Below are 1153433 nucleotides of genomic sequence, written 5' to 3'. Positions count from 1 at the left end.
ACTAGTTGATTTTAATTTAAGAAATAGTTAATTAAAGAACTGGATATGGTTTAAAATTATAGAAATGAGCGTCGTAGTCACAAACCGTGGACTAATGCCACTATAATTATAAAACATCTGAAGGTTCTTCATTACCGTGACAGAGTGTCTTGTTCTACTTTAGAGATCTTCTTGATAAACATTTTGAAGCGTTTCCATTTGTGGCTATTCAATTAAATTTTTTTTAGTTTCCTCGTTTATTAATTATATACTGAAATTAACGGTACATTTTTATTTCATTCGCTGGTAACATCAAACATATCTTCATTTGCTATTGAATTTTTCTTCAATCTTCATAATAACACAAAAATATACGTTATTGAATATGATAAACGTCATATTGAATTTGTATAGCGTTGCCAGTAGTACAAAGTATCAAGATTGACGATGATTTACATATTTAAGGCATTGATACATTTTCAAATTGCTGTAGAGGCAAGCAGTGTACTCCCCTTCATACAAAAACGCCCACCAGATGTAACAAAAGCAGATATTATGAAAGAAACAGACAGAATGAGATTTAAAGTGCTGATGACTCACCTCAACATCCAACTAAGATAGATGACAGACTACACCAGCAAAGACCACAGGCATCCATGTCAAATACCACCAGAGGTGAAGAAAAGACAGGATCCAGAGTAGGAATAGCTTAAGCTAATGCATCCACTTTTGGTCATAATTAGTCGACAAGAATTTGCCTCTTCTAGAAAAAACGATTATCACAATATTTAATAGTATTACAAACAACATGATTCAATTTTTATCTGGTGGAAAACCTCCAGAAATATTTTGAAAATTGTAGTTTATATATGAAAATACTTGAATGATTGGAAGAGGGGCATCAATCAGTAGACAGTCCAAAAAAAAGAGCTTACATTCTATTTGTCTCTTTTAGTTATTTTTTAGCTTTTGTCTTCAAATTGTACACAAATTTTACGTTACCCGAGAAGTTATAGATCAACAAAATGTCCGCAAGATGTTACATGTAGGTGTGATCATCCGAAAGATATGGTGCGCCATAAAGGTCTCAAAAAAACCATTTCGGAGGATTTGCTGTGCAAAAATTGTCACTATAGAACCTGCAACACTCAGATAATCATTACAGATGAGACCTGGATATTTGAGTATGACCACAAGAACCGTAAGCAAAGTCCCAACTAAAGACAATGTTGATCGTTGCCTTTCCATATCACAGAATCAAAAAGTGATTGAATTTAATAAGAGCGTCCTGAAGAGTGAGCTAAGAACAAGAGTTTTTAGTAAACAAAATTTTGTTTTTATACAGTTGTCCTCAGCGACTTTTTCGCAAGTATACGTCACTGAAAAAACTCAGCATTCAGTCTAGTGCCGTAGAGGAAGTCAAGTAAGATGTAACTTTGGTTCTAAACAGGTTAACTTCAGACAATAACCAAGGTTGCTTTGGAAATGATTTGGAATCGTTGTGTCGCGTTGTATGCAGACCATTGTGAAGATCGGTGTTAAAATTTGGTATGAAACTTGATTTGTTTGATTAATGAAATGATTATGACAACATGAAGCACATGCGCAGTTATTTCACAGAAATAATTATCGGCTAGGTTGATGTTGTTGGCTTGTGAGTGTAATATACTTAGTTAAAACTGTCATATAATTTCATTTGACGTTTCCAAAAGCAGATGCTGAACTTTGCATAAGGTCTCTCAAGTTTAACAACCTATCAACAAACGAATTCGAAAACTACTAGTGGCGGAAATTTGATAAAATCAAGATCAAGGAAACCTAAGAGAGATTTTTGAATTGTGTTGAATTGATTACTTTCCATTTTACGCCCAGTAATGAAATTTAAACTAATATAAGGAACCTACCTGTTCGTATTATAGTCGATATATTTTCTAGAGGTATATCGATTCTAGTTTGACGTTCTTCTTCTCGCCAAAAGGTGGAGTGTTGTGTCTAAAGACAAATAATTGGAGGTTTCTCCGTTATATCCATCAAGTTAAAAATGATTATAGTGGATTTCCTATAGTTACAGATTTTATTGGCCGTTTTATAAACATAAGAACAAATCTAGAAAATTGATAAACCGACGTCATCAACTGATATGGAATCTACTACACCTGATAATATATTAACACTAAAGTACATCGTGAACTAATTTTCTTATAACAATTATATCAATGTTGCCAAAACGATTTGAAAAGTTCAAGAAAATATAGTAACCATCAAGGTTAGGTTAGGTTAGGTTAGGTTAGGTTAGGTTAGGTTAGGTTAGGTTAGGTTAGGTTAGGTTAGGTTAGGTTAGGTTAGGTTAAGTTAGGTTAGGTATGGACATGTCCTATATGAAAATGTATCAATAAACAGTACCTAGTTGTAAATCATTTAATAACATAATAATCATGCTTAGTTTCTGAATGAAAATGGTATACGTGAATTGTTGTGAAGATTTAAATAGATGTTATAAAATTTTGAGACTTTCTGCATATCAAAAAAACCAATTTACCATATTTATCCGAGGAATTCTGTATATTCAAGCTATCGGCGAGTGGATGCTTCGTTCGATAAGTTTTTACAAAAATTGCCTTAGATTTATCATTTTCCAGGACTTTTTAACGTGGATTGAGTAAAGTAAGTAGGATTCTTTTGCGTTGATTCATAATTGTTAATAAAACTTGAATCCATCACCTAAAACGCGAAGTCAAGGAAGGACGAACCTGCTCCACAAAAATAAAGACGATTTCATCGTTTCGAAAAACTAAGCTTTTTTTAGATTATTGCTGCAGTTGTTTCATCTTGATAATTTGAGAATCATGACTTGATTTGAACTAAAAATCATCCTATATAGTATTTTCAGATTAAATTCCCAATCTCTCATGATATCACGAAGCGTTTTCATAAATAATTTACCCCATTTTCAGGCAAACTAGAAAATGTCATCACTACCTACAAGACAGAAAGATTGGGTTTAAATAAACCCTAAACTTCAGGTCATCAGGAAGAAGGGTGTATATCAATATTTCAATTCATCCTGTACTTAAATTAGAATCTATACTAGAAAATCAGCATGTTTCAAGGTTGTTGCACACAATCGAAATCTAAATATTTTTTAGTTTTAGTTGTAATCCTCATTAAAATCATTATCTAGATTAGGTTTCACCCCTCTGATTTGGTTGAAATTTTAGTATGTTATAAAGAAAATTACGCTGAACAATATATAGGGCATGGAAATCATCCCTTCAGGTACTTTTTCGCGTTTAAAGTATATTGTAATTGTAATGATTTTTCAGTGATTGTAATATTTAAATTAATCGTTGAAACCTAACCTAACCTAACCTAACTTTCTCTACAAAATGAAATCCAATCACAAGCAGGAGCTGCTGTTATCGAAAACTCTTCCATGATTTGATGAAGTGGTCAACAATGAATAAAATAAGCGATGATTCTACACACAGTTCGTAAATCTATTTTATTTATTGTCGACCACCTCATCAAGAAAAAACCATGGAAGAGTTTTCGATAACAGCAGCTCCTGCTTGTGATTGGATTTCATTTTGTAGAGAAAGTTAGGTTAGGTTAGGTTAGGTTTCAACGATTAATTTAAATATCACAATCACTGAAAAATCATTTCAATTATTTGATTGTTTAAACGCAAAAAGGTACCGGAATGGATTTACATATATACATCAAAATTTTCAGCTTAATTTTCTCTATAACATACTAAAATTTTAACGAAATCGAAGGGGTGTAACTTATCTAGATAATTACCTAAAATTATCTCAGGAACATACTTTCTTTACTTAGATTTCCTATCATAAAATGCTTTTTACTTTTTTAAAGTATTGTTACTCAATGTCTGTAACTTATCCAAGAAGCTAGTAAATTGCACGCTTGTCACCTTTGACAGGATAAATTGTTCTCAAACTCTCTAAGACGGTAAGATGGACGGTAGTGCTTCTCGGTACGTCTTTTATCAAAAAACTGAAATATAAATGAAGTACTTGTCTCTAGGATAGCTTAACCGGTGAAGACTCTAGCGTGGAGCTAATAGATCTGGGGTCGATTCCTATTCCAGGTCGTCCCAATTACTTTTTCGTCACCTTAAATCACTCAATAAATAGGTGCGTTCAAAATGGTTTGAAAATTTCCAAGAAACCACCCCATGCTCTTATGTATCTCTAAACTGTTTACCAATTTTTGCATTTTGAATCAATTTTCTATGGTGAATAAGTCCTCACTGTATTCAGATGTTTTGATGGTTGCATCTCGATTTTATAACTATGAAACTGCGTGCTTACATAGTTTACAAAGGATACAGTAAGAAATTTATGAATCCTGGTGTATCTGATCAGGATAATCAAATATTTTGATCGAGTCATTGCATTGTCGTCGTTCTATGACAAGTGTGCAAAAATTAAATTGAATCCGATCGTTCAAATCAGGGCAAAAATATTAAAAATATGTATAAACGTTATAATTTGTTGAATCAAAAATTTAACGTACTTCCTCAAAAATCGTTTGTGTGTAGGTTTTTACGAATATTTTGACCTCTACCCACCTACCGAATTCAATGGATCTTATTGACCCATAAACACAATTGTTTTCTACCGAACAATTCACTTTTTTGTCGCGTCATATACCGATTGTCTATTGTTTTAAGTCGTGTTTCTATCAGGGAACTCCTGATTTATAATGTTAACAATAATTGGTAACTCAGGGTCAGTACAATAATTGTTTTCTTTATTCTGTTTCGAAAATATCATTAACGCAACTCGATTTTATGGAAAAAAACATTAATTTTTACTCAATCTTCATACCAGTTGTAAATCTGGCAACGCTGCTTAAATTTTATGCTCAAAAATGGGAGACAGACGCGGTATGATTGAAAAATTGGACATCAGACTTCGTTTGATCATAAATTCACACTCTGGGATGATTGCAAGTATCTTCTGCAGATATAATCGACAGGTATAATTTCTAAAAAACACGGTGAAACCTGTCAAAACGACGCGAGATTACAATCGTTAGTGCGATATTGCTGCAAGACAACTCCTGATGGCATACAGCTCGGCTGACGATGGAAACATTCAACTAATTATGTTAGGAAACATTGGAAGACCCACCTTACAGTTCCGATTTGTCCACATGCGATTATTATTCATTTGGTCCGTTTAAAGAGGTTTTTGGTGAATTGTTTTTGTTCATAACAAAATTCTGGCTTATATTTTAACTTCCCATGTATACACGTGTATCCAGGTAGGGATAGTTTAATTCAGTACGAGCTTTTGTGAAGATAGATTTCGAAATCATAGTTTAGTTATAAAATTAGTACCAGGTGTTGTTAATGACGGACTCGATATAGTTATTCATATAGAAACACCCACCTTACTGTTCCGATTTGTCCCCATGCGATTATTATTCATTTGGTCCGTTTAAAGAGGTTTTTGGTGAATTGTTTTTGTTCATAACAAAATTCTGGCTTATATTTTAACTTCCCATGTATACACGTGTATCCAGGTAGGGATAGTTTAATTCAGTACGAGCTTTTGTGAAGATAGATTCCGAAATCATAGTTTAGTTATAAAATTAGTACCAGGTGTTGTTAATGACGGACTCGATATAGTTATTTCATGACATTGTCCGATATTTTGAGGTGAATCTCTTGAAATAATTGTTCAAATAGTTGATTTATCTCTACTAATCTGTTCGTTTTGATCGTAAGGACATTTCCAGTTGAATAAAGATTTATATTAGAGTAATAAATGCCCGTATCGTCCTAAAATAAGTTTTATTTTTTCGTATTCGACCCTCTTTCACGCATACCTTGTCAGTTATAGAAACGACACACCACCACAACCTGCGAAATAAATTGTGAGACCGGTAAGCGATGGTGGAACACCGATAATATGTAAATCTTGAAAGTTATAAATATTCATTTGAACAACAGATGCCGCCGCGGTCGCAGCTCAACCGGAATTACAGTTCCGGTAGGACAAGTCGTGTTGTTTTCCCGCCGCTGTCGCCGCATGCTGCCCTTTGGACTCCATTCTACACTACACAAGTACACTATTAAAATATTGGTTTATAACAAAAAAATAATAATTCCTTTCGATGACAATTCATGCTGCAAAATCACTTTTTTTGAATTCAAAATTTGTCAGAATTACTAAGTTTAATTTGTTTATAAATTATTCGTATTCAATATGTATAATTTACATGGTCAATTATAAAACACAAAAAGTTGTCGTTTATTTTACATCTTAATTGTTAGAAATGTGTATGGGCTTTAGCATCAAACCATACAATAACATTAACTGCTACTTTGGCGATGTAAAACTTTGGAGAAAGTTGTAAAACACGTGAAGGACTAACGTCTAAAGTTTTTGCACAATTTTTTAATTTCCTTAACTGCTTTTATTGACTCCAAAAGTAGTATTAAGATATTTTTAAGGGATAGGAATACTACATGTAACTGCATGGTCTAAAATCTTAGCAAATGAGGGAGATTTGATCCGTAAGACCTTAGCTTTTCTTTATAAGCTTTATATTAGTTTACAATATGCAAATCAGCACACCTGAACCATGGAAGAGTTACAGGAGAGAAGACTTGAATTCATCATGAAAGTTTGGAAAATTTAAGCTTCAGATTGAATGTGAGAAATAAGCAGAACGGTAAACGCTATGGAAAATGTCGAATAATAGCTGGTATGCTCCAATTTTGGGGCAGTAGTGACGACAAGAGCTGAGAAGAATAAAATTATCACTTGGATTAAACCCATAAAGGCGGATTCACACCAACTAGCACAGTCAGATCAGTTCACGGGCAGAGACAGTCAAGTCAAGATCGCTGCCTCTGGATCTCAATCGTGGCAGCGACTTTGACTTGACTGTCTCTGACCGTGACCTGATCTGACTGTGCCCGTTGGTGTGAATCCGCCATAAGTTCTCTTTGTAGCTTTCTTTATGTAATACAGTCAGAGATAAATTTACTTTTTATGTCCAAATTGCTCTGTATTGCCAGTGAAAATAAGAAAATACTAGGTGAGCTGCAGTCATAAAGATATCTCGAATAATTATTAGGGTATTCAAAAAACATAAACGAATGATTCTGAGCCTTATTTGGAATTATTTACCAGTTATCAGAGTTGACACTGCATCTGATAAACAGACTCAAAAACGTCGAAGGACTCAAAAGTCGTCTGACAAGGTTATGACATCAGTATTTTTGAATGCACCTGGTATAAAAATCAACGACTATCTTAGAAAAAGAGAAACCATGAGGATCGACTATTACGTAGCGCTATTGAAGCATTTGTGAGACCAAATCGTCAATAAATGGCCTCATTTGAAGGAATGTTAAAATCAATGAAAACCGTTTTCTCCAGATCTGGCATCAGTGACTTTTTCTAGTTTTCAGATCTCAAGTGAATGCTCGCTGGGCATCAATTTTGTACCGAAGAAAAGATAATCGCAGAAACTGGAATCTATTTTGAGGTTAAGCTTAAGGGTAAACATAATTTGATACACCTGCTGAAATATATTGAATAGTACTATTGGTGTAGTAACTTATTTTCTATAGTTTTTTACAGTGTATGAAACAATACGGGACGCTAATTATTTAATCTAATGAATTACTACTTCTGAAAAAAAAATGCAGCCGTTTCGTTGGGTTTCTAAGAAAGTCAACGATATAACGTTTAAATGCTAATGTGTCAAACCTTGTATGGATTAATCAGTCATATAATAATGCTTGACTGTCTTTTTTTGTCTATTGCGTACTACGTTTATATATTTTCTATTGTTATGTATCAGTCTGCGACTGATTAAGGTTTTTTTTTTTCATTATCGACTCAATAAAACTAATTTGATTGAATTTGTGGCACTATTTTCATTTTTTTTTGTTATCTGAACATCAATAAAACATCCACAAGATTATCATAACGTTGGTAGGTAGATAGTTGTTTAAACAAGAGTATCTGTATCATCGTTCGTTGTTGAAATTGGACAGAGGCGGCCATCCCCCTTAAAATTGTTGAAGAGGTACCACTAGAACTTTTCTGTCATGATATTGGTGTTCAGCGACCTCTAAAATCCCCAGGATGTAAATAATTGGCCAATTTTTCAACGAATTTCCACAGGGCTCCAGCCTGTGACGTAGATGTTAGCATCCTTGGACACCAGGTACCTCGTAGACATTTTCTGTCTTGATATTCGTGTTTAGCGGCTTCGAAAATCTCCAGGATTTATATATTTGGCCAATTTCTCGACGAATTTCAGCAAGGCTCCAGAAGACGACTTATTATCCATTCACCTCAGGCACCAGGTACCTCGTAGTCATCGTCGTCGGGATATTTCTCATTTATTAACGAATTTCCACGAGACTCCAGCATGTGACGTTGATGTCAGCATCCTTGGACGCCAGGTACCTCGTAGACATTTTCTATCTTGATATTTGTATTCAGCAGCCTGGAAAATTCATTGAATTTATATATCGGTCACGAATTTCTACGGGGCTCCAGAAGACGACGTAGGTGTCGGTATCCCTGGACACCAGGTATCTAGTAGACCTTTACTGATATGTATTCGGGTTCGGAACCTTCGAATTGTAGATGTTTCATTTTTTAACCATTTGATATGCAATTTTCTTATTAATAATTTTCATTCCCCAAGTTCTGAAGCTCTCTCGAATCCAATGCACTTTGCTGCATCTTGATTCGTCTTTTACTGCTCAGAAAGTTTTGAGCTTCGTTTCCCCGACATTGTTTTCACTTTCTAAATATCTTGTATTCATTCAGTTGTCTAGAAAAATTGAAAAGAAATTTTTGTTGTGAATCGTTTTGTTTGGGGATAGCTTTTATTTTATTTGAATGTTAACGTTTAAGCGATTTTTGTAAATTAAGTTTCAGTAGAAAGCTAGTATCGGTTAATTTAATCATAATAGTGCACCCCATTTGAGTTAGTTATTTACTTAATTGAGGCCGAAAACTACTTCCTGAGGAAGAGTCTCCAGCCGGGGATTTTGAGGTTAAGTCTACGTTACTTATGATAACAACAAATGAACAAAATGCAAGGATTGAACGTATAACTAATAAATCTTTTATAATGAGTAGTGATTAAATTTGATTCTTCATCCGTAGTAATGATATCGCAGCAAGTGGTCATTTGTCTGAAAAACGCAATAATAAAAAATACGGTATCTTCTCATGGCCAAACAAGATGGATGTGAAACAATATCCCGTCACGGTGATTAATAATTTTAACAACATTCAAGCGAAAACTAACAATTTTAAACAAGTGGATGCTTATTTTATACTACAATGTATAAATGACGAAAATTTTTGTTTTAACATTTGAGTATTCCAAATAAATATTTACGGTTGAAACAAAATTAATTGGCTTTATAAAAATGACAATATGCATGACATTTTGTTGTTATTATTATTTTTAATAACGATTATTGGGAACTTGTAAGACCAAAGCTTCAAGCAGCAGTGAAAGCTAGTGATAACTTATCTGAAAAACATCATGGTTTTCGAAGGGGTTAAATACTACCGATGCAGCTCCTTAGAAGATGATCTGAGAATAAAAAGCAATCTACGATCGAAGATTTGGAATATATCCAAAGCTACGTCGATGACATAGCTGGAAGGAACATAGAGCAGATCCAGGATAAGCTAACTAGCTCCATGTGGATTTTAGAAGATGGCATGATTACCAAGGAATATCGCTAGTGGCAGAGCAAGAAGAATAAGCCATAATTTGACAATATTCAAGCTTATCGAAACGAAAGAATACAAAGAATATTCAGGATTTACCCCAGACTTAAAAATGAGTTTTGGAGAGCACATAAGGAAAGGAGCTGAATCGACTAATGAGAAATATCGAGGCCAGACTGCTACCAAAAAGATCATGTACTTCTGTAGGAGGTATGGGAAGATATTCGCCGTAAAAAGAATAGCCAGGGTGCACCGTAGAGCTGCACTTAGAGTATGCAGTACGCTATGTATTAGAACCAGTAGTATTGACCATTGCGGGAACCATACCAGTTGATCTGCTGGCTCTTTAGCACGAGAATATACAAAAGAATACAAGCCAGAATCACTAGATCCAACCGTTGGCAGGACACTGGTACTTTTGATCCTACATATTTAAATGAGCAAAAGTAGAAAGCTTAATTTGTCTTGGTCGCTACAGACAACGCAGAGCATTCTTCATATGCAGTCATTGGAACTTACAACGCGAAAGAAGAAACAGACAAAACGAGACAATTTGATCGATGAGCAAACTACGAGAAGCATCAGCCAAAGAAAATAGATCAAATGCAAAATTCTGTGGAATGCTAACATGGGTACAGTATAGAAACCTCGTAGAGGTTTAGCTTAAAGAGAGAGGGTTTTAGTGACACGTATAAGAGTACGACAGCTCGGTGTCAGGTTACCACTGATAATGCGGATGCTCATTTCCCCCCTTTTCGGTTAAAAAAAACCATATCAAAGGGGGCGGAAAGTTATGTTGTTTCTGTGCATGCTTATATTAGATTTTCAGAGGCATTTTGAGGTTATTACAATTTATTCATTTCTAAATAACTAATTATTAAACTTTTTTACAATTTGGGGTGAAATAACCAAATACTAGACGAGAATAATATACGGGATTGTGAGCTTTATGAGTTTCACAGGGGTAGTATTGTTACAATTGCAGTGTATCAAACGTTCGTGAATACCAAATATGTATTTTTAGGCCGGATTCGGTGATTTTGATTTCTCTGGTTACTATCCATGCAAAAAAATCGAGAAACTCTGATAATCTCAACCAATTTCGGTGGATTATTCAAGAAAGTTTGGAAAAATAAGCAGAAGATGTGTTTCAACGGTACTATGAAGAATCGTTTTTTAATCGTTTGATCACTGGAAAACAAAAACCGGTCCTATTTGATAATCCGCAAAAGGCAGTAGCTCCTTCGAAATAACTTACGACGAAGTACTACAAATCCGGGTTTGTATCGCAAAAAAGGGTTTTTGTATGTTCAGTGCAGAATTGTTCATTTTGAAGTGCTGAAATCTTTAGAAAAATATTCGAGGAAGTGGCAAAAAATTGACAAATACCATCTAGAGATAGATATTCAAGGTGAACTGATTTTTGAAGACGATAACTTGGTCAAACAGACTAGAAAGTGTTGGTGAAATGTATTTTGGATGATTTGAAGAAATTTTGTTCTCACTAGATCTGGAAAGATCAAAAGAATTTAAAAGTATGTAGAGCTAAAAGGAGAGGTGAAAAAATATATTTTTTTTTATTTAGAAATCTCTCAATCAACATTGTAGTCAAACAGCCTTCTCGTTAATTGCGTTTTTTCATTAATCACCAATATTGTTAACCCTATACATAATATTTGACCTTTTCCACAATCCTGAAAAGTGAAATCTATTACACAAATTGAGTTAGTGAGTAAGAAAGTACAATTCCATGTTAACAATAATCTATTTGGCATGTTTCATAGAAAAAAACACACGTTTTTGATGGCCAATACTGAATTTTCTAGTTTTTATAGTTGACTTTGCGACGTCATCAAAGAATTGATTATAATTTAACGAGAAATATCGTATCCATGTTTTTTTTTCATGATAATTCCAACCAATAACAGCACTCCATTGATAATTTTAATTGTTATTGTAAAACGATGTTTACAAGCCAATGATAAACTGTTCAGATAACAAAACATATATACTTATATGTAAGTGTACAAACCCACATTTGAAGGTACCATTTTGTCGAAAATTGTTATAGTTAAGGGGCTGAATTATGAATCAATTAGTTGAACCCTGCAACTTCTTTACACAGCAGAGGATGTCACGTAGGGTTAGTGCCTTAGACAAAACTGCAACTTCACTTCGATGCCATGGAACGTGAGTTTTTGTAGCGCTTGACAGTTTGTCAGTTCCGTAGCGAATGGCTGGCGATTTATAACCCCACAGTCACAAAGTTTTTAGTGTTTTCAAGGAAAAACAAACCATTTACGTAGTTTTTTGTGAAAATAAAGATACTAAAGGCCGATTTCCGTTTAACGTTGCCGTTCGTGGATGACGTTTTCAGTTCGTTGCAAATTCTACATCCTATTCATAAACTCAACGTTGCTGCCATTAACCTAAAAATTTTGTTATTTTTTTTTATATGTGTCCTACTTTTTGTTTTCGTAATATTTATTTTACAATCCGGTATTTCGGCTTTAACGTCATACGTCAAAATCACGTGACAAACGCAAACGGATGTGATTGGTTCTTTTCTATTGCTACGAATGGCCGACGGGAAAAGATAAAATTCGTTCAAATTGAAAGTCATCAACGGCGAAATTAGAAGAGATATTGTTTGTCGGTTAAAAAAATTGATTAATTGATTTTGTTTTGTTAGTGACTGCATACACGGCATCTCAGATGGCGTGCAGCCATATATTTGCAAACATTTCGAGGTTGAAACTTTGAATTTTTGTACGTATTTGTCGACTGCTCCTGAGTCATACTAAATTAGTATGGAAACAGTATCGTTTCTATCTTTGCGTCGATTATGAGGACTTTCTTTCTACCTGACTTCCTGTATTGTACTTGCATACGGGTGTCGAGGTTAAAAAAATATATGTACAGAGTGAGCTACATCTCATAATATTTTGCGGAACTATGATATGATAGGAATATATGGATTCGAACAATTTGTAAGAGAAAGATTCGTTGGTTAAAGTTTGGTAGGATAAAAAGGATTTTTATAAGGAGGAGGGTTTATTAGAGTAGGCCCTGATATAGGATTTTTTCCTCTGCATTGCCGGAGTTGTGGTGGTTGCGTGAGGTTGTGTTTGCTAACTTTTCGGGAAAAGGAAAAGTAAGGATTCAGGATTTTTGGCTAGATGAAATCGAAAAGAGACGTTGCAAGCGAGAACGCTTCGTTTTTTTATGATTCTTTGAAAAATTTTTTGTTTTTCATGCGTTATTCCCTATCTATTTGGTTGAAGAATTGTTTCACCAGGTTACAGGGAAATTTTGTAATATGACGAATAATTATTGGATATTCTAATCAAGTTATACCTATAGAAATAATCAAAAAGTACGAATGATTAATAACGAAAAATTTGATAACTTTTTTTTGTATATTTTTCTACCACACCTCAAGGACTTTTTGCTTCAATAAGGACGATACTCACTCAATATTGTTCACAAAATAATGCTGAATTACTGAAAATAATGCACTACACGAAACTACAGTACCCATAAGATCTTCTACACAAAGAATCAAAATTTTTAGATATAGAACAAATAAAGAGTTGAAATGTTTTGGTTTTAGAATAATGTATAAGAATGAACTTTCTCAAAATCGAACATTGTAGGTAAATATTTTGTAATAGACTTACTATTTTGGGGAAATTACAAAATAATAGAATGTACCAAGTGTCATTATAAAACTGCAAATAACTATCTTTTACCCGCGGCTTCGCTCGCATCGAATCCATCAAATAAGTATCAGAAATCATTATAATAGAAATATATCATTATGATAACATTCCAGGAGTTTCATCTTTCTATTTTTCATTTATTGAGCCAATAACAATTAGAGGATGATTGCGATATTCCATTTTAGGGTCATACTGAAATCCTGTATCATTAAATATGGACCACACATGCAATTTCGACGGCGTGTGGTATCTATTTCTACTCGAACAATTCTCCTAGTCTGTGATTGTTGGGTCTGAAGAGGTCTCAAATCACTTTGTTGTTTTTTCAGCTCTGCATGAACCGAAGATTCTTGATTTTGCTGCACGGGCCCGTGATAATGTATATTTACGCTTCCGAGGCATTTTTTATGCTTTCAATGACTGTTTAAAATAACAATGGTACCTAACCTCAAATATTTCAAAAAGCTGAGAAACTATAGTCAATTGAATTGGGGGTTTGAACTTCATTACTGTATGTTTTTCGCAATTTTTCTACATTCAAAGATCTATATCTCAGGTTCTAATATAGCTACAGAGTTCGTTCTTTTCTATTATAATGATTTCTGATACTTCTTTCTACTGATATTTAATGGATTCGATGCGAGCGAAGCCGCGGGTAAAAGCTGGTATTAATATTATAAGTAAGGGTTAATAACATTGATTTCAATAAATAAAAATATTAATTAAAAGAGTAAACTGATTTCAAATTGACATCTAACAATATTCAACGAAAACATAGTAGATGGAAATATAATTAGATCGTTAAATTTCAACGTCCAGCACTAACATTATTTGTAATGTTTGTCTCGTACAACACAATCGGCTTTTATAATGGGTATAGTAGGTATGCTTTATAAAGATATAAAAACTTATGCTACGTTTGTTTTCAAAGAAAAAATTACTTACATATAGGAATTACATTATATTATAACGTCAATGAGTTTATGTGGCGTAGAAGTTTTTTTATTGTGTACGTGTTTAAGATATGACATGATTTTTATTACCGCATTTTACTTTGTTGGCGCGTTTTTTAGCAAGAATTTTCTATTTGAATTTGGAATAACTTTCAATCGACTGATTGACTCAAATTTCTTACTTTTGTTGATAATATATGAAGGGTTGAATTTAGTTCGTATTTTCTAGGAAATGAAACAACCAGAAGGTTAGATTAAAAAGTTTATATCAACAAAAACGGTGACGATATAAAGTTTGTATCGATATTTAAATTTAATAAAATAAAATGATGACTTCTCCACACGTCTAGGTCTGAGGTTTAAGCGATCTTTACGTCTTTACGTCTTTCTTTCGAAACCGTCCGTTTTTCGGATTCATAGTCGGTGCTTACATCTTCTAAACAACTTCTTAATTAACTTTTAAAAGGGTTTATACAAAATAATACGTCTTCTCTGGGAACGGTACGTTTTTAGGATTCACAGAATATCTTAGTTACTTTTCAAGTTTTCTAAGAAACTCCTTAACTGACTCTCGCGCACTTTTCGTCTAATTTTTATATTATATGACCCCTCTAAACGCTAATCGACCACCTTGGTTTTAAGCTGCGTTTACACGAGTCGAATAGAACGAGCGAACTATTCGACCCATTTGATTTTTCCATAATCAGATATCTACACACATCATTTGGCCTATGATGTTGCATTAGAAGAAATAAATAAAGTTCTAGAAGAAAAAATTAATGAAGAACTTAAAATTTGGACTAAAATAAGATCCATTTTCGATGGTGTATCGAAAAATTTGAACCATTCCCATTATGGACTCATATAATGAAGACTTTTCGACTTTCTGGTTTTCTTATTGGTTGTTAGTTGGTTTTAGGTCTTTGATTCTTTTGAAGTCTACAACACACCGACGTCTATCGAACAGCTAATCAACCACCTCGGCTTTAAGCTGCGTTTACACGAGTCGAATAGAACGAGCGAGATATTCGACCCATTTGTTGTGATTTTTCCATAATCACATATCTACACACATCATTTGGACTATGATGTTGTATTAGAAGAAATAAATAAAGTTCTAGAAGAAGAAATTAACAAAGAACTTAAAATTAGGATTAAAATAAGATCCATTTTCGATGGTGTATCAAAAAAATTGAACCATTCCCATTATGCACTCATATAATTAGTTCAAATCAAGATTTTTCGACTTTCTGATTTTCCTATTGGTTGTTAGTTGATTTAAGGTCTTTGATTCTTTCTTTTCAAGTCTATCGAACAGCTAATCAACCATCTCGCTTTAAGCTGCATTTACACGAGTCGAATAGAACGAGCGAGCTACTCGATCGACTTGTTTTGTTTTTTCCATAATCACATATAAAAATGGGTCCGTCGCGATGTTGTCGGTTGACACAAAAACCTACTCGAATAGGTACTTAGTTAAAGTTAAGAGATTAGAGATGGGAGAGAACGATTACTAAGTGGAGAAAAAACAAAACTAGAATGAAAAATTTGGTAAATATATTTCCCTACATACCTACATGAAAATTTGTGAAGTATATGAAAATAACACTAGTCAACAAAGGTTTTGTTACCGTTGGTATAGAATTAATGTTAAATGTATTAATGGTCGCAAAATATGAAATTTTTGTGTCAAACCTTTTTTTTCATTTAATACCTTTTAGAAATACTTGAAATACAATAACGGATATGTCATTTTTGTTTTAAAAACTTTCGAAAAAATATCGCATTTCATTAAAACGCCGTCTACTAGCTTTTCTCTAATTATTTTTAAGGAAAAAATCCCTTATTAAAGACTTTTCCACCATCATTTTTGAATCCAGGTTCCTCACTATAATTTTCATAATTATCCAAGCTTTGCATTCCGAAACTAAAATCTGATCTTACATAAATTGCAGTATTTGAGGACCTGCAACTATTCCAGACTTTCCGAAATTTTCTACGAATGTTGCTACTGAATTTTAACTATTATCATGTATTGTTTGCCTTGGTCAGTGTTATTAGGAATATCTGCAACTGAATGTTACCAGACGATGCTAATAATAAACTATTCATCTTGATCTGTATCTCTTAAGAATTCATTTTGAGAAAGAAAACTCTTTCACAACATTAGCTAGTGTTTTGTCACGTCCAGATAAGGATTCGAATGTTATCCTTGGAAAGTTTTACAGACTTGTGTGATTGACATCTTCAAAGGTAGATTTATTTATACTCTGACTGATTTTAACTTAGTCTAGAAGAAAGCAAAAATGCCAACCATACATAATTTAACATATCTTTGACACGACTTCGAAATAAATAATAAAAATCAATCTTTGTCTTCAATAACCAACTTATGGATGATACGACAGTTGAAAATGACCCGAAAAAATATATTTTCGACCAATAGTGAATAATAGATTAATTTCTTAACGTCTTGCTATTGGGTCAAGCCTAAATTTATCTTTTTTTTTTCTTTTGATGTTATTCAAAACCAAAAGTTTCCAATTCCAATTCCAAATCGACTGAATGTTTCCCAGAGTACGATTTCGATGGTGCTTCCAGGAAACTGGAACTGTTGCATAAAGATGAAGAGCTGGAAGAAGTACCATTGATGATTGTTACCTGGGATTTACGTAGAATTCCTGGTAATATCTTAACGATATAAAAAAGAATGTTAATTCAGGATCCAAAAGAAGGGACAATTGGAAGCAATCTGAAAATGGTATAAATAGTAATCTAGTGATGAGAATCAAGCTTTTTATTATCTACTTTTTTCACCTTTGTATCCCATAATGTATCTGTTATTTAAGACCACAGTTAAAATATTTTTCCATAACGTATTGCTTAAAAATCCTTTTCCACTCAATTTCTCGATGAATTCTTTTGTTTTATCACCCTATATTAACATTTCATTCAGTTTTCGGTATTTCAAAATATAATAAAAAGATTCTTTGATTCGTTTTTTGGCTTTCAATTCCTTTTAAGAAATTTTTTTCCCAATTTATTTTAGGTTTGAAGAAAGCCACTAATTCTTACATCTGAACGAAATATCGAAAACGGTTTGTGTCAAAATAATGTGTAATAAAATTAATCCTATATCAATGACGTGTGTACAGAAAATTAATTTCTACCCTAATAAAAAAACTGTCCGTGTTCGACCTTGTGGTATGGACATTTAAAATTATAAATACAAACATAAATCAATATTGAGATACAGTTAACAATTTTATGTGAAATAAAACAACTCTCAATACAGTTTTACCATAACGATGTGTTTATTGTCTCCCCTTCATAACTTTACGGTCCCCCACCGAACGCCGTCGGAGGAGAAGCTCGTCGACAAGTGGGGATAGTCTAGAAGGGATTGGGGCGGTTCTAACAGCAGGGGCGGCATTCATGCGTAAACCAATGGTCATGCGCTGCGTTCGGAGCTCCCTAGCGGCGGTTTCGAAGACTGCAAACAAAATGGTTGAATCGTGTGTTTAGTATTGTTGACAGATGGCGCGGAAAGGTCGGTATGTGAAATAAATTGAAAATTTATACAGAAAATTTGTTTATTTTGTCTTAATATTTGCATTATAAACATAATTTACATTTATAGAATAATATGATCTTACTAACACATGTTCATTTGTTTTTATAGGTAACGATTTTTAGATTTTTAATCTAAAAAAATTTGCCGAGTTTGTTTAAATATACTTCATTTTGGTAGTTTTTTACGTAATTTTTGAGTAAATATACATGAAGAATTGAAAGAATAGATTTAAATAAATATATAGTTTACGTAGGTACCGCTTTTTTCACATTTTAATCATATACAGTTAAAAACCTATCAGCTTTAACTCATTAAAAACTATTACTATTATTATAAATGTATTTATGTATATTTAATAATTGATAATTATAGTACCTATAACTACTTATTAAAATCATTCGTTTCTGATTTTGAAAATTAGTAATTTTGAATAAAACAATGTTATAGATATTTCTATATTCGAAATATCCCAAACGTAGTGAGGACTTTTTGATTTAATTACATAAAACTCATATTTTGGAATTTTCATAAATGTACTTGAGTTAATACAAGTTTTCGGTCTTTTATAACCATGATCTGTACAGACCAATAGAAAAATGTTTGTATAGGCCAAAAGATTCATAGTATAAAAGTTTCATAGGCCAAAAAAGATTTCATAGCCGCTTAAGAACGTATTTGCTTTTAAATTTTGCTTTATTTCAATTCCAAGAATGCCTTCCTGATAAATTGTATATAAAATACGATTTAAGGTGTTTGTCTATAGTAAAGGGATTGAAGTTGTTTATTCTTGATAGTTTAGTTCAATTGCAATTCGGTCTTTCAGCAGTTGATGAAAAAACATTCTTATTTAATGGTTTCAAATCATTTACGGACAAACATTCATGTAAAAGTGTAGACGACACAGTTAAATTTGTTAGTATTGGGAAAACTACGATTTAGAGGGTAATTGAAGAAGAGAATTTTCAAATAGAATATCATTTGAAATAACAACTTCGAAATTCTTATTCAGAAAAGAGTTTCCGACTGTTCACGGTTCTAGATGAACTGAATCGAAGTACGCTATGGAACTTTCGAAAGAAATGGATTTTCGATTTAGAAAGCACCCGAAAAATCTATTTTAATAGAAAGAAGCGTACGTTGATGATAAAGGTTTGTGGACTTTTGAATCCAGTTGTACGGGAGACTACCATGATAAAATGAACGATAAATCTTCTTCTTCAGAACTGTAAAACAGTATTGGATCACTCAAGACTTTTAGAAAAATTGGCCGTAGCCAAGTGGTTAAAAAAAGATTTATAGAATTGCCTCAATTGGAAAAAATCAATTTCCAATTCAATTTTGTGATGAAAGAAATGTTTTTTTGCATATTCTATTCATTAGAAGTGATTGAAAAAATCATGAAGTTGCAGACAACCATGGAATGACGGTGGTTAGATTACCACCATATAAGTAAAACCGATGAAGGAAAAATAAAGTTTTTAGGAGCAGTGAATAAGGAAAAGCCTGAAAACTGGGAAAAGCTAGTAAATCATACGTCTAAAAAGAAGAGAAATTGTGGTTGTGGGATATTACTACGAAATGACCTATCTACGGCAGTTGAAACGATGGTGTGAATCAAACGTTATTATGTTTAAGTTTTCCGTCATCGAGTAATTTAAAATTTCAAATCATTGGTGTGAAATATCTTATTAAAAGATTATTTATCATTCCGTTCATATAGAGTCGAGACCGTGACTTATTGCGAACTTTCTACAGCGTATACAGACTTTAGATCTGCGTCTTAATACTTACAAAATTGAATTAAGACAATATCCTTAGCGATGAAACACATTTTCGCCTTAATGGGTTTGTTAATCGTCAAAATTACCGCTTTTGGGATTCTGAGAACCCATATGTGATTGTCGAAAAACAAATGCATCCATTGCATTTTGAGTTGGAGACATAATTGGATCTAACTGTTTCGAAAATGTGCCACAGTTATTTTATTCTTTTTGCCGAAATTTGATGATATTAATGTGCCTGATATGTGGTTTCAACAAGACGGTGCCATATGACATACTTCCCATGAATCACTTGAATTACTGCACGAAACATTTCAAGGTCTCTTTGGTTTCGGCCATTAGATTCCTTTTTATGGCATTATGCATTAAAGAAGGAGATTCAACGTTGCATTCAACGACATATTCTATGAAAAATTACAATCAAAAGACTAGAAATTGTGTTTTCCATTCAATTCAAATCTTGCGTTAATATTGATGTCAGAATAGATGTCAAAATTGATGTACAATTTTATGTCAATGTCAATGTCAAATGTCAGAATTGACTATACATGGAAAGTCAAATATAAATTGGGTAAGTGCTTATTAAAAATAGTTGATTTGCAAACAAACAACCAGATATTGTGAAAATATGAATATGAAGTATAAGTAGATGAAAAAATATTCGTCTTTTTCGGAATCTGAATACTCGAAGGCATGGAAGAGTCGGCCCATTCCAATCGATTGTTTCCCCAGCTGAGCTATGCAAATCAACTCGTGGCGTGCTCTGTATTTTATGCAGTACATTCTACGCTGGATACAAACCGAACCGAGAGAATCTCTTACACAGCGAAACATTACATATCACATTCAGCCACAGATATATGTATAAAAAGCTGTGGTATCTGTGTTTTATGCGGGGAAAGGTTTTTTCTAATGAAAACGTTTTGTCGAACTTGTGGTAATGACTTATTGGCGTGTTTTATGAGAAATTTTACGTCAATGGAAATGTTGCCGTTGAAATGGTTTGAAATTAACATAGCATCGTTTTCGTAAATATTTATTGTTGATATAATCATTCGATTTAATAATTTATAAGGGTGTAGTTTACGAACTGAATTGATATAAACTTGAGTCAACACCCGGCCAAAGTTGAAAAACCTGTTTGTATAAATCGAAATTTCATTAAGGAAACGTAATTTTTCATATTAGAAATGACCTAAATTGATTTATATATAAAATATTTGATTGTTATGAAAATTGAAAATTATAAATACTTATTTTTGTTATTATTATTGGGTGTAATGAATGATTTATAAGACTTTGTTAATAAAGAATATGGTGAATTTAAAACTTGGTGTTAATATCCGGTCAAACTTGGAAAACTCGCGGAATAATTTGAAAATAAATGGTCCACGAAACAGCAAATGCTCCAAAGATGAATTTATAACAATTAGTGGGATAGTTTTTTGAAATTTTTGTTATGCTATATTGTAATTATGATAAAAAATACATTGATCAATCTAAGAAGTCATTGTGAGCAGTTCTTATGAATGTGAAAGCAAATAATACCCTGATAGATGCTCATTTGCCGAACATGTTTTCTATGAAGGTCATGCTATGTAATATGCCAAAGTTTTGACTACTGGAAAAAACTTTAAAAAACGACTGTTTTTAGAAATAATATAAGATATGATAATCAGTCGATCAATCGAAAAACTGATTAAAAAGCCCATAAAATTATCAATTTGTATCTTTCAAATTTTGAATCTATGAAAAATTTGAAGAAAACAGCAAGCAACGAAACTAAACCGAATTTTAGTCAATACTCTGTCAAAGTTAAAAAACATGTCCAAAATAAATCGAAATTTCATTAAGGGAACGTTAACTTTTCATATTAGAAATTACCTAAATTGATTTATATATAAAATATTTGATGGTAAATATGAAAATTGAACAAAATTTGTACATAAAAACTTATTTTTGATATTATTATTGGGTTTAATGAATGATTTATAAGACTTTGTTTAGAAAGAATATGCTGAATTTTAAGTTTAGTGTCAATATCCGGTCAAAATTGGGAAAAATCGATGATTAATTTGAAAATATATGATAAAATTATGACAAAAAAATATATTGGTCAATCTAAGAACTAATTCCGATCATTTCTTATGAATGTGAGAGCAAATCATGCCCTGATAGATGATCATTTGCCGAACATGTTTTCTATGAAGGTCATTCTATGTAATATGCCAAAGTTTTGACTACTGGAAAAAACTTTAAAAAACGACTGTTTTTAGGATTAATATAAGATAAGATAATCAGTTGATCAATGAAAAAACTGATTAAAATACACAAAAAAATTATCAGTTTGTATTTTTCAAATTTTGATTCTATGAAAAATTTGACGAAAACAGTAACCAACTAAACTAAACTGAATTTATATAAACTTAAGTCAACACCCTGTCAAAGTTGAAAAGCCTGTTCAAAATAAATCGACATTTCATTAAGGAAACGTAATTTTTCATATTAGAAATGACCTAAATTGATTTCTATATAAAAAATTTAATGATAAATATGAAAATTGAACAAAATTTTTACATAAAAACTTATTTTTGATATTATTATTGAGTTTAATGATTGATTTATGACATTGTTTAGAAAGAATATGCTGAATTTAAAGTTTGGTGTCAATATCCGATTAAAATTGGAAAAAATCGATGATTAATTTGAAAATAGATGATAAAATTATGATAAAAAATATATTGATCAATCTAAGAAGTCATTCTGATCACCTCTCATGAAAGTGAGGGCAAAAAATACCCTGACTGTTGATCTTTGCCGAACATGTTTTCTATGAAGGTCATTCTATGTAATATGCCAATTTGACTACTGGAAAAAACTTCAAAAAACGACTTTGGAAACAATATATACCTATAGTTCAAAATAATCAGTGGATCAATCAAAAATTGATCAAAATATCCTTAAAATTATCTATTCGTATATTTTAAATTTTGAAAAAACAAATTCTATGAGAAATATAAGTTAATTCATAACCACTATTCTAATCTATCTTAGTGTCATGTAGTCTGAGTTCACATTTATGTACTGTATACAAATTTAGTCCATTCTCTTCTATTAAGTGCTGTAATTTTGGTTTTTCTCCCTGTTGTGACTCTTTTCTCAATTGTAGTACCAATTATGTTGTTTTAGGTCTTTCTCTTTTTGTGTTGTTGCCTATTTTTGCTTCCTATACACTCTCGTGGGTCTTGAATCATTCTTTGGAGGTAGCTAAGTCTGATTAATGGAACGGAATAGAATATTCATTCCTCAGATGATCGTGATGGTTTCTGAGCTGTATGAAAAGGTAAATTATATTTCTAAACATTTCCACTTTGGTATCCAGTTGAGATAAAAGATTTTATTCTTTTATCAGAAGACCAAAGAGATTATTTTCCTGGAAATGCGTGGGAAAAAATTTGGCGTACAAGCAGATTTGATTGTCCTGAAACGAAACAAAAATCCTTCTTGAGGACTGACCGCATGGGGGTGGAACCTACTCCAAGACTTGAGAATCAATTTTTATGACTAGAGGGGCAGATTATTGTAAAAAAATAACCATGTCAAATGGAAGAACGGCAAAATCTACATAAGAAATGATGTCTTTGATTTTCAAAAATCCACTTTAAAGTAGTCACTACCCAAAAACCTCAATTTTCCAGATTACAGAAAAAAAATATGAATTTATACCACTTAGGGGTAATTTCCATCCCCGCGTGGTCAACCTTTAAGATGGATGTTTTGGGGAGTCAATTATTTGATGCAGAATTTCAGCTTTCTGTCTTTCCATTTCAGTGATTTTTGAAGAATAGACACAAAAAGTTTGAAAATGACATTCTTGTAAACTAAATTTATAATTTTGGTAAAATGAAACGAATTTCACAATTCATTATATAAACAATGATATAAATTTCTTCAATATCTGATTTCTTAGACCTTTTGTTATGTTTATGTTTCTAAATATTTTTGATTTCAGGTTTCTTCCGTTTCAAAATTTGTTTTTTTTTTCAAATTATTTACCTAAAATCAAGAAGATTTAGAAACATAAACAATGAAATGCAGATAACGATTTTTCATTATTGTGTGTTTCTATTCAAAGTACGTCTTTCAATAGTATACTATCAAATTTATAGACAGAGTGTTTTTTTTTGTATATAACAAAAAGATTTTCTCATATATCATCGTCGCGTCACATTTTTATATACCTTTCGACAAGCTCGTATATTACAGAAAGAGATTTTTCCTCGGCAGCGAAAAGTTTTTCCAACAGTCGTAAAAGTTTATTTACGTTTCAATTTTCGTAAAAATATCATGGTCCATTACTCTCGTACTTCAACAACAAGAATATCTGGATGCCGACATAAAAGTCTCATAAAGAGATTCGCCGTAGAGCAAGATCGAAGATGAAATACGACGTTCCGATGCTTTTCTATCACTTTCGTATTGACAAATGAACTGGAATAGATCTCAAACTTTCTTCTTTTCATAATAATAGTTTCCAAAAATAAAATATCAAAAATATATACAACTCTAATTGGAGTTACATATTTCAAGAGCTAATGCTACAAATACACAAAAACTAATAAACAAATGGGAAAAATTAAGATTTTAGACAAGAGAATCTCAAATAACGGGAATCCTCGGAACGACGACTCTTGCATCACAAACACATCGCATCCCCACGCTCACGTCAACCCCATTCTTGTAGCAAGGGAATGTTGGTAGCGTGAAGTCGCAAACACCGTCGTTAACCCTAACGCGAGGCATTAAGTTACCCCGAAACGGTCTCACTCAGCTACTCGACAACTAAGTATATCATATATGCAAATGTCTGGATCAAAGTCTGCTATCGAAATCTACAAACTAGTCTTAATTTTCTTACTAAAAGTTAAGATTAAATTAATATTTCGGAAATTAACTGAAATGATTTTGAGGATCGAATGAGCTAAAATTATAACTCTTCTTTTTATCAATTTCAATTAATAATGTCCAACGAAAACTGAGATAGTAGAAGAAGGGAAAAAATAAGACTTCGTAATGGAAAAGTCACTACTGGAGAAGATGGAATAGAAATCATAAAATACGTTGAAGAACAAACCAAAAAACAAATTCATCAACTCATCGAGACAATCTGGAAACAAAACGAGATTCCAGAGAAATGAAATACTGATTAATTCGAAAACACAGATCTTACTGAACACATTAGAACTGCACCAAAACTCATAATTAACTGTCTAACGCGCGTTTCGATAACGTTATCATCTTCAGAGACTGAAGGTAAAACTAACGATTCCAGATATTCCAACTTAACTCTAATCATACGCAGAAAGTATACTGGGAGAGTACCAAAATGGGTTCAGACCAGATCTACATACAATAGACCAAACAGACCATGAAACATGAGAACTCAATAGAGAGTTACACATAGTTTTTATAGATTTTAAAAGAGCGTTTGACTCAATTAATAAACAGAAAATGATTTAGACGATTTAGAAACACAAAAAGTACTCAAGATATTGGTAGAAATTATATTACCAAATAAGAAAGTCCAGTTAGAACACTAACAGAAGAAATAAAAATTAGCAGAGGATTCAAACAAGGCGATTCCTGTTTAATATCATTTAAAAATACGTAATGAGAAAAATAAAATTGAAAAATATTATAATGAATCAAAGCTAGAGCAAACGCAGATGTAACAAGACAAGAACTGATAAAGGAAATAAACAAACTGGAAACAGAAGTAGAAAAAGTCGGTCTAGAAATTAACCAAGAAAAAAATATCAAGATAAGACAAAAACTCTATCTAGGAATAGAAGTAGGACACACGTCTAAACAAAGAATAATACTCAATAGCAAAACAACAGTCATAAGTAAAAAGAAGGAAGAAGATCTGAAGATAATTGAAGAAAAAAGAAGAAGAACTGAGAGGATAAAATATAATGAGGTATATACAAACACAAAGACTAAATTGAGCAAGATGGATAATGAGAAGCAAGCCTACAGAAATGGTAAGGAGGACAACATAATGGATACCTCTATGGTAAAGAGGTAGAGACAGATCAAGAAATACCCGGAGAAAGAGAATTGAAGAAGATGCCAGAATCTTAGAAATAGTAGACTGCAAAACGCAGAAACCGATAATAATAGGCAAATCTGACGAACAACGTCAGGACCAACAAAAAAAAAACAAGGGGACAAAGCGCTAACCACAATCATGGAGTTCGTTCTTAGATCTTCGTGAGAAGCTGAACTCTAGATTTCGTACCACCTCTTTGATGGTCTGCCTACATGTCTGCGTGTGTTCGGTCTCTAAGTTTGAGCCCAATGTGCCCATCTGTCTTCTGGCATTCTTTCTACGTGAATCTTTTTGACCCATCTCACCACATCCTGTACGCCCAATTCTTCTCTTATGTCATCACTCCTTACTCGGTCCCTGAGGGTAATTCCCTTGATGGTTCGCAGTATTTTCATATAATAGGCCGTTCTGCAATTGTAGAAAGAACGCTATTATTCAAAACACCCTGAGGAGTGAATTATTGATAGACCAGGACACTTACAAATGTTTTTTCGTTCAATTTTACAATATCTTGATTACGGGAAAAATTATGACGTTGTACGTTTCATTCGTCCACGAATTTGTTTTCGTTGACATGTTTTCCATAATTATCACTTTTGTGGTGGGTGGGGTTAGAGAATTTACCCTAATCCAAGAAAATACGCGTACATTGTTAATTTATAAGTTGAATAAGACAAACAGGAAGCTTCATAAAAAGATCAAGATCACTAATTTTGTGTTTTAGACCCAAAATTGTTCTCAACGATTCCAATTTCTGAAAAAAAAGGCACGAGAAAATGATATTTCTATTTTCTTTCGAAAGTTTGGAAGACAAAAAAACTCGAATTGGAATCGATTTTCGAAAAATCGAAAGAAAGTTAATCAAAAATCCCCACTATTAACCTAAATCTTGATTAATGTTTGTCATTTTCATTATAATGTTTACACGTTATAATAATTATTTGAACAGCGTTGCCAGATTTCTGATATATGAAGGAGATTGAGGAAATGTTAAATTAGAGGTTATGTTAAGCTTCGATAATAATTAAAGTGGAAACTACCTGGAATAAAAAGATTTTCTCAAATAAATTAGTAAATGATCTACTAGTAATATTAGTTATTATTTTATTATTAGCCACTGTTTATTCCAAAATTAACAAAGTAGCTCAACATATTGAGAGGTTGGCTCTAGAAAGAACAATATTGAGATGAAACAGAATTTTAGTGGTTGTTTTTTCAATATGGGATCATATTAAACAGTTAAACGACTCCTTCCAATTACCTAATTACCATTTCCATTCATTTGTACAATATTTAAATTCCAAAATAATGTCAACATTAGTCTAAGTAAACACCTTGCAATTATATATGTTTATTGTTGTGGAATTGCCGTTACGGTCGAAAAGAATGTAACGTTCCAGCTATGATTATATCATCAAACTAGCAGACTTATGAAAATTGAATAATGTACTGACATGCACATACCTATAATTACCGTAACGCGAGAAAAGGGTCTTTCTCTTTCGGCACGCACCGCAGAAAATTTTCTGTTTCCAACCACCGAACGATATTATCAAGAGCATTAACGCCTAGGTTTTAGGGTCAGAAAGGGACAGGGTCTTCACTTTAGGTACACTTCCGGGTAAATGGATTTAGGTTTATTATACGAGTTTACCCTATCTTTTACTTCGAAGTTTGTATTTTATACAAATGTACGGAGGATTTATTCAACATTATATGAATTATAATTTTGTTAGTCTCTAGTAAAAAGTGAATTCATTAACGTATAATCTCATAATTAAGAATATAGAGGTCATAACATCACCAGCACCTCCTCTGAATCACATGCACCCCCGCGAAAATTTTAAATAAAAAAGGGAATCGAGCGGCACTTTGTTGAAAAGAGATTTTAATCCTCTGATCAGAAATGTAAAGTTTTTTTTTTAATTTTGTGTAATTATAAATGAGAAAATTCATTTTTAAGCTGTAAAATTTTGGTAATTACATCACACAACGTAGAAATGTCACTTGACAATAGCCGAGGCGATTTTGAAATTCTCGTACAACATTTTGTATCACCTCAGGGGTTATTTTGTTAATTTTTCTCCGTTATCCCAACTTTCAAATCAGCAATATTGTAAAAGTAATCGAGATGAGTCAAATCGGGGAATCTAGCGGGCCATTCGAACATTCCACGTCTTCCAATCCACCTATTGTGAAAAACATCGTTCAACTGTACGTGAAAAATGTGGTGGAGCTCCGTTTTGTTGGTAGTAAATGGATAGATCTATCTCATTTGGATGATTAGCAAGAAGAAATAGCTTTTGTAATGTAGGCACTGCAAAGTTAATAAAAAAATCTCACCAACAATGTGCCCTCGAACAAATAAGGTACAATAATTTTATTGTTAATGAAACCAGCCCAAACGTGTGAGAATTTTCTCTGTTCCAAACTCAGAGTTTTGTTTTCCGTTTAAGTCCTTTCTGTCCATCATCAATTCACAGAATTCTAGCCTTTTCTCATTGAATTTGTAGTCAGTATAATGTTGTACTGATTGATTGTCTACAATCAAATGACTTCAAATTAATTGATTTCTACTGGAGCTAATAATTTCCAAGGAAATAAATGAAGGGGTAGATCACAAAACAAAGTGTAGAACTGACTGGATTTCGAAGAAAGGGTTATTCAAGAATTCGTGTCAAGAACAAGAGATCGAACGTTTCGACAATTGAAAGATGATTTGAAAACATTTATTGAGGAAAAAATGAAGAAATAAGTAAAACTAGATAATAGACAGAATACAAAATGCACTGATGCCGATTTGACATAGTGGAATCAACCGCATCTAAGTTATTGGAAAGTGCAAATATTGTACGTTATTTACCATCATACAAGATTCTTTTCTGTTAAGTGTGGTTGTCAATCCTTCAAAATCAAAAGTAGAGTAATTACATACCAATAAAAAACTTCACGGAGCAAAAATTCATCTGCATTCACGTCAAAAAGACGAAAGAGTTTTTCAAAAAAAAACAGCTCATCAGCTGAATGATAATGATGATAGTTTGAAGCAAGTTCATTAGAAGTCTCAGTTGAAACGAAACCCCAAAACCCCCCAACTTCGTCAAGACTACCCCTAAAGTACTCGAAGGTATCTTGGGAGGAACTAAAAACTATGGGCCAATTGGTTGTGATTATAAAACTTAAAAACTCCAACAAACTCTAATTTGAGCACATACATTGATAGTTTGAAAGTTTTTTCTATTCGTAATGCTCCTAACTATTGATTTATCTTTGCCAAACGTGGAACTGTTATAAATGATTAACTCCATTCCATATAGACAAAAACCACAGACCAACAATATCTCCAATGTGCAACGTGGTAACAGATAATTCAGATAGATGTAATTTTCTCTTAGCTCAACTTGAAAAAGGACCCAGCAATCCTGTGCCCTTGAATGGTTTGTTAATTGCCCGATTAGGATTCTGAATCTATTAAATATCAACTCTTTTTCAGAAGATATAATGGGTGAGTTTACAGAATTACTGAATTTGAGCTATTCAAAACCAACAAAACTACTCTGGCTTCCATCTCAACACAAATAGTAACGAAATCTGCATTGGGGCATTTGATATTGAAACTGTATCTCTAGAAATGCAATTGATCGATTTAAAAAGTAAAGCTTTGTGGAGGAGAAAATTGACACAGTTGAAAAGATCCTAAAATGTATATACGTTACTAAAAAACTTCATTTCAATTTTTGGATCTTACTCAAAAGGTTGCCGATCCCTGATCTAGAATTTTAACCAACTATTGAATGAAATATCTGTTCTGAAAATTATGATAGTTTCAATAATTTCAACCCGACTTGCGATCAATACCATTTTATAGTTTGAATTACCCTTTAATTTCCTGTAAACTCAATAAACAATTTAAATGCCGTTCTATCGGATCGAAGCGGCGGGTTAGAATTGATGAAATCGAAAATTGGAGAAACGACGAGAAAACGGTCCTTCAAAGCCGACCAATTACATCCGAGATTTTGTCGCGTATTTCGCGTCTCTATCGCATTTTGTATAAGATGGCGTATATCAAAAATCGACGTTAACGAGAAGTACATGTGTCGACGATGAGACGCAAGCGCCGTGGCGGTGCGGTCGTCATGGGAACGGGGCTTCAATCGGAAGCGTCGATATGGCTGGAATGGTAAATCTACACTGGGAAAATTGGTCAGCGTTCACCATAAATGGTGGATCATGATGATAAAATTGAAAAATCTACATATTATCGATTAAAATAGTTCAAATGTTGATTTGTTATGAATATTCAGAGCTTTCAGAGAAGAATTACTTATAAAAAGAGTGATTGATTTAGAAAAATAGGCAGACATGTTTGTGATTATGATAATGCTTGGTTTTTTAAGAAGAATATTCATTTCTAGAGTATCTATTCGTTTCATTTGTTGGTTATTTGAAATTTGTTAATAACAACATGACATAGCTCAATTATTTATTGGTTGATTCATACATCATTCAAGTTTAATTCTGTTTTTTATCAGATTTTATCAATACAAATTGTTTAATCAATAGTCGAAATTATTTTATCAACTTTATTAATTCCCCGCAAATTTATATCATTATAATCGATTAATTTCGGAAAATGATAGTCTATTATTAGTTTCCTGAAAATTTGTATCGATCTATAACAAAAAATGACAATCGATTATTAATTCGGCGAATATTTTTAGCGATATAATCGACGTACTAATATCTTCGCAAACTAGAATCGAACATTTATTGGAATCGAATCGAAGCAATCGATTCTTGGAATATTGACAGATTGACAGTACCCGCGAAAAAATGAAAATCGATTTCGCGCCGTACATTCGTATCGATATAATCGAATCACTGACCTTCTCGTTTTCCTTTATAAAAGTCGACAGATCGATCGTCGAACGGAATCGATCTTTTTCCGTTAGATCCAACGAGGTACTAATTCGCTATAAAACGAGTTGCGGATTATCCCTTTTTTTACCGGACATGTTATTATCGATTGGAATCTTCGTTCTTTTTTTTGTGGCTTTTCTCGCCGTCTTCTTTACGCGATATCTATTAATATATATATAAATAAGAAAAAAATCGATTCAAACAAATTTTATCATTACTCACTGATCTTGGATCCATTTCGGATCTCCCATTAATACCCCGCAAATTCTCTTCCGAGCTGTCTAAAATAATCCCCCCAAGAGGAGTTCTTGCAAGATCCACTCGACAGGCAGACGTGGCTCAAGAGTTTGCCTGCATATGCCCAGAACGTTAATTTATTAGAAATAATTTCTTTGGAGAACTGCAAGCCTGTAGAATCAACTACCAAGGCACGTCTTTCCCTACAACCTATAGATCTTCAAGATCAAGCATCTCCAGACGGCGAATGTAAAAGGGTTTACCCTCAGACTGTTTTTTATTTCTCGTCAGTTTTTTTTAGTGTACATTTCAATATATTTGTGAGAATGCGGCTGACATTTTTCAAGTTAAATCTAAACATGTCGATTTCGATGTCGTTTATACTAGTTACAACAAAAAATAAAGATAGGATAAGGCGATTTTCTAAAATGTTTATTCGGTTTGATGTGTCACTGAAATATAAAATTGGATTGTATTATTATATTTTGAAAATAGACAACTGTATTTCAGATATAGCCTCACATATCTAATACAGAAACAAGATTGAATAGTACCAATTCATCGCTTAAGTTTCAATTCCGCGTAATTCCAAAAAATGCCTTTTTTATTTTGCAATGTTTCCAAATTATTGCATTCGCTGCTTCTCAAGCAGCTGCTCCGCAATTCTTGCTAGGTCAAACCCATCTGTTCCTCTTGTGGTGGGACCACAAACCCGATAAATGTCCTAAATCAATTACCCCTATCTGTAAAAATGGCCCCTAAGACCTTTCAACTGACACCAAACTTCTTATTTTGCATTTGCTGGAATAACTTTGTTTGGTGATACTAAAACCAATCTTGCCTGCAGACTCCTCGTCGGCTCTCCCTTATCCATCAGATAAAAGGTTTTCTGCGGCTTTCCTTCAACCTGGTAAACCGGTTCTCCTATCCTTGCAAACTCTCGTTGGGATATCTTCTAGCAAAAAATCCTAGATCTCGCTTTTTCCCCTCCAGGAAAATTAGAAAGTACAACTTCACACAACCACCATAAATCCAGCCCTGCAGAGGAGCAATTCCTATATCAGGGCGTACTCCAACAAACCTTTCTCCTTATAAAAATCTTCCTGAAACTGATACAAAAATTTTTAAATCGATCTATATTTATTGAGTTTCAAAAGAAAAATGTTTCTAATTTCTAATATTTAGCGATATCAATAGATAAAAATTTCGATTCGTTACCGACATTCCTTTGATCAAACGCACAAAATAGGGTTGGAATTGAACTTAGGTTAGGTTAGGCACAGCTCATGTAAAATGCATATGATGACAGAAACGCACGGTTTCAGAATAGGAATTACATCTAAACAAACAGTAACAGCCACCGGGGGCATAATAAGCAGCGTGACGTAAAATCCAGAAAACGTGTACAACCAGACAATGTCACGGCAATATCCTTCCAGAATATCAGTATACAATTTCTTGAGAAACTCGTTATCCACATTACACAATTATATCAATATTATATCAAGTTATGTAACCTAAAAGAAGTTTTAAATATGCGTGTAAGTTTTTGAGTTTGTTCATATATTCCATGTATGCATCAATAACTCCGACTCGATATCAAGTAAAACCGTAAAACCCCTAAATCTAGCATTGCGTCATAGGTTATTATTATTCAAATTTATAATTCAATTTTGACTCCGAAATTTACATAAAGACGAAAGGGTCTCTACAACTAACGAGACATCCACTGTAGATACATCTGAACAAGTGGTCAATTACAATAGTTGCTCTCCGTTCTCGAATAACTTCATTGTGTGATGACTTGTTAAAAAATGATGTCGTGGATGTTGGGGAAAAGGGACCGATTCCATTCTTGTAACTCGTAAAACCAAATCGAGATGATTATATGGGGCAAACATCACAATATTTGGAAAATAGATTGATAAGTCATCAATAAAAATAAATATCGTAAAATTTCTCAACTACAACTACAAACAATATAAAAAAAAAATGAAATTTTTATATATTCGCGTCTAAACTTCGCGGCTACCTCTAGTGGACATGAGGATAAACAGTAAGTCTTCACGAGATCGTTGATCTTAGCCTTCACCAACTAAACGTGGTACTTAATGAACGGGACTTTCAATTAGAAACTAGAGGGCTCTAAAATAATTGAAGAGATCGTTGTATACTGACGAAAGATGTTGGAGATAGTGAACTGGATAGAGAGATGTAGAGAAATAGAAGATCACCATGAATTTTGAACAGCACATTAACTTTTGTTTCTAGTTGAGAGAAACTTGCGAAGGAGTTCGCTAAATTTTAAGATATGTATTTGATAATAATACAGTAAATATCAGGATAAGCGGTGTCAGGATTTGAGCTAGTTAAAAACTACTTATGAACAGATTAAGATGTCAAAAAATTTTTTAATGGAGTACTTAAATTTTTTTCCAAGACTTTTGACTGTATAAATAAAAACAAAATTTTGATCAAATTGACAGCTGACCCGACCTATCTCTATCTCACACTATTTTGTTGTATATAGAGTCAAAGTTGGTAACCTTGTTCATGTTAATTTTTAATTTAGTTAAGTTGGCAGGCGATAAGTACTAGATATGTTCAAGTGACAGTTATAGTATGTCTCATAAATTGTGACAGGTAAACGTGTTCCAATTTGTAATTTTAAGAATTTTTAAGTATTGAGCAACAATCCGACGATTGTTAATTAAAACAATTATCATTTCTTTATCATTTCTCTTCTTCAAAGATCCCAAATTCATCGAAAATAACAACAAGAAAAACCATCTCCATTTAAATGGGACTTTGGTTGAATTGATACAGAACATTTGAGTCTATTGATTGCGTCTTCAAGAGCGAGATCTTAATAGGAAATCATTGATTCACTTCTTCATAAATATAGGCTAGTCAATCAAAGATAACGATCGTTCTTTTATGCGATTACGAAGGCACAGAGTGCGATCAGATTCCGTGCGATTGGGAACAACTAAAAATTCCGAGTAGGTAAACAAAGACACCTGGAAAATAGTTCAAAGACTTCTTTCTTCATTATGAAAACAACTCTTGCAAAAAATCGCTTTTGAATCGTCAGTTTTTTTACTATACGACTTCTAGACTCTTCCTAAAGACGTTCAAGCACCATTATGCTATTGTAAAAACCACTTAAGGGAATTTAGAAAGCTGAAGTGATTTGTGTGATTTCTCTGACGTTGTTTCTTCTTGAAGTTTTCTTTGGTGTAGTAAAACAAGTTTTCTTGCCTGTAAACATAATTTATTAGAAACAAACCATTAATTCAGTGCTAAAGTTGATATATCCTTAATGCCCACAATTTTTCAGATCCTCACCTCTACATACGGGTGTTATATGGAAATATTGACTCTTATGGTTCTCCTTGTTAGTAAAGCAATACATTATTTACCCACGTACCTAACTTATCATTTCATGAGAGCGAGACTTAGATCACTAGCACCAAAGAATTTGAGTTCCATGGGAGATGCAGACAAATAATCCAGATAGATCACATAATATATAGCTTATGTAGTATCCATCTTTAAGACTTTAAAGCAGCAGATAGAACTGGAATAGGAGTGTACGGATCCAGAAGCAAACCCCATCAAACATTTTTCAATATCATAAAATCAAAACTAGTTTGGAAATACCTGGACAAGTTGAAAGAGCTAGTCAAGAAAGTTACTCTGCAATGAACACCAGAACACACCGGAGCAGAAGGAAACAAAACAGCTGAAAGGCTAGTTAAACTAGTGACAGACAATACTTGAATCCTGCTTTATGGACTTCTTCTTAACCCAAACAAGAAGTTTGGTATTGGCTCGTATTATAAATATTCTATTACCTCATGATGACGTTTCAAGTTTATATTTTTAATTCACGTAAAAACGCTTGTACGTATTATAGTTTTCCGGTAGAATTGTAGTGATTCAAACAATTTTCTACATTTGAATCTGATTTATTTATAAAGCATGGTCCCAGAAGTATCTGGCCTGATCTACAGATGGTGGTAGTTGCTTGAGTAATACCACTGTATTAAATAGTACACAATCTATACAGTATATGCCACGTTTTTTTTTGGTATTTAATTGGCCGTTATCAATAATGAACGTTTCATCAAAGTTAATTGGGATTTTAATTGCTTTCAATTATCAATTTTTTATGGGAACGTAGAGGAAAAACGATTACGTGAAACAAGGATACATAATGATGACGAATATTATCAGTACGCGATTGCCGCTGGTGATTCTCCCGCGAGACAGATATTTTTCGCATTTTCCGGTATCGATTTTCCACAATGAAATACCGAAATTCCAAGCCGTCGTAGTACACAGTGGGAAGGTTCAACTGGCGAGATGATAGGCAACGTATATACTCGGCTGTGTAACGCGTAAATATATTCAAATATATGCAGCATTAATTCAAAACTCGGCACTCACAGCTGACTGCGTTCTGTTTGTAAACATTCAAACGTTGTAGTCTCGGCGGCAATTTTGTCAGTAGTCGATCGCTTTATCGAAATACTTCATTAGAGAAAAATAATTATTATCAAGTAAACTTTCCACTTGTTAACCAATTTTTGTTCTTATTCACTCACAAATATTGTCAACTCAAGGTTTAATCATTTAAAAAGTTCCACACTTTGATATTTGTCTTTATAAAAAAGAACTGATTACCATGTTCACTGGCAAGACTGGGCTCAGCTTCACTGTTTCCTGGTTACCACACTTTTATCAGCTTCTTGTATGTACTTGGTTGTTTTGGTAAGTTTTGTCGATAAGCAAAACACGATGTTTTATTTTGAGAGACATTTTATTCTTAAATATATTTGTCCTAACTTGCATCTCTGAAGCCACAATCAAAATGGCTGTCGAAATAAGCTTTCATTATCTTATAGGGAGCCAACTCTACTAGGGTGAATGTTGTGACAATTTAACTGTTTTTACTTTTTGTTTTTTGAGCTGTTTTCAAAATGTGATGAAAAGTTATTCCTTTTTTAGTATCATTTTTAGCAACCAGTTGATTCAACGGACTAAAATAATGAAATAGTACTCCGAGTTCATCATTCTAAATACCTCTAGATTTGAAAGAACTTTTTCATATCAATTTTTTAAGAAGAGAGGATAGCCAAAGTTAATAGAGAGCCAAATCTGGCGAATTAGGTGGATGTTATAATAAATTAGTACTTCAATTTATTGATTTTCCCTAAGGTTTTTTAACTACGGTCTACCGGAGAGGTAACCTGTAAAGATTTACTTGCGCGGGTCAACGAAAGTCTGTAGCATATGTAAGGGATGTTATACAGTTAAGGTCTTCAATTCTTTTTGTGATAAAATCGATTGCCACGGCATTATTAGGCTTTACTTGAAAAATGAAACAAGTAACGTAAGCATTAGTTATAAAAAAGAAAAACAAATAGTCATGTTAACCTGAACTGAATGGATTGCAATTTGAATCATATGATTTCAGAAACTCTCTCCTAATGAACGAGAAAATCTACCACATGAAATTATTACTTCTATGATAAAAATAGAAGACATTTTTACGAGGAAGCATATTTTTCCCTACGAACTATTCTCGTTATAACTATCTAAGTTTAATGTAGATTCCCTGAGCATTGAACATGAACGAATTTGAATAAACCTTACCCAAAATACAGTTAAGTATTCATCATTAGCAGATGCTCCAGGTCCTTGATGAATCTTGGTTACCCGGACAACTGTCCTTTATTCTTTTCCATGTTGTACTTTTCTCCGCTAGTTGCGGACGCCTGGTAGTCTGCGGCTTTTACTGGTATGCAAGTTTGACCAAGTTTGACCAAGCTGTTTTACTCCCGCCACTGTTGATCTCTGTTACCTGGCTGAGATCTCCATACAGGGCGTAAATCTCAGCGTTAGTACGAATGCAGAATTCTCCTTGGTCTTGGATTGGGCCATAGATGTACCGAAGTTCTTTCCTTTCCTACGAGTTGAGTCTCAGTTAGGCTCTAGCAGTAATTGGCCAAGTTTCAGGAGCATACGTGACAACTTGCTTTAGTACTGTACGAAAGATCCTTTCTTTTGTGTGTATCTGCTGAGTTGGCGGGATTTCAGCATCTTCTGGGCACTGTAATACGTCGTGTTCGTAGCTTTCACACTCTCCTGTATCTCCAGACTTCGATGGTTGTTCATATTCTTCCTAGCGTTGCTTATAATCTAGCTGAAGATCTCGCAATTTATTAGCAGCTTCTCCATAATAATATTTTGTTTGTTTTTTATCAAAAACTTTGGAAAATCAGTGTAATCACACACAAGCACAGGTACACATAGAAAAAAAAGGTATGATAGTGAAGAAAACCAAACATTTCTTTAGGAATTGAACACATTGTTAGACCCTTATGAAGTTATAAATGGAGCCATGAATAAGAAGTAGCCACTACGAAAAAATAGACCAACTGTTGATCTATTTGTCAACCAACGATTCAATAAGCTTTCCAGAAGATGTTGCTTCCGATAACTTTTTATTTTTAGTGATTCCAGAGGTTTTTTTTAGAGTCAAATTACGTCAAACGGTTGAATCAGTATTTAGATTGCGAGTAATGTGATTTTGAAATATAATAATCGAAATCGGCTTTTATGAGACTAATTAAAGTCTAATAAAAGTGAAATATACGTATTTTCATCTTAATACAAATATATATACAGGTACTAACAACATATTCAAATTAATATAAATATGCTTGCAAGCTCAAGACTTGTATTTTAATCGCCGAGGTATACTTAGCTGAAGATTTACATTGTTGTCAGATCTATAGAGGATTATTTGGATCAAGAACATACTATGACTACTGAGATTTTTTTTTCTTTCTTCTTCGTTATTTTCTTTGATAAATTCGCCGCTCTTCTCTATGTATCACATCTTAGGCGGTTTGTCCATTGGATCCGATTACGAGATCCGAGATGACGAACCGAAGTATGCTACCACGTAGGAGGGTTCACTTGATCGGGTCCAAATCGCACAAAGTAAAATATGTTTGAGGGATACAACTGTAGAAGTATACAAAAATAAGAAATTTCATCCTCATGTTCGTGTCTTGACGTCTATTGTCTATTTCAGAAAGGTACAGAGTAATAAAATGGTACCGTTTAACCTTCTATTAGTGCCTTCTGCCTAATTCCAACCCTATTTCAGATTCGGCTTTCCTTTTTACGAGTATCTAATCGGCACGCCTTCAGCACACTATTTTCAGTGTTTGTGAATGGATAACAATAGGCTAAACTCATAAATTGACCCCAGCCCGGGTGGTACTACCTGCACTTGATAAAAAGAAAAGGAATGATAAATGAAATCAATGCCAAACTATGAAAGTGGCTTGAATTGGGTCACTCTGAGGTCCCTTTGCATACCTAATAAGGTTTTATTACTATATACCCTTCTGAAATAAACTATAATTGCATCTACGAAGCGACTTCCTTCAGAATATGATGTATTCATCACTGTTCAGCTCTTCTGAGCATTCGTATATATAACAACAATAGCAGAAAACTTCGCTCTTCCTTTGAGGCTCTATTTCTAATATTCCTTTCGACCACCTGAGCTCTGGCATTCTTTGGACGTGATTCGTTATTGAGCATCCCACTATATTTCCGTAATTATTTTTTTGTCCGCTATTATGACTTGTAAGCATCTTCATCTGGAAGACATAGTGTTGTTATATTCTTGTGATTTTTCCTTACGGCTTAGGCTCAAGCAAAAAGTTCAATTCAAACATGTTCGTACAAATATTATGTAACGACTTGATACGTTTTTCATCAAATATTTTGTATTGTTTCTCAGTAGTATCTATTTTAATTTCAGTTTAAGTTTTTGAGACATTAAGACACTTCAATAGAACCTCGGTATGTATTCTAAATCGTCCTCTATCTGTCTATATTTGCAACAAATAAAAGTAAATTTAGTTAAACTATTCGTTGGTAAGTTTCATTTTTTAAACTTTGTTTTACATATCTAAGTGCTCATAGAACTCCAGTTATCTTTATTAATCTCCTTTTGTTATATGCAAATTTTGTAAATTCGTATTTATTTGCGGAACACTATGAATTAACTAGAACATATTCTTGTTTAATTATATTTAAAACAAATATATATATATATATATATATATATATATATATATCCACGTTTTTATATGTAAGCTCCTTTTTAATCAAATCTATTCTACCTACTCGTTCCTTCTTTAGTAATTTCCGTCTGTGCTCCCGTTTCATTCATCATTTTATTTTGTTTCCCGCAGTTCTACAGCTGTCAGGCTGGGAGCTCAACTACAACCAAAGGATTCAACTGGTGCACCATAACAGTATCTGGGATTCCAGTTGAGGGCTGCAACTATCCCAGATTTCCATAGATAAGCTTCAGTCTTATCTTTAATATATATAAACCTGAGTTGTTTTTTATTTATAACAGCTTTTTATTCGTTATGCTCTTTTGGATACGCGGTTGAAGAGAATTTTTCATTTTTGCAATAAATTTATTTTTTTATAAAGTTTTTATTGATTTAATTCACAAGGTGTTTCCAGCTTTTCCATTTTTTCCATTCAAGTTTAACGTCGTTTGTTAAAGAGTTGGTGGCGTCCAATTTAATATTAATTGTTTACCCCATTAGAGTACCAGTTATTTAAATACTTTTTAGGATTCTTATTGAATTACCTTTCTACCACAGTGACATTCAAAGGTTAATTGATATACGGAATGTTATGAAAAGGAAACTTCTTATAAAAACATTTTTTTGAGAACAATTACGAATGTTTTGTTGGTACGCTTTCTCTTAATTTTACTTTTTGGAATCTTTATTATAATATAGAGCACTACGCCTTTTCGTTGTAGTCACTGGTTAGTTGGTTGCAATTTTGATGCACTAAAATCATTGTTTTCTTTTTTAAAGATGATTTCGTCTCCAAATTTCTATCACAATTTGATTGTTTGTTTTCTTATACCCACGTTCTACTTCTGTTCTCGTAATTTTTCACCATATCCACATTTTTATCGTCAGCAACCTCTTTCCATATTCTTCTATCATCCAAATTTCACAGCCTTACTTTAATTTTTTTGTGGGTTTATCGTTATTTGATACATTTTCTTCTAATCATGTCTCTAATGGATTATTTGTTGTATGTACTTTATGAATAATAAAGCTGCACTGTATACTATTTACAAGAAACCGACAGATCCTTAAAATGAGTATTTAGATGATGAGAAAATTTGATAAATATAGGCAACATTGCCAAGATAGCAGGTAATTTCAAAGTAAACTAAATAAAATACGAAAACGACTCATATAAATATACTTGGCAATCATATTTAATCATTGTTAATAAGTGGTTTGATAGAGAACCTGCTACTGGTTGTCCGTAAATTTACCGTGATTGCATACACATTGATATATAAATTATATACTATGGATTTTCTTGCTATGCATAATAATGAGAAAACGAATATATATATATAATAAAATTCAATTATAATTCCATGGAGGAAGTTTAATTTTTGTTTGAATTAATTTATCAATTTCAATACACCTATTCGACGTTAGAGGAATTGATATCTAACCTGAGGTTACATGACAAATATTATTTTCATGAACAAGGTCGTTATAATATTTAATTACATCACTTTAAGGACCATAGCTTGGACATGATTTCTTTCCGCTTTTTCCTATCTTTTGTATTCTTATTCCATTACTAATATCTTTTTTTTTCTACATCCGTTATAATATTTACGTTTTTTTTTCATTAATTTGAATTTATAAAGAATGTAATTTACGAATCGGTCAAAAAGTGTGAAAAAAAGTACTGTAGTGGTTCATTATTTCACCTCATTATAAAATTGTTTTATTAAAATAGTGTACACTTTTCTTTCTCATGTCCATTCGTTTCTCCAATAAGCTGTGACACTTTTATTCCTTGATATTCGTTCAATTAAATCCGTTTTATGTCTAAATAAATTAGTGTAGTACTATTATTAGTGATGGAGAGTAATAGTGAAGAAAATTTAAACTGCACACCAGAAGGTGTTGATGAATCGTCAACTGCAGCGACTATGAATAATTCTTTTATGGAGTGGCGCACTAAAAAACATATAAACACTTTCATAGGAAGAGTGTTACTAGCTTATTTTGAAACTAATTCCACTATAGTCGACTTATTCAAAACTATTAGGCACCCTTTTGGTAAATAACGACATAGACATAGACAAAAAGTCTAAAACATTTACCAGAGTTAAAGATTTTACTTTTGAAAATCCTTTTAATATAAAAAAACTCACAATTTACAATTTTATAATCTTACAAGCGGTTAATCTTAATTAATTTCACGATTGAATTAACAAAATTCATCATCTGATTATTTACCACAATCTTATTTATGATAAAATAAATGCTGACAGTTGTTATGCGCTTTAATTTTTAGAAAGTTCTGGAATTGTCTTTCATGTAACTCCTCGGTCCCTAAGATTCAAAAATAACGGAGTATTTTTCATGTCTTGTCCTCTTCTTTATTCAAATTCATATTCCTCTTTCCTCATTTCCTTACTTCTCTGGTTTCTCAAAAATCTTCAGAGTTCAGAAATCTTGTTCCTCGTAGAAACGCAGATATTTGCACTACTGTATCAAGATACTTTGTCGAGTTTTTTTACCGCACTATGCATAAAATTCGCGACCGCACGAATCCTAGTGTGACTGCGCCAGTTAAAGATTATACTTTTGAAAATCTTTTTAATTTAAATAAAAACTTTATTGTTACAAAAATCACAATTTACAATTTTATACTTTATACTATCACAAGCGAATTAATTCCACGATTGAATTAACAAGATTCATCATTTTACTATTCACCACAATCTATAATAAAATAAATGCTGACAGTTGTTTATGTAATTTGATCCTTAAGCGCTTTAATTTTTAGAAAGTTCTGGAGTTTTCTTCACTTTTTTTTCAATCGTAGGTCAAACTGTGAAACCTACTCGTGAAAAAAGTATTACTTTACTTGCTTGTTGCATGAAAAACTATTCTGTTGATAGAATTTGTTTTTATTATTCAATATAGTTGCCATCCAAGACTATTATACAATTTTTAGATATTTCTTTACTTCGATTTGTCTGTAGCTTTAATAGTAAGCTTCAGTTTTGTTGATTATATGATCATCGGCTCAAAATTTCTGTCAAGCTAGCTTCCTCTTGGGGTCTGAGAACAGAAATAGCTCTGTGGGGGTCAAATATGCAAAATACAATGGATGTAGACGCAATTCTAAGCCCAATTCATACAATTGTATCATGATTTTCATTGATTTGTCAGACAGCTGATTGTTAATTGATATCTGGTGTGAAATGATAGATCTATGTTCACTATTTTGTCATATATAGACACAAAATACGGTTTTATAACGATGGAACAGCTTCAAATACTCTTCAGAATTATAAATTCGTTGTTATTTTGACTGATTTTGCGCTGACGCAGCACTAAATTCAAACAGAGCTTTCGATTACCCAAATATTCAATATTCTGTCTGCCTACGTACTTGTCAGCCCATCTATTATATTAGTTTCTTGTTTTTTTATGTCCATTTTTGCATACTTTTCCATACTACATGGTTCTAATCAGTGAGGTTGATGAATTAAAACGAAAATTTACTGTGAAGGAATGGTATACCACACTACTGGTGTTTTTATAAAAAAAAAAATAAGATAATAGTCATAGAAGTACTAGAAATGATGGAAAACTGCCCAGGGATGTCCCAAGTTCTTAAACATGTACCAAAAATACGTTTCCTCGAGGTTTGAAGTCGACTTCAATGGGGACGATGACCTCCTAATTCGTCTCAAAGTTTGACTTAACTTCAGAAACAAATAGAAATTGTACGGAGTCTCATCTAGAAAAACTGTTACCAAGGCGTCAGTTCTAATCCCATTTGACAGAAGACAGAGCTTTGATATGTTGGGGCTTTAGTGTGTACCAGTCGATCCATCTTCCGTTGAAAGTAACGAAACTCTTACAAATTTTGCGTTTAGACAGTGTGATGACCGATTTCGATTGTCTCATCCATCTCGAGCACCTCCAACAGATGGTCCGTTATACAAGATCGTAGTCTACTTTGCACTTGACTCTTAACTGCTACCATGGAGGCGATGAGCTCCTCGTTAGTCTCAAAGTTTTATCCGCTGAGTGACTTTTCAAGTTCAGAAACAAAAAGAAATTGCAAGGTGTCAAATCTAGAGAAACTGTGACCAAAGTTCTCATCCTATTTGATAGATGGCAGAGTTTTGTAATGCTGGGGCTACTTTTTCTTTTCTTTTACTACACCGGCAAGATACAGCACCGTGACTAATTTGCTTTTCTTCAGGTAGTCGATATAAATCATACAATGTAAACATTAGAAAAAACGGTGTTTATCACCTTTCCAGTCGATATGACAGTCTTCACCTTCTGTGGAGTACGTTTTCCCAGTGAAATCCACTGTTTTGATTCTTCCTTCGTCTCTGGTGTGTACCTGTAGATCCATCTTTCGTTGAAAGTAACGAAACTCTTTTAAATTGTATTTAAACAGTGCTGAATGAGCGTGGATCGTGGATTTTCGTCGAGTTATACTTCATGGTAGCCGTTAAGCACTAAGTACGTACCCTACTTTCTTTTTATGTATTCCTAAATGGCAATAATGTTTTGACGAAACTCTCATTAAGCCTAAGAATGAATCTCCGATGTTTCCCATCACTCAGTATATTATTCAATCATTGACTCGGTAATTAGACAAAGATGATATATAGACTTCCGACACACATCGTTATCTAATTACGTCAGGAGCATGTTCGGAGTTATATGATAAATTGTTACGTGAGTAATTACTATCAGTAGCAAATACACCATGAAATATGTATCGTTTATGCTAATACGCCACCATTTCTGGATGGATACGGTAAAAAGGTGAAGGATCGCGACCGCCTCGAAACACAAACGTTTCGTATTAATACGAACGGTTTTCATAAATATTGTTCAGTCATCGATTAATTATTGTTATTGTTAACAAATAACTCCAACACCATTTTTACTTATTAAAGAAAAAGTCATTGACTGCGGTTGTTAAAAGTGGAAAAGAAAGAAGAAGAAAAGAAGAATTATATATCATATATAAAAAGGAAAAGCTGAAAAATACTAAACTCTTTGTTAACTACGTTTTGTGTTAATTGAAAGTGAGAGGCCTCCAATCAGTGGGAACTTGATAAAAACAAATCTTCAACAAAGTCACAATGTTATAGATATAAGGTTTGTTATAATTTAAATGTCGCTTATTTAGCGGTACGTGATTGTTAATCGAGGTGAATTACACGTTTTTTGATTTATCATAGCCTACAATTAACCTCACTTTCTTTTAACGACTTTATGGTATATTAATAGTCATAATTTTATAAAATCTACTGCTGCTGATTAGACAATAGTTTCACTATTTTCCCAGGAGATAGTACAGCCTTGATTCTTCCAAGAATTCTCAAAAAATCTTGTTTTGTTTTTTCCCAATTCATCAATTTGTATTTTCAGAAAAATAATACATTAGTTGAAATGTAAATTTCCACAATAAAGCCTCTCTAATCAAATTTATTCACTCTCATTTTCTGGAATTTGCTTTTCGTAAAATCTAATTCTATCAATACAATTAATGGGCCAAGCCGACGCTCATGATATAGGTCACATACTTTCTGAAATGAATGAATGCCAATTTTAAACAAATTGAGTTTGAGTCAGCACAGTTCGATGTGGCGAGCACTTTTCTGTCACTGTTGTTTTGCTGGTTTTACCTCTCAGTACCACACGGTTTAACCTTTTGATTTTTTTAAGACCATAAATGAATTGCGATAAATATGAAAATTCCGAAATAATTTGATTATAACACCAGAGTGACACTGTATAACGAAATTACCGATTTTAGGTTATATGCTTTATGTCAAAATTTTGATCTCTGTCCTACCCACGACCATTTTTAGATAGCAGCGCCGCGTCATGGCTATTCCAAGCACTTGAAATTCGGACAATACAACGAAGTGGAAGTGAAATGATGACGTAAAGATAACGCCCTTTTTTTTCTGAGGTATAGGATGATTATGATTGTCTTATCTGCCTTATAGCGTCACAGCGAAAGATTATTCCACTGATCATTTGGTTCTTTGTGTGTTGCATATACCAATCTTTCAAGATATCTCCGAAAAAACGAATCCGATGTGTTTAATTCAGGGGAACGTGGTGGCCATTCAAATGGACCTTCCTCACCCATCCACCTATCAGAAAAAATGTTATTAAAATGATTTTTTATATCATTTAGGTAGTAGGGAGGGGTTTTATCGTGTATCAACAACATGTCTTTGTAAATGTTTAGGGGAATATTACATAAAATGGGTGGGAAATCATTTTGGAGAAATTCTGAGTATAGCAGACTTTCATGTTATCTACCCACTCTCGAATTATTTGCATCAAGTCCCGAAACATCTTCTATAGAAATTTGGTTAGGTTAGGTTAGATTCGCCATTATAAACGTCAAAAACAGTGGTGCCACAACTTATGATCGCCACCTATTGTTCGATTGTAAAAACTTGGAAGTCAACCTCGTAGTATTGTTTCGAAAAGTCAAGAAATCTCTTTTAATTATCAATTAATGAGAACATTGGAATATGAATTATCAGTTATCGCACGAAGTGGCAATTTATTGTCTTAATGGTAAAAATAACCGTGAAACTAAATATTAAATTCAACAAAAACAGAGATCAATGAACGAAAAGGAAACAGGTAGGTATGTTAGTTATAAACAACTCAAAATTAAGTACAAATGTGCGTGTCTCTATGTCTGCTATTATGTTAATACAACTAACATTTATAAATCATTTGTTTTTTTGTTGTCAACTTGTTTTCACCATTTGTTAGTGAACGTCAATCCGAAGTTGTAATCATTGGTAACAAAAAATCCAGATTTTCATATTAATTTGATAACAATAAATGATATTTATTAACGGTTATACAATAATAATGGTTTTGATTGATCTATTAATTTAATAGGAGGCGTTTACAATAATATTGAAATGAGTAATATAAACAGGCGTGTCTGGATAATATGGAATACATTCACAAAGAAAATTAGTTAAACATACAGACTCCGACATCATGAAGGAATTCTGTCAGTATAAGTGCCTACTGGTGAATAAAACTAGTCTTGGTCTTGGTTTTGCAGAAAAATCAATACCAAGACGAGATTTTTATACCTGCAAGAACAAGGCTAAGACTTCTGCTGAACCTTGGCCTATTATTGCAGGTCTTTGGCATAACCAAGACTTGGTATGGAACAGTTTTATAGTGCTGAGGTTTTTTCTCATTATTTTTTTATTCAAATATTTGAATAATATTTCTAGAATCGAACACCAAAGTTACTAAAACTTAGTATTTAGTTATTTGTTGATTAAAACGATCATATATTATTGTTATTGTGGTCTAACCTACACTTATAACTCATAAAAGAGGTTATAAAGATCAAAATACACACCAAAATTTCTAATATTGATGAAATTAGTGTCTAAAAATGAAAATTTTTTTCTGTCCCTTAATAAAAAGAAAGTTATTTGGGCTAACTAAGAAGTGTCAACTTTCCATACGATTTGGTGTCGGTTTATTTGTAATTTCAGCTCATTTTTCGTAAATAGAAAAAGCCTTGATGTAAAATATTGATAAACTTCGTCTAGAAGATCAATACGAAGTAGATAGTCCTTTGAATTTCTATATCAATCCTGTGCTCATCCAAATTAGAAACACAAAAGACATTTTATATTTCATTCTTGTGCTTATGCTTTTAGTCGCTCTTTTGAATGGTCTCTAGGAAGGTCTACCTGTTTTGAAGAAGCAAACTCCATTTTCAATTGATAATCTTTGAGATATTTGCAGGATATTTTTCGAAATATGTGTTGTAACGTTTTCACTGCCCACAGCTTCCGTTATAAACATCATACGATATAAACTTATGGTAGCCGTCTTTGGCCTGGGATAACTAACCATAGCTGATCCTTTTTCCGGATCTGTTCTTAAAGAATTATTACCAACGATATAACTAAGAAGTTTTTTAAAGAATTCACATTTTTTTAAATTGATTGTGAGACCAGCGTCCTTTAAAAGATTTCCGACTTCAGTGAGTAGTTTCAAATGTTCCAAGTATGAGCCACATGTAATGTCATATCTGGATGATATTTTAATTTGTAGCCATGATTTGGAACATAATTTTGAACTACTCACTGAAGTCAGAAATCTTTTAAAGGACGCTGGTCTCACAATCAATTTACAAACAATGTGAATTCTATAAAAAACTTCTTGGTTATATCGTTGGTAATAATTCTTTAAGAACAGATCAGGAAAAAGGATCTGGGATTAATTATCCCAGGCCAATACGGCTACCATAAGTTTATATCGTATAATGTCTATAACACTAAAAGTAACGCAAGCGTCTGTCTGAACGATGAATTTCTGAGTAAAATCCGGATGAGACAAAATTGGTGCTGATTCCTCTGCTGCATCATTCCGCACTGAACACGTTGACTCTTCTTTTTACCCCTCAACATTAAAGTAGAAAGAATAATTAGGAATAAAACGCTTATACCAATTACAAAGACCTGTAAATCTCTTGATTTCTGTAGCCGGATGTGATAAGCGACTAAACTAACTGCAACTGGTTCCTTTTTCTTTTGAAGGCGGCTCCTTATTTGTTTCCAAATTAAATCTTCATTATCGGAATGAAAAAAATCTTCTTTCAGTTTGTCAATTAAATATTTCCAATCGTTTACTCTACTTTTCGCGCGTCCAAACTTTGAAGCCTTCGGGCCAGGATAATTTTTTTCGGTACACGCCAAGGACCAAAACAATAGTCGGTGAAAAATCACGATTCCATAAATCTCATTAGTGTTTTTTTGTTTTTCTTTCATTAATATGGGGTAATTTCATATTTGTTGTTTGTTAGCTTAAGCTTAGATATTTTAGTTGAGTTTTCTACATCATCAAAGTTTTATCTTGCAATTAAATAAAGTAATTATCACTCTGTATTTTCATTCTATTCCATTCGACTTATCACAGTACATACATAGTACATAGTAACACGTTAGTCTTAAGCAGTCGCGGGCCGGATTGATGGAACTGGCGGGCCGGATCTGGCCCGCGAGCCGTAGTTTGGAGACCCCTGGTCTAAACCAATAATAAGCATAATCTGTGAATAGTTCAACAGCTGTGGTAAAAAGTTCTGCATCTGAAACTTGAAACTTTACGTGGTTCTGCCAGTTCAGAAATTCTTTTTAGAAATGAATACAATTTTCTTGTTGATTTGTTGAATAACTTGAGGTACAGGTAATACACTTTGATTTAAAGTCTGATTAACATTGACATCTTGAATTAATTTATCATCTAGTTCGGCTTCATACTGGATTCAAGAGGCATATGATTCGTTTTTAAATGTTTGCCCTTCATCTTTCATCATTAGGAATCCGTACATTTTTTATTCTCCCAATTAAATGAAAAAGAGATTTTAATTTTTGATAAGAATAGTCCTCAAATTCATCGACCAAAGATTTAATGGAAGTTAAAGATGACTTTCTTAGCACATGGTTAAAGTTATCATTTCCTCCAATTATGTATATTTGTGACGCTGAGATGGAAATATGCAAGGACTCAAAACAAAAATTTCGACCAATAATTTGTGGCGGTTCTATTTTTTAATTATCATGAATTTTCGCACAAAAATAGAAAGTACCTAGTCTGAATTGATTATTTTATGAAAACTTCCGTAGATTCTCCATTTTGTCGTTTATTTACTAACCTGTCGCTTACTTTTTTTTTATAAACGGTATACAGCACACAGCGCATAATATACGTGTCAGTTGTAATACGGCCCACCTCCACTTCCAAGTTTGGAGTATATGCGTATGGAAAAGCAGCCCAGCAAGCGTCGTCGGCGTCGGTCGTTTGGTCCTTGTCATGCAAACCGCGTAGTAACGCGTCGCGTCGCCACTACTCTGCCCCGCCGCCATTCTGATTTGCATACGACGCCAAATCAGAAGCGTCCATAACATTTTTTTATTTTAGTCAAGATACACGAGCAAGGAAAAAATAATTCATTCGTAGACGATCAAAGAGGAAATGGTTTGGTGATTACACGTATTAAACAATCATCCTTACAGTACCTAGTGACTATAATTACTATTAGTCCGGGAGCCGGCAATCTCAAAATAATTATTGAAAAAAAAAAGCAAATATGTTTTCCTTTCATCGCGGATTTCGATAGAAAACTGTCTATTCGATAGGAAATTTTGTAAATTAACGAAAAAAATAACCGGCTTACCTATTCAAAGGGTGTGATTGGGGGATAAAATTTCCCCATCATTCCGGAATACTTTTTTCTCTCTAATTTACTTATGCCTAAAAACGGCCGGAAATATCGCGCAAACTAGTTTTATTACATCATTTTTTTTCGATTTCATTTTTATTTCTGTTGATTAAAATATTCGTAATCAATTTATTAATTTAAGATAATACAATAAACAATTGTTTATACTAAAGCAGGACATAATTATTATCATTCATTTAAACTATCATCATCACAATCATAATGTTTTCCATCCTCTGATTTGTCACATTCTTCATTATTTTCATGTTGATTCAGAATTTCTTCAGCTTCTTCAGCGTTATACCACAATGGTTCGAGTTTATGAATGTTACTAGAAATAAAATTCATCATGCGTTTGAAAAATTCTTCTTTGTCACTTGTACTTGCGAAGAACTTCAAAAATAGTTCAAATCTTGCAACATTTACATCACTATTTTGTACATTGTACATTTCATTAGTAAATCTTTGTATTATATCTGTTTTTTCTCTATTATTAATGACTTGTGGATCCGTTAAATGTTCGAAAATATTTTGAATTAAAAAAAAGATTGATTGTAATAATTACAAAATATTAATAACAATATTTTTGCAGACAATATTTAAACAATAAAAGTAGTTTGCGCGATATTTTTAAAATTTACATAAAAATAAGGAAATTGAAGAGAAAAAATAGTTTTCTGGAATGATGGGACAATTTTATCCCCCAATCACACCCTTAAATAGGTAACAACCGTTTTGTATCGAAATCCGCGAGAGGGGAAAACATTTTTGCTTTTTTTTCAATAATTATGTTTTTTTCATACTTTCGGCCAAATAAATCGACGCTTACAAAATGCATTTTGTTCCTCGAATTGATAGCTGTCGATTTATATAAAAATTTTGTAATTCCGCGATCACGGGTCTTTTGAGATTGCCGGCTCCCGGACTATATATATATAAATTGTCACTTGAAGCAAAGTTAAGGGAAAATCATCACTTTTCAATGTATCGCAACGTTCCTACTCACCTAGATTGTATCATGGAAAAGTGGAGAAATGTTAAGTTCCCGCCACTGTCCTGTTGCTGCTTTTTATCCTACGGAACGCCGTCGACGGAGAAACTAATCGATATTATACTATGGTTCACAGATTTTCAAGGAGTTTCCTGTAAGAAATAACAGAAATAAGAAAAAATATTCGAAAGGTGGAAAATAAATTTTCCTTTATTCTCATATTACGTTTGAATATACAATTAATAGTGGAAACCAAACGGTTTAATTTCGAAAATTCATCATAAACTTAAAATTAATAATTACTCATAAATCTCTATCAGAATTGATTGAAAAAATTACAGGTAATTCTTCAAATTTTGCTTAACGCATTTCATCCTATGCTGGACTGTATGTAATAATCAATTTCGAGAATTTTTTAAATATCCTACGTCGCTCATTTTTAGCTTCCCACCTCGTATTATCCAACATCCCCCTGTATATAAATGTGAAACGTGAAACGCCTGATTCGGATATGACACACCAGATCAAAACTTTATCTTCAAATTTGTTTTTGGATTTATATTTGTCTTCATTTGTACGATTTTCTATGTCAAGTGATCCTCATATGTTTCAGACATTCCTTAATGCTTAAATCAGCTCCGTGAGGTGCGAGGCTATTAGTCAGTGGACAGTAAGACGCCAGGAAAATAACCTGACTCCCAAAACACCTCGAATCGGTCTAAAACTTCTCCAGCTCTTCTGCAAGCACGTCTGCGTTTTGCACAGGATCATCTGGACCAATGGGATCTGTTCTGTTCTCCGATGAGACCAGAATATGCCTCCATGGTAGCAACCGAAGAAGGAAACTGTACCGAACACCAAGAAAACGATTTGCAGATTGATGATTTGAAGAGCGGGGTGCTTATAGATGTGAGATTCTTGCATTATTTGGGGTACAATTTATATACGAAATGTAGGGAAGATAAGGTTCAAGATTTACCTTTATAATTGACAATGCAAGGCTTCACACCGCCAGAATCGCGCAAGTTTACATTGCAGAAGTCGGTTTTCGAGTTGTGGAGTGGCCAGCATACAGTTATGACCTAAATCCGACTCACAAGGTACTTTCTAGTAATTTATTGTGGAATGCGGGAAAAAATGACATCGATTTGATTTCAATTGGCAAATTATTGTGCATATTTTTGCAATGTAAAATATTGAGCCCTTAACTAATTCTGAACGTTGAGTAGATTGAATCTGTGACTAATTATATGAGAGATGTTATTGGGGTAAGAGGAGGTCAAACCCATAATCAACAAATTAAGTATTAAGTAATCCAATTTATGTTAATAACAAAAAAACTATATTTACTTTAATTTCACTATGTTAAATATAAAACTTCGAAATATATTTTAATAAATTTGTACATTAAAACGTAACAAATTGTTTTCCAAACTGCATTTTTTTGATCTGATGAATAATTTAAAGTCAAAAGTTTACAGTGGGTCTATTTCTATGCACGAATATTTTTTTTAAAAAATCGTTCATATAATCATTGTTTTATTTGTGTCTGCAGAGATTCGTTTAAAATTTCAAGATGTATAAGTACCGCAATAACGGATAATTGTTTATAAATGACACTTCACTTTATTGTGAATTGAGTGACAGTATACGTCCAGTTTAAATATTCTCGAGAATGATTTGCGAGCATGGGGACGAGTCGGTTTTCTATTTGGAGCTTCTTTATTTTTCTTAGTGGACTATTTCAGGTCGTCTTAAAGCACTGGCAGTAATAAATCAGCGGCAGACAGCATACGTTATGCGGGTCGTTCGTCATTCGCAGAAAACTTCCATAAAAACTTTCATACTGAAGAGGAATTCTTGCCACTGATGATCATTTTTAATATCTCCGCATTGGAGTTTTTGCTCCTCGGAAAACTTCCTGTCGTTACAACAAGTTTCTGGTACTTGACAAACGAGCGTTCTTGCATTCTTTCGTCATCAAAAATTCTTAATGTCGTGAAGGAATAATAAAAATTTTGATTCATAATTTTGTAATTTTCTATACAGTTTTTCAAATTGTAAAAACGATATTTGATTATATCGAAATCAACAAGTTAATCTGATTAATCGAGGTTGAAATATTTGTACAAAGGAGGTCAGAAAATTAATGTCCCTTACTTGAAGTAAATTCGAACGAATAAATTTTTTATTTTTATCAAAAAATGTTATCATTTGTTAATAATTCATAAATATTAATTGGTTTTTGAATAACATATCATGAAATGGTTTTAAGGACATTTTGTAGAGTGTGTGAATGGGGGATGACAGTACCTTACATCCTTATCCATTTCTACGAGGTTCGATACAAAAATATTCACAATAAAGATCAGCTTTGACAGAGTTCAATCCCGCGTATACTATTTCTATTTCGCAGTACTTTGTGTTAATTCATTTGTAGAGTTTCACGACTTTTTGTATTTTAGCTCATCATATAAAAACTATTTTTCATCCCCAGTATTCCAGCAATAAAAAAACTGCAATACGTTGCATTTGAAGGATCAGTTGACTTGTTCTTTTCCGACAGATTATAGGGAACCCAATAACCCACTCTCCTTATTGTTTTAATCTGCTACAATTTGAGGATTCTTTGATATTCTGACATGGATTTGATTCCACGTTTGCCCATTGCAAAGGGTTGTGTAATTTTTTATCTTTCTGATAGATAGAAGTCAGAAAGATTGAAATTACTAGATATGAAGTTCGACAACCACCTTTGGCATTTATCACAAATATTTTTACAAAACTCAAAAAACTTAGAATATACTTTTCTCGTATTTGGTTGGCTGCCACACCACTAATCTAATTTAATTATTTAGAAGTGTCTCAATAACTGAAATTTCTTGACACGACGCACAATGACCCAATTAGTTTCCGGTTAGTGTTTATTCTTTTGAAAAACCAGCAGATATAATACGAACTCAGATAAAATGAATGCTAGCAATGGTAAAAATATGGATTGTATTGATTTTTAGAAAACTTCATGTTAAATTCAATGTACTTAATCGGAAAATATAAACTGGGAGTCCAAGAGTTTTTGTTATTTGGAAAAAAATATTATTTCCAAGTCTTTGAGATTCAAGCCCTTCGTTGAACGTCTTTAAAATTTTCTATCCTCTTCGAAGAATAAGACTGAGATCATTAAAATCTCTTTTCTCCTAATTTTGAAGTCAGATACAAAGAAAAAAGTGGATCGAAGAGCTTGATCCGTTGTTTTTTGCCATAGAAATTACACATGTGTGCATTGGAATAGACCAAAAAATTTCTATACCGATTAGGAATGCTTCCTTCACCGAGAAACATTTTCTTCAACGCCGTTTTGTTTTTTACCTTTCCATTACCACTTTATTGATCTCAATAGAGACAGTTATTGGCAGATTAAAAAATTCTAACAAGATCCGTTCTTTGGAGGTATCAGAGGTGATTATTCCTGAATCAATCTGTTGCTGTGTCTATCCAAATCTTATATAAACTATTTTATATCGAACAGAAGACTGCTTTTGCACCCTATTGCGGTAATGGTACTTTTTTGGCATTAACGTGCCCTTACAAAGCTAAAATTGGTGACCAATTACGAGGATTAACTTACCAGAACTTAATGTTTATGTAAAGCGGGTATTTACTCTAATCGGACTCAGAAAATCATTTCATTTAGAGTCTTTTTTGGAATATATGTTATTATACTTGAACCAAAACATTTAGAACTTACTGTAAGTTGAAAATTAGTTTTTTATTCCAATTTTCTTACAAAAATTTTGCTACGTAACACAACATAAAAATATTTGTACAAAATTATTGCAGAATTCTGCACATTCATTCGTTTCCTGTCAGTTGAAACAACTCTTCCGATTAAATCATCAACTCTGAGTCATCCAGAGGGAGGTTTTACGGGAATTTTGAAAATGGGTCCACAAGTGCCTCTTTGGAGGTTTCTAATATGCAGTACATTCCACTGATGAATTTCTGTCATTCCTTTAAAATAATAAGATAACCTTTGGATGCCGAACGATACTGTTGACGCTCCCTCGTATATATTTGTTAATAATTGTAATTTGATCATGATTCTTCAGCTCATGACACGGTGCATTATTCTGATTAAGTACTGTTTTTTCATAAATTGATACTGAATCTGACTAATATGTTTTTAGTCAGAAACTGAAACTTAAACTAGAAAAAAAAAAATGATTTACCCTAATAAATAATTCTTTTCGAGAAAATTGCGTATTTTTTTAATCAATCGTAGAATCATTTCTACGAATAATACACGCAGCATTCAACTTAAAAGTATTTCTTTCTTTGAATGTATAAAATAAATTTTCCTTTTTACCCTAAATCGAGCATAACCACGTATACCGTTTTTGGTCTTTGATTTATTTCATGGTGTTGATTCGCATGAAATCCCCTAGGTCGTTCCATTAAAAATTTCGTGTGCTTCGAACCTCAGAGAGTTTATACAAGGTGTCACACTACAAATACAATAAAACTGATATCATCTATTTTTTCATAATTGTCTTATTTTCAAAGGATTTGAAAATATTTCCAATCGCATTTTTGCGTTTTTATACTGTCCGCAAGCGTTTGAAAATCCAAGTACTTCGCTTATAGGATATCAGAAATAGAGTGCAAAAAGGCAAAAAAGTTATACAAGTTCTAAACTCATCGCTGTGGTTAGAAAAAAATTAACCTAAACACAAAAGTCATAGTTGTATCTATTTTAACGTATGGATGTGAGTGCTGGCAACTAACAGAATAGAAGGAGACAAGGAAGAAAGGAATTGAACGAAATATGGAAGTCAGAGCTATCCAGGAAAACGAATTGGATAGAAAAATGTGGCGTACGAAATGAGGGATGTGGCAAAGAAAGCTGTATGGTGTATATACATAAACTTCGCTTATTTCTAAACAATAATCCACTTCGATGCAATTTGAAGCAATTCTTCGACTTTTTAAACATCAAATTAAATATTGTTAGAACAACTATCGGACTAATTAAATCATAAACAATTAAATCAATAAACAAGCTATCGTCTTCAGAGACTGAGGGTAAATTAAAACCTATTAACTTTTTTTACCTATTTTACACCAAATTTTTCTATTTTCCTCCCGCGAATAACAATTCCAGCGGGAAAACCTCCTTGGCGGGAATCTTCACATTCAATCCTTGACTACTAAACTATAGAATATTCATTTCATTATGAAAAATTTAGTAAAAAATAGATGAGTCAAGTTTAGTCTCTGAAGACGATAATTTCGTTATTGAAACGTTCGTCAGACAGTGTAATTATGACAGTTGGTGTAGTCGTGATGTAAACAGTGTGTTCAATATAAATAAAACCAACTGTTCCAAACTAGTATTTATTGAAATTAGTGAAGTGATAAAAAACGGAAAATACTTTGTAGTTTATCGTGTTTAACAATAGATATAACCTTCAGTTTTAGTTGTTACACCCTGTAGAATTATAAATTTTATCGAAGGCGACAATATATTAACGATATAACCAATATTAAAGAGCATCAACCTTTTAACTGGTAATAAACTCATCCGGTATGATTCAATGTATACAGTACCGATTCTATTTTCTATTCCAAGCTCCTTTTTGGAAACAAATTTTTTTTCGTTATACATCGATTCGAATTTTAATCAAATTATGACCACTCTATATATATACGAGTCCTAGAGGCGGTAGATGTATTGTGGTGGCGGTCTTGTTAGATCAAGATGCCGGTCGGTGTTGGGTTACCGGTCCGGTTGGTTCGGTAGCCATTGGCGATAACTACGAAAGATGGGTATGAAATCAAGATGGGATTTTGATATCCACTTGTCTGTGGTCTTGGTACAATTTGGATACGACCTGACAAGTTATACTTATTATATGAAAACCGATAAATACGTGTCGAGTATAAACTTTGTACAAATTAAAATTTAGTGAAAATGTCAATTATATAACGTTTGTTTGGAAACAATATTTGAAAAAATTATTATTAATAACTCGGCGCTGTAGTAGGGCGAAGTAGTGTGGTGCATGACAGCGTGGAAAAGCCTCAAAACTTAAAAAAAAAGGAATTATTAATAATAAAGAACAGTAAAGAATTGCTAGCTATTAAGTAAATTGTTTATCATTTTATTTTTATTCTTTGAGACGAAGCAACGGATTTTCTTGACAAATATTTATTAATGCTAAAGAAATAGTAACAAGTTCAGACAGAACCTAAATTCAAAACACATTTTGATTATAAATCTTAGGATGAACTGAGTCACGATAAAACTTTGAAGCTCAAAGTTGTTTTTTTGATGGTTTATATGTAATCGTAATATCAGTGGACGAGAAATTAACAATTTAGTGGATTGTTTTTCTAATAGCCATAATATGAGGATGCTTCCAGAAGTACTTGGCATGACCTAGAGATGGCGGTTACAAAAATTTTTTCTATAATCGAATGCTTCCCTTCAATATTCTTCCTTCCCCTCGTCACAAACCTTTCCATCTCAAATTGGGTCCCTTTCAAAGAGGATCTTTCCATAACTTTTTATGGAAACCGAGCAGACCCGATGACGCAAGAGCTTTTGGTCAGGAGTCAGATTATTTGGCACTTTTGTCATGTGTAATTCCTCGTGTAAAATTTTTCTAACCGTTTATTTATCGCCGTTTACAGCCTCGGCAATCATCCGGATGCTCATTCCATGATCTGCACGCACATTTTGGTTGATTTTGGTCACTGTTTTCGGAGCTGAAACAATCACAGGTCGACCTGGGCGCTGGTTCATCTTCAGTGGTCTCTCGGCCCTCACTAAAGCGATTACACTTCTTAAAAATACGTGCACGAGATAGATAATTGTCCTTATAGGCCTTTTGCAACAATTCATAGCGAGAAATTTGAGACCAACAACGCAGTGTTCGATCAAATGAGGTGACGACTCCAGACATGAAGAATTGAGAAAGCTGTGAGCAGCATGAGTGCCGTCTGTACAATAACTCCATAAATTTGTACGATAATCCTTGCAAAGATCACGACGAAAGCATGTAACAGAATTTTGGATTATTTTCTTACTTTTTCTTACTTCTTTATGAAGGTATGTTCGAAAGTTTTTAACTTTAGAATGGAACAAGACATTTTTTCCTATATTCATCTTTATTTTTCAACATAATCTCCTTTTAAGTCTTCATGCATATGGTCCAAATATGAATTACAATGTTTCTTTCTAAAATATACGTTTTCGTATGTGTTAAAGTCGTCTCAACAAATTCGTAGTGCAATTTTAGTCGTGGCAATCACCAAAAGCGGGTTGTTCTTATGGAAAAGCGGTCGCTTCATTGCAATTTCTCTCTTTACATCATCTTTTATCTCTACAACCATAATCCAACGGTCGACCAGTACCTCTTGGTTAACTTTTTTGATGATGTCGCTTTTCCAAAAGCACGTCGCTGATATGGTCACGTTTTAATTCAGCTACCCAAAAATTTACGATCATAATTGATAAAGCAGTGCCTCTAGATTAGATGAATGTACAATACGCATTACGAAGTGACCAAATTAATGAAGAAAGGAAGTTGACATCAATATAATCAACTAAGCAATGTCGTCAATAAACTACATCCCTTCCAATCAATCCAGAAGCTTCACACACCTCGAAGGTCGTGAAGCAACTGCAGGGGTCTCGAAAAGAGGGACTGCAGATTAAGGAGAGGTGAGTGAATTTACGTCATGTCTTTCAAGGGGCTCGGTTGATGATGCGCTTTCATCTTCAACCATTTCTGCTCCCAATATCATCCCCGTCATGCCGTCAATGCTTTTAAAAAATGTTAGACTGAGAATGCTTAACAAGGAATACATCTGATGATAGTAAATTGGGTTAACGTGCTGAGTCCGATTAGCATATGAAGTCATTTTGTCTTTATTAACAGAATCTTGAGCTTTGCTGCAGAAAATCAAACATGAGACCAAAGCAAGTGCTTTGTATGGACTATACCAGAGTGATCCCGGATTCTTATCAATTGGATGTATGCAAAATACGTGTTATGAGATAAACAACAAACTTAAGTGGACATAAACACAATCAATGTTATGAAACAGTTGCTCCTTAAACTGAGAAGTGTCACCTACAGTGTATAAATTTTATTTTATTCACGGAGGCGTATTTTCATCCAAAACATCAATTTATTGACGGCTCTATACTCAATTTTTCGCATTTTGAGATGAATCTTCATAATGACGCATTTAGACGATAGTTAGAAAGACACTAAGCGTTTAAAATAGATGACATTTCATTGAGAATCACAACTTGTATTGATAAATGCTGACATCTTCAGTTTGAGGTCGGGAACTTTTCAGACGAATTTTTTTATTCAATATTTAGTTGCATCAACTTATAAAACAATTAACTACGATTCCATTACATGAATAATTCGAATTTAGAGCCTTTACGTAAACTATTAAACTTCTGTAAGGGAACTATTCTATCAATTACCCCTCGTATAAAAAATTAGTTTATTTTTTTGTGAAATTATATAACCACATGCACTTTCATTGAAACCCCTCATCGGTATGGCCGAAAAAATAAGACTAAAAATACTACAAAAAATAAAAATGATGTAATTTACGATTCTGTCGAATGGTGGACAAGTGCTCGTCGGAATCAATCAGTTGTCCGAGCCCCCCGCATACTAGATTCCAGAAGAACGGACAAGCTTAATTGGAATTTACATTTACGCATGCTCGTTCTTCAAGCTGCTAACAGAGCCGACGAACAAGGGGCGAACGAGAGGGCTTCAAAACAAATCTCATTCTTTTTTCCATCAATGAAATCTCGTTCCATGTATAAGGGAATAAAGAAGTAGATTTGATTATCAGGATGTCATATACGTATAAGAAGGAGAGAATTCCGCTCATTTTCAAATTCAATAACAGAAGAAGACGTAATGTAGGTTCGCCACAAGATAGATCGTCTTGATTCCATATATGGCTAATACTAAAATACGGAGAGGATAAAATCATTGAAATGATCTTTACATAAAAATTGTAGATCCAAACTAAATAATGACAAAATCTAATTTTTTTTATGTTAACCAAGCACCGGAGGATAAACCCTTTCACACTGTAGTTATTCGAGTTGTGCATGCCATCCGGAGATGCTTGATCTTGAACATCTGTAGGCTGTAGTGCTCGGGAAAGACGTGTCTTGGTAGCTGTAGGCTTGTACTTCTCCAAAGAAATGAATTCCGATAAATTGAAGGTTTGGATATCATAACCCATTGTGAAGTAGGTCTTGAAAAGACTGCTCTGGGATTATTTTAGCTCCGAAGAGAATTTGCCGTGGGTATATTGGTAAAACAGAGTCAGGTCAACGAATTGTCTTCTATGCTGTAACCTGTCCAAGTTTCTGGTCTAGACCGCCTATAAATCGAAATGCTCTTTTCTGTATTGAGTCAGGATATACCGAACTCTAAATATGCGAGCAATATTCTAAAAATGGACGAGTCTAGGCCTTGTAGAAAATTAGAAGGTGTTACGAAATCTATATCTTTCTGATCTCTCAGAGAACTACAATTTTTTGTAAAGCTGCTTTGGCTAAATCGGCCACATCAACACCCAACAAGCCAACTTGCGGTTGTGATGATGTTTTATGTCCAGACAGGATCAAATTCTGAGCTGTAGTGCCAGTTTTATTTGTAAAAATAGCAGCTCGGATCTTTGATGCATTAAACTCGATCAGATTGCTTCCACCAAATTCCAGAATGCTTTCAAAATCGGTATTGATGGTAGTTTTGCCGAGTAGATCGTTGATGTACAGGAGAAAGAGGGTAGGTAACATCCCTAGGGATCACCAGTGTTGATATCAAACTTTTCCGAGGTGTGTACATCGATAACGACCAGAATGGACCGGTTCTAAATATTTTTGTAGCTTCTGTGGGTGGCATCAGTCTTCCGAAAAAAAACTCAGAATTGGCACTGTAGGGCATAACAAAAATAGATATAATGATTACCGAAGAAAGCTGCATACTCCGAAAAATAAGAAAAAGCAGAGCCAGTGGATGAACTTTGAGAACGTAGCAAGAAAGAAGGGAAAACGATAAACAAAAGCATAGGGAACAAAAGGCCTAAAGCTTTGTAAAGATAGGGGGTGTTATACGAATAGGAACGGAAGGGAGAAAGACAGTCCGATTTAGGAATACCAATTTTTGATGCAAGGACCCTTTAAGGATCAAACTGAGCATACCAGCGGTATATTTATTTGCAGAAGATAAGAAAAAACTCTTTATAAAAAATGTCTCAGCCTCAAAGTTTCCTAATTTGATCATCTAACGATTGAAAAAGTTGCTATGTGATGGTAACAATTAATTTCAACCCTTTAAAGGCTGATTCTATCCGCCAATGATAAAAGAACGACAGATAAATGTACAAGACCACACCATGAACTTGATGAGTGGCCTGAATACACAAAGTTATGTTTGCGATGGGCACTTCATTGTTCTATTACAAACCTCGCATTGTTTCCGTAGATCGGGATGTTAGTCGGGGTTGATATGTCACAAATTGTTCAACGATTGACATGATAATAAATTTTGTTGGAGTTATGTTTACGTTCAATGAGATTTGATAATAAAAAAATCAATAAAACGGAAAAATCGTATGAAATGTATTCTACGTTGAAGTTCAGTTCAGTTTCGGGGAAAACTTGTACATCAGCGCGAAATGTCTATCCAGTGAGCATCTGTTTGAGATTTTAGAATAGATAAAAGTTGCTTGGGGACAGATCTGTAGAATACGCTGGATTAGGAAGAAATTCGTAGCACGATTCAAGCAATTTTTGATTGGTTTCTTTGATTCGCGACAAGGGGATGTTTTATATTTGGAATGAAAAAGTTTGTGAAAAGAGTGGAGCGAATTGAACATTTTAACGAAAAATATAAACTTTTAACACGAACTCATACAGTGTTTTTTGTATAACTGCCCTATTTTGATAACAAAACAGGGAAATTTGGAATGGCATCATATAATTAATCATAAGGTTGTTTTGAAAGACAAACATTGGGTACTAACAAATGCTTGTTTGTAAATAAAAAAGACGCTGTCATTTAAATTGCGATCTGGTCCAAATTTTGTCTTTGGTTCTCCCAAAATCTGACAGCGGATTTTGAAATGTCATCATCCAATATTGTACTTCCTGTTTCTACTAGTTATGATCATTAATGTTAACAGTTAATATTAATGTTCAAAAGTAATCATTATAAAAAAAAATTATTTCACTTTTTTTATTAATATTTTCAACGCGGTTGTGTGTCACTTTTAATTGTAGTTGCGGTTGTACAAAAAAGTTTTTCTATAGATATTAACTCGTAAATTTTATTTTAAAATGAAGACAAATCAAAGACAACACTCAGTAGTATATTCACTTATTAGTGAAAAAACGACAACATTATTTGGCCTTTTTGTAATCAATAAATAAATTTCATTAGGTTTAGCATATTTTCAGTATTCAGTTTATGAAAATAAAATTTAAAATATTGTGAAATCCTCAAATTCAGCTCACTTATACATTTTTCCAACAAAATATTGTCATATGTCCTTAGATTTCTTTTTGAAACTAAAAATTCTCTATTTAACACGTTAACTGACGTGCTTCAACCATTTTCATATTATAAAACAGTTTAAAAGTGGAAAAACGGCATTATTTGAGTTTTCGTAATCAATAAATGAATTTTCTTCTTTTAAAATATTTTCAGATGTTTGTATATGAAACTGAAATTAAAAATTTTATGAAATCCTCAAATTTAACTAACTTATCCATCCCTTTAACAAAATACTGTGATATTTCTATAGGTTTCCTTTGGAAATTTAAAACTTCAAGTTTAACACGTTAACTGAAGCTATAACCATTACAAATACGTAAATGAAATATTGGTAACACAAGTTCTGTAGTATATTAACTTATTATTGAAAAAACGTACAACATTCTTTGTCTTTTTGTAATCAATAAATGAATTTCATTAGTTTTAGCACATTTTCAGATACTAGTTTATGAAAATAAAATTTAAAATATTGTGAAACCCTCAAATTCAGCTCACTTATACTTTTCTACAACAAAATATTGTAATCTGTCCTTAGATTTCTTTTGGAAACTAAAAATTCTCTATTTAACACGTTAACTAACGTGCTTCAACCATTTTCAAGTTATAAAACAGTTTAAATTGAAAAAACGACTATCAATAAATGAGATTTGTTTGTATATGAAAATAAAATTTTTAATTTCATGAAATTCTCAAAATTATCCCACTTATCCGTCCTTCCAACAAAATACTGTGATATTTCTATAGGTTTCCTGTAGAAAATTACAAATTTAACACGTTTACTGAAGCTATCACCAATTTAAAATACTAAATTGAAATATTGGGTAACGATCGTTTATTTTTGTATTATTTAACGAATTAAAATTGATTTAGTCTTCCTTAGAAATCGAAATAAATTTGTTTCAACATTGTTTCAATAGAAATAAAAGTACGAACGTGGTTAAAAACTTCTATTTATATATCAAGTAATGAAATGCAAATGCCGATAAATTATTATTAACGTTCAATAGCTTTTTTATATATCCGCAATTAGAAAGAAACCCATAAAGAAAATTAATAATGTGGTATAGAAGTTCCTCATTTAAAATCCCAAATGAATTTTAATTTTTTAAAGTTGGGTTGTGACTAAATAAAGCGATACCGCGTATTTTTAAACGATGCCTGTGCAGGATGGGACTCGGACAACAATAAGAATTATCATCATAAAAACCATCAAATTCTTCGCCACGAAACTAATGTTACGGAGTTAATAAATAGCAAATTATCTTGCCAAAAGTGACCCAAACAACCTCCACAGGCCTCCAACTCGAACGTAGTAATTGTATCGAAACGCTGTTCGATTCAAATCAGTCCTTTTTTTACATAATCCATCCAAAATTATCTACTTTTTGATTTCTGAAGTGTGATCGAAGATTTCGGATTGCAAACTAAGGCTGTTGTTCTTGTGATTGAAAAGCAACCTTTTGAGTTATAAATAGTGTAACTAACAAGACCCAGAAGAAGACCTGAAGTAAGATGAGACCGTGATATAAAGCAACTAGCAGGAATAACTTAGGCCCTAAGACTAACCAAAGATAAACATCAATGGGCTTAAAAGAAGGACCAATATATAAACATGTGAGAGAAGTTGATACGTGAAAAATCGTGATGATTATGAGAATGATAATAATCTCTTTGTAGTTGAATTAAAACATTAGATTGTAAGCGATTCTTTCTTTGTGTAGTTGTGGAAAAAGTATAGTGTTCTACTTGCAAATAATGGATATTATTCGCTTGGTACTTTTCATTCTAGTCAATAATAACCATCATTTTATATTCGTTGTTGAATATATTATTAATTTGTAACTCAACTCAACTGTTTTTGCTCCATGAATTCCACAACTTTCACAAGTCTTAAATATTCCATTTCTGCAGCTTTCATTGTATATTTTTTATCTATTAGTAAGAATCGTTGTTAGTTAAATATTGGTCTGTTAATTGCTTTATAAACATCAGTTTTTGAGACATATATTCCATTTATCAGGCAGTTGTTTGAAGCATTTTCAATTTTCTTGACAATCTTTTCATATTCATTGCCTGTATTTTCTATTTCTGTTCCGACGTATTTAAATATATTCATCGTTTTAATCCTATGTTTATTGTTTGAGTGGAATTACTACACTATTTTCTACATTTATTCTCATATCAAGCAGCTTTAGTTTGCATTAATAAAATTTTTTATGTAGATCTTGATTGTTTTCTGCAATGTTCTTCCAGATAATTTCACGCAGGTTTTTGTATCAAACGCACACTTCCTTCGAGTTGTTTGAGTAGGTATTTATCTAAAAATATGTTGAGAAGTAATAGACTTAAACCACCACTTTGTCTTATTTTTTCTGTGATTAGAAAAGCCTCTGAAATTACGTTTTCACTAATAATATGGTTGGTATTTTGTTTATATGAGTTCATGGCTGTATTTCGTAAGTCAGCATTCATTTTTTTCATTTCTAGACTTCCCCATATTTTTGTCCTCTGTACCTACTCTCTCAAAAGCTATCTCCATATTGATAAATCCAAATAATGTATCTGTATCTCACAGCTTCATTTGTAAGTTGTTTGATGGTAAATAAGAAATCTTGTACACTTTTACCTTTGCAGAATCCATTTTGTGCATCATCGTCACTTTTGATCTAAATTTTTTATCTAGTATTTTCTCATAAACTTTCAACGACGTAAAAAATGCAAAAAATGACAATGCTACCTCCAAGTCTTATTGTTTTTCGTGTATTAGGCGTAGTCGCCTGTTTTATCTTCGACATCCTTGCATCTTATCCTGCTTCAAGGATATGTGCTCAATTTATTTTTTGACGTCTTCTATTTTGCACAATCTTCTGGTGTTCTAAGTTCTTTACTTTTAGCATTATAAGTGATAATTATAGACATCAATGATTGTGTTAAGATTAGATATTTGTTTATAGTCCGACTCTGTTAGGCACTGTGTGACCAATTTCATTTACAGCCGGAACTGATTCCGTTACTAAATGAACGTTATGCTAAACTCAATAATGGCATTTCAGTTTACATTCCTAGTGTAATGTTATTTGAACGCATATCAAAGTTTTTCTCTTTATTTTAATTTCACTAAATTCATTTTTTGTCAATTTTAATAATTAACCAAAGCTTTATCAAAAAGTTGGACCGACTGCCTTTTTGTATATTATTAATTAACGTTTTACCATACATAATATTTCTCACTAAGATAAAAAAAGCCATCGAAAAACCATAACGCCAATAAGAGAAATATGGCGGAATGTAAGTACAAAGAGGAACATTTAAATTGAATAATGAATATTGAAATTTTGTGCGCCGTTTATATGGTTTCGAGTGTGCTTTAATTCACCTGAAAAATTTTTTATAGTACAAAAAAATGTGTTTTTAACAGTCTTTCACCTTAATACATGAATCATTAGAGTCTCAGTCTTATAATGTCCCCTAATACCTCTAACTTTCTTACTACAATGATATCAGTATGATTCCTCTATTATTCATTATATTTTTCATAGAATTTGATATAATTGGGATTGAATTTGGGGTCTCAAATGGTCTATTGTGTCTCCCTTTCTTGCTGAGATACTCTGGAATCCAGTGTTTACAGCTGATCCATCAATCCCACTCATTTTAAAAGGTGGGATAGCTTTAATCACCAGAGATCTTCGTTTTCTATTTCATACGCTCCCAGATGTAGTACTCTGGAGTTCCTTAATGTTTCACACTTCGAAAGATTGGAGGTTTCGTTCTCTGTGCAACAAAACCTGCACGCCGCATTATTTGCTAGGTCTAGCGTCTTCAGGTGTTTGTTGAGTTGATAGTACTCCGAGAGAATTCCTGTCAAAAAGTTTCTCAGCTTTGAGACTAAAAATTTCTTATACTTTTGTACCAATGGGTACCACATCTTTATTGACCTCGATGTCTATTAAGCTCTGTGAACAGTTTCAATCACCTTCCAATCTTTCTAATACAACCTCTTCCGTTGACAGTCCAGCGAATGTTATGGAAACAGCTTGTTCGACCATTTCATTTTTCTTTTCATTGCCCATATAGTCACCTTGACTCAACACGTTCAAACCATCTACATTTCCATACTTTACTCAATGAAAAGAAATTAAAAGAAATATTGAATCAATCTTGAAACTTGTACAAGAAGTGAAAACTATAAAACTATGGCTACCCATTGTGAGATTATGTAGGAAAATACTAGGAGGTTAATCAAAAATGAAACAGCAGAGATGGCTATTGAGAAGTATCCATGATGCTGGAATAGGTCAGAAGTCAATTCTCACAAAGATCAGAAACTCGCGGTAAATGTCTGGTATATTTTACCAACGAAGACCTGTTCCATAAGCTACTGGAAACTTTGGATCCTTTTATTACGAACATGAGACCTGGATCAAACAAAAAGCACCTGGAAATCAGTAATGCAGCTAACTGTCAATCTAATTTCTTTGACTTGGAAATCGTCAAGTTCATTTTCAAATAGAAAAAATTTTTACTCCGAATTCCTAGTTTGATTATCTACAAAACTCTCCATGTATTACGCTCCAGAAACTTGTTGCAACTTGTTTCGGAATCTATCACGAAAATTTTTATCTATAAAATTAATTTAACTTGATTTATTTCTTTGAATGAGACCAAACCCAGGTTTTTATGTTTATCCAATATGAATGAATGAATTTTTTCCACTATTTGGCCAGTCGGCGTGCGACGTGTTTTTGCCGAATAGCACCTGGAGCAGTTGGTAACTAAGAACCTTGTTCATTTGTGTCCATGAACAAAAAAAATTGTCGAAGTTGTATTGTATATAATAATAAATTGTTTTGACATGGATTGGATACTATGGACACTCATAAAATGCCACATTGAATCTAATTCACGATCGGTTCGAGGTTATGGTCGCGACTATGGGAAATGACCATCTAGATTCAGTGATTTGACCTTGTTCGAAGGGTTTTTTTTTCATACTACATAACCCATGGCAATGGTCAGATTAATCCTGATTCATGCGCTAGAGATACGCGTCACCCATAGAACTTTTAGATGGTAATACACACAATTTTCATTTGAATTTAAGAATAGAAAGTGCCCCATGGAAGACTCTATATTATAATTCTCAATTGAAATGAATTGTCGTGTGTAATAAACGACGGCCGACACTGAGGGTAACATATCGTTACCGCAATTAAAAGTGCTTTTATAGACAAATGCTGGGGGGAACTGATCATTCTAAACATAAAGTTATGCTTGCGAAATTAATTTAATATCTCAATTCAGGCTACACACAGTCTGTGTTATTTTATTGTTATTTCGATTTTCATTTTGTTTGCATACATTCATAGACCTGTCGATAAAGGTCGATTATAATGGAAGACCATCCGTTAAAGCGACAAAACACGCAAATTTGAAATAAATTTGGATGATAATATCGGCTACTTTCTTATTTCTTCTAATATAAATATATCTCACAAAGTAACGGAGCAGACAAAAAATTCATGTAAACCTTTAGTTAGTACAAAGCCTGGTGGAATGAGGTGGAAAGGTATTAATCAAGCAGTTAGCTCCTAGCAGTTGTTGGCTTGATTTATTGTTGCCAGTTATATTGAATCTGTTATCCTAAGATTTGCTCTGCCAACTTTCTTATAATATGTAGACTAGTCTTCTATCTTTCGAGAAGATTGTGTGGAGTAAATGAAAACTTTTTTCATTTGCTTTCTAATAGGCATATCATCGTGTGATATTGGACTTCTTTAAATGTTATTTGACATGGTATTCGAAACATTTTATGTATAATGTCATTCATCACTTCTCGTTTTCCTTGTGTCACAATATGAAGATGAAGATAAGGATTTTCTTTACAAAACAATTATTGATTTTTATATTCTCTTCTAGATCATATTTCTTAGGATTTCGATGATGGAAACGACATCCAGTACAGAAGATATTTTTTAGTTTGATTGCACATACAAATTTACAGATCTAATCTGCTGAAGTCTCATGTCTTAATATTATTTCTTAAACAAGTAGTTTTATCATATATTAGAAAAAATGTCCACCTAAACTTCCGTCTTATCCACAGTAATATTAATATTTATCAAGTTCATTCTCTGTTTAGTAAAATTTCAAACCATAATTTAATTTCACATACCATATATCAACCACTTAATTCCTCTCAGTTTATCACTTTTTGAACCAACTTTTTTGATTTTGTGATTACTCTTTGACCTTTAAATTTGAAGCTGAAAACGACGCAGCTCGAATGCTGTGGTTTGTAGAAGCATATTTCGTATTATTCACTGGACTATTGCATTACGAGCTGGTCGTACGTATTTGAAGATAATTGAATTGCTTTCGTTCGTTTTAGCATTATTAATGTATACGAAGTTTTAACAAGCATTTTCAAAATAGCACAAATCGCTTGGTTTTAAAATCCTCATGACTTTGATGTACTTTATACGGTGATGAATTGTAGTTTTTTTTAATTTACTTGATTGCTATATTAAATTGTAATTTCAGAACCAACTTATTTTGATATGATGTAAATGCTTTTCAATTCAATCAATACGCTCTGAAGCATTTCTTCTTGGTTTAATTTTATCTCAATATTACTGAGAGCTTTTATTATGTATATAATGTGGTATCTTCAAATATATAACTACAAATACAGATCCTCTATTTTAATTCTATATAATTAAATAAATATAATGGTTTTACCAAGGTCTCAAAGAGCTTGTCGAACGTTGGTTGAATCCAGAGAAGTTGTTTACTAGTATCTTCGAATATATGATTGCAAATACTCAGCCTCAATTTAATTCCCATGTATCTTCCTTTGTCTGCCATTTTTTCTTTTCCATAGTACACAGGGTGCTGCATGAGTAATGTCGGTATTGAGCTTTTACCACATCCACCATTTAGCACGGACCTCATACCATCAGATTACTATTTATTTGGATCCATGGCGAAATTCTTGTTTGGGTAAAAATGTGACTCCAGAGATGTTGAAAATGCATCAAGTCCAAAAGTGGTTTTACTAAGGTCTCAAAGACATTGCCAAACGTTGTATTGCACCCAGAGAAGTTGTTTTCTCTACGGTTTATGAATATAATCTAGTATCTTCAAATATATAATTGCGAATACTCAGTATCAATTTAATTCCCATGTATCTTCCTCTGTTTGCCATTTTTTCTTTTCCATAGTACATAGGGTGTGTCAGAAGTAATATCGGTTGTCATATGTGAAAATTTCTACGTCTCAAGAACTTGGTTTTGAGATCTTACCACATCCACCATTCAGCACGGACCTTATACCGTCAGATTACTATTTATTCAGATCCATGGCAAAATTCTTGTTTGGGTAAAAATGTGACTCCAGAGATATTAAAAATGCATCAAGTCCAAAGAGCTTGCTGAACGTTGGGTTGAATCCAGAGAAGTTGTGTTCTCTACAGTTTCAAAGTACTACTGGGAGCTTTTATTATGCATATAATATGGTATTTTCAAATATATAATTGCAAATATTCAGCCAAGTCTAAAAAATGGTTTTACCAAGATCTTGCTGGACATTGGGTTGAAACCATGGAATACGATGGGCTATACTTCAAATACTTTGTTTCGAGGAAAAAATTGGAAACCAACGATGAGACACTTTCTATAAAATAGCATATAGCGGAGCTTATGGATTTTATTTCTTGTGCTAGATTTTCTTTTTTGAGTTGGTGATTTGATTATCCTCATTTTTAACAATAATTCCATTAGACTTTAAATTGATTGAATATAGTAATGTTAAAACGTGGCTTAATTGCTTTCTCTTCATATTTTGTAAGATTATTTAATAATCAAAGCGGACAGTGCAAACTGACATTATTCAATAGACACCGTCTATAGAATTCATTGAAATGTTGTTCTTAACCACTGCCTAAGAGGAAGAAAGTAATGCGGTGGGGTTACATTTTGGACCTTTTAATATTTCAATTTTAGTTATGAAGCGGCTTTGCATATTTTCCAATTTAATAATAGTAGATGGTATATTTTCAAATTAAAACCTTTTAAGTTTCATAATTTAATAAAACATGATAGAAATTCAAGTTTTTTCTAAAGAAAACTTCAATATTTCAATATTTTATATGGCATTATATATAGAAACAATGAAAAAAAAATTCTAAAATTGAACAATAACAAAAGCTCATTGGAAACCAAACAACACTTCTGAGTATCATGATATAAATAATCGAGAGACAGCACAAGACTCGACATCAGCGCTCCATTCAAGACACACCGCGACATTAGTGATTAATGCCTTTTTGTTCCGGAAACAGTTAATCAATTGTTTGAGTTTGCAGTAAACGAATAGGCTTTCTCGGTTGTCTGTCGACATGCTTTTGTTCAGAGCCTATCATTACTCTGCCAATCACCAAGCAGAGTTCTCTTTCACTGGTTACGTTTCAGCTGCGTCATCAGTGGGATTAGATACGGATACGGTTGAAATTAATGAGAGAATGGGTAGACACTGATTTTTGGGAAAATTCGGTAATAAGCATCGACATATATTATTACAAAATGAAATCATCGTTGTAGCAAAAAAATCTAGCCTCACTTTTCATAGGACTACAATGATTTCAATGTTTAGAAGTAAGTTTTGGTTATAGTTTGAGTTTATAGATACTAGTCTACAAAATTATTCAACTTTTTAAGTGTTGACATGAATTTTATGGTTGGTATGGTCTACTTATGACTTATTTTTGACACATCTACCGTCAAAATTTTTTTTTTAAACGACGCCATCTGAAAGTTGTTCGTTCTGTATTCATTTAAATACCGAAAGTTGCGTTTTGAGTGTTCCATGTAATGACAGTTGACAGTTCCGTACTGCAAAACACTTTCGGGACACTAACAACAAAATATTGAATTTCGCCCAAAATGTTAATTTGTTGCTTTTTTAGAATAAATCATTAAATCCATTTTTCTTTATTATAGAGTATCACATTCAGCTTACAAAAGCACATTCAATTATGTACACTTTGCGAATACTGTTTGAAAACGTAAAATTTCATAGAAAATGAAAAGGTGACCTCAATTTTTCGCTTGCCAGTGTATATAATATCACTATTTACAGGTCCAGTTAACTTTTTAATGTTGTATTAGAATGTCTACTAGGTAGATGTGATAATAATTATTCTGCTCAAAGAAGTGAAGCGATTACCATTCCTAAATCATTCCCAAATTGAACTCGCGAATATTAGATTGGATTGTATCTAACAGAAATTAGTCATAAGTTATGAGTTAGCACCTGGTCCTAAATAATTTTCTCTTTTCTATAATGTTTACAACTCCAAATAATTCTGTACATTTCAAAGAAGTTCCTACATAAAAGGAAAATAAGTAAAATTCTATTTAATCATTTGTTTTTCATATGTTCCATCCATTTCTTTCAAAATTGATTTAGTTGCTATTCTACTAATTATCTGTTTATTACAGTAAAGCCTCTACTTTCTTTATTACGATTATTAGTTCGTTCAATTTATTTCCGTATTTAATTTAGATGTGACGCATTCGAGTTGCGATAGGAAGGACTTCAAAATACTTCCCCGAGTTATTGGGAGAAATGCAGACAGCATGACAAATGGTCCGTATCGCTCTATAATCGTTTAATCCTCGTTAACCCTTCCTCGTCATCACCTCGTGTTCATTTTATTAGAGCCTCATGCATCGAAATGAAATGATCTCACAATTACTGGATCATTTATTTCATCATGTAGAAAGTTCGTATCGATTATATAAGAATGATTTCATCATTTGTCTCCTTGAAATAAATCGTATGTGAACATATTCTATTCAAAAATACTATGGATTTGGGGTCTCGTATACACTGCGACCCAAAAGATCTATTATTGTCTATACTATGGTAACGAAATACACGATTTTTCAAAATGCAAAAACTACAGATAATTATCTCTCTTACACCACAAATACAACGCTGTTGAATGTATCATTTGAACAATAGCCCTTATTGGGTTGTGACTTAAGTTATATTAAAGTGCTGTCGGGTGAGTGCAGACCAGTTTTCACTAGACGTTTTCACATTCTTCAACTTTTTTTTTCTTGATCTCTTATTACGTATACCATCCACCCACCTCACGACAAATTTTTACCACCATCTATGTTGGTGTTCAACGGATCAGTACAGAAACTAATCTCGTCCAAGTTCCATATATTTTTAGGTTTGTTTTGTAGTCCTAGCTTCGTAGTAAACGGATTGCAACTTTGTTTACTAGATACTTCAACATTATACGGATTTTCCAAAGACAAATTGTGTTTAGAAAACCTAAAGAATCGATATTTACCAGAGATACAGTCTTTGAAAGGAATTTCTACTCTTCACGAACTACCCAACCAATTCTTCATTCTCCTTTTCTAGATAATCCAAATACATACTTTTCCATTTTGAAGAGACCCTCGACAAGACGTTTTCCATTTGAAATGGCACTATTTCTACCAAACGATTTTGATTTAATTCCACGTTTTTTATTTAAATGTTTCATTATGGCATTTAACGGTATATGGGTGATTCCGTTCTAACTGTGATATTCAATGTCCTGTATTGTTTTTTTGTACTAGTCATTAATTAATAATCAATTAATAAAAATTTTGTGTTAATTGAATAATTCTTAAGATATTTAAACATTATTTTTATACAATATAACTTGCCACTTAAAGAAAACTTATGCTACATCACTTGAATGTCAGTACCGTGTCATGTCCATTCCTAGAATTTACCGATAAATTATTAATTTTTTTTGTCGTAACAAATGATTTAAACTAATTACCTTATAAATTCTAATGTTTATGATCAAACTGAGGAAAATTGATGCACTTGTTGTTTAATATCTTAAGTTACCATGTCAGTACCGTGGATAAATGAGTCAGTACCGTGGAACTCAAAATCCGACATTTGTGTCTTGCTCGTGATACTTTGAAGTTGTAGTAAATTCCTCTTAGAGTTTTATTTTTACAGTAAAATAGATGAATAATATGCATAAAAAAGTTAGAAAAGTTAAATTTTAAAATCTTGAAATTTTGAATACAAAAAATCACAGTTAGAACGGAATCACCCATATATGTTTTGTTAGCATTGTTTTACTCCATGCTTCAATATCTTGTATGGCTTTCCCCAACGTTTTCTTGGTTGTTTTTTCGTTTCTAGTTACGAACTATATCATCTTCTAAGAAGTTTTCTGGCGGGAAACGCATGCGACATAGGTGACATCTATGCAAAATTATTCTTACTGATATAAAGTATTTCCCATAAATTTTCATAATCAAGTTTACGAGAAAAAGAACCGTTTACGCACTTAACTCGTTTACGCCATTACCCCACATTACTATTCATAATAAACTAAGAAATAAGGACAATGTAGAAAAATATCCTAATAAAAAGTGAAAATATACTTACCGGATAGCAATACTACAGTCCGAGTTGTGCCCTTGATCTCTTCAATGATACGTCTTCCACGACATTCTGGTGTTGATAACACTTCTCCATACATTTGCTTCCATCATCTTTGTGTCTATCATCATTTGTTCCATTCATATCAACCTTTCAAGGGTATTCTATATTCAATTATCCATTGCACATTGTCATTCGCGACTTTATCAATTTCATTATATTTCCTCTTACATTTCTTTCAAATACTCTAATTTTTTTCGTAGTCTACTTGCATAAAATCCAACTTTCATTGGTCTACTGCTATATTGTTGGTTTGATGACTGTTCCATAGATTACTTTGTAACCAATTTGCTCTTAAAAAAATTTTGGTAAACTGGTAAATTATTTTCAGGATGTAATCGTTTGTTTTTCTATTATCCGCAACCTGAACGAAATATTTCAACCTTATCACTTCGTTAAAAGTTTTATTATCTCTCTTCTCATCTTCAGTTTATTTTCTTTGTTTAGATGGTGATAATTTCATATATTTTGTTTTAGTCTCATTGACAACCAGTTCGTATTTTTTTACCTTCATTTTTTTTATAATTCCACCAGTTTGAGTTCGTGATTTTACAAAAATATTGTCATTTTATGTACATAAACGTATAACCCTTATGAAAATCCTTCTTCTTTGGTCCATTTGTCTATTTTAACTTCAAGTCCTCAGCATGACAATACTTTGTAGCTATTTCTAGTTCCTTAATTGTAGTAACTGTTTATTCTACGTACTACGAAAGTTAATGTACGAATGGTATTATTTCAAACAGTTATCCAATTACCAACAATCATTTCCTTTTCTTGCTTCAATGAAACTAATTTTGTTTTGATATACTTCCTTTATCCTGAGGTAATTACCGAATTTTTACAATTTCATCTTATCCTGGTGCTTTCTCCTCTTCGTATGCTGGACGACATTATTTATATAGATTCACGTCTAAAGGTTTCGCAAATTTTTACATAGAAAAGGTTTGAAATAATTTTTCATCTTTCTGTTATTTACTTTCTTCTCGTCTGTTTCAATGGTAACATTGTTTCACAAGAGGCTGTAGGTTATTCTTCATTCTGTTTAGAAAAAAGAAAAAACTCAAAATGATATCGAAAAAGAAATAGAAATGACAATTATCATCAGAAGTAAGAAGAATTAACAGAAAATGATACAACGGAAATACTAATAATTGACTAAAAGTAAAAATGATATTTAAGTGGATAAGACAATAATTGACAAGAGGGAATAGAATAAACAATAAGTGATATTGAATATTGAATGAGAATAAAAATAATTGACTAAAAAATTAACCAAAAATGGTAATGAAGAAGACGTGGAGATACCAGTAATTCACAAAATATGACAGTAAATGGAAAAGAATGAACTAAAGATGATATTGAAGAAGAAATGAAAACAATAATTGCCAAGAGGGATTAGAGAGAAGAAAAAAAAATATGAATAAATTAAATCGAAATGACAATATTAATAATATTGGAGATGAAATGGTAAAACCAAAAATTGACAAATGTGACGAACTAAGAAGCGTATTGATATTAAATTGAAACCACAATTTACAAAATGGAATAACAATAAAAAAAATTAAATATGCATGAGAAATGAAAGTAAATCACAAAAAGGAACAACAAAATAAGCAAGGCTGCAAAGATGTGAAAATACTTGACAAAAAGTATGAATTCAAAATTTTATTGCAAAAGGAATAAAAAAGACAAGAAAGAATATTAAATATGTATAAGAAATGACAATAATTGACAAAGTGTAACAGAAAAATAAGAAAGGATAATAAAAATGTGAGGCGATTATAATAATTGACAAAAAGGAAGAGAGTTAACAAAAAAGAATATTAAAGATGCAACAGATATAATGATTATTGACTAAAATGAAAAGAATTATCTCAAAATGATGTTCAATAATGAATGGAAATGACAATTATTGACAAGAAAGAATGGACAAGAAATAATATGAAAAATGCAACAGAAATGACAATAATTGTCAAGGAGGGATAGAATAAAAAAAGGATATTAAACATGAGAAATGACAATAATAAACAAAATATAACAGAAAAATAAGGAAAGATATTAACAATGTAAGAAGATCGAAGAAGAAATTAAAAAAAAGAATAATTGATGAAAGGTAATACAGTTGACAAGAAAGAATATTAAAGATGCAACAGAAATGATGATTATTCACTAAAATGAAAAGAATTAACTCAAAATGACAATTATTGACAAAAAAGAATGGACAAGAAATAATATGAAAAAAGCCACAGAAATGACAATAGTTGTCAAGGAGGGATAGAATAAAAAAAGGATATTAAACATGAGAAATGACAATAATAAACAAAATATAACAGAAAAATGAGGAAAGATATTAACAATGTAAGAAGATCGAAGAAGAAATATAAAAGAGACTAATTGATGGAAGGGAATACAGTTGACAAGAAAAAATATTAAAAATGGAACATAAATGATGATACTTGACTGAAATGAAATTTTATCTCTTCTTCCTTCTTTTCTTTTAATAATGCACATTTCCTGAAATATTTGAAATAAAATTAATTATCGTATAAAAGAAATTGATTACCCTATATTATTAATTAATTAAACTAAACATTTATAACTATCTGCCTGTTTTATATGCTGAATGAATAGGAATAAATAAGATAGAAGAAATAACAAACTTATTTCTTCAGAAAAAATTGACAAAGAAATGGAGGTAATGAGAACAACGTTTGACAGCTATGGAAGATGGTACTTCATCAGTTAGCTATCGTAATTTTGGTGGCATTTTAATAAAACACAATTTTTCATGGATAAACAGTATAGCCAGCCTCGACATTTTTTTGTACTGCAACTGCACGTGTTTGACTAATGTTATTCTCATAAATTTTAAAATACTTTGAAATTACCTTTAAGTGTACATTGTTGTGACCCTGATTACAAATTAGAATCATAAATTTATTGTAGTAATTAGTACACGAGTTACTAACGATAATTGGAGAAAAATAACTTTTTTTGATAGATTTATTGCTGAATTGATATTTCCTTGCGAAACAAGAATGATTGGAAAAAACGTTATCAAATATTGTTTATACATTTTTCAAGTCCTTCATTCTATAAAAAAAAAGTAGAACGAGGATTAGAGAACTTGAAAAGAATAGTTATGTTCCAACAGTTGACATAAATCAAGAACGAAATCAATAAATAGAAATGTGTAATTGAATAATCACACTACAAAGGGATGCAGTACAACTCGTGACGATTTATAATCCATTAATTGATGCACCAACTCGAGATGGAGGTATTCTAGGTAAACGAAAAGGTAGTCGGACTACATAATATAACTCGTGATGGATTCATTAAGAGTTTTATCTGAAATTTACTGCCTAATCCACTTTGTAAAGGTGGAATTTCCAAAAATTGAAACCTAGATTCTTCAAGTCCTTCATTCTATAAAAAAAAACTAGAACGAGGATTAGAGAACTTGAAAAGAATGGTTATCTTCCAACAGTTGACATAAATTGAAAGAAAAACCAATAAATAGAAATGTGTAATTGAATAATCACACTACAATGGGATGCAGTACAACTCGTGATGATTTATAATCTATTGATTGATGCGCCAACTCGAGATGGAGGTATTCCAGGTAAACGAAAAGGTAGTCCAACTATATAATATAACTCGTGATGGATTCATTAAGAGTTTTATCTGAAATTCACTGCCTAATCCACTTTGTAAAGGTGGAATTTCCAAAAATTGAAACCTAGATTCTTCAAGTCCTTCATTCTATAAAAAAAAACTAGAACGAGGATTAGAGAACTTGAAAAGAATGGTTATCTTCCAACAGTTGAGATAAATTGAGAGAAAAACAATAAATAGAAATGTGTAATTGAAGAATCACACTACAATGGGATGCAGTACAACTCGTGACGATTTATAATCCATTAATTGATGCACCAACTCGAGATGGAGGTATTCCAGGTAAACGAAAAGGTAGTCCAACTATATAATATAACTCGTGATGGATTCATTAAGAGTTTTATCTGAAATTTACTGCCTAATCCACTTTGTAAAGGTGGAATTTCCAAAAATTGAAACCTAGATTCTTCAAGTCCTTCATTCTATAAAAAAAAACTAGAACGAGGATTAGAGAACTTGAAAAGAATGGTTATCTTCCAACAGTTGACATAAATTGAAAGAAAAACCAATAAATAGAAATGTGTAATTGAATAATCACACTACAATGGGATGCAGTACAACTCGTGATGATTTATAATCTATTGATTGATGCGCCAACTCGAGATGGAGGTATTCCAGGTAAACGAAAAGGTAGTCCAACTATATAATATAACTCGTGATGGATTCATTAAGAGTTTTATCTGAAATTCACTGCCTAATCCACTTTGTAAAGGTGGAATTTCCAAAAATTGAAACCTAGATTCTTCAAGTCCTTCATTCTATAAAAAAAAACTAGAACGAGGATTAGAGAACTTGAAAAGAATGGTTATCTTCCAACAGTTGAGATAAATTGAGAGAAAAACAATAAATAGAAATGTGTAATTGAAGAATCACACTACAATGGGATGCAGTACAACTCGTGACGATTTATAATCCATTAATTGATGCACCAACTCGAGATGGAGGTATTCCAGGTAAACGAAAAGGTAGTCCAACTATATAATATAACTCGTGATGGATTCATTAAGAGTTTTATCTGAAATTTACTGCCTAATCCACTTTGTAAAGGTGGAATTTCCAAAAATTGAAACCTAGATTCTTCAAGTCCTTCATTCTATAAAAAAAAACTAGAACGAGGATTAGAGAACTTGAAAAGAATGGTTATCTTCCAACAGTTGACATAAATTGAAAGAAAAACCAATAAATAGAAATGTGTAATTGAATAATCACACTACAATGGGATGCAGTACAACTCGTGATGATTTATAATCTATTGATTGATGCGCCAACTCGAGATGGAGGTATTCCAGGTAAACGAAAAGGTAGTCCAACTATATAATATAACTCGTGATGGATTCATTAAGAGTTTTATCTGAAATTCACTGCCTAATCCACTTTGTAAAGGTGGAATTTCCAAAAATTGAAACCTAGATTCTTCAAGTCCTTCATTCTATAAAAAAAAACTAGAACGAGGATTAGAGAACTTGAAAAGAATGGTTATCTTCCAACAGTTGAGATAAATTGAGAGAAAAACAATAAATAGAAATGTGTAATTGAAGAATCACACTACAATGGGATGCAGTACAACTCGTGACGATTTATAATCCATTAATTGATGCACCAACTCGAGATGGAGGTATTCCAGGTAAACGAAAAGGTAGTCGGACTACATAATATAACTCGTGATGGATTCATTAAGAGTTTTATCTGAAATTTACTGCCTAATCCACTTTGTAAAGGTGGAATTTCCAAAAATTGAAACCTAGATTCTTCAAGTCCTTCATTCTATAAAAAAAAACTAGAACGAGGATTAGAGAACTTGAAAAGAATGGTTATCTTCCAACAGTTGACATAAATTGAAAGAAAAACCAATAAATAGAAATGTGTAATTGAATAATCACACTACAATGGGATGCAGTACAACTCGTGATGATTTATAATCTATTGATTGATGCGCCAACTCGAGATGGAGGTATTCCAGGTAAACGAAAAGGTAGTCCAACTATATAATATAACTCGTGATGGATTCATTAAGAGTTTTATCTGAAATTCACTGCCTAATCCACTTTGTAAAGGTGGAATTTCCAAAAATTGAAACCTAGATTCTTCAAGTCCTTCATTCTATAAAAAAAAACTAGAACGAGGATTAGAGAACTTGAAAAGAATGGTTATCTTCCAACAGTTGAGATAAATTGAGAGAAAAACAATAAATAGAAATGTGTAATTGAAGAATCACACTACAATGGGATGCAGTACAACTCGTGACGATTTATAATCCATTAATTGATGCACCAACTCGAGATAGAGGTATTCCAGGTAAACGAAAAGGTAGTCCAACTATATAATATAACTCGTGATGGATTCATTAAGAGTTTTATCTGAAATTTACTGCCTAATCCACTTTGTAAAGGTGGAATATCCAAAAATTGAAACCTAGATTCTTCAAGTCCTTCATTCTATAAAAAAAAACTAGAACGAGGATTAGAGAACTTGAAAAGAATGGTTATCTTCCAACAGTTGACATAAATTGAAAGAAAAACCAATAAATAGAAATGTGTAATTGAATAATCACACTACAAAGGGATGCAGTACAACTCGTGACGATTTATAATCCATTAATTGATGCACCAACTCGAGATGGAGGTATTCCAGGTAAACGAAAAGGTAGTCCAACTATATAATATAACTCGTGATGGATTCATTAAGAGTTTTATCTGAAATTTACTGCCTAATCCACTTTGTAAAGGTGGAATATCCAAAAATTGAAACCTAGATTCTTCAAGTCCTTCATTCTATAAAAAAAAACTAGAACGAGGATTAGAGAACTTGAAAAGAATGGTTATCTTCCAACAGTTGACATAAATTGAAAGAAAAACCAATAAATAGAAATGTGTAATTGAATAATCACACTACAAAGGGATGCAGTACAACTCGTGACGATTTATAATCCATTAATTGATGCACCAACTCGAGATGGAGGTATTCCAGGTAAACGAAAAGGTAGTCCAACTATATAATATAACTCGTGATGGATTCATTAAGAGTTTTATCTGAAATTTACTGCCTAATCCACTTTGTAAAGGTGGAATATCCAAAAATTGAAACCTAGATTCTTCAAGTCCTTCATTCTATAAAAAAAAACTAGAACGAGGATTAGAGAACTTGAAAAGAATGGTTATCTTCCAACAGTTGAGATAAATTGAGAGAAAAACAATAAATAGAAATGTGTAATTGAAGAATCACACTACAATGGGATGCAGTACAACTCGTGACGATTTATAATCCATTAATTGATGCACCAACTCGAGATAGAGGTATTCCAGGTAAACGAAAAGGTAGTCCAACTATATAATATAACTCGTGATGGATTCATTAAGAGTTTTATCTGAAATTTACTGCCTAATCCACTTTGTAAAGGTGGAATATCCAAAAATTGAAACCTAGATTCTTCAAGTCCTTCATTCTATAAAAAAAAACTAGAACGAGGATTAGAGAACTTGAAAAGAATGGTTATCTTCCAACAGTTGACATAAATTGAAAGAAAAACCAATAAATAGAAATGTGTAATTGAATAATCACACTACAAAGGGATGCAGTACAACTCGTGACGATTTATAATCCATTAATTGATGCACCAACTCGAGATGGAGGTATTCCAGGTAAACGAAAAGGTAGTCCAACTATATAATATAACTCGTGATGGATTCATTAAGAGTTTTATCTGAAATTTACTGCCTAATCCACTTTGTAAAGGTGGAATATCCAAAAATTGAAACCTAGATTCTTCAAGTCCTTCATTCTATAAAAAAAAACTAGAACGAGGATTAGAGAACTTGAAAAGAATGGTTATCTTCCAACAGTTGAGATAAATTGAGAGAAAAACAATAAATAGAAATGTGTAATTGAAGAATCACACTACAATGGGATGCAGTACAACTCGTGACGATTTATAATCCATTAATTGATGCACCAACTCGAGATAGAGGTATTCCAGGTAAACGAAAAGGTAGTCCAACTATATAATATAACTCGTGATGGATTCATTAAGAGTTTTATCTGAAATTTACTGCCTAATCCACTTTGTAAAGGTGGAATATCCAAAAATTGAAACCTAGATTCTTCAAGTCCTTCATTCTATAAAAAAAAACTAGAACGAGGATTAGAGAACTTGAAAAGAATGGTTATCTTCCAACAGTTGACATAAATTGAAAGAAAAACCAATAAATAGAAATGTGTAATTGAATAATCACACTACAAAGGGATGCAGTACAACTCGTGACGATTTATAATCCATTAATTGATGCACCAACTCGAGATGGAGGTATTCCAGGTAAACGAAAAGGTAGTCCAACTATATAATATAACTCGTGATGGATTCATTAAGAGTTTTATCTGAAATTTACTGCCTAATCCACTTTGTAAAGGTGGAATATCCAAAAATTGAAACCTAGATTCTTCAAGTCCTTCATTCTATAAAAAAAAACTAGAACGAGGATTAGAGAACTTGAAAAGAATGGTTATCTTCCAACAGTTGACATAAATTGAAAGAAAAACCAATAAATAGAAATGTGTAATTGAATAATCACACTACAAAGGGATGCAGTACAACTCGTGACGATTTATAATCCATTAATTGATGCACCAACTCGAGATGGAGGTATTCCAGGTAAACGAAAAGGTAGTCCAACTATATAATATAACTCGTGATGGATTCATTAAGAGTTTTATCTGAAATTTACTGCCTAATCCACTTTGTAAAGGTGGAATATCCAAAAATTGAAACCTAGATTCTTCAAGTCCTTCATTCTATAAAAAAAAACTAGAACGAGGATTAGAGAACTTGAAAAGAATGGTTATCTTCCAACAGTTGAGATAAATTGAGAGAAAAACAATAAATAGAAATGTGTAATTGAAGAATCACACTACAATGGGATGCAGTACAACTCGTGACGATTTATAATCCATTAATTGATGCACCAACTCGAGATAGAGGTATTCCAGGTAAACGAAAAGGTAGTCCAACTATATAATATAACTCGTGATGGATTCATTAAGAGTTTTATCTGAAATTTACTGCCTAATCCACTTTGTAAAGGTGGAATATCCAAAAATTGAAACCTAGATTCTTCAAGTCCTTCATTCTATAAAAAAAAACTAGAACGAGGATTAGAGAACTTGAAAAGAATGGTTATCTTCCAACAGTTGAGATAAATTGAAAGAAAAACCAATAAATAGAAATGTGTAATTGAATAATCACACTACAAAGGGATGCAGTACAACTCGTGACGATTTATAATCCATTAATTGATGCACCAACTCGAGATGGAGGTATTCCAGGTAAACGAAAAGGTAGTCCAACTATATAATATAACTCGTGATGGATTCATTAAGAGTTTTATCTGAAATTTACTGCCTAATCCACTTTGTAAAGGTGGAATATCCAAAAATTGAAACCTAGATTCTTCAAGTCCTTCATTCTATAAAAAAAAACTAGAACGAGGATTAGAGAACTTGAAAAGAATGGTTATCTTCCAACAGTTGACATAAATTGAAAGAAAAACCAATAAATAGAAATGTGTAATTGAATAATCACACTACAAAGGGATGCAGTACAACTCGTGACGATTTATAATCCATTAATTGATGCACCAACTCGAGATGGAGGTATTCCAGGTAAACGAAAAGGTAGTCCAACTATATAATATAACTCGTGATGGATTCATTAAGAGTTTTATCTGAAATTTACTGCCTAATCCACTTTGTAAAGGTGGAATATCCAAAAATTGAAACCTAGATTCTTCAAGTCCTTCATTCTATAAAAAAAAACTAGAACGAGGATTAGAGAACTTGAAAAGAATGGTTATCTTCCAACAGTTGACATAAATTGAAAGAAAAACCAATAAATAGAAATGTGTAATTGAATAATCACACTACAAAGGGATGCAGTACAACTCGTGACGATTTATAATCCATTAATTGATGCACCAACTCGAGATGGAGGTATTCCAGGTAAACGAAAAGGTAGTCCAACTATATAATATAACTCGTGATGGATTCATTAAGAGTTTTATCTGAAATTTACTGCCTAATCCACTTTGTAAAGGTGGAATATCCAAAAATTGAAACCTAGATTCTTCAAGTCCTTCATTCTATAAAAAAAAACTAGAACGAGGATTAGAGAACTTGAAAAGAATGGTTATCTTCCAACAGTTGACATAAATTGAAAGAAAAACCAATAAATAGAAATGTGTAATTGAATAATCACACTACAAAGGGATGCAGTACAACTCGTGACGATTTATAATCCATTGATTGATGCGCCAACTCGAGATAGAGGTATTCTAGGTAAACGAAAAGGTAGTCGGACTACATAATATAACTCGTGATGGATTCATTAAGAGTTTTATCTGAAATTTACTGCCTAATCCACTTTGTAAAGGTGGAATATCCAAAAATTGAAACCTAGATTCTTCAAGTCCTTCATTCTATAAAAAAAAACTAGAACGAGGATTAGAGAACTTGAAAAGAATGGTTATCTTCCAACAGTTGACATAAATTGAAAGAAAAACCAATAAATAGAAATGTGTAATTGAATAATCACACTACAAAGGGATGCAGTACAACTCGTGACGATTTATAATCCATTGATTGATGCGCCAACTCGAGATAGAGGTATTCCAGGTAAACGAAAAGGTAGTCGGACTACATAATATAACTCGTGATGGATTCATTAAGAGTTTTATCTGAAATTTACTGCCTAATCCACTTTGTAAAGGTGGAATATCCAAAAATTGAAACCTAGATTCTTCAAGTCCTTCATTCTATAAAAAAAAACTAGAACGAGGATTAGAGAACTTGAAAAGAATGGTTATCTTCCAACAGTTGAGATAAATTGAGAGAAAAACAATAAATAGAAATGTGTAATTGAAGAATCACACTACAATGGGATGCAGTACAACTCGTGACGATTTATAATCCATTAATTGATGCACCAACTCGAGATAGAGGTATTCCAGGTAAACGAAAAGGTAGTCCAACTATATAATATAACTCGTGATGGATTCATTAAGAGTTTTATCTGAAATTTACTGCCTAATCCACTTTGTAAAGGTGGAATATCCAAAAATTGAAACCTAGATTCTTCAAGTCCTTCATTCTATAAAAAAAAACTAGAACGAGGATTAGAGAACTTGAAAAGAATGGTTATCTTCCAACAGTTGAGATAAATTGAAAGAAAAACCAATAAATAGAAATGTGTAATTGAATAATCACACTACAAAGGGATGCAGTACAACTCGTGACGATTTATAATCCATTAATTGATGCACCAACTCGAGATGGAGGTATTCCAGGTAAACGAAAAGGTAGTCCAACTATATAATATAACTCGTGATGGATTCATTAAGAGTTTTATCTGAAATTTACTGCCTAATCCACTTTGTAAAGGTGGAATATCCAAAAATTGAAACCTAGATTCTTCAAGTCCTTCATTCTATAAAAAAAAACTAGAACGAGGATTAGAGAACTTGAAAAGAATGGTTATCTTCCAACAGTTGACATAAATTGAAAGAAAAACCAATAAATAGAAATGTGTAATTGAATAATCACACTACAAAGGGATGCAGTACAACTCGTGACGATTTATAATCCATTAATTGATGCACCAACTCGAGATGGAGGTATTCCAGGTAAACGAAAAGGTAGTCCAACTATATAATATAACTCGTGATGGATTCATTAAGAGTTTTATCTGAAATTTACTGCCTAATCCACTTTGTAAAGGTGGAATATCCAAAAATTGAAACCTAGATTCTTCAAGTCCTTCATTCTATAAAAAAAAACTAGAACGAGGATTAGAGAACTTGAAAAGAATGGTTATCTTCCAACAGTTGACATAAATTGAAAGAAAAACCAATAAATAGAAATGTGTAATTGAATAATCACACTACAAAGGGATGCAGTACAACTCGTGACGATTTATAATCCATTAATTGATGCACCAACTCGAGATGGAGGTATTCCAGGTAAACGAAAAGGTAGTCCAACTATATAATATAACTCGTGATGGATTCATTAAGAGTTTTATCTGAAATTTACTGCCTAATCCACTTTGTAAAGGTGGAATATCCAAAAATTGAAACCTAGATTCTTCAAGTCCTTCATTCTATAAAAAAAAACTAGAACGAGGATTAGAGAACTTGAAAAGAATGGTTATCTTCCAACAGTTGAGATAAATTGAAAGAAAAACCAATAAATAGAAATGTGTAATTGAATAATCACACTACAAAGGGATGCAGTACAACTCGTGACGATTTATAATCCATTAATTGATGCACCAACTCGAGATGGAGGTATTCCAGGTAAACGAAAAGGTAGTCCAACTATATAATATAACTCGTGATGGATTCATTAAGAGTTTTATCTGAAATTTACTGCCTAATCCACTTTGTAAAGGTGGAATATCCAAAAATTGAAACCTAGATTCTTCAAGTCCTTCATTCTATAAAAAAAAACTAGAACGAGGATTAGAGAACTTGAAAAGAATGGTTATCTTCCAACAGTTGACATAAATTGAAAGAAAAACCAATAAATAGAAATGTGTAATTGAATAATCACACTACAAAGGGATGCAGTACAACTCGTGACGATTTATAATCCATTAATTGATGCACCAACTCGAGATGGAGGTATTCCAGGTAAACGAAAAGGTAGTCCAACTATATAATATAACTCGTGATGGATTCATTAAGAGTTTTATCTGAAATTTACTGCCTAATCCACTTTGTAAAGGTGGAATATCCAAAAATTGAAACCTAGATTCTTCAAGTCCTTCATTCTATAAAAAAAAACTAGAACGAGGATTAGAGAACTTGAAAAGAATGGTTATCTTCCAACAGTTGACATAAATTGAAAGAAAAACCAATAAATAGAAATGTGTAATTGAATAATCACACTACAAAGGGATGCAGTACAACTCGTGACGATTTATAATCCATTAATTGATGCACCAACTCGAGATGGAGGTATTCCAGGTAAACGAAAAGGTAGTCCAACTATATAATATAACTCGTGATGGATTCATTAAGAGTTTTATCTGAAATTTACTGCCTAATCCACTTTGTAAAGGTGGAATATCCAAAAATTGAAACCTAGATTCTTCAAGTCCTTCATTCTATAAAAAAAAACTAGAACGAGGATTAGAGAACTTGAAAAGAATGGTTATCTTCCAACAGTTGACATAAATTGAAAGAAAAACCAATAAATAGAAATGTGTAATTGAATAATCACACTACAAAGGGATGCAGTACAACTCGTGACGATTTATAATCCATTGATTGATGCGCCAACTCGAGATAGAGGTATTCTAGGTAAACGAAAAGGTAGTCGGACTACATAATATAACTCGTGATGGATTCATTAAGAGTTTTATCTGAAATTTACTGCCTAATCCACTTTGTAAAGGTGGAATATCCAAAAATTGAAACCTAGATTCTTCAAGTCCTTCATTCTATAAAAAAAAACTAGAACGAGGATTAGAGAACTTGAAAAGAATGGTTATCTTCCAACAGTTGACATAAATTGAAAGAAAAACCAATAAATAGAAATGTGTAATTGAATAATCACACTACAAAGGGATGCAGTACAACTCGTGACGATTTATAATCCATTGATTGATGCGCCAACTCGAGATAGAGGTATTCCAGGTAAACGAAAAGGTAGTCGGACTACATAATATAACTCGTGATGGATTCATTAAGAGTTTTATCTGAAATTTACTGCCTAATCCACTTTGTAAAGGTGGAATATCCAAAAATTGAAACCTAGATTCTTCAAGTCCTTCATTCTATAAAAAAAAACTAGAACGAGGATTAGAGAACTTGAAAAGAATGGTTATCTTCCAACAGTTGACATAAATTGAAAGAAAAACCAATAAATAGAAATGTGTAATTGAATAATCACACTACAAAGGGATGCAGTACAACTCGTGACGATTTATAATCCATTGATTGATGCGCCAACTCGAGATAGAGGTATTCTAGGTAAACGAAAAGGTAGTCGGACTACATAATATAACTCGTGATGGATTCATTAAGAGTTTTATCTGAAATTTACTGCCTAATCCACTTTGTAAAGGTGGAATTTCCAAAAATTGAAACCTAGATTCTTCAAGTCCTTCATTCTATAAAAAAAAACTAGAACGAGGATTAGAGAACTTGAAAAGAATGGTTATCTTCCAACAGTTGACATAAATTGAAAGAAAAACCAATAAATAGAAATGTGTAATTGAATAATCACACTACAATGGGATGCAGTACAACTCGTGATGATTTATAATCTATTGATTGATGCGCCAACTCGAGATGGAGGTATTCTAGGTAAACGAAAAGGTAGTCCGACTACAAAATACAACTCGTTATGGATTCATTAAGATTCTATCTGGAATTTACTACCTAATCCATTTTGTAAAGTTGGAATTTCCAAAAATTGAAACCTAGATTCTTCAAGTCCTTCATTCTATAAAAAAAAACTAGAACCAGGATTAGAGAATAGAGGAATGAGTTTTTAAAAGTCGTAATTCATAAAATTAAGTTTGGTTAGGTTGGGTTAGGTTAGTTAAATAAAATAACAGAATTTGTTTTTAATTTCACATTTAAACTCTCGATTTGCATAATCTTTCGTTACGAGTTGTCTAATCCTCATAACAACCACGATCAAATGTTGGCATATTGTCACAGAAAGTTTCACGGCGGCTTTTACAACACATAGAATAAGACAAAGAAATGAAGAAACTATAATATCAAATATGTTTCATTTTAAACAAATTCTCTAATCAGAAAAACAATATTATTTTGAAAAAGTCAACTCAGAAACTATTCAAATCAACTACATTTTCTCATATACCCTTCTAACAATATTAACTTCATTTAAACATTCGTATACAAAGAAAATCTCGACATGCTGTAATCAGTCACGACTCTTCCATTTCATACAGAAAACCAAATCCTCCGCATCATACCGCATCCCACAAAATACGTATTTTAGTAAAAGCGAATCTGTTGTCGTTGTTTTGGAGGATCGACGTAGAAATCAGGGAAATCTCACCCCAATCTATCATATCAATAGTCCACGTATGGATATCGAATAGGCCAGTCAACATACAAACTCGTTTAGTGGTTTTATGAAATATGGAATCATTTAAATAGAATTATTTGTTGATAATGGATGAAAATACATGATAAAAGGGTAAAATGAGTCCCGACAATATTTAGAAACATGACTTGTCTTAAGGATGATACTTCCAACGTTGGTAGAAGAACAGAAGGTCAGATAGAAGAGATTGACGGTGGACGCAATAAAAAAAATTTGTTGATCTCACTTAAGTCTTTGATAAAGTTCGATTGAGGTACATACTGGAGGATGAAAACCTGATGGGGACTCTCTAAAGAAATACAGATTATGATCGTGATGAAACAGGCCCCAACTCTACACTCTTCAATATTATCAAACGGATGATGGTGAATTTGTGGCAGACAAAGATGATAACCAACATCGCATACTGAACAGAATGAAGAGAGGGATTTCATAGAGGAAAAAACAGCGGTAAATGCATCAAGGATGAAGGGTATTTGAGAGAAATAATATGGAAAAGAAGTGCATAAAGATAAGAAACTGAATAACATGCGTATACAAAAGCCGAAATATCAACAAAAAAATAAGAGTTGGACTAAAATGAAAACGTTAAGAATAATTTAGAAGATATTCGAAAAAAACTAGGAATTCATGATACGAGTGAGACAGCAAAATTGGAAATCAAACACGTTGAAACCATGAGAGAGAAAGAGAGATTCGTTAGTCTAAGTTTGGTGGGATAAGGAGGATTTTTCCAAGGAATGTGGTTTGTTTTAGTAGGTCCTGATATAGGAATAGCTCCTCTGCAGGGCTGGGGTTGTGGTGGTTTCGTTGTGTTGTGAAGATTTTGGCCGAATGAAAACGAAGTGAAGCTTGTAAACAATAACGGCTCTTCTCGTTTTTATTTCGTTTATTTTAAATTTAATTTGGGGTGAGCGGGTACAGCTGCAGCTGCATTATTCCCTGAAACCATGAGACAGAATACCAAAAAGTTGATAAGAGCCGGAGCTCAGTGACTCAAGAAGAGCTGAGGGTGAATATTCGAAATTGAAAAAGATAGGGTACTATTAAAGGGAAAATTAATAAAAGCAAAATGCGATGTCGCTAAAAAAATAGCAAGATTGGACCTAGGATTGCGGCACTACTAAATAAAAGCATAAATGATTGGGTTATGCATAAAAGTTGTAAGAAAAAGCGGAAAGAATAAAATGAAGTTTAGGGAAAATGTAATGAGCTTATAATGAACATACTGTTTAATTTCTGTCTTTGTAGTGGATAATTTATTTATGAAAACGAGCGACATTGCAATTATCAATGTAGGTTTAGAAATAATAAACTTAGTTGCAATTAATTAAGCAGTATTTGAAATAAAAAATTATTAGCAGATTCATATTTACGAGGTTTGTTTATTCCTTGAAGTGATTAATTTGGAGCGAATTTTTTTGATAAAACATTATTCAAATTACGTAAAATATGTTTCGTTATTTGGTGTGAAAAAATTTCTAACTGGCCTATTTGCAGGATTCAGATGGGGCTGAGTCATCATTGGAGCGATGTATTGCAGATACATATTCATGAGGTCTATTTCTGTGTCGTGCATTCCACGTTAGTATCCAAAGTACAGCTTAATACGATACTTTCCCTTTCCGTATCCAGATATTGTAGCGTCAGTCGATGTGGGAATTGCTACACAGATTTTTCACGATAAATCTTTAATTGAAATATGAAACGATTTTTGTTTTGTATTTCATTCTCTTTCGCGTTCGTACTGGAGGATATTAGTATAATTTTTTAAACAAATTTTGGTCCTATCAATAACCTCTATTCGATCAAACTGAAAACCTGAAGGAAGACATAAACAAATTAATTACTTTCCTCGACATCCGTCGCTTTTTTTAACATTGAGAAAACTGTTCATAACGCGTACGAAGTTTTATGATTTTTGATTTTTTCTTAAAATAGCGTATAAGCATAGTTAAAGAAACCTTTTCTACATGTTTTTTGTCACACAATTCATGGAAATGGTCATAAAATTTCGCACATACTAACTGTATTAGACCCATCTGCATTTGCTTCCTTAGATATAACTATCATAATCAAGATCTATCTTCTGGAAAATGACTTGGAATTCAAGCAACTACGAGCCAACAAACCTTTTCAATTTATATTAGAAGTATTAATAACATTGTCAACAATAATATGTCAAAGAGTTCGATTTGGAATTATTTTTTTACAGATAACAGTCAGTCAAAAGCGATAATTTATTTTTAATACGAAGGCTACTACTTAAGTTTTGAGATGGACAAATAAAAGCAAATATTTATAATTGGATATCGTTTAGAATATTCCCCATTAACATGAATATTCTTTTGCATGTGTTTGAACCAATTGTCGAAAGATTTTTCCATTCCATTTGGGGTCTTCTACGATTGGTTTCCCCGATTTTTTCGAACAAATTGACTGGTCTACGTTGTTTTCAAAGACCCATGCAGTCGATTGTTGTTTAGGTTTGGGCCCATACGCATATATTCATGATTCGTCGCCTATTTCTAAGTACCACGTTCGAATTTTTTCAATATCGAATGTTTACGAGTGGAATTAATATTCAAGTATATCACAATCTCACGATTTGTCATATGACAATCTTGGAATATCAGTTTATCGAAGTTTTCTGGCGCAACAGTTGATTGTGAACGATCTTCATGAAATTCATCCTGTAGCGAAGTACGACCTCGATTGAATTTGGAAAACCAGCGAAATTTGGTAGCTCGAGATGGTGCTTCATCACCAAAAGTCGAAGCACACTGCTGTTGGTTTAATCCACGTCTAAAGTTCACAGTTGTACAGAACACGTTGTTTGTATTTCGTGTATAAATTCGTATCTATAAAAATTATTCTTATCGTTTTGGTTTTGGGCATAGTTAATCCAATTAATACCATGACTCTTCGTTTCCTCATTCTCTAATATTTACTAAAAATCCAATCCGTGGTTCTTTGTACTTTCTCCACTGTTTTTTTCACATTATTTGTATTTCCAGCTAGATGTTTTCTATATTTGTAATCCAAATACCATTCGCGTTATTTTTTGCGTTAATATTGTCAAAAATCTATGTCACTTTATGGATGTACGAGTATTTCTTTTATTTATTATTTCATTTAATGTATACTATACTAAATAACCGCGTTTACTTTTTATGTAACTTCACAATTTTTGAAGATGATTTTTATAAAATAAAAATAAAAATGGCAAGGTTCATTTATAGTCCGTACGTACGCCAGAAGAACAATAGTCCGCGTCCAATAAAGCCCTTGCAGAAGTAAAAACAATGGAACAAACCTCGACTATCGTCGAACCACTAATAAAAGACAAAAAAGAAGAAATTGAAGAAAAGAGAAAACTATTTAACGGTACAAACATAGGTATCTGCATCTGTAACTCGGGTCTCTTTTTTTTCTTCGGAATCGTCTCTCTCGATTTGAGGGCCTTAACAGATGCAGATGTCTGACTTAAGATAGCGGTTCGAAGATTGTTTTACGAGGACCACATCCAACGCGGATCGCAGACCACTTTTTTTGACTTCTTAACTTTTAACGACAATCGACTTTTCGATGCGTTCTGGACTTCATATCATGCGGTGTGACTTGAATAATTGAATCATGGGAAACGAATCGTTACCATTGCTAATTCATGTATCATTGTTGTTTGTTTTAGGAGAGTTGCGTTTTTCAATAACTTTTTAATTCGGTATTTGAAGCGATCGAACTGTTAAATTCGCTAAATTTTCCTGTTTATTAACAGCTTTTTTGAAATTTGAACAGTATTTATAACAAATAAATATTTTCATTCGAGCATTTGAAACAATCGCAATTAGAAAAAGTTTATTTTATCTATAAAGATATTCTTAATAATGATAACAACTACGCTTATGATGAAAAAAATCGACTCAAGTCGAAATCTGCAGGTTCCAATCTCTCAATGAAAAGGGTTATGATTAATGGTACAGAAAATGCAAGTTTAAATTCCTCAGAACAATAATTTATTTGAAATTAACCCAATAATATTTAGTTTTCCCTCCTATGGTCCTAATAACAGGTTCCAATTGCTCTTCCATGGTCTAGGCGTTGGCCAATTCATAGCGGCACCTACAGTATATGGATCGGATTGTCCTGCATTAGGATGAAGTTTCCGCCGATGAAATTAGCGTAGGAAACGTCGTCCTTAAAAATTTCTTGTATCAGTTCACCGTTAATATCTCCTGCATTATCAATAAAAACCTCATCCAAAAGCCACTGTATTTTTTTGAAAAGAAAACGAAGTTCAATTCACGTGTTCCCTGGCAAATCTTAGACGGCTTCTCGGTGGATTTGGGTTTCCTTGAGCTCAGGATATGGCTTAAGGTTAACTGCCCTAGGCTTTCTTCTGATTGTCTAGCCACTCCTCGCTTTTCTCCGAGGTTTTGTTGGATTTGAAACCCAAGGAGATCATTTTCTTCCGGAACCGCGTATTCGATGGAATTTACAAGTCTCTTGGTAACGATTGTAAACTCTGGAAACAGCAGACTGACTCTTATTTGCCGCACTGACCACATCGCGCTGATTCTAGTCTTGTCTCAGTAAGGTAACCGCTTGAGTAGCTTTATCAATTGTTGTATCTATTATCCGGTAGAATTCTTTCATATTCATTTCATAAGGATCAGCTGCTCGTTGGGAAAATGGTGAAATAGTGACCACATTTGATTTTCCATCAGGGCAACGCTCCTTATCACACTTTGGTGATCGTGATGACCTAAATTTACGAATTGCACTTTTTTAATCACAAGATCTTGTTCTCAGAGACTATTTCTTGGTTTCTAATTTTTAATATTCACTTACGGGACAGGCATTTCCATCAGATGACAGGTTACATATCGATTCTGTTGAAAAATGGAAAAACTATGAAAAAAAAAATGTCTTGTTCCTCTGTTAGGTCGGAGACTTTTCAGATAGCCCTCGTACTTGAACAAAAAGCTCTCTATTGAGATATTTATCATTTTCGACATTGAAAATTGGGCATTTATCAATTTAATTTTCAATAAAAAACTGAAATTATTCTTGGTTATGTGAAGAAAGCGCAAGAAACCAGTTAATAATGTTTAATACTTCCACAACATGTAACTATTTGTAATGGATTTAATTCGAATTGTTTAAAGAGACTGTCACTTCATTTCGAGATAATAACCAAGCCTCATTGGTTGATTTCACACTCACCCTCTATTCGCACACAAACACACACACATACACACACATCTCGCCAATGTCCCTAGTCGCAAACGTTATCTCGTCATCTATCAAAATTCAAAAGCAATTTTCATTGGGAATTAAAAAGGTGTCATCTTTCAGTCAACATTAGCTTTGAGGGAAACTGAGCGCCTGGAGACCGAAACGGCACTTCAAAGGGCCTCAAGGCGTCCGACCGGAATGAGCAGTCTTTTGATGGGGACCTGAGGGGCCGCGGAATGTGTATTCAGCGATCCCCGCTTAGTTTGTGATGTTTAAGTTATAACATATTCAGATTTGTGGAACGATAGTGCGCCGAGTTACAGCTTTGAACATTTCCACTTTCAAAATAATCTATGTTTTAGTACTTCAAGGTATGAATATTTAATATGGTGAAATTTTGAATTCACATTTGATAATCTCGATAATCTACTTGACAATCTACTATTTCCAGTGATATTATACCTGTTTGAATATGTTTCCTCTTATAAAATTTCACTCAAAATAATGCGTTTTTTTTACAAAAAAAATCGTTATTAATCTAGGGTTTTGTCAGTCAGATTTTGCATTCAATTCTTAGATATGCTAAAACGAAAAAAATTTTGTTCGTTACTGAGAAAAAATTAATTAAATTAAACAGAATGAGATCCTTGTTCATCCCATTGACCAAATGACATGAATTTTACTTTAATAAATTAAGATTTTTGTTAATATTTACTGATTTCTCATTTGACTCATTTGACTCAGAGCAAAAAAATACTTTGAGTTAAGCTGCTTTTATTGGAATGTAGAAGAAAATTGAAGAACTAATGAGGCAGTGATTGACTATTAGCAAAATAAAAATGTCTGGAATTTTTGTAATAGTTTGTTGTTAACAAAGCAAGTTGCAACAAGTTTTTGGAATTTATATTCAAATAAAATGATTACAATTAAAAATTTAATAAGCTTAATACCCGAAGAATTTTGTAGATATTCAAACTAGGAATTCAAAGTGAAAATATTCAATGCAATTAGATTAACAGTTCCTTAGCTGAATCACTAATTTCCAGGCACTTTATCTTTGGTTCCGGTCCCATCTTCGAAGTAAAAGTCTCCAGTATCTTGTGGAACACGTCTTCGTTGGTAGATTTTCGAGACATTTTCCACGAGTTTCTGAATCATGTAATCCAGATTCCTACTTTCTATGCCTCTTTCGACAATATTCCGACCTAGAGAATCAATTTCTGCACTATTTCAGCACCATGCAACAAAATGTTAAGCACCGTGGATAGCATGTATACTTCTCCATAGCTGTTTCTCCGGAGTAAAGCAAATAAAAGCAGATGATTTCTGTTCTAATATTTGCTCCAACACGTCTAAAAAGTGACTTTCTACATCTCGAAGGAAGCCCGAGCTTTTTTGGTAACCATAGCCGTTCTCAATGCTTATTTGAAATTCTTAACTTTCAACGTAAAGAAATCTAAGTTATTTGTTACCTAGTGTGACTGATGTGTGGCTTAATTGACCATCGTAGAGCAAGGAGATAATTTGATTATGATGATATTGAAACAGGAAAAAAATCATACTGTATCCAGTTCTTGTAGCTTACATAGTCTGAGAATCACAAAGTAGAAAGTCGAAATCAGCGTTTAGGAAAATCGATATTTTTCTTCTCTGGTACCAATGTATCCAGTACGATACGCAAAACTTCTTATCTTGATGATCTCCAAATTTATCAAAATTATCGCTACGTTTTGCCGTGCCACAAAGTAATGTCTTATAGAACATAAATTATATTTCGGTGTTTATCTAAAGTAAAGTGAATCCAAATCAACATTTTTGTGTTTGCGTTTGAACCAAAAGTAAGTTGTAATTAAAAAGAGAGTTTCAAAATACTCATATCGATTTTGGTTACTTCAAACAGGAGTCATATCTCTTTTGGGGGTTGTTTTGAAGTCATAATACCCAGCGGAAAACACAAAACTGATTTAGTATGCGTGTTTTTCAACGGAATATTACGAAACGCTTTTAGCTATAGAAGTGTTTGTAACAACTTATGTTGTAAATGAAGTTTTTCTATTGTTATTAACAAACAGATGTTGGTTTACAGTATTCGAAAATTGAAGAAGAATAATGCGGAAATAATTGAATAGTACCAAGTCGACAACGAAAAATTTTTGTCGATAATCGTTATTACTGTCACGTATTCTGGAAAAAAATCCATTAAACGTTTTTCATTTTAATAAATCTTGTCAATAACACGACGTAGTTTATTTTGTTTGAAATGGAAGCAATAAAAACTTTCAATTGGTTACTGGGATTTCCATTTCGTGTTAATATGTTAGAACATGTGATTGAGACTTGATCAATAGATTGCGTTTAACCTATAGAATTATTTCTGAAGATAGATAGAGAGCGATAGAGAAAAAACACCAAATTACCTCTCCGTATCTTTCTCTTCTCATCTATTCTGATTGAATCGCCACGAGGTCAAAGTTTCAACTGGTAAGAACGGCAAAATTTTAATAAACAATAAAGAAATTTGTTTGTTCCAACCTGCGAATCTGGACAGGTCTTGGGAACGTTTAAATGATATTTTCGCGCAACCACCAGCTATGCAACAGTACTTGCTATCAACCAAGTATTGAAAAAACCGTCTCTAAAACGGTTCAAAACCGATAGGTTGGAATACAAAACAAAATCTTTCGTATAACGCTCAAAATTATCACGGTACTAAAAACGGTTCTTTGATGGGTTGTAATGACTCTAGAGAGAATGGGAAACGGAAGCTTTTTCTCTGTCTTTCAGTGGTACGATTTCACTCATATGCTGCACACTCTTTAACTTTTGGTTCTGGAAAATAAGTAAGGTAAAATTCACAACTTGATTTTTTGGTCACACCACGGAACCGCCAGTCATTATATCCTTATTATGAAGGTGAGAAGTTTCTTCAATTTCTTACTCTCATTGAGAAATTTTCTCCAGCTTGTAACATTTGGTCTGTTAAATTTTCTGGTCCTATATTTTGATCTTTAGATTTTCTCTTCCATTTTCTCCAATAGTTTTTCTTTATTTTTACATAGTAACACTGCTTTTACTGCTATTTGGTCCTTCGATACTGGACAAGAAGCATAACAGTTAGAGAGAAAATCTTTATATATTTTCAAGTAGTCATCAGACTCTATCAAATGTTTTTGCAGTTTTTGATCACTATTAGATGCCTAGGGCTTTCGTAATATCTTTCATTCTAACTATCTGAATATTATATCATACAATTTTTGAAAATTTATGAGGGGGAGACGTTAATTGGGCGTCCAGAACTTTCGGCAACTTCTATGGTTATGTAGCAAACTCTCCATTATAATTTTCCGTGAAAATGATCTCAATAATAACATGTCCCAAATCAAAGAAGTATTAAGAAAGGAAGGGGAGTTCAGAAATTAACGTATTTTCTTCTTTTTCTCCTTGTGGTGTCTATCCATGACGAATATTGGAGATCATCATGGCAAAGATTTGAGAGGGCTTTATTGAACGGTCCTTCAGCAAATGTAATTATGTTTTTTAACTTTGTCTACTATTGGAACTCCACTGATAAAGAGATGGCGTCTTGTGATGTTATTATTACTTATAATCATGAGTTTTGTCTTTTTGACACTGATATTCAAGCCGTATATGTTGTCATCTGCATATCCATTTAGTAGTATGCCTTTTTTCGTCTCATGAAGTACAAATTGAAGATGAATGGAGATAATATACAACCTTGAAGAGCTACTCTCATTATTTTCGATTTTTTTTTGTGTTCTCTTTCGATTCTAACGTTGCGGATCGATTCCATTAGAGGGTTTCAATTATTCTAAAGTTCTTAGTCTTAATTCCTATTTCTTTAAGTATCTTCATAATTTTTCCAAGCTTCATTCGATCGATGCTAAATATGCATAAACATCGCAATAAACGTAGCTGGCTCATTAAATAAATATACAGGGTACAAAAATCAAGTAACTGTTGAGACGTACACTGTATATTCATTTTTGTGAAAATCTAGATTTTCTTTGATACAAATTGATGGATTTATAAACATATAACATACATAACGTTTTAATAACCAAAAAAATATGACAAAAAAGACATAATATTTCTTTTCAATGATGCCTTTACTAAAAAGATTTATCTCAAATCATTAATTCTGTCGTCGATTCGAATAGGGACGATGGCAAGTTCTCTTTCATAGTATTTTTATCAATGTTCGGAACAAAAAAAAACTTTGCTCTATTTATCAAATGTTTGCAAACAGTGACGTTGCGCAACGCATGCAGCAGGGACAAATCCGGCCATTAAGGCGTCATAATGGCCTAACGACGACGGCGTTAAACTATATAAATAACCAGTTGAAGTCCAAGAATGACGCGAGGACATCCTGTGATAGAGATTGTAGGAGTTGATTCGTTTTTTACGCTGATTTTATCAGTGTCGTATTCAGGACAATAGTGCAGATGAAACATTTTCTTTTTTAGACGGTTTTTAAATGCGAATGAATTTTGTGCTCCAAAAAAATCGGAAAATTCGGGAAAATAATCGTGAAAATCGATATGAAAATATAAATATTCATAAATCCAATTGCTATAAATTTGAAGATAGGTTAATAAGACATAAAATTTTTTTTTACATCGAGAAATTTGACATTACAGTGAAGATAAAAATTGAGGTAAAACACCACTGAAATTAGAGGAAAATATGGATAAACTAACCTAGAAACGAGTTAGCAGGAAGAAAAAAATAATTTTATAAGGATAGATAAAGGAAGCGATGTATTAATTCCAACGTTGTATCCACCACTGGAAGTCCTCTTCCGAAGCGACTTCCATCTACTGCTGGCCTTCCCAAAGTCACGTGAGTTGTCATAACGTTTCCCATTTAGCACAAATTCTATTTACAGGAAGAATCAGTTTCAAGGAAGCTAAATCTGGTTGGCTAGAAGAAAATAATAGTTGTAGTAGTGTCGTGATAAAAAGAAAAGTCGTTTGTCACTTTTTTGGCATATCGTTTGGTAAACCCACTACTTCTTGTTAAATTCGTTTTAGAGCTATTCCTATTTGAACAAAAATAACAATCAAAGAAAACCACAATGACTTTGATGTCCACTATCGAAGGGTGTCAATGGTTTTCAATTTCAGAACTTTGCATTTTAGTCTACAGTAATAATTGTAGCGGTGAAATCTAGAAGTGGATATTGAAACAAAAATGTTTTTTAAACTCTAAGCAGCGCTCTTCGTCTTCAACTATCATTTACAATGTCAGATATAGTATTTCACTGGATTTAGTTGTTGCCCTACAAGCATGAAACATTCTGAACGCTTTGGATGACACATATAGATTCTTACACTCGTTATGGTGATGGCCAATGGAGAAAGAAAGAACGAGAAGTTGAGGAAACTTTATGCCAGTAACAGAAGATTAATTGAGCACGAAAATTCTCTATTCACATTATTTACAAACGTAATTGTATAACTCCAAAGATTTGTTTACTTTTTTCATCATTTTTCATCATTATTCAGGTCCAAAAAGCGCTTTTCGTCTTTAACTATCAATTGCTATGGTAGGTATTTGCTCTACTGAACTTAGTTGTGGTTTTGGAAGCACAGAAGATGTCAAACGTTCTGCGGTTGTCCAATGGAGATAGAAAGTACCAAAAAGATATCGCCAGCGCCAGCGCCAGCGTCTACAAACGCAAATTTCATTACTTTTTGTAATTAAACATTTATAATGTCTAGAAAGAATTAACATTGGGTAAAACCAATCAAGAACTTGAAATTAACCACAGAATACATCTAGGATGGGCGGCCTACGGGAAGATGCGACACGTCTTCAACTCCAACCTACCCCTCAAACTAAAAACCAAGGTTTACATGGAATGCATTCTCCCAGTAACAACCCACGGATGTGAAACATGGGTCCTAACAAAGAAAATCTTGAATAAATTAAAGGTACATCAAAGATCAATAGAACGGAAAATGATAGGAATAACGCTTAAAGACCATAAAACCAATGAGTGGATAAGAAATAGAACCAAAATCGAGGACATAGTGAGGCGAATAGGTAGTCTTAAATGGAACTGGGCCGGACATGTTGCTCGAAATAACACCAACTGGAGCGGAAAAATAACAAGATGGAGACCGTGGGGGGAGAAAAGAAGCACCGGCAGACCACAACAAAGATGGTATGATGATATCAAGAGAACAGCCGGACTTAACTGGTACCAAGTGGCACAGAACAGGGAAAACTGGAGAAATATGAGAGAGGCCTATATCCAAAGGATAGAAAACGGCTAGAAGAGAGAGAGAGAGAGAGAGAGAGAATGTCTAGGGAGCATTCCTTGTCCTCAACCATCAATTGCAATCGTCTTTAATTGTCTTATTCTCTCGTTTAAATCAGTCATATCATTTGTAAACGATCAAATTAACTATATTATCACCCTTGATTCTATTCCAAAAATTTCTTATTTCTTTTTTTTTTCTTCAGCTTGAAGATAAACTTATATAAATACTGTTTATGACCTGTTCACAAATTGAAATAGATCTACTATAGAATCTTTCGGTGATATTCTCTTATCACATCTAGTTTTCCCATTAAATTTGTTCCGATCGTTTAAGATCGAATTAACCAATGAAAAAATGATGCTAATACGTTCCTGCAAATAAATAGTCCTGGCAAGTCAATAAATTCTTCTTAATTGTATCGTGAAGCACGTGCACCGTTCACTCATTAAGTCCCTTTTTAGGCCCTAAACCCGTTTCAGTCCACTCGTAATATTTTTATATCTTTTTTTATTTGCCAAGCCATTTAATACGGTGTGACTCCTGTCGGCAATATATCATACCAGATTTTCAAAATAAAATTCAGATCGTATCATTGCATTGCTTAAATGCACGTATTTAATCCGCCCCTTTTGCTTTCTTTTCATCTCATTTATTTTATGAAGACGCTCTCTACCATAGGCAATAGAATCATTATAACTTGGACGGCATTACACGTTGTTATTTACATAGACGCACTCAATTGTAGTCCTACTTGGACTTGGAAAATCATTATTATACCTCGTTAACTTGCTACAACTGAATATTAAATTATAAAACGTAAAAAGACGATTGAAATGTACCTACCTGTAAGGGCGTTTGGTTTAAGCAGGCTACCAGACGTGAACTGAGCTTTTTTTGTACTCCTTTCGTTTTTTTTTTGGAAAAAAAAATTTCAAAGCGAAAACCATAAAGGAAAATGAATTAATTGCAAAAAAAAACGAAAGAAATCTTTATAAATAATCATTGTACTCAGAATCGTCTAAAATAGAGTCATCAATTGATTAAGTCTTCTTAGATAACATGTTTTTCCAAAGATCTTGGCAGTCTGCTGCTAGAACTTTTTTCACGAGTTCTACAACCTGTTTACTCCATTCTAAAGACTGATTACATTTTTGCCCATATTATATGTAATAGTAGGGAGGTTATCTGAGAAAAGTGCTTCGCAAAGCTTGTCAATGTAATAAATTTTCTCCAACTTTAGACCTTTAATAACAGTAAACAATTATTTGTTTGTTGGGCCTTCTTTACGATCGCTGACAGGAAAAGGAATATTTTTTTCAGACATAAATGCTAAAATTTGAGCTTTGTAAACCACTTTCCAAATAATTCTGATGTCATATCTTCATAATAATCATCCGCACAGTTTTTTTAGCAGATATTAATAAAGCATTAGGCACGAAACCATCTTTGCTTCCAGAGTGTACCATTATAATGTGTTTCCCTTTGGAACATGGTTCATTCAAACAGCACTTTTTACAATTGTCAACCCAACCGAAATTTACTACATCGTGACTGTCAAACCATTTTTTATCTAGATGAATTATGTGTCTATTAGAAGTTTGGTAGTTTTTTATCTGACGTAAAAAATCTTGTCGCCATCCAGCTATCGTTGACGATTGATTGATTGATTGATCATTGGTAAACAGTGGAGATGATGAGTCCACGTGGACTGACGGTTTGTAAGATGTTTGCCGAATTTTATAAGGGGAGTAAACATTATTTTTCATTTCTTAATATGGTTTTTATGAAATATTGATTGTCCCTTGCATAACTATCTTCTGCAATTGATATTGGAAGAGCTACAGATACATTTATAAGTTTATTTGAAACAAAAATGAATTCTACTAGCGACGTTTTAGGAATATACGGATATTTTATAGATTCTATAAACAATTTTGAACGATTTTATCAATATGAGAATAAGGAATCAATGTTTTGCTTACGAAGTTTGAAGCTTTGTAAATATTATTTAAGTGAAGTTTTTCATTTTTTCCAACGTCATTTACCGTAAAGCTGGTAGGAGCAGATGGACATAATGTGTTCGGACTAAATGATTGGATCAGATAAATCGTATTTGATATTAAACCGCGTGATGGTGTCTCACAAAAGGACTTGCTATAAGCGGATTACTAGGGTGCGACTGGTTTTTTTACTTTTGTGTGTGGGGATGAAGAGCTAGACTCCACTTCCATTTATTAGAATTTGCGAACTAACATACATCCCTATATTTCACCAGAGTTTGATATTCACTAGATATTTTTGTGATTGAACTGTACATGGTTGGTTAAATATGTAACTAAATCAATATTTTTGTCAAAAAAAAAAGAGTAACCAGATTAGTCAACGAATATTATTTCCTAAAATTATTATCATTATTTATTACAATAATTGTGTACAAAGAAAGCGAAGCAATGATTCCGTTAGTTTTGGGAATCGAACAAAACTTTTTTGATACAAAAGAATTTCATTTCCACGTGTTTTTTGTTTAAAATCTGCCAGGTGTTGCTATTAAATAACTGGACTGGTAATATGAAATATTTCATTTCGATATTATGTATATTTACTTATTATCACCCTTAATATGTACCTTCCCTCTGTCTTTACATCGCTCCAAGCGAATCATTCATTGTTTTAAACACTGTAGAATTTTCTGTCGGTCCTTAGGGACTCGTACCACTTCTTCTTTTACAGTTTGACTAGACTCTTGTGCCTTTTAATTTAGATTCTACCTTAGGAAAGAGATGGAAGTCGCACGGTACAAAATCCGGCGAATAAGGTGGGTGGTTTAGCAGTGGGATGTTGTAATTGGCTCGGAACTTGCCATACATAATTTTTGTCAATTACTATAGATTCAGCAATCACAGGAACGCCGACGCCCAGATCGAACAAGATTAGAACTTTTTCGATGTTTTAATCCGTTTTTTTGGCATATAAACACGAATCGAATCTCCAATATCTTTTTGATAATCCTTAAACCACTAAAAAACCCATGGACGGGATAAACATTTATTGCCTTCACTTGTTTCTATAAATTATAAGTTTCAGTTGCAGTTTTCCAAACAATCTTTTGCTCTTTATTAATGTCCATCATTTTTACGACAAAACAAAAAGCAAAGTCAACGGCTACACTGGTTTGTCTACAGACACAGTAGACATCGCATTCGGAAGAGTCGACCTCAGGCTAAATCTCTTTTTGTAACAACGCTAGTCTCGTTACTTAATAGCCACACCTCGTATACACCTCTCCAAACATTTCTGCAATTATTTATGGCTAAGATTATCGAGTTAATCAAAATGAGATAATTATATCATTATCGCCAAATTCTGAATCTCCAATTGATATTCTTTCAGATTAAAAACCAAGATATGGTCAATAGGAGCTGAATCAGGACAATAGGTTAGGCTAGAGTGGCGTAATGTATGAATTTTTCCATGTAAATAGCACATGAATGAAAAGTGTAGAGGAGCTTGATTATATTTTCATTAAATCGATCTAATTAGGCATAACATTTGCTAACTAAAAAAGTTGTCGCTACTTTACTTCATTGTCCGACGAAATCTACTTGTATGGTTTGGTGATTTTGATAATTTGGTTACGAAATGGTGCAAAAATTCGTCTATTGAACAACACCATACCCCCTGCGAAGTTATACGATTAACTTTGTGGTTGGTTTTGAGTATCCATCTTGCAAAAAGCTTCCTCATGCTCAATTTATCATTTCTTAGTGAACTGTTTGAAATGTTTATGGCTTCCAAAATCTTCTTCTGTGCTTGTACGGCTAGAATTAAATTTATTAAAGCACATAACTTATTATGTGAACTGAGCCTAGTCCTTTTGATAGCTTGTTTCAAAGATAGGTGATTGATAATAATATTTATTGCCGGTTTTTACATAAATATAAAAACAAGAAAAAACCAGAGAATCTACCCTGAACAACTCTGAAGGCAAGAATGTTATTCTTTGCCAACAGTCTCACGCCTAGTGAAAAATTTAGATCATGGGATCCTGCCAATTATAATAAGTTCTTATTAACATTCAGAATATTTATTTACATTCTTTAGGTTAATTTGATTGCGCGCGTTAGATTGTCTAAAATGTCTTGATGAGGCTACATCCTTTGATTTAACATCTTATACCTCACACTAGGTCTATTGGCCAACTTATTTTCAGTCTTTTTGCTTTTTTTGGTGTTAATAATTCCTCTAGTAGTAGGTTTGGGTTTCCATCTAGCGGATCCTTTACTTTTTAATAATATTTTTGTGACAGTTAGTCGGTTATTGATTTAAAATTTGGTTAAAATATTTTTTGAAAACACAGCTTATTTTTTCGTGGTTATCTCGAATTCTAACAAGCGTCTATTAACAAAATCTTTGAAGATTGGATTTGGAAATTTGAAGCCAGTAGAACAACCTTCTGGAAATGTCTGATAAACTATTTGTAACCAGTTTATCTTTTCTTAATTCTCCACAAAATGTTCCTCCAACGAATAACTACATCTTCTTGTAGAAATGCAGATTTTTTTTTCGTTCCAAATCATGTTGTTTTCCACAAATTATTTCTTTGAATGTTTAGTAGAGTTCCGTCTCTATTAATGTCTACTAAAAGTTTATTTAAAATAGTTATATTCTTTGTAAATAAAAAAAATGCACTTTTCTTCAGATTACTAGTTTCGTAGTACGGTTTTATGATGTTTGATGGATTCTTGGTTAACTTCTTGTCCAGCGGGCAGTCCCAAGTCCACGTGAATGGTGTGATTTGGTACATAACATCGAGCATCTACTAATTGACGGAGTATTTTCGATTGGGATCTATGAATAATATTTATATTGAATCTCTCTCCATCCCTGTGCCAGATTTTAGTGTCCCTTCCTAATAACAATTTAAAACAAGGACTAAAATAAGTAATTTATTTTGTTCCGAAGAAATTTGACTTTTCGATTTGGTCAAAAAATACCGGTGGTCAAGATCTATCATCAAGATTCAATTTTATGTACACATAAACGTGAATTGCTTCTTATAATGAATAAAAATCAGCGTTTTAACTTTTCATATACCAAAGAGAGATGTATATGTCACGTGTTAATATATTATCTTCGTTTTTTCAGATATATTACGACTGAAACTAGAGGGTGTAAACTTTAATGTTTACCGATTGTACGTTTTACGAAAAATAAATATATTGTATGATATGAGGCAAGCACACGGGTCATTACGATCACAATAAAAATATTCTTTATGACGCCCTTTGCTAATTTCTCATAATTTCATCCCCGTAGGTATAACAAAAGCCGCGAACAACGACCCGCACTTCCCGATATCCGGCCAGCATGCGAAAATATCTCATTACCAGTAGAAATCTCTCATATTTCCCATAAAAATAGGAAATGCAACAATAACATATATAACGTCATTACGAAAAAATATATCTCGAACGATTGTCACCCTATGCAGAAGGGGGATTGAAACGTTACAATAAAAACAGTTAATAGACGAGGTGTCGTATGCCCCAAGGCTCGCCATAGGGGTCAGGGCGGCTGGCCCTACGATAGGGCCTATATAGAGCTAATTTGAACCGCGGGTAGCCAGCAATAAGTGTACTGGCCCATTTTACACCCTTTTGTTCCCTTCGCTTTTTGCGACACTTCGCTGATTGGATTTGAATACGGTTTAGTCGATACAGTCGACCAGATGTTAAGAAAGAAATCGCTCGTTGGAATTAAGACGTCAACTTTTATTAATTATCGAATACTAAACGTCTAAAAAATTTTATAATATGAAAAGTTTACATTTTCCTTATATCTTTTAGGGTATAAAGATATGAGGATATATTTATAAGGATATGGTGATAAGAATATGAATTTTTTTGGTTGAAAACAATTCACATGATTGCTTAATCACATTTCCTGTTTAAAATTTCAAAATAAATTGAAATAAATATGAAACAAAATAATAAGGAATCAAATAATCCACTTCTTTCGACTAATCTGCTAATCTGCATAAAAATCTATTTGCAGGGATATAATTTCATATTTACCAAACTTTCAACTGTAATTTTTCACTATTACCTAAATAAACAATAATTAATAATTCAGGATAAACTATTCTAATTACCCGAAAAATCTGGAATTGAATGAAGTTGAAATTCAATTTCACGTAAAATGTGATAAAGTTGAACTTATTGAAAAAATTGGCTGCAATATCTTAGAAAAGATTAAATACGACGGTTGCTAATCAAGTTATGCATGCATTTGAACCAATTATCGAAGCTTTTTTCCATTTCGATTGAGGTACTTCCAAAACATATGATTTGAACTCATCAACCGCTTCCTCTGTTGACATCGCAATTTATTTTTGATCTACGAGAATAAGAAGAAATCATTGGGTGCCAAACAAGAACTGTACGATGGATGAATCGAATAAATTCGATGTCTTGACTGGTTTTGTTTGAACTGATGTGTTAGATCTCGCATTCCAATAGTCTTCTGCGATTAGTTTTCATGATTTTTTTTAAACACTTCTGGCCAAAAAATGCTGGTGTACCATTCAAAGTTGACCGCTCTACGTTACCATAATGAAACGGAAACGACATGTCGAGTTATTTCGAAAAAACAGGCGACCATTTGCTTCGAAGTGTTGGTGCTTTTTTGTTGGATTTGGCTCGTATTGGAAGTGATTCTCTAATGCTCAATTATGCCTCAATTTCCCGGTATGTCACGTGATGATGTTGTTTACGCACAGGATCAATGTTGGTTTAATCCACATCGAAAGTCATAGAAAATCATCGCACGAAAATGTTCTCAATTTAGATCGAATTTTTGACCACGATGAATGTTTGAAGTATCTGTAAACAACTCAAATACCACTCGTATGGCAGTAGGTTCTAAGTGCGTTCAGCATGAAAAATGTATGGCATTATCAAATTTGACATATCCATATCAGTCTTGCCATATCTCAAAACTAAGTAGCAGCCCTCGTATAATAAAATGTGGGCATGGAAAATTTGATCCCACTGTTTCAGAACTTACTATGTACATCTCTGTATACTTTATTGTACAAGGTGTCTCGAAAGAAAGTTCACATTTGTATTGCTTATTGCGTGAACGCAGTTATTTTTAGGGGCGCGGGAGGTAGCCTAGTTCTTGAGAATTTAGTCGCTAGAGAATTTGTGGGTGCATCAATTTATAAAAAGGATAATTTGGCCACTGCAGTAGTCGAAAACTTAGAGAGTGGTACTCAGTCTGATCGCGACGATCCTGACTTTTCTAGCATGTTGTTGCTTTAAACTTAGATCTTTATTATTTCGGATTTCACACAAAGACTTGAGGCCGTATTTTTACAAATTTTAGTTGGTGCTATAATTGATGATTGTGCGCTTTCTAACTTTTAACATCATCTTCTTTTCGGTCGAAGCTCATTTTTATTTTAACAGACACGTCAACAAGCAATATAATCCAAAGAAACCTCTACATTCACCTGAACTGCCTCATGGACTGCGATGTAACTACGAGTGATTGAAGGCATTTACTTTTTTGAATATGAAAGGGGTTGTACAGTTACAGCGAATACAGAGTGTTATTAGGCGACTTCTTCATGCCTGTACTGAAAAATTTCAATGGTTATAACCAAAGAACCTGGTTCCAGCAGCTTCACAAACGTCCAATATATTTCTATCTCGAGTTCGTGAAATTTTTCCTGGGAAAAATTGATTGATTGACATAAAATGGCCTCCACGCAGTTCCGATAAAATACCTATGCACTTTTACCCGTGGGATAGTTTATGGGAACTTCCCTGTCACAATTAAAATACAATATCCGGCACAAAAATCCTTTCCGAACAGACATATTGAATTTTCTCAGCTAATTATTCGATAGTAACAGCTCTTACATGAACAACTTTACTTTTTTGTTTCTACTCGTATATGTTTTGGTATCATAAGCACCTATTGCTTGAATCATTCTTATCGACTAATTTTAACAAGGCCCAAACGAAAAAATTTATTTTTGGGCATTAATAAATCGGATGTAAGTTCTTTATATAAATGAAACGAAGTAACAAATCGAATGGATCAAAATATCGTCTGTATCAGCCGTATTACAAAAAAATATTCCCACCCATCAATCTTTTTATAAAATAATAGACAACTTTGATATGTTGGGTGTATCAATATGAAATATCTGTCTCAATACTCATGGTGTATTCAGCATTCTATTCCATAAAGGGAAAGATTGATTCTCTTCAGTTAAAAGATAATATAAATGTGTATCAGTTAGTCCAATAAGTAATTTATAAATATTGTAATTATCAACAAGACGTGCATAATTACTAGGGTTGTTACTTAAGTTTAGAGATAGACAAATAAAAACAAAAATCTATAATTGGATGTGGCTTTATTGTTTTTCCAAACATTCTCCTTCAAGTTTAATATAGTTTTGAGATACCTCCAAAACATGTGATTTGAATGCATCAACCGCTTCCTCTGTTCACCTCGCAATTTATTTTTGATCCGCAGGAATAAGAAGACATCATTTGATGCTTAGCAAAGATTGCACCGTGGATGCATTTCGATGTTGTGACTATTCAAAAACGTTTTTGTTTAAACAGATGTGTGAAAGCTTGAATTATCGTGGTTGTGTAATTTGTCTTCTGCGAATGAAATACCCATACATCGATAGTTGTTTAGTTTTGGTTCATATGCACAGATCCATGATCTTGCAGACGTTTTTCGAAATACAGCAACCGCATTTGTTTGCATCAATCGACACGAGCTTGTTTCGTGAATTTAAATTTTTTTTTTCAAAAAATGTATCACTTTAGATAAATTTGTTTTATATTTCCACATTTCTAATTTTATAATTCGAGTAATGTTAAGGAACGGGTCGATAGTGAGTATGTGTGTATCTTGAATTCGCCGTGCGGCTGTCGTCGTCGTGGGGTGGTAGAATTTGGAGGTGGTGGATATCGATTCAACGGCGCATCTAATTAAAAGTCCGAGCACGTCCCGTTCTCGACTCCGGTGACACTGTTCGTGGATTCACTATAGCAACAGACCTCCTTTCGTCCGTTTCGAGTCCTATTCTCCCGTTAGACGAACATAATACTTTTTCTACAAAATCATCACCGATATTGAATAGCCTCATTCAATTTTTTCATTTATTTGACTTCGGCATTTATTCATGATACTATGAGAAAATGCATTTTTTATACGTTAATTAAATGAAAATGAACGTCATGAACTTATTTTCGAAAATACAAATTGAAGTTTCTGTTTATTATCCTTTTTTAAACATTATCATTATGTGGAACAAATACCACATAAATCAATAAGTCGTGTGACCGACACACAGATGGCGCTGAAGTACTAATTGTCAAAAGACCACGTGTAAAATTTGTTAACATTTGGATTAGTTAGAAAAAAGTGACAGCCATTTAAGTGAAGCTACTTTTGTTATTTTCAAAGCAATGGAATGAAAACAACTTCGTGTGTTAATTTAGCATCGTTTCTCGATGAAAAAATACTGTACAAGCTCAGAAAAGAACAATTTTTTATTTGTTTGCTGAATTTAAATGTGGTTGTATAGACACCGATGATGATGGAAGTGCTGGAGGTCCCATTGTGGTGATTACTCCAGGAAACATGAAAAAATTCCACAAATTTGTTATATCTAATCGTAAATTGAAATTGCGTGAGATAACTAAAGCCGTAAACATCAGAAAGCAGTGTGTTTACAATTATGTATAAACATTTAACCATGATAAAGCTTTTTTTTTAAAGTGGGTGCCACCTTTACACACAGTCGATTAAAAACAACAACGTGATGATTTAGACCAGTATTTTGCCAGGTTTACACGTAATAAATCAGATTTTGTTCGTCGATATGTGACAATGGATGAAACTTTGATCTATCACTTCACTATAGAATCAAAACGATCATGATCTGAGTGGACTGCAGCCGGTGACTCATGTCCGAAGCGTCCAAAGGCACAACAGTCAGCTGAGAAGCTTATGGCTTCAGTATTTTGGTATACTGGATTGTGTAATTGGATCTTTTGAATTCAAAAATCAAGGAAAAACGGCTGTTTTACCTAGACAATACACCTATTCAAAAATCGATGGCAACGATAGTTAAATTGAACGAATTACACTTCTAATTGCTTCCTTATCCAGATCTACCTCCCAGAGACTACTAGCTACGGGACCGGTAAGAAATTCAGCTCAAATGAAGAAGCAATTGCTGAAACTGAAGAGCCTAATTTGAGCCTTATTTGAGCAAAAAGAAATACAAATGGAGATAGTAAAGATAAAAAGAGATAACTCTTAGCGATAACAAAAAGGATTAAAAATATAAAATATACAGGGAACAGAGGTATAAAGTAACTGATCTAGTTAAAGAACATAAGACAAGGCCTTGTGAAGAATTTTGAGAAAAATTGGCAATGCGAAACTGCTGTATCATCCAAAGGTTCTGGGACAAAAAATTCGTACAGTTTTAGACGTCTTAGCGTCAATTTTTTCTCGTATTTATCAAATGTCCTTAGTGTAAACATTAAGTCTTTATCAGTGGCGGTTATTGGACGTTAGAAGTGAGTGGGTAAAAGTAAAATTTAAAACTAAAAATGGCATTTTAAGAGATTTTTTCATGTTATAATTCGAATCTTGTACCTACAGGTCTTTAATAGAAAATGAGATAAGAAGTGTCATTGCTTTAAAACAACGTTAGATGTCTTGATTTCCGCCTGACATAAATTTCCACGAATTCGAGTCGATGTTTTTAACCGCATCATTTTCAGCGGCTACCACAGCTAAATTTGATAAACGTTGCTGGAACATAGAATTTCTTAAATGTTTTTTGATGCGTTTCATGACACTCAAAGATCGTTTTGACGTTCCAATAGACACAGTGCAGTGGATACAAGGATAGTCAAAAAAAATTGCTGAAGCTTGAACAAGTTAATTTCTGAGGTGTCACTTTGATGCGGTCTGAGTTGCTCTTCATCCAAGTTGTCGTTGTCAGCAGTAATTCCATGTTGGTTTTTTTAAAATTGTGAACTAATATGCTCTGTCAGTATATATTACAGAGGGTAGTATGAAATGAACATCTCCTCGTGTTATTTTAGGTGAAAATTTTATTTTGCGCTGAACTTTTGCCCCTCAAAGCCGAGTGTTTTACTAAAATCAAGTGCTTCAATAAAAAACTTTTAGGAATATTCATCACTTCTCAAACCAGAACATAACTTCGCTGTCAGTTAACTGGACTACTTCATGAATATAGGTATACGTAATGATTCTGTATGTACTTTGAAAAGATGTTAGTTTCTTCTTAAAATTCAGTAAAAAAATAAACTCTAACTTGGTAATACATGCAATCAATTCAATAATCAACACCATCATATTTCGCAGTTTTAATATCATCGTTATCTGTACTTATTCTTTTGTCAATATGTCCAACGCAGTTATTCCCGATTTAGAATTATAGTTCTGGTATTATTCCTGGACGGTTTACATGAATGAAAATGTAGAGTAATAGGAAAAGTTCGTGAAAATTATGTTCATTCTTTTGACTAGAACTTGAACTCTCATATTTAAAGGTATTTCGTCTGCGTATCATTGAACATTTTTTCTTTTCTCATAAATTTTATTATTTCTTTAAGTGATGTACCTAATTCTTTTCTTGTGTCTACAATTTTTTGTCAAAATTCCTGTATGAAACACCATAGAACTGTATAATTTCGAGTTCAAGTTGAAAACTGAACGTTGAATGAATCTGTACAAACACTTGACCTGGACTAATACGCTTTGTTATTTCTTGCCATAAGTTAACCATAATTCCTTTATACGTTTCAATCGCTAGTTCTGTACTTTCCTACTTCCACATATTGAACCGGAAATGTACATGAAGATACAAAGTGTACAAGCTAAATGATGTACACCAAAACCGTGAACGTCTTTTTCGTCTGTGTTATCTTCCATAAACTATAACTTGTTTACTTCGGAATTGAATAAAAAAACGATTTAAAAACAAAAGACTAGGTTTTCCATTTGAATTAATTCTTGAATTAATTCATGTTGAGGGTGGCTCCACCGCCACAGCGAAGGGGTTTCATTGAAAAATCACCCGATCTTTCTGAATATAAAACGGAAGTCCAAGCAGTCTCGAAAATATAATTAAAGAAACATTATTCAATCTGATCTGATTTCTGAAATATTTATGTATCGGGTTTACTAATTTGAATAAATTTTATTGTTATTCACACATAAATGTTTTTCAATGACGCCAAGAAAAATGTGGACGTGTCTCGAAGAACTTGATAACAAAACGTCATACGGTGTGATTTCGACAACGTACAAATCAAAGTTTAAAATTATTCAAAAAAATTGTTTGTTGAGGAGACTTTAGATGGTATTCCAAATTAATGCTAAATAAGGATAAATAATTTGATTTCGAATACCTGGCACTAACACTGTCACATAAAAATGGAGAGCGAACTGAAATAAATTAGAGAACAGCAACAGGAAGTGAATCCTTGGGATCATCAAATAAGTTGATAACATTGTAGAAGTGAGACAGAAAAAAAAATGCTTTATTGACATAAAATTGTTACAATTTGTATACAAAAGCTTGTAAAAACTAATAACAAACATAAAAATAAACTAAATCAAGATACAAATACAATTTCGATATACAAAAGAAAACCGCAATAAAATTTAGGCTACACCTGCATCTCTAGAAATTTACAGAAAACATTTAATTTTTGAATAACAATAAGGTTTAGGTATACATGAATTTGCCTTATTTTCCACCCCTGAATGCATTAAAACAGAAAAAACCGGGTAGTTCTATTTAAAGAAATGAAAAAAATTGATATTTATGAAGTTGAGCTTTGAACGCTTTTCATACACACCCTGTATAAAATGAAAAGTTTTTCAACATATATTCAAATACGCCTGACCTTGCGAAAACCAACCGAACAGAATTCATTCCCATATCTTTAAGGGTATCCTCGTAAAAAAATAATTTATAAAGGTCTGCAGCGGTCAAATTTTTTACAAAAAAATTCAATAACTCAAAAAGTATGCATTTTTCGAAAAATGTTTTTTGATAAAAGTATACCAAAATTTTACGTAGATTCCAAAAATGTATTCCGTAGAACTGGAAGTCGGTCATTTTGGAAAATATTTTAATTAAAAAGATAGTATCTGAAAACCCAAACGACGAAATTTTCATGATTTTGGCTTATACAGATAGTTTGAACTCGTCGTGGGACACCCTGTATAAGTAATAATCAGTGTACAAGTTGTATATAAGTCCATAGCAAAAATTAAACTAATGCGGGAAAAGATGATATCGACTTGATTTCAATTGGCAAGTGATTGTGCATTTTTTGCATTGTATAATATTGAACCCTTAAGCTGAACGTGGAGTAGGTAGGTAAAGTTCGTGCTCCGCGTTCCTAAGTGAATAGCCGAGCAACAATCTTGGCCAGTCTTCTTGCTCCTGCCACTCTTCTTATTAGACTTCGTGGTGTTCCTAAGCGGTTAGCCGTACAACGACCTTTCTTAAATTGGAGAAGCGTGTTTACAAATTATACAAACGGATTCAAAGATGAAAAAGGAAGGAGATATCAGAATTTTCAATCTTTTAAGTCCCTTCAGCGATTCCTGCTGTTTAGTCCTAGTAAATATCTAACAGCTCTCTTTTGTAGTTTGAAAAATTAACAAAGAAATCAGGGATTTGTATAAATACTCATCAACAACGTAAATAGGTACAAGAAGGAAGGCTGACCGAAGAAAAATAGAAGAGGATGCAGTTTTGCAGGATATTAGAAACATAGAACCAAACTGGAGCTCGAAAATACAGAATCGCAACCTGTAAACCACCACAACGTACGGATTTGGGATTCTGGAACCCCACAAGCAGTAGTCGAGTTTCAACGAAACAGCCCAAAGGTTAATGTGTGGTGTAGGCTTATGCACAACAAAAGCATTGGTCTTTTCTTCTTCATAGAAACCACAGTTACTGGCTGCGTGTACTTGGGTATAACTAAGAATTACAGACGATTATTTACTTCCAAGAGGATGTTGCAACACCACACTGGTTGACTGCAGGTCGGGAACATCTCAACGAAAGTTTTCCCAGCCGATGGATTGGACGGGATGGCCCAATTCCATAGCCAACAAGATCTCCGGATATAACACTCCTCGACTTCTTCTTGGGGGTTATCTAAAGGACATTGTTTACCGGATACCGGTTAATGACATTGATGCATTACACAAGCTTTCAGTACAATCACAGGCGACATATTACAGCGTACCTGGCTTGAAATGGATTACAGACTGGAAGTGCTCAGAGCCACCACTGGTGCGCATGTTGAAGTATTCTTATACTTATAATTTTGGAACACCCTGTATATTGTAATTGAAATTATGTTCAATAATGAAAAGTTTACACAAGAAATGTCATTCTGACACAGTTAATGTTATCAATGAAAATGCAAGAAATTTTATAGCAGTTTCAATGATAGAATAGACATAAATCGAATCAATTGAGATAATTGTCTATATATTTTGCTGATTTTAGTTTGCGAATGAAGTTGCTAGAAAGCGAGTGCTATAAATTTGGGGTAACTAATGACGCTATTTTGAGAAAAGTAAGTTTAGGTTCCAAATAAATTGAGATGCGTTTTATTTCGTCATAAAAAAGTGTATACCAAACACGAAACGGCGTTAAAAAATATGAATCGAGACTAGAAACTGTCAAACTTTCATTTCAAATGGCTTCAATCAACACACATACATTTCCAACTACCATGTTCATGCAAATTAGTAGATGACTCAGTTTCATTAGGGTAGGTGCAAAATCAATGAGGGTGCTTTTCCACTAAAATCAAATAGTTCTCGTTCAATTTAGCTTTAAGAATTTTCGATTCGCCCTGGGACTATCCGAATTCGAGGGCTTTGTGATGGAAATGATGCCTTCAAGGCACAAACCCACTTAAGTGGAATCTTGTTACACGTTCTATGGTGCGTTTTGTGCTCTCCTATTTTTTTTTTGCTGCTTCAAATGTCGAAAAATATTGTTTCTACATATAGAGGTACCGGTCGATTTTCATTTGAAAAAAGGGTTCCGATTGGTTCGACTCCACCTACAAAGCCCAGCGCGATTGTGAATGATTTCTTGAGTGCTTTATATTTTTATAAGGCCATTATGGATCAATTTATTGTTTAATGAAGTAAATTTTGTTGCGTCGAGTGTTTTTACGAAATGGCGGCACAAATAGACGACATTAATTTTCATTCAACAAATATTTATATAATGGGGATATGTTAGTAACTGAAATCTTGAACGAGAAACCTTTACAAAATACACGATATTTATTTAAATAGATCAAATATACTAAAAACTTATTTAGATGGTTTAATCGATTTGTTTATAAACAGAAAAAATACCCCGTATCAACAAATGTTATGTTCCGATTCGAATCAACATATAAATAAATTGATTAAAACGAAATTTATATACTAATTGTACTTTCTATCTTTTGGACAAGTTCTATTAGCTTTTTGTTAAATTATTTCTCATTGAATGTAGTCCAAAATTGTTAAATATGGAGATTTGAATGGCCAATCTAGCAATGGACTACCAGGACCTATCCATTAGTATATTCATGTATTACCTCACAGTTCTGGTATATTAAATTAAGCATCCAATGGAAATTAATCTTCTTTCAATTGCTAAATCATGAATGACATCTCATAAAACGATAATCGGAATTTCTGGAAAGAATACCTCGTCTCGAAAGATGACAATTGGAATTATGTTTTACAGAATCACATTCCACTTTAAACGGACGCATCTCTGATTATAATTCAGAGAAAGTGCACCAAAATAGCTAGATCTGAAAAACTGGGTGGCCAATCTATCAATGAACTTCCTATTAGTTTAATTTAGATTATATTGATTCATACCTCACAGCTGGTATAATGAATTGAGCACCTACTGGAAGAATGGATCCAATCATTTATCAATTGGTAAATCACGAATGGAATTCCATAAATCGATTATCAAAAATGGCTCCTCAATACCAGAATTTTGTAACGATGATATTCCATTTCTTAATTTCGTCAATAACATGCGGTTTTTTAGCTAATTTCCATTGTTTGATCCATTCTTTGAGTTTATAAACAATATACCAAATATTTCATCTCACCGTCTTGTATATTGTGTCTGAAAATTTTGGTTTAAAGGTTTAATCTTGTTTGATAATCGTTCAGAATAATCGACAAACTGTTTTGTCATTTTTGAATATTTCTTTATCAGCAAACATGAGAAAATTGCTGTTTCATGACGTGTTTATTTTGTTCTTCTAGGTCTAAGTGGAAGAAGGAGCTTCCCATATAAATAAAAAATTTTGTACTTTTCTATCCCAACCCCAGAATTATCTAGAAATAGATTAACGTTTCACTTGTCTTACGGCAGCTTTATATTCTTGTCTATCAATAATTGTTATCCAAATTACGCGGAATTTAAATCCGCTCTGCTCAAAAGCTTTTAGCTCTAACCTCACAGAATGCCGCCGCGAACGCAACTTCTTTCAAGATGGCTGCTATAGATATTTCATCACCCTTATTTTGAATCACCATAATTTCTACCTATTAAAATAGATCTTTCGAATTGAAAGTACCGATTAGACTACCAAATACCAAAACCAAAAATAGTTACAAAAATATATTCTGTAACTTTTGAATTTGAATAAACAATTTAAGTATTTGTGGGTAATAAAAAATTCGGAGAAATGTCCGAATTTAAATTTGAAATTTTTATTAAAACTTGAACAAGTTTATAATACATTAAGACGAAATTTGATTTGTTTATCATATCAGACGGTCGTTGATCCTCAATATTCTTGTCTATTGGTGGTTTATGAAAGATTTATGAAGTTATTTAAAAAACTACAAGAGATATGCCCTGTTATTTTTGGAAAATATATCTAATTGAATATGAAACGGTCAGAACTAGTTAGAGATCGTCCCAAGCATGCGTATATCTAATTAGTAGCTTAGTGATTACGAGCTATTGTTGGATATTTAAGGATTTTTCTCGTATTTATTTAACATTGAACGTTATCTTCTTTAATTATTTTTTTTTTCAATTGAAATTAGTTCAACATTATTACCATTTGTTAATTTGAAAAGTTCTCCGAATGAAATATAATCAAAATCGAAAGTGTTTATTAAAACAAGATTCGATCTATACGCTAGTGGAGTAGTGCAGGAGTTAGAAGTTCATAAATCTCATAAATAAGCAGAGGCTGGTTAATTTGCAAGGCAGATCGGGCGATGCACCCGTTTCATACCAAGGCCGATACGGTTTTCCCGAGTACGCGCACGCGCTCGCCACCTGGCCCGTTACCTGAAAGAGAGCGCGCGCTTCGGAATTTTCTCGCCCATTCCGGGAAGTCCGGGTTGTCTCTCGGATCGTTATTCGTCCTGATATTCTCCCCCGCCCCTTCCATACCACTCTAATGGATGACAAATGAAGAAACACCACCTACGTTATAAATATAGTTTCCGTAGTTGTCTTTTCGAAAGCGTCGTATTCGGAAAATGTTATTTTGACCTTGGTTCGTAGGCCGAAAACTGAAAAGCTACTTAATATGAGGAAAGCAGAAAGGTCAGACTGAGGTAGATCGATATATGAATTATTCAATAGGGGGAAAGTGAATGAACTTTTCCTTCAACGTTTAAACATATGGGTTAGATGAGAATTCCAACGGTTCACATGCAACGAGCAAATGAAAATTCTGTGTCAGTTCAGATTTTTACCTGGAAACGTGAAATACTCAAAATTTTTCACAAAGAATTCTACATAAAACATCGCTATGTTAGCCTAGTCCAAAGCCGAACTTTCAATTAACAAGGAACAGAACTAAATACATAGCCACATTCATATAATGATAAAATTTCTAGAATTCTCTCTACTATCAATAAAGTTGTAGGTAAGAAAATGTAAGACAATCAAGAGTCTTATCATTTCTTATTGAGACTACTACTCAAAATCGGAAAAAAATTTCACTTTCGAAAGCAAAATCTCGGAAATATATGTGGGTCTATGAAAAATGGAAATACTTGGAGACTTCAAAGTAATTTAGAGTTAAGTAACCATCACAAAGAATTAGATACACCTAGTGAACGTTGTAAGAACTGATTGAATACAGTGTCTACATTTCCTGAATCTATAAAGGAATAGTAGAAAAATTAAGATGAATTAGATGCTTTAAAAAACTCTTGGGATGAGCTAGAGCGAGAAATAGAGAAAAAGAAAGTTGAAAATTAGAAAAACGAGGCCAGGTATTAATCAGGATGGGTCTTCATGGACTATATAATCGAGAATTATCTAAGTAGGGTTGTTAAAGTTTGAAGATAGGCAAACAAAAACAAGTATTCATAATAGTATATGGCTTTTATTATTTTTCAAAACATTCTACATTGAGATCAATATATTTTTGCAAGCGTTTGAATTGTCAAGGCATTTTTTCCATTTCGATTGAGGTACCTCCAACGTGCCAACCGGTTCTTTAGGTGTAGAAAAACGTTAACCTCGCAATTCATTTTTGATCAGACGATTTCATTGAGTGCGAAACGAGGACTAATACATCGGATGACCCATCAATTCGATTTTTTGTCTGCTCAAAAACGTTTTTTTTAAATTGATTTATGAGAACTCGCATTGTAGTTATGGAGAATGATTCGTTCTCTGCGTTTGGTTTCCCTGATTTTTTCGAGCACTTCTGGCAATCAAAATCCGTTATACTTTGCTCTAATAGAACGATGGCGACATGTCCAGTTTTTCCGAAAAAAACAAGCGACTATTTGCTTCGTGCGCGAACAACTTTTGTTGGATTTGGTTCGACTTGAAAGATCCATAAAGTCAATTGTTGTTTAGTTTCGGATTGATTTAATTACATTTTAGATCAAGATGAATGTTTCAAGTATCTGTATTGTCAAATTTTATGATGACAGTGACAGATTTGACATATTCATATCAGTGTTGCCATATCTCAAAATTTAAGTGATTAATGGATTTAACAAAATCAAATAACTATATTTTTCCAATCTTTAGATTGTAATATACAAATGATAAACGCGAACAGCTCGCAGATGCTGAAAAATAAAACAGAAAATGATACAATAGATTTATAATGGCGGAAAGAAATGGATGTAGAATGTAAAACATGAAATATTCCGGAACAGTTCATAGACAGAATGAAATCAAACAAATAGCAAAAACTACAAACTGATATGTTTCAGAGTTCAACAAAAGAGATTGAAACAATGAAATAAAAGTAAAATAAAGTGAAGTTAAGTAAATAAAAAAAGTAAACCAAGGAGCAAACATCAATGGTCAATAAAATGGAGAAAAAACAGTGGAATTGGTATTGACATAAAACGAATATAAACCAATACAAGATGATATGAAGCAAAACCTCTGAAGGTGAATTATAATACTTAACAGGGAAAGAAACACATGGAATCCAACGTCTTTGAAGGCTTAAGGAAGAATCACGATGAAGAAGACAGAGAAGAAGTTATATTTCATTGAATTGTAAATAGGGTTATGTATTTTTGACACCTACGTACACTTTAATTGAAACTTTCCATTTCCATTTAGCATTATTAAAGTGTATTATCATGTTGAGATATCGAAAACAAGTAACAATTATTATTGCTGTAACTGTGCTTAATCGCTTTTTATTATTTTTCGGATTATCTTCCATAGAATTAGTATTTAATATAGATAGAGCTGTATGTACTATTAGAAAAGAGAGTAATAGCATGGATGGTACCACTCTTCATCTCTCTTTACTCGCTATTGAAACCGAAACTACGACGTCATAGCGATCCAATCAGAATACGTTAGAAAGAGATATAGAGTGGTATACTGATGTCCTCTTTTGTCTGTTAGCGGCTCGGGCTCTCTATAACAAGTTTCTTCATCTCGTTCTCCCTATCTTCAATTTTAATTCTTTGATTTCTTCATCTTATAAGGATGATATATGAATTCTTTGTGGGTAAATGTTGTAATGTTGTGACGCTCCTCGATATCGAAATCTTGAAATTCTATCGTCAAAATTTGAGCTATTGTAATTTAAAACATGGTTTTTTTTCGGAGTCAACAATAATTCACTGGAAAAGCTGCGGAAAATTCTGAATCTATATAAAAAGAATATCATAAGTTTACAGTTTGTTTAGTTATTAAAACTTATCACATATGAACATAACCTCAATACTGACCGTAAACGATATTCACTAAATGAATTAAACTTCAAAATTACTAGACTTAGATTATCACAATAGAATAAAGTATAAATTTGATTGGTCTATTGAAGTAATAATAATAAAAGACTTTTGGAATTCCACTTGTAATAATTAAGATTTTCGAAAAAAGTGTTGACTCCTTTATTGATTTAATCCAACAACATTTCGCCTATTGTTGAAACAATTGCGCAGAAAGTACACATTAAGGATAAGCTTGTGTGGGTAGTTTACAAGGTGAATGTTGCAAACAAGGTAAAACGTGACAATGGAATTCTGTAATTAACAACACTTTGTCATCGTACTACACTTAAAAGAAATGGTTATTACTGTGCGTAATAAGTGTTATTTACAAAAATTAAAAAAAAAAAACAGCAAGGAAATAAGACTTTGTTTGTCCATTAAGTGCCGTTGTTTCAGGAAATGTTGTGGCCTTGTGTCGAATTTTTACAGTGGAGAACTAGTTTTACTTTTTGTGTCGCTTTTGTTGATTAACACATATTACAAGAACTCAATTTAAATTAATTTTATTGCACGAGAATGGTCCCAGAATTACCTAGCATGACCTAGAGATGGTGGTAGTTGCTTGAAAAATATCACTGTATTAAAATGTACACAATCTACACAGTATTTGTTAAAGTTTGAAGACGCCACGTTGTTTTTTTGTGAATTTGTAAACATGGATACAATACTTTCATTTGAAAGGCATTTAGCCATCCAATATAAAAGTTGAACTAGATTCTACTCTGGGTGAGACTGCTACTTCGTTAACGACAGTAAAATATTGGGTAGCAGCGTTTAAACGAGGCCGTACGACCTCCGAAGACCAGCATATCAGTGGTCGATCAAATGAGGTGACGACTCCACAAATGTTGAAGAAAATCCACAAAGCAATACTGGATGGTCGTCCACTGAAAGGGTGTGAGTTAGTAGACATAGTGGTCATTCTAACGAGCTTATTAACTGAAAATTTGAACATGAGAAAAGTGAGCACAATATGGGTGCCGCGTTTGCTCCCAATGTAAGAAAAACAGCATCTTGAAGATGTTTATATACATAACCGTGGGCTTATCACTTCACACCTGAAACAAAAAAACAATCGTGGAAAGGGAGAACTAGTTCTAAAGAAGGCAAAGACCGTTCCATCTGCAGACAAGATCATGGCGTCGGATTTTTTTGGATATGCCTGGGATAATTTCCATTAAATAACTTGATAAAAGAAAAACTACCAACGCTGAGTCTTATGCGAATTTATTGCAATGTTTGAGCGACGAAATCAAGCAAAAATGGCCGCATTTGGCAAAGAAGAAAGTGTTGTTTCACCAATACAATGCACCAGCTTACACATCCGTTATTGCAATGACCAATATCAATAAATTCAAGTTTGATTTGCTACCTCATGCACCCTATTCGCCAGATCTAGCCCTCTCGGATTTCCTGTTCACAGATTTGAGAAAATTGATCAATGGTCAAAGGTGATGTCAGCAGTTGATGGTTATGTTGAGGAAATTGACGATTTCTTTGTTGAACCAGGTACTTCACGGATCAATCTCGTATTTCTCCCATATTTGGAGTATTGTGATTTCGAAACTAACTTGATCTTCTATCTTAAAATAGATATGTCTTGAGTTAACTGTTGTCAAAGTTCAAATATGTAAGTTGTTATCCGTTTCCGTTACTTCCACTATTGATTGGAAACTCACATACCTCGTATATAATTTACCAACGTTCCTCACTACATTGTTCACGTAGAAATAATATATCAGGAATCACATATTTGTTTTCTCGATATGTTTTCCACCCTTAATTTTCGAAAGAAAAACCGAGAAACGTAGTAATAAAGTTTATTTATGTCTCGTTCAATTTAAAAAATTCAACTTCGTTAAGGTTTTATCATCGTCGTGGCAGCTGTCAGCCACAATGTAGTGGCTGAAGTCAAAAATCCCCTACCAATTTATAATTCCCCATTGTGGGGATGCAAAGGCTTCGCCTGCGGCCCGTCGATGACGTATTCTCACCCCCTTGTCGATAACTTCACGGTGTGGAAAAAAAAAGGACGCGATCAAGATAAAACAAACCGTCATCCTCCAATTATACGTTTTGACAAATTTTAATCTATTAGTTGATAGTCAGATGTGGGCATTATAAGCAGATAAAGCACACCTCTTTCATTTTATATGAAATAGAAGGGATATAATGCGATATGTACCTAATTTTGAATATAGAAATTTGAAAAATATTGATATTATTCATATACAATGCCTAGTAAAAACGTTGAAATAATAAAATTAGAAGAAAGAGGTTGTGGTAAAATTATAGAAGTTATCTCAAAAATAATATCAGTTTCCACTTTCTTTTCACTGGTTTATTAAATAATCATACAAAAAAAAGCCTTTATATTAATATTTTAAGGTATTTGGTATATAACTCAAATAATTCTCGCATTGCATTTTCGAAATATCTTCTGAATCTGAAGGTTTATACACAGAAGTGGACCAGACAGCTAAATTACGATGATGATAATTAATTTTTTAAATAAGGCTATATTGTGAAATCTACACACATTTTGATAGAAATCTCTTAATAAATGAGCTTTCGATTATGCACTGGAGTGTAAAAATATGTAATCGGTTGTATATTCCAATAGGAATAGTAACCGCTTATTCAAGAGTCCTTTGAGTCGTTTCTTGTGGTGAGTCAATCCAATGTTTTCGCTTCTTCCGTTGGCTTTTTGGTCTTCCTTTGGACCGATTTCCTATAGGCTTCCATTCTGTTATTTCTCTAACTCTACTATTATTTTCATTAGTTGCGATTTTATAAATCTGGTCATAGTATTTCTAATTAAAATTTCGCCGTTCACAAGGATTTTACGAGGATTCTCCAAGAGCTACCTGGTCCAACAAAGAAATCACAAAAATATATTTATTTTCACGTAATATCTTTTCAGTTCCAAACAATTTTCCAGCGATGTTCAAAAGTTCGATATCCTTTTTATTATAAGAATCGTCAAGCGACATAACCTCTCCATTGTTGGAAAATCTTCAACCACCGAGACATTTTTTCAAATCTATGAACAGAATATGATCCATGAGGGCTAAATCTGGTGAATGAGGCAGCAATTTAAACTGTAATTCATTAATTTCATTACAATAACGGATTTGTGAGCTGGTGCATTGTCTAGATGAAACAACACTTCTTTATTTACTCGCTCAAACGTTGTAAAAAGTTCGCATAATATTCGTCAATGATAGTTTTTCCTTTTCCAAGATAGTCAATCAAAATTATCCCACGTGCATCCTAAAAAACCGACGCCATGACCTTGCCCGCAGATGGAACGGCTTTTGCCATCTTCGGAGCTGGTTTTCTCTTTTCAGTCCATTGTTTTGATTGTCCTCTTGTATCAGGTATAAAGTGATGGGACCATGTTTCATCCATAGTTATGAAACGGTGCAAAAATTCCATTGGAAACATCTTTACGACGCACAACTTTCTAATGTCCAAAGGATCATCTCTAGGTCAGACCAGGTACTTCTAGTTTACTGCTGGCCTTATTTTTGTTCTGTATATGGGTGATTCCGTTCTAACTGTGATATTCAATGTCCTGTATTGTTTTTTTGTACTAGTCATTAATTAATAATCAATTAATAAAAATTTTGTGTTAATTGAATAATTCTTAAGATATTTAAACATTATTTTTATACAATATAACTTGCCACTTAAAGAAAACTTATACTACATCACTTGAATGTCAGTACCGTGTCATGTCCATTCCTAGAATTTACCGATAAATTATTAATTTTTTTTGTCGTAACAAATGATTTAAACTAATTACCTTATAAATTCTAATGTTTATGATCAAACTGAGGAAAATTGATGCACTTGTTGTTTAATATCTTAAGTTACCATGTCAGTACCGTGTCATGTCCATTCCTAGAAATTACCGATAAATTATTAATTATTTTTTGTCGTAACAAATGATTTAAACTAATTACCTTATAAATTCTAATGTTTATGATCAAACTGAGGAAAATTGATGCACTTGTTGTTTAATATCTTAAGTTACCATGTCAGTACCGTGGATAAATGAGTCAGTACCGTGGAACTCAAAATCCGACATTTGTGTCTTGCTCGTGATACTTTGAAGTTGTAGTAAATTCCTCTTAGAGTTTTATTTTTACAGTAAAATAGATGAATAATATGCATAAAAAAGTTAGAAAAGTTAAATTTTAAAATCTTGAAATTTTGAATACAAAAAATCACAGTTAGAACGGAATCACCCATATTTTCATTTTAGTCCACTGTTTACTGATATTTTTTTGCTTACCATTAGGAGCCGGAATTTATGGACCGTTTGAATGAGAATACATTAGGAAATTATTATAACGGCGATTTAAATGAAATCGTCTTTATTTGTGACACATATGACAGGTACGCACGCGCACAAAGCTCGATTAGTAGTGCCGTCTTTTGATAAAGGAAGGTACTGGCTTCACTGAAGGGGGATTTATTTTATACGGTATCCGAAGATTCCGTTTTTCGAGGACGATAAACTTTATAAAAAAGACAAAATTTCAGGTAAGAAATAACAGCGATGTGTCGAAAGCGACGATGTTCCATAAGTCGACTTTATCAAAAGTGAAAACATGTAAAATTGGCTTCAATAAAATCAACATTATTCCGATAATTCTTTATTAAAACATTGGAATTTATTATAATGTATTACGTCTTTGTATAGTTCACAGTGGTAGATGGTCGAAGTGAAGTGAAATTTCTATAATACGTAAATTTTTTCCATACCGTAAACGTTGAAATAAAAATTAAACATCTACAATAGCAGTCGTCCTGTCAGTATTAAGAAGAGCACTTAAAAAAACTCGATTGCGAGAAAATGAATGAATAAAATATCGAAGATAAAGACCATTACGATCTCCGGATACGTTTTCAAAATCGTGTTCATGTTTTTAATGAATGGAAGTCTTTTAATTATTTTTTGTCGTTGTGACTCGTTCGCATTCTTTTTACTTTTTTCGCAGTCTAAACATGATGAAGGTAGATTATATAACATTCTTAGCGAGCTTTCTTTCGGTTTGGTCGTAAATTTTAAAAGACAATTGATTGTAATGTTATTCGATTCTGGAATTTGCTTTAAACTGCCTTTTATATGCTACAACGTGTCCTTTAATTTCAAAATACGATAATAATGTTCGTACTTTAACTTTTTCGATTCGTTATTTACCGTATTGTTTCAATCGAATCGGGTGACTGCTATACTGAAATTAATTAGTTTGATTAACAAAATGCCTAAAAAATGTAATTAGGAATTGTAAAATAACTACACATCGATTTCAAAGGGAATATAAATAGTAGTTTAACCCTTCCACCGCTCAAGACGAATATTCTCGATGATGAGTACTATACTTGCAAAAAGAATTCGCACTTGAAAAATTTGCTTGTTTTTAATGCACGTTGGGGTGTTTTTATGAATTATATCATGGCAAAGAAATATCTAATCTAAAAACTAAAGGATATCCTAGCTAGTAACGTTAACAGTGATCAATATGAACCCCTGTTTTCAGGGGCTCAAATTCTTCGAACACGTATAATGAATTTGATAGCTTGAAGTACCTTTTTAAAATTATTTTATTGTTAATTTTATACTTTATATACATTTATACGTTTTGTGGATCTAGAAAATTGAAAAATCATCTGATTTCGATGAATTTTTTTTAAATCTTCGTTTTTACGGCGGATTTATGAAGAAAAAAATGTAAATTTCTATTGATTTAAGGGCTTTAAATGTTCATGAAATTGCACTAATTTACGTATAATTGTTGATATATTTTTTGCAAATAATCAAATGACGTTGTTATATTTTTTTTTCATAATCTACACAAAAAAAACAAAGAAATTGAAAAAAATGTATAAAAAAATGTTGATTTATCCTGTTTTTACTATTAAAAATAAAACAATTTCTCTTAAAATTGACCTTTCCTTACATATAATCGTTTGTACTTTTTTTATTAGGTAATCATTGAACAAAAACATTCTTAAAATCACTAATTGTAATCAAATGTACAATATTAAAAGTTAACTTTGAAAAATTCAAAATTTTCACCCTTAAAAAATGATCTTACTAAGGTTGACAGTTGAAGACAATTGGGAATTTTTAATACACCCCCTTTAACCTAACTTAACCTAACCTAACTCAACCTAACCTAACCCAGTCAATATAAATTTTTTTATTCCCACTTTTTTTCATAGAGGGGACCGCGAAACTATGAAATAACTTAATATTTATTATTTTATTTAACAGAAAATATGAAAACAATTACAATAAAAATAAATGTTACTGAACTGAAAGCGAGTTTAAGACTGCCTTTTATATTATTGTTCATGAAAACACCGACGATTTTGCTGGAGTTTCTGAAAAGGCTACTTCAGGGAAATCGACTGTGGGATGAGTCCCGTCATCACTTTCTTAGGGGAACCTATGCAGAGTGACATAATTTCTTCCCCCATAGATTCAGCTTCGGAGGGTTAAAAATGAAGAAAAAACAACTTTTTTCTTAACACTTTTTGACATAACCTCAAAATTTATGTGAGTAATTGGAATAACCAGGTTTTTGGTGTTTTATCTTTTACAGTTTTTCCTCACGAAATTTGTCCGAGACTTACCTTTTTATATCGCAAACAAACTATAATTTATTTGATTCGAAATATCTACCCACCTTATTTTGACTTAATATCGATAATTTTTAATAGAAAACTTTTTTCCCGTCAAAATATCAACTTTTTTTGAAAAGTTGTAAGTTTTTTGTTTATTGAGATATCTACTTTCTGATGGTGTGAAAACATATTATCATCAACGCTGTAAATTTTCTCAGAAAACGCAATAAAAACGAAAAAAACTCGGATCCGAAATTTTTTCTAACCATTATGTACAATTATTGAAATTTTACACTCTAATTACTCATGTTTATTAATGTAATATAGAATCTCAAGTTTTCCGTATAATTAGAGTGTGAAATTTTAATGAAATGGTACAAATTATTTAAAAGAAATTCTGCACGAGAGGTCGGATTCTGCAGAAGCTGCGATCGGTCCAATTGCTAGCGCCAGCTTCTGAAGACGTTAACCTCTCATGTCGTCGAAACGTCAAAATCAAGACTTAACCCACCTAGGCCCAAAAAGTACATATGTTGGACGATGACCGTCAAATTCTCACACAACCGATTCAATACCTTTTATTGCCACTACGTTCAGCTTTAATTCTGTTTTTAACGACCTAATCAATTTTTTATTTACAAATTTTTAGAAGTTCCAGTTTTTTTCCACCAATAGCCATTCAGGTTTCAGTACAAATTTATACAAATCGTTGATCATGTTTTCTGCGAATTTTTGATTAACGTAAGCACCAAAATAAAGGCATAGAACAATCACAGTCACCTCAATCGTTTTCTCAAACTTGTAGAGACCATAAAGCGGTTACCTCGCTAGGAAGTCGCTGATTTTTCCCCAAACCCAATCATTGGAATTCTTAGAACTTTTGGAGATCACAACTGATCCAAACATTGCAAAGTTACAGAGATTAGTTTACAAATTATTGAAGGAAATCTACTAAGAGGAGATAAGAATTTTTTCACGCGATTTATTTCTGCTTAAAAAAATAAGAGACTAATGAACCTATTTAATTAACGACGTACTGCCTTCATCGTAAGGTCCATGAAACTTTCTCTGTATTTATATCACACTCTATCACGCAAATTATAGATTAGGCCCATTTGAACTCTGTTAGAGTTCGTTATTACCCTTGCGATGTGGCTGACATTACTAGAGGAAAGTCCGTTTTCCTAATAAAGACAACTCAGTTCTCCAAGTAAAGGGTACAATATTCCCAGTAATTGTGAACGTAAACCCGAGAGATTAAAAGGCATTCGAAACTCTCTAAGACCCTCTGAAGGGGTCTATCATTTACTGTCTGAAAATGTCTTAGCCGAGCCTCATCCCGAGTTATCTTTCATTGTGGATTGCCGCACCCAATAATCTGATTTTAGATGTTCCTCATTCCTATTCGGTGTCGTAAGATAATGATTATCAAATGATTGTAAACGCCATTATCAAAAGTACAGGTATGGGATGATAGTGATAGAAACATTAGAGGAATACGAATAACAAATATCCAGCATAGTGGATATTACTTTCAAAATGATAATAACACTCATAGTTTTTTTTTTAAATTGATGCTGTATAAAATATGGACGTCTTCTAAAATTTCTGTATGTTGTTGCGGGTTCATTACATTTTCTCTTTCCATAACTAGAAGTTTTTAATATATAGAACAATATGACTATTTAAATATCGTCATTTAAACAACAGAAAATACACTATTTTTGTTTGTAATTAATTTTGTTATATTCGACGATCCTGGCACCACGTTGGGCGCCAAATTTGTAATCTTCGACAACATCTGGCGTCTATTAATTCATATGAAGGAGGAAAAAAAGTTCTGACGATATGAAATAAGAAAAAAAAGTAATTATATTATTTGTATTGTTCCAATATTTCGATTTGCCCTGTATACTAAAATATCTATCAAAAAAAAACCATATTAGATGAGAAACGTCCTATGCGTAACTCTCTGTTTGGATTCTTTGGTAACAACTTATATTCCAGATTTTATTATTCACTTTTGAACCAATTAACAACCATTTTTTTCCGTCTTTTATAATCTTAGTAGTCCTGGTCGTGAAGGAAGCTGTTACCAGTTCCGATATCAAATCAACCCTGACACATAATGTACTGGATGAATGGGAGACTAATGGTCAACGTCCACATACAAGTTTCGTTAAGTGGAAGACACTGTGAAACTATTTTTAGTCCTACTAAAAAATTGTAGCTTTTTATTGGTTGCTTAACCGGAACTCAACTGATAACTGATATTACAAATCATCTTGAAGGAAATTAAGAAAGGGATTCGAAGATGTGTTCAAATTGATACCCATCTTGACCAATGCATTCATTCAACGTTTATCAACGAGAAGCTGGTCCGGCAAGGTATCTCAAGCGAAGAGGTCAAATTCTTGTTAAATTGCAGTTCGGAGGTCGTGATCCTTTTGCATAAAGGCGATCCTTGATAAAGTCCCACAGGAAGAAAGTGCAGGGTGCCAGGTAACATGACCATGGGGCCACTCAACGAATCCTCATCATTTCCGCACCTAAGTCTTCGAGCATCCAGATAACTGGACCATCAAAAAAGTAAGGACCTACGAGATTTCTCGCAGAAATAACTGCCGATTTTTCGAAAGCGTTGCCTGACTCATATATCATAAAAGGTCTTGTAAATATACGATATATATTGAAAAATTCTTAACCTACTATAGAACCAAACAAAATTTCAATGTCAAAATATTTTATTACTCAAAAAAATGTTTCTTCTTGCTCTGCAAACCAAACCTCCACAGCTTTTATTACCTCCTCGTTGGAAGTAATTCAGTTGAGGAAAGAGATGATAGTCGGGTAGAGTCAAATCTGGTGGAAAAGAGGGGTGTTCTAGTAATTCAAACCCTAACTCACGAATTTTTTGCTTGGCAACATGAGATTTGTGTGCATGGGCGTTGTCCAGCAAAGACAAAACTCCTTTGGATAGCTTTCCGCGTCTTTTCTCTTTAATTGTTTCCCGTAGAGTAGTCAGTAATATCGAATAGTAATCTGCAGTTATTGTTCATCCAAAAAATCAAACATGATTACTCCATGGCAATCCCAAAAAACTGAAGCAAGAACTTTTCCAGCAGATTTTTGGACACGAAACTTCTTAGATCTTGGAGAGCCAGAGTGTCGCCATTCCATCGATTGTTGCTTTGTTTTTGGATCGTAGAAATGTACCCAAGTCTCATCCATAGTAACAATTCGGTTCAAGATGTCTACATCGTTTTCAAATCGAGCTCAGATCGAACGCGATGCTTCTACCCTTGCACGCTTTTGGTCAACATTCAAACATTTCGGGATCCATTTTGCAGCAATTTTTACCATGTCCAAATTGACGTGAGCTATATGATGAAATATTCAGTGCTTCAGATATCCGTTTTAGCCCAAATCGACGGTCTGATAAGTCATGAACTGCATCGATATTTTCGGAGACTGACACAGAAACTGGCCTTCCCGATCGGTAATCATCTTAAATGGAAAATTTACGTCTTTTGAAGCTTTCAGTCCAATTTTCACGGTCGCATACGAAGAACATTGATCACCAAGGGTATTAAGCATATCTTCGTAAATCTGCTTACCTCTTAACCCTTTTAAATACAGATATTTGATGATGGCTCGATATTCCAATTTTTCTATTTTCAAAATTTCGGTGGATCTTTTTTCTTTAATTTGTTGCGTAACTCTGGTTCACTTTTTTGACGTCAAATTTTACACTAACACTTCTAATAATTTATTGTTCGTTGCTAACGAACCAAACCTGTCATTTTTAACTCAGATATGCTTATTGTTTTTATAAATAGATTGCAATAACATGGAAATACTAAAAAATTAGTACTTTGACCGAATTTAAGAATCATTACACATCATAAATATTTCAAAAATAACTAAATAATGAATATATTGGTTTATTATCGCAGATTTAAGAGGTTACTTTTCTGGAAACATACAAGAAATAGGGACGAGTTCAAATTTTGTCGATATACAGATATTTTTATCTGTTAGTGAGCCACCAGCAGTGAGAATCATCATGGGAGTAGGGGGGGATCAATACAAGGTGAAGACGTCCACTGAATTCTAAACAGATTTACCACCACCACTACGGGTTAACTAGTCTATAGTTGGACACCTTGGGGCGGTCTTCGGACTGCCGTTTCTACAAATTTTTCATTACTTTTATTTAAACATGACTTGGTGCAGGTTTTTGTATACCGGTTGATATAAGAAATCGGCGTACAGATTTAATATTACCGAAAAATTTTATTAGCTACACGGACAGATTCATTTGAAATTAAGAAAATAGTCAACATCAGAGCCGTAAATACAAACATCGGTAGTATTACAAATTTAGTTGGTTTGTTCATTTTACAAACGCAGCATAATTCGTGGTAACTAATACAAAGTTTTTAAAATTACTGCAGGGAAGAGTAACAATTAGACAAGCATTTTCACCAAAATAACAATGGAAACCAAATTGTAGCTCTATAAATTCATGTCTAGATGTACCGCATCGTTTCTAATGTCATAAAACCTTCATTAGTAACCAGATGGATTAAAGGTTTTAATAAACTTTGATAGAATCCACTAATCTAATTACTACTATCAATGATCCATCCTTTCCGATAAAGCATTGAGAACGGTATCATATATTTCCTAATATTGTCTCACCAGGACATTCCACTTGTCTTTCATCGGTTGTAACTTCTTCACATTATAGTTTCAACATATTCTAAACCATTGAAAGCTAATACGAAATTTTGCCTCGGCAGATTTCTGGTTGTAAAAATGGAGATTATAAAAACCTCAAATAGCATACTAGAGCCACTCTATAAGTTATAAGATGTCACGAAACTAGAGATGTATGATCGAAGGATGTATAAGTAATTGAGGCATCTCTTGGTTTTGGACCGGCAACAGTAGAATCAATATATTAAGATCATCTTCATGTGTGTAAGATTTTCGTTAAAAAGGCAGGCAAATAGTACGAGGTGAGAAAAGCACATACCTGCCCAGAACTTGTCTATTAATTTGGTGCAAATTCGCGCAATTCTACGGAGAAAGTGTTTAGTGGGATTAGGTAATTAATGGAATACTTGGAAAGCTTTTTCATCTACAGTTAATTCGTTATTGTTGTTGTTGGTAATACTTCTTTATGCAAATCGGTAGTCGTTGAAAAGTTAATTACAAACATATAGATGGAACTGACAAAATTTGAAGTTTATCAACTATTACTGCTTAGATAACATTTTTCTGTACTATCTGATTATGGCTTTTCAGGCCTCAGTAATAATTATCACAAGATTTTTGATTTTTGATTCTTTCAACAATTCAGTGCTAACGAAAAATTCAACATGTTAAATTATAAGAGGAATTTCGTTCGAAAAGGAAAACTTATTGATTTATTCATCTATATTATTGCTTTTAGAGCATACTAGGAATATTAAAAATGTTTTAGAAACATTCGAATGTAAAATTTGCAAATCAATTTTCGAAGTTTTGTTTCATACCATACCACATTCTATTTTATATTAATATGTTAATCATTAATTTGATTGTAATTATTATGTTGTTAGGATACTTGAGGTACGTTTCACACGGTGATATGTACAATTTAAAATAATGCGAATAACTGATTCCTAATAGTTAATATTCGCCGTGGTTATTTCCAATGTTTTCTTAACGAGAAAATGTCTCTTCGAGATTAATGATTGTGATTAACTTTATCATCACTGAGTAACTACACGAATCCAAGTATAATGATCGATAATTATTATAATAAATAGTAGTTCTCATTTACTTCCATGTTACGAACATTTCTCGTTTATATTTAATTTTTTTCATAGTATATAAAATGGTTTTAATATATCAACCAATTGAGGCGATCGAGCGTGTCTGTTTCGACTTTGGTAGCGTCTGAATATGATAATTAAGAAGACTAAATAACAAGTTATTTCAATACTAATTGAACTGTTTCATAAGAAATTTTATTTAAAAATTGAATTAGAAATATTGCTTTTAAAAATTAAAAATTAGGAAAAATTTCAGTCCATTGGAATTATGGACTATGTGGATTATAGAACCAAACAAAATTTCAATGTCAAAATATTTATTACTCAACATATTCTCCTCTTAATCGGATACATTTATTACAGCGAACCTGAAACTTATCTAGAACTTAAAAAAAAAATGTTTCTCCTTGCTCTGCCAACCAGACCTCCACCTCTTTTATTATCTCGTCGTTGGAAGAAAATTTACGACCTTTTGAACTTTTTTTCAGTTGAGAAAAGAGATGATGGTCGGACGTACCCAAATCTGGTGATAAGGGGAGCAATCTAGTAATTCAAACCCTAAATCACGTCAACATGAGATTTATGTACAGGGTTGTTGTCTTGCAAAGACAAAACACTTTTGGAAAGCTTTCGACGCCTTTTTTCTTTAATTTTTTCCCTTACAGTGGTCAGTAATTTCCAATAGTAATCTCCAGTTATTGCTCTACCCTTATCCAAAATATTAATGACGTCCATGATGGACAGAAATCCTGTTTATTTTTGTGTTCCTGAAGCGTTTTTAGATTTTGGTTATTCTTCTGACAAGTTGACTGCATATTTTGTATCTAATCGATATTTTATATTGGCTTAGGACAAAGGAATGAAAACATTAATATGTTCTTTGCAAAATTTGCAATTATACAAACATTTCATTCTTGTTTCTCATCTGTCCAAACTCTATGGTATGGGTTACGTTTCTCTCTAGTTCGAGACACTTTATCTATACTGCGCATGCTTCATGCACGCAAAAGATGCGCAGAACTGACCGAAGCGTTCGGAGGAGAGAAATAACGATGCAGTATTTGTTTCACTTAGTCGGAACACCTAGGAAATGTCTATATATGAGTGTTAGATATATGACAATACATTACCTATAGTACTTTTTCCGTGACTTTTATCGATGTTATAACCTATAAAGTAACTGTCAAACTTGAAGTAATCAAATACCGGATGTGTCAATTGACGTCATTTAAAGCGCGCGGTGTTCAAAACAAGCCAAATTTTACTATATAGTTTTGATTGAGTTGAAGCTATCTAAAGAGTGAATCAAAAATTTAAAAAAATTAAATGCATGTGGGGTACATTCCGAAGAAATCAAAAAACAAATCGATAATGTTCTAAATGAAGTTGATATTGAAAGTGGCAATTATTGTTGGTTTATTTGGCGATATCGTCGTAAAAAGCTACGCAGTTTGAAGTTTTATGAAAAAGTAGAATTGTTAATACATATTTCGGATAGGAAAGCCAACGTTCAGCGTAGTTTTTTCATCCCTCAAATTACATCACCAATCATGATGCATTACTAGTCCGGGAGCCAGTATCTCGACTGATAATTTGTGGATTGATTCAGGCAGCACAGAAAAAAACGTCAGCTATCTGGAAGGCGGTGCATTATACATGAAAAAACTATTAACTAAATTAGAATATTCATTAAAACCGTAATTTAAGCGTCTTATTCAACGTGCCAATAACTTCAGTTAACTTATTTCCTCCCGGTTGAAATATTGTCAGATAATAGTCGAACTAGTCCTTGAAGTAAAGAAATATATCAGGTGGTTGTGTGCCGGGGGAAAATTCGTCAACTGATGTAATTGAGGATTATGTAAACTATCATCTGACATTTTCATTTGGAATGAATTTTTTTCATTTTCACTATTGACGCACAAAATTTTAATCGGGATGAAATAATGAAATTTATTTTTGATTCTAACGTAATTTGGCGTCTACAATTGTCTCGCTGGTGTCGCAGATGAAGTGCGCGAAGCTTTTTGACCCAACTGCCTGAATCATTCCACAATTGTTGTCGCACCTGGCTCCCTATACGTCCACCTAGCACTTCTCATCGACGAAGTTAACAATAAATGCACTAACTAGTTGGTATAAACACGTTTGGTGAAATTATCCGATCTGAAGCTCTTCACTGGTTACTGTTTTCGAAGATCATCAGTGTCTTAGTAATTCAGGAACATATATGACGATGATTAAACGACACAGAAGTCCTCACCGGTCGCCTCCATTGGAAATTAGAATACAATTGCTGACTGCATTCTTCCTGTTTTCAATCTGTATTGTTAATTAAATTAAATATTATTATTAGAAGTCGTTTAGAGAGTAGAAGGCTCTTTCCAGCAAATATGACCTCAAATTATTGCGGAATGCGGGAAAAGATTATATCGATTTGATTTCAATTGGCAAGTGATTGTGCATTTTTTTGCATTGTGAAATATTGAGCCATTAACTAATTCTGAACGTGCAGTAGTAGGTACAAATGTATGTTTACAAATTAGACAAAAAATTTCAAAGATGATTAATTTTTTAATCTTTTAAAGAAGTCCCTGCTGATTAGTCTAGTATCTAACAGCTCTCTTTTGTACTTTGAAGATTATAAAGATAATAAATTGTTGAGGAGTTGGATAAGTTCAGTTATTCGGAAACTGATCTAAGCGCAAAATAATTTTTTATATAAGGCGGCAATTGGTAATTCCCATTTCAAGGAATTGTCCACAACAACCCTTAAGAATTCTACAGATTCGTTGGGACAGAGAAAATTAAAATCCCACCATGATTTAAGGGTGATTAGGTAACTAAATATGGTCCTATGAAGTACCGTGAGATCAGGGTTGCTCCAAGAGAAACTAGTCTGTCGTTTATAAACATAAGAAACAAAATAGGGCTTTGTACTGAGCCTTGGAGCACTCCACATTCTATTGGTCTGCAAGAAGACATCGTTGTATCAACCCTCATAAATGTTTTCCAATTAATGATTCTTATTTTTAACAGTAGTATAAAACTATTTATACGCACGATTTGTTATAAAATTCAATTTACAATAGGGTTAGCTTGAATTAAAAACGTCAGTTTTATAAAAAATCATCTTTTCACTTATATTAAATTAGCGTGCGTGAAACTTTTTTCTATATAATATTCTTTTAGGCAATCAACATTAGTAAATAGTCTACACAGCAATCCCCTCCAATTGCTATGAATTTTTATTAACGAAACAAATTATTTATTTGAGTAATAGAGTTACAGAATGTTCGGAAGGAATTTGTTGACATTTAACACCATTAAAATGCCAATCCTTCAGTTCATAGATATAAACGTGATAACACAACAGTACAAACATAATTTGGAATTACGAGCCCATCAATATTTTCATTTCCAATTAATATTTAATTTGTTTTAATAAAATAGAAGTAATGAGTAGTATGAAACAAAGAAATTATTGTTATTATTTCAACTATAATCCTAATAGAAAGAAAATAAACCAACAACATACCATACAAAAACTAGTTGCTACATTGAGGTTAGAATGTGTCAAACACGTGATTTCCCCCTCTATTTGCATCCACTTTTATCATGTGACATTTCCGAGTTGATCTAAATTCCAATAAAAACAACTTTTGAAGGCGTTTCGAATGAAAACAATTCGAACTCACTAATATTAACATAGATTCCTGGTTAAATTCACTGAAACAGACTTCGTGTTCACGTTTAGATCGAATCAACGCGCCTGTCTTAAATCGAAACCGAATTGCTGTTAATTATATTCGACACTATATGTATATAAATTTTTTTTTGTTTTTCTGAGGGATTTTAGAGACACTGCAAGTCTTCCCTTCGGCAGACTTGAGAATACTGGATATATGGTAACTACAAAAGACTCCCTTTTCCCCGCTCAAATTCTCTGGAACATGGGACAACGTTTGCATGCTAACTCAATACTTCTATTCTTGTCTGACCAACGAGACGACGGTGTAATGCCAACTCCTTCGTACATACGAAATGACTACTTTCTATGCAAAAGTATGAATGAGATACGCGCTTGGGGTACATATACATAGCACAGCATTTACAGGGTGGAGGACTAATACTAATTAAATATTTATACATTACAGAATGTGGGTTACTAAGTAACTAGTCCTGTATAGGGTGATACGTGACGGAATAATTAGAAGAAAGGTGTTTGTCAAAGAGATAGCAGATACAAACGAAAATTAATTGATTGGAAAATGATCTTTTTTTGCCAATACTTGATTTTACATCATCTAAATTGATGTCATCCTTTTATGTATCGAAAAGTAAGACACCACAAATAGCAATCGAACGACGTACGATCCATGATCAAAATTTTAGTCCTTACAACGTCGGTTGCAGACTTTTAAGTGCAAGTATTCAGTTTAATGTAACGTCATCCGAATTACAGCAAATTTAACAATAAACTAGTCGAAAAAAATCCACAAAGACATTCCAAAAAGTGCGGTACATCGCATATTAAGGGGTTCATCCCATGTGACGGTCTGTTTTTTAGGGATTTTTCAGGATTTTTTTTCTACGACCATTAAATAGATAGTGCTTTAAGTTCATTATCATTTATTAACATATATTTCGACAATATAAATATAAATTTCAAGCTGAAAATATTGAGTAGAACTTTAGTTACAGCGTTCTGAACACTCCCGCCTCGAAAAAATGAACTTCACGATTCCGGCTGATTGGCTTATCTGAAACAAAAAAAACGACGTTCTAATCTGTGAGCCTAAATGCACGGAATGGACTATTATCGAGTGAATACACAAAACATTTATAGACATTTGAAGTAAAAGTTGCGTATTTTGCTGTAAAAAAAATCGAAATTTTGGAAACTTTCGATTGATAATAGTTCATTCCATGCGTTTGCATTTGTTGAGTGTGCTCTATAAATTTCAAGTCATTCGGTCAAGCGGTTCTTGAGATACGATGGAGGAAACTTTGAATAACACAGTTTTGAGAAAAACGCGTTTAAAGTTTCAAGTCCATTTAAAACTATAACAATCTCGACTTAGCCTCAATTGGCGACGCCTGATCCATAGTGTATTCCTTCGGTAAAATATTTAATAACTGTAGAAATTTCTGTTTAAGCCTGTAGAAACTTGTCTAAAAAGGGGGGCCAGGTATAAAATCGACGGCACACAATAAGCCCCGACCCCAATTGCTAACTCAGCGCTCCGAACAGCTCTTTCTTCTACCTGCTGTATCTTTAAAATGATTTTCAAAAATGTCCAGAAAGGAGAAACCATCAATAACGAATACTACATAGAGTTGTTGGATTGTTTGAATGCAAAAATCAAGGTAAAGCGGCCTCGAAAAAAAACCACTGTTTCACCAAGATACCGATTCATAAGTCGATGGCAACGATGGTTGAATTGGACAGATTATACTTACTTCTTTATCCATCGTATAGTCCAGATCCGGCCCCTAATGACTACTGGCTACACGCGGATCTTAAAAAAAATTCTTGCAGGTAAAAAATGCAGCTTAAATGAAGAAGCGATTGCTGAAACTGAAGCCTATTCTGACACAAAAGACAAATCCTTCTACAAACATAGCATCAAGAAGTTAGAGGATATACATTTTCAAACTTTTATTTAATTTAATTTAAGATATACCAAATATTAATAATTGTAATAAACAAAAAACAATTTTTCACTATTAACAATGTCAAACTCGCAAATATGACTGGTACAAAGAACTCCTACGTTAATAGACAGTGGATTAGCAATTATAATTGTCAACTCTCTAGACAGAGCTCGACTGCTTTAAAAAATATTTATTATCATTTTATACTGCTTTTGTTACATGCCATTTTGATTCATAATATATCAGAACTCATGAATTAGTTATATTTGACTTAATTCGAGCAGACTGAAAACAATGGACCCACTGAGGATTCACTCTCAGTTGAATGTCATAAAGTTTTTGAAGCTCCAATTAATTAGACCCATGCAATTAATATTTTTTGTCTCAATTTATATTCAATTATAACTAGAAATGAATAAAAGCTATTAGTAATGCTATTATAATCTTGATACTAGTGTTTTAGTGAGTTTTACCCACTGGTTTTTTTCTTCAACTTTTCCCCACGTACCCCAGAGCGAAATAGCATATCGGAGATGTAACAAACCCAGATTCGACGACGCCAATTATGTTATTATTCAGTACAAAAGACTGTAACAAAACATCAATTTTAGAAGCTTCGAGACACAGTAGATTAGAACCAAGCATAATTTAAGGGCGATTAGATTGCTGGTTATGGTCCTACGGAGTACGGTGACATCAGGGTTGCTCCAAGAAAAACTACCTTCACAAACTGATCGTTCGTAAAGTATGTAAAATATTCTCCGGAAACCTTCTGCAATTTATTTATTCAACTATTATGATTTAAACAACTGCAAGCTTCAGAAAAATCATAGAAAGTTGCAGTGGAGTTATGGTTGTTTAGGCTGGAGTAAACATTATTTAGGATGGAGAATTTAGCATCATCGTAGAAGCTTTCTTTAGAACAATCTTAGATAACGTGGGTACCATTGGGCGATAATTCCATGACTTTATCTTCTTTTTTATGCAAAGGTATGATTATTGCCGTTTTAAGACAATGGAAAAGTGTTATTTTGAAACGAAATGTTTATTAAAGTGGTGTGACGATTTGATTCGTAAACCCTTTTAATGTAAACTCTTGGTACCAGCTCAAGATTTATATTTTAATTCAATAATTGTACTGTGATGTTCTGCTCAAACTACAGGCATAAAGGAGAAACTACACACCAAAACACACGCTAAACACAAATTAATTATATTAATTAATAATTAATTTCTGTACAGTTTTACGTAATCCAGGAAACTACCAGAGAGAATATCCCATTCAGTTGCTAGACATCGTTGTTTGGATATTTTTCCAAAAACAAGCCTTTTTAATTTTGGGTTGTACCGAAAATTTTGTTAATACTGCTTCAGGATTGAAGAGATCTGCATTGAAGATATTACAGATATTACAGCTCACAATCTAGCGCATTATTTATCAATTACTTCGTTTATCGAAAATTGCTTCATTGATTCAATCGAATCAATTCTAGCGACCCTATTTTTCGGTAGTAGAAACCATAAAAATAAAAAATAAAAGTACTTCATATGCCAGATCGCTTAGGGCGTTTCTGTATTATCGAAGAGAAGAAACGAGATAGAAAAAGCTAATCACGACAATCTTGTATTTGGCTATTAAGTTAAAATAGCGGTATCAATTTCAGTTCTAGAAGCGCTACTACTCCAAATGAAATCCCCTTGAGATGAACTTTAAATTCGGGATTTCTTTTACGCGATTCGTTTTTTTATGGTCCAGAACGACCCTTTTACATGACTGATTTAATAAATTTTGATTAGTAATGTTGCAATTCGAAAATCATTCCATTTAGTTAATGGTAATATTTCTTGATTTGTTGGAACGGTGTAATGGCTTTAAAGGTATGCTATTTATCAATATTCTATGCAAAAAAAGAATCATTTTCAACATCTTCTCGGCTATTTTGGAAACACGTGGACGCGACAAACATTCATTTCCATACACTTGTTCTAATAAGTTTCATTTGCATTTTTTCGAATTTTCGTGTGAAATTTTACAATTGTACTATTTCAAAGTCGACCATTTTTACGGCAAAACATAAAAACAGCACCTATATAAAGGCCACGGTTTATCTGGTTTGTCTACAGACTCGGTAAACATTCGTTAACCTTTGGCCATGCGTACTCTTTCTGTAACAACACTAGTCTCGTTACTTAATAGCCACACCTCGTATATAATTCTACGTTTGACGAATTCTTTGACTGACTTTGTGCAAATTATAATTTGCACTCTGCTTTAGTTGAATCTTTATTTTATACTTAACTCCTACAGAAAAGATGATTGTTTTGGAAGATTTTTTATGAAGTTAATGTTAATGATTTCTTACACATTAAATCATCATGATATGAAGCGATATTAATCTTTTTTTGAAGTTACATTTGATTACAACCTAGTCAGAAGGTCAACTGAGATTTTTCCTTGTTTATATTGTCTTCTTCTTCTTCTTTTGGTGCCGTGACTGTCCTCAAGCGTGGGCAATCCCCATAACATTTTGGTCTTTATTTGTCGCTACTCGGAATACTACTGATAGTATGGTCCAATTTCTAATTTTACGTAGCCACTATAGTTTTTCATTACCTATCCAACTTCTGCCCTCAACCTTTTCCTGAATGATCAGGCGAGGGATGGGATTTTTGGTATTGATCTCATTATATACCCGAAATAACTGACCTTTCTAGTTTTTATGATGTTCAGGAGTTCCCGAGGAGTATCAGCGCAATTTTCTAAACCGCGTCTGAACTGTGAGGTTTCTATTAAGAACAGTTGGTGTCCATTATTTATTTATTTCAGATTGTAGATCATTAATTTTGTTTGATAAAAATAATTCAAATCTTGAACTGCTTGGGAATAACTCCATTGATGATTAGCTCTTATTAATCTATTCAAGACCATTTAGTTTTGAGCATTAATGGGTTAATAACTCATCTTTGACCAACACTCTGTCCAACAGTATTCGCAAATCTTCCATGTTTTTCGCGATAATGGCAGTATCATCTGCGTTATTGATAATTTCGTCACCCATCTTTGCTCTCACTGTTCTGTCATAGAAAACTTCGCGAAATATGTCTAAAATATGAATTTACTCGAATATAAATGATTAAATACGTAGATGAAACATTGGAGTTTGAAGAAATTTTCCTTTCTGTTAACATCCTGTGAAGGTGAACGGCGTATTTTTCTGTACGCAGCAACAAATATTTAAACTTGAATCAGTCTTATTTAACATCCCCTAACAATAAAACCACTTAACTTCCTTAATATTTTTTACTCTCCCCTGTCAAGATAACTTAAAGTAACAGTGCCTAGATCACCTACGCAGTTTAAAATAAGGGCTGAGTTGATATTCTCCGATCACCGCACCATCTAAAACCTGCACTGTGAAATAATGCCCTTGGGCCCAGTCTTTGTCACAGGACTATATCAGCCCTACATGGGGCCATAACGAGAAATGGGAATAATAAAAGGATTAATCAAAGGATAGTTAGGTCCCTTTTTCTAGGGTGTTTGAGCGTTCAATTAAAATTGGAGATTATCTGAAGGTATGAGGGGTCGAGGAATAATGAAATGTTTCCTGTATGCAGTTTATCAGTCGATATTTTGTTTTTTGTTGCTTATAGTCCGGAAATAGTTTCAATTTCTAAATTAATATACTGTTACAATATATTTTATATGAAAAAATAACTTTATATTACGAGGGTTGAACAAAATATAGCTTATTACAATATTATCATCTCTCAGACGACAGTTGACAAATTTCGAGCTCATTCCTTTCAATATTTTGCTTGTTAGAACATTCTGGGACTTGTTATTAGCAATGTAAAATAAATTAAACATTATTGAATGGTATAAGAAGCGAATCCGATGCCCCTTAAAGCTCGTGACGACCAATAACGGCCAGGAAACACGATCTTGCAAGTAGTTAGACAAAAATTGATGATAAAGACAGTTTTTTGAGGCTATTTAGGCAAAATGTGGAACTTAAAATCAATACTGCACAAATTTCTGTTAACGTTATTTTGGAATAAATAGGTGACGCTTTATTTTCAGAAACAAGAAAATTTCAAGATAGAATTTTGTAACCGAAGCTTTCAGAAACTGGAAAGGTTGAAGCAAGTTATCTTTAATCTGGAATTCTGCTGGAAAAAAATATCAATAAAATGTGCAAAACACTTCTATAAAATAGGTGCTTTGCAAGCAAACTATATTAATAAATGCATTGAAATTGTTTAGACTGTTAATTCATCCATATATATTTATCTAAAAGTTTACCTTAGCTCCAATTGTGAAATCAAAAATTCCTCAGAAACTAGTTAATAGGCTATAAATAAAAATACTGTTGATAACCAAGTTGGATAAGTCATTTTAAATTATCTATCGACTATCAAATCTATAAATCCAAATTTGAATATTGAATAGTTCCGAAGAATACGATATGTACAAGATGGGGTTCGACTTCAATCTCCATCAGTTTATTTAAGTAGCATATGTTATTAACGATGTATTAAAAGAAGATGTAATTTCGATTGATCATGAAGAAGAATGTTTAAATCTTCATTTCATTGAATCAACTCGCGATGGAATTTCTGGAAACGTTGGCGATACTCACACTGAAAACCCTGTTTATACTACCACTACATCAACACTCACAATCACACTATTTGACTTGCGTTTCGATAACCAAGTTATCGTCTCCAGAGACTGAAGCTTGACTCTCTAACGTTGAGCCTCTGAAGACGATAAATTGGTTATTTAGTTATATAGTGTATGAAGCACGCTTCATACACTATAATTGTGAATGTTGGTGTTGTGGTAGTATAAACAGTGTGTTTAGTATACCTAACTTCATGCGTAACACAATAATTAGAATAAACATGTCAAAAACTAAATTTGTCAATAGTTTTAACTTAATTATAAGTTTGTATCCTTAACCAAATTTACTCAATTTTCCAGGAAGTAATAGTTCCTATACGACCAACTTTTCTTTGCTTTTTTTTATCTACATGTTCCTGTTTTTGCCAAAGATTTTATCATTTCTGCTTCTATATTGTTTCGTCCACACGCTTTTTCTATTTTATTTTCCCTATTGCTTCTTCCACTTCTAAATCGTGACTTTTTTCTCTTTTCCTTCAATCGTCGTATAATATCTCGATTTTCTTTCTTTTTTTTTTGGAAAATTCTTTTCATATCTTATATGTTCCCCGTATTTACTTTTATATTGTTCTTCTATCTCTAATTCTTCTTATTTCCTTCCTTGTTCTTTCTTCCATTGTTCTGATTTTGTTCCAAAAGCTTCTGTAACCCTCTTTATACTTATTTGCTAATTTTTCTCCAATTTGTTTCCTCATTTTTTCTGTGGTCCTTTCTTCTTATCGTCCTTCTTCCACAAATTTCCTGTGCTTCTCCATATGTTATTTCTTTTAATTTTCTGCTTGTCGGTATTCCTTTCTATTTTCTTTTGTTCTCAACAACTTTTTTACAATCTTTTCAGCTTCTAGGTCTGTTTTGATTGATTATTATAGTCGTATTAAGACATTTTTCATTCAAAATTTCCCTTCGAAATGATGAAAGGGGCACATATTGGAAAAGATTAACAATCAATGGCAAGAGATACAATATGTTTAGCCAGCGGGCGTATAATAATGACAAATTCAATTGAATTGCAATTACACATTTTAAAGCAAACTATGGGTCTGTTCATTGATTGCGTATTGTGGTTTGCCGCATCAGTCAGCGCCTACTTTATAATCATACAAATAAAATTTGGGATCCCCTCTTCCAATTTGGCTCTCTGAATGGTGAAGTTTCAATTAGCTACAAAGATTCGTAACTTAATAATGGCTTCCCCTAATAAGGACATGAATGTAAAGAGTTAATCAGGAATCTATTTAAAATTCTAAATGGTCACATTTTATTTTTCTACAGCCGCGTTAATTGAATAAAAAACAATAATTGAAGAATTTATTTCGATAATATACAAACTAGCAAACTTCTTTAAGGATATTCTACAGAAATATATCATTTATGGATGCGTCCTCGCTTCACTTGGTAGTTTCGCCAACGAGATCGTATGATTTAACCCCATTGGATTATTTTTTTACGTTTATGTGAGATCACTCGTTTACGTTGATAATTGAGAGATAATTTAACACTCGTTAATCAACGTTTAATTGAAAAATTACGGCCGCATATGCTGAGAAATCTTAATGAAGATTGGGGTTACAAATTGTGCCCTGCATCACAGGCCCATAATGCACTTAGATCCGATTGTTGTTGCAAGAATTGTTTCGCTTTTACAAGATGGTCGGGGGCAACGTAAAACAGCAAAAATTGTTGGTGCTAGTCTTTATGGTGTGCAAAGGTTGTACCAACGCTTTCTGGAGACTGGCCTGATCATTAGAAGACCTGGGTCTGGGCGAAAAAGAGTTACCACTCAACGAGATGACCGTTTTTTGGTGTCCACACGTTTGCGGAATAGGACAGCTACTGCGAAATTAGTTGGAAGAAGTGAGAAATGTCAACGTTAGTGAATGGACCGTTAGAAGAAGACTTCATGCTGCTGGACTGTCATGCAGAAGAATGGCTACAGGTCCTCCGTTACAATGCCAGTATCTAACTGCAAGATTGACATTTGCGAGAGATCACGTTCGTTGGAATGATGATGACTGGAGCTGGGTATTGTTCTCAGATGAATCCCGTTTTTGCCTCACTAGATCAGATGGACGTCGAGGAATGTGGAGAAGACCTGGGGAATTATATGCTGAAGTTTGCATTGATGAGCGTCATCCATTTGGCGGTGGGTGAGTTATGGTTTAGGCGGGAATCACTGCAAAAGCTCGTACAGAGTTGGTCTTCATAGAAAATGGCTCCCTAACCTCTCACAGGTACATTACGGAGGTGCTATAATACCATGTTATGCCTTTCACGGTGACTATGGGAGAACGTGGCATTTTTATGCAAGATAATGCGAGACAACATACAGCCAGAATTGCCAGGGAGTATCTGGATGAGGTAGAAATTAGGTGATTCGACTGGCCAGCCCGCAGCTCAGACATGAATCCCATAGAACATGTCTGGGACGAGTTGGGACGACTTATCCGCAGACACACACCAGCACCAAGAACTCCCCAAGACCTAAGAAGATTCCTGTTGCAGGAATGGGATAACATCGACCAGAATGTGATCCGCAATTTAATTCAAAGTATGCCGCGTCGACTTCAAGCAGTTATCAATGCAAGAGGTGGGAATACATGTTATTAGTGTCAAGTTTTTTTATTTTGTTGTTCCATATCTTTCCTATTTACGTTGAACTTCGCTCAAAATGTTAGTTTGTTGCTTTTTTAGAATAAATCATTAAATCCAAGGAAAAAATGCATTTTTCTTTGGTATAGATTATCACATTCAGCTTACAAAAGCACATGGAATGATGTACAGTTTGCGAATACTGTCTGAAAACGTAAAGAACATGAAAATTTTAAGGTGACCTCAATTTTTTGCTAGCCAGTGTATAAATCGTTCAGCTCTTCGTTAATTCTCGATATTTGCTTCACTTGTTATCATTCCCCCCAAAAATTTTCCTCAAATTTTGATTATTTATTCATAATATCATAATATTTGTGCAAATTTATTCTAAATGTGTTATTCATAGTTATTCTAGATTATCATCTTGTCTTTATACAGTTTTAACTGCAGTTTATCTAAATTCAGTATGTTTATATCTAGTGATACCAAGATTTTCAAGATTACGAGAGTCTCGTCTCGCTTTCGAGAAGAAATCTTATTGTTGGGTTATGTTAGTACCTGGCCCAACAAAAATTTAGGAAAAAAATATATTTATTTTTTCTACGTAATGTTTTTTCAGTTCAATACCTTTTTTACAATAAGAATCCTAAGCTCCTCAAAATAGCCAATGAAAATTATCCCACGCGCAATTCAAATTTTAATTCATTGATTTTGACCATGGCAATAACGGAAGTGTGAGTTGGTTAGTTGTCTTCATGAAACAAAACTTTCTTCTTAGCCAAATGCAGCCGTTTTTGGTTGATTTCTTAGCAGAAACGTTGCAAAAAGTTTTCGCCGTTGATAGTCAATGAGAATTATCCTACTAGCATTCCAAAAAACCGACGCCTTGCCTGCATCCTGCAGATGGAACGGTCTTTGCCGTCTCCCTTCTCAGTCGAGTGTTTTTATTGTTATTTTGTTAAGGGTGTGAAGTGATGGATCCATTTTTGATCCATGGTTATGAAGCGGCGCAAAAATTCGGCTTTGAGACAACATTTACAAACACTCGATGGAAACATGACGCTGTTTTTGTTCCCTTGGAAACACCGTGGGCGAAGCTTTCTCTTGTTCAAATTTTCAGTTAATATGGGATGTATCTCACTTTTTGGAATGCCTATTATGTCTACTAGCTCACGAACTTTCAGTCAACGACCATCCAGTACTGCTTTCTGGATTTTCTTCAACATTTCTGGAGTCGTCACCTGATTTGATCGACGCCTGCGATGCTGGACTTCGTAGGTCGTACGGCCACGTTTAAACCCTGCTATCCAATATTTTACTGTTGATCTAGTTCAGCTTTTATATTGGTTGAGCTAACGCCTTTCAAATAAAAGTATTTTATCAAATAATGAAGACCAATTTTCTCCATGTTTACAAATTTACGGAAAACCTTCACTATTGATGGCTATCAAAAAACTATATATTATATACTTTCTAATAGAGTGATACTTTTCAAGCAATTACCGCTGTCTCTAGTTTAGGTCAAGTTCTTCTGGAACCAGACTCGTAAAACGACTCATTTCGAATTTCAGACTGGGAATACCCATACATTTCTTTTAAACCGTTTGACTTCTTGCTTTAAGATTAGTTTCTTAAGAACTGTGATAAAAGTAACTGCTCCAGAATAGAAAAGTCGTAAAATTGTTTTTGTCTTGGAACGACTTCTGAAGCTCGACATCTTTCGAAAATTTGTTCACTCGTACATTTAATATTTAAATAAGTGTCTGAAAAAATGCATATAATATGCAAAATATGTATAATATGAGCGCTGCATATTTGGATTTCCCAATTTATGAGTTTCCTCCAGATCTTTCTTTACTAAGTTTTCTTAACTCAACAAAGATATTCTTCATATACTCTGCTACTGTTTACAACCAAAAGTTGTAAAGTTTTTTTTCAAAAAATAAGAAAAAGTTTGTTCAATAATCGATGTGTTTTCGAAATTGAATATGATATGGTTGTCTTTTATATTCCAAATTAATTGGGTCGTCGAGTGGTATTTTATATGCAAAGCAGAAAAATAGAATTAATTATTAAACAATGAATATTGTCACAAACAATGGAACTGTTCTATTACACAATATTCATTTTCAAATTCCCGTTTTCGAGAGAATAATTATAATAACACATAATTCACGCATATAACTGTCACGTGACGCATTTGTACACTTGTAATAACCCTTTTAAGTAAACCTAATAACAAACACGTTTGATTGATATATACTATGGATGTCGCTTGTTCATCATCAGTGTAACACTTGCCTTTGACGTTAAAATCAACAATTAACTACAGGAATCCCGTATACCGCAGGAACATTGTATATAGCAGGAACATTGTTAAAGGCGAACCCCACGGCCCACGGGCTGTAACATCTGGCTCGACATGCAACTTGGGGGAACGTTGTGGTTTCTGGTTATACGAATGTGGTTGCATGTGCTGGAGACTGAGGAGAGTCGACACACAAAGCGAAAGATCATATTAAATTTTTAATAAAATTTCCAAAATATCACCGCTCTCTGCGCGTTCCCTAGTTTCGGTTTATGATTGTCATTCGAGACCCCAAAATATTTTTTAATAACTAGAAAATACCGAATTGTAGATGATATTTCATTGAAGATGATTACAGTATAATACAACGTGCTTTTAACTACAGTCTGGTGATTGTAATGAAAATAATTAAGATTATTACGTTTGCGACAAACATTTGCACATTATTCGGTTTTTGTGTGTATACTTTACCACAAAAAAACCGCCCAAGTTATTACTTTATACTTCTTGGTCAGCCAGTTATTGCTAGATAATTGGATATGACCCGAGCAGCGATTGGAAGAGCGTCCCGGCGTTATAAAGACACTGGATCTTTTCATTGGCAATCTAGAAAAAGCAAAAGGCGGTTTACAATAGCTCGCGATGACACCTTAAGTGCAACGATAGCTACGTAAGGTGCGGAGAGTGTCTATTAGTCAGTGGACAGTAAGACGAAGACTGCCGGAAATTAATCTGATTCCTAAAACACCTCGGATTGGTCCAAAACTTCTCCAGATCATCGGCCAGAATATGCCGCCATGGTAGAAACCGTACCGAAGCCTAGAGAGCTATTTGCAGATTGCTGATTTGAAGAGTGGAGTGCTTATGGAGCAACCCAGATCCTGCGTGATTATAGATGAGAATACAAACCCGCAAACTGAAACAATCGTGCAAGATTACATTGCAGAAGTCGGTTTTCGGATTATGGGATGGCCAGCATACAGTCCTGACCTAAATCCGTAAGAAAATTCATGGGATGACCTAAGAAGAATAATTCAAACTAGACCTTCTACTCCAAACTAGATCCCAGAACTTCTTGTTGTAGTACAAGAAGAGTGAGCGATGTTATCAAGGCAAGAGGAGGTGATACTCATTTTTACGAAATTTATTTTCAATAATACTATATACTGTATAAAAAAAATTACAGTGGACTGATGTCTATGCACGCAAGTAAATAATTTATTGCATAATCTCATTAAATCATGGATTCGGTATTGAAACCACATAGTAAAACAATATTTCTACAAGTGATGAAACGTTTAAAAAGATGTTATGTTTATTGCTGTTGAAACGATTTGTAAATGACTTTTACTAACGACTGAAAATTTATTAATTTGATTAATACTAATATAACTGACAATCATAGGTGTGGTTTATAGATACAACACGTGTACACTGTTTAAGTGTGAAATATTACACCTGCCTTTCGGAACTAAAAGTACCTCTAAAGAGAATATTGTTGATTTAGCTTCCAAAAGCAAATATACACTTGAAAAATTCGGTATCTTTTTCAAGATTTTTCAAAAATATTATCTCAAATGTCTAAATTGATGATTGAAGTTATGAAATTGGTCAACAGTAACAGTTAAATACGATAAAGTAACAGTTTCAACTTCACTACATACTCATATAATTTGAATGTAAGAACAAGTAAAGACTTATCAATATCTATACCTCTAGAAACTTCACTCACCATTTTTCGGGTAGAGTTTCTATCATTAGAAAGCCAAACGGCCTTGAAAGCTTTTGAGTGCACATTCAAACTAGTGTGGGATGCAAACAAACTCTAAAAGCCCTCGTTTACAACAGCAGGGTGAACCAGGAAATGAATAAGTAGACAACTTTGCGGAAAAAGGGCAATGACTCCAAACATTGGATCAGATTCCTACTGTGGCATCTCGTAAGGCAGATAAACTGAACTAGAGGTTAAGAAATCCTATGGAGTATTACCGGAGAAGTACTCCAGGCCTTAGACAATCGAAAAGATTCAAAACCATATCATTCGAGAAATCAAAAAAACTATCCTAACCTTAAGACGATGGGCATGGCAGAGGACGACAACTGCAGATTCTACTGGAAACAGCAAAGCATCTCTTGTGTGAATGTTCTGCACATTTCGCTAGAAGGGAAGTGAGACAAAAGAACTCCAAAAAAAAATACCTCGTTTGAGCGAAAAAATCAAGCAAAAATGACCAAAATGGGCTAAGAAAATTTTGTTCCATCAAGCTTACACATCCGTTATTGCAATAGTCAAAATTGATGAATTTAAGTTTAAATTGCTACTTCATGCAACCTATCCGCCAGATTAGGCGTCCTCAGATTGTTTTCTGTTCCCAGACTTGAAACAATTGCTCGGTGGTCGAAGATTTTCATGAAGAGGTGATGTTGGAAGTTAAAGATTATTTTGAGGATCTAGACGATTCTTATTACAAAAAGAGCTTATTGAACATCGCTGAGAGAAGTGTATGGATCTAAAAGGATCCAAATTTTTTGTTGTTGGGCCAGGTACTTCTGGAACTATCCTAGTATATTGCAGAAACTATCGACGGGATGGGTCTAATTTATGGAATCTAACAATTATCTGAGTAAATCACGTTAAATCAACAAAACTGTCAGCAATCAACTTAAAATCGTCTACCATCATAACAACGATATTGGACTAGTAATAAGATTTTCTACTCAACACTAAAAGATTTTACAACTTCTAAGTTTTAAGCTATCCCCAAAAAGTCAGTAGTAGCTGAAATTCTAGGACGTGTTTTTGAACCTGTTTCAAATTTTGATTCAACAGTAATCAGGATTTTGATCTTTTTCATGTTTTTTTGTAACATTTATCAAATTAATATGATTTTCCTATCATTTTGAGGTATTTATGAAGTCAATATTATTAAAACAAATCGCATTCCGTCAATAGATATATAATGTAGGTAAACGTAGATATGACTAAATTCCTCTTCAATAAATCATAAATCTTTTTCTCCTATAAGAAACACAAGTATTTGATAAAAATAGGGAAAATGCCATCCAGAAGGTTACCGTCGATAAACTGGTAAATCGGGAGCCCTCAACCTTTGACTTTTTATCTGTTCTTTTATGTTATTTCTTTGTATTCTCCTTCGGGGGGTCGGAAATGCATTCCCGGATGGCGGGAATCGGCCATAAGGTTATCAGATAACCCTGTTAAGAAGTGCCAGTTGAGCACACCGAGTATTTTACGCCCGATTTTAGATATGTATCTATTGTCTGGCCCGGCGATGCCGAATAGTAACTGCTCTTTGTAAATTGTTGGCTATTGTTATGTGAACACCACCGAAAAACAATAAACACATCGTTTCAAAAGCTGTCGCTTTTTTAGATTGTTGAGGTTCATTGTTGGTTTCCTTTACGTATCATACAGTGCGTTCGAAAAGTAATAATTACTCTATTCAAATAATTTCTATCAAGATTAGGACAAATTAGAAAGAACGGCTTTGACATTTATTCAAACCAAATAACACATAGCTAAAAAATAGCTATAAAATATCATTAGAATAGTGAACTTAATTGATAAATTTATTAATTTGTTGAAACGCATTAATCTTTCGAAGCAACAGCTGCACTAGAATTGATTCTACCCCCATAGTACTGGAAAGTGTAACAGAAAAACCATCACTTGGAATGTTCAGAGATGGAATCACCAAAGAAAAACCGTCCCTAAATATTGACCAAACCTTAGACATGCTTCAAGATGATGCATCAAAGAAATTTAGTTTCGAGACTTAATTTACCTCAATACTAAGTAATTGGAATCATAATATCATGAAGGAAATGAACAGATATGCTATTGAATGGTTTGGGGATGGATCTAAAGCAACAGACATAGCTGGAATAGGAGTTTAAAGGCCTAAAACCAAACACTTGAATCACACCAAGCATTTTTAAAGCAGACATTTATGCAATTGAAAAAAGTGTGGGGACAGGCAAGCCCTTCATGGGACCTGAACCCTTCTGTGGTATCAGCCACTGAACAATGGAAAAAGCATTGGAAAAGAAGGTAGATAGGAGCAAAACCTATTATTAGGATAACTTATAAGGACTATCGCAGCAAGAAAGGGGGACACAATGAATTCTTTGGGTCGCAGTGTATACGATACCTCAACATCTACGTATATACATACATCATGCTACGATGAAAAGTCATCGATTCCACACACGCAAATATCAATTCTTGTATATTAATTCTAAAAGGCGAGAAAACTTTTGGAAGAGGTACTCCAAATCTTAGGAAAAAACTTTAAGATTTATACGTTTTTTTTTTGGATCTGTAATCCTATCATACCAATCATGTAAGAGAAATGAGCTTTGGTGCTGTCTAAGGAACGTATATATTACGCATTCTTAAAATTCAAAAATTAACTCTGTCGTCAACATTTTTTAAAGTAGCTTCCTCTCATTTCTTTCTTGGTCTTCCTCTATTTTCCTTTCTTACTAGTATTTGTCTTGATAACCTGAATCTATTCGTTTCAGATCAACAGTATTCTAGTATTCTTTCATTATTTGTACGTATTTCTGAAATTTTATCTACTTTTTGTTATTTTCAAAATATGTTTCAGCTTCTACTCTCAGTGAATCCAAGGTCTTAATCTACTTATTCGTTTTATTTGTCCTCCATATCTTAAGGACAACAAATTTAGAAGCTGTTTCATAGACCATACCTTATCTAGTAGGAATTATCCTGATAACAAAGTAAGCAGTAAAAATTGATAGATAAACGTTTATCACAAAGTATGCGACATTTTTTTGGTGTTTTATAGTCAGAAACTCGCTCCAAATATAAGAAAAATTGTGTGTAGAGCCTCTACATTTGCGAATAGATATTGTACTGAACAAATCATGTACAAGAACTCACACAAGTTTGACTGTCGTTAAAATATAATGGAATTACAGTGTTTACACGAATACGATTTATTTCTAAAGTCAAAAAATAAATAATCATGAACAGATTATGCTCGGCGACTTCACCAAAATTCGAATACCATAATTTAAATTTTGGTATTCCAAGAAGATTACGACGATCATGAAATTATCTATGGAATCAGGGTAAGATATTGAATTTCAATTCAATAGTAGTAGGATTTGGTATGTCTAAAATATCTCATTTTCATCACGATTTCCTAATAGATAATCTTATTCTATTAAAAGTGGGAAAACTTTCTGACATGAGATAAAAAATGTACTATTAGCGATTTTTTAAATAATGCTCCAGATGGAATTTATTTAATGGTCAAGGTTATTGTTTATTTGGAAAAGCAGGAGTTTGTTGAATTTGTGAAATTGGGTAACTTTCGATAATATAGAAAATTGGGGAAATAAAAACCAGTTTTATAAGGTTTCCGAAACTAATTTTCTTCAATTTGAAAATGCTAACTCATATACAGATCATACATTTCGGGAAGCATCTGCTACACTTTTAGTTGACTCTGGGGGAGACTTGGTGATACTAAAGAAACATGGCGGTCGGAAGTCATCATTGACATTTAATAATTGTACTTTCTATATAAAGAAAATGTAATAATTGATTAATAAAATATTCTAAAATGGGACATTTACCTTTGCTTATGTTTTTATAGAAAAAAAATCTCATAGAAAGTGACATTTTGTTATTTGCCACCAGATATAAAATGTCAAACTTTATTTCAGATCTTCACTGTGAAAAAATCTTTATTTTTTGTTAAAATCATGATGACGATACAATTTTATTATGAAAGTAAACACTCTGAATGAAAATGATTTATATAAAGAGGAAAATGATACCAGATAAATGTTTTTCTTTCTAATATCGAATGACTGAGCAGTATCGAGTTGATTCATTATTCCCGATTTTTCCAGAAGTCAATTGTCTAGAACACAATGTCAGAACAACATAAAACCAGAACAATTGGGAATTTAGCTGGGTAAAAAGGAGGCATTTTAAAGTGGGTCTTTCCCCAACAATACGACTATTAGGCTAATGGCCCAAGTTCCTGGACCGTGTCCACTGTCTGGGAATAAGAAGGGATCGGAGACAAATTGGGGTGAAAAGATCGCTATAAGAAAGTTTAACAGTAGCTCTGAAAATGTTTTTTCAACGATTTATACATGAAGAAAACAATGCTACTAATTTATTAAACAAATGAACAATAAAGCATATCACCTAATTCTTATAACTGTGAAAATTTTTTAATTCATAGAGCTAGTTATATTCAAGAAGCATTGTAGTTACACTGGACAACAAAATTTTTCTAATACACCAGCTTTTCTTGGATTAATATCAGAGAAATCAGGATAACACAGTTTGGACATCAAGGATTACAAAATACAAATTACAACAAACATGAAACGAACAAATTTAAGATTTCCGATGCAACCGAACAGAACCGGCTTTACGGTACATATCGTGGACGAGTTCGTCACACTATTTTATCACTTTTAATCTTTAAGGAATGAATATTTATTTTCCTATTAGCTTTATAGAATTTTGTTGAGGTAAACATCTTTCACTGATGTACACAGATTGATTAATAAAAATAAGATATTTATAGATTTGACCGAATGCATTTCGCGCTTTTTTGTGTTTGTGGGAAAAATTTTTCCTTTTCAAAAACTCGACAAGCTTATAATAATTAGAAATATTAATATCTTAGGCATGAATTTCATCGTGGAATATTTGGTTAAGGAAATATGATAAAATACCAATATGCACATCGAATGGAATTTTAAACTGATTTTTCCAATTTTAAAAAAGGGAGAGCCCAAGCTGTGTGATTGGTTTAGACCAATAACACTAACAAACACATTTTATAAAATTCTTAGCACTCTCATAAGAGATAGACTAGTGGGGACTATCGGCAGAGTTTCAGAACAATACAAAAGTTTTATGAGCACGTATTGAATCCGAATTTGATGTCTGTAAACTTTTGATAGTGCCAACAGGCAACAAATACAGTTATCGAAAAAAAAAAAGGTAAATTCAATTGGTAAATATGACGATGAACAACTCTAACGCCAATACTTTGACTGAGTAGTTGCTAACTCCAGTACAAAGAAGTGTTGGGCAGGAGGGCGCTTCCTCAACGACCATCGATGTTTGAGGTATTTATCTCAAAAGGCAGATAGTAGGATATGTTGATGTTCTGGCACATGGACAGAGATAAGAAAAGCTTATAATGCAAAGCAAATGTTGGTGATTAAGAGAAGGACAAATGAAGCAAAGGGACATCATTCTGAAGGGATATCAGTTCCAAATAATGAGAGCAGCAAATAGAGCGTGATTAGGTATGGGAGTTTTCTAAGTAGTAATAGCTGAGCACGAATACAGAGTTACAAATGTACAGAACCGATGAAGGATATCTAAGTTAAGATCAAAAACGAGGTGGAAGATTGTGATGTAGTGTCAGTGATACAGATCCGGAGGCTTAGGATAGCTTGCACATATACCAAAGGGCAGCAGAATGGAAGCGGGTCATAGAACGACCAAGACTTCGACACAAAGCACTGTGGGAACAAGAAATAATGCAGAATATTGCAGCGGTAGGGGTTAGGAATTAAAGACAAGTCATGGAGGATAGAGAGAAGTGGAACAGGAGAGTGAAAGAAGCGAAGAAGAAGGTTTAATAGGTTTGAGAGTAAACCAAGAAAACTCCAAGTAATTCACCGCGAAAGATGAATCCACAGCGCCCGAAAGGTAGGCTATCATCCACAATGGATGTAAGGCCAAGGACTTCGAGCTAGTACTTGAAAGTAAACTAACAATACATTTTATATATTCCCAGTTTACTTACTAATAATGATATATTTTTAAAAAAGCACCATTTTCATATGTCATGTGAACGTTTTCATTAAATAACTGTCATTTTTTTGGCATATGCCCTAATTTCATAAAAAAAGGAACCACTAGAATCGTTTATTTTTAGTAATCACATCCACCAGCAAAAGATTATAAATTGAAATTTGTATTTAATATTCAAATACTGATGATTTGATTTCTAAGAAAATTTTGAAATCTATATTTCATTCGGTTTCTATTAGACTAGAGCTTTTTTAGACAATTGACAGCAGACAATTGACAGTAAGCGTTTAAATTTGCGCACTTCGTCAACTTCACTCGAGTTCAACTGGTCAACCAACCATTAGAATGCATTGACGATCTGTCACTGATTATATTTAATCAATGGAGCATTGACAATGCCTCTAAAGAATTTGTTATGGAACCTCTGAAAGATTGCTATGTTGGAACTGCTGGCAGTGTTCTATAATTGCATCGGTTCGTCCACACAAGTTTTAGGATGATTTACTGAAGTAGAAATGCATTTTTTAATGATAGTTTTGATTCAAGACCAAACTACAAGTGTTAAATGCTTTATTTCTAAGAAAGAAGGGAAATGTGAGATATATCAACGCTACAAGACTGAAATTTCCTATTCCACATAAGATCTTATATTTAAAATAGTAGATCTGATTCTAATGATATTATACTTCTATAATAGAGGTCACCTTTTTTATATACATTGTCACAAGTTTCAAATTATCACACTATCGACTCTCTTAAAAATGGTTTTTTTTAAAAAACAGGATATATTCAAAAATATCGATTGTATCTTGGTTCTGATTGTTTTTGAAATGAATAGATATGAATATGTTTAACTCTATTGTTCTAATTTATAACAGCCTTGCCCTCGAAAGGTGAAAAGTCAAAAACTCATAATACGTGGCGTATCCTGGCATTCATATATTTCTCAAACAAATAAATCGTCGCTACCAGGAAATGATATGCAACTTTGTATGTAATTGATATACAAATTTGGTTATTCTAACGAAACTTTCCAAAATTCCAGAATTGTCAAATTCATTTTTATCAATCTCTTCAAATAATCTATTTTATTAACTGATATATCATCAGACATAACACCATAATTTTTTCCGCGACGATAAGACTTGAATTAGCTTCTCCTGGGTGGGGAAGAAATTACCGAAAAGCAACTTGATTTTTTTCTAATAAACAACAACTAGGAATCACAAGATTTCCTCGCATAGTTGATTTTTTATTATTGTTTTGGTCCTAATCGATTTTCAAACGAAATTAAATGTGGGGATACACAAAATTATGTCTAGACTCACTAACTGATTCTTCATCGTCCAGCAAAACCATTTATGGTACGTTAGAGAGTAGGTTTCTACATAAACTATATACAATGAAAAATATTGGAACGAAAGTTATTTTTTCACAGTAATTTCATAATAGGAAAATATTTTTAATTATTATATTCATACCCTATTGCTAAACTGGATTTACGAATACCTATAAGTAATTTTAACGAAAGCCACGTGACACGTGCTAGTAAATTAATAAATTAAATACTTGCTTTGTGCAAGCATTACGATTTTAGTGGGGAATTAAATAATTTCCATACCTGGAAACTCATAATTCAATCACGAGGTTTGATACTTTACTTTAGTATTTGAGATTTGGCAACATTGATGTGAATACGTCAAATGTCACATTGCCATCATGTGACGTTTTTAATGGTGCATATTCGTACGATGATTTTCTATGAGTTCAACGTGGTTCAAACCAATTAGCTTCGATTTTTGATGAAACACCATCTCGAGTCACCGTATTCTGATGGTGAGATTGAGGCATACTCGGGCATTAGCTCCACTCGCATACATCTAATATCGCATGAACATTTGGCTGTCAAAAAGATTTGTTTGCGTTGGATGTCGCATAATTTTTCAATTTGTTCTAAAAAAGCTCGTTTCGATTGGTGCGTCAACAAGAACGTGACGGGCGACAAATTATGGATTTATGCATACGAATCTCAAACTAATCAACAATCGACTGTATAAATCTTTCAAAAATTGTTCGCGCAAATGGTAGTCTGTTTTTTCTGAATAACTGGACCTGTCGCCACCGTCTCATTAGAGTTAATTCTGAATGATACACCAGAATTGTTCGAATTAATGAGGGAAAGCAATCGCTAAAGACGATTGGTTTCCCTTGGGAGGGTAACGTTTTTCTACACCTGATGAACCGTTCAAATCATATGTTTTGAGGTATTCGGAATGGATAAAATGCTTTGACAGTTGGTTTAAACGCATGCAAAAGCTTGTTGATCTTAATGGAGAAACAGGGCAGCCAACACGTTGTGCTAGTTAGTTAATTTAATTTTAACAACAAAAAACAGCTTAAATTTTTTTATACCCCTACTCTCGCCAAACATTTTATCATAAAAATCTTAAAGCAGAGTCAAATAAAAATTTTTACAAATGGTTCACTAAATATCAAAACGATTAATCGACAAAAAGGTCTATGAGGTAAAAGATTCACAATTATTATTATTTTCCCAACCTGAGCTCAAAAATTAAGTAGTTTCAACGATCTAAATCAATCAAATCAGTTCCCACCTTTCGTTACCTCAACTTCCAATTCTTTTTATCGTTATCGTTTTTTGGAAATCAAAAGTTTTGTGGATTGTAATTTACTTGCCTTCAGGTAGAGTTCTCTGAAATAACGCGCCAAAGACTATATATGTTTGAGTGCATCCAATATCCACCACTCGACGATACGATACAATCTACACTCTGCCAAGATAACAGAAATAAATCCGGAATGAGGCTATTCAATAGCTGTCAAGATATGAGTAAATTGCATTAGATTCTGTCAATCTGTTGTCTGATTGCCGAAAACAACAGGCGTATATATCAGTTGAGAGAATTACTGGGTGTCCCGAAAAATTCTTTAAATTAGGTTAGAATCGATAAAATGAAAGAAAAATGAATGAGTTTTCTCTACTTCTGCAAATGTTATTAATTGTATTTCTCCCTTAACAAGCTACTACACGCTTTTCGATAACTAACTTATCGTATAGAGTTTTAAGGAAAACAGTTCATCAAAAATCTCTTGAGCTGATTTACTTTACCAGGTAGCTTTGATGGTTGCGATAGTTTTGACGTTAATCTGCATTTGTACTGATTGCAATCATGTTCAAAACAACTATCAGTACTCATCAACCGTTGACTTCAATTCTAATTTTCTCTTGTAGCTTTGGTAGCTATGATGTGGCCAGTACTAGCACCAACGCTATTTTTGATCTTCTATGCAAACTAGTTTCAACGTCAACTCTTATATCTGTATATTCTTCTTTATCTGGTAACAAACATCAATTTCATCATCAGCTGTGAATAAATCATCTTCTTTACTAACATCTTCTGCGTAATCAGCACTTTTTCATCTAAGGATTGTAGACCAGACTTTCTTGGAAATAAAATATTTATTACATAAAAGTAAATCAGTACAAAATTTCATAATATCAACCACGCTCTGTGTTCTATTTATATAGTAGACATTTTCGGATTTATTGATAAATATTGGATAAATTCTCGTATCAAATACAAACAAAATCAAAGCATGGGATTTATTTGTTTTCAGCTCTTCACATTCATGTATGAATACCGCTTCTTTTAGGACCATTAGGAAAATCTTTTGTTGTTCGACACTTCATAAAACAATTGGAACAATCGGTGTATTGTCGGTGCTATTACTTCATTATTTACATCGAACAATTGACAACCAATCAAATTATTACACATCACCGATTCCAGTTTGCCAACTTCGTAAAGCAAAAAATTCCCAACAGACAGTTGAAGCTACTCTCTTAATTGAACGTTCATTATCGCTTAATGGATTAATACCCTCAATCTGACAGGCTACTTTTATTTTATAGGGGTAACGGAATTCCAGTTATAGTTTCAAATATACTTTTCCCCAACAGATTCTATAACTTATAGAAATTTGGTATTATGTCGATTGTTAAAAGTTTCATTTGATTTAAAACTTACATTAAGTATCGTTTGAAATCATTTCTGAATGTAGCTTTTTTTTGTAAGCGATTATATACGAAAAATAAGAGTTTCGTTACCCTTTGATGGTTGATTAATGTTCCCGAAGATTGTACGGGTTGAGGGCGGCAATGTAGATAAAATAATCCAAAACTGAGATTATACGAACGTGCGTTGAATTCAAATGATCGTCTGATTGATCGACTAGCAAGTGTGTTGACGTCTGCTCATCGAAAAGGGCTGAAATGTTGAAGGAGAAGGGGTTCATATACTCCGACTAACTCAACTCACTCCCTACGGGTTAGTTAATTCATAACTCCAATAATTCTCTATCAAATCACTTGCGGCCAGGGAGGTTTGTTTAAATATACGGAGTTCTTAAAATTTAACTCGATAATTTCTTCATAAAGTATTGGAAATAATTATTTAAATCGGAAAACCACGCCAGGAATGTGACAAACTGCCGGAGGTTATTTAAAGTTGAAAAAACTCTTCCAACCGACACCAAACGATAAAATAGCTCGTTCCCAGTCTCCGTACATATATTTAGGGAAATCTATTTGACAGACCCTTAAGTATGTCTCATAGTGACAGGGGAAGATATACGGATGACCTTAAGTCCTGTTTTTTCTTCGCTGCGGATGACACTTCGGGTTAGGGACATTTAAATTACATTTTTTAAGACGAGGGTGGTATAGTGACCGGAAAATTACAAGACGACTTTGATATTTAATTTCTCGCCAGTCTAGCGAGAACGATTTTCTTTCCTATAATTTATGTAAGGCGAATTTATAGTTCTCTAAGGGGGTCGAAGGAATTTCAGATTCACTCATTTTAAAACTGATTAATATACACATAAATATAAAAATTGGTAAAAAAAATTTACTCGCGCAATAACAGATACTTCAATTAAAAGTAACAAATAGAACAGTGAAAAAAGAAAAAGGAAGAATAACGAGACTAAAAAAGAAGAAGAAAACGAAAGAGCGACGTAAAATATAGTTTATCACAAGAAAATTGAAAACAGATAGTAGACAAAAGATTACTCAAACATTGTGACTGTTACTATCGGCTTTATCTGTTTCACTAGGACAATTATCAGAATAATTACAGAAAAAATAGGAAGCTCGAGATGTACTAAACAAGAAGCAAGAAGGAAAAATAATGGAATACATCTAAAAACCAAAAAATACACTTTCAGCAATAATGAAAATGAAAATTGGAAGTAATTCTTTGAATGAGAATAAAATTACTGATGAGAAAATTACGGTCGGTGTTATCAATTACTGATTCCCTTCAATGATTAGGACTTCCCTTTTATTTCCCCTTCTATAAATAAGCTCGAAATTTTTCAGTACTTTCAATCGGAAATAAAGAATTAGTTGAGAAATCACAGAACTCACCCCAAGTTTTTATAATAATTACATGAATTTTCTCATAACTCGTGTAACTAACTAAGAAAAACACATTTTTTTGACAAAAATCGATTCTATTGTTCAATGTGATCTTCCATAGACGTCAGTTTTAGCAATTGCTTCTATATTTAAGCTGAACGAAAAGCCACTAGTTACTTGGGGTCATATCTGGACTATAAGGTAAAACAGTGGTTCTTTTCCTCGACATATGAGGCCGTTTATACTCGATTTTCACGTTCAAACGATCCAACGACTCTATGTAGTATTCGATATTGATTGTTTCTCCATTTTGGAGATGGTCGATGAACGATATTCCCTGCGCATCCCAAAATATTGAAGTAAAAACCTTTCCAGATGCCTTTGGACGTTTCGAAAGTAGTTCAGCGACTGCAGTCCACTCAGATGATGATCGTTTTGAGTCAGTGGCAAAAATCTGCTCTGAATCATCAAGACGTTGTTGTAATTGATCGATTGTGAGTAAACGCGGCACGTGCTTTGAAAAAGCTTTCAAATACACTGCCTTCTGATATCTTTACGGTGTCAATTATGTCACGCAGTTTCAATTTACGATTAGATATAAACAATTTGTGGACTTTTGTGATATTCTCTGGAGTAACCACCACAATTGAACTACCAGAACGGTTACTATAATTGGTGTCTGTGCGACCACGTTTAAATTTAGCAAACTAATAACAAATCGTTCTTTTAGATGACTTTTGAAGTCATTGGTGAGCTTGTACATTGCTTTGAAAATAAAAAAAGTAGCTTCACTTAAATGACTGTCACTTTTGAAAGTTGACACTTTATAAACGTCATATGGATTTGACAACGGTAGCGCCATCTGTGTGTTAGTCACAGGATTGATTGACTCCTCGGTTTGATAATTGATAGCGAATTCTTTTAATTGGGCTTATTGTTTCTATAGACGAAAAATGTATTGATTGCAGCCAAATTCAAAATATTGAAAGCTTGGAATTTCTGACAAAATGGTACGACGATCAAGGATATTTACACCAGTTTTTGTTTGGATATAGAATGTACTGATTCCAGGTTTTCTAATAGCACCAATCTCAAAATTATCGTCTCGGTGCAAAGAGGACACCAGGACCCTTTCACAAAAAAAGAAGAATCTTGTTAGGCATATTTTCTGTAATATCTTCATGCATGTGGGGTCTATTTGGACAACATAATATTTATTTTACTCTAATTATTTTTACCTACTAATCGATGTTGTACTGTAAATATGAGAATTTAAAACGAAAATCACGTGTGAATTTTATGGATTTTTCTTCTGAAATGAAGAGTTAAAACCCAGGTGACTCAGTCAGCGTGTTTAGGGACATAGAAAATACACCGGAACCTGCGGAGGTGGAATCCTTGGTTACTCGACAAGCCAAGAGATTTTTACGAAAAAGTATCCGAAAAATTCCAGGGAAGTAGCAAAATTTCTCAGTTCTCTAACGTGATTTTTTATAGCAAAATTGCAGTTTATATTTACTAACTACCCTAGTATCAATAAATTGGTTTAGATATTAAAAAAATTAATTACTCAACTATACAAAATGACAAGATATCAAAAAATAATACAACTACCATGTGAAACTATTCATAACTAAATACATTATTATATATCTTTAGATTAAAAAAGGGTCTGGGACCCACGCGAGGATCCTGCATCTCGAATGCTATTCACGAGGACGTATTCGAGATCTTCATGGTAGAGGAAAGATTAGAGTGAAATGCAGGGCGAAAATTAAACGAATGATAAATGATTGTCAAGTAGAAGGATCAATAGAGCAGAAAGAAGTGCATATTCAACAACGATACCGAAAGGAATTTCATGACGCGAGAAAAATGAGAAGATGAAGTGTATGAATGTTTGTTGAGTCAATTTTACTGCCTTTTATTTATTAGAAAAGTCATTATGAAAAAAAGGGAACGTCACTACTGTTGACATAATGACGATTGGAGTACAAAACGTATACAGAAAATTTAAAGATGTGAAAAATCCAATAGCTTTTTATCTAAAACCTGCTAACAATTCATAAACCTCTGATTCTTTGAGTTTTTGTTCGAAAACTATTTGTCAAGGAATCGTTTTCAGTTTTCGTAGAAGTATACGAGGTTTGTACCATAAGTATGAGGCCTACATTCATATTTCCTTCATATATGAGGAAGCTTACATAACAAAACACGTTGAAATAATGCTTAATTTTGGCTTTTCTGTATCCATGACAAGCATAAACACGAAATAAAACTGCAAATACTTCCCATCTTCAGAAAAAAGTACCCAAAGAAAATCTAGACTCGACAGCTCGTAAGTTTTCTGTAATATTCATACATATTCTATCTTACAAAATAAATTTGAAAAAAAAAGCCAATGCTGAACTATTTTTTAACCGTAATTTAAAAAATTTAATTTATTTCTATTTCAACGAGTGTTTAGAAACAATCGATATATCGATTTTGGACGAAGAAATTAGAGATGAAGAAAATAGTTCGATATTAAAGTAGATACAGAGGCTCTCAATGCAATAAATTTCCAGTTTTCCAAGTAATCTAGTTTCAAATTCATTCGATAGCTCTCCTGATCATCCAAGATCCTACTTGGATGGCTCTAGCATTCCAGAGGGAAAATACAACTGGTCACAACGCACTCGATTGACGGGAAAACCAAGAGATCTACGAGAAAAATATTGATGATCAAAGGAGGAAACTTTTATTGCTGAATTATTAAATCTAAATACTAAAGATTCGTCAGTTCACGCAGCCGAAGCTGAAGCGTACATATGCGAAGAAGTACCACCTGAAGTAGCTGAAACTTATATAGTCGATGTATGAAGTCTTCTTACCACGGTCTTACATAGCTTTTTTTTCAGGTGTTGAAGCATTTCTGTGAAACATCGCCAAATTCTCGATGGAAACACATTCAAGACGTTGTTTTTGTTCTGTCGTGAGCCAACGCGGCACCCATCTTGCACACAGCCTTCTCAAGTCCAAATATTCAATTAATATGCTTACTATGGCTGCTAGCTCTCGCACTTTCAGTCGACGATTAGTCTTCGCATGTCGTACGGCCTCGTTTAAACTTTGTCGCCTAATATTTTACTGTTGATGAAGAAGAAGCAGTATCACCCAGGGTAGAATCTAATTCAGCTTTTATAACTTTACTGAAAACGTTCACTACCGATGACTGCCAAACAAATACTAAATAACGTGGTGTCTTCAAAGTTTAAACATATGATGTAAAGATTGTGTACTTTCTAGTGGTATTTTTCGAGAAATTACCGCCATCTCTAGGTTTTCAAAAAGAGAAGAATTTCAAAATCAAAATATAATTTAAGCTGGGAATTTACAAAAAAATAGAATGGCACCATACACTTCTTGTTCAAGATTGATTTTTGTCTTCACTTTATGTTTTATTTCTTTTCTAATTTCGTAACTTCAATTTATGAAAATTCCGTTTTTGAACTTATTTTATCACAAGTTATAAACAAATAACATCTAATTTTGTATCGAGAGCAAGACACCACTTGGCAATTTATCAAATTGAAACGGTAACTTTTTATGTATTCATATTGTGCTGGTAATTATATTGTCAATAAACAAATTATACCGTTAAATAGTTATAATAACATTTCATTATGATTCCTCAGATCATAACACTAGTAAACGAATCAATAAATATTTTTTTTTCGTACAAGGCACTTGTACAAATAAACGTTATAAGCAATATTTTAGTTGGAGGTGTTCAAATGTCCAAAAAAAAATACGACGAAGTTTAAGTGCCATAAACCTCTTAGGAGGCGAGAGGGTAAAAGGCTCTAAAAAGGATTTCAATTAAAATGTAGGTATAAGGAAAAAGCTCTTCTTGTGGTCTTCTCGCCCACATATCAAATAACTAGACGTATATATGGCCATTGAAATCCAATGTATGAAAATAAGCCTGCTAGGCCAGTACAGCGTCAAATACATTAATATTGACCAAAATTTATAAACGAATAGAAATTTTCAAAGTATTTATTCTTGAAATTCAATAAAGAGGAATTTTGTCACAATAAGATAGTCGGAAAAACCATAGTTTTATTAGCAAAACAAATCGTAAAAAAAACTAATATACAGTGCAATGTGATTTTTGACACGAGATCTACAAATTTGGATTCAAATTTAGTACTACTGATACTTAGTTTCATTTGGTACACCGAAGTCATATCCTTTTTTTGAACTACGAGTGAAATTATCAAAAAAAAAAATTATGTAGAAGAGATTGTTTGAGGGATTTCGATGTCAATCCAACTACAAATTCTTCACAATCGCTTAAGTTTTCATATCCTAATAGTCATACTATCACTGTGGATGAAAAAGAAGATATTTTTATTTCTGTGATAGAAAATATAGATATCAGTTAAGTTTTTAGGGTACAAAAATAGTATCTTGGTTCAGTCATAAACGCTCAAATAGATCCAGACGAAGAAGTCGAGATCAGAATTGAGATTGCTCGAAAGGCAACGGCTCCACGTCAGAATAGGATTCATGGATTGTTATGTGTGGTCAGTATTGATGTACTGAGTGGAAACCTGGACCTTGAAAGCTCAAATGATGAAAAAACTTGAGGCATTTGAAATGTGGGTCTATAGACGCATCCTGAAGATACTCTGGACTCACAGAATCACCAACGACGATATACCAAGACGCATTGGTCGCAAAAGAAAGCTGTTGACAATTATTAAACAGAAATCTAAACCTCCACGTCAGAATAGGATTCATGGAATGTTATGTGTGGTCAGTAATGCTGTACAGAGTGGAAACCTAGACCTTGAAAGCTCAAATGATCAAGAAACTTGAAATGTGACTTTATAGACGCATCGTAAAGATACGCTGGACTGACAGAATCATCAACAACGAAGTACTAAAACGCATTGGTAGTAACGACAAATACCTACTGCTACAGAACATAATGCAGGGCAAAGTAGAAAGAAAGAAAGGCATCGGCAGAAAGAAGAAATCATGGCTCTGTAGCATAAGAGAATGGACAAGTGAGAGAAGATAAAGTTTTTAGAAAAATGAAGAAAAATCTTATGCATATTATCAAATTTCTTCAATTTTCACTATCGATGAGAATCAAATTTTCACTGTAAATAATCCAGATCAATTCTGACAACATATATTTGTTAACTACACATTCGAGATGATGAATCTTCATCCATATCATTAAACTCCTATTATGGAGAATATAAAATTAGCTTTTTACTGATTCGACAGCTTTTATCAGTTGTGGGGCTCTACAAATCTACATGCTTGATTAGAAACACATTTTCATCACATTTTTTTAGGCCCTTTTATTTGGTTGTTCTTCATGAATTACTGGATGATATACCGAGTGGTCAATTAAGAACGGCCGTCGGACATATCTCAAGAACGGTTTGTTCAAGCTTTCACCCAAGTTGTGGGGAGCAAGTAGGAGTGGTAACTAGCGTGCGGAGAGTGGTGCTAGAGTTGAGGCAAAGCACTCAAAAACCGAAACAATGGACAAGAAAAAGATGGAAACACTTATTCAGACAATGTTCAAGGAATCTCTCACCTCTTTCCAGCAGTTTCTCCGCTCAGATATCGACGAATTACAACAGGCAGTCCAGTTTTTGTCAGACAACTTCCATGAGCATAAAGATGTTATAAGTGACCTTATAAATGAGGTAAATAATTTAAAAAAGGAAATAGAGAGTTGAAGGATCGAGGGAATATGCTTGAGGAAAGATTAGACACAATAGAATAACTGGAAATAATTTAATTGTTGTAGGAATTCCGAAACAACAAGAAGAACCAAAACAAATTGTCGAAAAAGTCTCATGTGTAATGAAAACGAAAGTGCGGGATGATGATATACGAGAAGTCTACCCAATAATCAAAAAGGATGATTCACCAATACTTATTAAGTTAAAAAATCAAACAGTAAAACAAGAAATATTGAAGCAGGTGCAATTTCTTAAGGAAATAAATGTAAACGAATGCGGACTGTCAGGAGGAAATAGGAATATTTTCTTCAATGAGGATCTCACGCAGAAAAATCAACTCTTGTTTAAGAAAGCCCGCGAATGTAAAAAAGAACATCAAGTGTGTGCAGTATACGTAATGAATAGAGAAGATAAATCTGAAGAAGAAAGACACCGATCGACCAACTAGGCTCAGGTGTGAAAAAGACTTGGTACTATGATTCATATTTACCTTGTTAACTGTGATATCGAATGAAACCAAATTCCTGAAATGGCTGTGTTTGAAAATCTGAACATTTTGTACATAAATATGAGAGGTATATAAGGTATAAATAAGGTGACTGACATGATATATTATTAGCAAGTAACAAAACCATCCATTTAATACTGCTCACAGAAATATGGATGTGCCCAAAAGGGCTAGACAGTTTCAACATACCATCATACAATGCAGTGGACTATTGCAGAAAGACTCGAGGAGGAGGTACAAGTATTTACGTAAGAAATGGGTTGAGCTACATTCAAAACAAATAACACATACCAAATATTGAAGACTGCAACATAGTTTCTGTTTATCTACACAAACAAAACCTAACTGTGCATGCAGCATTCGGAGCACCCAGAAATAATTATGAAATTTTTACAACAGAGCTAGATAAACTGCCAGAAAAGCAAAAGAACCATTCTGATTGGTGATTTGAATTTATGTTCCTTATGGAACACATTTTATGTTTCTATCTGGACAATGGTAACTGACAATGATTGGCCTATTCTAACTATTAAAATCCGATGTATGAAAATACGTCTGGGACTCAAAACCCAGCCGAACGAGGACGCCCTGTTGTGAATGATGACTTTGCATAAAATTTGACAGGTAATCGTGGCACGTGGTAATGCCACACGTTCAAGACCAATTGTTGCACGCCTTCTGACCATTGTGTCCGATTTAATTATTATTTTGTTGACTAAATATCCCCATTCATGAATAGAGTTTGCCTTTTATCGATTTGTTATGGTCTTTATTTTTTATCATATTCTTTTATGGATTCTCTTTCTCTTGGTTGATGAGGTATTCTGGATATCACACGGTTCGTTAATTTGTTATGTAGGTTCGATGCGTGCAATCAATTAATCATTTTTTTATTGATTGATTTCTTAGTTTGACGTCTAAACAAAGAAATATTTCATTGTTGATTAATTGTTCCGGCAGAAAACAGTCAAATTGTTAAACAACCTTTCGGATAATATCGGTAAAAGTCACAGAAGAGACATTTTAATACGCTTATTGGATTCATACAAAATTTCATTTAAACTTGTCATAGATCAACACATAATGTCATACTTTGTGGAGATTTTCACCTCAACAACCACCGGATTTGATAATTTCTTGAAAACATAAACCGATTATTATCAGAATTTTGAAGAAATAATGAGAACAAAATTATTGAATTAACATTTTTGAAGTAAAGCAAATTGAGAGGTCAAGAGTTTTGATTCACTCACAAAGAGCGCAACAATTCGTCCTATCGTTACAGATTTCCTGGTCTTTCTACACTATACTGAATAAACAATGAGGCGTAGATATCTGGTCCCCAAGATTGGCAACAGTTCCAAAAATATCACTAACGGTCGAATGTGTCGAGGAAAAGCCTTGGATATTAACCAGATAACGTGCCACGCGATTGGGCAATAACTGACGATTCTTACCCTGAATTTTAGTAAAAGATTTGAAGATCTTCCTTTCCAAAGTAACCTTCTCTCAAGCTATTATAAATCTCAACGTTTTTGATTATCCTAGGCGTCCACCGTCTCTGGTTTCGCTGCTCCATTTATTTCACCAAATTTGGAGAGTCTCTCCTCGTTCTTTACTTTTTTTTCACTCAAATATGTCGAACTTTGTTCCTGAAAAAATGTTTTTACTTTAATATGAAAAACATGCTGCTGAAATTCATCGTGTAAATTCATGGTGAACATCCTCTAGCTGAGCGAACGTGCCAAAAGTGGTTTACACGATTTAAAAGCGGTGATTTTAGCTTGGAAGTCGATGAACGTCCTGGCAGCCAAAAAAGTGTGAAGATGAATAACTAGAAGCATTACTCGATGATAATTGCTGCAAAACACAAGAAGAGCTCGCAGAATATTTTAGTGTCACTCAAGCAGCCATTTCAAAACGTTTAAAAGCAGCTGGATATATTCAAAAGCGAGGAAATTGGGTTCCACATGAACTCAAGCCGAGTGACGTCGTAAGACGGTTTTGTATGTCCGAATGGTAATGGAATGCCATAGAAGGAAGTCATTTTTGCATCGGATTGTTACTGGTGATAAAAAAATTGATCCATTACGACAACGCCAAGCGTAAAAAAGGCAAAGCCGAATAAACATGACGTGATGGTAATGCTCTTTATTTGGTGGGATCAGAAGGGTGTGCTGTATTATGAACTGCTAAATCCGGGTGAAACTATCAATGGAGAACGCTACCAAACACCGAAAAACAACTGGAATATGCGACCAGACACGAGTCAATAATTTTCCATCATGACAACGGTCTGCCCCACGTTGCTATTTCAGTTAAGAACTATTTGGAAAACAGTGGATTTGAAGTTTTATCTCACCCACCTTATAGCTCAGCCCTTTCTGGCTACCATTTGTTCCGGTCGATGCAAAACGCCCTCACTGGAAACGGTTGACATCAGAGCAAGATATCAAAAATTGTCTTGATTTATTCTTGGCTGCCAAGCCGGCGCAGTTCTTTTGGGATGGCATCTACAAACTGCCAGAAAGATGAGAAAAGGTCATAGCTTCAGATGGGCAATACTTTGAATAATACTATTGTACAAGTTATAGACCACAATAAAAGATTTTTACATTTTTCCAAATGAATCGACAACACTGGATAGCTACACCTAGTAGTAATTTAATATGTCGATTTTAAATTGTTTTTTATTTAAATAGGCCGAAAAGGGATAGAAAACAATCTTAGTTATTAAACAGTAAGTTATTCAAGATCATATACTCGACATATAACCCCTACAAAACATCTGATTTTTCTTTTTTTGGTTGAAAGTAATCATAGTAAATTTAGGCATCGTATAAATTCTTTTTCGAATACTTTCATATGTTGTCACATTCATTTTTATCGTTACTCAAGCAGCTGATATTCGTCCCTGCCATGTAGTTGGAAGAAACTATATATAAAGATGATTCGCAACCAAATTTTGCTTTATCTTCGCGAGTTTTTAGTATCTCAAAGTCCACATCTGTTTCAGCAAATTTAACACCAAATGACTTCTGGTTTCTTCAGATGTTAAAAGAGAACTATTTCTACATTGTGACATACATAACAAAGTAATTTTGAGGCATTTTTTTATGTCGAATCGTAATCAGTTTAGTGTAATTCGCAACTACCTCATTTTACATACGGGAAATTTCCTAAGGATATTTGAAGGACCATAAATCTTTTGTCGTTGCAAAGAAAACGGACAGGAGAGAAGAGAATGATGGCCCTTTAGGTTGGGAGTGTCAATGATTGTGTAAACAACACGGAGGGATGACTTTCAAGATGCTAGGGTGAGTCCGAATGGAATGCCGAACATCAGTTTATTACCGATGACCCTTGGTCAAATCCCCTAATGACGTAACATCTTTTCTTATTGATAACCGTAGACCTCTAATAATTCCTTCTCATATAATTTATATTATGGGGCGAATCGTGAATCGTGCTGATATGATTTTGGAAGCTGTTTGTATAAATAATATATTTGATTTTTCGCAGTTTATAGCTGTTAAGTCGGATTGGATGTATTTGGGTTTACCAGGGATTATATACAGGATTAATTTGGTGGTAAACATTGAGGCGATGTCGAAGATTGTCTCGTCGATTTTTATTTTTAATTCGACAGCAATAATTACGAATATAAACTATGACCAACTAACATTCAATTATATTATGTGTTAGAGAATCGGTTTTCCAAATTTTTTGTTTCTTAGACCTGTGGATCCCCTGCAACTTCATTAGTAGTGAAGATTAGATCTATCTATGAAAACTTGTGACTGAGCTTCAACGACGAATTTACAGTTTACGAAAAATTTTCCATTGAAACTTTATTTTAAACCTTTTCAGTTGTTCAGATAATATTATAAGTCTAGAATTTGGAAATTTGTAATTTCCTTACTTAGATAATTTTCAAGCTTCCTCCGTGTGTGAAAAATCAAGTGGCGCAGTGAGTAGGATATGTTAAACGGTTTGGTTTCAACGATTTATTAACATAACTGTGAAATATTGGGACTCTTTTTAAGTGATTCAACACAGTGATAATTCTAGTTATAAGTTCTATTATAAGATAAAAGCTGTCTTACTCTTCTTGTTCAATGAATTACTTTTTTAAAAAATGGATATAAAACTATTGAGGCCTACACTAGTAATGAATAAATTTCACCAAATACCTACGGATCACATAGTACCTCAATTATAAAATAAAAAGAGATTTCCTTAATGAATATTTGAGATCTAACCAAAATTAAAACCAAGAGGCAATAAATATTAGAACACGTAACATATTTGGAAGATGTTTCATGGAATACTGTTGTGGAGAATTTTTAATGGAATGCCATAAAAATTACACCTTCAACAACTAAAATTCGAAAATGTTGGTGTTGAATGAAGACTATTCTATAATTTATTCATATACAAATAAAATTCAAGAAGACAACAATGAGATATAAGTCGCACGCACCCAATTCTTATCCCACGTTCATTCACAATGCCACACGTGGTGAATGGTACCGCAATAACAACCAGGACCGGATTATATTACCAGTTCACGTGTATTCTTATTCTTTTTCAGTTTGTAGCTTTAAAAATTTGTATTAACCCGAGAAATCAGACAGTACTTAGTCGGTGGCTTAGTTCTTCAATTTACAAATGACGAGCACGTAAAGCCAAATAAAGTAAACAAGAAAAAAGTGGTTATTCCATCATTAGTAACAATTATATCTGCTGCTGTTTTGCTTTTAAAGTCCGATGGACAGAAAAGGCACCCAGGCGATGGTGGGCGAAGATAGAACAACGGAAAACATTAGTTTAGTTACATGATTAAACATAAGACATAAGAAAACTAAGAATTCTTGGGTAAGACACATAATATCAGCAGATCAGAATCTCGTTTCCCCCTAGAATCACTACTTGCACGAAAATTTTGAATTACAACTAGATGGTGTGGCCTAGCGGCTGGGTGTTTAGAATACTTTTAAGAATTCTAAAATTCCTAAATACCAAAGTATTTCGTATAAGTGAATTAACTGTTTTTTCATTTTCTTTAGACTTCGTGTCCTCAACTCAATTTTTTGTCTTTCAATAATAGTTTTAACGCCGATACTTCCAGAACAAAATATCACTTGATCATACGTCTTGAACCATCCAAATTAAAAGAAATGTTGTCAACTCTCTGAGAAATTGTGTGCAGTACCTTATGTATCCAAAAAACAAGTTGTTTCAAGTCATAAAAGGCACCAACTCCAAATTTACTATAACTACATTTTGGAAACAAACAATTCAATAATAATAGTAATAATATATTTGGAAATTTAAACAATTTGTTGTTACTAAAACAGTTTTATCTATTCCACGCAATGAACTGAATGTAGGTCTGAATTTTCGACATACCTTTTAGTAAGAATATTTTCTACTATTCCACATTTAGTCACACACCAGCGTTCCGTAAGATAAAGTGTCCCAATTTTTGGCAGTATTTATCACGACTGACAGTCGGTCTGGGAGTAATAAACTGGCATATCTGTGACGGTTTCGATGTACATTGATTTATTCGCAATTCGGTGAAATATTTCTCAGATCGCGTCACGTTCCCAATGCCTTTCCACTTTTTTCTTTCCTGCTATAATACGCCACAGCAAACAGGGACGTCGATAGGGCTTCTAGAAATACAATGATGCCTCCAACAATCAAAACAATTTACAGTTAAAAAGTTTTCGAAATCTCAGATTACCAAGAGGGAATAGATAATAATATATATTTAAACTCACGTTAAACAGTTGCTAGTATCTTGGATACTCATTAAAAACCTTGAAATTTCATGAAAAATGAACAAAAACTTCAAGTTTCAATTCAATACAAGTTCTCTTTCTTTCCAGAGCTTGTCCAAGCAAGAGCAATGTTATTTATTCCTCTCGAGGGAACTCTTGCACAAAACTAGACGAAATTCTACATTGACTAATAATACGTGGAAATTATTATAAAATTCCTGTTTTGGAGCACGACTCTGCTTCTTTCCTGGGACACTGAAGTTCAGGTTTTGTTCCACATTTTCGATGCATGCCTCAAGATTTTCCTTTCGTTGATTAACAATTCTTGACAATGATGACGATACCATCATCCGCCATGATATCCTCATGATTTTTCCAGTCTCTTCTTCTATTTCTTACCATTCCACTAGGCATATTTTGTCTTATGTCGCTGTTCCTTTGGTGGTCCTGTAGAGTATGACCTCTTACACAGTATTTGTAGATTCTTACTCTTGACTTAATTGAAATATAAACAATTCAGTACCAATACCTTCCAAATGTAATTATTTGGATAAAAGGACAAATAAAGAAAAGGAAATATCTTCTAAATTAGGACCAGAAGGATTGTGGGTCAGTTCCGAGTGCAGTACAGCGAAAACTAAAAAATAGGCCAAGTTAGCCAATATAGGAGGATAATCCCGACAAAAAAACACCAAAATTTTACAAAAAAAATTTATTTATTTTTCAACGTAATCTCCTTTTAGCTCCATACAATTTACCCACCAATGTTCAAAAGTTCGATACTCTTTTTATAATAAAAATCGTAAAGATATTAACAATAACTATTAACTACTAACATAACCTCTTCATTGTTGAAAAATCGGTCATTTTTTCAAGTTTGAGAAGAAAAAATAGTCCGAGGAGACTAAATCTGGGTAGTAGGATGCATGGGGGGCAATTCCAGCTTTAATTCATTAATTTTGATTATTCCACTAACGAATTTGTGAGCTGGTGTATTGTCATGATAAAACAACACTTTCTTGGCCAAAATGCGGACGTTTTTGCATCCAAAAAAACCGACGGAATTGAAGACATCAAGAAAAGAACGAGACAGGAGCTTGCAGCCATTTCTAGAGATGTGTTGAAACAATGCTTCGAACAGTGGAAGCACCGCTGGGACAAATTTATTACTTGTAATGGTATTTTGAAGGGGATAAAGTTGTTTTGTAAATATATAGCATTTAAAAATAGTTCCGGTTATTTTTGGGTACCCCCTCGTATTAAATAGAATATAAAACCTATTATTCATCTCATTACAGCGTTATTTGTATATATTTAGTCATAAAATAAAATATATAGTCTACGCCACTACATTTTAACCTTCGGTCCTCCTCCTTGTATCTCCCGCTTTTCCCTCGACGTAATCAAGATATATCCGACGACCTTGAAGCTCCTGTGTGAGATATTACTCTAGAAACGTGGTTATGTGTGCAGTATATCCATTATTTACGATTTATATACCGATCCTGTTAGTTTTGCTGTTATTGCCGTAGGTTCTTATAACTCGACTTTGTCTGAAGCTGCGGTAATGTGGACAGCAGGGCGACTTTCAATTGTCTTGGTAATAAATGCCAATTTGGGATCCTGAATGGCGTACAATATTGTTCGTAGTAGATTGAGATCGTTTTTATGGTTGATCGTATTTCACGTGTGTCACTTTTAAACAAAAAAAATTGAACCGAACCGAATTTTTGTCATACAAAATCATTGGTTGTTTGAAAAACAAAGTACCGTCAATTTAAAATCAGTTTAATATATTTTTTGACTCTAGATTTATTCTGTAATTTTCTAAATATTGTATAATGGAAAATCTGAATGTCAATATAAATACGATGGTTGCTACTTTAGTTTTGATCATGGCAACACTGTGAATATGTCAATTCTGACATTGCTGTCATAAAGTTTGACATTTTTAGTGGGTGAGCGTACTCAGAACGTGTTGTCATACGAGTGCTATGTGTGATTTGTCTTTGATCAAAAAATGGAATTAAAAACATTTTTGTGCGATGGTTTTCTATGACTATGACTTTTGGTGATGAAACGCCATCTCGAGGTTTTCCGAATTCAATCGTGATCATCCAAAAATCGGTCGCTGTACCAGAAAACATCGATACTGTGCGTAAACTGATATTGCAAGATCGTCATGTAACAAACTGTGAGTTTGAAGCTCCAGTTCATCAGTTTATAAGATCGTGAAAGGCGAAATCATGGATCTATGCAGATAAAGTCGAAATAAAATAACAATCGACTGTATGGATTTTTTAACACGAGCCAAATGCAACAAAAGGAAGTCGCGCCCGAAGAACTTTGAAGCAAATGGTCGCCTGCTTTTTCGCCATACGAAAAAATTTCTCGTAGTTATCGCAGATCAAAAATAAATTGCATGGTCAACGTTTTTCTTACGGTCGATGCGTTCAAATCACATGTTTCGAAGGTACCTCAATCGAAATGTAAAAAATCTAATTCTAATCAAAATCTAATCCTGTACAAGGCCCAGATTCGTTTATCTTTGGAATATTGCTCACACATTTGGAGCTCGGCTCCTAAGCGTACCCTGAAGATGCTCGACTTAATACGAAAGAGAGAGAGTTTCCAGGAACGTGGACAGCTTAGAGTATAGAAGAAATGCTGTCCGAGCTGTCCAGAATAATCCCGGCCAGAGCAGTTTTTAAAAGACTTACTCGACAGCCAGGTGTCGGACTCATTTCTTTGAAGAATTGCAAGCCTGTGAAATCAGCTACCAAGGCACGTCTTTTTGGAGTATTTCAACCTACAGATGTTGAAGATCAATATCCACAGGCATTTATATATTACTAGAAAGATATAAAAACAGGAATTTATTATTTTAACGAGGCATTGGTGAATCTGTATCCAAAACAAGATGCTCTTGAAGGAATATAAAATCAGTAAACAAAAAATAGCAGTTTAAAGCGTTTCATGGAGAAAAAGATTTCTGGAAAACATCTAAAAAACACCGAAAATCAGTCTACTCTAAGAAGAATTTCCACTTCTAATGATTAGAAAGCTATTATTAACTGTATGGAATTTATTTTGGTACAAATAAAGACTCATGGTATTAAATTTCCCTAGTTTACATATTTTTTTTATTGAAAATTTTTGAGCTCATAGGTTGATATTTGATTTTAGTTTTATTTTATTTTAGTCTCTTCTCGTTTCGCTTCTCAATAGAAGCATTATCAGAAGAAATGAAATTAGTTAAAAGGCTTAAACTGGTCAAAACATGAATTACAATTTAGGTTTTTGATGTTAGAAAATAATGTAGCATAATGTGTCATAGAAAAGCAACAATATTAATTGAATTATAATTTAGTTTTTAATACCTTGTCCGTTATTAATTTATTCAGTTTTATGGAGATCATTTACTCGATTGTTAATTTTTGGTGTTTTTCAAATCAAATTCGTTTTTTTTTATTTTCTTCGAGTTTCCGTAATGCAGCTGAAACATTTTTGGTACATTTGTAACCATCTATTTTATTATCTAGTGCAAATTTTCGATTATTTTCATATTAGTAGACTCTAGCTCAAACTGCACCAATATCTAATAGAATAAAACAAATAACATGTAATATACAAACACTGATCACTTATAGTACAATTTATTTATATTTTTATTTTTCATCTTATAATGGATAGTATATCAGCAAGACGAGTTTTCAAGAATGCAGAACAAATGTTTGCCCGAAGGTATGATGTCCTCTATCTACCCGATGGTACATGCACTGCAGGCTTGTCGGGTCTTCTTCAACAATCCAGACTGTAATTATGTATAAAATGAATTTTCAGATGATGCGTGAAACGTGTTAAACAGTCAAACGAATTAGTGATCATATTTTTGAGAATAATAAAAATTAAGAAGATTGTTTTGTAGAGTGAAATGTCTTAAGTCTTAACAATGTCGAAAATAGCAATTTTCGTAATTGATATAGAACAAAATCGTTTCTATATATTTATTTAGTTCCCTTTGCAATTATAAGAAACTTAATTATCTTCTGTAAAAATATAGGATGCATGAGGTACCAATTCAAACTTTAATTCAATAATTTTGGCCATTGCAATAACGGATGTGTGAACTGATTTGTTTTCTTGATAAAACGTGCGACATGCGGCTGTTTCAGCTTGATTTTTCCGACCTGGATAGTTAGTTTTTCATTTTTCAAGATAGTCAATGAAAATTATCCCTCGAACTTCCCAAAGACGCCATGATCTTGCCTGCAGATGGAAAGTTATTTGCCTTTTTGGAATCCGGTTCTCCTTTTCAGTCCATTGTTTTTAATTGTTCTTCGTCTCATGCATAGTTATGAAACGGCGTTATTTCCATGAAACATTGTCAAACACTCTTTCAGTTGACGATCATCATGGCTGCCAAATAAATACTAACCAACGTCGTGTCTTCAAACTTGAAACTTATGCTGTACTTTATAATACAGTGGTACTTTTCAAGCAACTACCGACATTTATAGGTCAGGCCAGATACTTCTGGGACTATCCTCGTAGAAGATATCGAAAAGACAAACAAATCATTCGTCATACAACTTCCAATCACAAAAAGTCAGTCGTTCTGATATCAAACATCGATGTACATGACCAATCTAGTTCGTATAAATATATTTGAGAAAACGCCCTGCCAGAACCAAAGCATTATAGAGGCCACTGTTTCAGTAGATCCTCCGTTTCTTTGCTAGCAGAATCAGAAGTAAATATTAAAGAGATAGATGAAACCTGGTTGCTAGAAATCTACGATTGTAGCGGAGAGCTGTTGATCATCCCATCGCGAAAAAAATTCTTCTAAACTCTAAGAATTCACCATCCAATTTTTGTATTTACGGTTTTTACTAGTTACGATGGTACTGGGGATTCTAGGAATTGGTTGCGAAGCTCCCTAACGTTCCAAGCAATTCCTTTAATGATTATTATAATTTTATCTGATTGCATAAATATTTCTAACACGATTTTACGTGAACAATCACTTTTAACACTGTTAGCTATCATTTTTAGTGACAATTGTACAGAAAAGTTTTTGGGAGTGTATTTCCTGCATTTTTAGTTGATATTGTATTGAATTTGTAGTAAAACAAGAAAATCATTCTTAATTTCGTGAAAAACTGTTCTAAAGAAAGAATAGTTTTATTCAAACAATTGTTAACTGCAAAAAATTCATATGTATACGTTGATTAGTGATATTATTCTTCAAGAGCCAGCGCCATATACCTTAATCGCACTCGCAACTCGCAACAATACAAAAAGTAATCGATATTTAGTAAAACCATCAGCTTCTTGAAACTTATTACTGCCTCAAGAAGCTTGAGAGATTTTGTTTTGTAAAGAGGAGAAAGAAATTTCTATCCACCTAATTCTAGAATGCCTCGCGACTTCAAGAATACGTGAGGGATGTTGAAAAAGGTCTATATCGTTAAAATTCGCTGTACTTCTTGGAATACGCTGGTCAGTTGACATTGAGGGAATAAAAATAGCCAATAGTAAGAGGTGTATAGTCGATTGATGTATCCATCATTTTGTTTCTTGGTAAATCTAAATGATTTTTTGTAGCCAATTTATTTTAAATTTTTCATCGGAACGTAGTTTTCCCACTTGCGCTTTCTTAACTTTGTACAGTATGAAATATTAAAACATTAATAATTGATTTGTCTTGTTTACATATTCGAGCTTATAAGTTTTATTCTTTTGCATGAAATTTTAAAATGGGATGGTGTCGATACTCGAACTTGTGCCGGATGTTAGGGAGAAACGACATAAAAATAAAAGAATTCGGTTTTTTGAATGCCTCGCCGTATGAAGTACACAAAAAGTCATTAAGGACAATTGTATCGAAGCGCTCTCAGTTACTATCGGTATTTTTTATTTAGGAAAGCGGCTGCGTTCGCTGCCTCTCAGCCGTCAATAGAAGGGAAAGAAAGAAAAAAAAATAGCAGGCAATTGGTATGCAGGACACAACAACTGCGGGAGGGTGCAGGATAGACCGGAACGGGATCAATACCATCAAGACGGAGAAACATATTTGGAGAAACATTCATTTCTTTTGGTTTTCAAAGTGTACGGGTGCGTTAAAAACGTATCGAGATCATTTTAAAAAACTTCTGTTTTGTAAAACTTTTGATGGCATCTCACTAAAAAGTTTTCCAACAAATTATTATCAAATGAACGGTAGTTTTAAATAACGACAATAATTGATAAAATTTCAACTTTTTGTGTCATTTTGAATGATTTAGGGCTATCAAAATTGTCATGTCGGGTTTCTTAGAGACATATATTTTGTTAAAAAATACTTAGCTATATTTAGAGATATCATTGCTTGATAAAAAATAAATTCTCGTGATTTTCGTGAATATTTGGCTTCTTGAAGGTCTCTTTTAATAATCTGCTACTATTCATGAACTTTATTTCCCTTGATAGCGCTTTTCCTTTAAGAAAAAGTCCTGATGGAACCTATAAACTTGTTTCATCATTCATAGCACTTAAGATCTCCAGATAAGACTCCAGCATATGTTTTTTAAGCACATATTACTTTCCAAACCTTTATATGACATAAATTTCATCCATAAATTAAGTCTTTGTACTGTTTATATTTATTGTATGGTTTCCAGACGAGTTTTTCCTGACCATTCAGTTTTTCTTTAAAGCTCTTATCCTTTATAAGGTTTACAATTACAAAAATTTTTATCAGGGCGAACTTTATGTATAGTGGTGATGAAATAATGTCATCAGAGTTCAGTAAAGGATCATTTTCAACATTTTTATGACCTAGAGTAACTGATTTAGGGACTTGAATCAAATTCTGTATGGATTGTGGTACTTTTCAAGCAACTATCGCCATCTCTAGGTCAGGCCAGATACTTCTCATAAAGGACGCAAATTTCATACACACCCCATTAAATTTTTCGAACATCGTTTCTGTCAAATTTATGCGGAAACTACCTAGAAAAAAAGCAGCAATAAATATAAAAAAATATATATTATTTTATGGTAGAAGAACCTCTCGTTAGTGTGTTGTAGGTTTAATTGCCATGACGAAATTTAAATACTTAAGCAATTCCTCTGCCATATCAATAAATAAATTAGAGGAAGAAATATCCGTTAGAGGTGAAAATCGTAATCGGCCCAGCCCACAGCTTACTTATACAGGGTGAACAAGTCTACAGATTAAGTCCTTATTAATGACTAAATAGAAAGTTCAAATAATTTTTTTTTTCAAAATATTTCAAATTTCATTTCTTGCCAATAACAATAACAAGAGTAATGACACCTGTATAGCTTTTAAGCTCATTATTTCAAAAAAAAAGCTTATAACAATGAAGTTAACAAAGTTTTTCCATAAAAATAATTGATCTCATACAACCCTTAATTTGACAACGATCTAATTTATTGATTATAAAATTTTTTTTTTGAAATTGTTCTTTAAGGTCCAAATAAGCTAATTTTAAAGTTTGAATAATTTGGGTTCATTTTTGGATGAGATATGCAATACGCATGTATTGTGGGATACATTGCCAAATAAGCTGGTTTAAGATTGGCGGCAGAAGTAATGAAAACAGCAATCGACCGGTCCTTCATCGTCTCATCATTTGACACTTCTGGAACTTGTGATGCATCCTCTGCATCAAAATGTTCTTCAACATATACATCTAAAAATTTGCTCGCTGCCTGAAGTAATACACCTTCACTCTCCAAATTTTCTTCCTCATCTCCAGTTATGCATCTTGCAACCAAATTAAGGGTTAAATATTATGTTTGATATATCTCCTATGCCTCAATTCCCAGCTGATCCGTTTCTTCATCAGAAACTCACTCAGTCAGTCTTCGTTTGAAATTATTTTTCTTTATCATACTGTAATTGGTAGAATTGAACTTGTACGTAATAATAAAACAACTTTTAGTTGATTTTTTGTACATTTGATGAGTGATGAATAGAAAAATTGTGTATCTGATCACACCCATATCATATATACGAGAGTGGATCAAATATAAACAGAAATTTTGCTACAAAAAGTTTTATTATTAATTTAGAGAGCTGATATTTTTTACAGTTTTTCTTGATAGTCTCCGTCACAATCTACATACTTTTACCGCCTCTCCGGAAGCTTTAGAATGTTTCGGCTTGTCAAGTAGGATTCTACTTCCACATGGCGACAAATCCGGACAACAAGGAGGGTGTTCCAGAGTTTTCCCAACCAAGTTTCCATCGTCAGCCTTCTTATATCTGCATGAAACGCGTACAAACTTCCCGACTTGTAAATTTTTGTTTCGGGAAAGGTAATTTCCACGAAAAATTATACCTGAATGATTTACAATCGGAATTAGTTCAGGAATGCGTACACCTTCGAAGCTACCTTTTATCTTTTACTTTCTATTGCTCTTTGTATACCAACGTAAAGTTGCTCAAGTGAGGGAATAATCACTTGCTTGAAGAGAATGAAGATCTATTTAAGTTTAAGTCAAGATATACTGAACACTTCAGCTCTTCTATACATAGAGTCCGACCTAATAATAATACCTAATAAAAATTAGAGCGTGGGGACAAAAAAATCCGTACAAACTATTTGATTTCATTGAATTATTTATACTTGATGTAGTGAGTTGCTTCACAACATTCAGAATAGACGTTTTGTTTCAAATTTCACCAAAAACGTAGTTAAGGCACATTAGGAACATTCTTAGACTTCTCAATAAATGAAATATTCAACTCTGCAAGAGCTCTACGTAACTTTAAAAGTAGTAAGTGATTTAAGTTTTAACAGTTCTTTGCTGCGAAAATAATTAAGGATCTTACAGGATCTCTCACTTTTCCAATTATAAAGTTGAGATTTTTTTGATAAAAATGTAATCTGAATATTTGTGAACGAGAGTAACGAATTTCAAAAGTCAGTAGAGGTGGCAAATGTGTAGATTCGATCAACTAAACACGTTTATATTTGTAAAATATTTGATAATTAATAGTGTCTTCAATAAAGATTTATCTCCTCACAGTATGCAATTAAAATTATTTCTAAATTATTATTCATAAATTTTATTAAGTTTCATAGTGAACTGATACCTGTCTTTGCCTGATTATCAAACCGCGTCAGAAATATTAGAGAAACAAAGTTTTCGCATCAAATATTAATTAATTAAATCCTAAATTATGAAGTAAATGACTAAAAATCACCATATTCTACTTCCATCCTATATAACTTATATTCTAGGCTAATAATCAGGTAATCTACAGACATTAATGATATTATTGGTATTTCTAGCGATAATCTCACTTCTTCAAACTCTTCCTTCTTTTCTGTAACGTCCACTAGACACTCTTTAACCAACTATATCTCAGAAAATTATTTTTAAATTAATTATGAAGCTTTTGCAACACTGTCTAGATTTGATCTTCTCGAATAGAACATGTATGACTGTTTCGTTGAATCACATATAATACCCCCGATTCCACCCGAGCAGAATGCTCGCCATATTTCGCGAGCGCTTCAAGCGTATCGAGCGCCTTTCCGAACATCTGCCTCAATCTGTTTTTCCGTAGACTGGATAGAAGATAGTTGATGGTCCACATTCAAACTTGTTAGACCACGTTGAATGTCATTGAATAAAAGTTTTGATGGAGGTAGTTTCGATATTAACACCCTCGAATTTGTGGAACTTTTCGTCAAAGCTTATTCTTGATTAGAGAAGATAATCGCTGAAAGGGATTTTGTCGACAATGCTACTTGATTCACTTCTACGAAAGTTATAACAATATAACAACTAAATATCCACGAAAGTATTGATTTTGGATGGAAAATTTCAAACAAAAAATAAATCTCATAGAAAGTTTTAGAAAGAACCCAAAATATCTCGGTAGAAGTCAGCGGCTTTTGGGGTAGCTACACTAATGCTTAGGAAATTAGGTTAAGTTAGCGAATGTACTACTTCCAAGAAATTTTGGGTCATAACAACCAAAAAAATACCTTAATAAAAAATGTATATACTTAACCTTTTAATGAATTTCAATTTTACACGCTTATATTACTTTCACTTGTTTGTTTTTGGTTTTTTTGTGAGCTTGTTTGTAACTCTCTTTTGTGGCGCATTACTGTTAGTATATCCCACCATTTAATTGCGTTCGTTAGCAGTCAACATCCGAATTCGCTGGTCGTGGGTTCAAATCCCGTTAACGCCTCAAAAAAAATTGTCTGCCCTCTGTTGGAGATTTACAGTAAGAACAGAAATTTTATTTTTGACAATTAATCGAACTAGAGAGTGGAAAGTGAATATAGTTAAAAAAACCAAAAAAAAAAAACGCTTCCAAATTACATCAAAGTAAAAAATTGGAAATACTTAAAACGATAATGGATGAAAAGTACTAGTAGTATTGTGAAAAAAAGTGTGTGGTACTAGCTTTGAAAGGAGTTGGGAGGCAAACGGAGGTCTATCAGCTGGAATCCTTTCAGGGATCATCTTCTCAATTAAGCAAAGCAAAAATTTCAGCAAAATCAGTGATTCATATTATTAGAACTTAAGAATTTTATCCCACTCATCTGTCATTCTTCTTTTTGTTATCATGATAAGACACAAACATTCAAATTCACTTCGTTTTTGGTAGAAGAAGTTTGAAGAATTTAAAAAAACATCTTCAATTGAGTACAGAGAAATATGAATAGCAAAAAGTTCCTTCCTCGAAATTAAACGTCGTCTACTTTTGTTCGACTCGGTATAATTTTAATTGGGTAATATTTCAATTCCTAGTTAACAAACCACGTTAAAAGAGATTTTGCAGACCATGTAACTCTTATGAAAATAAAATTAGATACGTTTCGATGAAAGACAAACAAGCAAAATTAATGTGCCATTAAAAAAATAACGATTAATATTATATCGGTGCGAAATGTTCGACGTGGTTGGTGCACTCGATTTTTTATTTAATGAAAGCTCTTATTCGGAATAATAATCAGTAACCCCATTTCTAAGATAATGAGCAGACCTTATCCTAGATAGAAGACTCAGATCACCATTGTTCAGAAAAAGCGTTAATTAAACAGGTGAAAACTAGTACTCAACAATACATACATAATTTATTCAGTTACTCAGCCTTTTTACCGGGAATGCTTTGATCTATAGTTCACTTTTGCCCATTATTGACATATTTTAGGAATTTGGTCTCATTTTTTTATAATTACAGAAGAGAAGGAACGTACGTTAGCAATTTGGGTCCATTTAATGTAAGGTTGGGATAGTACGGGCCACGTCTACCTTATTTTGTCGTGGTTCACTCAGATATCAGAAACTGTTTTATCCTTTATCATAATTGTAAGGAAAAAGCTTCTACATATTGTTTTTTACCTTCTGGTAACTAACAGATATGCCATATAAACCCCAAGAAAGACATATACGGCTCATAAAAAACCAGATTCGAAAACACACTTGGAAAGAACAAAAAATAATGTCCAAACACGTCGGGAAACTGGTTTTTCTGACTCGCAGACTTCCAGAAGAATCTTGTCTGTTCCCTCGAAAAAACTACCTGCCAGACAGAAATAAAAATATCGGATGGTCAAAGAAGGGAGCAAAATTTTATAGCAATAAGCAATATTTGTAATTGCCTGAAATTTGAGATAAAAAATTGATTTCTAGCTACCACTTTGTAGGGGTTGTAAGTGAAGGTTAGCTAAGTATTTTTAATATGAAAAATAACCTCCCAAGTTCTGTGGAGTAAATTTATGAACACACTGTTTGAACCTTATATATCCTTTCTAAATTTGTAAGGTAGCTTTGGAAAGACAACCATCGTATTAAGATAAAAAGACTGTACTAAATCGAAACTAACATAACGTGGCTTCAGTTTGCTTAATCTGTTCTGAAGTTGTCTTCTTCAAATGACGGGTAAAACTAACAGTGAAGAACAAATTTAATATTGACAGTAGTTATATTGACAGTGGTCAGTAAATATTGTGGCACTACCTGTACAAATATTGAAAAAACGAGATTCTTTAGATTTTAGTAACTCGATAAATTTCGTATTATGAAACGACTGAATGTGACTGTATTTGTAGATCTCCTTGAACCATGTGAATGACCATTTAGAACGTCCCATTCTAACGAAATGCCTAAACTAAGTTTGACGTAAACGGTTTGGCACACATAGGTATTATTGATATATCAAGAAGTATATTAAAACAACGTACATTCAATTCGGTTATGTATCTAATGCAAATTTTAACTGAAAAAAAAATTATATAGAAACAATAAAGACGTTAATGATCTATTTTGAGATGTTGTTCTATTTTTCTTGAGCCGTAATTGTGAGTTCTTGGAGGGTGAAGATTGCTCTTGCCTATTTCCTAACCTAACCTAGCTAACCAAATCCACGTGCTCAATCGGATTCATATCTGGTGAATTCTCTGACCACTGTAACCTTTGAATATTCTAAATCTCCAGTACATCGTGTTCTATTCTTATGAGATGGAATCTAACATGATCATCCATGATAATGAAATTTGTTTCAACTATATTTCGAACATATGTGTCTCCTGTCACAGCGTATGGAATGAGAATAAGTTGTGTATGACCACCATGCATCAAGCATCCCTAAAATACTACTGTTTGTCCTTAAATCTGACGCAATAGGTCGCACTGACCCTTTCCGTACTCTAACTAAACTAATACTGGTTTTGTCCGAAAAAACTAAATGTCACTGTTTTAAAATCCAGTGTCCGTTTCGGGGTACTGTAGCTCCATTAGTGGATGATTTCGAATGGTGGATGTCATTCTTCGTCATCATTGTTTTGATTAAACTCTAGCTCTGTTTTTGTCTACTTCTGGATTGCGAACTAGCTGAAACAGACCTTTTAATTGCCTGGATTAAGTTGCCTGAATATAATCTAGAGTTCTTTTTGTGAATTGATACTAGAATCTAGCTTTTTCCTACTTGGTCAAATATCTTGTTGAAATCCCTGATATTTGTAAGTTTCTTTCTTTTCCATTACCCGTACGATATCTCTGTTTGGTGGTTGCCCATTTTCGTTCATGTCAATAGTTTTCTCGATGTTTAGGGTCTTGCAACAACCAATTACTAGGAAAACCTACAAGGGTTGAGACAGGCAAAGAGTCTTCTAGGAAACTATAACCAGAATAGATCTGCTGAACAATCTACTAATACCAACAGAAGTTCTACCGGGGCACTGTCACCTCAACAAACTCCTGAAGATTATAGACCTAGCAGATAATGCAGATTTTTTTGCACAGAGGACGAAACCTCTAACCACATTGTCTCCAGAGTACTAGACCTGGGTGCGCATGAAAAAGAAGACGAAGATCTCTGGTAATTGAAGCCATCCCACATTCTAGACTTTGTAAAAGAAGTGGGATTGATAGATCAGCTGTAAACAACGAATAGATCTTTTGGGTCGCAGTGTATGCCCACAAATCCCTTCATACATACATACAGGGTCTTGCAATTAGACAGTCCGAATTCGAGGTAATTGATTTGACGGTCTTTTGCAGCGTGTAACTTAATGTCATCTATGTAGAGGAGATGGGAGATGGTAGAGCTGCTTTTTTCTGTTAGCTTTGATGTTAAAACCGTACCTCGTCTCTTTGAACGTTCAAATTCATTGCAAGATAAATTCAAAGGAAACTTACAATAATCGGGTGGACTTTCCAAACCTGCAAGACCTTCACAAGCTGTCAAATGCTTTCTTATAATCTACGAAAGCGGTGTGTATATTCCGGTAATCTTTCTGTGTCCACAAATAGCTGTTCTTTGCACAAATAATGGAATGATTACCTACAAATTATCCCCTTTTGTACATAAACTTCACGCACCTCAAGATTAGATTGATTCTTGCCAAAGAGTAGCTTTAATAACATAAAGAATATACGAGATTCGAGTATAAAATCCTCTCTATGAAAAACGCTGAGTTGTTGACCACTCATAAACAAGATTACTGAATGAAAAGTATCGGATCATCAATCAAAGAAAAACCTAGTAGCAGACGGTTAGCCCGACGTATTATGCCGAAATACATCCAAAAGAAAAGTCGATGCAATTACATAAATCAGAACCGATATGACAATATCGGGTGTTAGGAATATAACCAATATGATCCGAGGGTGTAGACCCCCGCAATGACATTGAGGAATGAGCTGGGAATCAAACAGGGAAACGTGGAATGACGAGCACCCGATATACGCGTCTCTAATCCTTATTAAATGACTATCTTCGTAGTAAAAAAAATCATTTTTAAATTGATCGTCTGAGCTAGATGTATTCTCCAAGTTATCGATTATATGTGAACAAAAAATTTTTGTAATACATTTAATATATATATATTAATATTTTTACAGATTTGGACGCCAACTCTCTACTAAAATGGAAAAATGTTTCCCATTATCTAGGAAAGTGTGTTCAAAATATAAAGCATATGCTTTTATTGACTTCCTCGAATGGAGTGAGAGGTCGACAACAAATTAATTTCTTCATTCATTCAATTTCTACCGAATCTGACAACTGTCGATCTGAAGCTAGTACTTCAATAGACGTGAGGATCATCTCTTAATTCAAAGGTATCCTTATAAGAAAGTCGTGGGTTTGTGGAAAATGTCTTTGAGTGATGAGATTATCAGAACAGCTGTTCCGGTCGGTTATTAAAGAGATAAAATTTACTAGCGTCCAATAGGCAATGGCTTTTCATGTAGAAGAATATTATTTGGTTTTAATTAACTATCTTAATATCTCAAGTCCATTATTTCAACTTGGTAATATAAATTTCGCTTGAAGTATCTATTAGATTATTACTTATTGTCAATTAAAAATCCCATTAATTCATGTGTAGATTAACCATAAATCTGTTTTATTTGTAACCTTCGGCAGAAAGTAACACTTAATTTTTTTGGCAAATTAAAATTGATAGCTCGTTAAATTTTAATATTCCGCTAATAATATGGTTTTGTAGTATGTGTGGTAACAAGTTTCGAGATAGCAACATATGGGAAACTTGTTCATTGTTAATATTAGGAAAAAAGTTGATGTTCATCTAAAGTTTTGCATCTTTATCTGTTTTGTGAATTTTTCAGTAATCGGTATCTTGCAAATGAAGTATTTTGTTGAAAAACTTTCAGTTTTTACATTATAGAGAACTAATTTTGAAATTCTAAACGAATTAATGTCCAAACCAGTTGTTATCCAAATTTTTATTCAGAATAATGTGCATGGAACTAGTTATTTATGTAGCAAGGACAATAACTTTGATTGATCCTGTACATGGATAGCCGAGGCACAGCCGAGTCAATTATTTTATCGACTACTTACCTTTACAAAAGTAATAACTTACTTGTTTACTTCCCTCGGCTATATCTTGATCTTCAATCTTTGATTTTATTGTAATTTCAATAAAATTAAACAAAATATATTCTGATATGAAGTTTAAATTAATCCCGAAGATGAATATTGAAGTATATATCTCTGAATCAGTATCAGTACAAGAAGATGGGTGGAAAAAATCGTGTAGTCGCGAAAATTATAGGGTTTGTTAAAAATTCTTTTTCAGGGATCATAAAACTAGATAAATCGCATGACAAATTGTTTTCTAGAGCTTTCAAAACTTAATTTTCAGTCAATTGCCTTGGACGACGCTTGAAGGAGTCAATTTTTAAATAAAAATGTGTTCTTTTGAGTTTGCTGGTCTTATGCAGTTAAACTCGTACACAACATCTAACGCAACGTAAAAATTATTTATAATCGCCACTAAAGGTGATATCAGACGGTTCACTTTTTATTCATTTCTGTCTTTTATTTAGCATCTTTCATTGAGAATGAAACGTCTAGGCATTAAATGAATCAAAAGTGATAAATTAATTTATTAGGGAACCAATCCAGCGATGTTGGATTTCGACATTCGGCATCAATCGCACTCCGAAAGAACGAAAAATGAAACGTACAAACACGAAGAGAACGCGTTCACTCGAGTTCGTTTAACGACATATTCGAGGAAATGAGCGAATAAAGTTCATTTTTTTATCATTTTGTGTGTGTGGAATGAGAAAAAAAGACAACATTCATTTGAGTGATCATTCATCTGTATGAACCGAAATGTGAACCGTCTAATATCACCTTAAGCAAGTTTCAGCTGTTCTTGGTATCACTTCCATTCATATAGGAATATAGGGATATTTCTAGTGACTAAGAATTCAAATTCAAAAATTCAAAATAAAATAAGATCTGATACTTGTAATATTATCACTAATTTCAAAAATAAATCGAAAAATAAGACTACAAAACAATATCAAACCACAAAATATAACTAAAACCAAAGAATTCATGAATAAAAATAGAAATCTCAAAATTTTGAAAGCAGATAAATCTAATAAAACTGTTATCATGAAATCAGAAGATTATAATAATAAAATGATGAAATCATTAAACGATAAGACAACTTGAAAAATTAAACAAGACCCTACAAATTATTATCAAAAATAAAATAATGATCCAATTCGATCTTGGGAAAAATTGGATATTCACAATGCCTTACCCCCCCTAAAATATATGGTTGACCAAAACTCCACAAACCTGACATTCCCTTTCGACCGATTGTTTCAAGTATTCAAACTTCTCTCACCCCATTATCTAATTATTTGAGAAATATTCTGAAAAACATTTCATATCAGAACAGATACTATATAAAAAACACATGGGATTTCAAAGAAAAAAATTAAAAGTATCAAAACTCTTAACGAATATTTTATTTATTTCGTTAGAATGAAATTTCTTTATATACAAATATTCCTATTGCCATTGTGAACAATATATTAATGAAAAAATGGGACAAAATTGAAGAATATACAGAAATACCTCAAAATGAGTTCATAAAAGCTATAGAACTCACACCAACAACAACATATTTCAAATATGAAAATGAAATATACAAACAAATTGATGGTTGTACTATGGGAGCTTCCATATAAAGTGTTATAGCACAATTGGTGATGGAAGATCTTGAGGAAACGGTTCTAAGCAAACTTGATATAAATATTCCATTCTTTTTCCGATATGTAGATGATTGCATTACTGCTGTATCAGAGAATCAAATTGAAAACATAAGTAAAAAATTCTTATCATGAAAAACTAGAATTCACAATCGAGGTTGAGCAAAATAATAGAATCAACATAAGAACAGAATGGTATACAAAACCAACTTGGTCCTCAAGATATTTAAACTTCAATTCGTGTCATCCTATGTCACAAAAAAGATCAGTGATAATAAGTTTGACTGATAGATCTATCCAACTATCAGATCTTGAATTTAGATGCTAGCTATACAAAAAACAAAAACTGCATTGAAAGAAAATAATGTTATAATGTGAGATGGAGTCTAAGACGGATCATTAGGATTCTCCTCATCGTCCTTCGCTAATGTCACTTTCTTCGGGTTGTAGCAGTCGATTATCGCGCAGCAGGTGCCCATATCACCGTGAGACAACCACAGCCAGTTTCACAACCCTTTGTGCATCCACAGCGAAACATCTTTAGGAGTTAGTAACGCGCAGAAGGATCCACCGATGGCACGAGGATGAGACAATCGCCTTTCGTCTCCCGGCCAAATTCGGTCGTTCCATTCTCAAAAGTCAACCATGTATATAATGAAAAAGAGAGCTAAAAAAATATATGTCTGTTACATGGTAGCTTCAAACGTAGGTGACTGTACTCGGGTATCAAACTTGTCAGCTAAGGAATGTCTACCAACAATCTTCTTGTAGTGATGTACTCAAAGTTGTTTAAGTGCTGAACTTTAAGCCATTGTACAGAGCAAGAGTGAATTACTCCCCTGCTTGAGTTATGCTTGTTATGCCAATTAAGGCAGACGTTGCGTCATGCCAATATTCACGAAAAATGTTGATAACACTAGTCATTAATACCCATGCGACTTAATGTTGGATGTTAGAGATGGCATACGACTCCAACTGCAGAGAACCAGAGAGAAAATGTGCCAGTTTGGTCAATAAACTCTAATTTTAGAAAACTGTACCAGCAGTGCACATCTACCTGTCGTTTTACCCCCACAGTCGTCCTGCAATGCCACTTACCTGATTTGAAGTGGTTGTCAAATGAATTTACCTGAAAATTGAGCTTTGCCAGCTTTTAAAAAATTCTGTCGAGCGATTTTCTTAGTTTTATGATTTTCGGAAAGAGTATAAAACTCTGAAAAAACCCAGTAATTTTTGCGACAAGATTTTTTTCTACCTTGTAGTAGTGTTCTAGCTAAAACTCCTGAGCTGTAACTAATTCGAATTTTGATTTAAAATTGCATTTATTGTCGTTGGATATCACATAAATAACTTTTTATGTATTTAATTTTGTTAAATCTAATTTAGTTTTGACTTTTCAATTCGAATCACATTATCTTTCTTTCGCTAACATTTACTTTCACCCTTTGTTCATATTAGATACAAACAATAATTATGGAATTTAGAGAGTGCTTTCCTGAGCTCAGGTTTACGAGCAGTTTTTATTGTCGCTTGGAGACCTACGTCGTTAAATATTAAAGCACCGCATCAGAAAATTGTTGAAATACTACCAAGATGAGAATTGTGTATCATAACTATTTCAGTATTATCATATTCTCAAATGAAATTTTGGAGAAAGATATTATTATATTCATATAAAAAAGTGAGAAACTGTAATAGAAATTCTACTAAATTTTATCCTGGTGAAATTTTTTGGCTTACCTCTAGTGAACGTTAAGATTTTTCACTAATCTGAAATTCGCTAGTTCGGTTTAACAAGGACGCGATTGTTCAATGTTATTATTAATAAAAGAAACACCAGGTAACCTTCGTCAAACATCCAAAGAGCTTTTCGAAAACTACGATCATGATCTAAATGTTTAAAAACCCACTTCTTATACAGATTAAACCTGCAACTCAAAGAGTATCATTAACAACATGTTGAATGGATTTAATTTGAATAAAAGTTAGAAGACCAGAAAAATATACCTCCTCAGTCCAGATTAAGACCCAACAACAAAACCAAAAATATCTTTATTGCGAAGAATCTAAGATAAAGTATAATGGGCTGGAGATACAGATTATCATCAAGCTTCTTGATATTTTTTGGTTTTAGGAGAGGTAATTGAACATATTTTCTTTGTTCAAGCCTCTCCATTGAAGTCTTTACATATTTGTGTCAAATAGAATATGAACTATTATCATATCTTTGTCCTCGTTCCAGTTATTGATTGGTAACAACAACAATTCTGTTCTAATAACAAAATACAGTTAGCACAACTTCTCTACATGGATTTAACATTCAGTAACTGAGGTAATAAATTATTTCGATGGAATACAATATAAAAGTCGTTAGCAGTACAACAAACACTCAACCAAACCTTTAAATATACAACGTTACCTAATAAAAAATGGAGTAACTACTTGATTTACCTTGAGATTAACCCAACACCTAGTTCTAAGAGAAATTAGTTAAAAGAAGTAGAAAAAAAACAAGGATACTATCTTATTAAAGGTGATACTTAATGTCATTATCATTATTGATAAACATTTTTCGGTATAAAACTCTAGATGAATACCTACATGCTTTTATTCTATTTTTATTCTTTCATAAACTAGTCCATATTTATGGATATTGAAGATCTTTAGGGAGTTGAACTGAAATATCAAATTTTCTATATAAAAACTTCCCAAAAGCTTCATCAAAACGTAATTAAAAGCATTGTATTCGAATATATAGTAAATTATACTTAAAAAGGGGGGTTGGAGCTTCTGAATCTTCGCAAACTTCTCAATCCTAAGCGAACATAAATACAATCTCCCAAACAAAAAGTATATTACGCAGCAAATAAATCAGTTGCATAAACTGCAACCAGTCGAAAGTCATTAAGTGTCCTACTGACAGTCCTAATGAATTGATAAAGAAGTGCCAGGAAGGGTTGAACTGGTACATAGCTGTAGGCATCGGAGCGTACAGTAGGGAAGGGTTATTTCAGTACATCAATCGTTTATAAATTCAGATGTCGAGTTAATTATGGTGAAAATTACTGCTTTATAAGTTAATTCATAATTATCTTGATGCAGTATTTCTAGAAATTCAAAAAATAAACTTTTATCTTCAAGCATTCACACATTAAAATTTTCTTCTTAAACTAACTAGAGTATTTTTTGTGTTGGATTAGATGATTATTAAAAATTGAGTTTCAAATTTTATTAAATAGGTATAAGCACTTTTTAAGCAAGATTTTCAAAATTAGGCTCAATGGTGTAGTGCGTCTTAAATCTGTTCAATATACAAGCGGTCCGGGTCCAAAACATGAATTAATTCATTTTTGAATATAATTTTAATTACACAACTTGATATTTTTGGTGGTACATCCCTATAGGAATACTAGGAAAATCTCGAAGAAGTAGGATGTATCAATTTTATTTTAATTCATATCATAAAAATAAATATCAAGTTATCTCACTTGTATTATTCAAATTTGTGTAGGAAAAGGAAGATTTACCACGTATTTATAAATTTGGAAAGGCATTTGACAGTGTAACCCTGGAAACTTTATGGAACAGTCCTAAAGGAAGAGACAAAACGAATGGCTTGAGAAAAATCAGTAAATATAATGTGGGATAAACTATGTTTGGTGAAAAAAACAGAGAAAACGAAGAGATTATTAGAATTAGAATGTTATACATATAATGAAAGACGATGTTATTAAAGACAAAAATGATAAACTATTAATAAGGTATAATAAAGTGCAAACGACTTTAGAATTAAATAGAGCAAGACAATCAATTTTATTCAGATAGCAGCTGTAGAGATAGAATTCTTAGCAGGAATACGAAGGATGACAAGAAAAGACAAAATATGAAACGAGATAAACCTCTCTGAAGAAACTAGCGAAGTTTCGTGACATCGCAAAATATACTGAATGGTTTTCGTATGTACGAATTCAATACCAAAATGAAGAACGTAAATATGAAATTCTGATGAAGATATTTTGAAATTAAAATTTGAATCTTTTGTAGAAATTTTTTCTATAGAAATTTAAATTCTAAGTAATTTCGAAAACATTTGGTTATTAGAAAAAAACCATATGTTTCGACTAAAAAACACATGACGAAGAAATGTTTACAGTTATTGTCACCTATGGACTGTCACGAAATAATTTACTTACATTTTAAATATCAAATACTGGTAGGTCATTAATTAGCAGATCCGGACCCAATTTTATTTTTCCTCGATACTGTATATAATTCTTCCGTTGCTTGAATTAATGCTAGAATTTTAACTCCTTCAGGAAACTTACAAATTTTTATTCCACGGCTTAATAAAACTCAAATCCTATTCCTTGGAATTTAGATTTCACTTTGAGGAATATTTGAAAATAACACGGTATTAGATCTGAAGAATAAGGTGGATGGTCTTACATTAATGTAGATATTTGGTTGGAAACATATAATTTTCCCTCTTATATTTCACAAAATTTTGTAGAAAAATGTAGGTAGTTTATGATTTAAAGAGATACAGAATCCGATATACAATCCAATATATAAAAAAATAATTTTCATTGCTTCAAACAATGGGATAATCTATTTTTTTGTATGAGTGCTTAATTTCCAGTTATTACAAACATTCTTGCGAACTTCTTTTTATTCAGAACCTCGAATTTCGGGCACTATGTTTAGCAAATGTGTTTTGGCAAGTTGAAATTATCATGAAAAAATATACCGTGTCGATTCTTTCGATTAAATATCAACAATCACATAGAATAATAACTTTTTAACGTAGGGCACAAGATCAATATTCATTTTTCCAACCAAACAAAAAACTCCTATACGAATAAAGGCTACGGCTAAACTGATTTATTTACAACAGCTATATTCTTTAAGAATATAGAAATTGAAGGAGTAAAATAAAGTTATAGTATATAGATAAGAGAGAAGGTCTAATTCTTCTAATTAAAAATCGTTGGAAATTGCGTATCAGATACAGTGTGTTATCAAAAATTTGATCATGAATATATATGAGAATCTAGAGGTCAAGATACGTTGTCTCATGAGTTATAATCATTTGGAATTTCTAAATTTCCTGCGGCATGTGCAGAGCTAAATCCACACCTGCTTCACAGATATCAATTCCTCAAAGGTCATCCTGAAACCGGTGGACACGGGAATAAAATTTGACCTACGAGGCGTGAAAGTTGAAGATTTAATATATATTTATTACCGCTAATGTCACAGATGTTTGTTTACGCAACGACATTCAAACGAAAATGTGCCGTTTAATGGGCGAAAACCATTTGGAAATTCTAATTAATTAAATAACGAGATTTTCGATAGATTTAACTTGCATGAGATTAAACAAGTCAATTAGTATACAGGTATGGTAGATATTGACCTCGGTAAACACCTCCTGTTCAAAATTAATGCTCTAATATAAAATTTTTATTGTATTTTTATATCTTTGTTTAAATTAGAGTTAATACACAATTTTGGATCACAAAATATTCATTTATTATTTATGAATATATAAAATTTGAAAATCAAGAACAAACAAATTACCGCTCTATTATAATGTAGTATACAGGATGTCCCACGACCAATTAAAACTACCTGTTTATAGCAAAATACTTTTAGTAAAATCAGGAAAATTTCTACGTAACTTTGTTATTTTGAATAGAACACCCTGTACATTAATACATTTTTGAAATCTACGTAAACTTTTGTCTAAAAACTTTTTTCTAAAAATGCATATTTTTTGAGTTATTAATATTTTTGTAAAAAATTTGACCATTACAGACCCTTATAAATTATTTTTTTATGAGGATACTCTTGAAAATATGAAAATGGTTTCTATTCGGATGCTTTTAGCAATGTCAGACGTACTTGAATCTATGTTGAACAATTTTTCATTTTATACAGTGTGCGTATAAAAAGTGTTCAAAATTTAACGTCATAAATAACAAATTTCTTCATTTTTTTAAATATAACCACCCGTTTTTTTCTATTTTAATCATTGAAGGGTAAGTAAAAAATGAGAAAAATTCATGTATACTTTCCTATACCTAAACTTTACCGTTATCCAGATATTAAATGTTCTCTGTAAATTTTTAGAGATGCAGGTGTGGTCCAAATTTTATTTTGACCCGTTGATACAAGCACTATGAAATAAAAAAGTTTTTTTCTTCATCTTGTCAAGGTCTGTAAAAGAATCAAATCAAATTGTATTTACTTATCCTATTAACAAGAAAATTTTCTTCAGAGAACTTATCTATCAGTTCTAATGATTGATTTTCAATTCAATGATTTGTTATGCGAGTTAAAAATTTGGAAATAATTTTATACAAACATAAGTTACTAATTTAGAATTATTTTTATCAAATTCGTTCACCTCTGATGCTACAAATTATATTTAATTCCACGCTAAATGCGGAGTCAGCTAGGAATTTCTTATAATTAAATGAAATAGTCTGTCTAGAAGTAATAAAGTGGTATCTCAACATCAAATTAGTGTAATTTCAACCCTTCCTTGATTCTAACGACCGCGGAATGTGCATTGTCATTTATATGAAAGGGTTATTTAGATCTTACAACTCTCAGTTTGATCTCGTTTCTGAGAAACTGTGAAACAACCGCTTTAATAGGAGAATGTTCTTAAAATAGTCCGACGATTATCTATATACCTCGATTGCTTTATTTCTCAATCAATAAGAACACGTTGAATAGAAAATTATATTCAGAATCAAGCGTAATTGATTTTGTTACAATATTTTCAATTTCAAAACCAAACAGAAAACACTGTTAGTATTGGGCAGTGTCTGTAATACTCAACCCAGTTGCATCTGCTATCGCTATCACTGATCAAAGCCCGAATAGTGTCGATCACGAGCTAATGGTAGGTCGCTGGTAATTTTAAATAGCTGACGGTCATGCTAGAGATGATAACGTGGAGTTGCTTGTGGTTTGGCTACACCAGATGTGCCATTATTATATCGATACGTGCAAATCACCGTCGCATAGTCAGTTGTCACAAAACCAAAGTGAGGTTATGTATGTTCGTTTTAATTAATGCGTTTTACCTTTCAAGCACAAATCCGGAATCTAATCCAAGATCGATCACAATAGAATTGAGACAGACTATCCCCTGGACTCAACACCAAGAAAATAAAAGGTTATTCAGTTGAATAAGATTGAGGCAGCCACCGAGACATTATTCCACGTCTCCAAGCTTATCCTCCAGCAGAGGAAGCCGTACGAAAATGGTGAATTGCTCCATTATTAAATCTGTTCAGCTTTCTGCTAATACAGAGATGCGGAAAGTTGATTTTAAGAACTCTGATATATCTTCTCTGCTTAAAACTGTACAAGGATAAAGATATTTGTGGAATGATCTGAGAAGTGACGTCATTTCCAAAATGCTTGAGCTGTGGGACAAGAATTTTATCTACTTTGATTGTAAGTATTTTCCTAGTATGCAGAAGATCGTTGACAAACAAAATCCTGTACAACACCCTAGCAATTGATAAAAAAACCTTGTTGCAATTCTTGCATACCAGAGACAACAATTTGATTGAGGCTTCCAAGATTTAAAAAGCATATGTTGTGATACAATTGGTCAACTCTTCTTTTGTTGAGCGCAGATTACTCGGCTTTTGTTGCTGAGAATTACATCCAAGATCAGACTGCTGATCAAATGAAATTTGTCTTTGGAAACTCTTTCATAATACTAGAGGTATGTAGCCTATAGTCTTAAAGAACTTTGAAGAAGGAAGAGCTTATTGTTTGAGCGAAAAAATCAAGCAAAAACGGCCGCATTTGACTAAGAAGAATGTGTTGTTTCATCAAGACAATGCACCAGATCAAATATCCGTTTTTGCAATAACCAAAATTAATGAATTGCTATCTCATGCACCCTATTAGCCAGATTTAACCCCTTTGAGTTATTTCCTATTCCTAGACTTGATAAAATAGCTCGATGGTCAAAGATTTTTCAACACTAAAGAGGTGAGGTCAGCGGTTATTGACTATTTTGAGGAGCTTGACGATTCTTATTATAAAACATATATTTATTTCCATAATTTCTTTGTTTTCTTTCTTCTGGTATCGTTTTAGGAAAATCGCAAAGTGATGTCGTATCTGCGCATGTCGATATTTGATTGTTATTGCTTACGACGTCGCGTAAAAGACAATTTACGGTTATTATGAGCAATTCTCTTGTATATGATCAATTATCTGACTTTCTTCGCAATTTAAAGAAGAAGAAAATATCCGCCATTGTCTGTGTCCCCCCAAAAATGATAACTTCCGGTCCCGCTCTGTTTAAAAGGAAGTGATTAGGTTGTAAAGCAAATACAACTGATACAGATTAACCATGGAACTCTTAAATACGAAGAGATTCAATAAATAATTAAAACGTGGAAATCTAACCAAATACGAAAATCATTATGGTTAATATTTCTTAACATCAAGTTGTTTTCGCTGTTTTATTGCCCAAACGGTCGGGCTCTAATCCCTTCTTGAACGTAAAATTAGCGTAAATACTTAAATGATACGTTACTAAATGTGAAAATAATTCCAAATCTTTTTTTTTTTCTTCAAACGAAAACCATGTTTTAACTGTATTTAATTTTGTCTTATAAATGCTATAATTTGTGGGGATATTGTGGTCGAGTACATAATAATTAGGATAGGACAGGTCGAAATAGTGAGATAGATTTTATTACAAAAAGTACCTGTTGGTTTAAAATGATTATTATTAATGTACGTTATTTATTTTCCCATTTTATGAGTTGTAATTTAAAGAAAAGTGATTTATATTTATCTTGAATAAAATTTAAGAAAGTGAAACAAATATAGAAATATTTTTTATTCATCCTACGTTGATCAGGAATCTAGTGTCTGTGGAATCGTAACCTATATAATCCAATCAAGTTATAGATCCGTTGAATTTACCATGAAGAAGGATTTGACATGGAAGAGTAGTGAAAGTCATATTAAACTTTGCTTAGCATGAATATTGGCGCAAACGTTGAACGCATCGTGTAGTACCGGCTCTACATTGTACCTTTGAGCTATGTGTCTCCGTCTGCAGCTTAGCTTCATTAGTTTTTCGATTTGCCTCACTTGAATGTCTATTGGGATAGTACTGGACTCGTAGTAAAGCCTCTGTGGATATACAGATTCCCAATTATCTGTATTTTGAGAAGTATAGTTTCTGTTTTGTAACTACCTCTGCTTTTTAGTGGTATTGAGTAAATATCCCCTCATTGTGTGAGCTAATTTCTATGGCCATGACGTCTATGGTATCTAGTTTCATGGGCTTTTTGTCTACCAGCAGAACTAAATCTGTTTCTGGCGTCATATCCATTCAGCTGCATTGTTAGTTGGCAGTAACACTCTGTGATATTATCCAATAATATTTCCAATCTTTGCAGTTATTCATTGAAACTCAACTCGAATATTTCGATATTGCTTGATGATTTTCTGTACCACGTATAATCACTGAAGTTCACTCGATTTTATATCAGACAAAAAACTTTTCATTAATATTTGTCACAAGTTCCATCTGTTTTGTATATCTTTAAATATTTTACTATCACGTTTAGCAACAATTGACGATATTTCGATGAATTCTGTGATGTTATAGTGAGTTATTCGGATAAAATCCAAGTAATAAAAATAGCGTTAGTTAGATAATAAATAGGATAAGATGGCAAGTGGAAGATGTATGCTGCAGGAAGGCCTTCATCAGCCAAGGTCTACACGATCACCCGCGGGCTACTAAGAGCAGTTAACATTCACCTCCAATATTTTAAATAATATCAGAAAATGTTACGTCTCTTGCTGTTTTTTTTTCTATTCGATTTATGTATCATTCAAACCATCGATGATTATGTATAACAATGACGCAATCCATTATACAATGTGTCCACTTTTGAATCGGAAAAGTCTTTCAGAATATAACAGAAATAGAAGTTGAGTGAATAAACGGTTGTAAACCCAACCACTTTATTACACTAGAGTGTAATAAAATCTAATTTCCAAAACCTACAAAATTTAGTCATTTGCACGGAATAATCCAAAAATTTTCTACAATTTTCATGAATGTAACTGATTTAATACAAGTTTTTGATCTATCATTGGATTTTTAGTATCATAAACTGCGCAGAACAATAGAAAAAGGTTTGGACAGGCAAAAAGCCCTATGTATTGACAATAAACATTTGAAAATTTGTTTTATTTTAACTCCAAGAATTTCATCCCAGCAAATTTTGCTGAAAACACGATTGTAGGATTTTCTATTTAGTGAGGTTTTCCAAATGTATTTTTTAGAGTTTAGTTGCATTGCATAGTCTATTGTGAATTCAAGTTTTATAATGGAAACTTTGAAAGAACTGCTATGCCGAAAAATCGGCTCTGTTACGGGAAAAACGGGGAAAAAAAAGAACAAATATCTAATTAATTAATGTGAAAATGTTGATGACACGTTGGAATTAGTTAGTAGTACGCTGGTGTTTGGAAATCTACTATTGGCGAGTTTCATACAACACGTAAAGCTCCAGGAAAACCTAATTCATTTAAAAGAAAGACTTCGAAGGAAAACGCCTTCGTTGTTCTTCAGGAAAGAATTTCTGACATCAGACAAAGATCTTGCCACGATTCGAAATGATAAGTAGAACCGTGAATTATGTCGAAACACACTATGAAAACTTTTTACTGGAAAAAGCATTCCAGAAAGTCTATTTCAATAGGAAGAAGCTATATTGCAGAAGAAATCTTCCTAAGAACTGTATAATAGTATTGAATGTAAGTTATCACTTGTCCACAACCAAATGGTTAAAAAACGATTCACAGACTTGGCTAAATTCAAACAATTTCCATCCAGTTTCTGTGAGAAATGCCAGAGACACATATGAAGTATACACCAGAACAACTAAAACAACATTCTACACTAAAAACAATAATGATTATCAAGCAATTATTAATCACTTGAATAAAAATACAGTAGAAAAGAAGAACTCGATGAAAAATTTGTCATCAAGGGCTTACCACCAGTTGATATAGAAGAACTTGGTGGCAACTTAACAGATCAAGGCGTTATACCAAGAAAACTAGCAAAAATGTAACGACCACAGAAATTTACTGACACCACAGAAGGCTTTGCTACATAATACCTAGCAGTTCCACCAGAAGCAGAAACACCCAGCATCTTTAAAATCAAATATCGTGGCGGACCAAAAGTCAAATGGGAAAAATCCAAAAATCCAAAACAGATTACGCAATGTTTTAATTGCCAGATATTTTCAAATTACCACCCCACGATGTGTCAAATGTGCTTGAAATCATTTAACAGAAGACTGTACAAAGAAGCCAGAAGACAAAATCAAATATGCCAGGTGTCAATTATACCTGAAGCAGTTGAATAACATTAAAACGTAAGAACACACCTAAGAAGTCATCACCAGCGCCAGAGGTCAACGATAAGAGCTTCCCTGGTCTACCAGAGAGGTCACGTCCTAGCAAGGAGCATCAACGAGGCCCAACATCACCAGCAGCAATGACAAACTACGGTAATTTCAACTTTAGTTTTATGTTAAAAAATGCACCAGATATAAACCAATTTAAAGAAAATATTCAAGACTTCAATGATCTTATGGATGAGGTTAATAAACTCAATGAGATGATCTTGTACCATCTTTGATTTGACTTGATTAATTTTATATTCCACAATTATATAATTACTTTATTATTTCATATCTTTTAATCATCTCAATAGAATATATTTGAATCCTCATAATTTTTTTGTTTTCAACAACTAACCTTTACGACAAGTACTTCAATAACAATTAATTCCTTTTTTTTTCTTGGAAAAACATAAAAAATGCGTTAACCTTCTAAAGATGATGTAACGTGCTACTAGCTATTTGTAAAACATTTATAGTGACATATTTTCAACCTTCAAGACGTTTTATGTTCCAATAAATAGCCACTAATACAGATTAACCTTTCAAACCTACATTTTGTCAACAAACTAATCCAACTTTGAATTGATTGACATAGTATCTATATCTGAAAAATAACCTTCGAATATCTGAAACTAAAGTGCCATTTGCTGTTTTCTCTATATTACGATTCTATCTTGAGCTTGACGAAGAAAAATTATGTAAAATAACAAGAGCTATTCACATAAAAGAAATCATTAATAAATTTTTTGATAAATATATTTATACATTCAGCAATACTAATCAGGACATATGTTAGCTAAAGGATATGAGCTATTATGAACTATTTTTATTATTGGAGAAAGGAAATCTTCCACAAGCTTCAATTTCAGAAGATAATGGACGGTGGTGTAGAATTTTCATCTTCCCGCGAAGGTAGAAAGCAGCTTTTTCAGTGATTAAATTACTTTTATAAGCTGCTACCTAGGTTAGTTCACTTTCTCAGATGATAAGCTAGCGAGTGATTACATTTAGAGTGGTTGTCAGTTCCCAAAGTGCTGTTGGCATAGACGTGCTTTGTCACATATGTTTGCCATTTTAACTAGAGAAATTCTTCCAGTTAAAAAGTCTTCCAAAATATGGATGCTATTTTGAAGACATAGTCGATGTGGTTCGTCAACAACTAGGACAAGACAGTGTAGAGTAAGAACCAGGAGAAGTTGTAACCAATAATACAGTTTGTTTGAATGATTATTTACAAAATTAATACGTAATTCATTATTGCTTTTATTAGTTTTTTTAGTAACAAATAATCCCCTTGGTTATAACGTTTCAAGACGGTTATTCTGTCTGTTCAAAATAAAGGTTCGTTTGGAGTGCAAATTTTGACAGCGTTACTTCAAAACTTTATGGTGGGTCTACTCGATACAGACTTTTGTTCGTACAGATATCTGTAGAGACTATGAATTAGAAGTAAAAAATTGTACTCAAACATTTGGATAGAATGTCTGTACAAACTTTTCACTACTTTTGTCTGTACTGTCTAGTTTGCACAGACAAAATTCCACAAAATTTTATAGTCTGTATCGTGTGGACCCACCATTACTTGCCGATTATCTCAGCTAGGGAATATAACTACTTAAGCACAGTAGTTTCTTGTTTATGAAATTCAATCGAGCATGCTACCAGGCATATGCCGTTGATAAACTAAAAAAGTTAGAAAAGTAACAGGAAATTTCCAAAAGAAGGCGACTTGGTATTCCCTGAGACCTGGAATTCTCTGATTCAGTCGTCGATAAGTCAGGAAACGAAGAATAATGTTTCATTGAGGAAGTTTTTTGAAAAATGTATTAAATTGAAGGGATGGGAGTGCACTTGGTCTGGAACCACATGCCTAATTGTCATTTGACTTTCGTTATTCATTTCTTGTTGTTTTTCCATTCACATGATGGTGATTATAATTTCTGTATTGACATTTGGATGACAGATAAAACTTTCTTTTTCGTATCTTTCTTATCTCATTACAGCTATCCATATAATTTTACATAAATTATTTAAATCCATACTCCATTCCTATTAATTATTAATATTACATCGCTTGTGGAAACTTCTTCAGCTACATTCTCTAGTTTCCAATCCCTTATTGGCATATATAAACTTTTTTTAGAACAGTTTGAAAAACACACGTATGAATAAATAAATAATCGACTGGTTGTATTAATAAATAATTTGAAGGTTGGATTAAAATTTTATCGGTAAATTTCATAACACGGGAACAAGTTGAAGTGGTTAGTTGGACTTAAATTATAATCAATGTTTCATGAGGAAACTAATAAGATTAAATGGCTGTGAAGAAAAAAAATCTTTATAGAAGTTGAATTGTATTTGTCGCCAAAGGTGATGTAATCATGTGCAGAGGACTGGCTATATAGAAAGGTGTTTACGGTGAAGAGGAGAATGTGTCTGTGAGCGGAATCAACTCGACTAGTCAAACTGAAATCGAATATATGTATCTAGGAGTTTTCCTTTCTATCGATCAATAATACTTGGAGTAAATGTTGTGATAAATAAAAGATAATAAGTTTTAAAATGTAGATAGAAGAAAAATTGCTTACAATTTCGAATTTAGTGCCTCTAAGGAAGTAGATCGTGAAATTTTATGCCATTAATTTCAGTGTACAAATATGTAATAGACGTTTATCGACGAGGATCATGATGACTGTGTTTTGTATCGACTGTAAATGATTCAAAACATAATCTATCCAATGATTTATTCATCAGAAAGAAGACCAAAAACATCAAAAAAGAAACATCAGCTGGAAACTACAGTTTTCAGGCGAATCTCGGTAAAAACGCTGTTAGACCGAGAAAGAAACGAAAACATCATGAAAAGACTTGGAACCAACATAAAAATCGAAAGACAGATGATAGACTGGTGAAAATAGGAAAGGATAAATCTCCAATTGAAACACGAAATTGAGATCGACCAAGAAAGAAAAGGAATGAAAATCTAGAGCCAGTATGGGAAAAGATATTGAAGAAGAAAAATACGTTAGATCTATCATGGAAGGAAGACGAAGAGGTGCTGCTTGGATACGTAAACCTGCTCGTTCTTTGGGTTAATTTTTCTTAAAAGATCTCACATGATTAAGTTAAGTAAATTTTAATTAACCATATTCCGAGGGTGATTCAACTTTTCTTAATGAAACCAGCGAATTATTTTTATTCTCATCGTATACACAAACGGCACATATTTGTGGGATAATTAGCAAATTTTTAGAGAAAAAAAGAGAAGTATTAAGGATAGGAAGATATACTAGGAAATGTGTTAAAAGGGAAAAAAGTATACAGTGAAAACAACTGAATCGATCACAGCGATTGATGTGGTGAAATTATCATCGAATCGAGCTCTAAATATAAATAAACACGTACAAGTTGAATGGAAAATAGTTCATAATAGTAATTGTATTGTTTTGAGCAAAAATACACGAAGAAACATTTTATGTAATTCTAAATATTTCCAGTAACTAATTGGAAAGTGAATGAAACAAATAAATGGACAAATGCAGTGATAGTCACCTCAGAGTAGTGAATGTTTTATCTTTAGATACAAATTGATTTATTGAAATCTTTTCACTGTTTTCTGAAGCAGCATGATTAAATCTGCCGCAGCGATTATAAACGCAAATATGTTCAATAAAATGATTGATCTAACATTTTGTGCGGTGGTTTCCTATGACTTTTGAACCAACAGCCGTGTGCTTTAATTTTTAGCCACTGCTTTTTGCTGGTTTTTCGAATTTAATCGTTGGCACATTTCGCTACAGAATGAATTTTGTAAAGGTCCTCCAAAATCGGCTGCTAACATTGCAAGATCGTCGTTTGACATGCCTTGAGATTGAGGCATACTTAATTCTACTCGTATAGATTAACTAATGCTTGAACATTTAGTTGACAAAGATATTTCTTCGCGTTGGATACCGCATAATTTGACAATGTCGTCCATAAGATCGTGACCAGCGTCAAATCATTGATCTGTATGAGTCTTTCAAGACAAACCAAATCCAACAAAAGTTGTTGGCACACGAAGCACTTCGTAGCAACAGTTTTCCATTAGCATTTGTTTTGCCAGAAGTGTTCGAAACAATCAAGGAAACCAATCGCAGAACACGAATCATTCTCCACTAAGAATTGGTATCCAATTACTTTTTTCCTAGTCTCGCAGATCAAAAATAAATTGTCAACGTATTTCTGCACCTGAAAAAGCAGTTGACGCATTCTAATTACAGGTTTTGAAGATACATCAATCTGAATAGAAAAAATTCTTCGACAATTGGTTGTATAGGTATATATATCATTATTTATATCGTCTGTTCTTATTTTTACATCGATTTTAATAACAACTTTTTCATTAATATATAATGATGTCATTTTGATGAACATTTTGAACCAATTAGATTAAATTACTATTAAAATCTGTATAGTCGGGTTTAACAAATGTCGCAAGAGAAAGCATAACGTCTTAATTTCAATAACAAATTAAAAGGATGTGTTCTCAGTTCAATTAATCAGCTGTTCACTTACTATTTTTGTTAATATCTTTCACATGTTTAAAATGAATTATTAGGCTTCTGAAAAATCACATTCATGATTGAATTCTGTTTTTTCCATATTTCAGTTCTTGTTATTCCATCAATTACACAGATAATTTTTCGATAAATTTTTGTAGTACTTTGTTTTGTTTCAAACCGCAACACAAAGAAAGTTCTACCGTGTCAATACCTTGTTAAGAACAATGTTATAATAAAAAATCTAATTATGCGTGTGAAGGTAAATTCATTACAAATTATGAAATTCAATATAAAAACGCACCAGGCAGTTGGGCAGATGTTTTCATTGAAAATCACCTTCCTTATTTTGATACGTTACACCAAAGACTTATCTTCCCCGCGTTTGCACCTGTCTCAGGGTAGAGGTCAACGAAATATCGAAACACTCACTTTCAAGATGTCTTTTATAAGTTGAGATTTATCTTGAAGATACTGCGAATTTTGATCTCTACAATTAATTAAATGATGAGAATATACTTTTGGTGATGAAATTATCTGTTTATTATTAATTATATCACGAAGGTTGCTACTTAATTTCTAAGATAGACAAATATAAACATATATTTTTAATTGAATTTACCTCATCGAAGGACTGGCGAATCATCCAACAATTCGATGTTTTGACGGTTTTTGTTTGAACTGATGTGTAAGAGCTCGCATTGTTGTGAAACACAATGATTAGTCTTCTGCGATTGGTTTCCCTGATTCTGGCAAACGAATGCTGATGTACCATTCTGAATTGTCTGTTTTATTTTTTGGTGAGGACATATACAGTTATTCTTCGTGGGTGAACAACTTTTGTTGGATTTGGCTCGTCTTGAAAGACCCATACAATCTATTGTTTATATTTTCGGGTTCATACGCATATATCCATGATTCGTTGTCTATCACGAATTTTTCCAGGATTTCTTAACACCAATCGTCACGAGGTTTTTTTGAGCGATTGTCACATTATGCGATATCCAGCGCGAACAAATCTTTTCGTCAACCAAATATTCATGCAATATGCTTCAATATCACGGTATGTCACATGACGTTATCATTTTACGGAAAGCATCGCAGTTTTTCGACGATTTTGGACGACTTAGTGAGTTGCGATCACGATTGAAATCGGAATATTATCGAAACACGTTGGTTCGAGATGGAGCTTCGTCGCCAAAAGTCGAAACTAGTTGATCGGAAAAATGCTGTTGGTTTAATCGATATCTAAAGTCGTAGAAAATCATCATACGAAAATGTTCAATTCAAATAGCACCCGTATGACAACACGTTGTGTGTACGTTCATCAACAACTAGGACAAGAGAGTGTAGAGTAAGAACCAGGAGAAGTTGTAACCAATAATACAGTTTGTTTGAATGATTATTTACAAAATTAATACACAATTCATTATTACTTTTATTAGTTTTTTTAGTAACAAATAATCCCCTGGGTTATAACGTTTGAAGACAGTTGTTCTGTCTTGCTGTTCAAAATAAAGGTTCGTTCGGAGTGCAAATTTTGACAACGTTATTTCCAAACGTTATGGTGGGTCCACACGATACAGATTTTTGTTCGTGCAGATATCTGTAGAGATTATGAAGTAGAAGAAAAAAATTCTAATCAAACATTTGGATAGAATGTCTGTACAAACTTTTCACTACTTTTGTCTGTACTGTCTAGTTTGCACAGACAAAATTCCACAAAATTTTATAATAATATAATTTTTATGTTGAATTTTATAATCTCGATAAAATTTTAATTTTTAGTAGGTGCAAAAAGATTTGAGGACGTTGGATGAAATACATGGAGTTTTAAAGAAAAAACGTCAGAAATTTAACTTATTTTTCATAACTATAAAATCGTATTAAAAAAAATATGGCAAACTACAACCTATAAAAGTCATCAATCACGTAAAAATCATTCTGTTTATAAAAAATACTACAAAATATTTGACCTGTCTTCCTTATAATAAAGAAATAAAGAAGTACTATGTCTGGACTAACAGATGGATGATCTATCAACTTGAGTTCTTCAAGTCCAAATATTTTCTTGTGTCCTGTGATACTTATTTCATAGTTTAATGTCAAACTAACCATATTTTTCAATAATAAGACTTTGATAGAAGGACTCAATTTGAACAAATTTCCTTAACTTCACCTACACAAGTTAACGATTTCCTTGAATTTAAAATTACTTCTCTGCTTGTTCGACATTAATTTAAATATATCTCAAACATCGGATCATTCCGTATACCATACATAACTAATATCCACATTTAATATTCATAAAATTCGAATGACTAAGATTTGATATTGCACGCTCCTCGTATATTTCAACTATACAGTTTCGGTGCAGTTGATCCTCTCCCTGGCCGTATACCGATCAGATCGGAGGTCGAGTGGTAGAGAATAAGGCCACTCGGGTGCTCCATAACCAGTTTTCCTCGACAATTCTATGTCATTGTTTACGTGGGCACCATGGATGTGTGTGGAAATGTCTTACGCAACCATCTACATTCCATTTCAACATTTTTTTAATAGTTTGCTAACGTTGTAGGTACCGATACAACGAGCAATGTAAACACCCATGACACCCAACGGTCTCCACCAAAAAATAAATAAAATACTGCCTACAGGTTTATTGTACGGCAATTAAGTGCCGGAAGAGGGGGAATTTTCGACGTGGTGTTTTAATGTCAACGTAACAAGTTAGAGGTACGGAAATATCAAAGACGGTATTTAATATTTAGTTACAATTATTACGTAGAATTGAATAATTCTATAATTTATGTAACATTGCTACGACGTTGTCAATTAAGACAGATACTTATCTACAACTATAACCATGACATTTTCTCAGCTCCTCGAACTTCATAACAATCACTTGATGGTATCATATTACGAGAAAATGTTACTCTTAATATTCTTAAGGACCTGGGAGACTCTATCATAGAATAATCATCAGCAACTCGTTCACACAACTACAACTTTTAGCTTGTATTGTTATTAACAATTGAATAACCTCGTGGTATTGGAGACGTTTACTATAACCTAGAAATTTTTCAATTCTCCAAGCCGCATTACTGCTTTTCATGGTATCAAATTACGAAGAAACGCAGCTGTAACTAACTGTTACTGCTTCGAAGATTGCATTGAAAGTATTTAAAACTTACTACCATTCTAAATTCCTCCGGTATTCAACAAAGTTCGCTCCCAATACGGCATGGCATGTTTTCCAAGTCTATCAAATGTCGCGGGCGCGTTACAGAACCTGAATGGCATGACGCTGGATTGACATAGTCTAGATCCTTGTCATCTGGAGCCAACTCCTTGCCGATATCCAGAGTTCAAGTCCAAGATAGAAAACAGCTAGCCATCAGCTAAAATGTCCAGTGTATCATCAATTTTTTTGTTTGAAGTCAGATGTTCTACCAGTCTTCCCCAGTTTTGGTCTCGATATTCTCAGCTCGATTCAAGGATTGACTAGCTACTGACTATAGATGTTACTGGTATGCAGGATCCAAACCTGGTTTCTTTCTTGTAATCGGGTAATTGTTGTTTACACGTACTGGGATTTACCAGGAGCTGCGTTACTATGATTGTTTTCCTTCGTGGAAGTAGGGCAATTTGTTACATAAAAATAAGGTTAGGTTAGGATACGTTTTTCTTGATAAATCGTCTTGATTTCAGATCTATATTTATAGAAAATAAATTTAAAAAACAGGAAAAGAATTGACTGTGGATTGTGTATGAAAACGATTATATACATGCGAATGTTGAAATAAATTTCTAATCATATAAATTCTGAAAAAAATATTGTATTTAATAAAATTTCGAGATGTAATGGGAAAATTCGTTTGGGTGTATTAAATTTCACATTTTTACTCATGCTAGTTTAAAAAATATTCCGTGTATTTTGTATATAAATTATCTAAAATGACAATTCATAAAGTATATAAATGTTTATCAAGAAAAGAACCTAAATACGATGTAACAAAATACTTTTAATAATAACCCTATTCAATTATCGAGAGAAATCTTCTTTTTTTACAACTGGTGGCGATGTCATACTCTCAATCCGATCATTAGAGAACCCCACGGTCATAAACAAAGTGAGAACTGATTAGAGTTGGTAACACTGTACCCATACGCTGATGACCGTCTCACTAATTAACGTAAACAGCTATCTAAGCCGGCTTCGCCTTATCTTTGCTGATATCCATTGATGAATGAACATGCGCAGTGTCTGGTCTCATTAAGACACCAACTAGAGTAGCACGATCTGGCTAGTAGACTACCTGATCGGGTCCATATATAAGATCGTAGTTTCGTAAAAGATAAAGTAAAATTAAGTAAATTTATTTTGTGAATTGGTAACTTTTTATGTTTATTTGGAATGTATCTTGTATGCAGAGAAAGATTTCATTCAATTATAGACATTTCAACTATTTTCACAGCTGTAATAACCAATAGAAATAACTGAAGAATCATAATAAATGATATACGAGAGATGTTTGGAAAATATTCGACCTCAAACTGAAGATTTCCACACTTATCAATAGAGAGCGGATTCTATGCTATATACATTTGGCATATTTTGGGTTTTTTTTTGTATATTTATGCATATATATGCAATTTTTACCGAAATTTCTCAATCATTCCGAGAATATGGCTGTACTAGAGCCACTCATTACGATCTAGTTTGCACTTCTTGTAGGAGAATATTCCTGGTAGGTAATACGGGATTTCCGACTATTTTCTCAATAGAAGCGTTAAGGGTTGGTGTTTAAAATTTTGTTTCATCGTTAATTTATTACTTCACCCCTTCATAAATTCGAGACTGGTTCATTCCTGGATCAGAAGCTATCACGAACTTGTGGAATGGATAAATATCTAGAAAAGCCTGTAGTTTTTTAAGATTTTCTGTAAATATTTTGCTTAGAAGTTTAGAAGAAACAAATTTTTATTCTAAATACCAACCCAACGCACATTTTCGATGGCACAACATGTCAGAACAAATCTACACAATCAAAATTGGAAGAAGATGAATGATTTGAAAAAAAATGCAATCACCTAACAACAGAATACAGTGCTGACTCATGCGAGGTGATGACTTGTGCAAATATACCTAAAAAACTACAAAATTGTATTTTCAAAAGTTTTTTCCAAAAATACTTAAAGATTTTGGAACAAAAATGCTTTAGAATAAACATTCCCAAGCCTTATTGATGCGGATCAAACAAAATAAACCTTGTGGATGGAAAATTCTCACAAATAAAGGAAATTTTCACGCATTATTGCTTGATAAGGTGGAGAAAGAAAATGAAACTGAAAAAAATTATCATAACATAAATTGAATAATTAAATCCTGTACACTCACAAATTTCAGCTTTTTTGACTTTCCGGCGAGCTTCCTAGCATTTAGTCGATGTACTTCAATCGGGAAAGTCTTAACTTCGATGAAAACTGGGATCAGGCGGGAGCAGACAGATGGGCAAAGTGGGCTAAGACTCAGAGACCGAACACACGCAAACCTGTAGGCAGACCACCAAAGAGGTGGTACGAGAGCTGGAGTTCAGCTTCTTAGGAAGATTCAAACGTACAGGATTGAACAGGACCCTGGTCCTATTGAAAGAGGAACAAGGCGTAGAAGATCATTGGGTCTTCAGGATCCGACTGGTTGATTTTACTCCCAAAACTAGCTGATAGTACGGACTTTACTAATATACAAGTGGAAGGGGTATGGGAAAGAGGAAGGCCAGCGTTTTTCAATAACCGTATTATTAATGCTGCCTTCTACCTTTCCCAGAACTAGCCCCGTACAGCTCAGACCACTGCAAATTAGAAGCATGCCAAGTTGATCATGGATAGTGGATCATTCATTCCTATTATCTGTTTTGCAGATGGAACGCTTCACGCAGAGTTCAGTGCATTTTTTAAGACAATAGCTGCTGCACTCACTGTGAAATCGAAAAATCCGTATTCGCAGGTGCCCGGATCAGTCTGCATACGTGTTCAAATGGCCATATTGAAGGCGGTCTTTAGGCGAATTTGAAAAGCTCGGAAAAGGGAATAAGCGCTTGCGCTAGAAGATAGGGCCGACCTTTAATTTTTGGAAAGGTTTTCGCCTTCAAAATTATCAGCAAAAGAACAAGGTTTTACGAGCTGATGCACGTTGGAATTTTTTTACATTTCGACTCATTATCAAGAGGGAGCTTGGGGAAGGGAGGTCATTAGTTCATTTGCCAGAATTGATCCGATTCTGCTGTCTCAATCTGCCTACTCCACGCAACTAATCGCCTCTTGTTAGTGGATTCCAAGATCTGCCTTGGAATTTAACCGAAATGGAAAGAACTCCGTGGATAGTCTAGAGCAGTTAAATCAAGTTAAACATTCTTTATGTCCGTTATGACTTATTCTAATGTCATATTTATTGAAATTATTCGATACGGTTTGATGTATAGTTTATGTTCTGTTCGTCAATTGGTTATAATTTTGTTTATCCTTTTCATAAATGTGTTATTGGTCATGTTGACAAGATAATTATTTTTTTCCAATGTAGTTTTCGCTTTTTGATAAGCTAAGAACCTAAATTCAGTATGTGATAGTTGGATAGCTCTAAGTCAAAGTCAGGATCAACTTATTTTACTGTTATTGAAATAAAATCTCAAGAAACACATATCGAAAGGTCCGAAAGTGCAAATTGAAAGATATTCATTCCACTTCTGATAACGCTATACAAATATAGTGTAAATAAAAAGTTTTATTCTGCTTTCTACGTTATTTTGCATGAAATGACTTGTTTATTTTTATCGACAATTGCATGAGTGTACTCTATTAAACTTTTGGCGAATAAGCAATAGAGCCATAGATCACTATCGCCAAATATTTCACCAACTAATCATTTCCACGATCCTCAATAACTGCGATCAAAGATCAAACCGTAGTATTAAATTAAGATCGCAGATTATCGATATCGATGTCGTGTCTGCACGGAGCTGCTGTGTAATGTGTGGGAACTGTAATTCAAACATACCAAATGAGAATTATCGATGTTATCGTTAACATGTATAACTTTACTAATAATGGTGTCTTAGGATCACCAAAGTGTACGGGGAACCTTTAGAAAATTATCTCACGAGTGCTGTCCAAATACGTATTTCGACGTTGTCACGCTTTATGATATAAACTTACTGTTATAAATGATACATAAAACAAAACGATGTTATTATTTTAAGAGATGTCTTAATTCGGGAGGCACAAACATCTTCAATGAGACCCATAAGGTAGAAATAACATGGTAAATGATCAGGTTACCCAAAAGGCAATGGAAAACAAAACTTGTTATAAGGCCCCTTGTTCCAATCATTTCCGCCATGACTTTTAGCTAATTGTGTATTTATTGATGCCAGTTAGGCATCGATAAATTCAATTTCTTTGGTTCTAATTCTTCTGAATTAGGAAATACGATATAAAATACGAGCAACAGTTTTTCTTCACTAAAAAAGAAATCATAAGATAGCACTAACACAAATATAGAACTAAAACCGGAAGATTCTTTATCTACTACGTTGTTTAACATAATACTGGATTTACGAAGACGCGGAACCATCCCAACAAGAGCACTAACAACAAAATAAATGCAGTTACCAGTATATGCAGAAATGAAAATGAATAAAATAATTGAATTTGAGCAAGTGAACAATTGGAGCACTTATCAAAGACCACGGCGATGAGGGAGAATCATGTCTACAGCGGTGAATGATCGTCTTTCTAACCTAAAAAAGAAGGTCTATAACTTAATTGGTAAGGTTTAATAAGAGATGGCGTAACTTGTATGATATTACATCGTTCCAATATTCCAAACCTGCGTTGGAAAGCTACTGTTATTATAAGTCTTTTCAGTATATTTCATTCATTTAAAGCGTTAACAACAATAATTTTTTTCGCTCAAATATGTCGAACTTTGTTCCTGAAAAAGTGTTTTTGTGGGCAGCTCTTATTCATTACTTTAATATGAAGAAAAATGGTGCCGAAAGTCATCGTATTTTGGTGAACATGCTCTAGCTGAGCGAACGTACCAAAAGTGGTTTACACGATTTGAAAGTGGCGATTTGAGCTTGGAAGATGATGAACGTCCTGGCAGCAAAAAAGTGTGAAGATGAATAAATGGAAGCATTACTCGATGATGATTTTTGCCAAAAACAAGAAGAGTTCGCAGAATCTTTGGGTGTCACTGAAACAGCCATTTTAAAACGTTTAAAAGCTGCTGGATATATTCAAAAGCAAGGAAATTGGGTTCCAAATGAACTCAAGCCGAGAGACGTCGAAAGGAGGTTTTGCATGTCCGAAATGCTGCAGGAACGCCACAGAAGGAAGTCATTTTTGCATCGGATTGTTACTGAATCCATTACGACAACCCTAAGGGCAAAAAATCATATGTGAAATCCGGTCAACCAGCCAATTCAACGACAAAGCTGAATATCCATGTCGCGAAGGTTATGCTCTCTATTTGTTGGAATCAGAAGGTATGAGCTGCTAAATCCGGGTGAAACCATCAATGTAGAACGCTACCGAACACAATTAATCTGTTTTGAAGAGAACAGTAGCCGAAAACGCCCGATAAGACACGAGGCAATAATTTTCCATCATGACAACGCTCGGCCCCACGTTGCTATTTCGGTTAAGAACTTTTTGGAAATTAGTAGATAGAAAGTTTTACCTCACGCGCCTTATAGCCCACACCACAGACTGTCTTCACTGGAAAACGATTTACATCAGAGCAAGATATCAAAAATTGTCTTGATTCATTCTTGGCTGCCAAGCCGGCGCAGTTCTTTTGGGATGGGATCCACAAACTGCCAGAAAGATGGGAAAAGGTCAAAGCTTCAGATGGGCAATACTTTTATCAATACTATTGTACATGTTTTTCTAAAATAAACGTTCAAATTTTGAAAAAAAAAACGAAAATCGTAATTTAATGCATCATTTAAAAGCAAACATTAGGAAAGCGAACCGACTGGGTGCTGATTCGATTATATAAAATGTGTAATTATAGTGTAGTCAACGATTGTTTCATAGAGTAAAGTGTAATTAATTGAAATAAAACAGTTTGTACGGATTTTGTCCACAAATCCTTAATAAAAGCATCGGTCTGGACCAATTTTCTTTTTACCCTCGTATAATTCATATAGATTTTTTTCTCAGATTATTGTTGCATACTGATCTTCAGTTAAAGTAATAAGTAAGCGTTGCCCGAGGGTTATACATTACACAGTCTAACGTTTTGCTAGTACCACGACGGAGTGTTACGTTACAGAGATCTACTTTTGATATAAGAATAATAATAAGTCTTTTCAATGCCATTGTTTATTCTAACTTATTGGCGTCAATTTTATTAATAACTACGCTGTTGGTCATTACTACTACTGTTATTGTTTGTTGTGCCCTTTGGGTAGTTGATATCATTTCGTGTTACTGTATATTAACCTGTACTTTATATAACGGGGTTATTAAGAAAATATTTCCGTGTAGATATTAATTGCTAAATTGATATATGACTCTTAATAATATCCTACTGCTATATTGGTATTATTTTTTTTAGTAATAGTCCAATTAAATTAGACTAGAATAACAAAATGTAGATGCCACATTTTTTTTCTTGTTAAGTACGCCAATAGAGAGGAAAATCAATGTCATAACTTTATCATTGTTTGAAGCCGTGCCTCCCACAGGCGATTAATTTGATAGTAATGCGGTGCAATTCGAAAATTAACTTTTTTCTTTAGATTTCCGTACCAAATTAATGTTTTGTTTGTTAGAATTTTTATTAATTACTACCATAATTGTTCTTCATAGTTTCAATTTACTACTTATGCAATCATCGATGTAACCCTTCGTAATTGTGGTTGATTTCCAAACTAGTTCTTCCATAACTTCCATGATATCACAACTCCCGTTCACCCAAAATTTTATCGATGATCTACGATATAAATGACTTGGATAGAGTTCAGGATCTTTCAGATTTAGAATCCAACCAAAAATAAACAAATTTATCTATTCCAGCAATATTATCTAATTGATAGGAGTGTAAAGTGACTTTCCATGTCAATATTCTCTTTTGAATCCAAAGTTTTCGAGCGTCGCTTTCAATTTTCGGTAGAAATATCAAATTTCAAACATCATCTACAAAGTAAATATAAAAAACCGCAAACCTCAGTAGCCTATCAATGACGCTGTTCATGATAATTAATAGTAGACCGTCAATTAAGGGAAATAAATAATTTTAGTTAGTTAGTTTCCAAACATTGAGATTATTATTAACCGAATCATGATTTCCGGAAAGTTCTGTGATAGTTTGGATAAAAATAATAAATCAAGAAACCAAAGAGTTAAAAAATTTAATTACAATCAAATACATTCCAACGACATCGATACTATTTATAATTTACTAGTTTGAGGTGAATTCAAGGGCGTATCCAGGTCGTGACGGGGAGCAGGCATAATGAGCGTGTATGGTTGTAAAAAAAATGTGAAAAAAGTGTTATTGAATTGGAATTTTCGGCTAATTTAAGAAAACAACTGTTTATTTTATTGAAATACATCATTTCTATATAGTTTTGTGATTCACTTATTCGCTACGAAATACCTGCCACTCCCGGCCCAAATCCTAGGAACGCCACTGGATTATATCAAAACGTTGATATGGGGTATGTTCCACTCAACACCCGCAACATTTCTACGATATTCGCGGAATTTTACAATTATGCATGACGATTTGACCATGACAAAAAAAATTTTTTCAAAGTGGGTGCCGCGTTTACTCACAGTCGATAAAAAATAACAATATGTGCGCAGTGTTGATTATTCAGAGCGTGTTTGGCCATGTTTACACATAATAAATCAGATTCCTTGCATCGATATGTGATAATAAATGAAACACGTATCAAAACGATCGTCATCTGAGTTAACAACAGCCGGTGAACCACGTCCGAAGCGTCCAAAGGTATAACAGACAGCTAGGAAGGTTCTGGCTTCAGTATTTTGGAATGCACATGGAATATTGCTCAACGGCCATCTCCAAAAGGGAGAGATAATCAATAGCGCCAGCTACATAAAGTTGTTGGATCGTCTGAATGCAAAAATTAAGGAAAAACGTACGTGGAAGGCAACGATAGTTAAATTAAACGAATTACATTTTAAATTGCTTCCTCGTACACCTCAAACACCAGATCTGGCCTCAGTGATTTTATAAAATCTGAATCTAAGAAACATGATTTGTTTTCAATAATTTATGAATAAACTAACAGACTCGGCCACGTGTTGCTGTGGTTGAGTTATTTGAAAAGGATGTATAGTGTGTAGTCTAAGAAAATATATCACATTAAAGTGTGGCGGCATCTATGAGATGCAAATGATAAAATTTTACAGTTCTCTGTAAAGAAATGGAAACTACGATTAATAACAACAATCAACGTTGATGATCAGTTTATTATTATTAATTAATTAATTAATATATTAAGATGTTTAATACAGCTCATATAAATATTTTGATATATGTACATTCTGATCATTATTCTATGATATTGTCGTTTTCCTCTGTCGATTGATAGAATTGTTAGTGACACTTTATTTGTAGCGAATAAAAAATTGCCCTTATTCTAACAAAAAAGATCTAACAAAGTGTCGGTCATCGATGTAAATCAATTGGAAGGGCGATTCGGACAAATAATCCGTCTTATTTGTCATGATAATGTAAAAATAAGGGTCTGGAAAGAAGAAAAAACTAACCATATGAAAAACGCTTGGGATCGGAAACTGTCGTGCCATATCGATGTCACTTTTTCGAAATAAATACTTTAGTTATAGATGTGTTCATTCATATAAGAATAAAATAATAGTTTTTAATAGTATTCCAATTAACATTTTCAAATTAATTGAATTCTGCAATTGAAAATGTTCAATTGACTTAACAAAATGGCGGATTATTCACCAATTTCGCGCCTATATCGGAGACCAAGTAATGAGAAAACGTTTAATGAAACTATTTTGGAAATATTGGACAAAATCTACCAGAAGCGTTAGAATTTGCTGGATAATATTTTAATTAAAACCATAAAGAAGACATGGGAAGTTTTTGTTTTTGGAGAAAAAGTCAGTCACAGAATCCGAAATGTAAATGACGTAATTCTAAGAGAATCAAAATGACAACATAAAATTATTAATTATAATATATTTAGGGCAAGCAGAAAGCTGATTAGATTTACTTCATCTAGTTTGGAACACACATAAAATACCCAGAGACTGAAAAGGGACTCAACTCATACTTCTTCACAAAAAGGAGATGATCTAATGTGTTTGAACTACAGAGCAAATAATCTGATCCTCCGTTGGGTCAAAAACATATATGAGAATCATAAAAACAAAGAAAACTGCATATAGAAAAGAAAAAAAGAAAATTCAAAATCAACATTTGACGCAATAGATAGAAAAATGGTAAGAGGAAAATAGGAATTTTCCGAAAAAATAATAAAGATAACTGAAGGAATGAAAACTTGAGAGGGAAGGTTCAAATAGATAAGAGAAGATCGAGAGGGTTTAGGATGAAGATTGTGGTATAGCAAACAGACAGTCTCAATTCAAGAGGGAAAGGAAGAGAAAAATAATTCAATTGAAGTAGAAGAGGGACGAAAAGAGTGGAAGAAATGGATAAAAGGAGAGTAAGGGAGTGATATTGACGCTGGAACGGGCATTAAGGGCTCTAGATGAGGACTAAGTTCATAGAAAGAATGCATCGAGACAGCAATTATACATTCCAATATTTTTGCTCTTGAGAAATGCAGAAAACAATCTGATTTTACTCATTGAAGACGAGATCAGAAGCGAAAGAATACAAAGTCAGACTTTACCTTCTTGGGAACATCAGCTGCTAGATAACAAACATCATCTGCGAAGGCTTAAAACAACCAATTAATAGTATAAAAAGCAGAATATAATGCCGAAATGAAACAATGGATACAAATACTAAAGATATTATTGAACGCACTTTGAGTATCTGGTTTCAAGTATTATAAAATACAAGTACGTATTGTGAATGTTCATTGTAAATCCCAGTGATCAATGTTGTTGCTATAAACTTTGTGTTGTTTTGAAAAACAAATGCAGACAATGGAAAAACACTTGCCAACTAGGAAGTTCAAAACATGGGAGAAGAATTGAACTGGCTTGATTAAATATTTTACATTGACACAAATGAAGTATTCCTAGTAGCTAATTCCATTAAGAATCTTTGCTTAGAGCGAAAACTATCAATGGAAAAATAAAAAGGGTTGGCAATGCTATCAAAAATGTTATCAAATGTTATTGAGGACAATATACTTCAGATGTTAGATAATCATAAAATGATGATGAAACCGATATTTCGATTCTGTGATCCAAAGAGGAATTGGTTTTATTAGCGACATGGTTTTGTATCTAATGCGTTGCTATTGACGGCCATAATATAGCAAAATTGCGAGGCTAATGTTAAATAAACAAAAATTGGATACAATATAGTCTCAACAGTTATCTAAGCTGGAAGTAGTATTGAATTGATTCGAATAAAATATTTTAAGATGTTTTTTGTTTCTGACTATTTTTTGGTACGTACTGTATTGTATTTCTCAATGAAATGATGGAAATGATGATAGATGTCAGTAATCTGTCAACTGTCATCAGTCATATTCATTAAAAGGATTCAATAAAAATATACGAGTGGTTTAAATGACAAAGTTTCTCTATTTACTATTATTTCGAAAAAATGAAAAGTCCAATTTAGTAATCACTTTCAAAGTGATGTCTGAAACGATTCAGAAATACCCTGTATGTAAAATCCTAGCCTTAATTGTCAATTAGTGAGTTTTAAGAGCATTAAGATGTAAGTAAGAAGACGACCGTGGCAAAGTTGCATAAATTCTCATCCGCTGATTATTTTTATTGGTTTATCTAAAGCGCGAGAACATGAGTGTTCACTGAACGGTCATGTAGGGCCTGATTGCGACTGTTGATGCTGAGCTACTCTGTGAAGTTGCCTGATTTTCAAAACAGTCCCGGCACCACGAGTTTACTCGATTTTAATAACCTCACAACTTTCTATTTGAATTAAGGACGCCAAAATACTCATATTTTTAATAATCCGTTTTTCATAAACTATACCACTCCACACAAAGATTCTATGTCTTCCATCGGGATGCCAAAAAAAAAGGAAAATATCATTGAAAAGAAGGAATTCAATAGAGGAATAGCTTTAGCCACAAACATTCTTAATCAAGTTCTGACTGAAGGAATTTACGTTATACTAACACTCACAATTACATTGTCTTACGAACGTTTCGATATCCAAGTTATCGTCTTCAGAGTATTCAGTGTATTCAGTATGAATATCGCCAACGGTTCCAGAAATTCCAACTTAGAATTGTATCAATAATAACTTGTAGCGGGGCTCAGATATCATAAACAAAGTAAATTTAAAAAAAAGGTTAACACTGTTAATAAGAAAGTTGCTTCAATACAAAAAAACTACAAGAAATAGTCATCTAAGGATGAAAATTCCGAAATATTACCAGCAATGGAATCTACTACACATAGGAGACATGGGTACCATCACAAGCAACTTAAGAACGGACTTTCAAACACCATCAAAAAACGAATAATGCTTCGTAGATTTTGAGAAAAGTAGCAGGGTATTTATTTGTATTAAAAAAAAACTGAAGAGCCGAGTACAGATCGCTTGAAACTGTGGTTTGCCTTTATCGTCCAACGTATCTAATATTTTCAAGCTAGAAAAACCAGGTTGTCATTGAAACTGCTTGTAGAAACGGTATTTCAGTTTTGATGTTGCTACAGTGTCAAAACAGAACTTATTTCACCTTAGTTGAGGACTTTCAACAACCAAAACGGCACGCGTGGAGCTTTTGATACGTTTTGCAATGTTAAACAAAACGCAAACAATATTCTGAATTATAATTATATTATAATATTATAAATTACTCAGTACCTTCGCGAATATGTATATACACTGAAATAGTAACTGACTAATTTCACTTTTAGTTTGTTAGACTACAGCGTATATTCTGATGCAAGGGTTAATTAAATAAAATAGCTTTATATGGTACTGGTACTTTTGGGTACTGGTACTAATTGATGACTGTGAATTTCCAGAAAAATTTCCAATCTCAATCAGGTCATTCATTAAATCAATTTGCTAATGTTGAGATTAAATATAATATGTTCAATTGGTCCGGTCCGTCTCTGTTTCATAGTAAACATCGTTGGTTGATCAATGCGTGGGTAAACCAGGTCTTGCTACTGGATTTCTTCTTGCTTCTTACTGCAGGCCTTGAAAAAGGGTTGCAGATAACGACTAATTAAGCTATTGCGTTCTTTAGACACAGTTTTATACGGTTTGTCCCATGTATAGAGTATTATACTTTCCTTTTTTCTTGAAAAAAAACTTTATCGGTCACTAGTTTTGCATCAAACGTTAAAATATATCAAACCTATTCTTATAAAAACTTGATTTATTCAGATTTCCACAGATTGTTCAGTAAAATTGAACTCAAACCAATTTAAAATCATCTCATCTTATAGATCTGTACACTGCTAGTTAAGAAAATAAAATGAAAATTTCCGTTTTCATCTGGAGATACAGAACATCTCTAATATTGAGAAATCTTCTAAAATGCAGTTTGTGGCTTATAAATATGAATAGTCGAAGGTTTGAACGACTAAGGACTGTTGTTCAAGGACTATCTAGTCGAAAAACGATGTACAGAAGACCAGGCTTCACCTTATTCTTATCCCCATTATGTTATGCACTTTTACAGTATGAAGATACGCTACCAACAGTCATTCCAAGAAGCCCAGCCAGTAGATGCAGATGAAGTAGATAACAAACGAAAGTTTCAGAGATCCAAGTCCGAAAAAACATCTGACCACGACCTGCAGTGAGAACACCAAGAAAAAGTAGAGCCTGAAGGTAAGTATTAGCAAGGTCCCAAGAGGAGACAATTAAATACTGATACTCAAAGACCATCTGGACTGTTTAGATAACAAGACTATGAAGAAAAGAGGACGACTGAAAGATATCTTAGGAAACGATCTAAGCTGGAACACCACCCTATCCACATCATGTTTTACGTATCTACGGCGTGAGGTTAAGCCATGGCAAAAAAGTCACAAGCTTAGGCAAGCAGTGAATTCTCCTTAGTGCATTAGGGCTCAGTAGATCAATCAATCAAAAGTTTCAGTCAGAAGAACATCTTCAGCGACGAGGCATCGATGCATCCATAAAGGGTGACTTTTTGGTGGTGTTTTTGGTGGTTTATGGGCTGGCGGCATCATCGGGCCGTACTTTTTCGAAAATGAGGTCGGCCAAGCAGTTACCGTGAATGGTGTTCGCTATCGCGAGATGATAACGAACTTCTTGAGGCTAGAAACTGAGGATATGGACCTGGACGATATGTGGTTCCAACAGGATGGTGCCACTTACCACACAGCCAAAGAAATAATGGCTCTTTTGCGCAAGAAATTCAATGATAGTGTTATCTCACGTCGTGGCCGCCTCGATCATGTGATTTGACACCGTTGGACTTCTTTCTTTGGGGATATTTGAAAGAAAAAGTGTACGTCAATAAACCAAGAACAATTCAAGAGCTAAAGGATGATATAATTCGGCACATTAACGACATTGAACCTCAACTATGTCATTGAAAATATGGACCATCGGATAGAGGTATGCCATCAAAGTCGTGGCGAGCATTTGGCCGATTATACATAATTTTCATAGATCCTTCTATGATTATAAAAAATATCAAGATAATTATCTGAAAACTTTTTGTTTTATTTACAATTAACATCGTGCATTTTGGTTGGACCACCCTTTATAACAGATACCTATCGATATGTTCGGTATGACCTGAAATGAACGGTTGTTTCAAAATGAATACCTTGATGCCGTAAATCAATTTTTATGATTTATGATCCATAGCATCTTCGTATTTATAAAAATTCATCTACAGATACTGAAAAAGTCACATACCGTATACAGCATCGAAAAAATCCATTAAAATAACCCACAATGTGTAAAAAAAAATAATGATAACAATAGCCTCCGGTAGGTACCCAACCCACTTGACCATTTGACACCGAACTCCCTGAATTCATTTCTAATAGATATGTTACATAATGAGATGGTACGTAGGTACTTTGAATCGAATCGAAGATAGAATTCACTTGTCATATGAATAATGATGCCTCAAAACTGTAGAACATCTTTTAACAAATGAGCTAACGAGCACGCATCCGGTGATAATCTATCTAGTAGTCGGTGACATATACGAAATATACCCCACGGCTCCTATATCCCGTCATAGACCTGGAAAGGTAAGTATAAGAAATTGTTATAAAAATATTCAAATGTTTTGTATTGGTATAGAATATGTTATAGTTTTTCGATGGGGTGCGAGGGGCGCACGTGCACATTTAGAAAACAAAAAGCGCACACTACCTGTGTCGAATCCGAAAGATCTCTCGACGAGCGCACTAGAAATTTTGATCTGCCGATATGAGTCCTAGAAATAGAAAAACATACGAACTACTTTTGAATAATTATTATCATCAAGACAAAACGAAACACCATCAGCAACATCTAAGATTTTCCAAAATGAGCAAGTATTCAATATCAGATAAAAATTAGTGCATTTTTAGTTTAGGTTAGGTTATGTTAAATTAGATTAAGTTAGGTTAGGTTAGGTTGGCGGACTCAGACAAGTGCGGTTACCGCAGCGAGGTGGACGATGCGGAGCATACGTTTGTTGTGCTCCAGATGGAAGGAAACCCGAACTGAGTACCGGCAACAACAGAAGAAGTTTTAAATGCTACAAACATAACGAGAGGTCTAGTCAAGTCAGAAACCAGTTGGAAAGAGATCTACAAAGTTGTTAGAACTATGGTAGAAACTAAAGGAAGGGAGGAAAGTGGATTGGACAGATAAATAAGCCCCACAGACAGCCTCCGCACTGAAGTAATGCGAAAGCGGATTCCGGTGCGAAGTGCGTAAAGATCCAGGAGGGGTTTTAGTCGGTAAGAGTTCGACATTACCCGACAAAGGCCGTCTGGTGTCCATGATTTCCCCTTCGACAGAAAAAAAAAGTTAGATTGGGTTAGACTAGGAGACTATGACTATGAGAAAGTTTCAGCTCTTTGTGACTCTGTTGTCAACTTATAAGTTTTCTTTTATTTACGGTAAGCTAAATACAGGGATAGAAGATACCGTCTTTATACCTGCAAATCTGCGCTCGATGCACGCATTCAAGTAGATGAAGATACTCTGAGTGCAACAGTCATACAAAGCAGATAATTTCTGACCCAGGAAGTCGCCTGAGGGTTTATATATTAGTACACGTGATGCATACAAACTTTTATGATCTGATCACTCAATTCCTTCAATTTACCTGCAGAATTATCTGCTTTGTTTGTCAAAAAACATTTTGTTGCAAAAAAGGCTGAAAAAGCAACACAAAACCAGTTAGAGAGAAAATCTAGATTCATACGATGAAGAATGTGATCAATTTTCAAAATGGGTATCAAAAAATGCTGTATTATAGGAATGGAACTTTAATCCTCTTTCCGGGGGCCCAATATTCGTTGATAAAGATTTTGATATTAAATATGAACAGACATTGAGCAAAGGTTGAAAGGTTAAGAAACCACAATGTTATTTGCAGAAATTTATTCATGAGGCACAAAATTAAACGTTTCTAATATACAAAGTACCTCATTTTTTGAAATATTTGGTGTCTATCTGCGGTAAAAGCTTGTAAATATGTGAAATATAAAACATTTGCCTTTGTTGTAACGGTACTAGGAATCAAAATTGACACTATAGTTAAAGAAGACGAAGAGATTGAAACTAATAATAGCTAAAATTTTTTCGCATGAAACAAGTATAACCACAGTTGCTGAATGATATTCACAAAAAATGAAGTTGTTGACAGACGTTCATTTCCTCACAGAAACTATAGACTCAGACGATTAATCATGAGTTCATTTTTGTTGCAAGAGATTAAGTTATCAGTTTCGGGTTCTCAAAAATCAAATATGACCACAACTTAGAAGAAAATTTTCCATGAGCTATAAATTTTATGCTTACATTTGTAAATACTGGTGAATATCCATAGTTTTTGACTGAAGATCAATTGTTACATTTAAAAAAAAATTGATTCCAATTTGTGGCTGTGATCTTATTGATCAAGAAAACAGTTCGTCTTCTTCAGATCACATTTTTTTAATAAAATTCATTGTTTTAACTGTATTTTTGTTCTTGGGTATGATAATGTACAAGGTTTCAATTGATATATGGACGACAAAATTCATTTAGATCACTTCGGGAAATATCCAAACATTTGAAATCTGAGATAGCTTTTGATCAGCATTAAATACCCAGGTTGCAGATAGCTTTTTCATATGCAATCTTTCACGAAAATGATATCCCCTTCATTAGCTATTTCATGTATTTCCATTCAACGCACGCTACATAAAAGGGCAGGGAATTTGTTTAAACATTTCTGGAACAGCTCGTTAATTCTACACGTTAAAAATTCTTTTTTTTTTTCACATTCATCCAACAGTTAAAACAGTTTTGATTATATAATTATTAATTTTTGTGGGACTGTGGTAATTGATTATTGAAGTGTACTACTTGTAATAAATGTCCAAGCCTCGAAATAATTATGTATTCTTCATCAATTACAATTAAGGTCTAAATATTATATTAAATTATAAACATTGTAAATACATGGAAATATTAAAAAACTACCGAAATTAAATGTTATTTATAATGATTTGAGTTAATATAACTTTCAATATTTCAATTCCAAAAAACGAATAAGTAGCAAGAATAAATAAACTTCATATTTATGTTATATATTGTCATTTCAGAGTTTTTTTTTAACGAAATGAATTTGAAATTAATATTCATACATTGTTTATATTCTTACATTATATTTCCACCATAATTTCAATACCTGATGATGAATAGTTATTCGGAAGATTGGAAAGTATATTAGAAAGATTACCCTCCGATTGCTACAATCCTATTAACTTTTATAAACTAGTTAATAAGGACTTCGTTCCAAGGTAAATAGATATATATCAGATTTATGAAGAATTTTGACAGATAACATAAAAAACATTGCGACAAACTAATATTATAATCACCAGAGCAAAAATTCTGTCAACCTCTGAATAATCACTTTCCTTCAAACACTTAGTTGCCTTACAATTCAACTCTTTCTTTGACTCGACTATAAAAACATAAGCAGATGTTTCGTTCTGTTCAAGACCTCCGTAAAATGCACAACGTTTCGTCGATGTTATCAGATAATATTGGGATGTACAAAAGTAGATCAAGTACTTACCAGGAGCTACAAATTATTATGATTATAAACCATTTCTTTTTGTTTTATAGAATAGCATACATAATTATGTAACAACATTATTACAAAATTATATTCTAACAAATATGGATTCTGAAATGAATATTAGAGAGGAATAGTAAACAATTATCATAGTTTTTGACATAAGCTGTGATATGATTTACGTAATCTTAAGCTTATTATCAATGAAGGTAATTGAAAGTCCTGTTCCATGTAGCAGTGATTGTGAAAAGTGAAAACAATAATCAGCAAACAGTTTCAACTTAAATATAACACAGTGATTAAGCCAGAACAACCTAGAACCATAAACTAAGCTACTTGGCTTGAGATAACTTGATGTGTTGAAGTGAAATGTAGTGACGCAATTATAGAAAATACTAAAAGAAGAATTCTCACACTTTCCTCGCCCAAAATAACTATTTCCTCACTGCTTGTTATCTCATAATTATATGAAAAAGTATTATTAAAACATTTTAAAGCTACCATAGAAGAAACTAACTATAGATCAGCTTCGTAGGATAATTAATATAAATGAAAACTCTTTGTCTTACTTGACGTGGCGCAAGCTTTCGACAAAGTTTGGCATAGATGACTCAAATATAAAATAAATCGATCACTGCCAAAAAAATTCCTGAAAATTATTGCACTCATGTATATCAGAAAGATGTTTTAGAATTAAACAGAAATCAAAGAAAATAAGACAGAAGTACTCCAAGGCAATATTCCTGAGCTAGAGCAAGGTATAATTGCCGCTTTTGCTGATGATATAACTATCATGGGTGTAGAAAAAATCCATGAACAGGCTCCACGAAAACTAAAAACGTCAATCAATCAAATAAGTATTTGGACCAATCATTGGCACAATAGATTAAACAAAAATAAATACGTACATTGTGAAAAAAGCGTCTGGCGCCAAGCTTATTTTCAACTTCTCCGTTCAATGTCCTTTTAAAGTATAGTGCTCTGGAAATCGAATTAGAAACCGAACAGATGGAGGACCATCCCAGGGTAGCTAAGTTTTACACGTCTTAGGACTCCTCAAACTGGCCACCAAGACAGCTAGATACTCCCAATACGATAGGGAGAATGCGTCTTCGATTGGATCCTTCTCGTGTTGTTCCTATTGAAACTAAATCTAGCTGATCTAGACCGGGAGGTTGATAAACATCCCCCGAATCCAAGTTGGAAGACACCGAGGCGACGGATGAATCGCAGCAGGGTGATTTTGTCTCAAACGATTCTCCTGGGGTACTGGATCACACCCCATTATATCCAGATATTACTCCAGCACGCGGAGCTCTGCTGGAACGGACTAACCTTACTCCAACCACTCGTGGGAACAAGTAGTGAAAAAAAAGGAAAGAAAAAAAACAATGGAAACACCCTCAAAAAGCTCTGTGCTATCTCAACAAAGGGTTCGCACCATAGGAAGCTAGAGCAAAAGCATTGAAGCATAGATCCAAGGGTGGTGAAACAAATACACTAACCTCAGCATCAAAAAGGAAAAGATTAAAACTACTTCAACCCAAAATCCTAAAAAAAAGAGAAGAAGCGGGCAAAGACACCGCTTCAGACTCTAAGAAGGGCACTTAGGCGGCTGCTGCCAAGCTCGTTAGAGCTGCTATTCTGCCGAGGGCGTTCCCTGAGACTCAAGGTGGACGAACAACTTTGGTGGAGGAGGCAATAGTGCTATGAAAGCGTGGTTTTTGGTTTCTTGAAACTTTATGTTTGTTGATTGATACCACCCTCGTATAAGGGCTTTGCTTCTTATATACCTACCCACATCTCGTTGAAACTTGTGCGAGCCATAACTTTGTAGTTGGTTACATTGTCGAAGTGCTTGAATTCCAACACGGAGATCGGGGGTTCGAATCCACTTGCTCTGAGTCCAAACAAACAAGCTCACATATAAAAAACTAACCCATATATAGGTGAAACTAAAATTAGCGTGTTGAAAAAAATCAGAATGAAAATCGGAATGAATAATATTACTCAAATTCAGTGTTCATGTCAAAAAAAAACCTGAAGAATAATAACAATAAATTCGTTGAAAAATAAATTGAGGCGTGTTGGCTTGGTTACGTCGATTTGTATTTTTGAATGCGCATTCTTCTCAAAAAACAACAAATTATACAAGGTGTATCAAGTGACAGGGGCAATAGATTCGATTGAACATACTATTATCAAAATTATCACCAGCTCGTGAATGTTGAAGCCATCCAGGTCCTGGATAACAAAGTTTTAGTAAGAAGAGTCACAAGAGAGGAACCCTTTGAGTTAGTGAGTGATAGTGGAAGAAAAAAATAAAATATGGTGCTCGGTATCTCATGTATTGATTAAGGTTAGACATTTTGTAAGCGCAAACCCTTTTCACAGTTTTTTATTTCTAATATTTGTCAATTAAAAAAAATACCTTGACGGTAACAGGTTTCTCGTAATACCAAACGTTAAAGGACAGGTGTTTTAAAATGCTATTAGCGACCCGAAAAATATCTGATAGTGAATCTTCACGGCGTTCAGGTCCGTATTTCCGGTCCACACGGCCACTTCCTATCGCGGCCATATCTTAATGACCACTTCGAACGACTCGGTTTTCAAGTAAAGGTGCGCTCTTGTCGTTATGGGTTAATAAATCATTCGAGGGGGGGCACTGACACTTTATTTCCAACAGTTGTATTTACGTTTTTCATTCTGTTCATTGTTGAACGAGGTGAGGTACCAAACGGCTCTCAATAAAAATACTTTTTAACCGTAAAACCACAAAAAGCATTGATAAAAATTTGTGTAAGGAACATTTATTGTTGCACTTGTCTAAATTTTTGGAAATTTTGCTTCAAAAATGTCATTTATACAAAAACTAACTCCTGAAAAAAGCCCACAGAGTCTGTGGTGATCTTAATATACAAGGCCCTGAGCAAACTTAGATTTTCACGTTTAAGTAGTAGATCACTTAATAAAGCAAATAATAACTACATGTTTTTATGTCCTAATACAAATGTGTTGATATTCTAAATGCAGTGGCGTAGCTAGGCGTTGGCGCATTGGACTTCCAGTCACGCTTGAAGGGGCCTCATGAGACTTCTTTAATTCAAACTTTGAAATCCCATCTTAAAACCTATAAAAAGCTGGAATACACTGATAGTTATATAATATTATTATAAGTATAATAACAAACCAAAAATGAAAATACTTTTTTTTAATCTAAAATAACACATTTTCCACTAGCTTTTTTAGGAGAAGAGGTATTCCCCAGTTTCTTGTTTGAGTTTCGCTATCTCTACGAAGAACTAAAATTTTAAGTGCCTAGTCTAGGAAACTCCATTAGAAACTTTAATCAGATAATACGAGACATCAATACTGATATCTAATTGCTGTTAAAATTATGTTATTGTTATAAACTGTCAGTACAGCTTCTACAGAAAAAAAAAAAACAAGATGATGCAGGATTGACTGTTTCGTTCAGCATATTTTCTAATCGAACCAAATTCGGCTAAGAAAATGAATAACTAATTCCTTCTAGAAAACTTTTTCCAAATATAAATCAGCTTCAAAATATCCTCCTATACGAGGTCTGGTTATTAAATAACGCCTAAAAGGCGCCCTAGACGTGTGGGGTGAAAAGATTGTTACAAGAGGCCAATGGGAACAATTCTCTATCCCGTGCGCGTGTTATTGAAAGGTGTAAGCGCTTTAGTCAGAGCACTGAAGATGACCAACACCCAGGGCGTCCTGTGACTGTTTCAACTCCGAAAACAGTCACGAAAATCAAACAAATTGTGCGTGCAGATCGTCGAATGAGAATCCAGATGATTGCCGAGGCTGTAAATATCGATAAAGAAACGTTTAGAAAAATTTGACACGAAGAATTACAAATGATAAAAGTCTGTGCGAAGTTGGTGCCAAAAAATCTGACTGCTGACCAAAAGTATTTGGCCAGTAAACGCACTCCCGCCGCACTCACCAGATTTGCTTTGAAAGGGACCCGATTTGAGTCGATGGAAGCTGTAAAGCACAAAACGGAAGAGCTCCTAGAGGCACTCACCAAAGAAGACTACCAGCACTGCTTCGATCAATGGAAAAAACGTATATTATAATAAAATCCTTTCTTGTCATCTCGTTATTTAATAGCCAGACCTCGTATATTAGTACATGCTGAAATTTACATCAACGTCATTTGGCCCTATTTAGAAAACTATAGAAACTGGGTGACCATGTAGAGGAAAATTTGTACCTAATAGATATCTCTTAGCGGTTTTCCGTGTGATGACATGAAAAATGCGAAGCTCTAATTGAAAATAGAAAACAATTCACATGTTGTTTTACATTGCTAAATGAATTTGGAACAGTTACCTAAAAACAACAGCTTTCAACAGCTGGTTGAAAATGGATGAATCAATTATTTGGATAACAGAGGAAATAAAAATTGTGGTAATTCACAAACTTCTTTCCTGATTTTCCTAATGAAAAGTTACCATGAAATAGAGACAGATCACGACTTGAATATCAATAGATTGTATAAGCTACCCCAACTGATAAACTTGACCTGCCTCTTAGAAAGGCTTGAAAAGTCATGAAAACCATTAATAAATATTATTTTCTGTCCCAACTTCGTTTGAGCAAAACATTCTCCATTTCTATTGATCTAGAACAAGTTTCTGTGTCTTAAACGAACTGTAGAATGTTTCATCTTCCATCTAGGTAACACTGACACTAAAACGGCATTTTTTTGTGTTTAGCTAGCTCCATGAGTAATCCATTTATTCACTCTGCTAGATATCATCTGGAGAGTGCGGGAAATAATCAAAATTTATAGAAAGAGGTACAAATTTCTGGCTCTTTTTAGTGCACGAAAGATTACCAAAAGCACTACCACTATTCTATACCAGACTTGGAGAAAGAACTTGATTAATATATCTATAATCTTTTCCTTCTTACAATAATATCAATCTGGCAACAATGTATAAAAAATTAATTCGCAAATGGTGTCCGCTATAATGAAGGCGACTTGTAGACTCTGTATGAAGTACTTGAATATAATTATTCGAGAATATTGACCATTCTGATGGAAGACAATCTCATACATTACATTTTTTAACATTTTAAATATCCAGGTGTAAATAGGATCGGATAATAAATTGAATAATATATTGTCGTGTCGACCTTGGCCACAAAATTACTATGAATTTTTAATGAGAAGGAAGCTAATTCAGAATACGATCGTACTATCTACCTACATTTGGTACGATTGGAATGTTGATAATGAAAAATAAGTTAATTTTAGTATTACTTAGACCAACACCTTGTCAACTGTTTGCAAAATATTGTTAGCACAGAAGCGACTTTGAAAAAGATGAAAATACCTAAAGCAACATCGAAAAAAAGTTTCCATCACCGTATGGTTTCATGTTTAACTCTTGTCGATGTAACATCGTTGTTTGGTCTATATCCATAGAGATTTGCACAAGAGCCAAATAAGAGAAAAGAAATGATCAGATTCAGAAGACCATCGGAGTAATCACTGAACATTATACTCTTAGTACGAGCCTCCGGGAATGGTACAATGGACAACTATTACAAAGAATGTAACAAAGAAGAAGAGAAGATCAAGTATCTGCTCTGCTTGTGTTCTGCCTTGATGGAAAGACGACGTCAAATGCTTGGAGATGACACAGTAGATTGCCTCGAAGAAATAGCTAAAAAAGTAAAAAAAAACTTTATTCTTGTATGAAAATACTTAAAAATAAGCTATAGCATAAAAAAAGATGGGAGGGTGGTTCTGTAGTTAATTAAGTTTCCAAATTGTGGTTCATAAAGAGTAACAAAATGAGTCTCATTCCTCCGAGTCAACTACGGCCAATTCAGATCGAAACTGATGAAAACAAAACCCTTCAGGAATCAGTAAATACTAGTTGAAACTATCGAACCTCCAGGAATAGTACAATGGATAACTATTACAAAGAATGTAACGAAGAAGAAGAGAAGATCAAGTATCTGCTCTGCTTGAGTTCTGCCTTGATGGAAAGACGACATCAAATGCTTGGAGATGACACAGTAGATTGCCTCGAAGAAATAGCTAAAAAAGTAAAACAAAAATTTTATTCTTGTTTGGAAATACTTGAAAATAAGCTATAGCATAAAAAAAGATGGGAGGGTGGTTCTGTAGTTGATTAAGTTTCCAAATTGTGGTTCATAAAGAGTAACAAAATGAGTCTCATTCCTCCGAGTCAACCACGGCCAATTCAGATCGAAACTGATGAAAACAAAACCCTTCAGGAATCAGTAAATACTAGTTGAAACTATCGAACCTCCAGGAATAGTACAATGGATAACTATTACAAAGAATGTAACGAAGAAGAAGAGAAGATCAAGTATCTGCTCTGCTTGTGTTTTGCCTTGATGGAAAGACGACGTCAAATGCTTGGAGACGACACAGTATATTGCCTCGAAGAAATAGCTAAAAAAGTAAAAAAAAACTTTATTCTTGTATGAAAATACTTAAAAATAAGCTATAGCATAAAAAAAGATGGGAGGGTGGTTCTGTAGTTAATTAAGTTTCCAAATTGTGGTTCATAAAGAGTAACACAATGAGTCTCATTCCTCCGAGTCAACTACGGCCAATTTAGATCGAAGCTGGTGAAAACAAATCCCTTCAGGAACTAGTATATACTAGTTAAAACCATCAAAAAGTTAGGTTAGCGATTCAAAACTGAACTGAAAGTGTCATAGCAAATGGCTTGGAGACACAAGGAGGTCGAAGTACTTGACAAGGAGGAAACGCAAAAGTCAACTTGGTTTAGAAAATGGCAGAATTTCAAAAGAAAGGAGAGTTATTTTAACAGATCCTTCCGGAACCATTTCTTCAGAACTATGATGATGTTATATCTGATGAATATCTAGAATTCACCTTCTTACTGGCTTTTCTTATAATACATTGCCTCTCAGGAAACACCTGATTAATTTTTGAAGGCTTTACACAGAAGGCATGAAACTATTTGATATTCTATGGATATAGCGAAAATTTTAGACTGCATATTTTGTCAATTTTGTCATTATAAGTCAACGTACAAACTGTTTTGATAGGGCAATTTTCAAGCACAGATATATCCATAAAGAATCTCAAACTTGGTGAGCTGTAAAAGAGCTTGAGGTTGCAGTCCAGCTTTCATACTATTTTATCAAAAATAGAGAAATATTTGAACGGACAGTATTTTTGGCAGTCACAAATTAAAAAGCAGTTTTATACTATTATTATTTATGATTTTGGTAGTCAAAAGAAAAATGATTAAATTTAGAGGAAAAGCAAAGTATTTATGGCAAATTAACTTGAATTTCTGATACATATGAAGTGTCAAATGTACAAGACTTAATATGAAGCCTCAGAAGTTTATATGGAAATTATAGTGCGTATTATAATTAATTTTTTTATCAAACTATATTTATTTTGAGTGTTATAAGTTCGAAAGGAATTTGAGGTGCTTAAGTACGTCTAAATTCAAATCAAAATTGTGACACGAGTCTTCGGATTCATTCGCAAACAAATAACGAAGCAATATGAAGAAAAGAATATAAAAATTCTAAGTGCTATTTAAATCGTTTACTTGAAAGATTCATCCTGGTCAAAAAATAGAATTAAATCACATGATGATTTTCTATGACTTTCGACGTAGTTTAAATCTACAGAAGTATGCCGATCAACAACAGCTTCGACTTCGAATAAATTCATATAGTACAGTGAACCAAGCAAATCACCTCGCAATTTTAAAGACCTTCATGGATTAGTTTGAAATTTTGACAGAAACTCAAAAATGAAAACCTGATTTGGTGCCAATGTATGCTTCTACCTTAGTAAATAACAACGGGAATCGTTAGAAATTGAATTTTATGAAGAAAATGTAGAACGAAGTTTTTCATTTGACTCAATAGTTTCTGAGTTACTCGCGATTGAAAATTAAAAAAAAAAGACGTTTTTCAACATTTTTCCACGAAATATTCGAAAACTATGCATTTTCTGGAAAAAATTATTCTCATCAAAATTGAAGCTTATAAAAAACAAAAGAAGAAATTAGTCAGTTTAGATTGAATTTTCAAATAATATTCAGCAACTTATGAGTCATTTTCTTTTTCGTAAATTTATGCAGAGGTTTGAGCTCAAATAACGGAAAAACGATCAATTTTTCACAAAAAATTGTGATGAAAATTTTCATAGTACTTTTTAAGACCTTTAAAATGAGCTTTTATAAAACCGTCTAGCATGAAAATTAAGCGAGTTATCACGAAAATAAGTTAAGTAAGTCAAATTTAAAAAAAAACAAATGTAAATTTGACACAATAATTAAAATTAATCGTAGCCCATGTAAAATTATCTCTGTTTAAGCCCTAACAACACGTTTCAAAAGTTTGTATGGTTTGGAACACGTATATTTTGATAAAAGTTGTATAATGTTTAATTCCATATTTTCAAGAAGATCGATGAAAGTCTTTAAAATTGCGAGGTTTCGGTCGATTTTAAGCTTGAATCGCTGTACTAATATCCCATTATAAAAATACGTTTTTATTTGTCTATCTCAAAACTGAAGTAGCAAACCTCATGTTTTGTATTAAAATGTTAGTTTCTGATGGACTATTTCATTTATTTTTATCATAATTATATAACGAAATAAATCCTTACCGCCAATTAACTTTATAATTATTTCAAACAATTACACCCTGTGCGAATGTAGATAAAGCGATGAATAATAAATCAAACAATATTTGCATACAAGACTAATTATAAATAATTATATAAATATTGTTTAGTTATATTGATGATTGTCTACTGGAAGTGCGCAGAATGTGTGTTAAATACCAATATGATGCCACTCCCTGATAATGATTCACAATAAATACCTTGTATTGTGAAAATACATGAGCTGGTATAAAAAAACCGCTTTATTATCATTATTATTCGTAAAAGCGACAAGTTAGAAAAAATTTGAAAACTACAAGGCCACCGGAAAACAAAGAAAAACTAACTATTTATAGCTAAACTATAAAGTGAATTAAAAACTCTTCCTCAACTATTATTATAGTTTTTTTTTTGATATAGTAAATGAAATATCCTCAAACATGAATTAATTAAGCAAATTATTTGTTTACCTAATAATATACTCATCATTATTAGAACGAAATATAACAGGTGGTCAAATTTACTTCTGTCCTCTTGTAAGTATCCAGCATTCTTAAATTTGAACCAGTAGCTTCGTTTCAGTGATCTCTCCTGCCGAAACGTCCTTATGGAACCTCTCGCCAAACTAGTTACTGACAACTCCACAATAGGGTGCAAAAGAATGGAGAAAATAACTTTTTAGGAACACGCTACATTCAATTCAATCTTATTTTTGAAGAAACATGAGGATTACTACTTAACTTTTGAGATTCAAAATTATTAATTAAGAGATTAATACCTTTTGCATGTGTTTGAACCAATTGTCGAAGCGCATTGATTTGAATGCAATGACCGCTTCTTCAGGTGTAGAACAACGTTGACCTCGTTTGATCTGCGGAAATAAGAAGTGTCAAATCCGACGCGGAAAAATCTTTCTGACCGTCAAATGTTCATCATATTGAGTATGTCTAAATGTCACAGTATGTCCCAATATGTATCCTTGAACAAATGACTCGTGTTGTGAATCTTTTTTTAAAACAGATAGTAAATTAATGACATAAATTGCGCGCCAGAACAGAGCCGTAGATCCGCCTGTGTTCGGCTCGCGTTGATCGAGGCTTCGCGCCACGCGCTGCAACGTTGAGTAAGCGCTTAATTATACGTTAAGTGCCAAACGCCGGAACGGCACTAATATCGAAGTATACCAATTTGTAGAGTAAGGTTCAAAGAATAAGATCGATTTTTAAATTTTAAGAAACGTTCAGTTGATCAGAAGTTATTAACATCGAAAATTGGTAAAAATCGTCGCTTTTTCGATTTTCAAAAATGTATAAATTTTTAAATAGGCATTATACTGAAAAATGACAAGAGACATTATCTTCTTAAAATTGGCCATATTTGCATAAAAAAATTGTCTGAACCGGGAAAACCATTTGTTCATAATTTGTTTAAACAATTTCGATTGTGATAGGATTGCATACGGCAGCATCGACAGCTCCCGGACTATATAATATGAAATTTAGAGAAAATATTTGTAGAAAAACAGTACAAATCAATTAAGACAGATTGTGGTTAGTTTTAAACAAAATGGTGGTCTGAAGTTTTCTATTCAGATTTCCTATTAGATGCATTTAGATATTTTGTATCTAATGGTTTAAAAATGTTGATAAAAAAACGGAGTTACGTAAATAAATTGTTCTAAAATTAATAAGGGATCTAATGATATTCAAAAACTTTATTCAAAATATACTGTACTATATAGTGTTCATTTCTCAATTGAGATTAAAAGCGATATCAAATATAATCGCTTTATCATCGTGTTCAACAAATAAACGAAATTTACATAAATGGCCCGAACACACTACAGATAACAACGCATTGAAATTGTGAGACTAGTGATAGTAAAAGTAACGAGCCCGTGATAATAAATGCCTATTCTTCTTTTTTCTTTGACAAGATGAATGAGTTCGTCTGGTTCATGAATGGAAGGCTGATAATTTCAATTCTAAAGCAACTCTTAGATGAATATTAATAATTTGTTTCGAAATATGAATAGAATTATTCCATTCTTTTAATTTTAATCGTTGTCGCCGTTGAAATAAGTAGACTAGTCGATAAAATATTGGAAAAAATTGATGATACATTGTTCTGAAAATAATTATTTGCTAATTGTATGTAATCTACTGCTACTACATTGAGAAAAAATGAGTGAAACAACGAATCTAAAGAGGTTTATAAAAATTAAACCTTCACGAATGTTGCTCATTTGTTAGGACAACCACGAAACCAGTCTGGGATCAAAAGCCCCACTAGTGAGCCCAAAACCAATTCTAGGAGTAGCCAAAACTGTAGCTATCATATCTGTGAGTAGTCTGCTCGCAAATTAGTATCTTTGGAAGTGGATGGAAGCATTAAACAAACTATGGTACACATGGATAAGCCTTCTGCTTATCTTACCGATCAACTGAAAATACGATTGGTGTCTGATCGTTTAAATGGACCTGATCATCTCGATTTCAAGGCGCAGTGCACAGATGTCATGCAAGGACGTCTCTTCCTTAAGGTTTCCTGAAAAGTTTTGGACCTATACTTGATGATGTAAACAATTATCAAGTTGGGCAATTTGACGCATAGTTTATGTTTGACAATCGTATAAATAGATTGTTAACCTGATATTCAATAAAACGTTATTAAATGAAAAAGAGTAGAAAACAGGTTTTATGGACGGCTCAAATATATCGACTAAATTGTCATATATGGCGGTGATATTTGGCTTAATTTCTGAGAGATAGATTAAACTTTATTTCAATCTTCAAGAGCTAGCACGGATTTGATTCATAACTTTTACTCATGGCATCAAAAGAGCGATTAATAATTTATTTGTTATAAAAGTGTTTCATTCATCCGTAAATCAAGCCATACAATTTTCATATTCTTTTTCATAATTGTTTTTTTAATTCAACAGGATAATTATTTATGACGGTGGAGGCCACGTCCCGCAACCTTCAAAATTGAAATAATATTTCGAAAGTCAACTGTCAACATGTACCAGTGCTACCAACCGACCACCTACGTCACGGTGTAATTTCCCCAATGTATGTGGTATAAAATAAAATACTTTTTTTTCAAAAAAGCAAAGTTTTTAATCAATCATATATTTCCCATTTCGCTCAATCGCCATCTTTGTTTCAGCTTTATGATTCCACGCTCATAAAATTTCTGGTCCTTATCAGCAAAAAGCTGAACCAGGTGCCATCGAAGATCATCGTCATTTGTCATCGTCAATTCTGCAAACTATGAAATAAATGGTAATCAGATGGTGGAATGAGGCATCACTTCTCAGCCAAGCTCCCATAGTTTCCTACGAGTTGCCAAAAATGTTGAGGCCTTGCGTTATCATGGTGGAACATTGAATCTCTCCGATTTCACCATTCTGGTCGTTTTTCTTTGAGTATTTCATCCAGTTTCATTAATTGGTTCCTTGGAAATCCCTTTCTAATTTCACCAAACAGTATGAGCTTTTCCAGCTTTTGATGTAGCTTGAGCTGGTTCATCGTGTTTGTTTTATGATCCTTTTCAAACAATGTTACTGTACAGGACCCATTTTTCATCACCAGAATGATGATTCTTTTCATTAAAGTGTCTATTTCATTTCGTTTAAGATGCATATCGCAAATAATCAATATTTGTTAAATGAATTTCTCTCAATTCGTGAGGTACTCAAATATCAAGCTTCTTAACTAGCCCAAGACATTTTGAGTGTTTTTCAACTGTTGTGTGCTATACAAGTAGGCTCTTCGCAACCTTTCGACCAGTTATATCACGATCCTCTTCAATCATGATTTTGATGCATCAAAAACTTCAGTAGGCCGACCAGAACCCTTTCCTTTACTGAAAAAATAAAGTAGAATATGCACTCCATTTAAAATTAACCCACAACTAATAACTTTAATAAAAATTACTACTTGCTTCTAAAGTTAAGTAGTTAAAAGTATTAAGTTGCCAAACTTATAAAAATCCTTATAGTTTTTTTTCTAATTTTGTCTATTTCTATGTCTAAATTTATTATGAAAAATCGATGAATATTTGTTTGATTTAAGTACTCAGTTTTGTTAATAAACACGTCGAGTTCATTCATGAATTATTACCAACTATTTTATAGACGGCCTCATTGAGAAAGTGCTTTCATAAAATGTAATAGAGCTCTCAAATAACTGGTTGTATCTGTAATTGAACTGATGAATTTAGATTTATTCAAACGATTAAGATACTCAAGGTGTGTTATGCTGTTTTATTGTACTAAAGATATCAATTAGTTTAATAGTGTTAAAAGTTTGATTTAATAGTTAAAGGTATGTAAATGTAAACATTTCAGTTTCAGTTAAATGCATTCTAGTCATGCTTGTTGTGTAGTAACGTCACAGAGTAGGAAAAAAGGGCCCATCAAATTTCAGAAAAATGGTTAAATTGGATTGCGAGTTTCAACGACGAATTAACAGTTTTTGAAAAAAAAAATGGTTACAATTAATTTCTTGATGGATTTAATGATTTGATAATAGAACCAACTGAGCAAATTTTCAATTAAATTTCAGTTGATTGTGTTGTGAGTGGATATCAAAAAAGAAAAGCTGGCTAATCGGAAAAATGACTCTATCCAACTTTTTCAGCAAGAGCAATAGTTATTTGTATAAAATGTCTTGCTAGGGGCGGCTAGTACATGCTGCAGAGCTTCATAGAATTGATTTAGTCAAACACAACTCATAAAACGATGAGTGGATGCTGAATAAATAAATTTTTCGAGTTTTCCCAAACTACCTTACTCTTTAACAAAATTTCAATTGAATAACAATATATTATAAAATAGTGTGGTGGTTTTGTGCAAGTTTAATTCTAATCGAATGTCTTCTTTTTCCTTCTAAAATAGGCCTATTACTCCTTCGATATCTTTCTTCGTCTTGGCCTTAGGTTATCACTCCACCTTTTTCGTGGTCAACCTTCACTCTATCTAGATCTAGGTCTTTTTAGATCTGGTATTGTCTTTCCCCAAATCTGCTTGAGAATGTTTATTTCTGTCGACTCCAAGTGTTGCTTCGTTTTTTATGTTTCTGGCATTTTTCTGATGTTTAAGTAGGTCTAATTATTGTTTTATGAATTCGTGCTTGCCAAAATAAACTCCGAAGACAACCCGCGACTTTATTTGCCCTAGCTACTCGACCTCTTAGCTCGTCTTCTACGTCTCTATAACTAGTTATGTCAAGAACTAGAATTCGATACTCTTCTGTATCATTTGGGTTTAAATTGTCATGCTTATGGTGTTTTCAGTGGAGATAGTCATGTCAAACTGTTTTCCTGTGTGATTAAAGATATTTAATAATTCTAGAAGATTATCTTCATTTTATACGTCGGCGGTAGAGGACAGGATTTCGGATTTTCTGTCACCCATTTCGTGATCGTTGCCTAGCAGTACCTTTTTTATGATTTCTATTATCATGGTGGATAACATGGAAGTAAATCAATTATTATCTATGTGTTTTCGACGGTCTAGATTATATTGATAGATATATATGGTAGAATTGGGCAATCTAATGAATTGTCACAATCAGCTGATGTCCATTTAAAAATATCCGCAGCGGGGTAAACAATTAGATTCTATTATTTCCAGTTTGCCTAATAGGTGAATAACTTCTTCCAGTTTAATACAATGAAACGCTTTTAATAGGTCAATGAAACATGTAAATGATAGTTTGTTGTATTCTATGGATGTCTCAATCGGTTGCCGTAGGATAAATTCTGCAGAATCTTCCTAATCCGAATCCTTGCTGCTAGTATTGTGATCGAGTTAATTATTTTGGTTATAATTTTTGTAACTAGTTTCATCCTACTAGTTGTATCCCAGTGTAGTCAACCGGTTCTTGCTTGTTTTTTTTTTAAATATGAGTAGGTTTGTACTGGTTCGCTTCTTGTCTGATATTTTACAGAGTACCAGTATTTTCCTGATGAGATTTGTAAGTTTTTTTGTGAGATGTTGACCACCATACTTCAATACTTCATTATGGAGTCCATCTTGTCCAGGAGATTGTTTTAATGTGTGTTTTGATTTCCTTTAAAGGTAGTTCTTGTAATTAAAAATTTACTACTCTACTTAAAAATTAATGAATCAGAATTTTAGAATGATTGTTTCATATAGTAGATAAATTATATCAATTCCAAATTGATTTAATTTTGTTTTTAATCGGATGTTAGATAACCGTTTAGAAACTATTGAGAACAGTAATTTTCAAAAGTTTAAGAAGCACAAGGAATGAAAGTCAAGAATTTAAAATGGACCACAACATTGTCAAACAGGTTAGATAATACAAGTGATATCGATATGTGTTGCCTTAGGTACTATAACCGGATTTCTTGATGGTTTCAGCGCCCATACTTACAGGACTTTAGATACCCAGGTAAAGAGAATGAGTTGTTTCATTAGATTTCCAAGAAAAGAATTCAATAATGAATGTCCACTGTTTGATCATAGTTAAAATAATAAATAGATTAAATAATAATTTCTACATGATACGAAACCCAATATTATTTTTTCTTAACTCAGATATTCCTACTTTTCTTCTTTGTTTATTTGTGAGCGAATCCACAGTCCTGCAAGTTATCAATTTCGAAGCCCTTTTCCAAACTCAAAGAGCTCACTTTTGGTCTTAATATTTAATTAATTAAAATAAATATTTTTGTACAAATAAATACTTTTCCAGCTTTAGATTTTTTGCATTGGACACTTGTTTTAGATAATTTCACTCAAATGCCTTCCTTTTGCATTTAATATAATTTTCTTTTGACGAAGAAAAACCTACAAGCGACATTGAATGTACTGAGGGTACTTTAGCAGGCTTCAATAATGAAGCGGACTGATAATTTTTATTTAAAACGCGCATATGAGTTAAATTTCATTTTTATTTCGATAGGAGATTATTCTTTTTAAACGTAATTTTGTTTATACTATGAATTAGTTTATTTAATAATACAAAATCATTAATAATTTTCCTATTTATGTTTTATAGTGGGTTCCGAAAGTACTATCACTAATAGTCTCTTTTTCATCATAAAAAATTAGTTATTCTTAATATCTACAATTGAACTATAATGAACAAATCATCGATTTCAGACATGGCACATAGCAAAAAAACAAAAGTCACTCTTTTCAGTTCACTGTTTATGTTCAAAAATCGTAAAATATTCTACTTTGTGTAAAGAAATCGTATTTTTAACTTTTACGAAAAAATATCAGTAACTGAAAATACGTGTCTAGGTTAAGTTAGGTTAGGAAAAATATTTGTCCTTTCCTTGTGAGTGGGTTCCTGTTTTCGGAACTCTATCCATGATGATGATAATGATGTTTGAATTGAGCATTAACTAACAATATTTTAATATTTCAGATCCTTTTATTGACATGACAGTTTTCAAGAATTGTCCACTACAATATGAAACGTTTCTCATTGATAATTATAAATACCATCTACCATATCTCTAATCGATGATTTTTATATGACAAAAATAACATATTCATCCGTTTGCAAGTCATACCAGCTGGTATTTGCCGGTATACGCCACGATACCCTCATCGACTACGGAAAAAACTTCATTAGCGAAGAATTATAAATATTCTCAAGTAAAAAGCTGAAAATTACATAATAGTGAAATATTATAATGGATAAACCGGTAAGATCCTCCATGTGTTATTATTTCCTAATTATCATAGCCCACAAAAAAGCTGTTTGAAATTTAACCCTCATGGAATGTGTAACTTCATCGATGTATCTTTTAAATATAATACGGGATACCAAGTACAAAATTATCGCTTAGAAATATATTTTTCTTTTTCTCCTTGTTGGAAAGGACTATCCTCGTTTACTTTTTCGTTTTTGTACTAAATCTTTCCGTATATTATATCTAATTCATTTCTTCAACTAGAATTTTTAGTTGTACATAGACTTTGGTTTATATTCTTTCATAGCTGCAACATTAAACTGATTTTTAGTACAAATATAATAACCTAGCTATTTAATATCACATATTTACTTTGATTTATTTAATGATTTATGTCAGCTCTATTCTATTATCACAATTATTAACTAGAACGAGGACAAGTTCATTAGAACAACTATTCGGTTTGAAACACATAATTATTCAACTCAACGAAGACACATAAACGAAAGACCTCTTCTAAAATCACGAAGTAGCTATGTCGAAGGAGATCCTGTCAGACGAATGATTTTTTTTTATATTTCTTCTTTACACTTGAGTGTGTAAAGTAAATCAAAGTATTTGGAAGATGTCGGTGGGAATTGTTGAAGAAGAATGAATTTCAATGTTGCACGGTGTCCGCGCCGCTTTCTATTTTTTAATTATATCCCTAGCAATAATTTCTAAAGATAGAACTAAGGACACCACCAAGTGATGTATAACTAATTATAGCTGCATTTTGTGATTCCAAGAAAGTAGAATTGTGAAAATCATGGAATATTTAGAAGCATCAAAGGCATCACAACAGATCTAAATCTATAAAAGAGGATGTCCTGACTGACTGAATGACTGACTGACTGATTCATTCACTCATCAACGCCCAGCCAAGGCTATTAAAGATACAAAAACGGGGGTAAAACGGGGTATGTTTCCAAATTCGACTTTTCCGTTTTTCTCGACCGCTAATTAAGATATCGACTTCGTTTTTGCACTAAAACATTCTCCGTACAAATACCTAAAAACCAATTTCTGCGATTTTCAAAATTCGACTTGGAAAGGGTTCGAAGAGTTGAACAAAAATTACCGAACCATATATTCAGAAATTCTTCACGACGAAATGAGATATCAAAGCGATTCTTTTTTAGAAATGGGTCCCGTGTGAATATATAAAAACTAATTTCTCCGTTTTTGGAAATTTCTTTTTGATTTCTTCAAAAAAGGTTAAATTTGTAATTGGGTTTCCAGCGTTTGGGTTTATTTTTGGTCAATAAAAAGTCTAACATCAATGGGTGTGAATTAACCGATAATTCTGTGACGATCTTTGTTGGGTTGGGTTTACTGTAAAGTTTTAATTTTAGTAGTACTGTATTAATTTTCTGACTAGCACTACTTTTTTTTAAATTATCTTTAGTCGTCCACCCTTTCTCTAGACTTCAAATACACTCCACCCTATTCTTTCAACATCTCTAGACTTTTCCATTTTTCCAAATAATTTTTTAATCCTAACAAACATTTTCAATCTGTTTTTATTTCGACTTAGATTTCTAGATAGATGTAGTATATTCCAGATACAGGGTGATTGATTAGTCTAATGAAGTTCAGAGCAACTTTTGCCCTTTGAGATTATTCACAATCTTACAGGGCGTTTCACAATGTTGTTTTACATTATTTTAATGTTTGAAATCAGCTTAACTTCTCGATTACAATAATATGGGAAATTTAGAAAGTTATTTCTCATTCCATTTTTCTTGCTGATATGGATTTTGCATTATATATTCCGAGATTAGATTTAAATTTTACATGGTTGCCTTAACTTGTTATTCATACAATAATTATTCAACCTATTAGTTGAATTGTATTAAATAAAGCACTTATTTACAGATTAATACATACAAATTCCTGTACTATAGAAACTTCTAACGAATTTCTAAACCTGTATGAAGGAAACAACAAAAATAAACGCAGACTTTTTTTCTAATTTTTCCTTTGGCATAAAGGATGTGAGGATATGGGATATAACTTTCGCAGCTGTACGCTCTTTTCTAATTGAACATAAAATTCGAAGACGAAACTTATTAACCATAAGGGCTTTCTAGTTGCATACCAATGACCCAGATATTGTTCGTTCCAGACATGCCGGTGTTGAATAATATAATTACCATGAATATGACATCAATTAAATATCAATATGTGTACATTTTAATGTAGGGAAAAAAAGGTTGCTATAACTTATAGTGATATAAAAAAATTGGATGTTAATTGAAGGAGGTAGGGTAAGTTATTTGTCACTTAACTGTATATGAGAACTAATAAGTCTTACTTATAGGGTACACGTTGAAAACATTATCAATTTGAGTGCACAAGAGAATCAAATATAAAAAAATTGAAGGGAATAGTTTCTTTATTATAGAAAATGTTCTTTTTTAAGAAAAACGTTCGACAACACTTCGGCAAGCTCTCAACAACAACTATTATAATTTAAACAAACATCATACACTTTGCCCTGCTTTTACACTAAGTATTTGGATAACTTAGTCATCAGTCTTCTCCCTAGATTGGTGTAGTCTAGGAGTTGAATTGCCTCGATGTTTACATGCTTGTAAGAGCCGCTGTTAACGCTTTGCAAATTTAGTGGATACCTGATTTACAGTGTGTATCTCCAGGTCCTGATGAAGATCGTTATATCGAAAGTATACGCATTAACAATACTCCGTATCACTTTATGAAATCTCTCGATTATTTGGACAGAGTGGATTATCTTCCCGGCAATCAATGCATTCACTTGTATTTAAGAATTAGTTTTTCTCGTTTTTTCATGTGAGGTTTCCTTCGAAACTTCGCATCTAGTAGCAGCCCCGAATATTTTGTTGCATCAGCGTATGGTACCTATTCATTGTCTATTTTTACTGGTACATATTCCTCCTTTTTATTGACCCATACCGATTTTTTCATATTTAAGCTTAACCATCCCTTTTTTGGGTCCAATAGATAATTCTTTTGATTGCGGCTTCTTCGTGGGATCGCCTACAATCAAAATGGTTGTGTCCTCCGCAAATTTGACCTTAGTGTGGTTTCCTAAATGAGAAATGTCACTAGTGTATAAGAGGTAAAAGACCGGCCCAAGAACACTACCTTGTGGTACACCCGCGTTGATTTCCTTCAAGTCTTAATAAGCATCTTCTTAGTTTATCCTATTTACAGAAAGAAATTGTATTGTGGTATGAAGAAGCAATTACCTGAAGAAACACTTTTATAACAGGACCATCTTACACAATAACCTACATTAATGTCGCATTTCCAACAAGAAAACTAAACCCATCAAATTTCTTTTTCACTTTCTCACTCTATATATCTTCAAATGTAGCAATTACCTTAATACAATTTATTTAATCTTTCAAAATTCAACTTCAACCAACACTTAAATATATTTCAGTGTCATTACGTTTCCCTAACGATGGAAGTTCTTCAGAGATAACGCAGAAAACGTACTCGTCGAAACTTTCAACTTTCTTTAATCCCTTTTCCAGAACAGACTCCAAATCAACACATTAAAGGCAATTAATGAGTGACTTGAGACGAATTCCCGCAGGATCACGCGAGTTATGTTTGTATTTAAATTTCTTGTAACTGGAGAAAACGTTTGGAATTTTTGGTCTTTGCTGTGTCGCGCTTGGTTAATCCTACCACTCAATGACCCATCCCGAAACGTGATCTTTCAACCTTACGATCGGGAAAAGAATAAGAAGGATTGTAAAAACTAGAGACTGAATTCTTGTTAGAAATAATTTCTTATAAAGGTGCAGTACTATCAACTTTATATCGATTAAATTATGAAGTTATTCGAAAATTATTATAGAGGATACACTATTAATAAATAAAATAACAGATACAAAGAAAAATAGACAAAAAGGGCAATCGAATAGACCTTAGAAGTCAATTTTTGGTTTGCAGATCTATTCAAAGTTCAATATAGGTTGATTAGGTTGTGTTTTGTAGGATCTTCCTTAAGTTGGCACAAGCTGTACAGTCCTTGAAATTTTTATCAATAAAACATATCAAATTTTTTGATCAGGAATAAGAAAAAAATAAAAACAGTATAAAATGGCTAAATGATAGTATAGACAACTTGGAAAAGGATGATAAAAATAATGTAAAATTATTTTCATATATAAATAATCAGAATAGAAAACGAACAACAAATGTTAAAGAAAAAGAACGGAGTCAGTATTTCAAAAAAATATCATCAGAAGAAGGCAGTGAATATGAAGAAGAGAAAGCGACGAAAGTGGAAGGTAATGACGTAAACAACACACTGAAACACAATAAATCATGAGGGCCAGACGAAATGGTGAATGAACTAATAAAATATGGGATAGATAACTTAAGGCGCGAAATATTCAAGATCATAGAAAGGGGATTGGAAACAGAAACAATGTCGAGATAGTGATCCAATAATGAAGGGAGGAAATATATGTAGCAATTATGGAGGTATTAGTTTGCTTAATACCGTATACAAAATACTAACAACAATAATAAAAATGAAAGACTATTTTCGTTTGATTTTCTATTGGAACTATTCAATTTAAACGCTCAATTTTTCTGGGAACAAAAGCAGAAAACTTGACATTCTTAATATAAAAGTGTTATGTAATCATTTAATAACCGCACACGTACGTTTTTTCCAAAAACACAATAAAATACCTACAATATAATTATTTAGCTTGTTGCAAGTACATTAATTAATGTCAACGATTAAAATGTATCAAGTGGGTATTTCTTATTAGTCACATTATGAATCACCTACATATTATTTATTGAAGTGACAACAACAAACTTCAATTAACGACATTCTTGTATTGAAATTATTTGGTTAACCAAGAACGAAAAACTGTTCAGCAAAATCAGCAAGTTTATAGGCGTATAAAAGGCACGTGTGCAATTATTGATATGAATTTTTGCTATTGAAGAAGAATTTGGATACTTGTTGAGGCGGGTGTTCGAGCAATATTATTTTTTGTCTGGTATACTTCACCTATAAAAATGCTTTTGAATATAATAATTTCGTTCGATGTTGGATTCGAAACTACGATCTCCTTGTTGGATATCAAACATCTTCGACATCCTTACCATCTATAACATTAAGGGTCGATACAAGTTTCGACGAGATGTAAGTATATAAGAAACACCATATGAAGGTGGTAACAATTGATTAAATATAGTGTAAAAAATCAAAATCAAGCATTCGTAGCACATGAAACCGAGAAGTAAAAAAACTAAAAAATGCGCTTTCAAAGCAAATTTTTCGAAAATTTAAGAATAATTTGATGTACGAGAAAAATGAAACATAGCAATTTACATTTTTCTACTTTATAATTGCCAGAAAAATTTTAAAAATCCATTCCCTGGCAAAGTTTCATGTGTAACATGCTACTGGTCTCTCTAGTTTACGTACATCATTGTTTAATCAAAAGCCTAATGAACAGAACACCTGGAGACAGCTTTCTCAACAGGTAGTTGGAAACCATCTGCATGCGATACAGAAAAACCCTGTCCAGAGTCCAGAATCAATGATACTGAGAGACAGTCATTCAAGTCGGAAGTACTTAAGACTGATCATCGGATTGATTACTGGGCACTGATGTACGGCAAAACAATTTAATTCAAAACGCTCAATGTGTCCAAGTAGTGAAACTGAAAAGGAAATTCTGCATCACGTATCGTTACACCGAGAAGACATCCTGAGAAGGAGCGTGAGAAAGCATATCCAAATCGAATACAAGTAGATTCTTTGTTTAGCACAAGATGTAGATCTCCATCACCTGGACTTCATAGTCCTCTTATACATTAATCTGGAGATCTGGCCCTAAAAATTACTTTCTATAGATTTACCAAAATACTGGATATCCTGTTGAAAAAGCTGTTAAAAACCAGAATAATACCGATTCTTAATGAGAACTAAGTTATCCCAAAGCATAAATTCATGTTTAGGAATGAACTTGCTACCATCGAAAAGGATAAAACATGAAATTTAATAAGCACTACTTTGAAGATTGATACTTCATATATCAACATATCCAATCAACGCAAATGTTCTTTAATGGAGCGTCTTGGAAACCATTTGGATACGAGATTTTCTTGGAAGAAACACCTCTTCACAAAAAAACAACAGCTTAAGGTTGAATTTAGACAATTATATTGGATATAATTTTCTAAAGATTATATTGGATAATTGGCTAAACAGATTGATTTGGAAAGAATTTTGGGTTATAAAAAAGACATATGTTTATACTATACAAAGGTTGTTTCCCAAGAAGCTGCGAACGCTAAGAACGCTTTTTTAATGGATTTGTCGATACTGGCGTGTAGCTTGGTTCTCTTTCTCCCAGTTCTCTTCCCCGTCAACTTCCTACGACGTTGGTATCTGTGAAAGATTGAATTAATTCTCAAGCCAAGTGCGAATTACGCAAAACAAAAAACAAATCGATATTCATTCGGATTGTATACTGTCTCAGATCTCCCTTATAGCCTTACAGACTTGGCCCCCAGTGATCATCATCACTTTCCTTGATAAAAGAAACAATTGGGAGCAACGCTTGTGACAACTGAGGAATATCTGAAAGAAGAGGTTTTAAGCTATCTTTGCACCACGGAGGCAGACTTCTACGACTCAAGCTTAAAAAATATTGTACCCCGCTTGTAAAAATGCACTGATCTAAATAGAGGAGAGTCTAAGCTGGCCATACATCTATTATTCAATACCAATGAACATGTTTTTCATTGTGAAATTTCGTTGGGAACCTTATTATGCATCAAAGGTTTGGGTATTTTCAAAATACAAAATGTTTCGCAGATTTGTACACGTTTCCTTTAATAGTATAGCATAGTTTAACTTTGATAGCTTATAATTATTGCCAGTATTACTAAAAACTATATTAAAAAATGTTTTATGTGAGATTTTCGTCATTTTTTTTTTATGTTTATGACGCCTGTTTTTTAAATGTGTTGAATTATCAATCAAATCAAACTAAAGTAAAGTTAAACTGAGATTTGCGCAATTTAAAACTTTATTTTACGAGTCCAGCTTCACAACAACTCCGAGAACTTGGGAGCAATTCGGCTTTTTGTCAAAATATCAGTATCAAGACGACATTATTGAAGTGGAAGACAATCTTTTAAACCGCAATAAATCTTTCTTGTAAGTATGTATCTTAATAATCCATGCAATTCAGAAGATTTGCCGATTTCCTTCGAAGGCAAGCAATTAGCCACCGAGTGTAGCTGAATCGACTAACATCTTATTTTAAATATCCTCCAACCCTTTTTAGTCTTAATTTTATTGCGATCCTCTGTTTTCAACCCTCCTAATAAAATGCTCTACTTTTAAGCCCATCTTATTCTCGCTGATTAAGAGCTATTGTTACATCTGAGCCACATGTTTCTAAAAATTTATAAGGAATTTAATTAAAAAATTCAGAAAAGACGACAGCGGCAAAAATAATCAGGTTATGAATTTTCTGCTTTGTTATTTTGGGTGATTTATAGTTTAGTATTTCATTTCCGCAACGTGCGGTTCTCGAGACTTTTATTTAATACAGAAATAAGGAAATTGAGTAGTTTTATACAAATAACGGAGCCTGTTCTCAGCTATAGAGCAAAACAATATAAACAGAGTCTGTAATTTGGAATTTATTTTTTTATTTGTAGTAAATTAAACATACATATAATGATAATGCATTTCTTAGTTTAGAGATAAAATATGGTGTTATAGGTGATTTTATAAAATGGCAACAAAGTCAGTTTTATGGGTTTTTTCATACAGTGTGTAAAATTATGGAAAACAAATAATCAAATAGTTGCAAATCAGCTACTATTACAACAATATTGCCCCGAAAAGAGGGTGGGAAAAGCTCGATCGACCTTAACAACCTGCACTCTCGACAGATAATGAAACTACGTGCATTCTTTCATAATAAATCGGAAATCTCAACTCTACACCAGATTATATCCAAGGCGGATAAGGATTACTCGCCCCTCAATATCGCATCACCAAAATTTGACACCTCAACCAGCCACATGTTGCGGCAATCTCTTTCCAAAGACCGAAGACTATCCAGGAACAAGTTATCAGCAATAACAACTGTGATTAAAGATCCAAATACTCAATACGACAAATGCTGAAAGTATCAGCAAACATCTTTGACCCTTTAACATATTTAAAGTAAAAATTTGAGAAAAGGCGCGCGAATTTTGAAATTTAAAAACCCAGAACGCTGCTTAAAAACCATTCGTGACGTCCCAGGACACTACAGAAACTAGGACATGAGGAAAACTACAACTCTAGTTTACTTGCGCTCAAAAATGACATGAAAGTAGTTATGTGCCACAAATGGCTTTCGAAGTATTTCTTTTCATTTATTCCGATGAGAAAATGTCATAAAATCACAGAGAAACAACAACAAACCATACGTTCTAGGCAAATAGGAATCGATTTATCGTTTTCCCACGAACTGTTCCTATGAACATAATCAAAAATATGAAAAATCAAATATTTCAATTGTTTATAGTGATTCCATCCTTATCCAACCGATTTGTGATCATTTTCATCAATTTGAATTATTTATCGCCCATATTATCTCCTTATCCAACCGATTTGTACCAACATGCATTGTATATGGATTATTTATTTATTCGTTGTCGGTCGTATTATCTCGAGGAATATTTGAATTATTTTATGTTTGAGACAAGTCAACGATTACAGAAATGTTCTTGAAGATATCACTGGACTCATAAATTTTTAAAAGTACCCGCAAACACTAGCACGTATTGAAAGAGGATTGTTTTACTTAGTTGTTTCTTATATTGAGTAATCGTAAACGGAAAGAACATGTAACGTGGAGAATGTACTTTGAAAGTACCACTCTTGTCGAAGTTTGGTATTTGTCGTTCGAACTGTGGCAATATATTCACGCTTATATCAGCCAAAAACGTGTTATGTACAGAACTTTTTTAAAAGTTCAGTCTGTAATAAAGTTTTGAAGATAAATTTCCGTGTTTTTTGATGCAATTGTACGTCGAATATCATATTATTTATTAAATTCAATCAGTTTATTAATTTTACATCAATCCAGAAGTCCCAGCACGTTTGGTTCGTTTTTTGTCCGTATTTTTCAAGACAAACTACCCAATGGTGTCTTGTAACTGATATTGTAGAAAACATTATTCAATTTTTAAGGAAATCTTAATAAAAAAACCCATAGATATTTCCCTAATTGCAGTTGACGTATGACTTGTATGCTTGCTTAACTTAAAGAAGCGATTCAAAATGGAAAACCATCCACGTGGATAAGTTACTACTATCCTCAGATTGAGACGTTATAATTTCAGCATGGAAAATATTTGGGCAAAGAATATGGCAGAAGATCTCACCCTTAAACGACTGAAGTTGGATGAGACAAGTAATCAAAAGAATTGAGACCTGGGTATTTGAGTTTAACACCGAGACCTGTTAGCAAAGTTACTGAAGACGATTACTTGATTATCAAAACACGTGTCAGACAGTGTAATTGTGATTGTTAGTGTAAACAGTGTGTTCAATATGAATATCCTCAAAGGCTTTAAAATTTCCAGCTTAGTAATAATGTTTCATGGTAGTAGCGTTCTGAAGCAGCTGACGACACGCGGTTACCGTGGGCGACCCAAATTAGCCAGAACAGGCTGGAATCTACATCGCAGCAACGCACCAGTGATTGAGCAAAACTTTATGTAAAAATATCACATTTCAACTTAGCCGAACCTACATTTTATTGCCGATATTACCCTCTGTCACTATGCTTTTTTCCAAGGTGAAGCTTTACCTCAAAAGGAATCATTATGATAGCATAGAAGAAGTAAAATAAGGTTCAATTGTTTTTCTACATGGGCTTAGACTTTAGACGCTTCAAATCGTTAAAATTGATGTGATTGACTTGAAAAACTATTTGCTTCTCTGCATCTTCAAACAGATGAAGTAGCGTGGGATAAAATTCATGGTGGAAAGTTCAATTCGTTAGCTCTTTCTTCTTTTGTCTTCTAATGGAAATGAGGTTAATTAAAACTGGTATTCACTCACTTGTGATCATTTGTAAACTGTTAGAATCACAAAATCACACGACAATTACAAACTTGGAGTCTTAAGCAAGCACGAAAATTGTTAGAGTGAAAAACTTGTTTAAAAAGTCATTTGAAGCTTAAGTGGAGAAGATGCATTGTTTTTGTGAGAATACGTATAAAAATTAATGGTTCCAAAGAAATTTAATGCATGACATGTGGCCTCGAAAGCAATTGAACAATAATTTTTCCCTAAACTTACCTACAACGGTTGTTACTAAACTTTTGATTATATCAACGTCGAAACTTCAGTTCCATTTTTGGACCAAGATTAAGTTTTCAAGTATATGACAACTCAAATAATAATCGTATGACAACAAGGTCTAAGTAACAATTGAAAATGTCAAATTTTATGATGGCAATGTCAGTTTTGACATATTCACATCGATGTTGCCATATCTCTCTCGTGTCGTATTCGGTACTACTTTAATAGATCTCTTCGATACATACAACTATTGAAGAAAGTTTTTTATTCATATTATACACGATTTTAGAAGTAATTAAAGATTTTTTTCATACACAGCGCATACATAAATAATATTTTAATAAATGATGTTAAGAGCCTGCTAAATGGGTTCGTTAAATTTATTAATATACTATCAAGCTTTCACGTGTAACATTTCTGTAACAGATCCACGTAAGTTACGCATTCGAGACACATAATGCTGTCTACAAGATTATTGAGAAGCTCGCTACTTATAAATAATAATTTTAATTGAGTCTTACTTCGACGGTCTCGATCGTAAAAATTGAGGTTTATCTCCAACATTGATTTTGACAGAGGCGACAAATTTAGTACAAACATACCGCCATGTTTACGAGACAGGCCCCATAAACAACGGACAACTGGATGGGGCAGCGCCCCGTAGTCGCGTGAGCTAAACACATCTCTAAAGTTATCGTCAAGATTAAATAACTTTACATGTGAAATTAACTTCGCAATGACCAGTTTGAGCTTTCGAACAACTTTTTCGTATGCTCGAAACGAATTTCCATCATTCGCAGGTTACCGAAAAAATTCATCAAAAATTTTTAATAAACAAACGATGAAACAATTCAAAAATACGCATTTGTTTCTTTACCATCTTGATTTCATGCCGTTTTTGTTGTTTCCTCTATTATTTTGTTTTTCTATGTTGTTTTCTAGGTTGTTAAAGAAGAACAGAAGGAGCTGAACTTAACTGATACTTCACTCGCTTGACGCTAAAAAAACAGTTCAAATCATAAGAAGATCAATTCGTCGCAACGTTAATAAAAAGCAGGTTAGATTAAAGGTATTAGCCTAAAGACGATATTTCCTCAAATAAAACAAAAGAAAGTACGCGTGTCAAATATTGTCCATTTACTGAAGACTCTTCGTTACTAAATCTACTTACGCAGCTTTCGGTGCCGCTATCAATTTATTGTTCACTTGTGCAAATAATCGCAGTTTGTTCGAAATATATCGAATTAAACTTTCTGGGGTCCAACCAAGAACAATTCGGGAAATTATCTTGGTTTGCACGAAATCTTTTTTCCTTAATCTTCAATAACACATAATTCTTATATTTTTTGCTGAATCCAAATATGATGCTTGAAAAGCTGTATCACCCACCATTTATTCCAATTTTATAGTTACCTTTATAAAATCAAGCAACATTTTTAGAATTTAACAGCTTTTTTATAGTTCAAACAAAATTAAAAAAAATATTTCTAATGAACCGAGACCGACTCTATCTAGGGATATTTAATGAACGAAGATGATGTTGGTAGTACTGCTGAAACACATGTTAAACAGCTGATGTTTAGTTCAGTTTCACGTTTTCGTTTCCTGTATATACATGTGCTCAGTGCAATGCCTAATCGCGGTTGTAAAAACTCTGCTGACAGTTTTTGTTATATTTGTGGTGAGTTTGTTATTAAAAAAACACCAAAAAAAACATTGCAGACGTTGTAAAAAAGGTTTTTCAAGCATACTTTGGAACTAAACTTGGAGATCAGGATAAATCTTGAGCGCCGCATACGATTTATTATGTATGTGTTGAAGACCTTAGAAAATGGTTAAAAGAAGAGAAAAAACACTTCAAATTTGCTGTTCCTATGATATGGAGGGAACCAAGAAATCATTCCGATGACTGTGTTAATATTACTGGTGATAACTCTAAAAACAAGAAGGTAATAAACTGCCCTAACCTTCCATCCGCTATCCAACCAGTAGGGCACGGTGTAGATTTGCCGGTCCCCGAACCACCAGAGGACTTAAATTCTATTGTAAAATCGGAGTTAGATGAACACGATGAAGGATTTCAATGTGTTACAGAAAATGTTACAGAAAAATCCGAACTGCTTGGCTCTAGGCTAAAAGAAAAGAACTTGTTGGCGGCTGGAACTAGCGTTCATGTGTATAGGAAGAGAGAACAGCAATTTTCAAAGTATTTTGAACAAGAGGGTGATTATAATCTGTCATTGTCGTCTAATTTAAAATTAATTACACTTGCCTAGGTTTCTGTTTTCGCGTAAAAACATCAAAATACTTATCAATATGGAGAAACATGACTCTATAATTTCACACTGGAGTCCAATCGATTTAAAAGCGTAGAAAGTAAGGTTATGGCATCAATATTATAGAAAACGCATGGTATAATTTCCATTAACTATATTTAAAATAAGGAAACCAAAAACAGCGAATATCACGTAGCATTATTGGAATTTTTGAAAGACAAATCGAGGAAAAATTGGACACATTTGAACAAAGTGAAGTGCTGTTTTATCAAGAAAAAGCACAGTGGAAAATTATCACAAATTGGGCTTCGAATTGCTCCCATATCCACCTTATTCCTCAGATCTGTCAGTCAGTGACTTTTTCCTGGTCTCAGGCCTCAGAAGAATCTGATTCGATCGAAATGACGTGTGAATTTAAACGGCTAGGAACGACAAAAAAAATAATGACACACTTTGGTTTATAACAACTTTCTTGTTGTTACTTATTGTTACTTATAAGCAACAGACCTCCGCTTATGGCGTCGGTATGTTTCCAAGCAACAAGCTTACTACTGAAAATCACCTCATTTGAACATCTCAAATAATTCTGATTCTATCTAAAAGCTCTTATAATTAAATTCTACGAATTTCAAATTTCAAATAACATTCGTTTATATTTAATACCACACACTGTATATATACATATCGTTAAAATCGGTCGTTATATTCCCGATTCCAGATCACGTGTAAACCATTAAGGGTATTCGTCCTGGAGTAGCATCAGTGCAGTGGTAGTCCCGTTCGTCATTATCGTCTTCAACTCTTTGAAGAGTATTTGAGGATTGAAATTCCGGTCGCGTACAGACGACGAGGACTACGTCGCCGGCTACTGACTACCGGCTACCAAGCGGCTACTGTGCACACGCCCACCCTGATCCGATAAATGCAGTGCTCGGTTTGTTTTGTTGTTTTGGTTATATATACAGCGACCGGTCATTAGACGCACCGGCTACTGATATCACTTATTATTACCACCGGTGACGCTGGTTTCAGCTTTTCAGATCAACTGAATTAGGCCAGGAATATTCATTCAAAACTTCAAATTCAAAACTGTATTAACTATGTAAATATTTTCAAAAGACCTCTGGTATTAGAAAATATAGCAATTACTCCCTGGATATAAAAACGTAAAGAAAAATATTGTATACGAAAAAATACAGAAACCATTCTACTTGTTTGATGTTGATATCATCATTAATTTTGATTCAACATCTATCATTTCAAAATTTGACGTATATGTAATGTAAATTAAGACCCCAATCAGGAATACGGGGTTAAAAATGAACGACATCTTCTGGATCATTGGGTTTATAATTACACCAAATACAATTATATACAATTCTATATACCACTGTATATATTTATATACAACTATAAATTTCTTTAATTTCTTATTTCATAGACCTTTTGATATGTTTATGTTTCTAAATTTTCTTGATTTTAGGTTTCTTCTGTTTCAAAATTAGTTTATTTTAATAATTTTTGAGAGATACATAAAATTGACGTTTCGACTCGAAATATGATATTGAAACTGACAATTTGCGTATTTATATTGATCAATAGATCACCTTCATATCATATTTTGAAAAAGAAAAGTCATTTTTATTTATCTTTCAAAATTTATTGAGAAAAAACTAATTTTTAAACAGAAGACACCTAAAATCAAGATGCACGTTTTGTTTAATTATACAGATTGTTTGTTTACATAAATTCCTGAACAAACTTTCAAATATTTAACAATGTAATGAACTCAATTTTTATTTCTACAAACCTTGTCCTCGCGTCGGTTCAACGAACTTCATATTGGCTATTTATAACCTTAGGGATTAATAATCACTACATCACCCTCTATTGGGAGTAATTTTTCGAAAAAAAAACACAATGCGTTTCATTACATGATTACATAACCTTACTGACTCCAATCTCTTTTTATTTTTTTATTCATCAGTTTGCTCCACGTCGTTAATTGTTTCATTCCCTCGAACCTGTATATAATTTTTGTCACTATTTCTAAATATGTCCTAGTTGCTTTGTTAATTACTGGGCAAATCCTTTGGTTGTCGTCGTCCTTGAAAGAGAAATGCTTCATTGTCAAAAAATTGTTTACAATTGATAGGTTGTAAAAAAACTACAAAACAAACAAACAAATAACCGAATGAAGACACAAATATATTAGAATCTAAATATAACAATACATGGAGGCTCTCCGGAATTAAAAATCTTCCAACATCAACACACTTTGTAACTAATGTTACTAACTTCTAGTCGAAAATCACATTGATACACTCTCCATAGCAATTGACTTAGTCTACATCTAGATTCTAAATCAAAACCTTGAAATTATGAGCTACCAAATGTTATATTACATTCAGTGGAAGGTATTTTTGTATTCTGTATATAGATTTTTCTAAATACATAATTTTTCTTGAACTTCACGTCCTGGCCTATTTATTGGTTATTCCCTGCACCAGCATCGACAGGCAATGGTTGTTGCTCACTCTCTTTCTCTTACCCGTTGTCGTTTCAACTTGCTCCGGCTTGTTATTGCTACCTACGTACCCTGTAATCTAGATCCAACTTACAATCCACTCTCGAAATTAAAATATTCGCCTCCAAATTAAAATATATGTGCGTTAATACTAATTGAGGGGCGTTAGCATGTTTGGCATACTTCGGGAAATTAAATTTTCTACCTATCAATTTTTTCTTTACCTGACTACAATCTTGGCTTTTTTTGACATATATTGGGGATGCCCTTTTGGAATGTCAGATATGTTAATAGGTTCTCATTCATATTTACGTTTGATATGAATTTATTTGTGGAATTTGAAATTCTTATCTGATTAGACATTATCAAATTTTGAGTTGCATATTATGCTAAAATATTTTGATAAGCATGATTTTGGAACATGGATATTGATTAACCCATTAAGTTTCATCTTAAATTGAAAAAAAAGTTAATTTACATTAGCTATTTTAATGTGGTAATGAGTAATTTAAGAACGTGGAGCAGTTGTTCATTCTTCCAGGCGATTGAATATTCCCTGCAAAGCAGATAATTTGCAAATGAGACTATTGAGCAAATATGACTTTTAACTGATGAACCAAAAGAAAAATGTTATTTGGAAGATCCTATTCACACAGACCAGAACTTCATTGCCGAAATTTTACCGAAGAAATTTGTTCGTACGACTGTGACCATGAATTCCAATCAGAAAACTAGTGTTAGTTAATTAGTTAGTTAGTTAGTTAATATTTTCTTTAATTAATAGAATATGGTAAGATCCGATTTTGTTTTAGAAGAAGCAATTATAAACTCCGTTTGCTCTAATATAGTTTTGGAATCTTCGTGTTATGAAAAAAGAGAGCTTAAAAATGGGCTAACAAATTTCTTGATAATGTTTTGTGTCATAACATCATAAGTTTTCGATCAGTAATATTCGTTGCTTGTCCATAGTCGCGTTAATAATTTAATTTACTGCTAAACGACTCTTGGATCTCCATTAATTTATTCAAAAGTTTATCGTAATGTGGATATATAAAGTACAATTAAGTTAAGAGTTGCAGTTAATCGATTCAAATATAAATTTTGTATGTATGAGTTACGAAAATATCAATTCAAAATTTGTCTCTCCTCCTTTAACTATTTTTTTCTTCTTATTATTACTACTATGAAATTACAAACCTGCTGAATACTTGAGTAACTGTATTATTAAATCGTTTATTGAAATATAAAGTGACTGACATATAAAGTGCACAGATCCATCAATTCTGAATTAGGGCTATAATGCTGAATCACCGTTTAAGTACCTCACTGACTGTATACTGACAACAAAAGAAGAAAATTTTAGTGTTCTTCAACAGCCAAGTTACACAATGATTCAAATAAAAGATTCTCAAAAAAGTTTATCTTGATTGTTAAGACGTAAGTGGAGTTCTCTTGATTTTTTCATTGCTTTTGATTGATGAAAAACAGTCTTATATTTGTTATATTAATTTTTCTAGCTTCGGTACTGATTTGTTTTAAACATTGGATAGGTAGTGACATTGTTTTTGTGGAATTTTTCTACTGAAAAAACTTGGTAAAGTTCATGAAATTCGATTTTTCTAAAACCATCGGTTAGACTCAAAAACTGGTGTGATTTTTGTAATTTTAGGAATCTCCACGAGAAAATATATGATACCACATAGTTGTTTGAATACTTTGAGTCTTGAAGTTCTTTAATAGCAGCTGTGTGCAACTGGTATAGTGAAACGGGACGAATATCTTTTGCCGGTACTACTGCCAACTACTGTTGGAATTATTGAGAAAGTGAGACGTATCATCGATCCAAGATGTACCAATCAAACAATTAGAGCAACTTTTGTTAGTGAATTCTAACGAATTGAAATTTGTTTCTTACAAGAAACGCTTAGAAGGAAAAGCGGGAAAGAATCAGAAAGATTAGATAATGGGAGACGTATTTTTCTTAAAATTAATTCACGTACCGAGTTTTGGACTCTGAAGTTCATTAATTCTTGGTTGGGTTACCACCTTCGCCCTTCGGGCTCTTTTACTCGCTTAAATCGCCGTGCTATCTAGTGCTGACAGCTCGCTGATGGGCAGCTTCGATTCCTCTCTATTCACCGTCCATCATTATACAAAACGTATGCGGAATATCATCCTGCACTCCATCGCAGTAAGGACAATCGAGTGAATCGAGTGAGTTGTACTCAAAATATCCATGTCCGGATTGAAATTGTGTAAGATACTTCCGAACTTCACCATGATGTTTTTCTATCCGAGATTGTAAACGTTATCGCTTCGTTCACGCTCCTCTCTGATCTCGCTTCAGAATACTTCAACTTTTCTCAAGTATACTGCCTTTTTTTTGAAAAAGTTTCACCGAAATAACTCTCGCAATTATCTCTTTTGATACGTCTGTATTCCCAGGGCTTTGATCCATATCACCATCAAGTATTAACTGGACTGTGTTCATCAGCAACCGTCTTTTACGCCCCCGGGAAACACATTAACTAGCTCAGAACGGCAACACTCGATAAGGCTTTGGCAGCTGCTCCCAGAATTTCAGTTTACTTGGTTCTGCCTTTCTAGAATGGTAACAGATGTTAAAGAAGACATGTACACAGTTTTATTTCGTAGTACATAGTTAGTCAAACCAAATAAGCTTGACCACAATATGTTTACCTGCAGTTTTTGAGCCAGTGAATATTCAAGACAGTGACATACTTTCTATTTAATAATTTCGTAATTAACATTCAGTTCAGAAGTTATTTCACCTATAGAAAAATTCACGTGGTCGATGTTTTACGTTGGAATAAATAAACATTTTATTCATTCATTTTAGAGTTGAGTTGTGGGAGCTATGATTAGCAAATTGAGTTGATGAAGATCACTTTTAAAATAAACAGCCTCAGTCTCGTATGCGGTGCTAGCAGACAGTCATATGAGTTTAAAAATAACTAGCATATTAACAAAAATTTTCAAGGAACTACTAATTTACCTGTGATTTCTTCGGCCCTGTTTATGTTTCAGTTTCAGGTCCTCATTCGTTATGAACAGTTGACGTACGACATGCTTGAAACAGCCCCGCTGTCCGTTCAGGAATGCTACCGTACGATATTTATAGCCCATCTTCTATACATCTTATACTATCGATATAAGATAAATTGATACCTTTAAAAAATAATGAATCTTTGTTCGGTCGATAAAACAAAAGAGTTCTATAGAAACTTCCAATGCCGGTATACGACTGTTTTTTCTTCTTATTAGTTCCTTTTCTTTTATATTCATTCATGGATCGGAGGCCTACAAACGTTTTTTGAATAGTGATACCAAACAGTAGCTTTCCGAATTTAATTGGCTTTCAATTCATACAAATTATTAGAAGATGAATTGAAATTTCGTACATTACGAAGACGGTTTCAAGCAAGAGTTATTCTTTAAGAAAAAGCTACTTCACAGTAAAAATTCTTTGTTTTTCAATTTTTTTGAACTCTTTCAAAAAATAATAATTCAGAAGTTCCGACAAACCTTTCAGATTCATGTAAAATTTCATCAGAGACATTTTTAATATTATTCCCTATGACATTCTTAATATAGCTATGATTTAATTCAATAGTATTTTCTAAGAAAAAAAATGGTATTTTTCATAAAATATTTTGTTTTTTCACAAGATATATTTGGAACATTGTGTTGTACTGGTTAGATATATATAAATCCATAACTCCATATCGAATGTCCACGTCTAGCTCCTCTCCAACTCAACCGATTTAAGTGTTCGAAAACTCAAAAGAAAGAAGGTGTTTCAGCGAGTATTCTTAAACCAAAATGAAATCTCTATCCTGAACAGAACCTGAGATATAGATCTATGAATGTAGAAAAATTGCCAAAAACCTACAAAAATCCATAACACCACATTGAATGTCCGCGCCTAGCTCCTCTCCAACTCAACCGATTAAAGTGTTCAAAAACCCAAAAGAAAGAGGATGTTTCAGCGAGTGTTCTTAAACCAAAACAAACTCTGTAACTATATTAGAACCTGAGATATAGATCTTTGAATGTAGAAAAATTGCCAAAAACCTACAAAAATCCATAACTCCACATTGAATGTCCGCGCCTAGCTCCTCTCCAACTCAACCGATTTAATTGTTCAAAAGCTCAAAAGAAAGAAGGTGCTTCAGCGAGTGTTCTTAAACTAAAACGAACTCTGTAGCTATATTAGAACCTGAGATATAGATCTTTGAATGTAGAAAAATTGCCAAAAACCTACAAAAATCCATAACGCCACATTGAATGTCCGCGCCTAGCTCCTCTCCAACTCAACCGATTTAAGTGTTCGAAAACTCAAAAGAAAGAAGGTGCTCCAGCGAGTGTTCTTAAACCAAAAACGAAATCTCTGTCTTGAATAGAACCTGAGATATTGAGGATAGAACGTATTGTAAATCCGATGGTTGAGGGCTGATCTGTGCATCAATACCTTTCATTGAAAAAAAAATTAAGCAAATCGGTTGGGTAGAACGCCTGAACGGACTCGGAATGGAAATCATCAATTTTTTTAATATATAGGATTGAAGAAGTGAGCCTAAGAGATCAAATAAGAAACAAAAAAAACATACAAAAAACAAAATTCGGGATATAGTACGATTCACAACACCGAGACGACGATGGTCTAAATAGTCTAAATATGCAAATGATAAAAAACCAATTTCAAGGAAATCTCCCGGCCGACCTTTCAAAAGATATCACGAAAGATGGACATCTACTTCTCAAGAGGCTTGATGGTAAAAGAAACAAGTCTTAAGAAAAGAGAAAGAAGAAGAAGGGTTTAAATTTTAACCTTAGGTTGACGAAGAATGATTGTACCTACTACCAATATGTAATATCAAACATTACGATTCTAATTTAAGTTTCGTAATGAGATACTTTACCGCACTAGTAAAATGAACTCATGAATAAAAAATTAAACCTCACTTATTATAATAATTGAACACAACACCTGTACAATTAGTGATGTTTATTCCAGCTGACGTGGAGGCAATTGAACAATTGTATTTATCAATTTCAATTGAATTTTTTGTAGAAACGATTTCTCCACCCAGTTCTACATATCCTTCAGCGACACTACTGGATTTCTATCCACCATGTCTCTTCAAAAGCAAGTAGGGATGCTGATGATCTTCTAAAACAGTGATTGTGATGGATTTGGTAGCTCCAGAAACGTTGCCATTTCTTTTAGAACGCGCCCAAAAGTATTGAAGCCAATTGGTTGAAACAAACATTTTCCATTTTTATATAAAATAAAAAATCGGTCATGGACTATATTTTGAGGTCGAAATCGACGTTATTCAAGCAATCAAACCCAGGGATGTTTCCTCTAGTACCTAATAGTATCATTATGAACGTTACTTCGTCAACTACATCACCAATTTTTAACTTCATCAATTCTTCTCTTCGGCAGGCGCCAAACACACCCACGATTAAGGAAACCTCTAAAAATAATATGCTACATGGAAATGTCACCATATTTATGTATAATCTTACCTTCATCATCAAGAATTGATCATCATTGGCTCCTTTCAAAAATCTGTGAAAATATTACGTTTTACTGCGTCAAAGTTGAAACTGTTCAAAGTTTTTTTTTTTTTCGTGACAACTCAAAATATACAGAGTAGCCTTCGTCCAAAAGTTGTTTTTAGATGTTACTAATTCTTGTATTGTATGTGATCGTTGGATGTATTCAGAAGATGCTGACTAAAATATTTCATTGGAAGCGAGAGAGAATTCCAACACGACCGTTTAGGTTATATGTTAACGAATGATTTACTAGACAAATTATATAATGAAGAGTTTTAATTATATTCATGGGTATAAATAATAAACTCTGCAACACCTGCGATGACTATTCTCACTAGAATAACCAAAGTACTCATCGTCCTTACCAACAGCTGCAGTGTAATTAGAGCAATTTATTTCAAATTTCAAAAATTTCAAAAATAATAAATAAAATTTTATAATTGTGCAATAAAATGAAAGCTGTCGAGTTATTCCAAATTGATATCATTTATTATACGTTTATTATGGTGGTGTAATTATGATAAAACAAACGTTTCCACTACAGGTTAAAGAAAGATTTTTTTCGAAAAATATTCTGTAGTTTCTAGCTGTAGTTATTTCTAGATAAAAAATTAAAAAATCAAAAGGAAATAACGAATTTATACCATCGACTTTACAGTTTGCTTCAACCTCTTTCTGTAAAACTTCTTAAAAATCTTTCGCTTTAACTTTGGGATTCTTGAAGATCTTCAATTTTCTTCTTTCCTCTGTGTCATCAACACTTTTATTGTTTTTCCAATGAAAACATCGAATTATAAACATAAATGTATTTCTATTGGCCGAAACTGTCGGAAGGCGTATGTACACAGTTATATTCCCGCTATACAGTCTGCAATAAGCAGTGGCGTGGCTGGGTGACATTCATTTAATTCATGAATTTCTTTAAATAGAATATGGCGTTCTTGAGAATAAAAACTGAAATCAGATGTCAAAGCTACTAAAGCAGAACAGGGTTGCCACATTAGAAGTGATACAGCAATTATTCAGAATACAATTTTACTAGTTTAGAAACATTGCGTCAAGTTTTGTCAGCATGTGATTTTAAACACAAAATACAGAATAAACGGATGGCAATAACCGAATCATCAAAGTTCGATGGCGACAAAATGGCACAAAAAAGAGCTAAGTTCATGTCTGGTACCCTGTTTAAACCAAACTCCCTCACAGACAGGTACATTTTACTCGTCGATTTACATTTTATAATTTAATATTTAGTTGTAGCAAGTTAATGAGGTATAATAATGATTTCTTTTTAAGTTCCAAGTGAGACTACAATTAAGTGAATCTTTCTAAATAATGGCGTGTAATGCAGTCAAATTTATAATGATTCGATTGCCTTTTAACGAATACAAACTCGCATAAGATTTTTCTATTATTTTTATTGTTATAAACAATAAAACTTGTTTTAGACCATTTTGAATTAGTAAATTAGTTCTATTACTCTCTCATATATAAAAATAGACTATAAGATCAGCAAGTTAATACGTCGGATTGTCTAAAACGAGTCCAAGTTCAACCTGAACTTATCAATAACTATATAAAAATATAATTGGCCATTAGTTTACAAATTCTGAATAAAATTTTAACAATTTTGCTTGATTAGTTTTTGTTTGACAATCGTACATTTGTGAAGGTTTTCCAAAAATGGAAAAATTGAGTATCTAGCTGTCATTAAAGACAGTTGTATTTGTAATTCAAGACAATATGATAAACCTGAGATATATATAGGGTGATACATCTTGCGCACTTTCAATAGAATTATACAAAATAATATTCCGTGAAAGCAAATTTCATTTTATTATCTATTTAATAATATTATTGCGTCAGAATTAATAATGTTAATAAATTTTCAATAAAATGACGGAGTGACAACATTATTGGATATATTTAAGATACAGTTCGAAACTCAAATGCCATCTGATATTTAAAAACCGAATTCATAAGGGATGTCTTAACAAAGGTAGGTAAAAGGTGAATCAGTGGGAAAGATGTAGGGTCATATGTAAGAGGGGTGAAAAATTTGTAGATAGAGCCACTGGGTCAAATTTAGAACGTCTATTTTCACTTGATAAATGAGAATACGTTGATTGAAAATAGAGGTCGCTACATTATTGAAATGTAACAATATATTCTCGTCATTTGTGCATATTTACATTATCAATTGTTTAATTTATTTCTCCCTTAATAAAGGATGAAAGAAAAGGAATTTATTGATATGAAACTTGAGAAGCAACGAAGTATCTACCTCTAATTATTACCAGTTAAATAACTTATATAAATTCATATTTAGTATTGACATTTTTTTGTTATATTCATTGTAGAAATTGAGGATTTATAATTCATTGAGGGTGGATTTTCTATCTCCGTTTCGTTGAAGCAGAAATGGGTTAAAGGAAAACTCAAGAAGGAACTAATAATTTGATTAAAAATATCAAAACTGAAAGAGACTAAACAAAATCATGATATATGTATAAAAAATTTGATTACGGGAACAGTGAACATAATAAAAGTGAAAAACAAATGGAAAAATGTGATGAAAACATTTCCAAATTGATCACAAGTATGGAAAGTAAGAGAAAAACAACTAATTTAGCAAAAATAGTGAGGATATTCTAAGAACGTAATAAGACAGAATACTACTATTTACATGATATAAACTACGTAAAACCATAGAAAAGGTAAATGATAATAAAATGATAAGAACTGATAAAAACTCCAAAATTACTGATAAGAAAAAAGAAATGATATATTCTAGTTATAGTCCAGTCATTTAAGGTAGTTCACACAGGAAAATCTAGATACCCAGCTAAAAAGTAGTTCAAACTTGTTCATTTGACATCCTAAAACTCCTCTCGAAATTAAAAAATAAAAAAAAAACTATTTCTTGCACATTTTTTGCAAATAACTCGTTTCCTATGGGTTTTACGCTATTTGTATTTCTTATCAATATTGTAGAGCATTCAATTCTCTACAGTTTTTCTTTCAAAATTTTTTTCATACGGTGAGTCGTTTCTGAGATAGAGGGTAGAGCGAGCGCGGCTAGAATCCCGTTTTAAAACAACTGCTGATCCCGATCAAAATAATAATAAAGGCGGATTCACACCGACGGGCACAATCAGATCAGGTCACGGTCAGAGACAGTCAAGTCAAGATCGCTGTTTAGCAGAAACGATTCACATGAAAAAAATTTTCAAATAAAAGTTGTAGAGAATTTAATGCTCTACTATATTGATTAGAAATACACCCATAGGAAACGAGTTATTTGCGAAAAATATGCCAAAAATCCATTTTTTAGACTTTGTCACATCAAATTATATCTGAATTTTGGAGTTTTAGGATGTCAAATGAACAAATTTGAACGACTTTACAGCTGGGTGTTTCGATTTTCCGAAATTCTTGCCTAAATCTACCTGAAATGACTGGACTATTAATCATAATCAAATTAGAGGAATAAATATGGATAGAAAAATGAATGCTAATGCAGTAAAGAAGAAATAAAGTAAAAGATAGATAGTTAAGTAAACAATAGTACTAAAAATCAAGTTACAATATTGAGATAAACAAAAAATGTTACAATACTCAGAATAACGTGTTTCTGATCAACCTTTCTTATCTTATCAATGACTCGCATTACCAAGGAGATGTAATTCATTGACCGGTTTCGACCGTGCTGGATCTCTTCAGAACGGTTTAACAATTATTTGGAATCATAAGTTGAATTTAAATGTTTTTTGTCCGTTCATATGTTTTTTTTTTTTTCAGAAAACGTAGCTCGGAGCAAGATATAGTAGCTCAAGCGCAACATTAAACGACATAGCGACCGATTACCATAACTTCAAACGAACCGTATATTGCAATTATAGTAATAAGATGTTACTTGTAAGACGAGTATACCGAAGACACTTGACAAATTCTTCATTTATTTTTCAATTAAATTGATAGTTAGTTCTCGTGAATCTCGTTTATATAAAGTAAATGGATCTGAATTTACCTGTTCAATGAATATTTCTCTAGAAACGATACGACATTACATTTTTTACAATCTATTAAATGTAACAGAATCATTTTGAATGATGAATAACATTCTTTGAATTGAGATATCAAAGTTTACCTACATAACATATTTCTAATTAAAGGTGGAAGGTTATTAAAGTTGTTAAGTTTTTACGACTAAAAGAATGAAATTGATATGTTCAATTACTTAACAAGAAAGTGAAATCCAAAATATTTTAAAAAGTATAATGGGGAAGACAGTCGCAACGAATGTCCCCAAATGTCCCTACAAAAAAAAGCACCAATTGAAGTTCTGTCTAGAAATGAATGGTTAAGAAATTTTGAAAAACGTCAATCCTACATTCTTCTGACCACCTCCAGCCACTGGACCTAACAATTTTTAATTGTTTCAAAAACCAACTCTCTAGGGAAATTATTCTGCAGTTTACCAATAGAAGACATGGAAAAATTTCTCAGATTTTGATATGACTCAACTTTTAAATAGAGCATTTTTAAAAGTAGCTACTATAGAGAAAGCTACTTCTGGTTTTAGAATTACTAGAATATATTTGTTAAGCCTGGATAAATTCACGGAGGATGAATTTGCACCTGCAAATCAAACCTCTGATAGGATTTCAACACCCGCTGCTGGGTATTCCATCACGGGAATCTCCATTGAAACAGTTAATTTATCGGAACAACATCTTTCTACATCATAGAACTCGTTGTTCATATTTGCTCCGATACCACAAAAGAAAGCAAATCTTGAAGACCCTAAGAGAAATTCTTGTGGTAAACAGTGCTCCCAAATATTAACTTCGTATGAAAGAACAATTAGAATAAGCTGAGGAGAAAAGAAGAGTAACAGGAGCCAAGAAGCAAGACAGCTGAAGGAAAATGAACAGATAACAAGAATTTTTAATGAAAGATGGAAATTCAAAAAGAGATAATTAAACAGTCAAAACTGAGAAATTCAGAGAATAAGTTACTCGAGGAAGCTTTCTAGTATATTCATGTGATTGCTCTACAACCATATAATTTTCTCACTAATTTTCTGGGTATTTCAACAACCAACAATCTCCGATGATGATGATGAAGAAATTTAAGGAATTAATTAAGTGTAATATATGTGTATTCGTAAATTCTTTTGCTTCCTTTACTGACCTTTGAAATTCAATACTTTTATTTAAATTTTTTATCAACAAAAGTTTAACAATATGATTTGAAAATTGAGGTTTCGTATATTCATTGAGATACATTATTTTGAGAAAGTTCAATCATGTACTATGATGATGATTATAATCAGTGATTTTTTAAGAGGTATTGTATTTGATTTTGAAAAATACCACAAAAAATTTGAAAAAAATTCAGTATAATTTTATTATTGAAGATGATTTCATGCAAATGTTGGCCTCGGCTCCGTTTTAGATAGCCCAAGCGCAAGGTCCAATTTTGGCACACTCTATCCAACATATCGGCCGGTATTTTACGAATAAATGCTTCAATATTAGCTTTCAGTGCGTCAATCGTTGCTGGTTTATCTCTGTAGATATTAGCCTTATCATGGACCCATAAGAAATAGTCCAAAGGTGTTAAAACACACGATTCAGGCCAATAGACATAAGATGAACTGTTCACCGAAGGCGGCTCTCTCAATTTGGTCATTATTTCGCGTGCCGTGTGGCATATGGCACCATCTTGTTGAAACCACATGTCAGACATGTCAAATTCTTCCATTTTGTGCAAAAAAATCGTGAATCATCACATTATAGCGCTCTTCATTCACAGTAACGTTCGGGCAATCGTCGCTTTTGAAGAAGTACGGCCCGATGATGCCACCGGCCCATAATCTACACCAAACAGTGACTTTTCGGGATGCATTGGTAGCTCTTGCAATGCTTCTGGCTGGTCTTCACTCCAGATGCTTGTTGACGTATCCAATTTTTCCATATAAAATTGGATTTTCCTGCAACTTTGCCAGCGCCCATTTACCAATTGTTAGACGTCGTGGGAGATTGTGTGGCTTCAATTCTTGCACCAGCCGTATCTTATAAGGTTTTAGAGCCAAATCCTTTTGCAAACAGAGGCCCAATTGCTGCGAATCAACATACTGGCCGATACGGCCGCAATATTATCTTCGGTCCTCACTGTACGTTTCCGTGTTGGTGATTTAATGTCCAAAGTGTCCAATTGGGTTCAAAATTTAGTCACAAGCTTTCGAATAATTCCCTCAGTAGGCCGACCAAACTACCCATAAATTGGAAGAAGTGCGCGGTGCACTCTTTTAACCGAGCAAGAATTTTGATGGTAAAATTCAATAATTTGCAAGCGTTGTGCGTTCGTGATTCGATTCTTGATTAAATTATAGACCAAACTGAATAAGTTTGACAATGATACAAGACACGATTCACGCGTGATTTGTCGAAAACAGTATTGCCAAAAAGATACCAGTAAAAACATCACTCGTTACAAACATTTCTTTGACTTAAAGTCGATCATTAATAGTTTTGAATCTTTTCAAAGCAATTGAATCTTCTCTTGCCTGAACAATTTCTCACTAAGGAAGACAGAGCAGCTATATCTAAGTTTGTATAAATGTTTTCTAAATTCTGTATTCGCTTTTTTAATGATCTATAACTTGGTTTTATCACAATTCTTTGAACTTCTTGAACTAATTCTTTTTCTAAATCATCAGGGTAGGCTTTTTCCATTATAACTGATGGCAGCAAATCAATTTTTGAACAAAATGTATCGCTTCTTGAAATCTGCCACTTTAAGTAATAATTTTTTGGAATATTCAATGATAATTGCTAAATAAATAACTACATTACTGCAAAATCAATTTATTATCTCATAAATTTTCAAATGCTCTTATTAACATGTGCCCTAAAACTTAAAAACTAAAGTATATTCAGAGCGCTTAACATTTTGAATGGTTGTTATTTGAGAATAATTTCATATTTAGATTTTGTACACGAGCGAAGCGGTGGATTGTTAATTTTTATGACGAATCGAGTAAATTAAGTAATAAAATAGATCTAATAATACCAAACATATACTAAACGATTAATTCTTGTTTTCTCTTCACGTTAAGAGTAATAAATCGCAATATGGCAATGTTTTAGTAATAGCTTACTCGGAAGAAAGTGAAAGACCTCGTTAGAGATCCAATTCTGACAGTTTAATTGGTATGAAGTGTTAGAAATGCAATGTTATTGTAAAAACAGGCCTGCTTAGGTCTCATTTTAATGCATCAATCAATCAATCAATATCAACTATTATTCAACAAATAATTAAATCAATTAAATTATTCAGTTGAGTTATTTTAGAATAGGTAATCGATTGCGTAGATAATGAATTTTACTTTCTTCTGAATGGTTGTAGTAAGAAAAGTTCATTGACGAGATTGACATATCTAGTTTACGAGGATCGTACTTGAAATACTGTCATCTACGAGGAAGGTCCCAGAAGTACCTGGCCCAAAAAAGAAAACATTTATTTTGGCTCAATACACTTTTCTCAGCAATGTTCAATATGTTCGACACCTTTTTTATAATTAGAAGCTTCTCAAAATAGTCAGTAACTGTCTACATCACCTTGTTGGAAAATATTTGACCATCGAGCCATTTATTCGAGTCTGGGAACTGAAAATAATCCGAGGACGCTAAATCTGGCGAATAGGATGCATGAGGTATCAATTCAAGTTTTATAACAGTAAGAGAAACAGAAACTGGTAATGATACAAATATTGTGATAAAGACTGGAAACTTATTGACAAAACTAAAGAACTAAAGATAAGATGAAAGACATAATATTTTTTGATGATGTACTAACATGAGCGAGTGATCTATGACTGCAGTCTCCAAACAAAATATGCGACAACACAAGCGACAAACTGAGAATTGCTGAGACCTGTCATCACTTCTTTTGTACGCTTGTAGGTACTCTCTACTGTAGGAATTACGAGTACTGAGTAGATACTACGAAATAAAAGGACTCACGAGTATCTATACTGAGTACTATTTTGATAAAAATTCTCTTAAGTACTGCTCTGAATTGTGGTGTATTGTGGCCCTCTATCGTGGACCTCATCATTCCATTCTATCTTCGAGTAGCTTTAGTTTGAGGTAACTTTACGGTGATACACTGTATAAATCGATAAATGTTGGCGGATTCCAAATATCTTCGAAGTATATTTCATAAAGAGAATTACGTTCTGATATAGCTCAATGAAAAGAAAGGCGATTCAAAAATATGAAATCATTGTTTGGTTTTCGTCTTGTTTTTAGATGTGTTTAAAGCAAGAAAAAACTGACGGGAAAGACATTATACAACCATATATTTGGATTTATTCAAAAAAATATTATTTTTTATAGAAATCAAAAAGTAATCCTTCCGTTTCTCAATAATACAGGGTATCCCACGACGAGTTAAAGCTATAGCAAAATACTCATAGTAAAATCATGAAAACTTCCACGTTTGCGTTTTCGGATACGATCTTTTCAACTAAAATATTTTCAATGATGGCCGACTTCCGGTTCTACCGGACTGTTACTTTGTTATTTTACATTTTATACAGGGTATGTATAAAAAGTTTAACATAAATATCAAATTTCTTTTTTTATAGAACCACCCGGTTTTTTCTATTTTAATGCATTCGGGGGTTAAAAATAGGGTAAATTCATGTATAGTTAATAGGCTTTGTGATAAATGATATTAATTTAACTGTAATTAGTCAATTGTTGATATTATAAATAAAAGAAATTTGATATTTATGAAGTTAAAATCTGAATACTTTTTATACACACCCTGTATGAAATGAAAAATTTTCCAACATAGATTCAAATACGACTAACCCTGCTAAAAGCAACCGAATGGAAAACATTTTTATATCTTTAAGGGTATCCTCGTAAAAAAATAATTTATAAGGGTCTGCAGCGGTCAAATTTTTTACAAGAAAATTAATAACTCAAAAAGTATGCATTTTTCGAAAAAAGTTTACTACAATTTTACGTAGATTTTAAAAAATGTATTAATATACAGGGTGCTCTATTCAAAATAACAAAGTTACAGTCGAAAATATTTTGATTAAAAAGATCGTATCCGAAAACCTAAACGTATAAATATTCATGATTTTATTTTGTCATATACAGATAGTTTTTACTTGTCGTGGGACACTTTGTATAGTAAGGGATAGTAAAACGAAAACAGTATATTTGTCATGACGTAATCTCCGGTCAGTATAATTACGGTACAACTATGATAAAAAAGATAAAATTAGTTTACAATTTTCGTAATGTCCCTCGTAACATTTAATAAAAACAATTACCTACTCTAACTCATTATTCGAAGCACCTTTCTTTACGTAAACGCCTCGTACATCAAAACTACTCTTCTTATATCGGTTGTGTTAGATCTAAAAAAAATTTTGTTGAAAATAACACCCATGATCACAGTTCATCGTCCTTGAATGTCACGTGATAGTGGCCGATTTCCGCGGACTCCTATCAACCTGTCTCCACTCCACGATAGCCAGACTAGCGAGCAGCAGAAGACGACGAAGAAGAGAGGCTCTAGGAGTCTGCCCACGCGCTTCACACCCGTCGAACAGGTTTAGACGCCTTCACTTTTTCTACCTATCCCATCCTCGCCTTCGCAGCATGCTGCCTGCCTGGCCTCACTTTGGACTCCAACTTACAGGGGCGTAACCGTAGGGACCTACGTGGGTTACAATTATTCTTTTATTCGTGTTCTTTGATTTTTTCTTCTTTTTTCGTCAAGTCATTGTCGTCTGTTGGCTTCATTCACTTTTCAATCGGCGCAGGTGTTCACCACGTGTTTAAAAGTTTAAATTTTTTGCTCTGTTTTTTTAATAATTATTTACATATCCGAAAAACAAAAAAGGGATGCACCTGAATCATTTTATCATGATAAAATAGGTAATTTATTAATATATAACCTCAAAAATTGACAAAAAATAAAGGAGAATGTACATTTAAGTGAATGATAGAGATGGTATCCAATTTTATGTCAGTCTTGGCTCCCTTTTGAGAGCGTTTCTCTGGCAATAACAAAGTATTAACAAATATGAGTACGAGGTTTGATGAAATATTTCATCAATTACAAAGTAAAAATATTGAATTTGAATCAATATATTTATAGCAAGATTGGAATTTCTGGTAAGCTTCTTTTAAAATGGTTTTCATTTGCTGTCTCGAGACCTTTTCAACGTAACGAATTGCCCGAAAAGTTAGAAATGACAAATCAGGTGTACATGGTGGATGAAACGCAACTCATGGAACTGCGGGTTTTAATAATGAAGAAGAAATCCGCTAAACCATTTTTCAGTTATCTTTCATGGCATATTGTTGTTTTGAAGCTCGACATTTTTTGGCGGTTCTTTTCACGTTAAAGTAAACACTGGTTTTCAATTAGGAACACTGTCTCATAGTTATAGTTATATATGTTGTGGTATTCAATTTCTTTATCAGTGCATAAATATGTAAACTGATTTGTTTTTAAATATTCACTCCCATTTTCGTGTTTTGATGGATTCCAAGTATTTTTATTCTACTTTTCACATTGTTTTCTTCATTTTGATTCGTTGCTTGTTTGTGATTCAATCAGCAGTCTCGCAACACAATTATATATATAAAGTACTCAAATACCATTAATCATTTTCAAACTTAGAGTAATAAAATTAAAACCGATGTATATTTAGTTCCTGATATTTTGATTAAATCAGCTACAATAATTGATTAATGTAAGCAATCCGTACCTTTCAAACTGGACATTAAGCCTTTCACATATATATGTTCAGGATTAGTTTTCTTTTCCACTAAATTCAATTCTTTGGTTTTTTTCCACCGGCTTAGAGTACTTGAGCTACCAATTTGAAAGTATACATCCGTTCGAGGTACTAAATGTTTCGGCATCATTAATGAAGAAGACTGATTTCTCACAAAATGAGCAATAAAGTTGTTTAGAATTACATTTAATTTATTATTTTATGTTTTGGTGTGGATAGTAGATTAATTCCTTGAGCCGTTATTCTGACCAGATTTAGTCTGATTTATAATAAGGAATCATCAATAAAAAAGGAAAATTCTTATTATTTAACTAATGTATTGAAAAAAAAAATGTTCAAAACCTCATTTTAGCTATAGAGAAATCCATTGCGGTGTTTTTTAAATCATTTTTGAAAATTTTCCTCTCAATTTTGATGAGACTTATTAAGTTTATGTGTCTTATCATATTTTCTAAAACGACTTTTTGTTATCTACCCTTTTTTCCCAAATTCTAGTTTCACTTTTTCATTTTTTTATGTATCACGATAATCTTTCGTTTATTCTAAAATAAGGTTGAAATATTTGGTTATCCCATTCTTTCTTATGTTATCTCTTCACATTTTTGTTTTTCTTTCAACTTTATTCATCATTTCTTTTTATTCTCTGTATTGAAGCGGCGACACTGGTATCTGAAATCAGAGAATATCATAGTTATTCAACCAAAAGTTCAATTCTTCTAACGGATTACTTGAAAAAAGAAAGAAAATAAAAAAAAACATTTGATTGTGTTGATTTTTTCATTATCAATATCAGAAGCTGCCAGATTATTAGCAATAAGTATACAAGGAAGTGTATGTGGCATTCGTCAAAATAGAAACCAATTGAAACGGTTAATCTTAAAGTTAAACGCATTGTATTGGTGGTTCTACTGAAACTTCTCAAGATTTCTGTTTTGAAATTTTATATTCCAGAATGTGAAAAAACGATTCGATAATATAATAATAAGCCCTTCAAGGTGGGTAATTTTTATACGCATTTTCTTGGCGGGATATAAATTCGACCAAATAATTATCTGACCTAGGGTTTCAAAAAGGCCGTTCTAAGTTCACTGGTAAATTCGGACAAAAAACGTAATAGGTTAAGTTTCAGTTTGTGAAATCGTTTACCTAGTTTCAAGCTTTATATATAATTCGATATGTACTTGCAATGTTGAGTTTTTAGCTAACATTTCTTCTATTATTTTCAATTAGATTTAAATTTGTACATTTTTGATAAAAAAAGTATACATATACCTATCTGATCGTTGTATACTTTAATTTCACTCAATCAATAAGCGCGCACGTTATGAGGCTTTTCAGATGAGTTTTCCGGCACTTCTTACGAGGGATTTCCATCCTGCAAAACTTCTTGCGCTATTACACCGCTATTCCTTGACGTTTGTACCCCAAGTTACAAAAGGTTTCGCGCGCGCCCGTTATAAGGCTTTTCAGCCAATTTTTTCGTTCGGGAAAACCGGCTAGCATTTTCATATCCGGCCTGCGCTGACCTTAAGAAGTGGCGTTTGGTGATGTACTAAGTTGGGGCCGCCAGTTTACAACCTTATCGACCCTGTTTTTTGTAGCCAGCTCTGGGACTATTTTGAAGAAAATTGCAATTCATAAATATCTTTTTTGAGGTATATTTATTAAGTTTTTAGGAATAGAAACTTCAACATTTGTTAATGGTACAGCTATATTTTTCATATTTTATTTAATTCCACTTATTTAGCATGTCCAGGTCACGCTAATTATTCGAAAGACACGTATTGAGCGGCTCCCGTTCTCAAGCGATTTATACAGAGATCACGATGCTCGCCAGGCTTGGAATCGGTCCGTTTTTGGTGAAACAGAGATCGGCTATTTCAGGAAGCCAAGCTCCGTGGTGCTATTCCATCCCTTCAACGGCAGCGACAGTTTCCCCAGAGGAGATTTCCATTGTAGTTTCTTTGGAGGTCAGGGTTCTTTCAACTGTGACTTCCAGCTATTATTGGTGGGTGTCACACCATTAAACATACAATTTTCTTTCTGCATCCCCCATTCACAAGCAGTTGATTGATCGCCATATCTAGAAAGGCAGGTCATAATGATATATGTATATTCAGAACACGATGCTGTCCACGTTTGAAATCGGTGGGTTTTTAGTGCAAAGAAAATATGCTTCTTAGTGCATTTCTGTTGCACTGGGACACTTTTTCGTTTTCTCAACGGCAGCAGCATCAGATCTCCTAATGAAAGAAGATGCAATACCACTTATCGGGTACATTTTTTGCACCGATATGTATTTTAAATATCCAATGATGGCACGAACCGTTTCATTAAAGGCTGCGACCTATGTGCTTAGTTGAGACTCATTTTTGTGGCCTTTACAGTGTTTTTTGAATGTCAGAGTTTTGTCCAATGTGACTTTAGAATATTTTATATAGAAAATGAGAAATAATTACGCATCAATCCAGTTGATATTCAAGTTTCTTTCTGTGTTTCGTCAGCACACACTTAAATTTCCGCTGGGTTTAATGTCAGAAGATTCTGCTTGTAATAATTAATGAGGAGAACATTTTTGTCTTAACCCATTCAAAGGTACTGTCTTGGATAGCAACATCAGCATATGAAGTGCTTGGAAAACGTTGTGGGGAGCTGTTCGTTGGTGTAGATATTGAAGATACTGGGAATCACTATTCTTCCTGGAGCGGCCCTTTTTTCTGCTACCGTCACCTCGTTTTTTCTGATTAAATCTAACGAGCAAACGCCGTTTTCCTTAAAAGCACCAAAGCATTGGTAAGTTCCTGATCATGTGTCATTTTATATAATTTTTTTAGAGAAACTTAATATGTTTGACGGTGTCGTATGCTGCTGTCATTTGAATGAATGTTACATCAGTGCTTTCCTTCCTTCCAAGCTATTCTCGATGTCAAATTTAGCACTTGTTCGTCCGCAGGATACGTTTGTTTTTCGTTATCCTTGACGGTATCAATTGTTCCTGGACTTTGAACAAGTAGATGTATTTGAAATTGAAATGGCGTCTCTGATGTTGCCTTACATATTTTCCATGCAAAATTGCAGTACAATATGCAAGAAATTGCATGCAAATCTCTGTAAAGTTAACAAACTCCTAACCTCAACTTTTTACTAATATTTTGTATATAGTTTAACAATGAAAATAACGAAGCCAAGTTTTACGAAAGTCGGCTGATCTGTTACGCCAAAAGTAACTGGATTGCAACTTGCATGCAGTAAAAACGGCGCAAAATCGATAATATGAAGATCTTGCATGAAACAATCAGATAAAGTTCATCTGCGCATGTTTTAGATCAATAAGAAATATTGCGTCTTGCATTGCATCGTACGTTGTATTGCAGCATGTCAAGCGGCCTTAAGCGTTTGAATTTTGAAAATCCCAATATTCTGAGAGATCGAATTCAGTACATTATTCAAATATAGTTGTTTCTAAAAAAGTTTCAGTCATTAATTTGTGCATTATAAACAAATTTTAGCGGAACGTCTTTACGTAGATGTTTCTTAAAAGGAAAAGAAAATACTGATAAACTTTTAACGAGATCTGGCAGATGTAATACGAAATCAACTCCGACATATCAAACTTCATAAGAACCTTTTAACTTTACCCACAAATGATCAAACTGTTGTGACCTACATCACATATAAGGAGAGTATGAAATACAAGAAAATCGCTAATACCCGAAAGCGGGGCACGGCTCAAGATGTACCCCCTGATTCTCATCAGAATTGAATAGGATTTTATCAAGGGGTCTTTGTACTTTGTAGACTTGCAATAAGTGTGACCTCAGTTTGTGGGGTAAAACTGTGACAAAAGCTCGAGCAGGTAGCGGTTCTACAGAAGAATAAAAAAAAAGTATCCAAATACAACAAGATCCCTCTGTCACATACTAGACACTACTACAGTGGCGTTACATGAAAAAAAATATATATAACGGTATATATTCCAACTGCCAGTTTGATTTTGTTTCCAGATATTATTAATTATTGCTAAGCTCATTTTGATATCCAGAAATATCAGATTGTAACAATATAAAAACATTTTGGATTTTGGTCTTTACTTATCAATTGTTTAAATTCACCATATTATGCCAGGTACCTAACTCTTTCTGAATCTAGTATTCACTGCATCTTAATGATATGATTTCTTTTGATGTCTTGATTTTTCTAGCCACGATTGGCTTCTTCTCCTACAGTTTCTTTACTCACGATTCTTCCTCTTATGTGATTCTCTATTCTCTTATTTTAATTCTAAGAATGTTTTGTTAATACTGTATCGTAACTTTGTTCATCTATTAATTTTCTATGTTATCATTCCATTCCTGAACTCAAACATCATTATAATTTCATATATAAAACGGACTATTCATCATAAATAAACATATACTACGTGAAATAGTTGCAAAATCGTTAATTTGAATTCATTCAAGTTTTTCCTTGAGAAAAGCAGCAACAAGCATCATTCAAAATACTTCAAAACAAACGAAAATTTCTTTATCTTTATTTTTTTGAGCCTAGAGCAGGATAATATCAAGAATTAAGAACTAAAACTAGACCCACTCAAATATTTCCACTTTTATCGAGTGAATAATTTTAAAATAAACTAACCCCCGGGATCCCGCCTCTGAATCAAAATTTAACAATACCTAGAAAATAGGGCACTAAAAGGATATTTAGGATCTATAGTAGTTGTACGTGTGTAGTAAATGCATCAGGACAACAACAAAATGAAAACGAAAGTATGGATGCTTTTTAATCTCACGAAATAATGGGACTGTTTGTACTGATTTCAGTTTGAAAAACTGAAGAAATCGTTGGGGTATTGACGAATTGACAGGGTGGTCTGATCGATAAAAAAAATAGAACATGCTTGGGATTAGTGTCATCGCCCTAAATGTTTGCTGGTTTTATTTTCCAAATCCCGTGAGTGTATGACTGTTATTTAATTCAGGGGTCAGTTTGTTTATATCCAAAATAACGTCATATGATAAGGATTTTTGTTATCACTCTTTTCTTTAAATACGTCAATTGAAGGAATTAAATTTTCCTTTCTTCGCGCAGTTCATTATAGTTTCCATTAATTTTAAATAGTTTTCTTTTAGTTGTGGTCACTTCTTGTGCCTATGTGTTCATTTAGAACGCCTACTTTTTTGTTGTGTTCATTTTTCTAGTGATAACGAGTCGATTTCAACCTTCGTAACTCAATTTGGAGATTGCCATGTCAATTTTCATATTAATTTGATTGATGTTGATGTAATAACAGGATAATTTCCCTTGTAACATTTCCCAAAAATTGTTGACGTTAACAAGAATTGGAATATATAAAATTTTAATATTTTAATTCAATGACTAATATAACTGACTAATTTCTCTTTTAGTTTGTTAAACCACGCACCAAATTACATTTTACTGATAGAAATATTTATTTTTATATTTAATAAGAACCTTCCAAGCACATTAAATATTTCACATTGTATTTCAACCTCCCCAGTATTTATTTTGCCCATTCGACGTTGTAACGTTTCATTAAAAAAAATTCAGGTGTGATCGTTTGGCGCACCCATAGGGTTTGTGTTTGGGTACCACTAGTACCAACCTATCCTCTTGTTGACGCGACTGAATTTTTAAGTGGGCGACTGGTAAATTAAAGTTTTTGAACGCATCGCGAATCAAGCATCTTTATTTGAATATTTAGTTTTTTATTTCAGTTCATAGTTTTAGTTTGCAAATATATATTTCGATAATTAGAAACACGAACCGTACGTTAGTGATCATTTCTTTGTCAGTTTTTTCAGTAAAACTGCTTACATCTATGGTAATACGTCCTTTATTTGATTAGATTAGAAAATTAGATCATAATCTGTTGAGTCACCGAATAATAAGATTTCTTCAATTGTTGTTTTATCAACATGATTCACAATTTCTATTTTATCCTCTTTATCTTCTTCGTGTTCCGGTTCTTCCTCCTTCCACATATTGAGCCAATCTTTTAACTTTTTCTTGTAGATCTGTTAATAGCTTTTCCTCGTTATCCTTGATATAATCTGCTCAGTTATTAAGCCTTCTATTTATTCATTGTCCTTTGATAGTTTGTGGTTTATTCTGCAGGTATATCTTTTTAGATTTTCTTCAAACTCCTGAGTATTATCCCTACTCTTTCTCGTACTAGATCACTTCCTTGTAGTTTCTTTTCAAATTCCTCATCGTACCATCTTTTCTTGTTTGTTTCCTTCTCCAAGTCTAGCGTTTGCTCCGCCTCCTTTCCATTAATTTTTACACGTGCATCCACCCCGTTTCTGTTCATTGTTTTCTACGCTTCTTTACGTTGAAAACGAAAAATTTCTCAAACTGTGACTCAAAAGAAATCTTTTTTTAAATTCCAAAAAAAGAAATGAACAAAACTCGGCAATATGGTAAAAAATCTTCTACCACTACTTTAGTTATTGCAGGAGCAGAGATCTAAAAAGCCGTAGAGACTTGAAATCTAGTTTATATCGATATCTTCATGGCTCAAAAAATAAAAATGTCAAGTGTAGTAAGATCCAGTGCCATTTGAATCTGAATATATCGATGCTGTTTCAACTTTGACCATAGAAGAGGTTGAAAATGTCCTGGTAGGTTTTACTTTCCAAAATTGTTCAATTATATTAACCTCACGATTTATTTTTGATCTAAGGGAATAAGAAGAAATCACTGGGTGTCAAACAAGGTCTATAGGGCGGATGACCCATCTCCTGCAATTGGTTTTTCTGATTTTCTGGAATAATTCTGGCTGGTGTATCATTCAGAATTGACCGTTCTACGTTGGCGACATGTCCAGTTATTTTTAAAAACAAGCAACCATTTGCTCCGTGTTGGATTTGGCCCGTCTTGGAAGACCCATACAGTCGATTGTTTCGGATTCAGATGCATAGATCCAGAATTCGTCGCTTGTCACTATCTTATGGATGTCTTTTGAAGCACTGCATTTCTTTTTGACAGCCAAATGTTCATGGAATATGGAGCAATATTGAATAAATTCGAATAGAACAGTTGATGTTATTAGTACAATATACCATGTCAATTGTTAGTGTTTCTTTGTAGTGCTTATGATGAAACAGAGCATATGGCAACAATATGTGGACCGAAAAAGGAATACTTCCAAAAAATTCAAAAAATTGCAAAACAAAACTATAAAAAAATAAGATTACATGATAATTTTCACCACGAGGGATTGACTAACGATCATTACAACAGAATATGGAATCTATATAACAGATGTTTGATAAGAAAAATCTTAAATTTATTTTACATCGTTTAGTTTAGTGCAAATCTTCACCCGAGGATATCAATATCAACCTGTCCTAGGACTAATATAAAAAATAACTTTCTACAAAAGCTCATACCCGTCAATTAACTACGAAACTCGAATTAATTATAATAATGACAGGCTCTAAATATTTAAATTAGACAAGTTACCGACATAAAAACTCAGAGGTACATTTACATAATTTTTAGTAATGCGTACGTTACATCACTTCGTTTTCATTTATTTATCTTGATGAGTATATGACTTCTGAAATTGAATCAGTTGATAGCATTCAAGAAAAAAAACTGGCTGGAATGAGATACGAGGATGATCCAAGAAGTACCTGACCCAACTTTAATTTTGTGAGCTGGTGCATTGTCTTGATAAAACAACACTTTATTCTTAGCCAAATGCGGCCGTTTTTGCTTGATTTCTTCACTCAAACGTTGCATAACACTCGCCGTTGAGAGTTTTTCCTTTTTCAAGATTATTATCCCACGCCCATCCCAAAAAATCGACTCCATCACCTTGCCTGCAGATTGAACGCGCTTTTTACCTTTTTTGAAGTCGGTTTTCCCTTTCCAATCCATTGTTTCGATTGTTCCTTAGATTCTGGTGTGAAGTGATGGACCCATGTTTCATCCATAGTTATAAAAAGGGGTTTATTTCTGTAAAACATTGCCAAACACTCGATGGAAGCATCTTCACGACGCTGGTTTTGTTCCATTTTGTCGACGATCATCCAGCACCGCTACGGCATTGTTTAAACCCTCCTATCCAACATTTTACTATTGATAACGAAGAAGTAGTCTCACCCAAAGTATAATCTAGTACAGATTTCATATTGGTTGTGCTAAATCCTTTAAAATAGAAGTAAAGTATCACAAAACGATTACCAACTTTTTCTGAAAATGCTCACTATTGATGGCTGCCAAACAAATATTAAACTACGTGGCGTGTTCAAACTTCAAACATGTACTTTCAAACAACTACCATCACCTCTAGATCAGGTCAGCTACTTCTGGGACTATCCTCGTATATCTGATTGTTTCCTTTTGTGACCTTGTGGTTAAATGAAAAAAAATTACGTCAAATATTCATGCCACGTGCTACTAATATGCACCTGTTTTTGTCTGGTTAATAAACCACCACAATAAACGTATAAAAGACATCTTTTTATACCTGTCAATTTATTGCGAAATCGACTTAATTAAAATAATAATGGACGCGGCTCCTAAAATATTTAAATAAGACAAGGGACATAAGTTCCAGCAGGTATTTACATAATTTGTAGTAACGCTCTTCAGATAGTGTAACCAGTGGTGGTCCTTGGGAAGGGATGGTGAAATATGAAAACCGATACAGTGATGAATACAGTTTATTCAATTAAAAGTATTCATCACATATGTTTGGAAAGTTGGAAGAGTATTCGATTAAGTTCTGCAGGTCAGTCCTTATTTTAATAAGCATATTACACCCGAGTTAATTGTATCTTTGATTGTGCTACGAAGCTAGCTTCGTATTTTCTTTTTCTGCATAAAAATGTGCGTGTCACTTGCAGGATATCTTCATGATACTTGTACGAGTCTATTCAACTTTCTGGTACCTTGCTATGAACAAAATTTTGGGAAACGGAAATCTATTAAAACGTCTCACAATCTTGACCAGATAAACAACCATTTGTCATATTGCAGATGTTGACAATGATGATAGAGGTGAGTGCTGACAAATTATAGATCATTGTCTATGACAGGTGTGTCCGAAATGAGTTCTAAAGAAATACAGCGAACCTTTAAAGAAATTCCATATGGTACTAGTACTGCAACACAAGTATCATGAAGATCCTGCTTTCCTGAAGCTGATTATCTTAAGTGAGCATCATTTCGAGAGACAATGTAGCACAGCTTGCAGAGAAATGTATATTTGAGATACAAGTCCATCAGGAGCCAACGAATACTCACGGCAGTAATCATTTAATACTATGTAGTGGTTTTTTAAATGTTACTCATGTTTTTAGAAAAGTTTTGATTTATTAACACGTTTTTTGCATGGCGTTGAATGGTTTTAATATGGTTATTTCAAGTTCATAAGTTGAATTTTGATTTGTAACATGGACTTTCGACGCTAATCGTAGTTGAGGATGCTTTTGATACATTAAAATGGTTTTTTCAAAGTTATTTAGGGTTTTAATATGGTTTCTTCAAGATTCGGGGTGGTTTAGGTGCTTTAACGTAGTTTTTTCAAGGTTGTAAATTGTTTTGATGTGATTTTCGCAAAACTCGCAATGGTCTCGATGTTTCAAAGTAGTTTTAATACATATTTTCAAAGTTTTGACACAATATTGATGGTTTTAAAATGGTTCCTCCAAGTATTCCTGCTGTATTGATAGATCAACATGGTTTCAATATGATTTTTAAAGGTAAAGTGTGGTTTTGATACATCAACATAGTTCTGAAACGGTTTGTCCAAGGTTTATGATGAGTTTGATACAATAACGAGGTTTTCTAAGGATATTGATGGTTTTAAAATGGTTTTTCCAAGTTTTCGTGCAGTATTGATACATCAACATGGTTTCAATATGATTTTTCAAGGTAAAGTGTGGTTTTGAAACATCAACATGGTTTTGAAACGGTGCGTCCAAGGTTTATGATGAGTTTGATACAATAACGAGGTTTTCTAAGGATATTGATGGTTTTAAAATGGTTTTTCCAAGTTTTCGTGCAGTATTGATACATCAACATGGTTTCAATATGATTTTTCTAGGTAAAGTGTGGTTTTGATACATCAACATGGTTTTAAAACGGTTTGTCCAAGGTTTATGATGAGTTTGATACAACAACGAGGTTTTTCAAGGTTATTGATGGTTTTGCTATGGTTTTTTCAAGTTTAAGTGTGGTTTCGACACATTAACATGGTTTTTAAATGGTTTGTCCAACGCTTATGATGAGTTTGATACAATAACGTTGTTTTTCCAAGGTTATTGATGGTTTTAAAATGGTTTTTCCAAGTTTTCGTGCAGTGTTGATTGTTTAGGGTGACTTAAATCTATTAACATGGTTTTAATATGGTTTTTACAATAGTTATCTTTCTATTGATATTTTTCGTAAATAGATTTTCATTACATAGCTTCTTTTTTTAAATATTTATACGGATATTATCAGAGCACAAACTAGTTGCCTCTTATATCTAAAACAAAGTCAACCGAATTGTTTTGATAAAAATATCCAATATAGTTAAAACTTCGAAATTACGTATACTTTCGAAAAAAATCGATATTCAAAAGTTGGAAAATGATTAGGTAAATCTTAGATATCAGTCATCACAACACTCCCAAGTTCCAGCCATATCAGAGAACTTAAAAGACAAGTCAATCGAATTATATCTTGCAAAACTTGACAATAACAATCGTAGGCACCAATTGAGAGGCATCCATTAATTAGGTGACCTTAGAATGGGGGGAAATCGGTTGATTGGTATCTCACCAAATCTCATTTAAACCGAGAGGTGGATAATCGAAAATCTCTTTGAGAATAATATAGAAAATGATAAAACTATTGATAATAGATGGCATTTATTTCGATTCGTGTCAAGCTGAAGTAAAGCTGAAGAAGCTCAGATCAGCTCTTCGTGTGGTTCGATGAGAAACTGTTTTCAGGATTCAACCAATGCGTGTAGTCAAGCGTCAAGAGATGCTGTGCGTTGTGGATGAAAGTTTGGTATCGATAGACGTTGACATTTCCCGTGACTGTCGTCTTTCAGCTCTAACAGAAATCCCAGAGACGTTTGTCCAATTATTTCAATCGAAAAAGTTTCGTTTTTATCTGTTTTTACTTCGAATTTCATGTATTTTAAATAAATTAAATGAATAGTTTAAAATATTATTAGCATCAATCCCACGTTGGGGATAGGGGGTCCAGGCAAATCTCTCTAGATTTCACCTAAGGGAGGGGCAAAGCTGATCAAACAAATGGCACACGTAATTAATGGATGCCCCCTTAAGAATCAATCGCTCATATTTATTCAATTTGATCCATTATATCCCTCTTTTAAATGCAATTTTTTAGGTATCTTTTCCTATCTATTCCAATGCCCGCAATCCATATAGCAATCGTTATATTTTTGGCTCCCCTATACGCCTCTGCTTTGTCTCGTTTTTTACTCGGGTCACCCTATATGAAAACACTATTTTTAGTACAAATTTAACTAACGATTTTTGTTTGTTCACCGTGTTATCATCGATTTTTCTGCATTGCCTCTATTTAAGAGAAACATCCCTTTAAAAAATATGATTAAGCAGCACCCCTGTCTATAGTATACGTGGTCGAATAGTTAGTCGTCTCACTGACCTGCCTACTATTAATCTTTCACTCAAAACCGTGCGAGTAACAGTGTGTTGAACAGTAAAGTACCTCTCCTGATTTACATAGTTTTACATAAGCGTGCGGTATAGTGTTAATGTATTCCGACTCTTATTAAACGCCACATACCTAATACTGATTATTGTTTATGTACATATATTTGGGTATTCATAAGATGTCATGAATTACTCCCGATTATTATTTAATAGTCTAATGATAGCTTTCCATTCAAATTTGTTTAATGGTGATAATATAATCATTCATTATGTTGATTATTATGTTCGAAAAAAATTATGGTTGAATGTCGAAAGAATTTTAAATGCATAACTCAAATGTGGGAGTTATTTTCAAATATGAATAATATATTTTTTTCTAATTTCTCGCATTAACCATGTTAGATAGTAGCGATTAATTTTATAATCACAACTTATTACGTGATGAAGTTTTTATCTATATTATCCATTTTTTTTTGAGTACTTCTCGAAACACCACTCGGTCGAGTTGTTCTGAAAAATGTCTCAAATTGAGTTTTCTTCCGTTATAAAATTTTTTATTAGAGAAGAATTGAACGAGTAAGGCCCCTTTCACACCAAACGAATCCGAATCAATCTGGATCACTCCGAATCAAGTTGAATCTGATTCGTCATCTCCACTCTTTCACACCAGCTGAATCAACCTGAATCTATAATCTTTATAATCTTTAACTTTTGAAATTAATAACTCCACGTCCATCTCGTATGGTTGTTGATTCAAGACTGGCCGGACGAGGAATCTGACAGGTTGAATCAAGTGCGACCTCGAATCAAACCTGATTGAACCAGATTCGCCCGGTCTGAAGGCGGGAAAAGAGTCCCTTCACATTTAAACGGAGCGCTCGAAGCCGAATCTTGGTCAATCAGATTCAACTTGATTCGGAGTGATTCTGAATGATTCGAATTCGTTTGGTGTGAGAAGCCTTTGTCAGAATCCCACGCCGCTGTATTCAGAGGCATTCAGCAGCACTTCAAATGAGCACAAGTACGGTAAGATGTATTCTGCACACAGATCCAAATTTCCATCCTTACAAGATAGCCGTCGTGCAGCAGTTAAAAGAGCAAGATTCCCTGCAGCGATTACAATTTTGTCGACAAATGCTTACCATTTTTGAAGAAAAATTTGTTAATGAGTGACGAGGCCCATTTTCATCTGAATGTACTTTGAAGGACCTAAAGATCGCAATTCGTCGACACGTCACCCAGATTGATGTAGACATGCTGCAAAGAATTGAAGCCAGTTTGCGTCAAAGGCTTCAACAATGTATTGCCCAAACAAATGGACATCACATGCCGGACATAATTTTTCGTAAGTAACAAATGCTATAATTTAACAAGTGTTTCTATACCAATAAAACTTTTTTAAAAACATCCGGTTCCCATAATACCCTGTATAACCCGATCAATTGTAATAGGTAATGAAACTGTCATGTTTTACTATGATTCATTCAAAATAGTGGCATCGTGCCGAAAAAATCTAAAGTCACGCGAAGCACCAAAAAAGTAATAGCTACAATATTTTGGCACTGCGAGGCAATCAAAAGATTGACCATCGACGTGTTTTATAGGTCGTAGCTAGCAGTCGAAGGGAGGACAGGTGTGTTTCCTGGTGGTCTTTGAGAAAAAGGGCCATCTGGTAGTGATCCAGTGGATAGGAAGGGTGTTTTTGGCAATAAAATTGTTTTATTGGACGGTACGAGTCACGTATTAATCTTGAAGGTCATTTAGACGGCTGGAAATGGGTGTTATATTGGGGCTGAGTCTTTCACTACAAATCCTTAAGTAGAAATTTTAAGGTAGTACTCGTACGCTTCAGGTTTGGGATACTTGAAGCTTAGATTTTTAGGGTCACCCTCCATTTCCTACTCCGTTAGAATTTGAATGAATATTGAAGATATGGTAGTCGGATTGTAAAAGCTTCCTAATAAGCCCGGAGAGCTAGATCTGATCCAAAACCTTCTGGACTACCATGTCGGCGGAGTTGTGTTTTCGGTTGATTGCCTCAGTTAATATAATTTGAAAACTGGTGATGGCGTCGTGGTCTCGGGTTTGAATCCAAATTGGAATTTTAGTATATTTTGTTCGGTATCATAGTCCCAGATTCTGTCTTTGATCAGACTTAACTCGGAACGCTGATTAGCGATATGAGGTGGTGAAATTCAGGCTTAGTAGAGTCTTTGCCAGGAACGAGAACTTTGTTATAGCTGAATATGCCGCAAGACTGGAAGAAGCCTATCTCAGAGCAGGTTTTTCAAGATTCCGACCCGTCCGGGAGCAGCAAGTCCATTTGAATGACCTCGATAGATTATATACATACATTAAATCACTATGAATCTAATAATATTCGATATTTCAATGTGATGTTTTACATATTTAAGGAACTGAAGTAGGAAAGTAGTTTCGAGTCATTCAAGATGTCTTTGTGATTAGATTTGAACTAAAATTATTGTCTTTGGAAGGTATATTAGTAAAATTTAGAGCTTGATTGTTGAATTGAGACTACAACTGATACAAATGGATTTAAAGATAGAGGACATTAAATATCTGTTCCTTTTCCTTTTCTTTCCATTTTTTTTTTGTTACCACGACACCGTGCAGAAGATAATATTCCAGTTTTTTTATTACTTGACCTTGTTTTTTTTAAATACCAAAATGTTTTTTTTTATAATTGCCTAACATATTACCAATATGTCATTCAGATATAACTGTTGGAAAGCTGTTGAAACTGAAATTTCAATTCAAATTTTGACACTCATTTTTGCCGAAAAAAAAAAGTAATGAAAAAATATTAGAATAAAATATGCGAGACAGCTTTTGTTTTAATTAAATTCAGTTCAAACAACAAATATTGAATGAATATGTATATTCCGATGATGTCAAATTCGTCGCCTCATAAGATTACACAAACTGCTTTTCGAATAGCGTGTATAAACCACCCCAATAAAATTAAATCATTTTACTACCTGTCAATAGTGGAGAGATTCACCCTTGTCTTAATTTAAATATTACCAGGACCTGCCATTATTATTGAAATTAAATTCAAATTTCGTTTTACAGGTACACTTTTATGTAGAAAGTGTTTGTGGTATTGTGAAGACATCTGTTGCTGATTCTTACCCAAATTAGCACCCATTGTTGCCGGATCTGCTGAATTGTCCCCATACGTGATAATACTATTGTTGTTTGAGAATATTCTGCGGTTTTAGTCAACCCTAATTCATTTGAAGATCTCATACTACAATGAAAATTAAAGCACAACGTTGCCAGACAGAATATTCATAATTATATTTATAATTATATTCTAATTATAATAAGAATCGTCAAGCTTCTCAAAATAAGCCCTAACTACCTTAATCACCTCTTCATTGTAGGAAAATCATTGTACACTGAGGCATTTTTTCAAATATGGAATGAGAAAATAGTCCAAGAGGGCTAAATCTGACCTGAGGTTGCAATTCAAACTTTAATTCATTAATTTTGGCCTTTGCAATAACGGATGTGTGAGCTGGTGCATTGTCTGGATGAAACAACACTTTATTCTTAGTCCAATGCTGTTTTTGCTTGGTTTATTCACTAAAACGTTGCATTATGTTGCCGTTGGCAGTTTTTCAAGACAATTAATGAAAATTATTACACGCGCATACCAAACGCCATGACCTTGCCTGCAGATGGAACGGTCTTTGCCTTCTTTAGAGCTGATTCTCCCTTTTCAGTCCATTGTTTTGATTGTTCTTGTTGTTTTGGGTGTGGAGTGACTGAACGAGGCTAATTAATATGGCTTCTTTAACTTATGAAGAAGAACAAAGACGACTACAACGTATGTTTGATGAAGTTGAAACGGACGTAGACGTAGCAGAAGATAGCGATTCAAGTTTGGAAGAAGACAATATTGAGATTCAAGAATAAAATTCCGACAGTGAACAAGACATAACAGATAAAGAACTAAATTCAAGTGGAAGCTGTGAACAGAGAAGAGAAACTCCCATGATGGAAAAAGATGGAACCAAGTGGAGAAAACATTGCCACCGATATCCGAATGTAAGAACTCGAAGCCATAATATCGTAACCCATTTACCGGGAGTAAAGGGTGAAGCAAAGAATAAAAAAACACCAATCGAAATCATTTATTACAGATGCAATGTTACAAAATATTGTTCTATTGTACACCAACAAAAATATGGTGGCAAAAAATTATTCGGAAACATATAGAACAGCAAAAACGACAGATATCGATGAGCTGAAAGCATTTCTGGGGCTATTATATCTTGGTGGTGTAATGAAAAGCAATTTTCAAAATTCTGCTGATCAATTCAGATCAGACGGTATGTTCTTTGAAGATTTTAACCATAACCTACCAAAATTCTTCTCCCTTTCGCAGTATACAACAATCGATGAAATGTTATGGGCATTCAGAGGAAGATGTGAGTTTCGAGTATATATACCATCGAAACCCAACAAATATGGCCTGAAAGTGTATGCATTAGTAGAAGCAACAATGTTCTATACTGCGAAAATGGAAATATATGTTGGTCAACAACCAGAGGGGCCATTTTATGTAGACACATCAAATATGTTTCTGGTGTCAAGATTATGCCAACCAATTTCTGGATCTAATGGAGATCTCACAACAGACAACTTCTTTCCAAGTATTCCATTAGCATATACTCTTCTCCAAAAGCATAAACTGACACTTATAGCTACTTTGAGAAAGAATAAACCGCAAGTACCACCAGATATGATGATAAAGAGGTCCGAAAAGACGACTATGTTCGCATTTGAAGAAAAAAGTTAGTTGAAAACCATACAAAAAAGCGTTTTAACTGTAATATGGCTCCTAGAACGTCCAGATTGCATATTCAAGAAATCTATAACATTTCAACTACTGAAAACGTACAAAATCAACCACCTACACATGGTCGATGTCATTACTGATCTAGTAAAAAAAGTAGGAAAACCAGATTTAGTTGCTGTATATGTAAAATATTCATGTGCTTAGAGCACCATCTGTAAGAAGTGTGTTGAAATTTAAGTTTTTTTTCCACCCCAATTTGTTTGTTATTTCAATCGTGTAACAAATACAATTTTTATATTTTTTCTTTTTAACCACCTTACCCTAAAGTAAAACATTTCAAGATATATTTTGTTGCACTTTTTAGTAAGGTTTTTCTTAGTCGGTTTCAGAGACGAATGTTAGCTTTCTTGTTAAAATTAGCTACGGAAGGATATATATTAATATTTTTAATAATATTCTACTTGAATGAAAGTACGCCGTTGTATAATACGTTATTGAAAATCCTGCTCCCCACACACATAGCGCATCCCATTCATAAACGAAGACTTTATGGTACTTAATTTCCTCTAATTTTTATTTTAATAGTGAGCAATAAATATAGACGTCGAAATAGCGTAGTCTGGCACACACCTAATAATAATATCAAAGTAGAATTGATATAGAGTGCAATTCCCGGGGTTGAGAAGGCGTATAGGTGTGTAATTTTTGTTGCCGATCCTTAAATATAATTATGGTTGTGATGTTGTAAGGATTTCAGTAACAATGAGAAAAATAGACACACCAGATCGTGTCTGCCAAGAGAAGAGTGCAATTAATCGACACCGACCTAAATGTTAGTATGAATCACATCGATGATTGTAAAATAGTGTGAATTTCAACACTTCCTTTCGACGACACGTTCCCATCCTTGAGGAATTATTTTAATAGATGATTATACTTCATAATCAAACATTTCCTGAACTAAATTTTGATAATATTGTTAATCATTCTGGTCACGTTAGAATAATATGATAAAAAATTATTTATAATAAAAAAAAAATAACTTTAACAGGGGGCGTATCATAAATCTCAATAAATTCTAATATATTTGTGGAAAATATCTTTCAGTGCCTCAAAACCAGAGCAAACAGTACAAATAAGTCGGCTGCAGTTGTAGGTTTCTAAAACTGAAAGATCTTGAACTTATTCATTTCCTCGTTCATCAGTTTAACAATTTTTATAGAGGGATTAGTGACATCACAGCTGTGAAAGAACTGGGGTTAAAAGTAACCGTGGTTATCGGCGATTACATCGACGAAAACATAAATAACAAATTAGATTAAGGAAAAAAATTATGGAAGGAATTAACACAAATAACTTACATATTAAATACTTCTTATGATATGAGGGGTAAGGAAAATCCATTATAGTTATTATATTGATAGTTTATTATGTTTTTAACTATTCTTGAGTAATATTTATTACTTGGTAATCAATTTATTTTGTTAAATTTATTACAAAGTGGGATGAAACAGTATTTAATAGTTTGAGAGCAATTATTTTATGTTGGAGAAGCTAAATTCCCCTCTTAAGTTTCTGTTTATCCGGAGAAACCCGGAATAGAAAATATTAGAATCAATTTCTACATCATATTATACAAATCTCGTTTTAGAGAAGTGACCAACCAGATGAGCACCGAATTGAGAGAGAAAAAAATGTTTTATTGTCAAAAAATTGTTACAATTTATAGACAAAAGTTTGTAAAAACAAAAAACAAACAAAAAAATACCTAAACAAAAATCAAGTAGCAAATATTAAGCTTGACCGTAGAGACTTAAGATCTCTTTTAAAACTAACAAGTTTTTTAGTAAGTTTCGATCATCTTTTTTTTGCATCTGTAGCTCTAATTATGCAACATTTGAGAAAGAGAACAAAAAAGAGCACAAAGTTTGAATTTAATTAGAAACTATGTACTGGATTTCTAATTATAAATTTAATTATTTTCCTGCGAGGTAGATAACCAAAACAACAAGCATTTGAAGACGTTTACTCGCGTTTACCAGAAATTAACTTCACATTCGAACTATGAACGAATGCCAGCAAGTTTTTGAATTGAATAGAAATCAAGCTGATGGAATAATTATACATATTCATTCACCTTTTCTAAAGTTTTTGAGTTGGAACAATTACTTCTAAGCATGAAATATATGTAAGTATGTAGATATTGGGATGTGATCCCCCTTTCTGGGGAACCCAGTGTTTACATATAATCTGTTAATCCCACTTCTTTTAGAAAGTCCAGAATGTGAGATGGCGGTGTAGTGCTCTGGAGTTCTTCACTCCACATTATCTGCTAAGTCCAGCGTCTTCAGGTGTCCAATGAGACAACACTGCCCAGGTTGGTATTCGTAGGTTGTTACTGCCCAGGTTGAAACATTCAATAGACCTTCTCTGGTTATAGTTTCCCAGAAAAGTCATTGCATGCTTCATATCTTGTAGGTTGTCTCAATAATCGGTTCTGCTTTAATCCACCTTTCTTTCTAATATTTTTTTTATTGTTCTGTAGCTGATACCACAGAAGAATTCAGGTTCTATAAAGGGCTCTTCATGATAAACGAAGCTGAATGGATCAAATCTATATGTCATTCTTTATTTTCGTTGATTTAGTATCTTTGAAGTCGATTTCAAGCATTATCTTGGAAGTAAATTGTTCCAGATGGAGTGCGATCTATTAAAAGTTTTCTTGGTTCTTAAGGATGAAGTGTAGAAATAGAATAGAATCGTTCGAAATGGTGGGATTAAAACAAAATACCCACGTGGTAGTTATGATGAACCGTGGTTTCCAAAGAAATATCTTTTTCGACACACTAAAAATTTATGATGACATGACTTTATTTATTTATTATAATATTTATTTAGTATAATATCAAGTTTGAAGTTTAGTTTGCTTTCAATATCAACTAAGCAGGAATTATTTGGAATGTCCCCATTAGCTAAATTTACCTTTACATCGACATACATATTCTGTCGTACCTATAAGCGGTACCCATTTTTTTTTCAAATTAATACTCTCATATGTATAGGTGTGTCAAGGAAATTTTTAAATGGTATAATCATTTTAAAGATTTATGTTCGATACGAGTAGTTAAAGTAGTCGTCGTCGATCGATCTAAACTACATAATTTTGTTGAATTTAGTATGACCTTTAGTGTGTTTTTTCTCCAATAGACTCACCTGTACTATTATCGACTTTATTTTCTAATGATCTTATGCTAAAGATATTTTAATTATATAGAATTAAAACTGTACTTTTATTTAATTATAATCCTAGGTTAGTATCTAATACAGCGTGTAAACAAGTTACATACAAGTGGATCGGCATTCTTCGTGCCATTAGATTTAGATTTGTCTGTTATTAGATCAACTCAAGAAAATTAAACAGTTGGTACAAAATTATCTTCTTCATTTTGTTATTAATTTATTGCGAAATACATTAGTTTTCTGTATGTCTTATCCGAGGTTTCGAGTCCTTCGAGGGCTGCTACTTAAGTTTTGAGATATGGCAACACTGATATGAATATGTCAAATCTGTCACTGTCATCATAAAGTTTGACATTACAGATACTTGAAACATTCATCTTGATCGAATCATGGAATTAAAACATTTTGCATGAGCTTTATACAGATTTCTTAGCGTATCGCATTATTTGAATATCGCTCAAAAAAAGCTCGTGTCGGTTGGTGTAAATCTATTGTGAGAAAAAATGCTTCGACAATCGGTTCAAATGCATCTTAATAAAGAATATTTCGAAAAATAATAAAGCCTTATCCAATTATAAATATTTTTTATTTACTCCATACTTGCTACAATGTCTGGGTTTCCTGATTGTCTGTTTACTGCCTATCAATTGTTTATTATCACTTTATTGGTATTCGCATCATGTTAAACGAGTTTTCCATATCAATAAATAATTAAACTGAAATATCTGAACCTTTAGTAATATTCATACTAAATCCACTATTTACAATTACCAGTCACATTTAAACTGTCTGACGCACATTTCTGTAATCAAGTTATCGTCTTCGAACACCGTAGGTAAATCCAGGTAGTGCAATTATGAGTTACTATAGGACATATTGGAAACTGTAACCCGGCTTCAGGTAGATTACCCATCAGCTGATTGCGACGACTCCTAACCCTAAACAAAAATCAAAACATAATTTCCGAACGTTTAATTGTCAGTGGAAATTTTAAATTTGAAACATGATCTACAAGAACTTGTGATTTTTAATCCTTTTTTGTACATCATTTCTTTCATGTTATTTATTTAATTGTATAATAGATGTTCATTAATTGTTATTGGACAGTTATTAACGATTTTGCATTAAAGTTGAATACTAATAATCTATTTTCTTGCTGAAATGCCGAAATGTATGAAACCCGCGAACCTAAGTAACCCATCAATAACGCTGCTAATGAGAAGTGATAGTAGATAGCTATTGAAGGCTGAATATTATACATATCGTAAAAATTGTTAGAAGGTAATCTACCTAACGATAAAAGGAAATAGAAAGTTATCTCATTCATTTGCTCCAAAGAAAACTTTATTCTGTTTAGTATTAAAAAAAATATTAAACGATGAGTGTATTTAATCAAAACTTTCGTTGCGTCTATAATTGAAATTAATCAAGTAACCGTCCGATAACAAAACTAAATGATGAGGTGCATCGAGTCCTTATCCTGGGTTTTCCCTCTACCGTGGAGAATTCCATTCCCGTTGGTGCGCGCGGCGTCCTCTGGGAGAGATAAATACTAACGAGATATCTTCCCGTTTCTATCAGCCCTTCCTTATCATTTTTAATTTGTTTTGGCTGTGATATGTGTACGCTTTTTCCAATTCCACACAAAAATGATAATTTTGATTTTATTAGTAAGGGTTAGTATTCAATATTTTGCTAAAGTTCGGGAATGTTTGAGAAACCCACCCAATTTGACGTACATTGAGTTTTAGGGTTGTTCCATTATGGAGTTGTCTGATGAATGTCATAAATTTTATCACTCCATTATGTAATTATAATTACATAATCATAATTAATTTCTTTTCCATTTGAATCATAAGTCGAGGCAAATATTTTTGAAACTATAAATAAGACAAGGAAACCATAGCTCCGCAAGATTACCGAGCAAATAAAAAATGTATTGAAGCTGAAGGACGTCGAAAGAATAGTTAGTTAAATTTACGCCATGTTTCGTTTCGTCTACATATTCTATTCGCCTTTGACATTACTGGAAAATTCATTCTGGTCATTGTACAAACTTAATTGATTCTCAAAACTCAAATATCACGTAATAAGTATGTTATTACATACAACTTAATTGAGCATTCAATGTAGAAATAATCAGTCTGCTTCGTTGTTGACATCTACCGAAGTATCTAGCTTTAATTCGATATGAAAAAAATGTTGTTTACTAGATAATAAATTTCAACTTAATAATAACGATCCGAGAATATTTCGATTGACAGTCAGGCAAGAAAAAATCTCCTTGTATGTTATTATTTTTCTTCTTCTTTTTTTCATTGCCTTATCCGTTGCGAAAGTTGGCTATCAACAAGCCTATTCTTATCTTGCTTACTGCGTTTTTAAACGGATCAACATACCAAACCACTTGTGTAGATTGTGCAACCATGAATGCCGTCTTCTCCCTAGTACCCACTGCAAAAGATTATATTTGTTATGTCTTATTATGTCGCCATGACTTCCTTCTGTTTTTCCTGCATAACTTCCATATTGGTGACGTACTCCATCAAAGATATTTTCAAAATACGGCGATATATCCACATTTTGAAAGATTCCAGTCTGTTTGAATTAGCTTCGGTTGAGGTCCAAGCCTCCATAATAAAATATGTAGCACCTGATTAGTCTTAATGTAGTTTCTTCACGTTCACGTTTCTTCACGAGGTATCTCTATCCATGATCTTATTTCTGATGCCTCATATTTGCTACGAATATCCTTTGCATAGTATTTTGTAGGTCTTCATTATTATTTGCTGTAATTATTGTACCGTCGGCATATCTAATGTTGTCTATTGTTTCTCCGTTGATTTTGATGCCATCTGATATTTCTGCCAGTGCTTTTCTAAATACTTTTCCGAAGATTTGTCAGGAATCAACTCTGTCGCACTCTCCTTTCGACAGCAATTTCTCCGCTGAGTTACCTACTTTTATTTATGCATACGGATATCTTATCAATCAATGCCAATCTTTCTAACACCTTCGATAATTTTTTTGTCTTGGAGAAATCGATAAAGCACAGGTGTACGTTTTTGTTCATATCTCTGGAAGAGAATCTGTATGCTAAACATGGCTTCCCTTGTACTGTGTTTCATTAATTTCGTTAATTTCGATAAAAACCTAAGTTATGAAACCAATAGGGAAAAGAGAACCCGGACCACCTCCACAGAGATGGATGGACAGCTGGCAGTCCACCTTCCAGAAACTGATACAGAGGAATCTGCAAAACTAACAGATCAGATTTCTTTGCATCTGGTTTTTCAGGAAATGCGTTAAAGGTTGACTCCAGCCAGTTCTCAAGTATCTTTCCTCTATCATAGATGGTGCTGAAAAGGATGGTCAAAATATGAAGAAACTGATTTTCTGCTTGGCACATTAATTTCAATATGTTGTCAAGACCTGGTTTTTTGTCGTGCTTCAAGGGCCGTATTATTATTCATTGTTAAATATTTTGGATTAACTGATTAAGTATAAGGATTTTAGGAGAAAAATAAAAAATTATTATTACTGTTATATATTTTGTTAAATTCATTGTTATCGTTTTCAATTCCAATTTATTTATCTAAAGATTTTAACTGAAATATAGATATGTGCGTTTGGAAACGATTTAAATTTAATCGATCACCGGAGATCCACTTTGGGCAACAACTTTTGGCACGTCCGCGAATAATTGTTGAAAAAAGGCATTAAACCGAATTGGATGTTTACTCAGCAACACTTTTGTAACCGTGTAATTTCCATTTGAAGAAGAATGTTATTTATTGACGACCTTCGGTTGCGCATCGTTGTGGCTTCCATGTGCGTGATGTGTTTATTATGCATGGTGTGAAACTTTGTGTCCTGAAACTCCCCACAATGTCACCAAATACGTGATGGACACTCCTTACATACCTACTTGGAGCCAACTGTATATTACAGGGTGTGCGATCTAATCATCAATAGATTCATCAAAACGAGTTTATAAAAATTTCGTATTCAACTTGTTCTACAACGCATTTTCCAATTAACAATCTGTTGTACAATAAACTTCAAATCATATTTATAATTAATATGATAAATGAGACCCTCAATCATCTACTCATATGAAAGAAAATAGAATTAGATATATGGAAACGTAAAATGCTCAGAATCTGGAAGAAGATGAAGTGATTAGAATCCAAATATAGCCCTAAAAATTGGAGCACAAAAAGCGAGAAAAAGAGATTAGTAAAATGAGTATTCAAAAAAAAAAGAAGGTGGAGAGAGGAAGACCGATAACACCAAAAAAACATTGTTAAGGAAGGTTAAAAGAGATTTAAGAACAGTGGGAATGCGGGACTGGCAAAAACAAATGGAAAGAAAGAGTGGAAGATATCGAAGCCGAGGAAAAAGGAAGAAATTTTCGGGAAATTACAAAAAGCAGTGATGAAAAATTACAGTTTATATTGGTGATGACTCTACACACTTTTATATAAAGATATATGCTATTGTTGCAAAAAATACGAAACAATAACTACTCGTCAAGCTTAAGAGAGTATCCAACCCAAATGAGGTCTATCTAGTTAACTGTAATAACCACGGTTAGGAATTAAAATCAAACTATCCATTCCCATTGTAACTTTAATCGTTTTAATTTTATTTCGTCTGATAAAATGTTTGAATTTATGCATTCCAGCTCTAAAGCAACTCAAATATTGAATTAATTCAAATTCCTACATCCAAATGACCAAATTATTTCTCCATTTAACATATTTTGTTTTACAAATTTCAATAGTTTGTGTTCATAAGCTATAAGAATTATTAGTAAACTTGTGTAGCACTTGGTCAATAACTCCCAAACACCTAGCAGCCACTCTGGAGGCAAGATTTGGTGATTGCGAAAGTAATTGAAAACTCAATGCATTGAAGAAATCTTTCGTTTTTGACTTATGATACGTTAAACTGACTTTTATCAAACATATTACGACTTGCATGTTATTGCGAACTGTCCCGCTCGATTTCAAGCAGTCTTGACAGGTTGGTTGAACTTCGTGATGCTTTATAGATTATTTTTAGGGTGTAGATCAATTCTTTCTATCCCATTTTCATTGTTAATTCATATAGATCCAGTTATGCGTAAGTCTATACTCATTCGGTATATTGTGGTCATTTTTCTTGTAGCTTCTCCGACCGTTCAATATGCTCCAATAATATATATCTAGTAAGCCTAGACCAGTTTCTTACATAAACAAAATATTGCGTTGCCATAGCAACGAACAATAAATTATTAGAAGTGTAAGTGTAAAGTTTGACTTCAAAAAAGTAAACCAGAGTTACGCAATAAATTAAAAGAAAAAAGACGTCCACCGAAATTGGGAAAATCGAAAAATTGGAGTATGGAGCCATCATCAAGTACCTACCTGTATTTAAAATGGTTCAGAGGTAAGCAGATTTACGAAGATATGCTTAATACCCTTGGTAATCAATATCCTTCGTATGTGACCGTGAAAAATTGGACTGCAAGCTTCAAAAGAGGTAAATTTTCCATTGAAGATGATGACCGATCGGGAAGGCCAGTTTCTATGTCAGTACCCGCCAATATCGATGCAGTTCATGACATGATTTTATCGGACCGTCGAATTGGGCTAAAACGGATATCTGAAGCTCTAAATATTTCATACGAACGCGTCCATCATATCACATCAACTTGGAAATGAGAAAAATTGCTGCAAAATGGATCCCCAAATGTTTGAATGTTGAACCAAAAGCGTGCAAGGGTAGAAGCATCGCGTTCGATCTGTGCTCGATTTGAAAACGATGTAGACATCTTAAACCGAATTGTTACTATAGATGAGAATTGGGTACATTTCTACGATCCAGAAACAAAGCAACAATCGATGGAATAGCGATACTCTGGTTCTCCAAGAACTAAGAAGTTTCGTGTCCAAAAATCTGCTGGAAAAGTTCTTGCTTCAGTTTTTTGGGATTGTCATGGAGTAATCATGTTTGATTTTTTGGATAAGGGTAGAACAATAACTGGAGATTACTATTCGAAATCACTGACCACTCTACGGGAAAAAATTAAAGAGAAAAGACGCGGAAAGCTATCAAAAGGTGTTTTGTTTTTGCAGGACAACGCCCCTGCACACAAATATCATGCAAAAAATTCGTGATTTAGGGTTTGAATTACTAGAACACCCCCCTTATTCACCAGATTTGGCTCCGTCCGACTATCATCCCGTTCTTCAACTAAAAAAAGCTGAAAAGGTCGTTAATTTTCTTCCAACAAAGAGGTAATAAAAACTGTGGAGGTCTGGTGTCCAGAGCAAGAAGAAACATTTTTTTTTAAAGTTCTGTAAAGTTCGCTGTAATGAATGTATCCAATTAAGAGGACAATATGTTGAGTAATCAAATATTTTGACATTGAAATTTTGTTTGGTTCTATTTTTCAAAATATCCTCGTAAAGATGTTACTTTCCCTAGACGTCTTTCGCCTCAAATGGCTGCCGTCTTGATTCAATAGTTTGTTTAATTCTTTACTTTGTGTAAACAACATAATTCATGAATTCTTTTTTTCTCGACGTTTATTTTTTGAACGTTTATCATCATCAGCCAAGATTAGCTTGAAGAGAAGTCATCATAATACTCCAACTAATCAAATCAACAATCATGTCTTCAATTTGTCCATAAATTCAATAGTTCAATATGTGGATCTGAATGTTGATTCTAAACAATTTGTCCGAATAACTTTTTGTTTATTTGCCATATAAGAGACACTTTACTGTAGATAAAAATAGTTTTTTTGAAAATTCTCGAATACTCAAATTTTTATAACTAGATTTATATTAGAAAATTAATCTTCAATTAAGAAGGGTTACACTCTGGTAAATGAAAGTTTGAATTGAGAATATTCATCTTCTACAAGAGTCATTTAAACTATCTGGAATATATATTTGGAGCATCTGGTATATTGCCTTTCTATCTCTTTATTTGAATGGTCATCTACTATCTACATTCTCACTCCGTTCAAACTCGAAATATATTTAAAAATTTTGAAAAATCAAATTGTACGTAGCGAACGACTAAAAATTGTTTGAAGGTGATTAGCTCCCTGTATATTTGATTCTTTCGACACGAACAGTTTGGCACTGCCCGTCGAATATGGACAGAGGGAAATCACACATATATGAACGTATAACACAACACGTATAACCAAATCCAAACAAAGATAGCAACATGACACATCCTCTTAATCGACCATAAAAATACCACGGGTAATCAATTAAACCTTTACAATTCGTAGATTGAACGTTGTTTATATATAAAAAATCGCAATGTTGTATGTTGTACGTATTAAAAGGAAAAAACATCTTGACATACATTCTTTTTTCTTTTAAGACCATACATTTTTTTTTGTAATCGTAGCTAGGTATAGAAAAAGGGCGAGTGAGAATTGTACGAAGATTTCTTGGAAATACCGACGATAGAAATTTATATGGAAGATATAAAATGGTTACAAAAAGTATAGTACCAATTTAAATATGTCGTCAATTAAAGCAGGATTCTTAATCTTCCCTTAGGAGTGTGAGATATGTGGTTGACTCTTCATGAAGTCTCTTCCAAAATTTTGTTTATGATAGTACCTCAAGTAGTTTCTTCCTTCTGTTCTCAATCGCTTGGATGATTTCATCCATCCAGGCCTTCCTGAGTTTCTCAAATCCTTTTCACGTGTCCGAAGCATCTTTGATTTGATTTTCTTCTATATTTTATTTCCTCGCGTCTTTCGGTAAGTATCCACGTTTCGGAACCATATGTTAGTATAAGTATAACTACTTTTATTTCCTTTGTTTTCCAGTAAATATGTTTAACAGTTTTCCTACGTTTTCCATTTCTTGTTATGACTAAATCAAAGTATCCGAAGTCTTCTATTGGTTTATTTTTTTTTTCATTTTTGTTAAATAAAAACACCACCCAGTATCTGATCAAAGTATCTTTTATTTTTATTTTTGAAAACTGACAAATAAAAGCATCGTACGGGTATACATCTTTATGAAGTGTGAACTCCTCGATCCATAGGTATTATTAAATTGTATTGAAAAAAAAAAAATTATGTATTCATTCATTGTGTCCGCTGGGAAGGTGTGTCTCATCTGAGTCTCTTCAGTTTGTGTTTATTATCAGATTATAATAAAGAACATTTTTTCCTTTTCTTAGTAATACGAAGATCAAAAATTGAAAATATTTATTAATAATATCATCCGAAACATTTTCATGAAGGTGAAATATCGAATTATAAAGAGTATGAACATTTATTGAAAAAAACTGTCTACCAAGATAAGTAGTAATCTTAAATACAATTTAAACAACAAAAAATCTACTTTTTCTGACCTATAGAATCATAGAAATAGCTGCTATATCCTTTGATACTTATTCCAAAGACTGATTTCTTTTTCTGATGAGGTGCCTAAATTTTTTCTACTTCCTTTACTTATGAGAAGCCCAACATCTTCCTCTTACTAATTGTGAACAGATGCCCAGCATCTTTCTCTTAGTAATTGTGAACATATGCCCAACATCTTCCTTTTAGTAATTGTGAACATATGCCCAACATCTTCCTCTTATTAATTGTGAACAAATGCCTAGCATCTTTCTCTTAGTAATTGTGTACAGATGCCCAGCATCTTCCTCTTAGTAATTGTGAACACATGCCCAACATCTTCCTCTTACTAATTGTGAACAGATGCCCAGCATCTTCCTCTTAGTAATTGTGAACACATGCCCAACATCTTCCTTTTAGTAATTGTGAACATATGCCCAACATCTTCCTCTTATTAATTGTGAACAAATGCCTAGCATCTTTCTCTTAGTAATTGTGAACAGCTGTTTTTATTCCCATATTTCAAATTAAACTCTCAATAAGAACAAAAAATCTACTTTTTCTGACCTATAGAATCATAGAAAGCGCTGCTCTATCCTTTTGATACTTATTCCAAAGACTGAAATCCTTTTCTGATGAGGTGCCTAAAGTTTTTTCTTTTTAATAATTCTGAGCAGCTGTTTCTGTTCCCAGTCTTTCAGGAAGGATTTCAAAGGATACTCGATGGTGGATACGACTTCATGGGTTATGAAAATATCCAGAACTAGATAATATAATTCAAATTCTATACCCAATACCCCTCACATTTTTTGTAATTTTCGTAATTTTTTTTAGTTCTAGTGAAAATCATGCCTTAAAGCAAATAAGATGTATTTTTCTCTAATAGGATACTATGGATGATAAAAATGCAGGTGTGATGGTATAAGACGGATTATTTTTTGTGCATATTCTTTGGGCCCACGCTCGTATTGAAAACCTTCAATTGATTATGTGGATGGACCAGGTAAGGTGTGACACACCCATGTCTTTATATCACAGTGGCGGGTAGTTTTTCGAATCTATCATTTAGTAATACTCGTTCTTATGCAATTTGAATACGATGATTAAGAAATTTCAGTTTATAAATTTTTTGTTTCAATTATTTTATCCCCTTCACTTTTAAATACCTTTTCACTAACATAGACACATGTTTTGTGGTTAGGTTCGTGATTTTTTCATCAATTATCATTTCCAACTTTTATACTTGGGTTCTGGAAGAGCTCCCAATTCTTTCCTTTCCTCTCATCAACTTGGCTTTTGGTGAACAAATTGAAATGTTTCTAAAATTGAAAGATCCTGTAAGTTATTTATTTCATCGAACTACAGTAACGATTTGTATGAGTGGAGGTCAGGAAATCGCGGCTGTGAAAGTTAGAGAAACTACTACGTAAATATCAAGTTATATTGATGAAGGAAAATTGTGGATGTAATTAATACAATATGTAATTTTGAGTGTTGATGTAAACAGTGAGAATCTCAAAAATAGTACAAAATCCATTCTGTTCTGATCCTGGGTCTAGCAGGTCAAATAAAGCTGCAAAAGGTGATGTTGCGTTTGGAAAGATCAACTTTAATACCAGATACATGATTTGATCCATTTAGATTGGTGTTTATTATTATGCCTTTATATTTCAAGAATTATGATAATTGGAAATAATTCTTCTTTCTAGTGATTTGTAAGGGATACGGGGTGGAAACTTCCTAAGAGTTTTTAAGGTTATGACTAGAAATAATCATTCGATTACAAAGGACTTTAAGAATTTGAAGGTAGTGGGAAAAGATATGAAACAATTCATGAATATTAGAATTCCGGACCAGGATAGAAGTTACTTGATTTGGAGACCAAATATTGGAATTTGTGAATGAACAAGGAGGAATTCCAATGTTCGATGTGTTCGTGAAAATCTAGTTTTTCCTCAAAGCAATTGAATTAGCAAAACGTATTTAATGACTTGTAGTTTATTTTGATTTGGACCTAAAATCAAGAACATTTAGAAGCATTAATGAACCAAAAAGTCTAAGAAATAAGAAACTGACGAAATATTATACTTGACAATGTTTAATTTAAATTTCTACCGCGTTAGCAAAGAAATCAAAATTATTTAACGACCAATATAAACTCATTTTCGGTTGTTTTAATCAATTTTTCTGGAAATAATATCGTATTTGATGATAAAAAGACAATTTTTCCGAAAATAAATCACCATTATTTTCGATTCTTTCAAGTTTTTGATATGATTTACAATGGTCAAGTTAGATATTGGGTTTAGTAAACTTAAATGAATCAGATTTCCTTACCAATCTCTCAATCCAATCACACTATAAGAAATAATAACCGCATAAAGCATAAAGGGAAACAATAAAATCTTCTGAAAAGTGTTTTGTAGATGCTGCATCATTAAAATCCTCACCACGATCACCATCATCCATCCGCAAAAATGAACGAATCATTGACATATCCCTTAAAAAGGTATTCCAAATGAAAACTAAGAACTTGGGGCCCCAATGGACTGCATTGTAGTTCAAATACTAGATTTATAAGGCATATACCCAGAGCATAATTCGAAAATGAAACAATCGTGAGAAATAATGAGATTTCAATGTCATCTTGACATTGAAATTCAAACAAATCGTTTTCTAGTTGTTACACATATGAGTTATTAAATGCTAATCCATTAGATGAACAATTAAATTTAAAAAAAAATTTATATGTATGCATCTAGTTCATGATACACTCGCAATTGCGAAGTAAATTAATAAACGATAAATATAATTAGAGACCGTAGGAATTTCCATGTTCACAAGGAAGTCTTGTTGTTAATTAATTGTCCGGCTTGGTTTATTTGTCTTTTCGTGTGAATTTGACTTATTTATATAAATTCTCTCGATTTCATATCTGATTTAATGACTAACGTGTTTTTTTTATCTGTCCATTGAAAGATTAAACTATGGAACGAAATATTTGTTAAGGAAACGGAAGACTTCCCACGACAACGAATTTTTCAACTCATGTTTCTTAAAAATTACGTTTTCCTGGGAATCTGTCTTCTTAGTTAGAGGTGGAAATACTTTTTGTAATAATTATACCCATTTCTAAGTTTTCTTAATAATCTCCATCAATTTTGATACACTGGAAAATACCGAGTGATTAAATTGTGATTTTTATTTTTACATAGCACCCAAATGATGAAAAATAGCGAGGTTCGTTGTTTTGAACAAACATTGATGAAATGACTTAGCGAAATTGTCAATTTATGATAGTTTAAGATAATAAATACTAACCAAAGGAACCATGCATTCTCTGTGAAGCCTTCGAAGCATATTTTGACTCTCATATTTAGCATGAAATCACATGTTTCTTGTAGCTATTGCAAAATATGTTTGGAAAGTTTCCAATATTCAATTAGCGTTAATTGACATATTATTTTCTATTTCTATATCATACATTGGTATTTAGGTAAGAGGAGGTCCCTAAATTTGCAATACTAAGGATCTAGCGAGAACCAAAAGACAACGTCAACGACTGGTACTTTTGCATTGCGAATCCGAATAGAAAACTTAAAAATAGAAATGCAAATCAAATATACTAAGATTACAGGGTATGTACCAACTCAAAAACCACATATCTTCAATGTATTTTGATGACATGCAATGCGGTACAAATTGCAGTCCACAAATCGTAACTTTTGAACTATTTCTCGAACTGATTTTGTTGGATGAATATTTTTTCTATAACTGACAGAATTTATAATTTAGCGCCCAAAAAACTGATATATATTTGAATCCTTTATGTAACGACTTTTTTCGTTAAATAAACGTCAAAAAAATACGTTACAACCATTTTCTATATGTATTAATCTCCTGAAATTTAAGCCCTACTCACTCGACAAAACTTATTTATGCCAAACGGAAAAATGTGTCAAATTTTCAAACCTATCCACTATCCCATATATAATTTTCGACGTGGTATCCATTAAAAATTCATCAAAGTATATGGAAGGGTTGTCTTGGTCGATTGTTATTAATTTACATTTTCTCATAGGGGTCTCAGGTATATTCAAATAAGAAAATCGAATATGCATAAATAACTATCAGCAAGTTCGATGATTGTTCGATTCAAAAGGCAGGTCCCACGTGTAGGGTTGAAAAAACCCTTCCGCCCTGCTTTTTTATATTTATTTTGATCCTTTTGTCATATTACACACACCAATATTGTGCAATCGTTCATAGAAAGGGCAAATTTCTAATCTTAATAGACCCAAAGAAGGTGCAAGGGTTAACCATTCTAATGGGTGTCTTTTACACTTAACATTCATGCAGGTACTTCTGCATAAATTCGCATATGATTAAGCAGGTAGGTAAAAATCACTTCCCTTTTCACAATTTGATATCAGTTTATTCTTCATCTACCTTTCCTATACCGTTTCAGCTAGATTTCTGAATTTTTAAGTTGGTACAGAACGGATGCAAGAGATATAATTTACCTGAGAACTACTTGATACCTGAAATATATAAATGAAGTTTTGGGATGTTCCCAGATGCAAATTCAGGGCAGAAGCTTTGTAAGAATTATGCATCTTTTAAATTTGAATAGCATCCCAATTTTTCTCATAGTTAGGGTCCAACGAAAGGGTTCAATATTTTATTAGTTTAGCAAACGGTTTTTTTTCGCTAATGGAGCGGTTTGAGAAAAAAACGTTGGTAAGATCAACCGTCGATCTGATTGGGAAACAATTTAAAAAAAAAAACGATTTTTTTGTTGATTATAATAGAAGCAATTATATTATAATTATTATTATAATTCAGTCCTACTTTATTATCACATTTATAATGCATATATTAGCACTGCATACCAAAAAGCTCAACGCGCATTAATTTGAATTTAGTTATTATAAAACGGGCATCCTAGCTCGGCACTCGACCTTGAGAATTTTTTTTAGGTTTCACTCCTATTAATTAGTACTACATCAAAACATAAATAATAGTGATAGGTTGAATTATTACAAACGACCACAAGATATTTGACCTGACAAAAGTCGTGAATTCATTTAGTAAGAGGACATTGAACAGGATCGCTCTATTATATTAGAATACCTCGCTTTTTTCTTCTAGCTCAAACAGAAATTTCAGTTTCCTAAAACTTATTTGATTTTTAGTTGGAATTTCTGGTGATATTCATACTGAACTCCAACTACAGTACACCAAAACTAACAATTACACTTTTTGACGCGCGTTTCGATAACCAAGCTATCGTCTTCAGAGACTGAAGGTAAACTAAACCGTTTAGTTTAGTTCAGTACGGGTTCTAAACTAATTAAATTTGTATACATACATCTATATGAAATGAATTCTCAAGTTTTTTCATATTAACTGCTTCATGAGGGAGAGCTTTCTGTGCCCTGTGTTCTGGCCTCTCCCGCTTAAACTTTTTGTGCTGAGTATCTCCACATCTCTTAGGTTTAGATTTTCATTCGAACAATCATTGTTTCTACTGACATTTCACATTTATTGGAAATGAAATTAATTATAAAAGTTCGAAAATTTCAATGTCAATGCAACAAAAAACAAATTTACAATTACAAAAACATTAATCCTCCAACAGATGAATAATTGATTAACAGTTTTAAAAAAATCGCTAGCTTTTGCTTGTATCATTAGAGAAAAATTCTCCCATAAAAGTCAATGTATTTCATTTGGTTCTATCAAAATGCGTACAACATAAGGAGATGTAAAAATTGAGAGGTTTCACTGTATAGTCAATTGCGACTTTTAGTTAGGATTTTTATAATTATTAAAGGGCTGTCTCAACAAAATTTACGGATCTATTTTAATCGGTAGCACCAGTTGAACTTTAGACCTGGTCCGCATCACGGAACTTTCGTCTAAATCTACTAAAATAGGCAGTAGCTCTCTGAGAAAACCTTACTGGCTCAACTATACAAGAGCGTCGCGGTGAAAAGGTTATCAGGTACGTATTTACATTATACCAAACTTATTAGTCGACTTAGGGAAATTCTAACCATTCACACCCACTTGGTTATTAGAAGGTAAGCTTGAGAATTAAAGCCGAGTATTTTTTTCTGAATATTCTAAAGCGAACTAAGTCCATAACTCACTAATCTTTTTCCCTAATCTATAACAGCAAACAATCTTTTCACTTCATCTTTCTGAATCGAACTAGAAGAGCATGAGTAGACATGGACACCTGATCAAAAGCTGTGTTCCAAGTGATCTACAATGAAACCAAGAACGTCTTCCGAGGTCGTCCTATTACCAAAGATAGAGAAAACAATAAAACAAATCGTATTGGTTCATACTAGATCAGCGAATTCGGTTACTTTCCGGAATTATTTCAGTAACGACCCCAGTAATGATTTAGCGGATAAATCCGTCTCCTGTACTGGAAGGATTAAGAGTTTTGATGTGTATATTTTATCACATCGATGATATCTCATTATGCTCCAATATCCTCCTTTGATTTGGGATGTACGCTGTTGCTTAACCAATTTCCAATTCTCAAAAGCTTCAATCGACGATTCTGTTGTTTTGCGATTATTCATTGGCGTTTAAATCACCTAGTTGTATGACCTCTGTCGATTAGAGCACAATCGTTTTGTTTCTGCAATGAAGAGCTATCTGGAATCTTGTTTTACAGTTAGAACGGTTCCAAATAATCTGACTTCTCCTTGGATAGTACGCCTGGTGAATCGAAAACGTTCTAGGTATTTTGCTTGATTTCAAAAAGGCTAAAAGTGTAACAAAATTCGGTAATTTCGGTAATATGCAGACGACACTTGTGTATTTGGCAGGCTAATACTCCAAGACGCGTTTGATCAAGTCAATGATTGGACACTTTAGACCTGATGGAAATAAATCACAAATAAAGAAGAACTATCAATTGAAAATAATCTGTAGATCTTCGCGAGTGATGTGTGGACATAAGCATAAAACGGTTAAAAAATTCATATTGAATATTGAAATCGCTCAAAGTAAAATATTTGGTATCTAGGTATTATTAGGTATTATTAACGCCCTTGGCACCAAAAAATGAGGAAAATAGGACTGGAGATGGTGGTAAATAAGGCAAATTTTTCAAGGAAGTATGAAGAATGGTTTTACAACAACGACAACGTCAAAGCGATCCAGCTGCTGGACCAAGGAGAAGATTCAGAAGAGTTAAATCTTTTGAGTTGGTGAAGTGGGGTAAATGAAGAGGAAAAAGCCAAAATATATATTTCATTTGTAATTGTTGATGAACCCTATATAGGTAAAAGCATTCTCATGAACGTATAAAGGAGTAAATTGAACCAATCGTTCGAAGTAGGTAAATACGTACTATCTTTTACGTCCAAATTAGCAGTTGCTTACAATGAAATATTTACAATAATAATCAGATGCTGAGGTGAATTTTTTTCTTTTTTTCTATACAATATAATACATAATGACCTTTTGAGGATTTAGAGGTAGCTCTATACGTTTGACTATGAGAAAATATTGTATAAACTAAAATATGTTTATCTAGTAAGACATTAGTTTTATCTTTTTCTATAGCCGGTTCTGTTTCTTTAAATGTTGTCTAAAAATGCTAGATACTTGTTTTCTCTCCAAGTAGACACATACAGTTACTCTGATATCTAATCACCCGTATGGAATGAAGGACTTGTTTTTACTAAAAATGTTTTTTATCAACAGCCAGTTTCCATATTTGTTCACGGAGAAATAAATGAAAAACAGAAAAAGCTACGGTAAGTTATTAAAACATATAAACCCTATAGTTGATGTTTCATAAAATTATTCATCTAAACACATTAATAATTGATGAATAGATGTGAAAGTGATACGAGGTTGTCAATAAGTTTCGCCTTTTGATCAGAAAAACACTATCCATTCCGGAAGAAACTACCGCTTCCATTGCCGATGTTACTTCTTCTTTCACTCGAAATTGTTTTTCATAAATTGAATTACTGAGATGATAGAATAACCAGAAGTCAGAGGGAGTCAAGTTTGGTACATAGGATAGATGTTTGTACATGGAAAATTGATTTTAATTTAGGAAATAAAATTTGCATTCATGAATTTCTTCAACTAGTTCATGAAAAAGACGTTATTGGTTTTATTATCTATTCGATCAATAGAAACTGTATCCCAGGCATTGATTTTTAAGTACTAAAAGCAGCCAGAAGTCAGAAGAAGCCAAGTATGCTAAAAATGTCGATCTTGTATTAGTTGGTTATCTAATATACTGATTTTTGTGATGGTTCCCTGAACTGTGGGTTATATCATTATAGGAAATCATTATTTATTGTGAAAACAAAAACTATTTTTACGAATTTCTCCAACCAATCGATCAAAAAGACTACATTGGTGATATTAGTTCTCCAGTAGATGGAAATTATTTTCACTTTGAGATGTGTCACCTGCCAAAAGTCAGAGGGAAACAACTTCTCTGAAAATGTAGATGCTGCAACAGATGTTTCCCTAATTTATTTATTTTTTTATAATTTCCAGATATAGAATAATATATTTTGTGTAAATCATCTCTTTCGGCACGAATTTTCTCATTTATTTACTCTAAAAGATTGCAATAATTGTCCCAGCGGTAAATGATGAATTTCCTCGAAATGGCCTAACGCACTTTAATAGAAAATCGCTAAAACCTAATTAAAATTTTCTCACAAACACACACAGACTTACACGCAATTAAAGCCCTAGAAAATTCCACAGAAATTGAGCTGTATCGAGAGATCCAGCTATACGAGGGTTGTTTCAAACTTAACGGAACAAAACAGTTTTCTCCGTAATTATTTTTTACAGCCAAGTTTTATATATTATTGTGTGAGTGTTGCTGACTTCTTCAGGTTGAGATCGCGTTACTCAAGGCATTTTAATCAGGAAACCAATTCCAAAATAAGAAAATTCCTATAAAAAATGATAGAAAATCCTCTGTCCTTTTCTCTGTAATAAAAATTTCTGTTCTAACTTATAATTAATAAGATTAAGATGATGCCATTATCCAAAGAAATGCGTAATATTCATCCAATTGGAAAGTATGTAAAATCAATTATTACATCTTAGAAATAGTAGACAGTACGACAGATAGATGTCGCTACTAATTATAATGGTTCGAAATGTTATGAATTTCGCAGTCCTGACCTGTAGATGAATGAGTAACGTTTTAACCTTAGAATGACTTTAACCACAATATCATGGACACGAAAAACGAGTAACTAAAAGGAAAATATACTCGAAGTATATAGCAACAAATGCAACTGACAATAGGTGTTCTTTGTTATACTGGGTCACTTTCAATGTCACTTCTCTCAGTTGTTTTTTTTTTTAACGCCTACTAGTCGTTAGCTTAAGGTAAATATTTACTTATCTTCATACGTATTTACGTTAGATGGCCAAAAATCTCGGACTTGGTTACGTAAAACAAACCAAAAACGTTCGATAACAATTTTCAAGAGTGAGTACTGTTGTTTAAATACAATTCAAGTGAAGAATTGGATTGTTAATAAACTAGATGGTAGTTTCATGAGAAATATTACTCGATGTTGAGGCCTACCAATCTTTATTTCATAAAAATTCTTCAGTTTTTTCTTCTATTTTTGTTCTATTCGACATCATCTTATACATGGTAAAATTGGTGATCTAATTCGGCCTGTTATTTTCATCACATTGCCAGTTTAGACGTTTTGTAGCTATTATTTTGGTCCTTGTTTCTTCAACTTGAACCACGACAGATCTCACACGCATTTTATTACTTCTAGTAAGCATTTTTAAAATGTAATGCTCTTAATTGAATGTCAAGGACATTGCGGATTCAATAGAAGCTTGGTATGGATCGAGAAATTTAGACAAATAAGAAAAACTAACAGTTTGAGAAAAAAACAAAATGAGTTTTCAAAACTATCAACTATCATTGACTTAATAATGAGCTTTTTCTGAAAATTTCACACTTCTTCTTCTGTCCTTATTTTTTCATTGTTTTAAGTGTAGGATAGTTCCCTTTTAAACTCTTTTCTTTTACTGAGTTTCGTCGTTCACCCTTTATTTTCTTCTAAATTGGGCTATCCATTTGTTTCTTTGTCTACTTTTTGTTTTTAATTGTTTTCCTTGCCTTTACTTTTGATCCTATTCCATTATAAGCTTTTGTTTTCTCAATCTGTCTTCTTTCTCAATCTTACTCAGTATTAGCGGCATATTTCTTTCTATTGCACTTATTTTCATGTTTGTTTAGTACAACTTTATGAGGTCAATTTGAACTTTCATTCGCGAATAGGAATGTCTGATTTCCCTTGTAACCCTTTCTTCCACCGAATTTACTATTTTGCCATCTTATTAATTTTTTTTGGTTCTTTTGCTATTAATTCAATTCTTTGGATATAATTCAGTTTTTAAAAGTTTTTTCTAGCTTCAATTACTTTCTATTAAACCAATCTGACATTTTCACGATTATTTTGTACCAATTCAGTTGTTTCTTGTTTATTCTTTTTATTATCGGTTTTGTTTCATCACTATTCCACTGTCTTCCTGCATCTACTTCCACTTTGTGTCACTCGCTCATTCTGTCTTTATTGCGCTTATTCTTTTCACTATTGATTGTTCAAATTTCTGCTGTTGTATATACGCAAATGGAGTAATCAAAACTTAAACTTGATATGATGTTATCATGAAGCACTTCTAGTTTTTCTCGTTTGTATCTATGCTATCTTTGCTCAAATATCTACGTATTTCCTACTTCCATCGCTTTCTCTTCTCCATGCTCACAATTTACTCGCGTCTATTCAGTTTTTTCTGTCCATTCTGTCTACTATTAGTTCCCATTTTGTTACTTTTGAAATTTCTTTACCTTGCCTCACTCAGCTTTACTCTTTACGCTTTTTTCCGTTGCTTTTATTTTTGTATGTTCCCTATTCGTAATTGAACATTTTTTAGCTAGTTTTTTAACTCCTTTAATCCCATTTTGGACGCATTTAAATTCGATTTAACAGTTATTTGATACGTTACGTAATCTTACCGATCAAATTAATATGTGTAGAAATTATAGATCCTAAAAATTCTTTTACGATCGCAGTGAAACGGAGTCGTCTGTGGGTCATTAAGGATCGATAAATAAACCTTTAATAGTCTTTAAGAGTTATAGCTTATATTAAGTTTCATAGCTATCGAACATCAAGAAATAAACATTATAAAATTAAATGTTCTAAGACGCGTGCAATCTTGCTGACCTAGAAATTATATAAGATAATCAATAACTACCTTACTGACCTTGTCTTTATATGAAACCACTTTGGAAACGTTTCTTAGTAAAGGAGCTTAAGCTAGCAATACCAAACTTGTTTTATCATTAACTAAATTAACAGTATTTGAAAAATTAGTGATCTTATTGAAAATGATACTTTTTAGAAACGTTGAAAACTAAACAGCTAAGGTAAGGTAAATTATTTTAGTAGGTGGTATGAACGATTCATTCTTACTGTTATTTGTGGACAATTTATTACTTTTTGTACTCATTTCGTTACAATTTTCAATATCTAAGTTTAAGTATAACAAACTAGAGAGAGAAAAATGGTTTATTGACAAAAAACTGTTACAATTTGTAGACAAAAGCTTGTAAAAACTGAAAAACAAACATAAAAATAACTAAATAGAAATACAAATAAAATAAAATTCCGATATACAGACGAAAACTACAAAATTATAGGTAATAGTGATGGGTAATAATTAGTATATAAGTCTATAGTAAAAATTAAACCAGTGTGCAGTATGTCCGGTATTAAATCTTATTATTAGAATTCGTTCACAAAGTAGAAGGCAATTTCCAGTAAATATCCAGTGATTGTGCACTTTTTTTAAATTGTAAAATATTGAGCCCTTAACTAATTCTGAACGTGGAGTAGATTAAAAGATGAAAAAGGGAGGAAGAGTCAGAATTTTAATTTTTTTAAAAAGTCCCTGCAGTGAGCCCTGCTGTTTAGTCCGAGTAAATATCTAACAGCTCTCGTTTGAAGCTCAAAAATTCGCTCAAATTGAGCCGCACCACACGTACACCAGAAGGGAAGGGCATATCTGATATGCGACTCAATAAGGGCATAATAAACTGTTAAAGAGATGGGGTAAATCGCTTGAATAGGTGGTACAAACGACACATTATTTCTTGTATTTGTGCTCAATTTGCTCATATTTTCATTATCTACGTGGTAGATCCTCAAAGAAAGCTCTGTTTGAATATATAAAAAAAGTATACAGATACACTATAGGCCTTTTCTGCCAGGATTTCAAGTTTTTTGTTGGACATAATTGGACAAATTTGTTGTTTTATCATATTGTGCATTATATAAAAACCATCAGTGGCTCGATATCAGTTGTAAAAAGGAACAACTACTCAAAAAGCTCATGCTGCAGCAAGTGAAATGTTCAATTCGCGCTTTTCTCATTTATCTATGTCACAAAAATAAAATAACATTCCAACATACAGAAAAACAACAAGATGAATAACAAAATAATAGGTAATTGTAATTAGTATATAAGTAAGACTAAAAGATGATATCGATTTCAATTGGCAAGTGATTGTGCATTTTTTTTGCATTGTAAAATATTGAGCTCTCAACCAATTCTGTACGTGGAGTAGGTCGGTGAAGGTAGTTCATGGTTACGTTGAGCCTAGATTGGAATCCTCACAAGAAACACAACATAAATTAGTTTCTAATCTACTCAAAAAATTAAAAATATATTTTAGGTTACTACCAACAGAAATTCGAAAACTAGCTTTGCGTTTTGGTATTAAAAATTTTCCTCCCGGCGGGCTTAAGAATAATATGGCTGGACTGGTTTAAAGGTTTTATGTTATGAAATCATAAACTATCTCTACGAATACCAGAAGGTACAATATCTTCAAGTAAAGCATCGTCGTTCAACACAATCAAAGTGAAAGATTTTTTTGACAAACTGCAGGGCTTATTACCATAATATGAATTCACTGCTTAGCTTATATGGAACATTAACGAAGGAGATGTCACGACTGTGAAGAAGCCTGAAAAAATAGTCGCTGCCTGTGGTCAAAAACAGGTCGGTGCGATTACATCTGCCGAAAGAGGGGCAGGTATAAAATTTAGTCATGCCTTAAATGCTGATGGGAATTCGGTTCTGTTTCCCACTAACCATTGGTCTACGTAGAAGGTTGCTAACCAGAGATCTGCCTCTTGGCAAACGCCCAAGAGGCAGATCTCCTATTAGATGGGTAAACCAAACAAAACCCTTAATAAATATGAGACTGCATTCTGCCGAAAAAATTGCATAGGATAGGCAAGCAAGGAAACAACTGCTGAATTAAATATAAATGGTGTCACTCCTTTGGAGGATGATAAAAAGAGAAGAAGGAGCAGGAGCTACTAACCAAAATGAACCACATGTATCTGCAGTACCTGGGAGGGAAGAAGGAGCAGGATTTTCACATCCTTTATACTAAAAATAAGTAAATATTCAGTTTTAGAAGTTCAGCACTCATAGTTTTTAAAAAAATAGACTTGCAGACTAGCTCAAAATTCAAAAAAAGAAAATCAATTGAATTAAATAATTTACGAGCCAAAATTAAAAGAACCAAAATTATTTTGACGCGTTTTTGCACTTGATTATAGAGCATTTTTTTCAAAATGTATTAGAGCAGACAATCTTTCCATAATATCGAAAAACTTTGAGCCTGGTATCTCAAAAATTACTCATCACTCGTATGTAAAACCTTTATCTAAATCTAGAAATATTCTTGTGGGTCGGTATCTATTTATATTTCCGAGAATCTATATATCTGGATAACGAAAGAAACTTTTAATACGTGCGTGTATATTAAATGAAATTTATTTTTCTAAATGTTCTTGTTCTGTTTCAAAACTAATTTTGAAACAGAAGAGACCTAAAATCAAGAACATTTAGAAACATAAACATATCAAAAGGTCTAAGAAAGTAAAGAAATTTAAAAGAAATTTACAAATACGTTGTCTAGAAGTTTGTTCTGTAACCACCCATCGATATCTACCATATAATTCCACAGAAAATTGAACATTATTTTCATAGACGTATACTTTAGACTAAAACTTATATAATCTATAAATTTATCTCTTAAAATATAGAATTAATAGAAAATATATTTATATTAACAACAATTGAAAGTTATATCCTGTTAAACGAATTAAAAAAACCATGGGAAAATGAATGAAGCAAATAAGCAAATTTCAAACTACTTATATATTCATAATATACTTTTTCAACTTGTTATCATTAGCATCAATTATTCAAATCATTATTAAAGACTAATTTTACTATTTTAATCACATTCTGAATGACATTCGATATACCAACTATAGGATTTCACATTGCGTTCCGGATAATAGTGTATGGGAGATATATTACATTTTGAACCTCATGAGAATGAAGATACTTATACCAGGATGATCCTAAAAAAACCTGGCCTCACCTAAAGATGGCGGTAGTTGCTTGAAAATGTACACAATCTATACAGCATATGTTTCAAGTTTGTTTAGTAGGCATTAGTCCAACCAATATAAAAGTAGCTGAAGTGGATTCTACTGTGGGTGAGACTGCTCCTTCGTTATTAACTGTAAAATATTTGGTAGCAGAGTTTAAGCGAGGCTGTACGACCTGCGGAGACCACCATCGTAGTGGTCGACCAAATGAGGTGATGACTCCAGAAATGTAGAAGAAAATCCACAAAGCGGTACTGGATGGTCTTCGACTGAAAGTGCACGAGTTAGCAGACTTAGTAGGCATTTCAAAAAGTGCAGTACATCGCATAATAACTGGAAATTTTGACATGAGAAAGCTGTGCGCGAGATGGGTGCCGCGTTTGCTCACAATGGAACAAAAACTGCGCCATGAAGAGGTTTCCATCGAGTGTTTAGCAATGTTTCACAGAAATAAAGACGAATTTTTGGGCAGTTCTGTAACCATTGATGGAAGGTGGAACAATCACTTCCCAAAAAGTGGGAACCGGCTCCAAAGAAGTCAAAGACCGTTCCATCTTCTAGCAAGGTCAATGGCATCGTTTAAGCGAGGAAATCCAGCAAAAACGACTTCATTTGGCAGTAAAAAGTGTTGCTTGATCAAGATAATGTACCAGCTTACACATCCGTTATTTTAATACACAATTATTGAATTGAACTTCGTTGTGAGAAGTGTATGGAAGTGAAAGGCGATTGCGTTTAAAAATAAATATATTTTTTTCTATAATTTTTGTGTTTTATATAATGGGCCAAGTACTTCTGTGACCATCCACGAAATTAATTCACTTTTTTGTATAATCAAATACGCTGTTATAGAATAACAAAAAAATAGGACAATCATTTTATTCAAATAGAGAAACAAACAAAAGAGTAATGTAAAAAATTTTAGCTCTCACTATATGTACTTTGTAATAATTTGATGATTAGTTCAATTAATATTTCAAACAAGCTACGAAATCAAATGTCGCTTTTTATTCTTCTAGTTGGATCTATATAGAAATAATTCTGTGGTAGTTAAAACAAATAAGAGTTATTTCCATTACCTTTTTTCCTACCCAAATATTTTAATTTTTTTTTGGATTTTATTGTTTATCTGAATCCGAATATTTGTAATAATACGGTAGTAAATTTGACCATCCTAGTCAACATCCATGATTCGACTTTATATAATAAAAACGTAAACAAACATTATTAATTTTAATATAAGAGATAAACCTTTTCTATAAGCTTGTTATCGATCAAAAACTGTTTGGAATAAAGAAAAATTCAAGAAACAATCTTACGATGTATGTAAACTATATCATTGTTTCAATTATTGTCATAGTAGCTACCACACTATATAAGAAATAACAAGAAAATGTTTATATGTTTTTTTGTTTTTCTTATTTGTTATATAAAAACTAGTTAAACGTTGTCTGAAAGTAGTAAGATAAAATTGTTCGCGGAATTTGTTGATATGGAATAAACTTTTCTAAAAATAGTAAAAACCCCAAGGTGATGAAGATTGCGATTACATAAAGGGTGTTTTCCCGACAGTTTCACAGAAAACTGTAGGAAGAAAAATAACTATGTTGGAATAATTCCATGGTAAAATCAATGTTATCATTGGGAAACGTTGCACAATTAACCAATCAATTGATAATGTCTATAATAATAATAGAAAAATAGTCTGACAGTTTTTTTTTTTAAACCGAATAGCTAAACAACAACACATTACATAAAAGAAATGTTAACAATGGTAAACACTGTTTTCAAGACACGAATTTTGTGATGATTTTTACTTGTTTTGATATACCCTTATTAAAAAAAGGTAATTTTATATTTTTAGCTCTATAAAATCGAAAAATCATCCGATTTCGATGAATTTTTTTAAATCTTCGTTTTTACGGCGGATTTATGAAAACAAATATGGGAAATATCTCACCTGAAGATTTTATATAGTTTTATAACTTAAAATGTGATCATAATCGCACTTCATAACTTTTTTACAAAGCTTCAAATGCAGTTCATATATTTTTTTGTTTACAAAAAAACGAACATTTTGAAAAAAAAATTGAAAAATGTTTGTTTATCCATTTTTTATCTCTCTTAAAGATTTCATATGGTTTTTTGACTTAAAATGTTGTCATAAACGCTCTAGAAAATCTAAAAATCATCAGATTTCGATGAATTTTTTTTAAAAATCTTCGTGAAATTCCAGATTTGCTCATAGAGTCAAAATCAGAACCAAGAAACTCAACAGCAATAGCGAATATTTCAAGAAACAATTCCGCCTACATGTAGTTTATTGGAAAATAAGGAAAATCATGTCGATTACTCAATTTCTTTAGAAGCTTGTCCATCCTTAACTAGCGACAGGTTACAACAGAAAACCCATTCTAAGGACAGAACTTCCATCCATGATGACAGAAGCAGTAATAATCATTGTATACGACGAATCTTATTTTGAATAAGAAATTATCCGGCTTCAAACAACAGCAACTCGTTCACTGAGATGCTGCCAACTTCGGATGAAGCACCAAACAAAACTACATTGTAACAAGAAACCTGTTCAATGAAGCAAACAAGACAAAGAAATCATCTTCAAATAAAACAAAATCCAGAGAATATCGAGAGCAAGGCCGCCCAACCTTTTGAAGAGTCGGGCCAAACGGTGCATTCGGCACGGGCCACTTACATTTCCTGTTTCAGTTACTCTCAGGACAAGCGCAATAAAAACTAACTTAATTATTAAAAAAATATTAATATGAATTATTGTTTATTAGGAACAAATTGTATCTTATTCTAAAATATAAATAAAGAAACAAAATTGAGCCTAAATCTTGAGAAATTTGTTTATACAATCAAAATGTGATTTGTCTTTTAATAATTTACTTATGTTTGGCGACAAATCCGACATTGATAGTAACAAGTCACAAATATGTTGCTCAGTTAAGAATGTGCTGTATTCATTTTTTACATAATTAAGATCTGAAAAAATATTTTCGCATTCATATGTTAATCCAAAACTACTGTAACGCCCTGTCAGTTATTGCTGGAAATTCTCCTTTTGGTACCAATTTCCAAAAAGAATTTTGTGCTTTCGAAGACAATTTGTTAGCAAAAAGGTTTTTTAACGTATCATGATTATGTAGCTCAACAACAACAATATTGGCAGGATCAGTAACTATTTCAGCCAAACTTATTACGAAAGGATTTATAAAAATTCGTACATTTTGTTTTTTACTCTCGAAATCTTCAAGAAATCTCCTTTCAAATGACTGTGATAAGCATTTAATTTTAGATTGGTATTTAGAGTAATTAACAGACACAATATTGAGCTCCTCTTTCAAATGTTTAAGTATGGGGAAGAGATTCAATTTTGCTTCAAATCCGCTCATCAAATGAAAAATCGTCAGAAGTGACCCTGTAATTTGATATTCAAAATATTGAGGTAATTCGTAATGTCAACAAGAAATGCAAGATCACTCAACCAGGATGTATTCTTCAATAAATCAACTTCGAATGGTTTCTGCTCTAAAAATTGCGACACCTGTTCTCGCAAGTTGAAGAAATGTTTCAACATGCTGCCCCTTGAAAGTCATCGTACAGCACAATTCAGTCGTAACTCTCCATATTCTCTGATTTTTAATGTGCGCCACGGGGTTTTTGAATTTGGTGTGTATTTTTAAACCCCACTTGCGCGGGCCACTTAAAATTCCGGGCCTGGGGTTGAGCAACCTGGATGTAGAGCACCAAATGTCCAGATTGTGAATGGAAATTTGATTTTTATGAATGAAAAACATGTTTTCGCAGTCACCCTGTGGTAACCCGTCTTAATAAATACATTTTTTGGACATTATTTTGACCTTTTCTTCCATTTATTTCCGTATAACATTCATTACAATAGGTAACAATTATTTGTATGGCCATATTACCATACACCTGTTTGGTAATTTTGTAAGTATTAGCAAAATTTTGGAAAGTGCAAACATGATGATGTGAAAAAACTTCTTAGCATGGCTGTATTGGCTGCATATACCTTACTTATTCCTGTATGATATAAGAACTAACCTATTTTATTTGTATAAATTAGCTCAACATATTATTCGAACAAATTATCAGCTTTAAACATTGCTCGTAAACTTTTAATAAATATTTAGTTATTTACTTAGTGAGTGTAATGTATTCATATTGTATAGGAAAATTTACATTTGCATGTAGCTTTATATTAATTTATTCCCACTAAGATACATTAAAAGATATAAAATTTCACTAAACGCCATTCCTCGGCGAGAAATTTTGTAGTAATTATAAAGTTATGTAATAAATTAAGAGTTAATGTTTTTACAGTTTATATTTTGTAAGCAATTTACAATAATTTCTCACTTGACAGTTATCATGGTCAACCACTGGTTTATATTTAAATCAAGACGTATCCACCAGAAGTGACTTTACACACACACCTAGTTAAAACTAAAGCTCGATGACATATTTGTATTAAATGTAAAAGTTAGCATCTTCTGATCTCAAAAGCAGAAAACTTGGATAAGAAAATATTTCTTGGATCACGGAAATAAGTTACATCTACGGAGGTAACGAATTTTTGTACAGAGGAAGCTGGGTAACAAGTCAGCACAAATAGAGAGCAGTTTTTGGGCATAAGAATTGATCTGAATACCATAAGGATTTATCTCTCGAAAGTGAAAGACTGGTCAGGTCCGTAAGAGCTTGCCCAACGGCTTCCCCAGAAATGATTCTAAATCTTCCATCTCGCCATATATTATTGGAAATCGTGGACAAAATACAAGGGCAAATCTGAGACATGCCACAAAATTAAATACCGAAAAAGTTTATCTTTGGAAGAAAATTCATCACAAAAACAATGAACTTCTTACGGTTTTACTAAAGTTTCTCTTGATTTGCGTGAACCAGTTCATCACTAATCAAAGACGGGCGTCCAAATTGTACGCTCGATCACGTTCTTCATTCAACTTTGACCGTAAGCCTCGTAGGTTTACCTAATTGTTAATATTACAATAGAATGATTTGATTTTAAAGATTTCGAATCGGGGAACATGAAATTTCAGAAGCAAGTCGTCGCTTTTTGTGAATGTCCTGTACTAACCCAATGGAGCCATTTTCATGGGGAATTTTTAGGTCATTATACTAAAAAAGCGAGTCATACTAGCAAACTTGAGTGCCCTAAGATCGCTTAGACACCGAGCTCCAGTTATTCTCTTTTGTATAAGCGCTTCTATATCTGTGTTTCATAGCACGTATATCGCGTGTTCCTTCTTCAATGTCTCTTCTAATGCTGGCTTTAGGTTTTCAGTCCTCGTGATCCAATTGAAGATTTATTCCTTGCTTTTTTTACCTCACTGACTAATTCTATTCTATATAAGTGAAAAGCGTGAAAATTCTCCAAAGTTACCCACTACTTGGATCCAAATACAATTAAATTGATCAACTAGAATCGTACATTTTGTTTGAATTGCTTGGTTCGTTCACTTCTACCTTCGATAAGCGTCAACAACGAAGCGGACTGATAATTTTTATATAGAATGCGAAATTAAATATGTAAATGCATTCTTATTGCCTGTTTTTTTTTTAGTTTGGATTGAAGATTCATCATTGTAATAATTTTATATAAAGAATGTTTGTAAGTGATATGACGTTATTCCGTAGCTGAAAAATTTTTTACTTCTAACACGTTTATATAATAGAGTTTCACATTTTTTTTTACATAAGTTTCTGATATTGTAACCTATTCTGAGCCTCGGGGGCATCCTAAACTCGATTTTATCTTACTAAAAAGATCTATTTTCGAGGCGGATACCTCCTAATTATTCCTTTAACCCTTAAACAAAAAACATGACATTAAAACCAGGACAAGACGCCATTATTGCCAATACTATCTTATTACAGTTTATTCTAAATCCTTCTCTAATAATTTAGTTCACATTTATACTTTTTCGGCATTGTTTCAAAGATCTTGGAAACGCTTAATTTGATACCGAAAATAGAAAGGAGGCGCCGTCTCTTAAGAGTTAATACTGTACTCGAAGTCCAGTCGTTTATAGACCCGTTCTTGAAAGTCTATTTAAATATGCCATCTTAATTTAATTTATTATATTTGGTAGTCGATATAATCTACTTGGGAAACTGTAATACCAATTTTCGACGCGACATATTATTTTGTAGAGTAGGTTTGTCTTCTGTTTATCCTCTTCCTAATAATATCTTGTTTCCTATTTTCAATCCAGAGCTAAGTAGACCTTGAGTAATTTTAGTAAAAAGCTGAGGTTGTCACTAATCATTTCTTCACTGCTTTTTAATTCCTTGTTTTTAATATTACACATTTAATCCCAATAATTCGCAGTTAAGTGCCGTCACATAAGATTGTCCAGTAACCAAGAAACATTATAAACAGTATAAACAGACTGACGCAGTAATGCAAGCGATGTTGCTGAAGAATTTGACATCAGCGTAGGTAACATTGAGCAAATAAATCATGAATGGATCGGTAGCTGCAAAATTTCAGCCAAATGTGTGCCAACACTTCTGAATTTTGACCAGAAATTCACAAGCGTTTCCTGCAGTGGTATGAAGAGGAAAGAGGAGAATTTATTGTAGCAAATATTTACTTATTTGATCCATCGAAAGAGGCACTTGGCGAACTGCGATTCGAAAGCAATGCGGACGTAAAATTCTGTTTGCGCGAATGGTTACGTGACAAACCGAGAGATTTTTACGATAAAGATATACAAAAAAATCCGGAGAGGTGACAAAATTTGAACTACCGTTGTATATTGTAAAGATTGAATAGAAAAATCCAGTCTAGGCATTCCGTTACATGCTAGTCCTGAGATACCAGCAACGATAATTGTGAATGATTTCAATCAATCAAATTTAACCGACGTTTTGAAATAATACGAGTACATACACATCAAAGTTTTAAAAGGAATTCATAATATTTAGGAAGTCCTTATTTTCCAAATTACGACGTCTTTGAACTAGGTAGGCAGAAAATGGGCTCAAGCTCATATCGGTCTGGAACAGACATATTATTGAGGGGAAGTTTTTTCCGTAACTGGCCTATTAAAGAAGGAATATGAAATATAGAGCCTTACATCACATTATAACATTAACGTTCCTCTAAATGGCTTTTCATAAGTTCCAACTAGGAGTTTACCGTTCACATTGACCTAAAATTTATGTTAATTTGTTTTGGAAATTATACCCAAAGTTGAATAGTCATAAGTATAAGAGACGTTGGAGGTTGGTCAACAATTTTCTACCTTTTCTGACACAAACTGTTCATTTATAAAAAGTTATGCTGACATTATGTTTGGTTTTTTTCAAAAACATGATCCCCATTTAGTGTTTTTTTTTTCCATAATACAAAACTTAAAAGAAAAAAATTATTTTATAATTTAGTTCAACACGGTTGTCAAACGTGCAATGAAACAATCTAAAATGATAGAAGAGAAGCATTTCTGATTAGCTACGGAGCAAAAGGAAAGGAAAAACGATAAAGCTAACAAAGAACATAATTATCTCCTTAACATGACAAATCCTTCTCCTTTCATGAGCTACCTCGATATCTTTCTAATCATATTAATTTGTTTTTACTGTAATTACTAAACTTTCTAGCAAATCACAACGTAATATGGTTTTGAGATATGGCAACACTGATGTGAATATGTCAAGTTTGACATCGACATTTGAAGTATGACATTTTTAATGGTGAACGTACGCAGATCGTGTTTGTGATGAGGCACCATATGTTGTACCCGAAAACTCGATGCTGTACGTAAACTGAGTGGATCCCAAAGAGCGAACCTGCTTCAAATAAAGCAAAATTTACCTTCAGTCTCTGAAGACGAGAACTTGGTAAGACACTGAAAAATGGGAGAAAGTTATGGCTTATGATCAATCAAAATCTTGAACTATTCAACTAAGGACTTTATCGTGAGGCGAAATGTTAATTATTGCAGAACAACATATATAAGGAAATGAACTAAGATGGTTTGGACATGTGAGAAGGATGCGTGAGAAAATGATAAAAATAGTGGAACCCAAAACAATAAGAAATAGAGGTAGACGAAGACCAAGACAGACCTTTATGAAATAAATTAACAAACATACTGAGAGTGGAAGGAATAAACTACTTGGTGCTAATACAAACGAAGGATTCGAAAAAAATGGAGAAAACTTTGGAGGAGCCACCCGAAGAAGAAAGAAATATTTATTTTTTTAGCGTGGCGCACATATTTAGTATTTTCCAAAATACCAGAAAAATTATATTAAAACAAGGAGCTTAACGACAGAGCAACTTTTCAATGAAAATTAAATACCACATTGTAAAAAACCAAATTTCATTTTTATATATTATATATCATAAATTATAAACTATTTACCTTTATTAAAGTATCAGACAGCAAGTAGCAAGTAGAAATGCTACCAACACTTTTCAATAGAAGTCCCAAAATTCACTCAAGATATGCGATTAGAAAACAAATATTTTGATTGTAATTTTCTCATAACCGCATAACAAGAAATCTAATGGTGTTCCCACGATCTAAGAGGCCAATTTTAATCACTAAAATGAGAGACTACACGACCTGGAAATGTCTCATGAATGATATTATATGGCATATGGTACCGTCTTGTTAAAACCACATAAATATAATCCAATTTCAACAAACACCGAGCACAATTAATATTCATTGCTTGACTAGCTTCATTTCCAGGTCGAATTGTACCTCCAGCCCAAAATTCACACCAAACAGTGACACTTTATGGATGCGTTTGTTTTTAGACATCACAAAACCATCAAATTAAAAATGTGCTTCGTCGCTTATGATGGTTTTGTTCAAAACATCAGCATATATTTGTTGATGCTGAATAATCCATTCAACAAACACTCGCTGATCTTGGTGATGAGATATAACGCCGTAGAAAGTTTTTCTAAATTTGCAAGTTTTATCTACGACGTCGAATTATCATGCGTGGTTTGTCACCATTTTTACCAACCTAAACTGTCAGCTGTCGATTTGTTTCTTTTTTAAGGTTGTCAATACTTTACTGCATAAACGGCGGCAAATTTAAATCTTGCGTTGATTTTGTGACACTCTTTATTTTGTTTTCTGATGTCAAATGATGGTAAACATTATTTTGTTGTTGTTGACTTGGATAATGATAGAAGATAACCAAATAGGTAGGAATTTTCGCAATATAAACGTCTAAAGTGAACATTTAGTATCTAAATTATTAACGTCGAAGGTAGAAAAAGCTTGTAACTATTTTCGTGAGATTATTTAGATAACGAAAACATTTTAAATCGCTTTTAACTTAAATGTATAATATCAAGTATCGGTAGGCGACAACTCAAAGCACTAGAACATACGGAACGTTATTTCGGGAAAAGTGTGTTAAGTATTATTAACTTTTTACGAAGAAATCGTATATAAGCTCAATTGAAAAGGTCAACGACAAAAAAATACATTGAGACAATAAACAATAGGACATTAAAGTATTCTTGAAGGTAGGAGCATGGCGCACAGGTGCGAGTCGACGGTGACATTCTTCGACAATACCGGAAGTGGACCAACAATGGAAGATACGTGCAGTTGCATTTACGTTCTGGGCAACCGCCTCTTCCCTCCTCGTCCCGAACCGCCCCTTCATCCCCGTATTGACGAAGCAAATACGTGGATGTGCATAAATCATTTCGGAAAAATATAACGAATACGGATGAATATAAAAATTAAGCCGTGAATTCGGGACGGGATTTTGAAGTCTAGTCTAGACGGATGCGATTGAAACAAATAAAATATTGATATGTTTCATTTTTTTCATTATATTTCATTATCGTATATACATTTTAAATAGAGGATATTTATTTATAGTTTATAGACATAATAAAATATGTCAATTATAATTTTATCGACATAGAAAGTACATTTTAGATTGTGAATTCATATTTTATACTATTTATTTGTGTATAATAGTTCAATGATTACTAACAAAAGCTGTTTTTATAAAGACACTGTTTACACAATTACACTGTCTGTTGCAAATTTCATCATTAAAACTGTCATACTTCAAATGTCAATGTCAAACTTGACATATTCACATCAGTGTTGCCATATAACAAAACTTATGATTTGGTAGAAAGTTTAGTAATTTCAGTAAAAACAAATTAATAGGATTAGAAAGATATCGAGGTAGCTCATGAAAGAAAAAGGATTTGTCATCTTTTTCCTTTCCTTTTGTTCCGTAGCTAATCAAAAATGCTCTATCACTTTAGATTGTTTCATGCACGTTTGACAACCATGTTGAACTAAGTTATAAAATTTTTTTCTTTTAAGTTTTGTATTATGAAAAAAAAAATTAAATGTTCTGTAGCTGAAACCACAGCTACACAGTTGTAGCCTGGATAGGGTAAGCAATGCTGGAAATATAGATGACCAATAATTCAGATTGGTGGATTGTATACAGTTTTTGTTTATTTGAGTCTGTCAACTCATTTATCCGAAGGATTTCTGCGGCACTATTTCCTTCAGCCTAAAAGACACATCGCAATTCATACATCAATAATAGCGGACATGTTTACGTGGCTGTAGCACAACGCCGACTGACGCCTGAATGTCTACAATGGCGGAGTGTGTTATGCGATAGTTTCTTCTAGTTCACTTTCTTCTGCCCGCGTAGCGTCTACACGGAACGATCGGAGATTAAGAAAAAAACGCCTTTCGTATTTCAAATTAAAATGACAGATAATAATTGTTATTTTATTGAGATGCGTTCTAAAATATTTATTATTATTATAAAGATAATCAACAATATTAAGAAATATCGAACTTTCCAAAATATCGTACCTTTAGGCAGTGTGACAAACATATACGAAGACAGATATTGGATAAATAACTTGTAATTAATCAAATAAGTTTGTTGCTGTCTGGTTACAAGAATAATTTAGAAAATTAATTTTGTGTGTATTGATTCGCATTTAAAAAAGGATCTGTTTTTTTCATAGTTTGCTACCTATAAATTAATAAAGACAACCGTCCTCGTTTACGATACCAAGGCCGTACCCAGCTGGGAAATGAGATTCTTGAATCTCATATAATTTAAACTAAATTATTCATAAGGACAACAATTTAGAAGTACGGTCAAAATAAATACATAATATTTGAAACTAATATACACGGCGTATGAGGCGTTTAAGAGATTACATTTTGGACGAAAAATAACGTCAAACACCAAAAAGACCGAACTAATCACAAGAAAAGATAAAATGACTTAGTTTAGTTCCTTGCACCAAAATTAAATTGACAGGAGCTTTGTCTATCAAGGGATGCTAAGCATTTAGAAATCATACAGAATTCCAAACTTCTCTGAATAAAAATGTGGAGCGAATGAACAATTTTTACACCTTTAAGAAAATATTTGGTGAAAAATGAAGATTACAACCTTAGGTTATTACAATCTAAAGTTAATTATGTTATAACCTCCCAAAAATCGTTTGCAGGAATTGGGAATCACTGTAGACATGGCAAGGACTACACCAGTAAAAACAATCCTAAACCTGAAGCCTATAAAATTATTCAATATTTCAATTCAATATTCAATATTTTGAAAACTTTTTAATTTATATTGAAGCGTTCATCAAAATACTGTTTTCTCATCAAGATTACCTATTTTGGCTAAACCAAGATTAAACTTAAATTATAAAGATTTGGCATTGAAGTTTGGTATTTCACTCTACTCAGCTTCTACTTATTTTAAAAATATTTTACATATCGTGTGAACCGAAAGCGTGCATCGAGCGCACGTGAGTCGATCGCACGGAGGTTCGAGCGCACAGATTATATAGTAGAGAGCCCAACCATTTTTAAATTAAAAGGCTTTTTTGTGAAAAACTCAAAATAAGCAATTTTTAATTTATTTTGAACATAATACCAAAAATGCACTTATTCTTAGAAAAAACAATTTTTTCTATCAATTTTGCATGGTGGTTTTTTAATGACTTCAAACACTGTAGAATTGTCATTTCTTCACTGTCTCATGATGATTTAGTGAGCACCTATTTAGCACTAAATTTTATATCAGTTTTCGAAATGGAAAAAGCCTTCTAGGACTTAGTACATCAGACCTAGTGGTTTCCAGGTCTCCAAACACTGTAGAATGATATTTCTCGAACTGTTTTCTGATTATTTATTGAGCACTCAATTAGCATCTCACTGCATGTCAGTTTTAGTAATAAAAAATTTCTACTAGGACGTAGTACATCAGGCATAGTGGTTTCCAGTTCTACAAACACTGTAGAATGATATTTCTGGACTGTTTTCTGATCATTTATTGAACACTCAATTAGCACCTTATTCTCTAATAGATAAAAAATCATCCCCTGTATCACTCAAGACGGCTCTATAGTTTTCATCATCCATAAAGTTGAGTGTTTTGCAATGTTTTCTTTTTCAAAGCACTTAAATAATCAACATTTCAAAAATTCCCCACAAGCGCCTAATGTTACTGATTACCTGATTATTAGATTCTTTATCTCACGGAAATTAACTCGTTTATTAATTATTTGGGCACTTTCACGATATTGACTCTTCAGCACCTAATAAGCGCCTTATTTTATTGCCTCAACAATTATTTTCATTGCGTTGCTAACATCTTCGCAACTTTGAGTAGTCCGTTACTGTAAAATTACAGAGCACCTAATTTTTGAACTTCGCATAATTTTGGCATTATCTAAATGCAATTTCTCGACTTTTCGATGCTGGAAAGACGGAGCTCAATAATGATCCAAGCTTAGTTTTATCAAAATTCTTCCAGATAAAAAGTAGCTTTGCATGTGTACGCATTTCCGAATTAATCCCGTTTCTTAATTATTATTTCCAAGAAATTAGAACCAACGGTACTAACTCACTCATTTTTTCAAAAAAGTTTGGCGCTACTTAAAAATCTGCCACCCTAGGCTAAAGCCTACTCAGCCTAACTAACACCTTTGAATTGACATATAGGTGATTCCGTTCTAACTGTGATATTCAATGTCCTGTATTGTTTTTTTGTACTAGTCATTAATTAATAATCAATTAATAAAAATTTTGTGTTAATTGAAAAATTCTTAAGATATTTAAACATTATTTTTATACAATATAACTTGCCACTTAAAGAAAACTTATACTACATCACTTGAATGTCAGTACCGTGTCATGTCCATTCCTAGAATTTACCGATAAATTATTAATTTTTTTTGTCGTAACAAATGATTTAAACTAATTACCTTATAAATTCTAATGTTTATGATCAAACTGAGGAAAATTGATGCACTTGTTGTTTAATATCTTAAGTTACCATGTCAGTACCGTGTCATGTCCATTCCTAGAATTTACCGATAAATTATTAATTTTTTTTGTCGTAACAAATGATTTAAACTAATTACCTTATAAATTCTAATGTTTATGATCAAACTGAGGAAAATTGATGCACTTGTTGTTTAATATCTTAAGTTACCATGTCAGTACCGTGGATAAATGAGTCAGTACCGTGGAACTCAAAATCCGTGTCTTGCTCGTGATACTTTGAAGTTGTAGTAAATTCCTCTTAGAGTTTTATTTTTACAGTAAAATAGATGAATAATATGCATAAAAAAGTTAGAAAAGTTAAATTTTAAAATCTTGAAATTTTGAATACAAAAAATCACAGTTAGAACGGAATCACCCATATTCAAATTAATAGTTTCAAACATTTTCAAATTTCAAATTGAGTTTCAACTTAATATTTGATTTGAATAAAGATTAAATGATTTTACCAAAATTGCGTGTCTATTAGGAGCCTTATTAGTTTTTAGAAAACTTTTACTTTCAAACATTAATGTCTTGAAGAACATTTTATAATATATAAGAATGCTATAAACCTAAATTCCACATATTTAAAAGATAAAATTTCAAAATATTGGAAAAAGAAGATGCGTTATAAAATTTCAACTTGTTTTTTTATTAATTATATACCGTGGGAACTGGTGTAATATCCAATCAAGCTCTTTTAATAAAAAACGAATAAGAAAATGCGGTTCAATAACTTCCTACGTAGTAAAAGTGTTTGGAAATTCAGACCAAAAAAACAAGTTTTGTCATATCAATCTGGTCACTAGTTTGTTGTTGGTATTAATTAATTTTATCTTATAACTACTTACCATTACTCACTATCTTTAGTGAAATTGTGTCAATTCTAATGCGAGATATTTCAAACATTATGAAACTTTTTCAAATGAAGCTTCAAATGTAAAATAAAGTCTGAACGTGGCTTACTACGCTGTCGTCGGTAGATCTCATTAAGCACTTGATATAAAGTCAATTTTCCATAACGAAACTTCTGAATTTTTAGTTTAAAACTATTATATAATATTGACGAGTGTATAATGGAGGTTATTATTCACGAGATGAAGTTTACTGCCACGAGCTCCAGCTAATTATTTCGGCTGGTAGCTGAGTTTTAATATTCCATATCTTCAAAAAGTCTTGTTTTCGAATCTGGTCAAGGAAAATTGACTTTTCAATTTTTTCTTTAAATGGTACATAACTAAATAATATTTTACATGATAAAATGATATATTGTAACAAAACAATATAATATAGCTGATCAAGAAGATATCTGACAGCAGTGAATAATGGATTCATTAATCATTGCCGTGAATAATGGGTATTATTAAGGTCGAGCGAGCAGACGTATAATGGGTACGTTATACAACAGTCGTAGATAAATACTTTCAACGCTAGTTTTTTTATAAAAAATAAGATTTCCTATAATTATTTTTTATTTATTTAAAACGAAATATGTATGAACAAGGTTGATTCGTAAAACATTAGATAATACTGCATATTTATCATCATTTATCATATTAGAGCTGTTGCTCGTGCAGACTCTTCGCGAAAATAACAAATTTCTTAAAGCATCTTGAAGATGGTACTTCAGAATGCTGTTTATCGGTAATTGAAGATGTTAAGCTGCTGATACAACAGGCAACTCATCAAACAGATTGAAAACAGGAATTTCATTCATACTTGGAGTCCTTGATATAACCTCGAGCGACCATTGAGGACCTCCATCCCTCGCGTTGTTTGGTAGTCGTCAGATCCACTCCTGAATTCGCAACGATCTTCAAAAGCAGTGCTTTGCAACGGATAATTTCGAATACGTATCAAAATCGGCCAGCATCTTACCAAACCTGTCCAATTGGTTGGATAGTGCACTTATTGTTAACGTACTTAACCCCATGTGTGGAAAACCATCTGAAAACGTGTTTTTTGTCTGAAAATCGACAATTTCAATCGCGAATAACTCGAAAAGTATTCTTAGTTGTTTAGATTTGGTCAATTCATCGATGTACGCACTTGTATGGAAAATGTTTCATCCGACTTTCACCGTCATGGCAAAATTAAACCTCGGGAAAGGTTAGATTTTGAAATAGAGGATAAGTAGAATATGAATTCAAATTTCTATGAAAATCAGTCATCTATGGGATAAATACACGAGATAATAGTCATCGAATGGAAAATTACACAACTTACTATAGAGAACCTAAATATATGGGGTGGTATGTTCTTAAATTGAGGGTAGAACAAGAAAAAATGTGCAAAATATTAAAATAAATTTGTTTAAAATGGGGGAATCAATTTTGCAATATTAATAAAACTGTGTTACATCAATGATTGGCTTCAATGTTAATAGTAAAGATGTTTAAATATAAAATCTTTATGAAATAATTATTATGTTTGTATTTATATTTCGTAAATAGCAATTGACCCATTTGTTTCATCGACCAACTGTCCGTTAGGAAATAATTTTTTTTTAAATCGAAGTTTTTATATTCAAGATCTATGACAAAATCTCAGCATATTTCACAAATATTTACGAGTAGTGATCTCGCAGTAGGACACACATTCTACAAAATCTTTAAAAAAAAAATAGAAACCAAGATAACCACGTGTTTGACCTCTGAATATTCTACGCCGACAAGGTGACATTTTTATTTTATCTCCAGAATGTTGATGCAATTTTCTAACCTGTTTCTTTTTTATATTTATATTCATCGAAACGCAATAAATGTTTGATATCCTTTCCTGGTCGATAATATACAAAGTTATTTATGCCGTGCTGCCAAAAAGCTAACAAGTTTTCGGATAAAACGATGTATCTAGCGATGACCATAACGAGGACACACGTTAACGTGTTTGTCGTCTTAAATTTATTGACATATACACTGGAAAAAATCTGATATTGTATCTAACGGGAATTAAACTGGTTTTATTTATAGTTATAGTTATTACTTGAATGTAAACAGCTTTGATGAATTTCAATCACTTTTTTTATATTCAAATACGAGTATGAACCAACATATTCCAGTTACTTACACGTTGAATTTTATAAGATTGTTAGTAGGATCTAAAGATTATTCAATTATCCACTGGTTAATGAAACTCAATTACTTTTGGACTTCACCAATCACCTTTTGATATCGTTCTTAGATCATTATTTGGAAATTGGGGCTCCACCACAAACTTACTCCAATAATTTTTGGCTGCATGTATGTAAATGATTACAGAACGAAATTTTAAATAAATTAAAGAAATACATACATATTTCACGATGAGCTGACAACGATTGACCTATCGTAACCTAACCTAACCTAACCTAACCTAACCTAAGTTCATGTGCTATTGATCTAGATGACCGCGTATTCCGATATGATTGGATAATTATTAACATTTTTGTTTTGATATAAAAGATGTGTCTCCTCCACCCTTAAAGTACTTTCGAAGCACTAAAAAACCCTAATTAAAACACTAATTACCCATTCTTATTTTTACGAATGAAGTACGCAATCTCTGTGGTCCATCGTCTGGTTTCTTCTAATTAAATCTATGTTTTCCAATCGTGCGCTGTGCTTTGATTCATATTAGCTTGTTATTGCTACATTTTCATTAATTCTTTCATCCTTTAAATAACTTGCTTTTCCCAGTTTTCAAGCTTCAGATCATTCACCAGTTTGATTAGGTTTAGTTCGCAATGAGGTTATCTAACCCACGTTATTTCACGATTTTCTGCAATTTTATCAATTTCATATTTTGCTTGAAGCTTGAAGAATACAACTCTTTTCTAACAGATCCAGGATGAATACTTTGAATTTGACCAATATTTTTCCAACAACATAGTTGCAATATCTAACATTTGTTTGGAACATTCTTTAGAAAAATCAGTCTGCGTGCCATTCCTTTGGATGGATTTGAATCAATAGATAAATTACACATTTTTGGAATGCTTTTTCCTGTGAAAACCTATTTCTTTTAAGAGTTTCCAGTATAGTCCACCTGGACTCAGTTCAGGGTGATCCATATCATCTCAAACCACGACAAGAAGTTTGTTTACTGTGGGAAATTCTTTTCTAAAGAATAACGCAAGCATTTATCTTTGAAGTCGTTATTTCAAATGATTGTCTATTTGAAATTTTGGTTTTCCTGTAGCTTTACGTACTATTTGATGGTAGATTTCTCAACACCAAGCGTACTACTAATTTCACTGTATCAACAACACTTACACATAAATGTTAAATTGAATATTTATGTTTTTTCATTAAATGTTGAAGGATCGGTCTTCCGGCTTTCCAAGCTTTCCATAATCACACTAGAATTCATAATAGATTGAATACTACACCTTACAAGTTGCCACTAAACTGTTAAGAATACAGAACTTGTACCTTTTCACTATTTAGAAATTTGTTGGGATGAGATTCTTGGAATTAAAAAAAAACATAATTTCTAACTTATATTGGCAAATATGTACTTATAGATCTTATGATACGGCTACGTAATCTGTAATAGAAACGGTTTTTTACCACTCCAAACCTTTTTCTATCGTCCAGTACAACTTATGGTTATAAAATACCAATAGAAGACCAAAAACTTGTATGAAAATTTTAAGAAAAGTACAGTTTATGTTCTGATTCTTCTTCTGAAAAGCAAAAATGTTATATCATTCGAAAATACTAGAGATATATCATAAAAAATAATTTAACTGTCTATGGATTACGAATACTTTATTATTTTAATACTCTTACATTCATAATCATCTCCATGTTTCACAAATTTTTTAGAATATTCACACGATCGAACCTAAACGAAAATTCGGTTAAAAATCTCATTTATTGTGAGCCAGAATATACGTTTTGTAGCAGAGTTTAGAAAAATAAGCTTAGAAACACTCAAAATTTTCACCTTTTCGTTTGTATTCGTTCGTTGAAAATAAATAATCGTTAGTATGAAACCGAGAAATTTTTGACGTAAAAAATATCGGAGTAATCCTGTACAATTGACATCCAAACACACAAATCGTCGAAAATCAATGCCAACGAATGAATAATGAATGAGAATTTGAGAAGTCAAAGTTCCACTTGAAGAATACAAATAACTTAGGAATTGAATCCGGTTCGCAGAATATCGCACATAAAAAAAACATTCATTTCGAGGGTAACATTAATAATATTAAATTTTCTTTAAATTGTATACAGAAAAATATTAGTCTCACGCTTAAGAGACACAATATTTCTGAATATTAAATATTCTATGTGGTCTCATATACTTAAAAATGCAGTTTGAACTGCTTCACACTTTTTCTTCAATATATTATCATAGTCGCAAATAAGGTCCACTAAAAAGTTTGATGACCATGTCACTGGGCAATCCTAGCATGGTAAATCTGTTCACTCAATTTCAAATCTTACTCCGATTACAGCGTTCGGTTAAAAAAACCATTCACTAGTCGTATTTCGCATAAGCTGAAAACGCAGAAGACTTCTCTATATGTAACTTAACTTATTTCACGCCAGGTGTTTCCATCCATCACCATAGAAACTGTCCAACGAACAGACCCTTGCATGGTATCCCTACACAAGCTCTGGTCGACTCGAGGCCGCCGTAGAATCCACACTCTCGATTTATTCATTCACCAGCTGTGTCTACAACTACAACTATGGATATGATTCAAACCAAAAAACATCAAAACCGTCACTGTCAAGGCCGAATCATTACTTTCAGTACATTCTTCATTTCCAATTATTTCAAATACTTTTTGTACAGTTTCGAGGAATGCTTGCGATCTTTGTCATGCTGGAATATAAATTTACTGCCAATCAGGCGCTACTACATTTCCCTTTAATATTTTCATAGCCTTCTTTCTTCACAATTCCTTCAATTTTTACCAAGTTAGGTAGCCTACGACATGTTTTATAGTCCGGATTATAGATTGATCCGTTTTTCCTTTGATCTGCGCACAATCACTTTCCTCTTTGACCCAAAAACCGCAAACTTTCACTCATCATTCCATAAAACTCTTTCCAAAGGGGCCAGCCTCTCAATCTCCTTTTCATTGTAGAATTACTCAAATGCTGAGAGGTTCATTGATCCGAGCTGCTACCTCTGGGTTCTTGAGTGGATTTCGATGCCGTCCTGAACGTTTTCCATCGCCTAGCTTTCGTCAACCAATTTTTATTCTATTTAAATAGATAACTGTTTCTATAAAACCATAATAATTCAATTAATGTCTATCCATATACATTCAACTTTAAATATCTTATGAAAAAATCAAAATATATGAAAACAACTTTGAACCAAGACCGAGTTGTCATCGGGTTTTCAGTATTGAATATATTTCTTACGGAGAATTGAATCAAGGATTAAAAATTACTACTCATTCTTATTTTCAATCGACCATTAGACATGTCCTACCGTACGAATGAAAAGAACTACGACGCCGTACAACATATCTTCTTTTGAGCTGGCTTTCTTTCATACTTCGCTCAATAGTCATATAAACTAAGCTCCTTTTTGTATAACAGTTATCTCAAAAAGTTTCAATTATATGTTTCAGTGGCGTTCTTAAGATCATAATACATATATCGATGTTGAAACAGAATCAGTTAATAAAGATCTACTACTATTACTATTACAATCATCTAACTAACTTTTTTTGTAAAAACCATATCGGTTTTCACATAAAAATAACGATACAAAAACATACGAAATCAAAATTAAAAATATCTCTCTCTAGATGGATCCCATGACGTTGGTAGACGTTCTCTGAGCTTTCTCTTGTGTCACGTCTTCCCAAACATTTTTTGATTTAGCTCTTATTCCTCTTCCTCATTATGTATCGGTATTATTTCAGTTTTATCGTCATTTAAATGACATTTCACTTTGCCATCAATTATTTTTCGCATTTAGACATTTCATTTGTATGGTAAAAGCAAAATCTCATTACTCATATTCAGTATAGAATATATTTCTCTACAGCCAACTTCTTTCTTTTACTATTTTCATTAAATTTGTTCTTAAAGTTGTATAAAACTTCGCAATTTTGGTTAACCTCCAATAGCAATCCAACAATGTCTTCCGGACTCTCCTCACATCGTAAACTTTCCAGCTGCTCCTCTACTGGAATTTCTAAAATCGTTGCTGATATTTATAGTGAACACACTGTAACCTAACCACCACTACATCGACACTCACAATTAAACTGTCTGATGCGCGTTTCGATAATCAAGTTATCGTCTTCAGAGACTGAAGGAAAACTAAAACCTAATGACTTGACCTGTTTCATACTAAATTTTCCCACCAATAAACTTGCTTACAATGCTTTCAAATGCATTCAACAATTTATTATTGGATACATTTTTCAACAATTTTAAATTATTAATATTTATATTATGATTATTATTGGCAATCTTGATTGTTCGGTCCGTCCATATTTTAAATGTGCTCTTTAAACCGGACAATAACAGATCTCTTAGTCTGTCCAATATCACCACAGCTAATTTCATATATACCAGTCTTTTCCAAATTTGGTGTTTTATCTTTAGGATTACCCAGTAATTGTTTCAATGTATTGTTGGATTTCTAACCAATTTATAGTGCCAGATATCAGATCTAGATGAAGAAGCTCGTTGCTGATTTGTTACTAGGAAAATCTAGGACGGGATTTGATGAACACGAGTATCAATTTTTAATGGTGAGATCTCAATAAAGAATATGAAATCTTCCACGTTATAGAGTCGGTTCTCAATGCCAAAAAGTTGTTGTTTAGATATAGAAGAAATTGCTGGCAAGTGTTTGGGATCTTGGGCGCAAGTCGTAGAGGTGATTTAATGCGTTTGAGCTAAGACCATGCTGAAGATAATTGACGCTAAATTGTATTTTTGTATTTGTAATTTGTATTTTTGTGAGATGGAAAAAATCATGTCAAGAAGTTTTACCATTACCAACGGAGGATGTACATTCGAGCCCTGTGCATGTTACTGTTAATACGCAGATCTAAATCACCAAATAGTAGGTGCTACGCCCAACATTCTGGATGCCATATCATCCGCTTTACCGAAACTTGCGGCGCTGATTTGCTCAATCTCTAAAGACCCGGAGAATGACATTATTTCAACGTAGCAGAAGGTTATATACAAGAATCGGTACAAAGAAAAATAGTATCACAAACATTGTCCAACCCTTTTAGGTCCTGATTAATCAAATTTGAGAACATGAATCACACTAAGGTACGCCACACCAGGAAATAATTGAATTGAATGAAAATTGGCCATCTCCCAGCGCGAACATGAACGTGATCGCGAGCGTTTGTGTTTATTAATTACATTCGTAATCTGTTTAATTTATGTTAAGCGCGAACAAGGATGTCAGCTATGGCGCAGCCTAAAATTGGTTGTTTTATTGAGTGAATGAGTTTGGTGAAGTGTGAAAATTCGAAGATTATGCTAATCATGACCCAACACATTCTATTGCTTTAAAAAGGATTGAAGACGTAAGGATTAGAAAAGAAAGTGTATAATTTAGGAAACAAATTCATTGCTAGAGCTAAACGAATAGTCACATCCTTTTTTATCAATAAAATCTGAATGTTCAAGTACACCACTGTACTAACTAGTAAAACTAGTTTGTGCGGACAATCTTTCAACAATTTTTTGATTTCATACAAGACAGAAATGTCCCTCACTCTTACGGGATCGTGAATTTTTACACGTGATTTAATTGGAGAGATAGTTAAAAGCAAGACGCAAGGAAGTATAAATAAGTCTCGAATAGTTTTATTAAAAACTCGAGTTCGACATAACGATGTAGGAAAATGAAAGCTAATCATTAATAAATAGAATTTAATTAATTTTTCGTACTTTATTTTGCAGCATATCTCCGATAAATAATTGTGAGACATCTACTTGTAAATGAATAGGCGTCGATATTCCTCTTCTTTGCGACGTAAACACAAGGCGGCTCAATTGAGAATTAATAATATCCTCTCAAAATAGTATTCATGCTTCACTTTCTTTCAACCATTCCCTCTTTGTTTATTGAAGACTCAGTATTAGTTGAGACATTACATGAAACAAAAGTTTGAAACAGCTGTAGCAGCAAGTGAAATAAGTGAAATTGAACGCTTCAAATTCGTTGGCGTCAAGTCGTCCACCAGCGTGGGATATGGAGGTTATTAGGAAAGCACTTTAATGGAGTTTAGTCTATAAAACTTACAGGCAGACTAAACATAGACAAATTTATAGCAACGATAACTTAATGAGGTTATAGTTCATAATAATAAATAAGTAATTGATGATGAGGGTTGTTTTGGATTAGTTAACATTACGATTCATCGCTATTTGAATAAGGTAAGATGGATAAAAGAATAGTGCCTTACGAATTAACCGAGATTCAAGCGAAACGACGAGTAGAGGTGTGTAAACAAACAGCTCCTTGCTCTGCCAAATGGAGATTATTTGATTAAAAGCATTTTTACTTCTTTTTTTCACTATTACAACAAGACAATGCTAAAGTTACGCTGAATCATGAAGCATAACACTAGATTGAAGAACTTGGTGGTGTTGGAGCTCTTTCCTCATACAATACAAATCTTGTACAGAAATTCTTGTGTAGGAAAAATTAAAAGGAGATTTTGAAAATGTAGTGCGACAATTTTTTTATTCTAAGCTCAAAAAATGGTTTTGTCAACGTCTCATAGAGCTTCGCTGTAGAATTAAAATCATAGAACGCGATGGGCTAAACTTGAGGATTTATTTTATATTAATAAAGAAAGTGAACATTGGGAACCGGCATTATTAATAAAACATCCTCTATATTTGAACAACGTTCCCAGATATTGGAATTTGTGGAGAGATTGAGGAATCAATAATTGATATCATAATACGAAGATAGTCCCAGATAGCCCAACAGAGAAAACACAAAAATTTGAAGCTCCTTAAAATAGCCAAAATTGAATCTGGACATGGGACAGCGTTGAAATAAGGGGCTGGATTGCATCACAGATTATAGGTTGTCGATTTCAGTAGTATAGTTGAAAATATAGATTCCCGGGTACACAGGAATGAAGGGAATTGAAATAGCTGATAAACCCTTCATGGGACCTGAATTCTTCTGTGGTATCAGCTACAGAACAATAATATGGGCGCTAGTCAAAGTTCGACAACTTAAATTTTCGAAAGATTAAACTACATTGCGCGAGCAAAGTCTTTGAAAACGGCATAGTTCCGCTGAGGTCTGAGATCTGATCGCTTCTCGATCTAGAGAGAATTTCTCCACGATTCCAAAAGCCTCGCCTGGATTGTTATAGGTATGGAAGAGCAGGTAGAAGGTTTTGGTTTTGCCCAAAGTCAGGTATATCATTGTAACATTCTAGAAACTGAAAATAATCCGAGAGAGCTAAATCTTCCGAATATGGTGCGTGAGGTAGCAATTCTAACTTGGACAATTGCCATAACGGATACGTGAACTGGTGCATTGTTCTTTGTGTTGTTTAGAACCGATTCTCTCTTTTCAGTCCATTGATTTGATTGTTTTGTGTCGTGTGTGAAGAGATTGATCCACGTTTCAACCATGGTTATGAAACGTCGCGAAATTCGGCTTTATTTCTGAGAAACTCTGGAAGGAAACATCTTAACGACGCTGTTTTTGTTCCACAGCTTTCTCATGTCCAAATTTTTATTTAATTTGCGATGTATGGCACTTTTTTAAATGTCTACATTGTCTGCTAGCTCGCGCACATTCAGTCAACGATCATCCAGTACCGCTTTGTAGATTTTCTTTAACAATTCTGGAGTCGTAACCTTATTTAGTTTCTTTTACATAAAAGGCGTCTCCAAATGTGTAGGTGTTTAATCTCCTGCCGCATCTTGTTTTCTTTTTTCAAAAACACTCAATAGTTTGCAGCAACCAGCTTGTTGTGTGTGGACAACAAGATTTTTCTTTACCGGTTACTTCTGCAGCGTTACCAAACTATTTTCCCTCGATTCTCATTTCAGTTAATAAACATAAATGTGTATACTTGTGGTTTGGATTTACTAGAATCGTTCAGCTTTATAATATTAACCTAAAATTATATCATTAGTATCACGCAAATTATTGGGGTTTACCAATAATTATTTTTCTGCGTGTAGCTATTTGAAAACGTGACCATTTACTGGAATAAATATCCACTTATCACGTTTCTTTTTATGTACACATCGATAAAAAACTATTACTGATTATTTATTATATATTCTTGATGTGGTTATTCTAATATTTCATTTTATTTAAATATATGGACTCCGCAAAGGCGTCGCAGCATGGAATGTTCTCTATTTCAACATATTTTTGTGAGTTTCACTTGTATGATTGTAACTGACTTTTTGTTCTTGATTTTGCCATACTTTTAGAGGTTATGTTTCATTCTAACCCTACACAATTGTCAAATACTGACGAAAGAGTGATAATTCGATCAAAATATTCATAAATATCCTTTTATATCCTTTGCATGAGAAATAAGAAAAAAATCGAGTGGGTGTATTACGTAAGTCCGCAGTCCCAGACTTACAAAATCGAGATGCAGCTTTCAACACAAGTAACAACAACAAAATACGGTTGGAAATACTACGAAACAAGCATTTAGAGATAGTTATATAAAACCATGTTGATCTGTGTCTTTTTTTGTCATATGAAATCATTTTTTTATTGCAAGTATCGACAATGGATAGTTACTAAGATCAAGATCAAAATCATAGCCAATATCCAACAATTGAGCAGCATTTTCCATGGATTTGGTGCAAAATAAATTGTATTTTCAAAAAAATGAACGCTTCTACTGAGGAGAATTGCTGTAATTATTATAAAAACGTGTTTTTCGTGACATTTCTAAACTAACTCTGTGTTTCGGGATGAAACTAGTAAAAAATTATAATGAGTGTCATCGATATCACATTTTTATCGATTTATATAAATGAAGAAATGGATAATAAAGGAAAGGAAAGATCTACTAACCTAACCTAACCTAAAAAATCAAAATCTATTCTATTCTAATCAAATCTATTGGTTAGAAAACGCAAACTTTGTTTTAAAAGGCGATAGAAAGCACCCCTCGCATTTATAATAGTGCCATTAGTAGTCAATAATTAGGTTTCATTTGATAATTTTTGGTAATTTTCTGAAGTGGGTTGGTGCCCCTGAATTATGGTTTCATTTTGACAGCTGACTGGACGATGCTTTATTCAATCATGTGTGAGGGTGGTATTTTATATTTACAATAAATTATAATGAGTTTTTTAACAAAGTAAATGTGAACAAAACATACGAATCTTCAGTGAATGAATTTCTCGGACCAACCTTAAAATGAATGACTTGAGAAAATTTTTAAAATCAAATAATATTTCCAATGTCAACTGTCCAACATGAATCAGTACTACCAACCGACCACCTACGTTACCGAAGAATTTCCCCACATATTTTTCACTATTTTTCTATAAATAAATAATGTGAATACAAGCTGAAACAGAGAAAAAAGTATAAAATAATTAGTAACAGAAGGCCAGCATTCTTTGCTTCTTTGGAAGTCTTACTGGAATGGATATAAATACTTATATTTCAATGAACTATTTAATTTCTAGTTTTTCAGTTTCTTCAAACTAAAATCCCTTTTAAACCAAGCGCTTGAAAAATTACTATGATTTATAATGTGTACCGGGTGGACAGATAAGCAAAGCAAAAAGAAGACCACAAGAAAACGGCTTTAAAAAGCATATATTTTCAGTAACATTTACTTGAATCTGAAAATGTTGTATGCCATCTTCATTTGGTCACTTAAACCTTTTCAACTAATTATTAGTGTCATTGAATCGTAAATATCTAAGTAAGCTGGATTTTTTTGAACCTATAGAGATATTCATACTGAACACACTGTTATAGATCAACATTTTTGGAATGATTTTTCACATGAAATGCGTGGTTTTATTCAAAATTATATAAGAATTTCAAGATTCTCAAATATTTGGAATTGTATAGCTAGAAACGTTGTTCTTCGTAGTCTGTGTTTAATCAAATGGATCAAAATCACTCATACTTCGACTTCACAACGTTTTGTTTACCTACAAAATATTCTATCAAGGATATTTAAATGATTTGATTACGTAACATTTTTAATAATAATATATATATATATATATATATATATATATATATATATATATATATAACAGAATTGAGCCGGTAAAAAATGACGAGAAAAAATTACTGCCCGTAGACTACTTGTAATTACTCAGGAGAAAATTGCCCATTTCGAATAATACAGAATGGCATAAGCTTGAAGGGATAAATATTTTACCATTACTGTACAGCAAATCCTGTTTAACAAAAAAAAACTATATTTACCTTCAGGGTATTATATCACATAAATAGTCCCTTGGTCAACCAGTTTCATTTGCTAAAAGCTATTGCTACTGGAAATAAAATACCAGCAACTAATATCAACTTACGTAACGGAAATTTGCTATTGTATAGATAAAGAGAAATATATTGTACGTATGTCGAGAATGTTTCAATCGAATATTATCGGAGAAATAACGCAAACGTGTTCGGAATGCAAGAGCAAGTAGTTGCTGTTCTTCTTACTCTTTAAAAAAGCTCAGACCGTTTGTCTCCCTTCAGTTCAATGAAGAATTTATAATTTCTATAAGATAAATGGCAAGTTGCAAAGAAATGGATTGGAAACATTTAATTCAGAAGCGTACAATAATTCTACGGGGATATTATTTTTTCAATGAGATTTTCACGCTTATTTTCATCTAATTTCCTTCAAAAATATCATACAAAAACGTATAGAAAGTGATAGATGCAGTTCATGTCATGTCACAAACAGTAGAAAAGTTCTATGAACACAGAATGGTCCATCATATGATATTTATAGACTTTATAAAGGCTTATGGTAGCGTCGACTTGAAACGTGAAAATTAACGTGCCAAATAATAGAATCTTTGAAGTTACAGAACGGCAAATAGAATGTACTGGAAGTGTGGAAAGTTTCTTATGAGTAAAGAGCTGAACAACGACCACAAAGTTAACAATATATAGATCAAGAATTGGACCACATGGAGCCGAAATCATTCGCCTGTCGGACGAGGATTTTCAAATATCGAAGAGAAAGCTACTGGGACCTATCAAAACCGATGGAAGATACGTAATAAGATTAATGAATCATGAGTAGATGTGAGAGAGGGCGATATAATAGAGATTGATTTGGACATAGAGGTAAAAGATGATACGGAAGATAACAGAGTGGAAGCCAGCCTTAGGACGACAAAGAGGTCGACCAAAAACACGCTGGGAACAACGAGTACTGCAGGATATTGTAGGGGAGGCTTAGGAACCATAGACAAATTGTAGAGGATACAAAGGAGTGGAACAGGATAGTGAGGGAAGCGAGAACGAAGGTATAGAAGATTGGAGAGTGAACAAAGCAGAGTGTTCCACCGCGAAAGATGAATGAACAATGCCCAAATAGGCAACTATTATCTGCAATGGATGTGAGTTCAAAATAGAAGGTGAGAACCTTCATACAGCTTCCGGAAAATATAAAATTGTATAAAAATCAAAAAATAGTAAATATAAACATGACTAAAATAATACGAAAAAATGTTGGTTGCTGTATAACCACGATAACAAGCTAACTTCACAAGCTACCACATTCAAGCAATTATACAAATAATCAGTAGAATGAATAATACTATTAGCAATATCCTCCTTAAATATCAAGAAGGCATTCGACACATTATACCCCAGAGGAATAATTGAATTGCTCGCCCATCAAATTGTCGATAGTCAGTATATAGATTATCTGGTCAATATAACCAAAGAATAAAAAGCTAAAGTAGGTATATGGGACCCATAAAACCCCACAAGTAGAGCAGCAGAAAACATCTTCCAGAACTTGGACTAGAACGAAAAAAGTTTAAAGGTAGAATGAGAATATTTGAACCATCACTGACGACATTGTCCTAATAGCAAACAGCCTTGTAGCCTTGAATCTAACAACAGACTAACAAGTTTAATAACGAAGCCTAGAGCCTGACAATGGACGTACATAAAACGAAGTTCTAAAAATTAGAAGGAAAAATTGTCATGCAAAGCATTAGAATGGAATTCAATCATCTTTAAATCCTACCGTTCAAAGATCGAACCTGCTGAAATTACCAGTCATAACGTGCAGTAGAGAAACCTGGCCAGCTCATTAAGAAATTCCTGATGCTCCAGATGCTAGGCATATGTTTGTATTGCTGACTCAAATAGTTAATAGGTGGAAGAAAATAGATTTCGAAATAGGTTTAGCGAACTGTATTTCTAGACAAACTCGAACTCTCTTCTCCCAACGTCTCGCCGTTATAGGCGACGTTGCCACAATTTTAGTTTTTATAAGTATTTGCTGATAAAACATGAGGTAATTTATATACAGAAAATTAGATTTATAGAGCATTAGAAAGATGAAGTGTAAGTGGAAGATTAGGAGACGTCATCCACGGAACTAAATCCTTCAATTGGCAATGGACAGATCTTCTCGCAAAATAGACAATGGATGGATAATGAAGAGAACACAATGGTAACCAAAAGGGAGTACAAATGTAAAAAGGAGCTATGATATTAGCAAAAAAGTGCGAGCGAACTGTTATCAAAATGTTCAACAACGGAAAAAATACAGATACTCTGGCAACGTCAATTTTCGAGCAATGAAAATCATAGCGACAAAAAGTCAAAGAGTTAATTTTCAAGATAGAGAGAACTAGATATGACAGTTCAGTAAAATACTTCCGAACTGTTGATAGAGGGAGAAAGAGCTTCGTTAAACCACTCTCTATATTTCTTTATTCTGATTGGATCTTTGATTTTAACACTTTGCATTAAACGCCACTTAGAATTAGATCAACTCTATCCTTCTAACAGTTTAAAACTAGCTTTTATTATATTTTTTTATTGTTGTGAAAAGTTTCCAAATAATAAACAGCAATATATGGGTAGGCTCGAAGGAAGGATATGAAAGAGGGCCGCACCATAATTAGCTGTATGAACTAAAAATCATTCTATTAACTTCACGCCACTTATTAATTTACTGATTTTTTTACTCCGCCAGTATAGTAGACTCTTGCCGCGTCTTAGGAAAAGAATGATCAAACCTAATGATCTCGATAAGGATTATAGAATAAAATGATTAAATTAGCTCATTATCCTTGATAAGTATGTGAAGTTTGGATCGTTGGGTTGAAGAAAATCGCTTTCAAAAGTTTCCTCACATGCTAAACAATTAATAAATAGTGAAATAATTCAACATTGAGACAGATTATTAGCTAATTAAAATTCGATTTCTGAATTTTGTACTTCATCCACACATGGTTATTATTTGGAAGTGGGGTCCACCCTATTTGTCTTCAGAAAAAACCGAAAAATTAATATTTGCAATAATTTTCTTTCCATTTCGTTAATTTTTTGGGAAATATTTAAGATAAAAATGAGACCTAGGTTTGAAAACAGTTTTTTGCGCAAAAAAATATCCAAAAACCCCAATAAAATTTTTTTAGATTAATTAGGATTTCTTTCAACATGCTTTACGCGACAATATTTTTCCCCCATTTTCAAAATTAAAAAAATAAACTCATACAATGCTAGGAAATGATCCAGTCAAGCATTTGAAATTTCGTGAAAACTTGTAAATCCAATTTTTCCAAATAGTGATGTATTTTCAGACGAGGCTACGTTTTGTTAAAATGGTGCAGTAAGTTGTCACAATTGTCGCTACTGGACATGAAAATATCCCCACTGAATTCAGACAATACACCCCCAGGGCCGCGAAAAAATATTCTTTGGGGAAGTATTATTATAAAGCATTAACAAATCGTGTAAAAAATATGGAAAAACTTTTATAAATTTGACGTTTTTTTGACTTATATCAAAAGAAGCGAAATAAAATGTTTGTCGTGTTTTAGAAAAACGTTTTTTCTTTCATTTCCAAACATAATTTACACATTGATTAGTTGGAAAAAATTATTATATTGTTATTAGTGCAAAATCCGACGACGTTTTAAAGTGGGAGAGAATTGATTTGTAAAACAGTGCTTAAATCAATTTATTTATATATATATTTCGATAAAATTCAATACGATCAAATTGAAAATTATGTGAAAACCTTTACGTGATAATACCCTTGGTGGTGACAAATTAGAAAATCCCACGCAGATTGGCGTAAAACCAGTTCACTTTGCCGTTCTATAAATATGTATGGGATGTGGATATGATCGTCATCTAGTTATTGTATTCGTAATAAAGATACCGAGTGTTACGAATTATTTCTATTTTTAAACAAACTAATAGGAATTACCGCGAATATACATGAGTAGTGTCTCTCAAGCTACTGAATTATATTCCAAAAAACAACCGCAGAAAACCATGACCGCAAATATTTATACGTTTAAGTTGTTGATTTACTAAATTTCTAATAAAATTATTTGACCTGACAGAAAATTTTCATTTTATCTTTAGTCCTCTAAGTAACAACTGAAGCTTTTGTTTTAATCATTGATTGACCTCAACCAACTGTTAAAACTTTATTGTCCTTAAGAAAATATACGACAAAAAAACTGTATTATAGAGAATATTGAGATATTTTGAGGCTTCTAGCATGATCAGCGACCATCAATAGAGCTTCCGTGACCATAGATCAACCGGGGATCTTCTGACCTATGTCACTAACCTATGGACTGAATCTATTGACATATCGAAGGCTTCTGACAGGATTTGGCATAACAACCTTCTATATAAATTAACATCGTACGATTTGTCGCCCTAATTTACCTGCTAGCTTGGTAACTTTCAGCAACAGATCACTATCGTCAATGCCAATTTTGAAAACATTCTGGAATGGGGTTGAAGCTTTCTGAATTTAATACACTAAAGATCGAGGGTGCTATTTTTGATGATTTGTTCTGTCTGTTATGTCCTGGTATAATCACATGGCCAATTTAGCCAAGGCATCGTCTCAAAAACTTGGAGCTCTCTTTGAGACCAAAAAGGCAACACATTGGTTCCAAATTACTCGCATATTTGGAGCTCGACTCCCAAGCATATCCTGAAGATGCTCGACTCAATAAAGAAGAGAGCAGTTTGACTTATAGGCTTATAGCTTAGAAGAAAGATCGCTGACAAATACTTTTCCGAGCTGTCTAGCATAATTTCGTCTGGGTAGTTTTTGCAAGATCTACTCGACAGATAGACGTGGTTCACTAATACCGACTTCGCCTGCAGACCCCCAGAACTTCAATTTATCGGGATTCATTTCTTTGGAGAAGTGCAAAGCTGTGGAATCAGCTACCAAGGCACTTCTTTCCTGAGCACTACAACCTCAGGCATCTCCAGACGGCAGACACCACTCGAATATAAAAGGCTTTACCTTTCGTGGTTGCTTTTTACATTAAAAAATGAATTTGGCAACTTATTATCAATTATGAGCATAACAGTGTTTTATTTTTTCGTCTTTAAAAAATGTTAACAAATTATGAGCTCTTAATTTCAATAGGAAAGTTCTTCACATTGTAGTTTTCTATTTTTTGTTAGTTCAATTGAAAAATTTCTCACTTTATCATCAATTGATTTGTGTAGGGAATTTTCCGCTTTACAAAAACGGTTTCTCGCGTTTTTCATAAACCTCACCGTCATTTGAAATTTATTTTAATACAAATTCCAAGTTTTTTTTTCTGAATTTCAAAACTCGTGAATGAATAAGAATTTTGGATTGAACAATACCAGTTTTCGTGGAAAATTTACTGGAATAGCTCTCTATCGATACAGTAAAAGTTAACATCAAAATTTTGGCCGCTAAACGATATTATTGTTTAAATTTTCAAAATTTCGAATTTTGCATATTACTCGGAATCTATGCCGACTATCGAAAAAAGTAAAGGGATCAAAAATGTAGTTCAAAAAAATTCCTACAAAAAAGGTTCCTTGTGATTTTTTCCTAATTTCAAAATTACTCTTACAAAAAGCGAATTTCGTGTTACTGGATTTTTTTAACAGTGCATTTTTTGAGGGTAACTCAAAAAAAACTTAAAATTTAGAGATAAATTTCTGAAAAAAAATGCCAAGCAAGAAATTACCTTCAAAGAAGCTCAAATATGATTTTTCCTAACCTACAAAAAACTCTAGAATGTCAGAAATGCTCTTTTAAAATCTTGATTGTTGTAAGTACTCTAAACGATAATCCTTAACAACGCTATTCTTGTGAGAACTTTATTTAAATATTTATCAAAAATAGAGAAAATATTAAAAATCGAATACAAGAAATCCATTGCAATCTAGTCGATATCATCATCACTCTCGAGCATTTCTCCAAGAGCAATTGCGTGCTCTTCAAGGTGTCTTCACTGTCTTCTCCTGCAGTACTAGTCTCTCCGTCAAAAAATTCTTCTTCCCCCAAGTCAGCAGGAATGAGATTCGTGCTTTCCAATTTTAGGGTTCGCCATTTAAAAGTTTGAAAATCGGAACAATGAAAATACTTGAAACCGTATTCAAACAAAGCCAAAATTTCTATTTACTGATCAATTTTGTGAAAGAGAGGCTCTACAGAGTCAAATTTAGTTGGCTTATCAAGATCACGGTATAATCCATCATTAAATTAGAAATATATAGCAGCTTCTCGTTGTCCAGCATGCCTGTCCACTTATATAGTAATTATGCCTATTATAGTAAAGCCTTGGTACTCTGGGCTACACTTGCTATGAATATTTACATCAGACTCGTCAAGAAAGTCTCCTACATTCTCATATTTATCGAAGAAAATCGCGATCAAAACAATAAAAAACAATTCACTAATCAAAGAGTGTTTTAATGATGACATTTACGTCTCTAATGTTTTTTCGATTAAAACATTTTTATCAGTTCCACCTGCAACTATGTACCAGATATTTTGGCCCCAATTTTGCCTCACTTCGAGCGAAGAAATTTAATTAAAACTAAGCACAATTGTCAAAAACTAACGACAGTGCAATAATTAGATCCGAATATCTGATTATTCTGGTTATATTCTCCATGAATCATAACGCTTTTTGAATCCTAACTTGGAAATCGAAAAAGCAACTGAGTAATTGGGTTCGCGAAACTTGAATTGCCAGTTGGATTCCTACATATGATGAAGCTGAGTAATTTCTAATGAATAAACAGAGCTAACTTTCACTCATTCAGTTATTTCATAGTTAAAAACATGCTGTATAATAATAATTACACTATTTTCATAAAAGATAAGCGTTCTCTAAGCATACTGGTACTCCATATCGCTAGCAACTGTACCTGCCCCATATCGAATATCTAGTTATAGATATTTCAACTAGATAAGCCATGTATGCGCTGGTGGTAATCGCTTGGAATCTGTTTACTTTACAGTTTCTCAAATACAATTCAATCGAAGCCAGTTTCAAATTACATTAAACTGATAAGCTACCAAAGAACTAAACTCATATAGGTACCTCTATAACGGTTTATTACGTCGACCTAATTTGAGCAAACTGCAAAAGAGAGTTTGTAAGCAAATATTTTGATAATAAAACATTCTGCTCTTTAATGTTACCGTTAACGCTTTTTCCTAATATTGACTTTTTGTCCACACTGTATTATATCAAGTTAAAAAAACCCCATTCCCATATTCTGTCACTAGATATTTTTCAATTTGAATATCGTCATTTATAAACAATTTAGAAAACAGTGTCTCACAGATATTTAACTGACGTATCAATTTTTTCCCAACTCAGAGGAGGTTTATTGTATTTAAGTTTGTAATTACCAAAAAAAAAATATGTCAAGAGGTCACATTATACATTGAATTTATGACATACTTCGACGTATTATGTAATAAGACGTATTAAAACCAATAAAGTAATACGGTAATTTTTTATTGAAGATTTTTTTCTCTATCTATATATTGTCGTATTTTTTTGTACTGTTCATTCCAAAACCACACGAGATCGGCCTTTTATTGTTGAAATTCAGCCAAAACTATAATTCAATAGTGATGTCTACCTCAGTTCTTCTATTTTTTATCCAAACGAGACATAGGCGCACGATAATATTTTTATATTATTAGAAAAAGGTGCCACGATGAAAAAATATTATATTTATTAATATTTATTTGCAATTAGGGGTCTTTGTATAAGCACGAATATTCAAAACCCATTTTTTATATTCGTCGTCCAATTTTCAGCATATAATCTGCAAGCTATAATAGCTTAATCGTTTGCGAAAAATAGATTTGTTGAATGATGTATAAAAAAATTATAAACTAACAAGTGTTTCCAATAGAATCTAGAATAAATTTCAAATGTTATTTTCATTTGAAAGATCAACAGTCGTAGCTTAATAAACCAAGCTTTATTTAATTAACTTTCCCTTTATAATGTTTCTAACATCAGCATTAACTGTCGAAATTATTAAGTCTCGTATATTTGGTGAAGGCTTATTTATAGTTTTCATCTGAGATAACTGTCGTAATAACCATAAATTTATTTAAGGCTGGATCCACACTATAAGGTCGATTATGGTTCGATCTCGATCTAGTGAAATCACATTCACATTAGACAGTCTGACTTCGTTCACGATTTAGTCTTAAATAGTCATTAATCGAAATCGGATGTATTGGACTCATAACTAATAATAAAATAAACTTTAGGGTCTTAGTATTTCAAACTCGGAACGTTTTTCATACCGTCTAAAAAACCTCGTCCATCTTTGGACTCTGTTTAGTCTTGATTTTGCTGTAAATATTCAAAAATTTCGTTTTTTCAATTCCATACTTTCTAATTGTGGACCTAAGAATATGGTGATAATTTCCACGTGCTTCTCAAGGCCACTTTTTCCCTGAAGGTATAAAATCGTTAAAATTTCCCCACCCAGAAACAGAATTATTTGGAAACGAGATGGCTCTTCAATATAATCGATTTACGTATTTTTTTCTGTAACATCAGAAATATTTCTACGCCACTGGAGCCGTAAACTGAAAGAATTTTCAACAGTGCACTAGACTGATCATATTTTATAAAACTGGTGATGCTTCTAATAGTCAAAGATCCCTTTCTCCTTTTCATTTTATTTTTTATTTTGTTTTTGTTTGACTGTCGTCCTTTGAGTGATCCCGGCTCGGAGCTACTGGGCCGGTTCACCACCGCCGTTTGCGACTTCATATTTGGGGTGAATACCCTTAAGGTCACACAGATAACCAGAGGTGACTAAATAGGATATTCTAAATAAAGGAATCAAAGAGACTTATGGAAAAAACTTGTAACCGCTTCCTAGAAATTAATTTCTACAAAGTTTAATAAGTTTCTATGTGTTTCTATATATTCACCTACGATTTTTGGTCCAATATGTCTAATACACTGGATTTTTGAAGAACTCTAGTTGTAGGGGGAAGACATAAGCTTTATTACATAACCTCCTAGAGAAAAGAAGTGATTAGAGAGATAGAATGAAGAATAGGGATAGAAAAGTCATGAGATAAATGGAAGGCAGTGGACAAAAGAAATATACAAATCGAAACATGAATTTACAGGTTGTTCAAATTAACTACGAAAGCAGAAAAACGAATTATGTATCATTATGTAAAGCTAGATTTCATATGCGACTCAAAGGACCTATTGTGTCCTTTTTGGTTGCTGTGGAACTATTAACTTCATTTCATTCTCCCTATGTATATTCTCTCTCGCAATTCGAGAGAAAGTGGCGGAAAATTTCATCATCTGTTAGATTTGGCATCTTCAGGTCGTCAATAAAGTAGCAATGCTTTGACAAGATTCGTAGATGAGGTCTCACCTTGATTGATAAGATATTTAATTTATTATTTGTTTGGTTATAGTTGCCTAGGGGTGGTTTTGCCTGTCTAAGCCACTGTAGATTATTCCTGCAGCTGATTTTCTCTCTATTCACATCATTTTTAGCATTTTATGTATTGTCCTGTAGCCGATTAAAACAGAGCAAAGAAAATGGAAATAAAAGTAATCGACCCGAAGTACTAAAGTTGATATAGAAAAGGACGTTACCAAAGACGATATACTGGTTATCAAAACTGGCATAAAAAGTTTATTTTTGTTATTGTGATGGTTTACTATAGAGTACAGAGTATAGTATTAGAGGCAATTGGACATTGAGTGCGAAATAAGTGCCAAAATTGATCACCATAGAGTTCACCCAATAGCGAACAGTTGCCACATTTTCAGGTGCTCAGTAATGGGAATCGATTATTGGATCAAATAAGTGGGTGACTTATTTCGATTATGAGATAAAATTATTGGTGTGGGGCATAAAATTTCCGATTTCAATTGTAAGTAACAGTGCTGATTTATAGTTAAAAGTTAGACTCTGCGTCTGCATATTTGTGCAATAAGCTGGGGATGAAACTTTGGATGGATTATAATTTCGCAATCCAAAAAAGTGATGCACGATCATTTTAAATACTAACAGTCACGCCACGACACAATTACAACATCCAATCGAGTACCATGTGATAAATATCAATTGTAGAATGAAATATTCATCTGTGATTTAACATAAAATCACTTATCGATCAAAATTTCCCATTAATCGATTTTTATTGTATCAATTTCTGCTTTTTACTTGAGATTCCAATAAATGTTAACGTTGGAATCATTTTATTCGTGCTTATCAGTAACCATAAAAGTTTATCGTACTAATTAGAACCCACCAATTAAAGTCAAGATTTATTATTCCAGAAGTCATCCTCTTAATCACATCAATTTATTTCCATCATCCTTCCACTTAATCTTCTTCTAAGTAGTATCCTACTTACCGGTTCCCTTAAAATAACTGTAAACACAAATATCGAATTTGAAAAAAAAAACCAACTACAATACCCACTAACATTAATTTAGTATTTATACGTCAATGAGTTATAATAGGGTAGAAAATATAAATAAATGATTTGGCTCTGTAGGTGACTAAACACTCGTTTCGAGGTAATAAATAACCTTGTCTAAAACACATCCCTGGGTGCACCTTTGGAGGATACAAGAGGTAGATAACTTCTCTTTTCGAAATGGGATTGGGCCGCTCTTTAAAGATTAAATCAGCGTCTAATTTTTGCTAAGAATTTATTGTTTTTTATTTTATTTTTTACCTACGACCGAGAGCTACAACTCGTCAAATATGTCGTGGTATACGGGATGTCTCGATATTACGACTAAAACCAATCAAATCGTCATAAAAAAAAATAATTTTCCATTGATAAGAAATAGAAGATCCTAAATTCGATCTTTATATTTCAATAAAGACAAAGAATTGTCCCAATAGCTCAAATAAATACAGATAACTTGACATTTTGGATACGCGTCAACCAATAAGATATGTTTTTTAGATCTGTACTAGATTTCTCGTCTCAAATCACTTACATTTGCATAGAGGCAGTGTGTGGAATCGATCCAGAATATTGAAAAATCATTTGACTCATTTTAGAGTGTCATTATTTCAGTTTTTAGTGTGTCTAAGTGTTCATCAATGATTGTAGTATTGTATTTAGTATAAAACGATTAGACTTATTCAAAGATGAATATTCCTACGTTTATGACACTCAAATGATTCAAAAATTTTAATAATATGTCTAGATTCCGTATCACTTTCTTTGAAAAGTGGGAAAAAACAGAAAATAATTCAAACAATTGATGAAATATGGATAAGAAATAACAAACTAAATCCAGAGAAACCCACAGTCCTTCGAAGGGATTTCCTCTGTGAAGTATACGAAGAAGGTCTCTATAAGTACATAAAAAACAAATTCAAAACTCAGGCAAAAACCATGTACCCAAAAATACTAATCGTGGATTGTTAACGATTAAAAAAAGATTTATTTGTATAGAAATATAAAGAAGATGTAACGTTGATTGTATCGACGATATTTTATTCAACAGACTGTTGAACACCCTTTTAAATAAATATTTAGGGATTTTTCCTATTGAAATCCCAATAGATTCCGTCAAGTACATTACATCATAGATTTATTACATGCAAACATTTGATTTGCCTCAATGCCAAATTGATCAAAACTTTTATCATGAAAATAAATTAAAATTTCTTGATTGGCCTTGTCATTTACTAGACCTCAATCGTTTTAGTAAGAAATGTTTGCAATACAAAAAAATTGCTATGAAAGTTTGGTTCTACGATAATTATTTCAAAAATATGTGCGATTAACTATTGGATCGAATACCAAGACGAGTTGCTGAAATCATTTCTACCAAAGGAGACATATTTCTTACCAATATATAGATTTTTAAATCCAATTATCTATATATAATGGCACGACGTTTCTTATGACGAACTCTTCTTTCGAGCTTCAGTGTCCTGTACGATCCAGTGTCATGGACAGAGATTTCATCCCCTTCACAAAACAGAATTACGTTAACCAATTAGAAGTATTTTTTATATATAATGAATGAAATTACCGATAGTTGTTTCAGCTAGAATATTTTTTAAAAATAAGTTGCACTCGTTGGAAGGTTTAATGTTACGAGGATAGTCCCAGAATTACCTGGCCTGACCTAGACATAGCGTTAGTTTCTTGGAAAATACCACTGCATTAGAAAGTACACAATTTATAAAGCATATGTTTCAAGTTTGAAAACACCACAGTGTTTAGTATTCGTTTAGTAGCCATCAATAGTGAACGTGCAGCATCGCAATGGTCGACCAAATGGAGTGACGAATCCATAAAGCGATACTGGATGATATCGAGCTAGCAGACATATTGAACAATCTAAAAAGTGCAGTAAATCGTTTCATAACCATGGATGAAAAGTGCATCCATCCCTCCACTTCCTAAACAAAAGAACATACAAAACAATGGACTAGAAAGGGAAAACCGGTTTCAAAGAAGAAAAAGTCCGTTCCATCAACTAGAAAGGTTAGATAGAAAACTATCAAGTACTATGCGAACTTATTGCAACGTTTGAGTGAATAAATCAAGCAAAAACAGCCGTATTTGGCTAATTTGAAAGTGTTGTTCCATCAAGATAATGCACCAGCTCACACATCTATTATTGCAATGGCCAAAATTAATGAATTGAATTTACCTCATGCACCCTACTCACCATATTTAGCCCTATCGGATCATTTTCTGTTCCTAGACTTCAATAAATGGCACGGTGGTTAAAAAACAAGGAAGAGGTAATGTCGAAAGTAAATGGCTAGAAATTTGTATGTGTATGGAGCTAAAAAAAACTTCTTTGAAAAATAAATATATTTTTTTTTCATAATTTTTATTGTTTTCTTTGTCGGGCCATCCTCGTAAGTTAAATATCTTATAAACCAACACCATCCCGTTCCATTTCTGTCTAGCTTAATATTCATCGACCATTTTGTCGATATTAACATCCCCAATGGCTCGCAATTGCAAGGAAAGGTAAAAAAATTATAAGTGTGAAAACAAGAGCTGTAGATACCATTATTACCAACAAACTTGCTATTGGACTTTTTCCCATAAGATTTGTAGTTTTGTCGGATATTGAGATAAATTATTTTCACCCTTAAAAGCTCACCCCTTTCCCCTCCCCGTTCTCAGATCGCTCGTAAATTATTTTTATTATATTTGCATTCATTCTACTATTATTTTTCTCACTTTTCATCATTGTAAAATGTGATAAACTCTATTTGCTTGAATAAATATTCGACACTCCAGTCAATACTTTCTTCTAAATTTCTTTACAAAGCTTCGTCAAAACAATACAAAACGTAATAATCTATTATAATTCCAAATTAATATTATGTACACATAGGAAGGTATTACAAATCATTAATAAATAAACATAAGTAAACAATTATCGATTATTATGTACGTTTATCATTATCGATATGTACAACAGTTTCTTTCATTCAAAAAAATCGGTAGCCGTAATCAATATTTATTATATTCTTGTATGTATATAATTAACACTAAGAAATATGCCACACGGTACCGATGGTCGGGTACTGTATTCAGTTTATCTCATTTGCATGGGATTCATTTTCGAGATATATTATTTATTTAAAAATATGCACGCCGAAATAATCATTCAATTAAAGAGAATGAGTATTCATGAATACGTCAATAAGAGATAAAATAATTATTATTGGTAGCAAGTTATGTTTAAAGGGAAAGTTTGTTGACGAAATATTTACACAGTCATAGATTTTGTGGTTTATTCTATCTCAATATACATTAAAAAACAGTTTATTTTAGCTCTAAACACATAATCCTATACTCGAATAGGAAGTTTGATTCAAGTCCAAAATAACTTTGGAGTTAACCATATTGAAACTAAGGTAAAACCAAGAGAGACTTGACACATAATTATCCTTGATTATCAGACTAACTAATATCACTCTACACCTCAAACAAAAGAGACATTCGTATTAATTAAAAAAAGCAAATCAATCTCCACACGTCCTTCAGATAACTTAGAATTCAAAACTCTTTTTGAAAAACAGTGCTCACAAAAAACCTTCGACGACATCTTCTGATGCTTGTAAACCTAGTCACTGCACCAAAGACTTTCTATACTATAGCAAAATCCATCTAAGAGAATGAACTCCAAGAGAAGGAAGAATCGGAAAGAGAATTACTCTAGTGGACGCTTCAGCATTATGAAACAGCATGTAGATTTCTTACAGGAATCAACGATATTAATTTATCTATCAGAAATTGGCGATTGCAGATTCTATGGAGAAGAAGAATCACCTAGATATAGAATGCGTTAAGGATTGGAACCCCACTAACTCTGGAACTGGAATGCGAACGACAAAAACAACTTTGACTGGAAGGAAAATTCTAAATTGGAAATACAATAAAGATACCAAAGATCACAAGGAAGACCAGTTGACTGAAAATGTTAAAAGACGGACTTGGAAAGATTACATCAAGCGTCTATTTGGAGCAGAGCGAGATGACGCGGGAAAAGAAAGCGGACAGACGGAAGAGATATGTATTCTTCAGACCGAAGTGAAGCATGCTAGGAAAATCTCGAAAACCAGAAAAGCAATCGGACCAGATAACATTCCAATAGAATGCTTGAAGGCTTTGAACGATAGGAACTTGACCCTTCTTACAAAATTGTTCAACAAAATCTGCAAAACAAGGGAATTTTCCGATAGAATTAAACAAAATAAGTCGGAAAAGGTTCTAAGAGAAAAGTGATAAGTGTTTTGTACACTATACCTCGTCAGGTCCCTTAGTTTTTCTGAAAGCCTAGTACCCCGTTACTTCCAAACCCTGTTATTAATATAATGATTTTTTCCATTGAATTGTGACTTTCTTATCTTCATATAGGTACCAGTTGTTTCAGAAACAACATGGTATATTTGGATTTCTTATTAGTTTCAGTGATTTAAGTTGAACTATTTTTCTATATGGAATGACTGTCTTTTTTAAATCTTCGACCATTTTCACATATCTTTGGCCCGTCACGTGACCTGATAGTTGCCCACACACACACACATACACACACACACACACACACACACACACACACACACACACACACACACACACACACACACACACACACACACACCTCAGGTAGGTTTAACTCTTCTTCAATGAAGACATGAGAATTCTGGTCGTTCTAATACACGCAGTTTTGCCGATTGACCGTATACCGTTCAGCTTGAAAGTTACTTCATCCTATCACATGCTGAAATGCGGATCATCCTGATTGCATCCGAGATATCACTCGCAAAATTGCAATGTGCGATCAAAATCATCCTCGTGAAGTGCGTGGAGGAAACTAGATAGTGCATGCGTTTCAGTATATTTTCGTTAGTTATTACCGGTCGTCAAGAACGCGGCGCGTCGGCAACAGAGCCCGTTTTTAAGAATTTCTGGTACATCTTGCATACTAAAGAACGATTTGTTAGCGGCGAGTTTGGAAACTGTTGTTAAAATTCGAAAACATAGTTTCGTAAACCGCATCCGTACGCAGATACGGAAAAAATTCTTTTTTGAAGCGTAAATTTGTATCTTATCGTGTGTATACTCGACGAGAACGTGTAATCATGACACAGGCACAATTGTCTGAAGCACGAATTTGTTTCGTTTTAATTTTTTTCGACAGCGTTGTCAGACTTATGCCGATTTTTCGAGAGTGCTGATCGACTTATATCGACCTCTGTATATTATGGAAACAATATATGATTGCGGATATTTTGCATCCCATTTGAAGGCATTTACATATTGCGGAGATTTGTAGTTGCCATGAAAGTTTTTGGTTACTTCTCTAAAGGAATACCAGGCTTCTTTTCGTCGTTTAATTCTGTTAGAAAATCTGGATCCTTCATGAATTTTCTTACGTCAGGTCCAACTAATATACTTTCTTGTGGTATCGCTAAGAGAAGGACCATTTTTATCCATGGCTTTAACCGAAGTTTTTATTAATCCCAACTTAATATGCGAAAGTGACAATGCTCCTTTTGGAACATTGCCACCATATGAGGTGTTCTTTCAGACCATTGCTCTTGTGAGTAACGTTTTGTCCGATCCCTACTGTATCATTTACACACAAAACAGCTCAATTTAGTATAGCTAATTTAGTCCTAAAATTGAAGCAACTACCTTTAATTAAGCACGGATAGTCCAATGGAAGTCATTTATATTGTGTAAAACAAATCTCATCCCTTCATAAGCTTCCCTTAAATTACCACTGTACGATACTGGAAGAGATGGAAGTTTGTTACCATTATTTAGAAGCATTGCTTTCAAGCTGTTCGTTCGAAAAAAAACATATTTACGATTTTAAGGAACGGGCCATTAAAATTATAACAAAAGACGCGGCTTTCCTCTTTCGAAAAGAAAAAAAAACAAAACTTTGACGTTTGCATTATTTACAAATGACGACTTCCATTGTTTTAAGTGGTTCAATAGATAGATGATCGAGTCGTTCTTGGCTAACTAGAGTGGAAGCATTGCTAGTAAAAGGCTTATGAAATCTTGTCTCACTGTCTAGTGAAGAAAAATCCTTATAAATAAAATCAAGTTTGTCAACCGAACTCACGTCGGGATATTCTAGAGTTTGTTTTGCCGGCATCCACGATTTATCTAAATGGACAACTCTAATTTTGAAGTAGTGAAAATAACAGTCTTCGATATACTTGATAGAATTCGAATTCGAACACGACTGAACTTGTTTCAATAGTTTGCTTATTCTATAGAGTATCGTAAAAAATAAAAATGTAAACATGAAGAATTGATGCAAGTGTTTTGTTTTAAGGTGAAGGATACCCAACAAAAAAAATAGCTCAGGTGGTAAAACGAATTTAATGTTGTATTGAAAAAATAAGTAAAGTATTTTGATATTATATAAACATGAATAAAGTATTTTTAATGTCGTCCATTGTTTTACTTCTTTGAAATATCAATTAAATTTCTTTATGTTTGTCGATGTCTACCTGAAACAGTATATCTGTGGAATTTACGTCAATTCTGCTAACAAACCTATAAAATACTCTTCTCTATTGTAATGATTTATTGAACAATACCTGTCAAAAATCTCGGCTAGGAACGCCCTTGGGTCCATCCAACTTCGAAATGATTAATAGTTATTAAAACGAAAACCAGCGAAGACATTATACTGAAAAAACAAGTCGTCACGTACGACTGGTGTTATTTGTTTGGTGTCTTGTGTGATTTAATAACTCAGGTGGTATGTCTAATTTTGCGGCTTACGAGGTATTCCTTACCTAATACTTCATCAATTATTTCAAACTCTAAGGGATGTTGACCCTTCGTATTGATCGATGTCAATGAATAGTCAAGTTTTAGCGATCAGAAAGTGAAGACCAAAATAATAATAACAACTCTATTAGAACACTTTTAACATGAATCAAATTGGAGTCGTTTAATGGTAAAATATTCAAATTATAGTATACAGAGTGCTTGGCGCATGGAGAGGTAATCTGCTACCCCACAAACCCTCATACAGCTTCTTCAACGACCCATAGTTATTTTTACTTTCTATATAATGAGGTACTTCAATTTACCTATCGGAAATGTTAGCATCCTTGGTACCATCATTCTGATGAAAAAACAAAAACTTAAAATGGCAATAGATTGGTCAAAATCTATAATATAATAGACAAATGGACCATCAAGAAATCCTGGACGAAAGAGCACTAACATCGACGAATGACATAACATTCAGCAGCCTCTATCTACCATTGCTGGACATAAACTTCTCTTAACCTGTTCTTGCTCGGTTTCGGCATATTGGATCCAGTTTCATCACGTCGACACCCGTTCTATCATTCTGTTTGTATTTTTATTCAAATTCTTATCCTTCTAACATTAGATTACGACTGGGGATTGATTTGATATGAATTAGGTCTGGGCAATGTTTATAATTTTTAAGCCAACTTTTTGGGAAGCTGTAAATCGTTCTGAGATCTGAAGTTACCACAATACAAAACTCAAGCCTCTCAACTACGTAGAAAGATGAATTACGCTTCCGATTAGGTCAGTCATGCTTGACGTGTTTAGCTCCAGTATTTAAGAATCGTTCTCATCTATTAACAAGGATTAGGCATCGATCCTGTCTTTCAACGCCTTGTAATGCCTTGTTTTTGCCTCCATCTCTCGTGGCACACGTCAAGTATTACTTCATACGTGCATCTGAAGATTTTTTTGTGATTTCAAAAACTTGCAAAAGATCAAAAATTTACTATTATAGCTGAAATGTCTTCTAATGTAACAGATTTGCAGATGGATGAAAAAACACTGTACCATCTGCTGCTTTTGACTGATATATCTTCCCAAGGTCCAAAAGAAGAACTTTTGGTATTTGGTACTGCTTTCGAGACAAATTTCGCCTGGAAGACGATAGGATCAATTTAAATAAAATCGTTTTAATAGCAACTAAGCAGAGAGACCCAATGTCACCAACAGGTGAACAGGTGACAGGTGGAATTAATCAAATCGGTCAACAAATTAAAAGAAGAAGCAAGAAATTACGGATTGGAAATAAATGCAGAAAAAACAAAATATATGAAAATAGGAATAAAACCAGAACAGGGAGCAAACTGAAAACTAGCAAATACAATTTTGAAACAGTATCGACCTTTAACTATCTGGGAATAACGTTGGGACAAACAAACAGAGAGAGGATGAAGTAACAAAGTCAGGTTCTGCATAAGAATGTTTATAAAAAACAGAATTTGGCGAATCTTGTTGATCCCTCATCACTTTAATGTTTAAGAATTTGACTGGTTGATCTTGCTTATTTTTTACTAAACGAAGAGGACCTATATCAGAGACTAAGCATTTCAAGTCAAAGAAGTCTTCATACAAAAGGATTTAAAGCGTCAAAAGCGATAACCATAATCCACATGGGATTGAAAGGCTTGATGAAGATGAATAGCAACTGATAGAGCCAGAAGTATGACAGGAAAAAATAAAGGGACAACAACGATTCTTCAGGGCAAAATAAACCATGAAATTCACTGCATAATACATCAATTAACGCTTGGCGCCCAAACAATTTCCACCAAAATAGTTGATGTTATGAATTTGGCCATAAAAATAGAATCTTATCAAAAGCTCCCCACCATCGCCTCTTTAAATAATTGTTAAAGGAAATGGAGACTCAGTATTCCGATCTCTTTATTCTTAATGAAGTGTGAAGGCTTTCCAAAGGTAAGGTGTTAAAATGTTTTGATTTGTGCTTGAATGAAATAAATACATTCCTAAATGGAAAATGCATCAATCACCATGAATGAAAGAGCAAACATTTTACTTTCTGGTGGATACCTCAGCGAAATTGAATGAATTAAAGCTAAAATTGCAAGAAAAGGGAAACCCAGTCTATGTTTTGGAAGAAAAATTGTTTCTTTTTGCAGAAGATATCCAGAGATGTAAACTACTTAATTTTCAATTTTTAAAGCAGTACTTATAATCAAAATTAAAGATGATTTTGTTGAAAGATTTGATCAATTCAAAACCAACAAGACCACTCTAGCATTCATCTCCATTTGGAATTGAATCTGTATATTTAGAAATGCAATTGATGTATTTAAAAAGCTTTGAGAAGTGGCTAATTTACAGAAATTGAAAGCAAGTTAGAAGAGTTGGAGGTTCAGAAATGCTGCAAGTTGAGGTTCTTATATTCGACGCATGGTCTTCGAGATTTTTACAGTGAAGTGAAAAAGTTGGTATTTGGAGTGCTGACTGACTATCTTTGGACCTTCGTGAGTGCAAGAAATATAATTAAAAGTAAATTGAGAAACCAAGTAACAAATGAAAATTTATAGTCATGTTTAAAACTTAAAACAAGTTATGGGTCAAAATTATGCAAACTTTCTGAAACCATGCAAATCCATCGCTCCCATTGGGAGTTGTTTGCCCAATTATTTTTTATTTAAATACAAGTTGGGATTAAAAGTTTAATTGTTAATAATTCTATATAAAATTGTATCCATATTATCTAATTTGTTGTGGAAAAACACCACAAACATTTGAATGGATAGATATTGTTTTCTTACGAATTTTTGCCAAAAAAATTCATCCATGCAAGTACTATTTATTCAAAATTTATATCAAAAAATTTTGAGGCTCTTCAAAAACTTTGAAATTGTAATTTTTGGCCCCTAATTAATACACATACACATTAATACGCATTCAAAATAAGAAGTTGTATTGACCACTGTCACAAGACACATCCTGTATAATTTTTTCCAATGTAATTGGGATTAATGCATCTAAATGTTGTTGATTTCAGGTCTCTTCTGTTTTAAAATTAGTGTTTCGTCCAAAAATTATTAAGAAAATTAATTTTAAAACAGAAGAGACCTGAAATCAACAACATTTAAACGCATTAATAAAAATAATTCTGTTCAATAACATAAAATCATGAATAAATGACTGGCTTTTGAACAAAAAGAATGTTTTTATGGTGTTATTTGGATATATAGAGATAATTATTGTATTGCGATGCAAAAGGATGAAAATGAAAAATTTATACACGCTGAGGAGGACAACGAATGAAAAATACGGCATTATAGCAATAATAACAATTTGAGGATAAAATGTCATGATCGTAATAAATAATCTTGAGATCTGATTAAATAATATCCAAAAACGGACTGGTTCTATACCACAATTCCATTAAATTCGAGGGGCAAAGCGATTGCCAAATACCAAACAACCTTCTATGGGCTCGTTCGTAACGGTTGTTATACGTTGTTTTTTTTTTTTCGAGAAACTTGTCAAGTTAGATATTTTTACGATGCCGATGTCACTACACATTAAATTGGAAACTTGTTTTTCGGTATCTTCTCAATTCCTGATTAAAAAAACTAAGAAGTCAGTTAATGAGTTTCTTTTTATGTTGCGTAATTTTTCAAATTGAATAGAAAATTGAATTTCTCTCTCAATTAGATTGAATACGAGGTGATTTATTTACAAAATAACTTATTATATAGTTGCGTGGAAAGTTATACGGTCAAAGTTACTATCTTGATCAACAAATAACGATGGTGAATTGATAACCATGTAACTTAACAATTTTATGCAACTAAATACATTAAGTGTTACGGTTTTGCGTTAAATTTAATATCTTTACTTTGCTATGTTCTCATTATCAGTCGCAAAGGTGTTTTATTGTGTCACTTATTGTCACTTAAGATACCGAATCAATCGCTTTTAGAAAGATCTGGCAGATTGGGTATAAAAAAATAGATTATCAATGAAATAATTACTAAATTCGAGACCACAAGTACTTCAGAAATTAAACGCAATCCTGGCAAACCTAAAAAAACAACTGTTCCTGTCCATAAGTTTATTATAGTCCAGTCATTTTAGATATATTTAGGGAAGAATTTCGGAAAATCGAGATACCAGCTATAAAGTCGTTTAAACTTGTTCATTTGACATCCTAAAACTCCTCTTGAAACTCACATATAATTCGATGTGAGAAAAAATTGGGGGTCAAAAGTCAAAAATTCGATTTTTTGCGCATTTTTTGCAAATAACTCGTTTCCTATGGATTTTACGCTATTTGTATTTATAATCAATATTGTAGAGCATCAATTTCTCTACAATTTTTGTTTCAAAAATTTTTTTATACGGTGAATCGTTTCTGAGATAGAGGGACGAGGTTTATATTGCTAAATATATAATAACAAACAATTACATTATATTTAAATATTTTTTGCTTAATTATTTATTTCCAATCAAGTATAACTTCATTTAATGGCACTCACCTGCCCGTGTGGTTTTAAAATCGTAGAGAAAAGTCATATTATAATATAAAAAAATAATAGGAAAGACCTAACCACGCGCGCTCTACCCTCTATCTCAGAAACGATTCACCGTATGAAAAAATTTTTCAAACAAAAGTTGTAGAGAATTCAATGCTCTACAATATTGATTGGAAATATAAATAGCGTAAAACCTATAAGAAACGAGTTATTTGCAAAAAATATACAAAAAATCGATTTTAATGACTTTTGACCCCCGATTTTTAAAGTTGCTCACATCGAATTATATGTGAGTTTTAGGATGTCAAATAAAGAAGTTTAAACGACTTTATAGCTTGGTATTTTGATTTTCCTGGGTGAACTACCTTAAATGACTGGAATATTAAAATAAATATTATCTCAGACGTAAAGAAGAAGATTTTTTGGACGTTTTTGAGTAAAGAAACCATGCATCATTAAGAAAAATAGAAAAGTAGACTGAGTACTGTTTTCGGACGAAACTAAAATTAAATTTAAAGTAAAGATGATGATCAAGCACCCATTGTCGAACGAAACGAATATTTTAAGAAATTTCTACGGAAAGGCGTCGGCCCAACTTTCAGGTCATACAGACCATCACTCCCACTGTTCTCGAATCTCCTTTAGCCTCCTTGGTCTTCATCTCCTTTTTCCCACCATCTCGACCTTTTATCACTAGTTTCATACATATACTTGAGTGCTCATACAATTTTGATAGTTCTCTGTTTGTCCTTCTATACACTTCACATTCTTAAATTCCACCAAAAATCTTTCTGAGCATTTTACGTTTACATATTTCTAATTTATTCTGTTTTTCTTTTTGTTCAGGTTTCACATGTAACTGACGACGTTATTATTGTTTGATACTTGTTCCTGATTCAAATTTTGATACCAATCCTTTTGCTTTACTTCCTTTTGCTATTCTTTATTCTATTTCTCTTTCTTTATCTCCTTCATATGTGATAGTGACTACCAAATATTCTATTTGTTTCCATTCTGTAACTATAATTTTTATCACAATTGGTTATAATTCCATTCATCACTTTTGCCTTCTCTTCCAGTAGCTCAAATACTGTTCCACGTGCTTTCTTGGATCTTGCCTCGGCTACTAAATCGTTCGCATCTACTAGAATTGGGGATTTTATGCCATTTTCTCCTAGTAGGATTCCTTCAACTAAATTGAAAAGGGTTGCGGATAATAAATCTCCCTGTCTTCGACCGTTTCCTATCTTCAACTGCCCTCCACAGTTACTATGCTCTTGGTTTATTTATATCATTTTTATTAATATCCTCAATTTATCTGGTATATACAAACTCATATATTTTTTTCCTGTTTATGGTTTCAAAGCCGTCTCTAATTAATAAAAAGCATAACGTCCCTTAAGTTCTAGCTACACGTAAGTCCAAAAAATGCCTTTTTGATTTTTAAATGTCATTCGATGGAGAATCGAAAGATGCACCTCTAGACAATTGATACAAAAATCGTGAAATCGATCTTTGTTTTTAAATGTTCCAAAAAGAAATATGCAGGTTGTTCCGGGAAAAATTTTCTTATACGAAATCTCGTTTTTGAGTTATAGTCATTGGAGGTTGCGAAATAACAACTTCTTCCTTAATATTTTGTAAAATTATACATTCGAACCGGAATGAAATGAAACTGTTCGCCATAAAAAGACAATCTGAAAAAAATTATCATAAATTGTAAATAATTATTTATTGAAAACACTTACATAATCAAACATATCTAACTAAGCTACATGCTGTCGAATATCGTGTTCCTTACATAAGAAAAAAATTAAAATGTGAAAAAATTTAGTTGGGTAGCCCTAAACTTATCAAATCAAAACTATATTAAATGTTCAATGTGGACACCTTGCACTTTTACACACTTCCAGTTTCACACGGGATATTGCAACTTGAAAAACCTATAACTCAGAAACGAGGGGTTGTATAAGAGCATTTTTTGACACAGCACCGGTCCTGGAGCACCCAAAAAAATACAAGTTTTAAGGAAGCAAAATCAATTCCAGAGATCTTTCATGACAAAAGTTAAAACTAAGAATTGAAGCTCTATAGTGGGATAAGCCTCAAAAATAAAAGCAAAATGGTCAAGAAGAAACATTGTGGGATAGAAATGGAAGATGAATAGAAGATGAAATATCGAAAACAGTAGATAATCTTCTTGTCCAATAGTGAAGCATTAATTAAAGCTCTAATATCGTAAAACCTAAACTCGTTTGAAATTGCTTGGAAAATTAAACGGTAAAAAAAATAAAATTACTCTACAATGGATTCCTGGAAACACCAGAGCGAAAGGAAATGAAATACCTTATAAGGGATAAACAAGCCCTTCATGGGAACTGAAACCTCCTGTGGTATCAGCTACAGTGCAATGGAAAAAACCAATTATTGGTTAGGAGACAGGCAAAGACTCCTTTAGTAAACTGTAACCAGAGTAGATTTACTGAATGTATCAACCTAAGTAGAAACATTCTACTAATAGGACTTCTATAGGGGCACTGAGACGCTAGATCTAGCAAATAATATGCAGACGTGCAGATTTCGTTGCACACAGGGCGAAACCTCTATCCACATTCTCTCGAAGTGTGGAACCTCAAGGAACTCCAGAGTACTACACCTGGGTGCGTATGAAAAAGAAGACGAAGATCTTTGATTATTGAGGAAATCCCACATTCTAGATTTTTGAAAGAAAGGGGATTGATGGATAAGCTATAAATGCTGAGGATCCTCAGTACCACAGTAAGAATGGGGGATACAATAGATCCTTTGGGGCTGGGGTTTAATTCTTTATGATTATATATATTTACAATTACAAAATAAATATTATTAACTCTTCAATCTATTGATAAAAGTTCTATTTGTTGAAAGAAATAGCGTTTTCTTCTTTATCTTTAATTTTTTCTAATTTGATTATGATAAAAAAAGAGTGAAAAATTCCTATTTCGCATTCCACCTTGTTTCTATGATATTATTTTGCAGAAGATTAAGAAAGATAAAAAAAAAACAATTTTGCAGCAATTACGGTCGTCAGTCAAAAGGAGGTGGCGTGAGACAACGTAGTGCCCGGAAGCATGTCGTGTATCAAAAGTACCCGTTCGTCGATGTGAGAACAATCTTTTTTCAAGGTAAACGGTGCTGAAGCCAATGAAACAACCAAATAAAATGGAGTTACCTGCTCGGGATACACCACGCCACTGGCATTTTAGAACATTTGAATGTTTTTTTTTATTATTTTCAATTTTGCAAGAACTTCGAGAACTATTTTGTAACGGAATATAATGCAAAAACCTTATGGAAATCTAACTTATTATCAACATCAGAACATCAAAAAAATTATTAGTCGATTCTCGATACCACCGATTCTTGGACATTGGTATCGGTATCGAGAATCGATTACAAAAGTCGATACCGATACCAGTAAATAGACGTATTTTTCTAATCCAGTTTATATTGTTATCAAAATAAAATATTTTAAAAAATCATTTGTTAAAATATTTGTCTTTGTTTAAACAACAGGCTGCCTCGATACAGGACAGAACTCTTTTTTAACAGCCGTAATTCGCTATTGTTTTATCAAAAACCTTGTATATGTGTTGCTTATATATTTCCTCATCGGATTCTCACACAACGAAGTGGTGGTTGATATCTTTGTGTTAATTGTGCTATGAATGAATTCAAAAACGAACCTTGAGGATGCGTTACTCAAAAAGGGGTCCCTTAAAAACTGGAAACCCGCATCATCGGTAAGTCGTACTCTTATTTATGATTTCTGGAATCCTTATTTCAACACATTGATTCTATCTAGTTTATTAGCTAACGCTCGCTTTAATACAAGAAGTTATTCCATTTCTTTAGAGTGTAGAAAAATCCTGCTTTTAAAATAACTTGGATGATGATTTAGATACAATAACCAAAAAACCAAAGAGCTTAACGTAGACCATGTGTTTCCCCCATTTCAGAATAAATGTGTATTAAACCTTTGTTTGTTTTTATTTATTTATCCCTGTATAGGCATAAATATTTCAAAATTGGTTTGAAGGTTGTTCAAACAAATTTTGAATATGTTTCTAATAAGAGAATTTTTTTTACATCGATGGTATCGGAATCGAGAATCGATTTTTTGGGTATCGGTATCTAGAATCTAAAAATTTTGATATCGAAACATCTCTAGTTTATATATTCATAATCAAATACTAATAAGTTTATAGAAAATTACATTTTTTCAATGAATTCATATAGATTCCTATCCCCAAATCCTTTCTTATTGTTCTATATTCTTCTTTCTCATATTTCAGGATAAGTTGCTGAATTTATTGGGGTAAGAAATTACTGAGAAAATGTCGTGAAATAATTTTTAGTAAATTGCCGATGTTCTGCATACACCGAAAGAGACACAGGCGTAGATGTAATATAGAGACACAGTTAAAAATTTGGAATCTTTTTAAATTGAAACTGAGGGATTTTTTATGCACAACTTCACATTTTTTTCACCCCTTGGGGGTAAAATTATCAAAAATCCTATTATACTACCATTATATATTGTATTATACGTGCTCATATTTTTATTCTAAGCCTAACCAAAAAATGGAAGGTCATTCAAAATTAACGGGTTTCCATACAAATTCCCATCCACTATTTTACCAGATCTAAGGTTAAAAATCCTTCATTGGTATGAAGTGACGTTGTAATTGGAAAATTCAATTCTGACATTTTTTTACTCTTGTAATTTTTCATAGATCTTTGAGATTTTCACAAGCTAAAGGAATGTTAAACAATAAAAAAAGGTTATAACAGCTTTCAATTGATTTTTCATAGATCTTATAAGCTCATCCCATGAATGCTCAATAGGATTTAAGTCCGGTCGGAGCGCTGGCGAATCCATAACGGCAATTTCGACATCCTGTAAACATTGCCGTCCCAAGTAGGAGCCCCCAGACTTGAACGATGGGGCTTAGGTTGGACCAACGCTGGGAAACCCAGTCTTGGCAAACCAATAATGGCCAAAGCCTTGTTGAAGTCTGGGTAACTTAGCTCCGGCCATTCTCCCACCTCTGGCAGAATCTGAATAATAGACATCTTAACATTAGAAGTAATAATTTTTTATGAATAAAATTCTTTTGTGCATAAAAAACGCAAAAGAATATAATAATAAAAAATAGTATCATTTCTTTATTTGTTTAAGAATGTAACTGATATTTTTATTAATCAGTAGAGTACATTAGTAGGAATTAGTTGGCCCAGGGTTCCAGACCAGTCTTGGGTTTACCTAGACAACCAGGTCTAGTCCAAGCGAGAGACATTTTTATCATCCCAGAGTCCCACCAAGTTTGGGCCACCTACGACTTCCAAGCTAGAGCCAGAGTTGTACATACTTGGCCCAAGTCTGGGCCTATACTGGGCCCATCGTAAAATCCTGTGGGATACGAAAATTGCAGTATGTTGACGGGTATTGTCCAGCATAAGAATGAAGCTTTTGCCGATGATACTAGCGTGATCCCTCAAAACTTTTTCTATGTATCGGTTCACCGTTAGTTGTAGTCGGGAACGACGTCCCATTATTCGTCAGGCTAATTAACGTGTTCTCTAGCAAATCGTGGATAGACTATTCAGTGAGTTGGGGTTAATTTGGAGCCAGTAGTTGGCTTTTTGGCTCAATTCTAGCTGCCTTAAGTCTTCTTTTAACTATCCAATCACAGCCACACCTCGCGTTTCTCTCATCTCTAATTGCAATTACAAATTGCATCCTTATGGAGTTTTTACAGCTATCGCTTTCTCCTTTTTCTGGACCTTCTTCGTTTCCTTCTACCCACGGAACCCGATTTGGTAATTTTTATCCATCTGGTGATCTTCTAACTTAGCCATACCATAACAATCCAACTACTTCTGATTATTCATCATTGAAATTTAATTTTTGGTAGAAGAAATTATAAATTTTCAAATTCATATTCTCATACCAAAAAAATATATTCAATAAAATATTTATCTAAATATTTCTTTATAAACTACCCCTTGTATAATAACATATATAGACTGGAGTTTAACGAGTAAGACCTCAGCATCTTCACCTTTATCTTCCGAAATCACGTAGCTACGAGATTGAAACTATAAAATAAAAAAAAAACTTGTAATATTTCTCAGTCCATCCCAACTATAAAACTATTGTCTATCACAAACTACTGGTTTTATTGAAAGAAATCGGTTATAGTTCGAGTTTTGTACGGTCCACCTAGACTAAAAGATATTAGGGGAAATGGACAATGGTTCACGATGATAAAATAACGGCTGGTCCAGATCCCAACGCACCCTGTTGCATGGGATACTTGCCCTGTTACTTACTCTCAAAGAAAGTCTTTTGAGGGATAAACTCAATTTGTTACAATCAGGACAACCGTTATATATATATAAGTATAGAAAATATTATATAAGACCGGTCCATTTTCGATTGTTGCGATAAGCGCTAAAGAGAAAGACTTTTTCGAAGTAATTGAAAATTAAACTTGTTTCCTGTGATTTTGTTAGAATGGAGTTCTGTTAGGCTGCAATTTCGTTTTTCGAAAACATTTATACAGGGTTAGCGAATTATAGTTTTATTGCAGTAAACTTGTAACATGTTTATTAAATTTGTTCTAAATGATATAAAGTGCCTGAAGGATTTCCCGCGTTTTCTTTTGGCATCATTTAATTGAATGATAACTTGAACATTCAACAAGAAGCTACAGATTTTCCTTTCTCTGAAATATAAATATACAGAACATACCAAAAAGAAGATTAACTTGATTGTAAATTTCGGCAACACAAATCGGCAACGCCAATCGTGACGCTAGTATAATAAAAATGTGTCATTTCTGACAATGTCAATATGTGATTCGTCATCAATTTTTGAATACCCGCCACATTTCCTCGATATTTCTGTACACAGGTAGATAATATTATAGAAATCAGTTTGAATGGAGAATATATATTTCTCAGCATACTCAGAACATTCATATAGGTATAGTAGACACTGATATGAATGTCGAGGAGTATTAAGTTGATAATTTGAGTGTTTATACCATAACATCTGGCAATTTACCTATAGAAGAGCCATTGAAGTTTTCAAGTGAATTTTTGTTCCAGAAGAAATCAGTAGTTTTGACAAAGAAAAATCGGGTTTTTTGACTGTAGCTGGAACCATCAGGAACAATTGTAACATCTAGGGAAATGGTTTTGTATCAAATCTATCAGAACGCAATAGCCAAAATATCAAAATTGAAAAACAAAGAGCAGTTAAAGACATTGAACAAGATGTGTGAAAGACAAAGGGGTAAGATGCTTATTCGTTCATTGATATGAAATGATCCGATTCCAAGGCCTCAATCTGCTTTTTCTTTGGAATGTCACTCAGGAAATGGAAAAAAAAAATTATAAAGTATATAAAACAGAAATAAAAGGTAATATGCCTACCATCTAGAGAATCATGGACACTAACACTATCAGTATCACTGCTGGTCTTGAGTTAACTGGTGAGATAGCTGTCTAAACTTTGTAAAAATATGGCACCAATTGGCGGGTTTTGTATTTCAAGTGTATTATCAACGGAAGTGTTGAGTTCGATGTCTCGGATGTTATTGTTGACACTGTAAACACCGAAATGGCATCGGAAAGAAGTGGATGAAGAAGATGTTTGTAGTCATCTGCTTGCGGTCCAGTCACGTACTCCTAGACTTTGTATATCTTTTACAATCTGATCTTTCCATCTCCTTTCTGTAATTTCCCTCATTGACTGTCATTTCTCCAGTTTCTAATATTTGCTTGTTGCTTTAATTGTTTTCACTATATACTAAGCTTCGCAACTTTCACTTGTCCATGAATTTTCGTAATTATTCTCTTTTCTTCAGTTGTTCTTTCTCCTTATTCGTCAGTCTCGTAGTTTACTCGGCGTATATAATTACTGCTTTTACCGCTGTCTTGTAGACTCTTAATTTGGTTGCGTGGTTTATTCTATTCCTCTGCATTATGTTTTTTTACTTTATGCTCTATATCCTGCATGAATGCTTAATTTTATCTCATTCTTTGTTGCTTATCATTCTTCCTAAATGTCACCATGTTGAGGTCAGTTAACTTTACTGTTCTTTTTCCCATTTCCATACATTTCCTTTATCTGATTTGTTTCCAATCCTCTTTTCCCTGGATTCTATGCATATGCTATTATTTGGTTTGATTCTTCCATCGATATTACATGTCCTTATTATACAGCATTTTTTTCAAATTCCTCAGATGGTCCTTCGTTTATCATTACCCCATTTTCATCACTCGTTCGTTGGCAAACATTCAGTTTTTCAGACTGTCAAATACTAGTTTGAATCTATATAAAACTTAATGCGTCTGTGATTGGAATGAGCAAATCTTTCATTTCAATATTTTCCATACCCCGATCTTTCTCTATTTATTATTATAAAATCAATTTTCCATTCAAACGTTTCTATTTGATCCACGTAAAAAATTTGATACAACTGTTAATGAACGAGCTGAAGTTGAAGGAAATTATGAATGCGATATACTCGGTATGGAATTATTTAATATCGAAAGTGTTAATTTGGAAAGTTACGATTTTTTTTTGTTGTATTGCGATTTACTTTCGCACATAAAGACATTAAACATAATTTTACGTTTTTAATGAATACGGATTAAAGGTAATAACCATTCAAAAAATTGCATAAAAGTCCGACGAATATACTGAATTATCTCATTTACATTCCACGAGATTTCGAGTTTTTTTTTTCATATTTTTATTTATTCAAAAATATGCAGACTTAGTGACCGAAATTTTAAATCAATAAGGAAACGGTAAAATATCAGTGATGTTATTTTAAAGGTTACACATTATGTTGATTTGTTCCTTCTTGACCTGGGAGAATTTATTATAGTTTTATATGTAAATATCAGATTTTAATGGTATATCATTAGTTGATATGGATACGGGATTATACAGTGCGCAACTAAAGTCACTTTAACGATCCTTTCTATATAAAATTAATTCAAATTTTATATTTCGTATTGATTTATTTAAATTTTTTCATCAAACCTGTTGGTTTTTATCGTTGAAGTAAATTTTATCAAATTCTTAATGAAGACATTCAGATTAGTTTGAAAATTGAGTACAAAAATTATGAGGAAAATATTTGGAAGCAGGGTTCAATCGAAAAATTCATATTTTCAAAAATTTTTCTCATAACATTGATAAAATCTATGTTTAAAATTCAAAATTTCAACACTTTTTGTGTTTTTGTTTACGAAAACTATTTTTCAAGGAATGTCATTTCTCGATATCTACACATTGGATATCCCAGAAGTACCCGGTTTGGCCGAGAAATGGCTGTAGCTGCTTGAAAAGTACCACCGTATTAAAAAGTATACAATCTATAAATCATATGTTTCACGTTTGAAAACGCGACGAAAGTTCAGTTCGAATTGTCAACCTCTCGGTTGAAAGGTACTTTCTAATCTCAATGTTATATTTACTTTGACTTGCGTTAGATAAACTTAATTTATATGTATATATTATTTCAAATTATTGAACCACTTGAACGATATCGCCTTCATCTTTTTCCGAAATTTCACGAAACAAGATACTAGTAATGATGATTCATCTGGTACTTTGTTTACTTTTTTGTAACTCATCTTTTCAAATCTAGTTAATATTAAAACTAGGTTTCGAGTGGACTCGCACACTCTCCCCGGCAAATGTCAGTTTATTCGGATTTGATTGGTTAACATGGAACTGTCAGTACAGCCAACGCAAATTTTTCATCACATCATCACAAATCTCAGGTTAGCCAACGGATGGTTGCAATAATCCCGAACCGATGTTGAGTATCGATGGGGCTTCGACCAGCGGTTGAATAACGTTGGGTCGAACAAAACTTTTATAATACAGACCCTTAGAAAAACGAACTGAGTAAGTAGAGTTAAAGAGAGATAAAAATGTTGAACCGTGATGTAACCCCATATCAAAAAATCTGGTATAGTCCAATTTAGAGACTGAGAAATTCATTCGATAGAACCAACTAGAGTTATCCATTCATCTTCATGGAAATACTCGCTATCATAGTGCTGAAAAAATATACTTTCTTGTTCTAGTGGAGTATAGAAAAGAGTACTAGTGAGAAGTTAGAAAAATTGTACATCATACCACACCATTTACCTTTCTTGAATGACCTAAGATGAGGCCATTCAGATGTAAAGTTGCTTCATCTGAAATTAGGTTCACGTTTATTTCATGTCTAAATAACATCTCCTCACACATGAACAATCTCTTTTCAATTGCGTGATGCGAAATATTTTCCAATCATTTATGAGAATATCTTGAACGAGTGACGTTTAATGACCTTCTATCCTTTTCGATATCAATAACTCTTAATTAATGTTTATTCAAGTCAAAAATCATTTAATTACAGTTTAAACTGTCGAAATTTAAAAAATAACCAAATGTATAATTTTTGTTATTATCAATAAAAGGAGCTTCTTGGTACGACCGTGATTTTAAAATTAAAAGTATCAGCTACTTGCTAGCTACGAGCACAAAACCGATCAGATCCTTATCTTCGGTCGCCTCTAAAATCTTTAAAAAATTCCGATCTGTAGGTCGTACCTATATGTTATGATGAATAAAAAAAAAGTTAAGAGAAAAGAAGAAACGCTTCCAGGCAAAATTCGGACGACGACGGAGTCGAGTCCAAGTCGTCGAGATTTAAAAGTATACAAGGATGAGCGGCAGGTGCGTGGCTGGCGTGTTTTGTGAGAGCCACCCGCGGGGTGAATGACGGATAAACTACGCCCCATAAAGAGGGTACAACTAGACACCTCTCGCTCTTCTTGTAACAAAATTCGATGGAATCTAGGCCAGTCACAAATGTTTACAAACCCCTTTTGTTCTAATAAGAATTTTTTTCTATATTCTTATCAAAATTTCTTTGTGATGAAATATAATTATTTCAAATAAGCTATTTTACTCTATATATGAAAAAAATATATACGCAGTCAGTGTCGCCTTGTTTACAGTGAAATACCCATTGTGCAAAATAATATCATTTCATCCACTACTTTCTGACTTCCCTATCCGATTTGTCCCACAACTCAATCGTGTTTAGGTCGGGTGAATGTGACGGCCAAATCCTCACTTTCAAGACATTTTTTCTTTAAAATACTTTTTGTACAGCTTAGAGGAATGCATGGGATGGTTTTTATACTGGAAGATAAAATTTTTGCCGATCAGGCGATGGCTAAAACGTACTATATTTGTTTTTACCAGTCGTCCTCGTTCCAAAACATTCTCAAACCATCATTCAGCCTCCACAGTATCCTACAACTGGGATTACACATGGATCTAGCATCCACGCGTCTAATTCTCATACTTTTTAGCCCACTGCATTCTCTTAATTTTATTTTGACTTCTTAAAAGAGATTTAAAGAGAAATACTCAAAGGCAGATTCAATGAGGTGCTATCTCTGGGCTCATGAATCATCTATCACGATTACTGATCAATATAATACGTTTATAGTCAGTGATTATGATGTATGATGTATTTCTTTCAGTTTTTAGTCCACGGTACGTCGAGGTATAGTTAATTTGGCGGCAATGATACGGTTACTTATACCTAGACTATAAAAGCTTGCGATAGAAGCACGAGTTTCAATCGACAGTTCCTTGGTTTTATCCATTTTTCATCTAACCTCGTATAGCCGTGGTACAAATGGTATAGTTTCCAATAGAAATATCGCGGTATAAAAATATCTATGTCAAACATTACAATTGAACTTTACAAACTGATTTAAAATATAAATTTTTCAGACGACGCATAAAATCCAAAACTTTTTCAATTACACTGAGGAAAGAAAATAAATAATAAAGAATTATAAACATCAAGTGACGTGGATACGAGTAACTCTTCATCGCTGATGTTTTCTTTTTCATCATCATTCATTGTTAATCATTAATTTAAACAAAACTTCGGATAAAACAATTAATTTCAGAAAATTAAAAATTTAAGGTTATGCAAAATCATCGAAGTGAAAATGTCAACTGTCAATATTGAAGTGACTAGAGTCACAGTAAAGTTATCTACTCCAGAACGTCCCGAAAGTGTTTTGCAGTACGGAACTGTCACTTTCACTACATGGAACACTCAAAACGAAACTTTCGGTATGTAAATGAATATAGAACGAACAAATTTGAGATGGCGTCGTCTAAAAAGGAGATTTTATGGAATAATTTTCTACAACAAACAGTTTTATTAAGATAGAGAATCGTCACTAAGTAAAACTACTTTTTGCGATTGAATATTTACTTTAACACCTAAAAAAACATAAAAAAAGAAAAGAAGAAGGCGAATGAGTACTTCTTTTCACTTGTTCACTTGAAAACGATGGTTTCTCAAACAATTTTCAAAATGAGCAGTGGGACAAATGTAGAAATTGGGTGAGACAAATAACGAAACAAAAGCCAATAATGACACAGAAAATAATAATTAATAAAAATGGAAAGAAAGCCATTAAACAGGTATGAAACTGAAAACAGACAGAAAAATGATGATAGCAAGAAAAACTATCAAAGTGCATACACCGAATAAATTAGGTAGAGGATTAAGTGGCAAAAAACCTTAGAAGAAGATAAGCAAAAGAAGACAGAAAAGAATGGAAGTTATTGATACAATACGAACGGAAATCTCGTCTTGACATTTGGGAAACTTTTGCTGTTGTTGATGATCAGCAGTTCATGATTCCCTAAATAGTTTAGATGAGACAGAGCTTGGTTTCTCAAATCCACATCTTGTTGGATGTTAATTTCTACAATAATTTTTTCTTCTTCTTTCTATATGAAATTAACCAGAGCACAACAATTATTCCATATATTTTTGTTCACCACTCAAATGCCAAAATACTAAGTGTGAACAGAAGCTTAAAAAAGGAAGATGAAGATAGGGAAAATATAAATACAAAACAAAAACTGTCGTGAAATAGTCGAGTAAAAGGAATGTGATAACTTCAATATTAACCAAATGATGAAAGTTCATTAAATACTAAAAACGAAATCGGGATGTTATGAAACTGTTTCATTATTTATATTTTTAATAAATCAAAATTTTTCAGACTGGCCTAGTTATTAAACTCTCAAGCCAGGAGATCCAAAGAACATTCAAACTTTTAGCTTTCGGTTACCGTAAAGCTATAAAAACGATGATGTTCACTAACCTATCATTGCTTGCCGTGATTCATAGTTTCGGGAATTTTTTTCTTATATTTACGACTATATAAGCACTAAATAATACTATTATGGGTTTTGACCTGTCTTGATTATTTTTCTCTAAAGTAAATCATTCAATTTTAAAAATTACATACCGAAAATAATAAAAAAAATGAAGAATGTGGAGTTAATGCCATATACAAATAATGTAGCACCTGTAAGTCCTATTGGAACAACTTCATTTTTGAAAAAACTAAATTGTACTCATGTATTCAAAAGATGTTAGTATCTTAAATTGAAATAACGGTACATTTTGAATGAATAATTAATTATAATTATTACACGACAAACAATTATTTTTATAATGCTAGTACCTTCCAAATAATATTTTACGGACCAGAAGCGACCAGAAGTGAATGTTGAGTGATGAATGAATTGGAATGAATGTGTAGAGTGGAAAATGCAAAATAATCGAGAAAACGATGCGATACCAGGCAATGAAAACATCGTCCGATTCATTAAAGCTGAGAGATTGAAATGGTTGAGATAAGTATACAAAAAAAACAGCAGCAGAAAAATCTAATACACACTCTGTATTAGATTGACTGATCAAAGACTTACAAACAATGAAGACGATGTTGAAGAACAAACCAGTTTAGATGCGAGTTAGAGAGGAGATCAATGCCCACACCGAGCTGTAATGCTAATTGGACAAGTGAATGAACCTCCAAATAATGGAAGAAATAATCATATTCTCACCACTATAATCTTTATAAGGATAACCAGTTGTACTTTACTATCTTCTATGACTCGATTTATCAATATACTTGCCAGGTTTGGAGCCTCGGTATTTTCAATTTCTTGCAAAAAAGACATCAGCCACTGCCAAATTCAATTTTTTTTTTTTTGATAATGAAACACCCAATTAGGGTATTTTCCTGATCGTGAAGATCAGGAAGCAATTTTTCTCTAACCTAACTTATCTAACCATTCCTAAATGCTAAAGTACACACCTAGTGTCTAGTAATTTACAATTCACACCACAAAACATGCCCAATAAGAAAAGCAACTTGCATGTAAATTTCGGCAACACAAATTTAGTTCTGCCACTTACCAATCGCGGCGCTAGTATGATAAAAATGTGTCATTACTGTCAATGTCAATTGTAAAGAAGAATAAACATTTTTTTCAATTTCTCACACGCTCTCCTGATGTGTGTTCTAAACGGGAAGAATTTTGTAAAATTCAATGGTTAACATCAAATTATCACTTGTGCGAAAATCATTTCCTGGAAAGTGATTTTACAAGTTTCCATAGACTTCATTGCTTAAGATGTATATTAATATTATTTTGTAAATAAACTTTCTAAGATGTTTTTATCGGGAATTCATAAAGCTGCGCAATCAGAACTGGGTGGATTTTCTGTGTTGTAAATTTAAATGAACCGCGAAAATATACTAGTTCTGTCACATACAATCGAGGGCACTGGCATCGAAAATCCGCCATGTTGTTTCCACTGAATAACGGCTAAGAGTTTATATTTCTTCTTAGGATATGTTCTTTGATTCACACAGTCATCTAAATCAGTTTACTGACTCAAACGGATTCATCCGTTTCTCATAGCTACTGGTTTGGTTAATTTTACCATAGCGTTGCATGGAAATTGCTTCAAGAATTCCCCGTAATTTGCTGCAGTCTTTTATTCCATGCTCTGTTTTAAGGAAAGATTCTTTACTGTAATGATACATCTTATTACCTCTTATGTAATATCCCATGAAAAAACTATTTTTATATATTTGTCTGCATCTCTCTAGCTATGGTATTATTTTTATGGACAATAAAAATATTGTTTATGGTTCTAGTTATTCCATCACCAGAATTTCTATCTTTTATCTACACCCAAACCAAACCGTTTCTTTATCTATATGAATATCAGCATCATTTTCTTTGCTACCTTCTTCTTGTACTTATCTTTCTTATTTTTTTCTTTATTTGTTGACAGCTTATGTGGACCCAACAAGTCTTCAGTGGCGGTAGGCCTCCATATATCGACCATTAATGCAATGGGGCACATACAGCTCCAGGCAAAGCGGTCTTATGTTTTTGGTGGCCGTTTTTAAAGCCGAATATAGTGACTAGACTCAACCAACGGTTTAATAAGCGATTATTAAAATGTTAAATGCAATTTTAGACTGTAATATTTTTCATATGAAACTATTAAGTCATCAAAATTCCTGCTACAAAATTTCTGTTATAAATTTTGTAACATTAAAAAGTACCAGTTGAATTGAATGCGTCGTTTTATTTTTAAATATTTGATTCAACGTATCACGAAAGTTTTTTTATCTTTCATAAAAAAAGGGCACCAAATCTGGACCTACTATGGTGGATACCTCATCAACTATATCTTCTGTTTGTTTACAAATTCAATTGCTTCAACAGATATACCAGTTGACGCGAAACTATGTCTTTGTGCAACAAACAACGAAGCAAAGTGAATGTTATACGAGGGTTGCTACGTAAGTTTCAAGATCGACAAATAATATTTATAATTGGATGTGGCTTCATCGTTCATCACTTCTCCATGTGTTTGAACCAATTGTCGAAGCACTTTTCCCATTATAATAGAGGTACCTCCAAAACATTTGATTTGAACGCATCAACTGCTTCTTCAGGTGTATAAAAACTTGTAATGCAATTCAATTTGAGTCCCAAACAAGGACTTTGCGGAGGATGACTCATCAAAAACGTGTTTGTTTGTACTGTTGTGTGAGAACTCGTATTTTCGTGGTGAAAAATGATTCAACTCTTGCGATTGGTTTTCCAAACACTTCTGACAAACAAACGCTTCAGATTTTTGTTGGATTCGGCTCGTCTTGGCTGGCACAACAGCTGATTTTAGACGACCTTCACGAAATTCATCCTTTAGCGAGGTGTAACCACGATTAAATTCGGATAAGCAGTGAAAAACGGTCAAAAATGTTCTTCATTAAAAATGTCAATGATTATGTCATGTCAACTGAGAGAAAATTATTGCAAATTAAGAAATTCCTAGTTCATATATTAATCTACTTCAAGGTGGTTTTCCCAATCTCAAAAAAGTGTTGAAGCAGCGATTTTCTATTACTTCTGGTATTCCCTTGTAAAATTCTCATAATTGCTTTTTCTCATATTCTCTTCATATAAACGAGGTTTCCTATTCGTTTGGTTTATAACAATGACTCTATATCATAATCTTAGAGAAGTTTGGACTTAGTTTGTCACTAATTAAGGGTTTAAAGACATACTAGTTGAAATGAATGGTATAAAAATTGCTTCACATCTGGTATATAGGAAAATATTCTAGGTTTTTGTTTTCGAAGAATAAATACTCGCATTGTGTGATTTCTTTTAAATACAATTTGGTATGTAGATTTTCAAGTTGAAGGTGAGTTAATACGGTTGTTGATATGAAAATTTCCCCCTTTTTTAATTTCAAATTGGCCTTCCTTGATCCCATTATTGACGCCTTCTGTTAGTGATAATATTTAAATACTCAATAGAACCGTAATTATCGATAGTAATTACAATGATAACCAACAATTATAGTGATAATAAGGAATTATTTATGCTTGGCAATCTAGTGCCAATGTATCTTCCTTTAAAAAAAAACAACAGGTCATGGTAGACTTTACATCCATTAAAATAATTACCACGTTTTGATTTTTATTCAAAAATATAGTAAACAACAAACTCTTTATCTAAGTTATTGATATGAAATTCGTCAGTCAGTACCAACGGTTTATTTGTTGTGGATCACCGTTACTATGAAATTCTGTCATAAAAATTGAATCGGTCATTTCAAAAACCTCTTAAGCCACTTTTCTGTTGAAGATGGTTTCTCAAATGAAGATGCGTATTCCTGGGTAAAAACCACGTAAGTCAATACATTCAATAATACCGCGTGAAAGACGTTCAATGCTTAAACAACATTAGTCAGTGACTTAAGAGGTTTTTGCATGCACTGCTAGATGGCAGGAGAAGCTTATAGCTGAATTTGACGTTTTTAAATTAGCTTTGCTTCGATTGGTCTAACAATATTTCGTAAACCATCGCCATTAACGTCACTTGTCTTTTACTAAATTATTTCGTGCGAAAAGTAGCTTGAAAAATGCATCCTGCAAAGAATAAATGTCCTGCAAATAAAAATAATACATTGTTGAGATTTCTGTTGACTTTGACTGACTTTCAAAGAGTTTATTAGTATTTTTCCATACTTAGTCATTCGTTTTTACCAAATGACGTAATTTTTTAATCATAAAAAAAATGCTGGAAATCATGGATCATCAGGAGAATACATTGATTCAATTTCGAACTCCAGCTCAATATTTACAGTCATAGTGCTAAAAACTGAAGATGTTTTAGAATTTAAGAGATGGTGGTTAAATTTGTACAAAAAAACATGTTTGTCGACTGAATTTTATGGGAAAAAAGTCCCAAAGGACTAGAAAAAGTCACATATACATGATTCAGATCGGAAAGGAACGTAGCCGATGAATATATTAATGGATTAATTAAACACTCATTTCGTTAATAAAAAAATAACAACTTCTGTTTTACTTCCATCAACCAAAGCTTATGATTTGAAAGTGCCCATCAATAAAAAGAAAATAGACGATTTAAAACAATTTGAAGATAGCATTCTGGAAGAGCTTATGCCAATTTATGACAACATTTTTAGTTAGCCAACTGCAAATGATGAAGATAATGATGAAGAATATGACTATGTACCATAAATACATTAAAACATGACAAATTAATACATGTAAAATGTTAATAAGATTATTTTTAAGTGTAATTCTCTATTATAAGCATTAAAAATATGATTTCTACGATTGTTTTGGGTAAATTATATACCACCGAACCTATTTCTCGCTAAAACAACTTAAGTCAAGAACTGTTTTTCAGGTTTTTTTCATTATTTCTATCAATAAACTGTAAAGGTTATGCGTTATTTCAATTTTTTACCACTCAAAGACTAAATTAAACATTAAAACGTCCTTGAAAACTTATTTGTTTGTATTTGAAATAGTTGTGGGGCATTTGGAGATGATATCGTATCTCAAGTCAAACTTCAAAAACAGTTGGCTGTCACAATTAATATTATTGGCCTCTTAAATGGATTTTGTTGGCATTATAGAATTATATCGTATGTATTATCAGTTTGTTGATGGATTTTAACCAGTAGAAAAAGCCTATCTTCGATTTTCATATTTCCAAAATTGATTTGCTACATCTCCCTCGTTGATCCATGTGTCGACTAAATAAAATATACTTCTTCTCATTAAAATAGAGTCTCTACAATGTTTTTTCCAGCGAAAATCTGTTCTTCTAAAGTTTCCTAAATTGTACTTCGATTTAATCCATGGTAATCCTTTTCGTGTCTAATTGAGTCAAGAACCTTGTCGGAAATTCTTTTCTGAAGAATAATGCATGCGCCGTCGACTTGTTTTATATTTTTTACAACGGTTTCAATATTAAAATCCGAATGTTAATCATCGGCTACATTACAAACTGAATTTTCAGTCTAATTTTTTTCCGTAATCTTAAATATCAACGTAATCTTTCATTTCGAAATATAATCGTCATAAATTGTTTGTCTCAACAATCTCGTGATATTCAAAGACCTTTCGCGTCTTTTTTTTCATCTTGATACATAATTACACAGTCAATGCTGGCATCGTAGAATGGTATTTTCAAAATTCACAATACCTATGTGCCCTTGAGGTAAATGCGAAATAAACGGATTGCTCCTCTTTCCAATGTTGCAATCTTCCTGCACGATTTTTTTTTCAATTTTAATTGCGACTTTAAATGCAGGAATTTTTGCTTTTACTTAGTTGGTGTTTTCAGGACCGGCATCAATTATAACAATAACAGGCTACATCTTCCAGGAATTGTTAGTAACGAAAGTTTAGAACAAACTAAAAATGAAAAAGAAAATACAGTAAATAGATTAAGATAAAGAATCATAAAAATGAGGGAACCAAAGTAGTGAAGGTTGCAACCATTATTATAAAAATAGTGTAAAGAAGAAAAAGATGTATCAAAAGTCATAGAATTGTTGAAGAAAAGGGTTCAATAGAAACGGGATCCATATACGACACTTTATAATATAGAAGAAGATAATTGTTGTTGCTATTTAATAATCATTTTTCAATTTATAGTAAACACATCTATCTGTATCAAGTTTTGTACTTTTATACTTTTATACGAACCATGTAATATACAATCTGTCTTGATAGGGTAATAAAAACTTGGTATATTAGTTGAAGACGACAATGGAGAAGTATCCTTCAGCAAGGATCTTCGTTTCACAATAACTTAAATCTTATATATTAAAAAAATTGATGATTTCCATTCCGAGTCCGTTCAGGCGTTCTACCCAACCGATTTACTTAATTTTTTTTTTCAATGAAAGGTATTGATGCACAGATCAGCCATCAACCATCGGATTTCATCTAATTTTCACCATTCTCAAGTTATACTCAAATGCCATTTTCCCCTGTACATTACTTATGGGAGTTTTTCACATACACACGTTCTATCCTCAATATCTCAAGTTCTATTCAAGATAGATACTTCGTTTTAGTTTAAGAACACTCGCTGAAACACCTTCTTTCTTTTGAGTTTTTGAACACTTAAATCGCTTGAGTTGGAGAGGAGCTAGGCTCGGACATTCAATGTGGAGTTATGGATTTTTGTAGGTTTTTGGCAATTTTTCTACATTCCAAGATCTATATCTCAGGCTCTAATATAGCTACAGAGTTCGTTTTGGTTTAAGATCACTCGCTGAAACATCCTCTTTCTTTTGAGTTTTTGAACACTTAAATCGCTTGAGTTGGAGAGGAACTAGGCGCGGACATTCAATGTGGAGTTATGGATTTTTGTAGATTTTTGGCAATATTTCTACATTCAAAGGTCTATATCTCAGGTTCTAATATAGCTACAGAGTTCGTTTTGGTTTAAGAACACTCGCTGAAGCACCTTCTTTCTTTTGAGTTTTTTATTAAATCTGTTAACTAATTTGTTTGGTTTGAATATTTCAAGACGACGTACCCCCATGTTTTCTTCAGTTAGTTGGATTAGGCACTTATTTTGGCACTGTAACTTATAGTTTCGTTCTCGGCTTGATTTCCAAACGAAGGCACTTGAAGGTCATTTTCGATATAATGAAACTGGGCACGTACCACGGGTCGTTCACAGTAGTTCTAAAGACTTTGGAGAATCACATGGGTTCAAAAATTATCTTATACTTAAACAGAATCGCAGGAAGCGACACGTGTTTAGTTTTATTTATAAAATAATAGCGGTAAACTTACTTATTTGTTTCAATTTATTCTATACGATCAACCATCCTCACACTACTAGAAATCATAATCTTTATAGAGTACCTCAATATCGCAAGGCAAGCTTCAAAAAATCTTTTTGTATACATCGGCTCAAATGTGGAATAGGTTGCCAGAAGGTACCTACCTACCTAATCAACCCCGCTTAGTGCTCTGGTTTATTCCATAGGTAAAACAAATGTTTTTTTGAACGCTGCAACGCTCAATACCAATTGATACCAATTGGTATCAATGTTGAATCGTGAGATGTCAATTAGCCAATGCATTTCTTTGAATTTTATACCCGGTTGCTTCCTCTTTGCGAATATATACTTTTGCCATGTTAATTTCCTTCATAGGTACATACCCCGATATTTTGACTCATTATTTTGTTTCAACTCAATGTTTAGTGTTACTGGTAGGCATTTAAGGATTTAATTGTCTTGCAAATATTACTGAGTCACCAGCAAACATTGCCATTTCTCTTTCCCTGGTAGTTGGCGGATCAGAAATAAAAATTAGATAGAGTTTACTTTCTTGTGGTACCGCTGAGTTGTCTGGGTCTTATTTATGGGTGTCGATATGATTTTAATAATAGTTAATAGTGACATGAAAGTTTATTTTTGTGCCAAACCTTTTCAAAGGCTTGGATGATATCTAGAAACGCTGCTGAGACAAATGTTTGTTTTCAAATAATCTATTAAGATTTCCTCTCATTCTATATTGCTTATGAAAAGATGGTTAGCGATTATTGATTGGTCTTTTAAAGAATACAAAGCAGATGAAGAGGTTAGGTTAGGTTAGGTTTCCACTTAAATGAATATCATATCAGCGTTAATTTAAACAATTCAGTTGGTCCATCTCTGGAATAATATCAAGTGCTATCAATCATCCAATTTGCAATTGCCTATTATACATGACTTTTTTTCTAACGATACCCCTAAGGGTCTTACACCGGTCGTATCAAATATTTTGGTAATTGCGGATCATAAAAATTCTAAGAATGATTGCGCTCATTATAAATTCTAATTGCCGACTAATTTGCAATTGACTGGTATTGCGTGAAATGAAAATGCCGATGTAATTAGGACCTAAATTCAAAATTTAGGCTAACAAATCGTGATTAAATTTCGAAGGATAACACGGATTCCAACCTCTAATCAATTTGTAATTCGAGAAAATTCAATTTTTATAGGTTGTCCCACCTCTTCATTTGTTTAAGCGTCATCGAGTACACGAAGTTAATGGATTTTAGCAGCATCTATCAAATAATCGTTGAATTATCAACACCTCTTCATATAGAAATATGTTATTCTTGTACCGAATTAAAAAAAATAACTATTAGAGCTTTCTATTCGATGCTAAGAGAGATATTTGATGAAATTAATTCGAAAGAAGGTCATCTAAGGTATAATATCTTACATTGGTCCAACCATCATGACAATGGACAACAAGCAACGCCAGAACAACCTAGTGTTCAGTTTCATTTAAACTTAAAGTTCGAACCAATAAAACGCATTCTCTTTGTTTATTGCAATTCACATTTTACAGTTAAAAATAAAGTCGTCAGTGTTAACTTCAAAGTTATTTTATTCAAAAAAATCGTCCATAGTTAAAAATAATCCAAAGGAAGTCGTTGAAGTAGATGTTGGGGAAAAAGAAAATGAAGCGTCCAATGTAACTGACCCAAAAAATGATTCAGTTAGAGGTTTGCTTTATGTCGATGATCTCGGAAAATTATTTCATCAATGGTACTGTCATAGAGAAAGACTATAACCACTATAATATCCATCTGGGAAGTTATATGAAACTGCTAGTCAGTTCGAAGACCATCGATCAAGAAAAGCAAACACATTTACACAGGAGGAACTGGATAATTTCTGGAAGAAACACCAGGTACCAAAATCAGTCTTTAAAAACGAAATTTCAGAATATTTCATTAGTATTGTGCACAAGTTGTATTAATGCCGCACGAACGAGTTATTCAATGAAAATTGAGGATATAGATGATTAAAATGAAGATCTTATAGCCACCAGAAGAAAAACACCACGTGGACAGAATGTCAGATACATCCCGACCACCAGGACGACCACCTACAAGATGGTATGAAAGCTGGTCTACATCATCCCAGCTGAAACTAGGCAACCATTGATGCAAACACAGGACTAAGTCCTAACGAATGATGAAGACGAATAAAGGGGACATTCTGTATCAACTTAAAGTAAGAAATATCTGCATTCATGAGTGCTTCGAAATTAAATAGGTACCATTACAAATTTGAATTCAAACACGAACATTTCTTTAAAATTCCAAATAGATTTACCTTAAAATTCATTTATTCAAATATAAACAAGTAATTAGGTACTTGAATGAATTGAAGCTGGGGTGATTTGAACATAATCTACTTATTTTTTTCGGACAAAAAAATTCCTCTTGTTTGATACATTAATAAATTTTAAATATTCAAATTTATTCTAGTTGCAGTTTGAAAATTATACACATATTTTTTTAACATAATAACATGGTACCTAATCACGATACATAACATTGACATGTACTCTCTATTATTTTGGAAAAAATATGTCAAAAACTGAATAATTTCAGCTCAACTATCAAATACAGTAGAAACTCGATTATCCGGCCCTCAGTTATGCGGATACCCGATTATCCGGACTATCAACTGCGACCAATTAAATAATTAAGTGAAATTGAACCAAGTTACAAAATGTTTATCACATGTACTAATAAATGTTATGTATTGATGAAGGCTTTCAGATTATGATGACGAAAAACATATTGCAGATAAATGAAAAGCAGGAAATGAAACAGGAGAAAAACTAGACAGACAAACAGAGTTTACTACATCTGAAACGAATTCCTCATATAGCAGCAATGAAGACAAAAAATAGCTTACGTTAAATGCCAATTACCAAATATTTTAAACCAAATTAATCTTATTTTATTTCACAAAACCCGCATTTCGTCAGAAATTCGATTATCCGTACTTTCGATTATCCGAATCCCTAACAATTAGTCCGATTAATCAAGTTTCCGCTGTAGTACACTTCGAGAAAGAAAAATATAGACGATGATCAGTACGAGAATGGTCCGTGAATTACCTGACCTGACCTAGATAGCAGAGGTAGTTGCTTGGAAAATAACTCTGTATTACAAAAAGAAACGTTGTTTGGCAGCCCCAATAGTGAACGTTTTCAGTGAATTTGTTAACTAGGAAAAAATTGGCAATTGTTATGTGATATAATATTTTTATTTGAAAGACAATATAAAAGCTGAACTAGATTCTACTCTGGATGAGACTCCTCCTTCGTTATCAACAGTAAAATATTGGATAGCAGAGATGACGACTCCAGAAATGTTACTGTTTCACAGCTCGAAATGAACTGACACAGACAAAGGCGTTGGGATCATACGCAATCTAATCTTGTTAGGGTCAGATATAAATGTAAGTCTATTCTATTGCATCTCATATATTATCTGAAGACTAGTCACTTTCTTGGATCGTAAAAGAAGGAAAATATCCATGTATTAGATATAAAAATATATGAAACAAACATATGAATCATTACAAGCGAATTCAGTTTTTTGTTTGCAGCACTCTATGTACTATGTAATGTTAGTACTAAACTTCAAATTAAAGAAATGCCTTCGAGCTGTTTCACTAACATAAACCTTCAAAACGCACCAGCTCGGAATGCAACAAACACCATCAGAATCGAGAGGAATTCCGTCATTAAGTGGCCTTAAAATTTTTTACTCTAAAAAGTCACAATGAATTGGTGCATCTGCATCTGCAACATCATTCACAATGGAATCTTCCGTCACCAGACGTGCTTCCTCGCGATCCCATAAAAGAACTTGAAAAATTAGCTCGAAAATAAAAAAAAAAAGAAACACTCAATAATTACGGTTAGTAAATGAGAGAACCGCTGTCACGGGAGATAAGAATGAGATATTCTTATAATTAACAATATTTTAACACACCGGGGGCTTTATTAACAACTTTCACCTTTTTCTGAGAATGATTGTATCAATTAAACAAAAGAGGGGGACTGTTTTTATATTAAAAATGATTTCTTCGAGTATTCTTTGTGATGTCCCTCGGAGGACATCATCTGCGCCCTTTATATGAGCAGCACAACTGGGTAAAGAGACTCCGAGCTTTTCTGAAGACGATATTTTTTACCGCAGGACCTCAAATTATTAACTTGAGTCGAAAAAAGGCCTCTTTCCTTATAAATTATATTATATATTCATTAATATTTTGAACATTTTAATCATGATTAGAACAAATTAACAAAACAACAGACGAATTTGTGTTGTTCAGATTGTATCAATGCCACCTAAAAATAATTATTGCTAGATAAGTAGAAAAACAAAAAATGGCATCAGCGCGACTTGAACCTGGAACCTCCCGCATGTGAGCCTCGTACTCTAGCCACTACTCTACGGAGACCTTAATAATACGTTTCGAAATTGAATTCTAGAGCACAGTCCACTTACGAGGGCTATTCAAGAAGTCCGTTCTATCACAGTCGTTTTGCACTTGCCTCCTAATTTAACGCTACTCAATTTGTGACTGCTGGCTCAGTGGTTTTATTGCTGAAAAATCAAGATCGAACAAAACCTATTGGTGTGAACTAGATCTATGATTCGATCCCTCAAATAGAAATCTAAGTGAATTCTGGAGATCTGGGTGGTAAATAAATAAACGTCCACGTCCTACCTACCTATCTACCTTAGTATTTTTTGTGGTGTTGATTAAAAGATCTCGTTCCCATCTATAGACCCATAGAAAAAGATATATTATTGAAAGAGGACGACTGAAAATACGAAGTATTTTGATAGCAGAAATTGATGTCCATCAGCGACTGGTTTATTATAGGAACACCTGAGATTATTTTGATGTGCCGTAAACTTATTAAGTAGATTGAATGAAGGAAAAGCGATTGCATTTGACCATAAAAATATTCATGTACATTAAGATTATACAAAGTTTTCGTGGGAAAACCCCATGAGTTTGTGAAAAATCCTGTATAGAAAAATCAATAGACGCCAAGAATTTTCCGTCTTACTAAGTATAATATTAACTTGCGCCATCGGATATGAATCAGAAATGGTAACCTTGTTCAATCAAAACACTCGATATTCCTCAGAATTCTTAGGGACAATCCATTAGGTGAACACCAAGGGTAGTTCGAAGGTTGAATGATTTTGAGACAAGGGATATTGTCGTTGGGATATTGACTTGAAAAAGGCTTTTTTGCAAATAGAACGAAAACTGCTTTCGCTGTGTACGGTACTCTTTGAATTCATAGCTACCTCTTATGGTTTAATCAACACCACTAAAACTATGGACATGATTATAGATCCGTCTCTTCAGCCAGATGCTTTCTCCTCCTACTTTCAAACTCCATATGGAAATTTTTACTTTATTATACACCTCAATCAATCTTAAAATATATGAATTTTGTCGAGAGTGTCTCAAATTTTTAGGTTTCGTTATTCATAAAAATTTTTCTTGGACTTTTGAAGCAAAGAACGCTTTTGACGATATCAAGAAACGTCTAACATCTAACCCTATTCTTGCAGGTTATGATTTTTATAAACCTTTTGTAATTCAGACTGATGCTAGTCTTGGTGTAATCCTTTATCAAGAATATGATGGTCTCGAACGTCCTTTTGCTTACGCAAATCGTACTTCGAGTAATACTGAAAGAAAGACAAACACAACAGAAAAAGAACTAATCGGAGTAATTTTTGGTGTTGTTAAAGGTTTTATTGAATTCCTTCAAAGTAATGGGAAGTCGATAATAAATGAATTTCTTCAAAAACTTTTATGATAGAATGAATAAATCAGAAGTGAAAAGTTCAAAAAAGATATGAAGAAGCAATCTCAGGTCGTTGGTTATTTTGGTACTGATCAAAAAGTTTTCTGTTGAAAACCCTTTAAAAATTAAACTTCCAAAGCTGCAGATAAACATAAATTTGTAGTTTGGCGAATCGAGAGCAATAAAAAATCGTTACGCAATGATAACGATAACTAGTAAATTTAACACCATGAAAATGAATGTTATTGAATGATATCAACGTCATAGTGGTCGTTAATTTTAGAATCGCACACTATGAATGAATGGATAAAATCGAGGAAGCGGTATAGAAATTACGTTCTGATTAAGAATATTGCTCACTTCCGAAAAACAAGTAACATCCGTTTCATCATAATTTACGCAGAATCTCGATCCTAAAACTGATAACTCACGACACATCACATTGTGAATGAAAATTGTTGTATTAGAAATTTGAAAATACTGATACTTTAGTTGTATCTTGTATAGGTTAAATCTCGCTACTTCAACTGGCACTTTATATTTTGAGCTATAATATAACGATGTTTGGTTAATGATGTCTAAGATGATCTAGTTCCGGAGTTGCGTTCTGCTCGGTATCTAGAAACAGTATGGTTTCCGCACAGAAGCTGGTAATTTTTAAAATTAGTGTGTGTTTCAACTCTAAAAACAGTGAGAAAAATCAACCAAATTGAGCGTACAGATCGTCGAATGATTGCCGAGGCTGTAAATACCGATAAAGAATTAGAAAAATTTTACACAAGGAATTACACATGACAAAAGTCTGTGCGAAGTTGGTGCCAAAAAATCTGACTCCTGACCAAAAGCTCTTGCGTCAACGGGTCTGAAAGAGCTAGAACACGACCAGCACTACTTCGATCAATGAAAAAAACGTATGGAAAGGTGTATGGCATGGGGAGGGGAGTAAATTGAAGGAGGGAATTCGAATGTAGAGTAATTTTTATAATAAAACCCTTTTTCGTAACCAGTTTCGTTATTTAATAGCCAGTCCTCGTATAGTAATAATGAAATTACAATCTGTAATTGATAAATATTTGAATTTGTAAATCACCGATGTAACCCCTTCTTGCTTTTTTTAGGTACACAATTTTGGTATTCTCTTTAACAATTTTTGTCGTCTATTTGGTTCCAATCGTTTTTCAGCATACTCCGAAGATATGAAGTAAAACAACGATACTGCTTTCTGATTTTCCTGCCCAATTTTCCAACAATCATTATTATCAGTACATTATTCCTTTCCGATTCTTTCAAATACTCTTTGCAAAGCTTCTTGGAATGATTGAGATCGTTGTTAAGCCGGAAAATAAATTTTCTGCCTATCAGGCGCTGTCCAGAACGAACTACTATTACCGTGTTTCCGCCTCCGCCTTCTCTTGGATCCAAAAACCTCAAACTACGACTCATCGCTCCAAAAAACTCTCTCCCACTCTTCATGTATCAAATTTTTATGTTCAGAAGCCCTCTGCAACCTTTTGATTTTATTTTGACGTCTAGAGTGTGCCACAATTCCAAAAAGACCAGCTTTTCTCAACCTTCTTTTCGCTCAAAGTCAGGTCCCTGGATTCATTGATCTGAGCTGGTATCTCTGGACCCGCGAGTCGTCGATTATTCCTTTTTTTTCCATTTTTAAACTCACAAGTTTGAATTTGCGAGAACTGAAACAATTCGTATATGAACTTCAAAAAAAGATGTCTTGGCCCAAAAAATATGCGCGCTCTTGCGTCTCATGGGACTAGCTGGGACTAAACTACAATCATAAACACTAAAAAAATCATTTACAGGATAATAAACAAATCGGACGATACTTGCTAGTTTCAACTTGTAACATTTGCAAAAAAATATAATGGGTTTGTATAAAGTCAACAAATAAAGGGTATTTTTTTGAAATTTAACGAAAGGATTATAGGGTGGGGGTGCAAATCAGATATTACTATGAATTTATAAGTCGTAGGATTGTTGCGATGTTTATCAGAAGGATCAAAAAGTTTATATACGGCATTGACGAAAAAAATGGACTCAATATCAACATTTTTTTATGGGGGGAATTAGCACAAAGTTGATAAGAGATATTTTGCGTTAAATGCGCACCCGCTATTTGGAAAATACACAATTTAACATAATATACGTGAAAAATATCTCATCATTAACATAAATTTGCATTTAAAGTCGCCGAAGAAGATAAATGAATATTTGACAGTTTTATTTTTTCTTTTTAAATTTATACGAAAACGCGGCTAGTAAATTACTGAATTTTTTATAATCAAACTATCGAATATTCACAGTAAAATAGAAAATTCTATATCCTATTCGGCAATTATTATTTTTTATTCATTAGATATAAAAATTAACGATAAAATTTCTGGTATCCTATAAAATGAACGGTGTATTTACATAATCTGCTTTATTTGTTGAAAAATGTTGTATGTACGGATTTCGACAGTCCGGTTGTCTCATAATCTCGACGTTTAACCAACACGAGAGGCTGGCATCTTCAGAAGCTGCTTCTAAACTATTACAGCTTCTGAAGATGATGACTTCTCGTAATGACGAAACGTAGAGATTATGAGAGATGAGGCCTTAGTATGAAACAACAATTTGATGATCATGTATTGCTGTTATGGGACTCAAACTATTGTTATGAAACTAAAGGGTACAGCTAAGTACCCATAATTATTTAACTTCGAATGTTACACGGCATTTTCTCTGAGTTCGCCATGAAAAATTGCAATTCATTGATATTTATGACGTTGAGTCAATAATCGTTATATTTCTGAAACTTTGTTATTTGTTAAATTAGATATTGTTAATCAGCATGTACTCAAAGTTTGAATACACCGACACCGAGTATTTAGAACACTCTAGAGCAGCTGTTATGCAGAAAAGTTTCCTCGAAGAAACTTACCAATTAAAATTAGTTATGATTAGTTATATGATTTTAAATTTAGTTGATCAAAATCCAACAGTTAACTTAAGAAATATAGCGAACCAAACAAATACGTCTTCTTCAAGTACTTGGAGGATACTTAAAGGATATATATGGAGGATACTCATTTAAGCGCCGAAATTCTTCAATTCACAAAATGCTTACTAATTAATAATAATATACTTTATACCAGTATCGGTGATTATTTCATCATTTTCAAATCAAAATATCTCGAAAACGATACAAACTATCGAGTTTTATCAAAAGTATTAAATGATGTTGAAGTCCCCTCGAAATTTTACCAAAGATTCATGCAATATTGAATGTAAGCGAGTGGAATCAATCTCCAAGGATGCCTTAATCTAACTGTATGCCACATGACGATATTATGATTTTAGTTTACGCACAGCATCGATGTTCTCTGGCACAACAGCCGATTTCGGAAGATGGTGCTTCACTGCTGTAGGTTTAATCTACGCTGAATTCAAAGAAAATAATTGCTTGCTGAATATTTCAAGTATCTGTGAACAACTCCTATGGGTACGTTCACTGTATGTCAGATTTGACATATGACATCGGCGTTGTCATATCTCAAAAGTTAAGTAGCGGTCCTCGTATTAGCGGATTTAATATTGCATTATGATCTAACATTTAGTTCACCTGATTTAGTCATGCATGATTTCTGGTTATTCTTCAATCTAAAAAAAATTACGTCGTTGACGTTTGAAGACGGGGAATGAGGTAGATGAAGCGATTCGTCAATTATTCAAGAAATAAGCTGTTAAGTTGTGAAATTATTGGTTAAAAAAGTGCATCGATTCATGTCTTCTAAAGACTATGTAATTTTATACTTTCGCGGCTTTAGAAAATCGAAAAATCATCCGATTTCCAAATACAAACAATTATGGAAATAGAAAAGAATGAAAACTTGGTTTCAGGGCTTTAAATATTCATGAAAATGCACTAATTCATATATAATTGTTGATAACTTTTTTCCAAATAATCAAATGAAGTTATTATATTTTTTTCATAATCTACACAAAAAAATTTAAAAAATATTGTAGAAAAATGTTGATTTATCATGATTTTACTATTAAAAATTTACTTTTTCTCACATATAATCGTTTGTACCTTTTTTATTAAGTAATCACTGAACTTATTTGAACAAAACCATTCTTAAAATCACTTATTGTAATCAAATGTACAATATTAAAAGTTAACTTTGAAAAATTGAAAATTTTCACCATCAAAAAAATGGTATCTTACTAAGGTTGTCGTTGTCTGATAACATGTAAAGTCAGAAAACTATATAAAATCTTTAAGTGAGATAAAAAATGAATAAACAAACATTTTTTTTTTCCAAAATGTTCGTTTTTTTGAGTAGATTAACAAAAAAAATATATGAACTGCGTTTGATGCTTTGTAAAAAAGTTATGAACGATTATATGCGTTTACGATCACATTTAAAGTTATAAAACTCTAGATGAGACATAAAAACAAAGATTTAAAAAAAAATTCATCGAAATCGGATGATTTTTCGATTTTCTAGAGTCAAAAAACGAGTATAAAAAGTATAAAACTACTTAAATTGGAATGCGTATTTATTTTTAGTCAATTGTTACCTTTCTACACATGTTAATGACCTCCGCAATTGAAATAAAATACCAAAAAATGGATTAAGTTGTATATAGAAAGATAATTAACTGAGTGGGGCATAAATTGGACGCAGCAAATAATTCGCAGTCAAATATTCAGGACTACAATCCTGTCTCTCTAATAAGCAGTTTATTCAAAACGTAATTAGTTGGCTTCGGCAATTCAAAACTCGCGATTCTCTAATGAAAAGATCTGGTATCGAGAATAATTTATTTTTATAAATACATCAATTTTTTTATATTTATCATTCCACCAAAACTATTGCGTAATATAAAAACTTTGTTACATGTAGGAAATGAGTCAGTCGACATAAAAAAAATCGACTGTTCCGCCATTACTTGTCCTAACCTCGACTTCTCTCCCACACACATACCATAAATAACATTTTCTGTTATATTCATTGCGCTAAACTATTAAAGAGCCATATTTATTACGTTAACTATGACTTAGAAATACAATATACACGTAAATGTCTATTTTGATAAATATAAATGTCCAACTATTGCTGTGACATATAAAATGTAAGAAGACGCGTTAACTAAAAAGGAAATTACAGTATAAAACGGCATAGAATTAACGAATAATTTGTGATCTAACACAACCACTAAGTAATGTTTTATTACTTACAGAACAATACAGAATGATGATGATCATGGTTTTTCGAAATTATGTAAGACGCTAATTTATTCTATAGAAAAAAAACTCCAAAATAGAAGACAGAACTCATTATTGAGTGTACGAACTCGGAACCGAGCACTGATCGCTTAGGCGATACCCTAAATACTTTACAAACAGAAAATATTGCAATTTAAATAATCACAAATAGTAAATTGATGTATTTGTGAATACTTAACACTCTCATTCACGACATGTTTTAACCTGTTTCCCCAAACACTTCTTCAATAAAACAGTATTTCTTCACCCCCCGGGTAACTGACGACATCTGTCTCGGGGAATTCCGCCGGTATACCTGTTAGCACGTTTAAGCAGAAACCAACATAACTACACTGTTTCATGACCCTCCGATTTCTTATTCTTAAGTCTATATGAGCTCCTGGAGGCTAGGCTCGCGCATGGAATATAGGTTAAGTATAATTTTACATTTTCTATTCACTTAAACTTTACGGCGGCTTTCGCCCGATATAACTCCAATGGTAACACTTCAATATATAATTTCTAAGTAGTTTAACGAGCTTTGATTGTTGTGTTACCACTTGATACTAAGACTAGCGCCCATGAATTCGTCACTTTTGACTTCTCCATCTTAAATTAATACTCATTTCCGGTAAATTTTGTACTGAACAAGTTTAGTAAAAACATCTATGAAATTAGCTAGAGAAGTTAAAAAGCCAATAAACCTATAACAAGCTCTCGGCTTCAAGATCTTTTTCTTTTTTTTTACTCTTCTCAAATCTCTTCCAACGTTCTCTAGCCATTTGTTCCTCTCTTTTTTTTACCTTTTAGTACAAATTTTAGACAAAAAACTCTCATACTGGTAGTTGATTAGACGTGAGGTAAAAAATCTAGTAGAACCTAATCGAAGTACATACATAAGTCGCTTTTCACAAATAGGGCTTCTGAATCGGGCTACTGGTTCTGTGGAATAGATGAGGCCACAATACGTCCTCTAGAACTGTGAAAATCTTACGTACCAGCGGATGAAAATTGTAGCCTTGCTTTCGAGCCACCACGTCCAGAGTCCAAATGATTGCCTAGGCATCTTTTGGAGTACATAACAAAGAAATGGCAAATCTTTCCATTGTCATTCTTATTTTCCAGCTCTCCTTCTAAATCTATACACTTTTTTCTGCAATCATCAACTTTCTCTTCAAAATACGAATTTACGAATCCTCTTCTGATAAAAACATATTTTCCAACTTATATTCATAAGTTTAGGTTAAGATCAGAGAATTTTTCCTCAGATTTTACTATCAGAGGTATATGTTTCTTTCACAGTTTTCACAATCTTTTTCTTCAGGAAAGATATGGAAAGCGCACGGTGCAAGATCCGGCGAATAAGGTGGGTGGTCTAGAACTGGAATGCTGTACTTAACATATATTGCGGATTTAACTGGCGCATTGTCTTGTTAAAGAAGCGTTGACTCTTTTCACAATTCAGGCCTTTTTCTCTTCGTCTTTCACGGATTTTTGTGGTACAGATTCAATGAGATTACCGACTATTTCGATATTTTCACAGTTTCTGACGAGGGCGATCCTCATATTCAACATCTTCTAGGCCTTCATATTTACGGCAAGACAAAAAAACAACCTTTATACAAACGAAGGCTACGGCTACACTGGTTTGTCTACAGACTCGATAGACATTGCATTCGAAAGAGTAACCTTCAGTTAAGCAGCTGATGGACGCATGCATTGACTGGTTTCTTGATAGATTTTATTATTACTAACGCTGAAATATGAATTTAGCTACCGATTATTACAATAATAATCATCATTACTTCAATTTAGCGAATGAAAGAATAAACAACATAAAATGAAAATTAAAAAATACAAAGTATGAAGAGCTTTTTTTAACAGAGTTTATATGTTATTTTTAAGATGTCTCGTAGATTTGAGTGGCCACAATCCCTCTCATAAATCCGCTACTGTCCCAGAATGATATATTGTACCCAGCCCATAAAATACCATCCGTACGTTTGGCTTTTACATTAGCTGTACAAGAGACAATTACCAAAGAGAATTATTTTATTTGAAAAACATAATTACTTTATAATATGTTCCATTTTTTTCCAGCCAACGACAATGATTTATAGCATGAGATCATTTACTCGCCATTTAAAAAAAAAACTTCTCAATGAATTTGTCCAGTTCAGTTTCTTGGGCTGTTGAAATGATTGATGAAACGGGTGCATTAATCATTCGAAAATTAAAACGGGTTAATTTACAATTACCTTAACTGTTGTAGTTTTTTTTTCTCGTCCTTACCCGTTTAAATTATTTTCAGAATGAGAATAATAGTGAACAAAAAGTTCTTGTATGTTTTCTTTTTCAATTATTCTTTGGTGACAATGACTCTGGAGTCAAAAGCTTGAGTATAAGTTATAAAGAGTAGTAAGTAAGTAAGGAACTGGAGGACAAGTAGGAGAAGCAGTAATCCAAATAACAAAAGATGAAATAGGTATAAAAGAAATACAAAAAGCAATGGGACTAAAACTAGGGAAGACACCAGGAATAGACCAAATAGAGAGAGACATATTGAAGTCGGCAGGAATAGAAATAACAATAAAAATAATAATGAATATAATACAAAAAAGTCGTTGAAGGACATCGTCGTTGAATCCTTCCAGGAAAGAATAATAAGAAACTGTAACATTCGGATGAATAAATTTTAGTATCAGACTTGTCTTTCCGTTGTTTATTTGGTACGGTACCCGTCGGTTTTTCCGCCGATTTTTCCTTATTTTCACGATTTTGCGATACAGATTGTCCGTTCAAACGTCCTTTTTCGCATTTATGTCTTTTGTTGTAGGAAACTTCGGTTTGATATAACAACAGACAACAGATGAACTTGAGGAATGGATCAAGTGAGGGATTATTCAATGGAATTAATATACGATTTCTAGCCACAAAGGATATACCAAAACGAACCAAAATTTACATATAAAAAAGAATAATAAAAAATAAAAGTAGAAGCGATAAAATAAGAGGAAATTTGAAATTGAAATCAATTTAAAATAAAATCAAGGAAGGAAAAACGATTAATACAGAAGATATATGAAACAGAAACTCACAAAAAAATGAAAGGAAGACGGAAAAGGATCTGGATAGAAGAAATAAAAAACGCAGGGACAAAACGAGAAAGAGCGCAAACTGCTTGAGAAAAAGGAAATAACGTACCTAATGGATGGAATAAATTATTACCATCCAAAGGTTATAAGTTGACTTGACATTCTTCGAAAAATTCTTCAAAATTAATTTTTCATAATATAGGGGGGGAAAAATAACGGATTATATAAACCAAGAGGACTTTTATTATTGACCGAGCATCAAGGTTATTTTGCTTTGCCTCGAGAAGAATTGTTGCGATTCCTATAAATGTCTTCACCATCTTGGGGTGTGTTTTCCACTACTAACTAAATTCAAGCAATAAAATAGAAATAAAAATTTTTCTTCTAAAAATCGAGTGGCATAGGAACGCAAGATGAAATGTAATTGGATAAAATATAAATTTACCTAAGCTGTTTGTTTGTATTCGAAATGGATAGGCAGTGAGGCAAAATATTGGCCACACAAATACTCATAAATTCTCTTCTCTATTGTTTATACAGATTTTTTTCTTAATCTAACCTCAAAGCTCTTAAAGCTTATTAGCAAGATGTCAGAAATCAAAACAGGCGCGAATTTTAAATTTACCCTTATTTAAAACTGAAATTTTTGTGCATTAAACACATTAAGTACAATCTCCTGGATTTGGAACACTACGTTTTATAGGTTTTTCCTTCTTATATATATATAGTCTTATATGCTGATCATTTAGGTCCATAACCTTGTAATTTCTCTCCGCTTCTTTCGGTTAGGCAGCTCTGGATGTTTTTCTCTTCCAACATTTCCCTCCACCGATTTTTTGTTCTACATCTTTTCCTCTTGCCCTCTGGTATCTTCTTAATACTTTTCTCTCCCAGATTTCCAATTTCTGTTTAGTTTTATTAGTCATTATCCAGGTTTTACAGGGTGGGTCTCAAAATTGTCTTAATAAATTCCAACTTTCGTAGATCTAGATATCTCGTTCGATATTAATATTCTCCTAAGGCTGCCGATTTTTTTTTCTTCTTGGCATTTATTATATTGAGATGAATATTTTTTACTGAATATAATTTTAGCTTATTAAACACTAATTAATAGAAAATCATATTATTGGGAATGGAAATATATATTCTTATTATTTTTTCCTCATTCTGGCATATAATTCTTCTTTCTAATGCTTAGTACATTTCTATTTGAATCTCAAGCACCTCTAAAAATGTATAATTACTTTATTAAACATAATACAGGCTGCAAAAATCTTTATTGTGTTTTTTAAATACTATAAATGTCACTCAATTCCATTTAGATTTATTTCTTTACCCTCCGAGAACCGGATTTACGTCATAGCAAACAAAAAAATAACAATTGTCTTGTCTGTCATATATTTACTATCTTATTATTAACGATATTTTTGGCTTGAAATAACAATATTTTTCAGCTAATTTAGATAAAAAAGTTTTAATATATGTTAACGAATTTTTTATGTAAAATATTGTCAGATACATATTTAAAAAAAAATTATAATTCAGTTTTTTTTTTAAATTAGTTCATTTAGGTTGAGGCCGTTTCAAGAATTGATAACGTTACGTTCTGCTAGACGAAAGTAGGATCAAAAACTAAAATTTATTCCTTACTCTGTATATCATAACAGATTTCGCATTCACACATAAGAAAGTAAAATGAGAAAAACAAGAAATACAACGGTCCAACTGAAATGTATCAGTTAGCCTCTTCTTCTCACGTAGAGTTAATTATCTATTTGTCATTTGACTCTCTTTCAAGTGTATATAATCATTCCAACTATACAGATTAACTCCTTACCAATATGTCATCAACTTTTGTTGATAATACAGAAAATATCGTTTGTTTAAAACGAACAGTTCGCTCATTATTTACAAAAGTGCATAAATAAATAAATTTATTGTGAGTTTTGAAATATATAAGGATATCCATAGTTTTTTCTACCATATTGTCAAGCATCTTCAATCACGTGACTCTATCAACGATTCTTCTTCTTCTTCTTTGTGGTGATGGACTCGATCTTTTGCTTATCTACCCAAGCTAAGATTTCTTCAAGCTGCCACAATACAAAGAGATGGGCAAGCAAAGATGATGAAAATTTAATTTTTTGAGAACTAACTACCGGAAGTAGCTTAAGAAATATCTCTAGTCGATGAAATCCGGATCTAGTACAAACGACGTATACCAACCTACTAAAAATAAAAACATTGAGCAGCAGTTCGTTTATTATGAAATTTAATTGATTGTTTAGATTCCAAACGCCTTTCAATCTTATTAAACAATAAAATATATTGTACAATGTTATTGTAGGGTCTAGGGGCCGCCTCACTGTGTTGTTTATAGGGAATTTTTAAATTGAACATGTATTTATTGTTAAAATCAATTATTTTAAAAACTAATTCGTCTTTATATTCAAGTTTAAACTGTTGATTCAAAACTTTCATAACACTCTTTACAATTTTTAAAATTTTCAATCCAGAGTTTCTAGTTGTGACTCTAGTTATTTTCAGAAAATGACTGGAAAACAACTTAAATCACAAACCAAGAGTTTGTTATAAATTTAATTGAATATTTTGAGATGGAAAACGGACCTTTCCAACTTCTTTCATCGTTATGTATAAGCAAAAAAAGAAGAAAATAAACACGTGAAGCAATAATTCAATAAAATTAACTTTGGATTTTCTAGTTCTTTCACTCAGTATATCGATATTTTTAGTTTTTCTAAATGTTTATATTGACAATATAAATAAAATATAAACAATTCAAACAATTCAATCTCTTTTTTAATTACAAATTCGTAAAAGGTCGACGTTTGGAATATTATTCATAACGATTATTTCTACTTGTCAGTTGTCAGTTGTTAGAAATTTTAATTTGATTCTTATTAATATTGGTGCTGACGTATTAGTCACGTGATTGCAGACCTCCATTGTTTCTACTGAATTGAAACTCACAATCCATATTATTTGATCATAAAAACGAAACGTAAATTCGAACAGAATCAGCGTAGAAAAAGTTATCAAAAAAATCCGCACTGCATGTCGCCGGTTTTATTTCACACTCTTTAGCATAATTTTTTGATACAAAATCGCTAAATAAAAAAAAGTTAATTCTCTCACACATGATAAACTTCTACCTATTTTCATATAAGGAGAATAGCGCATCTCGCGGAGAGGTTACATCCTATTGTGTACAGCGTTCGGCGATAAGAAGAAAACACTGTGCCGGCCACCGTAGGGCCCATAACTCAACATAATACCATTACAACGTTGGCAGACTATTGAATGGGCAGAATGGACGATGGAGATGGGACCGACATGGGTCGGTAGCGGTGATCGAAGTAGCGATATCCACACACCACCAACGGCACGACGCTTCTGCATTGTTTTCGATGCAAAAGAACAAAATATCTTTCATATGAACCATTGGCGTTTCCTCGTTTTACAAACATACCACTGCTACTGGATATTTCACAGATGTACTTCGTCCAATACCAGATATCGAGATTGTACACCGAGAAAACGGACTAAAATTGATAATTTCACACAAGGAATAGGGAAAAAAATTAATCAGGTATTTTCGCAAACGTTTCGAATCATTTCAATGAAAATGTCCAGTTTTAACTAATAATATAGACCAGGAGTGGGCAAGCGGGCCATAATAAGATTTTCAAAATGTCTATACAGGGTGTTTCTATATTCGATCGCATTCCCTTAATCTATATTGTTTGTTTTTTGCAATTAAAATAACAAAATGAAAAAGTGTTTTGGTTAGGTTAGGTATATTGGTTTTCTAAGTAAGCAAGACAATTCAATATTACTATTATCTATTATTAACTGTCAAATGTCTTTGTCTCAATGAAACTTGTATTGTTTTTGTCAAAAAAATCCTCGGACAGGGAAACAACTCCACCCAAAATATCCGTTTGTCTACAGGGTGTTTATATATTCGACAGACATCGCTGTACCACAGAGAGATATCAATAAATGATTTATTTTGATAAGAGACTACGAAACCTTACTAGTTGCTGATATATAAGGTGTTCAAAATTTTAAATCAAAAATTTGCTATAAATCAAGAATGTTTTTGATTTTTGTTTATTAATTTTTTAGTGACCAATATGCTCCTTATTGAAATAATATTTTGACATAAGCAAACTTTGAAAAATTTCAACCAGTGGCGTGCTGTAAGGGTTAGTTGTCATTTTGACGCCACTTTTTATAATTTTATTTTGAAATTGCCTGATTATTTTTAGTTAAAAAACTAATAACCTTTTATGGACCTAAAATATTGTAGAAATTTGCCTCTAAACAAAAGTCTGCATGTAATTAAATACTACTCGATATTTCTAAATTATAATCTAATAGGCACGTGTCATATTTTTGATAGTTCGTGACACTTGTGTATTGGACACTGGTAGATTAAATCATAGAATTTCAAATTAGTTTTTACATTAATTCTACTGTTATGAAATTAATTTTTCATTCGAAGAATTGATCGATTAGTTTACGGGGAAGCTCGAAAAAATGGTAGAATGGCAACTCGTTTATACCAAAAAGTATTGAAAGAAACCGGAAACTTGTTAATTGAAAGAAATAATGCTGGAAAGTAACGTACAACAAAGATTGTGCAAGACGAAATATTGAATGATATTTTTGAAACGCCATTTTTAAGTACTAAGTAGGTCGCACTTTAAGAGTAGACCATTGTATTGTATGGAAAGTTTTAAAAGAACAATTGTTACATCCATACAAATTGGTCAATGTTTAAGCTTTAGAGCTCAGAGATTTTCAGGTGCGTATGGAATTTTCAAACTGGTATTTACAAAAGTGTCGTTAAAATCGATATTTTCCAAAATATGTGTTGTATACCGACAAGGCTAGATTTACTAGGGAAGGAATTTTCAACTCTAGAAATAGTCACGTTTGGGATGAATAAAATATGTGGATGGGTATGGTGGGAACGTACCGTTAAATATGTGGTTTAAACACGATGGAGCATGTCTTCATTTAGCTACAGCGGCAAGAAATTACTTAAAAAGACATTTTAGAGACAAATTGATTGATCGGGGTGGACCAAATTGTTGGCCTCCAAGATCACCAGACTTAAGTCCTATCAATTTTTCATATGGGGCTATATGAAGGACTTAGTGTACGACAATCATCGAATCGGAACAAAATGGAATAGCTAGAATTGAAGCTGCGGCAGAAATTATTCAATCCCATCCAGATTTATTCTCAAAGACACGTTTTTCAATGATAAAACGGTGTAATAAGTCTATTGAAGTAAGTAACAGTTTGTTTGAAATTGAGATTATGAATAATTTTTATTTGTTTTCAACTATTTACGTTTAATCATTCGAAATTTAATGAATAATTAATTAATTCGTGAATTACTTACGTGCTTTTAGACTTTTGTTTAGAGGCAAATTTCTACTATAACCTTCATATTAGCTCCATAAAAGGTTGTTAGTTTTTTTAACTAAAAAAAATTGCTCCAGTGGCGTGGGAAATAGGGGGATGAAAGTGACAACTACCAATGACAACGCGCCACTGGTTAAATTTTTTTTAAACTTTGTTTAGGTCAAAATATTACTTTATTAAGGAGCATATTTGTCACTAAATTTGAAAAAATTTAATGCGTTCTTGATTTATAGCAAATATTTGATTTTGATTTAAAATTTTGAACACCCTATATCTCAACAACTAGGCCCCGTAAGGGTTCGTATTCCACACGAATATTTTGGATATAGTTCTTTCCCTGTCCGAGGAGTTTTTTGACAAAAACAAAACAATTTAAATCATTAATGCAAAAAAATTTGACAGTTAATAATAGATAATACTAATAATAAATTGTCTTGCTTACTTAGAAGCAAACAATTTGAGAAATTTATACGATGTAAGTAATTTTTAAAGAAAACCAATAGACGTAACCTAACCAAAACACTTTTTCATTTTATTATTTTAATTGCAAAAAACAAACATAATAAATTACAAAAAAATGTATACGGGAATTCTCAACGGGCCCGATAAAGTAGGTGAAAGGAATCCGGCCCACGGGCCGTCTTTTGCCCACCCCTAATTCAGACTTGTTAGTGTAAATAACTAGACAAACTTTTATTTTCGTTTTAAGTTATTACTAAATGAAAATAATAAGTCATAAGTACAAGAGACGTTGGAGGTTAATCAACAATTTTCTACTTTTTTTGACATGGTTCATATACAAAAGTTATGATCTACATTTAACGACTTCATCATGTTTTTTAACAGGACGTCATCGCATACATAAACGTCTTTTTTGAGAAGAAACACAGCAACTATTATTTATAGGGGCGGAAACAGGGCCGGATTAAGATTTATAAGGCCCGGGGCAAAAATAATGACGGGGCCCCCTTAAGGAATTCGAAAACCCGAAAAAATTCACAAAATAATATGAATACGTTAGATTTGTGGTATCAACACTTCAAAAAATACAGAATAATTTCCAAATGATGGGGCCCTCGTGGATCTGGGGCCCAGGGCTATAGCCCCCCCAAGCCCCTAGTTTAATCCGGCCCTGGGCGGAAAAGATTACAGCTCAGCTTCACTAAGTGTATAGACATAAAGGACTTTCCAGATAACCCTCGTAGTCCTTTGAATGAAACAAAGTCAAGTCAATTGATACTAAAAAAAGTGATACGTACTCATTTGAAATTAACTGACAATATCACTGTTAAATTATAGATACCCCTCGTTATTTTTATATAAATTTTTTTAGTTTTGTTTCTCGAGGTCACACACATACATACAAACGCACACAAAAAACATTAAGATACGTCATTTGTTAACCTTCCAGGAATAGTTTCTTTCTTTTATTTGAGGTGTGCTACGAGGATCGCAGTCTGTGACCCGAGCTCCAGGCGATAATAACAAGATTTTTGTAAAGACGCCGATGGTATCAGAAAAGCTGAACTGAAATATATTTAAATTCTTTCCTTTTTTTTAATCGTTTCTATTGAAAACTCTAAGCCGAGCTAAGTGATTGTATCGATTTTTATTTTTATAGAATAATCGATTTTTATTTTTATGGAATAATCGATTTTTGTTTTCTTGAATAATAAGTTTTTACGTTTTTACCTATATCATAACCAATTATAATTATAATTATTTATAATAGCGAGAGAGTGTATATGAAAAATTTTAGAAAGGAAAGTTCTTCTTGCCTATTAATCAACAAATATTAATAATGTTCATCTTTAAATAATCTTCTAGCTGATTTATAGGTAGCGCCTTCTAGTCATTAGCTGGTTTTTACTCAAAAATGAAAATGTGACCTACTCTTACTGCTTCGGAGCTTCTAAATCAGATATTCTCATTGGGATTTTAAGGAAAATTAATTTATTTGTATCCTATATTAGAATCGAGGATCGCAGTTATCTGGAATGTCATTCGAATATTTTGTTTTAAAACAAAAACACAAACTAGAATAAAAACCACAAAATTAACTGTATACATATTACTGGCATAAATCATTACTGGCTTTGCGATGTTGATGGAATCTTTTGAACGATAAATCTGAACTAATTGCAATTCTTAAGAAATTTACTGCATTTTCGTGTTTGTTTTTTAAATACTTAAGCTCGCTGACGATTTATTCGCAAATATACGTAAGTAGAGAATAAAAAACATGAAATTTACTGTGCTTATTCAATTAAATTTAGAAATTTATTTATTTTTTTAAATTTCTGGCTTTCTGATTCGTTTTTGTCAAATCTACCGTCAAAATTTTTCAAACAGTTCAGTTATTTTGGTAGCCTGTAAGTTTCAACAAACAAAAATCTATATAAATACCAGTATTTGACTACTAATTCTGACTATTCAGTGCTTGGAAGATATCTAAACTCTAAAAGCACGACTTTCAAGGACCTAGCTAATCACAAAATGATGCTGATTTTGAAGATTCGTCCAATGATCCAAAATGCTTTCCCCAAAATGAGTTAGGTGATCTTGAAAGAGATTTAAGTCTTCTTAAGCATGCTTCAAAATTGTTACCATTAAAACTGGAAGTAATTTTTTTCTTTTAGATGTCTAAACTCTAAAAGCACGACTTTCAAGGACCTAGCTAATCACAAAATGATGCTGATTTTGAAGATTCGTCCAATGATCCAAAATGCTTTCCCCAAAATGAGTTAGGTGATCTTGAAAGAGATTTAAGTCTTCTTAAGCAAGCTTCAAAATTGTTACCATTAAAACTGGAAGTAATTTTTTTCTTTTAGATGTCTAAACTCTAAAAACACGACTTTCAAGGATCTAGCTAATCACAAAATGATGCTGATTTTGACGATTCGTCCAATGATCCAAAATGCTTTCCCCAAAATGAGTTAGGTGATCTTGAAAGAGATTTAAGTCTTCTTAAGCAAGCTTCAAAATTGTTACCATTAAAACTGGAAGTAATTTCTTTCTTTTAGATGTCTAAACTCTAAAAACACGACTTTCAAGGATCTAGCTAATCACAAAATGATGCTGATTTTGACGATTCGTCCAATGATCCAAAATGCTTTCCCCAAAATGAGTTAGGTGATCTTGAAAGAGATTTGAGTCTTCTTAAGCAAGCTTCAAAATTGTTACCATTAAAACTGGAAGTAATTTTTTTCTTTTAGATGTCTAAACTCTAAAAACACGACTTTCAAGGACCTAGCTAATCACAAAATGATGCTGATTTTGAAGATTCGTCCAATGATCCAAAATGCTTTCCCCAAAATGAGTTAGGTGATCTTGAAAGAGATTTAAGTCTTCTTAAGCAAGCTTCAAAATTGTTACCATTAAAACTGGAAGTAATTTTTTTCTTTTAGATGTCTAAACTCTAAAAACACGACTTTCAAGGACCTAGCTAATCACAAAATGATGCTGATTTTGAAGATTCGTCCAATGATCCAAAATGCTTTCCCCAAAATGAGTTAGGTGATCTTGAAAGAGATTTAAGTCTTCTTAAGCAAGCTTCAAAATTGTTACCATTAAAACTGGAAGTAATTTCTTTCTTTCAGATATCTAAACTCTAAAAACACGACTTTCAAGGATCTAGCTAATCACAAAATGATGCTGATTTTGACGATTCGTCCAATGATCCAAAATGCTTTCCCCAAAATGAGTTAGGTGATCTTGAAAGAGATTTAAGTCTTCTTAAGCAAGCTTCAAAATTGTTACCATTAAAACTGGAAGTAATTTCTTTCTTTCAGATATCTAAACTCTAAAAACAAGACTTTCAAGGATCTAGCTAATCACAAAATGATGCTGATTTTGACGATTCGTCCAATGATCCAAAATGCTTTCCCCAAAATGAGTTAGGTGATCTTGAAAGAGATTTAAGTCTTCTTAAGCAAGCTTCAAAATTGTTACCATTAAAACTGGAAGTAATTTTTTTCTTTTAGATGTCTAAACTCTAAAAACACGACTTTCAAGGACCTAGCTAATCACAAAATGATGCTGATTTTGAAGATTCGTCCAATGATCCAAAATGCTTTCCCCAAAATGAGTTAGGTGATCTTGAAAGAGATTTAAGTCTTCTTAAGCAAGCTTCAAAATTGTTACCATTAAAACTGGAAGTAATTTTTTTCTTTTAGATGTCTAAACTCTAAAAACACGACTTTCAAGGACCTAGCTAATCACAAAATGATGCTGATTTTGAAGATTCGTCCAATGATCCAAAATGCTTTCCCCAAAATGAGTTAGGTGATCTTGAAAGAGATTTAAGTCTTCTTAAGCAAGCTTCAAAATTGTTACCATTAAAACTGGAAGTAATTTCTTTCTTTCAGATATCTAAACTCTAAAAACACGACTTTCAAGGATCTAGCTAATCACAAAATGATGCTGATTTTGACGATTCGTCCAATGATCCAAAATGCTTTCCCCAAAATGAGTTAGGTGATCTTGAAAGAGATTTAAGTCTTCTTAAGCAAGCTTCAAAATTGTTACCATTAAAACTGGAAGTAATTTCTTTCTTTCAGATATCTAAACTCTAAAAACAAGACTTTCAAGGATCTAGCTAATCACAAAATGATGCTGATTTTGACGATTCGTCCAATGATCCAAAATGCTTTCCCCAAAATGAGTTAGGTGATCTTGAAAGAGATTTAAGTCTTCTTAAGCAAGCTTCAAAATTGTTACCATTAAAACTGGAAGTAATTTTTTTCTTTTAGATGTCTAAACTCTAAAAACACGACTTTCAAGGACCTAGCTAATCACAAAATGATGCTGATTTTGAAGATTCGTCCAATGATCCAAAATGCTTTCCCCAAAATGAGTTAGGTGATCTTGAAAGAGATTTAAGTCTTCTTAAGCAAGCTTCAAAATTGTTACCATTAAAACTGGAAGTAATTTTTTTCTTTTAGATGTCTAAACTCTAAAAACACGACTTTCAAGGACCTAGCTAATCACAAAATGATGCTGATTTTGAAGATTCGTCCAATGATCCAAAATGCTTTCCCCAAAATGAGTTAGGTGATCTTGAAAGAGATTTAAGTCTTCTTAAGCAAGCTTCAAAATTGTTACCATTAAAACTGGAAGTAATTTCTTTCTTTCAGATATCTAAACTCTAAAAACAAGACTTTCAAGGATCTAGCTAATCACAAAATGATGCTGATTTTGACGATTCGTCCAATGATCCAAAATGCTTTCCCCAAAATGAGTTAGGTGATCTTGAAAGAGATTTAAGTCTTCTTAAGCAAGCTTAAAAATTGTTACCATTAAAACTGGAAGTAATTTTTTTCTTTTAGATGTCTAAACTCTAAAAACACGACTTTCAAGGACCTAGCTAATCACAAAATGATGCTGATTTTGAAGATTCGTCCAATGATCCAAAATGCTTTCCCCAAAATGAGTTAGGTGATCTTGAAAGAGATTTAAGTCTTCTTAAGCAAGCTTCAAAATTGTTACCATTAAAACTGGAAGTAATTTTTTTCTTTTAGATGTCTAAACTCTAAAAACACGACTTTCAAGGACCTAGCTAATCACAAAATGATGCTGATTTTGAAGATTCGTCCAATGATCCAAAATGCTTTCCCCAAAATGAGTTAGGTGATCTTGAAAGAGATTTAAGTCTTCTTAAGCAAGCTTCAAAATTGTTACCATTAAAACTGGAAGTAATTTTTTTCTTTTAGATGTCTAAACTCTAAAAACACGACTTTCAAGGATCTAGCTAATCACAAAATGATGCTGATTTTGAAGATTCGTCCAATGATCCAAAATGCTTTCCCCAAAATGAGTTAGGTGATCTTGAAAGAGATTTGAGTCTTCTTGAACAAGCTTCAAAATTGTTACCATTAAAACTGGAAGAAAAAAATTACTTTCCGCAAACATTAGAAAGTTTTTAGAAATAGATAAAGAATTCAAGTTTTATTTTTCCAAAGAAAACACTTCTACCTGTTGTTTACAACATTCTTCTCGGTCAACAAAGTGGTTACATTAAGTTCTCCAATTATATATGTCTTTGGAACAGTAAAACCGAACAAGAACACTGGGCAAGAAGAAACTGACCCTTGAGAGAACATAAATACCCCACAAAGAAAAATATAGTCCAGAATTCATTAATAACTCCTTACGAAATTGAAAATCGCTAGTAAATGACGGAAGCTGCTTTTCTTACATTTGCTAAAAATTTTTTTAGCTCACTATGGAAAATATTGAAGCCGGTATTTTTGTAAGAAGTTCTAGAACTGAAGGCTTAGACAGCTTCTACCACAATGGAAAAATACGGGGTGAGATTTGAGCATAAAACTCCAATTTCTCCATAGTCACATAAACAGGACAATTTTGAAATATATATGTTTATGAAATACCAAGTTTCTGAAGACTATATCGTCGTTATGTGATAATGGATGAAACATAAATCCATCGATTAACTCCGTAATCAAAAAGATCATCATCTGACTGGACTGTAGCCGATGAACCACATCCAAAAGTACAACAGTCGGCTGGAAAGGTTTTGACTTCAATATTTTGGGATGCGCATGGAATATCGTTCATCGACCATCTCCAAAAGGGAGAGACAATTAATAGAGATTACTATATAGAGTTGTTGGATGGTTTGAATGTGAAAATCAAGGAGAAACTCATATGTCGAAGAAACAACCATTGTTTCACCAAGACAATGCACCGATTCACAAGTTGATGGTAACTATGGTTAAATTGAACTAATTACGCTTCGAATGGCTTTCTCATCCACCATATAGTCTAGATCTAGCCTCAGCTATTCGCTGATCTCAAAAAAGTGTTCGCCGGTAAGAAATTCAGCTCAAATGATGAAGCAATTGCTAAAACCGAAGCCTATTTTGAAGGAAAAGACATATCTTTCTACCAGCACGGCATCTAGAAGTTAGAAAAGCGTTTATATTGATGAATAAATCGATATTTGGCGACAAAACGTGTTTTTCTTAGTTAGTCACGCGACTTATTTGGAGATGAGTTAACTTAGATCGGTTAAAATAAATGACTAATTTTACTTCCAGAGTCTAAACCTTCACAATTTTCACTTTTGTTTGGCAAAATACGAAGATAAAAAACTTTTTTCATCGTGGAACTCAACTTTTATTTTGAATATGCTGCATCTATTTCTAGTCCATTTTCACTGTCTTCCGGTTTATTCTAATAAAAAATTGATATTTACAACGTAAAATTGTTTTTTACTGAGTTCATGGTAGATACTATCATTAATTCTTTCAATTCAAGATTTATGTAATGGACAGGTGCGCCAGGTGGAGATAATTTTTTCTGGTACCCCTCAGGGTACGTAGTCTTACGTTGTTTATAAAATGAACATTTAGATATTGTAGAAAATCGTTGACTATTATTATTATTAATTACGCTGCTTCAAGAGAAAAACAATACGATGTTAATCAAAATTTGTTATGGGTAAATTTTAGACACAATGATAAAATATTAGATAGATACAGAAGTAGACGATTAAATGACAAATTTGCTGTGAAATCAAGAATTTAATGAATCGACATAGTGCATAGGAGTGTGAAGAAACCCAATATATGATGATTTAGGATTAACCTCTACACCAAGTTACGTCCTTTAAGAATTATAGAGTCTCAAAATAGACTGATGACTTTTTATCGCATTACATTTGTCTGTGATGCGATTCCACAACATTTTCTGATGAAAAACAGCCCTCCAAAGAAAGTTATCACAATTATTTAGGTCCGGTAAGCAGGGAGGCCATCTTACACATCCATTTGAACAGGACGTACTCGATTAACACTATTGAACGTTCCTGTTTCTCGAGCTTGTTTTTCAATACCAAAAAATGTTTCTCTGTGAGGAACCACTCCATTAGGAAACCTCCTCCGATATTCTTCAACTTTCCTCCACGAAATAACATATCCACTTTTTCGTTAAAGGAAAATTTTGTACTTATTTAAAAAAGACTATGCAAGGTTATTGTAGAATATAGTGAACAATTCGGCCTTTATATGAATATGTCCAAGATCAAACTATTGGTATTCTCAAAAACACAAAGAAACGTCACCCTAAGACTCCATGGAGAGATTATTGAACCAATGTCATCTCTAAGATACCTGGGCACGTTTTCCAGCCAGCAATACGACTCAAAACTCGAAATCAGATCAAGAATTGAGTAAGCGCGGAAAACTCTGAACAATATGAGGACACTTCTAGCAAACCGCAACCTCAACCTTGAACTCCGGACCAGAATGCTTCGCTGTTACATCTTTCCTGTTCTTCTGTACGGATGCGAAAGTTTGACCATGAATACGGCCACGGATAAGAAAATTGATGCGTTCGAAATGTCGAATGCTGCGGATATCTTGGACGGAACAAATATAGAGTTCTTACAGCAAATGGGTAAACATAAAGAACTTCAATCAAGAAGACAAAATTCATGGCTGAAACACCTGCGCAGATGGCTCGTTCAGACTTCTACAGAAGTTTTCAGAAATGAAAATATCAATTATATTGAAAAAGAATTGCGGAAAAAATTGGCATTTTGAAGGATTTGGTTGTGAACATGGGAAGATAGTGCATACGAGGTATAGAAACTACACACGCCCGCAATTCTATACGACGAAAACTACAATCAGATCCCTGCAAAAGAAAACAAAGTTCGACAGCATGAAATTCCTTAGAAATAACAAAAATGATAAATTTATGGAATACAAATATCATTTGAAGAGCTCCAACGGAAATTCAATCACATAGCCTCGGTAGAATTACTTTGGCGATGTGGGGAAGCTATTGCCCGCTTAATTGATTTTTTTTGAATCGAATTCAGCAAGACTTGCCGAGAAGCGACAAAAACGTTTGTCCTGTCCGATTATTTGACACATTGGTGTCAAAAAGGGTCCTAAATAACAAAATCAACAGATTATTTCTAAGAATAAATCGCTACTGTAAATCAAAATCGTTTGCCGAGGCGATAGGCTTAAATACCAAGAAAAAAATTAGTAATCACTCCAATAGATCGACGGCGAATGGTCGATTGGCCAAAAGTGATGTACAGTAAGAACTAATGAAAATTATTAGTCACAACGATACCAACTCGAAGTTTTAAAAACTGGATATTCACTTAACTTTTCTAATTGTTCATTGGTTAATTGTATATTCAAATTATTTGTTTTTACTCTTTATTTTTTCTATAATTAGCAAAAAATTTTTTGTCGAAATAACCCTCGACCTGTTGCTTATAAGCAACAAGCTTTGGAGCTTCGAACAATTATGAATATCCTTGGTTTATTACTTCTTCTTTTTCTATACTATTAAGATATTTTGTAGCAAAATTTAACAATTGCCTAAACTAATAACTGTCTACCACATGTTAGCTGCACCACGTTGCTTATAATCCCCGAACAAATGAAATAATATCCGACGTTTTTCACGTATTTTAGAAATATATCATGAGTCTTTTTGATCCAACTGAAAAGCAGGTAAAATTGTATACCTATATCAATACCCCTAAGCGTATCTGTGGATAATCTTTTTCAAACTTAGTGTATGGCCGTACCGAAGCTCAAGGGAATCAAGTGCTTGACACCAACTGAATGGCAAAAAAATGCCGAAAAAAGATTTCGATCAAATTTTAAAATGATAAATGGTGACATGTCTTGATGGTATTAAAAAATTCGTAAAAATGACAGTGGTGGAATTAAAATGATTACAGGTATATTTCAAATAACGATTAGAGAAAAATCTATAGGAATAAAATTTAGCTTAATGCAAGAGTACAAATAAATAATCACAAATTAGTTGTTAAAAAATAAAAAAAAAACAGAAGAATATTAACAATATTTCAGCAGATATACTTCTAAATTATCTTAACACAGATTGAACATAAATAATTTAAAAATAATCAGAAATTTACCCATCACGTAAAGTAATCAACGAAATTAGAAAGACTGACATTCTTCTTAGACTATCAGAAAGAAAGGTCATAAAATAAAAAAACTAGACTATGTTTCAATATATTCTTCCTCTATTTCACACTTTTTTCAAAACGTCTGATTAAAACTACTATGCAAAATGATGCTTCCTTAGAGTCAAAATGTTCCTGTAAATTTCATCGTCACCGTTAAATCTTTCAGTAGATCGGGGTTGTGAAGCTACATTCGTGAACAGTAGCTTCGGAAAGCAAAGTCGTGTAGACTGAATGCACCGATTCATTATTCGATGGCAAAAATTACTTCCTCATCCACTATATAGTCCAGATCTGGCCGCAGTGACTACTGGCTATTTTGAGTCAAACGACAAATCCTTCTAAAAGCACGGCATCGAGAAGTTAGAGAAGCGTTTGATTGAAGGAAAATAAAATCGGTTTTTGCCAAAACAAAATGATTTTTTTAGTTAGTTACACGACTTATTGAGTGATGTTTAGTGAACATCTGCTCGCAGTAGTTTCTATATACTCAATATATGAATATTAAGATAAGTAGTGCTTATATTGCCCCACCCTGTGAGGTTTATTATATCATCAGATATCCAGACTTGTTTTTTAACAACGTTGTGTTCTAATTGTTCTGATTGCATGATATCTAACCGTAAGTTCATATATTTTTTTGAGAAAATGCCTCGATCTTCATTCCGTGAAAAAACGATTTGTTGCCTTTCAAATCGAATCTGTACGCTGAGATTATTTGTATGTAAGACGTGTAAACACTGTAAACGACTATATCCTTAAAAGTTTTTAATGGCGCTAACAATTAATTTGTCGGTAAATTTTTGAAGTCCATAAATGAAAAACTTTTGTTTATACCTATTGGCAATTCTGGTAAGAAAGTTTATATGGGATTATTTCTTAGTTAAAATTTGTTCAGATGTAGCCACCTACATAAGAATGCGAAAGGGAAACTTAGGGATCATTTCTTTCTACATTTTATTCCACTGGAACGCTCCTTATAGCATATAGACTATTGTCTGTTATCCTAAATTCTAGATTCCTACCTTATGCAGTTTTATAAAAGAAAAATCAGACATATATGTGTCAATGTTGAGGCGCGCCTGCTGTTTATTTGATTTCAAAGCAACGTAGGATGGTTCTTCGCGAGAATATATACCTAGTGCCGTTTTTTTTCAACCTCCGATCGCTCCGTGCAGGCGCAACGCGGGCAGAATAGAGCGGGCATGCCCTGTAGGCTCTAGCACTACAAACTCCGCCATTGTTGACATTCAGGCGTCAGTCGGCGTTATGTTACAGCCACGTAAACATATCCGCCATTATTTATGCTCCCACCAAGTTTGAATTGCGAATTGTGATTCATTTCCTAGAGGCTGAAGGCCATAGTGCTGCAGAAATTCCGCAGATTCACCATTACTGCTTTGTCAACGGAATTTCCAGGAGTTTCAAGTTCTGGTTTGTACTCTATTTGAATTCATTGGCGACAACTTTCTTTGAAGAGGGTATTGAAGAGCTTGTCCACAGGTATGACAAATGTCTCAATCTCTATAATGTCGAAAAGTAGGCTTAGATTAGTTCTTGAAAAGTGCAAAATACGATCTGAGAGAAACTTGATTCCCGCGTTATTTTAGAATGCTTTAACCATTCTTCGATATCAGAACCAGATGGGAATATGCGAAATAAGGACTAACTTGATCGTTTAAGCGGGCAGTTGACTTTCCAGGAGCTTAATGAAGAGTCTTAGTAAGTTTCAAAAGATATTTATTGTTTATGAAGTAGACAGTTGCTTTTCTAGCACTTTTTGAAAACTATTTGTTCGGAAAGTTAAATATTCACTTTGAATAGAGCTCAACAAACACATTTATTTGTTTTTTGTCAATTAAGACGAGAAACGTTGTCAGAAAAATTGTCATAGTAGATGTAAATACCCCGAATATTTTTTGAAAAGTAAATTTCGTCACAAAAATCACAACAAGGAAACTGGGACACAACCGGATGTGTACCGTGTGCGCCTGGTGCATGATTAAATCTCCAGGTGTGTAAGCAAAATGTTATTTAGTCCTTCCGATTCGGCAATTACAGTGGAAAGAACCGTTTGCGATGTTTTTTTAAGCATCACGCAATTCTTAAAATTGGTTTACATATGTGGTATTAAGTAAAAAAAGTGGATAAGTATATGAACAAGTGTTAAACACACATTTACTTCCAAATTAGTTTGGTTTTCGATGGAAATTGTAAAGTGCAGCTTGCACATTATTTATATATAAACATTTATAAGTATCTAATGGACAAAAAATATTTATATAATCGACACGTCATTTATCATCTACAATAAATATGAATATCGTATTTATAATGAAAGAATTTCCAGAAATTCTTAATAACAACAACAACCAACAGTAGTCCACAACACACATAACATCTACCAAACTGCAGATAGCCACGCCAAAAAAACCTCCAACAACGCTTCAAAGTCATATTAACTTCAAACTTCATCAAAGATTCTTGCCTCAATCTTTGAAGACGACTGATCCGTTCCAGTGTCCGTCAAGCACTGTCTCACCCTCTGCAGACAATACTTTACCGCATACAATCTGAAATCTAATCTTAAGAAAACACTTGGAGCTCCTCAAATGTACCAAGCCGTACGACAGAATATATGGGATAAAAATGTCGATTGTTATTTTCTAGTAACACATCACCATCACAAAAACTCTGTGTAACAGTGAAATATGGACAGCGGTCTCGAAGAGGTTTTAACCGTAAGATATCACCGTCATCACAGCTAAAGAACCAAAAGCAAAAACATGTTTCCTGATAGGCGGTACTAGAAAAATTACCATCCTAATTTTCTAAACCAAAACAGACCAGTTTGGTACACCGACCGAAGACACAATTGGAAGCAGGAAGAAATTTTTGGCAGACCAAGAGCTGAAGAGACTCTAAAGCTGGCTCCCCTAGTTACAGTCTTTCAAGCAAAGATATCTATGAATGCTGAAGCTTTTGAGACACTTGTGGCGGTGGTTATCAGCTCTATGGTGGTACAAAATTGTATCGAGCGGCTTCAAAAGCTGTCAAAAGGATCAAGGAACCGTAAATGTTTTCAGAACGATAGAAATCTCACTAGATCTTCAAGTTGTAACGTATTGATTAAATGCGTTACCTTCCGAGGTGTTCGAGAAGACATCCTCGCGGGGAAACACATCGACATCAGGGAAACAGTTATGTGTTGACTTTTTCGCTCAGCACATGAAGTAGCCGTCCTTAATCTGAAATCTAAACAACGAGTTTCGCTCATTCAGAATCCAACTCCAATTCTAATGTATTTGGTGAAGCAATTGTTAGTTATTTTGTTATTTATCCTTAGAAACAAGTATTGAACTATCTATTGTTGAACAGTTTACTGATATTTTTGGAAGAAAAGTGAAGAAATCACCACAATTTGCTTTTCTATGACGTGATAAGAAACAGAGAAGATTCGAAAAATGATGTATTAAATCAATTTTGTACAGATTTGAAAAAATGTGGGTGTAGTTCCGAGAAGATGTACCCCATTTTCCTGAAAGGTTCGACAAAGCCTGTCCTTGATTACAGAATATAATCCACAAAAGTATTTTTAGCCCAATCCCATAACTATTTCACTAAAATAGCTTAGAAAAAGCTATACAAAGAAGTTAGAGTACTTAAGAGTATTCATTTGGCTGTTATGACTCCAAATATAACGGTAGGAGTGAAATTGATCATTTTTCGTGGAGAGCGGCACTTTTACAATTTTAGGAGAATAGGTCAGGTTAGTCAATTTGACTGCTATCAAGATAGTTTGGGTCATAACAGCCGAAAAAATCAGTTTATGTAAAAAATGTAAAAAACCTTTTCTATTGAGCTTTTTGTTAGCTTTATTTTTGTATTGAAACTTTTTTCTCTAAAATTAATATTTTACGAAATATTCAGTATAATTTTTATAAATTTAAAGGCCTCTAGGGGGGCCAACGAAACCTTGCTAGTAAAAATCCTTTTAGAGCTAATCTTCTCTAATCAAGGACCAACTTTTGCAAAACTGTGGGGTTCATCTTCTCGTTTAATTAACCAAAGGTTCTATATAAAACTGTGAATCCCTTTTCATTATAAAATCTCAAATAATTCATGAAACTGATTTTCATTTTGTATTTTCCAAAAATTGGTATATTTTATATACATTATTTTGTTATCATACATTCCAGTTAATTTAGATATTACTAATTTTTCAATTCTCCAAACTTAACAACTAATTTTCTCATATATATTTTATTATTTAGTGAAAAAATACAATACGTTCATAAATCTTTTTTTGTACGAAAAAAAACCATGCAAACCGGTTCTATTTAAAATTAAACATTCTAAAATATGTTAATTGTATAATTAAACAAAAAAATCGAGTGTAATTACGCATTTTTATGGGTTAAATCTCTCTCTTGTGTGTTGTATAACGAAATATATGGGAAGTCAATTGTTAAATTTGGAATATTTTTATTGTGAAGTGTTTGTACACTTTACTCTAAAAAGTACTTTACCTCACTATGTTTGAAGCTTTAATAAAATAAATCAACCTTTTTCTATATTAGTAAATCTCCAAATATAGAACGAAAAAATAACTAAAATAAGAAAAATACTGGACCAAAACAGAGATTTAATAGAATTGCATTCATGTTATGTCCCTTCAATATTTTGAAATAATATCTGAATGAAAAAGAAAGATAAATTCATACACTTTCAGAAAATGACCTTGAAATTATGAAGAAACGCCTCGAATCTGAAACTGCAACAATAACAACAGACAAATCTCACGAAAATGACGCTCGAAAACATTAACGATACTACGTTGTTCCACATAAAACTGAAACGTATATTTCGAAGAAACAGAATAATCGAATTCGAAGAAGTCAACAGGCACGTCTACCCTGGAACAATCATCAAAGATAAGGAACGATGAGGATAAAACATCACCAAAGTTAACTAGAGGAAGCAAACAAGCCGGATCAATAAACCAGATAATTATCTCCAAAAGAACTAATCTGACAATCATCAGACCGACAGTAGTTCATGCAAGAGAAACGTGGATACCAAATAAAGCAGAGAACTAGATGTACGAGAAAGGAAATTACTTAGAAGGAAAAAGGGAAGGAACCGGGAGGAAAAGGGAGGAAAAAGGAGGGAGACATATGGTCAAGGACAAAGCAGGAAAGAAAGAAACTGTATGGTGATGACAACACCACAAAGGAAAAGAGCAATGAGAATTTTGCCAATACAACTGAACGAAGACATGGCAATGAACAAGTTATATTATATCTTGAGGTGGTTATCAAGGACGACGGTGACAAGAGAGAGAATCTGGAAGTTAGGATGACGAGGGGAAATATGAATGAAAGACCATCAGTGAGCTCCGGAGGCAAAACGTGGATTCTTAACAAAGCAGAGTAAAATAAGCGAGATATATGGGGAAGAAAAATAATTAGAAGGATCCAAGGGGATAAAAATCTATTTGGAGAAGCAGAACTAAGCAAAATAATATAATCCGAAAGAATAGAGATGCCAGATTTTAGAGCAGCAACAAAAATGATGGATATAGAACAAGGAGGAATAAGAAGGAAGACCAAGGAAAAGATGGTACGCAGAGAGAGGAATTTGGAACTGGGAAACGAAAGCAAAAAATTGGCCTAAAGGAACTTCGCGAAACACCTTTATATATGATGAACAAGATATCAGCAAAATTATAAGATCTAGAAGACTAGGATGGCTAAGACACATGGAAAAAATTCCAGAATCAAGAATACTGATGCAAATATGGCAGGAGCACGAACAAAAAGAGATGGTAAGTCGAAGCACAAGAAGATCTAATGGAGAGAGAAGTTCCGGGCTGGAAGGCGAAGACAAGAAATAGAGAAGAATGAAGAAAATTATCACCCCGCTATGAATTTAGATAGTGTGTGTAGCATGATATATTATCATAAAATTTTTTGAGAATTTCGAAAACTAAAACTTATTCATCCTAAAATCTTATTGTGTGCTTTGTAATGGCGAAATTTGTGGTAGGTAAGCATGTTATATATACTTGATCATCATGCGTAGCAGAACCAAACATGTACAAAAGGTAACTACAGGGTTAAAAACCATATAAAACTAAAATTCTCAGGCGCGAGCGTTGATTATTAATTTATTGCCCCGCGAATTTATAAACTCTAGCGAGTAGTCCAAAATATTCCAAAATCGTAGCCATATTTAACAAAAAAAAAACGTAATCTCTCCCTATTTAGACCTTATAAATAAAAAAAGTACCAAGTAATAAAGATAAAATCGCACTATTAAATGATATCTTTTATTGAAGTGCGTCGCTTGTTCTGGAACGGTCGTTTGCATGCTGGTAGGTAAGTACCGTGTAGTTTATTATTAGAATGCGGTTGCTAGAAGACAGTTCTATTTGATTATTCAGCGTACAATTAATATTGTTGTTAGAACTCATAAAAGAACAGATGTTTTTTGACTTAAGCGGTGTATTTGTGGCGCAGCTCGTGACCGAAAAAAAAAATACGGACATACCCGCATTTTTTACGCTTACATAAGAAACCAGTTCATGAAAATAGGATAATATCCAACAGTTAACTACCTATAAACGCGTTTTGTTTAAACAGGATACCAGACGTGGAATGATAAATATTTTCACCGTTTTTCTGGAAAGCGAAATTTCAAAATAAAAACTATAACGAGACATTTTTTGCACAAATCTATTATAAATATATAAACGCTTCAAAATATTCTTGATTTTAGGTCTCTTCTGTTTTAAAATTAGTTTTACAAGACATTTATACAACCAAAGGTGCTGTATTGGAGTGTTGGACCTTGAACAAAAAAGAAGAAAACAAAATATGAGATAGAAAGGTACTGAAAGGGAATTTCGGAGGAGTGTAGCAGAAGAACGAACGCAGGGTTATGATGAAGTGAAGTTCTTTCTATTCCACGACTTTTGACATATATATAAAACAGCTCAACAGGTCTTATAGGCTCAAAACTTGGAGTCGCTCTACTGCTTTCCTTTATTTATTTCTGTTCATGTTATCTTCAAGCCAGTTATTAATTTCTTTCCATTTTTCTGTCGACGCCCTCTTTTCCTATTCGCTCCTTCTTCCTTTAATAAGCATCTTTCCACCCGACTATCTTCGTCCATTGTGGCTATATATATCCCCGTCCCATGGAGTCTTTTTGTTTTGACCACATATCTTATCTGAGCTTGACTATACAGTGCTTTGATCTGTGCGTTCGTTCTTCTGCTACACTCCTCCGAAATTTCTTTTTAGTAACTTTGTATCCCATATTTTGTTTTCTTCATTTTTGTTCATGGCTAATACACTGTAACTCTTAGCGTTCCACACGTTTTGTTCGCCAGTCTTTTGTCAATTTTCCTGGTTTCATCTCCTTTGTTTGCCACTGTCAATTCCAGCTCCTGGATTTTATCAAACCCATACTTTCTGTTGCTTTGTCGTCACTTGAAATTGGTTGAAGATATTCAAAACCCTTTTCATCTTCATATATTTGGTATTTTGTCCATTTTCCATATTCTTTTGCTTTCTTTTCAAAAAGTAGAAACGTTTCCTCTAGTTCCTTTTTAATTTGTGAATTATCCCCTAGGATTTGATGCTACTACTTTTCAAAATCATTTGTAATGAAAGGTTTAAAAGCACCGTTGAGAGTGAGTCATCTTCCTTTGGAACTGTTTTTGTTTCAAAATTTTCCGATAGGCTTTCTTCGACAACTACTTCATTATCGGTGTTTTCATTTTCACCATAAGAGTATTTTTTCTTAGGTATTAAAAGTTGCTAGCGCCTGGAACAGATGTTTTCTACTAATTTAATCATACGCTTACTTGAAATTCACAAAGAGGAGCTTCAACTTTAATCCTTGGTCATAGCTATTATTCTGGATTGCCTTTAAAACCTTTTGACATAAGTAAATAAAATAATACGTCAAATTTGTCGAAGTTATGGCATCACCAACACTTTTTTCAAAAATCTAGGTGTTTTTATATTATCTACTTGATAAAACTTGTTTTCCTGCATTAGAAAAAAAAAGATTTAAGTAGAGATCTCGACGAACTGAATAATCTATTAAACCAATTTTTTTTTTTATATAATTTGTTCAAACTGTGTTCCGTTTACTATCTGGCTTAGGCCAAGACGTTGATAGACCTGATTTTCACCACCATTCTGTTAAAACCAAATACCTTCCTACTGTTTGGATAAAAAAATGCTGCCATTAGATCCGGAAACTTAGTCATACAAAGATATTCCAAATATCGCGCAGCTGAAAATTATGGGGAAAGAAATAAAGACCTGTGATGTTTCCTGTCCAAACAACAAGCTTTCGGGGGCGGTATATGGTATTTGTTTGACACTAGTGAGGATTTTCTTAAGCTCAGTAGCTGTGATCGTGTCGATTTACAGTACCAATTCAACAAAGCGTTGCTTCGTCTGAAAATATTGTAGTATTAAGAAAATTTGGATTTTCAGACCCTGTAAAATCAAGACTACTTATTAAACTACAAGAATAATACCACATAATATGTAAGACCAAAATTAAATGAAGGGAGCGTGCGCCAGTTCGTCATTTTAATACCCACTATAAAATTTTAACTTCTGTTATAATCTGCCAAATGTGATCGTGGTTGTTATGAAGATTAGACAACTCGTGACGAAGATTAAGCAGCTCGGGATTTTAATTATGTAATAGAAAACAAAAATATATTTAGTATTCCAAATCCAAATGTAATTAGGTTATTAGTTAAATCATTGTCCAATAAAAAATATTTTTCTCGATCAGTTTTCAAGGGATTTAGATGATTATTTCTAAAATTGTGAATTAAGAATAACCTAATCTAACCTTACCTAAAGAATTTAGAAATTCTAAGTTTTATTTGTTGATTTTTTAGCTTTACTGTTAGTGAATCCGTCACGAGTTGTATTAAGTACTCGGGCTACCTTTTCATTTACCTGAAATATTCCCGTCCAGAGTTTGCGCATCCTTATCTCAACAGATTAAAAATCGTCACGAGTTGTAGCGCACTCAATGTAAGTAGGAAAATGAGTCAATATTTTCATAACAAATTTTGTTTCGAATTATTTCTAGTTAAATTTATAAATGTGTATCGTGGACAAAGTATAGAATTCTACTAGCAAACGAAGAATTGAATAATAAATTTCCTTAGCACTGAATGTATACTACTGTCTAGAATTGAAAGATAAAGTTAATAAATAAATATCGTAATATATTAATAATTGTTTAAATAAACATTTCAGAAACCATCAAATAGCAAACATAAATAAAAGAATAAAAGTGTGATGGTTGTAAATACATAAAACGTTGGAGGTGATTAAAGTCACTTGTTTGATGTATGTTTATAAAAACATAAATTCTAAAATAGGAAATCAACAAATACTTAGTCTTCAGTGCGTTTTTAAAGTAACGCATTATTATATAAACAAACAGCGTGATGACATAATCTCGAAACAATTTATTTAAACTGTTTTTTCCAACGTGGGGTAAATTTATACACACTGTCTTTTTACGAACAAAACATATTTTAAATCCGACACTAACTAACTTATATAATAATAATTATCCACTACTTATATAATTAACTATTCACGTGTTACGACTCTTAATTATAAACTAAACTCTCGCTGCTAAACAAGCTCGAATATATATAGGGAATTTTCAGAATTCTAGGAAGTAGACAAATAAATAAAAAAGCCTTCCTAGAAATATTACAAAAAAAGACAGTATCCGCCAAATTTTAGACTTCACCGGCTTCACGGTCCATGTCGTGGACGAGTTCGTAACAGTTTTATCACTTTTAATCATTAAAGAATGATATTTCGTCAATATAACCTCATACATTCACTCCGGCTATTTACAGGGTGCTCCGGGACTTGATGCAAAATATTCTAGAGTGAGTAGATGACGTGTAAATAATGCTGTGACATAAAAAATATCGTTAATTAATTATACAGTCGAACATTATGAAATTTCAATGGATGATTGCTCGTGTTTGGCGGAATAAATAATTCTACACTACTCTCTGAAGGACAGGGGTGGTTCATGTCCAGTGATTAACAATCCGTAATTTTTACGAGGACAGGTACATTCTGAAGATAGCAGAAATGATATTTCCAATAGATTTTTCTACAAAAAAGTACTCTTTGTTCAACTCGATAAAATTTATGGTGTAGGAGATTTGTAGAGTTTTTTACCATTTGCATGGCCACCACGTTTCCCTGAATTGAATACAACGGATTAACTTTTTTGGTATGTGGAACACCTGTGAACACAAGGAACTGAATGATCGATAGAATAAATTTCCCTTGTGAGACTATCTTGGAAAGTTCAAAGAAATATCGTCCGTAGACTCCAGAAGTGTGTAGAAGTGTTTTTTTTTTTTTGTTTTTATTTTTTCTTATGTAAGTAACACGATGTTCGACAGTATGCAGTTCAATTAGAAATGTTTGATTTTGTTCTTATACCTCCTGTAAGAATTTTCAATAATCACAATTTACGATAATTTTTTTCAGAATGTCTCTTTATGATGGACGGTTTCCTTGGTATATGTACAACGATTTAAAAGTCTACATATCGCCTAAACCATACGTTTTATCGAGTTAAACAAAGAGTACCTTTTTGTTAAGAAATCGATTGAAAAATTCATTTTTGCTATCTTTAGAGTGTACAGGTTGTCCTAGAAAAAGTTACGGATTGTTAATTATCGATCATAAGCCGCCCCTGGCCTTCAGATAGTAGTGTAGAATTCAAATCAATAAAAATTTTGATGAGCTACATTTAGTAGTAAATTACACCAAATAACTTGTATATCTTTTTGTTTTATTTGTAAAACATGAAATATTAGAAATTGCCGATAAAATACCCTAACCTCGATGAAATTTTTTGAAAACACTAATCAACTAATGGCATCTAAATAAATATTTACCGCGTTTACAATTTTTACGTCAATACTAAACGAAAAATAGGAAACATTCGAACGATAAAACCAAATTATTCACATTTCTCCGGCAAATTGTTTTTACGCATTATGCAAAAATATATTACATCAGATAATACTACAGCATTTCTGTTTATTAGGTTATGGTAATAGTCGACTTGAAATCTAAAACTGAAATTTTTGTATCAGACTTTATACAATACGGTCCATATGTATGGAATAAATTCAAATTTAGAATTAGCGTTTTGTACGTATAGTTAGAAATCAAGTGGAACGGTCGAATGGCCGGCTGGATCCCCCTATTTGACGCCACTATGTAAAGTATGGAGGTCATACAAAATGTTGCACAAGAATTCCAAACTGCCAAGCTGAGGCGCACAAACCACGACTCCTTTCCAATTGGCGCGAAATAATCTATACAGCATATGTTTCAAGTTTGAAGACACCACGTTGTTTAGTATTTTTTTGGCAGCCATCAATATGTAATACAATACTTTTATTTGAAAGGTTTTATCCCAACCAATATAAAAGATGAACTAGATTCTACTCTGGGTGAGACTCCTCCTTCGTTATCAAGAGTTAAAGATTGGGTACCAGAGTTTAAACAAAGCTGTATCATCTGCGAAGACCAGCATTGTAGTGGTCGACCAAACGACTCCAGAAAAACCAGAAAACGGTACTGGATGATCGTCGACTGAAAGTGTGCGAGCTAGCAGACATAATAGGCATTCCAAAAAGTGCAGTGCATCGCATAATAACTGAAAATTTGAACATGAGATAGCTGTGCGCAAGATGGAACAAAAACAGCGTCGTAAAGATGTTTCCATCGAGTGTTTCACAGATAAAAAACCCAAATTTCGCGACGTTCCATAACCATGGTTGAAACGTGGGTCAATCTCTTTACCCCCGAAACAAAAGAACCATCAAAACGATGGATTGAAAAGGGAGAACCGACTCCAAAGAATGCAAAGACCGTTCCATCTGTAGGCAAATTCATGGCGTCGGTTTTTTGGGATGAGCGAGGGATAATTTCTATTGACTATCTTGGAAAAGGAAGAACTATCAACGGCGAGTATTACGCGAGCTTATTGCAACGCTTGAGCAAAAACGGCCGAATTTGGCTAAGAAGAAAGTGTTGTTTCATCCAGACAATACACTAACTCACACATTTGTTAAAGCAATGGCCAAAATTAATTAATTATAGTTGGAGTGGCTACCTCGAATTCAAATGTAGCCACTCGTATTATTTTCTGTACCCAGACTTGAAAAAATGGCTCTGTGTTCAAAGCTTTTCCAACAATGAAGAGGAGATCTTGGCTATTTTGAAGAGTTTAAGGGTAGAAAAAAGTTTATGAAGCTTATGTTCAAAAAGAAATGGTAATTAATTTTATACTTTCGCGGTCCCCTTGCTTTTTGGCTCTAAAAAATCGAAAAATCATCCGATTTCGATGATTTTTTTTTCAAATCTTTATTTTTACGTCTCACTTGGATATTTCGTATAGATTTATCACTTTAAATGTGATTATAAACGCACTTCTTCGCATATAATCGTTCAAAACTTTTTTACAAAGTATCAAACAGTAGTTCATATATTTTTTTTGTTAATCTGCACAAAAAAAACGGACATTTTGGAAAAAAAAATTGAAAAAGTTTGTTTACTCATTTTTTATCTCACTTAGAGATTTCTGACTTTAAATGTTATAATAAACGCTCTAGAAAATCCAAAAATCATCCGATTTCGATAATTTTATGGCGAATATATGTGAAAAAATATGGGAAATATCTCTCTTGAAAATTTTATATGGTTTTATGCACTTCTTGAGATATAATCGTTCATAACTTTTGTACCAAGCATTAAAAGAAGTTTATATGTTTTTTTTGATAATCTACAAAAAAAAACGAACATTTTGAAAAATAAAAATCACATAATAATGTTTATTTATCACTTTTCTACAAAAATTTTTTGTGCAGATTATGAATAAAACGATAACAACTTTATTTGATTATTTCGAAAAAAGTTATTAACATTTATACGTGAATGAGTTCATTTTCATGAACATTTAAAGCTCGAAAATCAAAATAAGTTTCCATTTTTTTCCTAAATCCACCGCAAAAACGAAGATTCAAAAAAAAATTCATCGAAATCGGATGATTTTTTGATTTTCTAGAGGGGACCGCGAAAGTATAAAATTACCAAAGAAATATTTAAGGGACACCTCTCGTATAATTATATTAAATAAGGACGTAACGTCATTATTTTACATTTCCTTAATCACCATACTATATTGAGAATCTGGCAACGTTGTTAAAAAATTATCTCTATGACTTGCCTAAATATTTATAGTGAACAGAAAATTGATAGAAAAATTACCACGTTTGGTTGATTTCTTAGCTGTCCCTATCAGTTGAAAAGGGCTGTAAATTATTTTGAATCAACAAACTGTGTATTGATTCAAGACAAATGTTCTACGGCTTATATTTTTATCCGTGTGATACTAAACAAAAAGATTAAATAATAGGCATCAGGCTTTGGTTACTATTTTTTTAAAAAACACCCCACGTTGACAGTTGGAGGTCGGTATGGCTGCATGAGGGTAGCACACAATAGGATAACAAAATCAAGGTGTACGCACATGTGTAGAAATTGGCAACTAATGATTCTGTTTGATAGGTAGTAGAATCATTTTTATTAATAAAACAATCGGACGTATAAATATGTTCCGACTATAATTGTGGATTAAACATCAATTCCTGACTCACTACAATTATATTTTCGCTTAGAACTTTTAATTTCTTTTAACTTTTATAAACGCAAATAGAAATTTTTTAACGTAATTTTTCCACTTCAATTTTTGTTGTCTTGATCCTTTTCAGGAGTCGAATTGGTATTCTGTATATTCTTTCACCTTATATTTTTGTTCAAATTCATTGTTTTCTTAGTTTTTTCCTTTGCTTTCACCTCATTACCCCCCGTTTATTTTTCTGATCATTCTTTCATCGCTTATTTTGATTAAACAGGGAGCAACACGTAGGTAAGTTGAAAGGGGTTACAATTTGAAATTTTTTAAATATACAATGGTCCGGATAACATTTTCATCAAGAAACAATAATAAATCAACGCAAGAAATTATTTTGAAAATAACAAAAGTGGCTTCACCTAAATGGCTGACTTTTTTCTGATTTTGGTAATTTTCACTCGAAAAATCACCCGATTTCGATAAATTTTTTTCCAAAATCTTCGTTTCAAAAGCGGATTTATGAAAAAAAATATGGGAATAAAAAATTTGTGATTTTAAGAATGTTTTTATTCACATAACTTTAATGATTACTCAATAAAAAAAGTACAAACGATTATATGAGGTAAATCAAAGTTTTTGTATGAATTTTTTTTTCAATTACTTCTTTTTTGTGTAGATTATGAAAAAAATATGACAACTATTTCATTTGATTATTTGGAAACAAGTTATCAACAATTATATGTGAATTAATGCATTTTCATGAACATTTAAAGCCCTAAGACCAATACAAGTTTTCATTTTTTTTATTTTCATAATTTTTCCATAGTAAAAACGACGATTTAAAAAAAATCCATCGAAATTTTAGGTCTCTTCTGTTTTATAATTAGTTTTTTAATAATTTTTGGAAGATAAAATTTGACATTTCGACTTTTCTTTATGTCTTTATCAAAATATGATATTGACACTGACAATTTGCGTATTTATATTAATCAATTAACCTCCATCATGAATATCAAAATAAGAATAAAATCAAAATAGAAAATGTTCTAATAAGAAAAATTTATTTTTCCTTAGTCCTTATATCTTAAAAATGTACTTAATCAAACAAATTATTTGTAGCTTTATTAGAATTTACAAAATAGAGTTATAAATTTCACTTAAATTATTATTATTTTATATATATTATATTATGTATATTATTTAGGTCTTTTTATCATTTATAATTTTGTTTTTTGTGATATTTCATGGATCGTTACCGCAGTTTTATTTTAAATCGTATTGGTGACCTTTTATTCTATTTTCTAAATATTGAGAGATCTGCCCTATGTAGACAGCGTCACAATTCACTTGTTTTTTGGTGTTTTGGTGTTTTAAATTTGATTTAGTGAAATATTTGTAAATAAGAAATTTATTATCTAAATTTTATACTTAGTCTTTTGAAAACTGGTACTTCGTAAACGTCGAATGGTTTTGATATTGGCAGCGCCATCTGTGTGTGAGTCACACGACTTATTGAGTGATGTGGTATCATCCAAAGCAGTAGTTTTGAGACTTTTAAGTTTAAATCTTTTTTTTGCTAGAAAACACTACCCACCTATCCTTTAGAAATATTGTGAATATTTGGGGTGATGGAATGTTATTCAATAACATTGAAAAAACAAATACGTCAACGATAAAACTATATTTTATAATTTAAAACAAATAAAATCATGTACAATAAATTATTGATGTTCTGTCGCCGTAAATTTATAATATTTATACTCTTAAATTTACAAATAAAAAATAAAACAGGTAAAATCAATTCCAAAAAAAAAAATACTAACTGATAAACGACATTGTTTTTTAAACAGAAAATAATTTGTAAAACTATCAAATATACAAAGAAAAATGGCGTGAAATCATCAATAACACTTAAATCAGTCGCAACGTATACATTTAATATCTTATTACATTCACAATAACTTCCGATTTGTCATTAAAATAAAAGACATTTCAATAATAATTATTCATATATTCAAAACTGTACCTACGTTTGTTCATACTAATTATACGTAAAATATTCAAAATACTTTAAGTGAATTATCCTGTTGTCTAGTAGTTTATTGCATTTCAATTTGCTATTCAAAGAATAGCTACTAAGTAATTATATTATTGTTATTATATACTTTTTACTATAAATTAATTCCCCATACAAGAGAAGCAATAAACGCCACGCAAATATTATTGCCATGACCAAAGAAAAGATGTCTGTCTATGTTTCAATGACTACAAGAAGGCAATCGATAATGTAAGACACCACGAACTAATACAGCTTCTCAGAATATATCAGAAGAGTTGGCAACATTGATGTGAATATGTCAAATCTGACATTGCCGTCATTAAGTTTGACATTTTGAATACTCAGAACGTGTTGTGATACAAGTGCTATTTTAGTTGATTACAGATACTTGAAATATTCATCTTGGTCAAAAAATGGAATTGAATTTTCGTTAGATGATTTTCTGTGACTAAAGCAACAGCAGTGTGCCGATCATCTCGCTTCGGATTTTGGTTATGAAGCACTGTCTCCAACCATCGTTGGTTTTCAGAATTCAATCGTGGTCATACCTCGCTTCAGGATGAACTTTATGTGGGTCGTTCAAAATCGGTTATTGTGCCAGAAACTAATATTGCAAGATGGTCGTATGACATACCATGAGATTGAGGCGTACTTAGACATTGGTTTCACTCGTCGAATCATTCTCCACCTCGACAATGTCAGCTCTCACACATCAATTCAATTAAAAACATTTTTGTATAGTCAAAACATCGAATTGATTAGTCATCCGCCGTACAGTCCTTATTTGACACCTAATGATTTTTTCTTTTTTCCGCAGATGAAAAATAAATTGCGAGGTCGACGTTTTTCTACACCTGAAGATGCGGTCGATGAGTTCAAATCACGTTTTGGAGGTGCTTCAATCAGAATGGGAAAAAGTCTACGACAATTGGTTCAAGCACATTTTTTCGATATCATTAATAAATTTTTGAGAGTACAATTGTTTTAAAAACAGTGTTATCCATTGAGGAATTGGAGTACAATGATTGAAAGATAGACAATATGTTTGACACATTTTGTTCTTCCATAAAAAAAGTTTTAAAACTTCAACCATCCTTGTTTTTGTAGAAAAACTTGATTCTATATGAATATCTGATTGAAAAACTGTGAAAATTATTCTTTAAGTTTTTAATCACTCCATAAGAATCGTATGAAGCTGTTTTCAAGATCAAAATGAGTTATTAGAAGTTATGAATGAGAAAAAGTTTACTAAATATTGGTTCCTGAGTACCTTAAGAATAAATTTCATAAAGATTCATACACAGAAACATTGTTTTCATCAAATTAGCATCCAAAATATATATTTTTCTTATGAATAGTCTGATAAAAATGCGGGTTATTATAATTAACATCAACTCAAGGTTATTTAAATAAAAAAATATTGTTGAATCAGTGTGAATTTATGATTTTCTCATTAAATTTTTAATTTATATCAAAATCGATATTGTTTTGCATCAATTATCCATTTTAAAAAATCGTAGAATCATAAAGTAGACAAATTTTTTAATATTTAATAAATAATAATGTGTCTGTTCCTTAAAACTGTTATCTGCGCAAATTTACTAATTTTTTTTCGCTACAAAAAAAGTTGTGTCGAGTTTAATAGGGGGTCCACACGATACAGACTACAAATATATGTACAGACTATGAAATCGGATTAAAAAAATTCACTCAAACATTTCAATAGAATGTCTGTACAGACTTTTCATTCGAAAATACAATTTAAATTTCTTAGCTACGATAAATCCGCAGATTTACATGCGTAATCCGACTTTTGAATCCTACCGACATTTGTCTGTACTGTCTAGTTTGCACAGACAGAATTCTATAGATTTTTATGGAAGTCTATATTGTATGGATCCACCATAAGATACAGAGGCATCTCCATATATCTCAAAATTTTCAAATTTCACTTTTCACACACTAATACAAGATTATGGACAGGACCGTAACTACCCGCGGGTACATCAGAGTTTATTCAATTGGTGACAGGAAGATCTAAAAATATCATATTCCAATCGTCCCGTTATGCCAAAAATTCTAACCGAAGACAAGAGCCAGTACAAAAGTGTTTTTGAATTTTTAGTAGGTTGATTTATCGTAGAAGAAAAAGCCCAAAGTTAGAAGATGAGATGAGTTAATTCGTTTTTAACAAAACTTCTCAAGGCTCGCCCCGAAATTTTCGGTCAGGAAAAAAGTCTCGAATATTTGCCGAGAGATAAAATGCTAGAGACCTGTTCCTACCGTAAATCCGTTTTATAATCAGTAGCTGCCGCGCTTTATCAAATGTTGAGGTCTATCTTGTATGTAAATTCCGTTTCTATTTCCATAAGCAACAGCATCACCACTACCGTGCATGCGTGGCAGTTACTCTGATTCAAGCAGAAGAAAATTACGATTTTCAGATCGCAGACGCCGACGTCTTCTTTGTTACGCTTATTTATGATGGAATTAAAAATGCAGATCTATGATTCATTGTCGAAATGCAAGGAAAGTTGAACCAAATGACCAGGAAACTTAACAATCAAGACACTTGCACTACGTGGGCGTCACTATTCACCTAAAATATTTCCTTTCCTGGTGGTAAACACTTTAACAATGATGACGAGCTTAAAAAACATTCTATAAAGAAGGCATGCAAATGCTTGTTGCATCCTAAAAAATCTTTGTGGATCTTATAGAATGAACATTATGTTTGATTTTAATAACAACTAATAATATCAGTTTCATTAAAAGAAACATCTATTACAACTGTATTCCCACAGGTAATGGAATTACTCTGGATAGTGAATTGAGTAACTTCCTCGACATTTAACCCTCATGTAAAAATATGACAATTCACGGCTCGCTGAATATCAAGTAAATAATAAACTGAACAATTCGAAATAATAAATTTTCAGTATCTTCAAAAATATATAAAAATGTTCAAACTATTGAAAATAGAGGGTTGTTTTTATATTAAATGCGACACATTATATATAACAAATCGAAATAATGAAAATCGGAAGTTAAATAAAAACATTATACTACATACAAAAATTATTTTACAAAATTGCGACCAACACTAAAAAATAATTGCAAAAAATGAAGTTTTCGATTCGAAAACCGAATTCACAATGAATTTAAACGTATGTAGACCCAAAACTTCCACAATTAATTCTAATATAATTAAATAAAATACCGAATATCGTATATTTCCGGCTCGAAGGACCAAAAAACTTTCTACGGTATATCACATATAATAAACAAGATTCCATTCGATTTCTCATCAGGTTTCTATCACCCCAAATATATTATTGTATAAGGTGTTGAGGTAGAAGATGAGAAAAACTACAAAATTTTTTTTAAAAACGAAAATCGATTTAATGTCACACCGTACAACGATATATAATTAATATACACATGAAATAAATCCTTGGATCATTTTTTTTTTCGTAACTACAGTACGGATTGTAGAAAATGTCAACAGTCATATATAAAGTGTTTAAATCAATTGTACATAAATCAATTTCTTGTATAGGAACCGTAGTAACAAGTTAGGTAAGTAATACACGCTACGGTTTACCGCAGATAAAGCTTTCCGGCGAATCACAACGTGTATGACAACCATTAATTATTTTCTTTCATTTTTTTTGTTAATTTTACAAAAAGTACATTAGGTAGGTTACGCAAACGCTCTGTATGTGACTGTTGTTTATAAAACGACACTCGAATTTAAAATTATAACAACACAAAAACAATTTTACGGAAATATTTCAATAACAAACGATGCTGATTTATTTTCTTTTAATTATATGAAATATGAATTGCGTTTATACCAAAAAAACTGCCACAATGTCCATTTTGTAATAAATATAGAATAAATGCAATTTTTTATCATGATATTGATCTAAAGATCTAAAGTTTTTGGAATTGATTCCAGAAATCGCACTAATTCTTCAGACAACAATGCAAATTAGTGGAAAAAATTCTTTTTAAATTGTACCAACCTCATAGAAATAACCTAAAAACATAACCTCACTTGTTCAAGACAATTATATTCGTAAAATTGCTTATAAAAAGGGAGAGAATTTTATATAAATATGTGTCTATTAGAAAGCTTATTATTGACCAAAAATAAACTCTATTTTCAACTGCTACATAGTGACCAAAAAACCAACAGTCTGACGTTAGATTTCGATGTGCATACAGTATTTACAATTACCCATTCTACAGATCTACCCTGCAGCAACCTCTACCCGTTCATAAACCTACGAGGACCATTCAAAAAGTTCGTTACCTGGTCACGCGCTGATTTCATATATTTTGATATCTGTGGTCGCGGGATTCCAAAAAAACAACCTAACCAAACTGCCCATTTGTTAGATATTCGCATTCAAAATGTGCGCTGCAATTAAAAATCCTTCCAGTTTATCGGTAAATATGTACTGAACACACTATTTTTTCTTCCACTATACTAACACTCACAATTTGAGATTGATGTTTATGTTCAGTGTCTGTTAGCTCAAGAATTTCCAACTCAATTAAATATGTAAAGTGAAGAAACTTTCTCAGCGATCTGACCATTTCGACGGTCTTTAAAGTTAATGAAAATTGTTTTTTAGACATTAGCTGGGTTTCAGTTGAGTTTTCCACAAATTTCAAGGACTTTTCGTTTAAAATTTTGTACAAGATGGTTACCAAAATTGTTTACAGATTACCATGAAGGAGATAAAAGAAGAAATATAAGGTAAGAAGATACGTCGAAATAAAATTTTAGAGTCACGCAAGTTAGTCAAAAATTATTGACAATATTTAGACAAATATTAGGAGCGCAGTTTCAAACAACAGCCGACTTTTCATGCATTTTTGCACTCCGTGTGACCATCAGGTATCTTAGTTGTGTGAAGTTAGCTATAAGCAAGACTCAGGAAATTAGTTTTCGTCCAGAAAACTCACAAGTTCGACAGTGAGAGAGTTAAGAACAACTGGGAAAGTAGCAAAAGAGCAGATGAAATCTTTGAAACATATCGAGCTCCATCTACCACCAGTAAAACAAATATCTACTTTGTTGGGTTTGTGGAGCTTCTCCTTAACAAATCTTTAAAGGGTACAGGACAGACGCTTCTTCAAGATTAAGGAAACACGCGTACTACGAATAAAATGGGTACAAAAAACTTCCTCGCCTTTGCATATTGAGCTGAAGACATTTTTGGAGTATGCATCATGGAATTTATATTTATTTTGCTAAGAAAAAAGTCAATAACGTATAGATGCACAGGAAAAGGAACATGTAAAGCGTCAATTTGTGTGGTGAAATCAGAGTCACAACCATCTCGCACTTAAAAACGTTAAAACAAAAGTACGACTTTTAAATATTTTTTTTATATTGTCATTTCCTTTATCACATAAATTTCGACATGGATTGCAAATCGCAGATTGGCAGATCATATATGTAGTATATATAAGGAAATGTATCTGTCAAAACCACCATCAAATCAAAAAGTTTCAAAACAAATTAACTGATAGGTACTTGTCTTCTTGTTTAGTCTTATATATTTTTTAAATTATCTACGATCCTAATCTGTAACCTACGCACCGAAGTTGCCCTAGTTGCTTGCTCCCAAGTGTCTCATTAAACATTCTAAGAAAACAGCGGATATACGTCAAAATGGCGGCCGTGGGGTGAACAATCGATTTCCTAGTAACGCGGGTTAGCTTTTCTTGACTTTTTTTCGGTAGTGTGAGTTGTTTTGTCTTGTTTTTTGTTGTGAGGTTGCCATAGATACTTTTTAGGTCTGTTTCAGTGAAACTAATACAGCTAAAACGCTGTAAGTTTGCAGTTTTTTAGTCAGTCTGTAAGTAAGCTTTCAAGAAATTTACAAAATTTGGAACAATTCTTTTTATTATGTGTTTTTATTTCATTTGGACATTAATTCACACTTTGGCGTTCAAGTTCAAGCACAACAGTACACAGTCGAAAAAAAAATCAACAAAGCCACGTTTTCTGGAAGAGATTTTACACTTCTTTAAGTAGCAACCTTTAAGAAACCATTTTGCATTAAAGCTAAATAAATAATAAGCTGTCAATAAGTCTGAAACTTTAGGGCAAAAATATTTGTTTACCCCACGGCGGTCATTTTGAATGTGGTAATTCCTTAGATTGCTCAACTTGAAACATACCGTAGCAACGAAATTACCTCTTCCATTATATCGATGGTGGAAGATTCTTTTACCTTTTAATCTTTTAATCAACATGAATCTGGTTGCAATATTGGTCAATAATAAAATAAAATAGCGCCTAACAACTAAAGATATTAGTCAATGTGTTAAAGCAAATGGAAATTTGAAAGAAACCATGGATCACATTGAAAATTAATATTTATAATTATTCAAAGTATTATTAGAATTAGTTGGCAGTTTTGATGGTAATAAGCATCACATATTGTTCACCGGATGTCGCAATACCAATTATCGGTTGTCATCAAAAACTTCCATTTAAACAGGACAATCTGTACATTAAAAACTTATAATATTAATTTTATATTTATCGTCAACCATTTCGGTGTGTTTAGGTATAAATCACGATTTTTTTGTCTATTGTTGGACCGGTAGTTAAATTTTTTTCTTCATATTTACAACATAGCAGCTTTACCTATAATTATAATACATAGCTGCTAGGTTTTGGGCAACTTTATCACTCTGTTTATTTACAACAAATATACATTTACATAATAATGGATTTAGGAACAATTCGGAGAACGAATCACAAATAGATATCGACCACAATCCTACAAAATCAACTACAAAAGATAAACATTGTTGTTAGTTCGAAGTGGTTGACTGTTTGCAGTCCCTGTATTATATATATATATATATATATATATATATATATAAATACGTTAAAGTGACTAGTTTTTAGAAACTATTAGAATATTTCAAAATTGAAATTACACACGGAAAAAATTTCCTTTTTATATATTTGAGTTTTTTTTGATGATTTTTATTTCAACTTTATTGATATCGATGGATGAATTTCTACCATCCTCGATGTAATATCTTGAGATCATTTTCAAGTTTCACGAAGTTTCAATAATTGACACCATATAAATATAATCATGATTTTGTTTATACACCATAAGTTTTGATAGGAATATTTCTTGAAAATGAATTCGATTATAGACTTTTATAGTATTTTAAATAATTAATAACGGAATGGTGTTTGATATCACAGTGAAAATTGCACTCATTCTCAAATAAACAACATACTTATTTATTTGCCAAATTTTTAATATAACTTCCGTATTTTTGGTCGCTAAGAGTTTTGATCTATATTCCTACCTCCCAGGTTAAGCACCGTGCTATTCGAAATGCTACTATGAACCAAATAAAAAACATCTTTGAAGAAACTTTTAAAGTATCTTTTCACTTTTCGTTTTCATTCTCTAGCTTTATCCCCTGTTAATTTAGTCCACGTTCTCTCACCACTGCATCCTCCCATGGTCTTCTTGTTTCCCCACAGCAAGTTTTTGTTTCCCATATGATACTTTTTAATTTCGTTTCTACTTTGCACTCTATTGTAGAGTGCGAAATCATCGAAAATTGTTCAGGATTTTACTGATGAGTGCTTAAGTCAACTTTGTGGTTAAAACGGATTTGGTAGGTTGATCAACCATTGAAAAATCCTTGAAACTATTCGAAAAATCGAAGTAACTTGCTCTGTTACTGAACTAAACATTCTTAAAACAAATTTGAAACATGATACCAAAAGGTTAACTTTCAAAAATCAAGTGGACATACAAGAACGAACGAAAGGTCATGTATTTGTTGATTAGGTTTGAAAATGCGAATGCGCGTTTCGATAACCAAGTTACCGTCTTCAGAAACCGTATAGTTTACCTCCAGTCTCTGAAGACGATAACTTGGTTATCGAAACGTGAGTGACTAAACAGCGTATTTTGTATGAATATTGCCAACGGTTCCAGAAATTCCAGTTCCAGATAAAAATATTTTGATAAAGACTAAAAGAAGAGGAAACGTCAAATTTTCATTTGTCTTTAAAAAATTATAAAAGAAACTAATTTTAAATCAGAAGAGATCTAAAATAAAGAACAATTAGAAATTAGAAATTAAGGAAAAAAATGATTTTGGGTATAAGTTATTACGTACTATTTGAAATTGTGAGGAATAAAAAAAATTTTCTAATAAAATACGTATTTTCAAAATAGAATTGTCAAGATGATTCCCTGAATATTGTTGTTTTTTATACACATAAATAAATAAATAAATATGCGTGTGTATGTGACTAAAATCCTCTAAACGGCTGAACTGATTTTAATGAAATTTTTTGTGTCTAATCCAGAGGATTTGAGAATAGTTTAAATTCAAAATTCGGTCCAATGGATAATGTTTATTTAATTAATTTTTATCTCGACAGGTGGTGCTACGATTATCTTATATATATATATATATATATATATATATATATATATATATATATATATATATATATATATATATATGAATCAAAACAGTTCAGTTATTTAAAATAAAAAAATTTTGAATTCAAGATGTGTATATATTGGTTTTTAAACTGAAATGACAAATTCTGAGTTAGACTGTATATTATCTGAGTTGTTGGAGTTAAAAGAAAATGCATGAAGGGTTAAGATATGATATTTTTTACAGACCTTCAACGTTTTTCAAAATTTGTGTAAGAAAACAATAAAAAAAGATCAAATTAAAAATTATTATTTTATGAAAAAGTTTCGAAAGATCGTTCAGAAAAGAAAATATAAACGTATGTTTTAAACAGAATTTATAACGTGATACTGAATTTTTAGATGCGTGACTTGGGTGCTATTGAAAAGGCAAAAAATTACATAACAAAGCAAAGAAATGTGTAAAAGTATAAAGAATGCAATAAACTGAAAAACTGGAACTCATTGAGAAGTGGTATTCTTATCCAATGAGTCCTTTTGCAACTTGTAAACAGAATCAATTTCAAAAGTTTACAGTATGGAATATTTTAGAAAACTTCAGCTTTTTAAATATATAACCAAATTATCAGATATTAATTTTTTTTACTCGTATACGAGGTATGTCAAAATAAAAATTTTGCTACTGCAGAATCTGCCCTATCGGAGTTTGAGTGGCTCTAAACTCAGCCAAATTGAATTCTCTATATCTAGATTTAGAGCTGCTTCATTATCAAACATTTAAATACGCAACTAAATCCATTTAGATAGAAAATTAAATCATATTATTTCGTCATTATTAATATTGACGTATATTTTTTCACGAACACTGTATATGAAAAAATTGATATTTGATTATTGTGTTTTAGATTTCCAAAATATGCAGAATCTTTTTCATAAAATGACAACAAACATTCAAAATTATTAAAGATATAAAATACGTAAAAAATGAAACAAAATAAAGACAAAGGGGGTATCCTTTTTTGAAGTAAAAAAGAAAAATAATTCACTGCCCATATTTAGTTCGATTTGTTGAGTTTTATTAATTACTATTAATTAACAATAACTACGCAGGTATTTTCTACTATTAACCATAAAATTTCAATTGGCTAATGATAGTAATCAAATTATAAATTGAAATTAATTCGAGACTCTCAAAAAATCGACTGAGGAAAATTATATAAATCGATTTCATATAAATATGAACCACAAAGTAATTTCTCAAAAGAAAAAAGTAAACAAAACCATATATTCACTCTTATATAGATAAAAGAAAACATTTAAAAAGTGTTTACAGCTATTCAAAAAGCATTCGACACTGTTTTTTAAAAGCTAAGGTAAGATGAAGTTAAATACACTTCGTTAAAAAGTGTATATCGAGTTTGTAGCGATTAACAAAGCATTCGACGGTGTTTTCAGAAAGCTAAGGTGAGGTGGAGTTAAATACACTTCGTTAAAAAGTGTATATCAAGTTTAAAGCGATTAACAAATCATTCGACAGTGTTTTTGGACCATTAAGATAAGATGGAGTTACATACATTACAGTAAAAAGTATATCTCGAGTTTAAAGCGATTCATAAAGCATTCGACGGTGTTTTCAGGAAGCTAAGGTGAGATAGAGTCAAATACACTTCGTTAAAAAGTGTATATCAAGTTTAAAGCGATTAACAAAGCATTCGACAGTGTTTTTGGACCATTAAGATAAGATGGAGTTACATACATTTCAGTAAAAAGTATATCTCGAGTTTAAAGCGATTCATAAAGCATTCGACGGTGTTTTCAGGAAGCTAAGGTAAGGTGGAGTTAAATACACTTCGTTAAAAAGTGTATATCAAGTTTAAAGCGATTAACAAAGCATTCGACAGTGTTTTTGGACCATTAAGATAAGATGGAGTTACATACATTTCAGTAAAAAGTATATCTCGAGTTTAAAGCGATTCATAAAGCATTCGACGGTGTTTTCAGGAAGCTAAGGTGAGATAGAGTCAAATACACTTCGTTAATAAGTGTATATCAAGTTTAAAGCGATTAACAAAGCATTCGACAGTGTTTTTGGACCACTAAGATAAGATGGAGTTACATACATTTCAGTAAAAAGTATATCTCGAGTTTAAAGCGATTCATAAAGCATTCGACGGTGTTTTCAGGAAGCTAAGGTGAGATAGAGTCAAATACACTTCGTTAAAAAGTGTATATCAAGTTTAAAGCGATTAACAAAGCATTCGACAGTGTTTTTGGACCATTAAGATAAGATGGAGTTACATACATTTCAGTAAAAAGTATATCTCGAGTTTAAAGCGATTCATAAAGCATTCGACGGTGTTTTCAGGAAGCTAAGGTGAGATGGAGTTAAATACACTTCGCTAAAAAGTATATATCGAGTTTGAGGCGATTAACAAAGCATTCGACAGTGTTTTTGGGCAACTAAGATAAGATGGAGTTACATACATTCCAGTAAAAAGTATATCTCGAGTTTAAAGCGATTCATAAAGCATTCGACGGTGTTTTCAGGAAGCTAAGTTGAGGTGGAGTTAAATACACTTCGTTAAAAAGTGTATATCAAGTTTAAAGCGATTAACAAAGCATTCGACAGTGTTTTTGGACCACTAAGATAAGATGGAGTTACATACATTCCGGTAAAAAGTATATCTCGAGTTTAAAGCGATTCATAAAGCATTCGACGGTGTTTTCAGGAAGCTAAGGTGAGATGGAGTTAAATACACTTCGCTAAAAAGTATATATCGAGTTTGAGGCGATTAACAAAGCATTCGACAGTGTTTTTGGGCAAGTAAGGTGAGATGGAGTTAAATACACTTCGTTAAGAAGTGAATCTCAGGTTTATAGCGTTTCAAAAAGCATTCGGCAACGTTTTTAGAAAACTAAGTTGAAAATAATTTCAATACATTTAATTAAAATGCGTATCTCGGGTTTATCGCTGATCAAAAAGACATTGTTTTCAGAAAACTAAATGAAGATAGATTTGAATGTAATACTTTATTAGAAAACAGTATTTATACAGGGAGGAAGGACTATCAGGTACAATATTATAATAATGATAACGGATTCTGTATTAGAAGAAGTAAAAACAAAAATTTGGCACACACAAGTAGAATATAAAAATGGATAGAAGCTTTTATTATGTTTTTGTATGGCTAAAATCATAATTTAATAACTCGAAAACATAAATATAAATATGGAAAAGACAAAAATAATGATGGTGTAACCAGAAAAGAACTTAAAATAGGAAATATATAAAACGAATTAAAAAATCAACGAAGTAGCTTTTTCGGAGAAAGAAATTTTTCGATGACAAAGTTAAATACTAACCAAAGAAATTATGTATACAGGTGGAATAAGAAACGAAATGAAAAAGGAAACTACAACCCAGATTAAGAACAGGGCAGATGGTTTGGACCATTCTGTATTAGATGTAGAAGTAGATGTGAAAATTCAAAGAAAAAATTGCTCAACAAGGCTCAAAATAAAAAATAGTGATTATATTCCCCTGAAAATTATTAAAGAAATATACTAGATAACCATTTTTTCTTATTATAATCAAAAAGAGACTGTTTTCTATATGAAATCATTAAATAAGAATTATTTAATAACGAATATTTAAAGTTGTAAATATTTGTTTAAATGAAATAGTTCATTTGATGCTAATAATATATCTTATACCCATAACATTTGCATTATAATTAATCAATGGGAATCATAGATCTGTAATTGTTTATTTGAAGAGACCGTTTAAAATGTTTATGTTAATTTCAATAAATTATCATTATTCAATCGGAAATGTATCTAAATGTTTCAAATAAGATTGTGAATGGACAGGTTAGATGATATATCGAAATTTTATCGCTTTTATTTTCATTTGAGATCGTTTTATAGTTTAAGTAAAATTTATGGTGTAATTTTTTTTACGGTGAGAGCGTCGTGGGAAATCTGAAATTTTCCGAAATGAATTTTAATGAGTTTAAATAGATATTTTTCTCAATGTGGTAGATCGCAAACTGATATTTTTCAAGTTTTGAACAAATTTCATGTCACCAACTTTGATAATTAGTCATATGCAGCAGAATATTTTCGATTTTTACATACAAAATATGAACTTTTGTGACTTTGTTCCAATAAAACATTTATTTTGATTAATTTTATATTGAAAACGAATTAGGAGTAGTCGTATATATTATCAATATAAATCAAACAATTTAACGTGTCAAGCGGTAATTTTTTTGCGTTTATTCTACTTTCAAATTCTAAATTCTATCAATGGACAATCTTAAAAATGTAAAACTGTTTAATTTAAGATTATTTTCCACGAAAATTCTGATTTTGTAACTGATATGTTATTATAAAGTTAATTCTGACAAATCCTATGCGAATTATAGACTCACCCTGAGTATTAATAAATTTTTAGTAGCCGATAAAAACTGATTTATCACGGAGAGATGCAATTTACCCATTTTTTGATCACTTATTATCTACGTTTTGATATAAAGGACTTTTGAAAATGTGAAATTATTTCAATGAAACAATTTTGGAGAAACAAATCTGATTCTTATCATTTTCTACCTGATATCGAACAACCTATTTGTATTTGAATGTATATAAAGTAAATTTATTACATAGAGATCCAATTTTCCTATTTATTATTTAATTTCTGTTATTGGGGATTTTTGTTAATATTGAATTATTTAATTAATATCATTTGGAAATAACAATTCTAATTTTTATCATTTTCTAATTGATTTATAACAAACTTTTTTTCATATTTAGATGGCTATAAAGTTAATTTCGGAAAATTCTTTACGTCATAGCCTCACCATGAGGATTAATAAATTTTTAGTTGCCAATAGAACTGATTTACCACGAAGAGCTGCAATTTCACAATTTTTTAGTAATTATTTTACTTATTATCCAAATTATTCTATTGGAGATTTTTGAAAATGTGGAATTATTCAATTGAATTCATTTAGAAACAAAAATTCTAATTTTCATCATTTTCTGAATGATTGTTAGCAAATTTTATTTATATTTAACTTTATATTAAAGTTAATTTCGAAAAATTCTTTACGTTCATAGCCTCACCATGAGGATTAATAAATTTTTCTTTGCCAATATAATTGATTTATCACTTATTATCTAAGTTTTGATATTAAGGACTTTTGAAAATGTAAAATTATATGAATGAAACAATTTTGGAAAAACAAATCTGGTTCTTATCATTTTTTAACTGATATTCATATTTGAATGTATATAAAGTAAATTTTGACTATTTATTCGCGTTCTTTAAACTCAACATGAGCGTTAATAAATTTTTAAATGTCAATAGAACTGATTTACCACGAAGAGCTGCAATTTCACAATTTTTTAGTAATTATTTTACTTATTATCCAAATTATTCTATTGGAGATTTTTGAAATTGTTGAATTATTCAATTTGATTGATTTAAATTATATTTAAATTAGTATAAAGTTAATTTTGACAAATTATTTCCGTATTATGGCATCAACATGAGCATCAATAAATTTTTAGTTATCAATAGAAATGATTCACCTCCTAAAGCAACAACTTTTACGAATTTTTGCAATTATTCCACTTGTAATTCAAATTCTTGTACGGGAGAGTTTTTGGAATGTGAAATAATTTAGAGACAACTCTAATTATCATAATTTTTCCAATTTCACCTCAGTTTTTTCACTTGTTATGTAAATACAGTCAACTTTTATTCATATTTAAATGGATTTTAAAAAAATATTCGTTATATAAGTACGTATGTTAATATAAAGTCAATGCTCATCAGGAGCATTGATAAATTTTTAGTAACTTAATTTTGACATATGCTGTACGTCTTATAAACTGGTTATCAACCAGATGAATGTTCAGTTCTCAATAGAAGAAGTTTATCTCGAAAAAACAGGATTTTTTTAAATTTTTTTACACTCATTCTACTGGTGATTTCAACTCTATTAAAATTCTAAATATTTTTTGAGTATTTTCGCATTTATTTTACTTTTTCTACAAATAATATGAATAAAGATTTTCAACATCGTAAAATCATTTAAAATTTTTATTGAAATTCGATCATATTCAAGACCAAATATTATTTATTAACAACTTCAACTTAATTGTGATATACACTGTATGTTTTACACATTCATTTCAATTTTTTTCGGAGGTGATTTCGATTTTTTTTATTTCTAAATAATTTGAAGCAACTTCCATTCATAATTAAGATGGTGGATTTTTCAAAAAATATTCAATATAAATAACTTTTTATTTTTGATATTTTGTATGTATTTATAAACTTGATACTTTTCAATAAAATAAATTTACTATGTAAAGTGAATGGTATTCAATGGGATCAACATAATTGTGACATATCCTGTACGTATTATAGACTTGTTTCGAACTGTAATAATTTTTTACTTTCTAATATAATCAATTCGTATCGTTAGATAGTAATTTTTCAATTTTTTTATACATATATTCATCTACCACATTTTCATTTTTTCCAACATTTTATCATTGGGATAAATTTCATTGTGACATATCCTGTATACGCGACGAGTTCCACTCATATTAACGAGTAATAATTAATTAAATTATATTTTCAACAATAAACGAAAAACTTTTTATCAATTCGAAATATTCTAATTTACAAAATCGGCTTTTCGAAAATATTTTCAATAGAAATAATAAAAGTATCTGTATAATATGTAGGTACTAACATAAATAATAATAATAATAATAATAATAATAAGGTGAATACCTAACGTTTCATCGGTTTTGATGAAAAGATTGTGGTCGATAGTTAGTGGATAGATCAATTGTTCCGAAAACCCTGGATAATCGCGATTCCTCTAGTCTAAAAGTAGGTACTCACTCTCACTGTACAGTGTACTATATAAATAACAGTCAGACGTCCACGTTGTACATTTTCCACTAGGACCTCCTCAACGACTTGAATGCGGGATTTGTCGAACAAATCCAACCATGGCTTGAGGTAGCGTTAATAAAGCCGACGGATACCGGCGAAAAGTAGTACTATCACTAGCCGTTGTCACTGTGAAGCAAAGAGGCCCAGTGGGCTGGATGCTAGTGAGCCGTCAATTGATGGCCCATACTTTGGGGAGATAACATTGGTGGACTATGAGAATGAGAGTGTTGACCCATCGGCGAGCCGTGCATATCTTGGTGGTGACCGTAACTGGGATGCATATGACCCGGCGGCATTCCGTCCATCATATCGTTACCTAACGTATTCGGTGGAGTCATTCTCTTTTCTTTCTGCCTCCTATTACAGAACCAAACTCGAACGACTTCTTTTTCTAATTGTAGACTATCTGCCAGTGCTGTGATTTCTTGAGCTGAGGGTTTTGGTTGTTTATGGAAGTGTTGTTCTAGAGCACCTTTTACCGAAACTTCTATACTAGTGCGTTTTTTTCTTTTCCTTCCTTGCGCCGCTATTTTGTCTATGGAGGTAGGTGAGCCCGTCGTCGAGTCCGCTTCCTCCAGCCATTTTTGAAGAAGCGGTTTGAGTTTGCACATGTTTTTGAAACTAAGCTGCAACGCTTCGAACCTACATATTGTTGTTTGCGAAAAAACATTACCGTAAAGTGTTCCTAACGCTAGACCGACATCGGCTTGCGTGAATCCCAATTTTATACGTCTTTGTTTAAATTGTTTGGCGAACGCTTCTAAATCGTCACTCGTAGGCGTTTCGTCCTCTCCTCCGCTAACGTCTCTTTCTGAATGTTGCGGATGGTGCGGACTTTGCATATCTCTATGTAAAGTGTGATGTAGTTGAGGTGCGGCTTGATGATGGGCCAACATGCCGTTCATGGCGGCGTGATATTGCTGAAGAGGAGATCCGGCACCACCCGGATTATAATGTGCCGATGAAACGGGTCCGTGCCAAGCGTGTGGAGATCCCATGCTTTGTTGCTGTTGTCTTTGATGATGCATCATATCGGCGGGTTGAGTTAAGGGTTTTACATCTTGGTGATGGTGATGGTGCGCATGATGCATACCTGCCATTGACGCCGTCCACGGATCCGCTCCCGGCTGTAAACTAACCCAAGGATTAGCCGATAACGATACAGCTGTATGTCCGCTAGGTGAGGGCGAACTAGCCATATGATGATGGTGATTGTGGTGATGTTGCGGCAGGTATTTCATCTCGTTAGCGTCGGCGGCAGACCTCGGAGAGGCACTAGAATGATAACCTCCAACAATATTCATTCCAACGACGTTTCCTTCTAGATCAGTTGTAACTGCACTGCTGGCCGGGAGGTATGTAGTGGCCGCCATGCCCTGTAAGGGCCGTCCGTCCACACTGTCCTCGTGTTCGTACACTTTGCACTAATTTGCTTCACTTTATTTACATTAATTCACCAACACGTAAATAATAAGCACTTTATTTAACGTTAATATTAACAATTGTTATTATCGCGCGATGACGCGATTCAGAACAAACTGCTTACTAACACCCAGATGTAATTCGTTATGCATATCAGACAACATTCACGCGACCTTCTTTGTATTACTGACTGTGTGTGTAGATTGGGAAACTGGTAGTCTCACCGTCCGATCTCCCCCACCAGTCGTCGTTCCCCTCTCACTTGTAGAAGATTGCGCGCGCCATTGGCACTCCTAACTTCTAATTCAGAAGTGACATCATAACTGTAGTCTAAACCATTGGCCGTAGTGGTGACTATACCGCCTATGTTAGGTCCCTTCCACTGAGGGGAAGTGTTTACACTTCACGGGGCTTAGTCTCCGGGCAACGGGCTGTGCGGAGTTCAAATACGTATATCTAACCTACCACTGATACGGACAGAAAACATGACCGATATCTCTTTCTCGTTAATTTAAGGGAAACTCTAACACAAGTTTTGTTTCTCTACAATACTATATTAAGATACTATTATTTAATTATTTACATATTGAAATAAAAATATTTTTGGAAAATTGAAAAATCACTACTTTAAATTTTAATCGATATTTTGTTTAGTAGCGTCGAAAATATATACCATTTTTTTTATTTATTATTTATATTTATTCCAATATCAATTACAGACTATAAAAACTTAACTTGCTACAACTGAATTTTAAATCATAAAACGTAAATAGACGAGTAAAATGTACCTGTCTGTAAGGGAGTTTGGTTTAAACATGATACCAGACGTGAACTGAGTCTTTTTTTATACCCCATTCGTCTATTAGAATTTCTGTAGTCTTTTATCTAACGCAAATAATCTTGTCGCCATCGAACTATTCTTGACGATTCGATTATTGTGTTTCTAACTACATACTAAGAAAACTTGACGCAATGTTTCTAAACTGAGAAGTTTTGGCAACTGATTTCATTTTTTTCTTCACATGTTTTTCGGGTCTGTGAATAATCCACAGCAACCCCTTTTAAAAAGAAAATTTATTTACTCTATTTAATTCAACAATTCTTTTTATGATTGCATTATCAGATTGCTGAATATTTTCCTTTTTAAAACATTCGAATACCTTTAAATAACTTGCTTTGTTTATATACCTAAATATTTATTATTTAATTCGTATCTGTCTCAATTCTTACTACACTGTGCAATTTCATTGTCTTCATTCGCAAATTGTCTAAAAAAACGCCGTATTTCTATTTATTTGAAGAAATTTATGAATTACATGAATCCCACCAAACTACCCCACTGCTTATCGTAGAATGTCTGGCAATAGAAATGCATTTATGTTTACGATTCGATGTTTTCATTGGTAAACAGTGGAGATGATGAGTCCACGTGGACTGACCGTTTGTTAGTTGGAGTAAACATTATTTTTCATTTTTTAATTTGGTATGAGTGTAGTGCGATTATTTAGGAAATGACTCCAATAAATTTCGAACTGTTAAGGTTTTATTATTTGATCTACCTACATTCTTGTCATATATATATTAAAAATATAATTAAAAATAAAATTCCTTCGCCTCAATTGTCGTTTGCGTACGAGCTGCGCCCCGCAGTCAAATTTTAATCCGTGTGTTAGGTTTCTGAACATAGACTAATAGATTATGAGTTATTCGTCTGATGAATAACTCCATTTTGCTCTAAAATTGTTTTTAATTCTTTTAGAGCAATATTCACCTCCATTATTCGATCTGAGCCGTAATTATTTTACTTTGTTTTCGACCATATTCTTAAATCTTTTAAAACAATCAAAAATTTCCTGTTTTGTTTTAATAAAACAAAAATCGATGCTATATTCTCCCTCCTTAATAATTTCTGCTCTAGCCTAAACATCCATCACTCGAATGCAAAAACTTTTTGTGATTTTTCTAAGGCTTTATCGATAAATTCAATAAAACCTCGAAATTGATTCGAATTCTTTCTCCAAATAAAAGTGATTTAATTCATGGTAATGTGGTCCTTACTTTTTTTATCATAGAGCTCACAAAATTTCCAGTTATCTTTATTAATTTCCTTTCTGTTTTAAGCAAATTTTTCATTGAGTTTCCACGTAATTTTCTATTTATTTAAAGAACAGAACGAAGAAATTACAGAAACAGATTCCTGTATGATTATATTTTAAAAAATATGAAATCGTTTCTTTTTTCATAAGCTCCTTTTTATTCAAATCTGCTCTACCTACTCGTTCCTTCTTCCGTAACTTCCCTATGTGTTCCTGTTTCCTTCCTCACTTTATTTTTTTCCGCATTTCTACAGCTTCTACAGTTTCATCCTCCAAGGATCCAATCACCAGACTACAAATTCAAAATATGATAGCGGGTATTTATTATTTGCCATGCCTCTCATCCCCAGCAAGAATTACTACTTCAGGTCACGCGATCCTGCCAACGCGAGCCTCGAATCTCTGGTACAGTGACACCACCAAGAAACATATTTTCCATTGGACCACACGGGTCACTGTGGATGATCTCCAATAATGCATTCTGTCTGATGTCTTAGATGTAAACTTTTCTGACTAATCCTGCTAATAACAACGATTCAACCCACACGTCGTCGATTTTTGACTATTTTTCACAATTGGGTTCACGTAATTGTCCAATCTTGTCGAAATTAAACTCCGCAACAACCTTGTATATATCACTATTGTAGCAGCATCCTTAATGTGAATGTACAAGGAGTCATCCGCGGTCACAACCTCTGATAAGCAATTGGATAAATCTTCGAAAATCAGAAAGTTTTGCACTGCAAACGCCCAATCACGATAATTTTCACGTCCCTTCAACTTAGGAATATTCACTATTGTATCTAACAGGTTTCGGTTTCTAAACATAGACTAATAACTTTAAGGGTCGTATACGAATTGCGTCCCGAAGACCTTCCAAGAAATGTGGTTCTATAAACTAATTATAATTCCTAAATTATGGATATCTTTAAATTACTTACTAATTGCTTGCATCTTAACCCAAAGAATGGTTTTACCAAGGTTTCAAAGACATTGCTGAACGTTGGGTAAATGTTGTAAAACACTATATCTTCGTTTTTATATGATATGTATGCTGATGTTTTTAAAAAATGGTTGGAACAAATGATAGACCTTCTTTTTGTAATTGTAATGGGTAATGGAAGTTATTAGTTTAGTTTAGTTAACCGAAAGTTACAATAAGACAATATTAAACTATATACTGCGAATATTATGCGGAATAATATTGAAGAACTTGAAGGTATAAGGTACATCCAGCATTTAGGAAAAATTTTGACTTATAAAGGAGATGTTGTAAATACAGTGCGATAATTCGTTGCATCTAAACCCAAAAAATAGTTTCACCAAAGTTTCAAAGAACTTGCTGAATGTTGGGTGAATCTTGAATCTTTCTTTTTGTATGATTATCCAATAATTAAAGTGCACTCGTATAAAGAAAACTGTTTCCGTTGTTGGGTAAGTAGTATAAAGAAAAAATAATTTGTAAATAGAAAATTCTTCTACATTTATTATCATTGATTGGAATGTAATAACATGTATCAAAATCGATTTATGAATAATATAAAAAGTAGCAACATATCTAATTGAGGAAAACTAAACACGCAGAAATACCAATCTTTTCACGCTTTACAAGGTACTTACCTATAAATATTAATAAGTACATCCTAAAATTAATACTTAAATAAATATTTTATGACGTATCCATGTGACAAAATTAATGAGGTGATTGCTCATATAAAATGGGTCTTTACTATAACAAAATTTCCTCAGCACAATTTTTTCCGAGATATCAAAAAAGGTGGTGACTAAAATTGATTTTTTTTTCTAAAATTTCAATAATGGTAGAAACTAGAAAGTCTTGGACTAACTACCGGGTATTTTTTCAATATTCCTGTTATACAATAAGGGGTTGGAAGCAACCCTTGCTAATTCCTTGCTAAATCATAACTTAAACTCATTATTTTATTTGAAAAATATTTTTGGAGTTTACTCCTCAAGAATCGATTTGCATATATAAGGGGCCCGGTATGAGAAAAATGTGAGGAGTAAAATCTATCGATGAATGACCTCGTTACGTTTTTGGTGCGCACCTTATGATGCGCAACTTTCTAATTTGTCAGTGTCAACATACTTATATTGCTGTCATTGTGAAGTTTTATTATCATTTTGTTCCGCTAAAGTGAACTGAAAGTATTTTCAAATAACTATGGTAGAAAGAGGTGTAGATGATATTGCCGGAACGTCTAACAAACACGTGGTTGCAAGGTACGTTATAATTCATGTTTTATATGTATGAGCATGTGCAATTTGTATTTATCAAATTTTTTTGATAATTATTATCGATGTAGTTCATATAAATATATATTTGAAAACAACACATAAAATTAGATAATCAACCCAATATGAATTATCGAGCGCATCCACATAAAATAGAAAATTTCCAACCTAACCAAAAATTAATTTTTTTGTCGATGTCTATAAATTCTTCCACGTTATTATGATTTATTTTATAAATAATTTTTAAATATTAACAACTGTAGTCAATAATTCGATAATATTATCAGAAAAATCGACAATATTTTTTCATTATAATAATGTTTTTATATAATTTTTTTTCGAAAAGTTATTTTTTAGCTTATTTAAATAATTTTCATGTACTATTTATTATTGTATGTAAAATATTTAGTGACATAATTATCTTTTTATAACCATTTTTGTTAATTATTAAGATAATATTATATTTTAAATAAAAAATTAATTATAATAATTTTAAAAAAATGTTTATAAAAACCTTTTTTTATCAAAGTCGGTTAAAATTTTTATAATTATGCATTTATAAATTTTCTAATTTTTTTTTATATTTTTTGACTAGGAAAAAATATAAACCTACAAAAACTCCAGCCGAGAGACAGCGAACTTACAGATTAAAAAAAATTAATGAAGGAAGCCCAAAATATTCTGGCAATCAACCAATCTTTTTAAGTTAAATAAACTCTTTTTTCGTCTGGTTAGACTATCCAACTTAAGGAGTAAACTCCAGTCGTGCGTCGGAGCTGACACACACAATTTTTTTTATTTATTAAATTATATTAATTATAATCGATAGGTGTATATAACAAAATAAAAAGTTAATCTATACAAGATAAAGTGTATTGTTAAGTTAATGGTTTTCCAATGATTAGGTATTTAACTTGATCGAGAGGAAAATCGAAAATCTAAACATTTTCTTATATTTCACATGAGATCTCATCACTCATCGACGATCAGTCATAAATGACAGATCGCTATTATCTCAGAACCTTCTAAATTTCTGGGAATGCTTCCGAAAGAAAGAATATTCATGAAAAAAAATTGCTCCCTTCTTTTATTCAACGTACAATAGATACCGTCGTCAGTTCGATAGAGAAAAAAGGATTTGTTAGGATGTTGTCGATAGGTAACAACTTTTTTTTCTTCTTTTATATCCTTTGAACGACGAGAAACAAGCGAATAATGAAGTGGTTCACTACTTGATACGTATTTGGTGTTTTATTGAATCGAAAGAATGTTGATATTGTCGGAGTAATCTAAAGGGCGATACATAAAATTAAATCTGGCTCTTTATAAGGTGACTTCGGCTAATGAGGTCTAACTAAAGAAGTTGAAGTTTCATATCCGAATCAATCAATTATAATGTTGGAAATAATTACTATGAAAAAATCGCCTATAAAACTTGATCTGTACCTATTTTTATACTACGTAATAAGGCTTAATATACAGGGCGGTGCATATTTAAAACCGAAAATTATTAACCAAAGAAAATATGAGCACGAAAATAGGATATTTCCGTGATGGTAAATTTTTTTGTTTACTAATGAAATTAATTTTCTATAGAAAAGGTTCGGATTGACGTCATAAAAATACTTACTTTGGACGCGTATTATAGCTTCTGATGAATTATAAAAACCCAAAAAAACTACACACATATACAACAATTTGTTTCATTCAACAAGCATTGAGGGGTTGAAAAATCTAGACGTCATTAACGTGATTTACACTGAGAAAACAAAATCAATTTTTTTTCAAAGGTGATTAGCGACATGTCATTTATTCAAAATTTATGATACAGTTGAGTGTCTTTTAGATATTTGATTAAGTATTACAATTATAGTTAAGTAGAGAAATTATGGTGTTTGGAAAGTTAGTCTTTCGTTTTTGTATTTTTGACAGTTCAACAAGTGTTTCACGTGTAGATTCTCGTTACAAATTTCACATATTGGTGGGCTTTCTCGGTTAAATAAATATGAATCTGTCACTTAAGTGTGCCCTAACCTTAAACGATCATTTTTATATGGTTTCAACGATTTTTAAAACTGTTTTTCCATGGTCGGACGGATGGTTTTATAGATTTTAATATCAACTGCGATCTGTGTGGGTTTTCTCGGTTCAATAAATATGAATCTGTCACTTAAGTGTGCCCTAACCTTAAACGATCATTTTTATATGGTTTCAACGATTTTTAAAACTGTTTTTCCATGGTCGGACGGATGGTTTTATAGATTTTAATATCAACTGCGATCTGTGTGGGTTTTCTCGGTTCAATAAATATGAATCTGTCACTTAAGTGTGCCCTAACCTTAAACGATCATTTTTATATGGTTCCAACGATTTTTAAAACTGTTTTTCCATGGTTGGACGAATGGTTTTATAGATTTTAATATCAACTGCGATCTGTGTGGATTTTCTCGGTTCAATAAATATGAATCTGTCACTTAAGTGTGCCCAAGCCTTAAACGATCATTTTTATTTGATTCCTACGATTTTTAAAACGGTTTTTCCATGGTTGGACAAATGGTTTTATAGATTTTAATATCAACTGCGATCTGTGTCGGTTTTCTCGGTTCAATAAATATGAATATGTCACTTAAGTGTGCCCAAGCCTTAAACGATCATTTTTATTTGATTCCAACGATTTTTAAAACGGTTTTTCCATGGTTGGACAAATGGTTTTATAGATTTTAATATCAACTGCGATCTGTGTGGATTTTCTCGGTTCAATAAATATGAATCTGTCACTTAAGTGTGTCCTAACCTTAAACGATCATTTTTATATGGTTCCAACGATTTTTAAAACTGTTTTTCCATGGTTGGACGAATGGTTTTATAGATTTTAATATCAACTGCGATCTGTGTGGGTTTTCTCGGTTCAATAAATATGAATCTGTCACTTAAGTGTGCCCTAACCTTAAACGATCATTTTTATATGGTTCCAACGATTTTTAAAACTGTTTTTCCATGGTTGGACGGATGGTTTTATAGATTTTAATATCAACTGCGATCTGTGTCGGTTTTCTCGGTTCAATAAATATGAATCTGTCACTTAAGTGTGCCCAAGCTTTAAACGATCATTTTTATATGGTTCCAACGATTTTTAAAACTGTTTTTTCATGGTTGGACGGATGGTTTTATAGATTTTAATATCAACTGCGATCTGTGTCGGTTTTCTCGGTTCAATAAATATGAATATGTCACTTAAGTGTGCCCAAGCTTTAAACGATCATTTTTATATGGTTCCAACGATTTTTAAAACTGTTTTTTCATGGTTGGACGGATGGTTTTATAGATTTTAATATCAACTGCGATCTGTGTCGGTTTTCTCGGTTCAATAAATATGAATCTGTCACTTAAGTGTGCCCAAGCTTTAAACGATCATTTTTATATGGTTCCAACGATTTTTAAAACTGTTTTTCCATGGTTGGACGGATGGTTTTATAGATTTTAATATCAACTGCGATCTGTGTCGGTTTTCTCGGTTTAATAAATATGAATCTGTCACTTAAGTGTGCCCAAGCTTTAAACGATCATTTTTATATGGTTCCAACGATTTTTAAAACTGTTTTTCCATGGTTGGACGGATGGTTTTATAGATTTTAATATCAACTGCGATCTGTGTCGGTTTTCTCGGTTCAATAAATATGAATCTGTCACTTAAGTGTGTCCTAACCTTAAACGATCATTTTTATATGGTTCCAACGATTTTTAAAACTGTTTTTCCATGGTTGGACGGATGGTTTTATAGATTTTAATATCAACTGCGATCTGTGTCGGTTTTCTCGGTTCAATAAATATGAATCTGTCACTTAAGTGTGCCCAAGCTTTAAACGATCATTTTTATATGGTTCCAACGATTTTTAAAACTGTTTTTTCATGGTTGGACGGATGGTTTTATAGATTTTAATATCAACTGCGATCTGTGTCGGTTTTCTCGGTTCAATAAATATGAATCTGTCACTTAAGTGTGTCCTAACCTTAAACGATCATTTTTATTTGATTCCAACGATTTTTAAAACGGTTTTTCCATGGTTGGACGGATGGTTTTATAGATTTTAATATCGACTGCGATCTATTCCACTCACTTTGCCACTTGCACTGAACTTTTGATTGTCCCTTTATAGTCGTTTGTATCACTTCCCGTTCGTTGTTATCTGCTGCTACTTTGGCACATTTGTCTACTTTTTCGTTTCCTGGGACGCCTGTGTGTGGTGAGATCCAAATGATTGATACGTTTGCCTTGGATTATGGCATAGAGTTCTCCAGTATGGACGCTATTAAGTGGAGATAGTTTAAATGTGTGTATTTGGTTCTCTAGAACTACTGCAGCTACTAGGCCATTAGGTGTTTTGGATGCATCGGTGCACAGAAAATGGTATTCGGTGAAACTTTCTTCTGGTAATCTGGTAATTCAACTGCTACGGTGTTTGTGTATTGGCGAATTCTTTCATAGAACGGAATATTTTTTGTTTGTTTTCGAATTAAAGCCAGTAGGAGGGGCGACAAAATCAAATTTGTTATACATACTGGAAAAATAAATTTATTGTTTACGGAAAGTTATTGAATGTAGTTGTAATTTTCACTTTGAAAATTAGGTATTCTACAGTTCCTTTTTTGTACGTTACACATTTTATCACAAATTTTTCTCAGTGTAATCTGTTGTGCCATAACCACCCAGCGCTTTGTCGCTCCTCTTTGGTCAGTAACTAGTTTTAGTCACCTACTAGAGCTGGTTTTTTCGAAAGTCTAAATATTATTGACTAATATTCGTATTTTTTCAAAAGCTAAAAGCTATATTTTCGTGTACATCAAAATCGTCTATACCTAATATTTGATTTAAAATTCACCTACAAGTAAATTTGAAAAATTGAACAGATGCTGCCACCACTTACATAAATGTGTAACTAATACGAGAGTGATTCAATAGCGTATAGATGGCGCTAATGAGAAATTCTTACGTATAGTCCATTTTTTATCCAAATTTATACGAATTAGAAAAGTAAATTTTCATTTATTGTTATTTTCACATTTTTACAATCTTTCCTTTCTTCGTTTTAAAGTGTTCCTCATTTTTAAAATGTTTCAAAATATCACAATTTTCATGCAAGTACAGAAGTAACGTCTAATGTCTATAAATTACCGTATTTTTGAATTTACCGCCGAAGTTGAGATCAAAATGGCAGCTTACGACATTAATACATCGCGCACGTTGACGCTTATCTTCCCCACCATATCTCTGTTTTATATCTATTGACATAAGTTATACTTCCAACACATAAAGTTTATGTAAAAGCGTTATTCCAAATATTAACTCATCTGTCACGAAAAAACTCTTATCCTATGAATATGCCATAATTTAGGGTCAGTATATATGTCGTGAGTTGTCAAAATTTATAACTTTCCAACCAAACTCATTGTCGTTTATTAAAACTTTCGATTAAGCCACACATGGGGCATTTAATGGTTTATTCATAAAAGAAAAGTTTACTTGATATTATATTTGAACACGTATTTTCGATACCGAAGTTTTCATTTAATTTTGAGTGACGTTAAAATTAAATGCTTTTTATATCATATTCAGAATATATTTGGCAATTAAAAGTTTGTATATAATATTGGGAGAAATATTCAAAATATAATATCGAAATTATTTTAATTGAATACGGATAAAAAACATATAATGAAAAAGAATAATTTAAATTACAACGCAATTCATTCATATATCAAGTACTGTAAGAAGGACATCTAGTTGTTTACAAAGTAACTACGTTATATTACAATAACAAAAAAATAGCGTTGTCAAAATAGTTAACAAAGATAAAGAACATATAGTATACAGTTTCCGAAAGCTATTTTACATCCTTTTACCACTAATAATGAATAACGAATTTATAAATATTCTATACGTTCAGAATTTCATATTTCTCCTACTTTACTGTCATATGCTATTAAAATTTTTAACTACCATTGTCTGTTTAAGATATGAAGTTATCTACCTGCCTAAATTCACTGTAACTGTAGAAGTAGTTTAAAGCTTTATTAGTAGATGGCGACGCAGGTTATATCATTCAATTTCATATAAAAGAACGTACTTTATGGGAGTAGATGAAATAAACAATACTTTTGGTAAACTAATAAACCTCAAGTCAAACCCCCATTTAAACTTAAAGTTAACAGTACCAATGATATCAAGGCACGAATTGAACTAACCAATAAATGTGAATTATTCAGATGAACTTATGTCAGTGTAGATCAATTTATTAAACGTAGTTTATGATTCATCTTTTTATGTCAGTGATATCATTTTCAGTTTTAAGAAACAGTGAATTGTTGATCATAAGTTTTTTATTAGTATTCAGTATTCATAATTATAATTAAGTCACAGATTAAATCCCATACAACGTAGTATTCTAAGCACCAAAATTACTAACTACAGGTGACAAAAAACAAAAACAAAATTAGAATACAATACTCTTTAGAATCTATATAGATATATTACGATAATGGGTAACGAAATGTCATCTAGTGCTATGGAAAGTATCCTTTTTAAACATTTGTTTTTATTTATTTTTATAGTTGTGTCAAAAGGTTTTTTTTAAAGAAAATAAAGATGTAAATATTCATATTAACTATAATGTAAATAGTTCTTGATTACTTTAATTATTTATAAAGTACTTAAGTTGTCCCTAATGTAATGAATAGGTATTTATAGTTGATTGTTCTATATTTCCTTAACATGTACCAGAGCATCTTTTCAATCTTAAATTCGCAGTGAAAGAACTAGAAAGGAATTCAAAAAAATGTGAAAAAGAAGAAAAGCAAGAAAAAGCCAAAACCAAACAGGCAATCCAAAAAGGCAATATGGAAGTAGCTAGGATTCACGCAGAAAATGCAATTCGGCAAAAAAACCAATCTCTCAATTATTTAAGGATGTCTGCTAGAGTAGATGCCGTTGCTAGTAAAATACAATCTGCAGTTACAACTAGAAAAGTTACGAATTCAATGGCGGGTGTTGTTAAAGCCATGGATGTAGCCATGAAAAGTATGAATTTAGAAAAAATCTCACAAGTTATGGATAAATTTGAACAACAATTTGAAGATCTTGGAGTACAAACCGATGTACTGGAAAATACAATGGGACAAACAACAACCACTCTTGTACCACAGAATGATGTAGATTCTCTTATGCAACAAGTCGCTGATGAAGCAGGGTATGTATCTCAAGTTGCCCAAATTTATATATATATATATATATATATATATATATATATATATATATATATATATATATATATATATATATATATATATATACATACCAGATTTATGTATATTAATATCTAATCTAGATAATACCTAGAGGTGATAGTAAATTCGGACCGGTTTTGGGTGTTAGCCCCCTTTCTCTCCAAATTCTTGGTTCTCTTTTTCCTTTGTGTGTTAACACCCAGATTAGTTTTTTCTTTGCCTAGTTCATTTATATGTACCATGAGCAACTTTCTTATTTGTAATTTGATCATTCTTATTGCTTTTTGAATGGCCTCCTGCTTGGAAGTTACTTGAGGAGGATATTAACAATTGGGAGTAGTGAACCATATATCTTACAGAATCTTAAGGATCAATACCTGAGAATACTTACCCAAACTAAAGCTAGTGAATGTACTAAAATTTAATAATCAGGGATAAAAAAATACTAGTTTCAGAGACAAACCTTGGAAACTGTGTGGTTCTAAAAGAAACCATTAATATTAAGAAATATTTCTAAATAAAAAAGTAGTTTAAGTTTTCTTCTTATTTAACAGAACCAAATCTTGAAAAAAAGATTTGATATTGATAATAAATAAAGTAATGAGTAATGTAACATGAGTATTGTAAATAAATGTAATGGTGGCTAGGCCTTAACAATTGCATCCAATTTACAAAATTTCATTTTAAATCTAGAAAAAGAAAAATGGAAACCCAATTTCGCTCATCACCTTGAAGGGATAATACCTTGTATACCCACTGTTGGTTTCTAGTATTTTCTCATTTATACTCTTGTTTAAGGTTGGAACTAAATATGGAATTACCAGAAAATCCTCAAGGTTCGACTGTAGGAACGGCTTCACAGATGTCCCAAGAACAAGACGAATTGAGTCAACGACTTGCCAGACTCAGACAAGCAGAATAGAAATCTCGAAAGGGATCAGTGATGGACAATAAAATATAATTATCTACTTTAATATTGTGAAATGGTTCTATTCATAACAGCTTGAATAAAATTAGGCCGTTTTACTAGAGATCAGTAAATATTTTTGCAAGTGTATAATGTGAAAAAAGTAAAAAGGGATCATATAATCAATTGACTACACTCGCTATAAATATAATAAATGGTTTATTTACTTCAGTCTCTATTATTTTGTTTACATTTTTTATCTGTTTATTATTTTCAAATTTACTCTGCGAGATGGTCTGGTATAGGTACAGGCAAAAAATCAATATGGCTGCTACTCTATTGTAAAATATCCCATACCAGAGAATCACGACAAAAATAATGATATGTTTACAATTATTATAAATTTGTATTTATATTCGATTAAAAATATATATTTTATTTGCTTCACTTCGTTTTTCTAAATTAAAGATGAATATCAATTTCTGGAGTACGTCTAATTAATTTTTTATACTATTCAAACTAATACAAAGTGATTTAGAATTACATAAGTACTGAGTGGCCAAATAAGGTAAGTATTTTGGATCATATACTGCTTTTTGGTTCAAAAAAAGTGGCAAAACATCTAGAGGACTAACGCACAAAGTAAACGGTTTACCTTCAGTCTCTGAGGACGATAAGTTTGTTATTGAAACGTGTGTTAGATAGTGTAACTGTAAGTGTTGGTGTAGTGGTAGTGTAAACAGTGTGTTCAGTTTGAAAATATTCCAATTCTCCACAGTATTTGATAACTTCTGCTGGAATCCCATTTTATCCTGCACTCTTATGGCTTTTAAATTTTTTATCTGTTCAAAGATTTCTTTACCACTTGGTTCTTTGAGATACCCATTTTCTATTTCCTCTCCTATATCTTTTTTTCCATTCAATACTCCTCCAAAGTATTGAATTTTTCTCATATGGATCTATTAAAAGCTTTCCTTCGTTGTCATTGATATAAGGTACCTAGTAATTAACTGTTTGGTCTTTTGGTAAAAATTTCTTAATCCCTTCTTTTCAATTTTTTGTAGTTAATTGCGCATGTATATTCTTTTTTTTTACTCTGGTATCTTTTTAGTGTTCTTTCGGATTTCTGAGTAATTTCTCTTGGTTTCTGTATAGTCAGTTTCTAGTATACTAGTTTCCTATCCTCCAGTTTCTTTTTACAGTCCTCATAGAACCATCCTTTCTTGCTTGTTTTCTTTTCCAAGCCTAGCGTTTCATCTATGGTTCTATTAATGCTTGTCGTTAATGACATTAGCTGCTATGCTTTTGGATTTCTTCTGTGATGTACAGTATGCCAAGATCTTTCTGGAGAGACGTTTAAATTTACACACATAAAATTTTGAAAAAACGACCATTACACGTAAAGAACATAGATAAAATAGTTATATAATACCGGATGACACAGCAGCCCAAAAGGAGGCAGGAAAAGGAATAGTGGAGATTAAACAATAAAAACATCACCAATTGTTTTATTTTTTTCTTTTTAATAATAGTTTATGAATTTAGAAAACATGAATACTATTAAACATTGAAAAATACTATTCATATTATATACCAAAATAATGACCTATCACTACTTTCCAAAAACATAACACAACGTGACGTTGCTGCACATCTTGTAAGAAAATCACGGCTTCCGGAAATCAGTTTCTTAGCGAATTTCTGGCAATTAATTTTTCTCATAATCAAAATTAGTTATCAAAAGTCAGTAAAATGAAATCTACAAAAAGTAACAATTAAAAAAATATTTTTAATTGTGGTAATTATTAAATTTTTATTCTAGAGATACGCCTATGGTTGATTCATTATATGAGTATAATAATTAATTTATCCGAATAATGCCATCTAGTAATGCAAACTCAAACTTATTAAAACCTAGCTTTAACTTCGAACAACATTCCAGTACAATCCGATCCGTTCGTTTGACAATAGATTAAGCTCGACGTTAATTTTAACTACCTCTTGAAAATACCAAAAATGCCAATAACTATTCAGTTTATTTTTTAAGAAATATAATAATTATAATTTGGTATAAACAAGTGTTTTTATTCTGCATAGTTGAACAAAATATTGAAAATCAATTGCTCCGAGCTCTCTTTAAAAACGCTTCGGAGTAAAACATCAGGCAGATTCCATTTGAATACTTGGATTATATCAACTAATCATTATCTGTTCACTCTTTCTACTACGTTGTCAGGATATATAAAAAAAAGATACACTTCTATTTTAGGTCGACTTTTGGTTATTGTAATCGAAATATGCTAAACCAATAGAATAAGATTTATACCGGTTGCTATAGATACATGTAAACTAATTTGAACCAATGCACTCAATGAAATATATCATGTGATCGTAACGGTATTCGGTATTGGTGAATCCAAATCCCTTTAAAATTCGCGCTTTTTGGTAATGGCATGTGAAAATGTAATGAGAAGGCTTGGCAACAATGGAGACATTCTGGACACAGAAGTTGGGGGAATTATATTTTTCATTAATATATTGAATGTTTAATGAATTTTGACAAAGAATTATTCCCAAATTGATCTCATAAGTAATTTCAGTAATACTATCAACAAGAGAGAGAAAAAAAATGAATCAAATTGTTCTTCTATTGTAAGCCGCAAGTCAAGTCATCACGCCATTTTGCCGTTTGTCGATGTGTGTCCTGTTAGATTTTCCCGTGATGATCTATTCCCATCGTTATCCGATCATCGGCTTAAAAAATTGAAATTTTGTTTAACAAAGTGAATAATCAAGACAATAGTTTGCTACCGCAGGTCTCTTAAATAGCAGAAAATATTCAAGTAAGTTTGTTCATCTACTTAGTGAAACCTATCAACTCATTGCTCATATTTCTGTTATCTGAGTTTTACGAAAATCTAATAATTATAGATTTATTATTTAATAACACTTATAATCGGTTCGAAAAGGTACTAATGACTATGATCTAATTTATTACAACGTAATCAATTGAGTAGGAGCCCAGGTGATTGCCAATTATATCGTCCAATTAATGAAAATATATTATTTGCTGTTCTTCTAGGCTGAATCTACTTTGAAATCAAATAGAAAAAGTTTTCTATTCAATAATGCATTTGATAGTTCGAAGCAATTAATGATCTAACCTCACATAACTATGGTAGAGATTGGAATTAAATCATTGCCATATTAAAAAGTATCTATAGTCAGCAAAATTTTCTAGTAAAGTGTTTTGTAGATTTTTAGTATCCCCGATTCCTGTTATCCTTAAGAAAAAGAATAACAATGCATGAAATATAAATAATGAATGATTAAAATAAATTTTTTATTAGGGAAGTTGGTTATATTACCAACACCATGACTTTGATATTTTAAACAATTTGGTCCTTCAATATTATGGCTCAACCTCAATATTATGAAATATTGAATGAAGGCGGTAAAAATCCTGAACAACAGTTCTTTACTAATGTAGAGGACCAGACAGTACAATATGTAATAACTCCCGATACTACTCAAGTACAGTTTCCAAATCAACAGGTAAGCATTGTCGTTTATGTCAAAGTATATGCTTGAATAAAATCCAGTAGAACATAACAACTGCAACAGAACAGTAGCACTAGCACTTATTGTGTGATTCTTGGGCACTAGTAGACAGTAATAAAGGAAGCTAAATTACTTCATCCCAAATTTTTGAAAAAGAATGATTGGAATATCATCTTCGAACACCCATTTATATAGGTTTAGCTGCTTGTATTATGCATAGATGTATCCTCAATTTTAAATCTTTTATTTGATTCACACTAAAAACTTACCGCAATTAAGGAATATTGTACTATTCAGATAACGCAAGATCAAGTACTGCAAACCCAAATCATACACCAACCCATCATCCAACAACCAATTCAGATTCAAGCTCCTCAGTACGCCCTTCTTAAGGATGGTACGTTGAGGACTACAGAAGGACAACAAATATTCTTTGTAGGTGATAGTGTATCTGAAGGAATAGTTATAGAAAAACCAGTACAGCTTCCTCCACAACCTATAGTATTAAATCATCAATTGGCACACCCCACAGTGGTTAGAGGTTCTGTTATGAAGACAGGACCTAACCAACAAATTTTGTTAGAATCCACTCAGGTATTTATTTTTAACTCATTACATTTATAATTTAGTCTCTGTGTTTAATAATTTATATTTGTTTACAGAAACAGAAAGGTATGCAACGTCCTCAAACTCCTAATCAACAAGTCAGGCAACTATCTCCCTCCATTCCCCAAATAAGACAACAAATCGGTATTACTAAACAATCTTCACCTCAAGGACATTCACCTCAGACTCAGCTCAGGCCTCAACAGCAAAATATCAGGCCACCGACACTTACTAGAACAGGACAAACTCAGTTTAGACCTCAACTACAAACTGTTGTGAGGCAAACTGATCCAAATCAACGCCAACATTTGCGGATGCCGAGTCAGACATTACAGCATAGGCCGAATTTGGTGAGAGGTGCGGGTTTGGTTAATACAAGAATGCAAGGAATTGTGCAACAACATCAAGTACAGCAGTCTGCACAACCTTCTAAATTTACTAACCAAGCAGCAAATGAAAACGAAGTGGTAAGAATTCTAAAATATATGTTGTAAGTTATTTTTTTAATGAATATATTTGATGTTGAGTAGACTGCAGATGACCAAGAGACGGTGTCTTTACCTGATGGTATGGTGGTAACCATGGCTTCATACAAAAAAATGTTGGCGGATCAAAAAGCTAGAAACAATCCTCAAAAGTAAGATATAATAGTAATTTCAATAAAATATTTTCTGTATACATTATTTAAAATGTTATTTATTTCGGTTTTAGACAAAATGTTCAACAACAACAAACAAACCAAATTCAAGGATCCCCTTCTATTCAACAGCCACAGCAAAACATGCTGATGCAACCTAATAATCCGTTGGGCTCTTCCAATATTAGACCTCAGCTAAACCCTATTGCTAAAAAGGGTAGGAACCCAGTTCCACGAGTACCTAGGCTACCTGTGAAAAATGTTCCTCGATTAACAAGACCTAGAGCACCTCTAGCCAATCAGCAGCCTAATAACCAAGAACATTTCTCTATGTTGAGTCAGCAACAACAGATGAATAAGCAGCAAACTCAACAATTTCAAACACAGGTTAAAATTATAATATATGTCATATACTGCTTGTATAAATATCAATAAATTACTGAATTTTAATTGAAATTAATTTTTCCTTTGTGAATTATTTCTATATATAACTGGAAACTGCAATATTATGGATTTCTTCTAATCCTTCCGCTCCCTTTCTTTCCAATAAATTTAAAATGAAAATCCATGATGCCAGTGGAAATTGATAGTTTGTAGACTGAAAAAACTTATCTAATTCAATTTCTATCTTAACTATTTGTTTATAAATAATAACATTATACTATGGTTTCTTATACTCCACTATTGCAGTTGTTTTCTCTCTTGTCTCAAGTTCCACAGCTCTGAGAACTCTAATTTCTGTACTGGCTTTTGATTAATTCAAACTTTTTAAACATCCTATGTACAGTTCTGCTATATCAATCCATATTTTCTGTCATTACTAAATTCTTTATCGGTACAGGGACCACCTCCTCAAATGACGATGATGCAGCAGCAACAGTCCCAAAATAATCAACATATACAACAACAAAACCAGCTTCAACAGCAGCAGCAACTTCAACAGCAAAATCAATTTCAACAACAACAAAACCAACTTCAACAGCAAAGAAACCAACAAGCTCAGCTTCAGGCTCAGCAACAACAGAGGAATAATTCTTCTCATGCGAATTATATAATCCAACCGCCAAAATTGAATCAGAAACCATCACAACAAAGACGGTTACCAGCGTATATACCTTCTAGTCAAATTCAAAAAATTATAGGTAAATAAATATTATTATTCTGTTTGTATATTTTTATATTTGTTTTGATGTTTTTTTCAGAAAGTACTCCTATCGGTGACGATTTTCCGGATTCGATCAGAATGCTTGTTTTATTAGAGAATGGCGAACAGCGTTTGATAACTTTTACTTTACCTAAAGAACCGTGTACAATTCAAGAAATTTTAGAACAAGTGAATGTACCATTTCAAGCTGATACACGCATACAAGTTATTGAAACAAATTCCAATGGTATTAATTATATAGTTACAGTTGGAAACGTTGCTAACTTAGGATTCAAGGTAAGTAAAATTCATTTATGTATCAGATTTGTTTCAAAATTTGCAACTACAAATTATACTTAGTTTTTTAATACAGTTTTTTCTTTCTAGTTTCTTGTCTATGTTAAATTGTACTGATCATACTGTTTACTACTACAGCAAAACTTTTTCTTGTGGTTCTTTGAGTTTGATTATGAACTAAGGTTCTATGGAAAACTTGAGAAGAAGCAGTTTTCGTGCAGTGTGTTCCAGTGGCGGATTTACCTATAGATTTCATATATTGCCACCTCTACTGACTTCTGAAATTCGATACCCTATGTCACTATTATTTAAATTTTACTCTATAATCGGAAAAGTGTTTCATGTAAGAACCTCGATTATTTTCAAGCTTATTCAAAATTACTTTCATTTCTTTAAAAATTTCAAAACTGCTCTTCTCCTTTTAAACAAAATTTTCCGCCCCTTGAAAATCTGCCGCCCTAGGTTACAGCCTACTCAGCCTGCCGGTATATCCACCACTGGTATGCTCAGTATGAATACAACCAACAGTTTCAGAAATTGAAACTTAGTTATTGCAGTTAATTCAAATTCAGTAACTATATATCTAATAGATGGTCAAAATTGTTATATTCAATGTTGCAGGAAGAAGAAACACCTCCTCCTCCTCCTCCTCCTTTGCAAGAACATCCGCCTACTTCACCAACAAACAATTCTGCTCCCTTAACTAATCCTCTAACTCAACCGCATTTACAACAAATGTCAAAAATGCAAACTCCAAAAACTATACCAACACCAACTCCTGTCCAAGCACCTGTACAACAAACCAGAACTGCAGAAGTGCCACAGAAATCACCATCTCCTGAACCCGTCAAGGAAATTCCAAAATTTTTAGCTGGTATGTAAAACATTGCAGAATAGTTAATTTTTATATTAATTAATTCAAATGTTTTGAGTTGAATGCATGCAATTTTTGAAAAAAAAAAGAAATTACACTATTAATTAATTAAAATGCCAATAAAGAAATTATAAGTAGATAATTTTTGTGCTCGTTTTGTGATCAGTTTTAAATTTTTGTGAATATTCCAATTCCTGATCAACTACTTTGAAATAATACGTCAGATTATTTGTGTGTGTATGTTTTGGTAGTAGACAATTTCTTCTACCTAATAAAATTCATATATCAAATAAAAATAATCCAAAATTACTGTTAAGTGAAAGTGGTGAATCAGAAACGCTACACTGACACCCAGGAAGCTTTAAAAACTCAAGTATCAAAAACAACTCATACAAAAGTAGTTATGAGTTCTCACGAGACACTCTACTGGGTTTGTGACACTAAAGTAAGCTTCAGATGGGTACCTGGACACTATGAAGTGGTATTGAACTCTAAAACAGATAGTGTTGCAAAAAGTGGGACTATAAAGTCTAGTTGCAACAGGGGAAGTGTTTATATCTTTACAGAATCATCTTGAAACTTTTCCTATTTTTTTTGTAATACATGTAAAGTACCTCAGTGTACCTCAACCAATTTTGAAGTTAGCATAACGTGTAGGTTCTGTTATGTAGAGGACGAAGCTTCTATCCACATTATCTAGTAGTGCTAGAGGCTATGGAACCCCATAATATTACGTATGAAGTAGAAGATGAACATCTCTGACAGCTAGTGCCATTCCACATTCTAAATTTTCTGAAAGTAGCAAAAATAAGGGACACAATAGATCCTTTGGGTTTGCGATCCTTAATTTAACTGTTTCTTATTTATTCAATGGGTTGTTCAATTTGAATGTTTTATTACCTCATTTAGAACTACGAGAGGTGCAATTCTATTTTAAGGTGGTATCTAGCCCTTTCCCATTTTTTCTCTTAGATTGACGTTACTGTAAATTTATTTATCCCGGAGTCTTCAACATCATATAAGTTATTATAATAAAAGCATCTTATTAATTTTGAATAATTGAATAGTTTTTATATTAGTATCTGTGTTATATGATTTATTAATATAATGAAAATGAATTAGGAATGTTAGCCTTGTGCGGCGCCTGCGGATACCTCTCGGAAGATTTCAATAGATGCATAAGATGTTCTAGAAAATTGCCAGATAATGTTAAAGCTATACCAGCAAATATGAAGGGAAATTCCGAAACACCGAAAAGGAATCTAGCAGCCGTTGCTTTGGCTCAACAACAGAAACATCAAGCCCTACAACAACAGCAACAGAATCAGCAACCTAAAATAAATACAAGTAAGTCTTACTACTATTATCTTTTCGTATGTTTTTTTATTTTTATTCTAGTTATTTTGAAGGTTCTGTTATAGAAGGCTTATTATCCAATATGTGATGTAATATCCACCGGCTTTGCTTTTGTCTTGAGGAAAAAAACTTTTCATCAAAAACTTCATTAAATAATTCACTCCCAATATAAATGAACCAGACAATAAGATTGAAAGAAAACAGATATCTTAACCCCTACATATCTGCAATGAAACAGTTGACCATAAATCAAATCCAGCAAAAATATGAGAACATGTCCGATACTTTTGTGTAGGATTGTTTGATTTTTCACGTGTCTAGTTGCTTTTAAGTTTAAGTTTATCGTGCCTCCTTTACTTAAACAAGTTTGTTGTCTCAAGAGTATACTTGCAATTGTGAGGCTGTATGAACTGGAGTTTCACATTTCTATCAATAGAATCAGTACTCGTGGAAGCATAATTTCATCAGTTAAGAAGACAGTGAGGAGGTTCTAAATGACCTTTTGGAAAGGGTCTACTCAGGAAAAGTAACATTAAAGTCCTTATCCTTTCAGTTTCTTTCTTATTCAGAAACTCTTACAGGAGCATTGTACACCTCAGAAAGGCTCTGGGTCAAAAAATGGCGTTTGTTTTGCTTGATAATATTGAAAAATGGTGTTTATAATCACCATACAATTATTTTAGCTCCTTAAATCTGTATTTTTTTATTTTTTTTTGAGACATATTGACATATTTTGTTGCTTACAATTATTTATATTCCCTCAATTACGTATTTTAAAGAAAATTAACACATGACTTCCAACTACGAAATAATTTGCAATTAACTACCCCGAAAGGATTTTTTTTACAAAATTCTGCTAAAAAATGAAAACTACGTTTTCAGTGATAACAATGTATTAAGATTATTTTTTTAATGATTTAATGCGATTGAATAACATTTTGAAAATTACCTCGGCAGTCAACGAGTTAATACGCGAAATTAAAATTTAAATCCCGTTTGCCAGCTCCGTACCACCGCACTGGATTGCTATTTACCTTTCCAATGTGTCTACAACGTCACGTGTTTCTCGATCTTCCAGTCCTTTTTCCATTACGATAATACGTCTGTTTATATTTCAGAAATTATTATAAATATCGTTTGTAAATGTGTAATGTTTATCAAGTTAAATTTATTGTCTCAAAAAAAAGGTAACAATTTAATTGGGAAAAGATTATTTTTCGGAATTTGAATTGAGGTTATGTTAATGTGTATACACGATACTAATAGACTGCTTACGAAAAAAAATGTGGACTTATTAATGTGATAACAGTATTGCCGGTATTTAAGGTTATTAGTTGAAATTTTAATTCCGTTTGTACAGGGGTTGATCGATAAATTCAGTTTAAAATAATAGTGTCATTCAGTAAAACTGAAATATTTATAAATTCGAAGTGAGGATAAGATCGATCATTAAATATTTTGTTAATTGGGCATCTACATAGACCTTTAGACGTGTGCTCTATCAAAAATTAAATTAGTAATAGAAATTTTTTTAAAGCAAAATACTTGAGTAGCAGAATGTAAAAATTAGTTAATACAATCAATTTATCACTTTCGATTATAAGTACAAAAGATAATAACTTAGTTAAGATGGATTATTTAAATAGATTATATTGAAAACGTCATTATGCCAAAATAATTGGCAGATCGGGGGATTTTGACTCAAACTTATCTTCTTATACCATTTTAAATAAATTTCATACACATTTCTCCTAGGTCCAGCTACAAAAGTGGCTGCTGGTTCCCCTCAAAAGAAAAAATCAGGAAGACCTCCCAAAAATGTGGAAGAAAGCGTTCATGTTATCAGTTCTGACGAGGAAGAGGAGGAGGAAGAAAAACCCAAATTTGTAAGTAATTGTTCATACCATAGTTTTGTCTTATTCGCCTTACATTAAAAATTTGTTTTCAGAGTGAAAATTTATTGCAAAAACTTGGCAGTTCGGTAACGATAAGTCCTATATCAAAAGAACCTTCAACAATCGATATTCAGAGGCACTGTTCTTCCAGTTCTAATAGTAAGTAATATATTATTTATTTAAATCAATATACTGAGTATTTTTTATTCGCAGCATCCACAAAATCATTAGATGAAAAAGACTTGAGTACAAAACTGAAATGTAGGACAGTAAGAATTGGTACTTACCGATGTACTCCTTCAGATGAGGTATGTAAACTAACCTAACCAATTTTTCAATTTTAATTGTTTTTATTTAATGTTATTTCAATGTTTTTGTCTTATCTTCTGTTTTTTCAGTATTAGTTCATAGGACATAGGATAGTTGGAGACAAGGGCTATAAAACATGATAAGTCCCACTTAAAATTACCCAGGGTATATGTCCTTTGAAAAGCAGGTGTTTCGGATTGAACCTTCAATTTCGCTGGGCCCTACTGCAGGTGCAGTTTTAGGGCTTATGACACCAACTTGATGTACAATGGGCGTAGAACCAGGAGTTCTTTGCCTACATCTAGTCCCCTGGGTGGATTCTTTGTTTTCTCTGCACCACTGATGTTGTGGTGTTTGAGCTGGGCCAGATCAAAAGCACCTTCATCAGTAGAAACCAATGCTTTGGGGGTAGTAGGTTTTTTCAGGGCCTTCGAGGGAAAGGGAAGGATTTGTTAAAAATCCTGCTTTTGTAGTGCCCTTGGAATTTCGCCAAGCATTGTTTGTGACACCTGTTCAGGCACCATTCTCCCCTGAGCCCGATGGCTTTCACCTTTTATTAAGCTCATAGAAATGAGCCTTCTTTTGCACAGTCCCTCCCTCTTATACCCACGTAGGCGAACTTGTGCCCTTTTACCAATGACTCCTCGAGGGGATTCATTATTAGTTGCTCTCGTTGGACTTCAGTTCTTTGGTATTATCAGTTTTAGGTGAATTGTCAGTTTATCTGTTTAAGCATTATATCTCTAATATTGGTAAAAATTAACGTTTTGTTGTAGATTGTTATAGACAGCCTCGGTGTGACGATGAAAGTCCCTCATCCAAACAAAGAAAAAGGCGTTTGCACCATAACTCTCAACAATTTAGATGTGGTAAAAGTGCTGGCTAGTTTCAACAGTTCCCTGCCTGTTATATTCTACTATATCAATACCTCGTTGGCAGCAAAAGTACGAATGGAACTGGACATGACGTCGGACAGCGAGTATTATTTGGATCCTTTAACCTTGGAAGAAGAAGCGCAACGCCGTATCACTCTATTACCTGATGATAATCTAGAGGAACAAAAGGAAACTTTTGAGCTAATTTACAGTTTTCCTGTGAATATATTGGAGGAATTGAACATCAAGGAAGCGAATGATATTTTAATTAAGACTTGTCCAAAGGATCTAGTGAAACCTACGCCAGGATATCTGTAAGTACACTTTTCATATTTTCAAATGTTCAAAAGCCTTTTTTTCATATTTTAAAACGTTTATAAGCCTTTTTTCACATTTTAAAAGCAATTTTTTTCATACATTTTTTTATATATATATATTTTAAAACTTTTAAAAGTGTTTTTTTCACATTTTTAAAGCCTTTTTTTATATTCTGAAATATTTAAAAGCCTTTTTTCATATTTTAAAACATTTAAAAGCCTTTTTCCATATTTTAAAAACCTTTGTCTCATATTTCAAAAGTTTTTTTATGATTTAAAACATTCGATAGCCTTTTCTCATATTTTAAATGTTGAAAACTTTTTTTCGTTATTCAAAACGTTGAAGAGCCTTTTTTTATCAAATGTTAAAACATTCTAAGAACCTTTTTTTTCATATTTTTAAATGATGAAAGCCTGTTTTTGCATTTTAAAAGGCATTTTTACTTTACTTTAAAACGTTTAAAAGTGTTTTTACATATTTTAAAATGTTTAAAAGTGTTTTTTCCACATTTTCAAAGCTTTTTTTGCATATTTTGAAACGTTTTACAGCAAACTTAGTGATTTCACAAACATAACCTAAAAGGCAAAATTTGTCAGCATTGTTTGATCACTTCCGTGTTAGTTAATTCTCAATATAGACTTTTCAACCATTATTACTTTGTTTTGTTCCAGAAACTTCACCAAAATCAAACAACTGATGATTTATCCACCTGAAGGTCGTTACCGGATTACAATAAACACCGAAGATTACATTTGCCTCGGTCAAGATCAGTTTCTCAACGATGTTATCATCGATTTCTACCTCACCTACCTCGTAGATAATCTACCTCCCGAACAGAAGGAGAAGATACACGTTTTTTCGACTTTCTTTTATAGAAGATTAACCACCAAACCTGTCAAAGCGTCTAGGTATGTCATTTAATTTTTATTTATCATTTTGTTAATAAATGAGTATAGTAAACAGCTAAGATGTTTTTTAATATCGAAATCAACCCCTAAATTGATAAATTTTACTTCAAGAATTGAAGGGAAACCTTATATTAGATAGTTCATCTTGATTATGGTTGTCGGAAAAACTAATGTGATGTAATACTGATTCACCTTGTATAAATGAAAATATTTCGTTTTATAACAAATTATTTTTATGTATTTTACCCTTGGATGGAGGTAAACGGCTAAACTTAACTTAGAGGGCGTTACTAATCAAATAAATGTTATTCTCAGCTTCTTCTGGTCTAATTTATGTCCAAATCACTGTGTGTAAGTGTTTATACGAACCGCCTTTATAACTTGATTTTAGTTTAGTTTATTTTTTTTTATTTACATGAATTTTCAATTGAAAAAATGTGAGAGATTCGACATAATTCGGCTGGAAAACTTCTCCCACACATTCAACAGAAATAAAAAAAATCCAACAATTAATCCCGTCATTTATATACGTTTTAATCAGAATAATAATAAATTGTACTTTTACATAACACCTCGTATATTTGGAAATACAATAATTTTCATATAAACATAGAATCACGTAATCCAAAAAAAATTTTTTTTTTCGGTTTTAAATTATAATTAAAAAATATGGGACATACTGTATAACAACCCAACGAACGTTTATATATTCCTAAAATCTATATACTTATTCGAAGTCTGGCAACATCGTTTACGCGACAATTTACCGTCGACCCTTAAATAATGGTTTTTTTTCCTAAAGGTGTGGCAACGGTGCTTTATTTATTGATTTGCTAATCTAAGCGAAGGTCGTTCACTTTTCGTGACGTACTTGTTGAATGGATTCCACGAATGCGGACCTGGATTTTATCTACAGAGTGACGTAATTTTGTAGAGAATAGAGTGGTACGGGGGTAGCACTAAAATATGACCGATCGCGGAATTTTATTAAATTCATACCACACGAAAATAAATTAATGGAACATTTCAGCCTTAAAATACTATAAAAAATAATCATTTTTATCAATATTTTATGCTTATAAATTGTTTTGCCGCGTTAATTCTTGAACTTTTAGTAGTTAAATTGTATAATTAAAAAACATTGTTCAGTTTTGTGCGTAATTTTTCAAAAATTTCAAAATAAACGTCACTAAGAAGCGAAACCTAAGTTACATAAAGTAAATAAATAAAAATACCTTTTTATGAATTATTTGATTAAGTCTTATATTCCAAAACATAATAATCATAGTTTTCCATCGATTCTTTGAAAATATTTTACATTAGATTTGTCAATTTATAGCAACACCCTCGTATTACTTTAAATGTAACCTTGTAACAAATGCATGAATACAATTTTAAAAAGACCCTCGTATACACCAATATATCATAAATAGGAATAATAAAACTTATTAAACTATTTACTTTTTAAAAGATCCAAAAATATCAAAATAATTAATTTGATGCTTTATATTTATCATAACCCTCGTATATTTCGATGTCAACATTTGATTGCATTTATAATTAGCTAATAACATATTTTTATTAGAAATTTAAACGTCGCGATTGAAATGTAAATATATTCACAATGATTTCTAAATAATATCTGGCAACTCCGCCTCTATTTTATAATTGTAAATAAGAACTTTGATAGTAAAATATATCTAATTAATATGGCAACACCGCGGCACCTGTTTATCTGATGGAAAGTTTATTGCGTAAAAGACAAAATAAGTACTATACAGAATGTCTTCTAACAAATATAAATATTTAAACAAATTTTAATTTTAATTATTTTGTTTATACGAGTTGTACAAAAAGTCAATATCATGTAAAAAAGTAATGATTGAGTTAGTACTAAAAAATTATAATCTATTTTAAAAAAATTTTAGAAAATAATTTCTTTTTGATTCTATGCAATTATAGTCCAATAAAAATATTCAAAATGGAAATTTGAAAACGGCACGATTCGGTTAGTGGAAACTGAGTATAAGACTGTTTAAAATCAGTTTAACGAAAATTTATTCTAGAAAACGAGTTTCCAATTAGTTGTAAAAAGACTAGGAAATCAGGACCCTAAATTTAAAAATAGATTAAAAAAGATTCCTGAAAAAGATTAGTTAGAATATCATTTGTCAAAAAATGCGAAAAATTATGGAAAAGTATTAACACGATGGTTTAAACAAGCAGAAAGAATGTGAACTAATTTTTGACAACAACTAGAAAATTACATATTTTTAGTTTTGACATATCGGAAACTAATTCAATGCTGAGCGAACAAAAAATTTAAGGATGCTTAATTTTTGCATCTATAACTTTTTTGTGTGCAAAAAAAAACAATTTTCAACGCAAAAAATATGTACATCGACATATCAATTTATGAAAAAATTATTTGTCCTAATTCACAATTTTTATCCGATGGGAATTTGATCCAATGGGAAGTAGGCATTTATTACGGAAACTAATTTCTCATAAATCGTCGAATTACCGAAATCAGTCATAACATGGCAACGTCGCGAAAAATAATGTAATCGCTCTATCAAATTCTTATTTTATCCAGAGTACCGTATTTTCAGATGAACCGGCAACGTCGCCATAGTTGTTTGTCGAATACGCTTCCCGCCGTCGTCACGAAATATAAACAACTATACCGAATGTCTCATTATTATTATAATATATTTTTTAATATTTCATGTTTATTTTATATGCAAAGTCGTGGGCGTGCTCAAATTTTTAAAGAGAGGTGATGATTATATCTTGCTTTTAATATAAGCAGGTTTTTATTAATTATTGATAAATAATATCGATATACCAGGTGCTCTAAAAAGCTGGAAAATGAGAAGAAAAGTTTGTAATTTTCACAATACAAATTTAAAAGCTTTATTTTAATAATAAAAGTAAAAATTCATCAAAAAAATTCTGGTTCTACCAAAAAAAAATATTTATATTTCATTTTTCTAAAAAGTAATTAAATTTATTAGCCAAATAAATAAATTTGAAGGAATGTGTTGTTATGCACGTCTCTGTTACCAGAAAATGTCAAAGTGACACCTGTTTTAACTATATCACATCGTTATTGTCGTAATGAGAATATTTTGTCTAAAATGTTTCACTGTATGTATATTTTTTAAGGATGCAAATTTCAATTACATTTTCAACAGCTTAAAGATAACTAATTTATCACAAAATAATTCTTGCAACTTTTTATTTATTTCATACATCATAATCATACCACACGTATAATTCATTAATTTTCACTTATCTGGCGATTTTATTTTTTACCATCAAAATATGTACATTCCGATTGGAAATGTGTTATGTAAGACATTCTATATAGCACGACATTATTCATGAAATATCCCAAAATTTCTTATTTATTTTACATTCCGGCAACAGCGCCAATGTTGCATCCGCATTCTCATTCGTAAAACGAAAGTTGTTGTGTTGGGGATTTTCTGTTTGGCTTGGCAGCGCCGCTGCTTTAGTTTATCCAATGGGAAATTATATAAATTTATTAGATGAGAAGTAGGTTTTCTGTCTGTAAGCTTTGTGAGTGAGACAATGTTGACGGTGCTATAAATCAACCGAGTTATTACGGATTTTCTAAAATTTGTACGTTAATTTATTACGCAACACAGTTATAAGTAATAAATTACAGGAAACGATCGATAGGTTTATTTTTTTAATTTTAAGTTGTATTATACAGGTTGTCTTATTTATTTTTCATAATAAAATAAATTCTTCATACAAATTGTCTCTGCACATCATATAATGAAAAATTTTAATTCGAAAATTTACTTTATACAAGGCGGGTCAAATTTTTCTACATTAATTAGGGTATTTTTTATAAAAAGGGAAACACGACCTTTTTAAGGAATGAATCATCAAAATTTGAATTCACCATTTACTGCATTCAATATGGAGGGTTGGTTTGAGGGTATGTGAGGGTTGTTACGTTACTTTGTTTATTTGAATATTCTATTACTAAAGTTATAAGTTGATGTTCATAATTTTTTTCAAGTTGTATTATACAGGCTGTCCTATTTATTTTGATAAAATAATCTTAGTTTGAATAACAATAATTTCATTATACAGATTGCCTTTGCAGATTATGAATAGAAAACAATTTTCATGCAAATACAGGGTCGGTCAGAATTTTGTAAATTAATTAGGTACTTTTTGTATAAAACGGAATGTAATTTGTATTATACAGGTTGTTCTATTTATTTTATGTAATAAAATAATCTTAGCTTGAATAAAAATAATTTCATTATACAGATTGTCTCTGCAGATTACGAATAGAAAACAATTATAATTCAAAAATTATCTTTATACAGGAAGGGTCAGAATTTTGTAGATACAAAAGAATAATTAATTTAAAGTCAGCACCTACCTCAACACATATGAAAAAAGGGTAGTTTTGGAGGGTATGTGAAGGTTGTCACTATTTTTTTATTTGTCGCACACTTATTTTTTCAAATAACTGCCAAATGGGATCGATATTTTGTGGGTGATTATGAGATATCAAGATATTTCATATCATAGAGTAGTTTTGGAGGGTAAATATTTATTTTTAAAATTGTTTCTTCACCATTCTCCCTTAGATAAAGATTAACTATGGACAAAGTATCATATCTAGTTTATATACAAGTCAAAACTATTTAGAATAGTAGCCGCTCAGATTGAACTCTTTTGGCCTTCCTGGAAATATTTTCTGGTTCATAAGTCCTGTATCCTCATTATTTTCAATTTTTACTCGTCCATGAATTTTCCTAATCCTTCTCCTCTCACATATCCTTAGTTGCTGTACTACCAAATTTGTTAGTCTCGTAGTTTATAAGTTTCGAATATTTTTCTAATTTCAGAAAATCTCAACCTAGCGAATTAGATCCGACTTTAACACCGGCCCAAAAGAGACATGCTCGCGTTAAAAAATGGACGAAAAATGTGAATATATTCGAAAAGGACTTTATCATCGTCCCTATAAACGAAAACGCTCATTGGTTCCTTGCTATAATCTGTTTTCCCGGTATGGACGGTCCTCATACGTGGGACGACAAACCGTATAACTTGGAAGTTAATTCCAAGAAGAAAAGTGAGTTAGGGATATGTTATAATTTCGATTCGATTATTAATTACTTTCTATTGACAGAAAAAACCGATACAGTAAACGTTGGCAACCTCGCTATATCCATAAAACAAGAAAAACTATCTAAACCAATATCCTGCGACGACCCAGAACTCAGTGATAAAGACGAAGCCGAAGGAGATGACAGCGAAATGGAATCCGATGGTTCCGAAGAGATTCCCATAGGACAACCCGCTGGTATTTCAGTCAGTAGCCCTTCTAGTACCCCTACACCTAAATTACCAAAAGAAACCAGACCACAAATCAAACAGTAAGTTGAACGTTTTCTTTTTTTTTATCAAACACACTATATAATTAACTGTATTCTATTTTTCAGACCGTGTATTCTAATCTTCGATTCATTAGCTGGATCTTCCAGATGTCGCGTTGTAGCTACACTAAGAGATTATTTAACTTGCGAATATAAATCTAAAATGGGCTCGGATAAAAATTTTAATAAAGACGTTATTAAAGGTGCCAGTCCGAAAGTACCCCAACAAAACAATTTCACTGATTGCGGATTGTATTTACTACAATATGTAGAACAATTTTTAAAGGTAATAATTATTAAAACCCCTCGATTCTATTGTCTGGTACTTCGAGTCGGGTATGAAGAAGGCTCGAAGGACCATACTAGTGTTATTATATAGTGTTGCTGCAATATTCTTATACATTTATGTTCGGATTACAATCATGTGTGAGGATTGATTCTATTTGGTTGGTAACTATCTATAAGTGATCACTTATTCATTTTTTATTTCTTACGTTAACCAAGTTTTTAATTAATGAATAAACTAATGAAAAAAAAAATAGTGAGTGGATCAGAAAGTTAATTAATATCATTAATAACTTAAGATATTGATATTAAGAGGAATTAGATGCTCAAAATTAGGGCGTTATGATCCAGTATAACATCATTATACCCTATTCTATTACTTTTTGAGGTATTTAGTTATAAAATTGATTATTAAATAAATCGAAATAGTCAAATTCAATTCCTTTAAATATAAAATTATTCTAGAAATAAACTCTAGAACATTTTGTATAAAAAACTATCAGTTTATTGTTTTTCTTTTATCTGAAACTAATAAAATACCACTTATTTATTGATTTTTTAAGGATCCAATTAAAGATTTCCACATACCTATTAAAGAAATCCAAAATTGGTTCGAAGAAATAGTAGTGACAAGAAAACGAGAAGATATAGCTAATTTAATAAAAAGTTTAATGAAGAAATATGGTAAAGATCTGAGGCTTGTACCATATATAACCTTCCCAACTTACAACGGTAAGTAATCTTCCTATTTCACATCAAAAATTCTGTTTTTTTTTTTTTAAATTTTATTGTTGTCTTAGGTGAAATCGTAAAAAGAGACCTTGAAGACGAAGAAGAAGACGAAGAAATGATGGGAGAAGAAGAAGAAGATGAATATTTCGATAATCAAAGAAGTGATTCAATGATCACCTTCAATTCTTCCAAGGATACCTTATCGGATACAGTATCAAGTGAAAACGATATCAAAATGGAAGAAACAAACTCTCCGATAAAACCTTCCACAATTACCGATACTGACTGTAGTGATTTCGTGACCCAACCCGTATTAAACCCTCCCAAACCGGACATTAGTGAATTCCCCCGACAAACTAATAAAGATACTTTATCCATTTTAAAAGCTAAAAGGATAATTAAACATAAAACCCTCGAAGGGCCGCTTTTAAAAAAACACCGGAACGATGAACAGGACTTGTGAATGTGAGACTTATTTTTATTTTTTAATATATTAACGTTAAGTGTTCGCAGTTATGTAATTTCTGATTTAAAAAATATACAGAAGGACTGTGATCCGTCAATTATTTTCTATTATCGAACTGAACATAATATGCAATCATACCATTCCTTTATATTAAATTCACATCCAAACCTCAGTTCTGTTCAAATTCAGTCTCTGAAGACGATGGTTTAGTGATGAAACGTTTATCAGGTAATATTAGTGAAGTGGTAGGACTTGTGTCCAGTAAAGTAAAACAAAATATATAGAAAAAACATACAGAAGATATATTTATTGAGACAAAACTCCCTCTAAATATACACTGACACCTATATTTGGGGATAAAGTTGAGAATGGAGTAAGTGCTGCTCAAAAAATATTTCATTTTTCGTCATATTTGAATTTGAAGGTACTAAAGTCTACTATCTATACTAAACCAACAATCAAAATCACACTTTTTGGTCCTTCGAGCCGGATATTCGATGTATAGAAGGCTCAAAGAACCAGTTTCCGAAATTCTAACTTAGTTATGCTAGTGTAACATCACAATTTCATACCCTATGTAAAAATTGGGGAAAATATTGTTTCTAAAGTCATTAATTAAATTGATTCTATAACCAGTAAACAATTCTATTTTTTTAACTAGATATTTCAAGGTTAGTATTTAATATATTTAACACTTCTGTGGTTTAACGTATTATTTTACTATTACAGAAGTGTGTTATAATTCTATTATATTGGGAAGAGTAAAATTATTAAACAATTTTTTTTTCGGTGAAATTTAAGCAATTAATGACACACGGCTCAAAGAGGGATAGCTTCTGTGGAGGACACAAAATAAGCGAATCTTTCGCTTGTTGAACACACTACCTTCTTTCCAGCCTAGGTATTCGCTGTGATATTCAATCGACGCCACAGGAACACAGTAACTCAATCTGCTCAGATAGCAAAGCTTCCATACAAACCATAATGATCGAAAAGGTGTGTTCTAGGCTAGAGCTGGAGTGGAAGAAAATTATACAAGACTGGTGTGTAATGGCTACAAGATCCAGCTGCTTTGAGTGCCCGATCACTCGGGAAAAAAGGCAACAACGAGGCGGACTCGCTCATCAGACTGATGGAACCGTTTCTCAATGGTCTGGTTGCAAGGCGGGCTCGGCAGAGATGGATAAAGACACCTGACATAAGACCAGTAAAGGCACACATAGATGGATCTTGTGCGTCTGCTTCAACTAAATAGGCGCAAAATCCGATAAATGACTGGATTTTTAACCGGAAACGGTCATCTAAGACGCCATCTTCACACCATGGGCATCACTAACTATCCGGTGTGACGTTGGTGCATGGAGGAGGATCAAACTGCAGATCACGTCATCTGTCAGTGTCTAGTACTCACACTTACGCGGTTTAAACCACTTGAACAAGCCTAATGACGTCGAAGGGTTCAAACTAAAACTTAATAACTTGACTTAGCAATAAAACTTCTCCCGTGAAAATTGATTCCAACCCAACAAGTTTTATTGGTGATAAAATTCAGTACTAAACAGGTAAGTCAAGTTATTAGGTTTAGTTCACCTTCAGTTCTTGAAGGTTATTAAAACGCGCGTCAGACAGTGTAATAGATAGTGTAGTGGTAGTGTAAATAGTGTGTTCGCTAAAAGGATCTGATGTTGAATCTACCAACGAATAGTTTGTATTCCATTTATTGTTTTGAGTTAGTGAGCAGCAGATAGTGAGAGCTGCCCTGATTCCCAAAAAAAATAAACAATTTTCAGAATTATAGCAAATTTTACAACCCAGATGGCACAGCTTGATTGCCGGTGCCATTTTTTAAAAATGACAGGTGGTAGCTGTCAATAATAAAATATGAATATGAATATAGTAATTTTTCCAACTTTTTGTTGCGGTTAAATGGATGTTTATACTATTCCATTAATTCAAATCTTGTATAATTTGAAAAAGAAGGTAAAAAAAATTTCATCAAACTCCCACTGCGTTATACTAAATTATGAATACCCCCCGTATACGAGTTTAAAAATCAACTCAAGGTCAAGTAAAAAATCGATAGGTATAAGTTAGGCTGGTTTTTATGAAAAAAATTCATTCCAAAACTAAAAATGAATTTTGTTATAATTTTTTTTTTATATTTATTACAGATTTGAAAATTGATGCAAAGTCATTCGAAAACTTATTATAGTATAAAAAAATTTGCAATTTTAAAAATTCTCCCATGACTGATATCCCCATGATTGAAAAACTATTTTATGTATAACAGAAAATTGGTTTTCTTATTTTTCTCATATATGTATTTTGTTGCATGAATTTAGCAGCACCCCGTATATAAGAATTAACGATACTTGCTTAGTAACACAACAATTTCATATTATATTAAAAATAATATAAAATTTCATCTTTCGCTTTTAATTCTCCTTTCCCTTGTACATATAACTGTGTTATTCTTTTTTTCGGTTCAAATAATTTTACTAACAATTACCATTAGATAAATAGTAAAGTAACCATTTTGCCTACGGATAAAAATCAATAAAAAATCAATAATCCCATTGGTTTGTTCTTTTGACAGTAGATATACAGATCATTGATGTTCCCTACGTTACCGATTAAGATCAAAACGCCATTTTTGTTTGAAGAGTAAAATCATTGTAATCATCATAATAACCTAAGTTAATTCAATTAGTAGTGTTTAGTGATGTTAAGTGTTGAATTTATGGATTTCATTGTTTTTTGTGTTAATAATCAGGTAAGAGAATATATTTTTTCTATACATACAGAATACATTTCATATAACGCTGGATAACGAATTTCAATAGATATTTTCGTTTGTTGAAGATATAAAAATGCCTTTTTTATTTATTAATAGATTCATTTTAATAGATAATTATCTCTTATTACATCCAATTCTTTTATATTTCAACTTTTTAGAAATTTTATATGTTTGTATCGATAAATCATCATGATTTTAAATCTATTTTGATGAAAATTAGTTTAAAAAATAGAAATACAACTCAAATACAAAAAATGTTCAATAAAGAATATTCCTAGGATTTATTAATATAAATAAAAACATTTTCCGTCGGTCCTATGTGTAATAATAAGTTCCTAATGGAATAGGGTTTTCTGGAAGCTTATTTTGAATGGTAAACTCAAGGTTTCCACTAAAATTCATCACTGTAGGAATTATTGTTATTTCCAACTGACAATTTTGTCTTTATTGCTGTGAAAAGCTGTTAGACAATAATCCCTATTTAAGGCTGACATAACACTTTCTGCGAATGGCCCCATTCCTTGTTTTCAAAATTTCACTAGAACAAATCGATAAACAAGTAAAATTAGACTGAAAAATAATGTCAAATAACGAATCTTCATTGGTTTTAATCAGTATTAATACCCTAGACAACAAAAAAATTATTAACTTTGTTAGATCAGGTATTGAAATTATCCTCGTACTACATGAAATAAATTTATATTTCAGACTTTAACGTATGTCTGATAGATTTTTAAAGATATATCATTAAACACCACCTTATTTATAAAAAAAAACCATAGACATTACCCTGGAAATATAAAAATTAACTGCCTGTCGTATATTTTAGTTTACGCATCTCTTTATAAGACTTTTTAAAAGGCGCCATGTCGAATCTACCTTTTGCAGCTAACGAGTGGGCAACGCTCTCAATTTTTGATTATGTCATTAACTTTGATGATAGATAGATCACACTCTTGCCCTTATTTCACCGGCTTCTGTAAGCACTTTATTGGATGATATCCTTTTTCCCGCCTCGTCTGAAATCAATCGATTAAGGATATTTCATACGCCATTATTCGTTTATTTCAGCCGCAATGTCTCCAGGAATACCCGTAAATATATGAGATGAGGAATATACAGATCATTTTTTTTTTAATGAAGTGACTTTTTGACTGTTTATAATTTGAATATTTGCTAATCTCCTTATTTTAGATATACACTACCGGTCAAAAGTGCTAATAAAACTACATTGTAATTGTTACCATCTTTATTCATTATTCATTTCGATAAATAATCGTCGTCTATTCGGTTCCATTTCATACACTGCTTTCTGACTTCCCTGTCCAATTTGTCCCACAATAAATCAATAGGGTTAAGATCGGGTGACTATGATGTCCAAATAATTAGTTTCAGTACATTCTTCTTTTCCAATTCTTTCAACACTTTTTGCACACCTTCGAGAAATGCTTGGGATAAATTTTTTGCCGATCAGGCTCATAAATAATTATGAACTACTTTTTGTGGAATTTTGAGAAAAAAGTCAAACAAACTATAGGAAATAATCAAAAAAAGTTTGGTCTAACAAAATATGGTTGAAATTCTGTGATTTTTTCCAAGTAACTAGTAAATATCCACTGAAATGATTTTTATAACTTTTCTATAGTTGATTAGGGTGTTTTTTAAGTATAATTATCAATATTAAACAAATTTGAATGTAGTAAAATTGAATTTAATAAATATTTATATCGTAGCTATTTCATTGAGTTTAAAAATACTACACGTTATTAATTGGTGTTTACTTTTGTTGATATTTTGAGAATATATTTTTTAAAGCTTTTTTTCTACAAAATTCCTTCAATTTTTGTCTCCAGACACCCTTCCTCCAAAACATCCCCAAACCATCACCGATCCTCCACCGTGTCAGGACTACACATGGATCTAACATCAGTTCTTTATTTGGCCCGCTTACAAAAACTCTCTCCCATTCTTCATGGATCTAATGTTCTTTAATCCACTGCAACTTATTTGAACGTCTTAAACAAGGCGTCTTCACTGCGACGCTTCCAAAAAGGCTATTTTTTTTCAATTTTCTATTCACTGTATATGTAATCAAAGGTGTATTCTTAGATTCATTGATCTGAGCTGCTATCTTTTAGCCCCTGAGTCGTCCATCATGTTTACTGATCAATACGATACGTTTATCTTCAGCGGTTGTGGTTTATCGAAGCCGTTTTGAACGTTTTCTGTCGCCAAAACTCCTGGTGGATGAATGAAAACATTGAATTACCAGATTGTTTAAGACCAATATTGAAATAAAACCCACTAAAGAATACGTAATTGAAACCCCAAACCTAGATGATACTGATACAAAAGAAGGAGTTAAAATGATAATAATTAGAAGAAAGAAGATGAAAAAACACAACTAAGAAAAAGGATGGACGTTGAATGGGCTAAAAACGACAACGCAGAGAACTAATAAAAGAAAAACTATTCCAAACAGCAATATAAAACGACTAGGAAATTTACTGCAGAAGCATATGTGACTACAAAAGTTGAAGGATTTGACCGGGCTAGTGAGTTATTGGTAATAACCAAAGCATCTCAAATAGAAGCAGGATAAAGTAGGAAAACCAGAATTGAGTAAGCAGTTGATTCCTTTTTCATAAAGTGTGATAGAGTTTTCATAATGAACTCTTGAATCAACTATAAAAAAATCCTATACGACAAAAAGAGTCTTGGTCCAAAAAGTATAAATCACAACACGTTTTTGCGTCTCACTGGGACTAAACTACAATCATAAACAACGAAGAAATAATTCTTGTATTTGCAAGTTGTAACTTGTCGCATTCACCGACAAAATATAAACAAGCGCTCGTATAAAAAACTGAGATTATTATTTTTGGTTTGTACGACCCCGTTTCGACCTTCGCTTGACAAAATAAGAGATAAATTAGTTAAAGTGTATTATTTTGAAATTTAATGAATAAATTATGGGGTGGGGTAAAACCTTTGACGGTTAGTGTAATTCGAAGCTTATAGATATCCCAGATGTTGATATAAATCCACCCAGTTCGTGTACTTGCCTCGAAGATTATCATGTCGTCGTAATTACGAACATAGAAAAATGAATTTGAAAATTATCTGATCGATGAAGTCGAGATAAAGTCGATGTTATATGTGAATTGGTAGTGGGCAAAAGGTACCCTAATTAAAACCAGAAAAAGTGTGGGACGGGTGTATATCTGGAAGAGATAAGAACTCAGAAGGAACGGCAAGACATCGGGTCGAATGACAGCAACCAGACGGAGAGCTCATTACTGTAACAGAAGTGGATCAAGATATAATCGAGATTCAACTATATGCGCTTATCAATTAGTTTCAAGTCGCTCAGTAATAACTACAAATTTATACGGAATATTGAGAAAATAGTCACGCCAATATCGAAAGAAAACAATTTTTTTCAAAATTTTTTAGTACGAGATAGTGGGAGAGGAAAAGTTTCCGACATTTTTTTCTATTTCTTCCACTTAGTCTCCTTTTAAGTCTATACACTTTTTCTTAAAAGTACTGCACTCCAAACCGAGAAAAGAGAGGAATTTGGGGACAAGTTAGAACTAAACAGTAGAACAAATCAGACCCTTTTATAGAGAATTGAAAGGTTGATTAAGTTGATATAATGGAGCACTGAAGGACACAAATTAGAAGACAGGATGAAAGGGAACAGCAAAGAGAGAAAGTAGGTGGAAAAACTCAAGAAGATTTAAACGGGCGAAGGGCTTATAATAGCTAAATAATGAGAAAACACCGGAAAATAATAAAATCACAACCTGGATGATAAAGAATATGGAAGATGAGGATAAGTCTCAACAAAGTTCCAACTTGCTGCTTCGATCCATTCAGTCAAATGTTTCACATTGAGTTTTTTGGGTTAAAGTAAAACGATTTGGACTTGGACGGCTTTTATACATATGCAAGCAACATTTTAATTCTGAAGAGGTTGTGTCTGGTTGTCCGTAGACTGATTCTGATACTCCAAACTACATATTTATTTTATTTTTAGTTTATTTTTTACGAATCATCTCATCAGATAATGTATTATGTAATTTATCTATTTATACTTTAAAATATCCGATTTAAACCTTCTAAATAATGAAAAATCTCTCTCGAAGAGAATCGCCAGAGCATGACAATGAGGTGTTGAGGATAAAACAGGATATCGCATCTTGAAAAGTACTATAACATATTGGCGTTACAAGTGAGAGTCTTGCGCGAGATATTCTCCAATGGTACTCTAATTGTCCACGGGATTTAACATACAATGGTTCGCAGTTACTATATATATCGACATTGATTTTTTAATGTTGGATACGGCGTATACAGATTACAACTTATCATCTCTACAATCGCTTACCATTTACAAATAACCATTGTAGTGTGGCATTACTAGCAGTAGCGTATCAACGTAGGCTTTAAGTAGGTACCTACAAATTAACAAATGAAATTTTCACATTGATACATTGAAGAATGGTGTACAGAATCTTGGAAGTCCATTAAAGCATATAAGTCACGATCAAACCTATGGAAGTCATCATGAAATCCATATAAGTGAGGAAAACGTCCATTTAAGTCATGATGAAGTCCATACAAGTCATGCTAGAGTCCATGAAAGTGTGAAGAAAGTCCATTGAAATCAAGAGGAAGTTCATGGAAGTCAAAATTCAATCAGTTAAAATGAGAAAAAATTCTATTGAAATAAGAAAGAAGTTATGTAAAATCTTCGTGATTTTATCTGCCTTCTAATTTATTACAACGTTGGTTGTTGAGCATACAGTATCGCAAGAAGCTTTTTAGGAGTGCGAAGTCTATATATAGTCCCTCTATAAACAGGTGCTGCGCTACTCCGGGACCCCAGTAATCGCGCTATTGGGATCATGCATGTTAGTGCATGTTACAAAGTAGTAGTGAACTGCCTAGACCAGGGGTTCCCCTTGGGGGGGCGTGACACCCAAATAAATAAAAAGTTACAAAAATAATTTCCTCAAATCTTTGAAATAAAGTCAATGCTGTTTTTAAGCTATGTATTACAGCTCCGTGATGGAGTGATTACGTTTTTGGCACTGCAGAAACAAAACGAGCTTAGTGCAGAGTTCAAAAAACTCTTGAACCAAGTGATTTTGGCCTATATATCAGACTTTTTTAACACCTAAACTTGAGACTGCAGAGTGCAGACTCAATTATAGTAACACATCGGGATGCCATCAAGATGTACGTTGAGAAACTACAACTTGGGATACGTAAAGTGTTATTCTCAGAAGAAGTATGTTTTGAGGACGTTTTTCAAGGACCACTTTTGAAAAACTTGATAATTGACCATTTGAAGAACTTCAAAGAGGAGTTCAGCAGGTACTTTCCCAACTTGTTAGAGAACTATCAACCGGCCCATTCAACATGGACATACAGTTGCTGCCAGAAGAGTTGCAAGAGGAGGGAATAGAAATAAAAAATTACTCTGCTGCAAGATTCGATTTTGAAAAAAAGTATAAGCTCTCATTTTGGTTAAAGTACTTAAAAGTTTACCCCAGTGTTTCAGTGAAAGCTGTTCGGATTTACTTACCTTTTTCAACAACATACATGTGCGAAAAGCGTTTTCAACTCTTGTGGCGATCAAAACCCACGCGGGCTTAGTCTGAAACTCAACCCAGAATCTGTCAACTTATCCAGAACATGCAAGAGCACCCATCTCACTAAATTACATTTTAAGTTTTGTTTTTGTAAGTAGGGTTTACCTTCCTTAAATTGAAAATGTGTCTGTGTTACAATGTTAAATTTTGTATCAATAATTATATTCGATTTTTAATGTAATACTTGTTTTAATTTTCATTTTACGTACAATTATTGAATCTTTCCATTCTGCGTTACCGCATATATTGGAGAGTTGGGATGTACGGCACCGTGGAAATAGGGTATTGCAAAATTGAAAGCTGATATGTGTAGGGGGGTCTCCAAATAACCAGAGGGGGGCGTGGTACAAAAAAGTTTGGGAACCTCCGGTCTAGACAAACTCTCCAGGATTCGGGTCACTAAATAATGCATCTACTGGATATTTGAACACTATGAAGTGGTTTAAGATATATTAAAGCAGATTTTACTGAACACCCTGTGTCAGTTATGGTCAATGTTCCTTTATCATAGGCATGATCGAAAATATTAATCAAATATCCCAATTGAGTAAACGAACCCAAAATTGGTCTACGCATCTGATCAATTGATTATTTGCGTTACCTACCTATTGTTGTATGTATTTACTCTCCGTTCTTGGATTCATCTTGGCGCTGTTTCGTCCGTGAGATCAAAGATTACGTATGATCTTGTATTTTAGCAGCTCGGCGCTGATAACCGAATGCAGCGGTGGGAAAACTTACAGATGTATCGACCACCAATTACCGATATATATGGAAACTAGTGTCGACAGTGATAAGGAAAATAATTATCATATCTTTACTATTTAATAAATATCATCAAGTTAATATGTACATTGCGTATGAAATAAGAAATCCTCATCATCAGTACCAAATCAAGATTAGAAAGACGTTAATATCAGAGAGTGTAGCCCCTAGATCCGAATGAAAATGAAAAACGATCTCCATTAGTAGAGATGTGAATTATGAATGCACTTTCTGTGAAGATTAATCCAACAAAAAAAAACCTTATCGTTATTGAAGTGGTTGGTGTGGTATTATGTAAGAGAAAGGACACGAATATATCCCACACAGGGTTGCCAAAACTATGATAAATTACAATTTCTTTTAAAAAAAAAATCAATATTTTTTTTGTATCATTCCAAGTGTAGTTTAACCACATATGTATTTAAATATTTAAAGATCGGTTTCTATCAATTTATGTTTTATAAATATAAATAAATTAATACGAGGGCGGTTCAAATATGATCGAAACAAACGTTTTGACACATTTATTTATCAACGAAAATATTTATGACAATTCACAGTTACTAGTTACACATTTTCGTCATCTCTCCGAAAGATTTTGATAGTCGACATCGAAGAATTGGGCAGCCGTTTGCTCACAAACTCCTCTACTTCGAGTTGGATTTTTGACCTCCCTCATGGAGAAGAACTGCACCTCGCGCTGGAATGCTCCTCGCTTATAAGGGAGTGTTTTCAGTGGGATAGGGTAGTATAAAGCATTTATAAAACGTTGCTTGCGCAGGGAAACCACGTACAGCACTTCCCGCCGCTTCCTGAATACTATTTTCACAAACTGCTCCACTCAAAATGCTATAACTCACAAATTAATAGTTCGACAGCTGTTAAATTTAAACACGCGTCTTTTGAAGATTGGGGCTAACTGAAAATCATACAGATTTAGTACTAGTAGCGTCCTCTATGTGTCAGCCTATGAACTATTCAACCTTGCGGTAATGATTATAAGACACGTGATGAAATGTAAACTTCATCTGCGTGTATAAACTTCTTTATGTTCACTTTCCATTGCTTAACTGAAGGCAAATACCGTATGATCAAATTTGACCTTGACCGGACAACAATTTGACGTATTTTGGTACAAATTTTTTCCGGCTGACTTTGACCAAATTGTTTTTGCAAATTATGTAGGTCTTTGCATTGATTCGCTTCATACCTAAAATATTAACCAAAATATATTGAGGCGTTATTGGAGTTAAAGATATCATAGACCAAATGCTGAGACAAAAATGGCGGTGGGCAGGACATGTTGCAAGGATACAAGATAACCGATGGACAAAAAGAATTCTAGATTAGAGACCGAGAACAGACAGACGAAATCCACGAAGACCCCCCAGGAAAGACAAATTGTGTAGCAACCGCTCAGAGCAGAGAAAACTGGAAGCATTTTGGAGGAGGCCTATGTCCAGCAGTGGACGAGATAAGGCTGAATGATGATGATATTGAGGCGACCCATAAAAGACATTGAGAGCTATCTCTCGGATGCCAACACGACGATTTTCTCGGTCGATTCGCCGACGAATTGAACACCTACACCGAAAGCTTTGAGCGACTCAAATATTTACGTTCTTGGTAATGTAGACCCCTCAAAACTAGCTTTAATTCAATTGAAAATACAAATACAAAAAACAAACATTTAACATCTTAAAAAAATAGCTGCGAACACACATTTATTGAAATATGGTTTTCAAACATCAAATTGGGTGTACCAATTTAGGAAAAAAAGTTTCCGATTCCATTTAGGCGCGCAGTTTAAATGATCCAATCTCATATTTCATAATAATTTATTTCCTTGTCATGTTTGCATTTTTAATAAAAAAAAGTTCCTTGTTCCAAATTCTACTTATTTTATTTTATCTCTGGCGTTAGCTAATTTTTCTTGCCACTTTCTCATTAAAATTAGATTTTGCGTGAATTTATTTTGAAACTACTAACTTGTGGTGGTTCCGTCCTTTCGAAAGTAATATTTTTACACGTAGTATGGCAACATTGACCGTTTCGAGAATCAGGTGATTAGTAATCCCGCAAGCCGGCTACGAAGAACGAAATGATTGAGGCGCGTCGAGATATGTACGACAGAATAAACCGAATGCCGTTATCTTTGCCTGCAGCGTCGCACCAGCCTTTTAATCATCCCTTAACACATTTCTCACCTTATCTCTCTTAGACTTTTAGAGACATTTTACTCGGCCCCCGCCAAACACCTCACATCCCTCTGCTCTTTATTCGAATATAGATGATCGACTCTTCTTCCTTTCTCATTTTTTAATTCTGCCACTTAACCAATTTATAAAAAAAAACACGAAGCGTGCATCCTGAATCGAGTAGAAGAATAAGACGAGGAGATATGTATCGCATAAAATTTATTTTATAAACTCCGCCAAAAAAGTAGCGCGTCGCTCATAAAAATGGCAACGTTGCTTACAAAATCAGCGTTAGTGGAATTTTAATATTTATTTTCAATAAGTTCGATACCCTTTTTATAATAAGAATCGTCAAGCTCATCAAAATAGACATTACCTCTTCATTGTTGGACCACCGAGCCATTTCTTCAAATCTAAGAACAAAAGATAATCCGAGGGGGTTAAATCTGACGAATAGGGTGTATGAGGTAGCAATTCAAACTTTAATCCATCAATTTTGACCATTGCAATAACGGATATGTGAGATGGTGCATTATCTTTATGAAACAACACTCTCTTCTTAACCAAATGCTTGATTTTTGATCGTTTTGTTTCGGGTGTGAAGTGATGCACTTAAGTTTCATCCATACTGATGAAACTTCGCAAAAATTCCGTTGAAACACTCGTTGAAAACATCTTCACGATGCTGCTTTTGTTCCATTGTGAGCAAACTTGGCACCCATCTTGTGCACAGCTTACTCATGTTCAAATTTTCAGTTAATAAGCTTGTTGAAATGACTACTATGTCTACTAATTCGCACGCTTTTAGCCGACAATCATCCAGTACCGCTTTGTGGATTTTCTCCAACATTTCTGGAGATGTCATCTCATTCGGTCGACCACTGCGATGCTGGTCTTGGCAGGTCGTACGGCCTCGTTTATACTCTGCTACACAATCTTTAACTGTTGATAACGAAGGAGTAGTTTCACTCAGAGTAGAATCTAGTTCAGGTTCTATATTGGTTGGGCTAATGCCTTTCAAATAACGATAACCAGTTTCTCCATGTTTACAAACTCACTAAAAATGTTCACTATTGATGGCTACCAAACAAATACTAAACAACGTGGCGTCTCCAAACTTGAAACAGGCCAGATACTTCTGAGACCATCTTTGTATATTTACAAAGAGAAAAAAACTTGATCTACAAACCGATTTGGACATACGGTATCCAGTTATTGGGTACGGCAAGCAAATAAAATCCAGCCATTTTGGAGATATTTTAAACGTAACTATAAACATGGGGTCAACAGAAATATTGAGTTTTAATTGTACATTAGAACATTGGAGGTTTCGTATAATAAGTGGGGTTGAAATAAAGTTGTGAGGAATGAGTCGTCCCAGTTTCAAAATATAAATTTTTCGAAGCGCTGGTAATTTTTATACTGAACCCTCAAGTTCCGCAGAAGCGACTTTTGGAATCGCTGTATCGAATTTTCGTAATTTGGGATAACTGTATAACTCCTGGACAAAATGACAGGAGTCAGGGTGTTACTCTAGAAGTAATCATGTTGTCACTAAATAATTTTGCAGGATTAATCTCAGTATTTAATCGTGAGATTTGGTATGCTGCTCAATCCATGCTGTTTTTAAACTTTAACAATTTTACTCACAGTACAAAGTAATGATAGATCCTATCCTATATATACGGTTGCGAATTGCGAACACTTTTATTTGATGGGTGTGCCGGGTATTGGTGGAAAATAATACCATATCACATATGCATTTTGTGATATCTCAATCGAAATGCCGATCGACGTGCATGTTCAAAAACTGCATTATCAGTTTCTAACCCGCCGTTGTCATTATCAAATTTTCGCATCTCATTAATCAGACGTTTTTATAACCGTCCGACTTTGCCATTTTCACACTCTAATACGAGGAAAAATTGAAAATGTCTTCTGCGAGTGGAATTTTCGGGTAAATATAGTGTAGTGACTTCAATTTGTTGCTCGCCAATGTATTTTAAATACTTCATACGAAATCTCAGTCGTTTTATTTTAAATTTAATCAAATCGGTTCAATATTTTTCAATTAAAAATCCGTTTCGCAAACAGCCCCGTGCACTTTAACCCGTTTTACAATTTGTCTTTTTTCAAATCTCCAAAGTCGCAATCCTAAATTACGCCCCGATAAAAAGTGCGCAGCCGTTTGGCAAATCCTCTATGAGTCGTACTTATCGAATCTAGGTAATCTGAGCTAACCATGCATATATATTCGCATGCAACTAGATAACTTCGTTTATTTATTATTACCTTATGCAAATTATGTTCGCGTATCTACAAAGAAAAATGTACGAGTGTCTCCTCGCCCGGACGATAACGGCGGATATCGTCCAAATATTTTCTGATGGAGAAACAAAAATATAATCACACAACAAGTTATTGTGTAGGAGATCGGAATACTGATTATTATTTACTCCGGTCTCTTATATACAGGTCTTGAAAACAAGTCTATCTTCAATAGAGCGTTGTTTTAAATATTTGAAATAGCCACGACGCGGCGCTGCTATCTAGGGATGAACTTGGGTAGGATAGAGATGAAAATAAAGCATGCAACTTAAAATCGGCGAGTGCGTTATACATTTAAATGAAAAAAGGAAATTTACGGATTTTTGCGGAAGATGATATCGATCCTGGTATCCAAACAACGAAATACTGCAGCAAGCCCTTTTTTCAAATTCCAACGAATTTATTGTCATGGCTTCAGAGCCACTTGGAACCAAATTATTGCAGCTGGTTTTGTGATAAACAATGCGTCAGTTTTCTTTGGTGATACGCAGACAAGATGATTGGGTGATGCGTAATTTGCATTTGTGTCAATGAATGTAGATGACACTGAATCAAAATCAATGAAGGCTTTTCTTCCATATCCAACATATGGAATGGGTTCCTTGTGAACATCCTTTACAATGTTGTTACGTTTCGCCCGGTTTCCAATGAGAGCAAAGTTTCTATCTGCCTCAGAAAATGGGTGCCCATGGCTCACCAGAAAGATGTAGAGAAATAGATGCATACGGTTTTTCAACTGACAGTTGGCAATCTGCCTTGAACTATAAAGGCAACCTGGAAACAGGGCGGTAGGTCTTGATAAAGAAGAAGAATGTGTTCTACCATTTTCTTCTATTAGAACTGGAATTTGTACTTGCGTCTTATACTTCATAATCATTCTAGAATCAAATTTACAGGGCCCCTTGACATGATGCAAAAAATTGCATGCAATTCCTTGCAAGATCAAAATATTTCATAGATTAATATTTCACGTCATTTGACATTATGTCAGTCTCTTACCTCTGCATCATGGTTGCCAATCAAAATTCCAAAAGTAAGAGTAAACAAATTCCTAGCCTCAAACTTTATTTGATATTTGGTGGGCAGTTTAAAATTGAAAACAACAAAGTTAATTAAAATAGATAAGAAAAAAGTGGTCAGTGCATCACTAGCAATAATTATATCTGCCTGCCTTCCTTTGGAAGTCTGATGGACAGATTAGCTAAAGAACTAGACGAGAAAACATAGAAAAATTAGTTGAGAATTGATGAAGAAACATTTGAAAAACTTCTAAGGAAAATGAAACGTAATATCAGCAATTTGCGCATGCTACTAAATACAATGTTCACGTAAGGATTCACGTATGCGGTACGTGTACTACGGAGTTAACTGAAAGTGTTTCAATTTATTTAGAATGTCGTTAATCACGTTTCAGTTGAAAGGTATTAGTCGGTTAATTATTGGCTCACGATGCCGATTATTATTTATGAACTAGACATAGTAGCGGGCGTAAACGCCGCAAACTGTAATCACTATATTTTTCACCATAGCGATAATCTGTTAAATACGTTTATTACACCAAGCGGAACGACTTAAACATCAAGACTGATTCATAAGTAATGGACCGAATTTAAACTACTCGGTCGGAACGAAAAAATATAATATTTTCATTAACAATCGGCGATCTCCAATATTTTGATTATAGAATAAAAATTATAATAAATGTTTGAAGTCGGCACTTTCTACACATTTCCGGAGCCTACGGAAGATATTTCTCTAAAGATAGAGGAGTTTTCAAAGATTCTGACTTCGTAACTTTGAAGACCTACGACTCAGAAACGAGCGGTCGTGTGAGAAATTTTTTTGTATGTCACAGCATTATTTTTACGTCATCTAGTCACTGTCAAACTTTTTGCATCGAGTCCCGGAACACCCTGTATATTAGAGATGGAGATAACGATTCTAAGACATACACTGCATGTCATATTTTATTATTATATGCAAAATTTTATATTTGGAAGTATTTTTTTGTACTTCAAATAAATAGAAAACTGTAATTTCGAACTTGTTATTAATCATATTTGGGATTGTGGAAATGAAACACATTTTTAAATTTTAATCCTTTGGCATAGTATATTTTCATTATATACTGAAAAATTATAAATGAACAAATTATAAATCTTTAATTTTTACAAAAAACAAATTTGTAATTATTGCATATTTTATATACAAGAAAAACATTTAACATACCTATTACATAATATTTTATTATTCATTTGATTCATATAAACAACTATACATTTATCGCCCCAACAGGTAAAAATCTATAATTTTGTTTTACTACAACACATTAGAACAGGAAAATTACATTTTCATTTATATTCACACAGATATTGTCATGATTCTGAAACTCAATAACCCTTTGAGTGGGCAGCAAATTGACCCCTTGGAACAGTTCTGCTTTGAAGCCCAGTTGATTCACTAATTTTGGGAAAGCCTCCATGCCCCACAACCATTATTGTTTTATATTTTTTCATAATCCATCGAGATTGAAATAGAAATTGAGGAAATACTGTTCTAAGAACAAAATCAAGATCTGAAGAAAAATGGTTTACTTGATCAGAATAGTAATAGCCAGACAAACGATGTCAGTCGGCGTATTGAGACAGGTATTTCAATTGAAGGAAAGTCAGGATCAGGCTGAAAGGATCAACAAGGCCTACAATGTTTAGTAAACAATTTACGATATCTGTCGGCGTGTTGAAACAGGTATTTCGATTGAACGAAAGTCAGGATCAGGCAGAAAAAAAGAAGAGAGAAGCTTTGGTTAAAGCGGGTCACGGAAAACAGGTAGTCAGTTTGCGAAAATCGGGCAGAAAATTCGTAATATGTTAGCAGCCTTCTAAATGAATAGAACGTAGTTCAAAAATCAAGAAAATCGACACCCGAATATTTTGATAAGCAACAAATGGATAAAAAAATCTCAGTGACAACAAGTTTTTGTTTGGAAATCGACGACGAGTCATATTTTACTTTTGACGGGTGTGAAACGGCGATTAATCAACTGAGACCAATTGGACAAGATATATTATTGTCAAAAAGGAGAGGAAGTAAATTTAGAAGTGTATTTCAAAAGATACAAATAGTTCAACTCGAAAGTGTTGATAGGGTTTGCGATATCTTCTCGTGGTCTTTTTTCAGCATACATTTGTCCTTCTGGATATTCTGTAACCGCCAAAATATATGAACAAAAGTGGATTATATCTAGTTCATAATGAAAAAGCATCCCGAAGGGTTGTGCTTGGTTAGGACGTTGTGGAAGCTTTTGCAGAGTTGGATATTCCTTTTATCGAGAAGTCTAGAGATGTTCCTCAACTATGTCCAATTGAACGTTTTGTTTATCCTGATGGTTGGGAAGCAACTAAACGTAAATAATTGAGAAATTGAATTTTGAGAATATTCCATGCAACATTTAAAAACCAAAATTAGGAAGGCTGCCGATTCAGTTATATAAAATGTGTGTAATTTTAGTATAGTAACCATTGTTTCATAGAATAATCAGCAAATAATTAAATTAAAACAGTTTATACGGATTTTTGACCACATACTCTCATCGTACAGTCATCCAATTCGAAACGTTTGAAATAGCAGTCTTGAGTTCTGAAACACCCTTTGGACTTCTTCTTAGCGTGCCGTATCAAGTCTCCTTGACGTTGGCGATCAGCATGGCAAAACTGTTTCTATCTTGAGCTAGTCTTAATTTCTTATCCCAATCCATATTCTTCAACCAAGAGGCTTGTTTCCTTCCAATTCCTGTACAACCTTCATCTTTACGTATCATCATCAACCGAATGATATTAAACTGTCTACCACGCATTATGTGTACCAAATAAGCTATTTTCCTGCATTTAATGTTATCTACCAACTCACGAACCGCGTTTGATCTGTTAAGGACTGAATCGTTTGTTTGCGTAGCTGTCCACGGTATCTTGAGCTTGCGTCCATATAACCACATTTCAAAAGCCTCTAAGCGATGGTGAGAGTATGAGAGTCTGACTCCTCTGTTGATTCGAACGCCCGCTCTTTGGTGCCAATATAATTTTCCGATGATTCTTACGTCGGAACTATCAACTCCTTTTCTCTCAATATATTTATTAACTTGTCGTGTTGTACATATTTCCCTTGGTCCCGGCATTTTTGTAGTAATATATTCAGTGCAAAAAGTGCTTTTCGTTTCCCAAGTCATTTCTGAAGCCGAATTGAGTTTCGTCTTGATCTTCTTCGCATTTTTCATGATTCTTGTTTTGTTTTTTGTGTTTGTTGTTTTTTGGACTAAGAGGATCGAATAAGTGGTTTTTTTGCGATATTTGTAGAAATTATAAGTTCGGCAACTAAGTACTTTCGCTTTTTACTGATGGAGAGCTTTGCGTTATTTTTTTAGTAACTGTATCGTTTGTCACGTAATACTGATCACATTGACGTAACTTTGAAATCAAGAAGTGTGCGATTTTTATCAGAGTTATTAATTGTGGGTTATTTTCGGCATATGTTACGCTGCTGCGGCTCACAAAGAAACATGTGAAGCTTATGGTGCTGATTGATTCTGGAGATTTTTCCCTCAAAGATAGGCTACGTTCTGGTGGACCTACTGAAGTTGATGTTGACCAAATCAAAGTCATAATTGAAAAGAATCATTTTATAACTGTTCGAGAGGTTGCGAAGAGGCTACACACAACAATTAAAAAACACTTAAAATGCCTTTGTGTTTTATTTTATACTACAAAACCAAAATTACTTTGTCGTCAACCAGATTTCGTATATTGCAAGGTACAATTAAACTTATCGGCTTGAAAATTTTCCCATATGAATATGAATAAAAAAAAATTAACCTATTCATTATTTTTTTAGCTAAATCAGTTAAAATAAGTACAGTTACGTGTTGGGGTAGTAAAAAAAGGTTGTACGTATACAAAGAGAGGACTGGCCTGAATATAACATAACATCTTTTTAAGTTGCAGACAGACTAGAAATTTTTATATACAGAGTGAATTTTAAGTATGCAACGCCACAATTACATCCGAAACGGTTCGCAGAATTTTCATGAATTTTTGTTTGTAAAGAGGATTCGTAATACGGCCGAAGTTTGTTAATATACAGCTACAACTGCACACAGTTGTTTATTATTTACTTGAGAAAGAATGAATTATTATTATAATGATATAAACAATAAGAATGTATCTAATATCTTTAATAATTTATATCCTAACCGAAACCCACGAAGATATCGCAAATGTAGCTAAGATAAAGAAATTCATTTTAATAATTTTAATAACGAAACATTGTATTTCGAGGACAATTAAAGATCTGATGCTTTATATTAATAAACTCCTGGATAAATGTGAGGTAACCTCGTATTGGACTAAAACCGTGTTAACATTAACTGAAAAAGTACTGCTTAAAGCAAAGTTTATGTTATAAGCAAGCTGTTGATTGTAATTGTTTGGAAATTGATTTGGGAGTATATAAGTAAAAAAATGAACCGCCAAAGAAATTGTTCAATGGTGAAGGAGGTCCTGAACGAAGGATATTTCATGCGATATGTTGCTGGTTTATTAGAAAGATATCATTCCAGCATCAGTCGCATAATGAGGGGACATAATGAAACGGGTTCGTACCATCGAGGATCAGGACAAGGGCGAAAACGTTGCACTAATCAAATGGATGATCATTTTTTGAGACAACGTGCTAAAAAAACGAACGGTTAGAAGACGTTTACATGAAGCAGGGTTAAGCAACAGAAAACCAGCCAAAAAAAACCTTGCATACCAGAAAATACAAAGTTCAGAGATTAAATTTTGCAAGAATACATCAGAATTGGACCATCAATGATTGTAAACGGGTTCTGTTCTCTGGCGAAGGTTTGTCAGCTATAATATCTCTCCTAAAGTGCCTTTTGGTGGTGGCTCTAAAATGTTTTGGGGAGAAATTTGCTTCGATGCTTGTACGGAATTGCTCCCTATACATACGGGGTCTATGAATGCCCAATAAAACTTTTGCTCCGTTTGTTGGGCATAATTTTTTATTCATGCAGGATAACGCTCGTCCCCACGTGGCAAGACAGGTTATTGGTCACTCATGATTTCGAAATCCCTTTATTAGAGTGGCCATCTAACAGTCCGGATATTAATTCTATAGAACATATATGGATAGATAGTTTCTAATCACAACCAACTCGTAGAGGTCGCTATTGAAGAATGGGAAAATATACCGTGAGCTTTGATATCAAGCATGCCGCGACTCATGGATGCAGTCATAAGAAGTAGAGGAGGGCCTACGTGGTATTAGGGTTGATCAACATGCATTTATTCTCTTTTTACGATTTTTTTTTTCAATTTGGAGGTATGATGTATATTTCCAGTAAAAACAAACAAACAAATAAGGCGAATTGAGGTTATGTTAAGGTCATATTCGACTAATTTGTAGGTGTTCATTATTCTTTCAATGCAACTTGAGACTAAGTTGTATTTATATTTGTCCAGGAGTTTATATACAAAGAGTTATAAAAATTTTATCAATTTCTGAGAATAACTCTAATAATGAGAGATAAAAAATTATTTTCATACTGCGTGTGAAAATGATTTCAAGATTTGATTAAATATTTAAATTTCAAATATCTCGAAACAAACTTTTGGTGGCACATTTCTTTGGTCCGACAAAGTGTCTAATTTTAAAAAATCGGTGTTTTAAATTAAAAATCCTTCCATTTCAAAATAATTCAAAACCGCGCTCTGTATTAAATATTATTACTTTATTCATTTAATATCAGATTTAATTTATCTAAATCTCAAAAAACGATACTTGAAATGTATCTTATCTAAATCGTGGAAAATTTATAAGAATCAACAAAATTCTCAAAAATCTTCATGTAGGTTATGGTACAATTTGAATAGTGATAATATAATCCAGTAGAATTATAGTCCAGTTAAATTAGACTTGTTTCGAAACAAAAATTATATGCGGATGTCACGTTTTTTTTTGGTTCGGTACGCCAATAAAGGGTGTAAAATGTAGGTCATTTCTTTTGATTATATAACGCACCTATCATTTAGGGCCATACCGACCCTGTTAACTTTGTATTAGTAGAGAGGAAGGCGGGAGGAAAGTAAGGGTTTTCCCTCCAAATTTAGGGGGGGAAATATAGATTGTTATAACTTCTAATTACAAATTAAATAAAATAAAGGTATAATAGTATAATATACGATTTAAAAAAATCAGAATCTGAAGAAAATTATTTGTTACTTGAAGTTTTCGATGATTTATGAATAAAGAATTTTAAAAAATTATGTTGCTGAATGAAATTATTTATCTATTGTTAGAAATTTATTATTTGTTTAATGATATTTTTAATGTTTTATTCATTTAAAAATATTCAATTATTTATTTTATGAAAAAAAGTTTTTTTATGAGGAATCCATAGAAATTATTGGGATTTTAGGGGTTTTTGATAAGTGCTTTCGGGAGATGAATTTTTTAGTTGAGAACACTGGTATTTTCTACATGTTCTTTATTATTTTCTAAAAACTGCCATATTTTATATCTTTAATCTTTTTCTCAGTGTAGTTACAATTTCTTTTTTTATAGTTTGAAAGCAGTACCAATTAATTTCCATCAAATATTTATCCATTTATCCTCAATTTAACTAAAAAAAAAATCAGTTTTCACCTTCTTTTCAATCTTTTCTTTGTGTTATAGTACAAGAAAATTTGTGTCGCAACTATATTTGACTTGAAGATTTATCAATGTCAAAATTTCTAACTAATAATCTTGATTTTAAATTTATATTTGTATGTTATATGGCAATAATAAAATCTACAGGGTGTTATTGTTCTTAATAACTTTCAAAAACTATCATATTTTATATTTTCAATATTTTTCTCAGTGTAGATAAGATTTTTATTTTTTTTAATAGTTTTGAAGCTGCACCAACCAAATTGTCAACCAAAAAATCAAGAATTTTAACAAAAAATTTCAGTTTCAACTATCCACATTCTTCGAAAAACATCTTTTTTCAAGTCAATTTGACTGGACTATTAAATTGCGGAGTGTGAGTTGAGATGAATTGAAAAGCAACAATAAAAAAAAATAATTCCTTTTCTAATCTGTCTCGTATATCAATGAAAAATTGAAATCTAAAGAAATACCCTAAGCAGCTATCTTAAAGCACAGATGCTTCGGCAGTACGACTTGCCGAAGTGTTATTATTGTTGTTTATATTATTCGAAGCTGCGTTTGATATTTCACCTGCGTGACTCGAACAGTAAAACTTTTTGTGCGCCACGAACGTCGAATAATAATTAAAATAAATGTCACATGATTTACAATATCTAGCACCCGACCTAGCCGCTTCCTGGACATGATCCTCTTCGTCATTCGATTTACTTTTTACATTTTTTATAGCCGCTTCTTCTTTTATCAGAGGCTCATCACCTTGGGCTATTATTACTTCTGGTTCTATAGCTTCTTTTTTCACTAAGATTTCTTCCTCTTCGTCGTCCAGTACTGGCATGGATTTGTGTTTATCTGACAGACCGTTTACCGATGTTTCTTCAGTTATAAGAGCGTCATGGACTAATTTCATATGTCTGATTACGTTGGCTTTGTAAGTGGAATTGTATGAGCAATGGAGACAGTAGTGTAGGTTTTCTGAAACGTTAGATTCTGCGATAGGAGAAGACACTTTTTCTTCGGAAGATTCGGCAGATGTTACGTTCACTTCTACAGTATTCGAACCTTCGTCTTCGAGGATATAGGAGATGTACTTCTCTTCCTGGAACCAAGTAAAAAACTGATTAAGTGCTATTGAATCGATTGTATCATCAGTTAGTATGACGCGGTTATAATACAATTTGTCTGAATCTAAATATTTGTAATATGAAATGTGAGGTATATTCGATTGATAATTTTCGATTTTGTTGTATTTGTAGATGATTTCGAGGGTGGTTTTGGACCTCCATAGGTATTTTATGGATGAACCTGCATCTCATTCTTCTATCTCCAAAATACGTTGACTCCTTTCTGCTATATGACTTGTCTCTACCTGAAATGATTATAAATCTTTCGAATTGTTTCAGTCCTAGATTTTTCCATCAGTAAGACTCCATCTGATCCTCTAGCCATCCGTTCAGGAATCTCATGAGGCCATAATATGGTTCTGATTCAAAATATGTTACCCTGGAAGCGACATTGGAGTTACTTTGTTAATAGTGAGTGCTTTTCCTAGTGATATGAAAGTGCCCAATTAAGTTCCCTGTGAATTTGATCGATTCTAGAATCATTACGTGACCCGGCGGATTCCTTGACTGAATTAGCCTATAAGGACCACTAAATGCCTCTTTTTTACCATAAGTTAAAGGGGAAAAAGATTTGGCACCTCTAAGGCTGCAAGGGGGACATGCTAACATGACTTTGTGATACTCAAACATTTGTAGATAGCTCGCCTGTGTGTTATTAAGGTCGCGGCTTGATTATGTGTTACCTGGGTCCCTTACCAACAGTTTGGTATAGTTATCGTTGCTCAACGTATAGTCATTCGTTTATTGGCGTCGAAATTTTCGGCTTAACTCGGCATTACTATTGGTAGTGTGTAGCAACAATGGACATCTTCAGTATCGCAAAATAGAGGCGCGATGGGTTCACAAATTGTTGAGCTTCGAGTAAAAATTTATGCGGTTGGAAGTTTATCGCCGCTTACTGACGCAAAACGAGGCGGATCTTCACTGTTAAGAGTTGAGGAAGAAGAAGGAAGGGGCGACAGTCAAAGCGAAGAAAACCAGGTCCGCTGGTAAGATCATGTGTACTATATTCTGGGACCGATGGGGAGTGCTGTTCTTTGACTTCTGCGCACGCAACGTTTTATAAATGCTTCATACTACTCTAACCTTCTGAAAACACTCGATCAAAGTGAGCAGTAGTCCAGCGCGAAGTGCAATTCTTCTCCAGGATAACGCGCGCCTTCATATCCCGACTCAAGCTAGATACAATACTTAAAATTCAAGGACAGTCAAACTTGACCTCTCAACATTTTTCATTTTCATTGAAGCGCGCCAGTAGAATTCATCTACCTTTGATCTATTTGTCCCTGTTTCGTCGGAGAGCAAACAATGAAATTTAATACGAAAACTTAAGTATACTCCTTACCTGTAAATCAGAAGATCTCTTATCAAAATGCATCCGAATATGTGTCCTCATCCCCCTCAAAGTATTTCCTTTATACCGACATATAGTACATCTGTAAGCCTTCACTCCTGTATGAGATTCCATATGTCTTTGAGCTGCACTTGCTGTAGGACTGATGACGTCGCAACAGGGACATTTCCATCCCGATAAATTAACCCCGTGAGGGATACACTGATGTCCAGGTTCCGCTAATCCTTTACATTTTCCGCATTTACGAATTTCCACTTCTCCCCTTTTAAGACAGTAATATGCTTGATGAGCATTGAGATTATCTAACGACGTGAATTTGATTCCGCAAGCTAAACAAATCAATTGCTGATATTGTCCTGCCGGGCTAGTTGCCTCCAAGCTGCCTGGACTAACCGGAGGACTACCGGAAAACTTTGAAGAGTTTTCGTCTTGATTTCGAGCGGAGCAATAATGTTTTTTATGTACAACATAATTTTCGAGTTTGCAAAACACTATATTACAGTCTTTACACTTTGACACACCTTGTTTCACTAAAACTTGAGGCATGACTGGAGGTTCTAGTCTCATTTGTACGTCGGGAGCGAGTAGCTGCAGAGATCCTCTCATCAATAATGGATGCAAAGAAGGATTCCCTTCGAACGACTGAAAATTGTTCGTTTCGGGACTTGTCCTCGATTTTTCTTGTGTTGGTTTCAAAACAGATCTTAATCTCTTCGGACTACCACTTCTGGAAGCGTCATCTTTAACTTTAGGCGAAGGTGAGGAGTCACAACGAGATATTGGAGTCGTTGGTGGTGAGTTTTGTGAAGATTGTATCGATTTACTTTTTTCTGGACTGACAGATTGAATTGGAGTGATTCTATCCTGTTCCTCACTAAAATCTACGATCAGATCGTTATTGTCTGGAGATTTTCGAATACTTAAATCTAATGGTGCCGAAGAAGGAAGCTCTTTAACGGGAGGATCTTTGGATTTAGCGTCAGTTGATTGCTGTTGGTTGGCTAGAGCGCTCGTCATAGGTTGTAGAGTTCCGTTTGGAAGAAGAAAACAAGGAGTATCCGGATTTGGTAGTCCTGATGGTACGGACAAAGCTGGAAATACACTAGCACTTCTAAATAGGGAATATGGCACAATTATAATGGGATTTGTAGGTAAAGCTAAAAAGGGTTGTTGCGAAGAAGGGGACGATGGTGATCTGCACGGTCTAGAATCGACGGGAGACGTTGGTGACGATCCTGATGTACTAGAAGATGCCTTTGTTGTTGTAGTAGCAGTTGTTGAAGGTTTAATTGTATGCCTCGAGTTGCAGTAATGCATCTTGTGGGCACGATATGTTTTTTGAGAGCTGAACTTTATGTCGCATTCTGCGCAGTATCTATCCGTATTACTAACACCGCTACTTTCTCCATTCGGCGTAGTTACGATATTTAACGGACTAGGACTAGGAGATACAGTGTGCATTCTCATATGACGGTTCAAACTAACTTTTTTATCGGCACTATACGAACAATGAGTACATGTGTATTGTTTACCGCTACGGATGTTTTTAGTAGGCGGTTCTGATAAATCGGCATCTGATTGGTTTCCGTTCGGATCGGTAACTGATTTGGAATCGTCGTCCGTTACATTCTTAGTTCGATGAGAACAATAGTAAGTTTGGTGTGCTTCTAGAGTACTTAATGATGAGAATCTTATCCCGCAAGGAGAACATTGGAATATGGGAACGGTAGACGGTCTAGATTCTTCGACTTGCGTTTCCGGTATGATATTCGGAAGAAAAAATCTTCTTGACGCTAATGCACTTTGAATGGCCGGTTGAAGTACCGTCAAATAACTACTGGAGAAATCAGATTCTATTTTTGGGTTCGTTAAAGTTATCGGTTGAGTTTGCAGAGCCGGATCTGTCGCTAAATTTGCTTTTAAACGAATACGGGGAGTTTTCTCATCCGGTTCGTGTTTTATTGCATTCTCGTCGATCGTTTCTTCGGTGGTTGAAGTTTTAGATGAGGGCGATTTTGAAGATGGATTGGTAGAAGTAGCATTTTCGGCCGGATCGCTGTGCCAATCTTCAACTTCACCTGAAACAATATATATTAATCAGTTCGAGATCTAGAATCCAGAATTTAAGCTGATATAACCAAAAAGGTACTACAGATAAATTTAAGGAAACATTGATAGAAATTAAAGATATAATTTCGATATTGAGTCACTGTTTTTCCTTTGTGACCCTAAATTCTTATTCGATCACATTCTAGAATCCAAAAATTATGGAGGTGCTTCGATGTACCGGGTGGGCAACTAAGAACGGTCGTCGGTCATATCTCAGAATGGATTAATACAGTCAAAGAGGTTGTGAGTGGCTAGATAGTCATAAGAAGACTTTAGGCAACTAAACTTGAGTCGTAAATGCCAGGTACCGATCCCAAATTAACCCCATCTCACCGAGGAGCAGCTGGTTTACGATTTGCCATAGAACACGTTAATTGTACTGACGAATAATGGGACTCCGTTTCTCTTCTTTGACCAAAGCAGGGCATGTTTGCGATAGAAGAGGATGAGTCTACCGCGCAGTGTTGTATAAAAGAAAACGTGACTTTTGGAGGAGATTCCCGGATGATCATTTCAATGGAAACAAAAATCGAGTTAGTTTGGATGGACTGATGGATTGACCAATGCATATCCCGGACTTACATCCTATCAAGTATTTATGGGATTAACTTAAGAGAAAAGTTCGGGCTGGAAATCATCAACCAGCCACAACAACGGGCCTCGAAACGGCGCTCATTGAAGAATGGGATAGCATCGAACAAGATCGAGTATAAAAAGTTATTTGTTCCATGAAAAAGCTGTGATTAAGACCAAAGTAGATAACACTAAATATTGATAGGTTATGACGAGTTCAAGCTTGTATTTACTGTTAATTATAATAACTTTTTGTTTGTTTTTTTTCTTTTCCAAAAAAATAACTAAATAACAACATAGATCATTCATTATAAAGCTAAAACTTTAGATGTTGAAATCAGTTTTTTTGTTAGAGATTTTTGTCCGCGAGCGTACAACTTGAATCGATTTTGTTGCTGACGAGTGTATATTTCAATAATGGAATCCGTACAAATTTACACTTTTAGTTTTTTGTAATGTAATGGCAAATATAAACTTTTTAGTTAATTCTCAGATCTACATGGCGAGTAAATTCCAAAAACTGATTTGCATTTATCAAATAGTCGCCGTTCAGTCTAAGATAACGAGTACGATCCACGTCGGTTGGTCGAGACTGTGGCAAGTTTCGAGAATGCCAATTACCCAACTCTTCACTAAAGTATACACCAAGAATGTTTGATTATATATACGAGTATTCATATTATTGTTACGAGTGTCGGAAACTCAGGCATTCCATACACGTTTACGTCGCGGCACCTTCGTCGATAAACTCCCCGGACTTAGTTACACGTAACGTGTTTCTAGTTAAGCCTTCCGCGAATATATTCTCAACATTTTCATATTTATGCAATCGGCTAACGGGAATTTTGCACTTGAAGAGTCAACGGCGCGGCGGCCATAATAATCAAGAAAAAATTATAAACAATTTTTTTAAAATTATTTGAAAAGTTAATTGAACGTCCATGAAATAACGTACAAATCCTTATTATGTATTAGATGTCCCCATGACGATATTAATTTTTCATCAACATGCCAGGAATCTTCTGGATTCGTACGATATCATCGCTTTGCATTATTCAGTTTTTTTATATTACATCTGATCGAAACAGACTAACCAGCAATTTTATTTCAACCTAAATAAATCTATATCCTTAAAACTAAGTTAAGACTCAGTTCTTATCTGTGAACTTTTATTCATCATTAAACCTTTACGCTTTTACTCAGTATTTACACCAGCTCTGAAGGTTTCGTCCTTTTCAGTTTTCCGTTTGGGTGGTTTTTATCGAGTAGCTAAAGCATCTCGATGTATCTATCCTGTCTTAACTGTTGCTTTGATGAGGTCCCTATGCATATTTGCATTTCGATTCATTATTTACTAAATATAGAGTAACATGAGAAAAAATTTGGATTTAGTGATATCTGCTCAATTAAAGTAACCAGTTCAGTAATCATAAACTAAGATATCCCTCTGACGATCTTAGTTTTTCACATGGATTGACGAGAGCAACCTGTGTTTCCATATGGTAGTTCCATTCCCTTTACTGAGAATTCTTCGTTTGATTCGTTCGTTTTGTTTTATGTGTTTTATTCTCCACTTTTCAATCCATTCGTCGAATGATTAGTTGCTTTGGTGTAGCTTCTTCCACACTAGTTCTTGTTGAGTATCAAAGATTCTCTCACTGAGTAGAGTGGACACATGGAAAGTCTTGCCTTATAATGTATCAAGCCATACAGAAATTAATCAGAGAATTTTCATAAGGTCTTAGTTTGTTTTGGGTCAATATGATTCTTCTTGACAGTAACAGAGATGAGTGGCGCAAATTTTTTGATCTAAGGAAAAGATGAGAAGATGACCACTACGTCTTCAAAGTATAAGAAGCCGTTTTAGAAAGGTCACGATGAAAATTCGTTTTGGAACTGGATTGGTAATATGTCACCCCTAATTAACCCTCCAGGATGGTTCGATTGCCTTCTACTTGCCATTACTTAATTCCCTTTACAATCTTATACAGTGTATCAAATTTTGTATTTTTATGTTGAAGGATTACAAAGAAATTAATATTTTTCGAAATTTTGGGCACTACTTTGAGGCTCCATGAACTCCTCAGGAATGGTATATGGGTAAATTGCCTCCAATTGTCATATTTTGGGTTCCCTTTTACCTCTCTGCTCTGTGTTGGTAATTTCGCGTGTCACCCAGTATATTTACTTAGTAAAAGTATATAGTCGAAAACAAAAATTTCGACATGTTTCAGATGGCATATCAAATCAATCAACTCTGTTTTAATCAAGCAGGGCTGGACTCTGAAATATGAAAATATAATACATCAAATACTTTTTATTTTTTACAACTTTCGCTCTACCTATCCCCAGACACAGAATTTTATGTGGAAAATTACATATTTACGAAAAGTTTGTCAAAGTTCAATAGTATAAAACACAATAGTCCGTTGTCGAAATATCTCGATATTCTTCACTTAAGCTAACAAATCAGTCGTATCTACATCTACAAAGAAAAAAAAAAAGAAGAAGAACGCGTATACATTTTGTGCGGAGGATGTGGTTACCATGAAGAATCAGCGTAGGACGTCCACTGATAGACTGCTTCATTAAAGTAAGGTTTCGACATGCCCGATCCGTGTACATCTAGTCCTTATCAACGATGCATTTATAACAACCTGTTCGCTGTTTAATTCCTCTACTCTCCTCTGATCGTAACTCGTGAATTCTGGCACGTATTTTATTGCTTATCGTCGAAAAATATCATTAAGACTTCTTCAAAGTCTTATCAGAAGCTTGTTTCTAAATACTTACTAGAGAAAGATTAGTAACCATTATTATTAACAATAATAGTAGTATTTGTAATTGTGATGTATATGTTTAACTAAACAGAATCTAGAAGTCAAAATATTCAACACAGAAAATAACTTAGATGTAATGTTAATATCCGAAGCACACACGACAAACAAAAATTAGCAAATTACTCAATTTACGTAACCCAACATCCCCTTTCAAGTGCCATAATGATCGAAAATACTATAAAATACCATGAAATATCCCACTGGCGCTGTAATCTAATTGAATCTGCCGTTTATTGTCCTTAGTCTAAAGAAGAACGATTTTCAACGTATTTCACCGCTTCATCGCAACACTCCTTCAATGGGGCTCCAGAATAATGACATAATTGGACAGAGAACTACTAGAAAGCATGCAAATACTAGATGTCATTGATTTTTGTGTCACCAAAGGAATCCCTGCAAACGATTTAAAAGTACAGACATCTTTAGATATCTAATCATTATACTACGGATTGTTATTGAGGACAAATTACGGAACGCAGTAAACTTGAAGCCACCTCTAAGATCTGGACAAAACATCTAAGAAGTTGTCGTACATCTAACCACAAACCTTCAACAAGCTGCATTGGTAGCTTCCAGTGAAATGAATCATTAGATAACAGAACCAGGATTTCACCCTACAGCTCGATGCGACGATATTTGCCGATTAATTTTCAGTTTAAATCCCAAAATCGAGTTACGAGGTTGCGTTAGAAAACCAACGAATTGGCTGTGAGTAAAGTAACTTTTTTTCACTCGTAGGTATTGTGAATCGTGAAAAAAGTATTACTTTACTCACTTGTTGCATAAATCATTATTCCATTGTACATTTAAACATACAAGGTGAATCAAACTAATCTATCAAAGTAATTACTTATTACTTTCAATCCAACAGATTGTTCGTATATTTTTATTGGCTTATTAATAATTTTATCGAGTATTTTTATGGGTACGTACAAGATCGAATTTGGAAATTCGTATCGTCTATGGAATTAATTAGATAAAATATCCGAAATTTTATTACCCATAATACCAAAATGTACGATAAACAATAATTCGATAAGTTATTGTAAAATAATGAAATCTCAAAATCTGGAACCGATATACTCGCAGTATTATATAATAAGTTTTAGAGAGTTTTGGCCGCATGTTCGCCTTGCGATATTTCTGTTCATAACTGATAAGAACAGCTTTGATGAATATAAATAAAGTGGTAGCGGCAATGCTATCGTAGCGATGCAAGGGGCTGCCCTCGGCCGCCCCCGATCACCCGCGTGGGCGTCCGCCATCCCCGAGAGCCAAGGATATTTAGATATTCTAATAGTGGTGGAGCTGCCAGATAACATGTATACACTAGTGCTGGTCTGGAGCGATAAGCGTCTCGACGGCGAAGTCTGCCACTGATAAAGACGCTCTGCGTCGTTGCTGTTCTGTTTCTTGGTCGAGATAACGTGGATATCGGTCCCACCGCAAAAGAGAAAGAGAGACGGAGGAAAAGATTTCCAGTTCCAGAGGGCAGATGTCGGAATTGAGAATATGAGTGAGTGCTTTCTGCAACGGAAATACTTTTTGTTCGGTTTCCCTATTTCGATTTTTTTATTTTCATTCCGGTTTCTTTTGAGGTTCGATAGAGAACTTACATGCATTTTGTTTCGGATACGACGACGTGTCATGATCTTTGTTTCCTTTACAACAACAGCTTTCCATTTTCTAAAATAGTAAAAGTCTAATACCGGGTTTTTCAATTTAAATTCCAGCTCTACAACTTTTTATTTACATTGTTACGGATAGAGATACACGATTACGAAATTATTTACTTTTTCTTGACGAATCGTCGCGATTTTGAGTTTCATTTAGTTTCAAAAAACAAGTAAAACTTGACGATTCAACCTATTTCGGTGTTTATAAAAAAATAACTTGATATTGAGAATTTGTAGGTATAATAATTATAAACCACCGACAAAAATTATCGCATCACTGGTATTTTAAGATATTTTTAATACTTAATCTTAGTTTTTTGGGACAATCTGTATATGTATCAACTTAATAGATATTTCTGGTTAAAAAATTTTACAATTTCTTGCATTGAGATCGAGAACTTTCTAAGCAAATTGTGTTATTGTATAGTGAAAATTTAAATTTATTTTGTTAATAATGGATGTGCCTTAACGTTTAACAAGACATGTGACGAATAAAGAAGCCGCTAGAATCATCGAGTCATACAAGATGCGTCGCCGGGTTAATTGGAGTTCAACAAAGCACCATATCCAAAGTTGTTATTCGCTACCAAGAAACAGGGCAACTAACCAGAAGACCCGGACAAGGCCGCGGAAGGGTAACTTCGGTAATAGATGATCGTTATTTCAGGTTAACGGCATACCACCAGTCGAAGGCTGCAAACAGATCTGTTGGCTGCTCGTAATGACCGAATAAATCTACAAACAGTTCGAAATAGGTTGAGAGAAGCAGGTATAGGAGCCAGAGTACCAGCTAGAGGTCCACGTCTTACCAGAGAACATCGAATAGCAAGATTGGAATTTGCTTGAGAACACGCACATTGGAATATTCAAGATTGGTCCAATATGAATCAAGATTTTATCTGTATTCATCAGATAGGCGTGTACCAGTATATAGGCGACGTGGTGAACGGCACGATCTGGTTAATTTTTGTCAAACTGAAAGCTTTGGTGGTGGCTCTATCATGGTTTGCGGAGGAATTTCTTTCGAGGGTCGCACGGAGTTAGTACCAGTGAATGATGAAAGACTAAATGCTGACAGGTATATAACGAATATCCTAGAACCCCATGTAGTGCCCTATATGCCTCATATTGGTGACAAATCTGTGCTAACGCTGCTTGAGTGGTTCGGTACTTAAAAGAGGTCGAGATACCCACCCTGAATTGGCCTGCCTGTAGCCCGATCGTCTTTGTTTACGGATTCCTTCGCATTTATAAAGGAGATGTTTGGCGGTTTCCTTTCGTTCCTTACAGAAGCGGTAAGAGCTGTCAGAAGTTTCTCCATGTCCTTCAGATGGTAGTTCACCGGACCGCGTCCATTAACTCTCCTAAGCTTGTCTTTGTTTAATGAAAGGACCTTTTTCAGATCAGTTGATAGAATAGGAGATTCGATTGTTTTAGACCTGGGGTCTTATTCCATGTTTGTGATTTCTTTTCGTTTTCCCACTCTTTATGACCATGACTTGATGGATTTTTGGTAAACCTATAAAAGATTGTGTAAACCACATATTTAAAAACTATTTGAAGACCAAAGAAACAACTTTGAAGTATAGAAAGCAACGGAAAAACTAGAAATTCTCCAACAAGAATGAATATTTCCTCGATGGTCGCTAAAATTCGTCACAGCTAAGAACCAAAAGAAGAAGAGCAATGATAATATTGATTTAAAAACATAGATGGCTTTAGCGTTGACGTATAGATGTTTCTTAACCATCCCTAGTTATGGTGTACGTAATAAAACTTAAACTATGATGGCGTGTATTAGTTTTCAAGACGTATGACCTACATCTAATACTAACAAACGTGAAATAATAACGGAAGTATAAATATAAGTAGTTGAAACGAAAAAAAAAATTTTCCAAGTGATAACAACTTGATAAACTAGAATTTATCTTTAATATAAATCAAGAGACTAATTGTCTCTATCCAATTAAACTTTGAAAAGTCGATCAATCTGCATTATAAATTCGTAGAATATAATAACATGTGATTATATCTCTACTAATGACGTACATTGCCTTGATCTTGAAATTGCGATAAGATTCAGAAACTAGATAATTTGCCGGGAATAAAAATTAATCTGGTAATTAAAAATTATAGCGGTGCTCCTCGCATAAAATTTAATTTAATATGATCCGATTGTTATCTACTGGTTTTTGAATACGGGATACTAAATAAATTAGTTCTTCTTTAATAAATTACTTTTAATTAAAATCAACGCACAATTTATTCCAGTGTTGCCGATACGATTATTTTCAAACTAAAAAATCTTTAGTTAAAGGGTCAGTTGATATCTTTTCAAGGTTTGAAGGTCTTCAACAATTTCTTGAGGTGATGAAAATCGCTGTCCTCGCAACTCATTTGGCAGTGGGAGACAAGAAAAAGTCATTAGAGGATAAATCGGACAAAAGCGGGAAATGAGAAATTAATTCGATGGTTTTCTCCTTGAAATATTCAGTGCTTTGTGCGGGATCCATCTTGAAACATACGTTATCTTTCTCACGCCTAAACGTTCATGCAAAATCAATTGTATTGCAGTGATATTTTAAAAGACACCGGTAAGTCAAATGCCGATCTTCAATCATGTTGCGCACATCATCGATGTTTCTCGGAATACCTCATTTTGGCCGACCATATCGACATTCATCACCGACGTATTTTGAGTTCTTTTTCACCCAAAACCATAACACATCACTCAATAAGTCGAGTTATTAACTAACTTTTTGTCAAAAAACTTCTCGATGCCGTGCTTTTGGAAGGATTTGTCTTTTGTGTCAAAATAGGCTTCAGTTTCAGCAATTGCTTCTTGGTTTAAGATGAATTTCTTGCCGATGAGCATTTTTTTGAGATCATAGAATAGCCAGTACTCACTGGGGGCTAAATTTGGACTATACGGTGAATGAGGAAGCAATTCGAAGTGTAATTCGTTCAATTTCACCATCGTTTTGATCGACTTGTGAATCGGTGCATTGCCTTGGTGAAACAGTGGTTTTCTCTTCGACATATAAGACCGATTTTCCCTGATGTTTGCATTCAAACGATCCAACAACCCTATGTAGTATTCGATATAGATTGTCTCTTCCTTTTGGAGATAGTCGCTGAAAAATATTCCGTGCGCATCCCAAAATACTGAAGCCATAACTTTCCCAGGTGACTGTTCTGCCTTTGGACGTGGTTCATCGGCTGCAGTCTATTCAGATGATGATCGTTTTGACTCTAAAGTGAAGTTGGAATCCATGTTACATTTCTTTCTTTGCCAAATTTAGTACCTCACACAAATTAATGAATTAGAAAAACCCGACTGATATCGCACCCTCGAAATTCTATTCTATTGCAAAAAATTTGCAATGCAAACAAATAAACCTTGAAATAAGCAGGCAGTCGGTTTGGCGACCTTAAGATCTCTAAGAGCTGTCGTTCTAGCGATTTTAAGTTGAGTTGCACCGCGGCCAAGAGATTTTTTCCCGCTTCCTACGTTGCTTATTCGGGTACTGAAACTGTTAATTAATTTTTTTTGTAGCGGTTCATTCATTCGCCATACTTAACAGTTGAGTACACAATATTTATATTGATTTTTGAACTTATGAATTTTATTTTGGTATATTTAGAGAATAAATTGCAACACACCACAATCCTCAATTAATTAAATCCCCAATGATGAATACATTCGAAAGTTCGGAATATATATTAAAAAGAGTACACTTTGGTGTTTGATTTGCCACACTTCCACTGCGAAAACTATTTTTTATGGTATAAGTTTTATTGCTTGTTCATTTAATTTGACGGAAAATCCTAATTTGGAACTCCTTCAGATGTTAGTAACCCCTGGTGGACCACAGCTTCGTGAGGAGTGTAGTGACCCCCTAAAGATTACAATTGTGCTACTTTGGCATACTAGAAATATTACAATGGTGACATTTAACAAACATAATTAGTCAAAAACGATCAATTGAAGAAAATGCGATTGTTTGAATATGATAAAAGAAACGGACATTATTTTCCGGTCCCCTTTTGTATGAAACAACGCTCCGTTCCTGTTCAACACAAAGTCGCATCACACTAATTTTCCCTAACTAAAACGATCTGATGCAGTATCAATTTTCTATACCATTAGTTACTAACTATAATATCTGTAATTACCAAATCATCTTCCATCATGTCGATATGATCTCTCTAAGTATTATTGTAATGTATACTGATAATCGCAATTACTGTTACTAAACAAATGATGGAATAGTAACCACGACAATGGAACTATATGCTAGAGAGATCAATGTTGAAAAAAAATCAGTCTTATCCGATGGACAAGTCTAATACTTGTTTTAAGTCGTGATAGATATATCAACATGGTGATCAAATTAAAACTAAAACATCAAAATAATTTTATATTCCTTTATACCATAATGACATTCTTATCGATTACGTTTCTAGTATGGTCTAGAAGTTATCTTTGTCTTCTTTGTCGTGCCAAATCAACGAGTATAATTACCACAAATTTATTTAGACAATTTGTTTATCGTTGCCTCTAGAAGTTGATAGAGAAAATTAAATACTACTACTTAAGCTTGATCCACAAAGCTACACGAGGGAAAGCGAATGCGAGAGTGTGAAGTGTGCGCTTGTGTCCTCTCGCCTCGATTTGTTTCGGTTTTGCGAATGAGGCAAAAAACTTACGCACTTATTTACTTTACTTGATGGAATGGAACCAAATTGGAATCCAAAAAATGATGTTATAATGTTAAAGGCACATAAAGAAGCTGACTTGAATCACGTCCATTTTGTAGTAGAGTAGTGAGCTATTGAATAAATCGAGAGTGTGGTTGGGTAGCATTCCTCCAAGACTTCAGTACAGAGCGTCGAGGATGCACCTCATGATAATTAATTTCTTTATATAGCTATTGTGGTGTATTAGGGTGGTGCTCTGCTTGTTGAATTGTCTACGATAACATTCAAAATTTGAAAATCGTCGTGTTTCATGTAGGTAGCCTTCGGTTTCTGAAGACGATAATTTGCTTATCGAAACTCGCGAAACGGTTCCGGAAATTCGAACAGAAATCAGTTGAGATTCAATGAAATGGGAGTCAAAAAAATGTCAACTTTAAGCGAGGACGAATAAAAACAAGACAGTTGCAAGGAAAGAATATGCAATGTTATTTTCAAATTATATATATCCAAGTAAAAATTTTGTTCACAATTGCGTGAGAATCTCAAAGGACCTTATTAAATAACAGTTTCGTTTGCTATCAATCCAATTGTATCCTGATTATTGTTCATTAGAAGTGGTTGACCAAATATTTCCTTTGTTTTTTCAACTGTTTCATCAATATCTTTTGTTTTTGAAAGCATATTCAGAGACGAGGATGTATCGATATCTAGTTAGCCTATACCAGTTCCGTGCATAAACAAAATATTGCGTTACCATAGCAACGAACAATAAATTATTAGAAGTGTAAGTGTAAAGTTTGACGTCAAAAAAGTGAACCAGAGTTACGCAAGAAATTAAAAGAAAAAAGATGTCCACCGAAATTGTGAAAATTGAAAAATTGGAGTATGGAGCAATCATCAAGTACCTACCTGTATTTAAAATGGTTCAGAGGTAAGCAGATTTACGAAGATATGCTTAATACCCTTGGTGATCAATGTCCTTAATATGCGACCGTGAAAAATTGGACTGCAAGCTTCAAAAGAGGTAAATTTTCCATTGAAGATGAATTCCGATCGGTTCATGATATGATTTTATCAGACCGTCGAATTGGGCTAAAACGGATATCTGAAGCACTAAAAATTTCATACGAACGCGTTCATCATATCACATCAACTTGGAAATGAGAAAAATTGCTGCAAAATGGATCCCCAAATGTTTGAATGTTGACCAAAGCGTGCAAGGGTAGAAGCATCGCGTTCGATCTGTGCTAGATTTGAAAACGATGTAAACTTCTTAAACCGAATTGTTACTATGGATGAGATTTGGGTACATTTATACGATCCAGAAACAAAGCAACAATCGATGGAATGGCGACAATCTGGGTCTCCAAACCCTAAGAAGTTTCGTGTCCAAAAATCAACTGGAAAAGTTCTTGCTGCAGTTTTTTGGGATTGCCGTGCAGTAATCATGATTGATTTTTTGGATAAGGGTAGAACAATAACTGGAGATTACTGACCACTCTACGGGAAAAAAAATAAATAGAAAAGACGCGGAAAGCTATCCAAAAGTGTTTTGTTTTTGCAGGACAACGACCTTGCACACAAATCTCATGTTGCCATGCAAAAAATTCGTGATTTATGGTTTGAATTACTAGAACCCCCCCTTATTACCAGATTTGGCTCCGTCCGACTATCATCTCTTTCCTCAACTGAAAAAAAGGTCGTAAATTTTTTTCCAGCGAGGAGGTAATAAAAGCTGTGGAGGTCTGGTTTGCAGAGCAAGAAGAAACATTTTTTTTTTGGTTAGGTTAGGTCTAGAGACGTTGCAAGTTCGTTGTAATAAATGTATCCAATTAAGAGGAGAATTTTTTGATTGATAAAATATTTTGATATTGAAATTTTGTTTGATTCTATAGTAGAGTAAGATTTTTTCAATATATCTAATAAACTAAACAATGACTGTTTATTTCATTTAAATAAGAACAAAAAAACGGTTAGCACTCAATTGGACACAGAGTATATACAAAAAAGTCTATTTCATAAGAGGATAATAAAACTGATACTCCACACGGTAATCTCGTGACAATGATAAATTGCATTTAACAAATTTATATCCAGAGATACAAGCAGTTCGTCTACTCGAAAAACGGCAACTATACATATTCATCAAGAGTCAGAAAATTATTGTCGTCTCTATCGCACTCGTGTCTTAATCCGAACGAAGCGCGCCACCAGAAAATATTCGTTATAACACCTCACGAGTTCTCTGATAACACTCGATCTGATAAAATGCTTATATATCATATCACAATGGCACAGCAAAAATGATTACGTTTCTTCCTATATCACGCTTTGCAGGGTCGGTAATGTGAATCACGCTCTGCCGGTTCTTACACTCTCTTCTTTACCCACTGATTTATATATATTCCACAGCAAATACCTCATAACCCTATAAATCTTCCACCGCGTGATATCCTCCTATCTCAATTTTACTTACGTCGATTTAGAACAACTCTTTACGTTACTATTACTAATATTGATGGCGCTTTTTTAGTCATAAATTCCATTTGACAGTTTAAGTTTGTTCAGCACCATAACATGAATACTGAATACTGAAAACTCTGTTTTGTAAATAAAACATAAACAGTTCAGTAAGTTTCCCATTCGATAAAGGGAAAATTTCATTTTCTATCAACTATTATCTACACAGAAGATGTTATAGTAGATATTTGATATTTTTTTGGCATTGGCAACACTGTCTGTTTACTAACCTTTCGGTGTAAACTTTGTGTTGTTGCGTGAATCCCCTAAAACACCTCAGCGCGACAAGATTTTCGTAACACAGGCGAGAAATAGAAATACCCGTCGAATAATAGAAAAAATATTTATTAAGCTCTAACACGTACCACTTTTCAATACCAGAACTGTTTTATTCAGAATAATAAACATGAAAATTAGTGTTTAAAGAAGAAGTTAGTTAGCCATCCACCACACAGCACCCAATAACTTTTTTCCTCTCCCACTTTAAGAACAAATTACGTAGTCAACGATTTACAACACCAAAAAACTGTTTTTTCGGTTCAAAAAGCAATCTTAGAGCAGAATATTTAAAAAGAAAATGTGAAACTAGATTCGATTATTTTTCATTAAGTCACAAAATATGAAATATCAACGCTCGTACTTCAAAAACTAGACGTTATCGTCGTCGACAGCTAAAGATCTGATCGTTTGGTATATTTGAAAAAAAAAATCGTAACATTTTTCAGGATATTACGTTGAGTCCTAGTCATTTTTAGATTACTAAAATGTTTTACTCTCATATATTGGACCAATTCGTCCATGGTAGTTAGAATTTACAAAAAAATAGAACATGGGAAGCATCGGAATTCATTAAAAATCAATAAATACGAGATTATAGAGCTTTATGGATATAAAAATAACTGACCGGTCGCTACTTTCGACAAGATTAGAATAATACAAAAGTCCCGTCTCTATGTCAAAACTTTTTTTCAGATCTGATAAATATGATGAACAACTTCAATTTACACAGACAAATATTTCTAATCTAAATAACTAACTACCCGTCATACGTCTTTGGAACTTTGAATAAATAGTCTACCGAATTGACCGAATAACAGTCACTGATTTGATAACGCTAAAAGCACCAGATAGCGGTCATATTCAAAGCACCTTACGTATCAACTACATATTTTGTTAATATATTCTCAAAGATATAATCTTCGAGACTGCTTTCGAAGTAATACGAGGTGTTGTTGATATATTCCAATCAAAAAAGCAGAAGAAACTGCAAACTTATTAATTTTTTTTTAAACTTCACTAACACAGTCATTTTTGATCAAATTTCACTATTAAATGCCTCATTTTGGCCAAATTAAACTCAAATAGGCTATTTTTTTATTTTTTGTTATTTTGGTAACACTGATAAACATGTTAGATAAACCAAAATTACGTAAAATTGTAGAAGAGGCCATAAATAATTTGCTTCCCAAAAATTTCGATACAGGCGACACTAACGAGTAAAAATAAAAAATCATTCTCCTTGTGGTCCACACATTCAAAATTGCATGTAGATATAAATGTCAAGACTTAACGATTACCTGTAAACAATTTAGCAAGGTTATGATCCTGAAAAGTTCGAAGTTTTAGAATCTGATGATATTAATCGTTTTATTGCTGAAGCTTCTTAAAAACGTAGACTTGATAACGAAAGTAGCTACTCAATTATATCTTGTATGAATTTCTACATTACAAAAATTATTATGGCTACTTCATCTACTTCAGAGGAGCCACTAGATGGCTCATATTATTATGGTATCTACGCTTAAAACAAAATCTGAAATATCTGAAATTACCAGATTCTGAGCGTTATACTGGACACTGTTTTCGGAGATCCAGTGTCAGTCAGTTGGCAAATGCAGGCGGTGACTTGGTTACTAAGAAACGGCACAGAGGTTACAGATTTGTTGCAGAAGGCTACATTGAGAATTTTATTAAGAAAAAAGTGAAGGTAGCTCAAGTGTCATATACTATGACATATTTAAAACTTTACTTGATTCGACAATAACCAAGTTTAAGGGCATACAAGTCATTTTATAAGACGTAGCTTTATATTTATGAAACTTCATTTTTTTATGTAAATAGTAAGCACCAGAAGGTAAACCCTTTTACATTCGAGTGGTGGGTCTAGAGATGCATGTAGATATTGATCTTGAATTTCAGTAGGTTGAAGTGCTCGGGAAACACGTGCCTTGGTAGCTGATTCCACAGGCTTGCACTTCTCCAAATAAATGAGTTTCAATAAAATGAAGTTCTGATCGTTTGCAAGCGAACTCGGTGTTAGTGAGCCATGTCGGCGGCCTTTCTTCAATGCTCTAAGTTTTTGGTCAACTCTGGATCGCGTATACGTCGAACTGTTCTCTTCTGTATTGAGTCGAGCATCCTAATGTATGGAAGATTTCTTCTAAGTAATTTCGTTGTTTTCTTGTACGTATCCTGGTACGTCATGAACTGATTTTCGATTCAACACAGTAGACATAACTTATTGTTATGGTCCTCCATTACCTCATCCTCCTTGGTGTTGGTCTCAGATTACAAACTTTTGTTGTGGGATCTAGCTTTGTTAATTTGCTGTGTTATGGAGCTGCCTAGAGAAGAAGTACTGATTTTGACACTGGTACCAGTGTCACTATTCTGGTTTCACTACACCACTAAGGAGCAATACTGTCAATTACAATCCAAAAGGACCTCTACACCTTGAATCCTCCCAAAGACCTGCACTAGTTTGTTTACATAGACCAATGTATGCTTGGGAGCCGACCTCCAAATGTACGAATCTGGTATATAACTTTTTGTTCTTGAAGAAGGCGCCAAGTTTTCGGCCACGTGACTATGCTAGGAAATACCGCTTCCAACCGCAGCACTCACCAAGCGATTTGCGGTGATGCGATTGATTCCTTCAAAGTGGAAAGTCACTTTTCCGTTAATGCACTCTCGTGATAAACTATTATAGCAAACAAGTTTTTATATTGTTAGCTTTTTACACATAAATAAGAATAATTAACGGCGATGGTTTGTATAATTCGATGTAATATCATTAGAATATGATTTGAAATTTGACCCTGGCAGCAACTTCCATGTCAATATACAAATAAAATCGTCGTTTTTTGTTCACATGAAACAATTGATATATTGGTTTTCAATTTTCCGATGGAATGATAAGTTTCCATTTACCCCTCGTATAAAAGTGTGTTTGTTATCTTCGAAAACTACTTTCAAGAGAATACACGTTACCACAGCGGAATGTTATAATATTGTGCGGTATCAGCTCCCTTACCGATAGTGACAACTTTGCAGTGCCTTCTATGGGATGGGAAAACTTGAGAGATATTGAATATTTATGATTTTAGTTATAAAACAACGTTATCCGAACTCCCTAAAAGTTAGTAAACGATCTATATAAAATAACAGACATTAAACATGTTGCAGAAATATTGAACTAAACATTTTTTTCATTAGGATAACACATTGCTTCTACCTGTCTTTGGACGTATGCTAAGTTAAAATTGTCTTCCATAATTTTCATAATTGAATATATGTTTCATGATTTGTCAATGCAGTTTTATTTTTAGTCATCAATACGATGTGATAGTGCATAAAAAGGGCGATATCACGAACTTAGCCAAATACCGAGCCATGAATAGGTTAAGATCTAAATTGGATCTTTATCAGCTCCAACTTAAGTTCAACGGAATTTTAATAATTTGTCGAGATAAAACTTAGTATCAGTTACGCGATTTGTTTAATGAGGGACGTCCTAATATTGCAAAGAACGTGAAACTTGGTATTATATGAATGGAGGAAGACATACCTCAACGATCGAACCAAAACAGTATCCCCCAATATTTCCAGAGCCACCTAGGGTTTCAGAAAACGTGAGGCTCAATGTTGTAAGTGTTGAAAACATATCTCAACGTTAGGACCAATAGATAAGCTCCAAAATCTTTCAGGAAACGTGAAATTTGGGGTTGTATCAAGTGTTAAAGACATATGAGAACTGTCAGATTAATGTAGTAGCCTCCCAAGATCTCCAAGACGTCCTGGAGTTTCCGAAAACGTGAAACTTGAAATTATATTGAGTGTTGAAGATATATCTGAATGGTCGGATCAATATAGAAGACCTCAAGATCTCCAGGATTTCCTGAGGTTTCAAAGAATGTTAAATTTGATATTGTATTAAGTGTTGAAAATAACCAAGATCTCCAGGACGTCCTGAGGATTCATATAACGTGAAACTTGATTTTGAAGACATATAAGAATTGTCAGACCAATAGAGTAGCACCGAAGATCTCCAGGTCCTCCTGGGCTTTCCGAAAACATCAAACTTAAAGTTGTTTTGAGTGTTGAAGATATATCTGATTGGTCGGACCAATATAGAAGACCTCAAGATCTCCAGGATTTCCTGAGGTTTCAAAGAATGTTAAATTTGATATTGTATTAAGTGTTGAAAATATCCAAGATCTCCAGGACGTCCTGAGGATTCATATAACGTGAAACTTGATTTTGAAGACATATAAGAGTTGTCAGACCAATAGAGTAGCACCGAAGATCTCCAGGTCCTCCTGGGCTTTCCGAAAACATCAAACTTAAAGTTGTTTTGAGTGTTGAAGATATATCTGATTGGTCGGACCAATATAGAAGACCTCAAGATCTCCAGGATTTCCTGAGGTTTCAAAGAATGTTAAATTTGATATTGTATTAAGTGTTGAAAATATCCAAGATCTCCAGGACGTCCTGAGGATTCATATAACGTGAAACTTGATTTTGAAGACATATTTGAGTTGTCAGACCAATAGAGTCTCCAGGCCCTCCTGGATTTTTTCGAAAACGTTAAACTGGAAATTGTTTCGAGTTTTACAGATATATTTGACAAATCGGTCCAATATAGTAGACCTGAGCATTTAATTTAGCTGAAACGTATTCTGTGTTAATTTAATTTTTAAGTTCGGAATTCAAAACTTATTTTAGTATTTATTTATTCTGAATAAAGTGTGGGCTCTGTATATAAATTTTGAAAAAGTATATGGGATGCTATCGATCCAATTCAATCTTATTCAAATCGTGTCGTTCTGTCCCGTTCAGATACTGACGAACAATGAATATAAAATGATCCAAAAATACAGCAAACTGAAAATTGATCTAAATTGTAACAGTCGGTAGTCGTACATTATATAACATAAATATCGAATTCATTAATTTCGCATTCGTTGAATATGTGAAATACCGGAAATATTATCGGGAGTTTTTGAATGTGGTTTTGGCGAAGAGAGTTTTAGAAGTATGTACTAATGGTAGATCATTAGGGCGCAGGTAATCTGTTCCGAGTTTTTTCTGTACGAAAAGATAAAAATAATAAATCACTGGCTGTTTCCACGAACGCTTTTCTCTTCATGCAATTCTGATAATGGTTTATAACCGATAGGGCCTGCTGAAATCTCATAATCTCGTGATATATGACGCCAGACATAATATCGATAATAATACTGAATTTATTATTTGTTCTTCATGTCGTTTAATTTATAATGTAGTATACACATAATTTCATATTAATTACGGAAAAATTTTTAAAAACTTGGGAACATCATCACTTTAATTAACTTCCAATTTACTTATTCGAATCGAAATCGATCAGTATGACAACAAGAGCGTTAAATCTACAGCAATTCAAACGATAATTTATCGAACTAAATTGTAGTTTTCCAAAAAAAAATCGAGATAAACCGTTTTTACCCCGAAAACTCACGATCTCACCCTTCCCTTTTCGTAAATTAATTTTCCTTTCATTTTTATTGTATTTTCTTTCTTTTTCAATATGTTTAATCTCATTATTTTCTACTTCTACTCTGGTCTAAAAGGTGGTTAACTAACAATAAAATAGATAGTAAAGTAAATGCAATCGATATAAAGTACCTACGAAAGTAGTATGAATAGAATAAGAAATGAAGTTACAACAAGAAACAATCAAAGAAAACATAAAGAAGAAAATCTTAAACTAGTTTGGACATTTAACAAGGATGGACCAAGACTAACTAACAAAACGAATGTGGAAAGCATGAACGATAGGAAGAAAGAGAAGGGACAGTCCAAAAAAGAAATATGGAATAAACAAATAGCAGATAAAGGAAAACTAACGCGAAAAATACGTTCATACAACGTGAAAGGCCGTCTTGGAGTTTCCGAAAACGTGAAAGTTTTGAGCGTTAAAGAAAAATTTGATTTGTCACACCAATATATTAGACCTCAAGATTTCCAAGACATCCTGATGTTTCAGAGAACGTTAAACTTGATATTATATTAAGAGTTGAAAACATGATAAATCTCCAGGATGGCCTGAGGGTTCATATAACGTGAAACTTGATTATGAAGACATATTAGAGTTGTCAGACCAATAGAGTAGCCCAGAAGATCTCCAGGTCATCTTGGAGTTTCCGAAAACGTTTTGAGTGTTAAAGATATATCTGATTTGTCGAACCAATATAGATGACCTCAATATTTCTAAGAAATCCTGAAGTTTAAGAGAACGTTAAACGTGAAACTTGGAGTTGTATTACGTATTGAAAACATGTAAGAACGGTAAGACCAAAAGAGTAGCCCCGAAGATCTCCAGGTCATCTTGGAGTTTCCGAAAACGTTTTGAGTGTTAAAGATATATTTGATTTGTCGAACCAATATAGATGACCTCAATATTTCTAAGAAATCCTGAAGTTTAAGAGAACGTTAAACGTGAAACTTGGAGTTGTATTACGTATTGAAAACATGTAAGAACGGTAAGACCAAAAGAGTAGCCCCGAAGATCTCCAGGTCATCTTGGAGTTTCCGAAAACGTTTTGAGTGTTAAAGATATATCTGATTTGTCGAACCAATATAGATGACCTCAATATTTCTAAGAAATCCTGAAGTTTAAGAGAACGTTAAACGTGAAACTTGGAGTTGTATTACGTATTGAAAACATGTAAGAACGGTAAGACCAAAAGAGTAGCCCCGAAGATCTCCAGGTCATCTTGGAGTTTCCGAAAACGTTTTGAGTGTTAAAGATATATTTGATTTGTCGAATGAATATAGATGACCTCAATATTTCTAAGAAATCCTGAAGTTTAAGAGAACGTTAAACGTGAAACTTGGAGTTGTATTACGTATTGAAAACATGTAAGAACGGTAAGACCAAAAGAGTAGCCCCGAAGATCTCCAGGTCATCTTGGAGTTTCCGAAAACGTTTTGAGTGTTAAAGATATATTTGATTTGTCGAATGAATATAGATGACCTCAATATTTCTAAGAAATCCTGAAGTTTAAGAGAACGTTAAACGTGAAACTTGGAGTTGTATTACGTATTGAAAACATGTAAGAACGGTAAGACCAAAAGAGTAGCCCCGAAGATCTCCAGGTCATCTTGGAGTTTCCGAAAACGTTTTGAGTGTTAAAGATATATTTGATTTGTCGAATGAATATAGATGACCTCAATATTTCTAAGAAATCCTGAAGTTTAAGAGAACGTTAAACGTGAAACTTGGAGTTGTATTACGTATTGAAAACATGTAAGAACGGTAAGACCAAAAGAGTAGCCCCGAAGATCTCCAGGTCATCTTGGAGTTTCCGAAAACGTTTTGAGTGTTAAAGATATATTTGATTTGTCGAACCAATATAGTAGACCTGAAGATCTCCAAGACATGAGGTTTCAGAAGAAGAAGGAGAAGGGACAGTCCAAGAAAAATATGGAACGAAGAAATAGCAGATATAGGAAAACAAAAGCAACACACAATAAATGAAATAGTGGCACGGAACAGGAAAATATGGAGGAAATACATTTCCGGTGCATTAGAGAGGGCAAAAGGAAAAATTGTACAGTTTATTGTATATTATGTATTAAATTATGTAAATAAAGCATCAATGTACATTTTCGAAATATTTTTTTATTATTTACCCTTCAGGAAAAAGGAAAACGTTTACCTTCGATTATAGCCGGCAATCCTTCAAACTCCTCGCCAAAATAACGGTTTTTTAAATCACCGAAATGTTTGTAACTCTTACACGCGGTATCGATCATTTTAATCTGTTTTTTCACACATAATTCACTTCACTTTTGGTATTTATATAGTACATTTAAAATGGAAAAACGGCAGTTATGTCGCACAAGACACGCTACAATGCTTAACATAACTGTACAACTTTTGTTTACCTTTATATAACTTTTCTTATCATTATATTCATAACAAGAGATAGAAAACTGATAAGGACGGATCAGATATGGTTTGGTGGGACTACAAACCGACAAAAGCACCAGCCGGTGATATAATATTATGGCCTTTATATTATATTAATATTGTAAAAACTGGTTTTAGAACAATGTTTTTCAACGTACATTTGATTTTATTTAGATAACATGTAGTCAACATAAGACTTGTGTATTTGAATTAGTAATGTCAGTGAAATCAGTGACATTTATTAACCAATTCTTCTATTCATAAGTTTGATTTTGATACTAGTTGACAGCATTCCGCGTAGGAATTAGTAAAAGTAAGGCGGTTTATCCATTGCATCCGATTCCTAGATCCGAGAAGACCAAGCGAAGTTGCTGGTATGATCTTTAAATCGCTGTTTGTCCACACAACGTCTCTCTCCGAAAATGCTGCCACATATGAGGGTCCGCTTGATCGTGTCCTTTATGGAATACTGCTTTTTAGCCTTCTTAGTCGCAATACGTACAAATCAAAATATGTTTATGGGATAAAACTGTAAAAGATTACAAAAAGACATTCCAATTGGCCGAAGGCGCATCCTCATGTTTGTGTCTCGACGTCTAATTGTATCTACAAAGCAAAAAGTAATTCCTATATGTAATAACAACAGAAAGAGACATCGGACAACTATCAACGCGGAGGTGCATAGTGGATAGCTGATGCCGTATGTATGAGATTTTATTAGAGAAAGATCCAGGTATTGCCAACTGGAAGCGGGTTCTCTAATAAACAGACACATTCTGCGAAAATAAGATCGAAGAACTTGGTGGTATTGAGTTCATATTACATCCATCATTTAGTCCGGACCTCGCATCGTAAGATTACTATTTATTCAGATCCATGGCGAAATTCTTAATGCAAGAAAATTTGATTCCAAAGAAGATGGTTTCACCAAGGTGTCAAAGAGCTTGCTAAACGTGTTGTGCTTTCTTTCTGTAAAATTATAACTGATTTTATGAAGACATCCTTCATATTCATAGTAACCGAATTTTTACACGCGTATATGAGGATAATGTATCTGATTAATACTATTTTTAGTTTGTTATATAGTTAAAACAAAGGTAACGTTTGGTAACAATCGTGTCTGATTGGCTAGTGATTATAAAATTTTAAACGAGATTTTCTTTGTATATTAAATGTTATTCCAATGAACTGGGTTTTATCTATTCTTTCAAAACTGATAAATTGATTATTTCTATATAATAATAACAATATTCAAATTTGCAATGTTTGATGAAGATATGAGACCGAATCATCCGATATTTTTCTAGCTAAAGTTGATTATACTAATTATGGCTGATTTAAAAAAAAATTGATATCCTTAATTGCCGACATCACCTCTTCATTAATAGAAAATCTCTGACCACCGAGCCATTGATGAAACAACACTGTCTTCTTAGTCAAATGCGATCGTTTCTGCTCGATGTCTTCGTTCAAATGTTGCAATTAGTTCGCATAATACTCGCTGCTGATGGTTTTTTCTTTTTCAAAATAATCAATGAAAATTATACCACGCGCGAGCCAAAAAATCGACGCCTGCAGACAGTACAGCATTTGCATTCTTTGAAGCCGGTTCTCCCTTTTCAGCCCATTGTTTTGATTGTTCTTTGTTCAGGGTGTGAACTGATGGACCCACGTTTCATTCATGCTTATGAAACGTTGCAAAAATTCCATGAAATGACTACTAACTCGCACGCTTTCAGTCGACGATTTTCCATTACCGTTTTGTGGATTTCCTGGAGTCGTCACCTCATTTGGTCGACTACTGAGATGCCGGTCTTCGCAGATCGTTTAAACTCTACTCAAAGTAGAAACTAGTTTAGCTTTTATATTGTTTGAGCTAACTCATTTCAAATAAAAGAATTGTATCTCATATACTAAACAACGTCTTCAAACTTCAAACATATGCTGTATAGATTGTGTACTTTTTCAAGCAACTACCGCCATCTTTACTTCAGGTCAGGTAGTTTTGGGACCATCTTCGTGATGTCAAAACTTTTGTCCAACCTTGTAGCTAAAGAAATTATTCAAATTAACACCGATTCGAATTTCTAAAGTAGTACTTTTCGAAAACTATAATCTGTGAAGTTGTGTGAAGCGAGACAAATGTCACTTTAAGTGGAGTTAGTTTCAATTCTCGATCAATTTTGTGATAAATAGCAATTCAAGCAAAAGAATATTTTTCGTAAACCGGTGCAATCAAACGCCTACGAAAGAAATCAAATTGCTTTGGTATTTATCTTTATATTTGAAAAATTAATAAAATCATTGTATAAATTTTGAAAAACCGAAATATCCGGTTGGCGCAATGACCATTTAATTTTCCTCGTTTGACAGAGTACATATTTTGCAAAGTTAAGATAATTATGTACTCGACTCGAGTGGCGTAGCATCGTCTTGTTGGAAACATTACGTCAATATTACATTTTCCAAAGTACAATTTTACTATCTAATTAACTTAATTTCTTATCTGACGCATTAAATTTAAATAACACTCGTCATCTACATGTTCATGATCTTATAATTGGTCTATGGAATCAAATAAACACGTTCCAAAAATTTACAAGTCGATGTAGTTTCTACTTGATGTAAGACATCAACCGCTTCTTCAGGTGTTGACCTCGCAATTTATTTTTGACTTTCTGAAATAAGATGAAATCATTAGGTGCCAAACGGCGGATGAACCATCAATTCGATGTTTTAACCGTTCAAAAACCTTTTTGTTTGAACTGATGTATGAGAATTCGCATTGCCGTGGTGGAAAATGATTAGTCTTCGGCGTTTGGTTTTCCTGAACACGCAAATAAATGCTGATGTACCATTGAGAATAGACGTTGATCTAATGAGACGGTGGCAACATGTCCAGTTATTTCGAAAGAAATACAGACGACCATTTGCTTCGAACTGCTTCGCGAACAACTATGAAATACCCGTACAATGCACGTCGCTTGTCACGATCTTATAGATATCTTTGAAGCGACGCAATTGAATTTTTGAGACCCAAGTGTTCATGCAATATTAGTTTACGCTCAGCATCGATGTTTTCTGGCTCAACAGCCTATTTTAGACGATGTTCACGAATGTTTATCCTGGAGCGAAGTGCGACCACGATTGAATTCTGAAAACCGACGAAACACGGTGATTCATCACCAAAATTCGAAGCGAGTAGATCGGGCACACCACGTCGAAAGTAATAGAAAATCATCGCACGAAAATGTTCGTGACTTAATTCATTTTTTTGACCAAAATTAATGTTTCAAGTGTAAACAACTCAAATAGCAATCGTATTACATACGTATTCATACCAGTGTTGCCATATCTTCTATCATCCATTCTTGAATCGTTTTTGTGATGTTTCGGATCTTCAGTTTTTTCAATAGACGGCTTTGAATTCTCGACTGCTCAAGTCTGACTACCCACGAGTAAAGAAAGACTGTTTTTGATCCATTTTGGCATAACTTTTTACGCACATAGTATAAATTTCAGACTTCAAATGTTGAGTTTACATTACAAATTAAAATAAAATTAAATGCACACGTCGTTCTCAATCTATTTTGCATTATGTATCCTGGAATTCATAAAATCATTTCGCTTTTATCATTTAACTTTTCCTCTAAATGGTTTTTGTTTTTAATCATGAATAATCAAATAAGGAATAATTGAACAAAACAATTTTTAATCTACTTAAGTCCCTCTCCGTGGCGTGTCGCCTGGAGTATTTATTACAATTTTATTTTGCTCTGATATCCGATAATCAACTTTTTAAAGAGGACATCGCCGATAACATCATCTTTAAAGTTGGTTGAACTATGAGATACGAGATAAAAATGTTGATTTCTCTGCAGACGACCTATTATCAGTTATTTGATACATCTTTGAAAAAAACGTTAGATCCAGCGGTTCTGAAACCAATACGATCTAAATACTAAACTGTCATCACCAGCGTAAAACTTGAAATTTTGAAACTAAAACTGGACTTAACTAGAATGCGAACTATGGATTAAGCTCTAGTTTCAACTAAAAATAAACAAAGCTGCTCCATTTTCAAGGACACAGTTGAAATCGCATTTTTTTTTGTTAATTGTCACCCGCGTGAAAATAGGAGGGTTGTTTTTTTTGCCCTCTAATGAACTATACAGCTCACATCTCTACATAATCACCATGACGATTAAGGCATTTGTCTTATCTGTGAACAAGGTTTGCAATAACTCTTCACGTCAGTTTGGAATCGTCGCCGTCTAAGCTACCACTTCAGTTTACTTCACTCGATGCTAGACGGGACTGTATGGTGGATATTCGGAAATATCCGATTGAAATTGCTGACGGAGTCGTTGGGTTACATAGAGGGACGGGCAATTCCATGGATTAGAACAGTTCCAGAAGACAGCATGCCTCTTCGTTAATCTTCAATAACAATCTACATTAATTGTCATGAACTCCACAAACAACACACCTGTTTCCAAAAAACAGTTGTCATAATCTTACGGATGTAGAAGGTTCTTTGGAAAATTTGTATGCATCCATTGTTGTATGTTGTATTTTCGGGCGTGTCATACAAAACCAATGACTTATCACCTGTCACATACATTCATTCAAACGTTAAAGATATTTCTCAGCCGTGCTGAACGTTTGCCAAAAGCGCAAGCAGCAGATCCTTAGTATGCTTAGCAGTGCTCTATCTTGTTGAAATTATACTGTTTAAATCATTCTTAAATAAGCAACCTTGGAACTTGTTTCCTGAGTCCAATCGCATCCCTTTCTTCTTCTTCGGAGAATCATTATTTTAATTTAATCGCGTTGCTCAACACGACACTCACCAACTGATTTATTACCAGCTATCACTGATCAATCTGCACACATACTACGCTTGCGTTCGCTGGACAATTACTTGAGAGTTTTGAGATTCTTTTATTGCGGTAAATCACTCCACAAGGCATCTTATGGTCTGATTATAACATCTTGAGTATTCAATTTTATGCCTTCTATCACTTGGTTTTTCGACTTTATTCTTGATCGTCCCCTGGATGTTGATAACAGCCGGCTGTCATATTTCTACGTGTCCGTACAAATTCAGCCTCTAGGATTTTAAAAATTTAATATTTTTCTGGGTATTTCTTTAACAAATATTCGAGAATTTTCTTCTTATTGCGTGACAAAATGTCTAATGGCTGCTTTGTAGAGTTTTAACTTCATTTTGGTATTTAAGTACTTTCAAGTCTGTACTTGAAGCTCTCTTTTTCAAAACTGTACTCTTTCAATCCTTTTTTCTTTGCTTCTCCTACTGTCTTGATTGTCCCTAACTGCAAGAATGTTTGCGCAAGGGCTCTTTTGATGACAATCTCTTTTATTGTTATTGAATGGTGTTGTCTTTAATGCGTTTTCCCGTCTTACACTTGTTTCCAATTACATTTTATCTGTCAAACCTATTAGTATTTCGGCTTTTGGTCTTTTCATTATCATTTTCACTCATTCGCTTGTCTACAAAGAATAGTGGCCGTAATTTATGACCCAACCCTCGTATATTGAGAGAATTTCGTAGTGGAGGTACAATTGTTTTGTTAACAACATATTGCGTAATTCTTCGGCACTTTATTTAAATGGAATTTTAGAATAGATAATTTTGTTATCAATTTTTTCAAAACATTAACAAAATGCTAACACATGAGTTAAGAAACACGCAGCTTATCAAAATTTTGATAATAAACAAGTTATCTATTCATTAGTTACCAATTTACAATTTTAAATAAATTCCTACCAACAGTTTTTTGATATTATCAACAATGGATGTACTTTACTTTTAAGCGTTATTTATTTTTTTAAATACCTCGTATACGAATGAGAATTTTGAATATCTGCTGCAATTTCGGCTTTGCAAAATGGAAAATTTTAATAACAAAAAAGTTTTCCATATGTTGCAAATTTAGACACATTTTATAATGAATTTTCTGTTTTACCTAAATTGGTTTTTATTCTCGTTATTTGTGAATATTGTTCTATAGTTTTAGAACCACTGATTCGAGTACCATCAAGATCGAATAATTTTGTTGTCCAATCAACATAATGATAATAATCGTAGTAGAGATATCGTAGAATCGTAGATCATCGAAGGTTATGACAAACTCTGTAGTCAAGCGACTACAAGTGATAAAACTTAAATGATTAAATATTTAGTAGAAATGGGCGGTAAAATTTTCACAAATTTGCGCAAAAGTGTAAAATACATCTGATATAATTATACGATATCTATGTTTGATACGAAGGCCGTTTTTTTTTCAACCTCCGATCACTCCGTGCAGACGCTATGCGGGCAGAAAGAAGCGATAATGCGCTGTAGGCTCTCGCAATACATACTCCAACATTGTAGACATTCGGACGTCAGTAGGCGTTGTGCTACAACCACGTAAACATTTCCGCCTTTATTGAGGCTCCCGTCAAGTGTGAATTGCGAGGTGTAATTCGTTTTACACAGGCTTAAGGTCATAGTACTGCAGAAATCCATTGGAGAATGAGTCGTGTGTATGGGGAAAAGTTTATCAATGATAGTGTTATGCATGAATGGTGTCGAAAGTTTAAAGATGGCCGTAATGATGTGCATGTCTCCCTTGATGAATATCTTGCTCGGGGCTGCGTATCTGAACAATGGAATGTTCCTACGGCCTCATTATCCTCACCAGTTTCTCACTGAAAATAATGGAGAGACTGATATATCGACATTTGGAAAAAAACAAATTGGTCGCAACATCATTACATGCCCAGTAATATGTTTATTAAACTGACATATCCTTGGACCTGGTTCTACACCATCTGGTTAGAATTGTGGAAATTATATCAGGTATTGGAAAGGTAGGTCTAACGGCATTTATTGATATTGAAAAAGCATTCGACAATACTCATTTATAAGATACGACGTAGCAGCAAACTCTGTATGTATATAGTGCAACGCTGAGTATCCGAGACGGTTTTGGTCATGGGCTAACCACAGGGAGGAGTTTTGTGTCCAACCATTTGGTGCCTGGTCGTTGACGCATAATCAAAGCAGACTTATGTTATTTATTCTTCGCATGGGAAAGGACGCCGCTGGTTTTGAGGTCCAATAACAAGGGACTTGCGACAAATGGAAAGACGTGACGAGTCTGAATCGCCCGAGCTCCTTATTTTGACCAGGGTAATATTGGGACACCCTTATGTATAACACTGGGAGAATCGACTTTTACATATTCTAGATTGGTGAAATATTGAGTGTCAATCCAAAATTTGGGCGTGGACACCAAAATAAAGAAGTTACTAGTGTTCGATGTGCATGCGCAAGTGCCTTCGATTGAAAATTGACGGTTTTGTAAAATTACTGATACAAAAAATCTACTTCTGTTCCTAGATTTATACCATGGTCATGTAGTTCGATTCTAATGTAATAAAATCATAAAATCATATAGATACCACGTCGCGTCGTGCGTTAATGATCAATGAATATTTCTTCTTCGAAAACCCCAGTAAATTATGTTTTGAACTCAATGATGCATTAAAAATCCCATACCCAATCATCGTGGACGATTCATACGCCTTCACAGAATCGATAAAATCTGAGATTACCTAATTAATGCATAAACTTATGGTAGAGCAAATCAAACAATTCATTCTAAATTAATGACATTTTCCAAAGAAACCAATTACTCTTATCGTATGCAAATGTTTTCGATGCCATATTATGTACGAATAGGTATACAAAATGAAACTGTGTGTGTGTGAATATGTATATATGTGTGTGTGTGAGTGTGTGTGTAAACTAGTTTCCTGCGAGCGTTTCGATATCAATCAAATCTTAACGATAAAACTTCGAACCACACCTTGTTGAACATAATAATGTCACTGTAGAAATATTAGAAGTGACTAATCAACCTATCGGTTTGTATTAGATGAACGTTATCAAGTATATTTTCTTTTTTTAATTTCTTAGCAATTAGCAATCAATACAGTTTAATAGATTGGAAAAATTGCAAATCGAGTTTTGGTCGACGCGTCGAATCCAATAGATACTGATTTGTGAAAATATTTTTTTGTTTAATAAATTTAAATCAATATTGCTATTGTTTAACTTCTTTTCAAACATTTTGACGCAATAATAAGAGATGTGTAGTAATTTTGAGTGAGTTTTAATGAGTACAATAATAAAAATAAAACTTGCAAATAAAACTAAACTATAATGTTCCTTTTTTTAAAACGCTAGTAGCTAGTAGCTTCTGGATGTAATTATTGCTAACATTCTCCTGGACATGCTTTCAATTAGGTGCTGTATCATTTCTTGAGGTATGTTCTCCCATTGCTCTAATGCCGCTTGCTCAAGCTCATTTAAATTTTGAGGAGATGGATTTCGACGACGAATGCGGTGTTTTAAAATGTCCCACACATGCTCCATAGGATTCATATCTGGTCTTCTTGGTGGATAGTCCAGGGTATGAATTCCTACTTCGTTTAGGTAATTCAGAACATCTGCCGCAACGTGTGGTCTAGAATTTATCATGCATTAAACGAAAATCATCACCATCCAAACGGAAAGACGTGATTTTCAAGAATGTCAGTTATGTATCTTGCTGCGTCTAGGAAAAGACACTAATTCTGCGCGGGCATCAAAACAAATTCCTCCCCAAAACATAATAGACCCTCCTTGGAACGGCTCCCTGGGAATGATACAACACTGCTCAAATCTTTCTCTTCGCCGTCTTCGAATTACGTCCATCTGAACCTCTTAGACTAATACGATGCTGCCTGGTTAACAAAGGTGCCTGGAGAGATATTCTGCTGTGTAGACCAGCATTTTGAAGTTGGTGGTCTTTATAATCTTTCAGAGATATTTACATTTCTGCTGATGAGCTCGACACTTGTCATTGACCGATTTCTTAATGAATTTAATTGCAAAAAACGGTCATCTGGAGGAGTTAAAACTGAATCCGGGCCTCCTAGAATGTGAACCGGTATCTCGAAATCTTTGCATCAATCTGCCAATAATTGTGTGGTGTACGTAAAACAGATTTGCCACTTCATGATAACTTTGTCCCTGTCTAACGCGGCTATTCTTTCAGTTTCGCGTTGACTTAATTGCCTAACTCCGTTCATTTTTTGTTCAACTAATCTCGACTTTAACACACACACAGAAGATGGTACAACAATAGAATGAAAAAAATGCATAAAATTAAAATTTTAAAAAACCACAAAAACAGTTATTTGCTGATAAGAAATTTTGCTACATTTCATCGCTAACATTTAAAATACTTTTGTGATAGAAAAAAAAAAAGAAAGCCAAAAGATTTTAGGTTTATAATGATAATAATCAGGCTGCGACCTTTATTGAACAAACTTATTCATTGTCAAGATCCACGAGGGTTCTGTTGCTGACTTATGTTTGGAAACAAACATGTTGGCGTTCATAGAAAAAATACTGATCTTAAAAAAATATAATGCATCGTTTAGATATCAAAAGTCGAAAGTTACAAAATGAATGATAATTTTCTTAATCCGAAAAAAAAAAGAAAACAAGAAAATGAGATGTAAATGAAAAAATTGACAGAGAACAAGGTACATCTAGCTAAAGCTGCGACTATCTGTGAAAGGAAAAAGAAATACAAATAGAACCAGAGTTAATAGAAAAATTATTGTGGCTAATTATGAAAATAAACGAATGATGTCAACTACAAAACATTTAGGGAGTTATAGGATTTTGTGTACCATTATAATATAAATCTAGATTAGACTTGAGTGTTCAATAATAATTCTGAATTAAAACAAAACTAAGAAAGGAGTCTTTTAGTTTTACTAGATCTAAATATTTGCGAAACAACACCTGGTTTAGACAAAAAAGAAATAATTCAGTTCATCAAAACCGCCGAGAAGCGAATAAGATGTTGCAACATCCACCCTATTCGCCAAGCATAGCTCCCTCTGACTTCTGACTGTTCGAAAAATCCATACTGAGCAAACGATTTCTTTCGTGGAGCAGCTGTGGAAACATATTTAGAAAAGTCTTTTAGATACTTACTTAAAAAAGCTTCTTAATCTAAAACTTGTACTAAATGATTGATTTTTTATTTATAAATTGATATTAATAGAAAAAAGGAACGTAATAAATTTTATAGCTTTGTTAAATATTTAAATTTAACCCCTCGTAAAATTTCTCATACAGGATATAACTTCTAACAATTTCTAAACAAATTATACCCATCGGAGTGAATTCGAAGATAATGCAGTGCTCGAAAATGCGGGTCTTTCGTCACTCACTCTTCACCCCATTCAAGGGTCCAAAAGTGTCATTGATTCCGGATGCCGCGATCCGCTTTATCTCAGCTATCATCGGCTGCGTCACGTGACGCGAACACGTGCAAACATTCGCGGGTGGGCCTTCGTTATCGGTATCATTGTCTTTTGATATTATGTTTCTTCGGTTTCTGCTGAGCTACGTTCGTGAGTTAGGCCGGTAAAAAATTTAAGAAACGAATGAATACATTTGAAGAGATACCCCAGAGACATTAATTAAGGAATATATCAACGTAATATAGAAAAAAAAATAGATAAAGAGAAATTACTCGTTTCTGAATTGCGAAATCAGAAATTAATTATTCGGGGGCGGCTCATGCCCAAAAGTTAACAATCAGTAACCTCTGAGGGGACAACCTGTAGATAGCACAAATGAATTTTTCAATTGATTTTCTAACTCCATGAAGTTTATGGTTTAGATGATATGGATTTCTAGATCGATGTACATTTCAAGGAAACCTTTTGCCACAAAGAGACATTCTGAAAAAAATTATCATAAATTGTAATTATTTATTGAAAATACTTATAAGAGGTATTAAAACACAATGAAATATTTCTAATTGAAATGCATACTGTGGAATAACGTGAAAAAATTAAAATGTAGAAAAATGTGGTTGGATAGCACAAGGATCGAAATGATCGAAAAAATTAACTTTTATTATAATTTTTTTTTTGTTTTTATTTGATAAGTTGTAGGCTAACAAACAAGTTTTTCTACATTTCAATTTTTTCCTTATGTAAATAACACGATGTTCGAGAGAATGCAGTTCAATTGGAAATGTTTCATTATGTTTCAATACCCTCTGTTAGTATTTTCAATAAATAATTACAATTAAGATAATTTTCCTCAGAATATTTCTTTATGGCGAACGCTTTCCTTGGCATGTACAACGATCTAAAAATCTATATATCTCCTAAACAATAAATTTTATCGAGATAAACAACGAGTACCTTTTGTTGCAAAAATTCATTTTTCCCATCTTTGGATTGTACAGGTTGTCCCTGTAAATTGTTAACTTCAGATAGAAGTGTAGAAAATTATGGATACTGATAAAAACTTTAATAGAAAGTAAAAGAGAAGATTCAAAAATTGAAAAATATGAATAACACAGGCCTACAAAAAAAAATTTTTTGGGTGCCTAGTATTTTTGAGTATTTTAACTATATTTTTATTGTTGAATCTAAATATGAAAGCAGTTTTTCTGTATCAGCTCTAGATTTTTAGATAAATTCACTTATCTATCAATGCTTTTTTCTATTTAATACTTTCAAGTATAAGTGTTGTAAAATTTATACAGGGATAGATTTTTGTATATTTTCCTTATTTACAGTCTTCTTTTGTAATAAATTGAATTTAAAATAATAATATTTATGGAATAACTAGAAGACTAACAATATAATTGATTGGTTGACAAACTGTTAACAAGTGGGATTTAATCCCACTTATTAGTGTCATCCAGTTAGTGTCATAGAAATCCGATAGATGGAACTGTCCAGTATCTGAAGTGACCTTCAAAACTTCAACTGCAGTTGAGAGTTGAGGTTAGTTTGTGAATTCCCGCGGTGCAGATAGATAGAAATTAGCGTCGTATGAAATTTCTCTTTAGTAACGAGTTGTTGAAAAGTGAATCTAAAACGTAGATTGTTAATGTGAATTGCTGTATTTGTGTTCTTGAATAGAAACAAAATGAGTTCAAGTGGAAGAAGCTGTGTACATCATCCTGATATTTTTTGCTACATATGCGGAGAATACACGTTACTGGAAAACAGAAAAACTATTAGTGACTTTGTAAGGAGGGCTTATCTTGGATATTTTGGTGTTGAGCTTGGTAATAACGATGAAACATGGGCACCACATATTGTCTGTAAAACTTGTACAGAGTATTTACGACAGGGAATAGGAAAAGTCTGAAATTCGGAGTACCAATGGTTTGAAGAGAATCAACAAATCACTTCGATGACTGTTATTTTTGCCTAGTAAATATTACTGGAATAAATCGAAAGAACCGTAACTAGTGGATTTATTCCAGATTTAGTCTCTGCAAGACGCCCTATCCCTCACTCAGAAGAAGTGCCAATTCCAACATTCCATCAATTCCTCAATGTTTCAATCAAGATGAGTAAAATGACCTCACTAGAGATCGATCTCAACCTGTCGATAGGAGCTTCTGAATTACTGGCTTCCAGGTTAAAGGAAAAAAATTTACTTGAACCAGGAACGAAAATTACATTTTATCGCACCACAAGGGAGAAAGATCTGCCACCTTTTTTCTCTGAAGAACAAAATCTTGTATTTTGCCATGCTATTAGAGAACTCCTGGTAAAAGTGGCTCAATACCAATTGCTCACTCAACGAAAATGAAAGAGCAATATGACATCATAGCTTTGGTCTTGGAAAAAATAAAGTATCATAAACACCAATGGGTGATTTATGTAGACTTAAAAATGGTGAACTTTCTCCTTGGACAGCAAAGTGGCTATACCAAGTATCCTTGTTTCTTGTGCCTCTGGGATAGCAGAGACAAAACGCAACACTGCGTTAGAAAAGAGTGGCGCAGGAGAGGAAACATGGATGTTGGGGAAAAGAATATCATCAATGATCCTTTAGTTCCACTAGAGAAAATCATCTTTCCACCACTACATATCAAGCTGGGTCTAATGAAGCAGTTTGTAAAGGCTCTTGATAAGATTGGATCATGCTTTGCATGTATAGGGAATAAAATCCCTCAGCTGAGTAAAGAAAAAATTAATGTAGGAATATTTGATGGCCCACAAACAAGACAGCTTATTAAAGACCCTGACTTTATAAATTCAATGATTGAGATTGAACAAAAAGCCTGGAATTCATTTGTTTCAGTTGTCCAAAATTTTCTGGGTAAACACAAAGTTGAAAACTATATTGAATTAGTCAATGAGATGCTGAATAATTTCAGATCACTTGCGTTTAACATGAGCATTAAGGTGCACTATTTACACAGCCACTTAGACCATTTTTCTGATAATTTAGGCGACATTAGTGTGGAGCGAGGTGAAAGATTTCACCAAGATATAAAACGTATGGAGGATCGCCATCAAAGAAGATGGGATACTCACATGATGGCAGATTATTGCTGGTTTATAAAACGGGATTGTTCTAAAATACATTCAAGAATGTTTAGTGAGTAATTGGTTTAAATGATGACTTTTTCTGTTTTCTATTGTATATAATAAATAATATCTGTAAAATCTGAGTAATACAATAAAAATTCCTTGTTCAATTTGTTTCTTTAAACCATAGTTTTTCTTTTAAAATAGTCTATCCAGTGTATCACCTCCAAAATCTTCGGCGCCAAAACCACTGTTGACCAGTGTACTTAATTACCATGAGGAGAGACTGAGATAAAACGTCAAATATTACGAGGATTACGAGTACATTAACCCAGAAGAAGAGGGTGAATGGAAAAGATCAAAAACAACACACGAAATAAGTAAAGGAGAAGTAGAAGAAGCAATCCATAAATTGGATATATTGAAGGGCGGTACCATCATTATGACGCTTCTTTGAGATAAGCTAAGACTGTGAATACGTGACACACAAGTGGAAGCGGAAGAGCCTCAAAAATCTAGTAATATTTGAAGTCAAACGTGATTATTTCATACAAAAAGTTTATGTAAGTTGAGATAATTTGATTTTGAAGTTTCATTAACAGTTTTTGATACCAAACGTACGAAATTGAAGTGGTTTTTATAATAGTTGTAAATCATTTTTGTATCTCAAATATATGTTATATTATATTGTCATAACAAACGATAATTTTCAAGGCACTTTTGAAATTCAGATGTGAAAATAAGGAACTAGAGGAATAATAATTGAAAATCGTAACTCCGAAATTGAAGGTGAATATTTTCGATGTATTTCAAAAAGACTAAGTATAAAAAAAATAGAGGGATCCATCCGTTTGGGTGATGACCTGAGATTCGCTATCATTTTTCCACACGACTAGCCTGGTTGTCACTGCCAAAGTCTGATAACCGTTCGGTGAAACGTACGGCCGCCTTGTGTGTACCGCTGATAAGACGCGTGCGCAATATGAGAGAAAATGAATTTTCCGAATGCAAAATTACTGGTGTCGCCCGATATGTCACTCACTCGATCATCGGCGAGTGACTTTATTGCAAAGCAAAGGTGTGAAAATGTCGAGAGAGAAGCGACAGTTCTCGCTCAAGGGCGGCGAAATTCATTATTTCACATTAAAATCAAGTTACAATATATCTGGTTTCGGCGTTGATATCCCAGGATTCTCCTCACATATTTTAACATTTTCGTTTTTACTTCTGAAAATCGATGTATTGGCAGGATGCACGATGAAAACGACATATGATGTTTGCGTAAAATCATAATTGGCAATAGTATGTAAGATCTGTATAAATAATAATTTTGTTTTTGTTTTTTTAAATTAAAATAGAATTTTTACGGCGTGATTCTTTAGAAACTGAAATTTAAAGAAAAGAAATACTAATTAAAACCTAATTAATTTCACATGGATTCGGATCGAGTGCGATCTGCTTTACAAAAGCCAGAATTCTTGTCTCTTAATTTTTTTTTCTGTTTCCAATGACCATTTATCAGATACTATCAACTGAAATTGAAATGAATCAACACAAGCACGGCCATTATAACGAAAATAAAACGTAAAAAGTATCATAAGAGCGATCTTAAAATAAAACAGAAGCACCAATTTCAAAACAGACCAACACTTGTATTATTAATACGTAGAAAGGCTGATTAGGAAATCGATTATGTTAATATTGTAATAGATTTTCAATGCGTTTTATGATCGGTATTTATCAGGCTAGTTAATCAATGTTTTTAACATCGTTTGTAATAAATATGGTTTCAGTATATTTATAAATTGTCGAAGCATTTCATCCATTCCGATTGAGTACCTCCGAAACATGTGATTTGAACGCATCAACCGCTTCTTCAGGTGTAGAAAAACATTGAACTCTCAATTTATTTTTAACCTTCACATCTCAAAACAAGTAGCAAGCCTCGTATGTTGTGGGAAAATGATGTCAACTGTGTTTATCATCAACAGCTCTTAAATACTAAGAGATTTATATTATGTTGATGGAATAACCTCAAGAAACTTGAGTTCAGTATTCAGTAACAATTTCAAATCCAGAAATAGTGACCAAAATCAACCAAATTGTGCGTGCAGATCATGGAATGAGCATCCGGATGATTACTGAGGCTGTAAAGGCCGATAAAGAAACGATTAGAAAAATTTTACATGACGAACTACACATGACAAAAGTCTGTGAGAAGTTGGTGCCAAAAATCTGACTCCCGACCAAAAGCTCTAGCGTCAACAGGTCTGCTCAGATTTCCTTGAAAGATTAGAAAAATATCTGCTTTGAAAGGGACCCGATTTGAGTCGATGGAAGCGGTAAAGCAAAACACGGCAGAGCTCCTAAAGACCTTCACCAAAGAAGACTTCCAGCACTGCATCAATCAATGGAAAAAACGTATAGAAAGGTGTATGACGAGTATATTGAAGGGAAGTATTCGAATGTAGAATAATAAAACCCTTTTTCGTAACCAGTGTAGTTATTTAATAGCCAGACCTCGTATAACCATAATTTTTGAATTCCCGATCAGCATAAAAGTAAAGCAATGACACTCAATACCTCCAAAGCTCTTCACAGCAACATTGGAAGAAGAATTGCCTAAATTAGACTGAGACAACAACACTACAACCAGGAAGGAATCACTGATGACTTCCTCCTAACTGCAAGAACAAATAAATGAACTCAACACAGCTAGCAATAGAGAAGGCCTTAAAATGAACCTACCTAAAATCAAGGTAATATACATACAATGAATTGGTACATAGAAGAGACATTTATAGCAGAATATATATACCTGGGTCAACTAATACACAATTCCGAATCTATACTACAAGAAATTAATAAAAAAAAAAAAAATTAGCCTGGGATAACCTTAATTATTCTCAAATCTACGATGCTACTTCATTTAAAGACAAGAAATTTCGACCAATGCATATTAACAGTCATTCAGGCATCAGTCGGCGTTGTGTCACAGCCACGTTAACATCTCCGCCATTATCGATGCTGCCGCCAAGTGTGAATTGTGAAGTGTGATTCGTTTTCTAGAGGCTGAAGGCCAAAGTGCTGCAGAAATCCATCGGAGAATGAGTCATGTGTATGGGTGCGTGAATGGTGTCGAAAGTTTAAAGATGTAATAATAGTGCCGTAGTAGTGCCGTAGTGCATGATGAAGGGGTTTCACTAATAACAAATAAAGTTTGTTTCGTTAAAAAGCTGGTGACTTAAAATTTCTCCTTCTTCTTTCTTCCATAGTAATTTTAACGACTGTTTCCTCATCTTGGCTCTAGATTGTCACTACAACTCTTTCAAGGTTAACCTCTACTCCGTATTTCAATTGGAAATTTATCTCTTGCTATTTTTACCACTCTATCTTCTATCATTCCACTTATATATTGGTTCCATTATTTTTTACGCTATGATACATAATCTTCTGATGTTTTCGTTTCTCTCTTGGTCTAAGAATGTTTTTCCCGAGATTCGCCTGAGAATTTTTATTTCTGTGGTCACCAAGGGTTGTATCATTGATGTTTCTGATGTATAGGTCTGTTTGTTGCTTTGTGAAACGTGTTTCTATTTCGTTGTCTTAGGTGTTTGTTTCGCCATAGTACGTTCCGAATTCTTATTTGCTCTAACTCCTTGTCCTCTTACCTAGTCCCTCTCTCTTTCTTCTTACCTAGTCCTCTCTACATCTCCATAACTGGTTATGACCATTTCAAGTAGACTTTATAATTCTAATGGGCTGTTTTGATGTTATCATGCAGTTAATATTTAATAATCTCATTCCGTAACATTGGACTAGCAGCACTTTTTTTACGATTTCATCCATTATTATGATGAATAGCATGCGACTAGACGTCCAATTTAATATTTATTATTCACTTTGTTTTACCAGTGAACAATTAATTTTTGTTTTGTTTAATGTCAAACTAATTTGATGCACGTTTTCCAGGTAGTATTAGATGTTAACTAGTGTATGGACTAATGAAAGATAGGCTTGAATAACATCGATATTTAGTAAATAGAAATTCTATTCAAATATTAAGTATAAAGCAGAAAATATTTTTCAGATTACCGTATATCATCAGTCAAAACGTCAAAAAATTCCTTCCTAATTTTTCTTTGGTTTTTCTATCCCCGAGAAAACGATTCTAATAATCTCAATCTTAAAATATCCATCAGCATTTTATCAATAACTTTTAAAAGGAGTTCTATCTTTTTTTATGTTCAGACGATTCTCTGTGGGAAATTTGGTTATCGAGCCAGTCAAGATTGAAGAGGAGATTACTTAGTGGAAAATATAAATTTCCGATTTCGTTACTGGGAATTGTTGGCACACTCACACAACGTTCGATAAAAATATTTGATTTAAAGATATTTTTCCAATAACGCCAATGTGCTCGCTACTAGTTATTTGGAACGTACTGATCCAATCATACAGAATGTCTCGTAACTTTGATCGTTAAAGTATGTCGATACAATCACTACAATTGTATATAACAATCAACTGAATACACTGTTTGCACCACCACTACACTAACACTCACAACTACATTGTCGCGCATTTCAAAAACAAAGTCCCTGACGATGATAACTTGATTATCAAAACGGGCATCGGACGGTGTAATTGGGCGTGTTGGTGTAGTGGGAGTGTGAGCAGTATTAATTATCCCGTAATAGGGTCGGATTAGGTACGGTCCCTACCCCTTTGTCTGTGTCAGTTCATTCCAAAGAAATTGCGATATCTTGCGGGTTCTTCCAACGCTTCGGCGCTAGCTATTTTGACCATTCTGTCGTCATTCATTCGATCTATGTGTTCATTCCACTCTCACAAGTGTTTTCCAGCGATCCTGTGCACATTTCGGTGCTTTCTTTGGTTTCGATTCGGATATAATTGTTTCGGAAGATTGTATCGTTCAGGTAAGCTGAGATGGTGCTGCTTTTGCCGCTTGGTTTCTCACCTCCGCTTCGATATCACCGTATCCTGATATTCAAATTTCATCTCTTGTTGTATAATTTACAATCTACAACCAAATTGTTTTTGAGGTGGTCATGCATTTCGTTCTTGCTGCAAATATCTTCATTGTTTGTTGAATTTGAATAGTAATCTCTGTAGGTCATCTTCGTTTTCTGCATTCAGAACAGCATCATCGACATAGCATAGGATCTTGAGGTTTTTGTTCCCCATTTTATGCCCTTTCAGGTTACGAGTGTATTCTCCTAATCGAATACAATTGTTTATAGGAATCTCCTCGGTAGTTATGCCATTGATTTCAATCTGTATTTTGTTTTTCTGGTAAATTTTTTCGATGGTTTTTATGATGTTATATGGGATTTGCCTGTTGTATAGAAGGTGTTCTACGTCCTCCAGTTGTATTTGTCAAATGCCTTTTCCAGGTCTATAAAACATGTCTATGCCTCCCGCTGCATGATTGCGAGTGAACTTAATAGCCCTGTGATTATGTTTAGCAGTGATTTGAAATAAGTAATATTTAGATTATAAAACGTTTGAGCTGATAAATTACGATAACGGTTCTTCCTTATTTGATTAATAGTAATGATTTCTACATCAATGATTTTGAGATATACATATGGACTGAACTGGACTGGATATGAGGGACAATGAGGTATCAAACTGTTTATTGAGACAATTTATAACGTTTACGAAGAACCATTTAAAATAAACGAAGAGGAATGCTAATTTTTAGAGTACAGTCCTGACTTAGCACATTTTTACAAAACTGAAAACTTCGCTAGTATAACAGCGTTTCTAAATCAATATAGATCTTCAAAAATATTTCAACGTCTATTTTATTACAATGCACGTGAATTTTTTTAAGTGGGCCGATGAAAATTTGTTTTTTAGACGACGCCATCTAACGTTTTTAGTGTTCCATGTAGTGAAAGTGACAGTTCCGTACTGCAAAACACTTCCGGGACGTTCTGGAGTGACTCTAGCCACTCCAATGTTGACAGTTGACAGTTTCACTTCGATGATTTTGCATAACCTTAAATTCTTAATATTCTGAAATTATTTGTTTTATCCGAAGTTTTGTCTAAATTAATGAATAGAAAGAAACAATCAGCGATGAAGAGTTACTAAAAAATGTTGTGTACGCCGCGACTGAAATACAAAGTAGCACTTTCAGTCCTTGGCATACAAGTAACTATGTTAGGAAAGTATACGAGGATCATAGTAAAATCAGAATCGATTGCGCGTTGAAACTTATCAAGCGACATGACTTACATGTCTCTCACTTACATTTCACACCTTTGAAGGTGTTGTTTGAATGAACTGCTTCGTTTGTCGCCATATCCTTATCAGTACAATCCGTTATTTAGTTTTTGAATCCAAAAAAGTTCGTCCGGTAGCTTAAATTAATATTGAACCAACGTCTCCGAAATATTTACCAATTAATCGTACGAATTATATATTTAATATTCGCATTTCCGTAACAAATTAACTAAATCAATCGATAAATTTTAATGAAAAGTGCTTAAATTTTGTTCTAGATATTCAGTAAGACTTAGTCTTCTTTGTAGAATAAATGGTACTTGTCGTTTATAGAAATCAATTATTTCTGAAACAATACGGGTTTGGTCTTAAATATCGCAGAGATATTAGAGTTGGAAATATTTTTCAATGTAGGGCCGGATTAAGATTTATAAGGCCCGCGGCTAAAATAATGACGGGGCCCCCTTAAAGAATTCGAAAACCCGGAAAAATTCACAAAATAATATCAATACGTTAGATTTGTGGTATCAACACATCAAAAAATACAGAATGATTTCCAAATGGGGCCCGGGGCTATAGCCCCCCAAGCCCCTAGCTTAATCCGGCCCTGTTTCAATGTATAAAAAAATTTGCTAACCTGCATTAGGTTTTTTATATCGTAATATATTAAAACCTTTTTGGGAAATTAATAAAGAGGATATTATTCAAGGTGTGACTTCAGGGCTTAAAAATATAGCGTCTACTTACGTAAAATACGTAAAATCGCCGCCGTTTTCTATTTATAAAGAAAAAATGTTAAATCCTATTCTAAACAAAATGAAAGAAAAATCGATGAATGAACATTTACGAGGCGACGGATTGAAAAAGGCTTGTTGATGGTTACAAATAACGAAAATGTACGGTGCATGATTATTTCTAAGAAAAAGAAACTACCGGACGGACTTTTTTGGATTAGAATACTGAATAACTGATTGTACTGACAGTTAAATCATACAACACCATTAGAGGTGTTGTATGTTATGTAAATTTTATGAATTCAGGTCACTTGACAAGGTACGATGCACAATCGACTTTAATATGATCCTAACATAAAAACTAAAATTGAACATTACAAAAATTCCTAATTCCTTCTCAATATTTTTTTATTATTGTAATTAAAACGATTGAACTAGATAAATAATTATTTTTATTGTAACGTTGAAACCATCAATCCGAACCATCACGCGAAACTTCTATTAAATTATTTTAAATGTCATTAATTTTAATCTGTTTATTTGATATCGATTGCGTGTATATTATTAATAAAAGTTTTTTTCATTTTCTAAACATCCATTATTTGACTGACAGTTTAATTTTTAAGGACCAATTGATTTGTTGGATTTTAAATAGCCTTATTTTATAAATTCATTTCTCTATTATCACTTTGATAAAGTATTACAAAATGAAAATTAAAATTAACTGGATTTGAGGAATTTAAGTGAAAAAATGTTAAATTCTATTTGAGGGTTAGAAACTAAAGAAAAACTGCTCCAAAAAGCAACTACAAATATTAGTAAAAACCTTTAAAACGTAATGGTGACAAGCTGAAATTTCATATCATAAAAAATATGGAAAAAGTCGAAAAATATGAATTTCCCATATACAAAAATAGAAAAAGACTCCGCCGCCACGTTGTTAGTACCGTTGGAACTGAAGATCAGATACGCTTTTGTCCACTAACTCAAACTACTTGATTTTTGTGTCGTTTTGGAGTACTCGGACTCATTGCGGTCACGACGACATCAAATATTTCGTTCGGCTTGATACGTTTTTCTCCAAACATTTTGAATATTCCTTTGTTCACGTATTGTGGCACAGTAGTCACTTCGGATTTATTTATTCTAACATTCGAGTTTTTGAAGAAATTCATTTGTTATCGGCCTCCAAATAGAATTAAATAAAACCTCGGAATGTATTCAAACTCTTTCTCTACCTAAATCTTAGTAAATTTGTGGTTATTTCATTCTATATTCGCTAGAAAATTGTCCTTTTCTTTTTTTTATTATCGTGCTCACAAAAATTCCTTTATGGACTTCCTTTAGTTTCAAGCAATTTGTATTTTCTATTTATTTTTGAAACACAACGAATTGATTTCTTTTTGGTTATATTTACAAAAATACGAATTGAGTTTTCTTATAAGTTAGAGCATAAGCTCCTTTTTATTCAAATCTATTCTTTCTACTCGTTCCTACAGTAATTTCCATCTGTGTTACCGATTCCTTTCTCATATTATTTTTCCCCGCCATTTTACAGTTGTCAGGTTGGAGTTTCAACCCAAAGGACTCAACCGGTACACCACGAAAAACAAATTCAACTTAACTCCAACAACTGGGAATTCAGTTGAGGGCTGCAACCATCCCGGATTGCCATAGATAATTTCCAATATAAATGTGAGTTGTTTGTTTGTTTATTGTTCTTAGCAGTAAATATTAAATAAAAAGCTGGTGGCGTCCAATTTAATACTAATCGTTCACCCCATCTGAGTACCAGTTATTTATTATTCCTGAGGACGAGTGTCCTGCCGGGTTATAATATCAAAAAAGATATTTTTGGTAGATTTTTTAGGTGACGAAAAAGAGCCCAAAAAAGATAAAGAAACAAACGAAAATTGGTTCCAAAAACAGCAACTATACTTTCATATAAAGAACCAAGTACTAATAAACTTATAATGGACAAAAAAATCTGTACATTCGCTTTTCTTCACGTTTTTCATTTCCCGTCCGAAAGCAGTGGTTATTAATTTTCTTTTTCCAGATTTCCAAAGAAGTATATGCTTTGATCTTCCTCAATTTTTTCTGCAGAATCTCATATCTAGCATCTCTTTTATGTTAATTTAGGTGTTAGATACTTTTAACATCCCACAAACATGTTTGATCATGATATATTTTTCTCGAATTTAGTACTTCTTCAACAGTTTCATGTGGATGTTAAAGGCGCTTTCTAGGTCCAAAAATCTCTGCTTCCAGAACAGTTGTTGTTAACGTTGGAGCTGGTGGAGAAGATGGCAGCATCAATAGACAACGAAACTAACAATTTAATTGCATATTAGAGCTCATAGAAGATGAACCAATAACTTTATCAAAGAAATTAGCAACAACTCCAGAGGAAGGTCGAAAAGCGTCTTATTACTTTATTTTACTAATTTATTGTATAGTAAGTAAAAAAATGTGTTGATGGAGGTTGGAGCCCTATTGAACCAAACTACCTGTTCTTGAAGTTATCAGTTTGTTTGGGATTACAAAATATCTTTTCTGTGGATCCTACAAGAAGGCGAGTGACATGAATTATGACCTCATCCAACATAGGTTTCCTTTACGATGATACTGAAGGCATACATCCCACAATTGATTTCAAAGAACTACCTATTCTTGAAATACAACAATATCTACGATGTTTCCAAAAGAAGCCAAATGAAATTCAGTTTTAAACTCGCTTTTTTACTAGCAACACTTAAATTTTTCATAATTTTTACATAAGCTCTTTCGAGCTATCAAAATTATTTCTCATAGATGAGACCATCAAATTTGCATCACACCCTGAGTCAATCCACGATGTTTAAGTTGCTTATCATAAGTAGATATCGACCACATCCTTTTTTTTCGATACATCTAGATAATATTTTCGAATACAGGGTTGCCAAACTCATTTTGAGTATATGTACATAAAATATCTTAATTTAAAGCTATCACATCACGAGGTCGATCAATTATTCCTTTTAATGTCACCGAGAACATTTGTTATTAATCATATAAGTACGATGAATCAGTAAAATAATGTTTCGCTTCGTCATCTCACTATCTTCTTAGTCGGTTTCACTTTTCAGTTTATATTTGTTAAATTGTAATTTACCCGGTGTTGAATAGAAATCAGATGTAAATTGGGAAACGTAACCGGTCGGACGTTCAGGGGAGTTTATGTTGCTGTCATAATAATAGGCCAGTATTTCAAAACACATAAAGAGTCTACACATAATTAACAGTAACTAATCACGTAGATTGAATATTCCTAAAATCATGGTTGTTATTTGATTTTTTCTTTATTTCGTGGACAAAACGGACACAATTGGGCAACATTGTATTTTTGTTGATTTAGGCAACTCAAAATACACGCCTGTATTTTATATTGTATATACATATAACAGGGAGAGAGAGCCTCCATTTTGACCTTTGCATGAGTTACAGCATTGTCTAGTGTCCGCCATGAAATTATTGTCGATTTTCACAAAAATTATATTAAATTAGGTATTTAGCCCCAAACACGAGTTGTTCTCATAAAATAGGGCTAAAATAAATATATAATGGTGATAATGCATCAACTTGCAACACTGTGTTTGTTGTCACAGCTGATTGGTTGATGGAAATTATTTTCTAAGGGAACGTAATCGTATTTGCGTAGTTGTCAGTTTCTGTTTTTTCAGAGAGAACAATCTCGTGCGCGTTACCAACGTGTAAACACATTAAAAGTGTTAAACGTGTTTTGGAACCCGTCTAGTGCGCCCTCTAGGCGCGCAGTCTCGTTATTTAACAGCCGTACCTCGTATACAACAGTCGTGGATAAAATATTTGTTTGAGACTATGGATTTTTTATTTAATCATCGAAAATTTTTGTGGAATTGTTTCATTATATATTCACAGTCTTTAATTAAAATTTTATATATTATTATAATTAATAATTCCACAAAATACATACATAATTCATAATTAGTTTGTATTAATGCGGGAATTTCGAATTGTATATCTATATTAGACTGGCCTAAAATCTAGCGGATGTCGAAGGGCCGTTGTTCTACCGGCATGTTAACGTGTTAACGTCGGGATGTTAGTCCATGTGAACACTGGTAACGCGGCCAAATGACGTGTAAGAAGCTTGAGTAGAATTTTAATCAACTCACTTTTGAGATGACCATATATATACTGTCGAATAGATTACGAAGTAATAAATCTTTTCGATGATTATGGTAAAAATGACATTAGGAAAATACTTTGATAGTTAGTAAACGTATCTTTATGAAAATCGATTTAGCATTCGAAAATGTGAGTTGAAATTTGTTTAATTCTCAAAATTTTGCCACTCTACGAGTCATTTACGTTCAAGTTGAATATACTAAAGATGCAATTGATGAAATTTCAGTCAAACGATTGTATGTAATGTCTTTCACTTATTTCTTTCAAGAAATAATTTTATATACGAGGTGCGGCTATTAAGTAACGAGACTAGTGTCAACTGTCAGCTGTCTACTATTTCGAACGCGATGTCTACCGTGTCTGTAGTTAAACCAATGTAGTCGTAAAAATAGTTTAACGGATTGTTGTGAAATTTCACATGAAACTTATGAAACTGCAAATGTTTGTCAAGTCCACGTGTGTTTGATTGGTTTAAGCGTTTTCAAGATAATCGAAAATATATGATGAAGATGATGAATCTAAAGTAATCGACAACGAATTTGTGCTGCAAATTTTAACATGTATGTATATAATACAATCTGCTTCAATTATATAAAGACTTGTCGCGAAATTTACAAGATGAAATTATAAATTCTTTCACAAACTGTCTTTTTTTCATTCTATGTGTATATTCTACTTCTACTAATACCTATTCTTTGTATCCTTTTCAAAGGTTTCTTTCTATTATAGTTAATATTTTTATATAATCAAAATGATGTCCTTTCAATCTATTTTCTTAATACAGATATGTTTGTCCCATGTTAACAGAATCACAAGAAACTTCATTTGGGTATAACATGATTTAATATACTGGGATGAAAACATCATATTTGAACAGGAAAATAATACAAGTAAATCATATAAAAAAGCTTTAAAAGCTTAGAAGAGTAAATTTAAGTAATTGAGAGTAGAGGGCAATATATCTGATACAATATTGAAAGAAATGGGAAAAAAACGAAAATGATGAAGTTCTAATCGAATATTTTAGCCTGAATGGACAGAAATTCAAACTAGTGGAAAGACCTAATTGTCGTAAGAAACATAAATTCCCATGAACATACTTGAATGCAATAATCTCAGCATACTGGTTAGAATAGAGCAAGAAGACATATTCAGACTGAAACTGGTGTTATGTCCTGAAAATAAAAGGATCAGGAATAAAAAGAGTTTAAAATAGAGTATGAAACTGTGAAACTGGATAGAAGAGGTAAAATAGTTCTTTCAGATCTCAGTGAATCTTCTTATCATTCATTTTTACTGCAAAATTGATAATAAAGTCTCTAACGATGGTAAAGATACGTATTTCATATTTTGGTGTTTGAGATTTCTATAGATAGTTAGATCGGCAACTTCTTCGGTTAGTTTTTGATGCTACCCCGAGTCACTGTCATTTCACGGCGACAAAGTTTTGCTGCCCTAATTGGAGAAATCACAATTTGAATGGAACTACTTTGAAGAACACCTGGGACATATGAAATAGGGAATTAAGCTACAACCAGTCCTCATTTAAACCTTCTGAAAGTAATGGGATCAGCGGTTAACAGTGAACAATCCCGATACCACAGCAAGAAAAGAAAATAGATGACAAGGGGTAGCATAGTGACAATTCAAGAAGCCAGCCACACCCGGTGGATTCTCCGATTCAGAAGAGGTAGAGCGAGAGAAGGAAAAAAACGGATTATCCGGACGTTTTGTTCTTAAGAAAAGTATTTTCTATAACACCTTGAGCATAAGAAGAAGGAAACGAAGATCTTTGACAGCCAGACTAAATTTTGAACATTTTGAAAGTAATAGGATGAGATGTGAACGTAGCGTCCCCTATACCACAGCAGAAAACGGTGACAGAATAGATCCTTTGGGTCTCTTACTTTAAAGAAGCCAGCCACGTCCAAAGGGTTCTCCACTTCAAAGGAACTATCTGTTAGCTAGGCCAAGAAAGGGAGATTAGCGGTAAATACTGGGTATTCCCAATATCTACCACAGCAAGAAAAGGTAATAGAATAAAGCCTTTAGGTCACATATATACTTGGTAGAATCCATACGTGCCTAGAGGATGCTCCAATTCAGAAGATCCGTCTATGGACTGGAGCGAGAGAGATTAAGGAAACAATAAAGGGATTAATCAGACGCCATTGTTCTTAGTTATGTACTTTGAATAACACCTTGGGCATATGTAGTAGGAAACGGAAATCTTTGGTAGCTAGAACCATCCCGTATCCTGAATTTTCTGATAGGAATATGAAGGAATTATCCGAGCAATGAAGACCGACAAGGCGGGTTCCTTATTGGTAAAAAACTTTGAGAAACATCAGAGATATTTTCTTTAAATTGTTATATTTTTGAATGGTAACATCTGAAACGCCTCTGTGTTCTACGTCATGAGTTTATACCGTCTCGCGATATCTGAGCTCGCATAGCGTTTTTATCAAAATTTATTCATCTTATCTAGTAGAATCTTACTCCGGCATTGTCTAGAATGCGCCGCGAATTTTCTCCCTTTTAGAGTGGTTCTGTGCGCGGTTATTCAAAAGTTTACTTTAGAATATTTAAGACTTCACTCTTCATGCCGGTCATCTTGGAAGAGGTTTTTCTGAGAACTAGAAAACTCGAAAATAGTGGAATATAGCGGAAAGTTTTGAATTTTTGAATATTAATCAAGCGATTCTCACAAAAGGTTGTATTTGTCTACAGAAAAATTGATAAACCTCGTCGTTTTTGCGTCTACATCTTGATAAATATAAAATCACCAAATAAGTCGTATGACACAAAGATGGCGCTGCCATTGTCAATTCCATATGACATTTACGAAGTACCAACTGTCAAAAGATTATGTGATAAATTTCGTGACGTTTCGATTAGTAAGCCATTTAAGCCAAGCTACTTTTGTTATTTTCAAAACAATGGATTCAAAATAATTTTAATTTATCATTGCTTCTTGATGGAAAAATATACTGTACAAGCTCAAAAGTGTTATCCCGACTTTGCGCAGATATGTGACAATGGATGAAACATAAATCCATGAATTCACTCCGGAATCATCATCTGAATGAACTGCAGTCGGTGAACCATGTCCGAAACATCTAAAGCCACAACAGTTATGGCCTCAGTATTTTGGGATACGAAGGGAATGTTGTTCATCTCCAAGACAATGCACCGATTCACAAGTCGAGGGCAACTATGGTTAGATTGAACTAATTACGCTTCGAATTGCTTTCTCATCCACCGTATAGTCCAGATCTGACGTCAGCTATTCGCTGATCTCATAAAAGTGCTCGGCGTTAAGAGATTCAGCTCAAATGATGAAGCAATTGCTGAAACTAAAGCCTATTTTGAAGCAAAAGACAAATTCTTCTACAAGCACGGCATCGAGAAGTTAGAGAAGCGTTTGACGGAGATTACATTGATAAATAAAATCGATTTTTGACAAAAAATTTGTTTTTCTTTACACGACATTGTGCCCAACGAATTTCCCACTTCCTCTTTAAACTTTTTTACTCTTACGCCTCAGCTAGTTCAATTGTCGCTTATTTTTCGATGGTTTCCCATAATGAAAGTGATACAAACCAAGAAAACTTTTTCTTATCGAAGCATTTTCCTACGACAGGCTCACAGCCAATAAAAGGAGTTGGTTCTCCCTTTCTGGCTAGTGTATTTGCTTTATCTTTTTGATACTTAATGTTTGGAGATATCGTTTATTATTTGACATTTGAAGAAGAATTTTGTTCAATAAATCGAAATGCATTTTAACGTTCCAATTAGCAAATTAACGTTACTCTTAATAAATCATCCTACTTAAGGGTGTGGGGACAAAAAATCAGCAAGTAAAGTAGGCGTTGACTGAGAATGTTATTGTCTTGGTAATTTGGCAGGTGTCAAATGTCAATTAAAAACATTACGTCACTGTTAGAAATTTAGTTCAAGTATGGAAAATCTAAATGTTTTACGACAAAAATCACTTTGTAAAATGGAAATATCCAGACAAATAATTTTCGATATCTGTCGGCGTGTTGAGACAGGTACTTCGATTGAAAAAAGTCATGAAAAGACAGCAAAATAAATGTTAAAAAAGTAGAAAGAAGCTTTAGTTAAAGCGGTTCATGGAAAACTGTGAGTCGCTTTACGAAAATTAGGCAGAAAATTCAAAATGAATCAATTTCGTATAAAAAATCAGTAAGTAAAGTAGGCGTTGACTGAGAATGTTATCGTCTTGGTAATTTGGCAGGTGTCAAATGTCAATTAAAAACATTACGTCACTGATAGAAATTTAGTTTCAAGTAAGGTAAATCTAAAAGTTTTACGACAAAAATCACTTTGTAGAATGGAAATATCCAGACAAATAATTTACGATATCTGTCGGCGTGTTGAGACAGGTACTTCGATTGAAAAAAACTCATGAAAAGACAGCAAAATAAATGCTAAAAATGTAGAGAGAAGCTTTAGTTAGAACGGCACACAGAAAACTGTGAGTCACTTTATGAAAATTGGGAAGAAAATTCAAAATGATTAATTTAAAACAAACAAACGTTGGTCGTTGAATCAAAAGCCTTTTCCATATCCATATATTGAGAATTGCGTTTGGTTAATATATTTATCTGCAGTTAAACTATTTCTAAAGCCGTAAATGGTCGTATTTCGTAGAATCAGTTGTCAATGTAACGAGTGAAGAACATTAAAAACCTATTATTCTTTTGGACCAGTCAGAAAAGAGTCAGCTGTACCTAATACTCAAATGATTAATTATCTAGACAAAAAATCTCTCCGTTATCATTTGCTATATCTAAAAGGCAGAAATCGACGAAAGAAAAATAGAGTGTTTCCACTATTCTCTGTCAATCATAGTTTTTTTACCTAACGCAGTGCGTTCGAGATTATCATCGTATAACAAAACGACCGACAACTACGAAGGCTGACCCACAATAAAAAAATTGCCGAATTTCTATTTTTGAGGTCTTTTGGAATGAAAATTGTTCAACAACCATTGTCAATATGGTTGTTACAATGACAGAACTAAGCGTGCTACAAGACATACTTTTGCTCAACTTACGTAACTCGCTTACGTAATTTTAGTTAACTTAATCGGCAGAATAAGCACCTGTAGTTGCTTTATTTTGCACGTAATCTACTTGGATTACCTTCCCTGTTGAATTGAATTTTAGTAAAGGTGAACCTTGAGCTTAGTTAAAGCGACCATCGTAAAGTCACGTCAAACTTTCTTGGTGGTGGAAAGTTTCCTCATGATTGAATTTTGAGCAAAAAATGTTTCATGTACAGTTTTCGTAAATTCAATACTTCAGCTATTCACGATGAAATTCGATGAGTTTTCGATCAAAGAACGCATGTATTTGAACGTTTTTTTCATAACTTGAAAGCAAATTTTGGGAGAAGCATTTTGGTTCATTTGACATACCTTCATAATCAGCATTATTTTGTAAGTAACCTTCAATGTCCATTTAGCTCGATTTTTAATGTTTATATTGTTTACGTTTAGAAAATTTTGTAAACTTGTGTTATTTCTTGTGGTTAGAACAAATTTTTATTTTGCTATTCATGTTGGAGGTGGTCTATTGATTGATATAATAAATGTGGATATTAAGTAACGCTACAGAAAAAGTAGACGTGCGACAAAGGTTAATGACTCTATTTAGTATTTAGCCTAAAACCTACTTTTTCGAAAGCGTCTACATACATGGTAAATACGTCAGTAGACAAATCAGTGTATCCGTTTCCTTCGTTAGTATAGGGGCTGTTCTTTTTAGTAAAAATAGAGCAAGGGATTGTTGTGAAATTTTATGTGAAACTTGAAAAAACTGCAACTAAAACTCTTGATTTATTAAGATAAGTGTATAACCATTTTACAAATATTTAATTTATCATTACTAATTGAAAATATATGTATTAATATACAATATGACCAAGTTTTACGTAAGTGCACCAATTATTTAAGGAATTATAAGCATTTTAAATATTAATTACTGAAGGTAATGAAATTCTAGTTTCTGGCAATGATAAAAGGAATTCGGTAATGAATTTTTATTTGACGGTAATGAGTTAATAAGTTATTATATAAAACATAATTAAATGAAAAAAAAAGCGAACATAATTTGAAATCCTTTTTTATTTAGGAAAATTAACAAAACTTACCAAAAAATTGAACATATCAAAGTTTGATGATTAAACAAATCAGACTTACAGCTGATATAAAATCTTACTTAATACGAAACAAACATAATTAGTTAACGAATCATTAAACTTCAATATAAACTACAAGGTAGTTAAAACACTTCAATTATTTGGTTTGGTATGAAATTATCACTTTCTAATAGTAACTAACTCTAAGTTACATCGAATATAATCAGTCTTTTAATTAATCAAATATATTTAAGTTTTCTTCATCGCTTTCTTTATCTTTTTCATCTTTAATTATTTCTTCGTTATCTTTTCAACTTCTGTCAGCAAGACTTACAAATTTTTCAAAATCATTTTGAATAACGGTATTTGAAAAATCAAGTTTAACATCAGACAATATTTTTACTTTTGGGGAAGTCGTAACTGGCTTTGCTGTTTCTGATGTATCGTTGAATGTTATTGTAGATGATTCAGTAACGTTTTCAATTATTTCTGGTGTAGTATGTTCATCAAGAAATTCTTGTAACATTTGTGGATCTACATTGCTTCCCGGTACATCTATATAACCCAAATGATAACCGTGAGTGTATACGATTCCGTTTTGACAGAAAGTTTAAGTGTTTTCAGGATAACCGAGAAGATATTGAGGATTATTCACGTTTGGATCGCCCTTCCACTTATCGTGGCGCGATTGCTAAATCTATAGGAATTAACAAAGAATGTATTGGGCAAATATCAATATGCGAAAAGTCTGTACAAAATTGATGTCTAAAATCCTCATAATTGAACTACAAGAAACTCACAAAAATATTTCTTTTAGTGCTTTGAATGCGATTAAAAATTACTCAAATTTAGTAGAAAAGATAATAATAAATAATCTGCATTGGAAGGAGTTGTTGAAGCTGTGGACGAAAAAATGGCGCGCGTCCTGAAGGAATTGACACTAAAGGACTTTGAAGGCGATAATAAATAAACAATCAGTCCAGTAAATTTTTTTACGTGTTTAAAAAATTAATTTCCAATCAGAACAGACCCAACATCAAGACGATTTATCAACAAAAATATAGATCGCAAAAACACGATTGTATTTGCCCAATTTCCACCCAATAAATTATCCCGTCGACAAATTTCGGTCAACAGACAACCGAAGTGTCAAAATAATTTATGTCCGAAGGTGGGTGGTGTTTTTGACGAAGCAAAAATAAAATTTAAAAAAAAAACTCGAAATAAAAATCTTGTAGCACCCATTTTCGATAGGAATCGTTATTTGGGCTGGTCGAGCTAGTTAAAACGATAACATCACTTTCATACAAGCCATATAGTCTGATTGCCGTAGAGATAAGAGTCGATAGCGGGTAGACGGAGGGGGTATACGGCACCGATGCATGCCGTTGATAAGACTCCGGACCGGGTCTTATCACAACTCATCAATCAGCCTGAAACTGATAAACAAACTCTGCTTGAACGCTGGGGGACCGCTTATCAGCCTCGACGGTTTCCATCTATAAAGACCCCAGACTTCGTACTCCCCCTACCCTTCCCCTCATACCAGTCGTTTCTATCTTTCTCGTCGTCTTTTTCTCTTCCTTCCCTTTTTACCTTTTAAACTGTGTGTTTTAATTAAAGTGATGTTTTCGGAATAGAGAGGTGATATCGATACAGGGACGTTAAATTGAAACTCGTTATGTTACGAAGAATCAATGAGGTAAATTTACCGTATTATTAATAGAGATACAAAAAACAGTTTTACCAAAAATTTGTAACAAATCAAATATTTTGTTTTTTAAAATGATTGCATAAAATGGTTCTTGTACGAGATAAAAAATTTCAATTTTGATGTTTTGAAATTTAGCCCTGCTTGACAAGAGACTAATTTTTCAGAAAACCTATTCATTTGTATAGTATCTTTGATATAATACATACAGGATGGCTCAATACAATAGGAACGGAAATTATAGAAAACTTTCTTAGTTAACGCCGATGTAATTACGGTTAGTTTCTTAGATAATAACTGTAAACTTTGTGTTTGAGGTATATCCACAAAAAAAGTCAAGAGGCATCAAATCTGAACTACGAGGGACCAAGGAATATCTCCTTTCTTCGAAATCAGTCTTTGTGGAAATATCTGTTTCACAACCACCATGAAGTCACTAGTTGTTAAAACCAATTCTATCACTATAATCACTATTCTTCCCATTTTTTTGGCCAAAAAACCTTTCCAACATCGATCATAGTGTTTGGTATTGACAGAGACGTTTCGTCTCCGCACATTTGCAAAGAAAAATTGAGGAATTATTGTGTGTCTGAGATTGTTGCTCATACTGTCACTTTAGGACTATGCAGTAGTTTCTAGTGTTTGAGTTTGGCTTTCTCAATGTTCCCGTAACGATAACTTTGACAGTATACCAACCCATTGATATGGAAATGAGCCTCATCAGAGAAAATAATATTGTCCAAATTAACAGCTCCATTAACAAATGCGAGCCTTTCTCTGAAGTGACATTCTTTCAATTGTATCAATTGCAGCTTGTATGGTTGCGGTCCTAGATGTTCTAGTTGTCCTATTATAAACCCGTCTTTACTATCCAGGTGTGTCGATGGTTGTATCGCGGTCGTCGTTGAAAACTCGGTTACAAACATACAGGTGAAACTAATAAAATCGTGTTAAATTTTGTCAAAATCTTCGTTATGATCCATTCCATCTGTTGGAGGAACCTCTGCTTATCAAATATCAAAATCTTCCTTATGAACCACTCTAACTGTTGGTGGCAACTGGGTGAATCATTTCCGAGTTAATTAGGAACATACAAAACCGCAAAAGCAACTCAGATTTAACCCTGAAATACAGTACCTGCTTGTGGTCTTGAAACCTGCAAGAAAAATAAAGTGGATTGTTCTTTGCATTACGTGGTGGTAAAACTACTTTATTTTATCCAATTTTTCCTTTAGTCTCACTTTGATTTTTGTACTCTATCTCTTAGTTCTTTATTTATAATCGTCCTGATGTTATTCTCCTTGGAATAAGAAATCTGGTCGCGCGTAGATCTCGAAGAAATCCCAATTTATACTTCTACTCAAGTTTCCATCTTTTTAAATCACACTATCAATCTTTTATTCGGGGAAAACGTATTGCTAAATATTTCTACAAAATATTTCTAGTAAGAATATCATTCCGTTCAAATCATCATTTCGCGTCGTCTACTAATTTAGAGCTTGTTGTTTCAAGCATATAATTGTCTCTTATTTGATGTGTACTATTTAATGTGTCTATCCATAAAAACACTTTGGACGGACTTCCATCAGAGTTTCCAATATTTCGGTGAGTACCGATTACCGATAAATTTGAAGCTTTATCTCTTGAACTGTTTAATGAAATTTCATATAAACTTGATTTATTAGCTTTTATCATCGTATTACACACGCCTTCATTTAATTCGCCTCTTGTTCTCCAAAATAATATTTTTGGAAAGATCATAGATATCGATCATTTATGAAACTGTTCTTTTTCTCGGGTTATTTACACCCACCGATTGATTATCTGGGTACTTCCACTCACTTATTATTTATTTATTTGGTTAGGCCACATTCATCGACACTTTCGAGTGTTTATTTATTTTTTTGAAACAACTGTTAACTCATTTCTATGGTTTTGTAGTAACAAAAACGTATAATAATGACCACATGTAATAGTTTCCTTCATCTATTGACAAACGACAAGTGACATTTATTCTCTTCTTTTTTCAAATATTACTTTTTAATTAATTATAAATATACAGATGAAAGTAATGCAAACGTGTTAATAATATACGTTGAAATATCTATTGGTAATAATAATTCACGTAGGATTATCAGTTCTCAATTATTAATTGAATTAAAGTTTAAAGGTTCTCTCTACTCTTTTATTTTTTTTAAACAATTGTTAACTCATTTCTATGGTTTTGTAGAAACAAAAACGTATAATAATGACCACATGTAATAGTTTCCTTCATTTATTGACAAACGACAAGTGACGTTTATTCTCTTCTTTTTTAAAATTTGACTTTTTCTTAATTTTTGGAACCAACGGTTGCATTTCGATAACCGTAGAAAAGTCACTTATAAATATACAAGTGAAACTAATGCAAACAAGTTCATAATAACTTTTAAATAAGTATTATTGGTAATAATAATTTTCGTAGTATTATCATTTCTCAATTGTTTTTTATCAAAATTTATAGATAGATATAGATATAGATTTTTTACTTCTTTATACATAAGAACCTATAGTTCATTCATATTATCATCATCCAGACGAAATTAAAATAGTTTAGAATTTGCTATATAAAAAGAATCAATTCCAGCGATTTTTGTGCACAATTCAAATTTTTAAATTTGAAACATCGCGAATTATTTATCATATTTCAACATAGGTGACAAAGAAATTTAATTAACTTTTAGACTCTTCACGGTATCATGAGGTACAAACTTAACTAACCTTAAATTTCGATTGTAATAAGCTTTTTTTACGCAAAAAACATACTCAATTATATGTAGTTTGATTATAAATTATTTGATGATGAAAAATAATGAAATTTTCAGTCAATTAAATATAAGTATATATATATATTCGAAAGTAATGGTAATTAATTCATTTCTTTCTACGTTAACGTTCAATCTATTTACATAAATTATTTATTACTAAAATCACAGATGGTATTATGATATTAATAGTAAAAGAAATCTAATAAACACTCACCCATTAATCTCAATGTATTTATACACACTAAACTTAACCTCTTAACCCTTTTTCAATCCCGTCTCGTTTACACCAATAAACAGCTGGGCCGCGTAAATTATGGAATATTAAGACTGTGATAGAATAGAACGCACAACAACAACAACAACAAACGCGGACCGAAGTTGTTGTCAAAAAGACGAAGCAGACCGGCGAATGGCCGATAGAGCGTGTGCTTCTCCCCTTTGTTGATAGTAAAAGAGCATCGAGAGAGACAGAATGGGGGTACGGGGGAATGAGAGAAAGCCCGTGTGGTGCTAAAATTCAGTTGTGGTTGAAGGCGATAATGGGATAATAAGGAAATTTATTTTTCCCGGCGGGATTAATTATTTTTGTTTGAAAAAAATTTAAGGTGAACGGTTGCGGGCTATTCTATTTGATTGGATAATATACGGTGTACATTCACGAAGTTAAGTTCACTTTGGTTGTATAAAAAAAAGGTTTGGAATAAATATTCATGGTACGGAAATCTAGAATTTTAAGTACTTGTTACGGCGTGGTACAAGTTTTTGTTAGAGGATGATCCCATAAGTACCTGGCCTGATTTCATCTCAAAATTGTTAATGTTAATGCAATGAACAGCAATTGAGAATTGCTCAATATTGGAAAACACACGTTCTTAGAAAAATTCCGCTAAATTTTCAACTTTTGTTGATATCATTTCGTTATTTTGATTAAACTTGCCACACATTTTCAAATTATTTAACAATTTCTTTTGTAACCTTATTTTATAATATATGGTATAAGTTTCCTACATTTCTGATGTCTAAAATTAAATAGTTATTAGCGTAAAAAATCGATTTTCTAGTACGTTAAGCCGCACTTGAAGCTCCAACGGAATTTGGGGAAATTATCATGGATCGATTTATTAACGATTAAGGACATAAGAGGGTTGTTTTTTTTTAAACCTCCGAGGGCATATGTGATTGGTGTGCGTAGTAGGCAAACTAAACATCTTCCCCGCTCAATCGCTCTGTCACTGACAATTCCACAGTTACATAAACATGGCTGTCACTATTGAATCTCCCGCCAAGTGTGAATTGCGAGTTGTTATTCATAAATCCTTCGAAAAATCAGTCGAGTTTATGGAGACAACATTGTTCGTGAAAAGTGTCGAAAATTTAAATATGATCGAACCGAAGAAGGGGATCCAGGACGCAAGTCTGTCACTACAAACGATGTTGTTCTGTTGTTGTTGTTGACCATGCGGTCAGAGAAACTTTGTTTGCGCTCCCTGGGCCCCAACGATGTTGATTGATAACCACAAAACTACAGCTACAGCTTCGTAGTTTCTCAAATTTGCCAAGGCTAACCTTCAACAGCCGTAAGATTATGTCAACTATTTTTTTGGGATCAAAAAGGTGCGTTGCTTATGGAATTTTTGCAACATAGAACAACAATAAATGCAGACTTATATTGTGAAGTTTTACAACGTTTACGGAAAGCTATTCAAAACAGGTCAAGGTTAACAGGTTAAGGTCAACTACAAAGCGCATTTACACAGTATTCGTTTAGCAATTTCAATGAGACACCCACCATACGATATCGACATAACATCGAGTGATTTTCCTCTTTTCTCTGAACAAAAGCAGTGGCTTTTGGGGGGCTTTTTTCTCGCAGCTCGCAGGGAAAAAGTTGATGATGATTTCCCAACTATTTCGGTCTAGACAGTTAGTCAAATTGTATGTTTTCCTTTATGCGTATTTGATAGAAAACCGATTTTAAATTCGATATTAAACAGTCACATATCGAAAATACGAAATCGAAACAATCAAACTCCATTAACCATTAAACATATAAAACTACGCATATCGAATATACAATTCTATGATATCGTTCGATCTTTAATTTTCCTTATCTTTCAGCAGTATCCGGAACACTAAACCCGATGCAGCGCTGATAAGAGCGCAACTGCTAGATCGAAATGATTACGCTTAAAAATTACCATGCTTATATTCATTTCGAATTGTTTGGTACTAAAATGAATACATCACAAAACGAAATAAATACAAAGAGATTTCGAAAAATAAAAAATATTTGATTTCTCGTGAGATAACGTACAGATTCTGTTATCTGTTTGAGGTAGAAAGAATCCCTCAATACAAAGGCGGATCAATGGGTATACGACTTTTAACCAAATAGGCAACACCGCTTCTGTCAACAGGCATTTGTCACACGTCAAAATGTGTATGTGACATAATTTTCCGGAAAATTTCCTCATATGGAAAGTATATTATTACGCGGACGCAGTGTATTGAATGTGTTTTATAGTGATTTCTCCCCATAACCTATCAATTAAATTTTGAAAATTATGTGTGTCATATAGTGGGCATTGGAGTTTCGGAAAGGCTAATGTCGGGCAAGGTACAAAATAGGTTGGGAAACACTATGTTAGACTACACTAGTCGACACAAAAAATGAATGAATAGCATTTGATTTTTATAGTTGTGTCCGTCCAAGATTGATTTGTAAAAAAATTCCTACGTTATGTTTAATTTCTATAGTTTCTGTTAATGAAAAGTTATCTAATACTAGCAACCACCACCGATATATTACAAGCAAAACTAGATACTACTGATTTGGTTGAAAATTTATCTACCTGAATAATTACACTGGTCGACAAAAACAAATTTTTTGTAGTAACACAAAAATGAGTTGCATATTGTGATAAAATAGATACAAATACGAAAATGTGGAAAAAATAATTGTAACACGTAAGGTTAAATATCAATTAGCTCTACTTTTTCCTTTTATGAGGGACTTTCTCTTTTTAAAAACCGACAGTAATGACACATCATAGCCGAATACCATCGTCCTTGATACTGAATTTCCATTCTTTTAATATCTTGATGGAACCTTGGTGTAAAATGTCAGATGGGAATGGAGGAAATGAATTTTCAATGACATTCGAGCACCAAGTGATTTGTAAGCGTCTAGAAGTTCATTAACTAATTGTTCGTAATTTGGATCCATATTTTTGCGCATAAATCCCCTCACTACACTAACAAATCCTCGAAGTTCTTATTTGTGGCCCAATAAAAATACCTTCCATTAAATTGGGCATCAATCAACTGGAGAAAGACTTCTCTAAGGTATTTGAAACTGTCACCCTCTTTATCCATAGTCTTTACAATGTTTAATGTGAAGGGGGGCAGAAGGATATTTTTGGGATCTACAAGGGGTATAAACATAGACAAAGAAAACAGCAATATTCCGTAAACCCTCCCTGAAGTCCCATTAAAATTCCATTTATCTTTAAGTCTCCACATATCAACCACTTATACTTGTTGTAGTTAATTCTGTCTAAAAACAAGCGAATATTTTCTTAAGTCTCTTTCATCTTCACAGAATGAGCAACTGGTATAGACGGTTTTAAATTTCCACTGTTTTTAAACTGTATTTAGACGAGTCAATAAATAGGTGTCACTCACTGGGATGATCCTCGATATCAAGTTCCTTCATTAGACCATCAATATCCGTACACGCACACAACGAATTTTCCATACTGTAGAATGCAGAACATGTAGCATTTCTTTCTCTAAAGGTCGTCATTTTTGTGTCTTTGGCTAACAAGTTCCATTCCTTAAGACGGAAAGCAAGAAGTTCAGACTGTTGCTTTGATAACCCCAAATCACTTGCTAAATCATTCAACTCACTTTGAACAATCAACAAACTGATACTTGGAGCAAAAGTAGTGTTGGTGCATTGTTCATCGGAGCTTCCTGATGATACGTTGTCGCCAGTATCTTCTAAAACAATATTTTGCGGTTTTAAAAGCGCAATAGGTAAATCTTCGTTATGGGAAACAGGTCGTATAGCAGACAGCAAATTTGGATACTCGATCTTGTTGTTTCCTTTCTTAGAATGACCTTAGCAGTCGTCAAAATGGTTAGTAGGTTACCGCCATACCATTGGAATTGCAAAAGGCATCCACTGCACCAATGATACGCTACAACTAACACAGCACGCGTGGGGGGCCCACTGCTTGTCTTGGTCTCCAATATATATTTGAAATAGACTTTTTTCACATTTTCGGAAAATGTCCTGTCTTGCGATTTCACCATAAATTCTCCACAAATGTAGCAAAATTTGTCAGAAGAAGTTCTGCAACTGTGGCACGTTTGACTCGACTTTTTGGTTAGGTTAGGTTAGGTTAGGTTACAGAGAACCACTACTATGAATATTAATTTTTAATGTTATTTTTATGTTTATTATTCTGAATAAGACAGTTCAGTTAGTTTTTTGGTCATAAAATTTACCGATATTAACCGCCACTTTATGAAATGCAAACAGTGATAATTAAGCAATTGAAAAGTGGTACGTGTTAGTGCTTATTAAATATTTTTCCTACTATTAGACGGATATTTCCATTGCCAGTGTTATTATAAAGTACGAAACGAGTAGATGTTGGTAACGTAGCAATGGTTGGCAATAGAGGAGTAGCAGCTCAACAAGCAAAACGCTTTGGTGGTTCGTAGATTAATTTTTCTCGGATGTACTGGATATCATAACAGTTTTAGTTTAGACTTTAGAACCTACCGAACTCAGCAGGTCCATTTATATCTCTATCAATAGTTTAATTAAATTCCTAACGTAATTTTGGTGTTAATTTTATTTTCACAGTCACCTGTTGAAAACACGATATCTTTGTTTTATACATTCATACGTTAAGCAAATTCATTTTGTATACTCCTATATATAGAATACCATCCGGTGTCATACAAATTATTTTTTCAACTCAACATGAAACTGCATTTTACTATTTAATTAAGTTATTTAATAACGCGAAAAGACACTTGTTGGCGAGATAATATCATTTTCTTATTAACATGGTTTATTTAATTGAGTCGTCTTACATACCCAGTTTACTTTTTTTGCACCGGAAAGTTCGATTTAATTTATGGGAAGAAAAAAAAACTGTTTTATAAAATATAATTTGAAGTGATATTTAGGACTCGCATCTTTATCCACATTTTAAAATGTTAACCTTCGTTTCCTCACGCGCGATGTCTCAAATCCAAAATTGATTTCGTTTTATTCTAAATATACACCCCACAAAAATTTTCGCATCACTCATTATTTTTTAAATATTTCAAATGTGTTGCCTGTTTTTCGAATTTTATTATTATTACGAATTAAAACACCAATAGATACGCCTTTTGCAACATTTATTTTATATCAGTTTAATTAGAGAAAGGAGGAAAAGTTTGATTTAACAAACAATTGTAAGAAACATCTATACAAAAAAATCTAATTACAGCTTTCATTCGTCTTGGAAGGCTTCTGAACAGGTTCTGGACGTATCCTTGCGGCATGTTTTCCCAGAAGTTATAAAGAACATTTTGAAGATCATCTAGTGTTTTTATTGGTGCCGGATTTTGCTAAATTTGCCATCCTAGATAGTTCCAAACATGCTCTATCGGGTTAAGGTCCGGGCTACGTGCGGGCCAATTCAGGGTTGGTATCTCAACTTCTATTAAGTACTGGCGAACTACTCCAGCAGCGTGTGGACAGATAAAATCTTGATTCATATTGGACCAATCTTGAATATTACAATCTTGCTACTCGATGTTCTCTGGTAAGACGTGGACCTCTAGCTGGTACTCTGGCTCCTATACCTGCTTCTCTCAACCTATTTCGAACTGTTTGTAGATTTATTCGGTCATTACGAGCAGCCAACAGATCTGTTTGCAGCCTTCGACTGGTGGTATGCCGTTAACCTGAAATAACGATCATCTATTACCGAAGTTACCCTTCCGGGTAACTTGTCCGGGACAACACTTGTTGATTATTGCTATATATTTGAGATGTAAGGAAAGGGGAAAAATTAATTAAAGTTCTAGTTTAATTTTATTCTTTTTTTGAAAGTTTCAAGCTTTCAATCAGACCAGTCATTTGTCAAAGTTGTTCGATTTTTTCATTCAAAAATCAAAATAAATGTGATTTCATAGCGTTTAATTGAATAGCATTAAGAAGATAAAAAATTATGAACAAAAAAGTTGTTATTTAATGTATCAACAATAAAATCCAGGTACTCGTAGAAATTCTGACCCGAATAGGTCGGCGGTGGACCGCCCCCCCGAAGCGAGAATGGTCTGGCTACGCAAGTAGGTGTATATATAGTAGTGTATATTCCAATAGGAATAGTTACCGCTCAATCAAGAGCTCTTTGACTCATTTATTGTGTTGACTCAATCCACGTTCTAACCAGTTTCTTTTTAACCTAATGTTCATTGCATATTTTGACTTTTTCCGCTACTTTTCTCCAATTCTTCTTGTCCTGGATATTACTCCACTATCCACGAACTCCCATTTTGTTCAGATCACATGTTAATTGATCTTCTTTCCCGTTGGCTTTTTGGTCTTCCTTTGGTTTCCTAATGGTTTCCATTTTGTTATTTTTTCACCTTCACTATTATTTTTCTTACGTTTTATGTGTCCTAGACATCGTGTCCGCTCCGATTTTATATATCTGGCGATAGTCTCCTCATTCAATATTTCTCTAATTTCAGCGTTCGTTAGGATTCTATATTATCCGTCACTTAACTTTTTTGGTCAGTATCTTCTTCTCATATGCCTTCAGATAGGCCCGTCGTGCCCCACTTGACGTTACTAAAGTCCGATGTCGTTTGAGAAGCCGATCAGGCGCTTTAGCTTGAATCCTATGATGTTAGGAAGGTTATGGGGTTTAAACAGATAACGTGGTCTGCAGTTTCGTCCTCCTCCATGCACCATCGGCACTCCGGATCATCCTTGATGCCCATAGTATGAAGGTGACGTTTAAAATTAGTCTATTTAGCTGCAGCAGTTGTTTGATGATTGACGAACGGGTTCCATCTATAAGGGCCTTCGAAGATGTTTCAAAACAAATAATCTTGTATTAAATTTTCTCAAAAATCTTCCGCGACTTGAATAAATTTAACGTTAACGTGCTTCTACGTATTACCTATTAAATTTTAAGTAGTGACCTGTAACTAGTAAACGTTGTTGGTTTAATCGTTTGGTCTCGGTCGTTTAAGTGGTTACAAAATGAAAACAACATTGAAAACACGCGCGCACTAATAAATAGTGATCGGTGTACTGGCTTATCGGCACAGGCCCAGCAAACATATATCGAGTATTATTATGTCCATCAGTTTAATGTTTGAATGCAATCACTAATCTCATCTCATCATGTAACTACCAGACTACTACTACTGGTGCTCGAGTGCAGGAATAACCTACGACAGGATTGGCGTAAGAATAATGTCACTAACTTACTTCTAAATGAACTCACGACACTTTACGTTTGTATTGCATCCCATTTTGAATCAATTTAAATGAATTTTTTTAGTTACAGTCGCAGTACAAATCGCAAAAAAATTAATTTCAATTACGCATAGTACCTCTTCGAATCTTATAATGCCTTGCGGCACGAAAAGGAGTATGATTAATCAAATGTTTGCAAAATTGAAGCGACACCAGATTGTTGAGTGGATGGTAATATGAAAAAATATCTACTAAAAGATGTGATACGCCTATGGACTACAAATGATTCATCATTTTATTACTCGTTGAACTAGAGTCTACTGTGGGTGAGACTGCTGCTAGTAAAATATTGGGTAGCAAGAGTTTAAGACCAGAATCGCAATGGTCGACCAAATGAGGGACGACTTCAGAAAGCTATGTGCAAGACGGGTGCCGCGTTTGCTCACAATGGAACAAAAATAGCGTCTTGAAGATGTTTGCATCGAGTGTTTGGCAATGTTTCCCAGTGGGTCCATCCCTACACGCCCGAAACAAAAGGCCTGAAAAAGGAGAACCCGCTCCAAAGAAGACAAAGTCCGTTTCATCTACAGACAAGGTCATGGCGAGATAATCATCATTGAGTAACTTAAAAAAAGAACAACAATCAAGTTGTTGTAACGTTTGAGCGATGAAATCAAGCAAAAACGGACGCATTTGGCTAAGAAAAATTTTTGTGTTTTCTTTGTCGGACCATCCTCGTAGTTCAATATTCCGCCACAGGTAGCGCAAGAAAAGTTGTTAAAGAAATGATATTTAATTGCAACAACTCGCCACCGAATGTTGAAGATGTTCTACACAAGTTAATTAAAGTTTTGATACTATGACGTATCCTAGACGTCTTAGTATGTCAAGTAGATTAGTTGAATGGTGAGCAATCTTCCTTATCGATTTTTTTTCATTAATCTACTCAATTATTCAACTAAATCGAGTGATTAATCCGATCCTGTAGCAATATTCACTTGTACTTATTAGTGCCGCGACACGTACACTTCCACACAAATTTGATTAACTACAAACACAGTCGATCTAATGCATATTAAATAGTTTTATAACAAATAGAAATAGGAATGCAACATTAGACGTTGCAGTTAATCATATCAAGAAATCGATTACGTAACATTTACGTGATGAAAATTTGGATTGTCTCCATAAATTACAATATTTAAACATTGAATTATTAATGGGTTTTACAGTATTTCGTTTTATTAATTTTTTTCAAAGCAAATTTATGGATGGATAACGTTAAAACTAAATTCTACCAAATTGAAGTTTTTGGATAACAAACATTTGTCAAGGATTGCATCGTCTTTAATTTATTTATACCAAACAAAATGTTTGTGGTTCATATTTTTGTTCATTTTTCAATTTCAAGACTTTGCGTGAACTTTCGAAAAAGCTTTCCGTTGGAAAACGTGTCAAATCAGTATGATATGTTTCAAACTTTTTTATTCTTTTCTCGTAGATTTCATTCTAATAGTTTACATTTAAAAAAATCAAAATGTTTGTGCTATTATTCAGTTGGTTACTACTTAAATCCAAAATGAGAACCTGATGTCTCACTAGAATCATATAACAATGAAATCTTTGATAATGATGAGAGATGTATCGAGCATTATCTTCAGGAATTAGCTTTTGCAGAGGAGACTGGTCAGGAACAAGGTTACAATATAAGATTATGTTGGGAGGCATAAAAACTTTTCATTTATTATAATTAACTAAACTTGAAAGAAAAAATTTTCCTCGGGTCACAGTTTGGGGAAAATATCTCGTACGTGTCATTAACCAAATTAACCGTTTCAAACATCTGGATATTTCAAAAATACATTAATAAAACAGTAGGTTACTAAATAGTGACGAATTACGGACAATAATCTTAATAGAAATGTTACTTTTAATGGTTTTCAGTTAAATTTTGATTAATTATTTATTCCTCTCGGCTGAATTTCCGAAAAACGCCAATGAATTTTTACAGGTGATATTTTTGAAATTCCCGCGACCTCGCAAGGTCGAAAATCGCAGTCATTTCGTGCGCAGGTAAATAGGAGCATAAATATCCGCCATTTTGATCGTTCATGGAATTAGTGGTAAATAAAACATTGCAAATTTAAAGCATTTTTTTGGTTTGGTTTTTTTGAGTTAAAATTAAAAGGAATACTTTTAAAAATGTAAGTAGTTATTAAATAATCCAATTGATGATTAATTTTTTATATTTAGACTTTCATATTATTCACAAATAACATCATCCCTCCCCTCCCAAAAAGATGGAACCTTTTTAAAATAGCAACAATTATGCCAACAGAGGCTCAAGCAAAAATTTGGTTCATTAATAATAATCTTGTGCGAGTCAATAGATGGTGCAGCAAGAACAACCAGTTTGCTAAATGGTATGATGATGATACCGTTTTTAGCCACTTCAGATGTTTCGGAAAAATCAAGGGCAGATCGCTCGACCACAAAGGTTCAGCGGCAAAAGACACATGGTTCGAACGTATTGTTTTTCACAAGGATTTTCATTTGAACAGCCGATATAAGAGGCCTTAATCTTGAAAACAACAGTTTCGTCAGTGAGCGACGTCTTCAACTATGTCCGTGAAGTTTGTATGGACAGTTTAGACCGAGCATATGAAGATGAAGGCCAAATTGGTGGGGATGGTTGCGTCGTTGAAATAGACGAATGTTAAATCGGACGAAGGAAATACAATAAAGGGCGCATGGTCGAGGGTCATTGGATATTAGGAATGATCGAGCGTGGCGGCGACGGCTACCGATTGCAAATATGTCCTGATAACTCTTGAAGTGCCGAAACATTGATGAAGCTGATAAAGAAGCGTGTCAAAATAGGGACTAACATTTATAATGACTACTGGAAAGGATATTTGGCGGTAGAAAATGAAGGCTACCAGCACTTTACAGTCAACCATCAAGAGCACTTTGGTGACCCTGAAACAGGGGCCTACACCCAAAATATTGAATCCAGCTGGAGACACATGAGAAGAAGAATATCGAGGGGGGAATCGGAAGTAACTTGGACCTGCTTCTTTGTGAATTTCTCTGGATCCATTCGATGTAATCATTGTAGATATAAAATGTTTGTATCCTGGAAAGAATGATCGACCTCCAATGGAAGAGGATGAGGAAAGTGACTAAATTTTTGTGGAATAAAATTGTTTTCATTGCTCATTCGGGATCGGGAAATACGTCGACGCTATCGATTCGGTCAGGTTAGTTTAGATTAGGTCCGGTGCGTTTACTATCGTATTTCTATTTTTCTTTCTTTTTAGGCATTTTTTAATTTACTTTTCCGCGCATGCCAACGATCCCAGGCATATTTTATTAATCCTCTATTCGATTGTGACTATTCCCTATCATTTTTACCTTTCCTCTTGGGTTTATCTTTCCTCTCTTTGTGATTTTTGTATTTTCTTTTTTTGATATGCATAAATTGTGATTTTCCGTCGTGCCTGGTAGTTTCTGGCTGCTTTTTAGAATGAATTTTTCACGCAAATTATCATTAAGTAAATTCTAAATGAAATTATCACAATATATATGATTCTCAATGATATGATAAAAAACCACCGCAACTTTTTAGCGAATCAAGATCATGTAAAATAAAAAATAAGGATATTTTAAAATGTAAATAGGACTTAACCGTATACCACCCTTTTCATGTTTCACCGTGTGTGATATCGCAGATTTGCACACCATTACCTACAGAGCTCGATAATATACATGTTTGAAAAGTTACTTTGGTTCATAAACTTATATATATATATATATACTTGGTTAATACTTATCTCAATATTACCGTTTTACGTCGAAATAGTTTGTCGGGGTATCGGATGGAATATTCGAAGCGATAACATCAGTTACACAGGACCCAACCCTATAAACCAACTCAAGTGTGCGAGTATCGAAAAACCTTTTTCGAACAAAATTCTTGCTAATACTTTTTCGTATGTTTCGACAGCAATACATCTAATTGGTAAATATTTGTTTAGGAATTCGCTTCCACTCTTTCCTATTTTTTGCTTTCGTTTTCCAGTCCCGAATTTCTCTTTCTATTTTAGATCTCCCATCACCTCTGCGTACTATCTTTTCCTTGGTCTTTCTTGTTCTATGTCCATCATTTCTTTGTTGCTCTAAAACCTGACATTCTCCCGTATCCTTCTCCATTATATCTAGCTTCTCTTCTTCTTCTCTGCTTTGTTAAGAATCCACGTTTCGCCTTCGTAGCTCACTGTTGGTCTTATTATCATTTTGTATAGATGTCTCTCATTGATCCTACCTTTTGTGGTGTCATTATTTTTTTTTCGCTCCTTCAAGTCCAGAATAATTCTAGAAGCTATTGAAATGGTCTGAACTATCTGAACACAAAAGATGATAGCCAGAGATTACCGTCAACCCGGAAACATCTTCTTCATCCAATTCTTTCCGGTCTGCTCCAGTACTCCAAGTATCCTCTGAAACCTTCCGAGAAGCAGAACTCCCTTCATTGATTAGCCTTTCCGAGAATAATATACCTCCCAAGCGAGCCCCACCCCTGTTAGCTCAAGGCTTGTAGTGTTGTAGTGAATTTCCTCTGTGGAATTCTAAAGAGTAAACAGATTGAATCCTTGGAATCAACCAAAACCGAAAAAGGAGTAATTCATTAGCAGATTTAGAGCACGGAACTTCTTGCAAATGAACGAATAACCACCCTTCCCCCATTCCTCTCTTGATAATGGTTTCAAAATGGGAGCCGAAACGTCGAGATATAGTTAATACAGTACGACGTTTTTTAAGTGAGCTAGTTTACAAATAAGCGTCAAATTTTTGTTTCCTACTATATGTATCGAGTAGTACTACACCTCCCACTTAATAAAATTCGTGAAAAACAAACCACAATCAACATCACCTCTCCGAATGTATCTTCACACGGATGTACACAAAAGTCGTGAGTACAATTGTTAAGTATGCAACTTACTTAAATGTCTGTAATATATTTTCTTATAAATATCGTGCTTCGGTATCTCGATGCATTAAAGTTAAAAAAAACGGATATATATGACCGTTACAGAGTATGAAATGGTTGTCACGAATTGGTGCTAAGTGAAATTGGTAACAGTAACAAGACGAATAATGATTTGATTATTTCAGTGGCTATCACAAAGCGGTAAATTTGATTTATAAATAATTTTTGACTATCAACTTCACCAATGTGGCTTCAGCCACTTCATGTAACCTTGCATTTTAATATACCTGACTTTGGGAAAAACCAAAACCTTCTACCTGTTCTTAGTTCCATACTCAAACGAACCCCATGTGACGCGTTTAGAGAAATCGTTCAGACTCGAGACCACGAAACCATCAGTTGCGCCCGTCTACAGCTCGCGTTTATTCTTTCCATGTATATATTCATGTGTCAAGGAGGAGTTAATCCGTCGTTTGAGTCCGTCGCAAGAAGAAAACATACTATAACTTTAGGAAGTCGGAACCATCAGCGATCGAAAGCCCTCGTTCTTTCGGCGGAAACGCCTTCACGATCTGGATCATCCGGTTACCTGCAACCGTTCTACACAGAAAAAACTGTACTGTACACGCCGAACGAAACATTACCAGACGACAATGGCGTGACTATTCACCTTCGAAGTCGATAGGCACCAGCAGCAGACCAAAATCCGGAATTGTAGCCTGACGATAACCTACCACAGTCGAGGGACTTCCTTGCAAAGGACGACGCACCAACTCAATCACAACAGCAGCAGCAAAAACTTCGGCGTTCAGAACGATGAGTTTGCTTCGTACAACGTTATTAAGCCGGAACACATACACACACGCACACTTGACTAGAATGGGGGTTATGTGGCAACCAAATTATTTAAAAATACACTGACTGACCGATATTTGACTCAGGAAAATCCAAGTAACTTCTTAATGTCCAAATAGCATACAATTAAATTAATTCTCGCCAATATACCTGACTTTGGTAAAAACCAAAACCTTCTACCGGCTCTTTCTTCCATACTTATACGAATCCAGGTGAGAACACTGAACACTGAGATCTCAGCGAAGCTGTACCGTTTTAATAAGATAATAAGACAGGACTCCAGATAAATTATCGTGTTTACCGTTCTTCAGATGCTTTACTTTATCCGGGGCGAAGTTGGATCAGTTACTAAACTCTAACAAATTCACATTTACTCTAAGCAACGTTTGTGCTTTTCTTTGTTATGTAGGGCAACATCCAGATGGGCTATTTCAATAGAGTAATAACCAAAATGCAATTACGTGAACCTTTGCATAGTTTGGGCCGAAAAAATACTGATTCACTAATCGGAAAATTATTGGAGAAAAATCAAGGAAGTTAGAATAGAATACTAGGTTTGTCTGAAAAGAAGACAATCTTTATAAACCTCCTGGTTAGATAATATCTCTCCTGCGAGTCAAATTTTAGGGATGGGCAACAGGGAAAGTTGCTGGATGCCAGATCTGAGGATAACAGAAGTGTCTTGATGGAAAGGCACCTTCCATCCCTTCAAATGCTGTCACTTTTTTGTTATTTCTTCCTTTACCTTATAAAGCAACGACGGTTTTTGAAGATAATCTATAAATACAATCCCATGAGTATACCTAAAATACATATTTTTGACGGCCGATAAAACCGTTTTTGCATTTTTTTAAGCAGTTGGAATTTGAGCCGCGAAAAAAGTTATTATAATTTGGAAACGTTAAATCAAATTCTCCAGACACTTTTTATTTCGTTTCCCACATTCTGTATATCAAAAACCAATAAGATTAGTTATTTAAGTATTTCAGACAACATTTAAAAATGTAATTTTTGGTACTGATTAATTTCAATATATCATGATCGTTAATCCAACAGACATTCTGAACGTACTGCAAAAACTAAAACGTGATATTTTTTTTCTTCTATATCTTCAACACTTTGCACTTACGGCCTTATCGAATGAGAAGAGTAGGAAATAAAAATCAAATGCCTATTGAAGCGTAAGGTGGCCGGTTTATCTTTCTACAACAGCAGACAATCGTGAATTTGCTCGAGTTGAAATTCTACCAGAAATTAATGTAGATTCTTGACTTGACTGAATTGTGACTGATCAGGATCCCGACTATCGTCTCTTTATAGTTCTCTTACACTTCAGATACCGGTGGCCTTAGTATACGATGTTTCATGCAAATCAGTGTTTTCGTACCAACAATCTGATATTGATTTCTGTTTAAGACAAGTTTTTTTTTTCGAAACTACTATGAAAAGCGTCATATTTTTCATAGCATGTTCACGATGAGTTAAAACTATCTGTATATGGCAAAATACTTATACATAGTTAAGTATATGAAAGAATGCATGAATTTGCCTTATTTTTTATCCTTGAATGCATTAAAATATAAAAAACCGGGTGGTTCTAATTAAAAAAATAAAGAAATTTCATATTTATGAAGTTAAACTTTGAACACTTTTTATACACACCCCGTATAAAATGAAAAAATTTTCGACATAGTTTAAAATACGTCTGACTTTGATAAAAGCAACCGAATAGAAACCTTTTTCATATCTTTAAGGGTATTTTCGTAAAAAAATAATATATAAAGGTCTGCAACGGTCAAATTTTTTAAAAAAAAAGTATACATTTTTCGAAAAAAGTTTTTAGACAAAAGTATATTAAAATTTTACGCAGATTCCAAAAATGTATTGATATACATGGTATTCTATTAAAAATAACAAAGTTATCTTTGAAAATATTTTGATTAAAAAGATCGTATCCAAAAACCCAAACGTAGAAACTTTCATTATTTTACTATAAGAATTTTGCCATATACAGATAGTTTTAACTCGTCGTAGGACACGCTGTATATTGTGAAAAATATACTGATCAACAAAAAAACATCTTTCATAAACCCATGAAAGGAACTCAACTAATTTAATGAGAATGTAAAATACGTTTACAGTGGTAATAATTTTACGAGTATGTCTTAGTTAGCTCATGGAGTCCAGAATATGTATGTCCATTTAACAGCCAAAAACGCGCAAAGCTTCAATCATGTCTTTTGCAAGTGTTTCAAGTTGTGTCTAATTCAGGGATTGGGAAACTACGGCCCGAGGGCCATCTCCGGCCCGCAAAGCGTTGAAATCCGGCCCGCGACCAGCAAACAAAAGTTAAGTTAAGAAATTACATTCTCATGAATTGGCAGTAAAGGCAGTACACGTCGGGCATAAAACATTTGAGGCAACTATTTTTGAACACCAGCAAATTGGAATTTTATAAGTCCTTATCTCGGACACAATACCCAAATAAAGTTTTCAATAATGAAAAAATTGTCTTCGTAATAGACTTTAGAATGACCTATTTTGTTTATTGTTAAAAATTTCAGCATCACAAATTTTTCGGCTTATGATAAAGTCATACAGAAACAAAAACATTTCCCACAAAGATCAGACCCACAATTAGTATTTCAGAAAAATTATGGCAATATTTTTATTTGAGTAAATAATGTAATACCTTAACGTGGCCCGCCAAATATTTCGTTAGCAAAAATTGGCACGCGAAGAAAAAAATTTCCCCATCTCTGGACTCTAAACTATGTCAACCGACCCGTTGGTCATCCGTCTACAATGGTCAGTACATGTGGACGTGTAAACTGACATTTATATCACAATTTAGTGGAACGCTTTCAATTATCATATATCATATATGCAAAATGTAACAACTTCTTTGTTACTAAAATTCAATTTTAGTAAAAGTCGAACCAAGTTCGAAGACCTGCTGCTGCCTTTGATCCAGACCGACGTGATTCGGATTCGGTTCGACTTGACACGACAAGGTTCGAGAAAGTCCGGCGACACGTCCACACTTGTTCGACATTGTCGATCGACATTTTGTGGACACACTTTCATAATTATCAGCTCTGAAGTTTCCAAGAACATCAGTGAGAAAGTGTACCATGGACTTCCAAGCCTTGCTCTTTTCTTTACTCAGTTGTTGAAAGTTCCATCGTCTATCAACTTTCGTATTAGAGTCCCTATAAATTTTCCGAATGTCATTTTTAAAAACTTATTTATTTAACAAAAATTAGATACAAGGGTGGTAGAATAACGCTCTATTGTTGAATTAAGGGTGGATGGGGCGTATTCTCCAATCCTGGAAAGAAAGTTTTCCTGGTTGGCCAAAGTTTTTTGACGTAATGATTTTCTTTATGACAACTATTTTTTTATAGGAGAAAACAGTATTTAGTATAATCTTTTTGCACGCCCAAGCAATAATTTTAAAATCTGCGCAGATCTTTTAAGAATATATTTCATATTCTATATAATTTCGTCAAGATAATCAGATATATTAATAGAATTGTTGCCTTGTCAACAATATACAAATTTGAACAAACTAGGACAAAATCTAGGCCAAACGGTCAGTTACAAACATACTAATAAAAGCGTGGAAAGTATTTGAAATAAAATTCGAGTCAGTTATTCATAAATTATTTCATTTCTTTACGACTAAAACGAGAAGTGGATAAAAAACTCTATTGATGGAAAATAAGATTTTTTTCAATGAAAAAAAAAAAAAACATTAAATGTTACTTCTTGAAGAGCTCGTTCTTAACAAAGTCAACTCATTAGAATAATAATTGATAGTCAATTTTGAACAATTACTTTCGACATAAATTCCTCAAAAAGTTCGTTCCATGTTGTTGATGAACAGACAAGTTAGATCTAAGTTGGAATTACACAATTACACCGTCTGACGCGCGTTTCTATAACCAAGTTATCGTCTTCAGAGACTGATGGTAAACTGACTTCAAGAGACTGACAGTTTACCTTTGGTCTCTGAAGACGATAATTTGGTTATAGAAACGCGCGTCAGACGGTGTAATTGTGTAAACAGTATATTAAGTAGAGACGTTAGATGGACATAGTTAAGCAGAAAACGTTCGATCCACAAATGATAAATTTTGATAATTTGAACTTAAAGTTTATTGATGTGCCCTTTAAACTTAAAATAATTAAATTAAGTCACATTGATTTTCTTATGTAGCTGCATCTGTGTAATGATATTATAACATGATAATTTACTTTAAATTCTAAAAATTTTGGAATAATTTACAAATTTGTGGGTTAGACGGTTTTAGAGAAAAATATTAAGTAAACATTTTGGCAAAATGATGGTTATGTGGGTTGGAACGTTTCAGGTAAATAAAAAAAGTCCATCTGACTCTATATCGAAGTCTAACTCATTATTGAATCCATCAATGTCTTCTATGAAGTAACTTTCAATGTGAAAACATCGAATTCATCCAAGAGGTTTGGATGAACATTTTCGAAAAATTAAACATTATAAAAGTTATGCGTAAAATTGTAAGGAAGAAAACGTCCAACCCTCTTGGACGATTTCAACGTAAAAAATAACAGTAGAATTTTTTACGTAATTTATTTGGTAAAATGAATCCAACCCACTTAAGATGTTTCAACAATTTATTGTGGTAGAAAATCAAAACCAAATTTGTTCTGACAGAATACATCTCCAAACCACTTGGACTTATTGTGAACATGTAAAAAATTTTGAAATTTTGTAATTATGCGGGTTAGAATTTTACAGAATATCATTACAAAAACATTTGATTTGACTTGGACGATTTCTGCAATTTATTAAAACGACATTTTTAAGGTTTGTTAAAGCAAAAACTCATTTTTTATAATTTGTGGGTTGGACGTTTTCTGTTTAACTACGTCCACTGATATTTCTTAAGAAGTTGATTCCACATATTTAATAGATATTAGCACAATACAATATTTCGTTAGAAATCTCAATTTTGTTAAACAAACTACTTCTACTATGGATACAGATTCCCAGCCACCGTGGCCTTTAACGGACTCATTTTTTTTTGAGGATAATAGTGGTTTGAAGGCGACAAAAAACCGCGCCAAGATATATTGAAAGTATTGATTTTCAATATATTTCAGATGATGCAAATTCACATTATCTAGTGGTACAAAAAATATTGTTTGTATTTCGTGGGTTCATGGTACATTCATTTAAACTCAACTTGCGGTAGGTAAGAAATTAACACTCTAATATACCATTAAAGAAAACACTCATTTCTCGCACTTAATACGGAAATAACTACAACTACAGACATAGTTATTCATGCAACAAGTAATACAACATTTAACGATTTCAAAGAAATAACATCGTCTATAATTGTATTAGTATTTGTTGGATTGTTGGTAGGATCGTGAACATTTACAATGTTGCTTGAAATCGAACTAGTTAGTTGTTCCCGTTAAAATTTTCACTGCGGAATCCATTTTGTTTTTTATTGAATCGTTTACGCAACCCTCCGCAACTGTGTTGGATTTCCACCCACCGTGTTTTTTTAATTGAATTATATCACCACCGTAATCTACTAATAGAGACGCCGAAGAGCGTCGAAATGTATGCCCAGGGTAGTTTTTTGGATTAGGTAAATTTTTGAAAAAGGTATCTATATCTTGGGTTTTGCATTTTCCATTTCTGTACTGCAAAAAGAAATCATCTGTTTTAACAATTCTGAGTCGTTGGTTTTTATAAATGTTTACAAAGTTTAATCTATCGTCAGTTATTTGACCAATAACAGTAATCGACGTTGAATATGAGTTTTTGTATCAGGTACTGTGATAATTAAAACATTTCCGGTATTATTAATATCGTTACACTTTATTTTATATAAATCACCATCCTCAGAGCCCCCGCGATTCCGAATATTGAAGCAATTTGAAAGATGTTTCAAATAATATCTAAGTTTAAATTAAAATTTTTTGCAGTCATACTTTATGCATGAGATATCATCTGGAGCTTGCAACAGAAACTTATTAATTTCTTCACGGGCAAATGTTTTAGATTTTTTGGGTCTATAGTCGTAAACTGATTTACTTTTCAAATATACAATGAGTTTCGAGTATTTACTGATGTCTACGTCGTTATATACCATTAGGGTGCCTTTCAGTTTTGCATTGAAGTCGACCAAAGTGTTGAAGACTTCCACATTTTGGAATTAGTTTCAAAGTAAGCTAGTAACACCCTTTCTACGAAGCTGTTTATGCATTTTTTAGTAAGCGACTCTATAAAAGAATTATATTCCTTTAAATACTGTTCCCTGGATTTCTCAGGGAGAAGATTCATAGTCGCTGCAGTTGTCGATTCAACAACATTCAACAACAAGTTTGTCAGTCTACAGGAGAGATGAATTGTCATTAGAAAGAAAACCTTCACAGTCTAATATTTTGATAAAACAATTTTATAATTGCGTTAGAAATGACACGCTACGGCGGCACGCAAAAGCGTAAAAAAATGAACCGCTACTGTACTTTTTTGCCTATTAAGAAATTACATTCTTTATAAATACCAATGAATTAAAATAACGTGAATATTATAATAGGAGTAGAAAAAATAAATTTGCAAATCGTTTTTTGGAAAATTCAAATATAAAAATTCTATCATTCTTATTTATTATAATGTTTTTTTGTCGAGATGTCACTGAAAGTGACAAAATCGTTTGTTATTTTGACTTTTACCAAATTTTTGGATACTTCTACTACGACTACTATATATCATTATTCATTTCCAAATATCCCCGTCTATAATCAGACACATAATGATGTACTGAAAATCGTTTTTTCACCCATTACCGTAATAAACCCCACATAAACTTATCTGCCTACGTGTTTCTCCACCATGGACCATGGTTTAACAGTAAATCGACGTTGAACATGTGTTTTTGGATCAGGTACTGTGATAATTACAAAACTTCCGGTATTAATAATATCGTTACACTTTATTTTATATAATTCCTCCAACCGCAGAGTTTTTGCTGTCATACCTTATCCGTGAGATAACGATCGTTTGGAATTTGCTTAATTTCTTCACGGGCAAAAGTTTTAGATTTTTTGGTCTATAGCCAACTGATTTTTCAAATATACAATGAGTTTCGAGTATTTACTGATATCTACGTCGTTTTTTACCACTAGGGTGCCTTTCAGTTTCACCAAAGTGTTGAAGACTTTCAAATTTTGGATTTAGTTCCAAAGTAATGCAAATGAATGAAATAAAAAACGTAAATATTATAACGGGCATAGAAAAATATACATTTTGAAGTCAATTTTTTTACGTTGATATATTATGGTTTGGTGGCCATAGTACATTCAAAATTATGGTATGAGTTTTCGTACAACATAAAAATTGACCAGTGTTCTGTGCAGAAAAATATCCTTAAAATCATGATATCATTTCCCCAGGTTGATTCATATAATTCGTAATTTTATTGATACCTCTAGTACCTGCTATACCGTTGTTTTAAAAGTAAAATAGAAAAGCTACATTAGTATACAATGCGACTGCGATGTCGAATTGGTCAAGACTCCTTAAGGTACTGCTCTACCCGATCTACCATCAGTTCTAGTCTTATAAAATCTAAACTAATGCGAATTTTGCTTTGAAATTTTGAATGTCTATTCTTTAATAGATAAGCTAACGATTTATGTAATAAAATTTTTTTAAAACCTCGTTAGTCGTCCATGAGCAATGTTCGCAGGAAATTATGTCTAGTTGAGCAGCCCAGGCTTTTCCATTTAGCCATTTAGTTTAAGTAATTCACCTTGTTAGTTACTGAGCCGTTAAATATGACAAATAAAAAAAGTTTACTTATTACAGAAATGTATTTGTAAATATTTTGTACCAAAACTACGTTACGTAAAATACAGAGGTCGGATAAGTAAGCCAACGCTTATAAATCTGGCAACGCTGTCGAAAAAAATTAAAATGAAACATGTTAGTGCTTCAGACAGTTGTGTCTGTGTCCTGATAACAAGTGCTTGTCGAGTAGACGCGTTCTCAGAATACAAGTTCACGCTTACGTCGTATCTACGAACTCGGATTTCGAAACTGCGTTTACCGAGTTTCAACAACAATTTTCGATCGTGTGATCTGACATTCTGCAGGGTTTTGCAAGAGGACCACGCACCTTCTCGATGGCAATTCAAGATGAATTTGCGGTCAGATTGACGCGCTTTTCCGTTGAGAAACTTTGCCGTAAATGCATCGATCAAGATGGGCTTTAGTTTGAACACTTACATTCTTTTTCGAATCTCTTTTGTAATTTCTTTTGATAAAGTTTTGACGTTGAATTTTTTCTCTTAATATTAATTTCTGCCTGACTTAACGCCGACCTCTATAGAACAATATTTGTAAGTCTATATTATTTGAAATTAGAAATCTTATAATATTCAAACAATACCTACGATTTTTCTGTGAAAAAAAGTTAGTTTGGTAAACAATATTCATTGAAATATAGGGTAAAGTGATTAAATACCTAACGGTACAAAACAGGTGTGATATGATTAGAAACCAGTGAAATTATCTGAATTTAAATACATAAACTCGAGCTGTTATTTACCTTAATAGCAAAAAAAGGTATTTATTTCACAGATACCCGAAGCAATGCGAATTAAAGCGAAATGGCATTGTTGTGTTCGTACTGATAACGTTGATAACGAATCAAGTTGTGCGACGATAAGAGCAGGCGGTGGCGATAATAACTTCAAATTGGTTAATTCGGTCCATGGTGGAGAAACACGTAGACTGATAAGTTTATATGGGGTTTATTACGGTAATGGGTGAAAAAACGATTTTCAGTACATCATTATGTGTCTGATTATAGACGGAGATATTTGGAAATGAATAATGATATATAGTAGTCGTAGTAGAAGTATCCAAAAATTTGGTAAAAGTCAAAATAACAAACGATTTTGTCACTTTCAGTGACATCTCGACAAAAAAACATTATAATAAATAAGAATGATAGAATTTTTATATTTGAATTTTCCAAAAAACGATTTGCAAATTTATTTTTTCTACTCCTATTATAATATTCACGTTATTTTAATTCATTGGTAATTATAAAGAATGTAATTTCTTAATAGGCAAAAAAGTACAGTAGCGGTTCATTTTTTTACGCTTTTGCGTGCCGCCGTAGCGTGTCATTTCTAACGCAATTATAAAATTTTTTTATCAAAATATTGGACTGTGAAGGTTTTCTTTCTAATGACAATTCATCTCTCCTATAGACTGACAAACTTTTATTTCTTACTATTCGTTCAAGAAAATCCGTTTAAAGTTTAAACTTCACACCAGAAGATGTTGTTGAATCGGCAACTGCAGCGACTATGAATCTTCTCTTTGAGAAATCCAGGGAACAGTATTTAAAGGAATATAATTCTTTTATAGAGTCGCTTACTAAAAAATGCATAAACAGCTTCGTAGAAAGGGTGTTACTAGCTTACTTTGAAACTAATTCCAAAATGTGAAAGTCTTCAACACTTTGGTCGACTTCAATGCAAAACTGAAAGGCACCCTAATGGTATATAACGACGTAGACATCAGTAAATACTCGAAACTCATTGTATATTTGAAAAGTAAATCAGTTTACGACTATAGACCCAAAAAATCTAAAACATTTGCCCGTGAAGAAATTAATAAGTTTCTGTTGCAAGCTCCAGATGATATCTCATGCATAAAGTATGACTGCAAAAAATTTTAATTTAAACTTAGATATTATTTGTAACATCTTTCAAATTGCTTCAATATTCGGAATCGCGGGGGCTCTGAGGATGGTGATTTATATAAAATAAAGTGTAACGATATTAATAATACCGGAAATGTTTTAATTATCACAGTACCTGATACAAAAACTCATATTCAACGTCGATTACTGTTATTGGTCAAATAACTGACGATAGATTAAACTTTGTAAACATTTATAAAAACCAACGACTCAGAATTGTTAAAACAGATGATTTCTTTTTGCAGTACAGAAATGGAAAATGCAAAACCCAAGATATAGATACCTTTTTCAAAAATTTACCTAATCCAAAAAACTACCCTAGGCATACATTTCGACGCTCTTCGGCGTCTCTATTAGTAGATTACGGTGGTGATATAATTCAATTAAAAAAACACGGTGGGTGGAAATCCAACACAGTTGCGGAGGGTTCCGTAAACGATTCAATAAAAAACAAGATGGATTCCGCAGTGAAAATTTTAACGGGAACAACTAACTAGTTCGATTTCAAGCAACATTGTAAATGTTCACGATCCTACCAACAATCCAACAAATACTAATACAATTATAGACGATGTTATTTCTTTGAACTCGTTGGTTGTTGCTAATTCAAGTACCAAAAGTAACTTCTTCATCACCTCAAATTAATAATGCTCATAGTTGTGCTTTTAATATTACTATTACAAAATAAAACTTGATAAAAGTTTTGTCGAATGTTTTTTAATCTACGGACATAGGAAAAATTTTTGTATGAAACTCGTGAGTAAAGTAACTCTTGCCAAACCAAACCGTTCTACTAGTGAAAAAAAGTATTACTTTACTCACTTGTTGGATAAATAACTATTTCGTAACAAGTGCAAACATCAACTACATTTAGAAATATTATTGCTTAATGTAAAATAAATATTTATGATTTTCGTGAATGTTTGGCTACTGATAGGTCTCCAACAATAATCTGCTAACATTCCTATACTTCTCATCCCTTGATAGCGCTTTTCTATTAGAAAATATCCTTTCGCCTTGTTCGTCACTCATATCACCCAAAATTTCGGGGAAGAAATCCAGATGAAAGTGCAGAATATGTATTTTTATTACATCCCAAAGCTTTGTATGAAATTATAAGCTCATTGACTAAGTGCAGCTTTCTTCGCGTTCTAATAAAGTGCCAAATAATTATTAGACCAAATAACTTTGGTAGGAACTTTCAATTGTCGAATAAATGTTTACTGTTTCTTCACCCCAGTTGGTTTAAATCCGAACTAACTAATTTGTCAATTTATTATTTATTCAACAAATAGTCTACTGTGGATAACACTATGCCTATATAGCAGTCGTCCATCTATGGACAGTTTCCTATGATTTGTGTTTGTGTTAACGATCTGTACGTGTTTTGTTAAGGTTAAGGTTGAAGTAGTCGCTAGTTTGATAAAGTTGTGTTGGTCTGAGAATTATAGTTTATATTGAAAATAATTGATAGGAAAGGAAAAAGAAAACGGACCAAAAATTGTAATGATCAATTTTATGACGAACGGAATAAGCTCGTTATGAAATTTACTGTATTTCCTCAATCAATTCCTCATCAAACAGATCTTCTAAATCTTGAAAATCATCCATATTTAATTATTATTTATATGACAAATAAACCACTTTTGATGTATTTTAAATCTAAGTTTCTACTAAACTTTTTAATTGACAGAGTTGTGACTGCCTGATAACTTATTTGGCACAAACTCGATTTAATCGGAGGTTTAATCTATCAGAAGGTGAAAAACCCGAATTTTTGGTTATTCGGTAAATAATAGTTAGTAGGGACTTTATTAGGAAGTGAAGAAACCCGGCCTAAGTCTTCATAATTTTCCGCTTTGATTTTCTAGGAAATTTTCGACAACATTCACAGAACATGTCCAGGCAATTTTTTCCAGATCAATCAGCTCACTTTCAAAGTTTGTATCCTTTATTAGTTCCCAAACAATAAATATTTCCTCTTAAATTTCCCAAATCAGCGAAGCAAAAATTACTTTCAGGTATAAGAATCCACTGCCATCTCTAGACAAAGCTTTTACAAACTTTTTCTTCAGGGCGAGCTTCATATGCAACGGCGGTGAAAGTATGTCGTCAGGGTTCACTAAAGGATCATTATATAAAAATAAAATCATAACAAAGGTTTAAATATGAATGAAATTCTAACTAAATGTTCCCAACCAAAAAAATCAGTTTTAAACAGCATTCTAATGTGGTTTCGCCCCAACATCTATTCCGCGTACTTAAACGGGCCTGAGGATATCTTGTTTGGTATCTGCTTTATTAGACGACTAATTGGTTTGGGGTATATTTAGGACACGTAGCTTTCGTTATTTTGGATCAACTATTTCTAATTCTCGCGATTTAATAGTCTCTGAAGTTCGGTATTCACATGCTAATTTTGTTGCGGAAGCCCCTACTCTATATTTTGCTCTTCTAATCAGTCTTTTTGCTCAATATCGGGTAAAAATTCTTGATTTTTAACTTTTTGGAAAGTCAAGGCATGGTACTCCTTTTTCACATTCGACTATAGCACGGTAAATGCTTTTAAACTCTAAACTTTAGAGCCAAAACTATTGAAACATACGTTATTTATTTACACGACTATATTTGGAGTTGAAATTTATGATTCCTGAAAATAAAAATCTGCGATAGGATTCCAGTTGTGTCTAAATAGAATTTTTATAAAGAATTATTTTTCAGATGATCCTGGTATAAGCGATTATTGAGAAATGATAAGCAAAAGATGTTATCTGAAGTATTACGGCAACTTTAAGATTGATTTTGACCTCATACTGTGAACTATTTCAGGACGCCTTTTATATTTAAAATTCAGTAGGAAGTCAATTAAATTAATGTAATAATGGTTAATACTATTTTTTTTTGCTTTACGTTACGTCATACTTTTTTTATATTTAACGACTTATTTTAATTTCGTATTCGCCGAATTGCTTTGATAAATCGTTAGGTAAAAAATGGGAAATCCACCACAAATAATGTTTAGCATCCCAACCTTCTAAATAAATTAAGGTTTGTCATCCTCTCTCATCGACTGGTTTAGTAGCTTCCTCAAAGACCAATACATTCAGGTCACATCTCAGAAAGGTTGGAGGTCAACGCTGATCTTGACAACATTCTGAAATGGGGTGGAAGCAATCTGATTGCTGTTTATATATGACCTGGACCGTCACGTGGCTGAACTAGCTTCGCAAAAACTTGGAAGCCTCTTTATGACAAAAAGCTATACAGTTTCTCATCCTCTACAACGGCCAGATTCGTCCATATTTGGAATATTACTCGCACATTTGGAGCTCGGCTACAAAGCATACCCTGAGGACGCTCGACTCAATGCAGAAGAAAGCAGTTCGGCTTATAGGCGATCCATAGTTGACCAGAAACTTGGAAAGCTCTTTCTAGTTGTTAAACATAATCCCACCTAGAGCAGTATAGTAATAATGATAGCCAATAACTATAAAATCGACTGTTCACACGCTTTTATTAGGTTAAAATGAACTTTTTCTTATTTTGAACCCGTCTTTAATATGTATAGATGCGTTGATGGTTGCATCTCGATTTTATAATTATGGGACTGCGCGCTTACGTAGTTCGGCCACTAATTCTATCTTGTTCTAATGCGAAGGATACAAAATTTAGGATTCCTGGTGAATCCAATCAGAAAAATTACATTTTTTGATCGAATTATCGCATCATTATCATTCTTTGACATGTGTGCGAAGTTTACTTTAAATTTGATCGCGCAAAGTACCGCGGAATCGAAAACAAAAAGTTAATTGAAATATACAGACGAAACTAATGTTTTAATAGTTTACATTCGCAGATACGCATTGAACAATCACATGAAATGGTGTCGATGAATTTTCCAAGTTATAACAATAAACAAAAGCATTCGAATCAATTTTTTTTCCATTATTTTCCTTATTTCTCACGAATTGAAAATGTGAGAAGAAAAAGCGTATTAATGTAACGATAATACAATTACCTACATAAATTTACCGATAGGTTATTGCGCCTAATAGAAATGATGTAATTTAACTAGTCCTGAGTCACTTAGGTGATCGACGATTATATTACAGTGGCTAAACACCCCTTGTGGGGTTGCGCCGCATAAATGCTTTCTAGATACGCTAACTGGGGTGAATCGAACCTTGTCATTTGGATACAAGAGTTGTTTGAAAAGTTTCCTACCTAACAGAGAGACAAGAATTTTTTTCAGCGATGTTGTAACCTTTTTAGCCATTCTATACGCTGGGGGGGGGCAAATCTGGGAGATACAGTGATTAATCAATCAATATGAAGTGCAATTTATAAATTGTGGACGTGGTGATTACTGCGGTATAAGAAAGTGCGTTGTCTTGATGGAGAAGTACTCTTTGTTCAAATGCAGTCGTTTTTGTGCAATATCTTTATCAAGTAATGATGCATAATACTCTCCTGGTATTATTTCTCTTTTTTGAGGATGGTCGATGCAAACAATCCCATGGCTATCCCCAAAAACGGCTCTCGTCACTTTTGCTGACTTTTTTCAGAGCTGGTTCATCCATTTTCTTGACTGTTAATTCGTATAGAAGCTCTTTTGTTTATGCTGATAGCCTCTTCTATCTCTCTAACCTCAATCCTATGATCATTCAGTACCATTTTTTAATTTTAACATTTGTATGTCCGTTACTTTTCATAATGTAGTAATATAACCAAAAAAATCAGTCGCTTTGAACGTTAAATATAGTTTTTCCACGAAACTTCTCTCCCGCGCTCCGAAACCACCTTTTACAGCAATAAAATAGATGGTACCGAAGTCATTCTGCGAGGCGAGAAGCCAACCAAGGAATACCGTTATAAGTAGAGATCCAAAAGGAATCCGTACAGGTCCAGCAGATTGGTAGCAGTCTTAATATTTGAAAGAGCAAAGAAGCTCTCGAAGAGCCAGCAGCTGGGCCATCAAACAATCTATAGCGAAGACAAAATCCGGAGCTGTGAACCCATTTAGGTCAATAAAATGTAAGAGGTAAGTCAGTAGAAGTACTGGCAGCAGCCGTCAAAGAGCGCACCAGACACTACAGTTTCAAATCCGAGACAAGCTTCAGATTTCGTGGGTAAAGGAGATAGCCACTGTGGAAGCTGAATATTCACATCTCAGTGGTGGTCGTGTTAGTACCTTCAGACCGAGTAGGAAACAACCTTGAAAATTTGTGACTGAATTTGAGGTAATTTGCTAACAAGAGATTTGAGAGCCGCAACCTTCATCGTAAGGCTTTGACCGGCCTTTTTGTACACCGTTTGAGCCTCACTTTAGTGTCATACGAATCCGAACTTTAAAAAGCTTCGAAAGGAATACCATCAGCAAATATCTAGGTTACAAATCCAGGAGGGAAAGTAAAATCTGTTTAACAGGCTTTCGCGTTATCGTCGACGAAGTATTGATCATCGGAGTATTTTATCTCGTTCACAGTCGCTGCCCACAGTCATTCCATGAAATGTAACTTTCCCTCGGATTCTTTAAATTATTTTTCACGTGAAAAATGATTCGTAAAGCCGTAATTGACGCATGAGAACTTGGGTTTATTCATTTTGTTTGAGGTTTCTTTTTGTATAACACGGAACTGCAATAAGGCAACGCTGTTACATATTCACAACTTACATAACAATGAAACATACACCTTATAACCTCTCCTTCTTCCGCTTGGTTTACCTGACCGTTTACTCTATCCGTTTGGTCACTTGTCCGCGTCGTAAATGGCAAAACCAACCGCCGCCGTTGGCCAAGTTTATGTTAAATACTGGCGAAACAAATTTGCCGACGCTTTGGATTATATCGATAACCGCCTTATAGCATCCATATACAAGCAACTGGTAATCATTATTTACCTGTTACAAACGCATTTCCACGACTATCTTGTATATATTTTCTACGGATATCTCATTAATAAGCAATCGCATTGTAGGTATGCGTGACATTGTATGGATATTACCTAAGTTGTGGGGCTCGAGATTGATAACGGAATGATAAAAATTGTTTCACTGTGTGTTTATGTGTGTGTGTGTGTCGGTATGTTGTAATATATCTGTCCTGTTGCATTCAATATGAGGGTTGTTTCCTACCCTTCAATGATCCATTTTCTTCACTACGTATTTATTTTCATTATTTATAGTACGTCTCAACGTGTAAATACATTAAATTCAACGAGACATGTTGGACTATATTTTAAATGTCAAGTATGAAGCACTTGAACCGTAGAGAGAAGCTTGAAGTATGGTTAACTTATGATCGTACAGATCACATCTTGTAAAAACATATTTAACGTTCAGTTTTAAACTCACGAGGATGGTTCCCGAAGTACCTGGTCCAATAAAGAAAACATTTTTTAACTCAATCTCCGTTTAGCTCCATACACTTTTCACAGCGATGTTAAATAAGTTCAATACCTTCAGCTTCTCAAAATAGCCGACATCACCTCTTCATTGTTGGAGAATCTTCGACAACCGAGCCCTTTCTTCAAGTCTGAGAACTGAAAACAATCCGAGGGGGCTAAATTTGGCATGATTCATTAATTTTGGCCATTGCAATAACAGATGCGGCGGTTTTTGCTTGATTTCTTCTCTCAAACGTTGCATAAGTTCCCATAAAACTCACCGTTGATAGTTTTTCATTTTAAAAGATAGTCAATGAAAGTTATCCCACGCACATCCCAAAAAACCGACTCCATAACTTTTCAGTCCATCGTTTGGATTATTCTTTTGTTTCGGGTGGAAAGTGATGGACACACGTGCTATCCATGATGATGGAATAGCTTTATTCCAACCACTTCACGGCGCTGTTTTTGTTCCATATTGAGTAAATTCGAAATCCTTTTTCTTGTCCAAATTTTTAGTTAATAAGCGATGTACCGCTTTATTTGAAACGTCTATTTTCAGGCGACGTTTGTGGAGACATTTCGCTTCTTGGTAGGACAATAATATTAATTTTGGATTTTGTAACTTATTCACCCAGTATATCGATATTTTTATTAAAAATTTTTGCTAAATATTTAAATCTAAACCAAATAAATAGAATTCAAACAATTGAAAAAGTTAAATTTCTTTCTTAATGTACCAATTCGTAAAATACCGACCTTTGGAATATTAGTCATAACGATTGTTTCGGTAATTTTATATTTTCGCTCTAGAAAATCGAAAAATCATCCGATTTCGATGATTTTTTTTAAATCTTAGTTTTTACGGCGGATTTACGAAAAAAATTATGGGAATGAAAAAAAAATGAAAACATATTGGTTTCAGTGTTTTAAATGTTCATGAAAATGCACTAATTCACGTATAATTGTTGATAACTTTTTACGATATAATCAAATGGAGTTGTTATATTTTTTTCATAATATACACAAAAAAACGAATAAATTGAAAGAAAAATTTCTAGAAAAATGTTGATTTATCATGTTTTTACAATTAAAAATAATAAAATTGACCTTTTTTCACATATTATAATCGTTTGTACCTTTTTTATTAAGTAATCATTGAACAAAAACATTCTTAAAATCACTTATTGTAATCAAGTGTAAAATATTAAAAGTTAACTTTGAAAAATTAAAAATTTTCACCATTGAAAAAATGATATTTTACTAAGGTTGACTGTTAGAGATAAAAAATGAATAAATAAACATTTTTTTCCCAAAATGTTCGTTTTTTTGTGTAGATCAACAAAAAAAATATGTAAACTGCGTTTGATGCTTTGTAAAAAAGTTTTGAACGATTATATGCGAAGAAGCACGTTTATGATCGCATTTAAAGTCATAAAACTATTCAGAATCTCTAAGTGAGATATATTTTTTTAATAAATCCGATTTTCTAGACCCAAAAAACGAGGGGACCGCGAAAATATAAAATTACCATTATTTCTATTCAGTCGTTTCTACTATAATAAATTCATAACTAGACGTAGGTGTGACACGACTGCTATAAAAATTTTTAATATGAGTAGATAAATTTAACTACAGTACTTTGTTAGGTCGATATATACAGGGTGTTTCATTACAAACATTAATTAAGAAATCTAACCTTAAAAAAGTTGTGTGTAAAACTACAGTTAAACATCTTAAATCCAGATTTCTAAAACGCGAAATATCTACAACTCATTCATTTTTAGTATTTGACACCAGATGGCGACACCATATATAACGTATATGTTGGTATGATCTAAAATACGTAAAAATCTAAAATCTAAAAACCACCGATTCCTGATTTACGATTATGTACTGTATTTGGTACGAACTGTGTAACTAATGTCCTCTATGAGTCAGATATAAAACAAAATCATAGGATGTGCCAGTTTTTATTGCAATATTGTAACCCCTAGATACGGGGTTGCCTTTAAAATACGCTATATAATAGCAAAATACATCACGCAATTAAATTGAAGCTATCGATTTGTTTTTATCTTAAAATTATTCATTCGTTCGTTGATGTAATTTTGTTGTAATTACTACCAACGTTTCGTTTATTATAAATAACATTAATTGTATAATTTGGTTATAACAAAATTTTATCAGCGGCTAATGGAGTGCAGCTGTTTTGCATTTCCATTATCAATAACAGGCACAAAAAGGTTTATTTCGAGTTTCGATAACGTTTTATCTTATATTCAGATAATAAACTAGTAGTTTTTTTAATCAGCACTTAAGAATTTCTATTTCTGTATCTACTATCTTAACAAAAATTAAAAGTATGTTCTTCGTTGTGACGAACCGGCCATAAACGTATAATTAACAGTATGAATCATCGTTTAAAGTACATATAAATCAAGTGCAGATCGTATTTACCTTATAAAATTTAGTGTCTATCTAGTAGAGTGCCGTTAGATTTGAATTACCGGTTAAAAGTTTTTCAGCTCACTCTGTAGTTTGCATGACACGCAACAAACAATACCAATATATTATAAATGAAACTACAGTGTGTAATTGTTGATTTTTCATTCATCGAGGTAGCCGCCTTTTGTTTTTATTAATTCTTTGTAACAATTTCGAAAAATAATCGTCATCTATTTGATTGCATTCGTTTTTGCAACACTCCTTTCTGATTTTTTTGTACAACAACTGTGACGGCCAAATCTTTACTTAAAGTACATTCTTTCATTCCAATTCTTCCAAATAGTCTTTGTACAGTTTCGAGGAATGCTTGAGATCTTTGACATGCTGGAAGATAAAGTTTCTGCCAAGCAAATGCTGGTCAGAACGTACTACATTTGCCTTTAAACAGTTTTATAGCATTCTTTTTTCAAAAACCTTTCAATTTTGACCAAATATCCAAACCATCACCGAAACTCTGCTTTGTTTTACAATCGGGATTACACATATATCAAAAAACTTTTATTCTTCTAGACCCAAGTGTCTATATTTTACGTTCCTTAACCCACTGCAACCTCTCAATTTTATTTTGATGACTTAAAGGCCCTTCCAAAAAGGACAGCTCAACTTAATCTCCTTTCCACTGTAGAAGTACTCAGATGCAGATCCCTGGATTTAATGAAAGTTTGACTAGAGATGGACAATACTTTCCCTATTTCAGGCGTGATTTTAAGGGGGAGTTCACGGGGGTCAGGACCCCCCCAAACTGTCTTACTTTCAGTAAAAAATTAGGGAAGCTTTGGTACATTGAAGGAAGATAACTAAACAGTCGCCCAAGGCGTCGTAGGGCTTAAAGGTAATTATAGATTAAAATAGGGCGGCATAAGGCACGCAAAGGTGATACCATACAAAAAAAGTGAGCTTTCTTTGTTTTTATTTCATCCATTACATCATTCTCTTCTCAGGAAGAGGATCGCAAACAAATGATGGTGGAAGCATCCGGTCCTCACTATTTTAACTCTTTAAATATTTAACCCCATCATATTAATTTCTCTTTATATTTTAATTACCTTTATCTTATACGGAATATATTAGATAAAGTAAATGTGAGTGACCTCAATATGGATTTTTCTAATCGGATAATCCGCCAGACCCTGAAATACCAGAATGTGATGCGATAGTGATGATAACACTTTCAACTATCCGATGCTGGTACCTCCACAACCGTCTACTGGGCCAACCTTTTCTATTTCCGTCTCCAGATAAAGTAAATATAATTCACATTCAAATGGATAAAGATTCGTCCATCAGAAACATACAGGCATATATTATAATATGTATACATATACAGTGTGTCTAATTAAGTTGGAATCATATGGAAAACTTTTTTATCAATGAAAAAAAGTTATTCTTGATAAAATTTTAATTCAATGTCCTATAGCTTCGACATATCCCACCTTCTCTTTGTAAACTTTTAATTGTTAGTTTGTCAAACTCTTGTATTAGTTTCCGTATCATATTTGGAGTAATTTTTTGGCGTTCAAATTGGTCTACATCATCAAATGATTCTCGCTGATTCACCTGCTGTTTTTAGTAACTCCATAAAAAAGTCCAGGGGAGTCAAATCAGCAGACCTTGGAGGTCTAAAAATATCTGTGAAACACCTTCCCATTAAACATATTTTCCAGGAGTACTTTAAAGTTTAATGTACTATGGATAGAAATACAGTTTTGTTGGAACCAAATTATTATACGTTCTTGTAACGGAAGGTCGTACAAAAAATCACATACTTACTTAGTTACGCATACGTTCTTTTTTAAAAAAAATTTTTTTATTACAAATTTTGAATCACTGTTAGACCACCAGCGATAATTTTGTGATTGTCCATTCAAACTGTAAAACATTTTCATGACATTGAAATTTATTCGAAAAAAGTTCAAATTGAGCTTTGTTCTAATCTATTTTTTGCATATTATTTAGTTTCATTTTGATATTAATTAACAGTAACATCCTTCGGTTACAAGAAACTTCATAAAATTGGATTTGAATTAGTTTTGTTTCATTAAAATGTTGATACCAAAAATTGATATTCATTCAGAAAATTTTTTCGTTAAAATTTGGGTGGACTTTTGTTCTATTCATTATTTTTTTATAAAATTAGAACTTTTATAGAGCGAGGACGCTCTAATTGTCAGGATAGCCGAGTTGTAAGTATTTTTATATTTTAATTCGAATTTCGCGCTCTATAAAGGGAATTTTCAGACGTTAGATTGGTAACACTGATCGAGACGTCAGATAGATGTAAACACAATAAAAATAAAGATCATTTTGAAAAAATCCAAGAAAGAAGTTTACAGCTACGTGGGATGGCCAGAATGAATTCAAAAAAAAACTTTTTCTGATCTTTATTTTTATTGTGTTTACATCTATCTGACGCAAGTCTCAATCGGTGTTACCAACCTCTCAAAATTCCCTTTCTTAGAGCGCGAAATTCGAATTAAAATATAAAAATACAGTAAATAATCACAAAACCAGAATTTGCTGTAATTGCATATTTGAATATAACTTTTAATTCTAAACAACTTTACTTTATAACATTTATAAAAAATAAAGATACTTTACTCTTGCACAAAATCAAATTTTTTGACAAACCTCGTATACTGCTTTAAAAAATTAATATCTGATGGTTGTATTTTAACTTTTGGACCATGCAGAACTTTTTATCAAGAATAATTTTTATTCATAAAACCATTAATAAAAAAGTTTTCCATATGGTTCCAACTTACGTAAACACACTGTATATATATTATAATTTCACTTTTTGAAGTTCATTCATACGATATAATGTGTTTAATTAGTAGGATGAGCAGTAAGAAGTATACTTCGTGATTAACGAAATTTGATTCGTGGACTTGTTGATGTCGTGCACTTTGTGATGATTTCTATCTATTCAGCGTTCGATTTAAATGTCGTATCAATGCAGTTTTCGTAGATATGTCGATCGTTATAAACTTTATAAAAAAACATATATTTTATAGTCCGGGAGCCCACAATACTAAAAGTGCATTGTCTGTGAAATCACAATCTAGCTTAAAAATTTCTATTCTCATTGTTTTCTCTTCTGGACTATCAGTATCAGTTCTAATTTTATCTTCAGATGATGAGGTTGCTCTATTTAAAGTAGAAACAAAAGAGACGACCTTGGAAATTACTGCATTTGGTTCTGGTTCTGTAAATTACTCATCTTGATGCCGAAGTTGAAGAAACACTCTGATATTGAGAAATTACACTAAACCCTCTTTATATTTTGTAACCACCAACTTTGAAAATATTCCCAGGTAAAGCTCCATTATTGTCAAACGGTGATTTTGCCAATTGTTTCGTCATTAGCAACCTGTTTGTAAATCAAAACGTTAATCAAAACGTCAAAATCATTATACACTGCCAAGCAAAAAATTGTGGTTACTTAGTAGGATTAGTAATTGAAGTAATTTTTTTCCGAGACCTGACAGCTGTCATTCGATGTATTACAATACGACTTAAATGAAAAATATGCCTTTGCGCTAATTGAACATTCACATTTCCCTTGCCTGTCTTCCAGTTTACTGTTGATTCTTTGTGTAAAATCTAACGATTGCAAAGTGTAGTGATTTAACAGGCCCATAATGCCTTTAGATCCGATTGTCGTGGAAAGAATTGTTGTGCTGTTACAAGATCGTCGAAGGCAACGTGAAACTGCAAGAATTGTTGGTGCTAGTCTTTGTGGTGTGTCCAGCGCTTTCTGGAGACTGGCCTGATCACTAGAAGACCAGCGTCTGTGCGAAAAAGAGTTACCACTAAACGAGATGACCGTTTTTTGGTGTCCACAAGTTTGCGGAATAAACCATCTACTGCGAAATAAGTTAGAAGAAGACTTCATGGTGCTGGACTGTCATGCAAAAGAATGGCTACAGGTCCTCCGTTACAACACCAGCATCGGACTGCAAGATTGACATTTGCCGTTCGTTGGAATGATGATGACTGGAGCTGGGTATTGTTCTCAGATGAGTCGCGTTTTTGCCTAACTAGATCAGATGGACGTCGACGAGTGTGGAGAAGACCTGAGGAAAAATATGCTGAAGTTTGAATTGACGGGTGTCTTCTATTTGGCGGTGGATCAGTTATGGTTTGGGCGGGAATCACTGCACAAGCTCATACAGAGTTAGTCATCATAGAAAATAGCTCCCTAAATTTTCACAGGTACATTACAAAGGTGCTAGAAGACCATATTATGCCTTTCATGGTGACTATGGAGGAACGTGGTATTTTTATGCAAGATGATGCGATGCCACATACAGCCAGAATTTTCAGGGAGTATCTGGATGAGGTAGAAAATAGGCGGTTTAACTGTCCAGCCCGCAGCTCAGACATGAATCCCATAGAACATGACTGGAACGTGTTTGGAACGAATGATCTGCAGACACACACAAGCACCAAGAACTCCCCAAGACCTTAGAAGATTCCTGTTGCAGGAATGGGATAACATCGACCAGAATTTGATCCGTAACTTAATTCAAAGTATGCCGCGTCGACTTCAAGCAGTCATCAATGCAAGAGGAGGGAATACACGTTATAAGTGTCAAGTTTTTTTTATTTTGTTCGTTCCATATCTTCCCTAACATCAAAATGTTGAATTTCGCCCAAAATATATATTTATTGCTTTTTCAGGATAAATCATTAAATCCAAGAGAAAAATGCTTTTTCTTTAGTATAGAGTATCACATTCAGATTACAAAAGCAGATGGTGACCTACATTTTTTGTTCGCCAGGGTATTTTTGAATAAATTTCTATATATTCAAAATAAAACATATCACAAACAGCACAATTTAAATCTAATTAATAAGAAAAACGGGCAACGTCTTGTAATGGTACGGAATAGTTATTTAATTTCCGAATAGCCCTCGTACAAAACGAAATTATCTAAACAAAAATGAACGAATATACATTTATAAATATAAAGCTTTTATGTATTGAAAATGGTAAAACGTGAGGATTACGAGAGATATCACCAACTATTATAAATGTACGCTGGTGCTAGCGGACGATAGCGTCGCGACGATCGTTAGCCTGTGGAAGTTTAATGAAAATATACGAAATAGATTCAATTTGTATGACATCGATAAGGCTTGACCAATAATGATGACAGTTGCCGAAGCGTATTTTCAATATAGAAACGTTCGATTGGCAAGAAGAGTTGTAGGATTGATATTCTCCAAAAACTGCAGATACAGCCAATGGGACGTGATATAATAGAGAATACGAATATGAAACGTTCCTCACCATAACTTTTCAATTAATAAATATCAAGAATAATCGGAAGTATTGTTTAAAACGTTTGATCTTCAATGTATCCAATTGATTTGAAACTAACATTAAAAAATCAAGTGAACTTTCCAATGCAGTACAATCTCTATAGTTCGGCCATCTCGGGACCGGACTACCGGCCGAACAACAAAATGGCCGGACTAACCGGATGTAATACCCTATTAAACCTATTACCTACGTTAAAAAAATCAACAAAAAACGTTGTTAAAACATTTTAACAGCATTTTGTATTTACCAACAAGAAGATTTAACGTGTCTTTGTTAAATTGCCTTGTTGTACAACTCGTATCTACGTGTTTTAGTAACACATTTAAAAAGTAAATACAGATACTGGTTCAAAGATAAAAATGAAAATAAAAACATACTATACACAATGAACCAACGCAAAATATATTTGCGGAAATCACTTTTTCAATACACATAACCTTCAAAAATTCGCGGACCGGGCCGGATAGCCATCGCTCACCTGTTTATGTAAGACTTTTTTGCAATCTATCGCATGTTTAGACCCGTTCTGTTTTCTGAGTACATTGAAATTGATGTGTTTATTTGGCGTGGATTAAGTAGAGTACAAATACAGCGAATATTTTGACGGTAGTGAGTTTCCAAGCGAGAAAAAACCTCCTTCTACTAATCCATTCATTTTGGACTAACGTGTGCCTCTAAGGCTTTATGATAAATAGTCAAAGGCGACATTCCATCAGTCCTCTTTACAACATATTAACCACAGATATAATGCACGTAGACTTTTTTTACTGATGACACTTCGACAGTTACGTTTTTTTACGTTTAAATTGATCTGTTTTATATTTTAGTGTTGTTCTAAGTTTGCAATTTTCTTTCGTACTTTTTAAGAGTAAAACGTGTAGATGATGTCAAATATGGTTTTGATAGCATTGCAAAACTCACCTTTCTCAGTTTCAGGTTCTTCTAGCGGTGGTTTTTCGTGCGAATCGCCTGAAACAAAAAATAAAATAATATTTATAATAATAGTAGATGGATCTCCAAATCCTGATGAAGTTCTTAAATTAATAATTGAAATGACTTCAAAGAATCATCCCTCGGGTAGAGACGAAAACAATTAATACCGAAACAATAATTTTTTCATAACCTTAGATACAAGTTCAACGATATTAACCATATTAAGTGGACTGGAAAGTTGATAGGCTGACACATAGATGACGTTACTAGTATTAAATCTGTATGATTTTCGGTTAGCCCCAACCTTCAGAAGACAAATGAAGGAATTTGACAACTGTCGCACTATTAATTTGTGAGTTATATCATTTTAAGTGAAGCAATTTTTGTTAGTTTGCAAACATGAATAAAAAGGTATTTCGAGTGTTAATGAAGTATCCATTTTCGACAAAAAAAATATATTGAAGCTGAAACTTGAATCGATAAACATTATTTGAGCTTTGTTGGAGCAACTTCAAATACGTCGAATGGATCTCTTGTGAAAATTTTCCTGGAAAATTGATTTCAAACCGAGCTGACATAAGTTGGCCACAACGCTGTCCCAATTTAGCACATATTGATTTATTTTCTATGCGGTTATGTCAAATTTTAATCAAACCTACTTCCAAGGCATGATTAAAAGAAAATGACCGTCACGAAATGGCAACCATCACGGATAATACCAACCTAGCCGGCAATTTGATTAAATGAATGCCGTGAACGCAACAGTTCACATTTGGACGATGTTATTTTTCAGAAAAAAATCCCTAACAATGTATTTCAATATGTGACAAAAATTTTCTCAATAAACTCCTTGTTTTCCTTAAAATTGTTTTATTAAATGTGAGCTTTTTTTGAGACACATTGTACTTGTACTGTAATTTTTTTTAGCATTTTTCTGGCAATTATATGCGTGTTACGAGGGAGCTTCTTGGATTGAAATCCTAGACTATGATTTTTGAAGTGGTGGTACTGTAAACAGTGTGTTCAGTATGAAAATAACGAACCGTTCCAGACATGCCAATTTAATAAATCTTAAATTTTGTTCTTAACCAAGAGTCGCTTAAAGTTAACTCGTTAAAACAGGTCAATAACGATACACACTTATATCATAGAACATTTAAAAGACGATATGAATGTTGCGTCACCGCCTCCACTGGCAAACGTGAACAGCCGCCGTCAATAAGTATTTATTTCAGACATCGATAAAGACGACTGCGATTGGTAAATGGTAAGCTGGTGATTGAATCACAGCGGTCGTCCCTTTTCTTCTTCATCGTTATCAAATACAATTCGATTCGAGTATTTTTGGTCCCGCTGAGACTTCCCACCTTGTTTTTCGTACCTTTTAGCTCACTTATCGGCGATAAAAATCAACCCAGTCACATCGTATCAAAATTTAACAAAGAAACAACACAATTGATTATTATTGTTATTACCAGTCTGAGTGATTGTTAGATTGGTGGTCGGGAAAAAAAAACGCTGATTTATCGAAAGCATAAATGTTGATGATATCATAGATTTATTGTATAATTACGCATTAGGTACGAGGTGTGATTAAAAAGTACTGTTTAGAAATACATTCGATGTACAAATTATTCTCGGCGTCTCCTTTTCCGCCCGTAATTTGGATTAATATTGTTTAAAACAAACTAAAAAACTTTTGTGCTTCTTAAGCACATCGAACCAAAAATGTTTTTTAAATGAGCTTAACACAATAATTAATGAAAAATGAAAAGCGTCGACGACTCGATGTACGAAAAATAGCCGTTCCGATTAGGTATTGTGTCGTTTGCAAATAGTCGATTTCGTTTATAAGCAGAAGAAACAGGGCCTAGTACAGAGCCTTGAGGCACTCCTCATTCTATTGATTTGCAAGAAGACATCGTTGTATCAACCCTTACAAGCTGACTTCTTTTTGTAAGGTACAACGATGCAAAATACGTTACAGACAAAGAAGGTTTGATACAAAAACTAAACTAGTCGTATATTAGCGAAGGCTTGCCAGAAAATGTTGTCGGAAACACGACCGTTAAGGCTTTGAGCAGCAGTGGTTGTAAAAAGATTCCAAATTGAAATCACGGTGGTTAGATTTCCACAATATTGCGATTGAACTGGTATGCGTACAGATAAAGGGAGAAGTTCCAGTTGGAGGCTGAAAACTAGAAAAAGACAGTTAATCATAGGATTATACATCAAATATTGAATATTAATTTCTGTAATCTAATTTTAATATAATGAATTATGGAAATTATATTGAACGCGTTGACTGGACTGGTTGAAAATTATACGAAAGTACGAGATCAATATTAACATTGCACATGTTTGGGTTAATCCTCAGTATAAAAATCCACTTGTGATTTATAGCGCCGTTTGTAACTGCAACGTAAAATGTTTTTTTTTTCTTCTCTTAAACAAAGAAAAACGTTGAACGTTTGCACCACCTAAGGCCATTTAGCTTTGCAAAAAGGAACAAACATCTAAATTAGATAAGAAATAAAGGATAGCAATCGGGGGTTTTTAAAAACTCGCCTAAGTTGGAACTAATAATAATTAAGATAAAAATCCAAAGATTAATGTAAAACTGTACAGGAAAATTTTATGTAAAAATTCCACTACTCTATATCTTCTTGATAAGTATGAAATATCGTTTACTTCCAGGTATACACCGGCAAAGAAAGAAAATGAGGGAAAAATAATTACAGACGCCATTTAACTGCTATTTCCATTATCGTTTTTTCTTTAAAATTAAAAAAAGAACAGAGAAATTGTTTTTTCTCGTGATTTTACGATTATATATTGAGCTTTTTTGTCATAGATCTTTTTAGCCTGGGATCTTTCACCATTTCCCTGTAATCTAGTGAACTCGTTCCGTTAGTGGCATTGCCAGAAAATAAGATAAAATAAGAACTTGGTGGTATTGAACTGCTACAACATCCTGCATTTTGTCTGGACCTTACGCCGCCAGATTACTGTTTCATCGGATCCTTGGCGAAATTCTTGGGTGGGAAAAAATTTAATTCCAAAGGACATTGTCCACAACGACGTCAATAGTGGAGTTAATGAATAAAAGATGCAACAATGTATTTTTATATGACAAAACTTTAGTTTTAGAAACGTTGAGACAGAGATTAGAATCGCACCATGATTTAAAGGTGATTAGATCACTAGATTTGGTCCCATGAAGTCCCGTGTGATTAAGGTTGCTTTAAGAGAAACCAAGACAAACTAGTGTCGTTTGCAAATAGTCGATTTCGTTTATATCATCAGCATTCAGCATTTTGTCTGCACCTTACGCCGCCAGATTACTGTTTCATCGGATCCTTGGCGAAATTCTTGGGTGGGAAAAAATTTGATTCCAAAGGACATTGTCCACAACGAGCACTAAGAATCTTACAGATTAAACGACGTCAGTAGTGGAGTTATTTAATAAAAGAGGCAACAATGTATTTTTATATGACAAAACTTTAGTTTTAGAAACGTTGAGTCAGAGATTAGAATCGCACCATGATTTAAAGGTGATTAGATCACTAGATTTGGTCCCATGAAGTCCCGTGTGATCATGGTTGCTCTAAGAGAAACCAAGACAAACTAGTGTCGTTTGCAAATAGTCGATTTCGTTTATATCATCAGCATTCAGCATTTTGTCTGCACCTTACGCCGCCAGATTACTGTTTCATCGGATCCTTGGCGAAATTCTTGGGTGGGAAAAAATTTGATTCCAAAGGACATTGTCCACAACGAGCACTAAGAATCTTACAGATTAAACGACGTCAGTAGTGGAGTTATTTAATAAAAGAGGCAACAATGTATTTTTATATGACAAAACTTTAGTTTTAGAAACGTTGAGACAGAGATTAGAATCGCACCATGATTTAAAGGTGATTAGATCACTAGATTTGGTCCCATGAAGTCCCGTGTGATCAAGGTTGCTTTAAGAGAAACCAAGACAAACTAGTGTCGTTTGCAAATAGTCGATTTCGTTTATATCATCAGCATTCAGCATTTTGTCTGCACCTTACGCCGCCAGATTACTGTTTCAACGGATCCATGGCGAAATTCTTGGGTGGGAAAAAATTTGATTCCAAAGGACATTGTCCACAACGAGCACTAAGAATCTTACAGATTAAACGACGTCAGTAGTGGAGTTATTTAATAAAAGAGGCAACAATGTATTTTTATATGACAAAACTTTAGTTTTAGAAACGTTGAGACAGAGATTAGAATCGCACCATGATTTAAAGGTGATTAGATCACTAGATTTGGTCCCATGAAGTCCCGTGTGATCAAGGTTGCTCTAAGAGAAACCAAGAGAAACTAGTGGCGTTTGCAAATTATCGATTTCGGACCTTGCGCCGCCATATTACTGTTTCATCGGATCCATGGCGAAATTCTTGGGTGGGATTCCAAAGGACATGGTGAAATGTTACGTTTTTCTTCAAATTTTACGAATATTCTTTAGTTCATTTATCGTGAAACAGTAGTCGCTTCCAATTTATTTATACCAACGTTCTTGAAGAAATTAATTTAGTGTCGAGCTTTCTAAAACGTCCTCTACAACCGAAGTATAGAATCAAAGTAAATTCAGTAATTGTGTGGTTAATATTAGCTTGTAAGTTTTTATAACATCTTTTGCTTTTTATATGAAATTTTTACAAAATTCCAATCATCCTTAATAATTCATTTTTTCGGAGAAATATCCTGGTTTAGTTAAGTGAAAGCGGTTTCTCTTCCTAAATCATATACCGTGAGAATTACTCGGAATAGTGCAGTGCGACAAATTTTAACATCGTTTCACCAAGGGCTTATTAAAGTGTTTACTAAACTGGGTTAAAACCATTGATCATCATTGGCTGGATTTCTAACATCAACAACTGATATTATGAGACACCTACTAAATTTGATAAACGTTTAGGCCATTCTTTCTTTACTTAAGGGTGCTTTCTAGCCTCGGCGTCTCTCATAAAGTAAATAAGAGTATCTAGTAAATCCACATTGTAAATCCAATGACAAATCGACGCCTGAGGTTACTACATACTTCCTATTGATTCCATAGCTTTCTTCACAATGTACTGAGTATCCTATTAGAATAGATTTGTATTTCTGAATTTTTGTATGACCCTCGTAACAGTAATCTACCATAGAGAAACGTATGATTGTATTGCTAGTGATTTATGTTTTATAAATCGACTGGTCTGTAAATATGGTAGAACTGGTGATCAAGACAAAGAAGGCGGGCGGGCTGGTCAACATGGGAATGTGTTACCGCGAGATTCTACATCGAGATTGGTCGTAAGATTTCTAAAAATTTGTCTCGTATCCGATTCTAGACCTTGTGAAACTCGTTTTAATGTCGTTCTACTTCTACATCGTTTATTTACTCCTTTTGTACTGTGTTTCCAAGGAAGTGAGTAAGATAAACGGTCGAATTAAATATGTAAAAAGTTTGATTTAAAATATTTCCTTCATTCGATCACAATTTACAAATTTATTTATAGTTTATGTCAAAATCTAATCTAAATATCCTCCTGGTGATCTTAGCAAGGATAATGATATGAATGACGGTTTTGCTTTCTGTCCTTGATAATTGAGAAAAATTTCGAACTTATTTCGAACATGTTGATTGAAAAGTGAGTAGGCTAGCATAGAAAAAGGGAATTATTTAGAAAAATTGCCTTCGAATACGGTACAAAAATCATTTTTTATATAACTATTTGTCTTTAGCCTCAAAATAGGCTTTGGTTTCCAACATAACCTCTTCATCGGGGCAAAATTCTGTCCAACGAGCATCTTCTTGAGGTCTGATAACAGTAAAAAGTTGCAGGGGATTACATCTGGAGAATACGGTAGATACTAAAGTAATTCGAAGCCAATTTCAAGCAATTTTGTCATCTTTTCTATTAATTTGTGACATGGTGTATTGTCTTAATAAAAAAAAAAAACATTTTCTTCTTATTCAAATTCGATATTTCGTCCTTTAAACGCTGCAATAACGCTACTTAATAGTCGCTGTTTATGTTTCAAGATGGTCGAATATACCGATGCTATACATTGTCACATATCGACTCTAAAATTGGGGTTTATTACGACAGCTCCAAACACGGCTCAGAATAATCAATTCGTTTTAGTTTTTGGCTGAATATGCTTTCGCATATCCAAATATTCATGTCCAAAACTTTCTTTTGTATATCTTTGGGGTCTCAGCTCACTGTGAGGTTGTATGGAATTAATTCGTGGAGTTTTTTGATGTTTCCGTTGGTGACAGTGAATTTTTCTGGGACAAAGTCCAAATAATGTCAAAGTCAATCTTTGGCTTCAATATATTTTTTGTCAAAAAAATTCCTTTTTATCTATTTCTTCGAACTAACAAAACTTGCTTTTTACTCGAGGGAAAGTTTTGAACTTTCCGAGGACAATTTCATTGTCTTATTTTAACTGATTATATTTAAAGTAAAATAGACTGATAGTTTTCTTAGTAGAATTTCTTACAGTTGTAAAATCAAAATTTTAGTTACCAGCATTGTTGACAGTTTTTACGATTCGTGTAAAAGGTTTCATTTTCAATTTCTAAGAAATCGACTCTGTACAGTACTCTGTATAATAATAATGTTGTCTAAATGAATCACGCCCGTAGAAGAGATAGATAAGGTCTTTGATGATAACTCTGGAAAATACAAAATGACTTTTTCAAATCACTCTGATTAGTTTCTGATTCTCGTTATTAAAAAGTAATCAATACGATATTAAGATACGTCAGATTGTGAGATTTACGTTTCCAATAGTTTAAATCTAAATATGAAATAGATAAAATACAGTCTCCAAAAGATTCGAGCTTCAATCCACCAGAAATTCTGATATACTTGTTCTTGTGGATCCCCTTTATCGACGTGTTTAGACTGTTTTCCAAGCATCTTATAAATAATTTTTAATACAACAAGAATAATAATCAGCGTCTGGATACAAAGTCCAGCTTTTACTTGTTCAATGGTCCTCCAAAAGATTCAAGTTGTAAACTTTCAGAAACGCCGCTGGAATCAAATCGACACCACTTTTCAGAACGTCTGACTGAAACTATAAAAATATGATGCAACTTTAGAGTCGCTGTTAAATCTTTCACCCCTTAACTCGGCCTTCAACTTAGAAGGACCAAATCAGGGATGTATGGTGAGTCCTCAAGCCACATAAGAGAGCAGTAGCCTTAGAAAGCGAAACCTTGTGGCTTGTCCATGCTGCAATTTGATTTGTTTTTGGACGCAGGTCATTTGGAACAATTTCTTCCTCTAATTTAATGTGTTCATGGAGTAGTCACAGAACTGCACGTGGGTTATCTTCTGATGATTCCTGTCCCCATCGAAATAAATTAGACCAATTTTTAATTATCACTCATTCTGTTTTTGATTTGATCCTACTCTAGTCAAAAATTTGAGATATTTTGAGAACAACTTGACTGAGTGGTCATTCGAGTTCTACTATAATAAAAAGAAGCAGCAAGTTGAAGCAGACGCTTGCTTAAAGATATTCGCGGACTCCAAGAACTCATTGGGGGTTCCCCCTTAATCGACGGGATTAGATTGTTTCCCAAGCATCTCATTTTAATGCAACAAGAACAATAAACGTCTGGAGACAAAGTCCAGCTTCCGTTTTAAAACGATCCGATAGATCATGGAAATCTAACGACTACGGCTACGTATCTGGTATCTGGTAACAGCGGCAGCGACGCCGGTCAATTTGTAAAAGCGTCTCGAGTATATAAATATATTGGCGATACAGACACCGTAAACGTATTTGATTTAATGCGAAACACTCGTTGAGTAATGTCCCGCCGATATATACAAGAGTAGATACGAATAGAGCGTCTCTATACACATACACGCGAAGCTCTAACCAGATCGAGGAGAATTTGAGCTATAGGGACGGCCTTCGGGCAGGAAATGAGACTCTGGACGCAATCGCTTCTACTTATCTGCATAGAATATAACCGGGCCGTTGCTTCTGCTTTCAATTTATTTTAATAAATCTGAGGAAATACATCAGCGCATCAGCCAATCCAAGCACAACCTGATAAGCTATTGGGGAAAGTGGTGTGTTATGATGGCGAATACGGAGATTTTCGTGAATGTGTATACTTTAGATAGTTCACATACATATATATATATAGGTGGATACGAACCGAACGAAGCATCTGATAAGAAGCGCTTTTGTTGAAACTTTAAATGTTTTAATGAAGAATTTTATCTTTTAATAGATCAATGAAACTGTCGCAATTATTAATATACGAAAGGGAAATATTGATAAACATATATTAATTGATAAAATTTATTTTATTGCGGATGTTAAGAATGACTGCCGTAATAATAAAGGACGTCTATTTTTAGTTAAAAGAAGAAAAAAAAAAGGATTCGACGGTGTCCCACTCTTAAAATAACTGAGTATAATAGACAATACTGTTTATTTTGGAAATCTATATAGATTAGAAATACTTATAATGCTGTTTATCTAATATCAAAAATCTTATATTTACAAAAAGAGATAAGAGACGCCCACTCACACGAACTAAATAGTAAATAACTTGTCCAGATCCGCATTTTAATTTTCAGAATCATTTTAAAGTAGAGATTACACAAAAAATTGATCCCCTGGAATTTCCAGATAAAACCGATAACTAAATCGAATAATACTGAGAAAATAATGAACTAAATCACTCTATAAGTTATGTGACTGCCCCAAAGATGGCGTTGTAATTGTCAAATCTATGAAGTACTGTCAATAGACTACGTGTAGAATTTCTCGATATTTTGATTGGTCAAAAAAAAAGTGACAGCCATTTAAGTGAAGCTACTATCGTTATTTTCAAAACAACGGATTCAAAACAATTTCCTGTGTTAATTTATCATTGCTTTTGGATGAAAAAAATACTGAACAAGCTCAAAAATGAGCGTCAAATTGGCAAAGATCAATAAAAAAATATGTGAAATTTGTAGCTTGTTTGTTGCTATTTAGTTGCCGAAAAAATTGCAATTACTGCTAAATTCATATAAAGCTAGCATAAAATTTTGATAAATCAATAAATATCCAGTCAACTAGTGAACAAAAATTTGTTGCTGCTACCGAAAATTAAAAAAAAAAGACCAGACGAATTTTTTATACTAGCAGTAATTTTCTTGGCATATTCTAGCTTGAACTCGACTTGTTACACGGAAAATGGAGAAGAGATTTAATTGCTGCATTGAACAATGTTCAAATGAGCCTAAAGAATAAGCAACAAAATCGATTTTTAAATGTGGTCCTTTTGAAATAATTTTCAAACGGCTCTACTGATCGATTTCAAAAAACCACGTCGATCGCCGTCAGTCTGATCGAAATTAGTTGATTTGTTTGTGTGTTATCTTTACAAAAATAAATTTTTTTCAACTTTCCGTTAATAAAATCGAAAATTTTCAAAAATCGGAAAGTTATTGGTTTTACCCCGTTTTTCGAAAATCGATTTTCCCTTAGATCTCGACGTTTTGAGGTCCTAGGAAGCTTAATTGAATATTTCCGCGATGATATCTGTATGTCTGTGTGTAGTTCAAGCTAGCATATGTCAATAAAATTACAGCTAGTATAAAAAATTCGTCCGGTTTTTTCTTTAATTTTCGGTAGTACTTGCAGCAACAAATTTTAGTTCACTAGTTGACTGGATACTTATTTATTGAAATTATATGAATTCAACATTAAATGCGATTTTTCGCGAACGGCTTAAGCAACAACATCGCGGTTTCAGCAACTAAATAGCAACAAACAAGCTACAAATTGTGCATATTTTCTTATTAATTTTTGCTAATTTGACAGAGCTTCAGAAACGACTCTGCTCTAACGAAAAGTCGTACAGATATCGATGATTTAGAACGTTATGGTCTTCGAATTGAAATGGTTACTCCAAAAAAAGTTGTGCACTTGTCTATGGTGTCTATGGTGGAATGGCTTTCCCTGAAGTCTCATATGTTTATAGTGATATGGCTCTATATGAAGATCATACGTTTGGTGGTTTCCTTAATTTGGTAAACATCATGATTTCGGCTACTTTCCGCAAAGTAATATGCATTAATTTGATTATAGCTTTCTTCGATAAGTGTTCTAGTATTTTCCATATGTTTGAGTTTTGAGAATGCGTCAATGACTAAAAAATATTTCTTATTACTAGACACTAATCGTCACGTTTCCTTGGTTAACGTTATTATCAACAATTTCACTTCGAACAAATTATTGATTCTCTTAGTCTCGGAAGGAAAAAAACCAATTAGAACACATTTTAAACCAACCACGAAATCATTATTTTTTAATTTCACTATCCGAATTCAAATCGCTCCTAGGTGGGTGTGTAAATCAAGATAACCGACTCGGTTTCAACGAGTCCCGTGGTGTAAAATAGTTCTCAAAGCGTGACTTGAGCTTTCACAAAACATGCATCTCGTACTTGTATGTTTTGTCTTTTTCTACATCTCTCTCAGAACAAATTCCAAGTATCATGTACAAACGTAGAAAAAAAAAAGAAGGGCGGGAATTAATACCGAGAAGTCGATATTGAAATTTACAAAGTCCGTTAAACGAGAAAGTTCCAATTAAGATTGTGGATGGAGCTATAGCGTTATAAGAGTGACTGATCTTTTGAATAGATTAGCGTTAGATGGAGACACCGTCGAAGATAAGTCGAATTCATTTCTTTGATAAAATGGGACTTGAATTACTGATACCAACAAACTTTTATAACATGATTTACTAAACAACGACAGATAATTTTAAAACGTTCTAGAGACCCGAACCGGTTTGAGATACTGCCTTTGATAGCAAGATTTTTTTCCAGTTGATAATTCGTTACACAAAACGGACGAATATTGATCTATTTGTTAAGCTAAAACACCATAATTCATTCGAAGAATACGTGGAGTAATAAGACGAACTTTTCAACCAGTTCCGAACCTCTAAATTGGAATTTTTGAAACCTCTGGTCATATTCACACACAATGACGAACGCGCCTTTCCGTCTAAGACGATAACTTCATCGAAACGCGCGTTAAACAAGGTAACTGTGAGTGTTGGTAATGTAAGCAGTTGGGAACCAGTCAAAGATTCCAGGTAGTCAGCGGATACGAGGTGTGGTTAGTGACTGTTAGCTGTGGAAAGGTTTATAGACCGACACGTAGGGGAATCAGCAAGCCCATCAAACTGAAGGGCTCTCACTTAAGCCCGACGATATCTCTACTAGCGACTCATGTGAAAAATCTGAGCGTTTGTGTAGTGGTTGTTTCACAGATATACAGAAAATCTTTAACAATACCTCAATGGCTACCATTGAGGACCCTAAATATAGCTGGAATGTCCCTCTACGAAGGGGAATGTCTAGTCAAAAGATCTCTGTCGTTAAGGTTGAAGAGAGTTATGTGGAGCTGCCAGCACGGAAGTACAGGTACTCTCAATGGGCTCCTAATTTGCAAATGGGTTCCGGCAAGTCCCCGCCGTATTGTGGTACTTGAAATTAATGAACCATATGTTCTTCTGAAATGATTCCGAGCAGGTAAAACTATTATGGTTCTATTCCGACTTACATAACTTGATATACACCGATTTTGTCCTAAAGATAAACGGTTCCACGTCTCCATCCAACGCGGTAAGTTCCTAGTACGAGTGTTGTTGAATAATAACTTCATTTTAACAATTATTATAATATGGTGTCCTTTAAGGTACTCTCCCTGAGACAAGGTGCACTTCTCCGACGCCGTTTCCACAGTTGATAACATTGCTCGAAGTATTCAGTTGTGTTGCTGTTCAGTTGCAGTGTTGTTTCTGTTGTTTCTGATAACTTCCATATCTCCCAACTGTCTTCCCTGAAGTACCATTTTGCATTTCAGTATCAAGGAGAAATCTCAATAAGACGAGTGGTCTGTCTCGGCTTCGTCCTAAAAACTTACAGACAACGAGTGACGTGCGAGAGGGCGCATTGTCCTGATGAAAGATCCACCTGTGGTCAAATGCGATCGAACTCTGGCTACACGAGCTCTGAGACGAAAACTTCAACGTAAAAATTTCCGTTCACTCTCTGGATGGACGAGGCAAAGTCCTTTTTTGAACAATGCCTTTAGAATCAACATTGTTTATACATAGACTTTGATTTTCGCGACTTTTTTCTTTCTTGCTTTGAGATTTGAGTTCCACATTGGATTTGTAAGAACAGGACTTGTATCCAGTGATGACTCAATTAAAAAAGTCCCTTCATTCCTTTTCTTTCAACCAATCCTCACAGCACTTAACTTTCTTTGCTTTCTGTTTAGGAGTCAAGAGTTTCGGTACGATTTTCGCAGATAATTTCTTCATATCAAGTTTTTCTGTTTGATTTTCGTGAACGATTGTTTTGGAAATTAATAGCTGATGAGCTTCTGATTGTCAGTCCACGAACACAAGTCCGAATTCGTTTAATATTTCAATCAGAACTCGGTGTCGTCGGGCGTCCTGGGAGAGAATCTCCTTTACTTTTTCTCGGTTAGTGCCTTTAGAGAATTATCTCACTGACTCGAACTGCACGTTGATGGGAATGGCAGGAAGCAGCAGTGCAACTCGGCGACGCCTGCATCAAGTAAAATAAAGTTATTATTTAGCTTTTATCCGTCCTTCTTCGATTCACCAGATCTTCATAATACACATCCTCCATTCTTGCTTTATTGTATACTGAAATTCCGCTGCCAGGCATAATTGCAACTACCATTTGAACAAAATTTACGGGGAGCCAACAATTTTTGTGTAATTGGTAGACCGATTTGTTTTTATCATCTAAATCAGGGATTCCCAAACCATTTTAGGCAAGAGACCCCTTTTCCTAACTGAACTGATATCTCAGACCCCTCGAGTGAACTTGACAATCTTTAGTCATCAAAATTTATCAAAATAAATACAATAAAACTCAGTAAATATCAAGTGTAATTGATAATTATTAATACAAGTTACGTAAGAATATTTGAGTAGGAATTTGAATCGCAAAGTAAAGATAAAAAAATGAAAAATTCAGTGCGATGGATGAATCTGGTGTTATACAGTATGTTTAGACTCCCAAGGGGTCAATATCGACCACTTTGGGAATCTCTGATCTAAACAAAAGTAGTATGATAATTTATATTTACACCAATTCATTTTATAATAATTTGAATCAATTTTCCGTTTTAGTGCGTACGACATTCAGAATTTATTAAAAACATATGCCACTTATTTTAATCGAAATTGATCTGTCTTGTCATGCGTGTCTATCTTTATGGACATCGTTGGGGCTAAGTATGCACACATACTGATATAAAAACAAGTTTTTTATTTTCCATATACATACATAATATATACTTATAGTAATAACGTGATGTGGAACATTAAGTTATTAATATAATTCACCACATAAATAAAAGAACGAGCAGACTTCGATATATATGGCAATTTTCGGTTATGTAGAGTATACAGACCAACAGACATTTTGGTGCCAGCGATTTTTCAACAAAAATCGATTGTATTCCTTCGGGAGCAAAACAATCATTCCATCATCATGCCGTGATTGTAGAAGGAGTTGATTTCTTCAAGAAATGCCAGACCGATTTACACTGATCCAAGCCCAAACATTTGTTGCATACGCAGAACTAAAAGTCGATTCAAAGGGAAGTTCTCGTGCGTTATTTGGAATTTTCCTTCCTCCAGATCCAACCACTCTGGCTACGGTACTCGGATTAAGACCTAGTTGAATTTCCAGTCTTCTGATAGACCAGCCATCTTCCAATTTGGCAATAATGGCAGCTTTATGAATCTCAGTTAACTCAACTCTAATTATTGAATTATTTGTCACCGAAAATGACAGTCACATTAGGCGGGAACTGTGATTTACGCAAGCAAAATGTAAATGTATGTTTTTCAGTGAACAAAAGTTAATATTTTTAGCGATCAGCACGAAATTTTCACATAACGTATCAACTGTGATGACGTTAGGTCTTACTAATACTGATACGTTTGGGCAGTGCTTTACCTGTTCTTTAAAGGTGTGACAAACAAGGCGATTATTTTTAACCAAGGTACTAATAAGCAATGTTCGGTTTATGTTACAATAAAATTACGGAAATGACGATATTCCGTATCGTCCAAGAAAGTTTTAACAAACATTGTCAGCCCAAAAGAATCGTGTTTTGGAACAGTAATAGAGTGTTTCAATTATATATTTGTACAATTATCTATTAAAAAATATTCATTCAAGTGTTTTTTAATATAATTATTCCTACAATAACTGATAATTCGAATGAATTTAATTATTCATCCTATGATAATAATTATTGAGTAGTAAATAGAAAATTACCTTTGAACACTATATTATGTTCTCACTACCTACCTACCTACCTACCAGAAACCCGGTTAAACATAATAAACGAGGTGTTTGATACCGGTATCCAATTAGTGTCTGCTCTTTATAAGCATAAGAAAATAAAGAACAAACATTTTAGGCCAGGAAGAGACGGTGATGGCAACGTTTTAAAACTAATGTAAACATTTAGATTCCAAATGAAATATTTATGTTGGGGGTGTTATGTATCTTATTTTATACTCCCCAATTTACCTAATTTTCTGTCTAATATTACTGTGACTGTAAAGAATCATATATCTACCTAGTTACTATTGTATTAGTTTTGTATTGTAAGATTTATTGTAGACTGACCGTCGTCAACGTCTTACTTAAGCGATTCCACATGGGCCTTAGACACTGGAAGTCGAATTATTTGAAACCACTTTGTCTGTTTATATTTTTTGTTGTGAATTAAGTTATTAAGCTAGTGAAAAAGTTTGTGAAATGAGCGTTACTAACAAATGATTGTTTATAAATAAAAAAGACGCGTTCTTGTCCAATTTTTGTTTTTTGTCGACAATGGAATAATTAAGAAAAGTGTTCATTTGGTTGCATCCATGGATATTGAGGAGTCTGCAAGACAAGCAACTCAGCAATACGTTATTGCATAGGGAAGACCGAGGTGAGTTGTGACAACTCGTCGGAACCTATGAGCTTAGAGAGTTGATAACACCGCGCAATTGTTTCTTTAGAGATTCGGCGTACGCTCCAGAGGAAAGCGATTGTGCGAGTACGACGTCTGCATAGAAAAAAACCGAAAAATAGGTTTTTCATCGAAATTTTGCTTATTTGTATAATCTGACATATTGCAGTCACATGATTGGGCTATTTTTCCTTATATTGAGAGCTTTTTGAAGTTTTAGAACGTTGAATTATGTTCCTATGGTCGCATCTTGCTTATTTTCATAGATATTAGCAATTTTTCTGTTTTTATAATAAATAAGTTCGTTTGTTTTAGTCAATTCCCACAACCTAAGTTTGAGATAAATGTTTTCGGCATTAAAATTTTTGCCCAAATCAGAACCAAAGCAATCGTGAAGTGTTCAATGTAGAAAACAGACTATTTACTCCAAATCGTACTATTACTGCAGTTCAAAATAATGAACCAAGAGCCCTTACTCCAGTTATACCAACATATCAAGCCACGACATCTAGCAATCCACATTGGACAAGAAGTATCGTCGATGAACCCGTTGCCTTCACGTCTACAGCTCGTTCTCCTCTTACCACTTCTAATGTGTTATTGCCTGAATCAGTATGGGCTTAGCCAAGAAAAAAGACCCAACTTAATAGGTGCGAGATCAAATCAGCTATTCTCACCTACAAAGGATGGAGTAGCTGCCATAGAAGTTAGTAGAAAGTGTTGTTTTCAATGGAGAAAAGAAGAAATTGAAAAAAAGAGTCTCTAAAAAGGAGACTAACAAGAAAATTGCAGAATATGCCGAAGAAGATGTAGATTGTGCTTATTATTGCTTATGCTGCCTAAAATTCTATTTCAGACCAGGTCTATAAAGGCGGGACTCTTCTGTATGCAGTCACTAATTCAAAAATGTTATAATCAAATAAAAGACTTTATAGACTACCAAAAAGCGTTTGATTCCATTCGGCATGACTTACTGTTTGACATCCTAAAGGACGTTGATATTGATAGTAAAGACATCAGGATGATACAAAAGCGGATCAAACAGCGGAACTGCGAACTAGCGGCTCTCTAACTACGGAACACCTTCTGATACTTAGGGGAGTCCTCTCTCTAAAGGTATTTAACATATACGTAGAACGAATTTTTCAACTGGCATTAAAAGGCATTAAAGAACCAAATACGGATTCACAATAAACGCGCTCAAAACAAAACTATTGGTCATAAACAGACAACAACACGGCGAATCTCAATTACTTGTTAATGGAAACAACATAGAGATAGTCAATAAATTTAAATACCTTGGATGTATGTTAAATGAAAAATCCCTACAGCAATTGCAAAAACAGCTTTAACAAAGTTTAATAAATTCCTAATCCGCCGAGAAGTACCCCTAAGCCTTAGATTGAGGGTGATAAAATGTTATATTTGAACAATCCTTTTGTATGGTTTGGAGACGTAGTTCCTGTGGATCCCAATCTCATCAAGATCGACAGAAGGAGAGGACCAGGACGTAAACAACATTCCTGGCTACGGAATAAAAGAGACTGGTGCCTTTAGATCATTGAAGTTTTGGACAAGAGAACACCTACAAGCTGCAAAGTGTGTGGTACTTGAAGAAGAAGATGTAAAAGCTACCCCTCTGCATAAATAAACATCACTTCAATTTTTTCATCTCGATAGATTTTTATTTAGTAGTTTATTATTTATTGCAGAATGTTTACATGTCATCTTAGTTATTTTCGAGTTTTTCTTTAAATACCAAATTGGGTTGGTGAATAGATTTAGATCAAAATCTTCACACGTTAATTTGACGTATAAAATGACTAGATATTAATTTCTTCGATGGGCCTAAACTGTGAAATTAATAAAGAATCGGTACAATGATTACCACGAATAAACCCATTTCGCGTTGGTATGAAATATAAGTGAACGAAAATAATTAATTAGAACTTTGCCGATGAAAATAATTAGCATATTAAATTAAACAAAAAAAATAAATACATTATTAGCCTAATAAGGACCTGAAAGAAAGCGTGTGTGAATCGTTAAATTTAATTTGTTTTTAAACACACATCTTGCCCATTAAGGTTCAGTTACGTTCTCGATAATGTGATGATTATTTTCTTGTTGATTTTATAATACATAAATGGGATCTTTAGATTACATCTATTTTTATATGTTTTCCTTTTATATATATAGGGGATTACATTAATAACCGGCTTTACCTTCAGTCTCTGAAGAGTGAGCTGAAGCTCGAAACATGAGTTTAACTTGCATGCAAACCATGAGAAATTTTTGAATTAGATCTCCAGAGTATCTGGATCTAAAACCAAGGACGACCTCCAGAAGGTAAACAGTACAATATGATAATTTCAGCTGAGAAAACAAAATGACAACGTCTAAGGACCCAATACGCTGCAAAATAGAAATTGATGGTCATTTAATACAACAAGTATTAAAATTAATATATTTAGGAATAGACATAACGGGCTACGGAGATGTCGAAAATGAGGTGCGACATTCTTTCAATATTTTCATCGATTCGGGCAGTTGATGGACATCCAGAACCATTTTTAAATCGAGAAAACCACTCATATACTTGAGTTTTCCCCCATAGCATCATCTTTGTAAGCAGTTTTCTACATTAAAACAGTTTCAGCAGCGTTATTACCGAGTAGAAAACGAAATTTCACAGCGGCAAGTTGTTTACTTAAATTTGCCATCATAAAAAAAACGAAGCAGCAGTGAAACAGCACTAGCAAAAACGGTCACTAGTGATCACGAACAGAACGTGGTAGGTCAACGGCCAGCGCGGCACTAAACTAGCGACGAGTTGCGCTAGGCAGGCTCTAGCGGCAGAAATCAGTACTACAAAAGCTCCACCCATGGCAATGCTATTCCGGTTACTTTTGGTGACCCCCTCGTATATATATTTTTGAAAATTTATGATCTTAGATCGATTTCAAGATTTTTTTAATCAGTTTTTTGAGGTGCATCTCTATCGAATGACGTGCAAAACATCGAAAAGGAATTTTTTGAACTCACGCGGTGTTAAAACTTAAGCGACAAATTGTAAGAAAAAAGTAATAATGTTAATGAAATAAAATAGAACAAAATTTCTAACCTTTATTGGCAAAAAGATGCTTATTGAAAAGGGCTTTTGGTCTGACCAAACATTTTTCTATTGTTCTGTATAGCTAATGGTTATAAAAAACCAATAAAAGACCGAAAACGTATATTAGCTCAGATAAATGTATGAAAAGTTAACGAAATATTTGGCTCCGAAAGTACTTTAAGGGTTGGGAAGACACATCTTTTCCATCATTATACTCATTATCTTATGCATATTGAATGTCAATAATTATCCAATCATATCGGAATACGCAGCCATCTAGAGGAATAGCACATGAACTTAGGTTAGGTTAGGTTAGATTAAGTTAGGTTAGGTTAGGTTAGGTTAAGAATCAATCAACAAATTCTATTGAAGACACAAACACATCTACAAATTGTATCGAAATCACAAAAATTCCAACTTGCATCCAATCCAATAAATATTAATAATTGTCCTGGAGATACAATAAACTTTACTTTTTGCAAATAACTAATAAACTAATATTGACATTGCAAATATCATTGAGTACATTATATTATTCAATAAATAAAGTGATAATTATCTAAAAATCATCTCTCACCATTGGGGTTGTGGGGGATAATAAAGAAAATTGTACTGAACGCAAAAAAAATTACCCCAGCTGTCGGTCATCCCTTGTTAAAAAATTAGATGGTTAAAGAATAAAAATTTGACATTTTCGGAGTTACGTGTGTTGAAAAATTATAAATTTTGTTTGAAAATATATAAAGAAAAAAATACAGCTAAATATGTATGTTGTAAAGTAGTGTTAAGGCCACTTGGGACGCCCCCCACCACTCCACCGTTCGCTGACGTAAGCGATGATAAACAAGAAGTGAATTTCTTCATCGCAAAACCGCAACAATATTTATTATCAGGTGGGTGACGCAATCACGCAATGATTTTTTTAATCGGCTAATAAACCAAAGAATAATTTGTCTTGTAAATTATTGTTTCAAAAAGTTTGTTTGCAGGCAGGTTCTGGGACGGGAGAGACGTTTGTTTGGGTTTGGGTGGAACCCCAATTCTAAATAATCACCTAATAATATGTTGAATGTACGTACTAAATCAGAAATCAATTTTTATTACTTTCTCGTGCATAGAAATTGAGATGAATGGTATAAAATTCACTCTTATTTGAACACCCTATATCTATTTGCTGGCTAAAATATAATTATTACTTATGACTAATATAAAATGACACTAATGCTGAATTAAACAAGCACGACGTATGGCAATAACAATAATTCTCCACTTTTTCTAGTGTACACAATTTATTAAATGACTGTAATGATTCTTAGATAACTGATACAATATTTATTTAGATGGTTAAATAAGAAAAAAAAATGATTAAACGTAGATTAAACGATAAACTTGCCACAAGGTGTTTAACGTTATACAACAAATAGTCGTTTAAGTATACTGCTATAAATCGAATCGCCCGAAGCGTGTTGTTATTTGAATAAAATATTTATTATAATCGTTTTGTATTGCCAAAGGATATTGGAAGGTGAAATTTTGCACCTGGTATACCCAACGAAGAGCAAACACACACACAAATGAATTGTTTGATTAGCTAACAAGTCGACAACTCTTTTTCGACCTTAAATTTAGATGTTTTGAAATTGATTGACAAAGAAAAAAGTCAAAATTTTTATAAATAAATTACTATACAGAATAAATTCCTTCGTTCGATGTTTTCCTCCCACAAATATTCGGTTTGAAGTGCTTTAAACGGAATCCATCTTGAACATACGAGTATGGTTCCAGAAGTACATGGTCCAACAATGAAAACACAAAAATTTTGGAGAAAAATATATTTATTTTTCAACGTAATCTCTTTTTAGCTGCAGACACTTTTTCCAGCGATGTTCAATAAGTTCGATACACTTTTTATTATAAGTATCGTCAAGCTCATTAACTGCCAATATCACCACTTCATTGTTGGAAAATCTTTGACCAACGAACCATTTTTTCAAGTCTGGAAATCAAAAATAACTCCAAGGGTCTAAATCAGACGAATGGTGATTGCAAAAACGGATGTACAAGCTGGTGCATTGTCTTGATGAAACAACACTTTCTTCTTAGCCAAATACGGCTGGTTTGGCTTAATTTCTTCCCTAAAACGTTGTAATAAGTTCGTACAATTGATAGTTTTTCCTTTTTTAAGATAACCAATGAAAATTTTCCCACGCACATCCCAAAAAACCGACGCCTGCAGACGGAACAGTCTTTGCTTTCTTTGGAGCCGGCTCTACCGTTTCAGTCCATTGTTTTGATTGTTATTTTGTTCAGGGTGTGAACTGATGGACCCACGTTCTATCCATGGTATGAAACGGCTTTATTTTTGTGGAACGTGGAACCCATCTTGCGATATTACGAGTTACACTTAACGAAAATGGAAAAATTCCTAGAAAATACTTCCAACAGTTCTAGTAACAAATATTAAACAAAATAAGGATACCATGTTTTGCGCAGCACTCTAAGAACTTGCAAAAATACAAATATTCAATCTGTCATTAAAAAGTGCAAAGAAATTGTCAAATAACTTCTTAAACTTAGAAATGCGCTCCTCCACTAACTGCAGATAAAATTTAAATATCGAAAGACTTGGATAACTGCCTAATAATATTTCATGATGCAACAGAAAAAATTTCAAAAACCTATGACAACATCAACTATTTAAATGTTGATTGAATCCACGAGAACTCAACTTTCATATCACCATCATTAGAATCAGCACAATACTGGTTCCAGGATTCCAGACAGATAAGTTCCGAAATTTATCAGACTTCTTGTTTTCTAGAGCTGGAAATGAATAATTTAGTCAAAGCTATAAAAACGAATCGAGGTGCTGAAGGAAGTCAAGCAGATAACCAAATTAGGTCTTTTTGGATTTGTGGCTGCAAAATGCAGCAAGAAACTAGAAATTTTGTTGCTAATTATTGTGAAGAGGCAATACTTTGGAATACAAAATCCATCAAAAGATGAAGATGCGTTATTATTAACCTTAAAAATAGATTGGAAAGAAATTTCATAACCCTTGTTTAAATATTTAAACTATCGATATCTATCGATAGTTTACAAGCGGACTATCGATCAATATCGATAGTACGGATTATCTATAGTTTCGTATCACTAACGAATTGTAAACAGTTTTCTCTGATTGAGCTTGAGATTACCAAAAATTGCACGAAGTGATTCTATGTAATGTTAAGTAAGGCCTTTTTTAAAATCATCCAACGTAACCTTCTAGAGTGATTTCCATCTTTTAAACGTTCATTAACAACAACTTAGCCAATTTCTAATTTTCCGTTGCCATTGCCAAGAAACTTTAAAAAGGCAACCCTCGCAAAATGTCTTAACGTTTTGATATGTGGGGCAGTTTCTTCTACAATAACTTCCCTAATTACTAATCCCCATAACCACATGAAATCTTAAATCACTCGCATTGCAAATTCCATTGAAAAAATAATTTCATCAAATCCGTAGTTTTAAATAAAAATTCACGTTTAATAAAATGAGTTTAAAAAAAAAAAAATGAAAAGTTGCGTGTCACTACTTGGTATTAACATAAATTTGATAAGCGATATACGATAAAGTCTATAAGTGTATCGCAATCAGAAGTAAGTATCTCTAGGTAGGTAACTTTTTTTTTTTCGAAACGTAAAAGCAAAATGGACGACGAGTCTGGGTTTAGAGATATGAAGCGATAGTGGCAAGGACAGTCCAGTATTTAATCTTTCGCTTTAATGGTATAAATTATTCATTTCGATAAGTAAATAGGTAAAACTCATTCCATAATCACTTTCAGTGATAAATTTGCTACAGGGTGTACCATAATTACAACAAATACACAAATACGAGGTAGATACGAGAAGTTTATCGTAGCGGGTCAATATTTTGATTGTAAAAGAGTAAACAAACAAACCACCGCTAGCAGGGTTTGTTTGGTATGGTCCTGGATCATTTTGTCATAGCCACTCTTTACTGTCCTGTTCTAAACATTCGAATTTATGAGTCTGACAAAATCTGGGAGACCAATCGCAGAAGACGACGCGAGATTGAATACATTAGTTCAAACAAAAACGTTTTTGAACAATCAAAACATCACTTGATGAATCTGACAAAATCTGGAAGACAAATCGCAGAAGACGACGCGAGATCAAACACATTAGTTCAAACAAAAACGTTTTTGAACAATCAAAACATCACTTGATGAATCTGACAAAATCTGGAAGACAAATCGCAGAAGACGACGCGAGATCAAACACATTAGTTCAAACAAAAACGTTTTTGAACAATCAAAACATCACTTGATGAATCTGACAAAATCTGGAAGACCAATCGCAGAAGACGACGCGAGATCAAACACATTAGTTCAAACAAAAACGTTTTTGAACAATCAAAACATCACTTGATGAATCTGACAAAATCTGGAAGACAAATCGCAGAAGACGACGCGAGATCAAACACATTAGTTCAAACAAAAACGTTTTTGAACAATCAAAACATCACTTGATGAATCTGACAAAATCTGGAAGACAAATCGCAGAAGACGACGCGAGATCAAACACATTAGTTCAAACAAAAACGTTTTTGAACAATCAAAACATCACTTGATGAATCTGACAAAATCTGGAAGACAAATCGCAGAAGACGACGCGAGATCAAACACATTAGTTCAAACAAAAACGTTTTTGAACAATCAAAACATCACTTGATGAATCTGACAAAATCTGGAAGACAAATCGCAGAAGACGACGCGAGATCAAACACATTAGGTCAAACAAAAACGTTTTTGAACAATCAAAACATCACTTGATGAATCTGACAAAATCTGGAAGACAAATCGCAGAAGACGACGCGAGATCAAACACATTAGTTCAAACAAAAACGTTTTTGAACAATCAAAACATCACTTGATGAATCTGACAAAATCTGGAAGACAAATCGCAGAAGACGACGCGAGATCAAACACATTAGTTCAAACAAAAACGTTTTTGAACAATCAAAACATCACTTGATGAATCTGACAAAATCTGGAAGACAAATCGCAGAAGACGACGCGAGATCAAACACATTAGTTCAAACAAAAACGTTTTTGAACAATCAAAACATCACTTGATGAATCTGACAAAATCTGGAAGACAAATCGCAGAAGACGACGCGAGATCAAACACATTAGGTCAAACAAAAACGTTTTTGAACAATCAAAACATCACTTGATGAATCTGACAAAATCTGGAAGACAAATCGCAGAAGACGACGCGAGATCAAACACATTAGTTCAAACAAAAACGTTTTTGAACAATCAAAACATCACTTGATGAATCTGACAAAATCTGGAAGACAAATCGCAGAAGACGACGCGAGATCAAACACATTAGTTCAAACAAAAACGTTTTTGAACAATCAAAACATCACTTGATGAATCTGACAAAATCTGGAAGACAAATCGCAGAAGACGACGCGAGATCAAACACATTAGTTCAAACAAAAACGTTTTTGAACAATCAAAACATCACTTGATGAATCTGACAAAATCTGGAAGACAAATCGCAGAAGACGACGCGAGATCAAACACATTAGGTCAAACAAAAACGTTTTTGAACAATCAAAACATCACTTGATGAATCTGACAAAATCTGGAAGACAAATCGCAGAAGACGACGCGAGATCAAACACATTAGTTCAAACAAAAACGTTTTTGAACAATCAAAACATCACTTGATGAATCTGACAAAATCTGGAAGACAAATCGCAGAAGACGACGCGAGATCAAACACATTAGTTCAAACAAAAACGTTTTTGAACAATCAAAACATCACTTGATGAATCTGACAAAATCTGGAAGACAAATCGCAGAAGACGACGCGAGATCAAACACATTAGGTCAAACAAAAACGTTTTTGAACAATCAAAACATCACTTGATGAATCTGACAAAATCTGGAAGACAAATCGCAGAAGACGACGCGAGATCAAACACATTAGGTCAAACAAAAACGTTTTTGAACAATCAAAACATCACTTGATGAATCTGACAAAATCTGGAAGACAAATCGCAGAAGACGACGCGAGATCAAACACATTAGTTCAAACAAAAACGTTTTTGAACAATCAAAACATCACTTGATGAATCTGACAAAATCTGGAAGACAAATCGCAGAAGACGACGCGAGATCAAACACATTAGTTCAAACAAAAACGTTTTTGAACAATCAAAACATCACTTGATGAATCTGACAAAATCTGGAAGACAAATCGCAGAAGACGACGCGAGATCAAACACATTAGTTCAAACAAAAACGTTTTTGAACAATCAAAACATCACTTGATGAATCTGACAAAATCTGGAAGACCAATCGCAGAAGACGACGCGAGATCAAACACATTAGGTCAAACAAAAACGTTTTTGAACAATCAAAACATCACTTGATGAATCTGACAAAATCTGGAAGACAAATCGCAGAAGACGACGCGAGATCAAACACATTAGTTCAAACAAAAACGTTTTTGAACAATCAAAACATCACTTGATGAATCTGACAAAATCTGGAAGACAAATCGCAGAAGACGACGCGAGATCAAACACATTAGTTCAAACAAAAACGTTTTTGAACAATCAAAACATCACTTGATGAATCTGACAAAATCTGGAAGACAAATCGCAGAAGACGACGCGAGATCAAACACATTAGGTCAAACAAAAACGTTTTTGAACAATCAAAACATCACTTGATGAATCTGACAAAATCTGGAAGACAAATCGCAGAAGACGACGCGAGATCAAACACATTAGTTCAAACAAAAACGTTTTTGAACAATCAAAACATCACTTGATGAATCTGACAAAATCTGGAAGACAAATCGCAGAAGACGACGCGAGATCAAACACATTAGTTCAAACAAAAACGTTTTTGAACAATCAAAACATCACTTGATGAATCTGACAAAATCTGGAAGACAAATCGCAGAAGACGACGCGAGATCAAACACATTAGTTCAAACAAAAACGTTTTTGAACAATCAAAACATCACTTGATGAATCTGACAAAATCTGGAAGACAAATCGCAGAAGACGACGCGAGATCAAACACATTAGTTCAAACAAAAACGTTTTTGAACAATCAAAACATCACTTGATGAATCTGACAAAATCTGGAAGACCAATCGCAGAAGACGACGCGAGATCAAACACATTAGGTCAAACAAAAACGTTTTTGAACAATCAAAACATCACTTGATGAATCTGACAAAATCTGGAAGACAAATCGCAGAAGACGACGCGAGATCAAACACATTAGTTCAAACAAAAACGTTTTTGAACAATCAAAACATCACTTGATGAATCTGACAAAATCTGGAAGACAAATCGCAGAAGACGACGCGAGATCAAACACATTAGGTCAAACAAAAACGTTTTTGAACAATCAAAACATCACTTGATGAATCTGACAAAATCTGGAAGACAAATCGCAGAAGACGACGCGAGATCAAACACATTAGGTCAAACAAAAACGTTTTTGAACAATCAAAACATCGAATTTATGAATCATCAGCGATACAGTCTTTGTTTGGCACTCAATGATTTCTCCTTATTCCTGCAGATCAAAAATAAATTGAGAGTTCAACGTTTCTCTTCATCCGAAGAAGCAGTTGATGCATTCAAAAAAGTACCTTCGACAATTCGACGCATGCAAAGTCATATCCAAAACTTAAGTAGCAACCTTCGTATCCAGGAGTCCAACACTGTTCTGAGTTACAGCTCGTGCATGATCCCCTCTAATCGTTCATTCATTTCTGAAACTCTTTTATGAGCAACTGTTTTCAGAGAAGACGGATATCGTTGAGAAGTTGAAAGATCCTGTTGGAAACATTGAGAAAGTGACAAGAATGATCGAAGGAAACTCTTGGAGATGAATTCTAGAAAGACTTCCATCTTCCAAAACATATAAAATCTCATTTTTGATAGAAAAATTCTAAATAAATAGAATTTCAATATTTTTAGTGAGTCCTCAATATTTATCTATGCTAGATGTTAACAACTAGATACTTTTTTGAGTTAAACGTACTATACTTGAATGACATCACTCTCTTTGTAATAATAATAAGGTAAGTTTCTGTTACATATGATAATTAAATAATGTAGCTGATAATTATTTATAATAATATCCTTGAATTAAAAATAATTTAATTGATAAAACAACAGGAAAAACTATATTAACGAACAGTTTTTGATAAAAATTGAGATCCGCTACCTTGATTTTTAACTAATAATTAGTCTGTAAAGAAAGTTCTTAATTTGAATCGTCTTTTATGATACATATAAATCGTTATTTTATATGAATTTGAAATATTTTTCCATTAGATTCAAATATATTCATATTCCAATGACTTGATTTCAAAATATTCATGTATTCCCTTATTCATAATCTTGTTAATGACTATATTTTAATTTTTTTTTTGTTTCTACTGGTCGCTTTAGTGCGTTTTTTGAGTTTTTGTAATCAGAAATCTCGTCGTCGTTAACATATCGTGTTATTTTCTAATTCAATCACAATTTCATAACTCGGAATTATGTTTTACCGGAAAATGATGGATTTTAATTTGAAAATGAAACAATACCGGATGTAGTCGTAAATAGTTGAAAATCACACATACATGTCCCATTCTTTTCAAAATACCTTTTTAATTTTTTTCCAACCAGCTGCGTTCAGGTATATACACGTATCAGATCGTATTTTTCAAGGTTTCCCAGATTTATATCTCGGTATGCATCAGTCTGTGTCATTATGACCCATTGTTTTGAAATCCAATGTTTATCACAAAAAGAAATGTGTTTTCATGTCAGGAATCATCGATTGGGCGATAACTTTCGATGTTACCTGTCGAGCGTTTACTCAAAATTGAGAAAACGATTTAAAAAAATCGCGTGTTTGAAATGTTGGGTCGCAATTGGGTTTCCTAGTGGTTCTCACTACGTATTGACTGAATATTTGTGGTAATACTCACTACTCCAATTGGTACTATTCCAGGAACATCATCTGACGAAGATACGTCGTACCTACCTATTTTCTTACTACCAGTTACGAGGTCTGTCTATTAAATAAATCAATTTCAAATTTCTCGTTAAATTGAAAAAAACTACGGCCTATGAAGACAATTCTCTATCTCGTGCGCTTGTTTTTGAGTGGTGTAAGCGTTTTAGTGATGGTCGAGAGAGTGACCAATATCAACCAAATTGTTCGTGCAGATCGTCTGTACTAAGTTGGTGCTAAAATATCTGACTCCTGACCAAAAGCTCTTGCGTCAACGGGTCTGCTCAGATTTCCTTGAAATATTAGAAAAAGATCTGCTTTGAAAGGAACCCGATTTGAGTCGATGGGAAACGGTACAGCAAAAAACAGCAGACTCTTAAATGCCCTCACCAAAGAAGACTTCCAGCACTTCTTCGATCAATGGAAAAAGCGTATGGAAAGATGTGTGGCGAGGGGAGGGAATGTAGAATAATCACATCACTTTGGATTTAAAGAAAAACATTCCACCATAAATCAGGTTCACAGGATAACTTATTATTAAGAAATTCCCCAATTGCTGTCTTTCTTGAGGTAGCGCTAGCTTTTAACAAAGTTTGACATGTAGAACTCAAAAATAAAATGGATCGATTACTGTAAAGATGGTTTTCAGAATTATTAGACTCATACATACATACTACATCATAGAAACAACAAAAAGTTTTTTCATAAATCAAAGAAATTAAGGTAGGAGTATTCCAAGGAAGTGTATTAGGGTCAAACTTATACCTATTATACAATAGTGGTATTTCTGAGTTGAAACAAGATACAATTGCTACTTTTACAGATGACACAACTATTATGGCTCTAGGAAAAACTCATGAAGAGGCTGAAAGGAGCCTACAAATCGAATAAATATTTAATCAAAATAAATCTTTAGATGTTAATTATACTAATAAACACAGCGAGACTACGCTGGAAAGTCCATGTCATAAAAAACGTGCAGAGCTTAACATCGAATTTAGAAAAACGTATTTGTTGCGATCCTGTACGGAGCCTGCAAGGTAGACGGGCATTGTCCTGCATTAGGAGACATTTTTCGCCCTGGCTCCACCGCCAGTTTCAATGAAAACCAACTCGGTTTTTGCTTCCATTGAAATTCCCGCCCAAATTATCCAGAAAACTTCTTCAAAAGCTACGTTTTCTTTTATGCAGTACTACGCGAATCCTCTTGGTCTTCTGCAGACTCGTCCTCTAGGAGACACGCTCTGAGACAACGGAGCCTCATTGTTTGTCACTCCAAGTGACGCCAAGTTCTCTGGCAAATCGAAGACTGGCTGTTCGGTGGGCTGGAGTTAATTTGGGGTCAGTAGCTGGCCTTTTTGGCTCAAGGTTAATTGTCTTAAGTCTTCTTCTGACTATCCAAGCTACTCCTAGCGTTCCTCTGAGCTTTTGTTGGACTTGAACACCAGTAAGGGCCCGATATCTCAGCGAAGTACTGACAATGAGTCGGTCATATCTCTGAAATGTGCATCTTTTTCTTCCGGAACCGCGTCCTCGATGAAATTTATCAGTCTTTTGGTAACGATGGTAAACTCTAAAAACAAAAGATTGATTCATGTTCAGTGCACTGCCCAATTCTTGCTGACTCTGGCGTCGTCGCAATAGGGTTCAGTTTTACCACTTGTTGCTTCTATTTTCAGATAGAATTTTTGTTTGTTTTAACGGAGATTTTATAAGGATAAATTGTTCTTAATTCATATTATTGGACTATTTATATCATTTTGAAGCTAATGACATTAACTTTAATATTTTACTGAGACGATGTTTTTGTTCACGGCGATGGTCTTGAAGATTTCGAATATCTAGTTGAATCGGAAGGTTTAGTCGAAGATAACGATGAAGAAATGCCGTAAAGGAAATAGCTAGTGGTTAAGTGATTGGAATTCTTAAGAAGATATTTATAAGTAACAAGATGTATGAAAAAATATCATAATGAATAACGTAATCAGTATAAAGTATCTAAAGCGTCATCATCATTTACATGTATATTTATATGCATATTATGAAATTTTCTGTGGGCATTAATCTTTTTAGAGTTTGATGAATTTACTTATCTACTGAAAATAATTACGGGAATTACATTTTTTAGATAAAATCCCCGTTAAATACTTTCTGTAATAATTTTGATTCAATATTTTCACGTTTTTTGCAATTTTCATGTTTAATGGATTTAAAATTTGTATGTTCATCAATGTAATATGGAATTTCTCGTTTTTCAAGTTATTATAGTGTAAAATTTTAGTAAATAACTAAAAATTATATATAATAAATTTTTTTAGATTTTAGAAGTTTTTCATGTTTTCTCGGCATTTTCTGACAAATTTTACCATGGTAATATACATTTTTTCTAAACCATCAAAAAGTAGAGATTTCAACAAATAAAAAATCCACCGATTTTTTTAGAAAACTTGATATTTTCACGTGGGAATTTTTGATTGAAAATTAGGATGCAATTAATCAAAATATCGGATATAAAAAAGTATATTTTCACAGAATTTCGTAATTTTTTTGCAATTTTCATGTTTAATGGATTTAAAATTTGTATGTTTATCAATGTAATATGGAATTTCTCGATTTTTAAGTTATTATAATGTAAAATTTTAGTAAATAACTAAAAATTATATATAATAAATTTTTTTAGATTTTAGAAGTTTTTCATGTTTCCTCGGCATTTTCTGACAAATTTTACCATGGTAATATACATTTTTTCTAAACCATCAAAAAGTAGAGATTTCAACAAATAAAAAATCCACCGATTTTTTTAGAAAAGTTGATATTTTCACGTGGGAATTTTTGATTGAAAATTAGGATGCAATTAATCAAAATATCGGATATAAAAAAGTATATTTTCACAGAATTTCGTAATTTTTTTGCAATTTTCATGTTTAATGGATTTAAAATTTGTATGTTTATCAATGTAATATGGAATTTCTCGATTTTTAAGTTATTATAATGTAAAATTTTAGTAAATAACTAAAAATTATATATAATAAATTTTTTTAGATTTTAGAAGTTTTTCATGTTTCCTCGGCATTTTCTGACAAATTTTACCATGGTAATATACATTTTTTCTAAACCATCAAAAAGTAGAGATTTCAACAAATAAAAAATCCACCGATTTTTTTAGAAAAGTTGATATTTTCACGTGGGAATTTTTGATTGAAAATTAGGATGCAATTAATCAAAATATCGGATATAAAAAAGTATATTTTCACAGAATTTCGTAATTTTTTTGCAATTTTCATGTTTAATGGATTTAAAATTTGTATGTTTATCAATGTAATATGGAATTTCTCGATTTTTAAGTTATTATAGTGTAAAATTTTAGTAAATAACTAAAAATTATATCTAATAAATTTTTTTAGATTTTAGAAGTTTTTCATGTTTTCTCGGCATTTTCTGACAAATTTTACCATGGTAATATACATTTTTTCTAAACCATCAAAAAGTAGAGATTTCAACAAATAAAAAATCCACCGATTTTTTTAGAAAAGTTGATATTTTCACGTGGGAATTTTTGATTGAAAATTAGGATGCAATTAATCAAAATATCGGATATAAAAAAGTATATTTTCACAGAATTTCGTAATTTTTTGCAATTTTCATGTTTTATGGATTTAAAATTTGTATGTTCATCAATGTAATATGGAATTTCTCGTTTTTCAAGTTATTATAGTGTAAAATTTTAGTAAATAACTAAAAATTATATATAATAAATTTTTTTAGATTTTAGAAGTTTTTCATGTTTTCTCGGCATTTTCTGACAAATTTTACCATGGTAATATACATTTTTTCTAAACCATCAAAAAGTAGAGATTTCAACAAATAAAAAATCCACCGATTTTTTTAGAAAAGTTGATATTTTCACGTGGGAATTTTTGATTGAAAATTAGGATGCAATTAATCAAAATATCGGATATAAAAAAGTATATTTTCACAGAATTTCGTAATTTTTTTGCAATTTTCATGTTTAATGGATTTAAAATTTGTATGTTTATCAATGTAATATGGAATTTCTCGATTTTTAAGTTATTATAATGTAAAATTTTAGTAAATAACTAAAAATTATAAATAATAAATTTTTTTAGATTCAAGATTTTTATGTTTCCTCGGCATTTTCTGAGAAATTTTACCATATATATTTTTTCTAAACCATCAAAAAGTAGAGATTTCAATAAATGAAAAATCCACAGATTTTTTTAGAAAAGTTGATATTTTCACGTGGGAATTTTTGATTGAAAATTAGGGTGCAATTAATCAAAATATCGGATATAAAAAAGTATATTTTCACCGAATTTCGTAATAAAAATAATTTTTTCTAAAGATAAAAATTAAAAATCCGAAAACTTAATGAAATGTTCATATTAATTTTGAGATTATGTGAAAAAGTTTAAATACAATCGTCCTATTACCTTCGACTTTGCCATTTAACTTTTTCCCATAAGTAGTTTTCCAGGAAATCGACATAAACCCTTTCTCGCCATTAAAAACTCTCCCCTTTCCGACCTCAGAATGATTTTTTCTTCAATTTTCGTTATTTTATCTTCCTTTTTGAAAGGTTTCGTCCTACTACTATTTAATTTATGGTTTCAAAAATTGCCGAGCCTGGTCTAATTTGAATGTACCGTTCTAAATATGTTATCTTTGAATTTCTGGTGTCGAAAATCGGTTATCGTCAACTGTACTTGATCAGCATCCATTTTATCTAATTAATTAAATAATAGCGGCCGATAAAAATCAAGTTGATAGACTTTAATCAATTAATATTGCGTAATTAATTAAATATAATATTGTTTATTTCCTCAATCGAAAGGGCGATACGGTCAATATAAAACATTTAATAGGAGGAACTTTTGTGTTCATTTAAAGTATTCGTATTATCAATATCAAAAATATTTCGATAAGGGACAAGCAGATAAAAACAATATATAATCTGTAAATATGGCGGATGTTGATAGTTCAAATTTTGATAGAATTGAAGAGATAACGACTTCCTCTGTTGAAAATACTGTCGATTGTAAGGAAGTGTTTCGCATTTTCGGGAAAACAGACACAAATTTAACAGACATAACAATAAATTAACTGCACTAATAATGATTTTTCAATAAAGTTCAAAATCACTTACGAAACAAATAAATTTCATAGTTAATCAAACTAAATAAAAAAAAATAAAAAAATAGCTCTTGGTATAAAAATAAAATGATTGTAAGAACAATTATACAAGCTTTCTGTTTTTACTTTGTCCAACTATAGAAGCGTGCTTTTTACAGGGTGTCTAATAAAAATTGAAAATCAAGTTCCCGTCTTTCTCCCGGTTTTTCCAGATTGATTTCCACATTTTCCCGGTGGATTATTCGTGATATTACTACACTTTTATTATAATGGATAGTTATTTTAGAAGTATAAAAACAACCCAGTATTTTTTTCTTTTTTGTTCCCAGTTTTTCTCACTGTTTTATTTTTTCAGTTTCCAGTAAATACTGTGTAGGTATTCCTCATAGAAAATACCATAGATTTTGAAATATCTTTTTACTCCTCCAATTTTTCGTAGAGATTTTTGGCCTATAAGTGATTCTTCTTTAAATTTTTCAACCAAAACCTCCTTATTGACACAAAATCCTCTTTCTGCTGTCGAATTGCCGTGAGAAATTATTAAAAGAAGTTGCACCACCTTTTTTGTACAACTACTGTTTTCGAATTCACATCTGGAATACTGTTTCACCTTATTTCTATTGATCTAATTCGTCAGCATATCCAGAATTTCCAGTCAAATGCTTCAAACATCAGTTGCACGGATTGTTCTGGATCGTTGTCAGTCTTATTGGGATTAATGAAACTTAGTTTAGTTAATTTGAATACTAAGAGGTTTTTCCCAAAAGTTTGGAAACCATATGCATCAAAAAGTTAGTAAAATCCTCAACATGTCCTTATCTTTGACCCCAATACAATTTTTCTTAGCCTCCAAATCGATTTCTTACACTTTTCTGATGATGCAGATTAAACCATTGGTACCTTTGTTGAAAATATACGCCTCATTAAGTTATTTAGAACCAAAATTAGGTCTTCATAAAGAATTGGAATCACAATTTTTTTAAAAATGGCTCTAGGGCGACAATATACATACTCAAAAATGAAAAACAACACGCTAGTAAACATTAAACAGAGGTTCTCTCTTTTGAGGTCGCAGAATAATCCTTTGGTACCTATCTTCTTTGAAAATGCCTATTTTATAAATAGTAATGCTTTCAGTAATTTCGCCTACAACGAACCGCCTCGTTAAGTTATTCAGAACCTAAATCAGGTCTTCATAAAGAAATGAGAAATCACTTTGAAAATTTCTAAGGAATGGCTCTAGTTCTTTGGATAAACACTTGAAGAATGCTGGTTCAGTCTTCAGAAGATAAGAATTATTTCAATTGGGTATGTTTTTTAGCCCTCGTACTGAACAGAACTTCGGAGGAGCTCATAGTAACAGCTAATAGATAAAAACTAGGACTGTCTTTGAAAAAAAACACGCTCTCAAGGCAATCATAGATACGTGAGCCAGCAAAGGTGCAGTTATGGTGGAGGTTCAACATATTGTTCCGATGATGATGCGATTTTCGAGATCAGTCAGGAGGTTTTTGAGCTATATCAACAGTAATTTGCTATGCCTACTCAAAGTTACTGAAAATTGACGTCTTTTTCCTGTTTTTTTTTTGTTATATTAACCATGGAAGCAATTAGAGGATACTATGTATGCCTCTCGAGTCTCAACCAGGAGATTTGTTATCCTCCTATACCCCTGTGGCCCTCCTGCAGAAGACTGCTTCAGTCTTTAGTGTCCAGATTTCGGCTCCGTGCAACGGCACAGACCAAATATAACATTTGATCATTCGTTGCCTCAGTTTTAAATTCAGATCTTCGGAACGGTGACCACGATTCCAGCTCTGCAGAGGGAATTTTTCCTATATAAGGACCTCATCTGTATGGATGGTGGCTGAAGACCATGAACTTTGTCTTAGTAACATTTATTTTCAGTCAAATAGATTACACTACATTCCAAAACTGGCAAAAGTAGAAAGATAGTTTTTTTAGTTATATAATTTCATTAGTAGGTGTTCCTTCTTTTCCTATAAAGGAAAAATGTAAATCTCGACAAACGTTGACGACTTCTCGTAAACACCCATTTGCCAATCGACTATAAAATAAGATACAACTAAATGATAGGATTTTTATACAATTAGTAGGAGGACCGAGAGGTTACAAAGTACCGTTTTTGTTTACAGACTTATCTCTAGAAAAAATCCAAAAGTTTTAACGGGTCTTAATCAAGATCTTTTCTCTATTACGGCATCATGTTTCTGGTTTATCTGCGTACCTACCTTAGTAGGTGGGTAAACACCAACGCCTAATATTTGATTACTTCATTGTGATATTGATAATAAATCTATTTCATATTTTGTTTTCGTTGAAATAATTATATAGGTAATTAACCATTTCTTTACATTTACCCCTTGTCCACGATAAGTTTTTGTTTGTTCACCCTGTAGTTTGCGTTATACAAAACAATTAAAAACTATAGATCGATTTTGATATTTATATTTTGAAGAATATTATATAGATAAGAATAATGATTAAACTACAGTCTGTAATTGCGACAGTCAATTTTTTTTTGGTAATGTTATACGTTCGCGGACCCCTCGTTTTTTGGCTCTAGAAAATCGAAAAATCACCCGATTTCGATGTGTTTTTTATCATCAACGTTTTTACGGCAGATTTACGAAAAAAAATATGAAAATAAAAAAAAATGAAAACTTATATTGATTTCAAGGCTTTAAATGTTCATGAAAATGCACTAATTCACGTATAATTGTTGATAACTTTTTTTGTTATATTTTTTTCATAATCTACACAAAAAAAACGAATAAATTGAAAGAAAAATGTTGATTTATCATGTTTTTACAATTAAAAAAAATAAAAATTGACCTTTTCTCACATATTATAATCGTTTATACCTTTTTAGATTTAAAAGAATTCATCGAAATCGAATGATTTTTCGATTTTCTAAAGTCAAAAAACGTAGGGACCGCGAAAGTATAAAATTACCTTTTTTTTCATCGATGTAACCCCCTTTTGCTTTTATTACTTCGGTGAACAATTTTGGTATCCTCTATAACAATTTCGAAAAATAATCGGTCGTCTATTTGGTTCCTTTCGATTTTCAGGATATTCCAAAGATGTGAAGTGTGTTACTTGTCCAATCTATTTTCAAATTCCTCCAATTTTTACCCAGGTTTCCAGTCGCTCTTCCCTTCCAAACCATCACCAAACTACGCCTGGATCCAGCACACAAACACTTTTGTCTTAAACTCAAAAATTACTAACTTTGACTCATCCCTCCATTAAACGTTCTAGTCATAATTCTCTCTTATAGAGGCCCCCTTTTATGAATTCATTGAATTAGATCTTTGTGTTTTAAGCAACACAATATTAATTTTAAACATTTAAATCATTGGACTATAGACCGACTTTATGTAATAACATACTCCACACTATCAATCTAATAACATAATCTTAATTTTTCATTAATTTTTCATCAAAAATAATAGTGTCCGTTATTTGTTTACATTATACAAGCACATATTTCTTCGGTGTTTATGATTGTAGTTTAGTCCTAGCAAAAACGTGCTGTGATTTATACTTTTTGGATCAAGACGTGAAAAAATATGCATTCACCAGGAGTTTAGGCGATAGACAACGTTCGCAGCGGCCTCGAAAAACCACAACTGCTGTAGATAAACGTATTTTATTTATAGGTAAACGTGATCGACGACTTATGGGCCCAGAGATAGCACCTCAGTTCAATGAATCTAGGGATCTACCTTTGAGGACTACTATAATGGAAAGGAGATTGAGAGAAGCCTTTTGGAAGGGTGGCATTGAAAAAGAAAACTTTTAATACGTCAAAATAAGATTAAGAAGTTCCAGTGGGTTAAAGATCAGAATGGAGAGATAAGTCTAAGCTTGAGGGTTTTGGGTCTAAGGAAGTGTAAAACAAGGCGGAGGCTCGGTGATGATTCGGGGATGTTTTGGAGGCAGAGTGACTGGTGAAAATTGAAGGGATTTTGAAGAAAAGGCTATAAACACATTGTGCCCAGCGTCTGATCGGTAGAAAATGTATCTGACAACAATATCAAACATTCCTCAAACTATGTAAAGAGTATTTAAAAGAATTGGAATGGAAGAATGTCGTGAAAGTTGGGCCGACACAGTCGTTCGACCTTAATCCGATTGATTTGTTGAAGAACTGGACAACTTTGGAATATCCTCAATAACAAATGGAACCAAATCCAGATCACGAAACTTTTACAGAGAGTACGAAAATTGTGCACAGAAATTATAGAAGCAAAAGAAGTTACATTAATTAGATAAAAATATATTAAATACAAATAATTATGTATTCGATCGCATTGTTTTTATTGACCAATCACATCAAGATTCACGTCAAAAATGCTACATATAGTCCGGTCAATTTAGACATTAGAAGTTACATAGATTCCCATCAAGCTGAAAATCACTAAAATTTATTTTAGTGTAATCAAAAATAAAATTTTAAAGTTCCCCATCTTTCCTTTGTGTGGAAAAAATAGTTTTTCGTAATTTTCAGAAAAACGGTAAGTTTTATAATAAAAATACCTTAGATAAAAATTGTAGATCATAAAATTATCTACAAAAAACGTATTAATACTTTTTTTCTACGAGTCACCGTTTCTGAGATATAATGATTCAAAAAATTGTAAACGCTGTAATCATCATAATTTCCACCTATGAGGTAATTAGCGCGTTTATTAACGAGGTTTCCCCAGAGGGACTATTCCACGGGTCTGTTGCGATCATGTTTAATTTGAAATTATTGCAAAATAATGAAAATTAGCAGAGATTGAAAAGTAACAAGCGATTTAAATTGAAAAAACGTTGTGAAATTTAATCGTCCGAGTTGTAATTTTCAAATTGACAAGGTGTACATGCCAGAGAACAAAACAGTCAGACTTTTGCAACCACATCTAGCACTACATCCCTTATGCAGTTGCAAAATATTGTGTATGGTGGAAGTAAAGTATGAACGGGTTCTAACGTATTGTTGACCAACTCCAACCCCAGTCTGTAGGATCTAGTTGATGAGCTGCAACTGAAGTTGGAGAAAGAAAAGCCAATTTTTTTACTAAACATGCATTTCAAAACTTATCTAAGCAGGTAGTTTTTATAGGAGTTCCGTAATAACTTCTTGTCGAGTTGAATTATTGTTTTTAAAAACTTCAGCACACTGAACTAAATCTTGTTTTTCAAACATTTTACCCTTCCTGTATAATGCACATGTCGTGTCACATCCAGTTATTGCGTGTCACTTTCCAAAAGTAAATGAACTTTTTGATGAACATATTTCCGATTGATGTTGAACTTTTTTTGGTTTTAAGAAAAAATACTTTTTTCAGTTGGAATTGCATTTTTTGACGATTACAATTTTTCGAATCGTTATATCTCAGAAACGATGATTTGTAAGGAAAAAAGTATTAATACGTTTTTTGTAGATAATTTTATGATCTACAACTTTTGACTAAGGTATTTTTTTGATAAAACTTACAGTTTTGCTGAAAATCGCGAAAAACTCATTTTATTGATATAAATAACATTTTTTCCACACAAGGGAACTTTAAAGTTTTATTTTTAATTATATTTTAAACAATTTTATTGATTTTCAGCTTCACTCTTACTTTTTGGTCTAATTTAACCGGACTAATATGTAGCGAAGTTAAAAAAAAAGCAATACAACGATTTTATCATGTCATAATAGAGGTATAAAGAAAATATTTTTAGCCACATCCTTCTTCTTTGTCAAGTAAAAGTAGACAACAACATACTGTATAATATGTAAGAGTTGGGATTATAGAAAAAAAATCTTGAAACGATATCAGCTAAGTACTAAAAGATAAAATCGAAGACGATATCTACGGATCCTACACATAACCGTTCATAATATTCAAGATGACGGAATTGTAGAGTCAGCTTTCGGATCCTTTATCTCGTTTATTTAAGGTACAGCTTCAGATTTAAAGATAAGGGAAACAAATTACTTACATAGTTTGAACATATGTCTAGTCGTTTCTACTTGAATTTATAAGTTAACCATTTTTATTTATGATTTGTGAGTCGTTGTGGGATGTACGGTAATTTTTTGTTTCTTAAACAAATATTACTTACCAAAATTTGAGGTTTTGGTTTTTATAATCTCAACTGCATTTATTGAATGTTGTTTATTCATCGCATTCTTTTATTCACTTTATTTCCCTGTTTGTTTATGAATAAATCCACAATCCCACGACACAATTTTGAGTTTAATTTTGAAATACCTCATCACCTCAAATCCTATTCAAACTAAGTATAGAAGGTGCCTCTTAAATTTTCAATGCCAATCAACATAGAGTAATCATCTTTAATATTAACTCTATGAAAAACCCAAAGCAGCAAACTAAATAAAAAAAAGAAACCATATCTCGATGAAATCTAGTTTTTCGGTAAGGTGATAAAAGGCAAAGAAATTTCAAAACTGTAACGTTTAGAACGTTAAAAACTATGTTCCATTGAATTAATTTTGACCTCAATATATGTGGTTAAATTTATGATCTACCGTTTTGTGACATACTGTATATTTTATATTGGATCGCTGTTTCGGTATGGACGCACCTTTTCTTTAATCAGACCGCGATGATCTCGTTCAAACAGCCCTGAGCCGGGTATCGTCAGAAACGACGCGCATTCGCCAGAATATTTTTTATCAGATTTCGCGAGCTCTCACGTTGTCCGAACGAGCGATAAACTCTATGAGCTCCGGTGGTTATCTATCGTTGTTTGTTTGTTAAAATTAATTCTAGACACCGTCGAGATAGAGATAGAGAGAGAGAAGGAGAAAGATGGTTCATTAATCAGCGAGGCATGTGTTGATGTCTCCCGACAGAATTGGAGATAATATATTGTCTGTACGATGACGATCAACTGGTGACTTGTATCTATCAGAAATCTGTAACTATAACTTTCACCAGATGGACTGGTAAACGACTTTTTAGCGAGATTGGTCGACGAGTGAAATTCGACATACAAAATATAAAGAAAATATTTAGAATTGGATATTTTCTTTATTGTTTTTCAAAATATTTTCCATTAAAATCAATAATTTGAACCAATTTTAGAAGCATTTTATCCATTCCGATTGAGTAACTCCAAAACATGTGAATGCAGCTTTCAAATCAAAAGTTCTTGTAGATCATGATTCATCATACAAAATATAAAAAAAATATTTAAAATTGGATATTTTCTTTATTTTTTTTCAAAATATTTTCCATTAAAATCAATACTTCGAACCAATTTTCGAAGCATTTTATCCATTCCGATTAAGTAACTCCAAAACATGTGAATGCAGCTTTCAAATCAAAAGTTCTTGTAGATCATGATTCATCATACAAAATATAAAAAAAATATTTAAAATTGGATATTTTCTTTATTGTTTTTCAAAATATTTTCCATTAAAATCAATAATTTGAACCAATTTTAGAAGCATTTTATCCATTCCGATTGAGTAACTCCAAAACATGTGAATGCAGTTTTCAAATCAAAAGTTCTTGTAGATCATGATTCATTATACAAAATATAAAAAAAATATTTAAAATTGGATATTTTCTTTATTGTTTTTCAAAATATTCTCCATTAAAATCAATAATTTGAACCAATTTTAGAAGAATTTTATCCATAGCGATTGAGTAACTCCAAAACATGTGAATGCAGCTTTCAAATCAAAAGTTGTTGTAGATCATGATTCATCATACAAAATATAAAAAAAATATTTAGAATTGGATATTTTCTTCATTTTTTTTCAAAATATTTTCCATTAAAATCAATACTTCGAACCAATTTTCGAAGCATTTTATCCATTCCGATTAAGTAACTCCAAAACATGTGAATGCAGCTTTCAAATCAAAAGTTCTTGTAGATCATGATTCATCATACAAAATATAAAAAAAATATTTAAAATTGGATATTTTCTTTATTGTTTTTCAAAATATTTTCCATTAAAATCAATAATTTGAACCAATTTTAGAAGCATTTTATCCATTCCGATTAAGTAACTCCAAAACATGTGAATGCAGCTTTCAAATCAAAAGTTCTTGTAGATCATGATTCATCATACAAAATATAAAAAAAATATTTAAAACTGGATATTTTCTTTATTGTTTTTCAAAATATTTTCCATTAAAATCAATAATTTGAACCAATTTTAGAAGAATTTTATCCATAGCGATTGAGTAACTCCAAAACATGTGAATGCAGCTTTCAAATCAAAAGTTGTTGTAGATCATGATTCATCATACAAAATATAAAAAAAATATTTAGAATTGGATATTTTCTTTATTTTTTTTCAAAATATTTTCCATTAAAATCAATACTTCGAACCAATTTTCGAAGCATTTTATCCATTCCGATTGAGTAACTCCAAAACATGTGAATGCAGTTTTCAAATCAAAAGTTCTTGTAGATCATGATTCATTATACAAAATATAAAAAAAATATTTAAAATTGGATATTTTCTTTATTGTTTTTCAAAATATTTTCCATTAAAATCAATAATTTGAACCAATTTTAGAAGCATTTTATCCATTCCGATTGAGTAACTCCAAAACATGTGAATGCAGTTTTCAAATCAAAAGTTCTTGTAGATCATGATTCATTATACAAAATATAAAAAAAATATTTAAAATTGGATATTTTCTTTATTGTTTTTCAAAATATTCTCCATTAAAATCAATAATTTGAACCAATTTTAGAAGAATTTTATCCATAGCGATTGAGTAACTCCAAAACATGTGAATGCAGCTTTCAAATCAAAAGTTGTTGTAGATCATGATTCATCATACAAAATATAAAAAAAATATTTAGAATTGGATATTTTCTTCATTTTTTTTCAAAATATTTTCCATTAAAATCAATACTTCGAACCAATTTTCGAAGCATTTTATCCATTCCGATTAAGTAACTCCAAAACATGTGAATGCAGCTTTCAAATCAAAAGTTCTTGTAGATCATGATTCATCATACAAAATATAAAAAAAATATTTAAAATTGGATATTTTCTTTATTGTTTTTCAAAATATTTTCCATTAAAATCAATAATTTGAACCAATTTTAGAAGCATTTTATCCATTCCGATTAAGTAACTCCAAAACATGTGAATGCAGCTTTCAAATCAAAAGTTCTTGTAGATCATGATTCATCATACAAAATATAAAAAAAATATTTAAAACTGGATATTTTCTTTATTGTTTTTCAAAATATTTTCCATTAAAATCAATAATTTGAACCAATTTTAGAAGAATTTTATCCATAGCGATTGAGTAACTCCAAAACATGTGAATGCAGCTTTCAAATCAAAAGTTGTTGTAGATCATGATTCATCATACAAAATATAAAAAAAATATTTAGAATTGGATATTTTCTTTATTTTTTTTCAAAATATTTTCCATTAAAATCAATACTTCGAACCAATTTTCGAAGCATTTTATCCATTCCGATTGAGTAACTCCAAAACATGTGAATGCAGTTTTCAAATCAAAAGTTCTTGTAGATCATGATTCATTATACAAAATATAAAAAAAATATTTAAAATTGGATATTTTCTTTATTGTTTTTCAAAATATTTTCCATTAAAATCAATAATTTGAACCAATTTTAGAAGCATTTTATCCATTCCGATTGAGTAACTCCAAAACATGTGAATGCAGTTTTCAAATCAAAAGTTCTTGTAGATCATGATTCATCATACAAAATATAAAAAAAATATTTAGAATTGGATATTTTCTTCATTTTTTTTCAAAATATTTTCCATTAAAATCAATACTTCGAACCAATTTTCGAAGCATTTTATCCATTCCGATTAAGTAACTCCAAAACATGTGAATGCAGCTTTCAAATCAAAAGTTCTTGTAGATCATGATTCATCATACAAAATATAAAAAAAATATTTAAAATTGGATATTTTCTTTATTGTTTTTCAAAATATTTTCCATTAAAATCAATAATTTGAACCAATTTTAGAAGCATTTTATCCATTCCGATTAAGTAACTCCAAAACATGTGAATGCAGCTTTCAAATCAAAAGTTCTTGTAGATCATGATTCATCATACAAAATATAAAAAAAATATTTAAAATTGGATATTTTCTTTATTGTTTTTCAAAATATTTTCCATTAAAATCAATAATTTGAACCAATTTTAGAAGAATTTTATCCATAGCGATTGAGTAACTCCAAAACATGTGAATGCAGCTTTCAAATCAAAAGTTGTTGTAGATCATGATTCATCATACAAAATATAAAAAAAATATTTAGAATTGGATATTTTCTTTATTTTTTTTCAAAATATTTTCCATTAAAATCAATACTTCGAACCAATTTTCGAAGCATTTTAACCATTTCGAATGAGTAACTCCAAAACATGTGAATGCAGCTTTCAAATCAAAAGTTGTTGTAGATCATGATTCATCATACAAAATATAAAAAAAATATTTAGAATTGGATATTTTCTTTATTGTTTTTCAAAATATTTTCCATTAAAATCAATAATTTGAACCAATTTTAGAAGCATTTTATCCATTCCGATTAAGTAACTCCAAAACATGTGAATGCAGCTTTCAAATCAAAAGTTCTTGTAGATCATGATTCATCATACAAAATATAAAAAAAATATTTAAAATTGGATATTTTCTTTATTGTTTTTCAAAATATTTTCCATTAAAATCAATAATTTGAACCAATTTTAGAAGCATTTTATCCATTCCGATTAAGTAACTCCAAAACATGAGAATGCAGCTTTCAAATCAAAAGTTCTTGTAGATCATGATTCATCATACAAAATATAAAAAAAATATTTAAAATTGGATATTTTCTTTATTGTTTTTCAAAATATTTTCCATTAAAATCAATAATTTGAACCAATTTTAGAAGCATTTTATCCATTCCGATTAAGTAACTCCAAAACATGTGAATGCAGCTTTCAAATCAAAAGTTCTTGTAGATCATGATTCATCATACAAAATATAAAAAAAATATTTAAAATTGGATATTTTCTTTATTGTTTTTCAAAATATTTTCCATTAAAATCAATAATTTGAACCTATTTTAGAAGCATTTTATCCATTCCGATTGAGTAACTCCAAAACATGTGAATGCAGTTTTCAAATCAAAAGTTCTTGTAGATCATGATTCATCATACAAAATATAAAAAAAATATTTAGAATTGGATATTTTCTTTATTTTTTTTCAAAATATTTTCCATTAAAATCAATACTTCGAACCAATTTTCGAAGCATTTTAACCATTTCGAATGAGTAACTCCAAAACATGTGAATGCAGCTTTCAAATCAAAAGTTCTTGTAGATCATGATTCATCATACAAAATATAAAAAAAATATTTAAAATTGGATATTTTCTTTATTGTTTTTCAAAATATTTTCCATTAAAATCAATAATTTGAACCAATTTTAGAAGCATTTTATCCATTCCGATTAAGTAACTCCAAAACATGTGAATGCAGCTTTCAAATCAAAAGTTCTTGTAGATCATGATTCATCATACAAAATATAAAAAAAATATTTAAAATTGGATATTTTCTTTATTGTTTTTCAAAATATTTTCCATTAAAATCAATAATTTGAACCAATTTTAGAAGCATTTTATCCATTCCGATTAAGTAACTCCAAAACATGAGAATGCAGCTTTCAAATCAAAAGTTCTTGTAGATCATGATTCATCATACAAAATATAAAAAAAATATTTAAAATTGGATATTTTCTTTATTGTTTTTCAAAATATTTTCCATTAAAATCAATAATTTGAACCAATTTTAGAAGCATTTTATCCATTCCGATTAAGTAACTCCAAAACATGAGAATGCAGCTTTCAAATCAAAAGTTCTTGTAGATCATGATTCATCATACAAAATATAAAAAAAATATTTAAAATTGGATATTTTCTTTATTGTTTTTCAAAATATTTTCCATTAAAATCAATAATTTGAACCTATTTTAGAAGCATTTTATCCATTCCGATTGAGTAACTCCAAAACATGTGAATGCAGTTTTCAAATCAAAAGTTCTTGTAGATCATGATTCATTATACAAAATATAAAAAAAATATTTAAAATTGGATATTTTCTTTATTGTTTTTCAAAATATTCTCCATTAAAATCAATAATTTGAACCAATTTTAGAAGAATTTTATCCATAGCGATTGAGTAACTCCAAAACATGTGAATGCAGCTTTCAAATCAAAAGTTGTTGTAGATCATGATTCATCATACAAAATATAAAAAAAATATTTAGAATTGGATATTTTCTTTATTTTTTTTCAAAATATTTTCCATTAAAATCAATACTTCGAACCAATTTTCGAAGCATTTTAACCATTTCGAATGAGTAACTCCAAAACATGTGAATGCAGCTTTCAAATCAAAAGTTCTTGTAGATCATGATTCATCATACAAAATATAAAAAAAATATTTAAAATTGGATATTTTCTTTATTGTTTTTCAAAATATTTTCCATTAAAATCAATAATTTGAACCAATTTTAGAAGCATTTTATCCATTCCGATTAAGTAACTCCAAAACATGTGAATGCAGCTTTCAAATCAAAAGTTCTTGTAGATCATGATTCATCATACAAAATATAAAAAAAATATTTAAAATTGGATATTTTCTTTATTGTTTTTCAAAATATTTTCCATTAAAATCAATAATTTGAACCAATTTTAGAAGCATTTTATCCATTCCGATTAAGTAACTCCAAAACATGTGAATGCAGCTTTCAAATCAAAAGTTCTTGTAGATCATGATTCATCATACAAAATATAAAAAAAATATTTAAAATTGGATATTTTCTTTATTGTTTTTCAAAATATTTTCCATTAAAATCAATAATTTGAACCAATTTTAGAAGCATTTTATCCATTCCGATTAAGTAACTCCAAAACATGTGAATGCAGCTTTCAAATCAAAAGTTCTTGTAGATCATGATTCATCATACAAAATATAAAAAAAATATTTAAAATTGGATATTTTCTTTATTGTTTTTCAAAATATTCTCAATTAAAATCAATAATTTGAACCAATTTTAGAAGAATTTTATCCATAGCGATTGAGTAACTCCAAAACATGTGAATGCAGCTTTGAAATCAAAAGTTCTTGTAGATCATGATTCAAATTGGAAATTTCCAGCAAAAATTGAGCATGACGTTCAGAAACTGTGATCTAAATCTTGTTCTAGGTTATTTTGCGCAATCAGGTGATCGGTGGACTACCTGAGGCCGGGTAATAGTTTCCTAACAGTCCTTCTGTTTTTGTTTATACATTTTCAGTAAGCTCAGCGTTGAATCTGCTACAATTTTACAATAAATTTTCAATATCTCATTGGATAGCATAAACTTCCCGCAATCTTCACTTTTTCTCCGTCTAAATCTCCGCAAATCTCGCAATAAGATAAACGATATTCTGGCGGCGGTAAAATCGCAAATGATTCACGTATTTCCATTGGACGATAATTTCCTGTATATAGTTGGGTATATATATATATACATACAGCGACAAGGACGAGAATACGGGCGAGCATTGAATTTGTAAAATGTTGTCATGACTTCCATCATTAATCAGCTACATTTGAGACAGCGGGATATTACGCCTCTTGTAGACGTCGTCGTTTTAACTTCCGTTAAAATAGATCCCAAAGAAAATGGCAAACGAAATCTGCATATTTATACAAAATCATAAAGAGCCGGAACGAGGAGAAGAGTGGTTGTCGTATTGTTCGTTTAATTTTGAACACGCAACAATGAAGAGAAGTGATAACGGCGGATGAGAAGCGTTTATGACAATTGTTGGACTATTACGATTAACTCGTAGGTACATAAATGGAATATTCAATATTTAATATAAGGATAAATCGGTTATATACTCACTGTTCACCAGAAGTTGATTGGTACATAATATTTGAGTGGGCAGTAGCAAAAGGATACGAGGATAGTCCCAGAAGTACCTAGATTGACGGTAGTTGCTTGAAAAATACCACCCATATTTGAATCTATATAAAAGCTGAACTAAATTCTACTTTGAGTGAGACTGCTTTTTCATTATCAACAATAAAATATTGGGTAGCAAAGTTTAAACGATGTTATAGGACCTGCGAAGACCAGCATCGCAGTGGTAGACCAAATGAGGTGACCTCAACAGAAATGTTGAAGGTAGGCATTTCAAAAAGTGCGGTACTTTGCATATTAACTGTAAATTTGAATTTGAGATAGCTATGTGTAAGATGGATGCCGCGTTTGCTCACAATAGAACAAAAAACGGCGTCTTGAAGATGTTTAGCAATGTTTCACAGAAATGGGTGAAATGTGGATCCATCACTTCACATCCGAAGCAAAGAACAATCAAAACAATGGATTGAAAAGGGAGAACCAGCTCCAAAGAAGGGGCAAAGATCGTTCCATTTGCAAGCAAGGTCATAGCGTCGGTTTTTGGTAATAGTTTTTATTTACAATCATTCCGATTGAGTAACTCCAAAACATGTGAATGCAGCTTTCAAATCAAAAGTTCTTGTAGATCATGATTCATCATACAAAATATGAAGAAAATATTAAAAATTGGATATGTTTTTATTGTTCTTCAAAATATTCTCCATTAAGATCAATAATTTGAACCAATTTTCGAAGCATTTTATCCATTCCGATTGAGTAACTCCAAAACATGAGAATGCAGCTTTGAAATCAAAAGTTCTTGTAGATCTTGAATAAAATTGGAAATTTCCAGCAAAAATTGAGCATGACGTTCAGAACTGTGATCACAACAATGGATTGAAAAGGGAGAACCAGCTTCAAAGAATGGGTAAAGATCGTTCCATCTGCAAGCAAGGTCATGGCGTCGGTTTTTGGTAATAGTTTTTATTTACTATCTTTAAAAAGCTACCAACGGCGAGTATTGTGCGAACTTATTGCAACGTTTGAGCGAAGAAATCAAGCAAAAATGGCCAAGAAGAAAGTATTGATTCATCAAGACAATGTATCACCTCACACATCCGTTATTTCAATGGCCAAAATGGATGAATTAAAATTTAAATTGCTACCCAATTGCCAGATTTAGCCCCCTGGGAATATTTTCAGTTTTCAGACTTGAAAAAATGGCTCGGTGATCAAAAACTTTGGCTATTTCGGGAAAATATTTTTTCTCCAAAATTTTTGTGTTTTCTTTGTTGGACCAGGTACTTCTGGTACCATAAATATCTATCTTTCTTCTACGCAACGGTATGTGCCAGCCTACTTATGACGGGCAGTATAACTTAAGGACTTATTAGTAATAAAGGAATACCCCCCGTACTCGTTGATCAGATCAGACGCAGGTGTGATTTTATCAAGAAATCCGATAAGGACTGTAAATATTTTCGATTTCTTTTATCATTCCATGTTTTCTAGCGATTATATCTGCTTATAGAAAATAAATATTGAAGGCATAAAAAAGTTGTATTACACACAAGAGGTATCTTGTTTCTTTTATCTGGGAGTGTCTGTAAATCTATAGGTTTTAGTACTTACTATCTGTAATCAAATTCCACACCAACGTTCATTTAAACTACTTTGGATAATATCGACAAAGGCTTGTTTTATTGACTGCACAACATAAATAATATACGAGGTGTGACTATCAAGTAACAAGACTAGCGCTGCTACAGGAAAAGTACGCATGCGCCAAAGGTTAACGACTAAAGTCTGAAGTCTGTAGACAAACCAGTGTAGCCGTTGTCTTCGTTAGTATAGGAGTTGTTTTTTCACTTGAAACATGGAAAAACTGCAAAAGCAAACTCTTAATTTATCGAAACAAGTGTATGGCAATGAATTTTTATCTCGTCTAAATGATTTTGAGTGGTTTTAGCGTCGTCAAGATGTTGAAGATGATTCACGTTCGAAAAAATCGCTAATTTTGTTCGATCTCATCGTCGATTTAGTATTCCTGCGATTGCTGGAACTATAGTAATTGACAAAGAATGTGTGCGGCAAATTTTACCATGGAAAAAGTGTGTGCAAAGCCTGATTTTGCATTTCCAGCAAGAGATTTCTAGCCAAATACAACATTCCACCTTCTATCTTTTTCCTAAGATCAAATCTGTATTGAAAGGAAAAAGATTCTTGAAAGAACTGACAGAAAAAAGACTTTCTGGAGGTATATATATTTAGTTATTCAATAACCACACCTCGTATATTGTACGTCAAGTGAGAATAATTACATATTCTCCTGAATGTAGAAGTTTGTTCCGCAAATCCAATGACGGTAGAAATATTCCATTCTCCGCTTGTAATACACTGTACTTTTTCTACGGAATTTTAATTTTAATACAGAAATTCCGATATTTGCCAATCAAAAAAGACAACGACTTAATACTAAGCTATAGTCGTGAAACCTAGCGAAAATAAAAGCACAAACTTTAGTTTCTTTCGCAAACACAATCATATGCCAGCCGGGCAGTTCTCTTCTAGTGCCAACAGCAGCGGTCCGAATAAAGTTCTGTCGCAAATGTTGGCAGTTTTTCGAAAGTCATCAAATAACGACCGTGTCTCATCGATTCTGATCTTGTTGAGCTTGTATGCGGCAGAGCGGGATGAATACTCGTCGTTTTACGATTCCAGAACTGAAAAATCTGACACTTTGGTATTGTGAAGCATTGAGGAAATTGCGACACTCCTTTCAAAACAAGAAGTGTTAAATGCTCGCTCTTCTATGACAATGCTCGTGCACATACTGCTCAAGAGAGAGCAGAATATGGATCGGAGTTGTTTAATCATCCACTTCAAGAAATTTCCGTTCTTTTATGAGGGTTTTGGCACCAAAGAAGAGGCGAGGTCGTCTATCACAAGCTAGTTCAATCCAAACACGATACAAGGATACAAAAGTTGATCTCACGATACAACCAGTGTAACAATTCTGATGATTGCTATGTTAAAAAATAACTCAAATATAGCTGAACATTTTTTTTCTTTTAAATATGGTGACTTTCTTTCTAGACGTACCATAACATTATATGAGATTCCCCGCTGCTGGTGTTTGATTTTTCTGTACGAATAATGTAGCTGACTAATTTATTGTTTAGTTTGTTATGCCTACTATAGTAGTTATCATAAAATTTGTTGTGAATAAATCGAAATATGTGATAAAAATGTTGTTCAGTATTGGTACAAGCCGGACAAAGATAAGGAATCTTTTCCAGCATGTTGTGTACCTCGAAAAAATCATGATGGCCTAGGGATATAGAATTTTAGCAACATGAAATAGGATCATTATTACATTTGGTTAAACAGTTACCCTGTCGATGATACAGATAAAGGGAAAATGTTTAGCGGGCGACGGTTTTCAATTTTTTATCTCATCATATCTCACATTCGATAGTTGGGCGTCCGCCCACGCGAAGTTATCGACTATACATATCTTCATGTATATTTATAGAAAGCGTCCGTGCTGTTGGATAGGTAAAGAGGATCAGTTTCAGCAAATCGTAGATACGACAAACATAATTTATATAGAGGGTGTCTCTTAAATAATATTCCCTTTATTTATTACATAATCATTCGAAATTGGAGCCTGGCTATTCCAAATAGAGCCCATCGTATTCTAAGGTTTTTTAACCCAACGTTCAGCAAGCTCGTTGATACCTTGGTAAGAGCATTATTTGGTCTGAGATGCAAGGTAGAAGGTAGAGACTAAATGCTGGATGTGGTAGGAATTTAATACCAACAAGTTTTGTTTTATTTAAAAAGCAGGCACTCGAGTAGTTCAAATGGTACCTGTCGATATTGATCTTGAGCTTTTGTGGGTTTAATGTCGGGTCAGTGACCACTATTTTATGCTCTAAGCTGTCCAAGTCGAATGAAATTCACTTGAAAATTTGTTTTTTGTACATTGAGATACAGGATGTAGACTGTGGAACATACCTTAAGACAAGATAAATCCTGAATTACAACCTATTATACTTAATTATTTATTTATAGTACTTAAATGACAATTTAATACCTTATAATTATATTTGTATTTCTTTTAAATCAAATAGTCATTTAAAATTATCATTTTTATCTGAAACTGTTTCAGAATCACTTTCATCAGAATCATTTTCATGATTAACCGTAAATTAATCAATAATGATACATATAAAAAAGTGTTTTTTCTTATTATATTTGTGAATATATAGTATTTCTTTAGTTTTATTATGGTTTACTCTATTTATTTGTGGGTTATGATGTCTATGATAGATCTAGATAGATCTTGGATGTCAATTAAATTCCCTACAAATTTCATACTCAGACATTTTTCGCAATATCTCGAAAAGGAGTGGTTCTAGCGAAAAACAGTTCCTATACTAAGTTGTAGAGCATTAAATTCCCTACAAATTTCATGAACGTACTCAGAACGTGCTATTTGATTTGTTTGGATACTTGAAACAATTACTTTGGTCAAAAAATGGATTTGAATCTGGAACATTTTCTTCCGATGATTTTCTGTAACTGCTGAACTATTTAATCGTGCTCTACAAGATCGTCAGTCCAGTTCCCAGAGGATTTCACCTTACAAAAGGTGGGGTAGAAGATTTTATTTTTCTATTTCGTTTTAATGAGTTTGAAAAGTAAAATATCAAAAATGTGACTAAATCTGGGCTCGGCACCACTTTTGGTAGCCGACATTTTTCGGTTTTTTCCAAATATCTCGAAAAGGAGTGGTTCTAGCGAAAAACAGTTCCTATACTAAGTTGTAGAGCATTAAATTCCCTACAAATTTCATTGCCACCTTTTTCTTCTACGACCAATAGGGAGCGATCTACAGCATCTCAAAGATAGACCACTTTTCTCAAAATGGTAAAAAAGCCGAGTAACACCTTCTTTTGTGTGTGTTATTGCATTCTTTGATTCTATTTTTGACTTAGATTTTTGTCGAATAAGGTTCTCCAAAAGTAAAATTAGGATTAGCCCCCTTAGCCCCCCATTCTTTCAAATACATCTAAGTGTTTCGTGTGCGATAAATCGTTAAGTGAAGGTGAAATACAAAAGTTTGGGAGGAGGAAGGACAAGACGCGCCAGCATTTTTTGAAGTACAAAACACAAGGGACTGTCCACCATAACTGCTTTTTGCAATACATCGAGGAGTCTAAGCAAGGGTGTTCAAGTGGTACGGTTCCGAAAGTTCAAAAAGTGAGTCATTTTCCTTTAAACTTCACTGCATGTTTTGTGGAAAGCCAGTTGGTATGAAAAATCACGAAAGCCTGAAGAAAAGTGTCATAACACAAGCCGAACTTCGTGGAGATGAGTTGGCAACGAGGGTATGCGTACTCATTCCTCGTCAGTTATCAATTTGGTAGGGGTGGTTTGCAGAGGGTGGTTCTGGAGAAACTTATTCGTCAAAAATAGAATCAAAGAATGCAAAAACACACACAAAAGAAGGCGTTACTTGGCTTTTTTACCATTTTGAGAAAAGCGGTCCATTTTTGAGATGCTGTAGCTCGCTACTTATTGGTCGTAGAAGGAAAAGTTAACTACGGAATTTGTAGGGAATTTAATACTCTACAACTTTGTATGGGGACTGTTTTTTGCTAGAACCACTCCTTTTCGAGATATTTGGAAAAAACCGAAAAATGTCGGCTGCCAAAGGTTGTGCCGAGCCCAGATTTAGTCACATTTTTGATATTTTACTTTTCAAACTCATTAAAACGAAATAGAAAAATAAAATCTTCTACTCCACATTTTGTAAGGTGGAATCCTCTGGGAACTGGACTGACGATCTTGTAGAGCGCGATTAAATTGTTCAGCAGTTACAGAAAATCATCGGACGAAATCGAGATTCAAATCCATTTTTTGACCAAAGTAATTGTTTCAAGTATCTGCAAACAAATCAAATAGCACGTTCTGAGTACGTTCACCATGTCACACTTTATAAAGGTAATGTCAGATTTGACATATTGAAAACAGTGTTGCCATATCTCAAAACTTAAGTCGAATTACTTCCATTTGGCTGTTCCACTTGTATAATTTTTATTTCGACCAAAAATACTTGTTGACAAAATTATGTCGACTTCCAAAGTTCGGCATTTCTTGAATGCCTTATTTATACGAGTTCTAATATCGGATTTTTCTTTAATTGTTAGAATGAGTTATATCAAGGCTAGCGTGTAGAGACAATCGAATTCTCATACAATTAGAAATCAAATGATGTGTCATCCTTTTGTAGTCAAGATCAAAATGGATGTTTATCACGCCAAATATTATTATTCCCAAAATAAATGGTAGCTCCATCAAGTGCATTGTATAAATATACGTGCAACAGATATGCAACATGTATGTAACATTGAACTATTACTTCGCCACTTATCTTTTGACGGTTCTATTCTTCGGAAGTCCCTCTACTCGAATACACACCATCAGTTTCTGTTTTAGAACGCGTACGTTATAGAAATCGCTTTCTCTTTATAGGATTGGAAAGAACGTTCATTGTCGAGCTTTATCTATTTCTTTCTCAACAAAACTCTAGTTTTATTTTACGAATATATTTATAGAGACGAGAAATTCGTTTTTACATCCTAAACATATAGAAAAAATGCTACGATTACAAAGAAATAAGACAACACAAAAAATAATCAACATATTTCCTAAAACCCAACCAGAAGCGGCTTGCCTTGCAATGAAAGGATTGCCACGATCATGTCCCACGGCTGCAGCAAAAATCATCTTATAATTGCCCTCTTGGCAATGAAAGCATACAAACGGCAGATAATGAAGACTGTTGGCATAACTGGGCATCTAAGCACTTTAAAAGAGGGTCCACTAATATGCTGGTCCACATGCTGGGTTTACAGGAAAAAATACAATACAAAATACCCATGTGCAAAGATATCTAATCGATCAGATAGCAAAAAAACCCTCCAAGCATTTGATTCTTATAAAATTAAGTGAAAACTAGCTGCGACCAAAGATTTAAGTTACTCTAGCTACACCGGAGTACACGGCAATAGACAAGCTGATCCCCTGGCGAGGAAATGTAGTACCACAAACTTTTATAGGTCTTCCAAAAAGCCATCAAATGATGATCACAAAAAAACTAAGGAAACTTTTTTCATCAAGCACTTACAAACTAAGGACAATAACTGATATTCATTGTCTAGTGAATTACACAAAGAAACTCCCAGCAGCTTTTGTAGTTTGGTGATTAATTTTTCAATTCAGTCTCTTTCGATACACTTGACTCCAATTTCTTTAACTCTTCTTGAGGTCTGAGAAATGGGCCTCCGTTGTGTAAATTAAGACTCAAATTTCTATCCGGAGAGTGACTTTTTCCAATTTGGTAACAAAAAAGAGTCGCACGGGGTCAAATCTGGAGAATACGATGAAAGGAGCAGCTTTTCAAAGCCCACTTTGAAAACGTTTTTTCTTTAATTCGGCGTCGAATTAACTCTATGACCGTTTTGCCATTCTCCAGGTTTTCCATGTAAATCACACCTTGTGAATCACAGAAAACGGTAGCTATCATCTTCTTTGGAGTTCGGTCTTTGGTGTATACTGTCCATGCAGGATATGATCCACGCGATCTTTTGAAATGCCCAGCTTGCACATCTTCTATCGACACTGTAGTAGGAAATAGGTAGATTGAAACAACGGAATCGGATCACTTTTTGCAAATGAAGAAATAGCTACCATTTGAATTTCGCGAGTTGTACCTGGAATCAGGATGATCCTCAGTACTGCGTGTAGTGAAAGGACTAGAATCCTCACGTCTTCTTTGAAAAAACCTGGGGTATGTGTGTGTGGGGGCAAATATCTATGCGGAAGTTCTCGTGAGTCCGTAGTTTTCTAAGAATCAAATTGTCTGGAGATGCTCGAAGATTTATTTGGACAAATGGACAACGATTCAACATCCGTCGTTTCATGCTGCGATTTCTTCTTGTAGAACCTTCTCAAGGATCGCGTTTTTGCAAGAAGACCACGACCTACGAACTGCAATTGAAGAATAAAGTGAAATTCCTACATTGTTTTTCGAATCCCTTTTATAATTTCTTTTTGACGCTGCATTTTTTCCTCTTAATCCACATTTGTGGCCGATATCTGTATATAAGAAGGTTTTGGTAGTGGGATTGTGGAAAAATTAAACACCAAAGTGTACTCTACTCTAATATATTCATATATATATATATAAAGACTTATGACTTCTTATTCATAAAACGTACGTAGAATATATGAAATTAAAGATTTAGTTTAATTTGCTTACGTCCTTCTAATCGTCGAAAACAAAAACACTTATTGAATTAGATCAAATATCAAAAACAGTTATTTAAGAGAAAACATCGTGATAATAATATCAGTATCTTGATTAATCAAAGTTCAAAGATATAATTTCAATAACCAATTATATTTAAATGATTATTTAAAATATATTTCCGATATTATTTTGATTTAAGAATACATATATTTGATATGGAATCGAATTTATCAGTATTAGATGTGGCAATTAGAAATAAAAGAAAAATAATACTGATAATAATAATAATACCTATCACATGACGCGATTAAGTTCTTCGTTTAGTTCATTGAACTGATTATAATTATTAATAATGTTGATACGATATTGAAGCAGATAATGGAAATAATACTAATAGTTTGATGTCGTTTCCAGCAAAATTGACCGATCACATCTAATATGTGGATATCACAACCGGCGCCACAGAAAACAATCGTGTTGGTACGAACTTTGCTACTCAAGTATTGAAATATGGCAACACTGATAAGAATATGTCCAATCTGACAGTACCATAATAATTTTTGACATTTTTAATACTCAGAACGTGTTATCATCCTAGTGCTATTTGAGTTGTTTACAGATACTTCAAACATTCATCTTTGTCTAAAAATAGAATTAAATCACGATAATTTTCAACCGATTATTTTCTATGACTTTCGATGTGGATTAAACCAACAGCACCGAAAGTGTAATAAAGTACCACCTCGAGTCACAGTGCCTAAACTGATATTGCAAGATCGTCTTGTGACATACTTCGAAGCAGTTAATGCTTCGACAATAATCAATAAAGCCATATCCAATTATGAATATTTGTTTTTATTTATCTATCTAAAAACTTAAGTATCAACTCGTACACGTTTTGAGTTAAGAACTGCAATTTTCAATCAAATACAGTGTTTGAGGTTATGTTGTATAAAGTGAAGTTTCTATCGGAAATATCACTGACAGAAACAATCAGTGTTGCCAACGGCAACAGTATGAACAAAAACTATGGTCACTGCTTATTAGCATACGAAATTTCCCGCAATTTAAGTTAAGTAATGTGAAAACAAAGTCGTTACTCATTATTTTATGAAGAAATTCATTAACCATTACCAATATCGAATAAAAATAAATTATTTTTGTGTTGTTACTTGAAATTCCAATTTAAAGATAGATATTGTCGATAACATTCAACAGAAACTACACCAATAATCACGAACGAATTTATATTTTTAGAGTTGTTAAAATTGTTTCATGGCGAACGGTTTTTGTAAATTCCATTAAGATAAAAATTATTTTTAATCTTTTACTGATTGTACGTATTTATTATACTTATTGCTTCAACGTTTTTAGTTCGATCTTAAACAGGGGCGCAATCATTAAAATTTGAAACGGTAAAAACTTGGTTTCACAAATTAAATATTTTTTTATTTCGACTCAGGTTAATACTTTTAAGCTACGAGGTCTGATTATTGAATAACGAGACTGCGCGCCTAGAGGGCGCCCTAGCAAGTGGGGTAAAAAACGAGTAGTGCGTTGGGTATCTAGATATCTTGTCTATACACGTCCCAAAAACACGTTTCCGTCACTATTTTAGTATTTGTGCAGTAGCTGTTTGAAACGAACGTGTTTTTTTCTCGTGCCAAAAAACATCAAAAACAACGTATCAATCTCAAATATCGCGTTAAATTGAAAAAAACTCCGGCTAAGTGCTATAAATTGTTGCTAGAGGCATATGGGGACAATTCTCTATCTCGGGCGCGTGTTTTTGAGAAGTGTAAGCGCTTTAGTGACGGCTGAGAGAGCAAAGAAGATGACCAGCGCCCAGATCGCCCTGTGATTATTTCAACTTCGAAATCAGTGACCAAAAACAACCAAATAGCGCATGTTGGTGCCAAAAATCTGACTCCCGACCAAAAGCTCTTGCGTCAACGGGTCTGCTCAGATTTCCTTGAAATATTAGAAAAAGATCTGCTTTGAAAGGGACCCGATTTGGAGTCGATGGAAGCGATAAAGCAAAAAACGGCAGAGCTCCTAAAGACACTCACCAAAGAAGACTTCCAGCACTGCTTAATAGCCAGATCTCGTGTTACAAATTTCAACACCTCACTCAGCAAAGGTCCAACTTCTTTAATCCGTCTGAAAATACTTTTTCTCGAGGTTTCCGTGATGGAGCTGATCTCCTCTTTCGACTATCAGAGATAGTGATCAATAAGCTGCGTTGAGCTTGAGATTTTGGAATGCCGTGGGGATCTCAATGATCTAGGTTGGATTTTTGATTAGATATTCTCACAATGCTCCTATAAAAAGCACGTAAAGAGAAAGAAAGAAAGAAAGAAAACAGCAATGCAATCAAAAGCCAAATCAAACATAAACTACCGGTCAATAGTTTTAGCCCACCTTACAGGTACACAACAATATTTATATTTCAAAGAATATACAAGTATTGAGCACAAAGTTTTGTCCAGGATAATAAGAAATGAACTGGGATCAATTAATATCCAAGAAGTCGGTGAATATCGCAGTAGATTTACCAGATTTTTACTTTAAAAACAATTCATAGCAAAAATCAAGACCAAAATCTAGAACTTTATCTAATATTCATGGATTATTATGAACAAGCTTACGATACAATAGAGAAGACAAAGTTGTATGAGGCTTAAGAGTCCTCAGAAAACTTATAATAAAGGTGAAACTTTACGTTTTAACATTAGAGGTAATCATCACAAGACACAAGGTTTGATCTATCTCCGGAAGCATCAAATTTTAGCAACTGGACAAGGAATCAAAAAGATTTGGCCTGAGTGAATAGCGAAAACAACAGCAAAGAAAGAATCAGGTTGAAAACAGACCTCTCAGAACCGAAAACGAGGAATATCATTATGAAAAGGTTGAGTCCTTCGATTATCTAGGTTATGAATACGGAATATGAACTGAAAGAGCTAGAAAATCGGGTACCAAAGGGTAATAGAATAATGAGGTCCTTGAATAATATTCTTAAAACAAAAGCAATCTCCAAAGGCCGACTGTACTGTATAGATGTGAATCCTGATTGCTAACCAAGAAGTGTGCTGAAAAAATAGAAGTTTGAGAAAGGAAAATACTGGAGGGTGTGAAAATTAACAATGGAGGAGAAGAAGAAATGGTTGGGTCATGCGTGCAGAATGTATACAAACAGAATTGTCAAGAGAGCACGAATGGAGGGACGGGGAATTAGATGAAGAGGCGGTTCGAGAAGAAAATGGAATGATAAGAGGACAGAAACGGATGGAGATTTATAGTAAAAAGAATAGAGGAAGAAGAACTAAACAGAGCTTAAAGATTTTGACAAATGTGTTTAGTCAGTCCAAAAGATACCTTCGCATACCCAAAGTATTGTAGCAATCAATTTTTTGACGTTCTTTCAATGCCACTCCATAGAATTAACTTGGGTTGTCAGATCATCACAAGTTTCATCACCCGTTTCAATTGATCGGGATAAACTTTCTTACTCCTCGCGACAGAGTTGTAAAAATCGCTAGCAACATTCTAGGTTGCTTTTGCACTGCCCTGAGAATTTGAAGCACCTTAGCCGCCTTGCACGAATTTTTATCATATTTAAATGCCTATTTGGGATCGTTAGAACATTTGGTATGCAAATACCAGTCTGTACAGCTATTTCTTCTATTTTTAAGCGGCGGTCACAGAATTTCTTCCATTACCTATACAGAAAACCTCAGAGTTGACAAAGGGGCCAGTCCTGGGAAGCCTGTATTGGCCAGGCGACTTAACTCAGCTTCGGCCATACCAATGATTACCCAAGCTTGGGCCAAGCCTGGATATCCCAGCATTGACCATTCATTTACAATCCAGGATTAGGCCAAGGTTGAGCCGATCCCGGTTAACCCAGCCTTGGCCATTCATTGGGGACCCATGTTTTTATTATGGGTCTCATCAATCCGATCTCTAGTTTATTCAGTGTGTGTGTTTCTTATCACATTTATTATTATTTATTACTGCTAAAAGTAACCATGTCTGATGCATATCTTCGAGTTCAAAGATAGTGTTTTACCAAGACTGGGCCAAGCCTGGCTAACAAGCTTGGTCCAGGGTTCTACATAGTTGGGATAAGCTTGGACCCTTGGAACTTTCCCCAATGGGTAATTTAATGTTTTCTGGAGTAGTCACCAATTTGTAAACAGCTTCCATTCTGTTTTTTACTTGTATTGGTGTTAATCTTCCTTTAGTCAAAAGTTTTTATAGATAAGATGGATGGAAGAAGCAACAAGTTCAAACTTTGTGTAAAGTTTGTAATCGAATCGTGCATAAAGATTTTTGAGACCGCGCTCTATTTACTATATAGGGCCTAGAGCCTTAGGTTTTATTACATAAGAATAGACGTTATATAAATCACGTTGTCGGATATGCAATTCACGTGCCCTAATGTGCAAACTCTACGCAAAATTACCGTAAATATTTCAGACATAATTAATTGAAGGAAAATGAATGTCGCATTGGATTCTCTGGCAGTTAACCAACAGTCGATTAGCGGCAGCTAATGAAACGTCAGTTAAAGACACGGTATCGCGTATTTCTTAGTTTTTTACTACCGCTGCTTCTACAAATTCTATAGGCTGTTAATCTCGCTCGAGACAAAACTCTAAGTTATCCTCCTCTACTCGGGCTGTTCTTGTCAACGCGAAACTAATTGTTTCACATCACACATTCCTGTTGGGCCGCACATGTTCCATTTTATACAGGGTCCGTTCACATATTATTCTCAATTGAATCACTTGCTATGTAAAAACGATACTTTACATATTTTGACTGTTTTTATATACACCAAAACACATATATCACTAAAGTTAGCAGGCTGAACAAACAATAAGCGGAAAATTAAATGCTATATTACGAAAATCAACTTTAATGTGGAAAATCGGTAGATAAATGAAGTAGAATGCTTTTCCGAGTTTTCTCGCAAAGGTAGACGTGCAGAATGGTTTCTGTTTCGTTATGATAGTGACATACTCAGATTTGTGTCTTATCAATGTATAATACACCAGCAGTAATTCTGTGGAGAGTAGGAAGAACTTAGATCGCATGCACTTCGAAAGGGACTGTTCAGATTACGGTCAGAAGATTCGGACGATCTGTGGCTTCATACAGACAAGAATTGGATTAGCAAAGGCATTGGTGAAATTCTACAAAGTAAACATTATACTGAACACAAAGATCTCACATTACATTTGTGAAATGCATGAGGATGCATTTGAAATCTATCTGTCTGTGATAACTCTTTCCACTACGGGAAATATTTGACCTTTCTTTCCCAAATAAGTATAGGCCTGACGCAAAGCTGTAATCGGCAGCAATCGAAGCACTTTCATGCGCGATCTAAAACCAACTGGCGTTGGCTCACTTCGACACATATTCGCGAAACAAGTTTCGAAATGAGTACGATGGCGAGACTCGTTTCGAGCAATTCCTCTTTAGCTAATTCCACTATCATTAAAATATTTTAACGTTTCTTGCTCCCACAGTACAACAATATGTGATGATCTTATGATCAGTAATCACCTTTCTTAGGTTTGTTAATAATAGTGATAATTAGGGGTAACTGAAAGGTTATCCACCACTATCAGTTAGCCATCGCACCTCAACCGATACACATCTCCGTTATCAACAAACAAGAATTCTACTTGAAGATGACCACAACAAGACATAAAGGTGCTCAAGCGGTCACCCTCTTGCGATAAGACCAGAATATGAGTCAGTCTGGTAACTTTCATCGAAAATGCTATTCCAGAAAACAAAGGTGCGTATCCGAAAGAACATCAGGCCCTCTCTGGTGTTCAAGTTCGACAAGTGCTTGGATAAACGCGAGGAGTGACTGTAATTGGCTGGACAATTAGAAGGAGACTTATTAAGGCAGCTAACTTTGAGCTACCGGTCCTAGCACAAGCAGCAGTTACCCTGGTTTGTTTACAGACTCGTTACTTAATAATCACATTTTCCGATAACTTTCGGTTCGGAAAGCTTTTTTGGTACGGTGGTCGGGCTTCAGTTGCGTTTATCTGATGGTGTCTTCGAGTTTCTTCAATGTAGAACTTTTAAGCTCGACTAATCAGAATATTGGGATTTCAAACGTATTTTTGCAAATAGATCTCAATTGTATTTTGGTATAAAATATAAATATCGATTGAAAAAGGATTAGATTTGAGGTAAGAAAGAATCTAATCCTTAAAGTTCGTCGTATACGGTAAATATGGCATATGTTCTATTTAATCTTCATGATTATCAAATTTCGTGATTGAAAATTCTAAAAAGCTCATTAAATACCCTTCCGAGACGAACCTTTATCTCCCGCACAAAGATAATTTCTCGGAAATGGTTCATTTGGTATCGTTTAAAAGGAGGATGTGAAGGAGTACTAATAATTGCTGGGTAAATATTTTTACTGTAACAATACATGCCCCGTACCTGTATGTATCTGTTTGAAATCGAAAGAGAGAGCCCCAACCAAGTTATCATACCATATGATGCCAGATGGGCGTTTACCGGACGAAACGTGCTCCATGGGCGGGGCTCGCACTTCATGAACCCAGATTGAATGTTCGTCTTGTTAACTTTCTGATTTATTGTCAGATTTATAAGACGCCAACGGCCAGCAGTCTAATTTAGTAATGGCAGGATAAAATGATTTGATAAAAACGATGCCTTAATAGTTTTGACTTTATCTACCTGTAGGCATTGTAATGTTTAATTACGTTACTTCAATGTGAATCAATAAAGCTTGAAATTTAATTTGAAACTTCGACCAGCTCTATTTTATTGATTTATTTCTATTGAATCGCAAATTGATTGCGAATAAAGCGTTTTCCATCTAATGTGGTTTTAGTGGACTGTTGAATATTCTGCTTTAGGTCTCACGCCTTCAATGGGGCAAAATCAGAACGTAATGGGTCACTAAAATCTTATTTCTAAAACAAAACAACAAAAAAGAAACTATTTTTATACCACTCAATTTTTTTAAGTCATTAGACAGATATTTCTTCAAGGCATTAAAATAATTCTGTTAGGAAGCCTGTAATTTATTTTCAAGGGCCAAATTCCAACGACGAATTAACAGATTACAATTCGGACATTTACCTACTGGTTACTGCATGGGAGAAATCTGCTACTATAAAAAACGAAGTATTATCTTTCAACGGGTGTAGTTCGGTTCGATCCCTCAGTCATTCTAGATTTTACTTATCTAACAGACGTGGACGTGAACAAACCTCTACAAAGACTGCAGTTGACTTCAATAGCCAAGTTGTTAATATGCATCCGTTTCTCTTCTACAAGATCCCACCTGCGGGAATATTCAATCCAAAAATTCTTCTCTGTTAAGATATTATACTTTTGTAATATAATTTTGGACGTAAAGTTTTTTATTTCAAAATATTTTTAACTTTGTTAAATAATATATAAGTATAAGTTTAAATATAAAATCGATAAAACAAACCCAAAATATATTAAGTTAAGTAGTAGGTAGTTTATTTCTCTCCGATCCTTAACATTGTAAGATTGTATATCTCTGAAACTCTAATATAAATGAAATAATCCTTCAGTTAATAATGTATTTTAGATCTTTTTTATAAAAACACCGTTAATTCATAATCCCAACACCGCTAATGAAAAATGTTGGATTACATATGTGCTGTTGAATCTACAAGAAAACGCAGTAAGCAGCTCACTGCTGTTTTAACAGACCCTGAAAATATTTCAATGAAAAAAGAATGATAGAATTGCTTTAAAAACAGAAAAAAAACCACAATGAATAACATAATTATAGGTAATAGTAATAAGTAATAATTAGTATATAAGTTGTGTATGAGTCCATAGCAAAAATTAAACCAGTATGCAAAATGTCCAGAATTAAATATTATCATTATTAGTCATTTACAGAGTAAAAGGCACTTTCCAGTAAATATACCCTCAAATTATTGCGGGAAAAGATGATATCGATTTGATTTCAATTGGCAAGTGATTGGGCATTTTTTACATTGTAAAATATTGAGCCCTTAACTAATTCTGAACGTGTAGTAGGTAGGTAAAGGTCGAGCTCCGCGTTCCTAAGTGGATAGCCGTGTAACGTCCTTAAATTGGCTAAGCAAACGAATTCAAAGTCCTAGCTATTTAGTCCGAGTAAATATCTAACAGCTCTCTTTTGTAGTTTGAAGATGCGTTCAAATTGAATACTCCAGAAGGAAAGGGCATATCGGAAATATGACTCAACAAGGGCATAAAGGATATGGATGAAACTTTTGTTTTAGAAACGTTGATACAGAGAATCATGATTTAGGGGTGATTAGGATCATTAAATATGGTCCTATGAAGTGCCGCGAGATCAGGGTTGTTCCAAGAGAAACTATGTGAGTTTGTTTAAGTTATTTCGAATACTAAATTAATTATGCCCCGATTGTCCTCGATTTACCCTACCTTCATCCACTTTACTACTAAAATAGTTGTAGCTGTAAGGTAAAGAATGTACTTATTGAATTGAGTTGAAATAAAATAATAATTATCTTATTCAGTTGACGGAATTAATTAAAAATCGTAAAAATTTGAAACTACTTTATACGTTATAAAATTTATATAGTGATGTTGTTTGTATTAGGTCTTGTAAGCGGGCATGTCTGGATTCTTATTCTCGTGTTGTTTCTGCCAAGACAACTTGTTATCTGACACGAACCGGCTGTCGCTATTCTCTCTTTCTCCATGCGGAGAAGAACTCTTCAATAATTCTTAAGCGGTATCGGACCTCATCGCCGAGGAAATCTCAACGTTGAACACTCCACATTCGAATACACACAACCAATATAGTTTTAGACCAGGTCGTGACTCAACATATGAGAGAATAAAATGTCTAACTTACATCTCAAATATCAATTTAATTCATATAGACAAAACAAATTACTTATTTTGTCAAAGTACAGTTAAGTGCGGCTAATACGAACTAATTGGGACCGAATACTGTTCGGATTAGCCGAAATAATTGAAATAATCGAAAATAATGCACAAAATCCAGTTTCAATGGTGCAATTCAATGCACCAAGCATTACAGACACCATATGAATACATGACAATACTGGGCGCGAACTGTACGCACTTCTAACCGAGACTGTACCCCCCACCACCACCCACCGCACTATGACTTACCCCCAACTCAAGAACAAACATAACCTAAATCTAGTCTGATTTTGTTTGTACTGCGATTAGATTGGAGCTTGTTGTGCAAGTGTGAGAATACAGTACTGTAGTGTTTTTTGTTTGTTTTTTTATTGTTTGAAAGATTAGTGTTTTGAAGTGTGAAAGGAAACGGCGACTGAACGTAAACATAACACCTCAACCCTTAAAAATAAACTGGAAACCTTTAAACGTTTTAATATCACAGTATCACAAATCTAGCAAAAGAGTTAAACGTTGGCAAAGCCACAATATATGACTGGAATAAAACCGCGCGAAGCTTCTATTTGCACAACGTCGTCTGAGGCAACTCTTGGAAATCGGCAGCGGCGCTCTCAGTATAACAAAGTTGACGAAGCACTTTTTTCTTTGGTTCTTCCAAGAAAGAAAAAAGGGAAACCTTCAAGTGGACCTATTGTTCAGGAAAAAGCTATACAGTTGGTTGGTTGAACCGATGGAAAAAGCGCCAGGGTATACGCCAGTGAACTATAACTCGAGAACAGCTTTCTTCTGATCATGTTGCTACATTTTTCAATTTCATAGTTAAAGGAAATTATTCGCCCCAAGAAATTTTTAACGCCGACGAAACCGGCCTCAATTTTCGAGCTCTGTTAACAAAAAGCTTAGCTTCCAAAGCAGAAACTCGTGCTCCAGGGTTTAAGATGACTAAGGACCGAGTAGCATTAATGGTGTGTTCTAATGCTGCCGGTAACCATAAAACTTCCTCTCCAAATGCATAAAGCCTCGAGACTTCAAACAAGTCAACATAAGGTCACTTCCAGTTTATTATAGACATGAGAAAAGAGGCTGGATGGATGGCAAATTATTTAAAGAATGGTTTCATGATCAATCGGTGCTTTCTATTAAACAGTTTAGTAAGGAAAATGATCTAACCCCACGTACTATCCTTTTGATTGAACTTACCAGCGGCGAGCTAAAAGCAGCCTTTTACCATCAAATGTTGCATCTTTACTACAGCCAATGGACCAAGAAGTTTTGGAGGCGCTGAAGTTGAAGTACCGAAAACGGTTTTAGAAATATTTAATTGAAGACGATACCATCCCTTTGGTACGAAAGATTAAAGAAAAAAGCGTAGTATAGCATTCCAAAAACGGAGATGATAGAGTCCAAACCGTTGCAAACGAGATAGACGAATGGTGCAAAACATTAAAAAGCCAAGCCGTTCTCTACAAAACAAAGAAGGAACCAATGACCGGACCGGAATATAAAAATTAACGATGAAGGTATCGACTGAGCAAAAAAGGCCAAATCCCTAGAGGTAACCTTAAAACAAGGTTTCATTCTCAACGAACACGTGAAAAAAACTCTCGACAAAGTGAGACAATCGAGAACAAAACTATGCGGATTAATCGATAGAAGATGCAAGCTAAAGACAAGTACAAAACAAAGAAGTATTGAATGTCCGCTGGCCAATGAGAAACGAGGAATTATACGGAGAAACGGGATCGCAAAAAGTATTGGACATCATAGACGACAGGGCAGAGAAGCTATTCGAAGAGCTGGCAACACATCCTAACGAGAAGTTAAGGGAATTCATCAGGTACACCAGAGAGGATTATAGGAAACACGGGAGGCCGAGAACACAACAGGATCGATAGGTTAAGTTAAATAAGTACGTTTTCCGAGTTAACCCACACGAAAACACCCCCCGATACGATAACTCAGCACTTCATAAGCAAGTGCAGGTCGGAGGACCACTCGGATTAGATCTTTTCTTGCCGAAGAAAGTTGGAAAGAGTTTACCCAAGGCAGCGATAACACATTCAGATAACCAAGAAGACAAGAGTGTATAGCCAACGGGCTAAGTCTTAACACAAAGATAAGACCTCAAGAATCTCCCGTAGAACTCAGGGAAGAGGAAGGAGTCTACGAGCGAAATTGCGACGCGAGGTTATGTCGAAATGACAGGGTGTGGTAGAATGTACTTCTTCGCATCCATCCAAGGATTTATCCGGTGGTGGATGCTTAGAGGAACGGACGTGTGTGTGTGTGAGAGAGTAGTTAGTTGAATGTGGAAGATACGCAACAATTCTGTCCGTATTAAGTTACACATAAATTATAAGAAGTATTGTTAATTAGCGTAATGAAGTTTTAAGTTTAAATTCAACTTGTACAATTTTATCTGCGATTCTTTACCAGCGAAACGTTACAATATAAGTTATATATACTCGTGAGAAAATTTGTTGTACTAGTATGTAATTTTGTATTAATAATTAATCTTTTTAGTTTAAACAATAACTCAATAAACTGTTTTCACTTCACGATATCCAAGTAAACAAAGCATCAAGTTTGGAAAATTATCGAAGATATATCAGATAAAGAACTATGTCCGTTATTAATCCTCAACTAATTGCAATAGAATAGACAATCGGTTTATTAAACATTCATTAACATAACTAACGATTATCATATTATTAAATCATTATTATCATTATTTTGTTGTTTGAAATATCATCGCGATAACATGAATGTTTCCCGTTCAAAGCATAAGAACAGAAATTCACTTCGAGTGAGATTCGGTAGACATTTATCGAACAGAAACCGAATATCTAGGAAAATATTAAAGTTAAAAACAACAGGTATCTGTTCTGAAAATCACTCAGTAAACATATGTTACTTTTAGATAACTATATATCATTTAAACGTGACGTTCTTTTAAAAAAAAACAAATGCCGTATTAAAGATTTTTAGATAATTCCAAAAAGTCTCGACGATCATCAACTAAACGCATATTTTCAACGTAGAAGTTTGCGGATCCAAGAGGAGAAGAAATCTACGAGGCAATAAGTTTTATACGAAAAAACTATGTCTTTCTATTGTCAATGTTGTCAAAAGGACATAAAGGACAAAACAAATTTGGATTAACACCAACAGAAATTAAAACCAGAATGGAGGCTGTTTGCGGTGACTTGTCTCCATATTTTGGTAAGATTGGTAAGATCATACCGGTGACGAGGTTTGATATATAGGTTGAGTTGGAGGTGAGGACTCATGCAACCATTCATTGCTGAAAAAAAAAGGGATACAGGTCTGAAAAACTGATTCTACAGCTTAAATTGGACAAAAAGGAGAATTGAAACGAGAAAATCGCATAAAGAGCGTATAATTTAAAAAAAAATTGATTGTAATAACACGGAGAGTTTGAAACGACATCTAGAATGAGCCTAACTTACTCTAACCTAACCTAAACTAACCCAATCGTTTGAAAAGACATCTAGAATGAGCCTAACCTACTCTAACCTAACCTAACCTAACCCAATCGTTTGAAAAGACATATAGAATGAGCCTAACCTACTCTAACCTAACCTGAACTAACTCAATCGTTTGAAAAGACATCTAGAATGAGCCTAACCTACTCTAACCTAACCTAACCTAACCCAATCGTTTGAAAAGACATCTAGAATGAGCCTAACCTACTCTAACCTAACCTAACCTAACCCAATCGTTTGAAAAGACATATAGAATGAGCCTAACCTACTCTAACCTAACCTGAACTAACTCAATCGTTTGAAAAGACATCTAGAATGAGCCTAACCTACTCTAACCTAACCTAACCTAACCCAATCGTTTGAAAAGACATATAGAATGAGCCTAACCTACTCTAACCTAACCTGAACTAACTCAATCGTTTGAAAAGACATCTAGAATGAGCCTAACCTACTCTAACCTAACCTAACCTAACTCAATCGTTTGAAAAGACATCTAGAATGAGCCTAACCTACTCTAACCTAACCTAACCTAACCCAATCGTTTGAAAAGACATATAGAATGAGCCTAACCTACTCTAACCTAACCTGAACTAACTCAATCGTTTGAAAAGACATCTAGAATAAGCCTAATCTACTCTAACCTAACCTAACCCAATCGTTTGAAAAGACATCTAGAATAAGCCTAACCTACTCTAACCTAACCTAACCTAACCCAATCGTTTGAAAAGACATATAGAATGAGCCTAACCTACTCTAACCTAACCTGAACTAACTCAATCGTTTGAAAAGACATCTAGAATGAGCCTAACCTACTCTAACCTAACCTAACCTAACCCAATCGTTTGAAAAGACATCTAGAATGAGCCTAACCTACTCTAACCTAACCTAACCTAACCCAATCGTTTGAAAAGACATATAGAATGAGCCTAAGTTACTCTAACCTAACCTGAACTAACTCAATCGTTTGAAAAGACATCTAGAATGAGCCCAACCTACTCTAACCTAACGTAACTTAACCTAACCTAATTTAACATAAACTAACCTAACCTAACTCAACCTAAAAATTGTTTTTTTCCTTTTATATTCGAACATTTCATTATAATTTTAGATTTTTAACATTTTTCGAATTTTGCATGCTCAGAAAACTTTGAGTTTTATAGAAGCCCAGAGTACATTATAATGGTCAAAAAATCTGATTGATATAGCTGCTTCCGCAAGTTTATTTTCCATATATAGAGTCCCAACGCTCATCTCATCTTACATACCAAACCACTACCATCCGTCGCCGGCATGATATGGTAGTCTAGCCCATATTTTTAACAATTAAAAATTGGTTTATTGCTAGTGGCGAGAATAATTAGAAGGGAGATCCTGTGACGTTGAATCTGTGAATCACATTTCAGAAGCAACTGTTCTAAGGATCCTACATGAGCATTTAAATATGACAACAGTTCGTGCAAAGGCGGGTGCCTCCAATTCTCAGTGCAGTGCAAAAGCAACCAAATGTTGCGAACGATTTTTAAAGCTTTGCCACGAGGACCAAGAAAGTATAATTCGATCAATTGTAAAGGGTGATGAAAATATGATACGACATCCAAAAGAGATTCCATGGAGTAACATAGCAAAGAAGAATTGGTTCCATAAAAAGATAAGGTCAGGAAAAGCACCAAAAAAGTGTTTGCTACAATATTTGAAGACGTACCTTGGATTACAAAGTAAAAAAATATGCATCCACCAGATGCTTTGGGAACAGAAAAAGTTCAAGGCGGCCTCGCCCAAAGATAGCAGCTCAGATCAATTAATCTAGGGATCTACCTTTGAGGACTTCTATAATGAAAAGGAAATTGAGAGAAGCTTACTTTTTTGGAAGGGTGAACTTCTTTTAAGACGCAAAATGAAATTGAGTGGTTGCATTGGACCAAAGAACTGGACGAAGAGTGGGAGACAATTATATGGAGTGATGAGGGTTTTGGGATTAAGAGAAGAAAGTTTTTGCGCAGGTCAAAGGTAAAACCGATGTTAGATCCATGCGTAAATCGAACTGTAAAACACGGGGAGGGTTTAATGATGGTTTGAAGCTATTTTGGAGAAAGTAAGACTTTCGATACAGAAGGTATCCAGCGCTTAATTGGCAAAAAATCTATCTCCCAGCACTATAACGCTCCTAAGCATTCTTCGAAGCGGTGCAAAGAATATTTGGAAGAATTGGGAAGGAAGAATGTACTAAAAGGGAAGATTTGGCCGTCACCGTCGCAAAACATAGGGTGGGTAAAAAATTTTGAGCCGTAGTGCACGTATACTATAAATAGTAGACGTTCCAATAAAGCTAATCTTCAAAATCATCTTAACGCATAAATTTTTTACTGGAGAGAGAATGTTATTGCAAAAAATTAGTGCAATATTAACCAACATTCTTAGCAATTTTCAATAATCATCGTTTGATAAATTTTAACGTATAAATTACATCATTTTTATAATTGTTATACTGGCTGTCCTTATCTCAGATTTATCTCAATAATAACACAAAAAATAAAACGAAATAGAAACACGTACTAGTGCTATTTCGTGCTTTTAAAAAGAGATGGAAAATCAAAAGAAATGGTTGTAGTTTATCGCAGAAATCAAAGTTTCTCCGAGTTCTACTTAGATATTTTTCTCGACTGGGTGGTAGTCTGCACTGTATCTCCCTCTGTTTAGTTCTTATCAGACCTTAGGGATTTCAATGAACCAAAACAGCGGTGCAGGAACGATATTTATAAAAGGATTAATGAATTAAAGTCTAACAATACCAGGGGTGTCTTAAAAGTTTCCGACATCAACCTGATAACGTTAGATATTATAAAGATAATTTGGGAAATACATTTGCGCGTGCGCTGAGAGATTTTCACCAACTTTTCAAACCAATTTGAACGCTTATTTTCTATTTGATAATAGTTTATATTTGATAAGTGAAAATTTTAAGTTCGGATAGGCCAAAAAATGCGACAACCAACGATGTCATCGAAATATTTTTCCAAATGTTATTGGACGACCTCAGTTTAAGTCAAAAGCGATTACAAATGAAAATTTCCCAGGCCTCATTGCTTTTATTATTTCAGTGTACAATTTTGACATTCTCTGTAATAATTTCGGCAAATAATCAGCGTCTATTTGGTTCCATTCGTTTTTCAGTATATTCCGTAAGATTTGAAGGGGATGCAAGACACTTCTTTCTGACCTACCTGTCTAATTTGTCCCACAACAACTATGACGACGCTTACACTACTTTCAGTACATTCTTCCTTTCCAATTTTTCCATATAGATAGAAATATTTCTATCAAACGTCATTTTGAAACACACGAATTTAAATGTTTTTACTAGAATTAATATTTCCCAGACGATGAATGAATAAGTATTCTGGTAAGTAAGCTGGAAATATATATTAAAGTTAGTTAACTTTGGTGTTTGATTGCCACATTCCCAATAAGAAAACTACTTTCCTGGTTAATGCCTCGACGAATATTGAATTACAAATCATCTGAAGAGTGTGATGTATATCGATATTAACATCCCCAACGGCTCGGAAGGAGAGGTTGTAACTAGTTTCGACGTTATTATATCTCATCAGAGCAGTTTAACAACCCTTGTTCGGGCTTGAGACCCGAACTGAAGACAACTTCAAAGAGATAGATGACATTTACCTCTGAAACATTCTGTACTTAACTAAAAGAAATTTTTGTAAAATAAACGACGATACGTGAAGTATTTTAATAAAACTACATTAGAATTCGTTTAAAATAAAATATGTTTTACATATCTAGATGATATATATATGAAAACTGCCACAAATGATGATAAAACGATATCTTTTATTTAACTAGTTGGTACAAAAATACATCATTATCTTATCAAGCATAGATAATAAACTTGACGATAACACGACTAAAACGGAGTCATTAATTACAAGTCTGCATGTATATACAGAGGATCCATATGTTTTTTTACTTTTAGTCCAGTTATTCTGATTTTGTTTTACCACGTATAACATAACGTAGTTTCTAATATACAACAAGATTTTTACTTATATCAAAATTTGTTACTTTAAATTTTTCTAAACTTATTCTGACAACTTCTTTCAACTTTTCTTTCTCTATAGTCGTACGTTGCTTCGATCTTCTCAGCCGCTAATCGAATCAAACGCCTTCTTCACCTGACTATAAAACCAGGTACCCAATTGACCTGAAGACATACCTAACTATATCTTCAATGCGCTTGCTTCATACTAGCTCCGATGCATCATTTGTCAAAAAAAAGTTGCAATAACTTCTCTTGAAACTGTCTTAACCGTTATAAATCTTCCTGATGATTATAGGGGCCATTGGGGACGTTCTAAGCCACCATTCCAGGTACCCAATTGACCTGAAGACATACCCTAGCTATATCTTAAATGCGCTTGCTTCATACTAGCTCCGATGCTTACTTTGTCAAAAAAATTAACAATCACTTCTCTTGGAACTGTCTTAACCGTTATAAATCTTCCTGATGATTATAGGGGTCATTGTGGACGTTCTAAGCCACCATTCGATTCTAGCACCATCTTCATCGAGTTGTCGTCAACAAAAATTCTAACTGAAAATATGCACAACAAGTAATAAAGCTGCGCTAGCGGTCACCATATTGCGACAAGTCGGGGAGAAGTGGCCAGTGCATCGAACATAAGTCAGTCTGCAGTTTCCAGAATTACAAAGAAACTGGTAACTTTCGTCGAAGACGCGATTCCAGAAGGAAAAGGTGAATATCCTAGGAAAAAGATCGATTAATTGTTAGTACATCGCTGTAACATCGGGCTCTCACTGGTTTTTAAGTCCATGACTAGCTCAGAGAAACGCTAGGAGTAGCTTGGGCAGTTAGAAGACTTAAGGCAGGTAACCTAGTGTCAAGGTTACCTGCAGATTTGCCAGAGAAAGCGCTCATTGGTCTGACGAACAACGAGAATCAGTTCTCTTCTGAAATGAAAGCAAAGTGCGCCTGTTTGGTAGTGATAGAAGAGGACGAGTCTACAGAAGACCTGGAGAGATTCGCGCAGTGTTAAATAGAGGAGGTTCCTGGATGGTTTGTGCAGGCATTTCAGTGGATGCAAAATCTGAGTTGTTTTTTATTGAAACTGGCGATGGAGCTGGGGTATTAGCCCGGAAAGTTTGTGGACCAGCCACTAGAAGTGGAGGAGGACTCATCACCTTCCATTCGAATAGTGAAAAGTTGAGCTGTGAATCAAACCACGTAAATTGGGGTTTGTCTATATATAGACATTCCTGAGTGATGATAATAATAAAAATGAACAATTTTGTTTAATTACGCTTCTTGTGAACGACGAAGTAAGCTTTGAATCAGTTTCTGCGTTAGCATTGTGATAAACTGAACTGAAATAGTATGTAAAACCTCAATAAAGGCCTCTACTTGTCCAGATTTGGTAGTGGTTAAACGAATTGGGATATTTACCAATCAAACATTCGTTAAATCATTACAGTCTAAACGATCCACCTTATCAACAAACTATGGTTTTTATAAGTATACCGGTTATCTCTTCGGGCAAAAGGAAAGATAACCTTATTTCAGATAGATAAAGATAACTTGTATCAAAGTCAATTCTGATAAATAATTCATAAGAAAACTTTCAAATCGAATGCGATATAAAATATTCTTGCTTGCTTATGTAATTTGTTGGCCAATTTATTTTCGATAAACAACTTTGCATGTTGTATAAAAATCTGATAAGAAATGTCGTACATTGAAAACTCGGTTCATCCACCAAGTTTTATAAAGGAGGGTGAGATTCTTAACCCAAGAAAAAACATCGAATCATATTGTTCTTTACTATTGTTGATATGGAAACTAATAACTTCTTATTTATTCAATCTTTATAGGCCATAGTCGATGTTTATTATTCTTTAACTGTAAATTATTTCTTCGATGTTTATGATTGTAGTTTAGTCTCAGTTAGAGGCAAGAACGTGCAAATTCAACTTCAAAAATGGGTAAAACCCAGTAACTATCGTAAATAAATCGCAAGTTTTCATAGTACAGGCAAAAGCAACCGTACTAGAACGTGAAAAAATATGCAGGGCGGCCTCGAAAAACCAAAACTGCTGAAGATAAACGTATTATAGTGATCAGAACGACTCACAGACCCAGAGAATGCAGCTCAGATCAATGAATCTTTCGATCTGCTTTTGAGTACTTCTACAATGAAAAAGAGATTGAGAGAAGCTGATTTTTTTGGAAGGGTGGCATTGAAGAGTGATCCATGTGTAAACCCGACTTTAAAACACAGCGGAAGCTCGATGATGGTTTGGGGATGTTTTGGAGGAAGGGCGACTGGATACCTGGTAAGAACTGGAAGAATTTTGGGAAAAGAAGGCGATCAAAAATGTGCGTGGGATCATTTGGCTAAGAAGAAAGTTTTGCTTCATCAATACATTGCACCAACTTACAAATCCGTTATTGCAATGACCGAAATTAATGAATTAAAGTTTGAATTGCCGCCTCATGTACCCTACTCTCCAGATTTAGCCCCCTTGGAGTATTTCAAGTTCCCAGACTCGAAAAAATGGCTTGGTGGTCAAAGATTTTTCATTAATTGAGAGGTGATGTCGGCAGTTTAGGCTATTTTGAGGAGCTTGACGATTCTTAATCGCTGTGGAATTTATTGAGCTAAAAATATATTCATCCCAGGTACTTCAGGGATCATCCTCGTATTCAACACAATATTTCGTCAGTGCCATTGTATGAAGGAAAATATAATAAGAAAAACTGTCAGAGGTGGAGTGACAACCTACAATCAGGACGAGGAAAGATATGGAAGGAACTAGAAGAAAGAAGATTTCAAGTTAAAATCTTGATTAATTATCACCTGGTATCGGTTTTTCTCGTTCTTCAGTCTTGTAATTTTCTTTCTTTAAAATAAATCGTTTCCGTACATTTTAGAGTTAGTTTGAATCGATCCATGATTTTTTTTGTCATTATCATGGATTTTAAATCATACTGACGAATCTGCAGACCACGTTATCTGTGCCTTGAACTCACACGGGCGAAGTTTAAACTCCTGGGCAAACCCCACAACCTGCCTAACGACATCAAAGGGTTCAAGCCAAGCAATTGATCGGCTTCTCAAAGGACATCGGCTTTTGGTAACGTCAAGTGGGGCACGAAGGGTCTATCTGAAGGCCTATGTGCTCAACGGCCTCACGGCCGCACACACCTACGAACTATGAAATCATACTGAGTCACTGTAAACTACAATTTTTTAAAATATTCATAACGTAATTTTCCTTTTAGCATTGCTTATTACATACTTTAAAATAATATTTACATAATATAATATCTGCAAAGTTTTTTCAACTTTCTTGAGTTAGCGAATTGCAGTTAATAAAACTGTGTACATCAGCATATCCTCATTTTTTGTTTATTATTATTCAAATATTCATTTGAAACCATATATATATATATATATATATATATATATATATATATATATATATATATATATATATATATATATATGTGATGAATTTTTTGTTGTTCCGAATTATTTCAAGGGCTCCGGATTATACCAGACTGTTCTAGGATTTTTCTAGATTATGTCTTATTCTTATTCACCCTGTACATATATGACAGTTAATTTATCGAGTAAGCGCCTTATTACATCGATTTTTTTTAGTTCCTTGTTTGTTTAACATAATTTTTTCAAGGATTTGATATTAAAAACCAAAATAAAAAAATGAAATTAACTAAGTTTTTTGCGATTTTTTTCTTGTTTTTATGAATTACTCCGAGTGTTCTAAGCGTTGTTCAAAAATCTTAATTCTGCCACCAGATTGTTCTACGTTGTTCCAAAATTACAAAAACACGAGAAAAAATTTGAAAAACAGTTTTTTTCAGCATCCCCCACAATTTGTGATAATTTATTCTAGTTGTTTTTGTTCTATAGCCTTAATTACCTAACAGATGTTTTATGAAAAATATCAAAAGGTTCATTATAGATTAGAGACAGTCCATTTTAAATTTCTAGAAAATTTTCACAACAAACTTCACTCCTTATTCGTAAATCCCTTATTTACTCCAACTCATCTAATAAAAATTGCAAAACTTGCAAAAATCTTGATGTACAATCAAGACCTTGCAAGACTACAAAACCGAGACTAACCTGGTCTTGGTCTTGCATTTATCCAATACCTACAAACGAGATAAATAGAGTAAAAAACAGTTCCCCTCAATTTTTAGAGAATTTTTATTGTTTTCTGATTCATTCCGAAGGTTCTAGGCATTCCAAAGTGTCAATTTCCTAACAGTGGGCAAATAACACAAAAAACAAACATTAATGGCCCACTTTTTGTCAGATCAATTTCCAAACAATGTTCAAAATGTCAATTCGCCTAAATATGTTTTTGAAAAAATATCAAAAAGTACCAAAATGCTTTCTTATCTTCGTATCTATGGCTTGTTGTGAATTAGCCATTAAAATCTGTATTTGAGCTGTAAATAACTGTTAAATATACAAGAGCAAACACAACCTTTCATGACCCTCAAAAAACATCACGAAAATCGCTGTACAAAGTGTTCCAATATCCACCCTATTCGCCAGACTTGGCTCCCTCTAACTTAGCATATCTCATGACTTGGTGCCTTCGAAATAAGTTAATAACATTAAAAAATGATAGGGAGTAAAGAATTCTTGAATACTGAAGGACAAAGCTAGAGCAATCCAGAACAACAGAAAAAATGTGATTTTTCGAATACCTGACCCATCTCAAATTGATTTTGAACGATATAAATTCCATAAATGATTATAAATAGATCTCTAATGAGCTCAGATATTGTCTAAGACGGGGAAAAATGCCATTATTCAACATAACGATGGATCGAATTATTGACTAGTCCTCGTACAAAAAGTAGAAAACCAAAAAGATGAATATAACAATTTGTTTCCACTTTTTGACATTACTGTATGTACATACACAATTACTATTCATTTATTATAAATGGACGATAAAAACAATAAAAAATTCTGTTTAGATTTATACAAATGGCATTTTATTTTGTGCCACGTATTTTTGGCGCGCGGAAACGAAACTCGACGTTCAATAATATTATTAATAAAAACTTTTCGTAACATAACGAACACATTTCTTATTATCATTTGTAGTACACATTTAACCATCTAGATTTAAAAAAAATATTTTCTATTGTGTCTAAGAAGTTGTCAAAATACGTCGTAACCAAATCAAAACATATGGAAGTAAACTATATAATTACACCATAAAACAACAACAAATATGAAACGAAAATAGTCGAAGATAAATTATTTAAGAATATATAAACATCATTATTATCATTAGATTTTCTAAAGCATTGCGAGATGAAAATACCTGTTGTAAGCAGTTTACATAATCAAGGATAACAAAAAAGCGATAATTACGTGTATATCAAAAAAAGCGAGATTGAATAAAAAAACACATACTTTTTAGCGGTTTTGGATTGCTCTGCTTACGTCTAGACATCGTAACTCCTGGTTTAACAAATAAACAACAAAAAAACAACAATGTCACATTATAACGTACTAAAAAAACACAAATCGACACACAAGACACTTACAAACACAAAACAAAAATATAACGAAAAACGATACAATTGTCAGTCAAATTAAAATAGATTCGATCTAATATTGTTTTGGTGATAAAATTCACGTGCGTTTTCGATACATAGAACGATGTTAAAACCCCCTATCTTGAGGTTAGACAGCGACTGATGGTGTGAGTCATTGCTCATACCGATGCCGATTGTTGCTCTTAGTACGCGCAGGCGTGCTACGGTCGCCGCTTTCTTGGTTTTTATCAAACCACTCGACGCTTATCAATCTTAACATTAACATGAGTTTGTGCTTTTGTTTTTTTCTTCGATTATCAGATGATGATTCCTTGAATATGTCCAATAATGGTTGTTTTGAAACTTACTGATACTACTATCTGTTTTTTATACTTTTTATATTGCGTTGCTATGTAGGACAAAGTAATTCGGTTTAATTACTGCATTAACAGAAGGTTTGCAAACTTTTATATGTGAATGATTAAGAATGAATAACCATACATTAATTATTTTTTTTTCATTTAACTTTCATGAAAAACTTTGTTGTATTTCTAATAACGTATTAATTGAAAATAAATCTGGCAACAACGAGACAGCTGGAAAGTTTGCATGACATTGGAATCTGTCAATTACTTAAAATCGAATCAAAGCGATTTTGATTACCAAAAAAATAATGGGAGCAAAGGTTAAAAAGTAGGCAGATTAAAAATAATGATATCAAGTCTTTCCTATATAAAATATCTTTAAATATTCAAAATTTCATTGAACTATGGAAAACACTACTGACCACGTAAATGCCTGACGTTGCCATATTAAAACTTAGAAACTATCGAAAATTAGATTGTGTTTATGTAAAAATGTTAAACTTGAACACGGTAATGGCACATTTTACCTAACAAAGCCCATTTGGTCAATCTAAGTGAAAGCATAACACAATACCTCAAATTTGAATGAAAAAAAAGAAGTTGGACTGTTTATATTACATATTAATTGGTATATTCCATTTCGGACTAATTGTTAATGAAAATATAGTTTCTAAATAGTTTTAACAAAACAAATAAACATATTTTAAAAAAAACTACAAATAAAATGAAACTTACTCTTTTATTGTTAATAATTATTAATATAAAATTAAATTTACCAACATTTGTTATAATAATATTTGCTCGGATTTTCTAGGTTATTAGAATAAAGAGTATAAATATCTCTCAACATAAATCATCGCTAAAACTTTAGATTCTTGTCATTTTATCTCATCTTTCAATATTATTATTTCGTTGTCCCCTATATTTAATGTTTACGATTTCCCTTATTACTTTCATCAAAAACTATCATTTATTATAGGTATAGGTTGCGAAAAAAATAATTTTCTTTTTTTGGAACAAATGGTTTTATATAAAGAAATAATTTATATACGTGTACTACGAACGCCACCTATTGATATGAAAAACAACTTTAAACTTAAAGTGAAATGATTTCTATACTGAAAGATACGTAATAAAATTATTTTATACTAGATGTCACTGAGTTTCATCGAAGTGTAGTGAAAGTTGGATTGAAAATAAATATATCAAAATTATTAAAAAGTTTATAAGCAAAATTATTAGACTAAAAGAGAAATTTTAAAGGTTATCATCACATGAAATATTTTAATTACGATATCTCGTTTACGTGAAGGTGAAAGTAGATATCAAAATATCGTAAATGTATTAAGTGAAGAAATTTATTAGTTGGAGTTTTTTATTTCGTGATAGGACAAAAGAAATTGCTCGCTTCGATTTACCAGAAAGAAAAAATTGAGATTAAGGGTATTTTATCAGATATTAATAGAAATAATTCATTGAAAACTAAGAGTGACTAAATATTACCTACATTATTACAAAGGTAAACAAAACTTATCACATGTTTAAATGAAAAACCTCTGGAATTAACCATTGTTTATTTTAAATATGTAATAAAAACTGTATTATTGATATGATTTTCTTAAGCAATTAAATCATATTGTTCTGGTTTTTATAGTTAACATTGGAATGTGTAGTAAATGTGTGGTGTACCAAGAGTCGTAGTTTTAGGTACAATCAGATCAATTGACATCTCCACATCGTGGAAATGCCTGTCGATGTTGGTTTTGAACTTTTATAGGTTGTAGTGTTGAAGAAAGACGTAGTTACCTTGGTAGTTATTTAATAAACACAGTGAACATTAGAAATCGACATTGTTTATGAGACACCCTCTATATATTCCAGAATTTCTATTCCGTTACGAAGATTGAACAAATGAAACTAGTACATTTCCCTTTTAAATGCAAATTTGCCCAGATGCATTTTCTTGTACTATTTACAAAATTGAATTTTATGTCATTCTCTACCATTTCGATTTTTATTTATTCCCATAGAAGAATAGACGTTTTGTGATTACATAGTTTCAGAGGCATTAAGAAAACTGTTCTCTACACTAAAGGACTTTGTTGATGACCCTAATTATAAAATTGTTAAAACAATAAATTATTTGTCACTTTATTTATATTTCTTAATATTTCTAAATGTCTGATAAGTGATAAATAATTATAATTCTACTCTTATACAAAAATTGTTATAGATAAAGTTTTTACTATATTATCGATTCCACTCTAAATTTAAAATTATTTCAATGCCACAGATATCCAAACAACATGACCCGAATTTTCTGAATACAAAAAAATGACGTATTTATTCCATCCATAATAATGTTTTCAAAGTATGACAAACATTCTCTGTTTTTAAAAGTTTTATAAGAACACACAAACAAAAAATTTGTGTTACAATTTATAGCCTGCGTTTTTGTACACTACACTCCTCAAACACGTGTATCATTTTACAAGCATCTCAATACATTAACCTCAAATTACCTAACAAATACTGAAATAAAAGAAAATATTCAGACACTTGAATAATCACAAATTCAAAATGAACTGGTTTTTCAGGTTCCTTGATGCGTGTACGAGGGCAAGTTATTATAAATTAATTTTCATGTGAAACGAATGTTTTGGTTACAAAATAATTTAATTTTTCAACGTTTCAACTGGTTTGAACTTTGAAAACCAGTGAGAGTGAGACTAAATCTGGATAATATGGTATCCTAGTTTATTGATTTTTGCAGACAAATAAGAATTGCCTTTTTCACTAGTTTTTTTCGCAAATTGATACTTAATAAGCCCACAACATACAGTTTCCTCCATTCTCTCATTTCTATTTAAATTTTAACAGGAGTAATTGATTTACCGACCCACTGTCGTATCTATGAAACCTTGGCATATACAAATAACCCAATAGAAATATATTTCGTCATTTTAGTCAAAAAATCAACTGGACAAAGTCGAATCAAAAATATCCATGTAGGTAATTTCTAGTAATCTTATAAATTAATTTCACTTTTTATTAAAATTATTACGCATCATTGCCACACGCCAATAACACGACCTGACCCTGTCCACCTTTTGAATAAATCATGTAAAAAAAACCTGCGTTTAATGTCGAACTTTGGACCTGACCAGACCACGGTCATAATTATAATTTTATAATGGATTCCCTTGCCTTGAATGATAAATAAAATAAACAGCATTAAAAACATGAAGCATCCGAAAATAGTATCCAGGTAATCAGCAACAGAATGAGTGATAACGGTGTTTTTCTGTATCAGCATAGATCCGCGTAAATCCCTCATAAGCTGGCAACATAATCATCCACAAATACCTATCAAGTGATTTACGTAGAATGTAGGCAACGCCGTCAGAAAGAATTACTCATTTGGAGAAAAACACGTTTATCACTTAACCGTGTGGTCAATTATAACCGTTTATGGTAACGCTATCTCAAAAAAAGTAAAATTCCTAATATTTAGTGAATATAAGAATGTATTGTATTTATTATAACAAAATATACTATATTTGATACATGTTGAGAAATTTCACAAACTATACCATTATTTTTTCCAAAATATAATTAAAATGTGTTGCATAGATCGAATGCTAAGCGAATAGAAGCATATTTTAATTTTTAGTCATAATCCACTAGTTTCCTTCCTTCCTTGGGAGTTTATTCCTCAAATGAGATCTAATTTTTCAAGTGTATGTTTTTGGAATATAACGGTAGTCCCAAGTTTCCCTTATTGGGACATATCGACGGAAAAATAAGGTTTCAAGAGATCCAAAAAATAGTTTGCATTTTTGACCTTGCACATAGCTCATGCAAAATATTTCAAAACTATTTGGTTGAAATTTTTGCTTCATCAGCTTTCTTGTCACTTCTAAAGGAAGGAACCACTTACAAATAATTCTATAGAAGGAACACAAGATAATATTTGCATAAAAATATTAAATTAAGCATCGAAATTCATATACCCCAGTATTCTTTGTAGGAGTATTTACCTATCAGTAAAATTTATGTAAAATTCCATAGATAACATGGCAAAAATTAATAATTTAATAATCGTAACGAAAGTCCACAAAACCGTCCTCGTATGTTAAAATTTTAAAATCATAAACATATGTTTAATAAAATTCATAGTTTTCTTTATATATTCACCCTAATTTATATACGCAACTTGAACAGTTTGCTTTTGTAAAAGCGCTACCTATTATTTTGTTATTTATTTTCAATACGATGCGGTAACCGATTTAGCACGCCTGGGATGCGGGCTTGTCGGTGACGTTACACTAAACTAGCACGCTTGGATGACGTCGTAATCACGGTCAACCGCCGGTTCTGTCAGTACATGTGCACGTGAACACCATGCAAGAGATCATGCAGTGTTTGGATGATCAGCCGGTCTACGATTGGTTGAGGGACACGAGCCCCCACGCACCATTGGCCGCTTTACGGATGCAGCGCGCTACACACCCAGACAATCCCATGCCAGAACAATATCAAGAAAGCTTCAATTCAAAATAGTAATATCGCTCTAGATTTTCATCGCTGCAAACGAACTTATATGAGTTTTGTGTATATTTTATTAGTGATTTAGTGACTAGGAATGGTAATTGAAGAGAAAATGACAGAAAATATCATTTCTCCTCCATCTACACCATCCCCAAAGAACGTAAGTTTTTATTTTTGAAAATACATTTATCCTTGTTGTTAGTTCCTTTTTCGATATAAACAAAAATGTACAAAGTTACATTTTACTTGCTAGGTTCATCGGTAAACATTATTTTATTTCAGTAAGCTCAGAAAAGTGTATTATAATTCATATAAACAAAAGAAATTATGAAATTTTCTATTTGCTTTGTCTTAAACTTTTGATTAATAAATGTTCAAAAAACATAGCAAATATGAAAAGATGAACAGTATTGAATAAGTTTTAGAAATGATTATATTATAGATAATAAAATCGTATAAGGCATAACATCCCTTTATGCTTAAATATACTATAAAAAAGTAAAATATGCCAAAATGGCGAAATTTTAATAGAAAAACAATGTCTAGGCTTGGAAATTTTCCTTAAAATAAAATCCTTCTTTACCATTATTACATTTTTAGATTGAAAATTAAACTTAAAACACGTTGAATATATTTAATATTTAAAAATAAAATTACTCTGTGGCTTTTGTGAACTTTCGTAGGATACCTATTTGTAATAAGTGGCCAAAGTCCACGTTTATATGCAAATTTTTATGAATTTTTAATTACATTGCTATTCAATGTATGCTCGTCAAAAAATTCCACTAGAATATAAAATCAAATTGACTCACTTAATCTGCTTGAAAATATAAGATAAAGGAAGAAAAAAATAAAGTAAAAAACTTGATAAGTATACGAGATATGCTGAAAATGTTTGGGGTACCTCAAAAATTTATTCATTTTCTGCTTCGATTCTTTCAAACTAATACAAAAATTATACAACTATCAGTTTTTCCACTGGTATTGATTTAATTTTCTTATCATGGACCATAACATAGCAAATTCATGTGTCAAAAACAAAATAATTGCAAAATGACATACAACGACATTGTAGCACGAATGACGTCACATTTATACGTTGCCAGATTTCAAAAGTAACACAAAGAAGCTGTAAAACAATGAGGTTATGTATCTACGTCTTTATTGTGAATTAATACACATGGTGTTTCTTGTTTACTTACTTTATTTATACACTTATACTATAAGTACACTGAACTCTTCACTAAGACTTATTACTAAGCACTTATCCAATTCTTAACATATTCATTTATTTCAATACACTGTTTACTTGTCCATTCTGATCTGTTTAAGATGACATCAGATTATTAACTGACTTTCTCGCTGATGAACAAGCGACTATTTATTCAAAATCATGATTTCTCGATATTTCGATTCTAGAAAGTGAACAAACGATTAAAAATCTTTCCTAAAGAGTAAATAGACGTTTTTAAAAGAATTGCCGCCCTTCGAAAGTACCACCAAATTTCCGATTCTATTGAAATAATCAAACAGGACCGGCTTCATGGTCCATGTCGTGACGAGTTCGTAACAAGTGTACATAATAAAACTTGGCTGTTTATAATATTTGAAAAATATTTATAATATCTGGGATTTTTTTCTGTTTTATATAAACAAATGCTCAATTTGAAATTGGTTACGTTGGTGATGACAAGCATCAATTTTCTTGATGTCCGACCCATAGTTGATATGAATTTGTTTGTTTTGTCTCAGACTACATACATTTTTTATTTGTTACAGATCTCCGATGATGAACATTTGCAACAATCAACGATTGTTCAACTCAAAAACTTTTTGGGGCAGAAAAGAACTTTACAGACATCTGGTCTGCTCACCCCTCAGCCTTCAGACTCCGAAAATGAAGAACTAGACGTACCGCTGAAGAAGAGGTACCGCGTAACAAATTTCAACATACAGTACCCCCCTCCAACTATTACCCCTCCTAAATCTCCCTCTAAAACACCTCCTTTACCAGAAAAAACAATTTCTTTGCCGCTATATAAACCTCCTGTACCAGATTTTTGTCCTCCACTTCCACGAACCGATAACCCCCCGAACAGAACACTCTCCGTTATTACCAGGGCGGATAAAAATGGAATTTGTACGGCGCTACCAATACCCCAAGTACGCGAGGAAGAAAACATCGTGAAAAGTCTCAAATTCAAAATGCGAAAAAACAAAGAACAGATAGAAACAAGTGAAAAAGATATTTCGAAAGAAGAACCGAAACAAATAGTTACTCAAAAACTACCGCTACCCGTATTAGCACCAAAAATTCTAACCTCAAATCCGTCGAGCACAATATTTATATCAACTGACGGAACTGTTCTTCCAACACAAATAGTCTTCATCGCGCATGCTCCTACCCCCTCACCACCAGTCCGAAGAAGAGTCTACGAATGCCAATACGAAGGGTGCGGGAAAAATTACTTTAAATCATCGCATCTCAAAGCTCACAATCGTATACATACGGGGGAGAAACCATTTGTTTGCCAATGGGAGGATTGCGAAAGGAGATTTTCTCGATCTGATGAATTATCGAGACACAAGAGGACCCATACTGGAGAAAAGAAATTTAAATGTTCGTATTGCCAAAGGAAGTTCATGCGATCTGATCATTTAGCTAAACACGTTAAAAGGCACGTCAAAGATAGGCTGAATAGTGCCAAAGTTAATGTAATGCCCGTTTTAAGGCCCATTCAACCAGCTTCGAAATTGAGTTAAGTTTATTTTTATGTATATACATAAGTATTATTCCATTGTCTGAATTATTTTTGATCTCTTTTGATATTAAGTGTTGATATTCTAATTTTGTGGTTATGTTTCTAACATCTTGATATGCTAATATTTGATTTTGTGTTAAACATTCCTGTGTTACCTTTTTTATTTTTAATTGAAAGCATTATAGTGAAAAATTGAAATTCACTTTTATCGTCTGTGATTTATAATATTTATTTTTAGTTAGGTTATTTTCGTGTGTAAATATGAATGTTGTGAATATATTTTCATTTTTTATACTTTCAAATCTAATACCACCTGTAACATATTTTGTAATGACCAATAACTGATAAAAAATTTGTTAATAAATAGTTGAAATTTAAATACGTTATTTTTTTAACCCAAAATCGATTTTACAAATAGATTTATCAAACATTGTCGATAGTATAATCAGATGCTATTTATGTTCTAACCAAAGTTTTGTCTTTTTTATGGGGGTAGTTAACTTATTTTTTATAACATTGTAAATCATGAGACAATAACTATAGGGTTATTAGTCACGATTTCCTTTAAAACTAAATTAGGGGATTATAAAAATGTCAATTTTAATAAAATCAACTTTATTTATGACATATCTGACAGGTATGCACGCGCACAATTCGTCATTAACCCATTATAGGGCTGGGCAAATGAAAAAAATATATCGGTAAATATCATATCGATATTTTTACTTCAAGGTGCGATTATCCAAAAAATTGACAATGGGTCCCATATTTTCTAGACGTTTCACACAGATGACTAAGGTTGAATCAATTTTTTAATTAAAGTTCAAAGCCCTAGATGGATCTGCCAGCATAAGTATACATCACGTTGGCGATTTTAACAAAAAACTGGATAATTTAATGTTGGCATACATTGCACAGTTTCTCGTGATGATTCATTATTGTTGTGTTGTGCTTGTTTTTTTTTATTGTGTATAGTGTTAATTCCTGTTTATTTTTCAAAATAATCCTCATAAGGACACGAAACATTTTAATAAAGGGGTGCTGGATATATAGATACATTACCAAATTAACTGCAAGGGATTTATTATGAAGTTCAAGTAATAATTTTTTTAAGAATATGGTCTAATTACTTAAATGTAACATTTTCATTATATATTTATTTTTGTATGCAATATTTTATTTAAAAATAAAATTTCTTGAAGTTTTACTTCTACCATATTAATAAATAATAACATATTTTGGCCAGGTTATTATTATAACATATTTTGAAATGACTAATAACTGATAAGGACTTTGTTAATCAATAGTTGAAATTTAAACGTTGTTTTTTTCAACTCAAAATCCAATAACAGGAATCAAAAATGGCTCTTAATGACATTTTTTTTAAAACTAAGCATAATTAAAATGCAACAAAGAACTGTCTTAAACAATTTGAATCAACTAACTAGTAGTGCTCAATCAACGATAAATATTTTGGGGGTTTCTTTCTTTCATTAGACCACACAGTTGGGACTGATACTCCAAAAAAATCGAAAACAGTTTTTTTATTCTGAAAATGCTATTAAACTTCTCTTTAACTATTTCTGAAATTGTTCCTCACTTTTGGTATAGGTACATTATAGTATAATGAAACACAAGCACACATTTATCAATAAATATAACTGTTCAAAAAAGAAGTTTACTTCTATTATTTGAAACAACCAAAAAAATCACTGAGTTACAATTCTGGTTGTAAAGTATATGCAATCACAAGAAATACAGTAAAAAAGCACAAGTAAAACCATCAGAATCTAAAAAAGTTGACTGAAATTGTAAACAAAACAAATACGACAGGCAATGACATCACAAACATAATCTCGAAGAGCGAAACTTTCCACTTATCTATTGATCACTTGAGTTAGGTGATTTCTATTGGAAAAATAATGAAATAATCCCAGTAGATTACTTTCTCCATTTTTATTGATCTTTAACACTTTTGGTTAGATATTTCCACTAAAGGACGTATTGAAATTGGCTGGATAAAATGGAGAGATTACGATTTTTGTGGCCCCTTAGTTTCTGATAGTGTTGATCCCTGGAAGTATGAGAAAAATAATAAAAAAAATTAAGCACCCCTACCCATCGTTTCTAAAGTTTTCGTATATGAATCACGAAAAAAATAATTAAAGAATTGTAGTTAGGTTAGGTTGTCCATGGACGAAGGGATATATAACCATTATTCTTATTAAATAATTTAATAATCGTTTAACGAATATTTATACAACAAGCTGGGTTTATTGATAAATCATAGTGAGCATCGGGGGAATAGTTTAATCATTAAAATATAGTAGGGACGTTTTTTTCCCATACCAACTGTCCATATAGGAGTATTACATATATGTCTCCCGTACTTCCAGGGCTAGATTTTATCAGAATCCACAGTCAAATTTAGGGGTCATAGAAATTGTAATTATGCCAAAAACATTTGAAGAAAAAAATTTGTAGATAAAAAAAATTATAATTCATTGCCAGCAAAGATTTCTAAAATCAGTACGAATTTGAAGTCAGCATTTTATAGAGCTCTATTTTATCAAACGCGTAGATAAATAAGAAGAAACGAAAGACAAGTGAAGTAGTCAAATGCCAAAACATATTTTGTGGTTTTCTTAGATTATATTCAATTTTCTAACTAAACTATACATATAAAATTATGTTCTATCACGTGGGTATATTATTTAATAAATTTGTTAAAGCAAAAATAGATCTTTTTTAATTAATCTTTTAGATATCGCTGGAACATGAGATTTTACTACATCCGCAATATTTCGGACCACAACTACTAGAAAAAGTAAAAACTAAACTATATACCGAAGTAGAAGGAACTTGTACTGGAAAGTAAGAAACATAATTCATTAATGGTTCTTTTATATTTTATAATGTTATAAATTATTTACAGGTATGGATTTGTTATAGCAGTAACAACAATAGATAGCATAGGCGCTGGTTTAATTTTACCTGGTCAAGGCTTTGTAGTATACCCAGTTAAATACAAAGCTATTGTTTTTCGACCTTTTAAAGGTGAAGTCTTAGATGCTGTCGTAAGACAAGTAAACAAAGTTGGCATGTTTGCCGAAATAGGTCCTTTATCGTGTTTTATTTCCCATCATTCCATACCTGCCGAAATGGAATTCTGTCCTAATGTTAACCCGCAATGTTATAAAACAAAAGACGAGGATGTGGTGATTCATGCCGAAGGGGAAATAAGGTTGAAAATAGTTGGTACTCGAGTTGATGCGTCAGGAATAGTAAGTTCTTTTATTATCCTATTTAATTTTCTTATTTTCATGGTAAACATGTTCATAATTAAAATAATTCATTTTTAACTTAAGTTTGATGTAAAATTTATATAGTCTCCCTCAACTCTTGTACATATTTCTAGAATAAATAAATTTCAGATCATTGTGTGATTTAGAGCACAAAATTTCAAGTTAAGCACTAGAGGTTTATTATCTTATCTTGGAAGTTTCCTTATATGTAGTACATTGTTTTTGTGACAATGTTAATAAATGCTTGATATTTCACCCAATGAACTATGAAATTTATTTTTTCACTAGCTTAAAATGAACAACATTCTGCAATAGTTCTCACATGGAAATAATCTTGTGAATAGTTCAAATTTGTCCAACTTTGCAACATTCTATAGAATATTCTTCAAGCAAGAATTATAGCTTTGTTTCAATTTAGTGATTCTATACAGTAATTTTTCTCTAGTAAAACAGTATATCAAATATTTATCTCGTAGAAAAATTGAAATAATACCAAACAATCTTTTCAGATTTCTTCCATCAACCTCAATTTTTTTGTATTATTACTGGATACTATCATTGAGTTTCCTCATCAAAATTCATTCACTCCTCATCAACCAGAATCCAATGAGTTTCAATGAAAAATTTGTTGATGATTAGTTTGTATAAAAGTCAATTATTACTCCAGTCGATTCGTAATATAATTTTGTTCACTTTTTGAAAATACCTTCTACAGAAACAAATTGAAACAAGTTATCGGCATAGCTATTTATGAAAAACATTTTTAAAATAAAATTGCTAGTTCATTGGACAATTATTATAGTAAAATCCGTTAGCAACAAATCCCAAATCTGAAGAATTGGCTAGAGCAATAAAATAAATTTTTTGTGAATTAATTATCAACAAATTTTCCTGTATAGACAAACTTTATTTTATTGTATCTGAAAAACTGTTTGCTATCTTAATAGTTCATAATAGCATTGTGGGGAACCAAGGGCCCTTAAGCAAACAGGTCTTATGATGGCCTGTCGTGCCCCACTTGATATTACCTAAGGCCTCCTCCATGCACTAGCGGTACTCCAGATCATCCGTGATGCCCATGGTGTGGAGATTGTGTCTTGATGACCGTGTCGGGTTAAAAAACCGGTCACTAATCGGATTTTGCTCATATTTAATTGTATTTCTTTGGTAAGAGCTGCTATCTTAATGTAAAGTAATTATAAACAAGTTTTATTATTTTGATTTTTGTAACTCCTCACTACTAGCTTTTAGATCTGATAAATAAGCAGGGTTGAGGTAAGGGGTTATCCAGTCTGTATTTTTTTAGCACATTTGCTTTATTAGAGTTCATTTCTTTCGGTGGCGGTCACTCCATTTTATTTTTTTTATATTGGCAGTTCCAAGTTTCCAGATTTTTTCTATTATATTGTATCTGCCTGATTTGTGTTTATTCGGTCTTTTTCAATGAAATTTGTTGCTATTATTCTTGTTTTTACCTTTTTAGCTATTATTATATTCTTGTTTTTTTGTCTTTTCGGTTGTGAACTTTGACCATATTATAATATTTACCATAATATTTCTTTGATGAGGTATGGGTTACTAATTTAATTCATTTTATTTTTATTATGTTTCAGTTTGCTATTGGTACACTTATGGATGACTATCTCGGTTTAATCAGTAATTAGGGGCACATATATTTAATATTTACTTATTGTAATTTTTTATAGTCAATAAATTTTTTTATTTTTAGAAAAGTGTGTGTTATTTCAATAAATAACGCAATCAGGGGGTTATTTCTTAAGTATTATTTACATAGACTCGGGGTTTATAGAAATGAAAAGGTACATTAGAAATATCATATACATGGGGGATACATTCCTTCATAGTAGGGCTTAATGTGAAACAGCCCTAAATGAGGCTATCTTAACACGTAAATAATGGGCTTTGGGGAAGATGGATAGAAAATTGGTTGTTTTTTTAAATAAAACCAAATATTTATTTCTCACAAAAATAAAAATAATATAAACGAATTTACTTTTGAAAACAAGTAAAATTTTAAATCAGATCAAACAGTCTATTTTGTATTTCCAATTTTTTGCATTTTGCCATAAAGACATCTAATGTAGTTTTCGTTTTACTTTTGCATTCTGTCAGAAGTTGATAAGTGGATAAAGCATCTATAACACTCAGTCTTACTTTTGAACTCCTGTCAAAACTTGGATGATTTTCAATAAATTGGTCCATAATTTCAGTTATAGGGGTCAAACTCCTAACCTAACCTAACTCCTTGTTACAGTCACCATCGAAAGTTCTTTGAATATTTTCACTTGGATTGGCTGAAATAAACTCTAATATCATTGATAAACAAATTCTTTCTAAAAAATAAGCAAATAATTACCAGTTTATCTACTCCCTTATTATTTATGTTATGGACCACGTGATTAATCAGGGAAATATTAATAATACCAGGGCATTATGAATAATGACAAGTCAAATATATAGTGTCCGGGCATTATAAATATTGCTAAATAGCTGTTGGGCGATTTGATAATAAAGCTACATCGTATGAGATGGGGATGATCATTTATTTTTGTATTTAAAGTAAATACGGACGAATTATTCACGTAATTCGGTGTCTAAATGTATTGAACTATTGTTAGGTTAGATGAGGTTTTAGTAATAAAACATGTTTTTATTACTATAATGCCGGGTAAATTCAGTTATTTGAATAATTTTTGCTTGTTATAATTAGCAATTACTTAATTAAACATGAATAAATAAAAATTGAAACATATATTTTTCTACTAACGTGCGTAAAGTACATATTTCAAACACTCTTTCGAGTGTGTGAAACTTTACTTTAAGATCTAGTACGTAAAGAAACTTACTTTAAGCAGTAGTACGTAAAAAACATTTTATTAAGATCTTCCTAGTGTAGTGGCTAGAGAACCAGGCTCACATGCGAGAGGTTCCAGGTTCAAATCGAGCTTGCCATTTTTAATTGTTCTACTTATGTAGTAATAATTATTTTTAGGTGGCATTTATACATGCCGAAGAGAAGAGTTGACAAATTTAATAATAAAAATTCTTCTTTGTTTTGTTAATTTGTTCTTATCTTGATTGAAATGTTCAAAATATTGATAAATATATATTTTATAAGGAAAATTACCATTAAACTTCTGCATTTTGATGAAATTTTTGTAATAGAAAAAATATTGTATGCAATTCGTGTGTAAATGCCTTTTTTCGATTCATGTGATATTCACATCCGTCGAAACAAGGCTACTTTACTTAAACTTATAACATTGTCTACTCATATTAGGCATTTTTCAAACTATCTTGGTATTATTAATAGTGCCATATTAATTATTTATATCATAAAATATATAATCAGTTAGGTGCTAAAATTTTAATTTGAATTTAGCGCTCTTTTCTTGTGAAGTCATAACATCTTTTTGTAGAAGGCATCTATACCTTTTTAGCTTGCGGTATTAAATAAAGATGGATATACAGATCTACATGAGAAGAGATCTATGATTTATAATAGAATACGAGTATCCTTGTAGTGTTGGCATTAACATATTATGTCAAAATATTTTTCTAAACAGAAACAAAACTTTGAACTATAAACTGATAATGAAAAAGACATAGTTTTTCTAGTTTTCAATTTTGGGGTGTTTTTGTGGGGATATAATATTTACAATCATAAAATTATTTTTTTGTGTGAATTTTCCTAAATAAAAATGACTGACGAAAATTCTTGGAGAACCTCCACATTCCGGCAAAGTGTTGTTGCCAAAATGTAAGTATCAAAATTGGTTAAATTTCTATATGCACTTCAACAAAACAGTTTGATTTTTAATAATCAATATTTTTAAATTTATAGTGACGAAGCTATCAGGCAATCTGGTATGAACACGTCTAGAAATAGCATAGAAATGGAAAATCATGTCTTTCAAAAAGCTAAAAATAAGGAAGAGTACCTAGGATTCGTTGCTAGATTAATTCTACATGTTAGAGAAATGAGTAAGTAATTTATAAATACCAAAATATATTTCTTTCCTGGCTTTCAAAGATATATTGATCTTGCAAAGTATACACAAATAATAAAAAATATTAATTTGAAATAATATGAATTTGTTTTTAATATGACAGTAATTAGTATTTTTGTAAATTCAAGTAAATTGGAAGTTTGAGTGATTTTTTAAATTTTTGGATAAAGGTGAATATTATATAAATAATTGAAATTTAATTCATTTTATCAATTACTTCACGCTATAAATTAAGAGTTTTACAATTTTTATCTTATCATTAATTAAAAATTGAAAAGGTATATGTATCATTTAAATATTTTATTTATGTCCCTAGAAAGATCTAAAATACCTCTTTATAGCCGGTCCTTATAAAGAGTGTCTCCAATCTTGAATTTTCTGATACATTAAAATTCACCATCGATTTATTTCAAATTCTACATATTCCCTTCAAAGTCCCGTAATAAGAACCAGGAAATGTTTTATTTTTAATAGAACCCAAACAAGGGGGTGGTATGTCAGTGCCAGGACAAGGACAAGGTGGGCCCGGTATGCCAGACCCAATCAACGCTCTGCAAAACTTAGCTAGTCAAGGTACTAGAAATTCTATGATGGCCATGGGACAACAGACTGCACAAATGGGTGGTCCACAACAAGCTCCTGCCACAAATCTCTTGCAAACATTAAATAGGGGTCCTAATCAGCAAATGATGATGGGTATGCCTGGGAACATGCCTATGCAGGTATGTACTTATATAAACAAAACATGGTATTTTTAATTCTAACTTTTATTGTATTTTGAAATTTATTGGTGGCTTAATCATGTGAGTTTGATGTATTGCTGCAGACATACTTCAAACTATAAAGGTCCTTTTACAAGTTCATATCAGTAGAGAAAGATGATAACTGAAAAGAAACTCAGACAGAGAACTGAACTTTGATTGTAAAAATATGTCAAAGGGTCACGAATTTGTTGCAAGGGGTTTATTGACATTTATAAAGCATGTCCATGTCTGTGGAACAAAAAGGACTCAAAATGTCACAACGCAAATATTAAGAAGGCTGCATATGTGCTTATGTTGGAAAAATACCTAGAATACGACAAAAATGCTACAAACGCCATAGTCAAAGCAAAAATCGATAACCTACGATCAACCTATAATAAAGAATTTAAAAGGTTGAAGATAGTGAAAGAAGTAGAACAGGAACTGATATGACTTTGTAAAAAGATCTTAAGAGTTGTTTTCAATTGCATTTCGCTATAATTTTATCTAGATAATTATTTATTTCATTGTCTATTATTAAAAAATTTCATTTAAAATGTACATTTACTTTAGATACATCAACATAAATTGTTGAACATTTTTTTTACATCAATCTGAATCATTTTCTAATTTTTAACAACTTTATTGGATCAACAGACTTGGTTAAGAATCTTATGTCTGTGATCCTATCAGATCTAAGTACTCATTAAATTTTTTTTTCTATAGATAAAGTGGATTATTTTTTTAATAGCTCCAAGTTGCAAATATGATGTTTCTCTCGTTTAAAACCATCTTTATTTTTTTAAGACATGGCAAGATAGTCGATCAAAGAGAAAAGTAAATGGACCGTCAGTAAATATTTCTACTAATAATAATAACAACAGTATGATGAAAAATAACAACAGTATTAAACATGTTGAACAGCAAAAAAATTCTGGTTCATTCAAAATTCATTGTATAAATGAATTAGATGAATTTGAACTTGATGAAATGATAAATGATGAAAAAAACGGAGATGCTTTGGCTATTATAGTTGAAGAACTGGAAACGGAAAGTCTGATAGAAAGAAAGAGTAATGAAACTATTAAATTTGATCATAAAAGTAAAACGAAAGATACAGAAATAGCCACCGACGTAGCACGTATCAAGAGTATAACTAGCGAGGAAAATAAAATTAAAAAGAAATATTATGAGGAAAAATTGGAAATTATGAAGAGTTATCAAAAAGAGAAATTGAAGAAGCTTGATAAATTGATAGAAATCAAAAATAAGAAGTGTAATATTTTGGAAAAAATATCTGAAACACTGGAAAAACTGAGATGATACTTTTTTTCTAATGTTATTTTCATTAAAAAAATTATAGTATACAAAATGTTTCATTGAAACTGGTATTTTGATTAGAAAAACACATTAAACAAATTCTTCTTCAGATTGGGAATCTATGTCTTCCACCTACTTTTTTTTCATACTTCTCTATTCCTAGCAAAAACTTCCATATCCCTCAGAGTTTTTATTTTATTTAGACCTATCTGGTCAACTCTACTGGCTTCTGGAAATTAGATCTTCACTTCTACAGGTTTCTTATCCAAATTAATTTTTGTCCATGCTTGCAATTACTAACCATTCTTTCAGCATTCAGGTAATCTGGAATTTCTTCCCACAGAATTTATACTTGTCAGTTTCTGATAAATCTAATCTCATGAGGTGGTAGTGTTTCCCTGAGGCAGCAGTAAGTAGAAGTAGATTGATTTTATAGAGATCTACATACAAAATAACTGTGGACGATATAATCTATCAATGAAAATATTTTTCACTTTTAAATTTTGTTTTTATATAAATTTCAAAAATTTGTTTGTAGATGAATTATAATTTTTTTTTATTTCTGTACTGGTAAATATATAAGAGGTACAGTATCAATATTATTTTATGTCCTGTCACTTGTTTTATTTGAAATCCTGGAAAAAGTTACTTTTTGCATGCTAGGTTATTTTTTACCCCCAATTTTTCTAATTTGTTTCATATTATCAGTACACCACAATTTAAGGAAATTACCACCCTTAAACCTAACTTGATGAATAATCAATGTCAATTTTTGACTCATTTAATGGTCAAGTACAGGTTTTCAACAATTCAGATGAATGTGAATTAAAATTACATCTACCATAAGCTCTCGGAACCGGATTTCAATATTATTTCCTAACCCATCACTTCTTCCATTTTAAATCCCGAAAAAAAGTTACTTCTTGTTAGGTCATTTTTTACCCCTAATTTTAGTTTTATTAAGATCTACATACTTTTTGAATCTATGGGTATATAATTTTCGAAATAACTTTATGATCCACTTCCAGAGTGCTTGTTTTTCAGTTTATTCATGAGCCATTAAAACACGTTCATGCTCTTATCCTTGAGAAAACATTGGCCCCTTATATCCATTGATTCCTGTAAGACTAGGGCTAGTGACTATTATTCTTGTTTAATTAATTTTTCTGTAGCACTCTCTTGTCACTCAGTTGTTGGGTGGCTGGTTGACTATCACAATGAATCAATATGTAACATTTCTGATAGTTTCTTTCACAGGTTCATTTCCATACATTTCACATTTTTCGATTCCAAGTAGTTAGTTGTATAATACTATAGAACTTTGAATTTTTTTTCTGGAGAAAATACATTTATGGAATTACAGGACAGACAGAATATGAACATGCCACCTAACAGTGGACAAATGGCTAACACTCAGATGAGTAACCAAATGGCAAATCAAATAAGGCTACAACAAATGCAGAATAATACGATGAACCAAATGACTGGTCATTTAGGTGGACCGATGCAGACTGCTGTTCAAAATCAGATGACGAACCAAATGCCCGGACAGATGTCTGGACAGTTACCAGGACAGATGCAAATGTCTAGCAGTATGGCAAATCAAATACAGAATCAAATGATGGGTAAGGCTTGAAAATATGAATATATTGATGTATTCATATTTTCACTTTACTTATAACTTTTAAATTAGAACCCTGAAGAGTCATGTTTGCAAATAAAACTATCTATAATTAATTTTAAATTGAATCTAACATATTGTGAGCCAAAATTCCTATTATGAAAGACTTATTTGATATTCCAATATGTATATGCTACATCAGTTTAATTTTAGGTAACATGAATCAACTACCGCAACAAAAATCCCAACAAATGATAATCAACCAAATCAACCCCAACTTTCCCCGCCAGCCGACTCCAAATCAGATGTTTAATCAAAGTCCTTCATCTTCTGTCCAATCTCCCGGACTAGTTAATCAACCTCCGGTAGCTTCTCCAGCCTTGGCATCATCACCCGGATCTCAAATGAATATGGTAGGAAGCGTGGGACCACCTAGATCTGTAGGTATGGCACCGAGTCCTGGTAGTTCATTGAATACTCCAGGTCAACCAACTCAAAGTCCAATGGCTGGAGGAACCATGACAGATGAACAGGCTTATAGAGAAAAAGTTAGGCAGTTAAGTAAATACATTGATCCTCTCAGGAAGATGATTGCCAAGTTGGGAAATGATGGTGAGTCCTTTATAATTTTCTTATTTATCAATTAAATGATTAAATAAATTTTTGTAGATGTCGAAAAAATGACTAAAATGAAGAAACTTCTCGAGATATTAACCAACCCCCATCAACGAACACCACTTGATACTCTTATAAAATGCGAAATTGTCTTAGAAAAAATCGGGTGCCGTAGGGGAGACGGCAGCGTTCCACCTACCAGTACACAGTTACCTTTTAAAGAACCGCATGTTTTCCATCCATTACTAGATGCCGTTAGTAATAATTTACAGAGTCCTGTTATCAATCACACTTTACATCGAACTTTCGGGCCTACCATGGATGCCCTCTTCGGACCAGAAATCAAGTAAATTAATCTCAACATAATTTTTCTCTTTAATGCTGATTATTGTTTTCAGACTTGTCCCTTCATTGAAAAAGGTTGCACACGAAGAACCGATTAGTGATATACCGGACGTCTTGCAAGGAGAAATAGCCCGTTTGGATCAACGATTCAAAGTCTCCTTAGATCCCAACCAACAACCTGGTTCTAAGTCCATCCAATTAATTTGTTGGTTAGACGACAAACATTTACCTTGCGTACCTCCAGTATCTTTAGTTGTACCTGAAGATTATCCTAAAACATCTCCCACTTGCCATATGGCATCACACGAATATAATGCAACCGCCTTTTTGTCTGCAGTACAAACTGCACTTCTAGCAAGGATAAAGAAGTTACCGAAATACTTTTCTGTGTCTCAATTGCTGGATACTTGGGAGATGAGTGTGAGACAAGCTTCGGCACCTAAGAATGTGCCTGTTAGTGATCTGAGCGTTATGCTGGGGATGTGAATTTGTGTATTTTAGTGTTTTTTACCTAACAAATATATAAACACAATGAAATTGATATAGGTATTATGTAATTGAGTCCGATGTGTTTTACTCAGTCTTGTTGGTTTTGACAAGAACAAATCAAAATACTAGAAGGGAATTAACTGGTACAATTAATAATGGCAGTTCCTAAAACTTAATTTATATTCTGTTACATTGTGAAAAACAGGGTAAGAAAATTTTTGAGTAAGAGTGAATTTGTAGGGAGGAATAATCGCATGGAAAAGTCTCTCATTTCCCAATTTTGTAAATGTTTCTTACCTAAAATTAGTAGTATAAAAGTTTTTACAATATTTCAAACAATTTATCACAAATTCTCATCTAACTTACTCAAAGAAACAAAAAAATACAAAAATTACTTTTATAAAGTTTGGAATTATTATGTGTAAATTTTTTTAAATGTACGAAGTTGTATACAAATAAAAATTTATTAAAAGCTTTTAGTTTCCAGGATTAACAAATTTACTTTAATCATGTACTAAAAGCTTAAGCGAATAGCATTACTGTGGTGTAGTCTGGAATTTCGCTGGAAATTTGCCTCTCTTCCCTATTTTTAGTACTGAAAAAATTAGAGACCGGAAACATTGATCTTGTCATCTCAAGAATTTTCTCAGTAACATATGAGCATTCACAAGACTTTACCATAATGTTAAGTACAAAGAAATATTGGGAACCTTTAAAAAAAAATACCATCAAAAAGTACACCGATGGTTTAACAGCCATGGTATCCAATGTTTACTTTCACTAAAATCCACTTTCAGGCTGATATATTTGTCATCAAAAGATTTGTGGATGCATCCTGCATCCCATTTTTAATTTAAAGCATTAGGAAACTAAACGATCTTGCCAAAAACTACTTTCAAGAATCAGGAAGGCCAATATTCTTAACAAAAAAAAATTTTACTGGTACCTCTCCCCCCTAGAGCTATTGGACCTTGAAGTTTGTGAGGGGGCTCAGCAGCTACGCATACATGCGCATGAGGAGGGGGACCGGTGCAAAATAAAACTCATTTTTATGGGTTTAATCCAAGGCGAAAACATCATGTCGAAGGATGAATGGTACCTGAGCCCTAATTAGATGTTGCCAATAATGCCTGTGGGAAATCTGGCGAAATTCCATGAGTAGGAACCACGGCAAATCTTCCTATTCCCCCAAAGGAGTCTGAGCAAATATGGACCACGCAACCTACTACCCCTTGTTGAAGCTTTGACCAGTGCTCAAAAGCATTAACATTAGTGGTGCGAAGAAAAAAAGAAAAGCAATGCAGAGACAGTTTAGAGCTTAACGACTCCGGATCCTAAGATTGCCTGGACTTTCAACACTCCTCCATCCAGGGCTTCCAACCGGGAGGTCCAGGTTAAGAGAAAAAGAACGCCTGTCGAACATAGAGATGGCTGAAAAGACGTAAAATTGTACCTGCAGTAGGACCCAGCGGATTGGGAGGAACGATCGAATATACAGCTGGCCATGAGCATCTAATAAAGAAACTTTGTATCTCCTAGTCATAGAACGCCTTGTTATCGCGGATAATACTTTGGAAAAGACATTTTTGAAATAATTTCAGATGCTAGATAAACAACAAGCTAACAGAGTCATAGATATGAAATAATTTTATTCGATAGCCATTTTGGATTTTAATTGAGCATTTGGTGTGCCACAGCATAGAATAAATGTGATTGGACATAATAAAAAATATACTATCATACTTTTTAAAATTATATTTAATAAATTGCCCAATTTATGTTTATCGACAAATGTTTTGAACGAAGTTCCTCAATTTCCCATCTTTCAGTCAGTAATATTTCAAGTCAAAAGTGTGTCAATTTAACTTTATCTTATTCCCACGTAACGTATTAAAAAAGTACTTGAACTATTTAAAAAAAATCATCCTATTTTTTTTATATATATATTATATATAAATTATTCTTATTAAATAATGTAACATCACAACCCTAAATATGCACAAAATAAAAATGTCAAGAATAACGTAAAAATGAGTAGTACTATTCCAATCCACAAAGGTATGGTTTCTGAAAACGAATAAGAAGTATGTAAAATCAGATATGTATCAAAAATTAATATCAAATACATACTTCTGTATGGCACTGTATGTATGCACAATTGGTTATCTACTGAAATTGACAAGACTGCGGCTTCAACTACACTACTAATGGAATGATTTGTATTCTGCGCCGATACAAATTCTAGACCTGTAACGAACATGGAATGTGCTCCAACAACTGTTGATATTTTCTACAAAATAGATAAAAAAATAATTAAACTTGTATTTATGTTTCACATGATTTCATATCTTAATTATAAGCAAGTTAAAAATGTAGTAAATTGATATTAAACAGGGTTAGTAATTTTGTGTGAAATGCAATGTCTCAAATGTACCTGTAAACTAAATGCTACGTGAATTGAGACAGAACCACTAAACATTGTACCAACAGCTACAAATCTGCCATCATCTCTAACTGCTAAAGAGGCTAAACTTTCATCAAACTCTAACATTTTTTTTAAAAGGTTCTCTTCTGGTATCCATTGCTGTAGATAAGATTTTTGCTTTTTGGCTAAACCTGTAGGATTTACTATTGTATATAGAGCACATTTTTTATCAAGTCCCTCAATAATTCCAAACCTACAAACATTAAATTTTAGCCACAGGTGTTTATCAAGACAAAATTGAGGGTGATAAAAACAGAAAGCTTACATCTATTTTACCCTTAATATACAATTTTTTGGACTTCAAATGTATTCTGAAGAGTTTTAGGAAAACCAACTTCCAAGTATTATTAATACTTATTTCTACATCTGCTTAGAGATTAAATTAAAAATATTAAAAGAAAATATCATTTCTTAGTTAAACGGAAAAGTTAATTGACTTAAAAACTCATCAACAGTTTCATTTTTTTCAGTTGCTTCATTTTTGGGATCAATGAGTTGTCTAATTGTCTGGAAGGTTTCTGAAGTATTCCTGATAAAAAGGTGTCTAAGTTTTTATTTAAAAAGGTGTTCCTTTTTCAAACCTCAACCACCATATCTTAATTCAATCGATTTTCATAGCTCCAGTAACCTTTTTCCTGGTTTTGATTGAATCTTTGAGGGATTTTGTGCTCTAAAACTCTTCATGTTGTATTCTTACAACTTCAAACTGAGGCTTTTTCGGTTTTAATGATGTTATTCCAGCCACCTAGCACATTGCTTACTCTCTCTATTACACCAAATTCAATATCATTGAGAAGGAATGAGTGACCTGGTATCATAAATTTCATATCAATTGTTTCCACATCCAATAGAGGATTTTGAACAAGTTTATGTAGAGTAAAGCTAGTTTTTATATTCCCTTTTTGCTCAGTGTATTGAGATAGAAAACAGAATGTCTGAATGTCCTGGCATGTTCATACAATGTTTCCAAGGGTACAAAACTGGATCCTCAGGACTCCTTCCACCAGTAGTCTCATCCCCGACGTGCATATAAGCAGTGTTGTTATTAAAATAATAAATGCCACTTGTCACAGTTTTGCAAAAAAGATCACCTGGACTTTGTTGATTTGTATTCTGAAAAAAAAAATAACAATCTGGCACTAAGCAATAGAACTGCTGCTACCTGCTGGATATTATCAGAACACTGAAATTCTAGACATTTGGTGCATGTTATAGTGTAGTTAACTAAAAAATGGACTTTGTCTACTGGTATTCAGAGCCGTCCATATATTCGGTGGATAAATTCAAAGATGATTATCTCAAAGACCACACAAATATCCTATTACTAAAATTAGAGTATTCCTAATGCAGTTGAGAGCATACCTGCATCTTTTATATAAATATTTTGATCCTTCGGGTTGTTTCCATGTAAGTTTTGTCCTTTCCATCCCTGTAAGGCAATCCCATAAAACTGCTAAACCATCTTTGGCAACAGTAATTATATAATTATCGTACCTACTGAAATCTATATCATCTATTTCTTTCTTATGTGCCTTTAGAATGAATAAAGGTTGCATACTAGGAAATTTCCATATTCTTACATCACAATCAGTACCTCCTAAAATATCATTCAATTACATATTATAATGTATTTCTTTTTACTTTATTCCACTTACCAGTTGCTAATAATGTACCATCATGGTTAATTTTGACTACCCTAGATAGTGGTTCACTACCATTAAAATCAGTTTGTACACTGTCTAACGGTTTAACTTCAAAATACAATTCTTTTTTCACATTTTTATTATCATCTGTAACTTCTTTTACTTTAGCATTTCTTTGTCTAATGTGAGTATCATTGCCAATGCTTACGACTTCTTCCATTAACTTTGAGTTAACTTTATATAACTGACAATGATTTTCTCTACCTGCAGCTAACAGAGAATGTTTTTTGTTACTGTATACTGAACAATTCATTACAACATTTCCTCCTGTTTCATGCCTGGTAATTTCTTTAGCAGCAAAACGACTACCATCGTGAAATATTTCAAATATTTCCTGAAAACAAGAGACGATAACAATTAAGCAAATAACTTATGTTTCACTTACAAAACCATTTTGAACGCCAGTTTTTGAAGTACCTCCACCTCCTCCGACGATTACATGTCTTGATGTTAGCATTTGGACAGTGTAAAGAGGGAAATTAACCCTAGCAATTATATCTTTTTTATTTCTTCGTTTTGAAGACATTTTCTTTGATAATTACTGGCTTAAATTTTAACTGTGATGATGTTCCAGTTCCACGTATGTAACCTCAAATTAGTATGACAGAATGGAAGGTTAAAGTCAAAACAAAAAGATGTCATGAATGACCAATCAGCTGTTAACACTACAATGACGTATTCATTTCTAGTTGTGGGGCAAAACGAAACCAATGTTGTCAACGCAATTTCAATTTATAAATTTTTGAAATTTTTTTTTAAATATTATAAACACCGTTTTTAAAAATTTTGTAGTATAGAAAAACTGAATTAATTAAAATATGTGAAAATTAATTAGATAAAATGTAGATTTTTAACTGACAATAAATAACAACTGACATCGTTTATTTATACAAACGACAATGACAGTTTGATGCAGTTACAAAGATGAGTCAACAAGAGATGTAAAGATAAGAAAATAAGTAGAACTAAACTATTGAGAAAGTTTATTAATAAAAAAAAACCTGATAAATAATATTTATAATGCCTAGAAAAACAGAAAATTCCAAAAGAAACCATACCGGAAAGTCTTTATCACAAGTAAGTAATAAATTAAATATTATATTTTTATAAATTACCTCATTTTATCAATTTTCTAATTTGAAAATATTTACTTATTAAAATAGCCTTCAAATTATTTTTATGGCAATGTATAATTATGTTAAACGAATGAATAATGTAGGCAATATACATGATAAAAGTATATTATCCACGAGTGTATAAGGTTATTATTCATGAGGTGAAGTTTCACCGAGTGACTAAAACTCATTATACGCGAGTAGAATACTATATTTTATCGACGACTACTAAATATTTTAGTTAAAATTCATGACTTCTACATGCACCTATTACCCCCATTATTAAAGCCGGACATTACAGAATGTAATAAAATAACTAAGTGAAAGATTTTTATTAATATCTTACCTTTATTGCTATGTATTTATAATCAGAAGCTATTGATATCTTCGCTAGAAAATATTATCACTTGCTTCCCATTTTAATAAGGCTCCTAATTTTTTATTATTTTCTAAATGTATACCTTGATGAAAATGGAGTGGTTTTATTTTCTTTTTGCCAATTCAACAAAGATTCATAGGCTATATTATGTACTTTCCTTGACTTTTCCGGCAAAAAATTTGATGAGGCACATTCAGCAGCTTCTCTATTCTTTGTTGGAGTCAATGAAAAATTATTTCCATTTACTATATCCATCTTTGGTTGGTTTTTTAACACAACACTGAGAAATCTACACACAAAAACAATAATGTTGACAATAATTCTTTCAAAACATGTTATGTTGAGAAATAGATATAAGACTCAGTCACTCAATGTAGAAGCTCAATGCCTTACAACTGCAGGTCCCGAGTTCGAATCCTGTATAGGAAAATTAACTTTTTGAAAAAATTTTTTTATGTGTACTGAACTGATTTGAAAATATTTAGTGGTTTACATGATGAGATTTTAATAACCGATTTTTTGTATCACAACAATATTATAGCTACAATGAAGTATCTGAAAGCAATGATTAATGAGTATTTTTACAGTCGAGCAAATAGTCATATAATTGGTACATTATAAAACAGTTGTAGATAAACATTTTTATTTTGTAGTATGGACTGTTCGATATACCTACTGATTTTGATACTGGTTTAAACGATGAAGATGATGATGATGAAGACTTGGAAGCTGAACTTGCAGCATTAGCCGGAGGTGGACCAGCTAAACAACCAAAAAGGCCTCCTAGAAAAATAATTCCTCAAAAAGAATTGGATTCAATGATCTCTAATTCATTAAAAGATGAAGTTGATGAAGATGATGATGAATCTATAGATGAAAATGATCCAGATTTGCTTAGCGAATTAAATGCAATTAGTGGTGTGTTTTCTAGTATTAGAATAAATATTCATAAATTAGAATTTTTTGGAAGCTTCAATTTAAATAATTGATTTCAAAAACTTTTTTTTAGGTGGAGCTGAAGAAGAACCTGTAGAAGATTCTCCTTCATCTCATGAAGAAGAACCTACTGCCAGTAGCTCTGGAACCATCGATATTCTTACAGGGAGGCTGAAGAATTATGAAATTTGTGAAACCAAAGCAAAAGAATCAGGGGAAACAATGAAAGCAAAAAGATACAGTAGAGCTATAAAAACTTTAAAAGACCTTATTAAACAGGCACAACTAGGAAAACCAATAGATTTAAATGATGAAAGCGTTCCTCCAGATATTCATCCTCCTACTTCAACCCCTAGTCATCCAAAACCATCTACACCGCCTTCAGAAATATCTTCCCCTTCAGAACCACTTGATCAAGAATCTCCTGCAGAAACTCCTAGTTATGATCCCGGCACATTAAATGCCCTTTTAGAACGACAAAAAGAATACAAAGTGGCTGCACTCAAAGCTAAACATTCAGGAAATGCTCAAAAAGCAGTTCTATTTTTAAAACGAGCTAAACAGTTTGACGCTGTTATTACAGCCCTTAAAAACGGCCAACCTATAGATTTATCAAATATGCCTGGCCCGCCGGATGAAACCAGTGTTCCAGAACCGCAAGTTCAAGAAAATGAAGTTCAACAAAACAGGTATAAGTAACATTTTTTTTATATAAAAAGCAAGCACAAGAGGGTAAACCCTATTACTCAAGTAGTTCGAGTGGTGCCTGCTATATGGAGATGCAAGAGCATAAAATTCTCATTTTTAGCTCAAAATCAACTGATGATAATGCACCTGCTGTAGCTGTAGCGGAACCTTCACCTGCTGCTGCTGCTGTAGCTGAACCTACACCAAGTCTTATAACAGCTACTACTGTTCTTGAAGCTCTACAACAAAGGTTGGCAATTTATCAACAGCAAGAAGCAAAAGCAAAAGAAGAAAATAATTCAAGTAAAGCTCGAAGATATGGGAGAATTATAAAACAGTTTGAGCAAGCAATCAAAGCAAATAAGGCTGGAAAAAGTTTTAATTACGAAGAACTACCAACTCCTCCAGGTAAATGTTGAAAATCACTTAAATTATATTTAATTAAAATGTTTACATATTTGTTTTTCCAGGTTTTGCACCGATTCCTGGTTTACAACAGTCTGCACCGCAACCTGCTGCAGATCCTTCACCTGCACAACCAAGTAGACCTGCTCCAGTTCCTAGTGCTAGTGGAGAAAACAGTAAATCAAGTGCACCTAGTCCTAGCGGTAAAACTGGAGGTAAGACTTACTTTATTAATAATCACTACATATTTTTATAAACAAAACAATAATTTTTGTGTAGTGACAGTGCATAAACAGACAGAAGCTGATAAACAAATGAAAATTCTAATAGCCAAACAAAAACAATTCAAACTAGCTGCATTAGATGCGAAAAAGAGAGGCGAAATATCACAAGCTAAGGAATTCTTGAGACAAGCAAAAGGATTTGATAAATTGATTGAGGCGTCGATAGCAGGACTTCCTGTAGATTGGTCATCAATCCCAGTATCTCCAGATGCTAAGTCACAGTTGGACAATGAGTAAGTTAAATATATGGTTTATGATAGTTACGGACCTGGAAATGCAATACTATTATGAAATAATCAATGTTATAATCAGCATTCAATTCTGTTCTGAAGGTACTAGAACTCATTTTTTTTAATTATCTCCAGGAGCTTCACGTTTGGAAGGCTATAAAGCTCCTGGGTCACGGCCTGTTGGACCGCCTCTACTGAATGTGAATGCTTGACGTTGAGCGTCACTTGTATTCTCGGGAATAAATAAAAGTCTAACACTTTCCTCGTGGCTAAACCTTCTGTCACGATCTCAAAAACTCATCTAACGGTCACTATATAATAATTTTTCACTCGCCACACATTTTCGTTAGTCTTGCTAGTCCAAAGGCGTTCAGAGCTGTCGTCGTCTTTCACTCTTCACCTACCTTCTCAGAACAGCTTGTACCATTCTAAAACACCCGATCTAGCTATGACAGTATCACCGTAGGCCTCCTTAATCATGTCGTGAGTCTCTTTGTCCGTTTTACACAAAATTTGATTACGTATTGCTGCTCTAGTAAATGCTTAATGATTCTCCATGATGATCGATCTGCTCTCTTTAAAGGCAGGAAGCTGACTGAAGATTTTTTTTCCAATATTCCACTCCTCTAATCGTGCAAGCACCTCTTGTTAGTTCAGGAAAAAACCAGTTCTAATATTTTCAGAACAGATCCTGTATGTATTAAAATATCTTGCCACAATAAATTGAAATATATTATGAAAATCAATGAGGTATAAAGAGGAAGAACAAAAAAGGAAATAAAAAAAATTCTGGATGGAGAAAATTTGGTTGAAATAATAAAAAAATAAGAATGAGATAATTGGGACATATACGAAGAGCTGGGATAAGAATGATGGTAGAGTGGGTACAAGGTGGAAGAGAAGAACAGATGTCAAGATTGTTGGATCAAGTGGTAATGAATTTGCGAGGGAATAGGGGAGAGAAACTGTAAAAAAATGGCTATGGATGGGCAGAAATAGAAAGGGTTATCTAACAATGTGAGGGGAATAAGCCTTCGAAAAGGGCTCCCTAAAGATCGAAAGAAGGATTAAGTTGAGAACAGACCCTGTATATTCTTCTATTCAAAGTTTTACAAATTTTTTTATTGTTTTTTAAAAACTGGTTTTCATTATGAAAAACCATAATTTGATCAACTTTTTTTATTTCTATATATATGTTATCGACTATTGAACAAAAAAAAAACAAATTTCTTGAAACTCACCACTTATTACTAATGTAGAAATCGACCTTGTTTACAAGAATGCTGTTTTTAGAATGAATATTCATATTACTTCAGTATTATTCCGTTATTTAATCTCATTATTTACCCTTTTTACAACAAACAACCCCTTTCAGAAATAAAGATAAGAGTGTTTATCAGTATTCCAGCCCTCCCTTATCAGTGATAAGGTTATCTACATATAATGTTTCTAGTTTTCATATAAATGAAATAATATTTTTATTGAAAAGGGCCATCTTGAGTATTGAGGGCCTTTAACAGAAAAAATATATTTTTAAACCTGGATTGGTTCACTCAATATAACAAATAATAATGATTATAACAATTATGAATATAAAAAGACCTCTAAAATCGTATAAAATACAATGATACCAAATTTATTTTTAACAGAATATAGGTAATTATTAACCATATACAGTGGATACTATATTGAACATAATGAACCCATGTTTTTTCTAATTCTTATTTACTTTCAGAACATTCAACCATTCAAGGTTCAATTACAAAATTCTGAACCATATAAGGTTTAATTTGGAAAATATACCTAACCATTTAAGGTTCAAATACAAATGCATGATCATATTATTCCAATTAAATAGAACCTCATTATCTACCCTTTTTGTAACACAAACATCCCCTTTCAAAAATAAAGATAAGAGAGATGAGTCAAGAATGGTATTTTATCTACATGGAACATTTTTAGTTTGAATGTATACGAAATAATATTTTTGTTTCAACAAATATATGTTTAATTGTAAAATGTCTCATGTAGATTTTTAGGGAACCCTTTTCGAGGAAGGCTTATTTCCCATCGTCTTATACCTTTAGCTTGTTTACTAACCCTCTGTAATTCTGCTTATCCATAGCTATTTGTTCACAGTTTATCATCCCCATTCTTTCCAAGTCCATCTCCACCTCATCCTACCATCTTATTCTCCTATCTTGTGTCCACTCTTTTATCATTCATACCTCAGCTTCTGATTCAGCTATATATAAGTCCCAACCGTCGTACTCATGCTTTTTAATTATCTTAACCAAATTTTCTTCATCCGGAATTTTTTCTATTTCTTTATTTGTTCTTGTAAAATTATCTAATCATATCATAAATATTCTATGCATTGCAGATATAATATTGCTATAACGACAGAAAATGATGAAACAGTTGCAGTTGAAGATAGTGATCTTTTCGCCAGATTAGAAATTCAACTACAAAAACAACTAAAAATGTGCCTTACAACTAGAGATCATAACAAAGCAATTGGCGACATTGCAGGAATGAATAGATTCGAAAGGTAAATTTCTATAAAAACAATTAAAAACTTTTAGTAATAAGTTGTATTATAAAGGAAAGTGGTGCATAAAACTGGCCAACAATAATATCCTTTCCCTTCATCAATCCTTCTTCTTTCCCAACTTGGAGCTTTACTATTTATCATGCACGTTGCATTAATTTAATTAGTGCACCTGTTCTCAACCATTCTGGTAAATGATGGAAATATTAAAGAGGATTATTGGTAACCCCCCTAAACTAAAAAGTAGTAAAAAGATGTTATGGGAATGGAACCGAGACGATTGTGCCTTTGGGATATTCTCCAAATGAAGGGAAAAGGTGGGAAAGGGTTGTATTGAATGAGGTTGAGCAGTTATAACCTGGTAAAAAAGTAATTTTATTTATTTTGAACACATTGAGTTTTCTAAAAAACCAAGGAGGTATGTAAAGTACCTTATAAATTCAATCTTTTTCTTATACTTCTTCAGCTGCCTTGTATCTTGTTTCGGGCAATTTTTGGGACACTTTGACCCATCAACCTATTCATTTATTGATTTGATTCTTGTTTTCTACTTCTAACGTTCCTAGGAGCCTCATTTCACAAATTTCTACCTATGTTTTAATTTCTCTGGTGTCAGCTCTTATCCTGGCAGGTCATAACAGGTTTTGAATTGAACTCTTTAAGTATTTAATATCGAAGTGTGAAACATTAAGGAACTCCAGAGCTCTACACATGGAAGCGTATGAAATAGAAGATGAAGATCTCTGGTAAAACTACAGCCATCCCATGTCCCAGACTTTTTAAAAAGATTGAGATTACCAGATCAGCTGTAAACACTGGGTTCCCCAGTATAGTATCAAGCAAGGGGGACACTATAGATCCTTTGGACTTCAGTGTATACGATACCCCAACATCCATACATACAAGTATTTAATATCCGTTTGGTTGTTGATTTCTAATTCAATTTTTACTGGATATTTTCTTGTTCTGTCCAAAATATTTTTAATTCAATTAATTTTTTTAGTCTCTACTTATAACTCTTGTTCCAATGCTAATAAAATTAGAGAAAATAGGGAATCCAAATAGAGAACTGAGAATTTGGTTCAACAGTTTTAAAATGAAATTCTGATGTTCCACAAAATATGTTTCAATACTGTTTAGGTGTAAATTGCGTTTAAATTTTTGAATTTATATTTAGGTTTGGTTTGAATGTAGCAAAGGATTTAGATGTGATTAGAGCAGCGAAGAAAGAAGGCAGGATTCCTAAATTCCATTATGAAAGTAAAGAATTTGCTATTGTTAAAGTTTTCACAGACATAAGCGATAATGATATCGAAATCTGTATACACAGAGGACTTAATATATCCACAGATAAAGATGTAGATACTTATGTTAAGATGGAATTTCCATATCCACAGGTATGTATTAATAAATAATTTCTTATTTCTTAGAACTTTTGATATGTTTATGTTTCTAAATTTTCTTGATAAATAATTATACAAAACGTAAATTTTTTTTTATCTAATAATTTTCATAATTTTTTAGGAAACTCCTTTTAGTGATAGAACATCTACTATTAAAAATACGAATAATCCGGAATATGGGAAAACTTTTGTTATACCAATTCAAAGGAATTCAAGGCAATGTCAGAGGGTTTTTAAAAGACACAGTATAAAATTCGAAGTATATTCCAAAGGGTGAGCTCAATAAAAAAATAATTAGCATGTAGGTGTTTTAAATAATATGGATGATTATTATTTTTAACTTCCCACTAAAACAAATTCTTACCATTTGTGAGATAAAATTATGTACACTTGATGACAGTTTTTAATTTTAACATTTGGCTATAAATTGGAATCAATAATATCAGGGTTGGGGTTCCATGTACCCCGTTACCCAAAGTATCTATTGTTTCTTCTTTTTTCTGCAATACTGGGTGTCCCAGAGTTTACAGCTGATATATATATACCCCATTTCTTTGGAGTTCAAAGCTCACTCCATTTTAGTTATTCATGAATAAACACCTTCTATTGATGTACCTTTCTTTTCTTTAACCTGAAATGCTCCTGGTTCCAATACCGATAGAATATATTTTTTAATCTTCAACTTTACCTGGAGAAATTATAATCAATAATAACGTCAATGATAACAGTTGTTATCAAATTTACCGAATTTCAATTCTAGCTTTCTTCATTGAAAGTTAAGAATATGGGATTGCTATAGCTACCAGAAATCTTTATCTTCTATTTCATACATTCCCAATAACTTATACTACTCCAAAGGAAATATCCACAATGATTAAAGTAAATATCAACCTGAAGAAAGTTCCTGGCTGTGAATTAATCACAGGGGAAATACTAAAACATTTATCAAAGAAAGCTACACCTACATAATACGTAGTATCTTCATACAGACCAATATCGCTATTACCAAAGCTATTCGAGAAAATACTAGTAAAAAGATTACGCCCTATACTTGAAGAAAGAAAACTAATACCTTCACATCACAAACTATTCCACCATAGACCAAAAAAAGTCTGCTCCTCTGTTTTCTTAGACGTGGCTTAGGAATTTGACAAAGTTTTTCATGGTAGGCTCAAATAGAAATTTAATTAACTGAAATACATTCCCAGGTGTAGTGCTCTGGAGTGTCTCACACTTTGAGAGAATCTAGAGGCAGAATCTGCATTATCTGTTTAGTCTAGAGGTGAAAGTGTTCCGAAAGGACTCCTCTTAGTAGGTTGTACATACTTGGACTAATACATTCAGTAGATCTTCTCCAGTTATAGTTTCCCGGGAGAGTATTTGCCTTTTCTAGCCCATGTATATTGTACCAACTCTATTTATCTTCTTTTCCAATGTTTTTTTCTATTATTCTATAGCTGATACCACAGAAGGGCTCAGGTCCTATGAAGGGTTTGTCTGTCCCTTCTTTAGCGAGTCTCTCAATTATTTCCAGTGTGTTCCAGAATGTTTCTTTCTTAGTTCATTTATCTTGTTCAGGCATTCCCACACTAGTTTGGATTTCATGAAATTAGAGCTTAGAGCTGTAATTACTTGGTTATCGGACAGTTGATGATGTTGATATTTCTGCTTGAAGTGTTGTCTAGGCTTTCAGATTGTTAGGCTCTAGGTCCGTGTAATGTTCCGTCTGCTGTTTTAGAGCTATTCGTGTACCATTTGATGGCGTTTCTGTTCATTTCTCGTATGGTGTTTTGATCCCACTTACTTCTAAAGATCAATATTGAGGTGAATTTTTTTACAAATCTAAACTGGTTTGGTATTTCGTTCTGAGGCATGTCCTATGTTTTTCCTTGTTAATTACAGTATTATAATTATGATTAAATTAATATCGTTTCAATCATGTCAGGGTGTTAACACTAAATGCTAAAGACAAGAATGGGGACATTACAAATAATAAAAATATTGTGGAAGTATTTGAAAGAATTAGACAGATTTAGATAAAAATAAATTAATTGGAGGCGAGAAATAAAACGTAATGAAAAAAAATTAGCTTAAAAGGGGTTAAAAAACAAAATAGACTTGACAAAATAAACTTATATACACTATATATTATAAAAAACAGTAAGTTGTCTGAAGAAAATTAGATTTTGGTAAATTATTGCAACTGTTTACTAAACAGGTGTCACTAGAAATTTTTTTCCCTTAGTTGAACAATTTACCCTTGTAAAGTATTAATTATTGATCTATACAAAAATAAATAGATCACTCGAAAGTGTACATCATTTTTTAGCTTCAACATAAAGTTTTTATGATGTGAAAAAAAAATTATAGGCTGGAATAAAAAGTCCAGTTAATCAAGTTCAATTATACAGTAACCAATTTATATAAATATGTTTTTTTTTAAATATCTGTTTGGTCTTGAAAATGTGATCTTGTACACTTCCAACTTTAAAGATTCCACTGTGCTTCATCTAAGGTTGATTCTATTGTATTTTTAGCTTTGATTGACACCGTAATCAAAAAATCATTAAAAAAATAGAGATATTGATAGAAAAAAATTAGAACAGGAAAATATTACAAAGAATTGCACAAATAAAATGTCCACACATTGTAATACAGTTTCTAAAAAATAGAATCAATTTCCATATTTGTTTTTAATAAAAGGATAATTTTTTAAAAAATTATAAGGTAACGGATCAACATATAGAGAAGAGTAGCTGTGTCTCGGGCTATTATAAATTTTAAGCGATTCTTACAATTTTTTCATTCGTAACTGGTTACTGTTAATTAGTTCTAATAAACTTGATTTAACTAAGTGATTACTAACGCAATTTGACGTTTATTGGAATTAGATGTAGCTGCTGTGGTTCTCCCGTATCCTGTCCAGGCTGCTGTACGTTTTTAGGAGAATTGCCGTGTTTTTTGTAGGTATCTCAAGAAAATTTTGTAATTTGTTACAATAACGTCAACTGTTTAATGTTTATTATCATAAGAGAACAGGATTTTCATGTTAATTGATATACAAGAGTTAATGAATGTATCTGTATGAAATTTGGCTTGTATTAGATAATACTGACTATCTGCACCGGTTCAATCAATTCTCAATACACATACACTTTACTACAAGTAGGCAGGAGGTGCTCGCGACTTTGGTAAATCAATTATCGCCGATAGACAGGTGACGAATACCAGACTTGACATCGTGGTGGATCCCAGTTATTATGTCAGCAACCCCTGTCTAAGACCCTGCACGATAGCATCGCTAAACTGGGATCACCAAAAACGCCTTCATTGATTTCTAGGATACTTGCGACACAGTGCGTTATGTGAACTGAGCCTAATCTATTCGATACTTTGTATCCTTGATAGGTGTATGATACCGGCTCTGAGTAGTGCATAAGTCTTTGATATAACAATATTAACTCAAAATAATGTAAATAAAAAGTTTGTGTTTGGTCAATTAATCAATTCGTCCACATTAACCATGTGAAATGTTAAAATTGTTATAAAAATATGTTAAAGAGGTGTAGTTGTCCCTGTGAATCAATACTAACTACTGTTGTAAGAGATTATTGTCTTTCAGAAACTTTTGCCCCTTTTTACAACTAAAACAAATCTGTTTTCACATTTTGATAGAGCAGCAATCAATTTTAGTCGAACAGAATATACACATATAAAATGTTTTCTGAACTAAATAATAATCTGTGTCATATTTTCAGAGGGTTCTTCAGGAGCGACGTTCTAATAGGAACTGTTAATGTTAAATTACAACAGTTGGAAACACAATGTGAAATTCATGATACGTTCGATGTAAGTACCATTTGAAAATTTGTAATAATCGATAAATGTACATAATTTTTTTAATTTGTAGCTTTTGGAAGGTAGAAAAAAGGTAGGAGGTAAATTGGAAATCCAAGCGAGGTTGAGAACACCGATCCAAACTCAACAAGTCGAACAAATTCAAGAAAAATGGTTAGTCGTTGACGGTTGAACCAACACTGCCATAAAATGTATTCGTTCATTGTGGCAATTACAGCTTTATAATATTTATCGTTTTGAGATATTTTTACATCACAAAAATGGATAAATCGAAATATTTTGTGACAAAAACTATTCAAATGGGTATTCTGATCTAGAAACTAACATAAAAAAAATGAAAAACATTTTTACTATCCATTTTTTTATACAGTATAACATCGTAAATCCGGAATCATTGGAAAAGGATTGGTTCCGGATTTTAGATTTTTCATATTTGAATACATTTAGGGTGGCGCCATCTATCGCGCTAACAGGAAATCATTTGCAACATTACATAATAATGTAAACATAGGGAGAGGTATGCATAAAATAAAATAAAATCGCGTTTAATACTGCACAAAAATACATTTATAAAATAATGATAATAATAATAAACAAATCAAATACTTCAAAAACAATTTCTTCATGCTATCGTTATTTATGGTGTCAAATACAGAAGCTAAAAACTACGATACAAACGAATCAGTCCGGATTTTAGATATTCCGCGTTTTAGAAGTCCGGATTTACGATGTTCAACTGTATAAAAATCAGAATTTTAATAAATTACATACCGGTAAATTGGGTGGCTAAAAAAAACGATGCACCCTGATTGATATGATTCCACCCTTTGTAGTGGTCTAGAACAAAAAAAATTTGAAAAATACTTAATCTGTAATGATGTCGCTATCGCATTGACCTTAGCAAAAAGAATCACAAAACGGCTTCGTCATGAAATATCAATTTTTTGACCTTTTTGGAATTTTTCTCAATTCTCCAAATTGAGGCAGACGCATAGAGAGATATATAAGAATTTCCACCAATATCATGTCAACCATTTCAAAAAAAGTAGTTTTGAGGAAAACTGCTTAGACGCTAGGTCACAAAATCTACTGCATATCCGAAGATAATGCGAATTTTTAAAAATTCATTTAAGGACATATTCTTTAGGTCCGGTTTCATAATATATTTGAATGAGTTTTCAAATTTAAAGTCACGTGCTTCATAATTTCCATTTAACCTAAATGTTCTTTCAACTTGAACATTAAGGTAAAGTCAAAAATGTTGCACTTTAGCACATTATAAAGTCTCCTTTAGCGGCAAACGTCAAATGCATGTTTGAATTCTAAGCTGACCCAGGCATTTTTCTAATAAGTTTTAAAAAATAAAAGGTTGATGACACAATGACTAGATATCGTGCTACTTCCAGCTCATGCGAATACAAAAAACGTATCGACAAATATAAAAAGGTACAAACTGCATCCAATGCTTGGCTTCGGTTTGAACATAGTAGCTCTTTAGCCAGATTCCGATAAATATTCAATAACAGTGCTTTGAGAAGGGAGTTTGAAGAAAGACACTTTGGAAGACATCTTTTAGCGGATGACAGTGGATATCGCATTCAGAAATACCTCTAGACAAAATTGGAAAACGTGAATACAAACACCGAAAATTTATATGATAATTCTATTATGAGAACAAGGGACGTGGAAATAAAAATAAACATTGGATAGGATAATGGAATTTAATAACTTAGATAAGTCAAAAGAAATGTTAGCGACAAAATAACACTCACTTCTACGTTTCATTTTGTTTTATTTTTCTAACGACACATATTGGAAAAGGTTAGAGTATTGTCAACCTCCGTTTAACCTTTAATTGAAAGACCGTTACCGTTAGAAATCGATTATGGAACTACTTTAACAACTAAATTAAAGGGTTCTTCAATTTAAAGGAACCTTTAGTTAAAGTACTAGTTAGGGTGGGATTATGAAACCAGTCGTTATGAATATTTATTATTATGTGCTTCAATGAACGTTAGCTATGCTTTAACCCATTTTTTTTGCCACCCATCAGGCAAAAGTTATGTAATTAGTGTTAGAAAATATAGCATTTTATCACAATTGTTAATTATATTATTATTCATAAATAAAGTATGGAAATATTAATTTAGTGTTTTATTAAGGGGGGGAAATACGTGTGAAGACTCAATTTTTTTACGTGAACTTTTTCAATGATTCAGTTTCTCTCTTTTTCTTGCAAAAAATTGTAACTTAAATTTTTCTCCAGGAAGTAGATAGATTTGTTTCGGGACGGTGTTGACATTTTTTATGGTATCACCTTTGCGTTCCTTATGCCGTCCTATTTTATTCTATAATTGCCTTTTTATTGCCTATTTTTTTACCTATGACGCCCTGGGCAACCGCTAAATTATCTTCTTTTAATTTTTGGCACTTCACTCAAACTGTACCGAAACTTTAATGCTTCCCCAAAATTTTTCCTGAAAGTAAGACAGTTTGGAAGAGGGGTTCATAACCCCGTTGTAATTTCACAGTTAAAATAATGTCTCAAGAAGTAAGAAAATAGAAGACTATCAAATATAAACAATTATCTTCCACATAATTATTCTCCAGGACCTTGAATTACTATTGCAGCCTACAATACTTTGTAAGAATATTCAATTTTTAATGTAAATAACGATAAATTTTTATTATTATCAACACAACTGTTTATTTTCAAGGCGTGAAAGTATTGCAAATTCAAGCCCTCCAGAGGCGTTTATTTTGTTATCACATTGAAAAATATATTAAACAGCTTTGGTACGTTGACCGGTGCACTTATTTTTAGAATTGTACACGCCTCATAGGTATTTTCAAAATATTTCATGAGTTGAACGAAAAAAAACATTCCGACTTTTGTATTTATTATTTTTATTAGTGACTGGAATTTTCTTATCAACTTTTTTTGTTGTATACGTAAAACTGATAACTTATCTGTAAACAAGTAAGGAAATATCACGTGATCTGTTTTTTCCGCATCCGTATTTTTATTTTAATAAGTTCAAAATACTAGCATAATTTTATTTGAAATAATAAAACCTTTTTTTAATATAATTTACATTTATATATGTTTTATTCTTAAACAGCTGATGATAATAATAAAAGGAAATACTCAAAAGTTACTAAATGCTATATATTATAAAAATTATCAGGTGATTTTTATATATATCATACTGAGCAATTATAAATAAACAAAAGTTGTATCTAAAAATAACGTCATATTTTGCAAACGATTCAAGGCTGTAATTTACTTCACCTTGTAAAATGAACAGCTTGCCAAAAAAAAATACTTTTTAAAGTTTTCTTTCTTGTTATAATCCAAAGATAGTCGATCTGGTAGTTAATGTAAACAAGGTTCGACTTTAATGTATTAATTATACATTGATGCCGTTAATTCATATATAATCTTGATATTCAGAACTATTCTGAAGTTATACGCTCAACACCCTTAATTTTTTTTATTATTGCGAATTATTAATTTAACCCAACTTTGTTCTATATAATAATTTCGACATGAACTCATTTGTAACGTTTTGTTAAACGTATTTTATAATGTACTCTGCAAACCTATTGCATATACCGACTAGATTTTTTTAAGACTTGGCAACGTAGTATGGTTATTTTCGTCAATGACAGCAAATGTCAATCTGAGTTTGAAGTTGTTTGTATTCCTTTGTGTTCAAGCGAAGATTTTGTTGATATATTCCTGTTATATTCACTCCAAATTAGTGTTTGTAGAAAAATATTTTAGAAATTTGTGTATTACTTTAAATTGTGAAAATGGTTAATGACTTTGAGTTCTCTGAACAGTAGCTATACGTGAAAAATTGTATTTGTTATTTATATAGTGAATAATAGTGGACTCGTCCTATTTTTGATTATAGAAATTTGTTTGTGTTCCACCGATTAGAACTAAAACTTTAAAACTACTTGAAAAGTGGTTAATATTTTGTTCAAAAAGTTTGTAATGTGCCCAGATTATTTGTTGAGCAAACGATCAGTGAGGCGTACATTTATACCGACGGTTAGTCTCCTTCACTCCAAAAGAAAAGGAATATTCATACACCCTACAGCAATGTTTAAGAACTTTTTTAATAATAGTGCCTGCATACCGTTAAGACAATAAATTTTGAAAGGTTACAAGTGAATTTTTTCACATCTAATCCATTCTACAATATGAAGCTTCTTGAAAGTACTAGATTTGAAGCAATCAACAATGCTCTTTCCATCCAAACAGGTGACAGCAAAATCATTGGTCGTATAGAAAGCTATTCCTGCAAAATGGCAGGTACAGATAAAGCCTTGTATAAGAGATTCAATCCTGAAGGAGTAAACCCTAGTGATCTTCAGGCTCTTTCTCCTCCCCAAGGGGTTTCCCCTGGATTCTCTCAATACAGTCGAAGCACTTCTGGAGATGAAGAAGGTCCTTTGTGTGATACTATCAGTCGCAAAACATTATTTTATTTGATAGCCACACTTAATGCTGCATTTCCAGATTATGATTTTATGGATGTCAAGGTAAATATTTGCACATTATTGTTCTACATTAAAAATTTATTTTTGCATGACCATGGAGCTTCAACAACTGATCTTTGATTATTATTTTGCAAATTTTCTTTTTTAAAACATTTTGTACTACATTCCCTAGTGAGTTAGCAGACACTGCTGAAAATTATAAAACTATGAAAATTGCCAGGCTGAAGCTGACTTCACTTAGCAAAAGGAGGGAAAGTAGTGACCTCATTTAAACCTTTGACTAACTATAAAATTATAAACCAAACATTCAGATCATATGAGTTTTCTTGTATTCTAAATACAATAATTTCATCTGAAGTGGCTTCTAAAAGCAGTGCTCTGCAATATAAGAACTGAGCATATTTTTTTCAGAGTCATGAATTCAGCAAAGAACCGTCTAAACAATGGGTGACAAATGCCATTGATACAAATTTAGCTGCAACTGCGGGAGATCATTACCGCCTCTTGGGACCATCTATGTGGTCTGCTATTGATGATGAGATCTCTTTAGAGAATTGTGATATTTATTCATATAATCCTGATCTTATTTCTGATCCATTCGGGGAAGATGGATGTTTATGGAGTTTTAATTATTTCTTCTACAATAGGAAATTGAAGCGAATTGTGTTTTTCACTTGTAGAGCTATCAAGTAAGTTTTCTGATTCTTCCATGCATAAAATGTCATAATTTAAATAGATACATCTCAACTGTTTACTAAAATATATTACTTGATCATTTAAAAAAACAATAAATTGGCAAATTATTGTATATTATATATATTAGAAATGTTTTGTAATGACTTGCTAATATTTGTTTATTTCTACTTTATTGATTTGGAGGTCAGTTACTTAACTATAAATATGTAAGGTGATTCAGTGTTGATGCATTGAGTAGAATAGAAAGTTGCCTTTGTGATGGTAGTTGAATTTAAATGAAATTTATTTTCATGGTTTCATAAACAAAGCTTTCACAATAAGAATATTAATTATGTTTCTGTTATGTTGAATGCAAATGTAGCTTATGTCTTCCAAAGGATAGCAGAAGATTATTCTTGGTGATATTTTTTTTCCAATGTTTTTATTATAACGCAATATAATACTTTGAAATAGGGTGGGTAGAAGTTTCTGGTAAAAGAACAGGATCATCCACCTTGGGTATATAGCTTTTTAATTTTCAAATACTTATGTTACGAGAGATGCTTCAACAAGTTTGATATTATCCACCAAAATTTTTTTGAAAGTAAATTATTAATATGATAATACAATATATGTCATTATGATTTGACTTGGGGGACACCCGTATCACTCTATACATAATTTATTATACAATGTTGAAAAATATTCTACAAAATGTAGTAATACAAAAAAGTTAATAAAATCTGTACAAAATTCTTGTAATATGGAACAAGAGGACGTTGCATCTCCCACCCTTAGATATAGGAGGGGATCTATTTTGGCCAGGGTAGTTGTAAAGACGAGAATATTTAACCATTCTTATTCTATCATTACAACTTTATATAAACACAATACAGTTCTTATTATTTTAACAACATAGTCCTTTCAATACAAGCAACAAAGTCACAAGAAAATTAACTGAAATACTTGATTCCACTCAAACAATTTTGAATACAACTCAATTTTAGAATAAACCAATAGTTTATCTGATAGGAATTCAAAAATAACATTTTAATAATTATATTTTTTTGTCTTTTGTGTACATTTATAAAAATTCGCAATATATTAGCTTATATCGTTAATGTAAATGAAAAATTAACAGATTCAAGCCAAATCTCCACTAATTTTTCAATTAAAGCGAAAAGAATAAAATAATTTAATGCAATGGTCTATTTACACTGATTTGTAAGTAGGTTGTCTAAAGACTTTAAATAATTCTTTGCCATGTAAAAATTGTTGCAATACTTTATATAATTCTTATTAATATGTTTCCACTTTCAGTCCAAGATATACTATAGATTCTGGCTTCGGAAGTGATTTCATCATGGATGAAGATGAAACGTATTAGAATTGAACAGTAAGTATTGCATATATTTTTTTGTTTGTTTGTATGGTGTACATTGGTGATTCCAAAAGGGGTTCAGGCACACCACCAGGGGTCCTCAGGAAACTCTACAACAAGAGTGTATTTGAATTTTCATAGTTAGATCTTATATTTGATGAGTTGGAAATATGGTGTAAATGTATCAACTAAAACTAGTAATAATAATTTTGAAAGTGGTTTACAAGGGAAAAAAACTTGGAAACTTCTGGTGTACATAATCTGTAAGTGTAGTATTTTCATGATTAACTTGCATTAGCATTTTTGATTCTTCAATTTATTTATTTCATAGGTTAACAGTTTCTCCATTTCTCATGATGCTTGTTTGTTGAAAACATAAACATTGCTTCAAAATTAACAAGAATTTCTCCTTTTTTTACTTTTAGGCATTTTGTAAAACATTCAAGGAAACCATTTTATTAAAAAATCCTCTAAGTACATTTTATTTTTAATTTATATTCAGTCACTGTATGACTTTGAATGTGGATCCTCCTTGATCATTAATAACACTTAAAACTTCATTGAATCACAATAATAACACTAATTTCAATTTTGTAAAAATCACTTTGAAAAGTATATCACTTTATACCGTCCGAATTGCTTTCTATTTCTTTTTGTGATATTCCAGAACGTGGTAAAAAAACTTTCCAGATTATCTAGTAATAATCAACTTCAACCTGAATCATTTCAACATAGTTCAATGGTTATTAAATATGTGGAGCCACCCACAATTTCTTTTATAGTTCCAACTACATTAATTCATCTCCAGTACCGTTAGACGGCGTGCGGCTGTGTCCCCTTCACAATAATTATAAAAAAAATTCCACCACCAATTATTTAATTCATCCACAAATCACATAATATTGTTTTTCCTATTTTATCTATTTTAAGATACTTAGAATTTGTATTTTAATTTTTTTTTCATATTTTTTTCAGATGATTTTCGAAATCATTCAATGATTTGTTGAACAAGAGCCCCTTAGGATGAACCAGCACAATATTTTTAAAACATTGTGAGCATTATAATTTAATAAAAATCTTTTGGTGAGAGCAAAAGTACAAATTATGTATTAAAATTTATTGTTAAGTCGGTAGTTTTAGAGTACTATCAAAAATATTAGGTTTTTTTAACAATTATACCTAATTAATGGAATGTTAATTACTTTTAATCATTTAATGGATAGAATGACGATGCAGAATTTGAAATTAATGAATTATTTGTCAAAATTTGTGTATTCTGTTTGTGAAACTGTTAAAATATGACAAATTTTCTTTGACAATTTTAAAAATAATAAAAGTAACTTTATAAAATTCAAAATAACTGGATTTAAAAGAAAACTCTACGTGATTGAATTTGGTTGCTGGCTCTGTTAGCAATTCTTATAATAAAATCAAAATGCACTGGAAATAAATTCCAGATTATCCTAAATGTAATTAAAAATATTAATAGAGTGAACGAAAATCAATTTTACAATATTTTACTCAAAAAATGACCAATTTCGTGTTTTTATTTTGATATTAGATTCGGGTACAGTAATTCTAGACAAATCCATTAGCAAAAAAACATTTCTTCTAAAGGGTATATAGGAGAAAATGAATTGATTATTAACAAAATCTTTAGTAAAATTCATTTGATTCTGCTCACTTCTCACTTTTTAGACCTGAATTATATTCAGATACCAAAAATAAAACTTATTTATCTATAGTTACTTTATAAATAAATTTCACCAGTATGCAAAAAACTTCCATCAAAAACTATTTGGCTTTTGATTAATTAATTTGTGATCCAGTTTGATTCATATTTAGGGCTTACTAAATTATGTTAAGCCCTTTCAATTCAACATAACTTTTAAATTTGGTTCAATAACTACATACAGTACGAAACAGTAACGGAATGGGTGAAGTAACTATTCCGTTTCAATAAATGAAGTCGTAGATCTGTTAACAAATATGATCTGTAGTTCATTTCTATTGAAGTGTAATACAATAAGTATAGTTCGGTCAATTGAGACATTCAAAGCTACATAAATTCCCACCAAGCTGAAAATCAGAAAAATTGTTAAAAATAACATTTGAAAGTTCCTCATCATTCCCCTGTATGGAAAAAATTTTATTCATTATTATTATATTTTTATAATATAAAATATTACAATTTTTATGAATGAATATCCGGAGCGAACTAACAAAATTCATTGAATGAACTATATTCATTAAAAAGTTATTTACAATAATCTTATTTATAATAAAATAAGTGCTGACAAATTTTTGCGAAATTTAATCCTATTGCGTTTTATGTTAAAGAATGCTCTGGAATTTTCTTCATGTAACTCGAGCAGTGAGTAATATGAGTATATCTACATCTTCACCAACAACAATTGTTGTGTTTATCAAATTTAATATCAATATCAATAATCAATACATCAGCATCATACTTTTCTTTCAACATTCATTTCAAATTTTATTTTTAATTATATCTTAACCATCACTGATTTTCAGCTTGGTGTGAATTTATGTAGATTCAATCTTATTTTTCGTTCTAATTTGACCGGACTAATAGAAGTAGAAAACTTTCACATGATTGATATCTACGTTAAAATTAAGAACTAACCTTGGGTTTTAGTTTGTTGTAGCATATATTGTCGATCCTGTGATTTAATTTTTACCAGAATGAGGATTAAAAGATTTTTGAAAATGAAAACAGTCATAACTGCATTTATTTCTTTTCGCTATTTCACACTTTATGTACAAATTATCAAAAAAAACTGAACATATCAAATTCAATACAACTCAGATAAGCAATTTTTTATACCTGTACATCTGTTTTTTCCTATTTAGTAATTATAGACATTTACAAGGGTTAATCACGAAATGTGTGCAATGTGAGTCTGGAATCTTTTATCATAATCAAGAAAATTTGTATTTTTAACTGCTCCACTTAGGAACTTTATTTTATTATAAGTACCGACTGACTGGTAACAGCTTTAATTTTATTATAACATTATACAAGGTGTGGTAAAAAATACGGTTTATAATAGTATTTAAAAGTTTTGACCTTCTCAGTATCAATATCGCCAATTTATATTTTCGAGAGCCATGGTTCTAAATCTGGTGATTAAAGTGGAAGCAGACTTTTAGTGACCAAAATCCCTCGGATTAAAAGCACGGTGCACACAGGCGAAAAATTAAGAAAAGTCGGACAAAACCTATAAGTAATCAATTCATAAAAAATAGTATATATAAAATAAAGTTATGACAAAAATAATATATTTTTTTTATTTTAAAAAGTTTTTTGTGACAATAAATACAAGAAAATAACTTGTTTCTACACATTTTTTTGTTTGGAATATAGAAGATAATTAAAAAATTTCCTTTCAAGAGATGCTTTTCTCTGTGATTTTTCCATTAGGAGCTAAATATCTTAATGAAAAAACCTTTAAAGTAATGGAAAAAAATTATTGCAAAAATTATTCAATTCCAATATCAAGATTTTCTAAAAGGTTTAAAACTTCTTGTGATAGTAATCCTGTTTTTCTAGGAAGCAATTTCCTCATCCAGTAATATATGGATCCGAGGAAACCACAAGCCTTTGGTATGTGTCTTGCATAGTTAGGGTTCTGGAAAACTTTCTAGAGAACTGCTGCCTGTATTTTCGGATATCTTTGTTTCGGTTTTCTTGAGCATCTTCAATCAATAATGGCGATATCTGAGCCATCTACGATCTTGTGACCATGAATCAATACTTTATGTAGGGTTGTAGGCATTTGATACCATGGATAGTTCATCACATATATTGCTACAGTTTTGAGACAAATTTTTTTAAAATTTCCTGCATTAATAACGTAACCACATGATAAGGTTGATAATATAGTATGCAATATTTTAATTAGGCTTAGGCTTACTCCTGTTATTTCGGCAACCACATCTTCATTTTGGAAAAAAGTGCGAGCCGTGTCTCCATCTGTAGATGTACCTCCACCCTGCCTTGGTTTATCAACGTGCAATCCCAGCTTCTGCCAGATTTTCGGCAGCTACAGTCTCCTTATCCCTTGGGTATCTTACTTGCCATTTACCTATTCGCATGAGAATATTGTCTTATTAGTAAGTAAAAAGTGCATATTCACTTTGAAATGCAACTTTAAGCCAAGATCTAACAGGATCATTCACTTTATCTCCATACATAGACAAATAATAAAAAAATAAATTAAAACACAAATAAAAAAACACATTCTCACCTCCGGGAAGACAATCCATTTTATATATACAATAATTGAAAATAGTTTTTATAAAATAGTCGGAAAAAATAGGGCCGCTTTTATAGAGAGAAGTCATTGAAGAATAGAAAAAACTGAGAGCAATTTTAATTAATTGACTTTCAATTTAGAGTTTTTAGTTTAGTCCGACTTTTCTCGATTTTTCGCCTGTGTTATGATGAAAAACAAAGTCGTTGACCATTTTTTTTTCCTACACCATGTCGAAGACGTTCTAGTATCTCCTCGTAAAATATTAACTACACTTTTTACACATTTTTATCTATTTTTAAGGGCGAGGATTATTCTTATTGCTCCTCGTCCTTTATTCACTTTTTTGCACTACAAAGATCAACTGTTTGCCTCAATACATTGGAGTATGAGACATACTGAATTATATATTTCTATATATCTATATATATATTTTTTTCATGACACCTAGTAACTTTAACTTATACAAGATCTTATAATTGAGGTGTGTATTAAATTTAAGACTGATGCTGTTAGACGTTCTATTACGATTTCATCCATATTTATTTAGCTTCAATACACATCTCTTCTTAAAAAGGAATTTTGTGTTATTAGAAACATTACTGTGAGTTTGTTTCTGTATAAATTCCATCATGAGATGTGCTACTTTTTATTTACGAAGGAAGACTATTACTTTACGGATTAGTTTACAGAAATGAGGAGTAATAGAGCCAGTCTCATTATTATAAGTACCTTTTTATCATTATCTATTAGATATAGTAAATTATGGAATAAAATTATTTTTTAAGATAATTTTTCGAAATTATTGTTTATCATATTTGTAATATAGTTTCAGGAAAAAATACGATCTGGTATTTTTTGTGAGCTATTTTGTTTTTGGAATCAGTACTTATAAATACAAATTAGCTGGAAATTTATTGAAGCCAAAAAATATTTTGATATGCCTTCAATATATTTTTGAGGTTTGTCAAATTTTTTAAAAAATTCAAAGCTTATCGACAATTTTAGGGAAAAAATGTAATACTAGAAATAGTTCCTTACTCTTCACATATTCGGGGCTTATGTAAAATTAGTTTTCTAATCACTTCATTTATCTGATCACACATTTGTTTCAGCGTTAATAAAAGCTCATTTAGGCTTCCAGGTTGAAGCAGTAAGGCTCTTACCCTACCACATATATCGTCCTTCAATAGTTCAAGTCAGGATTTATTACATGTTAAGCTACAGCTTTCCTTTTTAGGTGTAATTTTATATTATTATATCCAAGTTTGTCCTAAATATCATGGATTAGAACAAATTCTTCACCTACAAAGGTTAAATTATGGTACCACATGTGGTTTCTACAACATTCCCTCACTTTTATTCAAAATGAGAGAATGACAAAACGAATCATAACCTAAAAAAATCTCGCAACATAACCTTTCGTTACCAGCTACCTTTTTACCTCTAAAAACATACTTAACTACGCCATCAAAATTGAAATAATATAATTACCTTTTTTATTCTTCACTGTGATGGAATGATTGAATAAAATGTTCAAAAATTGAAAGTTTGTTCTATTTACAATAGACTAATCATAGTTCAAAACTATACATTATACTATATATTTTTTACTCCTCACAAATGCCCGTACAATCCCAAATTTATTACCAAAATTTTATAGCCATGATATTCGTTTGAAGAAACATCTAGGACAGGAGTTTCAAGATTTCATGAGAATCAATTCCATTCTGATCGGTTGAGAAAAAAATACTTTCCAAACAATTTTATTCCATAAATTGGATTAGTTTAAAAAAAATTATGTCAACTGATTCCTTATGTATTGGTCGAGTATTAATTATTGGTTAGTTTAGTTATCGAAGACTTATTAACTGGTACATGGGTGATTTGATCTCATTCATAACATTACAAATAGATTTTACATTTGACTATACTTAACAACTTTCAGTTGTGAAATAAATTTGCAATTTATTAATGGTGACTTCGAAGAAAACCAAAGTGAGGAAATATTTTTTCATAAGTCACCCTCTCATGAAAGTTGTTAAAAGATAGTTTAATAATATTAATAAGCCGATAGTACAACGGTTGCAATATGTAGTTAATAGTTTTAAGATCTGGTGAAAATAAATAATAAGAAACATGATTACTTTAATTTTCCACAAACCTTTCCAGGAGTTACTCGATGAAGACCATAAGATCTTTCGTTAAAATGAATTTTAACACTTTCCGGTTAGGATCGGATCTTGCATTGATACTTAGCACGCTCACACGACTACCCTTTGGTCCTATTTCTATCGATTTAACTTCCAGCAATAATTATTTCTATCAGTATCTATGAAGGTCCATATTAGCACTGTGTATATTTCCAATTTTAGTAATCACACTGTAAATTATCGAATCAAATTATCACACTTTTTGTTTAAAAACCGTTTCTTTTGTTTATTTTGAAAAAACTTTGAAAATAAGATAATTTCTCTAATAGAGAGGTACTGAGGCCAAGTTATGGTAGTTTTTGCCAAATCATCCAATCCATATATTTCTTCGGGCTTATGAAAATTGTTTCATAAAACACCTTTTGAATTAAATAGATCAAAAATGAAGTTTTTATCTTGATATATTAAAATTGACAAGTACTATCTCGATAAAATATAATATACTCAAACATTGGCATTGAAGGCTTCTGCTTTCATCAATCTGCAAATGGTAGAAGACATTTCTTGCTGACCGCTCTGCGATTAATCTCACTGGAAGTTTTTATGTCTGTCGACTAACTCGATCGTGAGCAGGAAATTCTATAACCACATGTCTAAGTTTCTATTTCAAGGGTGGCATATTTCCTTCTTTCACTAAAACCATAGTATCAGTAGCGAGAGAATTGATTGTATGAAACGCGCCATACGGTATAACATTCACGGTAGATTCCAAACATGTAATAAAAACCAGGCGTTTTATTAAAAACAAACCTGAAATCTCTTCTATTTCTCTTGTTTTTGATATGATTCGAAGCCATAAAGTTAGCGTCGGATTAAAATCGACCCAGGTCCCCACTAGTTTTTTGCTACGGATCAAATATTGCTTTTAAAATGAATGATCAAATTAGTAATTTTGCCTACTCGGGACTCAGCCCCTCTTAGTACCTTCCAAAATCCGACGCTACATATGGTTATTAATGTATCAGTCACGCGTTGAAAAAGCGTTTCTACTCCAAGCACAAAAAATATTCTATATGTTCAATGAAAGAAAAAAATAACAATTAGATCAGTAAATGTTTATTTGTACACTATTATTTAACTATATACAACAAAGTATAAACATTTTTAATAAGAATCCAAAATAAATGATCCTAATTAAACCGTTATTACAATTATTAACAATTAAAATACTGATTTTCATCTTTTGAATATCAACAGCAATAAAAATCTACATAGTATACATTTCGATGAGGTAAAAACAAGTTTATATTTTCAAAAAGAAAATGAAGTTTCAATATATCTTGTTTAAGCCGAAAGCTGTTAACAACACATATATTGGTCCTTCCAGCCGGAAATACAGCGTCGTCAACATGATTAAACTGTATAAAAGCCTCTAGAAGCATATAATAGAAAAATATAATAACAAACGAGCTGATTTTCTAGTTGCCTTTTGCTATATTCATATCTATATCTATCTATACATTAATTTTATGACTGTATGCATTAATCTCACTGCCACTTTGATAATATTTAAGTAATAGCTGTAAAATTAGTGAAATAAATTAACAAATCACAGTTGATCACTCCTGAAATTCACTTTCTATCCCTAAAATATAAAATAACAATTAATGAAATACACTAAAAATGCAATGAGAAAAAAATTGTTTAAATTTAGGGTACAATATTAATAAGTTGAAATAAAATAATTTTGTTTTCATAGTATGTTACATAAAACACTATTTAGTTTGTAAAAATCTAAAAATGGAACATTTAAAAAGTAAAGATTGTTTTTAACATAAATAAATGTATTGTACGTTCATTTTTATAACTTTCTGTAATTCAGAAAAATCAAGTTCATCTACTGTTTTACTGAACACACTATATACTATCACTATATCAAAATTAACAATTACACTGTTTTGATAAGTCATCATCTTCAGAGATCGAAATTATTTTCATTATTTCAGTATTGTTGCAATTAATTGAAAAGTATAGTTACTGATAAAAACTGTTGTTAACCTTAGAAAACTTTCTTGCAACTATTATTCATAATTTTTAATAAAGATTAACATAATAAGGGCGCATCAATGAACTTAATATAATATATAGTTAAGTTGGAAGTTTTGGAATCGTTGGTGATATTCATATTGAACACACTGTTAACACTACCACTACACCAACACTCAAAATTATACTATCAGAGGCGCGTTTCGATAACCAAAAAGTGAGTCTTCAGAGACTGAAGGTAAACAGTTTACTCTAAGTCTCAGTCTAATTGTGAGTGTAAACAGTGTGTTTAGTATGGATGGATTGAAACAATATAAAGTTTTTCAAAACTGTACAACAAAATTTCTTTCATATGAAATTTAAACAAAAAAAGACGTTTGCTTTAAGTATTTTCTTATATTTTTTAGTTATTTTGTGTATATGTACATAAGTGAGTATTGAAAAGAATCCTCTTGTCATGGTGAATCTCATAGAATATGAACATACCCATATTTAACAAGATTGTGTGAAAATATATGACTATCAATTTTTTTATTTATAGTTTCTAGTTATATAAAACCTTTTCATTAACATTTTTGTACGTCTTTAAATATTTGCACGAATCAAGTATCGGATATAGAATATGGAAAGTTTCTAAACCAGTATTAAATCTTATTTGATAGTTAATAACAGAATATTAATTAACGGTACATTATCATTGTATAATTTGTTTGTTAATACTAAAAGTTTTTCTTGTAGATATTTTTAAACAAATATAATAATGTCTATCATAGATTGAAGACTCCCTAGATACACACATCTAGTCTGCAGGTCAAAATAGTAGCTTCGACAGTCAAATAGTGGCCAAATTGTCTACACAAATTATAGTTAAACTATTTCTATTAAAAAATGTTCCTGTCCTATTTTTTCTCCTTCTTTTCTTTGTCATCTTGTAAACACTAATATGACTGATTAAAAGACTTTAAGAAGGTTATTTGTAACTCAGTCATACTTCATGTATAGTTCAACAATATTGAAGTAGCTCAATTTTGTTTTGTCTTCTCTGAGTTTTTATTCTTTATATAAGACTCAATCAATAAAGAGTTTCTTTTATGAATGACTTGGTGCATCTTTTGAATTTCATGTTTCTTTCTTTCTTTAGTTTTGTTCTAGTTCTTTTCTCATAGTTCTAACTTTAGCTCCTATTCTTTTCTTTTTCCTTCTCATAAAGATATTTCATAAAATTACACGGATTTTAAGAACTTCCTCTAGTCAGTAATTGATTTGATTCTTATTAAAAAAACAAGAAAATGACGAGAAAAAAGTGTATTTTCCCTCAAAAACTCTCCTAAAACTGTTTTCGAACAACAATCCTATTGACTGCGCCACTTATTTTCATAAATTTATCATTATTCGAATCAAATTTCCACCCAAGACCAAATATTAGGAAGAAAGTAGCGCGGGAACTTGAAGTTTTAATTTTTTTGTTTACTTTATCACTTGATAATCCCTCATTAACAATGTGTATCTAAGGAGTCTTTAATCGTACAATTTCCAGAACAATTTCAACATCGACTTATCATTATTGCAAAATATTATCAAGAGATTAAAAAATGAAAACGTACATTATTACAAAAGTAAAAATTGAATTATCCCGGTTATAATATATCCTCTTTATTCTAAGTCATGTATGTACCATACCTATTTATCTATACATCATCACATCGGAACTTTGGTACATACAAATGTAGGCATCGCAAAGTAATCTACGAGCATGTTCGGGTAAATGTCGATCGTTGGGACATTCTTCGTGAAGGTTTTTACATAAGGTTTCGTCGGAGAGCCATCGGGGTACGTCCGGACACGCCACCATTTCAGGTATGTTAAAACCATGTTTTTCACCTTGGGGAAAAGAAATAATACTCTTTTAGCATCAATTTTCATTCGCATTGAAATTTTTTACAGTATTCTACATTTTTGTACAGATAGAAAGAAATTACTGTAGAAGACATACCACACAAAGCGATAAAAGTAACAAGGGTCAGAAGATATTTGGAAAAAATAATTTGATAAGTACACCAAGCAAGATGAGGATCTAAAAATTATGCATAGGACCTAGAAACATCAAAAATAAAAAGAATAATAAAATGGAAACGCTAATTCAGGATGTAGAAAACGCATGAAAAGATCATGACAAAAGGATACGGATAAGAATGGTATGGATGGTAATTAAACAACACATAGTCCTTTTCAAAGCAAAAGAAGCAGAATAAGAGAAGCGAAGAATAATAAGGAAATGAGTCTCAAATATAAAAATGAGAAGTTCAGTTATTAGAGCAAAATTAGGAATTCAGGATGTGGTAATATAGGTTGAAGAATGTAAACAAGATTGAAGATATCAGGACAAAAGGATACCAGAAAACGGATGGACAAAATGAGGAAAAACTATAATCCAAACGTAGAGAGTCTACCATAAGAATGGTATGGATGGTAATTAAACACCACATGGTCCTATTAAAAATAAAAAGGAGTTGAATAAGAGAAGCGCTTACCTAACCTATCAGCCATAGAATCAAAGAAGCACCAAGGCGCTTCGTGTCCTACTCCGCATTTAACGAAAGCCACATAATGCGACGTTTCGATACAAATAACAGCAAATAGTTCCATAAATAATCGCGGTACTTCGTACACAGAAGAAAAATCACTGGGGACAGATAATTTGGTATGTTTGTGATGTTTTCTTTTTTCGTGTTGGTGGGCTTTTTTTAGACATTCCATACAAAAAGCGGTGCTTTCTAAACCGGCGTTACTACAATCGTCAAAACATTCTCTGCATTCGTATCGAGCTAACTCTCCGCAAACTATACAATTTCTTGGAGCTGAAACCAACAAAAAAAACACTGTGTAAAATGTTAACAGACCAAGGAATATTCTAAAACATATTGAAAGGATTAATATTTTCAACTTTCAACAATATTTATTTTTAGTTTGTTAAATCTCTGTATTTCCTATAATAGTGATGCAAATGAGAGAAAACTTTAACTGTATGTTTGACCAGTTTCAATCCCATCTTCATATAATAATTATTTGCTCATTCATTGTATTTTTTTATTATTTTAAAACCAATAACGGGCTAGAAATAGTTTTTACATATTAATATGAAATTATAAGAAAAGTGGAGACTACCTAGTGGACAAAATAAGGGAAAAGAACGACTGGTTCTCGGAACACTACTCAAGCTCTAACCGAAGACCATACTCCACCTCATCAGGGTCATTATTATCCCCATCATACGGTATGCATCAACAATCTGGTGATATACTACTCAAAGACATAAAAATCAGTTTCAAATCCAGCAAAACATAAGCCTGAGACAAACAGTGAACCCCTCATAGTACCTCGGGACCCATAAGATCTAAAGAGGACTCACCTCATCAGGATCCTCCTTATTCTTATCATGCTGTATGCATACTATCAGAAGACCTAAAAATTAACTTCAATTCCAGCGAAACATCAACCTGAGCAAGCAGTAAAAACTCCTTAATGCATCAGGACCCAGCAGATCTAAAGAAAATTTGATCAAAAGAAGAGTAACCCTCTTTATCTTTATCATGCTGTATGCATCTACATACATCAGTCTAAGACAAGCAGTGAATGCTCTTTAATGCATCAGGACCAGGGAAATGTAAGAATAATTGGACCAAAATAAAAGAGATGAGGGCTCATCTCAGTATCCAACTAAAGGAACTAACGGAATACACTAGAGAAAACTAAGAGCGACATCCAAGTCTGATAAAACAGCTGGATTACTACCAGCAGTGGAAACAAAAACAACAATGAAAGAAGAAATCCTGCCAATCGATGGATTGGAAGAATTCCGAGGAAGATAAACTTTAGCAAGAGCCATATCTCACTTATTTTTATGGGGAACAGTTTGTAAATTGTTTTTAAATAAATTACATCAATCTTCCAGGGGATGTGTTCACAACCCCTAAAGTTTTGAATAGAAAGGACCAATATCTCATTATTTTAAGAAATACAAAAATACCATTTAATTTTTTTTAAATTTACGAAGAATCTGTAAACTAGTTACAGGTAGATACCATTTTGTATCACCAAAATTTCTTGATGTAAAATTAGGTTAGGGGATTAACGTTGAAGGTTGAAATTTTAGAGGTTATGTCAGCCACAATTAGAGGGTTGATGTAATTTAGACGAAAGCCTGCAAACTGTACCCCTTAAAAAATTAGTGTGATGTGAATTCACATATTTTAAACTTTTTGTATTGTAAGTATTAAGAATTATTTCAAACCGATACTTTAAAGAGATTGGTAAATAGATTCTAATGACTCTAAAAATGGACGGGACGCTATGCTCTCATATTTTAAATGTTTCCCACATTTCACAGAACGTTTTTGAAAGTTTTTAGATCCCAAAGCTTTAACATCAACTTCTAAGAGTTAAGAAGCTGCTCTAAGTTTCATCGGGTTAAGATTTTTTTGAAAATTGACACATTTGGAGATTTCACTAAGTTGAGAAATATTTCTCAGAGTTTTTAATTACTGTGTAAAAATAGAAAATATGTTCATATACCAGGTTCTGGAAATTTGTCCACAAACTATCTCAATACATACCGGGAGACCTACATCTTATAGATATAAGAATTCCAAATTATTTAAATGAATAAATTATGAATTACTCACATCCATCTATCACATCTGTAACGTCCAAGAGCTGAGAAGGCAATATTCTAGGATACATTTTATAATTCTTTCCGAACCTTGGCATTTGTATTATCAAACAACTTGGTACTTCCTTCAGTTTGATATTACTTGTCAAAAAACTTTGTTCGAATAAATGTTGTACAGTAGGTAACGTCAAATGTGCGTCTTTTTCAACGAATAATTGATAATGGAACGTTTCTTGACCGGAATTCAATTTTAAAAACGGTTCCGCTTTCAATATTTGAGCCAACAGTGAATTTAAAAATTCTTCGGGGTCTTTTTCTTCACTAGTAAGTCCGGATATGTTACTGAGTCTATCTAACAGTCGACGCAGTTTCATTACGTGATCTGCGCTCACAAAAAGATTCTTCCGGAGCGGGTTCACTATTTCTTCTCTCAAAACCCTTTGTACCTTGAAAAAAAATAGTGGTAAATATGGAAAATAAATCATGATAAGAAATTTAAGTCTTACTTCTTCGTAGTCGTCAATATCACACGAGTCCTTAGGCCTAAATAAAATACTGTCAAACACTGACGTGTAAGTGAACATTGCGAATAAAGTAACGTCCAAATAACATGAGTTGTGATGTCCTTGGATGCCTCTGTACTTCCCACAAACAGCGTGTACGTCTTCTTCTGTTGGCATACATAAAGGAGCGACTGCTCCGGGAATCACCGGACAATCCTGAAAAACAAAACAATCAATAGGAAAAAACTAAGTCTCAGAATTGTAAGAAATTAATTTATTATCATAAACTTGAGAAGTAATTTACCATATTGTGTTCCACCGCAGAAGCTTCGTGTTCTTTTTGCGGAACTCCATCCTGAAATCTGGAATCCTTTCTGCACTGACTTAGACTCACGAAAATCGCTCTATTCTCTGCACATTTGAAATATCTATCGCCTTTGTATACACCGTCTGATAAAGTTAATGGTAAATGAGTTTGTTCTTCTTCGAGTTCCACCTAAAAATTTTTTTTTCAATCAATTGACAATGGAAAAGAAAGTATAGAAGATTTTATATCGACAAACTTCGTTGGTAACCGTCTAGAGAAGAATTTGGACTATTTAATGAAATAAAAAAGTTCAATGTCGAATGTGTAAGAATAAGATCAAAGTAAATGATGTAAGATCGGAAAGATTGATTTCGAAAAGGTAATTACAATGTGATAAATTATAAATGGACCACACAGTAAAAAAAAAGTATCAAAAATCATTCAAATAACATAGATATCCAATAAAGATGTCTTTTTCTATGAATTATACAATTAGAACAGTTATGTAAGTTACCTGATGGAATTTTCAGCAATAAAATTGTTTGGGGTTGAAAAATAATTAATTCCAAAAGATTTCTACATACTGTAAACAAGAATCACAATAAAAATGCTTGATAATCTCTTGCTTTTGAGATTCAATGAAAATTTTTGTCTTATTTTTAGTTTAGTTAGAAGTTATGCATGAGAAATTAATTATCATACATCTAAAATTCCTGAAAAGTTTAGATATTTTTCATTATTATGAAATAAAATCGTAAAAAACCAAATAGACTATATCCTTGTGAAGAAGAAGATTTCATACATCAAGACATACCTAGAGTCAAGCTGAAAATGATGCATAAGAAAAACTGAGCTGAATGAACATGTAAATAAAATGGAAGATAGCCAGGAATCTAAAGGATTAAGGAAAAATACTGGCAGATAATTTAAGCAAAAGAAGATCCTGGAAGGAAGAAGAGATTCTGAGCAAATAGCAATAAGAAAGAAAATAAGAGAAGCGATGGGGAGGTGTGATAAAATTGAAGCCATGCAAAAGAAATATGACAGCCACAAAATGTGTGTCGAAAAATCAGAGCGCTTACTGGCGGAATCAGACGAAGGTAACAAGAAATGTTAACGTATGCAAATGGCAATATAATCACGAATAAAGAAGACAAAATCAAACGTTGGAAAGTATAAAGCATACCCTCAAAAATTATTTCAAGAACAAAGAAATAAATTGGAAATAGTGGAAGCACTTGAACTACCAGAAATCCTACAACAGGCAGTCCTCAAACTGCTTGATAATAAAACGTTGACACTGATTACGAAGATGTTCAACAGCATATAATATACTGGAAGAATAGAATCAGAATGTTTGAAATCCCAGGTACAATAAGCAGTAATTCAACTAAAAGATGGAAAGGCAGCAGGTACCGATAACGTACAAAAGGAATTCCCGAAACTGCTTGATAATCAAACGATGACACTGATTACGAAGATGTTCAACAGCATATAATATACTGGAAGAATAGAATCAGAATGTTTGAAATCCGAGGTACAATAAGCAGTAATTCAACTAAAAGATGGAAAGGCAGCAGGTACCGATAACGTACAAAAGGAATTCCCGAAACTGCTTGATAATCAAACGATGACACTGATTACGAAGATGTTCAACATCATCTAATATACTGGAAGAATAGAATCAGAATGGTTGAAATTTGAGATACATAAAGCAGTACTGCAACTAAAAGATGACAAGACTGTAGACCCTGTAGACGTACAAAAGGAATTTCTCAAACTTGTTGATTTGAAAGCACATGATTCTGGACAAATAGCATCAAAATGATTGAAATGCTAAGACTTTTGAAGCTCTTTCCCAAAGTAATCCATAAGAGGATTTAAAAATTTCGGACACAAATTTTTATATTAAATGACATAACCTCTTTGTTTTGTATTGTAGTGTAGAAAAAATTGATTCTATTGGACTCACCCCAACTAATACGAAGTTAGTTCCGTTTTCAACACCCATCCACCTGACTACTCCATAAATGGGTTCGTCACTAACACCGTTCAACACCTCAACCAAACTACCAATCACCAAATCGTTGGTAGTACCGTGAATTGGATCTTCGAATTTCGGTTTTTCGTTGACGTAAAACGTCGATGACGATTTCGGATTTTCGTTCTTTTCGTTTATTTCTAAGACAGACAGTGGAATATTATTAGCATCTTCCTCGTCATGTGACGCGTTTGCGTATATGGCGCAATTTAAACTTTTTAACTTCTTCAAATGCGGTGATTTTCTAGTGATTTTTAAAGGTAAATTTATATTCTTTCTTTGCGTCAACGACATTTTTTTTTTATAAAACAAATATTAAAAAACTAGGTACACACTTTTTAAAAGTTGAATGCCACAACACATTTTATAGAAGAACTAGTGCGGTGGTTATATCGTTCGGACACTAACACGCGCGTAATTATAGAAACACACATATGAAAAGAAAAAAATATTCGGTCTAGCGACCTGCCTAAGCGTTAGCGTTATTTTTAGAACCGTTTGCTAAAATTGGAGAATTTCTGGAGGTGGATCCGTGCAAATTATAATAAACAAATGAAAATTATCGTAAATGTTGAAAAAATAACAATAATAATCTGAATCGTATAAGGTATGTGAATAACCATATTGACTAATATGTTATTTATAACCTAAGAGTGTCCTAATTCCACTGACAACCGTATTACATATTAAGCAAAAACAAAATAGTAGCAGGAAATTCGATCGTGTTTTCAGGCTGAAAAAATTTTAAACAAAAATATTTGAAGTTCGTAAAATATATTCACTAGCAAGAATGACCTTTTTCCACAACTACGTCTTCTATCGTATGATATCCGTTAAAGTTTTAATAGTTTGTTATGTTATCAAACAGAGACATTCGGATTGGTCGGTAGGATTCGTTTTCGATACGATTTGTTCTCGGTATGCAAGATCAGTCGAGGCTCTGCATCACTCGAGTGAGTAGCTGTCCGAGTAGTTTCCTGCCCAAAATGGATTCCAAGTATTATCTCCAAAAAATTCTCCTGTTCAAATGGATTCCAAGTATTTCCCTCAGATAATTCTACCGTCCAAATGGATTCCAAGTGTTTTCTCCAAGAAAATCTTTTGTCCAAATGGATGCCAAGTGTTTCTTCTAAGAAAATTTTATATCCAAATGTTTTCTCCAAGACAGTCTCCTGTCCAAACGGATTCCAAGTATTTCATACAAAAATTCTGCTGTTCAAATGGATTCCAAGTGTTTCCTCCAAGAAAATCTTCTGTCCAAATGGATTCCAAGTGTTTATTCTAAGAAAATTTTCTATCCAAGTGGATTCCAAATGTTTTCTTCAAGAAAGTCTCCTGTCTAAACGGATTCCAAGTATTTCTTACAAAAAATTCTGCTGTTCAAATGGATTCCAAGTGTTTCCTCCAAGAAAATCTTCTGTCCAAATGGATTCCAAGTGTTTATTCTAAGAAAATTTTCTATCCAAGTGGATTCCAAATGTTTTCTTCAAGAAAGTCTCCTGTCTAAACGGATTCCAAGTATTTCTTACAAAAAATTCTGCTGTTCAAATGGATTCCAAGTGTTTCCTCCAAGAAAATCTTCTGTCCAAATGGATTCCAAGTGTTTCCTCCAAGAAAATCTTCTGTCCAAATTGTTTCCAAGTGTTTCCTCCAAGAAAATCTTCTGTCCAAATGGATTCCAAGTGTTTTCCCCCAAGAAAATCTTCTGTCCAAATGGATTCCAAGTGTTTTCCTCCAAGAAAATCTGCTGTTCAAACGGATTCCAAGTATTTCTTACAAAAAATTCTGCTGTTCAAATGGATTCCAAGTGTTTTCTCCAAGAAAATCTTCTGTCCAAATGGATTCCAAGTGTTTCCTCCAAGAAAATCTTCTGTCCAAATGGTTTCCAAGTGTTTCCTCCAAGAAAATCTGCTGTTCAAATGGATTCCAAGTTATTTGACTTCCTCCCTTTGCGAAATTCATGCTCGTTTATTGTAACGTAGGGACAGCTTTCTCGTCTGTTTATTGACGGTCACGTAGATGGATTTGGACCCATTAACTTGAATTCGTCATATCATTAACCATTGCTGTAGCTTGTCGAGATTTGCTTGAAGAATTTGGGATGCAGTTTGAGGAACTCGCTGTTCTAATGTGAACAAAACGTTACCTTGCGGAATACTTGCGTTGATTAGATGTATCGTTGAGTATTTGTTTTAGTAATTAATCATGACATACAGATCAAGTAGAAGAAGTTTTCTGTTTTTGTAAAGAAGTCCCGAGGGGTAGACTTGATCAAAGACCCGACTTTCATCGAGGACTATCCCGGAGCAGTAATTTTTATCTTCCATTGAATCGGTATCATTCTGATTTAAGCTATAGTTATGCACCTTTCATTTTCAATATTTTTTCAAATTAAAAATCGTTTAACAACCAATTTATTTCTATATTTTATTTTAATTACTGTTACGAACTGTTCTATTATATTAATCAAGTTTGGCGAATGCGCCTATTTCTTGGTATTGTTTTTGTACCCTGTTTACAATATGTTGCGTTTTTATAGAGACAATTTCTAAGTAGTCTTCGACAAGTTAAATATTTGCTGTGAAAGAAAATTCTGGAATGTATTGGTACTATTTAAATGAGTCTCTAGCAGCCGTAAAAGTCAGTAAATCATTTGATGTCATAGTGAACACATCGGGATAGTGAAAAGTAACCGAAATAGTGAATTTAAATAAATTAGTATATCAAGTATTGATGAATAGTTTGGCGAAATGTTGGACTATAAAAAGATTTTTTGAAAAAATCAATTTGTATTAATTTTTGTTTAATATGAAATAAAAATAAATTGTAATAACTTACTTTTCGTTTTCACGGCAGACGTCTTATGCTCCTCCTTACTATCAGAGATATTGTTGGTATAAAATTTCGCAGTACTTTTTTTCAGAGTACTATTACCGTCCAAAATATGATGGAACGGATTCACGCTCTTATTCCTCCTACTTAGAGTATTGGTCGGATTTTCCAAATGGTAATATTTATCTTTTATATTATCGTTCTTATCGAGTTTTCTCATCGAGCCGGTGAAATCGTCCAACTGTTTTTTATCGGTACTACCCGCCCACTTTCCGCCGATCACGTCGATCAAATCCATTTCGGTGTTATTTTTAGGTTTCTTCATCAGAGCCGTTTTATCCGGTTGTAAGACGGTGTTTTGATCGAAATCGTTATTCGGATTGATAGTACCGTTATTTATATCCAACATATTCTGTAATGAAACGGAACTTCTTAAATAATTAGTATTTGTACTTCTGTTTGTCGAAAATTTCTTTGTTGGGTACTCGCCGTATTTGGTAACGATCTCTTCGTATTTAGGTCTGTCGTCGTTGTATCCATTCAACATACACAAATTTTTTTCGAACAAAAAGTCGATGTCGGATTGTTTAGAATTGAGGGAAGTACCGTTGGTTATCGCGGTACTTGACATATTTTTCGGGATTATTTTTTCTATTGTCGTGAAAACTGCGTAACCCGGTTCGGTCTTAAAGTACTGTATTCCCGCGCAGGAGCCGCTGCAAATGTTGTCTTTTCGACGTTCCTAAAAAATAGAAATCTTTGGAAAAAGGAAAAATATTCCTAATAGAAGTTGTAAATTCTTATTGAAGCCATTCTATAGGATATTTAGTCTATAGAACAGTCGCTGTCGGGTGGATATTCGACCCCACAAATAAAAATCTAAGCAAGTTAGGTGTAGATATTTGGGTGGCCAAATAAATAAACTTCCACTTCTACTTATCAGGGTATGTTCGATATTAAAATAATGTCGAACATATATGGAATAATGTGCCGGGTAACCATCTTGTTGTAAGAATATGTTACGACGAATTGCTAAGGGTATGTCCTCTAAAAGACTAAAAAATGGCCGCAATCACGTTTCCGGTCACCAAAACAGTATGTGCCCTTTTTCGGTGGACGTTCGCCTTTGCTATTGACTGTTTTTTCGTTTCAGAATTGTAATGGTGGATGCAAGTTTTATTCACAATTATGAATCGACCCAAAAATCCCGACTTATTTTGCTTAAAGCGCTTCAATAAGACCTGCGTGCTTTTGGTCTCTCTAATCTTAATCCGATAGTCAAAACACATATTTAATGACAGCTCGATACTCAATTTTCTCTAGTTTCAGAAAAATCTTTAGCACAACTCACTGACGCGATTGACAAACAAAAACTGAGCATTTAAAATGGCGGAAATTTTAGTGAGGATGTCTTAACGCAAGTTGATAAGTGCCGACATCTTCAGGTTGAGCAGGGAAACTTTAAAAAAAAACCTTAATAGCGATGAGCGGTTAAATCAACGCCAGCATTTGAATTGATTTTCATAATTTCGATTCACAAACTTCAATCCCTTAGTTGGGTTAGGTAATTGTTGAAAATATTTTTTATTATTATCATCATTGACTAGAAGCAATAACAAATAATGGAAAAAAAAACAAACAAAGTTGTTTTCTTTGTTTATTTTTTACTCAATTATCGTTTTTCGTTTTCTCGCATCTCTATACTTTTAACTAAGTACCCAATGTAGCGTTCGTACGAAGAAAAACGCGCGTGAGACGTTAGTAACGAAATTTTAAGAGAATCTGTAAATTCGAAAAATGCACGGTTTCCAGAAAAGACTTAAAGATCGCTTGAATCGGATACAACATTTCGTTACGTTTATATTTCCTTAGTTTTTATTCTTAACGTTTTTCTTTTGTGATTTATACTTTATATAATAACCTACCGACTGGTTCAATCTAAATAATACCCTAGACAACACGAACTAAATAAGAACCATACAAAAATTACAAATACATACCTGTCGATAAACAGAAACTGTTTCAATGTAACGATTGATACGAAAACTTACAAGCAAACATTGGTTTTCCATAATTACTAATAAGATTAGTAAGAAATAGAATAGAACAGATGATTCAGGTATTTGTTTACCATTTTGTGTTTAATCAATACGTTGTATAGGGTGATGTATGATTTCAAATAAACGGATTCTGAGTTCAGATATTCTAATTTGTTTTTGTCGTATGTTTTTGTTAATCTATCAGCATTTGAAATTATTCACTTCACTAAACCATTATACTTGATTCTTTTCCTTGATTAATTTTCCACGAAGTTGTCGTTGTAAATATATATTCGATAATTTCGATATCCAGCGATATTGCTTCATGAACAGGATGTATAGACCGTTCCTGTTCCTTAACTGACTCATTTCCACTTTCAAATTGCTCCTACCATTTGTGGAAAGTCTTTTTCATATTTATGTCTGTAGGCGGTTATGAATCGTTTCCCAATAGGCCGTCGAGTCCCGTCTAAAACTATCAAAGACCGATGACCTTGGGAAAACTAATCAGGTACCTTGGCTTGTACCTTTTAACGTGATCGTCCGTAAAGCCTATAGCATGAAGATAGGTTCTTAGATGACCGTGTGTGGTTAAAAAACAAAACACAGTTGATTGGTAACACAGACAGGCACCTATGTGTTCCTTAGTCTTCGTAGAGGGGACTAGACTTCTCATAGAAGTGGCAGATATACTTTAGGCTACACCAAGAAGATCACTGAGCTCACTGGTGGTTATGCTGATCCCCTTCTGGCGAGCAAATCAATATCGTCATTGTCCTTGTAGCTCGAGTGAATTGGTATCCAAACGAATTGCACGAAAAGATAACCATAGACAAATTCAAACATATCGTGAGATTATTTGACACTTTTTTCCTTGTGTGGTCTACAGTAGCAGAAGACGGAACGTCTTTAAACTTGCATCAACACATGAATGTATAAATATACATGTTGTGTGAGTTATTGCTGCCATAAGATTCATTCAATGTATTTTTTCAACACACCTTGTATTTTATTGATTGATTTTAATGAGCTATGAAGGTTTATTTGAATAAAAATATAAATAACAAATATAAATGGGTATTCTGGGATCATTAAATGGAATATTTTCACGGAAAATATATTTAATAAACATATCTATTAGTTTTATTATTTCTTTTTAGTTCGAGTTTTGTTGCAAGCTATTGGGTCTTATACAATTTTTATAAACTGTTTTTTTGCTCGTATTTCCCCTAACGTCTCGAAACACTTATACTGGTTGGCACATATTACGTGCAAAGTGCATCGCCATCGCTTCACGCATGACGGGATAATTTCACCTTGTAACTACAACTATGACAAATCAGTTAAAAGACTATCAAGGTTTTACCTAATATACTAAATAACAGAAATCGAATTAAACATTTATACATCTATTTAGGTAGGCGTTATTGATGAAATCATTAAAAAAAACTGTTTCTTTTAACTTGATTTTATATGGTATTGTTAGAGGTTGGTTCCCTTTTTTTTATTGACTTTGATACCTACGCAATGTACACTATACGATTTATGATTCACTGTGTGTTCATTTTATTATTGGCGAGATCTGCCAGTCAAGGTTAAATTTAAAAAGTTGCTCCATTTACATAATACCTGTTGAATTCGTTTTAATACTTTAATAATATCTTTCAACTTGATAAAAAAATATACGATGAATCACAATAATTACGCTTTCTTAATAAAAATTTCATGTACCTAACGTAACAAAACAGTGAAGGAAAAACTTTGGAATAAAGTAAAAAATAACTGAAGCTTGGTTTATGCAGCCAAAATTAAAAATTACCATTAAATCACTAGACACTGAAATGGTACTTTTAGTTAATGCAGAGAATTATCAGTGAAAATCCGTCAACTTTTAACTTTTTAATTTAATTCCTTAATTTTGTGAGGTTATGAGCACAGAATATGCACATATAAATTATGTGGACAGTTTCTAAAAGTGGAAGCGATTCCGACTAAGGAATACAGAATGTCAACGTTAGAGCTCGGTTCTGCGCATGCGCAGTACAGATAGTGTCTTGAATGAGAGAGAAAATGAATATTGTCGATACGAAACGTAAGTTCGTTCTTTTCCCATGTCTATTGGTGGTATTGTTTTGTTTACAACATCCTTGTTCCTTGGTTATGGAAATATTATTCGTGTTATTGCGCCGATTTCCGCCGTGGTGTTTTATTTTTAAAACTGATAAAAAAAATAGTAAAAAGCAGAGTCTGAAAGTCTGCAATATCCTCAAGACAATGGAACATTGATAGATAGTGTCAAGAGCTTTCCACATTTGTATGATAAAAAGTACCAATACAGGGAATACCTATTGATATACCAGTAATTTATAATTATCCTTAATTTGTGAAAGTAAGAAACATTACAATATTTGATATCATTTTGAAGCTAATACTATAAGTTTTAAGAGTTTACTGAGAAAAATACAATTTCGTGTTCAATTTTTTTCGCAATAACTTCAGATTGCAGGGGTATCGCCTGAGTCGATTTGTTCACGAGTGTTTTTTATTAATTTATCGTATTTGATATTTGAAGTTGATAACTTTTACTTTGGTTTTTGCTGCTCTTTATAATCTTATTTTAAAACTTATATTTAATTAACGATGAAATTGATCTTTATTATGTACTTAATACAATTTTACTTAAATTAAAATCGAACATTAGCATATGGTCATCAATAAACAGTTTAGAAAATACAAACTTAATTTTCAGAAGCATTCGAAAGTGAAAAAAAAATCTGTAAATAGACAGAAACTAAAAAAGACACGAGGAAAACCCTCAAATCGAACTAAAACAAAACATAACCTCGAAATTACACTCCTGAGTTAGTTGGTAAATAAACGAAGTGGAAATAAATATTAACCATATGTAACAAAAGGCTTTTCCAATAAACACTTAATTATTACTTCAAAACTAATACTTTTTGGGTGGCACTTTTCAATCAGAATTATCACCAATCACACATCTTGTTTATTATATATCTATATAGAAAAATGTGGGCTACCATAAATAACGGAATTATTGAAAAACATCCAGTTTTAAATAAACCATTGGATCCCTATCAAAACTGTTAAAATATTTTTATACATATATCACTTCCAAGAAAAGGATACATTACATTTTAAATTAGTCTTGATTCAGTTCATTTGTTTAGTTTTGTCAAATGCCAGAACGCACATGATTCACATAAAGTCATCATTAATATTTCCTGTTTAAAAATACCCTCCAAATAAATAATTTATTTTTAATTACTTCCTGTTAATAACTGATTTTATAGCTACCTTAAAAACATTCATATAATAAAGCATAATAGACATAAATTTGACATTATTTGAAGTAGCATATATCTAACCACAAAATAATTGGTTTAAATCTGGAGGTTAAAAGAGATCGTCGCGATTTTCAACCTTTGAAATGGGAATAAAAACAAATGAAATTAAATCCACCACTGGGAGCTTTCATTCGGAATAGATTTCATCTGCTCTATTGTCGCAGCCTCAATGTCAGAAATTGAGTCATAATTTTTCATTTTAAGCCAATTTTTTATTTTCAGGAAGAACCAGAAGTCGCAGGGTGTTGAATGAGGTCAATAATGTGGATACACTAGAGCTGCTTTGGCGCAGCATGTTGTCTTGGCACTTTTTTCCTGTGTTTCTTAGCACATTATTCCTCACTTAGCTCTGGAATATTCAGTCGTCTGTTTTTGAGGTCGATTGATATCTTGAGCGTTCCTCAACCTTAACCTGACTCTTTTCAACTTTTAAATCGCACATAGTACTTGTGAACAGTCTTTAAAGTAATTGAATTGTCACCAAAGCCAGATTCCAATTATTTTGGCACTAGACTAGAAACAAAACTTGATGTCATTTAAGATCCCCAACAGGCACTGCACACATGACCTCACAATCAGAAGTGTTTAAAGTGATGGAAATCCTACAGTTTGTGTTTCAAGCACAATTTTGAGGCTCAAACATTTATCTGGTGTTTGAGGGGGCAGGGGGAAAGGCAACTGTGTTCAACGCACAGATGTTAAATTTGGAATTTAATGAAACAATTTGAACATAAGTTTGAAGCATTCCGCACTCATATGCTTGAGGGGGTGTTCAAACTGTGTAATTGGAAAGTGACTGGTATTCTGCAATGAATAAAAGCATAGAAATATCTGTCAAATAGATATCAGGCGATTGGTCTTTATGAAACCAATATTTTGCTTTTGCTCTACTATATTAAAATATCTATTAGGCAGTTCATGACGATTAAAAACATTGATTCAGTTGTATACTTATATTCAAATTACAGTTTAAAAAGTTTACACAATTTCCTTATCTTTATATAAATATTTTTCATGGATTTATTGAGTTTAAATGAACTTCCAAGTATAAAAAAAATATTAAAGATAATATTGTGCAAATTTAATTTAATAAAACATTATTTATGATCCCTATGAAACTCTATATATGTTTAAAAAATTTAAAACATATATTTGGCATTATATACTTCTGTTATATAATTCTTTACCTTATATTGTGATTTATTTGCAGCAATTGACATAAACTCAAATACAAATTTCAGATTAGTGCTTAAAAGTTTTTTCCCTTCCCATAATCCATTCATTTAATTTCAAAATAATATGTCTATGCAAAATAACCGTATCTTTGCCGCAGAATTAAAAATGCCTCTACATACCATTGAACAATATTTTGCATAAAAATGCTAATTTAAAATCAAGTTACAAAGCCTGTAAATTTTGAATGAAAAATTATACCTTATAAAGGCAAAAGAAGGCAGAAACTGTAGTCTGTTGGTAACTAAACCCTACTGATTAATACAAATATAAATCAGAGAGTTGACAAAAACAAAGTCACACTTTTAAGAAAAATGTAATTTAACTGAAGTACCTTTCTACCTTCTTAAAGAGCTATCAAAATCTGGTCAGAAAAATTGTCATTTTTGAAGGGACAGATGTTCAACTCTAATATACATTATATACAAATTAAGTTTAACAGTCCGCAATAGTAGTTTTGAATATAATAAAGAATTCTACATGTACCATAATATTTACCACAATTTCTTGTATTACCTTGTATATTATTGTTATTGAAAAAGTAGCACTACTTAATTAACACAAATGCACCGGATACTACTACAATTTATTTCTCCAACAATAAAATTGCTTCTACTGAATATTAAAATAAAATTAACATAACATTTAAGTAAGTTTCAATGTATAATACCTTAGTCAATGAGTAATGCTCATCTATAAAAAGTGCAATAAAAACTTTATTTATGTTACTTACATGCAGTTCAATTCCGAAGCAATGTCCAATACCTTTAACTACACCATTAAACCGGACTGTTCCAAGGAGAATATCATTTGTATCAATGAACCCAACAACCATATCTTTACCAATTCTTTGCAGCTTATTGCATAGTTCTCTGTTTTTTGCTAACTTTACTCTTTCTTGTGGGGAAGTTATAGAAGCTATGTAAGGATAAAGTTTTTCACTTATTCTAACAATTTTGTCTTCAGGACAAGAATAAGCAGTTGTTTCCCAGGTATCATTTTCTTTAAGAAATCTTATGGCCAAGGTTTTGTCTGATACCTTTTGATCTATTATAATAATTTGACCAAGTAAGACAGTTCTAGATTCAGGATGTTTGGAGAAATCTTTAAGTAATTCATTACATATAAATATTCCGAATTCTCTTTCTGTAGAAACCATTATGGTACTAAAAAATTTTGAGTTTTCTAATATAAATAAAACTGTTCTACCTAACCAATAATTTCAATTCAAATTACAGTGAAATAAAGGGACAATAAGGTTGTAGATATGCCAAATTACAGCTATTCAGTATTTTAATTGAAAATCTATTACAAATGAAAAATAGAATATAAAAAAATTAAAAATTTATAGTGAATTTTATTTTCCACGCAACAATATTTTGACTAAATTTACTTACTGTAAATGAAACACGATTTAATAATACACAAACACCATTCGCGAACTCCGAATCATTTCTATTATTTTTTTATAGCGTTTTTGAACTCGAACAATTTCAATTTATTAACTTATTACACGGAGTAGAATACTTTTAACGCAACTAATGATTATCCCATACTCTATACAAAATATAAACCTCCTTATTTTTGACAAATATGTGACAAATACATGAAATTGTAAATAAACAGGTTGACATCGACCTTAACTTAATTAAATCAATGCTACCAATATTATGAAAAATTGATAAAACTTATTTTAAAGCCGTATTTTAATGACGTCCCTATAAGAATATCGTACCACGAAATAGATACGATCAATTATTCAATCAATTTTGTCTACAATTAAATAGAAGTACACTTGAAAGCTTACTGCAAAATGTTAAACAACAAAATTTGTCAACTTGAAAATTAAATCTAATAATTGGAAAAAATATTGACAGTTATGGATCAAATGTTCTGTCATTTACTTCGATTTGTTTTGATTTTAGAGGTCACTTGTAGTTCATATTTTAAATTGTTGAATAAAAATAGAAAATATGTGACTAATTAAACCATTATAATTTTGCCATAGAACAAGATATATAATTGAATCTCGATATATTCATTAAAATAATGGGCCTTTTAGACATCACATTGTAAGTTCAAAATCGGACTAAAACGTTTGAATGGGGAATTATAAAAATATAATTTTAGGATGAACCAGAACAGCACCGAAGATGTTAATTTGTACCAGTTTCTCAAAGTTTCAAACTATGAGGATACTGTAAGACAGCTAGATATTTACTATGGAATGGGTTTGTACAATTACACCTAAGTTGTACAAATAAAACTTTGTCTTTTTGATTATATTGTAAAAATCCTTATTTGCTTATTTTATCTATTTTTTTAGTAAAGAGGCAACTACTACGTTTTCAAAGTCCTATAACAGGACTATTTCCTGTACTATCTTCTGATACTGAAATAGGAAGTGTTAGAGACAGTATATACTGTGCAGCAGCTGTATGGGGCTTGTATCAAGCTTATAGGTAAAAAAAATGAAGTGCCTTGTATCAAAATGAGTTATCATTAATTCTAGGAGAATAGATGATGATAGAGGAAAATCATATGAATTAGGACAATCAACTGTGAAATGTATGAGAGGTATTTTAGAGTGTTGGATAAAGCAAGCACGAAAAATAGAATTATTCAAGAAAAATCAGTGTAGTGCTCATGCATTGCATGTCAAATTTCATTTAACTACTGGTAATGAAGTTTTTGGAGATCATGAATACAACCATTTACAGATTGATGTTATATCACTCTATCTACTTTTTTTGGTACAAATGATAACTTCTGGCTTGCAGATTATTTATACCCAGGTAATTGTCCGATTAAATAAAGTTGAAAGTTCATTGAGAAGTTTATATTGTGGTTAAAATATATGTACTACCTGGAAAATATATATTTTGATTTGCCTCTCATATATACTGGAATAGCTGGGAATTTTATATTGAATACACTTTCAACGAATATTTCGTATCGATCATCATAAAAAATAATTTCTATAGATCAGACGTATTTTCAAAAATGAAATTTTCTTTTACTTTCTAATGTAGGATTCGTAAGTGTCCTGGAAAACTGGAATTTGAAGAACATAAATATAATTGTATAATTAATTGATTTCGTTTATTCTGTCGACCGTTATTCTCAATCAAATGCTGAAAAATATTCAATTAAAAGTACATTTATTGATAAGTGTACCAATAAAAAAATTAAATTCAAAGTAATAAACTTGTAAATATACTGGAAATCATGATTATGTTCTAGAATTTTTTTTTTAAATCCTGTAAGAACCCTGTAATGTTGCTTATAGGATGAAGTGGCTTTTGTTCAAAACTTGGTGTACTATGTGGAAAGAGCATACCGTACTCCAGATTATGGTATGTGGGAAAGAGGTAGTAAATACAATGATGGAACTCCGGAAATACATGCCAGTTCTATTGGGCTTGCAAAATCTGCACTTGAAGCAATAAATGGTTGTAACTTATTTGGAGAAAAAGGCGCTTCTTGGAGTGTAGTATATGTAGATATTGATGCTCACAATAGAAATAGAAGTATTTTTGAAACCTTGCTACCTAGAGAATCTTGTTCAAAGGTTTGTCAACTAATGGGTGGAAATAAAAAAAAACAACAGACTGTTTATTTTAATTATTTAAGGATGTTGATGCTTCGCTTTTACCTACAATTTCATTTCCTGCATTTTCAACGCACGAAGAGATGTTATATCAGGAAACGAAAAAAAATGTTGTGCGTAGTTTGAAAGGCAAATATGGTTTTAAAAGATACATAAGGGATGGTTATAAAAGTCAAATAGAAAATCTTGAGAAAAGGTATGATTGTTAATTTTTATTTATTTATTTATTACCAGAGTTACAACAATTACATCTATTCATATTTAATTTTTATTGGGAATACACAAGGTAGATAATAGATAGGTTTATTGACCCTATTCAAATACATTGTGTACATTGTATGTATGCCTGGTCGAAATTGGAAAGTGTCTTGTTTCCTCTGGTGTAAGCTTTTTGCTGAGGCAGCAAAGATACCATCTGCAATCTGTTCCATTTAGCCCACGTCTCAGTGTCTCATCTCTGACTCTTGGTTGTCCCAGTTCCGGCATGTATTTTTCTTTTCTTTGTAGAGGAGGGGAATCCCTGTTTCTCATGAGGTATTCTAACTTGATAGGTGGATGGTTTACTGCTGGTTGTGCCCACGAATAGCTAAGGAAGGGTTAGTCCACTTCAGCAGAGCTCTGCATGCCGTAGTACGGTCTGGATACAGTGGGTTCGGGAATAGTTTGAGATAGCAATCACCCTGTTGCAATTCATCCGTCGACACGATGTCTTCCAACTTGGATTCCACCTCTTGTTGTAGATCAGCTAGATTCAGTTTCAACAGGGTCACCACGAGGAGGATGCAATTGAAATCACATACTTCCAATTGTTTTGGAAGTATCTAGTTGTTTTGGCGGTCAGTTTATGGAAATGAACAGACTCTCTGTGTACAACTTGGGTAGGTTAGGTGAGGTTAGGTTTTATACCGATTCGAAATATTTCAAGAGCTCAATTTATAAATAATTTCTTATAATGTTATTATTTTAGATATTATGATAAAGGTGAAATAAAAAATTTTGAAAACATTGAATGCGAATGGCCGCTTTTTTATATATTCATGATAATAGATGGAGTCTTCAAATCACTTCCCGATCAGATTCAAGAATATCAAGATTTGTTAAAAGAAAGGATCATGCTCGATCACCACGGGGGTATGTAATTCTTAATCAAATATTTACTAATTTTTAGCCTCTCTCGCTACTCAAGTTATCTAATGTTGTACTATTTTATCATTTATTCAATGTATCAAAATCGTAATTCATTTTCTAGTGCTCTTGAAAACAGTAAAAAAATTATAAATCACCTAATGGCCTCTTACTTATCTCGCAGGATCGAGGCTAGTAAGGTAGGAAGCGGTAATGGGAGTCACTTAAGCAAAATCTTAATTGCAAACAATCTGAGCCCAAAAACCACAAGATGTACACCTGTACCAAACCTCATTATTTCTGCCGAAATAGTTGCAGATTAACCGCATCATATTTTCTGCATCGTCATCATCACCTACATTTGATATAGGTAAACATTTCTCCGAATAAATTCCCTCAATTAAAGCGATAATCCGTCCACACCTGACTGACAGATACCTGGTCAAGGAAATTCCAAGTAACCTCCCCCAATATACCTGATTTTGGTAAAAACCAAAAATTTTCTCCCTGCTCTTTATTCCATACTTACACTAACTCAGGCGAGGCGTTTGGAATCGTCTCCAGATCTCGAAAGCCGAGATCTCATCGAAGCTACGTCGTTTCCAGAGATTCAGCTCGCGCGACGTAGCTGAGTCTTTCGATGTATATAGTTTAGTTGATATATTATAGTAAGTTTAAGTTAATGAACTTTGTTTATTATGCTACCTCTCCACTAAAACCAGCATCCATAATTAAATTATGTCTTTTACTTTGTGGAAAATCGTTGTCACTAGTAGGCAATGAATCTGTGAAAATTTCGCATCGGCGAGCTGCAAAATCAAAAAAGGCCAATCATTACGCGGTCTTCTCTACTAGTGAGCAACTCATTATCACCATAACATTTTTATTTATTCACTCCAAAGCTCCTAAAATTCTACGGTATGGGAAATTGTATGCTCAAATTATTGTTCACAAATAATCAAATTGATTTTTTGTAACAATTAACTATTTTGTAACCTTTTAAGTTCTAGGTTAATACCTTTGACTCGTTTTAGTATTTAGTCTGCACAGAACTCTTGAAATGTATTACAGTGGAGCAAAAGGTCGAAAAGCTCGCCAGAAGTCGACAGATAGAAGTTCGATAGTCGGACGTTTTACCTGATAACTGCCAATCGGAGTTCATTTCGCTACTTCCGGTCGCCATTTTTAAACCACCATTTTGTTTGTGAAAAATCTCATCTCAAATTCGTAATCAAAACCTGGGATACCAAATTTCAACTCAATTGGTTAATTTTAAAGGCTTTTGGCCAGCTTTTAGGCCCAGTGTGCAGTGGCCCTAAGGCCATTCTTTATGATCCTTATGTAAATTGACGTCCTGAATCCAAATATAACTGTCGTTTTCTTCCATCACCACCTAACCTAACCTAACTAATTTCGTGGGAGCTGTGCACGTCTATTTTTACCACTTATCGATAATAATAATAAATTTATGGGCATTGATTTAATTTGAAAGGGTAAAAAGAACTATTTGAGCTGGACAAAATTATGAATAATAAAAATATATTCGGATTCAGGAGGTCATTTTAAATAGAAATCGTCAAGGGCCAATTTACATGCATTATTTTAGAACGAAGTTGATATTATTTTTTTAAATAAATTTATTATTGTAAGGTATCCTATAAAATAGTCCTTTTTATTGAAGATCCTGTGATTCCCATGTACTATTACGTTACTGTAGACAACATTGATTCAGAACGAAGGGTTCCAAATTCAACAGTGAAGAAAGCACAAACTGACGGTGGTTTGTATTTATGGAATCAGTCGATGTTCATTTTGGCTCAACTTTTAACAGGTGGTCTTTTGCACATCAACGAACTGGATCCTATTAGAAGGTATCTACCTTCGTATAATCGACCGAAAAAGGGAGGACGATACTCTGCTTTTCAGGTATGTGCTCTTTCCATTTATCTATGAAGTGAGAAGTGCTTTTGGTTCTATAGAATATCTACAGTGTGTCGCATTTAAGATGAAGACAGATTCATATTTTCCTACTTCTCTGCTACTTCGAGCTCCAAAGTTGAAAATTTTACACTTCTATCAAAATATTATTTTTCAACGCACCCTTAATATCAAATCCTAGTAGACATCAAAAAATTATTTCGAAAATAACGTTTGTCATTCTTCAAACAAGAAAACATCTCCTCTGAAGACCATGATGTTCATCCACCTTTTTGTCGATATCAACATCCCTAGAGTTTTTTAAACGTTGACTAGTTTCGACGTCTTTACATCTCCGCCAGGTAGATTATTACGAAATTAAATAATTCTCCGAGTGGACATTGGAACCCCAAAAGTATTTTTTAACTGCCTCTTACTACGGCGTACCTTTTTTAAAATATGATTTTATACAATGATTTAATAAACTGAATTATAACCAATTGTTAGCGTATACTGACCTGCTAACATATTAGTTAGAGGCTCGAGTCTTCAGATAGAAAATTTTTCAATTCAGTTTAAAAATCACAAGCATCGATGACTCACTAAACAAATGGGTGATGCAGATAGCACACAAGTTGACTGGTGACAGATGACACACAAGGTGGCTGGTACATAGTGTGACTGGTGACATATGACACACGAAGTGACATGTGACAAACATGACACTAGTAACTGTAGGTGTCCCGCCCAGGCGGTGGTGATTTATATGAGAAATTTTTTTATATAAATGTTTGAATTCGTATTATACTAATGCTTAAGTTTATAACTTTTATTTTTATTTAATTTTGAATATTTTTTCATGCTGTACCAATCAGGCAAAAAAAAGTTTTGTAAGTAAATAATATAACCTTAGTAATGTTTGTTTGCTATGTCTATTTTTGGAATACTCAAATCATTTTTTTTTTCGGAGTTGTTTATCCCAAAAATAATTTTGAAATATCTGTAGGTCTAATACGAATAATTTAAAAAAAAACTATTTCATTCATATTTTTTCTTTTCCTCCAGTTACCACTTTTTTATATTCTATATGGATTAAATATTTCATAAATAAATCTCATTTTTAAAGATCTTCCTAAATCTTTTAAATATTGGATTTTGGGATTTACTCGAGATTGTCAAAAATGATTATAAAAATGATAAAAGTACAATTGCCACTATTCGTAAAGTGTTGTTGTTATGTTCTAGTTAGTGATAAGAGCTAGTAGAGGTTTGGAACAAAACATCACGGAGGATATTTCAACAGGCACTCATCAGCGAATTTTCACTGCATGCCTACAAAATCCAACTGACAACAACTTCTGCAAGTAGGCAATGAACAGCGAAGAGATTTGACCAATTGGATCCTTGAGCAACCTGCTGATTTTGCAAACAAAATCACTTTCAGTGGTGAGGTCCATTTTCACCTCGATGGCTTCTCTGTCGCATTTTGGGGCTTAGAAAATCCACGAATTATTAATCAGAAAGCGATGCATCCACAACGAGTCAGTGTATTGTGGTCTGGAAGAATAATTGGACCGAAATCCTGCAGTAACAGTAAATGGTGAACATTATCGTGCTATGATAACATAGTTTCTTGTGCCTCATTTGGAAGCTGTTGATTTTAACGACATGTAGTTTCAGCCACATGTCATACCGCCCGTGAAACATTGACGATCTAGCACGAGTTTGCTCTTGGTGGTGTCGTTTTCAGATTTTCTGACCAGAATTGGCGATTTAACGCATTTAGCCTTCTGACTTTGGTGTTATCTGAAGTCACAATAAGTCTGTAAGCATCGAAGCATTGAAAGCCGAAATTAGACGCTGTATCTAAGAATTACCACCACATGTATTCATATGCCAGCAGAGCCTTGGTGGCCATACATAATTTCCAAATGTGTATTTTCTAAATCAATAGATATATAAATGCTTTGCTGCGGAAAACCATGTTTTATTGAACTTAAAATTTTGAGCTTTTATCGAAACACTACTTTTAAGGGGGCTTTATATCCTTTGAGCACTTCCAACAAGTCAAGTATCCATTTCGATGATCTGATTATTTGATGGTAGGACGCAGCTGCAAAAATATTTAACAATGTGTACTTTGTGCAGCTGTATTTCTCACTTTTCAATTTTTCCTGAACTTTTCCTCCAGTTCCCATTTTCCTATACAGCACAATTTTCTATTCTCTAAAGATGGAAGTTCAAAAAATATTTTTCCAGTTTCATATTCATTTATTTTTGTTTAAAACACAATATTATAATATTTAGAAAACCCTTCCAAATAATCATATTTTGGATTATCATTAATGCGAATCAAATTTTAAAAATTTGTTGTGAATCTGTATCATCAATGTTGCTATTTTGAATATTTGACATTTGACACTCTCAAATAATTTGCTTTTATTTCTATTTTCTATCCTTCTGTATGGTAGTTCTACAGCCAGTTGAGCTGTACACAGAATGAACGCGAGCATGACGCGCTTCAGACGTTCATAAATGTCAAAGATAGTTCAATTTGAGTTAACGCACACATTGATTGCGCTCTTGACGTCAAAGTTAACCAACTTTCTACATTTTATCTACTGAGCGTCAAAAACATAACCTCACTTTTCTGATATAGTTTATAGTCCCATATACCCTGAAAAATGACTTCTCTGAGTGAAAGGCTGATGGAATTTGTACGTGCTCATGAGTGTTCATATAACAAACAGTCTGTTGGATACAAGAAAACTAAAATTTGGCAGAGTATAGCGAATCATTTTCCCGTTTGAAATGAATGTTTTGTTGAGTTTCTGCTCTTCAAATGTTAATCATATAAACTCCGATTCATTCATCAATAATTAAAAAAATTCGTCTGGATCTATTTCGTTTATTTTAAAACATGTTGTAGATATTTCTATTCAAATTGAGGGGTCTCGCCCATCAACACCGTGCCAAATGTCGATACAGTAAAGTAATTATATTATACATAATTCAAAATCGTTGATCACCGTTCAAATTTCTTTATATACCTGCACTTTTAAGGTTATGTTTACTAGCGAAACGTTCGCGTCCATTGTGCGCACCGCTTTCAACATACTTTAATAAACAGACACTCTCAAATTGTTTTTTTTGTACGTTTTTTTTTAAATCTATGAGGCTTACTTCACTTCTGGAAGAGGTAATTTGAAAGAACTTTCAATTCTTCCAATCATTGAAACTTTAAAAAGTCTTGGATTCCCCTGTATTAACTTTTGCCTTTTTTAAATATACGTTTTAGGCCTACAAAAAATGTAGTAGTGTTTACAATATTATTTTTGTCTCAATCTAGTTTTTTTTAAATATATTTTAATTGTATCATTACTAGAAAAAGTAATACAGAAATTTAGATTTATTTTTTTTATTTATGGAAACTATGATGAAGACAATAATAAAAGTTGCATGAGTTTTATAGAACAGTATTGTGTGCATGCATGAATTAATAAAATAAATTATTTGCATTAGGTCAGTAATGGGTTCTTTAAATAATAAAATTCTCTTTCATGTTAGTTTTCCACAGAAGGATACCTCATACATAAAATAAAATAAAAAAAAGAAGATTGTGCAGATAAAATTGAGTATTTCTATTCCCCAGAAACAAAATAGCAAAACATTGAATGTTTTTAGTAATTACACATTAATATATCCTACTTCACAGTTTGTAGTTTCATATTTAGTTATTCTCAAAATAAGATGCATTAGTTTATTATCTTCTTTGTAACACATTTTGAACTTCCCCTTCATGTTTATATGGTTAAATTTACACTAGAATGTTGTCTTCTTCTTTGGACTACCTCTCCATGTTCTCCCAAAATTTGATATCTTATATACCTTTTTCAATGTAGCCATTTCATTTTTTCTTCATACTTTAGATTTTCTCTGATTGAGTGGTTTAAATTTACACTAGAGTGTTGTTTTCTTCTTCTTTGGACCACCTATCCATGTTCTCTCAAAATTTGATTCTGTATATTACTTTTTCAATGCGGTCTTTTCATTTTTTCTACATACTTTTAATTTTGTTTGATTGAGTGGTTTAAATTCAAACTACAATGTCATCCTCTTCTTCTCTGGACTACCCACCATGTTCTATCAAAATTTGATGCCTTCTATAACTTTTTGAATGTAGCCATTCCATTTTTCCTACATGTTGTTAATTTTGTTTGATTGAGTGGTTTAAATTCAAACTACAATGTCATCCTCTTCTTCTCTGGACTACCCACCATGTTCTCTCAAAATTTGATACCTTATATAACTTTTTCAATGTAGCCATATGTATATATAAATATATACCTTTTTCATTTTTTTCCATAGGAATATCTAATTTTTTCTGATGATTGTTTCTTATTGAGTAGTTTGAATTTACACTAGTGTTTTCTTCTTCTCAGTTCAGCTTATTTGACAGATGACTGAAAAGTTTGATGCTAGATTTACTTACTAAGATTTCTCCTTCGCTATCACTTCCGCACAAGCAAAGATTCTGGTATTTTGTGATACAATTCCAGATAGTACTTAGCCCAAAAAATGATTATTATTTATTTTTATTTCACTTTTGTATCGATAAGTAAATTTTAAGTGAGAAAAGAATGAGCGAAATGGATGTTTCTGTTTGTCATTAACATGATAATATCAGCTCAATTTAAATTAAATTATATAATAGAGAATTTTGTCTGGTGTCACATGCATGTTCACCGTAGTGGCCATTTTTTGATTTTTCAAAGGTTTATTTCTGTATCATTAATATATAATCTTCAAGTAATTCTTGAATCAATCCATGTGCTTGCTCTTAAATACAGTATATTATGGTTTGAACTATTTTTTTTAAATAATTTTATTTTTTCTATTAGGGCACTGCAACCGATTTGGTTGTACAAATAGTATTAATAGCTGAATCTATGAGACTTCAAGCTATGATGGCTACTTACGGTATCCAAACCCAAACTCCACACGAAGTAGAACCCGTACAGATATGGTCTTCCACTCAATTGGTAAAAGTTTATGAAAATCTTGGAGTTAATCATAAGTTAGGATTGAAAGGGCGACCTTTGAGACCAGTAGGAAGTTTGGGTACCAGTAAAGTGTATAGAATAGCAGGGGCTACCGTCTTGTGCTATCCTCTAATATTTGAAGTTTCAGACTTCTATCTTTACAGGTATTCCATTCATGACCAAAAATTTTTTTAAATTTTTATATAAATTTTATAATATACAATGTGGTATTTTCAGAGACATGGCATTACTGATAGACGACATTAAGACTGAATTACAATTCGTTGGAAAATATTGGAGGTTATCCGGTAGACCAACTGTATGTTTGCTAATAAGAGAAGAACATATGAGAGATCCACAGTTTAAAGAAATGTTAGATTTATTAGCTATGCTGAAAAAAGGCTATTGTGATAGCGTTAAAGTTAGAATAGGAAGATTGCAGAATCTCATTTCGAGTTCTTGTGTTGGTAAATATGATTTAATAATTACTAAACCTCCCCTGTGTATTGTAATGTTTTTCTTGTTTATTTGAACAGTTTATATATGGTGGGGTGAATTTAAACACTAAATTATTCACTAACACTTGATATACTAATTTATTTGAATACACTACACCGTGGCTGCTATACTATTTATATCTATCAGTTTTCTAGATAATTCGCATTCTAGAATGCTGCAAACAAATAAAAAGGGCTTCCAACAAATTGTTTTTAGTTAACATAATGTAAACAGAGTACAAAAATAATGGAAAGTCGCTTTATAAAGACCTTCTAGAAAATGTACCCGCCTAATTTTAGGTTCTTTTAACCAGCTTAAATCAGTGATCAAGTCTTACCAATTCTCCATAATTATATTTCTCATAGTTTATTATTTATGCTGATATTTTTATTATTAGGTATTATTTAGGTATTTTCTATGTTGACTTTATTTTGTGTATTTTTTTCTAATTTTTCACATGAGTCTTATTTTGGACTGTGTAATTGTATTCTTAAATATTTGTTACTTTCTCGTTTGCTTCTTTTTTATTTCTAGATATGAATAGATAGATGTGAAATACTTATATAAAGTAGGGGGACTAATTTCCAAAAAAAAATTTTGATGATATTCTTTCGCAAAAAAACAACAATGAAAAATGTCATTTTTTTATTCATCTAATCGATTTACTTTCTTGTTGTGACCAACCCTTATGTTGTCCTATTTTAAAATTAAACATATTTTAGAACATTTGGATTTTATGAATAATTTGGAAACTCACGAAGATAATTTCCGCAATTTCAAACAATTAGAACACGATTATATAGGTTATCAAAGTTTAACAGATGTTCCGAAGGCTCTAAATTTTCAAGACGATACAAAAGATTATACGGTAAGTGATTTATTTGATACATAATATAACGTTTTTCTTATTTATTTACACCCTTTCTATTCGTGGGGCGAATAATTAATAAACACTGTCTCTTACGTTCTAAATTTATTTAAATACTTTACACTACACTTAACTAACTTATAATAATTCATTTATCACTATCACTTGAATAATTTCTGCGATTACTTTTACTGATTCGTTCTTTTCACTACAACTATTTATTTAAAACTAACTAACTTCACTTACATAACTCCTTATATATACTAACTAGAATTCTACAAACTTTTAGAACAAAAAAAACACATCAAATAAATAAATAGACTTTTCTAGAAATTATTTAAAAGAAATACTATCTGCTATAATAAAAAGTTTTAAAAGCGTCCGCCATTTATAAAAAGTAGATGAAAGGCGCCGCGCGAATTCGCCGAATTTTTATATGCCGGTCTAAGGGCTCATTTCGAGAACATTTTCGTAACAATAAAATTTTTTTTAGAATTATTCAAGCCATCGAACTGAAGAAATAATCGATCTTCTACGAAACGTCGATAGTACTTACGCCAAATGTCAACTATATGGTATCTTACTAAAACGGGAAGGTCGCCACTTTAAAGTTTTCGATAATACTGTGGAAGAACAACTTCAAAGATTGTACCATCAAGCTGGATGTTTGAGACATTGGGCGGCTGTTAGATATACAAGCAGTTTATTAAATCACAACGTCGATTCAATCAGTCCGTTCATTACCGCAGTTTTGGTACACGGAAAACAGGTTAGGTTATGTTCACGATAACCTTAAAAAAACATAATTTTCATTTTGACACGTTACAGCTAACAGTAGGAGTTATTGGTCAGAAAGAAACCGTTTTTGATAAACCAATGACTCCAGCTGAAATACAATCCGTAGTATATAATACCATCCAACCTTACGATGTTATCCAAGCGGTGTTACAACAAGAAATAATCCTTTACTGCGGTCGATTAATATCGACCAATCCCGAATTATTTAAAGGTATTCTTAAAATAAGAATAGGATGGGTTTTGGAAGCCATTAAATATTACCAGAACATCTTCGGATATAAGAAGAAAATTGAAGATCATAGTCCTTATGAAGTGAGGCAGCTACTGTATAAAGTGTTGTCTATTAAAGAATATGGAAAGGAAAAGTAAGTTACTATTATATTTTTTGTTTTTCTTAATACTATTATTCAATATTAAATGAAAACAATATGGAAACTTGACAGTCATAGATCTCTCTATACACTACACTCAACTAACTTTTTATAATTCACTTATCACTAACACTAAACTAACTTAAATAATTTATTTAAAGTATTCGATTAGTTCACTTTGACTATTTATTAGAAACTGAATTAAACTGCGCTACAGAAACTCCTTAAATATATTATAATATCCCAAAAGAATTAGAAAATAAATAAATAGCTTTTACTCTAAATTATTCAAAAGAAACAATGTAACTGAACCGCCTGCTATGATAAAAAGTTATATAAAAACAAACAAACGCGCAGAGCTTCAGCCGAATTTTAGAATTCCACTCCAATCGTAGCGGGCTCTAGGATTCATATATCGTTTTCATATATTGTTTGTAACAATAAAGTGATTACTAATTGTATTAAAAGTATTTTCTATACCGAAACAAAGTTATGTTTGGATTCTCAAACCAGTTTTTTAATTTACATGTTTTATTGAATAATGACTAATTTTGTTCTTTAACTAAATTAAAAATCACAATTGTTTTGATATAATTTTAATAATCAAATTTCCTTTAGTAATGAAACACATTTATTTAACGCTGCTGAACTGTACCAAAAGTAAGTATTTTTCCATTTAATTGCTTATTTAGAAATGAAGACTAAGGGGTATTGAGAAACAGAAATTCACTACTTAAAAAAGTTAAGAAAATATAGATAAAAAGCTAAATTACTGCTGATTGATTCAGAGGTTATGGTATCCAGTTTAGTTTTCATGAGTATTGTATAAACTTTTAAAATGCTTCTAGAAATTATATTAACAAACTTATTTCCTATTTCCAGCGGTGGATTTATAGTAGGGGCAATCGGGGCAAGTACCAAGGGCGGCTAAAATTTTTTTAGTCTTATCAAGATTGCTCAATATAATTAAATAAACAATTCTATTGATTCATAATTTTCTGTTTAATTGACAATTCAAGAAATTAAATTCATCCATTATTTGCAAATTATAATTTTTGCACTTTTAGTAAAAATTAATAATCGGAATGATTTAATCAATTTATTTCCTTGGAGATTTAAAATTCTATATACTGAAATTAAAGAAATTGAATTAGTAGTATTTTTTTTTTGAAAAATAGAAAAAATTTCGGAATTATTTTTTGCATTTTTCAAAATATAAACTTTAATCAACTAATGAATCTTAAAAAATTGTTATAATTCATCGTTTGCACCAATTATTATTATAATATATCGTTGGGTACATACCAAGGAGTACTTTCCATTGAAATCTTTCAAGAATTGCTATACTTGAGTTGTATGCACTACCCTATAGTTGAATACCATAGCTCCAGATGGGTTTTAGTGTTTGCTGAGTTTTACACCCAATTGCTTTCTCTTGGTATGTGTGTACTCCAGGTTAGTCGTCAGTCCAGATGAATTCCAAGGTGTAGGTAGCATGCACATATTTATTTTCATTTACTTTTATTCTCCAAGTTTTTAGCAACAAGGAAATGGCTTCCAAGTTGGTTTGCATTATATGAGAAGCCATAGCTAGGTCCTGGTGGTTTTAATACCGAGCTGTAGACACTCTAAGAACGTCTCTATGTTGCACCTTGGCTATTCTGAATGACATCAACAATATTCTTTTTGTGACTGGTGATGCTTTGTCTATGTGTTCTCCAAAAATCATTTTCCGAGTCTAGTATGAATCCTAAATATTTTCAGTATCAAAATAAAAACTGGGAGATGTAGTCTACCACTACCACAATAAATTTTCAAATAAGTTACAAATAACACGAAAATTAGTTCGATTTTTTATGGATTTCAGTCTTACTTCACGTCAAAAGCGTCAATTAGAAGGATGTTTGTGCAGAGTACCTTCTTCGTTTTATAATCAAGTGTGGGATGTTATGACAAGAACTCCGGCCGGAGTTAAAGTTGCTGGAAACCTTATTCCACAACAACCAACTTTATCGAACATGACAAGATCTGAATTAACTTTTTCTTTACTTGTTGAAGAGGTAATTTAGTATATCTTTAATTTTTGAATATTTTGATTAACGCGGAATTATTTTTAGATGCTAAATCATGTACAGCATTCTGATTATAGGCAATTGATAGTTGAACTTTTAACCATTGTTTCAACTATATTAGGAAGAAATCCCGAATTGACATTTTCCCAACCGTTAGATTTAGAACAACTTATCAAAGATGCAGCTCACATGTACGCAAAGGTGAGATATTAAAGCAGAAAATAATTATCGGATATTGGTTTACAAAGTAGTAGTATGTTCTTCTATGGCTGGTAATTTGGTAACTACTTCCTTTGGACGTGTTTCTTTTCAACTTCTCACCAACAGTTATTGTCCATTTTTGTATGTTTCAATTCTCTTTGTTTTTTTCTAGGATCATGGACAAAATCATGAGTGTATATCCGACTTACTGGAAATTGAATATGTGAGATCCACGGGGTATTTAGCTAGAGCAGTAGTAAATACAGTCCTTAAAGGTGGACAAATTTCTGAACATTCAAATTTGGAAAATGGTCCAGAAACTTGCAGATTATCTTAAAAAAAATAGTATACATAAGTAGAAATAAAAATTATAAAATTCTATTAAAAAATTTGAGTGCTTATTGATATCGTTTTATATATTTTGTGCCATATATTTAATTTGAAGTTTAATATTTTTGTTTCATTTTCATACATCTGAACCGAGTAGAATTTCAAACTTGGAAATCTAGTGGCTAAAACTTTCTAGTAGTGATTCATCCACAACAGGTTATTTTGTATAGAATTTCTTAGTATTACTGATAAAAAAATTGAAAAACATAATTACACATAATCAGGAAACAAACCACGACATGGTATATTCATCTTCCCAAAACTGAATGGCTTGAAGTCTCTCTACTGCTCTTGTTCACGAGTGCATTGCACCAGTTCGCTTCTGTAAGTTATCCTTACATGCATTTAACCATTTTCTACGTGGACGCTCTCTTCTTCTCTAAACGGTGTCAATTATTAGGTATAAGGTAGAAAATTTCATTATAGATGCTTGAAAATTGATTTAATAAATTAATGATTTAACAAAAAACTAGTATATCACAATATAACTCCTAATATCTTTGTTCACATTTTGTTCACTATTATAAAATATATTTGTATAAAGATGGTTAAATACTTATTTTAAAAAATCATTTTTAATTTACTTGCTTAATTAACAGTTAAGCAAAAAAACATGAAATAAAATGATAGATTAGAGAAGGTTTGAGGCTGATTTAAGACTTACAATAAAAAAATATCAATTTCGATATACCTACAATTTTATGTTTGATCCATCTTTTAATACCAAAAGTTATTTGGTATAGTCACTATTTAAAATCACCACTTTCCTAGTTATATTTGAATTTAAAACACCTTATGAATTTCGAAACCAAAATAAGACTATACAGTTGAGTCTTTATAATCCACAACTAAAAACCACACGACAAGTCATAATTATATTTATTTATAATATTGTTCATGGGACATTCAGTATATTGATCTAACTGATCTAGATTACATTATAATTATTAAGAATTTTTTAACAAGAATACCTTGCATGGTCGATAAGTTAACATACACCAAGTGTCTTTTACTAAATACCAACTGTTTATATTTAATTAGTTAAAATACGTTTACAGTTAATTCCAGTTAGTCAAAACTAGTGTTGACTATAGTCAAAACTAGTGTTGACTATTACCCTCGGTGTTAAAACTAGTTTTTTTACATTTTTCACTAGGAAATACTAGAATTTACTAGTGATCTATCTATCTTTTGATAGCATCATCACTACTTAATTTTACATTTCTTGAGATGTAAAGAATCTTAGATTAGAGAGATATAAAATCACATCTAGGAGCTGCAGTAAAAGCAACTTCATGGTATCGCTTCATTTATTTTTCAAAGACTAACGAAGAGTGGATTATTCTAAACCACATGAATAGCAACTGTATAGTGGAATAAGGACATGCTGGACTATAGAAGTATTAGATTATAGAGACTCAACTGTATTTGTAAATGTTGTAATTTGAAAATGATCAGTCAAGATATGGTAAAATATAATTATCACATATAGTTACATTTGTATGCCACATAAAGTGGTCAACTCCTGCCACAGTAACTAAAATAAGTTTCTTCTTTTGGTAGAGAGTTTTCAATCCAATTGTATCGAGCTTGTAAGTAACAGTATCTTCAAATTTGACAACTGTTCCGTTTTCATTATAATATCCAAACTGACTGAAAATTCCAATTATCAAACTATTAAAAAAAATGATAAATAAAGAAAAAACAAGAACACAATTTTTACTACAGTAGAAAAGGTGGTAGTCTTCCACTATAAATCAAATCAAAATTTCTATCAAATGAGTTATGACTAATATTCAAAAGTTTGACCTCCTAAGAATTGATAATTAAAAAAAATACCTTTTTTTAATTGTTTGTATTTTATTTATTAAACATGGACATATTTAGCAAAACTCATTTGATAAAAATATAAATATACTGGGTGAATAAGTAATAAAATCCACAATTAATATTAACCATGCTGGGTTATTACTGAAGATTTGTTTCTTTGCTGAATGAGAGTATACATCTTAGAATCTATACTTGTAGTATCTTCAACTTTAAATTCACTATCACTATCTTCAGTTAACCTTTCAGCTATTCTACTTTTTGTCCTTTTTCTAACATGATAGGGAGTTTTTTAGACTTTGAGTTTCTGTTACATCTTGAGCAAGCTCAGCTTTAGTTGAACTTCTTTGAAATGTAAATATATCCTCTCCACGTACTACCTAGTTTTCCTTTTCCATCGTAGATTTTTTAACATCATCATGAAGATAAATTTCAAACGGTTCTTCTTCATCTGTTTCATATCTCAATATTACAAAATGAGTTAAACCAGTAATTGTAGAGAATTTGTTGATAATTCAACTTTATAGAATTGCAAATGACAAAAACATTAATAAAGTGCAAACATCTCAAAATGAGATTCCTAGTAAATTCTATTTAGCCAACTGGATTACACAATTTATTGAAAAATGTGAGTGACAATACACCTGAATTTGTTTCAAATTTGTATTATTTACCTAGATTGCCATGGTGTAATGACATTATCTTGTGGTCCTCCAATAAGCACCAATTTATCTAATTTCAATAGAGCTGCTTTGAATTCATCACTTCTATTACTTCTAATTTCATTATTAACATAAGGTAAATACTGGGAATAGTCGTAGAATAATTTTTGATGGTAGGGATCATTCCAGTAGTTTCCTACGGATGTATGTTGTCCAACTCTAGAATAAAACAATTCAAAAGCCGTTTCCAAAGCTAAACCTGGGAAATATAAATGAAGAAACTGAGCTGAAACAATGCTTTATATAATGAGGCACTCTAATGTAATTTAATTTTTCTTACTTCCATATTGACCTCCCTGGGGTCCACTCAATGAAATATATCTGTGAATTGTGTGGTTAGGATTTGCTTGTAAAATAGTCCTTCCTAAGAGAGCACCTTGTGAGTAACCTTAAAAATACGAATTAGGTTTAACAGCTCTATAGTTTTATAGTCGTACCTAAAAAATTAACTCCTTCTGAGTGATTTGTAGTAATATTAGTGATAATCTGGGATACTTGTTTCACCTGATACCACATGTTATCTAAGCTAGACCATCCTCCAAATTTGTCAATGTTATATACAATTGTACCAGGATGTTTCTAGAAAATATAGTTTACCCCTACTATACCCTGTAGATAAAATAAAAAAAAATCCTACCTCTTCTATGCAATTTTTGATAAGTTCCATACTTTCCGAACCAGTTAGAATTCCATGTAATAAAATGACTGGCCTATATGCGATTGTGTTTAAAATGTATAAAAATAATAAAAGTAATATATTTCTCATTTTGTAAAAAAAATTAATACAAATGATGAATATTAATTTCCAGAATGTTACAACTAAAATTTCGCTATATCATTGTTTTAATAAATTCTTACAATAACCTCGATATTACATATTCATAAATTCAAAATATGCTATTTTCAGTGTTGGAATACCAACACTGTATAGTCTCATGATCAAGGCACATAATAGCTGCTTTCCATTTACACCAAAACTCAGAATATTCTTACTTGTGACGTCGTAAATCGGTTCAATGCACGCTACTTCTCAGTCTCACCTGTCTCAGGTAGGAACTCAGATTGAAAGTGAGGTTGAAAACATCACGTTGTCAGATTTTGTTATAAAAATAAGTACACATAAGTTATGAAAGCAATAATTGATATAAATAATCCTATTGAGAATATTAAAGGTGCATTCCACTAAGCATTCTACGCGCTTGAAATACTCTTATGGGCGTTCCACATAGTGAATATGATCATAGTGGTTGCGGCGAATGCGTCACTCATGACGTCATGTCTAACGTTCACAACGACCCTTATCAAAGGTTGGTCGAAGTGAACGTTGAAAGTATTAGCGGAATTTTCAAAACTCATGCAACGCAGAATATACCTCATCATTTGATGCGGCCACAGAAGATTTTTTGATTTTAGTTTAATGTAAATCAGTTAAGCACTCCACTAAAAAATTCAATAACTTACAAATTATTATATAACCCCTTAAAGCTTTCGCTTTATTTTTTCTGTTTTGTTATTCGTTAATATTTATCTCAACGCTCAAAACACTTCGGTTTACGATTCTCTTGAATGTAAATGGAAAGCAGCTAATACACAATAATATCCATTAGTTTAGCATGAAATTTTTTTGGAATCACAGAAACTATTTAACATATGTTTTTCTATAATTAACGTAGACTACGTTATTTATATTCTAATCTATTATCTTTAAACAGATAGCTGATTAACTGTTAAGGGGCATGCAGTGAAACACTCTTCAATATTTATGACATTGACAGTTACTGTCAATAGTCTCAATAGAAATTTCTATATTTATGTGTATGTAATCTTTGCTCTATAAACATTATTAAAAGAACCATAAATATAACTCGTAAGTATATTGAAAATGAATCAACAAGACGATCAAATGATGGATGAAGATATAACAACACTTGGACAACCGCTAAGTGACTTCTTATTGCAATTGGAAGATTATACTCCTACGGTAAGGGTTACAATGTTTTAAACATTCTTTGTTATAAAATTTTCTTAGATTCCAGATGCAGTAACTACATATTATTTGCGAAATTCGGGTTTAGAACCGAAAGATCCTCGATTAGTAAGATTAATATCAATTGCAGCACAAAAGTTTATATCAGATATTGCCAATGATGCTTTACAGCATTGCAAAATGAGATCCACGAATACTACGAGTCATAGCGGTTCTAAGGTTAGTTATAATTCACATATTCATTCTTACTTCAGAAATTTTCCTCGTATCTTAATAGAATATAGGTTTTTATTTATAATATTATTAGGAAGTGGGCTCCTTCCTATTTTTGGTCATAAGACATTGAAAAATTAACATTTTTGTTTATTTTTTCGGCGCATTTGAGATAAAAATTAGGTCTAAGTTTGGGAACCAAAATTTGAACACGTTTACTCAATAATAAATCCAAAAACCATAATTCCCTAATTTGTCTGCAAAAACTGTACTTGGAAATTTTGTTTTAAGAATGTGGTTTTTTTTTATAACAACATACAAAACCGACCAATTCGATAGAAAAACAATTAAATATCATAGTTTAAAAAAATTTAAGTTAGGATTCCATTTCTTTTTACTTTTTTTGTAATGTTATTGGAATTTCACAATAGTTTAAATAGTGTATAAAAATTTGTTTCTTGTTAATAAAAATAGTAGGATCAATATTTATATTTTTTTAAGTTTCGGTTTTTAAATTTTCTCATTTTTGTTTTTAATGTACTGAAAAAATAAAATAAAAAAAAATATTGAAAATATTAATTTTTTGATTATAACCAAAAATACGGTGGACTCCACGTCCAAATGTTTACCAAACTTTCCTCTCTAGTTCTTTATAATGTACAATTTTGGGGCTTGAAAGGGTGTAAAGAAGAATTTACTTTTTAGAGCAAACAAGGCACTAAGGATCGAAGATACTGTTTAACAATGGATGATCTCACACCGGCTTTGGCAGAATTTGGTATTACCATTAAAAAACCCCAATATTATGTATAATTTTAGAGTTTTATGTTAAGAATCAGAATTGCTAGATCATAATTAACAATTTTGGGATAAATATTGTGTAGTTTTTTCTTTATTTCTAAATATTGTGATGATTATTGACTGTTATTAAACATATATTTTAATGATTGAAATATTTTTATTTAATAATCCCATAATTAGATAAGTATGCCAAATTTGGACTTTATCTGACCGCCTAAAGTAGGTAATAAAATCAAGAAAACAATCGTACGTTTTTTTCACAAAATTTGTTGGGGGCCCTTCAAGCTAACTGCAGAGGGTAAAATTTTTCACAGAAAAACAAAAGCACTGGTATTAAATGATATAAAAATTATACAATAAATGCTCCTAGGAGCTAATTAGAACAAATCATTTGAAATCAATAAACACTTTTTTTTTGGTGAATTTATCAACTAAATCCATAGCCTCCAAAGATAATAGGAACAAATCTGAAAGCCATCTTATTCCATAGAGGTCCTTAGATAATAGTTTTAAATTAAAAAACTTCTGCAGGCTATTGCAGATGTAAAACAAGCGTTAGAATAGTTTTGGAGCCCTGTAATTTAGGTAGGACAACTCTCAACAGTGTAGCATTTTTCAATAAAAAAAGTAGTAAAACTGAAATTTTATTGTACATCATCTAAAAATTTTTGTAATAACGAATTAGTAATAGGTATTAATAAATATTCAGTCCCGTCAACAGATCTTTTCATTTTTAACATTTTATGGTCTACAAATTCAGTCAATTGTGCCCTTAGTGCTAAATCAGAGCTAACAATAAATCCCTCCCTACACATCATATACAAATCCTTGAATGCCAAGCCCTGGTAATACTTATTTTTAGAATTTTCCAATTGATGTTTCACTATTATATTATATATTCTCTTGGAATTGGATGTTAATGAAGCAAATACATTCCTCAAAGATGATAGAGCTAATGTACTGCTTTGTTGTACCATCATAGATTGTTCAAATGAAGTTTCTTCTGAATACAGTGCAAATGATGTCGCATCCCACCAAATGAAGTTGAATTTACTTAGTTTATTATCATCCCATATTAGTGGAGCGTTTATGTGGTCTATTGAAGCTATGAAATGTATGTTTCTTGTAGATGCCAGCCTTGCTAAGATATTTTGAGATTTTCCATTTCTTAATGGTTCACCTTCTATATTATGTATTATTAGATATAAATGTGTTTCTGGTATTTGTTCCATTTCATTTATAATCAATTCACATGCTTCTACTGGATTTCCTGGTATATCTTCTACTTCTAACAGAGTTAATATGGAATCTAATATACTTTTTGTAGTAAGACTTGGAAAATATCCATTAATTACTATAACGGGGTCATTTTTTAGGAAGAATGTGTGAAATTTGTTAAGTATATGTCTTTTAGAACCTAAGCCATACAAAAGTATGTTGAAATTTTCATTTAAAAAGTACAACCACCTCTTGAAACAACTCTCATTGATTTTATATAACTTTTGTAATGCCCTTGTATGATTATCAGTGAGGTTGATGTTCTGTAACAATTTTTGAAGTTCATATTGTGGCAATCTGGGAGTATCTAATTTTTCAAGAGTATTATTTGATGTTTCTATTTTTTTTGAGGAGGTTTTTTCAAAATATTCTTCAGCTTTGATTTTGTAATTTCTACTTCTTGATATAGTTGGCTCCAGTTTTGATTCCTTAATTGAGTGTTTCTTTGATGTTTCCTGAGGAAAATAATAAAAAGCTCAAAATCAAGTATCACTATTTCAATTTTTAATTGTTTAAAAAAAACTATGAGAATATACCTTAGATTGTTTATTATCAGAATCTGTACTTGTACTATCTTCACTTTCAGTATAACTATCGGTTTCAGATTCAGAAGAAACTTCAAATTCACTATCACTGTCTTCAGTTAACCTTTTAGATATTTTACTTTTTGTCTTTTTTCTGACATGATAGGGAGTTTTCAGACTTTGGGCTTCTGCTACTTTTTGAGCAAGTCCATCTTTAGTTGGTCTCCTTTGAAACGTAAATATATCTTCTCCATGTACTACCTCGTTTTCATGTAACATTGTTGGTGTTTTGATATCATCTTTGGGATAAATTTCAACCGATTCTTCTTCATCTGTTTCATCGCTTATCACTACGTGATGAGGTAAGCCAGAATTTTGAATTTTCAGTGATTGTAAAGAATCTTTTAGGCTTGGTTTTTTAATTCGAGTTGATCTTCTAGTAGGCGTTGATGTCATTTCAAGAACTGGTTTATTTTTCTTAATTACAGTTTAAAGATTTAATTAAAAGTTTATATGTAAGCATAACCTCTTTGCTGATTTCCCGCGTTATATATTTGACACTTGTAGGCATAGAACATGGGTATGTTTTATGCTTATAGGTGTCCTGCAAGGTCTTACATATGTGTCCTGTGATATTGACATGGATTAAGATTAGTTTTTCGTGGCCCCCATACAGTTGTATCAATAGCACTAAAGTACAATTTACCAAAAAAATTCCGTGTAATCTGGTCGTTATTTTTGTTCAAATTGAAAACTTTCGGTATTTTGCATGAAATTAAATTCTCTCCTGTATAATTTGAACAGGCGCATACCCAATGGCGTAAAGAATTTCAAAGTGAATCATTAACCCACTTTTATATGTATATAAAAATGGAAATTTTAATTTAAAACGAAATTATAGAGACCAATTCATGTTTATCTTCATAAACAAATTCAATCATTTTTCTTCCAAGAAAGGCTACAACTATACTTGCTTATACACTAAGTGCAACACTGCCAGTCGAAAAAATACAACTATGCCACGTTTTTGGGACGAACTTTAATCTTTTTAACTCTAACAAATAACTTCACATACCACACAAAAACGTACGTAAAAAACATTTGCTTATTCCACGGAAGTTATTTCAAAATGGGCATCAGCTGATTTTGACCATTCGTTAGATTGCTCAATAGACAACCGGAGCGTGACTTTACGGCCGACATATTGTTTATTCAAAACAAAGTTTATGAAGTGATGTGTATTCTTTAAAGTTATTTAAAAAGTGTGTGATTAGTTTACTGTAGTATAAAATGGTTTTGAGTCAGAAGGTATTTTTTTGCAAAATTTTTCAAAGAAATTACGAAAAAATCAGTTCGTCGTCAACACAGTTAAAACTTTGTTTGGAAAGTGATCTCTGACCTGCGCTAACAATAGCTGTGTGTGATATCAACACTCCCGTAGTCTATTGACAGAAAATAAAAAAGGCTTAACAGCGAATGCTGATCTCTACCGACAGGTAGCAGTAGTGCGCGGTCTACAATCGTAGACCAACTGAATTATTTTGTAAATTAACTAGACATCTACACTCGATAACGAGCAAAACAACACTGAGGGTGTAAAATAATGCTTCTGAGAAGGGAGCCAAGCTCCTGTATTGGAAAGTCTGATTAAGAGGGGTCGTTCACGCGATTGGTTTGCTACAAACTAAGAAATTAATGTCGGCTCCAATAAGAGAAGCGCTGAAAGTGACCAATAATCAGGTTCGATCGTATTATGAATGGTAGAAAAGTAATTCGGATTACGTCTACTGTCATTTGGAGACAGGTGAAGTTATCTTAATTGAATAGCGATAAAGAACAGTAATGACGTTTTAGTTCTTATAACGGCTAAGGTGGCGCTGTTTTGGAAAATTTTAACTCACAATGAGTTAAAAAAAAAACGAGAGTATTGGTAAAGGGGTTTAACCGATGTAAGATTCGAAATGGATGCAACCGGACGAAAAAAATCCGTTTATCTTGTAAGGGGAACAAATAATACCACATTTAACCGAAAAACTAAACATTTTATTCACAAAAATCAAACAAAACTAAAAATATATTTCATTTTTAAAACTTCTTATATTTTATGCTTCTGGAGAAAAAGAATCTAAAATCATCAGGTCTTTTAAATTTTGGTGAGAGCGTTCTTAGAAAGTTGAATTTAATTTTAAATCTATTTAGACTAAAATTTGATGTATTACGCTCATCACCCTTATCGTAGTTGATTGACTTTTTGTTGATGTTGTAGAGTTCATCGTCGGATTCATAAAAACTTTTATATAAAGAAACATTTTTGTCATTTTTCCGATTTTTTCTTTCTACTTTGCTAGTACCATTAACACTTTTGTATGAAACAGTTCTTTCGGAATCTTCAGTTTTATAACTATTTATAGTTGAATCTTTTAACGTATTATAAACAGTTTCCGTCGTTCCGGATTCAACGCTTGAATCTGATTTTTGTAATGCACTGCATCCAACTATAACATATTAACGAGATAAATTATTTATAAAATGAGAAAAAATCGATGTTCAGAAGAGATACTATGGTAATTTACACTAATTTCTTCTATGTTTAAAATCAGCAGACACGGAGCAAGACACGTGGGAGAAATTGTATGCACGGTCAAAATATTGTTTGGCATTAATCGAGTTTCTTTCTAATGCATCAAGTAAACTTCTAAGCAAAACTAATATCCCTTTCCTCCTCCGCTTGACGGTCAATTCAAAATTAACAATAAAAAAGAATTTAATAAAAGTGCGATCGGCTGATCTGGTTGCTTGGTTGTTAACACAACACGACTCAGTTGCATATGCTCATTCCTTTCATCAATATATTGTAATTTTTCACAATATAAATGAATTTCGTATAACCCCTTTATATTAATTTTTATAATTTAATTATTTCTATGGCTCTTTTTTTATTTACGTTGGTGACATGAGAGACTCTTTTTTCCTTTGAGTTGTAATTGTACTACAGTTTATTTAAGAAAGGTATAGAGTAATAAAACCTCATTAGGTATGCAAAGGGACCACAGAGTGACCCAACTAATATTTAAGCCACTTTCATAGTTTGGCATTGATTTCATTGTAAAATTCTTTTTCTCTATTCTCTATTCACAAACACTGAAAATAGTGTGTCAAAGGCGTGTCGGTAGGATACTCGTAAAAAGGAAAGCCGAATCTGAAATAGGATTGGAATTAGGCAGAGGCACTAATAGAAGGTTAAACGGTACCTGTTGAACGCTACTACCTAAGTACCTGACCGACACCGAAATTGAGCCGAACTGGACGGAATTCCCCATTTTATTACTCTATAACTTTCTGAAATGGACTATAGTACGTAAAGACACGATTTCTCTCACCACCAGCACCAATCAACTTCACGTTGGTGTAATAAATACCCCTTGATCTCCAGGTCCCAGTAAATTTGGTTACAGTGGAGGGTTACCGTGGGTGGAAGTGGGAGGTTGCGGTGGGTGGTTGTGGGTGGCGGAAATGTGAGAAGATCTCGCAATTTCTGGAATGGTCTAGAAAGTTCTAAGACGTTGTCAACTATTAAAATCGATTTAGAATGTTCTAGAACGCTGAAGAAATTTCCCAAATGATCTGAAAACTTCAAAAATGAGTTCAGTTTATTATTATCGATTTAGAATGTTCGAGAAATTTTCCAAATAATCTGGTAAGTTCCAGAATGATTGCAATTTAATATGATCGATTTAAAATGTTCCAGAACGCTCTAGAAATTTCCGGAACGATCTGGAAACTTCAAAAAATTTATTATCATGAATTAGAGAACGTTCGAGAAAATTCTAGAAATTTCTAGAATATTCTGTGGATAGTAGAAATCCTTTATTGTGATACATTTTGCACACCTCATTTACCATGGAAATCTATATTATCAGCTTCTTCAGTTCGTACGAGGGGTGTTAAGCTGCTCTGATGAAACATAATAACGTCGAAACTAGTCAGTAGTTACAACTTCCTTGCAATTGAGAACCATTGGGGATGTTAATATCGACTAAAAGGTCCATTTACATCACGCTTTTCAGAGGGGTTGTAATTCAATATTCGTCGAGGCATTGGCCAGGAAAGTAGTTGTTATCCCTTTTGAAGAATGGCGGAATACATTTTCGAAATTACTATATATATATATATATATATATATATATATAAATTGTAAAGAAGTCTTTGCCAGCTATGTTATGAGGGGTTTCGTATTGGGAACGTGGCAATGAAACACCATTAAAAACCATCGAAAATCTATATTAACTATTTTCCAGACAATGGATATATAAGTATTGAAAAGCTCGGAAAATATATTGAAGTTAGTCCACTTTGGTGTTTCATTGCCACGTTCCCAATAAGAAACCGCTTATATATATTCTTGTTCAGGGGTTGTGTGTAAGGGGTTTAAACTGCATAATTACCGAAAATTTAAAAAGAAATGGCCATCAGACCTGATAGAAGATTAAAGAAGACTTTTGACTGGAGACGACCTCACCACGTCGCTGAAAGTTATTTCTTAATTCATCAGCCTATAGAATAAAATTTAACCGGATGTTAATATGAAAAAGATAATAAAAATATTTACGAGAAGAAAAAAAATTGTTGCCATGACTTATGCCTCAACCCTCGTATATGTCGTTAAAACAAACTTAAAAAATGAAATGTCACAAAGCAAATTATGTTGATTCCTAGTGGATGGTTACTTACCGAAATCCCCAGATCGTGAATATTTATCGCAAATTTCGTAATTATGTGCTTCAATCCTCTTAACAGTGTTAGCTACTTCTTGAACAACGTCGTTCCAATTCTTGTTACGATCATTCATTATATTACCGAAAAAATCCAATGTATTACAATGTTTACATTGTATATTTTCTTCAGTTTCGTTAATATTAATCAAACTACTTCGGAAAGACGAAATTTTACGTTCATTTAAATGATTAGTAAATGTTTTTAAAGAAACATCTTCGTCTTTAATAAAACTATCAATTAATTGAACACTTTTGTCAACATAGTTCGGTATCGAATCAAAGTTATTTTCTTCACTAATATCTGTTTGACACTCTACGTCTTTTAGATATTTTACGATAGTATATGGAACGTTATGAGTATCATGAGTATCGGGAAACCAATTTGTTTCGATGTATAAGTCTGTATCATGTTTTGGAAAGACATCACTTTTTACGTAATGAAAGGCGTTCGTGTTGTCGGTTCTTAGGTACTTCAAAATACGGTACCATCTGGTTATTATGTACATAAAAAGAGGAAACATGTTTTCATCCTGTAAAAAATTGAACTGTAAAGGATTTGATCTGATAATTTTTGTTAATTTCAAAAAATACTGAAAGAATCAAAAAGATAGTAATCAGTGGTGGATTTTTATGGGTAAACTTGATAGTTTCATCACTTACTTTAATTTTATGTCCAGGTTGAAAGGGTCGGACGAATACCGCATCGCAATAATATTTAGCAAGGTCCTTCAAACTTGTTTTACAACATTTCTTTTTAGAAATATTTCTTATAAACATAACTAAAATGTTCAACAACGAAAGATGTTCTTGGGGTAAGTTATTCAAGGCACTGAAACAAAATGGGATTTGGAAAAATGAAAATGAAGGAGACTTAGTTCCCTGATTCCAAAATACTCACCTAGCAATTGTATACAGTAACTTATATTCTCTTTCTGTCAAGTTGTACTGTGAAACATGTTTGATTTGTTGAGACAACTCTTTCCAAGGGAATTTTTGATTGCATGTAACTGCTGGAAATAACGGTATCGGCAATAAACCTAAAAAGTGTCTTATTATCCAGAAAAACGCGCCAGGCGATGAATATTGTGAATTTATTACAGGTTGTCTTGCATAAATAATTCTCTGTTTCAACTCCAAACAAGTGCTTAAACAACATTCTTTCCTAAAAAAAATTTCATACATACATCCACTACAGTTAAATCAGTTTTTTCTATATCTGAAGTTGTGGAATTATATCGGATTTAGTTCTCATATTAACCACTAGATAGCACTAGTTAGGTTAGTTTTTAGCAGCTAATCACAAAGAAATTGAAATTCGTTGTAATACGACCCTGTATACGTTGCGTTAGCAGTGACGTCATATTTCCGTTTTTAAACAAAAACCTTCTTTACAGTTGAATTTCTAGAGATGAATGGACCTTTTGCGATTATTTTGTTTTAATTGCATATTTAACTAGAAAAACCTTGTTTTGTTAAGCAATTTTTTTTCCAAAATAGTTTCTCTTGTGAATTTATGAGTATAAATGTATATCGAATCAAAATAGTTATTTTGAGGTTAAGTTGTTTCAAACTTGGACATATTTGGTATTTTATAAGTGTGTATATGAAATAAATTTATCATTTTATATGGCTGATGATCATTATTTTTCTAATTACCTTAAACCTCTTTATTTGATTAATTGAATGAAATCTAGTACACTTATTCTATTACACTTTTTACTAAATTCGATCCAGTCACAGTGCTCCGTTGTATTAGAGACAGTTTATTTCATTATTTAATAAAACTCATTAACATTAGTGCTATAATAACTTTTAAAAATAATATATTTGAGTAAAAAAATGTTAAAATTAACAGATTGTACTCACTGTAAAGTTTCTCTAATGCTCAAGTGACTTTCTAAACACAAATCAAAAGCTTGTTGGAATATGAACTGAAAGAAATAGAGTTTTAAAAGATGTTCACGAATTATTAAAACTGTTACCCTTAGTCTTGGATGAATCCCACCGTTTGTGAAAATATCTTCTAATGGAACCGCAAAGTCGAATCTATAATCGAGGAACAAGTAAAACATAAATTATAACTTTGTTGTAATAACATTACCTTTTATTCATCGTAGAGTAATTTGGGCTTAATGACATATTTATTAAAAACATTTATTGAATATTATACAAAATAGTTTAATTCAATTGACATTTTCAGTAGAATCAGCTGAATTTTACTGGTGGAATATTAGAAAAACTTTTGTTTACAATTTTTTTTGTAATCTGTTGTCAATTATTATACCGCCAAATTTTCCATCAAAAGTGTAATATGTGTTGCCTGGACACTGCCATCAAATTAAGTATTCAATTTTAAAAAAGAAGAATTATTAAGGTTATTTCTTCTGACTATTTATTTTCCATTGTGATTATTTTATATATTTTCTATTGTGACTATTCTTTTTTTACTCCAAGTTGTTAATAGCGTATATAAATGAGATGAGTGAGAATCAGTATAAAATGTAAGTACTACGAAAATATTTTGATAAGGCGGCCAACTTTATGTTAATGTGGAATTTTCTTGGTGGTGCATTTAGAACTCATGTAGAAATGTACCACGACTTTATATACGCTTCTACTTATCATATTGAAATTCGTTATAAAAATTTCATCAAAATTGGTATACTAACTATAGATAAACATGCATTACACATTAGCTGATCATGATTAGGAATTACATGATGATTCTGCAGAATGTAGAACAGTTGGTCGTCTTAATAGTGAATTTTAAAAACAAAAATCATTTTTAGTGAAATTGAAATACCTTTCGAGACAAAAAGACTTGCAGAAATTGCTTATAATGTGTTAGAAGTTGACAAAGAACCAAAAAGAAGTGGAGTTACTAAAATTTTATACCAGAAAGACACCATTTTAATAGCGTGAGCTTTTTTACTTGAAGACCATTTTTGAAATCATATCTAACTACAGATTGTTTTAGGAACTTTTCAGCTAAATTGGCAAAACAATTAAGGGTAGCTTTAACCAATTTTTTTGAAAAACTTGACCTAATATCTGGAACAATTGAAATGTTAGGACCACCGGTTAGCAAAGAGTACAATCACTATTAAATAAATGCCTGAACACACCCCAACCCCAACTCCCAGTAGAGCCGTCTATGGATTTGTTATGTACCTATCCTTTAGGATATTTTTCATTATATATCTTATTTGGGCTGTCGTACCGGAAAGCTATTTTAGATTAATGGGAATAACATTTCTACCTCAAAGACATTGGGCTATAACTGTACCAATTTATTTACTTACAGTGCTCACCATAGTTGCTTTTGTTATTTATCCTAGTTTAGGACTGTGTATGACACCAGCTATAGATGATATAAGGACTATCAGGGATGAAATTGGGGGTAAAAGAAGAAAAAATGGTATTAGTTTAAGAGATACAAAAAAGGATTCTAGTTGTATATGTAAAGATAAGGGTAATTGTTGCAAAGAATTGTATGAAAGTATTCAACATACTTTTGCCAATAATGCTATTCCAGTGTTGAGAGATTTAGATATTTCAGATGTATCAGAACTGTTGTATTTGGATAATAAAATGAATTGTTAATGTTATATGAATTTAACTTTATCATAATTTCCAAGCCATCAATCGGCCCTAAATAAAACACATAATTGGAAACTTTAGGGGGCATATTATTTGGATAATAGATTATTTGTCAGGCACTTAGGTTTAAGAACAACAAACTACTAAATTGCTCTATAGGTTTTATAAACCATTTTATACAAAATGTAAATAAATAGTACAGATTTGTTGTGCTGTTTCACATCTTTCAACACATTACTGATAAAACGATCCAAACAATTGAGGATTACAAGAAATTGTAGTAAATCAATTCAACGACTAGTCATTTTTTTTCGACAAAGTTGAAGTTCTAGAGATATATTAACAGTTTCTCTAAGGCACCATCACTTTTTCAGATTTTCTAACAATATAAGAGTTCATAAGTTGAAAATTTGCACAATAGGATAGGGGACATATTTGTTGAAGTTGTACGGTATATTAAAATCACAAGTCGCTCAAGGTACAAACACTTAATCAGGTTTGTTTCCAAATCAATACAGGAGTTCGGAAGTTCCAATGCTTTGGCAGTTTGTAAATCTGCTTCATATTGCAGTGGAACTGGCTTCAATAAGAACAATTTTTTAGAAAGGAAAATCTGAATTCCCGAACTGTTTTATAGATTCTCTGGATGAACTGCAAAATGAAAAGCAACAAACTAAGAACCGAATAATTAATATAAGAAAACGAAAAGTAAATGAACTGAATGTGAGTAAATTTACTTAGAAATTCACATTTGATAACTGAAATGTAGATTCCATTGTTCAGATTTCTATTGTTTGACGGTGTATTCAGTATAAATAAAAATATGTTTATTAAACAACAATTTTATTAATATCAATAATATATTTCAGTAATTTTGTAGCAATACTTAACAGCAAATTGAAAAACAAAGCACATATATTCATGTTTGTAACAGTTTCAAATATATACAAATTAGAATACTCATTTAAACATACAGGGTGTGGCATCATAACTTCTTTAACATGCGCTAGTAACGGGTTTATCATTTGTCTAGACATAATTCGGTCGCTACGGAACAGTTTTATCTATTAAAGAGTTAAAGTTATATGCGGCAAGTATGTAAGAAAAACTTTATGTACCTACATTAGAAGAAAATTTGTTTAAAAAACAAAATTATGCTATCGCACCCCGTATTAGTGAACATTTAAGGTTATTTTGTAAATTAATATACAAAAATAAATATTTTTTAACACAAAGGTATAGATATAATTTTATTAAGAATCAACCTTCAATTTACTTAGACTTAGGGTGAAATAAATACAAAATTGCAAACCGAATAGTAGTTTCATAAACGAAATTGTTGATTATAAATTAATTAATTAAAACAGAGTTTAATATGGTTCATGATATAAAATGCAGACAGAAAATATTAAAAAGGAAAAAAGTTACAAAACTGGAAGACTTGTGGGAAACGTCATCAGGAAATTTTGGGTTACATTGCATCTATACTTCAAAAAAGTGAAGTTAAGGTTTTGCAGTATTTCTAATCAAACATGGAGTTGGTAATATCACGGTTTATTTAATTTCAAAATATCTGGAAAACTAAAAGATTTCACTATATTTAGTGAAACAAATATCCCGAAAAATGCATTTAAGTTAGTTTTGAACTCGTTCATGGTACAAATAATTGAATGGCTTTGTCAAAGATCTCTTCTTCTCTGTTTTCATTGAATATGTAGCAAAAAGCAGTTCTCTCCACATATTTGTATCTTCCATTTGAGGAAAAAAATTGATTCTTAAGAAAATGAAAACAATGTTGAAAAGAAAGAATACATGGTTCAGAACCTCCGTAATATCTGGTGAAATAAGCTGCTCTCCAATTGTATTGAATTCGTTTTGTATAGATGATGATGTGAACATTGATTTTATCGTTTTTTTCTCTAATAAAAAAACGTGATCATGATGTGATCAGATTCCCTTTTATACATCATCCCTCACATTTTTTTCACATTTACTTTCGTTTAAATAAAACTACTAATCGGTTGTAATAATTTGTTATATAAAATCTTTTTAATGTATAGATATTATTTTAAACCTATACACAAATTAAATATGTAAAATGAAGTAGGTCAGTTTAGAGTTTCATTATTTAAATGCTATAGTTATACAATTTTTTTTATCATTTGAATATATGGCAAACTTTTAAAAATTATTTAAAATAATTCGAAATGCCTTTAAAATATCACTAATTCGACTATAACAGTCATAAGCAGGAGGAAGAGTAACTTAAGAGAGGTAGGTGTTCAACAATGGAAAGTTTGAGCTTAAAATGATCTTGCAGTTTGTATAAAAAAAAGTAAATATACATAAAGGGATTATGACTGTAATTTAATATAAATATTTTCAATAGTGGCAAGATGTAAATAATTGAAATTCTGTATTGGCAAAAAGGTTAAGTACAAAGACATTCAAAATATTCCCAAAAATGTTTTAATGATGAATTATTATAAAAATACTATTATGGTGCATCTACAGCATTGCGAAACAGGAATATCGATGAAAAATCATTAGTGTTAAAATCAATAAATCATTATTAAATTGTTCTACTAGATTTCAACATTATATAACCGAATAAAATTTTTTAAAAGTCAGTTTACTGATATACTAAAACGTCTTTGTACTTAAAAATGTATCCCGATAAAGAACCCAGCCACTTAGATATTGGTCATATATTTTATGATACAAATATATAAAAAGGTTGTCTCAAACGTGAATTGATAATGTACATTCTCTAAACATCGATTTTCATAAGTCCTGCTTGACTATTCGTACCCAAACTAGATCCATCCAATGAATCTAAATCTAAAGCACTTTCAATCATAGTCGTATCTTGTAACAACCTCAGTCTACTCACACTAAATAAACTGTTCTCCTTTTCTTGAGCTGTCATGTCGTTATCGAGTCGCATATCGTTTAAACGACTCTTGTCGTTGATATTGGCCAACATGTGACCTTCCCTCAATATCACAGGATCTAAATGGAGATCTTCCACGGTAAGTGCGATGTCTTTTTCTTTCGAAGAAGATTTGGCGTTGATGTTATCGATACAAGTTTGAGATTTGTTCAATAGCGACGATGTGTGTATCGGTGTGATGTTGTTGTAGACGGGTGAATGGTTTAAACTGGTTTGGGATTTGTATTGTTGAAGGGGTTCTTCGTGAGATCGTAAATGTACGGTCGCGGGCACCACAGCTAGAGGCTGTTCGCTGGATACTAAGTGGGTTATGCTACCAGTGTTACTTTCTGAAACACAAAATATAAAAATAATGCGTGACGTTATTTTATTTTTGAATTAATATCACAACGTTAGCGGAATAGTAGATAATTTTATAAAACTATTACTCTTTGCATATAAAGTGTCAAAACTTACCAGTATCAGCATCAGAAAATAAATCTCCGCCAACGAAACGTAAGCAAAAATCAAATATTTTGTAATATATTATAGACATCAAATTAAATAACAAAAAGGAAACATATTCGGTCGAATAAAGCACCCGAGATCACAAAACGTTTCATCATATTGCATTTTTTAAATTAATAAAAATATATTGCATATACATTTATATTTTATAACATTTCCTTAAAATGTATCTTGTAATTTAAAAAAGTATTGTCCATGTCGAGCTAACCTGTCCAAAAAATATTAGATAGACAAAATACGCTTTGAGAAAATAATATCAACTCCATCTTGAATCTACTACAACATGAAAATAGTTTTTTTAACATCCAATTATATAAATGAAATATATTGAATCAATAGAAGAAAAATTTCCACAAACATAATGAATTTGTCAATTTTTTTACCAACAACTGATAGAAATGAAAACGGAACCAGTTAAGAAGACAACATTATCCAAAACCGTATCTAGATACTAATTTTGATATTTCTAAAAAAATTCAAGACAAATCATACTATTTCTGTTCATTTTGGTAACCAAAGTATTGAAACACATCAGGAGGTACTACATTTTGTAATTTTTCTAAATTATAATGTCAACTTCCGTCCTCTTATTTATTCTTCTACCAAACACTGCCCATACAGCTAATTTGAGTCACTAGAATATTCTCCAAGTTTGTACAGAATAATTATAGAACACTCTAGAATATTTGATAACTATGTAATCGTAGAGACAAAAGCCTAGTTACATGGGAAAGAAGAATAACCTAACTTCATTACAATACAAAATATTTTATCGATTTTCTTTTGATACTAAAATGAAATAATTAAATATAAATATAGAAAGATTCAATATAAACAGGTATATTATAGGAATAACTATGCATTTATGGTTAGGTAAGAAAAATTCTAAGACCAAAATTAGTAGATACAGCACGTAGGGTGATATTCGGAATCATTGCAAACCAGAAATATTTTTATCAAGTTTCTTAGTTTAAGACACAAATAATTTTATTACTACTTTTTATGAAAATATAAGGTGTTAAACCAGTTTTGAATTATACTGAATATCAAGGCGGTTAATTATACCTATCTTGTATATACATCTGATTAAAATCCGGCATAGGAAAATTCTCAACCCTTAAATTATGTGTTAAACTTCTTTCGCTATTAATCCTCACCACACAAAATTCATTGGTGGCATTTACATTTTCATAAACACAACTACTTTTAGGCCTCGGTCGTCGCCCGTGCCTCTGTTCCACCCTCCTCACTACATTCACGTTGTAACCTCTATCGGGAGGTGTATAATGATCCGATGATCCCCTTTGTACGATAACACCATATTTCACGAAATTATTGTTGGGATTGTAGGTGTAATCGGGAATAGATTTCAATTGGGGTAAGGATCGGCTGTTTTTGAACGTTTCAAGGTGAATATGGGTTTCGGGTAATTCATACTGTGAATATTGTGATGGATAAGATGGTAGAATTTTTTGGTTGGCACAATTTTTGGACGGAATAATTTGTTGGGCGCGATACAAGCGTTTTTTGAAGGGACTGTACATACCGGTGTTTTCTGTCGTTTGTCGATAGATGCCAGGCATTTCTGAAAGGTCCGGCGTCATTTGCTGAGAACCATTCTGGAAAAAAAATTGTTAAATTTTATCAATTTCTATTAATTAACCAAACAGTTAATGCAATAGATGGAAAAAGTTTGTTGAAACATTTGTCAAAGAGTATATTTTGGTATTTTCTAAAATAAAATAAAAGGTTTTCGAACTACAGGTCATAAAACCAGGTATAGGTTTATGTATAGAATGAACCTAACCTAAAACGTCTAAAGAATGTATTGATTTGGTTACCTGAATGGGCATTCCATATTTTTTCAATGGTAACGTTGGTGCATTCGTTACGGTTCTGCTATTTTCATAACGATAACTCTCTGTTACGACTCCTCTTCTAAAACAGCCTCGATTTAAATCAAATCAATCAAAAAAATAAACACTGATTCATAACTATGCATCATTCAATTAAACCCTAGTAAAATAGTTATTATAAACAGAACAACTTGGGTTATATAATTAGAGATAGTCAAAATAATATTTGTTATGAACAAAATGATCATTTTAGATATTGAAAGTAAATTTGAGTGAAAATAATGAAAATTCATTAAAAAATTAAAAACGAGAATATGATGAACAATAAAAACAAGATTCTCTTTTAGAATTAAAATATAACATTTAAAAATAAATCAAAACAGTTTTGTTGTCCCAAGCAAATACTATTTATTATTTGCATTTATACAAAAAATTGTTGTTGGACAACAAACATGTTTTTTTTTCAAAAAAAAAAATTGACCGAATACCTGTCAATCAAAGAAGGTGTTAATGGACCACACAATATGTGGAAACAGTTTAAGCAAACATTGCCCTCTGAATAAGGATTGAAGTTTTCTTGTCCTCTTTTACTTGTAAAAGAACCTTTGATCTGAAAAAGAAAATTGACTCAACAAAAATATAAATAGAAGATAAAAATATACACAAGTTTATTGAAGATAACAATTTTTTTGTTTGAAATTAATGCAGAGGTTAGTGAATTTATTTAATTCAATTCAAATAATGAAAAATTATTTAACATCAAGTTTGATAGAAACTGTGCTAGAAAATGGATTTGATTCACTGATTAAGATATCTATTTCATTTAAAAATGTTATTATACGATTCGAGATGTTGTATATAGACTGTATTTTGCTGACAACTGTCCACCGGATCTCTCCGGAACAGAAAATGAACATGTAAATGGTTATAAAAAAATATAATTAAAATATTCAACAATCAAAAGTTATCAGGTTCACTTAAGGTAATGCTCAATGGGTAATTAACACTGCGAATCAATTGCACTAACTATCAACTACAACTAATGAAGATACTTAATAATATGCAAGATATTGATAATTGGTGGCAATCAACTCAACCAGTCTCACTTGCTCAACTACTATCTACGTCATCTAAACCACATTATCTGTTTTAAAATAAAAAACTGGCTCTAATTAAATACTAACTAAATACTTACGGACTCAAGAAGATATATAAAAGAATAATGCAAAAAAATCTTACTGTGACAAGAATTAATTGAGAAGAATAATCTTTTAGCATTCAATAGAATTTTCATAAAACTTAACACCGAAATAAACTAGATCAATAGTGAGAAGAGAAGAGTTAAACCTTTTGAGCTAGTGTATTGATAAGAAAAATAGCTTCAATTTCTGACTGGAAGGTACTGCCAGGAACATCTGAACAAATCACGAATGAACTATTTGAAATAAGATCATACAGCACCTCGCCTATGCAGCTTTTTAGGGAGAAAACTATGAGAACTTCAAGGTGAACCCGACATCTCAAACCACGTACCAAGTCAGAGAACATCGCTTACCTCCCCTTCACTCCCAATTTAAATATCTTGGGGGGCCTTGATAACTGAAGATAATGACGTGACAACAAGAATTACTACGAGGAACAGATGCTTCTGGGCAGTTCAGAGATCATTCAAGTTTAGAGGGCTCTCACGAAGGTCAAAGCTCACAATTTACTAGACAATAATCCGTCCCATAGATATGGATACGAGACATAGACCATGACAACGACAAGTTAACGAATTTTGATCCGCTGAGAACTTAAGATCCTACGAAAGATTTTTGGTCCTATTTGCGAGAACGGTGTGTGGAGGATCCGGGGGCGCGTCTGAGGTGGCTGGGACACGTGAAGGGGATGCTTTTTGATCAATACCATGTATGGAGTTCCTGGAGGATGGAGACTGAGAGGAAGGCCTTTGCTGGTTGGTGGACGTTGAGGCGAACCTGATCTAGCTAGGAGTTAGACGTTGGAGGTACCATGTTCAGGACAGAAAAGATTAACAGTCAATTGTTGAGAGTGGTTCTCAAAGGACCGTAGCGTCGATTAAAAAGAAAAAAAAGAAGAATAAAAAATGATTAAATTAAAAAAAAATTACTAATTAAACTTTAGAAATTAGTTTTTAGATTAGAGTTAGGTGTCTTTTAAATGATAAGACTTTTAAAACAGTGATCAAATATATCTTTTATGAAAAATCAACCAACTTACATCTTCGTTTGTGGTTTGGTTACTGGTTGTAAGGTAAGTATGAAATCCAGCAAGACCTAAAATGCTCCAAACGCTAAAAAAACACACGACTGCTACTATAACACTGGGCGGGGATTCTTTTACAGCATCCAAAAATTCACGATCGTCCTTGGTCACTAAAATTATAATAATTCACACAAATATATATTGGTATGTTCATATTGTACTGAAAGAAATATTAACAAGAAAAATAATAGAAGCTGGACACATTATTACAAACCAAGGGTAAGACCAAAAAAGATCTTTATATTTAATAAAGGGACTTGGGACAAAACAAATGAAAACTAGTACAAGAGGGGCCTAAATAAACCTGATGAAAAAAATATGTGTTTTTAATCATATTTTTAAACAAAAAAAAAATAATTAAAACCAGAAAATCTTGGTAATCAGTCAAAGGTACATGATGTAAGTAGTTTTGTACATCAAAAATAAATTCCTCTCCATTGTTTGATATGTGTAAGAAATAGAACAGAGCAATAAAAACAAATATTTTCTTTTTAAATAATGATTCCATTGCCTACTTACTTAAAATAAGATGTGCAACTGCACATGCGAATATAAATACTGCTAAAAATGCCAGAGAAACAATAAACATATAAAAAAATCTATAATTTCTTCTACCGACACAATTCCCCACCTAAAAATTATATTTGACAATAGTAAATGAAGTAAAAAAACTTCTGTACAACTAAAATACTCACCCAAGGACAGTGATGATCAAATCTATCTACACAATTATCACATAAACTACAGTGTGATGCTCTAGGCGGCCTGAATATTTTACAGGTAAAACAATATTTCAATTTAATGGTTTGTCCTTTTATTAGTACTTCTTTTGTCCTAGGAGGTGGTCTATAGGTAGGACTATTGGCCGAATTTGTTACTTCTGTAAAATAAACATGAAAAAACTGTTGGCATAGTGGTAGCTGAAGTAAGTTTTTCAGGATTTTCATCAAAATATAATTATATATCAATGTATATCTTTAAATTCTTGATCCTATGCCTCTTCTAATAGAAAATCAGTTTAAAATAACAGGTAAAAATTGTTTATCAAAAGACACCTAAATTCACCACAAAGAAAATTCAAGTCAAGTTTTATTTTTCTAGTCATATGTTACAATCTATTTTGAACAAAAGTAGTACTGATAACTTCACTACTAACAAATTACCCTGAGGTCTGTTCACTTTTTTTGATATTGATATTCATGGGAATATGAGTACATAATCAGTAAACAGGTAATTGTAATGTCATTACTTAATAATCATTATTAAACAAAATGCTTACAATGCTAGTTTTAAGTATAAAATAATGGCAACTCTTGTACTATATGCAAATGCTACTGTTTTACATACCAATTTGTTTTTCAACATACGCTGCCTCTTCTGACGATGCCCTGGGTATGATACCAGGGTCAGAAAGACTTGTACGTAGTAAGGAAGACATGGTAAATAAAAATAGCAACACTCCAATAATAGGAATAGCTATTGTTACATTCTCTGCTAAATATTTACAGCTGAAAAGGAAGTTTCAGTTTTATAATGATTTCTTTAAAAATTTTAGTTTAAAAAGTTTAAAAATAAACTTTTTAACAATTGTGATCATTTGTATTTTGTTGATAAATTTGTAACCAGGGTATCTAGTAAAAATTGAATATCAAATTCCCGTCTTTCTCCTGGTTTTTCTAGGTTAGTTGTCACATTTTCTCAGTTGAAATTTCGTGAATTTACTACACTTTTATTATGATGAATATTTATTTTATAAAATACAAGTATAATAGAACAACCAAGTTATTTTCTCAATTTATTCTTGCTCAACTGTTGTAAGCTGTTTTTAAGTCTTCAAGAATTTTTCCTCTTCTGTTTCCAATTTTTCTAGTTTCCTCTTTTCAGTTTATTTTGTGATTTTTTGACTTTTTGTGCTTGCCAGTTTTATTGGGATTAAGGAAACTTATTGCTTTAGTTAACTTTAATGCTAAGAGATATTTTCCCAAAGTTTGGAAACCACACATCAAACAGTTTCTACAATCCTTGAGAAAGATCAAAATGTCCTTATCTTTGACTCCAATACATTTTTCAAAGCCCTTCTTGTGGTATACTCTAAATTGATATCTTTCACTTTTCTGAGGTTGCAGAATAAAACATTAGAATCTTTTTTGAAAATGTCCACCTCATTTATTCAGAAACAAAATTAGGTCTTCATGAAGAAATGGAGTCAATCACTTTGAAAATTTTTAAGTTATGACTGTAGTGTGGCAATTAGCTATATTATACTTACTCAAAAATGAAAAACAACATGCTGGTAAATGTTATTAAACAGAGGGTCAATAAAAATACTCCAGAATGTGGTGCAGTCATTAGCCTCCCATTGCAATAAAATCTATTTCTACCTTGAAATATTTCCCATTTTCTTGTTATCTCTTCTCTAGCCATATCTATAACTTTTGTTTAAACTATCTGTAAATAAAAGTGTTACTATTGGTGTTTCTGATTTTTTTAATAAATTGATATATTTTTATGCATTATGAGATTACCAAAATATACTGAACTCTAAATATTACACACTGAAAATAATATTCTTATATCTAATTAAGCAATTTTTATATTGAGTAATAAGTTCCCATGATAAAATTTATTGAATGGATATTTCTAAATATGATTTTGTTTTCATGGCAACTCATTGTTTTTAAAATTAGATTAAATCTTGATTAGGAGGAACAGATAAGCAAATTAAATAATTATGAAATGTGTTATATGTAAGTTTCAATAAACTGAACTCAGAAAGTTTATTTTGATATAAATTACAAAGTAATTATCCGGAATTTCAAGGATTTAAATTGGGTAAGACAGTAAGATCAACACATTAACCATAAGGCATGTGGTCACCAGACTCCAAAAACGATATTTTTAGAATTTTAAATAATATAAAAATGAGTGGATACTTTTTTTTCCATATTACAAATCTTAAAAATAAATAATCCCGGAATGTGTAACATATCAAATATAACAGTTTCAAGAATAATTTCTGCAACTTTTTTCGTTAGTTCAATAATCTCGACAAACAATTAAATTGAAAACATACTTACAAACTAAATACAAAGGAAACTAGGAAACAATTCAACTCATATTTTAAGTGTAGTCCTTTTCATGTGTGCTACATGCCACTTCTATCATTATCAAACACAATTTAATATACTAGTGTATTTAGAAATCTGCATTTTATCTTTTTTTTTTACAAATAAACAAGAAATACTACAAAGTGGAGAACCATTAGCCACTCAACTATTTTGACAGCTGACATTAACTATTTGACATCCAGTGACCTCTCAGCTGTACCACACTAGTATTCAATTAACAAACACTTTTAATGCATATGATATAGTGACGTCTTTTAAATTTGAAAAAGTAATGAAAACTATTCTATTTAGATACACCTTGTCTAAGATATTTTATATATGCTCATTTTATATTATATAATAGAATACTTCTATGATTGCATTTTTCTTAGTCAACTTCATGTTATAATATTAGTGATAAGTATAATAAGATTAGATTTATTTTGATGTGAATTTGAAGATTCAAACAATGCTTGTCAAAAATATACAAAATATAGAAACAGAAAAAATATAAAACAAATCGATAAAAGTCAAATCAATATTTATTTTAAACCAGTCAATTACACTGTAATTCTACATAGGCAATTATGCCTGAGCGTAAGTCCGGTATTAAGGGGGTCCTCTAGTTTCTCTGCTTTTTCGGTAATTTTTTAAGGACAAACAATTGATATAATCAATCTTATTGTTTTTGTACAATCTTTAATAACATTTAAATAAGCTTTATAATTCAAAATATATAATAGAATAGTAGTTATAGTGGCTGGCAGGAAGACATCAAGTGAAAGAGATGTTTGATGGTAACTAAGATTGCGGCTGTTCTGGTTATCCAAAATCAAAAAACCAAACGGTATTTTAATTTTTATATTTATTACTAGCAATAGAACTAGAGTGAATTCTAAATTATGAAAATTGACTTTTTTATACAATTTTGAAAATTATATTTTTCGCTCGTAGAAAAAAAAACTATCGAAGCAATCATGATAATCCTAGTTCAATCGCTGGTTCATAGCATATTAAAGATGCAGTATATATTGAACAAGATCGGTCCAGTGGTTTCTGAAAAAATCTCATATTATAGCATTTAATACAATTCCTCCATTTGGCAAATTACATAAAAGATCGTTAATGTATAATACAAACACTTAAAATGATTTTATGATTTTCACTTTTTGTTTCATTGAGTTTTACTAATTGTTGTCTGTCAATAATTTTATTATTGAATATATTGTACTCTTTATAGGTGTTTCATGTTGCTACTTGGTAGTTATAAAGGTACTGTTAATTTTAAATTGATAAAAGCTTAGTAATTCTTGCTTGTTCAATACTATATTTACAAAACGTTTTCAAAGGTTACTCTTATTTGGCCTACTGGAGATTTGGAATATATTCCAGTTGTATGTTTGACCAAAAATATATTGAAGTAAAAATCATAAAATACACAATTTTCGTGATGAAATGAGGAATTTCTGCAGTTTTCTTCCCTTCAGTTCAGAAGAGTTTTGATCAACTTCAACCACCAAAGAAAGTTAAGCAACACTGTATTGGTAAGTCTTCTACTTGCTAAATGTCTTCTCCTCGTGATTATATCAAAACTTTTGAATTTTTTTAGAGAAATTCCTCAGATATTTATTTTTTTCCTTCCCAACATTTCTTGATTTAGTTTCCTATAGCTTTTTATTTTGTATTCATCAGTACATGTTGAAAAAATCTTTACATTTTATAATTTTCAATATCTAATATCGAAATAAAAACAAAATAACAAACTTTATTCTGCATTTTATAAAAAATTCAAAATTACATTTACTTAAGGCAAAACAGAATCAGTTTCTACATTAATTGTTGTCTCCTATTAATCTCTAGCACCTTTTTGTTGCTGTAAATATTCCAGTAAGTCATTTAAGCCAGTAAATTCAGTTCTTCCCTGTGGTGGATTATTTTTGGGAATGCTTGGAAGTACTGAACCAACTTTGTACCGAAAATCTTTAATCTAAATAAAGCAGTACAAATTAAAACATTTCAAAATTTGGAAATGCATTCTTACGTCAGTTGCTCCAGATAATTTCCAAATACTATAGAATAGAACTCCGCATCCAACAAATGCGTATAGTGTTCCCCATCCAAGAGCTCTTAATGCTAAGGAAGCACCTGTTTCAGATAATTCCTTTGAAGGTGTCATGCCAATTCCAAAATATTTTGGGTCTTGTTTTTTAGCAGATGCCAATGTTGCTCCAAAGCCTATTAATGCCGAAATTCCGGAGACGCCAGATAAGAAAATCGCAGCTAGAACAATTTTTTCCCAATAAACGTGAATTGACAAAATTGTATTGCTTACCTTTAACTTTGAACTCTTTATCTTTTTCGTTGGAATTTCTAGTCTCATCTTCCACTGCCATAAATATATATTTAAAAATTAATTATAAAATAAATAAATTTTGGAGGTTAAAATCAAATATTTATTGATTTTCTTCTATTTTATGAGTGGTTTTAAACACACTGGAACTACTTTGTATTAAACTTTGTGAGATGTTATTTGGACTGAATTCTAAGATTTTCCTACATTGTTGATATTAAAATTATCAAACGAGGAAATATAAAGGTTTAACTTGCTTGTTAACATTTTTCTTCTATCCAAGACAACACCTCTATTTAATCGTAGTTCTAGATGTATTATATAAAAGAAGAAGAATGATGACGTGCAAAGTAGAGTAAGTGGGGATAATTGAAGTTTCGAGGGCTGGGAAAGTTTTATTGATATCATTTTTTATAAATAAATTTTTGATAGCATTTTATAAATTAAATTATTCAATTTTAGCTCAAAAATTTATGATTTGATAATAATTTATAATTTGTTATCCCTCAAAGTAGTTTATAGTTATGCAATTGGATAGCTAAAATAAACAGAAAAAACAATGGTGAAGGTTTATTGTATTAGTGTTTTATATAAAGGACCTTCAAATGCAAAATGGTTAAAATCCGCTTTCGATTTACAAAGTTTTAGCTTCTTTCAAAGAGGATCAGTTCAAGAGTTTATGTCATTTTTTTGTAAAACTATTGTTGAAAGAACTATACCAGCTTCCAGACAGACTGTTAAAGAAGGAGGTATCTTAACTATTCATTATTTAATTAATTAAAAACAAAATATATTTGTTGTAGAATATTTGTGTCATGTTTATGTGAGAGCAGACAATTTGGCTGGAGTTGTAGTAACAGATCACGAGTACCCATCTAGAGTATCACATACTTTAATCACAAAAATTTTGGACGAATTTCAAGCAAAATTTCCCGCAGCCAATTGGCCAGCTCTAGAAGAAAGAGATGTTGTATTTCCTCAATTAAATACTTATTTAGCCAAATACCAAAATCCTAGTGAAGCTGATGCTTTGACAAAAATACAAGAAGATTTAGATGAAACCAAAATTATACTGGTGAAATATTATAAAAATCATTCTTTACTATATATTTGAATAACTACAAAATGTTTCAGCACAATACCATACAAGCAGTATTAGAAAGAGGAGAAAAATTGGACGATCTAGTGAGTAAGTCTGAAGGTTTAAGTATACAGTCAAAAGCCTTCTATAAAACAGCAAAGAAAACAAACAGTTGTTGTAATTTTTAAGTAGTATTTATGTACATTCCTTTATAAATGTTTATATTTGTATTTATTATTGAAGTGTTATATATTGAGTAAAAGAAGCTTTACATGTATAATTGTGACTATAAGTGATGCATTTAGAACAGGGTGGAATGTTGTTGTTTATTATAAATATATGGTGTAATTTCTTGAAATTGTATTTAAGCTGTCCTAAATGTTTAATAACTTGATAAAAAAAATACAATAAAGAGATTTAACAACTTTACTTTGATTGAATTGGAAGAAAGGTACAAATTCATAAAAAATAAATGCAACTATTCTAATTTTAAATGAGATAAAATCAAATTTTCTTTATTCGATTTGCTAAATTCAGTACCTTTACCCATTTACTACAAACAAATCATCATGTTGTTTGTATGCTAGGACCAAGGGAAAGTTTCAGTGGTAAACTTACCCTCAGGCTCATGATTTTTTGCTTTGATAAACAACCTACAAAAAAATAATTGTAGGAAAGTGTATCAATTTTGGTTGTGGAAAACTAATTTCATTCTAGACCTGTGTCAATTTGAATATGTTGCACTCCAATGGTTTAGTAAAGTGGTTAGGTTAGGACTTCTGACCCATCAAAACTACCTATGACCAATAAGCCATTTATCATCAAAAATGTACAATCGGAATAAAAACTGTTTGAAAATTACAGATATTCAAAAGGTTGAAAAAATAATTGGAAAGGACAGGAAGAGTCATAAAAGCAGTTTTGAATTCTATCAAAATCAGCAAGAACTAGAATTTACACACAGTTATTCATCCAACAGTGCTCTACTGCTCTGAACTAGGGGTATTATCAAAAGAGACCACAAACAAAAGGGTAGTCTGGGAAAGGAGAATATTAAGAAAACATTTTAAAGGAGTTGAATCATGAAAGCATCTGGAGAAGAAGAACAAATAAGGAAATAAGACAATAGGCATGGCAAAGGACAACTGCAAATTCTGCTAGAGGGATATATAGAAAGAAGATCTACTCTGTAAATGTCTCATTTCAGCAAAAGCTTTAGGTACTTCAAAGGAGTAATGCTAACACTTTAGGAAGCAGTACAAAAAAAACCCCAAAAAATAGTTCCGCTGGGAGGAATTTGTGTATTTTGAATGCCGAACAAAAGTTGCAGAGTAAAGCACAAAATATCTTTTTAGGTATAGATACAGAATAATTGGAAAACGAAAATGACTTCCTGAACAATCTAATTTACTTTTAAAGTTTCATAGAAGGTATTCTTCTACTTATATGTTATGTTCAATTGTTGCAACATCTAGAACACTTGAAAACAACTTTTAGTTAAAGGAAAGTTTGTTTTCACTATTATTGCCAGATCATTCAAATGATCTATAGTGTAAATATTGGTATTCCCAGTATCACAACTAAAATACAAATTTTTTAATTTGAATCAATAAAAATTAAAAATATAGTGTAATTAGAGGTACTTCCAGTTTTGTTAATTTATTATAAATTGAAATTTATTATAAATTATGAAGTAAAATATCTATTTAAAAGTATACAATAACTACCAGACCTACTTGGGTTTTTTCAATGACTTTTAATGCAATGGTGGCAATTACAGTCTACTTTCTTTTAAACAACTGTGGTACTCAAACGGTTTGGTTTTGAGAAATGCTGAAGGTAAACAAAAGTTGATCGATGATACGTAACCAACCTGATCAGTATGTGTGAAATAAAAACAAATAACTTTATAAAACAATTTATATTACAATAATCAACTGTAAGAATTGGCTTTGTGTTTAGGCAAGAAATGAAAATTATCTGGAACCGGTCCTAATAACATTTCACTAATTTTAATCCAGTCTGAAGCTGACGGAGATGCCATTAGAGTTTCCAGTTCGTCCCTACCCTTATACAGAGGTGGACGTTCATTAATTTTTTGTGGAGGGGTTTCTAACAAACCCACGGGAATGTATCTATATAAAAACGATAACCATTCCAACAAGAATCTACGAGTATTTTCAACACCACGATTATCAGAACCCCAATGTTCCAATCCATAATTTACATACTTTTTAATTATGTCAAATCTCTCGGAACTTGATATGTCCCATAATTTTTGTTCTTTAATTTCAGTAAAGATCCACGGTTTTATTAGGGCTCCTCTTCCTATCATAACTCCACATGTACTTGGTGCAGTTTGTCTTGCTTTGACATAGTCTTCATAACTCAATATGTCTCCGTTTCCAAACACTGGTAGTCCATCTACTGCTTTTGCCACTGTTTCTATGTATTCCCAATTCGCTGATTTTGTGTAACGCTGTTCTCTTGATCTACCGTGGATTGTTAAGAGGCTAGCCCCAAATTCTTTCAATTTTGGTGCCTAAAATTCAATTCATTTCAGAAATTTTATCCAAAAAGATAGTTGGTGATTTGGATATGCTTCAAAATAATAATAATAAACAAAAAAATTAATTAATACTTACCAAAATATGTGCTATATTTTCATTATTATATACACCCATCCTCATCTTGATGGTAAAAGGAACATCTAATATTGTACTAATGCTTCTAACACTAGATTCCAATACTTTTGTTCTTCGCATTAACCCACAACCAGCTCCAGATTTATAAACCATTTCGATTGGACAACCCATGTTTAGATCAACAAAATCAATATTCGTTTCATTTTGAAGAAGTTGTCCACATTTTGCAAGTAAGTGTGGATTATTGGCGCACAATTGTACACCAAATAAGTCTTCACTTTTGTGTCGTTTTAAAAGAGCCCACTCCTGAGGTGAGCCTAAAAAAATATATGTATAGCATCCATTAATGGAACTAACTACCATTAACAGTTACATTGACTGATTTTTTAAATTTAGTTCATATTCGAATCAAAGAACTAGATAGAAAGTGCTCTACGGAGTACTATTCTAAGTTTAGTTTATAATTAGGAATTTTCTAAAAACCACAAAAAAATAAGTTCACTGTTCAACATATTGACCACTCAAGTGGTACTCTGGAGTTGGAATCAATTGGACTGAATTTCTCACTGTACATTCCAGTGAAAGTTCACATTATTCAAGTAGCATTCCGGCACTGGTGGAATAACGTGAAGCAAGCTGAAAATATTTTTTCAATTCATCAACTATATATTACCTTGAAGTAGTGATGAACACATTGCCATCTCACCGCATGTAATATCGGCCCCAAATTCTTTACATATACGTCTAAATGGTAGATTACCCACAGTAGTTAAAGGACTCAAGTATAATTTGTCTTTCCAATCAATATTTTTCTTTTCTCTTTGTAAAACAGATATTATGTCTTCATCTGTTACAGCCCCACAAGTTTTTGTCTGGTCATCATTATTAATTTCTTTATCATTCTAAAACGTACAAAATTATATGTAAAGTTTATTTAATGTTTGAATTGGTACCTTCTTTAAATAATCTACATATTTTACACATTTTTCCGCCAAACTGAAATCATAAGTTCTTTTTCTAAGAGCTACTTGAACATCATGTTTAAGAATATTGTGTGTATATGGACCATTTGAGTTGTATAATAAAAATTTGTCTTGATCAACTTTATTTGTACCTTCACTATGATTAATGTGTTTATTACCAAACCTACAAGTTAATCCTCTGCTACATTTACCAGAAATTTCGTGATTGTAACATTGATCGCCAATATCTTTTGATTTTTTTTCTAAATATTTAGAAATATCATGTAGAAATTGACAATTATTTCTTTCGCATTTCGGAATTTCTTCTCCTTCTATTACATTTATTAATGTATTGCACAATTCTTCGCTTTTTTTCACCCTATAAGTTGGTCCTCGTGCTTTATTTTGACCTTTTAACTTATTTTTTGAGAATTTTTGTTTCTTTGAAGGGGGTTCCGAAATTTCTTTACTTGATTTTTCCATAGAATCCCTATCTTTTTCCGAAACATGATTTAAATTCAACTCTTTCTTTTGATCTGAAACTACGTACCTGAAAATTATTAGTAAAATAATTGGTATTACAGTTAAAAAGAATAATTTACTCGTGTTTTATTTTACAAGTACCACTGTTTGACATTGTATAAAGGTTTTGATTACTGTATTTTCGATTACTACAAGCCAGATTCTCATTAACTTCTAGTACAATTTATTCAAAATTGTCGGTAACAACCTAACAACTATACGTTAAAGCTATTTAAACTTTAAAATCCACGAGGTTATAGGTTATGTTTAGCCTATGACTTATAACGAAAGGGGATGTTTAAGTGAAACAGGTAGGCTAACCGGCTAACTACTAAAATTATTTTATTACTAAATTTTATGAGCCTTGGATTTCTAGAATCTACTTTCAACTAAGTTTAAAATAATTCACAATAACATTGATTTTATTAATTTATGTAAAAACCACACATTTCCTCCTCTTTAATATTATATTCGCATTTCCTAGAGAAAAACCTTATTTTTTTTAATGTAATATTTCAATCAACGACTATGACCAACGAAGTATTTTTGTTTTTATAAAAAATCGTTCAACCTAATTTTAAAAATGTCATTAGAGTTTGGTGAAAATTTACGTTAGGTTGGTATTGTATTTTCAACTTTCCATTCGATTTAGTAGTGTTGGCAATGCTCTTTTCCTTGCTAATAAATAATGGCTTCTTGTTAAGGCGGTGGGTGGTCGAGAATTTTATAATTTGCAAGTTTAGTGATAATTTTTGTATTTAAAACCATTTAATGAAAGTGTCAGAGCTATAAGTGGAACATAGTTATGAGTACTATTAGTTTATTCAGTGCACAGTGCTATTTTACTTCTTAAAGAGTTCCAAGTTGACATAAAGAATAATGATTTGCTCCAATATTATATAAAATGAGTTAATAATACTCATTTAAAGAGATTTGATGATCCACCGCTGTTATGATAATGTGTTTGAGTGTTAACTAATCCAAGTATTTAATTAATATGTAAGTAATCTGACCGTAATTATTATGTATTATATTAAGAAAGTAATAAACTGGTACAGTTGTTGTAATGTACTTTTGAACAATTTCGTAAAAAATATATGTATCTTTGTAAATAACTCAATATCTAACTCAGCTTAATTGAAAACATCTCAACTAATGATTGTTTTGTTATCAAGTAAAGATATTGAACTAAATTGTTGCATTTTATATTCTTCTATTATTTTTTTCTATGAAAAGTTACACGTTTTGGTACTTATCTGCTCAAAAGTGGAACATAGCGATATGTTTGTGATAATAAAGAGTCACCACTTATGTATATTCGTACATAAAGTTACTTTTAAAGTTTAAATACAAATACTGTTGACAGAACATTCAACTTCACCAGATACATATATTTTTAGCTTTTTGTTACAATCATTAGCAAATAGTGATGTATGTGGGTGTTGAAATATATGTACTACTAATTCTTATATCCTCCTCTATTCTTGATGTAATCACATTTACACTGTAGGGGATAATTTGAACTATTCAATTTTTATGAGTATTTGCTATTTTACTATGGTGAATTTTGAAAAAATTATAATAGATCTTCTGTATTTATAGTATTGTATGGAAAACATGTTTTACAAAAACCTGTATTACATGTTAACATTTTTTTTAATGTTAAAATTACTTTGTAAATTCATAGCATATCAAGTTTACAAATTATTGTCTAAACTTTGTATTGAAGATAAAATAATACAAAAAATTAGTAAATATAAAAATTAATGTAATTCTGCAGCTGTTTATTAACGAATATTGTAATATGTCCACAAATTATATTTAATAAATAAAAAAATTTTAATTTTCGGAAATGTGTGCTTCAATTTGTTTGAAAAATTATCTTATATTCTTATATATTCTACACATTCCATATAATCAATCTTAACAGCTTGTGATATTAGTATGAGAAAAATGATTGTCTTCATATTCTTTTACTATCTTTAGAAGAACTATTCTGCTTAAATTATTCTAAAAATTGTTTAATGGCAATAAATTTGTGTTCATTCTACATTTTTTCAGAAGTACATTACATTCATTCTACAATTACCCCATTTGAATTAATCATATGAAATGATCAAAATTAGAATAAAAACTTTTTTGTTGATATTATATTTGTTTTAGAACCTCTATATCTAATTATGGCTAGAAAAGGAGATACCATTCGAAGCATCAATATTTCTGTTGTGGGTCTCTCTGGTGTGGAAAAAGACAAAGGCCATGCAGGAGTTGGAAAGTCATGTCTTTGTAATCGTTTCATGCGACCTCATGCAGAAGATTACAACGTAGACCATATCTCTGTTCTCAGTCAGACCGATTTTAGCGGCAGAGTCGTAAACAATGATCATTTTCTCTATTGGGGAGAAGTGATCAAAACCTCTGAAGAAGGTGTCGACTATCAATTCAGCTTAATAGAACAAACTGAATTTATCGATGACTCTTCATTTCAACCGTTTAAAGGTGGTAAGATGGAGCCATATGTTAAACGTTGTGCAGCTTCAAAAATTACTTCGGCTGAAAAGTTAATGTATATTTGTAAGAATCAATTAGGTATAGAAAAAGAATATGAACAAAAGGTACTACCGGATGGTAAACTCAATATTGATGGTTTTATATGTGTGTTTGATGTGAGCATTGTGCCAAGTAGGAGTATTGAGAAACAAGTCGAATTTGCAGCTGCTATTTTAAATAATTTGTTAAAAACTAAAAAGCCAATTGTATTTGCAACGACAAAAAATGATGATGCCAATGAGTTGTATATTAGAGAAGCACATAAACTAATATCTAGAAGCGAATATAAGAATAGTATACCATTAGTAGAAACTTCTGCCCATGATAGTGTTAATATTGATGTGGCATTTATGCTATTGGCACAAGTGATTGATAAAACTAAAATTAGATCTAAAATACCATCTTATGCAGAAGCCGCTTTAGCCAAAAAAGAACTAATGGATGCTGCTAGTGAATCATTTATGAGACTTATAAGAGTACATGTTACTGATTGCCATGCCATGTGGTCCCAAACTGTGAAAAAACTGAATTCACATAAAGAGTGGATTCATTTTGTGCAACTATTCGGTTTGGACGGAACTCAGAGATTATTCAGAAGACATATTAAGAAACTTAAAGATGAACAATTAGCCAAACAGATAGCTCATTATATGGAAATGTTACCAGACGTTTTACACGAACTGGTTCCTGGATTTAACACATTAGCTGATATGGATTGGCCTTCTATACAACAATATCTTAAAACACATCCAAATTTTTCACAATACTTTTTTGAACGACCAGAGGATTTACCATGGTCGGAATGTTTAGAGGACAACGAAGAAACAAGAATACCTTTCGATGTTTTAGATACAAGCGAGGCAGAGACAGTTTTCAAAAATTATGTCAACATCTTGCAGCAAGAACAAAAACGTTTAGAATGGAAAAAGCAGTTCAAACAATTGTTAGAAGATACTGGTTATGTTACTCCTGGTAAACATCTGTCTGAAGTTAGGGTATTGTTTATGGGAAGAGAATGCTTTGAGGCTTTATCTGAACATGACTGTCAAAAAATTTACGACACACATCAAAGGGAGATTATAGAAAATGCCAAGCACAACTTTCAAGAACTCTTATTAGAACATGCTGATCTATTTTATCATTTTAAAAGTATCGCACCTACGGGCACAATAACTCAGGACGATATTAAAGAAATAACAGATGTTCTACAAGAAGACTTTAGGTATAAGATATTAGATAGACTTGATCAAGATAGAAAACTTACTCTATTCCAACATTTAGGTTTTATACATTTTCCTATTAGAGAACATTGTCCTGCATTTCCAAATTGTCAAGATTCTTTAATAGAACGCATTCTAGCGACAAAAACCCATCGACCTACTTCTTGGAATAACAGCAATCAATGGCTCATTAGTTCTGAAAATAATCAACTTAATCTACTTATATTAGGCTTGAATAATTTGGCAGAAAATTTGGCGGTTAAAATAAGGAAACAATGCGATGATGACGAATACGAAATAGATTGCCAATTTTACAATTTAGATTACAGAGTTATAAATGGGGATGTTAGCTTACCCCACAATTCTTTTAGAACTTCCGACTTTATACCCCACGGTAGCTTTTGCGTCTATAATAATGCGGAATCATTTGAATATATAAGAGAAAGTTTGGAAAAAAAGTTACTTTCAAATTTGGAACAAGACGATAAGCTTCCTTTCCAAGGATTACCTATAGTATTGTTGTTCCTACAAGACTCCAGTATTGATGAAAAAGACGTTTTGAGATTGCGAGAGGACGGACAAAATTTAGCCGACAATTTGCAGTGTCCTTTCATGGATATCTGCTTAGAACAGATAACTGAGGAACAATTAGTGCATGATGCCTTGCATCAATTGATGCAGAGCATCCACCATCGAGCAGGTTTTCTTAATATCAATCAATCTGTTATCGAATGCGTTGAACCCGATATTCGAATAATAATGTGCATGTTTTGTGGTGATCCTTATTCTATAGAAAATATCTTAGGTCCACTATTATCGCATCAAATATGCTTCTTATCTTCATCACATAGCATCATCTTGGAAACATTTTTAGGCGATTCTAAGCGGAAGGTGGAGGTAATCATCTCTTCTTTTCATGGAGCCAACACTTTCAGAGATGAACTCGTCCATGGTTTTATATTGGTTTATTCCACAAAAAGGAAAGCATCTCTGGCAACACTAAACGCATTTTCGATGAACATTCCTAATTTACCTATACAGATTTTAGCCGTAACCGACGATGGAAGTGCGACAGCTTTTTTTAATGACGATTTGAGTCAATTATTGATAACAGAAGGTAATGCTACAGCCGATAGATTACACGCACATTTTATGACATCGTCTAGTTCGATGCAACATAAAACTGCTTTCTTTACACCTTTCTTTAAAGAAGTTTGGGAAAAGAAACCGGAAATTGAGCAAGCTTTCCACATGGAAGAACCGTCTGGTTTGGATAGTGGAGAAGGTACTTTAGAACGTTCGAAGAGTCAAAGACACGGTCATCCTCTACCGCCACCGCGTAATGAAAGTTACTACTTGAAACTAAACGATGGCAGCGAAAGCGAAAATTTTGAACTTAGCGGCCCAGATGAAAGATTGAGCTCCAGTGATCATAGTGATAAATTTTCCAGTATCTATATGTATGGCAGCGAAGGAAGTGAGAAAAAGAGGAGTATGCATTCAGGATTTCACGTGTATCCACCTCCTGCCACTCCACCAGAACCAGCACCTCCAGATAACATTCTCAATTCAAGACATTCCAAAAAACAGTTGCTTTCCACTTCTCAAACGTCCTTAGAGGACGTTCCTTACGGAGACCACCCGATGTCTATTCCTGGTAGCGCTTGGAATAGTTATCAACAGCACGCTTTTACTACTGGTCGTCGTCATATCCCCATATCGAAATCGCGATCGAAAGGAATCTCGCAAACTTTAAAACAACCAGGAAAATTGAATATGAAAAATTATTCGGCCGTAACTGAAGCTATAGCTAGGATGAACGTTACAGATATATCTTCATCTAATTTCGGTAACGCCCCACTGGCTACTCCCGAAGCAGTTGACTTAGGTTGTGAATATGCTCAAGTTAAAGATCTCGTCCATAATATGTATCCCGGTCAGAGCCCAGAGTATATGTATACGATGGTACAAGATGCCATCAATACAAAATCAAAATTGAGACAAAGAAGAGAGAAAGGTCAACCTTCTTATTCTGATACTGACAGCGAATGGAGTAGTTTGGAAAGAAGACAAAGGGCTAGTGAAATATATTCGAAAGTCAGTCGAAAAGGCGGTACCCATAAGAGACAAAGAAAGAAAAGAACCGCCATTCCAGTACAACCTCCTCGAGTACCACAGCTCGGTTCATTCACGTTGCCGTCAGTTCATACACCAGTTTCTGATGTAGATAACGATAAAGTGACCGTTCCGAGTGATTCAAATTCAGATTCATCGGACGTTAGCGACCCAGAGCAGTTCCCTCCACAAAGTACTTCTGATTTACGAATGAGATTTTCTCAAAAACGTTCAGTGAGTCTGAAAAAAAGGTTGCCAGATTCTACGAATCCGCATCACTTTAATATCCAATTAAATTCTATGGAAATGTATCAGGGTCAGGGGTTGATGCACGACGACGAATCCAGTTTAGACGTGTCATCCCCGAGAGACAACAATTCTCCCATGTTTGGTGTTTTACCAAAGATGAAAGAATCCGAAATAGAAAAAATGTTACGCAAACGAGAAAAACAAAAAGCGAAAGATGATTCGAAATTGGAAAAACGTAGATTAAAGGAAGAAAAATTAAGGAAAGTGGCAGAAGAGAGAGATAAAAAGAAACAAAAATCCAAACAGAAAACATTACCTGTCAGTGGAGCTCCATCCAAATTATCAGACTTTATACAATCTGATAAAAACTTTGTTCCAAGTTTTATGGAAAAATGTGTTAAATTTATCGAAACTGAAGGTTTGGACTCTGAAGGAATTTATCGAGTTCCTGGTAATAGAGCCCACGTCGATCTGTTATTTACTAAATTCGAAGAAGATGCGAATGTCGATATAACAGATCTTGACATTCCAGTCAACGCTGTCGCTACAGCGCTAAAAGACTTTGTTTCCAAAAGACTACCCCCCTTATTCGAACCGGAGGTAATGACAGAAATGGAGGAGATAGCCGGTACCAGACTGAAACCCATGGTGACCACATGTGGTAATCTAGAAGTTAAGAACGATCGCAGCTGTAGATTACTAGCTTTAAGAAGTATGCTAGATAAATTACCCCCGATAAATTTCCAAATTTTGAAATTTGTTTTTCAACATTTCGTCCGCGTTACGGAAAATTCCAAATTGAATAGTATGGATAGTAAGAATTTAGCAATATGTTGGTGGCCTACTTTATTACCAATAGAATTCAGCGATATGGGTAGATTCGAACAGATGCGACCGTACCTCGAAGATATTGTTCAAACGATGATAGATCAGTATCCGTTTTTGTTTTGTGGTAAAGAGGCTTTTGTAATGGTTTAAAGAAGCTTATAGATGTATAAACAACGCACAATTTTCCTATTGTTTCAGCCTCTGTATCGGTGTTTTAGTCACCTGCAATCATCACTGATGTTTCATTGAATAATCATTTTTCAATTCCACATAATTCCATTTCTTTTTTTCATTTCAAAAAGAAATTTATCATTTAATCCAACACCATGACTTATTATACTGTTTTGGTGATTTTAGTGGACTATAAGTCACTAGTGAGCGATAAAACACCGTGAGTTATTGATCCCATAATTATGGCGATTTTACAAATTTAAAACAATCATTTTTTTTAATTAAACACCATAAGATATTAAATCATGGTGATTTTGGGAATTTAGTGGCTTATAAGTCTCTAGTGAATTATAAAACACTATGAGTTAATCATCCATGGTGTTTTTTGGGAATTTAGTGACCTATAAGTTAGTACTCCATGAGTAATAAATCCCATAATTATGGCGATTTTAGAAATTTAAAACATTCGTTTTTTTAAACCATTGTTTTGGTGAATTTAGTGGCTAGTGAGTTATGAAACACCATTAGTTATTAATTCCTTAATTATGGCGATTTTAGGAATATAAAACATTAATTTTTTTTTAATTAACCACCGTAATTTATTAAATTATGGTGTTTTGGTGAATTTATTGGCCTATAAGTGACTAGTGAGTTATAAAACATCATAATTTATTAATCCATGGTGTTTTTGGAAATTTAGTGGCGTATAAGTCTCTAGTGAATTATAAAACACTATGAGTTAATCATCCATGGTGTTTTTTGGGAATGTAGTGACCTATAAGTTAGTACTATGATGTTTTAAGATCTTATAAATATGTTCCGGATAAATGATTAATTTCCAATTGTTTTATATCTTTGTAGCAGTGGTTATTTTTATAACTCACTAGTGACTTATAGGCCATTAAATTCACATTAAAAATACTATGGATTAATAACTTGTTTTTTTTTTTCTTTACGTGCTCAAAATTTTTATTCAGTTAAATATCAGCGATGATGGTTTTACTCATTGTTGTTGAATTGAGAGGCCTTTTATGTTAAAATTTAGAAGGAAGAATGGGTAGCAAGAGAATAATTGTTAAAATTAATGGTGTGATGACCCAGTATTTGTATTTTTACATTAACTAGATGGGAGTATTTCAAATTGCTGTATGATACTTTTATAAATGACTATGTATGAACAATGTTCAGTATACTATGACTGGGTTGTTGTATTAGGATAGTAAATGTTGTATCTTTTTTCAAATATCATCGAGATTGTAGCGCAGCTACTTTGTCCATTGTTGGAATTTTTATTTTTGAAATAAAAACAGCTCTCCTTTTGAACTTAGTATTAGCTACATTTATTTTCAAAATGATTCCATTCACTTTTGAGGTATGGTCCTCGAAAACGTGCTTGAAATATTTATAGAAATGCAAGACTGAGTCATTCAAATATGACTTGGAGTGCCAATATTACTAAATTATATTTCTAGTCCGTGCAATTATGACAGTTGCTTAATTTCATAAATATATATTTTTTTATTTTTACTTAAATAGTTAGTAGTAAAGTCATCTACCCACAATATATTAACGAATATGATTTCTGCAGATATTCAATTTTCATTTGTGGTAAATAAATCTATAGGTATATAAATTGAACGCCCAAGTGTAATAACTCTAATATATTTCCGAGCTTTCGTCTAGGACTGAAATATTAAAAAATGTAAAAAATCTTAACAACAATAAAAATTATTTAAACTGCAATATTTAACTAATTTTTATTATTGTTATGATTTTATACATATTTTTATATCGTAGTTGACCAAAATTTCAGTCCCATACGAAAGCTGGAAATATATTAGATTTAGTACACTTGGGTGTTTGATTTCGTGTTAGTTAAACTATTTATAACTCGATACTAGCCGAATAGGATTGGCTGAAAATTGGTTTAGAGGTAGTTTGGAACCAGGAGAAGGACATAGGATACTTTTTATCTCGTTTCCGCTGGACGTGACATAGAACGTGATATAACAAAACGAAACAAACAGAAAAAAATGTGTATAAACATCATGGACTAGCGATTCATGGAGTATGAATTTGATAATTAGATTTGATAATTAGACCGGTTGATGTATTTGTTTCGAGTTTATATTATCTTATCGCGGGGGATATTACCATTAAAAAGTCGCGTTCAAAACTATCGAATGCAACTAGGATTCGAAACATTACGAATGATAGGATTGAAGAAGAACAGGAAATTGTACATGAAGAGCGACGGCTTAGTACGGCTTGACTCCATGCTTCCAAATCAGAAGAGCAAAGCGAAACGACTCTGTTGACAATGCGAAATCGTCTAGCAAATTTCAGAGATCATCAACTAGATAATCTATGAAGTACTGATTTGTATCGAGCAGCGTTTCGATATAATTTCAACCAATAACTATGTTCACATTGGACCAATGGACGTTGTTTGAGAATATTGTGGCGCATTGAAGTTTTCCGAAGAAATTGTGCTGCCTTAGTGGGAAATAGAAATTGCAATTTAATTAACTCCGTAACTTGAGCCATTGCTTTGCTTTGTGGCGAAATAAATTTTCTAGCAAACACTCGAAAATACAATGGTTGTTTCTAAAGCTACCATTATACTAGGATACTAGCATCCCACTTTGAGTCGAATTTGTGTTGGGATGCTAGCATCCCGGTCTGCTATTTTATTTTAATTTTTTGCCAGTCGTCAATATGGCCCCAACGAATGAAGAGATGTTGTTGCTGATGTTACTAATTAAAAAAAGAAGGCGTCGTACAAAAAGTAAGTTTAGTGTGGCCCCCTTTTTAGCTGTCCGTCGTGTTAAAAGCCTGTATTTTAAATTGTTTGATGAACTGTGCAATAGTGGAACAAGATTTTTTAATTACTTTAGAATGATGTCACTTCCTTCTTTCAAATAGCTTCTAGGCTAAATCCAAAGCGACATCTCTAAACAAGATACAAGATTCCTCAGACCAATTTCACCCGAAGAGAAGCTAGTCATACCTCTGATCCAACTGCGTGCGCGCATTTGTCAAATAGAGCGCCTGCTCGGATGCTAGCAGCCTGGTATAATGCGCCGTATTTGAACCAATGCCCCACAACCGATTTTGTGCATCCCGGGATGCAAAAAGCGACCAGCCGGGATGCACAAAATCGAGCCTCCGGGTGGCTGTTTTAGCATCCGATGCTGTCATTTCTAGTCTAATCGCTCCCATTTGATTTAATGTCCCGCTAACCTCCCAGATGCCAGCATCCTGGATGCTAGCATCCTAGTATAATGGTAGCCTAAAGAACGGGGATTTAATCTGACCTTCAAAGGTCTTATTTATTTGTATGTTCCTGGTTTACCAGCACACAATTTAAGAATGAAGCTTGGCTCCGTAGTAATCGTACTTCGAAACATAAACCAACGGAAACGCGTTTGGTGGTAGATAAATTGATGAACAATGAGATTTACGCTACAATACTCAAAGGAAAATTCCAAGGTGGGGAAATTCTCAATCCGAGGATTGCCGTTTGAGCTTAAACGTTTTCGTATCGCATTAACAAATCACAAGGATAACTTTTAAAAGTTTATGGTCTGAATCTAGAGAATCCATGGTCAACTATATGTGGCATGTTTACGAGTCTGAAGACCATCTGCGTTATTCGATCTTGAGCCTAATAATAAAAAAATGTCGTTTATCACAAGGTGCTTCATTAAAGAGTTCAATCTATGAACCAAAATACCTGGAGTCGTTATGAACATTAACAGTCTGAATCTAGAAAATCCCATGGTCAATTATATGTGATTCATTAAAGACTATGTGCACCAAAAAAAAAGAATCATTAAAATATTTGATTTTTTGCTTATATTTATTATCCTTATAAAAAATTGAACTTATAGGCGGTAGGCTCAGTGTCGAAGATAGTGTAGAAGTAGCACAAAGTTCGATAACTTGAACTTACTACAATTCGTGGACAAAAATATATTTACAACGAAAGATTAAACTACGTCGCGCGAGCTGAATCTCTGGAAACGACGTAGCTTTGCTGAAACATCGACGTTCGAGGTCTTATCGTTTCGCTGCACCAAGACAGAATGAATTTATCCTCGATTCCAAAAGTCCCACCTGGGTTTGCGTATATACGGAACAATGAGAAGGAGATAGGTATATTGGTTTATCCAAAAAAGTGTATCAGGTATATCGGGGAGGATTAATTTAACTGTATGCTATTGGGACAAAGTTCGCCGGGTTGGCTGGTGATTTAATAATTTCGAAATAAATTATTCAATTTCTAGTGAATTTGGTCTGCATATAGAAACATTTTTTGGACTTTTTTTTGTAAACATGAGAAAGTTGAAATGAATAATAAATTGTTTTGCTGATTTACATAGTAATTTGAAATATATACATTGTAAATGACTTTACTACTACTATTCATTGGCATAAAAGCGGAATATTTATTCAATTTATCAAATAAATTTTGTTGTATTTATTTCTTTTAGCCTTTTATATTAATTTTGTTTTTCAATAGAGGCAACAAATGTATTTTTTTACAATCTTATATTATTAACGTAGGTGTATTGATTATTTTCATGTACTGTTTCACAAATTTAACTGGTATTGTAATTTATTTTTATCTAATAGACTTTTAGAAAATTTTGTGTTTGTCCCATAGTTTAATATTTTGAAAAAAGTTGTCGTTTAATCTCATTTGCATAAATATATCCAGCTTTAGATTATGATCAAAGGGTACAGAAAGATCAATGGAAATATTCAAACTTTGGCACATTTTTTCAAAAATTATGAAAATATAATAGGCAAAGTTTCATCATGTCTATTGAGGCAACGATTTTTCTGGATTATTTACAAGGATATCAAACATTTTTCACATATTAAACTGAAGATCTTCATCACAATCTTAAGCAAAAAAAAACGCTAGTTACCTTTGAGACGCCACCTTTATGTTTGATGGGACATATCAATAACATTTTGATGCCCAGATTTTCGACGTCTAACTTTATCTATCAATTGATAGTTTTAAAATCAAATTATGCTTCAGATTACACTATTTCTTGACCGTTTAAGGTCAAGTGTTATATTGATACTAACTATAGAACTGCACCAACGATGTTTCGATAACTATAAGTTATCATCTTCAGAGACTGGGGGAAAACTTGTTTACTTTCTACCTAAACAATTTCTGAACACTTGAGACAATGTAATTTTGTTTGTATGTTGGTAGCAGTGTGTTGAATATAATTAAAGTCAATTTTGAATATTTAATGTTTTGAAATGTAGAATGAAAATGAATATCAAAAATCTTCGTAATTGAAAATTGTGCAAATATGAATTGAACGATAACTGATTTTTTTTTCAATAACTCAAATCCAAAATCGAATAATTTTTAATTTTCAGTAATTTTTTTCCTATTGTTTTCATTAGTGATAAACGCTGTGATATATTATTTTAAAAATTTTCGATACCTTTTTAAAGTGTATTATTTCTTAATTTATAATTGAAATGCAATACAGTCCCTATGTGTACATCTCTATTTTATTTAAGTTTTATCATATTAGACAATTTTTATTATTAGAGATAATTTTTATTTCGAGGACCTTTTGAGGATACCTAGATGTTAGTATATCCAAAAAAAAAATATAAATATCCACATGTTTTTCACTGAATAAATGTTGTGAATGATTTATAAAATTTTTAACGAGAAAAAAAATGGGTTTTAGCTCCAAATTAGATAGAGGGTGTTGGGGAACAACAATCACAGCCCGTTTAAGCTCCTCTTTGGACATAATAAGTTTTTGAATCTAGTTTTTTTTTGAAAATTAGTGAAAATTGTTTTTTGCCATCTCCACCACATCTCTGCGTTTTTAAAATTTGTACTAAGGTATAATCAGTTTATATGAGGTTCAAAACTTCAATAAAAATCTATAATAAGCCACCCAACGACGATAATCATGAAACTCTATACATAGATAATTGACATTTACTTCCGGATATGCCGGAAGTTGTCATATATGTGTGTGAAAAGTCATGATGATACCGCGCCTGCGCAGTTAGTAGTTTACTACTCCACTTTTTTCCAAGTTATATAACCTTGCGACAAGAGATAAGAAAACTACTGACAACAAAGTCAGTGTTCGTCTACACCTTAATACAAAGTTATCCATGGTTCGATATCTGTTAGTTTTCCTGAGATACTGACAACTTCCGGCATATCCGGAAGTAAATGTCAATTGTCTATATATAGAGTTTCATGATGATCGTCGTGAGGTGGTTTATCGTACTTGTGCCGAATATTTACCATTAATGTGGCAACAATGTACAAAATGGATGTTTTAGATTTGAAACTGTTTATATATATGTTTTGAACCAAACGAATCGCTCTAAATATAAATATAAACATAAATTATAAATGAAAATGATCAAATATCAATTTTTATTTGCTGCTATTGGAAAACAAATTAATTTTTCTTCTGCGACGAAAAAAAGTTTGACATTTTATCTGTGTTGACAGGTAACAAAATGTCATTTTTTATATAAAATTATCTTTTTCCCCGGATATTGTATAAACACGTAAACAACGGTAGATAATTAATTTCAAAATATTTTATTATACAATAAAGTTATATTTCGTTTATATCAAGAGTTGGAATTTCTGGAATCGTTGGTGATATTCATACTGAACACACTGTTTACACTACAACTACACCAACACTTAAAATTACACTGTGTGACGCGCGTTTCGATAACCAAGTTATCGTCTTCAGAGACTGAAGGTAAAATAAAACCTAATATGTATGGGGGATTAGTTGAAAAAGTTAAAAACAGCAAATTATAATACGAAGACTCGCCAAAATAGCGCTACTGTAGCAAGTGGAAACGATATGAATTTAGCGGGATAATAATTTTCGAATGAATTTGTATATTAATAGTTTCTTTAAAATAGTTATGACTTTCAAAAAGTCAATTTACTATACCCACTCTAATAGTTTGTTGCACTCTTTTTAAAATTCTTCAACTTGTTACTTCCACCTTAATTTGCTTACTTTCAACAGACACTTTTCGATACACCGAGATGGTTCTCCTCACCTCTACTCTCCATATTTAGTAGTTAAGAAATAATTAAGATTCTGACAGTCGCTAACCTTTGGCGCATGCGTACTTTTTATGTAGTAGCGCTAGTCTCGTTACTTAAAGCCAAGGACACATTTTTAACACGTGTCTTGTTAATACGTGTCATATAAATATCTATTACGTTATTTTAAATAGATTTATGCATATTAGAGGACGATTTAACACGAGTTTTCAATATCTACGTTGTTCAGATTTTCGTCAGAAGGGTTACAAAATGTTTTAGGTTATATTCACCACCTGTGCCGAGTTTGTTTATCGGTATGTTCGGTACGTGACTGAAGAGTGTTTTCTTAATATATCTTGATGTACATTTTATACCTGTCATCGTCATTGCTAATTTCGGCCACAGATATTCACCATATTCGCGCCTACGTTGGTTTATTGGATGAACTCAGTACGCCCTGGATTCGTGTAGCAGAAACCGCAACCATTTCCTCTTCTTTATCCAACCAATCCATCTCTTCTTGTAGGTGCTCCATTATGTTATAAGTTCCGTGAATTTGTGTTGTGTGAACGTGAAGGTCGAGGACAAAACTTCACCATTCTAAAAAAATCAAAATATCAGCTGGCGCACACGTTTTGCAACACAGATATGTGTTTTGGCCTATCTGAAGTGTCGTGTTAAAAATGTGTCATTAGTTTTTTTAACATTTTTAATTCAAATAAAAGGGGATCGGGTAATGTTGTTTTTTGTTTGTCAAAAACAGTTATTACTAATAGTACATTCTGATAATTTTATAGATTTGTTGTCGTTTTTTTCTTAGATCATATAGTAGAAATCGTAATATATTTTCTCAGAGAGAAATAGTAAATTTTCTTATGTCAAATTCGAATAAATTTTGGATTAGATTTTAATAAATTCATTGAATAACTCACATTTTAATGCATCTCATTTATTTATAATATTTATTTCACTATATCACATATCAAGTCATTAAAAAAACACTTAATGTGCTAATTTAGTGTTAGGAATTGATGTGCAAAACAATAACCTACTTTTTCCAATATAAATGTGATTCGTTTTCGCTATTAAAGGCGTTTATATTTTATTTTTTGTGATTGGTTATATACTCGCTTTCATAGAAATCGACCCACTTGTTTCGATGTTTAAAATAGTGAAATTAATGCATTAAGCAAATTATTTTCTTTATTATTAACATAAATAGGTTCGTTGACAATTTAAAACTTGACAATTAATTTCTTATTAATGGGTATGACCCCCTCTTACCTTAATAACATCTCTTATACGATTAGGCATAGATCCAATCAAGTTAGCTATTGCTTTTTGTGGCATGTTAAGCCATAAATTCAGTATATTGTAATTGTATTTCAATTGTATCTTTATTTAGTCATTTTTATGTTTGTTTTTTAGTTTTTACAGCTTTTGTCTACAAATTGTAACAATTTTTTCTCTCACACTTCTTCTACTGCAAAAATAATCACTGGAATCGAGTTTGGGGCAGGAAGTCTAGCTCTAATTCTTCTTTTTAACTCATCCCGTAAATATTCTATTGGATTTAGGTCAGGACTGAATGCTGGCTACTTTATAACAGACTTCTGCAATGTAATCTTGCACGATCCTGGTGGTGTGGGGCCTTGCATTGTCACGCATAAAAGTAAATTCGTCTTTATTGCATTGCTCAAATTTCCTCGATATATCGTATCAGCCGTTAAACCTCTTCTTCTCTACGGTTCGTGTTCCTATAGAAAGTGCATCCCAGATGATGCAGGAATCACCTTCATAAACACTATCCATATTCTTCAAATGTCTTTGTTGTCATTGTTCCAATGTCTTATTCATATGATACTGTGCAAAACGCAGGCGTGCTTGTCGATCAGCTGGAGTAAATTTTGGACCAATCGCAAGTGTTTTAGAGGTTAGGTTATCACCCTGCAGTCTTACTGTCCACTGACTGACGACAGCCGTCGAGTGTAATTCGATAGGTTAATTAGTGTCAGGACTGCCATCTAGTTTTATGAATGGTTCCTTTGAATTGATGTATTTGAATAACAACAAAACATATCCACGCTTTTTTTTCACTGTGGATTTCTCCGACGTTCATCTCTGAGTCAATATCGAGACACCCGTCTGTGGGGTTTCGAAAGAGTAAAAATCTTTCCACTTGTTGCTACGGACAATTTTTGATACTTCGAGATGGTTATACTCCGTATTTTGGACAGGTATTAATTTTATTCATTGGGGATCACTAATTAAATGTCTAACCACAAAAACTTAAATTAAATTTCATCCAAGTTCGTAACGAAGGGTATGAAGTATTCACAACGTGTCAAGTGATTATTTTTTTTATACAACCATGAATAAAAAATTATATTAATATTTATATTGAAGCAACAGACATATCTGTAAAATTGGGTATCTTTGCTAATTAAAATAAATCGCATATATCGAAAAACTAAACTTTAATTTGTTTGTGAGAGCTCAAAAAATAAAATTACTGATTTTGGCTGGTTCTAATTCAGTGTATAATATGTGGATATTTTGTAGATCTCTTAATTAATTCTTAAATATAAGAACTATTCTCATTGCTAGGATGTGTATATATGTAAACAAACAAAAAAGAAAAAAATTGTTTATTTATGCTTTATATTTATTCATTATTATACTCATACCAGCTTGCTGTACTTTCAATGTTGTTGGATTATTTTGTAAGATTTATCATTTATAAATTTGTATTTCTGTTTTAATAAACGATTATTCATAAATGATGAGTTTTAGTTGTCAACTTTTTTATATAATGAACGATTGAATAATATACAGGGCGCGACCATTAAATAATAAATTTAGTACTGTCGTGTAAAGTACTACACTTCATCGACCGTACCTCAATAAACAGAAATCAAGTGTGAAACATTATCCACCATCTTAATATGTGAACAAAGCTTAATTCTTTTGATACCTTGCATCTGGGATAAGTGAATGATACCAGCTCTAAGTCTTTCACATAATTATACAACTCAGAAGACATCCCGACGTTTTCGTTTAATAAAATAAACTAGAAATTGTACTTGATTGTAACAATAATTAGAAAACAGACCCAAGTTGATTTATATTTAGATCGTGAGATTTTTGTACTGCATTGCTAATTTTATCGGTAAACTTTATATAAATTTTCATCCTTAAAATAATAATTGACACAGTCTATAACATTTTTGGAAAAAAAAATTTAATTTAAACTTATGTTTATACATCTTTCTATAATTTTATTAAATTTATTTGAAGTTGGTACAATCTAGTACATTTTCTAGTTCAATTTTTACATTCAGCTTTTAAATTGTGGCAACACTGTTCACAAGAAGCTCTTCAAACATTTCAACAGCGATTGGAAGGGAGTAAATTCTTATCGTGCTATTTATTTAGAAACGCCAATTAATTAGCTGTTGATCCATGTCGACTCGGGCCTTAATTGTTTCTCAATAAGAAAAAACAATCAAATAGTAAGTTTTTAGTTAATTTAAATGATTTTTGTGCCAACAAATGATGTGTAATAGAAAAGGGGGGTTTGTTATTATTGAATCATTGTTGCAAGTGGAAATTTCCATCTCCTATTTAATGAGTCGTATATTTCTGGGTACCTGTTTAATAGTTTGCCATACAAACTTATTAAATTAAGATTTGCGTAGAGTTAATATTAAAAATAGAGAAAACGGCATCTAAGTGAAATTGAACTATTGCAAAAGAAACAAAGAGCATCGATTCAGTATCTCTCTTTATTCGCTTGGGATTGGTGTTTTATGTGTGTAATTAATATTAAAGATCCAATTAGAATAGTGTAGAGAGAGATAGAAAGTGGTATATCGATGTTCTATCAGCCTACTTGAACAACCTCCCTTACCTCGCTATCTCTTTCTTCAATATTAACTCTATGAAAATATGGCATTGATATAGTTCATAACTTATACAGTTTCAAAAAATCCGCATTGAATCTGAAAGAAAATTGATGAATTTTGAGAAAATTATCTTTAATTCGTACTAGAATACCAAAAACAAGTGAACTGATAAATCGTGCTAATGATCTAATATCGGTTTGTTTCGTTCGTATTCGTGCCTTTACGTTGACCTTCAAAATCTAGCCTCACAACTACAACATAATCATACAGTTTTTTCATATAACTTTAATAATAAATGTGTATTTCCATATTTCCAATTATTTCGGATTAGTTTATTTTACAACAACAAATTTTACTATAATTTTTTGTTATACATATTTCAATTAATTAATTCATTTAAAGATTTCATCGCGTAATTTTTACCAGCCGCAAATATGTTCCATTTGAACCGACATCCGCACGTTAATCACAAGCAGAACAAAAAAAATATATTTTAATAAGAAGAGTAGGTTTTTCATGTTGATCATACGTCTGAGATTTACCCACGCACGTTTTTATTTTTATTACTAATGAATGTTTGCAGCCAATGAGAAAATTTCTTGGAAGTTGAATGAGAAAAATAAAAATTCACAGAATTCACTTATTGTCTATTCATTTCAGATCAATAAACGTTCTGATGTAATCAATCGTAGGAAATACCAGGCGAGACGAAACGATTAGCGACGAAGCTAATCGGTGCAAGTTCATGCGTAGTAAGATGGGCAGAGAAAGGAGAATAAATTTGAATATAATAAGAATGACAGACAAATTGGTGGCTATTTGAATGGAAGGAAATATTATACAATGATATAATGGGAAAATAGTTGATCATTGTAATCCCACCGGTGGTAAACTCAACGATTAACTGCTTCACTAATAGTGAAAAAAACCTGACAAAGGAGGCACGAACATAAGCGATGGAAGCATCAAAAGTCAGCGGCTGTTTGAGAGATATAGTGTGGATAAACAAGTTCACAAAACAAGACCAGAATCTATAAAACGTGTGTGAGACCTATTCTCACATATGTCTCAGAAACTAGAGCAAAAAAAAACCACAAAGATGAATATACTGCGAACTTTCAAGGGAGTCATCCTCAGGGACCGATGACATAAGAGAAGAATTGGGCGTACAGGATGTGGGGAGATGGATCAGGGCACGAAAAAGATTCACTTAGAAAGAATGCCACAAGACATATGGGCTAAGACTCAGAGACCGAACACCCGCAGACCTGTGGGCAGACCACCAAAGAGGTGGTACGAGAGCTGGAGTTTAGCTTCTCAGGAAGATCCAAGAAGAGGGCCAAACCTACAGGATTGAACAGGACCTGGTCCTATTGAAAGAAGATTTAATTCCTACAGGTAAATTGGTCGCCGGTTAAGTTCACGTATGTTTTTCCATAATGCTAATAAACAAAAGTTGTTCAACTTTATTAGTTAATAGCGATTCAGCGATGCTGAAAACTCCATGCACTTCTTTTATGTTTAGGAATCAGACCTGAAACAATTTTGCAGCAACTGTTTCTAAAGCAGCCAATACCTATCTGTAGTTGTGAAAGGCACATAAGTTGCTAAAGCTTGATATAGATTTTCTGCATGATTGTGCGAATCTTCTCTTCTGGATATCAGGTTCTCGGTTGCTGCTGATCCGATTCTATTGAATTTATAGCAAAATTACTTGTCCACGGTTCGATTCGAACTTCGATGCCGGAATTGCGGATCGGAAGGTGTCTATCCAACACTCGTGAAAACCAAAGTGAACCTTCCGATGTTGCAGCATATTTGGATCATAACAGCAACTTCGGTCTGTCTCCTCGGATCTAGGAATCGGGTGCAATGGTCAAACCACCTTAGCCGGTTTTGCTACATCGCCCATCGTAAATAATTTTTTATTATTTCGGGTTTATTGAAAAAGATCGTTCTGCGCTAGCACCGGTATTATTAATAATTATGTTTTTGACAGTCAAAAGTTCATGTAATATTGAATCTAAGCGAGTATGCCTCAATTTTATGGGACTATTTTAATCAGTTGCAGCAGTCAGATGTTGAAAATCCTGCGCCCTAGAACATTCGTCTAGATGTATTACAACGGGACAAAGCCGGGAAGGCTTCACTGGCAAAATTAGATTAATTTCAGCCTGTTACACAACCTGATCTGCAAACTTTTGAAAAATTTATATTATGGCACAGAATATTCGTCGGGAAAGCTTCACTGAGCCGACGATAAAAGGGCGTCGCAGTGAAAAGGTTAAATTCGGAAAACCAGCGAGACATGGTGGTTCGAGATGATGCTCCATCGCCAAAAGTCGAAGCGAGTTGATTGGCATACTGCTGGTGGTTTAATCCACGTCGAAAGTCATAAAAAATCATCGTGATTTAATTTTAAACTTTAAAGTTTCGTCATGGATAGGCCCACCGTCATATTTATAACAAAAAATGTTTTTTTTTCTTATTTTTTGCGGCTTTAGATCCTTTTGTTTATTGAATTTAGGTTCCATGTCTAAGCATCAATCAATAAACTAATCATCCTTTACTTTTTTATCGTTATAAATTTTGATTTGACAACGTTGTTGATTTACTTTTTTTTACTTCGAGTTTTTAGGCGCCGTCGTACTCCACATGACTTTTCCCTTAAGTACGGCGCGGGCATGTTTTTACTGATTACTCCTCGTAGATGCCGCTGTTATATTTAATTCACACATTCATTGGCAAACCAGTTAGTCAACAGATAAACTCGCGGTTGATGTATTTATATTATCATCGTAAACTTGACCTCAGTTCGTCAACTACCACCGTCGTTAGCTGTTTTTAACGAAAATATTTTTATTTCTTTTAACTTCATATTTATCAAAACTATGAGTGTAGCTTATACAGCCTTGAATCAAGGACAAGGTGACAACAAAAAGAACGAACCGAGTGAATCTCATTCAACGGCTAGTGCACCCATGGCGAAGGTCGAGGCGGACGGTCTCGACGGACCCGAAGAAGAAGTACATCGCGTTGGTGGTAATAATTCCGAAACGGTAGAACCTACAACACCTAACATAGCTATTTCGGAAGCTCCCGATGACGAAAAACCGAACCACGACCTTTCCTACGATCACCTCGATGGACATTTAGGAAATCATTTGAACAACAGTGATCTGCATTATAGACCAGGGACACCATCTTCACTTAGATCGCCTAACATAGGAGTTGGATTGAATTTCGATACAGAATTGGGAAGTTTAGCTGGGGATACTATACCAGATATTAATGTTTATCAACATAAGAAAACTTTGGCTCAAGGTATGATGGATTTGGCTTTGTTTTCGGCCAATGCGAATCAATTGAGATACGTTTTGGACAGTTATCAGAGACATCCTTATTACTGGCCCAGTTTTATCTTTATCGTTTTGAGTTTGTCAATGCAAGTAAGTAGTTACTTTATTTTTTCTAACTAATTACAAGGACAGTTTGATAGAACTTTTCAGAGGTTGTCAGTACTTCAATTCAAATTGTTAGTTAGTTTTAATAATCGTTTAAAGATTTTAGTAATTTGTAAGTTAAATTATATACAAAAGCTTCGGTAAAACAAACATTTATTCAAAAAACTATCAAAGTAACTATTTTACATTCAATAATTTATTGTTTTCTCAACAAAATAACACAAAGTCACTACACTAGACTGAGCATCAAATACAAAATGATTTTCACAGAAGAAAAGCGTTTTGGTCGTTGAGTAAATTTGGAAAATTGAATATTATGTTTTTACATAGGAGAAATCGAGGAAAAGTGATGTCAGTACTATCCTGAAACGACAACAAATGAAATAAACCAACAAAAAAAACACGTAAATAAATGATGTAATTGATTTGTGTTTCACTACTTTTAAACATGATGCTGAACGTTAGGGTCATGGCCATAGTATTTCGAGCTTTCAGAGATGTAATCTTTATTGATTATTATGAAAGAAAATGAATGCCGAAGTATTTAACCAAGTACTGGATGGATCAGTACCTTCAGTGTTGGTTGTACAAGCGCGGAATGTTTACTAGGAACTAAATTTAATAACGGCACGAGAATATTTGAATTGACAGCAAAAACTGACAGTATTTTTGACACGAAAAAGTTTCAAAAAATATAGACTTAATACCAAGCCTGAAAAGTATATATTTATGCAAAAAATATTCATTTCCACGTGTAAATTATAGTGCTTATTTCAAAAATTGTCAAACGTGGTTGAAGTGAGTTTCTTTAATCAAAATAGAATACCATTTTAATGATTTTGAGTTCGAAAAGGATTTCAGACGTTCATAACCTCAAATTTATATCGCGAGATTGCGCATTCACTAACAAACCAACAAACAACCAAGCAAAGTGAATAAAAGAATGCAAAACACGTAAAAAGCATGATTAAACTATAAAATGACATCATTCAATGTAGAAATGTCAAACTACTTTATTCTAGAAAAAATATTACATCCTAAAGTTTATTGAATTCTAAGCTTGTCGCATTTCGTTTCATTAATTCTCTACTCAAAAATATATTGTTTTAAACAGTTTATTTTTCGATTATATTCATTATATTCATTCAATAAACATATTTTCCAATATCAAAAGTTAGTTAAAAAGGAATTAAAACAAAATGTCTTGTTTAATGGGGATATTATTAAACATAATCATCTAAAATCGATATTTAATGCATAAATAAAAATTTCAAAACAATATTAATGTTTTATACTTAATATTTGCAATATTAAAAGTGAAATCTGACATCGAGAAGTTATAAATTCTTACATGAAGACTTGCTCAACAAAAAATTTGCTTTTGTTAACAGAAAAAAGGGTCTACTGATATAATCCATTAACCCTACAATTTCTTATTGTGTATTTTGATTAAGTCCTTATAATTTTACAACATAAACATGAATAAACAAGTAATAATGCTGTTCTTCGACGATGTTTGTTGATTTGGGTGTTAATTTTGACTCCAATGTATCTTTTATACCTCATATCAAGGATTTTTTTATCCACTAACAAAATTTAAGGCCTAATTCACTAATCCAGACTCTTTGAGAGAACATTGTACTTTGTTAACGTTGGATTTGTTGTGTTTGCTTATTGTTATTAATAATAAATAAATAAATAATTATAAAATCGAACGCGTCCTAGATCTAAATCCTCCAGATCTTTTCTTCTGGGCAATTTAGGTACTAGTTGTAGTTTATATTTTCAACACTCATAAATTAAGATTTTATTCTTATCGTTCTTCTTTTTTAAAACGTGTTATAATTATAGCAAATCTAGTAAAAAAACATGTGTAGGCAGATTTGTTTATTGACTGTTTCTATGGTGACTAAAATACCAAAATAAAAACTTTTGGAAAAATATTTTTCCCCATATTCAATTAAATTTAAAATCTCTTCGCAAAAAGTTGAATCCCTTTTAGCTGGATATCGCATATATTTAAATGAAACGTGACCTTGTAGAATAATTAATTGTTGGAAAATTTATTTATAAATATAATGAGATCAGGTTTTTTTAAATGCAATTCGTTTCATTTCGTTTTTAAAGTATTTAGAATCACATTTTTGAATTGAATTTTCTTTGTAATTCTTATCAAATACTTAAGTATCTTTGGCGTCCTATAAGTCGTCAACATTTAAAACTTATCTTTGTTTTTAAACGATATCTGCGTTTTTAAATTAGAAATACCAAATTCCTTCTAAAAATGTCTAAAACCAAAATAGTTCTCCTTTATAAAGCTCCAAATTATCTGCCAGTGGCATAACAAATATTTCGATAATTTTAAAATGGAAAACGTATGAAATCATTCCATTTTTCAACATAATTATCCTTTTTTTTAATAATAAATATTACACCATTGGCCCAAAACAGTTTTTGCTTTCTTCAATAGTGTATTAAGTATCTATAGTGTTATACTGACAGAAAAAATCAATTAATTACGTTTTTAATGACAGTTCCAGACATTTTCATCATCCCTTTATATATTTAAAAGTAGATAACCACTTAGAAATACATATTTCTATAAGGCCTAGACCTTTCAAGATAATATTTGCGTGACGTTTTCTCGGTTTCTTTAATTGTTCGTATATGTCAAAGCTAGTTCAACATGTTGACAAACCGTGATAATGCACACAAAGATGGCGCTTTTGAAATCGAGGTTAACCAACTTTTTACTTTTCACGTGCCGAATGTCAAAAACATAACCTCACTTTTTTAGTGCAGTTTGGTAATTTAAGAATTATAAATTAAATATATTGAAAAATGATATCTCTGAGTGAAAGGCTGATAGAATTTGTTCGTGTTGATATAATAAACATTCGACTGGATATAAGAAGGTTATACTTCCTATGGGATCGTTTAAACTCTGATACTCAATATTATTTTACTGTTGATATCCATGGAGCAGTCTCACGAAGAGTAGAACTTGGTACGTCTTTTATATTGGTTGGGTTGAGACCTCTCAAATAAAAGAATTGTATCACAAAACAATGACCAATTTTTTCTATATTTACAAATTCACTGAGAACGTTCACTATTGATGGCCATCAAACAAAAACCAAAGAACGTAGCGTCTTCAATCTTGAAACATATGTTGTAAAAATTGTGTACTTTTCAATACAGTGGTGCAGCTACCGCCATCTCTAGGTGAGTACAGGTAAATCAGACAAATACTTTTTCCAAAATTTTTGCCAATCAATTTAAAAAGTATTTTGTAGATATTTGTATAGTTTCTGTGTTATAAGCAAAAAATATTAAAAACACTGATTAACTGATTAACCTTGATCCTTGTTAGCATATGTAATCGGTTCGTTCCATGTCACTACACATTCGGTTCACACAAGTCAACAAACATATTGGGTAAGTTTTAATTAGATGACAATCGGACAATTCATTACAAAAATAAACTCTGATTGCAAAAGGTGTAAAAACATACAAATTTGAAATGAATAAGGTATTTTTTTGGAATATCACAACAGGGATATCAATACGCTTTAATTAGTTTCACCTGTATGTTTGTAAATGACTTTTTGGCCTCGGTTTTGCCCTACTTTGAACAAACAGATTTAATTTGAACTTAGCACGCTTGTCAAAGATAGTGCAATAATATCTAATTACCCAGCTTAGATTCGAGAGGATTCATAAATTTCTTCCCAGAGTTACAAAATCGACATACATTCTGCACAATATTGAAGACGGGTTCATATTCACAAATTAATTAAAAAGCAAAAAATAAAATACAGTTTAGAAATACTGTGAAACACGTTTTTAGCTATACTAAAGAGTGAAAAATTAATCATAGTTTTAGAAAATGCTAGCCGTAGCCAACCAAGTCCGAGCAGTTGACCTTGTGCGACCTTTCTATACGCATACAATTTTTTCTTCGAAACGTCAAGTTCTTATTAAAAAAATTGAAAAACACGCTTTTACCAACGACTAAACTAAAAAGTAAAAAATAATTCTTGGTATAAGAATCAAATTACTGATAAGAAAATTAATGTCACTGTAATGAATGCGTGGGGAGCTTTGTATGACATTTTAAAACTTTTCCTTTTTTTCTTTTCAATTTATTTGTTGCTAAAAGCGTGATTTTTATATTTTTTGAGTTACAACTTGATTTTCTTAGTTCATTGTTTTAGAGCAAAAGCTTTTTTCCTCGTAGACAATTCTCAAAACATTACTACTAGTAAAATATTTCACAAAAAACGTAACAGATCCAGAACTGATGAGTTTTCCAATAGAATTACCAATTTCAAAAACAATGAAACATTCTTTTTTCCATATAACGATTGAGTGTTATTTCGGAACAATGTTTAATCCGATTTCTACATTTCTAGCGATTATTACTCAATCATAAAGTGGTTTTCACAAATTCAATATCACGCATAATTTAAATATTGCGTTGGCTACAAGTTCATTCAACTGGAATATCCTTTTTTATACGTAAAATAATTATAATAATGATTTTCTACGAGGTCAGTTCTGAAAGTAATGATCATTCTTTTGGTTGTTTTCTGAATATATTCTCAATTGTTTATTTTGAAAGCATTTACTTCTAAAGTACAAGGTTTGTCGTATTTTCATCCTTCGAATAACATCCTCAGTAGTCCCAACTTAATAGAATCACATGGAAGCTTTAGTCAATTTTTGGCGTTGTCTTTAGTGCATTCAACCATTTTTTATCTAGGTTAAGTTAGGTTAGGTTTGGTGTCTCGTTACATATTGCTGTGAAAGATTCAATGAACGCATTGACGTTTTAGTACAATTTTTCTCCAAAACTGTAATCGTGTGACCTCGAGCAACATAACACTTTCTTAATCAAAGAGAATCGTTTTTTTGATGCTTCGATTTTGACGTGCTTTGTTTCGTTTTGTGTAGACGTCTACTGTATTTCTAGATCATAACCTCAAATTCATTATTCAACACTGAGAATGATATAGATAGTTTATATAAAGAAAAACACTTTCAAAGAAGACTTTCAGCTGATCTTTACCTGTTCTACCTCTTAAAAATCTGCTATTGGGATGGCATCTTTGGGAATCATCTATTAACATTAACAGTAATGTTGAAATTATTATTAATAAAAGGAAATTTCTTATAAATATATCAATATAATCGCACTGACTAACGCGCGTTTCGCTCATCAAGTTATCGTCTTCAGAGATTGAAGTTTTACATCTGAGTGTTGATGTAGTGGTGGTATAAACAGTGTGTTCAGTATGTATTAATGTATTTTTGATATTTTCTTTATTTATAACATTTTTTTGTATTATCATTAGATATACAATTCACGTGGAGCTAATTATATAAATTTATCTATTGACATTGAGCTTTATGTCGATGTTACTTAACTAGATACAAATTTTAAGTAAATGTTTTGGTGAAAATGTTGTAATACCTTCAAATGACAAAAATGTTTTATTTAGTATTTAAAATATTTATATACAAAAAGTTTTAGATCATCACTAAAATTTATTATGAGAAAATATCGTCTAAGCCCGGGTTTCTTCACTTCCTAATAAAGTCTCTACTAACCAAAAATTCGGTTTCTTCACCTTCTGATAAATTAAACCTCCGATTAAATCGAGTTATTTGCCAAATAAGTTATCAGGCAGTCACAACTCTGCCAATTAAAGAGTTTAGTAAAAATTTAACCTAAAATATTATACATAAAAAGTGAATTAATTGTACCTATATTTGATTAGTTCATTTTTGGAAATATTCGTCATCCAAGATTTGTCCAATGATGAAATTTATCAAACTAGCGACTACTTCAACCTTAACCTTAACAAAACACGTACAGATCGTTATCACAAACACAGATCATAGGAAACCGTTATTTCTTTCCTTATTTAATACATGGACGATTGCTATATAGGCATCTTTCATAGTGTTACCAACATTAGACTATTTGTTGAGTACGTAATAAAGTGACAAATTAGTTAGTTCGGATTTAAAGAAACTATGTAATTTGATGTAACGCTTGTTTGAGACCCGTAGTTACCGATGTTTTCAACGTCCTTGATAGCAAATTCTTTTCTGCTATTCGCCGTTCAAAAGCGAAGTTGTCAAATTTAAATTTTATCTGGATTTCTAATATATGCTTAAGACATCTGTGGATTTATTTTGACTAGACGATGTGCTAATTGAAATTCCAGCAATCTTGAAACTGCTCAAGAAGTATGAATTTGCCAACTGGAGCGCTGGTAGGGATGTTGATTGAATCAAATGTCACTGTTTTTTTGATGGTTGTTATTATTGTTTTTTTTTACTAAATATTTAGCAACGCCCGATTGATTACGGCAGATTTTTAGATTTTGGTTTCGAAGGTTAAGTATAATCGCGATTGTTTTGAAAGGATTCCGTTGATTCTACGAATCTCTTTTTTTTTTTAGAAACGTATGTTCATTTTCCGAACTGTACTGCACTATGGTTTGCTCGATATTAACAACAATTGTCTATTTATTTATGAATTGAATAATAAATAATACTAATTAATTAATCTTAAAAACCGTCTGCCTAGTAAGCACCACTGATATTTTTTTACCTGGTCTCCACACTTTTATAAGAATCAGAGTATCTTTCTATTCTCTCTTGATAATTTGAATGTGAAAAAAAGAGAATTGGATGAACTGGAATTGAAAAATTGATCCTTGTTTTTAGAAAATGAATCAAAAATCCAAAACTGATTGCTTTAGTCCAAATCAGGATTGCTAACTCCGGGCGACAGAAGTCAGGGATATTAAACCAATAAATAAGATTTTATAAACACAAAAAATTAACAAATTAACAAAAAAACTTGATGAAGTGCAGTATTTTCTTCATTATCCATCAGTCACTACTTTTTCCACTGATATTTTTTTTTGGTTACGTGCAGCTTATATCAAGCTCTTATCTTGTTCAGAATTAGAAAAAAAATCATTGCCAACTAAATTTAAAGTTATGAGAAGTCGATTTGAACTCCATGTGAGAAAATACCATCTCGACAAAGGCATTAGAATGAGGGATACTCAGGCCGCAGGACACGCACCGCGTCCAAATTAGCTCCTTTGGCTCTAGCGAAAATCCGACCCCATTTCTCATGAAGTGTCAAAGTTGAACGCTTGCTAACTTCAGAAAAACTTGTTTAACAATAGAATGAACTACAGAATTTTTTTTTCATTGCAAAGTGCAGAGGCAGCTTCTAAAAAGACTTTCAAAGAAATATTCTTGAAAAACCAACCAAAAAATTGATATACAGCGGTTTCGAGTGATCAAGTGTTTCTGGTTAATCTTGGTCCAAATCTTCTAAGCCCAGTAGTTGTTTCAACGCATTTGAGCAATTTTCTGAAGAGCTGGGCCTAATGACAACCACCTAGTGGGTAAATGTTTGACAAGCTCTTGCCATTGTATTTTGGCTTTGTCCACGAACTTTGCTTTCTCAGGGCAGATTGTTGAAAGTGATTTCGATCCAGTACTCCCAGCCCGGGACAATCCGTGTCCCAAACAAGGCTGGTCACGGGACAAACGAATGGAAATCGGGACTATCCCAGGAAATCCGGAACGGTTGGCAATCGTGGTCCTAATAGACTTTGTGCATCTCTCCTTTGGTTATTTGTAACATTTTCTTTATATTCTGTATCTACTAGAAATATGTGTATGTGGTGTTTTGCATTATATATTCGATACAAAAATGTATAGCAGAAAGCTTTACGTCCTAAGGTACGCTATAAAAAGAAATATTTGAGTTTAAGTTAACATATTATTTGTATAATGTTTATAACAACTAAACAATCATGTGTCTCACGATGCTTTTCTTTTATTTCCAGGTGGCCATAGGTATCGGTTTAATATGGAATGCCTTGTACAACGTCAAAGATGAAAAAGAAATATGTATTGCTAATAAAATTAACAATTTCACCGTTATTGGGATTTTCTTAGTTGTGGTAGTTAACGTGTTTATTTCTGCTTTTGGAGTTGCTGATCCTATTCCAACAACGGTAACGGTCGCCACTCCGGGAACATGAAAATTCTTCATTATGTTAAAGAAGACATTGAGATTATACAATATGTGCTTTATTTTTGCCAATTTTATGTATGTATGGTACAGAGTGTTCGTTATTACGTTTAATATCGTTAATAACTAGACTTATTTTGTTAAAAATTTTTAAAATAAAGATTCTTGACAGATTTTCTTATATAATTTGTATGAACAAGGGGTAAATCACTATAATTCTACAAAATATAAGTTATCCATCTGGTTTGGTCATTTCTGATATTTTTTCTCAGTAAAATGCAGCATAGTAGGACGTTTTAAGGGTTTTTAAACAGACCGTTTATTAATTTGTTCCAAATAAAGCATATTTTGTTTTTAAAAATTATCTAAACTGTAACTACCTTGATCAAAAACGAATAAATGGAATTTCAGTCTTTAATAGTAGAAATGAATTGGACAAAACATGTTAGACATGGAATGCAAAACGCAATGATCAAAAGCAGAGCTCTCCTGATCGATTCCTGCAAGTTTTCACAATTTCAACTTGAGTGCATGTTACAATTCTAGCTAGTTACTTCTAATTAACAACATCTTTAGTGAATATTCTTCGTCAATCACGATTTTTGTGTGACAAAGGATGAATAAAGTATCCTTTAGAAAGTACGTAGTAAAAGATTGGCTAATTGTAGTTAATAGCGAGAGTTTTGCCTAGTGCAAGTTTCACTAGATGCAATTAGTAATAGTATTAGTATATTCCATCGAGTTAATATTAGAGATAGAGAGAGCCGCATGTGAGTGAAGGACATGCCACCCTTTATCATACACTTTGCGATATGAAAGTGCCCAAAAGTTATCCGATTTGTTTAATTTTTTTTTTCAATGAAAGATATTGATGCACAGATCAGCCATCAATCATCGGATTTCATCTAATTTTCACCATTCTCAAGTTATACTCAAATGCGATTTCCCCCTGTACATTACTTATGGGAGTTTTTCACATACACACGTTCTATCCTCAATATCTCAGGTTCTATTCAAGATAGAGACTTCGTTTTTATTTAAGAACAATCGCTGAAACACCTTCTTTCTTTTGAGTTTTTGAACACTTAAATCGGTTGAGTTGGAGAGGGGCTAGGCGCGGACATTCAATGTGGAGTTATGGTTTTTTGTAGGTTTTTGGCAATTTTTCTACATTCAAAGATCTATATCTCAGGTTCTAATATAGCTACAGAGTTCGTTTTGATTTAAGAACACTCGCTGAAACACCCTCTTTCTTTTGAGTTTTTGAAGACTTAAATCGGTTGAGTTGGAGAGGAGCTAGGCGCGGACATTCAATGTGGAGTTATGGATTTTTGTAGGTTTTTGGCAATTTTTCTACATTCAAAGATCTATATCTCAGGTTCTAATATAGCTACAGAGTTCGTTTTGGTTTAAGAACACTCGCTGAAACACCTTCTTTCTTTTGAGTTTTTGAAGACTTAAATCGGTTGAGTTGGAGAGGAGCTAGGCGCGGATATTCAATGTGGAGTTATGGATTTTTGTAGGTTTTTGGCAATTTTTCTACATTCAAAGATCTATATCTCAGATTCTAATATAGCTACAGAGTTCGTTTTGGTATAAAAACACTCGCTGAAACACCTTATATCTTTTGAGTTTTTGAAGACTTAAATCGGTTGAGTTGGAGAGGAGCTAGGCGCGGACATTCAATGTGGAGTTATGGATTTTTGTAGGTTTTTGGCAATTTTTCTACATTCAAAGATCTATATCTCAGGTTCTAATATAGCTACAGAGTTCGTTTTGGTTTAAGAACACTCGCTGAAACACCTTATATCTTTTGAGTTTTTGAACACTTAAATCGGTTGAGTTGGAGAGGGGCTAGGCGCGGACATTCAATGTGGAGTTATGGATTTTTGTAGGTTTTTGGCAATTTTTCTACATTCAAAGATCTATATCTCAGGTTCTAATATAGCTACAGAGTTCGTTTTGGTTTAAGAACACTCGCTGAAACACCCTCTTTCTTTTGAGTTTTTGAAGACTTAAATCGGTTGAGTTGGAGAGGAGCTAGGCGCGGACATTCAATGTGGAGTTATGGATTTTTGTAGGTTTTTGGCAATTTTTCTACATTCAAAGATCTATATCTCAGGTTCTAATATAGCTACAGAGTTCGTTTTGATTTAAGAACACTCGCTGAAACACCTTCTTTCTTTTGAGTTTTTGAACACTTAAATCGGTTGAGTTGGAGAGGAGCTAGGCGCAGACATTCAATGTGGAGTTATGGATTTTTGTAGGTTTTTGGCATGGGTTTTCGGAAATTCTCGTTTCAGCTAAAATAATTTCAGTTTTCAGAAACAGGCACCGTACGCCTAAAGTCCACCATTTTTTAATTATTTCAAATTTTCGAAATTTTTGGACACTTGCAGCCCTCCATTAAAAAAATTATATTTCTAAGTTTAAGTGAGTCAGGTATAATATTTTTGGGATTTGGACAAAAATAACACTTACAGCTTTCAAAATTTGTGAAAACCTTGACAAAAATTTATATAGAGTGTTCAGAAAATGGTGCCGAATTTCGATATATGAAAACAAACACAATTAAAAACTCCAGTTTTTTCAAGTTTCTACAAAAACCGTTAATTTGAGATATATGAATTTACTAACGAAGTCACCTTAATTTAAAGCATAGAATCCAATGGTAAAGAGAAAAATGTGGGTTGCCATTTGAAAAAATCAAGTTTTCAAATTTTTTAGATTCGGCATTATTTTCTGAACACCCTATATAAATTTTAGTCAAGGTTTTCACAGATTTTGAAAGCTGTAAGTGTTATTTGTCCGAATCCCAAAAATATTAGACCTGACTCACTTAAACTTAGAAATATAAGTTTTTTAGTGGAGGGCTGTATGTGTCCAAAAATTTCGAAAATGTGAAATAATTAAAAAATGGTGGAGTTTAGGCATACGATGCCTTATATAAAGTTATATTGAAATTTCGTGTAGATTCCAAAAATGTAATAAAAACCATAGCATTCTATTTAAAATAACGAAGTTTGGGTGCATTTCCGGTATAACCGGAAGTTTCAGCAAACTGAAATTATTTTAGCTGAAACGAGTATTTCGGAAAACCCATGCAAGCAAATTTTCAGAACACTAGTCGCAATACTTTCCCATATACATATCGATTCAGCTCATCGTGAAGGACCCTGTATATAGTTGATCCCAATCAGATTAGGGTAGAGAGAGATAGAGAGTGATATACATGTGTTCTGTCTGTTTTTTCTTTTTTCCTTGAGCAACTTTCTATGTTACATTGTTTTCAAAATGATATGTTCCAAGATGGCACTGGAATCGATTATTGACAATAATCGAATTAATACAAATCGAAATGTATAACCGTCAGAAATATTCCACTTTTATAGTTAAGAAAAACTTTCCTATGACGTAAAAATAATACATAATAGGGCTTATAATGTCTTTATATGTAAATTGAATATTGATCTATTCATAATGTCATTACTTAAAATTCCTCTGTGCATAATTAATTATTAAACTCCAGTAGACTGTATTAAAACCGTTAGAAATCGAATTTAAAAGTTTTTAGAAGAAATTAACTCATTTGAAATACTAAATGGCATTTTATATTTTTCATTTTGCACCTAAAAGTCAGATGTATACTTTCGATTAAACGGTAATTTGTTTATGACAAATGACAGTGACATAACAAGAGAACAAAATGATAAATATTTTATACGAGTGTGAATGTTATGAAGTAAATTAACCAAGTGAATCAGCAAGAGAAAGTTACTTTCTGCAGTGTTGTGTACGCTATTTTTCATACGATCACTAATGAAGCGTACTAATTTTTGTGAATATTTGTTTGTAGTATCAACTCGGAGAATTACTTTCGACAGCAAACGTCATCATCACATATAAAAATTTTCAAAACAAAAATTAATAAATGTCGTTCTTCTGGAAAATCAACATCTATTTTAAGTCTATTTTAGTAAACACAATTTGCACACATGATGGAAACGGTTGATATATCGTGTTTTATAAGAATGGAAATAGTTTAGAATCCATCATTTTCACCGCCAGAAAGTCATATAAAACTTTTTTAATCACCTGCTAATATATGATCATGCGTTGAGTGTTGTTTAGTATGTCTTTCTTTGAAATAAATTTTAAATTGGTAATAAAATGTTTCTTTTCTAATTATAGGGAATAAAAAAATGTATTGTTGGTTTTTAAAACTATTGTCGTTATAGACTGATTAGATACAATTGTAAATGACTGTTTATCTCACGAAGATAATAGAGTAGTTGAAATAGTTTCGAATTAAACATTCACTTAAAGACTGTAGTCAATAATAATTATGAATAGTAATAAAGTATTTGTTGACTGAATTATAAAAGTAATTGATTCATTTATATTTATATTATTTTTAAATATAATTTTACAAAAATATGAGACTTTTATTTAAAATTAGTATGGCTTCTCTTTACTGCACATTCTTTACCCATATTTTCAATCTACGAGGTCTGGTTATTAAATAACGAGACTGGTTACGAAAATTTTTCTACATTCGAATGCTCCCCTTCAATTATAATATACGATTATAATAATACCCAAGTATATATAATTACTAAAAATTTGCTTCAGCACTAAACTGAATATACGGGATTGAAGTCTGTTTCTTTTCGTATTTTTTTGCATATGAAATTTGTAGAAGTGAAATGGAAAAAATTCATTATTTCAATTACTGTATATATTCAAGAAAAATATAAAAACAAGTTAAATTTAAATTAGAAATTGATATTTTTTGACACGCAATTATAGTTGATGAATGATGAATCATTCGTAATTTATAGACGTATTGCTTCTTTTAGTGGACTGTTCAAATATTTTTTCAAGTTGTACTTCGTGTATTTTCGTGTGAAATAACATTTGTATAAATGCCATTTTTATTCTTTCACATAAACAATACTTTCACTATAAAAATTTACCAATATAAGTAGAGATACTTCTAACAAATCCAAATGTAAGTTTCCTCAGGTAATCAATGTAAATACGGACTCACCCCCAACGGGGAACCAAAACCATAGTTGAAACGTAGGTCAATATCTTCATAACCCAAAAGGAAAGAACAATCAAAACAATGGATTGGAAAGGAAGAACCGGTTCCAAAGAAAGCAAAGACCGTTCCATCTGCAGGCAAAGTTATGGAGTCAGTTTTTTGGGATGCGCGTGGGATAATTTTCATTGACTATCTTGAAAAAGGAGAAACTATCAATGGCGAGTATTATGCGACGTTTTAGCGAAGAAATCAAGCAAAAACGGCCGCATTTGGCAAAAAAGAAACTGTTGTTTCATCAAGACAATGCACCAGCTCAAACATCGGTTATTGCAATGGCCAAAACTAATGAATTAGAGATTGTATTCATACCTCATGCACCATATTCGCCAGGTTTAACCCTTTCGGATTATTTTCTGTCTTTAGACTTGAAAAAATGGCTCGATGGTCAAAGATTTTCCAATAATGGCTGTTTTGAGGAGCTTGACGATTCTTATTATTATAAATATTATTATATTATAAAAATATCGCTTGGAAGATTATGAAACTAAAAGGAGATACGTTGAAAAATAAATTTTATTGCGTTTTCTTTATTGAGATCAGTTACTTTAGGGACAATCCTCGTATATATCTATGTTTCTTTTATTCTATATTTAATTTATTCTAAATTAATAGTAAACAACCTTGTTTATATATATACATATTGTTTTGTTTATACAAATTCCTAATTATGCAGTAACTACTTTTTTATTGTTTATATATTATACAAACATAATTCGATTTCTATAGACTCTGTCGTCGATCTAGTTATTTCAGTTTGTGGGTGTACAGGAGATTCCTGATTACGTTATTTTTTAGTTCATTTGTAATGGCAAATAAAACACTAAACTTTCTTCTTATTCACCTTTACTACATCATTAAACCATAAACCAATAAGTAGTGGACTGTATTTACTGTTTAACTAAATTGTACATTGAAACTAAAACATTTATACACTCTTGCTAATTAACATCAACCAAAATACATAATATATAAATATGTAATAAGATAGTAGCGCGATAATAATCACACGCACGCATTACCAAGGCCAAAAAGCAAGTGTTACATGTCTTTTTCTATTTATCTTGCGGCCCAGCGTTAAGCGACTAGACAAGCAAAAAAAAGGTCTAAGAATAAAAACCACAATACAGCTTGTTGCCACGGTAACAAAGTAACAAAATTCAGTATATGCGGCGAACAGATTAATAACACGAAAGAAATATACATATATACGAGGTGCGTTCACAATAGTGGGAGTGTTTTTGTCCTCGATGTTAATCTACCACATAATCTGAATCATTTCATCGGTAATACTGTCCAATATTTTCTCTACTTCTTTAATCGTATGATTGCCTTTTTCCAATTATTTACGGCCAAAAGTTACTTGTTAACATCATTATTTGTTATTAAAACTTCTTTCTTTAAAACCAGTTCAATAGAGTTTAATTTAAACTAAATTGTACTATTTTCAGTAGCAATAATCTTTGAACGATCACTTTTATTGAGTCTATGATACTCTAATTTGAAAAATTATAATTTAAATTTAATTTTGGACATATACTTTTAAGCCGGTTTTACACGAGTATTATGCTGCGGCTCGCACCATTTCTGTACCGTTATTTTAATTTTTTACATATATTGAACACATCAAGACGTAGTTGCACTTAAATTTTTCAATTACACTGACATGATAATATCAATTTTCAGGTTATGGTGAGCATAGGATTAATATGGAATTCCTTGTACAACGTCTCCAATGAAAAACACTTACATTCGGCAAATAAAATTAACAATTTCACTGTTCTTGGTACTTTCTTAGTTGTTGTTATTAACGTTTTCATTACTTCTTTCGGAGCCGTTACTCCACTGGAAGGATTTCCGCAAGTTTCCCTGGCGCCAAGAACTTCGGAATCAGCAGTACTTATGCCACTAATATCTCCCAATACATCAATGTCTAGTTCACCTCTAATGGATATGAACTCTTCTAGTTTATTAGGAAGTTGAATAGTATGAGTAAAATATTATAAAACTATGGGCTACGTTACTTTGAATTAGTGAACACATACGAGGTCTGGCTATTATATAACGAGTTTGCTCGCCTAGAGGGCACTCTAGACGGGTAGTGCATTGGGTATCTATAGATATTTTGTCTATGCACGTCTCTCAACACATTTCCGTCACCATTAACAGTATTTGTGTAGTAGCGGTTTGTTTTTTTCTCGTGCCGAAAACCATGTGTGACGTAAAAAAATTCTATAACTCGTGCGCGTGTTTTTGAGCGCTTGAATAAGCGCTTTAGTGAGTGCCGAGAGAGCACTGAAGATGACCAGCGTCCAGGTCGCCCTGTGACTGTTTCAACAACGGAAACAATGACCAAAATCGACCAAATTGTGCATGCAGATCGTCGAACGAGCATCCGGATGGTTGCCGAGGCTGTAAACGCCGATAAAGAAACGATGAGAAACATTTTGCACGAGGAATTACACACGACAAAAGTCTATACAAAGTTGATGCCAAAAAATCTGACTCCTGACCAAAAGCTCTTGCGTCAACGGGTCTGCTCAGATTTCCTAGAAAGGTTAGAAAAATATCTGCTTTGGATTTTTATAATAAAACCCTTTTTCGTAACCAATCTCGTTATTTAATAGCCAGATCTCGTATTCGTACAGTAGTGCACTGAAAATTAAATATGTAGTATATAAATTACAGCGATATCGAAAATTAATGTTTACCTGTTTTGCATTTACAGTAAATCCGGCAGTAATTTGATTTCAATAACTTTTATTACATGAAGTTCAACTTTACGAAACAAAGCAGATTCTTAAATAATTTCATAATGTACCTGTATGACAATCGACGTTTAGTTAGGTTAGTTTAAATAACACTTTTTTCCCAGTAGAGAAAGTTCATTTGAAATTTAATTGAATATACACCGTAAAAAACTGAATTTTATACAATCACATTAATAAATATGATACTAATAATTGTTTTATTTAATTTCTGTTTGTAATAATTAATAGTACAGTAGACCTTTAAGGGTAATTTAAAAGTACTTTTCTTTTATCTACCGTTTTCAACTGCATTTTTATCCATAATTGCGATTATAGATTTTGAGTATCAATTGAGCTCTACTTCTCTAATGTGTTCCAGAACTGCATCCGACCATTTTTTTGGCCATCCATCTTTTTTGTATTTATTTTCCAGCATCCTCTTAATATGCCCCAAGTAACTTATTTGGTAGGTATTTATAAAGATTCTTGGCTAATTTTTCTTCTCCCAAGATCTCTTTTTATTTATATCTCATTTAAAGCTTAAATTTTTATGATACAATTCTGTCGCTCGTTGATCTATTTTGTAAGTTATCTAATGTCATCTTAACTAGCTTCACACTTTTTTTCTGGATTCGTTCAAGGTAATACACATTTTATTTCTATCTTTTGTGTCATAAGCTTCCTCAAAATCAATAAATAAAACATGTAGATCTAGATATTCCTCACAGCTTTTACCTATTATCGCTGTAAATATCTGATTTGTTATTCATCTTCCTTGTAACCTCCTTGGTATTATTCTTATTATATTTTGGCACTTCTCCAATCCGTCTTTATCCAATACTTTGTATACCACATCTAATTGATATCCCTGACATGTTTTTGTATTTTCACTGACCAGTAATTAAGGTTTTGGCCTATCTGCATCCATATGATTGAGGACTATTTATTTCTGTTTCTTACCCACATCTTGAGTGGTTCTGCAATCGGAGATGAAAGCATTTGAGCTGCAGATTCGGGCCATGTCAGTTATCGGCGACTTCATTGCCTTTGAATCCTGCTGATCGAGTGCCTTGTACCATTCCGGTTTCAACTATGATTCAGTAGTCATAATTTGCAGTTCCGTTGTACTTTCCGTGCAGATGTACACACTAATGTAGTAGTAGACAAGCTACAACGATTGCTTTTCAGATTCAAATGGCAAAACAATTCAATATGAAGATATCTATACCCAAGGCAAAGCCTATGACTATAAGTAAAGACCTAATACGCTGAAAATTAGCGGTAGACGATAGAATAATAGTCAAGAGCTTCAACTATCTAGAAACTAATATCAAAAAATAGAAAAATCTACGAGAAAGCACGCGTAGAAGACAACAAGGCCGCCAGAGTATCCGGAAGTTTTCGCGACGTTATATGGCAACAAATTCATGTCCACCTCAAGCAAGGTGCGTATATACCAAGCAGCTTACGTCCCATATTAACCTATGCAGCTGAATCGAGAGCGGATCCAAGGAGGACAGCCTCTTTGATCGATAGCCCGGGAGAAGACGAGAGCGAAAGGGTCGACTTGTCGACAGAATGGGGAGAACCGGATGACAAAAAAACCATTCAAGGAGAATCTACGTATCGGATGATCAGTGGCAGACCGTCAAAAAGATGTGCGGAAATGTGGACATCGACATCCCTAGATCGAGACCAAAGAAATTGGAGAATACAGGGCATAACCTAAAATGAGCGTTATTATTTCATTGGAAACTCAAAATTTGAAGGAAACTTGTTGCTTATTTGTTTTTCCATTCTCAAGACAAAAAAAAACATTAATTGAGATATGTCGCTCAAACTACAGACCAACCATTTATATGTACGAGGATATATTGAAAAATTCTTAACCTACTATAGAACCAAACAAAATTTCTTTGTCAAAATATTTTATTACTCAACATATTCTCTTCTTAATTGGATACATTTATTACAGCGAACCTGCAACGTCTCTAGACCTTTCAAAAAAAATGTTTCTTCTTGCTCTGCAAATCAGACCTCCACAGCTTTTATTACCTCCTTGTTGGAAGAAAATTTCCGACCTTTTAAACTTTTTTTCAGTTGAGGAAAGAGATGATAGTCATGAGATTTGTGTGCAGGGGCGTTGTGCTGCAAAAACAAAACACTTTTGGATAGCTTTCCGCGTCTTTTCTCTCTAATTTTTTCCCGTAGAGTGGTCAGTAGTTTCGAATAGTAATCTCCAGTTATTGTTCTACCCTTATCCAAAAAATCAATCATGATTACTCCAGGGCAATCCCAAAAAACTGAAGCAAGAACTTTTCCAGCAGATTTTTGGACACGAAACTTCTTAGGTCTTGGAGAACCAGAGTGTCGCCAATCCATCGATTGTTGCTTTGTTTCTTGATCGTAGAAATGTCTCATCCATAATAACAATTCGGTTTAAGAAGTCTACATCGTTTTTAAATCGAGCACGGATCGAACGCGATGCTTCTACACTTGTACGCTTTGGTCAACATTCAAACATTTGGGGATCCATTTTGCAGCAATTTTTCTCATGTCCAAGTTGATGTGATATGATGAACGCGTTCGTATGAAATGTTCAGTGCCTCAAATATCCGTTTTAGCCCCATTCAACGGTCTGATAAAACCATGTCATGAACTGCATCGATATTTTCGGGGACTGACACAGAATCTAGCCTTCCCGATCGGTCATCATCTTCAATGGAAAATTTACCTCATTTGAAGCTTGCAGTTCAATTTTTCACGGTCGCATACAAAGGACATTGATCACCAAGGGTATTAAGCATATCTTCGTAAATATGCTTGCCTCTGAACCATTTTAAATACAGGTAGGTACTTGATGATGGCTCGATACTCCAATTTTTCGATTTTCACAATTTCGGTGGACATCTTTTTTCTTTTAATATATTGCGTAACTCTGGTTTACGTTTTTGACGTCAAACTTTACACTTACACTTCTAATAATTTATTGTTCGTTGCTATGGTGACGCAATATTTTGTTTATGCACGGAACTAGTCTAGGCTAACTAGATAATGTTAATTATCTTTGCTTGGGATTGATAAAAAAAATAAATTTCAGAAAAAATATATATATTTCTAAAGCTGGATGTAAACATAGTATAGATATATTTATAATAAATTAAATAACAATCCTTTTAACAATATTGAACTTACAACGTGAAGCATTTCAAAGTTAAAAATAAAATTTATTGTAGCGTAAATATTATTCTACGAAACTTAAATCCTAAATTTTAATATTCGTGACTAGATTACACTCGTTTTTTTTTTAATGAATTTTCCAACAAAATAACAAAAACGAAAATAAATTAAACAACGACATCAAATTATATTTGCCGAAAGCAAATAAATTGATTTTATTCACAAAAAAACGCTACTAAATATCTATCAAGTTCATTTACCTTCCGTTTATCAAAGATGGCTTTACGTGTTTGCATTTTTAGGTTAATTAATTTGATAGGTATTCATATTAATTAATGAATATTTTTGAAATATTCAATATATGAGTTGGATGAATATTCAAGCGAATATTCATATATTAATGGATATGTTTATATAGTCATTCATATACATATTCATTAATCTGATAAATATTATTCTTATTAATATACCGATTAATGAATATTGCCGAAATATTCATCCAATTTAATTTTTTTTTTATTCGTTTAACCGTGAAATAATCGAGTGTCGACTATTTCGCTGTGAAACTGTTTGTTACCAGACTTTTGATAGTTTGGGGTTATTTTTTTTTCAAAATTGGCTACCAGGGAGGACACTCCACATCAATCTCTTGAAGGAGCCGCTCTGCTGGATTACATCAGGATCGTTACCGAGAGCGTTGCCGTACTGAGGGTTCTGGTTTACGACCAAAGTTGGTTTCTGCTGAAATAATTTTATATTAATGGAAACGTCGTTAAATATAGATATATAATATTTTTGTTTAATGCAAGACTTCGCATTAACTACTATCTCAACACCTGGAGAGTAACCCAGATAGTTATGATCCCAAAATAACTGAAATACCAACATGTATAAAATCCTACAGAGCTATTAGCTTAATCTCGTTTGAGGTATTTAAAAATACCTAAATGAAAAGACTAAAAGAAACCAAATTTATAGCATAGGCACTCGTCGATTCTAGGTTGTATGCTTTATGTGAAAATTTTCATTCCTACCTTAACCACGTCCATCTCTAAATAGTAGAGCTGCGCTAAGATTATTTCAAACGCTAAAACCCGCACAGCATGACTCGGTTTCAAGCATTGTATATATAAGACCATGGTCACGGTATGCAGAATTGATCATAGTTACGCCAGTCTGCATTTTCAGGGTGTTGAGAGGTTGGACTGTTTACAACCAAGTTATCTTCTTCAGAGGCTGAAGATAAAATACTGATAACGATAACTTGGTTATCGAAACACGCATCGGACAGTGTATTGGTGGTTGGTTCCAAAAATTCCAACTTAGTAAGAGTATAGAGATATCACAAATCCATTTGATTGGAACTTTTTTCTTCTACGACCAATAGGGAGCGATCTACAGCATATCAAAGATGTACCATTTTTCTTAAAATGGTAAAAAAGCCAAGTAACGCCTTCTTTTGTGTGTGTTATTGCGACCCATGCATTCTTTGATTCTATCTTTGACTTAAATTTTTGTCGAATAAGGCTCTCTAAACCCCTTCCCTCTCCTTGGATAAGCAGAGCACAAATGGAGAGATTATTGAAGCTGGAGAGCTTGTGTTCAAAGCATTGTACCAACAGGAGACGTTAAGTGGACTCGAAACCCACTTCTGATGGTGCTGCTCTACACTCACTAAGATCGTTTTACCAAAATCAAGTTTGGCTGGGTGCCACACACTGGAACCCCAAACATTATGGGTGGATCAGCAGTCTATAGTGTCTGATTCCACAACATGCAACGAAGGAACCAGCACCCAAAAGCCTACTTGAAAGTGTCTCGTGCACTTGCAGATCTGGATGTCAGCGAGCTTGCTCGTGCGTCAAAGCCGGGTTGAAATGCTCCAGAATCTGCAAGAAATGCACAGGCTGCGGGGGGGTCTGGAGAACCTTATTCGACAAAAATCTAAAATAGAATCAAAGAATGCACGGGTAGTAAAAACATACACAAAAGGCGTTACCATTTTGAGAAAAAAAAGTCCATCTTTGAGATTCTGTAGCTCGCTCCCTATTGGTCGTAGAAGAAAAAAGTTCATATCAAATTTGTGGGAAATTTAATGCTCTACAACTTTGTATAGGGATGATTTTTCGCTAGAATCACTCCTTTTTGAGATATTACGATGTCTTAAAATTTCGAGGTTTTTCGGCTAATAAAAATTGTGCCGAGCCCAGATTTAGTTACATTTTTTATATTTTACTCTTTATACCCTTGGAACTGGACTAGTACCAGATTATTAATGAAATTATGGGCAATGTTCTTGCTACAATTTTGAATGGCAAATTTGAAGGTTAAGTTGTTCTTTCACTTGGCCTATTATATGTGGCGAGTTCTCACGTTGGAATAAAATTAAACAAACATTGTTTTGAAAAAATGTTATTTCAAAATAATGAATAATGAAATTATTAAATGATTTGTCTTTCATTTCATACTTTATTTAATATCCTGATCGCTTGAAATTTCATGTAGGACGTTTGTAGGGCCCGCTGGTAATCATTATATAATTTTTCTTCCACCCAGAATGAGGTCGACTTCAGTTCTCTGCTAACCCACATGATATGGAAAAGATCCCACCTGCCTTCGTTGGAGCCAATTTGGCAAAAAAAAGGAAAGAGCTGTAGCTGTATTTTTGAACCGATAGTAAATTGATCCCCGCAGATCTTAATTAAATACTGTGCTATTTAAATGTGAATAAAATGAGGTTTTTGATATGAGAAGCATTACTTAGATTTTTAAAAATAGATTGCAAATATTCGTAGTACAATTTCAGTAAGTTGTGCCAAAAAATATAAATTTTGTTAATATGAAGTTGTCGTTGAAATTTAACGTCTGTTAACCAATCTAAATATATATGTTAATATACTATATTTTCGAAAAAAAAGTAAATCTAATAAATTATAATATGAAAACACTATTAAACTTCAAATAAATCCACTAGTCATAGCAATTTTTAAAAAAATTCGCTTCAAGTACAAACTTACATATTCTACTAAGTTTATTTGCTCTATTAAGTTAAATCAAATATTCTGTTCGCATTATATTGTTTCTCCACTCCTTTTCAACGTCTGCTCAGACGAAATCTTCACCAAAACCCTTGAAAATGTTGCTTGCGGAATAACATTTGCCGGCACTCTTATTTTAGTCGAGAATATGGTCTAACACCAAATATATAATCGTCACCAAAACTGAAGCGCCCAAATAACAACTGTATGTGGAAGAACAAATACAGAGTCAAGAGGTATTAACTGCTTCGTGGAGTCCTGTTTAGAAACAAAGAATCGAACCGTTTTTGAAGATCAAGAAGCTTCTCTGTAGCCATGACCTGAACGTATAGCGTAGAAGCTTAGACCCTCAATGTATATTGGAAGCGATCTGATCTATCTAGGGCCGTAGCTTCCAAAGTTAAATTGTTAACTAACTTCCGAAATGGAGATGGTACATGAAAGAGAAGAAGACGAAGAAAAACATTAAAATGTGAATAGCTTTCCACTTATTCACAATTAAATTTTATTGTTCAGGGATCATTGGGTTCTTCCAAGTGTCGAGAGGTGTTGACTGCTCCGTGGATTCCTCTTTAGAAGCTTGGACCCTCAATGTATAGAGATGTGGGTCTACCGTAGGATGTTGAGAATATTATGGACATATCATGCGATCAGTGTAGATGTTTTAAGAAGAATGGAGAAGGACGTAGAGATCCTTCATAAAGTGAAACAAGAAATATCATGACCACATCATGAAAAGTCCAAAATATGATCTCACAATTCAGCAAAAATCTGATCTATCTAGTGCCGTAGCTTCCAAAGCTAAATTAGTTATGATGTTAACTAACTTCCGAAATGGAGATGGTACAAGTTGGGTTCTTTCAAAACCTATTAACCTTATTTATTCAAGATCTTTTACTTATCTGGTTTCACAGGAATGCAGGAAAATAACTTATTTGGGAGTGGTAGACGGTTTAATATCCTCCAGTTGATTATGATAGGTAAAGTTGAAGGTCGTAGAGGAATTGGAAGGAAACAAGCCTCTTGGTTGAAGAATATGGATTGGGATAAGAGAAGCAGGACAGTTATTTAGACTAGCTCAAGATAGAGACAGTTTTGCAATGCTGATCGTCAACGTCAAGGATATTTGATACGGCACGCTAAGAAGAAGAAGGTTTCACAAGAAGAGTCATAGTCTCCCTGGCCAACTGGTCTATTCAAGTTACATCAACGAAACGATCAGAATTCGGTAAAGATTTACTGCAAAAATTATAAGAAAATCAGGGAAAAAAGTAGTTTTAATATTCATTATTTATTGAAATGAAAAATGAGATATCATTCGGTTAGTAGCATTCCAGAATGATATGATAAAAGTTAATCTTGAGACTTAATCTTAAAGTTAATGATTAATCCGATTGAGAAACACTGGACATATAGAAAATCAACTCCGCTCTTGCTGCATACCTACGTTAACTATAAAAGCGAAGCATTAAGATATACTAGCGAAACTGGCCGAGGGAATTAACATTTTATTTGACGTTTACCTTGCCAGGAATCGTTTTATTTGGCGCATAAACTTTACTTTGTGGCGGTACAGTGACTTCTTGAATATTATCACCTAGTTCTTCTTCTTGCAACGCCTTGTACGTTTCGCTTTCGGAAGGATTGAATTTCACTTGTCTACGAACTTGTCTGGAAACAAACTAACTGTCAAATATCATTAGATAACTTAATGGGCTACAATAACAGAATTTTCTTCGAGAATATTAAAGGTAATGAGGTAACCTCAAGAGGTGCGTCTCCATTGAACAAACAATGGGGAAACAAGTTTGTCAAACACGTTGATTAAAGTGCAGTTTCAACAAACAATTGTTTGACAAACAGTTTCACCAAATAATTGAGATTCGGCATGAAACATTAGTCAGTTAGGTCTGGCCTGCATTGCAGCAGCTTATATTTTAATGGAAGAACCTCGTTCTCGTCGATGGTGGCAGAGACAATTGTTTTTACGGCGTTATGAATATAGTGGTGATGATTTCCGAAATGATTTGACAGCCGGGTGTTTGTTTTACGAGAATGTCAAATGGGAATTTTGAATTGTTAATATCGATGATAGGATCAGTGATAAGTAAACAAAATACTAATTTTCTCCAAGTAATCAGCGTCCAAGATCGTTTGGCTATAACACTCAGGTTTTTGGCTTCTGTTGATTCCTATCATTCGAATTTAAAAAATTATTCCGGAGGTTTGCACCGCAATTGTAAACTGTTTAAAAGAGTATGTTAAAAAAGCATTCAAATGTTTTCTGTTGAATCAAATAAAATCGACAATGTTTGGAAACAACCTTTGCTCCCTAAAAACTGACAAACTCGTAGAAGATCGTGAAGATTAGGTTTAGTTTCCTCACATGTTTAGAATGTATCAGAACGTATATAAAAATCTCTTACATATTTAAATCCTAAAGCATAAATCTACTATGAGAAAATTTTTAAGCCTGAAAACTTACTGACTGGCTTAATCAAAAATATTTTTTCTTTTGTGTATGATATTTACCATTAATTTGTGTAAAAATTTCCAATAATAATAGTCGCTAGAGATTGTTTATTGAGTATTCGATCAGCAATATTTAGTTTGTACTCCAAACTACAGAGGACATAACCTTGCTAACCGATTGTTGCGGTTTTGAGTGCATATGATTGTCGATTTGATTTGGAGCGTAGTAGTATCCAGTTTATTTTGCCTAAACGGGTCCAAACAGCACTTTTAATCATCAATTCATTATTGTTTTTGTTCCATTTTGAAGAAATGTGGCACCCATTCGGAAAGAAACTCTTGCTCAAATAGAGAGAATACATTATAATAGGTTTGTTCCAATCTGCTAGTCGGAACGCTTATCAGAATTCCTTAACCTTAAAGGATACCATAGGAGTACCAAAATATTGTAGCAATTACTTTTTTGATGTTTTTCATGACCTTTACTTCTTTTGGCACAGGTTCTCTTTTCCGCTTGCCATTCCATGGAATTTCTTGTGGATTTAGAATAATACTAAAGCTGGAATTTCTGGAATCGTTGATAATATTCATACTGAACACACTGTTTACACCACTACTACACCAACACTCACAGTTACACTGTCTGACGCGCGTTTCGATAACCATCGTTATCATCTTCAGAGACTGAAGTTAAATTGTAGCTTCAAATACCTCCAGTCTCTGAAGACGATAATTTGGTTATCACCAGTGTATTCAGTAGAATCATACATAAAAACTCGTGTTACACTTTCTTGGTCTACTCGAAGCTGCTATTGCACTGCACTGAGAATTTTTATCACGTTTAAAAGCTCATGAAAGATCCTTACAACACTTGTTTTGGAATTGCTGGTCCGTGCTGTAATTTATTTTGTTTTGTCACTATTAAATAACGAGACTGGTTACTAAAAGGGTCCCTTTCAATGCCGATCTTTTTCTATCCTTTCCAGGAAATCTGAGCAGTTTCGTTGACGCAAGAGCCTTTGGTCAGAAGTCAGATTTTTTGGCACCAACTCGCACAGACTTTTGTCATGTGTAATTCCTCGTGTAAAATTTTTCTTTATCGGTGTTTATAGCTTCGGCAATCATCCGGATGTTCTTTCGACGATCTGCACGCACTATTTGGTTGGTCGGCCCTCACCAAAGCGCTTACACCATTTTGTTATTGATTCATGTTGGTGTTAATCCTTTTTCAATAAAAAAGTCAAGACATTTTTCATAACAACTTGACTGAGTAGTCGTTCGAATTATATCATTATGAAATAGATCAAATCAATCAAAGAAACTTTGTGTAAACCTTGCTACTGATGCGTGCCTACTCTATTTACTGTTTATTACATGAGGACAATAACTTATGGAGCGCAGTACCTACGTACTTAACAATATTTTGACACTACGTCTTTCAACTAAAATTAATTAATACTTACGGTTTCAACCCCGTCTGCTTCTGAATAGTATCGACAACATTTGGTTCACTGTATAAGTTGATTGGAGAATTAAATTGTTTATGTACAAGCTGTAATATAAAATAATGTTAAACAAACTGAAGAACTCAAAATAGATTATCAGTTACTCCTCGTGCAAATACAGTCATGCATGAATATTTATAAGGAATATAAGAAATAGATTTGATGGTTTATTGATTCCTTCAACTTTTCCAATGTTAATAACACCACAATCCACTTATGAAAGTCAACATTTTCGTTTGTTATTGAATTGAAATTTTGTGTACATGAGTTTCACTTCTGCATGCTGCCCAATAATATAGGAAGATGTGGAAGATTTAGAATCACTTCCACTGCAGCCATTGGGTATGTTCCCATGGACCTATACAGCCCCGTCTTTGCAACCTCGAGATATTGATTCTCATGGTGTTTAGAGTATTTATAGTTCCCTATACCTGATGATTGGTTTCACTATTCAATCTTAATTAGTGTTGAAACCGTTTGGATTGACAAAATAATAGCACCTTTAATCTTTGACTCTGCATAGCGGTAGCCAAATGTAGCCAAATGTAGATCTGGTAAAATTAGAATCATTCTGAATCAGCTGCTAACCAATGATTGATTACGAACCCATTCAGGATGTTGATTTATCGAGAAAGTAATCAATGATGAACCGGTTCAATTTTACATGGTCGAAACTAAAAATTCAGAACTTAGCGATTGGAACCGGTCCCTGAATCGATTCGGAACCAGACACGCGAACAAAGTTAATCGCCCCGACGACTATTCCAGAAACTGAGGGATTGGAACCGGTCCCTGAATCGATTCGGAACCAGACCCGCGAACAAAGTTAATCGCCCCGACGACTATTCCAGAAACTGAGGGATTGGAACCGGTCCCTGAATCGATTCGGAACCAGACACGCGAACAAAGTTAATCCCCTCGACGACTATTCCAGAAACTGATAATTCACTGTTTTCACGGTGTTTAAAATCAACCAGACGCTGTATAAAAACTATAAAATCCCATGAAATGTGTCCTTTATTTAATCATATATATATAATCACTTGTAGCAACTAATAACGTGAAATTAGCATTTCTCTGAATGTGAATCATTGGTTAGTTGATTACGTAGAGTATGACAGGAAAGTAAGTTAAACAAATATCAAGGTTAAGATAAAGAAAAGTGTATGTTATTCAAAAAGAGAATTTCATGCCTGAGATCAAGATGATAACCACCCTTCAATATTCCGTAATATGCTTTATAAATATTAAAAAAAATAGGGTTTGGAAGATTACTACTAAACATTTTTATCCATGTCAATATGTTGAAAAATTTCTTATAGAAACCCATTATACATAAAGTCCTGAAGCATCAGTAGTGCGCATTTCTCTATTAATTTCATTTATACAATATTTCAAATTAATTTTTCATTTGTAGGAAAAAATTTTATAGTACGAATTTCAATACTTATTTTATTTACTATCTGTGTTAAATTTCAGTAAAACGACTGTTTAATTGGATTCCCATTACACTATTAGAGTACTTTGCTTATTAAAATCTAAATCGATCAACATCAAAAGAATAGAGAGCCCGAAAAATGTAAATACACTGGCTAGCAAAAAATTGAGGTCACCTTAAAATTTTCATGTTCTTTGAAATTTTACGTTTTCAGATAGTATTCGCAAACTGTACATCATTTCATGTGCTTTTGTAAGCTGGATTTGATACTCTATAATAAAGAAAAATCAATTTTTTTCTTGGATTCAATGATTTATTCTGAAAAAGCAACAAATTAATATTTTGGGCCAAAATCAACCTTTTGTTGTTACGGGAAGATATGGAACGAACAAAATAAAATAACTTGACATCAATAACGTATATTCCCACCTCTTGCCTTGATGACTGCTTGAAGTCGGCGCGGCATACTTTGAATTAAGTTGCGGATCACATTCTGGTCTATGTTATTCCATTCCTGCAACAGGAATCTTCTCAGCTCCTGGGGAGTTCTTGGTGCTTGTGTGTGTGTGTGTGTGTCTGCGGATCAGTCGTTCATTGGTTTTCATGTCTGGGCTGCGGGATGGCCAATCGAACCGCCTAATTTCTATCTCATCTAGATACTCCCTGCCACGTTCCCTCATAGTCACCATGAAAGGCATAACATGATCTTCTAGCACCTCCGTAATGTGTTAGGGAGCCATTTTCTATGAAGACCAATTCTGTACGAGCTTGTGCAGTGATTCCCGCCCAAACCATAACTGATCCACCGCCAAATGGATGACGCTCATCAATGCAAACTTCAGCATATCTTTCCTCAGGTCTTCTCCACACTCGTCGACGTCCATCTGACCCAGTAAAGCAAAAACGCGACTCATCTGAGAAGAATACCCAGCTCCAGACATCATCATTCCAACGAACTTGATCTCTGGCAAATGTCAATCTTGTAATTCGATGCTGGCGCTGCAACGGAGGACCTGTAGCCAGTCTTCTACATTACAGTCCAGCACCATGAAGTCTTCTTGTAACGGTCCATTCACTAATGTTGACATTTCTCACTTCTTCCAACTGATTTCACAGTAGCAGTCCTATTCCGCAAGCTTGTGGACACCAAAAAACGGTCATCTCGTTGAGTGGTAACTCTTTTTCTCCCAGATCCTGTCTCCAGAAAGCGCTGGTACACCCTTTGCACACCACAAAGACTAGCACCAACAATTTTTGTAGTTTCACGTGGCCTTCGACGATCTTGTAACAGCGCAACAATTCTTTATGGGCCTGTTAAATCACTACACTTTGCATTCGTTAGGTTTTACACAAAGAAACAACAGTAAATTGGAAAACAGGCAAGGGAAATGTGAATGTTCAATTAGGGCAAAGGCACATTTTTCATTAAAGTCGTATAATAATACATCGAATGACAGCTAATGACAGCTGTCAAGTCTCGGAAAAAATTTGCTTCAACGCCTACTAATCCTTATCAATATTGACGCTAAAATTATTCGCAATTTCTGAAGTGACCTCAATTTTTTGTGTATTCTATAATGTGAACACGATACGACTTTACCAGACCGAAATCGGATCGAGAACAAACTGTGAACGGCATTATAGTGAGGATCGGCCCTCAATGTTCTTGATTTTAGGTCTCTTCTGTTTTAAAACTAGTTTTTCTAATAATTTTTGGTACATAGATAAATTTTGACGTTTCGACTTTTAAGTCTTTATCAAAATATGACATTGACACTGACAATTTGCGTATTTATATTGATCAATAGATCACCTTCATAACGAATATCAAAATAAGAACAAAATCAAACCAAAACTTTGTTCTATTAATGTTCGAAGTAATGAATGCACAATTGTTGAATTGCTTTATCTCTTCATCTGTCATTAAACGTCAATATTGTTAGTTATAGCTCGAAAAATTCTATTTAATAAATGAAAATAACATATAACCAGTTTTAAATGGTATTAATGGAAAAAAAACAAACACGTCAAAATGCGGAAGAAAAGACAGGGGTAATAGTCGTATTACTTAACCTGTTTATTTGGATCACCAGTTGAAATTCTATCTAAAACCGAGGAAGCAACCTGTTTGAGACAAAAAAACATTATGAAATATCTATAAATTTGTCCATTTGTGGATACATTATTGAAGCCATTCCATCTGATTAGATAGGTGATGCTATATATTCCGAGATACAAGCAAACTATGAGTCCTTTTAGGAAAACGATTCTATTAATGTTCAAAGTTCAATGCGTAATTGTTTATTTACTTTAATATCTCTTCCTCTGCCATTAAACGTCAACGAAGTAATATTTTTTTAGGTTAAAGAAGAACCAGGAATGACACGTGTCCAAATCATGTGAATAGGGTGGATATTCTATGAATCTTAAAGTATTTTTACGTCTTGAGCAAACGTGACATAAATATTCCATTTTTTGTCCATTATTTAGATGATTACATCACTGTTGTATCAAAAAATGGAGTTGAAAACATAAATCAAAAATTCAATTATCATAAAAAACTATTTCCCTAGGACAGACATTTAGAAAATAGCTTAAATGGTTTTCATTACATTTTTATCAATTTTTTTTAATAAACCGACATTAGTTAGTGTCAGTTTTACAATTAGGTTCATCTTATAATCGATAAGAGAAAGGATAAAAATTCTAATGATGATAAGTTACGGTGATAGACTTCGAGATCATAAAAAGCACGTGTTTTATTTATCGAAACACATTTTGGAAGACTTCCAATTGCTATAAGTATAGTAGGCAAAATTACTGGAAAATTCAATGAAACGGGAAGCTTGAGGGATGCTCTAAAATCTGGAACACCAGAAATAAGCGAAACATCAGCAGAAATCAGCCTTATAACAAAAATTTTAGTCAGTCGTTTGTTTGCGGATAATAACGAATAAAACTAAACAAAAATTGGAAATCTGGGAGAGAAAAATATTGAGAAGAATGTTTGAAGGAAAGCAGACAGAGCTAGGATGTGACAGAAGATTAAACCAAGAAATTTATATACTTTTCAATGAGGCACCAATCAGCGCGTGTATTAAAACCAGAAGATTATAATGGTTGAGTCACTTAGAACGAATGGATGAAGACAGATTCTTGAAACTAGTTGCTTGGAAGATACCAGAGGGCAAGAGGAAATGAAGACGAAAAAAAAAACGGTGGAGAGAAGCGGTGAAAGAAGACAGAAGAAGAGAGAGAAACATCCAAAGTTGGAGAGAAAAAGCAAGGGACCAAAAGAAGTGGAGAGAAATTACAAGGCCATGGACCTAAATGGTCTACATATAAGCCTGGATGGTTTGTAGTAAAGTTTTTAGAGAAAGAAAAATTGCACTTTCAGGAGATGATCTAGATCTAGACTAGATCTAGATTTTTTCTAGAAATATGATCAGTATTTATTTATAAGTAATTTTTTTTCGATCACCCCTCGTATACTTATATAGTGGGTGTTTACGAGAGAACTGAATGAAATAATTTCTTTCCGATTCTAAAAATAAAGTACATTTTTGTGGAAGACTGTACACCGCACTAAAATGATATAAAGTTATTCTTATCCATGCAGTTAATATTGGAAAATAGAACGTAGATATAGTTAAATCTGTGTTCGGAAAATGCTTGTCCTTGACTCGATCCAATTCCATCTCTTTTTCTACAAACCTACATAATTGGCGCATCTTATATCATTCAGTTGCAAGGCAAAAGTTATTCAACTTAGAATCTGGTCAAGTATTTAGATCAGTTTTTTTATTGTACACGTAATAATGTTTTGATTTTAATTTCACATAGATGCTTCGTATTTTTATGAAAACGTACAATCTTCCTTATTTCGACTTCTACAAAAAACTCCAAAATATGTAAAGCCTTATCACATTTATTTTCAAGGTCCATGAATAAAGCCTCACGAAACACTGAGGAAAGCACTACGAGTTCTTCGACGAATTCGGAAAAAGGGTTGAATTTTGTGAAACAATGACGTCTTTTAAAATTGGAAAAAATAAAATTTGATTTGTATATAAACAAAATCAATATTGGAATAGAATAGAATAGAATAGAAGGTCATAGATATGATACCAAAATGGTGGACGTTTGATACGGTATACTCAGAATTAGTATTACATGATTTTACAACTAGAACATTAATTTGTTACTGTAAGTAACAAATAATAAGATGGAACTCCACCACATTACTTTATTCCATTTAAACAGTGGTAGAATCATTGGTCTGAGAGGATCGATTCTCTAGATCGCTCTAGGTCTTCAGGATTGAACAATCCTCCAGGTATCGCTAGCTCGGAAGCAAGGTTCCCTCACTAGGTTAAATCATTGTGTTTGAGATTTGTCAGACAATTCTTTTGCAGTCTCCTAGTTCGCTCAAGGACGGTCTTCAGGATTGAACAATCCTCCAGGTATCGCTAGCTCGGAAGCAAGGTTCTCTCACTAGGTTGAATTATTGTGTTTGAGATTTGTCAGACAATTCTTTTGCAGTCTCCTAGTTCGCTCAAGGACGGTCTTCAGGATTGAACAATCCTCCAGGTATCGCTAGTTCGGAAGCAAGGTTCTCTCACTAGGTTGAATCATTGTGTTTGAGATTTGTCAGACATTTCTTTTGCAGTCTCCTAGTTCGCTCTAGGACGGTCTTCAGGATTGAACAATCCTCCAGGTATCGCTAGCTCGGAAGCAAGGTCCTTTCACTAGGTTGAATCATTGGATTTGGGATTTTTCAGACAATTCTTTTGCAGTCTCCTAGTTCGCTCAAGGACGGTTTTCAGGATTGAACAATCCTCCAGGTATCGCTAGTTCGGAAGCAAGGTTCTCTCACTAGGTTGAATCATTGTGTTTGAGATTTGTCAGACAATTCTTTTGCAGTCTCCTAGTTCGCTCTAGGACGGTCTTCAGGATTGAACAATCCTCCAGGTATCGGTAGCTCGAAAGCAAGGTTCTTTCACTAGGTTGAATCATTGGATTTGGGATTTTTCAGACAATTCTTTTGCAGTCTCCTAGTTCGCTCTAGGACGGTCTTCAGGATTGAACAATCCTCCAGCAATCGCTAGCTCGAAAGCAAGGTTCTTTCACTAGGTTGAATCATTGAATTTGGGATATTTCAGACAATTCTTTTGCAGTCTCCTAGTTCGCTCTAGGACGGTCTACAGGATTGAACAATCCTCCAGGTATCGCTAGCTCGGAAGCAAGGTCCTTTCACTAGGTTGAATCATTGGATTTGGGATTTTTCAGACAATTCTTTTGCAGTCTCCTAGTTCGCTCAAGGACGGTCTTCAGGATTGAACAATCCTCCAGGTATCGCTAGTTCGGAAGCAAGGTCCTTTCACTAGGTTGAATCATTGGATTTGGGATTTTTCAGACAATTCTTTTGCAGTCTCCTAGTTCGCTCAAGGACGGTCTTCAGGATTGAACAATCCTCCAGGTATCGCTAGTTCGGAAGCAAGGTTCTCTCACTAGGTTGAATCATTGTGTTTGAGATTTGTCAGACAATTCTTTTGCAGTCTCCTAGTTCGCTCTAGGACGGTCTTCAGGATTGAACAATCCTCCAGGTATCGGTAGCTCGGAAGCAAGATTCTCTCACTAGGTTGAATCATTCTGTTTGAGATTTGTCAGACAATTCTTTTGCAGTCTCCTAGTTCGCTCTAGGACGGTCTTCAGGATTGAACAATCCTCCAGGTATCGCTAGTTCGGAAGCAAGGTTCTCTCACTAGGTTGAATCATTGTGTTTGAGATTTGTCAGACAATTCTTTTGCAGTCTCCTAGTTCGCTTTAGGACGGTCTTCAGGATTGAACAATCCTCCAGGTATCGCTAGCTCGGAAGCAAGGTCCTTTCACTAGGTTGAATCATTGGATTTGGGATTTTTCAGACAATTCTTTTGCAGTCTCCTAGTTCGCTCAAGGACGGTCTTCAGGATTGAACAATCCTCCAGGTATCGCTAGTTCGGAAGCAAGGTCCTTTCACTAGGTTGAATCAATGGATTTGGGATTTGTCAGACAATTCTTTTACAGTCCTCTAGTTCGCCCTAGAGCGGTCTTCAGGATTAAATAATCCTCCAGCTATCGCTAGCTCGAAAGCAAGGTTCTTTCACTAGGTTGAATCAATGGATTTGGACTTTGTCAGACAATTCTTTTACAGTCCCTTAGTTCGCTCTAGGACGGTTTAGAGGATTGAACAATCCTCCAGGTATCGCTAGCTCGGAAGCAAGGTTCTTTCACTAGGTTGAATCATTGGATTTGGACTTTGTCAGACAATTCTTTTGCAGTCTCCTAGTTCGCTCTAGGAGACTGCACTGCCTATATTATATTCGTAGTAACATGATTGCATGAGCTAAAGGATTATACCTACCAGAATCTTTTTTTTCCTTCTATTTAGCTGCAGTATGTTCGTCCAATCTGATCTGATGGTTTTGTCGCATTTATGACGGTTTTGACTTTCTCCATGACAGCTCCAGATATTCCTCAATCAGCGAGTGAGAAATTTATATTGTCAATGTTCCTGTTAGTGGATGAGAGGGTGGGATTTTGAATCAGTTTAACAGAATTACTCACTTTAACAGACACACACTGTACACTACACCAACAATCGCAATTACACTATCTACGTATGATTTGATAACTAAATCGTCAGAGACTGAAGGTGAACTGTCTACGTAAACAGTTTGTGAACCGTAACCAAGTTATCGTTCAGGTAGAGGATAAGTTCGTTCGCATAAACTGAAGACGATAACTTGGTTATCGAAACGAGCGATAGACAACGTGAGGGTGTGTAAATATTGATGTAGTGGTAGAAGTAAATATAGTCCGGTCAAATTAGACTAAAACTGTGCTTAAAAAAGTTAAAATTTTGTATTTTTATGGCAAACAATCTTTTTAAAAAAAAATTAGCATTCAAAAATTGTACTGTCTATTTTAAGCAGTATAAATATTACTAACGATTACAGAAATTTTGACAAAGCTGCAAAACTATGGTGAATATGATCAATCGCCATAATGTCTGGAGGAATGCGCCTAGAATGAGCATAGAGCTATGAATCTGAAGTTGTGTAGTGGTAAAATTGACAATTTATTTTGGTTATAACTGTTGTGGTATGTATTACATACTTATTACTATCAAAAATAACAAATAGGTCAAGATGATCTATTTCTGGACGGAAATTTATAACTCGCTATTTTTTTTATATAGCGGGTGTCGTAAATAACGAATAAACCATTCTGGAATCTTTTATTATCAATAGAAATTTTTTTTTCAGATCAAATTTTTTTTATATCGTAGTTGTACGTCAATAAATTTGTCTGTCTAGTAATGCCATTTTTTGAGATAATGATCGGATGTTTATTTCATTATAAAGAGGAAGGTATGCCGTTAATAATGGAACACAACATCAGCCAAATGGCCGCCACGACTGCGCTTATAGGACCATATCCTTTTCATGAAGTTTTCCGTAACCAAATTGCAAAGCGGCTGTCCTATGTCCTCAATAGCCTCACGAATTCCATCTTTGAGGTCTTGAATCGATTGGCGTAGACCTTATCTTTCACGTGGCCCCAAAGGAAAAAGTCGCAAGGTGTTAAATCACAAGATCTCGGTGGCCAATTGTGATCACCTCTTCGAGAGATAACACAGTCCGGAAATTTTTCCCGTAAAAGATCGATGGTTTCGTTGCTTGTGTGGCACGTAGCGCCGTCTTGTCGAAAGTAAACGTTGTCCAAATCAATACCATCCAATTCCGGCCATAAAAAATCATTAATCATCTCTCGATAGCGCAATCCATTCACCGTAACTGTTGCTCCAGCCTCATTTTCGAAAAAGTAAGGTCCAATGACACCGCCAGACCATAAACCGCACCAAACAGTCGCGCGTTGAGGATGGAGAGGATTTTCAACAATAACTCTTGGGTTTTCCGAGCCCCAGATTTGACAATTTTGTTTATTGACGTAACCAACAAGGTGGAAATGGGCCTCATCGGTTAAGATGATTTTTCGATGAAATTCCGGATCATTTTCATGCATTTCAAGGACCCAACCAGCAAAGACACGACGTTGTTGATGATCGGCCGGCTTGAGTTCTTATTTTAACTGAGCTTTATAGGCCTTAAGACCCAAGTCTTTATGCAAAATACGGTGTAATGACGTTTGTGGAACGGCTAATTCCAAAGAACGACGAGGAATGGACAAACCTGGGTTTTTTTCAACACAGCAGCAATATTCTCAGTTGTTCTTAAGCGACGTGCACGGGTTTTATTCTTCACATCACTAATTTGTCCCAACAGCTCAAATTTTTCCACCAATTTCTGTATTGCGGTCCGAGAAGGTGCTTCACGTCGACCCAAAAATGTTTTAGTTTTACGAACCGTCTCTGCCAAACTTTCACTATTTTTATATTAATAATTTTAATAATTTCAATGCGTTGTTGAAGGGTGTATCGTTCCATTTTCATTAATGGCGTAGTTTCTACTTGTCAAATGTCAAAAAATGACAGCTTCAAAAGTGACATTTACCGAAATAGCGGGCTGTTCAAAATAACACCTCTTATTGGAAAACCCTTTATATGTGACAGAAGAAAGAAAATTCGATTTCTTAAAAAAAATAATAGATTTTGACTACGAGACATAGTATATTATTCAAAAGTATAGTAGAATACTATACTCGATGAAAACATCTTCTTGATGCTGTTTCTCATTTCCAAATTTTCAATTGCGCACTTGAAACATGTGCAGTATACATTTCTAATATAGTATTTATCAATCAGCTACCGTCATCGTCATTTTCTTCGCATTTTGTAGATATTTGTATAGTTATTGAGTTATAAGCAAAAAATATCAAAAACGCTCATCGCATTTTATGTAATCGCTATTTGGTTTGTTGTTAAACTATTTGTTACAACAACGTACAAATTTCAATCAATTTAGCGTGATTTCAATTTTGAATAAACACATTTTGACATTGACCGAGAAAGACAAAAATATATAAGTTCATTCATATTTACACCTTTCTGTTGTACAGGGTGAAACGTGGTAACTCGTTATGATAATCAGTATTCGATCATTTATATTGGTATCAACTTTTTTATAATAATGACCATGATAATTTATAAATAGAATGTTCACCTTTTGTCGGATAATGTAATCGGTATCCAAATGTTGGGGAGGAGCTCTAACTGAAGGATTTGGATGGTGACGAAGGTAGCTTTCCGTTGGACCCTGATCTCGTTTCACTTTTGCACCAGGAAGTACCAAAGGGGTTGTACGATACGGCTACAACAAAGGAAACAACATTACAATCAACACATTAACTAGTATTGTACCATACACAAAACAAAGGATAGTAGATTAATTACAAACTACAAATGAATTGTTAGTACATAAAAATATTCGAATCAAAACCGCTAAATGCTTCGTTTACGATGTATGATATTTTTTCGTGTTTTTTCCAGTGGAACAGTTTGAGTTTTGCTTAAATATTGGGGACACTAATATATTTTTGCCCCCGCCGGGATGAAAAGTGCTTCTGGTCCCTGGTTAGCTGGTTTAGGCAGCCAAAATTGAAACCAAATATTGTGAACTAAACAATATCACCAATACAGACTGACCTGACGTATTCTGTGCTCATAACCTAACAAAATTAAGGAATTAAACTAAGAAGTTGTAAGTAGGCAAACTCTGTAAGTTTAATTTTAATTTATTGTTAGTTTTCTGCATGTACCACAATTACCATTTCAGTTTATCTCAACTAGTAGCGTTAGTTTTTTAATTTTGACCGCATCAACGCCATAAACCAAGCTATAATTGTAATTAAAAGAATGAATTTAGTCGTTAGTTACCGAACCTAACCTAACCTAACCTAAACTAACCTAACCTAACCAAATCCTATAATGTGAAAAACAATATAGAACAAAGGCCCTGTCTCTCCTCTCCCGTTCTTCAGGAAATTAGAGAATGATCTTATCTTGACGAAAGAAAAAATAGTACAGACTATACATGAAATAAGTAGGACAGAAGGCCTCGAAATTGTCAATAATTACGGGCGCGAATAACCTACTTTTCTTCATTGGGGCGTAATGTATTATTTATGGAATATTGATGGATATTTATATTAACATAATGATGTTTGCAAGAACTATCCAAGGTATCTTCTACGTCGCGATACAACATCTCGATCCATTAGTTTAGTGTAAACTTTGACGGTTGCAATTTACAAACTCCTCTTCCTCCTTTACCAATCATCATAATTAATCAATTTATTCGATTTGAGTACCTTCCATCTGCATTAAAAATACCAACAACACCTACAGATATAAACTTAGTTTCTTAGGGTGGAGATCGCAGTTTATGGCTTCAATGAGATTGAGTTTACAGTGGCTGTTGTAAAAAAAGAAGAAAAACTTTCAAGAAATGTTAAAATCTGTCTATAGTGATAATTTGGTAACTATGGAAACTGGTTACTAATGATATGAGCTATTTTAAAGGTGGAAATGAGACAGTTAAGGACGAGGAACAGTCGTGATGATTTCGACCTCAAAAACAGATAAAAACGTGATATTGGTTATCAAAGAGTCGCGTGAGGAACAATCTATGAAGAAATAAACAAAATGGAGCGTGTTGAATGTTCGCGGGCAACCTGTTTTTGATTCCTGTAAATTCTTAGTTCTTGACATTTGTTTTTTTTTACATAGAGGATGTTTTAGTTGTTTTTTGTCTAGTTTATTCAAACGAAATTATTTTGATTAAACTAAACATTATGTGGTGGTACTAGTGTCTAGTTTTTTTTTAAGAATAATGATGTGTATCTAGCACTCATTCGCTTTCATATGTATATAAAAACAAACATTATAATTCAAAACGAAATTATGCGAATAATCCAATTCATTTTCTTCATCCTCATGGCCGAATTCAATAGTTTTTCTTCCAACAAGGCTGAGGTTTGATCAAAGAACACAGTTGATTTAACAAATTTCTGCTCTGGTTCTGTCTCAGTTTCTGTTCACTTTTTTAGAGTTTCAGTTTCGATACCGCTACTTAGCACAAATTAAAAGCACTCCGAAACATGGTGTTCGCTCCAGAACGTGTTGTTTGTAGCGCATGATTCTGCTAGGGTTTTACAACAGTTATACAACGGTTTCGTCCGCTGAATGCAACCAACGGTTTTTATTTATCATGACAATGCACTGGATTCTTTTTATTCTGGAAGTTTTGGCTTTACAACAGCCTACATCCAACTTTATTTTGTCAGAATGCTAATGGGGCTATTTCGTGGCAAATTTGTTCCGGAATATGACAAAACTTGATTCAAATTGCATGGAATTTAAAGATACAAAAATTGAAAATGATCCTAACTCAAAAAATTATAATTTTCCAAGGTACAATTTGTTATTTTGTTAATTCCAAAGGGAATAACTGTTAACACCGGTTTTTACTAGACAGTATCGAAACGTTTGCAGAACGATTTGTGAAAAAAGAGATCCAAAAAATGAGGCAACTGCTTTGTTTTTCGTAGTATCTTCTATCCTTCAACAATCGCAGATCAGTAGGTTGTGGTGTTGTGGTTTAGCCAACCCAGTGAATTATCTAGGTAGTTCAGAAGAGAATCTCGAAAGGACAAGGAAGAAAATTAGACTTTCCGTTTCACCGAGAGTTGTTCTCTTGGATATCAACAACAATAACAATAGTTATTTGTATGCCAAGGACTGAAAGTGATAAGTAGTATTCCAGCCGCGGCGTACACAACATTTTTTAGACGACGCATAAGATCCAAAACTTTTTCAATTACACTGAGGAAATGAAATAAATAGTAGAGAATTATAAACATCAGGTGGCGTGGATTCGAGTAACTATTCATCGCTGATGTTTTCTTTTTCATCATCATTCATTGTTATTCATTATTTTATACAAAACTTCGGATAAATCAAATCATTTCTGAACATTAAAAATTTACGGTTATGCAAAAACATCGAAGTGAAACTGTCAACTGTCAATATTGAAGTGTCACATTTAAGAAAGTTGAAGTTGTCTACTCCAAAGCGTCCCGGAAGTGTTTTGCAGTACGGAACTGTCACTTTCACTACATGTTCCTTCAATAATTCTAATCGATTCCAATCGATTATTCATTGTCTGACAGTAGTTGTTTTGTTGCTAATAACATTGATGGAAGGATGTTCATCCTGTCAATCTTTTTCTTCTTAAACCAGTTAAACCATTTCCTTAAGTTTCGCAGCCATCCTTTACCCATATTTCCCTCTACCTTTTCCCGCATAATCAATCTCTGGAATTCGTATCGTTTTATCACCCTCATTACATGATCGAAGTACTCTAATTTGCGGGTTTTTATGGTAATCTCTTTGTGTTACCATTTGCGATTCTATCTGTCCATGATATTCGTGGTGTTCTTCTCGAAATCCACATTTCAAAGGCTTTATATTCCCATATATTTGTTAATAATATATACACTAAATACATTTTCTTAACAATTTTACTTTATAAAAACATTCAATTTACGATTTATATCGCGCACAAATTGGCGACCTCCGAAAATCTATACATAACTTTGTTAGATCTTACCCACATAGCAGCCGCTTCATCTTGTTTATTTTGGAAAGATTCCCTACTGTAATTTCGAGATAGGATCATATTTTAATCACGTTAAGCACTAGCCTATCACAACTCATTGAAAATCTTACCTCAACTGTGGATCTAGTCATGTTTTACGACAAATATCTCCCACCGAAAAAGCGATACGTAAGAAGTTTGAGTTTTTTTTTTATTCGGGAAAACACACTTGAAATTTTAACGCTGCACGTATTATTAAAAAGTCGTTGAGAAACGCGAAGTTTTCGACGTTTCTATATTCTGAATAATTCGAATATACGATGATCAGAAAGTACAGACAAGGAATTTTTATAGCGGCAACATTGCTTGCATGTATTTCAGAGGAGCTCGGGAAATATTAAAATGTTCAATTTTAACACATGATTTGCAAATTAATGTGAGTGATTGCCACTTTTAATTGATAAATAAAAAGAAAATCGTATCACGATTTGAAAGGAAAAGAAAGATCGTGACATGGTCAACATTGTACAGTGTTGCCAAGTTAATCAATGCCCGTTTAAATTAATAGACAGATAAAATACGGGAATGGTCCTAGAAGTATCTGGCTCAATAAAGAAAACAAAAATTTTGGGAAAAATATATTTATTTTTCAACGTATTCTTCTTTTAGTTCCAAACGCTTTTCCCAGCGATGTTAAATAAGTTCAATACCTCAAAATAGCGTCTTCATTGCTGGTAATATTTGACCACCGAGGTGGGATCAGGAAAAAATCCGAGAGGTGTAAATCTGGCGAATTGTGTGCATGAGGTAGCAATTAAATTTTGGCAATTGCAATAACAACACTCTTCTTAGCCAAATGCGGCCGTTTCTGCTTGATTTCTTCCTTCAAACGTTGCAATAAGTTCGCATAATTCGCCGTTGATAGTTTTCCATAACCAAAAAAGCCACTTCATGACCTTACCTGCAGATGGAACGGTCTTTGCTTTCTTCGGAACCGGTTCTTCCTTTTCAGTCCATTGTTTTGATTATTCTTTTGTTTTTGGTGTGAAGTGGTTTCATCCGTGGTTATAAAACAATGCAAAAAATCGTCTTTATTTCTGTGAAACATTGCAAAATCCTCGATGGAAACATCTTCAAGGCGATGTTTTTGTTCCATTTTGCGCACTGCTTTCTCACGTCCAAATTTTCAGTTAATATGCGATGTATCGCACTTTTAGAAACGCCTAATATGCTGCAGTCGAAGATCATCCAAATTTTCTTCAACATTTCTGCAGTCGTCACTTCATTTGGTCGACCATTGCGATGCTGGTGTCATTAAGCCTCGATTAATCTCTTCTACCCAATACTTTATTGCTCATAACTAAGGAGCAGTCAGCTTTCATATTGGTTGAGCTAAGGCCTTCCAAATAAAAGTATTGTATCACAAAACAATGACCAATTTTTTCCATGTTTATCAATTCGCTGAAAACGTTTACTATTGATTTCTGCCAAACAACGTAGCGTCTTCAAACTTGAAACTTACGCTGTATAGACTGTGAACTTTCTAATGCAGTGACAACTACTGCCATCTTTAGGTCAGTACAAGTACTTCTGGAAGTATCCTCGTAATTATTCCAAATTTCAAACTAGACCAGCAACTAATGTAATAACGGAAAGATCGCATTAATGTAGGCGTCCCGACGCCGATTATTGACGCAACTACATGCTCGTTATGTAGACCAAAGTTTTCATACGTCCAGTGCACTACTCATTATTTCAGTCATAAATATTCTGAGTATATAAGAGTTTTTAGAGAAAAAGAAAACGTTTTTTAATATTTGTACACACGGTGTAGTTGCCAGGAACGTTTTGGCAACGTTCTAATTTTAAATAAAATAGTTTCTAACGTTATCCAACAACTGAGTTGTTATCTAATCACAAATGTTATTAGTAAAATAAATTGTTTGTTTTAGTTTTATCTTTCAAAGATCGCAGAAGTTTCAAATTCAAGCCCCGGTGACAGAAAGCTCTGGATTAATTATTTATGATATCTCAATAAAAATTTCAAAGTAATGTGGTTAGTCCTTCCAGCTTCCAACTCCAACTAACGAATACTTAAATAGTAACCTCTCCCATTAAAAAATCTAGTTTCCATAAACGACTTCTTAACCGTAACTCCTGGAGTCGGCGTATTCCTGAAAACCAGTGTCGCAAAAATAAAATGTAGGAATTAGTTTTATAGAGGGCAAAACTTTCATGGTATACACACTAAAACATTGGAAAAAAATGCGAGGGAAATTGTTTTCCAATCAAAAATGAGTATGAGAAAGTAGGATATGAAATAAGCTGTGAGAAAATAGTATATTGTGCAACAAGTGGGAAAGTTTGTGTAACATACTCGACTATACTTTTTCTACAACTGCATAAATTGAAAGAATAAAAGTAATGAAGTTTAATTTTTATTTTTATGATTAGTAAAACCAAAATAATACTCAAGTATCCTCTTAACTGTTGAATAATATTTAATTATTAGCAACGTTAGTTGGCACGGTACTGGATTGCCATCCTCCATGGCGCTTTAAGGTTAATATTTCCCCTCCTGCATTTACTAAAATTGTTACCGAAGAACGTCTGAAGCAGTAAACTGTGTATAATAGATGGAGGTTTTCTAATTTTAAAAAAATTGCAAATGTCTTAGCCGTACTACCAAATTTGTTGATTCCAACTACATTTTCCGTTTGGGAATTTGAAAAGAAATGTTCTTCTGGAACCGAATGTTTTTGAAGTGGGTTGTACACTGGCGCTCATGCTGGGAAGGGCACGTGACTGGTATCTAACGTTTCCTGTATTCATATTATTTACATTCTAGTCATTGAGATGAAGCCGTGGACGCTAGAACAACGCTTGTACGCGTATGACAGTTTTGTGCGAAACGACGAATCCGTAACTGCTGTTCGGCGAGATTTCCACCGTCAGTTTAATATCCATCGTAGCACAATATTGCGATGGGTAAACAACCTTCGAATAAGTGGATCAATATTGAAGAAAAAACCACCGGGTCCTCAACGAACTGCTAGCATTCAGGAGTAAGTAACATTGAACGAGTAAGGGAAGCGTTTGTCAGAATCCCACGCCGCTCTATTCAGAGGCATTCGGCAGCACTTCAAATGAGCACAAGTACGATAAGATGAAGCCCATTTTCATCTGAATGGCTTCGTCAACAAACAAAATTGCCGGTATTATAGAAAGAAACCCACATCAGCTTCACGAGAGACCAGTTTCCGTCAAAGGCTACAACAATGTATTGCCCAAAATGGACATCACATGCCGGATATAATTTTTCGTAAGTGAGTAAGTAACAAATGCCATGATTTAACAAGTGTTTCTGTACCAATAAAACTTTTTTAAAAATGAATATTCAATTTTTTATGATTATTTGAAAAACATCCCATGAATATCTCATAAAATTCTGCCGTTACAGTGAACCTTCTAGGCTTTTTTGTTTTCGTGTTATCTAATTTGACAAGTAAAGATGAATTTTAATCCTCTAAATTATCTGAATATTAAATTTTACGAAAAAATTCTTGCCACCCGAAAGTTTTGAACTCGGGACTACTGAGTTTCAAGCGGACACACTATCATCCACTGAACCATTGACCATTGATTTAAATGTATTGTTTTAAAGTACAAATATCCATATACCATAATTCGAAATAGAATTTTTAGTGATTATTTGATTCTTTTATTTACTGAAAAACCTACTAATTAGAAAAATCCATGTTAATTCAAGCAAAAAATAAAATTAAATTCTAAAAATAGTATGGAGCTTTGTTTAAAAATTTCTGTAATTGCTGTCAATATGTTTGATTTTTTGAGGACGTAATTGTAAGACTTTCTTTTCAAAAATAAACGTAATTTCTGATACGTGGATATATCAATGTTATTTTTTATACTGATTGTACTTTGAATATTGTGACCAAAGTGTAGACGCCTTTAAAGTTTTCGACAACTCTTCAAAGTATACCAAAAATACAGTTTTCGAAAAAGTTTTTTTATAAATTTCTCGTAAGCTAATTCATATTTTTTCTTCAAATTTCCGGCAACAAATCTAAAGTTACTTTTGCTGCTTTTTTCGACATCTCTGGCGGAGTATTATCAAAATCGTCACTACCGCCAGTATCCATATTATTTATTATAAATTGATATACTACTACCTAAAGAATATAAAAAACTTCTATAATCTGACAGTTGTGTCTAATATTTGAACTAAGTTTTCATCGATTTTGTTGATTCTCCATATAAATGTATGTGGTGTGGGCAAAATGCCGTGAGAAATAATATTTCTCACAGTGTGAGCAATATGTGGTTTCGATTTTCGTAGCAGTTGTAGAAAAAAGAATAACTAACAACAATGTCGGATGAAAGAGTGAAAAAGAAAACTGGGAAATTAAAAATTTAGATAAAATCAAATATCCAGGACTTATTATCTCGAAAGAAGGCAGAAACGGAACAAGAAATCAAAAATAGACTGGGACAGTCACGAATATGCCTTTAATAACTTCATATTACAAAATACATACATAAAAAAGACAAATCAGCTCAATAGCATGTTTAAACGGCGGCAATATGAAATTTTCGGGTACTTTTTAAATGAAAAATTAATTGATGGTGCATCATTAGTGCATCCAACGGTAGAAGCTCATAATTTTTTTCAATTAAGACGATGGTTACAATGTCATGGGCGTACTCTAGGTGGAAATAAGGCAGAATTAGTTGAGAAGTTAGAATCACAATTTTAATTAAGTTGGAATTTCTGGAACCGTTGGCGATATTCATACTGAATATACTGTTTAAACCACCTCTAAACCAACACTCACAATTATACTGTCTGACACGCGTTTCGATAACCAAAATGTTTACAGTTTACCTTTAGTCTCTGAAGACGATAACTTGGTTATCGAAACGCGCGTCAGACAGTATAATTGTTAGTGTTGGTGTAGTGGTAGTGTAAACAGTGTGTTCAGCATCATTTTAATGCATTCTTCTGTAGATATTTAGAAAAAATTCTGATTACTAAAATTAATTGTAAATTTGTTAGGGTAGATCCAAGACAAGCAACGGAATCGTCAAGCAGTAAATAGTAGTCATTTGTTGAGTTTCCCAATCGTATGGCAAAAATTTCCATCAACAAGTTTGCCAAAATTATTTGATGAAGCCTCTATCTGTGACTATATGATTTCATCTTGCGTAGTAGAGAAAGAAAATTATAATTCTTGCGATGACGATGAAGAAAATGAGTCGAACATTTTAGATTACAATACAGCGAAACCTAAAAAAATAGGGAAGCTGTATGTTGAGAGTAATCATGTCATTTTTGATTCCATCACGTCTCAAAACCGACCATCACCTAGACCACAATGCTTAACCTACAAATCACATTTACTACAAGTTAAAACAAGTGTTTAAATGATTTTTCACTGTTGTTTTAATACGTTTTTGACGGTATTCCGAACAAGGTTTTGGGAAAATATTGATTTTCTAAAAAGGATTTACTTCCTGTATCGCTACTCCATAACAACAATGTTGTTTTTGCACCCTTTTTTATTGGTAACATTTTTTATTTCAATAAAAATACTTGTTAATTTGTTTTTAACAGATAAGCAATTTCCTTTACTTTTGGTAATTATACACTTTCATGGTCACCTGGTTTTTTGGCTCTAGAAAATCGAAAAATGGATGGATTTTAATGATCTTGGTCTCAAAATGATCCATTTTACGGCGGATTTATAAAAAAAATTAGTAGAAATAGCTGGAATGAAAATTTCTCATAGTTTTACTGTTTTAAATCGTAAAAAAACGGTTTTGCATAATAATCCTTTACAAAAAATTATCTCATTATCAGATAAAGTTCTTATATTTTTTTTGTATTCTACATGAATTAATAAACAATTTAAAAAAAATCCAAAAAGAATGATTTTTTCAGTTTTTATAGCTTAAAATGAAATCGATGAAAAACAATCAATTTTCGTGAATAGTTTCGTACTATATTCTTCAATGTTAATAGTTTTTGGACCATTAAAAATCGAAAAATAGATAAATTTTATAATTTTGGTCTCAAAATGTTCCATTTCACGACGAATTTATGAAAAACACGGGGTAGTGGCTGAATTTGCGGTTTTTGATAGTTTTAAACCTTAAATAGTAGAAAAACTTTTTTTTTCAAAATATTCATTTTTTTATGTAAATTGCGAAAAAAAATATACGAACTTGATTCCACGACGTCAGAAACAGTTACGAAGGATTATATGTAGAAAGTCATTTTTTTTGCATTTAAAGTCATGAAACTATAAAAAATATTTATTTTTTTTAATTTTCGTATTTTTTTTTATAAATCCGCCGTAAAATGGAACATTTTGAGACCAAGATCATTAAAATCCATCTATTTTTCGATTTTCTAGAGCCAACCTAACCTAACCTAACCTAACCTAACCTAACCTAACCTAACCAAAAAACCAGGTGACCGCGAAAGTGTATAATTTTCATTCTAGCTATTTCTACTAATTTTTTTTATAAATCCGCCGTAAAATGGAACATTTTGAGACCAAGATCATTAAAATCCATCCATTTTTCGATTTTCTAGAGCCAAAAAACCAGGTGACCGTGAAAGTGTATAATTACCTTACTTTTTTTTATTTTAAATTGTATAGAAAACGTAGTGATCAATAAAAATAAGAAAAGTGCTATTGACCATTGAGGAAAATCATCGATTGTTTCGGTAAGGCCACGAAAGAAGATTAGTAATTACCAGATGGATACAAGGTTTACGAAGACCTAGAAACTCTTGGTGAAATAATGTCCATTGCACAAAAAGATACAGTGGTAACTGTAAAAATCCCTTGCTATGGAATAATGAGATTGCAGAAAGTCTGACGTTGGTTTTGTTTTGTAGAACTGAGCTGAATCATCTCATTAAAGATTACTTATAGAGCAATTGACTGCGTAAGAAACCCTGTTTCTACAGAAATATTAACTTTGGGATAGAAGGCGGTAGACGAATAACAAAAATTACTTCACAACTGTTTAGAATAAGTTACTAATAATGGCGAGTTTCAACTAGACTTAGACTTGACGTTTGAATATTAAGTAAAAACGATGTACCTGCATTTTTTTTTTTGAAATTCATTTGTTTTAGTGACAAAACTGTTATCGATAATACAAAATTTATCACCGACTGAGTTTTTGAAACCTCAAATAATGAGGTTTTAAGGATGTTGGCAGACTTCTGGATCTTGCATTGCCTTATAAAAACTAATGACCCTTTGCTGCAGAAAATTTGCAGCGTATTTATAGTATGAAATAACAATGATGTACCGGTAAGACAAAAATATTTTTGTTTCGTTTTTATATTTCACATGGAAATTAGCTGCTTAAGACGTTTATGTTTATTACTAATTGTGAAAAATAGTATCCATATCTATCTTTCAGATTATCCTGTATAATATAAATCAAAATAAAAATTGTATATCATTAGAAATATAATGAAAGAATGCGTAGGATATTATATATGAAAATGAAAAACATTTCAAACAGATCAGTGAAATGAGTGCATTACGAAAATAAATCTGTTTTTCATCGTAATCCGATGCATTGCGAAACGTACTATGTAGATACTTAATACCAACAATTTTCAAAATAATTTAAATAGGAGTATGGACCTCTGAAACGTAAACAAAATAATCTAAATATACAGTGGATGTAAATTAGAATTTTCATTGATAATTAATAACTAGTATCCACGTGGAAATCATAATGTTTTTTAGTGTGACTAAAGTGAGTTTTTCTTTTCAAAATTAGATATTTGGAACAAAAAATACATTCATTTTACGTGAGTGCTTTGAGTTTAAAAAGGATTTGAGGTTTACCTCAAAACAGAGTGTCAAAATTGTCAATTCACTCACAAACAAACGACGAATCGAATAATTTTTAGGAAAGATAAGGTATTGAAGAAAAAAAAATCACTTACTTGTTGTGTAACGTGGATATCCTTCTGGTCGTCGTCTTCTCGTCTAGTCGTTCCATATTCGTTGGCTTCAAAATAATTATTATCGATAGGGGTAAGAGGGGACGAATAATAAGGTGTTAGGGCAGAACCTGCAGGACTGTAACCCGAAGATGAAGTATAACCTTTAGGTGAAAGGTGTGGGGAGACTGAGAGGGGACTATAATTGTGTGAACTTGTTCTTGAGGAACCAGTACTTCGTGGAGCGACTTCTCTGAAATAAAAGTAATAATGTAATTTTTATTTTTGAGAATTGGAGCTAATGAAGAATCCCTGGAGAAAAAAAAACATTTGAAAAATGCATTTTAATGTAGAAAAATCATTTTTATTTAGTAATAACCACGTTAATTTTAATCAGTTGGTGCTTTCTTGTTTAACTCTGAATGTACGGTGTTTCAGGTAACTAGCCTACTAGCTGAACATAATTAGCAGGTAAATATTTTTCCATTTTTAGTAACAAACCCTTTCAACCACGTAAATGCCTCTATTATATTCCTTATACGATATACTTAACGTATTGTGGAGTGCCTGTTGCGGAAGAAAATCTAATGGATTGGAATGACTTTGAAACTGACAATGAAATATTAACTAGAAGTTCTTTCAATAATGTACTAGTTCTTTTGGAAATTTATACATCACATACATGAAAAATTATACAATCTATTGTTTTGTTTCTGAAGCTGGAACTTATTTAAAAAAACAGAATTTAGACTTTAAAGCACTTCTACTTTTGGACAATGCACCAGGTCATCCTCGCCAACTTGAAACTATGCATCCAAATATAAAAGTGTCATTTTTACCTCCCAACAAACGACGGCTTTGCTTCAACCTATGGACCAAGGAATAATACAGACCTTTAAGCTCTGTTACATCAGAATCATATTGGATAATATGGAATGTAATCCTGATATGAATGTTATGGAATGCTGGAAGAAATTTGACATTGCAAAATGCATCGTAAACATAAAAGAATTATTGGAAGAAGCCACACACATTGAAGTCATGCTGGAAAAAACTGTGGTCTGCTCTGACTGCGGAAAATGATGAAGAATCTGTGCAAGTTCAAACTATGACTGCAAACATAGCCGAAATCGCGAATGGAATAGGACGAGATGAGTTCGAACATTCAGGATATGCTCGAATCGTAAGATGAGGATTTGACTGGAACCGAGTTGGAGGAAAAGTTGAATTCACAGCCCATTGAAGAAGAGGCTCCAACAAGCACTGGAAACGTGACATTTAATTTGAAAAATCTTAGTGAAGGTTTAAGAATGGCAAATGAGCTTTGCGATTTCTTTATGAACATTGATCCGTCTATCGAACGAAGCCTTATTTTTAAGAGGCAAATTGCTAATGCGACTTCTCCGAATCAGTCTGAATTGAAGGAGCTTTTAAAAACTGACAAGCAAGAGAAAATTACAAAATTCTTCAAACAGTTGCCTAAGGCCTAAAGATAATTGATTAAAATGTTCAAAAACTTAAATAAAATTGATTTTTTTATATATTTGTTTTTTATGTATTTATTTTGTCACCTAGGAACGTATCCCCCATTCCGTATTCACGGTTTCTGTATTCGCGGCATATTTTTGGAACATATACCCCGCGAATAAAGAGCTTTTACTGTATTTGTCAAAAATCCTCTAAATGCTACAATAACCAACTTGAAATTTTCTCCTTTTGAAATTGACATTGGTAGTTTTGAATTACAATTGGTGGATGTTAAAACAAGACATAGCAGTCTAAATACGAACTTCTTTGTGTCGAATTAGAAATATTGTAGGAATGGTTTGCTTTGAATGACCTTGGCTCTACATATCGTTGCGAACAATATTTTTCAAGCACGAAAATTATCAAAAGTGAACTCAGAAGACGTCTTATTGATGAGAACTTGAAATCATGCCATTAAAAACAACAACATTCAAACCTGACTTACTCAAACTTTCCAAGGAGATACAAGCACCTTGTTCTCATTAATATACATTTATTAAGTATGAACTTTGGCTTTATTCAGTGTAATAAAGTTACCTTAATAAGTAGATTTGGCTCCGATTTCTTTTATGTTGTAATGCTCATATTTTGGCTTTTTGGTGACCTTTCCATATTCTCTGTACAAACTTAATTTTTTCCCTACTTTTTGATCTTTCTGAAAATATTTCGTTCGTCGTTTTCCATTTTTTTAATATGTCCGTACCATCGATATTCATTATTTCCTACTTCTCTGAACCGTAAATTTTTATCCTTTCAAATGTCCTTGCTCGATTTATTCCCTGACTCTGCATTATGGTTTTATACTTACTGTATGACCTATATCCTGCAATTCTTTGCATTATGGCGTTCTGAGTCCAAAGGCGTGATAGCGAAGGTCATTTATGTGAAACTAATTGAACATTTAGTATTTCAGTGACTTACTTCATCTTTTAATGACCTTATGTGATACATTTCGCTACTTTAACGTTTTTCTACCGTTCAATAAACAAATAGATAAACTATAAGAAGCGTTTTGAATAAATAGGATACCAAAGGTGAATATTAAAACAAAAAATCCAAAATTTCGAACTGCCTCAAAAGTAGAATGGATTTTTTTAGCAGTAGCTTGTGACTATTACATCGTGATGATAGTTTTTTATTCTAATAGTTCTCCTCGTATAAACTATATAATGTCGATGTAAAAATAAACACCGCCTACACTGACGATAGGTCAAACAATGAGAACGGTTTTTATAAACAGCATCCGCTTTAAAATTTGAGAATTGTAATTTCAATTGTGAGCCAAAGATAATTAACAATTCTCATAATATTATTAATTCATCATCGATACAACGATCAATTTTATTGACATGTAGTCGATTCTAAAGTTTCTCTCAATAATAAAAGTAGTTTTTCACAGAAAATCAAAAATATAATACTCGATGACAAGACGCCTTCCAAAAATACTGGACTACCCAACTGACTGACTCCAAAAAGTACCAAAAGGCTCCCCAAAGGTTCAAATCTATTATATCGTGATGATTTAGTAACCTTGAAAGAAGTAGAGAGATGTACAAGTGGAAATATAGGGTGCGCCAGAGAAACTTACTTATTTGAAAGGTCAATGTAAACAAAAACACTTCAGATTTAATTATTTTTTTATTTGAGACTACAATGTCCCAAGCACGTTCGTTTTCTTCAAAAAAATAAGGACCAATTATTCCCATTACCGATATCGCACACCAGACTTCTTCTGATGAAGCTCACGCGGATTTTCACCTCTCCAATAACGCATGTTTTGTTTGTTGTTGCAGCCCGAAATGTGAAAGTGAGCCTCGTCACTGAAAAAAACGACCGCACTCCAGTCAATTTATAGAGATGAAAATGAAGGTTTTCATGAAGAATTCGTCGAACAGTGGTGTCAGAAATTCCTAAAGCAGCTGAATGTTTGCGAGCTGAGGAGAGCGCAGAATTGACTGCCTCACTCTTTCGGCATTTTTCGGAGTTCTGGTGGTCCTTTGAAGTCCAGGACTGGGCTTAGCGACACTTCCGCACTCCCGAAATGAGGTAACCCACCACAGAATTGAATTACGGCAAGGAACAAGTCTGTGAGGAGGAATTTCAAAATGAGTGCGGAAAGCACGTTGTGTGGCAACAATTGAGCGATTGTTATAAAAGTAACTCTCAACGGCGAATGCCCGTTGCTCTCTCGATGGCAACTGACTAGAGGAGGGACAAACTTGGGGATCCGGATGCGATCCTTCCCACTCCTCTACTCCCCCAACTCATCGATCGGGAGTTTTTTCAAATAAGTAAATTTCTCTGGTGCGTATATCAGTTTAGAAAAAGTAAAGGTCTTCGACCTCAGAAATAGTTGTAAGGGAAACATCTATTAAACGATGTACAAGGAAAGAAACTTCGAAATTCGGTCAATGTTTTCATCATCATAACAACATGTTGTCTCAAAGTTTACTTTTTATAATTGATTTCTTCGCCGCAAACATTCTCTTTCACGAGAATTTGCATCGAGTGATTTATGTTTTTTTCCCAAGAGAAAAGAAACATTTGTAAAGTAGATGAAAACCTTTCAGGAATGTTATAGACTTAAAATCGGGCCAAGTGCAGTGGCATAAGTAAGCCGAGTAGAGCTTCCCGCAGGGCGCAGTAAACCTCGGCCCTCCTGTCTGCAACAGTAACCTTCCCATATATAGAAGTGACCGAGGAATTAACACTTCGGAGTAAAGTGTCATAAGTTGTCATAGACTATCAATTACCATACATAAAAGACAATTTAACTCTGCAGATTGCGTCCCTTGACTTACCTCTCTGACTCACAATAAAAGGATAACACGAGATAAGTGCACTGATAACTATGGAAAGTACTTTTAAAGGAATTTATTACCTTTTTACTTCATTTTTAATGAAATATTTTGAGATATGGCAACACTAATATGAATATGCCAAATGTCACACTGCCATTTCTAATGGTGAACGCACTCAGAACGTGGATTAAACCAACAGCATTGTGCCGATCAATTCGCTTCGACTTTTGGTGATAAAGCACCATCTCGAGACACCTTGTTTAGCTGGTTTTCCGAATTCGATCGTAGTATAGGATGAAATACGTGAAGGTCGTCTAAAATTGGCTGTTGTGCCAAAAAACATCGATGCTGTGCGTAAATTGATATTGCAAGATCGTCATATGAAATATCGTGAAGTTGAGGTATAGTTGGGCATTTATTCCCCTAGCATACACTGAATATGGCAGGAATATTAGCTGTCGAAAGATTTGTTTACGTTGGAAATCGCTCAAAAAACACTCGAGTCGGTTAGTAAAAAGAAAAGATGAAAAAATTCAATCGTGGGTTTAAAAAGACGTATATAAGATCGTGACGAATCATGGATGTATGCATATGAACTCGAAACTAAACAACAATCGACTGTATGGGTCTATGAAGAAGAGCCAAATCCAACAAAAGTTGTTTGAGCACGGAGCACTTCGAACCAAATGGTCATTTGTTCGCCAGAAGTGTTTGATAAAATCAGGAAAACTAATCGCAGAAGACTAAGCATTCTCTACCACTACAATGCAGTCTCTCACACATCAGTTCAACCAAAAACGTTTATGAACAGTCAAAACATCGAATTGATGGGTCATCATTGCAAGGTTAACGTTTTTCTACACCTGAAGAAGCAGTTGATGTGCTCACATCAGCTCAATCGGAATGGAAAAATAATGGAGGATATTTTGGAAAACAATAAAGCCATATCCAATTATAAATATCTGTTTTTATTTGTCTATCTCAAAACTTGAGTAACAGCCCTCGTATTATATATATTTTTCTTATTCATTTGTGTCTTGTGGATGAGTTAAACAAAAAATATATGCAGAATAAATTGTAAATCAAATCAGTGAATCGGTGGACCACGTTTTTAGGTTTTTTTTTTCAATACCTTATCGGTACAAGTTAATTAAAAAAGTTTTTGCGCGATTTAAAGAATTTTTCATCTCCTCTCCACTTTTTTTTCGAATATCTAGGGCATGATTGGTCGTTTAACTGTTAGCTATCGATTTATATAAAAATGTTTTAATTTCCCGATTTAAAAGATTGTCCTCCAATTTTATCAAAGCCGTAATTTTGTATTAACCAGTTTTATAATAATGGAATAATGTATTTAATAAATATTCACGTGATCTACCTCTGTACTACTACTCGAATGTTATTTCCGGCGTTTTTGAACAAATTTTGTGCATCTTGATGACGAATATCTCTGGAATCGTAGTTGCCTACTTTAGAGATGATGTCGCCTCTGTGGAGGACGCCATCTACGGGTGATCCGAACCCCACCTGAAATAGAAAATACTTCCTCAATACAAAGTATATGAAGAAAAAAATTAATCACAAAGCTGAATAGCCCAGTAGAATGGACCTGTCTTAATACGAAAATGGTCGTACTACGTAAAACGAGAACCAAGAAATTCTGACTTTTGCTTTGACAACCCCAAATCACCTATTTCCCAAAACAATATCTTGCCAATCCAAAAGTGACGAGGGTCTACTTTGTAAGGAACAGCTCTTATGTCAGATTACAAATTTGGATATTAAACGTAACATGGGATAACTTTTTGTCTATGTCTTCACCTTAAATTCTCAACAAATATAATAAAGCTTGCGTATTGTCGTTGAAAACATCTTCTAAACTACAAAGAACAATTGACTCAAATGTAAAGAGTTAAGACAGCCATGTCAGCAAGGAAAATCTGTGAAATTGAAGGGGATAAACCAGTTAATGAACAGCATTGGTTTAATTATGATAGATGAGATTTCTTAGAAGCATTGTTACTTGGGATGGAAAATGGATCTATTTAAACAATTTGAACATGGAAAATCAGTGACTAGACACACCACAATTACCAGAACACGTCGCATAGAGAGGTCGATTCGAGTGGAAAGTACTGTTGTGAATCTGGTAGAATTATGAAGGTTTAGTGTACTTGAAATCATTCCAGATGATAGAGCCATCAAGGCTGAGGTATATAGTGGACAGCTGATGCGAATGCATGAGCTTTTATCGGAGAAATCTCAAGGTTTAGTCAACTAAAACCGGTTTCTTTTACCATAGGACAATATTGAACTACATACTGCAGAATAAGATCGAAGAAGTTGGTAATATTGAACCTCTACCACGTCCAGCATTTAGTGTAGTCAAATTACTATTTACTCAGATCCATGACGGAACAATTTTTATCAATGTCTCAAAGAGCTTGCTGGAAGTCGAGCATTAAGACTCTATAAATTAAATAAGAGAATACTCTATAAAATATTTCTGCTTATAAATACAGGCCAATTTAATAACTCCTCATAAAATTCAAGCATGTGGAAAAAAGGATCTGTATAACATATTGTAAAGTGGTAGGTATAATAAAATTAATTGTTTGAACGATGTTACAAAAATCGTGGAAACCAGTGTTGTTATTTTTATAGAGATCTTACTCTATAAAAATTGATGCATGTCATAGAGCGAGTATGATGTTAAAACTACGTTGCCATGTTTCGAAATATTTCTGGATATTGAAGAAACGTAAAATAAGAGATACTTTAATTGTAGTTTTGAATCAAATCAATGGTGCTTTGTCTTGATGAAACAACATTTCCTTCTTAGCCAAATGCGGCCCTTTTTGCACGATTTCTTCGCTCAAAAGTTGCAATTTGTTCGCATAATAATCGCAGTTGATAGTTCTTCCTTTTTGAATATAGTCAATGAAAATTATCGCACGCGCTTCCCAAAATACCGACGCCTGAAGACGGAACGGTCTTTGCCTTTTTTAGAGCCAGTTCTTCCTTTTCAATCCATTGTTTTGATTGTTCTTTTGTTTCAAGTGTGAAGAGATTGACTCACGTTTCAATCATAAACATTGCCAAATACAGTGCAATGCAATTTCAATAATTTCCAACTAGGTATCGAACATCAGAGGCCACAAAAGATGATTAGTCTACAGGGGTCAAATCGGTAAATCCGCGATTGTTCTGAAATAAGTGAAAATGCCATGACGCAACCGAGAAACATTTTTATTGATACAGAATAAAGATTTTTTAGGCAAGCGTACAAAAATTAAGTGAAATGTACATTAGCAGAAAACAAACAAATCCTATAATACGCAATATACAGTGTGTCGCAATAAGACTTGTTTTACTCGTAGGAGTATTACGAATAAACATGAATATCATGAATATTGGCTAAATAAATATGATCCTACAAGTCTATATTATTCTATATAACTTGTTTAATGTTTTTTGAAACAATTCTCGGAAACCATTGTTTATATAATCTGTATTATATTATTATTAGACCATGAAGAAACTAATTACTAAAAGATTCGTTTTAAAACTTGCAGAACATCAGATCTTTGGTAATTTGGAGCCTTTTGAATATTTCAGCTGATGTAAATGATACGGAAGATATAGGACAGAGGAATTGCAGTGAAGAAAATTGAAAAAAAAGCCATCAAAACATGGTATCTTTTCATACATCGGTGATTGCTACGTATTTAACTTTGAATGGGTTGACCACCCATCGTATTCACCAGATCCGTCCTTCTGGGACTAATTTATGTTTCCTAACCCCAAAGTTTCACTTATAACCGCTTATTTTCAAAAGTAACACGGCAAATATTTTCTTCTTTATTTGTAAGGTTGAAAAGTTTACAGACAAGAATTTTTTCATATTCGTGTTTGCCTTTCCCGAAATTCAGATGATTATTAACAAAAGTCTATCTTGTAGGTATTGGTGCAGAGTGGTTGAGAAACCAAAACGACTTCCCAAACAATCTAACGTCCTTTATAACACTAATAAATAGATTTTTACCATAGTTGTTGGTGAAACTATTATTTTTACCTTCTAATCGTTACCTACGAATACTCCTGTATATACTAGTATACAATTCTAGTTTATTATTCATTAAAAAGTTATAGTACTCACTTTAGTAACGATTAAGGGTGTTTTAACGTCAGAACCTCCAACTAAACTGAATCCCCAATTTTCTGTAGGGGTCGTCCTTTTCAAATTTAAAACAATTTCATGTGTTTTTCCCATGGATTGATAACAATTTTAGTCGACTTGATCGCGGAAAAGCATAAACACTACTAATTTATGTTGTAAATAAAGTTTAAAAATAACTTTATCCGAAACCGAAAACTCGGATTTTTTTTTCAAATAAAACTTTTCGATTATCGATTTTATGTGGTCGTATATAGATTTTTTTACACTGTCTGTTGTTGGTATCTCAAAACTGGCACAAATTCTTAAGTAGACCGTACAATCTGGGATGAGGTGTTTCAAGTGCGCCGTTTTTGTTTTTTCATCGCAAGCACTGAATCAGAAATAACTTTGGCTCGATAAACTTCGTAGGTATTGCGTTGCACTTTTCCTCCGCTTATTGTTGTACTTTTTGAATTTTTTAAACAATACAACTACAACCTAATAACTTTTAAAACACTTTCCGTTCTTCCAAACTACGATTTATAATTCATTCATTGCAAAATTCATTCACTATTAAATCTCAAAAAACATCACACCAAAACGATTCTTATAAAGTCGAAAAATATATTTGTGAAAATCTCACTAAACATTCAGCCATTTTGAAACCTTTGTTTCTATTTAACAATCCTATAAGTGAATCGTTATGAAGATTTAATCATGGAGACAAATTGAGTATTGAGCTATGGTTTTTTAAAGGCAAAACTCTTTTGCAAATTAAAGATGAATCAGACACTGTGTACCTACCCATTATTAACGGGACATTTACCAGGACTTATTGACACTTTTGAAACAAAAAATCTGGTGTATTGCAAAGGACGACGATATCAATAAGTATATTCCGAGCTCTATCTCTCGTGGGGACTGAATTGTTATTACAGCAATTACTCACCCTGTATCTATTCCAACTGGTATGTCTCATACCTTCAGGTGTTGAGACTTGCAGCAAAAAGTTTGAACCCATCCTGACCTGCTATAGCCGTTTTAGTGAGGTTATGTTGTAAGGAATGGATATTGAATAACGCATTAACATTAAACATTGGTTTGAAGTTGGAAAAATTTGCAGCGAAGCTAAAGAAATATTGAATTCTTTCTGATGATAATGTAGTTACTTTAGACAGGAAATGAGTCAGTTAAAAACTATTTTCGACTTTAAAAATAGATGAAAGTGTGTAAAAAGTGAACAAATTTCTTCGTTGAATGACCATAACAAGGTTTAGTAAAAAATCTCGTAAGGGAAAACGTGTCATGTTGCCAAACATGTTTCCGACGTTCTTTGTTCAAATCGAGAATCTTACATTTCAAATTTTGTTGATAGAAAATGCAATTTCAATCATTTCGAACCAAGATATCGAGCTTCAGAGGAGGCAAAAGATGAATAGCCTACAGGCGTCAAATCCGCGACTGTTCTAAAATAAGTGAAAATGCCATGACGCAACCGATAGACATTTTTATTTACATGAAATAAAGATTTTTTTAGGCAAGCGTACAAAAATTGTTTCACTCGTGGGAGTGAGATGTAATAAATACATTGAAAAAACGTTAATATTAGTTATTTATGACATGTGTGAGGTAATACTTTTCCACACGAGTTGCGAAAAAGTAGTTAACGCACGAATATCATACAATATTTTATCTACGACCAAATTAAAAAATACTTTTCCTTAATCCGCAACTCGCAAACCACAAATAAAAAATTATAAACATATAATACATTTCAGGTTACATGATCTATCAATAAAACTGATTTTTATTACTTTAATTAATATTTAAATTGAAATTTGGATAATTGTTTATATTACTAATTATTGCTTTTAGTATTTTTTTTTCTTTCACTGTAACCTCGCCACTCAAAAATTGTGACGTTATAGTTTTTATTTTTGAGGTTGAAGGCGCCCCAGTATCGAGGAAATCGACAAGTGTCGATTTGGGCTCTGGCACCTCGAGTGCAGAAATTTCTGGTCTGGGCATATCTTCAAATTTTTGGCTTTAGATTGGCTTTTTTTATTAAGAGAACTTTCGCCGTGTGGTTACCTAGATATCTACCCCCGAATCGACGAGTAAAAAGCAGACGATCGCCTAAAATCAGTGACCTGTATAGTCCTTGAGAAAATTTAAATATTGTGCTATAAAGGATGGAATGGATTTATGGTTCTCTGATTGTCGTTTTATGAAGGTAATAAGTTTAGAAAATTAACGTATATCAATGTTTAAATTTATAGTAGTGGCTTGACTTTTCCGAGAAATATACAATAAAAACATTTTTCGTGTTATTTTTGACTTTTTTAGTGTTGCGCCAATCGAAAAAAATCGCCAAATGACTTCTGCAATTTCAGTAGGACTTCTTCCATGTTTATTTAGCTTACTAATCACTGTTTTATCATTCAAAATTTGGGAAATATTTTGCGAAATATCACACTTATTAATTACAGTACAAAATTATTACAATTACAGGGTGTTAGAATGAAACTTTCATTTGAAAGAATTGTTCGTTTAAATATATATTTTTATCATAATGGATATATGGAAAATATATTGAGAATTGCTCGTGTTATGATAGAATAAATATTAATAAGTTATAGAAGAAGCTCAGATAATAAGTAAGATATTTTTAGCGTCGAATATATTCAACTTAACGAGCTTAGAGCCAAGTGTCAAACATTAACAATGTAGTTGCTAATACTCACTTTTTTCTTATTATTATCCGCCCGATAGTGCCAAAAGGAAGGCCTTTGGTAAGACATTGTTTTTTTATAGAAAAAAACCACACTCAGTCTCACAAATTTCTGTAATGTGTGATGTCTGAAATAATTGCGAGTATTTTTATGGTGGGGGAGGATTCTGGGACCAGATTTATATTTAGTCTATTTTATTGTAATCTACGGAACAGCTGTTTGGCATTGAACATTTTGTAAATAACCGAATTCTAAAACTACGGTTTTGTAATATTGAGTCTCATAATCTTGCACTGACCGATGTTAATCTATATACAAGGTATTCCATTAATTAGAGTCGAATTAATGTATACAGAAATAATTTTAACAAATATTGGCGCTGGTTTTGAGTTGTTAGTAAAACAAATACGAGGATGGTCCCAGAAGTAACTGACCCAACAAAGAAAACATAGAAATTTTGAAAAAAAAAATATATTTATGTTTCAACGTAATCTCCTTTTAGCTCGTGGCGATGTTCAATAAGTTCGACACCCTTTTTATAATAAGAATCATCAAGCTCCTCAAAATAACCATTAAGTACCGACATCACCTCTTCATTGTCGGAATATTTTTTACCACTGAGCTATTTTTCAAGCTGAGAATAGAAAATAATCAGAGGGGATTAAATCTGGTGAATAAGGTGCATGGGATAGCAATTCAAACTTTAATTCATTGATTGCAATAACGAATATGTGAGCTGGCGCATTGTCTTGATGAAACAACACTTTCTTCTTAGCCAAATGCGGCCGTTTTTGCTTGATTTCTTCCTTCAAACGTTGCATAAGTTTGCATAATTCGCCGTTGATAGTTTTTCCTTTTTCAAGATCCCAAAAAACCGACTCCATGACTTTGCCTGCAGATGGAACGGTCTTTACCTTCTTTGGAGCTGGTTCTCCCTTTTCAGTCCATTGTTTTGATTTCATGTTTCATCCATAGTTACGAAACATTGCTAAACACTTGATGTTGACTCAAACCGGCAATTTCGTAAAAAATTATCGAAAAAAGGCGCGGCAAAATCAGTCGAGGTGTGTGCTTGCTTCAAGACAATTCTCCGGTCCACACTGCTTCCCTTTTCAAGGCTACTGTACACGAATGTGGCTTCATAGAGATTGAACATTCACCATATAGCCCAGATCAGGTCCAGTCTGACTATTTTTTGTTCGTAAAGTTGAAGGTAGAGCTTGAGACGATGAAATTAAGCAAGTGGTGTACAAACATTTATAGAAGCTTTAGTCATTTTTATTCGTGACCTTTTTTAGCACATTTTTTACACAAAAAATGGACAATTATTAGCGCTGTAAAACTGTAGATTTACCAAAGCGAAAGAAGTTATGGGCATTACGAGGCAAAAATTGATTTAATTAACCAAAATGTGATCCCAGTGACCAAATAACCTCAAATGACATGAGTCGACGACAATAGACATCAATTCTTGTCATTTGAGGTAATTTTTCATGAATTAATTATCATGAGAATTATCAATAAATAATGAAGACAAAATTATTAAATAAATGAAATTATTGATATTTTTCTTGTTTAAGTTTTCATGGAAACTTCGTTTTACAAATTAAGATTGTAAAGTAAGTAAAAAATTAGCTAAATTCTTTCGCGCCGAGAGTGCGACGACTTTTTTACTTTTTCTATGTTAGACTAAGAACTCCTGGACCGCACTAGGTATGTAGACTCTTGCTAGCCAAGATCTTAGTACTCTCGGGTACTGAAAAAAGCGCAATTTATACCTACAGTTATCAAGGAAACTGATAGATTTTTGATTTTACTAGATTTTGTGTTGGAAAATAATATAAGTAATCAAAAATACGTTTGTGTCATAGAAACGCATCAACAGCCGTATGCTTTACTCACATTTTTACGTATTGTCACTGATTTTATTTAAGTTAATAATTTCCAATGGGGATTTCTTTAAGAATTGATTATGGTCCATATGAAGCTTTCGGAGTAATCGAACACAGGATACAGAAAGTTCGTGGCTTATTAAGTATGTATACTGATTTATAACAATTTCATCGATAAATATTTCATTTTAACGGTTGTCTAAGAGTAATGTGGTGCCCAAAAGTGACTAAAGTATATCCCATCTTTCGTAACATCCATACCAACAACCAGATGAAGAAACTGACTATCAGGGAAGACAAAAATAAGAAAATAACAAAGAAAAAGATCTGCCAATTCGTTAACATTCGAGTAGGTACATCATTAACAAGAATATCTACTCTTTAACTCGTAATAAGACGGTGAAGAATTTGCTATTTCTAGATACTGTACGCACCCAACAAGAAAGTCAAAATAATAAGAAAAAGGAATAAAGTGCATGGCACTGCCGCGATGAAAATAAGTGAATAGCCAGATACTTTCACTAAATACATGAAAATAGGATTCAGCAAAGTCTGATAATCGCATCGGATCAGACGGAGAAAAGGTAGGAAGCTTTTTCCAAAATGTATCGTTCTTTTGGAGGCTTGGAGTATATTTTGGTGTATAGGTCTCAGTCGGCTATCAACACTTATATGGTTTTTGTTGGATTCCTTTCACAATAATGAAGCTTTTACTTAGTTTTGGAATATAATCAGCAAATAACTATTAAAACAACATGACAAGAGGAGAAGAATTAGAGAATCCAATGACGAGAAAATAGAGAAGGAACAAAGGGCATATGAAAAAGTGGAAACCTAACCTCTTCCATACTTAGAAACATTAAATTTTTCTTTATTTGTTGTAGAAAGTCTGAAACAATTAGGATACGACGTAGAAGTGCGAGAGGTCAGTCTTCTGAATAGATTAGAAATTGTGATGTGCTGTAGAAAAATCTTTCAATGCGACATTAGAAATCTACGATTCAATATGGAATATGAAGATGATCCGGTGTGCAGAAAGGCAGTTGCCGTAGTTGAAGAAGCAGCAAACAGAATGAAAACGGAAATGAATTTGTCGGAATACGCAACAGCAACAAGAGAATCAGAAACATCTGGTATGGAATTCAATGATATCATTGAACAATATGAGGATAAGGGTAAAGAAGACATGTTGAAATTAGGTAAAGGAAAGATTGAGAAAGAATCGGAAAAACGAGAAAGCGATGAAGAAAGCGAAGAGGAAGAGGAAGAAGAAGAAGAGGAACAAGAAGAGGGAGAAAAGCCATTTAAAATTCGTGATACTACTAGACGCCATAGAGAAATAGAACGAATAGAGTCGAAAAAATTGGAGAAGTTTCTCATGGAAAGAATGCAGAGTACTCAAAAAGATGACTTCAAATTTTAGTACCGAAAATTCATTTATCACTTGTGTAATAATCGAATTAATGAATTATATTAAATTTGTAGTTCAAATAGTATGTGGAAAGTTGTATATTATACATACATATGAATCAGTATTGATTATAATCCAGTTAAATGAAACTATGAAAAATTTTAATTTGAATAATTGATCTTTAAATTTAATTTCGAGAAGTGTGGTATGATCCCATATATTTCGGCCTCGATATAATTCTGGATACAAAACCATCGAACTTCTCAATATCGTTGTCATTTACTAACTTTCCTATTGATTAGCAACGAGAAACTATAAAAGAAAACAAGCAAATGTGTTTAGGGGGCTAAAAAGCTCCAATATGTTGCAAAATCACTACATCCATTCGCCAATGTTTTTCAAAACATCTCTAAATCCACCAGGTAATGCTAGGGTACCCACTCATCATAGGCCTTTTCGGAAACAATGGTCGAGTTAACCGAATCATGATCTATTCTAGTATACGAGGTCTGGCTATTAAATAACGAGACTGGTTACGAAAACAGGTTTTATTATAAAAATTATTCTACATTCGAATGCTCCCCTTCAATATACTCCCCTCGCCTCGCTAGAGACCTTTCCATACGTTTTTACCATTGATCGAAGTAGTGCTGGAAGTCTTCTTTGATGAGGGCCTTTAGGAGCTCTGCCGTTTTTTGTTTTATCGCTTCTATCGACTCAAATTGGATCCCTTTCAAAGCAGTACTTTTTCTAACCTTTCTAACCTCTCAAGGAAATCTGGGCAGACCTGTTGAAACAAGAGCTTTTGGTCAGGAGTCAGATTTTTTGGCACCAGTTCGCACAGACTTTGGTCATGTAAAATTTTTCTAACCGTTCTTTATCGGCGTTCAAAGCCTTGGCAATCATCCGGATGCTCATTCAAAGATCTACACGGACAATTTGGTTGATTTTGGTCACTGTTTCCGAAGTTGAAACAGTCATAGGGCGACCTGGGCTCTGGTCATGTTCAGTGGTCTCTCGGCCCTCACTAATGCGCTTACACCACTCAAAAACACGCGCACGAGATAGAGAATTGTCCCAATAGGTATCTTGCAACTATTTATAGTATCGTTATTAAATAGCCAGACCTCGTATATGGGGGTATAAGTGATTAATTGTGTCGTTGAATATTTCTATGATTATTTATAGCATTTTATTGCTAAAGCCAAAAATGCTAGCATTGAGGATTGTATGGAAGAGTCCACCTGAACATTATCCTTAGTATATCCAGCAAATACCCATGTTTCATCCAGGTAGTAAATTTTCTTCTCGAAATTTCTTAATTTTTCTAAGGTATTTTCGCCTTCGTACAATTATTTCTACTTTTTCTAATAATAAACTGTTCCTTATTCATTTTTTGTATTGAAATCCAATTTCTTTAATAAATTATAAAATGTTTATCTTACAAAGTTCAAGTCCTTAGAACTCTCAGAACTATACACTGTAGGTAACTCATTTTGAAAGAAAAAATTGCGCAAAATGTTTGTGATGGAGCTTGTGTCGAAGTCATAAATTGAATTTTTTTTCTTGATGGATACTTTTTTGAAGAAGATACTCCAGAAATATCGGAAATAAAGTCATCAACAGTATTGTTATCATTTTCTTGCATTTCATTTTTATAAATATTCACAATCATTTGTTGAAAAAAATGAAGCTGTTTGAGAAAATTACGCAACAGACAAATATTAACACTGCAGTACGACTATACGATGCCGTCCCTGTACTACACCTGATCTAACGGCTTCTGCAGCGACATGGCGCTCACTCCTCCCACGCGGCTTTTTATTTATAGAATATTATGCCACCGATTTTGACTAATAACGATGCCGCGACGCGTTTCGCTCGGGATATTCACGTGCTAATCACGCACTGATCATTGCTTTGGTTTACTATGTTTTGTTTACTAAATAGACTTTAGTAAAAATATTTTCAAACATTGTCAAATGTCTATTCATTTTCATATTTCTATCAAACGTCTCAAATTTCAACAAGTTATCAACCTGTGCTCCTTCACTTTACACGTTTCATCCGACAGAAATATACCAGTGCAGCTTGACGAACAATTATGTATATAAAATATAAAGTTTCAATAAAATTTAAAATATAGTTCTTGAGATTTCAATTATTATAAATTTGTCATCGTATTAAGTTCCACTGTAGAAAAAGCTGTTTTCTAAGAGTTCAACAACCGTTAAACACAATCAATTGACAAAATATTTATCAATAAGGATATTCATTTTGCATTTATGATCTGAAACGTAACAATTATCTCATACCATTCAAATTTCTTTATATTGATGTGACTACAACGACCATGAATATAATTATTAACAATTATCTCATACCATTCAAATTTCTTTATATTGATGTGACTACAACGACCATGAATATAATTATTCAAAGCTTTTGAGTACAATAGGTATCTAAAGCGGTTTGTAAACAGATACAAGGTTCTTAGTAGTTCGGTATTTGTCAAGTACGGTAGTCAGATTATTGAAACAAAGTTTAATTATTTTCTTACTTAATAAATAGTTTTTTTAAGTAATTTTGATGTTTTAAAACAACGAATATGGTCAACCATCATTGATAAGCCCGAAGTTCCATTACACGCAGTTCGTAAGAAATCTGGTTAAAACTGTGAACAAGTTATGGGTATAAAAACACATTGATATTATTTTACTGAATAAATTACATATTACTGATTTTTTAAAAATATTGTTACTTTTGGTATCCAATAAACTAATAAAGAAGTTTGTCTATATCCTTATAGATTGAAATAAAAAGATGAAAGGGTGGGGAAAATGAAACAATTATGAATTTGAACAAAACTTTCATTCAGCTATATCCGAACAATATATATACGTCCATACAATAAATAACTTACACTAAATATAACTAATTAAAAATTTTAACAGCTAACATTTGTTAAAATACTTGAAAAGCAGAATCGAAATCAGATTTTGTATATTTGGGTGAATATATAAAATGGAAGAAAGATGACGTCAATAACGAGGTAATTCCATCTGGAATACATAAGACGGTATCGTAGGATGAGTTAAAGGAAGTAGAAGAAAACTAAAGGCCACTTGACATGATGCAATACAATGTACGGCGCAATATTTCTTGATAAAAAGCATGCGCAGATTGAAGTGCAGCTGATTGTTTAATGTCATGCAAGATCTTGCACTTGCAATATTATCGGATTGGTGTCATTTTTATTACGCGCTAGTTGCAATTCCTTTTGACTTAACGACAAACCTGTCTATAGGCTCCAAAAGCAACGCCACTGAACTCAGTTATGTTATTCTCGTTTTCAAACCAGTCACAAAATATTAAATAAAATTTGAGTTTAGGAATTTGTTTATTTTACTAATGAAATTTACATCATTGCAGCCTTTAGTTTTTTTCATTTAACGTTTCGGTTAATAATAAATGAAATATGAGGTAAGGACTTTTATTTACATTTTGATAAATTCACTAGTTTCTGTTAATGATAAATTTTAAAATTTATAAAAAAAAAAAATTCATTAATACTTCATGGAGAAAAATCGGAAATATTAATATCGTACATTTGTTAAAGCAGATAATTAAGGGAATTGGAGGGAGCTAAGAAAAATAATAAAAAATATAAGTAAAACAGAAAGTTCAAACTATCCAGAATTGCAACATAAAAAATAAAACTGTCCAAGAGTTTTTTTTAAATGGCAATATTTCGATCTTATTATTATCTTATTTTTCTTGGGTAAACATTATCGTTGTCTTTTGACGGCATCACTCATCCATTTTAAAATCAGTAAGAATTATTTTGATATTTGGAAAATATACATTTTGAGAATTATTTACAGATATTTGTAAACCAACCCATAAAGTTTGGTATTTTTTGATAAATTGAAATATTTCGTGACACTTCTAAATTATGTTTTCATCATTTTTTAAATCATAAATATTTACAATAAATACATTAGGTAATATTAACGAATTGTCTGATATTTTTGAATTATGTATAAAATGAAAAGAATAATAAATAATTATCAAAAAACCATTTCAACGATTCAAGTGAAAGTTCATTAAATACAATATTTTGTTAGCAGAGTAACAAAAAAAAAATAAATAATGAATAGGAATCGTTGAAATGCTGACAACCTATATCAAATTCATAAAAATATCAGACGATTGCTTTGGTGCAATTTACTCAAGTGGTCTAGGTTGTTCTCTTTGTGATAAAGGCTAATAAATATTTGCATAGAAAACATCTACAATTATTTTAGAGTCGTGTAGCATCTGCTAATAGTTGTGCCACTTCTTTAAGATGTTGGTTTTTGCTTCCAGTTGCAGTACTCGCTGCGCATGGTCTACCAACATAGCTGAAATTTAAAAAAGCAGTTAATATTTTGCTATATAAGGAAAAAATTATTTGTGGGTTCGAAAAAAAACTTTAATTACTAAGAAATAATAAACGAAATGATACAAAGATAATTAAAAGTTATTCATATATCAATCAAGTTCTGACAGAAGGGCGTAAGCGACCAAATTACCCAAATTGAGGGTAATTTTGTTCTAAACAAATCTTGATTAAGGTACAGGTAACCACTAACAATATTATGACAATTTGATGTCGAAATTAACTGATATTAAGAAACAAATAACGTACAAAAAGCAAATAAAATATACTAAGCTCTAAATAAGACAATTCAGGTAAAAAAAAAAAAACAAATAGGAATAGACAAAAAAATAAAAGTATACAAGTCGATAACTGTACCCACTTTAATATATAAAAGTGAAACTTGGGTAATGAACAAAAAGATGGTAGCAGTAGAGATGAAGCAACTGACATTAATAGCAGGGAAAAGGAGGATGGATAAGAAATGAAGAAGAATAGAATAGAATAAGAACTAATATAATTGAAAGATGTTTAAACTGGAACGGATACAAAGAGCAAAAAACCATAACACATAATAAGAAAAGGAACAAGAAGAAAAGGGAGACCTACAAAAACTTGGCTATAACAATTAGTACATGAAGGTTGAACATAACACAATAAAGCAGATGATTCTTGTCTTGATACTAATTGATTTTGATACTAATAGAATTACACTAAAATAAAGTAATCAAAGAGTGAAGTGGGAGTTCAGTTAACTAATTAAGTATATTATATTCTATAGCGACATTATATCGAATTTCTATTGATATTCCTATGTTCCGTAAAACATTTCCAATACCATATATGGTAAATATTAAAAATAACTTTCAAAACTATGGAAAAACCTTAGAGAAGTTAAAACTAAGGTTCCTGTGATCGATATGTTGAGTTATCTAAAAAAAAATCAATGAAATTGATTAAATAATAAACATCATTAATTACAATAAATCAAATTTGATTATTTTTGATTGGAGAAGTGATAAACATCGAAACTAATATTGCAATTTATTATCGGGATTATGTGAGATTAGTTTAATTTATATTAAATAATATTAATATCAATACTTCACTACTTTAATGTAGAGAATGTGGAGTTAGACAAATTGTTTCAATAGATACAACATCAGTTGGCCCCCAGTGACTATTAGCTATTCGGTAAGATATTCAACTAAAATAAAAGATCAATTGCTGAAATTGAAGTTTATTTTGAGGCAAAAGACGAATCCTTCTACAAGCACAGCATCTAGAAGTTAGAGAAGCTTTGAAATTATTATATCGCCTTTGAATCATGTGTTAGTTAGAATAATTGATATTGTTAAGGAACATGTACTTGCGACAGGAATCTATTAAAACCTGTATGGATTTTCTTCAATTTTTCAGAAAATTTAAAGACCAGTTTTCGATCTTGTATTCAAGTTAATAACATAAACGGTGCTTTTAAAAAACGGCAAACAACCAAAACCAAATAAATTGATAAAATTGAAGCTACAGCAATGAAGATATGATTTTTTTATTCTCACCTTACTACCCTCGGTTTGGGTTTTTGATCAGATTCTTGTGGTTCAGGTTTTGGTTGATTGCCTCCAAAAAATCTACCAAACCAACCCGATTCCTTGTTTCTGCTACTACAACATTATTCGTCCATTAATGAAACGAATTGAAAACGACTTTTTCAAGTAAATTTATTTTTGAAAGTATTCATTTTTGTATGGCTTTTTTTTCATTAATTATTATTTGGAATTTGCCCTCTTATTTATTTTTTCAAGAATTTGCAATGTGGAAAATTGTTGTTGTTGTCATTTGAAAAATATGAATGGTCCTTTGAAATCATTGAAAGATTTTTATTTACCTAATATCTTATTATGCCCTTTGGTAAAATCTGAATGAAATTGCATAATTCTAACTATTCGTTCAACGAATAATGATGTATAGTAAATACTATAAGTACAATTTAAATTTCAGTGCGTTATTATACAGTATAGGACAAAATGTACTGATCACAGGAATATCAATAAAAAAATCACTATTCAACTTAATTTCTATCTACCAGTGTAAATTTATAGTCATATTTTCCTTGAGAATTGGTCCAGGGAACTCGAGGATAGAAAGCGACCTAACCACTAAGCCATCATGGTTTTTTATAATCATGTGACAATGTTAATATACAACATGAATATACCACATACAATGTTTGTTCGGGTAAATATTTTTATGTCATCAAAAAAAATTACGCAATTGTAAATAAAAGCCATATTAAGTGGTTATAAATAACTTGACAATTCCCAAATTGTTTTTCTGGAAACAACGCAAATCTTGGAAAACTTCTTACCTAATTGTTCTCTGACCAGCCAAAGTTGTTTCGAATCTTGGTTGAACATAAGTCCAAGCACCTTGATTCTTATGCTCTTCTTGCAACCACGCAATTTGCGCGTTAGGATATTTAGCACATTCTTGTTTCAACAAATCGAACGGGAAAGGGGTAAGCTAAAAATTTTTTTAATATTTTATTTCGATAAACAATTTTATAATTAAATCGAATAGCTTTTGAAACTATTTAGTTTATTCCCAGATGCTTCTTAGTTATACATAAAAATTACATTTTATATTAAACTCTACTTACCTGTTCAACTCGAGTCATGGCGATCTTCTTTTCCAACCCTTGATCCTTAATAGCTTTCAATACATCGAAATATACTTTTCCGGTGCAGAAAAGAAGCTTTTCAACACCTTCAGGATTTTGTGCAGCTGGTCCGTTATCGGGTATAATTCTTTTAAATTCTGTACCTTCGACCATATCATCGAAGGAGCTTCTTGCTTCGGGATGACGTAACAAACTCTTAGGAGTCATGATGATCAATGGTTTTCTGAAAGGTAATGCTATTTGTCTTCTAAGAATGTGGAAGAGATTCGCTGGTGTGGTGCAGTTTGCGACGATCCAGTTAATGTCGTGTAATTGTCGGACGGCAAAGTCGTCACTTTCTGGTGGGAAGTAATCCGGATCGTCGGAGGACATTTGTAGAAAACGTTCTAGACGAGCACTCGAATGTTCCGGACCTTGACCTATAACAAACTTGTTTATCAGCAGAGGTTTATAGAAAATATTTTAGAAAAATTAAAATTATTTGCAGTTATTATGGAATATGGTTAAGACATAAGAAATAAACTACTCCAGGAGTACTCAATCAAATAAAGCATAGGAAAATGTAGGTTATGATTTTGACATCACTACATGCTCAAATTCCTACGTTTTAAATAAAAACAAGCTTTTATTCATTCATTTTTTATGAAAAATTTAGATAATAAAATAGAATGACGAAATATTTAATAAAATAGAAGAGATAACAGAATCTATTAAAAAATTAAGGAAAAGCACCTGGAAGACAGTTTAACAGTGGAAATACTGAAAGCAGAAAATTACTTGAAGATAGATTGCGTAAAAACTACAATGAATGACATACTAAGAACAGAAATGGCATCGACAGAGAGTAAAACTGTCCCACCACAACCTTAGAAAAGCTGCTAAACCCGCCTCCCTTCACCTTATATTGAAAAGAAGAGGCATTTAGCGTTGCCCTCAGGGTAATACCGACAGAAAAATCTGACAAGTCACCTTAGAATTCTAAAACTGATAAAACTAGAAAGCAGAAACAAACCAATGGATCAAAGATCTTCCGCGAGCTCGAAATGTACCTCTCTGGTACGTAGATATGGTTCGAAGCTAGCGCAAAGCGCTGGATTGGGCATTTGTGAACCCTTCCATAAAAATAGGTAAATCCTTCACCATTTTCATGTAGAGCTGCTAGCTAGAAACCTCTCTAAAAAGCACATTCAATTTCTCTGTCTTAAAAGCTATTTAATGCACGTCCAAACTAGCGTAGTGTGGCTACCAAGATGTACCAGGCAATGAGGAAGTAAACAGCCTTTGCAAAAAAGGAGCAACTTAGGATCAGAGCCCTTCTGTGGTCTTATGAAATGACACATCAATAAAAAACTGAGTGAATGGCTGAAGAATCAGATGGAGATTTACCGGAGAAACATCATTTTAAGACAATAGGCATGAAAGAAGATGACAACTGTAGATTCTGTGAAAAATGGATGGAAACAGCAGAGCATTTACTCTGGGAATGTCCTGCTCATTTCTTTAAAAGGCTCAAGTATCTTCAAGGAGTTTACTAACCTCATGATATGTGGGACACTAAAGAAGCACAAATAGCATCCTTTGGGAGGAGTATGGGTATTTTAGAAGCAGAACATTGAGATGCAGGATCGTATATTCAACGTATATTCAAGAACAGGCACAGAGGAATACAAAAATTATAGAGGCATTTTACTACTAAGGACATATGGTGAGCTGTACGCGAAAGTGATGGGAAAAAAGCCGAGAAAAATTATTAATGAAACGTTAGAAGATTCAATAAGGCTTCAGATAAATGTACGAATCAAAAACCTTCATAAAAATATAACGAATGCGATAAGGAATTTAATATGATACCTAAACCTAACCTTTTTACATTGATATTTAAAAAATCACTAAGCATTATAGAGATTTAAAAATCTATAAAAACAAAGAAACACAGCATAAAGCACAAAGCACAGGCAGTAGCCTCTAAAAATATAACCTCAAAATGAGAAATTTTGTCGTCCTGGGTAAGTTGATCAATATGGGGTAAGTCAAATGTGGCTGCTTAAAACAAATATTTGTCAATCTGTCAACATTACTTTTACAGTTAAGGTTATATATTATTTTATTACATTTTTTATATAAATAGTGATGAAAAAGCTACCGAAACTATCAAAAAAGGTTTGCATAAACGCGAAAAAAGTCCCTGTAACGCTCCCTAAATGTCCTCCGCCAGTTTTAACATTAAACAACGGCATAAAAATGCCTTCCTTCGGTCTCGGTACATGGCTAGCCCCTCCAGGAGAAGTTGGAGAGGTCGTCAAACAAGCCATAGAGGTCGGGTACAGACTTTTCGATTGTGCTTGGCTTTACGGTAACGAAAAAGAAATAGGCGAGGGTTTAAGAAGTAAAATTTCAGAAGGTTCTGTATACAGAGAAGATTTATTCATTTGTACTAAATTGTGGAATACGTTTCACGAACAAGAGAAAGTAGTACCGGCTTGTAGAGCATCTTTGAAGAATTTCGGGTTGAATTATTTGGATCTCTATTTAATACATTTTCCAACGGCACAAAAAGGTAGACGTGTAAATCCAAAGTTGCCATTCAAAAACGCCGAGAATTTGGATTACGATTACGTTAAAACTTGGAAAGGTATGGAGGAATGTGTGAAACTAGGATTAACGAAATCTATCGGTATATCCAATTTTAATAGCCAACAGGTAATGAGAGTCTTAGATAATTGTGATATAACACCGGTGATAAATCAGATAGAGGTGACGCCCTTTTTGCCACAACATAAACTTATCAAATTTTGTAAAAGCAACTTTATAGAAATCATGGGATATTCTCCTTTGGGTTCTCCAGCAAGACCTTGGGCCAAACCGGATGATAAAATGTTATCTTTAGAAGATCCTACTCTTATTAATATCGGAGAGAGATATAAGAAATCCGGTTCTCAAGTTGTTCTACGTTATGTATTCCAATTAGGAACAATACCAATTCCGAAAACCTCCAATCTCCAAAGACTTAAACATAATATTAGTATTTTTGACTTTGAGCTTGATCATAATGAAATGTGTGCTATTAATCAGGCATTCAAGAACGGAGTTAGAGTATGTCACGCTGAAGAATTGAAAGACAATATTCATTATCCATTCCATCTAGTAGAAGAGTGAATTTTTTTTAAGAAAAATCAAATAAAATTTTTAAAATCATGTATCAATTACTCTCAAAAAACGTTCTCAATATGTGATGATCAATTCAATCATATCGGTCCAATAAGAATTATTCTTAGCTTTACGAGGTCTGGCTATTAAATAACGAGACTGGTTACGAAAAAGGAACTCTGCCGTTTTTTGCTTCACCACTTCCATCGACTCAAATCAAAGCAGATCTTTTTCTAACCTTTCAAGGAAATCTGAGCAGACCCGTTGACGCAAGAGGTTTTAGTCATGTGTAATTCCTCGTGTAAAAGTTTTCTAACCGTTTCTTTATCGGCGTTTACAGTCTCGGCAAACATCCGAATACTCATTCGACGATCTGCACGCACAATTTGGTTGATTTTAGTCACTGTTTCCGGAGTTGAAACAGTTAAAGGGTGACCTGGGCGCTGGTCATATTCAGTGCTCTCTCGGCCATCACCAAAGCGCTTATACCACTCAAAAACACGCGCACGAGATAGAGAATTTTCCCCATAGGTCTCTTGCAACAATTTATGGCACTCAGTCGGAGTTTTTTTCAATTTAACGAAAAATTAAAGATTGATACGTTGCTCAATAAAGACATAACCTCAAAAATTTCCTACTATTATTAATGTCGTACGTCAATGTCAGAATTAATCAAACAAACTACGTTCCCGTCTCCACAGACGACAATTTAATATGAAATGTCAAAAATAAAAACTAAATAATCGTTGCTTTTCATTTAATTCAGCAAACAAAATAAGAATATAAAATTGGACAGATCAACTACACCTATACCTATAAACTTTATTATTCAAATTATTCTAATATGTTACAGAAATTTTATTCAGTTATACGTATAAAAATAATTTCAATTGGTTTTAAAAACTTATGATTCACCGTAACCATCGTATTTAAAAATTTACTTTTGATTAAATGACTATGACATAAAGACATAACCTCACAATTTCAAAACTTCCTACTATTATTTCGGCGATTAGACAACACGGACATGTCGTACGTCAATGTCAGAATTAATCAAACAAACTACGTTCCCGTCTTCACAGATGACAATTTAATATGAAATGTCAAAATCTCATTGTGATCGTTCGTAGTTATGTGTTGCCTAAAATGTGCCGTATTAAAAATAATAACAATTATTTTGAAAGTTTTGGAAATATTAACATTAGCATTTGTTATATTCTTCATATGTTTTGGAGGAAATTTCAGCATATTTCCATTGCTGCTACTAATATTCTCTATCATCGGACTCATATTGAGTAGTATATGTTTAGTGGTGCTGCTAGTTATTGATTGTCCCATCTGTTTACTAAAATGGATTTGGATACCCTGGTTAATATTATTTATCCTTTTATTAGCGTTTGCGATACCGGTAATAATAGATAAAAAAGAATGGACTGAAATAGCTGGAATCTTAGCTATTGTAGCCGCGTTTTTTTATCTATTGGATTGCATCTTCTCCTGTTTTGCTTTCGTACAATCTCGAAAAAAACGTCCTAGTTCAAGAACAGGGCGAGGACCGTATCCTGCTTCTACTGACAGTTCCAGACGCGACAATAGATTTAAATGCAGAAAAGTGGATCGTAAACCACCGACGTGTCTGCCTACTTGCATGAATATTAAACCAAAATGTTAAGTTTTTATCAAAATTAAAAATGTTTTTGTCAATTGTGTATTTCTTCGAAATTGTTAGTAAAACGTAAACACTAGTTTATAGCAAGCAGTTACCACTTGTAGAACCATCGGATGATCTGAAACGACTTATACTTAAAATTTGAAAGTACTGGAAGTGAATGATGCGGTAGATTTTTACTGAAAGTAGCTCAAATCAAATTATTTGTCAGTCTACTTACCTTCCATACCGTGGGGAAGAAGCATAACCAATCCAGTTTGTCTGACCCATTTAGCCTGACCGCTGGATAACATTTGATCGATGATACATTGAGCCGTGTTGGAGAAATCTCCGAATTGGGCTTCCCAAATAACGAGGGCGTTCGGATTAGTCATAGAATAACCAAGTTCGAAACCAAGTACGCCGTATTCAGAGAGAGAACTATTGCAAACTGTATATGGTGCTTGATCTGGATAGAGATTACACAACGGGCTATAAAAAAATAGAAAAAATATTTTTTAAAAAAAGTGTTTTTTGTTTGTGAGACTGCAGTACCTACCGATAAGTAGCTTTATCGACTGTCTGATGATGAAGCACATGATGTCTATGTGAGAAAGTACCTCTTTCGACATCTTGACCAGATAATCTAACGTGAATACCTTCTTTAAGTAATGAACCAAAAGCCATTGCTTCTCCTAAGGCCCAATCGGCTATTCTATTTTCTACCATTTCCATTCTAGATTTCAAAATACGTTCAATACCTAAATAAAAAAAATAAAAAATAAAATGAAATAAAGCGATTAGAAGATTGTTTCTTTTAATAGTTCTTTTACCTTTGTGTATTATAAATTCAGTAGCATTAGGAGGAGGAGAGGAAAATCTTTTTCCGATATGTACCAAAGTTTCTTCGATAACTCCAGTCGGATTCACCTTCAATGGATCCTTTCCCTCGAAGAAACCTGACCAAGGGCTGTCGATCCAATCTTTATATTTGATATGAGTTTCCTTACGCGCCCTATCGAATGCTTCTTCGCAAATTTTTTCGTATTTCGCTTTAACGTCTTTAACTTCCTCTTCAGTTACTATTCCTGTTAATAATAATAATTTCTTTTAGATCAATCAATTACATAAAAATATTAGAATTACCTTCGTTCGTTAGATGTTCGGCGTATTTATCCAAACAGGGTTTGGTCTGTTTAATTTTTCTATACATCAGAGGTTGCGTAAACATGGGTTCGTCGATTTCGTTGTGTCCATTTCGACGGTAACATACAAGATCGATAATAACGTCTTTGTGGAACGTAGCTCTCCATTCCGCGGCCACATTACAAACGTGGATTACACTTTCGGGATCGTCGGCGTTCACGTGGAATATAGGAGCGTTTACAACACGTGCAACGTCTAAAATTTCGAACCACATTAATAGATGATTAGCCAAGTTATAATTCGGTTCAAGAAACTACATTTGATAATTTATATGTAGTATCTTACCTGTACAATAAGGCGAAGATCTTGAAAAACGTGGATCAGTGGTAAAACCGATTTGATTATTGACAACAATATGGATGGTACCGTGTGTGGTATAATCGGGTAATTCTGATAAGTGCATAGTTTCAAATACAACACCTTGTCCAGAGAATGCTGCATCTCCGTGTAACAAAATAGACATGACCTGAAAAAATTAGGTACCAGATCAAATTTTGAGGAACATAATCTCCAAAAATTGTCAGAATACCAGAAGATTAACCAAAGTTTTATCGATCTGCCTCACCTCTTCTTCAAAACTATGAAGAAAGCTATAGAACAATACTTCAGAAGTACAGCTCTCACGAGAAAGTCACTTCACACCCCACATGAGCCTTTTCATGCTCATGTGGAGAAGAATAGAAAAAAACAACAAAGAATTAATGATTAAGAGTAATATTTAGACCTATTTGAGCAAAATAAAATAGATTTTTTGTGTCAATATTTGACTATAGATGGAACCTGGATCCACCACTACATACCTGAATCAAAACGACTATCAACTGAGTGGATTGGACCATGAAAGAATCATTCAAAGCGATACAACGGATGACAAGGTTATACCACCCACCATATTCTTCAGGTTTGACTAATGACTCTTTTCAGAGCTAGAAAAAATGCTCCAAGGAACAAAATATCAATCAAATGCGGAAGTCATCGATGAAACAGTAGTCTAGGAAGGATTTTTGTATGAAACCTGGATCCACCACTATATACCTGAATTAAAACGACTATCAACTGAGTGGATTGGAATCATTCAAAGGCCATCAAAATTACAACGAATGAGAGGCTTATATGATATACACAGCATATTGTTCTTCGACTATTTGGGAACGGAGAAGCAAGCAAGTTGGCCAAACTGCTCATGTAAAAAAAGGAGGTCTATGTAAATCTCAAAATAATCCTGAGATATATATCTGAAAGGAGCACCAGCAAGTGGAATATTCTAAGGTAGAAACGAAGAAAAAGAAAAGAATCTATATCTAGAAGGATTTTGTGACGCTGACTTTGCAGGAGATGTTGAATCAAGAGACCAAGACAAAACCAAAGAAATAAGAAGAAAAAGTACTTCAGGATATGTCATAAGTCTTCTGAACTTATTGCTGCGTGTGAATGTATCAAAGAATCGAAGTTCCTGATAGAGTAGCTCAAAGAATTGACTGAGAAAGAAGTGAAGGCAAAGCTCTATATAGACAACCGAAGTACAATTAAAGCCATTAAAACTGAAAGGATGAAGAAGAGTCGGCATATTGAAGTGAAATATTTTTTTATAAAAGATGAGTGTTATAAGAAATTGTTTCAAATGTCCTATTATGTGCCATCTGAGTCAATGATATCTTTACCAAAATTTTGTGTCATGTCAAATTTATCAACTGTGTTAAAACTATTACGAGTGCCTTTATTATGTGTCAATGTTTTTGTATCCATATACAAAACAAATGTTTAAAATAATTCAGGACTCGTTTACTAGGGAGTTTTGGAACTGTTAAGTTTAAGTTGGTATCAATGAACTCGTCAAGAATTATACTGGTCAAACTGCTCATGTAACAAAAGTAAAAAAAAAGGAAAAATCCTGTCAGTCCTATGTAAAAGAAAAAAGTTTGTGTCCGCGTCAGTCATTTTCCAAGAAATATTTGAGAGATTCAATATAAGAAGAAAAAATTACTGAAATTAACATAAAATCGCCACAACTATATATTAATGGACCAATTCAAGACAATGCACCATCTCACATAAAGATAAAAACGATTATCAAATTCAATAAATTAAACTTCAATTGGTTTCCTCACCCACCGTATTCTCCAGATTCGACTAATGACACTTTTCAAAGCTCCAAGGAACAAAGTATCGAATAGAAGCCTATTTTGAAGCAGGAGAAGAATCTTTTACGAAAATTGAGTAGAATAAAACGAATTTTAGCTAGGAAACTCGTTTTTTCGTTAACAAAATCTGTAAATATGAAAGAAGTATTGCCTGTATCAACTTTCCAACTTACTTTTTTGCCTTCTCCGTCTCCTCTGTAAAACTGTTCCGCTCTAGTTTTACCTTGAGTAACAGGATCAACTGTTTCAAGATGGGAAGGATTCGCCACAACGGCCAATCGAATATTTTTGTTCGTAACTCGGTTTAACCTGAAACAAAACCAAAGAAATGAAGTTTGATATAACTCCAAGACACATATTTGGTTATCGGGACCAAAGAATCTTAAACCAATTAATGACATGAATTATGTTCAAACATTCTAAATATTTTCAGGTCAAATTTTATATATACCTTTCTATGTAGGTTCCCAAATGATATTTAACATCTCCAGATCCGTCGTCGGCGGCTTGTAAACCAGCGAATTGAGTGAAAAGTTGATGGAGAGGTTTGCGACAGACATTGGCAAGTACATTAAGACGACCTCTATGCGGCATACCCATCACAATACTTTCCACACCTAAATCAGTGGATTTATCAATCACCGCCTTCATAGCTGGTATCAAAATTTCGCAGCCCTCGAGACCGAAACGTTTTTCTGATGAATATTTTCGCGCCAAGAATGATTCAAACCTACAAATAAATTTCGAACATTACACTAAAAGTAGATACTCCGTTGTGGATGAACATTTTTGTCGTATGGTTCATTGCTAAAGATGTTACTCGTACTTTTCCAACAAATTTTTGACAAAATTTAATTCTATTATCGTTATTGAACATTAGTGAATCAATTATAAATTCCATCAAAAAAACTCCAGCCTGACGTCACATACAACAAACGGAATGATTAAAAATGGCTGGTTTCGTGGCGACATTCAAGATTATTACAGAAAATAAGTAAAAAAAATTGTAAGAGAAGAGATGTGGTTGAGCAAATCGTCTATTGTAGAACCAATAAAAGAAAATTAAAGGGCAACTTTCTAGGAAATGAATGGAGGAAATTCTGAAAAAGCATCAAAAGGTTATAACGCAGATCCTTTTGAAGAACGTCTTTAGTGAAAAAAATAAGTCAGTATTTTTGCATAAAAATGGTCTAATACTTGATGTCATCCATCTAAGAAAACAGTATCAGTTATTTTTTTTTTTCATTAGATGGCGGATAGTAAAATAACGCATTCCGAAGTTTCTCGATGAAAACATTATTTGGACAGCTTGATGCATACATGTACAGAAACATCATTCAATAAGTCGTGTGACTGACACACAGATGACGCTACTATATGACGTATGACGTTTACGAAGTACCAACTTTCGAAAGTCTATGTGTAAAATTTCATGACATTTCAATTAATCAGAAAAAAGTGACAGCCATTTAAGTAAAGTTACTTTTGTTACTTCCAAAACAATTTCGTGTGTTAATTTATCATTGCTTCTTGATAAAAAAAACCTGTAGAAACTTAGCAATGGCTTCAAAAGTTTCTGCTATACCGAAAAGAACGATTTGTTATTGGTTTGCTAAAGTTAAACGTGGTCGTACAGACACCGACGATGTGTAAACGTTCTGGTCGTCCAATTGAGATGATTACTCCAGAAAACATCAAAAAAGTCCACAAATAGGTTATATCTAATCCTAAATTGAAATGGCGTGACATAACTGACACCATAAAGATATCAGAAGGCAGTGTGTTTATAATTATGCATGAACATTTGACTACGAGAAAGTTTTTTTCAAAATGGGTGCCGCGTTTACTCACAGTCGATCAAAAACAACAACGCATTGATGATTCAGAGCAGTGTTTGGTAATGGATGAAACATGGATCCATCACTTCACTCCGGAATCAAAACGATCAACTGCAGACGATGAACCACGTTCGAAGCGTCCAAAGGCACAACAGTCAGCTGAGAAGGTTATGGCGTCAGTATTTTGGCACGCATTTGGAATATTGTTCACCGACTATCTCCAAAAAGGAGAAACAATTATATGTCGAAGAAAAAACCAAGACAATTACACGAATTGCTCCCTCATCCACCGTATAGTCTAGATCTGGCCCCCAGTGACTACTGGCTATTTGCTGATCTCATAAAAATGTTCGTCGGTAAGAAATTCATCTCAAATAAAGAAGCAATTGCTGAAACTGAAGCCTATTTTGAGGCAATAGACAAAGAGAAATGTTGGAATGATTGTATTGCTCTTGAAGGAGATTAGATTGGCGAATAAAATAGATTTTTGGGCAAAAATACATTTTTCTAAATTAGTCACGCGACTCATTGAGTGATGTGATATCTCTGTTGTTGAAAAATGTATTAATTCAAAATAAGTATAATAGTTTCTGTCGTTAGAAAAGTATTTTAATCCAAACTAAACTTTTTTCCAGAGAAATGAAGATAATTCAAACCAATAAATTTTCATTTAGAATAAATTCGCTGTTACTGGGGGATTATTTACGTTTTACGCGAAAAATTGTGTAGAAAAATGTATTATTTTGAATTAATACAGTTTTCCAAGGAATTGTTCTCACAATTTACAAAAAAATATTATAGAAAACTGTATAATATGTTTAAGCTACACTTTATTAGGTCTAGAGGAATTTTCCTTGATGCGGATCACCCCTAAAAACGAGCGCAAAAACATTCAACTGCTGCAACCGACTGAAATACCCTCATGAACGCATTCTGATGGATATCTTTACAAAATCAACCCTTCAATAGTTTTAGAAATTCTCACTATAAGTCGCAAATTACTACAATTTTTTTTATGAAATTATGAACGTTTATACAATTTGGTGTTGAAATACTGAGCAAGGGAAGTAAGTTTCGGGCACAATCAGCTCCCCAAATGAAGGTAAACTGAAATAGACAAGTACAATTGAATTGAATAAATTTATATATTAATCCCCTGTATATATTCTTCTACTTCTAGTAGAATTACTTACATTGTAGCTCTGGTTAACCTGGCCAATATGAGACGTTTATTTTCTGGGGTCATATTAGTAACTCCTGGAGTTTCCAACCTCTGTCTTATCCAATTGCATTGTTCTAAACTATTGATAAACATGAATTCCACACCGATGTGTCTACAGTAGGTCAATTCCAATCGACGTAATATTTCTCTAAGTGGTAACGACTTTTCTTTGCCACCGATAAAGGTAGTCGAAGGTAATTTGAATACTCTATCCATGTCGGTTTCCTCTATATTTATAGAATAATATATTAGCATAACAAAAAATCGAATTTCGTCAGGAATAAGAGCATCAGACACATTTACTTATTTTCTCCTCTCCATATACATGTGTGGAATTAGTTTGGAAAGGCGTGTTTGTGTTTTGGAAGACTATTAAACTGTCAAATGCTCTTACCGTCAATTTGAATAGAGTATTTAGGTGCATTCCACGACTGTTGAAATTTTACTCACCTTCATGTACCATTAAGATAATAACCAGTTACTACACTGAGAAAAAAGGAGGACTGTATGTTTAAAAATGTAATACACAAAGAAACGTCCACGCCGTGATAAGATCAAAATACCTGTTGTGCGAAATTCTCCAAATCTTTGTGGAAAAAAAGAAATCACCAAAAATTCAAATCTATATAACATATAGGTGCGAGGACGGAAAATTCGGACTAAATGTTTTAAATTAATTATTTGCTGATTACTCTATGAATGGTTACTACACTATAATTACACACATTTTATATATTTAAATGTTGCAATAAATGATAAAATACTGAATCTGGAGTTTGCACTTTCTTAGTTCTTTATGTGTAGTTGCTTCCCAATCTTCAGAATGAACGGTTCGTTTCAAATTTCGCCAGGAACGTTCAATTGGCCTCAGTTGAGGCACATTAGGAACATTCTTAGACTTCTTAATGAACAAAATCAAAATCGTTTAAGGCTAATCACGTTGTAAGTTTGAGAATAGCCAGATAAACAATTTACGATATATGTCGGCGTGTTGAGACAGGTAAGTCGATTGAGAGAAAGTTAGGATCAGAGAGAAAAGCTCAAAAATACCACAAAAGAACAGAGAGGTTGAAGCTTAAAAGTCAGTTTGTGAAAATTAGGAAATTCACAATCGATAAGAAATATGTAAGCAATATTCTAAAAGTACAGAAAGTAGTTCAAAACTCAAGGAAATTAGTACTCAAATATTCTGAAAATCATTATCCATGAGGAGTCATGAGTTTTGATTTTTGTTCCATTTGTTATTTCTCTTTTTTTATTTTAAAACTACATTTTGATCCTTTAGAATGTTGCTTACATATTTCTTATCGATTGTGAATTTTCCGCTCAATTTTCGCAAACTGACTCAAAGTATTCTGCTAGCCGATTTAATCGAAGCTTCTCTCTACTTTTTTAGCATTTATTTTGCTTTTCTATCTATTCCTGACGTTCTTTCAATCGAAATACCTGTCTGAACACGTCGACAGATATAGTAAATTGTTTGTTTGGTTATTCCCAATCTTCGATACTTGAAACTAAACAAAGACGTTTGTTAAAGCGGCTCGCGGAATACTGCGAGTCAGTTTGCGATAATTGGGCAGAAAATTTGAAATAGATAAAAAATATGTAAGCAACATTCTAAAGGATCAAAATGTAGTTTAAAAAAAAAAAAAAAAATAGGTACTCAAATGTTCCTCTAAGCAAAAAATGGAACAAAAATCAAAACTCGGTGACATCGAGTTTTCTCTCACTAAAGGTTTAGATATCATGGCTTCCAGTTTTCCGTGAGTCGTTTCAACCAAAACTCTTCTCTTCTTTTTTGATATTTTTTGTCTTTTTTTCTGCCTGATCCTGACTTTTTATCAATCGACATACCTGTCTCAACACGCCGACAGCTATCGTTCATTTTTTGTCTGGCTATACTCAATCTTTAAAAAGAGATTTTTGAAAAGATTGCAGAGCACTTAAAATTCTTTAACATGAGACGCCAGTGAGTCAAATGATGTCAATTCTGGTGAATAAGGAGAATGGGGACAGATAGCAAAACATTCAACGATCAAAACCCTTTGTAGTCTCAGAAGCTACGTTTGTCAAAACGAAGGACAAATAATACGAATAGGTTCAAAATTGTCAACTGATGTCATAAAAATAAGAATTTTTTTATTACACCTCGTGCATAATCCATCCAAATTTATCGCATCGCCTGTGCGGATTTTTCATTTGCTTCAACGTTTATGAATGAACGCCTACTTTACTTTCAAAGCTGTTTTTATTGTCCTCACACCCTTATAATCATTTTTTTTTGCTTCTTTTACCATTCCAGTGATGGTTATAGGGATCCCAGTTCAAAAACGGATTCGAAAGTCTTTTAAGAGACTCTACTAGGCATAATGGTAGTTTGTTATTGTTTTCCGGCAGATAAGTCGTTGATTTTTATTTATTTTTTAATATTTGGAGCTGGAACCCAATCACAGTACTATACAGCTTGATTATGACGATTACTTTTATAAAAATTAGTTAATAAACTTGCTAATCTTCCGTAGAATCCCCTCAAACAGTCATTTTCTTTTCTATTAATAATATCTGCCGGATAAAGGGTTTCTAAAATTTTTGTGTTTGGGCTTCATGAAGATTTACATTTTTTCATAACTTTTAGTGTTTATTCTCGGTTGTGTCTTTCAATATTTCAATTTCTTGACTGTCAGGATTTATAAGTCGAATCTGGTGAAAGATTTTTAGATGATTTGAAATAAAATAAGTAAAATCCCAAATAATTTACGAGGAATCTGGTCTTAATCTAAAGACTTTCTTGCTGATGTGGACTAAAACCAGTCTTGTCATAGAAATGCACCTTATGTAGAAAATTATATTGAACCAATGCAAGAAATAGATCGATTTAAAGAATTAGAAAAGATCCCAAAATGGTGAAAATTTGTAGTTAATATTTTGGGAACTCTTATCAATAATAATATCGATTCAGCTTGAAACATTTCTTTAATAATTATTGTATAAAACGGTTTCTATAAAAGCGAAGCAGCATAAAGAACGAAGCAACGATTATAAGAAATAATATATAGCTGAATAATATACAAAAATGAATGGAGTATTTTTTAATACCCATTTAAAATAACCTTATTCTTAACTATCAAAAGTAGACTACCAAAACGAAGTAGTTAGAGATGACTAAATTAACTTTCTGTGTTCAAAATACATCTAAATGAGTATTAAAAATACGAAAGTGTTAGCGTATTGATGTGGTATCAAGCTAAACTAATTGTTGTCTAATTGAATGCATGATAAAATTTCTATCAAAATCTTGTGTATACAAATCTTGTCAAAATTTCCGAAATAAAAACAAGGTTATAAACGTTAGAAGTTTAATGAATGCTTTAGTCGAATTTGAATGTTTTTAAATAGAAGCATATAATTACAAATTGTTTAATATTAAAATAAATATCACCTTCAGATCGATTCAATTATATAACAATCAAGAAATACATTGAGGTCAAAAGTTTTTGCCTACCACCATCCGTTTTTTGTTTACTATATACGTAATTTGTTTTGTGGTTTATACTTTTTGTACCAAGACCAGATTTAAAACAGGTAAAATCAAGAAACTATCGCAAATCCTCATAGTGTACAAAAAAAGTAATCGTACCATTGCCGTCGAATTAAAAATACCTCGACGTCCACCGTGGGTTACAACGTGAAAAAATATGCATCCACCAGGAAGTGAGGCGATAGACGACTCACGAGCCCCGAGAAAGCAGCTCCGATCAATGAATATAGAGATCTACCTTTGAGGACTTCTATAATGAAAAGGAAATTGAGAGAAGCTTACTTTTTTGGAAGGGTGAACTTCTTTTAAGACGCAAAATGAAATTGAGTGGTTGCATACATAAAAATTGAACGCATGAAGACTGCGAGATAGTTTTATGGAGTAATGAGTCAACTTTTGAGGTATTTGGGTCTAAGGAAGAACTGATGTTAGATCCATGTGTAAACCCGACTTTAAAACACGGCGGAGTCTAGGTGATGGTTTGGGGATATTTTGAATGAAGGCCAACTGGATACCTGGTAAAAATTAAATGGATTTTGAAGAAAGAAAGCTATAAAAAATATTGACTACGTCTCCAAACATAACTCGAAGCTGTGCAAAGAGTATTTGACAGAATTGGAATGGAGGAATGTACTGAGACTAATGATTTGGCCTGCAAAGTCACCATTCGTTTTTTGTTTACTATATACGTAGTTTAGTCATAGTTAGCCCTGTGAGACGCCAGAACGTTTTGTGATTCATACTTTTTGGACCAAGACATCTATTTGTGAAGTTCGGATACGAAGTGTTTTCCTTCTCGTAAATCAGTTTTAAAAGAGGTAAAACCAAGGAACGATCATAGACTGTGTAAACCCGACTTAAAACACGACGGAGTCTAGGTGATGGTTTGAGGAAATTTTGAATGAAGGTCAACTGGATACCTGGTAAAAATTAAATGGATTTTGAAGAAAGAAAGCTATAAAAAATATTGACAACGATTCCAAACATAACTAGAAGCTGTGAAAAGAGTATTTGAAAGAATTGGAAAGGAAGAATGTACTGAGACTAATGATTTGGCCTGCAAAGTCACCATTCGTTTTTTGTTTACTATATACGTAGTTTAGTCATAGTTAGCCCTGTGAGACGCAGAACGTTTTGTGATTTATACTTTTTGGACCAAGACATCTATTTGTGAAGTTCGTATACGAAGTGTTCTCGTTCTCGTAAATCAGTTTTAAAAGAGGTAAAACCAAGGAACGATCGTAGACTGTGTAAACCCGACTTTAAAACACGACGGAGTCTAGGTGATGGTTTAAGGAAATTTTGAATGAAGGCCAACTGGATACCTGGTAAAAATTAAATGGATTTTGAAGAAAGAAAGCTATAAAAAATATTGACAACGATTCCAAACATAACTAGAAGCTGTGCAAAGAGTATTTGACAGAATTGGAAAGGAAGAATGTACTGAGACTAATGATTTGGTCTGCAAAGTCACCATTCGTTTTTTGTTTACTATATACGTAGTTTAGTCATAGTTAGCCCTTTGAGACGCCAGAACGTTTTGTGATTCATACTTTTTGGACCAAGACATCTATTTGTGAAGTTCGGATACGAAGTGTTTTCCTTCTCGTAAATCAGTTTTAAAAGAGGTAAAACCAAGGAACGATCATAGACTGTGTAAACCCGACTTTAAAACACGACGGAGTCTAGGTGATGGTTTGAGGAAATTTTGAATGAAGGCCAACTGGATACCTGGTAAAAATTAAATGGATTTTGAAGAAAGAAAGCTATAAAAAATATTGACAACGATTCCAAACATAACTAGAAGCTGTGCAAAGAGTATTTGACAGAATTGGAAAGGAAGAATGTACTGAGACTAATGATTTGGCCTGCAAAGTCACCATTCGTTTTTTGTTTACTATATACGTAGTTTAGTCATAGTTAGCCCTGTGAGACGCAGAACGTTTTGTGATTTATACTTTTTGGACCAAGACATCTATTTGTGAAGTTCGTATACGAAGTGTTCTCGTTCTCGTAAATCAGTTTTAAAAGAGGTAAAACCAAGGAACGATCGTAGACTGTGTAAACCCGACTTTAAAACACGACGGAGTCTAGGTGATGGTTTGAGGAAATTTTGAATGAAGGCCAACTGGATACCTGGTAAAAATTAAATGGATTTTGAAGAAAGAAAGCTATAAAAAATATTGACAACGATTCCAAACATAACTAGAAGCTGTGCAAAGAGTATTTGACAGAATTGGAAAGGAAGAATGTACTGAGACTAATGATTTGGCCTGCAAAGTCACCATTCGTTTTTTGTTTACTATATACGTAGTTTAGTCATAGTTAGCCCTGTGAGACGCAGAACGTTTTGTGATTTATACTTTTTGGACCAAGACATCTATTTGTGAAGTTCGTATACGAAGTGTTCTCGTTCTCGTAAATCAGTTTTAAAAGAGGTAAAACCAAGGAACGATCGTAGACTGTGTAAACCCGACTTTAAAACACGACGGAGTCTAGGTGATGGTTTAAGGAAATTTTGAATGAAGGCCAACTGGATACCTGGTAAAAATTAAATGGATTTTGAAGAAAGAAAGCTATAAAAAATATTGACAACGATTCCAAACATAACTAGAAGCTGTGCAAAGAGTATTTGACAGAATTGGAAAGGAAGAATGTACTGAGACTAATGATTTGGCCTGCAAAGTCACCATTCGTTTTTTGTTTACTATATACGTAGTTTAGTCATAGTTAGCCCTGTGAGACGCAGAACGTTTTGTGATTTATACTTTTTGGACCAAGACATCTATTTGTGAAGTTCGTATACGAAGTGTTCTCGTTCTCGTAAATCAGTTTTAAAAGAGGTAAAACCAAGGAACGATCGTAGACTGTGTAAACCCGACTTTAAAACACGACGGAGTCTAGGTGATGGTTTAAGGAAATTTTGAATGAAGGCCAACTGGATACCTGGTAAAAATTAAATGGATTTTGAAGAAAGAAAGCTATAAAAAATATTGACAACGATTCCAAACATAACTAGAAGCTGTGCAAAGAGTATTTGACAGAATTGGAAAGGAAGAATGTACTGAGACTAATGATTTGGTCTGCAAAGTCACCATTCGTTTTTTGTTTACTATATACGTAGTTTAGTCATAGTTAGCCCTGTGAGACGCCAGAACGTTTTGTGATTCATACTTTTTGGACCAAGACATCTATTTGTGAAGTTCGGATACGAAGTGTTTTCCTTCTCGTAAATCAGTTTTAAAAGAGGTAAAACCAAGGAACGATCATAGACTGTGTAAACCCGACTTTAAAACACGACGGAGTCTAGGTGATGGTTTGAGGAAATTTTGAATGAAGGCCAACTGGATACCTGGTAAAAATTAAATGGATTTTGAAGAAAGAAAGCTATAAAAAATATTGACAACGATTCCAAACATAACTAGAAGCTGTGAAAAGAGTATTTGAAAGAATTGGAAAGGAAAATGTACTGAGACTAATGATTTGGCCTGCAAAGTCACCAATTGAGTTATTGTGGGACAAATTGGATATTAAAGTTAGAAAGCAGGGTCCTACTTCAATTTCACATCTTTAGAATAAACTGAAAAACATATGGAACCAAATAGACGATGATTATTTGTCGAAATTGTTACAGAGGGTGCCAAAATTGTGCAACGAAATAATAAAAGCAAAAGGGCGTTACATCGATGGATTTAAAACGTGAATATGTAACAATTACAGACTGTAGTTTCATTATTACCATATTCTTATCTATATATATTCTTTAAAATATAAATACCGAAATCAGGCAAACTATAGGGCGGACAAAACTTTTGACCGATAGTGTATTTCTGATAATACATTAACTGATGATATATTAGACAATGAATTTATTACAATGCATTACAAAACTTCTAATAATTTAGTGTTGCTTGTATACATCTTTCCGATAGTAAATTTTGATAGAATTGTTTTATTTACCTTTAAATATCGGCAACCCCATTTTATAGACCAGATAAACAAAATACACTGTGACGTATTTAAACAAATTAAAACATTATTTTTATATTTATGCTACTGACGAAAAAATTCTATTCGCTGAATGCGAGTGATTAAGACAGTTATTACTAAAAAATGGCATTACCCCGGTAATATTCACAATTTGTTAATCGGAATTAAAATTTTTTCATCAAAAAAATTTGAGATTTTTCTTTTCTTCTAACAGATCTAGGGACATTTGCACCAACAAGGTTGTCAATAGAATACTTTGGCGCTGTGAAAATCCTAATAATTGGGGCACCCAAGCGGGGATTTCGGGATTTACTAAAGCGGGCAGATTAATATACAGGGAGAAATATTTGGGAGTCATTATCACAAATAAAGGAAACGAAGAAAATAGCAAAAGGTAGTTAAGCGGCAGGAATGGTAACAAAAACGTTAAAATCAAAAGATGTTACACGTAAAGCTAAAATAAGAAGGTGCTAAAATAAACTAGAAATATGGGATCATAAAATTATCGTTTACAGATTCGACGCTTGTCATTTCTGTCTTTTATTCAGCATCTTTCATTGAGAACGAAACGTCTAGGCATTAAATGAATCAAAAGTGATAAATACTTTTATTAGTAAACCAATCTAGCATCAATCACTCGCACTCCGAAAGAACAAAAAATGAAACATATGAACACGAATAGAACGCGTTCACTCGAGTTCGTTTGACGACATATTCGAGGAAATGAGCGAATAAAGTTCATTTTTTTATCATTTTGTGTGTGTGGAATGAAAAAAAAGAGAACTTTCACTTGAGTGATCATTCATCCGAACCTTAAACTCTGAAATTCGATACCTAGTTCACATTTATTTAAATTACATTTTTTATCAATAAAGTTTCAATTCAATGATTTGAGAGCTAAGGATCCTTGATTATTTCCACGGCAAAAAACGTCGTAGGAAACGGTCTTGTGTTTACCTTTCGTGCGTTGTCTCTGTATTGAATGTTTGTTTTGATTTGACGTGTTTTTGATTAGATTTTAATGACGTGCTAGTTTTCGCTCTACGTATGTTGTTTTACTAAACTTGCCTTTTTGTAGTTACCAGTAATGTTCATAATTTCAGGAGAACTAGTCGCCATTTCGACTAAGGTACTAGTAAAATCAATTTCTGGCAGGGTTGGCGCGGTAACAACAATTTTTTGCATTAATTAATTAAAGAAGACGAAGTATACAGAAGAAAAACAAACAGAGAACTGGCAGTACCCAAATATAATTTATATAATAAGTTGGGAAAGATAGGTGACAAAAAGAAGAGGAGGACCGAGGAAGAAGTGGTTGAAGGGAGTGAGTGAAAGTGAGGGACTGGGAAAATGAGACAAAAAACGGAAATAGAGAGAAAGTTTTCGAAGATGAAAGCCAGATAGACCTGTAAAGTTGATTTGAAGTTATTTTTCACTAGATTAGAGTACAATTTTTTTGTTATCGTAAAAGAGAAATGGAAAAACGTTTTAATAAATACCCAGTTGTAGGTGCACGTCTATATACGTCGCAGTGATTTGTCCGTATATATAGAATAAAAAAAAAATAATACTTACTTGCCATAAACTGCCGGACCTGTCTTTTCAGTTCTTCGCTGTACGTCTTTGAGGGATGATCTGGGTTAAAACAAGTAAGCAAGAAAAGAACACACATTGTGAAGTAACAGAAAAACTGTGTAGTCGAATGATACAATTAGAGGTTTAAAAAATGAGGAAAATAACATAACTAACATTAATTTTTTAATTGTGATAAACGAAACATGGCTGTCAGACACTATGCGAGATTTTTGTGAAATATTTGACACTACAGTTCGTGTAGGCACATAAAGGGATGAAATGTTTTTAAATCGGTTTGAAAATAATTTGGGATCACTACCTATCAAAATATCTTGGGTTATACATGGCGAGAAAGAAGATTTTTCATTAGATGCTTCAAAAGATACTAAAGTAGATACTAAGATATTTAATTCACGCGTGATTTTTCGAGCACGACTATTTTTTTTATTGGTAGAATTTTAAATCGTATAACTACTGATGTAAAAACAGCAAAAAATACAAATAAGAAGAGCTAATAATTGAATTATTGAGATCATCAAGGCGATATGAAAAATAATTTGCAATCTGTCACATAAGATCAATGTTTTGAACAATTTGAACAATAAAACTGAATCACGATTAATGCCATTACATAGAAAAAAGTTCATTGAATGGATGGTGAAGCAAAACGACGTTCTCAAGTAGGCATATGTATCCAAAGGAGAAAATTATCCATCATTCATTCATTCAGATGAAATAATCGAAAATATTTATTTCGTATTCCACCAACTGGTCTCATTGAAGAGCTAAGGAGAGTTACTGGACACTGCCCGGTGAATTAGCACCTGAAGTACGAGTATATCGGAGGAACTCTTGTCGTTTTTGTAAAGAGCCAAAAGAAACCCCGAGGCAGTCCATGAACGAAAACTACGGTACTTACATTCAAGATTTTTAAGTCAGAATAGGTAAGCCGCATAGCCCGCAGACAGGGGTTGTTGTCTGACTGGTAAACAGTCCGAGGTATCAAGGAAAAAGGAAAATTCCTATTCTATCATCTACAAGTAAAAGCTCGACGTTTTATTGTACCGTAAGTACAGACGAGAGTTTTCTTACGATATGATAAGGGGATGTGCACCAATCAAGTGGTTAGTATAAAAACTTGTCCATCGAAAATTGCACTTTAAGTACAAATACTATTATGGTAAACAGTGGTATGAAAATCGATCCAATCCAACGACAAATTGGAAATGGAAATTGAGAACGGTGGCAACTGATTACTTCGAAGAAAGTTTCAGTAATAAGAAAAATGTTTTTCACATTATTGGTAGTGCAATTAGTGAAAGTGCTGTGTTAATAATATTAGTTTGAACAGCATTTCCTCTTATTTCAAAAATGGAAGTAGTAACATTTCAAACAATACAAAACTGTACCTTTCCCACATTCATTTGAAAAATTTAATTTAGATTGTCGAATATTTGGGTGGTAGTAGTTTTGAAAGTCTTTGTATTTCATTCAACATTCAAAGGTAGTATTGACATATCAATTATGGTAAGTGACGTTTAGATTGCACGTCATTTGGCAACTTTGTGGCATTTAAACACGCAGAGACGTACTTAAAATGAGGTATTAATAAAAAAAATCAAATTTTGTTTACATTTCCATCGAAATCAAGAACTTTTGCTTCAATTTTACTACGAGGGCTGCTACTTAAGTTTTGAGATAGACGAATAAAAACAAATATTTATAATTGGTTATGGATTTTTTGTTTTTCGAAATATTCTCCATTAAAACCATCAATTCTATGTTTGGATTGTTTAAAAACGTTTTTTGTTGAAATAATGTTTGAGAGCTCGCATTGTTGTAATGGAGAGTGATTCGTTTTCTGCGATAGATTTTCCTGATTTTTACCATTCAGAATTTGATCGTTATACGTTTCTTTAACGGAACGGTGTTTAACATATCCAGTTATTCCGAAAAAACAGCCGACAATTTGCTTCGAAAAGCTTTTGTTGGATTTGATTAACTTGCCTAAATCTCACGGTATGTCACATGACGATCTCGCAATATCACTTTAGGCACAGCATCGATGATTTCTGGCACAACAGCTTATTCGACTAAACGAAAATGCGACCACGATTGACATCGTAAGATATAGAAAATGTTCCCGTTTTAATTCCATTTTTTGATCAAAAGAAATACTTCTTAACGATGATTGCAATGTCAAATTTGACATATTTACATCACTGTTGCCATAAGTCAGAACTTAAGTAGCACCCCTCGTAAGATCTTTATGCTCATAGGTAACTGTTATGATAATATTGTAGTGGCAGTGGAGATAGTGATATAAAGACATGTGTGAATCATAATGAATGTTTTATTATAACTGATAAAAACGGAACAAAAATATGATTGAAAGGAGTTTAGTGAAGAAGAAGATACCCAAAAACGTGTTGTTTGTGTTTTGATTTTCAAAAATGTTGAAATGTGAGACTGTTATAAGGAGTGTGCAGCTGACAACCATATTGAAATGAATAGAAACAAGCACAATCGCTACTCTATACGCTAAAACTAAGAATCACGCAAAACATTATTACAAACAATTCTTTGCGAAATTATCAACAGTTACTAGGTTATTTTTTTAATAAAAGTGTGTAGTTGATCGGTAATGGTTTTAAATAAATAAAAAAACAATAATTTATGACACTAGGTTAATTGTACAGTTTTTTTCAATGACACCAATTACAAACCTAATTGTTTCCGTAGATAAATGTTTTGTAATAATTAGTCAGGTGGATAATACTTAAATACTGCTGTTAAATGATTATTATTATTGAGTAAACATTATAAAAATAACTTTTCAAGTTCCTAATTCAAAGGAAAATTGCATAATAATTGGCAACAATGGCAAAATGGACCAGTTACCATTAATTCTGTCCAATATTTTCACCTATTAAGCAGTATTATAATTTTACCACATCAAATTTGGATTTTTATTCACAAAATAGATAATTTTTTCATTATTCTTCAGTTTACACCATAACTACACACGTTCACAATTACCCTGTTTCGATAACCAAGTTATAATCTTCAGAGACTGTAGGTAAACTAAAACCTATTAACTTGACCCAACTATTTAATACTAAATTTTCCCACTAATGGAACTTCTTGCAGCGTAAAAAATAATTCCAGCGAGATAACCTCTTCGGCGGGAAATTTCACGTTCATTCTGTGGGGACCATGCCATGTGACCTTGCATTTAAAAATACTTAATAAACGTAAAAATTCCCTCAATAAAACGATCCATACCTGACTGACCGATATCTAATCCAATAACTTTCGTAATGTCCAAATAACATCCACTTAAATTAATCTTCCCCAATATACCTGACTTTGGAAAAAACCAAAAACCTTCTACCCGATCATACACGAACCCGGGCGAGACGTTTGGAATCGTGGAGAAATTCATTCCGTCTCGAGACCGCGGAGCGATTGTACCTCGAACGCCGAGGTATCAGCGAAACTACGTCGTTTCCAGAGATTCAGCTCGCGCGACGAAGTTTCATCTTTCGTTGTATATAGTTTTGTTTATCTATTATAGTAACAATTTATTATTGGAAACATTTTTTAACAATTTAACATGATTTAGGTAGCAGGATTTGCTCTGCTACGTTTCAATCCTGTTTACACAAAAGGATTGGAAGGATTTTTGTAACAGAGTGAGTTTAAAATTTGTTTATACGTCCAGCAATACATTATACATCCAGATTTGGAAAAGAACGGAAAGTACATTGGGCAGACTAACAGATGTCCGGTTTAAAGAGCACATAGTCATAATCATGAAATGAATATTTGACAACATTGAGAACTGTTTAAATAGGAACAAGGAGTCTATCCCTACAGCCCACTGTAAAGTTTAGTAGTTAAGGAATTTCCCAGTGAAGACTCACTTCTTGGTTATCGAAACGCGCGTTGGTGTAGTGGTAGTGTAAACAGAGTGTTCGGCATGAATATCTACAACGGTTCCAGAAATTTCAACTAAATCAATAATTGTAAAATTATCTTTCCAATGGAATTATGCCGTTAGACTTTAAATGAATTACGGCTTGTTAAGTGTTTATAAAACCATTTCCGAACGACTACCCACTACAAATTAATGGAATCTTACCAAAATTGTAGTTCTTATAGACCAATTCTTGCGGCGTCTGATCGTCCAAATCTGCGCTGTTTATACCAAGGGGGTCCAACTTTGCTATGTGGTGACCTCGAATCTAAAAATTAGCCAATACCTCTGTCCAGTACAATGTCAAGCAAAAGACTGATTTTGTTTTTTTTTTTTGGAAAATATTCTCAATTTAATCATATCGGAATATTGCAAACTGTACAAAGTTGTTAATTTGTTTCCGATTTATATACAATTTACAATATTAGTAGAAAAATAAATGTTATTTTTTCCATTCGGGAGTGGAAATTCACAATGGTCTATCCACTAATTAATGAATTGAGTGCCAAATTTAAGACAAAAATTTTCTACGAAAGGGACGTCAAGTATTACGTAACGCAATTTAGGTAAATGGTGGTCATTTTTTTTTATTTTCGTTGTCAGTATTTTTACCAATTCCTTCTTCTGTTTTTCGGATGCCAGTGAATCTGAAGGGCTGTTAAACCCCTGAAGAGAGGAGCAGTAATACTAATCGAATTGTAGGTAAAATCAATTATTTAAATAAATAATTATTATAACAAATAATATTCGATTTATGAGTGACTTTATAATATTTTTTTGTTAAGAATACGTTTTTATCTGACTTGACAGGTTACCTCTTCTAATAAGACACCCAGTACATCAATTAATTTACTTTAAACATAAGCCTTACACAAAGTGAATTGAGAATTTTGAAAATTTACAACTTGCACTTCTAGTTTTATTATTTATAATTATTTGTTCTAGATTTAATAACTTTTGTAAGCTAGTCGATTCCGTATACGATTTATTTACATTTTAGTACAAAAAATAACCTCGTAATGATGTTTGAAATTCCTATGGTACAGTGGATTTTGTTAAATTACGAATCAACACCTCAATCCACATAAATATTTTATTTAAGCCAAATATTCAGTTAGTTCACTTTTGCTGAAGCTTTATTAGTTAGCGTCTACCTCATTTAAATACACATACATTTAAAGGAAACGATTATACCACAATTCAAATCATATTAATCGACTGTATAAAAAATTTGCTGTAACTCATACATTTCATGGTGAAAACCGTATGTATAAGTGTTAAAGAGTACACTAATAAAGAAATAGAAAAATGAGGAGTCTATTCCATTATTCACAATTAGGCAACGCGCAAATTAGGACACGTATAGCACGTGTGATGTAGCGTGACACGACGTGCTACACGTGGGGTCTGAATTTGATTCGACAATTCGCGACTAGTCGGCATCAAAATGTGTCCGATGAGTGGACAATTTACTTGCTAGTAACCCACAGCGGGACACGTCGGTGAGACTTTGGGTACAATATACAGGGTGATTGATTAGTATGTTAAAGTTTAAGATATCAAATTGAAAATTTGAAAGATTGCTCCGTAATGGCGTGCCATATCAAAGCTACATTTCCTTAAATGAAACACCCTATATGTTATCGCATATTTGGTATCGGCTTGACTTCCCCATTACATTAATATAGAGTTGTGATGTGTTCTACGGGGTATTTAAAAAGTTATAACCATCATGTCGTAATTTGTTGAAATCTCAGCGTTTAAAAGTGATAAAATAATTATGATCCTACTATATATTCACCGACAATACCTTCCCACACATTCCTCGACCATCTAGTTTGTGATTCACTATGTGATATGGATTAGTTGATGAATAATAGTGAAAGTTTGGCTATTAATCATGCATAGATGTCTTTGGAGGTCATTTCGAACATTTATTCTGATAATCGAGACGTTTACGTATCCTGTAATAAATAGGATAGTTTTTTATTGTTTCGTCCCTGTAATTTATTTGTAACATAATTGATTTTTCTTTTTATTTCCAATTCAACATGTACAGTACCAAACAACAACGATAAAATGTCAGTTTTTGACAAATAAATCACAACTAATTGTTGAATTATTAGATATGGATGTTGTTTTGTACAGAAAAATCAAAATATCTCGAGAACTAATAGTTTTAGGTATAAGGGATGCTTGATAAAAAAGTATATTGATAGTACTTTACGATGTTTACATAAAATACAAGGTGATTCATTTGAAAATACAGACAAAAACAATGTATTAGTATATTGATTCACCCTATATCAGATTCGATGAATATCAACGAAATAAATAATTTTCCAGAATTTTTACTACTATTCTAATATTTTGGCCGTTACAGATCTTCATTCTTGAATTTCTCTTACATTGTACAGGGTATTGAATTTGTTACGATTTTTATGGGAATTTGGTTATAACTTTTTAAATACCCCGTAGAACAAATCAGAACCTTGTATCAATGTAATGGGGAAGTCAAGTCGATTCCAAATATGCAATAATATATAGGGTGTTCCATTGAAAAAAATATAACTTTGATATGGCACAGCATTATGAAACATTGTAAATAAGATTGTAAATAATTTTAAAATGTCAAGACTAATATTGTCTATAATCCCCCAAATTTTCAAATTGACATTTCAAAGAACAAAGTTGGCATTGAATTTTATCACATTAATCCCGGGGGATCACGTCCCACGGGGGCACAACACGAGTTTTACCCTTTTGCTCTGGACCATTCAAATGCAATGCTAAATTTCCGTGCCCAATTTGGAAAAGAAAGCAAATTCTTAAATAAATACTATAAATTCATTTGACGAAACCAAAATATCAACTGGGTTTTTGGTATCAAGTTAACTTCTCTGCGGCAGATGGCAGGCTTCGCGTGGACCCCCGGACGCTTCAAAATCTCGCTAAACAACGCAGTTGTTCGAATCTGAATCAAAGAACTTTGAACAATATATGAAGGAGGTAAACTGAAGCGACTCGTAAAGAATTTGTGGTCCAATGATGCCTAGCAGGAGCACCACACAATTCGGAAGCAGTTGAGACAAACAAGTGACACCGTAAGCCAAGAGTCTGAGAAGCATTTCTTTTCTTCACAGCCTTTTGTCTATTTTTGTATTGATTTAGGGTTGTTTGTAAATTAATGTAATAATTTTTTACGGAGTTGAAGTGGGAGGAATATTCTGCTTTAAATTGAAATCTTTATTAAAATTATTTCGAATTTCAATTTCAGTTTTTCATAATACTTTTGATTTTAAAATTTACTTACTGTGATTTCTTCCTAAAACTTATCATTCAAGTTTCTTAATTGAACAATTCAATTTTTTAATATTAAAAATTATGTGTATGTTACATAAGGGGGTATAAGAATTTTAGGAGGGCTTGGGTGGGACATGGTGCAGAAAAGATTAGGAAAACAATGAAATAATCAATCACCCTGTACGTTAAAAATTCTAAAATTGTATACACGTCACCAAATGTGTGAAAAAACGTTTTCGGAAAATTTGTTTCCTTGATTTGCACCCATAGGTCAGGTACCAGTCGATTTCCCGTGGAATTTTAATAATCAAAGTCCTTCCTAAAAATCTACCCTGTACCGGAGGGTGCTTTTGCCCAGTAGATGAAAAAAATGCATATTTTTTCACCGTTTTTCATGAATAACTTAAAAAGTTTTAATTTTATCAGCAAAATCATTAAGGACAATAATGTAGCTAATAAAAAAACAAAGAGATTCGTTTTTCAAGGACATCTGTAAATTTAATAATAACTGAGTTATTTCTCGTTAAAGGATGACTATTTCACTTTTGTATGAATCTGATTGATCATAAACGTGTTTAAGAATGTCAACAGGTTTACAAATAATACATCTAAACTTCATTTTACCTGAAACATGCATAAAATCTGAAATTTTTTTGCAATAAAGGGTAGTTTACTCCAGCCAAAATATAAAAAGCTCGGTTCGGCACAGGGAATATTTCGCAGAAGGGGGTAAGTAGAGCTTGAATTCAAATTTTCATGAAAATAACAATTTTCAAAAAAAGCTTTCAATATTACTACACTCTTTGGGAGGGGTTGCACGAGTCTGATTGTTGGAGAATATCAACAGATCTACGAACAATTCATTTAAAGTGTATTTTACCCAAATACATGCTAAAATATAAAAAACTTTTCGATAAGGGGTAGTTTTCACACCTAAAAAATAAAAAGAACCCTTCGACAAAGGATATATTATGAATAAGGGGGTAAGTAGAGCTTGAATTCAAATTTTCATGAAAATAACAATTTTCAAAAAAAGCTTTCAATATTGCTACACTCTTTGGAGGGGTTGCACGAGTCTGATTGTTGGAGAATATCAACAGATCTACGAACAATTCATTTAAAGTGTATTTTACCCAAATACATGCTAAAATATAAAAAACTTTTCGATAAGGGGTAGTTTTCACACCTAAAAAATAAAAAGAACCCTTCGACAAAGGATATATTATGAATAAGGGGGTAAGTAGAGCTTGAATTCAAATTTTCATGAAAATAACAATTTTCAAAAAAAGCTTTCAATATTGCTACACTCTTTGCGAGGGGTTGCACGAGTCTGATTGTTGGAGAATATCAACAGATCTACGAACAATTCATTTAAAGTGTATTTTACCCAAATACATGCTAAAATATAAAAAACTTTTCGATAAGGGGTAGTTTTCACACCTAAAAAATAAAAAGAACCCTTCGACACAGGATATATTATGAATAAGGGGGGTAAGTAGAGCTTGAATTCAAATTTTCATGAAAATAACAATTTTCAAAAAAAGCTTTCAATATTACTACACTCTTTGGGAGGGGTTGCACGAGTCTGATTGTTGGAGAATATCAACAGATCTACGAACAATTCATTTAAAGTGTATTTTACCCAAATACAAGCTAAAATATAAAAAACTTTTCGATAAGGGGTAGTTTTCACACCTAAAAAATAAAAAGAACCCTTCGACACAGGATATATTATGAATAAGGGGGGTAAGTAGAGCTTGAATTCAAATGTTCATGAAAATAACAATTTTTAAAGAAAGCTTTCAATATTACTACACTCTTTGGAGGGGTTGCACGAGTCTGATTGTTGGAGAATATCAACAGATCTACGAACAATTCATTTAAAGTGTATTTTACCCAAATACATGCTAAAATATAAAAAATTTTTCGATAAGGGATAGTTTTCACACCTAAAAAATAAAAAGAAACCTTCGACACAGGATATATTATGAATAAGGGGGTAAGTAGAGCTTAAATTCAAATTTTCATGAAAATAACAATTTTCAAAAAAAGCTTTCAATATTGCTACACTCTTTGGAGGGGTTGCACGAGTTTGATTGTTGGAGAATATCAACAGATCTACGAACAATTCATTTAAAGTGTATTTTACCCAAATACATGCTAAAATATAAAAAATTTTTCGATAAGGGATAGTTTTCACACCTAAAAAATAAAAAGAAACCTTCGACACAGGATATATTATGAATAAGGGGGTAAGTAGAGCTTAAATTCAAATTTTCATGAAAATAACAATTTTCAAAAAAAGCTTTCAATATTGCTACACTCTTTGGAGGGGTTGCACGAGTTTGATTGTTGGAGAATATCAACAGATCTACGAACAATTCATTTAAAGTGTATTTTACCCAAATACATGCTAAAATATAAAAAATTTTTCGATAAGGGATAGTTTTCACACCTAAAAAATAAAAAGAAACCTTCGACACAGGATATATTATGAATAAGGGGGTAAGTAGAGCTTAAATTCAAATTTTCATGAAAATAACAATTTTCAAAAAAAGCTTTCAATATTGCTACACTCTTTGGAGGGGTTGCACGAGTTTGATTGTTGGAGAATATCAACAGATCTACGAACAATTCATTTAAAGTGTATTTTACCCAAATACATGCTAAAATATAAAAAACTTTTCGATAAGGGGTAGTTTTCACACCTAAAAAATAAAAAGAACCCTTCGACAAAGGATATATTATGAATAAGGGGGTAAGTAGAGCTTGAATTCAAATTTTCATGAAAATAACAATTTTCAAAAAAAGCTTTCAATATTGCTACACTCTTTGCGAGGGGTTGCACGAGTCTGATTGTTGGAGAATATCAACAGATCTACGAACAATTCATTTAAAGTGTATTTTACCCAAATACATGCTAAAATCTAAAAAAAATTTCGATAAGGGGTAGTTTTCACACCTAAAAAATAAAAAGAACCCTTCGACACAGGATATATTATGAATAAGGGGGGTAAGTAGAGCTTGAATTCAAATTTTCATGAAAATAACAATTTTCAAAAAAAGCTTTCAATATTGCTACACTCTTTGGAGGGGTTGCACGAGTTTGATTGTTGGAGAATATCAACAGATCTACGAACAATTCATTTAAAGTGTATTTTACCCAAATACATGCTAAAATATAAAAAACTTTTCGATAAGGGGTAGTTTTCACACCTAAAAAATAAAAAGAACCCTTCGACACAGGATATATTATGAATAAGGGGGGTAAGTAGAGCTTGAATTCAAATGTTCATGAAAATAACAATTTTTAAAGAAAGCTTTCAATATTACTACACTCTTTGGAGGGGTTGCACGAGTCTGATTGTTGGAGAATATCAACAGATCTACGAACAATTCATTTAAAGTGTATTTTACCCAAATACATGCTAAAATATAAAAAATTTTTCGATAAGGGATAGTTTTCACACCTAAAAAATAAAAAGAAACCTTCGACACAGGATATATTATGAATAAGGGGGTAAGTAGAGCTTGAATTCAAATTTTCATGAAAATAACAATTTTCAAAAAAAGCTTTCAATATTACTACACTCTTTGGGAGGGGTTGCACGACTCTGATTGTTGGAGAATATCAACAGATCTACGAATAATTCATTTAAAGTGTATTTTACCCAAATACATGCTAAAATCTAAAAAAAATTTCGATAAGGGGTAGTTTTCACACCTAAAAAATAAAAAGAACCCTTCGACAGAGGATATATTATGAATAAGGGGGGTAAGTAGAGCTTGAATTCAAATTTTCATAAAAATCGTCGTTGATTAACAAAATTCCACAGTTTTAACGTATTTCACCGCTGTTTCCTGGCATATAAAAATTTGTTTCAACATTTCCAACTCTCTATTAGAACAACTTCGCAATAAGGGAAATAAACCTGCACCAAAAAGAGCCTGAAAGAATATTATAATCAAAATAATAAACACCCCAAGAAAATATTTTTTTAAAATCTCAAATTTATGAAAAAAATCACTCATTGGTTAACAATTTTCTTAGAACAATTATTTTTTTTTAAATTCCAAATGCAATCCGAGCAAAGTGAAATTATATCTTCTGTTGCTTTTTTATTAAAATAAGCTTGAAGGGTTAAACTACACGTTACAAAGATATTTGAAATACTTTAAAAATTATAGCAGACCCTCAACCAAATTCAAATGTTAAAGAAAAAATCCTGAACCTCTCGTTGTACTCGACGAAAGTAAAATAATTATTTATTAATTTATTTAACATTTGAATCAACAATAAGCTATACACAACCATATTTGCAGTACATAGAACCAAAATTAGAATGAAAAAATATGTTTCAAACTGAACGACCAATAGAAACTATCTTTATAATAAATAATAACAAATTATTATTCGATACTATTCAACAAAGACTGAGCTCTAAAAGATAGTTCCTGGTTTATACTCATGAAAAGAGTATTAACAACTCTTAAGGCATAATTTACTTTATTTTTAATTACGAAAATTGACAAGGGTCTTCAAATTGAAAAAACCTAGTGAATATTTCGATTTTTTCAATTTTACTTTATGTCTTTACGTAAATTCCACCTTACAGAGTATAAAATTGGTCGTACCTAATTTGTGTTGTCTTGTAATAACATCTGGTGGAGACCCTTCAGATATGGTACTATTAGGATCAGTGTACATGATTCCCAACGGATCCAACTTTGCTATAAAATGACCACGTGCCTACGGAAATTACATATATGCAAAAAAATCTGAATCAGATTTAACGTTAACGAAATATATAAGAAAAGATTTTCCACAGTATAATTTTGGAATTCTAATCAAGCAAATTTTTAGTCTCTAAATGTACACAGGGTGTTCCGGTACTTGATGCAAACAATTAGGGAGTGAGTATCCCCGAAATTTACATAATTTATTTTCTGCAAAATGAGGTTCTTCAACAGAGGAAAGTACTCCATATTTAGAAACCAAGCCTCAATAACTAACTATAAACCTCTCTGGTTCCAGAATAACCAACAATAGGTTGGTTTCAACAATTACAAATAGCTCGGAATCATCTGAAACATGGAAATATCCAATTTGGTGTTCTGAAAAGCAATGCATCCACCCTTTTGATGAACTGACTATTCTGGAATCTTCAGAAAAGTTTCTGGATTTTTCTGATGCAGAATTCGAGCTTGCTTGCTACATATCATCTCACAAGGTTATCATTGTGATCAATCAGCAGACTGTTCTCTTTTCCCAAAATTTAAGTTAACAGTAAGTAGAATGTAGAAGCTTTAATTTCTGAAAAATGAGGTCTTATTTGAAATTTTCTTTTCCAAGCCTCATTTATTTCACATGAATCTGTTCTAATTCCTAGAATTATCAAAAACAGAGAGCTCTAAAATAATATTATTCGTAGCTAAATGAATCCATAGAGAAGAATTGAGACCTGATTAGTTTAAATGTTGCTGAATATTATAAATAGATTCTTTAAGAGACAAATGTAGTTCACATTTAGAAAGCAAGCTTCAACAACTAACTATAAACCTCTCTGGTTCCAAAATAACCAACAATAGGTTGGTTTCAATAATTACAGATAGCTCAGGATCATCTGAAGCATGGACATAACCAATTTGGTGCTCTGAAAATCAAATGCATCGGATCCCTTTTCGATCAACTTGGACCATCAGAAAATTTTCTAGATTTAGAACTTTGTTTACGTTCGATGTTTAAACCTACACTTTGTGGTAGAATAGAAAACTACAATCATTTTTTAATTTATACAATCCACGCATGCTTATATCAAAATCCTACATCAGTTTAGGATTGGTACAGGATTTCTTGTTGTGACCAACTTAATGATATCTTCATAACTAATCTAAAAATTTTAATGTAATAAATCACACTTGACACTTTGTTTCGCTAAAAAGAAAATGGTTTTATCCGCTTTTACATCTTATAGATGTTACCCTATTGTTAATAATGTGAATTTAACAACACCGGTGGATAAGCCTCAGATATTAAACTAATATGTTATCACAGGTTTGTTTACAACAATATTTTTTTCTACTTTAATTCATTGTGTAATTGAAAAATATTCGGTCTGGTATTGTTGTAAACAATTATTGAGCTCCTTTAGATATTTCAATATGGAATCATCACATTATTCATATTATTATTGTTGGATTTTTTTGGAATAACACATGTATTCAAATTAAAATACCACCTGAATTAGTAACACCAACATATTTTTTTTATCACACATTAATCAACATATATTTTGTTAAAAAACTCATCAATATCATTAAATTTTAGAAACTCAATTATGATTATAACTACTTGACAATTAATTTTATTCATTTCGAGCTAAATGAGGGAAAATAACAACATTAAGTTGATGAAAATGATTATAGTTTAAACTACTCCATACATTGGGACTAATATATATTTGAGCATGGACTAATTCTTCTAGCTGCCTTAATATTACAAAAAAATATTTATTTACCCTTTTCAAATTGTGGGAAAAAGCAAAATTAATCCTTATTCATGAGGTACAGTTGGTATAGAGAGGTAGGTGCATGAGAACGAACAATAAATATAAGTATAAAGTGAAAACGATTCATACGTATGCTTTTGATATAAATAAAACAAAATCAATTCTCAACTGCATGGATAAATAACCATAATTACAAATTTTTTTGGATAAAAGTGAATTTATGTTAACACAAAATGTTTCAGGTTTCCTAAATGCCCGTTAACCAAAATATAATCGGTCCTATACTGATTTTTTTTTTCAACGGGAAAATGATTCTAAATGTTCTATGAACTATAAAAAAATGAAAGGATTTTAAAAACTATAGAATTAAATATTTCCCCCTCTAGTAGGATTTACTAAACCAAATAGAACTACAGAAACCCTCTCTTACTACAACAACCGATACAGTAAAAATTAAAAGAAAAATCTAAAAACCTCTAAAACTTGGTAATATTAATTAAAATGTATCCTATTGTTTATATATAATTTCCAAATTAAATTATTCGAATTTTCTCTATTTTTTTACTTTATAGACCTTTTTATAAGTTTTTCGTGATAATTTTTCTTGATATTAAGTTTCTTTTTTGTGAAAATTCTCATCTATTATTTTAAACTGATTTTCATAGAAAATATATCTAAAATCAAGACAAATCATAACGAAAAAAATTATTAGAATTTCACTTTTAATATTATATTAACTTGGAAACAAGTAGAATAAGCAACAACACGTACAAAAAATCTCCAATTTAACCTGTTTACACTTATAATTTTATATAATCCACAGGATACAAATATGTGAGTAAACCTTTCTTCATGCTCCTTAATATTCTTGATTTTAGGTCTCTTCTGATTTAAAATTAGTTTCTTTCATTATTTTTTAAAGATAGATGAAAATTTGAGTTTCGACTTCTTTTAGTCTTTATCAAAATATAGATATAGATATATAAATCGAAAATTTTCGAAAAATTATAAAAAAAACTAGTTTTAAATCAAAAAAGTCCTAAAATCAAGAACATTTAGGAGCATAAACACATCAAAATATATAAGAAAAAACATGTAAACCTTTCTGTTCCTAAATATACCTAATATAGTTGTAAACATTGATTATTGTCAAAATTTTCGAACAAATACAATTTTTTATATCATTAATATAAATCTCTGGTCTTATACACTAATTCAGATTAGTTTATAATCTAATTTTTTTTATATTAATCATTTTTTTTTATTACTGACCTGATAACTTCTAATAATAGCTTGTACTGCCAAATGATCATCGATGGCCTTTTCGCTAACAGGTGCTGCTCCAAGTGCACTTGAACCGGCCAATGCCGGTAAAAGGGAAGAAACTGGTAGTTCATTTTTACCCAAAGGTGCTAAAGATGGTGGCGCTTGGTAACCGACACCGCCTTGTGAAGAATTTCGAAAAAACGAATCCCAAGACTATAATAAACAAAAAAAAATTGAATTCGTTATTGTTGGTCTAACAATATATATTTGAGGGCAAAACTTCCCTTTGGCTATAATTTTTGAAAAAACGTATAGATACAAAATGCACAAAAATAATTAAGATTAAATTAATTCGAGTGGTTATATAAGTTGTTGGCAAGGTGCTTGCATATTAAAATTCCACTAACTTTTTCTGTAGTATTTTTAAACACTATCAACCAGCAACATTTTCGGAATGAATTATTTGTATATTTATAAATACACAATATTAAGAAGATATATTGAAGAATGATTAAATTTTTTAGAAAAATCACCAGAAATAGTTTATGGTATAGGAAAGAAACCTCTACTTGATACCCCAAACAAAAATTCTTCTAATTTTTTTTTATTCTATTTTGGGACACAAAAGGAATCAAATTAAATATTCATATGTAGTAAAGGTCCCTTCAACTGCCCAGTTTAGCCTACACACCTTTGCATAATTATCAGTATCTATTGTAGCTATAAATCGAATACTCATTTCTTTAGATGGTAGATTGACTTTTCGAGAGGTAAGTGAAGAAGCTAACATTTCTTACAGGTAAGAAAGAGATCTAGATATGTACCAACGGCTTTATTCTTATGACATTATGTTATTGTCATTTCTAAGATGCAAATGCATTCCTGACTTTGAGATAGCCACAACAAAGCAAACGATAGTCATCTTGAAAGAAGTTTTAGATTGATACTTCCAGTCATGGATTCAAGATTGGAATAATTGCATTGCCAACCAAAGATAGTATTTGGAAGAGATTCATTCAAAGGTTTTGTAATATTTTTTTAATAAAATAATTAACCCTATGCTAGGATCACAGCTTCAAAAAAAGCGTGATTTGAATTCGAAAACAACAACAATGATCTATGAACTATCGGTTAAAAATTTATGTATATTTCTGTCATTACGACAAAACAAAGGTCAAGAAGTAATATGCTTAGTAATCTAAATTGAAATTATTTGTGGTTATTTAATCAAATTAATAACGACTCTTGTCGATTTACAATGTCTTAATTTAATTTATATATATTTTAATAACTATATAATAAGTATTGTTCATTTGAGATAAATCAAATACAATGACATATGTTGCAAGTGGAAAAGATACATATGAGTGTAATATTTCATTATCTGTTCAATTATTTTTATACTAGCGATATGAAAACAAACATCCACTTGATTCTTATCAAATAAATCAAGTTCTTTTCACATCAATACTTCCCAATTTGTACTATCTATATTCAGAAAAATCATCAAATAATGAAAAATATTGAACTAACTGATGCAGTCTATATATAGTGTGTGCAATTCAAAAAACTATCACATGGTAAAAACAGATAAAATTCGTGAAGTTATAATTATATCTAACTATGAATCAGCTTTGTACTTCATCAATTCTAATGTTTGGAAGGGATTAAAGCACCAAGTATGAGGATGGGGAGTTTAAATTTATTCAAGAGCGCGAATCAAGATTTATTACTTTAAACTACGTTTTACCAAAATTTTCCCTTCAAATTTTATAGCCAATCTAATTATTTGATTTTATAGACCAATGTCAATTTGATTTCAAAAAATAAAGTTTCTAAACACCAGTACCTTCAGCTTCTAAAAATAAATATCTATTTGTATGTAGAAAACGTAGTTGGTTAAGAGAATAGATGATTTGTTTTCTGAAAACGCAGTTTCTTAATACATACATCAGATCAAAGGCATTTATTTCAATTGTTTCCATATTTGTTTGGAATTACTATCATTTCACTATTGACAATGGGAAAGAACTTGGACCTGAATTATTGGAAACTTTTTTTGTGAATCCAATAGAAATCATTACGTTAGTCAATAAACACCAGCTGTAAAACACAGCTTGATGATGGTATGGAGATGTTTTAGAGAAAGGGCGACTTGAAACCTGGTACAAATTGAAAGAAAATTTATTGTATTGGATAGGAAAAATGTACTGAAAGTAATGATTTGGCCGTTACAATCGCCCAACCTCAACTCGATTGAGTTGTAGGACAAATTGGACAGGGAAATCAGAAAGCAGTATCCCTCTTCCACTTCACATCTTTGTTATATCCTGAAAAACTAATGGAACCAGTTACATAACAATTATTTGTCAAAATTGTGCACTGAAATAAAAAAAAGCAAAAGGGGTTTACATCAATGAAACACAAAGTATTATATATAATATATTATTACCATTTTCTTATATTTAAAATATCAAAATTGATCATATTGTTCCTAATTATGTGTGTATCAAACAAACTATAGGAGTGGGCCAAAACTTTTGACCGGTAGTGTATATTATAATAGTTTTACTTACCGCATGTACACTGGATGGATCTACCAACCAAGCATTGTACATATCTTCAACATATTGACCTGAACTACCGTTTAAAAAAGGTTCAGAGGCAGCAGGAACATTGTAGCTTCTAGATGGGCTGTTTGTTAGGCAAGGTGCATTTTTGGTGAGCAACCAAGTGGCGAACTTTTGTCCAGATGGACCCACTACACTACTCAGTGTCCGCTGCATGCTTGTAAATTATACTGAAATAAATCAAACTTGTTTCTATCTATGACATAATAAATGAAACAGAACAATTTAGAAATTTAGATAAAATTATACCAAAATCTATGAATACCGGAGATAAAAAAATTAGTGCAATCACTTATATAAATATGATAACTACCTTTTGGTAAACAAAAGTTTATTGGCACAGCATCTTTATTTTCTAGTTATGTTTATTTTCAGCAGTAGTTTTCCATGGCCAATAAAAATATTTGTTTCTCTGTCGCTTTATTTTAATTTTAGTATGTTTAATAATCTACTGGGTGTTCTAGAATCTATAGTACAACTGGATAATACGCATTTTTTAATGAAATTATAAATTTAATTATTTTACTCTATTATATTCTAACAACAATCAGCTGACAGTGACTCATAGCCTATCACATGGTCGCTAGCATACTAGGGGTACACATACTTTCAAATCTATGAATGATGGCAAGTAAACATTTTTATGTGAAGGAGTCTCCCTCAACTGAATATTTAAAGTTTATTTGTAGTAGATAAATTTTTTTTGTTCAAACAATACATGCAAAATAGATTAGAATCTTTTAATTTGAACATTAAGTGTATTAAAAAATGATGAAAGTAGGTATGAATATTTTATAACCTGAGATAAAAAGTATTTTGGATTTTCAATACAATTCCACTGATGATCTACTAAAATTTATAAATTTCTACATTCTTGGTAATATGTTAGTAATTTTCCTTGAAGAATAAATGCAAGTTCTATAAATGTGAAATATGATAATTTATACGTGTTTTATGTAAATAATATTTTCAGTGTTATTTGAAAAAATGTTTTGAAGGCGTCATAATTTATAACCACAATTTTGTTATCAATTCTATTTCCTTGAAGTTTTCTTTTTAATCAAAAGTTACTGATATAGATTGAAAAAATATCACGTGTGTTCTAAATTTACCTTAAAAATTTGGCAGGTGTCAGTTGGATACAACCTCAAAATGTGTTGTGATTTATAAAGTGCAATATGTTAACCTAAATAGATTAGATTCAAGTTGTTAACTGGCTCTATATTTTCAAAAGTAATAAACTAAAACTAATAGCCAAAGTCTTTTTCTAATTTTCCGATCCCGACCCACGACAAAAATCGTTATATAACAATTAAATAACAAACTTAACATTGATACAATTAATATAAAAACAATTTCACTTACCTTCCTATTTTTGATTTTAATTACTTGAGCACCACAATACAAGTCTGCTTTATCTCTTTGCAGTCTTAAATAAATTTAGATTGATTTACAAGACTGAAACTTGACCTTGATATTTGACAGTTCGAATGTTAACTGACAACCACATCATACAACAACGAATGTTTATTCTACCTACAGGCGCGTATTATGTAACCAATCATAGAGCTATATCCCCCCTCAACATACAAAACTTTTGTTACAATTGGCGTAACGTCATCTAGAATATAGGTAACGCGAAATTTCAGTAGTTGTGCAAATGCAGTATTACATAGGCGGTATCAACTATCTTTTAAAAGGGATATTAAATATAGTTGTCAAATAAAAAAACGAAATAAAAGAAACGGTATATTTTATTGCACCTAACTTCAAAATAAACTTGATATACTCATACGAAATTATTGTTTTATGATTATATAAAGACTCATATTTTTAGTGCGTCTTCCTGTAGCTGTCGTATTTCTGTTCCATGTTTGAACCGGAATCCCGTTGCCGGAGAAGCTGAGACAGGTCGTCCTACGTAACTAAAATTGAAATTACACAACTCAACTTACATCGCATTATATTCCATATATAAGGGGTTATTAAATTAGAAGCAAGTGCATTCCTACCTCACGTCTCTAGGGTCCTTTAATGCTTTAAGTATTGTCCTTAGACGAGGTTCCATATGATCCCAGAAACCCTGATTTTTATGTTCTTCTTGCAACCAACATATTTTCGCTTTGGGATATTTTTGTATTTCCTTTTTAACTAAACTAAACGGGAAAGGAGCCAACTGAAAATTTATTATAAATTATTTAAATTTTTAAACTTCTTAAATAATTGTTCATAATATCATGTACTAACTTGTTCTATACGAATAAGTGCTATTTTCGACTCCATATGTTTTTCTTTTACAACTTTTTTAATGTCATAAAATACTTTCCCCGAACAAAACATTACTTTTTGTACACCGGCAGGATCTGAGCCTGCGGGGCCGTCATCGGGTATAATCCATTTGAATTCAGTACCTTCCTTCATTTCGTCGAATGAGCTTCGTGCTTCCGGATATCGAAGAATTGCTATGGATGATAATAAATAAAATAAAATTTTATGTTCTAAATAAAGGGTTTTCCAATAAGAGGTGTTATTTTGAACAGCCCGCTATTTCGGTAAATGTCACTTTTGAAGCTGTCATATTTTGACATTTGACAAGTAGAAACTACGCCATTAATGAAAATGGAACGATACACGCTTCAACAACGCATTGAAATTATTAAAATTCACTATAAAAATGGTGAAAGTTTGGCAGAGACGGTTCGTAAAACTAAAACATTTTTGGGTTGACGTGAAGCACCTTCTCGGACCGCAATACAGAAATTGGTGGAAAAATTTGAGCTGTTGGGACAAGTTAGTGATGTGAAGAATAAAACCCGTGCACGTCGCTCAAGAACAACTGAGAATATTGCTGCTGTAGCCCAAAGTGTTGAAGAAAACCCAGGTTTGTCCATTCCTCGTCGTTCTTTGGAATTAGCCGTTCCACAAATTATCATTACACCTTATTTTGCATAAAGACTTGGGTCTTAAGGCCTATAAAGTTCAGTTAACACAAGAACTCAAGCCGGCCGATCATCAACAACGTCGTCTCTTTGCTGTTTGGATCCTTGAAATGCATGAAAATGATGCGGAATTTCATCGAACTGATGAGGCCCATTTCCACCTTGGTGGTTACGTCAATAAACAAAATTGTCGAATCTGGGGCTCGGAAAACCCAAGAGCTATTGTTGAAAATCCTCTCCATCCTCAACGCGTGACTGTCTGGCGGTGTCATTGGACCTTACTTTTTCGAAAATGAGGCTGGAACAACAGTTACGGTGAATGGATTGCGCTATCGAGAGATGATTAATGATTTTTTATGGCCGGAATTGGATGGTATTGATTTGGACAACGTTTACTTTCGACAAGACGGCGCTACGTGCCACACAAGCAACGAAACCATCGATCTTTTACGGGAAAAATTTCCGGACCGTGTTATCTCTCGAAGAGGTGATCACAATTGGCCACCGAGATCTTGTGATTTAACACCTTGCGACTTTTTCCTTTGGAGCCAACAAAGAAAGATAAGGTCTACGCCAACAGTCCAACATCGATTCAAGACCTCAAAAATGGAATTCGTGAGGCTATCGAGGATGTTGTGTTCCATTATTAACTATTATAACCTAACCTAACCTAACCTAACCTTACATAACCTAACCTAACCTAACCTAACCTAACCTAACCTAACCTTCCTCTTTATAATGAAATAAACATCCGATCATTTATCTCAAAAAATGGCATTTTTCTTTGAATATCAAAATAACACCTCTTATTGGAAAACCCCTTATGTTTTATAAGTATATTTTTCTCAAAATTTTACTCAAAATCGCATCAAGATTATACTATCTGTGTAAAAGAAAATCAACTTTAATTTTTAGCTTCCTATACGTACAAATTTCACATTGACTTTGAGATGGAAAAGCAAAGAACGAAAACCAAAATTTTCCCTCTATTTTCGACACAAAGTGCTAAGAGATATATTAGTCTAGCCTTTCTTTTAAAGCATACAATTTTGAAATGGGCGCAAAAAACGACAATTTTTTAAAGATATTGTGAAAATATAATTGATGATGATAAAAAAAGTTTATCGTAAAAGTTTGAGCTCTTAATAATAACTTTAAGGGATGTATCGTTACGACTATTGATTTTTTAACAGTAATTTCATTTTTTTATCAAAATTCGTTAATTATCAATCGAAAAATTTTTGTGATGCGTATTCTTATAGAAAATTAAGTTTCCTAGAAAAAAGCTTACGCAGTAAATTCATGTAAAACAAGCCGCTTCCTTGTAACTTTGACTTAAATATTAATTTATTTTTTCAAATTTTATGGAAACGCAAAATTATTATTCAAACTGTAACGATCATTTATTTTATCATCATCAATTATTTTCACAGTATCGTTAAAAAAATAGTCGTTAGAAAGCTAAAACATCAATTGACATTTCTAGATACAATGCTTCAAAATAGGAAAAGCATTTGAGCTTTTTCTCTTTTTCTGAAAATTGGAAAAGCCTATAGCCAGTTGCTGTTACCTTTGGGTGCCACCATCACCAACGGTTTTCTAAACGGCAATAAAATCTGTCTTCGCAAAGCGTGAAAGTGATTAGCTGGTGTCGAGCAATATGTAACGAGCCAATTGATGTTTTTAATATGTTGTATTGGCTTAATATCATCCGGAGGCATTACATCAGGATCTTCTGATACCATATCCAGTAATCTCTCGGGCCTACAGCTCGAATGTTCCGGACCGCCACCTGAATACGAACAAATAATTTAGTTAAATTTTCACACTGTACATGCGAAAAGCTTTTATTTATTTCAACAAATTCGACGATTCGTTTGAAAAGTACGGAGATACAGTACGATAAAGTTAAACTTGTCTGTTCAATAATTTTAGCGAGTACTAATAAAATAAAAATCGACGGCGGGTGTAATTTGGGCGCTAACCATCCTTCTTTACCTGTCTGACCAAGAAGGGTAGATAATCCGACATGTATTTTCGGCGCTAAGAAGTGCAGGTAGGTCGAGTCATAAAATAATCCAATAGAAGGAAAGTTGATAGATTTTTAAGTATGTTAGGTTAGGTTAGGTTATGTAAATCTCTTATTTTATATGTAATATGTACTTAAGTACTAAATAAAAATATAAAGAAATATAAAATTTACTTTATTCTGTAGAGTGTTACAAAAATGTTGTGAGGAAACTTTATTAAGGGCAGAGGGAACTTTTTTAACCCAATTTTGTGTTTCTTTATCGAACTTATCACAAAAACAATAACAATAAGTAGTTAGTTCATGACCATATCAATGTAGATGTCACATTAATAACTATTCAAGATAAAATTAGAATACTTCAGTTAACTAAAAGGAGTTTTCAAGTATGCTAGCTCTTCGCGGGCCGGACAAAATCTGTCCGCGGGCCGGATGTGGCCCTCGGGCCGTAGTTTGGAGACCCCTGGTTTAGGTAGTAATTACTAAAAAAACTGACTCGACAAAAGCAGGGTTCGTTGATTTGAATCTGATGTTAAATCTGAGCATCCATCAGTATTGAAAATGATATTATAGTACTTATAAAAGGCGCAATTACAGATATAAAGTAATGGATAACTATAAATTTGAAGACTTGTTTAAAAACCGATTTGAATGATACCACATACCCCATTACAAGTTCGGGATTTTATAAACTAATCGTAAATTTGAAATAACTTACCATATTTACCGAATTCAGTGGTGATAATGTATAATAATTTTATATAATCATCGATTTATCATTTTTTCTGTAACTTAGTTAATATATATATATATATAATGATTTAGATAAAAATTGGGAATGTTTAAAAATTAAACGCATTCTTTACCTTCCAAGCCGTGAGGTAATTGTAACACAAATCCTGATTGCCTTGCCCATTTGTCTTCTGAGCTAGATATCATCTGATCAATGATAGGCTGTCCGGTATTTGCGAAATCACCGAATTGGGCTTCCCAAATTACTAAAGCGTTGGGACTAACGAAAGAGTAACCGTGCTCGAAGCCCATGATTGCGTATTCGGCGAGAGTACTGTTACAAACTGTATAATTTGCTTGATCTGGGTAAAGGTTGTGAAGAGGACTAAAAATTAAATAAAACGTGAAATTCAATTGACAATGCAGAATGTTATCAGTGGAAAATATAGATAATAAACTGGACAAATCCTCGCTAAGACGTCCAGTCCAGTCCATTATAAATTCTTAATCTAAGCATCCCTTACATTCAAACAATTCTACGCATGCATTAAATAACACCTAACAAATATAATAATGAACTTCCTAAAATAATATTTAGCAACACTGCTTGTATTAGGAGGCGAATATAAAGTTTGTAGAAATAATTACACTTAAATGTTAATAAAAAAATTGACTTACGACATTCTAAAAAACTGCCGTCTTCATAAAGTTACTGCTAACGACCTAGTATTGATCCTAAACAGACCACTCTGTCATAGGTCAGATTAACTACGACTAAACTCACATTTTAGGAAAGAAGAAACAGATTCGCTGGTATTTGGGGGCCATACCAAATTGTATATTACGCCCTGGTGGAAGTTACAGCGTATTACGCTTCTAAAAATTCATTTTTATAGTAGGATGGTGAGCACCAAGGACCTTTAAGCACATAAGCTTTCTGATAAGCTCGTCATGTTCCACTTGAACAAACCAAAGGCGTATGTCCTTTAATAAGCCCGTCAGGCACTTTGGTTTCAGCCTTTTGACGTCGCTAGGGAAACTGTGAGGTTTGCCCAAGTTTTTAAGCCGCGCCCGATGGGCACGAACACGTGGTGTGCAGTTTCTCCCTCTTCCATCCACCAGCGGCCCTGTTGGTCTTCCGTGATGCTTATAGTGTGGAAGTGGAGTCTTAAATGACAGTTTTCGATCAAAATTCCAGACACCAGTGGAATTTCTTGACTATTTAAATGGGAAAAGGCCCATCTTTGCGAGCCTCAGCTTTTCTCAGGCCGTCTGTCTCTATCCATCTTCAGACCACTTTTGGCTACAACAAGAATGAGTTCTGAGCATCCAAACGAGCTGGTTCTAGCAGTTTTCAATCACCAGTTCTAGTAGGACTTTCTTCTGTTTGAGTAAATTAAAATTACTGTGTCACTATGGCGTTTATTGAGTATCGCAGGTCCAAATTCCATTACAACTAATACCTCGACTTTAAAGACGGTAGCATGTACCCCAAAGCGAGAAAATTTACTTATTTTAAGATATCCTCCGCAGAAGTCTGCTCCGGTCAAGGTTTTCATCCTGGAGCCATCTGTAAACCAGGTAGCTCTATTGTTTAGTACAGCAGGATTTGAGTCACCAATCTACTGCTCTCTATCAGTTGATGTGAGCCTCCAAGCCCGTATCATTAACGGCCGTAGGCGTATTTTAGTCTGCCCATTAATATTATTTTACATTCACCCTGGCCTTAGTCCAGATTTTCGCATGACCAGTAGATCTAGGCTGCAATTCAGTCTATATGCTGTCCTCATGGCTCAAATTATCTCGTTAGTTCCAAAGATAGAAGACCTAGTAGAACTATGAAAGCCCTAGTTGGGGCTGTACGAATGAACCTTGAGATACAAAGACACGCGAGGCGCCAAGCTCTGTCCAGTCGCTTTCTTGTTTTTGCTTTCTCCGTACGAGGCCACCACACGTGAGAAGGAGTTTGACCATTGAAAATTGTTGTTTAAACACATTTAAAGGTCTACTGAAGAGTTAAACTCAATTTGATATTATAAAACATTCACATAAAAATAATCTTAGTGATAAATTCGAACCGTTATTAAAAAAAAACAACCGCCTTCGTTTAGTTACTAGATTTCGTAGGAAAAGATTTCTAAGCTTACCAATACGTTTCATTTTCAATGTCTTGATGGTGATAAACGTGATGTCGATGTGCAAATGTTCCTCTTTCCACATCTTCACCGGTCATTCTTACTGGAATGCCCTCTTTCAACAACGATCCGAATCCACAAGCTTCACCCATCGCCCAATCGACCGTACGTTTTGCGAGCATATCTTTTCTGTTTTTCAAGACTTTTATGAGACCTGATACAAGTAGATGAAAAAGTTATGAGTACAAGATATTCTCCGATACATCATTCGAGTTTATATACCTTTGTGTAGAACGAATTTCGCCGAATCGGGAGGCAACGAGGAAACAACTTGGCAAATATGCTGCAACGTTTCTTCTTTGACTCCTGTCGGTTTCATTTTGTTTTCGTCTTTTCCTATTTTGAAAACGATTAATGTTTTATAATTCGGATGGTACAATGTACAAATAATCGGAAAAAACTGGCGCATAGGAAAATTAATCAGTGGAAAACATACAAAAAGATAATATAAGGAAATGGAGGTCTATGAGTTGTTGGTTCCATGAAAATCCAAAGTTGTCTGCTTTCGGCGGGCTTCCCTACAGTAGCACGACTATGGAATCGTTGAAAAGTGGCCAAAAATATTCCGTAGAGATCCTGAATTCGTCGAAAACGTACCTCATGGGAGTTGGGCACCTCTTTTAGAGACGATAACATCGAATATGTTGAAGAAATGGTATTCCAAAATCGTCGTATCGGCATTCCAGACATAGCAAGCTCTCAACATATCTTATGGATATTTTGGTTAATGTTTTGGATATGAGGTGTGCCAATACTAAACTCGTAATAACCCGTACCTAAATCATTTGCGAAAACAACATCGAATAGAGGTTACAATATAGTTGCTCAACAACGTAGCTTAACAATTTACCAAATAGCTTCAAAATAAGCCGAAATTTTCGGTCGAAAATCCATTACAGCACGATTTTAACTTGATTTTTTTGCCAAAAGCGAAACGAGGGCCATATTATTTGCCAGATTTGGTTTCGCATTGGCTTTTGACCGAGTTTGACATGCCAACTTTCTAAATAAATTAAGATCGTACTGTTTATCGTCCTGACTTATCGACGGGCTTAGTGGTTCTCTGAAAGACCGATCCATCCAGATCAATGCTGGAGTTCCCCTGGTGTTCTTGTCACTTACTCTCTTTCAGCAATCTGATTGGTTTTAATGCAGCTAAGACCCAAGCTGTTGTTTAAGGCTGGCTTAGGATTTGGTCCTGTCTGTACATAAACTATCACCATAACAGCAAATTCGCTTGTTGGATGTTGAAGTTGGAAGTAATATGTTTGGAAATAGTCACGGGGCCGATTTAGTCAAGGCTGCTTCACAGTTCTCTTAGAGATCAGAAAGCTATATACTCCGCAACAGTTCTAATCCTCTGCAAGGCCCAGATTTGTCCATCTTTGGCATTTATCTCGCACATAGACGATTAAGAATTGAGCAAAAGCCTGGACGGCTTAGAGCATAGAAGATAGATCGCCGACCCGAGTCTGTTTTACCGATACTACCACGGGAGCTTTCCAACATAATCCCACCTAGATTAGTTTTTGCAAGACTTACTTGACAGGCAAACGCGGCTCATGACCACCCAGTTCGCCTGCTACTATGGCACGTCTTCCCCAAACAGTACAACCTACAGAAGTTCAAGATCAATATTCCCAGGCATCACCACATGGCAGGCACTACACGAATTACTCGAGTATAAAAGGATTTATGCTCTTACGTCGTATGTAAAAAAAAGATAGTTAAAAATTCGTTTCAGGAAACGCGCCACGAGTCCATTGAAGCAACAAAAGCTTCAATGGACTCCGAGGATTACAACAAATGTATAGAAAATTTTTGCTTCTTAAACCTTTTTATATGTTTTTGTTGGTAAATTTAAGGTCGTTTTTCGTTTCGACCTATTTCAGTTTTTATCAAAATATGACTTGACTTTGACAATCCGCATAATTACATTATTCAACAAGAATATCAAAATGAAAATATGTTTTAACGGCAAAAAACAAAAACCGAAATAGGTCGAAACGTCAATTTTTTATCTGCATTAAAAGCAGAAAATACCTAAAATCAAGAAGATTTAGCAATAAAAACATATAAAAGGGTCAAAGAACAAAGAAATTGAAAAAAGTTTAGAGAATATATGATTAACAAATTTCCCCAATTTACCCAAAAAGTGGGTTATCCTCTAAAATTTAGAATCCTGAAATGACGAATAGAAGTACAAGAAGTTGTAGGACGATAATTGATAAAGTTTAGATTCACTTAGAGCTGTAGAGAAAACGAAAAAGAAAAAAGAAGAGCTTACATTCAAGATTATATGTCTACCATACAAGGAAATAGAAAGAATTATCAGTTTCTTTGAAAAATGCTTTTTGTTGTAAATTGAATCGTATTTTCTTATAGGATTTCCCTCTAAATAAAACGGGATAAGTTGTAATATATCTATTGATTGAAAAAACTATTTTTTTTTAGTTACCAATTGGTACATTCCACTGAGCATTCACGACAATCACGTTCATTACCACGATATTTCCCGTTCCACCTAGTCCAAAGTGTAATAACACGAAAATTTGGATTATTCAAGATTTATAAAATAAGTAAAAGTTGATATTTGGTAATTTCTAATTTGGTAAATATTTAGATTCACTTCTAGAATATTAATAATGAAATCAATCCTCATGTAGATTCGAGTGAATTCGAGTGAATTTCGATCATTTTGGTGATGAATTTTACGAAATGCTCATCAAAAACAAAAGTGTATTGAAAAAAATAAACAGTTTCCAGAAGTACTTTTGGACCAAAGAACAAAAACTACACAACAATCAGGACATTTAGATTTAAATGTAGTGAATTTATTTTATTTTTGGAAAAAAGTTTTGTAAATACCCCGTTTTGTATTTTGTTTCAAGAATTTCATAAACATGCTTAACTATAAAACATTTTTATTGAGTTTTAGGTTAGGCCAGTATTAAAAATCCTAAAAACATTTTACACTTTCTGATGTTTTAAAGATTTTTAAATTTAAATGCAGAATAAATGTTTGAATTTCCACCTACACCTCGATCGCAAAAATTGAATTGAACAAGTTTTTATGGCCAGCCTTATTTGAGGCGCCGTGATCACTTAGTGGAATGCACCGATACAACAAGAATAACCTTCAAAGAAAGCATCCCACGGAGAATCCAACCAATCCTTCAAACTGAGATGTTTCTCTTGTTTAGATTTCTGAAATTCGTCTTCCAATATTTTCAGATATTCGTTTTTGATGTTATTGACTTCGTTTTCGGAGACGATTTTTTCATTAACAAGTTTTCGCGCGTATTGATCGAACACCGGAACCATTTTACTTATCCTTTTATAAAGAACCGGTTGAGTGAAATTTGGATCGTCGATTTCTTGATGACCGTATCTCCTGTAACCGACTAAATCGATTACGACGTCTCTGCCGAATTTTTGTCTCCATTCGGCAGCCACTTTTGATACGTAAACTACTTTCTCCGGACAATCGGCGTTTACGTGCATAATCGGAGCGTTTATTGATCGCGCGATATCTGTAAATATCAAATACTTTGAGAGTTTGCCTAAAAAATATCTGCTTCGTTCACCAAAATAAAAAAAAAATCGAATTTTTATGTGTAATCTTAAAGTACAGTCGCTTTGAAATATAAGGAATGTTGATGGAATAAAATATTTATAATGCTACATTTATATTTTAACACGTTAACTGCCATCATTTAAACATCATAGAAACCTACTACAAATATTGGATTAAATAGGTTTTTTTCAATGTGTTTTTATTCAAAAGTAGTACAGAATGATTAAAAATTATTCCAAAATTCTCCAATAAGCAAAAAATCATCCGTGTCTAGGCGGGATTAAACAGTATGTTTCAAAAAAGATGACCCAGTCTCTAGGATAGGTAGAAAATGATTGAGGTTTGTAGCAGTAATAAAATTTTCGCGTCTCGTATTCAAGATAAAGGGCGTCGAAGAAAAAAACTCTCGTGGAGTCATATATAAAACAACAACACCGATGGAAGTGAAAGTTATTCAGGTTTGGAACAAATGGAATTTCATACAGAACGATGACAAACAATTCCCATAAAGATGCCATGATTAAAACCACTGATAAAATGATAATGAAGATTCTCAACGAATAAAAAAAAATCTGAATACACTTTAGACAGAACAGTTCGGCTATAGGAGAAATGACAGCACCGAACAACAAATCTTGAGACTGGTAGAATACACTACTCAAGGTTTCAACCAAAAAGAATTTATTTTCCTCGACATGAGCAAAGTCTTCAGTCAAGTGTGGCTTGGTCTTGCTTTACAAGATGAAAGAGGTATGATAGACGAAACCTTCATATAAATCTTGAGCACCTATCTCAAGGAGATGAAGTTTCAGGTGAAGGTGATAAACGAGAAATCGGAAGTCGAAGAACAGCAGTATCCAAAACATGGAAGATAGAAAAGCCAAGCCATCCTCTACAACAAAAGAGAGGAATATGAAAATTAACGTACAAAAAAATCCAGTGGGCAAACAAGGATAAAGACATGGGCTTTGTTTGTCCACCAGAGAAGACTACGGGAAAGACGGGAGACCGAGGAGGCTATTGGATCAATAGGTTAGTAAAGAAAAAGTAAAAAATACACAAAATTGAAAAATGCGATACTAGAACTTCAGTAATACATCGAGGAGCCAATCGGATTTGATATTTTCTAGCCGAAGTAGGTTAGAAAGGGTTTACAATGTAGCGAATCACACATGCACATTACGACGACCAAACAACCCTTGACAAAAAAATTAGACCTCCCCGAATCTCCTATAGAACTAGGAGTAGAGGAAGGAGATTAAGAGCGAAACTGCGATGCGAAAAAACAATGAAGACTTGTCGGAATGACAGGGGTGGTAGAGTGTGGATTTTGCCCCAGACGGCAAAAATTCAAATTAATTTAAACATCATTCAATTTAACACCAAAATATTAAGTAGATAGTCTTGGTACTATGTATCCTTTTCGGAATATTTTGATTTGAAAATTATGAATAATAACCGATGCTGGTAGTTATTAATTTTCAATTTGATTTTTGAAACCTTGTTATTTGTACAATTATATATTACTAATCGAAATGTACTCAATTGAATACACCGACATTTTATTAATCTTAAGCGAGTATTTAGAGCAACTGTTGTGCAGAAAAGTGTCCTAAAAGAAAGTTAACAAGTAAAAATACATTTAGAGCCGTTGAACGACATTGTAGAGAATCTGGAAATGTAAGATCAAAAACATTCCTGTCAATTTAGACATAGGTACATAAATTCCCATCAAGCTGATAATCAGTAAAATTGTTTTAAATACAATTCAACATAGAATTTGAATGTACCCCATCATTTCCGTGTATGAAAAAATTTTTATTCAAGGTCAAATGTCAAAAAATGAGTTTTTCGCGATTATCAGCAAAACGATGAGTTTTATCATAAAAATACTTTAGATAAAAATTGTAGGTCATAAAATTATCTACAAAAAACGTATTACTACTTTTTTTCCTACAAGCCACTGTTTCTGAGATATAATCATTCAAAAAGTTGTAAAAGTATTTAACGGTTTCACCAATATATTTTCAGCAGTAAAATCTCAGAAACGGTGACTCGTAGAAAAAAAAACATTAATACATTTTTTGTAGATAATTTTATGTTCTACAATTTTTAACTGAAGTATTTTCATGATAAAACCTACCGTTTTGCTGATAATCGTGAAAAACTCTTTTTTTTACCTTTGACCTTGAATAAAATTTTTTCCATACACGGAAATGATGAGGAACATTCAAATTTTATTTTCAATTGTATTTTAAACAATTTTGCCGATTTTCAGCTTGATGCGAATTTATGTAGCTTCACTCTAATTTTTTGATCTAATTTGACCGGACTATTATATTAAATCTAGTTGATCAAGATCCAACAGTGTAAAAAATATGATAAGACAAACAAATACTCACGTCACCCTCAAGTACTCGGAGGATACTTAAAGAGTATCAGAGCTGTTACCAGACTATCTACAGGCTAAACTGGATTCTTGTCAAACAGTACAGTTTCGCTTATATACCTTTTCCCTTATAATGCAATAATAATAAAATTATATTTACCGGTACAATATGGAGAAGATCCTTGTACTTTTTTATCAGTTGTAAAACCAATTTGATTATTAGCGACTATATGTAAAACACCGTGTGTAGTATAACAGGGAACTTCAGATATGTTCATTATTTCGAAATTGACTCCTTGACCTGTCAAAGCAGCATCTCCATGTATAATGATTGCCATCACCTTAAAAGCAACAACTATAATAATATACATAAAAAAGTTCAGATTTGAATCGATTGTTCTAAAGGTGCGTATCCATCTGAGATTGCTGTCGAAAATATGGAGGGGTAGAGGTAAGGTGCTACAGAGAGTGTCCATCAAATTCTTTACGTTAGGGAGGCGCTACTATCGCATGAGTGTAAATTTTAAATAACGCGCTAGAAATTTAAGAATAAGGACAGAAAACACCGCATATTTCACTCTATTTAAAATAACTAAGTTCATATGACATCTTGTCCGACAGGAACGCCATTCTGGTCAAATTTTGAATTATAGTTTACCGTCTACAAGCGGACAATTTTTAAACTAAGCCCCCATATGAGATGGTCCTCCTTACTTCTACCCTCCATACTCGAGACTGCTTCAAATAAATGGACACATTCTTAAGAGTAGATATCTCAGATTTTCTAACGACGTCTAGACATGTCAAGACATTCTTTGAAGTGGATATCGTTCTTAAGATAACAACACTCGATAAGTCAGTTTTGCCAACTTTATAGGAGACGAAAAAAAAACTGTTACTCGTTACTAGTTATTTGGTGACACAGAAACCTTTAGAGAGAAAATGTAATTGTTATTTTTTTCAAACATAGTCTTTAGTAAACTTGAACGAAACAATATATAATAGTGATTAAATTTAAATAATAACTCAAACTCTCTAATCTAATAATAAAAAGAATGGCTACTAGATGGTAATACACTTTTTAGGTCTTGCAAATCTTCATACTTCCATTTTGTAATTGGTATACAATTTATGTCTGTAATTTATTTGTTTAATGCTATTAAGTGGCGTGGGACGTTGTGGTAACGATTGAAGTTCGTCATCAAAACCAATTTTATACCAAATACTTCGTAAGGCATAGTGTGGAAGGTAAATTTCTTGGCGTTTTAGTTTACGTTCTATTGGGCTACTTACGGAATCACATTCCATGTAGATACGACCTTTCTCCAGGTACTTTTTGAGTGATCACAATATTTTTTTCTGTCGCTAAACGTAATAAAGAATTGCTCAAGGTTGTATTGCGATTTTGAGCACAACAGCCATCGGAATATTAAATCACAGGCAATAATTTTTGACTCAAAATCTTTTCTAGATGGTCTACTTAGGCCCCTTTCACACCAAATCCAAATCCGAATCCAAATCAAATTGAATCTGATTCGTCATCTCCACTCTTTCACACCAGCTGAATCAACCTGAATGATTCTTACCTGGAATGTTTAATTCTTCGCCAATTTCGCCGAATACAAAAAAACTTGAACCTCAAAGAATCAGGTGAAAAATGGGGATGATCGACAAACGAAATTTTCGTTCAGACATTTTACGTTTTCTAAGTCTATTAACAAGAGCATAATGGACACAGTTCTGAGAGATTTTACTTAAGTAAATTTAAAAAAAAATCTCAATACGGAAAGATGAAAAATGTTTACATCAAACTTTCTTACTTTTTTCCCTTCTACGTCTCCTTTAAAGAATTGTTCTCCTCTGACTTTACCCAGCACAGCGGGAAAACTGCATCCCAGATGAGATGGATTAGCGATCAAAACAATTTTAACGTTTTTATTTGTTACTCGATTCATTCTGCAAAAATAAAAGTGTTGAATAATTCTTGTAAGAACACCACCTCGCCATCTATGTTTAAAATTAGAGAACTATTCGAGTACTTTGTTTTTGAGTGTAAAATATATCGACTCATAAGGTGAATAGAATATTTCGGGGAAGTTTAACATCCCTTTAAACATTTCTAAGATTATCGTTAAATTAAATGAATGATTTTATAGAAGAATTAATATTTTAAACTATCAACTTGGATTAAAGATGGTGGTTCAATTTTAGTGGCGTAATCTATGTTCATAACTGAGTAATTCTTTGAATATTTTGTTATCAAATTAAAACTATATCAACACACAATGTGAATAAAAAGCTTGAGGAGAACTTTAACATGTCTTTATACTTTTTTTTTAAATATATCAGTCGGTTCATAGGAGAATAAATATTTCATAATAGATATGCCTAAAAATGGTAGTCGAATTTTAGTTGCGCCATCTGTGTTTGAAAAGAAAAAATTATTTGAGTATTTCGTTATTTAATAAAGGATATATTTACAAAACAAGTATATAAAAAGTTTGAATGTTATTTTGACATGCTTTAAACATTCGGTTGATGATTGTTATACATATAACCTTCAATGATTTAATAGACGAAAAAATATTTCAAACACTATTAGCTTGAACTAAAGATGGTGGTTACATTTTAGTGGCACAATCTATGTTTTAAACTGGACAATATTGGAGTATTTTGTCATATTGTCAAATAAAAAAAAACGTGAATAAAAACTCTCGAAGTACAGTTTAACTTAAACATTTTGTTGATTATGTTATAAAATATTCAATGATTTAATAAATATAAAAATATTTCAAACACTAATAGTTTCGACTAAAGACAGTGACGCAATCTATGTTTAAAACTTCGAAACTATTTGAGTATATTGTTATTGAATAAAGAATATAGGTACCAACAAAACAGTTGAATACAAAGTTTTAAGTTTAAATCTAACATATTTTTACACATTTTTTCGATTATTTTCAAATTGAATTTACAATTTATTAAATGAATAGATAGTTTAAACGTTATTTATGTGGACTAAAGATGGTAGTTGAATTTTAGTAGAGCTTTCTATTATCATATTCGACGGTACCCGTATTTAGCTCTTTTACCATTGATTATTACCTCGCTGTAAACACTCCTAAATGATATTTAACGTCACCAGAACAATGTTCGAAAGGTTGAAGAGGCTCAAAAAACGCAAATGTATGGACTAACGATTTCCTGCATACATTTACCAAAATATTTAAACGCCCTCTATGTGCCATTCCGATAACGAACATTTCTACGCCAAGCTCTGATGATCTGTCCATTATCGTTTTCAAACAAGGTATTAAAGATTCCAAACCATCTAAACCGAACCTCTTTTCAGATGGGTATTTCTTGGCGCAAAAAGTTTCGAAACTGAAAAAAAAAAGAATCATCCCAATTCTGTCGGATATTCGAATTTATTAATGATTCTATTAGATATTAGATATTTTTCATTATCATTTAATAAATAAAATCAGAACTGAGTGCAATATATTTGTTTGAAATTAAATAAAGAGTGTCCCGTATGCATTTAGACATTATGTACATCTATTTGGTACCCAGGGTAATGCCATTGGTCAAACGAATTCAAAACCAATTATAGTTCGAGTACGAAATGTGTATATAGAATGTAAATCGGCGCCAAACGAACGTCACAGTTTGCGCATGCAGATATGCTGTTAGGCCACCTGAAATGCCAGCAAAAACGCACGAATATGGTTAGGTTAGGTTATGTTAGGTTAGGTTAGGTTAGGTTAGTTTAGGTTAGGTTGCTGGCATTTTAAGTGGCCTAACAGCATGCGCTAAACTGTGACAACATTCCATACGTTCGTTTGGCACCGATTTACATTCTATGTACACATTTCGAACTGTGATTGGTTTTGAATTCGAATCTGACCAATGGCATTGCCCTGGATGCCGAATAGATGTACATAATGTATAAATGCGTCCCGGATAAAGCAGAGGCGAAATTTAAAACACTAATAACATTGCTGAGCACTTACAGCTGGGCTCTGGCTAATCTTGCCAGAGTAAGTTTTTTCTTTTCAACGGGAATTTCCGTACTTCCCGGTGGCTCGAATTTATCGCGAATCCAGTCACATTGTTCCACGGAATTTATAAACATGTATTCCAAACCTATATTTTCACAATACGCTGTTTCTAGTCTGCTTATAATATCTCGAAGAGGTAAATATTTTTCTTTGCCACCTATACTGGTTGTTTTTGGAAGTTTGAACTTTCTGTCCATATCAGCCGGATCTAGAACAATATTTATTAAGATGTCTGACAATTAAGTAACGAGACTTGTGTAAAAATTATTCTGAACAATATGATCCTCTTCAGAGTAATTCTCTTCCCCACTAATAAACCGACTCCAGGAATGGTTTTCAGGTTTTGTAGTAATTCTGTTTTTAACTAGAATCTACGAGAACATAAATGTCTCGAATCAATTCAAAATCGATTCCTTTCTCGACGTTTTTTATTTTAGAGTAGATAAAGAAACCTTATGGCGATAGATCTGGAGAATAATGTGGCTGAAGTGACACTGGAATCTTCTGGAAATTGAAAACTATATCCTAGTATGTCTGGGTGCACTCTGTTGAAACTTTTTGAAAGTCTTCAATTTAAAATACTTGATTTAAGGCTTATGCATGTGGAAAAAGCTCCTTATGGATCACCTTTTTTTGATCTTGGATCATGTGGTGGACTCTGAGGCTTGGTTTCGTGGTGATACTCGAAAAACCAACGTGCATCATCCATAATAAAGCGATCAAGCAGCGTAGTATTTTCTGTCTGTCTCAAACAGTTTCCTTTTATTGACATTCGATGTTTTTGTTTTTGGTTTTGCCTGACGCTTTCGAAATAATGATCCAGAGTAGCCGGGAAAAGGTATGGATAGAGTAGAGTTACGCCATTATGTGTGTATTTAGAAGTATCGTTGATCCAGGATTATTACAAACACTCTTATAATAAATTGAGCTCCAACTTACCGATTTTGTAATATGGAGAAATAATATCTGGCGGATCACCACCATTCTTACTATCTCTTGAAGCAACCGTTGTTCCTAAAGGATCTAATTTAGCCAAAAAATGTCCACGTACCTATAGAGAGTAAGTTAAGTGGTTAATTGTGATAGTAATAACCAACAGATAATTTATAATCGTAACAACCAATTTTACATAAATACTTGGGCCTCGAAAAGATCGATGCTGGGTCTTTATCTTAGAGACAAAGTTCCGAACAACCAACGGCGAGAAATATCAGGTGGGTATTACCAAGTTTCAAAGAAATTAGGCTGAACACGTAGCTAAGTTTGAGAAAAAAAGATTTTGAAGAGTAGACCTCATCAACACCATGGTAAAGGAATTGCATGAATACTACACTAACCGACACATATGGTTTCGATTACAGGAGATTTATGTCCAGCAGATGAGCTGAATAATAATGAAGTAGTAAGCTTTAACTGAAAGTCTGTCTAAAGCAACTGCGCTACAATGGTACAGCCAAATTTGAAAGAGATAACCCTTGGTAATAAGGCACCTTTTGGTAGACCCTGTTCTTCAATTACTGCCGGAAGCAATGAGATATTAAGACGTGTGATCGATCGAAACGAGATGTTGTAAATGGACTTTATTGATTGCTGAGAACTCATCCAATCTTTTAAATCGCGGCTTATAACTATTAAAAAATCTCACCAAAAGTTAATTTCTGTTACTCACACTAACTACGAACCAAAACCAAGTAATGGAGAATAACTAGCAATGTACAAAATATTGATTATTGGAGGCAATCAAAAAGATTTGGCTTCCACTTGTCTGCCATCTGAAACACTACTTTCTGCTATCCAAGATACGACTCTTTTCCATCTGAGACACGACTAAACCATTTGGTAATAAAAAAAATAGCTTAAACAGCATGAGGCGCAGTTTTCAAGTAATCTCGTTTTATAATATTGAATACAGCACACGGTGCAAACTTACTTGATATCCTCGAATAATAGCTTGCACCGCCATATGCTTTGATACCACGGTTTCCTCAGAAGGAGCTAATCCTGAAGAACCAGCTTCTTGTTGACGAGGCACAGCTGCATGCGGAGGAACATGAGCAGTAGCAAATTCGTCCAATATAGAATTTCTAGGATTGTTTATTCCATAATCTGATTTACCCTTATTCGAAATTGGATTTGTGGGAGTAGTGAGAGGTAGGACATCATTTGTTGTTGCTTTGTCTTGACTACCTAACGTAGGGGGTGAAAAGTATCCAACTGCTCCGTCCGTGGAATTGCGGAAAAAGGAATCCCATGACTATTGCATTCAAGAAAATAATTAGTAATTGGAAAATAATGAAAAATTCTAAAAAAATACTCATGTGTAGATTCAGAATATTCATATTAATTTAACTATTCATTGAAACGAAGTTTATAGTGGTCAAAACTGTACTCATTGTCAGCTTAATCAAAATCTGGGTTGAAAGTACCAATTACCGTAGATAAAGTTATTTTCAAATGGTGTGATTTCAATCAGAAAAAAATAGAAAAAATTCATAGAGTACTAATTGCAGAAACCCTTCAAGATTTACAGAAAAACTGTGACATCTGGAAAAATATGCGGAAGTCAATAAGTACACTAAGAGTTAGTGAAATTTGGATTAGATAATTCCATCTAAATAGACAGTCCAGCAGAGTAAGTTAAATACGTGGGCGTGAAAAATAAATAATTTGAAGATAATAAAACTTACCGCATGAACTTTGGTAGGATCATTGAGCCAAATATTATACATATCTTCTATGTATTGAGCACTACTCCCGCTTAAAAAGGAATCAATTTCTGAAGAAGATTGTATCTTGGGAGGATCTACATTTTTATGGGTTCTGCATTTTAGTACCTTGTCGAATAAAATTCTACGTGAAGAATTTAAAACTACAGCTACTAACTGATTCATGTTTTTATTTTTTCCTGCGATTAAAAAAGCGATACAACAAGAATTTTGAAAATTATGACACTTCAATTTGAAATTTTTTGATGTTTGGAAGAATTTAATTTTGACGCTTATTTCATGTGACGTTTTCAAATAAGATGTTGGTGCATCAATTTTTGATACCATTCGATATCGATATAGAATTAGATGAACCAAAATAAATAAATGACAAGATCACGTATATTTAGAAGCCTCATTTGTTGTGTTTCTGAAAATATTGTTCCATCTTGACTGAAGTACTACTAATTTCTTCATTAGTCTGCTCAAGACGTATTTGAATAGAGAGGGTGAAGGTAAATTCATATTGTCGTAGTATACGGTAATTTTCTAACAGTGCCAAACCAATTAGAAAGCTCTCTCATCAATTTGAATCGAAGACGCATTTTTTGACATCGAATATTTCCGAGGATGGACTCTGAAGTACCGGGCCTGACGCAGAGATGGCGGTAGCTGCATATGTTCCAAGTTTGGTGACGCCATATTGTTTAGTATTTGTTTGACAGCCATCAATAGTGAATTTGGAGACATGTAAAAAATTGGTCATCATTAGTGCTTTTATTTGAAAGGCGTTAGCCCAACCAATATGAAAGCTGAACTAGATTCTACTCTGGGTGAGACTACTCCTTCGTTATCAAGAGTTAAAGATTGTGTAGGAGAGTTTAAACGAGGCCGTTTGACCTGCAAAGACCAGCATCGCAGTGGTCGACCAAATGAGGTGATGACTCCAGAAGAATTGAAGAATATCCACAAAGCTATACTAGATGATCGTCAACTGAAAGTGTGTAAGCTAGCAGGCAGATTAGGCATTTGAAAAATATTAACTGAAAATTTGGAAATGAGAAAGCTCTGTACAAGATGGATGCCGCGTTTGCTCGCAATGGAAAAAAACAATGTCGTGAAGATGTTTCCATCGAGTGTTTGTCGATCTTTCACAGTAATAAAACCGTTTCATAACCATGGATGGAACCGTGGGTCCATCAGTTCACACCCGAAATAAGAGAGCAATTAGAAAACAATGGACTGAAGAGGGAGAACCGTTTCCAAGAAAGGTCGTGGCGTCGGTTTTTAAGGATGCCCGTGGGATAATTTTCATTGACTTTCTTGAAAAAGGAAAAACTATCGCCGGCGTGTATTGTGCGAAATTATTGAGCGAAGAAATTGAGCAAAAACGACCGCATTTGGATAAGAAGTAAATATTGTTTTATCAAGACAATGCACCAACTCACACATGGTTCGGTCCTGCCTTGTTGTATATTTTTCTTTATTTAACTGTTCCAAGTAACAAAATTATACAACGTGGATGTTTTAAAATAATCTATTTTCGTATATCACGAACTCAATCACGAAATTTCTAGATATTTTTTTGTTAATCTGTTTTTATTTGTCTTTTTTTGGTATTTTCAGGTTAATATGGACTCAATTCTTATTAAAGACCATAAGGGAGCTGTATTATTAGTTGGAATGTCGTAATATTCTAGAACGATGAAGGAGTATTGAAGTATGAAAAAACGTAAGAACGTTCTGGAAGTGTTAGAGAAATAATTGGAAGTCTTTCGATAACGAAGACCAAGAGGGTTGATTATCATACTATTTTTGTTATTCTGACTCTTATAATATCAAAAACACACGAATTATTAAGAATTTTTGTTAAATAACGTTTGATTTACCATTATCGAAATGTTACAGGGGTTATACAAAATGTTCTAGTGAAGAAAATCATTTTGTATAATTTTCTTTGTTTAACTGTTTCAAATAACAAAATTATACAACTTGAGCGTTATAAATTGATCTATTTTTGTATATTACGAACTTAATAACAAATATTCTAAATAATTTTCTTGTAATTATGGTTTTTTGGTATTTCGAAGTTTGAAGATTCAATTCCTATTTAGGATCATATTATAGTCGAATTTTATGTTATAATTTCGTAATGTAAATTCTAAAAGGTATAAACGAGTAGTGAAGCATAGGGAGACAGAAAGACGTTCTGGAACTGTTAGGGAACAAATTTTAGTTTTCGGGATGACGATAATCGATAACGGAGAATCAGAGGGTTGATAAACATAGAGCGATTGCCACAATGGTTCTTTTTATACAAAAAAGTCGAAAAGAACAGAAGTTTTATTGATTTATTTTCAAAATTTTACCAAGGTTATACCAAATGATCAATATCTAATTTTTTATAGGTTTACTTTAATTTCATTATGGATATTTTACACATTATTGTAATTTTAGGGAAAAATATACATTCCTATCTAGATCTATATATACTCCATGCTTCTAAATGCTCTTGATTTTAGGTCTCTAAAATTAGTTTATTTTAGAATGTGATGTTTTTCGTATTCATTTACACTCTTTTTGTTCGTGGGGTGAACAAATAACAATTTTTTACGTTCTCAATTTATTTACATGCTATAACTACCTTAAACTTATAATAATTCACTTGTCAGTAAATTACTTTGTTAATTCGTTCTGTTCTATTTATATAAAACTAACTAATTGCGTTTAAATATAACATTTATATACCTAAATCAAATTCTAGAACAAAAAAAAATAAATAGACACCTAGAAATTATTTAGACGAAACACTGTAAATAAACCGCTTGATAGGAAAAAAATTATATACGAATAAACATCAAACGAGTTCCGCCATTTACAAAAAATGCAAAAGACGCCACCCGAATTCGCTGAATTTTTAAAATACCATAGTAACTGGACATTACCAAAATATTGAAGTAAACGATTTCTACTATTCACCTCTGGAATAATTTCGAAAATATATTATGCCGTTCTTTAAAGGAGAAAACAACTACTTTCCTGGCTAATGCCTCAACAAATATTGAATTACAACTCCTCTGAAGAGCGTGATGTCAATCGACCTTTTTTTGTTGATATTAACATCTAGTTTCGACGTTATTACGTCTCATCAGAGTAGTTTAACAACCCTCGTTCGGGCTTGAGAACCGAAAGATTCCTCAGTGAACGCTAACTGGCGCCATCCTTATTACCAACTGTAGACCACTGGTCAGGTAGAAATCTAGCGTAGTCCGATAGTAAACGAGGTGCGTAAAGTGTTATCAAAATAAAACATTTCTACTATTCACCTCTGAAATAATTTCGAAAATATATTCTGCCGTTCTTCAAAAGAGAAAACAACTACTTTCCTGGCTAATGCCTCGATGAATATTGAATTACAACCCCTCTGAAAAGCGTGATGTAAATGGACCTTTTAGTCGATATTAACATCCCCAATGGTTCTCAATTGCAAGGAGAGGTTGTAACTAATAATTAGTTGCGACGTTATTACGTCTCATCAGGGTGGTTTAACAACCCTCGTTCGGGCTTGAGAACGAGGGGTAAATAAAGTTGATTTAAAACAAAAAGAAATGACGATGAAAAATAAATATATTTAACCCCAAAATTTTTGTTTTGTTTTATCAAGTACTATCCGCTTGGGCTTCCCTACTTTGTGGAAAGGTTAAAAAAAACAACTTCATAATGTTTTATTATTTATTCAAGTTTTAGAAATTCTACTCCTAATCCATAGATAAAAACATCAAAATCTTCGTCACCATAACACATAAGTCCCTTTAAGTCCGCCACAGAAGAATTATATTTAGAAATAGCCTCGCAAAATATACGTTCACGTGTTACGTTCCATTTATACAAAACCAATCTTTGATCGACCGAACACGTTAGAAAAAATTTTTTTAAAATAACACTTCCAGTTATTTGTGCCCAATGAACACCAGAACTCAAATATTTGTCTAATAAATGTACAGTTAATGCGTGGTTGTCGAATTTGAACGTCAATAATGTTAAAATTACTACACAATCGTCACCGGCTGTTAAAAATAAAAATGTATCGCCGTTTATTTGAAAATTGGATACAGTATTAACGCCCGATTGGTGTAACGATATAATTCTAAATGGTTTCGCATCGTTATCCGAAAAAAGATCACAGAATTTCCAAAAAGCCATTTTACCATCACTAGCTAAACTCACTAAAACGTCCGTATCTAAAACTTTGATACAACATAACCTAAAAATACATTTTAATTTATAGAAAATATTTTTGTATAATTCAATTTTATGTACATCATCATCTATTAAAAAAATTTTTATATAACCATCCGAACAAGCTGCAAATAATATCACAGTATTCGATACCCTGATTGCACACAAATCCATAATTCTATTTTCAGACTCTTCAGATTCAATTTTTTCGTAATACGAATAATTTTCCCTGCACATCAAGTTTTTTATTTCTATATCCGGGGGAAAAGTCAAAGTCCAACAAACTATTTGAGCCCTACCACCAGCAGAAAAAATTAAATATCTTTCCAAGTTACTAGGAGAGTCTAACTTCATGGCGACAATGGTTCTTATACTGGACTTATGGGATTTTAAAGTTACCAGATTAGTAAAACTGTTTAATAGTAAATTTGTTGTAGTTATTCGTAAAGTAGTGTCTTCACCGCCTGATATAAAAATGTAATTACAATTAGTCTTAATAACAGTCATTGTGTTAATTTCATTCGAATGAAACGGTTCGATTATATCCATAGATTTATAAACATCAAAATCTAATTGCACTTTATATATAAATTTATCTTTTATATACAAAAATATACTTTGTATATCAGATGTATAAAAATCCCACGATCTATGTCCTCCGCCACATATTTTTTCAAATACTAATCTTTTCGTTTTGTAATTCCATACAACAAAATTATTACCAGAAAATGCTATCACAAGTTCATTGATTACGTCTAATAACCAAGAATAAGGAACTTTATCTGCTGTTACTAAAATTAAATCAAATTTATTTTTATAAAATGTTTTTATAACCCCATTTCTACCCAACGAAATTAAAATATCCTCATTGTTAACCAAATTTGTAACCCCTAAGTGACTATGAACTTTTGGTATCGTTTGAACAGGATGCAATTTCCCTATTTCGAATCTATGTAAACCTCCTTTTCTATCACCTACGATGATATCATTTTGAAATATCGTAGCTGTGGTACTGCATCTCTGGGAACCTTTTGGTAGCATGAAAATCGAAACTAACTTCATTAAAGGGGGTTTCAAGCACAGTAGTGTTAGTTTTCCCCCATCTTGACGTATCAGAACTAAATCACAAGTTAACCAATGGACAGATGTTATTCTGGAATGATCCACTGATTGATATCGAGAAATTTCATTTAGACTATTACTATATTCTTTGAAAATATATATTTGTCCATTGAAACCTGAAAAAACATATCTGTTATTGCGAACTACAATATTTTTTGTAGATAATAATTATTCAACATTATATTTTCAAATAATGGATGACACAACATGGTAAAGATCCTATACAAGCTTTTTCCAGTCAGAAACATACTATTAGAATTGCGACTCGAGGATAAAGCTTCAAATAACACAATAAGGTCTTTTTGGTCCATGTTCCTTGTCCTTTAGGAATCAAGAGAAACCAGGAGGTCAATTTACTTCCCAAAAGCCAAAAGTCTTTTACTAACCACCAAATTATGGTATAGGAAAATATACCTAAAAGAATGAGTTTCAAGAGGAAAAACTATCTAAAAGAGAATTACCTTAATAGATTCTTCCAGTCCCAGATTACTTCAAAAAATTTCTTTCTTTGGAATATTAAAAGTAAAATGAGTGGAAAATAATCTGGAGTTTCCACATCATAGTTTCTAAACTTCAAATAACACAATAAAGTCTTTTTGGTCTAGGTTCCCTGTCCTTCAGGAATCAAGAGAAAAGAGAAGGTCAATATACTTTCCATAAGCCAAAAGCCTTTTACTGGCCTACAAACTTCGTGTAATATATACAAAAAAGTACCTAAAAGAGTTTCGAAAAAGAAAAGTAGGTATCTGAAAAAGAACTACCCTTGTAGATTCATTGATAACTTCAAAAATTTCATTTGGAAGTTTTTGGAAATAAAATGACTGGTAACTTCTGACATTAATGCAGCTATAAAGTCTTTTTAGTCTGGGTACCTTGTCCTACAGAAGTCAAGAGAAAAGAGGAGGTCAATATACTTGTCAAAAGCTTTTCACTGGTTCATAAACTTTCTGTATTATTTAAAAAAATGTACCTCAGAAATTACCAACGTAGATTCTTCCAAACTAAATACATAATTCCAACAATTTTTATTTATGAGTTTAAGACTGAAATTACTGGAAGAGAACTTGGAAATACTTTAGGAGTCAAGAGAAATGATGAGGTCAATATACTTGCCAGAAGTCAAAAGCTGACAAACTTTCTGTGTTGTATATACCTAAAAGATAGAATCTCAAGAGGAAAAAGGTCCTTCCAGGATGGGATCACTCCAAAAATTTTCTTTTCAATTTTAAAAATAAAATGAGTAGAGAGGAACCTAAAAATACAGTATTAAATATCAAGGTATTTTTGATACGGGTACAATGTCCTTTTCTTTGGAACTTTTAAACTGAGAAATAGAAAAAATACTGGATAGTTACAAGATACTGCCACCCGGAAGCATCTAATGACACTGTGTCCAAGAGAAAATAACACGTTCAGATTCTCTGGGAAAGAGCAGAAAACTCTGGATCAACTTGGTACAAAATGTCGCAGATATTGGAGTTCATAAGAATAGTGGAGCTGGAGGGCAAGATGTAGATATCCCAGGAAAAACAACAGCTTTGGTGTGATAATAGGTTTTTCTCTTATCAATATATTTCATTTAGAATTTCAAAACTGTGAGATAGAACAAATACTGGACACTGAAAATATTCTAACTAGTTAGTTACAAGATACTGCCACCTCAGGAAGCATCTAATGAAATGTTAAAGAGAAACTGACTCTGTGGGGAAGCGGAAGAAACTCTGGATCACCTATTTACAAAATCCATTGAAACACCTCCTTGAAGTTATTCCAAATATTACAATACTGTAACTGGAGACCAAGATGTAGATGGTCCAAGAATGAAGCTTTGGTGTGATAATGAGTTTTTTTCTCATCTATACATGCATGCATTAAACACATACTAACCAGCTAGAGCTACTAATTTACGGCATCTTGAAACTTTTAATAAAACATAACTTTTCAAATCTTCAAAACATTTGATCATGTTCCATCCTTGTATACCATATAAATATAAAACTGCTTTTTCAGAGAAAAATAATAGATTATTTGAAGCTAATATACCCACTAATTTAGGCTTTTCATTGTTTGGAAGACAAATTTGTTGTTCTTTAACATCAAAATTCAAAGGAAAAGCATAGACACCTCCATTTCCTGATCCTGAAACTAATATTTGTCTCTTTGCATCAAAATCTAAAGCCCATATAGGACTATTTTGATTAGCTTCAACTTTTCTGAAAAGTGTTCCATCTAAATTCCAAATATTTATTATAGAATCTTCTCCAGCAGTAACAAAATATTTATTGATAACTAAACATCGAAAGATTCGTGATAAATGTCCATATACATGACACACTGGAAAAATATTAGGAACTTTCTCATTCAGTTCAATATTAAGATCTTGTTTTCCCACTTGCCACAGTATTGCTGATCTATCATCAGAAGTAGAACATATTAAACCGTTTTTCTGATTAAAATTAATGGAAAAAATTACTCCCTGAAAATGATAATTGTATCAAAATATAAAACTAAAACACAAATGGATAATTACTTCATGTTTCTTGAGTCTTTTTAATACTCTACTATAATCTTTTTGTTTATTAATTTTCCAAACGAGAACTTCATTGAACACTGTGCCAGAAAGGATAACCAACTCATCGAATTTTTGGTAACATATATGGGTACTGTACAAAATACAATGTTCCTCGCATTCGTATGTTTCTAATAAATCCAAATTTATATTCCATATTTGTAATTTATTCTGCATGGAAACTGTAGCGATTTTTGTTTCGTTATCTATTAATTTGGATTCTAAAATCCAATCTTTATAAGTGGAACGACGTATTTCTTCTATATTGTTATAATTCTCATTACTTTGGAAAAGTAATAAAAACTGACCTCCATGTAACAAAATTTTATTAGTAAATAATTTTATTCCGAATATATGTTCACCTCTAGTACCATCTATATTAACTTGATTGATTAAATCGTTGTTTTTGTTACAAAATACTTTAAGTGTTGCTCCCACTCCTTAAAAATAATAAAAAATTACTACAACTATTTATATATTGAACAAAAGTTTAAATTAATCACCAATTAATGTAACATCGTTATCAACTTTTATAGCTGTAACATTAGTTTTTATAAAACGAGACTGAAATTCTAGCATTTTGTTTTTAAAATCCATATTGCTTAACCTCACATTTTCAGTGCTTCTTGTTTTAACGGTACTTCTTCTTTTCTTTTATTATTTTGTTGTTTTTTCATCTACATGTTTTATAACACCAGTTTTTATTTTTTTTTTAATTATCAATAAGACAGCAATCAGTTACAATTTTTTGAACAACGAGCAGATCTATTTGTTTTGACTCTTTTTGCCTGAATATTGAGCCTTTGTGTAGTCAAATTATTTGTTTCTCTAAATTTTATGTCTTATGCATTTTCACAAAAATATTTTGATGAAACTTTGAAATCTTATCCCAAGTTGAAGCGGAAACTAAAAGTAAATATTATTCAGCTTATAAAATCTATTTAGAATATTATTTCTACATTATCCATGTATATAGTAGAATGTGAACCATTTTTTCAATCTCCTAATGAATTAAAATTTGTCTAAAAGACGTATTGGTAGACTTATCAATACAAAAGACAAAAAAAGTCATATACATACTTTCTTTAGAAAAATGAGTACTTCATTTTATATAATTCACGAGCAACCACTAGAAGATTTACTAGTATTTACTTATTCCAAAAAATTTTTTTTACAATAAGCCAGATTTTATGATAAACATTGTTATTTATTCAATGTTTGAATATATCTATTCTGAACAATTCCTCAACAAGCTTTCAACAACTTCCTATTGAAATATGATTGTTTTATATTGCTTGAATAAAAATTATAAAAAAAATCTAGTAGAAATTTATTTGCGTACGAATTCAATGATATGACCCATTTACACATTTTATTAGACGATTGACACCCTTTCTTAGCTCCCTGTATACAAATCTCTCTATGTCTTGTCTCGAACAACTACTCTTGTTGCACAGTTATAACCGCAGCATCGCCATGACATGGTCCTTCGGTCAAGGCCGAGCACCGGAGACATGGACTAGCCAAAGTTTTGATTCTAACTGTAAAAAGTAGTTGATCAGCACAAGTCGTCCGTATCTTAAATACTTAACAACAGAATTACGTCTCTGAATGCCCTAGATTCTTTTAAAATTACTTCAAATCTATTAATTATTATTAGTATATAACTATACTAAACAAAAAAATTTATAATTTTGTTTAAATACAAACAAACATATAATATATAAATTCGATAAGTGAATAATAAAAATTCAAGCAATAAAATTAGTGTTTTTGATATGTTTTCTAATAACCTAAAGAATATTATATAGATAATTGCATTTGCATATGATTTGAGCTCAGTTTTTGTCTTTGTTTTAGAGACCTACAGTTTATTTGAAAATAAGCCAAAAAATGATCGTTTTCATTTTTAAATAAACACAATTTTCTACGGAAGATATTTGAATATAATTTAGATGTATAGTTGCATATGAAAAATCTATTCGCAAGGAGGGTGCCTCGATTTCTTAATGATAATAAAAATCTAATATATCCTAAAATGTAAGGTGATTTTTCCATCGAAATATCATAGTAGATGGAACTGGAAATTGATAATAATCGTACCAAAGAAGGTTCTAATACCTCAGAAATCATGGTCCAGTTTGTAAATAATTCCAAGCTCAATTTTTGACCGTGAAAAAATTATTTGACGTTAAAATAATGGTTGAAATCAGTTATTAACATCCCGTTTTTCATTTCTTTCCAGTATAAACAAAATCACTGTATATATAAAGTCCGTTTCCAAGTTTTTGTTTATATTAAAATATATTTTTCAATTTGTATCAGCAAAATGAGGAACCATAAAAAAATCGACGTTTAAATTCGTAGAAAAACCATCAATGTCTTTCAAATTTTAAAGTTATGATTACCGTAAGAGGAGGGGGCCCTGATAAAATCCCGAAATATCATAGGGGGTTGGTTGTGCTAAATTTTTCAAAATTAAATTATATTATGTCTGCATTTAAAGATATTTTGAAATTTTTTAAGAATATCTAAAGTGTAAAGCTTCACCACGTGGGAAGAAGGGTAACATAAAACTCCAAAAAACATCACGTGATTAATACAAAAAAATACACAACTAAAAATATTAATCCTCATAAACCGATATTTGACTACTATTTTTTACTAGTTTCGAAGTTGATAAGAATTGATTTAGTTAACTTATTACCTTAAGCCGTCTCTGTAAACGATTAGAAAAACTAATGAAGAGTGAAAGAAGAATATTGCCTATTCAATAATTTTTTTTCTAAAATAAATCGACATAGAAGCAAATTTGAATAACCGTTTCAGAATCACGAAGTACAACATTTATTTGAAAGACTAAAACGAACTGTTCGGAATCGTGAAAACTAGATAACTCTAAAACTTGAGTGATGACATTGACTCCGCAAAGAACTAGCATATATTCATCGCGCATCTTCAATGGTAGTTTGCAGTTTCTTGTTGTAGTCCAAAGACAATTGCTTTTCTTCGGCCGTCAAGGCTGCACGCTCATTCTCCAGCTACCAAGTTTAGTGTTTGGTGAAATAATTTTCATTAATTCATTTTTTTAGTGAAATTGTTTAGGGAGGTATGTTTTATTTTTTTTTATCTATCAACATGGTATTTTCTTTTTAAATTGTGAGCTCTTTTAGATGCATTTATGGTACCGGTAAGGATACGTTTTGAATTAATGAAAAGTACTACATTTTTTTGTTTTTCAAAAGATTTTTTTAATTCAAACATTAGTTTGATTACTTCGCTTTTGATTGCATCGTTTTTATACATTTAAATCCATTTTAATGTCGTAATGTTTTTAGAAAAACAAAAAGAATATTTAATATTTAATATAAAAATTATTGCAAATTTATTATACAAGTCAACCATATATTCTAGAGGCGAAATCAATAAAATTCAATTTCCATTATAACAAATGTCACAACAGCTAAGATCTGGAAATCTAGGTGGCCTAACAATATGCATCGGACAGCCCAGCGACCAGGAGTTAATTTTTGCCTGATTTAATTCATATTTATAAAACTTTCGATAGAAAATTTACAAATTTACATAAAATTTTCAATATTTTCATCACTATAAGTTTTGAATGATCCTCTAATCGAAATTCAAATCACATTATAACATTCTAAGGAGTCGTCGATATATTAGACCATTTGACCAAATTATTTTTCATTTGGTGATTTCAAGAGACTGTTATAAGCCTCATCATTAAAATTGTTCTGTTTTCTGTACAGAACACTTATACTATCTAAGATTCAAGTATTTATTTTCAGTATCCTACCTCGACAATCCCTTCATCGCCCTTTCTCAAACCATACCTCGTCGATCTTGGTATTTTTGCGGTTATCTTACAACCCCTTTATCAAACAAACAGCAAGCGATAGGAAATGGCAAAATTTTGAGCTATTATCACACACAATGAGTTGATATCACTCAAAAAGAAATCCCTTCTAAAACCCATCTTACATAAACATCCCTCTAGAAAACAATTAGCTAATTAGATAATTTTCTCTTCTCCCTATATTAAAAAAAATCGCTTTTTGATACTTTTTTCTGGGGCGTAAGTAACAATTATCGAATAGGTATCGATTTATCTTGACGACGGGCTGTAATTCAACTTGACGAAGGGCTATAAGTCAACTTACCATCATGGGATGGTAATAATTTATTCCATATGAAACCTCTATCTCATTTACTTTGCTAACCAACAATGATACGTGGAAATATCCATATTTTCCTCTATGGAAAGGGTGGATACGTCATAGAATATTCACACCATAAGCTCACGGCAGATTTTTCGGAAAGAGCGCTGTTTCTGAAACTGCAGGCGCTGTTTCTGAAACTGCAGTATTTGTTTGGCATCATTTCATACTTCCTCCTCGATTTTTCTGTCAGTAGCAACAAACAAGCAATATTTGCTAATTCTTCAATATCCATTTGGTTGTTTACAAATGAATAATTTCATTTTCCCTAAATTTGTCATAATAAACTGTCAACTTTAAGGTTTAAGCCAGCGCGGGGCCTGTAGCGAATTCGGCCAAGATAATTAGCAGCCGTATGTGTGTAAAATAAACTCCCTAGATTTTTATCGCTTTTACATTTTAAACTTTGAGTTTAAAATAGCTCAAACATTTATAATTTCAAATATTTATTACATACAATCAAAGCTACGTACAAAAAATCAAATTCAAATATATATTCGTGTTTGTAAATGATATCCACGTTAGCCGATTGGGGTTAAACCTTGAAACCGACCCTTTTTATTCGTCATGGGGCTACAATACGATGCTAGTTTAAAAGAGTGAATCAAACGTTCTCAATATTGTACTTTCAAATAGTTTTCTATAAAGTGATGCATATTCTAATATCTTACATGTCTGAAGCGTTGCTGCGCGGGGCCACCCAATTCGCGGGGTCCTTGTCATTTGCTAACTTTGCTAAGTGGCAAATCCGGCATTAATTCAACGTTAACGTTTCATCTTATGTTTAGTTTCGTTTGTTATAAAAAAAAGAAAGGACAGTAGTAGCAGTAATAACTTTTAAGACAGTTGTATTCATCTAGATTTTCGTACGTAAGAAAGAACTGTTATTTATAAATCGATTCATAGAATTTATCGTTGATACAATACTCCAAAAGTGTTTATTTCATCTTATAAATTGTTCATATCACAATCTTCTTCATATGCTCATAACCATATCAGATTTTTCAATATTTTTATAACGTAATGAAGGAAATGAACCGTTACAGACTTGGGTGCTTCTGACTAAACTATTAATGATATCCTGTATAATCAAATATCGTATTTTCTTTCCAAAGTATAACGTCTTAACTCTTCTGTGACGATGAGGTTGATTACCTGCACCGAAAGAGTTCATTCCACTTAACACTTTCCTAATATTTTTATGGAGTAAATTGAAAACACTTACAAACGGTGTGAATAGTGATTTCGATGAATTTATTATACCTACACATCTAATTATCGAAATTATCAAACAATCTTCCGCTGTATCTTTAAAATTCAATTAATTATAATATGGTAAATACTTCCGATTTATTAATACAACATCCGTCAGGTAAATAGTACGGAAGGGATCAATTATTTAAATGTTGTAGTATAATCTAACTGAAGTAAATGAGAAGGATACTTTTTTTGATCCAATTTATGTCAAATATTCATATTTCTATTATAAATTCTATAATTATGAAGTTATTTTTTCTATATTATCGACTAATACTAGTTTTAATTTCTGGAGCCGTTGGTAAAATTCATACTGAACGCCAAGTTATCGTCTTTATCATAATTTGATCAAAATATCTTGTCCAGCTCCGTCAAGATTCATAAATTTGTTTTGAATCCTCTGAATCATATTTAGAGAGATGTAGCTAGTGGGCGAACTTAAGTAAGATCGTAGAAAGGTCTTCCTCGGTGAATTTTCTTCAGTAATCGAAAAAATCATTCAGGCAGTCCCCGGAAACTTGAAAAGCCAATTTAAAAATGCCATACAAAGCACCCCACATTAGTTTTCGCCTCGATAATTTTATTCTTATGCAAAAAATTTGTTTCATTCCATATTCTCTTATACTAAATGATGTTTGGTTACAGGACTTTATGGTAATGTGGCTATTGGTTCTTCTTCTCACTGGAGTGGATCTTTTTGTAAGAGCGGAAGATATTAATGATATTACAGATGGAGAATCATCTAGAAAGATCCTCGGTCAAAGGCGAGTATTTTAAACGACGTTTTTTATAGGAATATAAATCATTATTGAATAAACAATTGCTGGTTTAAGGTTTAACTGTTGAATAAGTAATTGGCAGCATTCTAGTATGTTATGAAGTCACGTTAAACAAAATAAAAATAACCAAAAAAGGATGTACACAACTATATTTACCTAACCTAATCTAACCTAACCAAACCTAACCAAAAAAGGATGTACACAACTATATTTACCTAACCTAATCTAACCTAACCAAACCTAACCAAAAAAGGATGTACACAACTATATTTAATAATGACTTTTTGGTTTTCGTAGTCCTGTTTCTTCACCTTCAACTTTTTGGAGAACATTATTGAAAACATGATGTTGGATTTAAAAATGATAAAGTTTTATGAAAAAATAAGAGAAAAAAATTTTTTAGAATTTAGAATAGAGTTTTTTAAATCAGTTAAAAAACTTTTGTGAAATTTTAAGGTTAGGTCACCCCTAATTCACCCCACTACTAAATACCGTTAACAGTTTGATACAATGTTCCAAATTTGGTATTTTTAAGTTAAAGGGTGGCAAAAAATTACTTTTTCTCGAAATTTTGGGCACCATTTTGGGGCACTAAGCTGTTCAGGGATGCAGCTTCGTATAGAGGTAAATTATCCTCAATCTTCATATTTTGTGCTTCTCTATACGCCTCTGCTTTGTCGGTTTTTTGGAAGAAAGTTAAACGAGGAAGCAATTTATAATACAAACTCCCAAAGAATCGTCAAGCTGCTCAAAATAGCCATTAACTGCAGACCTCACCTCTTAATTGCTGGAAAATCTTTAACTACCGAGCTGAAAATAATCCGAAGGAGCAAAATCTGGTGATTAAGGTGCATGAGGTGGCAATCCAAACTTTAATTCATTAATTTTAACCATTGCAATAATAATAATGCGTGAGCTGGTGCATTGTCTTTACGAAAAACACTTTCTTCTTGGCCAAATGCGGCCGTTTGTGCTTGATTTCTTCGCTCAAACGTTTCAATAAGTTCGCTTAATACTCGCCGTTGGTAGTTTTTGTTTTTCAAAATAGTCAAGGAAATTTGTCCCATACGCATCGTAAAAAACGGACGCCATGACCCTGCCTGCAGATGGTACAGTCTTTGCCTTCTTTGAAGCCGGTTCTTCCCTTTCAGTCCATTGTTTTTATTGTTCTTTTATTTCGGGTGTGAAGAGGTTGACCCACGTTTCAGCCAACGTCACGAAATTTGGTTTTATTTCTGTGAAACAGTGCCAAACACTCGATGGAAACATCTGTTTGTCTTCCATTGTGAGCAAACGCGGCACCCAGCTTGCGTACAGCTTTCTCATGTCCAAATTTTCACTTTTTTGAAAACCTACTCTGTCTGCTAGCTCGACGATCATTCATCATCATTTTCTATGCCAAATAAGATCTAATTAATTCGAATTATGATAAAACAAGGGCAGTTTGAGAGAAGTGAATTTTCGTAGGTTGACCACAGTTTCTCTAAGGTGATTATATTGTTTCTGTTTCTGTCAAAATTTCACGAAAAACCTGGTGGGAAGCAATTTCAGATAAATTAAGAACTAATGGTAAAAAGTTACATTAGAAGGATCAGAAACTTGCTGAACTAAGAGTGAACTAAGAATTGAAAGGTTTAACATTTAAAAGTAACTTATTCATCGAAACGTCCTCGTATATTGGAAAGTAATTTGTTTTAAATACCTCAAAATTTCACTTAAGTGTAATTCATAAATATATTATCATAAAAAAATTATATTAAAACATTAAAATAAACGTTGTTCAGTAATAAACAGGTAGATGTTTTAAATGTACCTTGTCCGCCAACGCAACGCAAAGAGAATTGATATTTTGTGGAACAACTAAAAACCTGACCCTTCCACCAGCTTTCTTATTTGTTCATAACATTTTTAATTGTCATAAAAACATATAACAATGACATCGAAACATTTATAAGTAACAGTTAAATGTGGTTGTAAATGTATATATTTCGAGCAAAACCGGGTCGACCCACTTTTTCATTAGCTCGAGTTTGAGCGGTTTAGGCAATGGAATCATTCAAAATAAATATAATCGAGAACTTCGAATGGATTCTTCGTATCTCCATTATCTCGCACAATATAATTAATGGAGATGAGTAATACTTATACGCAAAAGAAAATACTATCGAATTATCTCTAATTCAAATATTAATCTGTGTTGTAGAATGAATTTATTAGTTTTTTTGAATGTATCCGAAATGAGATGGTCCCAGTAGTACCTGGCCTCACCTAGAGATGGCGGTAGTTGCTTGAATTATAACAATATAGTAGAGTACACAATATATACAGCCATGTTGTTTAATATTTTTTGAATAGTGAACGTTTTGTTGTTTTAATTCGTTAACTGTCCATCATCAATTCAAAGAAATCTTGCCTTCTATCAGGATCATCTTCATTTAACTCCTGAATCAACTGAACTTTGTGAGGATGGTATTTTTCTTTATATAAAACTCTCAAAATAGATGATTCACTGAAATCATTGTCGCTGGCCAATTCTCGAGTTGTCTTATCCCATGTAGGAGCCCCCAGACTTGAATGACGAGGCTTAGATTGGCCAAAGCTTGGGAGCCCGGCCTTGGCAAACCACTGATGGCCCAAGCCTGGTTGAGGTTTGGGTAACTTAGCCCAGGCCATTCTATAGTCAGCCAGGCTCGGCAGAGCTCTGAATAACTATATAAAGTTTGGTTCTAATATCTTAACATTAAAAGCAATAATTATTTATGGATAAAATTCTTTTATACATAAAAGACAATAAAAAATAGAATCAGAGTCCCACCAAGTCTGGGCGAATAATGGCTTCCAGGCTAGGGCCAGAGTTGTACATACTTGGTCCAAGTCTGGGCCTATACTGGGCCCATCGTAAAATCCTATATGGGATGCGGATTTTCCTCAATCTCTAAAAGTACATCTAGCTTTTTATCGTCAGTATATTGAACATGTGCAGTTTCACGAAACTTTTTGTCAATTTTGCTAACTGTAGACTTCGAAACGTGTGGACCACGGTATTTATTATTAAAAATTTTCCTTTTGAGTCCTTGACATCTTTTAGTAACTTCAAATACCTAAAAGACAGCACCCTACTGGATTCATATCAATTGTTTATTTGGCTTTTTCACTAATATTTTAGTATCTTCAAAGATTTTTTCTTTCCTGATGTTTAGCAAAACAGATACGAAAATACCTGATTATTTTTAAAGTATATTTCAATGGACCAGATAATATTACTGATTTGAAAGTTAGGATAAGGGAAAAAATTAACAAAATAACCCCTGAGGTCATACAAAATGTTGTACGAGAATTCCAAAATTACCTCGGTTACTGTCAAGAAGTGCATGCTGGTCATTTTGAACATTTCATTAAATTGTAATGTACATTGACAAATTCTAAATATTATTATTTTCATTCTACGTAAAGTTTTTTGATTTTGAGACACAAAATTTTACATTTTAAAAATTAATTTTCTCAGTTATGATTGAACCAAATTAAAAAAACTTTATATTGCTGAACAAAGAACTAAAATCTTTTTTCAACAAGGTACCCCACGACCCCCTTTCTTATTCTATTCTATCTTGAGGGGGGTAAAATTTTTTTAAACTGTAAATTGTCAATTTAAGAATAAAAATCGACCTGTTTCAGGTGTTTTTCACATAGTAAATAAAAACTGAAATTGAATTTATTCAAAACAAAAACAAAATCGAAATGAGTAAAATCGACGGGTCCAAGCATTTTCCAAAAAAAAATAATTGTATTGACTCTTTGCTGTATGCAACGGAAAATTCAAATTACATTCGTCTTTATGTATTGACAGATATTTTTACACACGTAATTTCAATTTCATTTGAAACAGTTTCATGCCACTGTACGACAAATGATTAGTAATACTTACACACATCGGAGTATTTAAAAACAAACTATACAGGCAGACAAAAAATGTTAATTCCCGACCTTAATTCCAATGTAATTTATGTCATATTGAGTCAGTTTCACATCAATTGTAAAAAAAAATAAATTATTCTGTTACCGTGCAGTTGTAGAGATCAACAACTCGGTGTACAACATAGCAAAAACCGCTATTAATACAAAACTATCTTCAAATCTGTGACAGGCATGAGAAGAATAATAAACGACATGGTAGAATGAATTCAAATAAAAGAAGTTCAACATTTATAACTCTATTATACTTAGGTCGTAAATGTACGGTTCTAAAACACGCAAATTAGAAAAAAAAAAGTTAATTTATTTTAAATTGCCACCCAGAGCGCCTTTAATTACTTGATTCTTATCATATAGAGGGAGTTTCATAAATAATGTCGGTTTTCAATATCCCCTTTGTTTATTAAATAATGATACATCAACAGAGCCTCGATATTAGATTCTATAGAATGATTTCAAAGTACATTTACTTTCATACCTCCACCAGACGCACGGCTCTAATTCTGGTAATTGTCCTTTGTTTAACCACTGATTTGAATGCGTTAATCCATGAGTACGTGAAAGAACTTTCGGCATCATCTACATCGTTCTTAAAATTGAATAAAGGGGGCTGGGTTCATGGATTTTTAAGTAAGGTAAATTTTGGTATTTTTGATCACTAACCTGTACCTGTCTCCTTGTACCCTTTTCAACATCAGCAAACAACATTTCTTAGCTCATTTCGGCTTTTTTTGCTTGTGGATACTGTTGGAGTTAAAAAAACTGGACTAAGACTACGAGGCCTTTTTGTCGAAAAGGTTTTTCCATATCCATACTGAGGAATCAACTTAAACTAGTATGTACGTTAATAAGTTTAATACTTTACTATTTACTGAGCAAAATCTAAGTGCTACTACCATCGAAATTTGAATGAAGGGGGCTGGGCTCATTGATTTTTGAGTAAGGCAAAAAATAGTTTGCTGTGAATCGCTTTGTTCCCAATAAAACTGCCTATGTCCGTAGGATCCACAGTAAGTCTCGACTCATTATTTTTGGTATGATCACTAACCTGTACCTATATCTAGCTTAGCTCATTTCGGCTTTTTGTGCTTGTGGACACTGTTGGAGTTAAAAAAACTGGACTAAGACTACGAGGCCTTTTGTCGAAAAGGTTTTTCCATATCCATACTGAGGAATCAACTTAAACTAGTATATAATTTAGTAAGGTTAATACTTTAGTATTTACTGAGCAAAATTTAAGCGCTACTACCATCGAAATTTGTTCAAATTTATACTTAATTATGAACAAATGAATGAAATATAAAACTGGGACCCACGAAATGCTCTCATATAAAATAATAAATTGCATCTTTTATCTCATTCTTTTTCGTGAAAAGTCGACCACGTAAATGTTTCTTTAAATCACACATGGCCAAATCAGGCATACAATGTGGATGATCAATGGCTGTTACATCGTGGTGCAGCATTAACCCGCGAGAATTGACTACAGTTAAACATTTTGAAGTGTACTAGGTCGATGTAACTTGATCTTCAAGCTTAATTGCTTCCACTATTCATGTACTACGAAAAAAAATCTTTTTTGATATCCTTATTACTATAATCCATCCAGTGATGTATACCTAAATATGTAAAGGTTTGGTCTATGAGCACTGTTCGAAATAGTTTATAAATTCATTCATTTATTCAAGAATATTGAGATCCAGAGTGTCTAGTCTACTAGGTTTGTAGATTTATTATTTTTAAACAATGATAAGATGGCATCTTTAATCATCTTTAATCACAACAAACACTTATCAATCAACAGTTTGTTATCTAGATTGAAATATGAGTTACAGCCCCAGCTCAATTCTTAAGGTGTTGGTATTTAAAAATGCAATATTACCAGCTCTAACTCCTCTAGTTTCATTCTATCTCTTACTCGAAGCAAACAGAGTCAATAAGGGGGCTATGGGTTCTATTAAAGTTTTATAGTTTTTTAATTCAAAAGTTGTTTTTAGGATTAATAATTGTAGAACTATGTACGTTTATTTTACAGTGTCGTCACATCCGTATCTGTAGTGATGGATATTGGAAACGGGACGAAAACCATTTACTCAGATCCTTTAGGCAGACCAATGGAAAAGCCTTCAAATCCATCCGATCTCGCTAGTCCCATTAATCTACTGAATCCAGATCGATATGAATTTTACACGTTTGACGATAATGGTAACCTTGTTAGAAGACTAATGTCTTTGGAAGAAATAAAGGGAATCATAGCGACGGGGGATAGTGACGGTCTAGAGTACGATCCCGCTTTTTCGGAATCTTATATTCCCGAAAAAAGAGTAAACGATGTTTTAAGTAACGTACAAAATGTTTTAAAAGAAGAAATCGAGAGTCATGGTACTAAACTGGATACCTTTCATACTTTGGATACTCCAGATGTATCGGATTCGTGGAATATGATCCTTCCAGCAGTATTTGGAAATTCCGGGGCTGATATTACTCCAGAAAAACCACCAATGCACGTTACACCCGATACCATAATGATAGAACCAACGGCAAATAGTCAAAGTACTTCTAGATCTACTTCATGGCCTAGTTCGACTACGGTAACATCTTTAAAAGTATCAAGTTTCTCTCCTCTCTCAAGTTATTCTCCACCTATTATATCAACTTTAGCTACTACAGAACATGTGCCTTATTCGAATGATATGGAATTAACAACCGCAGAATTCAAACAAACAGATCAAACTACAGAAACAACTACCAAGGAGTTCGTTCCAATTAGTACAATTGATCAAAATAAAGTAGATAAAGCAACGACTTCTTCAATACAAGAAACTACTTATGATACTACCACAAGTACAAAGGAGAACGAGATTGTTAAATTAGAACTTGCAACAATAACTTCCGATACATTTAAACCTACTGAAAACGATATTAAAATCAATACAATAGCAGCGACAGAATTGCCAACTACACAAAAAGAAGATTTCATAACATCATCTATAGTTGAAGTTAATAGTATCATTGAAAATAAAAAACAAGAAACGACTATGCAATCCATAGAAACAACAGTTAATTGTACGTCCGACAAAAATGAAGTGTTAACAACAACTTCAACTTCATTACTTGACGACGTTAATTCCATAGACGGAATAGCAGCCCCTGAAATACTCAATCAACTGCTTTCAACTCCTTTAATACAAGATATAAATACAGAAATAATGAAGAATCAAATTACGACAAATGGATTAGAAGAAAGTACAACTGAATTAAAAATTGAAACAACTACAAATTTAAGAGAGACAACTTCTTTTGATGGACGTAATAACATATCATCAACTGATTCAAACAGACAAACTGTTGTTGTACCATTAATAACTATTACAAACAATTATTCCAATCAATTTGAGGATACTTCTGCTGTTCCTACAACTGTACCAGAAATAGAAAAATCTACAGAAAAAATCTTGCTTATTTCAACAGAGAATCTGCAAGAGTTAACAGAAAAAATTAATCGAAATGAAGATACAATTACAACAGAGACAGTAATGACGGAAAATAATGTTAAACTTAATTCAGAGATTCCAAATGGTGGACCAATTAAAAGTACTAAAATAGAAACTGTCAACGAAACTGTTTCAACTACAATAAACTATGAAGAAATAGTGAAATCAACACTTGATGGCGAAACTACAGAAGTCTTTAGCTCAACCACCACACTAATCCCACTGTTGTCGTTTGAAAATAGTACTAGTACCAGTAGTTTGATCTATCAAAACGAAAATGCAATCCGAGTACCATTAATAGAACCAAATGAAACTTCGAGAATCAATTCAACTATAACAGATCAAATACCCGCTATTAATATCCTTATCAACGAATTGCAAACTAAAGACGTACCATTAGCAACTACGATAGTATACGATGAGCGAGGAAATACTAGCTTTGTACCATCCACTTCTATAATAGGAGCTTTCACAGATAGTACCACAGCTCAATATCAATCGAATCAAATTTCTGTGAATGCAACAGAAAAACCTGTAGTGAAAAACACAGAATCTCCTTCTACTATGGCACAAATGTCTTCGAATACAACAAAAAATCCTATAGTACCTATATCTTCAACAACAACAGAAACACCTACAGTACAAATGTCTTCAGCAACAACAGAAAAACTTTTAGTAGGAATACCTTCAAACACAACAGAAAAACCTATAGTACAAATATCCTCGACAACAACACAAAAACCTTTAGTACGAACATATTCAACAACAACAGAGAAACTTGTAGTACGAACATCTTCAACAACAAAAGAGGAACCTTTAGTACGAATAACTTCAAAAACAACAGAAAAACCTTTAGTACGAATATCTTCAACAACAACAGAGGAACCTTTAGTACGAATAACTTCAACAACAACAGAGAAACCTTTGGTACGAATAACTTCAACAACAACAGGAAAACCTTTAGTACGAATATCTTCAACAACAACAGAGGAACCTTTAGTACGAATTACTTCAACAACAACAGAGAAACCTTTGGTACGAATAACTTCAACAACAACAGGAAAACCTTTAGTACGAATATCTTCAACAACAACAGAGGAACCTTCAGTACGAATAACTTCAACAACAACAGAGGAACCTTTAGTACGAATAACTTCAAAAACAACAGAGAAACCTTTGGTACGAATAACTTCAACAGCAACAGAGAAACCTTTAATACGAATATCTTCAACAACAACAGGAAAACCTTTAACAACAATTAAAACGCAAGCCACTACACACGTGATCATAACAACGCCTAAAAATAATGAAAACACTCTCACAACAGAAAAAAAAGAAACTAATTGGACGTTAGTACCAACGATAGCACCACACAAGGAAAGTACTTTTGAAAATCCTCCATCTATAGAAAATTACCCTGAGATGCTGGAACCAGCAGAGCCGATTGATTTGAAAGCAGAGCCCCTCAGCGGTTTTGGATTAGAAGATAGTACGTCTTCGTTAGAAAAAGACATTTACGAATTCTCTCAGCTTTACAACGAATTAGCTTTCGATTTTTGGAAGAGTACTACAAGTACGTTAAGTCACGCTAGGAGCGTTGTTGTATCTCCATTCGGTGCTATATCGTTATTAGCGATGATCTTCTTAGGGGCTAGAGGTTCGACTTCAGCTGAAATGAATGAAATACTTAGACTTGACGATATGATTACTTTCAATCCTCATCTAATACTTAAAAATGTCGGAGAATCTATAATACCTGAGGAGGAAAGATCCGGTGTTGTTGCTTCGGCAATTATTAGAGAATTATTTAATGATAAGGGAAAGGGTAAATTGTTACCTTTTTATAAGGAAAGAGTGAGGGCGTTCTATGACGGTTACGTTGAAGAAGTCAGTTTTAGCGAAATTAGTGATATTGTAAGAAGAAGAACGAATCTTCAGGTGAAGAAACATACGTCGGGAAAAATTGTTGAATTTCTTACCGATACTTCTCTCACAGGAAGAGCGCCTCTATTGGGACTTAGCGTTAATATTTTCCAAGTAAGTACATATGCAAAATCCAGTTTTCCATATAAAAAATTGTCTATTTTATCTTAGACTGATTGCGGCGCAACAACATTCGATAGTAGAGATGGAGAAATGCATTTCACAGTACTTCCCAGCATAAGACAAAGACGACTAGTACCGATTCCAGCTACTGTTTATAAATCTGGTTTTTTGGCTGGATATGAAGCAAGTTTGGATGCTACGGCTGTTGCGTTTGGGGATAAAACCAAAGCCGTTAGTACTATTTTCGTAATGCCTGGACAACAAGGGAAGGCAGTACCCGGAGATGGATTAGCCAGACTGGAGAAAAGCTTAGTCGAAAGTTCTAAAAAAGGCAAGTACAATTGCTTGGATCATCACAAGATTATTACATTAAAAAAATCTTTTTTCAGGCGCTTGGTCAAGATTGTTGAGAGTACTCATTCCAAGATCAGGTTTGGAAGTTCAGATACCTAAAATATCTCATAGATCCGTTATCAACGCCACATACGCGTTAAATCAAATGGGATTCGTAGAATTATTTAATAAACACAAAGCCGACCTTATGGGAATGAATGGGGTCCCTAATGAGTTATATCTCTCAGATCTTCTTCAAGTCAATCAGTTCACAACTTGCGGAGAACGTAGAAGTGAACACCACTCTGAAATATATCCAAGTAGATCAGGAAGGAATCAAAGGTAATTAATATAAATGTATAATGTGGATCATTGCTATTTTTTCTTTTTAGACGTCTGGTATTTTTACAAAACGAAGAACATTTTGCAAGGGATCTCTCCGAAAGCAATTTCCAAGATCCTCTAGACGATCTCAGTTATTTAGATCTACCTTTGCCATTGAGACCAAGACAAGCTAGAAAACCTGATGTGCCAAGACTGAAATTTGACAGACCTTTCATTTATTTCGTTAGACATAACCCAACGGGTTTAATTTTACACATAGGTCGTTTCAATCCAAGGTTATTACCATGAAATTACTGTATTTAGATAAAATGTCCAAGGGGATTCTAAAATTTTTTTAAAGTTGTTAACTAATCCTTATGTTCCAAATCTACGAATGTAAATTTACTCAACCGGCATTTTGAAAACATAGAAAAGTGCTGGAAGATCTCGATTTAATATTATCAGTATCCCTACAAATCTTATTTATAGCGAATGAATGGAATGAATGAGTCGATTACACATTATTTATGTGCGAATGAATTTCAAATGTTCTAGATCACAGGTGCCGATCTCAAGTTTCGTTTGCGTTAATAAGTTGATGAAAGTAAACAGTAAAAAATTGAAACAACGTCTACAACATTAAGTTACAGTCAGCCAGGAAAAATTCCACGCGACTACAGAATATTCTCAATTGTTGTAGGTCGAAAATTGTTTTAAAACAAATCGTCATACTCCATTTGTTTAACTCGTGAATAATTTAGTTGACCAATGTACAAAACACGCTACAATTCTATTTATTATTCACAAAACTCCAAGAATCAAAATTTATGAAGACTAGGACTTTGAAGTTTACTAAGCAATCCAACACAGTTTCGAAAGGTTGCGTAAACGATTCAATAAAAAACAAAATGGATTCCGTATTGAAACACAACTGATTCGACTTTGTAAATGTTCACGATCCGATGTTATTTCTCGCTAAATGTTGCCAATTCAAGTACCAATAGTAATGTAACTTCTTCTTCATTTCAAATTAATAATGCTCACAGTTGTACTTCTTATATTACTATTAAAAAAAGAAAATTGATAAAAGTCGTATCGAATTTTTTTAAGTCTATGGACGTAGAAAAGTTTTGTATGAAACTCGTGAGTAAACTAACTTTTTTACACTCACTTGTTGCATAAATAACTATTAAGTAACACTTTTAGGTGTCTTCCATTCACTAAAACTTGTTCAAAGCTGCTTAAAACCAGTTGTAATTTAATTGTGTAGAAATATTTCTACTAAAACAGTTTGTCTTATTGACCGTTTGATATTTAAATATTCAACTTTTTCATCGACGTTAATCGGTACCTGTGGACTATCTGCTTATTATATAAATTCCTCAAAAATTGCGGTGACTAATGAGGAAATAAAATTTTCATAATAGTTTTACGATTATTATAGTTATGCTCGTTAAACTTCAACTGCAATTTTTGGTGGAATGGTTTTTTATTTGACTTCGAAGTACAATTGTAACATTTATAAAAACTGTTCTTGGACTTCTGTGTCGATTATGATATAGTTGAAAACGATATGAAACATTAACTTGTATAAAATGAATCAATATAGTTTCAAACGAATATTTATAAACACAATATGATACAATTGTTGATGTTTGAGAAGTACTAGACGTATCGTTATGTAAGAAATATATTGTCTGATATTTTAAAACACTGCAAATATTTTTAAAACCATTTGCACCCTATCTATTATATAGGCAAAATATTTATTAGAATATTGAAACTGAAATATACGAGCTCCGTCCCATTTTAGTTGGCCTACTTTAAAATTTTATTTTAAAACGCCAAAAAGTAGTTTTTAGTAAAATGTTTTAAACTTTTTTACGTCTAAAACAGATTTTGGATGAATATTGTCAAATATGATATTCCACTCTATAAACTCCTACCTCCTTTTAACTTTTAATCGTCATAGAAAACACATGGTCTACCTTTTCAGTTCTTGACCTTACCAGGACATAACCTTTACAAACAAGAATCATTTTAATTAGACCAAACCAGATAATTAATTGAGACAATTACCAAATTTGACTATGAGTTATTAACCGCATTCACAAGATCTTTCCGACTAGTGACTTTTCAAACTCGACGTATATGAAACAAATTACTATTTATAGGTTAATGTTTTCAAAAAGTGAATATTTACAGATAGGTAATTAATTTTCTGTAATCTTCCGTTTCTGTTGAATTCGAAAAAAGTGATCTGTCTTGAAGCAGATCAGAATTTTGTTGAAATAAAATATAATTTAAAAAATAGATATTTGTTTTCAAAACCTTATCCCAATTTAAAGGTCACTAGTCTTGATAATGAATCTTTAAATCAGGATACTTCAACTGATCTTTCATAAGAGTTGTAATTCACAGCGTACAGTGGGGCATTTTGTCAACTGTCAACTATCAAATGTCACACTGTCAATACAAAATGCCACTGCAACTAATCAAAACTAACCTAACCTTTTACTTTTCTGTGCTGTCAACGCTTCATAATGAAAAAGTAGAGTACATAAATGCCAACACAACAAAAAATGACGAATAAGAAGATTAAATTCGGTACGTAAGACAATAACAAAACAGAAACTACAAAAAATATTTCTACTATTTGAAAAGACAGCAAAAATATAAGGCTTAAGTGTCAACGAATATAAGAAATGCGTAACGACCTTTTAAGTGACAACCAATTAAAAACCACAACAGAGCAAAACAAGGAATTCCGGTTCGATAGAGTATAAAAGTTTGAATTTCTGGGATTCACAGTAAGTAAAGGAAACGAAATTAAAGAATTCGACAAGAGATTGGAAACCAATAAAACAATTTTAGAGATCTAGGAAACCTATTAAGGTCCAAAGATATCTCAAGGGTAGTGACAGTTATACAACCCACGGTGTTATCTTATATATTAAAAAAATTGATGATTTCCATTCCGAGTCCGTTCAGGTGTTCAACCCAACCGATTTGCATAATTTTTTTTTCTTTTCAATGAAAGGTATTGATGCACAGATCAACCATCAACCATAGGATTTCATCTAATTTTCACCATTCTCAAGTTATATTCAAATGCGATTTCCCCCTGTACATTACTTGGGAGTTTTTCACATACACACGTTCTATCCTCAATATCTCAGGTTCTATTCAAGATAGAGAATTCGTTTTGGTTTAAGAACACTCGCTGAAACACCTTCTTTCTTTTGAGTTTTTGAACACTTAAATCGGTTGAGTTGGAGAGGAGCTAGGCGCGGACATTCAATGTGGAGTTATGGATTTTTGTAGGTTTTTGGCAATTTTTCTACATTCAAAGATCTATATCTCAGGTTCTAATATAGCTACAGAGTTCGTTTTGGTTTAAGAACACTCGCTGAAATACCTTCTTTCTTTTGAGTTTTTGAACACTTAAATCGGTTGAGTTGGAGATGAGCTGGCGCGGACATTAAATGTGGAGTTATGGATTTTTGTAGGTTTTTGGCAATTTTTCTACATTCAAAGATCTATATCTCGGGTTCTAATATAGCTACAGAGTTCGTTTTGGTTTAAGAACACTCGCTGAAACACCTTCTTTCTTTTGAGTTTTTGAACACTTAAATCGGTTGAGTTGGAGATGAGCTGGCGCGGACATTCAATGTGGAGTTATGGATTTTTGTAGGTTTTTGGCAATTTTTCTACATTCAAAGATCTATATCTCGGGTTCTAATATAGCTACAGAGTTCGTTTTGGTTTAAGAACACTCGCTGAAACACCTTCTTTCTTTTGAGTTTTTGAACACTTAAATCGGTTGAGTTGGAGAGGAGCTAGGCGCGGACATTCAATGTGGAGTTATGGATTTTTGTAGGTTTTTGGCAATTTTTCTACATTCAAAGATCTATATCTCAGGTTCTAATATAGCTACAGAGTTCGTTTTGGTTTAAGAACACTCGCTGAAATACCTTCTTTCTTTTGAGTTTTTGAACACTTAAATCGGTTGAGTTGGAGATGAGCTGGCGCGGACATTAAATGTGGAGTTATGGATTTTTGTAGGTTTTTGGCAATTTTTCTACATTCAAAGATCTATATCTCGGGTTCTAATATAGCTACAGAGTTCGTTTTGGTTTAAGAACACTCGCTGAAACACCTTCTTTCTTTTGAGTTTTTGAACACTTAAATCGGTTGAGTTGGAGATGAGCTGGCGCGGACATTCAATGTGGAGTTATGGATTTTTGTAGGTTTTTGGCAATTTTTCTACATTCAAAGATCTATATCTCGGGTTCTAATATAGCTACAGAGTTCGTTTTGGTTTAAGAACACTCGCTGAAACACCTTCTTTCTTTTGAGTTTTTGAACACTTAAATCGGTTGAGTTGGAGAGGAGCTAGGCGCGGACATTCAATGTGGAGTTATGGATTTTTGTAGGTTTTTGGCAATTTTTCTACATTCAAAGATCTATATCTCAGGTTCTAATATAGCTACAGAGTTCGTTTTGGTTTAAGAACACTCGCTGAAATACCTTCTTTCTTTTGAGTTTTTGAACACTTAAATCGGTTGAGTTGGAGATGAGCTGGCGCGGACATTAAATGTGGAGTTATGGATTTTTGTAGGTTTTTGGCAATTTTTCTACATTCAAAGATCTATATCTCGGGTTCTAATATAGCTACAGAGTTCGTTTTGGTTTAAGAACACTCGCTGAAACACCTTCTTTCTTTTGAGTTTTTGAACACTTAAATCGGTTGAGTTGGAGATGAGCTGGCGCGGACATTCAATGTGGAGTTATGGATTTTTGTAGGTTTTTGGCAATTTTTCTACATTCAAAGATCTATATCTCGGGTTCTAATATAGCTACAGAGTTCGTTTTGGTTTAAGAACACTCGCTGAAACACCTTCTTTCTTTTGAGTTTTTGAACACTTAAATCGGTTGAGTTGGAGAGGAGCTAGGCGCGGACATTCAATGTGGAGTTATGGATTTTTGTAGGTTTTTGGCAATTTTTCTACATTCAAAGATCTATATCTCAGGTTCTAATATAGCTACAGAGTTCGTTCTTTTCTATTATAATGATTTCTGATACTTATTTAATGGATTCGATGCGAGCGAAGCCGCGGGTAAAAGCTAGTATGGTATTAAATGCTAGGCCATGAAGAAGAAAAAGGAAAACAAGCTGAATGGAGGAGAAGATCGAATGCAGTGATTTGAAAAGAAAAAGAGGCATCCACGTAGAAAATGGCTAGATGCATGTAAAGAAGACTTACAGAAGCGGACTGGCGCAATGCAGTCGTGAACAAAATGTAGTTGAAGAAAAGCTGCAGAGAGACTTCAAGCCATGGGCCTATAAGACTTATCTAAAAGGGAACCAATCGTTAGCTAATAATGAGATAAAATGGTCGTATACAACGTGATAACAATACAAAATATAATATAGTTAGCAAAAAATTGGATTAAGAAGGACAGGGTATTAATAAGAAGTTTAAAAAACGAAAAGTATCGATACAAGAACCAATAATTGAATAATAAAGACAAAATAAGGGAATAAAGAATTGTGGTAGAAGTAGCTACTAGCGATACCATCCAATATCGGAAAAGATAAAAGTACATGACATAAATGAGAAGAAAAAGGTGTAGTATCCGAGAAACACTATTAGGTACACTTCGCTTACGTTGCTTAAGAGCTATGAAATCTCTCACCCATTCCGCTATGTTGCAGCGAGAGATACAAATAAGAGATACAATAAGACAAATAATTCGTTTATAGTCAAACGCATAAATGAAAAAATTGCGTATGAATGACTGATGCCCAGTGCAAACTCAAATTTGAAAAATTACTTCCAGCTATCCCTTGATTATATTTCTTTCTCCTTTAAGCTAATTATCCCTAGAATTGTTAAAAGTGCATTCATCTGAAGTCAGGTCTTTTCCTTGTAGGAGCCTCTATAATCAGTTAAGTTCTATAAGGTTTATAATCATCAACATCCAACGTTTAAAAATACTGAAAAAAACTTTTCTTCGACATTTACAATCCGTCGCCACTTTTGATTCGCGAGCTTTTGGCCACTGTTTGTCCGCATCCTCCATATTCACCAGATTTAGTTTCTTCTCAAAAACTACAAAATTTACTAAAATGGGAAGGTTTTGACAGCATTCCTAATATTAAGAAGGCAACAACAAACGTTCCAAAGAAACCTTCCAGAAATTCTTCCTTTGATCTATTTAACTTTGAAAGAAACGAATCAAATTTTATGTATACGCCGGTAGCGTTTCAAATTTTTACAATTATCTATCCAATTTCCTATTATTCTTTTACAAAAGGAATGGAAGACAGGAAAAAAATCAATTTTTTTAAAATATATAATAAACTCATAAAATAATCATTGGTTTCTAAGTATTATTACGAAGTTTAGTAGATTTTCCAGTAAGTTTTAGGTTATTCTTTTTGTCCTTTACAGGTATGATAACACAGTTAAATAAATTATTTTTCCTCACTACTTAACTTATGTTAAATTCCAATCACAGCATTTTATACATTTGATTCGAAATTAAACAACTACAGTCATTTTAGAATATTTTTTATTATAATATTTTCATTTTTTTAAGTTTATATAAATAATAAATAAATAAATAAAAGTTTTTACCATACAAAATCAGTCATATTTTTAACTAGAATTGTGGTTTTTACTCGTAGCACTCTTGTCTTCATAAGAGGACGCATCCAAAGCTTTAATGATATTATTAAATATTCGAATAAATTCTTCGTCATCTGTGAACAATTAATTTAAATTAATTCAATCCAAAGATTCATTATCTCTCCAAATAATTTCAACCACACCCAATACATTTTCTCAATCATCTCCTCAACAATCATCAAACCATTTCTTCCTTTTTTACCGGAATCACACATTATTTTCAACGCTGCGATTAACTGTTCTCCGAAGCAAACTTACGACATTCAATTAGTGATTATACAAGCGGAAAAAATCAAAATCACATGGATCAGGATTATAAATTAGATCGTTCATATTTGTATTATAGATTCTTGAAAAGTCCAAGCATGCTACTTTGTCGATATTGAATCCCACAACCGCACAACTGAATTTTGGTTTCAGATTTTTCAACACTCCAAATAACTATGGCTACCAAACTTCAATTCACCAGCAAGCTGTAAATATTTTCATTTATCCAACCCAACATTGGCCACTAAGCTTGTTTTGCGAGCAGAGACGCGATCATTTTTTCACTTTTTAGCTTCATACACTTTTCCCAGCGACGTTTTTTTTTTCAAGGCTTGGTACAGAAAATAATTCGAGGGACTGAATCTGGCGAATAGGGTGCGTGAGGTAGCAATTCAAACTCATTATTATTATTGGTGCATTGTCTTGATAAAACAACACTTTCTTAGCTAAACGCGACCGTTTTTGCTTGATTTCTTCGATCAAACGTTTCAATAAGTTCGCTCCGTTGATAGTTTTTCCTTTTTCAAGATAGTCAATGAAAATTATCCCACGCCTATCCCAAAAAACCGACTCAATGACCTTGCCTGCAGATGGAACGGTCTTTAGCTTCTTTGGAGCCGGTTCTCCAGTCTTCAGTCCATTATTTTGATTGTTCCTTAGTTTCAGGTGTGAAGTGATGGAACCATGTTTCATCCATAGTTATGAAACGGCTTTATTTCTGTAAACATTGCCAAACACTCGATGGAAACATCTGTTTTTGTTCCATTGTGAGCAAACGCGGCACCCATCTTGCGCACAGCTTTCTCACGCCCAAATTTTCAATTAATTTGCGATGTACGCACTTTTTGAAACGCCTAGTACGTCTGCTAGCTCGCGCACTTCCAGTCGAAGATCATCCAGTACCGCTTTGTGGATCTTCTTCAATATTTCTGGAGTCACCACCAATCGTTGCAACGGGTTTTAATTTTGAGTATGAAGAATATCCACAACAAATGTAGGGCAACTTTGCGTTGTTACACACATACACGCACTAGAAATGTAATGGAGAATATGATGTCAACTAATTGGATGAGGATTTCAACAAAACAAGTTCTTTTACACCAATACAATGCAAGGATGCAGTTTCGGTGGGAAAACCATGATTCAGAGTAGGATTTTGTTTCCTCATCTGTCTCTTCTGCTGCTTTATTTGCGAGTAACTATTTGTTGCTTAAAAACCTGAAGAAATAAACAGATTTGACCCCGATCAATGAAATCAAATACCTATTTTGAAGACCTAGAAAAAATCGTTAATTAGTTGATAACAGACTTTGTAGAATCAGAAGTTTCTAATGATGCCAAACTCAGATCATACAGTTACATGGATTGCTACTGCTCCTATTCCCTCGGAAAAGACAAAACATCTATTAGGACCAATGTCAACTAATGTAACATTACTTCCTGCTTCTTTTTTTGGGAATTAATAATCTCGATTTCTTGAAAATCATTCCCGATTCTCCTTAAACTGTTCCTACAACGTAATTTCGGACCATACTAATTTGAAATCAATTTACGATTGTTTTGAAATCATAAAAAGCAGCCAAGAGATTATAGAAGCGTGCAAGATCGTTTTGAAGTTAGTCCTTTAGATGTTTTGCACTTTCTCGGCCAAAGTAGGTAGTAAACATTCATGTAACTGTTAGTTCTAAGACGTAAATTGTGAATACTAAAATTCGTCTTGAACTAAATTGAGACTCAAGAGTCTACTGTAAATTTCACCCCAAACCTGACATAGAACTGACAAAATTTCATTCGTGTCGAAATGAATTTGAGACTTAATCAGTGGTTTAGCGTTTACTCATATAGACGGCCCCTTTTCTTTAGTTCCGAAGATCTACCCAATAAATATATCTTACCAAGCATGTTTTGACGGATATATCTATTCATGATTCATGATCTGCGACTGTTGCCTTACTGATTTTCTCCAGTAGGATTTGTAATTAATTTCGGCGACTGAATCTGCTTCGATTGAAAGTATTGCTAAGCTATGCTATTAATTGAAAGGCCGTGGATGAGGAACTACATTCAGCTACGCTATTGACCATGATGTCCAAACTGTTGGGCAACTTATGTTCACAAATAGAATGAGAATGGAGGTTACAAAGTAGACTTGAGAAAAATTGATAAAAACCATTTAAATTATACAAATAAATTCATTCTACACTAACTCATCAAAAACTGACCACATGACGTGTTCAATCAGATTTAATTGATATTTTTTTGTCTATTCGAAAATGTATTGTTTATTTTTCAGTATACATATTTTAGTTAAAATGGCTACACTTTATTTATACTATTTTCTTCATATTTTTAATTAATAATATTCAAAAATTTCGAAATATCTCACCTATCTTTCTCAAACTTCTTTCGCCACCGCCACTTCCACCACCCGACGTCGCTGACTCAAACTTATTTTTCAAAGTTGGTATTACAAATAACAAACATAACAAAGCAACCCAACTGACGAATTTTTTAAATAACACTAATTTCAACAACAATTTTCCAATTGTGAAAACATCAAGTTTCCACTTAAGTTTTTCCCAAAAGGTTCCCAAAGCATGAGGAGCTCCATAAAACACCTGTACCGAGGACGGTGGGCCGTATATTGGAGGCGGTCCATACATGGGTTGAGGAGGAGGAGGTGGTGGTGGCGGAGCGGGATTTGGTGGTCCGTAAACTGGAGATGGTGGATATGGTGATCCATATCTGAAAAATAAAAGTTATATTTTTTGCTAATTTTGACAAATTTTCGTTCGTTACTTTCTGAGGAGCATTTGTCAATCTGTCATCTGTCAATCTGTCAATCTTTGCGATTAGGGCGCGGTTTATGATATAACATGCAAATTTTTTATTGAAAGTGGGCTAGGGCAGATCATAAGGATCATTTCTTGTATTGAATACAACTTCCTTTTTGCATCAACTTAAAAAGTACATAAATCAATACTTGACCTTTGGTTTTAATAATCTCAACGCCCACATAAAAGTATCCAATGCAGTTAAATCCGGACTATTTGATAGCCATGGAATTCGTGCACCATAACTAAATCGGAACATAAAATTGACTGGTAAAAACCGCGAAACATCGTACGCACGTACGCACATAAAAAACATTCCTGCAGAGGAAAAGAATCCTATATCAGGGCTATTCAAAATTAAACTAATATATCGTTCATAAAAATCCTAATCCTCTCTCAACACTCTTGTTGTTCGAATTGAATAAAGGATGAAGATATTTCGAAAAAAGAAGTAACTTTCCACAGATAGGAAACGAATGAATGAAGAAAGAACAAAAAAGAAAATGTATAGAGAAAGAGTAGAGGTAGAGCAAAAAAGATTAAAAATTGATGATTGGAATAACGAGGCTCGGGATGATCCGTAATTCATTAAAGAAACATACAAGTGATCCTTCTGCAATGGCTCTTCAATTCAAATATTTTTGTGTACCGATAATGCAGCTGATTAATTTCATTTTTAGTTTATTAGTACTATAAGTAGAGATACTTCAAGATGAATTATATTTTTCGATTACATTACTCAGGAAAGTTTAAATTCAAAATATTTTGACAAAAAAAAATACTTACTGTGATCCTGCCAGTGGTGGTCCGTAATTATAAGGTGGAGCGTAATCGTTGGTCTGAAAATCTCTATTAATATCCTTTTTCGAGACGGCTTCGTCTAATTTTTCATTTTGCAAGTTTTTATAAGCGTCGACATAAGAATCGGCATGAGTAAACTTGAAAACACAAAAAACACCGAAAAAAATTACGAAAGCCTTCATCATTTCGATGTGTACCGATTAAAAGGTCGTGCCGAAATAAAATCATTGTTTAAAATATAATAAATGTGCTCGTATTTTTTTACTTTCCCTTCAGGAACTGTGTTAACGAAATTGATATGCAGTGCTGGTTGCGGGAAAAATGCGAACAGGCCTGGACGAAAATATTAATGAAGGTGGGTTTATAACAATGACAAGACTGTTGTCTACTTTTAATTTTAAGTATTTATTTGGCGATTTTTAATATGTTAAAGGTGCTACATTTAGAACGGGGTACATTTTCTTCAATTCAAAGCAGAGAGCATTTGCATATGATACATATTCAGTTATACCAAGTGATGGAATTAGATTCAACAATTATTTAATATGATCTAGATTTATTACCCAGGCTAAATGTATTAACGTAATATTTAGTAGTGTTTTATATGATAAAATTATAAAAAACGAATTTTTCTAACAAACCAATACGGGGTCTTAGGGGGAACGATATAGAGGTGATAAATGTGTTTTTAACCATACATGTCTTAGTGCCATGTTTGTTGGATTTTGTCCTAACCTAACTTTTTTGTCTTTTTGTAAAGATAAAAGTATAAAGATGTTTTTAAAGTATTTTGGATAAAAATAACATTGTGGTATTTTTCTTGTTTTAAAGCTACGAAAACTAATTTGTTTTTGAAAAAAAATACCTTTCTGATATATTTGAGGTCATAACATGATAATTAGTATGTTTTTTAATGTATTGTAGCTTTCATTTGATTGAATAGAGACTCCTTATGCGCATTATTGGGCAGTAAACTCCTTAAAACTTGTTGTTTTAGTTTTATTTCATACAAAAGGCAGTAAAACCCTCATAAAATAAAAAAACTCAAAATTGACCACATCTCAAAATCCAAAAAACATTGCACTAAGACATGTATGGTTAAAAACACTTTAAATTAGTTCGTTTATCACCTTCTTAAATGCCTACATCGTTCCCCCTAAGACCCTGTATATAGCTAAATGAAGAAAACACCCGACAGCAGTGATTAATGAATTCATCAATTACTTCAGTGATAATGGGTATTATTAAGGCAGACGTATAATGGGTACATTATACAACAGTCGTAGATAAATATTTTCCTTTAAACGTATGTCTTCTACATGCACCCATTACCAAAGGATTATAAACATAAAGGATTGCTCAGTTCTATTTAATCAATTAATTTTGGAGGGGATCAATGACCTTTGAAAAGTCATCTGACATCACCATCGGTGCTGAATCGTTTCTTGATATTCCGCTGGCGTATAATACTGTGTGATTTCCTCAAAAAACTTTGTGTTTTCCGAAGTACTTTTACTGTGATTTCATTTAGACAAAAGACAAGTAAACATATTACATATTTTATACTGTTAATTAGGAGCAATAATTTGATTTATTTGGACAAGTAGTATTTGTTATGAAAAGCTAAATAAATGTGCTATGATTCTATGAGCAAATAGGTTTTCTGTTTTGTAGCAATAGTATTTCCATTGGTAATTATTTTCCTAAATAAATAAATTAATAACTGATACCCCCATGTCTCCATTCCATTTTTAAAAAAAACTTGGTTTAAAGTTGTTGGAAACACATTTAAACCGCATTATGTTAATATTTGTTCCAACTTCAATATCTTTATCACAAATATGTAAGTGTATATAACTAAACTTTCACAACGTAAATATTGTTTGGACTCAATTTCCATAAAAAAACATACGATTTGACCTTGTAAATGATTTTGTCAGACAGATTTTTGGGGTTCACGAGTGAGGCGGGTTGCACTTTTTGCCCTAAAACGCGAACGCCATCTAGGGATTAGATGCGACAACTCGGCGTCGGCCATATTGTTGAAGCTTTTTTCGTAAACAAATTACGGTATCACACGTTTGTAATCCAATTCTTTTAATGAATTATTGAAAGATTGTGAACTGCGCTGCAGTGAAATGTCCTAGGACAGATAAATACCATGAAAAATGAGTCGTGGGCGCGTAAAATTTCTAAAAAAAATCTGACCACTCTTATATATAAACTGCTATTTAATATTACAGCAAATTTCGTTTTTTAGTCTTTTCAAAAGCCTCTATTCATGGAAAGAAGTGTGAAGTATAGTACCAAGGACTAATTACCCATATTGTTATTTTTACATCTACTCTACATGTATTAACAAACCATATTCCCGATGAAAATGTTCAACGTGAATATATTAGAAAACATTTGGGGTTATCGCACAGGAAATAATGAGACTGGACAAGACTCCGTAAAAGACTGGAAATATCGAAATGTCAAAGATGATCTGAGATCCTGAATTTATTAGTTTGATATTTACTATCTAAAAAAAATCTCAATTATTTCTAGGGACGCAAGACATAAATTTCAGCAAGGAAATTGAAATCAAGTGGAAGGAAAAAAAGTTATTCAGATATTAAGACAAAATGTGATGATTTAAATCCTGATTCCATACGAACAAAAAGAAATAAGAACACTATGGTGACCAATGGATAACAAGTGGAATACAAACCTTGCCAAGCACTATCACACATTCCCCTGGCAGCACTTTCACACAAGGTTAGAGGTGAGGAAATTGTGAGCTTCTAAACTCTTGTAATTCTTCATAGCTTTTTTGGCCGTAAAGTTCGTGAGGAAAACTAGGTACTCCAGTCTGTCTATTTAAATCACTTTTGGCCACTTTTTCAAAATTTATACCTTAATGTAAGGTATATCGTATTTCTATGCATTGAATAATAGGTAAATTTATATTTGGCAGATAATTCAGTAAAGTATAATAACAAAGTCGATTCAGAAAATGGAATTTTTCCTATTGCCAGTTCAAAAAAGATTTTTAGGCCATATTATATACTTTCCTTGACTTTTTCAGTGATAAATTTAATGTGGCAACTTTAGCAGCTTCTTTAATTTCTGATGGGATTAAATAATAGTCATTTTCATTATCTATATCCATTTTTATTTGGTTTTTTAACACAATTTAAAACACCAAAACACTGAGAAATATATGGACACAAACAATAATGTTGACAGGTTTGAGTCAAATTAATTTTGTTTCAATAGGTATTCTGTTTTTAAATTGTTTCAAAACAAGGTATGTCGCTGAAGGCTACATGTAGATGCCTTCCAACTGCGAGTCCAGGGTTCGAATCCAGTATAGCAGAAATTCAATTTTTTCAATACTATTGAAATGAATTGAGAATATTTAGGGTTTCACATGATAAAATTTTAAAAACCTTTTTTTATGTGTGAAAACAATCACTGCCGTGATTAATAGGTATTATTAAAGTCGAGCAAATAGTATATAATAATGGGTACATTATATGTACAACACTCGTGGATAAATAAATAAAGTGACACATCCGAAAACATCAGATGCAGTGAAATAAATGTTTAATGCGTAATTAAGGGTTAAAATAAAAGATTTATGTAGATTCCACAGCATTTATTTGATAAGACATGTACATCTGTATTAATAAAAGTATATTTTCAAAACTAAATGAAGCACTTTGGATTCGATCACAGTAAATCACTGATAATAATAAATTGGCTTAAATTAACAATTAGGCGTATCCTAAAAACAAACTTTAGGTAAAAATGCTTTTAAATATTTTAGGGAAGGACCTATTTATAAATAATAATTTGGAAATAATGTAAAAAAATTCAGAAAGAAAGTGGCAAAACAAGTATTAATAATAGATGAAAAAGAAATAAATAAACCAAGAAAGAAATGGATATAGATAAAATAAAATAACTGTGTACAAGAAGAGGAATAAATAGGTACAAGACATACAGAATCCTCATTGAAACGATGAAATGGTGAAAGGAAAAGAAAAAAAGAATAAAAATTCAATTGATACTACCAGTTTAAAGATATTTTTAGCTACGGATTTAATACAAAAGAAAATACATTAATTATTCTTGGATACTATTTATGAATGTACTCAACCTTTTAAAAATAACTGTTTTCTTTATCACTAATTGGTCTAACCCATATTTAGAATCATTTTTACCAAAGAAAAGTGGAAATTTTGTAAAAAAATTATTACAGAAATTGAGAATAGCATTCAGAAGAAAATAACTGAAAACTGTAGTATGTCTCTTCAGTTTAAATTTGAAACATTTTTCAATTTTTATTTAGTAACAAAATTGGAACTAAAAGTTGCAAAGAAATTAATTGATGAAATATTTATCTACATCTGGATTCCTTTTAGAAATACAATAATAGTTGGTCAGAGAAAGGCAAGGATGTAATAGGAGAATACTAAAGTTTTTTTTACATTTAATAAATTTAATTACTGAAAACTTGCAAACTAGTAAACAAAATATCAAGTACATAAATTTATTACGGAAACAAGTTCAGTTTTACAGAATTTCCACTGAATTTTTCATTTGAAAATATATACATGTTACAAAATCCAATGTTGACAAATAAAACATCAACTAAATTGAATTTTTCTAATAAAGTTTATCAAAAATATTCAACACTTATTAGTGTACACTTTTGAGGGAAAACTGTACCATTTGTCATCAAAATTATAGGAAAAAGTGGTAAAAACGAAAATAGATAGGTACAGAACTTAGAGGTAGATAAATTTTCTTTTTGATAAAATAGTATCAGACCTACATGAAGATTCCTCTCACTGTAAGTCAAAAAATATTCTGCTGTGATGATTATAGGAGATATCAAACGATTTTAGCTATAAGTTGAACACCGAATTTACAAATATGTAACAAATAAGCTCCTTTTATTCATTAATGGCACAAAAATAAGAAAGACAATGATCAATTTGACATATTTATATAAAACAAACCGATTCGATTGTATTTTTATAGGATATTGACCACAACCGTCATCTATAATCTTCAAACATTTCATGAGTCTTTATAAATTATTATTATTGTCCAAAATGTTTGTCGCAATATGTACAATTTTATCAATTAAACTTCCATAAAATTCCATATATTCAAAAGTGCATTGGATTTTGTAATTATAGTTAAACTTTTGTACAAATATTGAAACTTCAAAACTGTTTCACAAATATTCAAAAATAATTAATTTAAACAGTATGTAGATTCATCTGGACAAACTTTTTCTTAGATGGTGAATTACCCCGTCACTAGATTGGTCTAATTTGCATTTCGTAAAAAACGGATGGTGTAGAGCTTCTCTTAGAGTTATCCTTTCCGAAGGTTCGTATTCCAACATTTTGAAAATCAGATCGAACAGGGCGTTGTGATCCGAATCTTCCGATTGTTTGTATTTCTAACAAAGAAGAATTTCATAATTATTGATCATTGGCATAATTCCGGGGGAGGCATTAGGGGCAGTTACCACCCCAATAATTTGAAAAAAGTTTTTTTTGTTAAAATTACGATTATTTGTGGAGAAATAGTGGAATTAAAATTTTGATAATGTCAAATATCAAAATCTCCACTAAAACACCATGTTTTATTTAATTATAACATATTGTCTTATTTTATATCTTGCCCCCCAATCAAAATGCTGAGTTTACGCCCATGATTGAAGTTATACATGAAAATAACATTAAAGGTTTATAATAGAGTACCAAAAAAAAAATTATGTAAAATTATTTAGTTTTCAACTCACTTAATCATTAAATATCTGTTATTTTAAATATATTTTTTAAAAACATTAGGAATTTACGGAAAACTTGGATTTTATTTCGATTAAGTACAGGGTGAGAATAAAATTATAAATTTTTCAATCTTACAAGGATAAAATATAAACTCACCAATAAAGGTTTGCAATTATTTTTAACGTATCTGCCAGCAGCACTTTTCTCATCCCATTCCAGTTTTCCCTTATAAAAATATTTAGTTTTTGTTCTTTTAGCCATACTGCGAACAAAAAACCATTTTAATTAACAAAAAAAAACAATCAAATATTAAGCTGTAACTAACCTCAAAGGGATTTCCCCGATTATCCTTTGCATCATTGCCAAGTGTTCTCGATTGTCATGTGTTTGAAAAAGTGTGATGCCCAAATATAATTCAAACAATATACACCCTATGGACCAAACGTCACATGGTTGAGACCATCCTAATTCTGAAAATTAACATCAATTAAACATTAATTTTAATTTTGAAAAATCTCAAAGGGCAATTTCGTGTTAACGCTCGACGCTGAGACTTAGCAATTGAAGTCAAGTGGTACAATTTTTACTGGAGCGCCATCTTAAATTGACGCAGCGTCAAAACTAAACATTGTTTGGCTTTTTAAATGGTTATTATAGCAAAAAAATTGCATTGAAGTACAAGGTAAATATTTTATGAATAACTTTAACTTTGATATTCATCAATCAAAATAATCACCCTTTTAAGCTAATAATTGAATCAAGTAATTATCAAATAAATTATCTATTGATAGACGCTGAATTAATTTAAGATGGCGCTTCAGTCGGAAATATACCACATGACAGTTGACGTTCTAAGTCAGCTTCAACTTCATATTGCACCTTCACAAAATAATGACAAGATTGAATGTCTATTATGAAGTTGAGGTTATATTCGATATCTCCACTCAAAAATCTAGTTAATCAACAAGAAAATAAACACAAAAGAATGGGGTATACCAAATAATATAAGAGTGAAACCATAAAGCTAAAAAATTATACAAATGGTATCCAAATATAAAAATATGGTGGAAATTTTGGAAAACGCTTTGGCAGATTACATAGTCATATTATCAATTATGGATAGTAACACATGGAGAACAACCCCGGAAAATGATATTAATGTTTATAAATATATAGCGATAACAGAAAATATACGAGGTCTGGCTATTAAATCACTAGACTGCGCGCTTAGAGGGCGCTCTAGACGGGTGAGGTAAAGAACGAGTAATGCGTTGGGTAGTTAGATATCTTGTATATGCACGTTCCAAAACACGTTTACGTCACTATTATAGTATTTATTCAGTAAAAAATTGTATTAAAGTACAAGGTAAATATTCTATCAATAACTTTAACTTTGATATTCTTCAATCAAAATAATCACCCTTTTAAGCTAATAATTGAATCAAGTAATTATCTATTGATAGACGCTGAATTAATTTAAGATGGCGCTTCAGTCGGAAATATACCACATGACAGTTGACGTTCTAAGTCAGCTTCAACTTCATATTACACCTTCACAAAATAATGACAAGATTGAATGTCTATTATGAATTTGAGGTTATATTCGATATATCCATGTCCAATAAAGAATATCGCATATGTATGAAAATTTTGTACTAAGAAAGTTTTATTATTACCTAAAATAACTTCGGGTGCCCTGTAATGACGTGTTGATACAATTGTACTATGATGCTCGTGGTCAAAAGTGGCACTTCCAAAATCTATTAACCTCACATCAGTTCGTTTCACTCGCCTTACGTCTTTCCTCTGAAAGTAATTTTTCGAAATTGAAATATGTATTTAATCATGAAAAAGAAGTTGCTGCAAATTGATGCTTAAAAATCACATATTCTAACAAAAAAATGTATTGAATGTACTGTGACGTTAAGAATTACCTTCTGGGTTGTTATTCCAATACATTTTGTGTCCAGGATGATGAAAAGTATCAAATCACTTAGTTTTGGACACATTATATGAGAAATTTTTTCTTAGAAATAAACTGATTTACCGATTCTAATTGTATACTTACTTTTTTGACATCGTATACTAATTCATAGGAAGAATCGACGAATAAAATATTTTCAGGTTTGAGATCGGTATGTGTCAATTTTGTTGCATGGAGGAATTTAACTGAATAACACAGTTGGTAACCAATATGTCTAACATGCTCCAGTGGATAAGGTTGATAATTATTGTCTTTCTAAAACGTAACCATATTTTTTATAGATTTTTTCTTATTCTGTGGTTAAACGACATACTTACCAAAAAATCGAAGACACTTAATCCTAACATTTCGAAAGTAATACACATGTGGCCGTAATAATCAAACCAATCCAACATTTTTACACATAAACTGGAAACAATTAAGTTAAAATAAGTTGAAATATACCGCATACACTATAATGGCGAAAAGTTTTTGACCACCCCTAAATTAATTCATTCATTTTCAAAATAATACGCTTTAACAAATTTCTCTCTCATATTGTCAAGCGAAAATCGAAACGATGTCTTACAAACCAAAAATAATAGTGTCCGTTATTTATTGTTTATATATTTCCATCGATGAGTTCGACAAGTTAAAACTTATTTCTTCGGTGTTTATGATTGTAGTTTAGTCACAGTTAGCGCAAAGACGTACTGGGATTTATACTTTTTGGATACAAATATTTCCGTATATTCTCGCAAATTCAGACTGGCAAGTTTTGAAAATTTGTAAAACCAAGGAACTATCGATTGAAACTTGTACATTAATCTCAAGTTTTCATAGTTTTTAACGTTTTCAAGTAGCCTAGAAGATGTTCGCTCTACCACGTCAAAACTGTTAAAAATATCAAAAAGTAGATAATCTTGTTCGATCTGACTGTCGGATATTTCTGAATATATTAGAATTAACAAGGAATGTGTGCCCCATTTCGCACTCTCCATCAAGAAGTTTATAGCCAAGTACAACGTCCCAGTGTTATACCACCCACTTTATACGCCGGATCATGCACCGTGCGATTTCTACCTATTTCCTATGGTTAAATCTACATTGAAAGAAACTCGATTCAAGTCTGTTGAAGCCGTGAAACACAAAGCGGCACGTGTCTTGGAAAAACTGACAGAAAAAGATATCCTGTACGTTTCTGGGATAGAGGAGAGGAATACGGGGTATTTCAAATCTTTAAATCACTGCATTAAGCGAAAAAAATCTATTAGAAATCACCAAACAATCATATGTCTATAACGCAAAGTTCAAAAATGCGGCAGCAGCTAAATACTTTTATGGATCTCTCGATTGCTCGATAGGGAGGAACTTAAACGTTCCACAAGCTTTGATTCGCTCAACCTTATTGTTAATTTGCGATTACTCTATGCGTTATAATGTTTTGAAACACCCTGTATAGGTGGTAATAAAAAAATCATTCTTAAATATTGCAAATGCATGCATTTGTGGCAATATTTATTTTAATGTCTATGCATCTGAATCTATTTAAAATGCTTCAATGAGAAAAGATATTTTATTCCATAATAAAATTTTCGAAGGAGTTATGGTTTGTCCAAATTTATTAGATCCAATTAACTCCAAATTCAATATAGGGCTCTTCGGAAAAATTAACACGGGTTCAGGTAGATAATCAATCAGCTGTTTGATGATCATTACCCAGGTCGAAATTCAATTACAGTTTTCCAACGTTGCACATAGGGAAAAATGGAAATCATTTGTGCCAAAATCGAGCTTGAAAAAAATTGACAAAGTTCAACATTTTTTGGTTTCTGCCCTGAAATTTGATTGTTATGTTATTAAACCCATAAGTTATTTACATATTTGGAAAGCTGACGGAATGACGGTTTTAAATCCATACTTCAATTTTTTTTTAATTTTTAGATCCTACGCAATAATTGTCCAAACTTGGCTTTGCAAAGTTGTTATATTTTTTGATATGAGGCAAAATTTTGTTTCAAATATCATGCGAGACATGATTTCGATGTATTTTTTGCCGCGGAACATGACGGCGCTATCAGTTTTGCCATAGAACATACTAAAAAAGGCTAAATGTAAAAAAGTACATGGGTTATGGGTTTAGTAACATAATAATCAAATAACCAAAAAATGTTGAACTTTGTCAATTTTTTTCAAGGTCAAAACATGACCTCGAAGATATCGGAGTATTTTTCTCGTATTCCTAATTACATAAGCTATCTGCTGCTAAAAATTTCAAATTCCCAAGTCAAGCCGATCCTGAGATTTACAAGAACTTTTGATTTTTATCACTTTTTTTGCGTCAATTCTTCTATGATTCAGCAGACTACTATTTTTAATCAAAGTCTTTATTACACATATTGGGCAATGATTTCAATAACGATTTTATTTGTTTTGAAAAAGTCTCCCCCAGTTCAAGAATCAGCTGAGAGAGTACGTTTAGTAATTGATTATTTGAACAGTTTAAAAACACTTTATCAGTTTCTATTATAAGTATTTATATTAATAGATTCTGTTATCTACTAATTTATTTTGTGTAAAATTAGGTAGCAATACAAAATATATCGTTTTTGGTAAACATCTGTTATGTAAATAAATATAAGATAGTCCCACTAATTCGACCTTGACATCAACAAAATGAATTTATATTTGAATGTTTATCTGGAGATTTCTTCTCAATGTTTGAGTTTGTGGAATGATGATAGATACGATATTTATTTAAATATTTCTCGTAATAATTGGAATTTCAACTTTTCACCAATGATATTGAACATACTGTTTTTTTTTTTATAAGCACTTCTAGATTTATTGCATCACACTACAAACGTTGTGTGAATATTTGTCTCTAAATTGATGATATGATGACACAATAGCCTATTTCTTTGACATTTTTGGCACGTCTCCCGATTAAGTTAAGCAATGTCTTAAATATCAACTAGCTTTGTACATTTATTAGTATTTTATGAGTAGTTTTATGTTGTATACAATAACAAAATTAGAATGTCTCGATGCAGACGACCAAATGGTTTAGTTTTTCAATTTTACTTTAGTAAATTTTCTAATAAAAAATATCAATAAATAATAATGTTTAATCGATTTCAATTTTCAATTACTTAACTTTATCTCACAGTTATTAAAGTTTTTATTTGATTACACCTGTTTTAGATACAATATTTTTCAGTTTAAATTTTTGATAAAGATTACAATAACAAATCTCAAATATACCAAGTCAAAAATAAACTAACACAAGAGAAGAGTGGTTTCAAAAAAAAAGAAATACTCAGGTTGACATTCACATTACAAAAAACAAAAAGGAAAGTATAGTATGTACCTACATTACATATATCACAGGAAAATTTTTGGGAAATACTACACAAAGAAGAAGAACCAATGAAAAGCTGATAAGAGCAAATCAAAAACTCAAAAATCTAGTTAATCAACAAGAAAATAAACACAAAAGAATGGGGTATACCAAATAATATAAGAGTGAAACCATAAAGCTAAAAAATTTTCAAATGGAAATATGGTGGAAATTTTGAAAAACGCTTTGGCAGATTACATAGTCATTTTATCAATTATGGATAGTAACACATGGAGAACAACCCCGGAAAATAATATTATAGGAGGAACTTCAAAAAAAAAGGAGGAAAACATCAAAGAGAAAGAATGGAATGCGGTCTATAAAGGAACGGCTTGAAACACATCATTTTTTTATTTATAACTGATATTTTCATGGATTTGAATCGTATAAATGATATTTTGACTAATGCAAAAACTAATAACTCTTAATTTCTAATTAAAATGAATCATGAACTATTTATTTACATTGGAGCATTTGCAATCATTTTTAAGATAAATTACTCTGGTTCTATTCCAAGTGAGCAGTAGATTCTAGTGTAATGTCATGTAAACAATTCTCCACATTTATAAATTATAGAAAATATTGTTTTAAATACTAAAGATGATTTGGAAAAGTAATAGACGTATGATTTTAAACATAAAAACGCTTTTACTCACTTTACACAGTTGGGATCTTTTTCGGCTAATTTTTCTAAAACGTTGATTTCCAATTTGGCTGCTTCTCGATATTTTTCTACATTTTTTATTATTTTTAAGGCTCTAATACAGTCTCTAGAACAACAAAACAAATTTTTCAATAGCTTACACGAATCATTATAATGACTTAAAATGTCACTTAGGTAAATCAATATAATATTTGTAAAAGAAATTAATAAATAGACTTACTTTTCGAGATCTTTTACTTTAACTACTTTGCCAAACGTTCCTTCTCCTAATGTTCCAAGGACTTGATCTGAAAACAAATAAAAACTACTTCACAGCGTTTCCAAAAAACAACTGTATTTTATTTTCGGAATGTTATCGAAAATTACTGAACAAAAAGAAATTTCTAACTCGAAGATTTCAAGTAATTAAATTTAATTTAAAAAGAAATGATAAAAAAATAAATTTATACTGAAATGCTAAAAAATCTTACAAGAACTAGTGAGTAGTGGCTAAAAGGAACAGCTTGAGTAAAACCACAACCCATTCTTGGTATAACTAAAAGTGCAGTTCTTACATCTTTCAGTGGTCTGTTCTAAAGACAAACTCTACAGAGATGCATGAGGTACACATAAATAGGCCTTCACACTCTATTCCATTGAAAAATGCGTGAAATTCGATTGGTGACTGACCTGTTTACCGCACACGGTCAACTAAATCATGAATAATATGGAATGTCTACAGACTACGCCATTAGTGAGTGCCCAGCATTCACAAATTCGAAATACAAACACTTGAGCAAGCTTTACAGTTTTCCTAGTGACATTATAGGTTCAAGATTAGCTTTCGAGTTCTACTATTCGAAGGCTTTTGTGTGCAACGGTCCCATACCACCCACGCAAGTATGAACTAATAATTTGGGTATTGGAAATGGTGAAAAATGGTCCAAAGTTTCTAGAAACAATAGTATGTTCAAAAATAAATCTACTACTTAATGTAGGTAGATTGTTTCCTATTTAAATAATAAAAAGGTTAATTGGAAACCTTATTTTTGCAAGTATCTACCAAATCTTTTAACCTCAAGTGAGTGCTACTACTTAATAATTTGAAGAATTTTTTTTCCATATCAAAATGGTGTTCTTGATGGATATTTTACAATAGTATGTCCAAAAATAAAGCTACTACTTAATGTAGGTAGATTGTTTCACATTTAAATAATAAAAAGGTTCATTGGAAACCTTATTTTTGCAAGTATCTACCAAATCTTTCAACCTCAAGTGAGTGCTACTACTTAATAATTTGAAGAATTTTTTTTCCATATCAGAATGGTGTTCTTGATGGATATTTTTCATATAGGCACAACAAATCAAGTAAATAATACAAAATTGTGGAAAACAGTTATATCCATAGAATATATAAAACGGCCCTTTTTTCCTATAAAAGCCTGAGTAAACAATTTTCAAAAATTTCTCAAATTAATAAAAATTAAAAAAAAAAATATGTAACGAAACTACCCTGTTATCTTATGTGATGGTATAGATTATGTAGGGAATTTAATATCAAACCTCTTAAGAGATGGACTCTAATGAAAATTGTTTGGCATATTTCATGAAAAATAAGAAACTCAAGGATCAAACTATTCTAGAATTGATTCAATGTTTTCAACTTGACACTAATACTAATGAAAATTTGCAAAATATTTTGACTTACATCTATCTTGGAGTGTGTCACCTGTTTTGTATATTAAGTGACCCTCATCATCATCCTCAACAGGTATCGGGGATGTCTGAAAATGAAAAAAAGGATTTATTGTATAATTTGAGTAACAAATAATGATTATGTACAAAAAATAATTAGCTATATATAAAATATCCGCTTAGCCCCTTTTATCAATATTATTGCATGTTACAGGGTTGTATGGTTATTATTATTATTAAAACCTGCGTTGGTTTAGTGGGGCTGAAGCCTTTATGCATATTTCATCTCAAATTTATCACTCATTATCCTTTTCAATGTCTTGAAACCTCTTATTTCCCAATTTCTTGAAAAATTAAAAATCAGGAATTTAAAAATGAATAGTCAACCAATATTATCGAATATCGAATACTTGCGTGGTATTTACAGTGAACGAAATTATTGAAAATTCAAAAATTTTGTAGGTAGTTTCAATATTTCAGTGATGACGCCATATTGCGTGACGTCATAGGTATAAAATAAACATTGAACATATGATACAAAGTAAATACGACAGTTAATCTCTCACTTATTCTAAAATAAGCGTTAATATTAAACTTTGATTAATCTGAATGATGGTATATAAAATGAGTTTTTTTATGATGTCAAAAATCGTTTGAAGGTGTTGTTCGTTTTGACGATCTTACGAGATGTAATTATTTTTATAGCCAAGATTTATTTTAACGAAAGTAAGATTCAAATTTTAATATTTTGTACTAATTAAGCTTATTACAATTTTACTTTTTAAAGTCATTATGTAATAATGTAAGAACTTAACCTATAACAAGTTAATATAGAAAAATGTTTTATTTATACGTAACTAATAAATAAAAACTGTATTATAACAGTACAGGATACGTTGCCGGCAACGATAACCTGGTGATTATCAAGCAGACAACTGCTCAATGTTTTTATTAAATGTACAACACCACAACTAAAAACCAATGAGAATCTTTTCTTATGTACTTGAAAACTTGTAATTTTTGCGATTTTCAATTAAATATTTAGATATTATTTTCTCACTTTTAATTAAATATTTTACTTTCTAACATTATTTCTCATCAAAAACTTAAAATAAACTAATAAATAAATAATGCAAGCACCCTATTTCAGTTTTATATAAAACCTGCATAAGTTAAGCTTGGTATATGCAGTCAAAATTAAAAATTAACATTAAAATAACAAATTAAATTACTAGTTGGGAAACACTGAAATAATACTTGCAGTTCATGCTGAAAGTCAAATTGAAATAAAACTAAGAGTTTGCCAACTCTCAACTTGCCTTAATTTTGTGAGGTTATGAGCACAGAATATGTCAGGTCAGTGTGTATTGGTGGTATTGATATCAAAAAAATAGGAAAAACCAATGTCTGAAGTTAGATGATGAAACACAAACATTTATATGACAAATTTCTATTGGTTTACCAGTATTTCATAATTATCCTTAATTTACCACATAAACCCAAAAATTTTTATTTTGGTTGTATAAACCAAGCTTAACGTGTAATCAATAATATTAAAATCTATTATGTGATATAAATTTTTCTTTTTCCAATATATGTTGCAGCCCTCGATATTATTTTCTCGTATCTTAATAATAACTATCGTCAAAAACGTATGTTTTACTGCATAAAATTTTTGTTTACTATTTTATAAAAAAATTACCTTGTACTTCCAATAATCCTTAACACATGTATAATTTTTATATCTAGGAACTTTACAACCAAAATTGGGATAATCCCTAAAATAATTTTTAGACAAACAACTCATTTCATACTCTTCTAAATTCAAAAGAATAATGACTTTTGTTTGATTTTGACAGTACAATTGGAGCTAAGCTGAGACTTGATACGTCCGTCAAAGTCTACGTCTTACGTGCGTTTTTGAAAATTGTTTCTAAATTGTAAATAAGTATATGAAAGTAAATTTATGTGCTTAATCAAAGCAGACACATAAAAGAATTATTAGTTGTAATAATTTTAATTAAATTATCGTTATTTTTAACTTTATTTAAACATATTTAATAATTCATATTTTATTACGACTTAACCTAATTTTTATCTACATTGCACGCGAATTATTAATTCTTGTAACATTAAAATTAATTTTTTAAAATATTGGAACTTCTTCTTTTCTATTTTATTAATTTATACACGTGGTTCCATCTACCAGTGACTAGAACAGTCTAGTAGATCGATTCATCTAATAAAAAAGAAGATGAAATGTAATGTTACCGGGAAGCTTCAAAAAGTAATTATACCTATAGTTTTCGGTATCCAACACAAATAAAATTAGGTCCTAACCAGTGTTATGTTTATTTGTATTTTGTGCGAAAACAATTATCAATTGACATTTGGAATTTGTAAGATATAAATAAGGCAGATAAAAACTATAGAATGAAAGTTTTGGTAAAAAATGTTTTTGTTTTTACTTAATGTAGGTGTAATAATAAAAATGTATTACCTGTCAGTTGATTTCCTCAACATTTTTAATAATATTGTATTCTGTTAACCTGTAAAAAACAAAAATGATTTAAAACCAATTTGAAAACACTTGATGAAACATAAGAAACAACTACTTTGATCAGTTTTAAATCTAAACAAAATAATTTTTTATTTTTATTGTTTTATTCTTTCATTTTTACCAAAAATTTCATTCTGTAAGTCTTTCCGGTGGGTATTTAACACAGAAAAATAATCTACACTAAAATTATTTGTTAAATCACAACAATACAAAATAGTCACTCCAAACGTTAGAATTGAAATTCATAAATTACCGAATCAAGCACTCAACAGAGGTTATAGATGTCAGACAATATTTACAAAGTTCATTCATAATAAATATTTGAATACATGCAATCAGTAGCGTAGTTAAGAAGTATCTTCATATTTTATAAAGCAGCATTCTCCATTCAAGCGATACATCTTGACGTAACTTTATTTTTAAATAACAAATGCTTTCTTTTTCGCCATTGAATAAAAAAAGAATGTTTATAGACCTACTAATCGATAATGCAAATTTGTATGTCAAAGAAAGTGTGTTGATTTAAAGTCTATATGGAAACTTGGCCTGTACCTTCAAATAATCTTTCTCCAGTACTTCATACACGAAGATCAAGAAATCAATGTTTACAAACAGAATAGGATTCATGGAAAGTTATGAGTGGAGTGGTAACTTGGACCTTGAGAGCTCAAATGATCAAAATCTTGAGGCATTTGAGATATAAACGCATCCTGGACCGACAGAAACACCAACCACGAAGTACTAAGACGCATTGGTCGCAAAAAAAGCTGTTGACAATTATTAAGATAAGAAAAACATCTTATATAGGACACAACTTACGCAACGACAAACACCTACTGCTACAGAACATAATGCAGGGCAGAGTAAAGGAAAAGAAAGTCATCGGCAGGAAGAAGAGACGCATATGAAAGCGTGGTCACTAACCTTCAATGAGAAGACAGCATGAGAAGAAGAAGAAGTACTTCATAAATTGTCTCACAAACAACAGGAATAAAACGAGATATAGTGATGTCTGGAATTCTATACCTAAACTGCAAGTAAATATAATTATTGTTATTTTTATTGTTAAACCAGATACAAAATATTAAATAAAGTTTGAGGTTAGGAATTTGTTTACTTTTACTTCACGCAATTTTGGTCTTTATACATTAGCAAGAGGCTTGTATAATGTCAAGCCATATTCGTCTATGCAATATTTTGATCTTGCAGAAATTGTATGCAATTGTATTGCATCATGTCAAGCGACCTTTAAGTAGGTTGCAACATGAATCTCAGACGATGGAGTCAAACAGGATCTTCATCGATTTGGTGCCATTTTTATGACTTGAAACTTTGGCGAGAATCAATTTAACTTTAGTCAAATCAGCTGATTGATTAAAACACTATCTTCTAACTAGCGTCTATGTAAAATATAATCTTTTTATTGATTTATTTTACTAGTAATTTTGGAGGATTAGCACTTAAGCAACCACACCATAGCAACTATAATGTTAAATAACGTGCCCTATTCATCATAAGGACTCATTTGAACTTGCATGCAATTCCCTGTACTTTGTTTTGTTCTATGTTAAACCTTAGTAACATAATTATCTTCCTAGATTTGACATTGAAAGGATAGTTGAATACGGCATGGCATTTCTGGTCACAAATATTATTTGGTGATTTTGTTTTGGTTGTTTTGGGTGCAATTTCCTCTGCACGATTTGTATTCTCGTATTTTTGAATTACGGTTCTTTTATATGTAATACAGATGTGTGGCTGATCGGAACCAAGTACTTCGAAATTGAATTTTATGTTAATATTTTGTTTTTTACTAAAATAGTTTAGTGTATTTTTTTATCGCGCCTCGTGTAATTTATCAGGATTCAAGTTATGAGAATAAACATTCTTGCACGAGCGTCATTACTAAAATCTGTTGCCAAAATACCAACAATATTTCATACATCGAAAAGGTCAGACTAAATATATCAGATCTTTACGAAATATTGATATTTTAATCTAAACAAACAGGTAGGAAAGAAAAACAAACACTTCTAAACGTTGAAAAGTGTGACAACAATAGACGTTAACAGTAGAAAAATCCATAGACACAGAATTTTGTCCAGCGTAGCGTCTACACGGAGCGATCGGAGGTTGAAAAAAAACGACCCTCGGATTTGAAGGCAATATGTAATAGAAGAGTTCCTGACATATGGGAAAAATATCAGTACGATAAAGATTAAATACTAAAAAAATACTAAATAATAAAAAAAAATGTGAAAAAAAGGTAGCATGGAAGGGTTTTAAATCCACAGTCCTGTGTAGTATAAAATAAAAATCCTTGGAATAGTAATAGAAGGAACCATTTTCATTAATAATGACCAACAAAACATTTAAAAATGGTAGCGAGTTTTGTCAAACGATACGCCTTGGAAATAGCCAAAGACTTTCTATATTTAGTAGTCACCATAGACGAAAAAGGCTGCGAAAACCATGAAACTACGGATGGAAACATAGATAAGGAAAATTCTTGAAAAATATAAGGCGGAATCAATGCAATAGAGGAACCAATAGAGAGATGCAATAGATATAAATAATAAAATATAGGTAGGTCAAGACCGAGAGGACAAAAATGATTTAGAAGACCTAACAGCCATACATGTCATTAATTGGAAAAAGAAAATGAGAAATAGTGCGTCTAATATATCAAATTTTATAATTTCTACTACTCATTTCCGATATTATTTGGAATTATGGTTGAAGACATAATCTACCGATTTTTGAAGGAAAAAAACTACTTTCCTATTTAATAACGAATTGAGAACTCAGAATAACGTGACGTGTACAACGATATCCAAATCCCTAATGGGAAAGCAATTACCGACCGGTTTCAATGTTAATGTATCTCATCATAGCGGTGCAACAATCTCTAGTTGTTGCATTGCGTGATTAGTCGAATACAAATGGGATATTTCTTTAATTTTTGAATTCTTAGACATTCCTTTTAGGTCTCTTTTGATTATTAATGGCTTTATCAACAGATAATATTCTTGACATTTAGATATGATTTCAGTTTTCATCAAAGTGTTTTGATAAAGACCAAACTTAAGTCTAAAAATCAAGGATGTACATATTATGAACTAAAGGATTGATGGGGCACTATGATAATTTGAAATGAAATGGATAAAGCTCGTCACCTATTACGCAGGGTAATGAAAATTAGTGTTTTCTTAAGTTTTTGTATTGTTGACAATATTCATTATTATTATAATATCGATATAATAGATAATTATTTGAGTAAAAATCATATAAAACGAATATGACTCAACCTAACCTAACTTCCGTATATCCTCAACACAAACTTAAACGAAATATTAGTATTAATTATATGGCATTGGTATGATTTGATTTGTCATTATTTATAGATTCCCGGCAATATAAATAATGTCCTGATTAATAATTTGGTCCGTAATAATAATAAATTTGAGTTCAATATCTTCCTTAGATTAAAAAAATACTCCCCGCCTCTGTATATCGTGAATATTACTCTTATTATAAATTATTACCTACTTACCATCACCACCATTATGGTATTAAAAATAAAACATGTACAGAAACTACCAGACCGGGTTCTTTTTCATTTCAACTCACGAACCCTGAACAATATTAAGAACGAATTACTCATCTGTTGGAAGACGTACACACAGCTGATTTGTTTCCATGCAAATCGCACACACTAACTTAATGATTTTGGTTACAAACACTTTTTAATTGCGAATGACATTTTATCGCTAGATTTATATAATAGTTTAATTATATCCCTTCAAAACAATAAACAAATATTCCACGTTTAGAAATTGCAGCCACACATGTGCCAGAACGTGGCAAGGCTTTTTATTCGGACTATTTATAGGTATTCTATTGAATCGAGTTAAAATTGAAAAAACGAAAACAAATAAATCGGCGTTTAATGATATTTTGATTTTTTTTTAGTGGATCGGAAATGGTAAATTACAAATAATGTAAAATAAGTATACAGCATGAAATAGTTAAAGTGTTTTAAGTATTTTCAAAAAATCATTATCAATATTGTAGATGTAGATAGATATTAGGGTATCATATACCCTACGACCCAAAGGATCTATTGTGTCCCACTTTCTTGCTGTTATACAGGGGAGCCCAGTGATCACAGCTGATCTGTTATTCCCACACCTTTCAGAAAATTCAGAATGTGGGATGAGTCCAGCTGCCGGAGGTCTTCGTCTTCTATTTCATATTTAGTTGTAGTTCTCTGGAGTTCCGTAGTGTCTCACACTTTGACACATTCTCTGCTAAATCTAGCGTCTACAGTGCCCCGATAGAACTCCTGTTACTATTCCTAGATTGTTCTCAATTGATACATTCAGCAGATCTTCTCTGGTTATAGTTGCCCAGCAGAGTCTTTGCCTGTCTCAGATCCTGTTAGTTGTCCCAATAATTGGTTTTGCGCCTATCTACCTTCTTTTCCAATACTTTCTCTATTGTTTTGTAGCTGATACCACCATGCATAAATTTTTGCTTGATAAATGATTGGTGTGCTTCCAGGTTTTCAGAAAGTTTGGTTCTAGGACCGTTTACTCCTATTCTAGCTCTGTCTGCTGCTTTAGATGAGTCCGTATATCATTTAATGACAATTCTGTTATTTCTTTATACCAATTCTACAGATCAGTATTGAGGTAAATTTTTTTTTAAAGCTAAACTTTTTAGATTTGGTCATTATTTAGGGACGGTTTTTCTTTGGTGATTCCGTCTCTGAACAATCTATGTGATGGTTTTTTTGTCACACTTTGGTGAGAGATTTAGAATCAATTCTAATGCAGCTATTGGGCATGATTTCATGGTCTGGATTGCACATGTACAAGTCTGTCTTTGTATCTTCAAAAGATTGTTCCTCATGTTATTCAACTAAGCATCAATGTTGGAAAACTATCCGAAATTTTATTATAAGTAGTTTTAAGGGAGTTGGGGGGTTTTGATGTTTCGTGTCCATCCAGACTTTTAATCCAATTGCTTCAAGCTATCTTTGTGCCTAACCAAGTGACGGAAAAATTGGTCGAAACCCAATTTCCCTGAGGGTTGAACGGGATCCAATTTCGAATACTACCACTCACTTCTACAGCTATACTTTTTAGATTTTGTCATTATTTAGGGACGGTTTTTCTTTGGTGATTCCGTCTCTGAACAATCTATGTGATGGTTTTTTTGTCACACTTTGGTGAGAGATTTAGAATCACTTCTAGTGCAGCTATTGGGCATGATTTCATGGCCCCGGTTGCATATGTACAAGCCTGTTTTTGTGCCTTAAAGAGATTGGTATTCAAACTAGTTCTGGTATCAATGAATTCTCCGAAATTAGTAGGGTTTTGGTGCTTCATGTCCATCCAGACTTTAAATCCGCTTGCTTCAAACTATCTTTGAGCCAAGTGCCAGAAAAATTGGCCGAAGCCCAATTTCCATGAGGATTGAATTTCGAAAACGAATTTACTTATTTCCAACGGATTGAAAATGAAAGACTCTTGTTTAAAAACAGGATTGCTTTCCTGCATTTACAAAAAATCGTTCAAAACAGAGGAAAAAAAAGATTCTGAAATTAAAAGACTTTTATCTGTTATTGAAAAATCTGCTTGGAAGTCATTCAAAATAGTTGGAAATAAAGAAGAGAAAATTACAAAGAAATTTATAGAAAAATAAGATGGGTGTAAACATCGCATCGAGTTTTTTCCCTGAAAACTTAGGAAGTATAAGTGACAAACAAGGGGAACGTTTTTACCAAAATTTGAACGTTTTCGAAGGATTTTGTAATGATTACTGTTGATCTATTATAAACTAATTCAAATAGCTATAAAAAGAAAGCATGAATTAAAAAAATAACAAAAGATAGGAAATAATAATGATGTTCTAATTGATTTATAGATCACCCCTTGTAAATTTGACTTCTCATTATGTTCATACGTTTCATCAAATATTATTAACTGCTATTTATAAACATCGTTTTTTTTTTCAAATTTCATGTTCCTGTTTCGTAATTCTTCCCCACATGGTTTTATAAATTATGTGCTAAAAATATCTTTGTACAAATAAAACAATTTTCAATTAAGGAACAAATCCAAATATTATCATTTGGAATCTATAAAATCGCATAACCGACATCACATATTGAACGGAAAAAATATTTAAGTTACCGATATACATAGAAACGTAAAGCTTATTTATAAATCTTTCAAATGACGTTTTTTTGCATATGCGAATTATACTATTAATAAATATATTTGTTTTTTCCGAGGTAAGTTATTTAAGTAGGTAGATGGGTATATTAAACTTTCAAATATATTTTTAAGAGACACGTAATTTCGTCTAGAAAATAACGCAGATTCAGTTATGGCAGGAAAAGAGAAAAAAATACTATTGACCACTCAGATATTACTTTAAAGTATAATTGACGTCATTTTTAATGTTGTTAAGCTCTTTAAAATAGTCTAGATGTAAATAAAACTATTTATTGCTCACCCGAAACCTGGTTAAATCATGGTTAGTCAAGGTTTGTTGCCCTTTAGCATTCTCCAAAAATGTTTAGCATTCGTACTCTGACGCATATGTCCTGGTTGTCACTCTAATGATGCATCTAACCACCAAATATTAACAATACTTTTATTTGAAAGACCTTAGCCTAACCAATATTAAAGCTGAACTAAATTCTACTCTAGGTAAGACTGCTCCTTCGTTATCAAAGGTAAAATATTGGGTAGCAAAGTTTAAACGATTCCATTGGAAATGCGAACACCAGCATCGCAGTTGTTGACCAAATGAGGTGACGACTCCAGAAATGTTGAAGAAAATCCACAAAGAGGTACTGGATGATCGTCGACTCAAAGTGTGCGAGCTGGCACACATAGAAGGCATTTCAAAAAGTGAGGTACATCGCATATTAACTGAAAATTTGATCATGAGAAAGCTGTGCACCAGATAGGTTTGCTCACAATGGAGCAAAAGCAGCGTGGTGCAAATATTTCCATTTAGTGCTTAGCAATTTTTGACACCCGAAACGAAAGAACAATCAAAACAATGTACTGAAAAGGGAGAACCTGTTCCAAATAAGGCAAAGACTCTTCCATCTGCGAGCAAGGTCATGACGTCGGTTTTTTTGGGTTGGGCGTGGGATAATTTTAATTAACTATTATTTCATCAAGGCCATGAACCAGCTCACACATGACGTTATTGCAATGGCCAAAATTGCTATATATACAGAAGACATTTTGATTTTAGTTTAATGTAAATGACGGAAACTAACTATACAACCACCGTGAAGTAGATGTTGTCAACCTCTGAAAAGTCACCTCCCGGAGGCATTCAATAAATGCGCCTGATAATTTTCATTTCTATGATTTTCATGAGTTTTCCCGTTTTTAACATTTCTGGCATTGTTCTTATGTATAAGTAATTGTATGTTTTGATTGTTGCTTCGTTAAATTGCGCCTTTGTTTATGTCTTAGGTGTTTGTATCGTCATACTGCATTCTGAAGACATTCCGTGACTTTATTTGCTCTTACTTCATCTTCTACGTCTACATATCCGGGCTTGGTCAACTCTTAAATAGTAACCTCCACGTTATTGGTATGTTGATTTTCTTAGTATTACCATCTCAGAATAGTTCTGTTAGATAATCTATCTTTTTGTCCTCTTATATTTGTCTTAATTCGTAAATTTCCTTCTGCTTTTGTCTTAAAATTCTCCATATTTGTTTTTGGGCGCTTTAGAAGTTTGTATGAACGAATTTGTGTTGGCAAAAAAGTTCAAAATTTATAAATGGCAAAAATAACTGCTAGAATGTTCAACTTTACCAAAACCGGGAAGAATGAAAAGGAGAATAAAGTTTTAGATATTTTTTTTACTGAATTGAAATATTATGTACAAAAGAATAGATATTATTTAGTGAACTGTATTAACAAAAATGATATTGAGGATTTTTTTTAACATTTATAATAAAATATCCAGAACGTAAAATAGGACTGATCCTATCAGGTCTAATTTACAATTTTGTATTAAAAATGCCAAATTTCCGTCTAAAATGTAAATCATAATCATAATTCCATGAATATTGTTTCATTTATTCTAAAATTGAAAAAATATAAATTATGAGTTATCACAGAAGTTCAAAGGATTTAGATCTGATGATCTCGGTAGCTAGTACATCTCTACTGAGCAAATTCGGCAACTAGATACTCACGAACAGGTCTTGCGACCAATTAGCTATTTACAGCAATAATTATTTTCGCAAAATTTCTCATATCGTACTCAACTGAAAGTTTCGTCTAAGAATATTGCTGATTTAACTTGATTCCCTATAATCCTTACTCAAATATCTCTTTTTTTTATACTGAATATGTTCCTCATCCAGCGTGGATTCTCATACAACCAAAATCAACAATTTTGTCGATGCACCGATTCTTCAAAAAACAGGATACCTACAGATATTGTCTATAAGAATGTTGTCTATTCAGGAAATTGCAGTCTTCTTTCAAAATCAATTACAAGTAATTCTAGAAGATTTAGTTAGTATAATTTGTGTTTCAAAAATTCCTTCAACATCGATAATCTGCTTGGTGGAGATATGATTTTGAAGTGAAACTCCTGAATACGTACACCGAGATAGGTTGGGTTGATCGAGATCGACGTAAAGAACTAACCCACCTGAAGTAGTCTCAAATAATACAATTCCTCAACGCTTTGGAACTGTACAAAGAAGAATATCTTCAACTAAGTCTAAAGGCAAAATATTGTGGAGTGTGTCTCAAGTACGATTAACCTTTACTACTATTTTTATTTACATTTTGATGACGACATACTAGATGTAGAGACATACTAGAAGATTTGTCTTTTATGTGTTTAAAACGACGGGTAAAAATTTGACGTTTCGACCTACTTCGGTCTTTATTAAAATATATATTTATAGACTGTTTTGAATGACAAAAAACATGTTAGTATTCAAAGCAACTGCAAACTAAGAAAAACAACTGAAAATAAATACTTACAGCTACCGAATTCGGATAGTACTTCTGCGTAACGCTGGCCAAGATAGTGGGTTTCGAGCTGGTACTGGCCGTACTAGCTCCGGAGCTATACGCGCTATCATTAACTTTGTAAGCTTCGTCGAGAGCGGAATATTTTGCTATTAAATTTTGTATTTCGACTCTTTTAGCTTCTCTTCGAGATTCCGTATCCGGAACGCTTGGAATTGTTAATTCTTTATCGTTATATCTTGGAATTGGCGGACTTAACGTTTTTTCGAAGTTTGAGTGAACCGGTGCTGGTTGCTCTTGGTACTTTATTTCGACTGGACATAGTTTGAAATTGGACGCCGGCCTTCTATCGTTCACCTAATCGTTTATTAAATTTAATCATTCAAAAAAAAAACAGCGGAAAAAGGAGCGGTGCTTTTTGCTTAAGGTTATTCCAAATGTTCAAAACAATTAAAAATTTCATTTGCTATAATAAATAGCAAGCTTCATTCAAGTATAAAAAATATGTTAAATGAAACAAAATAAGTTTAAGATTACTCGTATGAAATTTACCATAACATAATTTCCTCAGCACACCCCTTTCTGAGATATCACTCTTGAAAGGTGGTTACCAAAATTAGCAACCCTTATTTCATTTCATATAAAAAAAGTGAAGATGTGAAATGTTATACGATTCATAATAAATGATGGAAATAACCACCTCTAGCAAAAATCCCTCCTCTTAAGGGTGATATCTCGGAAAGGAGTGGGTTGAGAAAATTTTGTTATAGGAAAGGCCCTTCTAAATTTCAAACTGAAGTTTATTGCACGAATTTAGAAATAAAAATCAGCATACTTCGCATTCTTTATCATTTTGTTTATACTTCTATATATATTTTATCGATTACTCCCTAAATTCCTATATGAGATGATTCTCTTGACTTCTACCCCCCATAATTCAACATTACCTCGCTTAATCCATTCCTATGATTAGGTTTGGAAGATCTTCTTGGTCTTAAATCGGAATGATTCGATTTATGTCTAATTCGATAAGCTGAATCTTTATCCAAATAAGCGTATTGAGGTTCAGGAAAATGTCTTGTCGAATGCAGTGATTTTCTACTTTCTTTATAAGGAGTTTTTTCTCTTCTATACACTCCCCCATGATCAGTATTAAGATTATTATAAATGGACTTTTCGGGATAATAAATATTTACGGATGTGGAACTTTTTGTGAGAGCTCTTCCGGCAGGAACGGGTGTCTTTTCCGGATCTTTGTTATGCTTCTTATAGATCTTATCTAATACATTAGAATATTTATCTTCTAATCTAGTAATTGTGTGTCCGAAGTTAGGTACGACTGTTGTACTTTTGCTGGTAGATAATGGAAGAAATCCTGAATTAAAAGAAGACGTTGTTGGTGTTGATGTCGTTTCATCGATGAGCTGTCTTTCTACTGTGGTAGAAAGTCCGCGTACCCTGGTGGTCAATTTTTGCAATAAATTCGAACAAGATTCACTGAGTAATTGCGCGACGTTGCTGGTAGTAGAAGATCGGGCATATCTGTGTCTGTGAGGTGTAGAACTGGTGTTACTGGTAGAAGCGTACGAGGTATCCAAAGGTTTACTATTCGTTGTTGATTTAATAGGCATACCAGGTGTTCTGTAAACCCATGGAGATTGTCCGTAACTCCAGTTGAAGTCCTCAGTTCGACGAGAACTGTCCTTGTTCGGACGATAACGATTATAAGAGTAACCAGAGCTGTACATTGGTGTTTATCATAATCACTGATCGCGAAGAAATTTATTTTTCACTAACACACACCACCTGAGCACTAATATCACATATTCGCGTATAGCGCGCCGGGACCGCTGTTTCATTGCTACTAAAAATAACGCGGAATATGTTTCTATTCTTGGTCGCACACACTGAAATTTCGGTCCTAATTTTTGTCCTCTAACTATAGTCCAGTATTTGTAGAAAATCTAAAATTTTTCCAATGAATTTTCAACACATAACTAAATTGTATAGAGAGTTTCAAATGTTATTGAACCCAAGCAACATGATTGAAAAATTGAAGTTCGACTCGGTGATTTATTTTTTCAAACGTGGCGTCAATTACTAACAACTGCATTTTATTAAAAGTTACATTACAAATTACGGAAAAAATCTAAAAAATTAGTAAATAAAGTTATAAAAAAAACTAAACGATCAGAGGAAGAATAAGAGATTTTTTCTATGTGAAAAGCAAGCACAAAAGGTTGCCTGCCATGTGGTAATACCTGATTATATTGATCTTGAACTTCTGTATGTTGTAATGTTCAGGAAAAACGTGTCTTGGTAGCTGATCCCACAGGCTTGCATTTCTCCAAAGAAATGAATCCCGATAAACTGAAGCTCTGGACACCTGTATACGAACTATTATTCATGAACTACGTCTGCCTGTGGAATAACTTTTACAAAACTGCTCTACGTGGAATAATGTCAGTCAGCTGCCCAGGTTTCTGCTCAACTCTGGATCGCCTATAAGTCGAACAGCTCTCTTAAAAGCTGTACTCCAAATGTGAGAGCAATATTCTAAAGATGGACGAATCTGGGCTTTGTAGAAGATTAGAAGCTGTTGCAGAGTATGTAGCTTTTTGGCCTTAAAGAGTTTTTGAGAAGCTGCCTCGGCTAAGTCAGCCACGTGTCTATGCCAGGACATATTGCTTCCATCCTCAACACCGAACAAGCGAATTTTCGGTGATGGTGGTATTTTATGTCCAAACAGGACCAAATCTTGAGCTGCAGCTCCAGACTTCTTTGTAAAAATAGCAGTCTAGGTCTTTGCGCTATAAAACTTAAGCAGATTGCATCCACCAAATTCCAGAATGTTTTCAAGATTGGTATTGATGATGGTGATCTGTTGCTGCCTACGGATTTGGGTTGTTAGCCGAGTTTAATGGAGCGAATGATTTGAACGACGACACCAGTGAGCTGACGTTAGCGAAGCTATAGATCAGATTTGTAGTTTTGTATAAGGAATTAATGTAACAATAAACCCAGAAGACATATAGGAGACATAGATCTAGTTTTCCGAAGTAAAATTCAGTCACATAGACGGATACATACCACAATCCACGTGGTCATATAATAACCTAACGTAGTGTTTACCATGACCAGTGGTTTTGCTTCATATTTTACGTTTTCTATTACATATTTATTAAAAAAATATATGATGGATGAATAACATTTATTTTTGTTTGATATATTATAATATATTTGTACATCTCTCATATTTATAAACAGTCTGTTTCAAATGGTGGCTTCAGCTTCAGTAAATTAATAATTAAGCTCCAAAAAAATTTCATTTGAAAAAAAGCTACGTAGCTTTGCTCTCACCTCCTCTTCCTTTATCCATCGACAGAATATCTTCGAATCTAATTTTAAAATCATCATGCAGGGCAATCAAATGTAGAAAGTATGTCTGAATATCTTCATCGAGGCATTCTACCTAAGACAAGTTTGAAAACTGTGAAAATCAATATTTTCCTTCATAAATTTCAATTTACCGAGAAAAACTCTTTGTTTTTATTGAATTGAAGCTGTTTCCTTGTAATTGTTAGTTGAGGTCATTAAATTTTTTGAACAAATCTGTCTTGCTTTAAAATTGATCAGGTTTTCTTATAAATCAGGATCTTTACTTTCTAGAAACTCTAAAACAGAGTCAAAAAGTGAATAGAATATTATACCTCTGGTATAACTCTTTCAAGATGGCTTAGAAACCCACGGTACCTCCTAACAATGACAGGAGCTCCATCAATTGCGTCCGAGATAACGTTTGTGATTGGAATCGAATTCACTATCGGAACCAAATATATTTTCATTATATTGTTAGACTCAACATAGACCCCTGTCGAGTCTCGCGTGGTCCCCTCGTGGTCCACATGGAACAATTTGGCAATCACGGATAGACTCGGAAGAAAATCCAGATAGATGTTGTAAATCTATCACGTTTATATACGCAAACATATTAAAAACATTTATATTGAAGTTATAATTTCAATTTTCACAGTAGGACCCGAACTACTGGACTAAATTCTAATATATTAATCAATCGACAGTTTATGTTGCATAAAAACAATAAAGGTATTAAATTAATTATGCGTCAAGTAGTTTGCCGTTAATGTTCATTACGATTGTTCCAAAAACATATTTTATACATAAAACCACTTCATTTTTTTTCACTCTAACCTAGAATGATTCATGGTATAGCTACAAAAGATATATATAGGCAATTAAAATGATTCAGTAAGTAAATGTGGAGCAGAAAATCTGGGCTAATCGAATGTTAGGTACTGCAAAAAATAAAGCGATTTATGTTTGGCTTTCCTTATACATTCTACCTATTGTGGATGTCTCAATAATAAATTTTTAGGAAACACTTTCCTCTGTTTTTTACTATAACTAATATTAATTTTAAATATATAAAATGCAAAATAAAAATTTCAGATTTTGATAATTGACAAGGTTAAGACATAGGCGTAACAGTAATAAAAATAATAAGTTAAAATGTTTTTAGTTTTCCTGAATTCAAAAAAGTAGCCTGACAACTAATTTGTAGTTAAATTAAATTAGACCCCTAAAAAAACAAATGTATTTTGTTCCCAACATTTCATTAACGAATGTTTCTATTTAACATCAATGCTAAAAGTTATATTGCACTCATATGCTCTGTCTACAACCAAAGTTGATTGATTGAAGTGAGTACGTAAGTATTTTCTTATATTTTTTTATAGTAACTCAAATTATTTAGGTCTTTTTTTATTATTTACAGCTTTTTTGTCCTTACGAATATGAACATTTCTAAAAATTCTCTCGAATTTCATTTTTTTTATCGTATTGATGCCCTTTTAGTCTATTTTCTAAACACTGAGATGTCTGCCCTATGTAGACAACGTCACAGTTAGTACAAGGCACTTGATATATAATATTACTTCTTCTGTTTTTTTTTGGTGTAATATTATATATCAAGTGCCTTATACTAATTGCGATGCCGACTACATAAGGCAAACATCTCAGTGTTAGAAAATAGATTAAAGGGGCATCAATTTTATCAATACGATAAAAAAATAAAACTGCATTAACGAACCTCGAAATATCAAAAAAAACAAAAATTCAATTATAAAGATTCAAAAAATTATAAAAACGGAATCTAATACACGAAAAAGAGAATTTTTAGAAATGGTTCACATTCATAAGAAACTTGTCCCAGTTCCAAGATGTGTTTTATTGTGAATTCAGGAAACTGCAAAATCGTTACTGGAGGAAATGTTGTAAATTTAAATTAACCGCGAAAATATATTAGTTCTGCCATCTACCATCGAGGGCACTGGCTTCGAAAATTCGCCATGATGTTTCCACTGAATAATAACTAAGTTTGCATTTCTTCTTGGGGTATGTTCTGTGTGTGGAACCTTTAAAAGAGTATTTTAAGCGCAGTGACGCTTAGTGGAATGTACTTTTGATATCGTCTAAAGCGGTATACAGAATGAACGCGAACACGACGCTCTCTAGACGTTAATACAGTCAAAGATACTTAAACTTGTTGAGAGACTGAGATAACGCACACAATTGTCGCGCTTTTAACACCGAAGTTAACCAACTTTTTACGCATAACCTCACTTTTCTAATGAAGTTTTTAGTTGCAGATACCATGAAAATGACTTCCGAGTGAAAAGCTGATAGAATTTGAACATGCTCATGAGTGTTTATATAAAAAACAGTCGGCTGGATACAAGAAAACTAAAATTTGGCAGAATAAAGGAAATCATTTTCCCATTTAAAAACTCCATGACAAAACTGAGAATCAGGTTTTCTTATCAAATGTTTTGTTAAGTTTCTGCTCTTCAAAAGTTGATCATGTAAACCCAGATTCATTTTTCTTTGCTTACAAAATTCCTTCATTTTAAAATATATTCAAATTAAGGGATCTCACCCACCAACGCCGTGTCAAATGATGCTTGGTATATTTATTTCTCTACACATGTCATTGTGTATAATACATTATAAGTAATTCAAAATCGTTGATCACTGTTCAAATTTATTTATATACATGCACTTTTAAGGTTATGTTTGCGAGCGAACCAGCGTCATGTTCGCGATCATTCTGTTCGCCGCTTTACGTTTGTTACTTAGTTTATTTAATGTATTACCACCAATGGTTGATTCATAATTATTTCTGGGTTACTTAAGGCGAAATAACGCCGAGGCAAACTAGGTACACCCGCGACGATCACATCCAAAACTAGTGCCCACGGTGTCAACAGGTGACATTTCAACATCCCTTGTATACTATATGTATTGTTCAACTTATTCTCGCTTTTGGTGATAATTTTTTTTTCCACAAATTTCCAATAGGAATTGTTCAAATTTGATTTCAACAACCAAATTAAACCAAAATTTTATTGAAAGTTCATTACAACTACAAAAGATTTTGTATTCAAAACAAAATACAGAAAAGCTTCTAGTCAATAGGGAGTAGGATGTAAATAAAAGTAATATGTATCAGTTTTTTTAAATTTTATTGAAAATAATGTAGTAAAACATTACATTTTAATGTGTTTTAGCAGCTAACCTCTTGTCTCTTTCTTCTGCTATGGATAATTTGACTCCCTTGCCTCTTGGTAGGGAAACGAATGCCTTAGCTCCTTTACCAATTATGAAAACATTATTTAACCTGGAAAACAAATAAATAAAAATTCAATTAACCAAATTATTTGAGTTCCTAGTGTTAAGGGACAAAAATATTTGAGTGGAATTGATAAATGTGAAGGTATTTTCTTTAATCTTTTACTTCTTAGACATTTTAATATATATTTTGTGATGATGTGTTTTGATTTAAGTCTCGTTTCATAGAAAATGAGTTTATTTTCTTCTGATTCTCATTGAAAAGACCTAAAATCAATACTAATCATCACCAAAAATACATACAAGACAACAAAAGATCCCGATTTTGATGCCTCTACTACTAAAAATGTATGATCCTCTGACGAGTTAGAAACAAATAAAGAATCTGATGAAAATTACATTGAAATTGACATTCCATATATGGATTCAATTCTTCAGTCTTTTGCTGATTCTGAATCGGAAGATGACTCATTTTTCATTGTCAATATTCCAAAGAAATACAAACTTTTTTAAAAAGCAATAAGTTTCAAATGTTTTTATTCAAGAGTTAATAAAAGAAAAGGAGCTAGCAAAAAATATTTTGAAATTAAATAAAATCACAATTCAGGGAAAATTTTGAAGTAAAAACAATTATTTATCTATTATATGGTGAGTATATTAAGTGTTCTAAATGAACTACACTTCATATACAAGTATGATTCATGTGTTCATTAATTTCATCCACAAGAAAAAGAATATTCTGGATTATTTTCTAAATTTCAGTCTAAGGAGAATATTTTCATCCTCCGTCTCTATTCTTCACTTGTGAGCAAAAAACTCAACACTAAACTGTATTTTTCCTAGTAAAATCTTAAAGCTAATAGAATTAGCTTTAAAATGATATAAAATATTATGTTTTCTGCTCTCATAGTTTAATATGTTATGATCAGTAACCACCCTTTTTATATTTGTTTACAGAATTAATTAGGGGTAACTGACCATAATAACAGGTTAGCTACCTGGCCCACCACTGTTAGCTGTCAACTGTCAAACAATTCAGAGTCAGTGAAAAGTGGACAGTGCACTGAACATGAATAAGTTTGCTGTTTCCAGAATTTAGCGTCGTTACAAACGGACAAATAACTTATATGGAAGACGCGGTTGTGGAAGAAAAAAGTACAAATCTGAAAAATCGGGCTCTCACTGGTGTTTAAGTCCAACAAGAGTTCATAGAAACGCTAGAAGTTGCTGGACAGTCAATCAAAAAAACAAAATCTATGTTTATTTTTATTGAAACTGACAGGGTAACTAGAAGACTAATGGCAAACTGATATGTGGAAGAAATTTTAGGGGATCACGCAGTCCCAAACGCCATCTTCTGCAGGACAATGCCCATCCACAATCTACATATTCTGTACAGTAGTATTTATGCAATGCCGAAATTGGGAATGGTGGGATATGGGATATATTTAAGAGAAAAGTTCGGTCTAAAAATCCTGCATCAGCCACAAAATTGAACCTCAAAACGGCGCTCACTAAAGAATGGGATAGCATCGAACAAGATCAAATAAATAAACTTATACAATCCACATAAAAGCAATCGGAAGCTTTTATTCTTACTGTTAATTATATATTATACTTTAATCAGAAAAAGAATGGAAAGAGACTTTTGCTAAACTTGGCTGTGTGACTCAAGTAAATGTTTTTGCTAACAATTGTATATATGTTAACTAACGATTTTAACTTACCTAGTTGCAAAGACATGACCATTAGCATCCTTAACATGTACAATATCAAAGGAACCTGGATGACGCTCCCTATTGATAACTGTTCCAACACGACCCAAATTTCTACCTCCAGTGATCATACACAAGTTACCAGATTCAAACTTTATGTAGTCAAGAATTTTGGAAGTGGATATTTCCAATTGGATAGTATCGTTTACTTTAATGTTAGGATCTGGGTATCTGATAGTACGTCCATCATGCGTTACTAAGAATGGAATTCTTTTAGGTCCCGTTTGAACTCTCTTCACTTTACACAGCTTGTACTAAAAATGTTTTTAGTCAAAATTTTGTAACATACTTTAAAAAGAAACTTGCAATTTATATATAATCAGATGAGTAAGGTACAATCATTATAATCATATCTCTGTTCTTAGTACTTAATGTAGTGCCTGTGGACATCATTTGAACAAAAAAAGATAGAGTGAGTAAAACAATATAAAATTCACTTACTTTAGCTTCTTCAGCAGTAATACGGTGAATAGCAAATCTACCTTTAACATCATAGATAAGGCGGAAGAATTCACCTGTCTTTTCAATGGTGATAACATCTAAAACAATAACACCATGTACATAATGTCACCAAGATGATAAAGTATTTACTTACCCATGAATCCAGCTGGGTAGTTACTATCGGTTCTTACTTTTCCGTCAACTTTGATCAATCTTTGCATAACAATTTTTGTAACTTCACTGTTAGTTAGAGCATATTTCAACCTGTTCCTCAAGAAAATTACTAATGGGAGTGATTCTCTCAATTTGTGAGGACCAGTCGATGGACGGGGGGCAAATACACCACCCAATTTGTCCAACATCCATGCTTTAGGTGCGTTCAAACGCTTTAGATGCTTCTTAGGTCCTCGAGCCTAAAACGTAGGTTAGTATTTATAAACAACTACTAAATATGTATTAATATAATGTATTCAAAATATGTTAAAATAATTATAAAGTTTTATACCATATTTGAATGTAAAAAACTTTTACTGCTTTAAATATAAGTTAAAAACAAAATAACACTATTAGGTGAGTCCGAGTATTTTGAAGATGAAAATGTTAATTATACTTTCACAGCACCTATGAAATATTCACTCAAATTACGAACTGACAATTTTAAAAATCATTTTAACATTTTATGATAACATTTTACTTCACTTTAGATGTAGATGGTACAAGATTTAAAAAATAAGCTACCTACCATCTTGACTTTAAGAATATGAAAGACAGATCAGGGCGGCCACAATAAAAACTATAAACCAAAAAACTTCAATAGCTATTAGTCTTCTTCTTTTTTATTCGTAAATGCTTACTAATCTATGTAATATTCAGTAATCACAGACAGTAATAATGAATTACTATGTCTATGCATGTAATCATTTTTGTAATTTGTCAGCGTACAAGCTAATTTCAGAACAGAACGCATTTGAACTAAAGTAGAGTACAAGTTACATTGGCTTAATCCGTCAGTGAATGACTGATGCCCTCAACAGTTTTTAGAATGAACCTTCATATTAATAACGTTTTAACTACAACCCTCTTTACAACACAAACATCCTTTTTCAGAAATAACCGTTAAGAGTGTTAATCAGTTTTCTAGCCTTCGCCTTATATACAGGGGGTGGCATTTAAATTAAGAAGAATGGTACCTATTGGTCACTGTCACATGACTTACACTGTATAAATTTTAAAACCATATGCGCATTTGAAAATACAAATCGAAGTGTCCTATTATAGCATTCCCCCCAACACGCCCTTTTTTATTAATTAACGAATTCATTACATTTGGGTGCTTCACACTGTAAGAAATTTTTTTATTCGAAGATCCATACTTAGACAAATTGGGATTTCGTAAGGTCCCTAAGTTGCAACTCTATCACACAGTAATGGATTTCATCACTTTATACTACGAAAAAGGTCTCAAATATAAAATAGTATTTGTTTGGTGCAATTAACATGCTTTTGTAACTACCTTCAAATACTGCAATCGGGGAAGGAAGGAATGGGACTTTGCCCTGTCTAAATTATTCCCATTACGCTTCTGCCCGCGTTATTATAAGCGATTCTGAATTAGTTCAATGACCGATCGCATGCATACTTTCAAAGTTGTCATTCGCGGAGGATTGAAGTCAAAGACCCGCGAAAGACAATTTTTAAAATACGCATGTGCTGTTGATCCCTCAACTGATATAGTTTAAACCTGATAATAAAACACAATATTGTCTATACAACAGTTTTATTTGCAAAAGTTGTTTTTATATAAAAATGGACAGTAACAATTAATATTTTCTCTCCTGTAATTATTTATATTTCGACTTGATCAAAGCTTAAGATACAATACTTCTACCCTACCTACAATCATCTTTAACTTTTGTTAAATCATATTTTTCTCTCATATCTTGATTAACACACCAACGAAACTTGAATCTTTTTGTTTCCTCATCTCTGTATTTTTCCCAATTGGCGTATTTCCTTATAGTCCTGACTAACATTCTTTTAGAAACTTGAGTTATATTTCCATTATTTTCCACTGCAGTTAAAAATTTATCTACTAGGACACTCTTCTTACATGAACTACCATGAATCATCTTTAAGAACCTAGGAATTAATTCCGAATCTAGTTCTTTAATTATTTTCTTTTTTTCTTTAACTAATAGGATATCATCTCTCTTTTTAATAATTATTTGATTACGGGAAATTATTGCCAAAGGTTGTAAATATCTGTCTACAGCTTCTTCTACATTACTGCTATCTTTATTGTACCAAATACAACCGATCGATCGAGGCTTCAATTTGTGTGTCTTAGATTGCATATCGTGATCAAATTCTTCTTTCAATAGCATGAGTTTTTGTTTTAGAGATTCTGGTGATAATCGCGCCATTTCCTCATCATCTATTTCATCATCACTTAAATGGCCGTGTGGAACAAAAAATTCGTTGTCTACTTCATAATCATCTTTTTCATCTTCATTTTCTTTTTCAGCCTCATCTTCAGAAGCGTTGAGGGATTCTCCTTGTTCTTCCTCTTCCCAATCATCGTCTGAATCTTCTTCATAGTTAAAAACTTTTTGGTCTTCCGCAAAAGGTTTACGTGGTTTGATTACTGTACTCTTTTTCCTCCAAGTACCATAATATGCCGGTCTGCGGTTTTCATGGAAGTACAAAAATTTTCCTCTATATTTTTGCGACTTCTCTTCAAAAATTGATTCTCCTAAATCCACAATAACTACATCATCTTCTGTTGATTCTTCATAAGGCCAGGTCTTAAGGCTTTTCCCAATAATTTTTCCAGAAGAGAGATCCTTTAAGTATGATGATTCAGTATCTTGGTTTTCTAAATACAAATCCAATTGATCCTTTTGTTCTTTTGTCAAGTAATCCCTTCTGGGTAAAGGCAACTTCATGTCTGATTTAACTTCAAACTGTAAAAAGTTTGAAGTTTGTGTTTTTTTGATGTCTTGGGCATCATCAGTTTTTTTAGGAACAAAAAAATTCACAAAGGCGGCAGCTGCTTTTTGTTTCTTCTCTTCTTCTTTCAATTTCTCTCTGTTTTTTTCTTCAATTTCTTGTAATTTTTTCAGTTTTTCTTCTTCACGTTCTTTACGCTTTTGCTCTTCTTTTTCTTCTTTCTCTTTTCTTTTCTGTTCCTTTTCTTCTTTTTCTTTGCGCTTTTTTTCCTCCCTTTCTTCTTTTTCTTTCTTTTTCAATTCTCTTTCCTTTTCCAGTTCTTTTTTCTTTAATTCTTTTTCTTTCTGCTCCTTGTCTTTGACCTCCTTTCTTTTTAATTGTTCTTCCAATCTCCTTTTCATTCTCTCTTCTTTTTCTTTCTGCTTTTCTTGTTTCCTTTTTTCATGTGCCAGTTTTCGTTTCAACTGCTTAGGCGTTAGCTTTTTGGCAGATAAATCTGATTTCATTTTAGTTGGGGTGTTTGATTCACTTGACTTTGTCACTTCCTCATCACTATCTGATATTACATATTCAACTGGATCATTAGTTTCCTTGGGAGAGTTTTGATTCTCTATAGATTCATTGTTATCAGTTGGAATTGTTTGTTTTTCTCCTCCTTCTTCATTTTTATTTTTTTCCAAGGCAATGTTTTCTCTGAAAATCACAATAACAATCACTTTTCTATTTGAAGATGGGTAATTAATCATTACTTTACCTATTTTTCTCTTCTCTGATTTGGTCCTTAGTACTAATTAAATTGATTATTTTGGTCTCATCTACATGTTCTTCATTTTTTTCTTCAATTGCAAGATTTCTAAATGCTACAATTTCATTAGTTTCTGAATTATTCTTAGTTTGTAACTTATCTTCTAGTCTGGAAAAAGGGGAACATTATTACGTGAATATTTTTCAGAAAACTCTTACTTATTATCTATGCTGTTCTCAGATGCACTTCCAATAGCATCTTCACAATTTTGTTTGTTCTCTTCACCTAGATTTTTACATTCCTTAATGTCCTGCCGAGAAATATCTGTTTTCAATTCACTTTCTGTTGTATTTAATAGCTCAGTTTTGAGCGTGTTTTCTTCTTGTTGCCTATAAAAAATTGCAATTTCAAAGGTTATCTTAGTTAGCACACATACATCATGTATGATACATGTGAAAAATACATAATACGAAATAAAGTATTCAAGCTTACTCAGAATCATCGCAAACATTAACATTTGTAATATTTTCTATATCATCAACTTTTGTTCTCTTTAAATCGTGTTCATTGTTTATTGAAGAAGGCGAAGAATGTTGTCTTTTTCTTGAAGCAGGCAATTCATCCGATGAGTTATCCATTGCGGTGTTAAAAAAACTTATTTTAATAGTACAGTTACTTCTATAATTCTATTTTTCTTATGCTATTAAATTTAACAAACTTATTAAATCGTAGCATACATATATACTGTTACTATTTATTATTTTTTTTTTCTTTAACATAACCAAGTATATAAATTCGCGCCTTTTAAAAGTTAAATCGCAGTGGTACCATCTGTAGATCTAAGGAATGCTGTCAATAACTTCAGTGAAGTTCCTTCACTGATAAGTAATTTTAAAAATATTGAGGAATTTCATATACTAATTCTTTAATTTTTTTGTAATTTGTAACTAAATGTGTGCAGATTGGGAAATAGATTAAAATTAATAATGTGGTTACACTTTCTATCAGATGTAGATCTTGATTGACGTAGAAGGGAAGAGTATTCCATTACATCGTAAATAAATATTGAATGAAATAATTTTATTATTAAAAAAATATTATGGACGATGATTTTGAAAACATAAAAAAATCGGATATTCCGGCAAACGATGATAATGATAAGTCAGCTGTTTCAACTAGGGTACGTGAATTTACAAACACGTAACAATATGATCAATGTAGATAAAAAACCTACTTTTATTTAAATAGTTTATGAGTAGCTATAAGAAAATTATTAAATTTGTCGTATCTATAAGGAAAAGGGATTTTGAATTACACCATAAAAATTAAAATAGTATTATATATCATTATTTTTAAAAACGAAATAATGTAGGTCTATATAAATATGTCTATATGCTCGATAGCTTTACTTAAATATAAAACGAGAGTGTTTGTGGTATATTATATTTTTCTGCTTTTATTGATAAAACATTTTACTAATCTATGTAATGTGTGTAATAGGAAGATGACCTTTCCTCCTTCAGGGAACAGTGGCAAAAAGAAATTCAATCAACAAAAAACAACCAAACTGAAGAACAATTCAGAAAAGTACCTACTACTTCAGAAAATAATGTTTATAACAATGTTGACTTGAAAACGACTAATCAAGATGATGATAATGAAAGAGCAACCAGACTTTTCCTCAAAGGTATTGAAATGGAAAATTCTGGAAAATTATATGAAGCTATCCAATACTACAAGCAAGCGGTTCAAATTGTACCTGATGTTGAATATTTATTGCACAAAAAAAGCAAAATGAAACTGAAACAGGATAGCTTGGAAAGGGAAGTGAATATTAAAGGTATAAAATAACATTATATGAAAAATAAAATTCTTGATTATTGTAATAAATTTAACGATTTATTTTCTCAAACAAAATCCCACCACTTGAATCCACTTATACATAAATTTTAAATATTTATTCACATTTTTTTGCTTTTGTAAAGAAGTTCTGACTTTGTGAGACTACTATTTCCACGGCGTCACAATCTGTCAACGAATTCAACTCAATCAGCCATAATAAAATGAAAAATAAAATTTTTTGATATCTCGCTTTGTTTTTGATATATTGATACTTGAATAACAACCTTGTGGTTTGTGCCCGAAGTCCCAATAGGGTTAGGTTAGGTTAGGTTGGGCGAGGGGCCGAAGCCCCCATAAAACATAATTAAACTATAAAATAATTATTTTTTACATGATATACTCAATATTTATGAATATAAAGCAAACAAAATTTTTCCGACTAGATGTATCTCAAAAACAAAGCAAGATACCGAAAAATTTCATTCTATATTTTCAACTTCTTTTGGGTTGATTTACCAAATGGCATAGTCAAATCCTGGTACCATTGGGGTAGTACTTGTGCCTCCCCATCTGATATAATTGAAATCATGCTCTTCTGTTTTGGTTTTTCCGTTGGTTTATCTACAGCACTAAAATTCTGTATATCCTTTGTAAGCCATAATACCAGACTAGATTAAACTTTTTTGCTTAATTGATGCATAAAATTACTAGGTATGTCTAATCTAGTATCTGAGCTATACATGGGTACTAGATACTAATTTTTAACTTGTAGTTATTTGATGCTACCACACCAAACAAAGTTTGATTCAAATAAATAGCTGGTATAAATTCATTTTTAATCCTTTTCTTCCCTTTGTAATGAAAATATTTCAAAATCAATTTATTTTTAACATTATCTGTAGTTATCTTATGTTTTTGTGTGTTGAAGTCTTAATTGCCCTTTAATTTTGTGTTCCATTATACAACAAAGATTGTTTCATATAAATATTTGGTATAAAATAATTTTCTCCTCTTTGTAATAAAAATATTTCAAAATCCAGTTTATTCCCTCATAATTATAATCTTCTAACATGACTCAATTGGAATCATTGGTACATGGATTGCATGATTCCTCTTTTATGTTTATAAATTTTTAGAAAACACTGATGTTAATGATGTATCAACAGATGATGATGAAGATAATAAAGATGAAGAAATTTATGTTAGATTACAAAGAAAAGTTTCAAACAAATCAACACTATGCCTTCCGAAACAACCAAAAAGGGTACTATATGTCTGAATCTCATCTAATAATACATTATAATGAAAAATATAATTTTTAGGGCATTCATATTGGTCAAATGCCCTTTGAAGTGATTTTGTACATATTAAAATGGGTTGTGTCTGAACATTTGGATATGAGATCATTGGAAATGTTTTCTAGAGTATGTAGAGGATTTTATGTGTGCGCCAGAGATCCTGAGATATGGAGGATAGCTTGTATGAGGTATTATTATTCTATTGAATTTGAATAACTACTTTTCTATTGAATAATATTTTATCGGTGATTTTCCAATCGGTATTACAATCATACAAGTTCTTTAATGTGGAGAATGTAGTACTTTGGAGCCCATACTTCATGCAATTTTGTTTTCTCCACTATTTGCAAATATACATAACTGAAGTAATAAAAATAAAAGATTTATGGAACTTCTTGAGGAACACACTACTGTCTTCCAAGTTGAGGTATTCGGGGTAATGGAATGTTGATGTTTAACGCTACAGTAAATTGCTCAGATAGCCGTGATGCCAGACGTCATATGGCTGTAAGGTGTCCTCTAGGCTAGCACTGGAGCACATAAAAGTTCTACAAGAACTGGTAAGTGGTCTCACTCAGGCAACAAGGACAATGATGAAGCGGACTCATTCATCAACGGGCTTAGAACTCATTCTTTGTGTAGCCAAAAGTGTTGCTATCATAACTCTCAATAGTCTGCTTGTAAGGCGTGAAGTCCGACTAGTGAGTGGACATGGTATCTCCACACCATAGGCATCATGGATTATCCGGTGTGCCGTTGGTGCATGGAAGCAAGCATTACAATTTGCCTAATGACATCAAAAGGTTGAAGCAAACTGCTTTTGATAATATCAAGTGAGGCACGATGGACATATCAGAAAGCCTATGTGCGTAATGGCACCATGCTACTATGAACCATTGATCTTAAATTTGAAATTTTTAAATAAAGTGTGGTATTTGAAAATTCTGATGAAAATGACTTTCTGGTTTAGAATCCATAATCAGCTCTATAGTTAACAACTCATTCAATTCTGAAGATGTTTCCAAGATGGAATCTTTAACCATAAAGATTATTCTATATCCGATATTGAATTTATTTGTTTTTTTTTGTGGTAGGAACAATGCATCTAATCTACAAAGTATTTTACTGATCTTAGTAATCCCAATGGCTCACTAAAGAAATAGAAGTTTATGTGCTCTTCACTATTGTGACTATGAACTTTTGAACTGGATTTTAACTATCAGTTTTCATACAAGTTCTAAAGGCTTAGTGCATTTGAACCTTCTGACTGCTCCTTTCCCATAGATTCTTACAGTTTATTCGTTATTGTCTCAGTATGAAGTATTTTTTTTATCGTTATCTATTTTTTACTCTGTATTATTTCTTAAGCTTTTATTTGATTATGTGGCCTAATTTCAGTACTTCACCTTCAATAATCTCCAAATTGTTTTAGGTACCTATATACTCCATAGATTAAAGTAAACTGGCACCCTGATTCAATTCATTGTACCAAAAACATTTTTTCAAATATCTTAGCTTTGATAAAAACAAATCAGTCCTCTAATGGTCTTTAATAAAATTTTTGAATTGTTTGTTTACATTTTGTACTAGCCTTGAACAAGTTTTAAATTTGACTAGGTATAAGTTCCAAATTTCTATTTTAGTATTGTCGATTTTAAAAGCCAGTAATAATAACAGAATTTTCATTTTTTGATTTTTACTAAAATCCTATGGTTAATATTTTTTTTATAGAATATGGGGAGTGAATTGTGGTTCTTCCCCTGGCGATTATAAAACTTGGAGAAACATGTTCATCGATAGGCCAAGAGTCAATTTTAATGGCTGTTACATTAGCAAAACTACTTATATTCGCAATGGCGAAAACAGTTTCCAAGATCAATTTTATAGGCCTTGGTATTTGGTCGCTTATTATCGCTATCTGAGGTAAGCCTATTCATAAATTAATTTTTATTCTAATATTGACATTATTTGAGATGAAAATTGAACATAGCAAGATTGCACTAAAATTGATGGCTAGAAGTTGAAGATTTTTTTAGAGAAACCTGTGAAAATCTATTTTAATTTTAGGTTTTATCCAGATGGTACTGTAATAATGTTGACTTCTGCAGACGAACCCTCACAAAGCATTAATTTATTAAAAAATAAAAACGTTCGAGACCCAGTTCTTTCTGGTTATTATAGATTAAAAGATGATAAAATCATGTTGGTGATACAGAGGCATGTTAAAAATGCTCAAACTGATTATAAGAGGGATCACAAAAAACAAGATGCTATGAATAAAAAAGAAATAGTATTTAATATGGTGAGTAAATTATAATGAAAGTTTTATAAAAATCAAGGTTAATCCAATGTTCATTTTAAAACTAGTTTATTGCAAGATTTCTCATTTTTGCGCAAATTTCACGGTCTATAAATATGTTTTAAGATTTACATATACTCAATAATAGCAACTACCAGTACGTTCATAATAAATTGTTAAAACTAAGCACATTAGAACCTTTGTCAAAAATATATAAAAGGGCGAGGTGATATATCAATCAAAACATCTTGGACTCTTAATTTCTCTAGTCGACTAGAAAATACAAAATCACCATAATTGAATTGAAATAGATATATTTAATTAAGGGTCATACTGCAATCCATAAAGATGATAGTGCACTTCTATCTGAGCTATTTGCAACATCTATGGTTCCATATTTCTGATGAACTCCTGGATCTGTGCTAATTTCAAGGAGATAAAGGTTTTGATCCTACAGGTTTTTTTTCGATGTATTTTTTGCGTAATTTCTAAATGAATTTTCATCCTCCTCTCCACAGGATCTACATCTGCTTATCAGGTGCTTCTTGTGTGAAGTTCATTTTGTAGTTAACGCGCTTAGCACTACAAGTAGTCTTAGAGAGCGCTAGTGGAGTAAAGTTCGTGGACCCGTGTTAAAATAAAAACAATGAGCTCTTCAACGTTAAATAAAAAGTTAGCTTTTCTTGAATAAATCTTCTACTGGAGCCTTTAGCTTATAAATGACCAAAATCCTGAGACGGCAGTGCCTTACAAGGTCTAGCTTGGTTTTACTTAGATTCATCCGCTAAATTGCCATCTTTTTAATTTTCTTTCTTTTAAAATTCATAGTAGTAAGGTTTTGGACAAAAAATATTATTTGTGCTCCTTTTCTGTTGAGTGTGTTGATCTCTTCATTTTCATTGATTGATGTTTGATCAGACTAAAACACTATTTTCTTCAGCACTCTCATGTCAGTTTTTATTTACTGACATGATAGCTCAGTGCTTTGATAGTCATCGGAATGAATCGATATTGGATATTGCCTAAAAGTCGTTCGGAGAAGAATCTTGTTTTCACTGTACAAGCTACAAATAGAAAAAAGAGTACAACCAAATCAAATGTCTTGTTATAATGTCTCTTAGAATATTACAAAAAAGGATGTTACATCAAGAGAATTTCTCAATTACGACCAAAAATTGGAAAGCTACAATTATTTATTAAAACAATTCATTATTCTCAATAATGTAAAAGGCAAACAATAGAAAACTTAAAGGGCTTAAAGATTTAACATAAAATAAATGAGCATCTCTCACTCAGGAATATTGTCATGTCAAGCAACTAGCAAAATATTGAACTACATTTTAATTGTTTGGTTAGAACCTTTTTTGTCTGTATATTTTTTTTTAATTTGTAGGAATTTCAAATAAAAAGCAAAAGGAAAAAACACGATCAACTTCATTGGAGTCACTATTCCATTGCAACAAGAGGAAGAGGCATACCGGAAAGCATAACTAATTTTGACTTATACGGTAGTAGATATCCTCCTTTGGTTTTTTCTCGTGTGAAAAGTTACACTGAAAATTCGGAGAACCTTTTGACATAAAAAGTTGGAATTACTGGTGATATTCATCTGAACACACTGTTTACACTACCACTACACCAACATGAAACGCTCATCAGTAAGTGTAATTGTGAATGTGTACTGGTAGTGTGTGTGTGTTCAATACAGAAAAAAATTATAGGAATAAGAAGAAAAATTGTTATTTGTTTATCGATTTGAGAGTTTAAAAATTCAAATAAAATTATATAACTTGTAGTGTGTGTTATATCAGCTTCCTTTTATTATTAACGGACGTTTTGACTTCAACCTTTTGACGACTAAGGATATGCTGCCAGATGGAGACCACATGCTGGCTTCAGTCACCGCGAGTCAATTCAGCAGCTCTTCTTCCGTGAAGCCGATACCAGATCGTCCCTCCGATTTCGCGTAGCTCGTACCGGGTCCTACTTTTAACAGGCTTTATTTAATCCTCCTGGTTGGAAGCCATAGGTAGTGGAGGGTTCAAGCAACCTTAAGATTCGGGGGGTCGTTATATCCTGAGCCTTTTACGCGCCACTGATGTTGGGACGTTCCAGCAGGGCCTTGTCAAAAGCGCAAGTTAGAATTTCCACAACGATATAAACCGAAGGTATGGGGATAATAGGTTTCATAGCCATTGTTTGCTTAGAGCGCTCGGGGGAAAAGTAGTGTGTCATTAAGCCCCATAAAAATGATCCATTATTTGCACTGGACCCGCTGCTCATGCCTAAGTAGGCGCGTCCGTTAGTGATATAATTGATGGCCTACTAGATTCAGGAAACACTCTGCACAGATAATTGGTACACTAGCATACCATTAGCAAAGATGCTGGTAAATAGAGACTCTATGATAAACTTAAATATTAAGGGCAAAGAAATCTGTAAACCAGTCATTGTGATAGATTACAACAAAGGAAAAGCAAGGTCAAGGTTAAACGGCTCCTTGTGGTATAAAGTACAGTTGTAGTAGATTAAATTGGGTATATGTTATTAAAAACTAATTCATCTCGTGATTTACAGTTTTATGCTTACTAGCACAAAAGTGACATTCACTCTAAATAAGTGCCCCTAGTGGCAAATGCAAATTAATAATCCCATTGATTTTTCAAACTACCCTATTTTGGGTGAAAATTCATTGTTGAGGGTTAACTATACACAACGGCGATAGTATTTGGGAACCGATTAGTTTGCCGATACATATGAAGACGGATGTTAAGAAGGAAGTGATAAAAACAAAGTTGTATCCATCATTCAAGTGTCGAGTAATGCAGTTTATTAATAAAATAATGTAGCGTACACATTGAAAAGTTACTCTATTTTCAATACATTTCGAAAAATGACCTTCACTTAAAATATCATAGAAAATACTTCTAAACTAAATTTTTCATTGTTTAACGTTTAAATATCACATGAAATGTGAAGAAAAAAATTGGCTGTGCCAAGAAAATTTCGGCAACGAGGCAGATTTACTAAAAATATTTTTTATTGCGTCACATTTAGGCCAAACTAGCGGAATACCAGATAAATGGGAGATAAATAAGACATTCTAAAAAATCGATGACTATACAAATTCCCTATTCTAGTACTGAAAATCTCTATGGCTTCAACCAGATCTACATTTATAATTTTTTCATCATTATTATTTATATGTATTACAAATAAAATAATTCATAAGAAAATGTGAAAACACAACACTAGAAAGATTAACGGAAAAAAACAGGCAAACAAAAATAAAGCAACAAGATAAGATGATAAAGCAGAAACAAGATCAATGGTTAATAACATTAAACCTGCTGCTATGCTTGAAGAAAGAATATTAAAAAGAGAAAATTCTAAAAAAATGTGGCAATTAGACGAATCATTTCTTTCAATCATGTAACAAAAATAGCAAACAAAGTAATTTATAAACAGTAATAAACCGACTAAAACATTTAAAATTTACGATTTAAAATCAATTTGCAGGGGAAAAATTCTAAAATCGCAACATCCCTATACAATAAAACTTTAACCAAATGCCCGGTATTTCGCTGGTTTCCTTATTTCCTGCATAAACATTCAAACAAAAAGATCCTTAATCCGAGGCCAGAAATAGGAGAGCCCCTGTATTTAAAATGGCATAAGTACATGGATATATATATATTATATAAAAATCGTGACAAAGCAAAAAGTAATATAAGAAAAAAATTAATAATCAGCTGCTCCTGATCTGGTGGATGTTCCTTCTGCAAGTGGAGAGATGTTTAAGAACGTGCCGATTTCTTCACGTCGGGCTTTCATTGTTGAATATATCAGGAACAATTACATTAAAATATCACTTTCATCTGAAACAAAATGAAAAAGAGAATAATCAAGAATCTCAACATAACATCCAGGTAACGGTATCGTTAGATATATTACACTGCAGCTACAAGCCATCTAATTAAACTGTTTTGCAACCATCTACAGCTCGCCTTTCAGTTCCAAAGGTCTGATCAACTCCACTATCTCCACTGCTTACTTTCTTTCTAAATATTCTAAATACTCTTTCTTTCCAAATATTCTTGATTACCATAGATATTGTCTTCCCTTGATTTACCCATTCCAAACATTATACCTCTTCTTTCAATTATCTCATATCTTTTTATCAATTGATTTTTGGATTTTGTTATCAGAGTTATGTCATTAATGAGGATTTTCCATTAATATTAAATTTAGAATTTCAGAAATTGATTAAATAATACATTGGAGAGCTGACCTTGTTTTATAAATATACAAATAAATAATGAATTTTATATTACCTTACTAGTCTTTATTGACGGATGTGTCCATTGGACTAGCTGGCTGAGGTGCGGCCGGTATTGCAGGCTTTATAAATCTTTCGCTGGGTCTTCGATGAGGAGCCGGAGGACTACCAGAATTTGCTGGATGATGCAAAGCTGACGAAATGCAACCTGGATGATTTATCAGCTGTCCACATGAATGGCATCGTGGAGGACCCACAACCAGAGAATCTCTAGGTGATTGCATTGAATTCATACCTACAAATGAGTGTTTATAAAGTTATTTTAATAAAAATGCAGTTTGTACAATTTTACCTGGACTCAATGGCCTGCTTTGACTGGGAGAAGGATTATAAGCTACTGGCACTGGGGATACAGTATGTTGTCTAACGCCCAAAACTTGCTCGTTATAATGTCTCTCTTCTTCCATTTCTAATGAGCTCTCACTCTCTGACAAGTGTCTGCATAGGGCTTCTCTTCTTTCTACCTCAAGCTGTAGCTTCCTCTGTAACCTTAAAATGAAAAAGAAATTTTATTGCTAAAGATTAATTGAAAACCTCTTTTAAATACCTCAAATTTTCTTCTTTTATATTTCGCTCTTCTTGAGCGAAACGCTGCATCTTTTGAGTGTGTTCTTGTTGGCTCATAGCTAATGTGGAACGTAACCTAGTCACTTCTGATCGAAGTGTTTGAATGTGCGAACTCAAATTAGTGGCTGTATCGCCATTATTTATTTCTCTTGGACTCGCAGGATCAGATACTGGCTGATCAAGTTTAATCTGCAGCATGCGTTTCTCAGCTTCCAATTTATCCATGCGTTTCCATAATTTGTTTACCAAAGCTTCCTGTTCTTGTTCTAAAGTGTTTTCTAGTTCAACCTACACAAATAGAAAGATTGTATGAATAATGTAGAAAAAATTAATTATATATCACAATTAAATCAGAAAAAGAACTTAATTCAGAACATAATTTAAAAGTACAGTTACATTAACAAAAGTTATTTTTTTAATGTCTATCTGATGGTTACATATATAAGAAAAAAGAACCGTTGTATGATGTATTTGGTAATCTAGTTTATATAAAAGGTTTTAAAAATGTTGGCAGAGGTTTATTGTCACTTTCGAGGCACATCTTATGAATAAATGTTAGAGAAATATGTTTGTTTTCACTTGAACAATATATTACTAAATACCTTTTCTCGACGTAACTGCTCCAAATTACTCTGCTTAGCTAATGTTTCAGCCTCCAGTTTTTCAATTTTTCTCATGAGGCGATTCACAAGGCACTCCTGTTCCTGTTCTAGAGTCTGTTCCAAGCGACATTTTTCTTGGCGCAATTGAGTGAGTTTTCTGGATAAGTCGTTTGTTAGGCATTCTTCTTCCCTCTCGTAATGGTGAGCAAGTGTCTCTTTTTCTTTTTTGAGCACCTGGATCTTTTTTAAGAGGGTATTTGAGATGAATTCCTCTTCTTGTTCAGCTTTTGCTTGCTAAAACAAAATATGTAATAAAAAACAATCAAAACAAATCTAAGTCATTGAAAATGTTAGGTTGCATTAATAAAGTGTACAAAAATTTTATCAATTTGACAGGAATTGATTGAAATTTTATTGGTTCCTAGTGAGAATTCATATTGACTATCAAATTAGACGAAGTGGAAGACTAGTCAAAAAATATCCTACTTCAATGTATGTCCTTGTTTGTTCCGTATATTATAGTAAGTTCCTTTATATGTAATGGAGTCTTATATTAATATCCTATTGTGTATTACTAACTCTTGACCAATTATTATTATTAACCAAATAAAAGTGATTCAACATTGTTAAAAACAAACTTAAAGTAGAATTATAAAATTATCTGCTTACAGATGTGTTGTGTTGAAAAAGTGGAGCCAGACTAAACCAACTTGGACATATTTCTGTGTCTAAAAATATAAAATGCATGAAAATTTCGAGTTGGTGTTTGGCCTGCAAAAGATTTGCCTATGATTGTGCGTTTTTTTGTTTGTTTATTTTGTAATGCAGACTTTTAGATATTTTAGGAATCTTTGTTTTATGACTTTGGTGTATTTCACACAGCTGCTCAATTTAATGTACCTTAAAAATATAGTGTTTAAATGACATATGAATCTAAATAAATATCTTTGAAATAAAAAGTCATAACACAATGGAAGTGTATTAAGGCATAACTAATCTAATGCAATTATTATTCCTATTAATGTTGATCCAAAGTTTTATTTAAATTTTTATATTTTGCATTATTCTTTTTTAGTTAAATGTAAATGTTTGTAAAAATCAGATGAAGAAGTAACTAATATTATTTGTGTTTCATATATGAATGTAAATAGGTAAGAAATTATATGAATCAACTGTTTTTAAGAGAATAGAGGTTTGAAAAGCTATCAGTTTTAATGCTCCTATTAATATAGTCAGCTTTGCAAAAAATAATTATATATAATATATTATAAAAACGATTATATATAATATATTATAAAAACGATTATATATAATATATTATAAAAACGATTATATATAATATAAGATGCTGACAAACATGTTAGTTTGTTAATTGACGGTAATGATTAAAAGACATTCATTATATTCTAAAAGAAAAATATACAAAAAGTGGATTTTTCGATTGTAATAAGTACATGAAAACCAAAGTATACCTCAATAATTAAATAGCTGGGGGCAATAAGAGATCTAAGCCACAATTTTGAAAATTCCATGTTAGGTGCCCAGAAAGATTTCTATTTGTGGCTTCTAAGTACCGGCAAAAGTTTACATCTATCAAAATATAAATGTCTATGTATAAATGACCTTTTTTTTTAATGATAAATATTTTCAAAATTTTGTGTTCAGTAGAGTGTCATAAGCCACATCATTATATCATGGCATATATATGAGACATAAAGATCTTATGCCTCATATTTTTTTAATGCTGTATAATTATTTACTTCTTTTTAAAGTATAGCACGAAATTCATGTTTTTACGCTTTTGGCAAAATATGCTCACTGGTAGATTAATAAATCTTATTTCAGGATTTGGATAAAATATTTAACGCCAATTTTTCTATATTTTGTAAATGTGGCTTAGGCAGCTCATTGCATTGAGTCAATTATAACGAAATGTTTGGTTTTAATAAAATATTTTGGGAGAGATTTAAATGTTTTCTTTGATAAAACCTCAACTAACATAAGTGTAGTAATTTTTTTTTACATAAGTTAAACCAAAAATAATTGTTCAAAATAAACTTGTCTGCTGTTACTGAAAGATTTGTTAACATGTGAATAGACTCTAATTAAATTTTATAGTTATCATAATGAATATAAAAAAACTAACCATTCAGTGAAAGTAAACTAAATTTGAGGTGCCCATTAGAAGGTTTATGTATATAACTGCACTAATTATCCACTAATCACATAGATAGAGGAATTTGATGTAGTAATGTGTGGATTCAGAGAAAAAATTATCTATAAGCTGGAAATATATTACAAAAAATAGAAGGGAACATTAATTGGTAAGAAAATTTTACCCGACCATTCCACCTTCCCATTTTCATCGCCTTAATCCTGTTTAAAATTCATATTCTTATGTAAATATTATAGATGTCATTTAATATTCCTTCCAAGGTTTCTGTTGACTAAACTAAAATAACTAGACATGTACTCATTGAATTTCATTTAATTTCTCTAATATCTCAATAGCAATGTAGTGATTGCATATTCTTGATATCAACAATCATATCTGAAGGAATTCCATCAGTAAACATGAACAAAAATTCCTCACTAGCAGGTTTGACATGAAAATACTCATAAAGATACTTCATCAAATATTTATAAATGTAATGAAAATAAAATATTTGCTGACAGGGGTACTAGATATTGACAGAAATTTTTTCTCAATTAACTCAATCAACAATAACTTCATAACACAGATTTTCAAGGAAAATAGTATTATTTAAGATGTTTCCTGCCATAAAGATTACTAGTGGCTAGTATGTGAGAGGTAAATTTTCAAACATTATCAAACCTATTGAGTTTTGGAGCTTTTAAAGTGAGATCCATGAATTTTTAAATCAAATAGAACTAAACCCAATAGTCATTAGCTAAAAGACACAAGAAACTACAGACAATTCTCAGTACATAAAATTGTGAAGAATATGTTCTGATAATGGAAAAATCGCACCTTTCCAAGATTATAAACTAATAAAATATTTGCTGAATTAAAAAATATTGGATGTAATTTGTCATCTTCATCTAAGTGGTAATAACTGTACCCATAGTTGTATTTAGGTCAAATAGAAACATAAATAATTACAAAAACCATTAAAAAATAATTAATTTGAACGGAAATATTATTTCAGATAAAAGAAATCAATAAAGCAGATATTTTTCAATTATAATATTAAAAATGTAACAGCAAATAAGCTTTTCTGTCATATTTTAACTGACTTACTATTATGACAGATGCTTTTTTAAGATCCCTGTTTTCTTCTTGCAATGCCTTTACGCGTAATTTGTAAGTTTCCAATTCCACTTTAAGCACCCGGTTTTGTTGTTGAAGACTTTCGATGCGCTTCTGAAGTTGTTCCCTGGTAATGGGACTGGGTGGCATCATTATGGGACCACCATCAATGCTACTAGAATCTGATTCACTGGCGGAATCTGCCATTTTAAATTACTTATATAAATACGTTACTATAGTATTTGTTGCCGAATGATTCTAAATTAGAACATGCTAAAAATTTGTAAAAAAAAATGTAAAAAAACCACAACAGTCTAGGAATTTAGAATGTATAATTGAACAACACAACTCAGTAATTTTGAGTAAATAAGAAGCGAAACCGATGTAACGTTTAATAACTATTTAAAATATCGTCTAAAATATTAATAACGAGCACCACCAATCTTATGAGAAAATTACACCAATTTGGAAGGACTTCAAATTCGCCATCAAATTGACACTTGTGACAGCCAGTATTTCCACACGGCAAGTTTAAATTTTTACTTACAGTACTATTCACCTTCATAGTTCTATAAAGTACTATAAAATAATAAATATCATAAAATCATCAACTATTTTTATTTCACACATAATCTTCAGACAAGACGGAATATTAACCTAATACTATCTAATTTGCGTAAAATATGTTGTTTACGATCTATAAGCTCTTGTTTTAAAAATTATTCTAGTTTTAAAGACGTTGATTAGTTTGTAGCCTCAAATCCGTAGCTTCCATAAATATACGTGGATGATGTACTATAGAAATGTTAATCTCGTCCTATCATTCCCAAAATCTTCCAGTTGCAGTCTTGACAGAATTAAAAGTTCCTATAATAACTGAGTAGTGGTATTGATTGTCAAAGAACTATATATAATGAAAATAAAAACAGTAAAATCAAAACTCCCCAAGTTTTGTGATGGCTGTAATCCATTTTTGTTCATCCATTGACCCCGTTGACCAAAACAGTACCTAATAGGGGCTCTGGTTCAAGACAATTCAGGATAAAATAGGAACCAAACAATACCCTATTAAAACAAGATGATAATTTCATAACATAATTGTAAGTACTGAAATATTTTCAATATAGTCAAGCTCTTCTGGCCTTGATGATTATGATTTTATGTCAATTTATGTTGATAATATATGTGAATGTTTATTTCTTATTATAATAATTATTGTAAGGTTGTTTTTAATCTCCAGTAATTGTAACATTGATTTTGTTTAACAGATCAATACATTTGGCTAATGCTGGTACTACACTCACAAAGTCCATTGATTTTAATTGCACCATCATTATAGAAACAAAAATGGATTCAATTAATATAGTCTGTCCAGTGTGTACTCTGTATTTAAGACCAGGCATAACTTTGAAACAGCATTTGACATCTCATCCCAAGCAAAAAGTCATAGAAGCTTTAGTAAAGTTGTCAGGCACAGAAGATGAGCCTAAAGTACAGCAAAATACCACATCTGTACCTATTACACCACAGGTACAACCTGCAGGAACCAGCCAGGTACCAATATTTGATTCTCATAATATTTACTAATTAATATTTTTCAAATATAATTTATTGTGAAATATTTAGGGCTAAAGCTTTAAGGGCACCAGGTTGATCTAATATTAATTATATCAAAGTTTTCAATTCTGTTATTGATAAAATTTGTATTTTAATATGAAAGTAATCATGAAAATATGGCTATTTACTACTATTTAAAAATATTGGTCCTTTGCGGAAATGAATTTTTTAATATTTAAAGTATCTTGTTGAAATTATCATCATTTATTAGCACTTTGTAACCTAATGTTTTCAACTGGAAAATCTTTCTCAGGAAGCAGTATTATGCTTCAGTTGAACTGCTACTAGGAGGTGAACAATCATTATTTAATTGAAGATTACCAGATTTGTGAAAAACAAAATTAGAGTCAACAGTATATTCAAGATACCATGAAATACAAATAGTTATATAAGAAAAATACCAATACTCGATCTTTTTTTCTTGAATGTAGTATTGAAAGATAGTTTTAAAATAAAATTTATCAAATTAAGTTCACTCAAAGTGAAGTATGGAAATGACAATTTGTTTTTCAATTATGGAAGTGGCTTTGAGACTAATTATAGTGTTTTTAAATCTTGGACTCATTAATGTGTACTCTTGTTATATCCATTAGATTGAGGACTGGAGTGTCTGTCATGATTTCCAAAACTTGTTGTTTTTGTTCTTTTACTAAATTCTACAGGACTTGATTGGGTCTAGATGACTTTGCATTATTTTCTAACATGTTTTTTGTAATTTGTTTCAAATTTCTTTTGCTTGCACCTCTAAAGCAACCCTAAATCCTTTATGTTGTACAATTAAACTGGTATATGTACTCTTTGCCGTTTCAGATGGCTAGTAGACAAAAAGTACATTAAGATTCAGAAATCTCTCTGTTCAACTGTTGTATTTCTTTTTCAGTGAATGATGATTTATAGATGATATTATACCTTGTCAATGATTACTTTAGAACAAATTTGATATAGTAATTTAATTTTAGAAAATATACTTATTTTAACTTACAGGTAAATTCAACTATAGTGAACCAATCATGGAATCAGCCAGCACCTGTTCAAGTGGGGTCTCCTTCTAATGCAAACCCATTACATGGAAACCATGTTTTTATTTATCAACAAAGTATGAGTACTACTTCCCCCCAACCAAATGTCTTACAAGTAAATCATCCATTATCTCAACAATATGTTTACCACCCAGCCATTTTCAATCCTCAAATGATGCCATATGTATATCAACAACAACAAGTTATTTTGTCTAGTAATTCATTACACCCACAAGTCAGAGCATTGCCTTTGGAACCACCCACTAGTAATTCCGAAATTCAACCAGAAGCAGTTGTTCCTGAAACTCATAATGACAAAGAGAATAATAGTGAGGCAAGAAAAGAGAGTATTGATTTAACTGTAAAAGAAGCAGTAAATGAACCTATTTCACAAGTACTAACCAAAGAAGATATTGAGGGTTTACATCATGAACTTGACATCAAAACTATAAAACACTTTGAAGAAGATCAATTACAAGCAAACGATATACCTCCAGAGGAATTTCAGGAAGTGGAAAGTGGAAGTGAGGAAGAATGTAATCAAGAATCTGAAAATCTAGATAGAGAAGATCTTGGAGAAGCTTTCAATTCTTCCAATCATACAGATTGGAAGACTGATTCAGAATTGAGTAAAGCTTGTCAAACACAAAATGGAATTAGCACTTCTCCTGAGCCCCAGATTGAAACAGGAACACAGCAACCAAGCTATGTGAATCAACTTGAATATTTCTATCCTCCAAATAATGATTATCCTGAAAACTTCCATCATGAAGAAAGCAATAATATATCTATGCCATTTACTACCAACCAAAAAGAAAGTTATGAGCAATCTGAACCTATTTATACTTCTGCAAATATATTACATGGAAATGACATTGATTTCGTTAATTTGGAAGATATTGTCTTGATAGGTGATTTTACTACTAATGGAGTAGCTTCTCAAGTCGAGCATTTTGAACATACAATACAAGATAGACCTGGAGTATTGATGACCATAGGTGACATTCCAGAGCCGCAGAAAGTTGAGTATCAAGAGCATAGAGACTTTGAAGAAAGCATGTCAAGAGGAAGTTCCCATGTTAATATAAGAGCTGATGAAAAAATGCCAGCTAGAGGTGAACTATCAGGACAAGAAAGTATAGGAGGTAATAGTGATATAACTTGGAATAGATTGCAGTATCAAGAGGGAAGTTCTCGTATGTCCCATTCCTATGAAATGATAGGAAGAGAAACTTGGGAACAATCAGAGAGTGAAAGTGTATATAATACTATGGTAAAGAGGCAAAATTCAACACAAGTATCTTGTGAACACAATGATTATGATAATGATGTTCCAACAATAATAAGTTACATTGGTCCAAGTTTGAATTTCAAATGTTCTACTTGTGGTGAAAGTTTTGAATCTTCTAAAGACAGAAGTCAGCACGAATCAGAAAAGCATCCAGAGAAAGCAAGGAAGAATAAAATAGGAAGTGAAATTGGTAAAAAGTCGGTGAAAAAGCTGATCATCAAACCTAAAACTGAAAAGCCTAAAGAAGAACCTAATTTTGATAATGTATTTACCAACAAATTTAAACAGGAGAATCCTACTGAAACCCAGACTGATATAGTTGCTTTAGAATCCACAGTTAAAATGGACGACGAGCCACTGCAACTTCCAAAAATTAAAACCTTATGTTCATTATGTGATTGTGTATTTGATAATGTGAAAAGTCTCAGACAGCATCGGTTAGAGGTTCATAAAGATCATACTGGAATTAGGCATAAATGTCTTACTTGTGGGGAATATTTCCCTACTGAGTATACATATACGGATCATTTGAAGATACACCCATTGGAATGTAGGCTCTGTGGGAAATTATTTTACCGAAGACACAATATGAAGTTACATATGAAGAGACATTTGGGCTTGAAGCCATACAAATGTGACTTGTGCGATAAATCGTTTGTTACCAGACAGAAGCATGATGAGCACAAGAACGTTCATACGGGTAAGGTAAAAACTACAGATTTACATTAAAGGTTGATAATTGGTAATGTAAATATAACGATTTCCTCTTTATTCACATATCAATTGCTTTTATCTGAACAATAACATATATGCTGCTCCTTCAATACAACTGTGATGATCAAAATGAATATTAACTTTTCCAGCCACACAAATTATAAAATTTTTTTCAACATGTCACTTTGTCAACAGTTCATAATGTTATACTGTGACTTAAGTATTGAAATGAATAAAATATGTTTATGAAAGAAAATCATGAATAATTTTTTCATTTTTTGGTAATGGAGTAAAAAAATGGTTTGATTTGTGCTAAAATACAAATTAACACTAGATACTTCTTACACTTGGGATTCACCTTTTCATTTTGGAAGTTTAACACAAATTTATATTTTATTATTTTGAATTTTAACTTGTTGTGAATTTTATATTTTCAAGAATATCGGAATGATCTGTCAATAATCAGTAAATATGGGCACCTTACAAACCTTATCGCTATATAGTTTTAGAGCTTCAAACTTAGAAACCATTACATAATATCAAAAAGTCTTTCCCCATCTTTCATGAAGAGTAAATATATTTCAATTTATTTTTCCAAATAAATAGATTAATCAAATCATGTACCTAAACATTTCCAGGTGATGCTCCAATAAAATGCAACCTTTGTGACGAAAAATTCAGAAGACATTCCAATTTGGTCCAGCACCGCAACCGACATCACTTCCAACTAAAGAAGAAAGTCAAAGATTACATCTGTCATTGCGGTGAAATTTTCCACTCTAAGAAAAAACTGGCCTGGCACAAGGAAATCCACGATCCAAAGCCGAAAGCGTGTAGCCAATGCAATGAGAAGTTCCTACACATGTCAAGTCTGACAAGGCATATGCGACGAGCCCACAACGACAAGTTTCTTCCTGAAGAAAATAGACAGAACGAAAATGTAGAATGCCCAATTTGTAAGGGAGTTTATTTGAAGTCTTCTCTGGATGTACATATAAAGAATCACAGCGGGACTAGACCTTACACGTGTTTAATGTGTAACAAAGACTTTACGACAAAGTGGAATCTCAAGTTGCATAAATGGACGCATGCTAGTAGGACGACGAAACCGTACAAGTGCGATCAATGTAAAGGAGCTTTTATAAGGGAATCCGATTACATAGCTCACATGAATTCGCATAAAAGTGTACGACCCTACACTTGTAATTATTGCGGAGCCCAATTTATTAGAAAATATAACTGTCTTCGACACGTTAAGGAACACGAGAATGATAAGACATTTAGTTGTACAGTATGTGGTAAGTCGTTTCACCGATCGTATTATCTAAAAGATCATATGCGTGTACATAGCGGTGTTAGACCATATACATGTCATATATGCGGAAAAACTAGTAGTACTAAGTCTAATCATAACAAACACGTACAAATTCATCATGCGCGAGAACCTGTTAGTACAGAAAATTAATTCGGGGGTAACTTTACACAAATGTTATTTCAGATGAGTCCTTTTTAAAGTTTGTATTTTAATATCATTAACGTATTTAATTTTTTATCTGACTAAAGTATAAAATACTCTATTGGAAACTGATGGATTTTTAACTTGAATAATCAAAAGATTTTATCAATTTATCCCTTTATCAAATTTTTATTTGTTCATTAATAATAATTGATGAACAAAGTTATGATAGTCATTTCTTCGTTCCTATTCCAGGAATTGGTTTAAATAAATTTATTTTAAATGGTACATTATATCATAAGAGTTCTATTAGTCTAAAATAATACGGAAAACTGTTGATGTATCATTGAAAGTCTTTTTAATTGTTAATGGGCTCATCTTATGAATGTTTTAAACCAATATCTCGCATATGAACAAATAATCATAAAGGTAAATAGTAAATATGTGATTCTGTGTTAATATTTAGTTAATAAGTTGAGATTAAGGTTTTATTTTTGATTATTATATTCATATGATGAAATTTTTATTTCTCAATAGGAAAAGACATAAGTTGATAGATATTTTACTATTTTTTTAAAACTACGAAACATCTAAGATTTCTGGTATCATATCTAACTATGAAATAAAATTTAATTACAAACATATTTTGTAGGTATGGAACATATTACATGGAAATTTTATTTTATTTATATATATTTTTTATTTATTAAAAATTCCATATTGAGTTTGTTGGTTCTCGGGAATTTTCCAATATAAATTTTGTAATGAAAATTCATAGACATTAATAACATTCAAAATCGTAAGTAGTTTTTTTATTGCCACCCATACATTTTATTTAATTCACTATAAATATTTTAATAAACATCATTCTTATGTCTATTTCCTGATCAAATTTTAATGCATGGTGTTCAAAATTCGACTTTTTTACCTTCAATTAAAAAAATGGCAAATATTTTAGATGGGGTATTTTTTTAAAAATGATATTCTACTATTTAATAACATTTTCTGAAATTAGATTATTTCTTATGGAAAAGTTTAGATTATTCATTTATACTTCAAAATGATTTCACACTTCACCAGCAAAAGTCAAGTCAAAATTCGTTATTGGCTTAAAACTTCTAATGAAGGAACTATTTGTTGTCTAGTATTTACCTGATACATAGTTTTTTTTTAAATTCACCAAAAACTTCTCCTGAAGAGTATGATGCAGAATGCAGCTATTGCAAAAGGTTTCCTACAAATACAAGTGGCACAGCTATGGCTTTCTAGAATATTAAGGTTACAGGAAGAAATCAAAGAAGACCATCGTCGAGCACTAAGATAAAAGCTTCTTTCAAGATTTCGCTATCAACCATAAATAAGCAATGAAATGGTGAGAAAACCTAAGCAGCAGGATCTCTGTTAACTCATTAAGCTCATCAAAGATCATTACTATAGTTTGCTAAGTAATATTTGAACTAGGAGGATTATCAATGATCGAAATGTAAACTTCTCAGTGAACTCAGATTTTGTTTACTTGTTAATGAATGACGTGTCCCAGTATACAGAGGAGCAAACGAAGCAATCCAGATATAAAAGGACCATATAGACGTGGCGTTCATTAAAAGAGATCGTCTTGATGCTCACTGATATATTGTTGATGTATTAGAACCACAAGTCACTTCCTATAGGCGACATTTTTTTCGTACATGACAATGCTCGACCGGAATTTCCTTGAAGAATCAAAGCAATAGTACGGCCAGTAGTAGGCCTGGTTTTAATTTAATAGAGCTTCATTGGAATATAATTGATTGATTACAAGATTGATTGAATCTGCCCTATAATTTTTATGGAATATCTGTTCCGTTGAATGATTTTCATAAAAATATCATCAGAAATAAGATTTGAAGCATATCCAGACGATTTCAAATTGTAATTTATGCCAGGGGAGGAGAGGTAAGCTATTAAAGTAGGTCTTGTTTTTGTAAATTTGATATCAAACTCTTATAGTTATTTTTTGCTTTAATATATTGTAATATTTTTCAAATCTAAAAAAGAAAATAAAATTGTGCTTTAATTTTGTTGGCAAGTGTATTTTACGCACCCCTTTGGGTATTTGGGAGAACGTGATATTAATTTTGGATACAATTTTAATTAGTTTAATTTTTCCTTTAAGGTATTGATATTTTAAATAGAAAAAAATCGAATTTTGGACAAACAAAATAATAGGAGGTAATAGATACAAATTTGGTTTACTGTTTCTTTTTGAAAATGTTGTAAATGGAAAGAAGCATCATTTTTTTAGGAATACTAGATTTGTTTAAAAACAGTAACTATAAATTTTTAGGTTAATCTTGAGGTTATAAAATGTTTTTTTAAAAGAAGTTTTCTTCATTTTAAAAAAATTTTCATTATATTGTAAAAGCTGAAACTGTGATTGTTTTTAATAATGGAAGTTCTAGTCAAAAAAATAAAAAGAAATATATTAGAAATTTTCATTTCGAGTACATTAAATTTAAAGTTATATCGAATAACTTAAATTGAAATTATCATTTTCTAAAATTTACAATCGTTTTACTTAACTGTATTATCCAATAGTTAAATCTTAGTTTTGATGTTAAAAATAAATGAAATAAATAAATTATTTCGAACAAATTATTTCAAACTAAAGAAAAATGTCAGCCGTTACAAGGTAAGGGATGTATTCAAATTATTTCCTTTTTAGGAAAATAATGAGGTCTATGTCTGAAAGTAAATGCAATTAAGACAGTTGAAATATATATTTTGTTGAAGAAATCCCAAATCATATATACGAGGGATATCATTAAGACTACTATATTTACAGTTTCTTTCGAAGAATATCTTATGTAGATTGTCTATATAGACCATGCTAGAGATTACATAGCATTTTAGACAGTCTCATTGTGTTATCTTCGTTATTCTCGTTCAATTTAGATTTTGAATCATATCTTCAATCAAGGTGTGTTCACCTGCCAGCAATTCTGATCCCACAAACTTTGTGATTATGTTTTATAATTGCATATTTGAGACCATCAGTTTAATTTATATATTATTGATTGTCCACCCAGGGTATTCTGAACATATTTGTTTTTTGTGGAAGCTGCTGAGCTTTGAATGAAAAATAAACGTATTCAAGAGGCGTATATGTACAAGGTGTACTACGATAAGACAACATGTATATCAGAAACTGCTGGTAGTATTTTTATAAAAAGTTGTATACGGGAGCTAGTAGATCCGAACTTCGTTATTTTTTAATAGAACACATCTTTTTACATTACATTATTAGAGTCTACGATGGACTTCAATAAGATTTTATTTGTGGTTTCAACCCTATAGACCATAGTTGATAATTTTTCAAACAAAAGATAATAATAGTAAGTTAAAACTCATTGTAATAAAAATGAGAGGAAAAATAATTTACGTGTGATCTAAGGTCGGAAAGGGGGGAGTTTTTAAGGATAAAAAAACGGTTTATATCGATTTTTGGCAAAACTATAAGCCCTATGGAAAAAAGTTAATTGGGAAAGTTGTAGGTAATAAGAAGATCTAAAACTTTTGTATTTACACATAACCTCAAAAATTATATGAAAAATTGAAATAACCAAGTTTTTGGTTTTTTATTTTTATCTTTCACAAAAAAACATTTTGTTTCACGGAATTTGGTAAAAACTTACCTTTTCATGTCCTGAATACACTGTAATTTATTTGATTTGAAATATTTTTGATTGATATCGAAAAAGCACCCTCATTTTCAATCGAAAGTTCTCCTTTCATAATATCAGATTTTTGTTCTTCGAAACCTCTACTTTCTGATGGTGTGCAAAACATTAGCATCACCATTGTAAATTTTCTCAGAAAAGACAAAAAAAAACAAAAAAAGTCGCATGCAATTTTTTTTTAATCATTTGTAAAATTTTACACGAAAAACAGGAGATTTCATAACACATTAATAAATCAAAGTAATTAGAATGTAAAATTTTTGAAAATATCTACAAATTACATAATAGTACATAATGATTAAAAGTAAATTCTAATGCGAGTTTTTAAATAACCTTATGACTTTTGGTTTATATTCTGAATAACTCGAACATAAATATTACTGAGGTCAGATTTCGTCAATATATCAAAAAAGCGTTTTCAACGGCACCGTGTCGTACGCCTTTTCCAGATCAACAAATACGAGGTGAGTGGCTAAATTTCTGGCTTTACGTTTCTCTAGTATTTGATAATGTAAAACGAATGTATTATCAATAAATGAGCGTCCCGCACGAAATCCATTTTGTTCTTCTATTTCTAAAGATTCTTTATATTATAAACATCAGTGTGGGTTATGGCACTATAGCTTCGATTTTGTAACATCTCTTGACGAACTGAGATGACATACTGGCTTACGGCACAGTTCATGGTGCATATAGGTACAAGTTACTCATTGTAATAGTCACAATCACGCGGAATATGTAAGTACCAATGATTTGGCATTATTAAATCCTATTAACACAATTTTAAAGTATACATTGGACGGAAAATGTCAATTTTCAGCAATACACATGGGTGCGTATGAAATAGAAGACGAAGATCGCTGGTAATTAGAGCCATTCTACATTTTTTGAAAAGGAGTGGAATTAATGGATCAGCTGTAAACACTGGGTTCTCCAGTATCGCAGCTAGAAAGGGGGACACAATAGATCTTTTGGGTGTATACGAGACTCCAAATCCACAATAATAAACTTTTCAAACTTATTTAATGTTTTTGTAAATCGAGGGACATATTTGTACTAAAATCCAACTAGTACCTGGTTTATTTTTGTAGTACTTTTAATGTAATCTCCATTAATAGTCAATAATTTTGAAGATGTTCTAATTTAAATTTAATTAATTACAGAACAATTACACTGATATCGAGTTAAAGTACATTTTGGTGACATCTTCATGTTTGAGCACCTTCATGATCATTTTTCTATAAAAAATATTACCAATTGCATTTTGGATTTGAAGTTTATTACTTTTATTTTAGAATATTTTAATTAATATGTTTGACAAGAGCTTCCAATTGAATTTTACATCAAGATAAAGTAGATGAAAATTACTGATGGCTATTAATATAGATGCCTGTATGTACGATTTAGTTATGATAAATATTATCAAAACTTATTTTCCTTGATATTCCTATTTCGATAACAAAGTTATCTTCTTGAGAGACATTAATTACCAAAGTATTACGTTTAAATATCACCGATGGTTGGTAATGATATTGTGCAGGTATTTTTTCTAAGTACTTCATACCTTCAAAACTAATAAAATTAGTTTGTTTACAAAGTGATTTTCATCTATTGTTACCTACAGTACTTATGGACACCGATGTAAACAATATACACATTTAAGAATATTCGATGTCCTAACCGATTATAGTCACATATTTTCAATTCCTTTTATATAATTATACTTTGTTATAAGACTGTCATATCGAGAATTCTAACTTACTATCATCATTTATTTTATACATACAGGGTCTATCACGATGAGTTCAATTGACACTTATTTCCAAAATCTTTGTATTTAGGAATTTTGCAACAGGATCATTTTAGATAATCTAGTATTAGTTATAAGATTTGTTTTTGATGGCATTTTTAAATCACAATTAATTTTGGACCATTTTTTAATTGCCTAGTATTTCATCGATTTCTTTATTATTCTGGATTCTTTAGTCTCCTTCGTTCATGCTAATTTCTCCATATATTCTTCTGGTAATTTTTCTTGGTCATTTTGTGTCATCACCTAACTTCTTGTTATTAGTATGTTTTTCAAATTTTTTTCAATATTACTAGTATTTTTTGAGATTCATGTCGACTCAACTCATCGTGGTATATCCTGTATCCTCATTGTTGATTTGTCATGTTTTTTCCATGCATCTCATAATTTTTTTTGTATATTTTAAATTAATTTTACATTTTTAGGTGTGCAATTCACATTTTGTATTTAAATAATACAAATAAAAAATATATTTATATCAGTCGAGTCTATATTTATTTCTGAATTAAATTAAAACAATATGTAATAAAAGTTAGAGCAAAAGAAAGATTTTTGAATTAAATATGATGAAGAAGAATATTTAATTGGTGAAATTGCATTGAATGAATATGATTGCAATTGCAATAACCATTTTCATCTACTTCTGAATTTGTCAACAACTTTACATAAAGTCTTTGACCACAACAGTTCTTTTGTTCGATAAATATATAGGGCGTATAAAAAATTCCTACATTAACTTGTTACTGGAACTAAGTTTAAATCCTTATCGTTATTATCACTAATATTAATCGCAGATATGATCGTATTCATGTTTTGATCAAATTCATCGCTCAATTTCCAACAGTTAATATTTTTACTGACTAGTTCATGATCATATTTTGCCAAAATGTTGAAAAATGCTATGGCTGCGGTCTAAAACAAACATATGCTTTTAATAAATATTATAATTGGAGTATTTACTTACTTGTAAAGGTAATGGTTGCTTGTTACTCAAATATATTCTAACGCAATTTAAGGCTTTAATCATATTTTCTTCAGACACGTCCAAGTAAATCAAAATTTTTCCTAATCTTTCCAAAATAGTCACTTGAAGTTTATATGATTGTGAGTATCTATAAACAGATCCTTTGTCTTTTAAATAACTGTCTTTTGATAGTTTTTCCAATACGATGAGAATGTCTGGCAACACTTCCCTAGAAAAGGAAAAATAGTTTTGGGAAATATTTTCCTATGCAGGAATAGCAAAATAAAGGCTCTTAGTGTTTTATAAAATAGTACTATTCTACAGAAAAAGCTAACATTCTGGCAACATTGAGGACAAGAGTATCGATATTCAAAATAAAAAATTAATTTAGCTTTTTATCGACAACCAGTATTTTTATTTTATATTAGGTTGTATTTGTAAGAAGATGTTCACAGAATAAAGTCATTGTTAAGTTTGAAAAACATTTCAAATTAAAACACACATTATCAACTTAACAACAATCAAAATTTAAACCAAATAGTGTCAACAAAAATTAAAAATCATAATATGTATTCTGTATTGCTGAATTTCTTCTTCCGTTTAAATATTGAAATAGGGTTTTCGAGTAACCAATTTTCAAAAAGTTTTTGGGGAAGTAGTCCTGGACCTTCCACTTCGTGGATTCCATTCCACCCAGACACCCCTTTACGGGTTTAGCTGAAAGCTCCTAATGGTTCCGGTCCTCGCCTGATTTTCACAACAATCTGGTAAAGTTCAATGGGAATCAAACGGAACCATTGAGTACATTGTAATTTATTGCAACATTCTACTGGTGTAGTGTAATTAACTTGATTAATAATTTTATATTGATATTCCTGGGGTGTCTAATACTTCTTTGATTCTGGTAATGATTTAAAAGATAAATATACTGTTACTTACTTTGATGTGCGCATTCGGATGAATTCTTTAGACAGCCTCGCTAATATTTCCAGCAATTGAAAACTCAAATTTATTATCAGGGGTTCATTATGTTCTTTAAATCTTTGTACCAACGGTGACCATATTTGATGTACTATCGGTAAAAGTTCATCTTCCCAATCCCTTATAATTTCCAACGCATTCGATAAAATTTCTAACACTGATAATTTTATTAACCTGTCTTTAGAAGGTAAAAAATTGAGACTCCTTTGAAGTATTAAAACTGTGATTTTGATGTGAAGAGGTGGTTCTGGTTTTTCATATTCTTTAACTGGAAATAAAGTCATGTGAGAAAATTTGATGAAATATTCAAACAAAACTATTTTTGTTATCACATTATATGTGATGCTTATTCACCTTCTGGTATATCATTTTCTTTTTCCAAATCTTCCAATTTCTTTTTCATATCCTCCTCATACATTTCTTCGGCTGTTTTTCCCATAATATCATCGGAAAAATTGTCATCTAGTATTTCTTCATTCACACCAGTTACTTTAAATTCCTCTTCAATTTTATTTTTTTCAGCTTTTGATATAATAGGATCTTCTCGAACTTGAATGTTTAACCATCTTCTTAGTGATTTCACAAACACTTTGAATACCTCCAAGTAAACTTTAATGTTAGTTTCTTTGTATTTATCACAAGATTGTACCAAAACCTACAAAAAATAACATTAATGTTATTAAGTGAAATAGCTTACAAAAAGAGAAGAAATAGGAATCAAATTATTAAAAAGATAAAACCTTACTTCCTCCAGAGTAGGAGACTCTTCCTCAGAAAGTGGTATTCAGCCTCAGTTAAAGTATATAAATAACTGGTACTCAGATATTATAAACAATATTAAACAGGACGCCGCCAGCTTTTTAACGAACGACGTTAATAATATAAAAAAGGCGGAAAAGCTGGAAAAACCTAAATGAATTAAATTAAAAATAAAAATTAAACAATCTAAAACTATCCCCGGACACGATTATCCAAATTAATATTTATTGCTAAGAACGATAAAAGAAGTTTCAGAAACATATAAATTTATCGAGAAGGATGGGACTTATCTATGGAAATCCGGGATGGTTGCAGCCCTCAACTGAATTTCCTGTTGTTGGAATTGAGTTGAATTTGTAGTCTGGTGGTTGAAACGCCCAACCTTGCAGCTGTAGAACAGCGAATGTAAAGAATAGAATCACCACAAATTTACTAAAATTTCCTTTGATTTGAAGTGCAAATAGGTAGAGGACGATTTAGAATACATTCCGAGGTTTTATTAAATTTCTCGAATGAACTGGGAGGTTAGAATAAATAAATCCGAAGTAACTACTGTGCCACAATACGTGATTAAAAGAATATTCAAAATGTAACAAGTCAACAATAAAAATTAATAATTAATTAGAATTATATAACTATCTAACCTATAAAAAATTAATAATAAAAGCTTCAAAACTACACAAAAACAATTACCTTTTGTACTGTATACGAAAGATACTCCAAAACATCCATAGTACTGTATTGTAAAACTACTGAAAACACCCCTAGAACGTTTTCTTTATTTTCTGATTTTTTTAATCTTCTTTCAATGTGAAATGAAAAATAATCGATATTTTGGGTTATTAATTCCGTTACATTAGAATATCCACAGGAAAAGGTGATATCTTTCAAGGCAGACAAACCTGCCAATCTAACAAGGTAGTGACTACTGCCTAAAAATTAATAACATACAAAAACCAAGTCTGTAAAATATTTGAGAATATTGAAATAACAATCAGAATATTTATTTTTTAGGTTATAATTTGTTAAACATACATAACCAACAAAATATTGCAATATTGCTACCAATGTAACAAGAATATTAATGCCTATAACACTACCCTGCATCAATATCTATGACTAAATAAAAATAGATCTTCAAGCAGTTTTTCACGTTGATTTCAAATATGCAATTCGTTATACTGTACTACGTTCGGGTATTTCCAACGTACATCAAAAGCGCCGCGCTTCCGTCGAATTTTAGAATTCCACTACTAGTATCTAGGCAGGATGGCTCGAGAATCATGTAACCGACTGGTTTTTTTTGTACGGTCAAGACCTGTGGATACAGTTCTAAAAATAAAAAGAGCTTTCCCTCAGCAATAGGTCCTGTGCTACATGTGTCAGTCCTACCGGTTCCATCTCCACAACTAATAGCTTTAGTAAAAATCACGCACTACTTGCTTCTAAAGTCACCAGTATCACATGACAAACTGAAAAGTACAGCACTAACATGAGTTATCCAAAAAATAAAGCAACGCTCTCTATCAGTGAAAAGCGAAAGTACTTAGTTTCCAACTTTATAATATAAAACGTGTTGATGAAATTAGATTATGGAATTTTGTACAAAATCTAGAAAGCAGATATAGAATCAGCATAAAAAACATTTCACAAACAGTTATTTTAATTGAAACATCTGTAAGAAATTTTTTATATGCAGGGTGGTGAATAATCTGATATCCTACACTATCTACAAACTGCTTTTTTGTCATCGTGCATTAAGAAGTCAATATCTTTTTACTAAACAAACCAGTTTGCTAATAGTTTTTACAATTTTAAGTGAGAGATTGACAACTAAGTGTGCCAAGACAAATGGCTTAGCAGAATCCGATGAAAGGGGAAAAGGACAAACTCATAAGGTAATGGAAAATGAACGGTGGATATTGGTGATTTAACACTTGAAGAAATTTCCAAGCCTGTTTCCAGAAAAGTAAATTCCGATAAAAATACCGGTGAAGATATCTTACTATTGGTATTTTTTTAATAATGCATTCAATTTCGGTGGCAAAACGAATTAATTTAAAGATTTTATAAAAAAACAGCAAGGCTAAGAAGAAAGGAAGTTCCATTTCAAAAAGTAGAACTGATAATTTTACTGACACAAATACCAAATAGTGTGGTGCATACATAAAGTTAACTTTTTTGTAAAGTTTCTTTTTTTATTTATATTTCTTTGTACAGAAAGGAAAAAAGCATTGTCCTAAATACGATTTTTAACCCAAATATTTCCTAGAATTATTTTTCGTTTGCTAAATTATAATTTCAAGGTCCATGACTCATTTGCATGTTGCCATTATGTATTTTTGCACCCCCAATTGGATTCTCCTTCTCTAATATTTTCCAATACTGTATTCAACTATGTCTTCTTTGGATTTTTTCGTACCTCTTTCCCCTTTCTGCAAATCTATTTCCCTTTTAATGTGCCCCAAAATTTCTTCCTTTGAGCTTTTATATACACCTTGTTAAAGAAAATTCATTCAAGTTTTCACTGTAATTGATCAAATTATCAACTTAACTCCTGTTTATGCCATTCAGGACTCTGAAAGGATAATAAAAAATTAGCTCAAGCCTGAGTAATCTGCATGAACCTTCTATTAAACTTTGATAAGTTACAGCTACCGTTATGCTTTTGAAAAGTTAAACAATTAAATCAATTAATTTCAATATAATAATTTTTTTAACTACCAAATATATTATTTTACAGATTTATAATGTTGTCGAAGGAAATGCTGCTCGTTCAAATAAAGTGTTACCGATTAATTCACCTGTAATCTCACCCTCTCGAAGAATTCAATCAACAATTTTAAGGTATATTTTCTTTACATTCGACACTATACAAAATTTGTCATCTTCAGTTACCTGCTCTTTCTAATACAATATACAAAATCTTCAACATGAATTGATGAAAATTATCTTTTAATATTACTGCCATTTTACCAATTCCATCTATCAATAGACTGACTTGAATGGCATTATGTTGCGCTTGCGCTAAAGTTATTTGGTTACCATAATCATCTACTGATACAGTTAATGGCAATTGACAATATATCGGATCTGTATAAATATTTATTATACTCTTGATTATTCGTATATTGTTTTCGTCTACATCAACACCTAGAACAGGAATTAATCAGATTAAACACACTGTTTAAACTCCCACTACACCAACATTCACAATTACACGTTTCGATAACCAAGTTATCGTCTTCAGAGAGTGAAGGTAAACTATTGGTGTAGTGGTTCCAAAAATTCCAACTTAATTAGGAATCAAACTCAAGGATAGTGGTACTATGAAGATGAAGATCTCTGGCAGTTAGAGACATCCCATATCGTGAACTTTCTGAGAAAAGTGGGATTAATACAGATAGAAAAGGGGACATGATAGATCCTTTGGTACATGTCACCCTAATACGGACATACATAGTGGTACCTTACCTGTTATGGTTTCATTTAGAATAAATATGGCTTCCTTTCTATGAGTTGCATCACATACAATTATGTCGAGTAAATAATCACTGACCATTCTAAATATACCGAAATTTCCAAGTAGGCTACATAATTTCTCCAATTTTATGCGAACTTGATCATCTTGAAAATGACAAAATTTCTTCCACGGGCAATCTGACTTTTCTTTTGGATCTAACCCTGTGATAGAAAAAATATATGAAATGAACATTATGAAGTCGAAGTCATTAAAAGAATAATAAAATTGGTTTTGGATAGAGCTTTAAAAAAATAATATCTCAGTATATGTGTCATTTATAAACCCTGTATATTATTAGGCTGATTAAACAAAATCAACTACATATTTTTTTTAATATATCGAAAATATTGTTGGAAATGGTGAAAGCCACACCCCTTAATATTATTATTAAGATATCCTGTATGATAACTTTCAATTTCCCTTAGGATTAAAATGGGAAAGCTTGTTTTTTTTTTTATTTTGTACATGTATTTTACTGTAATTTTAAATAAATTAGATGTACAAAATATACCATGCGTTTAAATTTACCTTACATATCAAGAAGAACAGTAAGCACATAAATTTTAATACAAACATTAGGATTTCGATACTATGTTTGTAATTGTGCTCATCTAACAGTGATATTTCTATAACAACAGAAAGTTTCTTGTGTATCTGATTCATTTCCATCTTACCTTTGATAGAATACTCTTCAACCATTCCGAGGCCACTTTTTTCTAGTTCTGATATATGTATGAGAGTCATTAGCAACTGGTTTAAACAGTTCGGTGTTAAAAGAACTTGATTCAGCTTGTGTTGTCCAAATAAGTTCAAATAACCAATTAGGAGATTCAAAGATGCCATTTGTTCTTGCTCATCTAAAATAAAACAGCTATTAGGTACTTTTATTTGAGTTTTATGAGTTATAGCAAAAAATAGTGAATTTGTTCAGCATCTAGTTTTTTTAATCAAATACATTTTTTTATTCTGTAATATAAAGTAATATAGCAATGTAACATAATACGATTTAAATATTTTTTTTGTAAAAGTAATTCCTAAATATCTTTGGATGTGCATTGTAAATATTTCCACTACTCTCCTGTTTTGTTTTCCACACAGATAATAAAAAATGACCAATTATTGGATAAAAAAATCAAAAGCTAATGAATTTTTGGTATTCAAAAATAAAAATCAACAAAAATTGAATCATAGTCATGATAATAAATTAAAATTGATTGAAACAATTAAAATATAAGGACAGTACTTTAAAAAGAGTAAATATCTTAAAAGTATAATGACAGAAGAGAGAGAAAATTGATTCAGAAATAGCAAACAGAGCTAATAAATGAACAAAAGTTAACAGAAAGAATATATATGTGAAATATTGATATGGCAGTACCAACAATCACTTATGCAGAAAAAAATTGTTTTATTAAATTAAGAGGAAACATAAAAACAATAGAAACCTTAAGGAGAATAACTGCAAAAACTAAAAGGGATGAAATTAAAAACGAAGACACTAGAAAACTAGCAAGACAAGAATCAATAATAGAGAAAAGAAAACAACACGCTATAATAGAAAAATAAAAAAAACAGTTGGCAGATAGATTGGCAGGAAAAATAATGGTGGTTGTGAAAGACTGTAACTAATTTTATATTATTAATACCATTGAGTCGTTAAGTAGTTATTAAAAAAAGTAATTATTGACAGAAAAGTTAATAAAGCCACAAAATAATGAAGCTCTAATATTTTGGTTCCAATGGACCTTTGAAATATAACACCATTAAAAAAGAAAGGAGGAGATAAAAAAATAAGTAAAGGAACTGATGAGAATAAGAGTAGAAGAGTGGAATGTTTGTTGTGTTGATGTGAATTTTGGTTCATAACGAAATGCTTTATTTGAGGATTTTTGTTAATTTATACATCTAGAAAAGGTAAAAAGAATTTGCTGGATAATTTAGTTTAGAATGCTTACTGTGATTGTTCATTAACCATACAGAATGAGATATCAATGAATTTCTAGTGAATTGTGATAATGTAACTTTAGTTTAAAAATAAATGATTCATTTGAGGATTTTTATTCATTTACACATCTAGAAAAGGTAAACTAACTATTTTGAAGAAGAATTTGCTGGAGGATTAGATATAAAAGGAGGAGGGACCTAAAACTTCATCCAAAATCTAAAAATGTAGAAGAAGAAAAGAAGGAAATATTTTATTTATTTTCTATTTATTTTCTATTTATATTCTATTTCAGAAAGGTATAGAGTAATAAAATGGGGAATTCCGACCAGTTCGGCTCAATTTCGGTGTAGATCTTGAAAAATTATTGTTTGTAATATTAAAATTTCAAGTAATTGCATAAGAGAATTAGGAAAAGTAGTAGTAGGTAGTAGATTATACAGTTACGTTTTGCGTTTAACCTTCTATTAGTGCCTCTGCCTAATATTACCGGTACGCCTTTGGCACACTATTTTCAGTATTTGTGAATGGATAACAATAGGCTAAATCCATATATTGACCCCAACCCGGGTGGTACTGCCTGCACTTGATAAAAAGAAAGAATTTTACAATGAAATCAATGCCAAACTATGAAAGTGGCTTAAATATTCGTTGAGTCACTCTGTGGTCCCTTTGCATACCTAATGAAGTTTTATTATTCTATACCTTTCTGAAATAAACTATAGTATTAAAAACGTTTTTTAGGGACTTTCTAAAAGACTATTAGAGAGAAGAAAAAACTCAATTGGTATTACAAAAAGAAAAACAAAAATATCAAAATTCATAAAGTGAAAAGGAGAAAATAGAAAAAATGTTATGCACTACAGAAAAAATACAGTACTTACCTATACCGTTGAATTTTCTTGGTAAAGATTTAATACCTGTACTAAACCCATCTTCTAAGCTTTCTAATAACAATTTAAACCTGTCAGAAGATAAACTATTTGATATATTATTTAGAATTGCATAACTATTCTTAGACACTATTAAATCTTCATCTTCCGTTAATGTTATAACAATTTCAATCAAATGGCTTGAACACAATGGCATTGTCCTAAAAATCAATTAATAAGAAATAATTGTATTTTTTTGTGTATATCCAATACCTTAAACAGTTTTCAAGAATAATTCTACACATTTCCACTAATTCAAACCGGACTTTCTGATGAGAATGATGTGTTAGTTTTGTGAACGCAATAACAAGATGTTGCATCTTCTTATCATTATCTCTATACCATTGGGAAGATAATTTAACGCTTTCAACATGTTTAACAATATCCTCGTTTGTTGTCCATTTTTTCTTTACGCTATTTGATTCCTCTGTCATTTCTAACTGCCTCTGAAGCTCACTAATTTCGAAAGTAGTTGTTGATGCATTGTAGTCTTGCATTAACAAAGTTGTTATTCTTCCCCATGCTCTAAGAGCCATCTAAAATATGATTACATTTTTCCTTTTTCCTAATATAACTTGGTTTTTATTACAAACTGAATCCTCTTTCAACTTTTCTATAAATAGAGATTCTTAGAAATGTTTTTTACAGAAGTTTATTATTATTATTTCAAAAAGTTCTATATTCAGACAATATTTCAACATTTTTTCAATAAATAATGTTTAAAGATAACTATTTACTCAAATTGACCACCATTATTTGGAAAGATCCCGTTCAATCTGTATGGAAATTAGGTTTCAGCCAATTATGCTGAAATTTAACACAATGATGGTTGGAAGCAAATATCTCAATGGGTACAAAATCCCCCTGGGTACCCTGAAAGGAAGAGAATTGGTTTTGGCCCATTTCTCTGAAACTTTGTAGTTTTGAGGCTGAAATCCTCCTCTTATGGTATCCTTGGACTCTTTGGGGGTAGTTTTGGAGGGTTTGGTACCCTTTGAGACTTTTAATCACCTTACTTCAAACTATTATTGTGCCAAGTTTTAGAAATATTTACTGAAACCCAATTTTTATAAGTTTCGGGTATTTTTCAAAACTTTTGAATACATTATTCAGTATCCCCATCAAATGAAAAATTAATGGGGATCACAAAATAATGAAAACTGCTTCAGAGTTTTGTCACATCTGATTATGTTATTATTCAAATTTTTTTCTTACTACTGGTACTGCATGACCAATCTTTTCATCTTCTAATGCAATTTGCTTCAATCCGGTGGCTATTCCTGGGAGAAAAAATAAAAATACTTCTGCCACTTGTTTCCTTATAACTACATCCATAAAATCTTCATCTTCATATACTCTGGCAAGGCACATAATGCATTCCATTGCTGCTATTCTAGAACAAACATAAAAACAAATATATACAAATCTTTTCTTAAAATGAGTCTCTAAGTTACCTCAAGCTTTTAAGCTGTTCAGTTTTGGCAATTTCAATGGTTACATGCAGCATTTGACACAGTTTAGGCACATGTGCTTTTGTATACAACTCAGAAACTAATTCAGTAGTAACAGATTTGGCTAGTGCTTTAGTACATTTCATTATACTAAGTTTATATTCTTCAGACACTGGTAACACTAAAAATAAATGTTTTATAGTATTAAATTTTGAAAAAATACTCTTTTACCTGTGTGCTTCTTGTGATCATATATTTCAAAAAGAAGAAATGAATATATGTTGAAGAAGAGATTCAACTGACTAACTGTGGATTTTTCAAAAACATTTCGAAGTATATCAATCACTATTTGTTTTTCTTTACAGCTGAAACTAAAGATTTCAATAGTATATGATTATATTTTTGTATTACTACAAACCTGATCCCATTTTTAGTATTAGATGTTATAAAAGGATAAAGTGTAGCTAGGATTGTTGGTTCAACAATTTTCATAAATGACTCTGTAAATGTTTCCACCATTACATTCAATTGTCTTATACCATCTAAATCTTTGGGATTTTCTATAATTTTTCCACAAATGTTTTTCAAATTAGAAAATATTTCAAAATTTGGTAACTGTGAATTCATTTTAAATACGCCGCCGTATAAAATGTCAATAAAACTCGTTGTTAAGTTTCTGTTTGGGATGTTTGTATCAAAATTAAGTGGTAGTATAGTGATTTTAGAAGACCTTCTAAAATGATGTTAGGTAAGTCGGCAATTATATTAAATCGAAATGATTCATTGAAAAATGCAAGTTATGGTTTATGATTGCTTTGGAGATTTTATTGGTTATTTTTTAGCAAACAATATTCATGTTTACCTACAAAGATACAGCTTTAAACTCAGAAAACAGAACCGGTGTTAGATAAATCATAAAAATTAAATCTTCTACAGAATCTTCGTTCACTTTAGTCTATTAATATTAAGTTTACGGTTTGATGAGATAATATAAATTATATTTGCCAAATTATACAATTATAATCCATTGTTACCAACGACTTGATACATTAAATATAAAAAGCCACCTCTGTTTTCTAATGTCAACTTAGAGTTGCCATGACATTATTTGTTATTATGGTCACGTCTATCTTGAAATAACCAGCTACAAGATAATTATTGTAGTAAAGCTTTTTTAATTAATATATAAGATAATATTAATATTTATTTTTCAAAGTGTGGAAATAAACAAATTTTATGTTAATAATTTAACTACTTTGTTAGAGATTATATCAAAAAACAGAATAGAACCATCTATTATCCTCAAATCTAACTAATGAGAGTATTAATAGTATAAATTAATATATAAATTGTAAGATGGCGCGACGTGTTATATTTTGTAGTGAAATTAAGCTAATATAAATGAACGTGAGCAATTCTAGTCTGTAAAGGAATTGATAGGACATTAACACTACAGTAGCGTGGATCTTAATCATTATTAGGACATAAATTTATCAGATTATAATTTTTTTAGTTGAGATTTACATTTCTGTTTGTAACTTATAGGGTTGTTAGTTCTGTAATAGTAAGGTATAAAAAGCAATATCGATTAATTGAATTATTTATTTAACATTGCATATGAAAACTTTAGTGTTAAATGTACATGTATAATTAGTGTAATTAGTAGACATTAGCAGCGACGAAACGAAAGCGAAAAATTTTACATGAATTAGAATTCTTACTGAAAAAATAGAAAAAGAAATTATTAGTTGGAGTATGTGATATTTGAGGAAGAGTTGACAATGCTTTACTTCTTTATAATCTTCAAAACTGTACTATAGCAGAGGATGATCATTAAATATTTGGGCTAGATTAATAAATATTTATGTATTCTATCCCAACATTCTACTTTACCGACTGTATTCAGCGCAGTATTGACAACTGGGTTCGCCAAAAATTCCTAATGTTTATGTGGAAAAGTCCCTAGAATTACCTAGGAATATACAACATTTTTTAATACCTATCATGAAACTAACAATTAGCTTAAGCCTGCTAAAGTGACAAAATAGACAAAATCTCACTTAGAGCGTCGAGTACACTGTCCGGCGATTACTCCGAATTACGTCAGCGCATTAGAAGGCTTTTATCATATTTTTTTTTAATATGAAAATTAGCTATACTAATTGAAGTAAACAATTATACCACAAAACCCTAGAACTGGCAAAAATTCCCCAGGTTGGCATCACTGATTCAGCGTCGTATTTACATTTTTAAATGACAAATTAGTATTGCCAATGGTTTATCAAGTTCTATTAGGCAATCTAAGAAAACAGCTGATCTACGTCAAACTGCCGGCCGTAGGGTGAACAATGGAGTTATATTTTCAAATTTTTACCCACAGTAATTTTACAGCTAATTATTAAAATTTTTTGCTTCTTTAGCCTTTTTATTTGTTTTTTTTTTGATAAATCGTTTTCGTCCCTGAAAATATATATTTATATAAATATACATATTTTTTAAAACCTATTAGAAAGTGAAAATGTACCGCCAATGGTTGCGCTTTTACAGCCAATGCACTGAGACGAGGAAAGATAAAAATAGATACAAAGGACAACAGACCACATTATTTTAATTTCGGTTATTACACCTGAACTTCCACGAAAAACAATGAAAAAAAAAATGAATTAAAATTTAAATAGAATATTATTGTTTGTTTGTTGTTACGAAACACATTAATAATATATATTAGCGCCCCTTTATTGAAGACTACCTCAACAGTGAGACGAATCTGTCGGAGGAGGGGACTCGGGGCAGAGTACACTTCAGAATATTCTATAAGATTGCCGGATGCCGCTCTTAACTGGTTGTTTATTACATGTTTTTGTTTGTGTTGTATCGAAGTTTACTGTAGTAATATAATAGTAGTGATACGGACGCAGGCAAAATGCCGATTTTATTGTCAGAAAGTTTATCGAAAGTTTCGTGGCCGAGTAATGAAAGTATACAAGCTAGTAGTAGTACTTCAAGTGGTTCCGGAGTTCCGAGCCCTTCGACTCCAACATCTTTTTCACCATTATGTACGTCTCCGGATAATACTCTGAGAAAAAAGATACGCAGAACTTCTAGTTCGGGAAATGTTATTCAAGAGCCGTTCGTTATTAGATCGGACGTGAGGGATTCAAGAAGCCATAGCCCGGCGTTGAGTTGTCATGAAGCAGAAGAAGACGAATTTATTTATTCTTTATTATCGAAAGTGATTGGTTGGTATCCATGTTTTTTGCTACGAATAGTGAAAGCGTTATTTATGGCAGTGTTACCTCCTACTTGGAGACAACTAATTTTTGCTCTTCCCATGATATGGATCTCTATGTGGGTATGGTGTTTCACTCAATTAATACAACTACCTTTAACCATCATTAAAACTCTTCTTTCTGTCATACTTTCTCCTAATTCTTCAAGAAATAGTAGAAAACGTACAGTGCTTATTAGTGGTGGTAGTACTATCCAAGCTCTTCACTTAGCGAGAAACTTTTATGCAGCTGGAGCTAGAGTAGTTGTATGTGAAGTGGAAGGACGTTTTGCTCTATCAAAATATTCAACTGCAGTGAGTAAATTCTACACAGTTCCCAAACCAACTAGTGATAAACAACAAAATTACGTAAGAGCTCTTTGTGAAATAGTCGATAATGAAAAAGCCATTTATTATATTCCTGTAGCTGCAACGACTCCCGCTTATTACGACGCTGTAGCTAAACCACATTTAGAACTTCTAGGATGCACTTGCTTCTGTCCAGGTATAAGAGAAGTATGGGTTTTAGACGATACCTTAGAAGTTTTAAGACGTTGTGAAAAAAATAACATACCGACACCTATTTACCACGTAGTTAAATCGAAAGATGAAGTTTTTGATTTGTATGATACCGGTGTAATTAGGAGAGGAGTATTTGTTATGTCGACGGTAGGACCTAGAGGATTACGCGAAAGATCAAAAATATTACTACCAATATCGAGAAATGATTTGAAAATACCAAACGATATAAGTGAACAGAAACCATGGATTGTAGTTCAAAATATTGAAGGAGAGCATTACCTCACTTGTACTACAGTGAAAGAATCGAGCGTTATAGCAAACGTTACTTGCAAAATGAACAAAAACAACAACGAATTAATTCCAGAAGAAAACAAAGAAATCAACCAGTGGCTAACGAATTTCTTCAATAAAATCAATTTATTGAGACCAATATCCGGACATATATGCTTCAGATTAGTAATTTGTAAAGAAACTGGCGTAGTAATTCCGTTAAATAGCAGAGTAGGAGTATCTCTGCCTTACATTTGCTACACTAGCGTTCATCCAAGGTTAGTATGGAAGCCTTGCAGACATTTTAGCAGACAAAATTCCGGTCCTCTCGTAAACGGCAACGGAGTTTACAAAATGCCGCTTACCGTATTGCAAACAGTCAGTAATCCTTCTATAGAATCAGTTACAAGGCTAATAGGTACGGTTCTGGATAAAAGGGAGGCTCTTTTTGCAATGTGGGATCCTCTACCTTATTGTGCTTATTACCACATGCAATTACCTTTTAAAAATGTATTGGGATTCCTGAGGAGAAGGCAGGATAATTTTCCTAGGCCCATGACGACAGCTGTACGATAATAAATTCTTCTTCTTCTTACCGGGAGAATAATGAAAAAGCCTTATTGTGATAAGAATGATGAGATTGAGTTTAACAAACAAGTCGTATAAATGTGAATAAATATTTTTTCATAATTGGATGTAATCTCATGAAAATGTGTGTCTGCTCTTATCTCTTTGTACAAATTTGTTATGTTATTATATTTAATTTTTTATGTTGATAATGCATAAAATTCAATGTAAGTTATATTAACTATCATATGTTTAAATTGCAAATGGAATGGATTTCATATTGTGATAAAAATTTTAATTAAGATATTTGTTACAAAAATATTTTGGTATATTTATAAAAACATTTATTTGTACGATAAATTACAATGAAACTTCTGTCCAGATATTTTTAATGATGTAGATTTAAAAAAATTATAAATAAATTGTGAATAGAATTTTTTTATATCGATTTGTCTTTGATTTATACAATTAATTACTTTGTTCACTATTACTGGGTTATGAACACATGTATATTTGTATATTGATTGAAATTCCATTGTATTTGCCAAATAAATTTGATGAATTTCAATAACTGGGAAAAATTTGGGTGAACTAACTTTGGAGGTCAATGTACCTACCATCACATCACGTAGATTTCAAATATGGAATTTAAAGTAATTATTTCAATCATTCCAAATGTCAAAAAATCAATGGCTATTGCTACATGCGTCGGAAATATAACAAAAATAAATATTAAGTCTACATTGTACAATGTTGTTGTTGATTATTATTCTTCTAATCAAACTATATATTGTAAAAAAGATAAGTGTAATGGTACGCTAGATAATCCTATTGTAGACTTTAATTTATGGTGTTATTTGATATCTACACTAACAACAATCCTGACTGAATATACGTGATTTAAAAGTCCGAATCACCAGGAAATGTTAGAAGACGAATTTAATATCAGTTTTAGTGGATAATAGAGAATAATTCAAATGTTTATTTCTTTTGGTTTTTGTTAAAAGCGGTGCCGTACTGAATCTCTTGGGTGGAGTTGTGGAATAACTGAATGAACAATATAATTATCTTTTGAAAAAATTATAGATTGATTTATTTGATTGGATATAACGTTATTCTAACTGTTCCAAAAAACATTTATGTGAAAGCAAAACTTTAAATATTTAATGTATTCAAAATTTATTTTTCTCCTGATCTGCAACTATGAAATTTGGCAATACTTAATCTTTAATAAAAAATCTATGAATTTATAATTAAATTATAATATGAACAGGCTTACAAAGAGAGTTAGGTAGAGGTATGCGCGCACATATTTATATGGTTGACCAAATAATTTTATAGATTTTTGAAACTGAACAATCTAATAGCCGGGGTACAAATTTTGAATTAATAGTATCATGTGGGGTTTCGTTAAAGGTTTTCATTGGCACAAGCTTGAACAAATTTTTAATTATTTCAAGAATTTAGCTATGAACTGTTAGGTGTTGGAAACTGAGTTTCGTGAGAAGCTCGGATAAAAATACGAGGCTTTTGAATTATTTATACGTACTTACAAAGGAGTACGGATAATATAATAATAATAATAATCTACCTACTTTTTGATTCATGCTGGTGTCTTTGTTAATATTTTTAATAAAACACATTAGATTTGTATTATCCTAGTTATATGTGCTTTGATCTTTTTGCAAGTAAAGCATCTTGCTCTCTATTACTCCATCAACTTGTTCTTCTTGTAAATGCTCATCAATTCTCCATTTAAATGTTGTATTTGATAACGGTATTAACGAAAATAAATATTTTTCATCATTCCGCATAAATTACTCAAAGAGGGAAATATTAATTTCTCCAACACGGTCGAAGGAGGGTTCTATTTGACTGTTGGAGTAAGAATGTATTTTTCATCTTCTTTTAAGCAGCAATCCATTCATTTTTCTTATCGGAGTGGATTATTAGAGTACTGAGAATCCAGTATGTTTGAATGCCGTTTCATAGGGCCTAGCTGAACTTTTCTGCGACCCAGCGCAGGTCTGGATACTTTAGGGCGACTTAAACTAGAAAAAAAACATACTATAATACAGTGTTTTCGATTTTTGTGTAGTGTTGAAGTGTTGGAAGTTGTTTTTAACTTGATAAGTACTAAGAGATTTTGCAAATATTCCTACATTGAAAATATAGAACTGAAAACAGGAAAGTAAGTACCCATATACAGTTAGTTGTAAGTAGGGCAGCAAGCTGCACAAGAAAATGAAATATTTATGCCAAAAATGTTTGGATTTGTGGTTGTAACAAATAAAATGCATTATATTGTTCTATCTGCTTAGTTTTTGATTGCGATAAAGCTTGGACGGAAATAGGGGTCAGCGATCTAGAGCATTCAAGTTCGGAAATAAAAAGACACGAAAACTTTAACTGCCAACTTTATAATTGTCTGAAATATGCATTATTAGATTCTGTTTATTGGTTAAATGTACAGAGATATCATTAAAATGTGTCTTAGAATAGGTATACATTGGCAAAAATTATTAATTGTTCTAATTTCTTGGACTTTAAATGTTTCTGTTGAATTAATGCAACTCTAAGTAAATTCCGAAGCATACTTTAGTTTAGTGAACAATCTTTCAATATAGTTTTGGTACTGGAAGTGTTAAATCTGTTTAAGTTGTTTAGAACATTTTGAAAATTGTTGATTGAGATAATAAAGACCTCAGTAAAGATGTGGAATGGTGTTTAGTGATTCATATTTTTGTTTTGTGGTAACCATTTCAATAACCGATCATTTAACAAAGTTTCCCACCACGAGTCGCCACTGATTAGGCTTCAGCGATGCACCTGAAGATCAAGAGGTTAATACTTTTTCTTCTCAATATTGTTTCTATGTGATTTATCAAAATGTATTGACGTAATTCCAAACAAAGCAATTATGATATATACAATGTGTAATCTTCACAAAAATGATTAGTATTTTTGTCTTGGTTAATAGAAAAAAATTGATTGATTTCTTGCGCAATAAATATTTTTATATCGGGATTTTTAAGAACTTAATCGCTTCGAGTTCACGGTCATGATTATAATTTAATGTTTTGATTGTTTATTCATGCAATTTAAAGACATTTTCAGTTGCTATGAGTAAAACCGATTAAATAATTGGCGCAGGAAAATTTTTAGTCGTAATCACATAATATGAACATTATTTGTCATAGTTATCGATCTATAAATTTATTTGATACTGACAAAATAGATTTTACAACAAAAACTATCGTGTTAAATACCTTAATGCAAATTATAGTGGAAAATTCCTTACTTATTTCAACAGTAGTTTTGTTATGACGAGTTTATAACAGTTAAAACCTAAACCTTATCTTTTTTCACAAGCAGCTTTTATTAATTTCCCCTCTATCATCCTTAATCGTCCCCCCATCCTAGTGTGAAAATAGTTGGTGTCGAGCAACGCAACGGTGATTAAATACTTGCGTTTAAAACAGTTGATGCCAACGCAAATCAAAATTCCTCTTAAATTCGTATCATTATCCTCGCCAGGCTGTATTCGGCAAGCTGAGAAATAAATTCAAATCAGTATACCGACATAAATATTAACTTATGCCTCGGAAAAGAATAACTCATGGAGAGGTCCATGTTGGGAGTAACATTATGAGATAAAAGCCGAAACAAGGAACTTCGTAGAACATCAAAAGTTACGAATGCAATTGATACATTTAAAATGGCTGGTTATGATGAAGAAGATACTAAAATGGCGTTCAATCAAGATGTTCAATACCGAGCAAAATGGGTTAGATTAAAAGAGGCTTGTGGCTAGCATCAGACGAAACAAGCTGCTAAATGATGATGAAGGTCCTCGTCAGGATCGCCATAAGATAAATTAACTTCTAAATTCCTATACCTATACTATACTATAATTTGATATGCTGGTCATTTAGTTTTAACAAATAAAGTATAAATAAAAATACTGAAAACATGCTTTTATATTCAATCAAATTGATGAATAAAAAATTGTATTTTTTATAGTAGTAATGATCTCTCAATCTATTTTCAAAATATTGTCGTGTTTGTCCTATGTAAATAGCATCAGAATTAGTACAAGAAACTTTGTATATAGTAATACTTTTTCTATTTTTGCGTGTTTTAGATTTTAGTTTGATGAAATTCCTTATAATGTATCAAGTATGACAAATTTTGATATCGTATTTATTAAAATAATTTGATAAAACTGGATTAACAAACCCAGAAATATAAAAAAGTTGATATAAAATATAAAAAGTTGATTGTTGTGGGGTTGTGGCAATAAAATACCGAAGTATAATCTTCTTAATATATATTCCAAGCTGTCGAATAAGTTTGTATTCACACTTGGGGTAAAAAATCTTATTAAAAATCAATCCATCCCCGAAAAAACTGGTATTTTAATTATTTTTCTTTAATCTATTGTAAAAATCAGAAATCTGGCATCATTGTTGTATACTGTACTATACCCTCTTCTGAGCAACTGTAGTACCAGTTGTACATATCAATTGTTGATTTTTATTTATTTCTTTTGGTTACTAAATGAGAAGGTCTTGTAGTAATAATAAAAATCTGGAGCTTATTCATTAACGGCGTTCGATTAATATTGAATTTGTGCTCTCGTTATCTAATGAAACCAATTTAACTTATTACGTATAGTTTAAATATCACATTTTATGGGTCAAATTAAATCTTGTACATTTAAGAAAAACGTGTACGTGCCGTGATTGATGTAATTTCTTCTAAAGCTTCAATGAAACGGAATTAATTATATATGACATTACCCGTCTCTAGATAAACAAATACTTAATTAAGACCGTTAATATTAAGTTTAACAAAATTATGTTTATATGGAAAAATTATTATCGATCATTGGTGTCAAACGTGATTTTAATTTAGATGATTCTTAATGACATGAATCACCGTAACAAATAATATTCTTTTAAATTATATAATTCAGGAGCAGTTGATTGAAATTGAAAAGTCGTATAGTAACCCTCATTTCAGCAAAAAAATGGGGTGTAACATTTAGTTTTATAGTTCGTTTAGCGTGCTATACAGGGTGATTCTAGAAAAAGTGATCCCCATATCTAGGATTGATAGAATAATGAAAAATATTTGGGGTTTGCTCAGTAAAAAAATTTCCTAACGCCATCCGTATTCAAAATAAAGGGCGTTGAAGAATAAAAAATTATACACGTCTTTTACGCTTTTGCTGCAACTACCGGCAACATTGTATTGAAATTTTTTTATGTCTGACTCCCATAGAGGGCGCTAGTTATACGCTTCGTACCTAGAAAATTTTTACTGACCAAACCCCAAATATTTTTCAGTTTTCTATCTATCCTAGAGACGGGAAAACCTTTTTTTAAAACATCCTGTATAATTAAGAGGGAGCAATGATAATAAGGGTAATAAATTTAGTTATTGTTATTTCCTGTTCTCAATAATAGTATGAGACCTTTATTAGCTGCTTCGGAAAAAGCCTAATGAGAATGAAAATGCTTTTTTGTGAAAAAATTGGTTATGTCTAATCGTAAATTGAGATAGTTGAGGCCGTGAAGATGTCAAAAGGCATTGTTTTTACAATTATGCATGCACATTCGATCATGGAAAACGTTTTCTCAAAGTGGGTACCGCGTTTACTCAAAGTCGATCAAAAACTGTTGATGATTCAGAGCAGCGTTTGGCCATGTTTACTTGTAATAAATAAGATTTTTTGAATCGATATGGCACAAAGGATGAAACGTTCACTCCGGAATCAAAACTATCATCATCTGAGTGAACTGCAGAAGATGAACCACGTCCAAAGGTGCAACAATCAGCTGGGAAGGTTACGGCTTCAATATTTTGGGAATGCTCATGGAATATTGCTCATTTCCAAAAGGGAGAGACAATCAATAGCGAATATGAAGAGTTGTTGGATCTTCTGAATTCAAAAATCTAGGGAAAACAGCCTCATATGTCGAAGAAAAAAATCTTCTTCCTCATCCAACCTATAGTCTAGATCTGGCCTTCATTGACTACTGGCTATTCGGTGATTTCAAAAAAGTGCTCACCGGAATAAATTCAGATCAAATGAAGGAACAATTATTGAAACTGAAGCCTATTTTGAGGCAAAAGACAAATTTTCCTACAAGCACGGCATCGAGATGTTAGAGAAGCGTTGGAATGAATGTATTGCTCTTGAAGGTAATTTTTTTGTTCGCTGAACGAAAGGACTATAAAATATTTTGACTTTTAATAGCCAAATTAACTTAATACTTAATTAATGACATTATTACCTATTGTACAAAAAGCTTTACTTCTTGAACTCGAGTTCAAAGTTATTTTTTTGCTAAAAAAGCTCGCTGTCTATTTGTAGAACATGAAATAATAACATTTTATTAATTATTTCGAGTTCAAGTCTTATAATCGGTCAAAGAAAAAGTTTTTTTTCAAGGAAAAAAAAAATATTTGATGTCTGACCCCTGGTTCAGTATCGCTCGACCTTACAAAGTCCATCAATCGGGGTCCGCAGATCATCAACGAAGTGTCGTCTTGTCTATAATTCCTCACAACTTGTAGTCATCATTAATAATCCAATTCAACAATATTTATATAGTTAGACTTTGTAATTATTCGAAATCTTCTAAAAAAGTTTCCAGAAATTTGAATTAGTGGTTTAAACACTTGTCAGACGTTTCTTATCGTCTTATCAAATATTGTTATAAAACTTTCCTTCGCTCACTTATCAGAGCTCTCCTTGTATATAGACGTCTTGTCGTTCATTAACCTTGGGAAGTTATACACCTGCATAAATAAAATTTGGTTTATTCCCGACAACGGCTTCATGTTACTGGATGTTGACATGATGTTGACAGTTTAAGAAATCGCATGCCTGGTTGTTGTGAAAAGAAGAGGCCAGAACGCATACTGGAATGAGAAGAAGACCTAGAACTCTAAGATAAAACACATTGGAAATGTGATGATAGAAATGTTAGAATTGTGGGCATGGACGGCGACCTCGTAAGACAAAATGTCGAAAAGGAAGAAAAAAAAAACGATAAATAATAATAGAACGCGTAACGCAGCGTTTTTTGTTGTAGTATGTATAATTTAAACAATCAATGATTTATCTATTAATCTGATATGATCTATTAATAAAGTGCATAACTTTTTACGTTGGTAGGTTCTATATATTCCGAAAATAGTATCAACTTCAGCTATCATTACGTATTCTTCATCTGGCGCCTTATTTTCATCTTTATATAACTCAATTGTTTGATGATACCATTATTTAATCAATACTCTGATAAAAATTCAAATTGACGTAAAAGCACGTAGACAGAAGGTAAATATATAAATATTTACTTCTAATAGATTAATTCTTTTCTTGACTTACCGGACACATCAAGATTTTAATGACGTCAGGAAAAAGATCAATAGAAATGTTGTGAGCAACAAAATGTAATAATCTTATGTCTTTTGTAATTTAGATAATTAATATAAAAAGTATCTGCTTTATTTTATTAATAAATGTTTAAAATTATTGTGTGCAGAATGTAGAAATTGAGCGATTCGTTCCTTTTTGCGATTGGTGTAGAATACTGACAATTTTCGACTTCTGCGGCAAAGATTTTACAAAATGAGACCTTAATATATGTTAAAAGAATACCAATTCATTCTATTTTTTCCCTATATGTAATCTCCAGGTAGAAAATAATCAAGAATACGTTGAAATTTATACAGATTATAAATTTCATTTGGTATTTACATTTTTGTTTGTATATATGGCCCCCTTGGGTGATTGATCCGCCTAATACTTCTAAATCCTTTTTGCGGTGTAGACCAATTGTCTCATTTCACTACATCGTTAATTTTTTTTATATTGTTGGTGTTTTCTTTTTATAGCTTGATTCCCATTCTTCTAATGTCTGCCTTTTCTTTTAACCACTTTGATCTGGTTCTTCCTCAGCTTCTTCTACTTCCTAGATCCAATGTAGTTTCGACAAACTTTGTATCTTTGTCTGCTCTCCATAGATGCTCTAGCCATCTTATTCTTTGCGTTTTTGTATCAATTTATACGTTGTTTATATTCATTTCGATCAATCTTGATGGCATCTGATATTGTTCTTTCCGATATTAATTTCAATCTTTTTTTGTCATTTTGATCTTCTTATTTAGTTTTTTGCGACCACGCCATTTACAAAGCATTTAAAAATACATAATACAGGTACACTTTTAACCTTAGACCTTTTTCCTGAAGAACTACCTCAATAAAATAATATTTCTTAGCTTCCCGACGTCTGACCTAGGAAATTCCAAGTTGTCTTCTTTTGGGAATTCCAAATTTCTAACCTTTTTAATTTTCCACTGACACACAATTAACCTAATCCTCTTTAATAAATCTAGTAGTACGTTTTAGGAAAAACCAAAATACGCACGACACTTTACTGTTTTACACTTTTAAGTAATGACTCTAATTGGTGATATAAGACATTTTATTTTTATATTTTGTAAATTTATTTATTAATTTCTCGAATTTATATCTTTTCTCTTGAAGGACAGTGCGGAATGAGCTGGCGCTCTTTTCCAAAATTCGGGTAGATTTTTTTTATTCTTTCAGCAAGAACGTGAAGATGATAATGCTGATAAATAGTTCCAACTTTCAGGAACCCAGAGAAGGTATAAAATTCCGTGAATATCAAAAAAAAAACAATAATCATTGTCTCGAATTTTTATTTACTCATTAATTTTCATTCTTAGTGAAGTTGAACTCTTCCAGTACATGGATTGCCGTTTGGTTCATAATCATAGGTGGAAAATTAGATTCGTTACAATAAACGATTAATTGCTGTTGAAAAAACGATGTTTTTCGGAAAATGACGTTATATGTGTGATGAATCCGTGGCTTGCATGAGTAGAACAATTTTTATTTCGAGATGCACTAGATATCCTAGAACATCGATGGTAAAAATTTTATTTGTAGACAAACTGTGAAGGAAAATGCATATTTCAATTATTAAAACACGAAAATATTGTTAGTAGAGTTTGTATTTATGGAAAATTTGCTTTACTTAGACAGTTTTCAAAGCATGACCATGAATATCCTTAAATTATAATGAAATACATATTCTGTAAACAAACTAGATCCAATTTACTTGAATTGAATGTAAACATAAATGAAATAGTTGCAGAATTTACAAAATTAAAATAGATTTTTCCAAGTATCCTGAGAGCTGTAGCGTTGTTGATCGACACGTGGTGATTTTATAAACAACTTGCTTTTCTAAGCAAAGTGAATAGTGCTATTTCAAATAGATTTTGATATGAACTGTAACAAAAACAATAAATATTCTATTCTTATGTATTAAGATCTATGCTTTCCCCTTGACATTTAAACTTTAACCCCAAAAAACTTTATAACAACGCTTGTAGATATGTTTAGTCTACTGGTGTAATTTTACATTATATGAATAATATTGATTTACTAAGAATCCCGTTATCACACAAAATGAACGGACTTTAAACCCTCGTTCTAAGAATCCTCCTATTTTTCATCTTATCTAGTGATTTCATAGTTGAATTTGTTTATTCGTTTAGATAAGCTATTTGATTTTGAAAGTTTCGTAAGAATTTTGAATATATAAACATATGCAAATGAATATAATTCTTCACGCTGTTCGAATTAAAAAACATTAACAACATTTTGATCAGGTTTAAACTTGCAGAACCACTAAGTCAACGAAACTTATCTCAAATAGATCATGTTTATGAGGACTAATATCTTCTGCCTGCCTCTGACTACTTATGAACCATCTGAAGATGAAAACACCTAGAGGCTTGCTCAAAGTTGTTCTCTTGCATGAGGATAAAACACACAGTTACAAATACGCCATCACCAAAGCTCAGGTAGTTGAGCATCAGCTATGTTTTCCAGATATCGCTGTTTCAACAACATTTTGATCAGGCTTAAACTTGCAGAACCACTAAAGCCAATGAAACATATCAAATAGATCATGTTTATGAGGACTAACATCTTCTGCCTGTCTCCGACTACTTATGAACCATCTGAACATGAAAACACCTAGAGGCTTGCTCAAAGTTGTTCTCTTGCATGAGGATAAAACACACAGTTACAAATACGCCATCACCAAAGCTCAGGTAGTTGAGCATCAGCTATTTTTTCCAGATCTCGCTGTTTCAACAACATTTTGATCAAGTTTAAACTTGCAGAACCACTAAAGCCAATGAAACATATCAAATAGATCATGTTTATGAGGACTAACATCTTCTGCCTGCCTCTGACTACTTATGAACCATCTGAACATGAAAACACCTAGAGGCTTGCTCAAAGTTGTTCTCTTGCATGAGGATAAAACACACAGTTACAAATACGCCATCACCAAAGCTCAGGTAGTTGATTAACAGCTATGTTTTCCAGATCTCGCTGTTTCAACAACATTTTGATCAAGTTTAAACTTGCAGAACCACTAAAGCCAATGAAACATATCAAATAGGTCATATTTATGAGGACTAACATCTTCTGCCTGCCTCTGACTACTTATGAACCATCTGGAGATCAAAACACCTAGAGGCTTGCTCAAAGTTGTTCTCTTGCATGAGGATAAAACACACAGTTACAAATACGCCATCACCAAAGCTCAGGTAGTTGATTAACAGCTATGTTTTCCAGATCTCGCTGTTTCAACAACATTTTGATCAAGTTTAAACTTGCAGAACCACTAAAGCCAATGAAACATATCAAATAGGTCATATTTATGAGGACTAACATCTTCTGCCTGCCTCTGACTACTTATGAACCATCTGAACATGAAAACACGTAGAAGCTTGTTCAAAGTTGTTCTCTTGCATGAGGATAAAACACACAGTCACAAATCCGCCATCACCAAAGCACAGGTAGTTGAGTAACAGCTATGTTTTCCAGATCTCGCTGTTTCAGAAAGGACATATGTATGGTAAACAAAAGTTCTTTATCTTAGCTTAATTCCTAAACCTTTTCATGTGTAAGGTTTGTTGGAGTCAAGGCTTTGCGTGAGTTTGTTTTTCCTTGTTTCATTTTCTTCTCCCATTTTCATGACATGGCTAAACAATTTTAACTAAGTTGGAATTTCTGGAAGCGTTGTTTATATAGTCTAATATATATAGTCAGTGTAAAGTGTAGTGAGGATGTTCGTGAGTGTTGGATCGTTGTCCATTTGCAGATAACGTTGGCCCGAATATGACTCAAAAAAGTACGGACGCCCGAGACCTCCCGAATGGAGATTTGCCGTTTAAAAACGATTTGTCCACCAAAAATTTCTACATCTTTTAGTGTCATCAATCGATGTTACTGTAATTGTTTACACCTGATAAAATTAGTAAAAGTATAAGCGTTTTCAAGACTTATTACATCGAATCACAGTTGGCAAGGCGATATATATGTTTAATCGATTCTTTTGCAACGAATTTTTTCTTGTTTTAACGACAAACAATGCATTTATCTAGGGGCTATACGAAAATATGTATTATTCAAAATATTTTGGGATGTAAGGCTGTTCGAAGGCTGTCCCTGATTGGTAGGCCTTCCAGTAGACCGTTCTTCGTCCAGAGAGTTAGGAATGAAACAGATAAATGTACTTCAAGAATTGTGGCATCAAATATTTATTTATTATTCAGTTTGTAATCAATAATTCTGACATCACATGGTATCAAAATAAAAAAAATTCTCTTAGAAAGCATGTTTTAGACCAATTTCGGGATATTGAAACCAGAAATATTGGCGCAACATATTTATCTTTCAACTTAACCTAACCTAACCTAACAATTTCATATAACTAATTCTAAAGCCACGAGTTATTTTTAACATGAAATCAATTTACAATCACCAAAACACTGTTTGTTTACATTTGACAACAAACGAATTAACAAACAAATATGGCGTCGCGTGGCATATGCCTGTCAACAAACCAGTGCGTGAGGTGCGTTCCTTTGAACAATTTTACGGTGACATGTATAAGTATATACATATAGTGTGGGATACAGAAAACAGTCCTCCCCGATATTTTTCAAGATTCGTTATATTCTATAGAAATACTACAACACATCCATCCAAATGTCATTCGGTTTGTTACGTTTTTCATCAAACATTTTGATTTTTCTTTGTTCACGTATTGTGGCACAGTAGTCACTTCGTATTAATTTCCACATTCCAGTTTTTGCAGAAATTAATTTGTTATCGATAACAAATTAATTTCGTCATGAATTATCGAGCAAGCTCGGACAAATGACGAATCCAGCGTAATGTAGAAACGCCATAACTAATTTGTTCGACCTCCGATAACAAATTAATTTCTTAAAAAATTTGAAGGTTAGAATAAATAAATCAGAAGTGACTACTGTGCCGCAATACGTGAACAAATGAATATTCAAAATGTTTGAAGAAAAACGTAACAAGCCGAATGGCATGTTACAGCAACATTTTTTTCTCCCGGTAATTAACGAAGTTTTTCCATTTCCTCGTCGTCGTTATAAACAACAGTCCCTGTACTTCAATATTTCGATATTCATAGTCCGTTCTTCTGTTTACAAAGAACAGAGAAAATATAATCGCACATCCTGACTTTTTGTAGTCATCCCGTAATAATATTATTAACTTAGTATTATTTTCGTTTGATGTATGTGTCAAATTATATATGCGAAAAAACGATTAGGCGCATGCACGCTAAAAAGATATTGAAATATGAAGAATAAAATATTATTATTGAATAAAAAAATCGACCTTTTATTCGGTGTCACGAAATCACGCGAAATGACTTTAACTCGGAGATATCTCGGGGTTGTTTCGATGAATAATATCAACTTTCAATAAGATTTTAAACTACTGCAATAACATTGGTTTACTCGGTCAGTAAACTATACTACCAGGTGCCTCTGATAAGTTACTTTGGCTCATTCTATGATCGGCCAAAAACCAATTTTAAAAAACTATTTGTAGGGATAAGTTAAGATATACCTTAGATATTTGATACCAATTAATTATTGTTTCGGGGTGCAAGAAGGTTCTGTGAAACTATTATTGTCTGTTTTATTGTTATTTTGGCTTCTGTACATAAAGGTTAGAACTCATATTTTCAAGTAGTTTGTACTGTTTATATAATATTCTAATATATAATTAAGCAGTTCAAAATAACATCACTCGTGAAACCTAACCTAACCACTTATTTGTACTGTTGAAAATATTCCTCACATATCAGGGTATATCCCTACTATATATCTATTTTTGTAAGTTAGATCAGCTTCATGACAATATATCTGCTTAAAGAAAGGTTTACAGTACAAAAAACATAAAAGTAAGGTAAACATTTTGTTTTGACCGGGCATTGACGAACCCGGTCAACTTTGGAGAGCTGTAACAGCGTTTTAAATGAATCAAATTTAAAAAAAGTATAGAGGAAAATCTTCATAAAGAGATTCTCTACAAAATTATTCTACATAATTTTTTGGTAAAATCAATAGAAAAATATTTATTACGCAAAAAAGGAAATTTGTGTTGAAATTTTTTCACTTTTTTGCTCATAACTTTTTAAATTTTGGATTTATGACAAAAAGTCACTTAGAAATAATTGTAGGCAAAGGAATTTGCTAAAAAATATGTCTTCACACATTTTTTGAAATATTGATAGTTTCCAAGATACCGCGAAAAACGTGTTTTTTTTAAGATGGCGGCTGGGGGCAATTGCGGCAACCTCACAAACTTGGAGTTAAGCTTGTATTGACCTCCCTACATGTTCCATAAATAAAATTGCGTCCTCTAAAAAATGTTCAGCCCATGTAACATTTCAATGGACAATTAAACACAAGTGTCAAAGCACAATTTAAACAAAGGCGGTTAAAGATTTACAGAAAAAAAACAGATGTATTTTAAAACGACAATGCGCAGCTGACAACCAATGTTATGACAGAAGTAAACAAAGAGAAACAAGAAAACTCCAAAGTGGAGTGGAGACGGAGTTATTGGTGCATGCATCTCAGACATCATTATCTACAAGTATCCAACCATAGATGTACAGAAAGCATCATATTTTAAATCTCTGGAATACAAGGACACACAACCCATACCGTCGCGAGTCCTATCAGCGTTTGTTGAAGCTGATCTATCGAAGCGGCAATATGAAAGAGTATGATATCAAGTGATATTAAGATGAACTTGACAAAACTCGAAGATTATGAGACGGAAACCGTCAAGCTTTACGTTGATCTGTATCCATGGTAGCCTATATGCCCCACGGTCCATAAAATCCTTCTGCAGAGTGCAGTATTAGAAGAAGCTGCAGAAGCACGGAACAACCAATTCCGGCTCTATTGACAGAACTTCTGAAGAAAATTTTCAAGGGAGGCGTACAATCTTGATGTTCGAAACAGACTGTGGCTAAGCTCCGATCCTCTTCTGAGTTACAAATTTCTTAAAATTACTCTGTTTATTCTTCATCAAGTTATTGATTCGCATTTACTGTACTTATAATCATAGGATAAACAAATTGGATAGACGTAAATCTAGAAGACTTCTACAAGCCTGGAATGATGTACACCACCAAACGCTTTCTGGTAATCGAGTTGTCGAGCTATTGCAGTTAGTGATACAAGTTTATGTAGAGTGAGAAGTCACGTGATAGCTCTCTACTGGGGGGATCATCCGGTTGGGAGCTTTTTGGGAGCATATGAGTGTTAGAAACGAAGGGATGTCTTCTGGTTTGTGTGGGAGGTGGGTAAATTGTTCCACTAACTCCTTTTATACGCTTGGGAATTTCTTATACCAGAATTTTTTTGTAATATCAACTCCCGGTGCTTTTAAATTCAATATTTACACAATAAAAAATGTAACAACACATAAAACAGACCACGAGTGAGGACAATAAAACAGGCGAAAAGAAAGAAAGAAAGAAAGGATGAAATGTATGAAAAAATTATTGAATGAAATGGTTTTAATTTCAATTTAACGATTTACCAATCCGTAAAGTCGATAGAAATATATTTGAATATTTCATTTGAATAAAATGTGATACAGAAGAAGCTATTGACCTAAACACAATAATATTTATATATTACAAGAAAATAGTTAACCAATCGATTGCTACTTAATAAATTTTACGCAACTTTCGATAATTTTAATATCAACAGCAATTAACTATAGGTTTTGTCAAACTAGAGATATCAAAATTAATGTTTCATTGCATCATATTATTGTCCCAGAAGTTCGAATACAAAAAATCTTAACTGGTAAATGGTAAAGTAAAACGTCAATTGTTAATATAAATATCATTTAAATTCAATGTATAATTTTGAATTATTCAAATAAAAACCACTGCGTTTCACAGCATTCTTTCTCCTTGAACTTTCATTTTTGAAATGATTTTTTTCGTTAAATGTTTATAAAACTTCTTCATTTAAGATACAGTGCATCCTTGCCACACACCTTTAGCCTTAGATTAACTGAAATATCACGCTTAAAGTCGATGCTTAAAATTAAAACGAATTTCAACTTATACACTGCAAAAATTGTCGACTTGAAATATTTGATTTCTTTTAAATCCAGTATTTTGAGCTATAATAATAGTACAGAATTTGTATTCTATTAAATTATATAATAATCTGTTTCATTGTATATTTACGACCTTAAAGATAAAACTTCGTATCGTAAGGAATCTTCATTACTGTATAATTAGTTGTCTACCTATTAGGAAAAGTTATAGGATTCATAATAGAATCTTTGTTGTTGAATCACAGAATTCGAGTATCGAATAAATTTTTGAGAATTTAATTTTTAAGGTTTATTGTTTTTCTAATAACTGTCACAAAAAGATCAGCGTTTTTTTGAGAAAGTAAACAGTTATATTCTTTAGGCATAGATTGAAACAATCCTTCAAATTAGTTACCTAAATCATTTATTATACGAGGATGATACCAGAAGTATCTGACTTGACCTAGAGATGGCGGTAGTTGCTTGAAAAATAGTGAACGTTTTCAGTCATCGTTATGTGATACGATACTTTTATTTAAATGCATTAACCCTAACAATATAGAAGCTGAACTTGATTCTACGCTGGGTGATTCACAGAAATAAAGCTAAATTTTTGGGACGTTTCATAACCATAGATAAAACGTGGTTCTATTATTTAACACCTCAAACAATAAAACAATCAAAACAATGGACTGAAAAGGGAGAACCGGCTCCAAAGAAGACAAAGACTGTTCCATATCAAGCAAGGTCATGGCGTCGATTTTTTGAGATGCGCGTGGGATAATTTCCATTGACTATCTTGAAACAAGAAAAAACTCTCAACGACGAGTATCATGCGAACTTATTGCAACATTTGAGCGAAGAAATCAAGCAAAGTCAACCGAATTTGACTAAGAATAAAGTGTTGGTTCATCAAGATTTAGCATCAGCTCACACATCCGTTATTGTGATGGTCAAAATTAATAAATTAAAAGTTTAATTGCTACCTCATGCACCCTATTCACCAGAATCAACCCCCTCGGATTATTTTCTGTTCTCAGACTTGAAAAAATGGCTTTAATAATGCTTTAACAATGAAGAGGTGGTGTCGGTAGTAACGAGGTGTTTTGAGGAGCTTGACGAATTTTATTATAAAAATGGTATCGAGTTTATTGAACATCGCTGGAAAAAGTGTAGGTTACATTATTGTGTTTTCTTTGTTGGTACTTTTGGAACCATCCCCGTAGGTCTGTTAAATGACATCCACTGCAACGGTGAATTAACAAACTACTGATCGGGTATGTGTTTTTGAGCAGATACCTCAACGGGTTGGCTTGAAACTTATGAGTTAGAGGTCTACGACCACGTAAAAAATTCGTCGAAAAAACGTATTATTTAAATAAGAAAGTCAATTAAACAATATCACACATGTATTGAAAAGTATATAAACAAGTGTGCTGAAAAGTTAAAAAATCGTACAAAATATTTTTTATTTTGTAATAGTAAAGATGACAAAAACGTAAATAATGATTATGAATTATTTTATAACTGAAGAACAGAAAAAGAACCAATAGAACAATAAACTTTTTGTAACTATATTTGATACATAACAAGAACTAAATTTTTATTTATTATTTTATTTTACTATTTTTCTGAGACGTTACAAAAGTTAAATATAAAGTTGTTATTATAACAATTACAGTGGATTTTGTAAATCATATTGTCTACTTCTTCAATCTTCTTAAATTTGGCCTTTTGCTTTTCGGCACCCAGCCAGATTCATATTGCATTCGCGCATTCTTTCTATCGTTCGAGGCCATATATAACATTAGAAAAAGAAGCATTTCAACACATTTATGTTTTAGTACATGTGTGAAATAAGCTACTTTCTTAGGTAAAAATGAGTGTGCAATCTATCATTTTCATAAGTGGTCATAGGAAATTTATATTTATTACGATGCATGCAATTTTCACTCACTGTGTTAACGGTAAATATAAGTCGACAAAACTCTTACCTGGAATTAAACATTTTTATCATTGCGTTCAACAAAATATGATCATTTTTAATGAAGAATATCTCTCCATAATTTTGTTCAAGAATTGTTCGTAAAAGACTCATCGAGATAGACAAATACACGGTGTGTTTGAATAAATTAATATATTGAAAATTAGATAAGTGTTTAGTAATAAGAATAAGAATAACAAATAGTTAAATGTACTTATTGTGAGCATATGAATAAATAAAGTAAATAAGTAAGGAAGAGTGTGTATAAATTCACCCTGCCATTAAAAATCGTTTAAACAAACATTAGTGTCAAATGGTATCATAAAAAATAGTGATATGACTAATAGATTAGGTGACCTGGAAGTGACAGAACTAAAAGCAGAATTGGAAAACTACGAATAGTGAATTGGTAGAAAAAAGTGGCACTGGTAAGTAACGGCTTTGATCCAGAAACATTTCTAGTCGAAGTTGAGTCTTCCACCTTTGATTTCGCCAATTTTTTGACTTCGATAAACGATATTTCTGCCGATATTTTGTCAATGAAAATTGGATTCCCTCATCTACCAAACTTTAAATTCTTTCAACATAATCGAACAGAACCGGGTTCACGGTCCATGTCGTGGACGAGTTCTAGAAAGCGATCTTTCTAGAAGCATGAATTATTTGTTCACTTCCATATATTTTACTTTGTAAAAGTTTTGTACATTCATTAAAAACATTTTCAAATATTAATACACTTACAGAAAGTAGTGACTTACCTTTTTTGTTGTGTAAATTTTTACGATTTAAATGTACTTTGATTTTTGGCTCTTATATAACTGAACACACTCAAGAATGCTGATAAATTTTGAGAAAAAAAATATTCCTAAGGTCATCAGTTTTATCAAAAATTCGTATTTTTAAAGTCACTGCAATTATAGCGGAATTTTTCTCAATACACTAAGTAGGATAAGATAAATGCAATATTATAGTTTATTTATAATTGCATCATTAATTATTATTCAAAAAGATCTATTTCTTTTAATTAACTACATATTCAATGGAAATTTCCTCTCAATACCATAAAAATAATTACTAGAAATACAGGGTGCGAAAGCATAATTTCCTTTTTTGAAATGCGCGCCTTTCAGAGTCGTTCCAATTTAGTTCCTCTTCAGGTCCGGAAATCAATTGTTAAGTGAGTCACTGGAATTGGAGTCCTTCGGCCAATTAGATCACCAGTGAACATTGAGGCTTGAGGGCTTTAATGTTGCAGAAAATTGAGCAAAAAATGACTACAAATCTCAAAGGAACGCTTATGGGAATCTTTTGGATGTCTTTCCTGAGAATACTATTGTTTTTTCCATTGTGTGGGTCTGTGATTGAACAAAAAATGCGCTTCTTGGCTGGTACCAATTCTCAACAATTGCATGAAAGGCGTTTGTATTTGGCGTGCAATTTCCTCAGCTGTAATTATTGGTTATTTGAGGAAAATGAAAGTAAATTCGGACCGGCACGAATTTTCTCTCGACTAGATGATTTGGACATAGGGGTTAATTGGTTCTAAGAAGATGGGAAGATGTTTTATGAACACTTCTCACAATGCCCCATCTCAATCGGTGGCGATTTGCAGTGGCAAATTTCCGTATTTGTACCTCTGGGTTTTTTAAAAATCGTCTGTTTATGTGAACCGCCCAAGGAACATTCAAAATACAGCGTCCAGTAAGATATTGACAAACAAACACCAGCTATAACTGAAGGAGTCATGCAATGGGGAATGGGGAACGATTTCTTTACACTGTGAAATAATTTTTGATTCTCTCTTCAATAACTTTGACAGATGATTTTATTTGTAATTAATGTCCACGCTAAACCACTATGACTTTTTATTATAAACTAACTCTCGTCTCTAAACAAGCTCGAATATATTGCAGAAACGACATTTCTAGAATTCTATAAAGTAAACCAACAAAAACAAATAAATAACAAGACCTTCTTAGAAATTAGTTGGAAAAAAAATGTAAACAAAACGCCGTTATGATATATTAAAAAAACTCAAATTTAAGACTCTCATTGTAACCGAAGAGATCCGGCTTCACGGCCCATGTCGGGGACGAGTTCGTAACAGTATTTCTAGTCACTTTATGTACATAATATATAATATTTTACTCTAGATTTGTGTCAGGGTTGTATCACTCAAATGTTTTTTTTTGGGATTTTTTCGATTCTGGAAAGGATAATAATCTTACGATCAAAGTTTAGTAAGTACAACAAGGAACAAATGATTCCAAATGATACTCATATACATCACGGCTAATGATAAATGTGATAAATAATGTTCAAATAAAAGGAAAGTCGATTTTCAATGAGTCGATTCGGTTTAAAATATCGATTTATTTGGTACGAGGAATCGATTCTTCGATATTCGATTTCAGATCGTCATCCTTACGTTCGATACCATCATCCTCAAGTGGTAAGTTCTGTCTGCAATTGAGTTGCTCACTTTTTATACGATAAAAGATAAGAAATTATGTTGGATGTTTCTAAAATTACAAGTTTCCAAATTACAAAAATCTTGTCCTGTATCCCATGCGGCGAGAATGAGCTCTATTTGCGAAATTTCGAATATCGACAGACGATTTTTCCGTTACAGAAAGAAATATAAAAGTGTTTATAAATTGAAGCAATCGAAAATGATGTTTACGACGCTCAACTATGAAAATGAGGTCTTAGTCTAACACCGTGTTGGCTATCTCCGGATAAATCTCGTTCGATATGTGGTTCATCCCTATTTGTTAGCCCGACTCCCCCGTTCAGATCGTGCCAGTCGCCGTTAACCGATATTCTATGTTATTATATGTGCTTAGTACTATATATTCCCACAAAGGCATAAAATTTATTAATTATTATAATAGATAAATATATGGCAACATCTCGTCTGCTTTAGTAAACAAAACAGTCACTAAAATCCATAATAATAATAAAAAAAAATGTATACAAAAAATTGTTTATTACTTTTTGTTTGTATAGTCTTAGTTCTTTTATAGAAATAAAGAAAATTCAAGCTGTATTCATATCCACATGGAGTAAGACCACGTGTTAATTTTTTATCATTTCAAGAAGTTGCGGAAGCTGGATGCTGGTTTGCTTTCGTGACGATTAAAATGACGGTCATTTCTTGCCTTTTCCATTAGCAAAAAAGATCTTAGAGAAAGTAGAGTGGGATTTTCAAGTTTTTCTTCATAAGAACCTTTCTTGGATTCAGTTCCAGAGTTTTTGCAGCTAGTACATTTATACGTGTTTTAAATATATTGTACCACAATTTTTGATATTTGTTCGAACTATAGATATTATATGAATCAATAAGTACCCGGACTAAGAGATAGAGGTCAACACAAATCTACAATCTTTCAAAATACTATCAAATTTTGACCACATTTCCTACGATAGTTAGTTGAATGAATCTCTAAAGTCTAAGTATTTCTAAATAATAACAGATGAGGGTATATTTTACTATTCTCGGACTACTACTACATACCTGTACAATGAAGTTTCAAAACACGCTTTATTGAAATAAAATTTTAAAACATATTTTCCTGTAACAAAAATAAATAGTTTTGCATTCTAACAATTAAAAAGATAAAATGCTGAGTATTAATCTAGAATATTTTTGTAGATTATAAGTTTTTTCTTTGGGTGCAAATATGTGTAAATAATAAATTAGATACACGTAAACACATTAAGTTTTAATTGAAGTTTATGACACCTGACAGTTCAAGGGAATTTAAAAACTCGATAGGATATGAAGTACAATAACAATGGTACCTAACCTCAAAAATTCCAAACAGAGGAAACTATAGTCAATTGAATTGGATTGGATTGAACTTCATTACTGTATGTTAGATGGCGCTGAGGTAGCAAAATGTTGATATTTGTTGACAAAATTTTTTTTATGTTTCATGATAATTCTTCGAGTAGTTTTTGCGTGAAAGCGTAACAAACATCCACGCTTTCACATTCATAATATTATACTAGTACTAGTACTAGTAAGGATATAAATTGGTATTACATCTATGAACCCAACGTGAATATATTGATGTTGTACAACATTTGGAATGTATCAATTCTATAAAGGTGGTACAAAAAATAAACTCTTCATTATTTCGGTTCTTGTCTTGTCAATTAAACGTATAATTTGTCTACTATCGATGGAGAGTGATTTAAAATCAAAATCGACTGTATCTCGCCGTACCGTTCGGCGCTGTCTCTTGTAAAAATTGTTTCACACATTTCGAAAGATAGAGAATTTAAGGATAGTTGCATGACAATACCAGCAGGATAATCGTTTGTTGGGAAAAAAATTATAACTTCTTTAATCGTATAATCCTGATCATTTATCACGACTGGTAACAGATGTTTATTTTGATTTTATATTTACTAGATACATAATTTACTGTTAATCATAAAAAAAGCAAAACAAGTTTAAAAGTTTGACATTTTTCAACCAGCAATTGGCAGATAGAAATATTAAATTAAATAGTATCTTTGGAAGGTCCAAGGGAGTGCAATAATCGGTGAGTGTTGGTACTAGGATGATTTTCTACTGCCTCCCTCGCAGGTGGATGACCTCTGAGCGTGAACGCGCATTAACTTTGTGCTTCACTCAAATTTCTCTTTAAGGTCACGACTACTTTGAACTTCCGTTTTCAATAATGTCTTGACAATACACGAATTTCATATTTATCTCATTCAATACTATTTAATAATTAAACCAAGCTGCGTCGTCAATAAATTACGATATGTTTAAATTTAGACGTAGGAGTTTTCACATATGGAAATCGACAAAACGGGAAGAACTGTACAATAGTAGAAGTAAAATTTCAAGGTGATCGGTGGTGAGGGGGTTAAACTGCATAATTACCGAGAAAACTTTTGAGACAGGGCTAAAAAACTTAATCATATGTCTTTCAAAGAAATATGGGCAACTTTTCAATAACTTCCGCCTAGTTAATATACCCTAGAAGTTGTTGGGTTTGTCGAACCTTTGTGTTTTATTGTATTTTGATTGTTTTGGCACTCCTAAATCTCTCTATGTTCAAGTAAATCTGAAGTATTAAAAAAACCCAAAAACAAATTTAAATGATGCAGATAATATGTAATTTTTCTTATTTATTTATACTATTTCTATTGTCCTTTACGTACCAATTTATTTATACACTATACGCACACTTAACTAACTTATAATAATTAACTTATCACTAAAACTTAACTAACTTATATAATTCATTTTATTTCAACGATTACTTTTCTATATCGTTCGGTTCATTATGAATTTTAATTATAAACCAACTAGCTCTGTTAAACAAACTTCTTTATATACTAAAAACGAAATTCTCAAAAATTCTAGAAAATAAACAATAAATAAAAAGTCCTTCCTAAAAATAAGGTATAAAAAATAACATAAATAACTCGTCGCTATTTAAAAAAAAAGCGTCAAAGTCGCCGCCGATTTCGCCAAATTTTAGAGCTCTATTATAACCGGACAGGGCCGGCTTCACGGCCTAGGTCGTGGATTTATTCGTAACAATATAACCATATAAACCATATATATAATAAAACCATACCAATAAAACGAAAATTCAAAGATTTTGATCAAAATAGTTTTGTAATTCTCATTTCATACATTTTCATTTTCAAGTATTTATATAAAACTTGTGTTTCATTATTCTATTAAACATAATTAATCCATTCAAATAATTTTTTCGTCAAAAATATTAGGTAATTCAGTTTATAAGTAAATTTTTGATACTGCTTAATTCGTAAATAAAGATTCACAATTCGAGGTCCTACAATGGCCGTATTCTTGTGAATATAAATCGATGAGGGAGGTTTTCATCGGATATTTTTCTTCAAAAGCTTTGATAAATGATTTGCTATACGTATAGTAACGTAAAATTTCGATACAATCAGTTTGGAATTAGCCGTGTCTTGATGTTAATCCGATACGTTTTTGTGGTTAGAAAAGTATCTGTTTGGTGCTATAACTGATCCCTTTTAAAGTGGGTTATTGAATGTTCTGTTGTCTAAACGAGTTTTATACCTTATGAAAGCCTGCATTGTCTTAGATATTAAGTTAAAGTAAGGAAAAAGAAAATAACTTGGAAAATATATACGGTATAATAGTATATTACGTAACAAGAGTTGTAAGTAACCCAATGCAGGAAGTGAAAAAATTTAAGAGTGCGTAATGGGCTTACATCTCGTGTAACGTACTATACTTTTTCTCCGCTATTTTTAAAGAAATTGCATAATGTGCTGCCTACATTTGGGGGCATCACTCTTTTAATCCTAAATATATCTCGTTAAAAGTTTTTATGTTTTTTAACTGACTAAATTTGTGTAAATAGATCAAATAAAGTCTTACGTAAATAAAAATTTGATTGTAATTTAATTAAGCCAAGAAGTTTTCTTCTACGTGGATGTTATTGTTAAATGTCATTTACAAGGAATATTGACAGTGCGATTTTTGACGTTTACATACATGGGCGTAGAAAAAACTCTTTAATGGAATAACTTCATTAAAACAATTTTTCTCTGGGGAATTTTTTTTTCTCTAGTAATAATAATTTTTTAATCTTTCAGTGAATTAAATATTATGATCAATTACTCCAGAAATAATACGTTACAAGAAAGGCCATCGACTCTATCGAATACAAATTCCAAATTCAAAAACTGATTTTATTAAAAGCCTATAAGTACACACTTTGCGTTTCTGACCACAATTGTTTTATATTCCTAATTTCTGTTTAAAATTTCATATTTTTTTGTATCTGGCTTTTTTCGTCTAGTATTTACTTGACACGTTTCACATTCAAAACATTCACCAACAAATTTTGAGACGGACTTCATTACTTGCGTGCGCGATTCAGTAGATTCCCCAAAATATTTCTAGAACATTTTCACGTATAATCAGAAGAATTTATCAAAAAGCAGCTGACAAACTTTACAAAAACATCAAAAAAAGTTGTACCAATTTAGAAAAAAAAATGTTATCTATTCCATTCACGCGCGCAGCTTAAATACACCATTCCAGGTTCAATTTGATCCGACTATGTATGTAGAAATGTATAGAATTAGAAATATTAAAATGCATCCGTTTTTTCTTACATTTTGATATCCACCTTTAACGTTTTCTTGTATCGATGTTGATGATTGGTCCATTTTCATTTTCAAACTCTCAAACCTTACATTTAACTTTAGTAATAATCGTGCTCATAATTTTCCCTTAAATATCTGCGTGTTTTTACAATATAAATCAGGGGAAAATAATTTGTACGAAGATATTTCTTAGGAAATCGAAAGTTCTTGTGTTTTGAAGGCTTACATACCGAAAAGGACTTAGTTCTTAGTCATAAAATCAATTTGGCAAGTCTGTACGTTTTGATCAAATACGATCTTGCTATTAAATTAACTCAACTTTCTAATATAACTGAAGAATTTTCAGTTTTGTGTTTTTCGAAAAATGTAAATAATGAATTACATCAACGAAATCTCCCGTATATATTATACAAGGCTTATCTAAAACTAGGACTAAAATTCCGAATTCGTGTTTGCGTGCTGAAACACAAACACACTGGCTAGGGGAATAAAAAGGGCATTTTGTGGGTAAGTGGGGCGGTCGAATGACAGGGGGGAAATGTTGTGGCAACTTCCTGCTGGTTCCCGCGCTCCCGTCTACATCGCCGACGGCACACCGTCATATTACGTCGACGACGACGAGCGTCTCTTTAAACCGCGACTCGACTTTGGACGCGACGCGTCTCTTACTCCGCCGCCTAGACCACCGCTTCCTGCAGTTGTTGAAATAGGTGAAGATACGCACGAAAAAGTGAAAAATATGCCAAGAGTAAGTGCATTAAACAAACACAAATTATTTAAACGCATGGAACGTTGGTGTTTCATTATTCTTTTATAATATATAATATATAACTGTAATTGCATATTTAAATATAACTTTTAATTCTAAACAAATTTACTTTGTAACATTTTTCTGAATTGTAAAAAATATAGATGGGTGATTCCGTTCTAACTGTGATTTTTTGTATTCAAAATTTCAAGATTTTAAAATTTAACTTTTCTAACTTTTTTATGCATATTATTCATCTATTTTACTGTAAAAATAAAACTCTAAGAGGAATTTACTACAACTTCAAAGTATCACGAGCAAGACACAAATGTCGGATTTTGAGTTCCACGGTACTGACTCATTTATCCACGGTACTGACATGGTAACTTAAGATATTAAACAACAAGTGCATAAATTTTCCTCAGTTTGATCATAAACATTAGAATTTATAAGGTAATTAGTTTAAATCATTTGTTACGACAAAAAAAATTAATAATTTATCGGTAAATTCTAGGAATGGACATGACACGGTACTGACATGGTAACTTAAGATATTAAACAACAAGTGCATCAATTTTCCTCAGTTTGATCATAAACATTAGAATTTATAAGGTAATTAGTTTAAATCATTTGTTACGACAAAAAAAATTAATAATTTATCGGTAAATTCTAGGAATGGACATGACACGGTACTGACATTCAAGTGATGTAGTATAAGTTTTCTTTAAGTGGCAAGTTATATTGTATAAAAATAATGTTTAAATATCTTAAGAATTATTCAATTAACACAAAATTTTTATTAATTGATTATTAATTAATGACTAGTACAAAAAAACAATACAGGACATTGAATATCACAGTTAGAACGGAATCACCCAGATACTCTTGCACAAAATTCAAATTTTTCGACAAACCTCGTATACTACTTTGAAAAATTTATATATGATGGTTGCATTTTAACTTTTGGACCATGCAGAACTTTTTATCAAGTATAACTTTTTTTCATAAAACCACTAATAAAAAAGTTTTCTATATGGTTCCAACTTAAGTATATCAAATTTCGGAATCAGTTGTCAAGTATAATTTTCAATTTAATAATGAGTGATAATTAAAAAGAGGTAAGTCGAAAATCTCAGATTAAATGTTAATTAATTTCCTTCTTATATCGGAATTGTCCAAAAGCTGTCAAAAAACTTTTTTTACATTACTATATATAATATTTATTTTGAGTTTGTGCGAAATTGTTATTAACGAACGCTAGCTTACAATTTATTTCGTGCCATCGAAATCTTTTTATCTGTCAATTTTTTTAGACTTGTTTTCTTCAATGTGATCGATCCCTTTCATTACGAGGATGGTCCCAGAAGACCTTACCTGACATGAGGTAGAGATGGTAGTAGCTGCTTGAAAGTACACAATCTATACAGCATATGTTTCAAGTTTGGAGCCGCCAACGTTCTCAGAGAATTTGTAAACATGGTAATCGCTATGTGATACAATACTTTTATTTGGATAACCAATATAAAAGCTGAACTACATTTAACTCTGGCTGAGACAGAGTAACAACAGTAAAATTTGGTAGAGTTTAATCGAGGCCGTAAGACCCGAGATGACCATCATCGCAGTTGTCGACCAAATGAAGTGACGACTCCAAAAATTTTGAAGAAAATCCACAGAGCGATACTGGATGATCGTTGACTGAAAGTGCGCGAGCTAGAAGACCTAGTAGGCATTCCAAAAAGTGCGGTACATCGCATGATAACTGAAAGTTTGACACGAGGAAGCTATGTGCAAGATGGGTGCCGCGTTTGCTCACAATAAAACAAAAACAGCGTCTTGAAGATGTTTCCATCGAGTATTTGGCAATGTTTCATAGAAATAAAGCCAAAATGTGCATACTTCACAACCGAAACAAAAGGATAATCAAAACAATGGATTAAAAATGGAGAGCCGGCTCCAAAGAAGGCAAAGACTATTCCATCTGCATGGCGTCGGTTTTTTGAGATGTGCATGGGATAATTTTCATTGACTATCTTGAAAAAGCGAAAACTATCAACTGCGAGTATTATGCAAACTTTGTTGCCACGTTTGAGCGAAGAAATCAAGGAAAAATGGCCGCAGTTGGCTAAAAAGGGTTGTTCCAGCAAGACTATTTATCAGCTCACACATCCGTTATTGTGATGGCCAAAATTAACGAATTTTAAGTTTGAATTGCTACCTCATGCACCCTATTCGCCAGATTTAACCCCCTCGGATTATTTTCTGTTAACAGATTTGAAAAAATGACCCGTTGGTCAAAGATTTTCCAACAATGGAGAGGTGATTTTGAAGAGCTTGACGATTCTTATTATAAAATATTGAACCTGGCTGGGAAAAGTGTATAATAAATATATTTATTTCCAAAATTTTTTGTTTTCTTTGTTGGTACTTCTGGGACCATACTCGAAAACCATAAACTTTTAAAAAAATCAGAATTTTCGCTACCAATTTAATAATAGTTAATGATATCTTGATTCAATTGTTGTAGCCAACGGTTAAGAAGTCAGACACGTCTAGAATGGAAGGCAGAAGGCCACCAACAGCACTCTACCGACCAAAATCTAGAACAGACGTACGTATGTTTTCTTATTAAAGCGAAATCTAAATTATTCAAAAATATTAGAGAAGTTTATTGATGAAAGTTTTTCTTTAACAAACAATTTGTTGCATTGGAGTCGTGTTATTATATATTTATGCCTTTTCTTTCAAGAATATAGTAGATCTTGATTTAGCTCATGTCTTTGATGAACTCCGGTTTAAACTACCTTTTTTTCACGTTTTATAGATGGCGTTTACCGACAAAATTCGGTTTAAACGTTAACGGCGGTGACAGTTTAAACTTGACTAGTTTAACATGAAACGGAGTATCCCAATCTAACTTTTTCAAATTGTTCGCATTTTTATGATATTATCAAAGGTTTTGGTAAAATAAATGAGGATTTGCACTTCAAATTTGATGAACTCGACGAAGATGATGATGAAATTATCAATATTGTCGATGAGTCGAGAAAACAATTTCAATTTTTGATTTGTAAACTTGTATTTCATTAGACTTTGGTACTATTTTTTTGAACAACTCTTTGTCAATAAACTTATTTATTTCTATCTTCATTTTCACAAAAACTTTCATTTCCTGCACAAGTTTTCCTTTATTCTGTCCTATTTTCTTTATCTAGTTAATCCATTGCCTCCTTGGTCTCTATCTATGCTTTTTTCTTGGTTTACCTGCTTTGTGTATGTGATTTTTGAGTATGTTACTAAAAATATTGGCTTTATTATGAAATTTGCAGTCAAGTAGTGTTAGTGGAGGTAGGACGGATAGCGGTCGGTTGCGTGGGGATGGCGGCGGAGGAAGCAGCGACGAAGATATAATGTCCAAGGATCTTAGACAACGTCTTCAAGACGAAGCATCTTTGTACAGAAAACGCTTGGACACTTACAAGCAAGCCCAACAGAATCAAGCAGCACTCGTCAGTAGATTGCAAGCCAAGGTAAAATTTTATAAATAGTTAATAATGAAAATATGAAACTAGTTATTAGTCTTAGTTTTATTGGCAGAATGTAACGAACCTCCTTTGTTTATACGGTGGCAATTATTGCCTCAGAAATATTTAATTAAACTTGAAACCCTCAGGGCAGACACGATAAACAATTTATGTAGTACATCCACAGAAAACCTCACAAATCGATATCGGAGGATTAAAAACACACCTCCACTTGCAGAAGCTTTTATTCAAACTAATGAATTCAATAAGATATACAAAACCAACAGAATCGATGTATAATATTCCTTATCAAGCTATATTTAAAGTCCACAAAGTCATAATCCATAATTACACGGAATCTAGTCGCATTAACTCGATCCTTTCTAAAACCCATACTACCAGAGTTTGCTGACAAAACCATAATATGTACTGATGGATCTAAGACGACGGTTGGAGCTGGATGCTATCTTACAGGGTTTTTCCTGGTTGAAGTCAAATAAAAAAGATGGGGGTGCGATTTTATCTGACTCTAAATCAGCACTGTGTGCCATAAAAGAAACTTATCTCGAAAGAATGAATTGTCCTATTTTATGTGACATCAAAACTATATTATTAAATTTGAGTATAACATTCATATGGGTTAAAGGACATGGTAATGAAACAGCTGATCGATTTGCAAAAGATTCAGTACTAAATGGAGTTTTTTGTAACGTATATACAGGAAGAGATGCGATTAATTCAATAAAATATAAAATGTACGTATCCTGGCAGAAACACTGGGATACTGCCTCACGATCCTTAAATAACACCTATTTTCAAATTTATCCTACTTTATCCTCACCCCCGAACTATATTTTCAAATACACAACTTCGAAATTTTACTCAGCAAGTATACTTAGAATGAAGACTGGTCATGGGTATTATACAATCATCAGCCTGTACCTGCGATGATAATTTTTGCGTTGATCTCGATCACATTTTTTTCGGATGCAGCAATCTTATTCATAAAACAAACAATTTGTTGCAATTACTTGTTAAACCTCACACTTTTTAAGCATAGATAACCGACAAACTTTAGATCTATTAGTAAATTTTATCAAAGATATTAAAATTAATATTTAATTAGTATCATTGAAAAATTCTGCGGCCGATGGACTAGATTCCAAGCCATTTTCTTTCACACACATACACACACACAGTTATAAGTCTAGTATAGTAATTTTTTTATAATTTTAGGTACTACAATATAAAAAAAGATGCGCCGACTTGGAAGCGCAAATGTCTCAAAATCCAGTATATGCAGACCAACCAGTTTATCCAGTATCAACACACGTCCCAAGTTCTGCAGTGGAACAAGCTCAACAACATTTACGGGAAGTGCGGGAAGAAAGGATAAACGATTTAGATACAGCTCTACAACGTCTGCAAGAAGAACGCAGAAAGTAAGTAAATGCCGGATATTATTTAAGGACAGTTAAAACCACATAACTGCTACATCTAAGATTTCTTCAACTGAAAGTTGTTTAAACGCCAACAGTAAGGAAATACGTAAAACTGGAGTTGAAACAAAGACTTTTCTTATCCTTTCTGGTATAGTTTTACATTTAAATTCGAGAAAGTTTACTCCCACAGTTTACCTAATGGAAAATTCTTTCATCTACTGGGTACTATTTGTTTCTTCGCGATCAAGAGTCGTGTTTATATCGAGTCAATAAATCTATAGATGCTGACTGTCCTTATAATAGGGGATAGTTTCGATTGGTACAGTAATAATTGGACAAGTATTATATTTAACAAAGACAATACAAAATAAAAATAATAAATAATAACCAATCCCTACATGTTAATATTTGACTGAACTCCAAATGTGTTACGTACAGACCACGAGTCAAGTGTTATAGACAACGATTTCAAGACGAAGCATTTTTTGACAAAAATATAAGACATCCTATTATTTGTTTCAATGGATAACCTTAGTATTTGATAATATTCTTAGCTTTGGATTGAACGGTAGATGTGTTGTGTTCTCAAAACCAAATCTTTCCAAATTCCTGGTAAATATCATATCTGACTGATTTTAAGTATTCCTAACTCTCTGTTGTGATCTATTTCTATTCCTTAACTTTCCTTTAACCTAAATCTCAAATTCCTGTTTCATATATACTTTGATTTCATTCAGATTTGGTCCAAAAGATCTAATGTATAAAAACTATCAAATTTGGGATCGTGTTTATTTCAATTTTACCAAATAATTGTTGATTTTTATGTTTCAATAATAGTGTTAACAACTCAATACCTATTTCTCGTACAAACACTACTAGTAACGATTTCACCGACGCTAATGTTTCGAATGTTTTCATGTACTTATAACGCAGCTGACGAATTACATTTTTAGTTTATTAGATTTTATATTAGAAAATGATTCCCATATTGCAACTACCCATAAAGAACTCACATTCATACAATATGTATTTAGCAAATGCAGTTCCCACGAACCCAAAAAAGTCTAACTAAACTTCCGAAATTATACCAATGATCCTCAAAAAACAAATAACACTGTTAATTACGAGGCATATTTTTTAAGTAAGTACCGTTTTGGAATCAAAAAAAGAAGTGTAAAGATATCGCAATAATTTTATTTTCACATGAAAGCCTGTACCTTAATCTACTTTTCTACATAATTTCCGTGAATATTGAGGCACTTGTCATAACGTGTCACCAGTTTTTGAATACCCTCCTCCACCTGTTAACCACTGTATCACAACTGTTTTGACTTCGTTATCGTCTTGAAGACGCTGACCGCCCAGGTGTTTCTTCAAGTGCAAATGGTAGTCGCTGGGCGCCAAATCAGAGCTGTAGGGAGGATGATCTAGAGTTTCCCATTGAAAAGATTTGGTCTGATTAGCTACATGTGGAGGGGCATTGTCATGCAGCAAAACGATACCCTGCACTGACCCATTTCCTCACCATTCCATCACTCATAATGTTTTGTCCGTAAACTTCACAAATCTCACGATGAATATCGTTCGGTTTTACGCCTTTAGCACTAAGAAATCGTACTTCACAATCGGCGGGACTCACGATTGTCGGAGGCATCTTAGTAAACAACGTACACAATGAAGAATCAGACTGTACTTTTATATCGTTTTAATTCTGTTAGATGTTAGATCTAATTGATCTGTTAGATCAATTTCTGGTCTAATTCTCATTTTTGAAATCGTATTTTTTAGATCAGACAGATTAATGCAGCTCAACATATCGCTTAGAGAACAACTTGAAGAATCTCATAATACGAATGAGGCCTTGACTGCAGATTTACAAAAACTAACTAATGATTGGGAAAACCTTCGAGAAGAAATGTCGCTTAAAGAGGACGAATGGAAAGATGAAGAACAAGCTTTTAATGATTATTATAGCACAGGTGGGCTTGCGGAACGATCTAAATACACTTTAATAATCTATATTTATGAACATCGAGGTGTAATTTTTTATATTTTCAGAACACAACAGGTTATTAAATCTTTGGAAAGACGTAGTTGGTATAAAGAGACTGTACAACGAAATACAAACTAACACTGAAAGAGACATCACGAAAATTAAATACGACGTTACTAGTATTGGAAAAGAAATGATAATGGCGTGCAGCAGAATGGATACAAATTTGTTAACTGAAAATATATTTGGAGTAAGTGAAAACAAGTAAAGGAAAGCAATTATCTTGAGTTTAATGTCTTCTACAAAGAAACAATTAGATGTAATCTACAGAACCAAGTGAATCCAAATTGCTTGATATTACTCCAATAACCAGTCGTCGAAGAAATTAAAAATACCAAATCTGTAAGAAATTGAGTCCAGTGCAACCACACGTCACACCAGATTTTAAAGCTAATAGTTGAATCAATCAACAAACAATTATTGAAGTATTTAAATTTATATATACTTACTCATTCAGAGGTATTTCTTTTATTTATTCAGTGTCTTAACTTTTTTTTTTTGATTGTACTTAAATATATGTGGGATCTTCTCTATAAATTTACTTATGAGATCTCTTTATTATTCTTTGGTCACATTTCTTTTAGTAAATCTTATTGTTGGGTTTGCAACTGGCAAATCAATCCTGATCTTTCTGTTTTCTTTTGAGATCATCATGGAAAGTGGTCTGAATACATATACAAAATATAGGTAGACATTACACTGTAAATACTTGTTTTATAAGATGAGATTTGTATCAGAAGCTTGTGTACACAAAATGTTTTAGGGCAAGGAAAAACATCAGTTGGAACAAGAAGCAGAAGACTTGAAATCTGAACTTCAAGCTTTGAAACTGCAGATGGAAACTAAAAACAACGAAATCCTGACGAAAGATGACAAAATTCAACAGTTGAATAGAGATTTAAACTTATTGGTAAGTGAAAAAATGTTCAACAATATATTGCTACATGAATATATTATTAGTATGCAAATTGTTGAAATTTTTGGTGCAAGTATTAACTAACGAAAAGAGGGCTTTATCGCTTTATTTAATTGCTCAACAAAAAAAAAATGAATACATATCACCATCTCTGCTGTGAATATCTTCATATTGAGGTTAATTTTAGAAAGACAGATGCGTAGAGGCCGAACACAATTCTAGTCAAATAATGAAAATGCAAGAAGAAATCGACATTCTTCAAGGAGCACTCAGGGATATCGCTCACGCTCTAATACAAGACGCAGAAAATAAAGATATGGAATTGTTACAATCGACACATCTACATCTTAGTACTGGCACTCCTCTACCTCAAAAGTAAGTAGCGAAATAAAAGTAGTAAGTATATTTACTTTTAATTCAGGATATCGACAGAACGTAGACTAAAGCCATCCGCACACGGGTCGACTCATTTGGAATTCGAGTTGTCAACGGAAGTCGCGAGCAACCTTGTTTCACAGTGGGAGTCCTCACACGGGCCAAATGCCAGTCGTCAACTCAAAATCGGTACACGGGTGTGGAAGGCCTTGTATTATTTAAAATGAGTGATCTATCTCAATCAATCAATATTTCTTTTGTTGAAGAGTTGGAGAAGCATGAAGTGTTGTGGTGATATCAGCCAGATCCATTCACTGGTCCAAAAAAAGGTTTAAAATCCATCTACGACCATTGTCAGCTTCAGAGTGCAAGTCTGGAAAGTATGTCAAAAGTTTCTCTTGTAAATTATGCAAGCTCTGTATCAGGCAAGGAATGTGAACCCTTACTACAAGATTTTAGTTTGATGCGTTATCTTCTGAACACATGGAAAAGACTCAAATATATTGTTTTGCAGAGAGGATGACCACAAACGAAGTTTTGTGTGAAATGCTTTGACTTTATCTTTAGCTGTTAAAATATTTTCTTCTCGACCTTGGAGGTGCTTGCTCAAATTATTAATACCATAAAACAAAAATAATCCATAACGAATTAAGCTGCGAGGATTTTTACACGCGCTATTCGAGTCGAAACTCGCATCTTGAAATCGCTGTATCTTTTTTTCTTCCACATATTATGATCTGAGACTTCACATCATTAATTTTTGTACCATGCATTCAGAAGTAGTAGTAAAGTTTAAACTTCCTCACTCAACTTTGTCAATAGTATGCAGAAAGTCGGGAGGGCCTAAAAAAATTTTCCGGAATTTTCTATACAGCCGGAAAATTTTTGGGGGGATTCGGATGTATTTATTCACTTTTTTGAATGGTTCAAGTGTATACCAAAAACTCGATTTTGACCATGTTCTCCCAACTTGATGATGATGAGTTGAATTTGATGATATATGAGATAGTGTGGTAGTTATTCCATTTGGTCAAAATAATCCTTCGGATGCATAATATTCCATACAATACCAGGATTTGTTTGTTTCACAATTGCCATAGTCACATTAGGAGTTCAAATTAGTTGGTGGCCTCGTAGTTGGTTCCTTGGTGAAACGAAAAAAGCTCCGATATTATTCAGGTGATAACTGACAATTTCCAGTGAGCATATAGTAACTCTCTTTAGCTTTTCTTTGCTTTATAAAAGGTTCTATTGATAGAATCAGAAAGAAATATCTTCGGCTGTTCCAGACTTGGGGTCTTTCTACATGTTTCTCACTTTTTATATTCGTGACTTGATGGCTTTTTGGGAAACCTGTTAAAGGTTGTGGAAGTATGAAAGGAGTTGTCTCTTCTTTGTTCTCAGCTTGTTGATTGCCCTGCACCCTCATCGCGAGCCCAAACTTATAGAAATTATTTGGACACAGAGTGTTCATTTTAATCTGTTATAAATTGGTACCACCTAGCAGCCATCTACGATTCTGTAGACTAACAGTATAGTGTTGTTATGAAATTATGAAGTTTGGAATAAGTATCGTTTCGATGACGGACCTATCAATATTTTATGAATGATCATAATCTTACATTAAATAGTTTGTATTCGTTAAATATCAATAATCAAAATTAGAGCAATATTTTGAAGTTTAATCATCAGGATATCAATTATTCAGATCCCTCTACGGATGCTTACTTTCAATTGTTCGTATTTAGTTGATTAATCCTATTTTTAGTTGGTTGGACAGGTGTTAAAAATAATAGCAAGTTTATATAAAATGTCTTTAGTAAGGAAAGTCAGCTTATAGTATTTGAATTCAATATCATCATTTTCATTTATAACATTAGAACAATCGTTCTTTTGTAGATCGCCGAAAAGATCGGCTCGCAGTATGACTTCTCCGGCAGCTTTTGCCGAGAGTACGATTTCAGCTGTGCAAGCCGCTCTTCACAAGTACCAGTCATTCATTCATGAACTACAGGTAACCTCACACCTCATCTTTATTACTAATTTATAAAAAATAATTTTTACTGACAATGTGTTTTAAATATCATCAGAAAATAGAATAAGTTTGGGTTATTTAAACTAAAAACAAATCAGTACAAACATTGCTGTCAGCTTCTTCTTTAATCGTGAGAATTTTAAGTACCGATTTGGTACACACTTTTTGCATATTAAAATTATGATTGCGTTTTATTAAAATTTATGAATTTACCAATTCCTGCAGTTTTATCAATTGCAACTTAATCACATTGGAAGAAATTACAAACTTTTATTGCCGAACTTTCTTGATTTTAACTCTGTTTTGATTGAAAATTAGTTTGTAAAACAGAAAAAAAATTAACGTTTTAAACCATATTTATCAAAATATGACTTGAGTCAAAAAAATTTAACAGCAACCAATGAAATGAATCGTAGTAGCATTATAGTTTATAAAATAGAACTATACCTATGTAGGATATAAACCATTTCTAAAAATTAGTTTTTTCTTGTATTTGATTTCGTTTCGAGAATTTTCGTAATTGAATAAATGTTATTTTGATGCTTTTTCAATGCATTTTATGTTTTTTTTATTGTATTGATGACCTTTTAACCTGTTTTCTAAATATTGAGATGTCTGTCCTATGTAAACAATAATAATTACAAGGTAGTTGGTATATTATATCACTTTTTTTGTTTTTGGGGGGTTTAGTGAAATATTTCGATAAAGCATTATGTCTTTTATGACTATAAAAATAAAATTAGTATTAGAAGAGACCTAAAATCGAGACAATTTAACAACAAAAACTTAAAAAGGAAAGACCCAGAAGGACAAACCTAGTGGGTATTATTTTGAAAACTACATCAATTTATGGTAAATTAGAAAAAAAACTTTCGTTTTTTCACTTTTGTAATTGATTTGACTTTTTGATGTTTCTCTGAAATTTTAACGGTAATTAAAAATTCCAATTTAAACAGGGTGTTTCATCAGAACTGTTCATAAAGTAACTGAGAAACTAATACATAATTCAACTTTGAAATATTACTCTTTACCGAGATACATAGTTTTATTAGATTCCAAAATGATTTAAGCCAAGTTAATTCGTGCGGTTTTTTTTTTAAATTTGAACGTTTATTTAAGAAAAACATCTACAATAGTATTGCTTTCTGGCAATTTGGTTATGGATGTCCTCCCAAAAGAACTGCGCCGGCTTGGCAGCCAAAAATGAATCAAGCCAGTTTTTGATATCTTGCTCTGATGTGAACCTGTTCCAGTGAGGGCGTTCTGCATCGACCGGAACAAATTGTAGTCAGAAGGGGCAAGGTCTAGGCAATGAGGCGAAACTGAGGTAAAACTTCCCATCCACTGCTTTCCAAATAGTTCTTAACCGGAATAGCAACGTGGGGCCGAGCGTTGTCATGATGGAAAATTATTGCCTCTTGTCTTATCGGGCGTTTTAGGCTACTGTTCTCTTCAAAACAGATTAATTGTGTTCGGTAGCGTTCTCCATTGATGGTTTCACCCGGAATTAGCAGCTCATAATACAGCACACCCTTCTGATCTCACCAAATAGAGAGCATTACCTTCGCGCCATGGATATTCGGCTTTGCCGTTGATTTGGCTGGTTGGCCGGATTTTATATATGATTTTTTGCGCTTGGAGTTGTCGTAATGGATCAATTTTTCATCACCAGTAACAATCCTATGCAAAATTGACTTCCTTCTGTGGTGTTCCAGCAGCACTTCGGACACGCTAAACCACCTTTCGACGTCTCTAGGTTTTCCTTGCTTTTAAATATATCCAGCTGCTTTTAAACGTTTTGAAATGGCTGCTTGAGTGACACCCAAATATTTTGCGAGCTCTTCTTGTGTTTGGCAACAATCTTCATCGAGTAATGCTTCCAGGTCTCCATCTTCAAACTTTTTTGGCTGCCCATCGTCTTCCAAACCAAAATCAACACTTTTAAATCGTGCAAACCACTTTTGGCCCGTTCGTTCAGTTAGAGCATGTTCACCATCAACTTTCACCAAAATACGATGACTTTTGGCAGCATTTTTCTTCATATTAAAGTAATGACGAAGAACCCTCCGCAAAAACACTTCAAATGAATGACATATACTGAACAGACGTACAATAACAGTAGCTTTCCAAGGCAGGTTCGGAATATTGGAGCGATGTAATATTATACATGTTACGCCATCTCTTATCAAACCGCACGAATTAAGTATTTATAATCAACGTCTGTGTCGTAATAATCAGTTCAGTACTTTATTGAAATAATTCTGATTAAGGCATGAATCAAAACTGTAATCAAAAGCCTTTTTTAGTATTATTCACAATGAAGCAGGACTTTATCTAATCATTGTTGATGAAGTCTGGTACTTACCTGAATGAGGATACTTATCAATTTTTATTAACATTACATTCTGCTGATTCATTGGATGTAATATTTCTTGTATACCATATGAACAATTCTTTATCAAACACCCTATATCTATAACCAAAAACCTGACCTGAATTTCTTCCACCAATAACCGTTAATTTCTCAAGGTGAAACTCCAATCGAATAAGGAGCAACTTTTGTTAGTTCGTAAACAATACGAAAATTCAGAGAACAACGTGGCATCTTTAGAGAACCGTTTAAAAGACGTGGTGTCCCAATTGGACGCCAGCCACGCTCAATGTTCCCAACTGGCTCAAGACCGAGACCTGATACAAAAAAATCTCGATGCTGTAAAATCGGAAAAGAACCAATTAGACAGAAATCGAATAGAATGTAATGCTCTCGTTGAATCACTTCATCAAGATTACGACAGACTGCAAAAAGCTAATAACAAATTACAAAAAGAAGTTGATACGCTACAAGATGAGAAGATGTTTTTACAGACTGAGATAGATAGATTGAATCAGGAAGCTGATATAAGAGAGATAAATTTAAGAGGGGAAGAAGATAGGTGCAGTAGAATGCGCGAAGAATTGCTAACCGTTAGAGAGGAATTAAATAAGTTGTATTTAACACACGATATGCTGGAAGCTCAAAAATTGGAAGCTGATAATCTTGTAGCTAACTTAGAAAAATCGAAAGGTAATTTTATACACAGTATACTGCTTTAAGTCCTAATGATCTGGTAAAATATCTTTTTCCTAAAGTCAGTTTTACATTGTACTCGACTCCTAACAATCCATTTCATTTTGCTATCCAATATCCAGAAGTTTTCGCAGTTTCTTCGACTGTTCTATATTCCGCTATTTTCTTTTGTGTAGTCTTTAATATCATTTTTGTTTATATCAGTTCAATCTAATGGTTTCCATAATATTTTCGATATTTGGCAAACCACGATGTTTATTTAGTAAAAACTATTTATGTTAGTACATCAGCTTTTGGATTTGTACTCTTTCCATTACTTGGAACCTCTTTCTACATTTATCTCATTGCTCTGCCTCCAAAATACGTAAACTCCTCCCAAAGAATACTAAATATACTGCTTACACCACCACTACACCAACACTAACAATTATACTGCCTGACGTGCGTTTCGATAACCAAGTTATCGTACAGTTTACCTTCAGTCTCTGAAGACGATAACTTGGTTATAGAAACGCGCGTCAGACAGTGTAATTGTGAGTGTTGGTGTAGTGGAGGTGTGAACAGTATGAATACCGCCAACGGCTCCAGAAATTCCAACTTAGTCCTCCCAAAGAAGGTCAGCACCATTCGATATACCTAAGTTTATAGCTGAATTAGGCAGGACATTCGTTTTTCCGTCTCCATGGCTTGCTCGAAGAATCTGCAGTTGAACTATGAACTATGAACTAGACTTCTAAGCTGATATGGTTATAAGTTTTTGTGATTAACTTAAACCTAGAGTATTTCTCCAATAATACTTCTTTAGGTATCAATTTTGGCAATGCTGTCTGCTTCCTCATTGCCAGGGATACCTTGGTAGCCACATTTAGGTTACTGTGTTTCTGTTAGCTAGTGTTTTTGAAGTTTGTTCACACTCCAGTGCCAGCAGATCCTTCGGTACCACTTGGTTGTCGGAGAAAATGTGAATGTTGTGTCTAGCGAGGTTTTTATTTAAACACATGGAGTGTGATTTTCCCAGTGGTATGGAGAACATTCCCAATACATCTCGTTGCGCTAAATTCTAACCATATGTATATCTTAGAGATGCATTTCGAGCTTGTGGAACATAATTGGTGGTCACTGATTGACATTTCATAGCTTTTTAGATTTATAGATTCTAGAATAGACCTATTAAATTCCCTGGCTTTAATTTTTCTATCTGGATTAACCTGTGCACGCCTCCTTCTTAATATAAAGTGTGTAACAGCGTTTTCAAGACTGTACTAATACATATATTCAAACAGATCAGCCTTCGATCTTCCACATTTATTGATAATACTATTCGTAGTATTAATTTCGTATTCGTATATTATTTTGTCTTCAATTTGTTTATTCTCATGCTTAGAAAAACTTGTTTTGGTTTAAATCTTCTTCTGGGATGATCTAGTAAATTACTTTACACCACCACTACACCAACACTCACAGTTACTCTGTCTGACGCGCGTTTCGATAACCAAGTTATCGTCTTCAGAGACTGAAGGTAAATTATTTACCTTCAGTAGTGGTGGTGTAGACAGTATGTTCAGTATGAATATCGCCGACGGTTCCAGAAATTCCAACTTAGATACAATACCTGAAATAGTTTGATTATTTGATGTATGTTTTAGCCGAATATGAAATGCAGCTCGAGAAAGTCTTGGGTGAAAGAACCGACGTTCATGATTCTTTAATAAAGAAAGAAACCATAGCAACAAATCTTGAGCTAGATAAGAAAAAACTTTTAGAAGACGTGAGAAAGGCGAGTAAGATAATAATTAGCATTAGTTATAATGTTTGGATTCGTTTTATTGTTTAAAATACGCCTCTTGGGATAGTTTTGATAAAGTATAAATGTTTATTTTATATTTAGCTAGAAGAAGAGAAGAAGACACTACAGCATCAATGTAATGATCATCAAAGCGATATCCAATCGCTTAGGAAAGAATTGTTACAAGCTGAACAACAAAAATTAGATTTAGAATCGGATAAAGTGTCGATATCTGAAAAATGTAAATTTTTGGAAATCGAAAAGGAAAAAGTAAAATATCCTTACGATTTGTTGAAAATTCATATTCATTTATTATCTTATTTAGATTGAAATGGAGTTGAATCAAGTGACGAGAGAAAGAAATGAACTGAGTAATCAACTTAGTGTACTTGGGAGGAAGAGAGATACACTTAATGAGGAACTGGTTCGATGTAGACAAAGATTGGAACAAGCTAATGAAACGAACGCTAGAGTCAACAGAACATTGGAAGATTTGGTTAAAGAATGTGAAGAAAAACAGGTAATTGTTTGGTAATTGTTTAAATTAGACTTTTCAATGAATTTTTCAACAGTGCACAATTGAAGCGATGGAGAAAGAAATGAGTAGAACTCTAGAATTGCTCGCAACAGCAAGAACTGAAAAGGAAACGTTAGAAGCCGTCCTCTTCGATACTCAAACCAATTTAGAAGCGTCCGAAGATAAGAAAAATCAGTTAGAAAAAGATCAACAAGATTTACTGATACAAAAAGAAAAATTGAAAGCCCAAGTCGCCAAACTAACCAAAGATGTCGAAAGATCAGAAAAGAAATTTATAGAATTGAAGACCAGTATGACGCACGCAGCGGGGAATAAAGAAATAGAATTTAAACAAACTTTGGATAAATTGAAAGAACAAAACGAAGAGACGGTGAAAAAATTAACGGAAGAAAGAGAGAAAATAAGAACGTCGTTGGAAAATAGGATGCAGCAGTCGTTACACAATCTGGCCAGCGAAAAAGACGCCGAGATACAACAATTGGTGGAAAGGTTGGAAAATCTACAAAGTCACGTGGAAAACTTGTGCCAACAACACGAAGAGTTAATGTTGCGAGCGGAAAATGATAAACAACAGGCTTTGTTAATTGGTAAGTTAACTACGTTTCTTTAGAATAAAAATAATAGTTAAACTTTATCTGTCATATCTCTACCACCAAAAAACTTGCTTATTTATTTCGAATACGTACAAATAGTTTGTATTAAGCAATATTTGTCTGAAAATATAAACAACGATGTTGATGAACCTTCTACTTTATGAAATAAATACCCGCATATTTCAGAATCATTTATTTTTATATTATTCTATGTTGCGACATTTTCTAATATTTTTTAATTTGAAATTGATCAATAACAGCTTAACAAAAGTTTAACAAACCGAAAATGAAATTAATCCGCTACCTTATCGATATATAAAAATATTCGCAATCTACGGCGACGTCTGGGGGATATAAATTATTAATTTTTGTTATAAACTACGAAAATTGCTTCATCTGCGGTTCTTCCTTCTTCTACGGTACAGTGTGGACAATTTTAATAGATCATTTTGGGATTTTGGGATGACGTCATAACTAGCCGCCATATTGTCTTGGGGGACAAATATTGCCTTATTTACATTAAAATTATAGTTATATTAAAAAAGCGCTCGAAACAATCAATTCTCTATACACAAATGAAATTAATTCGATGATTGTGTACCACGACAATATGGCCGACGTGTCAAATCACGTTAAACGAAATGACGTATTGTTCAGTAACTCTTTCCGTGACTCTTCCCAAAAACTTATTCATTTTTTATGTCGTCTAAACGCTCTATATCATGTTTTATGACATATTGCAACAATACAGTGTCACCAATTTCAATTTCTCCGTCTTCTTTTTCCTCTACACCAAAGCTGGCATCTGTTGAATCATCGAATATTAGGACCGTTCGGAAACTATGTTCGGGCCCTATCATGATCCGAATGTTCGAAAATTAACCCGGATCACGTTTATTTTTGTTGGAATAGTGATCTAGTTAATAGGATCGTAGTGGAACGATGGTGGGTAAATACGACAAAATGGCAGATTGTTTCATTGCTTCAATTGCTTCACAAAATTCTCAGTCAACTACTTTGGTATGCAGCACAATGTTTCGTCGCTTCAGACGTTCGTAAACTAAAAGTTGCTAGTCTATTTCTTGCTTTGTTAATAACAGAGGCAACAACCATTTTATTTTAAATTGTAGTCGATTGTAAAGTCGATAAGCGTGACCTATTAATTATCAGATAGTCAAAATTCCCCACGTCCCACTGTACACCACGTCCCACTATACACCATGTCCCACTATATACCCATTCCCTCATACAAGTTTATCGAAAAAGACTCTCTTGAACGCTCATAGTTATTCAATATAATTGAAGGTAAGTTAATTTGAATGTTTGTTTGTACAATTAATGTAACTGATTAATTTCGTTTATGTTTTGTTACGACTTTATTAACCAATGACGAAGTATAGATCAGATTATATCAAGAAACCGGAAGTTTCATTTTGATACCTTAAATTGACACCACAACAAGAATGAACCAGAATATTTATAAAATTCTTTCACTAATATACCTATCAAGGTTTATATTTATTTTTTAATTCCACATTAATTCACACATATTTTCGTTTCAATAAAAAATAAAAACAAGACAATTTTAAAAATAAACGATTCACTTCACAAATACAAGTTGCGTCAAATCGAAAATAAATAAAAAGCTGATTTCACGATTCAAAATAGATATTAAAATGATATCATCGCACCAGTGGTAAAAATGAGTTGTTTCTAAATATAATCGGAGCGTGAGGAAGTTTGTTATTATATTTATACAATTATAATGAAATTAACGGAATTTCGTAAATAAACAATGCGGTTTGAATGTGTTTTTTAACGAGTTCATTAAAAAAGAAATGCGTGAAATGACCCACACGAGCGTCAACACGAAGGTAATACTAAGTATCAACACACAATCAGTTTTTACACACAATAAACATGCTTTGTTTGCGTGATTGAACAACATCCAATTTTTCGTTTCTTGTGGCTATCAAAAGTTTACTATATGTTCCGTTTATTAAAAACAATTTTGTTTATTACAACTTTTTTCAGCTCATCACGATCATCAAGCCTTACACGACAGACTCGAAGCTACGAGAAGAGAACTGGAAGATGAACGCGACTCGTCCGAACGCCTAAAAAGGGAAGCTAACAGCCGTTTCGAACAAGACCGAACTAATATAAACAAACTAAAAGAAGAACTAAGTAAGTACAAGAATAAATTAGAAGAAGCCAAAGCTAGGAACGAAGAAGAAATTAATAAATTAGAACAAAGAATCGAAGAGATCAGAACAGAGAGAGATAGTTGTCAGAGTGAAGCGGAAAACTATAAGATTCAGTTACAATTGTGTGAAAACAAATCGGAAAGCATCAGTAACCAATTACATGAAACTATCAGGAAGCTTAAAGAAGGTAATTAAAAATTTAATTTCATCATTTTTAATTTTTATTTATATCAATTACTTTCGAAACTGATGTATTTCTATATAAAAATCATTTATAATCCGTTTTTTATGTACAGTATGTCGCATTCAATTTGTACGCACCTCTAGATTCCATTTATTTTGATTAATTGAGATTTAATATAGCTCATTATACACCCGCTGGGGTCTTTGAGGTGTTAAGTTTCCTTGGGTTTTTTCTTTGTTATTTTCATATAATCGATGTCAAATATTGTCAAAATCTTATGAGAAAACAATCGGGAAAACATGAGCAAAACATATCTCACGAAGATGCAATGTATATGTACAACCGGAGCCATGAGAACATGCTCAACGGCCTCACTAGAAACGATTCTAAATCTTCTACCTCTCCATATATTACTGAAAAGCGTGGTAAAGAAAACATAACTCAGATTGCTCAGAGGAGTTGGTAGAGATAAGCATAAACCTCGACCCCAATCTAGGACATGCTTCAGGATGAAATACCGGAAAAGTTTAGCTTTGAGACGAAGTTTACCTCAAAACCAAGCTGTAGAAGTAAATGGTATCAAAACACCATATTAGAATTGAACAGAATTGCCATCAAATGTTATACGTATGACTCCAGTTAGGGACCTAATACCAAGTATACTGAAAAAATGTGTCCAGTTGATCTTAGAAAGGAATTATCGCGTACAGGATATTATGATCTTGTCCGATAGCCAACAGTAATTAGAGCTTGAAGCCTGGACAAGTTAAATATTATGCAAAGATAATAAAGTTTCCACCAATTAGTTTCACGATATACTGGAGTGGAGGGAAATAAAATGGGAGAGAAATTTTCTATACAAACTAGAGCGGAGAACACAACCACTAAACGGCTCCTAAGAACAACAGAAATGCGGACTCTGAGATCAATAACAGGACATACGTTACTCGATCGGAAGAAAAATGAAGAAATAAGGGACATGTGCGATATTCAGTAGTAAGATGGGCAAGGAGCCGCAGAAGAGAATGGAGAGACCATGTTGACAAAATGCCAAATGAACGATTAGCAAAAATTGCAAAGAAAAAGAAACCAGACACAACTCGACCTCCTGCACGACCACCTATAAGGTGGTATGAAAGCTGGTCCTCAGCATCCCTACTACTCCTGGTAAACCCTTGATGAAAATACAGGACCTAGTCCTAATGTAAGAAGAAGAAGAAGAAATTTGCTAAAGTAAACCGTTTGTAGAATGAACACTTCTGTGGAATCTGCTACGAGATTGTCGAGGAAGTACTAGAGAAGGATGTAAGTTGGAATTTCTGGAACTGTTGGTGATATTCATACTGAACACCCTGTTTACACCAACACTCACAATTGCATTGTCTGACGCCAAGTTATCGTCTTCAGCCAGACAGTGAGCGTAATTGTGAGCGTTGGTGTAGATAGTGCATTCAGAAGAGATGGATGTAGTTAGGAAAAAAGTTATTGAGATGTTGTTGAAATCGGAAGGGACTATAAGAACACGCGTTAATTAAAGATCAGCAGACAAAGATCTCGAAAAACTATATTTATAGTGCCCTTAAAATTGATACGTTTATAGAAGTGTTGAATGTCGGTAATTTTTAGGACTCTATGTAAAAGTTGATGAGTTAGTTATAAAAGAATTAAAATGCCAATGGCAATCGAAATAATCCATTTGTTTATGGAATGCATTCGTAGCAGCAATAAAGTTTGATTAAGAGATAACCTCAACATGATCCTTTTACTAACAGAAAATTAGCTTCGTCCGTCATAACACTCAAAATCGTCGAATACATCCTCTATTTGATGATAACATTATATTGTCGATCCAGAGTCGAGAAACAGTCTGAATAAGACTACATATCAAGGAATAATTATCGCTAAACAAAATAAAAGAGGAATAGAGAAATTAGTTGCACTTGATGACAATTAGGGTAATGTGGGGCAAAGTGTGAGGGTTAACAACCAAGTAACAGTTTTTCATACGTAAAAAGTACTCAGTAGGTTCTTAAGTTTTAAAGACTGGCAATAAAGGAACTTCTAAATTTTTAGGTTTTTTTATTGCAGTATAAATATTTCACTTTGCCCCACCTGTGGGGCAAAATGGGATATCACCTGGGGCACAGGCACATGATTTCAAAATACAAGTTTATTGTCAAAAAAATTTTGTAATATTACAATTTATAATATACTCAAATGTTTTAATATAATAACAATATAAATTTTTACATTTTTATTTTAAAATGATCTGCCCCCTACGCATCGAACCAGCATACATAAATTTTCCTTTTATTTCATGTTTGTATACTAAGCTTCTACCTTCAGCTTCAGAGAAAACAAATATGACTTTATGTTTTCTAAAATTTCTTAGAGATGAGACATCGGCAGAGGCATTATCCAAACTTAGTATTTTGGCAGCAAATTCTTTTTTTATTTTCTCGTTTTCAATCTCGACCAGAACAAAATCACCGACCCCATAGTCAGCAGAAAGTTTTGGCCCTGCATCCTCTTCACCACTCTTGCTTTCCGATTCATGCCACTCGCAATCCGAGCCAGAGGAGTCCTGGCAGAGCTGTCTCTCATCTAAATCAGAATCAGATTATGAATGGCGACGGTTCTTTCTCACCCTTTTACTGGAAGGTTCAAAGGTTATTTTTTTTTAACTTCTTTAACCGGAAGTGTCGTTGGATTTTTTGAATCCATAAGCTCTTTCAAATAAGGAGAATCGGTTATTACATCCGTCTTTCCAGTTCTTCTGTTCTTTGTTTCTTTTCGAGCTTCTGCTTTTGGTAGAGGTAGAATATCGTTGGTCTAGAGGAGCAGCTAATATGGAGCGATCAGTTGTAGTAACAGCATCATAAGCTTCCCCAGGGAAAAAATAAGGATTGAAGGGGAAGACGCAACTGCTGTCTGTGTAGTCGCTGCCCCCATATAAGCTTCCCCCAAAATAGAGCTGATATCTTTCAATGTGACCACTTTTCCAGGATTATTTCTTAGCCACGTCTTTACAGTTTGTGCATAAAAGGTATTCAGTGACTTCATAGACCCCGCGTCCAATACTTGAAGTCGATGGGATGTGTGAGGCGGAATAACCAAAATATGCACGTTATTTGTTCGTGCCATCTCGAGGAGTGTTAAATTCTTGGTACGAGTGGTATGGCCATCTAATATAAGTAGAACTGGTTCTTCTTCAGTTGGTCGAGCATGGCGCAAGAAATGCTCGAGCCATATTGGGGCGAAAATTTCAGCTTGCATCTATCCTGAAGGATGTGTAACCACCAGAATGTCGGGAGGAAGATCCTTCCCAAAAGCTGGGTCTTTTCTAACGCGAAGGAGGCACATATTGCCCAGACGCAATAAAACAGACCTCTGTCGTCACCAAGGTTCCGCGTTCAGCTGATGCCAGCGGTCCCACTTGTTTCTTCCCTTTCAATGAGAGGATTTTGGGCTGTGAGGTTTTTCTGGTTGGTGAATAGAAATTTCTGGATGCCACTTTAGGAAACTATACACCCAGTCCCTTCCAGCTAGACCCAGATCCTTATTAAAAGGATGAAGGATTGAATTTTTTTCTGCAAACTCAAAGGCAAATTTCTGGAAATCTTCTATTGTTAATCCAAAAAATCTCTTTTTCATATTTAAAATGTGCTCTTGTAATAGCTTCTCTTCCTCTTGTGGTAAAAACAGGCCTAAATCCACCCATACCTTTTAAAAGGTTGTCTTTTTGAACTCGTCTATGTAAAGTTCCTCGGAGCACATTAAACTCCCTTCACGCTTTTTCGTATTTTTTTTTCACCGCTTCTTACTTCTGCTATAGCCATTTTCATTGAGTCATCCGACCAGCTTTGTTGAGATGTCTTCCTTTCATAGTCAGGCACCATCTAAAATAAGATAACATCTGGGGCAAAGTGGAACCATATTCCACATTGCCCCAAAATGGGAATTGCTAGTTAGAGAACTATAGAAATGTCTAAAGGTAGTTTTAAATTATTTCAGTTATGAAATCTATTTTTCCAAGGAGTTTTTTTAGGCCATTCCACATAAAAAATAAGGCCATTTATAATTTTAATAATAACAATGTTAATGTAAACACTTACCTTTTCTTACAAGAAAACGTAGTGAATCACAAAAATGGAGTTCAAACACAACATAACCTAATTGAAGTTACAATCGATTTATAAGAGTTGATAAATAGGTTACTTATCATTTACAAAGGGATAGAAGGGGATGGCGCCAAAAGTATTTAATTCAAAGGGATATTCCACTTTGCCCCTCTGTTCCACATTGCCCCACATTCCCCTAATTATTTGTTTGTTGGTTTTTTATGTTTACTTTTCCTAAACTCAATCATCTCATTGGAATAAAACAATATTACATTCTAAGTAGTGTCTAATTATTGTTTTTCTAGGTGACCTAAATATTAAATTGAATACAAAGATTTTAAATGATTTCGTGTATAAATCAAAATGCGTTTTATAGTGAGAATCGGTTTATAAGTTTAAAATAATATTTCTGATTATCTGAAACGGAAATAAAAATTGGCTCGTAGACTTCCAGTCAATTTTATTTGAAAATAAATAAAGAACTTGATCTGGATTCCTCAAAATAACCACTAACATATCCTCGTAATAAATGCAACCCAACATATTATAAAATATTTTCCTTCGGCCGTCCCTGTTAACATATGTCACATCGTTAAAAATTCCCACATTTTCATAAGTTTATTATTTCAGTTGAAAATAATTCGGAATCACTGAGGAAAGAATTAACCGACGTCAGAAGATTATTAGCAGACGGTAATTTCGAAAAAGAAAAATATCATAATACGAATAGAGAACTACGAGATCACATCAAAAAAACGGAGAGTGAAAAAAGAGAACAAGCCAGGCAGCTCGAGGATGCTTATAAGAACATTGCAAGCAAGTACCGATAAAATATTTATTTATCATCCGGAGTTACTTTTAAAATTATTTCAATGACTTAAATATGTTTCATTAACAGATAATTGCGACTAATATTTTTTTAGATAGAAGCATTATTCAGTAGCTAACATAGATTTTGTCCTATCTACAAAAAAAGGCTTCATAAAAAGCTATTTTTGTCCTGAAAACCTTTACAAAGCCTAAAATGTCCTATCTACCACCTAGAAATGACTATTTCGTTCTAAAGTGTCCACAAAAACTCGTTAAATTACAAAGCCAGGTGTCCTATCTGGCGGACAAGACATCTACGCTTAGTAATAACCACCAGTTATTTCTGATACCAGGTTTTTAGTAAAAGTCTTGTATCTTTGCGTACTGTGGCAGGAAGGAGTGGTAAAACGTAGATTTACAATCTACAACCATTTGTTGTATCCAGTATAAAAACTGTGCTTTCTTTTCATTTTTTGTTTATATCGTAAATTGCCCGAAATTAATTTGAAATTGTTGACAATAAAATTTTTTGAGCCGGGACATTACTTAATGTCAGCTAATTATTTTTTTCATCTAGTGGACCTTAATGAATCCATCATTTGTGTTTTATCTGCTAGTAATGGTAAAAGTTGAAAAAAAAAACAGTTTTACTTTAGAAACAGTTTTCTCGAGAAATAAATTTAATTATAAATACAAAAATTGTTTTAAAAACAAAACAATTGAAAATGGAATACCCTTACTAGCCGCCAGAGAAACACAGAGGTGTAAGTACCAGCTGAAAACATAGTTTAGTTTCAACATTAATAATTATACACGCCTTTTGGCACGATTTAGAAACTAATGATGACGCTCCTTCTAGCCTGAGGAATCTGGATAAAAACCATTTTTGTTTTTTGTTCCAACTTATTTGCTACAGTTTACCCATTATTTTTATGTTTCATTCCTACTTAAATTAACGTCACGTATTCTAATTTAGTTTAATCCAATATCAGTCGGTACATATAGCTCGTTAAGAAATTGTATTTGTACAATATTCTTATTAAGTAAGATTCGTTTTATGGAAGATTTAATTTTTGTGAACTTCAGTATATGTAGCTCCTATCCGAATAAATATATGATTTTGATCATTTTTTCGTTTCAGTATTTTTAAATTTCATTTTGATCAACAGCTGTCCTTTCTTTCAGCTACTTCTTTAACAATAATTGAAGATCACTGACCTCACCACCTAACCACCCTGGTCTAACCTTCTCTCATATCTAAATATTTCAACATCCTCTTTTCAAATTGAAACTTTATCCACTTCAATGTTGCTATTTGTTTAAACTGTAACATTCCAAAATGAACAGAACTTTTGAAGCCACCTCTATAAAGAAAATATCTTTTTCAAGTTGTTGTCTAAGGTCGTTTTATTATGATCGCTTTCAGAAAAAAAAACAATTAACGAAACCCCTTTCTGTAGTGAAAAATCCATACAATATATACCATCATCATTAATCAAATTTTCTTCTAATCAAAAATATAATCAATAAAGTATGAGCATACTGAAATTACCACTTAGAGTTTTGTCGATAAATCCTTAAGTAGCCACTTATGTTAACAGTTATATGATAATTTGTGGGTGTAATGAAAATTTATTTAATTTGTGATGGTAACTTTGACTTTAATACGTTTTTTATAGATTTAGAAGATATTAAATTGGGTTTAGAAAACGAGAGAAACCGCTTACAGAACCAGATAAGAAATCTGGAGACTGAACAGCTACAAATCGAACACAAGGTATTTTATTTTCGTATTAGTTATTCTAATTTGAAGAGCCGTAAAAAATTATTTACCGTCCCATTATTTGCATTAAATAATATATCTCGTTTGGCTTCTCAATTTTGTATTTTAATTTGTTTTTATTATTTAACTACTTAAATTAATTGGGGGCAGAAGGGTTGTTGGAGAGAGAGACTCACGGAATGGCTCTGATATAGGAGAAATTTCCTGTGCAAGACTGAAATTGTGGTGGAATATAAGAGGGCGGTGTAGTACCGATATAAAAAAATAACTCGAACTACTTTTTGTCGAGGGCAATAAACTTTTTTTTATTAAAGTAAATGCAGGTACAGTTGCGGCTGTATTATCTTCAGCCATTTAGCTAGGGAAGCGGTTCACTAGGTTACAGGAAAACCGTAGGAATTTAGGGATTTAGGAGCTTGCTTCATATATTAGGAATTGGAGAATTGTTAAGAAAAGAAAGATAATTGTCTGGGAGATCTAGGTTAGCAGTCCAAGCGGGGGGTAAGGAACTTTCCTCTTGGCTTGTTGGCAACCGATTATCGTGAAAAAACTGTAGTAAAATACGGAAATCAGTCGAGAATTTCCAAATAAAGATTTACACGATCAGGGCTAAAAGATTATTCCATACATACTCAAAACGAGAGCATATGGAACAGTCAAAAAATAATATCATTAAATGGGTTAAACAAATTACTTGTATTTTCTACGGTTAATCGCGTAGGAATAAGTTACTAATAGCATTTGCAAGACTTATGGACATGCCTTATCAAGACTACCTCCGTATTATTGTGTATTTAATCCTAAATGAATGGTTCGGTTAAGTTAGGTTAGGTCAGGCTAGGTTCCATTAGATTGCCGGCGTATGTGACGCGATGCTCGCTAAGAACGGTTCCACATGAGTCGATGGAGAAGACGGTGGGTTTTTAGCTGCTAGGCATCCGTTTAGCGGATGAATCCAACACACCTGGGACACCTTTCCAGGCGTCTTTTGAAGATTTTCCCACCCACACCAAAAAAAAGGTTCGATTAGGTTCTAGTAGGGAATATGTTACGGATAGCATTTGCAAGACTTATGGACATGCCTGCCTCCGTATTATTGAGCGTTTAATCCTAAATGAATGGTTTGGGGTACATTAAAAGAAAAACTACGAAAATATAATCATATACCTACTTTAAGTGAGGTTAGAATTGAAAACAACAAACAATGATGCATGGAAAAATCGTGTTAAAAAACCTAGATACGGGATCCAGTGATTTTTTTCTTCCATTTTCTAGTATAAAAATTCTGATTTAATGATAGATATTTTACCCAAACAATGAGTAACTTACAGCGTATTATGTAAAAGTCTATTTTGCATATTTTAAATAAGGTTGTTCGGTTGGTTAGATCACTCTTCTTTTCCTTGTAACTTTGTTTATGCAACTATGTAGTAATTGATTATTGAGTTTTATAGAGAATCATAGTCGAGAATTCGACGGATGCATTTAAAAAAATGTCAATATTTAATAAAAGAAACTAAATATTATTGTGTACTTATTCCTAAATGAATGGTTTGGTTAAGTTAGGTTGTGTTAGGTTAGATTAGGTTAGGCTAGGTTAGGTTATGTTCGATTAGGTTCTAGTAGGGAATATGTTACGGATAGCATTATTGAGTGTTTAATCCTAAATGAATGGTTTGGGGTACATTAAAAGAAAAACTACGAAAATATAATCATATACCCACTTTAAGTGAGGTTATAATTGAAAACAACAAACAATGATGCATGGAAAAATCGTGTTAAATATGCAAAAAAGACAGAAAATTATGAAGTATAAAGTAAAACTAGAAATTCTATACAATTGTTACTACCTATTTACCAATTTTCTTCGAAGAATATGAAGAAATAAGACTGTGAAGAAAGAATCATGAATAAGCGCATAAAAACTTCAATAAGCAGGATATATTTCAAAAATATTAAATGAAAAGTAATATACATTTTAATCGTTAATGCGTTTAATACTTGTCTAATCTTCGCCATTTTGAAATATAAATATGATGGCGAATCAATTACGATTTCTCGAGAAATCAAATTTTCGTGAAATGCGAGAGAAATAAAGATTTTAGTTTAGTGTGACAAACGACAACTCCAATCACGAGCAATGAATATAAATTACTGGTTCGTCGGCGAAGTATAATAAAAAAAATCTTTTGAATACTTGACAAATGATAGATGTTGACAAGGTTACTAAAGTAGTAGAAGGTTTGTGACAACAACAAGATGCGCAATAGACAAGTGACGGCACCGGTTCTTGACAGCTGTGAGAACGGCAGTTAGAAATATATTCGTTTGTATAGCCAAATCAGCAAAAGATAAAACAAATCCTCATATCTCGAACATAATGTTAGTGAGGTTCTGTTTGACATAAAAATATTAAACAACACAAAAATGTAAACATAATGACGTAATTGGTGTTCTAGCAGCTGATTGTTTGTTTACAAAAACATGCGCATGTCACAAATCTTTTATTATTCTAGGATGTTGATATTTCTAAATTGCATTCGAATCAATTATTTGTTACAGGTGCAGGGACTTCAGGAGGAGCTGCAACGTTGCCAAGCGTCAAACAGTCAGCAACAAACAGAAGAAAAAGAGTTGCAAGCCAGGTTGTTGAATGAAGTCGAAGAAAGAGAGAGGGCGCACCAAGAAGTACATCAATGTAGAAAACAAGTAAAAAAATATATAATATCACAAATTATATGGTAAATAATTTTGTTTCATATCTAGATTTCAGAATTAGAAAGGAGTTTAGAACACACGCGTCTTGAATTGAATAAAACGAGATCACATAGTAGTCAGTTGGAAGAACAATGGCACGCTAGAGAACAGGATCTTTTAGTGCATTTGGAAGACAGTAAATCGAAGGAAAAACGATTAGAAGATCAAAAACATAATTTAGAAGTTTGTTTGGTAGATGCTACTCAACAAATTCAAGAATTGAAGGTAAAAAATATAATAATAGTAAGATCACAAATTGTATCTGTAAAAAGGTACCATAAAAACTTAACTAGAACCCCTCAATGAGCTGCCTTGGATAAATTTCTTTCAGTGTCTTTTTAGTGGCAGGAATGGTGTCGAAGCTTTTCCTATTATAGAAGTTGCATGGTGCTAAATTTGGTGATGAAGGGGGATTTGGACAGACTTTTAGCATATTGATACCAATATTACAGGATGGAAACAAGGCCCATGCATTGATGATGATTGAAGGCCTGGTTTTTCTTTGAAATTTCTCTATAGAACCAAATTTCATCACAAGTGATGATTCTATATGATCATATTTGGATCAGCATGAAGATGATCTTTTAATTTCACATTCCCACTGTTCAACCACTTACAAATCGACTGACAAGTTTGTTATTTGCCTCAACATATGAGGATATGAGACATTCTAATTGGAATAGATGCAGCATAAATAATATCTGCTAAATTCACTCACTACGTTTTTGATCACAACTCGTACTTCTAATATTTGTATGATTAATTTGAATTGAATCCAATTCACGCGTTGGTTATTCACCAAATCTGGTTCCCATCGACTTTTTCCCATGATATTACCTTAAAATTTCACTTGCAGGAGAGTACAGCTAATAAGTAAACATCTTCGTTTGATGTAGGTAACTGAAAAATGTTTATACCCACCATAACACTCCTGAAACGAGAGAAATTCGAAGCAGAATGTTATAAAGTTGAATACGGGAATTTTCTAGATACGGGATCTAGTGATTTTTTTCTTCCATTTTCTAGTATAAAAATTCTGATTTAATGATAGATATTTTACCCAAACAATGAGTAACTTACAGCGTATTATGTAAAAGTCTATTTTGCATATTTTAAATAAGGTTGTTCAGTCGGTTAGATCATTCTTCTTTTCCTTGTAACTTTGTTTATACAACTATGTAGTAATTGATTATTGAGTTTTATAGAGAATCATAGTCGATAATTCGACGGATGCATTTAAGAAAATGTCAATATTTAAAAGAAACTTAATTTTTATTATTAGTAATATTCCTCATGTGCCACACTATTTTTTATGAGATTAATAACTAATTTCAACTTTTTTTCGCGTAATAAAAAATGATTGATTCATTTGTGTATAGGCTAAATTAGGCGGTGCCGAAGGTAGAGTTAGGTCATTGGAAAATCAGCTTGTTCATTTGGATTCAGCAAAAAGAGATGTCGAACAGAAACTGAGTAGTATTATATCTACACTTCGAAGAATAGCTGGTATACAGTTAGATGGATCCGTTAATATACCTTACAGGCTTTTGAGTCCGTCGAGAAGATGGAGCCCGGCTAGATGTAGGTCAATAACAATCTTAATCTTGATACGATTTGTTATATTATGATACTTTTATAGCATACGATGATGGTAGAGACGGAACAATTGATATTGATCCTGAAGTAGTTCGAAAAGGAGTGAGAAATTTAATGCAACAAGTAGCGCAAATTGAACGAGAAAGAGTAAGTACATATTTCATATTTCTGTATACATTTTACTGATTCTGCTATAGGATGACTACAAGACACAAGTACAAATCACTAAAAAGCAACTTCAAGAAGCTCAGGAAGGCATGAGTAAAGGCGATAACAAATTAACTAAAGTATTACAAAGTGTTCGAGCTTTGCAAGAAGAAAAAAGTAGTTTAGAAGCCAAACTGGGACAAAAAAATACCGAACTTCAATCGCAGGTAAGGTTAAAATATGTTTTTCTCTTCCATTTCGTATCGGCGTTAACGATTTTTATTTTTTCAGAATCAAGCTCTTCAAAAGAAGTCCGAAGAAGCTAAAGAGATGCGAGAGAAATTAGTCAACTTAGAACTTAGTCTGAGAAGTGGCAATGAACAAAAATTACAATATGAGGTATAAGACTTACATATCTTGTTTATCTGATATACATTCTTTACATTTTTATTTAGGATAAAATAGAAAAAATGAAAGCTGCATTAGATAGACTAGAAGCAGAAAAACGAGGACTACAAGAAGAATTGAATAGAACAGAAAATAGATCAACTAAATTGGAACTACAAAGAATGTCCGCAGAAGGAGATCTACAAAGATTACAAATGATGTTACAAGAAAAGGATACAAATATTCAGGTGAATACTCTTAAAATAATGTCCATTATATGAAATTAAAATCTATTCAATATGTTTAGAAACTTCAAGAGAAATGTGATCGTCAAAGTCGTACAATCGCTAGTTTAGAAGAAAGATGCGTTTCACTAAAATCAACGATTGATCAAATGACTTTATCGTTAGAGAAAGTTTCAGTTAGTGAATCGGAATTAAAATCTGAACTTCAAAGTTTACAGAAAGCTTTAATGGAAGCTACCTCGGCGTCGCAAGCCGGTGCTGAACGACTAAAACAGGTGAGCATCCTCTATCGATCTAAAAAATTTGCGTAGAAATTATTGTGGCTCAGATAAATACTGAGAACTAGAAGTTTGTAAAATATACGCTAGGGAGCGTTAAAATTCTCCAAATCACTAAAATTTGATCCAAGTATGCTGTAGATGTAAAAAAATTAACTTTGTCTAGCATTTCCACTTTATCTCGACTACATGGAGATATCCAGACTTATAGACTACTATAGAAATAAAAATCTCCCTCATTCTACAAAAGAAATTCGCATACCTTCAGAAACATCGATGTTTCCGGATTCACAGAAAAGTTGGAATGATTTGTGATATTCATACTGAACACACTATTTATTTCTAGCACTACACCAATACTCACAATTACACTGTCTGACGCGCGTTTCGATAACCAAGTGACCGTCTTCAGAAACTGAAATGTTGGTGTAGTAGTAGTATAAACAGTGTGTTCAGTATGGAAGGTGGAATATTTGATGGTCCTCAAATACTACAATTGATGAAAAATACAGATTCTGACTGTTTCGGACAGTAAAAATTGGAAAAGTTCTGTATTGGTAGTAGAAAAACTTTTAGACAACCCTAGAGCACCAAATTATGAATAAATTGCGCAAAATATGCTGACAAATTTTCAGATTATAGGAGAAAAAACGCCAATGACAGTGTGCCTATCAACTCGTTTCGACTTTTGGTCATGAACCATCATCTCGAGCGACCGTTTTCCGAATTCGATCTTGGTTGTATTTCACAACAGGATGAATTTCGTGAAGGTCGTCCAAAATAAGCTGTTGTGCCAGGAAACATCGATGCGTAAACTGTTATTGCAAGATCGTCCTTTGGCTGTTAAAAAGATTTGCTCGCATTGGATACCGCATAATTTGACAATCGCGTCAGTTGGTGTAGAGAAATGCTGGAAACATTGAATCACAGTGCTTCAAATGACGTCTATAAGATCGTGATAGGTGTCGAATCATGGATCTATGCATATGAACCCGAAACTAAACAATCCACTGTATTCAAGACGAGCCAAATCCGACAAAAGTTGTTTGCGCACGAAGCACTTGTAAGATGTGCCAGAAGTGTTCAAAAAAAGCAGGAAACCAATCGCAGAAGACGAATCATTCTTCACCGCGACAATGCTAGCTCTCACACACAAAAATAAATTTTCGAGGCAAATGTTGGAAGTACCTCAATCAAAATCAAAATGGAAAAAATGCTTCGACATTTGGTTCAAATACGTGCAAAAATGTATTTGAACCTATCTCAAAACTTAAGTAGCAACACTCCTGAATATCAAATATTTCTTAGACATGAGTTATTTATGGTTTCTTAAATTGTGACTATTAATATATCCAAAATCAATCTTATAACGACAAAACCACTGTTATTTTTAAAATTAACAAGTGCTTTTTAAATTTATTACAATATTCAAATAAACCGGTCGTTAAAACGTTATAAATAATTCCTCAACTCTCAGTTAAGTTTTAAGCTGAGTAAAAATAATATTTCTTATGTTAGTTGCAAAAACAACTGGCCAACAGTGAAAACGAACGTCGGGTAATCACAGAACGTTTTGAATCTATTCAACAAAACCTGGCGGAAATGCGTAGAAACAACCAAGTTTTACAAGATCAAGTATCCAGATTAAATAACGAATTAGCTAATAACGAGGTCCAAAGATCTGGATTGGAATCTCAGTTGAGGCTCGCTCAATGGCCCACAGAAGCCGGAGTTTGTTCTCATCACGAAGAAGAATTAAAAAATCAGTTGCATGCTTTACAAAGGGAGAGGAACGATCTGAGAACTAAAATTGAATCACTCAATAATAAGGTAAGTTTTAGAACGTAATTTTCATCAACTTAATCTTGTGATTGATGTTCTATTGGATCTAGATATACTTCTGAACCTCGAAGGTTCTTTTAGACGCAAAATTTTCGTTTTGATCTACTTTTAGACCTCGAACGTGATGTCTTGAGGAAGTATTAGACATTGAACGTCATTTAGTTATACTTTTAGATCGTATAACCCGATCTAGATTAGATATAGAACATAATCTAAATATTTGAACGTATTCAAAGACTGTCATTAGATGAAGAATCTGGAAATTCTGGGGAAAAAAACTTAAATCAATTATTTAAATGTACAAATTAATAAAATTTGCTGTATAATTAAACTTGAGGAGATTTAGAAACACTTTTAGATCTAGAACCATTCCTTGATCTGAATCTAGATCTCGAATCGCATTTAGAACGGGATCTTGATCTACTTGTAGACTTAGAACTTGATTTTGATCTACTTTAAGACCTCGAACGTGATTTTAATCTATTTTGAGACCTCGAACGTAATCTCGATCTACTTTTAGACCTAGAACATGACTTTGATCTTCTTTTCGACAATTTGAGAATGATTAGCCGCATATATCAAACAGAAGTAATGTTATATTCAAATATTTAACTCAAAAAAACATAACTGTTCACATTGTCACTATTTTTAGATGGTAAAAAAGGAAAAAAACAAATTGATGTTCCTTTGTTTTCATACTTTATCAGGTTCGACAACTGGAGACCGAGAATCGATCTTTAGAAAGACAAGCTACGAAAGGAGCAACAACCATACGCAGTAAATCTTATGAGCGAGATCGACCCGAAAAGTACGAATCAGAATCGATGGTGAGTGAAAATAGAGATCTGAGACTCAGAATATCACAACTGGAAGCCGAGCTATCGGAAAAAGAAGCAGAAATTAATCGATTGAGGAATCAAAGACAAACTACTTTAGATTCTAAATTCGATAGAGCGGAAATTGAGAGATATAGAGCGGCACAACTTCAAGCAGAAAGACTTTTAGAAGCCAGGGAACAGAGTCATCGACAACAAGTTGCTAGACTAGAAAATCAGGTAATCTAATCTAAAAATATCTATCCTGAATTTATTCAAGCATTTTTTATGTGGTATGTAGGAGATGAAATACATATTTTGTTACATGTATTCACGATTAATTTACACAATCACACAATTAACAGCTTTATCTAATTTAAAGATGTCGATGTTGCTTATACAGGGTGTATCGTAAATCCCTTTGTAAATATTTGTGAGGAATACATGAAAGGACTTTTCGGGAACTATAATCCGGGTTCAGATGGATCATTTATCAGCTGATTGCTGATTCTAACCCAGAGTGAGGTGTAGATTACAAGGATAACAGCTCAACCTAACCTAAAAATATGAAAGTCGCTTATACAAGGTGTATGGTAAATTTATTTAAGCATTTTTTAGGTATATAGGGGATGAAATACACATTTAGTTGCATATTTTAACGATTATTCCAGATAAGGACAGTTTCCTCTGAGAAATCTTTCGTATGAAAATTAATAGATGAGATGAGAATTTATTTAGTTGAGTTGTACGCTTAAATTCTTCTTGTTAGTAAAAATTACAGTTAAAACTACAGAAATTTATAGAAAAAACAAATTCTAAGCGAAAAAATTTTGTTCTTCAGGTGCTTCTCTCCGCTTACGTTATTGTTAATTTTCAGATAACTCTTCTACGCGATCAACTCAATCAAGAAATCAAACGACGACAACAGTACGTCATGAGAAGCAGCAAAGCCGGTAGGGAAATGCAACAATTGCGACAGGCTTTAGGGGATTCTTTGCGAACGGTGTCGCAAGATCCTTCTCTCGACGCTCTTCTATTAGAGCACGAGGCGAGAAAATTAGATAACACTTTATCGAACACTGCCAGTCTGCCTCCAGCATTAGGTTTACCGTCTTCCTCGTATAGAAGGTCGACTACACCACAACCAAAGTAGGGAATAGAGTAGGTTTATAGAGATTGGTAAAATTTTGATTAGTCATTTACGTAATTATATAATTATTAAATAAACCTAATTGTTAATTAACAAGAAAGAAAGAAAAATAATTGGTGCAAAATAAATTTATACTTGTGGTGTATCTTCTGGGATAACGGGACTCTCAAAAATGAATTACTGGGACAACCTTCAGAGGCTGAGACAGACAAAGACTCTGCTGGGGAACTATATCTGCTGAAGAACAACCTACGAATACTAACAGGTATCCTATCAGGGCATTGTCACCTCAATGGACACCTAAAGACAGTAGACTAAGCAGATAACGCAGTGTGCAAATGAAACCTCTATCAACATTCTCTCGAAGTATGAGACACTACGTAACTCCCGAGCACTACACCTGGAAGCGTATGAAATAGATTATGAAGATATCTGGCAGCTACAGCCATTCCACATTCTGAACTTTCTAAGAGAAATGGGATTACCAAATCAGAAAAGGAGACACGGTCGCAGTGTATATGATACCCTAGCATACATTCAAAAATGATTATATTCAATAAAAGCAATTCATTAAATTTAAACAGTCAGAAAGAGATGGTACATCAACCAGCTGCTATATAGTGAACACCCGAAGCCATTCGAGAAAATCTATTTAATTCTCTTTGTTTTAGCTATCAGTGCACCGTAATTTTATTTTCTGACTGGTACAAAATATGATGCTAAAAAAATATAGCAATTTATAACTACATCAAAATGATCAATTCAAGTTGTTGTCGATAAAGTCCCCTGGTTATCTTCGAGCAAGTTGTAACCACTTTGTTCGTTCCCTTATTGCTGTAAGACGTGAATTATGGAGGGTAGAGAGAAGGATGAGTATCTCATATGAGAGAAAACTTGAAAAAGTATATACAATAAATAAAAGTTCAAAGTGAATAAATAGTTTTTCAGGTGATTTTACAAAGTATTAGTACACTGAGGCACTAAACACCACCTTAAAAGACATTTTATAACAGAAAAACTTATAAACACTAAACAATGACGTCAACTGATTACAAGCTTACTATGTACTGACGTCAGTTCACTGCCATATTGGTAATGACCATTTCAGCGGGAAGTTCAAACCGAAACTTAAAAAACTTGATTTGAAATCTAATGATAATATAAAGAAACCTCTATATATATACTCGAAATGACTAACTGCTCCGAACCGGATGAAGAATTTGTTATATTGGTGTTTTATTGGATTTATTTGAAAAAAAATTACTTCAACATGATTCACAGTGACCCACCGTTGATAAATAACGGTATGAAAGTTGGAATGTGATATCAGATCTTGAATTATTTTATTTATATTGATATTAACTTATCACAAAATTCTTTCAACATACAATAATAATTTTTTTACTCGTAAATCTCGACATTTTTTCGATGCTCTTGGTTGCGAGTCAATTTAAAACTGTGCCTCAGCGTATTTATCGTGTCTCACATGTTCTATACGAGCTTCTCTTTGCGCTTTGCATGATATTCAATACTTTGAAATCAAATTCGTCAAGATGAACGTTTAAATTTGACGAAATTCAGACTCAATACAACAAGAAAAGTTTCATATTTCGAGGTTATATTTTTGACGTCACTACGTGCTCTAATTGTTTTGTTAACTTTACAGTGTCAGCTCAATATTTTTGTATTTTCTTGTTACATTTTTTTGTTTATACACACTTTAAATTATGTATTGTAACTTTTAAATAATTAAGTTGAGGTAATTTTATGTTTTATTTATTAATAAGCATGTACTGAGGTTTCATTAGTACAAATTATATGTCTTCAGGAACATAACCTAGCGATACAGCAGTCCTAAATTAGTTAGTTCTCATTGTAATAAAGATAAAAGCAATGGAAGTTTATGCAACTTTGCAATTAAATTTTGATGTTTTTGTGAAATTTAATGAACTCTCATTATTTTGGAAAAACCAATCTGTTTTTCCTGAATACTCCACTAATAGTTCATAATAATTTACTTGGAAATAAGAATAATTTTGTCGTAATGACGAATTTTAAATTGTACCATCTCTATAGGAATGATTTTTTCTTTATACATTTGTATTTAAATTATTTTCAGTTTTACTCAGTTTCGTGTGATTTCTCAATAATTAAGTAGAAGTGCACCAAAGACTATTTATTTCATTCAGCCTTATTTATTTGATTCTCATTTATTACCATCAGCAGCATTTATTATCATCACTCTTTTCACTGCCATTTTATATAGTCCTACTTTTATTCAAATAAATAAAATAATATTAATGGTAAATATCATTGTCATTACCATTTCACTTAGTTGATTGTGTTAAAGTATGTAATTTCATTTTATATTTTACAAGTATACTTATTGTACTCCGTCCATTTTTTATAAATTAGTCTAGATAAATTATTGTGCTTCAAATAAATAATTTGAAAAAAATTTTATTTTTGTTTAATTTATGGGAAACTTTATTTTCTTTCAAACATTAGAAATTTTTAATTGAAAACTAATAATCTCTGAGCCAAATAATAGAAATTCTTCTCGGTGTGAGATACATTATTTATTAATTAAGTTGTGGATACTTATAATATATATACATAATAATGAAAAACAATTGATTGATTCATATAAGATCCCGCACTTTCTGAGACATAAAAAGGCAGTAATTAGAAAATCGCGGACTCGGGATGAAAATTTTCCAAATCCCAGTAAAAGTTACATCCTATGAGACGTCCTGCCAAAATTTTTTAAGAATATTTTCAACTAAATATACTAAATTTCAAAATAGTAGACAGGTATAAAAAAATCACGAAAAATCTTTGATTTTCCTTACATCTTCATATTAATATTTAGACCCTTAGAACCCTTGCGACCTACCAAAAAAATTTTGTCGACAAAATCGATGATAAACTATCGTTCTATAAACAAGAATCAGATAATATCATTTTTCCAGGAAAAGGTCAATAGAAACCCAAAGTTTCCCTCTAAGTACTTTCTATACTCTTTCAGTAATCCAAAAGACAGGAATCAGTTAATCACGGACAATCACTGCTCTAATCCCTCCCGGTCTATTACGAGTTTCACCTCATTTTTATTTATAATTTGCAATTCTAGGAAGAAATCAACTCATTTTTTGCATTAAAAATCAATCAAATGTCAATCAGATCAGCTTATGGGTTGAAACACTTTTGGAAACTTAACTTTTTCATCTTCTGTGGTGTTTCTAACCTTATTCATTTCTTTTACTAGCGTTCACTTCTTTACTTTCATTTTGAAGTGTTGATAGAAAAGACGAGAGCGTGGCAGCCAAGGTGCATTGACAAAAACCTTTGATCTTGCAAGAGATTGCATGCAATTTTTTGCAGAATGGCACGTAACAGGTCAAGAGACCCACCTAAATATTAGGTGTCACAATCCAACAACTCTATGTAATCATCGCTATTGATTGTTTTTCCCTTTTGGAGATAGTCCATGCATATCCCAAAATTGACTTTCCCTCCCCCAATCTGATTTTAGGTCTCTTCTGACTAAAAATTAGTTTTTAAAACAGGTAAAAAATTTAATTATATTAATCAGTAGATCACCTACAACCTGAATATCAATATAAATTATAATAGATTTAAGTCGGTTGCCTATTTTTAAATGAAGAGCCTGTTTGAACGACCCCAAATGAGAACAGTAAATTTGAATAATAATTAGGTGATTAAAATATAAAAATTTCATTTTAATCTAAAATTTTATAGTACTTATTATTCTCAAACTCGTTTAATAAACTTTCTACTTAAGAAAAATTGATGATGATATTTTGATTGAAAGTTTAATTCGCCTACTAGAAAATTCAAATCAAATAGATAAAAATCGATTAGTTTCACTGGACACTGGACTGAAATCATTATATATGTAAAAAATAATATAAACAAACTGAGGTTTTAGATCGCTTTTATTAATCAATTTATAAAATAATTGTCTATTCTATCTCCAAATCACTTTCTTCTTCATCTTCGGTCTCAATTTCCATTTTAAGTTCATTTTTCTTATTAATTGTATCGCCAAGACTTGCCACATATTTTAGAGTGTATTTGTTATAATCGCAGCTGAAAAAAAAATAATTTTCTACAAATAGTATAATTCAATTTCTCTATTATTTTCCTCATTAAACCGGTTGTCTGAGATGAACATAAAAGTTCAACAGGATATCAATATTCTAAACAATAAAAAATTTCAATGTCACTATTTTTAAAAATATTTAGAGAAATTAATAAAAACTTAATATGCTTACATTTTATATAACTGTTCATTTTTCCTGATCAAACTCTTTTCCATAGCTAGTAAACTTGGTAACATTTTTTGTGGGTTAATTTTTGGTCCGTGCAATGTTAAGATTTGTTGTACCCAACAAAGATAGTACTCCAAATGTCTAGATTCTTCCACAAAAGTTGCAATTATTATCAGTAATCTTTCTATATATTTTTCTTCTAAATCTCTCACTAACAATTCAACTAAAATTGAGCAAAATATTTAGACACAATTCGAGTTTAAACTATGAAGAAGTAATTTGTACCAAAATGAACATGTATCATGCATTGAAATCACAAAAATCTTTTAGATCCACATAGAAATTTGAAATATACATAATCATAAAAAACTGTTTCTGCTTTAAAATTTACATATCAGTTATAAAAACTTTTTTAAAGTGAAGCAGTTGATTGAGGCAGAAGGCCCATCTATGTCTGCCTTAGTTTGTCTCCTACCAGGTATTTCTATCCAGATCTGCAAAGCTTGCCTAGCAAACAGACTGTTGAGAGATGTAATAGCAACATTTCTGGCCACACCAAGACTGGGTTCTGGACTCTTTGGTGTATTTGCCTACCCCAATCTAGTGAGCAAATCCGTTCCATCGTTGCCCGAATGACCAGGCACCTAAACGAGCTGGATCTTGCGGACATCACTCACCAGTTCTTGTAGGATGGGTTCTGGGCTCATTGGCGAGTTCCCGGCATGCTTCGTTCCTATTTTGCTCCCATGGAACATAGTGGACTCCACGGTGTCAATTAATTGGTAATACATGCAATTTTCTGTCATTTTTTTTAAATCGGCAGCTATTTTTGGTTTTAAAAATACAGTAAGACCCCGCTTAACGCTGTTTCGGTTTATTTCAACCCAGGGATTCTTCGATATTGTGCGCAGCGCTAGGTTTCCAAATAACATATCCGAAACAGGTCTGTCAAGTTAGCGGGCAAACTTATAAAAAAAAAATAGATTCTGACAAGCTCAAAAACTGCCGTTTTTTGCCGTGAAATTTCCAGAATTTACCGTTAATTATTTTTAAAAATAATGCGGGTTCTGAGGGTCGCAATGATATTTTCATGAACGGCAAATCAAGCGGCTATTATCTAGTTTTAGCTATTGTAAAAAGAGGAGCAATGGGGTGACCAGCTATCTTAATACTCAAGTTAACGGGCCATCCTATTTTTTTTTAAATAATTAACTGCAAAAAGCGATATGGAAATGACAATATTCAGCTAGTGAAAAGTTATTTTTAGGTTATTTACGAATAGTTAATCGGGGATAGCATTAAAAGCGCTGTTCCTGAAAATTCACTTCCTTGGGTTGTTTGTATAGTTTTTATTTTTATAAGAAATCAATGGTTTTATTGTTATTCAAAAAAAAACATTATTAAATTTAATACCTAACCAATTTTCTATCCATCTTCCCCTAACCCCATGACTTACATGTTAAGATAGCCTCGTTTAGCGCTGTTTCACATTATGCTCTACTTTGATGGAACGTATCCCCCGTTTATTTACTGAAACAATATATACTTACTATCTTTTAGTGGAATGCTCTCAATAACTTCTTGAATCAAATTTACTTCATTCAACTTCAGAGACATAATTAATGCTAAAAATAATTAGAATTTATTTAGATATTGAGTTATACTCGAGCATTAAAAGTATTAAATTCGATCTACTCGAATGGAGAGTTAATACAAATAATGCAAGTTCGAAAAATGTCACATATAACTACTACTAGATTCATTCAAGTTTGAAATCTACATACTAAAGTAATAATTATGAAACTTCTCTTCATATATTTTACAACAATTTTAATTTACCGTTGATATAATCTTCTTCTTTAATAGCATCCCTGATAGTTTTAGGTGTAATTCCAATTTGTAAATCCCAAGGATCAAATACAAAGGAACTGTTTAATCCGTATATCAGCAGTCCTTCGGTAGTAGCGGCCGCCCACGATTGACCAGTTGGTGAAAATTGCAAAGAAAATACTCTAATTTCCGGCTTGATACTCCTTGCAGACATGTCACCTTTACGAACTCCCGGCAATTTTATAGCGACGTTACCGCCTTCTCTCTCTTCTCGTTCTTCTATTAATGCTATGTTGTCGAATTCCGTGAGTTTTCTACGGTTTATGAAATCCTAAAATTTTAAGTTAACACTAAAGTCAACATCCAGTGAATTAATATTTGATATACTTACATCTACTGCATCTAATGATCTATTTTGGGTAATTTCGAATTTTTTAAGTATCAAACCCTCTTTTACATTGTATATGCAAACATTTTTTGATTGTCCTCCAGCTATGATCGATTCTCCGTCAGCTGACCAACACAAAGAAGTAAAAGACCTAAAAAAAATAAAAAACGTTAGCAATTGAGAATTTAACTTAACGGAATGTCATAGTAAATACTTACTTAGCTTCTAAATTTTTTTTAGCAGTTATTAAATCAGTTTCCGATCTGCCACTACCTAAATCGTTTCTTCCTTCAATTGAAGATATTTGTAATGAAGTCTTTACATTGAAAACTGTAATTTGTCCATTTAACGTGGCAACTGCTACCTCTTGTCCGTCTGGTTTGAAAGCAACACACATTCCATCAGAGGTTAAATCAATAGTTTCATGAGCGGAGCCTTTTTCTATAGCATCCCAAATTTTCATTGTTTTATCCCATGATACTGAAACCATAACGGTACTTGCTAGAGTTGGACTAAACACCAAACTCGACTAAAAATGAGCTACAGTTGACACATTGTTCACTTCAATTGTTGTTCAAATACTTACAACTGGTCCTTCATGTCCTGCTAGTATTTCTAATAACCTTCCTGTTTTAACGGACCACAAATAAATTTCAAAAATATCCTGACCTCCAGCTGCTACAAATTCTCCACTGCTGTCTACTCCTATACAAGAAAACTGCACAGGCCTGGTAGATGTGAAAGTTTTAAAATTACGGTACCTAAAAACAATTTAATATAAATCATAAAATCCTGTAGAGATCCTGTAAAAAACATCAAAAATTATTGATCATATTGAGGGTAGTGAGATACAATACTTTGCCAACAACGAGGTCAATAATAGCAACAAGACTTTTATGCGGATACAATTCATATTGATATTTTCCAATGTCAAGACAGTGTAGAATTATGTACTTATGGAGAGTTGAACATTTACAGCAATCTAGTAGTAAGTGCAGCAATAACAACTGAAAGTGGACAAGTATTTCTTTGCAAAACTGTTGTTACTAAAAAAATCACATACTTTTAAATATTGGAAATTATTGCCACAACAATCTTTTATCTCACCAAAGCAAAATTCAGTCAATCAGGCGGCAAGATAGTACTTTCAATCTTTGTTGATTGCTAGAAGATCTACAATCATATAACTCGGTGACATATCTCTTTTTGCCTGTTCAGGGGCATTTACTATGTGAATATCCTGTCGATGTCACTAAAAAGATTAAGTATCTTGAGAAGTGGGACACAAAAACCTAATTCAGAAGGAGTCTACGTATTTTGGAAACAGGACAATGAGATGCAGAGTCTTGTACAAAATATCTTCTAGGTATAGGTTCAGAGTGGCAGTAAAGCCTAAACGACTTTCCCAGCAATCTATCTTTTCAGGTGTCAATGCTTATACAAAATAAATTCTTACCTGATAACATCAAATGCTCTAACTGTACTATCCAAAGACGCCGAAACTAAAAATTTTTTGTTACCACTAAAAGCCACCCCTGTAACGGCGCTGGTATGTTCATGGAAAGTAACAAAACAGAATCCAGAATGAATGTTCCATAACTTTATCTTACCATCTTCACCACCTGTAGCTAATAATTGACCGTCTGTAGAATATGTTACACAGGACATGTTATTTGAGTGACCTTGCTGCTTCATTACATAAGTTTCACCTGAAATGTGTAATCATATGAAAAAACTGTCTAGAATAAATCAGATATTTGCAAAATATTTTTTTATTTTTATATAAAACAAGTATCAGAATCAAAAATTCTATAATCTAATCAGTTGGCAAAGAACTCAGTATCTCCAAGTTCTCAATGGCACAATAAGATCTCTTCCAGTGATAAGAGCCTCTATATTTCATTTAAGATCTATAGTAAGACTTATTTCTCTTTGGAGTTCTAATAAAAGTTGTATTAGAGGATTCTCATGTCCCTCTAGTCAATCATATTTGCTGCAATGCTTCTGGATTTCTTCTGTGATGTATGGTATTATTTGAAACATCACCATTACACGAAGTATTTTGGATTGACACCTCTGGAGGATAGCAATATTTGATTTACTGGCACAACTCCAAAGTTTCATGCCATAAGTCCATATTGGTTTTACTAAACTATAAATTAGGATCTGGTTGTCCACAGTTAATTTACATTTTTTTCCTAATAACCAATATAAATTTTGGAAGCTCAAATCAATGTGTTTCTTCTATATAAAGATGTGCTCTTTCTAGTTATGCTTTGAATCCAGGTGTATTTCAAGATAGCAGACTGAATGTGTTTCTGGTATAGAGCGACTGTTGGACATTAGTTCTTTCACAAACTATTATTTCTGGAGATTTTTTTTCATTTATTTTAATTTTCCACTTCCTCATCCAATCTTCTAGGAATTTATGGTTATGTTGTAGGTAAGCTAATGTTCCCAGAATGCTGCCCTGTAGTACCTCAGACTTTATCAGCAATGTGTCTGAGACTTTCTCTATTGATTCTGGTTCTGCACTGTCTGCTTGTTAAGTAAGACTTGAATAATTTGAAGATGGAAGGTAATTTTTTATTTTGAAAAGAAGGCCTTCATACCACACCTTATCAAAGACATGATTTATGTCAAGGAATACTGATGAGCAATATGTTTTTTCTTTGAATTCTGTGATGTAAAATATAAATTTGATTGTAATATGTTATCTGTAAAAAAAGATTGTTAAGTTTACTTACTTTGCCATTCCCAGACTAATAGCTGTCCTAATCCAGAGCAACCTAACGCTATCCAATCTCCTGTATTATTAAGAGCTATGGAACTGATTTTTTGTTCTGATATGCTAAGTGAATGGATTACATTGACGTCAGGTAATTCATGGATAAAAAAAGCGCCGGTAGAGAAACCTGGAATAAATTTTAAAAAATACAAATCCTAAATACGTGTTCTTTATTTTCAGTTTCCATTATCTGATATTTTTCTTGTTTTCTTTTAAAGTCGTTACTATGGAGAAAACAACTCCATTTTTTGTAATATTTATTTCATGAATATGTGACAACTGTAATTTAAAAAAATGACAAATGCGAGTAACCGTACTTCTGGTGTAGTAATAAGAGCTGTAGCCCCTTCTGATGATGATTATCCATCAATAACACCATATATTGATAGTCCCGAAGATTTGATAGAATCTGATAAGGAAGCAGCTCGAGAGAAAACTGTCATTATACTCGTGGGAATTCATGCATTGATTGTGATTATTTTACTTTTATGCATAATAATACCTTTTTTTCAACAAATGTGTACAGGAAACGAAAACTATTCTACTCCCAAAGAATCAACTACAAGAGCTACAAAAGGCTGATTATATATGAAAAATATTCAATCACTGTACCATGATATTAAAATATACATGAAATATTTATCAATTCTATTGGCACATAAACCTTTTATTTAAAGTCACCCCATCTCAAATGAACAGAATAGAAATCCAATAAGAATAGAATAGGCATCCACACCATGATATGGCTATTCAACTTTCCTCATCTCAGTTCAATAGTGCCTCTTTGAGAAGTAGAAGCTTAGAAGCTGTATTAAATCCACTCTCAATTTACTAAATGGTATCATAAATGAGATTTGAAGCAAACTCAAATGCTCTTAAGCTGTGATTGAGGCCAGAGAGGGTTTTAAATCTACCTCTGTCTCATAATTTTTTCTCAAATTAATTGCAATGTTTTTTAGGATCAAAAAAATAAATATTATGCATTATTTTTGTTGGGGAATTTACAATTGCGATCTAGCAAAGACAGTGTGTTCACAAAGTCATTGTTAATTATTTAAAACTATAAATATCATTCAGTAGTCATAGGTTGACAAAAAAGGTCCAAATTGCTTTTCAAGTACCTGTAATTAAAATTTTCGTCTTTTTGTGATAAGCAGCAGATGTCAAAAGTGCTTCTCTATTTTCTTTTCTCACTTCATCTCCTAAATAATGCCTTCCTAATCGTTTGTAAAATAATTTGCTAGTTTCTTTTGATTCTTCATCATTTACATCTATTTCTTTTAAAGCTTTTGTTATTTCTTCTTCAGATCTTTCTAAACTCTTTGTTACATCAACATCATCTTCGTCTGAATCATTTATTTGCTGTAATTAATGAAAAATATAAATAAATCTGTAGAACTATTACAATATTTGATAATATATGTAACCTTCTTCTTTTTTGAAGGTATTTCTTCTTTAGCAACTAATTGTTCTGGATCTAAACTACATTCCCAAATGCACATTTGTCCATTTCTACTGATAGTGGTGATATCATAGTTATTTCCTTCAAAGAAACAACCCACTATACCTTCTGTATGGCTGCCTAAAGAGCATATATGAAAATTACTCCATCTAAAAAAATGTACCATTCAATAATAATGCAAAATAACTATATAATCATAATTTAAACACAATGATTAAAAAAAATTGAAACATAACTGAATAACTCACTTATCAAGAGGATATAACTTTGTAGCCATATCTTTGGATCCTACTGCTAAAATACGAGAATCAAAAGACCAATCAAGACAAGTTGTCTCATCATAGGCACCATGGAATACCCGTTCCATGTAAAAAGCATTAAATTCGCCAGAATAAGGGCCTGGCGCCTTGAAAACAAAAACTAAAAAAAAAATTATGAAGCATAATTTTAAAATACTACAAGGAACTTTGAAATGAGAAGTATATTTACCATTATTTTCTTTGCACACAGCAATATGTTTACCGTCTGGACTAAACTTTACTGCTTGTACTTTCCTCTTGAATCTGTATTTATGAATAACAGTTTGTGAAACTAGACTTATTAAATGTGCTTCTCCTTCTTCATTTATTGCTAGTAATATACATCCATTGGGACTTAAATCTAAAGCTGTATAGTTGTATCTACTTTCAATTGGCAGGGTAAGTGATTTATTACTAAAAATTAACTTTTAAATAAAAAGGAACAATAAAATAAGAAAGAATATACTTTTTTAAATCGAATATTGATATTCGATTTCCTACTGGACTTATTACAGAGTTTCCATCGGGAGTAAATAACAAGTCTCCCTTTCTATAAACTGTTCCCAATAGATTTTGAAACTAAAAAACATGAATAAATATATTAAATTATAAAACTTCTTATTAATTACCTTATAATGAAATTTCATCGTAGATCTAATTATGAAACTAAACTAAAAAATATTTATAAAATTCTCATTTTATTCACGAGGTTTTTATAAACTATTTTGTGAGGTTATAATTTGAAATCTAGATTGTCTCTTCCTTAGACAAGGAAAGACTTCTTTCTTTCCTCTTCCAACTCACAGTCATCATATGTCACCGGTGTAAAACGATCGTCTAGCTGAACTTTTTTATCTAATTTTGTGTCTTTAATCACGATTGAAACTCTAGAGTATAACTCAACGAAGAGACGAAAATCAGGTAACAACGCAAATTACTTGAAAAGGCAACTATATAATGTATGTCCCAATAGTCGTTTAGGCTTGTGGTGCAATCCATAGAAGATATCTGGGTATTTTCTTTGCTCCAATCTTCCTTTTTGGGTGCATTTCACTTAGCACTCACGACAATCACGTTCACGACCACGATCTTTCCCGTACCACTTAGTCCAGAACGTTATAATCGTAAACCCAAGTGTAATGGCTTACGATGCGTTTTGAGCGTTGAGATAAATATTAACTCATGACAAAAAAGAAAAAATAAAGCGATAGCTTTAAGAAATAATGTCGTCATTTGTAGTAGTAAGTAAAATTAAAATATCTTCAGCGGCGATGGTAAAATATTTGGTGCTGCGTCACAAGAATGCTTTACAAGTACAAATATCCCATACCGCATGAAATAATGAGATAAATTCTCATAGTTGCAATCTGCGTTGCTCGAGCTTTGAAGATTCCGCTTATTATTTCAACGCTCACTTTGACCCACTTCTTGACAAGGGTCGCCGTGAGCATTAGTCATGACGTCATGAGTGACTTCTCGCCGCGACCACAACGATCGTAGTTGCTATGTGGAACGCCCAAAAAAGTGGAAGGTTAGTGGAATGCACTGCTTTGTCAAATAATTAAAAGCTTGTTTTAAATTTCAATTGTCATTTGTCACTGACTAATGACGGTTCATTGAAAATTCTGTTAAATTACCAAATTTGTGCAAAAGATAAATTATAAGAGAATGGCGAATATTCAAAAAAAGAAGTCTGATAAAGGGCCAACTCCAGAAGAAATTCTAGCTGGTTTTCAGAATTTAAGGGCTGAACAAAGAGCATTATCAGGAAAACTCTCAGAATTTGAGGTAGACTTGAATGAACACAGGTGAGTGCCTCATGTGCTTTATTTTTAATAAAACGAAATATTACGCTACTTAAACGATGATTTTTATTTTATTTACCATCAGTATTAAATGAAAATCACATACTGGTCATCAACAAAATCATCATTTATATTTTATTGTGTTATAGTTTAATTTTATAATTTTAGGATGGTAATTGAAACATTAAAAAATGTAAATGAAGAACGAAAATGCTTCAGGCTAATCGGCGGCATATTAACAGAAAGAACAGTAAAAGATGTGTTACCAGCATTGACTACCAACCAAGAAAAACTGAAAGAAATTATAGAAAAGCTTCATGAGCAAATAAGTAAAAAGGGACAAGAAATTAATGATTATAGAGAGAAGCACAATATCAAATTTAGGGGAATAGATAACCCTAAACAAGATGAACAGCCTGTAACTTCAACAGAATCTAGGGGGAATGTGTTGGTTTCTTAACAATAAAGGTGTAGCTTTTTTGTTTTATTTTTAAATATTGTCCCAAGGAAAAGAACTCTTCAGTTAGCTAAAATTTTAAATTTTTAGGAATAAGAAATTTACATTTATTTATGCATATTTTTTAATAGTCCTTTTATGCCTGGATTTATTAAAAACATTATTTACTTCCATTATTAAATAAAAAGCATTCTGAATTTGTCGTTTCTTGTTGCTCATAATATTTCTAAAATCCTCATCAATATTATCACCTCAAAGAATCACTACTTTTGTAAATCAGCGGTAACTCAATTGAGCAGTACAGATTTTTTATTCCTAGGGATCTCATTAAAATTAAGTTTGAAATTATTACCATTTCACTAAACTGTTATTAGCATTCTTTACAAATAAATGCGCTATTACTAATGTTTTGATATTGAGGGTGGCCCAGAAGTCACTTTTGTTTAAATTGGAACCTTATTATTTATAGTCATATATTGATTCCAAGCCCTATTTCAACAACTTTTATTTAGGTCACTTTTTTATGTATGTTAGAATATTAATAAATTTGAAAAACGAAAATATGAAAATATTTTGCGATAAGAAAAACTGCGAATCCCAACATTTAAATGGAGGAATCAAAGTTCCAGGGCAAATTACAAGTTTTTCAGGACGGATAGGAACCCTGAATATTTTCAAATTTAATACAAACAAGTAATGGAAGTGAAGGGTTAAAAAAATATTTTGAGAAATATATTTTCTGAAAATATTTATAGAAAATAAATATTTCATTTCACATCTAAATTTATATATAATTTATAAAAATACAAAGTAAGATTTAAAAAAACGGGTATAATAAATTCATATAAACGCACTTTAAAATGGATGGAAGAAAACATTTGTAAATTTTTAACAATTCAACAACTTTTAGTAAAATTTCTCTGAATCATATAAAAAATTTCAACTTTATTCACAGGCTAAAGTAAAAATCTAAGCAGCAGTTCTCATATTTAACTTAAAAGCAATTTCTACTAAATTTTGTGGGATTCCATCTCGATAACAAACATACAATTCCTTTGGATGGGGTACATAGAACAGTCTCCTAAAAAAACAATATAATTATTAAAAAATTCATTATAATATACAAATAGAAAAAACATACAATAGCCTTAATAGTAATAAATCAAACAGGCTAAAAGAGGATTTACTGGAGTGTTGAGCATTAGTTAGATCCTTCAACGAACTCGGATATAAACTGCAGGTTTTCTTGAAAAGATGGTCATACAGTAAAGTGGGAAATAGGTTGAAAAAAATTATATTCAGAGAGGAAGTTGGTATTAGCAAACCCTAAAAATAAACAAGCTGCATCACCATTCGTTAGAGCAAAACTCTTTTATAGCAATGCAGAATTAATAACTACAGGGTCATTGAAAAAAATATATGGATTGCTCTAGATAAATAGACTGCGAAACAGTCAAACTGTTAAAAGGATACTGCAAGCTTAATCAGCACCTAGAATTAATGGTGTTGACAGAGAAGTCCTACTGATCAGAATAAGAAACTGAAAAACACATTCTATGTTCTGTGATGGTTTAATGAATGTGTAGTCCTCAGTATTAGGAACAGGAAAGTCATTTGCAAGACTCAGATCTATGAGCTGATTGACTTCCTAGGAAAAGCTAAAGCAGAAAATTTTGCAGATAAAACTGAATAAAACAGTTTTATCTATAATTTATCAGGAGTTTCTATAAAAATATGTACTTACCCTAACACCCAGTACCTAATTTTACTTTTTTTGTCCTGTTCATCAAGAAACGGACATTCAAACAATATACCATGTTCTCTTATAGCTATCAAACTTTTATTCATGACAGATTTTGCTATATCTTGAACAGGAATAGTCTAAAAAAATACACGTCAAATTGGTATTAAAAGTTCGTTCTAAACACTTACCTTGAACTTTAATGTATTTTGAAACAACGAATGGATCCTTAGACAACTTTTTCTAAATTTATTTATGATGAATGAGTAAGTACGGGATGGATTTCGAGTTTCTGGTGGACACAACAAAATTCCTTCTGTGATATCAAGTTGCACAAAATGATACAGTATATTCTCTTCTCCAGAAGTTAACTGTACGGGTTGAAATTCTTCTATTTCTGATAAAATGTACTGGCGTATTTCAGATACATCAAAACTGGTTACACTTACATTACTTTCCTAAAAAAAATCCGTTACGGAAACTATGGTAATAGTTTTTCTATACACTTACCCCATACTCATCGGTATCAGATTCTTCTTCATTCGAATCGTATTTGTCTTTCCTGAAATTCTTTCTGGAATCGTCGCTGATTTCACTATAACCTCCTTGACTCCCGGAACCTTCTGACTGTCCATCATAAGAATCATCTTGTAAAGAATTGGAAGAATTCGAAGGAGCAATGAAATTTATGTCTGAACTTCTTTTTTTCAAAATAGATGTTACTTCATTCTTTTTTGGTAAAATTGACATGTCCTAAAATATTTACTTCATAAAAGTTTTTGTGTGTGATAAAAAGCAAAAATATGTCCTTGGGGGATAGTATGTAATCTATGATGTTTTAGTTAGATTTCAAATTCCTTCAATTACATGTGAATTTTTCATAAAGGAATTAATCTTCAATAGTATTACATATTTTCTTGAAATTTATCAATTTTCATTTTTGAAAATTAAATTAAATAAGTTAAATTGGTATGGACATATATGAAGATGAGACTGTTAGGTAAACCCAGGAAAAATCAAGGAGGGTTTACCAAATATAATGAAATAAGAGGAAAACTAAGGAGAAAATGAAATTTCTTAATAGGAACAGAAAAACATGGAAAAAATGGATGGAAGAGGATACACTTGGATGCCCACAAGTATATAAAGATAAGACGAGTTCTTCTTGAACCAAAAGCTGAAGCTACTTTTTTTAAATCAATTAATTCTAGTAATAGTTAACAAGCTACAGTAAAATATATTGTGGGGGATCAAACCATTTATTTTGTAGCGGAAATGCTATTTCAAATTTTTTCTGAAAGTTCTCGGCTTAAAAATTAATTGATTCTGAAAATCAAGTATAGTACCATGATTTTAAACACAAACCACTACATATACTTCATATTTTACCTTTCCTGAAGCTCCTTTGGAGAAATTTAGATTCATAAAATCGCCCTTTTTCCTATTATTATGAGGAAACGGTCTTGCAATTTGAGGATGTGGATCAAGTGATAATAAACGTTCTGCCAGTTCTCCCAAACCCAGTTCTTGGATATGAGCCAAAGTAGCTTGAGCTTCTTCTACATAAAATGCATCTGGGCCCATGTTTTCTTCAGGGGATTCAGTACAACCCCCTGCTTCCATAATCACTGCCAACAAATCCTACAAATAATTTTTTTTTAATAAATTTTCAAAATTTAAAAATAATAGTGTTATACCTTTCCGCTTTCCACAACCAGCAAATATCTCCTACCTTCTGGAATTTTAGCATTACCCTTTTCTATCCTATTACATGAATATGGAAATACCTCTTTCCAAAGTACGAGTGATTTAACAGGTTCTGTTCTAGATAAATGGAAAAGCCCTTGCTGTTTACAAAAGCAATATACATCTAAAAGATCTTCATGTATAAAATGCGATGCAAGCAAGTAACCTGCATGGAAAAGGGCGCTTCCTAACACTGTAAACAATCTTTGGCAGTCCAAAGGTTCTTCATTCTACCAAATATTTAAGTAACAATAAAACTAGTTTTAATGGATTTTTTCACTTACCCAATCTCTATAATCACTAGCTTCTAATTCAGACAAAGCATCATTAATTTGAAGCTGAGCCTCATCAGGTAAACTCAATGTCGGTGCTACAGGCATGATGTCCTCAAATTGAAAAGGACTAACTTCTTTAGCTTTCGATTCTAAATTATCTAAAGCTATAAATTGCTGTGCAGTACTCCACAAACCACTGCTTAGAGTTCTGGCAAAAAATTTTGAGAAAAAATGGTCTACTTGTGAAAGATATTTTTCCGATGTGAAACATTTATCTATTGTTTCATAGCAGAATTGTAAGAGTCTTATAATTTCACTGTTAAGTAGTAGAATCTCTTGTTTGGACACTCTATTATCAGGCAACATGAGAAGGAGCAATTTTTTATCTAAATTAGTAAAAACAACATTTGTTAGTTGACCATTACATTTTATTGTAGTCACTCTTGGTCGACTCTTTGTTAAATCATACAGTAAGTGATTTACTGTTATAAACATCCCACGAGATGTAGCTAAAATATTTTTTTGTATAGGTTTCGGGAAACAGTAAGTTACATCTTCATTATTTTGATTTTTTTCACTCAAATTTTCAGTATTTATGTACAAAATTCCAATAGGATGTTTACATAATGTTTCCAGGAGACCTTGTTCTTCTTCCGACTTGGAATTTAATAATTCCCTAACAAACTCCGACTCTATATTAAGTTCGTTAATTGGAGGGTCCTTTGTAACCTCTATTCCAGCTACTCTTTGTAGTTTCAACAATACTTCATTCCTATTTATGAATTTCTGTAGAACATCGTCTAAATTTTGTACATTAACTTCTATATTATTGATACTTTTCAACCAATCTCCAATTTTAATGTTCCTCTCTTGTTTTGCTTTACTGTCATAAGAAAAACCTGCTATCATAACGCGATTTCCATCAGATAATGAACTTACTACAAGTCCCAACAATGATTCAGCTAGAGATGTGTCACTACTTAAGTTGTGTCTATTTTCTGCATCAATATCTAACATGACTTCTTTTTCTTCGCCTTCATGTAACTCCTGTTGAAAAAGTTTAAACACCACTTGAATATTTGGGAGAAAAAGGAAGTGACAAAGAAAATCTTAATGAATATTTGGAAAATTTGATCCATCTAGCCGGCCAAAATTAAAGCCAAGAATCAAGTAACTTAATGAAAAATAAACAAAGTAATTTCAAGAAATAAAAAAATTAACTGCCTAAAGTAATTTAATAAAAAACAAACAGCTAATTTGGATAAAACCAAAGAAAATTGAAAACTTAAATAAATCCTGTGATAACCTGACTAATGATTATTCAAAATAAGTCAATATCACTACTGGATTGAGCTCAGCTGGCATGGACATATCAATTGTGTCTTTTGAATAAGGCTTGGTTGTTTTTTTAGATTTTGACCCCTTGCCACTCAGAAGAGTATCAGAGCATAGAGACAGTCTGTTTTGTACATCGAGGTTGCATGCTTCCCTTGAAAATTTTCTTTGGAAGTTCTGCAGGTACAGCCGGAAATGCTTATTTGGTAATAAAGCATGTTCTATCATAGTTGCTATGTTTTTTGTTTCTGCTCAAATGGTTTTATAAAATTGGTTTTTGGCCGGCTATATAGGAACAGAAATATGAGTATGATGTGTAATAATGAAGTAACCGGTGAGGATTCTTGAGCTTCAAGATTTTAAAGTAATATTAAAAAAATTCAATATAAATTCAAATGAATAAAAAATAATAATAACATCAATCTTTACCTGAAATTTAACTTTAGAAGTGTTGTTATCACCCACATCGATAAACTTAATATTCCTCTTACTTTTTCTTTTACTATCTCGACGTCTTAAGAGTCGCAAAAACTTGCCTCTTGTACTGCGTCTCAAATTTGTTCTAGAAAGTGGTTCTGAAGCTACAGTTTTGTTTATTCTTGTATCTTTATTTTGTACAACAAAGGGGTGACATTCAATATAAAGTAATTCTCCAGTAAAATCGTCTACATAAGGCTCCCATTCTGGTATGGTGCTTAAAATTTTGTTCTGATTAAACATGTTTTAACATTTACATAAAAATATTGCTGTATTTATTTACCTATCAGAATCGGTATAAGAACTATTACTAGATTCTTCAGTCCAGTCTTCATCTGTAACAGTAGCAGTACTGCCGCTACTATTTAAAGTTGAAGATTGAGCTCCTAAAAGACTTTGCGACTCCATTTAATATAATCAATTTATTGAAATAATATATGAAAAGAAAAATACTTCCTCTTTCACGCACACAGCGAAAAATTCCATAATAATTTAAAAGACAAAACTTTCACAATCTGGTTTGTTAATAAGAGTACGTAAACATAAACATGGTTTTACGCAGGTCATACGCAAATCGTTGAAGTGATGACCAAACCGAAGTTTACCGATATTTCAGTAGCTCTCAGGAATAAAATTTATCATTTCTTAAATATTTAAAATTATTTTAATTTGGACATTGTACGTGGTGCTATAATTATTTCTATTTAATATTATTTAGCCATGTATTTATTTAAATAACCCAATATACGCTACAGAAACTCACCCCTTCTTCATTTTAAAATATAACCTTACTCTTCTTACTTAGAATTATACCAATTTCGTATTTAAAGTATTGAAGAAATGGAATCAAACATAAAAAAACTGAAAAACGAAATTGAGGAATTACAAAAGCAAATGAATGAAAAGAAAATGCTGCTGCAGGAATTACAACAGCAAAAAAGACAGGTTTGTTTTTAATTATGCACATTTTCTAAATTATTTATTAGATTAATTTGCCAGGAAAATAATGAACTTTTTAGTGGTATCTTCACTACAGATGAAATAGTAAGATACAGTCGTCAAATGATAATGCCAGAAGTAACTGTAACAGGACAAAAATTATTAAAGAACAGTAGAGTGCTTGTTGTTGGAATGGGAGGTTTAGGTTGCCCTGCAGCTTTGTATTTAGTAACTGCCGGTGTAGGTTAGTACGACTTGGAATTTTTTTAAATAAAAGAACTATGATTTCACTGTTGTTAGGAGAAATTACAATAGTTGATTATGACGAAGTAGAACTCTCCAATCTTCATCGACAAGTATTACATTCAGAAGACGACATTAGTAGTCCAAAAGTTGCATCAGCTTTTCAAAAACTATCAAAGTTAGTTAATTGTATACCTTTTTAATGAAATAATTTATTGTCTGAAGATTTTTCTAGAATAAATAGCAATATAAAAATAATTCCAATACAAGAACATATTAACAGTGCAACAATTGGAAATCTGGTAAAATCGAATAAATTCAATGTAGTTGTGGATGGAACTGATAATGTAGCTACAAGGTATCTGTTAAATGATGTTTGTGTATTAAATAACATTCCCTTGGTATCCGGCAGTGCTCTTCAAATGGAAGGGCAACTTACTGTGTATCATTATGAAGGTGGACCATGTTATAGATGTCTATTTCCCTTACCACCACCCCCATATACTGTTACAAATTGTGGAGATGGTGGAGTTTTAGGACCAGGTACATAATCAACACTCGGTTTTTTGGCATAAAAGATTTTTCACTTCCACAATGTTTCTTTTAGTTCCTGGAATTATTGGGGTTTTAGAAGCATTGGAAACAATCAAAATTATTATAGGTTCACCAGGAGTATTATCTAAAAAGTTTCTGATATTTGATGGTTCAACTTCTACATTTCGTAATGTGCAACTGAGAAATAGAAATCCTAATTGTGATGTTTGTGGTGATGCACCCACCATTAGGGACCTGATAGACTATGAACAATTCTGTGGATCTAGTGCGCACGACAAGGTAATTACATAAAACAGTCAATAAATACTGGTACATCAAAAATTTGTGGTGGATGGATTTGTTTCCATTTTCATTCACATATTTACTACCATTACACCAACATTTAACAATAACACTGTCTAAGACATGTTTCAACCATCTTCAGAAACCAAAAGTATAGTTTACCTTCTGTCTTTCTTTCAAAGAGGGAGTCATCACTTATTTGGAAAAATCATCTAGACAAGGTAATCCCAAAAGCCACTGCGCTACATGGCCATAGCGACTCTACATACTTTACCTTGGGTCTCTACAAATGACAAATCAGTTATAGAAACATTTGTTAGACAATGTAATTGTGAGCGCTGGTACAATGGTAGTAAACAGTGTTTTTAAACACTACTTCATTGTTCTAATATTTAGATTTAATTGATTACAGGTGATTGATATAAACATATTGGAGAAAGAACAGGAAATAGATATTAACAAATTCTGTGAAATGAAAGATACATCAATTACTGTAGATGTGAGACCTGAATTGGAATTTAAAATGTGCAATTTACAAAATACTATAAATTATCCTTACAAAGATTTGTTAAAAGACGTTACAAAATTTGAGAATTGTTTATTAAAATCACAAATTGCATCTAAAAATGGTAAGAAAACTATTGTCCGGAGGTACCATCCAATATTTCACTATTATATTTTTTTCTCGGATGTAATTTTTACTTGTTCTTAAACTTTGTATTGATCATGAAAGAAATTATAGAAGATAGAAGAATTTTTTTCCCATTAACTTTCTGATTCGTAATAGTTACCAATGCTTAATACCACCTAATGCTTAATAAAAACCAAATCAACTATCATCACTAGAAAGATTTTCGTTACAGTAATTTTGAACTGACTACAACCCCCACATGCCCCCTCAAGAAGCTGTTGGACCTTGGCATTGGTAAGGGGACCTAGCCAATAATGCCTGCGCGAAATTCCAAGGACCCTGAGAAATTCTTTTAATAACCTAGTACCGTTTAAAAAATTAGATATACAGATTTGGTACTTGTTGAATGGAAGCAGTTGAAAGAAAGATATAATGTTGAAGCTCATCATTTTGCACAGTAGTTTTTTATACAAAAACTATATCAATATCTAATCTTCACATATTGTATTTGTTTCAGTTTTGGTGCTATGTCGAAGAGGAAATGATTCTCAAAGAGCTGTATCTTTTATAAAGGATAACATAAAAGATTCAGGCTTCAATTTTTATAATGTGAGAGGTGGATTGCAAGCTTTTGCTAAACATATTGATCCAACATTTCCCATTTATTGACCCTAATTTATATGTTTGTAACCAATTGTAATATATTTTGATTATTAAATTCAATTACTGTTATTGCACCTTCTTAATATGTAGTATTTCATTCCTATACTCCTTAGACTTTTCAAATACTTTCTTCCAAAATAGACAGGAAGGGAACATAATTAAAAACGAATGGAGAAACCTTCGAAGAAATTAATAGATAAAGAACGAAATTGGGAGGAATTGAGGGAATGGTAAAATAGAGTGGAATAGATGTAAACATCATTAAATAATGAAGGGAGGCCAAGAAAGAAGGAAGTGAATCAATAAAGAAAACAGTGGGGTAATAGGAGGAAAAGCTTTGGAGTAATTTAGGAAATTATGGCAAAACTTAAATAAAAAAGAAGACAAAATATTAAATAATGAAAGGAGACCAAGAAAGAAATGGATAACACAAAAAAAGGAACAGGAGGAAAAATGAGGCAAAGCTTTGAAGAAAATATGCCAAAACTGGAAGAAAAGCCAGTTACCTTCTTTTAAGACGAGAAGTCAGGACGCATAATTAAATAATGAATGGAGGCCAAGAAAGAAGTAAATAAACTAAAGGAACAGGTGGTAATATTAGAAAAATCTTTGAGATAATTAGTGAAATATGGCAAAAGTGAGAGAAAAGAAGAAATACCAGTTACCTTATTTTAAAACGGAAAGGCATGGAGCATAAAGAGACCAAGAAAGAAAGAAATAAATCAATAAGGAATGAAGTAAGACCAAGAAAGAAATGGATGAACCAATTAAAGGAAAAACTTTGGAGTAATTGAAAAAAATATGGCAAAAGTATAAGAAAAGAGAAGAAGAATTAAAGTTACAAGTTGCATTCTGGTAAGAGCCAAAATTCTGTCATTATTAGTTTTGTTGGGTTCAGTTTTTTATTGTCTCCTAATTTTGAATATAGCAATTGAATCATCAGACTCGAATCTTGTGGAATTGACAAGGAAAGTAGGTGGTAAGATGAAGGAACAGTAGAGATATTTTGAACAAAACAATATTAAAAGTGGAATAGTAACAGTACATTTATTATAACATTGATAAATATCACATTTGCTTACAATTTATATATTCGTTCCACAATTTTTTAGAGATAGGTTTACTGTAAAACTGCTCCGAAGGAACTATTCACTGTACCCACTGTATTATCAATAATACAAGAGACAGTATAAGAATAGTGACTGAATTAAGCAACAAATAAAGTTGCAGTATTGTCAATGTTTATAGTTACTTCATAAGTAAGGTAAAAATCTTGTTTAAAAAATTGTGGTATTCAAATAAAGTGTTATTAAAAAAATATTTTTTTATAAAACTTGTTTTATTCTATATGTGAATTGAAATATGTGAAGCTTACGGAATATAAAAAAAACTTGATCTAAAAGTAAAATGTTAGTTCAGCTAAGATTAAAATAGAAGTATAAGAAAACCTAAAAGTGAAAATAAATATATGTAAACAGTAATAAATCATAAATTAGTTTTCATAATTATTTACAAATAACGTTGAGATAATGCAATATTATTTCCTTATGTTCCAGGACTTGCCAGATAATTACCAAACGTACTGTTTACAACCTTTACAATAACATTGTCTGGTCCTTCGAGCCATATCTGAACTGTGTATCTAGGTAAAGCTCCAAGGATCAGACAGTGTAATTATGAATGTAGGTAGTAAATGGTAAAGTAGTAGTAAAGTAAATAAAACTTAGTTACCTGATAATAGTTATAAATAACACTGAATTGTTGGATAAGGTGATCAGCTTTGAACAAATATTACAGTTATTTAAATAAAAAGTTGATCTACAACATGATTCCTAAATATCTAAGAGTACTTTTACATTTATCTTATAAAACTTGTGATTCATTTTTTTTAAATAACCAATATTTTAGTGTAAATATAATGTATTCATCTACCACATATTTTTTCAACTAACTTATATAAATAGAAAAGTATGCCCCTTTGATCTGAATTATACATTTTCTAAAAAAGTTTATGAAAGATCTTCAGTTTTAATTGTGTCGAAAAGTAGTTTTACCACACCACCAGCCATTTTACTACCATAATGTCCTTTCCAGTATTGGGTATCTCTGCCTTCATGTAGAAATATTAGAGACATCACATTATCTGGATAATCATCTATCACTATTTCTACCTGCAAATAACCATCATTAATTCCGAAGCTTTACTAACAAATTGAAATTTTCTTGTAATAAGTAACATTCTAGTATCCACAGATTATTCTCATTTCTTAAAAACATATATTGTTCTTTGTTACTTACTTTTGACCATGTGGCATTTCCCCATTGAGGCATGAATATCTGTCTTTCATCTTGGAAAAGTACTGCACTATCATAATCAATATCATCATCGTCTCCATCTTTTGCTATTTGCTTCAATTCTTGAGAAAGTCCTTTGAATTGTAATACATATTTACTGCCGCAATCAAATCTAGCAGCCACCCATTCGCTAGCATAGAGATGTGGTTTATGTTTGTTCATAATATACCTCAACAAACGTCGATCTTCTAACTTAATTTCCTAAAATCAAATGACATCAGGAAAATTAGGATAGACATATTTACACAACAATTTATTTACAACCTCACTCACAATTACACTGTCTGACACATGCTTTGATAAGCAATGTATGGTATTCAGAGACTGGCAAACTTTTATTTTCAGTCTCAATAGTGGTAGTTCAGTATGAATATCATCAACGATTCCAAAAATTCCAACTTAGATAGATTCAATGTAATCTTGAGGTTCATTGTGCTCTCTACCAAAGCTTTGTTTGACATTTACAGTTTGTCTTCCAGTTCCAGAGTTCCAATCAACTAGATTCCTAGATTCAAAATGGGTTCTTCTCCAAAACATTTTTGATGCATTCTTGTGATAAGGAGGTTAAAACTAGGCAAACCAGAGTTTATTCCTCCTTCCCACAGAATCTACATTCATCAGTTTCTGTTAGATTTAATCTTTCTGTGAGGAAGAGAAATTGTAGCTTGTTTTTGCTCAGATACAGATACTGGGATGGGATTGATGTAGCCTATAGGAAGGTATTTTTTTCAGTTTCCCCATTCTTATGAGTCTCATTCTTGTAGGAGCATTTTCCTAGACTGCAGAAAGGCTTTGTGCCTACAGAAAGGGTTTGTACTCCTTTTCTAGAGTGTATTGGTATCTTCATTTCCTTTGATTTCAGTGTGACTCTTGTTCCAGACTATGAAAACTGTTTTTTGGTATTCCTATATTGGCTTAGAGTTTGTGACATGGAAGCTCAGTGCTTCAATAGCCTCTTGATTAACAGTTTGTAGCAACAGTATGAAATAATCATTTGTTGAGAATAATAACTCAAGTCCTAATTTTTGCTTTGTCTCAAAGTTTATTATTTAAAATTATTGTAAACAGATATAAAATTGTTAGGTAAAAGAAATAAAAATAAAAGAAAAACGCCAACTTTTTATGGATTTTCATGAAAATTTGGAAAGAATTTTTTGTTCATTCAAATCATTGTACTAGAAAATTTATTAAACTTGATTATTGTATCATTGTTAACTCTATGTTTACAGTAGGAAATATATTGAGATATTTTGAGAGTAAAAGCATTAAGGTATGTTTTAATTTAAATATACTTACTTGTAGTTTGGTACATTCATAATATGAAGTAGCGAAACAACTTTTATGACCATTGAAATCTGGTACATTAGAAGGGAGTGGTTCAGAGCCTTGTGGTTCTTTTTCTATCACAAATTGGTCACCAAAATTTCTCATTATCTTCCAATGACGATACTGGTCATTACCATTTCCATTTTGTAACATATTTTTAAAAGCATTTGTGGTACAGTACACATAATAGACATACCAAGGTAACCTAAAATTTTGTTTATATGAAGCTCTATAAAATTGGCAGTGCAAAATCAACAAAAACTGAAAAAAAAATGCTCAAAATTTGTTGCTGATCAGTTGCAAAAAATCAGATTTCTTTGCTCTTGACGTTCTGGAAAAATCAAATCAAGACAAACACAATTTCAAAGTAAATAAACATGATGGGATGTTGATAGAATTCGAGGAAGTAGAAAATTTCAAATTAATCAGCAACAGATTTTGAGCACTTTTTTCCAATTTTTGCAGATTTTGCACTGCCAGTTTTATTGATCTTTTATATGAGCTCAAATAGTTGACAAAATTTTAAAGCTGAAAGAAACATGAAGCTTGCTGGGAAATTGGTTTAAAGGTGGAATGAAGTCATGTAATTCATACTTATAAAGATGATTAAAATTGAGGTATATATACAAACCACTTAGTTGGATGAGGATTTTCCCGTTTGTATATGTCTATCCATAACATTTCAGATTTAATTATATTGCACCATTTTTTGCAAACAAGCGCCAGAGTTAAAAGTTCCTTAGGTGGTACAAAACTCAATATTTTGATTAAAATCTCTTCAGGAATGTAATGATCATTTAAAATCAAACCATTATTCGAATCTTCTTCAAACGCATCGTGAAATTTAAAGTCGTCCACTCTCATTTTTTCGTCACGACTAGTTGCTTTCGTATAAAAATTCCCTATATATTTTTTTATACTTCCAAACATGGGTGCTAAATAAATATTTTTCAAGGACAAGATTAATATCCTTTAATTTTAAAAGATATTGCCTAAAAACCAGATTGAAATTAAAATTAAATCACTTTTCTTACGCACAATTACTTATGAATCATAATCAAATAATTTATCTTTGATAAAAAACATACCAAAACATAAGTAAACCCAAATCTCTAAATACTGATCGCTTCAAGTTACTATACTCTTCACATTTGGTTAAACTATCTAGGTTATACTGAAAATCAGCCACATACTTTTGATAATCGACAGTTTCTACAAAATGTTGATAATAAGCGTATCTTCAGTGATTTATTCAGGCTCTAAAAATTCAAATTGAGTAATTATTCTATTTTCATAGTATTTTTTTTATTACAATCTACTTTGGATATGTAATGAGTTCTCGTTTGTTGAATATATTAATTTCTTTGAAAAAGAAGATTTAAAGAAAAAAGCAGGCTATTGACATTGTTGACAGTTTTATAGAAAATAGATATTCCTGGCGTCCAGGATTTCTTGAAAATAAATAAACATATTCAACTGTTTTTTATACATTATTTAAAAAAAAATAAAAAATAGTACATTCCAAAAAGCAAGATAAGAAAAATATGTGATGTTTGTGGCATAAGTTTGGGCACATTGCCCTATAAACTTCACCGTTATAAAAGGTATGTATACAAATTATAATTACTGGATTTTACGTTGAAATTATAGTATATCATAGTTTCATTATTGGTAGGTGAATGCAACATATATATAACTATAAAGAAACAATATCGAAATAAAATATTCTAATATTTATCTTTGTTTAGATAATTTTGTAATAAGTACACAAGAGGTTAATGTTCCCTGGTAGTGAATTTATATCATATATGAAGTGACTTATGGGCAATGAGACTGCCAGAGATATGGAGACTGAATCAGTAAAATCGGAAAACAGTTCCAAGTCAAGACGATCTAGAAGTCATAGAGATAGAACTAGCAATTATAGACATCATTCACACAGAAGCACCAGGTAAGTTGGTAATTTTAATTAATTAAGAAAATTATTACCAAAAGTTGCTTTTTTTTATTTAGAGGAATACATACGGTAAAAGCACCAATGGTAGACACTATTAAAAGGAGACAAAAAAGTATTATTTAATAACAACAATTTTTAATCATTTTAATCTAAGTAATTTCTCATTAAGTTTGAAGAACTCTATAAAACTTATTTTATTGCAAGGGTTGATGTAGATAACCAAATTCATAAAAAAGGTTATTTTTGTATACATATATACAAATCAACAATAGTAGACATGCAAGTGGACAACCATAGTAGAAAAATGCATTTTCTATAATGTTAGACTCATAATAAGTGTTATGGAGTTCAATATCACAAGTGCATTGAAATTGATGATTTTGCTGTTCTCAGTGCAGCACTAAGAACTAGAATGCACTTTGAACTATATTTGATTATAGTCAGCACAATCAGGCACTAATAATCCAACAAATGTAATGTAATAAAAACTTGTTTTTTATTTATTACACATAAGAAACTAAGTTAAAATTATTAAAAACTATTTTTGGGCTTAAATCTGTGTTTGATTTTGTCTCCTGTTCTTATTATTGCTAACAATGAATTCTTGGTCTTAAAGAGGGCTCCAAGTTTTTGTGAAGCTGCTTTATCTAATTCAGCCACATGACTATGCCAGGACATATTGCTCCCAACCTCCACAGCTAACAAGCGAATTTGCAATGATGATGCTATATTAAATTCAATCAGATTGTTTCCACCCCATATTTTCAAGATCAGTATTGATGGTGGCTATGGATTTGGGTGTTAGCCGAGTTTATTGGGGCAGTTGGTTTGAATGAGGACACTGTGGAAGACATTTAGAATATGGTGTCTAATTTTGAGTGGGCTTAAAAACTAAAACCATATTTATTTCTTCCATTATTTTGAAATACAATCAGCACCAATAAGACATAAGTGTCTTTCATTGGGGATATCGGACTTTTGAGTACTCAATAGAAGATACCTGTTGAAAACATTGAAACATCATAGAAATCTATACAGACGTATCTTCATTTAAATCTTCGAAGTCTTTTCAAACCATAAGAATTTAAGTTTTAAACAAATACGGAATATACAAGCTATAAAATCACCTGTAATTGTTTTCAATTTTTTGAAAATTTCATTTAGAAAACATAAACTTTCACTTGCACGTAAGAGTACTCGAGAAACTCGATCCACCATTTTGTCATCTTTGATCCAAGAAAATAAAAGCTGCCAGTTATGACTGCCTAAGAGTAGTAGAATATAGTTTACAGTTTACCTTCCAAACAAGCTAGGATACGCTTATTTCAGCTTACCTGCATTGGTGTTTTTACCCAAGTAGAGTTATAAAAACTATATTTAGAGATAAAAAAAAGAAAATTTATAGAGTTGAAAATTGTTACTTATCACATGAATATTTTATATTTTAATACATCTATTATTATTATATTTGGTTTTGTAGAAGTAGTAAATCCAGAAGAAACGAAGACATGGCTCCTTTTCAAACAGCGGTAACTCTAACTCCTGATAATAGAGATGGACAAGAAATTATAGAAGTTCAAATTCTTCCACAGGACGATAACTGGGGTGAAAATACTACAGCAATTACTGGAAACACTTCAGAACAATCTGGTTCAGCTGAAGATGTTTGTAACTGGCCTGGAGAACCAGATACTGGATTGGGATTCGTATGTCAGAGATATATGGGTACAAGTATAACTTACATTTTATCCATAGCTGCCTTCTTAAGTCCAATAGCCATGGTGGTTTTACCTAAAGTGGGCTTCTTTCCAGATTTATCTGCACGCATAGGTCTTGATAGTAGTAAATTACTTTCTTGTGGTGCTGAATGTAAAGGACTGTTAGTCTCTCTAGCTTTCAAAATGGCCATACTAGCCATTGGTGCATGGGCTGTTTTCTTAAGAAAACCTCAAGCCACATTACCAAGATTCTTTTTATTCAGAGCTGGAATTTTAGCTCTGGTTCTGGTGTGTACTTTCGCATATTGGTTATTTTATATTGTCCAAGTAACTGAGACAGCTAGGGCAGCTGCAATTCCAGAAGAAACTGTGGATTATAAGGCGCTAGTAGCATATGCTTCAAGCTTGACTGATACTCTCTTGTTTATACATTATCTAGCTATAGTTTTAGTGGAAATAAGACATTTACAACCAACTTATTGTATTAAAATTGTAAGAAGTCCTGATGGTGCAAGTAACGCATACGCAATAGGACAATTGAGTATACAAAGAGCAGCAGTGTGGGTTCTTGAAAAATATTATACAGAGTTTCCTATTTATAACCCTTATTTAGAGCGCATACCAGTTTCGAAATCGAGAAAGACATCATCAAGTTTTAAGTTTTATGAAGTAGATGGGGTTAATCCTAGTCAAATTCAACAATCTCAGAGTAGAGCTATGTTGGCTGCTCATGCTAGAAGGCGTGATTCCAGTCATAACGAAAGGTTTTATGAAGAGCACGAATATGAACGAAGGGTTAAAAAGAGAAGAGCTAGATTGATAACAGCAGCAGAAGAAGCCTTCACCCATATCAAACGTTTGCACAATGATCAGATATCTAGTATTCCTATGGATTCGCATGAGGCTGCTCAAGCAATATTTCCATCAATGGCTAGAGCTTTACAGAAATATCTACGAGTAACTAGGCAGCAACCACGACACTCCGTTGAAAGTATACTAAATCATTTAGCTACTTGTTTAAGTAATGATCTCACTCCGAAAGCTTTTCTCGAACCGTATCTGGTAGCTGAACCAGTTTTACAAAATGATAAAGAAAAGAAGGAAGTGCAAACGTGGGCATTGATATGTGAAGAAATTTTAACGAGACCCATTAGAGATGGGGTTGTTTTCCAGTTGAGACAAAATGACGTCTCGATATTGTGCAATATCAAAAAATTACCACATTTTAATGTCACCGAGGAGGTGGTGGATCCAAAGAGCAACAAATTTGTCCTGAGGTTAAATTCTGAGACATCTGTATGACCAATAGAGTACTCGAGGTCTTTTGATAGACTGATTTGATTTTTATGCATATCTCATTTAATAATAATTATTAGTGGTAATAAGAAAATATATATTTTTGTCGAAAACGATCGATATATATTTGTGGGTTTTTTTTTCAATTGATTATAAGTGAGATTGAAGTGCCCTTTTTGATGTTGATTTGTTGAAAATACCTTCGGGCGCCTCCACAAATAAAAAATTATTACCTTTATCAAAGTTTTATTAATCACATCATGCAATCTTGTTTTGACAATTTTATGCATATTTTGAGAGCATTAATTCTAAATTATATTTGTGTTCTTATAGAATATTTTTCTTCCATTGTCGCACGGTGTCAAATCTGGTGAGTACGGCGGGTGCTCGGGCACTGGAGTGCGCTTATTGGCCAAATACTGCTTCACATATAGCGCGTTATGGGCAGGTGCGTTGTCCTGATGCAAAGTCCATGAGTTGTTCTTCCACAACTTGGGCCGTTTTTTACAAACTCGTTCTTGCAGTGTTGCCAAAACTGACAAATAGTAAGTTTGGTTGACAGTCTGACACTCTGGAACCCATTCAGTTATTACGATACCGTTAATGTCGAAAAATACGATCAAAATTGCTCTCGGCAGTTATTTAATAGCCAGACGTCGTATAATATAAAATGGCTGGCGCAACTTTTTGGATATATATTAATACAGTCCTTTTTTTGAGTGACGCACAAAACATACCGAATCCTCACAATGTTACAAAAAATCCAAATACTCAGTGTTATTAGCATTATTTTTATACGTGTTATTTTTAAAAATATACACCTTTTTACAATTTTTAACGAATTTATTTATTTTTTATAAATGTAGCGCTCAAATTTCGATATTGTTCATTTAGAATAAATTCAATCGCCTTGTATTTATAGCTAGTATTGATATTATTTTGTAATAATTGAAGATAATATTACCGAAAACTATTAAAAATAATTCACCCTGTGTAATAAAGTTCCTTCTTTTTTACTACATTTTTTTATGTATCCAAACATTGTAGGTACTTAATAGATACATATATATTTTATACGATCAAACATGATTCAATAATCTGAATAATTATGGAGAATTTACTGGTTTCTATTGTCTGAATGTAATAAAAGGTTCGTTCTAACCCATCGAAGAACCGTCATTGGTACGGTGACGATTCTGCGCAAATGCTTAATGAAGACTAATTATGAACAGTGGGGTTGTAGTCCGTCACCTTGTCTCACCCCTTTTTCGATCTTGAATGGGTCATTAAGTTGAATCTTCCATTATCAAGGTCATCATATTTTACTCAAAATTAGAAAAAATATTACTTTTCCAAATTCATTACACAAATAATTAATTTTATAATGATTAAAAAATTTTTAAATTGGATGAATAGAAACCAGAATAAAACCAAAATAGTAATCAATGAAATTCTGTAAACATACTGTAGGTAGCTTTTTATAAAGTATTATAAAATTATATACAAAGTGTGATTATTATATGTGTACTGATTTTTTGTTTGAG

At 32.6% G+C, this 1153433-nt stretch overlaps 46 protein-coding genes and 1 long non-coding RNA gene across 96 annotated transcripts; 23 read left to right on the top strand and 24 right to left on the bottom strand.

Moving 5' to 3' along the window:
* Window positions 1-432717: 432717 nt before the first annotated feature.
* LOC130903729 (POU domain protein CF1A) lies at window positions 432718-449298 on the bottom strand. The gene has a single exon (XM_057815972.1). The coding sequence runs from the start codon at window positions 449040-449042 to the stop codon at window positions 447828-447830; it is 1215 nt and encodes a 404-aa protein (XP_057671955.1). The 5' UTR covers window positions 449043-449298; the 3' UTR covers window positions 432718-447827.
* Window positions 449299-459705: 10407 nt separating this feature from the next.
* LOC130903458 (charged multivesicular body protein 1b) lies at window positions 459706-462074 on the top strand. The gene is made up of 3 exons (XM_057815562.1): window positions 459706-460013; window positions 460222-460687; window positions 461523-462074. The coding sequence occupies exons 1-3, from the start codon at window positions 459980-459982 to the stop codon at window positions 461644-461646; spliced, it is 624 nt and encodes a 207-aa protein (XP_057671545.1). The 5' UTR covers window positions 459706-459979; the 3' UTR covers window positions 461647-462074.
* A 2014-nt stretch (window positions 462075-464088) lies between these two features.
* Window positions 464089-481418, top strand: LOC130890770 (uncharacterized). Of its 3 annotated transcripts, XM_057795077.1 has the most exons (20): window positions 464089-464474; window positions 464982-465186; window positions 465490-465786; window positions 465855-466265; window positions 466329-466435; window positions 466510-466822; window positions 467277-467577; window positions 467638-467876; window positions 468498-468750; window positions 469873-470097; window positions 471862-471992; window positions 472055-472160; window positions 472215-472309; window positions 473087-473499; window positions 474175-474411; window positions 479313-479542; window positions 479600-479846; window positions 479913-480132; window positions 480695-480863; window positions 480932-481418. In XM_057795077.1, exons 2-20 carry the CDS (start codon window positions 465046-465048, stop codon window positions 481324-481326), a joined length of 4530 nt encoding a protein of 1509 aa, XP_057651060.1. In that variant the 5' UTR covers window positions 464089-464474; window positions 464982-465045; the 3' UTR covers window positions 481327-481418. The 3 variants fall into 3 exon arrangements, with proteins under 3 accessions (XP_057651060.1, XP_057651061.1, XP_057651062.1); XM_057795078.1 differs by lacking the exon at window positions 464982-465186 and having other exon boundaries at window positions 464108-464474; XM_057795079.1 differs by lacking the exons at window positions 464982-465186; window positions 465490-465786 and having other exon boundaries at window positions 464108-464474.
* Window positions 481419-497164: 15746 nt separating this feature from the next.
* On the bottom strand, window positions 497165-678408 carry LOC130890771 (zinc finger protein ush). 2 transcript variants are annotated; one of them, XM_057795081.1, is made up of 4 exons: window positions 678121-678408; window positions 601505-601552; window positions 505257-507343; window positions 497165-503886 (listed from the first exon to the last, which is right to left on the bottom strand). In XM_057795081.1, exons 1-4 carry the CDS (start codon window positions 678158-678160, stop codon window positions 503275-503277), a joined length of 2787 nt encoding a protein of 928 aa, XP_057651064.1. In that variant the 5' UTR covers window positions 678161-678408; the 3' UTR covers window positions 497165-503274. The 2 variants fall into 2 exon arrangements, with proteins under 2 accessions (XP_057651064.1, XP_057651063.1); XM_057795080.1 differs by lacking the exons at window positions 601505-601552; window positions 678121-678408 and adding an exon at window positions 527667-528022.
* LOC130890772 (uncharacterized) lies at window positions 672744-673650 on the bottom strand. The gene is made up of 2 exons (XR_009058785.1): window positions 673035-673650; window positions 672744-672854 (listed from the first exon to the last, which is right to left on the bottom strand). It is a non-coding gene; the product is annotated as an uncharacterized LOC130890772 (long non-coding RNA).
* A 4496-nt stretch (window positions 678409-682904) lies between the features above and the next one.
* LOC130904187 (Kruppel-like factor 3) lies at window positions 682905-686302 on the top strand. Its single transcript, XM_057816808.1, has 2 exons — window positions 682905-683321; window positions 684941-686302. The coding sequence occupies exons 1-2, from the start codon at window positions 683256-683258 to the stop codon at window positions 685922-685924; spliced, it is 1050 nt and encodes a 349-aa protein (XP_057672791.1). The 5' UTR covers window positions 682905-683255; the 3' UTR covers window positions 685925-686302.
* A 2171-nt stretch (window positions 686303-688473) lies between these two features.
* Window positions 688474-690961, top strand: LOC130903645 (DNA-directed RNA polymerase II subunit RPB7). Its single transcript, XM_057815870.1, has 4 exons — window positions 688474-688624; window positions 688688-688797; window positions 688859-689207; window positions 690842-690961. The coding sequence occupies exons 1-4, from the start codon at window positions 688613-688615 to the stop codon at window positions 690890-690892; spliced, it is 522 nt and encodes a 173-aa protein (XP_057671853.1). The 5' UTR covers window positions 688474-688612; the 3' UTR covers window positions 690893-690961.
* Window positions 690962-692747: 1786 nt separating this feature from the next.
* LOC130890973 (mediator of RNA polymerase II transcription subunit 15) lies at window positions 692748-698444 on the top strand. 2 transcript variants are annotated; one of them, XM_057795440.1, is made up of 7 exons: window positions 692748-693009; window positions 693094-693233; window positions 693734-693981; window positions 696686-696947; window positions 697157-697555; window positions 697613-697904; window positions 697957-698444. In XM_057795440.1, the coding sequence occupies exons 1-7, from the start codon at window positions 692951-692953 to the stop codon at window positions 698387-698389; spliced, it is 1833 nt and encodes a 610-aa protein (XP_057651423.1). In that variant the 5' UTR covers window positions 692748-692950; the 3' UTR covers window positions 698390-698444. The 2 variants fall into 2 exon arrangements, with proteins under 2 accessions (XP_057651423.1, XP_057651424.1); XM_057795441.1 differs by lacking the exons at window positions 692748-693009; window positions 693094-693233 and adding an exon at window positions 693340-693429.
* A 1690-nt stretch (window positions 698445-700134) lies between these two features.
* Window positions 700135-703402, bottom strand: LOC130890975 (prolactin regulatory element-binding protein). Its single transcript, XM_057795442.1, has 6 exons — window positions 702966-703402; window positions 702533-702914; window positions 702240-702474; window positions 700827-701070; window positions 700523-700682; window positions 700135-700459 (listed from the first exon to the last, which is right to left on the bottom strand). The coding sequence occupies exons 1-6, from the start codon at window positions 703104-703106 to the stop codon at window positions 700374-700376; spliced, it is 1248 nt and encodes a 415-aa protein (XP_057651425.1). The 5' UTR covers window positions 703107-703402; the 3' UTR covers window positions 700135-700373.
* On the top strand, window positions 703262-715289 carry LOC130890972 (coiled-coil and C2 domain-containing protein 1-like). Its single transcript, XM_057795439.1, has 11 exons — window positions 703262-703657; window positions 704728-704992; window positions 705084-705699; window positions 705819-706105; window positions 706168-706317; window positions 706382-706619; window positions 709000-709167; window positions 710345-710564; window positions 710692-710843; window positions 714329-714419; window positions 714481-715289. The coding sequence occupies exons 1-11, from the start codon at window positions 703601-703603 to the stop codon at window positions 714598-714600; spliced, it is 2364 nt and encodes a 787-aa protein (XP_057651422.1). The 5' UTR covers window positions 703262-703600; the 3' UTR covers window positions 714601-715289.
* A 2392-nt stretch (window positions 715290-717681) lies between these two features.
* On the top strand, window positions 717682-727413 carry LOC130903923 (repressor of RNA polymerase III transcription MAF1 homolog). Its single transcript, XM_057816316.1, has 4 exons — window positions 717682-718982; window positions 719352-719629; window positions 720936-721011; window positions 721972-727413. The coding sequence occupies exons 1-3, from the start codon at window positions 718641-718643 to the stop codon at window positions 721000-721002; spliced, it is 687 nt and encodes a 228-aa protein (XP_057672299.1). The 5' UTR covers window positions 717682-718640; the 3' UTR covers window positions 721003-721011; window positions 721972-727413.
* A 1113-nt stretch (window positions 727414-728526) lies between these two features.
* On the bottom strand, window positions 728527-748296 carry LOC130904251 (ubiquitin carboxyl-terminal hydrolase CYLD). 6 transcript variants are annotated; one of them, XM_057816912.1, is made up of 10 exons: window positions 747862-748296; window positions 747198-747630; window positions 739831-740566; window positions 736924-737132; window positions 734949-735140; window positions 734648-734860; window positions 734155-734587; window positions 732004-732330; window positions 731153-731353; window positions 728527-729071 (listed from the first exon to the last, which is right to left on the bottom strand). In XM_057816912.1, the coding sequence occupies exons 2-9, from the start codon at window positions 747621-747623 to the stop codon at window positions 731157-731159; spliced, it is 2733 nt and encodes a 910-aa protein (XP_057672895.1). In that variant the 5' UTR covers window positions 747624-747630; window positions 747862-748296; the 3' UTR covers window positions 728527-729071; window positions 731153-731156. The 6 variants fall into 6 exon arrangements, with proteins under 6 accessions (XP_057672895.1, XP_057672896.1, XP_057672894.1 ...); XM_057816913.1 differs by having other exon boundaries at window positions 747198-747649; window positions 747862-748120; XM_057816911.1 differs by having other exon boundaries at window positions 728527-731353; window positions 747198-747649; window positions 747862-748120.
* LOC130904250 (probable phosphorylase b kinase regulatory subunit beta) lies at window positions 748240-763416 on the top strand. 2 transcript variants are annotated; one of them, XM_057816909.1, is made up of 17 exons: window positions 748240-748536; window positions 748595-748695; window positions 748791-748926; window positions 748977-749259; window positions 749754-750035; window positions 750098-750270; window positions 751042-751205; window positions 752881-753125; window positions 753992-754006; window positions 758018-758322; window positions 758396-758625; window positions 759379-759524; window positions 760018-760293; window positions 760353-760687; window positions 762561-762753; window positions 762811-762966; window positions 763139-763416. In XM_057816909.1, exons 1-17 carry the CDS (start codon window positions 748514-748516, stop codon window positions 763301-763303), a joined length of 3228 nt encoding a protein of 1075 aa, XP_057672892.1. In that variant the 5' UTR covers window positions 748240-748513; the 3' UTR covers window positions 763304-763416. The 2 variants fall into 2 exon arrangements, with proteins under 2 accessions (XP_057672892.1, XP_057672893.1); XM_057816910.1 differs by lacking the exon at window positions 753992-754006 and having other exon boundaries at window positions 748327-748536.
* Window positions 763417-763781: 365 nt separating this feature from the next.
* On the bottom strand, window positions 763782-767634 carry LOC130904253 (lysosomal thioesterase PPT2 homolog). The gene is made up of 5 exons (XM_057816918.1): window positions 766543-767634; window positions 766343-766484; window positions 766186-766293; window positions 765858-766131; window positions 763782-765009 (listed from the first exon to the last, which is right to left on the bottom strand). The coding sequence occupies exons 1-5, from the start codon at window positions 766669-766671 to the stop codon at window positions 764811-764813; spliced, it is 852 nt and encodes a 283-aa protein (XP_057672901.1). The 5' UTR covers window positions 766672-767634; the 3' UTR covers window positions 763782-764810.
* Window positions 767616-769058, top strand: LOC130904254 (transcription initiation factor TFIID subunit 10). The gene is made up of 3 exons (XM_057816919.1): window positions 767616-767886; window positions 767935-768111; window positions 768811-769058. The coding sequence occupies exons 1-3, from the start codon at window positions 767788-767790 to the stop codon at window positions 768916-768918; spliced, it is 384 nt and encodes a 127-aa protein (XP_057672902.1). The 5' UTR covers window positions 767616-767787; the 3' UTR covers window positions 768919-769058.
* A 479-nt stretch (window positions 769059-769537) lies between these two features.
* LOC130903490 (origin recognition complex subunit 2) lies at window positions 769538-771279 on the bottom strand. The gene is made up of 2 exons (XM_057815610.1): window positions 770721-771279; window positions 769538-770639 (listed from the first exon to the last, which is right to left on the bottom strand). The coding sequence occupies exons 1-2, from the start codon at window positions 771162-771164 to the stop codon at window positions 769551-769553; spliced, it is 1533 nt and encodes a 510-aa protein (XP_057671593.1). The 5' UTR covers window positions 771165-771279; the 3' UTR covers window positions 769538-769550.
* Window positions 771280-772729: 1450 nt separating this feature from the next.
* LOC130903452 (uncharacterized) lies at window positions 772730-777780 on the bottom strand. The gene is made up of 7 exons (XM_057815556.1): window positions 777585-777780; window positions 777466-777529; window positions 777350-777414; window positions 776382-776645; window positions 776144-776312; window positions 775440-776013; window positions 772730-773203 (listed from the first exon to the last, which is right to left on the bottom strand). The coding sequence occupies exons 1-7, from the start codon at window positions 777635-777637 to the stop codon at window positions 772794-772796; spliced, it is 1599 nt and encodes a 532-aa protein (XP_057671539.1). The 5' UTR covers window positions 777638-777780; the 3' UTR covers window positions 772730-772793.
* Window positions 777781-777837: 57 nt separating this feature from the next.
* On the top strand, window positions 777838-779091 carry LOC130890969 (phosphatidylinositol N-acetylglucosaminyltransferase subunit P-like). Of its 2 annotated transcripts, none has more exons than XM_057795436.1 (3): window positions 777838-777984; window positions 778273-778401; window positions 778461-779091. In XM_057795436.1, the coding sequence occupies exons 1-3, from the start codon at window positions 777962-777964 to the stop codon at window positions 778588-778590; spliced, it is 282 nt and encodes a 93-aa protein (XP_057651419.1). In that variant the 5' UTR covers window positions 777838-777961; the 3' UTR covers window positions 778591-779091. The 2 variants fall into 2 exon arrangements, with proteins under 2 accessions (XP_057651419.1, XP_057651418.1); XM_057795435.1 differs by having other exon boundaries at window positions 777870-777984.
* Window positions 779092-779909: 818 nt separating this feature from the next.
* On the bottom strand, window positions 779910-790018 carry LOC130890968 (palmitoyltransferase app). 2 transcript variants are annotated; one of them, XM_057795434.1, is made up of 10 exons: window positions 789763-790018; window positions 788955-789133; window positions 788033-788193; window positions 787381-787565; window positions 787205-787316; window positions 786641-786795; window positions 784888-785009; window positions 784385-784481; window positions 784090-784162; window positions 779910-782365 (listed from the first exon to the last, which is right to left on the bottom strand). In XM_057795434.1, the coding sequence occupies exons 2-10, from the start codon at window positions 789107-789109 to the stop codon at window positions 781854-781856; spliced, it is 1572 nt and encodes a 523-aa protein (XP_057651417.1). In that variant the 5' UTR covers window positions 789110-789133; window positions 789763-790018; the 3' UTR covers window positions 779910-781853. The 2 variants fall into 2 exon arrangements, with proteins under 2 accessions (XP_057651417.1, XP_057651416.1); XM_057795433.1 differs by having other exon boundaries at window positions 788955-789117; window positions 789763-789993.
* Window positions 790019-790464: 446 nt separating this feature from the next.
* LOC130890967 (transmembrane protein 242) lies at window positions 790465-792260 on the bottom strand. Of its 2 annotated transcripts, none has more exons than XM_057795430.1 (3): window positions 792125-792260; window positions 791834-792072; window positions 790465-791779 (listed from the first exon to the last, which is right to left on the bottom strand). In XM_057795430.1, the coding sequence occupies exons 1-3, from the start codon at window positions 792183-792185 to the stop codon at window positions 791642-791644; spliced, it is 438 nt and encodes a 145-aa protein (XP_057651413.1). In that variant the 5' UTR covers window positions 792186-792260; the 3' UTR covers window positions 790465-791641. The 2 variants fall into 2 exon arrangements, with proteins under 2 accessions (XP_057651413.1, XP_057651414.1); XM_057795431.1 differs by having other exon boundaries at window positions 790465-790848; window positions 792125-792250.
* Window positions 792261-792486: 226 nt separating this feature from the next.
* LOC130890966 (synaptobrevin homolog YKT6) lies at window positions 792487-793581 on the top strand. Its single transcript, XM_057795429.1, has 3 exons — window positions 792487-792891; window positions 792946-793217; window positions 793277-793581. The coding sequence occupies exons 1-3, from the start codon at window positions 792702-792704 to the stop codon at window positions 793409-793411; spliced, it is 597 nt and encodes a 198-aa protein (XP_057651412.1). The 5' UTR covers window positions 792487-792701; the 3' UTR covers window positions 793412-793581.
* Window positions 793582-795129: 1548 nt separating this feature from the next.
* Window positions 795130-797961, bottom strand: LOC130902946 (tRNA-dihydrouridine(47) synthase [NAD(P)(+)]-like). Its single transcript, XM_057815239.1, has 5 exons — window positions 797433-797961; window positions 796822-797380; window positions 796542-796770; window positions 795869-796185; window positions 795130-795765 (listed from the first exon to the last, which is right to left on the bottom strand). Exons 1-5 carry the CDS (start codon window positions 797465-797467, stop codon window positions 795157-795159), a joined length of 1749 nt encoding a protein of 582 aa, XP_057671222.1. The 5' UTR covers window positions 797468-797961; the 3' UTR covers window positions 795130-795156.
* Window positions 797962-798019: 58 nt separating this feature from the next.
* Window positions 798020-814352, top strand: LOC130902941 (rho GTPase-activating protein 190). The gene is made up of 2 exons (XM_057815232.1): window positions 798020-798351; window positions 799516-814352. The coding sequence occupies exon 2, from the start codon at window positions 799533-799535 to the stop codon at window positions 804462-804464; it is 4932 nt and encodes a 1643-aa protein (XP_057671215.1). The 5' UTR covers window positions 798020-798351; window positions 799516-799532; the 3' UTR covers window positions 804465-814352.
* A 611-nt stretch (window positions 814353-814963) lies between these two features.
* Window positions 814964-835082, top strand: LOC130902928 (ninjurin-1-like). 3 transcript variants are annotated; one of them, XM_057815222.1, is made up of 3 exons: window positions 814964-815084; window positions 818116-818926; window positions 833806-835082. In XM_057815222.1, exons 2-3 carry the CDS (start codon window positions 818369-818371, stop codon window positions 834100-834102), a joined length of 855 nt encoding a protein of 284 aa, XP_057671205.1. In that variant the 5' UTR covers window positions 814964-815084; window positions 818116-818368; the 3' UTR covers window positions 834103-835082. The 3 variants fall into 3 exon arrangements, with proteins under 3 accessions (XP_057671205.1, XP_057671200.1, XP_057671209.1); XM_057815217.1 differs by having other exon boundaries at window positions 818109-818926; XM_057815226.1 differs by lacking the exons at window positions 814964-815084; window positions 833806-835082 and adding an exon at window positions 826828-827189 and having other exon boundaries at window positions 818158-818926.
* A 2881-nt stretch (window positions 835083-837963) lies between these two features.
* Window positions 837964-878573, bottom strand: LOC130890814 (PDZ and LIM domain protein 3). Of its 13 annotated transcripts, none has more exons than XM_057795147.1 (8): window positions 878332-878573; window positions 872807-872955; window positions 867104-867353; window positions 855667-855813; window positions 848576-848626; window positions 845023-845111; window positions 842611-842758; window positions 837964-838790 (listed from the first exon to the last, which is right to left on the bottom strand). In XM_057795147.1, exons 1-8 carry the CDS (start codon window positions 878386-878388, stop codon window positions 838659-838661), a joined length of 1023 nt encoding a protein of 340 aa, XP_057651130.1. In that variant the 5' UTR covers window positions 878389-878573; the 3' UTR covers window positions 837964-838658. The 13 variants fall into 13 exon arrangements, 11 of the variants coding, with proteins under 11 accessions (XP_057651130.1, XP_057651131.1, XP_057651125.1 ...); XM_057795148.1 differs by having other exon boundaries at window positions 837964-838787; XM_057795142.1 differs by lacking the exon at window positions 878332-878573 and adding an exon at window positions 875588-876248.
* A 1627-nt stretch (window positions 878574-880200) lies between these two features.
* LOC130903944 (cilia- and flagella-associated protein 251-like) lies at window positions 880201-881762 on the top strand. The gene is made up of 2 exons (XM_057816353.1): window positions 880201-880354; window positions 881096-881762. Exons 1-2 carry the CDS (start codon window positions 880267-880269, stop codon window positions 881632-881634), a joined length of 627 nt encoding a protein of 208 aa, XP_057672336.1. The 5' UTR covers window positions 880201-880266; the 3' UTR covers window positions 881635-881762.
* A 2714-nt stretch (window positions 881763-884476) lies between these two features.
* On the bottom strand, window positions 884477-928361 carry LOC130902978 (2-oxoglutarate dehydrogenase complex component E1). Of its 15 annotated transcripts, none has more exons than XM_057815270.1 (17): window positions 928080-928346; window positions 926661-926884; window positions 924091-924297; window positions 913172-913274; window positions 909028-909087; window positions 899896-900151; window positions 897316-897594; window positions 897038-897173; window positions 895009-895189; window positions 894664-894918; window positions 894351-894605; window positions 894077-894278; window positions 893759-894009; window positions 888702-889141; window positions 888411-888565; window positions 887602-887706; window positions 884477-886025 (listed from the first exon to the last, which is right to left on the bottom strand). In XM_057815270.1, the coding sequence occupies exons 2-17, from the start codon at window positions 926868-926870 to the stop codon at window positions 885926-885928; spliced, it is 3195 nt and encodes a 1064-aa protein (XP_057671253.1). In that variant the 5' UTR covers window positions 926871-926884; window positions 928080-928346; the 3' UTR covers window positions 884477-885925. The 15 variants fall into 15 exon arrangements, with proteins under 15 accessions (XP_057671253.1, XP_057671256.1, XP_057671249.1 ...); XM_057815273.1 differs by having other exon boundaries at window positions 887602-887703; window positions 928080-928261; XM_057815266.1 differs by lacking the exon at window positions 928080-928346 and adding an exon at window positions 927028-927187.
* On the top strand, window positions 890796-891917 carry LOC130903074 (aldo-keto reductase family 1 member B1-like). The gene has a single exon (XM_057815338.1). The coding sequence runs from the start codon at window positions 890853-890855 to the stop codon at window positions 891876-891878; it is 1026 nt and encodes a 341-aa protein (XP_057671321.1). The 5' UTR covers window positions 890796-890852; the 3' UTR covers window positions 891879-891917.
* A 95-nt stretch (window positions 928362-928456) lies between the features above and the next one.
* On the bottom strand, window positions 928457-947646 carry LOC130903467 (2-oxoglutarate dehydrogenase complex component E1-like). The gene is made up of 15 exons (XM_057815576.1): window positions 947324-947646; window positions 946567-946890; window positions 945576-945687; window positions 944589-944844; window positions 943681-943959; window positions 942396-942531; window positions 940736-940916; window positions 937747-938142; window positions 934832-934945; window positions 934562-934763; window positions 932549-932799; window positions 931224-931445; window positions 928962-929176; window positions 928727-928890; window positions 928457-928639 (listed from the first exon to the last, which is right to left on the bottom strand). The coding sequence occupies exons 1-15, from the start codon at window positions 947525-947527 to the stop codon at window positions 928540-928542; spliced, it is 3156 nt and encodes a 1051-aa protein (XP_057671559.1). The 5' UTR covers window positions 947528-947646; the 3' UTR covers window positions 928457-928539.
* A 3413-nt stretch (window positions 947647-951059) lies between these two features.
* LOC130903979 (WD repeat-containing protein 6) lies at window positions 951060-955938 on the bottom strand. The gene is made up of 4 exons (XM_057816447.1): window positions 955775-955938; window positions 955233-955711; window positions 954590-955178; window positions 951060-952818 (listed from the first exon to the last, which is right to left on the bottom strand). Exons 1-4 carry the CDS (start codon window positions 955866-955868, stop codon window positions 951074-951076), a joined length of 2907 nt encoding a protein of 968 aa, XP_057672430.1. The 5' UTR covers window positions 955869-955938; the 3' UTR covers window positions 951060-951073.
* Window positions 955939-961423: 5485 nt separating this feature from the next.
* Window positions 961424-972023, top strand: LOC130904274 (mucin-2). The gene is made up of 5 exons (XM_057816939.1): window positions 961424-961530; window positions 967553-971048; window positions 971106-971388; window positions 971447-971732; window positions 971783-972023. The coding sequence occupies exons 1-5, from the start codon at window positions 961424-961426 to the stop codon at window positions 972021-972023; spliced, it is 4413 nt and encodes a 1470-aa protein (XP_057672922.1).
* Window positions 972024-978290: 6267 nt separating this feature from the next.
* Window positions 978291-981510, bottom strand: LOC130904081 (formin-like protein 2). The gene is made up of 3 exons (XM_057816634.1): window positions 981476-981510; window positions 981063-981421; window positions 978291-978483 (listed from the first exon to the last, which is right to left on the bottom strand). The coding sequence occupies exons 1-3, from the start codon at window positions 981487-981489 to the stop codon at window positions 978380-978382; spliced, it is 477 nt and encodes a 158-aa protein (XP_057672617.1). The 5' UTR covers window positions 981490-981510; the 3' UTR covers window positions 978291-978379.
* A 4423-nt stretch (window positions 981511-985933) lies between these two features.
* LOC130890938 (dual specificity protein kinase CLK4-like) lies at window positions 985934-1009314 on the bottom strand. The gene is made up of 11 exons (XM_057795389.1): window positions 1008353-1009314; window positions 1007418-1007762; window positions 995824-995899; window positions 994357-994423; window positions 994129-994242; window positions 990411-990501; window positions 990178-990348; window positions 989786-989915; window positions 988435-988579; window positions 988266-988371; window positions 985934-987775 (listed from the first exon to the last, which is right to left on the bottom strand). Exons 1-11 carry the CDS (start codon window positions 1009151-1009153, stop codon window positions 987587-987589), a joined length of 2235 nt encoding a protein of 744 aa, XP_057651372.1. The 5' UTR covers window positions 1009154-1009314; the 3' UTR covers window positions 985934-987586.
* Window positions 1009315-1013930: 4616 nt separating this feature from the next.
* On the bottom strand, window positions 1013931-1017092 carry LOC130903431 (40S ribosomal protein S4). 2 transcript variants are annotated; one of them, XM_057815523.1, is made up of 5 exons: window positions 1017012-1017092; window positions 1016424-1016682; window positions 1016270-1016367; window positions 1015781-1016082; window positions 1013931-1014102 (listed from the first exon to the last, which is right to left on the bottom strand). In XM_057815523.1, exons 1-5 carry the CDS (start codon window positions 1017012-1017014, stop codon window positions 1013979-1013981), a joined length of 786 nt encoding a protein of 261 aa, XP_057671506.1. In that variant the 5' UTR covers window positions 1017015-1017092; the 3' UTR covers window positions 1013931-1013978. The 2 variants fall into 2 exon arrangements, with proteins under 2 accessions (XP_057671506.1, XP_057671507.1); XM_057815524.1 differs by having other exon boundaries at window positions 1016775-1017035.
* Window positions 1017093-1018029: 937 nt separating this feature from the next.
* On the bottom strand, window positions 1018030-1020792 carry LOC130890890 (chromatin assembly factor 1 subunit A). Its single transcript, XM_057795292.1, has 4 exons — window positions 1020456-1020792; window positions 1020182-1020352; window positions 1019973-1020131; window positions 1018030-1019911 (listed from the first exon to the last, which is right to left on the bottom strand). Exons 1-4 carry the CDS (start codon window positions 1020599-1020601, stop codon window positions 1018159-1018161), a joined length of 2229 nt encoding a protein of 742 aa, XP_057651275.1. The 5' UTR covers window positions 1020602-1020792; the 3' UTR covers window positions 1018030-1018158.
* A 14-nt stretch (window positions 1020793-1020806) lies between these two features.
* Window positions 1020807-1028305, top strand: LOC130890888 (F-box only protein 9). The gene is made up of 7 exons (XM_057795288.1): window positions 1020807-1021143; window positions 1021464-1021803; window positions 1022942-1023069; window positions 1023128-1023291; window positions 1024835-1025026; window positions 1025171-1025405; window positions 1026796-1028305. Exons 1-7 carry the CDS (start codon window positions 1021063-1021065, stop codon window positions 1026982-1026984), a joined length of 1329 nt encoding a protein of 442 aa, XP_057651271.1. The 5' UTR covers window positions 1020807-1021062; the 3' UTR covers window positions 1026985-1028305.
* Window positions 1028201-1034995, bottom strand: LOC130890889 (coiled-coil domain-containing protein 6). Of its 2 annotated transcripts, XM_057795289.1 has the most exons (6): window positions 1034173-1034995; window positions 1030911-1031204; window positions 1030289-1030596; window positions 1030034-1030230; window positions 1029737-1029976; window positions 1028201-1029280 (listed from the first exon to the last, which is right to left on the bottom strand). In XM_057795289.1, exons 1-5 carry the CDS (start codon window positions 1034386-1034388, stop codon window positions 1029741-1029743), a joined length of 1251 nt encoding a protein of 416 aa, XP_057651272.1. In that variant the 5' UTR covers window positions 1034389-1034995; the 3' UTR covers window positions 1028201-1029280; window positions 1029737-1029740. The 2 variants fall into 2 exon arrangements, with proteins under 2 accessions (XP_057651272.1, XP_057651274.1); XM_057795291.1 differs by having other exon boundaries at window positions 1028201-1029976; window positions 1034173-1034691.
* A 64-nt stretch (window positions 1034996-1035059) lies between these two features.
* On the top strand, window positions 1035060-1042304 carry LOC130904244 (zinc finger protein 420). The gene is made up of 4 exons (XM_057816900.1): window positions 1035060-1035281; window positions 1035450-1035735; window positions 1036783-1038808; window positions 1039461-1042304. The coding sequence occupies exons 2-4, from the start codon at window positions 1035529-1035531 to the stop codon at window positions 1040285-1040287; spliced, it is 3060 nt and encodes a 1019-aa protein (XP_057672883.1). The 5' UTR covers window positions 1035060-1035281; window positions 1035450-1035528; the 3' UTR covers window positions 1040288-1042304.
* A 3975-nt stretch (window positions 1042305-1046279) lies between these two features.
* Window positions 1046280-1079306, bottom strand: LOC130904243 (TELO2-interacting protein 1 homolog). Of its 5 annotated transcripts, XM_057816899.1 has the most exons (16): window positions 1079249-1079306; window positions 1062582-1063037; window positions 1056778-1056919; window positions 1056591-1056730; window positions 1056363-1056540; window positions 1056124-1056301; window positions 1055122-1055444; window positions 1054861-1055069; window positions 1052709-1052891; window positions 1051986-1052195; window positions 1051410-1051664; window positions 1049205-1049443; window positions 1048107-1048407; window positions 1047711-1048020; window positions 1046772-1047000; window positions 1046280-1046719 (listed from the first exon to the last, which is right to left on the bottom strand). In XM_057816899.1, the coding sequence occupies exons 3-16, from the start codon at window positions 1056876-1056878 to the stop codon at window positions 1046540-1046542; spliced, it is 3036 nt and encodes a 1011-aa protein (XP_057672882.1). In that variant the 5' UTR covers window positions 1056879-1056919; window positions 1062582-1063037; window positions 1079249-1079306; the 3' UTR covers window positions 1046280-1046539. The 5 variants fall into 5 exon arrangements, with proteins under 5 accessions (XP_057672882.1, XP_057672881.1, XP_057672878.1 ...); XM_057816898.1 differs by lacking the exon at window positions 1079249-1079306 and having other exon boundaries at window positions 1062582-1063095; XM_057816895.1 differs by lacking the exons at window positions 1062582-1063037; window positions 1079249-1079306 and adding an exon at window positions 1057222-1057430 and having other exon boundaries at window positions 1056778-1057092.
* Window positions 1057014-1123484, top strand: LOC130904242 (rootletin). The gene is made up of 28 exons (XM_057816893.1): window positions 1057014-1057107; window positions 1088903-1088986; window positions 1089705-1089905; window positions 1091136-1091341; window positions 1093130-1093320; window positions 1093400-1093584; window positions 1094158-1094304; window positions 1094498-1094685; window positions 1096585-1096699; window positions 1099250-1099784; window positions 1101434-1101564; window positions 1101676-1101843; window positions 1101899-1102093; window positions 1102146-1102698; window positions 1104739-1105098; window positions 1109847-1110032; window positions 1111706-1111803; window positions 1114372-1114518; window positions 1114576-1114791; window positions 1115946-1116147; window positions 1116206-1116309; window positions 1116360-1116536; window positions 1116601-1116708; window positions 1116765-1116944; window positions 1117004-1117216; window positions 1118738-1119049; window positions 1119769-1120116; window positions 1120754-1123484. Exons 2-28 carry the CDS (start codon window positions 1088933-1088935, stop codon window positions 1121027-1121029), a joined length of 5796 nt encoding a protein of 1931 aa, XP_057672876.1. The 5' UTR covers window positions 1057014-1057107; window positions 1088903-1088932; the 3' UTR covers window positions 1121030-1123484.
* LOC130904247 (uncharacterized) lies at window positions 1057471-1061432 on the top strand. The gene has a single exon (XM_057816904.1). It carries the CDS (start codon window positions 1059283-1059285, stop codon window positions 1060993-1060995), a length of 1713 nt encoding a protein of 570 aa, XP_057672887.1. The 5' UTR covers window positions 1057471-1059282; the 3' UTR covers window positions 1060996-1061432.
* Window positions 1123485-1124967: 1483 nt separating the features above from the next.
* Window positions 1124968-1133394, bottom strand: LOC130904245 (periodic tryptophan protein 2 homolog). The gene is made up of 15 exons (XM_057816901.1): window positions 1132718-1133394; window positions 1132555-1132667; window positions 1132279-1132502; window positions 1132038-1132209; window positions 1131755-1131938; window positions 1131449-1131689; window positions 1130287-1130454; window positions 1128996-1129248; window positions 1128126-1128300; window positions 1127758-1128068; window positions 1127543-1127690; window positions 1127161-1127482; window positions 1126872-1126946; window positions 1125325-1125544; window positions 1124968-1125139 (listed from the first exon to the last, which is right to left on the bottom strand). Exons 1-15 carry the CDS (start codon window positions 1132733-1132735, stop codon window positions 1125013-1125015), a joined length of 2751 nt encoding a protein of 916 aa, XP_057672884.1. The 5' UTR covers window positions 1132736-1133394; the 3' UTR covers window positions 1124968-1125012.
* Window positions 1133395-1133661: 267 nt separating this feature from the next.
* LOC130904249 (prefoldin subunit 2) lies at window positions 1133662-1134547 on the top strand. Its single transcript, XM_057816907.1, has 2 exons — window positions 1133662-1133896; window positions 1134062-1134547. Exons 1-2 carry the CDS (start codon window positions 1133757-1133759, stop codon window positions 1134351-1134353), a joined length of 432 nt encoding a protein of 143 aa, XP_057672890.1. The 5' UTR covers window positions 1133662-1133756; the 3' UTR covers window positions 1134354-1134547.
* A 538-nt stretch (window positions 1134548-1135085) lies between these two features.
* Window positions 1135086-1140714, bottom strand: LOC130904246 (protein inturned). The gene is made up of 9 exons (XM_057816902.1): window positions 1140208-1140714; window positions 1139877-1140141; window positions 1138122-1139159; window positions 1137789-1138067; window positions 1137481-1137732; window positions 1136602-1136844; window positions 1136283-1136549; window positions 1136095-1136231; window positions 1135086-1135431 (listed from the first exon to the last, which is right to left on the bottom strand). The coding sequence occupies exons 1-9, from the start codon at window positions 1140330-1140332 to the stop codon at window positions 1135320-1135322; spliced, it is 2718 nt and encodes a 905-aa protein (XP_057672885.1). The 5' UTR covers window positions 1140333-1140714; the 3' UTR covers window positions 1135086-1135319.
* Window positions 1140490-1143318, top strand: LOC130904248 (adenylyltransferase and sulfurtransferase MOCS3). 2 transcript variants are annotated; one of them, XM_057816905.1, is made up of 7 exons: window positions 1140490-1140869; window positions 1140924-1141107; window positions 1141164-1141284; window positions 1141342-1141649; window positions 1141714-1141940; window positions 1142356-1142572; window positions 1143092-1143318. In XM_057816905.1, the coding sequence occupies exons 1-7, from the start codon at window positions 1140765-1140767 to the stop codon at window positions 1143241-1143243; spliced, it is 1314 nt and encodes a 437-aa protein (XP_057672888.1). In that variant the 5' UTR covers window positions 1140490-1140764; the 3' UTR covers window positions 1143244-1143318. The 2 variants fall into 2 exon arrangements, with proteins under 2 accessions (XP_057672888.1, XP_057672889.1); XM_057816906.1 differs by having other exon boundaries at window positions 1140534-1140869; window positions 1140944-1141107; window positions 1143092-1143295.
* Window positions 1143319-1144258: 940 nt separating this feature from the next.
* LOC130902882 (F-box only protein 6-like) lies at window positions 1144259-1148094 on the bottom strand. The gene is made up of 5 exons (XM_057815166.1): window positions 1148007-1148094; window positions 1147550-1147910; window positions 1146889-1147123; window positions 1145536-1145793; window positions 1144259-1145408 (listed from the first exon to the last, which is right to left on the bottom strand). The coding sequence occupies exons 2-5, from the start codon at window positions 1147846-1147848 to the stop codon at window positions 1145247-1145249; spliced, it is 954 nt and encodes a 317-aa protein (XP_057671149.1). The 5' UTR covers window positions 1147849-1147910; window positions 1148007-1148094; the 3' UTR covers window positions 1144259-1145246.
* A 204-nt stretch (window positions 1148095-1148298) lies between these two features.
* Window positions 1148299-1153221, top strand: LOC130902863 (vang-like protein 1). 2 transcript variants are annotated; one of them, XM_057815155.1, is made up of 3 exons: window positions 1148299-1148522; window positions 1148667-1148869; window positions 1150356-1153221. In XM_057815155.1, the coding sequence occupies exons 2-3, from the start codon at window positions 1148739-1148741 to the stop codon at window positions 1151893-1151895; spliced, it is 1671 nt and encodes a 556-aa protein (XP_057671138.1). In that variant the 5' UTR covers window positions 1148299-1148522; window positions 1148667-1148738; the 3' UTR covers window positions 1151896-1153221. The 2 variants fall into 2 exon arrangements, with proteins under 2 accessions (XP_057671138.1, XP_057671133.1); XM_057815150.1 differs by lacking the exon at window positions 1148299-1148522 and adding an exon at window positions 1148556-1148589.
* The last annotated feature ends 212 nt before the right edge of the window (window positions 1153222-1153433 follow it).

The sequence above is a fragment of the Diorhabda carinulata genome, chromosome 2 (assembly GCF_026250575.1).
Source record: "Diorhabda carinulata isolate Delta chromosome 2, icDioCari1.1, whole genome shotgun sequence".
NCBI classification, from domain to species: Eukaryota; Metazoa; Arthropoda; class Insecta; order Coleoptera; family Chrysomelidae; genus Diorhabda; species Diorhabda carinulata.
The sequence above is the reverse complement of the archived record's forward strand: the minus strand, read 5'-3'. Positions and strand labels throughout refer to the sequence as shown.

Bases quoted from the DNA above. Each gene is read 5' to 3' on its own strand.
- LOC130890967 (XM_057795430.1), bottom strand. From the start codon at position 792,185: ATGGCAGTGGAAGATGAGACTAGAAATTCCAACGAAAAAGATAAAGAG. The intron at 792,073-792,124 runs GTAAGCAATACA...AAATTGTTCTAG, and splicing joins TAAAGAGTTCAAAGTTAAAG to CTGCGATTTTCTTATCTGGC. The intron at 791,780-791,833 runs GTAAGAATGCAT...TGCTTTATTTAG, and splicing joins AATTATCTGGAGCAACTGAC to ATTAAAGATTTTCGGTACAA.
- LOC130890888 (XM_057795288.1), top strand. From the start codon at position 1,021,063: ATGGACGATGATTTTGAAAACATAAAAAAATCGGATATTCCGGCAAAC. The intron at 1,021,804-1,022,941 runs GTATAAAATAAC...ATAAATTTTTAG, and splicing joins AAGGGAAGTGAATATTAAAG to AAAACACTGATGTTAATGAT. The intron at 1,023,292-1,024,834 runs GTATTATTATTC...TTTTTTTTATAG, and splicing joins TGGAGGATAGCTTGTATGAG to AATATGGGGAGTGAATTGTG.
- LOC130904242 (XM_057816893.1), top strand. From the start codon at position 1,088,933: ATGGAAGGCAGAAGGCCACCAACAGCACTCTACCGACCAAAATCTAGA. The intron at 1,101,844-1,101,898 runs GTAAAATATCCT...TATCTTATTTAG, and splicing joins TGGAAATCGAAAAGGAAAAA to ATTGAAATGGAGTTGAATCA. The intron at 1,119,050-1,119,768 runs GTAAGTTTTAGA...ATACTTTATCAG, and splicing joins TTGAATCACTCAATAATAAG to GTTCGACAACTGGAGACCGA.
- LOC130903452 (XM_057815556.1), bottom strand. From the start codon at position 777,637: ATGTTTTTAATAAATATGTCATTAAGCCCAAATTACTCTACGATGAAT. The intron at 777,415-777,465 runs GTAACAGTTTTA...TATTTCTTTCAG, and splicing joins GGATTCATCCAAGACTAAGG to TTCATATTCCAACAAGCTTT. The intron at 776,014-776,143 runs GTAAGTGATGAA...AATTTTTTACAG, and splicing joins AACCTGGACATAAAATTAAA to GATGAAAACATGTTTCCTCT.
- LOC130903979 (XM_057816447.1), bottom strand. From the start codon at position 955,868: ATGGATTTTAAAAACAAAATGCTAGAATTTCAGTCTCGTTTTATAAAA. The intron at 955,179-955,232 runs GTAATTATCCAT...TATCATTTTCAG, and splicing joins AAAGACTCAAGAAACATGAA to GGAGTAATTTTTTCCATTAA. The intron at 952,819-954,589 runs GTTAGTATGTGT...ATGTTTTTTCAG, and splicing joins TAAATTAGTAGCTCTAGCTG to GTTTCAATGGACAAATATAT.
- LOC130904274 (XM_057816939.1), top strand. From the start codon at position 961,424: ATGTGGCTATTGGTTCTTCTTCTCACTGGAGTGGATCTTTTTGTAAGA. The intron at 971,049-971,105 runs GTAAGTACATAT...ATTTTATCTTAG, and splicing joins TTAGCGTTAATATTTTCCAA to ACTGATTGCGGCGCAACAAC. The intron at 971,733-971,782 runs GTAATTAATATA...TTTTCTTTTTAG, and splicing joins AGATCAGGAAGGAATCAAAG to ACGTCTGGTATTTTTACAAA.
- LOC130903467 (XM_057815576.1), bottom strand. From the start codon at position 947,527: ATGAATCAGTTAGTAGCTGTAGTTTTAAATTCTTCACGTAGAATTTTA. The intron at 946,891-947,323 runs GTAAGTTTTATT...TGAATGCAATAG, and splicing joins ATCCTACCAAAGTTCATGCG to TCATGGGATTCCTTTTTCCG. The intron at 931,446-932,548 runs GTAAAGAATGCG...GTTCGTATTCAG, and splicing joins ATTACCTCACGGCTTGGAAG to GTGGCGGTCCGGAACATTCG.
- LOC130890889 (XM_057795289.1), bottom strand. From the start codon at position 1,034,388: ATGGCAGATTCCGCCAGTGAATCAGATTCTAGTAGCATTGATGGTGGT. The intron at 1,031,205-1,034,172 runs GTAAGTCAGTTA...ATTTTGTTTTAG, and splicing joins AAAAAGCATCTGTCATAATA to CAAGCAAAAGCTGAACAAGA. The intron at 1,030,597-1,030,910 runs GTATTTAGTAAT...CTATTTGTGTAG, and splicing joins AGCAGTTACGTCGAGAAAAG to GTTGAACTAGAAAACACTTT.
- LOC130902882 (XM_057815166.1), bottom strand. From the start codon at position 1,147,848: ATGTTTGGAAGTATAAAAAAATATATAGGGAATTTTTATACGAAAGCA. The intron at 1,145,794-1,146,888 runs GTAAGTATATTT...ATTTGATTTTAG, and splicing joins ATGAATGTACCAAACTACAA to GAAATTAAGTTAGAAGATCG. The intron at 1,145,409-1,145,535 runs GTAAGTAACAAA...GGTTATTTGCAG, and splicing joins GAAATGCCACATGGTCAAAA to GTAGAAATAGTGATAGATGA.
- LOC130890966 (XM_057795429.1), top strand. From the start codon at position 792,702: ATGGTGAAGGTTTATTGTATTAGTGTTTTATATAAAGGACCTTCAAAT. The intron at 792,892-792,945 runs GTATCTTAACTA...TATTTGTTGTAG, and splicing joins ACAGACTGTTAAAGAAGGAG to AATATTTGTGTCATGTTTAT. The intron at 793,218-793,276 runs GTGAAATATTAT...AAAATGTTTCAG, and splicing joins ATGAAACCAAAATTATACTG to CACAATACCATACAAGCAGT.
- LOC130903645 (XM_057815870.1), top strand. The intron at 688,798-688,858 runs GTAAGAAACATA...AATTATTTACAG, and splicing joins GAAGGAACTTGTACTGGAAA to GTATGGATTTGTTATAGCAG. The intron at 689,208-690,841 runs GTAAGTTCTTTT...ATTATGTTTCAG, and splicing joins GAGTTGATGCGTCAGGAATA to TTTGCTATTGGTACACTTAT.
- LOC130903431 (XM_057815523.1), bottom strand. The intron at 1,016,368-1,016,423 runs GTAAGTAAATAC...TTATTGTTTTAG, and splicing joins CTACCCAGCTGGATTCATGG to ATGTTATCACCATTGAAAAG. The intron at 1,016,083-1,016,269 runs GTAAGTGAATTT...AAACATTTTTAG, and splicing joins TTACTGCTGAAGAAGCTAAA to TACAAGCTGTGTAAAGTGAA.
- LOC130904081 (XM_057816634.1), bottom strand. The intron at 978,484-981,062 runs GTGAGATATTTC...AATTGTTCACAG, and splicing joins AAGAAGTTTGAGAAAGATAG to ATGACGAAGAATTTATTCGA.
- LOC130890968 (XM_057795434.1), bottom strand. From the start codon at position 789,109: ATGGCTAGAGAAGAGATAACAAGAAAATGGGAAATATTTCAAGGTAGA. The intron at 787,566-788,032 runs GTATGTAAAACA...TTTATTTTACAG, and splicing joins GTATGTTGAAAAACAAATTG to AAGTAACAAATTCGGCCAAT. The intron at 787,317-787,380 runs GTGAGTATTTTA...TATAATTTTTAG, and splicing joins TTGATCATCACTGTCCTTGG to GTGGGGAATTGTGTCGGTAG.
- LOC130890975 (XM_057795442.1), bottom strand. From the start codon at position 703,106: ATGTCTTCAAAACGAAGAAATAAAAAAGATATAATTGCTAGGGTTAAT. The intron at 702,915-702,965 runs GTAAGTGAAACA...TCTTGTTTTCAG, and splicing joins CTGGCGTTCAAAATGGTTTT to GAAATATTTGAAATATTTCA. The intron at 700,683-700,826 runs GTACATTTGAGA...TCTATTTTGTAG, and splicing joins ACGTAGCATTTAGTTTACAG to AAAATATCAACAGTTGTTGG.
- LOC130890890 (XM_057795292.1), bottom strand. From the start codon at position 1,020,601: ATGGATAACTCATCGGATGAATTGCCTGCTTCAAGAAAAAGACAACAT. The intron at 1,020,132-1,020,181 runs GTAAGAGTTTTC...CCCTTTTTCCAG, and splicing joins GAGAACAGCATAGATAATAA to ACTAGAAGATAAGTTACAAA. The intron at 1,019,912-1,019,972 runs GTAAAGTAATGA...TGTGATTTTCAG, and splicing joins ATCAGAGAAGAGAAAAATAG to AGAAAACATTGCCTTGGAAA.
- LOC130890938 (XM_057795389.1), bottom strand. From the start codon at position 1,009,153: ATGTACAGCTCTGGTTACTCTTATAATCGTTATCGTCCGAACAAGGAC. The intron at 990,349-990,410 runs GTAAGTATGTCG...GTTACGTTTTAG, and splicing joins TAAGTGTCTTCGATTTTTTG to AAAGACAATAATTATCAACC. The intron at 988,372-988,434 runs GTTAGTTACAGC...TTTTGTTCGCAG, and splicing joins ATCGGGGAAATCCCTTTGAG to TATGGCTAAAAGAACAAAAA.
- LOC130904254 (XM_057816919.1), top strand. From the start codon at position 767,788: ATGAATCAACAAGACGATCAAATGATGGATGAAGATATAACAACACTT. The intron at 767,887-767,934 runs GTAAGGGTTACA...AAATTTTCTTAG, and splicing joins TGGAAGATTATACTCCTACG to ATTCCAGATGCAGTAACTAC. The intron at 768,112-768,810 runs GTTAGTTATAAT...TTTACTTTTTAG, and splicing joins CGAGTCATAGCGGTTCTAAG to AGCAAACAAGGCACTAAGGA.
- LOC130890972 (XM_057795439.1), top strand. From the start codon at position 703,601: ATGCCTAGAAAAACAGAAAATTCCAAAAGAAACCATACCGGAAAGTCT. The intron at 705,700-705,818 runs GTATAAGTAACA...TCTCATTTTTAG, and splicing joins AATGAAGTTCAACAAAACAG to CTCAAAATCAACTGATGATA. The intron at 706,318-706,381 runs GTAAGACTTACT...ATTTTTGTGTAG, and splicing joins TCCTAGCGGTAAAACTGGAG to TGACAGTGCATAAACAGACA.
- LOC130904250 (XM_057816909.1), top strand. From the start codon at position 748,514: ATGGGCCTTTTAGACATCACATT. The intron at 748,696-748,790 runs GTTTGTACAATT...CTATTTTTTTAG, and splicing joins AGATATTTACTATGGAATGG to TAAAGAGGCAACTACTACGT. The intron at 750,036-750,097 runs GTTTGTCAACTA...TAATTATTTAAG, and splicing joins CTAGAGAATCTTGTTCAAAG to GATGTTGATGCTTCGCTTTT.
- LOC130902941 (XM_057815232.1), top strand. From the start codon at position 799,533: ATGGCTAGAAAAGGAGATACCATTCGAAGCATCAATATTTCTGTTGTG.
- LOC130902946 (XM_057815239.1), bottom strand. From the start codon at position 797,467: ATGTCAAACAGTGGTACTTGTAAAATAAAACACGA. The intron at 797,381-797,432 runs GTAAATTATTCT...AATAATTTTCAG, and splicing joins ACTTGTAAAATAAAACACGA to GTACGTAGTTTCAGATCAAA. The intron at 796,771-796,821 runs GTACCAATTCAA...TGTACGTTTTAG, and splicing joins ATGTAGATTATTTAAAGAAG to AATGATAAAGAAATTAATAA.
- LOC130904243 (XM_057816895.1), bottom strand. From the start codon at position 1,056,986: ATGAATTCACAGTTACCAAATTTTGAAATATTTTCTAATTTGAAAAAC. The intron at 1,055,070-1,055,121 runs GTATTGGATATA...ATTGATTTTTAG, and splicing joins ATTCTTGAAAACTGTTTAAG to GACAATGCCATTGTGTTCAA. The intron at 1,048,408-1,049,204 runs GTAATTGTTTTT...TATTTTTTGTAG, and splicing joins TTTCGTATACAGTACAAAAG to GTTTTGGTACAATCTTGTGA.
- LOC130903458 (XM_057815562.1), top strand. From the start codon at position 459,980: ATGGGTAACGAAATGTCATCTAGTGCTATGGAAA. The intron at 460,014-460,221 runs GTATCCTTTTTA...AACATGTACCAG, and splicing joins GTCATCTAGTGCTATGGAAA to AGCATCTTTTCAATCTTAAA. The intron at 460,688-461,522 runs GTATGTATCTCA...CTCTTGTTTAAG, and splicing joins CAAGTCGCTGATGAAGCAGG to GTTGGAACTAAATATGGAAT.
- LOC130904244 (XM_057816900.1), top strand. From the start codon at position 1,035,529: ATGGATTCAATTAATATAGTCTGTCCAGTGTGTACTCTGTATTTAAGA. The intron at 1,035,736-1,036,782 runs GTACCAATATTT...TTTAACTTACAG, and splicing joins AACCTGCAGGAACCAGCCAG to GTAAATTCAACTATAGTGAA. The intron at 1,038,809-1,039,460 runs GTAAGGTAAAAA...AAACATTTCCAG, and splicing joins GCACAAGAACGTTCATACGG to GTGATGCTCCAATAAAATGC.
- LOC130890973 (XM_057795440.1), top strand. From the start codon at position 692,951: ATGACTGACGAAAATTCTTGGAGAACCTCCACATTCCGGCAAAGTGTT. The intron at 693,234-693,733 runs GTAAGTAATTTA...TATTTTTAATAG, and splicing joins TCTACATGTTAGAGAAATGA to AACCCAAACAAGGGGGTGGT. The intron at 697,556-697,612 runs GTGAGTCCTTTA...AAATTTTTGTAG, and splicing joins TGCCAAGTTGGGAAATGATG to ATGTCGAAAAAATGACTAAA.
- LOC130902978 (XM_057815270.1), bottom strand. From the start codon at position 926,870: ATGCAGCGGACACTGAGTAGTGTAGTGGGTCCATCTGGACAAAAGTTC. The intron at 913,275-924,090 runs GTCAGTAATAAA...GCTAATTTTTAG, and splicing joins CTATTATTAGAAGTTATCAG to ATTCGAGGTCACCACATAGC. The intron at 889,142-893,758 runs GTAAGTAGACTG...AGTTTGTTATAG, and splicing joins TCTTCCCCACGGTATGGAAG to GTCAAGGTCCGGAACATTCG.
- LOC130904247 (XM_057816904.1), top strand. From the start codon at position 1,059,283: ATGCCGATTTTATTGTCAGAAAGTTTATCGAAAGTTTCGTGGCCGAGT.
- LOC130903944 (XM_057816353.1), top strand. From the start codon at position 880,267: ATGGGGATTTCTTTAAGAATTGATTATGGTCCATATGAAGCTTTCGGA. The intron at 880,355-881,095 runs GTATGTATACTG...TATTTGTTGTAG, and splicing joins GAAAGTTCGTGGCTTATTAA to AAAGTCTGAAACAATTAGGA.
- LOC130904249 (XM_057816907.1), top strand. From the start codon at position 1,133,757: ATGGCGAATATTCAAAAAAAGAAGTCTGATAAAGGGCCAACTCCAGAA. The intron at 1,133,897-1,134,061 runs GTGAGTGCCTCA...TTATAATTTTAG, and splicing joins GTAGACTTGAATGAACACAG to GATGGTAATTGAAACATTAA.
- LOC130903074 (XM_057815338.1), top strand. From the start codon at position 890,853: ATGAAAAAGCTACCGAAACTATCAAAAAAGGTTTGCATAAACGCGAAA.
- LOC130904246 (XM_057816902.1), bottom strand. From the start codon at position 1,140,332: ATGGAGTCGCAAAGTCTTTTAGGAGCTCAATCTTCAACTTTAAATAGT. The intron at 1,138,068-1,138,121 runs GTAAGTGAAAAA...AATATTTGGTAG, and splicing joins CTAGTGATTATAGAGATTGG to AATGAAGAACCTTTGGACTG. The intron at 1,137,733-1,137,788 runs GTATAACACTAT...AATTATTTGTAG, and splicing joins TGGTTGTGGAAAGCGGAAAG to GATTTGTTGGCAGTGATTAT.
- LOC130890771 (XM_057795080.1), bottom strand. From the start codon at position 527,763: ATGATCGATACCGCGTGTAAGAGTTACAAACATTTCGGTGATTTAAAA. The intron at 507,344-527,666 runs GTAAACGTTTTC...ATATTGTTTCAG, and splicing joins ATTGCCGGCTATAATCGAAG to GTGAAGTTGAAGATTGGCAC. The intron at 503,887-505,256 runs GTAAGGAGTATA...ACTTGGTTCCAG, and splicing joins AGAGATCTTCTGATTTACAG to GAAGAGAAGTACATCTCCTA.
- LOC130902863 (XM_057815155.1), top strand. From the start codon at position 1,148,739: ATGGGCAATGAGACTGCCAGAGATATGGAGACTGAATCAGTAAAATCG. The intron at 1,148,870-1,150,355 runs GTAAGTTGGTAA...TTGGTTTTGTAG, and splicing joins CATTCACACAGAAGCACCAG to AAGTAGTAAATCCAGAAGAA.
- LOC130890969 (XM_057795435.1), top strand. From the start codon at position 778,595: ATGCCTGAACACACCCCAACCCCAACTCCCAGTAGAGCCGTCTATGGA.
- LOC130904251 (XM_057816912.1), bottom strand. From the start codon at position 747,623: ATGGTTTCTACAGAAAGAGAATTCGGAATATTTATATGTAATGAATTA. The intron at 734,861-734,948 runs GTAAATTACTTC...TTTGTTTTTCAG, and splicing joins CTGCGGTGGAACACAATATG to GATTGTCCGGTGATTCCCGG. The intron at 734,588-734,647 runs GTAAGACTTAAA...TTTTTTTTCAAG, and splicing joins ATATTGACGACTACGAAGAA to GTACAAAGGGTTTTGAGAGA.
- LOC130902928 (XM_057815222.1), top strand. From the start codon at position 818,369: ATGAGTGTAGCTTATACAGCCTTGAATCAAGGACAAGGTGACAACAAA. The intron at 818,927-833,805 runs GTAAGTAGTTAC...ATCAATTTTCAG, and splicing joins TTTTGAGTTTGTCAATGCAA to GTTATGGTGAGCATAGGATT.
- LOC130904187 (XM_057816808.1), top strand. From the start codon at position 683,256: ATGGTAATTGAAGAGAAAATGACAGAAAATATCATTTCTCCTCCATCT. The intron at 683,322-684,940 runs GTAAGTTTTTAT...TATTTGTTACAG, and splicing joins CTACACCATCCCCAAAGAAC to ATCTCCGATGATGAACATTT.
- LOC130904245 (XM_057816901.1), bottom strand. The intron at 1,132,503-1,132,554 runs GTATATTCTTTC...GTTAATTTTTAG, and splicing joins TCAATATTCGATTTAAAAAA to TAATAAATCACTTACCCTGC. The intron at 1,126,947-1,127,160 runs GTAAATTAAAAT...AATTATTTTTAG, and splicing joins AGAAGAAGATTATATCAACG to CATTAATTATGTCTCTGAAG.
- LOC130890770 (XM_057795077.1), top strand. From the start codon at position 465,046: ATGGCTCAACCTCAATATTATGAAATATTGAATGAAGGCGGTAAAAAT. The intron at 468,751-469,872 runs GTATGTAAAACA...AAAATGAATTAG, and splicing joins AATTCCAAAATTTTTAGCTG to GAATGTTAGCCTTGTGCGGC. The intron at 479,543-479,599 runs GTGAGTTAGGGA...TTCTATTGACAG, and splicing joins AGTTAATTCCAAGAAGAAAA to AAAAAACCGATACAGTAAAC.
- LOC130904253 (XM_057816918.1), bottom strand. From the start codon at position 766,671: ATGAGAAATATATTACTTTTATTATTTTTATACATTTTAAACACAATC. The intron at 766,294-766,342 runs GTACGACTATAA...CGTATTTTTAAG, and splicing joins AGAAGGAGTTAATTTTTTAG to GTTACTCACAAGGTGCTCTC. The intron at 765,010-765,857 runs GTAAATAATACA...TGGAATTTTCAG, and splicing joins ATTACACCATGGCAATCTAG to TCAGTTTGGATATTATAATG.
- LOC130890814 (XM_057795142.1), bottom strand. From the start codon at position 875,701: ATGGGAAAAACACATGAAATTGTTTTAAATTTGAAAAGGACGACCCCT. The intron at 845,112-848,575 runs GTTAAGTAATAC...TTTATATTACAG, and splicing joins CTGGTGATCCAAATAAACAG to CTTGTACATAAACAATTTAA. The intron at 838,791-842,610 runs GTAAACGTCAAA...AAATTATTTCAG, and splicing joins ATAAAACGATTCCTGGCAAG to CAGAAACCAACTTTGGTCGT.
- LOC130903729 (XM_057815972.1), bottom strand. From the start codon at position 449,042: ATGGCGGCCACTACATACCTCCCGGCCAGCAGTGCAGTTACAACTGAT.
- LOC130903490 (XM_057815610.1), bottom strand. From the start codon at position 771,164: ATGACATCAACGCCTACTAGAAGATCAACTCGAATTAAAAAACCAAGC. The intron at 770,640-770,720 runs GTATATTCTCAT...TATTTTCCTCAG, and splicing joins CTGATAATAAACAATCTAAG to GAAACATCAAAGAAACACTC.
- LOC130904248 (XM_057816905.1), top strand. From the start codon at position 1,140,765: ATGGAATCAAACATAAAAAAACTGAAAAACGAAATTGAGGAATTACAA. The intron at 1,141,285-1,141,341 runs GTTAGTTAATTG...AGATTTTTCTAG, and splicing joins GCTTTTCAAAAACTATCAAA to AATAAATAGCAATATAAAAA. The intron at 1,141,941-1,142,355 runs GTAATTACATAA...AATTGATTACAG, and splicing joins GATCTAGTGCGCACGACAAG to GTGATTGATATAAACATATT.
- LOC130903923 (XM_057816316.1), top strand. From the start codon at position 718,641: ATGAAGCTTCTTGAAAGTACTAGATTTGAAGCAATCAACAATGCTCTT. The intron at 718,983-719,351 runs GTAAATATTTGC...TATTTTTTTCAG, and splicing joins ATGATTTTATGGATGTCAAG to AGTCATGAATTCAGCAAAGA. The intron at 719,630-720,935 runs GTAAGTTTTCTG...TTCCACTTTCAG, and splicing joins TTCACTTGTAGAGCTATCAA to TCCAAGATATACTATAGATT.